Genomic DNA, 995,121 nt, shown 5'->3' on the forward strand with positions numbered 1-995,121 from the left:
CTGCAAATTGCCCAGCTGAAGCCCAGATCCTGTAATAGGACTTTCTCACACCCTCTCACCAAGCTCACCACGTTACCCGTGGTGCGTGTTCTCTCTCGGCCAAGGGCAACAAGGAGTCAACCAACTAGTTCACCTTCAGGTGTGTCCTGCTGGGCTTTGGCTGGAGCGGGTGGAGCATCTGGGAGAATCTTGTGCCTGGTACAGGGGATGACTTAGACCCTGGGTGCCCGCAGCATCCCTCTAGCTCCAGCTCTGAGACTCAGCAGCCCACATAGTGGGGGAGGGTGGGAGGGGCTGGAATTTAATGCTGTTGTTTTGTTTTCATGGCGTTGTTATGGTTACCGCAGCCACTGCTACTAGCTCTCCTTTTACGATAATGATTTACAGATTCCCTTTTTTTTTTTTTTTTTTTTTTTTGCGGTACGTGGGCCTCTCACTGTTGTGGCCTCTCCCGTTATGGAGCACAGGCTCCGGACGCGCAGGCTCAGGGGCCATGGCTCACGGGCCCAGCCGCTCCGCGGCATGTGGGATCTTCCCGGACCGGGGCACAAACCCGCGTCCCCTGTATCGGCAGGCGGACTCTCAACCACTGCTCCACCAGGGAAGCCCCTACAGATTCCCTTTTAAATGAACTTACTGAAATTTAAAATGTGAGTTAATTTAAAGGAAAAATAAGAAAAAATAGCACAGGTTGTGGCAGATAAAACCAAATGGGTGAAGGCAGAGTACAGACAGCTAGGACATTTGGAGTCTGGTCACGGACTGAGGTGTCCCGTTCAGTGACCACTCCCTGCATGTGACTACGGAACATTTGAAATGGGGTTAGTCCAAGTGGAGATGTACCATCAGTGCAAATACACACTGGGTTTCAAATCCTTCTTAGTAGAACGTAAAATAGCTCATTAATAATTTTTATATTGATTACACGTTGAAATAATATTTACATTGGGTTAAATAAAATATATTATTAAAAATCTTTTTTTTTAACTTTCTTTAATGTGTCTGCCGGACCATTTCAAATGATACCTGTGCCTTGTAATGCATTTCTATTGGCCAGCACTGTTCTAGATGGTGCTCAGACCTGCCAGTTGGGGGGTTTGGGGCAGCCTCCTGCTGCCAGGGCACACCCTGACCCCAGCTCCCCTTTCCCACCCAAGTCCAGGCTAGCGTCAGTCACCTTCAGAAAGGTGGTCTGGTAGAGTGTGGAGGAGAACTGGGGGACAATGAGGTAAGTGGCTAACTTGGGGGGCTGCCCAAGTTGGGGGACTACAGTGGGGGGGTTGAGCCAGGCGCAGGTGGTGGGATGGGTGGTGGAAATATCAGTGTGATGAGTATTTAGGATCTGCTGTAGGTGTAGGTAGTGATGGAGGGGTCAAGGTGACCCCTCAGTAACTGTGACATTGTCACCATGGAGATGGGTACCGGAAGCAGAACAAGCCCTCATGCCTTCCAGCTCCCCACACATGTGGTCCAGATTCTCCACGAGGACGCTCCATTCTCAACCATCATCTGAGAGTTTTCACCACCCCATAGAAAGAGGTCAGGTCATTTTAAACAAACCACGGGCACCTGGACCGGGACATCCCACCTGGTGGCTCCTCACCCCCAACAGGCTCCCAGAAACGCCAGTGGTCCACAGGGTGACTGACCCTGCTCACTGCCCCATGCCCAGCGTGCACAGCTCCGTCCTGTGGAAGCCCATCTGGTCAGGCCGCTAGGGGCACTCCAAGGCCAGACCACTGAGCAGCTGGCTCAGTTTCTGTGGTTCCCGTCAGCTGGGCTCCGGAGAACCCCCAAAGAGCATCTCAGAGAAGGCTCGGCAGAGGTGCCCTGTGGGCACGTGGCAGCCTTTGGGGCGAGAACACCCAGGCTCCCTTCCTCAGAGGTAATGTTACTGAGTCAATGCATACGCAAAAGGCACAGCTAACTTCTCCCAAATGTTTACAGGCATTTATGCGTGAGACACAGCACGAACGGTTTCATAAGAGCCACCAGAACCCACCGGATGCTGGTTCAGAAGACACACTTAGCTGAGGAGGGGGAATTTCAAGCCGGTTGATGTTATTTCAGTCAGTACAGTGGGAAGAGGTCTGTGGTCAGCCAGACAGGGACTGGATTCCTGGACCCTCACCTCCTGGCTGGGCCACCTTGGACAGAGTACTTGACCACCCTGATCCTCAGTTTGCTCATCTGTAAAATGGGGATAATAACAAGGCTTCACGGGACTATGGAGAAGGTTAAACGAGGTGACATATACAACCCCCCCCCCCCAAGCAGGAGTGATTAGCATTATTCTTCACCCTTCTGATGCTCAGCGCAAGGGGCAGGGCCAAGCCCAGGGCCCAGTGACATCAGTGGGGACGCCCAACTCGCTCCGCTCAGCTGGCTGCACTTCAGAATCCCCTGGGAGACTTCCCCATCTCTGCCTGCCCGGGGGCTGCGTTATGGGGGCAGCCCATAATGTGGGGCCCGTGCTGCTCTATTTTTATAAGGCTCCTCAGCCAATCTGAAAGTGCAGCTAAGGTCTAGAGGGCTTATTCCACCGGCTAGGAAACTCTGGGCCTTGTCTGCGGGAGGAAGGAGTCTGGGGTTCGCACTCTCCCTCCTTCCCGGGGCGGGGCTGGGGCTGCCTCGAGGCCAGAGCCTGGGCCAGCGGGGACGTGCAGCCCTGCTGAGCTGCGGGGCCGCCTGGCGCCCTGACCCCGTCCATGGGTGTTCCTTCAGGCAAGCTCACTGAGCGCCCACTCATCTTGGCGTGCTCTATTTCCAGCACTTGGGACAGATGGCAGGAAGTGGCAATGGGCGTTGTGTCGTGCGGGCCCCGAGGATTTGGGATAGGGAGGCTTCGGGGAGCCTCGATTCTCCTCCCACCCCTGAGCACCAACAGGTAGGGGCCAGGCGGCCTGCCTCCTGAGCGGGGAGCTGAGATTGTCATGAGTCCCTGAAGAACACAGGCATGCGCGTGCGCGCGCACACACACACACACACACACACACACACGCCTGGGTGCTGCCCCTCCCAGAGCACTGGAGCAGGGGAGGGGAAGACTGGGTTGTCCCTGCCCTGCCTCTAATGCTGCCACCTCGGCCAGGACACTAGCTCTTCACGTGCCTCTTGCTGCCCAGGCAATGAGGGTTTCTCATCAATCCAGGGGTGGACTCCGAGCTACTCACTGACAACATTCTCCCATGGGAGTGCCCTTCCCAGGCTCTACCCAGTAATCCCCAAATGATGACACTGGCACTCCCACCATTTACGGAGCTCTTGCGATGCGCCAGGGGCTGTGCTAAGCGGGCTGGTGTGGGATCTTATTTATCTAGGAGGTCGATGATATTTCCTCCAGGAAAACGAGGAGACCATGGAACAGAGGAGCTAAATAACTTGTCTGAGGACACACAGCTAGGGCATGAGGGGGCTGGGACTGAGCCCAGATCTGCTGATGCAGAGCTGGGCTAACAGCTGTCGAGGTGCAGCTGTGTATCTCCGCAACCACGTTCGCTCCTGGCCGGGCTCCTCAATTACAAATAGCGGAGGTGGGCCTCGTGACAGGCCGGGAGGCATATGTGTGGGGCGGGGCAACCTGCATCACCGCATCCTGGAGCTTTTGGTGGTGGCCCCCCCACCTCTACACCCAGCCCCCACTGCTCAGCACAGGGGGTCTGGCAGAGGCTATGAGCGCACCTGAGGCTCAGATGGGGAGACTGAGGCCCAGGGAGGGGATGGACCCTGCCCGAGCTCACGGAGTCACTTGGGCAGAGTTGGGGCTAGAATGTGGCTCTCTGGGCTCACTGCCCAGAGTGCCCATCTTGAGGGAGGATTTCTTTTTGGCCTCACCCCACAGCATGAGGGATCTTAGTTCCCCAGCCAGAGATCGAACCCACGCCCCCTGCAATGGAAGCGTGGAGTCTTAACCACTGGACCACCAGGGAAGTCCCAAGAGAGGACCTTAAAACAGGGCCAGGCATAGCACCAGCAGTCGGGACTCGGATTTATCCCTTGCCTGCCCCGGAGGCATGTGCTGGAAGCAGGGGAGGACAGGGGCCGGCCGCAGAGCTGGAGATGAGGCCGGCTAAGGCCAGCAGCTGCTCTGCCTAGCTGAGCACGGCACAGGCGCGGGCCAGCCTGATGGAGGGCAGGGCTGGGCAGAGACTTCAGGCAACAGATCAGAGCGGGGAGGCTGGGCCAACCGGGAGATGGGACAGGCCCCTCTCAGCTGTCCTGCCCAGCTCAGCTCAGCAATGCCCCTCCAACTCTGGCGCCTGCAGGTCCCCTTGGTTCTCTCCCCGTCACATGGCCGCTCTGTGGCGCTCTAGGATGTGGGCTGATCACAGCTGACAGATGCACCCGTTCCAGGGAAACATCAAGCTGGGGATGGGGAGATGGGGAGGGCAACACAGTGACTCACTCCACACTGCACCCTCCTTTCTGCTCTGTCTCCTTCTGGCCCGGGGCTGGAGGACCAGCAAAGGAAGACTTGCCAAGTTCTTTCCCTTCTCCTTTCTTTGCCTTGGAAACCAAGGTTGCCCCTCTTCCTCACAGAGGCCACATTCAGGGCTCTGCAGCGCTCCTGGCCATCACCAGAGATGCCTTGGGGTGGGGCGGGAGAGTAGATGGGCCCCAAGCCAGCCCGAGGTGGCAAAGCAACTCCCTCTCTTGCAGAAGATTTTGATGAGAAAAGGGCTCCTGATTTCGAAACGCCGGGGTCCTTTCCTTTGCAGCTCTGGATCTGCAGCCCAGACAAGGGGCTGTGGCTGGCTCAAGGTCACATGGCTAATCGGGAGACGTGGCCAGGGGCGGGATCTGACTTACGTGCACTCTCTAAAGGATTCGGAGGGTGCAACAGGCCACAACTCCATGGAGCCAGCCCCCACAGGGATGGGGCACCTCCTCAGCTGCCTGGTCACAGGCACACCCCTCTCTCCCTGTAGCCTTCTCCCATGACCTCCCCAACCATCCCCCCAAGCCCCAGGCAACTGAGCTTTAGAGCAAGACAGAGCAGGGTTCAAATCCCAGCTGTAACACTTTATAGCTTGCAATCATGGGTGGGCCTCAGTTTCCTCATCTGTAAAGAGAGTGCAATACCAAGAGCGACCTCGGGGCTGCCTGGGGGTCCAGGGGAATAATGCAGGTGCAGAGCCTGCTGGAAAGACCATGGAGGGAGGAGTGGCCACCTAAGGGCTCCTGCCCTTCAGCCCTGACCTTGTCCCAGGCTCCACCTCGAGAAGAGTCAGAGCCACCACACCCCCCAGTACAGTTCAGGGCCCTGATTACTTTGGAAATAGGGGAGAAGATTAGGGTCCACCTCCCACAAATGCCCCACAAGAAGGCAGGAACCGGAGCAGGTAGCGGGTCCCGATGGACATGCCGGGTCATGAAGACATCACTCCCTGAAGACCCAGGAGCAGAGCCTGCAGTTCTCTTTGCTCCTTTCTCCTAAGAGTTCACAGAGCTCAAGTCCTGGTGCTGGGCTGGACGAGCCCCCACCCCCACCCCCCGTCCCCACCGCACTGGAGCCTCGTGTCTGTGAAAGGGGAAGTGGCAGTGCCTGCCCTCCCAGGACACTGAGGATCCACAAATGACAGTGACAGGCACTGAGGGTGGATGAGTCAGGCAACTCCCAGCCTGTGCTCTGAACTGTAGTCCCTGTTGCCACTAGAGGGGAAGGTGATTTTCATAATCCTTCTGCTGACCTTGGTGAGGGACCCAATGGTGGCTTCCCTCAGACCACTGTCCCTGCCTGGCCCAGCACCAGAAGGTGAGGGACCCACTCCAGCCTCTGGCCAGCCCAGCTGCAAGAGGAGGAGGATTGTCCCATGCCTGGTGGACAGAGTGGGCTGCGTGCACACCTGCGTGCAGCCTGACTCTGTGGAAATCCCCACCTCTGTGTGCACGCAGGCTGTGCAGCACAGGCAGCTGTGGGCACAGTCACAGGGCGTGGCTGTGCATTGCATGTTCATACTGACGACCCTGGATGCATGTGACCTGTGCCAGCTGTGGCACATGCGTGCAGTGAGCACATGGCATGTGAGCGTGCGTGCCACAAGGTGCTAAGTTTCTCTACTTCTGCCCTGTCTGCCTGAAGGTTGTGGGAGAGACTTAAGGTGCCTGGAGAGAAAATACCTTCTCAACATGCCCTGTCGCCAGCCTCGAAGGGTTTCCTGTCAGCACTTCTGCCAATCCTCCTGGCACCCCTGAGCAAGGAAGCAGACAGAGCAGGGGTGGCCTGGGGCTCTGGGGTAGTATGGCCTGGAATCAGCAGCCACAAGACCCCATGGGTGACAGAGAGGCAGGAATCCATCTCTGGGGGGGATGGGGTGGAGTTGGGGGAGACTGCCAGATGCCAGCCCAGTATCCATTCTTCCTTACCCATAAAACCCTGATTTTAGTCGAGATTTATTTTTGCCCTTCTTTCTACTTCCTGCTGCTTGTATGTGCTGGCTGGAGCTCCAGCAGCCATTTTGGACCTTAACGTAGCCTCAAGAATAGAAGCCAGTGAGACAGATGGAGCCTAGTCCCTGCTGACCGTAGGGCTTCCGTGCCAGCTTTCTATTGCCTCCCTCCGGACTTCTGCATGAGAGATAAGTGCAAGCAACCTTGCTCAGACCACTGTTATCTGTTCTGTTACGATCAGCCAGATCTAATCCTGGTCTTTCTTCTTCCCTCCAAAGCAAGACTGTCCCAAACACGTGGGGAGCTGGCCAGGCATCAGGACAGATGTTCTGAGTGTTAACTATTCTGGGGGTTAGCGTATTTTCCTTTCCCTCTTTATTCTTCATTTAATTATCCTTCATCCTTCCCAACACCTCGCTACCATCTCTTGAACTTTGTTCCAGGCATTTTCCTTGCACTCTCTGTCTCCAACCTCCCAAGAGCCCCACAGAGTAGGAACTAATCACAGTCGTCCTTGTCAGGGGTCTCCTAGCCCTTTAGGAAGTGGCTACTCATTAATTACTTGGATAATTAGACGATGCACTCACTGACCAGCCTTCGAGCGTAAGACACGGCCTCCCAGCACTCAGCCTTCCCCCAACGCAAAAGGCCATGGACCCAGGCTCAGGGTCAGCACTCCCAGGGACTTAACTGAACCAGGTGGCTGACCCCAAGCTCCTCCTCCGTCCAGCTTCAGTTCCACAAATACCTAAAGCCCCTGCCGTCCAAACGGGGCAGCCTCCCAGCCAGGACACCCCAACACTTACTTTCCCAAAAGCGACCCTACAGGAGACAGCAGGGGCTGGGGTCAAAGGTGGAGGCACAGCAAGGCTCCCCGGTCCGGGGCAACCCCCAGAAGCTCCCGCTCTCCACCCGCGCCGGCGCCTACCTTGGCCCGCTGCATCCTGGGCACCGGAGGAAACTGTTGCCGGCTTCCCCACTGCGCAGCCGAAGAGAACAGGACTGCCGGGCCCGGCTGGCAGCTGCCTCATGTTTGCTGGGACCCAGACGTAATTGTTACCGGCGGCTCCGCGCCCGCCCCCTGTCCACCCGCCCTCCCTGCGCGCTTCTACCCTAAGCTCCGCCCCTTCTGCTCTGTCTCCTCCCCCGCTCAACCTCCCACCGTGTGTGTCTCTCCCTCTCCCTCTCGCATCTTTCCCGTCTCTCTCCCAGCCTCTCCGTCCTATTCTCTGGGTATAAACCACTCCTAACCCTGCCCTCTCAGCCTGTCGCCAGGGGTCTCTCTCTCTCTGTGTCCCCCTCCCCCGCCCCGTCTGTCTGTAGCACACACTCTGCTCCCCAACCTTGGAGCGGGGAGAGGTGGGGGGTTGCCGAGAGCCTGGGCTGGGGGCAGGGAGCTCCGGCACAAGTTCCTGTCCCAGCACGGGGAGGCGTGGCAGTGGAGCGCGCAGAGGCCAGCCCTCCCCTCCTTGCTGTCCCCTCTCTCATCCTACTGGTTCCTATGGACACCAGGTGGAGTGACCCCCCCCCATGACCTCGGGCCATTGCAGTCAAGGTGGGCTGTGGAGGGGCATCTCCCTGGTGTCCCTCCAGCCACCCTGCAGATGACCCCTGGGCACCCCTGGCATCCGGAGCATCCTCCTGATGGGGACATCGCTCTGGGCACTGGGCCCTCAATGGCCCCACTGATGGGGGCTCACCACCCAGAGATGGTGATGGCTACCAGGGCCACGTCACGTGGGTCACAGGCAGGGGTCCTTCAACTAGTTTCACGGGTGCCCCACGCTTACTCATCTCCTTTCACCGCACGCGGGGCCTTGCCGTCGGGGAGCCCTCTCCAAACCTGAGCTCCTTATACACTCCAGGGAGCCTGGTGTCTGTTCCCATCGTCTGTGTCTCGCGTTGGGACCACATCAGGGCAGCTGAGGGACCTGACCAGACCTCCTGGGGCTTGTGGTGGTGGAGGAAAGGGGTGAGGGCCCCTGAGCATCCTGGGGAGGGGGGACCCTGGCTGCCCCTGAGGAGGGCAGACTCCTGGGCATTTGCTCAGCCCCCAGGGAAACCACCCAGGAGCCAGGTGCCTGAAACCTCAGGCAAGTTTCTCTTTTCTACACCCTGAGGAAGGAGCCAGCCTGTGCCACTGGTTCCCCTGGAAACAGAGCCCTGAGACACCCCCTCTTCTGGGCACACAAGAGCACTTACACGTCCTTCTCTTTTTTTGTTTTTGGGTGTTTTTTTTTTTTGAGCCAGCCAATCAGCTCCAACTTTCAGATCGTGGGAGGAAGAAAATAGTCTGGAGCTGTTTGCCCATGGAGGGAGGACGACTATTTCTAGACAGGAGGCAGCCCGTGTGTCTGGCCCCGCTGGACTTCCAGGACCGCCTGGGCCTCGTGCCAGGCAGGAACTCAGCAGACCCTGGCCCCCCTTCCGCCGCCCATGGCTGTGCCCTGGAAGAGGTGAGGGCGGCTGCAGGGTCAGGCTCAGAGGCTGAGCTCCTTGAGAGCCTGGGGGCCTTTTCACCTGGCAACCTTGGCTCTGCACAAGCAGGGGTTCCCTGAACATGTTGAGTCCTCACAGTGGCCTTGGCAGGGAAGTGCCATTATCTCTGCAGATGATGAAAGTGACACCCAGAAAAGTTAAAGGATTTGCCCAAGGTCATGGGCTAGAAAGTGACAAAGCTGGTGCAAAAAGCCTGTTCCTTTCACCCCTAAGTGAACACGTGGCTAAGACCCGCCAAACCTCCCACGCTCCAGACATCAACTTGGACACTTGCCAGTCGTGCTGTCCAGGACAGGCCTGGCCTTAGGTATGGCCTGGCGCTCGGAGGTGGAACCAGAGAAGGCCCCTCCCCCCAGGTTTGGCGTCAGGACTGAACTTCCGCTACCCAGAGATGCTTTCTTCTGAATTAACAAGCTAATGAGCTTCCAACTACAAGAAAACAGGGCAGCCGCGCTCCCCCCCCAGGCCCCCATGCCCTTGGGCCTGGGGTACCTCCCACTTCAGCTGCCACCAAGGGGGTGCACCTCATAAAACACCCATGGGGGGGTGCCCCGCCGTGATCTGTGCCCCCCATCCTCCCTCCTCCCCCAGCGCCCTCGGGGGCTTTTCTAGAGCGCTTCCAGCTGGTCCCACACAGGCCTGTGGGGAATGCAGGGATGAGAAAGGGCCGGAGAGCGTGGAGGTCAAGGACACCCCAGAGCAGGGCTCCCCACGTGGGCCTCAGCGGGCCCGACAGTGGTGTGGGCACGTGGGCAGCGGCTAACTCTCCCTGAGAATGTCTGGGAGTTTCCGGAGATTCTTTGGCAGTGCACCAGACCCGAAAAAGATCAAGGAAGGCTCCAGGACGACCTTGCCTTGCCGGCCACGAACTCCAGCCTGATAGGCTTCAGCTGTGGTTTTCCTCACACTGCAGAGTGGCGAGCCTGAGGATGCGGGAGTGTGGAAGGGGGAAGGAGGGGCTCATTTCAAGCCTGGAGGAAGGTTGAGTAGCTTGCATTTGAGAAGAGGCAGTGGCAGGCCATCTGAGCTGGCTCAGGGCCTCACTCTAATCCCATCTTGGTGAGGGGCTCACACCACCCCTACCCACAAGCCTTGGGGGTCTTCCGGACCTTCCTCAATTGTTACACACAATCCTCTCCACTCCAGGCCCAGGTTCAAACCCCTCCTCCTCAGTACCCCAAACCTGGCCCCATGGAGTCCCCAGTCTGTATGTTTCTTCCAGACCCTTTCGGGCCCTGGTTCTGCCTTCCCCTGGCTGAGGGGCACAGAGAGGCAGACACACAGACAGAGACAGACAGAAAGATGTTCAATACAGTTTCAGGGTTTGGGCCCTTGCTCCACCAAGAGCCCCTGCCTGTGAGGAAGGCCCCCTCTGGGTGGAGGTGGGTCTCACCAGGCATGTGGAAACCCCTCCCCACAGGAGTTCAAGAAACGTCTGTTGCCCCACAACAGTGCTTCCCTGGACACCACAGCACTCCGGTGTCACCATGAGCTGGCACAGCTGTGGAACTGGAAAGCCACCGAACGCAGCCTTATTTGTGTCTTCCACTGGCCCTGGAAACCTCTTCCGCTGCCCGCCGCCCGGCGGCTGGATGGAAACCCAGCAGACCCGGGATGCCGCTTGGTAGGGAGATACGGCGGTTCACTACACCTCACACAACAGTCTCAGCTGGGGTCCGGGCCCTGCTCAAGGCCAGGCCTCCTGCTGCACAGCCCAGGCCTCCGCCCAGCTAAGGTGGGCTGGGGCCTCCCACTGGAGCTGTCCTGAACGTCACTCTGGGTTTGGCAGAGGTTGGAAACTATACCTCTCCCTCCTGCGGGCGCCTCCATGTGTCCTCAGAGCCTGGCCACCACTGGGCACCTCTGCAGCTTCCCCCTGACCAGGGTACTTCACGTAGGTCTCAGGGGTGCCAAGGAGCCCCAGCCCGCCAGGCAGCTCCATCTCCGCACAGCTGAGGCTTGTCCACCCCCCCAGGCAGCCTCCAGCTGACCCTCCCTCCCACGAGGCTCTTGTCTGGCCCAGCAGCCTTCTTCCTGGCTCTGCCGGCAAAGCAGCCAGCCTGTCTCTTGTGCTTTAGACCTCGCAGGTGGGGCTGGGACCCGTCCGCTGGATTTCTCAAACTGCAGGGACACCTGGAAGGCTCTGAAGCCTTTCTTTAAAGCCCCTTCCTTCTGGCTTGATGCGAAGGGAGGGTCCCCCACCCCTCCCCTTGGGCTCATCTCACCTCCCCCAAATCTCTCCCCCAGCCCCAAAGCCTGACTCCTGGGTACCGTCAGTATGGTGAGGGCTCGGGCTGCTGAACTTGTGCATTGCTGCTGGGCAGAAGTCAGGGGCCGGGTGGGCTCATCTCTGTGCACACCCTGCCTTCCCCTCCCCCGGTGCTGCAGTGCGGTTTGTAAGATGGGTAACTGCTAACTGCTCCGGGGGTGACACAGCCGTGAAGTGCAAGGAAGGATTAGGGGCCATGGAGAAGAGGCTTCATTCCAGCATTCCTGGGGTGTGGCCCAGGCTGGCCACCAGACTCCTGGTTCAGTCCCTGCATTCAGGTCTGGAGAGACAGGGCACGAGGAGCTCTGAGCACAGGCCCTGGGTCCAGGAGGGTAGGAGGGACACTGGCCTTGACCACCCGGAGGATTCAGGTATCCCCTGAATTATAAAGTGCTACCATTATCAGTTGATTCTTTGGGGTAAGTTGCGCCCTTTCTCCTCAGCCCGCATCCAGTCCTGTGCCTTAGTTTTCTCAACCATAAATAGGTAAATAACGTGTCTATCTCGTAGCTAATACATGTGTGTGCTCAACACACTTCCCGATTTATACTCAGAGCTCAATAAGTGAAACTCTGTTTGCCCCTCAGGGAGCCTAGGCAGGCCCCTAACCGCATGGCCCTTCCTTTGCACACCTGGAGCCAGACAGAACTACACTGGCCAGCCACCTGGGACCTGACACCCTGGCCCACGTAGCATTTCTCTGGCAGAATCTGCCACTCATTGCTTATGGCCTTTGCTCTGGGATGGCCAGGCTGGCAGAACTCCCAGGGCCTCCAATCTGTCATCCCTCCTGCTACAGGGACAGCAAGGACACTTGGATCACATCTCCTGGGAGACGGAGCCTCCCTCCCACACACCCACAGGGAACGCGGCTGACAGCGTGCCCAGGAGGAAACCTCCAGAGCCACCAGGGTCAGGGCATCTGAATCAAGGCCTGGCGGGGCTTCAACTTACGGGACCTTGAATCAGCCACAGAGCTTCTCAGAGCTTCATCTGCTCAACCGTGAAACAAGGATGACGATCCCCACCTGCTTCAGGGAGTGTCCTAAGAACAGATGAGACTGTGACCTCGAAGGGGCTTTGTTTCACACATAACGTAGGATGGGCATTGTAGGATCCCAGCATTTTAAAACTGGGAAAATATGTAATATATTTCTCTCTGTGGCTATTTCTGTCTGTCACCTGCTGAGTGCCACCCCACCTCCAGGTTACCAGAGCCCACAGTGATGCTCTGAACTGAGCTCCTTTGAAAAGTCCGTGTGCAATGCCCTAGGCCAAGGTTTCTGGATACTAAATTCAATGAGTGGCAGCCTTTCCCAATTCACAGGGGGAACCTCAGTTAATTTTTTAGGACTATTAACTTCTGATCATGCTGGACTAGGTAATTTGGACTAAATTCCCAACTGAGGACAACGAAAAGCTGCTCAAAAAATATATTTTTTAAAGTTTGATTCAGGGGTATCAGGGAGCAAACAAGGCAGTAAAAAAATCACAGGGCCAAGTTCTGGGAAAAGAAGGAAACCCAGAGATGTGTGCTGGCAGCTGGGGTTACGTTCTCCCTAGGGGGTCTGCTGAGCCCAGAAGATACTGCAAAGGTGCGAGCAGAGCTGTTAACAGCCTCTGGGACTAAGGAGGTCAAAACCAGGTGCACCAAGAGCAGGGGGTACCCGGCAAATCTTTCATGCTTTGGGTTGGGACCCCAGAGGGTTTCATCCCCAGAATATGAATGAACTAGAAATAGACAAGTGCTCCAAGGGACTGCAAATCATCTCAGTCCCTGAAAGTAAAGTAAAACAACCTGGTTTGCAGGATCCCAAGGCATCTGCCCGAGGTAAACATAATCCTCACGGAGCAAGATAATTTCATCCTGTGCCTCAAATTATTTCTACAGGTTTTCATATAAAATGTGTGGCACTTGGGCTTCCCTGGTGGCGCAGTGGTTGAGAGTCCGCCTGCCGATGCAGGGGACGCGGGTTCGTGCCCCGGTCTGGGAGGATCCCGCATGCCGCAGAGCGGCTGGGCCCGTGAGCCATGGCCGCTGAGCCTGCGTGTCCAGAGCCTGTGCCCCGCAATGGGAGAGGCCACAGCAGTGAGAGGCCCGCAAACCGCAAAAAAAAAAAAGAAAAAAGAAAAAAAAACAAAGTGTGGCACTCAATTTTTGCCAAGTATGTGAGGAGACAAGACAATACTAACAAAAACCAAGAGAAACAACAGACACTGGAAACAGACTCACAGAGGCTCCATATTAGGGAGTTATTGAACTTTAAAATAACCATACTTGTTTGCTCAGATACATAAAAGGTAAGATAGGCAATTTTGATAGAGAACTAGAAATGATTTTTTAATCATTTTCTAGTTCTATTTTTATCCTATCAATCTCATTCTTAAAATGCAGGGTGCTTCAGTTCCCCACACAGGGCAACATGAAAAGCAAGCCAAGAATCCTCTGGGAAAAGCCCAGAAGAGGCGATCGTGCTACATTCAAGGATGCTGGTCTGAGAGTGTGCGTGCCACAGTGACCATACATTGTGTAGGCACCATCCCAATTTCTAGTAGCAAATTTGTTGCTGGTTTGTAAGATGCAACTAAACATAGACACCCTCTGAAACTCAGCAGACTCTAATCTTGAAGGGCTTTGCTCCTTTGAACAGGGACCCATCTCCCTCTTCGCTTGTATCTGCCCAGACCCAGCTCTGCCCCCGGCCCAGAGCAGTCATGGCAAAAAAAAAAAGCAGCATTTGAGTCTTTGTTTTGTGCCAGGCCCCTGCCAAGGGATTTCCACACACTGTCACATTATTCACAACCCTAGGAGGCGGCTATGACTATTTTCCCCATTTTATAGGTGGAAAAACTGAGGTCTAGGGGACCCATGGATCATGTTCAAGGTGCCCTGGTTACCAAACGTTAGAGCCAGGTGTGAACCCAAGTCTGCCTGCTCTCAGTGTGGGCCCCACTCCCCACCTGCTGATTACTGGGGGGACCCCTGGATGCCTGTGGTCAGAGGAGGCCTTGGATTCTCTCCACAAACACTCACTAAGCGCCAACCCCATCCAGGGCCCTACCTGGGAGAGCGGAAGGATCCAAGGCCAAGACTTAGCCAGGTGAGAACACTTTAATGGATCCGTCCTGTCCACCTCTTCTCTCCCCTCCTCCTCCCCATTTCTGGAACTCAGGGTCCAGCATGCAGGGAGGGCACAGGGATGGACTAGGGGTGATGCCCAGTCAGGGGCATAGGATAGAAGAGGTAAGGGCCACAGTGCCAAATCCTCTTGTGGCCACCAGATCTCTCCTGGAAAGCTGGGTGGTGACTGTCGAAGAGGCTACCTTCTCGGGAGCTGAGGGGGAGCCCCTGCTCCAGCCCACATCCCAGGTCCCTTCTTAGGGAGTCAGTGCTCCCTAAGGCGAGGGACAGCAGTGTGACTTCCAGCCCAAGGTGCAGACGGGGGCTCAGCCTTCACACGGGCCTCCCACACCCCCTGGGGGCCAGACATCCAGGCCGGGGTCTGTGGAGGGTCCCACCCCCTGAGCAGCGGAGGGCTCAGGGGCCACGAGGCAGAGCCTGCAGCCGGCCCAGGCCCAGGCCATGGTGGCCCCTGGCCTGCTTGGTGGCAGGAGGGGTCCCTGTGGCCGACAGGTAGTAAGGGGACAGGTAAAGAGGGGACAAAGGGGGGGAAAGGGCTTCCCTGGGGGGAGGGAGTGAGGGCTGGGGAGGGGACAGAGTGAAGTGGGGCAAGTGGGGGGTCAGAGGAGAGGAGGAAAAGGGGCAAGGAGCTTGGAGACGTGTGGGAGGCATGGGCAGGGGGAGGGGCAGATGGGACAGAGTGGGGCTGGCCAGGGCCTCTGTCCTGCCCAAGGCGCTGAAGAGGAGGTTCCACTAGGTGGAGAACAGGCTCTTCCTGGAGCTAATATATTGCAGCAAGGAGGATGAGGGAGACACACCTGGAGGAACCTGTTTGCTCTGAGATTCAACAGAAGGTAAGTGTGTTTTTGAGCATGAATGAAGGGGTCGTGAGCAGAAAGGGGTGCAAAGGGAGTAGCAAGATGGGCTCAGGTAACTGGAATTGGGGGACAATCCAGGCCTGGATGCCAGCCTGGGCTCTGGTGGCAAAAGCGACAGAAATCCTCTGGTCCAGGCAAAGTCAGCAGGGAAGGCAGGCAGCCCCATGCATCACCTTGCGTCCATATCCCTGTTGTGGATTAAGAACAAACAGGGGAGGGGGAGGGGAGGGGGAAGGGAAGGGAAGGGAGGGGAGGGGAGGGGAGGGGAGGGGAGGGGAGGGAGGGGAGGAGCTGAGCTCAGGCCTATCAGTCCCAGCCAAGTCCCAGAACCTTCCTGCTCTCCTGGGCCCTGGAGACCCCAGAACCCAAACCCTTCCCTTCCCTTCTCAGCCCCACCCTTGGCACCAAGCAGTAAAGCAGGGGGAAACTCACTCACTGCGGTCCTAGAGCTTCAGGGAGGTGACACGGGGGATGTGGAAGGGCTGAGTGTCCTCAGAGCTGCTGGCGCTGCAGCATCACAGGGAGTGAGTGAGTGAGGCCCCCAGGCCCAGGCCCTCAGCCCCGACACAGGAACAAGCCCAGAGCCCGAAATTTCCTGCCTCAGAAGCTCTTCAGGGGTAGCAAGGGTGCCCAAAAGTTAGGTCTGGTGGATGTGTTGCAGCAAGAAGGATTCAGGGTAGACACATGGAAGAACTTTCTGGCCCTGGAGCTCCTCAGACTGTGTGACTTCAGGGTTAGGCGTAAGCCTCCCCTGCCTGGAGGTCTCAAGATGGCGTGCAGCAGGGGCCGGGCCCAGCAGCCGGAAGGGCTCCTGCCTGGGCCCCTGCTGCACCCCACAGGCCTGGCAGCCTCCTCACCTGAGGCGTTTCCCGATGGGATGGAAGTATCTGGAGGTCTTGACAGCGAAGATGACGCTGGGGATCAGGAAGAAGGCGCACCAGCCCAGGCAGAACCAGAAGGCATTCTGGAGCAGAGGAGGTGAGGTCAGCGCACTGCGTCTGGGCACCCCCAGTCCCCCCGCTGACTCAGTGTGGGGCACGGGGACGCATTCTCAGAGCTGAGGGAAAGGGCGGGGGTGTAGGCCCAGGGCAGGGCCCCGCTCACGCTGCCCCTCCCGTGGGGGCCTCCACGTCCACGAGCCCTGATGGGCTGGGGGGCACTCACCCAGGGGTCAGCCACCATGTCACACAGGATCACACGGCCATTGTCCAGGGCTGTGGAGAGGGGCTGGCAGGTGGCGATGCGCTGAGTCACCTGTGGTGTCAACGTGAGGCAGGTACATGCAGACACACCCAGACCCAACCTCAGAGGGAGGTTGACAGGGACACAGACAGGCCCAGGGACACAGTGGGGAGCCACTGCACAGCTGTACACAGACACACGGATGTGGCAACACAGAGAAGGGAGGACACACTGCCATCAGCTCATTGCTCACCTCCTGCCTTTCCCACCCTGTTCACCAGCCTGGGTTAAGCCCCTACTGTGTGCCCAGAGCTGTTCTCTAAGTCACACTCTCACTGGGAGGCAACACGTGTGCACACACACACAATGCACTGCACACACATACATACTTGCACACACACATACTCACACACGCATGTACAGACACACTCAGGGTTAAGCGAGACCCCTGCCAGTCCAGTGTGGGTGGTAGACAGCCCGGTCCACGCTCAGGCCTCAGAGAAGGGCTATGGCAGAGTTTGGGGGATGGGCAGAACCCAGCCAGCCAGATGCCAGGTTTGGGAGTTTGGGTTCAATCCTGAAGGCCTAGGGCACCCCCAGGGGCTCTCAGGGGGCAGAGGAGGTCGAACAGCTGGTACCGCTGGAAGCTTGCCTGAGGCCAGGAGGGTCTGAGCCCACACTCACCTCCTCTCTCACCCAGGCCACGTACTGGGAGAAGTAGCCCATCTCCCGGGTCAGGAAACACTCAGTTTCCTGCAGGGAAGAGAGGAGCCCTGGGCTGGTCGGAGTCCCAGGGCCAGCACCCCTGCCCCCCATGCCTGGCACCATCAGGACAGGCCAAGCTGGCTTTCCTGGGAGCCACGGTGAGGCGGCAGGGCTGGAGAATCCTGGGGTGGGAGCCCTGCGAGCCTTAACCCTTCAACTCACCTCTGACTCTGAAGCCACCCCCCAGCCCTGCCCCATCCTCCCACTCACATTCTTCAGTATACGGGTGGCCCAGGTAGGCAGCTCTCCTTTCAGGTGAGTGACTCTGTCCAGGACATCTGAGGTCTCCAGCTGGGGGAGAGGAGAGGGGCTCGGTCAGGGAACAGCCACTCATTCACTCATCCATTCATTAACTCAACGTACGACACACAACATACTCACCTTGGGGTGGGTGGTGTTAGGCCCTAAGGACAGAGGACACATATGGCGGTCCTCAAGGATCTTCCCACCCCACCCTCAACTTCCAGTGGGCCTGGGTAGAGCAGGTGAGGTCCCAAGCCAGCTGGGCCCGCACGTTCTTGCTCCCTCTGCTGCCCACCTGCTCCCCCCCACCCCATCCATCCCCAGCAGCCACCTGGAGAAGTGGGGCAGAGGATGCCAGGGCATGGACACTGAGGTTGAGCTTAGCCTGTGAAAAAGAGATCAGGGCTGGTCAGGGGAAGGAACTGGTAGGAGGGAGGGTTCCCAGCATCCCTCTCCTCCTCCTTGCCCCCTGCCTGCATCTCCTCTCCAGGTCTCGGACTCCCTGAGCCTCCAGACTTACCACAAGCCTCTGCTGGAGGAGGAGCTTCTCCTGACGGAGGTTTCTGAGCCCCTGGGCCTCCTTCTGCAGCTGCTGCGCCAGCACAGTATTGCCCTGAGGGGAGACATATCAGAATGGCACTCTGCCCGGGCCGAGACAGGCTTTGACGACACATCCTTCACCAAACCGTTCAACCAGACATACTGGAGGGGTGTGGAAAGTGCTGGAATCAGAGGTTGGCCTCAGAGGCAGAAAACTGAGGCCTCCTTAAGTTCCTTGGCCAGATCTGGGTTTGGGGGCCTGAGCCCAAGTTCCAGGTCCGGCCCTAGCTTGCTCTGCGCATCGTGGGGGCTAGGGGAGGGGTGTCTATGAGATGTCTTGAAGAGAACTTTTTAAACTCTCTATATTTATAAATACAAAGTGCTACTTTTCCCAGTCCATTTGAAGCTTCTAGAGGCAACTGTCATGATATCTGATCCGTCGAGCTGTCCTCACAGCATCTGTCCCAGCAGATTCCACAAGCGGTGTGCACCTAGCGATGCTTGCCCAGCTGTGCGATGTCAGATGTAGCATCTGATGCTACAGAACCCTTCACCCCAGCCGGGGGTCCAGAGTCTCAGCCCTCGGTGACAGGGGCCCTCAGTCCCCTCCCCAATCCAGGCACTCCCACCCCGTCCCCCCTCCCAGGCCTCTGGCTCCGGCCTGCCAAGTGGGGTCTCTGCTCCCTTCTCACTTGGGTCTGGGCCAGTCCCTCCAGCTCCTGGGCCAGCTTTTCCACGCTGATGTTCACCACAGGCTTCTGAATCTGGAGACGGACAGGAGAGGCCAAGAGGGGATGAACCCCGGCTCCCCCAGCCCCAGAATTCCCAGTCTTTGCAAAAGCACCCACACCAGCTGAGTCTATTGTGACACATGAGTCACAGTGGGTTTGACCTGAAATTGCGAAACGTATGAGACACTTTCCATTAGGAAAGAAAAAACAATGAGGCGCCCTCTGGTGTAACCCAACGGAGAGGTGACGTCCCACCAGCATTCGCCACAGCAGTGGGTTCAGGACCACGGACAGCAACACACGCTGTTGGGTGGAGGCGCGTTCATTCTCGCCCAGCCCAGGTGCTGGCAGCTGGGACACAGGGTCTGGAGACACCCCCGGCAGAAGAGGCCCCAGGGACATGTGGAGGGGGAGGGGTCCAGGGACGGTGGAGGGCCAAGACAAGGTGAGACAGCTCCCCGACCCCCAGCTCCTCTGCGGGCCCCTCTGCTCTGCCGTGGTCTGGCCTGAGGCGCCCACTGCTGACCTCAACAAGGAAGCCTGGGTAGTGGATGCTCTCGATCCCACTGCTCTGCAGCGCCTCCAGGTCCTGGCGGGCGGCTGGGCTCAGCAGGTCCAGATTCTTCACGTCCACTTTGAGCTTATGCAACTCCTGCTGCAGCTTGGCAGTGTACTGGGAGGGAGGGAGCAGGGTGGAGCCGTGCTCTGTGGGTGAGCCAGGACCCCACAGCTGCTATCCTAAGTGAGGGGTCAGCAGGCCCTCAGGGCCCTCCTTCTGGATATCCAGGGCCCCTACCCTGGACACTCCCAGCCCCAGACAGGCTCCCAGCAGGCCTCTGCTCCCCACCCATCCCCAACTCCACCTTACCCCCACCGAGACCCAGCTCTCCTCCAGCGCCTATCTGGCTACTGGACGGCAGCACAGACCTTCCCAGGCCACACAGAAGAAAAAGAGCTTCCCCGGCCCATCTTTATCACGTCACCTTGTGTTAAGGTCTTCACAGCACCTGTGTGCTATTTACTTATCTGGGTACTAGTTTACTGCCATCAGCTCCACGAGAACCGCACCTCATCTGCCCACTCTACCAAACCCTCAGCGTCTAGAGCAGAGGCTCTTACGTGGTGGGGCTGTACAAATTTGTCGAATGTGTAAAAATGAGTGAATGAATGAATGAGTGAATAGACCCAATCACATTTCTAAGACAGAGCACAGTTTAAAAAGGGACTCGAGCCTGGAGGGGTGGGATAGGGAGGGTGGGAGGGAGGGAGACGCAAGAGGGAAGAGATATGGGAACATATGTATATGTATAACTGATTCACTTTGTTATAAAGCAGAAACTAACACACCATTGTAAAGTAATTATACCCCAATAAAGGTGTTAAAAAAATAAATAATAAATAAATAAAAATAAAAAGGGACTCGAGGGCTTCCCTGGTGGCGCAGTGGTTGAGAGTCCGCCTGCCGATGCAGGGGACACGGGTTTGTGACCCGGTCTGGGAAGATCCCACATGCCGCGGAGCGGCTGGGCCCGTGAGCCATGGCCGCTGAGCCTGCGCGGCCGGAGCCTGTGCTCCGCAACGGGAGAGGCCACGACAGTGAGAGGCCCGCGTACCGCAAAAAAAAAAAAAAAAAAAAAAAGGGACTCGAGGGCTTCCCTGGTGGCGCAGTGGTTGAGAGTCCACCTGCCGATGAAGGGGACACGGGTTCGTGCCTTGGTCCGGGAAGATCCCACGTGCGGCGGAGTGGCTGGGCCCGTGAGCCATGGCCGCTGAGCCTGCGCGTCCGGAGCCTGTGCTCCGCAACGGGAGAGGCCACAGCAGTGAGAGGCCCACGTACCGCAAAAAAAAAGGGACTCGACATTTTCCAACCATTGCTGGGAGAGATTTAAAGGGCATGAAATTCAGCCCCAGTGTTTCACAGGTGAGAGGCTGAAGACAGGGCGGAGCCTCAGAGTACGGAGCCCAGCTCAGCTCACCTCTCGCCATCCCTCACTGCCTTCCCCAGGGGGAGAAAAGACCCATCCTCTCAGAGGCAGGGTCTTGGAGCAGCATTTCAGGCACCAGTAACACACAGGTAAAGGAGATGTCTCAAGGCGGGCAGAGTCCTCGTGGTGCCTGGGAAAGCACACCTTGTCTTAATTATCTCTGCATCATCAGCTCACTATTATCTCCTTCGAGGACAAGTTCTCCTAAGGTCACATTTGGTTTGTTGCCAGATGGCCCCCAAGGACTGCCCAGTCCCTCTGGACCTGAAGCCCTATCTGTCCAGACTCTTCTGTGACCTGGACCCCTCCCTTCCCTGGACCAGGGCTGAGAGCCCTCCCCTTTCAGCCAGCAGAGCACAGGGCCTCCTCTGCTCAGGCCCCCTGCTGCAGGCCTCTGTGGCCAGCCTTGCACCAGGACAGTGCCGGCTCAGTGGACCTCTCTTCTGATTAGAGACGCTGAAAGAGGAGACGGCTGTGGCATTAAGGAAACTGCTCCAGGTTATAGTTTAAGGCGTGGAGTTGGGACTGAAATCTGGACCACTTGGCTATGCTAGCCTGCGGACTAGGTGCAGGTGGTGGGTTCAAGAGGAGTTGGAAGGTTTCTGGAGACAAGGCAGAATCAGGAGTTAGCAGTTTAGGAGGGGTGGGGGAGAAGCAGGTGGGAGAAATGTGGTTTTCCCAGGATATGCTTGGGAAGGGCTCCTGGCGGACCCTGGGAGCCAAGGCAGCTCTCCTCCCACCTCATTTAGGCATGAAGAGAGGAAAGGAGGGGGTGTTTTACAGCTTCTGTGCACCCTTAGGAGAACCACGTTCTCAAAGGACGTCTCCTCTCATGAAGGAGCACTTCCTTTTCTTTGTTCTAGAGCTGTCTCTTGCCAGTGTGAGTAAATCTCTCCAGTTCTACATAGCAAGTTCTGACAAAGTCCAGTGGTTAGGGAACAGGCTGTGGGGAGCCCTCCTCCAGTGGTACCCAACTTCATCACCATCGTTTTCACTGTCACACTCCCTCGCCAACCACCCCGCTCCCACTGCAGCATCCAAACCGATGCCTGTCCTCAGTCAGGACACACACCCTGGTCCTCTCACTCACTGTCACCACCCTGGCCTCAACCTCACCTGTGTCCGGCTCTTCCGGGAGCGCAGTGCTCAGAGCTGGTCAGAGCCTCCAGGCATTCGCGCACTCACCCATACGCTCTGGAAGCTGCCCTGGGCCCTAGCCCTGGGCCAGGTCCTGAGCTTGCACCCGGGTCCTCTGCCCCTGAGGCGCCTCAACTGCTCTTGTGGACTTCTCGGGTTCAAGGAGATGGTCCCTCCAGCAAGGCAAGACCAGAAGAGGGGGGATCTGCAGGAATGTGTGTTCCAGAAGGTTCTCTCACCTCGCTGATATCCAGGTGCTTCTCCAGGTCATAGGAGTCATTGAGCTGCAGGACCGTCCAGAGCGCAGCCCCTTGCCTGCACTGCCTGCGGAGGAATGACAGGCATCAGAGATGAGAGAAGGGCGGGCAGGTGGGGGCTGACGTCATCCTAATGGGATGCCCGCCTCAGCCCCTCCTCACACCCCGGCCCCCAGCCCAGACTCCCTGCTCACTGATAGGCCAGGAGGACGCTGAGGTTCTTCTTCAGGCCAAGAAGTTGGGACAAGTTCATGGATGACGGCAAGCTCCCCGGAGTGTCTGCAAACTGGGGATGGGACACAGAGGAACGGGCCTGGAGCGGGGAGTGGGGGGGCAAGGCCACCCAGCTTCCCAGGGCCTAGTCCCACGTTGCCCTGGCACAGCAGAGACCACAACCCTGGGACTCCAGCCCCCACCTGCCTCTAACTCAGATCACTCCAGGGCCCTAAATCCTGGCAGGGACCCTCCCCGTGACTCTCCAGGAGGGTGGCCGGCCTGTCTTCAGCAGAGGACCCAGGCCAGCATCTCGGCTCACCTGCTCAGTGCAACAGGGAACAAGGATCCCCAATTCCAAGACTCAGTGTTAGGAGGGCAGAGGGCCTCAGGTCTGGAGGCCATCCTTCGAGGTCCCTGCCTGGGGCCTGGGCAGCCTTCCGGGGACTCACTGGCTCTTTTCTCTCACTGGTGGTTTTCCATCTCTTTCCTTGGCCGTCTCCATCATTCCTCCTGTCTCTCTCTCCCTTCCAACCCCTCGGGCTCCTACTTCCTTCTAAACCTCCTGCTCTGCCCACAGCTCTGTCCTCGTCCCTCTGGGCCCCAGAGCGGGGCAGGCCCACCTCATAGAGCTCCCCGCTCTCCCAGCTCCGGCACACCAGGGTCTGCACGTTGCCGCCCAGCAGGAAGGTGGCGAAGACAAGGAGGATGAGGGGCGCGGCGAAGAGGAAGCTGAAGCCCACACCCCTGGGGAAGGCGGAGGGACAGGCTTGAGACAGGAGGGAGGATGCCCTGGACCGTGCGCTCCATCCCCATCTCCATCCCGGGGCCAGCATGGTCAGTGAGTCAGCCCCGGCGCAGGAGAGAGGACTCAGAACTGCTCACCGGCCCCACCTCATCCTCCCCCATCCCCACTCTACCGCTGCTGCCCTGGCTGGCCCTGGCAGCCTAGAGGAGAGCACAGCTGTTCTGCTCAAAGAGCCAGGGCTGCTGGCCTCTGGGCCGAGGACACATGGAGGTGACCAGCTCCAGAGCTCAGCCTCAATGGGGCCACCTGGCATGGCCAGCCATGACCCACCAGCAGAGGCAGCAACCTACAGCATCTGAGTAGGACCTGTGCCACTGACCAAGGCTTCTTTGTGAGACAGGCGTGGCCCCATGCCAGGATTTGAGGCTTGGAGAGTGAAACATGGGCTGGATTTCACTTACCCCTTTGGCCAGGCACCTTTATACAGTGACCCTCCTGCACAACTGAATGTGGCAGCCCTGGCCTTAGAGACTATCTAGTTCAGGGCTGGCAAACAGATTCTACCTCTGGTGCCACCTCCTAATGGCAGTGCTGCCTGGACACTGGGTTAAGCAGGATTCTGAGGCTGTATCTGGGCTCAGAGAGAAAAGGTGCCCATTAATTATTAAAGTTGCCACTGGTGTGGGAAGGGGAAGTGCTTCTTATTTGCATTCCTGCTCTAGGCCAATGCTTTTACACAAACTGAGGCCCAGGTGGGTTATAATTTGCCCAGGGCCACCCAGCAAGTCAGCCCAGAGCCAGACCACAGCTCAGTCTCTTGATCCCCAGGACTCGCTCCTGCAGCTACACCAGAAGCTGTCCATGGGCATGAGAGGAATGTGCCAGCCCGGGGGCAGGGGGAGAGACCCTCCCCCTCTCCCCAGCCCTTCTTACACCATGAGGAAGCGGGCTCCAGCCTTGCCCTTGGCTTCCGAGTGGCTGGGGTCTTCCCTGTTACAGAGCCCCCAGATGCCCAGGTTGAGGCCCAGCAGGTTACAGACCACCACAAGCAGGACCACAGAGCACAGCAGGCAGCCCACCATCCACCTGCCACAGAGAAGGTGGGACGTCACGGAAAGGGCAGTAGTGGGCACAGGAGGGGCTGGTGGAGGACCTAGTGGCTGGGTGGGGCCACTACCCTGAGGCTGAGGCTTTAGAAGTGTGACTTCCTACAGGGTCCCCAGGCTCAGATCCCCAGGGCACACAGCCAAGGTGGGGACACGGAGGCCCAACGAGAGAGGGGTCTTGGCTTAAATGGAGGCGGAGACTTAGTATAAGGAGGGTTGATGAGGGCTGGAAATTGGTTCCAGGGTGGCTGAGAAGCTGAGCTGCCCATTCCACCCACGCCCACGGGTTCCCAGGCACCTGTATTTCTCATATCTCTGCACCTCCTTCAGGTAGGGGCGGCTGCACTGTTCCACCTCCTCCAGTGCTTGGCTCCAGCGAGAAGCCGCCTCCCAGCCTGGGAATGCTTCGACCAGTGTCCTTAGCTCTCTAGGCTGCTGGGCCACCACCTTCTTCAGCTCTGCCCAAAGCAGCAGGGGCTTATGGGATGGGGAAGACCCCCAGGGGCCCAGGGAGGAGACGGATGGACAGGAAGAACATCTGGGATGCACAGAGATGGTTCACTCTCTGTCCAGGTCCAGCCAAGAGGACAGCCTGCACCTTCCCCACCCCACTACCCCACTCCTCTCTCAACAAGCCTCGTCAGTAGGGCTGGGTTGGGGGGCATCCTAGGCAGCCAGCCTGGCCCCTGGGCGGGGCCTCACCTCTGATCACGTCGGCCGTCTGCAAGGTAGCCAGAGCCGGGAGGGCGTTGAAGGTACTGTTCTCCTGCCGGAAGCAAATGCAGCTGTGCCTCCTGCTGTCCGCCCGGGTGTCCTAGCTTGGGGGACCCCTGCATGCCAGGTCCAGTGGGAGAGCATCCCCCCTCGGTGCTCCCAGACCAGGAAATCAGGAAACAGGCTTCCCTTTGCTCTCTTAGTCAGTGCCTTCTTCTCCCCTCCCTCAGCCTGGCCTGACTCAATTCCCCCAAACATTGCTCCTTTCTGTCCCCGCCCCTCTTGCTTAGACTGTTGCAGTAGACTCCTAGCCATCCTCTCATCTCTCCCAGCCACTCTGCACAGGACCACCAGGGCTATTTCCCTGAAGTCCAGCTCCAGTCTATTCTTCCAGCCTCAGGCCCTATTTCCCTCCTCCTGGAACACTCTGCTCTAGTTACCCAGCACGACTGACTCACCGTTTCCCCAACCCCGGCATTTTCCAGGCCCTGGGTCACAGGGGCTGACTCATGCTGCACCTTTTCCCACAGCCCGTCTCCACCCAGGAGAGCCCGCCTGTCGTCTGGGGCTCAGCTTGTGTGCTCGCTCCTTGGCCATCCCCAGACCCCAGCTCCTGAGGGTCCTAGCTCTTCCTTCTGAGCTCCAGGCTTGCCTCCCCCACCAGACCCCGTGCACACAAGGACCAGCATCGCGAGCCTCCAGCCCAGGGCGCCACGGGGTAGGCGAGGCCCTGATGTGACCCAAGTCTTAGGTTCAACTGGGTTCCCACCCCAAAAGAGAAAAACTGAGGCCCCTCACATTTGAGTTCCCAGCCAGGTTGCGAAGAAGTCGGGTAGACTGGGGCGGGCACTCACCTCCTGGACCATCGGGTAGACTGGGGCGGGCACTCACCTCCTGGACCATGCTGGAGAAGCTGGCCTCTGGGACACCTTTCAGCCGATGCAGGGCTTCGTCCACAGAGGGCACCTGAAATGGTTTGAGGAGCTTCTTATGACAAAGGAGAGAGGCCTGGGAGGCCTCTCTGGGAGGGGTCCTTGGGGAAGGATGGGGGCAGAGGCCTCTGAATACTGTGTCCTCGTGTGCAAGATGGGGACCACCACAGCCTCGAAGGCCCTGGGTGGCAGTAAGAACTCAAGAAGCAAAGTCACACGAGGCTCACGACACAGCGCGTGGCCCAGGGAAGCTCTCACTCCACTGCCAGGATGACCATCGTTAACTCTGGGTGCGTGGAGAGGACAGGGGCAGCCCAGGGAGAGGGATCAGGAGTCCGCTTCAGGAAACAGCCGGAACAGAGGCTGCCCAGGGATTCCTGGGGCAGCGGGCAGAGCAACCCCTTTCACCCCAAGGGGCCTCAGGCCTGGGCCTGCACCTGGCTGAAGTCAGCTCCCAGCTCCAAGGCGTGGGCTCTGTCCAGGGCCTCTGCACAGCCCCGGCAGCTGGGCTCCTGCAGCAGGGCCAGGAGGCGCTCCCGGTGCCCCTGGACAGCCGGCGCCAGGGCCCGCTGTCCCTCCTGGAGTTCCACGGAGGTGGCGTTCAGGGCTCGGAGGTGGTCCACGGAGACCTGCAGGGCTGCGAGACCCACATTTGGACTGAGTGGTCTCCACTGCTACAGCATCCTTGGAGACCTTGCAGGAGGCAGAACATCTTTCCCTCCCAAACCCAGGGGACCGGTGGTCCTTAATCTCTGTAGTTATAATGGAAACTGCCCTGGGGCACGTTAAGCCAGGAGTGGGCAAAGGTGCCACAAGGGATCCTAGGATAAAGCCGTGAGAAAGTCAGGGGCGGACCGCCGACAGTGTAAGAAATGCAGGGCTGGGCGAGGGCGGGGCCTGCCCCCCAGCGACACTCACCCTGGCCCAGGCTGAGCACAGAGGCCAGGACCTCATACACGGTGCTCCGGAGCTGCATGTGGATCGTGTTCCCAATGCTCCTGTGGACACCTGGAGAGCGCAGGGCAGTCTGCAGGGCTGGCCCCCAGGAGACTAGGGGCCTCCCCAGCCAACCATCCTCCTCCCCTGGGTTCTGGAGGGTGGTCTTGCGGCAGAGCAGCCGCCGTGCTCCCCAGCTGGACCCTATCCCCGCCTCTGCGAGGGTGTTCCCAGGTGGAGCCCGGGATGAGGGGATGAGAGGCCTCCCCAAGGCAGGACTGAGCTGGAATCCTCACCATTCAGTTCCTCCAAGACTTGCTCCTGAGGAAGGGAAAACTGCTGTGCCACGGCCTGCAGCTCCTAGGCAAACACAGGGCCGCGAGGCTGCTCCTTCCTGTCCCCGGACACCCCGGCTCCTGGCCCTTCCCCAGCCCTTATTCCCCCACTACCCGCCACAACTGGGCGTCTGTCCTGAGAATACCATGGGTGCCGTCATGGATTACAGGGACTCTCCAGCAGGGGGCAGTCAGGCGCGTGCTGGAAGGGGCACCCTCTCTAATGCGCAGGCTACGCACGAATTTGCAGGACCTACCCTGCTCTGTCCCGCCCACGGCTGGCGCTCATGGGGGCACGTGTGGGGTTACTTGGCGCTCACCTGGGGGACATCGGAGACCAGGCCCCGGAGGCTGAGCAGAGTCTCCGGCAGGGCCTTGGCACTGGGGCCCATCTGCTCATGCGTGCGCTGGTTGGTGACAAAGGCAGTGACCATGCCGATCCTGCAGGGATGGGGGAAGAGCAAGGGGCTGGCTGGATGCCTGTGGACACCTTGGGCCTCGGCCCACGCCTCCCGCCTGACCTGGGCGCCCCTCACAGCAGTACGAGGGTGGTCAGCAGCAGGAAGGCCATGAGGGTGCCTCGCTCGCAGGCCATCGTCTTGTGCTCCATCTTCACTCGGCCACCACAGGGCCGGCGGCAGCGGCAGCAACAAAAGCAGAGCCCAGCGGCGGGTACCACCAGGAGGTAGAGGCCGGTGATCACGGCACACACCACGTAGCCTGCCTCATACTGCACCACCTAGGCAGGGCAGCAAGGCATGAGGGGCTGTCCTGACCCTGCCATCCCAGCCCTCTCCCGCCTGACTCCGGAGGGAAGCCTGACTCCGGAGGGAAACCCGAGGGGAGGGAGGCACACTTGGGGGCGGGGCGGCGGGGGCACTATGCACACACCTCGCATCTCCTTTAACTCTTGTGAGGGGCACCGTGTTACCATCCTACAAACAAAGGACACTGAAGTCCAGAGAGGCTAGGGCTCCCTGCAAACCCCACAGCCGCTGAAGGGCAGAGCCGTGGTTAGAAATCAGGTCCGCGGACTGCAGTGCTCACGGAAAAGGGGAAGGGATGCCAGAAACCCCACCCTGGGGCACACCCAGCAAGTGGGCTGAGCCGACGAGGCCCCTCTCCTTCTCCGGTCCCTCGTGCTCACCGCTGAACGCCCTCCCCTGGCAGCGCCCCCCGGCCGCTCACCTCATCCGCCTTCACGGAGGATGGCTCATTCAGCAAGGCCTTTATCAGCTCTAGGAAAAGAGTCAAGCTGGGTCTGGGGGCAGCGACTGCCCTGCCCCTGCGTCCACCCCCGCTGCCAGGCAAAGGTGGGCTCTCCGAAGGGGGTCCTCCCACCACCTCGGCACCCTCGGAGAAGGCAGTGTCACCACAGCCCGGAGCCCTCGTGCCTCAGCCGGGCTACAGGAGGCTGTGTCTGCAGGGAGGCCTGGCTCCCCCCTCCTCCTGCGCCTCCCAGGTAGGCCCTGCAGCGGGGAAGCCGGCAGCCCGGTTAAAAGCAGAGAAGGGGCCTGGCCTAGCAGCAGCCCTTCCCCTAAGAGGCAGGCGACGGGCTGGGAGCTGTCCTGCTGCCCGTCCTGGTCCTCACAGCCAGCACGGAGCCACCAGACCCAGAGAAAAAGCTCAACCCGCTGCTGGAGAACTTTGCCTGTACCTTCCTCTACCTTAGGACAGAGAAACCGCGGCTCAGAGAGGGAAAGGGGCTTGTCCAAGGTCACACAGGAAGGTGATGCCCTGGGTGCCCGGGCCTTCTGGGGAGGAAGATGGGGCTGGGGAGTGCTGGGGACCCTGCCCTCCAAGTGCCTGCCGACGGTGGGTGCGCCCCTTGGTGGAGAGGAGATTAGGGTGCAGAGTGGGGACCCAACACCCGCCGAGGCCCGCCCGGGGGAGGGACGCACTCACCGGCGGGGAAGGGGTTGAGCTGCACCATGGAGAGGAATCGGCGCACGGCGCCGTAGAGGGGGTCCAGGGGCCCCGGCGCGCGGACGCGAGGGGCCAGCCAGCGGGTCTTGGCCGCCGGGGCGAACGCCAGGCGCTCCGCCGGGCCGAGGGCCCCGCAGTCCGCCGCGCCCACCCGCCGCAGGGCCAGGGCCAGCCCCAGGCCCAGGCCGAGCAGGGCCGCCAGGAGGCCGGGCGCACGCACCATGGGGTCGGCCGGTGGGCTGCGGGCCGGGCGGACGGGGCTCAGGCGGCCGAGAGTGCGGGCCGCGCACGGGGCTGGCCGTGCATCCTTCACCAGCCTCCGTCCCGCTGCTCTCGAAACCGGCCCGACAGGTTTGGGCTACCTGGGCACCCGCCGGAGCGCGGCCGGGGCAGGGGCGGAGGCCTGGGCTGGGGGTGGGGTTTGTGGGGTGGGGGGCAGGGCCTGGTCCGGACCCGCTCCCAGCGGCCTGGGGTGGGAGCCTGGGCGCCCTCTCCCCTCCCCAGATGCTTCTGGGAGGGCTGCCTCCGGAGCTGGGTGGGGAAGGCACCTCAGTACCTCTGGGTTATCTAGGATGGCCCAATTTCAACTATTACATCCTGCGCCCAGACGCAGCCGCCAAATCTGGGGCCTGGGAAAACAACCACCCTGTGAAAGTCTGGCCCAAAGTGCGGCCAGACTCCTCTGGGGCCTGCTCTGTTTCCTAGGGTCATGCCTGTGCCCATGCCAGGTCATTCTGGAGCACAGAGGCCACAGGGCTTTGTCCAGAGCGGCTCTCTGAAGGGCCACTGAGACGGGCACAATCCTTTGGGAGAGTGAATCCCAGCAAAGCTGTGCCCAGCAATGTCCCATCCAGTCATCAGCTGAAAGAACTATCAGGAATATACCCAGAGATGAAGTGAGAGAGTGGCCTGGACATATGTACACTACCAAATATGAAATCAAATATGAAATCGATAGCTAGTGGGAAGCAGCCGCATAGCACAGGGAGATCAGCTCAGTGCTTTGTGACCACCTAGAGGGGTGGGATAGGGAGGGTGGGAGGGAGACGCAAGAGGGAGGAGATATGGGGTTATATGTACATGTATAGCTGATGCACTTTGTTATAAAGCAGAAACTAACACACCATTGTAAAGCAATTCTACTCCAATAAAGATGTTAAAAAAAAAAACAAAAAAGAATATGCCCAGAGATGTGTCTGCACAGGCCTCTGTTTTGTCAGTGGCTGTAAGCCCAGTACCCAGAGGGTGCCTGTAGCTGAGCAGTCGGGGAAAATATTGCTAAATGGATGGAAGATGATCCTGGCAACGTTATTCATGATACAGGAAGCAGCCCCGATGGCACTACCGCGAAAAAATTGGTGAAATGACCACCTCACACACTGGGCTGTCATTAAAGAAAATGATGTGGAAATGGCTCTTTTGCCCTGAACGATGCTCGCAGCGCACTAACAAGTGTGAACAGCTGATGACAAATGGCTGAATACACGGAGTGAAGGCATAAAACAATGATCATCTCCGGGTGGAATCACGGGCAATTTTTAATTCTCTTCTGCTCGTCTGTGCTTCCTAATGTGTGTGCAACAAGCATGCGTTACTTGCGTTCAAAGAAGTATTAGGAGTTTGTGAGTTTCCACAGCAGCCCCCATGGGAGCCCTGGAGGGAGAGGCTGGGCCTGTCCCTGCGTCCCCCCGGCTCAGCCCTGGTCTGCGGGGTGTGTGAGGGGCACAGGGGTCTTTGGCTGCTCACGGGAGTCTGCAGTAGGGAAGTGATTTAAGTGTAAGTCACGGCTGGGCCTGCGGCAGAGTGCCCATGCTTCCCACTGCTGCCCCCACAGTTTGCTCAGAGCCGGGGGATAAGAGTACACAGTTGTGGAAGGAAGAGTCCAGTTAATAACGGGGTGCAGACAGGAATCGGAACCTCATCAAAGGGTGACTCAGAGATGAGGGTCACGGCTGCAGTGGGGAATGGGCTGGGGCTGCCCTAGTTCCTCAGGTCCAGGGCAGGGGGTGCAGTCCAGGGCCAGCACTGACCCCTGGAGCCCAACCTCAGTCGCGGGGGAAGGCCCCTGACCCCTCCCCCCTCTGACTGTGCTGAAAAGCTAAACGCAGGCCGAACCCACCCCTCACCCTTCCCATGTGACTCACCTGAGCTCAGCAGCTGTGCTGGGGGGTGTCTTGGCCTCCCGGAAGCTGCCGTCAGGAAGGCCTGGTCTCCCCACAGCCTGCCTGCCCCTCTTCGCTCTCCTCCTCCAGTGTGAGCTGTCAGAAGGAATGACTCCCCCGGCCATCACTTTCTATCAATAACGAGTCCCGCCACCAGCAGCATGGAAATAGCCCTTTCCCAGGTTGATATAATCCACCTTTGTGATTTAGTAAATGCCCTTTAGGCTTTTTTGTATTTTCTGACTTGGGTGCACCCCAGAGAGTGTAGGAGAGTTGAGGTCCCAGCCTCCTGGGGAGGATTAGGAACCCTTGGAGCTTTGGGAAATACGCAGCCCAGGCCCCCAGGTCCTGTCTCCCCGCCAGACTCTTCTCAGCTGCTGTAATTAAGGCAATCAGTCGCTACTGCTCTTGTTTTCCTGTGTCTCTAATAAAAGCGCTGCACGTTGAAGATAAGCGTTCACCCAAGAAAAAAACAAAACGTACCAAGCCTCTTTTCTAGCATAGGGCCAGGAGGGTTGATAAAGATACTGAATCTGCCTATTTGATAGGTGGACAAAGTGAGGCATCGAAGAAGGGATTTTCCCGAGTCAGTGGCCAAGTCAAGAGCCTCCTTCCTGAGCCAGATCCTGATGGAACAATCTATCATCAAGCTGGCTGGTCAGCCTGAGTCTCCTCCCCTCCCCCAGCCCTAACTGGGAGAGCAGGTGGGGCTCAGGGGTCAGCCCTGGGTGCTGGGCAGAGGAGGAGATGAAATTGCTGCTAGAATTGAATTCCTTGGAGGAACAGACCGAGCAGACTGTGTGGGGCCGGGCCCCTCGGCAGCGGGGATACCCCTGCAGCAGCCTCTAAGGGCATGGGGCTGGCAGGCAGCAGGGCTGGAGGGCTTCCAGATGTCGGGAAGGGGGTCCAAAGGAGGTTCTGTCCTGCGCACTCCTTTTAGTCATGCCTTTCTGGGCACACCTGCACCTCCCTTCGTCCCGCTGCTCCTGGGCCCCGCTACCATCCATGGAAATTCTTTCTTTTTTTTTTTTTTTTTTGCGGTACGTGGGCGTCTCACCGTTGTGGCCTCTCCCATTGCGGAGCACAGGCTCCGGACGCGCAGGCTCAGCGGCCATGGCTCACGGGCCCAGCTGCTCCGTGGCATGTGGGATCTTCCCGGACCAGGGCACGAACCCGCATCCCCTGCATTGGCAGGCGGACTCTCAACCACTGCGCCACCAGGGAAGCCCCATGGAAATTCTCTGGTTGATCTAGGATAAGCTGGCCCTTGTTACCTTGGGAACACTTCCCAGGGCCACTTTCCCACACTTGACTTCAAACATCATCAGAAGTTTGATGGTCTCCAAACCCCACAGCCCTGAGGTCAGGGAGGGGAGAGTGGAGGTGGAGACCTGGGGAAACCCAGACCCACGAGAGCATCCCTGGCTTCTCGTCCCTCATACCTGCATCCAGCCACGCAGCAGTGTCCTTCCAGTGCCCCCTCCTGGGCATTTCTTCAGAATGGACCATCGAAAGTGGGTATCAGGCTACGTGACTCCTCGGCGTCAAACCCTCCAATGGCTCTTGCACCAGCCTCGGGATAGAAGTGAATTCCTTAACCTGGCTCACCAGGCCCTTGGCCACTGGTCCCACCTCAGTCCCCCCGGCAATTTCCCGAGTGCTCTGCCCTCCCTGTGACATTCCCCTCTGTCCTGTTCCTGCCACAGGATCCCCTCTTCTTCACTCTTGTTCCCATCTTGCACCCCACTTCTGCTAATCCCCTAAGACTTGGCTTGGTGGTCATTTCTAGGAGGCTCCCCGGACCGTTCCCCCAGGCTGAGTTGGGGGCCCCTTCAGGCTGCTTCCCTATCACTTGTTCACCAGTCTGTCTCCCCCACATAAACAAGCTGTATTTATTCATTAGGGTTTTTTCTTAATTTTTTTTTTTGACTGTGCAATGCGGCATGTGGGATCTTAGTTCCCCTACCAGGGATGGAACCTGGGCCCCTGCACTGAAAGTGCAGAGTCTTAATCACTGGACCACCAGGGAAGTACCAACAGGTTGTATTTTATTCACCTTCACCATCTCCTCAGCCCCATGTACAGTCCCCGGCACACCGACTATTCTCCATAAATGTTTCCCTAGGCTTGAGGAAAGCAGATTTCAAAACCTTTGAAGATAAGATTTTCTTGCAGCCAGAGAGTCTGAAACTGAATGTGATTCAAGGTCACCATGTCCTCAAGACTTGATCTCTGTGTCAGTTGGGAGGACAGCATCTTCTGGCCTGAGCCAGACTTCCTGGGCTGCCCTCTCTCTCCAAGGTCAGGGCCCAGGCCTCATCTGACACTGACATCAGCTCCCTCCTCACCCTGTGGCACTTGTGGCCATGGCCTCTTGGGGAGAAGACAGACAGAGGCCTGGTTTGCAGAACCTCGGGGCCATTTTGGGAGTCGTGAGGTCCAGGAGCACCGCAGGAGCCGGCGGCGCCTCCCCTAGAGCCTGACTTAGAAGGGAAAGAGGCACAGGTTGGAGAAGGGCCGCTGGCCCTATTCTCCAGCGCAGCCTCCTCCCATCACCACAGTAGGTGCCAGGGAAGGTTGTTGATGGTCCCTCTTTGGAGGTGCCCTGCGTCCCTTGCTTCCCCTTGGGTGCTTGTGACAGCACCACTGACCAGACCCTCAGGAGCTCTGTCTGACCCCTGAGTCTCCTCTTGGGCACATTCAGGTGCCCAGGAGGTCCAGACCAAAAGTCTTAAAGAGCAAGGCCCTATATTGTAGCTAGGAAAAAATGGCTCCACCCTCTGTCCCCTTAAGACAGCTCTGCGAGGACACAGGCTATAGAAGCAGAGGCTCCCCGGGAGTGGAGACCTGGAAGAGGGGGGCTAAGCCCAAAAGAGAAGCCCACCCAACCATGACCAGCAGATGGGTTACATCGCGGAGAGTTGAAAAGTGATATCTAAAGTCCACAGGGTAGTTTCAGGTGGCGTGTTGCCTACTCTGAATCAGAACCTGTTTCCTGTTCAACATCGACTACGCGAAACCAGGAGGAATGGTGTGTGGTCCTGATAACAGAGTGAAGGTTCGAAAGAATCTCAATCCACTGGACTGGGGGGTTCAAACCCGCAGCATGAAATGCAGCCAGGAGAACTATTCACAGGCAATTCACAAACAGATTCCTAGATTCATCACTGTTTGTGGAAACGAAAAGACCGTAATGGGCCAGCTGACCACGAGGTAGCACACTATTGAGGCAGCGCCTCAATAATGAGGTCAGACAGCTAAGATGCCTTTGTAATGCTAGCCAGCCTGAGAGGTCAAAGGTCCCCCCTGCGGAGGCCAGGGCCATTGTCCTGTGCGGCTCAGCCCTGCTCTGGAACTTAAACTCCCTCTCGTGACAGCCACGACTAGGTAGGTGAGGCAGGGCCAGAGCACCAAGCCAGGAGCGGCCACCTGTGCCCAGGAGAGGACCACCCCCAGGGGTCAGGAGGAAGGACAGGAGAGCCAGGGAAAAGACCCCATTGGCTTCCCGTCTTCCATGCTGGAAGCAGCCACGAGACCTGCCCTGCCTGTCCCCCCAACCCCGCCCCTACCTGTCTCCTTCCTCCTCTGCCCCACTGCAGACCGGGCCATGAACCTGGTCACAGCCACTGGGGACACGGACGGGCACACGAAGCCCTGCTGGGGCTCCACGCCAGCAGCATTTCCCCTTTTCCGTGCTGCTGGTGTGTCCTCCAGGCTGACGATGGGGCTGAACGCGTCAGCGTCCCCCTAGACCGTGTATGAGGACACAGGAAGCGCCCGGATACCCAAGAGGTCCCAGGCACTCCTGCACCCCTGCAGCAGGCCCCTGAGAAGTATGTCTGCAGTGACCACCCTCTAGGAGGCAGGACGCTCTCTGCAGGAGGGAACTGGGTAGTTGCTTTTCCGGGCTCAGCACCTTCCACACGCCGGGGAGAGAGGAGGACCACCTCCAGATGCAGATGACGTCCAAAATAGTTGGCAAAGGAGCAGTCCCTTCAAAAGGCAGTGGAGGGCTTCCCTGGTGGCACAGTGGTTGAGAGTCCACCTGCCAATGCAGGGGACACGGGTTCGTGCCCCAGTCCGGGAAGATCCCACGTGCCATGGAGCGGCTGGGCCTGTGAGCCATGGCTGCTGAGCCTGCGCGTCCGGAGCCTGTGCTCCGCAACGGGAGAGGCCACAACAGTGAGAGGCCCGCGTACCGCCAAAAAAAAAAAAAAGGGCAGTGGAGCAGTGAAGGGTAGCATCGGCTTCCAAACGGAGAGGAGAGGGCAGCAGTGCCTCAAGCTGGGGTCCCCACTTCCTGGCTGGCTGTCAGCCTCGGGCAGATCCTAGCAGCTGCTCTCTGCTCCCATACGTGGGCCCCTACATCCCTTAGCCGGCGATGGTGCCTCCGATCCTTCCCATACTGACTTCCCCATCAATCATATTTCTCTTGCCTCTTCCAGCTCGTCTCTCTGGCCGACTCTTCTCCCCAGTCTGTGATTAGGGACTCGCACCTGGATGCTCCAGAACTGGCTTTCTATCTTAAAGCCAGAAGATTAGTAACCTTAATTACATCTGCAAAATCCCATCACAGCAGTGCCTAGAATAGTGTTTGGTGAATAACCAAGGGACAGGAATCTTCAGGGGATATCTCTAGACTTCTGCGTATGATAGGTTACTTTATTGCAAAGCTTCTCATTTGTCTCTAATTTGCTAATATGATCTCTGAGTCTCCCAAAAGGAAGTCTTCTATGCCAGCCGTTTCTGTTAAGATTAGATTCAACTGACTACGTCAGAAAATCCAAAATAACAATGGGTAAACCAAAACAGGAATGTAGTCTCACATAAAGTGAGACTGGAGGTTGGTCATCCAGGGCTGGCCCGGCAGTTCCACGAAGCAACAGCACCCAGGCTCCTCCTCTCTTTTGTTTACTCTGGCGGTTTCCAACCTTGTGATTGCCTCCTGGAACAAATGAGGGTTGGAGGTCCAGTCATCACATTGACATTCCGGGCTGGGGAACAGATGGGAGGGGCTGATATCCCTCCTGGCTAAGGCAACTTCCTTTAAAGCAGCCTCTACACCCCCCCACAACCCACCCCCAACCATGTCACTCCCAGACCTTGAATTTACATTTCATTGACCAGCGCTTGATCAGAAGGCCACATGGAGCTACAGGGAGGCTGGGAACATGCTCTTTGGGCTGGGTGCTCTGTGCCTGGAATAAAGCCAGGGTTCCGTGGCTCAGGAAGAAGTGGGGTGTGGACACTGGGTAGATCCAGCTTTCACTGCTACCCTGGGTGCTCCAAGCATATTTGACTACAGAAGCCTTTGTTTTCAGAGCACAGTTCAGAAAGTGTGTTTTCCTTTAACCTGCAGAATAATGTGTTACGTCTAGCTGCCCAATACGTTTAGGTTCTACTCTCCTAGTCCCCGAGTAGTGAAAGTATTTTAAGACCGAATTATACAGTACTGAAGAAAACGTAAACGTTCATCCCTAAATTGTATCAGAACAGGACCCTGTGCTTGCCAAGCCCAAGCCACATCATTCGTGTCTTCCTCTTCCCCTTTCGCTCGCGTTTGACTCTGCTGGGACTCAAATGTGGTACAGCGTGCATGGCGGGTACAACAGCTCCAGGCAAAGCCTTCAAGGTGCAGGGGAGCTGCAGGTCCTGCATTGGGGCCCATGCTGCCAGCTGCACCCCCGGGACTGGACCCCTGAGCAGGGACTGCTGCCTGGAGGTCCCAAGCTCCTCCTCTCCTCTCCTGTCCCGGTCATACGGCTCAACTCCTGCCCTGCACCATCCGCCCCCACTCCCTTTCAAGGTCACTTCTCTGTTGGAGGCCTTGGAGCGAACGAGGACCATATTTCAGGGCCCCTGTTCACCTTGCAGCAGTCATCACCTGGCATCTGGGGAGCCGGCCTTTTTCCTTCATCCCTGACTCACCACTAAAACAATTATGTAAAGATCTCTGACTAAGGGCTAGGGGGTAAAGGAAGGTGACTGCGGCAGATGAAGGAAAAAAATCCTCAAACTGAAATGTCAGTCATCGCGTTCCTAGCAACCCGCTCAGCTCTCGCCGGGGGGAAGTTTCTCCGGGGCTCTGTCTGTCCTCAGGCCCTTCCTCCACTGTGCTGTCTTAAGTCTTCCTCCTGTCCCAGGTCCTGGTATTGAAAACCCCAACTTGTAACCTGAGGGTACAGTCGTCAAGGGATTCTGTTCGGGCTGGGATATGAGCGCCCTCCGTGTACACAGCAGGTGACACTTCAAGGACACGTCTGTCACACCCAGGGAGGTCGGCTCTGGGTTCCGGCCTCTCACTTCAGACTCATTAACCTCTTAGGACCTCAGTTTCCGCAAATGCAAAAGGGAGGTTTGGTCTTGCCTGATTGCTGAGGTCGGCCCCTCAATCCCACACAGTGACGGCTGACTTCCACTGATTGCAGCAGGGCGAGTTCTGGCCCAGACAGCATCGTTCCCACAGATGAGGCAGGCCGGGGACGAGAGGCAAGGGTGCCCGTTTCCAGGGTTGAGACCGAGCCGGGGTCTTTCTGGCCCAGAAGGAGGGAGGGTGCAAACCCAAGAGACGGAGAACATCAGGGCATCGATGGAGGGGCAGCTGGGGTGAACGCTGATGCCCCGCGAGGTGACCCGTGGGATGAATGACTGCAAGCTGGGAAGGGGACTGCTCGAGGATGGCCAGGCCAGGAGCACACTTTGGTGATGAGGGCACTGCACCCCAAAGCAGACTGGGCCCTTCGAAAGGAGGCGGGACAAAGCAGGGATGTGGGTGTCAGCAGGATAGCTCAACGAGAGGAAGAGCTAAGGGAGTACACTGGGACCAAGGATCTAGACTAAACTGGGGACCCGGCAGGATGTATGCAGTCCAGACACACACATCAGAGTCAGTGTAAGGCAATGAGGTGGCAAACCTTCGGTGGACAGAAGTTTGGCATCGAGAGGTAGCAGCACGGGAATTCCTTGGTGGTCCAGTGTTTAGGACTCCGCGCTTTCACTGCCAAGGGCGTGGATTCAATCTGGTCAGAGAACTAAGATCCTGCAAGTCAGCCTGCGAGGCCAAAAACAAAAAAGAGGTAGCAGCAGGCTAAGGACGGCAGGAACTAGATACGCAGGTGGGACCCAGGTGAGTGCAGATTCCAAGGCACCAGCAGGTGAGCGTAAGTCTCAGCAGGCAACAGGCAGCCAGGGCAGGAAAGCTGGCCCAGGGTGGTGGGAAGAAGGAGGCCCAGCTCTGGGGCCTGCTGGGAGCCCCCCAGGGTCAGCTCAAGGACTCAGGTCCCTCCAAACCCAAGTTCTCGTAAGGAGACTTGGGCCGAACGTGGCTCCTCTTGGGTAGATGGAAGGCACCCAGGAACACCTGGAAACTCTCGGGGAGAAATGGCCTTTGCTTCAGGTCGGGGAAGTGGGCACAGCGGGAATCCCTTCCCCTGATTCTCTGGCAGATGAAAATCCTTGCGATTCAGCAGCACCTGTGGAGCCTCTGCACCTCCCGTCTGCCTGTCCTGGGAATGGCCCACAGGGGACCCCATCTGGTCATGACACCCCCCTACGTGAAATACTTCAGGGCTACTCGTGCCCCTAATAATGTTCCGTCCCCAGCGCTGGTCAGATGCTGCAGCACAGACAGTGTCCGCCTTCACCAGCCCCAGCCCCGGTTCAGCCTCCTCTCCCGGAGGCCGAGGCAGACTGCGTTTCCCAGCCTCCCTTGTAGTTGGGTTGAGGCCGTGTGATTGGTTAATCCTGGCGAACGGGCTGTGAGCAGAAGTAGAGGGAGTTATTCTGTGGCCAAAGCACAGCAGGGCAGGTATGAGGTCCCACAACTCTCTCCCTCTGCGTCGGGCCCCTGCAGCCGCACATAAAGATGAGGATGTTACAGGACGGTGGCACCTCCATGAGCCTGGATCCCGGGGCCTTGGCAGAGCTGCCAAACCCAACACCCTCCGCCCCTGCCCCAGACTACACTGGCCCCCCAACCCTGGGCCACCAGAGTGAAAAATGAATCCTCGTTGGATTAGGCACTGAGGTCTGGCGTTCATCTGTTACTGAAGCATAACCTAGACGATCCTAACTAAATACATTCCCTCCACCCACACCCCGGGGATCAGGCGCTCTCCATCAACCATCAACTCCAGAGACTTTGCCGTACCCCTCCAGCCCCAGACAGCCGCGCTGAAGTTGCTCTGCCCCCAGCCTGCCCGTGTTTCATGCTTCTATTTCTCTGCTGTTGGACAGGCTGTGTCCCGACCCAAGTACCCTCCTGAAGTTCCTGGCGGCTAAGCCGCTGACTGCATCGCCCAGTGGGGCTGAGGCCCGAGCACCTGTCTTGCACCTCTGCTCTGCGAGTGTAACTGTTTCTGCTCCTGTCTCCACTTGACTCAAGTTTCTGAGAAATGAGTCTACAGCACTGCAAGAATTCGGAGCAGGCTCACCAGGACGCTGGACTGGGTTTCCGTGTGAAGGCCTCGCTTGGACCAGAACCACCCAAGGGCATGTTTCCAGGCAAGGGGCCTTGGGTCTCACCTCAGCACATAGTCAGAAGGAACCCCAACTCAAAGGCACAGGGCCCTCCTTCTTCCTGGCCGAGAAGCTGGGGTCAGAGCTATCTCCCCACAGCAGGTCGTGTTCTGCTCCCCCATCCTTCGGCCTCCAGTCATCTCCATGGCAACGACTTTACAGACCTGACTCTGTGGGAGACACGGGGTGATGAACCATGTGTCAGCTGTTGGTTCTGTGGGGCGGCAGGAGCACAAAGCAGCAGCCCCAGCTGAGCAAACGTGTGTATTGAAAAGGAAAAGAACTATTAAAAACCTGTGTGTGTGTGTGTGTGTGTGTGTGTGTGTGTGTGTGTGTCTGTAAAAAGCTAAAACGAAGAGCTAGAATTTGGAGTCCTTAAAAGAAACCCTGGGGGCTTCGCTGGTGGCGCGGTGGTTGAGAGTCCGCCTGCCGATGCAGGGGACACGGGTTCGTGCCCCGGTCCGGGAGGATCCCACGTGCTGCTGAGCCTGCGCGTCCGGAGCCTGTGCTCCACAACGGGAGAAGCCACAGCAGTGAGAGGCCCTCGTACTGCAAAAAAAAAAAAAGGAACTCTGGGTGAAGGTGTGCTTCTAAAATCTAAAACCATAAGCCTCGAACGTGACTTGAAGTCAGCCCCAGAGAAAGCGCATCTTTCGAAAACAGTGAGTCCAACAGAGAACAGGACATCCCACATAATGAGGCAAATTATCATTAGAGAGCTAAAAATAATTTCAGGTGTGTTTTGCCAAGAATTCAAAAGGCCTTTCAGTCCACCAACCTCCACTGAGTACCCATTGTGTATCCACCACCGTGCTGGGAGCTGGGAGCACAAGGCGATGAAGGAATATTTCTACAACTCTGTCTCCTGAAGATATAAAAGGAGCGGTCTAAATTAGCAGGACCCATGGCAGGGATCAGGGCACAGAGATGTGCTCAGTAATGACAAGAAAAGAGAATCATTTTCTTGTTGTGATTTCTCCATAGACAAGGCTTCTAAAGAGACCAATCACCTCATTCCTCTTTGAAGCAGACAGGCTGAAAATCCTGTTGGCAAGTCCACAGGATGTACTAAGAATGACATGCACTGAAGTGGTGAAGCCACCCCAGAGTTTGGAAGGGATGAAAAGCAAAGTCCTGTCATGGAAACGTCAAGCAAAACTTGTCTCCTATTGTTCTGCTCAGCAACGAGACCAGGAGAGTCCCAGGTCCACTCGCCTTGACCGTGGCCCTGGAGCCCGCTGCTGGAGCCAGGCCCAGTTCCCCTCTTCCCTGCACTGGGACATCACAGGACCCTTTTCATCTGTTTCTTCACCTGAAAGTTTGGTTTATGAACAGTCCCTCCCTCCGGAAGCAGAAATGATATAATATATATTCAGCACTTACACAGCTCCTGCTGCGTGGCAAACGCTCAATAAATGTTGGTAATTTTCAATATAATGAGCCTGGAGCTCATTAATAAATTGAAAATCTCAGGGGCACGGCTCTGTGAAGGTAAATCATTTTCCAGACTCCTCCTCAGGCTGGAAAAAGATGAGTCATTTTCAGCTGAGGCTGGTAAATTAAATAGGTAATTGAGATGAGTAATGTCATCTGCCCAAAAGTGGATGATGATGATAATGATGACAAAAAGGAAACCAGTTCTCCTTAGCGGCTCTGGACACCACAGGCATCTCCAGAGATCTGACTGGTCCCCGCCCCTGACTGATTGGTACAACACTGCCACCTGGTGAAGCCAAAGGGAACTACAGGGCAGTTCTTAAAAAGACAATAAGCCGCTTAAAAGGGCAAAACCGAAGCTGAGCTCCTGGACAGCAGTGCCAGGGGATCCAGCACACTGCAGAGATCTCAGTTCCCCCTTTCGCCTAATCTTAAATTAATGTGATCTACTCAGTTAATTCTGAGTCTTTGCCAGGCAGTTAATATTTCCTTCCTTCAAGGGTTAGCTGGGACGAAGTGAGAGAGTGGCTAGCGGGAAGCAGCCGCATAGCACAGGGAGATCAGCTCTGTGCTTTGTGCCCACCTAGAGGGGTGGGATAGGGAGGGTGGGAGGGAGACGCAAGAGGGAGGGGATATGGGGATATATGTACATGTATAGCCGATTCACTTTGTTATACAGCAGAAACTAACACACCAGGGTAAAGCAATTCTACTCCAATAAAGATGTTAAAAAATTTTTTCCTTCCTTCCCTTTTTATCTCTTTTTAAACGTGGAGATGTGAATCATACACACATACGTTTATTTGCATTTTAGAAACATGTCGCGTACCATGCATACATAAACCTTAACTGTACAGTTTTGACAGATACACACTTGTAGAATCCACATCCAATCAAGATAAGGAGGAACATTTTCGTCACCCTAGAAAGTTCCCTGTGCCCCTTCCCACGCAGTGCTCCCGCAGGAAGCAGTGACTCTCCTACCTTCCGTCACTATAGATCAGTTTTGTCTTTTCTAGACTTTCGTATAAATGGAATCGTATTGCATGTACTGTATGTTCTGATTTCTTTCACTCACATGATGTTTTTTAAATCCGTCCATACATCAGTAGCTCATTCTTTTTATTGTTGAGCAGTAGTCCATTGTGTGCATATGCTGTCCTTTAGTTTGCTATTACACTGCTGGTGGACATTTGGGCTGTTTCCGGTTTTGGCTACTAAGAACAGCACTACTAGCAACAATCTTGTGTAAGTGCTTTTGTGAACAAATGTTTTCATTTCTCTTGGGTAAATATTTAGGAGTCAGAGTTCTGGGTCAATGGGTAGGTATATGTTTAACTTTCTAAGAAACTGCTAAACCATTTTCCGAAGTGGTGGTAGCATTTTTACCTTCCCACCATCAGTGTACGAGTTTCCTTTTATTTCTAAAGTTTGGAGAAGTCCAATTCTATATGAGCAGGGAAACAAGGAGAATAAACGTTCATATAAACTATTATGTCAGCATTCAGTGAGGCAGATGTTCTTTCTAAAACTCCACACACAGATGGAAATGCTGGATTAAAACATCATAAGTGGGACTTCCCTGGTGGCGCAGAGATTGAGAATCTGCCTGCCAATTCAGGGGTCACGGGTTTGATCCCTGGTCTGGGAAGATCCCACATGTCGCAGAGCAACTAAGCCCATACACCACAGCTACTGAAGTCCACACGTCTAGAGCCCACGCTCCGAAACAAGAGAAGCCACTGCAATAAGCCCGCGCACCGCAATGAAGAGTAGCCCCTGCTCTCCGCAACTAGAGAAAGCCCACACACAGCAACGAAGACCCAAAGCAGCCAAAAATAAATTAAAAAAATAATAAAACAGTATTTAAAAAAAATCATAGGTCTGCTCATAGAAATGTAAGAACTACTTTCAGACGTCAAAACCAAAAAAAAAAAAAAAAAAAAACAAAAAAACCCTCGGGCCTTCCCTGGTGGCGCAGTAGGTAATGCAGGGGGCCTGGGTTCAATCCCTGGTCAGGGAACTAGATCCCACATGCCACAACTAAGGAGCCCACGTGCTGCAACTAAGGAGCCGGCGAGCCTCAACTGAGACCTGGTGCAACCAAAATAAATAAATAAATATTTAAAAAAATCATTTCTCATTAAAAGGAACCAAAGGCAAAGTAATCAAACTTAGCATTAGGAACAATAGACAAATTGGCATCTTGAGTTTCTTGATGTGATTTGAGGATTACACAACAGCTATATAGCTTTCTTGCCAGTAATGCTTAATCTGCATCTAATCATGAGAAAATAATCAGAAAATACAGATTGTGGGACATTCCACAAAACAACTGGCCTGGACTCCTCAAAATGTTAATGCCATGAAAGACAAAAAGAGGTTAAAAGACCATTCTAAACTGAAGCAGACTACAGAGGCAGGACCAAAAAAATGCAATGTGCCATCATTGATTGGAAACAGACGGTGGAGCTGTAAATGACATTTTGGGATAACCGTGGATAAATTAAAACTAACCAAGGACTTCCCTGGTGGAACAGTGGTTAAGACTCCACACTCCCAATGCAGGGGCCCGGGTTTGATCCCTGGTCAGGGAACCAGATCCTGCATGCTGCAACTAAAGATCCCATGTGCCGCAACTAAGACCTGGCACAGCAAAATAAATAAATAAATAAATATTTTAAGAAAAAAACTGACTATATGTTAGATAATATTATTGCATAAATGTTAGATTTTGGGGGTTGAATAATGGTATTGTGGTTATGTCGGAGGATATACTTGCTCACACGCTGATACATATTCTTATAAAATATATGACATCAGGGCTGAAACTGAATGTCAACAATCTAGTTTCAAATAGGTTGGCAAAGGAAAAACATAAACAACCAAAAATAACTAAATAAAATTAAAAAAAAAAGATCAGGAAGATTTAAGCTCACAACTCCTGACTATGAAACCATGAAAAACGAAACCAGAATAAAAGTAGAACAATATCTTTAAAGTGCTGAGGAAGGGAATTCCCTGGCGGTCCAGTGGTTAGGATTCAGTGCTTTCACTGATGGGACCCAGGTTCAATCCCTGGTCTGGGAACTAAGGTCCCGCAAGCCAATAAAAAAAAAATGCTGAGAGAAAAGTAACAGTCAGCCTTGAACTCTATACCCAGTGAAAATATACATCAAGAACTGGGGCAAAAATAAAGACATCAATCAACAAAAAACTGACAATTTACAACAGATCCTCACGAGAGTAACCTCTAAAAGATATCCTTCAGGAAGAAAGATGATTCCAGAAGGAAGGTCTTCTGGAATGCAAGAAGGAATAGAGATAAATCTGTGGGCAAATCTAAATGAACATTGACTTTATAAAAAAATGACCATGTCAGTACTTATAACACTAATATTTAAGATGGGAGGGTGAGTGTGGTATATCAGTTGCAAAGACTGACCCAATTCTTCACCCCTCCATGTCCACAGCCTTTGTAATGTGACTTTATTTTTATTTTTTTAAATATTTATTTTATTTATTTTCCTTTTCAAAATTTATTTATTTTTGGCTGTGTCGGGTCTTAGTTGTGGCACATGGGATCTCCATTGAGGCATGTGGGATCTTTTTTTTCCTTACAGCAAATGGTCTGCTCGGTTATCTCTCCAGTTGCCGTGCTTGGGCTCCAGGGCGCGTGGGCTCTGTAGTTTGGGGCACGCGGGCTCTCTCGTTGAGGCGCTTGCAGCATGCGGGTTTAGCTGCCCTGCGGCATGTGGGATCTTAGTTCTCTGACCAGGGATCGAACCTTCGTCCCATGCATTGGAAGGTGGATTCTTTACCACTGGACCACCAGGGGAGTCCCTGGTGACTTAAATACAGAGATAGAATCTATTTCCCTACCTCTTGAATCCAGGCTGGCCTTGTGACTTGCTTTGGCCCAGGAATGTGATGAAAGAGATGGTGTGCTAATTTCTAGCCTTGCATGCTTCCACTCTCTTGGACCCCTGTCACCAGGAGAGCATGCCTGAGCTAGCCTGCTGGAATGGCAGAAGGAGGGCAGTGGCATCCCATCCAAGGCCATCCTCGGCCAGCCAGCCTGTCTATATACACATGACCGAGCCCAGCTGAGATCAGATCTGTAGCACCATCCAGCTGACCCAGAGATTCATGGAGAATAAGACATAGTTATTGCTTTAAACCACTAAATTTTAGAATGGTTTGCTATGCAACAATAGCTAGCTGATATAGGAGTGATTGAAGTTAAAGGATTCTGAGGTCCCTAATTTCTTTGTAGGAATGAAATTGATTAACTTTAGAGTTTCAGTTAAACATGCTTTAAGCTAACTCAGCTTGTTAAAATATGAACAATAACCACCAAAAAGAATAGAAACAGGGTATATATGTTTCAAACTCATAAAGTGAAAAAAAGAAATTTAATAAAACTTATTAATTAATCCAAAAGAAAACAGAAAAGTGGAGGGAGGCAAAAAAAAAAAAAAGCACAAGACTAAATGGTAAAAATATATTAGTGTGATGGCCAATTTTATGGATCAATTTGACTGGGCCTGGGGATGTCCAGATAGCTGGTTAAACATGGTGTCTGTGATGGTGTTTCCAGAAGAGATTAGCATTTGAATTGGTGGACTGAGTAAAGAAGAGTACCCTCCCCAGTGTGGGTGGGCATCATGCAACGTGCTGAGGGCACGGATAGAACAAAAGGGCAGAGGACAGGTGAGCTGGCTCTCCCTGCCTGAGTGCTGAGCTGGGACGTAGGTCTTCTCCTGCCCTCAGCACTCCTGGCTCTCAGGTCTTCAGACTGGGAATGGAATCGACAGCATTGTTCTCTGGCTCTCAGGCCTTCTAACTATATACCAGCTTTTCTGGGTCCCCAGAAAACTGGTTTCCCCTTGCAAACAACAGGTCATGGGACTTCTCAGTCTCCATAAATGCAGGAGCCAATTCCTTACAATAAATATCATTATTTATCCAATTGGAGATATAGATAGATATCTATATCTATACCATCTATACCTATATTTATCTCCTATTGGTTCTGTGTCTCTGGAGAACCCTGACTAATACAGAGTTTGGTACCAAGAGTGGTTCTAGAAAATCAAAACTTTAAGGATGAGTTTTCTGAATTGGTCCTAGGGGTTCTGGAATTGGCTCTCTAATCCGATTCGATTTAAAGACCCTCATGACGCTATTTCCAGTAGTAAAGAGAGCACCGACAGTCTATGATGTGATCTGGCCACAGAGATATGCAAAATATCTGCCCTGGATACTCTTAATCATTTCAACCATTTGTAAAAAGGCAAGAAGCTGGGAGGGACGCTTTTAGAAAACTAACTGTTGTGTGTCTGACATTAAGCTTTTGATTGCCAAGACATCCATTTCAAAGACATCCATCTCAAATAAATAAATTGTCAGTGGTATGACACACCTAATAGTAAAGCAACTAGATAAGAAACCGGGCTGCCCCACCCATGATGTATGTTCCCCTTTTAGAAAGCCCTAGGCAACCTAGGTAACTGACTACTCCAGTGACCCTGCTTTTCTCTTCCCCTGCACTAATTCCTGCTCTTATGTTTTAAATTCACAAATAAAGAATAAAACTGTGAAACACTCAGACCCCAATAAAGGCAGAGTCCCAGGTCCACACTCTCTCTCTTTCTACCCCTGACCATGCTGTATAGCCCTTGGGCCTGCCAGGTACCCTCTACGACCTGTGAGTAATAAATCTTTTTTTTGAAGTACTCTGATGGTTGTTGCTGAAGTGCATATTGCAGTCATAACAAGAAACACAAGGGCTGGTCCAGCCACAACATTGGCTCCGGGCTCACTACAAGTAGTATGGGCCTAGGTGAGTACCTCAGGCACTTCTAGCCAATAGCATCATTATAGGCTGAGAGTGACAACACAAAAACAAACAAAGAGAATAAAGTTGGCTGGTTACTCCTGATGTTGTTGGGCAAAGTGGTAAAAGAAAAAACTCAGAGATTTACATTCCCTTCTCAAGTGCATATGGAACATTCTCCACAATAAATCACATTTTAGGTCACGAAACAAGTCTTAAAATTTTTAAGAAGATTGAAATCACATTAAGTGTCTTTTTTGACCACAGTGGAATGAAACTAGAAATGAATAGCAAAAGGAAAACTGGAAAATTCACACATATGTGGAAATTAAACAACACACTCTTGAACAACAAATGGGTCAAAGAAGATATCACAAGGAACTTAAAAAATATCTTGATAAAAAAAAAAAATCTTGGGGCTTCCCTGGTGGCGCAGTGGTTGAGAGTCCGCCTGCCGATGCAGGGGACACGGGTTCATGCCCCGGTCCGGGAGGATCCCACATGCCATGGAGCGGCTGGGCCTGTGAGCCATGGCTGCTGAACCTGTGCGTCCGGAGCCTGTGCTCTGCAATGGGAGAGGCCACAACAGTGAGAGGCCCGCGTACCGCAAAAAATAAAAAAAATAAAAAATATTGAGACAAATGAAAATGAAAACACAACATACTAAAACTTACAGTTTGCAGCAAAAGCAGTACCAAAAGGGAAGTTTATAGTAGTAGATACCTACACTAAAAAAGAACTCAAATCAACAACCTAACTTTATACCTCAAGGAAGCAGTAAAAGAAGAACAAACTAGGGACTTCCCTGGCGGTCCAGTGGTTAAGACTTTGCCTTCCAATGCAGGGGGTGTGGGTTCGATCCCTGGTTGGAGAGCTAAGATCCCACATGCCTTGCGGCCAAATAAAAAAACAAAAACGAAATCAGAAAAAACACCAAAACATAAAACAGAAGCAATATTGTAACAAATTCAATAAAGACTTTAAAAATGGTCCACGTCAGAAAAATATTTTAAAAAAAAGAACTGGGGCTTCCCTGGTGGCGCAGTGGTTGAGAGTCCGCCTGCCGATGCAGGGGACACGGGTTCGTGCCCTGGTCTGGGAAGATCCCACATGCTGCGGAGCGGCTAGGCCCGTGAGCCATGGCCACTGAGCCTGCGCGTCCGGAGCCTGTGCTCCGCAACAGGAGAGGCCACAACAGTGAGAGGCCCGCGTACCAAAAAAAAAAAAAAAAAAAAAAGAACTAAGACTAAAGTTAGCAGAAGGAAGAAACTAATAAAGATTAGAGCAGAAATAAATAAAATAGAGAATAAACAATAGAAACAAATCAATGAAACTAATAGTTGGGTTATTTTAGTTGGGTCAATGAGATTAAAGGAGGAAAGAAAGAAGGAAAAAACCATATTATAAACACACACACAAGTTTGGTGGTTAAACAGGTATTATATTTATCAAACTCACTGGACACTTTAAATGGGTGAATTTATTTATCTAAAAGTATACTTTAATAAAGTTGATTTTATAAAATGCCCAAAAGCCAGGTTTTTTTTTTGGAGTAGTAAAACTGACAAACCTCTGGAAACACAATCAAGAGAAAAGAAGAGGAGACAAACAAGCAATTCCAGGAATGAAAAAGAGATCATAACTACAGATAAAACAGGGATTTTAAATAAAATAAAAATATTTGAACAACTTAATGGCAAAAAAGAAAACTTTTAGAAAAGCCTAACTTAAAAAAATTCAAGAAGAGATAGAAAGTCTGAATATCCCCTAAAACCAGTCAAAACACACACTATACAACAATAATCCCAGTTTAACAGGTGAATGTAACTAAACATTCAAGGAGCACAAACTCTTCCAAGGGTAGGGAAAATCATTAAGTTGTGTAAATCCCAGGAATGCAAGTGTTCTTTAACATTAGAAAATTTATCAATGTAATTTACCACATTAACAGATTACAGAAAACCATACAATCATCTCAAAAGATGCAGATTTTACTACTGTTCATTAAAAAAAACTTTTTTAAATAAAAGATTAAAAGACACATGTTATATTCATCATCATTTTATTGGGCTACACCATCATAAAGCTGATGGCAGGTCATAGAAACAGCTATACCAATACCTAATAGTCATACAGCACTTGATAGCTTACAAATCACTCTGCACCCATTATCTACCTAATCTAGCCACTCTCAAGGAGGTATGACATTTTAAAATATATATAAATGAGGAAACAGATTTAAAAGGATGACGTGATTTGTCCCAAATTCCAATTATTTTCCTTCTTTATTTTGTTGGTTCTTTGTGATATACACACATAGATAATACATAATAGGAAAAAAACACACAATTCTGAATCTAATTCTCCAGTGGTCCTCACATGTTCTTGGAGCAAAGATACAAATAAAAATGCTTAACCTCATAGTTTATATTCTTAGTCATATTTATTCTTCCTTCTTGAATTTGTAAACTACAATTAAATGCTGGTATTTCCTCAACTTAAAAACTATAGTTCCCTCAAAGCTAGATGACACTTGCAGCCTGATAGTTTCTACCTTCCAACTAGGCAATGTATCTTTGGGGAACAAGTGAGCATTCCTCTTGGTCCTTACTTGGTTACAAATGCCCGGTGTAAGCTACAAACCTTTGATGCAACTTGACCTGCCATTTCAGTGTCAGATGGAGGATGTCATGGGAAAGGTGGAGTGGTGATTTCCCCCATTACTCTAAGTATAGCTAAAACCCCTGCACGTTCTATAAAAAACAACATAAGATTCTGAAAGGTGGAGAGAATACAGACAGGCTGGGGACCTCTGGACCTGAAGAACAACGCAGGGCTCCTTGGGTTTTCTTTTTGCTTCATTTGTCCCAGACTGGGTTCTGAAGAAGCAGGAAATCCAGAAACAACAACAAGCACAGACCAAAAAAAAAAGCCCAAGAAAAGTCTGCTCATTCTAGCCAAAGGACTAGGAAAAAAGAGCAGCTTAGCAAGACAGAAAACTTTTAGACAAGAACCACCCTACTCCGGCCAGAGACCATGGAAAAACACTGTGCTCTTATCCACAACCAACAAAGGCCAAGTGGGGAGCCTACATATCCACCCTCACAGGCTGTAATGAGGCTCCTCAATGCCCCATCCCCACCCTGAGTGGTGTCAGAGAAGGTCAAGTGGGGGACAGGATTGTCAAAGCCAACCCCTCCCCCATCCCACCTCAGCAGTGTCACCGGGGACTCTAGGGGAGACTAGGCTTCCAACCCTACCCAGAGATAAGACGTCTCTCCCCTTCCTTACTGGTGTGGTGTCAGTGGAGGCCACGTGGGGAGCTGGAACTCCTCCGTACCCCCAGCCCAGCAGTACTGAGGATCCCTGTCCCACGTATCAACAGAGGCCAATGATGGACCGGGACTTCCAACACCAACTTATAGTCATAAGGCAGTGTCCCCCCAACCCTTTCCACCAGAGCAGTGTCAGAGGAAGGCTGCCCAGACGGAAGCTCCAAAGAGAGTCAGGGCCTCATAATACTCAAAATGTCCAGATTTCAATGGAAAATCACTCATCACACAAAGAACCAGGAAAATCTCAACCTGAGTGAGATGATCCACAGATGCCAACACTGACATGGCACAAATGTGAGAATTACCTGACAAGGATTTTAAAACAGTCATTATAACAATGCCTCGGTGAGCAATTACAAACACACCTGACACAAATTTAAAAAATAGAAGTCTCAGCAGAGAAACAGAATAGAGAATCAAGTGCAAGTGAAAAACACAATAACTGACATAAAACCCAATAATGGGCTCAAATAGTAGAATGGAAGGGACAGAGGAACCAGTGAACTTGAAGACAGAACAATAGAAAATACCCAATCTGAACAACAAAGAGAAAATTGCTATGGACTGAACTGTGTCCCCTGAATTTATATGTTGAAGCCCTAACCCCCAATATGACTGTATTTAGAGATGGGGCTTTTAGAAGGTAATTAGGTTAAATGAGGTTATAAGTATGGGGTCTTAATGTGATAAGACTGGTAGACTTCTAAGAAGAGGGGGAAAGAATTCTCTCTCTCCACACCCATGCACTGAGGGAAGGCCATGAAAACACAGCAAGAAGGTGGCCACCTGCAAGCCAGGAAGAGAGCTCCTACCAGAAACCAAATCTGCTGGCCCCTTGAAACCAAATCATCTTAGCCTTCCCAGCTCCAGAGCTGTGAGAATTAAATCTCTGTTTGAGCCACCCAGCCTATGGTACAGGCACACCTCAGAGATATTGTGCGTTCAGTTCCAGAAAGCCACAATAAAGTGAATATCGCAACAGTGAGTCACATACTGTTTTTTGGTTTCCCAGTGCATATAAAAGTTATCTTTATACTGTAGTCTATCGAGTGTGCAATGGTATTATGTCTAAAAAACAAGTACGTACCTCGATTTAAAAATACTTTATTGCAGGCTTCCCTGGTGGCGCAGTGGTTGAGAGTCCGCCTGCCGATGCAGGGGACATGGGTTTGTGCCCCGGTCTGGGAAGATCCCACATGCCGCGGAGCGGCTGGGTCCGTAAGCCATGGCCGCTGAGTCTGCGCGTCTGGAGCCTGTGCTCCGCAATGGGAGAGGCCACAACAGTGAAAGGCCCGCATACCGAAAAAAAAAAAAAAAAAAAAAAACTTTATTGCTAAAAGATGCTAACTTTCAGCGAATCATACTAGTAACATCAAAGACCACTGTTCACAGATCACCATAACACATATAATAATAATGAAAAAGTTTGAAATATTGAGAGAATTACCAAAATATGACAGGGACACGAACTGAGAAATGCTGTTGGAAAAATGGCACCAATAGAGTTGCTCAACACCAGGTTGCCACAAACCTTACATTTGGAAAACAAAAAACAGAAAAACAATCCCAGAATACCTGCAAAGTGCAAATAAAATGAAACACAATAAAACAAGGTCTGCCTGTATTTTGGTTTGGAACCCAAACAGATTAAGACAGGTTTTGGTACCTAGAAGAGGGATGCTGCTCTAACAAATACCTAAGAATGTGGAAGTAGCTTTGGAACTGGGTTACGGAAAGAGGCTGGAAGAGTTTTGAGGTGACTCCTAGAATTAAAGGCCATTCTGGTGAGGTCTCAGACATCAGAAATGAGGAACACATCATTGGAAACGGGAAGAAAGGCAATCCTTGTTGTAAAGTGGCAAAGAACTTCACTGCACTGTGTTCCAGTGTTCTGTGGAATGTAGAACGTGTGAGCAATGAAACTGGATGTTCAACATAGGAGATTTCCAAGCAAAGTATTGAAGGCACAGCTTGGGTCCTCCTTACTGATTAGAGCAAAATTCGAGAGGAGAGGGACTTCCCTGGTGGCGCAGTGGTTAAGAATCCGCCTGCCAGTGCAGGGGACACTGGTTTGAGCCCTGGTCCAGGAAGATCCCACATGCCGCAGAACAACTAAGCCCGTGTGCCACAACTCCTGAGCCCATGCGCCACAACTACTGAAGCCCACGCGTCTAGAGCCCACGCTCAGCAACAAGAGAAGCCACCACAATGAGTAGCCCATGCACCGCAACGAAGAATAGCCCCCACTCGCTGCGACTAGAGAAAGCCTGTGCGCAACAACGAAGACCCAACCCAGCCAAGAAACAAAATATTCGAGAGAAGAGAGATGAATGAAAAAGGAACTGTTAACCCAAAAGGAACTAGAACTTGGAGGTTTAGTAAATTCTATCCATGTTGCAAAACACGAGAAAACTTGTTCTGAAGAGAACACTAAGGGCGAGGCTGAGCAACCATTTGATAACGAGATCATGGATGTGACTCGTAGATTTAATCAGCCATCTCAGCAGAAGCCAGGGACAGAAATGGGACTATACCAGCAGAAACACAGCCAGCTGGGACTAAAGGGGATAGAAAAACCAGACAAATGAAGGAAGGCTGTTGGAATTCTTAGATCCTATAGGGCCAGACAATAGAGCTTATTCAGCTGCAAACATGCGCTGTGCTTCAAGAAAGGGAAGAATGACTCTGAAGTCGACTCAGAGATCTTGAGGCTGCCTCCTCAGTTTCAAAGGGTGGGGACATCAGCTTGGTTTCAACAGGCCAGACAGCCTCCAGCCACAGTTTGGAGGCAGGGCTGCCCAGCAGAGCTAGGCAGCAGGATGGCTGCACGAGCAGGTCTGGAAGGTGGGACACAAAGCCAGAGAGGTTTATCCTCACCTGAAGATCTCACGGAGCTTGCTTTGCTAGGTTTTGGGCTTGCTTGGGATCCATCACCCCTTTCTTCTTTCCTATTTCTCCTTTTTGGAGTGAGAATGTCTATCTTATGCTGTCCCACAATCGAATTTTGGAAGCACATCACCTATCTGGTGTTACAGGTTCACAGCTGGACATGAATTTTGCCTCAGGATGAATGATACTTCAAGTCTCACCCATATCTCATTTATGTGATATTTAGGTGAGACTTTGAACTTGACTTTAGAGTTGATGCTGCAATAAGTTAAGACTTTGGGGGTTGTTGGGAGGGAGTGGATATATTTTTGCATGTGAGAACATGAATTTGGGGGGCCAGGGACTGAAATGCTACGGACTGAATTGTATCCCACCAAAATTCATATGTTGAAGTGCTAACTTCCAATGAGACTGTATTTGGAGATAGGGTTTTTCAGAGTAAATTAAGGCTACATGAGGTCATAAGGCTGGATTCCTAATCGGACAGGACTGGTGGTTTTACAAAAGGAAGAGAGCAAGCACTTTCTTTCTCTCCTTCCATGCTCAGGCACCAAGAAAAGGCCATATGAGGACACAGCAAGAAGGCAGCCATCTGCAAGCCAGGAAGAGAGCCCTCATCAGAGACCAAGGCCAACACCTTGATCTTGGACTTCCAGCCTCCAAAACTGTGAGAAATTAATTTCCGTTGTTTGAATCACCCAAGCTATGGCACTTTGCTATGGCAACCCATGCAGACTAAGATAAAAACGTACCAAAAAGTAAGTAAACAGAGTCTCAGGAACCTGTGAGACTACAGATCTAACATTTGTTAGAAGGGGTGGGGGTGGAGGCTGAAGATGTATTCAAAGAAATGGTGGCTGAGAATCCCCCAAATCTGGCAAAAGACACACACCTACAGCCTCAAGAAGCACAGAAAGCAGGATAAACTGAAAGAAATGCACACTAAGACATCACAGTCGAACTTGTAACCACTAAAAACACAGTACTCAAAATGTTTGCAAAAATAATCTTCAAAGTTTCAGTGAAAAAAAAAACAAATATAAAGATGTCACCTGCCTCTATTTAAGAGTAAAATGATGAAAGGTGTTTCTAGTGTTTTCAAGTTGTTTACCACCTAATATGCCGTGTCAGTTCAGGTCTACAGGTAAATTAAACGATGGTATGAAAAAGCTTAGGGTACAAACTACATACAACTGAGGCAAATTTTTATAAATATGCACATTCTCAGGTAACTCACCTTAAAACAGACTGAAAGCATCAGAGGTCCCTTCTGTAATCTCCCTTTCTAGGTTGTCAGCCTTGACCCTTGGAGTTGTGATTCTTAGTAGGTAACTTCTCAATGAACATTGTCTAAAAGACCAAAAGTGCAGAAGTGGACTTGCCGGGCCAATATTCCTTGGCTTCAAGATGGAAACTTTGTGACTAACTAACAAGCCTGACTGATATTTTTCCTGGTTCTTGGTACTCATTTGAGTAGTTATCTCAATCAACATGTGAGTTCATCCCCAAGCTCTTTTTGTCTATGCTTTCTATCCACCTCCTAAGTGCTCTGGTATTTAAGACCAAGGACAACGTCCCTTCCACCACCACTCTCAACCCTGTACAGGTTCATTGTTAATCGCCAACCTCTTATTTCCGCCCTTGCAATTTGCCTAAAAGGACCATTTATCCCTTCAAAACTTCATCTCCTTAGCATTATGAGACCACCTACCCCAGCCAAGATGGCCTCTTTCCATCATGGCACACCCTATTTCTCTCACAAGGATTTGGTAGCTTACATACACATTAGGGTGTTGGAAATAATTTCCCTCTCTCCCCAGGGAAATACACAACTTCCTCTGTTACTTAAAAAAATGTAAAACCCTTCTTTCACACTCTAAATAAGCTATGTCCCATATCAACAATGACTTCTCAATTAGATCTTTTTTTGTAACACAGTCTTAAATTCCTTTGTAGCCCTCACAGCATGTATAGTAATTGTTCAATAAATATGTTCTGAACATACTACACGTACAGGACCTTTATCCAGTATGAATTCTCTTTTGCTGGCCAAAGGCTGAATGCTCACTAAAGGCTTTTCCATATTCCTTGGTTTTCCCTCCAGAATGAGTTTTCTGATGTTGAGAAAGGGATGAACTCTGGCTGAAAGCTTTTCCACATTCCTTACACTTATAAGGTTTTTCTCCAGTGTGAGTTTTCTGATGCTTTGTAAGAGATGAGCTCTGGCTGAAAGCTTTTCCACAATCCTTACACTTGTAAGGTTTCTCTCCAGTGTGTGTTCTCTGATGACGAATAAGGGCTGAGCGGTCACTGAAGGCTTTGGCACAATCATTGCATTTGTAGGGTTTCTCCCCAGTGTGAGTTCTCTGGTGTTGAGTCAGGGCTGAACAGTAGCCAAAGGCTTTCCCACATTCATTACACTCATAAGGCCTCTCCCCAGTATGAGTTCTCTGGTGCTGAATAAGGCCTGAACGATCACTAAAAGCTTTCCTACATTCATTACACTTATAGGGTTTTTCTCCAGTGTGAATGACCTGATGCTGGGTAAGGAATGTGCTTTGGCTGAAGGCCTTTCCACATTCATTACACTCATAAGGTTTCTCTCCAGTATGAATTCGCTGATGTTGAGTGAGGTATGAACTCTGATTAAAGGCCTTCCCACATGCATTGCATTCATAGGGTTTCTCCCCAGTATGGATTATATGATGCCGAATAAGGGCTGAGCGGTGACTGAAGGCTTTCCCACATTCGTGACATTTGTAAGGTTTCTCTCCCGTATGAATTCTCTGGTGTAGAGTAAGGTGTATGCTCTGACTAAAGGATTTACCACATTCATTACATTCGTAGGGTTTTTCTCCTGTGTGAATTCTCTGATGTAAGACAAAAGCTGAGTAGTAACTAAAGGCCTTTTCACACTCATTACACTTCCAAGGCTTCTTTTCTGCACAAATTTTCTCATGTTTCATTAGGTCTGAATTTTGTTTCAAGTTCTTTTTAAATGAATCACAATTGTGTTGTCGCTCTCCTTGCTGTTGAACAAGGAATGTCCTCCGACTAAAATTTCTTCCAAATCCATCACACTGGTAACTTCTCTCCCCAGAAGGTTTCTTCTGAGGGACAACCTCTTGTATTAAATGTTTCTCATGGTTTTCCTGCTGACTTTCTAAAGAATCCTCACATTCACTGGAACTTTCCTTTGGAAATCTCTCTATTAACACCCCAGTGTTAACAGGGGCTAATTCTTCTTCAGAAATATCCTGCTCTGGAGTTAGCTCCTTGCATTCCAGTCCTGTATCCCAGTGTGAAAGAAACAAAAATACAATGTATCATTTCCTACACTGAGAGAAAAATAATTGCTGTGGTAGGAAAATAATGAAACAAACAAAAAATGCTTACAGGGGACAGAGGAACTTCTAAGTTCTCAAAAATAGCCCTGCAACCTTGAGAGAGCATGAGAAAAGAAAGATGACTGGGCAAAGCAGTGCTCAACATTCCTGTATCCAGCAGGGGAGGAAATGAGAAAGAATAACAGAACAAGACTAAACAGAGGTGATGGGGGAAATAGCAGATAAGAAACAGGGTCTGGTGGAGACTGGACTGGGATCAGAAAATGATGGTCTCCCATGGATTGCCCACTGTCACCACCTCACCAGAGCATCATGCCCTGAGAATGTCCATCAATAGCTGATCTTACCACCAATCTTTTCTTGTTCCAATATGTCCCAATCACTGCTGGCAGACTAACCTTTTAAAAGCATACCTCTTACACAAAAATCTCTGTTGGTTCCACTGTCTCAAGGTGAGACACAAATCCTAGAAGCTAGCATTCAAGGTAGTTCAGATCTACAAATTCAATTAGTAATTAAAAAGCAACTGATCATCTCTGATTGCGCCACACCAAACAAATTGGAAACAGCAAAACAGAACCAACCTTTACAAAAAAATAAGTAGTGTGTGGGGAGGGGAAGGTCAAATCCCCACATGCTCAGACTGGTCCCCAACCTGTCAGGACACCTGTCCCCAAATTCCAGGCTTCTTAGGAAGAGTTTGGGGGAAAAACCTGCACTGCTAGAAATTTTTAAATATTCTAGGCTTAAATGGTCATTACTATCCACTCCAACCATGACTCTACATGAAATAAATCAATACGATATAACCTTCTCAATGACGTATCATAATCAAGGAAGTGGCTAGGATTGTAAGGATAAATAGGTAGAAACAGGTTAAAGGCAAATGGACTTTTAGCTAAGGGGAGTGGAAGAACTGAAGCCCCAAACATTTGCAGAAAACACATGGTTAGCGGAGGATAGTCAGAGACTTGCCTGTCTCGTGTTAAGGGTTCAAGTTGAACAGAGAAGATAAAATGACTAGGCAGGTAGGTCTTGAAGGCAGGTAGAGGAATAGAGAACTGGCAGAGTAAACAACTCACTGTGGGAAATCTGGCAGTATTATGCTGCCTAATTAGACAAGGATAAGAAAGTATAATTAAAAGCAAAGAAAGTATAATTAGCTGGTAGTCTATTGCAGTATCCAGTTTGACAAAAGTGATAGGCTCAAATCCATGACATCTTTCAAAAGAAAAGTTAGCAGGACTTAATCATTAGCTATCATTTGCTTAGCACATAGCCATGTACTGTTCTAAGCATTCCCTTGGATTATTTCATTTGATCCTCACAACAACCCTATGAGTTAAGTGCTATCATTACCCACATTTCACAGTTGGGGAATTTGAGTCACAGAAAGAATAATCAATCTGTTAAAGCTCACAGAGCTAGTAAGTAGTTCAGATTGGCTTTGAACCCAGGAAGAGTGGTTCCAAAGTCTGCACTCTTAACCACTATGCTATGCTACCTCCACTTAGAGAAGAAGGCAAGGGGACGACTCAGAGATCAATTTATAGTCATTGTTCTGAGACAAAAAGTCACGTTATCCTGCAGAGATAAAATAACATATATGAAAAAACCTGGGGCTTCCCTGGTGGCGCAGCGGTTGGGAGTCCGCCTGCTGATGTAGGGTACACGGGTTCGTGCCCTGGTCTGGGAGGATCCCACATGTCGCAGAGCGGCTGGGCCTGTGAGCCATGGCCACTGAGCCTGCACGTCCGGAGCCTGTGCTCCACAACGGGAGAGGCTACAACAGTGAGAGGCCCGCGTAACGCAAAAAAATATATATAAATAAATAAATAAAATAAAAAACCTGGTTTAGAGCCTTGCACCCAAACAAATTATTAACAAACATTATTTCACCTTATTTGGGAAAAAGAATTGGTTTGAAAGGGTGCAAAGTACTGACTTTCTAAAAAATAAAATTATGACTCTATAACAGGTCAGCATACACAGAGCTGGAGTATGGCCCAGGAGAAAGGCAGTTCACTTCAAGCTTTCCATGGGTCTAGCGAAATCTGGAAAGGCTCCTTCACAAGCATTGCAAAGATGCTTTTCCCACTGACCATCTGGATTTTACGTTCACCGTTTCCAAAAATCACTCACCTGGACTAGTTGCTTTTGAGACTTCTCTCTCCAGCTCCTCCCCACACTCTAACTGAGAGATTACATCAGGCTTGGAAATTGGAAGCCCTGTTTGTGGGGAAAGAAAAAGGAGTCTGGTAAAGAGCTCAGTGTTAGCTCCTTGGTCGTTAGAAAAGACAGTCAGTATAAGAGAGAGAAAGGTCGGTTCTGGATTTCTCCCTCAACAGTGCTCAGAAGAAGGTAGGAAGATTGATATGGGGTCTATTTGAGTTCAGAATAATTGAATCACTTGTTTTTACCTCTCCCTATTAAAAGAATAAGCACCCATCTCTTAAGAGGTGTTTTTATTAGAACTTTGTCTCAACATCCTTGGTCAGGGAATAGGGAAGAAGGACGCTACCGCCTAGGCAATTACGATATAAAGGTGTCCACTTCTGACTCCAGAAGGTTTAAACTTACATCCAGAAACAAAAAGAAGAAATTGCCTGCATCAGACTTTACACAGGGATTAAGAATCTTTGAATCTAAGAACGTCAGAGCTCCTAGGAACTGAGGAAGCAAAGGTACCACACTGGGTAAATTCCCACACTGGGTGGGGGCCGGGGTGATGCTTACCCAGCAAGACCAGATTCCTATGCTTCTCAGGCACATCTCCTTGAGGAGTGTTCAGCTGCCCCCACTGGGTGAGAGCCTCAGCCATATCCCTGATCATCGACTCCTGAAAAATCGAACACATCAAGTGCTCACCAAGGGACATCCTTCCAGAAGCCTCTGGGAAGGACTCAAACAGACGGCATAAGAGGAGAAAGACAGGAAGGACAGGAAGGTTAGACAAAACGACCTCTACCATCCTTTCCAATACTAAGATTCTCTGGTGTATCTGAAGTCACAGACTCGCTCCTTACCTCCACGCATCAGAATCGCATGTAACCTGCAAGTGGGAAAGAATACCTGCAGGGTAAAATCTGAAGGTACCAAGTTACTAGTTTACGTGGTGAAAAGTTAAATTATAGAACTACAGAAATCCTTACTATTTAGATATGGGAAAGTGGAGAAAATATAATTATGAATTAAGTATTTCCTTTATGGTATGTTTTTAAAATACAAGAGATTCAAGAAATATGAATTATTTTTCTCTCTCGTTTTCCTTTGAGAATAAAATCAGTCCAATATATTTTCTAAAAATTAAGGTGTTTGCTACACATGTCACAGTATATAGATTTGTAAAACAGTATTTCAAGGGCTTCCTGGGTGGCGCAGTGGTTGAGAGTCCACCTGCCGATGCAGGGGACACGGGTTCGTGGCCCGGTCCGGGAAGATCCCATGTGCCGCGGAGCGGCTGGGCCCGTGAGCCATGGCCGCTGGGCTTGCGCGTCCGGAGCCTGTGCTCCTCAGCGGGAGAGGCCACAGCAGTGAGAGGCCCGCGTACCGCAAAAACAAACAAACAAACCAGATTTCAAGCCCAAATTATCAGAGTTCCGAAAGTGTTCTTGCCATTTCTCCCCAGTCAGTCTGACCACTCTCCCCCCACCTCCACCATCTCCTCTCTACCCCATCATACACTGCTTCTCCTGCATTCTCTGTGCTCCAGCTGCCGGCTGCCCTTTGGCTGCCTGAAATGTACATCATTCTCCCTCCCTTCTGCCCCTTTACACACACTGCTTTCTGTCCCTGAATGTTCCCCCGTTTCCCCATCCTTTCAGCTATTTTAATCCTACTCACACTTCGGATCTCAGCTCAGGGGTTACCTCCTCAGGGAAGCCTTCCCTGATTCTCTGGGTGGTAGCACCATGTTCCTTCCCTCCTCCTGGGTTATGCACACAGCAAGGGGACTTTGTGATTAACATCTGTCTGTCCCATTAGAAGCTAACCTCGAAGAGAGTAGAGGCCAGGTTTAATTTTTCCCAGTGAAGCAGCCCTAGTCTTTGGCACAGAGCAGGAACACGGTGAATATTTGTCAAAGAATTAAAAGAAGGTGAAACACTTGAACAAGAATTAATAGAAACAGGAATTAAGTTTAAATGGGGTGTTCTATAAAAGTGTGCCTGGGAACAGAGGTGGGAGGGGAACAGAAGTGTATCAAACATTGAAAACATTACAGGAGTGTTTACTTTACCTTACCTTGACCTAGATGACAGGCACAAAGTTTAGACCGTCTACTAAAATGTAGGGAGAGTGTGCAGGGTGGGTAATGCTCCTTTGAATCTAGAGCTGAATCTGTTTACTGCTGATAAAACAAATGTCTAATAATTTTTCTAACTCTATTAAAAATTTTTTCTATACAACTTCAATGTAATGGAGTCACATTGAAACAGAGCAGTCCCTGGGATGCTAGCAAATGAACCAGTCATGGCTTTCTTTGAAACACCGCTTTTGCCATAGCCCCTGAATATATATGTGTATACATATATACATGTTATATGTATACACACACGCGTATATATGTGTACATATCCTCCAAAACCAACTGGTAAAATAATTCACATAATGACACAAAGTTAAGAGAAACTACTTTGAAAATCCCTTGCTCAAAATAATTTAAATCTTCTTCTAATACTTGAACTATGAAATAACTTCCCTTTTTTTTAAGTTACGGTCCCTTAAGGCCACATGCCTCAGGAGTGCTCAACACAAGCCAGGTAATTTGTACAGTCTCTTTTCTTACAAACAACGCAGCAGTAACAGACTACCTAGCAGTTCCTTTCAGACTTTAGTTCTGAGAAAACCTCAGCAATCAAACTCATTTAAGGAGCTGCTGCTCAGTGTGAGTATGTGGGGGGCTTGAGGGCACAGGTAGACCACATCTACCATCCAGCAGATGCTACTGACTCTCTCTCCTCTTCCCTCTGAAAGAGATCTACCAATTCAGATCAGAATCAGTACTGGTGTTTCTTCCTAGCGTTTTGCATGCACTGTCAGCACCTGGATGCTGTGAGGCAGGTCTGAGCTTGACAGGCGGTCCCAATGCCTTTACCACGGGGTCTGCCATTCTCCCAGTATCCTAGACCAGATCCTACAGAAGTATCTTGACTAATGTTCTCTCTCCAATCATTCACGGCATGTTTCATCTTGCTGGGCCTCTAAAAACTTTCACGGGGCCTCATCTGCCTTTGGAATAAGATCCTGTGTGGATTTTTCCTGTGGTCTGGCTACAACACGCCTACACTTCCCTCATCACACTCCAGCTCACTCCACAGTGACACACATTCTCCCTGAAGACCTCTGACTCTCTCATCACTTGGGAGACTTTTGTCAAAGCTGTTCTCTCTCTTGGAATATTCCTATATTCTATTTTCCAACTACCTACTCTCTCTTGTCTTCCAAAATGCAGCTTTTATCCCAGCATTTTACCCCCAAATACTCTAGGGGATGGAAAACCTCTTCTAAGGTCTTTTATGACTTGTCTGTACTAGTAATTTCTCTATTAATATATATATATATATATTTCTTCTTGCTGTTTAACTATTTTACTTATCTGTATCTTATTTCCTCAATAAATTTCACAAGGCAAGGCAACTGGCTCTTATTCCTTTGCATCTCGCCAGGAGGCCAATCACAGCCCTGAAGAGCTTGTAAGCGTGCATCTAGCACTAAGTGGATAGAGAAGTGATGCCAGGAGGGAAAGTTCTGTCCATGTGAAGAGCATTTACTATTAGGTTCACTGCTCATTATTTTATTAGGATGAAGCCAGTGGTCTAGGAACCACGGCTGAGCAAGTCCATAACAATGCTAGAAACTATATTCATGTTCTGAGAACAGAAAAAAAAAAGAAGAAATTTAAACCCACCTGGTATGCAGGGGTCAGCAGCACAGAGGTCAGGCCATTTTCTTTTGGGTTTCCAGCATGGGGAAGGTCTGAATTCTCAGAAAGTGACCCTAGAAGTGGAAATAGGAGCCCCAGTGATTACTCTTGCTTGCAGTACACTCACAGAAACTGCCACACACAACTACTTGTCACCTGAGAAGAGTCAACACAGGGAACCAAGGGACAATCCCACAACATCTCTTATACAAGACAGTCATGACCATGGCTGCCTCAGGTTCCTCCTATGCTCCTCTGCCCTTAAACTCCAGTAGAACTCTGCTACGAGATCCTGGACACTTAAATACATATTTCCATTTCTCAACTGCTGAGTGTCGTCAAAATAATCTCAAAGTCTCGGTGTGTCAATCCGTGCCTCAATGAGTCACTCCTGTTCTATTCCAGGCTCACAGGATGAAAGACTAGGTAAATTCATTTTGAACATTGGCTTTTCAGATACAAAACTGGCTTTCTCAGAAAAGCAATGGGCCTGTGGGGAAAAAAAATCCAAGTACTCTAAATAAATCCTGTGACTTCTCGAATCCTCACTTTCCCCATCTGCCAAATGGGTCTATTTGATAGTCTCCTTCCTCCATAACCGCCTTACGAGATTCCTGTGAGAACAAAAGAAAGTCATTATCAAAAGCCAAATTGTCAGATATGGTGATTTGGCGGGGGGTGGCAAAGGAGGTATACATCATTCTAAAGACCAGCAGGGCAATGTAGGTAGCGGGCTCCCCTTAAACCCCAACATGAGACCAGCTGGTAGGAATGGGCTCTCTCCCCCAGAAGATGTGATGCTTGTCCTTCCAGAGCTTGCCCCAGCCAGAGGGCAGCCTTTCTCCTTTTTTCTCTCCAGCAGGCGGCATCCTTCTGAAATTCTCACCTCTGCCCTTAGGCTCCATGGTGACTTCCTCCCCGCCGGCGCAAGTGACGACCGTGGGAAAATGGCGCTACGAACGCACTAGAGGCCGGGGGTCCACAGCTCTAGTCCACCCCGAGGCCCGGGAACACGCGCGCGACCCTATAGCTGGGCAGCCCGGTGTCCTCCACCCGGAGGCCCTCCACCGCCCTCCTTCCGGCCACTCAGACTCCGAAGGACACGCGCTCAGCCCTCTTGGAGCCCAAGCTCGACCTCGCGAACAACGCTGTGGAGGCCCGGCTCGCGACAAAGGTATCTAGGAGCCGGCCGTGCCGAGTCGCGCCAGCCCGAACTCGCTAATGAACTACAACTCCCAGAATCCTCCGCAGGGCGCGGCGGCGCGTCACCGGAGGACGCTTCCCAGAGGACCCCGCGGGTCCGCCTTTGCCCCCGGCCCTGCATCTCTGCGATGGCGCGCGGCCGTGCTGGGTGATTAGCAGCGCTCGGCCTCTCGGAGAACTCTTTCCTGGACGCTCCAGGGGCCACCCCTTCCTCAGTGTGTACTCTGGGCTCCAACCCCGGAGGACGTGTTCGGCCGCGCCAAACCCCGCCTCGAGAGGGAAATTCACTCGCAGCCAACTGTAACTGGCAGAGGGCGGCGCCCCGCTACCCACCCAGGATTCCTCCCTGGCTGCTCTGCTCCCTCGGAGGGAAGGCGCCCGCGTTCCAAGGATGTTCACCACGTCGTTTCCCCTGTACTGCGCCTCCACGACCCACTGTCGGGGGGCAGAGATTACCTCAAGTAACCAGGGATGTTTATTCCATGCAGCACCTCGAAATATTGAAAAGCAGAATCTCAGTCCCGGAAAGCACCTCAGTCCGGTCCCCAAGAAGCTATTAGTTAATAGTTGATACCGCTGACCTTAAGGTGCCTGGAACATGAAAGTCTTTCAAACTCCCAAGGAGCTCTAGGAAACGTCAGCTGAGAGTGGGGTTATCTTCAGGCTGGTGCATGTTCTCACCTTCCTTCCCACAATAAAGTGGCCAATTTTCTATCCAGTGCAAGTTCCCAAGAAAGAAAATCAAAGTACCTAACTGTCCCTGCTTGGGTATAAGCCACAACGTCTGTTTCTCCTTTCTCTAATAGAATCCCCAACTTTTAGCTAGGCTTAAGGCTGCCTGGAGTAAAAATGACATTCCTCATCATCCCTACCTCTTGCCAGGGGGATGAGAGCAAAGTGATTTTTTTTTTTTTTTTTTTTTTTTGTGGTACGCGGGCCTCTCACTGTTGTGGCCTCTCCCGTTGTGGAGCACAGGCTCCAGACGCGCAGGCTCAGCAGCCATGGCTCACGGGCCCAGCCGCTCGGCGGCATGTGGGATCTTCCCGGACCGGGGCACGAATCCGTGTCCCCTGCATCGGCAGGCGGACTCTCAACCACTGCGCCACCAGGGAAGCCCCCTCACTGTTTTATATTTACAGTTTTGGAGTGTCCATTGCCAGCACCCATTCATGCTTTGCCATTCTAATAGAGCTTCCTCCTCCCTCCAAAATCATAATAAATGAATTCTAATATCCTGCTCAGAAAGAGATAAAATACATGATCACATGAAGTATCTTTTAACTTTCCCTAACTAGCAACCTTGGATACTTCCTCCTCCATATCCTCATTGGGTTGTTAGATGTTCATCGAGTAACATCTTTTCCCCACTTGAGTTCTGATCGAACTCAGAACAAAGGAGGCAGGCACATAGAGATCAGAACAGCTGTTTTGAGAGCTGTTGAAAAATGTGTCTGAGGGACAGTGACAACAGGTTTCCCCAGCCTGGACCCCACCCAGATATTTGTCCTACTGGAAGCGGAAGACTGCTTTCTGCAGGTACACAGTGCTTGCCACGTGGCCAGGAGCAGGCATCCCTCTAACGTCTCCAATGATCAAAGTAATCCCTTACCTTTTACTTCTAACAGCTCCTGATGATTTTGCAAAACTGTGCTATACAATACAATAGCAGTTGCCCAGAGTGGCCACTGAGCACCTGAAATGGGGCTAGTCCGAATTTGAGATGTGCGGTAAGAATAAAGTACTTGAAGACTTAGTTTTAAAAAAATGTAGTATCTATCTCAATGCTTTTTATATTGACTCTATTTTGAAGTTTTTAAAATATTTGAATGAAATGAAATATTAAAATTAGCTTTTGCTGTTTCATTTTAATATTTAAAATATGGCATTATATTCCTGTTGGGCAGCACTGATCTAAAATGCCTGGACTCGGGTATAGGGCTTAGGGTCTCTTCAAGTTGATTTCATATTTAATGGTCCTGGAGGGGAAAGGTACTGCAGTTTTCCAGGGCCAGATTTGGGTTCTTGTCTCTCACATTGGTGCCATATGATCTTCACACTTCTACTATCAATATAAGCTGATACATACATTTCCCCTGTACATTCAGGCTCTTGTTAATGCATAGTCAAGGAGGACTCTCACCAGGATCCCCATCACCTCAACATGGGTACTTCGACTACTTTCTGCCTTTTTACCGCAGAAGTCCCACCTCGATAAGACAGACCACTTAGGAACTTGACATCCACAGCTAGCTTTCTCTTGGAATCATGATTCTGGCTTTATCAGTATGTTATCTAGGGACTTCCCCGGTGGTCCAGTGGCTAAGATTTTGCGCTCCCAATGCAGGGGGCCCGGGTTCAATCTCTGGTCGGGAAACTAGATCCCACACGCATGCCGCAACTGAGAGTTCGCATGTCGCAACAAAGATCCCATGTGCCGCAACGAAGACCCGGTGCAGCCAAAATTAAAAAAAAAAAAAGTTATCTACTGACCGGCACCCAGTAGCCTTGCTCCCCAGCTCCTCTTCACATCTGTCTTATTTATGTGAGACTTGGGGGTTAATTTATTCTTAGAAGCACAGGCCTGGGGGTGAGATAAATTTCTGGGATTAGTAGTCCCACCAATTCTCTGTCCCAGGCTTCAGTGCACCGGTTTTCTCTATTTACCATATTGTCTTCATCTCAAAGTTCCCTAGCATTGCTTATCCTTTTCTTTAAAGTGTTGATTCATGGTGTGCTTCTATTAATTTGTGTGGTAAGTGTTCAATTCTCTTAAACTTAGATAGGGCTTATTTAAGCATCAGAGAGATTATTTCATTTTTTTGAAACCCCTTTTAAAGTATTTTGCCTTGTATCTTAAAGAATGTTGGCATAGGGACTTCCCTGGTGGTCCAGTGGGTAAGACTCTGTGCTCCCAATGCAGGGGCCCAGGTTCGATCCTTGGTCAGGGAACGAGATCCCGAGTGCTGCAGCCAAAAATAAAAATAAAATAAAATAAAAAAAAGAATGCTGGCATACTTCCAGTTTGTCCAATTTCTGATTCGAAGATTTCACCCTACTAATGGCCATTCAGTGAAGCTAAAACCTCAAAATTTAAGACCTCCACTACTCCATACCTTATTGAGAGGTCAAATGGCCCTTTCCTCAGAATTTTTAGGAGATGGAACAGTACTCCACCTTTTAAAAATGCTCTGCAGATCACCAAATTTTAGAAAGGAACAAAGGGAGAACTGCTGACTTTATGTCCCCACTCTGTTTTCATTACCACTTTACTCAAAAGTCCATTCTAGTCTCATCTTGCTGACAATGGCAGAGTATCTTAGGGGAATACCTGACATTCAATTTACTTTTAACAAGGCAATAAATTAAAGATTCAGAACTCTCAGAGACAGTCATCAGCCAAAAATCTGTCAGTAGTTTCTTTTATTTTGTACTTGACATTATTAAATAATGATATTATCCACTTCAGTAGATTCTGCACTGTTTTTCCTCAAGTTACTTTGAGAGTCCACATGTGAAAAGTCTTCCTGCCGCTTATCTGCTTTAAGAAAGGTGGATCAATAGGGTTGTGGGTAGGCTAGGGAAGGGTCTGTTTGGAATTCCAGCTTCTTGAATCAGACTTTTACTCCCAGGGAGAAATGCATGTTGGTCCACTGGGATTCATGCATGGCGAGGTAAGTTCCAGACAGCCTTTCAGAATCAAGTCCTCTTCTGGGCTTCACCTTAAGCAAATAGAAAGGGAATGCAAAGCCTAGAGTCAAAGCTGCCTGGTGCCTGACTGTCAATAAAATAAAAATATAGGACTGGGTCCAGGGACTAGCAGGGTTTTGGGAGTCAAGATTTCAAGTTTAGTAATGTGGGATCACCTCATGGCAGACCTTAAATATTCAGAGACGTTTTCATTAAACAGGGAGCTATTTTAGGTCTTGAGTAAGGCAATGATGGGCAGGAAGGGATCATTTGGAAAGACCGGCCTAACAGTAATATGAAAAATGTAACTTGTGACAGAGGCTGTTTTATATTAACCAAATGCTGAGGTGCCTGTTGACTTTCCTAGTATCTTGGTGCTGGGTTCTGGTTTATGAGATATAAACAGAAGTGATGGCCCTGAAAAATATCCCAGCATACCCCCCAGCTTTCTCTTCCATGATGACCTTGGAGGCAACATGTTCTAAATGATGAGGATGAAGGAAGACAGACTCATATCTGAGTTTATGTGAGAAATGAATCTTTATTTTGGGTTCACTTATTGCCCCATAGCTTAACATCTCCCTCCTCAATAATGAAGAGGAAAGAATTCGAATCAAGGAGTGTCTACTGCAGTAATGGGAGCCTGAGATGATAAAGGTACAGGCTAGACTGTGAAATTCAGAGAAAGGATGTGAATCTAAGAGGTGTTTTAAATAGAACTTGGTAAGTCAAAGAGTCATTAATTCAGATAACTATTTATTGAGCACCTATTATTTGCAAGGCACTGTGTGAGATACAAAGACATGTAAGTCACAACTCCGAGTGCTTACAACCTGGTTGAGGAAATAATACATGTACATAAATTATAAAACAAACCTTATAGCATTATGGTAAAGAGAACAGACTTTGAAGGGAGACCTGTATTCAAGACCTGGCTTCACCTTTTACTAGCTGTCATATTGGGCAAGTTATTTAATTCCTCTAAACTTCAGTTTGCTCATCTGTAATATGTGGGTAGTAAAAGTACCTACTTCAGAGGGTTAGTGAGAGGAGCAAATAATCTACTCCTTGCAAAACTCTCAGCTGAGTGCTTGCCCCATAATAAGCGCTCAATAAGTGCTAGCTACTAGTAGTAGTATTAAGAGATCTAGAAGCTGGGACACAACAGAACAAGGTCAGTGCCCAAAAAGTCTCCGAGAGAGGGACTAACGGCTATAAAGAACTGTTCTGGAAACAACCGTATTGCTCTGACATTAGTGTGCCTTCCCCTCCTGCTGTGGCCGCCAGTTATTTAAAGTGTAGTGATACCTGGGGCCTAGGACGAGAGGTGTGTCTGAGGACGGCCTCCTAACGTTTGTCCCTATCGTCTGACAAACCTCTGCAAAATGCTGACTCTAAAGAGTCACATCCTAATTTCTGGCATCCCACATCAGCTCTATAACACAGTGGGTAGAGAATGTTCCTTCAAACACTGTGGTAACAGAGGCAGGTAAGGAGAGTAGTAGCCAGAATAGGTGCAATGACCGGGAGATGGATTTAAGTTGGGGAAGACCTATCTTGAGTTTGCATGGAGGTCCTTTAACTAAAGCTTTTGCTCAACTCAGTCTATTCCCTGTTTGGCATAACGCCTTTGATGTTGAATAACTGATGATTTGGAACTGAAAACCTTCCCACACACGCTGCATTCAAAGGGCTTCTCTCCTGTATGAACCCTCTGGTGTCGCGTAAGCCGGCACCTCTGGCTAAAGGCTTTTCCACATTCGTTGCATTCATATGGCTTGTCTCCGGTGTGAATCTTCTGATGTTGAGTAAGGGAGGAGCGGTCAAAGAAAGCTTTCCCGCACTCGCTGCACTGATAGCGAGGCTCTCCAGCGTGGGCTTTCTGATGTCTATTCAGTGATGAGACACCGTAGAAGGCTTTCCCACACTCGTTACATTCATATGGCTTCCTGCCCGTATGGATTAGCTGATGTCGAGTAAGAATACTTTTCTGGCTAAAGGCTTTCCCACACTGATTACATTCATAAGGACTTTCTCCAGTATGAATTCTCTGGTGTCGAGTAAGGGATGAGCGGTCAAAGAAGGCTTTTCCACACTCATTGCATTTAAAGGGCTTCTCTCCAGTATGAATTCGCTGATGTACAGTTAGGGATGAACGGTCGAAAAAGGCTTTCCCACAGGCATTGCACTCGTAGGGGCTCTCCCCAGTGTGCGACATCAGATGTCTACTGAGACTGCTCCTGTGACTGAAGGCTTTCCCGCACTCAGGACAGTCATAGGGCTTCTCTCCAGTGTGAGTCCTCTGATGGCGAATAAGGGAGGAGTGGTCAAAAAAGGTCTTCCCACAGTCACTGCATTCCTGGTCTCTCTCTTTAGTGAGAATTTTCTTGGGAGGGGTTGCCCCATGCTGCAACCTTTCCTCCTGAGAAAGGGATTTCTTGCAGGCCTCCACTGCAGGGCTTTCCTTCTCTGTTCCCAACCCACCATCCACTGCATGAACTTCAAATTTAGGAGATGAAGGACCTTTCATTCCAAGCTTTTCCCTCAATGTTCTTTCTGATTTTTCTTCTTCTGAAGCACCTTGGATCTCAGGCTTAGTCTCCCAGTCTGCAATGGACAGAAAACACAGATGCATGTTTCTTTCTTGGGCTAGGAAATGTTACAGCAGAGAGGAGAGATGCTATGATAAATCTGAAAAGTCATGTACAGTCACCGCATTGCTTGCTCCCAGAAAGTGTTACACTCTAGGGAGAAACCAAGACTTGGGACTGAAACGGGGAATAGAACTGATAGTGGAAATCTCAGAAAAGAGGAGAATTTCCATTGGGAGCATGGCTAGGTTAATTAGGAGAGCTGGCTAAGCGGAGGGGATGGTGAGGAATAGGAATATCAAAGTGTGAATGGGTAATGTGACAGGTCTGAGAAAGTAAACATTTGGTGAATAATAGTGCACAGAACGTTAAGGTGTAGAGAAAAAGAAAAAAAAGCACTGGTGGGGGACAGAGAATAAATAATAAAGGACAAGATTTGAATTTGAGAAAAAGGCGATACCCAATACTCCCTCCCACATACATCTAAATAACAACCACAAAGCAAAACAAAACTCTGCCCCGCCCAGTTCATACTCAATTACCTTGAGAGACATTCTCTGCACATTCTTTCCCCTCAGATCCATGAAGCTCCACTATCCAAGGCTCATCCCCTCTCTTCAACTGAAAAATCACATCAGGTCCAGGAACTGGAAGTCCTGCTCATGGAGAAAGAAACAAGCCAGGTGGTCATGTGTGATTAAATACACAATGATTCCAAAGCTAATCCCAACCTCTATGTCTTTCAGAGAGCAAATGCAAAAGGCAGAAAGTGCACACCAGGAATACAGAGTATGAAGTCATATAAGGAATTCAGGAAACTCTGAATGGAGGTCAAGACTGAGGTTCCAAAAAGGAACAAATAGCATTTGGTCAGAGAGTTGATAGACTCCATTTGAATTAATGTGTTTATTCTTCCCCACGAAGTGAATGGGATGATCCTAGCTTTAGCACTGGTAGGATGGGGGGAAAAGTCCTTAACTCAGAGAAAATGAGAATGAAGAAAGGTCACAGTGAATAAGAATGTGTAATGTGGGGGCTTCTCTGGTGGCGCAGTGGTTAAGAATCTGCCTGCCAATGCAGAAGACACAGGTTCGAGCCTTGGTCTGGGAAGATCCCACATGCCGCGGAGCAACTAAGCCCATGCGCCACAACTACTGAGCCTGTGCTCTAGAGCCTTCGAGCCACAGCTGCTGAAGCCCGCACACCTAGAGCCCATGCTCCGCAACACAGAGAAGCCACCACAACGAGAAGCCCGCGCACCACGACAAAGAGTAGCCCCCGCTCGCTGCAACTAGAGAAAGCCCATGTGCAGCAATGAAGACCCCACGCAGCCAAAAATAAATACATTTATTTTTTAAAAAAAGAATATGTAATGTGTATTATATAGGTGCCCATTTTTGTTTATTTACCCTTTACTATTGTGATTTTATTTAAACAAGTGGATCATGTTCATTGTAGGAAATCTAGAGGCATGTACAAGTAATAAGAAAAATCACCTTTCGTACTTTGTATTCATTTCTTTCTTTCTATTCACTTTGATACTGAAAGATACCTATAGATACATTTTGTTAAAAACTGGATAATGACAATTATATCTCAATTTTTGAAAATAATAAAAAACTACTGGAGAGAGATTTTGGAAAATAACTAAGACTACTCCAACTAAAATCATTCCTATTTGATTTATTTTGACATCCACAAGTAGATAATTTCTAAATCCATAACAATTCACTATATATAATATATGTCACTCCAGGCACTTTTACATCGAAAACATCATTTTGGGCAGAAGACTCTCAATTAAAAAAACAAACAAACAAGGAAAAACCCCAAATAACTGGATAATGAAATAATGTTAAATTTTAAACTTGATTTTTTCACATAATAAAAACTTTAAAATATTACTTTAATTAGCACAGCTCTACCTCACCATTTTAATGGCTACATGGTATTACATTGTATGGAATAACATCATTTATTTAATTAATTTCTTGCTGACAGACATTCCAGACTGTTTTCAATGTTTTGCTAAAACAAACAATGGTATGATGAATATCTGTGTACACCACAGGCTGCTAATCTTATTATTTCCTTAGGACAAATTTCTAGAAGTGAATCTGTCCATCTTTGGTTACATTTAAAAAACAGATCCCCTCCTAGAAATAGTCTTGAGGTCTAAACTTCCCCTGCATTGGGACCCCTGACTTGGGCAAGAGAGGTACTTTCTTCTTGGGCCCAAGGATCATCGATCTGGTTGTATGCTGACTCTCTGCTGAGAACGGCCACATCCATCACCTGCTCATGGCTTCCTGTCTCTGTCCTTAGATTTCTATTTTTCCTACCAAAGTGACAAAGGCTCAGCAGTCTCCCTTAATGCTCCCTAAACATTCTCTTCTGTTTCCAGATTTGTCCTGTTTAAGCTACTCCAGGGTGTTGTGCTTGCTTTTTTGACCTGCCTTGAATGAAATCTGCGATGTGACTCCTTTTACTGCCTCCTGCTGCTGATTTTAAGTCTATTCTAAATCTGTACACACTCAGCCTCTTATTCTGGAAGCTCCTGAGAGGTTCTCCTTACAGGAGCCCAACTTTACTCTCACGAATACCTCACATCAGCAGTAGCTCTTAATTTTCCTTTTGTCACACAAGTCCCTATCATTGCAAAGTGCCTTCTGCAGGCATCTCTCTAAGATGTCCTTAAGACAAATATTCAAAATCAAACACATTTCTAGTGACCTACTCTGAGCTACAACCTTCTAATCTCACCCCTACATGCCCTCTTTTTTTTTTTGGCATGCGCGTGTGGCATGCAAGATCTTAGTTCCTGACCAGGGATCAAACCCACGCCCCCTGCAGTGGAAGCACAGAGTCTTAACCACTGGACTGCTAGGGAAGTCCCCCTCTTTTTTTTTTAATTGAAGAATAGCTGATTTACAATGTTGTGTTAATTTCTGCTGTACAGCAAAGTGACTCAGCTATATATATATATATATATATATATATATATATATATATATATACACACACACATATACATTCTTTTTCATCAATAGATTCTTTTCCATTATGGTTTATCGCAGGACATTAAATATTGTTCCCTGTGCTAAAGAGTAGGACCCTGTTGTCCATCTGCCCATTTTTTTTTTAAATGGAAACACTTCTTTCCCCCTCCTCTGTTTCTCTGAGGAGAAATTTTCCCTCAACGAGAATGCCCCTTGCACTCCCCCTTAGCACTCTGGATGGAGCTGAGTAAGTTACTGCTGAGCTGAGGGAAGACCTGGGCGTAGGTATCTCGGCCTCTTCTGCTGGCCCCAACCCTCTGGAGAGCAGTTCCCTGCAGCAGGCTCTCACATGCCCTGCTCCTCCTGGCCCTGGCCCTGGCCCTCCGTGTTGCAGGGCCAGGCTTCTCAGCAAGGGCCCCTTGGTTGTCCAGTCTGCTTACAGCTCAGGGAGCAAGCCTGTCCCAGGCTGGGGCAGGATTAAGAAACCCACTCTTGCTGTACACCTAAGCCACATCCCTCTGCTCTTCGATCTTGTCTCTCAGGGGTTCTGACTTGGGTGGGAGGAGAAGAGGTGTCAATTTATTAGCCTCTCGAGCCCACATCAACACAGCACAGAGTCTACTCCTGGTGGGAAACTCTCCTTACCCAACGAGACAATGCTCTTATAGTTCTCCAGCATCACCTCCTTGTAGAGGTCCCTCTGAGTAGGGACCAGACACCTCCACTCTTCATCTGTGAAAACCACCGCCACGTCCTCGAATGTCACTGGGTCCTGGAAACACAATTATGTTCTCCTTATTCATAACCCTTCTCTTTACATGGTCAGACAAAACTATCATAATGATGACAGCCTGGAGGATGCAGAGGGAGTGGAAAGAAAATGGTTCTGACAAAGTAAGGCTTTGAAGCATTTGGGGAAAGTGCTATACTCCCCCGAGGCATGAAGTTCTTGGTCACAACCCCACACTCTCTTCCTAGCCGAGCCTCTGAATATCAGGGGTTCTTTTTTCAGACTTACAGAAAATGTGCAAGAATAGAACAAAGAATTCCCATGTACCCTTCACCCAGCTTCCCCAAATTAACATTTTCCACACTGGCTTTATCTTTCTGTCTCTCTCAGTACACGCACATTCACCTATCTTCTTCCTAAACTTCTTTAGAGTAACTTGCAAACATGATGTCTCTTTACTCATAAATGTTTCAATGTGTATTTTGTAAGAACAAGGATATCCTCTTGTATAATCACAGCATGATTGTAAAAATCAGGATAGCAGTGATATTATATAATTATCTAATCTACAACCTTAGTCAAATTTCACCAATTGTCTGTGTGTGTGTGTGTGTGTTTTAAAAAATCCTTCAAATAATGGTGTAGATTAGATCATCTTTAAGATCTCTCTCATTTCACTCTGCTGTTCTGTGATTCTGTAAGGTTGCATCTTTACCCCCAATCCTGAAACCCAGATGAGTCTCCACAGTGTCTGCAGAAGCTCTAAGCCAGAGCATGGAATTCAAGACTCCCTGCCCTTGGGCAGGAAGGGGGTAAACCACACGTCTCTACCCACACACAACTCTCTTCAGGACTCTTTCAACTTCACTGAGGTGCTTTACAGTATGTGTCACGTTCTCTGCCTAACCCAACAACTCCCTGGGATATGGGGACCTACTTTCAGTCCATACATAGTGGATGTACTAAAGGGAAGTCAGAACTAGAAACAGCCCGCTGTTCCCCAAACCTTCCAATCAGACCCGTACCATTGGTTTTTGGGCAAAATTGCTTAGGGTGAAGGCCACAGGGGCTGCGTGCCTGGTGACAGGCTAGTGGGCACATGTTCAAGGCAAGGAAGCATCACTGAAAGATATCACAAATCAAATAGGAAGGACACACTCCCTAAGGAGTCCTTCCTCCACCTGGTTGGGTTTGATCAAAGAAGCTCCAAGATAGAGAAAGAAACGTGGTTACATTCTGGAGCCCGATAGAGTATTTCAGAAACACAAAAGTCCAACTCACCTGGAATCTGGTAGTCGGAGACACAGCAGCCATTCCCTCCCGAATGCTCTCCTTGCAGAGAAGAGCTGAGTCCTAATGAGGCAGAGGTGTGGGATGAGAAAGAGGGTAGAAGAGCAGTCTTGTTTTGTAGTTTTGTGACCCATGAAGCAAGAAATCTCCACACACCAGTGAGTTAGGTACTCACCTTCATTCTCAATACCCTACAAAAAGGGAAGGCAAAGTAAAGCAAGGCCAAGAGCAAGCCCACCCCATCCCAGAACTAGAGCGAAAGGCCATGGATGTTGCTATACAGAACACAATGTGGTGCTCGTTTTACCATAATCTTAGAGGCAAAGTTCTGTTCCTGGCAGTCAAGAACATATTAAGGCTCATACCGTCTTTACAAATTCACATTCAACATTGCTCAGAATGATTACTAGACAAAAAGCATAAGAAATTTTATGAATGGCTATAGGGACAAGTTCTGTCAGGGAAATACCCATAGCCTATTCAAAGGAAAAATGCCCCATTCACAGCAATACCCAATGCTAAAGGAGCAGCCCTTGGGCAGCCACAGTTTGTTCCGCGTGACCCTGCCTCTCACTCCTGGAGCCACACTGATTAGGCCACAGGTGGGCAATGCACAGGCTGACCAGTGGACGGACGTATGGTCTGGCTTGAAAAGATGACATCCATCCTCAGGATCGTGAACTAAGAAATATTGGGACAACGAGGGGGTGATGAACTGAAAGGATACCGTGAGGGACAGAAGTAGCCACGAGGGTCAAGGAGCCAAAGGTACCAGGAAGCAGAACCCATGAGCATGTGGGAGGCACGAGGTAGAGAATAGGCTGTAACAGACTAAACACAGGCGGGCACGTTGGTGGTGAAGCACTGAAGCAAAGACCCAAGAATTCCTGGCCTTGAAGGCCCTAATTCACCTAGCACCACCCCAGACAGCAATGTGCATGCAGACCAGCCTTATTTATTCTTAGATTTCCATAAGACTGTAACCCTCTCGGGCTTTGTGTGAATCTTTATCACCAAACTTTACTTGCATTAACTGAGTCCATCTCAGTTTCTCACAATCAAGAGTCTAACTGAGACATAGTCAAATCAAGCATTTTGGGGATTCATGAGTGGGGTGTGGGGAGAGTGTGGTCCTGAGAAGGAGAAGGAAAGGGTGTGTATGTGGCTCAATGACTACTGTCCTGCAGCCAAGGGAATGTATTCATTGATCCTTGTTATTCCTTCATCCATCTATCCAACCAACATTTATTCAGTACCTACTATTTATGCAAAAGAAGTATGACACTGTCCTTGCCTTTCAAAAGCTTACGGACTACTACGCAGGACAAACAAGTAATCAAGTTAATATTTCACTACAGGATGAATAGATGCTCTAAAGAGATGTGCACAGCTAACTACGAGACAGCACATCAGAGGCTCGCCTAACCCAGATGGGAGGCAGGGAGGAACACTGCCGGTTTCTTGGCAGAAGTGGGACCTAAGGTAAGTTTTGATTTGGGGGAGGCATTAGAACATTCTAGGCACAAAAAAAAAAAATCAAGTTTTCCAAAAACAAGGAGGCAGGTCTTTACAGGGAAAGGATTAACAACTGTAATGAGTTTAGAATGGCAATGTTTAGGTTGGGGCAGTGCTGGGAGGGAAGATGGGGTTGAAGAAGTAGGCAGAGACCAGCTAGATCAAGGAGAGCTCTGCGTGGTCCTACTCCCACTGGCATGGGGATCACAGAAGGATTTAAGCATGGAAGGGTCACCACCAGATTTGTGTTTTAGAAAGATCTTTGCAATTTGTATCAAGGGCCTTAAAATACATATCTTTGACCCAGCAATTTTCTCCTCGGAGTTTTTCCTAAGGAAATAAGTAAGAACACATGCAAAGTTTTTTTATTAATCATCACTAATACTAACCTTTACTGAGTGCCATGTGAGGCAACCTCCTAAGCACTCTACATGTGTCATCTCATTTAATCCTTACAATACAGTAAAAATTTGAAATAGCCTAAGTTTCTAAAATAGGAGATTTGAGGGCTTCCCTGGTGGCACAGTGGTTAAGAATCCCCCTGCTAATGCAGGGGACACGGGTTCGAGCCCTGGTTCGGGAAGATCCCACATGCCGCAGAGCAACTAAGCCCATGTGCCACAACTACTGAGCCTGCGCTCTAGAACCCACGAGCCACAACTACTGAAGCCCGTGTGCCTAGAGCCCATGCTCCGCAACAAGAGAAGCCACCACAATGAGAAGCCCACGCACTGCAACGAAGAGTAGCCCCCGCTCACTGCAGCTAGAAAAAGCCCGCGCACAGCAATGAAGACCCAATGCAGCCAAAAATAAACAAATAAATAAATTTATTAAAAAGATAAAATAAAAAATAAAATAGGAGATTTGATTAAATAATTTATGGTCCAGACCATACATACAATGGAATACCGCTGATATTATCATATTAATATGATAATGTTATCATATTTTAAATGTTATTTTATATGATAATTAATATCATATTAATAATAACTAGCATTTATTGAACTTATGCTACTGACCAGGCACTGTACTAAGTACTCTTTATAAGAATAGTTTAATTCCATCCTTATGAATCAATTAGGTACGTACTGTTTCACAGATTAGGAAATTTAGGCTTTGTAAGAGGCTGAGGCAGAATTTGAACCCCAGTCTGGCTAGTAGTTTTTAACCTCTATGCTGTAATGATTTATTTTCATGAAAAGATAGCCACACAGATAACAGACCAATAGACTAGAAAATACCAAAACATATCAAAGCAGGTAGGAAAGCTTGACACATGACAGAAGTGGCATCACAAATCACTGGGGGAACGATCACTAGTAATAAACTGCAAACAACTTACATGTTCATCAATAGGATAAACTGTGATTTTATATGTGCATGTGTGTGTGAATATTATACCTTGATTAAGATGAATGAACTAGAACCTCATGTTAGTAATATAAATTTCAGAAATATAATTACTGAGCAAAAATAAAGTTATAGAATGACTTACTATGTAATAGTTATATAAAATTTAAAAACAGGTAAATGGTATCTACAAAAATCTATATGGGACAATAAGCAACAGATTGTGAGTATCTCTGGGAAAGAAGGGAAATAGGATTGGGGAGGGATACCTAGGAGACTTCAACTTTGTAATGTTTTGTTAAAAAAAATCTAAAGGGAAAAAAAACCATAGAAATTCACACAATATTAAGTGAAGAATGCACACTTTTAAAATTACATAATTGAGCATGCACACACGTACAGAAAAATGACTGGAAGAATATATATTAAAATGTAAATGGAATTTGAGTGGTGGCATTACAAGTGATTTTTATTTTATTTCTTACAATTCCTTATATTCTGATTTTTTTAAATAAGAGTTATGTGTTTACTTTGGTGTACAGGAAAAATAACAGGAAGGAAGGAAAGGAGGTGTGCAGAAAGTTATAGCACACCTGAGACTGCCATTCTTGGGAACATCTACTTGCAATGTTGGCCCTTGGCTGGGGTCTGGGAACTTCCATTTTAAGAGGGTTTCCTAAGAGGTAGGGTGGGCCATTATGCCTAAACTATTTGTGCAAACAATATGGTTTCTGCTGAACACCTGCTGTCTTGCTAGAGGGCCTGGAATTTTGGTATATGTTAGGCAGGAGGTGCCTACGTGGCTAGCCCTCACTAAAAAGCTTGGGCTCTGAGTCTAAAGAACTTATCTGGGCTGACACATCACACACATGCTGCTGCATTTTCATTGTCGGAGGAGGAAGTGCTCTGTGTGACCCCTCATGGGAGGGAGAGAGCATGAGGAAGACTTCCCATGGGTTCCTCCAGACTCTGCCTATCTGTCCCCCTTATGATCTGGCTGTGTATCCTTGCGAGATCACTGTCCTCATCTTAGCCATGAGTATAACTATGGGCTGAGTCCTGAGTCCTGCTAACAAATCCCTGAATGAGGGGTGATCTTGGGCACCCCCGACACAGGCGGCCATACCACTCTGGGTAGCTGTGGCAGAATGGGAGCAGAGGAGGTGAGTAGACCGGTGAGGAGACTATTACAATTAACTAAGCAAGAAATGATGAAGAACTGGACAGCAGACATAGAGAGAAGGGGAATTACTGTTGAGATATTAAGAATAGACCATAGATTAGAAGCGGAGGCTGAAGGTGATGGGAGAGGCAAGGATGACTCCAGGTCACAGATCTGAGCAACGTGTGAATAATGGCACCATTCATAGAGATGAGCGACAGAAAAGTAGTTTTGGAGGGAAAGCTAAGAAGTACAGTTTTGGGCATTTAGAATTTGAGCTGTTTCCACATCTCTGGATAGGAAAAAAATCAGATGACTCTGGCTCCCACTGACCAAGTTGTAAAAATTATTATTGCCAAATGAAATCACTTGAATTTTGAAAAACTGTGAGTTTCATTCAAAATAGAAAGGTTAATATAAAACATTTTAAAAATGGTTATAATACAAAGAAGGCAATGTTCAAGCCTTTAGTTATATATAATAGTACTTTGTTTTTTTCTATTATTTGTAAGACTATTCATAAAGTATAGACGTATTCTTGAGATATATAGTTGTATTCATTCACATAAGCATGAAAAAAGAAACCTAGGAAAAGGGGATAAACAAAGTAATCCCAGAAATAGGAATTCCATACCCCAAACAGGAAGGACTAACCAGCAATGGGACCAGGTAGAAAGAACATGGGCTCCTCACAATGAACCAACCTCAGATTCTAAAGAGGCAAAGTAACTGCAGACTTAATCCTTCTTCCCTTAGGAGATGAGCCCTCCAGCTGGTCTTATTAATTATAAGATACTAATAAGGTAAGTTACGTTTTCAAAAATGCCAAAAGACTAGATCAATATATACTTACTAGACAACGGGTTAACACCGGCCAAGCAAACTTTAAAAGAATATTGCCTTGAGGGTGAACAACAGTTTGCAAAAACTAAAACCTATGTGAAAGGCAAAAACTTAAAACAAAACTTACTGGAAAAAGAAGTTTGGTGTAACTATAAAAAAGAATCTCAACCTGAGGAGAGATTGGGGTTTGAATCTTGCTAGGAGGCCAAGAGGATACCTGTACAAATGGAAACAAATATACAACATCAGTTGGCAACCAGAGCCTCCAACTTGTGTTGTCTGCGGCAATACGTATTCTTACACTTTTTGGTCTGTCAAGATTCCTCCATCCCCAGGAGGGTCTCAAAATATTACCCTTGGGTCCTATGGAGATGTCAAAATTAGCATTTAGAGATACAGGAGAGTATAGGAGTAAAGGCTCTGGCAGAGCGCTTGAAATCAAAGTCCAGCTCTGCCTCTTCCTACCTGTGTGACCTCAGGTAAGTTTCTTAACATCTCAGTTTGCCCATCTGTAAAACTGGGATAGTGAAAGTACACATCTCATAAAGTTATTGTGATCCTTAAATAGGATAATACGTGTAAGGCATTTAGAATAATATGCTAAGTAAGTGTCAGGAGTCCTAGGAAGGTAGAAATAAAGAAAATATTAATTACACTGTGTCGCTGCTGTTTTAGAGTAGGTTTAAGTGTAAGTGTAGCCACAATATTGGGATCAAAGTATTTGTATATGTTGTCTAAAGCATTAGAACTTTTTGAACAAATCAGCTGAACTACATCTGAAATTGTGGTTGAAACTGCTCAATGTTTAAATGCTTAAAGACAATTTTCAAAGTTTCATTTATTAGATTATAACTTTAATACACTGAGTATTAACCAAATTACAAACAAAGGTGAGCATAAAAGCTCCCCAGTCATTAAACGACCAGCTAGTATTCCCAAGGTGCTCATCGTCTGTGGGCTCCCTGCCAGGCCAACTTCAGTCCCCGTCAGGTCTAGACTCCACCAGCAGTCACTTTGGTAAGCTCTCAATGGTACTCAGGACTCCTCAAATCCACCACATTCACATGGAATCACTGCCAGCAAAGGGTCACCTCTGTTTTTCCTTTCCCTATTTCTGGATCTCAGAGTATTTCTGGAGAAAATGCTTTTCAAATTCTTATTCTATACCTTCAAAGAGTGCTCGCCTAGAAAGCTTTTACCGTTCCCATCTTAGCTACACAGCTATCCCAAACCTCCATGGCTACCCTTCAATTTCAGCAGAACACTGTCTTTCACCACACTGAAGCTTCGCAAGAGTGAGTCACTGAGCAAGGTAGGACTGTGGTAGAAAGCATTCCACAGGCCTGGATTACTGACTGTGAAGGCTTGGGCAAGTTACTTAAGCTAACTGTTGACCCCCCATCCCCTGTTTTTTAATACCTATTTCACAGGGCAGTTATAATAGTAAATGAGACAATTAATGTAAAGCATTTATCTTACAGTCTGTTCAATAAATGAAAGCTTCTTTCCTTTCTACTGCCCAACACCAACCCATTCAACCAATATTTCCAAGTACCTGTTATGTGCTAGGCAGCCTGGGTGTGAGGCCAGCAAAACGGAAATGTCTCTTCTCCAGGACTTTACCTTAGCGTCCTACATCTGTGTCCTACTTTCTTTTCCACCATTGTTTCCTCTCAGAATCTGCTTCCTGCATGACCCACTCTTCCTTTCTCCAGCATCTCCCATCGCTTCAGGAGCTTCTTCACATATCTGCAAACAGATATAATCCTCCTCGATGTGAAATTATCTTCACTGAATCCCATGGCCTCCCTCTGGCAAAACAGTTCTGATTTAGATTTTCCTTTCATGATCAAACTTCTTCTACATACCTACTGATGCCACATCATCACCACCTACTCTTCTCAAAGCCATTTTTCTGCTCCTGCCACCCCTCACACACCTGAAACCGCATGCTTGAAAACTGCCAATGCATTTCTGAGCTCTAATTCCGACAGTCCTTTTCTCCTTATTTCTCTGCAGCTTTTTGACTGTTTTGACAAGTTTCTGATGCTGCCCAAGGCTCAGATTGCGTACAGCGTTCTTCCCGCTATCCCGCAGAAAGTCCATGCACACCTGGTGCTCCATTTCCACCTCTACAGAAATGCTTCCGGGGTCTAGTCCCAACCCCTCTTCCAAACTCATCCTGCATTTCCAAATGACTAAGAATTTTCAATTAGACATTTTGTTGGCATCTTAAAACCACCTCCCCCTATGCAATTCCCCACATGAGCTCCTCTCCCTGTCCTTACATTTCTAGCAGATGTTCTATTATTCTCCCAGGTGCCCCAAATTCAAACTCTTATCTAGCTATCTTTCCTCCCAAATCTAGTTAGTCACCAGATCCTTCTGAGTCTTCTTTTGCAATGTCATTTGTATCCTTACCCACTACCGACACCATCATCATTCAGGTCCACAACAGCTTGCTTCAGGACTACTAACACTACCAAGCGTTCCTAACTGGTTCCCTGCACGAGTCCCTTCCCCTCTCTAGTCCTGGATGGAAACTCTAGAATAACTGTACCAAAACAGTTTTAGTCCTGTCAGTCCCCGATCCGTCCCATACAATCCACCCTGCTGACCGTGTCTCGTCCTGATCCTCTATGCTCTGACCCCACTGTGCTTTTCCCCACCCTTGTCCCCCACTGTTCCTCGATACTTCACTCTTATACATAGCATTTCCTTCTCAAATCTGCCTAATGCTTCGCTACTTCTTTCCTATTTTTTTCACATCAAATTCTACCTCCTCCACGAAGGTCCCCTGATATAGTGCGGAGGCCTATGGTAGGGAGCTAAACGAGACAATCTGATGCTATTTCTGGGAAAAACGGAGGGACTGGAGTGGGCGGCACCCTAGATTTAGTGTCAATTCCACCCACGTTTATTAAGCACCTATTACGGGAAGAAGGTACGGGAGGTGCAGAGGAAGGCTCCAAACTTCCCACGGAACACACGCACACACGGGGGCTGGGGGGAGAACTTTCTGTCCGCACCTGTCCGAGCCGGAACGTCGACACACACACACACACACACACACACGCACACACTTACGCGCACACACGCACACACTCAGACGTTCTGCAGGTTGGCTCCGCCCGCGTCACCTGTTCTACTCCCACAGCACCTCCCCCAAGTTCTCAGTGTCCCCTTCTCTCGGCCGCTGCGCTCACTCGGCTCCGCCAAGACACACACCCACAGCCCTCACCTCCGGCACAGACTGCTCGCGACCCAGGAAGACGGCGCCTTTTCAGGTCGGGAAAGCAGTGCGCCGGCGCAGGGGGTTCTGACGTCCGCGCTCCCCACCAATGCTCGGCTTTGGCAGACTCCATTTCCCAGAAGTCTCAGCGGTTGGCGAGCTTTAATTTGATGTCTAACGATCTGCGCAAGCGTACCCTTCTAATGTAGGGGTGGGCGGTGCCGAGCCGGATCCGACGCGGCAGTGCGGCAACCTGAGCGCGGAGAGGGAACAGTCGTGGACGCTTGGGAGGCTTGTGGTCAGCCTCGAAGTGCTGCCTATGTGTGATGTCACGTCCCTCCAGTCCTCCGATGGGAGGGCCGTCCTAAGGAAATGTGCCTCTTTTAGCTTTGGGGGCCGGTCCCTACTGAGAACGACTTCGAGTCTTCTGGCCCTCGGAAGGGGCTTGTTTCCGCTTCAGCTTGTTCACTTTAAGGAATTTGGTTGTAAAATTTGGGCAGGAGTGACGCAGAGTTTGGTTCTGAGGATGGGGCTGGGTATGTGCACGTTTTTGTGCAGAAAAGAGAAGAGCCCAGGAGTAAGTCAGGTAGCCCGACTCCCGACATTTTGAGTGCACACCAGCCTGTCTTCCTTGGTGCTACTGGAAGGACCCTCGTTGGAGTCTCGCAGGGCTTCTCAACCTTGACTGCACGCCGGAATCACTGAAGAGCTTTGATACATTGATTCCTGGGGCCCACTATGAGGAGTGAGAGTTTGAAAAGATCTGCAGGTGATCCTAATGTGCAGCTGAAGCTAAGAATCACTGCTCTATAGCTTCAGGGAAGACTTGAGATTATACAAAGAATGTGATGAAGTTCTACAGTCAGGAACAAGTCTACACTTGCACTCAAAGAACCTAAATTGCCTGCCGTAGGCAAGGCATTGTTACAAATACAAACAAGACACAGTTACTGCCCCAAAGGAACTCGTGTTCCAGTGGACAAATCAGAATGTGAAATTGTTACAACACAAAGCAGTGTGTTCTACAATTATGTCACTATTGGGAGACACTATTGGGAGTACAACTGAGGAAGCAATTAACTATGGCCAAGAAAGTTGGAAAAAGCTTCCTATAACTGGTATCCTTGAAGAAGAGTAATTAGAAAAAATGCAGAGAGAATAGCATCTGCAAAGGTATAGGCTAGAGGATAAAAGTGCAAAGAATTAGTAGCAAGATGAGTGGCTGATGGATAAGGTTTAGGGGCTGATAACCATGACCTGGAGCCAGATGGAGGGCGATTTTGTGCTATAGTAAGGGGTTTGGACCTTCCAAGAGGATTAGGACTTCGAAAAGTTACAATGTCCAAGACATATTTTCTTGCTGTTCCCTTCTGTGGATTTTTTGTTGTTGTTTTTTGCGGTACGTGGGCCTTTCACTGTTGTGGCCTCTCGCGTTGCGGAGCACAGGCTCCGGACGCGCAGGCCCAGCGGCCATGGCTCACGGGCCCAGCTTCTCCGCGGCATGTGGGACCTTCCCAGACCGGGGCATGAACCCGTGTCCCCTGAATCGGCAGGTGGATTCTCAACCACTGCGCCACCAGGGAAGCCCAGGTGGTTTTTGTTATTCGTTTAGCCTTATGCTGAGAGTGGAAATTTGTGGGTCCTGGGTGAGTTTCTTAGAGTTCCCTCCCCTTGGGCAGGCCTTAGGGTTTCATCGCTACCTTAACTCCCCAGGTTGCTGTCAGAGTGGGAGCTTAAGTTCTCCAGGGTTTAGCAGGGTAAGAGTTGGGTTTACTGCTCACTCACCTCTCAGGGCTCTAGCTCACACTTCCTTATTTTTTTAAATTGAGGTATAGTTGATTTACAATATTATATTAGTCTCAGTTGTACAACATAGTGATTCACAATTTTAAAAGATTATACTCCATTTATAGTTACTATAAAATATTGGCTATATTCCCTGTGCTGTACAATATATCCTTGTTGCTTATTTATTTTTTACATAGTAGTTTGTACCTCTTAATCCCCGATCCCTATCTTGCCCCTCTCCACTTCCCTCTCCCCACTAGTAACCACTAGTTTGTTCTCTATATCTGTGAGTCTGTTTCCGTTTTGTTATATTCACTAGTTTGTTGTATTTTTTAGATTCTGCATATAAGTGATATCGTAAAGTGTTTGTCTTTCTCTGTCTGACTTATTTCACTAAGCATAATACCCTCTAAGTCCATCCATGTTGTTGCAGGTGGCAAAGTCTCATTCTTTTTTATGGCTGAGTAGTATTCCATTGTGTGTGTGTGTGTGTGTGTGTGTGTGTGTGTGTGTGTACACACACAAGTCCACTGTCCTCCTTGGCAGCAGATACCCATTGAAGGAGACCCAGCCCAACCTACCCCCATTCTTTGCTGGAATATTTTATACCACATCTTATTCATCTGTTGCTGGACACAGGTTGCTTCCATATCTTGGCTATTGTAAATAATGCTGCTGTGAACATTGGGGTGAGTGTATCTTTTTGTTTTCGTTCTTTCTTTTCTTTAACTTTGCAAATTCCTTACTTTCATGCCTGTGTGTTTAGAGAGATGATTTATAAGTTTTCAGCATTTTTATTTTTTTAGTTTTTTCCAGTTAGGGTTGTTCAGGGAACCCAATCTGCCATGTTGCTGGAAAGATTAAGAGAACTTTAGCCAGTTTTCTTAGAAGAGTTAGGAAGGGCATACGGATGCTGAACAGCCAAGAAACAACGTTGTTTAGAATAAAACAAGGCCTGCCAGCTGGGGGCTCTGCCAAACTGCAAGATGTTACGGCTATCTGCTGCTGTGTAACAAATCACTTCAAACTCAGTGGCTTAAAACAACGTTTATTATGCCAATAACTTCTGTGGGTCAGGGACTTGGACAGGGCACAGCAAGGGTGGTCTGTCACTGCTTCACACTGACTCCAGTGTGAAGAGGACCCAAGTGTCTTCATCACTTGTGTGTCTGGTACATGGACTGGCATCCATGGCTGGGCTCACCAGGACTGTGGACCAAAGTCCTTACACGTAGCCTCTCTTTGTACTTGGACCTCCTCACAGCGTGGTGGTCTCAGGGTGGTCAGACTTCTTACATGGCAACTCAGGGCTCCGAGAGAGAGTCCCAGTGAACAAAACAGAAGCTGCATGGCCTTTTATGACCTAGCCTCGAAAATCAGTTCACTTCTGCTTTACACTGTTGGCTGAAGCAGTCACAAGCGTGCCCAGATTCAAGGGTAGGGTGTTACAGCCCACCTCTCAAAGGGAGGCATGTCAAAGAAACGATGGTCGTTTAAAAAAAATCTGCAACATAGGATTTTAGCCTTCCCCTTTCATGGGTGTTTCTCTATGAGACAGGTGGGGCGGGGGTGGAGTGTGGCCTTGCAGTGTCCCTATTTTCAGCGGACAGTTTTGCTGTGTCTCGTTGTTTTGCTCAGCTGTGTTGCTGTCTCCTGAACTGCTGCAGTGTGCTTCTAACAGCTCCTCCCAGGCCCCCTCTTGCAATTCTAAGACCCCTCTTCTTGGACACCATTTGACCTTATTTCTCTGAGCGTCTCTTCTCTTTGCTGCTACTACCTGGTACTCTGTATCCAGATCTACATCTCTCCAAACTCTCTGTCAAAAGAAAACATCATTCTTTTATAGCATGTGGCCTTTTAAGAGGCGTTATCTTAGCAGAAGAGCATGGGCCCTTAGTGATAAGTGTTTTCAGTTTAACCACTCAGTCTATGGGGTAGAGGATGGTTTGTCCCCTAGCAAAGGGATTTGGCTAGGTAGCAGTAATATTCTTTATTTTCTACTACCACCTCTCTTTTCCTGGGGTGCATGTGTATCATCAGAAGCTGGGTAGGTGAGGTGGAAGAGAAATATTCAGGCACAATTTTAGGCTATACCTGAAAAGCATTGTTTCTTCTGATGCCTAGGTCTGATTCCAGGTCAGATTGGTAATCTACTTCTATACCTTTGTTTGTTTAATATATTTTTTTCAAAATAGATACCATTGGATTTTTAGTCCACCCTAAATGACTGTATATGCCTGAGCCCTAATTGCGAACAGGTTCCTGTTTTTACCGTGGGACTCCTTACCCAGGTAAGTCACATGGTGGTGCTCTAACATCCCACATTAGTTAAGGAGGCTCTGTCTGCTAGAGCACACGTTGGACCTGCAGAAATCTCTGTGCTTCAGTTCTGCCTTTCAAAAGCACCAGCCAGTCTTTCACATTTTTGTTTCTTTTAATTAGTTCTTAAAATTCCTTTAGCTCTTTAAACTAGAGTAAGCCATCTCCTTCAGGCTAATGTGAGTTAGAGAGATGCTCTTGCTATCTGATTTTCCTCTGGATAAAATATTATGAGTATTGTTCTTAAAATCTGATATTTCCCATTATTTTTCTGTGGTAATAGAATTTTAGCCAGGCACAAGAATAAAGACTACATTTCCTGGTAGCTAGGTGTGGTCATGTGTTCTGGTAAATAGGATGTAAGTGGATGTGTTGTACAGCACCTTCTGACAACCTTCCGTAAAGGAGAGCTGGACTCAGAACAAAAAGGAATGAACTACTGATACACATGACAACATGGCTGGATCTCAAGGACTTTATTCTGAGTGAAAGAAGCCACTCTCAGAAGGTTACATACTGTATAATCTTGTTTATAAGGTATTCTGGAAAACTACAGCACAGAATAGAGCAGTGATCACAAAGGGCTGGGATGGGAGAAGGGTTTGAGTACAAAGGAGCAGCAAAAGGGAATGTCAGGGGTAATGGGGAAACCTATCAGGCTGCTGGGGACCAGGGCTCCCCTGACTGCACTTGGCATCAAATGGCGCACCAGAGCACTCGGAGTCGGGGAAGAGACATCACTGGTCAGCTATTGATTAACTCTCCAGGGTAACAAATGAGGATTGTAACAAGGGCCTCGAGCTCAAGGTCTGTCCCAAAGGACGGAATTTAAGAGTGGGAAATGTCAGGCACTGTAGCAGGCCGATGCCTAAAGGAAAAGGTATCAGGGGCAGGCAGAGCCCCTCAAGTTCATCCGAAGCAGTTCCATTTCTAATTATGTCAGCCACCAATGAGATGACGCTCTTTTCTCATGTGTCCATACCCTCCCCTTTTTGGTTCCAGAGCACAGAAGAGAACAGAAACTCCTGTGCCAGCCATGGTTCCCAGGCAGCACCCCCTTTCCACACCTCCTCGGCTTGGGAGAAAGAGGGCTTACTTGCCGGGCAGTTGCTGTACCACCCTGGCCATCTGTGCCACCAGAAGTGCTGGCAGAAAAGTGAAACAGATTGAAAGAACAAGCAAGGAGAATGGGGACTTCCCTGGTGGTGCAGTGCTTAAGAATCCGCCTGCCAATGCAGGGGACATGGGTTCTAGCCCTGGTCTGGGAAGATCCCACATACCGCAGAGCAACTAAGCCCATGTGCCAAAACTACTGAGCCTGCGCTCTAGAACCCGTGAGCCACAACCACTGAGCCCACGTGCCACAACTACTGAAGCCCGCGCACTCTAGGGCCCGTGCTCTGCAACAAAGAGAAGCCACTGCGATGAGAAGCCCATGCACCACAACAAAGAGTAGCTCCCCTCGCTGCAACTAGAGAAAGCCCACACGCACAGCAACGAAGACCCAACGCAGCCAAAAATAAATTTATTAAAAAAAAAGGAGAGTGGACTTTTTGCCCTGATTTAATAGGTTATTCTTCCTTGAACCCCTAATTAGGGTCTATAAATCAACCTCTCAGTCCTCACAAATCCCCTCTCTGATTAAGGAGTGCCCCCAGAGAACCACTGTTTTAATATCCAGACTGTTTCTCCATTTCTTTTAGGTCCTAGATGATACGCGTTTCCAGAAGAGGAGGGAGTCCAAAGCCCTCCCTTCTTTGAGTTCACCCTTCACTGAATCCAAAACCGGGGGGCAGTGGGAGAAAGACAGGCACGTTAACAGCCTGTAGAATGCAGTTAGTAGCCTGCAATTGATCTCAGGTGGCCTTGGCCTGCAGCGGCTTGAAGCAGGATTTCGGTTTGTAGCCAGAGATTGAAGTCAGGCCGTGGCAGTGGGAGTGCTGAATCCTAGCCTCAGACCACCAGGGACCAGTGGCCAGTGACAAGGCCCTGGCCCATCAGCTGTGTAGAAATGAATTTCCACATAAAGTCAGAAAGTAGTGAAACAAAGTATTTTTTAGGAGGAAAAAGGGTACGTGTGGATAGGCACACAGGTGGGCTCAGAGAGGGTCCTGCCACTGTGGTAGTTTGAATCACTTTTATGGGGCATTTCTTCCACGTTTCCTTTGGCTGACCATCTTGCTTTGCCTGGTTCTGAGTTCGTATTTGGTATATCTCAGGGTCCTCTCATATGTGCGCATGCACCTCTTAGCCAAGATGGATTCTAGCGAAGAGGCCTATGGGTAGGTTGACATCACCTACTATGTGGTGGCGGCCCCTCCCTTTTTGACCTTCAAGGAGCCTTTCTGCGCATGTGTAGTCAGGAAGGTCTCCTCGACCTCGAGATGAGAAATAAGCGGTCTAGCGCTTGGCTTCTCCTCCTTCCTCCTATTTTGGCCCCTTCCAGCCTGGGACCCATCTATCTCCTGCCTCACCATGGGCCATCAGATCTCCTGGGCACTTTATAAGAAATACACATGTCTGGAGAGCCTCCTAGAAATTCGTATTTGGCAGATTAAGGGTAGGGCCCAGGCTTTTTAACAAATCTCCAGTGACTTCTGTTCAGCAGCCCCAAGCCAGGCTCTCCGGCCCAGGTACTAAAGGCACTCCCAATATGGGGGTTGCTTCCGGTTCCCTGCCCGTGGCTGGGAGCAGGGTGACACCTCCATCCACGTAGCTGATGCCCACTTTCCCCATCCGCAGCTGCGGGAGCACAGCACCCAAGATTCCCCAGTTGCCAGGGCGCAGGCGCTGCTGGGTCCCGCCCTGCAGCCGCGCCCCCTCGCGTGGTGGCCGGTCTGCGCAGGCTCAGGATGGGTCTCGGGAGGCGGGGCTGGGGCTGGAACCCGGGCGTCCCTTGGATCTTTGTGGGTTTAGCTACTCCTGGCGCGCAGGCCTGAGCTGGGCACCGCGCCCCGAGCCCGTGACACAGTGGGGAGTGTCCCTTCGTCTGCCCGCCTGCGAGGGGCTGAGGAGGCCTGGAGCTGGGCGCAGAGTTGCGGGGCCGGTCGTTTCCCTGTGAGGCTCTCCCCAGAATCCCTGCTGCCTCCGGGCAGTGGAGGAGCGGGCACCGAGGTCGCAGGTGTGGCTGGGGCCGTTTTTCCTGGTGCTCTGAGTGAGAGCTGGGTTCCAGAGCCTGGTCCCTAGGAGGAGAGCGGCGGAGCGGAGCCCGTGGGCGGAGGCCGGGCGCGTGAGGGGTCTGGGAGTGGGAGCGGGAGAAGAGCATCGCCCCCGCAGCCATGCTGCGCGCCGCTGGGAAGTGGACCCGGGTTTGACAGCCCTGCTCTGGGCGCTGCGGGTTGGCTGGGCGTCGCTGCCGGAGTGGGAATGCCTGGTGTCACCCAGCTTGCTCCCCGCTCCCTGAACCCCGGGAGGACCGCAGGGACCCGGCCGGAGGACAGAGATTTGGACCTAGTGAAAGGACATCGTCCCTTAGCACCAGCTATGGACTCCACAGCATCAGGTTTGGCTCTCGAGGGTGCCGCGGGCCAGACCCCTCCTGGGGGGATTAGTGCTGGGTCGAGGAGGAGGGCCCTAGGAAAGGGCCGGGGAATCCCACTGGAGAGGCAGAGCCTGCAACCGCCTTCCCTGTGGCGGTGCCTTCCAGGCTAATGAGCGTGAAGTCCCAGCATCCAGAGACCATGGAGGGCATGGCCATGGGAGACTTATCCCAAAGGCCAGAGGACAGAGGGGAGAGCAGGAGGGGATCTCTTCCTGCTGTGGCAGGGAGACGGCAATAGACCTGTGAGGGAGTGGCCCTTGGCCAGGGATCAGAGGACAGTGGGGCCATTTGGAGCCTTGCCACCCACTTCCTTTATTACTTCATTAAGTAATAATGTTCTTCCGGAGCAGCTGGGTACAAGGTCAGCAGTGTACACGGTGGGCACCTCCTGTGACCACCGTCTGCCCCAGTGTTGGGGAGAGCGCAATCCAGGTGACCCAGGAGATTTTAAGCCATTCCTTTCTTAGTTTAGAATCTCCCGCCCTTCACCAAGTGGGCATTTTATTTTTGCTGCCTTGGGTCTTCGTTGCTGCACGCGGGCTTTCTCTAGTTGCGGCGAGCAAGGGCTACTCTTTGTTGTGGTGCACGGGCTTCTCATTGCGGTGGCTTCTCTTGTTGCGGAGCACGAGCTCTAGGTGCGTGGTCTCAGTAGTTGTGGCTCGCAGGCTCAGTAGTTGTGGCGCACAGGCTTAGTTGCTCTGCGGCATGTGGGATCTTCCCAGACCAGGGCTCAAACCCATGTCCCCTGCATTGCCAGGTGGGTTCTTAACCACTGCGCCACCAGGGAAGTCCCGGGTGGGCATTTTAGTTCTTCAGTGCACATGCTCAGGGTCATAAAACTGGCCAATGACAGAACTGGGCTAAATCTCTGGGACTCTCACCCCCTCTTTTTTCCTATATGCCTTGTGGTCTGTAGACCAGCAGCACAGGCTTCCCCTGAAGCTCTCTAGAAATGCAGACTCTCACGCCCTACCCCACATCCCCTGACCCAGTCTGTTTAGCGAGATCCTCAGGAATGCATATGCACATTAAAGTTTGAAAAGTGCTGACCTGTGCTATACCACGCTGCCCGCCTACCTCCCTACTTTTGTTGGTGGTGGCCGTAGCCACTTCTCTGGCATGGTTGGGGTTAGTTTTTTGTTTGAAGACTTTAAAAAGAGTATGATACAAAGGCCTATAATAGAGGGGCTCTCAAAATACACTCTAGAGACCTAATGGTGCTTAAGAACATAGAGGACAGCTTCTCAGGAAGAGCTGGCCTCTGCGTTGCTTCCCAGGGATAAGGGGAGAGGTGTAACTTCTTCCCAAAAGTCCTATATCCCTATGTGGCCTCGTCCTAGGCCTTATTTTGTATTGTTAACCTGTCTTATATCCTCAGGTTACATTAAAATTCTTTGAAGTTCTTATTCACATTTATATTTTCAAAAGGCCTAGTAAATGACCTGCATTATTGGAGGCCCAGTAAATAACTCTCCGATAGAATGGCCAGACTGTGGTCACACTTCAGCTACCTACAGCTTGCTGTGGCCTATGGACAGGTGGGGACCTCACGCAGCTGTGTACAAGGGCAGCCTCTAGCCCGTCCGTCAGCTCCCTTTGGCCCAGCCTTGTCCCCAGAACCATGGAAGTGACACACTGACTTGGGGAGTCTGGGAGCTGTAAATCTCATGAGGGTTAGCCTTCCTTATGTCTCCTTTTACCTTCCTAGTTCTCCCTTCTCAGGACCCTGCTCTTCCTCCAGAGAGATGCCCAGGAGAAAAGGGAACAGCCAGCTTATTCCTGAAGGCCAGGCCCCAGGTGAGTTGGGGTTCTCTTGATGTTTCCTCAATTGCCTGAACTATGGCTAGTTTTGCCTCCTTTTCTCTGGAGCTTCCTGGTTTGCCAAAGGGAACTGACCCCAATTCCTGCTCTGCAGGAGGCCGAGCCCATCAGGGCTTTTGCTGGCCTCCTTGCCCCTCGTCCAGGGCCCTCTCCTCTCTGCTCAGCGTGCACTCACTCAGACCCTTTGGTTTATTTCTGTAACGGGCACCGTGGTGAGTACCAAGTAATGCGAGAGCACCCTGGCCCTGGAGATGTCACAGCCACGGAGGGGAGGGGACTCTCACACCCGGGATGCAGCCCCAATCACAGTAAGGATGTGCGTGGTTTGATGGCAGATGGAATGGCATAGACAGGCCTTTCCATCAGAGTTTGGGAAAAGGAGAACCAGCCTGTGCTGGAGAGGTTGGGGAAGGTGCATGGAGAAGCGGGGACAAGGAGGTTCTGAGGGTTCGGGCAGGTGAGGAGGTCATTTGAGGCTGGACCCCCGTGCACATGTTATCTTCCCGGATTAGTGTGGCAACACACTTAACTTCCCTGCTTCTGGCTGCGTGACCTTGGATGAATCACCGAAGCTCTCAATGCCCTGGTTTTGCCAACTGTAAAATGAGGATGATAATCATGTGGATGATAATGATGAAAATAATAAAAGCTATTATTTGCTGAAAACCAAATAGGCATCAGGAACTATTCTACACAATTTATTTATACTAATTAATTTCATCTTTAAAACAGTCCCATTTTGAAGAATGGCAACTGAGGCACAGAGAGGCAACCTGAGGAAACCAAGGCACAGAGAGATAAAGTAACGTGGTCCTGGTTATCTAGCTAATGGCGGGGTGGGGGGGGAGCCAGTTTCAGATCTGGGTTGTCTGGCTGCAGACTCAACCACTCAGTACCACATCCACCTCATGTGGCTCTTGGAGTCTTCTGGCACATGGAGTTGCCTAGTCCTCGTCAGCTTCAGTTGCGATGGGGATGCAGGGGTTAATGGTGACTGACTGTAGAGGTGGATTCAGGTTTGGCTGTAGGAGGCTGGATGTGAAGGGAGAGCCAAGTGGAGGGCCGTGAACGCCAGCCTGCATCGTTTCCTAGCATCCAAGATGGTGGTTTGGTGGGATTCTGGCTTGATAATAGACATTCATAATTAGTTTTCTAGTCAGTAGGGGAAACCCTCACCAATAAGGAATTGTCTCAAGGAATTAGTAGAGTAATAAAGAGCTTAAACCTCTTTGGCCTTGATGTGCACCATTCAGAGGTATATCAGAGAGCTTCGTCTAGTTATGCTGCGGTAGCAACAGCAGCTCTCACTGGCTCACGGTAACGAAGTGTGTTTCTTCTATACGTTACCTGTCGTTAGGGGGCTGGCCGTGACTCTGCTCCATCCATACCCTCTTCACTCTGGGATTCAGGCTGAAGGATCAGCCCTCCTCTGGGGTGTGTCGTTCTCGTGGCTGGGGGAAGGTGCAGTGTGAGGCTCAGGAGCCGGCTCTCCAGGCTTCTGCTGAGAACTGGCATGTGCTGCTTCTGCTCACAACCCATTGGCCAGAGCAGGTCACGTGGCCATGCCTAATGTCCGTGAGGTGGGAAGTATAAGCCTCCCATAGTAAGGGGCCCAGAGGGAGGGGCAGTAAACATTCTGAACAAACAATTACACTGTCTGTTCTCTTGCTCACAGATGTTCACTTCCCTCCCTCCTGCACACAAAATCTCTCCCCAGGGGAGATATAACCCCAAAGCCCCATCCAGTCAGAGCATGAGGACTGAAGTCCTGGATGGTGTGATGTTTTGGACATCAGGTCTGGATATTTCTCCTCTGGATATGGAGATCTCTGAAAGAAGAATCCACATATCCCACATACAGTGGAACAATGGGGCTGGATAACCACAGTAAACACCCCTGTTCAGAAAGGGGAACCGTGGGAGGAGCCCAGCAGTCCCTGGTCTGGAACAGTTAGGAAATTCCACCGGGCAGAGTATGCATATGGCCGATTCGCTTTGTTGTGCAACAGCAACTAACACAGAATTGTGAAGCAGTTATACTCCGATAAAGATCTCTTAAAAAAAAAAAAATTCCACTGGGCAGACTTGGTGAGGACCTTGGCCTCGGGAGTGGGGAAGTCTTTTGGTTATGTGCAGTGGCTCTGCTCCCTGGGTACAGCTCCCCAGTCCAGTGTTCTCCCTGGCTCTTGGCTCTGCCCTCCAGAAGTTCCTTCCTTTTGCAGTATCCCCCTTGGTCACATATGAAGATGATGTTGGAGGATAAACTCTTTTGAGGGCTAAGCAGCTTTTTCATTCTGCCTGAGTAGGTTGATGGCCCAAGGATTGTTGCAAGTCATGAACATTCAGTGTAACTCTCAAAAACTCGACCAGCTTTTTGTGTACTTCCTTCCATTAGCTCCCTGTGTCAACAGCTTTTTCCCACAGTTCTTGTTGAAATATGCCCCTCTCTTTAGACTTAATTGTGGAGCTTTTGGGGTTTCCTTGGGAAAACCATACTTTTAGTCACTCTGAACAGATTGGTCCCACTGAAAGGATTTACTGGGAGCCATCTGAAATTAATAAGAGGTTTAAACAAAAGGTTTGACGATCACACCCATGATTTGGTCCTTGCCATTAGGCTGAGTTTTAATCAGCCTCTGTCATGCAAAAGCCATATTTATTTTGTCTTTGACCAGCTGGAAACGAGAACTGGTTAACTCTCCAACCCTGCAAGTCCTGGAGTTTCTGGACACTTTCTTTGGCCTTCCATTTTTATTTTGCAAATCAGCAAACTCTTGAGCTCATTTCTTTTGGTTTTCCTGTAATACTGTCAAGTGACAGTGCCAATGACAACCAACTCATACTACTGATAGTATGTTTCCCTCCTCTTTTCGTAACATCACAAGCTCATGCTTGCACTGTTCGTCTTTCAAGTTACGGCAGCAACAGCTTTACCCCACAGTTCAGCACCAAATTACATGGGCTGCCATCTTGCCAGTAAGTTTCCTCACTGCCTGGCCCTGAAGACAGTGTCACGTATTTTAGGCTTTTTGTCGTGGCAGAACCCTACTTGGAGTACCAGCTTTTTTAATGAGTCCGTTTAGGCTAGTTATGCTGTGATAACAACAGCAAACCCTGAGAGACTTACAGCAGCAATGGTTTATTTCTTGTCCACGTTACACACAAGCTGTGGTTTTGCCCCACATCTTCACTCTGGGATCGTTTGCTGTTCTCAAAGCAGAGGAAAAAGAAGCAATTGCAGAACCTCCACTGACCCTGAAGGCTTTTGCTCATTAAGAAGCTCATGTCACTTCCTTCACATTCCATCTGTGAAAGCAGAGTATTTGGCCACACCTGAGTCAGTGGCGTAGGAAGATCAATTTTGTAGGGAGGGCCAATGAATATTTTGAACAAATAATATAATAATCAATCACAAGAGGTTACTAAAGTAGTGAGTTTTCCACATCTGATTATCCTGGACTGCCTTTAACTTAATATAAAATTGTTACTTTGGCCTATTCTATGGAAACCTTAGTATCTAAAAGGGATTTGACTTTTAAACGTTTTGGGGGGAAAGTAACAGTACTACGTTCACTTATCTGCTTTATAGTTCATAGTTTATGGATTACTGTACAATGTAAGTCAAATGAGAGTGTTGCTGTTATAGAGAGTGACAGGATAGTTCTGGTTGGGACCCACAGAATGGTTGTACCTTGTGGGGACCTGAGATCCAGGGTCTCACTCTCAACTTTGCACATTCAGGAACTGAAAAATGATTAGGCTTTGGGGGAGAGGATTTATGTGAATCAAACTCGCAGAAGTCTTAACTGATTCACTATAAGGCCACTTGATATACTTCCAGTGAACTGCGTGCTGGCAGGCTGTTTTGGGGATAAGTTATTCTAAGCCCCAAATGATTTTATTTGGCCTTAGCAACAGTTGTCATTGAAATCCTAGGTCACAAGTTTCAAAAATACTTAATTAGAAAACTACTGATACCATTGCATTTCAGAATGCAGAGTACATGAGTTTGTTACTTCGAATTGATTCTATTTAAATGTCACTAAATTGAGAGTGAAACCTCTGGAAAACTGAGGAAATGGATTGTATTTCTCTCTCCCATATAAGCAGAGTGTCTCTGTAGGCCTGATTCTCCTGAGACCCCGATTACATTTCTAAGCACTTGATGTTGACATATGTGGGCACTGGGTGGGATGCCAAGTAGTAAGGATGACACAATCCCTGGAGCAGCTTAAAATATTTTTGAGATGATAAAACCCAGAACAGGGGCATTGCGGTCGCTAGGAACTCTCGGAATCCCTTCCCGTACATCCTGAGGTTCTCCTCAGACACCAGTCTACTCTCCTCCCCAGGGTCATGAGTGTGCTCCCGAGGGTGCAAGAGTGTCTTCTGTGTTTCAGGACCTGATGACATTTGAGGATGTGGCTGTGGAACTCACCCGGTGGGAGTGGGGGCAGCTGGACCCTACTCAGAAGGATGTGTACCGGGAAGTGATGCTAGAGAATTTCAAGAACCTGGCCTCCCTGGGTGAGCTCAGCTCCTCCAAAGCCCAAAGCCTGCCCATCATGCCATCTTTATTTCTTTGGTGTTTAAAAGCTAGGGGTGTCTGGGCCTGTTGGCTGATTTTTGCCCTGGGATTCTGGAATTAGACATTTACATTCTCTTTGGCACCCAGAGATACAGTATTTCTACTCCTTGTTCCTAGGAAAAGTCCCACTCCATATGAACTCAGAATAAGAAGTTTCATGACTCTGCTCCTGATACTTCACAATGCTTATTCTTTGGAGGCTGTCTACAAGCCTTGACCTCTGACATACACAGTCATGATCCTTTTCCTTTCCACCAGGGTTTCCAATGTCCAAACCGTATGTGATCTGCCGGTTGGAGGAAGGGGAAGAGCCCTGTATTTTGGAGAGAGAAATCTCAACAGGTGCCCCCGCAGGTGAGTGAGTTGGACCAAAGCAGATAATAAGGCCCAACCGAGAGCGGGAAGTTCCCCTGAGCCCTTGGTCAGGGGGCTTTTCTTTGAAAGGGTGAGGTCACTTGCCAGGAACCCTCAACACCAGTATTTTGAATACTTGTAGGCTTTTGTAATGTTTTTCTGGTGGGAAAAGAAGAGATGTTCATTTTCTTCCCTAGTGTTTTTATTTCCCTTGTTACCTATCTCTGCCCACCCTTCAGGGTTCCTGGGGCTGTGCATCATCACTAGGTGTCACACGGTCAGTATTAGATGGAATCTAAGGAACAACAGATGTAAGTGCCCAGCAATCCTGTATCAGCAGGGCTAAGAGAGTTAGCAAGAAACCAGACTGAACAGTTAAGTAGCCCAGAAATTAAAGGGTTACTGGCAAGGACATCCTGATGGATAAAGTCAGGAAGATCAAAGTGAGGACACTTCAAGCTTGGTTAAGCTAAGCTGCAACAGAGGTGATTCCAGGAACAAAGACTACTCCTTACTAGCTGTTGATGGAACCTCTTTGAAACTGTTTATTCCTAGGTGATTTGAGAGTACCCCGTAGGCTTCACCCCTTGGGGTAGAATTATGGACACAAAGCTCTCCTGACTCCCGTGTGTAGCCCAAGCATACTGGAGATGACAGTCTGTGTCAGTGTCCATCTCTGAGGCAGAATCAGCCCCAGGCCAGAGCTAATGCTCCTGAAAGCAGGGCTCAAATCCTGACAGCACAGGCTGGGCCTCGTCATGGGAACCTAGAAGAGAGGAGAGAGAGGGAAGATGCTGATCTCCTCTGTATTTAGTACTCTCTTGATCTTGTTTCCTTCCAGAATGAGGGCAAGGGTCTGACGTCTGGATCTAGTCTCATCATCAATATGTCTGTTTACCATGTTCTGCAAACATGGCTGTGTTTCAGAATCTCTCGGGGAGCTTGATAAACACTCATATCCCCAGGAGCCACACAAGACCTACTGGCTCAGAATCTGGCCTCTGGGAGCCCTGGTTAGGCATTGCCAGTCATTTTACTCTTCAGAAGGGTCACTGTTATTGTATTAGCTTTCTGTTGTTGCTGAAACAAACTGTCACAAACTTAGAGGCTTTAAGCAACATGTTTATTATCTCACAGTTCATAGGTCAGAATCAAGCATGGGTCTCACAGTGTTACAACCAAGGTATCAGCAGGGCTGAGTTCCTTTCTGGAGTGTCTAGGGAAGAATCTGTTTCCTGTCCCTTTGGGTTGTTGGCAGTACCAATTCCTTGTAGTTGTAAAACTGAGCTCCTCGTTGTCTTACTGGCTGTAAGCTGAGGGGCGTTCCTAGCTTCTAGAGACTGCTACATTCCTTGGCCCCTGGGGTCCTTCCTCCACCTTCAAAGCCAGAAATGGTGGATTGAGTCCTTCTCACACCACGTCTCTCTGACTCAGCCAGGAAATCTTCTCTGATTTTGAGAACTCTTGTGATTAGATTGGGCCCACCTGAATGATTCAGGATAATCTCCCCATCTCAAGGTCTGTGCCCTTAATCACATCTGCAAAGTCCCTTTTGCCATGTAAAGTAACATATGTTCCTGGGATTAGAGCATGGAAATCTTTGGGGGATAATTATTCTGCCCACCACAATTACATGCAGTAATATAATACATGGTATATGTATATTATATAATACATAATAATGTGTGGTGTGGACTGAGGGAAGATTTTGTGGAGGGCATCTTCCTAACCCTCCTCTCATCTTTACAATCTTTGGACTTATCTTGTGTCCTGGAGTCCAAACACTGTTCTCTCAGGTTTTCCTAATCTCCAGTCACCTGTGTATCTTATTCTTGACACCTCCAAAACTTTGTTCAGACATACACCATTCTTGGAAGAAACTGTACACCTCTTTTAGATATTATTTTATTTATTAAATTTTTTTTTTTAATTTTATTTTCGGCTGCATTGGGTCTTTGTTGCTGTGTGCGGGCTTTCTCTACTTGTGGTGAGCGGGGGCTACTCTTTGTTGCGGTGTATAGGCTTCTCATTGCGGTAGCCTCTCTTGTTGTGGAGCATGGGCTCTAGGCATGTGAGCTTCAGTGGTTGTAGCACGTGGGCTCAGTAGTTGTGGCTCGTGGGCTCTAGGACACAGGCTCAGTAGTTGTGGCACACGGGCTTATTTGCTCCATGGCATGTGGGATCTTCCCGGACCAGGGATCTAACCCGTGTCCGCTGCATTGGCAGGCGGATTCTTAACCACTGTGCCACCAGGGAAGTCCCTAGATATTATTTTAAAGGTTAATTATCTTACATCTATTATAGGACTTTACTTCCTCTTGGCACATAGAACAGGTAATAACAGACTGTCTTTTTTTTTTTTCCCCAGACTGGGAGAGAAGGCATCAAGCCAAGGAATCAATGCTAAGTCAGGGAATTTCCAAAGAAGAATTATTCCGGATAGCATCAGTGGAAAAAGACATTAGAGATGAACTCTGGTCCTCCAAACTGAAAGCAACTTGTGCTTGTGATGACCAGTTAGAGATGCATCCAAAAAAGCAGGAGAGACATCTGAAAGAAATGTCACTCACTCACAAATATACTACCACCCTTAGGAGAGATCATGAGTGGAGTGAATTTGGGACAAGTTTGGGTTTAAGATCAGTCCCTGTTAACCAACACAGTGTTCTCATGGGAGAAGGATACTATAAATGTGATACAGATTTCAGAGAGACTTCAGGGAGAAATAACTCTCAGAGAACCCATCCAGGGAAGAAATCTTGTAAATGCAATGAATGTGGGAAGTTGTTCCATTTCCAGTCAGAACTTAGGCGCCATCAGAGATGTCACACTGGAGAAAAGCCCTATGAGTGCAGTGAATGTGGAAGAGCCTTTGGTCATATTTCATCCCTTATTAAACATCAGAGAACTCATACTGGAGAAAAGCCCTATGAATGCAGCGAATGTGGGAGAGCCTTTAGCCAGAGTTCATCTCTTGTTCTACATTATAGATTTCATACTGGAGAGAAACCCTACAAATGTAATGAATGTGGAAGGGCCTTTGGTCATACTTCATCCCTTATTAAACACCAGAGAACTCACACTGGAGAAAAGCCCTATGAATGCAGAGAATGTGGGAGAACCTTCAGCCAGAGTTCCTCTCTCATTGTACATTACAGATTTCATACAGGAGAGAAACCCTACAAATGTAATAGATGTGGGAGAGCCTTCAGCCAGAGTTCCTCTCTCACTCAACATTATAGATTTCACACCGGAGAGAAACCCTATAAATGTAACGAATGTGGAAGAGCCTTTGCTCACACTGCATCCCTTATTAAACATCAGAAAAGTCATGCTGGGAAAAAAACCCTATGAATTCAGACAACGTGGGAAGGCTTTCAGCTGGAGTACACACACCACTAAACCTCAGAAAATATACATGTATGTATATATATGTGTATATATATATATATATATATATACACACACACATATATTATATGAGTGTAATGTATGTGGGAAGGCTTCTGGTCGGAGGACCTTGTTAAACATCAGACAGGACATACTAAACTGAAGCTCTGCTAATATCAAGAGAGGGAGTGGGCTTTTGTCACAACTCCTCCCTTATCAAACACCAGAGAATTCAAACTAGTAAACTATGTGAACATAATGGATTTGGAAAGGCTTTAGTTAATGGACACACATTATTCAACATCAGACAGTTTATACTGGGGAGAAGCCTTATCTGTGTAATGAGTATAGCACAGCCTTCAGTCACATATTATTCCAAAAAAACCACAAACAAACCAGATAACCATACTGGAGAGAAACTCCTCAAGTACAGTAAAAGCTGTCAGTAATACTTCTCTTCTTGCCTTACTAAGCAGCAGGAATACATACTAAAGAGAATCGCTGAGAAAGCAGTAAATGTGGGAAGGCCTTCAATCACAGCACATCTCTTATTAAGCATCAGAGAATTCGTTCTTGAGAAAAACCCTGTGGACATGGTGAATGTGGGAGAGCCTTCAGCCAAACCTCTTCCCCTTAGAAACATCAGCAAGCTCACCCCACTGGTTAGAAACCCTGGGGATGTAATGCATGTGGGAAAGGCTTTGGTGGATGTTCTGCCCTTTTTGCACATCTGAGAATTTGTACTAGAGTGACTCTCTGAATTTAGTGAAACTGGGAAAGCCCACTAGCCAGAAGCCAGAACTACACATATTGTATAGTTCCCTTTATATGAACTCCACTAGTAATAATGTGTGTTCTCTAACTAAAGCCTTTCCAAATCCAAAACCCTCAGCATACATTAAGGCTTCACCCAAAAGGGAAACCCTGGGAGCTTAATGAATGTGAGGAAGGTTGATTCATAAATCTAGAGCTGAAAGGAAGCTAAGAGACCACCTAGTCTGGTGATTTCCTACCTGCTGGGGGTTGTTTTTATAACCACTTGTGTTGTCTCCCCATCCTGTTACTGATGGGAGAGGGGGTGCTGTGTGGGTGAAGAGAGTGAAGGCTGAGGAAGGTGGAGGCACCAGTGACCTAGGCCAGCCATATTTTACAGCTAAGGAATCTGAGGTTCAGAGAGTGCCATGCCCTGGTCTATACACCTAACTGCTGGACTTCTTTCCTCCTGGTTTACAGCTATAGTTTGGGGATTGAGAGAGTGAAGGCCTTCTCTACACAAAAGCTCCATGCACTTGTTTCTCTGTAATGTTACTTTTATGAGGCAGTAGAGTACTCTTATTAAAGTTTTTGCGAGCAAAAAGCAATTTTAATAGATCTTTATGCTACTATATTTGGGATTTTTGAAATAAAAAAATTTTAAACATCAATTAAAATATGGGTATTTTAAAAATCAAAACCTCAATAACATTATCCTAAGTGAGAGTAGCCAGATGCCAGGGAACACATATTGTATGGTTCCCTTTATATGAAATGGCCAGAAAAGGCAAATCTTCAGAGACAAAGCAGATCAGTGGTTGCCTGGGGCTGGGAGTGGCAACTGGGAGTGACTGCAAATATTTCAAGGAATCTCACTGGGGTGGTGGGGCTGTCCTAAAACTGGATTATGGTGATGGCTGAACAACTTGGTAAATTACCAAAATTCACTGAAATGTGCAAATAAAATTAAATTTTATGGTATGTAAATTATATCTCAACTGTTTTTCAAAAATCAAATATACAGACATACCAACTATTGCTAAAACAATTTTCCTATCTCGTTTGTTACTTCAAGCCATCTGTGTGTCTTTGCTATCACTTTCTATTTTCTGTAATGGTTATTCCTAAGCTTACTGGGTCTCAAGTTCATATCATGTCTCTGCAACCTATGTGGAGAAGCCAAGACCAAGAGCTGTCATAGGCCAGAGGAGTCTTGGCTAAAGGAATTAGCTTGCACTAAGGACAGTCGTTCAAACATTTAAAGTCCAGATGAGTTAGCTGAGCCCAGAATTCAGGGAACCAGCTCAAAGTGGGGCCATGCAGACAAGCAGGATCTAGGGGTACAAGAGTTTGGCAGAGGGGAGTAGGCAGGTAGAAGGCACAGGAGGCATCTGGACAGCTAAGATCATGATGCCAGCCTAGGAGCCTGAAAATCATGGGAAATTCTTCCCAGAGATTCAAAGTTCACAAGCAGAAATAGCAAATATTTTACATTAGTAACAGCTTAGTTTGCTCTATCACACATTCTTTCCCTCCAGTGCCCTTCTCTAACCCCCGCCCAGGTCACTTTATATACCTGGATACCTGCAACAACTTTGTAGCTGGTCTTTGCCTAACATCTGTCCCTTCCTCTTTTGTATCTCGGCCACATTAACCATTCTCATCAGTGTGCACCCATTCGCACCCCTGAAAGCCTTTGTACTGCCTACAGGATAAATGCTCACCTCTCAGTTTAGCATTTATTGCCCTCTTCAGTCTGCCCTAATCTCCTGCTGCTCCTGACAAGAACCTCTATTTCAGAAAAACTAGCTTGCCTGCCATACTTAAGACATGCCTCTGCACTTCCCAGCCTGGGCCATTCTGCTCAAGCCTTTCCACCAGCCTGGAATGCCCCCTCCACTGTCTAAAGCCTAATTATCAGTCAGAACCCTGTTCAAAGGTCCACTCCTTGGGGAATAATTCTCTTGAACACTGATGAGAAGTCAGGTCTTATTCATTTGCAATTGTAAAAGCATTTGTTGTATCCATAAGTATTTAAAAATGAACATATAGACAGGGATAGTTCTTATCACTGTCTTGATCTATTTAAGTCACGGGTTGTTTATCATCTTGCCACTTTGTCTCCTGAACCAGATTATCAGCTGCTTCAGGTCATTTCTCACACTTCCTCTCAGAAATGAGCACCCAGTAGGTCCTCACTAACCACGTATTAATTTGAAAAACAACTTGTATTGCCCAAGTTTTCTCAGTGCTCTGACTGCACAGTTTCTACTAGATGAAAATCTTTCCTTCTAGAACACTACCAATCAAATATTTTCTTAGAAAAATACTACATTGTTCCTGTAATTATTTTTCAATTTCAAATATAGATTAGCATTGTTCCATCTTTTGGGGTTGTTGTATGCGTATATGAAAATTCACTGCTATTTTATTTTGTAGCACTACAATGACTTCTCATTCCAGCTACCCAGAGGTGGGCCAAACTTCACAGGTTAAGGAAACAGTCACCCACAAGACTGCTCTCACTTCAGACACCAGCCATGAATTGGGGGTCCCTAGGTCACCCTTCTGACCATCTGGCTACAAATTTGGGAGTTCCCACTACTCTTTCAGACTTGGTAATTCTATATATATAACTACTCTCAGAACTCAAAAAAGTGCTGTATTTATTATGATAATTTTATTACAGCAAAAGGATACAAATCAAAACCAGCCTAAGGAAGAGACACATGGGGTAAGGTTTGGGAACAGCACAAATGTGAGGCTTCCCCAGGAACACATTACCCTTCTGGCATATTGATGTGTAACAATAATACATAGAGTGCTTCCAGGCCAGGAAACTCACCTGAGCTTCATTGCCCAGAATTTTATTGGGGTTTCATTACGTTGGCGTGATCAATTGACCACACAGTTGAATTCCATCTCCAGTGCCCTCCACCCCCAGGTTGGGCTGATACCATGTGCCTCAAAGCCCCAACCCTCTAATCACTTGATCGATCTGTCAGGCATGGCCAGTCCCCATCTTGAGTCATCTCATTTGAGTAAACTAGGGGCCAACCACGAGTCACTTCATCAGCATAAACTATCAGATATGGTCCTTGGGGGGGTCACTATGAATAACAGAGATATCCTATCACTCAGGAAGTTCCAAGGATTTAGAGGTTACCTCCTAACACACATTCAAATCAATGTAAAAATGCTGGCCTTCCCTGGTGGCGCAGTGGTTGAGAGTCCGCCTGCCGATGCAGGGGACATGGGTTCGTGCCCCGGTCCGGGAAGATCCCACATACCGCGGAGCGGCTGGGCCCATGAGCCGTGGCCGCTGAGCCTGCGCATCCAGAGCCTGTGCTCCGCAACGGGAGAGGCCACAACAGCGAGAGGCCCGCGTACCGAAAAAAAAAAAAAAAAAAAAAAAAGCTTCTTCAATTATTATTCAAATAAGTCATAAATATAAAGACTGTACTTTAAACATTCCTCATCAAATAATTGCAGTATACCACTTCTGCTTGCAGACCACTGGCAAGAAATTAGACATAGGACTATGGCTGATGGCAAGGGAGGCTGGAAATGGAAGTTTTTGTCCTGGGCAGCAATGGGGCCAACGAAAATTGGGGGATTCTATTACTAAGGAAGAAGAGGAGGATGGATATTGACAAATGACCAGGAATCTGTGCCTGAAGACCCCAATACTTCAAAGTCATTTGGGAATGAGATCATATCCATGATCCTCTCTGGGTCTCAGTCTTCTCCTCTGTAAGATGAAGGGCTTTGCACTTGTGGAAATAAATGAAGACTACCCAAATGAGAAGAAACAGGCTGTTTATTCAGAGCTTGCCATAGCAAAGGATCAGCCACCATCACCTGCACCTGGCAGAGACCCAAAGGCATGAAGGGATTAAGAAAGCTTTACGATGAGAAGAAAAAAAGTGAAAGCTTCAGGTATGCCCTGACTGGAAGTTGTCGGCATGGGAAAACTGGAGGGGGGCTAAGTCGGAGCAGGATATCTTATGTGATTGGTTTGGGCAGCATATTTGGTTTTCTATGGTTGGTTCTAAGTTGGAAGTGAGGGCAAAGAATAGGGGGGAAGTAGCAGTCATTTGGCTGTTCTGAGCTGATTGCTGCAGAGGCTGTGGTTTGGCTTCCAGGCTGGTTGCTGCAAAGGTGTGGGACAGAGTTCTATTGTCATATAAGATGTATCCATTGTCCACTGGTATATTTAGTCCCTCAGTTCTCCTTTTTGGTCACTTTCTTGCTTGAGAGAGGTTGACCAATTCAGAGATGCTAGAGAGCCAGATCTTTACGGAGGACTGTTTGGTCGTCTCCATAGTAAACTTATCATGAGATCTTTTTGATCTTTTTGTTGTATCATCATGGCAATCAGATCTGATGAGAGAGAAGCTGTGCAGAAGCATTGAGCCAAGTAGTGTTTTCTTTAAGGTGATGTACTGCCTGTTCTACCATGCCTGTTTCATTGAGCCAACTATAGCAATGGCATAGATGCCCCCATGATCTGTCAGTAAGAAGTTTAGTGCAAAGCAATCGCCCATAACTACTTGAGCCAATGAGCTGAGACAAATCTACAGATCTTCAGTCTAGGGAAGAGGTGATGTCATAACTTGTGGCAGTTAGTGAGTGATAGGTCTCTTATAGTCTTTTTGTCTCCCACCATTGGAAATACTGCTCTGATTGTTCACATAAACAATGAGTCAGCAATTCCCCAAGGCAGAGTGCATGAATAATTAAGGGTGGCCGCATTTTGGAGCTCTTGCCTGGGTTGGAATTTCCAGCACTGGTGATGTATAAAGTTAGGATTTCTATATACAGACAGTTTGGGGATGCTATTCCTAAAGTGCATGAATTTTTAGTCTGAGGAAAACGAGACCTGTTGACCTGGTTACAAAGGAAGTAGAATCCAGTAAGGGCACATAGAGATCCAGGAAAAAAGTTGTTCATGACATGAGATTGGAGCCAAAGCCACCCTTAGGTGGCTTTGCTATATATTTAGCTCTGCTATATACTTGGATCCCTTTACTGTCTTCCAGCTGATAAGTAACCTGCCTACTACCCTAACGAAGGTTGTTGAATTCGAATTCAGAATTACCTGGATTCTGATCAACAGATTGTGATAACTGGCTCTTTTTCTGGGAGAGTGGGACACTAGCAAAGTCACAGGTTGCTTTGTTTAAGGTCATTTGTCCCTGTAGGTGCTAATGGAAAAACCACTGGCTTTAATTCTCTATAGTCTCATTTGGTGAGACCAGAATTATTCATATGTATTTATCATGATGGTCTGCCAATGGATGGCATATCCAGCAGTTGGTGAGATTTAGAGTAGTGGCTGCTATTTAGGATAATCTAAGAATGGCATTAGAATGAGTACGCTCTGGGGACTTCCCTGGCGGTCCAGTGGTTAAGGCTTTGCCTTCCAGCGCAGGGGGTGTGGGTTCAATCCCCGGTTGGGAAGCTAAGATCCCACATGCCAAAAGACCAAAACATAAAACAGAAGCAATATTGTAACAAATTCAATAAAAGACTTAAAAAAAAAGTGGATGGATGGATGACATCCAGGTGGATGACAACCAGGAATCAATAGAAATGAGAAGAGACTATAAGCAAGCAGATGAAAAACAAAACAAGACTATTTTTGAAGTATAGTTGATACAGTATTGTGTTAGACAAAACAGGGCTTTGACACAGGTCTTGGTCTGACATCTTGGGCAGAAGCTATCTGTCACCTGAAGTCATCTGTTTATTCCAAAGGTCTTTGGTCAGCTGTATGCTTCTGAAGACCAGCTGCTTCTAGAGCATCTGGGAGAATCCTCAATTTGAAGTCCTCTACTGGAATAGGCTTCCAGTTGTGTCAATTCGGAAATTCTTCTTTAGTTGTAAAATATGTATTGAAGAATTGACCCCCTGGAGTTTCACTGCTGTATTTGTTAACAGCACCCGATAAGGTTCTATACAATAAGGTTCAAGAACAATTTTTCTCTGATGTCTCAGACAAAAATCTCATGGTTGAAGATCACCAAGAAGCTATTTAGGAAGATGCTGGGGGAAGATGTCCTTAGCCTGCTGATGATAGGACTGGGTAGAGTACATGAATCCCTTGTAATATTCTGCCATGTCTGCATGCAGCAGGGTAGAGTCTAGTATTGGAAGTGGAATCTCTAAATAAATGGGTTCAGTTCTTAGATAGCTGATGTATCCCCAAGGGAGTGAACCATACGGCCATAAGGGCTTCTGGGAGTACCCTTGGCCAGGGAGCTAAAGGGTTTCTGAGATTTTTGCTAATTTTAAGTTAAGGATGTCACTGATTCCTGTAAAGTGTGTGCTTTGATCACCTGATATAAAAAATGGGATGTGATAGGTTGGATACACAAAATCAAGCAGCTTTTAGTAAGGACTATAGCTTTTCATAGCAGCTAAATGCTTCAGTCCATCATAAAAATAGACATATTAAAAACTAAAACATTCCCATTTCATGAAGGGTAGGAGCTGGATAAAATCCATCTGAAGGTGTCCAAGGATCTTGGAGGCTTTGGTTCCAGGCCATGTCCCACCTTTAGCTTTGTCAAGATTATGATTATAGGTGACACGTGACCTAAAAATAACCTGTTAAAAAGTTTTCTTTTTAAAGTTTATTTACCAATGTTAATTTAAGATTGTAACCAATTTGTATCATGATGTGTAGTTTCATGGAAAAATTCAGCTACCATCTGAAATCATCTGGCACCACCAAGTGGCCACCTTGGGAGCCCCAGTGATGATCTGAGTGAAGGTTACATTTTTTAACATTCTTCTTTTTCAGAGTCAGGGGCTAAACGTTGATATTCTATAGTGGCCTCTCTGAATTCCTCCAGAGATTTATCCTTTGAGGGTTTAGTTAGGAACCTCACCTGGGTTAAGGCTGCTTGTTTGGCCTAATGATCTGCTAGTGCATTTCCTTTCACTTCCATATTATCTCTTTTATATGAGCCTCAGCCCTTATAATAGCCACCTCTCTAGGAAACAGGAGTGAATCCATAAGTTCTTGTTGTCCGTTTTTGATGGGGATTCTAGGAGAGGTTAGGAAACCTTCTTTGTTTCAAAGCATCTCAAAGTCATGTTCTGATCTCAAGCATATCTCGTATCTGTGTACGCGCTTACCCTCTGGTCTTTGGCCAGTCGACTAACTGTATAGAGTTAGTGCAATAAGTTCTGCCATCTGGGCTGACTGTAACTCAGGTAGAAAGGACTACATTCTAAAGAGAACTTAAATTAGTGACACCATATCCTTCTTGATAACCTTTGGTTTCATATTTGAGATATGCTTCATCAACAAAAAAATATTAGTTCAGAATTCTTAATTGGAGTCTCTAGTAAATCTGAGCAAGGTACAGAAAGTTTCCTAACTAAGGTAAGACAATCATGAGGTTCTCCTTCTGTTAGGGGCAGGAGTGTGGCAGGGTTCAGGGTGCTGCAGTAGTGAACAGAAATGTGAGAGGGAGAGAGTAACAGAATATAAAATAATAAGATGTTAATTAGCAGGCTGACAGTGTAAACTCTTTTCACAGATGACATGATCTGATATGTAGAAAATCCTAAGAAATACACTAAAAACCTATTGGAATAAATGAATTCAGCAAAGTTCCTGGATACAATCAGACCAATATACAAAAATCAATAATATTTCCATACATGATCCATAAAAGAAACAAACCGATAAACTGGACTTCATCAAAACTGAAACCTTTTGCTTGGTGAAAGACCCTATTAAGAGGATGAAAAGACAGGCTACAGGCTGGGAGAAAATATTTGCAGACAACTTATTTCGAAATGTACTCCCATCTAGAATATACAAAGAACTCTCAAAACTCAATAGTAAAAGAAACCAAGCAATCCAACTAGAGAGTGAGCAAACATTTCACCAAAGAGGACATATAGATGGCAAACAAGCACGTGAAAAGACATGCAAACATCATTACCTATTAGGGAAATGTAAATTAAAACCATGATGATTTATCACTACTCAGCTACTAGAACAGCTTAAAAAAGTGTTTTTTAAGTGACAATTCTAAATGCTAGTGAGGATCAGAGGAAGTTGTTCTCACACATTGCTGGTGGAAATATAAAATGGTACGGCCACTATGAAAGAGTTTGGCCGTTCTTAAAAAACAAAAGATACCTTTACCATGCAATCTCACTGCTTGGCATTCATTCCAGAGAAATGAAAGCTTATGCCCACACAAAAACATGTACATGATGGGTATATACCTCTAAGTATTGAAAGCAGGGACCTGAAAATCTATTTGTACCCCATGTTCATAGCAGTATTATTCACAATAGCAAAAAGGTAGAAGCAACCCAACTGTCCATTGGCAGATGGATAGATAAACAAAATACAGTATATACATCCAATGGAATATTATTCAGCCTTTAAAAAGGAAGGAAATTCTGACACATGCTACACAAGGATGAACCTTGAGGACATTATGTTAAGTGAAATAAGCCAATCACAAAAGGACAAACACTGTATGATTCTACTTATAGGAGATAGTTAATCAAATTCATAGAGACAGAAAATAGAATGGTGGTTGCCAGAGACTGGCGAGAGAAAGGAATAGAGAGTTTCTGTTTTGCAAGATGAAAAGAGTTCTGGAGATGGATGGTAGTGATGGTTGCCAACAATATGAATGGACTCAATGCTCTGAACTGTACACTTAAAAACAGTTAAGATGGTAAATTTTATGTTACGTGTATTTTAGCACAATTTGAAAATTTTTAAATGTCAAAAAATGCACATGAATATTCACAGCAGCTTTGTTTGGAACAGCCAAAAATTGGAGAAAAACTACCTATCCTACAATGATGAATGGTGGAACAAAAGGAAGAACTATTGATGCATTCAACAACTTGGATGTACATCAATGGTATTATGCTAAGTGAAAAAAGCCAATCTCTCTATTCCATTTATATAACATTCTCAAAATGACAGCATTTTAGATATAGAGAACATACTAGTGGTTGCCAAGGGTTAGGGATGGTTGGGGAAGACAGAAGAGGGAGAATGTGACTCTAAAGAGAAAGCACAAGGGATCTTTGTGATGATAGTTCTGTATCGTGATTATGGTGGTTATAGAAATCTACACGTGATAAAAAGTGTATAGAATTACACACCACCCCCAAGAATGCATGTAAACTGATAAAATCCAAATGAAGTCTGTGAATTGTATCAATGTGTACAATGGTTTTGATACTGTATTATAGTTATACGCTTGACCCTTGAACAACATGGGTTTGGACTGCATGAGTCTGCTTATATGCAAATTTTTTTCCATAAATACTGCTGTACTACATGATAGGCGATTGGTTAAATCCATGGATGCAACAGTACGAATTCAGAGGGCCAACTATGGGACCTGATCACCCATGGATTTTGGTATCCGTGGAGCCAATCCTCTGTGGATACTGAGAGATGACTGTATAAGATGTCACGATTGGGAAAAACTGGGTGAGGGGTGCATGGGACCTTTCTGTCCTATTTTTGCAGCTCCCTATAAGTCTGTAATTATTTCAAAATGACAAGTTAGAAAAAACAAACAAACCAGAACTTGACTGCTTGGCCATGGGCCAGCAAGTTCCCTTGTGACCTGAGCTGTCCATCACGAACTGGGTGCCATCTGACCCACCAAGCCATAAAGCTGGGCACACAGCAGCACGCCATCATCAAGTGGAAGTGGTATATATGAAGCTGGGCTCAAGCAGATCCTGGAGGCACAAGAAATTGACTTCCTCATGACCATGGCCTCTACTCTTGCGACATTATCTTCTCTCTCCAACCCCTACCTACAGCTTCACGGTAACCTCCCTCTGCCCAGTTGCCTGAAGAGGAAAACTCTTGGGTTCTGCATGGTATGCGTCACCTAAAAGGACACAGCTGCACAACATCTCACTTTGGGAAGGCTCTGCGGGACAGTGATGAAGAGAAATCCTCTCAGTGGGCAGAAATTTGAGCAGTGCACCTCGTTGTTCATTTTACCTGATCAGAAGCACAGAGCCATGCTTTTTCATGCGCTGTGGCTAATGGCTTGGCTGGATGGTCAGGTACTTGAAAGGAGTATGATTAGAAAATTCAAGGAAGCCTGACAAGGAGTCTGGGGAGAGGTGTGTCGACAGACTTCTCTAATTTGGCACAGAATGTTAAGATAATTATGTTCCATATGAATGCTTACCAAAGGGTGCCCTCCACAGAGGAGGATTTTAATGAGGTGGACAGAATAACCAACCTGTGAATGTCAGTCAGCCTCCTTCCACAGAAATGGACTCAAGAACAAAGCACTAGGGATGGAGGTTACGTTTGCGCTCAGCAACATGGACTTCCACTCACCAGGGCCAATCGGGCTCCAGCCACGGCTTGGTGCGCAATATTCCAACAGCAGAGACCAACACTGAGCCCCCAATATGACACTACTTCCCGAGGATTAGCCAGCTATCTGGTTGCAGATTGATTACATCGGGCCAGTTCTATCATGGAAGGAGCAGCACCTTGTTCTGACTGGAACAGACACTCTGGATATGGATTTGTCTTCATTGCCCGCAATGCTTCTCCCAAAACAACTATCCAGAGCTTTGCTGGAGTTGGGTATGAATAGCTTTTTCATTCTCCTATTTATTTCCCCCCCTCGGACCTTCACTGAGACCCTCTCCGTGCTCGTCCGTACCTCGCACTTCTGGTTGGGAAGAGTCCGCAGCATCAGCTCCGTTCCGAGGGAGGAGGATGTCACCGGCTCGCGCTCCCGCCGCCCTGTAGATCCCGACGGTGCCGCCGGGTCCCTGGAGAGAACACCGTGAGCCAGCCCCGGCCACACCGGCAGCCAGCCCAAGCCCCGCCCCTGGGTCCTAACGCGAGGTCCCCCGCGGGGGCTGTCCGAGGCTGCGCCGTACTCATCCTACTTTGCTTCCCGTCCAGACAACCCCTCACTCGGGCCTGCGTTGCGGGGCGGCACCCTGGCCTCAGAAATTCAGTCTCGGGCCGAGGTCCGCGGCCGTTGGACGAGGAGCAGTCGCGGCAGGCGGTGGGAAGGCTGCCCGGACGGAGGCGCTCGTGGGTCTCCACCATGGCGGCGACGGTGCGCGCTGCGGGAATTCTCCCTGTGCTGTGTGGCGCGCCGGCGGGTGAGAGCCAGGACGCTGGGAGCAGGGGCTCTGAGCGGGGCGGGAGTGGGGGTTCGCCCAGGGCTTGCAGACACCCGGGTGGAAAGAAGCGAGAAGCCGCAGCCCCGGCGTCTCACGCCCGGCTCTTGTCCCGCTGGGACCTGCTGTGTGACCTTGTGCGCGTCCGCATCCTCTCTGGGTCGCAGGGCCCGGGTCTGTAAATTGAGGGTGGACTGGACGCGGTCCAGAGTCTCTTCCAGTTCACCAGGCCGCTCGTGCATGCTCGGTTAAAAGGGGCAGGGTAGTGGCAGGCGAGCATCGCCTTCCCCGCGGGCGTGATTCACAGGTTCATTTGGTGATGTTGATGTGGGGTTCGAGGTGGATGGCGGCCAGCGAAGCTCGAAAGGGAAATAGGCTGCCCTCCAGCTTGAGTCGGATAGGATTAGTGTCAGTTATTTTAGATTCCGGGCTGATCAGTGCCCTTTATTAAAAAGAAGGATGTTTGGAATGTCAGTAGTTTTGCTCTTATTGTCCTCCCCCACCCCTAGTTGGTTGTTTGCAGCCCGAGGAAAGACAGTCTGCTATCCTCCAGCCTGATGTTTATCTCTAGGAACCACTTCGTAATTAATTTGACCTCTATTCGCTCTATTTTATTGTAAACCCACAATCCAGCATTCGTAATTCCGAAATCCAAAGATCTGTAAAAATCGAAAAGTTCTTTTTAGTAACTCATTTTGTTGGGAAACTTGACCTGCAATCGTTTGTAGGAAAATCTGACCTGAGCATTTTTTACTTTTGTTTATGTTGTGACCACCTCCTCCTTTTCCAAAGCCCCGATCAAATAGCACTTAGCATGTGTAGCTTTCTTTCATGAGCTCTTATGTGTAGCAGGGACTGTCTTAAACTCTTTATGCTTTTTTCCTTGCTTCATCTTCACAATGCCTTTATGAGATAGATGCCTTTATTACTCCCATTTTACAGATGAAGGAATTAAGGCACACAGAGGTTGAGAAACTTGTTCAAAGTTAGACTGGGAGGATGTCAGGTTTTTGCACCCACACCACCTGGCTCCAGAGCCTCTTTATTTCTTTCCTTCTTTTTTTCTTTTTTTCTTTTTCTAGTGTATAAACTTTTTTTGGTAGTGGCTTTATTGGGATGTAATTTACGTACCACAGGATTCATCTTCTTAAAGTATACAGTTCAGTGGTTTTTAGTGTATTCACAGAGCTGTGCAACCATCACCACAGTCAATTTTAGAACATTTTCATCACCCCAAAAAGAAACCCTGTACTCTTTTAGCTAGCATCCCCCCAGACCCCCATTGCCCCCAGCCCTGGGCAACCACTAATTTACTTTTTTCTCTATAGTTTGCATGTTCTAGAGATTTCATATAAATGGAATCAAGTAATATGTGATCTTTTGTGACTGGCTTCTTTCACTTAGCATAATGTTTTCCAGATTTGTCCATGTTGTAGCATAAATCAGTACTTAATTCCTTTTTATGGCTGAATAATATTCTGTTGTGTGTATATACCACATTTTGTTTATCTATTCAGCATTTAGGTAGTTTGTACCTTTTGGCTATTATGCCTACTGTGGCTGTAAATATTTGTGTGCAGTGTTTTTGTATGTACTTATATTTTCATTTCTCATGTGTATACACCTTGGAGTGGAATTGCTGGATCAAATGGCGACTCCATGTTTCACTTTTTGAGGAACTGCTAGACTGTTGTCTAAAGTAGCTGCACCTTTTTACATTCCCACCAGCATGAGGATTTTTATTTCTCCACATCCTTGTCAACACTTGTTATTTTCTGTCTTTTTGACTGTAGTCATCCTAGTGGGTGTGAAGTGGTATCAATTTGTGGTTTTGATTTGCATTTCCCTGATGGCTAATGAACGTCTTTTTCTGTGCTTCTTGTCCATTTCTATATGTTCTTTGGAGAAATGTCTGTTCTAATCTATATCCATTTTTAAACTGGGATGTCTTTTTATTAGTGAATTGTAAGAGTTCTTTATATTTTCTAGATACAAGTCCCTTGTCAGATAAGTGATTTGTAAAATCTTCTCCCCATCTGTGTGTTGTCTTTTCATTTTCTTGATAGTGTCCTTTGAAACACAAACGTTTTAAATTTGGCTAATGTCTGATTTACCTGTTTTTGGTTTCTGTTGCTTATGCTTTTAGTGTCATATCTAAGAAACCATTGCAAAATCCAAGGTCATAATTATTTACCCTTATGTTTTATTCTAAAGGTTTTATAGTTTTTGCTCTTACCTTTAGGTCTTTGATCCATTTTGAGTTAAGTTTTATGTATGGTATAAGTAGGGCTCCAACTTCATTCTTTTTGCATGTGAATACTCAGTTGTCCCAGCATCATTTGTTGGAAAGATTATTCTTTCTCCACTGGTTTTTCTTGGCACCTTTTTCAAAAATTAGTGTCCAGTGAATGTTGTCAGAGCCTGTTCTGAAGTACTGTACTGTGTGAAGTGATACACCATATAATTACAGCCTGGCGCTGCAGGGGCTCCTGATGAAAGAGGGAGCAGAGTGCTGTGGGAATTGGGGAGCCTTCACCGAGAGGTGGTGTTTCAGGCAAACCAGGAGAACCTGTCAAAGACACAGTAAAGGATTCAAGAGCTGAGTGTGTTCCATACTGACTGCGAGTCTGGTGTGGCCAGAGGGGGATGGAGAGGAGAGTGGTGGAGATGACGCTGACGTGGAAGGTTGGGGCCAAGCCACAGCCCTGTAGGTGATGCTGAGGAGTTTTGAATTTGTTCTGCAGATAGTAGGGAGCCAAAGAATGATATATCAGGGCTGTGCGGTGACTAGACTTGTAGTTTTAGAAAGGCCTGCCTGTTACCAAAGGGAAAAGGGGAGGGGGGTAAATTAGGAGTTTGAAATAAGCAAAAAAAAAAAAAAAAAAAAAGAGAGAGAGAGAGAAGGGCCTGCTTGACAGCAGATGGTGAATTAGAGGGAGACTGGAGGCAGACTGGAGACCTGTTAGGAGACTGTCAACAGGAGACTGTCCTTACCCCGTGGCTGAGGGATGGAGCTTGAACAAAGAGGGGCGGTGAGGCTGTAGGAGGGTGTGTAGCTGAGAGGTGGATTGATTTTTGAGGAGAATCTCTAGGGCTTGGTAACAGGTCAGATGTGAGAGTGAAGGAGCCGATGTGATGTGATTTCATTTACTTGGGCAAGTGGTCATGGAGCCCAGAAATTACTCATTTACTTGTCTTGATTCTTTTATTCTATAGATAATACTATTCTTTAGGTGTTAAAAAATGTTTCTTTTCATGTAGAAATGGATCTTAATTTTTTTTTTTTAATTTATAGGTCATCTATGGTCCAGGCAGCTTTACCTAAACAGCTTTCCAGCAGCTTCCATTTTGGCATTGAAGACTGTTCCCAGCAATGGTGAGATTTATTTATCTAACTACCTTTTCTTATAAGAGCTAGTGTTAAGAGTACTTTATGTAGTTTTTTAAAAATGTAGAGGAATGAAGTACATTCTTTGTAATAGAAATGGATAAGGTCTAAAGAGTATTTTTCAATTTTTTAATGATTACAGCTGTTATAATTCAAGGCTTTAAAAAATAATAGCCATGATTTATTGAGTAATGACTGTGTCAGGTTAATAGTATGTTATCTTGGTTAATCCTCACACCAGTTTTTATGAGGAGTTGTTATTCCCATTTTACAGATGCTGAAGTGAGTCTCTGAGAGGCTAAGTGACTTGCTTTAAGGTCACACAGCCAGTAATGGCAGGACTGGGTCCTGAGCTGTCTTGGATACTGTGATGTGTTCTGGAAACACAGTGTTTGTAGAAGGGGTAGGGAGAGTGCTGACTGGTGGAATGACTGCACAGTTCTCGGCTCCTCCACTTTCTGCCTGTGCGACCATGAACTAATGACACCCCTTGGACCCTCAGTTTCCTCTTCTATAAAATGAGGATGGTAGTTCCTACTGTAAAGATTATTATCTTGAAACATTGTACTTCCGAAGAGTACTAAAAGGTTTATATCTTAAAACCACTTCCCAGGGCTTCCCTGGTGGCGCAGTGATTGAGAGTCCACCTGCCGATGCAGGGGACACGGGTTCGTGCCCCGGTCCAAGAAGATCCCACATGCTTGGCGTACCGCAAAAAAAAAAAACAAAAAAAAAAACCACTTCCCTTTTCTAGGCCTTCTCATCTTCCAGTGACACTTTAACTTCCATCTGGTTATATTTCTAAACAGATAGTGTATATACTTGTTCTTTTTTCTGTTAACATAGTTATGCTAATTGAAGATTTAATTAGGCACCATCCCTGCTTTTTCTGAGCATAGTTGTAAGCACAGTTTTGGTCGAATCTGTAGGCAGTTATGTATATGTTCTTCACAGCCGAGCTAGGTAGTACAGTTGACCCTGTACAACCAAAACGGGTTTAAACTGCACGGGTCCAATTATATGTGGATTTTTTTCAAGAAATAAGTACTACAGTACCATGCAATTCGAGGTTGGTTGAATCCAAGGATGTGGAATCGCAGATAGGGAAGGCCAACTATATGTTATACGTGGATTTTTAACTGGCGGGGGGGGTCAGTGCCCATCACCCTCACGCTGTTTAAGAGTCAGCTGTATTCTCTTATTATGTTTCCTTTCTCCTACAACATTTTCTTTTCCCTAGAGTTAGTAATTGCCTTGTTTTTAAAAAATTGCTTTGTATTCTTTGTACCTGTCGTAGTATTTTCGTAAAGGCTGCAACAGGTTGGTCAGAAATAGCAATAATTTTTCTAAAATCCCTGAAACACATCACTAATTAACCAGTTTGATTTAATAGAAGAGATTTAAATTAGAAGGAAGAAATTCTTCATGGTGAAAACTGTTAAACACTGAAGTGAAACCTTCAAGGGCAGACTCTGTCTTTGAAGAAGTCCACCCAAGGGAGCTTCCTGGGCTTGGCCCTCTGTGGACTCCATGCTATTCCTGACATGGAGACTTCATGGTCTGAAATTAATAAGCATTCAAAGGATCAGAGCAAAATTGTTAATTGATCATTGGTGGATGATAATCTGTAATTGGACTTCAAATGTGATTTAGCATGAGCTGCTGCCACCTCCTGTTTTAAAAAGCAGAATGCAATTTGAGCAAACAGTTGTAGCAACAGCACATTGAAAGAGATTATTTCTGAAGTCTGAAGTTGATTTCTTTCTATTTTTGACAGTTGGACCTTTGTAGGCTAACTACATTATTATTTGTGAATAGTATTTTGGTCTTTAGAAAAAGATTAAAGAATTCTAAATTTGATGGTAGTGATTTTTACACTCTTAAAGTATGTCAAGGATTGTAGTTCTAAACTACAAGAATAAATTCATGTGCACTTGATATTTTGTTGAAGATTGAGAAGGTTACAAGGAGAACTAAAATGTGTCCAACATAATGGGATTTAGAATGATTATTGAAGATCTGAATATATTTAAAATGAAAAGCCAGTATTTTCTATTTACTTTTAATTGAGTAATTTACAAAGTAAGCTAATAGGTCCAGAGAGACCTCACTATGTCATCTAAGCCAGCCTCCAGAAGTTTTATTTTTTAAAGAAAGACTGTCCTCGAAATATGATTCTTAGGGCTTCCCTGGTGGCACAGTGGTTGAGAGTCCGCCTGCCGACGCAGGGGACACGGGTTTGTGCCCCAGTCCGGGAAGATCCCACATGCCGCGGAGTGGCTAGGCCCGTGAGCCATGGCTGCTGGGCCTGTGCGTCCGGAGCCTGTGCTCCGCAACGGGAGAGGCCACAACAGTGAGAGGCCGTGTACCGCAAAAAAAAAAAAAAGATTCTTAAAAGTTGAGGATTTTAGTGACTTATTTTTATTAGTAACAGTTAATTTTTTGGTGCTGGCAGTGTTTCTCCATAGGTGTGGAGCATCTAACAAAGTTTTATTCCATCTACCTGCAGGCTGTTTGTCATCTCCAGGAACCAGAGACAACCGTCATTTTATCAGCTTGACCCGTGCGCTACAGACACAGTGCTGTATTTCTTCTCCCAGTAACTTGATGGGCCAACAGTATAGATTCTATAGTTTCTTCACTAAATGTACGTAGACTGGCCACAAACTTCCCATTTCATGAAACAGGAAAATAAAAGGTGGATTTGTATCTTAATTTTTCTTCTTTTTCTTTTTCCTCCTTAAATGAACTAACACTTCAGAGATTAATATATGATGTACAGGCGTACCTCATTTTAATGTATTAATGATGATGTACAGGCGTACCTCATTTTATTGCACTTCACTGTATTGGGCTTTGTGGATATTGCGTTTTTGACATATTTAAGGTTTGTGGCAACCTGTGTTGAACAAATCTATCTGCACCATTTTTTCCAACAGCATTTGTGTGTTGTCTCTGTGTCATATTTTGGTAATTCTTGCAATATCTCAGACTTTTTAGTTATTATTATATTTGATATGGTGATATGTGATCAGTGGTCTTTGATGTTGCTACTATGACTGGCTGAAGATTAGCATTTTTTAGCAGCAGAGTATTTTTTATTTTATTTTTGAATATTTTTTAAATTAAAGTATATATATTGTTGTTTTAGACATAATGCTATTGCATGCTTAAGACTGCAGTATAGTATAAACGTAACTTTTACAGGCACTGGGAAACCAGAAAATTTGTGTGACTCACTTTATTGTGATATTTGCTTCGTCACAGTGGTCTGGAACCAAACCCACAATGTCTCCAAGGTACGCCTGTGCTATTCAAATAAAAATGTTCCTCCATGTACCTCCTAGAATTATCTTACATGCTACCAGTTGTACTATACACACTTTTGGGAGTACTGGTTTACTTTAATCCCCTCATTTGGGGCACCTGAGGTTTAAAGGACCTGTGGAATCCCTGGAATGCCAGGATGGAATTGTGGCCCAAATCCCTGCTGATTTAGATTCACACCAAGAATATACTCAAAATCTGTTTTCAGTTGCACTTTAGTTGAGGAGATAGGACTAATCAGGAAAAGTTAATTTTAAGGAGATGTTGTTTTACTAATATTACTCCTACCTGAGATAGTATTTGAGAGTCCAGTCTGAACTGAAATTAGCTTGTAAGAAATGGAGATTGAATCCACAATTCAGCATTAGGCAAATTAAAAGAAATTAGGATTATAAAGCCAATTCATTTTAGACTGTTTGGTAAATACAGAATCAAAAAGCAAAAAATCACTTGTAATCCTACTACCCTGAAATCCTGGATTTGCTGCTATTTTCATACAGCAGTACGCTATACATTTTCCCATGACAGTACATGGGCTTCTCCAGTGCAGTGTCATAACTGTAGAATATTTCATTGTGTGGGTACAGATCACTTTAATTTGGATTAAATTAAATAATGACCTACTAGGTCATTTGTGTAACTATGCAGAAAAGAGGACCAGATGATGGGGCATTGCAAGTAGCACAGTCTTCCTTGTATCAGAGGATTTTGGTGTAAAGAGAAAAGAGAGGTGGGTAGAGTTGGAGCCATGAGGCTCTTGGTGCCCCCAGCCCCAGTGTTTTCTGAGAGCTGACTTTGTGCTTCGATGGTGGTGGTTGGGGGGTGTTGGGCGGGTGTATATCCGACTTACAGGCCTTTTTAAAAATAGTCTTTTCCCTGCCCTGAAAGGCCTTTTCTCTAACTCTTCTTGTTCTAGAGGTGCCCCTTGCCCTCTGAGACCACTCACACCTGCCTCTGACTCTCCATTAGCCTCCCTTCTTCCTCAGTCATAGGACTCTGTACCCTTATGAGTTTATTGCTCCCAAGTCAGGGCGGGGTGGGGGTGAACTCAGTTGAAACCAGCATGGGGCTAGTTTTTGCTGTTTTAATAGGAACTAGTCTTTGACTTTCTAAATCTCTTCCAAGAAATAAAGAAAACCATAATTTTTTCAAAACTCATTAAGATTTCCTAAAAATGTTTAACATTGTATTTGTAAATCTATCCCTGTGCCATAGAGGGTCCACCATTAAATGGTGGAATCTTTTAAATCTTCGTCTTAATATTGTTTCTTTTAAAATTGAATCCCTTTTAGTCTTAATGAGTGATTTGCTTATTCTGATTCTAAGAGAAACTGTAATTGATGGACCTCCTTATGCCTCCATTAAAAGTGCTCTCTCTGTGAACTTTCAAGTTTTTGATGGCGTTTATAGATACCATCATTTTTAAGCAATTAGGAAAGAAAAGCAGTCTTTAGTGAGAGTTTAGTTTGAGGTTGGTAATTTTATTTCAAACCTGTGGTTCTTTTAAAAGAATCAGTGTCAGCCTAAAGTTTGAAGTTAACCCTTTGCTTTGATCAGGGATACACAACGCAGCATGTGATGTGGAAGCTTACTTACTTTTGTGAGCTTCAGTTATGCAGATCATCTGTAATAATACATTTGTATTTTTAAAAACAGGGTACTGTATAGCTATAAAGCATTTAAAAATATTATAAATCCAAAGCATTTTTCCCTTTTCATGTTATCTACCCAAAGGATCAAGGTGTAAGGCCTTTCAGGAGGCTAGCAGGTAGAACTTTCATTTTTATTATTTTTAAAAATTTTTACTGGAGTATAGTTGCTTTACAATGTTGTGTTAGTTTCTACTGTACAGCAGACTGAATCAGCTATATGTATAATATAGATCCCCTCTTTTTGGGATTTCCTTCCTATATAGGTCCCCACAGAGCATTGAGTAGAGTTCCCTGAGCTATACAGTAGGTTCTTACTAGTTATCTGTTTTATGCATAGTATCAATAGTGTATATATAGTGTATATATGTCAATCCCAATCTCCCAATTCATCCCACCCACCCCCTCTTACCCCCTTGGTATGGTAGAACTTTTAAAGCTTAAGGGCTCAGAAGAGGAGAATGAAGATACTCATTTGAGTTCTAGAATATGTTTAATATTTCAGGCATGTAGATATATGTATCTTAGATTTTTGACTAGTACAACATTTGTATGGCTCTGATTCTTTATTAAATTGGTAATGGAACAATCTGTGGTCATAAAATCAATTGGTGATACTGTGAAAGGTAGAAGTCCTTGTGAAGACAATTTAAATCTAGTAAACAACATAGCTAGCTAAACAACATAGACCAGTAAAATTCAGAAGTGGTCAAAAGTAAAGAATCTGAATATTCCACAAGTACAAAGGGGAAAATACTGCTTGTAATTTATGATAGAAAAAGATCTGGGGACCCTGGAAATTCACAAATGGAAATAAATCAGCAGTGTCAGGGTCTATATATAAAGAAAAAGACAACAACAGTGATTTAAGAAATACCCACATACACATGCAGGTATTAACTATCAGACCTCTACACACTCATTCTTTTGCAAGTATTGGTTAGGCTATAATCAGAGTTGAAGGTGAATTTGGGCATCTCATTTTGAAGGATATACAGAGATGTTTAGGGCATTTACAGAATAGAGCAAACAATCCAAATTATTAAGATTTTTGGGTTCAAATTGCAGTGTTGGTACTTTGGGCTAAGAGATCTGTATTTTGGAAGTCTAGTTACTGATTATCTCAATAGTTATAATGGAGGCAAGAGGGCAGGGAAGAGACTGGTCACACAGTTGTTAAAATGTCTGGGAGACAAATCTACTGGAAAGTAACAGGGATTGAAATATGGTTGTCTTTTGTGGGGGAAGGCCATATTCTGTAAAAGGAGTAGACTCGCTTCCTCTTGGGCTTTCCAAATGTAACCATGTGATGTGTACAAAGAATGTTTCAATTTTGCTTTCATTGCCGTAATGATATGTGACCCGACTTCTTCCAGCCTTTTGTATTCAACAGGAATAAATCAATAGACCGTAGATCATTTCTTGAAGAAATTTTTTAAAACCTATTTCTTTATAGTGACAGCAGATGAGCTGTGGAAAGGTGCCTTAGCAGAGTCTGGTGCCGGAACAAGAAAAGGAAGAGGCAAAAGAACTAAGAAAAAGAAAAGAAAAGATTTGAACAGGGGTCAGATCATCGGTGAAGGTAAACTTATTTATAAAAACAGCTAATGTGCTTTCTAAGATTTTTTCTCCAAAATTTTATAGATATTTTACAAACTAGAAGCATAAAACATTTCTCATGAAGGGTATTAGGTTCTGTGATTTTAGGGTCCAGCCAAATGGCTTATTGCCCCATGATTCAGGGAAAGGAAAATCCCATAGAAAGGGATTCATTCATTTAGTTATTCATTCAACAAGCCTTAAATGCCCTTGTGTGGCATCTGCTGCAAAAGTCCCTATCCTCAGAGAACTTACGATTCAGAGGTAGAAGGTGGAATAACTGGAGAACTGGCTTAACTTTCTCTCTGAAGGGCCAGGTAGTAAATACTTTTTTAGCCTTATGGGCCACATGGTCTCTGTTCCAACTATACAACTCTGCTGTTGTAGCACAAGAACAGTCATAGACAATACATAACCAAATGAGCATACCTGTGTTCCAGTAAAACTTTATTTACAAAAATAAGTGGTGGGCTAGGGCTTCCCTGGTGGGGCAGTGGTTAAGAATCCGCCTGCCAATGCAGGGAACACGGGTTTGAGCCCTGGTCTGGGAAGATCCCACATGCTGCGGAACAGCTAAGCCCGTGCGCCACAACTACTGAGCCTGCGCTCTAGAGCCTGCGAGCCACAACTACTGCAGCCTGCATGCCTAGAGCCCGTGCTCCGCGACAAGAGTAGGCACCGGAATAAGAAGCCCACGCACCGCAACGAAGAGTAGCCCCTGCTCGCCACAACTAGAGGAAGCCCGCGCGCAGCAACAAAGACCTAACACAGCCAAAAATAAATAAATAAATAGATTAAAAATAAAAAAAAGTGGTGGAGTAGATTTGGATTGTGGGCCTTACTTTGCCAACTTCTGGAACACATGATTGTTTATACTTGTGTTTTTTAAAGAATAAAAATAGTATACTTGAATCAACATTCTTTACTGTGGTTGCTGACAAATTATCTTTGATAGTAATAGCCTTTTGGATGTAAAGAAAACACCTTTCACTGCACTTGTAGCTGTTGCATGTCTACTTGGATGTTTTTCTCCATGACTTACCTTATATCTTTTTTATTTATTTATTTTTTTAACATTTTAAACAATCATATATGTATACTTTCTCAATAAAAAAAATTTCTCAATAAAAAAAAATAGAGAAACCTAAAGTCCCCCTTGATGCCTTTTTTATCTCCCCCAATCCCAGTTGCCTCCCCTAAGGAAACCACTGATTTCATTTTGATGTGTTTCCTTCTGACATTTTCTAATGCTTTTATATATATAAATACCCTAAAAGGAGTATATATTTTCTTTTAAAAATAATTAGATTATGTCATATGGTACGTATTGTCTTACTTGCTTTTTTTCACTCAATAATAGGTCTTGGAAATTGTTCTATAGCAGAACCTATAGTGCTAACTTATTCTTTGAATTTAGTATAGAGTATTTCATAGGTTGGATATGCCGTAGTTCATTTTACTGTTCCAATATTGCTGGACATTTAGATTGTTTCTGTTTTTTGCCTTTACAAATAACACTTCAGTGGACATCCTTGTCCAAGCACACGTATGCCTCATACCTGCATGGGAGTGTTTTTCTAGGCAATACCAGTAAGTAGAATTACTAGCTGTTACGGTAGGTATGTTTAAAATTTTAATGAACAATGCCAAGTGGCCTGTAGAGTGATTATGTTAGCTTAAGCTCCCACCAGCGGTATCATTATCTATATACACATTGCCTGGCATTTTAATACTCAAGAAATGAATGCTTTTAAAAAAATCCTTATTTATGTATGTTTTTAAACCTTCAGGGCGTTATGGCTTCCTATGGCCTGGTCTGAATGTCCCTCTTATGAGAAATGGAGCTGTGCAGACCATTGCCCAAAGAAGCAAGGAAGAGCAGGAGAAGGTAGAGGCGGATATGGTCCGGCAGAGAGAAGAGTGGGACTGGAAGAGGAAGATGAAGGTTAAACGGGAGCGAGGATGGAGCGGAAACACATGGGGAGGCGTCAGTCTTGGCCCCCCTGACCCTGGTCCCAACGGAGGTAGCAGAGTCCTGGTTTTGCTTACATTGTGACAGAGAGAGCACTCCTATTTCTGGAATTCTTTGATATGATTTTATTTACTCGTCTGTTTAGATTGCCTTCTTCCTAAAAAGGATTTGAGCATCATTGAAATAACTTCACATTATTACCCAAATGTATTTTATGGAGCACTAGAGGCCTATAAGCCAAGAAGTATTCCACAAATAGGGGGCAAAGCACTGGGTTCTGGTGTCTTTACTGTGTGGCTTCTCAGAGCATTTGAACTTGGTGGTGTGCATATGGCTCTGTATAAGTCATCTGTGGGATGCAGTTTCCCAAATGCTGCTGGTCATTGGGTACGGAGCAGCATGGCTTGGGAGTGCTGTTTGGTTAACAGAAGAAACCAAATAGTTGTCATTAAGCCTCATAAAAGTACACATGAAATAAAAGTTGAGAATATTTATCAGACTAAATTAGAAAACAAAGTCATCTCCCCACTGCTTCCTGAGTACGTAAAGAAGTAAAAATCATCTGAAATATTCATTCTTGTCAATGAATAGGAGATGAAGAAGTAGACAAGGGTTCCGCTGCTTTCTTTAGTTCGTGTCAAAGAGGAGACGAGAGGTTGAGGTGGAGAGACTCAGGCCAGCATGCTTAGGACTGAGCAGAATGCTTCCACTGGGAGAATGAAGATACGGGAGGGAGAGAAAAAACCCATAAACTTAAGTCCCTAGGGAGGGCCCAGATTTAGAGTGTAGATAAACGGACGAACTTGTGACGGGAGAAAGGGCAGGGGACAGAGCCAGGTAAGCTGTGTTGTTGGTAGTGGAAGGAGGGGGTGGGGCCTGTGTCAATGCTGTCTCTCTGGAGCCTTCAGTTAGTCTGTGAGGAGGAGATGGGTGTGGATGAGCACGGCCACCAGAATATTGTGATGAAAAGGTAGGGTATCTGGGACGGGCCTCAGAATTATCCAGTGGACTGGGACTTGGACGGAGTTTAGAGGAAAGAAGATTGGCTGTGAGTTGATAATCGTTGAAGCTAGCTAATGGTACATAAGCTCACGTTTTACTGTTTTTTGGGGTGCTTTTTGCCTATGAATGTAAATTTTCTATAGTAAAAAGTCATTAAAAATAAAAGAACACAGAGAGTGTTTGAAATGGCTGCTGTGGTGAGAGGAGAGAGACCTAACTAAAAGGATGTAAAAGGCCAGCAGGCAGCAGGGAGGACTTGACTGAGTTGGAGACCATGAGTCTTTCGTGGCCCAAGTGTGTCCCATGCTTTGACTTCTCTACAGCAGCACCTGGCAGGTCAGGTGTGCCCAGACAGCTGCATTGATTCCATCCTGGATAGGGTGGTGGGGAGGGGAAGAGGTGAGGGAGCTGAGGATATTCACAAGACCGGGTGGAAGTGTTGGACTGTGGTGTCTTGACTGAGTGGGAGAGACTGGAAGACCAGAGGGGTGATGGGGAAGGGGAACAGTGGGCAAGAGTCTGGAGGTGCTGGGAAGCCCCAAGGACCATCACCTTTCAGTCACTGAGTGAGAGCTGGAGAGGTGGAGGATGCAGTCAGGGAGATAGTGGTCGAGTGTATGAATTTAGTGGTAGAACAGTTTCTGGTGATGATGGAGGACCAGGGTGTTGCTTTGATAGTGGCACCAAAATATCTGAGATTCTTTCTTAGTTAAAAGTCAGTGATGGGGCGTCCCTGGTGGCGCAGTGGTTGAGAGTCCGCCTGCCGATGCAGGGGACACGGGTTCGTGCCCCGGTCCGGGAAGATCCCACATGCCGCGGAGCGGCTGGGCCCGTGAGCCATGGCCGCTGAGCCTGCGCATCCGGGGCCTGTGCTCTGCAACGGGAGAGGCCACAGCAGTGAGAGGCCCGCGTACCGCAAAACAAAAAAAAAAAACAAAAATAACTTTCATACACTAATTACATAGACACATTTATCTGTATACCTGTTTCTTTTCTCCCTACAGAAACATATGATGATTTCGATACCAGAATACTTGAGGTGGGCATGCTGAATTAAATACCCAGTTAAGCCTTCGGAGAAGTTGGGATGGATGGAGTGGGGTGGGTGGAGAGGGTAAGAGGAACAGTGAGAAAAAGCCTTTGATGCATGACTTTTTCTGAGCTACAGAGCTGCTTTGGGTAAGGAAATAATGAAACTTTAATTTCAGTTACTTGATCATATTGGCTTTTCTGACTGCTGCCCTTCTGGGGGGCCACCCATTAAGGTCTCAAGACAAAGCAACTTCAGTGGTATTGTTGGTAACAGAATTTGGAGATTACATATAAATTTCCTCCTTCTTAAAGCAAAGGTTGCAGTAGCAATTTCTCCTTGAATTCGGTGTATCTGACGCTCAGTTCAGCGGGCAGAGATTGAGGGGAGCCATGGGGAAGGGTAGAAAGCTTGGAGTTACTGTGTATGTCCAGCTCTTGGTGGGGAAATGATCTGCTGGGCTGCTTGTAGGCCCTTGAAACTGAACCCTGTATCAGGTAAATTGCAATCACTCTTTCCAGGGTGTTTCCTAAAATAGTCAACTTCCCTTTGAGCTAGTGCTGCATACTTAGTGATAAATGCCATATGCAATAATCACGTATTGAGTTTGTGATTGAATGTGTATATTGTTTCTTCAATATCAGTTGCATTACAGAGTTTAAGATATATTTACAAGTATTTTAAGTCTTTGGGTCCTAGCTTACACCCTTTTGAAATTAATTCCTTTGAAGAACTCTTGTCTGTGTGGGTGATTTCCTGTAGGATTATCCACAGGAGTGGGCTTGAGCCCCCTTTTCTTACCTTATGGGAAAGGGGCTGCCATGTAAGCAGTTTAGTTAACGTTTCATAGTTCTTGGTAAATTTATAAATATGCCCCAAAAATGCAGATTTTCTTGTAGTTCATAATAAGCAGGTATTTCCAAATTTTCTATTTTCAGTTGAGCCTAACCCATAGAGATCCAGTCCTGTGCTAATTATTTCTATACACTGCATTTTATCATTTCTAAGATGCACATTTTTTCATATTTTAACATCTGTGATATTGGGATGTGATTGATTGACTGATTGATTGATTTTTGGCTGCTCCCGCAGCTGGTTATATCTTAGTCCCCCGACCGGGGATGGAACCCAGGCCCCAGCAGTGAGAGCGCCAAGTCCTAACCACTGGACCTCCAGGGAATTCGAAGGATGTGCTTTTATAATCAGTTAGTTATAAACTATGTCAGAGTTTAATCGGCAACTTTTTATCTTTCTTGTGGTGCGTTCATTAAAATAGGGTGCATTGAGTTTTACAGTTTCAAATCCTTTAAAAGGTTTCTCAGTCAAACTTTCTAACAAGGCTGTGAAATAAGAAGAGAAAGCCTTACTTCCGTTTTACTCCTGAAGAAACAGTCCAGATGGAGGTTTCCCATTGGAGACAGTGTGCTGTTGGTGCTCGTGGGATTGAGGGATGATGTGTGTATTCACCACGTGTGCCTGTGTGTGTGTGAGGAGGTCACTCCAGTTCCCTACTTCAGAATTTTCTTAAGGTGTAATATTTATGAAACATTTTCTTTTAGGTGAGGAATGTTTTCAACATGACAGCAAAAGAGGGAAGAAAGAGATCAGTCCGTGTCCTGGTCGCTGTGGGGAATGGCAGAGGAGCTGCAGGTGAATGGGGCTGTGATCATATACGGAGAGCTGGTGGTGGAGGGACAGCTGTGGCCTGGGCTCAGCCGTGGGGTCAGTGGGTTCAGGCTTTTTTGACTAATTAAATCTTTCAGCGGCTTGGGCTCACAAACCTTGTGGTAAACCCATATAATCCCTTAGAGTCAAAAGAAGGATCTTCCTACATCTGCCTTTTTCCATGAAGACAATTAATATTTTAAAAGGCTTAAGACACTATTGTTTATGTATAATAGTGAAAAACAAGGGGGGTGGACACTAAATGTTCCACAGTAGGGACACAGTTACAAGAAGAGTATAGCTATACATTGTAATAGTCTATAGCCATTAAAGAATTATGGAAAATTACTTACAAAATAATGGTAAGTCAAATGAACAGACAAACAAAAACCCACTTCATATAGAACTGGATAATATAATCCCAGTTTTTTAAAAGTATGTTTATATGCAAAGAAAAGACTGGAAGGATTGGAAGGATATACACTGAAAAGATTAAAAATGTTTAATTAGTATGTTTGCCAATCATTTAAATTTCTTCTTGATACTTTTCTCTAAAGTTTCCATAGTGAACATCTGTTTTTGAAATGTATACATGAATACATTTCAAAAGGGAAAGAAAAGTGGAAAGAAAAATGGAAAACTGCCTATTTAAATCCATACTGACACTTTCAAAACAATTAATACCTGTAGATAGTATGTTGCCAAAGGAAACCACTCTTAACAAGTTACTTTTATATCTTTTCAGAAATTCTTTGTTCAAATATCACCATATATCTTTTTTAAAAAAAGTATACAAAGGGTCATATTATATCCATAATTTTATAGCTTGTTTTTCTTGCCTAGTATTATACCCAGAGATTTATATATTAGCATAAGTGGATTCCCCCTCATTTTTTTGTATTGATTGCATCGTGTTCCAGTGTATGGATAGCGTAATTTTTGTAACCTTTTTCCTATTGCTGAATATTTGTTGTTTATCCTTTTTTTTTTTTTTTTTTTTTTTACTATTTATAAAAACAGTGAGCTTCTTGTACGTGTCATATGTTGTACTTTTGCAAGCATATCGGTGGGGGAAATTTCTTGCAGTGAAATTGCTGCCTCTAAGTTACATGCATTTGAAATGTTGATGAGTGTTGACAGATTGCCCTCCCAAAAGGCTGCATCCGTTTATGTTTATCTGCACCGTCACACCCTTGCCAGTCCTGGATAGAGTCAGACTTTACTGACTGTAAGTAAGTGACGATATGAAACATAACTCTTAGTTTTGATCTGTATTTCTTTAGTTATGAGAGTTAGGCCACCATTTTACATGTCTGTTGGCCATTATAATTTCCTTTTTGAGATCTGTTAGTTCATGTGTTTCACCCACTTTCTGTTGGGTGATTATTCTCCTCAATGATTTTCCTCTTTGTATGTTAAGGACATTAGCCCTTTATCTATCATATATTTTGACTTAGTTTTAAATTTTTTCCACATGAAAGTTTTTAAATCACAGAAACTTTATACCTTTATATAGCAAGTAAGTTCACCCATATATTCCTCAAGGACTTATATGGTTTAATTTTTTTTAAACTAGTAATTGTAATCCACAGCCCCTTTTGCCCCAGCTTCTCAGATGTCTTGAATATCTCATGGAACAGTACTGTCTTATGTTACTTTTCTGTGTATAATTTAAAAACAAAATACATTCTTCAAAATAAATAATGGTGATAGCAAATAATGCAAACATTTTCTTAACTTGTGGTGAACCTCATCTCACAGGATTAAGCATTTACAAACTCAGGAATCATTGATTTTTATTTCCGTGTATGTCTAGCAGTGTATGTTTTTTTCCCAGCTGTTCTGGTTATTTTAATCTGTTTTCAGAATTTGTGAAAACCATTTACCTTATTAATTTAGCATGGTTAGGGTTTTTTTGGGTTTTTCGTTTGTTTTTTTATTCAGTGTAGTTTTATCTAGAAATTCATAAAAGGTAATGTTATGCATCTAACCTTGAATTTCATAGGTACGTTCAAATGTAATGTTTCCAAAATGCCCCAAAACAAAGAAGCAAATCTCTGTAGCCTCATGCTTTGTCATTTGTTTTGGATAGCGGGTTTTCTGTGGGCAGAGGAAAGATGAACTACTGTGAAATGTTGTAGGAACTGAAACCTGAAATGTGGTAAAAGACATTATGTGCCAAATTTATGACCCTTTTCATATTTATGCTTTTTCTTTTAAAGGTTTTGCCATTGGGAAAGCCAGTGAACGGGCAGATGCTTTCAGAAAAGTATGTACATTTTCCCTTTGTTAACAGTAAAAGACCAATAAGCTATGTGCTAGACATTGTGGGAACCACAAAAAAATACTTACTGTCAAAGGTTACTTAATAACTGTCAAATACTTACTTAATAACTGTCAAATACTTACTTACTGTCAAATACTTACTGGCAAATACTTACTGGCAAATACTAACTGTCAAATACTTACTTACTGTCAAAGGTTACTTACCTCAGAAAAAGCAATTTCAGAAGTGCCTGTATTCTTGCATCATTTCTATCAGACTTGTAATTGCTTACCAAAATTACGAGACAACAGGGAATGTTTGAACACTGTCAGAGATATTAAGGAATTGTTTTGGGTTTGTTTTCTGGTGAGATAGTGATGTTATACTTACGTTTGTTTTTTTTTTTTAATTAAATCCTTAGCTTTTAGAAGTATATACTGAAATTTTTGTGTAAATTTGAAATTTTCCATAATAAGATATTTTATAAAAGGTATTTTTTGAAATCCCTGAAGAAATGTAAATTCTAACAGTAGATTTAAGAAAAATATTTTCCTTCTTTCTTTCAGGCAAAGAACAAGGCAGTTCACTATTTGCATTATATAGAACGATATGAAGACCATACAAGTGAGTTTTAATCTTTTCTTTTAAACTTTGCAGGATTATATTTGTTTTATTTATGTGTGGCTGTATATCTCTGTGGGTGTTTCTGTGTTTCCCTGCTTGTTACTGCATTCTTACATATAAATATATAAAATGTAGAGACAAACTTTCTCTCCTGAGAAGATGAGTAATGAGTGAGATCGGAGTTTGTTACTCATCCTTGGCCAACATGTGGTGTCTGCTTAGGGTAGTACTGGTTGCTTTGTGATATTTGCAAGGGCATTAAATCTATACCCCTAACCCTTCTTATATTTATGTTTTTACCCTCCAGTATACCATGATATTTCTTTAAGATTTAAAAGGACGCATATCAAGATGAAGAAACAAACCAGAGGTAACTAAAAAAACTCATAATTTGTTGAAGATAAAGCAGAGAAACTGTACCAATTTCATCCTGCCCTCTATTTTTGCTCACCTTTACCTGAACTCATTTTGAAAACACCAAAATGTAAAGGCCCAAGTTAGATTTAAGAAGATTGAGGCTTTTGGGGAAATAAAAAGCAGTCATCCTACCCAGGCTCTCATGATTAAAACACTTCCAGGGGTGACTGTAGGTGGGAAGAGCACTTAATGAATAAGAAACAATAACGGGCTTCTCTGGTGGTGCAGTGGTTGAGACTCCGCCTGCCGATGCAGGGGACACAGGTTTGTGCCCCGGTCCAGGAAGATCCCACATGCCGCGGAGCGGCTGGGCCCATGAGCCATGGCCACTGAGCCTGCGCGTCCAGAGCCTGTGCTCCGCAACGGGAGAGGCCACAACACTGAGAGGCCCGCGTCTGAAAAAAAAAAAAAAAAAAAAAGTAACTGAGTGAGTGAATAGTTGGGTTTGTAGTGGGAACATTGGTTACTTCTAGACAATTCATTGATGCTACTAGCTGGTTCTTTTTTTAAAAAAAAATTTTAAATTTATTTATTTATGGCTGTGTTGGGTCTTTGTTGCTGTGCGTGGGCTTTCTCTAGTTGCGGCGAGCTGGGGGCTACTCTTGGTTGTGGTGGCTTCTCTTGTTGCGGAGCACGGGCTCTAGGCGCGTGGGCTTCAGTAGTTGTGGTGCACGGGCTTAGTAGCTCTGTGGCATGTGGGATCTTCCCAGACCAGGGATTGAACCCATTTCCCCTGCATTGGCAGGCGGATTCTTTTTTTTAAAAATAAATTTGTTTATTTATTTTGGCTGCGTTTGGTCTTAGTTGCTGCATGCGGGCTTTCTTTAGTTGCGGCGAGCAGGGGCTACTCTTCGTTGCGGTGTGCGGGCTTCTCATTGCAGTGGCTTCTGTTGTTGCAGAGCACGGGCTCTAGGCGCACGGGCTTCAGTAGTAGTGGCACGCAGGCTCAGTAATTGTGACTCACGGGCTTAGTTGCTCCACAGCACGTGGGATCTTCCCGGACCAGGGATCGAACCCGCGTACCCTGCATTGGCAGGCGGATTCTCAACCACTGTGCCACCAGGGAAGTCCCTGGCAGGCATATTCTTAACCACTGTGCCACCAGGGAAGTCCCAGATGGTTCTTTTCTTACAGCTTGTTCAGTTCCACTCATTTATGCTCATCACCAAGTATTGACTGAGCATCTTCTGTGAACCAGGTGCTACACTGAGCTCTGAGGTTTCAGAGATGGACCTTCTTCCTGTCTTGGAAAGAGCAAGCAGGCAGAGTTCAGGGTCATGGAGCTATGCCAGTCATGCCCAATGGTCTCGAGGTGTAGAATTCTTGAACGTTCTGATTTGTGTTTCACCTGTGGTTCTACAGTAAAAATGATCTCATATAACTCTAGGTATACTTACAAGGTCTGGATCAGAAGATAAAATATTAAACAGTATTTAAATTTTTCATGTCAAAGCTTCTCATACAACTTTGCTAGAGCTATGGCATGGAAATAAACCAAGAGAAATAAAAATCAAATACAGTACCTATTGTATTAGTGCACCAGAACTTGCCTTCTGCTTTAAAGTCATAATTAATCATTCATATGCCAGATAAAAACCATTTACCTTATTATTAGAAAAAGTATTGAGTTGAACACTTAGACATTAAGGTTTAGACCTGTGCTGAGGTGTGTCCCATGTGGTAGTTGCGGCCTGTGTGGCTATGGAGCACGTGAAATGTGGCTTCTGAGAGACCCTGTAAGTGTCAAATACCACCAGATTTCAAAGACTTAGTATAAAAATAGAATAAGAAATATCTCAAAAATATTACTGTATTGATTACATGTTCAGATGATAATGTTTTAGACGTATTGGGTTAATAAAATACTAAATTCAGTTTTACCTGTTTTTAAAAAAACTTTAAAAAGCATATCTGCGAGAGAATTTAAAATCATATATATGGCTTACATTTGTGGCTTGTGTCATGTTTTTGTTAGACATGTTACTTTGGATACATCTTTACCTGAATGATTTTGGAAAGACTGCTACCATTTTAATTGCAGAAGTTACCTTTTTCATCTTCCCTGTCTTCTAATCAAAGCTGTAGTTTTCAGTCCTGCCTTTAAGGCATGTGCTGAGGTCCATGCCTGGTTAATCAGAAGGTTAAGAGTCTAAATTTGGGCTTTTTCTCTGCATCATTCCCGCCTGCATCTGCCAGGGGCTGATCTAGGCTCTGGGGATACAGCAGTAAGCAAACAATATGCTGGCTCTCATGGAACTCGCATTCTGCTGAGGGGAAACATCGGATAACAAGTTCGGCTGAGTGCTTGAAAGCAGCCATCAGGGTCTGGTTTGCAGGGGAGGGCATGGGGAGGGAGGAAGGAGGCCACCTTCACTAGTGTGGTCAGGGAAGGTCTCTTTGAGGAGGATGTATCTGAGCGAGACATCGAAGGTAAGAAGGGGTCATGCAGGGAGAGCAGGCTGAGGGAAACACTGAGTGCAAAGTCCTTGCGGCGGGAAGGCCAGCACACAGAGAGTGGTGTCTCTGGATGAAGTTGGTGAGATGTCAGTCACAGAGCAAAGAGGGCTTTGAAGGCCGTGGAGTTCTTTGTTCCAGTCGACCCTTGAACAGCACGGGTTTGAACTGCTCGGGTCCACTCATACTCGGCTTTTTTTCTAAATACTACAGTGCTTCACAGTCCGTGGCTGGTTGAATCCATGGATGTGGAACCTTGGATATGGAGAAAATGAGGACATGGAGGGCCAACTATAAGTTAGACTCAGATTTTCCACTATGTGGAGGGTCGGCTCCCCTAACCTCCACACTGTTCAAGGGTCAACTGTACTTATTTTAATTCGAGGGACAGTGGGAAGTGAAGGGCTTTAAATAGGGAGTGATGCGTTTGCTTTGTGTTTTTAAAGCTCTCCCTAGGGAAGGGATTACAGGTAGACAAGAGTAGGGCGAATGGCTGGAGGGGAAACCACCCAAGATTTAGAGGCCAGCAAGGAGGTGAGAAGGATGGGCCAGTCGCTAGGAGGAAGTCTGGGAGAGGGTGTGTTACCGAAGCTAAAAGAGTTTTTCCAGGAGGACGTGGATGTCTCTGCTCAGTGCAGCTGAGCATTCAAGGAGGTTGAGAACAGATGTGTCCCTCGAGTCTTAGTTAACATGGACATGGGGCACCAAGAACCTTCAGGCATCTCTGTTAATCTGAACAGCCCTGTTTTTTTTGCCCATATGTTTAAGAAACTTATATATTATTTCTTTAATCCTTATAACATCTCATTTAAATAAGTATCATTGTGGAAGTTAAGTAAGTTGTGAAGTGTCACCCAGCTGGGAAGTGGTGAAGCCGGAATGTGAACCAGCATCCCCTAAATCCAGAGCTGGAAGCTGTGCGAAGCCAGCAGGTGATGCCGCCTGCACCGTGGGCAGTGGGCAGGTGTTTGACTTGTTCTTCCTCTTTCTAGGTTATGGCCTCCGCTGCCACCGGGCCATCATCACCATCTGCCGGCTCATTGGCATCAAAGACATGTATGCCAAGGTCTCTGGCTCCGTCAACATGCTTAACCTCACCCGGGGCCTCTTCCACGGGCTCTCCCGCCAGGTAACTTCCCTGGGCTCTGAAACAGAAGGGCTAGTTTGTATGTCATTTGTGTGCTCTGAGACCACCGTCTCCTGGGCTGTCCTGGAGTTGCTCTCGGGCCACCTGAGGACTGGGCATTCTTTGTTGTCTGTGGCTGCATCAGGTTAGTTAATCCAGCTGACGAGTTAGTTCATGAGAATTATCCTGTAAAAAAATACTCTATGGGTGTTTTGAAGTTTTAAAATTAAGTATTTTTAAAAGCCAGTAATTATAATCTGCTTTATTATGGAAAGAATACCTGCTTGTTCTAAAGCTTCAACAACATAAAGATGTAAAGTAAAAAGAGAAAGTCTCTTTCCTAATTTCGTCCGTTCCTTTGGAACTGGGGTGAAGCCCCTCGGGCACCTCTACTCGAGAGCCGTCTTCAACTGAAGCACGGTCAGTTTTCATGTCACCTGTATCGGTAGTTCAGAGGGACATCTGAGTCAGTAGTAATATGAACATTAGTAGTTCAGGTTATTTCTCCACATAGATGGGAGCTCTGGGCCCCTGCCCAGCTCACCCCCTCAGCCTCGGCTAGGCTCACAATCACTCCAGCGGTAGGGAGGAAGGGCTGTCGCTGCACGGGGCCCCCGCTTCTGGGCTGCCTGCTGCCTCTCTGCCAGCTCGGTGGGGATGGCTTGTGCCTTGAAAGGATGGGTGGACCTTAGCAGAGCTGGGTGAGCAGAAAGACAGCCAGGTTCAAGAGACATTTGCTGAGGACTTTGACAGGCTTCCTGACAGAGTGTGATGGCTGTTTCTGAATAAAGTGATCCATGGAATAATTGTAGCCGTCTCTGTTTAAAATAGGAAAATTAATTGAAAGAAAAAGCTTTGCGTAAAAAACTTTTTTTGAACAGCTGTGTTCGTGTGTGTGTATGTGTGTTTGTGTGTGTGTGTGTGTTACTACTGTCTAAAACGTGTGTGTGTGTTAGTACTATCTAAAACATCCTTCAAAAGCACTTCTAAATTTACACTTACTGTTAAGAGGTTTAATTGTTTGATGTAGCTAAGATATTTGTTTTAGATAGGTCATATTTATGGTCAAGTAGACCTGTTCTAAAATGCCATCAGCTATAAAAAGTTGCATTGTGCTACTCAAAGAAAAAAAATGACACCAGTGTAAGCAACATGCCACTGATTATAAGACACTCCAATTTAAATTATTTTATGTTGTTTTTTTTTTTATGAATCAGCTCTTCTCTTTTCTAATTTCAAACGTATATAGAATTAGAATAGTACAAGATGCGCATAAAGTCTGGAAACATGAGATTGTACATTTCTCATGGTATTTTAGGTATTTTAATTACGATCAATAAACCATCTATTGAGTTCATTCGCCTTTTTCCGATTTTTATGGCTACCTTCTGTTATGAATCCCCATGGCTCTCTTATACAGCATCAACAGTTAGCAGCTCGTGGCCAGTTTTGTTTCTCGAAACCACCCCCAACCAGCCCTAGTCATTTTGACCCAAATCTCAGATATCAATTTATTTCACTCATAAATATTTTATCATGTATCTCTAAAAGATAAGGATTAAAAAGGACCCAACAATACTAATATCATACGTAAAAAATTAACAGTAACGAGATATCAGACATCTAGTCAGTGTTCATAGAAATGTATCCATTTGTCAGATTAAAAAATTTTTTTTAATTAATTTATTTATTTTGCCTGCTTTGGGCCTTTGTTGCTGTGCACGGGTTTTCTCTAGTTGCAGCGAGCGGGGGCGACTCTTTCACTGCGGTGTGCAGGCTTCTCATTGCGGTGGCTTCTCTTGTTGCGGAGCACGGGCTCTAGGCCTGCGGCTTTCAGTAGTTGTGGCACGTGGGCAGGCTCAGTAGTTGTGGTGCACGGGCTTAGTTGCTCCACGGCATGTGGGATCGTTCGGGACCAGGGTTCAAACCCGTGACCCCTGCATTGGCAGGCGGATGCTTTTTTTTTTTGCGGTACGCGGGCCTCTCACTGTTGTGGCCTCTCCCATTGCGGAGCACAGGCTCCGGACGTGCAGGCCCAGCAGCCATGGCTCACGGGCCCAGCTGCTCCACGGCATGTGGGATCTTCCCGGACCGGGGCACGAACCCGTGTCCCCTGCATCGGCAGGCGGACTCTCAACCACTGCGCCACCAGGGAAGCCCTAAGATCTTGTTTTTAATCACTCTTAAATAATTCAGTAAACAACTAAACTTGATATTATATTACCTGGGCCATGTTTCCTGCTGTAATAATCACCCTCAGTTAATGAATTTTAAAGAGTTGCTACATTTTAATCAACCAAACAGTTTTGGCCATGCAAGATAAGTATCAGGGCTGGACCATGTTAGACCAACCTCATAGACCTAACCTCGTGTCCTCAATTTGGTCGTGTCCAGGAAACCCATCAACAGCTGGCTGATAAGAAGAGTCTCCATGTTGTGGAATTCCGGGAGGAATGTGGCCCTCTGCCCATCGTGGTTGCCTCCCCCAAGGGGGCCTTGAGAAAGGATCCGGAGCCGGAAGATGAGGTTCCAAACATCAAACTGGACTGGGAAGATGTGAAGGCTGCCCAGGGTATGAAGCGCTCTGTGTGGTCAAGTTTAAAGAGAGGCGCCACCTAGGCCTCCATCTGGCCTGGCTCAGCCTGGCATCTCTTGCTTCTGACACCTGGGAGAGACTCAACCCCTCACACTTTTTTGATTTTTTTTTTTTTTTTTTGCAGTACGCGGGCCTCTCACTGCTGTGGCCTTTCCCGTTGAGGAGCACAGGCTCCGGACGCGCATGCTCAGTGGCCATGGCTCACAGGCCCAGCCTCTCAGTGGCATGTGGGATCTTCCCGGACCAGGGCACGAACCTGTGTCCCGTGTGTCGGCAGGCAGACTCTCAACCACTGTGCCACCAGGGAAGCCCTCAACCCCTCACACTTTGGATTGTCACTTTTTTTTTTTTTTTAAAGGAAAGGCCAACCTTACATTTCTTTATTTACAAATAACAAATAATTATAGATTTAATTTATTGAGTACATCATATATACCAATTACTGTGATAGGAACTTTACATACATATCTTAGTTAAAAACTACTTTAAATATTCATTTAAACTAGCAAATTAGGGAGGCAGGGCTTCTAGTCTGACCTAATAAAAAATAATATGCAGGGCTTCCCTGGTGGCGCAGTGGTTGAGAGTCTGCCTGCTGATGCAGGGGACACAGGTTTGTGCCTGGTCCGGGAAGATCCCTCATGCCGCGAAGAGGCTAGGCCTGTGAGCCATGGCTGCTGAGCCTGCGCGTCCGGAGCCTGTGCTCCGCAATGGGAGAGGCCACAACAGTGAGAGGCCTGCGTACTGCAAAAAAAAAAAACAAAAACAAAAAAACTAAAGAAGAAAAAAAATAGCCTATTGTATTTACCCATGTTTTTGCTCTTTCAGTCGTTCTTCTTTCCTGATATTCCGAGAGTCCTTTTGTCATTTTGAGTGGGGAAAAGCCAAGGTCCCCTCCTGTGTGTCTCCCTAACTCTCACAGTACTACCACACTCCCGGCACTTCTGACAGCAGATGTGGGGGGTTTCCCCTCACCAAGCAGTCGTCTGCAATACCAGCTACTTGTCCTACAATTTAACTCAATTCTGACACTGTCTACCTGGAGGTAACATCAAATTCCACTGGTTAAAGGCTCAGTCCCTCAAGACTGCCCCCACCCCACTTCACACCAATTGCAAGTCCGGTTGTACCTGTGCTTCTGACTCATCAGCTGTAAATCAGAGGTTACCATGACTCCCTCATTGTGTTTGATAATTTGCTAGAGTGGCTTACAGAATTTAGGAATACAGTTTATTTATTGCCTACCAGTTTATTATAAAAGGATATGATAAAGGATACAGATGAACTTCCAGATGGAAGAGAGACAGAATTTTAAAATTTTCATGAAGTCTAATTTGTCTGTTTTTCTTTTGTTGCCTGTATCTTTGGTGTTCTGTACAAGTAATTATTGCTAAATCCAGTGTCGTGAAGCTTTTGTCCTATGTTTTCTTCTAAGAGTTTTATAGTTTTGGGTCTTACATTTAGGCCTTTGATTTCTTTTGAGTTTGTTTTTGTGTATGGTGTTAGAGATCAACTTCATTCTTTTGCATGTTGATATCCAGTTTTCCCAGCAACATTTGTTGAAAACACTGTCCTTTCCCCATTGAATGGTCTTGGCACCTTTGTCAAAAATCATTCAACCATATATACAGAGGTTTATTTCTGGGCTGTCTATTCTATCCCATTGGTTAACATGTCTGTCTTTATGCCGGTACCACACTGTTTTGGTGACTATACCTTTGTTGGATATTTTGAAATCAGGAAATATGAGTCTTTCCGTTTTGTTCTTCTTTTTCAAGATTGTTTTGGCTGGTCAGGTGTCCCTTGAAATTCCATATGAATTTTAGGATGGGTATTTCTGTTTCTGCAAAAAATATCTTTGGGATATTGATAGGGATTGCATTGACTCTGTAGATCACTTTGGGTAGTATTGACATCTTAACAATATTAAGTCTTCCATTCCATGAACGTGGGTATGTGTTCACTTATTTACATCTTCTTTAATTTCTTTTAGCAATGTTTTATAGTTTTCATTGTACTTTCACTTCCTTGGTTAAATTAATTCCTAAGTATTTTATTCTTTTTGATGCCATTTTAAATGAAATTGCTTTTGCAATTTCCATTTGATAAGGGATATTGGTCTGTAGTTTTCTTGTAGTGTCTTTGGCTTTTCTATCAGGGTAATGGTAGTCTCATAGAATGAGTTAGGAAGTATTCCCCCCTCTTCAATTTTTTGGGGAAAGTTTGAGAAAGATTAACATTAATTCATCTTTAAATATTTGATAGAATTCAACAGTGAAGCCACCAGGTCTAGGGGTTTTCTTTGTCACAAGATTTTTGATTACCTACTTAATCTCCTCAGTAGTTATAGGTCTATTCATATTTTCTATTTCTTCGTGATTTAGTTTTGGTAGGTTTTGTGTTTTTATGAATTTGTTCATTTCGTCTAGCTGACCCAATTTACGGGTGTACAATTGTCCAGTATACTCTCTTATAATCCTTTTTATTTCTATAGAATCAGTATTAACAACCTTAGTTTTATTTCTAATTTTTTAATAATTTGAGTCTTCTCTCTTTTTGTTCTTAGTCCATCGAGCTAAAGGTTTGTCAATTCTGTTGATCTTTTCAAAGAACCAACTCTTGCTTTCATTGATGTTTTTCAATTATTTTTCTATTCTCTATTTTGTTATCTCTGCTCTAATCTTTATTATTTCCTTCTTTCTGCAAGTTTTGGGTTTAGTTTATTCTAGTTCCTTAATTTATAAATTAGGTTGTCAATATGAAATCTTTCTTGGTTTTCAGTGTAAGCATTTATAGCTGTGTAATTCACCCTTTGCACTGCTTTGTTGTGTCCCATAAGTTTTGGTATGTTGTATTTTCTTTTTTATTTATCTCTAAGTATTTCTAATTCACTTTGTGATTGCTTTTTTGATTTATTGATTGTTTAAAGTGTGTTGTTTGATATCTACAAATTTGTGAATTTCCAAGTTTTCCTTTTGTTATTGATTTCTGACTTCTTATTGTGGTTGGATAAGTTACTTTTTATAATAGTTATCTTTTAAAATCTGTATGACAGTTTCTGGCCTAACATATGATGTAGCCAAATTTTCTGATGAGATCTGCTGGTAGTTTTAATGAGGATCCCTTGTATGTGATGATTTACTTCTTGCCTCTTTGAAGATTGTCTCTTTGTGCTTGTCCTTTGAAAATTTGATTATAATGTGTCTTGGTGTGGATCCCTTTGAGTTTATCTTACTTGGAATTTATATTCTAGATGTTTATATTCATGTCTTTCATCAAATTTGAGAAGTTTTCAGCCATTACTTCTTCAAGTGTTTTATTCTCCCCTTTTCTCTTTTTTCTGAGACTCCCACAATTTGCGTGTCGATCTGTTTGATGCTGTCCCACAGGTCCCTTAGCGCTGTTCATTTTTCTTCAATCTTTTTCTTTCTGTTCCTCAGACTGATAATTTCTTTAAGTTAATTGACTCTTTCTTTTGCCTGCTCAAACCTGCCTTTTAATCCCTTTAATAAAAATTTCCATTTCAGTTATTAAAATATAGCTACAGAACTTTTTTGTTTGCTTCGTTCTAGGTGTTCGATATCTTTATTGGTGTTTCCATTTTGTTCGTACATTGTGTTTTTTGGTTTTGTCCCCATCTTCCTTTAGTTCTTTGAGTGTCTTTAAGACAGTTTTTTTTTTTTGTTTTTTTTTTTTTTTGTTTTTTTAAGACAGTTGTTTTAATGTCTTTGTTAGATCTGCCATTAGGTCTTTCTCAGGGACAGATTCAAAAGTAGACATTTTAATGTAATAATGTGGTAACTTCAGAAATCAGATTCTCCTCCTTCCCCAGGGTTTGATGTTTTTAAATGTTTTAAATTTATGTATGTATGTATTTATATTGTTGTAGGTTGCCTCTATGTCAAGAATATGCCAAGATGTAAACTTAAGGTCTTCTCAGGTCTTCTCTGAGTCTGTGCCTTTCCCTGGGTATGAATGGTCACTTTATAATGTTCCTTGTATATGCAGCTCCTTTTGAACCTCCTACTCTTTAATGTGTGACCCCCAAAAGGTGAAAAAGAGAAAAATAAAGAGAAGGGGAAAAGGGCATCATCCCTTTAAATCTCCTTAAAGTCACTTCAGCTGGAGGTGGAGGGACTTCGAACAGTTGTGGGAGGTGCAACAAAATTAGCCACCAGCCTTTTTGTCTACACCTCTCTGATCAGAGGCAACCATCAGTGATCAGAGCAGAGATCCCTGGTATTTGGGGGACAGGGTCCTTTCTGCACACCCTGGCTTCAGCAAGCTGTGTGCAGGCTGCTCCAAGGACACTTGCACAGCTGCCTGCCAGGTGGCTTAAAGCAGGGGTGGGGAGCTGCTACTGTGCTGAGTGATGAAACTGACCAAAATTAGCCACAATTTACCATCCATGCATTTCCCTGAAAGTCAGAAACCTTCAATAGACTCCACAATTCCAAAACAGTTACATCAGATTCTGCCAGCACAGTTGTTATTTAGATGGGGAGACGGATTCCTGGTGCCTGCTACAACCAAAGGGTTCTGAGAACCCTTTCTTGTTGCCCTTGTTCTCTATTCCTATTGTTGTCTTCCACCCCTATCTGCTTTGTGTGTGTGTTGTTATAATTGAGCATTTTATATGATTCCATTTTCTCTCTCAGCATGTCATTATACATTTTTTTTTTAGTGGCTGCCTTAAAGTTTCCAGTATAAACTTACAACTAATCCAAGTCCACTTTCAAATAACACTGTATCACTTCATGGGTAGTGCAAGTACCTTATAAATAATAAAGTATTTCTAATTCCTCCCTCTCGTCCCTTAATGTCATTCTTTTCACTTATACATAATTTATAACCAATGATACACTGTGACTATTTTTATTTTGAACTGTTATATGTTAGATAACTAAGAAAAAATTTTTATTTTTCCTTCACTTATTCCTTCTTTAATGCTCTTCCTTTCTTTACGCAGACCCGAGTTTCTGGCCTATATAATTTTCCATCTTTCTGAACAGCTTCTTTTAACATTTCTTGCAAGGCAAGTCTACTTGACAAATTCCCTAATTGTTGTTTGTCTGAGAAAGTCTTTATTTCTCCCTTGCTTTTGAAAGATAATTTTACAGGATACAAAATTCAAGTTTGGTGAGATTTTTTTCCCCTCAATACTTTAAACATTTCATTCCACTCGCTTCTTACTTGCATGGTTTCTGAGGAGAAGATGGATGTAATTCTTATCTTTGCTTCTCTATGGGTGAGATATTTTTTCCCTTGGCTTCTCTCAAGGCTTTTCTTTACCTTTGATTTTCTGAAATTTCAGAGGGTACTTTTTTTTTTGGCCATGTGGCTTGTGGGATGTTAGTTCTGTAACTAGGGGTTGAACCCGGGCCACAGCAGTGAAAGCCCAGAATCCTAATCACTAGGCCATCGTGGAACTCTCTGATTTTCTGCAATTTCAGACTTACACATATATTGTCAAATGATTTTTGACAGACTCCATGGTAATTCAAGGAGGAAAAGAATAGTCTTTTCAACATTTAGTGCCTGGAACCCTTGGATATTCATATGGAAAAAAAAAAGCTTGACCTTACTTTAGGCTACACACGAAAGTTAGCTCGAAATGGATCATAGACCTAAATATAAATCAATAAAATTTCTAGAAGATAATCTTGAAGACCTCAGGGTAGGCGATAACTCATGTCTTAGAAACACAAAAACATAAATCATAAAAAAGATACATTGGTAGACCAGTCTTCATAAAAATAAGTGTTCTGCTTCTCAAAAGACAGAAAAAGAAAACAAAAAGACAAGCCACAGATTGGAGCAAATATTCACAACACATATAACTGACAAAGGACTTGTATCTAACTTGGGTCATGCATCCCTCTGACAATATGTACACTTGCTTCTCATTATTTGTTCTGTGCTGTGAATTTGCCAACTTGCTAATATTCATTTTACCCCTGAAGTGGATCCTTATGGTACTTCTGGGTCATTTGTGGACATGTGCAGAGTACTTGGGAATTTGAGTTGCCTGATGTGCACATTCTGGCTGAGGTTGAACAAGGTGGTGCTCTGCTTTCATGTTTTCATGTTTCAGCCCTTGTCCTGTAGCCAAGTATCCTTTTCACGGTCTATTTAGCGCCATGTGTTTTGCATTTTTGTGCTCTTTGTTGGTGATTTTACTTTTTAAAATGGTGCAGTTAGTGCAGCACAGTCAGTGCAGCACAGTCAGTGCAGCACAGTTAGTGCAGCACAGTTAGTGCTGACTAGTGTCCCTAAGCGCAGAAAGGCTGTAATGTGCCTTACGGGGAAAATACCTGTGTTAGGCAAGCTTCATTCAGGAATGAATTATAGTGCTGTTAGTCATGAATTCAGTCTTAATGAATCAACCAAATACATTAAATAAGGTGTCTTTAAACAGAAACACAGATAAAACAAGGGGATGTATTTGCCAACTGGTGAAAATGTAGTGACCATAGGCTTATAGAACCTAATGCTGTATTTATCCTAGGAGCAGTAGTTCAGTATTTACCAAGCCAGTGTTTGTGGTGACTTTATAGAACCTAGTTACTGTGAATAATGATAATCAAATGTATATCTGCTATGTATATGTGAAGCATTGCTCTGTTGCATTCAAGATTTCAGAGCTGTTATTTATTTGATGATTGGAGGGAAATTATTTTTAACCCAAATTGTATACCCTGCTAAACTATTAATCAAGTGCAAAGGTAGAATAAAATATTTTCAAACACAAGCAGTCTAAAAGCAATCACCTCAGTCCCCATTGAACTGTTTCCTAGGAAGTAACTAAAGCATGTCCCCCAAATGAAGGAGTGAGCCAAACAAGGAGCAAGGGTTGTATGGACCACAGGAAACTAGAGAGCAACGTGGCAGGGAGAGAACATTCAGAGTGATGATGAGGGGACAGCTGGGCACAAGGTCCCAACAGGACAACCAATTCAGATTGCAAAGCTCTGGGAGAGACTTATTAACGTCAAAAAAAAACTGAGGGAATATCTGACACATCTCACAACTTGAGAGATTTAGAAAACTGCTACAGTATTTTGGTTGAATTAATGATAATAGAAAAAAATAAATCCCTCCCCTTTAAAAACAAACACAAAACAAAAAACCACAGATATTAACCCTACGGGAAATAAAATTATTTTAAGGAAAAGAAAAGTAGTCATGTTACTGACACTTTGGATTCAGGCCCCAACAAAGGCCCTTCTGTCCGGCATCACTTGTGCCAATAGAACGAGAGGGAGTTCGATTCAGAAGCGAAGGGAAGTTTTATTCTCTGATAAAAGAATGGAGAGGTGTGAGCGGCCTCAGAGTACACGCTTTTCCCGAAAACCTACGGGCCAGGCTGCTCAATCAGGTTCTCTCCCATGGAGGGCCGGTGGGCTCCTGCAGGTCCAGCGCAGGCGCATTGCTCACTGCACTTAACACTGAAGGGCGGGGCAACGTCTCTGCACACCGCCCACCGCCGCCATCTTGGGTTGAGTGTCTTGGGCACCGTCTGCGCACGGCCCGCTGAGCTGAGGTGTCAGGCGCAGCCCCTGGCTGTGGGAACTCTGTCTGAAGTGCCGGGTGCAAAGCCACTGCTCGAGGCACCCTTTGACCAAGTGACACCAGACTGAGCACAAAGGAAAAGAGAGGAGGAAAAGAGCTTAGACTTTATTATTCAGATTCTGTTTTTATATACTAGGAATTGTTAATGAGCTTTGCCAGTGACGCTAGTGCCCGCCCTCTGGGCAAGTGACAGGAGAGCCGTCTTGCATGTCGCTTTGCTGCCCTTGTCCCGGGCACCTCTCCCTGCCTCCTGCCAACTCCGGACCCCGGCGGCTTCTGCAGCCGCGTCTGTTCCTGTTCACAGCTGTTCTGGGAAATGACTTCTCTGGGCCCAGGAGACTGGAGCTCGCGGAGTCCAGCTGGGGCTCCTTACTGCTCCTCAGGGTTGGGGGTGTGAGGGGGGTTCCATTCCCTGTGGGTCTGTTCTCTCACCCCAGCGGGAAGAAGAGTCTCCTTGAGAGAAAGGTTTCGGGGCCGGGAAGGATGGGATCCTGGTGGCCAAACACCGTTAAATCCTTCCTTGCAGATTTTCAGGGTCTCCTGCTAAAATGCAACATCCTCGGGAGCCGTAGTCCCTTTAAGCCCGAAGGTGAACCGGGGCAGCTGAGAACCTATATGGAGCTGGGGGAGCGGGGGAGGCAGGTGCTCGAGGGGACCGGGGAAGGTGGGGAATGCGATGCTTCTTCGGGGACGGCTCCTTCCCTGCCTGGGCGCCCGCTCAGCCTCCCTGCTTCAGGGCTGGGCTCAGCCTCTTAGCAGCGGCGTCAGCGGGGCGTGATCCAGAGGCTGCGCCGTGGAAACGGTGACCACGCCTGCCTGGTAGGATCGCCGCGAGGTGACGGCAGAGAACTCGTGGGGAGCTTTTAGCTTCCGTCCCACTGCGGGTGCACGCCAGCCACTGGGGGCCCTCGTGTGGATCCCAGGAGGGAGCAGAGCTGAGCGGGTGGGGGGGGGGCAGGATGGGGGCCTATGGTGACCACGTGGCAGCTTCCTCTCCCCCTAACCCTCCCCCACCTCCCTGCCTGGTGAGGCCAGAGTCCCCTGCGCCTTCCATTACCGCTGAGGGCTGTGCCGGGCCACGGAGGACACCCTGTCGGGAGACCCCCAAAAGGGTCCAGGATCTTTCCCCTGTTAGAATCAGAGGCCAGAAATCCACCTACTTAGGAGAGTGGGGCGAAGGGCGGGCAGCCCTATCAGAGCATCTGGAGGAAGAGGCCAGCTCTGCAGGCACGCTGTCTCGGGGTGCATTCCAGGCATTGTTTGCCCAAGGCAGGGCACAGGCCGAGACTGGAGGCCCCTGCCCCACTTTTAGAAGTGAGGGCTTGGCAGAAATATGCTGTCTGTCCACCTGCACCTGCCCTGCCTGCCATCCCTTCCCGACCGGGGCGATAGGAATGAGTCCCAGGAGGGGCCTTGGGACCAAAGAACTTCTTCCTCCTGGGAGCTGTTGAGAGCCCCTCGGTCCTTCTAGCCTCACTGTGTCCTGTTGGGGGGTGGGTAGGGCGAGCATCTGCAGAGAAGCAACCAGTCAGGGCATCTGCCTGGGAGGTGGGGGTGGGCGAGGTGCTCGTAGGGTTAAAGAGCAGAGGCTGGTGGTGTGGAGAGCAGGACACCGGGAGCAGGCTGGGTGTGGGGACGCGTCGGCATCGTCACAGATGTTCGTGGTACAGTGTTCAAAGAGTGGGCTGGGTGATCTGTGCCTGACTCCCAGGGACGGCCGTGCCCCTCCCGAGCCGCTGGTGGATGCTGTCCGGTGATTCGCAAGGTCGTCATCCGTTCTTACCCCAGAAACTGAAGTCCGCAGGGCAGCCGGTGGGGCCCAGAGCCCAGGCGCTGAACCTCCACACTCACAGGGATGGCTCTTTTTGACCTCCTGCCCTGTGGTCAGTGCAGGTTGCTAATTTAGCCCCTCTCTCTGTTCTGCCTCAGTGCAAGTGGCAGAAAGCGGTGGGATATCTTAAAAGAGGAAGACACAAGGCCCTCAAGGTCCTGTCAGTGGACACTTCGATTGATTCTGTGTCTTGGCAACTGTAAATAATGCTGCAGTGAACATGAGGGTACAGGTGTCTCTCTGGGAGAGTGATTACCTTGTGCTGAGTGAAGTAAGTCAGAGAAAGACAGTGTATGATCTCACATATGGAATCTAAAACAAACAAACAAAAACTACCTCATAGAAACAGATCAGTTTTGTGGTTGCCAAAGTGGGGCTAGGGCGTTGGAGAATTGGGTGAAAGTGGTCAAAGGTACAAACTTCCAGTTAGAGATAAATAAGTCCCGGGCATGTTTGTACAGCATGATGACAATAGGTGACAACACTCTCCTGTATATTTGAAAGTAGCTAAGAGAGTAAATCTTAAAAGTTCTCATCTCAAGGAGAAAAGATTGTGTCAACTATGTGAGGTGATGGATGTTAATTAAACCACTTGTAGCATTTCACAGTATATATATACATAGATCAAATCATCGTGTTGTACACCTTAAACTTCTACCATGTTATATGACAATTGTATCTTAATAAAACTGGAGGGAAAAAGAGGAGGGTGGCAGGGGCAGGAAGACAAGGGGGGCAGCTTTCAGGGGAGGGTGCCCGGGAGCCCTGAGGCTGCGTGCCTGCTCCAGCGCTAACTTACTGGGTGCTCAGGTGAGTCTCTTGGCCTCTCCAGCCTCCTGTTCTTCATCTGGAATGTCCCCGACCCCTCCCAGCACTGCCCCCAGGAGGGAGGAGTGAAGCTTGTTAGGTCTGGCTACTCATGCCTGGGCAACTAAGGGACTGAAGGGTCTGGTCAGATGACCATGACCATGACAGTGACCTGCACTTGGTGGTCAGAGGGCTCTGGCAGAAATGGCTTCCTTCCCAAGGGACTGAAAGTTGGTTTACTCTGTTAATCACAATTTGGGGAATGAAGACTTAATGGAGATAAAGAGGCATTTATTTGGGGTTTTTTAGGACTGCAGCCCAGGAGAGCCAGATTCAAGAAGCGCTTGAATCGTGTTCTGCTGGACGACAAAATGGAGAGCGCTTATAAAGGCAAAACCCGCAAGCCACAGTTAGTTACGAGTTGTTGATCAAGAATTATAATTGGAGCCGGCAGGAGGTAAGGATCAGCTGGAGTCTGAAGTGATTGTATAGTTAGAAGGGGAACAGCCTTGAGACCACAGATGTTGTTTGAAAAACAACTGGTGTCCTTGGTTTGATATAGTTAAGAAGATGTTGAAGTTCTCAGTGGTGCAGGGACGTGTCTAAGATTCTCAGTGGCCACCTGCCCTGTTTTGTATTCCTGAGTTGTGATTACTTCTGTATGATTTCAGTCTGTCATCAACTAGGTGGGGCTTTTTTTTTTTTAACATCTTTGTTGGAGTATAATTGCTTTCCAATGGTGTGTTTCTGCTTTATAACAGAGTGAATCAGTTATACATATACATATGTTCCCATATCTCTTCCCTCTGGCGTCTCCCTCCCTCCCACCCTCTCTATCCCACCCCTCTAGGCGGTCACAAAGCACCGAGCTGATCTCCCTGTGCCATGTGGCTGCTTCCCACCAGCTATCCACTTCACGTTTGGCAGTGTATATATGTCTATGCCACTCTCTCTAGGTGGGGCTGTTTTAAAGTATGTCATGGCTGATTAAATGTTCAGTTCTGTGGGGAAAAGCAAAAGTGTCAGTCCAAGTTTCTGACAATGTCAGGAACATGGTTAATTAATAAACACAATGCCAATAACCATCATCTGCCCAGGTTAGAGACTTAGGATCATTCTAGACCTTTTCCTCCTTTATTCCCATGATGGTGAGCCCAGCTGACACTACCTCAGCCTTCCTTGGTCCTAGGTGCTTACCTGAACCAAGTTCTTGAATCCTCCCAACAACCTGTGAGGCAGGATGAATATTCCCCTTCTGCAGGCAAGGGCCCTGAGGCTGAGAGGTCACACACGTGTGCAGGCTCAGGGTCCGTGTCCTCAGCCGCTGCCTTCCATGGGATCTCTGTTCACCAAAACCTGGTCAGGTCTATCCCACCTCCCCAGCCCAGCCTGTCCGCCGCTCTTCCCCCACCACCCCTGCTACTGCCCACACCCATAGCATCTCTCACCTGGAGAGCTGCCCCTGCCAACAGGTACTCGCCTTCAGGGCCATGTCAGACTCTCCTGACCTCTGGACGCCTCCCCTCCCCCGCCCCACCTGGCTGGATCATTGTCCCGGCTCTGCCTGGGGAAGACTCCCTGCCTGCAGGTGTTCTCATATCAGACACGCTTCCTTGGCGGGTTGGGCTTCGGCCTGCGTTTCCTGAAAGTCCCTGTGTGTAGTCTGGAACCTTCTGTACCGTCTGTCAGCGTTGTGGGTTTGAAGGACTTGCTTGGCAGGTCTGTGCCCCCTGGTCCTGTGAGATGTGGCACATGACAGGTAACACTGGGGGCCGTGGAGCCAGACCCTTGGAACTCGAGTCACGCCTGCTTGCTCTGTGACCTTGGGTAAATCATTTAACCTCTCTTTCGCCTCAGAGTCCTCATCTAAACAGTATCCACCACATAGGGTTGTCATGAGGATTAAGTGAATAAGTAAAGCGCTTTAAGCAGCACTGAGCAGCCAGTGTTGTTGGCAAGGCTTCTCCCATCACGTCCCTGGGCACCTGCCTCCTACCAGGCTCTCCTTGACTACAAATGGGCTGAAGGACGTCTTGGAAGCTGAACTCCCCGCATGTATCAGACCTCTCTGGGTACCATCTCTAGAGCCTGGCACTGTGATTGTCCCAGATTACCTGTGAGAGAAGAGAGAGGGCACAGCTAGGAGCCCCAGCGCCTGCCTCCAGCACCCCAGTTCTTGGAGGCTGCTGAACAAGGCCCATGAGAACAAAGCCCATGAGTCATGCGGAGAGCGGGGAAAATCACTTTCAGTCTTCTTCTCAAGTCGTGTTATTCTAAATGCCCTGGGCGGATGCCCATGTGTGTAGGAGCACTCGGCCAGGCCAGAGGCACTTTGCCCCTCAGAGGCCCCATTGTGACCCCGGGAACAATCATCCCTTGTGTGGGCTTGCAGGCTGCACTGGCCCACGGCCCACGGGCCACGGCTGGCAGTGCAAAGCCTGTGTCTCTTTAAGGTCAGCATGGAGAGGCCCTAAATCCCGCACGTGGGCTGCTGCAGGGGCTCTGATAAGAGGTGCTTTTTAGAGTTCGGTTCGGGCATGTCGGTGAAGCCCAGCTCCTCTACGCTTTGTCCTCTCCAGGAGAAGGGCGGATCTGGTGGGACCCACTGGGAGCGCAGCAAGGGGTAGGGGCTCGGTTCCTGGGGGGGGACTACGTGTGATGAAGCCCCTCCCAGGCCGCCTGCCCTGCCCAGGGAAGGCCCTTAGGATGTGTCCCCAGAGCCCCCATAGAGCAAGGGGGCCACAGGCACTGAAGTCACAGGTAGAAGCACCCCGAATATCCTGGTGGGATTTGATCCACGGCAGCCTCTCCTTCTCTCCGTCCAGAGATGCACACCCTCAGCCAAGCTTGTAGTCACCACGGTTTGTTCTGTGCTGCAAGCTTTGCCTCTTGGTCACGTACAGACATTGACTTCTTACTCCTTTCTCAGGCCCGTGGAGGGACATAGCTCTTTGTTCTATGAACTTAGAGACATCCAGTTATTCACCTTCTTCACAAAGCGTCAGCTGGCCTGGGGGCCCTTTGGCTCTGTCGGGGCTGCAGCGTGGAGCCCGGCAGCTGCCTGGACAGGCCTGGCCATGACTTTGCAGCTCAGAGCAGCCCACCCCTTTCAGGAAGACAACGGTGCCCAGGACCTGGACTCGGCTGTGTGGCCTCCTGCAAGCCCTGCTAGCGGTCCGGGTCTGTCCCACATGCCCGGCTTCATCCCCCTCTGACGTCCTCCGCCCACTGATAGCAATCTACTACAAGGTCTTGTCTCACTGTCACTTCCTGAGAAGCAGCCAGAGAACAGACCCTCATGGGGACAGGTCTGGACACCTGAAGACAGTGAGTGAGCACAGGGCTTCAGGGACGGAAGAAGTTGGCCCCAGACCCAGCTCCAGTTCTCACCTGCTAAGTGAGTCTGTCTCCTTACCTGTACAAGGACAGTCATAGCTGTCTACTGTGGCCACTGGGAGGATGACAGGAGGCTCTCTACATGGGAGGTGCTTCCACAGTGTCTGACCCAAGCCAGGAGCTCCAAACATGGCAGCCAAGATGGTCACACAGTGCAAATTTGGGTGTTGGTGTGACCTGCCCTTTGGTCCAAGTCAGGGCCACCAAGCAGGCAACCTCTAAGGCATGTCCCACCTGCCCTTGGGGTGGCAGCCAGATGTGCCCCATAGGAGGTTCCCTTTTGCCCAAGACCCAGAGGCAGAGCTGAGGCATGCCAGCCACGAGAAGCTTTGGGGGGCAGACACCATCCCACACCTGGAGGGACCAATGGTCCCAGCACACGGTAGGTGCTCAGTTGACGCCCAGTCTCTGTGATCGGAGGACCTTTCTGCTGTTGCCCAGCAGGCTTCTTCAATGCCCCCTTCCCCAGGCCACGTGGGTTCCTGGGAGCACTGCCCTTAGCAAGCAGCCCTGCCCACTGGCCAGAAGTTGTACCTGCAAACACTTCCTAAGTAGCTGGATGCAGATGGAGCTGAGCAGTGAGATGTACCGGCCGGGAGGCTGGACCAGGGTCTGCTGGGGGTGGGGAGAGGCGGGGTGGTCTGCATGAAGGAAAACAGGACCAGGAGAGGGCCTTTTTTGAGGCTGCCCACCCTTATTACACCCAAAGCAAGAGGAGGCAAATCGAATGCCCAGTGAAACTGCAAATTATAAAAATGACTCAGGATAGAAGGAATGAGAAGGTCATGTCAGAGAATCTTCTGCAAAGCTTGGGATTAATGAGGGTTTAGAATTAGACAGTTCCCAACTGAAAAAGGGAAAATAGAGAAAGAGCACATCAAATTTCCTTTAAAGAGGATAATTGAAAAAACACTGAGAAACCCTTGGGAAATTCGACTAAGCCTCTGGTTTCTTTTTTTTTTGATGGGGTCGAATGTGAGCTTCTGTTAGCATCTTGGTGCGTGACGAAAAAATTGTAGACTTCCCTCAGTCAACACCTGGTAGCAAATTTTGTTAAACACGTGACAAACTTCCTATCATTTCTTAACTTGTATTTTTCAGGATATAGCCCCAATCACCTTTTGCTCCTAATAATGTAAAATTTTACCTTAAATTTAAGTGGACTCAGTGAAAGTGGCCTTTTCTGGTACAATTACCCTGGGATAACAGCTCCTGAAGATACCACTGAGATCCAGTTTAGTCACAGGGTCCCCATGTTGGAAGGGGAGTAACATGTCCACTAGTCAGACCTCTGCTTGAGGCTTCAATCTTTGCTCTGCGTGCCCGCTAGCCAGCAGTCGTGCAGCCTCTGCATCTGCACCTCCACGCTGGAACGTGACCAGCTTTTGAGACACCTGTTCTGGCGTCCCAGCTCTAGAACATCATTACCTTCCTTTAATGAAGGATCATTTCGTAACGGGAGCGGAGTTTTCAGGATTCCTTGCTGAGTGCCCTCCTTCCTAATCATCCTTTCTCCTCCCGACCCAGACATCTCATACCTGAAAGGTAGCACTGCCACTTGTCATACTACTTCCTTTCACACTGTGGCCCGGTCCCCTTTCTCTCCAACAGTGTGGTCCAAGGAAATTCTAAAAACAGTTTCTTATCCACGTTCCTAATGGGAATAGAACATGGAAGATACTGCCCAGAACATTTCTGATCAACTTCATAGAGAGTGAGAAGAAACTTCTGCCCCTGTTTTCTTTTGGCTTAAGGATTTTCTAATTTAGCACGGACCCACCCCTCTGTTTTGTAGGAAAAAGAAGGGGTCACCCAGGCTGGTACTTGGTTAGTTTCCAGAGATGGCGAAGCCCTCTGACCTCCCTGGTTCCTGGGGAGGATGGGATACCCACGGTGGTCTCTCTGAGATGCAGTGGCTGGGCACACGGTCACCTGAACTGCCCTTTGATGCTGCCTCCAGAGATTTGGTCTAAACCAAGGATTCCTCAGAAAGCTGACATGATTGTGTTCTCTATGCTAGAGAATGAAAAAAAAAAAAAACTGAAAAACACCCACATGAAAGTATTGAACATAAAGGTACTTTATAAAGTATTTCAAAGGTTTATCACATCCCACTGTGGACATCTGCAAGTATTTGTTGGGTGATTTTTATTCCCCATGACAGGTAGAATATTCTTGAAGACAGAGAAACTTGCTGCAAGATGGACACTCAAAAGAGCCGGAGGAAAATTCCAGTAGACGGTTCTCACGATCCGGTCCAGGAGTCAGCAGTCCAGTTTTGTGGTCTCTCAGATCACATTCCTCACTTCCCACTCCCACTGCCCCCTTTCAAATAGGAAACGATCTTGGAAAGACAGCTCAGTACTCTGACATGAAGGTATATGGGAGAGTAAACCTCTTTCTTTACCCACTATCAGGAACATTTCTGCATTCTAAAGTGTTATGCTGGAAGGCGGGCTGGTCAGTTAATAACCCTCTTGGTTTTCAGCTAAAGTTCTGCTGCTGCTTTAGGAAGACTTCCATCTGATTAAAGAAAACACTGCATGGACCACGTACAGCAGAGTGACTACGAATGAAAACACCTGAAAGCAAGATAAGTGACAATTAATGGCCGTGCATGGGGAGAGGGAAAGGCATGGGCTGTGCACACTGGGGTCGCCACGTGCATGGCTTGCGATCGACAGCCCTTACGTCTGTGGACTGCCACTGCTTCCCATCACACACGCAGATATGCTTTCCTGCAGAGCCTAGGTGCGACCCAGAACGCCCTCAGCACAGACTCCAGGTGACCTAATGATATACTGAACTTGGTGTGCAAGGTCAACTATTTGCCGTCACACATCATCATATTGGTACCATCCAACTGGAAACGAGGGTCCTCAGAGACCCTTCAAGTGATGATTGAAGGGCTCTTCATGGAAAACTTCCTGCCTGCACACCGATAAGACCAGAGTCCACCAGCTGTGATCCCAGCGGCCTCGGCTAAGAGAGCCTGAACACATGGGTTTGCCGCCTGGACGTGTTCAGACCCCGACCAGAATTTTATTCTAAGATTCTGAATTGCACAAGCATGGGCCAGGGAGCCAGGCCACAGGAAGTGAGGGACGGGGATGGAGAGGAGGGATTTTGAGCTTTTGGCAAAAGGAGGGAGCTTCCTGAGAAAGCTACTACTGGGAGCAGAGGCTGGGGAATGTGGCAAAAGGTCACTTTGTGCCCTGTCAAGGCTCTGACCTGCTGTTGTGCACCTGGGCACCATCTGTCCTATCACCCTGCTCTGGGTGGCCGGCCCTGAGGGCTGCCTGCTCCCAGGCAAATACCTGCACCTGGCTTGTGACCTTAGGTGTAGGGTCAGGAGTTTCTAACCCAGGCATAACATCAGGGCGGCTACACTCCCGTGACTGTTGAAAATTCCCCTAAAATCAGCCGTAACTGTGCCTGCTCTTCCGCTGCCTCCACACCTGGGCGAACCCTCACCCTCACTGCCGGAGGCGGTAGGTAACCTGAGTTATTTAATAACCAAGGTAAGAAAATGTATCTGGGAATCAAATACCCTGTCTGAAGGGAGCAGTCACACACGAGTGAGAAGCCCCTCGAAGACCCCCCTGTGCATCAGGAGGGAGCAGTGTATTGTGTCGGGGACTCCGAGCCCAACGGAGACCCTTGGCAGGAGCACCTCAGAAGTCCCCACAGGAACAGGAAACACTTACTTTAAAGGGGGGTCAAGAAATGGCACAAGGAACATGGAGAGCCAGGGCCATGAATGGACATGAACTTAGGCCCTTAAAAACCCCTCTCCCTGAACAGCTGCCATTATTGCCCACCACAGTTAAGATCCAGAAACCTCTAGATTTCTCCAGAAATTTCCAGCTACTCTCAGGCAACTCTCACCAATCCCACGGATCCCTCTGGTGCAGATTCTCTGCTGCCAGCCGAGGAGAGAGGGAGAAGCTCAGCTTTTGAGGCAAGTGAGGAGCCTCAGAGGGGTGAGAGGAGGCCAGATGCTCCCAAAGGCCAGGGGTGTGCGGGAGGTCACATCCCCGGACTGCCGCAGCCCCGCGCCACCCTGAGACCATGGGAGGGGCATGTGGGTGTGGGGCAGGGTCTGGGGTTAAATCCTGAGCGTGTCGTCATGATCCCGTCTCCCATGTGCACGGACACAAACTGATGTTTTGAACAGAAAGGCGTGAGTTTCCATTGAACTGGGCTCGTATTTCCCCCGGGGGGCTCCAGCCCAGCGTTTCCGTCCGCTGGCACCATGTGGATTCCTGGTTCCAGCCCTGCTGGCTTTGCCTGGGCCTCGTCATGGTTCTCCAGCTCAGCTCCCAGAGACGTGGGGATGTGATGCGTCGTGGCAGGGATAAATAGATGTTGATACAGTCCTCAGTGGAGCACTAAACAGCACAGAGGACGAACCTCTGCATCCACCCAGCAGTGTGGAGGAGCCTCACGAACGGGAGGCGAAGAGAGAGAAGCCAGACACGGGAGAAGGCGCGTCACGCTCATGAGAATGCAAAGCAGGGGAAGTGGAACCTGAGCTGGAAACCAGGCCAGCGCTTATCCTCAGTTCAGGGGCCCAGTGACCGCAGCAGGACAAGAAGGGGGCTTCTGGGAGGTGCTTATCATGTTGTTTCTTAACCTGGATGCTTTGGTACACGGAGGGCTTGTGAACTATGAGTCATGGGTGCATTATGGGAACTCATCAGGTTGTACCCATGCTTCCAGGTCACCTCCCTGGATGCCTGTTTATGCTGCATTTTGATGGAAAGTAAAAGGGAGAAGTCAGAATAGGGTAGAGCCTGGTAGAGCCCAGTGGTTCCCAACTAGATATCTGCCCAGTGGGCAGGTCATTCACTCCCCGCTCCTGCGTTGCTCAGTCAAGGGCTGGCCCACTACCCACATTCCATCTCCATTTCACTGCCCTCTTCTGCAGTAATTTTACAGAAACGATTGTCAAATGCCTGGCTGATGTCTGTTCAGAGACAAGGCTTCTGGGCTTGGGATGGGGGAGGTGTGTGGGGGTTCTCTTGTGAGGGGGCGATGAAATAGTCATTTGAAGGTGACGGAGGAGGCAGATGACCAGTCTCCCAAGAGAGGGAAGAACACCCAAGGTGCTGCCTGGCTGTGCTCCTGGTTAGGAACCAGCCACCTTGGGAGATGAGCCCACACGGGGGAGGGTCCCACACGGTGGGACATTTGAGGGGATGCCAGGAACCAGGAGGTGGCCATGCTTACGGAACTGGAGAGCGGCTGGGAGCTGAGGGGAGTGTGTGGCTTCCCCAGGGAAGGGGGTGGGCCCCTGGGGACCAGCAGACAGGCTTTGAGGAGCTTTCCCCCAGACCCCTCCCTCTGGGGACAGGAAGGACACCCTCACTAACCCCCTTCCCAAAGCCCAACTGCGCCCACCCTGTGGGTTTTCTCTCAGCCTCTGCTCTACCCTTCCCAAAGAGAGGCGGGGGTGGCACAGATTTGGCACCTGGGGCGGACGTCTCGTGGTGTTTCATCACATTTGACCTTGGGTGACCCTGGGGCAGGTTGTGCACGCTCTTAAGGCCCTAGTTCTCCATCTGTGAAATGGGTGTAACGGCACCTCCCTCCTAGCAGTGTCGTGAGGGGTAAGCAAGATTGTTCACAAGGGCCCAAGACAGTGCCAGGCCCCACGGTCATGTCTCCTCCCGCATCCGCCTCAAAGCCCAACCAGGCTTGGACCCCTGGGCAGTGCAGGCCTGGGCAGTGCAGCACTGACTGATGGCTGAGGGAGTCTGGGGCACATCATTTCCCTTTTCTGAGGCTTTGTTTCTTCAGAAATGAGGAGAAGGTTTATTTTATTCAAAATTTAGTGAACTAAAAAAATGCGGGAGGGCCCGGGCAGCCTTCCACTCAGAACCTTTTCAGTGGGAGCTGTGAACAGGGCAAATTGACTGGGGACTCACCACAGCAGCGATGTTTTCATGGTAATGTTTGTAGGTGAAGCCCACTTGCAGCTCGATGGCGGCCAAAGCTTCCAGGACAGAGGCACCAAAGTAAAACAGGGAGGCGATACAGTGGTAGGCTGCATCCTGCAGGGTGAGAAAAGGCCACTAGACAGGTGGGGCACCCAGATGTGGAGACGTGGGGCAGCTGTGGTCCCAGCAGGTCCTGTCCACCCCTCAGATGATGGGGGACCCACCCCAGGACCAGGTCCCCGGTCATCATCTGCTACTCCTTTGACACCCCCCAACCCAGCCCCCCTCCTCAGAGACATTGATTAACCAGAGCGGCCGAGCTGAGTTATCTCACTGGTTTGGGGCCAGAGTAAGGACTTTGATGGAGGAAGGATACTGCTCTCCCTTGAGGTGGGATCTAGTAAGGGGTGGGGAGGTGGCCCTTTGGGATTGGTAGAAATTGGTTCTGGACCTGAGAAGTGTCAGCTGCAGTCACAGTCCCCAGTTCGGGTGTGGCCTTGGTGGCCAATACAGAGTGAGAGGCTCAGGCCGTTTTCACTGTTGTGGTGTTGTTAGCTTTTTCTTGGGGGGAGCCAGGGATTGGGGCTCCAGGTATGTTTTAAAAGCAGAAAAGCGCTAGAACAGGTTTTTGAGTAGTTACGATTTGGAGGTGGTTTCTAAGGTCTAGGTTGGAGGCCCTTTGAGACTAAGAGGCCTGGCTAACAGCCCCACCCCCTTCCAGGGGAGGTAAGGGCAGGTGGCCCACGTGTAAGTTTACCCCCTTCATGGGCCTCAAAGCAGAATTCATGTGCAAGAGCGATCATAGGCCTTCCCTCTTCCTGGGCCAAGTCCCTCTCTGGTGACCCTGCTCTAGAAGGTGGTGACTGAGAGCTGGGCAGTGAGCGTGGCCTCACGCTGGGCAGCCAGGACCAGCCCCCAGCACCCTGTCCCCTCCCCCGAAATGGAAGCCAGCCCTTCTGGGTGGTGGGTGATGCCAGCTGGCCCCTGGCAGGTGCAGGAGGTACAGGGAGGGTTGTTGGGCTGCCAGTTTGCATGAAAAGGGCGTTCACCCGGGAGAAAGCAGAGCAGGCCCGCAGAGGATCAGGCGGTGACAGTGACAGTCCGCTTCTGCCTTTCACCTCTGCCCGACCTCCTGCGGCGGGGAGCCCTGGGCTGCTATGGGCAGCTCGGATCTGAGGGCCTGACCGGCTCAGCCTTGGCGCATGGGTGGGAGACGTGTACGGGGCACCTCACCCAGCACCGGCCAAGCCAACCTACCAGGGGCGATGCTCCGATGCCGCACCCCACCCCCACCTCAAACATCGTAGGACCGGGACTCACCAGGGTGATCCAGGAAGTTCTGCTGCCGTGAGCACCAATTAGATACAGGAAGAGCAGTAGAGTGGTGGCTATGAAGCAAGACACAGACGTGAACATGACCCAGCCCTGGATCAGTGGAATAGGCACATGGGACGAGGCAATCAGGATCCACACCAGCCCCCCAAAGACCTGCAGAGGGAGGGAGAGAAGGGGTGAGGGTCAGACCAGGAGAGCCCACACCCAGGCAGGACCAGACCCAGAGGTCACGCTGGGGAACTGGGGGCTCTCTATAAATGGTAACTCAGTCAATCCTCACAACATCCCTGGGAGTGTGGTACTGACCCATTTGTGAGATGGGGAAACAGAGGCACCTTTGAATTAAACATTTGTTATCCCCCCCCAAAAAAAAAAAAATGTGTTATCCCTAGAAAGGACTTAGGCCATCCAGTGTTTTTTAGTAGAAGGGCAAACTCTGAGATTATATCCTTCCTAGTATTTTTTATAGACAAATATCCTTTTTGTTTTGTTTTGGCCATGCTGCACGGCTTGTGGCCCAAGGCTTGAACCCAGGGCCATGGCAGTGAGAGCACTGAGTCCTAACCACTGCACCACCAGGAAACTCCCCCAAATATTCTTTCTTTTATAAAATGGTAGTGGCCAGCTGATTCCTTTGGTCTTTACTTGGCAAAACAAATTAGCCATACTATATCATTAGGATTTAAGAAAAAAACTTGACCTTTAAATCCCCAAGTCCCAGAAGTTCTCTGACTTTTGGAGATGGGGTTGGAGTGGGGAGGGCCCAGGTCAGCCTGGTCTCCTCAGAGGTGGGAGAAGCGTTCCTCCCCCTGTCATTATCCAGAAGACATCCCACTTGGTGTCCTCAGGGTCAGGGAGCCCCATGTTTTCAAGAGAAGCATAAGGACAGACTTGGGGTTCATAATCTCAATGGTATAGTCCGGCTCCCCCTGTGGACAAGGTACAACCCAAGCTGGGATTTCCTGTACTTGTCTTCCGTTCTCCTTGTCCCTCTCCATCCCAGTGAAGTCACCTCAGCCTCCTCCGCCGACCCCATCCAGAGAAGGACTGGGCTGGGACACGGGTGGAGATAGTCACAGGGCCCAAGGTACTGCAGAGCTTAGCTCCATCCTCCTGAGGGTCTGGGGGCTGAGGACGGGCTGCCCTCCTAGCCCTGCATTCCCTGGGGTGTAAATGCATGTGGTACCCTGACCTTGTCTCCCTGCACCTGCTGCCCACTTGCTGGGTAAGAGATAGCACTTCCCCAGGTGTTCTCTGAGCATCTTAGCTGAGAAGCTTCAGGTGACCATCACATTTGGGTAGGAAAATCAGTGCAGTGAAGAATCTGGAGTTATCAAAACCAAGTTGGGTCTGATGAATCATATGTGGGCATCTCTGATCAGAAAATTCCTCTACTGATGACTGAGAGGCAGTGGGACACACTTCCCAACTTACAATAAGTGGAGCAAAATCGATTAAATAAAAATCCTCAGACTGCTGTAGAGTAAGAGGTGTGTAGACTCACCCATAGTTGCCTTTAAGATCAAACACATTGCCGGGACTTTTTCATAAGGGACGCTTAACAAAAGGATGTGATCGTGCCGATGGCCGAGACAGACTTGGCTTTAGAAGGCACGGAGTGTGGCATGGAGAAGAGGGTGGAACTGGCTTGCCCATCTTGGGAGCAGAGGGCTGCTGGCACACGGCGTGAGAGGGCCTCTCCGCCGCATCTGCTGGAGGATGCTGTAGCCTGTGGTTCCACCTGTCGGGCCCCGGCTTCCTCCACTGTAAATGGCACCTGGCAGCTCACTCCGCACGTTGCCTGCTGGTGCGAACCGCGTGAGTGTGAAGCTTCTGGCCCTGTGCCCCCTCACCACCCAACAGCAGAGGGAAGTCTGCTCACTCAGGATGCCGGCAGCCCAGTGCAGACAGACGTAGAGTCAGCCAGAGACAGCACAGGACGATTGGGCAAGGCAGTCCCGACTGGGACACGGCCCCAACTGAGTCTTGAAGGGAGAGGTGGACTTAGGCCAGAAGGTCAGGACGAGGCTTTCCAGGGGAGGAAAGGGTACATGCCAAGCCCAAAGGATGCTGCAGCAGCAGTGAGGGCTTGGGAAGGCCGTGAGTTGGCACGAGGTTGGGGAACAAGGAGGGGCAGGGAGTGCGGCTTGAGGAAGGGTGACCTTCACACAGGACTGATCGTTGGGCCACCTCAAAGGCGTGCCAGGCCCTGCTCAGTGGAAAGCCGAGATTCAGCATGAATCACGGGGCAAAGCCAGTGCCTGCCTCACTCCACCTACAAAGTTTGCAGAGAGCAAACAGAGCAAGTACAGTACCCACACCTAGGAGATAAGGCATCCCAGGCAGGGAGCGTCCACTGCACCCTGGCCTCAGAGCCCTGCTGGCCAAATATTTGTCCAGAGCAAAGGGGTAGGTGAGGGTTCAAGCACTTCCCTTCCTAAAGAGAGCCCGGAGGGGCTCCCAGCTCTCAGGAAGCACGCTGAGAGGCAATCGTTTTGACACATCAGTTACACAGGTGGAGGCATGGCCCCAGTTTCCGTTCATCTCCGTCAACAGGCCAGATTCCCACCACCCTCACCTGCGCCCAGGTCACCGTCTTGCATAACATCTCTTAGCTGAGTGGCCCGAGAGTCACCAGACTTGAGCTCGCTCTCTGGGTCCCAGATCCCCACGCTAGAAAACGGGGGTGGGGCCTGGACTAGGGCTCAGTGGTCCTCAGCCCTCACTCTGCACTGGAATTGCCTGGGTCACCTCGAAAACCCCAGTGCCCAGGTCTCATGCCAAGGAGAGAAGCAGAGTGATAGGACAAGAAGCAAACATCCCAGGCTCTTTGCCAAAGGCTTTGGAGTATGTTTCCATAACACAAGCGGTCCATGGATGGAGTTTTGGTAACTCCTGTCAAACAAGGAGAAATGGTTCCTGTCTCCAACGTCCAGCAATGCCGGCCAAGAGGCCTCTCCAGTTCCTCACTGGCTCTGATCCAAAGTTTCCTTTCCTCTCCTTAAGCCTCCATCCCTGTCTTGCTCTGAACGTGAGAGTCGCTCGTCCTTGGGTGTCCTCTAGACACGGGGACACAGTCTCAGTATCGATGAATGGGGTGGAGCTGGGGATCTGAGGCCTCTACCCACCCTGGTGTTTCAGGCCTGGAAACCGCCCATCTTTCATTCAGTGTGCCTGTGGAGGCTGAGCAGAGGTGAAGTTCTGTAAGAACCAAGGATATCGTACAAATCCAGACAAAAAGTTTCCAAAGACTTAAAAAAGTTTTAATCTGCGGTCTACCCCATCACATGATTTTTGTGAAAACAATTGCCTCAGGAGATGGTCTTGGGGAAGGTCTCACGTGAACTCAAGAGTAGGTTCTTTCTTTTCTTTTCTGAATTAGTGCAGAGGAGGCAGGCCAGGGTGGTTAAGGGTATAGACTTCAGAATTACTGAATCTGAATCAGCTCTGCCACATTTTGCTGGGTCACTGGCTGTCTCTGGGCAGGTTACTTCCTCTCTGGTCCCTATCTGAAAAATAGTGATAGCAGTAGTGCCCACCCAATGGGACCGGGGTGAAATGAGTTTATATCTACAGGTGCCTGGCACACGGCGAGTGCTCTAAGTACTTGTTGTCATAACTGTCGTACGATGGGGCGAAGCCTCTCCTGTAACCACGTGAAAACCCCAGTAGGTCAAGATCTCAACTTGCACAATTATCCCCCCCAGACCTTGTGGGGACCCAGAATTTTAAAATAACTTCAGAAGCATCAAAAAGAGAAAAACCTAAAATCTCCCAGAAATCAAAAGCTGAGGAAAATGTGTCTGCCTCTGCCGAAGGGAACACAAAGGACATAAAAATATGCGAAAGCCTTCCTTCCAACAATGAGCTCCGGTTACAGAAGTGGGAAAAGGACTCCTCCGGCACATTCTTGAGATTGGTAGGGTGTCTCCATTGCTTGTGCAGGGCTGAGAGCTCTGGGTCCACAATTGTCCAGTGTTTTTGTGGCAGGACTTGGATCATGGAGTTCAAGGCAGAAGAATCGCTCAAATTCTCTGAATATTTTTCTGGGGCTCATTTTACTCTGTCAGGGTCACCACAAGCAGGCAGTCTTCCCATAACAAGGCAAGACGTGACCCAAGGAGGACGTCCACGTGGGGCTGTTCACACACACACCCGGTAGTAAGTCCCTCGGGGCCCAGTGTCAGAATTCCCAAGCTCCGAGGGCACGGTGTGGTCTTGAAGGGCACATGTATGTGAACAGGAGCTTGTGCCCTGAACTCTTGAGAAGGAAACTGGCCACAGAACACAGGTGGCGCACCCAGCCCTGAGCAGTCCTGCTACTTCGGTCAGGTGGGCAAAAACCACCTCCCCAGGAGGGAGAAGAGAGATGGACACACCGATGAGACTTGTCCCGGCTGCCGAGAGCTCCGAGCCCTTAGGTGCTCTCCCAAGGCCACCAGGAAGAGCGACTCCAGTTTGTGTTTCTGGAAGTGTCTCTATCCACTGAACTCTTTTGGCAGTCAGGGGTCACTGCAATGCTGGGAGGGCCTATGCAGGTGACTTGGCCAGTAGAGTAACGGTGTTCCAGGAGAAGCAGCAGTCCCAGCTCTGAGCCTTGGTTGACTAAAACAAGCAGTCGTTCCGTGAGTTAGAGCAGAGGGTGTTTTCTTGTGTGTGTGTGTCTGGAGGCTGAGCTACTGCAGGGAAGGGAATAGGCACCAGGTCAAGAGGACTTAGGCAACAGGCAGCAGGAGAGTATAGAGAGAGGGAGGTCGGAGCACTGAAATCTTCCCCAAGACCCACAAAAAGGGGTCTGAGGGGGAGGCTGGGGGCTCTTCCTGTTCTGAAAAGCAGAGACAGCAGGAAGCAAACACTAGTTCTCATATGAGCCCCACCACCCTTGTATGGAGAAGCTGGGCTCCCAGCAAGTAAGGAAAGCCTTCCTTCACCTGCTCACTTACTCAGCCACCCATTCATTCATTCATTCACTTATGCATTTAACAGATACTGAGAGGAAATGGCAGCACTGGGGGCAGGTATGTCCAGGGAGACAGACTTTATTCAAAGACACACCAGTAAATGGAGCCCATCTCGCCCGTCCTGGCCTCTCTCCTCCTGTCTTGCTGCCGAGTCCCACTCAAGCAGCTCTGGGGCCACCAAGGGCAGAGGCAGGTCCTGGTGAGTGTCAGGGCCCCAGGGAGGGTGACCAGCTGAACACCTCTGCCAAGGAGAGGGAAAGAGCCCAGAAATTTGCACAGCGTCCTCTCCTTGGACCACATGGAGGTATCTGGGGCAGGTCAGAGATTCTCTCTGTGGGGACCCTCTCCCCCTCTGCCAACTGAGGAGTCTGACCTCTGAGTCTATTCCCATGGTGAACACCAGGAATGCCGCTGAGGCTTCGTGACTCAGTTTACCTATGCCAGGTGCTCTGCCCTCCTGGTCCCATTGTCAGCAGGCTCCTTCCTTCTGGGGAACCATCATTACATGACCATCCCAATATAGACTTAGATAATGTCCCTTTAATCTGAGGGTGAGACCAGGACTCAGGGGACCTTGAGTCTGTTTGTGAAGAGGAGGATAGAGGTCTGGGATTCAAAAAGACAGGGTGTGGGTTCACGTCTGTAGTTGATATTAACAGGGTGAGTGTGGACTGGGAAGTGGCCCCCCGTCCAGGCCTGAGTCCCTCTTCCCTCAGGTGAGTACCCACCCCGCCTCTCTCCATAGCACTGGTCATTAGCATGCGGGGGTACGTCTCCCCCTTCCCCCCGTCCCTCTCTTTCTGCCCCCTCCCCTCCCAGCCTGACTGTATTCTAATAGGAACCAAGGCTCCAGTGTGGAATTTCAGGTCAGCTGAGACTGGCCGTGTGGCCCTTTTTCTCACTGCACATGCACATCAATGTGTGATGGCTGGTGCCAAGGCTTTTCTTTTAGTTCCTACGTGTATGTTCCAGGTCCTAGGACCTTGGTGTATTAAAATGATTCAACACAAGGGTTGTTTTGCCCCAGCATGAACAGAATATTTTTCACATGGTGGGAGGGACAGAGAATCAAGGCCACTACGTTCCCCTAGGAAGTAGTTATGCCACTAGAAGCTACCCATCCAGAAGCTACCAGGAACCACGGCTTCCCACCAGAATGCAGAAGACAGGTCAGAGCCTCACAATGCAGAGAGTACCAGGGCCCTGCTGCGTGCTCTGAGGAATAATCTGGAACCCGTGAGGAGTTGGCCCACACCTACCCAAGGCATCAGTGCTTCAGGGACCAGGGCTGTCATTCACCTGCTGTCCTCACATTCATGCGCATCCGGAGAGAGCACCTGCTGGGGCCTCTCATCAGTGCCTGACCCTGGTGGCCTCTGGTCCAAAGCACCAAGTCCAGGGACCTATACTTGAGAGCCAAGAAGAAGCGCAGCTGGGCTTGTATCAGGGGTGGAAGCCAGGGCTCAGCACGGAATCCAGGGGGAGTCAGTCCCCAGCCCCCATCCAGGTCCAGACTGGCTGGCCCCATCCTGCCTGGAGGCAGGCCCCAGGTGGCCCAGTTCCCATACCCAGCCCTTCCCTCAGATAAAGTGTCCTGAGTCCAGAGCAAAGCCAAGCTATTCCTTGGGTAAAGAAGATGTGGTACATATATACAATAGAATACTACACAGCCATTAAAAAGAGCGAAAGAATGCCATTTGCAGCAACATGGATGCAACTAGAGATTGTCATACTAAGTGAAGTAAGTCAGAAAGAGAAAGACAAATACCATATGATGTCACTTACATGTGGAATCTAAAATAGGGCACAAATGAACCTATCTACAAAGCAGAAAAAGACTTATAGACATAAAGAATAGACCTGTGGTTGCCAAGGGGGAGGAAGGGAGAGGGATGGACTGGGAACTTGGGGTTGGTAGATGCAAACCATTACATTTAGAATGGATAGACCACGAGGTCCTACCGTATAGCACAGGAAGCTATACCCAGTCTCCTGGGATGAACCATAGTGGAAAAGAATATTTTAAAAAAGAATGTCTGTATGTGTATAACTGAGTCACTCTGCTGTACAGCAGAGATTGGCCCAACGTAAATCAACTATCCTTCAATTAAAAACAAACAAACAAACAAAAAACACAAGTTATTCCTAAGGCTCTGCAGAACCAGCCTTGGCTGGTAGCACAGCACACGTCCCCAACGCGCCCTGGCAGCCAGCATGGAGGGAGTGGGTACAACAGCCACCCTTTGTCCTGGCCTGACTTGAGTGTGAGCTGTGCCTTGCAGGGGCATCTGGAACCCGCCTACTCTCTTCTGAAAGCACTCGGACAGAGAGGGGGGCCCATCTGCGTCGAGTTGCGGGTGACCTATGGAAAGCGTAAAAGCAATCTTTTTCAAGGTAGCTTGGTTGTGACGACATACACATGAGGATGCTGGAGCTGAGCTGCGTCATCACGCTTAGCGGTTTCCAGAGAACAGCTCAGTCACTGATTTCGGATCAAAGCAGGCCTCCCATTCTTGAAAACCTGGAAAAGTCACTTCTCAGCTCCAAGGACAAACCCCTGAGAGACCTCTACCTGTAATTCTTCCCCTCCCTTTAGAGAAGAGGAAGGGAGAAAACCCAGCAGTACCCTTACCTCCTTCTAAACAGCTCCAGGGAGGGGCCTGCAACACGAGGAGAGACACAGGGCCAGGAGTCAGTGGGCACAGCCAGGGAAGGGAGGCTCTGCCACCGTCCTGCGCTGGCAGCAGGGCCGGCCCGCACTCTCTGGTGACTGTAGGAGAGGTCCCTGGCTGGGGCAGCAGGACTGTTTCCCCAGGAGCAGAGAGGGTGCTTCCGCCGAGCCCAGGAGAACCTCAGGGCACCTGGCTTCTTGCCCAAGCCTTTCACTGAGAGCTACCTCCAGTATCGTGTCGCCCATTTAACGTTGAGGGGTAGACGGGCCTCCCGTCGACCACTCCAAACCTAGCTGGATGATGCGGGCCGTGCAGTGCTTATCAAATGCAGATTCTTGGGCCGGCCCAGGACCTAGCGACTCAGGACCTCCAGGGTGTTTTTGACAATAAGGCCTAGTCAGCTGTGAGCTCCCCAGTGGCTCCGAGCTGTCCCTTCACTCCCTTTGGGGGAGAAGAGGGAACCAGGCCTTGCCCAGGGCTGCCAGGTGGGCAGTGGGGTCCCTTCTGCCGTAGACGGAAGTTCATCGTGGGTGTTTGGGTGAATGCAGGAACCTGCGAGAGCTCTGCTGTCACTGCAAGAAGTACCACTGGAGATGGAGGTACCAGGCGAGCTGCCTCCCCTCTCTGAGCCTCAGTTTCCCCCCACCTCTTGAAAACTAGGTTTCTGTGATTCCACATCTCTCATCTCCTAGGGGTCCTCGTGCTGCCTTCCCAGTGTAGCCAGAACGTGGACCACCCGTCAGAAAAGTGCTTTGTCATCCTGCCCCCCCCCCCCCAGTCCCAGGATTTTTCTGGTCACTCTCAAATAATAAAAAGTCCCCAGTCACTTTGGGTCCTAGAAGCAGTCTCATTTCAGTAACTACTATGTCCAGTTCACTGTAAGAATCGACACTGCCAGCTGATTCCGGGTGGCTTCCAACTCCCACCCCCGCCCCCCAAAGGGCACACTCTGAGGTGCGCACACTCTTTCCAAAGAAATGTTCTCTCAAGGTCCAGCCATTCTATCAGCGGCTCCATCTCTAGCAGGCTGGGGAAGAGGCAGTTGGGTTAAAGATTATTACATAACCTGTTTTCAGGTATCCCCTTCACAAGTTTCGAAAGGGAGGCGTCTCTCCCGGCACTTGGGGAGACCAGAGTTGGCCAGAGCTGAGACAAAAAACATCCTATGTTAACATCCCATTTTCTGAACATGTCCCAAGTGTCCCGAAGCCCCTGGCTTAGAGGGAAGACGAGGATGGGGAGACAGAGCCTTGGCTCCAAAAGGAAAAATGTCCTTGGGTGGCAGTGCGGGAACAGACCAGAAGCAAAGCCCTAGGCGGAGTTGTTGTGGGAGGGGGGACACTGGGCGTTCCACCTGCACCTGAATGGGGGTACACCTGTGACCCCACCGCCTGCAACAGCGGCATGGCCTCTGCGGCTCTGGGGTGCTCACGGGGGCAGGGTCACACCACCTGGTTGGGCCTGCCTTCCCCTTCCCGTGAAGACCCTGCAACTCTCAGAAGTCAGGAGCTCAGGGGTAGGGGTGCAGGGCCAGAGTTGAGCTGCCCTGCGCCAGCCCGAGCTACCAGCCTTCCCTGCTCTGTGGGCATGTCTTGGGAGCTGGGCAGAGCTCCACCCTCAGTCCTGGAGGCTGAAAGTTTGGCATCTGCACCTCCCAGGCTATTGGGAGGTCAGGCATGAGAATACAGACTGGGAGTAATCAACGACTCGCTGGACCACAGAGTTAAAAAATAATCAAGCATTTCACACCCTCTGGACTAGCAGAAAATTACAAAGTCTGACTCTACCAAGTGTGGCAGGATGAGGAACAATGGAGACTTTCGTAAGCCGCTGGTGGGGTCAGGAAGTTATACAATATGGGGACCCTCTTTACGAAAGCACGCAGAGTGAGTCAGAGTCTTGGAAGGGTCCTGAGCAAGCGGGGGTCCTGAGCTTAATTAAGCTTCATCAGCTTCCTGGAAACTTCACTTCTGGCTGTGTACGTTGTAACCCTTTTGGACATCAGTGTGCTAACATCTGGGAAAACAAGGGTGTGCATTCCCTATGACCCAGCAAGTCAAATCTCTGTGTGTTCCCACAAGAAATTCCCAAAAGTAAAGAGGCAAATACAAGGATGTTCTTTGGCGGTTCCAGCTGCGCTATCAAAATGCAACACGTTGGAAATTGCCCAAGCGTCCATCAACAGAAGACTGAATAAACAGTGTCAACATGTATAAAGCTCAGAACAAGGTTGCACGAAAAGCATGTTGCAGAAGGATGTGTACGGGGTGACAGTACTTTCAGAAAGCGAGAAAAAATATACAACCACACCGTGTGTAGTCATGGGTAGTTAGGTGTGCAGTAAAGGTCTAATCTTGAACACACATTCAGCCCAGGGGTCGTCCTGAGGCTGGAGGGAGGAGAGATAAGGTAAGATCATAGCAAAATACCCAGGGGGCTTAGATGTCCTCTGAAAGCCCCATTTCCTTAATACTGAGAGTAAATAAGGCAAAATACTAAGATTTGACAAAGTTGAGTGTTAATTACATGGATGCCTATTAAAGTATATATACTTTTCTGTCATTTTTGAAATAGTTCTTACTTGAAAAAATTTGATTTGAAGTTGGTACAACAGAAAACTAACCATTTAAAATGGACCAGTTCGATGGCATTTAATACACTCACGATGTGGTGCAACCATCACCGCTAACTCCAAGACCTTTTCATCACCCTGGAAGAAAAGCCCATACCCATTAGGCTGCTCCCAATTTCCCTCTCCTCTCGGCCCCTGGCAAACCACCAATTTGTGTCCTGTCTCTATAGACTTACCCATTCTGGACGTTTCAGATAAATGCAGTCATACGCTACGTAACCTTTTGTGCCTGACTTCTTTTACTTAGAACAGTGTTTCAGTGTTTATCAACCTGTATCAGTACTTCATTCCTTTCTACAGCTGAATAATATTCTGTTGCATGGAATATTACAGCTTGCTTATCCATTCACCCGTTGATGGGACATTTGGGCTGTTTCCACCTGTTGATTATTGTGACACACATGTTCATGTACCTGTTCAGGTCAGGGCAAGAGGAGGAGGGTGTGCTAGAGTCTTTTGCATGAAGCCCGATGAACACACTTAAAAAAAATATTTATTTATTTGACCATGCCGTGTGGCTTGCGGGATCTTAGTTCCCCAGCCAGGGATTGAACCCGGGCCCCTGGCAGTGGAAGCACAGAGTCCTAACCACCGGACTGCCAGGGAATTCTCAACACACTTTCTTATGATTCTTGTTATAATGCTCCCCAAACAGCTACAAAGGCAGAGTAAAAAACTCATTAGGGCAACTCAAGAGATACGAGCAAGTCATTTTGTTGCTTAAAAATCTCTCTGCCCCATCTCACCTCCAGCCATCATCACTTACAGTCACCAAATGCTGCCTTTGTAAGTACAGTAGCCTCTGAAGAAACCACCTGTTACTCATTTTCAGGCTAAGTGCTACTGGAAGCGCAGAGATGAGCCATTTGGGGAAGGAATGTTCCAGTGACTGCAAGCCCCTTCCACTCTGGGCCTGGGTGTCCCTACCTATAAATGGTGTGGCTCAGCGTAGAGGTGTCCAGGGTGTCTCCTAGATGTCACTTCCTTGATATGGTACCATCAAGCAAACTTAACCCCCGCTTCCCTTTCCCCCAACCCTCCATGGATGACAGAACCTGATCCCTTTGTTGTTCACACCCTCCCTGACCGTCAGGAGATAAGAAGCTGGGGTCCCGTTTTTAAACAGGCTTGGACGTTTTCTTTTCCAGCTGACTCTCCAGGCAGCCACTTCTGCGGTGGGGACGCAGGGAAAGGAGTCTCGGAGCCCGTGGAACGGCACCCACAGAAGAAATACCGCACCCGCTCCCCCCACCCCCTTAGGTGAGGCCCTGGGGCCCTGGGGAGTTTAGGCTGAAGGCGGGTCTGAAGCCTCCCGGCAGTGAGCACTTTACAGGAGCCCAGAGTAGGAAGTGCTCTCCTGCAGCCGTGCGAGGCTGTGCGGCTCCAGTGTAAGGAGGGACCAGCCGCGGTGCAGAGGTCTACAGACCGCTCAAAGTCAGCCAAGGCCGGGGACGGCTCTCACAGGTCCCTCTCCCCTCGCACACCCCACACTGGGCACCATGGCTGTGGCGGAGCAAACGACAGCGTGTTTTATTAGTTCCAGATCAAAGTTGTCGCAAATACCTTCACCAGAGACGTTCAAGAGAAAATAATCCGGATTCGGCTCCTCCTATGACACCAACCCAATCTCCACAGTTCGCTTGGTAATCCTCAGGTTTCTTTTGATGATTTTTAAATTTTGAAGCAAAATCCTAACCCTGGAAAGAGCTGGGCCCCTCTACAGGGACGTCGCTCTCCAATAAGGGCTTCCTCTGCTCGGCCCATGGGAGGCAGGTCGGGAGCGCAGCATCGAAACCGGCGCGCAAAGAGTGGACCGGGGCCGGCTTCGGATATCTGACCCGTGTTGCGAGTTCGTTTTTTCCACCTAAGTCTTGGAGACGGTTTCCCCATGGCCGTTAGCTAGAAGGGGCCAAAGTATTACTGCGGGGTGGGCGTGCGGGAGAGTCTTTCCTCCCCGGGCCCGGCTACCGAGGCTCAGGGACCCTCGCTGCTTGCGGATCAGTCGGCGCGCTGTGCGGATCCCCCAGGAGAGTGCGCGGCACGACCCATCCCATCCCGCCCTCCCCGGCGCGGGCGCGGGGCGCGCCAGCCACTCACAAACTCGAAGATGAAGAGCAGGTCCGGCAAGGTGATGAAGACCGCGAAGCCGCTAGGCAGGCTGCTGCCACCCGACGCCGCTGAGGGGGCCATGCTGGTGGGCTGGCGACGGCCTCGGAACAGGACGCGCGCAGCTCTGGCTCTGCGCTGAGCGCTCGCTTGCCCGGCGGAGCTCAGTGGCCAGGGCGCCCCCGCGCGCGGGTTAAGAGCAGGGGCGCCCCTGACGAAGAGGGAGGAGCCCAGGCCGCCGCCCGGCCCCCGCCCTAGACTGAGGGGCACCCCAAGGGACCTGCCCAGCGCCAAGGGCGCAGCCCTGAACCACCCTGAGGTTGGGGCGGGGGTTTGACTCCTGATTCCCACGTCTGGGCGCCACCTCCCACCCGGAGCCAAAGCTACCGCGGTGAGGCGCTTCGCACACTTCGCACACTTTGCACTCTGCAGGTGATCGCCATTTCTTAAGAATGATCACCATCAACCACTATTCCCCCCAAACTCTCCACCGTGGCACCCCTCGGGTCACCACTGCTCGAACTGTTCTAAGTTGGAGCTCTTTCATCTTTCTGCTGGGTTAGTTAATACGCGTGACCTCTGGGTCCAGGCTCATCGTGAGACCAGTTCCCTGCCCTGCAGAGGCGGTGCTGAGACCAGCTCCGGCCACCCATTCCTTCTCCCTGCACCCTCAGAGCCCGGAGCCCGGAACGCTGCACCCCGGTCCGCATCACTCTGTGGTGGAGCTGCCGGGCGATGGATTAAGGACAGTCACAGCTGCCTCGGACCTTGGAGGGTGGAGGGGAGCCAGCATTGCTGAGGGCCTACTAAGTGTCCAGCACTGCCATAGGCTCTTTGCACACATGACCTCATTTAATCCCACAGAGCCTTTCCAGTAGGTGTCACCCCACCTACAGGCTCAGAGTGGGGAAGGAACATGCCCAGGCCACATGGAGGGCAACTGGGCCTCTTGACTCTAGAAGGCAGACTGTCCCACTGCCTCCGTGCCCCCGGCATAAAATCCACACACTTGAAAACTATATCTGTGAGTCTGCTGCTTTTATGTTATATTCAATAGTTTGTTGTATTTTTTAAATTTCACATATAAGTGATATCAACAGTATTTGTCTTTCTCTGTCTGACTTATTTCATTTAGCACGCCTTCCAAGTCCGTCCATGTTGCTGCAAATGGCAAAATTTTATTCTTTTATATGGCTGAGTAGTATTCCATTGTGTGTGTGTGTGTGTGTGTGTGTGTGTGTGTGTGTGTCTGTATCTCACATCTTCTTTATCCATTCTCTGTTGATGGACATTCATGTTGCTTCTATATCTTGGCAATTGTAAATAATGCTGCTATGAACATTGGGGTGCATGTATCTTTTCAAATGAGTGGTTTAGTTATACCCAGGAGTAGTGTCAGATGGTAGTTCTATTTTTAGTATTTTGAGAAACCTCCATACTGTTTTCCAAAGCGGCTGCACCAATTTACCTTCCCACCAACTGTGTATGGGCTTTCCCTTTTCTCCACATCCTCACCAACATGGATTGGAAGAATTAATATTGTTAAAATGACCATACTACCCAAGGCAATCTAAAGATTCAGTGCAACCCCTATTAAAATACCAATGGCATTTTTTGCAGAACTAGAACAAATAATTTTAAATTTTGTATGGAAACACAATAGACCCTGAATAGCCAAAACAATCTTGAGAAAGAACAGAGCTGGAGCAATCATACGCCCTGACTTCAGACTATACTACAAAGCTACAGTCATCAAAACAGTATGGTACTGGCACAAAAACAGACACATAAATCAATGGAACAGAATAGAGAGCCCAGAAAGAAACTCACACACTTATGTTCAATTAATCTATGACAAAGGAGGAAAGAATATACAATGGAGAAAAGAGAGTCTTTTCAATAAGTGGTGCAGGGAAAACTAGACAGCCACACATAAAAGAATGAAATTAGAACATTCTCTAACACCATGTACAAAACTAAACTCAAAATGGATTAAAGACCTAAATGTAAGATAGGAAACCATAAAGCTCCTAGAGGAAAACATAGCCAAAATATTCTTTGAAATAAATTGTAGCAATATTTTTTGGATCTGTCTCCTAAAGCAAAGGAAATAAAAGCAAAAATAAACAAATAGGACCTTAGTAATAAAACTTAAATGCTTTTGCACAACAAAGACAACAATTGACAAATGAAAAGACAACCTACTGAATGAGAAAAATATTTGCAAATTATATGACTGACAGGAGTTAATATCCAACATATATAAAGAGCTAATATAACTTAAAAAAAATAAACCGATTTAAAAATGGGTAGAAGAACTGAATATACATTTTTCCAAAGAGGAAATGCCTACGGCCAAGGGACATAAAAAGATGCTGGTCACTAATCCAGGAAATGCAAATCAAAACCATGGTGATATGTCACCTCATACCTTTCAGAATGGCTGTCATCAAAAGGAACAAATAGAACAAATGTTGGCAAGGATGTGGATCCCTGCCTTTTTGAAGCTTACTCTAGGGAAAGGAGAGAGAGAGATCAATCAAACACTGCATGATAAATGTGTAAAGGGTTTGGTGCTGGGAGGAGACTGCAGGGGTCCTCAGGGACACCCAGCAGCCCAGCCTGGCTTGGCCTAGGGGTGGAGGGAGCTTGTGGGAGGAAGTGACCCTTGAGCGAGTGTGCAGTGGTTAACTAGAGGGAGAAGGAGGCCTTCCCTACAGAGGAACAGCAGGCATGGGCCCTGGAGGATGGTCAGGCCCTGCTCCACATGCTGCAAGGGCTGCAGGATAAATAAGGGAATCCCTGATAGGGGTCAGAGCCACTGTGCTGGGGGGGAAGGGAGAAGAGCCATGGACGTCTAGGGCAGAAGGAAATAGGCACAGACGGTGGGTTCTGGGAGAAGAAGACAGGACAGAGGCTGATAGGGGAGTCTGTGCAGGAAGAGGGAGGCGGGGTGCACCTGGAAGGGTCCTGGAGGCTGGAAAGTCTTTGATCTCTGTGGGGAGCAGGGTGGCTCCTGGGGCAGAGCTGGAAAGGCCAAGGGCAGGCTGGGCTCAGAGGAAAGGGGCAAAATCTAAAGAGTATTAAGCATACTTCAAGCTTAGTAATGTCCCCCTGTTCAGCCCTGAGAATAATCAGGTTCATGCTCTCTGCCCCAGAGAGGGGTGGGGACCCTGCCACTCTGCAGGAGAGCTCACTGCCTGCCCAGTGAGTTACACCTAGAGTTTGGCCCAAGTTGCCCAGGACATCAGGAAGCATCAGATGCACAGAGAGGGCTGGGCCAGTGGGTCCCCTGGATGCAGACTCACTACTCAAGCTGTGCAGGTTGGGGCTTGCAGGCTGCTCCCTGTTAAGCATGTCCTTTCCAGGTTTCACTTACAGCACCTCTCAAATAGCCTTTGCCATGCAGCATGCTACTAAGACTTCAAAGAATTGCTGAGAAAGCACTAGGATTTAGCAGGTGCATCCTGGAACAGCCTTGATCCTGGGCCTTTCACTCTCAGACTCAGGCTTCCTCCGAAGGCCTCCCCATGGGAACTGACCCCCTCTTGGATGACCAGGAACCCACCTTTTAGAGAAGCCACTTGCCTCCAGGTATTGAGAAACCTTTACCCTCCCACCTACTGTGCCAGAGGGACCTTTCTTGTTATCTTTTCTCTGCATTTGTTTTCTTTTGGAAAAAATACACTTAAACTTAGAAAACATAGAAAGGAAAATTGTACTAATACTCCCTGATTCTCCCAAATCAAGGCAACTATTTTCAGCTCTGCATGTTACCTTTTAGAAGTCATGAAGGGGCAGACTTGCTACCTCTCTGAGCTTCTGTTTCCACCTGGTGACTTGTCCATTCATTCAACCTAAAATGTACCCTCAAAGTGCCACGCCCAATCTGTCTGAGCACAAGTGACCGGGCTGGAGAGGGAGGTATATGTGGGAGCCTGGGTAGCGGAGGTGAGGCCATTGTACCTGGGAGCATTCCAGGTGGCAGCAATGACGGCCTTTGACAAGGCCATTGTGAGTTCTCCTCCAGGGAAGAGAGGGGATTCCAGCAGGTGCCCATGTTTCTTCAGTTCTTGGAAGACTTGGTCAGTGCAAAGCACTTGGGACAGAGCCTAAAGAAACAGGGGTCCAGGGACCAGCCCATAGTTCTCTGAATCAGCGTAGGGACCCTCGATATCTGGGACAGCATGAATTCAGAATAAAACAATAAAACTATAGAAAAACTCAACCAAGCGGAATTTGAAACTTGGTGCAGAAGAACAGCATGTCCTTATGAAGAGTAGTAGGAACTCGCTAATTCACCTTTCGGTGCTCAGTACTTACCACAGTGCCTGGTACATGTGAAGGGTGATGAGTGTTTGTTGAAGGACAGGGAGAAAGGGTGGGGAGAAGGAGGGACAGAAAGAGGGAGGGAAATATTAAGCGTGCAGGCAGGTTTCTGGAAGCCCAGAACATTCAGCTTCCACAAGGGCTGTGTCCCACTGGTTTCCTGAACTTGCCAGGACGTGTGTCCTTTGGGTGAATTGATTGCTATCACTGCAAACAGACTGGCTTTTCCAGATGTGGGGAACAGAAAGGAGGAAGAGCTCTTGGCTGCTCTAGGTCTTGGTCTACGACTCGGAGCAGCTAAGCCCTTGCAAGGAAGGGAGGGCGCCTGTCGCTGCTTCACCTGGATGACAGAGAAGGCTCCAGAGAGCTGCACCCAGAAGTGTGCAGGACACAGCCTGGTTGAACAGGGTGGACGGGGCCACAGCCCCTGGGGACGAGGCCTGGCCCTCATCTGACCAGCCCAGCTGTTTTGGGCAGCAGTCGTGACTGTGCAGAACAGCCATTGCATCATGGGAGGTGCTTCAGACCCCAACTTAAACATCAGAAGGACCCGAACCCTGGCCTTACCAGGTTCTCTGAGACACGACATTCCCTCCCCACCTCTGGTCAGTCAATGAGAGAGAGCAACTCTGTGGGAAAGGACAGCCCATTCTCAAGAAGCCCTGTGACCACATCCACTCCGAATAGAACAAGTCATCCAGACGCACCAGGGCTGTGTCCATTCTGTGGGAGGCCCTCTCAGAGCTGGAAAAGGCACAGTAGACGTCCATGTGCTGACACAGGAACATGACCAGGAGAGCCTAATTTGGAGGTGAAAAGACGAAGCTGCAGACCAGTACGTAGAGACGTGAGGCTGAGGGTAGGAGAGAAATGACACTGTTTCTTGAACAGTGGACACGGAACATAGAACTTGTCGTTGGAGACCCCATTCAGGAGGGCACATCTTGGCTCTGCTTGCTTGGGCTGCCTCAGGTCCGCTGGTTGTCAGTTCTCCTGCCTGGGTTTCCTTCCTGCAAGAAGGACCTGAGCGCTCAGGCGTCTGGCTGTTCTGAACTGTGGCCTCTGGCTTTCTCTTCTGCATCTTGTGTTCCACAAAGACAGCCACGTACAGCCACAGCTGCACCCCTAATTTTATCACAGTCATGGCCCTCCCTCTGGTCCCATGTTGAACATACAATAGATACTTAGTGAGAGACCTTGGTGAGCCCTCAGCTTATAGAGTGTGAATGTGGAACTTGGGTTGAACATCTCTCCTAAGAAGAAGTAAATAGAAGTAGATAGAAATATACTCGCTGCAACTTCAGATGAAGTACTTGATTTCTTTGCCTTGGTTTGCTTGTCTATAAAATGGCAAGAGTAATCCCTCTCTCACAGGGATATTTGTGAATTAAATGAGGTAATATGTGTCAGGTGCCCTTTGCAGTGCCTGCCATGAGGTAAACTTCAAGACTTGGAAGTTTGTATGAGTAGATGCTCACAAAATTCCCCTGGGATTCATCATTGCCGTGCGTGTGCCCTTTCACACACCTTCATTCTGGGTCCAATAAGGGAGAGGATAAATTTTCTCCCTTATTGAACCCAGATTCCATTAGAGAACATTCTGGCTTTTATTCACATCCCTGCATGCCTGCCTGGTTTCCTGGTGGTCACTTCCCGGGCCTGAGCCTGTTTCTAGGCAGGCAGTTTCTAGCAGAATTTTTTGTTCCTTATGGCTCCAAATGGGAGAAGGCCTCCAGGCAGGGCCACAGCAGGGGACGCGCACCTGGGAGCAGAATAACAGGCAGTGGGAGCTGTGTGGAGCAGTTTGGCTGTGGCCAGTGAGGTGAGCTAACTGGGGTTCACAGCCTCCCCGGGGACTGGCTAATTTGAATGACTTGGAATTATAAGCCCTAGGGTCTAGGGCCTGTGCCTGGTTGGCAGGTACCTGTGGCACCTGCTCCCAGGGCCTGATGCGTAGCGGTCCACAGTGGAGAGCCTGATAAGGGAAGTGGTTGGAGTGTGGACTTAATCATCTTCTCAAGAAAAGGAACTGACAAGCCTCTAGCCACGACCTCAAAAGTGGGTCTAGATGGTGTTCAAAACACAACTCTATTACAATTGACCCCTTAATGTCCTGGCGTCAGTTTTGAGCTTGATTATTTGGGGTATTACTAGTGGCCTGACTAGTAGAGGAGACTTTTAGAGCGCAGGGCATACATTGCTGTAAATGGTAGGAAAACAAGAAGAAATATCTATACAGGGAGTCCGTATAGGCTGGCCCATAACTAAGTTTCCTGGTTACGTGGCATTAGCTAAGAAAACAGATCTGAAATGTTTTGGGGTCTTTAATAATATCTTGGTGGAATTGTAAAGTACGTTAAAAGTACGAGTGACATTTTTATGATGATAATGTCTTGGTATATTTCTTGGGCCGAGGGGGCAGGTCCAGCAGCTATGTTGTTGGAGGCTCTGAACTGATTGTTCAGTGAGACACATGGACAAGGAACAGTGACCAAGGGGGAGGAGGTGCTTGTGGTGAACATGGCTGCAAATGCATGGACAGTAGTAACATCTCCAAGATTTCACCCCAGGCGTGGGAATATAGAGGTGTACGTTTTGGCAGAGAGCGAGGAATATACAGGATCGTGGGCTAGGCAAACAGCAAGCTCAGGAAACAGAATAGAATCCCTAACATCAAGGGAAGAAAAGCCATAAATACCCTGAGTCCAGTTTGTCAGCCCCTTAGGAGCGGCCCCTGGCCTTCACTGTGGCAATGGCCTCATTGTCTGGAGCAAAGCCGTCTCTAACAATCAGGTCTTGGATGTGGATTGTGGGACTGAGGTAGTCTTTCCAAGTGGAGATCCACTTGGGTTGATGTGGGTTGTGTTTTTGTGGCTCTGTGGCTCAGCTCCTTGTAATTTGAAGCCTGGGAGCTTGATTTGTGAATACCTTTTTTGGGGGGCTGTGTTGGGTCTTTGTTAGTGTGCGCGGGCTTTCTCTAGTTGTGGTGAGCTGGGGCTACTCTTCGTTGCAGTGCGGGCTTCTCATTGCGGTGGCTTCTCTTGTTGCGGAGCACGGGCTCTAGGCGCGCAGGCTGCAGTAGTTGTGGCACGCGGGCTCAGTAGTTGTGGCTTGCGGGCTCTAGAGCGCAGGCTCAGTAGTTGTGGCGCAAGGACTTAGCTGCTCTGTGACATCTTCCCAGACCAGGGATCGAACCCGTGTCCCCTGCATTGACAGGCGGATTCTTATCCACTGTGCCACCAGCGAAGTCCCTGCGAATATCTTTTAAATCAAGCGGTTTTGTGGGTGCACAGCCAGCAAAGGTGAGCCCAGCATCTCTGATATCGTTGTAACTGGACCAGAGCTCTGGAACCCACCTGGCACAATTTAAGCCCTGTTTAAGCGTGACCGAATCTAATGGTTTCCAAGGTTCCCAGCCTTTGCGCAGACGGGTGATGAGAGGGGTTTTGCCGCAGATAGGCTGGAAACATATGGCCTGATTGGGGCCCTTAAGAGAGTGTCAGGTTGTTTGTCAGTTGAGATCCCCGTGGCTGAGGTAGGAGTTTAGCACAGCCCGGGGGCAGGCCCTCCAATCTGGCAATTGCCATGGGGCTCCTGGCTCAGGTGCTGGTTTGGTTGGTGATGGCCACGCCAGCCGGGTCTTTGGGCTTCAGAGAGCGTATCAGCCTAATACGATAGAATGCGTGCGGGCCTTGGCATTTGCCGTGGTTGCTTGAAACAGTGGCTCACTTGGAGGGTTCTGGCCTCTGAATTGCAAAGTGGTGAAAGCACCCAGAGCAGCATTAACAAGACCAAGAGTTAATAGCATGGCGTGTAGTTGTACCAGACAGGCTTTTCTGGTCTGCGGTCGATCTTCCCCTAGCATGTGCTATTACAAATGAGGGATTGGCTGGTTTCATCATTATGGGATACAGTGATTTTTATTTACTGAGTGGACCTTTTGTCTTTTTATCTCTCTTTCTGATAGACCACACTATCTGTGGGAACGGCTCTGAGGAAATAATTGTACTTTCCTGGAGAGGATCCTTGGGGAAGCCCGGATGAGTTATGCACCCTTAGAACCCAGTCGTTAAGGAAGGAGTTTTGGATGGTGGAAATTTAGTTTCAAATGGGCCCCATACCAGATGGGCAGGTGTCCGGCCCATGAGACAATCTGTGGTCAATGCGTCCCGAGGGAATATATGCCCTCAATCTGGCCTCCAGCCCTATGGGATGGGGGCAGGATTGAAAATCCATACAGATAAGGAAAGATGTGAGTAAAGGGCCTCATGGGTAATGAGTCTTCATATATATGAAGTTGAGACATATCTCCCTTTAAATATAGGAAAGGGGGATGGGAAGGTATTTTTAAGGTTGGTGTATAATTTATATATATAATATACATATATATGAACCTCCTTCTGTATCCAGGTTTCTTTCTTTTGGGGGGCTTCTAGTATCCTAAAGCTGTGGTTTTCAGTTTTTGTCTGTGATAACTGATAGTGTAGGCCTTCTAGGAGGTTAAGGAAAAGGAGTGGGGAAAGGGCCTCCCCCTCCCAGAGATGGGGGCTTGCATTTAGAAGAGCGATAGCAGCCTCTCCTTGGGACAGCACAGTTGGGCCCTCAGTCTGAGGGATCAGTCCCTTTGCATGTTAATATTTGGGGGTGCTTAGTCAGGCCCAAGCACACGTGGCTCGGGCAGGGGCTGGGGGTGGATGGGAGAACATGGAACTCACAATACCCCTGAGGGTCTGGGGAGCAGGGAGTATGCAGCCACAACGACACGGAGGCCGCCAGCGCCACCTGAGCAACACGGACAGTGAGACGGGGCCCATTTCTCTACCTCAGGGGGGTCCAACCAACACATCTTTCCACGGGGCTCACCCAAAACACACAGACAAACCAGAGTCCCGCCCCAAAGGACAATTGAATAAACAACACCGGCCTTCCCTGGTGGCGCAGTGGTTGAGAGTCCGCCTGCCGATGCAGGGGACACGGGTTCGTGCCCCGGTCCGGGAAGATCCCACATGCCGCGGAGCGGCTGGGCCCGTGAGCCATGGCTGCTGAGCCTGCGCGTCCGGAGCCTGTGCTCTGCAATGGGAGAGGCCACAACAGTAAGAGGCCCATGTATCGCCAAAAAAAAAAAAAAAAAAATGACACCGAAGACAGAATGAGGTCCTGGATAAATGCTGGAGACACACTGGAACAAGCAATCCAGAAAAGTGCTGCTCTGGTGACCCACGTCACTCCTGTGGCCCTAAAGTGGGCCACCTGAGGGGGTAGGCAGTCCCCAGAGCTCGGCCAGTTAGCACCCCTCATTTGAATGTTCCCACGCTGAGGACGCTTGGGCGAGGGGAGAGTAGCAAGCACACAGCAGCAGCAACAAGCCCGACATGCAAGCCCCAGCTCTGTCCCCAGCCCTCTCACCGTGGTCTAGAACCAACAAATAAACCAAGAGCCGTCTCCCGACAAAGCTCTCCAGAAGCCAACCGTCAGAGCCCCGCCATTCTGCTCACAGCACCAATTGTTTCCTAAGATTTAAAGGTCCCTTTGATGGTGGCCCTGACACAAAGATCCTCAGATATATGAAAGGCAGACTCTGTTACTTACAGCTCCAAGCCAGAGCAAGCCGCCAGGCAAGGCCACACAGGGGCTCGTACCCGGGGACCAGGCAGCTGGAGCTGCAGAGGGCAGCTTGTGTGTAGCAAGCCGTTAGCTAGGCTTCTCGGGCTCCCTGTGGATTGGCTAGCTTGAGGAATTTCTCATCTCCTAGAGTGAAGCCCTGGGCTTTCACTCACAGTCACGGTGACCCCACCATCTCATCTCCCCCACTACAGAGACCCCCGCCCCAGCCTCTGATGTGCGGGGAGCTGGAGATGCACAGCGGCCGTGTACACACAGGGGTGGGGTCGCCAACCAGCTCCAGGGTGTACAGCCTGGCGAGAGACCCTGGAACGTAATCTGGGTTTCCGTCACTCCACAGCTGGAACAGGACTGGCCCTCGCCGGCCCGTGCTGGGCTGGACCACTGGTCACTGGGTGCCTTTAAGTCTCTGTCCGTGGTGGAGGACTGGAGCCCACTGAGCCAATGGTGCGACCGACTGGGGCAGAGCTGGGCCCCCGCCCCTGCAGCTCTGCCACCTCCAGGAGTGTTGTACCAAGTGCTCACGGGAAGGCCTGTTCCAACTCCTGGCCCCTGGTGTGGATAGTATGGTAGTTGTAGGGCAGGGACAACGGGGACCTCAGGAAGGGGCCCTCAGCGGGCGCTGTGAAGTCTGCTGGGTGTGGGTCACATAGCATGAGTTCAAGTCCACTCCTGTCACCTGGAGGCTGCTCAAGTCATTTCACACCCTGAAGCCTCAGTCTCCTCACCTGTGAAGTAGACACACTTGTGGTACCTCCCCTTGGGGCTGCTGAGGGATTAAACCAGCCTTTCCTACCTGGAGCCCATCCCACCGGCGGACTACTCAAGGACAGCGTCAGGCACTAGTGATGATGTAGACGCCTTCCCGTCTCTCCTCCTCTCTGTAAAACCCAGCCAGCCTGCATGCCCCCCACCCCGCCGGCCTCCCCTGTGTCCTGGCCCGGAGGGTCCCTTCCTCTTCACCCCCAATTCCTGCTCCTCCAGCAAGCTCTTCCATGAGCCTTCCAGACGGCAGGGACCTCGGGGCACAGGTTGGAGACATCGTCTGAGACACTGCTTTGACCGCAGTGCAGCCAATGAACAGTGTGGTGTTGAAGAGGATGTTTCCGGGTTGAAAGAAGCCCTCACGCACCCCAACCTGCCAGGGAGGGGAGGCTGCTTCCCTCTCAAGGTGCCACACCGCTTTCTAGACAGGCAGCTGCCCCAGAGACAGGGGGCCGCCAGCCAAGCTAGAGGCGGTTTCACCACCCCTGCCTTGCCGAGATTCTGGGATCTGCCATGTGGAGACTCTAATGTGAACCTACAGTGACCTGGAGAGATGTTCAGATCTACTACATGGAAGGGAGCGTGTGTAGTACAAGCCCATTTAGCTGCGCACGTGTGCAGCAGATGTTAGCACAGAAATGTCAGTTTACGCAGCCATGGACAGCAGATGCTGCATTTCACAGGAGAGGCCGGACCCCCCTGGGTAGAAGGAGGAGGGGGCCAAGCGCAACCTGCTAGAAGTCAAGAGGCCTGGCTCTGAACTTGACTGAGGACATGGAGAATGTTAGGGGCCCGGTGCGCAGCTGTGTGAGAAGGAGAATGTTCTAGAACAGAGACCAGAGCGACTGCTCAGAGTGGAACCATCTTCATGGGAGTGAGCACAGCACCGTGAGGTCACGTGTGCTAACGTCCATGCATTTACTCGACGAGGAAACCCAGACAGGGCCCAGGGAGGTCATCCCTGCAGCAAGGCCGCCACTTTAGGTCACACTTCGGGAAACTTTGGCCTGGCAGTGAGGGAAGTTCTCATGGGAACCCCCAGGCACGCTGTGCCCTGGAGCTTTGGAAACAAAGCGATGAAAATCAGTCACAAGACTCCTAACAGTGGGCTCACGTCGCGGGGTAGAAGGCTGAGAGTTGGAAATGAGAAGGAGTTTGGCAGGCCTCAGGAGCTGATCCCCAAGGGGACGGAGGGGGTACTATCTGCTTCAAGTGCAGGGCTTTAAGGAGCCTGCTTGAAGAGGCTAACATGTGACCCCACGGTTTGGGGAACACAGGGACTGGTCTGGGATTCCAGCCTGAAAAATCCAGAGAGTGAGTGACAAGCTGATGGTCTGCTCTCCTGCTGGAGCCCCAAGCATCGTGGCAAAGGATGCTGGGAAGGTTTACTGTGGACCAGAGAGCGAGGGAAGGGCCTCGCATGGGCTCGCATGGGAAAAGGGCCACATTGAGGGACTGGAGGCAAGGCTGGAGGCAAGGCTGGCTGCCCAGGGCTCCTTAGTAAGCAGCCAGGGTGCACAGAGACCGCCTCCCTCACTGCGGGTCTGTGGGTCACAGGTGCGCAGCAAAGCACTTGAAGCGGGTTGGGGATTTCCCTAGAAGTCATGAAAACACCTGTCTGAGAAAGAGGCAGCTCCCACCTCTGCCAGTGCCGGATCACACCAGAGGACCCGTCTGGTAAATCCGGTACCAGGAAGCTTACTGCCTATGATTTCTGCCAGGAGTTTTATGGTTTCTGGTCTTACATTCAGGTCTTTAATCCATTTTGAGTTAGTTCTGTGTGTGTGGTGTTAGAGAGTGCTCTAATTTCATTCTTCTACATGTAGCTGTCTAGCTTCCCCAACACCAGTTATTGAAGAGACTGTCCTTTCCCCAGTGTGTATTCTTACCTCCTTTGTTGTAAATTAATTGACCGTAAATTTATGTTTATTTCTGGGCTCTATTCTGTTCCATTGATCTATGTGTCTGTTGCTAAAGGAAACAGAACAAATGAACAAAGAAAACAAAACAAAACCAAAAGCCTCATAGATGCAGAGAACAGATTGGTGATTATATCAGAGGGCCAGGGGCTGTGGGTTGGACAAAAAGGTGAAGGGCTCCAGTTGTGTGGTGACGGATGGGAGCTAGACTTCTGTGGTGGTCACTTTGCAGTGTATACAAATATCGAATGATTAGGTTGTACACCCGAAACCAATATACTGTCAATACTGCTTTTACGTCAACTACAAAAATGAACTGCAGTATGTACTTCACAATCCAGCACATCTCTGTTCAGACCAGCCTCGCTTCAAGTGCTCAGTAGTCTCAGTTGGCTCTCAGATATAGAGGAATGGTTTTGTTTTCAGGTCTTAAAAAATCTGGTCCAGTCTGGGACCAAAGCTGCCATCTTTTTTTTTTTTTTGCGTTACGCGGGCCTCTCACTGTTGTGGCCTCTCCCGTTGCGGAGCACGCTCCAGACGCGCAGGCTCAGCGGCCATGGCTCACGGGCCCAGCCGCTCCGCGGCATGTGGGATCTTCTAGGACCGGGGCACGAACCCGTGTCCCCTGCATCGGCAGGTGGACTCTCAACCACTGCGCCACCAGGGAAGCCCCAAAGCTGCCATCTTTTATCCAATTCAGAAGTCCAAACAGACTTGGGCTTGGAAACCAGCAGTAGAAGGGGCAGAAGGTGGCAGAGTGGAGGGCTGCTTTTCTCTCTTCCTCATTTCACCTGTTCTCCCACTGATAGGTAGTCTTTCTGCCCCTCCACCCCACCCCTTTTCCTCTGCCCAGGACCGGGGGCAGGGGCCATTAGAGGACAAGGACAGAATCCTGGGTCGCTGTGTGTCCCTGAAGTTGTTCCTGTCAGGGTAGCACCCTGGGCTGCCTTCTGCCACCGTGGGCTTCTGTGCTGGGGAATAGCCACCCCAGGTTCCTTGACAGGGGCTCCTCCCTTGCGGGCTGCTTGCACTCAGCTCTGGGCTGCCGGCTGCCCTCCACTCCTGGATTCCCCGGGGGGAGGTCACCTTGCCTCTCCAGGCCTCCCGGGCCCTTTGGTGATGCCTGTTACCGAGACTGGCCCTGCGGCCCCCCCACGGAGGGCAGTGCACTCTCTGCGTGACTCTCCCCGCTCTGCTCTAGGGACAGCCCCAGCCCAGCTCTTTGCTCTTAGATCCTCCTGGCACAAATCTGCTGCCGCACCCTGGCACCTACCTCCCCACCCCCCCGGCGACCCAGCCAAGTTCTCTGGCAGCTCCTTTGATGCCCCTTTGTTTGCTTTGCGGGTACTGTCCTCCCTTACCCCCTACCATTAAAGTGGGTAACGGACGATAATAGTGGTAGAAGATCCCTTTGACAAAACCTACGTGGCTGGACTTCCCATCTCTCCACAGAGACGCCAAGACCCCATTATCACCCTGTCACATTTACAAAGACCGTCAGGAAGGGCACGCCCGCACCAAATTATTAACTTTGGCAGTCCCCAAGGTAGGAGCGTTCCAAGTGAGTTTTATTTTCGCTTTTTGCACCTTGAAACTTCCTAAAATATTATAAGAATGTCTGCAATTTACTATTTCTATCATGAGGTTTTTTTTGAGAAAAACAATGAGCCTAGGAATCAAATAAGAATATGAATATTCGGGCTTCCCTGGTGGCGCAGTGGCTGAGAGTCCGCCTGCCGATGCAGGGGACACGGGTTCGTGCCCTGGTTCGGGAGGATCCCGCATGCCGCAGAGCGGCTGGGCCCGTGAGCCATGGCCGCTGAGCCTGCGCGTCCGGAGCCTGTGCTCCGCAACGGGAGAGACCACAACAGTGAGAGGCCCGCGTACCGCAAAAAAACCCCAAAAAAAACAAAAAGCAAAAAACTTTAAATTTTAGATCATTGCAGATTCCTATGCAGTTGTCAGAATAATACAGAGAGAGACCTCGGTACCCTCTGCCCAGTCTCCCTCAATAAGAACGTGTGGCAAAACCATCGTACAGCATCACAACCAGGATGTGACGCTGGCATAGGCCACTGGTCCTGCTCAGAGTTCCCCAGTGTTATTGTACTTATTTGTGTGTGTTTGTGTGTGTGTGTATTTAGTTCTATGCAGTTTTATCATGTGTAGATTTATGTATCCACCACCACAGTCAAGGTATAGAACATGTCCACCATCACAAGGAACCCTCATGTGTCCTTTATAATCACATTCAGTATTCACCTGCCCCACCCGCTCCTTAGCCCCAGGCCCACTGATCTGTTCTTTATTTCTATAACGTTGTCATTTTTTAAAAATTTATTTATTTTATTTATTTATTTTTGGCTGCATTGGGTCTTCTTTGCTGCACGCAGTCTTTCTCTAGTTGGCGGTAAGCGGGGGCTACTCATTGTTGTGGTGCGCTGGCTTCTCATTGCGGTGGCTTCTCCCGTTGTGGAGCACGGGCTGTAGGTGTGAGGGCCTCAGTTGTTGTGGCATGTGGGTTCAGCAGTTGTGGCTCGTGGGCTCCAGAGCACAGGCTCAGTAGTCATGGCTCACGGGCCTAGTTGCTCCGCAGCATGTGGGATCTTCCCGGACCAGGGCTCAGGCCCATGTCCCCTGCATTGGCAGGTGGATTCCTAACCACTGCGCCACCAGGGAAGCGCTTAGCTCTTACATTTAAGTCTTTGCTTCATTTTGAGTTAATTTTTGTATCTGGTGCAAAGTAGGAACTCAAGTTCATTCTTTTACACGTGGATATCCAGTTGTCAGCACTGTTTGTTGAAAAGACAATTCTTTCCCCATTGAATTGTCTGGGCACTCATGTCAAAAAACAATTGACCATAAATGTGAGGGTTTAATTCCGGATTTTCAACCCTATTCCTTTGATCTACATGTCTAACCTTTTGCCAGTACCACACTGTCCTGACTACTGTACTTTGTATTGTTTTAAAATTGGGAAATGTGAATCTTCCAACTTTTTCTTTTTCAGAGTTGTTTTGACTGTTCTGGGTCCTTTGCAGTTTTGCATGAATTTTGGGGTCAGCTTGTCAATTTCTACAAAAACTGCCACTGGGATTTTGATAGGGATTGCATTGAGTCTGTTGGTTAAATGGGGGAATATTGCTATCTTAACAATATTAAGTCTTCCGATCCATAAACATGGGATATCTTGCTATTTATTTAGGTCTTTTAAAACTTCTTTCAACAATGTTTTGTAGTTTTCAGTGTGCACAAGTCTTGCAATTTATAAATTAAATTCATTTCTAAGTATTTTTTCTTTTTGATGTTATTTTACATGGAATTGTTTTCTCAATTTTATTTTTGGATTATTCATTGTTAGTGTACAGCCAGCAATCACTTTTAATGGGCCTTTGACTAACATTTGTTTTCAGCTGCAAACTTACTTAAGGAAAACTCTTCTAACATTTAAAACTTTATAAGTTTAATATACGTTTTCCTTTTTAAGTATTTCAATGGTCTGATGACAAAGTCATTCTGAGCCTTTTAATTTCAAATTCTGAATTTGAATATGATGAACCTTACATTCTCTTAAATGTTCCAGCACTGTTTACAAACTTAGATTTCAGCCTAAACCGCAAATCTAAAGCAATTACACACCAGAGTCTGAGAGTTCCCAGTCTCTAATACATTACTTGCAAAAAATTCCAGATATGAGACTCCTTCCTGACACCTGGACCCGAATACCCAAACATTTCTGAATTCATGCGGAGTCCTTCTGATCTGGGCATCCAGGTGCCTGCTGGCAAGGACAGTTCTTGTGCCAGTTACCTGAAGACCTTGGGGGCAAATGCACTCACTCAACTGAGAAATGATCTAAAAGTCTTGATCAGGAGCTGATTGTAGCCAGTCCAAACAAACAAGCTTACCCCCAAAGGTATGTACATAAATGCAAGTGCAAGTTTTTTTTTTTTTGAAAATGTATTTTGATGTTTCATATCAATTCCACATTTACTATCTCCCCCAATCTTTTTTTTTTTTTGCGGTACGCGGGCCTCTCACTGTTGTGGCCTCTCTCGTTGCGGAGCACAGGCTCCAGACGCGCAGGCTCAGCGGCCATGGCTCACGGGCCCAGCCGCTCTGCAGCATGTGGGATCTTCGCGGACCGGGGCACGAACCCGTGTCCCCTGCATCGGCAGGTGGACTCTCAACCATTGCGCCACCAGAGAAGCCCGTCCCCCAAACTTTTAAATTTATCTTTATCATAATTGTTTATATACTTAAAGATAATGTAATGAATTTTTTCATTAAGCCCTATATAGTTATCTCAGTTTATCCCAATGTGCAGAAAGAGTTGTATTATTTTCTATGTGTTCCACGTTGTGTAAAGGATTGGGAAGTAAGATGTAAGAAGGTTCTACTACGTGCCTGGTTGTCAGTCTGCATTACCTCACTTAATTCTCGCCTCTGACTGCTGACCTGTTGGCTGTCAATAAACATTTGTGAAGGAAGGAATGGCCTGTGCCCGCCACTTACATTTTGGTGTGAAATTATTTCTAGAGCATTACTTCACCTCTATGTGTGACATGAAAGGCAAAGGTTTCATTTAAAGTGCATGAGTAAGAGATGCCCGTGGGGCTGGCTGGTTTCAGCCACACAAGTGTTTCGACCCAGGGCTGCAGAATACACTGGCCTGATTGGACACTGAAAACCCAGGTCTGTTCATCTTGGGCAGATGCATCCACCTGCCTTGGGAACTGTGACTCCAGGCAGGGGGAACCAGCAGCTTCCTGTGGTAAGCCCACTGCTTTGCCCCCTGCTTTGGCCCCAGAGCTGGGGTCATTCATGCCCTGCTTTCTTCCCCCTATCTTTCTTTCTTGTTTAAATTGAAGTATAGTTGATTTACAATATTATATTAGTTTCAGGTGTACAGCACAGTGATTCAACGTTTTCACAGATCATACTCCATTAAAAGTTTTTACAAGATAGTGGCTCTAATTCCCTGTACTGTACAATGTATCTTTGTCACTTATCTATTTTATACACAGCAGTTTGTACCTCTTAAGCCCATACCCCTAATTTGTCCCTCCCGGCTTCCCTCTCCCACTGGCAACCACTGCTTTGTTTTCTATATCTGTGCGTCTGTTTTGCTACATTCATTCATTTGTTTTATTTTTTAGGTTCCACAACAACCCTTCGGGACTAAAACATATGCTACTAAAAAAAAACCCAAGAGTTTAAAGAAGAAACCAAAGAGGAAATCAGGAAACACCTCGAGACAAATGAAAATAGAAACACAACTTTCCCAAATCTATGGGACGCTGCAAAACTAGTTCAAAGAGGGAAGTTTCTAGTGATACAGGTCTAACTCAAGAAACAGGGAAAATCTCAAATAAACAACCTAACCTACCACACCCTGCTTTATCTTGCCCTTTCTGGAATGCATGGGAGATATTACTAGCCAGTTTCTCACAGAAGCCACTTGAGGTCAAGGGCAGAGCCCTTGTTTCCCTCAGCTTCCCCTCAGCTGGACAGGTCCTGGGGGCCTTCGCCGGTCAGACCCAGGCCCGAACGCGGCAGTCCCGCTGGTCCTCTGCTTCGTGAACTGTGGCCTGGCTGGGTGCCCCCTTTCCACCACCCATAAGCTCTCAGCCCAAACCGAGCGAGGACCCAAACCTCCATCCCAGGGAAATGGGCACCAGGCCACTGACTCAGCTGGACCACCACAGTCGTCCTGGAAACAAGGTCACGTGAAGCAGGGCTGTGCTGGGGGCAGGACTGGCCCTTCTGACATCGTTCCAGGTTGCCCGTTGGCCTGCCCCTTCCCCTCCCTCCTGAACAGAGGAAGACGGAGACAGACGGGCTTTCCCACAACCCCTGCAGGTGTTCCCTGCAGCTTCCAGCCAATCCCTACAATACAGTCCTGGGCGACAGCTGCTCTGGCCTTTGCTTGTGGGCTGAGCCGAAGAGGAAAGGCTGTAGTGTCCACAGGTGCGAGTTCAGGCTCAGAGATCCCACTGTGGGCAGCACCCTACGCTGAGGGCATGTGTGTGCAGGTGTGTGTGCAGGTGTGCACACATGTGTGAGCTATGCAGGCTGTAATTTCCAAAACCAAAATGGACTTTTTCCTACTTTGCACATTCTTTTCAAGGATACAGATTTTTTTGGCCACACCCTGTGGCTTGTGTGATCTTAGCTCCCCAACGAGGGATCGAACCCAGGCCCTTGACAGTGAAAGCACAGAGTCCTAACCACTGGACCACCAGGGAGTTCCCGAGAGTACAGATTCTTAACGAGGACACAAGTCTCCAAAGATGCTCTGGTCAGCAGGGTGGCCAGTGCAGGCACAAGGGTCAGAACTCCCTGCTTAACCCGCACCTCCACCCCGAGGTCCTCATCCCTGTGGGAGAATCGTGGTAACTGCTAAGACCTGTGAGCCCAGGCGCTGTCACAGTCACCCTCCCCCCTGGCTGCTGTTGGCTCCAGAAACACAGCTGCTTTGGACTCGGAGCCCTTCCTTACACTGTTCCCCATCCCGACGGCCCTCTCCCACCTAAAGGCTGCATCCCATCTTTAGAACCCCAGCCTGCGACTCCAGGTGGGGGAAGGACTCCAGGTGTTTGATCGCGCTGGTAAACTTTCAGGAGGTCCCATCTTCTAGGAGGCCCTTTGTAAATCCTTCCCCGCTATTTCTGAGGCAGGAGATAGATGGGCCCCAGGCCGAACAGCTGGAGTTGGTCCCCTGTGGACAGAGACTCCAAAATAGCAGGAGGGAGGAGAAGCTGAGCCCCGCCCAGATACGAGATAGGAGACCACACGTTTCTCATTCTTGAAGTCAAGGAGACCTTCCCGACTATTAAGCTTCTTGGATGTCAAAAGGGGAGTGATGTCGAGCTACCCATAGGCCTCTTCACTGTGATCCATCTTGGCCGAGAGATGTACGCACACACAGGGAGGACCCTGAGATAAACCGAATACGGACTCAGAACCAGGCAAGTCAAAACGATTGGCCGAAGGAAACCCGGAAGAGATGCCCCATATAAGTGATTTAAACTACCACGAGGGCGTGACTGTCTTTGAGTCAGCCTGTGTGTCTATCCACACCTACTGTACTCTTTTCCTCCTAATAAACACTTTGCTTGTTTCACTACTTTCTGTCTCTCTGTGGAAATTCATTTCTACACAGCGGACAGGCCAGGGCCTTGTGACTGGCCGCTGGTCCCTGGTGGTCTAGAGGCTAAGATTCAGTGCTCTCACTGCCGCGGCCTGACCTCAATCTCTGGCGGGGAACAGAAACCCTGCTTCAAGCCTCTGCAGGCCGAGGCCACCCGAGATCACTTCCATTTTGGGTCAGTGCCCCATCGCCCTAAGACATGAGCCCTGTGGCCCCTGCCACACCCCACTTCTAAGTCCTTGAGAGCAGAGCCCTGCCCAGGGCCAGGCATACAGCAGACACTCAGCAAACATGCAGGCGACAGAACAAAACCTGTGAGTTTTTGCTGACAGCAAACATCGAGGCTGCCTCTAGAAGGCATGCACCCTGCCCCAAAGCTCTCAGCTGCTCCCACCCGTGTCTCCTGAGTCCACACCAAAGGAGCCTGGCTCGGAGGGGACCCCCCGGGTTTGACTTGGGCCTCATGACTTGCCCTCCCACTGCACAAAAGTGGCCTGGGGTCTCCCTCCTCGATTTTCTCCTCCATCCTCCCTGCCCGCCTCTCTAGGAGGAAGCAGTGGCCCCAGAGGGCCTTCCAGGGCATCTTTGCATCCACAGAGAAGCAGACCAAGGCACAGAGTGAAGGCACATGTCCAGGGTTGCAGGTGTCAGTGCACGCTGGGGGCCCCCTCCTCGGACCCAGCTGCAGAACTTCAGCAATGGGTAGGGCCACATAACAGGGCTGGGGCCCAAAACACCTGCATAAAGGTATCTGTTCAGGGGCGCTGAAGGGGGCTGGGGAGCTGGGTAGGCGGGGTCAGGGATGCCCCTGGAAGCATCTAGAAACCTGGGCATATACCTGATAGAAGCCGATTAAAGGAAAGAGTGGCTTTTAATGTCGTGCTGTAACCCTGGGATCCTCCATGCTCTGCCCTCCCTCCCTCAGTGGCCCCTGGGAGCAGCCTCAGCTCCCACCCAGCATGTGTCCATCCTCGGCACAGACTCATCACCCCAGGTCCCAGGAGTTTGTGGGCGCTCGGTGAACATAGCCCAGCGAAAAGAGTGGAGTGGGTGGTGATGGCTGGGAGGGCAGTCCCTCCGCCCCCTTCCAGGCAGAGCAGACCGCTCCCCTGGCTTGGGCACAGCTATCCCCCCGCAACAGCAACGGCGGATGGACAGAGGGGACCTCCGTGTGACACCCGCCCCCTCTCCTTCAGCCCTGACCCAACATGCAAACTGTGCCAGAGCAGGTCCCTGGGCCTCCTTCCCCATGTGTGAGGCAGTGGGTAAAGCTCCGAGGGCAGGGAGCATCTCTGCTGTCTCCTGCGGCAGGGGCCGCCTTCCCCGGCAAAATCCCCAAAGACGCCCGCCTGCGTCGGGTCCCCACTTCCCGCCACTTCCGGCCCGACCACCTCCCGCCCCCTGGAAAGTCCGCTCTTTCCCGCATCGGAGCAGAGCCCGCGCGCCACCCAGTGGAGCACTCGGGTAGCTGCACCGAGCTCCTTCAACCAGTTTCCCACGTCAATCTGGCTCCTGAATTATTTTCGCTTAGGAGTCAACTGTGAAAGGAGAAATAGTTTCATGATCTTAATGGAGGTGGAGTCGTTTCCTATTGTTGCTGAAGGAAGGGACCTAACCTCGCGGGCGCCCTCGTGGGTTCCTGCCAAGTCCGATTACACAAGTCAATAATGATCCCACTTCACAGGTTCCCATCCTACAGCTGCCATGGCGTTGACAGGTGCCCCATAGCTGACCTGCACCTTGAGATAACTTGGCGTGAGTACACCATAACATAAGCACATCCTGGTATAGCTCCACTGAACCTTGACATAATACTCCCCGACATATCTAAATCCTGCCTAACTGCATCTTGACATAAATGCACCTTAATATCACTCCACCTCTGCGTAATTACAGCTTAACATTATCTGTTCCTGGACCTCACTTCACCTCGGCATAAGCTTACCTTGACACAGCTCATCTTGATATTATAGTGTAGGGATCCCTCGCATCCCATTTTACAGATAGGAAAGGTGAGGCCTGAAGCAGTGACGCGCCTTGCCTGAGTTCACAAGGCTGGAAAGAGGCAGAAGCAGCCTCCTCTGCACAGCCTTCCCTGCGCCCTAAAAAGAGCAGCGGCAGCCCGAAGCCAGGGTCCTCCTCGGGCAAAGAGGAGGACCTCGCTCCCAGTAGCACCCGAAGCTCACAGCTGCCCCTCCCAGCTCCCAAATCCCCGTGCTTCTCACGTCTGGCTCTGATGTTTTGGAGGCACTGTCTTAACAGTTCCCTCGGAGGAGCCGCCTCTATACCCGGGCCCTCGGAGCTCTAGGGCGCACTTAATGCCTTTTTATCCACCCTACTGTGCGCTGGGCCCGGCACCAGTGTGGACTGGGAAGCAAGTCTGCCAGACGGGTAGCTCCAGCCGACTGCAGCAGGGCCACCAGCGCTGGACTGGGCCCTGGCGGTGGCACACTGGGCTCTTCCTCATTGTGGATGGGATTCTAGGGTGAAAGGAGCTGAACTGTCATGTGAAAGTCCAGGAAGAAAAGGGACAAGGCAGAGAACACCCGTTTGCCCCCCGGGATGTCAGACCGTGGGCTGGAGGTGAGACCTGGGAGGGAGGGCTTGGGAGCCAGCTCTGCCATCAGTCCCTGCAGCCTTTGCAAGGCCACATCTCTGTCATCAGTGCTGGCCAAGCACTCAGAGCTGAGGTTAGGGGGCCCTGGCAGGGGACAGTAGGGAAGAGCAAAGACAATAAAAACATCCAAGACCCAAACCCCTGCCCTTGAAACGTCCTGGTTTGGTGGGGGGACACCACAGCATTTAGAGCAATGCAGTGGGACGGCAGCACACGCCCCAGGTACAGAGGCAGCCTGAGAAGGCAAAGATTAACTCCAGGGGACAAGAAATCCATCTTGCAAGATAAACAAGAGTTTTTTACGCACACAGGAAGGTCAGGGCCTTCAAGTTCCCAGGAAGAGGGAGTGGAATGTCCACTACATGCACAGACACAGCGGCAGTGCTGAGCTGGACCATCAGAGCTGGGTGAGCCTGGGGTGAGGGCCAGACAGCGATGCAGCTGGACTTGGGACAGGGGTCAGACCTGCATTTAGAGTCTGGGCGGTCACATTCCAAGGGGTTTGGACTTTCTTCTGAGGGCAGTGAAGGATTTGGAGCCAGGGAGGGACAGAATCTTATCCACGACTGGCTGTCTGGCTCTGGGGACCTAGGTCCTGGGATTCCCAGTGATGAGGACCTGGGAGGTAGTACGGAGGAGACAAATTTCAGATTCATTCAGGACGTAGAGTGTCTGGGGATAGCGCTGAGGGGAGGCCAGGCTTTGGGGGTGGAGGGGAAGGCAGGAAAGAATACAAGTCTCCGGCAGCTGTGCGTTCAGCCACTGTATCGGCCAGCAGACCACGGTGGATTAAACAGACGGGGAGTCGGGCTTCCCTGGTGGCGCAGTGGTGGAGAGTCCGCCTGCCGATGCAGGGGACACGGGTTCGTGCCCCGGTCCGGGAAGATCCCACATGCCGCGGAGCGGCTGGGCCTGTGAGCCATGGCCGCTAAGCCTGCGCGTCCGGAGCCTGTGCTCCTCCACAGGAGAGGCCATGACAGTGAGAGGCCCGCGTACCACAAAAAACAACAAAAAACAACAACAAAAAAAACCAAACAGGGAGTCATCTTTCTCACATAATGAGAAAAAAGTCTGAGGAAAGAGGTGGCTATGTTTGTCCAACAGTCTTCAGTGTCTGGGCCGATGTCTTTGCCCTCTCCTTGTCAGTAGCCCGGCCATGGTGTTCTCGTTCACGGCAGGAAGGGGACATGGCTGAGCAGTGGGCATGGTGGTGACTGCCCAGCCCACCTCTTCACACTGATGGACACGCCCCCCTCCCCTCTGGAAACGACCTGATACCAATGATTGCCAATGATGGCTGATGTGGGAGACAAAGGCTCTGCCCTCTGGACTCAGGCAGGGTGTCCCTGCAGGGTGGCCAGCTCATCCACCAAGGCCTCGGCTGCAACCTCACTGCAGGCCACCTCCTCCCTCTGCCTGGTCCTGCGTCCTCCACCTGTCCCAGGTGCATCTCCCAAGAGCCCTCCCTGGTGAAGCTGCATGCACGCAGCTTCGGTCTCAGAGTCTGTCCCCGGGGAAACTCAATCTCAGACAACCAGTGATGTCTGACCCCTTTATCCGGAGGGAAAAATGTTTCCCCAGTCTGTACCCCACCCTCCACTGGAGCAGACCTCTGCTTCTCTCTCAGTAGCCAGAATCGAGCCCCAGCTGCAAGGCAGCTTGGGTACATTGCTGCTGTTAGCAGTAGCTGGATCCTGCCAGCAAAGGGGGAGCCAGACATGGGTGAGGGAACCCTGACTGTCACACGCGCTTAACTTAACAACTCGGCGCTAACGCGAAAGCGAGAAGAAAGTGTGATTCAGGGATGCACAACCTTCCTGGGATGACATTCTGCATGTTTTGATAAACTGGGCCATATTTTTCTGTTTCCTGTGCTTTGAGAACGTCTCCTTACAGGGAAGGGTCAAGACAAGGAAGAAAACTTGGAGAAACCCTGGGACTTTGAGCTATGACTTGATACTGCGGCGCTCTGGATGTGAGATCCAGATGTCTTCCTCTCTGTAAGGTAAGGATGCACCGCCTCTGAGGGGGCTGATACAGGGAGGGGGGCTGGTGCAGAGGCCTGGGGGGCGGGGCTGGGAGCGGAAGGATGGGCCAGAGATGACCCTCCTCGCTTGAACCCTGCAGGAGATGCAGCCAAAGGCCCTGGAGCAAGGGTGTAAGTGGGGGACTGGGGCCAATGGGACACTTTAAAGTGGGCAGAAACCAGTGTGCTTCCTGGATGCCCTGGTGGATAAGTTAGAATAAAAGAGGTGTCTAGGTGAGGTCTTTTTTTTTTTTTTAAAGTAGACAACGTATATTTGGGTCTTGTTTTCTGATCTACTCCCACAATCCCTGCCTTTTATTTGGTGCATTTAAACCATGAACATTCACAATGATTATTGATATAGTTCCATCAATATACTGTATTTTTTTTTACATCTTTATTGGAGTATAATTGCTTTACAATGGTGTGTTAGTTTCTGCTTTATAACAAAGTGAATCAGTTATACATATACATATGTTCCCATATCTCTTCCCTCTTGCGTCTCCCTCCCTCCCACCCTCCCTATCCCACCCCTCCAGGCTGTCACAAAGCACTGAGCTGATCTCCTTGTGCTATGCGGCTGCTTCCCACTAGCTATCTATTTTACGTTTGGTAGTGTATATATGTCCACGCCACTCTCTCGCTTTGTCACAGCTTACCCTTCCCGCTCCCCATATCCTCAAGTCCATTCTCTAGTAGGTCTGTGTCTTTATTCCCGTCTTACCCCTAGGTTCTTCATGACATTTTTTTTTCTTAAATTCCATATATATGTGTTAGCATACGGTATTTGTCTTTCTCTTTCTGACTTACTTCACTCTGTATGACAGACTCTAGGTCCATCCACCTCATTACAAATAGCTCAATTTCGTTTCTTTTTATGGCTGAGTAATATTCCATTGTATATATGTGCCACATCTTCTTTATCCATTCATCCGATGATGGACACTTAGGTTGTTTCCATCTCCTGGCTATTGTAAATAGAGCTGCATTGAACATTTTGGTACATGATTCTTTTTGAATTATGGTTTTCTCAGGGTATATGCCCAGTAGTGGGATTGCTGGGTCATATGGTAGTTCTATTTGTAGTTTTTTAAGGAACCTCCATAGGTGGGGTCTTGACTCACCCCAGGTGCTTAATCACTACCTCTAACATTTCTTCTCTGATAAGACACACACACAGAGGAGATAGAGGGTCTTACACGCCCGTTCCAGATTTGTATGCAGAGATCAATCCCAACACAGTCAGGCTGAGTAGGTCGGTACGAGTTCCCGGGAGTAAAGTCTCTGTGCAGGGGAGGTCCAGCGTCACCATGGAAATGTCACCCACAGCCTCCACCCCCCGGCCCACGAGTTGCTGAGAGGTGATGGGCCAGCTTCTGTGTAATGACCAGGCTAGGACAGAGGCAGGGACATGCAGCTTTGGAGATGGCTGACCGAGGGACAGGAGTGCTGGGAATAAGACTCGTCATCTTCTGGTGTCCCAGGATGCACCGGGTCCCACCCAGGAGAATCTAGCAGCAGAACGTGGGGTGTGAGCTCTGCAGATGTCGGGGGACGTCGGCACTGCTCCCCCACTGCTCATCACGTTGATCAAGGGCTGCCTGAGGTCCTCCATGGTCAACGTCCAGCTATCACTGAGTTGTGCTCCCCGGCAAATCCCTAACGGGAAGGTCAGTGACAGATTTGGGGGCAGGAGGGGGCAGGAGGGTGAGGGTAACACCCTGTCAACTAGGGATTTTCCATTCCTGCTGAGGTAGACCCCAGAGCTAATATGTTGTTTATTTTTCAAATTTTAATGGTTTTTTTTTTTTTCTTATCTCATTTAAAGATCACAGCCCAGTTATTGGTCAAAGCAGAACTTGGGCTGTCTGGACAAAGCTGGCAATCAAACCTGCTACCGACTTGTTCAGCCAGGGCCATAGAGCGCAGCTGGCAGGACCCTGCATCCCAATGCCCGTGGCCCCAGTGCCCAGCATGGCCTTGAGGCTCAGGACAAGGTTGTGGGATTGAGGCAGGAGATAGATGGGCCCCAGGCTGAGCTCCAAAATGGCAGGAGTGAGAGAGGAGCTGAGCCCCGCCCAGATAAGAGATAGAGACCACATATTCCTTGTTCTTGAGGTCAAGGAGACCTTCCCGACTATACGTGCTCAGGAGGTCCCAAAGGGAGTGATGTCAACCTAGCTATACTCCTCTTTGCTAGAATCCATCTTGGCTAAGAGATGCATGCGCACACATGGGAGGACCCTGAGATAAACCAAATATGGACACAGAACCAGGCAGAGCAAGATCATTGGCCAAAGGAAACCTGGAACAAATGCCCCATGTAAGTGATTCAAACTACCCTGAGGGCGCAACTCTCTCTCTCTGTGCCTATCCACACGTACTCTTTTTCTTCCTAATAAACACTTTACTTGTTTTGCTACTTTCTCTCTTTGTGGGAATTCATTTCTGCAACGCCCAAGGGCCAGGGGCCTTGTCACTGGCCATCGTGGTCTCGAGGCTAGGATTCAGCGTTCTCGCCGCCTCGGCCTGACTTCAATCTCTGGCTGGGGAACCGAAACCCTGCTTTAAGCCGCTGCAGGCTGAGGCCACCTGAGATCAGGGTGTCTTAGTCTGAGCTCCCCTGAAGCCCACCCTGAGGCAAGGATGTCGGTGCAGGATCCAGGGAGCCCCATGGGAAAGCAGGGGCTCCCTGGATCCTGCTGGGTGAGGGCCACCCAGCAAAGCCCAGCCTGGCTTGGCCCAGGGGGTGCGTCCCTCTGCTGGGGGCTCTGAGGAGTCTGGTAGGCTGCCTCGGGTCTTCCCCACAGAAGATGAGAGCTGGGGAGAGTCCTAGAGAGAGAGGACAGCCGTCCTGAAGGAAGGAAGGTGGCCGGGAGCTGCAGCAGCTGCAGGTGAACTAGGGGGTGCCGGGGCTCAGGGCTGGGTCCACAGTGTGTGCCCAGTGGGTGGGGGGCCTTGCAATGTGATGGGAGGACAGGACAGCACCCCATGAAGGAGAGCAGGGACATGAGGGAGAGGGCTGGGTGAGGGGTCTTCTCCTGCCCCCCCAGGCCTCTGCACCCCCCAGCCCTGGCCAGGGCATCCCTGACTTTGCTTAAGCTGCATGAGTTTGGTTTCTGGAACTTGCACCCAAACTATTCTTACTGAAGTGGAAATGACACTACAAACCGGAGCTCTGGAGACAGTCTCAGTGTCCCTGTGTAGCTGCCCTAGAAGCAGGGCCCGGTGGGCTGGGCCGGAAAACCCGCCACGGGGTGCTTTCTGTGTAATTGCTGTCGGGACCTGTCACATGGTGGCCGGTTCCAGTGCGGACACCACGAAACCGACCAACTCCAGGCTTTTGACTGTACAAATGACTTCTACTTGGATGTGGTTACTCAGTAAATACTTAACAATGACCATCTCAGATAGCCACCAGGCAAGAACGTGAGAGATGAACGGTGGCTTTTCAAGCTATGGGGGCGATTAGGAAGTGAGCAGGGAATGAAGCCAGAGTTTTCTCTCCAGTGACTTCCCCTCCTGCCTCCCCCTCCCCTTCAGGAGCAGAAAAGAGTCAATACAAAACTGTAAGCCCTAGAATAGGCTAAGACAAGTCCCTTGCACATAATAATTTATTTCATTTCAAAATGGCATCGGGTCCACGCAGTTAAGGGGCTGAGCCCTGACTCAACGTTAGAGATTGAGGCCAAGCAGCTGGAACCCCAGCACAGGGACAGAAACGCCAGATGGCAAGCCTACTTTTGAAAAACATTTACTTGGGAATCCAGCACCTCGATTGTACACTTCTCTGTGCCTTTTCTTTGAGAATGGCCCCGAAGTGCAAATGCATTTGCATGTCCTGGCCCCTGGGCGCCCTTCACTGCAGGAGGCTGGCTGGGTGGTTCCAGGCCCCTCCCAGCTGGACCACTCAGGGATGCATGGGAAACAGTAGGAACCCTGGGATGGGTCCTTTCCGGCCTCATCGATGTCCCACGTGTGACAGGAGCCCAGAGGAGAATCCTGGCATGTAATGTCCTGCCGGCTTCCTTGATGGTCTTTTCTGAGGGACAGGGTGACTCCCAGTCCTTAGGGGGTGGGGTCCGGAGGCCTGACCCAGGCGTCCTGCAGCCCTGCAGTTCTCTGAGCAGAGCGGCCTGACTTATAGTTACAGAGAAGCGGGTTACACCCTTCCCTCCCTGACCCCTCCTCCCCTCCCCCAGGTCTTGCTGTGTAAAAATTTTCTAGAACCAATCGCTTATTTCCCCCACAAATCTACCCTCAAAGCTGATTTTACACAGATTTCCCTTGGCTCCCAAAGCTGGGGAGGAAAGGGGAGGGCATGTGAATGGGGGTCGGGCAGCGTGGGAGGGGGCATTGGGTTTGGACCACTGCTGAGAAGCAGAGACAGGACCACGGGACAGGAACAAGGTCTATGGGTCTTCAGATCTGAAAGCGTTGACAGCACCATTTCGATATTAAGAAAATTATGAAGGTTCCCATAGACCTGCTGTGGGGAATCTCGTTGCTGAGGCCCAAACAGGCCTGATGATGGTAGACCTTGAATTTTCAGTAGTGAGGGCTTACAGATGTTAGTTTTCTAGAAGAGCGAGGTTCATTGTCAGATAATTCCAAGAGACAGTTACTTTCCCAGGCAAAACAAAACAAAACGAAACAAAACAAAACAACAAAGCCCTCCTCCCAGCTTTTTCATATTCATCACAATGAATTAAAATGTCCGAACAGATCTGCCCAGCATGCGATTTCATCACTCGTTCTGAAAAGATGGTCTGTTGATCCAGTGATGTCATCGTTGAGCTTCTGTTTATCACGCAGATGGCACATGTTGAAAACCTCTTTGGGGAGCTGATACTCCAGGCTTCAAAACAGCATTTCCCATGCCGGCCCAGCTCCCTGCTCCTTCAGTGGTAATAGATGCTGAAGGCGTGGAGGATGTAGAGCAGGGAGGTGATGAAGGCAAACAACTGGAAGAGTCCGGGAGTTACTTCCTTAGGGATGCCCGCTCCCAGCCCACAGAGGCCCTTAGCTGCTGGGAGGCCCTTGTTCTGACCCTGCCTCATCCCCTCCCTGCCCCAGCCCTGCCTGGCTTAAGGGCGGCAACCACTGGCCAGCCTCTCCATCCTCCTTGAAACACTCCATCCCCATGTTCCACTGTGCAGCGTCCCTCTCATCTGCAGACGTGTGCTCCTCTACCTGGCCATAAAGTGGGTCCATCTCCATCCCTGCCCTGGACACTGTCCCCCTCTTCTCTCTCTCTGTGTGTCTCTCTCTCTTGCTGTCTGGTTCTGGGCACTCTCCCCTCACCCACCTTCAGCCACTGTCTGTGCTCTGATGACAAGTTTCACTCACTGGTCCAGAAATCATATCTGCGCACCCACCTCTCAGCCCCTCAGAGCCTCAGAGGCCCCACGACCTCTCTGTGGTCCAAACTGAACTCCTGGGATTTCCTCACAAGCTCAGTCGGCCCCAGGACCCTCATCTCATCCAGCTACCCAAGCCACAAACCTGTGATCCCTCCCACCCCTCCCTCCCCAGGGGTCCCTCCCCAACCCGCCACGTCCAAAGCCATCCCCAGAGTCGCCCAACTGCACTGCCTGAAGATGTCCTGGCCCAGCAGACGACTCCAGCCTCACTTCAACCCCCGTCCAATCACACTCTGTTCCATTCATTCATTCATCCAACAAATATCTTGCAAGCACCTGTTGTGCTTCAAGAGCAACTGTGGCAATAATGCTGAACAAAATTCAGAAATTCCTGTCCTCCTAGAGCTTACATTTTAGTGGCAGAAGCGGAAAATCAGCAAGATAAACCAGTAGAGTGGTATGGAAGGTGGGGCTAAGCGCGCAGGAGAAAACAAAGCAGGAAGGGGACTGGGAGGGGAACGGCCTCACCCAGAAGGAGGCCAAGGCGAGAGCGGGTCCATAGGCAGCAAGGAGACTGATGTGGCTGGAACAGCAGAGCAAGGGCGAGCAGCCGGGCTGCGGGGTGCGGTGGTGCCGGGCCAGGAACGGGAGGAAGCAGACAGGCCGGAAAGGCAGCCAAAGTCCCCTGAGGCCTCCCTCGTGGGTCACCTCGTGGGTCACCTCATCCTTCTTACAGTGGGGTCAGCACCCTGCGCCACACCCCTTCCTCCTGCTGCCTGATCCCTGTGGGAGTCCCCGACTGACACAGGACCTTTCCGGTCACAGCGACAGGTGGGGGTGGACTGGGACCCAGCCTGGGTATTAGACCTTCCTGGGAAGGTGTAAGGAAGGTTAGGCGGCTCCAGAGGTGAAATTCCCCAGCTGTGAGCCAGCTGCCACGTGAGGGCGCCATCCCACCAAGAGAGGAAGGAGGCTGCCTCGCAGGGACTGGAAAGGCCGGGCCCTGCTGGCCTAGAGTCTCCGGTCCCAGTGGACCTAAAGTCCAGGGGTCCTGCTCGTCCCATGGCTCGCCTGGACCACCTTGCCTCGGATTCCATCAGCCAATATGTTAGCCTGTGCACGTCTGTCATTGACATAAAAGGACACGGGAACTTGAGCCATGCTGAGGAATTCCGGCTCCGTTCCAGCAGCCATGGGAGTCACTGAGGAATTTGCAATAAGAGATGTGTATTTTGGAAAATTTACGTTTTGGAAAAGCATATTCTGAGGGTAGCGTAGTGGGTGTAAGGGGGCAAGAAAACCAGAGACGAGAGATGACACCTGAACTTGGGCTTGGTACCCTGCGAGCTTGGGCACAGCTGATTGCGTGCGCATGTGTGTGCGTGCACACACAGACACAGACACACACACACACACCCCTCCTCCTATCCTGCAAGGCTCCTTCTGCCTGAGGGCTCAGGAACATCTGTTCTGCGGGAGACAGAATTAAGCCTCATGCATTTCCCTCCATGGTGGCAGCTGTCATGTTCTTGTCCAGCACTCACCGAGGCTGCAGTGTTTATGTAGTAGTTTTTCAGGTTCTTGTCCTCAGACACGATCGTGGCATGTACTTGTAAGACGGCGGCACTCATGTACAGGATGCCAGTGGTCCCGTGGTACAGGCTGTCCTGGAAAGAGGGAGCAGAGGCCGTGGCCACAGTCACGCGGATACGCGAGCAGGTAACTCTTTCCTCTTTGACTACGTAGCTGGGAAGAGGGGGCAAAAGAGACTAGCTTGCTCCCGAAACTCCTGCTTTTTTCTTTTGCAGTGTTTCTAATGAAATTTCTATGTGGTGAACAATAGTGGATTAATATACTGCAATAATAATACCAGTATGGACATCCATTTATTGAGTGCTTCTTCCCAGCCAAGATCTAGGCTAAGCCTTTTCCCCATTTATCTCATTTAACCTTGTCAACTATGAGGTCGGTACCATTTATCGTTCGTGCCATTCTGAGGAAAGAGAAGTTCAAGGTTAAAGTCAGTGAATAAAAGCTGAGCCAGGATTTGAGCCCAGGCCACGTTAACACCAAGCCTGTGCTCCTAACCATTAGTGTTATGAAGACCTGCTGTGTGCTGGGTGCTGTCCTAACAATATACACATGTGTCATTTCATCTTCACAGCTAATTTCATAAGGCTGCTACTATTAACATCTCCACTTTACAGATGAGAAAACTGAGGCTTAGCTGACACATGGCAGAGTCAGGCTAATCTGACTCTAGATTTCAATTTTTGAACCTCTATGCTAAACTCTCAGCAGAGTTTTCAATACCACTAGGATGTCATAGTTATCAATTCTGGGAGAAATGTCATAATAGTTAAATCGGCATTTTGCAGCCCCTAAAGAATATTCATCAGTAGATGAAAGAAAGCATTAAGAAAAAGTTGATGGGGTATGGTTGTCACAGAGGGACAACCAGTCACTGTGTATGATGTGACTTGAAGCCACTTATGAAGCGTTCTTGCCAGAAAGGTTTAACCCATCTTCGGTTTAGCCTTTAGATGCTAACTTCCAGCTTACAGAAAATTCAGGGACTAGACGAGCAAATCAAATCACACCAGGAAGAAGCAAACAAACCCAAAATGTGGGACCTTCTACAGGACACCTGACCACCCAGTTTCTTCAGCAAGTCCCCGTCAGGGAGAATCATTCTAGATTAAAGGTACCCAAGAACCATCACTACCAAGTGCGAGTGGGCGTGGCGAGGACCCCGATTCAAACAGGCTAACTGCAAAAAGATGTTTCAGTTACAACGGGGGAAACCTGAATGTGACCTGCGTCTTTGATGATACCAAGGAATTATTGTTAACTTTATGTAAGCGTGATAATATAAGAAAATTTGTGTATTTTTTGGAGGTATACTGACGTGTCTGGAATGGAATGACATGATGTTTGGGGTTTGCTTTAAAATTCTTCAGGGGGAAAAAATAAAGGCTAGGTGAAGCAAGGGTGATAAAATCTTGAAAATTCTGGAATCTGGGTTATGGTTACATGAGGTCCATAAAATAACCCTCCCTACTTTTTGTATATGTTTTGACTTGTTCAATATAGAAAAAATTTCAGTGGTTATCGAGATGATGGGATGAAAAAAATTTAACAACGTAATATTAAACGAAAGACTCTACATCCAAGATTATTGGTTCAGTGCGATTTATACATTTTGCATAAAATTTGCCGGGAATATGGAAGAATGAATTGTGATAGGTGATTGTGGTAGGGTCTTGAGATTGGGGTGAGTCTTTTTCTATAGCCTTTCCTTCAATGCTGCTCCAATGATTTGACCATAAATTAAATCTAGAGGGAAAACGCTTCCAGATGCACTTGCTGCAGGAGCAGACGGGCCATGGATATTCCCTAATGAGGGAGGCAATGGGGGGAATACAGTGAAGGATGGACTATGGCAGAGGGAAGCTTTCATTCCGACCTAATAGTAAACACATTCAAACAAAAAGTCGGGGTTCCCTAGGGCAGGGGTCCCCAGCCCCTGTTAGGAACCGGGCCTCACAGCAGGAGGTGAGGGGCGGGGGGGAGTGAGCAAAGATTCATCTGCCGCTCCCGATTGCTCCCCGCCGCTCCCCATTGCTCCCCACCGCTCCCCATCTCTCCCATTACCGCCTGAACCATTGCTCGTATCACCGCCTGAAGCACCCGCCCACCCCCACCCTGGTCCGTGGAAAAATTGACTTCCATAAAACCGGTCCCTGGTGCCAAAAAGGTTGGGGACCGCTGCCCTAGGGGCCCAGGCCAGGAAAGGTCTCTGGTTCTCCTTCCCGCCCAGAAGGCCTGTCGTCCTCACCACACCTAGGACGTTGGCCTGGGAGGAGCCTGAGGGCCTGGGTCACTCTCACTTGTTCTTACCAGGATTTTCCAGGACTCGAATCTTTTGTAAAATCCGAACACATAAGACAAGAGGAACATCAGGGAGATGAGGAATGAGGTGAGCGAGACGTACATCACCCATCCTTGTAGCAGTGGGTTTGCTACCTGGGTGGCGGCCACCAGGATCCAGACCCAGCACCCAAATATCTGTAAGAGAAAACCACAGAAGAAGGGGCTTTATTGGCTGGTGTGGGGCACGTTTCCCTTTGCAGGTCACCTCTCTCCTCCTCTGGCTCTGGTTAAACGCTCTTCAGGTGGAGTTAGGTGGGATTCAAGAGGGAAATGGGGATGGAAGGCTGGCCCCTGAGTCAGAGTAAATTTTGTTAGGAAATACACCTGGTTAACACAGAAGTTTCCAATGGAAGGACTTGGCTAAAGTTGGGCTGTGGATGTGTCTTCTTGGCCCAAACAGTGTTGGCATATAGAGTTTTTGAAACATTTCTTCGTAAGTTGCCAACATTTAAAACGGGATATTTCACACGAAAAATTCAGATTTCAGACATTTTCTTGAGAAATCCATAGTTCTGGCCACAGTGAACCCATTTCCCAGGCCAGAGTAGCCTGAAACCAGTTGGGACTGGCTCTTTAAAAAGGACCTGGAGTTCTCAGTGGGTCACATCCCCAACCTTCCCAATCCCTATGCCATTGTGTGGCACATTCCCGGTTGCTCACTTGCACTGTGGAATACTCTTCTCCTTCTGGCTCCCTTCATCCACCGACAGTACCTGCCTGGCCCTGTGGACGTTTGGTTTGGAGCCTCCTGGGTATAGTATCTGACGCCCTGGAGTCAGTTACCAGTTGGGCAATACAGTTCCATTTAAATCACCTCTCAACTCTGTCTAGCCACTTATTATCCCTTTGGCGGAAAAGCCAAAATTTTTGCTGTTGCCTTGGGCTCTGCATGTGTTTGCTTTGGGGCTGGGCTTGCAGCCATGTTGGTGAGCCCAGGGAGGAACTAAATGTCCACCAGACAGCACATTCAGTTAGAGGCCTGGAGGACAAGGGTTTACAGGCACATGAACACCAAGGAATTTTGTTCTTGGTTTGTCTCCTCTCCTTCCTGACCCTCCTTAGAATGTCCTGGCGAGTCTCCTGGGTTCCCCCTTGTTACATCTGTGCTTTTAAGCACCACACGGGCTGGCGATCCCAGGAACCCAGTGCAGGGCATTTGTCTCTCTGCAGCCTTCAGCCCTGCATGCCCGCTTGGTGTCTCTACTTGGACATCTCTCTGCACTTGTATGACCACTGAGAGCAAGTACCTCATTACAATTTGCACCCTAGGCACCCCACTTGCCTCACCCCACTCCTGGCCCTCCCCCTCAAGCTTTTCAAGTCTAACAGGGACAAAATCTGAACTCATTGCCATTCCCCAATTCCTTCAAAACCCTCATCAGCACCTCCTGAGAATGATCCTTCTGAGGAAGAGAGTTTGGGATTGGGAACGAGTGTGCAGTGGCCTCCAAAGATATGATAATGTTCTATTTCTTTCACTTCATAGAAGGTACATGGGAGTATATCTTTTATTAAGTAATATAGTAATTCTGAAAAAGAAGAATTTGTTGGACTATGAGACCACTGAAGATTCGGAGTGATGGGAAACAGGGAGCCAAGGATGTCTCTTGGGTTTGTGGTTTGGAGGATTCACACTACTAGATTTTAAAAAATTTTTCTCTAAAGTTACAGCACTCAAAATAGTTGTCAGTGCAGGTGACTCACATTTCTGTCCATCTCAGGAGAAAGCTCATCCCCTTCCCTAGTTCTATTGCCTTTCCACACAAATTTTATTTAAAATTTTTTTTACTTAAAACAATTTTTTTATTTTACTTTTTGGCTGTGTTGGGTCTTCTTTGCTGCTCACGGGCTTTCTCTAGTTGTGGCGAGTGGGGGCTACTCTTCGTTGCGGTGCGTGGGCTTCTCTTTGCCGTGGCTTCTCTTGTTGCGGAACATGAGCTCTAGGTATGCGGGCTTCATTAGTTGTGGCACGCGGGCTCAGTGGTTGTGGCTTGCGGGCTTAGCTGCTCCACGGCAAGTGGGATCTTCCTGGACCAGGGTTAGAAGCTGTGTCCCCTGCATTGGCAGGTGGATTCTTAACCACTGCACCACCAGGGAAGTCACTCACATAAATTTTAGAATCAGGTTGTCAATATCTACAATATGTATCTGATGGGATTTCGATTGTGTTAAATCTATAGATCAATTTGGGGAGACTTGAAATCTTTACTATGATGAGTCTTCCAGTCCATGAACATGGTATGCCTCTCCAATGATTAAGATGTTCTTTGACTTCTTTTATCAACGTTTTGTAGTTTTTAGCATACAGATACTGTACACATTTTCTTATAGTTACACGTAAGTATTTTATTTTGGGGGAGCTATTGTAAATAGTGTTGTTTTTTAAAATTTCCATTTCCCAGTTTTTCCTTGCTAGCAGATAGAAATATGATTGACTTTTTATTTGTCAATATTGTATCCTGCAACTTGCTAAACTCACGTATTACTTTAAGGAGGGTTTTGGTTTTTCAGGGGGAGGATGTTATTTGGTAGGTTCCTTGGGATTTTCTATGTGTCTCATTAGATTTTAATCTTTATGATTACTAATAATATTGATTCTATTTTCATATGTTTCATGTATTTCTTCTTCTGTGAAATTTTTTATTGTTGTTTTTTAATTGGTTACATATTTCCTACAGGTGTGTTTTTTTTTAATTGATTCATAGGAATTCTTCCTAATAGTGTGGATCTCATTAACTATTATAAATATGGCAGATATATTCTGCCAGCATATGTCTCTCACATTTTTTTCTGTTTTGTTATACTTGTTCATTTGTTTTATTTTTTAGATTCCACATATAAATGAAATCATACAGTATTTGTCTTTCTCTGCCTTATTTCACTAAGAATAATACCCTCCAGGTCCACCCATGTTGTCACAGATGACAATATTTTATTCCTTTTTATGGCTGAGTAATATTCCATTGTGTGTATATACCACATCTTCTTTATCCATTCATCTGTTGATGGACATTCAGGTTGCTTCCATATCTTGGCTGCTATAAATAGCACTGCTATGAACACTGAGGTGCATATATCTTCTTGATTAGTGTTTTTGCTTTCTTTGGATAAACACCCAGGAGTGGAATTGCTGGATCATATAGTAGTTCTATTTTTAATTATTTGAAGAACCTCCATATTGTTTTCCATAGTGGCTGCACCAATTTATGTCTCACATTTTATGATGTCTTTTGGTGAACTGAGTTCTTGATTTTAAAGTAATTGAATATGTTAATCTTTTCTTTTATAGACTGTGCTTTTTCAGTCAAGTTTAAGATCACCTTAAGAAATGAAGATATTCTTGCATCTCAGATATTCTTCTGGGATCACTTTCTTTCTTCCTGCAATACAACTGTTAGTAGTTTCTTTAGGAAAGGTCAGATGGCAGCAGTCAGTTTGTCAGAAAACTGTCCTTATTTCCCCCCTGACAATTGTTTCCTTAGAAGGTATTTTCCCATGGTGTTCTACATCTTTCCATAATATTCCATTTTGCTCCAGCTTCATTGCTGCTGTGGAATCTGTCTTAGGTATATGGATGCTTTTAGAGTCTTCTTGCTGTCTCTGGTGTTCTGCAGTTTGTGCAATAATGGTACAGGGCGTTGAGGTGTTGCGTATCTTTTCATTAATTTTGCTTGGTATTTATTTTATATTCAATATCTGATGATTCCATTGTCTTTGTCTTGGTAGCCTGATTCTCTAGTTTGTGGCTTCTGTTAACTTTCATTCCTGTTCACTTTTTCCCTCCCATGTTTATTGAAGTTTGATTGTGATCACAACTGTGGGTGTAGCTCAGTTCTGAATGATGCTCTTGGAGACTTTCTGGATAAACAACTCCACTTACTTTTGTCCAGCTCGGCTGAAAGATATGCAGCTTTCAGGTCCTGCTTTTCTTGGACTAGAGTTCTCATCTTACAAATAAACAGTAAGGTTCCCACTGCCATTGTCCTGGAGAGGAAAAGTACGTTTGAATTTATGGAGAATTCTCAGGTTCTTCTGAAGAGAAAGGCACCAGGAGGAGAAGCCAGAATAGACCAGAGAGTTCACAACAAGTCACAGCTTCCTAGGCTCTTGTAGGGCTGGGCAACACCCCCGGAAGCCTGGCCGCCTCTGAAAGCACCAGCTCTGGGAGCACATCTCCCCAGACCTCAACAAACAATCTCCAAGTGAATTTTGGAAGTCCTAGGCTGGGCCTGGGACTGCCAGTGAGTGAGCCAGGGCTGCCCTGTCCTGAGGAGGGAGCGATGCAGGATGAGAGCCGCTGTCCCCAGGCTCTTGCCTGTTGATCCCAGTGACGGGGGCGCTGATGCTTCAGGGAGGTGCCAGGGCTTGGCTTGTGGGTACCTGCCAAGCACCTTCCCCACCAAGCCATGGGAAGTGCGTAAAGATGCTGGCCCACCGCCGGTACCCGAACAATGCTGGCTATTAGCAGGAATAGCATTCGGGAGTTAGTGACTGCACCAGAACCTGTAAAATTTTAGTCTCACTTGAGACCTCCGAGGACAGAGAACGGTCTGTGCCATTCACCGCTGTATTCCTAGTTCCCAGCACAGGGCCTGGAACAAAGTAGGTGGGAAGGGTATCAAAGAGCATTCTTTCAACTGACTCAGTGATAAGCCCACCACTGCCTCACATTCACTAGGGGCTTTACAGTTTATAAAATGCACTCACTCAGACGGCCTCATTTCTGTACAGCAATTCTCACTCCCTTGGGCTTTTCTAAGACCAGACAGCTGCCACTTGACACCTGCCGCCACTTACTGGCAGCTCACCTGTGCCAGGCCCGGGGGAGCGGGCGAGTGTGCCTCAGCCCCAGCCGGCCTGTCAGTGCTGGCAAAGGGGTCCCCGCCCAGCTCCTGCCATCAGAGGCCACCCTGGGCAGACACTGCTGCATGCATGCAGTCTATATGTCCCCACTTCATTCTCACCACGGTCTGTGAGGTGCTGCTGCCCTGGAGGGGACTGAGGTCTGAGGCCACGCAGGGCACAGGGTAGGGCGCCTGTGCTGTCTTGCCCCACAACCAGATTTCACACCCTAGAGGTAGGGCCTCCGAGCATTTGGGGATCTACTCAAATTGCACGGGAATCTTCTTGGCGTAAAGGTTGCATAATCCATAAGCAACGTTACAAAGAGGAATGTGATTTACTTTTTATTTCCACACCCTCTACCTTCTGAACAGTTGAAGGGACCGGGGCCAAGGACAAACTCCAGGTGAACTGAAACCCGGTGGAGTTTGTTATCCTGTTTCTGTCTCAAGCAGCCTGGGTTGGATTCGTTACAAGGAAGGCAATTTCGAGTATTTGTCTTGACTTTTTTTTTTTAATTTATATTTAGCTTTCCAAATTTTCTTTGGCAACCTAAACTGCTGTCTCCTTTTAATCCTCATTTTATATTTCTCAAGAGCAGGAGATATTTTTAGATGTCTGGGGCTGGCCTTCAACTCGGAAGAATATTTTATTAGAGGCAGACATTTTGAGCAAGTGTATTTCAAATACAATTCTGGCCATTTCTTAAGCCTCTTCCTTAAGAACAAACACAGATTACTCATCTATGCATTTTCTTTTTTTTTTTGTTTTTGCGGTACGCGGGCCTCTCACTGTTGTGGCCTCTCCCGTTGCGGAACACAGGCTCCGGACGCGCAGGCTCAGCGGCCATGGCTCACGGGCCCAGCCGCTCCGTGGCATGTGGGATCTTCCCGCACCGGGGCACGAACCCGCGTCCCCTGCATCGGCAGGCGGACTCTCAACCACTGCGCCACCAGGGAAGCCCCATCTATGCATTTTCTAAAGGCTGAACCTAAGCTGGAAAGGATCACTTAAGGGAGGACAGAGCTTAACAAGAAGTTTATTAATTACTCATTCTTCTCTAGAACATGGAGAATAGCTCCCTCACGTTTAGAGAGCTGGTTAAAGAACTAGAGGATGAGAACTGGGGTAACAGCACCCAGATGGGAGCGATGGCTGATTCCAGGTCTAGGGTGAGAAGTTGGGCATGATACCTCATCACAGCAGATAGCAAAGGCTTCTGGGGTTAGGTCAGAAGGATTCAGAAGGCTCCTGCTGGCCAAAGATGGGACAATTTGACCTCTAAATAAATATAATAACTACTATGGGATTGGACTGTATCAACCAAGTCGCGAGTCATGAGTTGAAAATGATACTCTTTAAAAAGCCCTACTTTGGTCACTTTTGGAGGATGTTTATTATTTTGGAAGGCAGCTATGGTCACCACTATACCGCCAATAATTATTATTTTGAAAAACGCTTAACAAAGGAAAAGAACTAAGTCAAAAATATGGCATAAGGGTAAGGAGCTTCTAAAATACCTGGATTCCTGAGTCTTAACCCTCAGAGCAGCACCCTGAGTCTTGCTACTCCTGGAACCATCCGGGGACTTTGAGGAAGCCCCAAGGTCTGGATCCTGCCCCAGAGATTCTGATGGAACTAGTGAGGGAGGCTGCATTGTTAAAAGATCCCCAGGTGATGCAGCCAGGACTGAGAACCCCCAAAGCCCCTCTCTTTGCTTCCAGGCTCATCCACTTCAGTTCATGAGACAGGAAGCATCAATGTTCCCAGATTCGAATCCTACCTCTGCCTATTGGGCAGGTTATTTAACTCATCCATGTGTCCATGTCCTGGTCCATCAAACAGAGGAGGTGGGGATGGCTTCTCTCTCCTGGTTTCCGTCGAAATTAGATGAGTTTCTCTGGGACAGGGTGAGTGTTGAGTAACCATTTGTGGCCATGTTATTAGCTATAATGAGATTGGAGGGAATCTTCCCTGAGAAAGACCCAGAAGTGGGAAACTCCAAGGCCAGCCTTCCTGAGGGATGGGAAGTTCACTTCTGTCAGAGCTGGAAGACCCATCAGTGGGGTGAGTGAGAACATTTAGCAGGCACAGGCCCTTTTACGGAGTTGATGAAAGTTTTGGTCACCTAGAAAAATGTACCAATGTACGTGCACGATTTTTGTCTACAAATCTTGGGACTCACAGACCCTCAAAGCCCACCTGCAGCCCCCAGGTTGAAGTCAGTTGCCAACGCCATCGCCAGGTTAAATAACGGTGCTGTCAGCCAATCTCCTATTTTGACAATATTGATCAAGACATTAAATGCACATATGGTTCGACCCAGTGATTTCACTTTTTGGAATTTGTCCTATAAATAATGCACGTGCACAAAATGATGAATGTATAAGGTTGTTTATTAAAGCCTTGCTGCAGAAATAGAGACACAGATGTAGAGAACAAACGTATGGACACCAAGGGGGGGAAAGTGATGTCGGGGGTGGTGGTGGTGGGATGAATTGGGAGATTGGGATTGGCATATGTATACACTAATATGTGTAAAATAGATAACTAATAAGAACCTACTGTATAAAAAATAAATAAGATAAAATTTAAAAATTCAACCCCCCTCCCCCCAAAAAAGCCTCGCTGGCTACAGCAAGATAAAGAAACATCCCAAGTGTTCATTCAGATGGGGCTAGTGAAAACGATTATGTCTGCACAATGGAACACTCAGCAGCCATCAAAAAGAATGAAAACTCTGTATACCAAAATGAAACAAACTCTAAGAACTGTACAAGGCAGAGACCAGCGTGCCCAGTGTGCTATGATTTATATAGAAAAAGAAGAAAATGTATGTGTGTGCGCTTGTGTATTATGTGTATTCGTTTGTAGGTGCACAGAATGTTTCTGGAATGAGACTCCATAAACCAATCAGTGCCCTGGCCTCCTGGGAGGAAAATTTCTTGGCTCAGGGACAGGGTTGGGAAGGTTTAAACTAATCCAAATCACCAACATATACACTGAAAAAGCAAGAAGAAAGACGCTGTGCTGGATGATGGATGCTCGTTTCAAAAGTCGAAAGATTTTGTAGCAACGTGGATGGACCTAGAGATTGTCACACTGAGTGAAGTAAGTCAGAGAAAGACAAATATCGTATGATACCGCTTATATGTGGAATCTAAAAAAATGGTACAGATGAACTTATTTACAAAACAGAAACAGAGTCACAGATGTAGAAAACAAACTTATGGTTAGCAGGGGTGAAAGGAGGAGAGGGATAAACTGGGAGATTGGGAGTGACATACACACACTATTATATATAAAATAGATAACTAATAAGGACAGCACAGGGAACTCTACTCAATACTCAGTAATGACCTATATGGGAAAAGAATCTAAAAAAATTTTAAAAAAGAGTGTATATAGGTATATGTATAACTGATTCACTTTGCTGTACACCTGAAACTAACACAATATTGTAAATCAACTATACTCCAATAAAAATTTAAAAAAAAGATTTTGAATGGGAGAGACAAAAAGAGAATTGCCTTTCCTTTGGGGAGAACTGCCTTTTCTTTGATCTGTACACCTGGACAGAGCAGCAGAGAGCTGAGGGGCCTCCGAAGGGCCCATGCAGGGGCTGGGCTGCCACAGGGCAGCGAACTTCACACCTGAGAGCTTCTGAAGACAGAGCTGCCCTAGGGATGACCCCATGTGAAGGGGGTAGGAGGAGCCGGAAGACACCTGGCTCAGGTCTGTACCTGGGCTCCTGGCCGCACCTGGCAGGTGTGGTCCAGGTGGGGCAGACCAGGTGCTGAGACCCGGGAGGAGATGCTGGCGATACTACAGGTGATACTACAGGTGGCAGGTTTTTCTGCATAGCTGGGAGGTATTTCAGCCTGGCTGGTCCACTCACCACCAGCACTGCATTCCTTTTCTTACCACTTGCCTTAATCTTCATGAAGCGTTCACGGCCCCTCCTTCCCTTTCCTGGTACTCGGGTGAACACAGACTGTACCACGAAGCCTCAGAAACTGCAGGCTGGGAGGAAAAGGCCTGACTCAAGACGGGGAGGCCCAGGAGGTCAGCAGTGCCAAGTGCACTGGGGGCTCCCACCTATTCTGATGGCCCGGGAGGAACGGGCTTCGTGAAGGACAAGTTCTGGCCTTGTCCACGGTGGGAACCAGAACTCCCTGAGGGCTCCCTCTGATGCTGAGGTGTCTCGAGATGAAGAAAATGATTGTCCCTCACATTCAGGTGTCCATGGCCCACGTTGTGTGAGTCCAGGGTCTTTTGGCCATTGCTTACCCCCCTCCCCTTTAAAAAAAACTGTGGTAAAATACACTGAACAAAATTTATCATTTAAACCATTTTTAAGTGTACAGTTAAAATGGTTAGTTACTTAATAAATGGTTACTTAATACAGTGGTATTAAGTGCATTCATGTCGTTGTGTAACCATCTCCACCATCCATCCATCTCCAGAATACTTTTCATCTGGCAAAGCTCACACCCTGCACCCATTCAACAATAACTTACTACTTCCCCCCTCCCCCAGCCCCTGGCAACCATCCTTCTTTCGTCCCTATAAGTGTGACTCCTCTAAGTACCTCATATGTGTGGAATCACAGAGTATTTGTTCTTTTGTGTCTGACTTATTTCACTCAGCGTATCGTCCTCAAGGTTCATCCCTGTTATCAGAATTTCCTTCCTTTTTAAGGCTGAATAATATTCCATTATACCATGTACCTATTTTGTTATCCACTCATCCATCGATGGACACGTGGGCTGCTTCCACCTTTTGGTTCTTGTGAGTAGTGCTACTGTGAACATGACGTACAACTACCTGTTTGATGCACCTCCTTTAAACGGGAAAAATAAGAGGAGATGCATCCAGGGGCTGCACTTTGGACCCCATCGGGCAGTTCTGGTGCAAATGCCCAAGAGACACAGCTCCTTTGAACAGAGCACCCCCTGTTTGTGCCACTGTGGCCAGAGCATGCGTCCCTCGGGAGTTTGGTACCGTCCACTCAAAATGCCTTAACTCCAGGGCGATTTTAATGGCTTAAACGGCATGCCAGGAATTAGATCTGTTATTATTTTTCAACCCTAATATTTTAAATTGATTGTAAAAATAATGTTAACAGCAAAGGAATTTTTTAGTATGTTTCTTCCCAGGCCTAGTGCTGGTGTATATACATTCTTTATAAAGTTGTAAATCATAGTGAACATACATTTTGTATCCAACTTTTCATATTTTTCTATTTTGCTACGTGGCTCAATAATACAGTCGATTCTTGTCGTTCAAGGTAGTTCTGTAAAGTTGCCCTCAGCACTGGCAAATTTAGTTGTGAATCGTGAAGCATTGCTCCTGGGAAAATACAGAGCTAGGTTCCTGTGAGATTGTGGTCACAATATTTTCATCAACTGATCAACACATAACTTTGTTTTATGTGTGTTTCTGTTTAAAGACACCTTATTTTAATATATACTGTTGATCCATTAACATTGAGCTCTCAGCCAACAGCTCTATAACTATAAGCTTATCTAACACGTATTTTCTACATTAAGGCAAATCACTGCCTTGTCAAACTTAGGAACACTGGAAATAAGTTCAGCAGAGGACTTGGGGCTATTTTAAATAGCAAAATCACCAACCAAAAGCACAAAAATATGCCTGACATGGCACTAAACAGACCTGGGAAAGGACCTTGTTTACAGTATGAGCTGTAAGAAGGCAGCTATCAACCTCAGGTTTACCGTGTGTGTCTCAAATTTGTGACTTAAAGGTTTTTCCACTCCGCACATGTCCTCAAATGACAGTGACAACACTGCAAGTATTGATTTGGGGGTTACACATACATTTTAGTAAGTGAATTTGCAAATGCAGAATCCATGAGTAATGAGGCCTGACTATACTTTCAATGCCACCGTTACATTCCATCAAGTTGATAAAACTTCATTTACTCAATGAGGCCCCAGGGCAAGGAGGTTGGATGTTTCTAGCTTTTCCCTGTTATAGATGATGACACAGTAAATAACACTGCAGAGATAGTTGTCTTTTTAAAATTCTTTCTGTGGAGTAAATTGCCCAGCTGGGCGTACTGGTGGGTGGCGTGGGGAGAGAGGGGATGCAGTGGGTGACTTTCCAACATGCGTTAGGTTCAACGCATCCCTTGGCTGGGACACATATGTGACTGCCCTGGCCAGTGAGATGCAAGCCTTCTGGGGACTCCTGGGAAGGGCTACTTCCTACCTCAGTGATGAGACAGTTCCACTCTTACTCTGGCCATGGCTGTGTCTGGTATTAGGCCTGGAGTGATGATGAAAAAGAGGAGAGAGAGAAGGAAAGATGGATGCCACAAGTGCACTGCCAAAGAACCAGCCCAGGCAGAGCCTGCCTAACTTCGGGCTTCCCGGGACGTGAGATTGTCTACTTCCCTTCTGCTGGAGCTGGTCTGAGCCAGCGACAGCTCTTGTCATAGCCCTGCTGAGGACGTGGGATGCGAGTCTGCACACACCGCCCCTCACCCCCTCACTGGCTCCCCGTGACCCCCAGGCCACACTCGGCCACCACCCAGCAGGCTCTGCCTGTGCCAGTCTCCCTGAGGCCCCTGCAGTGACCCCAGCATCGGGCCTTCCAAATGCGGGCTGAGATCTGTTAGTGGGTGTTGAAGTCCATCTAGTCACCACCAGCATTAAGAGGTTAAGTAGACTAGCAGCAACGTGGATGGACCTAGAGATTATCATACTAAGTGAAGGAAGTCAGAGAAAGACAAATACCATATGATATCACTTATATGTGGAATCTAAAAAATGATACAAATGAACTTACTACAAAACAGAAGCAGACTCACAGACATAGAAAGCAAACCTATGGTTACTAAAGGGGAAAAGGGGGGAGGGATAAATTAGGAGTTTGGGATTAACAGATACAACCTACTATATGTAAAACAGATAAACAACACGGACCTACTGTCTAGCACAGGAAACTATATTCAATACCTGTAATGACCTACAATGGAAAAGAATTTGAAAAAATATATACACGTATAACTGAATCACTTCGTTGTATACCCGAGACTAACACAACGTTGTAAATCAACTATACTTCAATAAAAAGTAGCTTGTTTTGAAAAAAAAGTTAAGTAGACTAGAAGAAAAAATACAGTGCATTGTCCACAGAAAGGGAAATACCGTTTCCTGAATCTTTTGTTTCAGTTACACACACACGCACACATACACACACACACACACACACACACACACACACACACACACACACGAAGTTGCCATGAAAATACATTTCTTCAGTGCATCACGGTCAGCTGTGGAAACCCCAGGTCTAGCCTGCCTCTGTCCCTCTCCACAGTCCCTCCCTGCACTGTGCCAGCGGGCAGACACTCAAAGCCCTGGCAGCTGCAGCAGCCGGAGCCCCATCCTGCGTCCTGGGGGGCCATGCTGAGGCCTGTGTGGGAAGCGTGAGCCATTGAGAGGGAGGGAGAGGGGACGGCGGGTTGTCAGACACGCGGGGGAGTCCTGGAACGTCCCCTATCTGCGGTGACGGCACTTAACATAAAGGCACGGCGGCCTCCACAGCTCGGGGGTTGGGGCCCAGCCTCTTCCAGGCCGCACCCCGCCCCTCCCCTGGCTGCAGGCCTCCCTGCGGGCAGCGCAGGGCCCCCAGTGCCCACGTGGGTCCTCTTTAGCACCCACGAGGCCACTCCCATCTCCACATCTGGGGCCCCCAGCCTGTGAGGATCTCTGGGCTGGCAGGTCACCTCTTCTGACCCGGGAGGAAACCGGTTCTGAGAGGCGGAGCGACTTCCCCGTGGGGGCGTGGCCGGCCCGGGCTGCCATCCCGGACCCCCAGGCCACCCAGGCCACTGGCATTGCGTGGAAGCGCTACGCTCCATAATTCAACCCAGGACCCTTCCATACACCAGCCGCTCCGTCCTGACTCCCCGAGTGAGAATTTTCTCTCTGTGGCTTTAAGGTGAGCAGGAAGTTGCTGGCCCAGGACCCTTGGCCTCCACGTGAGGACCCCTGTTTTATTAGGTCCACCCCAGGAACTATGGTGCGGGCCAGCGCTCCGCCCCCGGCAGAAGAAGTCATATCTGTACCCCTGGTACCCACAAGGGCTCGCAAGGCTGGGCTGGCCGCGCGCCAGGAAATCAGCCCCTGCCCTGGGGCGTGAGCCTGGGAGGGGCAGGATGCCGCTGGGAGGGGCTGGTGAGTCAGCGGCCAGGCCTCCTCTGCCTTCCTCCCCCCGCCCCCCCATCGGCTTCCTCCCCCCGACATCGGCTTCCTCCCCCCGACATCGGCTTCCTCCCCCAGGACCGCGCCCGCCCGTTCAGACACCCACCCCCACTGGACCCGCTTCTCATGGACTCAGCAGTCCAGGTTTACGATGTAACATAAACTAAGATAAAAAAAACCTTCTTATTCCTCTAAAGTCTAAAGGGCTTAAAAAAACAAAAACCTAAGTATTTTAGGGGCAAATTTGTTTCCTTTTTAAAAAAAATTTGAGCACCTTAGAAAAGTTAGAAAGTACAGAAAAGATATAAAGAAGCAGGATAAATACATCCCGCTCCCCCCAGTGGTCCCCATTTCCCAGGCCTCCCCCCTGGTCTCTCCCTCCTTGGCTCCCACTATGTTTATTAACCTTGGCTCCCTGCACATGTCCCCAGGAAGTCCCCAGATGAGCCCTGGAATTGGGCTCAGGGGAGGGCCCCACCTTCTCCTTCCCTCAGGAACCGCAGACATCCTGTGACTCGTGGCCATGTTCCTGCCCTTCACCAGGCACCGAGGACCCACTCACTCTAGTTCCAGTTGACTTGCTCAGCTTGCCCTTCCCCTGCTTGTCTAAGACCAGACCCTCGAGGGCAGGGACCAGACCAACTGTCACCTCCTCCAGGAAGCCTCTCCTGACTACTCCTCCCCAGTCCCTGAGCTCCTGGATGCAGGACTCTGACCTGTGGTCTTTGCGTCCCCGATGTGGGGCACGGAGCCTGGCATGAAGCAGGTGTGCAGCACGTGCTATTGATCCACTCAAGAGGCAGGTGGCAGCTTGCTGGACTCTCCCCTCCTGGCAGCGCATTCTCATCTTCCTGGGCCTGATTCCCACACAGGTGGCAGTACCTGACGCCTTCTGGGCCAGCCACTGGCCCAGCCACAGACTGGCATTTCTGCCAGGAGCCGGGACCACATGGGGACAAACACCCATCTGTTTCATCCTCACGCATTTCCTACTCCATCACCTCCTGGGCCCTAGAAATTCTCTAGGTCGGGAGCATCTCCCCTGGGAGAGCAGCTGGGCTTCCCTGGAAAGATTTTCCAACCCCCTTCCTCCTCCCCCGGCATGTAGGAAGGACTGGGCAAGAACGTGCTGTCGGAGAGGACGGTGTTCAAATAAACACACACACTCCCACTCCCACCCAGCATCACGTGGGCAGAGAGAGGGGCCAGGTGTCAGGGGGTGGAAATTGAAGCAGTAAGCAGTGCAGGTGCAGAGAAGCAAAGCTCAGAGAATCCCTCCAAGGGAAGGGGCTGGGGGGCGACGTAGCTGAAATAGGTCAAAGGACTCTGGAGCCCCAAACCCGTGATGTCCGGCCCCCGCTGGGTGGGGAGTCCACGGAGGCCCGGCTTTGGGGCCTACCTGGTACCTTCTGGGTCCAACCTGAGGCTGGAGGTTGGGGGCAACTGTGGGACATGGGCACCGGCCGACTCTGCTACAACAGGGCTGGGCTGAGATGGGGAAGGTCTGACCAGGTGGCGACAGCTGAGGGGCAGGCTGGCTGGCAGGTAGGGAAGGAAGCTGGCTGGGGAGAGGGGAGAGGGGTCAAGTCCAGGGAACCGGCCGTGGGGCTCCTCCACCCCGCCCTACTCTGGCCTGCTTCCCTACTCCGCCACTTGCCCTTCTGGACGAGACTCTAGCAGCCTCTCCTGCCTCCCACGGGGAAAGTTCCCCAGGTGGAGAGCACTTGGAAGCGCATTGGCAGAGGTGGAGCCTTCTTATCAGTGAGACTTCTTATCTGGGGCTCCCTCGGCCCAGCGGGACTCAGCGCGCTGGGCCCCTCCCTGGTTTCCTCTGCCCCGGGGCCCTGGTTATTCCCTTCAGGGCACCTGCCGGTTAAGAAAAGTCCTCCTGGCGGCTGACCTTCCAGCAGCAGCCTTGGTGGCCTGTCTTGTCTGAACTGAGAAAGGCCACCAGCTCAGGGAAGGTTGCTTATGGTTTGGCTGAATGGTCGGGGGAAGCATGGGACCAGACGTCCAGACACAGGCAGAGGGGAGTGTGCAGATGTGGGGTGTGGGCTGTTAGTTAGTTCTGAGGGTCTCAGCTCAAGGCCATCCTGCCGTGCTCTGCTGCGCCATGCGGCTGGGGCCCTGCAAGCCACGTCTCCCGGTTCCCTTTGAAGCTGGATTCTTGCTAAGTTCTGGCACTGGGAGAACTTGGAGGGGACTGGAAAAGGAGACTTTCCCAGGTCCTGGCACCGTCACACCAGCAACAGTTGGCTCCAACCCCAAGGTCCCTGTGCCCCTCCTCTGGGGCAACCACCGCCTCACTGCAGCCCCACCGCACCCCCACCAGAGCTGGGCTTCCTCTAGCGGCTGGAGGGTGCACGGTGCTCGCTTTGTGTACTTATCACCCTCGGGTGCTTCAGCATCTCCTTGCTGCTCCTTCAGCCTTTCAACAACTGCAGGAACAATTCCCTATGTCCAATGCCCTCTGTGGGCAGAACGCCCCGCGCTTTCCGTTCCCTCCTGCACTGAAAGACACCACTTATTGGTCTCCTTGGCTAGGCTCCGTCTGCCCCCATTAAGCATCAAACTCCCTGAGACGGGGCCATGTCTGTCTTCTTCCTCGTTATATTCCTGTGGTAGCCACAGGGTAGGGGCTCAATAAATATTTGTTGAGTGAATACATGGGATTTAAGTGGGGCTGACTTCTTTCCTTACAGCTTGATTTTATATATTTGTTAACTTCTCAGACCTAGGAAGTCTTAGTCTGAACAAGCAAATATCTAATCCCTAATCCAAACTCTTTAAGAATGCCAAGCCCTCCCCCCGAGGGAGCTTGTCCTGACAACTTCTCTAGCTGCAGGAGCCTTTGACAAGTGAGGCTGTGCACCCCTGCTTTTTACCGTTTCCTATCTTGCGATGCTCTTCAACGCTCATGCATCACTCCTTTAAGACAGGGTCCAGGATTTACCACATCCCTCTTACTATTACCTTTTTATTCTTGTATCCCCCTGAAAGCAAAGCATGGGGCTAGAGCAATAGTAGAATCTCAGTAAATATTCCTTGGTTTACAACTGGGATTTGCTCACAAGAGACCCACGCTTTCTAGTAAGAGGTCCAGACGACCACCAACAATAACATAGCATGGGCTCACATTTCTAGAACAGTTGTTACTGAAACCCCAGAGCGGTCTTAGGAGATCTTTGCTGCTGCTGCCCCATTGTTGAGGCTCAGAGTGGTCAAGTAACCTGCCCAGGGTCTCACAGCCATTAGGCGGCAGAGCCAGGCTTACCCCTCCCAACTGACTCTATTTTACTGAACCTGAACAGCACAGGGGGAGGGGCGGGGGGCCTCCCAGGGTAAGGGCTGGGCCTGGGGCCAGGAAGCCAAAACGGGTCCAGGCAACTGGGGAGGTTGACGTCCGACTCCTGTCCACACGGCGCCTCCCGTTCTTCTCAGGATACTTGCTCTTCCCAGCTCCACACTTTAATTTACCTTCCCTTTGCCCTGTCCTCCCGCCCTGTCGCAGCTTTCCTGGGGCCTCCTTGGGCATCACTGCATTGGGCTGGGTCTCAGTGGTGCCCTGGCCATGGAGGCTGTTGGCCCCTGATCCTGCAGGGGCTGGGCAAGGTCAGGGGCGTGGCCGGGGACCAGGTGTGGAATGAAGGGAAAGACAGACACCACAAAGATGAAGTAAAGCTGGGGCAAATTGAGTTTACTTTTACTGCTTCTCAGAAGTATGGAGAATTGAAAAGGGAGCAGAGGGAAACAAGAGAAAGGATTTTTCCTTTTGGAAAACTCAACTTCTAAAGAAGTGTTATAACAAAGGGGTGGTACCTGCCCTAAACCAGGCCCAAGATGAGCCCTAATTCCCTCTCTCAGCCTCACACAGTTGACTGACGGTTCTGGGACTCAGTAAGCTCTCAAACAGGCTTTCACATATAAACAGAGTAGAAAAAGAAACAGGCTGAAATGAAGGGGAAGCTGGGGATCTGGATAAGATGTAAAGGTGAGCTTCCCCAGCGGGAAGGTTCTGGAATGAGCTTCTAGGGTGGTCAGAGTATTTCCTTCTGACCACTGTGTGGGCAAATTAAAAAGCTGAAAGCATCAAACACCAGAGTGTCCACATTGACTCTCCTTTGAACTGGCTGACTCTCTAGAAACCTTCTTAGCTGTTTCTTTGTCATTAGTCAAGTATCTAATTAATAAGTTCACTAGTGAAAAGGTTGAAAGTTAAAAGACTTCCTTGGACTCTTATTTACAGAACTGCCCCTCAGCTGTCGTCACCAGGGCCAGCTGTGTGTCCACCTTTCATCTTGTAAAAAAGCTGATGAGCCCTCTCACAGCAGGCAGGTAATGGTCACATGATCCCTGCCCCAGGCCGGCCACCCACACGCTGTTTGCTCTGAAGAGCCCGGCAGTGGGGCTGTGAGTCACCTGGTCCCCAGCCCGCGGGGCACTGGTACCAGCAGGCTCCCACACTCACTGAGGAAAGGAGGGAATAAACAATGTCTGCTCACTGCATGAAGGAGAAAATAAACGCCATCTGTTTTCACCTTAAAATGCACTGATTCAAAGGCTCCTCACGCTTGGAGCTTACGTTTTGAAATTAACATTGTTTTCAGATGAGAAATCTGAATTCAACTGTAAACCAAACAAAATACAAACTTTAATGTTAAAACCTCCAAAGTCTTATCCGTTGCCGGTGGGAATGTAAAATGGCCCAGCCGCTCTGGAAAACAGTTTGTCTGTAGTGAAGCAGACACTATTATACAACCCAGCAATCACACTCACTCTGGCATTTCCCCAGAGACGTGAAAATTACATCCACCCAATAACCTATATGAGAAAAGAATCTAAAAAAGAATGAATAAATGTATATGCCATAACTACCGAAGCCGGCGCGCCTAGAGCCCGCGCTCCACAACAAGAGAAGCCACCACAATGAGAAGCCCACGCGCCTCAACGAAGAGCAGCCCCCGCTCACCGCAACCAGAGAAAGCCCGCGTGCAGCAGCAAAGACCCAACGCAGCCAAAAATAAAAATAAATTTATAGAAAAAAAATTATAGGGATGGAATTAATAGTCTCCAGGGGTGAGAGAGAGAGTGAAGGAAGACAAGATGGGGTGACTATAAAACAGAAGGAGGAGGGGAGATCTTCATGATGATGGAACGGTTCTGTGTCTTGGTGGTAGGGGTTACGTAAATCTACACGTGTGAGAAAATGGCATGGAAGTAGAGACATAGCTTAAGAATGTCGGCTCCCTGGTGTCATATTGTAAGAGAGAGTTATTACAAAAGGTGTGACTAACAGAAGAGGCTGCGGGAAGGGTGTGGGAGGCCTCTCGGAACTATCTTTGCAACTCCCTATCAATCTATAACTATGACAAAGGTTTGAAAATGTGCATTTTAATGTTAAAAACTCTAAAATAAAGCCACTTAGGCAAAGATCGTTAACAGCAGGCTGTGGGGAGCAGAGCTGGTAGGGAACACGCAGAGCCCCTGGTGTCTGGGCCATCCTAGTCTGTCATCATCATTGATACAAAAGAGCTGGCGGCTGTTGGCAGCGGGGGGCTGGCGTGAGGCCTCAGGGGAGCCCTCTGCTCTCCCTGTGTTTTGGGGCCCTCGTTTTATAAGAAGACCCTCTCTGTCTTAGGGAACAGTGGCTGGAGGAAGCTATGCCTGCAGTCACCCCTGATGTACACCCTGGCCGCCCCCATCATGGACCACATCTGAATCCGAGTTATAGATTTTGCTTTCTCTGCCCCTTTTTGCTGGCCTGAGCTCCCAGTTTGAGAATCTACTCTCTGGACTCATGGCCTTAGAAAAGCATACCCCTGTCCCTGATGCCTTAGGCCCCCCAGACTGAGAGTCTGGGACCCCCCAAGGCCTGGGGCTCTGTGGTCAGCCCCATGGGTGGCAGCAGGCAGCATACCCAGGTGGCCGGGGACAGAGGGGCTTCTGCTAGGCTTATCCAGCACTCTTCTCTCCAGCCCAGCACATCTCCTGCTCATGGGGATCAGAATCAACCACCAGGGAGTTCCCCTGTGGTCCAGTGGTTAAGACTCCGCGCTTCCACTTAAGGGGGTGCAGGTTCGATCCCTGGTTGGGGAAATAAGATACCTCAGGCCGCGCGACGCGTTTAAAAAAAATAATAATTAACCACCAACTGGACATTCTCCCGTCCTCTCCCATTTACCTTCCCATCCGCATCCCAGATATGATGCACACTTGGTCCTATACTCCCTGCTAGGAACGCTCATTTAAGGAGAAAGCAGGTGCAGAAGAGCATGTACCGAATAAACCCATTAAATATATACTCATATGTGTATAAATACGAATATATGCATACACATGGATTATAATTCTTTCTGTATTTTCTAAGTGTTCAGCAATGAACAAGGGTTACTTACGAATTAAAACCGAAGTTGTAATGAGGAAACATCAGACAAGGCCAAATGGAAGGACATTGTACAAAATAACTGATCAGTATTTTCAAAAGTTTCAAGACAAAGATGGAGGGAATCGGCCCAGATCAAAGTAGATGAAGGAGTTACGGCCAGCAAATGACATGCAGAATTCTGAACTGGATCCTGGACCAGGAAAAGGACATTTGTGGGGAATTCAGCACAATCTGAACGAGGTTCATTAGAACAGTGGATAGCATGGTATCAATGTTAATTCCCTGATTTTGACAGTTGTACTATGTAAGATGTGGCCCTTAAGGGAAGCTGAGTAGAGAGTATATGGGAACACTGTTCTACTGTTACTAGCGTTGCTATAAATCTAAAATGATTTCAAAAGAAAAGGAAATGAACGATATGGAACCAGTGACATCATCCCACCCCCTGAGATACTCAAGGCCCCAGAGCCCAGCATAACAAAGCACTTTTCTTCCCCTCCGGGAATTCCGCTGCAGGAGCCCAGCGTCCTGGGGCTGCGGGCACCAGATGGCCCTTCTCACGACTGCCGGGTACTTTCCTGACTCCTGAAGCCCCATCCCTCCAGCCTCCTACCTGCCAGCCTCTCCTGGGGTCCAGGCCTTTCCCTCTCCTGCCCCCAGCCTGGAAATCCAGCCTGTCCTTTGAGGTCCAACTGCAAAGTCGCCTCCTCAGTGACAGGCCCGGACCCCTCTCCGAGGTGACAAGGTCGGATGGCCTCTCCTTGCTGGTGTCACAGCGCAGGACCTTCGCCCCCTCAAGCACCGTCTGACTGTAGCGAGGAAGTGCTTGCGGGCCTCTGTCCAGCAGACAGGGAACCTGGGAGGGCATGGGTCCTGTCGCCAGTGGCTGGTGTGACTGACATAGAGCATGTGCTCCATAAAAAGGGGAGGAGTCGACCCCGACCCTGGCCATTCTTGTGGCTGTTCCGAGGCGAGGGGCACACCTGGTCCAGAGAACTCACAGGAGCGCTGAGATGCCATCAGTCTGGCAGGATGCCCTGACTTGTATCCCCCTAGGGGCCAGGCCTGGCAGAAACCTGCTTCTTGGGTGGGGTTTCAGCTGGAGCCACCCAAACGTGGGGCCCACCCTGGCTGGCTTCCCTTTCTTTCTTTCTTTTTTTTTTTTTTTAAGGCAGTGCCACAGGGCATGCAGGATCTTAGTTCCCCAACCAGGGATCGAACCCGAGCCCCCTGCAGTGGAAGCGCGGAGTCCTAACCACTGGACCACCAGGGAATTCCCAGGCTTAGCTTTCATGTTGCCATCAATGGGCTCCCTTTAGCCAGTTTGCCAAAAGATCACTCAATCAGGCCAGCCTTCCAGGCAGATGACAGGGTGACAGGGCCGTCAGTTCCAACCGGAAGTTAGAACCACTTTCTGTCTTTTTCTCCCTGCCCGGGGCCAGCACTGCCAAACTCAGAGTTGGTAAGAAAATACCACCCACCAACTAGATATTTCAGAAGGTGCTCGAAAACCAAAAGAAACTTCTCTGCCCTAAATTGTTCACCAGACTTGTGATCCCCGTCAGTGAAAAGGACATGGTGACAGCCGGCTCGGAGTGGACTCGAATTCTGTTGAACACTCTGGACCCAGCAAGGATTGGGGCCCTGTTTCAGCTGCAGGGACCCGGAGAGGAAAGCAGTGACAGGTCGTGGAGAGCACCCAGGGCATCTCACACGACTGTTCTATGGCAGATCTTATCATAAGCAACTTGCCACACAACTCCAAGTTCAAGGTTAGCTGACGTGACAATTAAGAAAATCTTGCAAGAGCTGCTCTCAGAAGGAAAGACAGAGTGCCCCCGTTGTGAACTTTAGAAAAGCACAAACAACAAGTAGTTGGAGAAAAGAAACCACATCATAAAAGTCCGTTCCCAACATCTTCCTGAGGACCCAGGATACTTTAGCAGTTCGCCCACACCTCCGATCACCAGGTCGCCTGCCCAGTTACCCCGGTGGGTTTCATTTGGGGAGCAGGTGACCCACCCATACTGCAGAAGCCCAGAGGTGCTCAGGGAAGGATTAGGGGACACCCAGCCTGGAGCCCCATGGGGGAGACTGGAGGCCACGGCAGCTCTGGCCTTGGAGCCCCTTCCCCAGGGAGCTGCTTCCAGCTCCAGGCCGGCATCTCCCAGCCCCCACTTTATGCAGGTGGCCCCCACGGCCCCACTCACCAGCTCGGGCAAGAAGAAGGCGTAGGGGATGGTGAGGAACAGCGCGATCCCCGAGGGTACTTCGGGCTGGGTGTAGCTGGTGGGAGGTGGGTCGCGGGAGGCCATGCTCTCACCCACTGCCTGGCGCCCTGGCTCCACAGCCCGTGCCCGCAGCCCTTCAAATATCACCTCCTGCCCGACACACCCATCAGAGGACGTTGCCTGGAAGGAAAAAAAAAAAAAAAAAACCGTTCCAGCCCAGCAGGTCCTTCCACTGGCTCCAGCCAAGAGAATCCTCAGTGAAATGCGGTTTGTGCATCAGACAGGCTTTCGCCCGGGCTGGGGCAGAGTCGCTAAGGAAGGAGAGCCGGAGCCTCTTCCTAGACTTTTCCTCCTAAGGAAGTTTTGAATCCCAGGCATGCTACTCCAGGGGAGGCCAGCTGTAGCCACCACCCCAACCGGGTGCCCAGAATACAGGCTGAGCCGCTTGAATAACAAGGACCGTTTATTGAAGAGCTACTAGGAGCCAAGAAATCCGCAGTCAGCTCTGGTGCTCCCCACAGCCCGGCACGTGACCGGGTTGCCCCTTTTCCAAGTGAGGAGACCAAGAATCTGCCAGGTCAAGTCAAGGTCACAGCATGCCCTGCTCCCGCCTTCTCCACCTTGGGGGCCTCAAGCCGGAGGGCGAGGAGCCGCCCTCCCTTCCAGCTCCTGCCCCGTCCTGGGGACGTAGCACTTCCTTCTCTCTCTGCACCCTTGTCACCATCCTCCTCTCCTACTTTTCTCTCCCAGCGGAGGAGGGCTCCCTCTCTGGGAAGAATCCGCCCCAGTGGGCACCCCCTCCCTGCCCCAGCACCCCAGCCGGTGCTTCAGGGGCCAGGCTTGGGGCCAAGCGTTTCCTTCCTGCCTTCCGCCTGCCTACTGGCCGAGCTCCAGGGCTGTGACCCAGCGACAAAGTGGCTCCTTTCCCTCTAAAGAAAGGGCCTGGAGATGTGGGCCCTTTGCCTGTCCATCTGAGAATCTGCCACCCTGCAGGAAGGCCTGGTGCCCCAAAGTCTGCTGGGGATGCTGGGGTTTGGAGGTCCATTCTCCCTGCCCTCCGTGGCCTCAGCCCTGGAGTGGAGGGGATGTGGGAGGACTGCTCTGTGTGCTGGGGTCAGGAGATATCCACAACAAGAGGCCAGTTCCTGAACAACCAGGACCGGCCCTCCCGGGCACAGGTCGGGGTAGCAATCTGCTGGGCCTCTGCCTGGTTGGGAGAGAGCTGGGTGAGAGCCAGGGGACAGGGGAGTTTGGACAAATGAGCCCAAAGCAAAGTCACTGCAAAGAGAGGCAAAGGGCACATGGAGTAAACGTCAAGCCAGCCCGGTCATGCCCTCCTTCAGGCCTGGGGGGATCTAGCGGGGAAGTGAGGCCCTGATCCCACCTGCTTTCCAGCCCCACCTCATTTGCAGGATGAACCCAGCACAGCAGGCACTGCCCCAGGAATCCCACCTCTTGCCCCCTCTCCGGACTGTTGTAAATCAGCCGTGGCCACTCTCTTGGGCTGTAGGATACCCTGGACTCAGCCACCGACAACATGGCACATAGTCTATGGGAACAGCTCAGGGAAAACAAGAAGGAAAATAACCTTTCTCGGACTGTGAAGTAGAGTTAATACCAGAACCTGGACAGGGCCTGAGCCACTTCTACCTTCTGAGACAATTCATATGTTTAGAAGGGAAGATGTGACAAAACAAGGCTGTAAAATATTTGGCATATTTTAAACATTTTACATTTAGCCAAGTCATGTTTTATTATATGCGATGAAGTATAGCACAATCTACTGAGGCTCTTCATAAGAAAGCTGTAGGATTCATAATGCACCACAGGCAATGGGACGCTGGGACGGACAGAAGTTTAGAGCTGTGAGAACATCTTCGCCTGCCAGTCCAGCTGATGCCTCGCTGGGGCTGTAGGTGTGAATGCACTGTGAGACAAGGTCAGAGCCTGGTGTGAGGCTGCGCGTCACATTTTCTCCTTTGTGTGTTGGGGCGAGTTAAATGAGATATAGTCTATTTGAAAACTTCCAGGACAGTTCTGGCTAACGGCAGACGCTTAACAAGTAGTTGTTCATCTAATTCTAATCCTGAAATCACTTCTCTTTGCTTCTCCTTTCCATAGTAAGACCAGCACCTCCTCTGTTAATATTTCCATCCTGATATTTTTTAAAATTTTATTTATTTTTGGCTGCGTTGGGTCTTCATTGCTGCACGCGGGCTTTCTCTAGTTGTGGCCAGCGGGGGCTACTCTTCATTGCGGTGTGCGGGCTTCTCACTGCAGTGGCTTCTCTTGTTGCAGAGCACGGGCTCTAGGCGTGTGGGCTTCAGTAGTTGCAGCACTCGGGCTCAGTAGTTGTGGCTCGCAGGCTCTAGAGTGCAGGCTCAGTCATTGTGGCGCACAGGCTTAGCTGCTCCGCGGCGTGTAGGATCTCCCCAGACCAGGGATCGAACCTGTGTCCCCTGCATTCGCAGGTGGTTTCTTAACCACTGTGCCACCAGGGAAGTCCCTCCATTCTGATTTTAAAAAATCATTTCAAAATTGTTTTTGTTGATGTATAATATGCTTACAGAAAAAATGCACAAAACATACAGACCATGAAACCACCACCCAGAGCAAGAAATAGAACGTTGCCAGACGCCACCCAGTCATTTCGCCCTCCCTTCTCCCCAGATGTCTGCTCCCATGATGTCTAACCCTATCAGTCAGTTCTGCTTGATTTTGAATGAATTTCTGTGCGTCTGGCTTCTTTCGCCCAACATTATGCCTGGGAAACTCATCCACGTTGTTGTGTGCTGCTGTAGTTCACTCACTGCTGCACGGTATTCCATTGTATAAATATTCTACACTTTACTCATTCTATTGTTTATGAACATTTGGGTTATTTCAATTTGGGGTCTTAATTAGTAACACTGCTATGAAAATTCTAGAACATATCTTTCAGGGCATCTAGGTATGCATTTTTATTGGGAATATCTCAGGAATGGAATTGTGGGTCATGTGGTGTGCGTTTTTAGATAATGTCAAGCTATTTTTCAAAGTGGTTAAACCATTTATACTCCTACCAACAATGTACACAAATACTATTGCTTATAATTGATGTTTGCATGTTTATTATCATACACTTGGTGTTTGCGTGACATATATGTTCCTACTCTTTTACTTCTAACTTACCTATATCACTATATTTATAATGGTGTGTGTGTGTGTGTGTGTGTGTGTGTGTGTGTGTGTGTGTGGTTATGACAGAGTTGGGCCTTTGTTTTTAATCCGTTTTGCAATTTGCTTTTTTTTTTTTTTTTGTCTGTGCCACACAGCTTGTGGGATCTTAGTTCCCAGACCAGGGATTGAACCCTCGGCCATGGCAGTGAAAGTGCTGTGTCCTGACCACTGGACCACTAGAGAACGCCCAACAATTTGCTGCCTTTAATTGGTATTTTTAGACTATTTACATTTAATGTAATTATTGATATATTTGGATTTTGGTCTACCATTTCATTTTTTGTTTTTTATTTGTTTGCTCTGTGTTTCATTTCTTTCTTTCATCTTTTGGGCCTCCTTTTGGATTTTTAAATCATTTTTATTATTCCATCTTAATTCATCTACTGAGTTTTTTACCATGTCTCTTTGTATTATTTGTTTAGAAGTTGCTCTAGGATTTACAGTATACATACTTAACTTTCCAGTCAACTCAAGAGTACTTTGCCACTTCGGATGGAGTGAAGACCATATAGGTCCCTTTACCCTCTTCTTTTCAGTTGTAGTTGTCATTCATGTTATAAATGCATACGTTGAAAACCCCATCAGACAATGTCATGTTTTTTGCTTTCAACCATCATACATATTTTAAAGAACTTACTTAAGAGAAAAAATTAATCTGTTTACCCAGATATTTACCATTTCTGTTGCTGTTCCTTCATTCTTTTTTTTGTTTGTTTGTTTTTTTTTTTTTTGGTACGCGGGCCTCTCACTGCTGTGGTCTCTCCCGTTGCGGAGCACAGGCTCCGGACGCGCAGGCTCAGCGGCCATGGCTCACGGGCCCAGCCGCTCCCCGGCATGTGGGATCTTCCCGGACCGGGGCATGAACCCACGTCCCCTGCATCGGCAGGCGGACTCTCAACCACTGCGCCACCAGGGAAGCCCCTGTTCCTTCATTCTTGATGTTCCAAGCTTTCCTTTGGTATCATTTCCCTTCTGCCTGAAGAACTTCATTTAGCATTTCTTTCAGAGCAAGTCTGTTGACAATAGATTCCCTTAGTTTTCCTTCATCTGAGAATGTCTTAATTCCACCTTCGTTCCTATAGGGTATTGTTGCAGAATATAGAATTCTGGGTTGCCGGTTTTGTTTTTTCTTTCAGCACTTAAGAAATGTTTTGGCCTCTGGTTTTGATGAGAAATTCTCAGTAATTCAAACTGTTGTTCCCTCTGTTGAATGCATTGTTTTGCTTTGGCTGCTTTCAAGACTTTTTTTTCTTCGTGTTTAGTTTTATAGTTTGATTCTGATATGGCTGTGCATGGCTTTCCCTGAGCTTTTTTTCTTGTTGTTCACTAAGCTTCTGGAATCTGTAACTTTTAAGTCTTTCATCAAATTTTTAAAGTTTTCAGCCATTATTTCTTCAAAAAAACTTTTTTTTCCTGTACTACCCTATTTCTCCCCTCCTACTGAGACTCTGGTTACAAGAATGTTAGACCTTTTGGCATTGTCCCATGGGTTCTTAAGGATTTGTTTATTTTTTCAATCTATTTCCTTTCTATTGTTCAACTGGACAATTTGTATTGATCTATCTATATTGATTTATGTTGACCTATTGAAGTATCTTTAAATTTACTGACTTTTCTATCATCTGCATACTGTTATTGAGTTCATGCAATTAATCTTTTTCATTTTGGTTATTGTATTTTTTGTTTCTAAAACTTCAGTCTGGTTCTTTCTATATCATCTGTTTCTCTGATGAGACTATTCATTTCGAGGGGATTTGCCCTTACTTCTTAGAGCATGATTATAACAGCTGCTTTAATATCTCAATTCCAACAACCATGTCATCTCAGACTTGTTGTCTCTTATTGTCCTTTCATCTTTCCCCTTTGAGAGATTTTCCTGGGTCTTCAAATAACAAGTAATTGTGGATTTTACCTTGGACATTTTGAATATTATGTTATAGGATTATGGGTCTTCTTTAAATCCTATAGAGAATGTTGATTTTTTGTTTGCTTTAGCAGGTGACCAACCTGGTTAGATGCAGGCTCCAAGGAAGTTCCTGTCTACCTTCTCTGGTCTGAAACCACCTGAACAATGTCAGTTCAGTTTTCAAGGCTTTGCAGTGCTATTGAGATCTGTTTGGTGTGTGTGCTAGTCTTGGACCTAGGATCAGTCTGGGACCGTGCTGCTCAGTTCTAAAATCCTCTGGCATGCTGTTTAGGGGCAGCTAAGACATTCACACACTACTTTATGGGATCACTTTCTTTAGCTCCCTCCTCCCCATGATCCCCCCACACTTTCCAGTTCCCAGGTGATCCTGACCCCTCCACCCTCACCTTGGTCCCCTGGCTAAAAAGCCAGGGTTTTACTCTCCCTGCTGTACTGTGACAAAAAGCAACAAGATATATTTATTTACACAGAGAAAGAGAAAGAAGGAAGGATTTCCCCCCATGCTCTTAGGACCACAGTTCCTTTGGTCAGAGAGAAGGGTGCCCTTCCTTAGAGTTTAGTCACCTATCTGGCTGCCACTGCCATTGTCACCCCTACTGTCACTAGATTGCCTGGGGGCAGGAAAGAATGGAAAAAACTCCACAAATAAACAGGGGTTTTCTACACTCTCTCTGCCCTATATGGGCTCTCTTTCCCATTCCTAAGCCCAGAAATGGAGGGCTTTTTCGGAGACGTTTTTGGTCTGTATCCTGTACACAGTTCTAGGTTTCATGTTGTCTGAGCCCAGGCCTGAAGAATCTGGAGGGAAAAAATGGGAAACTCACCACCACTTTGGTAGTATTTTCAATTCTGGTTTCCTTCCCAAACAGTCCCACTTCTACTTATTTTTCAGAGTCCTCAGAAAGCTGTTTCATGCATCCTGTCCAGGGCTTTAGCTGCATTCAGTGGGGAGGAAAGGGTAGAATACCCATCACTATTTGACCAGAACCAAAACTCTACCAGCCTGTTTTGATTCTCTGTATAGCACTTATCACTACCTCGTATTTTTGTTTATTGATTCATTTGCATATTGTTTGTCTCCCGCCCCTGCCCTCCCTCGGATGTTGGCTTCGGAGGAGCAGTAACTGTTTGTATTGAATATTGCCTGGCACACAGTAAGCACTCAATAAATGTTTTCGAATGATTGAATCGACCCTCTCCGTCAGAAAGATTTTGGAGACAACTGCTTCTCTCTTTTTTGTCTCTTCTTCCTCAAACTCTCTCCCCACCAATAAATCGCCTTATACATTTTTCATAAAAGATTTATTGGTTGCCTGATAAGGGGCAGGCCAGGAGAAAGCCAGAGATGCTTGGAGAAGGGACAGCGTATCCATTCTTCCCACTGCACGTGTTAGAAGAACCCATCCCAACTGGCTCTAACAACTAAGGGAATTTATTACCTCAGGTAAGTGAGAAGTTGGGGGAATGTTGGCTTCAGGTGAGGCTTGATCCAGGGACTCAAACAATGCTACCAAGGACCTAAGATCCCCTGTTTGGTCAGCCCTGCCTGCCTGTCGCTGTCACTACCGTTGGCTTTGTTCTTAACCTCACTCGGTGCTACCCCCATGTACACACAGCTCTAGGCTTTCACTTCCCAGTAGTAAAATTGCTGCAATACACAGTGGCTCCAGATCTCACATCTCCTGCTACACTGGGCAGGGAAGGAGAGGGCTCTAGAATAAATCTGGGGTTTGCTCTCTATTGGCCCATTCTTAATCCAATCACTGTGACCAGGGGGAGTGGCATATCCTGATCTTCTTGAGCCAATCATAGCCCCTCCTGGAGCTGTGATGAAAGGGATCAAAGGGTGTGGTATAGTGGGGGGGGGGCTCCTCCAGACGGAGAAGGGGGGGGGTGGAGCTACCAGAAGTCTATGGATATTGGACAGCAAATGCACCAGATGTCCATGCACTTGCTTCCCCCTGTAGAAGGAGGAGCCCAGCCCTCCCCCTTCACCCTGCAGGGACACTCATGTCTCACTGGCTCTGGCCTGCTCATTCAGACACAGCTGGATTGCAGCTACTATCTCTACAAATCAATCTGACTCCCAAATGGGGGAGTTAGAATGCACACAACCACAGCACCAGGCTTGGGAGGAGGCTGCGGTTAATGCTGTTTGTGGCCATTAGGAAGAACTGAGTCTGGTTCCCAGTGTCCTCGGGGTCTGGGCAGGCACAGAAGGCTTCAGGGTCAAAGGACAGCTGGCAGGAAAAAGGACGGACTCACGGGATAATGATTGGGTCTTCCAGAGAGACCTCCCTGGGGAATGGCTCAGAAAGCCTGGAGCCTTTTTTGTTATCTCCCCAAGTGGCCTCTTCGAAAGGGCAAAGTTCAGCAAAGTTAATCTTTGTTGGCAAAGTCAAATACAAATGAGCAGGTTAAGGTCCAGTCTGTCTCCAGAGCACAAGAAATGGACTACCCAAGGGCCAAATTACCAAAGTCCTGAGTGCAAGCTGTTTTCCATCCGTGATTTCTGGTTTCCATTTTATACTCTGCCTGCACGCCTGCACGCCCTCATTCAGTGTCAGTCACTGAGACATAAATTCCGAGGCCTCCGTTTTCCTACACATCATGGCACAGCCCTTCACTCACCGTTCATTTATCACTCCTCCCATCCCTCCCCCCGTCCATCTGTGATTACTCGATTACTGCCTTCAAGTATCAGAATTTCCGCCAGCAAGTCTGGCTCTTGAGGGATCCACGTGTTATTAAATCCACATATTCCTGAGTTTCAGACAGCGAACAGTGGGAGTTCAGAGAGTGAGCTGGTCCCCAACGTGGGATGGCGGCGTCTGGGGAGACAGAGCGCAGTAAGAAGGACCACCTGTGCTGATCGCTTACTCGGTGCCCGCTTCAGGGCTCTTAACCCTGCAGACATGGGATGGCTGGAATTTAAATATCACAGCAACAACGGAAAGACACAGCGAGAGGCCCTTCCAGCAGTCTGTGCCCTTCTTCATGGTTCTCATGTGTGATTACGTCCACATCGTGCACTGTAAGTCAGGATAGGGATCTCATCAGGGCTGCTCCCACCGGGTCCTCCAAGCCGAATGCTGTGCCTGGAGCATAGTAAGTGCTCAGCAAATACATAATGAATGAATGAACGAACGAATGGGCGATTATAAACCTCAGATGTACAGTGCCTTGAATCAGTAGGGCTCTGTCTCAGATTCTCTGTTTTGAGGAAGCAGAACACAAAGCAGCGAGGTTCCAGCCAGCTCTGGTCACCTCCACGCCCAGAGAAAACCTCCCAGCTTGGAATGCTTCACACCAGAGGAAGTGACCAAGTCCACAGCAAAGGATGTCCTGTAACACTGTAAACTGACAAAGCCCTGGGCTGGCAGATGACACTTCCAGCGCCCTCCCTGGTCCCTGGAGGTTTCCCAGATGCTGCTGGGTTGGCAAGTTAAACCTGCTCCGTTTGTATGTGGTATCATGCATTTCAACCACTCCCTTGTGAGTTGTTCTGGCCTCAATCTTAGACCATAAAACCACTGGCGACTGAGGTGGTACCTGCTCCGTAGTACATGCCCCGTCTCTTGCCATCCAGACTGGCCCCCCAGGCCAGGGAGTTGCAACATTTTCCGCCTCCAGCAGATGTGATGGATGTGATGCTCAATCCATTGTATGAGGCTGGAGGTGGAGGGAGCGGGCCAGTCCCCCCCGTCCTCCACAATGGTTCTTTTTTCTTTTTTTTTAAGATTTTTTTTTTTTTTGATGTGGACCATTTTTAAAGTCTCTATTGAATTTGTTACAATATTGCTTCTGTTTTTTGCTTTGGTTTTCTGGCTGCGAGGCATGTGGGATCTTGGCTCCCCGAGCAGGGATCGAACCCGCACCCCCTGCACTGGAAGATGGAGTCTTAACCACTGGACCGCCAGGGAAGGTCCCCCTGCCCCGACCTGTGATTCTGATGTGGGGATCCCCCCTCACAGGGAGGCACCCCATACTTGCTGCCGTCTTGCCGCTCCCCCGCTTCAGTTCTCGGTTAAGTCGGTGTGTTGCCAAGTCACGCTCCTTGACATGCGGACCCCCAAGGACTCATTTCCAGGATGTTTTTGGCTCCTTGACAGCCTCTTCCTGTTTTGGAAGCTAAAAGGTGGCATTAAAAAGCCAGAGAGGTTTCATTGTTTTGGAAAAAAAAGCCTCCACTGACTGAGGAGGGAACTTCAGCCTCTCGATGGCAGAGACACGCTCACCCCTGCGGAACAGCCTCCTCCTTGCGGGCCAACTGCCTCCGCGCCTTCCTTTTGGGCCTGAGCATGACTGAAACTGTTTTCTCTCCTGCCTCGGTGTTTTGCTTATGTGTCAGAAACCCTGAAGTTGGCCGCATTCGTCAAGCACGACACATTTCAAATGAACACAGAAGACAGTCTGTGAAAACACCCTCTAAGGAAAGCTCCCTCGCTCCACGCCGTGCATTCACTGAAAGGAATTCACCAGCAATATTTTCTTTCATTCAGAATGCCCCACCTCTGGCTTGATGCTAAGAATAAGCTAAATGATTAGAAAAAGTAAAAGGTGGCAGTTAGGAATTAAAGAGTCTACAGAAAAATGACCTTCGTAACGGGGAGTGACATGGTTTCATGTTCTCTCAAAGCAGACAGCAGGGACCTAAGATGAGACAACTCTGACAGAACCGGGAAATCTCTGTACATACGCTCGCCACCTCCATTTACACAGGCGGGAACCCCTCTCCTGCAGCAGGAGCTGTGGAGGGCCATGGTCCCAGAGGGAGAGAGGCACCGCCCTGGGAAGGGGACAGGCAGCTCGTCATGATGGTTTCCCACACGTCACTGAGGGCATGGGGTGGGGTCTGGGGGGGCGGTGGAGACATAGTGAAATCTCTTCTCCGAGGCCATGTTCTCTCATGACATTTGTGGCTGGAAGCCCTTTCCCATGTTAAGTTCGGAGATGAAGGCCCACGTTGAGTTTCGGTTAAGGGTTTAGCGGAAGCTGACTAAAGATGTAGCCCAGGAGTTTCATAATACAATGGGTCTCTAAAAGTAAGCGCCTCCTCTAAGGCAGCATGCTGTCCAGAAAAGTTCCTCAGTTGGTGCTCTGACAGTTTAGGTTAAACTCTAATTTGATCGTCTTTTTCTTCCAATAGCCTTCTCATGTTTTATTTTCACATGCAATTCTTAAATGTTTGCACTGATGAGGGGAGTGTCTTAGGTTGTAGATGATACATGGTGTCTCTACGAGGTACATTAGCTGTGCCACTTACTAGCTCTGACTTTAGGAAAATTATCGAATCTGCCTGGCCTGTTTCTTCAGCTGTAGTAATACAGGAAAAAACCAGTGCTGGCCTCCTGTAGTAGCTGTGAGCGCTAACCTAGTAAATGAGAACTACGCAGCAGGCACTCAACAAACGCCAGCCGTACTGTTATCACTCACAGTGAAGGCTTGGGACAATTCACTGGCAGTCACAGGTTTATTTGAAATGCAACAAAATCTTTGTTCTTTGACACAGGGGTGGGGTAACTTAGTCCCCAAAGCCTGGAGGTGTCTTTTGTTTTGTTTTCTTTTCTTTTTAAGAGCACCAATTATATGGACTTGAAAAGGTAAAACTAGATTCTGTTTTTATATCTAATTAGAATAAACCACATTCAAATATTAGACTGAATTCAGTGATTAATAGCACAACTTTCTCAAATAGATTACTCTGATTTCCCCTACATTTCACAACACAAAGTTTATTAGCAAAATCATATATTTAATATATTCTGGGTCCTAGACTCTTATCAGATATGTCATTTGCAAATATCTTCTCCTAGTCTGTAGATTATATTTTCACTTCCTTGAATAGTCATAAATTTAGCTTTTGATAAAATCTTGCCTCCATATAAATCTATAGATACAGTTAACTTAAATTTGTTACTTGGTATTACATACAGAATGGACGACAACAAGGTCCTACTGCATAGCAGAGGGAACTATATCCAATATCCTATGATAAGCCATAATGGAAAAGAATATAAAAAAGAGTGTATATATATGTATAACTGAGTCACTTTGCTATACAGAAGAAATTAACACAACATTGTAAACCAACTATACTTCAATAAGAAAAGAAGAAACAGACTCACAGATATAGAGAACAAATTAGTGGTTACCAGTGGGGAGAGGCAAGATAGGGGTAGGGGATTAAGAGGCACAACTATTAAGTATAAAATAAATAAGCTACAAGGATATATTGTACAGCACAGGGAATATAGCCAGTATTAATAACTCTAAATGGAGTATAATCTTTAAAAATTGTTAATCACTATATTGTACACCTGAAACTTTCATAATATGGTAAATCAACTATACTCAATAAAAAAGAAAAAGAAAAACAAAACAAAAATTTGTTAGTTGGTTTTTGAAAAAAAATTCTCTTTAAATTTAGATATAATAGTATTTCTCATAAAAATTTACTTCATTGTATTAACACATATTCAAATTACCAGATAAATATTTCTTATAGAATGTGGCCTGAACAAAAAAGAATAAAGCCTAGGTTATGATGGGACAGTTACTTCTGGTTTTCTCACGTGATGCAGGTTGTCATGGAGGGTCTATCAGATTCAGCGGGAAGTGGAAGGTCAAGGGGCACCGCTGTCAGGCTGCCACCTTTCTTATCTCACCCAAGAAGTCATAGGTCTGCTCTGAAATGTCGAAAGGCTCATGGAGCCCCGCTGGCGACAGCAGAGCCTGGAGGGTGCCCTCGTTTTCTTGGCTTTGCTTGAGGAAGTCGGCGATGACCTTCCATCGCGCGGCCTCGGTCTCCTCCTCTGCCCACCTGAACGGAGGCAGGAGCGCAGAGTGGAGGAGGGGAAGCGCGCAGTCGTGGTAAACCAGGAGGAACACGGCCTTCTGGAGCTCCTTGTCTCTCTGCGAAAACACCGGCACCACCAGTGACTGTGAGTGGACCCAGCTCATTACTCCTCAAGGGTTACACTGGACGAGCTCTGTTAGCTAGAAGCCGTCTAGGGGGTGGGAGGGGGGTGCGTCAGTGTCTGGCAGCTCAGTCAGGACGTGGACACAACAGGAGTCACCGCGGAGAGAGACAAGTGGTTCTCTCTGAGGGTCTGCAAGGGGCTCCTTGAGGCCGGGGTGCCCCCTGAGTGCCATGGACATTCCATCAAGCAGACTGGGGTGCCAGAGTCTAATTCCGGGGACAAGGGTGCGGTTCCAGGTAAACGGAACTAGGACACGATGTGAAGTCAGCTGTATTGCTGAATGAGGTCAAGGTGATACGGGGGAAGGGTAGCAAGGGCTCTGCGTGAAATCCAGAGAAGGGAGCCCCAAGCAGTAGGAATGTGTTGTCAGCCCCGCCTCCCCATAACAAGAGCTGGGCAACACCCACATGGGCCGTGGCCCGGCTCCAACAGCTGGGGTGGGCATCACAGCCTGGGTGGCGGCCTACACTGCGATGTGGCCCCCACAGGCTACCGTGTGTGGACAGGCAGCTCCTACAGGCCCGAGGCCCAGCACCTGTCCACTGCCAAGCTAGAAGGGCATTAAACCTGCCAGTTTTAGTCAAACAAAAACTCAAATAAGGATACAATATATACACTTTTTTTTTTCAATTTTTAGTGTCTTTGTTCTCCCGTGATTCCTTGAGGATAATGAAAAGTTCAGATTAGTAGTCCTAAAACCATGGACCATGGGCCCCATGCAGCCCACTGCCATCTCTTTTTAGAAATAGTTTTACAGAAAACAGCCCTGCCCAGGTGTTTACATATTGCCTGAAGCTGCCTTGCGTTACAGTGGCAGAGCTGGGTGTTTGAGACAGACCACATGTGGCCTGCAAAGCCAAAAATATTTACTCTCCGGCCCTTTACCAGAAAAGTTTGTCAATCCCAGACTAGAGCAGTCAAGCCACTACTCACTGATCACCGCAAGTTCTGTAATGACCACACTCTCCGGCCACGTAAGCACAGCCACGCCTGCTTTCAATGTGTGCTACAGCTTATGCCAATTTTCTTCTTCCCTCTCCTTACCTGATACGGACTTTGAGAGCTAGGGGAATTTTTTTTTTTTTTTAAATGAGAGAAATTTGATAGCCAACTGGGACACTTTGGCTTAGAAAGTTCCCCTCAGTTCAATAAACTCAGTGATCTGAAATGACTGTCTCGATCAAGTGTTTCTTTTTACACTTGGAATCCATCAACCATACCCTTCTGGGAAGGTGTCTTTGCAACCATAATAACACCGTTTAACTGTCAAGAGGGATTAGGACCATGGTTACTTCAGCTAAAAAAGAGGCACGATTAGGGTGTGCGGCAGACACGGAGCACAAAACGTGTGACGCTCGGGGTGCACAGTCACGTTACCTTCTCTGACCTTTTTAAGGTACTCTCTTTCTCAGCCCAGGAACTCTAAAAAGCAAACAGAAATATTATGTTAATCCGAGTATTCACAAGTCTTTGCCACACCTCTGCAACTTCACTCTGTAATTAAACTTACGGACAGGATTACAAACGCTGTACAAATCCTGCACATGTAAGGAGTGAATCTCTAATTAGGCATCGAGTGCTAATGACCCAGAACCAGACTGACTAGGCGGGAGGTATCAGTGAACGATTCCTCAGAAGCCCGTGATTCTTACAAGTCAAAACTAATTTAAGAACAGAGAATCAGTGCAACGCTAACACATGCATGCAAACTGCACCAACGCAGCACCTAAACAATAAAATACCATTACGCTTTCAAGGTAAGACAGTCATGAAAATAGACAATTCTGCCAAATACCATACCCCTCGACAATTCTGTTTGCCGAGATGAGGACAGTGGACAGGGAGAGGTAGAATGAAGTACAGCTTTGCAAGTAAATATTTCCAATCTGTGCACCAAGTTTCACAAAAGCTTCTTTAAAGAAATAAAAAACCCAGAGTTCAATTAACCCCACAGAAGTATGAATCAAAGACCTTCCAGGGCCCAGCATGGTGCCTTAGCCACAGCGGGCTCTCGTGAAATATCTGTTGAATGAATCAATGTATGTACGTTTTGTATAACGAGTAAATGTTAATATACTAATGCTTTATAGGGGAAGAAAGAGAAATTCTGCATTAGCTAACTATAGTGCCAGATGAGCTTGTCTGAAATTACAGATAAGCATATGCCAAGAACATTTTCTTACATCTTTTTGCTAAAACCTCATCATTGCTGTTGACACCCCCTCCCCAGCCAAACCAGCACGTGAAATCAGTTTCAAAGTCTAATAAAAACCTCTGTAGACGATGCTTCCTCCTTCCAACTCCGCCAGGCTGTATGGCCTCCCTCCTTATCAAGAGGACTCACCTCCCAACACGGCTCCCCTCCCTCCTGCGCACGTGCTTTTCCACGTCTCTGTGCTGTCTGGGGTCCCTAAAGCAAAACCCTTCACGGATTGCCCACCACCTACCACACTCTTCACCCACAGGATGAGACTGAGATCGCCCTTGACCGTCTACAGACGACATCCGACAGGCCAGGCGGGGTCGTCTGCTCTCCTCAAGAGCACGCCCTCTTCCCTCCTGCCTCAGAGTGTTTGCTTGTGCTGACCCTCCCACCTGTGATGTCTTCTTCTCCCGTCCCAGTATGTCGAAACCCCGCTTGGCCCCCAGGCTTTCATTAGGTGCATCTCCCTGAGGACATCTTTAATGAAACAGGCTCCTGATCCTTACATGCTGCCTCCTTTAAATCTGCAAGGACCTGGATTACACATCCCCTACGGCACTTATGTTATCTGAGTATTTGCGTCGCAGGTCTAATACTTGTCGATTCTAATATTTAAGTTGAACTTTGTGAAACTGCCGTTTTTGAAGGCCAATAAATGGCTAAAGATTAGAGATTTCACACGGTTCAACCTAATATCCAGCTGCTTTTTCATACAACAGATAACATACTTCAAATTAAAATAAAAATGATATGCAGGCCCTGATTCTCCCCTGAAAACTCAGTCAATTTATCTAACAAACCATTTTGGATTTTTGCTCTCAGGACACAATTGGTGGCCACCTTAAGTCAAGGAACAAACAATAGGGAGGAGATTGCAACGGGGTAGAAGGCAGGCACTCCGTCTGCTTACGGGGTCAGGGAAGGCAGCCCTGGGGAAGTCACCTCCATAGTAAGAAAGGACAGATGAGACCAAGTTAGCTGGACAACAGACAGGGATCGGGAGACATCATCCAAATAGGGAAGAAACGAACCCCACAGAAGCCTAGAGCTGGTGTCAGAACTCATTGTGCAGTATGTCTAACCGCCTTTAGGACCCGCCAGGTTTCCATCATGATGCACACTACCCACCCTGAGCGCATCCATCAGGTCGGGCTGCTCCAGGAGCCTGGGGAAGGTGGCCAGCACTGGATTACTAATTAAATCTGAAATACAAAAGAATAGAAAGGATTTTCCATAAACTTCAGCCAATGTGTTTTATAGCAACAGACATAAAAACATGCATTCAGATTGCAATGACTGTGCCACGTGATTTGCTGATAACACATTCTACCCACGTTAACCTCTCGGAGGGCTGGAAGCTGCCCCCTTGGCCTCCATCTGCCCCTATATCCACACCCCGGGGAAGTCTGAAATGAGTCTGGTACCAAGTAGGTAAAGCTTTTAGGTGGGAGTAAAGTGGCTCTGAACAGAATAAGACTAGAACATTTTGTTCTTCTATGTTTTTTTTCCAACCTCTCTTTCCTCCTCATGAGTGTGGTGCGGTAAGAGAAATCTTCCAATTAGGAGGCGCCCACACTCTCAGGAGGCTGAGTGGGAACGAGGGGCACCAAGGGAAAGGAGGTGGAGGGCGGGCAGCTCCTGCCCAGCCTGGGGCCAACGGATGGTGCTGGATGACATCGGAAGGAATGAGGAGCTGGGGATTCTGACCACATGCCTACATACTGCGCAGGAGAATACTGACATTTCACAATCAATAGTGGCACGTGGAGGGCTGTGCAAAGAGGCCCACCAGGAAGGACACTTCAGAAACGGCAAGGGCAATGACTTCTATAATCTTGTGTCCTCAGTAGAGAAAAATCCTCTCTCTAGGTCTTACTAAGTTTATTCTGATGCGCAGATTCAAATGAAGCCAACGATTCTGAGTAGGCTTCTCCCTGCCTATAGGAAAACTAATAAGCCTTCTCCTCTTTAAGGAGTCGGGTCGTTCGTGAAGTTTTTCTAGAGTCATTGAAACAAATTCAGAGGCAAGTGACAACTAAAAGGCTTAAACTGTCCTTCCTTTAGAATTACAATTATTCCTTGAGGAATGTTGGTGCTTCTCTGACTCTAGGTAGTTCCATTTCTACCTACCTATCCAGGTGGTGTGTCCCTGGGAGGGGACTCGTGTCTAACCATGAACTCCACTTGTCCGTGAGAGCCGAGTCATCATGGGGCTCTCTCTCCCTCTCACTCGATTCTAGCCACACTGGCCTGCCTTCAATTTCAATCTCTCCAGTGCACTCCGGTTTTCTTGCCTTGGGTCTTCAGACATGCTGGTCCCTCTATCCGGAAAGGATCCGCCCCCACCCATCTCCCCTGTATGTCTAACTCCTCTCTCAGGTCTTCTCTTAAATATTCCTTGCCCAGAGAAGCCTTCCCTCATCCTATGAATTAATTCAGGTCTTCCTAGGGTACGCTCTTGTTGTGTATTTCCCTTCAGAACACTTGAGGTTGAAAAGGATTATTCATATAATTTTGTGTTTGAAGTCTGTTGCTCCACGAGAGTAGGGATGATGGTGCCTGTCTCATTCATCACTGGGTCCTGGCACAATGCCTGGCATATACTAGGCACTCAATAAAGAATATCCAATAAAATTCAACTTTCTCTGGAGGTAATTCTTACAACACATGCATATCTCTGTGCAAGTTCAATCGTGTGACAGCTCACTGATTTTTTAAAAATTACTTTTTAACATTTTACTTGGAAAAAGTTTCAAGCTGACAAAAAAGTTGCAAGAATAAAAATAGAACCGCTGAACACCTCTTACCTGGATTCACCAATTTTATTGATTTTTAAACTTCTTGCATTAAGAACCAGTTATTTTGGGTAATTTTGGTCTCTTTCCAAAAAAGATGATATACATATCAAACACGTAGTAAAAACATTATTAAAGACATTAAAGGAAAATATGATTATATCTGAAATTTAGGATCTCAAGTCCCCAGAATCTGAATGGTAAAAAGTGTATATCGTAAAGAACGGAACACGTCCGGAGCTCACACAGGATGCACGCTGAGCACAGTGCTTCGCGTCTGAAGTAAGTGATTCACACTGATGCTATTCTAAATATTTTATTCCAAATGTCACCTTCAGAAGCAGAAGATAAAGGCTGGCAGAGGTTACATTTACTCAAAGCATGATGCACTGTTGTACGTGAGGAAACTGCAAAGACTTCTCACCAGCACTGTGCACGCTCATCCTGTCTTTCAGGAGCGCGTCACCAAGAATCTGGCGGTAAAATATCAACAAATGAACGGAGCACATACTTCCAATTAATGTTTCCGGCAGTAGACTATTAAAGAAGGAAAAAAAATGTATTCATTAAACAATCCCCTATGACCCAACCTACGGTGTTTTTAAAATGTATACTTATTACTCGAATGAAGAGTTTCAAGTTCTGCTTCATTATTGAAAAAAATTTTTAATAAGTTTGAGGAAAACTTCCACTACAAGTTGACCACGTTAAACTTCAGAAAACTTTTATTTTTACGTGCGTACTTTCAAGTTGCGACTCTGGGTTACCGTTCCTGTGTTTCCATGTTCGCATATACAGCCATGTTAAATGTCGAATAAAAAATAAAAGTCATCAATTATGTGTTTTAGAAAGAACGGGACTAGTCAGCTACAAGTTTTAACAAAGCCATGTTGCCACCTCACCCGATGTGACGAATGCAGAGGAAACGAGTTCAGACTGTTCCCAGTGCTGGGTGGAACACAGGAGGGTGTGGCAGATCAGACTGAATTCTGACTCTGCGGTGCTACCTCCTAGCTATGTGATTTGAGGTTAATTATTTATTCTCCTTGTGTTTTGGTTTCTTCATTTGTAGAACACAGATAGTCATAGCTGCATCTCAGGTTACTAACAGGATTAAAATGAGGTAAATGTGGAATGCTTAATGCAATGCCTGGTACATACTGTAGCAAGGTCTCAAGGACAAGAAAATTTCAATATTGAAGTTACACTGATATCAGTTTAAAATGGACTGTAAGACCTTTAGGATGTTGTATGTAATCCTCATAGTAACCACACACAAAAGATGTATAGAATATACACAAAAGGAAATCAAAATGTATCATACCAAAAAAATCAATTAAAAACACAGGAAGGCAGGAAGAGAGGAAAGGAGGGACAAAAATACCCTTAAAACATACAGAAAACAAATAACAAAATGGCAATTAAGTCCTTCCCTATTAGTAATTATTTTACATGTAAATGGATTAAACTCCCCAACCCCAAAACACAGATTGGCAGAATGGATTAAAAAAACAGGATCCAACTATATTGTGTCTACTAGAGACCCACTCTAGATCTAAGGACATTCATAGGTTGAAAATGAATGGATAGTTAAAGATATTCCATGCAAATAGTAAAGAAAAAGAGAGCAGGGATAGCTATACTAACATCAGACAAGACAGACCTTAAGCCAAAAAGCTGTTACAATGAAAGATATTATATAATGATAAAAGGGTCAATTCATCAAGAAGATATAACAGTTATAAACATATACAACAGACATCAGAGCTCCTAAATATATGAAGTAAACAGTGACAAAAGTGAAGAGAGAAATAGATCTACAATCATAGTAGCGGACTTCAATACCCCACTTTCAATAAGGGATAGAACAACCAGACAGAAGATCAATAAGGAAAGAGAACTTGCACAACACTGCAGACCAACTGTAACTGGCCGACATATACAGAACACTCTGCCCAATAGCAGAATACGCATTTTTCTCAAGTGCACATGGGACATTCTCCAGGACATTCTCCTAACATACGTGGTCATACATTAGGCCACAAAACAAGTCTTAACAATTTAAAAGACAAATTATACAAGGTATATTTTCTTTTTTCCAAAGTACATTTTCTTTTCAACTTTTTTTTTTTTTTTTTTGCGGTATGCGGGCCTCTCACCGTCGTGGCCTCTCCCGCTGCGGAGCACAGGCTCTGGACGCGCAGGCTCAGCGGCCATGGCTCACGGGCCCAGCCGCTCCGCGGCATGTGGGATCCCCCAGGACCGGGCACGAACCCGTGTCCCCTGCGTCGGCAGGCAGACTCTCAACCACTGCGCCACCAAGGAAGCCCCCAAAGTACATTTTCTGATCACAATGGAATGAAACTAGGAATCAACAGCAGAAGGAAAACTGGAAAATTCACAAATATGTGGATATCAAACAACATACCTTTAAGCAACCAATGGCTCAAAGAAGCAATCACACGGGAAATCAGAAAATATCTTGAGACAAATAAAATGAAAATACAACACACCAAAACTTATGGGATGCGGTGAGAGCAGTGTTAAGAAGGAAAATTTATAGCTATAAATACTTACATTAAAAAAGAAGAAAGATTTCAAATCACCAACCTAACTTTACACCTTAAGGAGCTTGAAAAGAAAAACAAATGAAACCCGAAGATAGCCGAAGAAAGGAAATAATAAAGATTAGAGCAGAAATGAACAAAATGGAGAATAGAAAACTACAGAGAAAACCAATGAAAGCAGAGCTGGTTCTTTGAAAAGACAAATAAAATCGACAAACCTTTAGCTGGATTGATTAAGAAAAAAAGAGAGAGACTCAAGTTACTAAAATCAGAAATGAAAGGAGACATTATTACTGATTTTACAAAAATTACAAAGGATTATAAAAGAGGACTATGAATAATTGTATGCCAACAAATTAGATAATCTAGATAAAACAGACATACTCCTAGAAACACACAACCTACCACGACTAAATAATAAATACAAAATCTGAACAGACTTATAACTAGAAAGGAGACTTAATGGTAATCAAAAACCTGCCAACAAAGAAAACCCCAGGACCAGATGGCTTCACTGATGAATTCTACCAAACATTTAAAGAAGAATTAATACCAAACCCTCTCAAACTCTTCTGAAACACTGAAATGAAAGGAATACTTCCAAACTCATTCTGTGAAGCCAGCATTATCCTGATACCAAAGCCAGACAAAGACACAACAAAAAAACTACTGACCAATATCCCTGATGAACACTGATGCAAAAACTCCTCAACAAAATACTAGCAAACATAATTCAACAGCACATTAAGTTTTATACACTATGACCAAGTAGGATTTATTCCTACAAGGCCAGGATGGTTCAAAATAAGAAAATCAATCGATGTAATTCACTAGACTAACAGAATCAAGGAAAAAAAAAACACACGTTATTTTCTTAGCTGATGCTGAAAGCATTTGATAAAATGCAACATATCTTCATAATAAAAACACCCAACAAACTAGGAATAGAAGAAAACTATCTCAACGTAATAATGGCTGTATGTGAAAATCCCATAGCTAACCTCATACTCAATGGAGAAGACTGGAGGCTTTCCCTCCAAGATCAAGATCAAAACAAGAATGTTCGTTTTCACCATTTTTATTCAACATATTACTGGAAGCCCTAGCCAGAGCAGTGAGGCAAGAAAAATGAATAAAAAGTATATAAGTTAGAAAAAAAAGAAGTAAAATTATCTCTGTTCACACACAACGTGATTTCAATATTGAAGTTACATTGATATGTGACGAATGCAGAGGAAACACACACACACACACACACACACACACAAAACTGTTATAATAAACAAATGCAGCAAAGTTGCAGGATATAAAATCAACATACACAAATCAGTCATGTTTCTATATACTAACAATGAACAATTTGAAAAGGAAATTAAAACTTTAATTTCATTTAATAGCATATCTAATAGCATTGAAAGAAAGAAAATACTTGGGAATAAAAAATAGAAATAAAATTTCAAATATTGAGATTTCAAAATATAATCTGGAAATACAAGTGAGTGCTTTAAAACCTGACACCTGGTACACACTAAATACTTACTGAGAATACTGAGCACCAGAATTAACCTTAGCAGATACTCAAGAAAATGTCTTGAATCATTCTAAACACACATTTTCTGTGTTATTTTTAGAAATGCATGAACTCTGTCACTAAGCATGAAGAATGAGCGTATAGGAAATCTCGGAAACCTTGCGAACAATGTCCTCTACCAAGAGGAAGATGTCTTTGGGCTAAGGGAAACCACCTAAAGTTAAAGGAGACTTTAACTTCAGAAAATAATCCTTCACTCTAACTTCTAGGATGAGAATTTTAGAAGGGAAAATTAATCACAGAGGTAACATCCAGGCTTCCAGCCTGCTGAAAGAGAGCAGAATGAACGTGACCCCAGGGATGGTACAGGAGTAATGAGTTCCTATGACTAGTTTCACAGAATTTAGATACGTATCCTTGACCACTCCCTAACCCTTGCATTCTAGAAATGCCCCAAAACACAAGATAGATTCTCTTACCACACTTATATTCATATAGAGCATTTCATGCACAGAGCCAGAAGTCACCCTTTTCCAGCCCCGCTAAAATTCTGATCGTGCATAGCCCTGACCTAGATTTCAGGTTGGCTGCAGGGGAACATTTAAGCTGCCTCGATGCCACCACATGCCTTCTCGGTGTTCATGCTGTGATTCCATGTTGTTCTACACCCCGCCCTCCGGTCTATGGGACATGTGGGCAGTGTTTCAGCAGCATGCCCAAACTCATGTCTCATGCTGAAAAACAGACATTAATTCTACGAGGGGAAGGGGTGGAACCTTCCTTCCATTCTCTCCTCCCCTTCTCTCCCAGATCGGCCTGCTCTGTCTGGCAGGCATCGCGGCCAGCCTGCAGTGGAGGCCTTCAGCGCCCACAGTGCCGGCACTCCTTTCCTTCTGGTACCTCCCCATAACACGAAGCAACGCTGCTGGCTCTTTATCAGAGCTTCCTTTAGGGAAATCCTTTGATTTTCCCAAATCCAAGGTGACCAGGAAGCTCTGAGCTGAAGAAGTAAAGATATACTTCTTTCTGACCTCACAGACAGACCAACAGAAGGGCAATAAACATGATACTGGGCCCCCGGCAAGCAACACTATTACTTCATTTATTTTTAGCAATAATACAATGGAAGTAAAAGAGAAAAAAAGATGGCATACATCCAGAGAGCAAAGGAAAATAAACAAATTTGTAGCAAATTTATATACAGGCATGTAGCCTACTGCCACAGACCAGTATGTCTCGGTATTCAGAACCCGTGCTCTGGGAGTCTGGGTCTAAATTCAGGGCTTTCCCTCATCAGAGGCTTAAAAGCATGCATTTGGCCAAATCACACCAAGTTAAACCCCATCAAAAAAACAGCTCCCAAATCAGAAAGGCAAGTCTTGGTGAAACAGGAGGACCTATCTGCTCCCTCTTCCGTCTCAGCTGAGGGTCAACATGACCAGAGTTATCTCCATAAAAGGAGACCCAGGGACAGGATTCTGGTGCTGTTTCTTTGGTCAAGGAGACGAGTCCACGTTGATTCATCGGATTTTCACAGGGCTCCTGACAGCCAAAGGAGACACACATGGAAGACTGCTGGCTGGTGAGAGGGCAGGATGAAGCCAACCAGCAAGGATACTGGGGAAACTGGGCACTAATGCAGATTATAACTGGGCTTCCCACACTTGGCCCTGCCCGCAGTTTTGTAGGTCCCTTGGCATAACAAAAAGAGCCCCGTCCTTTCTCCTTCAAGCAGAGAAATCTGGCTAAACAAAGATGAAGGGTTTATTCATTTATTTTTATTTTTTTTAACGTCTTTATTGGAGTATAATTGCTTTACAATGGTGTGTTAGTTTCTGCTTTATAACAAAGTGAATCAGTTACACATATACATAAGATGAAGGGTGTTTTTGTTTTTGTTTTGTTTTTTCTTTTGCGGCACGTAGGATCCTAGTTCCCCAACCAGGGATTGAACTCGTGCCCCCTGCAGTTGAAGCGTGGAGTCTTAACCACTGGACCACCAGGGAAATCCCAAAATATGAAGTTCTTAAGCAAGGGAGAGTGGGGACAGAGGCGGGATGGGCGTTTGGAGGAGTGGAGGAGGAGGGCTGTTGGTAGCATCATCCGCCTTCTTTCCCCACTCACTGCAGGTGGCAGGTCAGGGAGAGGAGACTGAGAAGGGTCAGCCCCATCTCAGGCTCCACCTCCAGGGTGCACAGGCCTGATTCCAGCCTCTCATCCTGGACCCACAGCACAGCCCTCGCACCCCAGCCCATGGCCCGGCAGTAGGGCCCAAGGCCTCTGGCTTCACCATGCCCACGGTCTGCCCCTGGGAGAGCCTGCCTGAGGCCGGCGGGCCCTGAAGCCCACGCTGGACACCACCAGGAGAGCAGAGCGCATTTCTGCATCAGGCAAAGTGGAGCGGCAATTTCAAGACGGTGCTCAGGTCTCTCTCGGGGCTCTGGGAGGAGACAGGAGCGGACACCAAGACGAGGTGGGGGAGGCCAGGGACCGCAGAAGGCAGAGCGAGCGCCCGACCACTTTTACACCAGCAGGAAGAGCTCTACTTGGAAATTATTTCACAAACATTTTTCGGGTGCCTACTGTATGCTGTAACCAACAAGGGCGCAGTTCCTGACGTCAGGGGATGAGGACCTGGGACCCTTCTTTGAGAACCCAGCATGCAGAAGAACGTTCATTGCTTTGGGGGAACGGGCCCGCCCATCTGACCGCCGCACACCCAAGTCAGATTTGATCTCTAGATTGTAAAGCGTATCTGCAAACTGATATTTGGGGCCAAAGAAACACTATTAAGAGCTGTGCTTGACAGACACGCTTGGGAGTGCTTCGGACTCTCGAAAGCTTATCAACAAGGGGGGTAGCGGGAGGCTGAAGACGTAGGAAGAATGAGGCCAAACAGGATTCTAGCTTTTCTTCTACAAAGACCGCTACTGTGCTTCTTCTATTAATCTTGAAAAATAAAAACTGTCCAAGGAAAGATTGGCCAAAAGAAGGGAATTTATAGGCTCTATGAACATCCAGGAAAAAAAAAAAAGCCAAGAGGATGAATACTACCCACGAACACATAATTAATGGTTATTGAAAGATTTAACTGTTAACACTATAATTATAATACACATTTCAGTACTAGAGATAAGAACAAGGGATATTTAAACTGGGAGCATGATCTAGAATGAGAAAAGCAACCATTCACAGAGGTGGGCCAAGGTTCCCTGCTTCCTGATAATCCGCGAGCAGAGAGCAGGTCACTGTGGGACCAGTCAACTGCATCAGTCTCTGTTCCCGAGCCACGCTCCTCCCTCTGCCCCTCCTGTCCACTGCGTACTCTCCACATCTCCACGTCATCACTGGCACCTCTTCCAAACCTTCAAAGCTTCTTTTGAATCCCCCGATCCTACCAGCTACATAGCACATCCTCATCTGAACAAATGTGATCACAGTGCCAGCCACCTGTCATTGTATTTACATTTATCTAGACATATGATAATAGTAATAGCTATAGCTGTTTATAATATAGCTATTACTATATAAGAGTAATAATTATAGCTGCTACTTATTGTGTGTTACTGGGTGCCACATACTAGCTAAGTGTTTTATATATTTTCTTTTCCTTAAACCTCTTTAGTGCTTGATGGGGTTAATACTATTATGATGTCCATTTTAAAGACGTAGACCTTGAGACCCTGAGAAAGATGGTAAATGACTTGTCCAAGAGGTTACTGAGTTAGAGATGGATCGACCTGGGATTCTACCAGTGCAAAATCTCCCTGAAGAAAATGCAAATTAAAACCACCAACAGCTACCACTAATCATTTATTAAAATGGGCAAGGACTTCTCTGGTGGCACAGTGGTTAAGAATCTGCCTGCCAATGCAGGGGACACAGGTTTGATCCCTGGTCCAGGAAGCTCCCACATGCCGTGAAGCAACTAAGTCTGTGTGCCACAACTACGGAGCCTGTGCTCTAGAGCCCGCAAGCCACAACTACTGAGCCCAAGTGCTACAACTACTGAAGCCCGCGCCTAGAGCCTGTGCTCCGCAACAAGAGAAGCCACCGCAAGAAGCACATGCACCGCAACGAAGAGTAGCCCCTGCTTGCCGCAACTAGAGAAAGCCTGCGCGCAGCAACGAAGACCCAATGCAGCCAAAAATAAATAAATATATAAATAAATAAATAAATAAAACGGGCAAAACAGAAAAAAATTGATCATATCAAATGTTGTCAAGAATACGGAGTAATTGGAACTCTCATATGTGGCTGGAGAGGGTGTAAAATGGCCTCTAGTCATATTGGAAACCAGTTTGGCAGTTTCTTATAAAGTTAAACAAACACCAGATGATCCAGTAATCCCACTCCTAAGTACCTACACCCACGAGAAAGGAAGACATGCCCACACACACAAAAACTCTTACGCAAATATATAGAGCAGCTTTATTCATAATTGCCCAAAGCCAGAAACAACCCAAGTATCTATCAACTAGTGAATAAATAAACACATTAGGGTATATCCACCAAATGGAATACCAATTAGAACAAAAAGGAAAAAATCACTAGCACAGGCAACAGCATGGGTGTATCTCAACTGCGTTACACTAAATGAAAGAGGCCAGACTCAAAAGGCTATGTACTGTGTGAGTCCATTTGTAGGACATTCTGGAAAAGGCAAAACTGTTGGGAAAGAAAACAGAGGAGCAGTAGCCTGAGGCCGGAGCTGGAGAGTTGATTACAAAGGGGCATCAGTTCACTGTTTATAGTGATGGAAATATTCTCTATCTTGACCGTGTGGTAGTTATATGACTGTATATACTTGTCAAAACGCAAAGAACTTAAACTAAAAAGGGCAAATTTTACTGCGTGTAAATTATACCTCAACAAACTTGACATTAAAAAAAGTTCCCCAAAGTTCCCTGAGGGTAGGACTGTGGATGATAAGTCCCGTTGACTCAAAAGTTTCTATACTATTTCTGACCGCATCTATCATTTGTGCTAACTGGTAAACAGAAGAATAAGCTAATCTGAAATGTATTATTATTCCATTTCCCTACTGATCCTTGGCAGAAGAATTAGTAAGGAAAAAAAATAATTAACAGAAGGTGACCAAGCACGTGGAGAAGCCAGAAACAGAGATGGTCCACAAATGCTGAATGGGCCCAAGTTCACCGGACAGGTAACAGCAGGTACCAACCTTAGCATGTTCCTTGATCTTCTGTTCAAAGATCTCAGTTTTACTAGAAGCTGAGGCTGCCTTCTCACTGTCATCATCTGATGGAAAACACTACCATGTGCTTTAAAAAAATAAAAAATACATCTCAAAACTTTAAGTGCTTAGGCAGTGAATATAATAGAGTATTTTATATACATTTTTTTATATATAAAAATAAGACAAAGTTTTTTTCAGCACCAGTGGGGCTGAATTGTATGAGAGGCAGCAGTCGCCCATACGCCCTAAATGGACTGATGAATATGATGTGCCCTAAGGACCTTCAGAATGCACCCAACCAGCCCACCCCTGGAGCTGCCACTACATCAGATACCGTGACAGCATCACTGCTGCCAGATGACAAAGAAAAAGGGAGTTTAAAAAGCACGTCTGACTCCAAGTAGAACCAGCTGCATCCCACATCCCAGCTCCTTCCTGTTCCAAGAAGGTGGGATTGGCATTGCTGGGGTGGCAGCAGTGCTGTGTGTCCTAAATCACGAAGCAAGGAGCGGGATGTCTGAGGACCTAGAGGGGAGTTTCAAACCCATCAGGCTCTGAGCTCCAAGAGGCAAGGGCCATATCTGCCTTACTCTCCATTTTCCCTTTATCTAGCACAGTGCCTGGTCAATGAACACATTAAAAGATGCTCAGTATTTTTGGAGGGCAACCTGGTATGTATACCACAATTTCAAATGTCTACACCCTTTGACCTAGCAATAGGCAATCACTGAATTGGCCTATTCTATTAATTCTGTGGCCCAGTGTTCAACGAAAAGGAACCAATACAGGGTCCTCATGCATCCTAATTTCCTACGTTAGAGTCTCAAATATGCTACCAAGAAAATAAGCACTTAGATAAAAATGATTAAGATTTTAACATCAAACGACATATTTTAAAAAATGTGAATTCACGTGAAAAGTGTTACGCTTATTATACTATAGGTATCTTCTCCGATGTATCTTCTGCTTGTTTAATCTTTAAGGAAAGAAAGCAACACAGAAGAGTGGTACCTCTTCTGGATACTGAAGGGTCCACTTCAACACCTTTTTCATAAGGGGTACCTCCATTCAGGAAGAGTTCATAAGTTCTACAAAAGAAAAATATACCATGATGGATACGTGTTACGGACATTGAGAAACAGTAGAGTCAGTGGTGGAACGTTTTTTAGCACAGACGCATTCACAGACATTTTATTTATGCCTCATTGGTAAATGAGAATGAAGGTTGTTGACACCTCCATGGGGTTATCATCTCAGTAAATAAAGTCTCTTTCTTAACTATGAACCACAGAAAACACATTTTTCTACATAAAAATGAGAAAGATTAATTAATGTCATTAAGGTCTTTTGACTTTAATGACTCCTGTTATTTAAATGCATTTTTCAAATGTTTCAAATCATCACTGGAAATAAAGCTATTATGAATTCATACTATTTTTAAAATATAAAAGTAACAGGTAGATTGTTGTAAAAAGTTCAAATGGCATACAAATGATAAACAAAAAATAAAAAATCCCTCCCCCCTTCTTTCCCCCCTAGTTTGGTAGCCCCTTGTCCTATCTGTTTCAATACAAATGGAAACAAACACATACATTTAAACAGTAAATCTTAAACTGACACACGTTTAAAGTTGCTTACTCTGTAAGTGTGGAAGCAGAAGGTAAGAGGCCTCCTTAATCCTGTGGCACCACCTCCCCAGTTCTGCTCGCCAGAGACAACCTCCGGGAACAGTTTACACACACGCACATGAACACAGCTCTTTGCGAACAGAAGTGGAGTCAGCACACACACGATTCTGCAACTTGCCGTTTTCATATAATAATATACATTGGAGATGTTTCTGTATCAATACATAGGCCTCCACCTCATTTAAAAAATAGCTATGACTTCACTTTAAGAAGGATTGGATAAACACACTTTTCCCTCCCACTAAGCACAGTGAAAAACCCTGAACAGTATTAAAGACAAAAAACAAAAGCAGAAAAACAAAAACAACCCACAAGAAGCCTGGGCCTCTCCATCTACAGGCAGTGGCTGGGGAGGTTGGGTGTGATAGAGTGCCCCTCCCCCTCCCACTGGGGTAACATCAGAGGAGGGCTTTTACCTCCGTCCAGTGGTAAGGAGGTCACGCCCACCCCTGCAGTATCAGTAAAGATGGAAGAGGGGTGCATTATCTGAATTAAACCTTTGGGCTTGGGAACTATTATGATCCCATTTTAAAGATGGGGGAAGTTGAGGCTTGCAGACAACCTGCTTACAGTTACATGGACAGAGCCCAGGCTACAGCCCTGAATTTTACCATTCCAAATCTGGGATCTCAATCATCATCCTAGTGACTGCCCATCTGTATCTCTTCTGTGGGTTTCTTATCTTCCAGGCTTAGATTTGTGTGTGTGTGTCCATTTTCAAATTTGGATTGGCCTCTTCTTAATTTTTGAAGGCTCTTTTTGTATTAGGGATAATAATCTCGTGACTGTTATGTATATATTGCAAATGCATTACAAATATTTGTTTTTGGTCTTAAATTTTAAATTTGTTTACAGTGTCTGCTGCTACAATTTCCATGTACCACCTACGGAAGAAAGGCAGAGTCACGGAGGACCTGGGGACCCCAGACTCAGCTTTCTCACTCTTTGGCGAGAATGAGGCTCTATTTCAGCACTGTGAAATGTACTAATACCACAGGAAATCACTGGAAGAATATTCTCAGCAGACAACCGGTGCAAATATCTTTTAAAATACCGTGGCTACCTGTGTCATTTCTTCCCCGCTAGGATGAGATCATGTGTGCTGTTTTCATATACTACCTAAAAGAACATTAAAATCAACAGTAAAAGCCCTCTCCACACAAGTTACTGAAATGTAAGTAATACACTCTGGAAACCTGAGGTATCTAGATTCTAAAAAAAATGAATTTCCACAAAATTACCCGTTTGGAAGGAATATATAAGCCAACTTACTTTGCTGGAATAGGAATTCCACTGGCATCAAAAAGTTTAAGAAACACCCAGCCACAACTTAATTCTCCTCTCTCACCAGTTGACTAGAAAATAAAACAAAGTGTATGAAAATTAATGTCTGAATCAGTCAAATCTATAAGCACATACCAAGTTCTTCTAAAAGGAATAAAACTAGTATTTGCCTTTAGAACTAAAAAATTCTTCACAAGAAAACAAAGTGAAACCCAGTGGAGTCCCATTTGACTTGCAGGCCAGACGGTAAAGGCAGGATATAAAATGAAAACCTCTTGTTAAATTGCTCCTGAAAAACCCCTAAAGCTGATGATATGACGACTGTTACTATTGCTTCTTGAGTGACATAAATATGCAGTGGGATGATTCCAGATCACCTCAATATACATGAGCGTAGGAGGCTCTGTCTCAGTAAGAAATGGAATGAGCCAATTAAAGCATTCAAGGGTCCTTCTGCTCAGAACTTAACCCAATGTCAACTGTCAGAGGCGTCTGGGGTTCACCTGGGGGACCTGCTCCTGTCCTACCCACCCGCAGCAGACGGATGAATTTGCCTTAAAGAAATGAAAGGATGGTATTACACCATTATGGTATTACACCATTAACATAATAAAACATACAATGGTATTACATATGATGGTATTACACCATTAACATAATACAAATCTCTGGGTTATCACGAGGCCCAGCACACATTCTACACCTATCTATGGAAATACATAATTATTACCACAGAGCCACACCCACTGATTCAATAGTCTACATGATGTAAATGAATCCAAGTTTCTGGTGTTCCCTTTATAAAAATTACCCCTCTGCCAGGTCCCTTCATTAGAACGCTCATTTACGAGGTTAGGGGCACTCTGACCCTCCAGGACAGAGCTAAAGCACAGTGCTGCAAGGCCGCTAGCATCTTTTATCACTTTCTGCAAGGTCTTATGTTTTTCCAATCTTCATTCTTTAAAAGCACTGGAGTTCGCTCAAGCTATAAATGTAAACAAGTACACTTATTTTAAACACTAATGGAAAAGTAGCATCATAAAAAAATTAGAATCACTGTCACTCTCATTCCTCAAGAGATTAAAATTCTGTTACACATAAAAACCTCGATTATTTTACTAAAGACAGACATAAGGGAAAACTTCCCCTTTGACACGTTAGAAAGCTGTATCTTTCAACTGACATACATTGCGAATATAAGAAATTCCAAGTTCAAATAATATTCCAAGATCTGGAGAAGAAGAATTGGACCTGATGAAACAGTCACCATCAAGCAAGCAGGGCAAGATGCCAGTAACCTGAAATGATAGCAAAAACGAAAATTACTAATAAACATGAAAAATGGTTGGAGGATAAACAATGAGGTCCTACTGATAGCACAGGGAACTATATTCAATATCCTGTCATAAACCATGATGGAAAAGACTATGAAAAAGAATGTATATATATGTGTAACTGAATCACTTTGCTGTACAGCAGACATTAACATAACACTGTAAATCAACTACACTTCAATAAAATAAATTTTTTTAAAAATGGAGGGAAGGTTCAGCTCTATTCATCTATAAATAGTTTATGCCGCTGCATCATAATAAAGGTCTTTTAAAGGAAACAAAAAGCAGATGGACTGGACTCATCTATACCAATGATTTGAAATTTTAAAATATAATTTTTGTGTTGAAGAAAACTACCTTTACGTTCACTTACTCTATGCTTAGAGCAGAGGCTAATGTGAAACAAGCACTGTACCAAGGTCTTCAGAGGTATCACAAAAATAGTTTGATAAGATTTTTTTGGTGGGGGGCTGTGCCACGCGGCACGCGGGATCCTAGTTCCCCGACCAGGGATCGAACCTGTGCCCCTTGCAGTGGAGGTGCAGAGTCCTAACCACTGGACTACCAGGAAATTCCCTGATAAGATATTTATATTTATATTAACCGCTGTCCTTTGGAAACAGAACTAAAATTGCAGACTGCACACACACTTGCTCAACTTTCCTCAGGCATGCCTTGGAAATTTTCCTTTCCTTCCCTTCTGCCCTTTCCATTCCCCCTCCCTGGACAACTACATCCCTCTTCCTTGCCTATAAAATCCTACCCATCCTTCAAAGTTTAGTTTCTCTTCTATAAAACCTGCCCTGAGCCTAAGGACTAGAATTAATTTCACCCTCCTCTGTGCTTCCACAGCACTTGGATCCCCACGTGCTGCCTGTGTGACATTACGTTCTGCCTACGTGACAGTTATCAAAAGCACCCACTCCTTAGAGCGACTCCAAGGATTAGATGAGAAAATGCACATCACGGCCTACCTCAGCGCCTGGCACGCAGTCAGAGCTCCATAAATAGAGGATACTGGTGTTTATGTGTCTTCTCTACTAACGTGTAAAAGCTCCCACAGTACCTAGGAAGAATGCCTCACACCTAAGGACGCTTAATTTCATTCAACAAAGCAACATACACATATTATTTATCCCTCCAAACAGTTCATCTTTATATCCAGGAAAACCTTGGAAAATTCTACCCTAACCACTTCACATGCACAGAGACGCACTATCAGAACTGTGAAGTACTGTGTCAAAATGGAAGCAGTAGGGGGACTTCCCTGGCGGTCCAGTGGTTAGGGCTCCGCGCTTCCACTGTAGAGGGCACGGGTCTGATCCCTGGTTGGGGAACTAAGATCCCGCACTCCGCGCGGGGCGGCCAAAACATAAAAAAAATAAAATAAAAGGAAATTAACACAAAAAACAGTAGAACAATTATATTGTTACAATTTAAAGAAATGTAAGCAGTAGGATGCTTAGAAGATCAAACTGGACTTGTAGGAGTCGCGTGGTAGACAAGTGTGGACACACACAGCCCACAGGCGAGGTGGCCGGGCCTCCCCCACATGCTGTGTCCTCTCAGTGAACCTCTATCTTGCTGTAAGATCTTCTGATGCAATAGGAGAAGGTTAATGAAGGGTTCTCAGGGGCAGTGACACGAGGGAGTTAGTTGTGGGAGGGAAGTAATGAAACTCTGGAGGTAGAAAAAAAGTAAAGTAAATAGAACTATAGAAAATTAATGTTATTAAAAGAACATAAAGATATCTTCGTCTCCACTGGCATCTATGTGGCACTGACTCGGTGGTTTCAAGCCACTTAACCTCATTCCAGCCTTTGTTTGTCCCAGTCTTGACAGTCCCTGGGTGTACTGACCAGTTCCCTAGGCGTCACCCTTGATTTTTATCTGAAGAAAGCACAACTCTCACGAGCACAGTTGGAGACTGCATTTTTGAAAAACATTTCGTAAGTTTTCTCTTTCTGTTTTCATTTTTCATCAGAGGGAATTTTCTAGAATTAAACCTTGTGATCCATTGAATGAGATGATTCATAGGCATTATAACTTTGGTGAGTCAGAAACATGAGTAATTGTTATCAAAGTCCTCAAAGAACATTAATCTGAAGATTCAAATCTGGCCCCATATATTCTGTGTTAAATACAAATACATTATTTCAGGAACGCACTTTGACAATCCTGCCTTAGAAATTAATCATATAATACTTATCAGGTAAAAGAAGTTCACGTTTCATTCCATTCTTCTTACTTCCATTCACAAGTAAGCAGGTTACTTACCTGGGGAGAAAAGGTCCATGTTTTGGGTTTCTTAGGTTGCCACGTGGCCCTGACTGTATGAATGTTGCTCAGAACCTGAAATGAGATTTTCCCATTTGAAATCATATTGTAGAAAGCTCTTTGAAACATGATCACTTCCAGGTCCCAAACAGTTAACAGTGGGGCAGAGGGAGAGGGGGATATTTCATTTCTTACTTTGTGTAACTCTGTAATTCTTTTTTCTTTTTACATCAAGTATTATACATACATAACATTTAAAATGATTAACAAAAAAACAAGTGTTACAGCGCTTATAACACAACGGAAGAACTGATAAATGAATTCAGACTCAGATCTCTGCACTAGTGATAAACTGTATTACGTGAAATACTTAATATATGAGATAGATTAACCAGAAAATTCAGAGAAATTTTAGGTATGAACGACCTTTTAAGAAATATGACCCACAAGAGCATTTTATGTGCAATCCATTACCCTACCATCAAGAGAGACACTGCTACCCTCTCAGATACACGGTTACAGTTTTCTTCAAGATCCCTAGGCCTATAAAGTATACTTTTCCTGGAATTTAATCTCTTATAAAATGCTATTGCAAGACGTTAGTCCTATAATATATACAAATCAATAGAATACAAAAGGAGCAAAAACTGTAAAAAAAAAAAAAAAAGAGTTCAAATTCTATAAAGTTATGGCCAAAACTGACATTTTCCAGAAGAACAGATAATATACAATTTTTATTTTAGACAAAAATATTTTAGTATAGCATTTCTAAAACTAAGCTTTAAAAATAATTAGAAATCATCCTGAACGTGTCCTATGAGGTCAAATTCAATTCACTGCCCTCTGTGTTGCTATTGGCAAGCAACTAGGAGGATCTTATGGGCAGCTAAGTTGTTTTCCACAGAGAAAGTCTCCATTTCCTTCCACAACTAATATAAATGAATTTATTTAAACCCTTTCTAAAACGATATATATTCTCAGACTGGGCTCTTGGAGTACAAACTCCTTTTGATTACTATCTGGTGTCTAATCTAAGACTGCATTTTATTTATTCCAAGGTCCTTCTTGGTTTTTCAAGAAGTGTTCCCCACTTCTAATATCTAAGAAGTCCCTTGCAATCATTGAAATTGAGATCTCATACTATCTCTGCTTTTATCTTCTCAACTTGGAGAATGCTGATTTTGATTGAGGAAAAACTTCCTCTGCTTGATAATTTTACATCCTTCTTGAGTTACTGACTCTGAGAGCTAAAAAGGACTTAGTCCAAACATCTCATTATACATTTGAGAAAACTGCCTCGAGAGAGGATGAATGATTGGCTCAGAGCATAAGGATGAAATAATCAAGGGTTCAAAATTTTAGAGATTTTTCCACTTAGCAAACTGCATCAAGAATGCATAAGGGGGGCTTCCCTGGTGGTGCAGTGGTTGAGAGTCCGCCTGCCGATGCAGGGGACGCGGGTTCGTGCCCCGGTCCGGGAAGATCCCACATGTCGTGGAGCGGCTGGGCCCGTGAGCCATGGCCACTGGGCCTGCGTGTCTGGAGCCTGTGCTCCGCAACGGGAGAGGCCACAACAGTGAGAGGCCCATGTACAGAAAAAAAAAAAGAATGCATAAGGGGGACCTCCCTGGTGGTCCAGTGGTTAAGACTCCGCGCTCCCAATTCAGGGGGCCTGGGTTCGGTCCCTTGTCAGAGAACTAGACCCCGCATGCCACAACTAAATATTCCACATGCTGCAACTAAAAGACCCCGCGTGCCGCAACGAAGATCCTGTGTGCCGCAACTAAGACCCGGAGCAGCCAAATAAATAAATATTTAAAAAGCAAACAAACAAAAGAATGCATAAGGACTTCTGCTCAAGATGAATTTATGCTTCAGCACAGCTGCTCTGCTCCAAACATAAAGTAGTGCCACTTAAAAAGACAGAGGAGGACCCAAAAGTGAGATGAATATTTCAGTGGCCCATAAACAGAAGAGAAAAACAAAGAATAGGGCGAGACTAAAACTGGGGGTCTCCTGGGCTCTGAGTCTAGAGCGGGACGTGGTGACAAGGAGCCGGATTTGTATGTTACAGAGGCTAATGGTACTCAACACATGATAGAGGAACAGAGACTGCCTTATTGCTTGAAGCCAGTAGGGTGAAAGAAAGATGGTGGCCAACCTTCCTCCTCATAGGAAGTAAAGAGTCTAAGCAGGAAGGACAAAGATGGAGCCATGACACCAGGATCAGAACCAAGTAAACAAGTGAACCTTTAAGTGAATCGCTGATGTCCCTGACATCAGCTTAGATCAAGAACGCTAAACTTCACTGTAAGATCTGGTTCTGGACTGGAGTTTGGAGGTAGCAACCACAACACCATTAGATTGGTGGGGCTTGGCTGGTGGGGGAAGGGTAAAATATCTTCTGCATAAAATGTGCTTCTAAGGACACATGAAGAAATCAAATACTTACAATACAAGAAACAACCCAGAGCATAGATATTAACAAAATGTCACTATACATAATTACATATTTACTGTTTTTTAAAAAACAGATTTGTTTGCATTAAAAAAAAAACCCAAAAAACTTCTAGGCAACGATGACAAGATGGGCCAGTAGGTAGGTAAAGCATGTTAGTATCTTTGGTGTGTTAGGAGAAAGAAATACGGAGTTTAGATTTATGAGAATAATCTACAGTTAAGTGAGTAGGCTAAACATTTACATATTGCAAACTGAGAGGCTTCAATAGAACTAAGTGACAAGGCCATGGGTAGCTGTTACGTTTTTTTCTGCATGTTTCTATGTATTTGAAATAGTTACTAATTTAACAAATATTGCTAATTCCAGTAAAAGTCAGATTGTGGTATAAAATACATGTAAAAGGAAAAGAATAAACAAATTGGAAGATTGTAACGTTCTAAGATAAGAGTCTAAATGTGAGATTTACACTTGCGTTCTATTTCTTTTATTATTGGCAAAACTAATACAATTACTTGATGTATTATTTCTTACTGAGTTCTTAAGGGTTTTCAATCAATTTTTAAGGATGAAACATACAATGGTGGTTAATTATGAAATGTGTCAAATATATACTACATATATATTAAATATATATAAATATACAAGTTAAAAGAAACTTATAGTGAACACCCATAAGCTTATCACCTAAATTCTGCCATCAATATTTTACTATACTTGCATTATCACATATATCTTCTGTCCATCCATCAATTCACCTAATTTTTTGATACACTGCAAACTTGCAGACATAAGTAAACTTTCCTCTAAATACATTAGCATGCATATCATTAGCTAGAGTTCATCATTTGTTCACAGTTCTTTTTTTGATCGAAAATTTAACACAATGAAATTCAGTAACCTTAGTTTTTACCTCCTTGTAATGTCCACAATGGAGACAGGAAAGTGGGCTGACTAGGGGTCATAGGTCCTGAGGAATGACACAGTGAGTGCTGTCTCTGGAGGCCTAGAGAGGAGCCTGAACTTCCATTAGGGCCCCAAAGTAAGGAGGCACACCTACCCCCAGGGGTGTGGGCAGAGGCCAAGTGGGGAATCTGGACTTCCATTCTCACCTGGCAGTAATGGTGTCAGAGGCCTGCTAAAATAGAAGTTAAACTTATTAAGATCCAGAGACTCCCAACACTCAAAATGTCCAGGATACAATAAAAAAAAGAAAAAAATCATTCATTATACCAAGTACCAGGAAAATCTCAACTTGAATGAGATTGGTATCAAAAGATACCAATACTGAGATGACACAGATATTGGAATTACTTGACAAGCATTTTAAAGCAGCCATCTAAAAATGTTTCAATAAACAACTATGGAGATGCTTAAAAGAAATTTAAAACGTAGAAAGAAATACAAAGTCTCAAGAAAGAAATAAGGAAATCTCAACAAAACATGAAAGATAAAGGAGACCCTAATGGAAATTCTAGAACTGGAAAATACAATAACCAAGATTAAAAACAGACACACACACATACCTACACAAGTCACTGAAGAGACTCAACCACAGAACAGAAAAGAGAGAAAAGAATCAGTGAACTTGAAGATAGGAAAACGGAAACTATGCAGTCTGAACAACTGAGATAGAATAGATGGGAAAAAATGATCAGGAGCCTCAGGAACCCGTGGGATTATAACAAAAGATCTAACTAACATTCATGTCATCGGAGTCCCAGAGGAGAGGGGAGTTTGGAGCTGGAAAAGTATTTGAGAAAATAATGGCTGAAAAATCCCCAAATTTGGCAAAAGATATAAACCTATGGTTTAAAAAGCTGAGAAAACCCTAAACAGGTTAAACCCAAGAAATCCATGACAAAGTACATAAACTTCTAAAAACTAAACACGGTATCTTGAAAGCAGTGAGAGAGAAACACCACCTAGATTCACCCATAGGGAAAAACCAATTCTCATCAGACAGAGGCCAGAGGAAATGGAACAATATTTTTTGAGTGCTTAAAGAAAAGAACTGCCAACCTAGAATTGTATAGCTAGTGAAAATATCCTTCAGGAATAAAGGGGAAACAGGCATTCTCAGATAAAGAAAAACTACGAGAATTTGTAGCCTGCAGACCTACCCTAAAAAGAATGGTTAAAGGAAGTTCTCTAAATAGAAAAAACATGATAAATCTCTGAATATCAGGAAGGAAGAACAATGGAAAGAGTAAGAACAAGGGTAAATATGAGAGGTTTCTCTGAAGTTTTCTAAATTATGCTTGATGGTTGAAGGAAAATTCTAACACTGTGTGATGTGGTTCTCAATGTATGTAGAGGAGATATTTAAGACAATTAGAAAGCAGGGAGGGTAAAGAGGTGTAAAGGGAGGTAAGGGAGGTACATGTCACTTCAACTGGAATGTTGACACTAGCCAGCCGTGGGAAGTTATGTAGGTATAAAGTCATACCAAAACCTGTACGAAGAGATCCACTCAACAACACGGCAGACAATTCAGAATGGAGTTCTAAAAAATGTTCAGGAAGACAGAAAAAAATAAAACAGGGGAATGAAAAAGAGGGAACAAAGAGAAGAAATAAAACAGCAGACTCAAGAGTGAAAGGTGCCCCTCCAGGACCCGGCTGCTTTGGGATGCTTTGCAGAGCCCCGAGGGAGTTGCTTTTCATATATTACCCAGAATTTACAGTTCTCATCACTGGGCAAGTTATTTGGAGAGGAGCTTACTCAGTCATTATTGGAAGTAGTGTCTCATTAACTAGTTCTAGTAATAATGCTTTTTATTTGTAACATGGCTTAGGCTTATTAAAGAAGTATTCTTGGGCTTCCCTGGTGGTGCAGTGGTCGAGAGTCCGCCTGCCGATGCAGGGGACACAGGTTTGTGCCCCGGTCCGGGAGGATCCCACATGCGGCGGAGTGGCTGGGCCGATGAGCCATGGCCGCTGAGCCTGTGCTCCGCCAACGGGAGAGGCCACAACAGTGAGAGGCCCGCGTACCGCAAAAAAAAAAAAAAAAAAAAAGTATTCTTAAGTAAATAGCGTGAGTATGTAACTATTAAATATGTTCTCTAACTCCTCAATTTGGAAAATTTGGCAAAAATTTGTTTCATAAACTAACTTCTATTATTTTTATATAAAATAATTTCTACTATTTTGATATATTATTCAAAATAAAATTCTAATCTTTGTTTTATGTTGTCACGTATGAGAATAGCGAGAGGTACAGCAAAAAGTGTGGAACCAGATCTGGGAAAAAGAAGGCAATTCATCTTTTCTTGGTCACTGGCGACACCTACTGGCTCGTTTTTGGCAGTGATCTTGCGCAGAGCATGTAGAAGGAAGGAAAGATCCTTATTTACCCGCAGTGCAGATGAAACAAAGGCACTTTCCTCATGCTGCGAGTTAGGAGTACACTCAGCAGAAAGAAAGATATCTATCAGTGTTCTCTACCTCACTGCACGTCACCACTATCCACCCAGATGTGGAAGTCAAAGACCTAGTGTCATGCTTGGCGTCCCACTCTCCCTCACCTGCCACATCCAACCCACCACCAACCAAAGTGTGTTGGGTTTTGCCTCCTAAATATCCCTCCGGCCACAGCTCTCATCTCCACTTCCCTAATCTAAGTTACCATCGTCATCTCTCATCTGGTCAACTTATGATGTTCCATGTATTGGTCTACGTGCTTTACTTACAGGAACTCATTTAGTCCTCACATCGACCCTAAGGGATGCACATGAGACAAGACAGCAAGGTCGAGTCATTTGGTCAGCGTCCCACACCCAGTTGGCGGAGCCAGGGTTAATTCCAGGCAAAATGGCTCCAGATTTCGTTTTCTTGAGGCGACACTTGCTGCCCTTTGACCACCACACTGTGACATAGCCCCCAAGTGGTCTACTCAGATCCCTCTGACCCCCACCCCCCTTCAATCCATCTCCAGAGAGGAGCCAGAAATCATCCCCAAACGTACGTCTAAGTCATGTCCTACCTCTAATGACTTTCCCCGCTTTTAGGGTAAAGACGAAACTCCCTACATCATGGCTTACAACGTCTTACGCTGTACCTCCTGCTTCATCCCTGCTTCACACGGGCTTAGTTGCTCTGACGCATGTGGGATCTTCCCGGACCAGGGCTTGAACCCATGTCCCCTGCATTGGCAGGCGGATTCTTAATCACTGCGCCACCAGGGAAGCCCCCATATTTTAAGTGCCTGTTCAAGTCTTTTGTCAATTAAAAAAACCTGAGTTATCTTTTTTATTTCTTGGATATCCTTGAATCGTTCCTGACCGTAGGGTAAAAGTATGCAATATTTCACATTAAGTGTCATGATGCTAGTAGCTTTGCTTTAGCTTTCTCTTGTTGCCCTTTACCAATTTGAAGTTCCCTTCTGTTCTTAGTTTGGTGAGAACTTTTTTAAAATCATAAGTGGGTGTTAAAATTTGTCAACTGCTTTTTCCGCATCTATTGAGATGATCAGGTGATTTCTGTTCTTCAGTTCTGCTAATATGGCAAGTTACAATAATCTATTTTCAAATGTTAAATATTGGTTACACAGGTATGTACATTTGAATTCCTGGACTAAACCCCAATTAGTCATGATATACTGTCATTTTTTATACATGGCTAGATTCAATTTGCTAATATTTTGTTTAGGATTTTAGTTTATATATTCATAAGGAATACTGGTCGTGTAATTTTTCTTTTTTGTAATGTCTCGTCATATTTTCGTATCATGCTTTTCCTGGCCTCGTGAAATGAGATGGGAAGCATTTCCTCTTTATCTATTCTTTGGAAGTTTGTGTACTATTGGTATTATTTCTTCCTTAAATGTTTGGAGGAATCCACCAGTGAAACCATCTGGGTCTGGAGTTTTCTTTATTGGAAGATTTTTAATTACTGTTTCAATTTCTTTAACAGGGGTCATTCAAATTGTTCTATTTCTTCTTGTGTCAGTTTCATTAAGTTACGGTTTTCAAAGAATTTATCTGTTTATTGATGTTATCAAATTTACTGCCATAAAGTTGTTTACAACATCCCCTGCTTATCCCTTTAATGTACGCAGGATCTGTGCTGAGGTCTCCATTTTCATGTCAGATGGTGATCACGTAACCAAGCAGGACCCTATGAGGCCTTCCCAGAAAAGAGCCCCACCCTTGTCCTCCGCCTGCCTTTTGTCTGTAGAAAAACGTCAGTCAAATCATAAATTTAATCAGAGAAGTGAAAAAATGCAGAAAGAAAGGAAAACAGTCAAGCAAGACAAAATAATAATACTTTAGCCATTAAACAAAGTCAGGGACCTTTAGTTCTTCCTCAAGGGCTATAGATAATATTCTGAGCCATGTCCTGTGAGCTGTTTTGCAGATACTGAAACCCCCTCCAGGTGGGAGAACTTAACTGTGTGCTGCCCACAAGCACGCAGACCCCAGACTGGTTGGAACCAGAAGGTTGATGATGTTGACTCCCAATTACCTCACCACCAGCCAATCAGAAGAATGTCCGTGAGCCGATCACGCTCTGCTCCTTGAGCACTGTAACACTCTTCACTACCTGCCCCAGGGTGGAACACACAGTTCTGAGGGCATTAGCCTACTGTGGCCCCCTTTGCCTGGCAAAGCAATAAAGCTCTTCTTTTCTACTTCACCCAAAACTCTGTTTCCGTGTTTCTATCTGGCACCGGTGAACAGAGGCAGAGTTTCGGCAACAATCATTTGTTTTCTTTCTCTCTTTTAAAATTTCTTGATCAGTCTTACTAGGCATCTCTCAATTTTATTAATCTTTTCAAAGAATAAACTTTGCCTTTTCTGACTTTCTCTTGTTTTCTACGTCATTAATTTCTACTCTTTATTATTTCCTCCATTCTACTTCCTTTGGGATTGACTCACTCTTCCTTTTCCAGGCTCTTGAGTTCGAGCTTAGATCACTGATTTAAAAATCTTTCTTCTCGTCTAGTGTATGCAATTAAAGCCATAAAGTTCCATCCAGGCACTGTTTCATCTGTATCTCATAAATCAATTAATTAAGAGTTATTCAGATTTTTTGGTACTGGGTAAAAAATATTCTCTTAGGAATCAGAGAGGCACAGAATGGAAAAGGACACAAGGCAACTTTGTCAGGTCATGGTGATGCTCCATATGTTGCCTGGGATGTTGGTTATACAGGTGTGTACACCTGTCAAAAATGCAATACTCTAACCTTCAAACCTGAACCGTATACAATACTAGAAGACAGGCATCAGTACCTTTTTGTAAGTGAAAAATCTAAGGCTCAGAGGCGTTAACTGTGACATATAAACATCACACACTTAGCAACTGAAAGAGCCAGGAGTTAAGTCTGTGTCATCAGAACACATGTAGTTTGCACTCTACCACACATCATTTTATATAGATACTTATACACACACACACACACACACACACACACACACACACACACACACACACGGAGAGAGAGAGAGGTTGAGAGGGAGAAAGAGACAGACAGACCCTGTGCAGTATGCGGTTAACATGTGGCATTAACATATGGTGGCAACCGGTTTAACTCCTCAGCAAGCTCACCTTACTGCCGTCAAACAGACAGAAGCGCACGTGTCTGCTCAGAACCTGGATGCTCACTCCTGGAAGAGGAATCATCTTACAGCTCCAGAGGGTCAGAATCAAGGAAACACGACTTGGTCTTGACCTAATCTGAGAGAAAAATTAGTTATGAGGAAGGTTTACTTTTATGACTTATAAGACAAATTCATTTTCAAAGCACCTTTTGTAAATGCTTAAGAAGATGCATATAGAATAAAAAAGAACAAAAGAATAAATTTTGCACACAACATACACACACAAGAAAAGTTTCAATAGTCTGTTTAATTTAACCCAAAACTTCAGTTAAAATTTTCATAAATATTTATATTTAAAATATTTGCTTTGGGGACTTCCCTGGTGGTCCAGCGGTAAAGAATCCACCTTACAATGCAGGGGACGTGGGTTTGATCCCTGGTCAGGGAACTAAGATCCCACATGACGCAGGGCAACTAAGCCCGCGTGCCACAATTACTGAGCTTGCGCGCCTCAACAAGAGAGCTCGCGGGCCACAAACTAAAGAGCCCACGCGCTCTGGACCCCGCATGCCACAACTAGAGAAGAGAAAACCCGCACGCCACAACTGTAGAGAGGCCCAAGTGCCGCAACGAACCTCCCGCATGCCGCACCTAAGACCTGACACAGACAAAAATAAATAAATAAATCTTTTAAAAAATTTTGCATTTTTTTGTTAAATACACAAAAATTGTGATGAAAAGAACAGTCAGTACAATCAGGGAAAAAGAATGACCTGACCATGGAATCAACTGTATTCCAGGTTCGTTCTTACAGCTCCTTCTTACGTAAGGCAGGTCCGCATAGAAGGTCACCACAGCATAATGACCAGTGACACCTGGCGTTAATATTATTCAGCTAGCTCCTCCTTGTTTCAATTCCAAGCATTTATCTACATTATTCCCTGGCTTCTAATATAGATGTTTTGACAGAGAGAACGCACTGACCATTGGATGTAGTTATTCAGTTCTACTTCACAAGATAATTCAGAATGTCAATTAAAAAAAACTGGCATTCTAGTTTCTTTTAATTTAAGAACATCTTCAATTCTTAACATTCTGCTTTATGGTCCTGGGCCTTTCCATTTAAATAACATATCACTGAAAAAAATCAGACAATGTTTAACAGTTTGTCACCTTTTCCATTAAAAAATGAGAGCTGACAATTGAGCTCTCTGTGTACAAGTTCACAAAATTAAATGCTATTTATTCAGTACTAGTATACTACAAACGCCAAATATAACATATTTGTAAACTTGCAATAGGAGATATTTAATGCTAAAAAGATTCCAGGCATGCTCGGGTTGAGAAGGAAAAGAGTACGAAAATTCTGCACCACCCCTTCCCACAAAACCTGGCCACACTGGGTTCTCTTATTCTTCCCTGAGGCTCTGGGGGAGCAAGGGAGAAAAGGCAGAAGGTAAACAGGAAGGGGAGTGAGGGGCTCAAATGCAGTTTATATCTTCTAAGGAGGAGAATTAAATGTCAAGGGCATTTCCTACTTCAAATAAGGGGGATACCAGTAATCCTCCGCTCCAAGCTCCCCACAAAATATAATCAGAAAGTACTGCCAAGTTCCTCATTCCTATTTAATTAAAATAATATTACTACTGCCACTAATAATAATGATACTGGCTAACATTTACTAAGTTATCATCATGTGTCAGGCACTGTTCTAAGCCCTTCACACATTCAGTGCAATTCTCATAATAACCCTATGTTGGAAGTATTACTACTATTTTTCCCTTTTTACAGATGAAAAAATTGAGGCAAAGAATGATGAAGATTGATACCTAGTATTATTTCCTTTGTAACAATGGGAGAAGAGAGCAGTGGAGAAGAGAAACAAGATAACATCAAGGTAACAGACCCAAGTTCTGTCTCAGCCATGAAACTGTCACTAAGTGTTTCAAAATTACAATGCGGAGACAATTTTTGTTTTTTTATAATGCATTAATCAATTTACGTTACCTGTATATTTGCAACCATGACAAAATCTGGAAAATTTATAATTTTACTGACAGTAACCATACTTACAGAGCCCGTTTTAGCATCCCACATTAGATCTTTGAAGGCCAGTTGTGAAGTAGTGAGCTCTGGTTGTAAGAAGTAACTTGCTCGAAATTGATTCCCTGCAAAAATAATTGTTCCTTTATTTTCTTACAAAGAACGAATGAAATTCAAAACCCCAAATTCATGATGTTATGGTACAAACTTAGGAAACAGACATCGAAAATGCCAAGCTGTTTACTAGAAACTTGCTTCCTAAGACAGACATACCAACAGAGATAAGAACAACAGCAGGAAATGTAAGGATAGAAGCACATGAGAGCTGATCTTAAAGTGGCTTTAGGAAAGATCTTAAAGACTTTTAGGCCAGTAACATGCCCCATGATGAAGATGATCCATTCAAATATTTTTGTAAAATGCAGAAACTCTGTGAACACTTTTTAGATATTTTAGAGAAAGTATATAATCATTAATTTTACTTCTTAACACAAAAGCATTTTAATACTGTTCTTCCATACTCGTGTCATGACGAATACCTATTACAAAATCATTTACTCACCCAAGAACTCATTTTTGAGTTCCTACTCTGCCAGGTGCTATGCTGGGAGCTGGAAACATAAACGTGAATCAGAGAAATATGGCCCCTGCCCTCATTAGCTTACACTTCAGTGGGGGAAACTGTTACAAAAAATAAGTAGACAAAAGACAAAATAATTATAAGCTGACTTAGACTTATAAAGGGTGCTCAAGTGAATGGGAGTAGGAGGGCCTACATGGAAGGTGTCTCTGGGAATGTACCCTGAGACCCAAAGCATGAGAAGCGGGGAATTCCCTGGCGGTCCAGTGGTTAGGACTCCACAAGGGCCCGGGTATGACCCCGGGTCGGGGAACTAAGATCCCACAAGCTGCGCAGCACAGCCCAAAATAATAATAATAATAAATAGATAAATAAATAAATAAAAAGAGATTTATAATAAAAAACAAAAATAAAACAAAGCATGAGAAGGAGCTGGGTGTTCAGGGAGGGCTGAGAAGAGCCTCCCGACAGAGAAGCCTCAAAGCAGCCCTTCCACAGATGACTCAGCAGCTCAGGGTATACAGGGGAGCCTCACCACAACATTATTCCTCTTTAAAATGAGCTTATGAACAAATGTTGCCAAGTACAGGGCAATCCAAGAATGAGTAAGGAAACAGAAACAGCGAATAGGGAAAACTCTTTGGAAAAGTCTCACTGTGAGGAAAAGCAGAGAAAGGGAGGCTTCATCCAGAATGGGACAGGGTTGCGGGGAGCTGGTCCGTAAAGGTGGGAGGTTTTAGGTTTGCTAGGACTACTGATGAGAGAATCAGCCAGTGGGGCAGGGGAGAGCAGGCTGAAGATACAGGAAAAGGTTGATCAAAGAGTCGTGTTTTTGAAATAATGGAAGGGGGCTTGGCCTCTGATAGGATCAGGGCTCCTTCTCCTTCACAAGCAAGATGAAGGAAAAGATGAGCGTCCAAGAGATGTGAGATGTTACAACTTTTTCAGTGACTTGCTTTGGCTGTGCCAGAAAAATTAGATGTAAACCGTGACCGCTTAACTAAAAGTCTGTGGTGGCTGATGGACACCTGTTACCTTCCTCCAGAAGCTGGAAGAGGGTGGAAGGCCTGAACCCGGCAGGAATAGCTCCCATCGTGGTCAGTACGTCAACGGTGTTAATCTGCTGAAGAGAGTAAAACAAAAATTTGCTTGGTTTCATTCATGTTTCCTCACCTCTAGGATACTCTCTCTCTATCACTGTAGCAACTACAACCCCCCAAAGAAAAATACAAATGTACAGACTTTGGCGGAAGAATATAGCAATTTAACCCCCAATTCCTGAGAAGACGCCATTGCTGAATCCTGGCCTTTCCTGAGGACCTAAGCCCCATGCAGTGCCCAGGGGGCTGAGCTCTGTGCTCCAGACCTGCTGCTTCCTGCATGGCCCCCATCAAAACGGCCTGTCCTGCTCCACAAAGTACTGCCCTGTCACAGATGAGTTGATATCGTAAACTGATACGCACTGAAGAATTAATGGCTTTTTTGTACACTATATGTACATACACACACACACGCATGCACACACGTGCACGTCCATGTAAGTGATACGTAGGGTAAAAAAGGCAGAAAGAATATATTTACTAAATGGTTAGTGATGATTACTTATGGAAGGAGTGGATTTTCATTATGTTATGCAACTTTTTAAATGATAGGATTATTGATAGTTTCTTACTTTTCTTTTTTCTTTTGGTTGCGCCCCATGGCCTGTCTTAGTTCCCCGACCAGGGATCAAACCCATGCCCCCTACATTGCCCATGCCCCCTACATTGCAAGTGTGGAGTCTCAACCACTGGACCACCAGGGAAGTCCCAAGTTTCTTACTTTTTTGAGCTTTTTTAATATTAACAAAATTTAACAACTGTCTTTACCCAAATGATAGAAAATTCAAGCAGAATCAATGAGAGACATTTCCAAGCCCTCATAGGCATAGGCTTACTAAACCAGAAATATGTTTTAATGCTCTGTGCATTCCATGCTCTGTATCCTGCTTAAGATCCAATGCTTTCATTTAAAGTTTCCATCCTGTTTTGAATCTGAACTCTTATCAGAGCTATTAGGTAACAAAACGAGACATCATTAATAAGACAGGAGATACCAACCTCTGAGATGGCTTTTCGGACAGCACTCCAATGAGAATCGGTTCTAGGGAGAAACGGTAGCTAGGTGAGTGTACAGAAAGTTTATGCCTATTCACTCAATTAGGGAAGTTCATTAATCAAAGAACAAAGTATATAATTGTAACTTCTGAAAACCTAAAAGAGTCTACCCGAAACTAAGCATAATATCATGTGCTAACAATAATCACCAAGTTCAAGTTGTAATGGTCTTACGCAAACAGTAATATGAAAAGCCCCGCTCCCAAACTATCAGCTGTTTCCATTTCAAGAAATTCTTGAATTATGTATAATAGTAAAAATAAACAAATAAAATGTTTCCTAAACCCACTTTGATGTCCCCTCACACCTTTTTACCTTTGTTTAACTTCTGCTCCTTCTGCCGTTTCATCCCCTACCTCTACATCTTCTTCACTGCCTTCTTCACTAGACTCCGGGCCTTCTTCTTTATTATAGGGCTGAAAAATGATTGAAATATGAAGTACTTTTTACCTAATGCAAAAATCAACCAATAAGCGTACTTTCAGAAAGGCTCAAGTGTAGATAGGGATTTAGTATATGATGGGCATATAAAAAATCAGTGGAAAAAGATTTCAATACGTGGTTGATAATGTCACTATGTGAAAAAATTACAATGACAGAGGCAGAGAACAAGTTTAATAAAAATAAATGCCAGATGGGACTTATTCAAATGAAAAAAAAAAAGAAAAGACAAAAAAGCAAAAAGAACTATAGAAGTGTTAGAAGAAAATAATCTTTTTTTTGGCCACGCCACATGGCGTGTGGATCTTAGTTCCCAAACCAGGGATCAAACCTGCGCGCCCTGCAGTGAAAGTGTGGAGCCTTAACCACTGGACCTCCAGGGAAGTCCCCGAAGAAAATAATCTTGAGATTCGAAAGCCCTTTCCAGTCATGATACCAAAACCATGTAACTTTGATTTAACTACATAAAAAATAAAACAAGGCTGAAAGTCAACAAAGAAGATATCTGCCACAAGTTTCTAAGGGTTGATATCCTTATCATCAAGATATGACAAAAACTCTTATAAATCAACACAATTTTCAAAAATCCCTTACAAAAATGAACTGAAAAGGCAATTTACAAAGAAGAAATAGAAATGGTCATAAAGCAAATGAAATCATGCTCAACCTCACTAGCAGTACAATAAATGCAAATAAAAAACAATAATGAGCCTTTTGGGTTTTTTTGGTCTATCACACTGGCAAAAAGATTGATGACAACCATCACTGGCACATGTGTAGACAAACAAGCACTCTCGGCTGCTGGAGATGGGAGTCCAAATAGGCATAACTTTCCTAAAAGGAAAAATGGCAAATTCAATCAAAATACAAAGGTGCAAACCCTTTGCACCAGCAATGAGCATTCAGGAATTTATTTAAGGGGAATAACCAGACAGTCTACAAGGTATATGTACAGACTGATCACAACACAGGGTCTTCTTTTCTAACAGAATCCCTGAATATAGCAATGAATCAGCTAAAAGACTACATTTTCCAAGCCCTCCTTGCAGGTAGGTGTTGTCGAGAAACTCAATTCTGGCCAAGGAGGTATAACTGGAAGTTTTTTGTGTAACTTCCAAGAAACCTTTAAAAGACTGCAACTCATGCCTTTTGACTTCTTCTTTCCCTTTCCTCTTTCACTGCTTGGAATTGTTAATAACGAAAGATCTAGCAGCCAATCTAAGCTAAAGAGATAACAACCCTAGGAAGAGCTGCTCGCACCTACCCACAGGGTAAAATATTAGATAGGGCCCTACCATTCCTTGACTGCCCATCTCCACACTTCCTCCACACACAAGAGAAATATGCTTCTACCTTATTTAGGCCACTATTTTGGAGCTCTTCTGTAACTCATAGCGGAAGCTAATCTTACCTTCTTTGCAATGTCATTTATAGTTATTATAGGTTGGAAACCTAAATGTCCATCTAAATGAGACTGGAATACTATGCCACCATTGAAACACACGACCCAGAACTGAGCTGGGCAATAGGGCAGGCACTCACCACCTGTGCCTACTGACACTTGAAATGTGACCAGTCTAAACTGAGATGTGCTATTTAAGTGTAAAATACACACTAGAATTTGAAGACTTAGCATTAAAAAAAAAGAAAGGATTTTAAAATATTGATTATACGTTGAAATGAGACAATATGTTTGATATATTGGATAAAATAAATTATTAAAAATAATGTCACCGGGCTTCCCTGGTGGTGCAGTGGTTAAGAATCCGCCTGTCAATGCAGGCGACACGGGTTCGATCCCTGGTCCAGGAAGATCCCACATACCGCGGAGCAACTAAGCTCGTGTGCCACAACTACTGAGCCTGCTCTCTAGAGCCCGCAAGCCACAACTACTGAGCCCGTGTGCCACAACTACTGAAGCCTGTGTGCCTAGAGCCTGTGCTCCACAACAAGAGAAGCCACTGCAATGAGAAGCCCGCACACCGCAATGAAGAGTAGCCCCCACTCGCCACAACTAAAGAAAGCCCGCACGCAGCAATGAAGACCCAACACAGCCAAAAATAAACAAATTAATTTTAAAAAATTAATAATGTCACCTGTTTCCCTTTACTTTTAAAAAATGTGTGTGGTATAATAAAAATACATATTTGGTCTTTATGCCAGTCCTTGGCACAGAGTTCCTAAAACTCCTAGAATTTCCTGAGTGACAGGAGTGTCTTTTGTTATTCATAACAAGGCCCTTTCAAACATACTTGAGTTTATGCTCATGAGGTCATGGCTTGGGGAGGGGTGGGTGCTGGTGGCCAGAGGAACCAGTGATTAGAAGGTGGAAACTTTTAGTGCCCCCCACCCCCTCACCTTCAGGGAGGGAAAAGGAGCTAGAGATTGAATTTAATCACTGACGGCCAATGATTCGATCAATCGTGTCTATGTAATGAAACCGCCCCAAAATCCCTAAAAGACAGGGTTTAGGGTCTTCTGGGTTGGCCATCACTTGAAGTGCTGGCAGGGTGGTTCCAGGAGCACATGGAAGAACCAGGCCCCACTCCCTCCCTCTCCCAATACCTTGCCCTGTGCACCTCTTCCATTTGGCTGTTCCTGAACTATATCCTTTATAATGAACTGGGAAGCAAAAGTGAGGTGTTTCCTGAGATCTGTGGTCCCTCTAGCAAATTATTGAACCTGAGGAAAGGTGTGGGAACTTCCAAGTTTAGAGCCGGTCACACAGAAGCACAGCTAGCCCCGGGGACTTGTGACGGGCATCTGAAGTGGGGCAGTCTTACGGGACTGAGCCCTTACCTTGTGGAGGTCTGTGCTAACTCCAGGAGCTAGTGTCAGAATTGAACTGAATTGTTGGATACCTGGTTGGTTTCAAAGAATCAGTGTGGAAAAACAACATGTATTTGGTGTCAGAAAAGAAACACACAGTTGCTGTTAGAAGTGGTGCGAAGAAAAACAAGACAGCTCAGTGTCGTTACTAGAAAATTTTAAATTACATTTGTGGTTTGCATTATATTTCTATTGGACAGCACTGATCTATATATATTGGCACAGAAAATGACCCTGCTATATTATGAAATGTGAAAGAAATAGGCCATAAACATGCATATATAGTATGTCCACATCTTAGTAAAGGGTCGTATATTTGTGGAAGTTAACACAAAGTTAACTGTGGTTTTGTTTCACAACAAATAATAAATACCTATTAATTTTTATGATCAACATTAATCCACAGAACATCTTCATTGTGGGATAACATTCTAGGGCTCAGCTACATAACAGCACTTCACAGGTCTCCAGAACTATAATACACAGTATTTTTCCCATGCTCTGTCCCTCTAAAATTGAGGCAAATTCTATATCTTAAGTCATTCACTAGTCAATTGATCAAAGACTACATCTTAGTGTTTTCTTATAAATGAAAAAATGTCTTGAAGAAGAAAAAGGAAAGAATAAACAAAAAAGACTAACCTCCAAGTACGTTCTGGGAATAAGACCTTTGTTTCCTTTGGCATTCTTAGCCATCCACCAACCATCAGGGTTTTTTTCAATTATAAGGAGAATTTCCCCTTTCTTAAAGAAAATAAAAGTAAAAATTTTTAAATTAAAATTTACCCCTAAATTCAGAATTATCAACATGAAAACTATTTTCAAAAACAGAAGAGCGTCTACTCTTTTTACCATTTTACTACCAGGTAACTTTGATAACAGAATTTCGCCTGACTACCGCTTGTAAATCTTAATTATCACTTATTTTATTTAAACAGATTGAGTCTTTGAAAAGTTAATATCAGGAATATCTAATCCAGGAATACAGGTAGAGTTTTCTTACTACGTTAGGTACGAAAATTTATCCTTCAGTTAGCTTCCAGTCTGTTTCTACTACCTTAAATGTAAGGTCTCCGACTTGCTGAGCCGTAAAATCTCCAATAGCAACGTATTCTCCACTTGCGGCCTCTTCATCTTCTTCTTCTTCTTCTTCTTCATCTTCTTCAGCAGAACTGTCATCGTCCTCTCCTTCAGTAAGCGCCCCAGTTCTGCAAAAAATAATTCTTTGACAAGGGTCACCTGAAATAACGTATAAGAACAGATCCAGATCGAGTATGAGTATAACTTCTACATATAGAACTGGCCTATATTTGGAAGTGGCAAATAAAGGGAATAAAGGGAAAGTGCAACTAAGTTTCTACCATCTAGCAAAGAATATGTGACCGAGGAACTGAGAGTGATGAGGAGTTAATATATCTGAGGAACGTATGTGACCGGTGAAGCATGTGCTGGACTGGAGGCCAAGAGACTTGCACTGAAATCTTGGATTCATCCATTCAGCAGACGCTGCTTGAGCATTATTGTACAGTGATTAGAGCACGGGCTCTGAGTTTAAGTTCTGGTTCTATCTCCTTCTCACTGAGTGACCTTGGATAGGTTTCTTTTAATCTCCCCATTTCTCATTGGTAAAGTGGAGATAATAATAGAACCTGCCTCACAGGGCCATCACGAAGATGAGAGGAGTTACAAACTTGCAAAGTGTTTACAACAGTGTCTGCAGGCTTTCAATAAAAGTCGGCGATGATGATGATGATGATATATGTCAGGTTCCGTGTCAGACACAGTAGATACAGAGAAAAACAAGACACAATTCCCTGTCCTCAAGGAGGACAATGAAAACAATCTATCAGACGGATAAGTACTATATAGTTCAACAGATACTGCAGTAGGGGTAAACACGGGATACTAAGGAAGCACAAGAGAGACACCTAACCTCGACTGCACGGGTGGAGATCAGAAAGCCTTAGAATTAGGTCTTGAGGGATGAGTTGGAATTAATCAGGTAAAAGGGGAGTAGAAAGGTAAGGAAGGGAGTGGAGAAAGGAGGCTCAAGCTCAGGGAACCTCAAGTAGCTCACGAGTGGTAGGACGAGGCCTGGGAGAAATAAGCAGGAGATAAGACTGAAAAGAGGTGAGCAGAACGCAGCCCATGTGAGCTTTACCTCTAAAGGTGGTCCCTAAAAATGAAGGAAGGGAAAGGCACGATCTGATCTGCACTTCAGGAAGTTGATCAGGCTATCACATGGGCAAGAGATTGGAAGAAGGGCTAAAGGCAAAGATGGCTGTTAACAGTGAGACATGAAACAGTTTAAACTAAGAATTAGGGATGAAGAGAAAGGTGTTTGGGAAAGATACTGAGGAGGGAAGAGAGAGGAGCTAAAATACTAGCTTGAATAAGTCGTTAAGTCTCCCTAAGCTTTATTTATTCACTCAACATTCAGCATTTACTGGGCACCTACTGTGTGACAGACACTATGTGCTAGGGGTGTAACAATGAACAAAATAGAGGTCTTTGCTCTCCTAACGCTTACATTAGAGAAGCTTATCTTAAAATGGGATAACAGAGGCTTCCCTGGTGGCACAGTGGTTAAGAATCTTCCTGCCAATGCAGGGGACACGGATTCGAGCCCTGGTCCGGGAAGATCCCACATGCCGTGGAGCAACTAAGCCTGTGCGCCACAACTACTGAGCCTGTGCTCTAGAGCCTGTGAGCCACAACTACTGAAGCCCGTGCACCTAGAGCCGGTGCTCCACAACAAGAGAAGCCACCGCAATGAGAAACCCACGCACCACAACCAAGAGTAACCCCCACTTGCCACAACTAGAGAAAGCCCACACGCAGCAACAAAGACCCAATGCAGCCAAAATTAAATAAATGAAATAAATTTTTAAAAATAAAAAATAAAATGGGATAACAATACTTTGATGCAAATGGACACTGCTAACCATAAAACTAGCCAAATAGACCCAAATGGCTCTTATTATGCTAATACAGTACATTTCAATTAGTGATTTTTCAATGTCAAATCAACCTTGCATTCTAGAATAAATCCCACTTCGTCATGATGTACTGTCATTTCTATATGCCCTGGATTCTATTTGCTGACACTTTATATTGAGTTTGTGCATTCATTCATGAAGGCCTTGTATTTTTCTTATAATACTCTTATCAGGTTTTGATATTGAAGTTATCTAGCACTCATAAAATGATTTGGGAAATGTTTCTTTTTCAATTCTCTAGAAAGATTTTATAATACTGGTATTATTTCTTACTTAAATGCAGAAATTTATCAGTGAAGCAACCTGAGAGTTTATTCTGTAGAAAGGTTTTAATTATATATTCAACTTCTTTAGTAGATATTTTGGTAGTATTATTAAGATTTTCTATTCATCTTGTGTAAATTGAGTACATTTTATTTTTCAAGGAACTTATTTTATCTAAATTTTCAAATTTATTGGCATAAAGATGTTCATAGTGTCTTCATGGTACCTTTTTAATTTCTGTAGACTCTGTAGTGATTAGTTTTCTTCCCTGTTTTATTGTTGTTGTTTTCCTTCTCTTTCTCTTTTCTTAATCAGTCTTGCTTGGAATTTACCCATTTAATTACCTTTTCCAAAGAACCAACTTTGGGTTTATTGATTTTATCTACTGTATGTCTGTTTATTATTCACTGTCTTCTGCTCTTTATTATTTCCTTACTTCTATTTTTCTTGGGTTTAATTTGTTATTCTTCTTCTGGCTTCTTAGGTTGGAAACTTCAGTAATTAATTTTCAACTTTTCTAAACTATGCATTTGAAGTCATAAATTTCCCTCTAAACACTGCTTTAGCTGCAGCCCAGTTGTATTTTATTATCATTCAAAATATTTCAAGATTTCCATTGTAATATTTTCTTTGACCCTTAGGTTACATGGAAGTATGCGACTTAATTTGCAAACATTTGGAGACTTTTATTTTTCTGTCATTTGAGTTTTTTAAAAAATTCATATATAATTGACATACACCATTGTATTAGTTTTAGATTGTCACTGAGTTTTAATGTAATTCCAAGTCATCAGACTATACACTACATGATTTCAATCCTTTGACATTTGTTGACAATTGCTTTATGGTCCATTATGATTCATTTTGGTTAATGTTATACATGCACTTGGAGGAGAGGTGTATTTTCTAGTTGGATACGGCATTCTACAAATATATTTTTAATCAGGTAAAGGTGGTTAAGGTTTGTGGATTATATAGCTCTCCTTCAGTGCTAACAATTTTTACTTTATACGTTGTAAAGCTATGTTATTAGGTGTCTACACATTAGGGATAATTTTTTTTCTATTGAATTGATGCTTTTATTATTATAAGATGTATTTATCTATTAAATTACTTTTGACCTTAAAGTCTTCTCTGCCTGATATTACTATAGCTGTATCACCTTTGTTTTCGTCAGGGTTAACATGGAATACCTTTTTCTAATCTTTTACTTGCAACCTACCTATGCTGTTTTAAATGGCCATAAAGCACAAGAAGGTTGTGATGTGCCCTAATGGAGAAAATAAGTGTGTTAGATTTCTTCAGGCATGAATTATAGGGCTGTTGGCTGTGAGTTCAAGGTTAATGAATCAGTAACATACGTTAAATAAGGTATCTTTAAACAGAAACACACATAAAACAAGGACATGTTTTACTCAGGTTTCAAAAAAAACTGTGACCAGAGCCTCACAGGAACCTAGCTGTGTATCTTCCCTAGAAGCCATGGTTTAGTATTCACCCATTCAGTATTTGCAGCAACTTTATGGAACATAACCACAGCAAATAATGAGAATTGACTATACATTATAAATTCTTAAATATATATATTGCTTTACACAATCAAGTGTTCTCTAAAGACATTTAGAAAAGAAGAAATAGGCTTTTCTATTTACCCACATACTGGTGCTCTTCATTCCTTCTTGCAAATACAGGTTTCCTGTGGGATCATTTCCTTCTTGCCTAAAGGACTTCCTTTAGCAAATTTCTCAGCATTTGTTTGACAGATTTTCTCAGCTTTTGTTTGTCTGAAAATGTCTTTATTCTACTTTAATTTGTGAAAGACACTTGTGCTGTACACAGAATTCTGGGTTGATAGATTTTTTTTCTTTCAACTCTTTTATGATGTCACTGCATTATCTTCTGACCTGTATTTTTTCTAACAAGATGTCAACATTAACTTGAATTGTTGTTTGCCTGTACATATGTTTCTGTATTTCCCTGACTGCTTTTAAGATTTTCTATTATTTTTAGTTTTCAGCAGTTTAACTCTGATGCATCTATGTGTAGTTTTCCTTATATTTATTGTTTGGGGTTGCCTGAGGTTCTTGGACCAGTGAATTGATAACTTTTTTAGATCTCAATTTAAAAACGTATTGAAATATTTCTTGTGCTCCATTCTCTCTCTCCTCTCCTTCTGGGACTTCAATTTACACATATGCTATAACTTATGACCATGTCCCAGATCTTTCTTACATTTTGTTCTGTTCTTTTCATTCTGTTTTTCTTTTTGTGCATGAGTTTGAAAGTTTTTCATTGCTCAGTCTTTGGGTTCACTGATCTTTTCCTCTATTGTATCCAGTCTTGTGTTAAACCATCCAGTTTTTTTTCTTTTCATATATTGTTTTTTAGTTTCAGAATTTCCATTTTGGTTGGTATTAGTTTCCATTTCTCTGCTTAAGATTCCTCTCTAATCAAGCAATCTGCCCATCTCTCTAACATATTGAAAATAGTTGTTTTATAGCTCTGGTTTGCTAATTCTCACATCTGGGTCATCTAGACTTCCAATGATTATTTTTTCTCTTTATTATAAGACATTTTCACCTTTTTGAAGCTATATATTGAACCAGATTTAGAAAGTCCTCAGCCGTTATTCCATCAGATATTATATTTTGCAGTTGGAGAATGTTCATTTGGTTATTTTCTACATCTGAGTTCTCTTAAAATATGCCGTGTTTTTTCCATTCCATCCATCTTTTCTTCTATTTTCTTCATCATATTAATCATATTATTCAGAAATCCTTGTCAGCTTACTCTACTATCTGGCTCAGATTTGGCTCTGCTTTTATTGACTTTCACTGCTTAATTATTATTTATTTCCCCCTTATTTTTTGCATTTCTAGTCATTTTTAAAAAATTACTAGACATTGTGGATAATACATTTAGAGACTTTGGATTATGTGGTCATCCTTTAAAGAGTGTTGAATTTTGTTCTGTTATTCAGTTAAATGATCTTGTTCCTGTTAAGGTCTGATTTTAGACTTTGTTGGAAAAGATTTACTTCAGTTTTTTTGTTTGTTTTTTTTTTTTTTGCGATACGCGGGCCCTCTCACTGCTGTGGCCTCTCCCGCTGCGGAGCACAGGCTCCGGACGTGCAGGCTCAGCAGCCATGGCTCACGGGCCCAGCCGCTCCACGGCATGTGGGATCTTCCCAGACCGGGGCACGAACCCATGTCCCCTGCATCGGCAGGCAGACTCTCAACCACTGCGCCACCAGGGAAGCCCTACTTCAGTTTTGTCTGTATTCCAAGATCACAGTTCTTAATATTAGGGTGTTTTCCTTACTCCTAGGGCATAGGCCTTATGTGATCTCCAACTAAATGCCTGAAGCATTCACCAAGGTATCTTTACTCCAGCTAGGTACAAACTCGAATATTTTTCCAGGATTCTGTGGCCTCCAGAATCTTTTAAGCTCTCAGTCTCCCAGCAGGTGCTTTCTGCCAGGCCTTCTGGAATCATGCTCTGTGTAGCCCAGGAGTCCATTTAGATTTCTGCAGTTGTCTCTCTGCAACTCTCTTCTATCTCTCCACTCTCTCCACAAGTACCAGCAGCCTTAGCAAGTCCAGAATTTTATCCCTGCCTCCTCAGCCAGGTGAGACTGCAGCTCCCTGTTTGGGATTCCTGCACCACCGCCCATAAACTAACTCCAGGAAGAGGGTCTGGGTAAATGCAGGACTCAGCTCGTGTCTCCCTGTATTAACGATATCAACCCTGCTTGGTTGATGTTCAATGAGTTCAAACAGCCATTTTGTATATTTTGTCCAGATTTTACAGTGTTCATGGTAGGAAGGGTAAGTCCAATACCAGCCACTTTTGTCATTCTCAGTACTGGAAATCAATGGAAATTCTAGAATCCTTGCATCTATATTCTTTAGCATTTTTTCCCAGGATACAGTGTAAAAGTATGGGAACAGCATTTGAAGAGTCTAAATAGTTGACTTTTTCCTTTTTTCTTCCTATGAATTGGGTTTGTTTATACTATCAAGTTTTCTTTCCATTTTACAAAGGCTATTATTAGCATCCACTCCAGCAGGAAAAGAATGCATGTTTCTGCTTCCAATTTTTAAAGAATATTTATAAAAGGAGTAAATAAATATGCAAATAGACAATCCAAATAATTTTCTTTTTACACATCAACACTGACATTAAAGGCATGATCCTTATTTTCTTTTTTTAAAAAATTTTTAATAAATTTATTTATTTTTGGCTATGTTGGGTCTTTGTTGCTGCGCGTAGGCTTTCTCTAGTTGTGGCAAGCGGGGGCTACTCTTCATTGCGGTGCATGGGCTTCTCATTGCAGTGGCTTCTCTTGTTGCGGAGCATGGGCTCTAGGTGTGCGGGCTCAGTAGTTGTGGCTTGCAGGCTCTAGAGTGCAGGCTCAGTAGTTGTGGTGCATGGGCTCAGCTGCTCCACAGCATGTGGGATCTTCCCGGACCAGGGCTCGAACCTGTGTCCCCTGCATATTCTTAACCACTGCGCCACGAGGGAAGCCCATGATCCTTATTTTCTTTTTTTTTTTTTAATATATTTATTTAATTTGTTTATTTTTGGCTGCACTGTGTCTTCGAGGCTGTGCATAGGCTTTTTCTAGTTGCGGTGAGCAGGGGCTACTCTTGGTTGCAGTGCGTGGGCTTCTCACTGTGGTGGCTTCTCTTGTTGCAGAGCACGGGCTCTAGGCATGCGGGCTTCAGTAGTTGTGGCACGCGGGCTCAGCAGTTGTGGCTCATGGGCTCTAGAGCACAGGTTCAGTAGTTGTGGCACACGGGCTTAGTTGCTCTGCGGCATGTGGGACCTTCCCAGACCAGGGCTCGAACCCGTGTCCCCTGCATTGGCAGGCGGATTCTTTTTTTTTTTTTTTTTTGCAGTACGTGGGCCTCTCACTGTTGTGGCCTCTCCCGTTGCGGAGCACAGGCTCCGGATGCGCAGGCTCAGCAGCCATGGCTCACGGGCCTAGCTGTTCCACGGCATGTGGGATCTTCCCGGACCGGGGCAAGAACCCGTGTCCCCTGCATCGGCAGGCGGACTCTCAACCGCTGCGCCACCAGGGAAGCCCTGCAGGCGGATTCTTAACCACTGCACCACCAGGGAAGCCCGATCCTTATTTTCTAACATCTGTTTATTTAGCTCTTCCGATCTCTGTTTTGTTTCCCCAACTAGCTTATAACTTACCTGAGAGCAGAGATTATGGCTTCTACTTCTTTACATCTCTCATGGGATCTCACACTTTCTAGTATACACAATAAATAAATGTTGACTAATTGTACTGTTACTGCCATTTGTTTTTATCTATATATGACTTTATTCTGAGTCAAACATTCAAACTGTTGGTGACATAATATCTGAAAGAAAGAAAGGAAGGAAGGGAGCATTACTCAGTGACATTTTCTCTACTTATGGACACAGCAAGTTCCTGCAGTTGGTGGGTAAGCTTATCCAAAAGATTGTGTTCCTCCTCTTTCTTCTGATTGTAACTCCCAACAGGGGCAGGTTCATCAGCCTATGAGAGAATATAAGTCTATTTCACTAAAAAAATAAAAATAAAAATTTCAGTTTCCGATTACATTTATGTTTAAAGTAAAAAACTCCAATAAGTGCTATAAGACAAAGCAAATATTGATACGAGACTATGCCTACCTTAGAGAAATAACTTTAAAAGAAATGTAGATTATTATGTTGGAATGCAAACCAAATGACAAAATAAATGTATACCTCCTATTTTTTTGTTTTGTTTTCTTGCTAGGTATTGCAGTCCCTCTATAGTCAGTAAGGGACAGGTTCCAGACAGAGGACTGAGTCGAAAACACAAGTGGCAAGTCCAAGTTCTGCCACTTACCGGCAGTGAGACACTGGGAAAGCTGCTTCACCTTTGGAAGCCTCAGTTTCCTCATTTGTGAAACAGGAATAGTTAGGTTTCCAAATTTAGGGTCAGTCTGCCTGCGGAATTACAGTTTTGTGTCACTGGAGAAATGCAGAAGAGACACTCAGTGACCCCTTGTCTCAGACGCAGTAAAGGAGATCCACATGCAGGCAGGCAGATGACTTTCAAATGCCTTCCACCCTAAATGCTCTGTGAGTCTCTGGCCTGGACACCTAGCTGAAGCTCAGGCTCATATTAAAAGAGGAAATCCTGATGGGAACTGCCCAGAGTAAACTCTAGTTTGCCCTGTTTCTGCAGAGTCACCAATATCAGGGCTGCCATGTGATAGAAGAAGTTTCTCTACCACTTACCCTCAGGGCCAGATTATGTACTCTCCCCACAATGTAATTAAAATGAAAACAATTCTAAACTGTAAAACATAAAACTTACGCAATGCAAAAATAAAAATAGCTCCTTCCAGGTTTTTCCGAGTCCTCGATGCTGGGTGAGTTCATTAAAGCTGAACTTTTACCAGGATTTGGAGCCCTGCCTTTTCTGCTCCCAAGCACATTCAGTAATAAGCCCATCGGGCAGGTCAGCACTGACCGCAGTTACACTTCATAACTTATGTGAACCCAGGAACTTCCCCCTCTAATGAACTTCCACTTAACAAAATATTTGGGTAAAAACGGAATTTTTTTTAACATGATTAACCATAATACTTACTTTGCTTAATTTTTGAAGAGTATTCTTATTTTCATCTATTGCCTGTTTTAATTGGATACATCTAAATTTTAAAAAAGAAAGAAACAAAATATTGATTTTTTAATTGTCAGAACGAAAAGCTATTTTATAAAATCATACATAAGTCTTTAAGCAGGTAAAGCAATTTCTTTTTTTTTTTAAGCAAGCATCTGCCATTTTTTTGTTTTTTTAATTAATTGATTTATTTATTTATCTTTGGCTGTGTGGGGTCTTCGTTTCTATGCGAGGGCTTTCTCTAGTTGTGGCGAGTGGGGGCCACTCTTCATCATGGTGCACAGGCCTCTCACTGTCACGGCCTCTCTTGTTGCGGAGCACAGGCTCCAGACGCGCAGGCTCAGTACTTGTGGCTCACGCCTAGTTGCTCTGCGGCATGTGGAATCTTCCCAGACCAGGGCTCGAACCCGTATCCCCTGCATTGGCAGGCAGATTCTCAACCACTGCGCCACCAGGGAAGCCCAGGTAAGGCAATTTCTATTGCATGAATGATGTTTAAAAATTCATATGTAAATGCCTTTCCATCCATTAGCTTGGGTGATGCTCATAGTCAAGATCTCAGGTATGAGGTATGATAACCAGAACGCAGAAAACTTCAGTGACTCTGGGCTTCAGTTTCCTATCTCTAAAATAAGGAAAGCACTGGACTTTAAAAATGCTTCTCCAGCTCTAAAATTCCATAAACCTAGGATGCAACCAAGACGACAAAACTAATAATGATAATAACAGCTAAAATTAATTTTTTGCATCACAAATACTGCTAAGCAGTTTACAAGCATCACCTCATTTGAGTCTCATAACAATCCTCACTCCAGCTGAAGAAAGTGAGGTTCTGAAAAGTGACCAGAGCTAGTCAGAGGGAGAGTAACCATGTGAAGGCAGAGTTTAGGATTCTACAGCTGGCCTCTCCCCCCAACAGCACACTCCCCTTGTGAACATGGCCCATCCATATGGGTACAGTGTTTTAGATATTTCATGGACAGCTCATATAATTTGGCTTAAGTCTTAGACACCCAAATTAGACGTATGAAAACGACCGAGTTTGGGGTTAGTGGAGGCAAACTATTATATATAGAATGGATAAACAACAAGGTCCTACAGCATAGCACAGGGAACTATATTCAGTATCCTGAGATAAACCATAAAGGAAAAGAATATAAAGAAGAATGTATATATAGGTATAACTGAATCACTTTGCTGTACAGCAGAAATTAACACAACACTGTAACTCACCTGTACTTCAATTTAAAAAAAAGAGAAAAAAATGACTGAAAATGGGCTACAGCTAGTTATGAGTTTTCAAAAATCAAATGTTTTCTCCACCAATAACCTGAAAAAGTCATTATTTTTTATGCTGAGTTATTTTTTTTTCTTCCACAGACTGATAAAATGAAATAAGCAGTGAAAAGGGGGACAAAAATCCTTTGTGAAAGAGGCAGAAAAGACAAGTAGAAACATCAACCTGCAGCTGACCCTGCTAGTTATCTACCCCAAAGCCCTTCTGCCACCCTCCTCCATGCTGGCATGCTTGGCCTCCCACTGACACGCAAGTGATCAGCCTCCACTGCAGGTAGGGTGCGTGTATGGCCCAGCACTGGCCAATGATACATAAAAGAAATGTGTTGGGCAGTTCCTCCCATTTTATTCTCCCTGATGGAGCAGGTAAAGAACCATCATCCTTTCTGCTTTTAGGTAATGATGACTGGGGACTTTGTAATGGTATGCAGGGCTGTCACTGACAAGCTGAAGATGACCGAGCAAAATGACAGGAAGGCCTGGTCCTTTAGACCTGTAAACACAACAGTAGAAGAACCCATGGCAACTCTCCAGAATAATCAGCTTAGTCCCTCATTCTTAAAAAAAAAAAGATAATCCAAGGACCATTGGGCATAATGAAGAAAACTAGCAACATGGAAGATAAAATTTAAGACTAACCAAAAGTAAAAAAATCTGAGCCCAGAGGAACCAAAGACAACTCAGAGAACAGAAAAGAACTTTAAAAAAAAAAACAGGGCTTCCCTGGTGGCGCAGTGGTTGAGAGTCCGCCTGCCGATGCAGGAGACACGGGTTCGTGCCCCGGTCCGGGAAGATCCCACATACCGCGGAGCGGCTGGGCCCGTGAGCCATGGCTGCTGAGCCTGCGCGTCCGGAGCCTGTGCTCCGCAACGGGAGAGGCCACAACAGTGAGAGGCCCGCGTACCACAAAAAAAAAAAAAAAAAAAAAAAAAAAAAACAACTCCCAATCACGGAAGTATTAATGAGATAACCTAAAAACAGGAACGCAATGCTAGAAAACAGAAAAATTAAAGAACAAGGAAAAACACTTGTAAATTAACAATACAGCTGCTGAAATAAAACATCCACGGAAAAGTTAAAAGAAAAAGTTGGCTGCTCTCGCCTTCTGAGATGGCCCACACTCTGTGGAGTGTGTTTCTCTCTAAATAAATCCACTTCTTACCTATCACTTTGTCTCTCACTGAATTCTTTCTGCGATGAGACATCAAGAACCTGAGCTTCATTAAGTTCTGAGACCAGGTGTGTGATCTCAGTTAAAAGACCGTGGGTTCAAGTCCCAATCTGGGTTTTGGCTGGGTCTGAGACCCGGCCCATGGGTTCAAATCCCAATCTGAGTTGCACGGTTTCAGAAGGTTTGAGCAAAAGGAACACTGAGAAAGGCTTGTGCAAGGTCAGCATTGGCTAAGATAAGACTGAATTTAGGGACTTCTCTGGCAGTCCAGTGGTTAGGACTCTACACTTCTACTGCACGAAGCACGGGTTCGATCCCTGGTCAGGGAATTAAGATCCCGCAAGCCAAAAAAGAAAAAAAAAAGTGTCAAGAGAACCTTTCAGGCATAAACAAAAAAGCAAAGAAACAAAAACTAGTGGGGAGAGACCTAGAGGAAAATTCCAGGAGGTTCAATACCTGACTCAAAGGTGTTTCAGGAAGAAACAAACAGAAGTAAAAAAATTATCTTTTAGTAAAAGAAACTCTCCCAGAGCTCATGAGAGACAAGAGTTTTCAAACTGAAAAGACCCTTTGAGTGTTGAGAAGAATTAAAACAACACCTAAATACACCGAGACAAAATTTCAAAACACCAAGGCTGAGGAGAAAAGCCTCAAACAGAGATCAATTACAAAAGAATGACCATGAAACTTGTCAGCATCACTGGGTGTAAAGGAACCAGACAATGTCTTCAAAGGTTTAAGTGGAAAATTTTTTTACTCCATATCTACCCAATTATTAATCAAACATAAGGGCTGAATGTTTTTTCCAGACATGCAAATATCAATGTGTATTTTAAAATGACTGTGAGGGGATTTTTTTATACACAGAGAAGACTATTACTTGGGTATAAAAACAATTATTAGCTTATTAAAATAAAATTTAAAAATCTAATTTTCCCTGGGACTTCAATTCAGCATATAACCCTTATTCTACTTTAAAATCTAGTAAAGCAAGTACAATTACCTTCCCTTTTTCTTTCATTATTGTTTGATTAATTCAACTTGAGCTAAATTCCTCAAATAATCAATCCTACTAATGAAGGTAGTTAATTAAATTCCCACATCTTAAAATTCATTTAAATTTTATTTTGCTTTTAAGCACCCTGCCTGACTTAAGTAAATTTTTTTCAAATGTTCTAATGAATCATTTAAACTAGCAGCACAAATCTCACATCCATTTGAATGTTATAAATTCTTTAAATACCCAAAGCATACAGATTATTTTAATGATGTCCTAAACGTAATACAAACGTAATAATAGTCTAATTTGATTTAGTTCATCGTGTCTATGTAATTTTAAACGCTAGTTAATTTTAAACTCTCCCAAGGATTAAAAAGAAAATTCAAAACAAAACAAAAAGCAATCATCCATCATGAGAACAGTTTTCCCATCTCAAGAGAGCTAAGGCCACCATCCCAAGCAAGGCAGAATTGCTAATAGACAGAGACTTCTGACAGGTCACAGGATCTGGGGCTACATAGGCCAAGGACTTACCACAATTTGGCCTATGCCACTGATGTTCACTCTGAGCTGTTTTTATAGTTGCTGTCACAACATCAAGTCCATAACCTTCAGGCTTAGGTTGTTTGCTCTTAGACCCAAATTATACCATGACATAATTCTTGCATTTGATTCAAATGGACCAAAGGCTGCAACTCCACTGAGACTGTAGTGAAGTTCCTTTTCTTGCTTGACTAAGTTCTGCATTTCCTGGACAAGTTTCTAGAAACATACAGCCCACCAAAACGGAATCAAAAAGAGCTAGATAATTTGAACAGACCAATCACTAGAAGTGAAATAGAATCTATAATTTTAAAAACTCCCTGCAAACAAAAGTCCAGAATCAAATGGCTTCACTGGGGAGTTCTACCAAGCATACAAAAAGAACTATACTGATCCTTCTCAAACTCTTCCAAAAGACTGAAGAGGAGGGAACACTCCCAAAGTCATTCTATGAAACCACCATCACCCTGATACCAAAATGAGACAAAGATAACAACAAAAAAGAAAATTACTGGCCAATATCTTTGATGAATATAGATACAGAAATTCTTAACAAAATATTAGCAAACCGAATCCAACAACACATAAAGAAGATCATACACCATGATCAAGTTGTCAGGGTCACACAGATGGTTCAACATATGCAAATCAATGTGATACACCACAACAACAAAAGAAAAGACAAAAACCACATGATCATCTCAATCGATGCAGAAAAAGCATTTGATAAAATTCAACATTCATTCATGATAAAAACTCTTACCAAGGAACTTCCCTGGTGGTGTAGTGGTTAAGAATCTACCTGCCAATGCAGGGGACATGGGCTCGATCCCTGGTCTAGGAAGATCCCACATGCTGCGGAGCAACTAAGCCTGTGCACCACAACTACTGAGCCTGAGCTCTAGAACCTGTGAGCCACAACTACTGAGCCCATGAGCCGCAACGAGTGAGCCCACATGCCACAACTACTGAGCCTGTGTTCTGCAACTACTGAAGTCTGCGCGCCTAGAGCCCGTGCTCCACAACAGGAGAAGCCACCAAAATGAGAAGCCCACGCACTGCAACAAAGAGTAGCCCCCCCACTCACCGCAACTAGAGAACGCCCGCACGCAGTAATGAAGACCCAACGCAGCCAAAAGTAAATAATAAATAAATAAAATTTAACCAAAAAATCTCTTACCAAAATGGGTAACATATGTTGAGGAAACATATGTTGAGGAAACATATCTCAACATAATAAAAGCTACTTATGACAAACCCACAGCCAACATAATACTCAATGGTGAAAAGCTGACAGCCTTCCCACTAAAATCTGGAACAAGACAAGGATGCCCACTCTCACCACTTCTATTCAACTATATTAGAAGTCCTAGCCACAACAATCAGACAAGAAAAAGAAATAAAACGTATCCAGATTGAAAGAGGTAAAACTGTCATTATATGCAGATGACATGATATTATATATAGAAAACCTTTAAAGACTCCACACAGAAACTACTAGAACTGATAAAGAAATTCAGCAAGGTAGCAGGATACGAGATTAACATACAGAAATCAGTTGCATTTCTTTACACTAATGATGAAATATCAGAAACGGAAAATGATAAAAAATATATATATATATATCAGAAAGGAAAGTAAAAAAAATAAATCCCTTTTAAAATCACATCAAAAGGGACTCCCCTGGTAGTGCAGTGGTTAAGAATCCACCTGCCAATGCAGGGCACACGGGTTTGAGCCCTGGTCCTGGAAGATCCCACATGCCACAGAGCAATTAAACCCACGCGCCACAACTACTGAGCCTGCGCTCTAGAGCCTGTGAGCCACAACTACTGAGCCCACACGCCACAACTACTGAAGCCCACGCGCCTAGAGCCCGAGCTCTGCAGCAAGAGAAGCCACCATGACGAGAAGCCTGTGCGTTGCAAAAAAGAGTAGCCCCCGCTCGCCACAACTAGAGAAAGCCCATGCACACCAACGAAGACCCAACAAGGAAGACCCAATGCAGCCAAAAATAAATAAATAAATTTATTTTTTAAAAAAATCACATCAAAAAAATAATAAAATACTTAGGAATAAACCTGAGTAAGGAGGTGAAAGACTTATACTGAGAACTGTAAAACACTGATAAAGGAAACTGAAGATGATTCAAAGAAAGAAAGAATTAATATTATTAATTGGACTGGAAGAATTAATATTGGATTAGATTGGAAGAATTAATATTATTAAAATGACCATACTACCCAAAGCAATCTACAGATTTAATGCAATTCCTATCAAATTACCCATGACGTTTTTCACAGAACTAGAACAAGTAATCCTAAAATGTATACGGAACCATAAAAGACCCAGAATTGCCAAAGCAATCCTGAGGAAAAAGAACAAAGCAGGAGGCTTAACCCTCCCAGGCTTCAGACAATACTACAAAGCTACAGTAATCAAAACAGCATGGTACTGGCACAAAACAGACATATGGGACAATGGAACAGAATAGAGCGCCCAGAAATAAACCCACACACCTACGGTCAATTAATCTTCAATGAAGGAGGCAAGAATATACAATGGAGAAAAGACAGTCTCTTCAGCAAGTGGTATTGGGAAAGCTGGACAGCTGCGTGTAAATCAATGAAGTTAGAACATACACTCACAATATACACAAAAATAAACTCAAAATGGCTTAAAGACTTAAATATAAGACATAGAACCACAAAACTCCTGGAAGAGAACATAGGCAAAACATTCTCTGACATAAATTGTAGCAATGTTTTCTTAGGTCAGTCTCCCAAGGCAATAGAAATAAAAGCAAAAATAAACAAATGGGACCTAATCAAACTTACAAGCTTTTCCACAGAAAAGGAAACCATAAACAAAACAAAACGACAGCCTATGGACTGGGAGAAAATATTTGCAAATGATGCAACCAACAAGGGCTTAATTTCCAAAATATACATACAGCTCACACAACTCAGTAACAGAAAAACAAACAACCCAATCAAAAAATGGGCAGAAGACCTAAATAGACATTTTTCCAAAGATATACAGATGGCCAACAGGCACATGAAAAGATGTTCAAAATCACTAATTATTAGAGAAATGAAAATCAAAACTACAATGAGGTACCACCTCCCACTGGTCAGAATGGCCATTATTAAAAAGTCTACAAAAAAACAAATGCTGGAGAGGGTATGGAGAAAAGGGAACCCTCCTACACTGTTGGTGGGAATGTAAATTGGTGCAGCCACTATGGAAAACAGTATGGAGGTTCCTCAAAAAACTAAAAATAAAGCTGCCCTATGATCCAGCAATCCCACTCCTGGGCATATATCCAGACAAAACTCTAATTCGAAAAGATATGTGCATCCCTCTGTTCACAGCAGCACTATTTACAACGGCCAAGGCATAATATTAATTCTTTCTTTCTTTGAATCATCTTCAGTTTCCTAAATGTCCATCAACAGATGAATGGATACAGAAGATGTTTTATATATATATATACATACACACACACACACACACACACACACACACACACACACACACACACAGTGGAACACTACTCAGCCACAAAAAAGAATGAAATACTGCCATTTGCAGCAACATGGATGAACCTAGAGATTATCATATTAAGTTAGAAAGAGAAAGAAAAATACCATATGATAACACTTATATGTGGAATCTAAAATATGACACAAATGAACTTATCAATGAAACAGAAACTGACAGCCATAGAGAACAAACTTTTGGTTGCCAAGGGAGGGGTGGGGGTGTGGGGGAGGGATGGATTGGGAGTTTAGGACTAGCAGATGCAAACTATTCTATATAGGATGGATAAACAACAAGGTCCTACTGCATAGCACAGGGAACTATATTCAATATCCTGTGATAAACCATAATGGAAAGAATATGAAAAAGAACATATATATATATATATATGCACACATACACATATATACGTATAACTGAACCACTTTGCTGTACACCAGAAACTAACACAACATTGTAAGTCAACTATACTTGAATTTAATTAATTAATTAAATATATCTATAAATTCTGCATTTATCTTAAAACATTTTTATTGCCTTCCCACTTTAATGTCTTATAGCTAAGTAGTGTTAGACATATTAACTAACCACTGTGAACCTTAATTTTCTCATCTGTATTAATGAGTACCTCAAAATGTTATTGTAAAAATTAATTAAGAAGTTTTTAGAGCATGGACCACTCTGCTTGGTACATACAGAGTACAAAATAGATGTAAGCTACCCCTTTTTAACGTTTGTAATTCTCTATTTAATCTTATCATTCCAACATTTAGACTAGGTAGACACAGATAATTGTAAGAAATATTGTAAAATACATTTTGGAAAATTTCATTCATTGTTACCTCAATATTATTTCCCATTATTATTTTGTCTTTTTAGAAATGTTATTAATTAAAAAAAGAAATAATTCCTCAATTTCTATGCTGTAAATACTGCTCACTGAAATGTAAGTACAGTCCCTACAAAACTAACATAATTTCATATGCTTTACCTTTGGTAAATATCTCGTCTTTTACTGGCTTCTAGAGCTCCTTTCAATCGACTCTCAGAAAGCAAATCATCAACCTACAATAAATGGAGACTGTTTAAAATATCATATTGTTAAATACCATATAACCTTAGGAAATAAAATTTTAATTCTTTTTTCCCAATATTTTATAATGAATACTTTTAAATATACAATAAAGTTGAAAGAACTTTATAGTGAACATCCAAATACCCACCACCTAGATTCTACCATTAACATTTTACTATACTTTTATGACACATCTATTCATCAATTCATCTTATTTTTTATGTATGTCAAAGTAAACTACAATCATCAATATATTTCCCCTTAATACACCATGGGTATCACTAACTAGAGTTCAGTATCTGGTGTAAAATTTACATACAAATGAAATGCACAAATCTTAAGTATACATTTGCTGAGTTTTGGCAAATGCATACACCCTTGTAATCCAAACCCCTATCAATGTACAGAAAATTACCATTACTCCAGAAAGTATGTACTCATTTGTGTAATCATTTCACAAGAATGTTTTTGAGATACTTCCATATTGTTGTGTGTATCATTAGTTTATTCCTTCTTATTGCCGAGTAGTATTCATTATGTGAATAAACCACAAATTTTTTAATCCTCATTCTTATATCTTACATTGTGATTTAGTAATTTCCAAACACTATGTGTAACTTTGCCAACATACCCACAAAAGAGGCACATACAGCTTTTGCATTCTATAGATACTGTGGAGAAGATAAAGTGGATGAAAAAAGAGAAATAAAAATTCTCTACTCTTGCCATTTTGCATCTGTTATTTACAAAATTCACACACATGCTAACAGAGTCGGTCATCACAGGCATGACCCAGATGGGCTCTTGATCACTTGTCCCATGGATACCAAGTTGGAAATCTGTTCCATTTTTTGCTTCAGGTGTCTTCCGTGGGGCCAGGGAAGAATGAGCTCACACTACCTACAGAGTCCTTCACAGACATTCAGGGTATCAAAAGGCTCTGGAGCCAATTTGTCTCTGACTTGAATAATCCTGGCAATAGTTTACTTTGTTACATCTTTGTAATAATTAAAATTTTTTTAGTTTACTTCTACAACATTTCCTGGTTCTCTCAATGTCCCACTAAATTTAAAATTAAATACAAAACCATATTAAGCATCTGGCCAAAGCTTAGCTTAAGTCAATGTCTCATCAAGTTTTATTTTTATTTCTACCAGAAGAGTATTCTATTTTGTTGTACCACTATAATTCCAATAGAGTCCATTAAGAAACATTTATCCATCCCATCTTTTGTACTTTTTAAGTGAAAGTCCAAAAGTGGATAAAATACGAGCATTCAGTACATCTCTTACCTGCCAAAGTTTATAAAATAATTCTATTTAGTGAAAACAATATTTGGTAATAGATCAAATGAAAAATAAAAAGTAAAATTAGCAAAGTAAAATAGGAATTTCAGAAAATAAATTAACAACACATTAATTACTACTTACTTTTTTCTTACAAAATTTTTTTTCTTGGCCATGACACGCGGCCTGTGGGATCCTAGTTCCCCGACCAGGGATTGAACCAGGGCCCTCAGCAGTGAAAGCATGGAGTCCCAACCACTGGACCACCAGGGAATTCCCTTTCTTAATTTTTTTTTTTACGATTTTTTTTTAAACGTGGACCGTTTTTAAAGTCTTTATTGAATTTGTTACAATATTGCTTCTGTTTTTATGTTCTGTTTTTTGGCCACAAGGCATGTGGGATCTTAGCTCCCCGACCAGGGGTTGAACCCACACCCCCTGCACTGGAAGGCGAAGTCTTAACCAATGGACCACCAGGGAAGTTTCCCCACCCCAACCCAAAATTATGAAAATATCAAAAAGTATGAAGCGAAACATAATAGTCATTAGCATTCTGCCACATAGAGTTACCATGCTGGCATGTTTCCTTCCATCTTTTTTTCTATGTATATTACATATAAAATTTTAAAATTGAAATACTGTATATTCAATTTTATATTTTTTCTAACTTGACATTTTATCACAAATATCTTCCCTAACATGTTAAAATCTCCTTAAAATTTTAATCTATTATATCCCAACATGTTATTTATCCATTCCCCTACTACTGATCGTTTAAGTTGCATCCAGCCTTTTGTATTATAAGTAATACTATGATGAATACCTCCATACCTCAACCTGTGTCTCAATTTTTTATTATTATGTATGGTAAATTCCTGGAAATGTAATTCCCAGCTTAGGAGCATGAATACTTGCTACATCTTATCAAACGGCTTTCCAGAAATGCTGTGCCTTATACCCTGAAGCAGTGTTAAGTGCCTGTTTCATCACAGCCTCCCCAATACTGGGTATTGTGATATTTTAAGTGTTTGTGATCTCTTACTTCCTTTGCAATTACTTGATTAACTTTTAAGTTAACTTTTCTCATATTTGTGTGTTACTAGTATTTCTCCTTTAGTTCAAGTCCTTTGTTCATTTGTCAGGTCTTATTTTTCTTATATATTAGGACTATTCCTTGACACCTATTTCACTGGGATTCATGTGAAGCAAAAACACTCAGTAGCTCCACTGGATGAAGGATAAAGGAAAGGAGGCATGGAGAGTGGAGGAGAGTGATGTTGGGCGCAGAGGTGGTTGGAATAATTATTGTTAAAAGTTTAGATTTGTAGGGCTTCCCTGGTGGCGCAGTGGTTAAGAGTCCGCCTGCCGATGCAGGGGATGGGCTCGTGCCCCGGTCCGGGAAGATCCCACATACCGCGGAGCGGCTGGGCCCGTGAGCCATGGCCGCTGAGCCTGCGCGTCCGGAGCCTGTGCTCCGCAGGGAGAAGCCACAACAGTGACAGGCCCGCGTACCAAAAAAAAAAAAAAAAAAAAGTTTAGATTTGGAGGTGAGATGGGTTAAGGGGAGCTGTTAGGTTGGAGATAGAGCCGTTAGGGTGAGATGCGGGGGAGAGCAGCACTTAGTCGATGGTCCCGATTTTCTAGCCTCCCCGGGGTTGGGTTGGGAGTGTGAAGGCTTAGAATCAGTTCGGTGCTGGGATCAGTTCGATGCTGGGGGTGAGGTAGGTTACAACTTGGAAACTGAAGTGGGTTGGGTAGGCTCCCAGGGTTAGGGTGCGCCCCAGAGCTCGCCCGCCACCAGAGCCCAGGTCCCCCAATGGACAGCCAGATGATACCTGCTGCTTCAGCTCCTGATTGCGACGCTGCAGTGACTGGAGGGGATCGCGCTGCCGCCTCGCCAGCATCTCCTCCGCCTCGGCGCGGAGCTCACGCCGGTCGTCAGGGAAACCAAGACGGCGGCACCGGAAGGTGACGCCATCACCGCGCGCCCGCCTCGCAGCCCGACTGCCTGGTGCGGGAAGAGTGTGGGGATGATTCTCCCTCGAGGAAGCCGCTCCGCCAGCCCGCAGGTCCTGAGCTCACTGACCAGCTACTCACCTTTTTCTCGCCAGTCCGAAAGGATTGGGGTGGAGATGAGGGGGAATGCCCTGCGGCGTCCGAAACTACAAGTCCCATAATACCCAGTACTACCACGACATTCCTCCTGGGGTACTGGGTGTTTTGGCAGTTGTTTTCTGACACCAGTTTTTCTAAACTAACCTTAAGATACAATTTAAGCATCTCAATGTCTTAAATTAACTGCAAGCATAGCTTGCCTATATGGCCTTAATGGGATACGTGGTTCTGGCGCATACTCTCACTTCAAAAAGGCAGTGTTAAATTCTTTGCCACTTGGGATACTGCTGCAGTATCACTTCATTGTAGTTTTGCACATGGTCCATCCTGAGTTCTGGGAGGATGGTGACTCTGTTCTACAGCAATCTTGTGAGCACCTAATTATGAGCTCCATTTTACATCTCTCAGGGAGGTTGTAATAACATTTCCCCAAGTGGGACTCAGTCCTATAAATCCAATTCCCAAACTCTTTCCACTACACCGAATAAGGATGACGACCTGAGCTCACTTTTCAAAAGATGAACCACACTGATGTGTTCTTCAGTACAACACACAAGGTAATTCCACAGGCCCAACTGCCATGTTATTTGCAATACTTTTTTCTTCAATAGAGAGAAGTGAAAAGCGCCCACCGCACTGAATTTTCAGGGTGAACACACCCCCATGTAAGTAACATAACCCAGATTTGGATACAGAATGTGACCAGCACTCTAGTGGTCTTCCCCTCCTTCTAGTCCCTGCCCACCTCCACCCCCTACACCAAATGTAAACACTATCCCAATCTCTAACTGTAAAAATCTGTCTTGCCTCTTTTTTGAACTGAATAATGGAATCACGCAGTGTACTGGCATCTTGTCAGGCTTCTTTCATTCAACTTGTTTGTGCAATGAATCTATATCATCGCGTGGGTTGTAGTTTGTTCATTCTCATTGCTCTCTGATGTTTCATTGTATGACATACTCTAATATACTCATCCATTCTACTCTTTTTTGTATCTCATGTCTTTACTTTGAAGTAATTTCTCCACCATGGCTCATGATACTTAAAAGTTCACTTAAACAGCCATAGTTTTTCCATTGAAAATCTAACAACAAATGAGGAAGTAGTAAGTACTACAAAGTATTTTTAGATGGATTAATAAATCGGTACTTCTAAGTGATCTTGTTAGAGGTAAGCAAAAAGAAAAAACTACACTAAAGACAACCCATCATTTATGAAATCCTCATTTATTTTATATATGTCTATAAAATTTTTTTTAAAAAATCTACCTACTTTGTAGGGATTTCCATATTTTAAATGGAAAAGTTACAGGGTCATGAAGATGGTAAAACTCTATATTGGTAAAAATAAACAAAATAAACCCCCTACACATGTATATATGTATGAGGAAGGGTGCAAAAAAGGTTTATTACTCTTGTTCATCTCGGGTGGAAAGATGCTTTGATTTTATACATTTTTGTACACTATTCAGCATGAGAAGCATTTATTCCTTATGATTCCTGCATCAGTATCACCCATATCACCTGGGTGACTGTTAGAAATGCATATTCTCAGGCCTCACCATAGACCCACAGGATCAGAATCTAAATTTTATCAATACCCCAGTGTTTCACGTGCACCTTCAAGTTTGAGAAATACCGCTTAGGTATTCACCATGCCGTAAGGAGTGAGATTACTCAGCTAGCTGCCTTCTTTTTCATTAACTTACATTTCTTTTGACTTGTAATGCTCAGTATAGTCGCTTTAGCACTAGTCACTGCTTCTGTTGTCATCCCTTGATGCCATTACGAACATCAGAGTAACCTACAAGACCGTTTTGAAGTGAGGTAGCCGAAACCAAAGCAAACCATGGCCATTGCTTCTCCCGAGAACACGCTATTTCATAAAACTCGTTATCATTTTCTTCCATCAGTGTGTTACAATGTATATCAACTTTGTACCGCTGTCTCACAGGAGATACTGAAAAAGAATTTAACAGCTTCCAGACTAGTGGTTAACATGGAAAATGTAACATCTCCATGTAAGCCAACAGTTTCAGGGAAAAAAACCAAACACATTTAAGTGGGGCAAGGGGTAGACAGCTAGAGGTGAAACAGTGAGAGGAAATGTCGGGGGGAATTGTCCACCACAGGGCTGGGAACACATGGGCACAGTGTAAAGAGGCAGTAGGCAGAAAACGAGGGGCAGACTGAGTGGTGTAGGGTGGCTGAAAACCGCGTAAGGACTAGACAGGCCTCGGGGGTGAACAGCACAGGCCCAGAGGGGCAGGATGACAGAACATTGGGGTGAGACAGGAGAGGGAGACGAGTGTGTCCGGGTGCTGCACATAAGTAATGGGAAAGGAGTCACATTGGAAAGACCAGGTCCACCAGGAACGTGGCACAAGAACAGGCCCATACGGGCAGAACTGGTCATAACCTAGATGCTTAACCAGGAACAAACCAACAGTCTGGAGGCACCGTGGATGTGCCATAAGAAACCTACCTTGTCTCAAAGAGCCTCAACTCCCTGACCCTCAGTGATGAATGGTGACTCAGATACTTCAGCCACCTGCAGCCCAGACGGAATGGCGCTCTAAGAACCAACATTTCGGTCCTTAAGTACTGCATTCACAGAATGCAAATGAAGTTGGAAGTAATAAAGCATAACGGCCCTCCTAAAATGGAAGAAAAAAAAGCTCTCTGTGGAAACAACTTTCCCGAATTTTCTTATGTTAATACGGACCTGATCCTAAATTTACTGAGAAACAAAATGAATCTTTATAGGAATGAGCAAGGGCAGTGTTCTAGAAAACACCTCTGGAAAATCAAAAATAACCTGGGACTTGGTCACTCTTGATTTTCAGACACAGTTATCCCTCGGTATCATCGGAGGATATCATCCTGGAACCCCAGGAGCTGCCACGGATACCAAAATCCAAGGCTGCTCAAGCGCCACAGTTGGCCCTTCCTATCCATGTTTCCGCAGGCACAGACTCAACCAGCCATGGATAGTAAGTGGACAGTAGGCCACTTACATATAGATTTATTGAAAACAATCTACATGTAAGTGTGCAATTCAAACCCATGTTCAAGGGTCAACTGTAGTTGGGATTTATCACTAAGGTCTATTCAATGAGGTCTCTCCTTCACATGTATACTCCATAATGACACAAATGAAACTTCTATCAGTAAAAACTTATACTTCGTGCTTGGAGTATGTTGTCAGCCTCAGATGTGTAAAGCTCTTACATACATTACCCTTACCTCAGTTATTTTTACATAGCCATTTGCTTTCCAGAATAGGTCCAGCAAAACTGCTAACCAAAGGGAATCATAGTGGTTCCTAGACCAACTTTGCTTTGCAGTTGTACCAAGGAACCAGCATAGATTCTTTAGAAAACAAGGTATCTGACTAAAGACAGTAATTATAAGTTTTGAGGATCAAATCTCTTAATTCAGTAAGCTGCATGGGAGGCAAGATACTCCTTTTCCTTTTAATAAAAGGTTCAAATATGTTTAATTTTTTTATTTTAAAAATAAAATTGATTCATAAAGTGCAAGGAGAAACTATTTCTGTCCAGTTCTCTATATCCATCTTCAACAAGCTGTTGGAAACAGAAAAGAGAAATAAAAATTAGGAATACATAATGGTTAACTTCAAATTATGCTATTGTTTAGTTAAACCATGAACAAGAAGATCTGGTGTTACAGATAAGAAAACTGCGACCCTGTAAATTTGCAGAGCTCTGATGAAAAAGCCAGGACTAGAGTCAAGGTTCCCGACTTTCAAGCCATTGCCAGCCTGCCAAGGACCTAAGAATTTAGACTGGAGATGACAAAACATGAATGCAAAGATGTACTATGGTGCTACCAAGGATATTTTAAAAAATAAATTGATGTGGGGAGGGGGGAAGGGTGTGGTAGGAAGACCTCCACGGTCCTTTTTTTTCATTTTCTATTCTTTCCAGTATTTTCCATTTTGAAGCTTAATGTTGCCAAGGTGCAACGACTTTGCACGCGGTTAAGACAGTCCCGTTAAACACACGCAGTGAACTACGATACCAAAATGTGAGTTATTAGGGAAAACAGAACTTCCTCCTCTTTCTGGTGCCTGGGGGGACAAGTCACCTCCTGTGGGCTCTCCAAAGACCCTCCTGTCCCAAGATATCCGGCCGTCCCCGAAGTCTCCCCATAAGGCGTCGCTGTAAGTACTGCTCACCGACTCCGGCAAGAGCCCGGCACTGCGAGCGGAGAGAGTGTGGCGAGCCTGGCTTCGGCTGGAGCCCCGCGCCGGAGAGGCGAGGTGGCCTCGAGGTGGCCGCGCGGTGGCCGGCGGGCACCGACAGCGCGGGGATCTCAGGCCAGGTCCAGCTTCTTCTGCGTCGCCGCCAGCTTGTCTTGCAGCCTCTTCTTTCTCCAGTCCAGGTAGCGCCGCCGCAGCCGGTTTGCCTGCCAGCCCACGAGCACTCCGGAGGCGAAGGCCACCAGCACGGACAGCTGCAACGTCCTCTCGGACACGTCCGCCATCGCGGCTCCCAGGCTTGCAGCGCGGCCTACGGCGCGGCGGCCGGGTCAAAAGGCGCAGCGCGTTTCGGGGCGGGGCGCGGGCCGTGAGAGCCCGGCGCGGCTTGCCGCGCAGCTCTTGCAATTTAAAGATTCGTCGATCTCGCCTGCTGATGAAGACTTGCCCCGCCCTTGGATAGCCCCACAGTTACCTCCTCTGAACCCCTACCATACTTATTGTTTGGCATTCATCAGATGTTGCCTTGATCTATTATTATTAGCTGACTACGGTGGTGCGTCTTTCCAACCTCATGGTCAGCTCAACCTCTTTGTATTTTCTCTCAGCAGCAGAATGCGAGCCAAATATGTGACTTTAAATTTTCTGGGAACCCATTTAAAAAAATGCAAACAGATGAAATTATTGTTAGTAACGTATTTTACTTAGCTTAATATACATAAAGGATGTTATCTTTTCAACATGTAATCAGAAAAGCTATTAATGAGATCTTTTATTCTTTTTTTATACTAAGACTTTGAAATCTGGTGTAGATGTTATAATTAACATCACATCTCAATTTGAACACTAAATTTTCGGTGGAGAGACTTGATCAGTTTCTAGAATTCACAAAAGTTAGTTGAAAAATTAGATTCATGTACCCACATTGTTTCAAACACATGTAAAAATTTCTCCAATATCTGAGTTGAGTATCTTTTTTAAAATAAATTTATTTATTTATTTATTTATTTATTTATGGCTGCTTTGGGTCTTCATTGCTGCGTGCAGGCTTTCTCTAGTGAGCAGGGGCTACTCTTTGTTGTGGTGTGTGAGCTTCTCATTTCAGTGGCTTCTCTTGTTGGGGAGCATGGGCTCTAGGCACGCGGGCTTCAATAGTTGTGGCACGTGGGCTCCAGAGCGCAGGCTCAGTAGTTGTGGCACATGGGCTTAGTTGCTCCACGGCATGTGGGATCTTCCTGGACCAGGGATCAAACCTGTGTCCCCTGCATTGGCAGGCGGATTCATAACCACTGTGTCACCAGGGAAGTCCGAGTATTGGTTTTTAAACTAAATTTTATTAAGTTGTTTTTAAAAATTCAGAAATCAGTTCTTCAGTCACACTAGTCACATAAGGGGCTGGTGGCTACCATATTGGACAGCAAGGTCTAGAGAGCCATTCTATTCCACAACTAACACTGGGTCAGAGTTGTGGGGATAGAGGGAAAACAAATTCTAATGATGAAATTCATTCTGGTGGACAGACCCTAAGGTAACCCCCAACAATTTCCACTCCTGAAGTTCATGTCTTAAGTCCTTCCCCTAGAGTATGGGCTGATCTGTGATTTGCTGGGAGGTCACTCCTTATGTGATATACCTTATGTGATATAAAACTTCTTAACAGACTGAAGACTCCCGTTGTGGGCTTGATGAAGTAAGCAAACACGTTGGAGAAGCTTATATAGTAAAGAAATATGGGTAGCCTCTAGGAACAGCAGCATGCCTCCAGCCAACAGCCAGCAAAAAGCCCTCAGTCCTACAACCACAAGGAAATTAACTTTGCCTGTAACATGAATAGGCTTGGAAGCAGATTCTTCCCCAGTGCAGCCTCCAGATGAGATTACAGCTTGGCTGATGCTTTGATTGTAGCCTTGTGAGACCCTAACAGAGGACCCATGTGCCTGGACCCCTAACCCATGGAAAGTTGAGATTATAACTGTGTGTTGTGGTAATTTGTTACACAGCAATAGAAAACAGATACAGTCACGAAAGGGAGACCAGCACATGGAGCCTGAACTCTTTTAGAGCACGGGCCTGACCTAGCCTCTCTATAGATATCAGCAATTGGACTTTCATACTTGAGATGAAACCTATCTTACTAGGGTGATGATAAAGACAGTATCGGGTCCAATGTGAATTCAAGTCTGCCATGCTTAATGATCATTTACTTAGCAAATATTTCTTGAATGTTGCAGTAGGTATTGGGAATGTAGAGGTGAATACGGCACAATAGCTGCCCTCAGACAGCTTAGTGCAGAGTGAAAGAGAGGGAAAAAAATAATTATGACACACTCTGATGAATTGGAATATACAGTTAAGTATGTAGCTTAGCCTTTAAAAAAGAAAAAAAAACCCTCAGAAACCTTCTCTTTCTTTCATATTCCATTCAATCTATTAGTCAATCCTGTAGGTTCTAGTGGAAGAACTCTTCACATATTGAGGTACAGGGAAGTCATTCTGGCTTATACGTGATGTGCCTTGAACTTTATGCTAACTAAAACAGCCTGTCTTATGGCCTGTCAAACATACATTATACATCTGCATTAACCATTAAAGAAATCGCCCACCATCTAGTAATACAAAGGGATAAGTAGCAACCCACTGCAGTTGCCCACCTAGAGTACCCCCTGAGGGAAATGTAGGAAAAAAAAAAATGGATGGGTCATTCTGTGATTTGAATAGATGGTCCTTAGGTAGTTAAGATGCATACCTCAGAAAGAATTTCAATGACCCCAGATTTTTGCATCTTCTCTTACATAGAAAGGCACTAAAATCATTAAGTTGTGATATGTGTTCTTTGTGATTGGCAGTAATCTTTTACCAAGATGTATGCTTGACTACGTGTATTTCCTAGCCAAAAAAAAAATCATGTATATATACTCCTCCCCTACCCCTTCAGAGCAGTCTCTCAGGGCTACTCAGAGGCTGTTTCCCAGGCTATAGTCCTCAGTTTGACTCAAATAAAACTCTCTTCTATTCTTATTATAGATTGTTTATTGATTATTTGCATCAACATTTCTACTTTCAAAATATGACCAGAATTAAACTTCTTCTCACCTTACTGCTACCACGGCACCCAAGCTACCATCATCTCTTACCTGAGATACTGCAATAGCCCCTATCACGTTTCTGTGCTTCCATATCTGTCCATGACATTCTATTCTCAATACAGCAGCCCGAGTGAGCCTTTGAAATCAGAAGGTGGACCGTGCAATGCCTCTGCTCCAACTCTGCAGTGCCCAAAGCCCCTGCATGGTCAGCTCTCCTCTTCCTCTTACATCTCACTGGCCTGCTCACTGTTTCATTTGTTTTTCGGCTCATTGTTTTTTTTTTTAAGATTTTTTTTTCGATGTGGACCATTTTTAAAGTCTTTATTGAACTTGTTACATTATTGCTTCTGTTTTATGTTTTTGGTTTTTTGGCTGCGACGCTTTTGGGATCTTAGCTCCCCGACCAGAGATCGAACCAGCACCCCCTGCATTGGAAGGTGAAGTCTCAACCACTGGACTGCCAGGGAAGTCCCTGCTCATTGTTTCTTGAGCTCACAAGGTTCGGTGCTACCTACGAACATTTGCATGTGCAGTTCCCCTGGCTGGCATACTCTTCCCCCAGATACCTGCATGACTAACTCCTTCACCTCCTTTTTTGATTCTCCTCTCTGAGCTTCCGTTTCCTTAACTCTAAAGTGGGGATGGTAACCAATACCTGTTATGGGCCTAATCGTGTCCCCCCCATACCAAATTCATGTGCTGAAGTCCTAACACCCCAGCACCTCAAAATGTGGCCCTATGTGGAGTTACGGTTTTCACAAATGTAATTAAGTTAAAATGAGGTCATTAGGGTGAATATTTGTCAAGCATCTGATACAGTGTCTGGAAAACAAAAGGTTTTCAATAAGTATTTGTTGAATGGAAATTTCTGGAAGTGGTGTGGAATGGTTTCCATCAATACCTTGCAAGTAACCACTGGTGTCCTTATAAGAAAGGGAAGGGAAGCTTGGACACGGACATGCACAGAGGGAAACCTATGTGAAGACACATGGAGAAGAAGACATCCATCTACAAGCCAAAGGGAGAGGCCTCTGAAGAAACCAACCTGCCAACACCTTGAGCTTGAACTTCTAGCTTCCAGGACTGTGAGAAAACAGATTTCTGTTGTTTAAGCCCCTCAGTCTGTAGCACTTTGTTACGGCCACCCTAGCAAACCAACACAGTACCTCAAAGGGTTGTAATAGGGTGTGCTTTGTGTTAACTGGCCTCTAAAGGTTGTGCTTTCTAAATCGGATTCCTTCTCACCCTGTGGAGGTGTGTTGTCCCCACCAGCAGAGATGCTGCCAGGAACAAGCGTTTTCAGACATAAGGACCAGAGTTGTAATTTTTTCCATTACAGAAAATATTTTTTTCATGAAACAGACAAAATTGCTGATTAAATTCCATCCCACATCCCTGTTGATCTTACCATGTGTGAACACATAAAAGTAAGATAGAAATACAGTGAAAAATGAAACCTTATAGAAAAGTATAAAATAAGAGGAAAAAGTCCCTCTCCCTTCATGTTTCTACCCCTTGTTTCAGCTGTGTGCTCGAAGGTAAACGCTGATTAGTTTCCTGATTATGCTTCCAGGAAAATATTTTATTCATTTATCAGAAAATATAGGTATGTGCATCCTTTAAAAAATGTATACAAAAGATATCAAACTCCATGCAGGGTACTACCACCATGTACTATGTTGCAGATTTTTTTCCTGTCAGCCATACAGATCTACCACATTCTGTCTCCTGAATCCTATAATATAGCTCACATAATTCTCAGTGCAAAGGTTAGACAGTTCTAAGGATGGAAGTACCAAAAAGCAGCCTCTTCCCAAGGCCCTCAGAGACCTGGATACTTGCATCTCTCTGCTCCGCCGTCCTCAGAATCATCCTTACCCAAGGCTGGCTGCAAGATCGTTGCCAGTGGCCATTAGGAATACATGTTTTTTGGGTTTTTAAAAATTTACAATTATAGGAAAAGGGGAGGGGAGAGAGAAAAAGAAACCTTTCTTCTTAAGCCCATTGCTTCTTTTTAGTCAGGTTGAGCTACCTTAAGTCGCATACTCTCCTTGGTAACTGTTGCCAGGAAAACATCCCATTCGGATTCGCCTAAACCAGGCAGAATTATCCTCTAGTGAGAGATGGGTGGAGGCCTGGCCTGATTCTGGGTTCCTGGGTAGGAAGGATGTAGATAGAAGGTCAAGGTCAGCAGCGTCTGCAGGGTGGGATGTAATCTCATTTGCACAGAGCTGCATACATGCGTGTTAAAGTGTGTGCAGGTAGAGAGATGTGGAGAAGGATGCTCACCTAAACTCACTGACCACGATTATCTTTGATTAGTTTCTACTCTTTACAATGCACACATTTACACTGTATCAAAGAAAAGCCATTTGAAAAGACCCCACTGTAAAACAACCATTCCGTAAGTCACGACTTTGGATAGAAATAGAATCATTGTCTTTTCTCAAGAACATGCAGAGAGCTTTAGGGCAATCCACACAATAAACAGTTATAAGAAGTAATTATTTCAGACACCGTGTAGACATGGGTCACTGGCTACAAGCTCGTATGAATTCTGCTTTTGGATTTCATTTACCTACCATGTGCCTGCTCCGTGCTAGGAGCTGGGGATTCAAAGATGAAGGTTTCCTGCCTCACCTCTGCCAGGTGCTTGTGGCCTAGTGGGGCAGGACAGCATATATAAATAGAGGAACTGAGGTACCATGTGGTTCTTTTCATGAAGAGCGTGGGACCAGAGAGGAAGTGATCCACTGGCTGGGAGAAGTTGAGGAAGGGCCTCCCAGAGGGTGTGATGTTGGAATTGAGAGGGAACAACCAGAGGAAGTGGATGGTGGCAAATGCAATGCCTGGTGTGTCTACTAAGGAACTGGGGCCACCTGACCTTCTCGTTGTAGGCCAGCCTCACTGCAAGAACTTGAATCTGGCATTGAAAGGCCAGTGTCCTGTATTCATTTTCTCTTGCAATGTAACCAAGTGCCACAAACTTAGGGGCTTAAACGAACATCCATTTAGCTCTGAGTCTATGCTCTGAGTCTCAAACCGCTGAAATAAAGGCACTGTGTTCTCTTCTGGAGGCTCTGGGAAGAATTCCCTTCCAGGCTCATTCAAATCGATGACAGATTCAGTTTGATAGCAGATTCAGTTCCTTGTAGTTCCCCTCGTCTCTAAGGCAGTAGCATTACCCACTAGGCACACTGAGTCCTTCCCCGAGTTTCATCTCTCACCACCCCTTCTGCCTTCCTCTTCTGCTTTTTTTTTAAATTTTTATTTATTTATTTATGGCTGTGTTGCGTCTTTGTTTCTGTGCGAGGGCTTTCTCTAGTTGCGGCGAGCAGGGGCCTCTCACTGTCGCGGCCTCTCTTGTTGCAGAGCACAGGCTCCAGATACGCAAGCTCAGTAGTTGTGGCTCACGGGCCTAGTTGCTCCGCAGCATGTGGGATCTTCCCAGACCAGGGCACGAACCGGTGTCCCTGGCATTGGCAGACAGATTCGCAACCACTGCGCCACCAGGGAAAGCCTTCCTCTTCTGCTTTTAAGGGCTCATGTGATTTCACTGGGTCAATTTAGATCATCCAGGATAATCACTCTTTTGAGGTCAACTGATTAGTAACCTGAATTACAGCTGTAAAGTCTCTATAGAGGAATAAAGTAGCAGATTCACAATCGCGGGGGTTGGGATGTGGAATTTTTTTTGGGGGGGGCAGGGGAGATAATTCTGCCTGCCACAGTGCTGGACCTTGGCATCCAACAGAACAAAGCACAGGGTTCTAATGAACCCAGAGGGACACCATGCCTCCTGTTCGGTGACCAGGGCCAGTCCCTGCCCTGCCTGGCCTCTTCGTCCTCTGGGAGGTGTCAGTGAAGCTCGTTGGTACAGGAGCTGAGGACCACCTGCCCTCCAGGCCAAAGCCCATCTAAGAATTGGCTTGCAAGTATTTATTATCATTATTTTAAATTCATGACCAACATTAATAAAAATCAGGAACACCCTCATGAAAATCTAGATTTCTGCTTTCTTTCAAAAATTCAGCAGCTCTGTAACCCCAAGTTCCTGTCCAGGCTGGGACTGGGGGAAGGGATGAGGGTTTGCAAGCCCCTCCCCGGAGGCATCTGCCCCAGGTGTCTTCTCTCTGGGTCCACACCCAGCTCTCCAGGGGGTTCTACTAGGACTGGGAGGAAACCATCATTTACTGGGCACCTGCCAGTGGCAGCCACTAAATGTATTAACTCATTTAATTCTCGAAACAACCCTGGGAGGAAGGTCTTGTTCCTATTCTATTGATACAGAAACCCGGGCTCAGTGACACGCCCGGGGCACACGGCTGGGACCCTTTGCCAGCTTGGCCTCTAACCCCCTTCGCCTCGGGCACCCCGGATCCGCGCCCCGCCCCCGACCCCGGCTGGACCAAGTCTCCGCCCCCGGCTCCAGCAAGAACCCGGAGGCCGGGCGGGAAGGGCCCAGAGCCCGAGACCCGCCGCGCCCGCCCCCAGTCCTCCGTCCGCGGGGCCCCACCGCGGTCACGTGAAGGGCCGAGCGGAGCGCGCCGAGCCCGGCCTGCTGCCGCCCGAGGGCAGAGTCCGCTGCCCGCGGCCCCGACTTTCCCCCATTCCCGCTCCGCGCGCCGCCGCCGCGATGCCCGGGGCCCGCCGAGCCGCTGGGCTGCATCGCCCACACCCGTCCTCCCCCGAGGAGCCGCCGGCCCAGGAGGTAAGGGCGCCCCGAGGGCTGGTGGCCGCGCGCCGACGGCAGAGTACCCCGGCTCCGCGCCCACCGTCCCCGGGACTCCTGGGTGGAGAGCGACCCCGGGCCCAGCCAGCGCCGGCTGGGGGAACGAGGGCCCCGGGGCGGGGATGCGGGTGCGGAGCCCCTCCGCCCCCGGGCTTCCTCAGTTCTCTGGGTCCTCCCGGTCCTCTGGGCGCTCCGCGTGCGGGAAGCGCACCGCCGCTGGAGCGCAGAGGCGCCCTGCCCCAGGCCGCAACCCCGCACATTAGGGTCGTTACGGGAGCTGTCAAGCCTGCACCCAGAGGCCCGCCCGGAGCCGCCTCCCCCGGACGGGGGCCAAGCCGGAATCGGGGCCCGGGCTGCGTGTTGGGGGTCCTCTCCCCGTTTGGCGCGCCCCCGGGTCTGGGTGGCCCGTGCCCGCCGCACGGCGCTCCATGGCGGCAGGAAAACAAGCGAGGGTCTTGCTGCAGGGAAACGCCCGGGAAGAAGGCTGCAGGATGTGGCGCTGGGAGTGCTGATGCAGCGCTGGCCCTTCCGATCCCTGCGGGCCAAGCAGATGCGCTGCACAAGTCGCTCAGCTCTGCCTTCCCTCCGACAGCCTGAGCTTTGGAAGGCTTGGGGCTTTCAAGAGGCCTTCTTGGGTTGTTCCCTTTCGCTGGATAAGAACTCAGAGAGTGGAGAGGGAGGCAAGGCTCCAATGGAAAGAGCCTCGGCTCTGCTTCAGGAAATTTTAGCTGTGAATTGCAAGACGCTGAAAGCCTCTGGTTTCCCCCTCTGTAAAGTGGCGATGGTAAATCACTCCCATCTCGGAGGAGTCTCGAAGACCGTGTCCCTCAGGCCCAGGACACGGTGCCTGGCACACGTAGGCTTTTCACGTGTGCTGCATTTCCTTTGGTTGTGCCAGTGGGTGGGAGCTGAAGGGTGTTTTAGCTGTCTTCCTCTCCTTGAGTGGCCCCCTCAGCTCTGGGCTGCTGTGCCAGTATGGCCCCTGCAGCCTGCTCAGGACGGTCCACAGGGCAGGTGGGCTGTAAAATCCCTGCCCCGGTCATTGCTGCCTGGCCTGCTGGCATCCCAAAGGGACTTGGCCACTTCCAACAGGTGGATTCTACCATGTCCCTGTCCCTTAAGGGAACGAGCAGGGCAGAGCAGTTCAAGGAGAGGAGGGAAAGGATTCTTGGTCCCCAGCTCTGACCCAGCCCAGGTCTTGCTCCCCTCATTCTGCAAAATGGTGGAACTGACAGTGATCACCCATCTTCTATGGCAAGAAAATCTTTTTTAGCTTGAGACTGTCCATCTCTCTCTCTGTGTGTGTACTTAATGCTTCTTTCTCAAAATAAGAGAAGAATGTAAAAAACTAATAATTTGAGACCTCAAGAAATGCGAGGTCTGAAAACAGCCCAGAGTCCTGGCTGAGTCCTGTGTGAGGCGTTGGCTTAATGCATGCCTGCAAGGGCCAGCTATTTATGTCTCAGTATCTTTCAAAGACCTCCCCCAGGGGAGCAGGCGTAACAGGTGAAGAGCCTGGTACCAACAGGTACTTCTCAGCAGAACAGGGATAATTGGGTCATTAAACTGAAGCTCTGGCCTTGGACCCTGGGTAGCCAGTATGACCGGGTTAACCTTTTTAAAAGTTAGTTTGGGGTCACTTCATAAGAAACTGCCTAGTCACCTGAAATGCATTTCCACCCTCTCCTTTAAAGCAGTAGTTTAAGAACCCTTTTCTGCCTGGAGTTTCTTTTGGCTGCTACTCAGATGGCCACCCATTCTGGTACTTTGACCAACACTTTCAGCTTTGTAAAAGAAATAATCCAATGCTAGCGATTCTTAGCCTTACTGTTGGTCAGCATTACCTGCTTTTAGAAATGTAGCTGCCCTGAGATTCTGATTTAATTGGTCTGGGTGTGGACCAGGCAACAGCAATTTTAAAGCTACCAAGGATTGGAAGTGTAGCCACGGCTGAGAGCCGGTGTCCTGTGCTGTTTCTTTGTGACTGTATGTGATCACCTCTTGATACTTCCTGTGCTTCTTTGTGAATGTTCCTGTGCTTCTTTTTGAATGTTCTTATTTTTAAACCTGTTCATCCAACTCTTAGATCACCCTGTTTTGGGGCTCTTGGGACTGTGTGATGCACATGGCCAAGATGTGTGAGTGCAGCTGTTGCAGACCATCTAGCCCCAGATGACCATAGAGACCAGCTAAGTCGGCCTGGACCAGAATGACTTCCCGGCTGACCCACAGAATTGGGGAAAATAATAAGCATTTGCTCAGGAGACTGAGTATCAGGGTGCATTGCAAAAACTTACTGCAAGACAAGCCAACATGGCCAGATGTTACGATCTTTTGAAGAGAAACCAGAAGTTCACATTTTTGTGTCTGCTCCAGTTTTTAAAAAATTTGACTCAGTAGCCAGCATCCAGAAAGCACTCTCTGGGCCAAAGAAAACACATGTTCAGGCTGCCCTTGGCCGGGAGGTTGTCGCTTTCTGCACAGAGGGACATGAGGTGCTTATACCCACACCGAGCGGCGCCCTATTTTCTCACCTTTCCTGCCTCAGCTGCCGTGCCCAGCTTACCCTCAGCCACTTCTTTGTGTGGAATGCTCACCATATACTTCACAAGCTTCCCTTGGCCGTCTTCCCATATGGAGATGGAAGCTGCTGGTATGGGCAGCCCTCGTGGAGAGAGTGAAATTTGAGATGGGTCCCCGTGAATGGAAATGGAAAGGATGTTCCTGGTTTTAGGCGAGCAAGGGATCAGGTGTGGGAGTGGGATAGTCAGTCCACCAATCTGGGCCAGAGAAGGGGGTTCCTGCAGGGAAAGTGAGGGATCCAAGATAGAGGGGAGATTGTGAGGCCCCTAAGTGCTAAGCCAGGGGGTTGATTCCGTGGGCACTCCAGGCAAAGAGAAGTCTCCTGAAGCTTTTGAATGGGGGTGCATGGGAAAGCAATGACCTACTGTATTCTGGACATCAGAGTGCCCATAACCTATGGGAGGAAAGAGGGAGACAGAGACAGACAGACAGACAGAAGGTATAGTGCTTGTAATGACACATGGAAAAACTGAGACAGGGAAGAATTTTTTTACTTGAAATTTATGGTAACTTCTCTTTACCTTATGTTAATTTTCTTCTATATCTAAGCAAGTCATACTGGCTTTTGCAAAGCACTTCTATCAACAACTTCAGTTAAAAATTCAATCCTGGGTCCCACCTCCCAGAGATTCTGATGCAACTGGTCTGGGCAACAGGATCTTTACAAGCAAAACGTCTGAAGGTGATTGTATTCTGCCTCAGAGGTGAGATCTACTGTCCAGGGGCTCAGCAGGGCCTCCCCTAGGGTGGGGCTGCTGTTTTGATGTACGAAGCCACTTATCGGCTGCATCTGGGGAAACGCCTGATGTCCGGTCTTTGCCATTTTCATGGTAGACATGGGCAGTGGTTCTCATGTAAACTTGAAAAGTATGTGCAGTTTTGGAATGGCATGTCTCACATAAGCCACATTCTTGGGGTGGATGAAAAAAATTCATTTTATGGGAAGATACAAATGGCCTTAATACAAGTGAGAATGCTCATTTACCATAAGTTTGCCTGTTGAGAGTACTTCTTCCCAAGCAAAGATGGGTAGGAGACTTAGAAGTTGTACACAAATGGGATGGAGGGAGGGAAGACAAGAAGAACCAGAAGGTAGAGCAGATGAGATCTTAAAAGGAGACAGACTGTCAGAAACATAATAGCAGTTAAGAATGGGAACACTTTGAAACGTTACTGTAAAGGTAAATTAGCTATTATGAAAGTGTCAGCGTATTTAAACATGACAGGCATAAGTTCAGCTGGCAGGGGGGCAATTGGATGGGGTGCCGTGGTGCTCGTAGATTCAATGCCGGGAGTCTGGGCGGGGTCTGAGGGAGGTAACCCCCAGGGCCCGGCTGGCTGAGGAATTGCTGGTGAGCATGTTTTTCCTGTTCGTGTTTGTGGACAAACTGTTTTGCTGGGTCTGTCATACCCATCTTTGGGGGTAGATATTAGTACCATCATATTTTTTTTGCTTGTTCTTTTTGTTTTCTGGCCGCACTGTGCGGCTTATGGGATCTTAGTTCCCCGACCAGTGATCGAACCCGTGTGCCCTCGGCAGTGAAAGCAGGAGTCCTAACCACTGGACCGGCAGGGAATTCCCTCGTCATCTTTTAAAATTGGGAACCGTAGTGCCTTTGAGACATTTTGCTTTGAATATTCCTTTTAAAAAACTTTGATATCAGAATTCTTTGCTGTCCCAGTATGAGCTTTTTGAGGCTTAATGAAACTTTCTTAAAATTAACATGTGTTCATTAAAAAAAAGGAATCAACTCTTGCTGATGCTAGGCATTTTATACCTAAAATAGATTTCTAAGCATATCCTGGGGAACTCTGGTGTTCCTCAGTGTTCAAGATGTTCCATGGAAAAATAATTGATGTTAGATTTTCTACTATATTTCTAATACATTTTTGCAAATATGTAAAAGAAAATGTGTGATAAGTGTTCAACACATCTACATGATGCTTCTTCGGTTGTAATAAACTGCCCTTAAGAATTGCCCTGAGAATGAACATGAATCAGAGGGTGATGGGTTCTTACAGCAGTTAATTCACCTGTGGGGTTATTGTTCCACATCAGTTTTTAATCCAAACCGTAATCTTTTTTGGAGGGCAATTTTTAAAGCTTTATTAAGCTATAATTGATACGTACTAAACCACACATTTAAAGTCTATAGTTTGATGAGCCTTGGTGTATAAATACACTTGTGACATTAACACAACATTCGAGGTGATGAATGTATCCATCACCCCCAAAAGTTTCTTCATGCCTCATCTCTCTGTCCCAAGTGCCCCATCCCCAGGCAACGGATCTGGTTTCTGGAAGTATAGATTGGTTTGCATTTTCTAGAATTTTATATAGATAGACTCATAGAGTAGGTACTCTTTTTGAGGGGGAGGGGTTGGCCTCTTTCACTCAGACAATTATTTTGAGATTCATCCGTTTTGTTATGTTTATCAGTAATTCATTCCTTTTAATTCCTGAGTAATATTCCCTGGTACAGATATATCACATTTTGTTTATCCATTCACCTGTTTGTAGAGCATTATGGTCGTTTCCAGTATTTGGCTATTAAGCTGCTGTGAACATTTGTATACCAGTGCAACTTTGGAATGGCATGTCTAGCATAAGCCACATTCTTGGGCTGGATGTACAAGTCTTTATGTGGACGTATGCTTTCTTTCTCTTTGGTAAATACTTAGGAGTGGAATGGCCAAGAAAGCACCAAACTGTTTTCCAAAGTAAATGCACTGTTTTCCATCCCTACCAACAAGAGTTTTAGTTGCTCCACAACCTTGTCAACACTTGGTGTGGTCAGTATTTACTTTTAGCCATTCCAGTGGATATGTAGTAGTATCTCATTGTGGCTTAAATTTGCTTTTTCCTAATGACTAAAGATGTTGAGCACCTTTTCATGTGCTTATTTACTATCCTTATATCTTCTTTGGTGAAATGTCTATTAAAAAGACATAATAACGAATGTTTGTGTTTTTAATGCAATAGAACTTATTTTTTAAAGTGTTGCAATATGAAATAAATTTAGGAAACACAGTTCTACTATGTGTACAAATATCTACTATGTGTGTCTGATATGGAAATTAAATATAAAATTTGGAATCTTTTGACCTCTCCGAATACTTCATGCATTTTTCAAAATTAACTTTCTTGACCAGGAAGAGATTTCCATACCAGTCCAGGCAGGAAGATGTCCTCTATTTTGAGGAGGTAACTCCGGTAATCAGTTGGATAATCAGGTTGTGTTTACTTCTGAAGTACATAAGGAGGTCTAAATAGCTAGTCTGTTTGTATGTATTCTTTATCTAATTTATATAGAATCAGAAGTGTGAGCCATCACCAGCGGGGCTCAGCTGTACGGGTCATGGACAAATTAAGCTAAATCTCAAGATGCCCCTTTGGTTGATTGGATGTTATCAACCATTTAAAATCATATTAATGTTGGCGAAAAGTAGGAAAACATGTATATTCATGTGCTTTTTTTTTTTTTTTTTTTTTCCGGTACGGGGGCCTCTCACTGTTGCGGCCTCTCCCGTTGCGGAGCACAGGCTCCGGACGCGCAGGCTCAGCGGCCATGGCTCACTGGCCCAGCCGCTCCACGGCATGTGGGATCCTCCCGGACCGGGGCACGAACCCGTGTCCCCTGCATCGGCAGGCGGACTCTCAACCACTGCGCCACCAGGGAAGCCATCATGTGCTATTTTCAGGCATATAAAATGCTTAACTTTGGGGTAGACAATTTGGTCGTACCTATCAAAATAGAAAATGACAAACCTTCCATCCACAAGTTATACTCTATCCTACAGAAACACTCCTATGGTACAAAAGTACGTGTGTGTAATAAATATATATTAAAATATTCAATATAATTGTGTTCAAAATATATTGAAAAAGGGAAACTACCTAAAGGAAGAGGCATTTGTTAAAAAGGATGGGTTAGATCTATAAGTATTGTCATGAAAAAAAAGTCCAGAATATATTGAGTGAAAAAATAAGCTTTGTGTCATATGAAAACAATTTTATTCTTTTAAAATTGTGTGTATGTATAGAATGAGGTCATTCCTTGAGAAGGAGTTTAGTTCAAAAATTGTCAAGAAAGGCAATAATTTACTTGTCAAAATTAAATTTGAAAATCCCTCTAACCAACTATCAAGTAGCCTAAATATAATTTTATGTTTATATATATGTGTGTGTGTATATATATATTCGTGTACATAACCCTATATATGTATGTATAAATACACCATTTAAGTACATCTATATATACTGTTCAGTGCTTTCTTGTTCTCGTTTCCTCCTCTGAGAACCTACATTTAAATTCAGGAAAGTTAAGCATGCCGGTGCCTCAGCCCCACTGCAGGACTCTCATTGCTCAGGAAAACATCTGGAGGTGAACATACAGTACCATTAATGCTGGTTCTGTTTGGCGAGAGTGGGGACCAGGGGAGAGGTGAAGAGGAGTTTCCTTTTATACTCAATAAATACTTATCAACGAAAAAGTAAAGTATCCTTTCCGACTCTGACTGTTGTTCTCCCCTTACTTTCTCCCAATGAGGACCTTCTCCTGGCAGCTGCCTATGTTTCTGACGCTCAGTACAACAGAAACGTTCCATTTGAAACATCCCCTCAGGCTGTCAGGTAATTAAAGTGTTAAACTATCCCCTAGAATCACCTCTCCTTTAGCGCTTCATATGCTTGAAGTTGAACCCAAACTGAAGGCATTGTTTGCACAAATATTTTGAGAAGTATATAGGATATGGCACACAGAGTTGGGTAAATCCTATCCTTTTTTTTTTTTTGGTTCTAATGGCATGGTACCTCACAGGTAGGGAAGCATTCAACAGATATACTAAGAACAGATAAATGAGTAAATAACACCCAGGACAGGAGATAAAGCATCCAAATTAAAAATATGTCATCATGTTTCCCTCCTAGATGTAGTTGTCCACTTAGAGGCGCCTAAATGAAAAGAAGACTTGTCCTTTTCCTTTCTGTTGCCTTTTGACGCGACTTACGCGTTTGTTCTTTTCATGGGAATTCAGCTTTTTCTCCCTAACCCCCTGGTTGAACTAAAACCAAAGATATGGCTCAAGATTAAAAAAAAAAAATTCTTATCATCAGGACTGAGTGTCAGTGCCTGAAAGGCAGCAGTGAATACCTCACGCCTGGATGCTGGGGGACTGTCTCCCTGATGGGAAGAGACCCGTGTGACCACGAGATCTCTCCGAGTCCACCATGCCCTGATGCACATTAGAAATCGGTTAGGCTCCTGTGCCACGTAATAACAGGTCACTCTAAGGGGGGTTTGTTCTGCATCAGTCCTCTAAAAGTACATCCTAGGGTCACCACCTCCCCACGGGGAGGGTGCTAATCCTAGCTGGAGACTGTTAAGAGAATGTGCTTTGAGATATGATCATATCCCTGATTCTTTCTGTTAGCGTTTTATAGTGTGCGCTCAATTGAATGCTACCCCTCACTCTCTAGAATTGAAAGGAAAGGTGGCCAGAGAGGGGACTTTGTGTTTTACCTCCCACTACACTTCTTCTGATGGGGTTTGGGGGTGCTGTTTAACTCCTGCTCGTTGTTTATAACCTTCTTTATTCTTCTCTGCTCCAGACTTTACCATTTCTATAACCACTGGACAATGCGGGCGGCCACCTACTTCTTCATTTGGGGGGACCTCGCTCTTGCCCTCTTTGAGGAACCAGCCCTGTTCCCGCTGCCTTTCTTGGTAAGCATTCAGCACAGAATGGCTAACCAGACTTTGTGAGAGATGAGTTGGGTCCCATGCCTCTTCCTTTTTTTTCCCCTCAAATTTCAATAAGTATGGATTTGGTTTTATTTTTCTTGCTGGGGGGGGGGGGGTGGTTGGAAGAATTCTGCCTACTTTTCTTGCTGGGAGGGGTTGGAAGAATTCTGCCTACTCGCCGAGCTGATGCTTTCATCAGTAGGCATTGGCAAGGGAGTGGCAGTTTTTGGTCTTCTGTGCCTACTGGGACAAACGGGACAGACAAGTGATGTTTTTAAAGCGTATTTATCTAACGCCGGGTAGACAATGTCATAATATAGTGTAATATATGACTCGTACTTGCCACGTTTCCAGCTTTTATCATAGTCATAAATCATTATTTATAGGTGCTTTTAAGTAATACATGAAATTACCCAGCTACTCCAGATGAGTCTAAGTAATAAATTGATGACCTGCTCACATTAATTCTTGACTCGACACAGCTCTTGCCTCTCAGAGTAGTCGTGTCAGAGACTGTATGACTTGCAGAGCCTAAAATATTACTGTCTGGTCCTTTGACAGATAGAGTTCCTTGACCTCTTGCCTTGAAGAACAGCCTTTTATTATCTCCCATGATTCTGCAGGTGACTGGGCTCAACCGGGCAGATTTTCATGTTGGCTAGGGCGGTAGATGTCTGGCTGGCAGCTGGGAGCTCACCTGGCTGGAGCTGTGCTCCCCTCCGCACGGCCACTCCGCATGGCCTCGGCTTCTCCCAGTGGGTGGGTGGGGTCCAAGAAAGAGCATCCCAGGGAGCAAGCACCGTCCACCTCCTCACACACCACACTTGCTGATGTCCCAAAGCCAGAGCCCATCACATGCCCGAGCCCTGAGTCAACAGGGGAGGACACCGCACAAGGGGGTGAAAACCAGAAGCGTGGTTCTTTGGGGGCTCAGAGTTGGCGGTCTTCCACACATCCGTTTGATGAAGATGTCCCGATTAATGAAGTCTCTGGGTAGAAAACGTTTAGCCCAGTGACTTTTGAAACAAACACCAAGTCTGCAGAAGCAGAACTGTGCATTCACAAACCTGGACAGGGTCGGTCCCCCTTACCCCCCTGCCCTCCCCATAGCACTGGCCGGGGTGAGCGGTCCACAGGGTCTCTTCTCAGCCCATTGCCTCCCTCTGAGTCCTCACCTTTCTGTTTGTTATTGGCCACATGCAGCGTGGGCTTGGCTGCCTGAGTTCCAGAGTGTTCCTTCAGCCAGTGTTTGTACTTCAAGCCTCTAAAATCCAATGTATTATGGCGGAGGAGCTTTGGCCAGATTCAGCATTACCAAGAAAATCTTATCTTGAGCAAGGGTGTCCTGGGATTGCCCCAGGCCCTTTTGCAAGCCTGGCCTTGACAGGGAGTCTTTATAGCCCCTGAAAGGTGAACAGGCTGAGAGCTAGAAAGTTTGAAGGGGCTGCAGCCCATATCGGAGCCCAGGCCTCATGAGGGCTGGGGTGGGGATGGGGGAATTGTGCCACCTGCTGCTTTCAGGGCCCGGCCCCAGCCCCTTCCTCCTGTCCCTTAGGAAGTTCATTCCCTCCATCCTCAGCCCAGACCTTTCCATCTTCCTCGCCTGAGCCAAACCGTCCCTTTTCCCATCTTGTCCTACTTTGCCGTACTCCTCTCCCCATGAATGGAGGAGAGTGCCCTTGTTCGGGAGGATTTACCGTCTCCTGGCAATCGCAGGCAAAGCATGGGCTGCACACACAGCCTGCAAATCTAGCTGCCTGCGGGGAGTTTGGAATTGATGCCCTGAAGCCCACGGAGGAGATGGTCAGGACTTTGCAGTGGGCCCAGGGGCCTCCGTTCTCTCCTCTAACCAACAAATACAGGCAGTGGCAGCGATGTCTAAGGAACGACCTGGCGTTTCGAAACACATCTTTGGAGCGTTATTATTAGAGAAACTGAACTTCTAGGTGTCTATTCTGAGTATGAATGTGGGGAATTTGAGAGCATAGTGGATGCCCCTGCTTCTGCCATCCCTGACCGCCCCCCCTCATTTTCTGAGGAAATGCCTTCCGGGGGTCCTCTGCCTGCTGATTCAGACCCCACCCCAAGGAAGCCCTGCCAGCTGGGTCATGGGAGTTGTGGTTCAAGGGCAGGTTTCCTCTCAAGAAAAAGGAAGCATTCCAACCAGCAAGGAATTTTGCTGCAACTTGCAGTAAAATTAAGGGACGTTGCTAATTCTCACAGGGTGGTGTCAGGGGGGTCGGAGGTCGGAGTGGTAAGAGAGAATTAAGCCATGCCTCTGAGCGGCAGGGCGCTGGCTCCCTCTCTCTCTTCTGTCACAGGCTACCTCGATAGCAGAAGTACTCTGTCTGACTGCATTCTCTGGGAGACTTGTACACTTTGCGAAAGTCACTCCTCAGATGGTTTTCTGGAAGGATACGAAAAACATCTGCATCGTGGTAACCATAGTGGTGAGTGTTCATGAGTGCCTTTGAGAGTTTGTGGTCAGAGGTAGAAACTATGAAGAGAAAACTATGAAGAGCAACTCAGTAGGTTTGGGGTGGTTCAAGAAATAATGACGGGGCTTCCCTGGAGGTGCAGTGGTTAAGAATCTGCCTGCCAATGCAGGGGACACGGGTTCGAGCCCTGGTCTGGGAAGATCCCACATGCTGCGGAGCAACTAAGCCCGTGAGCCACAACTACTGAGCCTGCGTGCCACAACTACTGAAGCCCGCATGCCTAGAGCCCATGCTCTGCAACAAGAGAAGCCACTGCAGTGAGAAGCCCATGCACCACAACGAAGAGTAGCCCCCACTTGCCGCATCTAGAGAAAGCTTGCGCACAGCAACAAAGACCCAATGCAGCCAAAAATAAATAAATTTTTTAAAAAAAGAAATAATGCCAATGTTTGTACAGCAAACACCATCAGCACAACTGCCAGCAGATCACAATGACTGAAGCACAAATTAGGCAAAATATGACAGTGTGACTATTTAACATATCAAGAGCACTTCCAAATTAAAGAAAAAAGAGACAGAAACTGCAATAAAAAATGTGCTCAAAATCGGTGAAAACATCTCATAAAAGAAGAAATAAATAATTGCATATATGAAAAAATGTTTTTTTTTTTTGCGGTACGCGGGCCTCTCACTGTTGTGGCCTCTCCCGTTGCGGAGCACAGGCTCCAGACGCGCAGGCTCAGCAGCCATGGCTCACGGGCCCAGCCGCCCCGCGGCATGTGGGATCTTCCCGGACCGGGGCACGAACCCGTGTCCCCTGCATCAGCAGGCGGACTCTCAACCACTGCGCCACCAGGGAAGCCCATGAAAAAAATGTTTAACTTTAAGAACTACATATGAAAGCAGCAATAAAATACCATGTGTTTGCCTATAAAACAATGTTACCGAGATTGACAACAGAACCCGGCACACTCTACTCGAGGGAGGAATAAGCGGTCTTTCTGGAAGGCTGGTTGGCAGTTCTTTTCGAAAAGCCTTAGGTGTGCGTGTGCTTGCTCCCAGATTTCCAATCCTGGGACTTGGTCTTTAGGAAAAAAAGGATGTGTTCAAAGATTTAGCCACAAGATGGGTCATGGCTGAGTTGTTCATAGTATTGGAAAATTGGAAACAGCTGGATTTCCTGACAATAGGAAATAAATAAAACCTGGTACATCCACATCTGTTAAAATGGCCTTAAATGCACCGACGTGTCTATTCTCAAGGAGACATGCTTATGGTCCATTAAGCCAAAAGAGCAGGTTACAGTACAGTTAGAGCACATCTTTATTAAAAGAGGAAGGAGTGTTAGAGATCCACAGAAAAATCTAGAAGGACATATGCTAAGACGTTATGCCAAGTGAGGCAGGGGTAATGTGCTCTGAAATGCTGCTGTGATGAGAGAGGGTCCTGGGCAGTGATTAGCTGAGGGTACTTTATAATTAGCATCTCAGCACAGCAGGCAGCCTGCCCGAACCACAGTTCTTCCCAGTTAACCCCCCTCAGAGTCCTCGTCTCTGCTCTTTCTACTTGATGTTCTTTCCCTGGAGGGCCATCCATTCTCAGAGCTTCCACGAACAGTTGGTGGGTAGGGGTCCCCAGGCTGTAGCTGATACTGGTTTCCCCTCTGAGTTTCTTCACTCTGTGGCCACCTACTTGCTGTTTCCCCATCAGTGTTTCAACTCAAACTCAAAGGGACCAAACCCACCCTTTTCATCCCACAACTCCCGTAGCTGTTTTTCATTGGTCTGTGGTGCTTTATCTCCCATCACTCACTCCAAGTCCTTGTCAAGATTCCCTCCGTTCTCTCTCATCCCCGTCTTCCCCAAACCCCCTCAGGATGCCTCTTGCACCGTTTCCCCCTCTCCTCACTGGGACCATTGCCGTGGTCTGATGTGGCCGCGCGTTCTCTCTCTGCTGCACGCCATTCTCTTCTCACGGTGTGGTCCAGAGCCCTGTCTCCCCTTTCAGGAACTGCCATACTCACCTCAACCTCAGATCCCTGATACATGCATTTGAGATGCCACTGCTGGGTTAATTCTCAGAAGCACACCTCAGATCACGACCCTCCCTTGCTCAGAAAAACTCTGTGAGCCCCACAGACTGTTGGGCCCTCCGACCCACCCATCCTGCAAACGTGCCTCACGTGGTCCCCTCCACTCCAGCCGCCGGAGCTGCCTGCTGCCCCGCATGCTCTTCCTCCGTGTGCAGTGTCTCTTGGGCCTAGAATGTCCACTGTGTTTTCTTGCCCTTTCTCTTTTTTTTTTTTTCCGACTTCCCTTCACACGTCTGCTGAATGCCGAGAATACACAGAGTATCTGTCTGGTCTTATTTTTTAGAAATATCTTCACTTTCTATTATTAAAAAACCAGTGCAAGAACACTCAATCTGGGATGAGACCTGTGACCCCAGCTTGGGTTCAGTCCAGAAAACAGTGTTACCTGACACAGGAAGGTGGAGGATGAGATGGGTGGGAAAACTGTAAAAAAAAAAAAAAAAAGTGCGGGGAGAGGTTATTTTTGGAAGAAAGAGAAATCCAAACAATAAAGAGTATATAAAATAGAAAAAGGCACCCCTGCTCTTCGTCCGGGAGAGCGGGTACCTCTTTTGTGGCCCTTTTTGCTACATGGCCCCCTCCTAGGACAGGGTCGGAGGTCCCTCCGCACCTCCTGAGACGCCCAGCGTGCAGCCTAGAAGATGATGGGCTCACACGCGCTTTTCAAGCCCAAGTCCTAAGGCCGGTCAGCGTGCTCCCTGCTTCAGATCGTTCAGCGGCTTCCCATATCCCATCAGAAAAAAGCCCAAGTCCTCGTCGTGGCTGAAGCTCTGTGTCCCTCCCCACCCCTTCCTCCCTGTGCTGCTTGGTTGCCCCTCCCCCTACATCCTCAGCCCCTTGCCTCACCTAGGTTTTCTCCAGAGCAGGTCCCGCCACCTGCCAGAGAGCATACTTAACATCAATGCTGCTCTTTCCTGCTGGAGGCTGCACCCCTCGAGGGCAGGCACCCTCTAGCTCGCTCTTCGCTCTCTCTCTGGAGCTAGAACAATACCCTGCACGTAAGAGGCGCTCCGTAAAGGTGTATGGAGTGAACTGCGTGAGGAGACACGGTTGCCCCATCCAGCTCTGTCCTGCGTCTGTTACCAGGATGGGTCTCACTCCTTTGCCGCCATCACCCTTATTTGAAAGACTTTCTGGATTCCCCAGGCCCTGGGAATAAGACTTAGCTTTTTAGCCTGGCCCTCAAAGCCACCTGCCTTCGGTCTGGGGTCTGGTCACTTCCTGCTCTCCTCTGCCCCCACCCCCAGGACCCTCTGCTTCCCGAGAGTCCCTTTACTGTCTGCCTGCCGTGGCTCTTGACTTCTCTGAGTTTTATCCTTTTAAAGTTTTTTTCTTTGCTTTAAGATTACGTCAGGGACTGCCTTCTCCGGGAAGCCCCCTCAGATACCATAACCCTTGGTGATCTGTCCATCCATGCTGGCCTGGGACAGTCACCCTGGTTCCCTCCAGTGGGTACGCAGTGCAGCAGCCAACACCAGCATCTTTCTGTGTCTCTGTCCTTATTCTCCCCTGTGCTGGCTCTCTCTCGATCCTCTATGCCTTGACACCAAAGGGACTGAGCTAATACTTTTGATGACGGTAGATTATTCTTTTTTAACTTATATTTTTCTAAACTGCACTGGGTCCTTCTTCTTTTGCCTGTCCTCAGGATCACAAACTGACCTTAATAAGGAATGATAAAAATTTTCTGTAGTCTAGATATTTCTACCCCATTGCTAGGCTAGAAAACCTATCTCATATGCAGAATTGAAGAGAAGTTAAAATCAAGTACAGTATACTGTGGGTGCATGTAGGTAACCATGTGTGGGTAACTGCTGGGGCTCTGACGCCAGACTACCTGGGTTCCAGTCCCAGGTCTGCCCCCCCTATTGGCTGTGTGTCCGGGGCCACGTGATCTCCCTCACTGTGCTTCAAGCATTTCCATCCAGGAATGGTGCCCACTTTAGGGGTGTGGTGAGATAAATGGGATAATCTATGGAAAACTTATTAGAGGGCATGGCACATAGTAAAGTCTCAAACGACAGCTGCTACTAACATCCTATTATGAAACCAGATTATGCTGTTCATGAAATGTGCCTTTTTCCATGACGTATCGTGACCATCCTTCTGGGTCAGTGAACACGCATCCACACGGTCACTTCCTCTGTCCTCTGGCAGCACCAACACCTCTGTCCCGTGTCTCTCACAGCTGACCTTGATCGATCTGATTATCTATGGGTCCCTGGAGGCTGTTAACATCCACGGAGTTCGATGGTCAAGGGCCTTGAGGCCAGTCTTCCTAATTAATTTCCCTGAAAGTCGTCAGGTAAGGATATGATTTAGGATACCAAAGGGCGTGTTTTTTTAAACTTATTTTTTACTGAAGTATAGTTGAATTACAATGTTGTGTTAATTACTGCTGTACAGCAAAGCGACTCAGTTATACACATATATATATACATTCGTTTTCATATTATTTTCCATTCTGGTTTATCGCAGGATACTGAATAGAGTTCCTTGTGCTATACAGTAGGACCTTGTGGTTTATCCATTCTCGATATACCAGTTTGCATCTGCTAAGGGGGGGGTGTGGTTTTTGTTTTTGCAGAAAATTAGCTGATTGCCCGTAAACGAAATGAAATGTTGTCTTCACAGATCCGAAGGGCTTTTCGAAGCATCCGGAACACTCTGCCTGATATCCTCTACGTCTTCCTCTTGTTCATCTTCAGCATGTTGATATTCTCCCTCATGGCCTTGAAGCTTTTCGGGGATAGGTGAGCAGGCTGCTCTGGAAGTTTCTGCCTGAGAATTCTCCCACGACTGAGTTCAGCCCGTTCGTGGCAGAATCGGTCACTAGATGCTATCTTCCTCGTTCAGGCACTCCAGGAGGGTTCTCGAAAGGGGAAAAGTGTGTCGGAAACTGTAGCTTCATTTATGTCTGTGGGTTCTTTTCACTCTGTGTTGCTGGTTCCTTTTTAGGGGTCTCAAAACAGTGGAAGGATCACCCTACTTCACCAACATCCTGGACATAGCATTTGAGCTCTACGTGCTGGTCACGACCGCAAACAGCCCCGATGTCATGTACGTGAGCCCCCAATTCATGTTCACGGGCATCTGTTACCGTAACAGAATTCACTTTCTTAAAAGCAGCTGTAAGAAAAAAAAAACTGTTTTTCTGTTTATTCATATTCATTGTAAAATGTTTGTGTACTACTTTTTTTTTCTTTTTTTGGCCACACTGTGCAGCATGCAGGATCTTAGTTCCCTGGGGTTCCCTGACCAGGGATTGAACCCATGCCCCCTGCAGTGGAAGCACGGAGTCTTAACCACTGGACCGCCAGGGAAGTCCCTTGTAAAGTTTTTTTTTTTTTTTTTTTGTGGTACGCGGGCCTCTCACTGTGTGGCCTCTCCCGTTGTGGAGCACAGGCTCCGGACGCGCAGGCTCAGCGGCCATGGCTCACGGGCCCAGCCGCTCCGCGGCATGTGGGATCTTCCCAGACCGGGGCACGAACCCGCGTCCCCTGCATCGGCAGGCGGACTCCCAACCACTGCGCCACCAGGGAAGCCCCCCCTTGTAAAGTTTTTGAAGAGTGCAAAGTGTTGGCACTAACGATAGCCTACCCACTCTATTGAAAACTAAATTTAGATGAATGTTTTAAAAAATGAAAGCAACAGGAGACATCTCTGGAGATACAACTTAAATATTTGAGCCCACTTTCTATTCTGGAATCTTCTTTGAGTCTTGAGTTGAAACGCCTAAGCCATTTTTGTAAAGGAATCATGGCTTGTTCTCCTAAGCATTGAGGTGGTTTTCTGGCTAAATGAAACAGGAAAGAAAATTCTCCATGCATGTGGACATTATTTAGGAGAAAAACATTACGGTTTTTTTCCCCCTAATGTCCTGTATATTATGGATTTGCCTTGTTCATGGAGGTAAGATTATTTACCAGTGCTACCCTGAGTAGGTAGCTCTTGGGGTTCTAGAGTGTAGATAGAATTCTAACTGCAAACGTCAACCCCATCTCCTCCCATACTGCACTGCGGGAGGGGGCGGGCTTTCTGTTGTCTAGTTGTGTGTAGGATCATCACGTCAACTTGTTCTGGGTTCCTGCTCATTCTTGGGCCTGGCTCTGGCAAAAAGTGAGCAAGGTGAAGTTCCTGGCCCTCCTCGTGTTTTCTTGGCTCTTCCCCTCAAACATTAGGCTGCCCCCCTCAACATCCCCTCCTGCACAAAATCGAGTTTCCATTAAAAGTGGAGTGAGCACGCATCCCGATTTATGCCGTTTGTCCCGGCACCATTATTAACGGTACGCCTTTCATTCTCATTGTCCCAATGTGGACAGAAAATGATCTGCTCCCCAGCAAGGCAGTCTGGTGTCCCTGAAGAGCCTTGAGTATAACTCCAAGCGATAGTTCAGACTCTTTTTGTAATTCTGGGCAAGTGGCTCTCCTTCTGGGCTTTGATTTTCTCATTGTGAAGGAAGGGATGGAGGGATCTCCAAGGTCCTGCCTGCTTTGAAATTTGGCACCTCTCTAAGGCAATAAGAATTTCAGAAGGCAGTCTGGAGCGAGCTCTTTAGCACTGATGATGGTTATGGCTTTGAGGCCCCATAGCACAGTTTGGGGGAGAGTTAGAATGTTTTCCTGTGCCTCGAGCATGTGAATTGTCCATGTGGGATGTCACCTACGGTCAGCCTTCTATGCACTGTGGACCCAGGGCACGGGAAACCATGGAAGATAATTATTTCCTTCTAGGATGCCTGCCTATGAGTTCAATTGGTGGTATTCCCTGTACTTTATAACCTACATCATCATCAACACCTACATCTTCATGTCCGTCTTTCTGGCCGTCGTCTACAACAATTATAGGAAGCACTTAAAGGTAACATGCATGATCTGGGGGTCAGGGTGCCTGGCTGGGTGCAGTAGCAGGGAGGCTGGCAAATGCATTTGCTAAATATTTGAATGTGTCCATTACCTTTGGCTTTGGTGAATCTGAAGGCTCGTTTGGTGCCTTGCTGTCCTCTGCTGGGCCAGGCAGTTCTTTGCCAGTCTGCAATGGGTCTGACGGTGTGTCCCAGCCTCACGTGCAGGAGGAGGTCCTGGCTTTGCTCCTCCCTTTTATTTTTATTTTTAAAGTTTTTACTGGAGTATAGTTCATTTACAACTTTGTGTTACTTTCTGCTGTACAGCAAAGTGAATCAGTTATACATATACATATATCCACTCTTTTTTAGATTCTTTTCCCGTATAGGTCATTATAGAGTATTGAGTAGAGTTCCCTGTGCTACACAGTAGGTCCTTATTAGTTATCTATTTTATATATAATGTGTGTATATGTCAATCCCAATCTCCCAATTTATCCCTTCCCCCCTTCCCCCCAGTAACCATAAGATTATTTCCTACATCTGTAACTTTATTTCTGTTTTATAAATAAGTTCATTTGTACCATTTTTTAACATTCCACATATAAGTGATATCATACAATATTTGTCCTGCTCTTTCTGACTTACTTCACTCAGTAGGACAATCTCTATGTCCATCCATGGTACTGCAAATGGCATTATTTAGTTCTTTTTTATGGCCGAGTAACATTCCATTGTATATATGGACCACATCTTCTTTATCCATTCTTCCTCACTCTTAATGCATCTGATAGTTCATGGTTCCTGGAAATGTTTTGTGTATCATTGGGGTTGGGGATATTCTCCAAGCTCCTTTCCCCACCTCTAACAGAAGCAAAAATACCTTAAAGCCAATAGTTTCTGCCTGGTGCCTTCTTCTTTGATTAATGTCTGGAGAATTCCTGGAGGTGTTGCATGGGCAGAGGCTTCTGAGGGCTTGGGGCACAGCGTGTTTTATTTCTGGAATCTGCCAGGAGACCTGGGTCATCTCACCTGCGGACCCCACTGTCACCCACCTGAGCACGCCTCTCATTGGCTGTTTTCTAGGATTGTAAAACTAATTGCACAGAGATACATTTCATCCAAGGGTCATTTTCTTTAAGGGAAGACATAGCCTTTTGAGTTAGATCCTTTTGGTTCTGTTATGAATTTTTCTTTGCTTAGGGATGTTCCCACCAGGGGGCAAGTAGAAAGTCGGGGAGAACTTAAATGTTCGCAGCTAAGGAGAAGTGGGTGGTGGGCTGCGTCTGAGATTCAGCCAACCTCCTTTGAAGGTGTCTGGCCTGTCCAGGCTCTGAGAAGTCTGTGCATTGTGGGCACCTCAGCTGCTCCCGACCCCAAGGCCAGGCCTCCCAGTAACCCTCCTCCTCTGACTCCCTCCTTCTGAGCAGGAAGAGGCATTCCCAGAGGGTCTGGTGCGCTGGACAGAACTGTGGCTCCCCCTCCCCCAAGAAGTGTTTCTTTTAGTTAACGCTTCTCGAAAATTAATCTTCTGCCACGTGGATCAGTCAGCAAGCGTATCTTAAATGTGTTTTTTGTGCCCAACACCAAAGTTCTGAGGAGTCAAAGGCGATGACACAGCTGTACCATTAAGAATGTAAGGTCTATAAATAACAAATGCTGGAGGATGTGGAGAAAAGGGAGCCCTCCTACACTGCTGCTGGGAATGTAAACTGGTGCAGCCACTATGGAAAACAGTATGAAATTTCCTTAAAAAACTAAAAATAGAGTTACCATACGACCCGGCAATCCCTCTCCTGGGCATATACCCAGAGAAAACTCTAATTCAAAAGGACACGTGTACCCCATGGTCATAGCAGCACTATTCACAATAGCCAAGACATGGAAGCCACCTAAATGCCCATCAACAGATGAATGGGTAAAGACGATGTGGTACATATGTACAATGGAATACCACTCAGCCATAAAAGAGAATGAAATAATGCCATTTTAGCAATGTGGATGGACCTAGAGATGATCATACTAAGTGAAGTAAGCCAGACAGAGAAAGACAAATATCATATGATATCACTTATATGTGGAATCTAAAATGTGATACAGGGCTTCCCTGGTGGCGCAGTGGTTGAGCGTCCGCCTGCCGATGCAGGGGACGCGGGTTCGTGCCCTCGTCCGGGAAGATCCCACATGCCGCGGGGCGGCTGGGCCCGTGAGCCATGGCCGCTGAGCCTGCGCGTCCGGAGCCTGTGCTCCGCAACGGGAGAGGCCACAACAGTGAGAGGCCCGCGTACGGCAAAAAAAAAAAAAAAAAAGTGATACAAATGAACTTACTTACAAAACAGAAACAGACTCTCAGACATAGAAAACAAACTTATGATTACTGAAGGAGAAAGGGAGACAGGGATCAATTAGGAGTTTGATATTAGCAGATACAAACTACTATATATAAAATAGATAAACGACAAGGTCCTACTATATGGCACAGAGGACTTTATTAAATATCTTGTAATAAACTATAATGGAAAAGAATATATATATATATGTAAAACTGAATCACTTTGCTGTACACCTGAAACTAGCACAACATTGTAAGTCAACTCTACTTCAATTTAAAAAAAGAATTTAAGGTCTAGCCATGTAATCAGCTTAAAGGGACCAGTAGGGGTGGGCATCGACGTGGCCGATTGTAACATGAGGGGGGTTCTCCTTGTCCGGAAGACTCCCTGTGCACAGTCAAGCCGGATGGCAGCTCCTGGCAAACCCTTGCTGACCCTCCTGCCCTGGACCTCTTCCTTCTGACCACTTCTAGCCTGCTTTCACTTCCCTGCATTTCTTCCCCCTCCGCCTCTCTTTCTTGATTGACTTAATGGTAGATCTGTCTTCTCCCTCTCCTGCATCTGCCTCTCTCTCAGCAGCAAACCTGATTTCCTTCTTTTCTGGAATCTCCCTTCCTCCTGGGCAGTGTGGAGTTTGGACCTGTCTGCCTCCTGGTGCTCTGTTTCTCACCACACAGGTTATCCTTCCTGGCTTCCCTCATTTGCACTTGGTAAGCTGAGTTCTGTTTCTGCAGGTGGGGGTTAGCTACCCATCCCTGGAGCCGGGGAGGGATTTGGTACCTTGTGAATTGGCAGAACCATGGTGACGTCTCTTTGCAGTTTCCTCCTGTAGCGTGAATTCCTGAGTCACTCTTACAAGATAGGCTGTTGTAAACCCAGGAGCGGGGGCTTTGAGGACTTTTTGTCAAGCATGGTGAGGCCTTTACCCTTGGGTATCTCCTGCTCATCCAGAAAAATGCACGTGGTCCCCAGGACACACTCAGATGAACTCTTCCATTGCCTTGAAATGTTTTAAGGTGGAAAATCAAGGCTTTCTTGAGTCTTCCTCTTAAAAAAACACACTTCTGTTTTTTCAAGAATGAGATTCGCACACTGGCATACCTGAAGCGTCACAAAATGATAGAGGCTTTCAACATTCTGAAAGTCAAGGTGGGCACAGAGTTTGTGGTGAAGGAGGCCCAGTGGAGGCAGCTGGCCAAGATCGTGGCGCCAGACATCAGCAGTTCCCACCTGGAGCTCCTTCTGAGGATCTCCGACGAGGGACAGAAGGGTTATGTGGGTAAGAAGCCTTGGCCGCTGAAATTCCTCTTCCCCGTGCATCAGAAAGTGGGGTGGGGGGGCTTCTAAAAGTGATGGGATGTTTGTTCATTTTCTTCAGTTTGCAACTGAGAATGTATATTGGCATTCCCTGCTGGCAGTGTCATAGTGGAATTAGGTTCCTGACGCTGTGTTCCGAAAGGGGTGTCGTGGTGTGTGTTGTCAGCATGTGAGGAGCCTTCCAGAAGCCCTTCACCTTGTAACACGGTCATTCCCCTCCCAGGATTCTGCCTTAGGGAGCTCATCTAAAATATGCAAAAGGGCTGTATAAATAAACGTCTAAATTGCGTTTAGCATTTGAAAAGTTGAAAGTCCCCTAAATATTCATGTATTAGCGGTTGATAGTTATTATCAATAATGTTTCATATTGGTAGCATGCTTGCCACGCGTGAGACACTGTCATGATTGTTGTGTGTATGTGATCTTCCCCAGACTCACTGAGCTGTAGGTCTTGTTAACCTCCTCTATCAATATGGAAACTGAGACTCAAAGAGATTTGGTCGGTTGCCCAGAGCCACACAGCTGCAGTGTGGAACAGGCCATCTGACTCCAAGGCCCCTGCTTTTTATCATTACTCTAAGCTGCCCCAAATTCTGAGGGTCACTTAACGGGAAATTTTGGTGACATTAAAAATGACTGTGAAGATGAGGTAACAGTGGGGAAAGATGTGAGATGACTAAAATACACCCCAAACTGTAGGGCACACACATTTCTCTAGTTTCAAGAAAAGTCTAGACGGAAACACACCCAAATGGAGTGGGAGGTCTGATAGAATGTAAATTTACGTGAGACGAAGACTCTCAAACTAGTCCAGCAGAGCCGTGGGCTTTTTAGGACTCGGTGCCTGTGTGAGAAGAAGGAAATGACAGTGATTGTCTGGAACTTACATGAGTGTCCAGGGAAAAGAGAACTGTGTGGCAAGACACTGTTAGGTGGGTGATGCCAGCATCTTATAATGAGGGTTTTGGATCCAAGATGGACGTCAGCAGGGTGTGACAGGTGCCTTCCATTGAGCCCTGGGCACGTCCCTTCAGCCACCCAGGATCCAGGCTTCAATGGCTCAGGATCCAGGCTTCTCAGACCCTGAAGAGATGGCTTTGGTGCGCCCATTAGGGATTGGCGGTGATGCACTGTGAGATCCTCATGTCAGGGTTAGGGTTCTGCTAACGGTGGGGGAAAGGCGGCTGGGCAACCCTTGAGCACCATGCTTCCCAAGCTCTTTGGGAAGTGCAGTGAAGCTTTTAAATCGCTAGCCTGTCATGCAGCTGTACACTTGGGTAAAATACAACAAAAATGAATAACTACAAAAACGAAATCAAAAAAACATGTAAAACGCAAGTCCCAATTTTTCATTATTAGAGTCAACAGACATGAAATGATCCTGTCAATTGTTCTATACGTTTCTAAATTTTCAGAGCTGATCTCATGGGGGTGAGTCGGGGAGCATGAGGACAGGACCAGCCGTGGCCCAGGGACCACACTCCTCCAGGGAGGAGCGCTGCTCTAGGACTTGGAGGAGAGGTCGGGACCTGGGCCCCCTTGGATCTCCCACTTCAAGAAGTGGTGTGGGATGGTGGCCCATGTCAGTCCAGGATTCCTAGACCTCAGCCCCTCTGTTTTTGAGAATTCTCTTTTGATCATTTAATACCTCTGCTGCTTCTAGAGAATTGAGACTCTGAAGATGTTGATGAAGCTTTAGGGCTTTATAAACTCTCTGCGATTCCTCCTGTAGTGTGAATTCCTGGGTTGCTCTTACAAGATGAGCTGCTGCAAACCCAGGAGCAGGGGCTTTTAGGAGTCTTTGTTGGGCTTGGTGAGGGCTTCACACTTGGGTATCTCCTGCTCATCCAGAAAAGATACACATGGTCCCCAGGACACACTCAGATAAACAGTGTTTCTTTGTTTATAAGGTCAGTCTAACTATTGACACTTGGGTGTCATGAAGAACAAACATATTAACACGTGGGGACATAGCATCTTAATTTCTTTGGAAACTTCTTTGGTAATTTTCTTATGTCTTTAGGTAAATACAAGTTATTGACTATTTATCTCAATATGCATTAGGCCAATGCCCCGAACTCAATTAGTAATTTTAGAAAATATGTTTAAGAAATCATGGGTAGTTGATTCCCTGTTGACACCAAGGATTTGTCAGAGAAGCGTGAAACTCTGGACACTGTATCCATATAGTTTAAGCAAGTTACCCTGTAGGGCCTTTTGGTTACAATATCATGTGATTTACACAAGCCAGTTGATAAAGATAAGAGTTTTTAAATCATGACACAGTTTGAATCATGCCGCTTGGTTCCGGCCTATGTTAAGGTTTAAAGACACCTAAATGTTAGCTGAGATCATGATACCGATTGACCCGTAAGATAAGGGGGAGGGATGTTTGAAGTTCCAACCATTTTAGCCTCTTTAGAAAACAAAGTTTGCATGAACTAAAACTCTATATTTGCACTTTGTACTTACATTGGATAAAATCAGGAAGAAGATGCGAAGCCACATTTTAAACCCTAAATCACAAAACAATTTATTAGTTTTCCTTTCCTGGGAGCATTAAATACATTTGAATTCAAATTTTAAATTATTTTAATTTGATTTATAAAGTAATTTTAGAACGTTTTAATTTTTGGTCAAAAGTCCTTAGATTTTAAGTGTGTAACCAGATCTTTAAAATGTGTTCTTTTTACCAAAAAAAAAAAAAAAAAAAAAAAAAAAAAAAAGCAAGCTTGTTTTCTCCCCCTAATGGCCTTTTTACAACTACTAATTGCTGGTCTATTGTTAATTTGCATATCTTAAAAAAATTTTTTTAATTAGGTAGAGACACTAAGAACATTAAATGAAGTTAGAATTCCCTGGTTCCCATCTGATTTTCTTAAGAAATTAGAATATAGAAATACTGTTTAAATGAATATTTGGTTGTTTTACATATTTTATACTTGTGGGGGCCAGACTTTATAAACTGATTTGTTAGTTCAAGTTTTTATCTGGAAGGCACCTGTGTCAAGGAGAAAATCATTTTAAGACCTAGTCTCTTTAGCATTTTAATACGTTTGTGCAAGCCAAGAGTCTGTCAGAGACTTTGTTAAAAGAAAAAAGGTGATCATTAAGCTTGAAATTCCTTTTTTCCTCCACCCTAGTGAGGCTTTTTGTTTGTTGTGTTTGTTTGGTTTATCTATTTATTTTTTTTAGGGGATGGCACATTTAAAGCATAAAGAATTTTCCCTTGATTTCTTACTCCGGGAGGACCTTTAAGTCTCCATTCAGAATTTAAGGAACGCATAGTGTTCACTTTAAAATAATTCATTTAACAATTCATGGAGAAATCGTTGCTTGTATCGGTTTGCTTGGACTGCCATAATGGCTGGACTGCCATAATGGCTGAGTGAGGTGGAAGGCAGGGAGTGAGGCAGCGGTGTCTGTGAACTAGCGAAGTCACATGCTTGGGTTGGCTGCCTTGGGCTGGCTCAGGGTCTGAGTGAGGACAAGCGGGAGGCTGTGCCACTTGCTGTCCCCTTGGCCTTGGGCCTTCATCCTTTGAGGCTTCATATCTTCACCTGTGAAACGCAGATCCAAGAGTCTGTGCTGGCTTTGTTTCACCCATTGAACCCTAGTGTCACAGCAGCCATGTATTTGGGGGTCCTTTTTTCATTGCAGACAAAATGAACTTTCTACGCTTGGCTGACCTCCTCAACATCCAGGTGGTCACCATCAACATCAAGAGACACCCGCTGGAAGCCTGGATGCCTCGGGTATACCAGTCGTCCCCAAGCCTCTTGGTTCAGAAGGTGGTTCGGCACAGGCAAGTGAGACGGGGCCGGTTTTCTCCCAAATTGCTTTGAAAATAGAGGAATCTGTTAATGCTGTCTGGACTGAATGTGTTTCATCACTGAAGCTATAAACCATTCCCCTGCTCACTGCTTCTGGTTTCTTGGGAAGGCATGGAAATGGTTCTGCTATGTTTAACCTTAGCCAGAGGACAGGTTTCTAGATTATGCTTCCTTCTTCGGTGTTTTTTTTTTTTTAAATGCTCAAGGGCCACAGACTGGCTGTGCTTTCTGAGCCAGGGAAGCTGACCACTCTCTGATTTCAGGAAGTTCCTGCCCCATCAGAGTCATTAGGAAGTTGATGTCAAATATGGCATTTTGTAAAGTATCTGGTAAGTAGACATGGGTTAGAGTTACTGGAATGACCGTTAAGAATGCCAGTTAGGGCTTCCCTGGTGGCACAGTTGTTGAGAGTCTGCCTGCCGATGCAGGGGACACGGGTTCGTGCCCCGGTCCGGGAGGATCCCACATGCCGCGGAGCGGCTGGGCCTGTGAGCCATGGCCGCTGAGGCTGTGCGTCTGTAGCCTGTGCTCTGCAACGGGAGAGGCCACGGCGGAGAGGGGCCCGTGTACCGCAAAAAAAAAAAAAAAAAAAAAAAAAAAAAGCCAATTAATTCTTTTATTCCCAAGTAGATGGACTCCAGAAGAGTCCTTTATCCCGGCTGGAGAGTTTATTTTTACTATGTGTGGCCTGGAACACCCCTATCAGCAGAGGCTCCCGTCTTGCCTTCTGTGAATTTAATGTTTCATACAAGTGAATGGTTCACTTGGGAGATTGGGATTGACATGTATACACTGATGTGTATAAAGTGGATGACTAATAAGAACCTGCTGAATAAAAAAATAAATAAAATAACATTCAAAAATTAAAAAAAAAAAAGTGAATGGTATAGAAATCCTTGGAAGTAGCCCAGCCTATGATGTAGGTAAATATCCCTTTTAGCTCCCATATTGTATACTTACGAAGGCCCTTTATTTAGAGGCGCCTTTCCATTCATCTCAATATTGAACTACTGGTGTGTTTCACACAGTGGATGTTTGTGTAACCACATGTGGCATCCAGGGCTGGGACCTAGAGTCTGCAGCTTCCCCAGGACAATAGGGTAGGAGCCCCCGTTCCCCTGCTTCCCACGGCCACGCCCAGGGTTCACCCAGGATTCTCTGGAGCACAGAGCACAGATGCCTGTGAGGGGCAGCCTGCTCTGTAATTAAAAAGTTGAGTCAGAGCCCAACTGTCCTATTTTTTTCACCCCTTTTCACCCCAGACTTGGTGAGAAAGTGGGGCACGTCAGTCCCCTGGAAGACTTGTGTGCAATAGGAGTAAAGAGTTTTTCAGAAGCTTTCTGAGTTAAGGATGTTAATTTTCCAGGGTCAAGTAGTCAGGGTGTAATGGTCCTGGGCTAAGCCCTAAACCTTCTCCTTGCCCCCTGATTCTACCCAGCTTTTCGTCTGATCCAGGTACTGTGCCCAAAAGGCGAACCTGGGAAAACTAGGCCTCTGTTCTTCCCCCTCACTCTGTCTTCATTTTCTCCTTGGTGGGAAAGGCTATACCAGTGTACCAGTGTCAGTGAGAGGCAGGTGAATTTCAGAGCCCTAACCATGGTGGAACCTTTCCTTCCATGTTGAGTGAGTATGTGTGTGTGTGTGTGTGTGTGTGTGTGTTGGTGGGATGGGGGGTGGTGAGTATCTCATATTCATCACACTGACAGGAAACACAGTAGTTCCTGCAGGGCTCTGAACCTGCTTTTTTTTTTTTTTTTTTAACTGAAATGTATGGTAACAGAATCTTCTTTTTTCCCTCCTGGCAGGATTTTTGTCTGGGTTTATGATGTCATCATTCTAATAAATGCCATATTCATTGCTTTGGATGAGAAAAACCCCTTAATTTCCTATGCAGAATGGCTTTTCCTTTCTCTCTATATTATTGAAATTCTCCTGAAATTGTACACGTACGAACCCAGAGCCTATTTTGGAAGGAAGCAGTTCTGGAACTGGTGAGTCTGTGTTTTGGGGAGGAGGCCGTGGGTGAAGAGAGGGGCTTTCTGTCACACTTTGGGGAATAACGTTGTGGAGTGTTTCAAGCTCCATCTGCCTAGTTTTGAGGCTTCTTTTTTTTTATATAAATTTATTTATTTATTTTTGGCTGTGTTGGGTCTTCGTTGCTGCACGTGGGCTTTCTCTAGCTGTGGCGAGCAGGGGCTACTCTTCGTTGCGGTGCGCGGGCTTCTCATTGCGGTGGCTTCCCTTGTTGCGGAGCATGGGCTCTAGACATGCAGGCTTCAGTAGTTGTGGCACGTGGGCTCAGTAGTTGTGGCTCGTGAGCTCTAGAGCGCAGGCTCAGTAGTTGTGGCTCAGTTGCTCTGCGGCATGTGGGATCTTCCCGGACCAGGGCTCGAACCCATGTCCCCTGCATTGACAGGCGGATTCTTAACCACTGCGCCACCAGGGAAGCCCGAGGCTTCTTATAATGAAGTCTTGAGGGCAGGGGAACATCTGGTTCTCAAAGCTGTCATTTAGGATGTCAGTTTGAATGACTGTCTAAAATTAGAATCACAGATCACGGCATCTTGGATTTGGAAAGGATCTTAGAATGTTGCACCCAATGAGACAATTCCTTCCGTGGTTGCCCGGCCCACTCCCTACTCTTGTTATTGGAAAACTTGGCCTGCGTGGCTGGACGATGAGGACCCTTAGCAAGCTCTTTCCCGGGCTGGATGTTTCTCCTGTGACCTTCTCTGCTCCAGGCTCTGTACCTCCCGGTCTTAAACCATCACCCACATGCTGCAAACCATCTTAAGTACCACTGAATGTCAGCCATCACGGGTAGTGCACAGCTCAGCAGGGTTGGATCTCTGTGGTCACTGCTCCCAGTGCCAAGAAACTCACTCAGGTGTGCGTGTGGCCAGCTGACCAGTGTTATCCAAGGCAGTGGCACCGTTGTGAGAAAAGTCACGGCATGATGAGTTTCCCCTTTAATTAAACAGTTGCAGGGAATTCCCTGACACTTCAGCAGTTAGGACTCTGTGCTTTCACTGTCAAGTGTGTGGGTTCAATCCCTGGTAGGGGAACTAAGATCCCCCAAGCCGCATGGCATGGCCAGATAAATAAAAAAAAAATAAATAAATAAATAAATAAATAAATAAATAAAGTTGCAATGCATTTAGTAAGATGAATACCGAGAAAGATTACACTATGTATTCTGAAAATGTGTCGAAGTATTCTTGCAAGTATATAGTTATGTTGGAAGACAGAGTGATATGAATTAGCTGATTCCTACAAATTTCCTTCGATGGTTCATTGGAGCAGCCAGTAAATGATCAAACACAGTGTTTCTTGCTTTGTACCTGCTGTCCTAAAAATTATGGAAATCAATTTGACGGCTGGATCGTTGCTTTGCGTAAGAGATTGGATTCAGAGTTTTCTCAGGATTCACTGTATCCCGAGCTTGACAGGCCTTTCCCTTGACTCCTCACTGACGTTGCTTCTCCACCAAATCTTAGGTTTGATACGCTGATCATCATCGCAGCCCTGGTGGCCACTGTGGCCAACACCACCATTCAGTCAGGTCAGTGTCACCGGCTCTCAGCTTCCCCGCCTCCCGGGAGCGTGTGTTCAATCAGTAAACTTTGTAGAACATCCATGGTGTACCATTAGGGTGTTTGGGACGAGGCAGTGGGGACACAGGAGAATTAGTAAAACTATTCCGCTTTCTGGAGAGGGATGGTAGCTTTGTTTGTGTCTGGTTGTAGGGTAGAGATTTCATTTGTAGGTATCACCACACCAAACACTCCGCTGGTCATCTCTCCAAACGGCCCTTGGTCTCAGCGCTCATCCTTGACCCTCTGCCCATGTTGGCCCCCAACCCAGGGTCCAGCTGTAGCAGGAGCTCTTCATCAGCCTCTGCCCACCACCCTCTCCTTTCTACCCTCCTCTGGCTCCTCTACATGTGCCGCCACTGCCCTGCACACTCCTTCCTGTAGATGGCAGAGGGGATTATTAGAGATAGAGAAGCTTCTTAACATGACTATGAAATGAATGCTGGGGGGAGGGACGGCTTGCTGAAGTGCGTTCTGTAGAGCGGGATCCACAGTCAGTTCTTGATTATGGTCTGAAGTCTGTTCCTACACTCATGCTTCTTAGTTTTAGGGCTGGAGGGGATGCTCAGCTTGGTGCTGATTTGCCGGGGGAGTTACTGGTTGAAGGCAGTCCTCGCTTCCTCATTGCTCAGAGCCATCACCCTGTTCTTGAAGTGAAGTGCATAGTTCCCCAGGACCCACAGAGTCTCAGACCTCACTGCATAAAAGGGACAAGCCAGAGGCGCTCTGAAACCAGAATGTTAGATGGTTGTGTTCTTTTTCCAGCGAGAAAATACAACAGTCAGCAGATACTGGATATTGTCTTGATTTTGAGAATACTCCGGCTCTTACGGATCATTGTCAGCATTCAGAGGTAAAGATGAAGCCATGGGAAACAGCTGCACCCGGGCAGTTCCCCATATTCGGGCTTGACAGAAACCACCCTGCCTGGGAACTAGAAACACGCCCAGCTGTGAACCCAGGATATAACTTGTATAGAGGACCTGGGTTCTCTGGGGGCGGTGGGGAGGGGCAGGGAGCCCGAGAAGGTGGTGAAGAGCTCCGAAGTGCAGCTCTCTGAGGGCAGGGATTCTGTCCTGTCACTTTCAACCCTGCGACGTGGTCCCTCAACTGTGCCTGCAGCCTGGTGACTGGACAGCTGTCACGATGGCAGCTAATGCTAACGGAGTGTGCTAACCATTGTCTCGTTAAATCGCTCCAACGACCCTTGATGTAGGGGCTTTAATGATCTTTAGTTCCTGGGTGATGACAATGAAGCTCAGAGAGGTTAAGTAGTTCCCCCAGTGGTGCACAGCTAGAAAGAGGCAGAACTAGGATGCAAACCTAGGAGCCTGATCCCTAAACCCGGAAAAACCCACCCTGTTTTGGATAGGCCAGGTTCCTTTCAAGGAGTGTGTGGGGACTGCCATCTGAGGACTGGCCTGCTCCCCCGCAAAATAAGTAGGGGAGCAGGCCGGGTCAGCTGAGTCTCCAGGTCAGCTTTAATACAGGCTGAATTTTTTTTTTTTTTTTTTTTGGTACGCGGGCCTCTCACTGTTGTGGCCTCTCCCGTTGCGGAGCACAGGCTCCGGATGCGCAGGCTCAGCGGCCATGGCTCACGGGCCCAGCCGCTCCGCGGCATATGGGATCTTCCCGGACCGGGGCACGAACCCGCGTCCCCTGCATCGGCAGGCGGACTCTCCACCACTGCGCCACCAGGGAAGCCCCAGGATGAATTTTTGATGAAGAAAAAGGTTGGGGGAAGAAAGCAGATGAGGGTGGATGGTTTTTCAGCCTCAATACCCACCTGTGTCCTACCAGTGAAACTCTCTGTGATTACCTTTCTTATGTTTTTAAAAACGGTCTTGCTTTGTTTTGCTTCAGGGGAAACTCAGGTGAACTCCCCCCTCAGTTCAGAAGATGGACTGATGCTGACAAAATTGTCAAGGCAGATTCCTGACAGCATTTACAGCACAGATCCAGGACTGGGGGGAGGGGCATGAAACCAAACATGCTAGTGTGGTGTCAGTTTTACTTACATCTATCTTCCCTTTGCCTTGTGTCCGAAACTTTGTTTTATCCCAGATTCCGGGTGATCGTGACCACCTTAATTAACATCGGCCCCACGATGCTGACGTTTGGCGGTCTGGTCTTGGTGAGTGTTCTGTTCCTATTCTACGTGAAGCAAGTGATAAGATGTTCGTTCTTAGCAGGTCTCTGTGAGCCTTATTTTAAGTGAGGGAAAGAAAGGGAGATGAAGTCAATGAGATTCAAGGGGTTTCTAGGAGCTATTTTGAGAAATATCACATGTGTAGAAACATGGGGCATATAGCCGTCCAGGTACACTGGCTGCTGTAATAAAGCCAACCTCAGTGGGTTAATCTCGTCAAAGTGTGTTTCTCACCCACGGTCCAGGGGGGTATTCCTAGCCAGCAGGTGGGTCTCAGGGGTGTAGGCTCCTTCCAGAGCATGGCTCTGCCCCCCTGGCCTCCGATCCTTCTTTGTTCTGCTCAGAAGAAAGCCCACCTGCTCCTCCAGAAGCCCAGTGGTAAGAACGTAGCCACGCGAGGCTGTGAGGGGACTGGGCCCCCCACCCAAGAGTGATTCCGTGCTATGGAGGAGGAAGCTTGAATATCTGCTGCAGGGTACTTATCTTCTATTCTGTTAAAGTGGTAAAACAAAACAAAACAAAACAATTCAATTAGTACAGAAGAATGAAGATGGACTGCAGGTCGCGCGTTCTCATCCACCGCCTGCCTCTTTCCCAGAGGCAACCATGATTAAGCGTTTCTCATTACGCTTCCTAAACATTTCCATCCATACAACAGGCATGTCATTTCCAGATGTATGTGTATCCAGTTTATTGTTGTGTCAAATGGGATCATCTGTACCAAACATGGCACAACTGTTTTCTATCCAACGTCTTCCCAATGTCTTTGTCACATGTCCTGGAGGACACATGCACCCATGTGAGTTCTGCTCTGATGCAAAGTGTCCCACTGAGGGAAGACTCCAGAACATGGCTAATCAGCCCCTCCACCGGCCAACCACTAGAGATTTCACTTCTTTGCCATCACAGATGATGGGGTGAAGCCCATCTTGTGTGTGTCTTTGCTTTCGTGAGTGTTTCTGTTGGGTACATTCCTAGCAGTGGAACTGCTAGGTCACAAGGTAAGTGTGTCCACAGTTTGGATCAGTGGTGGCGAATTGCCTTCCAAAAGACGTGCTCCCTGTGTATTCCAAATGCCAGTGTGTGCGGCATCTGTTTCTCTGCACCCCTCACAGCTGGGTTTATTAAACATTTCCATACTCTCCAATCTGATGGGTGAGAAAATGGCACTGTGTCCCTTTGATGTGCATTTCTTTAGTTATTCCAGAGGCTGAGTGTGTTTTCCATGTTCTTTGGGCCACTTATGCTTATCTTTTTTTATAAGCAGCTTAATTCATATCCTTGGTCCATTTTTCTATTAGTTGTATTTTTTTATATGATTTGAAAGAGCTTTTTGCTGATCAGGGAAATAAGCCCTTGGTACGTTGTATACAGAGTAGTTATTTTTCCTCATCCGTCACTTGTTTGTTTTTGTTTTTCCGAAATAAAGGCTTTCTGTTGTATTTTTTCGGCTGTCTGAAAGTTTAAATTAATTACATAGTCATACTTGTTGATGTTTTATTTTACAGTTTCTAGTTTTATATCATGCTTATAAGCCTTTTCTCTACTTGATTTTTTTTCTAGCTCCTTTATAGTTTGGTTTTTACATTTAACTCTTTGACACCTTTGGAATTTATTTTGATATAAGAAACGAGGTAAACGGGACTTCCCTGGCAGTCCAGTGGTTAAGACTCCACGCTTCCACTGCGGGGGGCACGGGTTTGATCCCTGGTCGGGGCACTAAGATCCTATATGCCGCGTGGCACAGCCAAAAAAATCCAAAAAAACAAAAAACAAATGAGGTAAAGATCCAAATTTATTATTTTTTTCCCTAGAGGCCTAACTATTGATATTATTTCCTGAGTATTTAACCCACTAACTTGCTCACAGCATCATTTTGTCTTTGTAAACGGGGACCACAGCAGAGGTCAAGGTGTGGTCCAGCTGGCCGTGCCCCTGTCCCTGAACAGCCCAGTGGCCAGTGGGCTGACCCATCCCACTCTGTTCCTGATGCTGCTGGAACTTGTGGCCGTGGGGAAAGCCATCCCCAGAATGAGGGTCACAGCGCTTTCTGCCGGCCGTTGTCGCAGGCTGACCCGTGTCTGCGTCCTCCTGCCTCCCCTCATCCCACCTGCCCACTCGTGCCCGGTGCCGCCCACCCTAGGTGGTCTACTACGTGTTTGCCATCATCGGGATGGAAGTGTTCCACGGCAAAGTCCACTTCTTTGACCCCAGTTCCACCAGTCCTGATGCCCTGGTGTGTGGGAACCCCGCCCTAAAAGACTCAGCGTTTGCCCGAGGCAGGTACTGCAGGAACAACTTCAATGACCTGGCTGCCTCTCTCATCCTGCTGACAGAGCTCACCGTGGTTAACCAGTGGCACGATATCCTTTCCGAGGAGGCGGGTGTGGCGGGGGATGCTGAGAGCACCTTCCGGGAGGATTGGGTCTCGGCTCCTTGAACGCTTGTTTCCTTAGCTTCCCACTCCTCGCAGATGGCTTTGCCCTCGTGACTCACCAGGCGTCAAAGCTGTATTTCATCGGCTTCCACGTCGTGGTCGTCATCCTCATTGTTAAGTGAGTTTGCTCCTGCCGGGTGGGCCGTTGCAGATCCCCCCCTCTCAGATCTACAGCTGCTCACACCTCCCTCCTCCCTGGCTCCACCCTTGAGTACATTGTGGGTGGGTCCCATCTCCCCTGCTAGATGCTAAGGCACCAGAAGGGAGGCATCTTACTTTTGTTCACATCTGTGTTCTTCAGTGTCAGCCAGCCGTGCACGTCAGTATATAGTATACATCTCATAGCCTCGCCAATTGTTTGGGTCAGAAGGGCTCTGGGGTCCTGGCCGGTCTCCCTACCCTTCCCCGGTGGGATAAATCACCTTTAGAACGTCCTTGTGAATTGTGTCCACCCTTTGCTGAAATCTGCACAACTCCTGGGACTCATTAGAACCTATACGAGTCAATTTCCTTGTCGTCCAGCTCTGGTCCTCACCTGTCCTTGCACAGGTAGAATGGAAATGTGCGTACTAGTTAATTTTCTTCATTGGTTCCAGTTCTGTCCTGACTTCTCTTCCGCGGAGAACTCAGGCACCGTTTGAAAGCTGCTATGACATCTCACCATTCCAGAGGGCTTTCCTTCCTGCTTATCAATCTCTGATTCTAGCTCCCCTGTTCCTTGTGGGACCTGAATTTGAGTCCCTTTATGCCTGTTTTTCCCGCCCCCAGAGATGTGTTCTGGTTGTCGTATCCCTCTTAGAGCCCAGGGCCCGCAATTCTTGGGGTGACAGCCCAGCCCCGGGCCTTCCTTGTCACATCAGGGCTGCTTTGGCCACCATTCTGTTGATTTTGGCTCAAGAACGTCCCAGCAGAGGGAGGGGAGGGGAAGAACCGCTCAGGGCTGCTTGTCCTGCACCGTCTGAATGGAATATGTAGTGGGAACGAGAGAGGAATGCTTCTGAGTGATTCTTAGAGAGGTTTCCAGAATGCTGGGATAGGCCGAGGCAACGTGAAAAGCTGTAGGGGTTTTTCAGCTCTTCCCCCAAAAGCATGCGAGTATGGTGACAGCCCTGGGCTCCGTCAGCATCATGTTAAGTCAGCAGTGGTGAAGGAACTGGGATTCCCTACTCACAAGTTGCAGGTCAGTGTGCGTGTACGTCACGTGTATATACTGACAAAGTGTGATGCCTTGGGTCCGAGACAAAGACAGTTTATTCCTCACGGCAGAAGCTGCCGCCAGAGCAATACTTGGGGCAGCTCCCCGAGCCCTAATCCCCGCTGCACCGTGAGGTGAGGGCCAGTGGGATGGGCTGCATTGCAGGAGGGGAACTCCAAAATTAGGAAACCCCGGTCTGTGTAGCTGGGGAGACCTGCCCATCCTCCCCTCTGGAAAGAGAGAGAAAAAGAGAAAGACCTTATTTTTACTCTCGAACGTAAGCAAGTCTCCGGGGAGGGCAAAATGAAGTCTCTGCTACCCTAGTGGTCGCTGGGGAGGAGACAGTGAGTAACAGGAAGCTTTACTATGGTGGAGCATTTCTGGAGACACGCATATCGTGTGGACCAAAAAGTTCATTGGGGTTTTTCCATGTCACAGACCACCCGAGCGAACTTTTGGGCCAGCCCAGTATATCCCTAAATTGTCTGTCAGTGCCTTTGCTCAGAGGACCTAGACTGTGCATTAACACGAGCTATTCATGGAGAATTGTCTACACCAATTATGTGGCCTAAGCTTCCCCTTAAAATAAACTGTATTTTCGAGCTCACTTTGGTAGCACATACACTAAAACTGTACAGAGAAGATTAATGTGGCCCCCGTACAAGGATGACATGCGAATTGGTGAGGCATTCCATATTTTCGCAATATAGGGGGAGGGGATTAAGAGGTACAGACTGTTAGGTATAAAATAAGGTGCAAGGATATATTGTACAGCACTGGGAATATAACCAATATTTTACAATAACTATAAATGGAGTAAACCTTTAAAAATTGTGAATCAGAAACCACCCCCCCCCCATTTTCTTCTTAATAGTCACTGTTTAAAAACGATGTAGAGGAAGAATGATTTTCCGAATGAAAGAAAGTTGTGCCTGACGCTTGAGAGACATTTTGTTGTTTCTTCCCCGTGTTGTGTTTTCTTTGCAAAGATGGGCGGCCTTTTTGTTTGGGCTTGAACACTCTTTGCTGCCATGATTTCCCATCACCTAGACCATGGCTGACTCGATGTAAAACCCTCTGCCTTTTACTTTTTCTCAGTATTTTCATAGCGTTCATCTTGGAAGCGTTTTTTGTGGCATATTCGTTAGAAAAAAGTGAAGTGGAAACTGCCATTGAGAAGAAGATTCAAGAGCTTGGAGTTGGGGTCCAAGAGTGAGTAGCATTTCCCGACGCGGCTCATGGACTTTGGAAGCAGGATGTTCATGGCGGGGTGGGTCCTGATCACATTTAACCCCCGAGACCCCGTGGCAGCCAGCCTGGTCCTGGGTGCCAGTTCTCAGGGACCCTCGCTGGCTACATGGGTGACATGGGGCCATGGCTGGGAGGACAGAGGGGAACTCAGCTGAGGGACCCGGCTGTGTTCACACCATCTCTTCCTCCCCGAAGGGAAGAAGTGCAGGATGGGAAGCTCATTGACAATGTGGACGCCAAGGACAGTGGCTTCAGTGGGGACGATGGAGACAACAAAAGGAAGGCCTTGAAAGGACTGTACTTTAGAATTGCATCAAAAAGTAAGTTTTAACCCAACTCGAAACTTCCTCCAATCCATCCTCCTCAGCAGTCAGTGAGATGTTTCCAGGATGCAAATCCGACCTCCAGGGGCTTACCGTGTCTCAAGGGCGCCTGCCGTGGCCTCTAGGGGCCACATGCTTGGTTTCCTCAATACCTCAGCCCGTCTTCCTTCCCCCAGGAACCCCCACGCCTCTGCCCTTTAGCCCTGCTGTCCCTTTACTTCTTCGGCTCCCCAGCTCCATCCTGCCACAGGGCCTTTGAACATGCTGCTTTCTCCCCTTACTCTCACCTCACCTTGCAGAATCAAGGCTCTTCCTCCTGCAGGTCTCTGCTTAGGCAGCACTTCCTCAGGGAAGCCCTCCGGGCTCCCCGAGAAGTCAGGTGCTCCTGTGCACCCCACCCCCACCCCCCAGCTCTCCTTCCCTGCCTTTCAGCACCTGTCAGCTGTACATTGATCACTGAGTGACTGTCTGGTCACCATCTGTCTTCCCTGCAGACTCGAAGCTCCACATGTGCAGGGCCATGTCTTTTTTGTTCTCCATTGTGTTCCCAAGGGCCTCACCATGTGCCCAGGACATGTGGGCCTTAATAACTGTTTAAGTACTTTATTAATTCTCAATGAATTAACGATTGACTGAGTAAACCCAAACCTGTCTGAATCTCAACTGGGCCTTTGATGGGCACACTGTATGGTACACTTAGACACAGCACAGCAGAGATGGCGTGTGTGTGTGTGTGTGTGTGTGTGTGTATGTGGGCATGCCACCCCAGAGGCGGCCATCCTCCCCCATCCTTCAAGGAGGACCTTCTCCTTGGTCTCCAGAGCCTGCGGGGTCTGGGGAGCTCAGTGGGGTGGGCTCAGAGACCCTCCTTCAGGAAAGCCGAGCTCTGCTCCCCTCCGACCCACACGGGCAGGTCCCATGTGCCCCTCTCTTTCCTCCCAGAGTACAAGACCGTGGATGCTTTGCTGCAGCAGATGTTTGAGTCTGAAATAGCTCCAGAGGATGAAGGCCCTTCCTTGGAGGAGATTCTGAACTTCTCACCCAGTGACATACATCCCAAGAATCCCAGTTTTGAAAACAGTGCCTGACCCTGGGCCTGTAAGGGCCACAGGCATGCACAACTGGAAACCAAGATAAGCTGTCCTCACTGTTTGCAGATGCTACCTAGAGGTTACTTTCCCAGCCCAGGTTCTCTTCTGTGTTCTGATAAGACTGTGAATCGGCCTCCCCTGCCCTGAGTGGTCAGCTCTGTGTGCTCTCCTGAGGTCATGCTTAGGGCTGACCATGGAGGTGAGGAAAGGAAAATCTACAAGGAGACTGTGGAGAGCACTTACCATACAAGTGTTTGTACGTGTGTAAATCCTCTCAGTGGGTATATAAAAGCTTTCATTTATTTTTATATGATATTTTGCTACTTTATTAAATGAATACTGTGCTACAGTGTTACATAAATGAATTTAAAATATCTTAATATGCTAAAGGAACATGTTCTAGTACAGTAGCTTTGGATGCAGTGTTTATTCGAAATGAAGACAAATATGAATGTGAAGATCAAATTCTGTCACAATTGCTTCTTTTTTGGGGGAGGCTCTCAAAGTTTCTTCTGTTTTATGTTTTGGTTTTTTGGCCGTGAGTCATGTGGGATCTTAGCTCCCCGAGCAGGGATCGAACCCACACCCCCTGCCTTGGAAGTGCGGAGTCTTAACCACTGGACCACCTGGGAAGTCCCTCAAAGTTTCTTTAATTAAATTACAAGTATAGCAAGATGTTGAGTAAGTTGCTCCCTGAGGTCACTTTCCCCAGCTGGAAATCTCTCAGTACAGCGACCTACTCCTGGGAAATTAAAGGGATTTATTTCATTTTATTCTATTTTATTGAAAACATTTCATTGTGGTAAAATATACAACATAAAATTTACTACTGTAACTGTTTCTAAGTGTACAGTTCAGTAGTTTTATGTACAGTCACATTTTAGGTACACTCAACAGACCTCCAGGGCTTTTCATCACCCCACATGAAGGTCTGTACCATTCAACAGTAACTCCCTAACCCCCCTTCCTTCCAGCTCCTGGCGGCCACCATTCTACTTTCTGTCTCTGTGAATTTGGCTACTCCTGATCACAACTGCATTGTGAGCAAGTGAGTCCTTTCCAGAGTTGTCAGGGTAGGTAGGACTCCTCCGTCTTCTGCACCTCGTCGCAGGCCCTACCCTGAGCAGGGGAATCGGGGGTGGGAATCAAGGCTTCCTGACCTGAGGGCTCTGAGTGCAGTGAGGCCATCACGTGTCATGTCATGTGTCACATGTCAGCGTGGCAACCGAACCTGGCCTGGGAGGGCCCTTTCCTTGGTCTGAGGGTGACCCCTGGTGTCGGAGCAGAGCGAAAGCTTCAGGGCTGGGACTCTGGGGCCGGGCTGGTTGCATGCCTGACTCCCCACTGACCATGCCACCTCCGGGCTCTGCTTCCTCACCTGCAAACTCGGGGCAGGTAGCACCTCCCTCCCAAGATTGTGTGGACTGGGGCGGGGTGGGGGGATGGGGTGGGGTGGGGGGCGGGGAATGCTGACTGGGCTGTTCCAGATGGCGCTTCCTGGTTTGAAACCTGGAAGGCTGGTGTTTGGCGTCAGGGTTTGGGATTCCATTACCACCACGATTCCCAGGAGGTGGGAGCCTTGCTGACCCGTCTGATGGGATTTGTGAAGTCCTGCCATCCATCCAGACCTCTCTTATTTCTTTGTGTATTTAACATTTATCATTATATAAAGGATTAGGTTAAATATGCTGAGTGACAACTTAATGTTTTTAATTTGAAAATATGATGGGCATTTTTAAATTAGAAACCATGCGGTCACTGTAAAACATTCAATACAGAAATATAGTAAAAAGTCAAAAGTTGCTCTTTATTCTTCCTTCTCCTCACCCCTTCCCCTCTCATTCTTCCACTCACAACCTGACACCCCCTTTCCGGTGGGAACTGCTGAGTTTGTTCTTTTTCCTTCTGGAACTAAATGGATATCATGCATATTAATATATAATCCTTTTTTTTTATCATAAGTGGGATATCATGACATTTATCATGTATAGCTCAAGAACTTGCTTCTTTCACTTACTAGTAATTGTTTCATGTTGAGATATATAGAGACAGATATAGACACACACACACACACACACACACACACACACACACACTGCTGTCAAGTGTTCCATACCATTGATGTTTCTTGATATGGAAGAATTCACATATTCATGGACCTGTATGTTGTTCCACGTGTTCAGTGTTAAACGATAGTGGAGGAAACTTTGTTGTGTAATTTTTTCTCAAGTGTGAGCCCTTCAGTAGGAAAGTCTCGGGCTCAGACTCTTGGGGTCCGGTTACCACTGTCCTGCAGCAGCCCCCGTGGCCACCAGGGGGCGCCAGCACCCCAGCCGCTGCACACAGTCCAAGGGAGGGGACAAGGGGCAGGAGTTGTGGCAGCATTGCCACTTTTCTCCAGGTCTTTCTTCTGCCTTTTAGGGGACTAGTCACCCCGACATTTTGGCCCATGGGCTCCCAGCTGGACACTTCATTCCTCAGTCTCCCTGGCAGGGGGATGGGGCAACATGATTGTGTCTGCCCCGTGGGCTGTGAGCCCAACTGGGGTCCACACCTCGCAGGTCTTGCCCATGGGAACGATGTCCACCTCTGCGGAGATATGACAGCAATCAAAACATCCTGGAAGCCTTCTGTTGAGGACGGCAGGGTCCGGGCCAGTAAAGGATCGCCCATCCCAGACTGTAACGTGAGATCAAAATCACTTGTGTCTTCTCTAAGCTGCCCTGTGTGGGTTCTGTTACCGGAGCTTAGCCTGCCTGCAGCCTGACCAATCCAGAAATGCGTTCATCTGAACCATTCGGAATGGAACCAACGGGACAGATGGACTCAGTGGAGGGATGAGGTAAAAGGAGGACCAGGGACACTGACTCCTGGGACCAGTGGCAGGGAAGCAGCTTTGCAGGTGTGTTTGCATATCGTGCTGATGCCCACACATCTCGGAGCATTATTTCTGATAGGCCCGGACCACACTTTTGGTGTCTCAGGTGCGTCTTATGAAAAAATACATTTTAGAACCATTGCCTTAGACACAGATATAATCCAGGGTTAGAAGGCACTGGTAACAGGAGTCTCCGGAGTAACCAGCCTTGTTCTTAGCTGGGACTTAGCACGTGGAGCGGGGCTGCCGAGAATGAATGGGAAAGGCCTTGGCCCGAGTAGGTATTAAATCAGAACCTAGGCTGAATCTAGCTGGTGTTTGGGCACTTAGGATGAGCTGGGCCCCTGCTCAGCTCTGTCCCTGGGGAAACTCCATCTCCTTAGTGGGTGAGCTGGACGTTTCTTTGCCTTCCAACTCTGATGTCTGTGGCATCCGTCTCGGTGGCCCTGTAGATGCAGAGCTTATTTCCTTGTGCAGATGAACTGTGTGTTTGTGTGTATAATTTATAATGAAATGAAGATGATCACTGTAGTTTGTACCAGGAAATGGACCAAAAAACCCACCTACTTTCCTGAAGTGCTTAAAGCAACTTCTTTCATTTGGATGGAGCTTCCTCCCTGGGGACAAGGCTGTTGCTTAGGAAATCTGACTGTGAAGTTTATGTAAGCGGAGCCCTTGGCATAGACTGGACACCAGATGGGCAGCAGCAGTGCTGAGATGACGCTGGTCAGGTTGAAGTTGTTGGTGTGAATGGCATAGAAGGTATCTTGGGTGCGATAGGAGTTGAAGATCCAGCAACAGCAAACGGGCTGGCGGGGACACAGGATATGTTGACAGGGGCTGGAAGCCGAGGCCAAGTGTCCTCTCTGCCCAAGACTGAGGGCACCCACAGCTGCCTTTCATGGATGGACACATTTCGTTATTAGTTTAGTAAAATAGCACCCTTATCTACTTTAGTCTTGTTCCCTTTGAAAACAGACATTTTCAAGAGGAAAAAATTTTAAATCCCACAAATCTGGCTTTATCAATGCTCACTTTTGACACTTTAAGAGTAAATTTAATGTTGGTTTGTCTGATGAGGTTTTGTCCCTGGATCAACTTCCTTCCAATTTCAGTGTATGTGTAATCAATCGCATAGGTTACGTTCTTTATTTTCAAAATAAAGCATATTTGGAATCCCATTCTATTAATTTATCCTGCAGACACATTTGTACCTGCAGTCACTTTTTTGTAGCAATAAAATATTGTCTCTAAATAGAGAATTGTTTAAAATATGGTACATTCATATAGGGGAATGGCATATAGCTGGTCCAATACAGATGAAAAGAGGGGCAAGAAAACTGTGAAATAATGTTATGATTCACACTTGCAAAAAGAAATGGATGGATACTTCTTCAACGTGATTAAAAAAGGCTACCTCAGGCCAGCCTCATGAGCTTACTGGATAAACATGGGAGGAGCTCCTTCTAAAGCAGGAGACAGCGATGTCCAGCACCATCCCTGTTTAGCCCTCTTCTCATGGTCCTGGGCAATGGTGAAGGGAAGAGAAAAATCACCAGCGAAAAACTGCCAAAGATATAAAATAAGCGGCATTTTCATAGTGATGGTTATTTACTTGGAAACTTCAAAAGAATCAACTGAAAAGCTTTTTATATAAATCAATAGTCTTCATATAGTCAAAGTACCAGCTAGAAAAAACAAGAAAAAGTGACATCTGATTTAAAACAACCAAAAGTTTAGTCTTAAGTATTTAAATCAGTACTAATATTAAAAACATTAGAAGACTCTTTTCTTATTCTCTCAATCGAAGATGGCATTTTAAGATGCAAAAGCCAAAAAAGCCTTTAAAAAACTTTATAAATCAGAGTACGAAACAAAATTAAAAATCTTCATGGCAACAGAAATCTTAAGAGACAGACGACCAATTGGGAGAAATACAAAGGGGTCCTACAACTTAAACTGAAAAAGAGCAATCCCAAGTGAGAAACTGACAAAGGATAGAGTTCACAGAAAAAGAAAAAAACACATAGCTCTTGAATATATGAATATATTTGGCCTAATTCAGAAGAGAATGCAAATGAAGACCACAAGGAAATACCATTTTGTCACCTGTCAGAGTGGCAAGGGTCAAAGAGCCTGACGTGTCCTGTTGGTGGAGGTGTGGGGACAGACTCTGATCCGTGCTGGCACAGCCCTACAGGGGGATTATCTGCAATACTGAGACAAAATTTTAAATGCCCTCACCTTTGACCCAGCAATTTCGCTTCTAGGATTTTACACTACAAGTTATGGCTATATATCATACAACCAAATAGTACACAGCCATCACAAGAATGAGACCATTCTATATGTACTTACATTCTCCACCATACATTAGGTGAAAAAAAGCAGAATTATGCTAGCTTTGTCAAAAAACATTATATATATATATATATATATATATATATTTATTCATGGAATAATTTTTGGAAAGGTCAGAAAACGTGGGCTGAGGTTGTCTCTGAAATGGGGAACCTGGTGGCTGGGAGTGAGGGTGGAAGCGGAAGCCAGTCACTGTGTCTTCTTGAACTGGGTGTCCCTTCACATTTGTCTTCATCACGTGCTAAGGGAAGAGGGAGGGATAGAGGAGGGAAGGTCAATTCAGGTTATAGGACCCTTCCAGCTTTAAGTCAATAAACGCTAAGTTGGCTGCTATAATTTCAGAGCTAATTAATGATGCATGGAGCTTACATGATTATTTTCAAGATCTGAGATATTCTTTTGAATCATGCTTTTAAAAAACAAAGCTTAAGATTTATACCTGCAATATTTCCCATGGATAGCAATGAAGAACAAGTATAATAAAGGACAGGCACATTCAATTCATAAAAACATTAAGTCTGCTAAATACATTTGGGGCATTTTTATTTTACACAAATATAAACCCCCAAATTTAGAAAAAAACAAACAAACCTGACTTGGCTCTTTTTTGGCTTACAGTGAACAGGTCAGTGCTTAAAAAGTGCTTTTAGAGAATGTTCTCTTGCCGATTACTCTCATGAATGCTCGCATCCCAAGAGCTGCCCAGTCAGCCTGCTACGCAGGGATGTTACTGTGTTGTGTATTTTGTTGAAATATTTGTAACAACTATGTCCCAGGGATATACTTTGTGGGCTTTATTTTTAAGAAACATTTACATAAACAATAAATGTGGAAACATCAAGGTTCAAAGTGAGCAGGCCAGCATTTACAAAGCGACTTTTAGGGAGTGTCCATATTTTATTTTCGAGAACGCTTATATTCTAAGAGCAGTACAATTAGCCTATTACGAAGGGTCTTAATCTTGTTTGTATAGTGTTCTTGAAATACTTTCTTCAGCTTCTGCCTCAACAAATCCAAAGATGGAAGATGATGACAATCTGGTATATTCAACATTATGTGAAAAAATTCATTCCACATATCCAGATGAGGAAGCCTGGAGAGACAAAGCATAAATGAAGGATAAAATGTAGCCTTCAGGGCTTCCCTGGTGGCTCAGTGGTTAAGAATCCACCTGCCAATGCAGAGGACACGGTTCAAGCCCTGGTCTGGGAAGATCCCACATGCCGCAGAGCAACTCAGCCCATGTGCCACAACTACTGAGCCTGCGCTCTAGAGCCTGTGAGCCACAGCCACTGAGCCCACGTGCCACAACTACTGAAGCCTGTGGGCCTAGAGCCCATGCTCCGCAAAAAGAGAAGCCACCTCAATAAGAAGCCCGCGCACTGCAACGAAGAGTAGCCCCTGCTTGCTGAAACTAGAGAAAGCCCGTGTGCAGCAACAAAGACCCAATGCAGCCAATAAATAAATAAATAAATAAATTATTTTTTTAAAAAGTAGCCTTCAGCGTGCAGGGCAATCCCACTCTTGCATCTGACTTAACTCTAACCTCAACCCACTAATGCATCAAGAATGGATATGTTGGTGGGAATGTAAATTGATACAGCCACTATGGAGAACAGTATGGAGGTTCCTTAAAAAACTAAAAATAGAACTACCATATGACCCAGCAATCCCACTACTGGGCATAGACCCTGAGAAAACCATAATGCAAAAAGAGTCATGTACCCACAGTGTTCATTGCAGCACTACTATTTACAATAGCCAGGACATGGAACCAACCTAAATGTCCATTGACAGATGAATGGATAAAGAAGATGTGGCACATATATACAATGGAATGAAACAAATCAGAAAGAGAAAAACAAATACCATATGCTAACGCATATATATGGAATCTAAAAAAAAAAAAAAAAGGTACTGATGGACATAGTTGCAGGGCAGGAATAAAGATATAGACATAGAGAATGGACTTGAGGACATGGGGTGGGAGGGGGAAGCTGGGGCGAAGTGAGAGTAGCATCAACATATATACACTACTAAATGTAAAATAGTTAGCTGGTGAGAAGCAGCCGCGTAGCACAGGGAGATCGGCTCGGTGCTTTGCGATGACCTAGAGGGGTGGGATAGGGAGGATGCGAGGGAGGCCCAAGAGGGAGGGGATATGGGGACATGTGTATGCATATGGCTGATTCGCTTTGTTGTACAACAGAAGCTAACACGGTATTGTGAAACAAGTATACTCGAGTGAAGATCTATTAAAAAAAATAATAATAAAATTTTAAAAATTCAAAAAAAAAAAGAATGGATATGTTGAATCTGTTATACATAGGAGAAACTGAAGATCCAATGAAATGTCTGCACACAACTTGTTACACAAAAGTTACAAATGGAGAAACAGAAGCACTTAAATAACTTGCTCACTGCACCCAGGGCCCAGGGTTATGCTATTTCACCCTACTTCTCAAGGCATGGGTCTTCTGTGGCAAAGATCCATTTTCCACCAGATGGAACCCAACGTTCTACTGTATTTATTCTTTTCACTGTAGTACCAATGCTAATACCAACCTTCTAAAAAGACCTTCAGGCTTCCAGACTCCCCCTTCATTTTTCACTTTCATGTAAGTGCCAAAAAGCATGCAGTACACTGTTGCAGCAACGCCAAAGTAATCAATCTATAAAGAAAATATGGGTATATATGACTAATACAGTATTTTACACTTGAGTATATTCCCATGTCTAAGTTATGCAGCAAATATGATAAATCACAGGAAATAAACAGTCACAGGATTTCACTTTTAAAGAATTCTGGAAGTGTGCATTAACCCCACACTGAACGTCCTATGAATGCCCATCTAGGCTTTGCTGGAGGCTTCCACGGACGGCAGATCACCCGCCATCTCCCTAGGAAGTCTTGGGAAGCTCTGCTCTTCCTGAGCTACCGCATCCTTCGTTTTGTCATGCAGAGGCAAACACAACACTAAGCCGCTTGCAAGTCCTCCCAGCTCCTCCCCCCAGGACTGGCTGTGGTCTTCGAACTGTGCTCCAAACCTCCCGAGGTGTGACGTGTCCACAACTGGAAACAACCCTGGAGCATCGTCTGAATCCAGGGCTAGAAGAAGACTAGATCAGCTCGAACTATCTAGATTCCCAAATTCATTTTGAAATTATAGTGAGTGTCATACAGGGAAATGTTTTCAAATCTCTCACTCTAGTTCTCTACCTGGTAGTTCCAGGGCTTGTTACTGAGCATCTCAGTACACTGGAAACCAGATGTTTCACACTTTGCCGTAAATACGGTTCCTTTTGGAAAAAGTTTCATGTCTATACTCTGACCCAGGTCGATCAGTGCCAAGCCAGCAGATAAATCATCTTCTTCACTGTCCTGTTCCAAAAATCTATATTAAACACAAACAAGGGTCAGGCTGCGTGAGCACAGATAATAAAAGGCTGCTGGGGAAACGGTAAGAGAAGGACCTGTTAAAAGGGCAACTTGCCTGTTTCCGAGTATGAAATTGTCTGGCTTGATGTCTCCGTGGATGATTTCGCAGTCATGGACTTGTTCAATCATGCACAGCACTCTGATAGCAAAAGCGAGGACTAGAGCTTGAGGCATCACTTTTTCAGGGGTATTTTTATAGAGGTTAATGGCATTCTAGAAACAATGGAAAGTGGAATCCTGAGTTGGTTGCACAGGATTAATGAAATTTCAAGTCAAGAGCTTTGCCCCCACCCATCACTCCAATAAAAGCGCCAAGTGCAAAAGGTATGTGCAAGGCAAAAGCCAAAAATGTACTTCAGTTCTTGTTTGTCATAAAAGCCATACACTTACTAGTAATGTCCCATAGCTGTAGAGATCTCCTACTAACACACTGCCATTCTGGAACAGGTGGGCAGAATAGAATTTGATAAACATGTGTTGCATGCTTGGCTTTAGTCTCTCCATCAGCTGGGTCCCGATGTAGAATTCCCAGGGGTTGGCGGGCTTCTGGACCTGCAAATCAGGTATGTGACATTCATATCCAGCTCACATTCTGGAAAATGATAGCAAGAAAGCCACTTCATCCAAATGCAGGATGTGGGGTAGAAAGTGATGACAAGCTATGAATTGTTGCTGCAGCGTGGGAACTGCTGCAAGGTAATTTTAGTGGCGAGGCAATTCTGAGTCCTTGTGGGATAGTTTTGCTTCTTAAGTGCTGACAATAGACCGAAGTGAAACCACCACTATCTTTAAAAAAAAAAAAAAAGGAGGCTGGCAAACTCTAGCCCTAAAATTCATTTTCTATACTGTACAGATCATTTACCTTCAAAACAAATTTCTGCTTATTTTTGCTATCGTTCACATCTCCGTGGGTAACTTCATAGACGTGGGCAAAAGCCCCTTCTCCAAGAAGGTGATCAACATAGACCAGCAAAGAACCTGAGGAGATAGTTAAGTCAAAATGAAAAAAAGGCTCAAAACATTAAAGGCTAACAAAATGAAGTATTTGTAAATTTTTCTTGGTGCTTGAATTGCTTTAATAAATAAAAATGGATATAGCTCCCTTAGGAAATGTTTTTCCAGTCTTACATGAAAGTTAAACAAATACCTGCCACAAAATACCCGCTTTATAACGAGGTGATGGAGGAGCCAGGGCAGCACTGCCGGGACCCAGGCCTGTCACTGAGCAGCAGGGCCTCGGGCAGCCATCCTCTCTTTACCAGTGCTGTCATATTTAAAGGGGGAGTACGTGTGCTGCCTACTTGGCAAGACTGCTGTGATGACAGAAGGAACAAGTGGACATCCTCTACAAAGTGCTAAGCAAAGCTCTAACACGCCTTTGAAAAATGCAAGCGTTTTACATCAGAATAAAAAGGGCAGAGCGTAATTGTACCGATATTTCTAACAGATACTTAAAAAATTTTTATTGCAGTAAACTTTCTACTTTAGAACAGTTTTTGATTTACAGAAAAGTTGAGAAGCTAGTAGTTTCTGTATGTTCTGCATCCTGTTTCCCCTACTGCTAACTTTTACATAACCAAGTTACACTGGTAACAAACAAGAACCAAAACTGGTATGTTACTGTTAACTAAACTCCACACTTTATTCAGATTTCACTAGTTTTCCCCTAATGTTCTAGGACACATTCATCAAGTCTCCTCAGACTCTGCTAGGCTGTGACAGTTTCTAACTTTTTGTTCTGATGACCATGACAGCTCCAAGGAGCACTGTTCTGGTAAGTTGTAGAATGCCCCTCAGCTGGATTTGTCTTGATATTTTTCAGTTACACTGGGGTTATTGGTTTTGGTAGAAAGATGACAGAGGTAAGGTTGTAACAGATTTTTAATTTTTTAAAAAAAGAATTCATGTGTTTAAAATCAAATATAAAAAAGTAGCTTTCTGGTTTCTAGCTGGCATGTAAGGAGTTTGGAAGTCGTCAATCTACCCTCACAGTAAGAAAAAGCTGAACAAATTGAAAATCAACAACTCTTAGATCTGTTAGAGAACTGAGGTCACAGGGAGAACTGCTGCCCCCCAAACTGAGGAGACAGGTGAATACAGAGAATAGCAGAGCCCAGAAGCAGAAACTACCACTGAGGCCAGTACCGAAGCGGGGGTGGGGAGAGGAGGCACCACAGAAAGAACTGATGTCTCAGACCTTATTTAGGAACAAGTCTCTAGGGAAGCCCAAAGACAACAGGGGAGACAAATAAGGACACAAAGGGGAATTTCAGCCTTTGATACCTACAGCCACAGAAAATAGTAAACACAGCCTAAGTCCAAGCCAGATAAGCATAAACCTTACACTAAAGGGCTATTTATCTCAGTTCCTTTCAGCAGGATATCAGGACTGGCTTCTAACAAAAATTACAAGGCATAATAAAAGACAAAAAACACAGCTTGAAAAGACAGAGCAAGTTTCAGAACCAGATACAGATATAGAAAAGATTTTGGAATTATAAGACCAGGAATAAAAAAATTATGATTAATATGCTAAGAGCTATAATGAAAAAGGTAAACAAAATGCAAGAATACAAGAGTAATGTAAGAAGACAAATACAAACCCCGAGAAAGAATCAAAAGGAAACGCTAGAAATAAAAAAGGACTGTGACAAAATGAAGAATATCTTTGATGGGCTCATCAATAGGCTGTATGTGGCTGGAAAAAGAAACTGTGAGCTTGACAAATATGCCAACAGAAACTTCCAACACTGAAATGCAAAGAGAAAAATAAAATGAAAAAGATAGAATGTTCAAGAACTATGGGACAACTACAAAAGGGGTAACAAATGTGTAATGGGACACTAGGATGAAGAAGAAAAAGAGAACAGAAGACATAGCTGGGGTAACGATGGCTGAGAAATTTCCAAAATCAATGACAGAAACCAAATCACAGATCCGGGAATTTCAGAGAACGCCAAGCAGGAAGAATACCAAAAAGCTACATCTAGGCATGTCATGTTCAAACTGCAGAAAATCAGACAAGGAGAAAATATTGAAAGAAACCAGAGGAATAAAACCACCTTACCTATAGAGGAGCAAGCATAAGAATCACACTGACTTCCCTTCAGAAACCATACAAGCAAGAAGAGAGTGGAGTAAGTGTTGAAAGAAAAAAAAAAAAGCCAAAAAACCACAAACCAAGAATTCTTCCCTCTCAAAAGTGAAGAAGAAATAAAGACTTCATTAGACAAACAAAAATTAAGGCAATCTGTCACCAGTAAACCTGCCTTGCAAGAAATGTTAAAAGAAGTTCTGGGGGGTGGGATGAATTGGGAGATTGGGATTGACATATATACACTATTGATACTATGCACAAAATAGATAACTAATGAGAACCTAACATATAGCACAGGGAATTCTACTCAATGCTCTGTGGTGACCTAAATGGGAAGGAAATCCAAAAGAGAGGGGATATATTGGGTTGGCCCAAAAGTTCATTCGTTCCGTAACATCGTATGGAAAATCCCGAACGAACTTTTTGGCCAACCCAATATGTATACGTATAGTTGATTCACTTTGCTGTACGGCAGAAACTAACACAACGTTGTAAAGCTTAAACGCTGTAAAGCTTAAATGTTAAACGTTGTAAAAATTAATAAAAGAGAAAAAAAGAAGTTCTTCAGAGGGAAGGAAGATGATACAGGTCAGAAACTCAGATCAGAAAAGTATAGGAAAAGGAATAAATGAAGATAAAGTAAAATCTTTTATTTATTTATTTTTTATTCTTAATTGATCTAACAGATAGCTGTTCAAAATAATAATAGCAACAATGTGTTCAGTAAGCACAGCCTGTGGGTAAGTGAAATGAGTGAGAGTAATGCCATAAGGGGGAAAAGGGAGGAATTGGTAACATTCTGTTATAAGGGACTTGTGCTATTTGTGAAGCAGTATAGTGTTATTGGAAGGTGGACATGGATTACTTGTAAATGTACATTGCAAGCTCTAGGGCAACCACTAAAAAAAGTAAAGAAAGAAGTATAATTGATATGCTAAGAGAAGAGAGAAAATAGAATCACATAAGTAATTAAAACCAGAGAAGGCAGAAAGAGAGTGAAAGACAAAAAAGGAAATGAAGAACAAGGGCAATAAATAGAAAACAGTAACAAATATAGTAGATATTAATCCAACTATATCACAATAGATAAAAATACAAGACCCAACTATATGTTGTCTACAAGAAACACACCCTAAATATAAAGACACAGAAAAAATAAAAGTAAAGGCATGGAGAAAGATATGTCACGCTAACATTAATCAACAGAAAGCTGGTGTAGCTATATTAATTTTACACAGAACAGACTTAGAGTAAGGAAAGTTATCAAGGATAAAGAAAGGCATTACATAATGATATAGGGCTCAGTTCTCCAAGACATAACAATCCTTAATGTGTATGAGCCTAAGAACAGAGCATCAAATAGGCAAAAATTGACAGACTTGCAAGGAGAATAAATCAATTCACTATTATAGTTGGAGATTTCTACATCCCTCAATTGACAGATCCAACAGGCAGAAAATCCTTAAGGGCATGGTTGAACCGAACAGCACCACCACCAATCAACTGGATCTAACAGACATTCATGAAATACTTAATTTAACAACAGTGGAATATACATTCTTTTCAAGCTTACATGGAACAGTAACCAAGAAAGACCACATTCTAGGCCATAAAACACAACTTCACCAAATTAAAAAAAAGAAAGAAAGAAATCATACAAAGTATGCACTCAGATCACAGTGGAATTAAGCTGGTAATCAATAACAGAAGGATAGCTGGTAAGTCCCCCAAAACTTGGAGATTAAATAACACACTTTGAAAACATAATTTATTGAAATTGTGAGATGTGGAAAATGCAGTATTAGAAATTTATAGCATTGAATGCATATGTTAGAAAAGAAGATCTAAAATCAATAATCTTAGTTTCCACCTTAGAAAACTGGAAAAAGAAGAGCAAATTAAATCCAAAGTAAGCAGAAGAAAAGGAAAAATAAGAATCAGAGTAGAAATCAACAAAATTTAAAACTGAAAATCAGTAGAGGAAATCAATGAAAACAAAAGTTGGTTCTGTGGGAAAAAAGGTTGGTTCTTTGAAAACATCAATGAAATTGATAAGCTTCTGCCAGGCCAACTAAGAAAAATTAGGGAGGACACATATTACTAATACCAGAAATGAAAGAGGGGGCATCACTACAGATCCTATGGACATTAAAAGGATAATAAAGGAATACTATGAACAGTTAGTTCTATGCCACATGTACCAAAAATGAATAAGTGGAATTTGAAATTAAAAACACAATACAATTTACATTAGCAACTCCCCCCCAATGAAATATTTAAGTATAAATGTAACAAAAAATGTACAAGGTCTACATGAGGAAAACTATAAAACTCTGATGAAACAAATTTAAAAATCTAAATATATGGAGAGATATTCTATATACACAGATAGGAAGACACAGCATTGTGAAGTTCTTCCAAACTTGATCTATAGATTCAATGCAATACCAAGCAAAATCCCACCAAGTCATTTTTGTGGATAATGACAAACTAATTCTAAAGTTTATATGGAAAGGCAAAAGAATCAGACAGCCAACACAGTATTGAAGGAGAACAAATTGGAGGACCGACACTACCCAACATCAAGACTTACTATAAAAGCTACCAAAATCAGGACAGTGTGGTATTGGTGAATAGGCGAATACATTAATGAAACAGAGGAGAGAGCCCAGCAATAGACCCAAACAAATATAGTCAATTGATCACTGACAAAAGACTAAAGGCTATTCAATGCAGGAAAGATAGTCTTTTCAACAAATGGTGATGGAACAACTGAACATCAACATGCAAAATGAATCTAGACACAGATCTTACACCTTTGACAGAAGTTAATTCAAAATGGTTCATAGATCTGAATATATAACACAAATCTACAAAATTCCTAGCAGATAACGTAGGAGAATATCTAGGTGACCTTGGGTTTGCTGATGACCTCTTGGATACAACACCCAAAGCATGATCCATGAAAGGAAAAAAGTGATAAACTGGACTTGTTTAAAATTGAAAACTACTCCGCAAAAAACACAGCTAATAGAATGAAAAGACAAGCCAGAGGCTGGGGGAAAATCTTTGTAAAACAACTGATAAAGGACCACTGTATAGCCAAAATATACAATGAACTCTTAATAAGAAAACAAACAACCTGATTGAAAAATGGGCAAACGATCTGAACATAAATCTCAGGAAAGAAGGTATTCAGATGGCAAATAAACATATGAAAAAATGTTCACCATCATACATAATTAAAGAATTGCAAATTAAAGACAATAGTGAAATACCACTGCACATCTACTAGAATGGCTAAAACCCCAAACACTGACAATACCACATGCTGACAAGAATGTGGAGCAACAGAATTCTCATTCATTGCTGTGGGAATTCAAAATGGTACAAACCCCGTTGGAAGACAGTTTGGCAGTTTCTTACAAAAGTAAACATAGCCTTAACTATATGATCCAGCAATCACACTCCTTAGTACTTACCCAAATGAACTGAAAACTTACGTCCACACAAAAACTGTACAGGAATGTTTACAGCAGCTTTATTCATCATTGCCAAAACTTGGAAGCAACCAAGATATCCTTCAATAGGTGAATGGATAAATAAACTATAGTACCTTCCCACAATGGAATACTCCTCAGAGATGAAAAAGAAAGAGCTATCAAGTCATGAAAAGACATGGAGGAAACTTAAATGCATATTGCTAAGCAAAAGGAGCCAATCTGAAAAGTCTATATACTGTAATGATTACAACTATGTGGGGACGGCAGTAGGAGATTAGTGGTTGCTAGGGTTTCAGGTAGAGGGAGGAAGGGATGAATAGATGAAGCGCAGGGGTTTAGGGCACTGAAACGGTTCTGTATGATACTGTAATGACAGATGCATGTCATTACACATCTGTCAAACCCCACAGAATGTACAACACAAAGAATGAATCCTAATGTAAACTATGAACTGTAGTTAATAATAATGTATCAATATTGGCTCATCAACTTTAACAAATGTACCACACCGATGCAAGATGTTAATAATAGGGGAATCTCTGTGTGTGTGTGTGTGTGTGTGTGTGTGTGTGTGTGTGTGTGTAAAGTATATTATGAGAAGTCTTGCTCCCACTGTTATCCACATCTACCCTGTTTCCCCTTCCACTAACAATTAACCATTTTTATTAGTTTTGAGTACCCTTCAAGTGTTCTCTGGAAATACTATCAAATATGAATATATATTATCTTGCCCCTTTTTAAGAAATAAAAAGCAGCATATAACACTAGTCTGCCCTTTCACTTAGCAGCATGTTTTGGAGATCATTCCCTAGCTGCACAGAGTGAGCTGTAGTTTACTGTAGAGATGTCGCATAATTTATTTAAGCAGTCCCCTTAGATGCCTATGTTGTTTCCAATCTGTTGCTTTACACACACCTTACTTTGAATATATCCAAGTGTATCTGCAGGAAATTCTTAAAAGTGGATGTCTGGGTCTAAAAGTATATGCATTTTAAATTTTGATAGATATTGCCAAATTGCCCTTTATAAGTTATAGTCCCAACAGCAATCGAAATCCTACAGTCATGCCTTAACAAAATGTTCTCATCTTAATACTACAGATAAAACTTTTTACTGGAAGTGGGAGAGGGGGTGGAGGGGTAGGGGTGAGGGCGGTGCCAGGAGGAATAAACATCAACTTCCCACAGAGAAAAATAGAGTTTAAAGCTTTATTACCCATATGGTTCTTACCCAGTTGAAATTCAGTCTTGGGCTTGATGGCTGGAAGTTTACATTGCCATTCGTAAGTATTTGCATAGGAACTCACTGGTTTAGAAAGCCCGGATAAAAGTTTGACAATCAACTCATCATCCCAGGGATTCTCAACAGTGAAGTCTTAAAGGAACAGGAACAAAAAGGAAAAGGAATTCAGTATCCAAGACTTTTACCAAATAAATCATAGACAAAGCAAGTGGAGACATTCATTAAATAAGCTTTCAAAAGCCTTATCTTTAAAGAGCATTGATTCAACTAATAAAGAACCATTTTCAAAAGTCAAAATGGGTACTTCTGCACAGTTCATTATCTGTCATTTTAGATCTACAAACTTAAATCAATATTCAGTTGGGACAAAGGAAATTAACACCAAGGGCATCTATTCTAGATTTTGCCTTTAACACAATTATGGGTACATGTCTTAAAGGCAAACTTGGAGATTAGTTACTTCTAACACGATCATATATGTATTCTTTAAATTGCTTTCCACTTCTATTTATAAAACACGCTGCCTTTTAACACATACTACCTACGTGCAATTTGTCTGTATGAGATATACTTTGGGTCCACAAAGACACAAAGAGAAACCGTTTCTAAAGGGAAGAAAAAAGTTTCTGCCCAATTTAGAATGTTATAAAAAATTCTATTAGTGGCAGTTATCAAAGACCAATCCAACATGACTGATATTTACTAGTGCTAAGCAGATGCGGGACACTTTTCTGAGCCCTTGATGTTTACTAACTCACTTGGTCCTAACAGTAAGACCCTAAAGTAGGTACTGCCAACCCCTCCACTTTATAGAAAACAGGGCCACAGAGAATTGAAATAATCTTGGCCAAGATCACAAGACAGCCTAAGACAGAGAGCTAGGATTAGAATCTAGCTAGTCTATCTCCAGAGTCTGTGCTCTTGTCCACTGTTAAGATTGTTTCTGTGTAACCTTGGGGTGGGGGTGGGGTCCTTTAACCCTGAGCCTGTTTACTTTTCTGTAAAATGGGGATAACAGTATTAGATTAAACTCCTGGCATAATGGGCCCTCCAATTCCAGTTCTCTTTTCCAACAGTAGTTATTTTGATACCTTTTAAAATTAAAACAAATTAATTAGTCCTTCAAGTATGTTACTGTTGTATGCTCGGTGACACAGCATGCAAGTTTGTCTGAACTTGCGTTCTACTCAACTCAGCAGGGCATTCAAGGCCCTGCTCTTTGAGCTTCTTTCATGGAACAGCTTTTAACAGGTTATTGTCCTTATTCAGGGAACAATTAAGAATGAGCATCTGTTCACACCTGGAGCGTCGATATTCCCAAGCAAGCCTGTCTGCATTGGTTCTGCCTGGAACCTGGCATTGGCGTCTGCTGGATCCTCTGCAGGGGCAAAGTCAGGGTCTGTGAGTTTACAGGCCTTGAGGCCCCACTCGGCCTCGCTGGTCAGCACAGCTGCAGCAGGTTGGCTCAGACGGAGCAAGGATGCTGAAGAGACATCTGTGGGGAACGCTGGTTCTGAGCTTTTCTCTTCAATCGGACTGGATGTGTTAAAGGGACAAGATAAACACACATGATTACAAGCTTTATTGGGTTTGAACACATAAAAATCCCACAAAACAGTTTCCTTTTCATTCTAGGAATGAGATTTCAAAACTGCTTCACAAAGAGTTTATTAAAGCATTTTCTTCATACAAACAAATATATGCAGATACACAGCTCGTACAATATGAATAGAAATAAAATAAAAAACGTGGTAATATATTAAATAGGTGAGGTGACACATTGGATATTCTTTAGTAGGAGATGTTGGTAGGAAAGGGTTTATTTTCTCAAGTTGTCTTCTAAGCATCACTACTGTAATAGGGACTGAAGATTTTATTCCAAAAATGGTTTCTTTTATAACACTGAAACAAACAGAAAATGTCAGCCATAGTCCAACAACCGAACACCAGTACATTTCTACACACGCACGTGCACACACACAGTCGATTCTCATTCCTCAAGGATTCCATACCTGTGAATTCACCTACATGAAAATATTTATTTGTTACCCCAAACAACACTCATGGTGCTTTTGCTGTCATCTCAAGACGTGCAGAACAATGAAAAATTTGAGTCACTCAACATTTATGTTCCCAGGTGAGGTCGAGCAAGGTGACGCTCTGCCTTCTCATTTCGGCTCATACTGTAAACAATGTCCTTTCACAGTATAGTTAGCGATGTGGGGTGTTTCTTTTTCTTGCATTTTTGTGCTTTTAGTTGGTGATTTAGCTGTTTAACTGTTCCCCAAGTGCAGTGCTCAAGTGCTGTCTGGCGTTCCTAAGTGCAAGAAGGCTGTGACGTGTCTTGTGGAGAAAATATGTGTTGCATAAGTTTTGTTCAGGCATGGGTTACAGTGCTGTTGGCCATGAGTTCAATGTTAATGAATCAATAGTATATATTAAATAAGTGTTTTTTTAATATAAATTTATTTATTTTATTTATTTCTTTTTGGCTGTATTGGGTCTCGTTGCTGCACATGGGCTTTCTCTAGTTGCGGTGAGTGGGGGCTACTCTTCGTTTCGGTGCGCAGGCTTCTCACTGCGGTGGCTTCTCTTGTTGCGGAGCACGGGCTCTAGATGCATGGACTTCAGTAGTTGTGGCATGCAAGCTCAGTAGTTGTGGCTCGTGGGCTCAGTAGTTGTGGCTTGCGGACTCTAGATCGCAGGCTCAGTAGTTGTGGCGCACAGGCTTAGTTGCTCCGTGGCATGTGGGATCTTCCCAGACCAGGGCTTGAACCCGTGTCCCCTGCATTGGCAGGCAGATTTTTAACCACTGAGCCACAAGGGAATCCCTAAATAAGTGTCTTTAAATAAAGTGTTGTGACCACAGGCCTGTAGGATCCTAACTGTGTATTTCCCCTAGAAGCAATGGGTCAGTATTTGCTAATTCAGTGTTTGCAGTGATTTTATAGAAAAGAACCAATGCAAATAACAAGTTTGGACTGTACATACGTCTCCACACACATATTCTCTCTGCACCTTTAGATCCACATATCTACAAACAGATGCACGAGTATATATTTTTATACAAATGAATTCATGCAACATCATGTTGCATTTTTTTACTTCTTGACACAGGCATTTCCCTACCATGAATTTTTAAAATAATAAACTAATTTTGGAATTTAGATTTAAAGAAATGTCACAGAGATAAAAGAGAATTCCCATATGTTCCTCACCAATTTCCTCTAGTGTTACCACCTCACATTAAAGTGGCTCTCTTGTCAAAACCAATAAACCAACCTTTGTCATATTACTATTGACTAACCTCTAGACCTCGTTTGGATTTCGCCAGGTTTTCCACAAGGCCCCGTGTTTGCTCCAGGATCCAATCGTGGACACCATGCTGCATTAGTTGTCAGCCTCCTTACTCTCTTCTCTGTGACACTTTCTTAGTCTTTCCTAGTTTCCTAAGACCTTGTCGGTTTTGAGGAGTACTGGCCAGCTATTTTGTAGACTGTCCCTCAATTTGGGTTTCTTTTTTTTTTTTTTGTGGTACATGGGCCTCTCACTGCTGCGGCCTCTCCCGTTGCGGAGCATGGGCTTCGGATGCACAGGCCCAGCAGCCACGGCTCACAGGCCCAGCCGCTCCACGGCATGCGGGATCCTCCCTGACCGGGGCACGAACCCACGCCCCCTGCATCGGCAGGCGGACTCTCAACCACTGCGCCACGAGGGAAGCCCTGGGTTTCCCTTGTTTTCCTCCTGGCTAGACTATGAGTATTGGTTTGGGGAGAATATCACAGAGGTGACCCTTCTCCTCCCATGACATCACCATGTGTCATCACGGGTGACGTTAGCCTGATTATTTGGGAAAGGTGGTGTCTGCTGGGTTTCTCCACAGTTCTACTGTGGATTTTAATGCTGTACACCATTTAATCCAGTGGATGTGTGCTGAAGTGTAACAATTCCCTTGTTCTTAGATATTGAACATATTTCCAATATTTTATATTACAACAAAACAGATGTGTTTCCAAACCCATGTACATTGCTACTAGAAACGTGAGTGCCCAAATTATTGTGGGTGCATAAACGATGAATAAAATCCTTTTCCCTTCTCCACAAAACTGTGAATTTTGGTTAACTTTCTAGCTCTTCCCCTTCTCCACTGAAAACTTAAAAGGTAAGGTATCACTGTCATCAATGCTTATGATAAAAAATAGCTGTATCTAGACTGGGAGAATTATGAACATGTGCTGGGAATCCAGATTCGGGCTTCAGGTATAATGATTCTCGCAATGGGCCTGTCCCTGGCAGGGACTCTGGAAACTAAATCTATGGAGTGTTGCAAGAGCCACTGACTCCCTGGGAAGAAGGTTTCGAAGCTAAGGAAGCCTCTGTCCCTGGGTGTCTCCCCACATGAGTCTTGTTTCCTTGCAGCTTAACTGTCACATGCAGTCAAAGACAATAGTTTCTTGGACAGTATTACCCTGCTGGCAACAGTGATTTTTGTCCTATATACATCTAAATTAATCTTATGCCAAGTGTGGTTTATGGTAGTCTTATGAGTCAAAAGTTTAGCTGCACAAAGGAAGATTCCTGGTGGGCAGTAATAGACTATGCCCACTGAGTAAAATTTTAAATTAAAAGGCAAAATCTATTTAATTTGCATTAATTTTATTTCTAGTGAGTTAACCCTTTTCTACATGTTTATTCATTAATTTTTCTTTTGTAAGTTCTGCTCATGTCCTTTAATCCAATCGTTTATTTACTGGGGTCTTAGTTCAAGAAGAGGTTTTTGATAATAAGAAGCAGTACAGCATAGTGGTGAGAGCGAGGATTCTGAAATCAGAGATAGGGGTTCAAATCCCAGGGCTGCAAAGTAGAAGCCGTATGGCTTTGGGTCCTTTATTTAGCCCTCTGGATCTGGTTTCCTCATCTATAATGCTGGAAAAGAAAAGTTCCTACAATTAAAGTTATTATAAGGGTTAGTTAAAGGGTGCAGTACATGAAAAGCGTTAAGTGCTGTGCAGGAATATAATAAATACTCAAAAGATTGTAGCTACTTTTAGCGTCTATGACATTCACCAGACTATTCAAATATGGCAGAATTTTACTTCTGCAAAGCATTAGTGTATGTATGGGAAGTCTGCATTTTGCATCAGAACCTAAGAGGCTTAAACATTCTATCTTCTTCCTCTTAAAAGAAAGTTATTAGGACTTCCCTGGTGGTGCAGTGGTTAAGAATCTGCCTGCCAATTCAGGGTACACGCGTTTGATCCCTGGTCTGGGAAGATCTCACATGCCGTGGAGCAACTAAGCCCAAGCACCACAACTACTGAAGCCCCCTCGCCCTAGAGCCCACGCACCACAACTACTGAGCCCATGTGCTGCAACTACTGGAACCCGTGTGCTCCAACTACTGACACGCCTATAGCCTGTGCTCCGCAACAAGAGAAGCCACCGCAATAAGAAGGCCACACACCGCAACGAGGAGTAGCCCGTGCTCATCACAACTAGAGAAAGCCTGTGCGCAGCAACGAAGACCCAATACAGCCAAAAAGAAGAAAAAAAAAAGTTATTGATTTTCTCAATTATAATGGGTATACAGAAGCAATTAGGTGTTTGCTCAGTTCTGCAATAGTCTTTATATGTCAGTCTTTGGCTGGCAAGAGCATCTGCAGTTCTGCTCCCCAAATCAGTGGAAGTCAGTCACAGGAACAGTTTCCCCAGGGATTCTCTGATACCCCAGCTGCTTCTCTCACTGCCCTGATGTACCAAGTGTCATTTTATTTATAGGTACAGACAGTACCTTCTGACTTAAATCTCTGAGTTGATAAAAACTCTGGCAGCCCTTAAAGAAGGGCTGGAATGAGGTATTCCATTACAGCTTAAGAAGCAAGCTAGAATGAAAAGGGAGAGAGACAGGACCACGTGCACCCACACAATACCTGAACTTTCTCTCTTTCAAGGGTTCCATCTTGTTTCTTTCACAAGAATCCAAAGTCACATGGGTGTACTGTTCTGCTACCACATTTTCTGAAATATACAGAAAAGTAGAGATGGGCATTATACACACACATATGATTTTATATGGTTATAAAGTCCAGGATTCCTTTTTACACTGACTTTCATTATAATTTCAAAATAGTATTCCGTGGTAAAATGTACTATGTTTAAAAAATGGGGAAAAAAAAATCACTTAAAAAAATTCTACCGTTATATGTGAGCGTTTCAACCTTATACATCTAATCCATACAGTCCTTCAAGAGAAAAGAGCCCAGAGAGCAGGAGGTCCACCGCGGGAGGATGGCCAGACCACGGGAAGTTACGGGCGGCAGTGCGCACACCCCGTTTGAGGAGAAGCCGATGCCAAGGCCATGGAGCATAAAAGGCTGAAATGCTTGTGGAGGGCGGAGATTTTGGTGTCTTTCAGTCTAACTTGCCTTATTTAGTCAGCGTTTAGTTGACTGAACTGACTCAGAGGTTCACACCAGAAAGCAACCTGGCAATACTTACTATCACTCCCTTTAATTAAAAAAAGAAATCTATCTATGGAGAGACAAACTAGATAGGGCAGAAATACAGAGCATTACTTCTACCAAGTGATACTAATACAATATAGAGCCAACTATTACACTAGATTAAATTTTATCAGATACTGCTTCACTGAACAGGTGCTAACAATTTTTAGTACTAGAACATTAGCTTCTATTTATACAAACAAAGTGGCAAATACACTAAGAAAGGTCAATATTGACTTTATGAAAGACTCTTGACTGTTAAACAGATTAGGTTTTCCAAATTGAAACAACTTTAAAATTTTTAGAATTAAAGTAGCAAGTCTGTGATAGCACTTGGCAAATGTCCAAGTTTCAACTAAATCCTCCTTTAAAATTCAGGAAAGAAATATATTTGGTTAGTACAGTAAGAAAAAATGTTTACTCCTTAGTTAAAAACTTTTAGGCCTATAGGCTCAGACTTCACATTACAATAAGCTTTCATCCAGGGGAATGAAATTCTTTTGCAGTTCTTTCCCTATTCCTTCAGTTAACAACTGCTATTAAAAAAAAAAAAAAAACGCCAGCAGTGATAGTGTTTGGCTAGTAAATTAGCAGAAAAAGGTGAAGCAGTCCCAGGTCTCATAGCACAGGCACATTTCAGAGATATCGTGGGTTTGTATCCAGACCACTGCAATAAAGCGAACATCACGATAAAGCGAGTCACACAAATTTTTTGGTTTCCTAGTGCATATAGATGTTTTTTTGTTTTGTTTTGTTTTTTGCGGTACGTGGGCCTCTCACTGTTGTGGACTCTCCTGTTGCGGAGCACAGGCTCCGGACGCACAGGCTCAGCGGCCATGGCTCATGGGCCCAGCCGCTCTGCAGCATGTGGGATCTTCCCGGACCGGGGCACGAACCTGTGTCCCCTGCATCGGCAGGCTGACTCTCAACCACTGCACCACCAGGGAAGCCCAGAAATTATGTTTACACTGTACTGAAGTCTTAAGTGTGCAATAGCATCATGTCTAAAAAAACAGTGTGCATACCTCAATTAAAAAAGTTAATTGCTAAAAATGCGAACCATCACCTGAGCCTTTAGGGAGTCAATCTTTTACGACTGGTGGAGGGTCTTGCCTCGATGTTGGTGGCTGCTGACTGATCAGGCTGGTGGCTGCTGAAGGCTGGGGTCATCGTGGCAGTTTCTTAAAATAAGACAACAGTGAAGTCTGCCACATCGATTGACTCTTCCTTTCATGAACGATTTCTCTGTAGCACGCAATGCTGTTTGACAGCATTTTACCCACGGTAGAACTTCTTTCAAAATTGGAGTCAATCCTCTCAAACTCTGCCGCTGCTTTATCAACTCAGTTTATGTAGTATTTTATATCTTTTGTTGTCATCTGCACCGGGAGTAGATTCCATCTCAGGAAACCACTTTCTTTGCTCATCCATGAGAAGCAACTCCTCGTCCATTAACTTTTTATCATGAAATTGCAGCAATTCAGTCACACCTTCCCTCCACTTCTAATTCTAGTTCTCTTGCTATTTCCACCACATCTGCAGTTACCTCCTCCACTGAAGTCTTGAACCCCTCAAAGTCATCCATGAGGGTTGGCATCAACTTCTTCCAAACTCCTGATAATGTTGATATTTTGACCTCTTCCTGTGAATCAGAAATGTTTTTAATGGCATCTAGAATGGTGAATCCTTTCCAGAAGGTTTTCAATTGACTGCCCAGATTCATCAGAGGAATCACTGTCTATGGCAGCTATAGCCTTATGAAATGTATTTCCTTTTTTTTTTTATTTAGGCTGCATCAGGTCTTCGTTGTGGCAGGCAGGATCTTTGCCGTGGCATATGGGCATCTCTCTAGTTGAGGCGCGCGGGCTTGGTTGCCCCACAGCACGTGGGATCTTAGTTCCCTGACCAGGGATCGAACCTGCGTCCCCTGCATTGGAAGGCGGATTCTTTACCACTGGACCACCAGGAAAGTCCCTGAAATGTATTTCTTAAGTAATAAGACTTGAAAGTCTAAATTACTCCTTGATCCATGGGCTGCAGAATGGATGTTGTGTTAGCAGGCATGAAAATAATCTCATTGTACATCACCATCGGAGCTCTTGGATGACCAGGTCCATTGTCAATGAGCAGTACTATTTTGGAAGGAATCTTCTGAGCAGTATGCCTTAACAGTGGACTTAACATATTCAGTAAAGCATGTTGTAAACAGATTTGCTGCCATCTGGTTTTGCTGCTCCATTTATAGAGAATAGCCAGAATAGATGAAGCATAGCTCTTATAGGCCCTAGGACTTCTGGAACGGTAAACAGCATTGGCTTCAACTTAAAATCATCAGCTGCATTAGCCCCAACAGGAGAATCAGCCTGTCCTTTGGAGCTTTAAAGCTAGACCTTGACTTCTCTTCTCTGGCTATGGAAGTCCTAGATGGCATCTTCTTCCAATATAAGGCTGTTTCATCTACATTGAAAACCTGCTGTTTAGTATAACCACCTTCATTAATGATCTTAGCTAGATCTTCTGGATAACTTGCTGCAGTTTCTGCATCAGCACTTGCTGCTTCACCTTGCACTTTTGATAAGGAGATGCCTTATTTCCTTAAACCTCACGAACCAACCTCTGCTACCTTCACACTTTTCTTCTGCAGCTTCCTGGCTCTGGCTTCAGGGGATGTTGTGGCTGCTTTGATCTTCTATCCAGGTCACTCAAACTTTCTCCGTATCAGCAATACAGCTGTTTTGCTCTCTTATCATTTATATGTTCACTGGAGTGGCACGTTTAATTTCCTTCAAGAACTTTTCCTTTGCATCCACATGGTGAAAGAGGCCTACCTTTTGGCCTAACTGGACTTTCGACACGCCTTCTAGCTTTGGGTTGGAAGTGAGAGACGTGCAACTCTTCCCTTCACTTGAACACTTAGAGGCCACTGTAGGGTTATTAACTGGCCTAAATTTCACTATTGTTGTGTCTCAGGGGAGAGGCCCGAGGAGAGTGAGGAAGACAGGGAATGACCAGCGGGTGGAGCAGTCAGGGAACACACACAACAACCATTGACTAAGTTCACCATCTGCCGTGGGTGAGGTTCGTGGCACCCCAAAACAGTCACAATAGTAACATCAAAGACCACTGACAACAGATCACCATAACAAATATAACAATAAGGAAAAGTTTGAAATATTGCGAGAATTACCAAAATGTGACTCAGACACAAAGTGAGTAAATGCTGCTGGAAAACTGGTGCCACTGGGCTGCTTGACACAGCGCTGCCACACACCGTCAATTTGTTAAAAAAAATCCAGTATCTGCGAAGTGCAATAAAGTGCAATAAACAAGGTATGCCTGTATTTATTTTGCAGGATTGTATTTAATAGGTAATAATTATCTGTATTCAATAACTGTGTCATTCATTAAGCTTCAGTTCATATGTATAAAGATCTTTGATATGAGAATGTTATGTCTGGGGAAAATAAGGACCATCTGCGAGTTTTATCAGATCACTAAAAAAATTTTTAAATATGATTTTCCGAGTATAGTACTTGGCTACATCTCTAAAGTAATAAAATTTGTAGATACATATCAAGGATTAAAATTTGCTGTTTGTTACTCTTACCAAATTAGAAAATAAAATGTTCATATTTTTAACATTCAAGTCTGTCTGTAGTGGCTATTTAGTTTGTTGTAAAACATGAAATAAAGCTATAATCCCATACAAATGGGTTGGACTTCGTATCTTTGCCTTTAAATGCTTCTATAGATTTTTCTCCCGTTCTACCTAAAATCTAAGTTATCAAACTTTTAAAATGCACATAGACTTTAGAAAGACATTATGCCAAAACCAAAAACCATATATGTAATAATACAGTGAATGGATTTTAAGTTTCCTCTTTATGATTTTCAAATCTTCCAGAAGAAAACTATAATAGTAAAAGAACTGAAGTTGGCAGAAGACACTAAGATAGTGTAAGGCACACCTTTATCTTCTAGAGGGTGCACTGAATCCACTGGAAGCCTGTGGAAGGGCGTAGATGCCAGCTGTGCAGCAGATGTAAAGTCTCCTGGGCTCTTGGGACTGGGAGCCAGGGTTTTGTTGCAGCGGACACCCCACACGGTTGAATCATCCAAAAACTCGTCAGTGTGAGGTACTTCCTACAACGAAAGATGAACGGAAAAAAAGTAGCAATCTCCTTGTTTCATAGATGAAATTTAACACATTAATACTTTTTAAGATTCAAAAAAATGAGGAATTTTAATTTTTTCGAAGAAATGGATGTAACCCCTGGCTAACACAGAGCCAAGGACATCGTGGGTCCGTTCTTTTCCCCAGAACTGGGACACTTCATCTTTAACACACTCCAGCGGAGTTATATCACATGCAAGAGTCACGTTTTGTTTACCAATTTTTACTTTTTTTTTTTTTAAAGATTTATCATTCATTTTATTATTTATTTTTGGTTGCATCAGGTCTTAGCTGCGGCACACGGGATCTTCACTGCGGCACACAGGCTTCTCTCTAGTTGTGGCATGAGGGTTTTCTCTTCTCTAGTTGTGGCGCGCAGGTTCCAGGGTATGTGCGCTCTGTAGTTTGCGGCACGCAGGCTGTCTATTTGAGGCCCACGAGCTCAGTTGCCCCGCGGCATGTGGGATCTTGGTTCCCTGACCAGGGATCGAACCCGTGTCCCCTGCCTTGTAAGGCGGATTCTTTACCACTGGACCACCAGACAAGTCCCTACTTATTTTTTTTTTTAATTTGAAAAGTCTAGATTTACAGAGGAATTACAAAGATAATACAGAGTTCCCATATAGCCTGTATTAAACTTCTTAGGTCTAGGAAAAATATATATGCCCCCAGTGGTTCCTCCTGTCTAAAGGGAAGGCTCTCAGAGGGCAAGGATCATTATCAAACTCATTTTTCAGTTTCTATATCTCTCTTAATGTGTGGTGCATAATAGATTTGCAAATAATTATAGAATAATGTTCTATAAAACTTAATTTTCCACATAATATTTTATTTTTTCAGCACAGTTTTTTAAATACACCACCTCATTTGACTGGCACAAGCATTTGGTAAAATGAAAAGAAAAGGGTTGCGGGACCCATTTCACGGATGAAGCCGAGATTTACTTACATTTGGTTTTGAAGTGAACCTCCACATCGAGCGTTCTCCAAAGGTCCTGGCTCCCGTGGGCTTATTTTTAGGCTGTGGTAATCTAAGGAAAGATTTGAAAAATTACAAACAGCAAAATATGCTAAGGAAATAAATTCTACCACTTAAGTTAGAGTGTTAAAAACATTCTCTCCTTTTCCTATTTAATTAATATTTATACACATATTTCTTACTTTTACAGCAAAACTGAGTGCAGGTTGAATTAGCTTGACTATGTATATAAAAGTAGATCTACAGTTACTTAAGCGAGGGTGGAAAATACAGAACTTTCTATTGCACTGAGTTTTAAGTTTTTTTAAATTATTATTTTATTTTTATTTTTTTTGAGTTTTAAGTTTTAAGGACAAAAAAGTAGTTAGGGCCGTGGCCAACAGAATGGCATGGATGCCATACGTTTTATTTCTTATTCCCAGTGCTTGGTCTAGCTACAGAACATGAACCTCTTCTACACCATGATACCTTTAGTTCACACCTCTCTTTCATGGTTTAAATTATTAATGGTGAAACTTCCTCGTGCTACCCTACTCTACCCTGATGGGGCTCAGCCTTAAAACAAATGTTCTCTGCAGTGTGACCCAATATAAGCCACTTCCTTTTCTACTTCATCAATCCTGCAAATATATACAGAGCACGTATGGATACCTGTACTGGTGAAATCATTTACAGCGAATACAATTTCAAATATATAGGATCCCTTGGTTCTCTGATGATTTATAACCATACGGTTTCCTTTTGTAACAAATACTTTTGTTATGGAAGGACTACTTTCTTGTAACCCCCCGGAACTCTGCAGATCTGGAAAAGAACTTCAGCAGCAATCTCCCGGCCATGTGGTCAAAAGGTTCATCTGTGGCAGAGCTGGGGCTGGGGCCCAGGCCATTTGATCGGCAGGTCCTGTTCTCTCACCAGCTCACCACCTGGACTCCTGGAGGGATCTCCGCACTGTCCCTGTCACTATGGCAACATGCATCTCCCCCAGTGTTATCTTAACCAGATATTTCTTTACCCATAATTTTCTTTGTTTCCATCTTCGAACACAGGAAAAGCAGAGGACAGAGAAGAGATAATCTTATTGACTCCCCAAGCCCCAGAAGATGTTGCATTTTCTGCAAGGGTAAAAAATTGCAGTTAATTATTAAAATAGGCCAAAAACACTATCCTTTAGGTGCAACTTCAACTACAAATAAGAAAATGGAATAAGAGCTACAGAAAACAACTGATGTCAGTTTTTGAAATACTAGGCAACGAGGTAAGTCACTCTTCAGTGACATGAAGGGACTAACCATGGTCACAAGGGTTAGCACGCGAGCCGCCGATCTCGAGTTCCTGCCACACATAAAGCAGCGTTCACCGTTCTCCTAACGCGCTGCTATGCTCACTGACACTGAATAAAGCTCGCCATGTCTTTGCTTTCCTACAATGAGGAACTAAGCTCTTAGCTCTCTATATATCTTCATCGTGATCTCTCTCTGGCTTCCAGCACAAATCCTCTGACTCTAGACAAAGGTGGGCTAGTCCTGGCTCCCAACACTCCAGCCCGAACATTCCTCTGCTGGGCAAAGCTCAAGTATCCCTCAACTACTCAGCCCTTCCTGGCCATTCCTACCCAGGCAGATTTCGTCCTTCTTTAGCACAATTTATTATTTTTTAAGAAACAAACCAAGTCTAGGGCACACACTGAGTACCTTGCCAAATAACGTTGTATTTTTTTATTTCACAAACTCCATGCCCTTATGTGACAAGCTAACCAAGGCCAGGACCACTTCTTGTATAATCCTTGCTATTTCTGTGGGCAACCACCCACTACGCTATCCACTTAGTAGCTATTAAACAATCTGTTATTACTTTGAAACTGGGCTTCAAATGCATCTTCATTTTGACCTAGAGATGGCCATTCATCTTTGTCATCAGAAACATCAGGAAGTGTAGGAGCCTGAAACATATTCATGATGAAACCTTAAAAGAATAGAAAGAATAATGGTAAACATGGCTGCAAAAGAGCTTTCATTAATTTGTCGTCAGATGCTACACATTCAAACAAAAGGCCTTACATACCTAATGCTTCTTTTGTGTGCACGGTGGGTGACGGCTGCACTTTGGATGGCGTTGCCTGAACCAGTCCCAGTGATGTGTTAGGAGTTGTGTGAAAAGAACTTGTGTTAACAACCTTCTGTGTTTCACACCCTATTAAAGAAATGGGGACAAAATGCAGCATCAGTAGAGAAATCAGAATAGTTTAGAAGGCACAATTTAAGAAACTTATTATACTTATTATACATTTTTATTATTCTTGATAATCCTCACTAAGGACTTCCATTACTATAATGCTTCCATATCTTTCATTTTTCTCTTTATAATAGTCCCACGAGGTAGGTAAGGCAAGAAGTATCCGTTTACAGAAAAGGAAATAAAAGCTCAAAGAGATTAAGTGGCTTGATCTAAGATCATATCAAATTAGCAGACTGGTCATAAATAGCCCTCTTTGCTCCACTATACCCCAGAAGTAGTTAATAGTGACATTGTATATCTTAGGATTGGCTTTCCATCTCCCTCAGCCGGGCCCAAACCATGGTGTACATGGCCCTGCACAGCCTGAGTCTCTCAGCTCCCACCTCAACTTCCTCCTCCTCCCCTGCTCCCTGTGGCCACTGGCCGCTCTGCTGTGCTCCAAACAGTTCAGGGATATTCCTACCTGAGGGCTCTGCCCTTGCTGCTCCCTCCACCTGAACCAGGGTTCCAAGGGCTGCGTGGGACGCTTCCCCCCCTCTACCCAGATATCACCTTCTTTGTGAGGGTCTTTCCCAGTTGCCCCTGAGATTTCAACCCCTGCCCATCCCCCCCCCAGCCACACTTCCTTTCCCCCTCTTCGCGGGTGGGGATTTCTGTCCTTTCTGTTCGCGACTGCATCTCTCACTACCTAGAACAGTGCCTGGCTTCTACTAGTGCTCAATCAGGTCCTGGTTAAATGTAGGTGTCACTGCTTTTTTCAAGTAGCTCTGCTCCCACTAAACTGTCATAGGAAAGGATGGCACAGTACGTGAAGGAGTGGGGGGAATGAAGACCCAATCCAGGTGTCTTATTTTATTTATAAAACTTACTTTTATGCAAATACCTCTAACAAAGTAGTACCAAACGGAAGTATAACACTCCTAATTAAACTTTTAATCACCTTTCCGTCTTCACAACATGTTAAAGATGACTCTGGTTTTAGATTAAAATCTGCTGAGAAATTTAATAGTAAAGTTTTCACAAATCAAGTTTCCAAAGGATTCCAACTAAGATGTGACTGTCAAGTGAATTTCTACCTTTATTTGAAATGGTCTGGGGTTTAACTAACCCCTGCCTTCTAAGAACGGGAAAGCTGACACCCAGGTTCATTAAGGCCTGAAGCCTTCATGAACTGCAGCCACCAAACAGACCCTTGAGCGACCTGGACGAGTCTGGGCAAACAGCTTAGACAGCAATGTATTATATCAATAGTTAAACATTACCTTCTTTTATCTCTGCTCCACTCTGTGGCTTGAAGTCATGAGTACTTTTATTCATACACCTGGAAGAGAAAACTCTTGAGACACAATAACTCTCAAGAAAGAACAGTAAAAAATGTCAGCAATTACGAGCCTGTTATTAAAACACAGATGGGACTGCCTAGGTCTACAGTGTAAGTGAATAAGATGTTTTATGTTTTCTTTCATTTCCTTTCGAGGACAATAATTCTTACAGATAAAGGCCAGGTATTCACGTTTGCTTGACATAGTGATTCTGTACTTTAACACCCAATAATCATTCATACACGAGGTTCGAACGATCCCATTTATTACACAGGCTAAAGGGCTAACCCCCAGCTCTGGGCCTGCCGTCCGGCACCACTCTCCTGCGCTGTGACGTGGGGAAGCGCTGGCGCCTTCGCCACAGGGGCCACCTCTCTCGTGATGGGCAGGTAGCCACATTGCATTGTCCTCTAGACTTCAGCAGTTATCAAGAGGGGAAAAAATGGTACGTGAGACACTTACATCACAGTTTATTTTAAGTGCAGTCGTGATAGTGGACCTCATCTGTCTATTTAACATTGCTTCCCTTAATGGACCCTGTGAGGGTATAAAGTAAAAAGTGCAAAGCACTTTTAATCTTACAAATCCCCATTAAACTGTCATAAAAACGTGAGTTTTATAGAGATACCAGAGAAAGGTGCCCTTTCTCTGTCGTGGTCAGCCATCTAGGCCACTGAGAGCGTGAGGGGGGTACTTTCAGTCCCTTGCCTAGGCTAAGGTCAGGGTCAGTCTGAAAGGCTTCTGAATGATCTGAATGTTCATTAGGTCAAAGAGTTTCATAATTTTATAAGGTTCAGCTGGACACGCTGAACTGTGTCTCCGGGGGCCTGTCATTGCTGCTGTTGTGACCATCTTATTGTTGTGTAAATTAACTACTAAGAACTAATGAAGTCACAGCCCCACACAACAGTCCTCTTTTTACATACATGGTTTGATACAGGACACAGGTCTGAATTATTGTCCTAATGTGGCTGAAAAAGCATGATCACTTTAAATCTTATTTCCAGGAGAAATCATTGGTAAAAGTTAACCTTGGACATTGAGGAGAACCAGTACTTAAGAACCATAATCTGTGCCAAGGGGTTTAGCCCAAGGGGAGGGTGTGAGTTACATTGTAGCTTTTATCTTTTCCAATAGATCAATAAAATTTTTATGTTTAAAAAAGAGAGAGCACCAAAGTGACTGAAGAGGAAAATATAAACAAGCGATGCGACAGTAATTGTAATTTCTGTAATCTAGGAAAATCCCTCAAAATTGGAGAAAAAACCTCCACAGCAGTGTATAGACATATTTTGGCATATTGTGTAGCAGATATTAATCCCAAACTGCTCCCGGTGGAAAGACAGAAGGAATATGAGAAGAATATACGTCAAGGAACTATCTGGATTGTAATGAACCCCTACATATGTTCAGTCAAAGCCAGTAAGCAAAGGCAATTTCAGTTTAACAGCTGTATATTCTTCAGTTACAAAAAGATTGTTAAGTTTCAGTGTATCGAAAACTTATAATTCAAGAGGGAAGTATGAAGTAAAACAAATACTCTAAAAGAAACAATAAGTGAGGCTGAAGGATTGGGGCTAATGTTTTGGTAACTTGTTTCTTCCACTACATGCCCATCTAAAAATTATTTTGAAAAACAAGACTCATCCATCATTTACACATTGCTCTTGACACTGCAGGTCACGTAAAGAAGCCGTCAGACACCATTCACATCACTATCATCTCTAGGGCTACCTTTGGCTTACCTGGCATCTTTGCTGGCCACCGTCAACATGGCATCTGTCACTGGCTGGGCTGCCAAAGGAACCTGGGGAGCTACACTCTGGGTGACGGCTGGGGACACCAAAGCAGCGGTGACAGCATTTGCCATAAGTGGAACAACAGATGCATCTTCGGGTGTCTCTCCTGCATTCTTTGAGGTCTGCTGATGGACAGCTGGAAGACTCGGAGCTCTCAGTTCCTGCGGGGAGCCTGTGTGTGGCCCCATACGTGCTGGGCTGACCTTTCATGATAAGCAAACAAACAAAAACAAAGCCATGAGGTCCAGACTGCTAATTAAGTATTACAGCTTTTCAAAGAATGGCACCTGTCTTCTTCAGTAGATTCCTTTCCTCCTGAGCCAGTTCCTTACCCCTCCAGGTATTCTGAAATGAACAGTCAACAACAAAGGCCACTCTACGCGGTGGATGCTTCCGTAGCTTCTTAACCACACACTCAACTGGCAGCTCATACTTCTAACCACTAAAATACCAGCACCGGGGCTTCCTTGGTGGCACAGTGGTTAAGAATCCACCTGCCAGTGCAGGGGATGCGGGTTTGAGCCGTGGTCCGGGAGGATTCCACATGCCACGGAGCAACTAAGCCCGCGTGCCACAACTACTGAAGCCTGCGCACCTAGAGCTTGCATGCCACAACTACTGAAGGCTGCACAACTAGAGCCTGTGCTCTGCAACAAGAGAAGCCACTGCAATGAGAAGCCCACGAAGCCCTCACACTGCAGCGAAGAGTAGCCCCCGCTTGCCGCAACTAGAGAAAGCACGGGCGCAGCACCAAAGACCCAGTGCAGCCAAAAATAAATAAATAAAATTTAAAAAAATTTTAAAAATAAAATAAAATAAAATAAAATACCAGCCCTGAGCATTCATTAGTATTTAAGAACTGGAACATTTCTCCTTACTTAATTTTGGGAAAAGACTAACAGTCAATGTTACCAAATGCTCATAATGGTGTTCCTGCTATTAAAATACCCTTAGTAACCATCTTCCCTTTAATGAGTAGGAAACACGAATGTAAACTGCACTGACTGCCACAAAAGCATGGCGCACAGTGGGAAGGACACGGGCCCTTAACTTGAAGTCTTTGCTTTTCTACTCACATGTACTTAGACTGTACATGTACACTCCTATGTTACCAAGTTAAAAGACAAAGAGCGGGATTTCCCTGGGGGTCCAGTGGTAAAGAATCTACCTTGTAAGCAGGGAATGTGGGTTCGATCCCTGGTCAGGGAACTAAGATCCCACATGCTGCGGGGCAACTAAGCCCGCGCGCCACAGCTACTGAGCTTGCACACCTCAACTAGAGCCCGCGTGCCACAAACTAGAGCCCAGGCGCCCTGGAGCTTGCGAGCCGCAACTAGAGAGGAGAAAAACCAGCACACCACAACTAGGGAGAAGCCCATGCGCCACAAGGAAAGATCTCGCGTGCCGTGACTAAGACCCAAAGCAGCCCCAAATAAATAAAATAAATAATAAATAAATCTTAAAAAAAAAAGAGTTAATTTCTCACCATAGAAAAGTATTCTCACAAATTGTTAAGAAAAGCACCAAGGGCTTCCCTGGTGGCACAGTGGTTGAGAGTCCACCTGCCGATGCAGGGGATGCGGGTTTGTGCCCCAGTCCGGGAAGATCCCACATGCTGCGGAGCGGCTGGGCCCGTGAGCCATGGCCGCTGAGCCTGCGCGTCCGGAGCCTGTGCTCCGCAACGGGAGAGGCCACAACAGTGAGAGGCCTGCGTACCGCAAAAGAAAAAAAAAAAAAAAAAGAAAAGCACCAAATATCTAGGGCAAGAATCGTTATTTCACAGACAAATGGACAAAATATAAGACGTTTACTCTCACTAGTCATCAAAAAAGATAATTAAAAATGACCTATAACATTTTTTCACCTACCAAATTAGTAAAGATTAAAAATAAACATAATATTCATTTCTGAAGAAATACATTAAAAAAATAATAATCAGACTTTCTCCACCAGATATCAAAACATACAACAATGCTATAGTAAACACACAATATGGAATGATCAAGAAGAAACCTATTGACTAAAACAAAGAGACAGCTATTTTAGAAATGGATCTTATACCTTAAAAATTTAGTATGTGATAAGATATTTTAAAGCAATAGGGAAAGGCTGAGCTGGTAAATAAATGACTTAGGGACAAATGGAGATCCATTTGGCAAATATATCCTTATACCACTCATATACAGAAATAAGTTCATAAACAGGCTTCTGGTTAAAGACAGTGGCTTAAACACATGCTTTATCATCCACGTCCTCCCGAAACCTCACCAAAATGACAGTAAAGGAATCCTAACACCTAAAACAGCAGCTGGAGGAGGTTGATCTCCAGAGAAGTTCAGAAATTTGAACACATCTCAGGATGGACGTGAAGGTGTAGCTGAAAACAGGAATGTGGCCACAGTAAGTCTGTAGAAAAAACAGGTCCTGAGACCCATTCTTGCAGGTGCGTGCTGGCTTCTCAACACAAACTAAAGAAATCATTATATTTGAATTTTCATTAAATAAGTCATTGTACACCCCCCCCCCAAAATCAGAAAAAGGATTATATATGCTAATAATTAAGTATGTAAGTATGTGCCTACACACACACACAGACACACACACGCACGCACGCACACACACACGCACAAACACACTACACGTTCTGTCCTGTAACTTCCTTTCTCTTTCTACATTTTGAAGATCTTTCCGGGTTGGTGCTGAGAAGCCCAGCGTTATTCTGATTCTTGGCTCTTTAAGTGTGACCTCTTCATCACTGGAAGCATGTTGGATTGCCTTTTCCCCCATTGTTGGGGGGAAAATAAGTCAGAAAGCTAGTAACTAAATTAACATCAGAATTAACTCTAAAAATAGAGCACACAGAGGACAAATAGAAACAGAAATCCCTGTACTGGGCATGGGAAGCATCGGCAAGGAGCACACACACCTCAGACCTCCCCTGGGAAGAGGGCAGGTTCTCATGCGATGTCTCCACCACTTGGTGCAACTTCTTATGAAGCTCATCCATTTTCTGTTTTAATAGTTGTTCTTCAAAAGCGTTTGCTTCTTTCCTTTTCATATAATGCCTGTCTTCATTAACTTTAGGAAAGAGAAAATATGGTTTGCATGTGAAATTTAAATTCAGGTCATCAGAGGAATCCATGCAAAATCAGCAAAAGGTTATTTTTAAGACGGCAAAGTTTTTACTAGTCTTTTCCATGTGTATTAGATTATGAGAACTGAAATATGTATTACTTTTCAGTTATAGTTTTTACCTTCCCGTAGCACAGTTATTTTTAAGTTCAGGGCGTGTAAGTTATAAAAATTTACATGATGAGCAACAAAAATATTTGGTAATAGCACGGTATGATACTAAGCACCGCTTGTAGAACAATCATGACTGTGCAAATCATTTGAAAATGGAACAGTTTTTAAAAGATTTAAACCTCTAGGTGCTTTCTAAGAAGGAGTAAGAGTAAAGTGCACCGAATGGTTAGTGTCTCAAGTACACTGCTCTTGGTCCCATTTCCAGTAACTGGTTAACATAACCACATCACGTACAAATCTAACCGTCCAGCTCAGACTTTAGCATCTGTGCAAGGCACAAAAGAGTCCTCCACGAGCGTCAACTGACTGTCCTCTCAGTTGTCAACCAAAAGAGAAATAATGAATGAACAAAAAGTGGCCTACAGAGTGGGCACAGCACAAATACTCAGATGGTGTAAAAGCCCTGAGTAGGACAGAGGTTCATTTTCCTGAGGTCCACATTGTTACAGCAAAGCCAAGTGCCAACACTGTGTTAACACTGTTTTCCCTGGGGAACAAAGCTTGACCCACTGTATAGCACAGCCATGAATAACATGGCACTTTCATCAGAGGACTCCTGAATGTCTTATTTACAGTAGTTGCAGATCTTGAAAAATCTCAACTCCAGTTCCTAACCTAATCCTTTCACAGTCCAAATAACAGACCCAGAGGTTTAGAATAGCTAGACAAAGAAGTTCAAATCCATACAGATATTATTTGAAAGGTTAAAAATATCTACTTCGGGGCTTCCCTGGTGGCGCAGTGGTTGAGAGTCTGCCTGCCGATGCAGGGGACACGGGTTCGTGCCCCGGTCCGGGAAGATCCCACATGCCGCGGAGCGGCTGGGCCCATGAGCCATGGCCGCTGAGCCTGCGCGTCCGGAGCCTGTGCTCCGCAACGGGATAGGCCACAACGGTGAGAGGCCCGCATACCGCAAAAAAAAAAAAAAAAATCTACTTCACTAAAAGCTAAGGCAACACTGGTGTGGATATCTATCTCCTTTATTGCTGTTTCAACCCCGAGTTTTGCTGTCAAAAGACACCAATTTAGCCTTTGGACAAATGTGGTTGCTACACTAGTATTAAAGATTTTTAGGCTCCTGACAGAATGAGCTAGAGACATTTTTCTGGCAGATTCTTTCAGTATAGTCAATTATCTGCTAAATTGTAATTACTCAGAGATGAGAATTATATTAAGTGACCTAAGATAGCTCAGACTGTAAGACTGCAAGTACCCCATTGTTCATGCTTTCTCCGTTGATTGTATTTCTGGGCTCTCAGCTCTTCAAAGGAAAACTCTGACTCTCCACGAATAAGCTTCTCCTTGCAATACATGACAACCTGCTGCACATCAGCTTTGGCTGCTACAGGTGGGTGTGCAGAATATCCTGATTTAGAAATCATGATCACCCTTTGTTCCCTAAAATGGGGAAAATACATTATTTACAACAGTGTACTGAAGCAGCTCTTGAAGGAAACTAAGTAATAGATGAATGCACTGATTGTACTTGCATATTCGACTCTTTATCACAAGCTGAAGATGTTACTCCAGAAAGCTCTGAACCCTAGAAAGACAGAAAAGAAACACAAGCACTCACTTATCTGGAAAGAATCTATCATCCAAATTACTTCACAAAACAATATGAAAACACTTGAGGGGGGGTCTCTGAATTATCGAGTAGATTTGTATATGTTCTTTCAAGTTACAATTAATATCTGAAGCCTAGGTTTGCATTATTACTTTTATGATAACTTTTGCAACTAGACTCCGATAAGAAAGCGATTTTAAAATATCTGCTTGGTAGTCAAGAAGGGCACTTACTTCCCTTTGATACATAGTCCAGGAGCGGAGCCACAGCACCTACGCGTAATGAGTTTAACATTCCAAATAGCTACATTAAAAAAAAAAAATCATTAAAATTTTCTTCTGGCACTGTTCTATGTTGAGGAGTCTCTAATGCTAGCATTCATTCACTAGACAAGTATTTACTGAACATCTCATACGTGTCATGTCCTGGGCTAGGTCCTGGGAAGTGACTGTAAACAAGACCCAACTCTGCTGCCTAGAAACTTACAGTCGGGACAACAGGAAGCAATGAGACTGGCAAACATGAGTAGGATGTAAATTGGGATCATCTGAGTATCTGTCGAAGTTGGAAATTCATATTCTACATCAGGAATGTGCTACATTAATAAAACCTGCACATGTGTACTACGAACAGAGGCATTTCCATGGGATTTAGCTTAAAGGAGGTCCTTAGCAAACTTTGAAAGAGCAACAGTACTATGAAGAGGAAAGATGCTGGGAAGCAAGAAAAGAGCGTTTTCACATGCTAATAAGCCATCAGGGCAGAAGAGCCACCTCGCCCCACTGCAATGGCAGGGAAAGGTGAAGTTATTTATTGGTTGGTGGCAGAAATGGACAGACATCATCTGATGGCTTCTGTTGTTTCACTGAAATAGTATTTTTGCCAGTTCCTGAGGAAGGGGTTGGAGGTAGTCAGGTCCCAAGTTTGAGGAGAGTAAAAAGAAGTGTAAAATCATCATAATTTGGCATTAGAGAGTAAAATGGGAAACATAAGTGATATGTAAAACATAAAAAGTGAACTGGGAAATTGGAAGCATAATTGCCGGGGAGTAGTAAAGCCCTGGCTGAGGTTATAGTTCAAAGCCAGGAGTGTTTTAGGTGAGCTCAGGTGCCTCCATGTGGGTGTGACCCACGGTAGGGAATCCTGGGCCTGTGCAAGGGAGCCCCGCAGAACAAAGGAGGAGAGGCTGCTGGGAGGAGGCGAAGACAGGAGGTCGTGGAGCAGGGTTCCCTAGGTCAGACAATGCAGGAAGTTATGATCAGTGAGTTATTTTAAATTTAATATTTGAGGTGAGCCGTGGTGGATGATGACAGGCCCGGAAAGGTGCCACAGGCACAGGTGGCTGACATGGAGGTTAGAGTCTTGGGAGACAAGGTCAAAGAAATGAGATGCCCAAGGAAGGCAGCTGGATGACCGTTCCATACCCTTCCCAGTTCCCACACGAACTACAATCATTATTATTACCTGATTCTTAGAAATGCAGGCTGAGTTATTTCCTGGATTGGATTTTAATGTTACCAGTTGGTTTAAAATCTGAGCATTATTCAGAGGTTCTGAGGTTCTTGCTATGAGGGGAAAAAGATGAAATAAAAAGAAATAAGGGTAAAACCATATTAAATAAAATTATTACAAATATATTCCCTTGATCTTTCAATAAGCAGCATTAAAAAATAAACTCATTTACACTGTCTCAGAAAATGCAACTAAAATACTTTATAAATAAGAGAAATATGGTAGAGATAGCTTTCTAATCAATTCAAAATGCCCAAGAAAGTCCCTGAAAGACATGTAAACTCTAGTTATTTTAAACAATAGGATAGTCAATGCTTAATGCTAGAATGTAATCTATTATTTGATTCAATTCAGAACAGATTCACTTCAGAGTAGGTATTGTCCTCTATGTGGGGCAATTTTTATTTTTTAAAAATCCTAAAAATACAATGAAATCACCAGGCGTGTGTGTGTGTGTGTGTGTGTGTGTGTGTGTGTGTGTGTGTGTGTGTGTGTGTTGGAGGGGGGTTTCTTTTAAAGTGCTATGACAGAGCCCCTGCTCTGCTATTTATCAGGCATTATTATTATCATAGCACCGCCCCTGTTATCTAAGATAATATAATCAAGAAATAGTGGATGGATTTGTTTTTTAAGGAAAACAAAAAAAAAAGTAGTGAAAATCAGACTAAATTACCAAGGTCTTGGACATTTTAGAAAGCATTATTTACCTTGAGTTGGCAAATGGGTTTCGGTGAGGCGTGTCTGAAACAACCTAAAAGACAGCAATAAAGGCATCAGTATAGATTATAATTTACAGTTCAATATATATTATATTAAAGTGAAAACTAGGGACTTCCCTGGTGGTACAGTGGTTGAGAATCTGCCTACCAATGCAGGGGACATGGGTTCGAGCCCTGGTCCGGGAAGATCCCACATGCCATGGAGCAACTAAGCCCGTGCGCCACAACTACTGAGCCCACATGCCACAGCTACTGAAGCTCGTGCACCTAGAGCCTGTGTTCCACAACAAGAGAAGCCACCGCAACGAAGAGTAGCCCCTGCTTGCCGCAACTAGAGAAAGCCTGCGCACAGCAATGAAGACCCAAAGCAGCCAAAAATAAATAATTAATTAATTTAAAAAAAAAAGTGAAAACTAAACATGATAGACAGCTTACTAAAAGCTAGTAAAGACTGAGGTTAAGAGAGAATGTAAAGCTGAATTTTAGAGTTGCTTCAAAATTAAAAAAAAAAAATTCTGGGATTGTCTTCATACCCAATACACTTAATATTAGAAAAATTCCTCTTTTTGCCTCGTTTATATTAGTATTTCTTAAATTCATATAACAAACATACCCTCCTTCTGAGGGTATCAAGTATGTACATGTTACAACATGGGGCGTTTGAACTCTCTATTTTAGGCATTCTCTACATCTGGAACATATGAAAAGTATAATGGTTTGAAGAAAGATGTTAAAGTACAAAACTATTTTAAAAAGCAGATATATTACTGTTCATGCTGTGAGGACTTCTTAAACATGTCATTTCATGCATCTTTGCATGTTAATCAACCTATCAAGTAATATGCAACCTCCAAGCTCGACATTTTTGGGTGATATGAGGAGGGGTGCATAGTATGAAGAGACTGAGAGATGTACAACCAAATGCAGACAAATGCCAATGTTGTTTGACTCAATTCAAACAAACCAATGGTTTTAAAAAAAGGCAAAAAACAAAAACATTTTACATAATGAAGAATAGCTGAAAATAGGATGATATTAAGGAATTACTATTCATTTTGTTAGGCATGAAAATGATGTAAGGTTCTGTAAGAAATCACCTTTTTGAGATGTTTATGGAAGTGTTTAGGGTAAAATATTTTGCTGTTTTGGATCTGCTTTAAATCCTTCAGCACAGGGACTTCCCTGGTGGCACAGTGGTTAGCAGGTGATGCAGGTTCGAGCCCTGGTCCGGGAAGATTCCACATGCCACAGAGCAACTAAGCCCATGCGCCACAACTACTGAGCCTGCACTCTAGAGCCTGAGTGCCTAGAGCCTGTGTTCCGCAACAAGAGAAGCCACCGCAATGAGAAGCCTGCACATGGCAACAAATAGAAAGCCGGCGTGCAGCAACAAAGACCCAACACAGCCAAAAGTATATACATAAATTAATTAATTAAAAAAAATCCTTCAGCACAGCGTGATCAAATATTAATAATAATTAAAAGCAAGTGATAAGTAAATGCAGGTTCATTATATTAACTTTTCTTTTTTTAACGCATACTTGAAAATTCTCATAATAAAGTTTAAAAAGAGCATGCGCACTGGAGCAAAGTTGAAAACAATGAGTGTATTAAGAGCCAGCGAGGGGTGCAGAGAGACAAGCTGTCTCTATGCTGCTAGACAGAGACAGCAGAAACCTGTACCACCTTTTGAGAAGGGAATTTGGTTACATGTACCACAAGCCTGAACACTCTTCATACACCCTTTGACTCCACAGTTTCAATTCTGAGAATCTATCAGAAGGAACTAGATAATAATAGGAAATACATTAGGAAATACTTTTATGATGAAGAAAAAAGACCTTGACACAGGGCTGCATATGTACATAAAAAACGCCTGCAATCCTATTACAAGCGGAGAAAAAAATGCGACTTAAAATTGATGGGTTTCTTTTGCTTCTTTAGTTTTCTGTATTAGGGTATATATAAATAACACCCTAAATGAGGTGTATTTAATCACTGAAAAAGTCAAAAATTGTGAAAAACAAAGTTATTCATTAAAATATTCATTATGTTTTATTTATAAAAATCAAAATGTTGGAAACAACTTTAATATTCCATTGGAGAACAATTAAATTATGACATAGCTCTGCGACAGACTTCACAACCACTTTATAAGTAGTATAAAAGTGCATAATTTCTTAAGAGCAGTATAAAGCTCAGTACACACAATCAGACTACAGTACGGTCTACCGTAAAAATACACAGACACTAAGACACACACATAGGCATCGGAAAAAATATTAGAAGGAAGTGCACAAAAATGTTAACAGTAATATTTCTGCGCAGCTTTTCTACTATTCTATACATCCACGTTTTCCCCAATGAGAAGGATTTCCCTGTACAAACAGATAACAATAAAAATCTTTTAAGAGCAAACACTGCATTTCAAGGTAGGAGACACTGCGTGGAGTTTTATTTTCAAACTACCTGAACTGTTGCTGCAGCAGCTCTCTAGGTTCGGCCTCGTTCTGAATTCCTCTTCGAAAAACGGCACTGGCGTGCTGCCGCTCCCCCTGGCCTTCCAGATGCCCAGCCCAGGCTACGTACAGAGGAGCTGACAGGGTCCCAATCCCATGGTTGTACAGAAACTCAAAAAACTGAGGAAGGTCACTGTTGTACTCAGCCTGCAGAAATCCAAAGCAGACAGACATGAGAACGAAGGCACTGCCAGTCTCAGTGTGGCCGAGTCCAGCCAGCCCTCAGCGTTCGTCTTCCTGGAGGCTTCAGGATGTACTGTGCAGGGGAAGGCCTGTGTGGTCCTCTGATGGCAAGCCTCAAAGTTAAGCTCGTTCCTTTCCTTGACATTCAATGTCCCCAGACAACCCACATTATTTCCCAAGACAGCAGGTTCTGTAACGTAGTATATAAAGTTATACTTGCTCAAGCTCCACAGGCTTCCTCTAATCCTCATATTTGGAAACTTAGTGAACAAATCCCTGTTTACTTTATCTATTCCATTCATGATTTTATTACTAGAAATCACGCTCCCAAGCCTTTATTTCAAGATTGAAGAGACCCAGCCTAACCTGAGGCGGCCTTCTCCTTTTAGTACTAAATTTCATTTCTGAGAGTTAATATTTTCTTAATTATTCACAATGAATTTAATTTACTCCCAGGAACCCACTGGGAGTACCTGCTTATCTCCCCTTCCCCAAGCATGCTTCTCATCCAACGAACCTTCTTTTAATCTAATGGTTTCTACCTCGTGTTGTCACATTTCAGACTTGATACACAGAGAAGAAGGATTTTAAAATTAAATCACTGATTCCACAGTACAGAAGCCAAAAGGTTGTAAAATACGTGTCTCTGGCCATACAACTTAAAAAAAATTTATGAAACATAAGGTATCAGAATAAAAGACAGTCTAAAATGATCTTCAAATCTGGGGTAAAAAACAAAAGGACAACATGACTAGAGATGTGATTATACATCTGAAAGTATACTTACAAATTTTAAACAATAATTGATGAACCTTGGGTCATTGTGGTATCTCTTCTTATCTAAAAATTCCTTCATTAGATGCTCTAATAAAGTTGTCATGTATTCTTTATTCTCAGGAAAATTCTCTTCTACCCATCGTATGTAACTAGAAAAAATACGGATAACATTAATTTTTCAGGGCAGCACATATAGTTTGTTTACAGAAAAAATAAATGAACGAAATGCTAACCTTTCCCATTCACCAAGTGGGTCATCGCCCTTGTAGCTCTGCATATGGGCTTCAAACATTCTAGAGCAGAGAAAAATATGTACATGGGATTATTAGGAATACTTCCTAAAAGATATATTTTATATTTATCACTATACACCTTAAAATAGAAATCTTAAATATCAATTCAAATGCTATAATAAAAATGAAAACAGCATTCCCTCAGAAGTCAGAACACTCAGAAGCAGTCAGTGTTTCTTCAGAAGAAAGTAAGACGCAAGGCCCCTGAGGTAGCCTTATAAAGAAGCAGCTAAAAGAAGGTCCCCAGGTCTATCCCCAGGAGTCTCCTTCTCCTCTCACTGATTCCCGATGTCACCACCACCACCATGAGGGGCAACAGCCAGAAGTTTGCTGCCCTTCCTCCTAATGATGGGACCCAGGCATGGCACTGCCTCAGACCCCTCCCCTTGCTGCTCAGGAGCTTGGCTGGAAGACTTGAAGAGGGCTTGGGAAGGGTGCGCACAGCCCAGGGTCCCACCGATCAGGGCTTCCAGATCCAGTTTGCTTTCTGGGCCTCAGTGGAACACAACGTCCCTGAGGAAGAACACACAACGGCAATGCTCAGAAGTCAGTGGCTATGGCTCCCTGAGAACTCTGCTTGGCCCGACCTCCGTGTACCCAACCACAGCTTAAAAAAAACAACCAAGCACAGCAAAGTTCTCCAGGGGCCCCCAGGTGCTAGTGCGGTAAACAAACAAACAAACCAAAACTGTAAAGTATTGTCAGGGACATTAAGCACAGAGGAAAAAGCCCTCAAAAGATGGGAGAAGGGGTAAGAATGTGACGGGACTTACTGTTTTTAGGTAGAGTGGTCAGGGAAAGAAAACCTGCCTCTCTGAGGGGGTGACATTTGATCGGTGCCAGGGATCCAAGCAGCTGTGTAAGTACGCGGAGCTAGGAGAAGGGTGGGGATGACAAGATCTAATTTGCATTTTAAAATGTGCATCTGTCTCTCCAAGTGAAGAAGCGGGTGGGGGATGAGAATAGAAGCCGGAAACCAGTTAGGAAGCTACTGCAGAGCCCCAGGAACATTGTGGAATTTGGGTGTTTTGGAGAAAGAAACAATGAGACTTGCTGATGGGATTGCACACTGGGTAAGAGACAGTCAAGCTAAGGAACACTCTAGGTTTCTATCAGAGACGCTACATGACATTTGTTACATGACTTTTTTCGGGGGGTAGGGAAAAAAGGGTTGAAAGTAATACTTTCTTCTAGCTCTTGTACCTCAAGATACAGATAAAATCAATGTTTCTTATGACTCAAAATCCATAAGCCACAAAAGAAAAGCTAGATGAAGTCAACTATATATAAATTAAAAGCTTCTATGTGTCAAATAAAACAAAACACCAAGCAGAGTCAAAAGAGAAATGATAAACTGGGATAACCAAACAGAGCTTCTAGAAGTTGGGGGGAAAAAACCAAACCCAACCCAATTTAAGAAATGAACAAAAGGTATTCCACAGAAGAATACTCAACCTCTCTCATAAGAGAAATTCACCTCATTGAGATACAACTTCTCACCCACCAGATTGCAACAATGTGACAAGTGTGGATGGGAAGCAAAGAAAACAGGCACTCTTACAATTTGCTTGCAGGTGGGAGTGTACACAGTCCCTGCCACCGCAATTGGTAATAAGATCTACCAAAATTCCACATGGATTTACTTTTGATCTAGCAAACCGACTTCTGGGAATCTAGAGGACAGATATATGCAAAATGTCACGTGTACAAGATTTTTCACTGCGGCACTATTTGTAATAGCAAAATATTGTCCACAACCCAAGTCTCCATCAACGGGGGACTTTTTAGATCAATTGTGGTACATGAAATATCATGTAGTTGTAAAAAAGAAGGAGAAAAGAATCTATGGATTGATAGAGTGAAATCTCCAAGGATAGTGTTAAGTAAAAAAAGCAGTGTGTACACTCTGTTACATTTTATGTTCAATAAAGGCAGGAATTGTACACACGTGTACATATATGTATATAGACATGTTCATGTTATTATAATATAAATATTTATATTTGCAAAATAAATATAAAAATAAACTAGAAACATGGTTACATATGAGGGAGTGGGAGAGCAGTCAAGTATAGAGCGCAGTGAACAGTTTTCTAAATCTTTTTTTAACCATGTAAATGTAGTACTTATTTTTAAAAGCTAAAAAGTCAAAATAAGGTCGGAAATACCTGATTTCTTTTTTGAAATGGGGGAAAACGAGCCTCTAATATCGAAATCCTTTGCAGGCTGGGCTAAAGAAAAAGTCTTAAGGCAAACAAATTTTTGTTTTGACAGCACTTAACCACCTGAGTCTTCGGATCCCCAGAGAGTTAAGATTACCTTGGTGCTGATAAAACTAACCAGTTTTACTTCCTGTCGCATATGGTTTAAGTGTTTTAAATGCTTTTGAAACAGTCTGGATAAATCACCTAAGTCATACAAATAAAAAGCAAAGGCGTAGGAATTTTAAAAATTGTTAGCAGGTTGACATAAATGATGATAAACATAAGGGAACATTTTTCCCCTTAAAGTGCACGTTATTCAAAGACTTTTAAAAACTGTGGGATTAGGGGTTAAAGCAATTTTAAGTTCTCTCTCTTTCGCAGAATTTTAAAATGAGTGGTTTTGAAAGTTTCTCATGAAACCTAAAGGTAAGTTTTAGTTTTTTGTTGGGTTAGACGTTTTACTTCCACAGCGGCAATCTGCCCAGAGCGGATCCCTTACAAAGAATCAAGGAGCGCTGAGGGCCTCAGGAACCGTCCAAATCCCCCCAAACTGCCACTCCGGCCGCAGCTCGGCCTCAGGGCCCGGGTCTCGGCAGAGAGTCCCGGCTACACGGTGCGCGGTCCTTTCCCCGGCTCCCTAGTGGCTCACAGCCCAGCTGGGATGGGGTAGGGGTGGGTGGCGGGACGGTGGGAGGGGACAAACTCCGGAGCCAAGGAAAGGGGTTGGGAAGGGCAAAGGGAGGCAGGTCTGGGGTGGGGCGGGCCGGGGACCTGCAGACCACTAGGCCCGAACCCAGGTACCCAAGCCCCCTGGCTGCCAGCAGCTGGGGATCTCGCCCCCACCCCTCCCCTCCCACAGACCCACACTCACTGAAAAACATTTTCCGGGTTATCCATGGCTAGAGGACGCGAGCCAGCAGCAGCCCCACCTGCGCCGCCAGCGAGGAGCCGCCGCCGATTCGAATCTCCCGCGCAGCCGCAGTCGCCACGCCGAGCGTTTGCAAGACGCCTGACCATTGGCCTCAGCTGCAGATGGGCTGGCCAATCGCCGGGGCCGTTGCCAGGAGCCCAAGCCCCGCCTCCATCCCGCGCGCCCGCCTCTCCTTTCACTTCCCGCAGCCATGTTGAACCGAAAGCTCGCGGGGTCTCGAGCGGGAGCTGGGATTCCGGGTACGGCGTGGTGAGGGCGCCCTAGGTTGCTTCAGGAGTAGGGAATGAGTTTTTTTTCCTTAGCTGTCCAAGCTGCAACTGGCTTACATGGTTTCACGGTTAAAGCATCATCCCAGGGAAGGTATCGTAGGAGAAAAAAAACTAACTTGAGGTTCCTGAGGTGGAAAAAATTGTGCCTCGGCCCTTGGGTCCGGAGAGTCGTGCCTCTTCCATCCTTTACTTAAGTAACTAAACCAGAATCATTATGTCTGGTTTATGGAAAAAAGAAAATTAATCCCGTTTGTAGAGTCGAGACTTGTTTGAGGTCGCAGAGTCCTGGGGGAAATGCCTGTCTCTGGCTTAAGAGGTAGGCAGGTGGGGTGAAAACGGAACCCCGCCGAGTGGCACACTTCCCGGTTTCCCGCAGTTTTCTGTTCCGCGTCCTTGCTGTAAGGAAAGAACCTAGATGCTGAAGCCTGTGAAATTTTGGTTCCAGACCCTAAAATGCTGTGGCAGAGAGCTAGGGAGTGAGTCATCAAAAGCCCAGGGAAGAGCTTAGTGGGTTTTAGCTTAGTGCCTATAAGGTGAGGGCACGTCGGTAGGCACTTCAGGGTTAGTTATGTAAATTATATTGATACATGGCAAATGAAAGCGATGGGTTGGTACCCTTGGAGACCTCCAGGCTTGATTTAACTGATCTGAAAGGCTGTGTGGACAGAGTAAATGAGGGCTCGAGGGACTGGGAGTTGTTCCTGCAGCCAACTGGTAATTAAAGAACGGGAGTTTGGATAGCGTATAGAATGGCGGCCGGAAAGTTTTCATCATCTTCCACGGAACTAGAAGCTCTGGAGACCGAGGACTTACGGATTCGAAAACCAAAAATGAAGAGACCTCTTTGTCACGGAGTCCAGATATCTAAGAAGACATATGTAATACGCTGATGCTTCCTACCTGAGAGTGAGTTGGAAAAACAGTCAGCCTAACCTTCTCTGCCCCTTGGTCTTTTAGTAACTTCCCATTCTACTTCTCAAGGTTCTTTAAAGAGCCACTTGACAATGCAAGTAACATATAAAGAGCTATTCATGTGATTACCTTCCTTTTAGAGAAGCTGTGTGGATATTTTGCTCCCTTAGGGCCCTTAAGTTAAATTCCTTCTAAAAAAAAAAATTAGCTGCTTTTGGAAATCCTGATGCTCTCTGAGTCCAGAATTTCTTTCAGAGCATTGACTAATTAATTTGGATCTACACAAGTATCCAGTTTGTGGGGTTGTTAACTCAGAGGGTGCTCACTCTGGGGTCTTTAGGCAAGTTTAGGTTCTGCTAACCATTGTAGGAATTAAAACATTTTTAGGTCTTCAGCTTGTCTGATAGCACCTCAATCAGTCAACAATCAGGAAACGATGATTGGGCATCCACTGCTATTGGATTTATACCTAATTACAACCTTATCTTACTGAAACAGATCCTGTCCTTAAGAAACTAGTGGTATTATCTGGGAGATGGAGATACAGACATAGAAAATATTAATTGCTAAATTAATGTGTATTAAGTGCTAAATTAATACAAATGATTTAGCCTATCTGCTAGGGGAGTCCATAGGAGGGAGGGGACGTGGGGCCTGTCTGCTGTCTGTCAGAGAAAGCTTCATGGGGCAAGGGGGGCTTAACTTTTGACTTGGGCCTTAACAGGGGGTGCAGGGGGTGCTGGTGGATCTGGATTGGGGAGAGCCTGGGGAGGACATTCCTGATGTAAATCAGGGTTACTGAAGAAACTCACCCTTGAGGACTCCTGCTAATGAGCAGTGGAGATTCTTTTTGAAAGACTGGTTTAATAGTTTGATGTCTAATCTTAAATGTTAGATTAAGGAGTTTGCACTTGATCTTGATAGTAAACTGGGCCTTTTGGGAACAAATAGCACCGTGGTTATAGGACCTTACGGTAATTATACTTACCTCTACCCTGTTTTCCAGAAGCTGCAGAGATTGTCTGCCCTCCTTCCTTTCTACTGCTAGGAGCTGCTTTCCCACCAGGCTGGTTTGTAGAGTAGGGTAAAGTATTGTGGATGCCTCTTCCACACTGCCCCTTGAAAAGGTCACAATGATCCCCTATAAAGCCCTGATGCCAATCACTGTGGGTATATCTAGGAGTAACAGAAGTACTAGGGTTGTCAGCAGTTATTAGAATCTGATGTGTTTCTAGGAATAATTTCCTGGCTTACTCAATGCCTTCCCTTTGTCCTTAATTATGGACGCCCCTCTCTGCCATTATTCTTATTCTGAGGGGCAACTACAATGACCCTCCCACACAATGGGTTCTTCGTAATGTCCCTATTAGGTTAATGGACCCTGTTCCCAATAAATCGGGATTTACTGGGGACAGGGGAAGGGAGGGGTGGGTAGCAGAGGCAGAGAACAGTAATTTGCAGACTTTAAACTGGTATTGGAGGCAGAGGGAATGGAAGAAGGTAACGTAGGGAATCAGATCTCAAGGAGGGAGAGTTCTCAGAACACAGTGATGTCTTCAGTATGTAAGGAAAAGAAAAGAAAGATGATTTCGTGGCCTAGAAGAATTGACAGAAACAGTCATTGAAGCTGGCAAGGCTGATGCTTGTTTTCAGATGTGTTGAGTTGGAGAGGTAACCAGGCGTTGGACCTTCCTCCTGGGCACCGTGGAAGGAAGGGAGAGACAGGCCAGGTTGAAAGGAGCTTCTTATTGAGGGAAGTTTCATGTGCTGTTTCCTAAGCCTAGAATGATTGTTTTCTTCTAAGAGCTTCACATTACCTCTACATGTCAGGAATAAAGGAAGAACCTCCAAATAGTTTGATGAAGAAATAGTTTGATACTTTGATGAAGCAAATCTATAAACCCCCCAATGCTCGCAGTTTACATAAATCAATAGAAGCAGAAAATACCCAAAGGCTCGCAAATATGTTGCCCATTAAAAAAAAAAAATCACTAATTGGAAGCTTGTGCCACCGACAGCATTTCACATTTCATCTGCTGTGACTCTTATCTTCTTTAATCTTCTCCCTCTACGCTTTTTTCTCAGATTTGTGTTGAGAGTGTAGTGATTGCCATGGAATATCTGAAAATCTGTTAAATAATAATCCTTGCTTCAGTGATCTAGCCCTCCCTTTAATTTTTGGCATTGCTGTTGCCTTAGTGAATCTGTTGTCTTATCTTCCCAAACCCACCCCAGAACGTGAGGGGGGAGGCTTGTTTTGATCTGGGTGGGAGTAAATGGTCCACCTGTGTCTTTAAGTTTGCCTTTCCTGCTTCTGAGGCAGAAATGTGCAGTTACAAGTCTCTCTTCCTTTAAAACTCTAATTTACTTTACCTGCTTGCTAATTTCAATATTAAATGTCCATTTCTGTCAAATGACTAATAGATTCTCTAAGTTATAGGAAGGCCAGTGAGTAAAGTATTTTTATTCATATTTGGGCTTTCAGTGACTTGTTATTCCAGCATCATAATTTCCAGACTTATTGGAGAAGGAAAACCAGGCCACGTCAGGGGACATGAGCTCCAACCTTGACTTTCCCAAGAAGCAGATAATGGGCAAATGACTTAAACTCTTAATCTGGGTGTCAGTTTCCTGATCTGTAAAATGAAAAAAGAAATTTGCCTCCTTGTCTTCATAATGTTTCTCTGAATTCCACTCTCCTGTAGCCTCAGAAGGTTCTCCACTCAATTTCTTGGGTTGTCACATGATATCAGTTAGAACTCTGTTCAGAAAAGTGATTATTTTTCTCTAGGTACTGCCTGTTTGACAGATGCAAACAATCACAGATACACATATATCTTCCTTCCACTGGGAAATTTAAAAGAATTTAGAATAGCAGTATTAGATATGTTGCTGAAACCTCATATAAGATTAGAGATTTATGGGCTTCCCTGGTGGCGCAGTGGTTGAGAGTCCGCCTGCCAATGCAGGAGACACGGGTTCGTGCTCCGGTTCGGGAAGATCCCACATGTCGCAGAGCGGCTGGGCCTGTGAGCCATGGCCGCTGAGCCTGCGCATCCGGAGCCTGTGCTCTGCAACGGGAGAGGCTACAACAGTGAGAGGCCTGCGTACCGCAAAAAAAGAAAAAAAGAGATTAGGGATTTATAATTAAAATAGTTACAGAAAGCTGATAAGTGATTTAAGGGGTTATAAAGTATTGACATTAAGAATAAAGTTGATATGAAGAAAGGAAAAAATAAAGCCCATCTGAAATGTTTTTCATCTGAGAGTGTTTGGTGACTTCAGAAGATGCCTGTGTGGTCAAAACCCAGAATATACTCTTGTATCATTGCAGCCTAGGAGAAAGAATGGGAATCCCAGCTTCCCGCCCCCATCAGCCTCCCCAAGAATCTTTAATAGAATGTTCAGTCCTATGTATAGGCTGGTATTTGTTTAAAGGACCTAAGTGATACCCAGATGTTATTTACATTTTGAGCCTGGTTCTAAAACCAGAGACCCTGTTCCTTTCTCTATCCTATTCTTCCCTTATTAGAGGCCTCTGAGGTCTTCATAAGCTTTGTCTTGCATCCTGATAAATGACTGCTCGTATTCTCTCCAAACTGGCCTACCTTAGCTCTGTGCATCTCTTCGGAATTCATCCCTCTTGTCAGCTACAGAGTTCTTTCTTCAGCTTCTGTATGCGAACGTTGGTTGTATCCTTCCATTGCTGTGTAAGTTGTGCTGTCTTGGATTCTGGGGCAAGTTGTTCTCCTAAGACTTAGGAAACCAGATACAGCAAACTTTAGTCTTGGAATCAAAAACATACATGAAACATATTACTTCCCTTCATCAAAGGCACTTTCCTGAATTTGTAGGACTCACTCCCCTTGATTTAGGCTTCTCCATCCCTAACTGAGTGGGATGGCTTCTGTGATCAATGTCAGGGACTTAGGGCTGTTCTCCAGTTTCCCTCTGTCCCACAGCATCTAAGATAGAGCTTGTCTTCCTTTTCTCTTCACAGCTGCTGTCACCCATTCCATCTCTCATGACTTACAAAATAAGATGGATGAGAACAGTCACTTCAGATCCCACCATTTTTCCTTTGGATCCCTGAGAAATGGAGGCTTTTGTTTATTTTAAAGTTTACCCAAATGGATATGTTAAAAAACATTTTGTAGAGTTCAGAGATGTTGCCTGATCTGTATTTTCTGTATTTTCCTTTACATGCTCTCATAAGTCTTTTCTTTCCTTTTTGCTGACTGATGGTGAGTCAAACCTCATTCGTTTCCTCCACAAAAGAATCTTTTCATCTCTCTTTTTTTAAAATTTTTTTTCTGAATTTAATTTATTTTATTTTTGGCTGCACCACGTGGCTTGCAGGATCTTAGTTCCCTGACCAGGGATCAAACCTGTGCTCCCTGGAGAGGAAGTGTGGAGTCCTAACCCCTGGACTGCCAGGGAATTTCTTCCATCTCACTTTCAATAGAGAGATGACCTGTTAGGATGGACAACTATTAGATCATATAACAGGCCCCAGAACCAAAAGATTCTTAGACCAGACATACTGTTTTCTTATTTGAGAATTTATTTCAGAAGTGCTTACGGGGACTTCCCTGGTGGCACAGTGGTTAAGAATCCACCTGCCAATGCAGGGGACACGGGTTCAAGCCCTGGTCCAGGAAGATCCCACATGCTGCGGAGCAACTAAGCCCGTGTGCCACAACTACTGAGCCTGTGCTCTAGAGCCTGCGAGCCACAACTACTGAAATGCATGCACCTAGAGCCTGTGCTCTGCAACAAGAGAAGCCACTGCAATGAGACGCCTGCGCACTGCAACAAAGAGTAACCCCTGCTTGCCACAATTAGAGAAAGCCTGTGCGCAGCAATGAAGACCCAATGCAGCCGAAAATAAATAAATTTTTTAAAAAAAGTACTTACAATGGTTAACTCACATTTAGTTCTACGTATAATAAGTCACCCTTACTGGAAAAAATGAATAGTTGGAAAGTTTAACATTGGAAAGTAGAATGTTGGGCAAAACTGCTGTGTATTTGAAAAGATGTCTTCATTTCAAGGGTTGGAGTGAAGGGGACTTGAATTGCCTTGTAGGAATTAGGGTTATGAGTAGAGTAGGTATAGCCTACAGAAAAGTTTTGTTGCTAAAATACCACCCTGAGTTTAATTAGAAGAAAGTAGTTCTGGCTTCTTGGGGAAAATCACTGCTCAAAAAAGTGTGAGGCTTTTAGGAGAAACTACACCGTCATCAGGCCCTGGCCAGCTTTATCTTAAAGGTAGCAGTTTGGCCATATAGGCAGTGACAGCTGACCACACCTCTCTTGAGTGATGATGGACCAACCCTTCTCCTGGTTCTCATAGAAGGTGTTTTTTTTCCACCTCAACTGGGTGTGCTGCAGTTCAACTTTGACACTAGCCACCTGGGAGTTAGTCAGAATCCACAGGTTTAAGGGCACGGTCCCCAACAAGATCATCCTTAGTTCAGACACCAGCCACAAGTTCCAGGGGTTCCCAGCTAGCCACACTTCCGATCCAATTTCAGGGGTTCCCACAATCCCGTCCAGGTTTGACAATTTACTGTAATGGCTCATAGAACTCAGGAAAGTGCTATGTGGATGATTACAGCTTTATTATAAAGGATACGCATAGGGCAAGGTCTGGGACTGTCCTCAATGTGGACCCTCTCTCCGTGGAGTCAGGGTGTGTTATTTCCCTGGCACGTCAGTGTGTTCATCAGTCAGGAATCTCCACTGACCTTCAGTGTCCAGAGTTTTTACTGGCGTTTCATTATGTAAAAATGACTGATTAAATCATTGAGCACATGAGTGAACTCTGTCTCCGACCCTCCCTCCCCTTTCTTGATGTCAGGAGGTCTGACTGACGTTAGGACTCAAAGCCCCAACCTTTCTGCTGACCAGTCCCCATCCTGAGGCTATATAGGGACCCACCAGGTGTCATCTCATTAGTATAACAAAGACACTTGATCACTTAAGAAATTCCCAGTGTTTTTGAAGCTCTGTGCCAGGAACCCTGGTCAAAGACCAGACAGATTTCTTTTTCTTATACCATGGAGGTGATCTGCATCTCTGAGCATAAGCTCGAAATTTCATTAGCATTAATGCCTCTCTACCTTATAACATTATCTATGCTTTCAGGACAGCAGTCCTTTCCTCTTGTCAAGTTGCTAAGTCTTTAGTATTCTTGCTCAGATTGGATTGCTTCTGTCCCTTCAAAGAGCTGGACACTTCCCAATCTAGAGAAAAGAGCTAAAATCAAGTTTCAAACTTGTTTATTTAAAAACATCAACTTCCGGGATAGTCCTGACCAATGTCTGTGTAGCTGAGCACTAATATAATTCTTGTCTGTGTATCAAAGTCTGAATGAGGTCCTTTTGTTTGTCTTTTAGGAAACAAAGGAGTGATGTGAGGGTACCATGAGTTACCTGGAGCCTAGTTTACCAGATGCTTAGTCTAGGCATATATATGGTGTTAAAAAAAAAAAAATGAAGACAATTGAGGTGATACAAACAAACTTCATTTAATACTTCATGAAGCAGGTGGTCTCTGTTCTCAAGAGTCTAGAGAATTGTGAAGCAGGGGAGGAAGTGGCAAATTTTTGTAGAAAATGAACAAGGTAGAGAAAAATAAAAAATGAACAAAAGACAAGGAAAACATTTGAGTTACTTGGTGATCGGGTATTAGTCTCATGGATGGTGTAACTTCTGGGCAGATGGAATCCTTACAAGAACATGAAACTTTAAATATTAGGTTTTGGCTTGCTGATGTGACCGTGAATCAATATTAATTGGTTTGCTGAGGAAAGATGATTGTTAGGTTAAATAAAGATTTCAACAATAGTTAATTATCATATATATTACATGGGCATGCTTCATGTGTAGATGATTTCTTTTCCCCAGGGAATGACAAAAATTTCTAACTAACCCTAGGCAACTAGAGGCACCAGTGGTGATAGCCTTCCACTCAGCAACGTTGGTTCTCTTTTCATTTATTTAGGTCTTTAATTTCTTTCAACCATGTTTTGTAGTTTTCAGTGTACAAGTCTTGCACCACCTTGATTAAATTTATTCCTAAGTGTTTTATTATTTTTGATGCTATTGTAAATGAAAAATAGTTTCTTAATTTCATTGCTTCTTTTTTAAAAAAATTATTTATTTCATTTATTTATTTTTGGCTGCATTGGGTCTTCATTGCTGTGTGCGGGCTTTCTCTAGTTGTGGCGAGCGGGGGCTACTCTTCGTTGCAGTGCCTGCGCTTCTCATTGTGGTGGCTTCTCTTGCTGCGGAGCACAGGCTCTAGGTGTGTGGGCTTCAGTACTTGTGGCACATAGGTTCAGTAGTGTGGCTCTCAGGCTCTAGAACGCAGGTTTAGTAGTTGTGGCGGAAAGGCTTAGTTGCTCTGCAGCATGTGGGATCTTCCCGGACCAGAGCTCAAACCCATGTCCCCTGCATTAGCAGGTGGATTCTTAACCACTGCGCCACCAGGGAAGCCCTTAATTTCATTTCTTGATTGGTTATTGCTACTGTGTTGAAATACCACTGCTTTTTGTATGTTGATCTTGTATCTTGCAAATTTGCTAAATTATTTTATCAGTTCTAGTGGTTTTGTGGTGGATTCTTTTATATTTCCCATACATAAGATAATGTCTTCAAAAGTGCAGACTGCAAAAAGTGATAGTTTTACTTTTCTCTTTCCAATTTGGATGCCTTTTATTTCTTTTTTATTGTTTAATTGCTCTGGCTAGAACGGCGATGTCCATTGGTTGAGTGAGTGCCATGCACTAGGCACTGTGCCAAACCCTGTTATGTGACACAGTGACATTTGCTATTTGCCCCTCTAGTTTCCATTCTCTATATTCTGGCAATAATCTTCAAGTACTTTAGCAGAGAGAGCGACCCCTCTCCAATTCTCAGTCCCTAAGGTCTAACACACACACACACACACACACACACACACACACACACACACACACACACACACACACACACACACACACACACACACCCCTCTGCTTCTTACCACAGGGAAGCACACTCCACCTGTCCCCTGCCCCCTCCCAGAGGAGATGACTGTGTCAGGTTTGTATAACAGGGTGTGAAAATTGGTCTCTAATTGTGGCAAGTGAGGGAGAAAGGTGAGCTCAGGAAGCCCAAGCCCAGTCAGGACAGGCTGCAGCTGAGTGCCTGTGTGTCTCATTGATCATATGTGTGTATGTGCGTGCTGTCCTAGTGTGTGCATGCCATATTTGACAGTTTGGATTTATGTGTTGGGAGGTGTTAGGTGGGAGGAATAAGGTCTCATAACCCACCTATGTACTTCCTCATAAATTACTTCAGTATGTGTAATTCCTGGATGTGGTGCCCTTGTACAGTGTACAACCTAAGCAACTGTATGTGGTAGCCTTGCCCTGTTTCCTTCTGGTCTTTGATTCTGCTGTCCCACTGCTGGGAACGTTCTCTTGCCCACTTTTTGTTTGGTTAAGTTCTTAGCTTTCATGTATCAGTGTCCCCAAGTTGGGATTGGGGGTTCAACCCTCATGCATTCATATACAGACTGGCTGCTACTCCATATAGGACAAAACACCCCAGAAATAGAAGTTAAACAAATTGTAAAGTCATACTGTTTCCAATTCAAATTTTTTCTGTTGTTGAGATCATTCTTTTTAAAATTAATTAATTTTTGTCTGCGTTGTGTCTTCGTTGCTGCGTGTGGGCTTTTCTCTAGTTGTGGCGAGCGGGGGCTACTCTTCGTTGCCGTGTGCTTACTTCTCATTGCAGTGGCTTCTCTTGTTGTGGAGCACGGGCTCTAGGTGCACGGGATTCAGTAGTTGTGGCACACGGGCTCAGTAGTTGTGGCTCGTGGGCTCTAGAGCACAGCCTCAGTAGTTGTGGCACATGGGCTTAGTTGCTCTGTGGCATGTGGGATCTTCCCAGACCAGAGCTTGAACCCGTGTCCCCTGCATTGGCAGGCGGATTCTTAACCACTGCGCCACCAGGGAAGTCCCTCCAATTCAAATTTAAGGTAAGGATTTAACTTAAGGATTTTGCCTTAATTTCTTTGATTTTGTATTTGTCACTTTTTTATGTTAATGATCTTGGATTCTAATGCCATTTATCTAGTTAATTATTTGTTTTATATTACAGCATACACAAAACAGTTTCAAACTAACACCAATATTACTACTACTACTAGGACTATTAAATGTAGTATAAAATTTCTCTATTTCTTTTTACCTTTCTTGGGCTATATTCCTAGTGAGCTGTTCAAAGTAATGAATTTAAAGTTAGTTGAATAGTTTTCTCTTGTGATCATGTCAACTTGAAATAGAATTGAGAAAATTTGTTTCAGTTTGCATTTTTAGGGGCAACTTTATTTTCCCATTAGGTTTAATTTTTTAAAGTTATGTAAAACATTTACCTAGCTCCAAAGTAAAAATTATAAAACAAGTTGTATTCAGAGAGTTTACCTTCCATCCTCATTCCCTCTCTCCTCTTATAGGTAATAATTTTCATTGGCTTTTTTTTAAATTAATTTTTATTGGAGTATAGTTGCTTTACATTGTTGCGTTAGTTTCTGCTGTTCAGCATGGACAGCTACATGTAAAAGAATGAAATTATAACACTCCCTAACACCATACACAAAAACAAATGGACTAAAGACCTAAATGTAAGGCCGGATACTATAAAACTCTCAGAGGAAAACATAGGCAAAACACTCTTTGACATAAATTGCAGCAAGATCTTTTTCAATTCCACTGCCTAGAGTAATGAAGATAAAAACAAAAATAAACAAATGGGACCTAATTAAACTTAAAAGCTTTTGCACAGCAAAGGAAACCATAAACAGAAGGAAAAGATAACCCTCAGAATGGGAGAAAATATTTGCAAATGAAGCAACTGGCAAAGGATTAATCTCCAAAATATACAAACAGCTCATACAGTTCATTAGCTTTTGGTTTATCCTTGTTTCTTTTTGAAAACATAAGTAAATGTGCACACACACATACTCCTCCTGTTACACAAGAGGTAGCAGATTTTACACACCATTCTTCCCTTGCTTTTTAAACAGTTAGTCATGGAGATCCCTGCATGCAACATACAGAGATAATCCTTAGTGTGTCGTTGGTCCATGTTCACACTGGGCATTCCCAGCATGTGCCACTCGTGCCTGGTGGGGCTGGAGTGTGCCCGTTGGAGTCCATTTGTCAAAGACTCCATCCTGGGGAGAAAAGGAGGCAGGCACATCGGGGGTGATCCTGTAATGAAGCTGTGGCTGTTTGGAGGGGTGGGTATTCCTGAGGACAGCGTGGTGGCTGTTTCTGGAATCTTCCCCTTCCCTATCCCTGGACACCTGTCTAGCTCCTGGGATAAGAGAGGCAGTCAGCAAAGGCTGCTGAGTTTTCTCATTGCAAACTCTGCTGGAGGGCCCTGTTCACAAAGTGACATGATAATAAAGGGAGCTGTGTCTCCAGGCTCCCTTCCCCACATGCACCTTCTGGTCGCAGCCCAGGGCTCCACATGGAGTCAGACTGTGTCCAGTGGGAGAGGCAGCGGAGCTGCTCATGATCACACGGGAGAAACCTCTCAGGGCACCTAGCAGCGGTGGCAAAATGGGAAGGATGGGGCTTATCCAAGGGCTAAGTGACCACTGAGTGCGCCACTGAGCAGTAAAAGACAAACAAACCACCCTAAATTAATCTAATACGCAGCCAGTGTAGAAACCCCTTCTTTTCTAAGTTCATCTCTTATAATAACTTGTCCAACCCAACCAATAGCAGCCAACATGCAGTGCTAACATTGTTTTTAGCATCTTCTTCTGAAGTGATAAGTGCATTAGGCTGTGTCATCTGTTGGTGACAGTGCTGTCAAATGTTTGCCACTTCATAACATGAACCTCCTTCCATCCAGCTTTGTCTAGTATCGTCTTCACTGCCCTCTCCCTTCACTGCCCTCTCCCTTCACTGTCTCTAAGCCAGTTGCACATACTTTGGTGTTTTATTTCAGCATCAGAATTCTTCCAGGATCTTCTAGGATAGGTTAGGTTATGGTTGGGCAGCAAACAAAGCTCCAACAAAATCTTAGTGACTTATAACTACAAAGGATTTTTTTCTCACTAAAGTTACATAGACTTGGAAGCTTACTTAGTAACTTATCTTTTTAGCTTTTAGGTCTCTGAATCGAAAGGTACCACATCCTGACTTGATGCAGAGACTACTGTGCACCCCCCAGGGGCCTTGGACTTGACATTGTGATAGTCTGGGACTTTGGTTGTCTCCTTTGGGGAGTGGAGAGTGCACATTGCCTATGGGACAGACAGTGAGTCAAACGTTTGGCAAGATTTCGTTCGTAGCCACAAGTGCTGCTCCCAGATTATTTGGGGTGTTGGCCTTCTGGGCATGTCCTGGATGGTACTTCCCTTCCCGCATAGAGTCAGGAGTGAACTGCTTTGGACAACGGATTGTGTGTGGAAGTTACACAGGTCCTTTCCAGCTGGAAGCTTAAAGAGCCTGTGTGGCCACACAGTGGCTGTTCTCTCAGCTGGGACCTGGAGAAAGAGGACATGGGGCAGAGCCCCCAGGTGGCGTGGTGAGAATTAAAGTCTTATCTTTTTAAACCCTAAGGTTTGGGGTATTTGTGACCACAGTGTGTGTCGTTTTGAGGTTGTTTCTTACTACTATGCTATCCTGACTGATATAGAAGGAAATGCCCCTCTTCTGCTTGGCACCAAGTGGTGCTTGGAGTTGCAGCATCCATCTGATGACTGAGAGATAAAGATAACACACTGAGAAAGGATGCTGGAGAAGAAAGATGGAAAGGGAACCTGGGTCCCTGGGGTAGAGCCACTGAGGTAGCCCTTGGGCTTTCCTACCCCCAGCCTCCCTGTTATATGAGAAGCCAAAGTCCTTATTCATGGCCTCTGGTAGGTATTGTTACTTGCAGCTGCGCAGGTGGTGTGGTGGACAGAACAATGGCCCACCAAAGACGTCCATAGCCTAATCCCCAGAACCTGTTATGTTATCTCACCTGGGGAAGGGGATATTATTGATATGATTAAATTACAGATATGGAAACAAGGAGATTATCCTGAATTATCTGGGTGGGCCCAATGTAATCACCAGAGTCCTTCTAAGAGGGAGGCAAGAAGGTCAAAATCAGCAGACCAGCAAGGAAGCAGAGGTTGTTGGGATGCACTTTGAAGATGGAGGAAGGGGCTGGGACCCTACAAATGCAGGCAACTTCTAGAAGCTGCAAAAGATGAGGAAAGGGATTTTCCTCCTGGAGCCTCCAGGAGGGGTCCCGCTCTGCCAACACCTTGATTTTTAGTCCTGTAAGATCCATTTTAGACTTCTGACCTCCAGAACTTTAACAATAAATGTTTGTTACACAAGCTGTAGGAAACTGATACGAGTGATGTCCATTAACCCAATGACAGCAGACAGCGACCCAACTGCCAGCTACACTACACCCCCAAGAGTCATCTCCTCAGCAGGGTGGTCTTTGGAAGCTAACATTTCCTTTATACTTAAAAGGAGAATCAATAAAGTATATGAGACTTAGAGAGAGGAAAGGAATGAACATTGGTCACTTGTTAGAACAACAGAAGGAGGGTGCTGGGAGATGAGTTAGTGTTTGTTCATTGCCTTGTTCTGTTTGCATCTCCCAGCTACTCTGCAGGCCCGGGCCACCCCCAGATTACAGTAATATTAAAGTTCATTGGAATGCCCAGTTTGGGGGTGGCAAGGATTTGAGCTGAGCTGCAGCTGAGTTGGGACTGTAACAGGGAAGAGCCAAATCAGACTACATGTTGGATCTGTTTCTTTTACTTTAACCTTTGCTTTCGCTGCTTTTGTTCACTAAAAGGATACTGTCTATACACAGTGGCCTGCCTCGGGGAACCCTGCCCCTCTGCCTGAACGTTAAACCAAAGTGCCTTTGTTCAGGGAAACATCTGGACCCTGTCCACCTGTGGCTGGTTACAAGAAAGCAGAAATTAACGCATCCCCTCCCTGAGGCTGGCCATTCCAGGTGATATTTGCAAAACTTACGCCTTTTTACTTCCTTGTCTCCTCCCCCTCTCTGTGCTATAAAAGAAACTGGCATCCAAACCCCCATAAGATGGTTGTTTTGAGACTTTGCCATCTTTTCAGCCTGCTCTCTTTCATAATAAGGTCATATTCCTTGCCTCAGCACCTCATCTTCCATTCATTGGCCTGACCCCAGAGAGCAGAGCGAGCTTGGACTCCGTAAGGAGACCAGAGCATGGCCTGGGGCATCTTGGGTCTCGGTAGCAGAGAGGCTGGCACAGGAGGTCCTCTGAGTAAGATGTCACAGCTCTGAGCAACCAGGACCCCCGTGCCCACAGCGTACCCTGTGTCTACCTCACCAACTCCCCCTCTAGGGTTCTAATACTTCTTGTGGGCCAGCGACTGGAGGGACAACTGGGCCGTGGGCATGAGTGGCAGAAACTAAAGCCCCAGGGCCAGGCAGCAGAGTTTGTTCCAGGGGAGACCTCTGTAAGAGCCCAGATTCCCTGGCCTGTTCTTTCTTCACTTGGTGCCTAGGGAGTCGGTCGGGGCAGGGCCAGCGCGGGGGAGGGAGGGGACGAGCCTTTGAAGAGGGAGGAGACTGGGTGGCTGCGTGCGGATGAGAGGGTGTGCGCTTCTCGGCCCCAAATGCCAGCAGCTGGAGGAGGTGCGCAGGGAAGCGGCCCCGCGGACGCGCCAGAGGACGGGCGGCGCGATGGAACCGGCGCCGGACCTGGGGCTCGGGGACTCGTCCTTGCAGCGCTATCTGGACTGTGAGTTCTGGAGCCTCAAGAACGAGCTGCGCTGGCTTCTGGGCGGCTGCCCGCTCTTCCGGCACAGGTACCGGCCTCGTCGCCACCCCGCCCCGTGCGTCCCGCCGCCGGCCGCATCCCCTCGGTCCCCGCGCGTCCCTGCGGGCAGCGCCCTCCTGGTGCGCCCCGGGCGAGGGCGAGCTGGGGGTGTGGGTGCTGTGCCCGAGAAGTAGGTCCCTCCCGACTTGGCAGATGATGGACTGCTGTCCCCAGCCCTGTGGGCGCTGCAGAGCCGGCGACTTCATCTGCCCCCGGAGGTGTCCTCCGCCCGCCGAGCTCCCTCCTACACCGGGAGTCGGGGTGCACGGGTGGGCCCCCACAGTGGCGGGCGGGGTGCTCGGCCGAGAGTGGTGGCTGGAAGGATCGGCCTTGCTTCTAAACTTGTTTCTTGACTCCCCGCCTCCGCGTGTCCCACCTCTGCAGGGAATAAGGGGCAGAAAACCCAGGATGAGGCGGGAGTGGAGCGCGCCCAGGGCCACTGTGCAACCCTGTCCGGACCAGGAGCGCGGAAACAGGGGGCAGAACAGCGTCTCTCGGGTTGTGCCTGCCGGGAAGTGAGGGCATTTTCCCGGCACAGGGGTGGACTGGCTCTGCCCAGGGTGTATCTGGTCGTCAGCGTGGGGCAGGCTCCCAGGGGCCCCGCGGAGTCCAGGTGTGCAGAGGGGCGGCCTAAGAGCAGCTGGGGTGCTTGGGTTGTAAGGTGGGCTCAGGTCCACGAGGTCATTTGATGCCAGGACAGCCCTGAGAAGTGGGCAGGGGGCTTGGTACAGCCTAAGTTTACAGAGGGAGAAAATAACCCAGGGACCGGCCAGTCAGGACCAGAACTCAACCCTTGTGTCTCAATGGGGACTGTTTCTCCTGTGCTCTGTTGGGCGGCTGACCCCATCTCAGGCCGACTGATAAGCCCACTTTTAGAATCAGGCTTTGGAGTTTTAGTTTAAGAAAGCTCCAGTTAAGAACACCAGTATGTTCCGAAGGAAGATTAACTACTTAGCCCATGTTTAGTTTATGTCTGAAGGTTGAGCTGGGCTTAGAGGGAAGGAGATGCTTGGAGTAAAAGCAGCCTGTCCTTGGCCAGGAAGCTGCGGTTTCTGCCCTGGTGGTACCCAGTGGGGAGAGGGGAGCTTAGGGAAGGTGAAAGCTGACAGGTGTGAGATGGTGGGTGTGCCCTTGAGTGTCTCCCCACCTTCTTTTTCCTTCTCTCTCACACCTAGTTCTTTATGTCATGATTCTCAAAGCATGGTCCAGGGACTCCGGGCGGTACCCAGGACTCCAGGAGCTTCACAAGTTAGAAATTATTTTAGTAATAATATGAAGCAGTTATTGGCCTTTTCATTCTCATTTTCTCACAAGTGTACAGTGGTAGTTCCCAGAGACTACATGATGTATAATTTTCCAACATGTCTGCAGAAGCAGACATGAGAATCCAGCAGTTTTAAGGCAGATATGAAAGAGAATTGTAAAAATGCAGAACAATGCTACTTTTCTAATTAGATTTTAATACTGTTATTTTCAAATGATTTAATAAATATTTGAACAATTTTTCTGTTATAATTTCTGAAATGATAAATACCAATAGATATTTGGGGCCCCCAATAATTTTTTTAAAGACAATTTTAAAGAGCAGTTTTAGGTTTACAACAAAATTGAGAGGGAGGTACAGAGATATCCCATATACCCCCTGTCCTCACACAGACATAGCCCCCCCCTCCATTATTAACATCACTCACCAGAATGGTACTTGTTTTTTGTTTTTTTGTGTGTTTTTTTGTTTGTGTGTGTGTGTGTATTTTTTTTAACCAGAAATGAATCTATTGATTTATCATAATCACTGAGTCCACAGTTTACATTACAGTTCACTCTTGGTGGTGTACTTTCTGTGGGTCTAGACAAAAGTATAATGACATGTACCCATCGTTTGGTATCATACAGAGTATTTTCACTGCCTTAAAAATTCTCTGTGCTCTATTTTTCTCTCTCTACCACCCACCCCTGGCAACCACTGATCTTTTCACTGTTTCCATAGTTTTGCCTTTTCTACAATCATACAGTTGGAATCATATAGTATGTAGCCTTTTCAGATTGCCTTATTTCACTTACTGATATGTATTTAAGCTTCATCCATATCTTTTCATGGCCTGATAGCTCATTTCTTTTTCTTGCTGAATAGTATTCCATTGTCTGGATGAACCACAGTTTATTTATCCATTCATCTACTGAAGGCCATCTCGGTTGATTCCAAGTTTTGGCAATTGTGAATAAAACTGCTATAAACATCTATGTGCAGGTTTTTGTGTGGAGGCCTCAGTAATTTTTCAGAGGGCAAGGAGGTCCTGCTGCTTTAAGTCATATTTAGTTCTGTCACACCCCTTTTCCTATCTTCCTCCATCTTTTCAGTTTCGTTCGTGGGCTGTCATCTCTTTGTCTTTTCAGTTTAGGTAACTGCAGTTTAAATGATGGGAAAGAATGCTAATATCCAAACTGCTGATTTGGGCCTTGTAGAAGGTTCTTTGCTGTGAATTAAATGGTCTGCTTAGGGACAGGGGGAAAGGCAGGCGGGGGCTGGAAAGCCGGCCGGCAGCTTATTGCCTGTGTGATTGTCATCAAGTGTGATTTTACCTTCCTGAGCTTACATTTGCTGATTCAAAAGAATGGGGATAATATCTGTGCCGCTGGATTGTTGGGACACTTATAAACTGTTGAGTAGCTGTTTAGTGTTGCTGGCTGTGGTGTGACACCAAAGAGGAAAAAAAAAAAGGAGAAAAAAAGGTACAAATTACCCTAACAAACACTTTTCCATTCTAGCCAGTTCTTGCTTATTGACCTCATAATTTCAGAGTTGAAATAAGAGGCTACATTTCATATTGTTTTTCCCCAGTGATTAAAGATTGTGCTATCTGCTTGAAAGTTCACGTTGTATCAGATTTGATCTTACGGGGGTTAGAAGACAGTGATCCTGATTTCTCGATGTTTTTTTTTTAACATTCTGCTGCAGTAAAACGCTCCATGGGAGGCCAGAAATAAAGCTTCTCTAGCTCAGATTCACTGAGGCAAGGTGAGGCCTCCTGTGGCCGGTCTCCGCTCCCCAGGCCTTTGAAGTTCAAGTAGGTATGGGAGGGGGTGGGGTTCATTAGTGTGAGTGCTGTGTGTATAGTGGGAAGTTTGTACAGGGTCCGGCACTCCCAGGACATAAGAGCCCAGGAAACAAAAAACAAAAACCTGGTTGTGCAGTTTTCTGTGCACATCATAGCTGCCCTCAGTGCAGGGATTCATCCACTAGTCCGCCTCCCCAGGTGTGGTGTGGGCACAGCCAAGGTCCCCCGTCTCTCCCCAAGACCAGCTTGCCAGGCCGAGTCCTTCTTGTTCCTACTCCGGTGGAGGGTCCCCCAGGCTCCGGGAATGCCCCGGCTGCTGAGGGTCACACCTGCCCTGTGGTGCATAGGACAGCATGTCCTTGACTGGGACCCCAGAGGATTCTGGGCCACTTGAGGCTCCTCCCTGGGGTTTGCAGGGAATATTTAAAAGCAACATCTGAAATGAGATAAGATTTTAAAATGTTTTTGAGTTTGTTTCTTGGCAGACCGGAGCTCTCTCCTGAGGGCCTGGGGGGCGAGTGGGTGTGCACAATGCAAGGCTTATAGGCCCCACCTGACCTTTCTGGGTCCCCCAGACCCCCTCACCACGCTTCCTCAGGGCTCCCCTCCCTGACCTGGCTGTGCTGGGCCTGCCTGTTTCCCCCTCCCCCTTGTTTCTCTTCACTGCCTTTTCTTTCCTTCCCTGGAGCAATGCACATTTCTCTTCCTTAACTTTTGCGAAGGTTTAGTTTTTCCCCTCAGTCTTCTATATACATGCAAGTATTTCATGAAAAACTTCTCATTGCAAAGAGTCAAATAATATGGAAAACGTGAAAGTTTCTTAAACTGTCCCCTCCCCCAACCATTTTTTCTTTTTTGATTGTGGTGAAATACACAGAAAATAAAATTTACCATTTTAACCATTTTTAAGTGTGCAGTGGCATTAAGTACATTCACAGTGTTGTGCGACCATCACCCACGAACTTCGGCATCCTCACAGTTTGACGCTCTACTCATTAAACACTAACTCCCCCTTCCTTCCTCCCCACAGCCCCTGGCAAGCACCATTCTACTTTCTGTCTCTACGAATCTCTACTGTAGTTACTTCACATAAGTGGAATCATCCAATATTTGTCCTTTGGAGTCTGGCTTTTGCACTTAGCAGAGTGTCCTGAAGGTTCGTCCATATTGTGACACATGACAGAATCTCCTTCCTTTTTAAGGCTGGATAACACTCCACTGCATGGATAGACCACATTTTGTTTACCCGTTCATTTGTTGATGGACTTTTGGTCCTCCGACCACTTTGAATACTTTAGTGTGTTGTAGGGTTTTTTTCTACTTTTTCTATTTTCCTATGAGTTCACATATACATGCGAACATTTTCTTATATAAACAAGATCATGCTATGTGTTTTGTCCTATAGCTTGCTCTTTTACAATTTAATTTTTATGTATGAACCTATAATGTTCATATGTATGAACCTACTTAATACAAAAAATACTATGAGGTTTGGAGTGAGAAGCATCCACCCCTGTTCCACCCCCTTCATCCCTCATCCCCTTTCCTCACTGGCAAACACTTCCAAGTCTTTCATTGGATTCTTATGTTATTTACCTCTATTTCCTTAAAAGCATGCGTAAGCAGCTACTTCTTGATTATATAATGACTTACTGGTATAAAAAATGAAGATTCCCACTAATGCCCACTTTCTTTCCTTATTCCCCCAAATCCGTGCATCCCCATTTTTACTTAAATCACTATCCAGTGTTCACATCGCTGTGACTACATAAGTATTATTCTCAGCCATGCCCCTTAGTGTACCATATTTCATTTCCTTTCTTTCACAACTTCTGGTGTTCTCTTGGGCTAACAATTGCCCCTTTTATTCATTTGCTTAGTTTTGTATAAACTCATCACTCCCTGGCCTCCACACTTTTGGATACAACAGTTGCACTCCTCTCAATTTGGTCAAACCTGGCAGTTAACTGGCAGTTCTGTTCCTCCTGGCCTGCCACGGACACATCCATCCAGGAGGCCTCCTTCTGGGGCTTTAGTCTGGACTGGCTTTACCATCATCTTCACCAATATCTTGGGAAATTCCTTTGCATCTCCTCTATAGTCAAGTCACTGTTTCCCCAGGCCTTCTCTTTTTTGGTTACCCTTTGTGGAGGATTAGAGATGGCCATGAGTTCTTTAACACTGCTCCCATTGAGAGGTGTGGTTTGTGAACCCTCCCCTTTAATCTGGGTGGCTTATGACTGCTTTGACCCATAGGATATGGCTGAAGTGACAGTGTCCAGGCTCAGGCCTAAAGTGACCGGTACCTTCCACTTCCTGTCTCTTGAGGCCCCAAGCTTCCATGTGAAAAGTTCTACCAGCCTAAGGCTGCCACGCTGTGAGGAAGCCCGAGCTGGTCCATGTAGAGATGCCCCATAGAGAGATGCTGACCATTCCCGACCGCTCCAGCCTCCAGCCATCTAAGTCATCTAAGCTGGGGCCCCAGACACGGAGAAGCAGAGACACGCCATCTCTACTTGATCCCGTGTGTCCAAATTCCTGTTAGAAAGAGTAGTGAGATATAATGATAATGAATTGTTGTTTTAAGCCACTGAGTTTTGGGGTACATTGTTACCATAGCCATAGATAACCAGGACAGTCTCTCATCTAATAGCTTCTTGAGAAAGGATACCAGAGAGTTAACTTTTTGAGATTTTTGAGATCTTCATGTCTGAAAATATTTACTATCAAAATCGGCTGAATATTTGTTCAGGTGTAGAATTCTAGGCTGGAAGTAAAATTTCCCCCAGAATTTTAAAGACATTATGCCATTGCTTTCAAGTATCCAACATTGTTATTAATGAATCTGATCACTTCTGCACCCTGGCATTTTAATATATAAATATATGACTTGTTTTCTTCCTCCCTCCCGGAAGTTTCTAGGACTTTCTTTTTAGCACTGGTTTCATGGAATTTCACCATGTTGTGGCTTGATGTGGGCCTCTTTTTCTTTCATTTCTTTCATTATGGAGGGCATACGATGGGCTCTTTGGAAACTCATGTTCTTCAACTATTTGCACTGCTCTCTTACCTGGACTCCTTTTGTTCACATGTTGGACCTCCTGGGCTTGTCTTCTAGTTTCCTAATCCTTTTCATCTCTTTACCTTTTCATTGTAATTCCTGGGAGATTTTCTCAACTTTATCTTCCAACTGTTCTTGAGTGATTTTAAATATCTACTCTTGTATTTTTAATTTTCAAAAGTTCTTTGAGTTCTTTATTCCTTTTTTATAGCATCTGTTCTTGTTTTCTGGTTGCAAAGTCTCTTATTTCTTGGGAATAGTTGATGGTAATTTCTGAGATGTTTCCTTTTATGCTTTGTCTCTATTTCCTTTGAGTTCCTTTTTCTTTTCCCGTTTGTACTTTTGACCTCTGGCTTTCGTGTTGGAGGCTTTTGTTAAGTGTCTAGTCAGTCTTGGGTGTTTGTTCAAAATAGGAGTGAAGTGAGTAATATGAGCAAAATGCTGATTGTAATCAGGCAGGGTCCTTGGCCACAGGCTTTCTCGATCAGAGAGAACCAGCCTTTCAGTGGCAGACCAGTATTAGTGTTTTGTTTTTGTCAGGGTTAATTTCTCCAGAGATGAATCTTTTAGTCCCTGAGGGATGGGTGCGTGGAGAATGAATGACAGGTCATAAGCCCAGGTGCCTGAAAGGATGGTGAGCAGGGATCCTCCATGTATGACTTTAGGCTCGTTAGAAAATGATGCTCCTCTTATGCGTGAAATCTAAAAAAGCTGTGAACTCATTAAGACAGAGTGGAATCGTGGTTACCAGGGGCTGGGTGGTAGGAAGAATAAGACAGATGTTGTTTAAAGGTACAAACTTGCAACCAGTAGATAAAAAAGGCCTGGAGAGCTAAGGCATAGTATAGTGAGTATAGAAAATAATATTGTATTATAAACATCAAACTTGCTAAGGACAAGGCTTTTTTTTTTTTTTTTTTTTGTGGTACGCGGCCCTCTCACTGTTGTGGCCTCTCCCGTTGCAGAGCACAGGCTCCGAACGTGCAGGCTCAGCGGCCATGGCTCACAGGCCCAGCTGCTCCGTGGCATGTGGGATCTTCCCGGACCGGGGCACGAACCCGTGTCCCGTGCACCGGCAGGCGGACTCTCAACCACTGCGCCACCAGGGAAGCCCAAGGCTTTTTTTTTCTTACCGAAGTATCGTCGATTTACAATGTTGTGTTAATTGCTGATGTACAGCAAAGTGATTCATATATATATACATGTACACACATATATATGAATATATATATATTCTTTTTCATATTCTTTTCCATTATGGTTTATTACAAGACATTGAGTAAGTTCCCTGTGCTATATAGCAAGTCCTTGTTGTATATCTATTTGATATATAATATTTTATGTCTGCTAATCCCAAATTCCTAATTTATCCCTCCCCCACCCCTTTTAACCTTTGGTAACCATAAGTTTGTTTTGTATGTCTGTGAGTCTGTTTCTGTTTCATAAATAAGTTCATTTGTATTATTTTTTTAGATTCCACATGTAAGTGATATATAATATTTGTCTTTCTCTGTCTGATTTACTTCACTTGGTATGATAATCTCTAGGTCCATCCATGTTCCTGCAAATGGCATTATTTCATTCTTTTTTATGGCTGAGTAGTGGTCCGTTGTATATATGTACCATATCTTCTTTATCCATCCCTCTGTCAATTGACACTTAGGTTGCTTCTGTGTATCAGCTATTGTGAATAGTGCTGTTATGAACATTGGTGTGCTGATTCCTTTTTTTTTTTTTTACAAAGTTAGCATAAATTAAGCCAACAATATACTCTTTAGACATACCTGGATATGTGAGAAACTCTATAAAATGAAAGTAAAGGAATGCTAGACCAAGATTCTAGAGGATTGGAGGGGGAGGGCAGAGAGATGGGAGGGGGTGTGGTTAGAAGATGGGTGTGGTTAGAAGTTACTGTCATTGTGCTAGTTCTCCAACTGGGTGAGGGTCTTTATCATGGATTTAAAATGATGACTTAGCCCATGTTGCCTCCCAGTTATGGTTGTAAAAGGCAGAATTGTTTCCTGGTTGGACCAACAGTTGGAAGAAAAGAAAATAGTAAACTAACCAAGGGTCCCTCCACAGGATACTGGCAGAGAGAGAGACAGGAAGGGACTGAGAGAGACTGAGAGAAAGAGAGATCTAGAGAAAGGAACTAAAACCCCTGCTGGTAAAAGGCCAGGAGACTCAGTGGTCCCACTTCCCCTTCACAGGGCTGTCTGTGCAGTTGGTTGCACACTTTTTATATTTGATCTCTCGTTTGACTCTCAAAGGGGATAATGATGAAGTGTGAAAAGGGAATAGTTCTGGTGAAGAACGCAGAGAGGAGAGGACAGAGACAGTGAAGAGGTGGGATCTGCAGGATTTGATCATTATAAATTCTGTTTACTAATTTAATGTGAGAAATTCCCTTAGAGAAGATTGTGATGTATCAATAAATACCTGGGTGATTATAAATGCTAGCTTTATTGTAACATTGGTTTGTAACTCCACGTTTTGTTTTCTACCTGCTTTAAGAGACCAATACAAAAAGACAGCGTGCGTTGGGAAGGATGTAGACAAACCGGAACCCTTGTACGCTGTGGTGGGAACACAAAATGGTGTAGCTACTATGGAAGACAGTATGGAAGTTCCTCAGAAATTAAATATAGAGCTACCATGTACAGCACAGGGACTATAGCCAGTATTTTATAATAACTTTAAATGGAGTATAATCTATACAATTTTTTTTTTTTTTTGTGGTACTCGGGCCTCTCACTGTTGTGGCCTCTCCCGTTGCGGAGCACAGGCTCCGGCCGCGCAGGCTCAGCGGCCATGGCTCATGGGACCAGCCGCTCCGTGGCATGTGGGATCTTCCCGGACCGGGGCATGAACCCCTGTCCCCTGCATCTGCAGGCGGACTCTCAACCACTGCGCCACCAGGGAAGCCCCTAATCTATATAATTTTTGAATCACTATGTTGTATACCTGAAGCTAATACAATATTGTAACTCAGCTATACGTCAATTTAAAAAAATGATTGGGAAATAAATAAATAATAAAAAATTAGGGCAAAGGGAGAAAAACCATAAGGAAGATACAAACCTAATATAGTAGTACTACTTAAGGCAAAATGTTTGGGTAATTACAGGTCAATGAAAACAACAATAATAACACCTAACATTTATCGGCTGGCCAAAATGTTTGTTCGGGTTTTTCTGTAACATCTTACGGAAAAACCCAAGCGAACTTGTTGGCCAACCCAATAGTAATTTCTTTTCTTCCTTGTTTGCCACAGTGTTAATGAAGTAAGCGTTTGTCTTCACATGACGCCTCTTCCCAGAACTTCCTAGGTTTTCATTTGGGCACGTGACCCTCTCCCGTAGGTTGTATAATTCAGAGAAAGTAGACCAGTCACCTCATCAACCCCCCACCTTGACAAAGGGATTGACCCGTAACCCTGAGGAAGCCAGTGCTACTCCGGTTGGTACAGGAATAGTCCCGTGATCCAGTTTTGGCCAATGAAATAGGAAGGGAGGTTTCTGAGGGCTCCTGGGAAAGATGCTTCCTTGCTTATCTGAGAGATCTGCCGGATGGGCACGCCCTCTCATTTTGGATGCGGTGGAATCTGGATGTGAGGCCGGCTAGGTGTGCAGCCATTTTGTCACCAAGAGGGAAGCCAGCCCTAGGAGGAAGTGACTCATAGAGGCAGGGCATGACTGAGCCAGGGAGTCAAACGTGCCCTGAACCCTGCCCCTTGTCCTGTCCCTGCAGTTCCGTGAAGTAGCAAGTTCCCTTTACTGTTCAGGCCACTGTGAGTTGGGTTTCAACCAAACTTTTGGTTTTCAACCAGAAGCACCCCAATTAGTTTGCTTTTATTTCACTTTTGTTTCACTTGCAGAGACAGAAACAGCTCACCTTGGCTTCAGGCACAGAGGCTGGAGTTCAGGTTGCTAGGGTGACACAGCCAGGAGTCCTCAGCTCTGCTCTCCTTACGTCCAGACAGACCCTGGCCACCTCGTGGCCTTTGGAGCTTTGGGTGCATGTCTCACAGCTCAGCAGCCAGGCTGGAAGAGAGAGACTCTTCTTGGCTTCCAGCCTGGCCCAGGTCACCCTCATTGGCCCAGCTGGCCATTGCCATTGCCTTTCCTTGAAGTGGCCCCTGGGGCGGGTCACCAACCAGAACCGCGTGGGTGGGGGAGGGAGTGGGAGGCTGCTAAAGACAAAAGGAGGTGATGTGGCCCAGAAAAGGGGAGATGCGTGCCAGACCGACAGAGCACTGGGCGCCCATCATTGGCTTCTTCCTGAGTCTCTGGGTCACTGCAGTGAGTGAAGGATGTCTCAGAAGAGCACCTGGGAAGCCAGGTCAGGCATTTCTGCCTTGAATGGGGGCACTTAAACACTGCCTGTTAAGTTCCCTCCTCCTTCCTCTGGCCGTGACTTTGATCTGAAGCTGGGCAATAGCTTGGCTTTTTGGGCAGAGACTTGCTGATTGATTCCAAAAGGAAATGTTATGCATGCAAGGGACCAATGTCTGTGTAGAGAGACTAGGGGTCATGGGTGCTCATTCCTCTCAGCCTCGGGAGGGACTGCAATTTCGGAGGAAATCAGGCCTATTTTCTAACGGAAGCCATTCTGACTGTGTCATGAGATCTCAGAACCGGCGCTGTTTTCGGGGTGCCGTCCCGCAGTCCTCTGCCCACTTCTCTCCCTGCCAGGGAGCTGAGATTCTCCTGTGACCTCCTGTTAGTGTGGATATGTTTTTATTTTTATTTACTTCATTGCACCGAGCTTCGATAGCATCTCTTTTCTTTCTAAGTTCCCTTCTGTCCATCCTCTACCTTACAATCACATCCAGTCTACAACATTTATACCCTGTTCTCCCTCCGTGAATAAGGCTTTGCAGGTGGGTTGATTCCAGGAGCTGAGACTGGTTCTTACGTGGTTATGACTGTGACAAAAAGTGACTGCAGGGCCCCTGATTACTTGCTCTTCTCCTCACAGGGATGGCTCCATGGACTATGTGCAAACCTCTGTTTCTTTTGACACTATTTATGGACTTATTGTGGGAACTCAGACATCATGGGAGACCCTCAGACCCGCAGGGTCTCTCCCCATGCCCTCCTGGCAGCCGTGGGAGAGTGTTGACCTCCTCTTTGCCCTTCAGGGACCCCAGGCCTTGAAGTCCAGGTCATCATGGGCCCCTGAGGGAATCTCCATGGCCATCTTTCCATTTACCTGTAACTGGACAGGTAGGTGGACAGGTAGCTCTCAAGGTCTAGGAGGGAACCCTGGCTCCTGTGCATGTTAGACTCACCAAGGGTGCCTCCTACACAGCCAGTGAAAGGATTCGTTGTTGAAGATGATGGATTTGCCCTCTAGATCTTCTCCTGCAGAATTTGTGTACCATAATGTTCCCCCAAAGACATCCTTTGGGTTACCAAAGGTGTCACTACAATTGGAAACAGGGAGCCCCCTAAGCCAGCAGACTCCACCATCCTGTGGTCGGAGCATGGTCTGAGGAGCCAGTTAAGGCCTGGTTGTACCTGTAGACTACAGGGCTGGGCATCCTCCAGGACCCTGAGCTGTCAGCCGTAAACCCAGTACTGCTTTCTTAGCTAACCTCTCAGGTGCCACTCCCATCTCAGCACTCCCCACACGCACCCTAAAAAGTAACCCCCCTTGTTTGAAGCTTCAAGTCTCATTTCTAAACCAGTCACTGTCCTGGAGGATGAGATCCCCGTGGTGACCTGGACCAGTCAGGAGCTGCCCCCTCGGGCTGAGCTGATGCAGCATCGCCAGGATCCTGGGCAGGGGAGGAAGAGCCCCAGCAGTAGCTGCAGCGTGTACCTTTACCTAGGGAGAGACATGCCTGAGTTTGGTGACAGTTCGTGTTTTTGTCTCGGGAGATTATCTGCTCCTATCCCCTGCTCACTTGGCCCCATTTCCCCCTTCTCTTCCTTCCTGCTCACCCTTCCACCCCTTTCCTCCTGCCCTCCCCGCCCCACTGCCTCCCTCCCTCCCTCCTGGGACTTCCTCTCTCTGCCCACAGACACTCCACTCCTCAGCGGATCCTGCAGAGCGACTAGGTTCTCACTGCTCTGCCTTCTCTCGGGTCCTCCTGACGGAGCCAGGCAAAGGTAATTGCTAGACCAAAGGCTCTGCATTCCAGAAAACAACCAGGCCACCCCTGGGAGGCGGCACCCATCCAGCCACTTGAGGCCTAATGATGACATGTGCACTTTGTTCCGGACCCGTCTTCCTCCTGCTCTGTCTTCCACGCTGGACTCCAAGCCCTTTGAAGGTAGGAGCCAGCCCGGCTTGTTTTGAATTCCCAGTGTTTAGCTGGTGTAGGTGCTTAATGAAAGCTCAAGGAAGGAAGGGGAGATAAAGGATGGAGAGGGAAACTCCCTTCCCATGATCACTTGGTCACTCAGTGGAGGCCCAGGATGCAGGGGTGGGGTCTGGAACTGCCTCCTTCAGGGATTCCTGTGAGGTTTTTGTCTCTGGGGAGGGATCTTTCCTTCCCCTTCTTCCCTTTTCTCTCCGTCTTCAGAGCCTTTCTTCCTGAGAACTTTGTAGACTTTGCCCATCAGCCAAAATACCTCTCACTAGTTGAGGGAATGTCACAGCTAGAATTAAACCTCAGCACTTAGAAACGACCCCCTTTGCATCTTCTCAGGCGCCCGCTGGCTCAGGGCCTGCAGCCTTTGACAGTTACCGCAAGATGACTCAACAGTTTCTCTTTCATTCACCGTCTACTCATCCAGGTTGTGCGTGGTGTTCTCAGGGTGGTGTCAAGGTTTGGGGCATCGGAGGTCGAGTTGTGATTGCAGTATTTGCTAGAAGGCAGATGGGCCCCTGTGCTCACTGCCTCTGGGGAGCCATGAATGCTTGTAGCGGGGTGCACCTCACCTTTTAATGGAGATGGAGCATTTTTGATTCTTGCTGATTTCAAAGAGAAGAGGGAGTTTATCTTGGGCTGAGCTGGACGTGTCTCCAGAAGGAAGTTACCAAAGAGACCAGGACCAAGGTACGGGTTATTGAAGCAGAGCCCTACTGGGAAACCAGGGTTGGTTTTCAAGTTCTTGTTGGTATTTTATTCCAGAACATCTGTGCTGCCAGGAGTCACATGGTGGTCAAAAGCTTAGGTGCCAAGGATGTTCCTTGTCATGAGGGCATTCGCATTGGTATCTGAAGATGTTCTTTCCCCTAGACCAAAACTCATTTTGACTTAGAGAAAAACACACACCACTGCTTTTTTTTTTTTTTAAAGTCTATATTGAATTTGTTACAGTATTGCTTCTGTCTTATGTTTTAGTTTTTTGGCCACAAGGCATGTGGGATCTTAGCTCCCCGACCAGGGATCGAACCCGCACCCCTAGCATTGGAAGGCGAAGTCTTAACCACTGGATCACCAGGGAAGTCCCACACACAGCTGCTTTTTTTTTTTTTTAAATTAATTAATAAATTTTTTAGTGTCTTTATTGGAGTATAATTGCTTTACAATGGTGTATTAGTTTCTACTTTATAACAAAGTGAATCAGCTATACATATACATATATCCTCATATGTCCTCCCTCTTGCGTCTCCCTCCCACCCTCCCTATCCCACCCCTCTAGGTGGTCACAAAGCACCGAGCTGATCTCCCTGTGCTATGCGGCTGCTTCCCACTAGCTATCTATTTTACATTTGGTAGTGTATATATGTCCATGCCACTCTCTCACTTTGTCCCAGCTTACCCTTCCCCCTCCCCGTGTCCTCAAGTCCATTCTCTATGTCTGTGTCTTTATTCCTGTCCAGTGGTGTGTGTGTGTGTGTGTGTGTGTGTGTGTGTGTGTGTGTGTGTGTGTGTGTGTGTTTTAATACACAACGGCCTTTTTGATTTTGTTGTTGCCTTGCTTGTTGTCTCTTTTAAATTTTATTTATTTTATTTATTTTAACATCTCTATTGGAGTATAATTGCTTTACAATGGTGTGTTAGTTTCTGCTTTGTTGTCTCTTTTTAAAATGGATTTTTTATTTTGGAATAATTTTCAATTTATAGAAAAGTTGCAGAGATAACAGAGTTTTCTCATCTCCCTCTCACCAAGTTTCCCCTGTTGTTAACGTCTTGCAGAACCACGGTACATTTGTCAAAACGAAGGCAGCAGCATCGGTACGTTGCTATGAATTAAACTCTAGACTTTACTTAGGTTTCCTCAGTTTTCCCCGAGATGGCCTCTTTCTCTTCCAGGACCCCATCCAGGACACCATATGTTTCATTGTCACAGCTCCTTGGCCTCCTCTGGGCTGTGACAATTCCTTTGTCTTTCCCTGTTTTTCATGACCTTGACACTTTTGAAAAGTATCAGTCAGGTATTTCGTTGAATGTTCCTCAATTCAGGTCTGTCTGATGTTTTTCTCATGTTTAGGCTGAGGTTATGGGTTCTGGGGAAGTGTATGAGGGGAGATGCCCTTCTCGTCACATCATATCACATCACATCACATCCCATTATATCGTATCATATCCTACCATCCCATTTATCCTATCACATCACATCACACCATATCATATCATATCATATCATATATCATTCCATATATCCTATCTTACCCTATCCTGTCCTGTCACGTCATGTCACATCATATCATTCCATGGCATACATCCTGTCAACATGGCTCCGATTTTTTTCTTTTGCTGTAAACTACAGTGAAATACAAAACTATTAAGTGTACACTCTCAGAATTCTGGCAGAGGCATTCACCTATGTAACCCAAACCCCTATCAAAATAGAGAACATTACTATCACCCCAGAAAGGTCCCTCATGCCCTTCCCAGGCCCTGCCCTTCCCCTCCCAGAGGTAACCACTATTCTGTTTTTGTTCCTACTGTGTTTTAGTTTTGTCTGTTTTAGAATTTAATACAAATGGAATTACATAATATGTTCACACAGCATATTTTTGGTGGTATATTAATTCAATTTAATCCCACACAGCCATGAAAATGCGTGAAACACAGCTACAGTAGACACTAAGATGAATCTTATTAGCCACGTTGAGTGAGAGAAGCCAGACTGAAAAGAATACATAGTGTCTAATACCATTTCTTTACTATTTAAAAGCAGTCAAAAATAATTTATGGAGTTACAAGTCAGGACGGCAGCTAGTATGGGCAGGAGGGAGGGAGCGATTGAGAGGGAGACCAAGGGGAGAGTCTGGTCATGTAATGTGATTTCCCTGCACTTGGGTAGAGATTATACAGGTGTGTGTAACCTTTGTGATAATTCATTAGGCTATACTTTTATGATTCTTGCTTTGTTCTTGGTGTGTTACATATTATTAAAGTGTTTTAAAATAAGATACTAGTTCATGCTCATCAGTTGTTTGTGTGTATGACAGTGCCATGTGTACTCCTTATCTATTGGTGTGTAGCAGATTACCTCAAAACTTAACAACCGGTTTCTGTGGGTCATGAGTTTCACAGCATCTTAGCTGGGTGGCTCTGGGTCTTTCATGAGGTTGTACATAAGATGTTGGTTGGGGCTTAAGTCATATAAAGGCTTGACTGGGGCTGGCAGATCCACCCCCAAGGAGCTGTACTCACATGGCTGTTGGCAGGAAGCCTCAGTGTTTCTCCCATGTGGACCTCTCCACGAAGCTGCTTGAGTGTCCTCACATCATGGCAGCTGGCTTCCTCCAGAGCAAGTGATCCCAGTATAATGTTTTCTAAATTAATACATGCCATTTATGTGTATCAATAGTACATTCCTTTTTATTGCTAAGTAGTATTCCATTTCATGACTAGACCATAGTTTATTTATCTGTTCTGTTAGTGATGGATGCCCTGGCTGTTTCCAGTTTGGAGCTATCATTGATAAAGTTGGTATGAACATTCTTCTACAAGAATTTTTATGAACAGTTTGCTTTTCTTAGGTAAATACTAGGAGTGTCATTGTTAGGTCATAGAGTAGGTATATGTTTAGTGTTATGAGAAATTGACAGAACCTTTCCCCAAGGTGACTGTATTGTTTTACATTATCACAACAAAACATGAGAGTTTTAGTTGCTCCACATCCTTGTTAATATTTAGATTTCTCATTAAAAACTTTTTTTTAGCCATTCAGGTGGGTGTGTAATGGTATCTCATTGTGATTTTAATTTGATTTTCCATGGTGACTTAATGACGCTGAGCGTTTTCTCTTATACTTATCAGTCATTTTTATATTGGTCATTCTTTTGTGAAGTGTCTGTTCAAATCTTTTGGAGGACATCTATGCGTGTGTGTGTGTGTGTGTGTGTGTGTGTGTGTGTGTGTGTGTGTGTGTAGTTCACACGTATAGTTTTGTGTAACCAACCACCACCACAATCAGAATATAGAACTATTCCATCACCACAGAGAAACCTCCTGTGTTTCCCCTTTAGAGTCAGATTCTCCCCCTAACCCTAACTCCTGACAGCCACTGATCTGTACTTCATTACTGTTATTTAGTCATGTTGAGAATGTTATAAAATTGGAATCCTATCATATGTAACTTTTTGAGATTGGCTTTTTTTCCACTCAACACAATGCCTTGGAGATCCATCCCAGTTGTCATGTGTATCAGTGGTTCATCCCTTTTTATTGCTGAGTAGTAACCTATTGTATGGATGTACCACAGTTTAATCTATGCCCCACTCAAGGGACATTTGGGTTGTTTCCAGTTTTTGGTGATTGCAAATAAAGTTGCTATAAACATTCATGTATAAGTGTTTGTGTAAACAAAGGGTTTCATTTCTCTTGGGTAAATACCCAGGAGTGGAATTGCTGAGTTATAAACATAAGTGTGTATTTAGCTTCATAAGACATTGTTAAACTCTTCCAGAGTGCCTGTACCATTTTTTAAATATTTCCCACCAGCAGTGAATGAGGGATCCAGTTGCTCTGCACCTTCTTAACACTTGGTATTGTCAGTATTTTTTATTTTCGCCTCTCTAGTAGGTATTTATGATTCGATTTTGAAACTTTGTGTCTTGTGGTTTGGTCCTAATTCCACGTGTGAAACTTCCCAGTAAGGCTTCGTCTTACTCACGCTGGATGCCCACACCCTTCACCTCTCCGAGGGAAGGTGAGATTCGTATCTTTTGCTTTAGTTCTTGCTGGTAGCATATCCTAGTTCAGAGGTTTTCAACCTTGTTCTTAGTAAAGGAACCATTTTTTCTCAAGCTAAATCCTACACAGACCACCGATAAGTCAGATGATGGTGGAGCTGCTGAGGGTAGAGCAGGGCCCTCTCTGTACCCCATATAGACACACCCCTGCAGATGTGTCTCTTAATCTCGACACTAACGCCATCCACCCAGGACCTGCCAAGTCTCTTAATTCTATAGGGCCTCTCTCTGCCATTTGAGGCACAGAGATAATAATATTTGCCAAATCTTTATATCTTACAGACCCAAGAAACCAGAAAAGAGAAATTATATCTGTTATTATAAAATACCCAAAACCATTGTTGTTTATGATTTATACCGTATCGTTATACACATAGTATTTAAGATGTCCCATTAAGATTGCTAAACGTGGGGGTTGGTATTTAAAGACAGAAAATGCACAAACAAATATGCATGTTGCATAGGAGTTGGGAGAGCTTGAGATGTTCCTGAAACCCTGACTTTTCCATCGCAGAGATGGTTACCTTTTTGCTTGAAAAGTGTTAGGAATTTAAATATTCATATTATGATAAGCAGATGTTCAAGCTTTCAGGGAGACAGTTTCTAAAACTTCTTCATCCAGCTTTAATTTCTTTGTTAAATAGGAATGAATTCCTTGGGGGTGGCAGTTGGAATGAAGATCAAGCGCCATCTAGTGGTTATGTTTAAGTGTACAATTTAACACGTTTTAAAACATCTGTTTTTGGAATAGGTATTAGTTTAACACGGTTCAAAAGTCAGAAAGCATATAAAGGTACAGTGCTGTCCCCTCTCTGCCCAATTCCCCCCCACCTCCACCCCACTCACACAAAAGCTAAACACTGTTATTAGTTTCTGGTTTTAAAAAAACAACATCTACTAAGCAAACATGTAGTCTTCTCCACCCCATTTTTTAAAAACATATAGAGCAGCAGTAAAAGGAATATATTCACTTGTTTGCACCTTGATTTTTTTCATTTAAAACATATCTTGGCAATTTTTCCATATTGCCATAGAAAGAAAATTTTCTTTTTGTGTAATATCCCATTGTATGGCTGTACCATATCTTACTGAATCACTTTTCTACTGATGGTGTTTTAGATGTTTGCAATGTTGCGCTGTTACAACACTACAGTGAGTAGCTTATGCCCATGGAACATTATGCTTACCCCTAATAGTGCATTTTGGGAGTTGGGGGTGGGGAATGTGAAAGACCTATAATTAAAATGTCTAACTTGTCCCTGTTGAGAAATTTCTTTAACGTAAGGAGGTTGGGTATTAATAGTTGAGAGCTGTTTGGTAGTAACCCAATTTTCTTGAGGTATGTTTATTTTACTGGTTATAATAATTTCCCAGTTCCTCTGGCCAGTGTATATATTATCTGTGCATTAATAGTCCTCACCTGATCTTGTCCTGTGTCCTATTTTTCTTTGTAGACTGACATAAACCGTTACTAAAATTTGACTCCAGTGAGATGCTTGGTATCTGTATGAGTAAGAAGCTTAGTTTAATGTGAAAGTAATGTGAAATTAATGTGAATTTGGGCCGCGCCGCGCAGCCTGTGGGATCTTAGTTCCCCGACAAGGGATGAACCGGTGCCTTCTGCAGTGGAAGCTCAGAGTCTTAACCACTGGACAGCCAGGGAATTCGCTCTGAATTTGGGATTTTAAAACAGATGAATAACAACCATTTAATCAAAACGTTAGTGGAATGGAAGTGTAAAGAGAGAACTATCAATAGTTACTTACGTTTTAGAATCTTGTCTGTAAAACACACCAAATGGCATTTCCATAGGCTTTGCTGTCTGGTCTTTTTAGTTTGATGTTTCTCTTGATCCACATTTTTCTTTTTTGATTACAAAATTTGTAATTGATGAATACTACAGTTTATATTAAAAAAGAGGACCCATACCTCATATTATTCTATAGCTTATATCTCCTCACATGTGTGAGGATGTCCAAAGGATAAGTTTCTAGAAGTGGAATTGCCGGGTCAAAAGGCAGGTTCCTTTGTAATTTTGATAGATATTGTTTAATTGTTGCACGTGCAGACTGTACCAATTTGTACCCTCCGTCCCTCAGGCTAGTGTGTGAGAGCATCAGCTCCTCACAACGTTGCCAACGTAGTGTGTTATCAGACTGTCTGGATTTCATTCATGTAATAGGTGAAAATCAGTATTTCAGTGTAGTTTTAATTTGTGCTTCTCTTACTGCATATGAGAGCAGAGATTTAAAAATATATTTGTATCACTTGTATTTCTTATTCTGTGGCCCATGTGTTCAAATCATTTGCCCCCTTTTGGTCATTTTTTTTTTTTTTTTCAACTGAGGTTTAGTTGATTTACAATTTTATGTTAGTTTCAGGTGTCTAGCATAGTGATTCAGTATTTATATAGATCGTACTTCATTAAAAATTATTACAGAGTAATGGCTGTAATTTCCTGTGCTGTACAATATGTCCTTGTTGCATATCTCTTTTATGCACAGTAGTTTGTATCTCGTAATCCCATGCCCTTAGCTTGCTCCTCCCCCACCCTCTCTCCACTGGTAACAACTAGTTTGTTTTCTATGTTTGTGAGTCTCCTTCTGTTTTGCTAGATACCTTAGTTTGTTTTATTTTTTAGATTCCGCAACTAAGTGGTAGCATACAGTATTTGTCTTTCTCTGTCTGATTTATTTCTCTAAGCATAATATTCTCACCATGTTGCTGCAAATGGCAGAATTTCATCCTTTTTTATGGCTAATATTTCATCGTGTATATATACATACATATATATATAATATATATACATACCACATCTTCTTTATCCATTCATCTGTTGATGGACACTTGGGTTGCTTCCATATCTTGGCTATTGTAAATAGTGCTGCTATGAACATTAGGATGCATGTATCTTTTCTTTTTTTTTTTTTTTTTTTTAAATTTATTTATTTTGGCTGCGTTGGGTCTTTGTTGCTGTGCGCGGGCTTTCTCTAGTTGCGGCGAGTGGGCGCCACTCTTCGCTGCGGTGTGCGGGCCTCTCATTGTCGTGGCTTCTCCTGTTGTGGAGCACGGGCTCCAGGCGGGCAGGCCTCAGTAGCTGTGGCACGTGGGCTCAGCAGTTGTGGCTTGCAGGCTCTAGAGTTAAGTCTCAGTAGCTGTGGTGCACGGGCTCAGTTGCTCCACAGCATGTGGGATCCTCCCGGGCCAGGGCTCGAACCCGCGTCCCCTGCATTGGCAGGCAAACTCTCAACCACTGCGCCACCAGGGAAGCCCCATGTATCTTTTCAATTAGTGTTTTTTCCAGATATATACCCAGGAGTGAAATTCCTGGATCATATAGTAGTTCTATTTTTAGTTTTTTTGAGGAACCTCCATAATGTTTTCCATAGCGGCTGCACCAATTTACATTCCCACCAACAGTGTACAAGGGTTCTCTTTTCTCCACATCCTTGCCAACATTTGTTATTTGTGGTCTTTTTGATACTAGCCATTCTGACATGTGTGAGGTGATATCTCATTGTTGTTTTGATTTGCATTTCTCTAATAATCAGCAATGTTGAGCATCTTTTCATGTGCCTGTTGGCCATCTGTATTTCTTCTTTGGAAAAATGTCTATTAAGGTCTTTCTTCTGCCCACTTTAAATTGGGTCGTTTGTTTTTTTGATATTGAGTTGTATGAGTTGTTTATATATTTTGGATATTAACCCCTTGTTGGTCATATATTTGCAAATATTTTCTTCCATTCACTACATTGTCTTTTCGTTTTGTTGATGGTTTCCTTTGTTGTGCTTGCTGGTATATTTTTAATGAATTATAGGAGCTCTGTAATTAGGGAGCTTCATCCCTTTGCAATGACATCAGTAACAAGTATTTTGTCCCTGTTTGTCATTTGCCTTTTGACTATTCTTAAGGTGTTTTTGTCATGCAGAAGTTTTTGTTATTATATAGTCACATTTATCAAATTTTTCTTTATGGCTTTTAAATATTATATCATATTAGAAAGTATTTTTTGCATTGAGATCATGAAAGAGTTCTTTATGTTTTATCTTAATACCTTGTGGTTTTGTTTTCCTCCATGTAAATCCTGATCAATTTGGAATTTATTCTAGTATATGGTGTGAGATAGGGATTCAACTTAATTTTTTCTTCCAGTTGGCTACCCAATTAGAACATCTCAATGTTTTGGATTTGATATCCCAGCTTTCTCTGAAATATATTAACTTTCCATATGTATTTAATTCCGTTTCTCGACATTCTATTTTATTCCATTGGTCTATCTGCCTATTTTTGCACCGGCTGAATTACTGAGGCCTTATCACACAGATCATGGCTCCTCATTTTTAGAGTTTTTCTGGTTGTTTTTGCTTGTTTCCTTTCATATGTGAACTTCAAAATCCCTTATTGGTGTTTTTATTTAGATCATATTGACTGCATAAATTAACTTAGGGAGAATTGATTTCTTTGTGGCCTTTCTTCCTATTAAAACAAATGGTCCATGTTTCTATCTGTTCAGGTTTTTGCTTGTGTACTTTAGGAGTGTTTTAAAGTTTTCTTCAGGTAAGTTATGTACATATAAAAAGTTTATTCTTAAGTATATTTTTCTTTTGTTTTATTACTTTTGCAACTGGGATCTTTTCTTTCATGTACTTTCTAACTGATTGTTTATGTATCTATATGAAAGCCATTAACTTCTATTAATTGTGTATCCTGCCAACTCTTATTGTTTGTAGTAATTTTAGTTGTCTTGCGGGCTTCCAGGTATATAGGACTATTGTATCAGTTACCTATAATGCAAAACTTAGCAGTTCAAAACAATAATTGATCAATATTATGGACCATGAGTTTGTGGGTGGCTGGGGGGGGTTCTTCTAGTCTTGTCTGGGCTCATTCATGAATCTGTAGTCAGCTGTAGGTTGAATAGGCAGCTCTTCTGATCTTGACTGGCTTCTTCCACATGTTTAGGGGTTGCCTGGAGGTAGGCTGGTCTGTGATGGCTTTGGCTGATACAGCTGAGCTCTTCGTACTTGTCTCTTACTTTATACACCCCACCCCACCCCATAGGCTAGTCCAGGCATGTTCTTAGATTATCTCAAGCATCTTCTCAGGGGGGATTTCAGAGGAGTAAGAGAGCAAGAAAATGCACAAATACTTTTTCGAGCCTTTGTGTCTCTCAAAGATACCAATATCTTAATGGCCAAAGCAAGTCACATGGCCAAGCTCAGACTCAAGGGTTGGGGAAGCAGACTCTGCCTCTTTATGAGAACTTCAGTGTCAAAGGACAGGGATCAAGGAGAGGTCAAGCAGAGGGGCCATCAATACAATCAACCTAACACATGCATCATCGATAAATAGTGAGAGTTTTACCCATTTCTTTCCAATTTCGATTTCTCTAAATTTTGTTCTCTTGTCTAATTGCATTGGCTGACTCCCCCAGTACAATGTTTAACAAAAACCTCTATGGTGGTTGTTTTCAAAGAGCCAGCTTTCGGATTTCTAACTGATTACTTTTCTGCTTTTCTTTTAATAATTTATTTTTTCTCCTTTCCTTTTGTTTAATTTGTTATTTTCTTCTCCTGATTTCTGTAGTCAGCTGCTGTAGCAGTCGCTGTTGATACCCCACCCTGATCCCTTTACCAGGCCTCTACACTCATCTCCTAGCTGCTATCAACGTTGACTGGTATCAACTCACAGCAAAGCTCCTTGGAATTGTCCTTGCCCAATGGGAGCGACCTTCCCAGGAAATGCCTGAGGTTATGCTTTCTCCCTGGGAATGCCCACAGCTACTGACTGACAGAGTGGGACAACTCTGTGGTGCCGCTTATACTCCAGAGCTCCCCACTCTGAGGCTAGATTTTAGCTGAGCCCACGTCTCTGCAAGCCCCCTGGCAGCCCATGCGATCTGAAAGCCTCCTGTCCCAACTGATGCTGGGAATCCTGCTGCACATCCGCACTGCCAGTTCTGATGGTCTGCTTCCCTGCCCACACTCCCAAAGGCAGTCTGTTGTTTGCCCAGCAACTTCAGACCCTTTTGCATCCTTCAGCTAAGGAGAACAGGCTTCTCTTGGAGTACTTTTTGTCTGTGTCTGCTGGAGATTCTGGGTTGGAAGATTCTGTAGCATCTTGTCCAGCATATGTACATGGGAGGCAATAAAGAAACCCAGAGAATTTGCTGGCATGCCATTCCTCAAATTCTGAGTTCCCCCAGGTGGTCTGCCTTCTTTATTGTACTTTTCAGAGTCATCCTATGCTTGTTTATTGTGCAGTGTCTAGGGTTTTTTAGTTGTAAGAGGGAGGATCTGGGAGGAATGGGGCTATTGCACCTTGGCAGGACTGGAAGTCCTCCATTATATAGTATTTCCACCAATACACATAAACAACCCAAAGAACATAGATAATAGTAAAATATAATAACATAATTAGGAAGGGATGAGCTTGAGTATTACTTTTATTTTTAAAATAGAATTTATTTCAGTGCATCTTTCTATATATTAATTTTTTTTTTTTTTTTTTTTTTTGCGGTATGCGGGCCTCTCACTGTTGTGGCCTCTCCCGTTGCGGAGCACAGGCTCCGGACGCGCAGGCTCAGCGGCCATGGCTCACGGGCCCAGCCGCTCCGCGGCATGTGGGATCTTCCCAGACCGGGGCACGAACCCGTGTCCCCTGCACCGGCAGGCGGACTTTCAACCACTGCGCCACCAGGGAAGCCCTATATATTAATTTTTGATAATGGCTGTGTTTAAAAACTAGTTCACAAAAATTCTTTAACATTTAACAATTGTATCTCATGAGCTAATTTAAACTGGCTCTAACACACCACTGGTTTTATTTATTTATTTAATTTAATTTTATTTATTTTAAAGATTTAATTTATTTATTTTTGGCTGTGTTGGGTCTTTGTTGCTGCGTGCGGGCTTTCTCTAGTTGCGATGAGTGGGGGCTACTCTTCGTTGCAGTGCATGGGCTTCTCACTGTGGTGGCTTCTCTTGTTGCGGAGCATGGGCTCTAGGCGTGTGGGCTTCAGTAGTTGTGGCACGCAGGCTCAGTAGTTGTGGCTCACAGGCTCTAGAGTATAGGCTCAGTAATTGTGGCACACGGGCTTAGTTGCTCTGTGGCATGTGGGATCTTCCCGGACCAGGGCTCGAACCTGTGTTCCCTGCAGTGGCAGGCGGATTCTTATCCAATGTGCCACCAGGGAAGTCCCACAACACTGGTTTTATATAATATGTAGATAATATTTGGTCACAATTTTTATTTGCTACAGGATGACTTTTTTCCCCCTGATGAGCGTTTTTAGTTTTTTAATAGATTTGCTGCTCTTTGTAGGGTCATTGTTTCAATTCTATGCTCATTTCTGTTTATTACTTATAACTGAATGATGTGAGTGAAGCTGAATGATTTCTAGCCTGGATTTTCTAAGGGGTTTCAGGGTTGGGGAGCTGGGAAAAGCTTGGATAGTGATCCAGAGTGGGTCCTTTTCATCACATGGAAACTTTTTCCTTCCCCGCTGCCACTGAGATAGACCACTTCTCTCAAACGTGACCTGTGCATGTGATTCTTCATGTCACCCTGACCCTAAACCTATAGCTCAGAGACCAGCGGGCCTCCTGCTATCTGCTAGCTCACTGCCATTCCTATCCCGCTTTCCAGATAAGAGCTATAGGTTTTACGTCTCGGTGTACACATCTTCCATTTAGGAAGTGAATTTTTACTAGCATTTCCTGAGATCGGTCACCATTTGGCCGTTGTGCCGTGAGATCTCTTTCTGTGGTTCTTCTTTTCAGTTCCTCCTGCCAAAGCCTGCTTGACTCAGATGCTTTGGGCAGGCCTTACTTGTATGTTCAGATGTGGAGATTTTTCCAGTCTCCCATTTTATTGAAATTGGCATTTTAATTTTCTGTTCTCCTTAGGGAAAATACTGACTTCATGCAGTAATGTTTCTACTGAAATCCCCACCAGTGGTTCTGACTCAGAAAAAGAAAAAAGCAATAATGAGCCTGTCCTGTCTCAAGATTTTTTTGTTAGGGAGTTTCTGTGACCATTTGGCTTTTTTTTTTTTTTTTTTTTGGTGGGGGGGGGGTTATCTTTTACTTTCCCAAATGCACGGTGGGTCCTCTTGGATTTTTCAGTTACCTGCAGACTGGAGATGGAAGAGAGAAAGTCAAGATGGTTCTTGTTTGGTCTGGGGCAATTGGCCAGCAGGTATTTAGGGAAAATGTTTAAATGTGAGATGCTCTGCTGGTCCTCAGGGGCTACACGGGAGTTTAAGATGTGGACTCTGAATGCATGCAGTTTGTATTCTGGGTGGAAATAAACTTGACATGAGGACAGTATGTGTATTAAGCATGTCTTTGGGGGCATCCGTGGGGACGCTGCCTCCACAACCTGGTCGTGAAACCTGAGGACCCAAATACGTTTAAGTTCAACCACCATTGAATGGGGCCTCACATGGGCCAGGCCTTGTAGGGGTGCTGGGGCTGTAAAAATGGGTCTGACACAGTGCCTGCCCTTGAGAAGGAGGAGATGGGGTAACTAAGAGCGTGAATGGCAGTTACTGCTATTGAACACTTACCATACATATGCACGCCCTAGTCCAAGCATTTGAAATGACACTCCTCTGGGTTATTCGTGACTCTCATTCCCATCTTACAGATGGGAGGATGGAGCCACGGCAGACGTTGGTCACGCAGTTGGTGGCAGTCAGCATCCAAACCTGAGTGCGGTTCCCCCAAACTCTGGCTGTGCTTTGTGTTTAAACACTTTAGGCGGCAGCATGGATCCTCCCCTCCTATGTCAGTCGAGGTTCGTTGAGAAACAGACACCGAGATGGGACTAGATGTGCAAGCGACTTACTGGGGGAACATCTAGAAGGGCCACAGGAAGGGAGCTGCAGGAGGTGGGGGAACCTTTGGAATGTGTGCAAGCAGGGCTGACACCATGAAATGAGGGAGAAGAAAGGGCCTGGCACCGTCACGAGACAGTCTGAGTGGGCTGCTGGTGTCCCTGGGAAAAAGTCTCCTGGTGGGCAGGAATGGCCGGAGTCTAGACCCTTGCCATGCTCATCACCTGCCGGGAGCAGCCTGAGGGCAGAGTAGCCTGGGGCCAGCGCCAAGGTTAATTCCAAGGAATGGCAGCTGCAGATTGCTGGGAAATGCTGCTCCCACTGTGGGTTCTCTTGAAGGAAATTCTAGGTGACACTCCTGGGGCCACCACACAGGTCTCTCCCATCTGCCCAATCTTCCCATCCCAGACACCTGGGTAGAGGAGGAAACGTTAGAGGCTTGTTTTAAGGTCATTGTCAGGGAACCCTTCTTTCTTTCCTTGCATTTTGACCGCCCCCCACAGTCTGTGTCACACACATGGTGGCCTCCTTTGACGCATAGCATGGAACAAGAGCTATAGAGAGACCCAAAAAAGATCTCTGTTCTGTCAGATCCCTGGGTCCAAAGGCTCCACTCATGGTCACCATCAGTCCAACGTCTTAACATCCATTTTGTATCCATTTGTCACAGGTATGATTTGAGTCTGGATGAAATGAGAGCTTTGACATTTCAGAGAGTGATGGTTACCATGGGTCTGCCTCTGATAAAAGGTACAATTCAGGATCAGGTAAGTTTCATTGTTATTTTGGTGTCCTGTGTGTGAGTGAAGGAGAAAGAGACAGAGAAAGAAAAATATTTTGTTTTGTTTTGTTTGCTTTTGTGACTTGTGGAAGGAAGCACATTAATTTTGCCCCGGGGGAAACAGACAATGTGGTCGGTATGGGGGAGTGGCTCCTTCACTCTCCTTTTCTGTCCCCTCCCTGTGTTAACCTAATCGATTCACTTTTCCCGAGCCCACAGGCCAGGTAGTAGGGGAATGAGCAGAGGTAATGAAATATTTGTTCACAAAACAAATATAATTTGGAGTGTAAAACTCAAATATCTGAGGAACGTAGTGAACTAATTTCATGGATTTTTAAGCATTTAGACTTGTCCAGATGGATGGGTCTTGTTTGCCTAAGAATTGCCGCTCTCAATGCAGTTAAATTATTTTAGTCAATTTAGCCTCATTAAAAGAAAGAAGGAAAGAGAGAATATGGGATGAGAGGATTCCTTTGTGATGCTAGCATTAGAAGCTCTATATTTTAGGCAAATTTAAGTCAATTCATGCAGCTTCATAGCTTCCTTAAACCTAACACTTTACACAGGAAAAAAATGCCCTCTGGTGAGATCCCTGGGGGAAGGCCCTGAACCGGGGATGAGCTTCAGTAGATGCTGAGGAGCTGAATGTATTCTGCCATGAGCCTGGCCCCCTTCCTGCCCAGCGTGGTCTGCGGAGGGAGAGGCTGAGGAGTGAGGGGTTGAGGTCTTTCCCATTCAGGAGACCACAGGGGCTCGTTTCTCTGTGGAGTGTGGATCAGAGCTGGTGGGGGCCTGAGTCCGTGTTTGAGACCAGATCACCACCCACCCACCCGCTTCGGTTGGCTGTCTGTCCTGAGGAGGCAGACACAGAACTCAGCATCTTCTCCTGAGGAAGAAATTACAGGCAGAGCTTTGGCACCTCACCTCCTGGTGAGGTCCAGCAGCCCCTCCAAGGTGACAAGGGCACAGCGTCACCTCGGAGAGCATGTGCAAGGAAATACCCCGAGAACAGGGTGAAGCATGCTGGCAAAGTCTGGAAAGTCATTTCATACCAAGGAGAACATGCTGGCAAAGTGGATGTTCAAGCTAGTAAATTGCCTCTCAATGAAACATACATTTAGAGGTGAATGCAGCCATCCAAACAACTAACCAAACAACCAACCAAACAGCCAAACAGCCAACCAACCAACCAACCAGCCAGCCAACCAACCAACCAACCAAACAACCAACCAACCAACCAAACAGCCAACCAACCAACCAACCAAACAGCCAACCAACCAACCAAACAACCAAACAAACAAACAAACAGCCAAACAGCCAACCAACCAACCAACCAACCAACCAACCAAACAGCCAAACAGCCAAACAGCCAACCAACCAACCAACCAACCAACCAACCAACCAACCAACCAACCAAACAGCCAAACAGCCAACGAACCAAACAGGAGGGAGCCAGTGGGACTCAGGCTATTCCTGGCCAACTGTAGTGAGGACTGGGGACAATGGATAATGGATAATGACGTTCCCCACTCCATCCGTGACTGCTTACCCCCCAACCCTGTCCCCAGCCATCTTCTCTCTCATCCAACCAACCAACCAAACAAACAAACAAACAAATGAACAACCAAACAAACAACCGAACATAAAAACCCCAATCCCTCTTTGCTTTCAGCCACTTTCTCCATCAGAATCTGGCCTCCAAATGTGTCCGGTGTGGGGCTGGCAGGAAGGTGAGATTCCGACATGGGGGCCAGTCTCCTGCCCCCTTAATAAGCCCAACATGTCTAAGGCTTAAGTTAGTGTCAAAAATCAAGACCCGGACGTGAGGGTTGATCCTTTAATGAGGTTTATCAGTTGCAGCCTGAGCCCCCCACGTCTGGAGGATTAGCCTGCATACTCTCGCTACTGATGAAGTGTGTTAAGCCCTGGATCCAATTATCTCCCTGTTTTCACGGCTCCCTCCGTGGTCGTCAGCAGCCTGGACAGCTCTGTCCTGTATGATGAGGTGTGATTCCTCTGGGAGGCACAGGATTGGCCCTGGACGATCCCTCCAGCTCATTTCTGTTAGTTATTTCAGCCTGTTTGGCGCTTCTCTCTGTGTGAATTTGCAAAAGCCAATGAACCTGAAGGAAATTAAACCAGTCAGTCATCGGTCACTGGGGCTGCAGGCTTATCTCATGGGGCGGGTGTCATAAGACTCAGCAGAACATCTGCATGTGAAGGCTCTCAAATTCTCCCCTGTGAACAGCTGGAGGAGCTGTCCACGTCCAGTAATTCTAGAAGTGTTGCATGATTCATCCCACCTCTTCATGAAAATATTGAGTCATGGACTGCCAGTTCAGAGAGCATTCCAGGTCCTTCCATCTTTCCCTGGCCCTCGTGTGTTGCTCTTAACTTTTGGGGATGATTGGATAAGCTCCCAGGCAGAGTGCAGCGTGTAACATGTGACGATGATGTCCTTGAGGACAAACGAGGAGCGAGCCTCATTCATCCCAGGGCTCGGTGGACAGCCCACAGGCTGAGAAAAAGCCATTAAAATGTTTCCACTCTGTCTTCTCCCTTCTGTCAACTGCAGTAGATTTGAGGTGTTTCAGTAATTTAAAAAGGAAAACAGTATCTCAGCCTGACTAGAGTGCGCGCAGATGCGCACGCGCGCGCGCGCGCGCGCGCGCGCACACACACACACACACACACACACACTGTGAAAAATCTCATTGCACCTTTTCAACTCCTCCTGCACCTGTTTCCAGTGACATCACATTTGTGCCCCTCGGCCAGCTCTCTCTCTCTCTGAGGATTCAGGACTGGGTCCTGCGTCGGGGGAGGTCTCTGACTTCTGGAATTTCCAGATGAGGAGACGGAGGACCCAGTTGGGACATCTGCTTTGTGGCAGTGCTCGGACTGGACCCCAGCCCCTCCCTTGGGTGCCTGGTCCTGTCTGTGTGGCACCCTCCTCAGAGACACCCTGGAAGCCAACAGAGGCTGACAGCCTGCACAAAAATCACCATAACCAGCGACAGCTGACACTTACTAAATACATATCTTGTGTCAGTCACAGCTCTAAGAACTTTAAATGGATGATCTCATTTAATATTCCCGACATCCCTCGTGGTATTCGTATTTTACAGATGAGCAAACTGAAGCTGAGTAATTGGTCAGAGGTCATACAACTAGTAAGCTGTATATATAACTAGTGGAGCATGGATTCAAAGCCAGGTGGATTGCTTCCTGAGCCCACTCAAATCTGGTGGGTCTCACCCCAGGGTGCACATTAGAACCGCCTGCGGAGCTTTCCAAACCCTTGCCATCCGGGCTTTTGGTCAGGCTCATTGAATCAGCATTTAAACCTTGCAGGTGATGCAGTGTGCATCCTGGCTTGAGTACTGACGCACTGTCCTTCTTTCCTGGTACCCTGTACTGTTTCTCCTGAATTGTTTCTAATTCTTCTGAATTGCTCCCGTTCAGCATTTCGTCCCTCCCAATCATGGTGCAGGGCTGACTCATAGGGATGCTCCATCCCAACATTTCCTTTTCTCAGGAGGGAGCCAGTGGGACTCAGGCTATTCCTGGCCAACTGTAGTGAGGACTGGGGACAATGGATAATGGATAATGACGTTCCCCACTCCATCCGTGACTGCTTACCCCCCAACCCTGTCCCCAGCCATCTTCTCTCTCATCCTGAGCTCCTCTCGTCCTCACCCCCATGATCCACGTGGGCCGTGGGCACGGTAGTATCATTACCGAAGCCAGTGGTTCTCGAAGTAGGATCTGAGGACCCGTGGGTGTACCCAAGATCCTTTCTGTTACTATCTGAAAAGTAGATGTCCAACTACCTGCGTGCACGACACCAGGTTTTCATCATCAACTTCGACCAAAACAACATGTGGCTACAGACTGAGTGCAGAAGCAGACATGAGAGGCCAGCTGTCTTTTATTAAGCCAGATGCTAAAACAATTTGTAAAAAGGCAAAACAATGCGATTCCTCTCATTGATTTAGTTTTTGGCTTGAAAATTGTGGCTATTTTTCATAAGAATTATGTCATTTACATTAACATGTAATAGGTTTATTACTGTTATTTTTAAATGAATAAACATTTAAAAAATTCTCAGCTTTAATTACTAGTACAGTAACTTGATAGATACAACCTGCATAAACTAAAGCTCTTTGGAATCCAAGATAATTTTTTTTTGCCATTTAAAAAAAATTAATTAATTTAGTTTTTGGCTGCGTTGGGTTTTCATTGCTGCGTGTGGGCTTTCTCTAGTTGCGGCGAGCTGGGACTACTCTTCTTTGCGGTGCACGGGCTTCTCATTGTGGTGGCTTCTCTTGTTGCGGAGCACGGGCTCTAGGTGTGTGGGCTTCAGTAGTTGTGCCTCATGGGCTCTAGAGCACAGGCTCAGTAGTTGTGGCGCACGGGCTTAGTTGCTCTGCAGCACGTGGGATCTTCCCGGACCAGGGCTCGAACCCGTGTCTCCTGCATTTGCAGGCAGATTCTTAACCACTGTGCCACCAAGTAAGTCCGGAATCCGAAATAATTAAAAAAATTTTTTTTAATAAATAAATAAATTAATTAATTTTTGGCCACATTGGGTCTTTGTTGCTGTGCGCTGGCTTTCTCTAGTTGTGGCAAGCGGGGGCAACTCCTCGTTGCGGTGTGTGGGCTTCTCACTGCGGTGGCTTCTCCTGTTGTGGAGCACGGGCTCTAGGCACGCAGACTTCTGTAGTTGTGGCTCACGGGCTCTAGAGCGTAGGCTCAGTAGTTGTGGCGCTTGGGCTTAGTTGCTCCATGGCATGTGGGATCTTCCTGGACCAGGGATCGAACCCATGTCCCCTGCATTGGCAGGTGGATTCTTAACTACTGTGCCACCAGGGAAGTACCCGAGATAATTTTTAAGAGTATAAAGGGGTCTAAAGCTTGAGGACTGCTGGTCTAAATCATCCACTGTTTTCTCAAACCACCCATCTCAGATCAGCTTGGAGGGGGGTTGACGGCTTTATATTTATATTATATTTATTATTATCGCTTCTTGGCCTTTTGGCTAAGATCAAGTGTATATTATATTTATTATACTGCAATTATTAAATTTCCATCAGAATTTAAGATAGTGTCAGTTTGGGATGGTTTGGGTTTTTGTATTTAGAGAAATACCGGGGTGGGGGCGGTGATCAGATCTGGAATGGAAAAGGATTTGAAAGTCAGCTCCCCTTAGAAGGCAACAGGGCATGGGGAACGTTGTTGCTTTCCTCATGAACCCCTGAGAAAAGGAGCAGCCTTTCCCAGGAAGCAGTTACACTGAAGCCATTGGCATGTTGCAGAAAAGGAGCTGAGCAGGGGTTTCACCAAGAGACTGAAGTCCCATCCCAGGACTGGTTCCTGACTTTGAGCTCTTGGCTCCAACACCCTGGCCTTGGCTCTGCCCTTGGTCCTCTGGCTTCTGTTTGTACTGGGACCCAGGCTTTTCCTAGTGGGCTGGACAGGCTGCCCCTGCTCTGCCTTGTGTGCTGCTGCCTTTGGCAGGAGGCCCTGTCCCAGCTCTGGTTCCACGACTTGGACCCTGGCCACTTGGCTAGCGCTCTGGTCGGGTCAGTCCTGGCCCCGTGGGATGCCGTGGAGGATCTGAGCAGAGATGACAGGATAGAGGGAGGGCCTGTTTATAGAAGTTCCTCTGTGTAGATTGGCACCTGAACTGAGTTGTCATCCATGACAGCCACAGGGATTACTTGAAAGGGCGTGCCAGGGAGTGAGCTGGGACCTGCCTGGGGACTCCGGTGCAGCTGGAAGCCTGGTGCTATTTATTTACTGCACTGGAAACCATTCTGCATAATGGAAACTTCTCAGTTTAAGGCATAATTATTCTTCTTGCATTGAAATATTATGTTAAAAATAACAATAATGATTACTTGTTATCATTTGCCAGGTCCCTACTATGTGCCAGGCTAGGTGATTCATTCATTTGACAATTTTTTATTGAACACCTACTATGAGGTAGTTCAAGAGGCAGTGAACAAAGCAGGTAAAATAATACCTGCTTTATGGAGCTTACATTTTAGAGACGAGGCAGGCTACAAACTAATAAAGTACATTTATGTCAGGTGGTTGTCGATGCTGGCGATAAAATTCAAGCATGGTAAATAGGGAAAGAAGAAGTAAACCGATCTGTGTTCACAGACGACATGATCTTATATGTAGAAAACCCTAAAGATTCCACCAAAAAAACTGTTAGAACTGATAAACAAATTCAGTAAAGTTGCAAGGTACATAATCCATCACTCTTTTCAATTAAAATCAATGTAAAATAATGCATTTTTTGTCAACAGCAAAGTAAGCTCACGCATCAGGCTGGTGATGTCAATACGATGCCTTCATCATTACGTGTTGTCAGTACTGATAAATTATGTGATTACACTAATAATCAGAAACATTTTCAAGGCAGCTAGGAATTTGGGATGAAGCATGCTGCCAGACAAGAGGCATTAAGTTTAAGGCAAGAATTTGGAAAATCCAAAACTGTCAAAATACTGCAATAATGTTGTGACAGATGAAAAATGTCTTTGGACAGAGCCGTGGGAATGTCACCTTTCATCCTTCCTCTCTTGGGCTTTCCTGGAGTAGTCAAGGCCCCTGGGGAGGGCAGAAGTACAATGGCCACAGACAGCCTTTGTCACAGAATCCTCCCAGCACTCTGCTCAGGGATCCCACTCTGTGGTCCCCGGAGAGAATCAGCAGAGGATAAGGAACAGCAGCGAGTAAGAAGAGTCAGACGTGGGGGCCACAGTGAGAAGTCTGGATTTTTTGCCAAGGTAAATGGAGTCATTGGAGGGTTTTCTCAAGGGTGGGTGGGGAAGAAGAAGAAGGCAAGCACAATGTAATGATTATTTTAAAAGTGTTATAGTTCCTTGATCAAAATTTATAAGTTGATTCAAAAACCATACATGGAAATGCAAAAGGTCTAGAATCATTAAAGCAATTCTAAAAAAGGGTGAATTTGGAGGACTCTGTCTATTTGATTTCAGGACATTAAAAAGCTACTCAAAAGAGTATGTGGTATTGGCATTAGGGTAGACACATAGATTAATGGGACAGAATGAAGAGTCCTGAAATAAATCCACACCCATATGTTCACTTGATTTTTGGACAGTGTTGCCAAGGCAATTCAATGGGAAAATGAAAGTCTTTTCAATAAATGGCGTTGGAACTACTGATAAAACTATAGAAAAAAATTTAACCTTGATCCTGACCTCACACTACACACACAAAAAATTTGAGCTGTATTATACACCTGAACACAAATTCCACAATTAACAACGTTTGTACAAGAACAAAGGAGAAGGCAGAGGTTTCTTAGAGAGGACCTCAAAATATTGAAAGTGCAAAAGAAAAAAAACTGATAAGATAATCTTTATCAAAATTAAAAACCATTGTTCATCAAAAGACATCATGAAAAGAATAAAAAGACAATCTACAGGACTTCCCTGGTGATTCAGTGGTTAAGAATCCACCTGCCAATGCAGGGGACATGGGTTCGAGCCCTGGTCCGGGAAGATCCCACATGCTGCAGGATAACTAAGCCCACACGTGACAAGTACTGAACCTGCGCTCTAGAGCCCATGAGCCACAACTACTGAGCCCGTGTGCCACAACTACTGAGCCCACGTGCCACAACTACTGAAGCCCACACACCTTGAGCCCCTGCTCCGCAACAAGAGAAGCCACCGGAATGAGAAGCCCACGCACCGCAACGAAGAGTAGCCCCTGCTTGCCGCAACAAGAGAAAGCCTACGCGCAGCAACGAAGACCCAATTCAGCCAAAAAAAAAAAAAAAAGGCAATCTACAAACTAGGAAAGAATATCTGCAATGCATGTATGTGAAAAAAAGTTATGTCCAGATACAAAGTATTTGTATTTGGAACATATAAAGAATTCCTAGAGCTCAATGATAAAAAGACACACAACCCAAGTTAAAAAATTGGCAAAATCCTTGAAAGAGTCAGACGTAGGGGCCACAGTGAGAAGTTTGGATTTTTTGGACTTTATAAAAGAGTTCAGGGCTTCCCTGGTGGCGCAGTGGTTGAGAGTCCGCCTGCCGATGCAGGGGACACGGGTTCGTTCCCCGGCCCGGGAAGATCCCACACGCCATGGAGCGGCTGGGCCCGTGAGCCATGGCCACTGAGCCTGCGAGTCCGGAGCCTGTGCTCCGCAACGGGAGAGGCCACAACAGTGAGAGGCCCGCGTACCAAAAAAAAAAAAAAAAAAAAAAAAAAAGAGTCCAAATGGCCAATAAGCATATAAAAATGTGCTCAGCATCTTAAGTCATTGGAGAAATGCACATTTAAACCATAATGAGGTGATATTACAATCCCTCGATAATAGCTAAAGATGGGAAAGTCTGACAATATTGTTGAGGATGTGGAGCAACTAGAATTCTCATATATCGTTGGTCAGAATGGAAAATGGTGCAGTCATTTTGCAAAAGTGTTTGACACTTCCTTACAATATTAAACATAAACCTACCCTTCAACCAGCAGTTGCATTCCTGGGGGTTTACAAAAGAGAAATGGAAACACATATCCACCAAAAGACTTGTGCATGAATGCTTGTATCAACTTGATTCGTAATAACCCCAAGGTGGAAACAACCCAGATGTCCCGCAGTCAGAGAAATGGACCAATTGTGGAGTACTCACAGATGGCAAACCACTCAGCCATACAAAAGAATGAGCTACAGATGCAGAAAACCACACGAATGCCTTATCTGCCTGGAAGAAGACAGACGTGAAAGAGTACATACCATACGATTCCATTTATGTAAGTTCACGAACAAGCAAAGCTAGTGAATAGTGATGCAAAGAGAAGAGGGGTTGCCTGTGGGGGGCAGGGAGTCTGAAAAGGAGCAAGAGGGCACTTTCTGGGGGGCACGGGAACGTTCCATGATCTTAATTGGTGTGATGGTTACATAGGTAGGTAATGGACCAGAACTCATGCATTTATGCTCTGTGCATTTCACTGTATATAAATTTTACCTTAATAATGAATATTAGATCACCATGCCTGATGTTTGGGGCAGAGTGGAACAGGAGGCCAGCTGGGAGGTTGTTACAATAGTCCAGGTGCAAGATGATGGTGGGAGATGTTAGAAGTGGCCAGAATTGGGGTCTCTCTTTTTTTTTTTTTTGCAGTACGCGGGCCTCTCACTGTTGTGGCCTCTCCCATTGCGGAGCACAGGCTCCGGACTCGCAGGCTCAGTGGCCATGGCTCACGGGCCCAGCCGCTCTGTGGCATGTGGGATCTTCCCGGACCGGGGCACGAATCTGTGTCCCCTGCATCGGCAGGCGGACTCTCAACCACTGTGCCACCAGAGAAGCCCTGGGATCTCTTTTGGAGGGAGGGTCAGGACTGGATAGCCCAGTAAGCAACAATCTTGTTTAGAGCATGTCCCAGATGACTGAATCCTTGAAAATTTATTTATTCTATTTGTATATTTTACTCTGATTCCTTCTCTTTCTAAAATAATTTAAGGCTCATTGTAAAAAAGGACATGTATTCAGTAAGACTGAGACGATGTAACTAAAATAGGGAAATTGAAACTAGAAGACAGAAGAAGCAAATATGCCAGTTTGGGGACTGATGTTAGAAAACTAAGATCAGGAACCTGTTTTTGCCCGGTCCTCTTGGTAGGGCTCCTACTGGGGCCCACTGATGGGTTATGAAGGGGACAGCAAGCGTCTTTAATATCAGAGGGAAGACAGCTCAGAGTATAGATACCCAAGCAGTGGTGAATCAAGTTGATTTTAGCTGAAGAAGAAGATTTGTCTTTTAGAGACTCTCTGGGCTTATAAAACCAAAAATATACATTTTTGTAAAATTTGATTTGTTAACAGAATATTACATCATGAAGGTCTGATACATCAAGTGCTCTACAAAGAAGTGGGGTTTATTTTCGGGAAAACTACCTTCCTTCTGTTTGAGACTGAATTTATTAAACAAAAATGTAAATGGCATGGGCTATAATTTAGGATAAAATACAAGTTTGAGTATATTCTCCATACATTTATGGAATCATTATCATTAAAAATTACTATAAACTAACAGTCTGATATGGGAATTGAGTTTGGCTTGAATGTATTAGATCTAAATGAAGGCAGCTACTGATACAGTAGAGATACTGCAGAAATGTATGCTGAAAAATACATTAATTATTGATTGATCATTATCAGTATGGGCAGTTCAGTATGCTGCCAATTGAATGTGAGGGGAACCTTGCCAATATTAGACATTTTTTAAGAACAGTTAGTGGATCGGAAATGAAAGAAGAACTGAAGAGAGAATTTACGTGTGGAAAAGATATTTAAAAATATATGCTAGTAAGGAAATCCATCAAATCAAGCCTCATCTTAGTTCTGGAACTTTTGCTCGATGTCTTGAGATGGACCAGCCCAAATGAATGCTTAAATCAACATCACAGCATTAATGGCAAACTCCTGCAGCATTGCCCATTGGATCTAATAGCAAAGATCGCGGTCCTGTGCAGAGACTCGGGAAGGAAAAGAACTGTCACGAACAATTTATAATGCTCCAGGATGGCTGCATTTGGGATTGGTTCTTTAGCAAGTGTGACTGCAATTTATTTCAAACTGGTGAGTAAAAATGACCACAGTTGGATACCACCAAAGACAAAGTCATTCTCCTGCTTCCACAGTGTAAATGGAGAGAATGAAATATGAAGAAAACCAAGACCGGTTGGAGATTCTGAGGGATTTACTTAGTCCTGATGGTTAAGGTTGGCTCCAGCAGAGCAAGTGGTTTAAGGGGAGGAGGGGGTTGTTGGAATGAGGTGGGCTGGGGTGACTGTCAGCAAGGTTACCTGGGCACTGGGACGTGTTGGTGTCAGGTGCTCTCTTGCGACAAGGCTGGTGGTACAAAAGAGGGGTGGGCTGGCGATAAAGATTGGACCACCCAGGGTCCCGGGGCTCCCTCCAGCTTAACAATGAAGGGCACTGAGGGCTGGGGACAAGAGGTCCATGTGAAGAATATGAAGATCTGGTTTCTGGCCCTTTTTCTACCACTTACTAGGTGACCCTGGTTGGACAAGTCTTTTGACCTCCCTGAGCCTAGACTTTTCCATCTGTGACACGGGGTCAGCACTCCCTGCCCTGCTCAGCTCCTCCTGGAGGACTGTTGTGGGGATCTGCGGGACAGAGGGCCCAGGGGCCCTCCAAAAAAGCCCGTGAATATCCACTACAGTTGTTTTTTATTATTTGCTGGGAACGAACCCTCCTGTGTGAGCGGATACTGGAGCCAGGCAGTGGTACGTGCTCCAGCCTTGGAGGAGTATTTTAGGAAATAATCAATACAAGATGCACTGGGTTTGAGCCACGATAAGAGTCATAAATGTTGACAGTCTGCTGCTTGATAAAATTAATAATGCTTGAGAGAAACATTGTAAAAACCTATGGGAGGGAAAGCAGAGTGTGTCTGGGGAGAGAGTCTAAGCCAGTATGGAAACTGTCCTCCAAGGAAGGTCGGCCCCTCCTCCTGCTGGTGGGGAGGTTTACACGCACATACGCACACGTACACACAGGCATACACGCTCCACACACATATGCACTCGTGCACATGGGCAACAAGCACCAGCTTTGTTGGCTGCATCTCAGAAGAGACTGGTGAATGAGAAAGGCTAGCATTAATTCCAACAACAGATAATTGGAATTACCTTTGGAAGAAATGCCACCTGCCTCTGAAATTCTAAAATAAAACAGCGACAGTGTTCTTGCCCTGTCCCACTTCTCGCTGGTGGAGAAGAGCGTGCTTGTGTAGCTTTGGGATTCGAGGCTGCTGTGCACAGCAAGGGAGAAGAGGGTAACAAAGGGGGACCGGACCTCATGGTTTTTAATCAAAGCCCTGAGATGCTCTGTGGTTAGAAAGGAAAGGGAAGAATACTGCTTTTCCTGTGTCCAGAATGTTCCCAAATCTTCCAAATCCTCTGTCTGGGAAGATTGTCCAAGACGTCAAGATTGTCACCTGGACTTGTGCCAGCTGCTTGCTGTTGGTGGGAGCGTCGGTGCAGAGATGCTGCAGGTCTGAGTTGCTGTGTAGAACCGTGGTAGTGGTGAGGGGGCCCAGGGACAAACTTGGTTAAGTCCACGTGAGGCCAAAGGGGAGTCTGCCAGGGGCTGGCCTCCATGCACATGCAGTCGACTTCCTGTCGTGTGAGAGTCTTTACTTCGTCTGTGGTCAGAGACCAGACGACCCCATTAAAAAAGGATGCTCACTACCATATATAAAAGAAATAAACAACAAGGTCCTACCGTACAGCACAGGGAACTTATTCAATATCTTGCAATAAACTATAATGGAAAAGAATCTGAAAAGAAAAAAAAATATATGTAAAACTGAATAACTTTGCTGTACACCTGAAACTAACACAATATTGTAAATCAACCAGACTTCAATAAAAGTTTTTTAAAAAGGGATGAAAACACTGGCTACTGTTCAGTAGAGTGGTGGAATTATTCTTAATTTAAAAATTGCTTTGGCTGTGTTGAATTTTTTATTCTAAAAGTAACATCTGTTTATTATTTTAAAAAATGTTAATTTAAACGGTCAGAAAAAACCGTAAGGAAATCTTGACATTGGGTCTGTCATGTTTTCAGGCAGAGAAAACAACGAATTTTGTCAGTCGGAGCCTGGTCATAGGAGAAGTCCTCTCATAGCAGACATGGCCCCAGGAGTAAAGGTGAGAGACACTGGGCAGCCTGCCCTTCATGAACTGATGGGGTTTTTTTGTTTTGGTTTGGTTTTTTGTGGTACGCGGGCCTCTCACTGTTGTGGCCTCTCCCGTTGTGGAGCACAGGCTCCAGATGCACAGGCTCAGCGGCCATGGCTCACGGGCCCAGCCGCTCCGCGGCATGTGGGATCTTCCCAGACCGGGGCACGAACCCGTGTCCCCTGCATCGGCAGGCGGACTCTCAACCACTGCGCCACCAGGGAAGCCCAGTCGTGCCCATTTTCAACTGCATACAGCCCCTACCCTATTCCTGTCCTTCGGCAACCACTAGTCTATTCTCCGTCTGCATGGTTTTGCCATTTCTAGAACGGTATATAAATGGAAGTTCATTAATTTTTGACTACAGAAAGATATTCCTTTGGGTGAATGTGCCACAGCACTTGGAATTCTTAGACTTCTCCATTTTTGCTGATCAAATGGGTATAAAATGGCATCGCACTGTGGGCTTGCTTTGCATGTACCAGCTCACCAAGGATGGTAAACAGAATAGCTTGAAAGGTGTGACTGCCGTGGCCCCTTCCTGTGCCCTGAGCCTCCCAGCAGGCATGCGGCCCTGCATGTGCCCTCTTCTCCCTCCCTGGACACCACTGCATCACCAAATCAGTCCCCACCTGTAAATATCCAGTCCTGATGTCCCCAAAGGGGAGAAATTATAATTAGAAAATGATGAATGAATGATCAGACAAGAAAGCAGGTCAATCATTGATGAGTCCAAGATGGAAACTTTCTGTTCTGCAATGTAGACATTTAAAAATGGGTAGGAATTAAAAACGAAGAAATCTGTGAGCACCAGCTGGGGTGAGGGCGCCCACCATTAGGTCCTTTGGGGAAAACTGGCTTCCCTATGAATTCATCCAGACAGGGTCTCTTCTTTCTGGGATGGGTTGGCTGTGGCTTCCAGAGAGAAGAAAGTCAGCTGAGATGCAGCAAATAGATCCTCCTCTCAGAAATCCTAGAGGATCCTGGTTCAGACTCATGATCCTCCGTTGGTGCTTTTACCATATGCCCACACCTGCCTTCTCTTTAGCAAGCCTCCGGTGGGCCATGACCATGGGGAAGTCTTCATAGGGTGTTGCAGCTCTCTGGGTGGGGAGCCCTCTCCTCTGCACCTCCAGGGTCTTGCACTGAGCCTGGTGCACAGAGTTGCATAGGGAATGTTTGAGCAAATGAGGGAGGGGCAACTTGTAGTTTCAAGCAGGACTTAAGAAACATTTCAACCCATTGCAATATGTGGACCTTATTTAGATCCTGGTTCAAACAACAGACTGTAAAGAAAAACTAGACGTCAGTTGGGGAAATTTGAAATTGGATATTTGGCAGTATTAAAGAATTATTATTATATTTGAGGTGGAATAATGGTTGTAGGGTCATGCTTTTAAAAAGAGTCTTTAGGGCTTCCCTGGTGGTGCAGTGGTTAAGAATCCACCTGCCAATGCTAGGGACACGGGTTCAAGCCCTGGTCCAGGAAGATCCCACATGCTGCAGAGCAACTAAGCCCGTGAGTCACAACTACTGAGCCTGGGTGCCACAACTACTGAAGCCTGCGTGCCTACAGCCTGTGTTTTGCAACAAGAGAAGCCACTGCAATGAGAAGCCCGCGCACCGCAATGAAGAGGAGCCCCCGCTCTCTGCAACCAGAGGAAGCCCGCGCACAGCAACAAAGACCCAATGCAGCAAAAAATAAATAAATAAAATAAATTTTTTAAAAAAAGAGTCTTTATTTTTTACAGATGCATAGGAAATACTACGTATGGATGAAATGACAGGATGTCTGGGATACACTTTGAGATCATCTGGGGTATAGAATGGGAGAGTGAATTGGGGGAAAGATTAATAAAATGGATCATGAGCTGGGCATCACTGAGTTTATGATACTCTTCTATTTTGTTTGAAATTTTCCACAATAAAAAGCTTTTTAAGAAAGTTTTACTCCTGAGTATCCTAGAAGGAAATTTGAATAGATTTAAAGGACTGGATCTTTAAAAATGCTTCTCTGATCACATCAATCTCAGCTGAAAACCCCTTCCTGTTAGCTTTAGAGAAACCCTCCAACCCTTGACATGTCTCACAGGTTCTCGTGGGGTATGGCCCTACACTCATGTCTCCAGACACCTTCTGTGCCACGTAGTCCTACCTGGGAGATCTGCTGTCTTGGCCTTCTTTCAGTCCCTTGTTTCCATATTTGGACCACTCATGCTATCATCCTAGAACGATCTTTTCCCCTCCTTCACCTGCCTGACACCTGCTCATTCTTCAAGTCCCAGTTCAAGTGTCCTTCCTTCAGGTAAACCTCCCTCAAGCCTGCAGTTTAAATCCCACGTACATGTTGTCATCTGCCTTTGTGCCTTGCAGTATTCTGTCATGGCATTTACCCATTTTTTTTCTTATGATCACGTTTTTTTTTGGAGGGGTTTAAGATTAATTTTTATTGGAGTATAGTTGCTTTACAATGTTGTGTTAGCTTCTATTGCACAGCAAAATGCAAGGATTCTGCAGTATATGCAAATCAAGCAATGTGATACACATGATACACAATTAACAAATTGAAGAATAAAAACCATATGATCATTTCAATAGAGGCAGAAAAAGCTTTCGGCAAAATTCAACACCCATTTATGATAAAAAGTCTCCAGAAAGTGGGCATAGAGGGAACCTACCTCAACATAATAAAGGCCATACATATATGACAAACCCACAGCAAACATTATTCTCAATGGTGAAAAACTGAAAGCATTTGCTCTAAGATCAGGAACAAGACAAGGGTGTCCACTCTCGCTGCTATTATTGAACATAGTTTTGGAAGTCGTAGGCACGGCAGTCAGAGAAGAAAAAGAAATAAAAGGAATCCAAATTGGAAAAGAAGAAGTAAAACTGTCACTGTTTGCAGATGACATGATACTATACGTAGAGAATCCTAAAGATGCCACCATAAAGCTATTAGAGCTAATTAATGAATTTAGTAAAGTTGCAGGGTACAAAATTAATAAACAGAAATCTCTTGCACTGCTATACACTAACAATGAAAGATCAGAAAGAGAAATTAAGGAAACAATCCCATTTACCATTGCAACAAAAAGAATAAAATACCTAGGAATAAACCTACCTAAGGAGGCAAAAGACCTGTATGCAGAAAACTATAAGACACTGATGAAAGAAATCAGAGATGACACAAACAGATGGAGAGATATACCATGTTCTTGTATTGGAAGAATCAATATTGTGAAAACAACTATACTACCCAAAGCAATCTACATATTGAGTGCAATCCCTATCAAATTACCAATGGCATTTTTCACAGAACTAGAACAAAAAATTTTACAATTTGTATGGAAACACAAAATGACCCTGAATAGCCAAAGCAATCTTGAGAAAGAAAAATGGAGCTGGAGGAATCAGCCTCCCTGACTTCAGACTATACTACAAAGCTACAATGTTCAAGACAGTATGGTACTGGCACAAAAACAGAAATATAGATCAATGGAACAGGATAGAAAGCCTAGAGGTAAACCCACGCACCTGTAGTCACCTAATCTGTGACAAAAGGAGCCCAGAATATACAATGGAGCAAAGACAGCCTCTTCAATAAGTGGTGCTGGGAAAACTGGACAAGTACATGTAAAAGAATGAAATTAGAACACTCCCTAACACCATACACAAAAATAAACTCAAAATGGATTAAAGACCTAAATGTAAGGCCAGACACTATAAAATTCTTAGAAGAAAACATAGGCAGCACACTCTCTGATGTAAATCGCAGCAAGATCTTTTTTTAAAAAATTATTTTTGGCTGCGTTGGGTCCTCGTTGCTTTGCGTGGGCTTTCTTTAGTTGCAGCAAGCGGGGGCTACTCTTTGTTGCGGTGTGCGGACTTCTCATTGCAGTGGCTTTTCTTGTTGTGGAGCACGGGCTCTAGGCACGTGGACTTCAGTAGTTGTGGAACGCAGGCTCAGTAGTTGTGGTGCGCCAGCTCTAGAGTGCATGCTCAGTAGTTGTGGCGCACGGGCTTAGTTGCTCCGTGGCATGTGGGATCTTCCCTGACCAGGGCTTGAACCTGTGTCCCTTGCATTGGCAGGCGGATTCTTAACCACTGCACCACCAGGGAAGCCTGCAAGATCTTTTTTGACCCACCTGCTAATGAAAATAAAAACAAAAATAAACAAATGGGACCTAATGAAACAAAAGCTTTTGCACAGGAAAGGAAATCATAAACAAGATGAAAAGACAACCCTCAGAACGGGAGAAAATATTTGCAAACGAAGGAACTGACAAAAGATTAATCTCTAAAATATACAAGCAGCTTATGCAGCTCAATATCAAAAAAAAAAACCCAATCAAAAAATGGTCAGAAGACCTAAATAGACATTTCTGCAAAGAAGACTTACAGATGGCCAACAAACACATGAAAAGATGCTCAACATCACTAATTATTAGAGAGATGCAAATCAAAACTACAATGAGGTATCACCTCACACGGGTCAGAATGGCCATCATCAAAAATCTACAAACAATAAATGCTGGAGAGGGTTTGGAGAAAAGGGAACCTTCTTACACTGTGGGTGGGAATGTAAATTGATATAGCTGCTATGGAAAATAGTGTGGAGGTTCCTTAAAAAACTATAAGTAGAGATACCATATGATACAGCAATCCCACTACTGGGCATATACCCAGAGAAAACTGTAATTCAAAAAGACACATGCACCCCAATATTCATAGCAGCACTATTTACAATAGCTAGGACATGGAAGCAGCCTAATGTCCATCAACAGAGGAATGGATGAAGAAGATATGGTACATATATACAGTGTACCCATTTTGGATTGATGTATTTATTCACAGGTCTGTTGTTTGTCTCTTAGCACCACTAGAGGCAAAACTCCTTGAAGACTGTCTCTGTCTACAGTCTTGGTATATAGGAGGGGTCAGTACATGAATATTAAATGAATGCATAAAATCAAAACTCTATGGCAGTTACTGAAAAGGTTAAATTTAGAATTACCATATGATCCAGGAGTTCCACTCCTAGGTATATACCCCAAAGAATTAAAACAGGGACTCAGATAGATACCTGTATACCAACGTTCGTGGCAGCGTTATTCACAGTAACTGATAGGTGGAAAGAAACAAGTGTCCGTCGACAAATGAATGGATAAACAAAATATTGTATATACAAGTGTCTGTCAACAAATGGATGGATAAACAAAATATCATGGATATTTTGGTACCAGGTACCACGGAATATTATTCAGCCATAAAAAGGCACGAAGTTCTGGTACATGTTACAACATGAGTCTTGAAAACATGATGCTAAGTGAAATAAACCAGACCCATAAGGACAAATACTGTATGATTCCACCTATGTGAAATTTTGAGAATAGGCAAATATATAGAGATAGAAAGTAAATTACAGGTTCCCAGAGGCTGGGGGAAGAGGAGAATTGGGGCAGTTATTGGTTAATGGGCACAGCTTGTTGGGGGGTGATGAAAAAGTTTTATAAGTAGTGGTGATGTTTGCACAACACTGTTAATGTAGTTCATACCGCTGAACCGTACGTGTAACAATGGCTAAAATGGCAAACTTTATAGGTATTGTTATAGGTATTGTATCACAATAAAAAAATCTTGGAACACTTAACAAAAATGATGATTCACCCCTTTTGCTTTCCCACACATCATTCATTGCAGGTGAGTTGTTTTCTTGTGCTTGGACACCCTAGACAGTTAGCGGAACGTGTAGGTTGTGCCTCTGGTCCAGCCCAGGAGGCCGTGGCTGCCTTTCCTGTTGGTGCTGGAGGGAGACTTCCAGGGAGGGGACACAGTGCCTCAGGAGCAGGTTGGTGAGCCCTGGGTTGGTCACGACTTCCCCGGATCTCAGTGCCAGCCCAAGGCCCCTGCTGGCCTTCCTGGTCACCTGAGCTAGCCATCAACCTGAGCATCAATTCGTCAGCATCATCTTCACCCCGCAGGCCGGGGCGCCTTCTCTCACCCGCCGGGTCCGTGTCATCCAGAGGCTCCAGGCATCCCTAAGTGCTTTGGACAAACACAGCTGAACTCACGCAGCCAAGTGCCGGCTGAGCCAGGGGCTGCTTGGAGAGTGACTCACAGTGAGGGGGTGGGAAAAGGACAGAGGTGCCAGGGAGACTTTCTCTCCTGAGGGCTTTGAATCCCCACTCTAGCTTGGGAGCCGGCCCAAGGTCTCCCGCCAAGCAGGCTGATGCAATCTGGACGGACTCTACAGCCCAAAGAAACATGACCTGCTTCCTTTTCTTCTTCCCCATGACGGCTAGCTTTTTGCCTTATATGAATCATCTCATTCTGTCTTAGTTTGCTTGGGCTGCCATGATAAAGTGCTACAGATCTGCTGGTTTAAACAACAGAAATGAGTTTTCTCACAGTTCTGGAGGCTGGGAAGTCCAAGATCTAGCTGTCAGCTGGTTCAGTTCCTGGTGAGGGCCCTCTTTCTGGCTTGTAGTCTGACCATCACCCACCGGCTCACCGTGGCGGCCACTTGCTGGGCACCTTTGGTCTGCCTGCTGGGCTGGGCTCCATGCCCCTTACAGGAGGCACCTGCTCAAAGTGTACATTGGGCCAAGGAGTCGTCTGCTTAGAGCCCTCCAGGGGCTCCCCCATTTGGTCAGATTCCCTGCTCTTCGGAGCATGTGGCTTTGGCAACACACTGGTTAGCACGTGGGGGAAGAGGCCCACGTTTGGACAGACTGTGGGAGTCAGGGTCCCGCAGGCACTGCCTCGGTTAACTCCTGTAGTTTTCCACAAACCTCTGGGTTTCACTCACCCAGCCCGGTGCTCCTACTAATAGCATTTAGTGAATGGAGTCTTTCAAAAGGTCGCTGAAACACTCATTGTTTTCCCCTTTCCAAAGAGAAGGAAAAAAATGTCAAACCTAGGAAAACTATACTGTAAAGAACGTTTTAGCCACCAGCCAAAGAGATTTAAGGCTGGAAAATTCAACCTGTTTTAGTTTTAGAAAAATATTTTTCTTTAACTTGATTTCCAAGAGGGTTTAGGGGAAAAAAATTTACCATCTGGATGGATTCCATTTTCCTGGGTTGGAATTAGTTATGCAATTTGCAGGGTCGGCAGTGATTCCGAAGAGCAGGGCTCTAAGAAATCAGGGCGTTAAGCATCTTCCGAGGATACTTGACGATTCTCCAAATGAAAAGCGCCTCCTATGTGAGATGTGATTAGTGAAGTTCGTCCGTCGCGATGTCAAAGCGTTTCACCGGGTCAAGTGGTTCAGTCTGAGTTGATGGGGCGGCCTTTCCGGAAGTTAGCGTCAGGCTGATGACACACGTGTAATGCAGGGACTGGTCCTCACCAGAGGCTGATGACAGTTGTCAGACAGGAGCATGTGAAGATGCCATTTCTGCCACTTCCCTGCAAGGTCTTCCTTGGGGGTCACTGTGTCCACTGGGGCTCATGCCATTGCAGTGATCCCAGAAAAAAGGCACCTATTGGCTGCTATACTCGCAGGGTTCAGGGTGTAGCTGGCTTCAGAGGTGGGTGTGTGGGACCTGGTCTCTCTCATCTCTCGGTTTCACCTCACCTTCATCCCCACATGTTGGCTTCCTTCACCAGCTCTTGTGATGGCAAGAGGAGCCCTGGCCTCCATTCTTCCAGGTTCCGTTGCTTCCAAAAAGAGTTTCTCTTCACCAGTAGCTGACTCGTGTGTCCCAGTGGCAGCTCTGATCGGACCCATCCAGATCACAGGTCCATCCCGAAGCATCCCCGTTGGCCATGATGTTATGCAGATCGGCCAGTCCTGGGTCCTGGGTCCCAGGCTCATCCTAAAGCTGGGTTGGAGGTTGACATTAGCCACGAACCACTTGGACTGATTCTGGGGGAAGAGGGCTCCCCAGAGGGAAACTGGGGCTGTGTTTCTAGGAGTGGGGACATGCTGACCGGCAGGCACAGCAAATGTCTGTACACCTGAGCTCTTCCGTCTTTGCAGTCAGTCCCCTGCTCTCTTCAAATGGCCCTGCTCAAGCCACACCCTTCCTTCTCTTCTGAATCCTCGCAGCAACCGTATGAAGGGCTGTTAGGTGTCAGGCAGCTTGGGTGTGAACCCCAGCCCTGCACGCTTTCTCAGCTGCAGCCGTGGGCAGGTCACTTTCCTCTCCTGAACCTCAGTGTCCCCATCTGTCACATGAGAGGGACGGTGTTTTCTTCCCAGGGGGGTCACGAGGGTCAGTGAGTATGTGGAGCCCAGAGTCTGGAAGGCGGGAGGGCTCAGGAAGTGGAGGCTCGTCGTTCAGTGCATTTGTCCGATGGGAAAACTATGTCATTGTGTCATTGTCCAAGGCCCCACAGCCAGCTAGTAGCTGAGCTGGGATTTGAGCCTGGCCTGTCTCATCCCGAGCCAAGTGTCTGCTCGTTCTGCAGCCTGGCCTCTCCCGTTGACCTTCCTGTTTGGGGAGGGTTTCTCCCGGTACAGCTCACCTCTGCAGGCACCTGGGGTCGGTGCACAAACGCTGTTGCACAGCTTCAGTGTACCAGGCACTAAGCTAGACCCTGAGCAGACAAGGCAGAACGAACATTCAGAGAGGTCATTTGATGGGGTGAACCGGGCAGCCCCGAGGATGGAGGCTGGATGCTTTGTGCTGTAGGGGTGACCTCTCCAAGAGAGGAAACCGCGAGCTGTGTCTGCCAGAGGAACTGGGGCTGGACAGGCAGCGAGGGGAAGGATGTGGATGACTTGCCGCTTTAGTGGGGCATATGGAAAGCTGGATGAGCTGATCGGTGTTCCTTGAATGGAGTTGGCCCGGTGGGTTTGGTCATCGTTAAATTGTTGACTCTTGCTGACAGTGGCCTGTAATCTCCTGGTTTCCAGTGTGGAATAATTTGCTGGCTATTTGGTGGTACCATCAGGAAGCTCGGAAGCCCAGCATGTGTAGCTAAATGGCTTCAGCCACTCCAGGCATGGCACGTACCTCCCTAGGTATCATCTATGGAGAGCCTTAAAAATTCACAGTAGTTAGGGGTGTGTGTGTGTGTGAGTGTGTGTTTGCAGAAAAAGAAAATAAAACAGAGAATTAGTGTCAGCCAGAACTTTGTTTGAAATGAGAATTTAAGACTACTTTTAAAAATTGCACTGAGTCTGTCATATTGTTATCACATTAGCTGTCACCAGACTGAATTTTTATAATTATCTCCAACTCACCACTCCCTTTCTCGCCAACATTCTTAATGATCTGAGAGGTAGGCAATTAGAGCAGCTGTCTGACTAGCTGATTCCCTTCTAACACCCGGTAAACTCCAGGAGCAGAAATACACGGGGATGTTTGCAATGACCGAGAGGGGCCACAGGAGCAACGTGAGAGGGATCCGGACAGAAGCCATCTTTGACCTCTCTGCACAGGTGAGCATTCTGCCCGGGGTTCTGGCGGTTCTGGGCAGCGGACCTGTACACAGCGGACCCTCCTTTCTCCCGAGTCCACCTTCCCCCCTGCTGTGTGTGCTCTCAGGCGAGAGGGTGCTCAGATTCAGAAGAAACGCCTAAGTGCTTTAGTGGACGTAGGCTCAGCCTTCCTGAGTCTAACACCAGCCAACACTTAAAAAACACCTACTGTGGGACGGGCACTGCTCCAAGCCCATTATGTACACTCATTAACTTAATGCTTTGGAAAAACTCGGTGAGAACAGGATCTAATCCATTCTGTGGTCCTTCCTAACAGTAGCAGGTAAATGGGTGGAAGAGCGGTCTCTGTTGGCGTGTTCCATCGCACCGTGTGTGATGTGTGTGGCAGGAGGGCACTGTGTGTGCTGGGGCCTCCTTCTGGGAGCCAGGTCCTCGGTGCTGGCATGATGCAATGTCTGTACCTGTGAGCTGCACACAAATCCACATGGCAACCGAAATAAAATTTCACAACACTGGGACTTCCCTGGTGGCGCAATGGTTAAGAATCTGCCTGCCAATGCAGGGGACACGGGATCGAGCCCTGGTCCGGGAAGATCCCACATGCCACGGAGTAACTAAGCCCGTGCACCACGACTACTGAGCCTGCGCTCTAGAGCCCACGAGCTACAACTACTGAGCGCACTTGCCACAACTACTGAAGCCCGCGTGCCTAGAGCCTGTGCTCCGCAACAAGAGCAGCCACTGCAGTGAGAAGCCCGCACACCACAACGAAGAGTAGCCCCCGCTCACCGCAACTAGAGAAAGCCCGCGTGTAGCAACAAAGACCTGACGCAGCCAAAAATAATAAATAAATAAATTAATTAAAAAAAAAAACAACACTAAAATTTCACATAACAACCTGACTTTATTATATGGGATGAACTCCAAAATGTAGGTAAGACCCTCTAACTTGATGTCTCTCCACAAATGGGTCACAGCAAAAACCATGCTCTGTAAATCCCACCCCCGTCCGCATCTCTTTAGCTCCTACTCTCAACACGCTGGTGGGTGTTGCCTCATACATGTGCGTGTGGTGACTCAGTCGTCTTTTTTTTTTTTTTTTTTTGCCCTATGCGGGCCTCTCACTGTTGTGGCCTCTCCCATTGCAGAGCACAGGCTCCGGACACGCAGGCTTAGCGGCCATGGCTCACGGACCCAGCCGCTCCGCAGCATGTGGGATCTTCCAGGACCGGGGCACGAACCCGTGTCCCCTGTGTCGGCAGGTGGACTCTCAACCACTGCGCCACCAGGGAAGCCCTCAGTCTTCATTTTGGCTGAGGTTGTCCTTTGCTTTTTTGTTGTTGTTGTTGTTTTTTCTATTTTCTTCCCTCATTTAAAAATTTTTTTTTGCTGTAGTATACTTGCTTTACAATGTTGCATTAGTTTCTACTGTACAGCAAAGTGAATCAGCTATACGTATACGTATACCCCCTCTTTTTTGGATTTCCTTCCCGTTTAGGTCACCACAGAGCATTGAGCCGAGTTCCCTGTGCTATACAGTAGGTTCTCATTAGTTATCTATTTTATACATAGTATCAATAGTGTATATATTTCAATCCCAATCTCCCAATTCATCCCACCTCCCCCCTTTCCCCTTGGTATCTATACACTTGTTCTCTATGTCTCTGTCTTGATTTCTGCTTTGTAAATAAGATCACCTGTACCAGTTTTTTCAGATTCCACATATTTGGAATCTGGAGTTTTGTTCCCAGGATTTTTCTGACCCAAGAATGCTAGTTGGAGGTGGTCAGCACTTAGAGTGACAGATGCAGGTGAGGGTTTTGTTGGAGGATGTCCTGTCTTTCCTCTGTCCTGATGCTAGTTCTTTACAGCAGCCAGTGATGTCCAAGGTCATAGTAAGAAGCAGAATAAGGACTGCCACTTTTTGAATGCTCCCTCTGTGCCAGGTCTGTGTCAGACTCTCTCTGTATAGTATAGTGTACCACACTCCGTCACAACAACAATCCCATGAACGTGGTAATAGGCCACTTCTGTGCGTTGAGCACGTGTGTTAAGTGCCAGGCTAAGCACTCTGCATGCAACATTGTGTTAAATGTTCTATAATGTTATAGGAAGATATCCTTGTCCCCATTTTACAGGTGGAGAAACTGAGGCTCACAGAGGTTAGGAAACCGACTTATGGCTATGCAGTTAGTGAGGGAATCTCAGGTTCAAGGGGGATTGTCCTTAACAACTTAGCTTTCCTGATGGGACACTGACCAAACATCTTTGGGGTTTTGGCTGCCCCATTTTTTCTCCTGCAACCATGGTATTGAGGTCACCTTGCTGTCATCAAAGGGAAAAAAATCCCACTCACAATTCTTATTTATTTGTTTCTTCTTACAATTATTATTTTTTGCACAGAAATCATTTCCCCAAACAGCATAAATGATTTAGCTACCTGCTGCGTTATAGCAGCTGCCACTCTCGGCAGGGGAGTTGCAAAGTTGAAATCGTAATGATGAGAAGACGCTGGTGAACGTGCTGCTTCCTGAGGGAGGGAAGAAGCCCATCGTAAGCTCAGGCCACTGAGGGTTGGCTTGGCAGGGAATGGCTTTCTCCTTCATTGGTTTCTGTGTTTCCCCCTTCATTTCCCTTTTTAAATGTTAGAGCATATCAAATGAGCCCTCTCTCCCTCCAGGGCAGTTTCAGTCTCTTACAGTTTTTGGTTGGGCATTCCTGTGGGTTGGTTGTTTTATTTTTATTTTTGGATGATGGATTGAGTAGCAGCATGGAGAGTTTCAAGGTAAGAGAGAGTTTTATTTTTACAGTTTAGGCAAAATCGAAAAAATAAATGAGGCTAAGAGCTCTCTGGCCAAGGCCGTCTCTTTTAGTGCTTGCAGGACTGACCGTTTTGTTGGCCTTCAACAGTTAATTATAATAGGAACCGACACACATGGCGTGCATTATTTAGATCCAGCTTTTAAAAAAATTTTATTTGAGTATAGTTGATTTGCAGTGTTGTGCTAGTTTCAAGTGTACAGCAAAGTGAATCAGTTATACATATACGTATGTCCACTCTTTTTTTTTTTTAGTTTCTTTTCCTATATAGGCCATTACAGAGTATTGCACAGGAGTTCCCTGTGCAATACGGCAGGTTCTTATTAGTTATCTATTTTATATATAGTAGTGTGTGTGGGACTGACATAGATCCAGCTTTAATGCCAGAGTTTTGGCTAAGGCAGACTTTCCAAATCAAGTATTTTTGCCAGAAGTGACAAATTTCCCTTCCCAGAGTAGATCAGATGCTGATGGGAACAGATGGCCTTCTGTCCTCTCCCTGCCCCACCAGAGCTTTTCTGCCAGGCCAGCCTTTCTCTGCTACTTCCCTTCCCACCCTAAGGTGTTAGCATCCCCTTACCACATGAGTTTTGTTGTTTGTTACTGCACCCACCAGAGTCACAATAACTCCTTTCTTTAAGAAGTCCTGGCTGGCCTGATAAGGGCAGCAGCCTGCAGAGACTTAAAAAGAGCTTGTCCATTTATGTTTCTGAAAAGCCCTCGCCTGTGTTAAAAGTTTCTCTGTGCACACATGTGTCAGGGAATGTTTCCTTGGGCTCCAAGACTGTATTTCTTGGCCAGAGGGAAAGTGCAGTCTGTATACTTAAAAATCTGAAATCTGAGATGATCTTTACATGATCAATAGCTTGTCGGTTTGGTTCGGCCACATCTTCCATATTGTCAGCTTTGATTAAATTTGCTGTTCTGCCTTTTCACCATTCCACCCTCCCTCCCCGGCCCCCCACCCACCCGGGACTCTCCGACCTGTCCCAGGTACCTGGTGTCCAGAACTGGCAGTTATGGTCCGTCTCTCCTTAACACGAGGTTGAAGGGTATCCCAGGTGGTAAGCAGAAGGAGGGAGGACCCAGAAGTGAATGGGGGCATTTCCATGGTGATCCTGTTCTAGCTCCTGGAGAGAAAGAAAAAGAAGGCAGAGTTTTGAGCAGAGTGAAAACAAAAAAATACATTTTTTCCCTCTGCTTATTCCTGACCAGTACTAACTTCGGACTGTTTTGAGCTGGAATCCTTGGTCATATCATGGAGATGAGCTAGATGGCATGTTCTAAGATTCTTTCCCTAATAAGATAGAGAATTGTTGACAAATGCTTTTTGGTTTAAGGGCTTATCCATATGAGCTTTTTTTGCGGTACCCGGGCCTCTCACTGCTGTGGCCTCTCCCGTGGCGGAGCAGAGGCTCCGGACGCGCAGGCTCAGCGGCCATGGCTCACGTGCCCAGCCGCTCCGCGGCATGTGGGATCTTCCCGGACCGGGGCATGAACCCGTGTCCCCTGTACCGGTAGGCGGACTCTCAACCACTGCACCACCAGGGAAGCCCCATATGAGCTTTTGAGGGAACCTTTCATTATTATATTCATTGATGAGGAAAATGGAGAGGCAGGTTCTGAAACAATCATCCCAAGGCTTAAATGAGGTATTTCTTTTTATAAAAATCAAAATTGTCTGGGCTGAGATTCTAATCAATGGTAGGAACGGGTCACGGTTGCCTAGTAGTCTTGTTTGCGTCCCGGTGTACACATTTAACCTTTGGTTAGTTAGTGGCCATTTAAACAACAGACCCATACCTTAAAGGCAAGAATGTTCAAGACCCAGGAAACAGTGGAGGTCATGAGGAACCAAGCGATTGGTCCAGAAGGGGCAATGCCCAGTAGACAAAATGAAATACATAGACATGGACTCATCTAACTAGGGGCCCTAGATCACTGGATGTTCCATCCTTTCTTGTCAATCTCGAAGGTGGAGTGTTTGGGGGCAAGGGGCGTGTGCAGAGCTGAATACATATCAGCAGGGCTTTTAGGGGTTTGGTGCTGATTATTTAGAAGTCAGAAACTCAGTGTGGAGTAGTCTAGAGAGAAAGAAGCACAATGAAGAAAGCCTTTATACATTAAAGCCATAGGCTCAGACAAATAGTACACATGCCCGTGCAACATTACAAAGAAGAGAGAGCCGGAAGAAGTGAATGAACAACTTTCATCCATTGAAAAGTGGCAACGTATTTTCCTGATTGGAATATTCATTGACAAAGCACTTTAATTTCCAGTCGTTTTCAGAGTTAAGGTGGAGGTGAACAGTGCACGCTGCAGTGATAGCTTGGTGATGTTGAGCTCACGAGGTTGAATTAGGCGACTCTGGGTCGTCTGCTCCTTTTCTGTGAAATCACCCGAGTGGGTACAGGTACACAGTATGGGTCTGCTTCATAGTGTTCATTGCACTGAACCCAGGAGTTGAAATGAGCCATAAGAAAGAAAACTCTGTTGCTTTGGTTTCTGTTTAGGAGTTTGTAATCGACACACCATGTGAAAATGCTGAGAAGATGTACATTGGAAATGCCATGTACGGGAATTATGCAGCGGTCTTGGCCCAGCTCATCATAAACGGAAGATCTCAAGGTTTGTTACCGACACAGAAACCTAGGATATTTCCCTTTACTAGTACTATTCTCCTGTGAGTACTTTACACAGAAAACCCATCTCAGAGGGCTGTTTCTACCTTGTAAAAAAATTCAGCACTAACATTAACATTATCTCCTAAATATACATGATGAGACGATTTATCATTACATTCAACATTAGACACTATAACTGGCAGTGCACAGTCATAGAACAAAATGAATTTCAAGATCAACATAATTGTACAGTGTCCCAGGAAATGAGCAAAGCTTTGATCATATCTTTAGAGACCTTAGTGTCTCTTCACCTTCCTTAGGACCCCACTGTTTCATCGTTCCTGTCCGCGAGGAAAATGGAAGCATGTACCCAGGAGCGACAGCTATTGATATGATGTATAAAGGTGTGTCCCCAGGTGACCCCTCTCCCACCCTTCTTTGCACTTCCTGCCTGTTCCCTACCCCACCCAGTGAGAATCTAACCTAACTCACGAAAGCAGTGAAGGCAGAGCAGACTCTGGTTTTGAAGCCTGGTTAGTCTTCTGTGTATGGCAGTTAGGGAAGGTTGCAGACTGCCATTTATGAACACGCATTGGTCCCATTTCTCCCAGCCTCTCGTGTTTACTAGTCATGAGGCAGCTCTGTCCCCAGCTGTATCATCTCCTCTCTCCTTCTTGGACTTGTGGGCCCTCAGAGGGCAGATTGAGGTTCTCTCTTTCATGGCCCAGAGCCACCAGCCTCAGTGGGTCCTAAGGATTGCCTCTGTGGACTGGTTTGCTAGGGCTGTGGTACTCACACTGAGTGGCTTAAACAACAGAAATGTATCGACTCACAATTGTGGAGGCTACGAGCCCGAGGTCAAGGTGTCAGGGGAGTTGGTTCTGAGGGCTGGGATGGGGAGGGTATTCTCCAGACCTCTCTCCTTGGCTTGTATGTGGCCATCTTCATGTTCACATGGCATGCTCCCTTTGTGCCTGTGTCCAATTTCCTCTTTTTTATAAGGACACCGGTCATTTGAATGAGGGCCCACAAATGCCCTCATTTTAACTTGATCGCCTCTGTACAGACCCTTTCTCCAAATAAGGTTACATTCACGGGTACTAGGGGTGAAGACTGCAACATATGAATCTTGGGGGAGACACAATGCAACCCAGAATGCTTGGTGAGAGCAGGCCATGCCTGTGGGCTCCACTGGGTATCCCCAGCCAAGTGAAGCCAAGGGAAAAAAGAGAGAAGAAAGAGCAGAAGAGAAGGGGGAGGAGACGATCTTTGGAGGATGGGGCTAAGCTCACCCTGGCCCCGTAGGGATACTGAGCACCGCGTGCCTGCAGGAATGGCCTGCAAGTGCTTTAGGTGACTGAGGCCCTGATCCCTTGAAAACACCTGGCGTGTCAAGTGCTGTTGAGGGTAGAGGGCTCACGCAGCCCTCGTGAAGTGGCGCCAGGCATTCATGACACTGGCAAACCCAGAAAGTCTGAGCTGGTCTCCTTGTAAGCTCGTAAGTACCACTGTGACCTTGTCCAGGGGTGATGTTCTAAATAAGACCTGCGCTAGAGAAAGATCTTTTCTCCCAGAGTAAGTCTCCCTAAGTGTGAGATGAACAAAAGATAGACCCCAGATTCCGACAGGTGTCCTGAGGAAATGGGTCTGGCAGATTTTAAGAAACTTCTTGGGAGGTGGTCGCCCTACCCACCCACTGCTGTCTCTCTGGCCGCTTCCCAATGTCTTCTAGGCATTTGCTGTCACAAATTCACCCCGTGTTCTGGGGAGGAAGCACCGAGAAGGGGGAGGAATTTGAGTTCTGTGTCACTGGGGGGCGTAAGGGGCTTTCCTCCTCCTCTGTGTTCAGTCTGATGTTCTTTCAGTTGCCTAGAATTCTCCCTTTTCTAGTCACAGCAACTGCTCAGGTGGGAAGCTGTGTCCCCGCCAGACCCCACCCCCCAGCTGGCCTCAGAGCAGGTGGGCTGCACAGAGGGTCTAGCATTTTCTCCTCTATTCTTGGTAGGGAGGAGGGGGCTGGAGAAGCAGGTACCACTCTTCATGGAAACAAGCAAACAGCATCCCCACCCCAAATAAGAAAGCAGCAACAATTCTGGAAGTGAGATAAAGGGCTTTGCGTTTTAGCAGCGACAGACCTGGGAAGTGGCCCGGACAGTATTTCTGATGCACATAAACTTGGCCCCCTACAGCTCCGTTTCCCGTCTGCTCTCTCTAGGTCTGCATGGTGTTGATACCGGGATTCTGAGATTTGACAAGGTTCGGATACCAAGGGAGAAGCTGCTGGATAAGTGAGTAGTTGTCTCCTTAACTCGGACTTGCTGTGCGTGGGAGCCCTTTGCCCTCCTTCCCAGGCCTGGTTCCTGGGTCTCATGGGCTGTACATCCAGAGTGTCTTCTCATAACCTCTCCTACAATTTTACTGACAATTAATTGAGAAATGTAGATAAGCAAATCAAAAAAAATTAAAATTATCCCAAATGCTATCACCCAGACACAATGTTTGTTATACTTTCATATATAACACTTTAGACTTTTCTCTATGAGGTTATATCTAATGAGAGAGAGAGATGTTTGATTTTCACTGAATGAGGTCCACTTAGAAATTCTATTTTTTATAACTTGTAATTTCTGTTTAACATTATATGTCCAGTGTTTCTGTGCAACAGTAAATACACATAGGCATTATCATTTTTATTTTTATTTATTTTATTTTTGGCTGTGTTAGGTCTTCGTTGCTGTGCACAGGCTTTCTCTAGTTAGGGCGAGCGGGGGCTACTCTTCATTGCGGTGCGCGGGCTTCTCATCGTGGTGGCTTTTCTTGTTGCGGAGCATGGGTTCTAGGCACGCAGGCTTCAGTAGTTGTGGCACACGGGCTCAGTAGTTGTGGCTCGCGGGCTCTAGAGTGTGGGCTCAGTAGTTGTGGTGCACGGGCTTTGTTGCTCCGCGGCATGCAGGATCTTCCCAGACCAGGGATAGAACCCATGACCCCTTCATTGGCAGGCGGATTCTTAAACACTGCGCCACCAGGAAGCCCCTATCATTTTTAATATTGCCATAATAGACTGTTAAATGATCTATAAGTTATGTATGAATCCCTTATTGTTGGTATTTAGATTATTTCCTTAAAAAAATTTTTTTTGGTTATCATAAAATAATTGGTGTTATTGCCTCCTTTGTGGATGACAGGAGGTAAGGTACCATCCTTCTGCTTCAGAGGCTGTTCTAACCAGTACTGATTGGATAATATCAGAGGTGCTTAGTGTCATTTCCCAGCATCGCTCAGTGAGGTCAGATGGGTGAAAGAACGAGATGAAGTTTGCTTCTACAAGTGCATTCCAGGGATGGAGCCCCAGGGGTTCACTATGCTCTTTGCAGAGGCTAAGAAACACCAATTAACTTTACTTTTCTCAGCAGCATTTCATGTATCCAATAAAAATCCTGAACTACAGTGATATTTAAATTTGTGAAGAAGCAAGCCATCAGACTTAATGCTTGCTTTCCTATAGATTTTCCTTTAACACTTTACTCCTTTTTACTTTTTATTTTTAATTAATTTTTATTGGAATATAGTTGATTTACAACGTTGTGTTAGTTTCAGGTGTACAGCAAAGTGAATCAGTTATACATATACATATATCCACTCTTTTAGATTCTGTTCCCATATAGGTCATTACAGAGTATTGAGTAGAGTTCTCTGCGCTATACAGTAGGTTCTTATTAGTTATCTACTTTATATATAGTAGTGTGTATATGTCACTCCCAGTCTCCCAGTTTATCCCTCTCCTCCCTTTCACCCCTGATAACCATAAGTTTGTTTTCTACATCTGTGACTCTATTTCTGTTTTGTAGATAGGTTCATTTGTACCATTTTTTAAGAGTCCACGTATAAGTGATATCATGTGTTATTTGTCTTTGTCTAACTTCACTTAGTATGGCAATCTCTAGGTCCATCCATGTTGCTGCAAATGGCATTATTTCGTTCTTTTTTATGGCCGAGTAATATTCCATTGCATATATGTACCACATCTTCTTTATCCATTCCTCTGTTGATGGGCATTTAGGTTGCTTCCATGTCCTGGCTACTGTAAATAGTGCTGCAATGAACACTGGGGTAACTTTACTCCTTTTTACTGCCTGCAAGTTCTTGCCAGTAAATAAACATCACAGATGCCAAAAGTTTAAGGAAGATATGGTGGAAACAAACTTAAAATGGACCAAATTCTGGTTGACATTTTTCCCTCTGGGAATTGGTAAGAAATGAAATGGAAACAACAAAAGCATCTTTGTAGTTGTCCTGGTGGGTGATGAAGGCCCCAGGCCTCCTCAGGAATGACCAGTGCCCATGCCAGCAAATCATAGGACCACCAGCCTTCCCCAGAGGTGCCTGTGCCTCTCCTGGTGACTAATCAGCATCACTCCACTCCTGGAGGTGGGGAGAGGGAAGGAAAGCCACAGATTGGGAGCTCTCCATTTTTCACCCATACTAACAGGATCTTAGTGGACTGGACAGTCCTCGGCCAGAACCTGGACCCACTGGCTTAGCAGTCATCCAATGCACTAGGGATTAGAAAGTCAGACTCAACCAGAAAGAAGAATGATAGGGAGCTATACGGTCTGTAGAAAATATGAGAATATATAGAATATTCTTTGGTAAGCAAGATTTGATTTAAAAGCCATTCCATAGGTATTTAAGCTGCCCCCCAAATACTACAGCAGAGGCAACACACTTTGAGGGTGTTGGTTTATCATTTGATCAGAAAGGGGTCTGTAAGCAGATGTACAGATTCAATGAAATTCCTGTCAAAATCCCAGCTGCCTTTTTTTTTTTTTTTGAAAAAACTGAGAAACTGGTTCTAAAATTCATATGGAAATGCAAGAGACTCAGACTACCCAAAACAATCTTGATAAAGGAGAACAAAGTAGGAGGACTCACATCCCTGATTTGAAAAATTACTACAAATCTACAGTTATCAAGATAGTGTGGAATTGACATAAGGCTAGATGTATGGACAATGGAATAGATAGAGGATCTAGAGATAAATCCTTGCACTTATGGTCAATTGATACTCAACAAGGGTGACAGGATAATTTAATGGGGAAAAATGGTCTTCTCAACAAATGGTGCTGGCACAATGGATATCATAAGCATGAAGTTAGACCTTTACCTCATATGATATACAAAAATTAACACAAGATGGATCACAGATCTAAATGGTAAGAGCTAAAAGTATAAAAAAAAGTATAAAAGAAAACATAGGTGCTGGGACTTCTCTGGTGGTCCAGTGGTTAAGACTCCACACTCCCAATGCAGGGGGCCCAGGTTCGATCCCTGGTCAGGGAACTAGATCTCTCATGCCTCAACTAAGAGTCCACACGCCGCAACTAAGACCCAGGCAGCCAAATAAATAAATATTAAAAAAAAGAAGACATAGGTATAAATCTTTGTGACCTTGTTTAGGCAGTGATTTCTTAGGTGTGACACCAAAAGCACAAGGAACCAAAGAAAAAATAGATAAATTGGACGTCATCAAAATTAAAAAACTTGTGCAGCAAAGGACACTATGAAGAAAGTGAAAAGACAATCCACAGAGTGGGAGAAAATATTTGCAAATCTTATATATCATAAGAACCTAGTATCCAGACTGTAAAAGGAACTATATTACAGCTCAACAGTAAGAAGACAAATGACCCAATTAAAAATGGGCAAAAATATGAATAGACACTTATCCAAAGAAGATATTGAAATGGCTAATAAGCACATCAACATCACTGTCGTTAAGGAAATGCCAATGAAAACCACAGTGAAGTACCACTTTGCGCTCCCTTCATGGCTGTAGTAAAAGAAACAGATGATAACGAGTGTTGCTGAGGGTGAGGAGAAACTGGAGCCCTCATCCATTGCTGGGGGGGATGTAAACTGGTGTGGTCAACCTGGAGAAGAATTTGGCCATTCTTCAAAAGTTGAACGTCTTCATAGGACCTAGCAATTCTACTCCTCGGTCTTTACGAAGACGTTGTCTACAAGAGAATTGAAAATATATATCCACACAAAAACTTGTGTACAAATGTTCATAGCAGTTATTCATAAGAGCCAAAAAAAGTGGAAACAGCACAAATATCCATCAACTGATGAATGGATAAACAACATAAGGTATATCCGTACAATGGAACATCATTTGGCCATAAAAAGAAATGAAGTACCGATACATGTTACAACATGCGTGAACCTTGAAAACAGTGTGTCAAGTGAAAGAAGCCAGACACAAAGGCCACACACTGTATGCTACTACTTATGTGAAATGGCCAGAAGAGACAAATCCATAGAGTTAGAAAGTAGATTAATGGTTCCCGGGCTCTGGAGGGTAGCGGGTATGGGACAGGACTGCTAATGGGTTTCTTTTTGGGGTGATGAAATGCTTTGAAATTGGATAGTGGTCATGGTTGTACAACTTCGTGAATATACTAAAAACCGTCGAACTGTACACTTTAAAAAGGTGAAGTTTATGGTAAATGATTTGTATCTCAACAACAAAAAAGTAGATTAGGGGCTTCCCTGGTGGCGCAGTGGTTGAGAGTCCGCCTGCCGATGCAGGGGACGCGGGTTCGTGCCCCGGTCCGGGAAGATCCCACGTGCCGCAGAGCGGCTGGGCCCGTGAGCCATGGCCGCTGAGCCTGCGCGTCCGGAGCCTGTGCTCCGCAACGGGAGAGGCCGCAACAGTGAGAGGCCCACGTAACACACACACACACACACACACACACACACACACACACACACACACACACACACACACACACACACACACACACACACACACACACACACACACACAAAAGTGGATTGATGTGCAGTCTTTACAGCCAGGCTCTGGTGTTGGTTTGATGATGGCAGTCCTCATGCCTCTCTTTGTCAGAGTCCACTGCTGAGTTGCAGGGTAGTAGTGGCGGGAAATCTGCTCTTACTTTCCATGAGTTGAGCCTTTCTCAGCATCTCCTGGGGAGGCACTTGTCCTACTCCCCACACTGCTGCCTTGTGAGGGAGGATCCAGGATGGGGAACCCTGTGTGTGCTCGTGGGAGCCACCTGACCTCATTTCTAGGCGCCATGTTCTTCTCTTACATGAACCCCATCTCTCTTTTCCACCTGCCTCTCCCCCACTGCAGGTTTGGTTCTGTGGCTCCAGATGGGCAGTACCACTCCCCCATTAAGGACAAGAGTGCAAGATTCAATGCCATGTTGGCGGTGCTGACCCCTGCGAGACTGGCTGTGACTTTCCAAGCTACAGGCTCTATGAAGGTAACTGACTCTGATGTTAATTTCCCTTGCTATTTATTCTCTGCCTGTCCCAGGGGTGGGTAACAATGTCAGGAGTTGAGCTGCCTGAGCCACGGTTGGTGTAAGGTGGCCTGGGTTGCTGGTTAGATGCTAGCGAGTGCCAGTTGGCGCTGCACAGAGGACCTTTCTGCAGCCTTCTTACCATGGGGTCCCATCCCCCTGCATCCCAGATGTGTGCTGCTGATTACGCTGGGTGGAACATAGGTGTTGCGGCAACAGGGCCACTAAAGATGGTCCCGGGAGAATTGGTTGTTCAGAACAGACACATCTTCTGGAAAAGCAGCTAAGAGCTGACTCGTGGCTAAGGGCCCGCGTGCCTTGGCTGAATTCACTGGGGGCACTGATGCTTGCACGGCTGTTGGCGTGTGACAGTCACCATCACAGGCAGGAGTTCATGAGGCCAGACCTCCAGAAGCCAACTCTGCCTCCCATTTCCTCCCGCCCCCTCCTCTGTCTTGGTTTGGAAAAAGCAGCCAGGAGAGAAGAGCTCTGGAAGGCTGCCTGCTCCTCGAGGCACTGCACTGTCTGTTCTCTGGCCCCTCCCCGTCTCTGTATCTCTTAAGCTCCACTGAGCTTGGGGAAGCTGGAAGGAGAATTAACGTACCCGTGAATATCCATCTGTGGCTTGAACCCAGATTCTCCATCAAGAAGGAATAAGTTTCATTCACCTGACTCCAGGCCTGACATCAGTGTGCAGCCACCTGAAAGGCAGGAAAATCCTTCCTTTCTCCCTTCTGCCGGGTCTGCAGTGCTCACAGGAAGCCTGCCTGACTGAGCTGTCTCATGTGGTGCCCTTCCCGTCAGCGGGTGCAGCTGTGACCCTCAGTCCTGAGCCAGTGACCATCTGCCTGCCCGTGGGCGCTGCTTTACGTGCTTGTTTTCGGTGGCTCTTCAAAGTGAGTGGGGTGCGTATTCAGTTCTGAAGACCCAGGTCCACAGTGGCTCAGCGGGTCTCAGCTGAACCGGCTGAGTCAGTGAGGCCCCAGGAGAGCCTCAGGATGCAGGCCCAGGGGTGAGGCCAAGGTGCTGGCACAGCGGCAAAGGACGGAGGAAAATACTTCTTCCAAGTCTGTGATAGACACTGTTTCAGCCATTTTCCAGACTCCAGAAGGAGGCAAGAGGAGAGAAAGCAGATGAGCCCAGAATTGCACCGTAGAGAAGATGGGACAGAAATCTGATCAGGGTTCTGTGAAGCGGGGACAGCCGTATCTGCACAATAGCCCCTCTGATCACAGCAGCCTCAGGGCCCCTCTGAGGAGAGTGCTGGTGAATATTAAAACCACATGCTGGTTCGTGGCTCTAAAGGTGCCGTAGAAACCCTGTGCTGTTACGTTTTGGAGTGGGTGATGTCGTGTGAAGGATGTCCACACTGCCAGGGACTGGTCCGCCCATTCAGGCCAGTGGTGGAGTCCTGGGGGGCAGGCATAGGGTGGTGTAGATGGGGCACGGGGGGGCCTTCTGGGAGAGGCTTGATTTCTAAGTATCAGTAGATCTGGAGCAGTGGGGGTGGGGAGAGAGGACACAGAGTGGCTGATTTTTAAAAGGCACCCCTTCTCCGTTTTCCTGAGCATTATCAAGGGGCCAGCCCCTGCCAAATCCGAGTGTCTGGGCAAGCGGGCACATTTGGATCAATTCCTCTTTGGGCATCTGACACACACATTTCGTTCCTGGCAACGTACAGGCCTTATCACGATCGTGGGCTCTGAAATCAGAGAACCCTGGGCTCAGACCTCAGCCTGGATGTGACCAGCCATGGGGGCGCGGGCAGATCAGTAGCCGTCTTTAAGCCTCAGTCTCTTCATTTGTAAACTGGGCCTTCTGATGGTGGCGAGGCCTGGGTGAGGGTGTGGGTGCGTTGCTGGCACAGGGCGAGGGCCCCGTCGCTCAGAGCTGTTGCTGATGTGATGGCAGCTCCTGCTGCTGTTACTGGGGAGATAGGCGTTGGCTGTGGGAAAGGAGTAAATGGGCTTTCCTGTGAAACAAATGCCTGGAGTCCTGGCCTCCAGGCAGCCAGGCGATCTGAGACGTTTTGCAGAGGTGTCCCTTGGATTCCTGAGTATCTGAAGTGAAACACAATGGTCGTGAGTCGGCACCTGCCCTGTTTGGGAGGTGGGTTTGCCCGGTGACGGGGAGACCCCTCGCAGAGCTGGACGGGCCTCAGACCCATGTGGTCCAGATACGGCCGATGTGTCATCCCTCACGGACCCTGGCCGCTGTGATCTCATCGAGAGCATCTCTGGCGAGGATGATCTCACCAGCTCTCTTGGCAGCTCCCTCCCCTCCTACAGCTTAAACACAGGACAGATGCTTTCTCAGCTGAAACCTGAGAAGGTCCTGCTTTTTCTGTGCTGGCTGATGAGTGGAAAACGGATCCCTTTCTCCAAAGGGCATTCCTCCTGTGTTAGAAAACTGTCGCCGTGGCTCCCCACGGTGACGTTTGCTCAAGGCCAACACGCCTGGTCATTTTAAACTCTGCCCAGATGTGTTTTTCCCCCCCCATGGTTATCTCTCATTTTCATAGCGTTTCTCAATATCTTCAGATTTTCTCTTAAAGTCTTGCTGTAACAGCCATGCTTTCCTTTGTGCCCCAAATGCCATGTCTGATTAAATGATTAGCAGAGACAAAAGGCAAAGGAAACTAAGACATGTGGCAGGAGCTGGGGGGGTGGGGATGAGCATTGAGAGAACTCTGCAGCCGAAGTTGGGGTGGGGGGGTGCTGAGAAGCCTTTTCTGAAGGAGGAAGGAAGCTGGGGAGATTCACGGTGGGTTTGGAGGCAGAAGTAGAGGAAATGTGAAATGTACACGAGGTCTAGCCCAGAGTCTGGGGTCGATTTTGCATGGAAATAATATTCTAGCGTAAGGCAAGCTGGTGCCCACTTTCAAAAGAGTCTCCCTAATCCTTTAAGTAGGTGTTACTCCGTAGCCGGGTCCCACCCTCAGGGTTTCGGATGCAGCAGCTCTGGGGCGCGGCCAGAGAATCTGCATTTCTACCTGGTGATGCTGAGGTTACCGGTCCAGGACCGCCCTTGGAGAACCACTGCACAGAACAGACGGATGCAGTTCTAAATTCCTGGCCCCATCCCAGCCACCCTGTCACCCTCTGTGGCCTCACAGTGCCTCCAGGATCAAGACACATTCTCTTCCAGTTTCCAGTGCCTTCCACGACCGACCTCTCACCCCGCCCACCTCGTGCTGCGGTGCAGCCTGGCGAACCCGTCCCCACTTTTCGCCTGGTTAGTTTCCCAGATGTTTCAGAGCTCCGGTAAATGTACCTCCTTCAGAAAGGTCACAGCCCGCAAGCGGTCCCTCTGTCATGTTCCAAGGCTCTGCACTCCCCTTGCAGCGTTTATTGTGGTTATAATCGACTCATGGTGTGATAGGTCTCCCCTGCAAGCCTAAAAGCTCCATGCTGCCAGGGGCCCTGCCGGCCTCGTTCGCTGCCGTGTATTCAGCCTCCCACACAATGCTGGGCACCGAGTAGGTGCACAGCAAATAGGACCTGAAAGAATGGATGAAGAATGAATCAGAATTCACATAGAAAGCACCTGGGTTAGTTCTTAGCGGAGATAAGTTCTCAGTATGTGTTCATTCTGTGCCTCCCCATCGCAACCCCTCAGCCTGTTGCCAGGGTGACCGGGACGGATGTTGCGGCATCTTCCTTCTAACTCTCTGTGGCTCTTCCGCCCAGAACAAGGTGTCTTCTTTCGTCCTTCCTGTTTGTCCTGTCCCAGGCACTGCCCTTTGTGTCTGCTTCGTATGTACGTGCCGGCTTACGGCGCCAGGAGGGGGCACTGTGTTGGCGCCCGTTTTGCAGTTAGGGATGAGGCCCTGGTGGTCAGGGAGTCACCCGGGTGGGTGGGCACCTCGCACAGGGTGTCAGCGACACGCAGGGGCCATACTGCAGGGTCTGCGTGTTGAGTACAAGTCAGGAGTCCTGGACTGTCTCTCCAGTTCTGGATCCAGGGATCGCTGAGACCACGCCCACCCTGCCGGCTGCTGGAAAGCACGGTTTCTGTGGAGGAAGCTACGGCTTCTCTCGTTTCTTTGAGTGAAATGATCAGCTGGCCCTTGTTTGCCTCGCCTGCTTTTGGCAACTCTGCCGTGTGCTTGGTGAGGTCACAGTTAAAGCGGGGCCCAGATCCCCCCCGGGGTTGGGTGGTCGGCCAGGAGAGCCTGGGGGACTGCAGGCTGAGTCTTTGGGCCTTGCCGGCCAAGGGGACACCCTGCAGAGCACAGATGCTGGAGGCGTCAAGTGACTTTGTTCTGTCAGGATGAGGCCACCACTCCTAACCGCGGGCAGGGAGGAGACCCCATGGCCATGGCGCCCCTGCATGGGCTCAGGGTCTGCTGCCACTGGGGAGTAGTGGGCCTGGGGCTTCACTTCAATTTCTCTGAGCTTTTAGTTTTCTCACTGCGTGAAATGTGGCAAAAAAAAAAAAAAAAAAACCATCTGATGGAAACATTGTGAAAATTCCATGAGTTAATTCATCTCTTCACCATCACCACCACCACCAAGACTGTTACAAGAAAATAATACTTATTGAGCCTCTATTATAAGCCATGCCTGTCATAAGTGCTTTACAGGTGTTAACTCATTTCTCCTCGCACAACTCTGAGAGGGTTCCATTGGTACCCTCACTTCACATATGGGGAAACTGAGGCAGAGGAGGTAAAGGAATTTGCCTGAGGTGGGCACTGACTATGCTTCCTTTGACTTTGGTGGTCCTTGTTAACGGTAGTAGATGGTCCCGTGTTTGGAAGGATGGTCCCAGCATGTTGAGTAGATAAGATTGACATGTAGATACTATTAAAAGATACTGTAGAATTAAGGGGGAGCAGGGGCAGCCCGACACAGCGCCTGAATACCTAGGAGCTGGAGGTGCTTGGTCACAGGTGTGAGCTACTGAGTTACAGCTTTGGGTCATGGCAGGCCCCCAGCAGGCCGCTGAGTCCTTGGGTCAGGAAGAACCTCACCACAGGCATTAGCCAGGACTGCAGCTGCTGGGAGCCGTGCTTGTCCTCATCACCTTGTCCCAGTGCCCAGCGCTGAGCCGAGGGAAGGGAAGATGCCCCGTGTAAAGTTGCTGAGTTGAGAGGAGTGGGGTTGGCACGCCTGGAAGCAGTTGGAATGTTGTGCCTGTTCTAGACTCCAGAGTGAGGCCACTGAGACATGGACTCTGGAATCAGCCTCTCTGGATATGCATCCTGCCTCTGCATGGCCTTGGCAGGTTATTGAACCATCTCTACACCTCTAAAAATCATAACAGCACCCCTTTGTAGAGCTGTTGTAAAGCCTGAGGGAATTAATACCTGTAAGGGGCTTATACAGTAAGTCCTCTACATATGAACGACTTCTGTTCCGAGACTGCGTTCATAAGTCCAATTTGTTCGTAAGTTCAACAAAGTGAGCCTACGTACCCAACTAACACTGTAATAGGTTTTTAATACTTTTAACACAAATAATACATAAAAAACAAACAAACACAAAAAATAAAACATTTAAAATTTTACAGCATAGTCCCTTGAAAAGTACAGTAGTCCAATGCAACAGCTGGCATACAGGGCTGGCATCGAGTGAACAGGCAAGAAGAGTTACTGACTGGAGGAAGGAGAGGAGGTGGGAGATGGTAGAGCTGAAGGCTCGTCAGCAACAGGAGACAGAGGACAAGCTGTAGTTTCATTCACGCCTGACGCTGATGGCACAGGTTCTACCCTCTTGAAAAAACGATCCAGTGATGTCTGGGTAGTAGCTCTTTTTTTCTTGTCATGGGTGAATGACACTGACACCGTAGCACTGGATTGCATTCTGAACGGCTGCTGCAACCTTTGTGTACCATTTTAGGTTTGGGTCCTGTGCCTCAAAAACTAACAGTGCCTCTCAAATAAAGAAAATCCTAGGACTTCCCTGGTGGTCCATTGGTTAAGAATCTGCCTGCCAATGCAGGGGACATGGGTTCGAGCCCTGGTCCGGGAAAATCCTACAGGCCGCGGAGCAACTAAGCCCGTGTGCCACGGCTGCTGAGCCTGCGCTCTAGAGCCCACGAGCCACAACTGCTGAGCTCGTGCGCCACAGCTACTGAGGCCTGCTCTCCTAGAGTCCGTGCTCTGCAACAAGAGAAGCCACCACAATGAGAAGCCCGCGCACCACAAAAGAGTAGCCCCCGCTCGCCGCAACTAGACAGAGCCTGCGCACAGCAACGAAGATGCAACGCAGCCAAAAATAAAAAAATAAATAATAAAAATAAATTATTAGAAAATTTTTTTAAAAAAGAAAGAAAATCCCCTTGCCCTTTCCTGCATTGTGAATCTCTTCGGTTCTTCAGTTACTTCTTCTTCCTCCATTTTTGTTTCCATCATTATTTCTTGTCACTTCTTAGCAGTACCAGCTACGTCACCGCTGCTTTTACGCTTGCTTCCGGACATCCTGGGCTTGAAATAAAGATACCGTACTACTGCGCTCTACACAGTACTGTATAGTAAAGTACATAAAGGCACAACCACTTTTAGAGGATGCACGCATGTGACAATGTACGCCAGACACGTGAACTAACTTACGTGATCGGACATGTGAACGCACGTTCACATCTTTGAAAGTTTGCAACTTGAAGGTTCCTATGTAGGGGACTTACTGGCTAGGGCTTTAAATACTAAATCATCAGTACATGTAGGCTGTTATTATTGTTAAAAGGGACCTGGAAGCTTATACAATCAAGTTCAGGTATACTGATGATTAAAAATGACATCTGAGGTTGTGAGGATCACAAATAGGGTTTATAACACATGCTTACCCGAGGTGGTAGTGGCTGCTCAGAGCTGAGGGTGGAGAATTAGGAGGCTGAGTCTGGATGGGGCTGAAAAGTGGCTATGGTCGTGGTGAGAGCCACGTGGTGGGATGGGGAGCGGTGGGCTCCGTGCCGTCTGGCTGACCTCCTGGGGTTCAGTGAAGGACACGTGGTCTTGAGAGATGACTGGAGAGCCCAAATAACCAGCTTTGAGTCCTCAAAGGTTGCAGTGTTGAAGATGGTGGGCAGCTTTTCCTATCTCCTCGGGCTGAGGGGAGAGCAAAGGGAAGAAGTTGGTTTCAGGTGGGACTCTTGGGCCTTGTGATAGACACACGGCCTTTCCCGATGGTGAGCATTGTTGGATGTGAATCAAGGGTCTGTGGAAGGTGCTAGAGCCCACACTTTCAAGAGAGTCTTGCCCCTCTGTTGATGGGGGTGTGGGGATATCATGTCCTCAAATGACCTTTCCAGGACCTTCATGGAGAACTAGAACAACAAAGAGGAGGAGGTTGGGGCCATCAGAGTGTCCTTCTGAGTCAGAGGTGGCTCTTCAACCACAAGGGGTGAGGTGGTGCAGTCACTTGGGCCTGTGAGCATTGGGTGAACACAGGGCAGAGCAGGCCGTGTGTTCCTGCTGGTCTCTGGTCTTGCCTTGGGGCTTCCTCTTCACCCAGGTTCTGATGCATTCCCAGAGATATCCCTGGCGTCTGTGTTCTCTTCCTGGTTTCTGGTTCCTGCAGTGCCATGCTTGTGTGCCTTAGTCACGGGCTGGGGCTGGGCTAGACAGCTTGTGTCAGAGTGCGACATTCTATCTTCCCTGATGACCTTGAACCAGATGCTGTGACATTCCTCCCTGAGTTGAAGCTCAGTCAGTCCTCTTAAATTAATAACTTCAATTTCTGTGGCTAGCACTATAAAACTACCAGATTTTTGTCTGTTTAATTCCTGCTAGGAGGTCACCTATTTTTATTTTCTTCTGGGATCATTTTATCTTCATCTCTTCTTCTTGTCACTTAGATTGATCTAATTTTTATCATTATTAGCAGAAAATTTACTTGGCAGGTATCATATCTTTTTATTCCGTCTCAGTGCAGGGCCTAGTAGAGCACTAAATGTCATGGAAGTCTATCCTTCCTCCCTCCCTCCCTTCCTTCCTTCCCCCCTTCCTTCCTCCCTCCCTCCCTTCCTTCCTTCTATCCTCCCATGCATGCACTCATCCATCTCCCTGTCCACCAACACGCTCGTACACCCACCTGTTCATTCATCAACCCATCCATCCATCCACTCATCCATCCATCCATCCATCCATCCATCCATCTACCCACCCATTCTACTACAAAGACTCTGAACACAGTGATGATCAGTTCCTCTATGATTTCGTAGTTAATGGGAGGTGTGGAATATTCTAGACAAAAGGCAGTCACTTACCTAATGGACACCATATTTTAGAAAAACTCCCCAGGCAGGAGTGTGTAAGGAGAGGCCAGAGGCAAACACCGTCCTCTAGATCCAGGCCCTCTTCTAGCAGTAGGCTCGAATAAGGAGCATCTCTGTAGGGCCTTGTACACATGAGGGCTTCAGTGTGGGGACTGAATTGAATAGGTTTGGAAAGAAGTGGGCATACTCTAATACTGAGCACAGTGAGACCTCTGCCCCCTCAAACAATGTGGCATAATGGAGGGTGGAGAGAGGGGAGCAAATGGGTTCCCTAGAGTAATGTCTTGAAGGTGTACGGTTCTCACCAGTGTGTGTTTTATTGAAATTGGTGAGCCGAAGTTGCCATATATTTATTCTCTTGGCACTTTTGTGACATGGCCAGTCATCTCTTCATGCAGAGAGTGGTACTGGAGAGATGAAAACAGTGACTCATCCGTGTCAGTTGTATGTTTGTCCTTTTAGATGCATTGTGTGTGCTGTGAGGAAGTGGAGTCACACTGCTTATCTTCTTCTACTCAGGTTGGAGTTATTCCTTCTTTAGCATCCTCACACGCACTCACATACACACAGTGTGGGGAGCAGAGTAGCAGAACTTGCTCGAACGCCGGGGAAGTCCCACGGGATCAGGGCTTTGGCCTGGATGATCCTCAGAGGGATTGTCTGTAAAAAAGAGTCTCCAGAGTTTTCTGAGGTAGAAGCTTCCTGAGGCTGACCACCAGAGGGTGACAAATACCAGTAATGATCTGCAGATTATTTTTTCCTTTACATTTATTTACTTTTGTATGCAAGAATTGGCTAGGATTTTTTTGGTTCTCATTAGTTTAGCTTCTTACCAGCTATGAGTGTTGATTTTTACAATGTGGTAAACAAAAGGAAAACAGGGATGCATCAGCCTAATAATCGTCTGGCTCAAGACCAAAACTGTAAGCAGGATGTGGAGCTATCTTCTGTTTAATTTATTTTTTATTGAAGTATAGTCGATTGACAATGTTGTGTTAGTTTCAGGTGTACAGCAAAGCGATTCAGTTATATATATGTGTGTGTATATACACATATATGTGTAAATATATATATTTTGGGAGGCAACTTATAAGCAGTTCAGGGCTACTTGGAAATCTTCTCTTGAGATTAACTTCCTACACCATTCCTTCTATCACTTATGCATATTTTGATTCTCCAAAAACTTCAAGTTTTATTTATTATTTTAAAATATTAACTATATATTCTTTTCCATAATGGTTTATTACAAGATTATTGAATATAGTTCAATATAGTTGAATATAGTTCCCTGGGCTATACCGTAGGATCTTGTTGTTTATCCATCCTATATATAATAGTTTGCATCTGCTAATCCCAAACTCCCAATCCACCCCCCTCCCACCCCACCTCCCCCGTCCTCTTGGCAAGCACAAGTCTGTTCTCTATGTCTGTGAGTCTGTTTTTGTTTTGTAAATAAGTTCATTTGTGTCATATTTTAGATTCCATGTGTAAGTGATATCATATGGTATTTGTCTTTCTCTTTCTGACTTACTTCACTTAGTATGATAATCTCTAGATCCATCCATGTTGCTGCAAATGGCATTATTTCATTCTTTTTTATGGCTGAGTAGTATTGCATTGTTTATATGTACCACATCTTCTTTTTCCATTCATCTGCGCATGGACATTTAGGTTGTTTCCATGTCTTGGCTATTGTGTATAGTGCTGCTGTGAACATTTGGGTGCATGTATCTTTTTGAATTATAATTTTGTCCGGATATACGCCCAATAGTGGGATTGCTGGATCATAAGGCAGTTGTATTTCTAGTTTTTTGAGGAACCTCCATACTGTTTTCCATAGTGCCGCACCAATTTACATTCTCACCAACAGTGTAGGAGGGTTCCCTTTTGTCCATACCCTCTCCAGCATTTGTTATTTGTAGGCTTTTTTTTTTCTTTTTGCGGTACGCCGGCCTCTCACTGTTGTGGCCTCTCCCATTGCGGAGCACAGGCTCCGGACGCGCAGGCTCAGCGGCCACGGCTCACGGGCCCAGCCGCTCCGCGGCATGTGGGATCTTCCCGGACTGGGGCACGAACCCATGTCTCCTGCATCGGCAGGCGGACTCTCAACCACTGCGCCACCAGAGAAGCCCCTATTTGTAGACTTTTTAATGATGGCCATTCTGACTGGTGTGAAGTGATATCACATTGTATTATAGTTTTGATTTGCATTTCTCTAATAATTAGTGATGTTGAGCATCCTATTGGCCATCTGTATGTCTTCTTTGGAGAAATGTCTATTTAGGTCTTCTGCCCATATTTGATTGGGTTATTTACTTTTCTGTTATGGAGTTGTACGAGCTGTTTGTATGTTTTGGATATTAAGCCATTGTCAGTTGCATCATTTGCAAATATTTTCTCCCATTCTGTAGGTTGTCTTTTCATTTTGTTTATTGTTTACTTTGCTGTGCAAAAGGATGTGGAGTTATCTTGATGACTTTTCAGGATATAATTTGACTCACAAATGTCTTAAAAATAAGTTTGCAGTATCTTGGGTGGTTGTGAAAATGGTTAAATATTTTTTGTGGTGTTTCCATGGCAGTTGTTTACATTTTTAACAATTGAAACGTAGACATTTATTTCTTTTTAAAGATATATCTGCCTTTTTCCTCCAGAGCCAAAGATCTAAAGATCCTGTACAACCATAGATAAGTAGCACATGACATGAATATTTGAAATGGGTATTTGAAAGAATTCCTGCTTTGAATTTGCTTCAATTCTGTAAGCTCGTGTGGAATGCTTTCCTTGCACAGGACACAGCAGGCGGTGAGCAGAGCTGACCTGGTGCAGGTCTGTGCTCTCCAGTGGCTCAGGTGTATCCAGGCAACTGAGCTACTACAGTACCTTCAGGGGCTCCATCGTGTGAGGAAGCCTCCAGGGATCTTGCTGGCAGGTGGTGGTGGAGGTTTGAGAATAACTCTTCATAAAGACAGGGTCGCAGGATTTTTATGGTGGATGGGACCACAGAGATCAGAGTCCAATGCACATCTTCTATGGAAACATTTCTAAATGAAGCCTCTGGGTCTCTCTGGCACAGAGACCTAGGAGTTGGCATCCGGCCCTTCCCCATGGAGCACAGTACCCAGGTCATGTTTGCAGGTGGACAGCCTGAGCACACACAGTGCTGTACGGCGTTCTGTGCTGCAGGAGAGAAAAGTCTGGGGCCTCTCTCCTGATTTGATGTGGTCCAGGAATGTTAGATGTTTGCGGCTGTGACAATGTTTCAAGGAACAGAGGTCCCTTCAACTAAGTCATCAGAGGCTGATTAAACCCTGTGGGAAACCCCAGCCTCCTCAAACCCTGGGTTGTGGCCGTGTTAGCTGTGAGGGAATGAGTGATGCTGTTGCCGGTGTGAACTGCTTCCAAGTTGTTCTGGGCCTGGGTCCTGCTTGGGAGGGGCTTGCCTTCCTCGGCTCCAGCAGCCTGCTCACCGAGGACAGGTAGAAAGTGTGCCCAGGCAGCAGCTGCGAGGAGCTTCACCTCTCCATGGAAGCCCTGTTGTCTGTCTGTGCCACCTGGAAGGTCAGACACGGATGACGGATGCGTGGATGGCTTGCTGTCCTTAGGAGATTTTCCACCTGAAACTTGATACTCCATGTAGCACAGGTGCTGGTACAGGTCACCATCCCTTTTCCTCACTCCACGTTTCATTACTCCGTTCCGTCGTCCCAGCTGATGAATCCATCCAGTGCTTCCCTGTATGTGTTTGGAGCCTTTTATATGTAATCGCTCTTTTAATCGTCCCAGCAGCCCTATGAGATGGGTACTGTCATGATTCCCATTTTCCCAGTGGGAAAACTGAGATATAGAAAGAGGTAACAGTGTGTCTAGAGTTTTCTGGACCTCCTGCTGCAGCATTCTGGCACTGGAGTCTGGCCCTGACTCACACTGGGATGACTTAGTAATCCTCAAGCAAGAGGTTCTTTGAGTTCAGCGTAGACCCAACTTCTTGGCATTCCTGGACCTCTTTGGCTCGCAGTTTTATTTGCTTTGGTAAACCGAACCGAACCGAACCAAACCAAACCAAACATTTAAAATAATTTGTTGTCTACATTTAAAAACGTGGAGATTCCATCCAGACTGGGATTTGGCAGGTGCCGAATGGTTAGCCGATGGGCCAGAATCCAGGCTTCCTTCCCCACTGGGACCTGGGACCTGATTTTTTAAAATGGCACTGCCGTCTTTGCCTGATAGCCGTGTGTCACCGTGTGAGCATCTGTGTACTGGGAGTAGGAGAGGGGAGGGGAGACAGGCTGGCCCTTTACATTGAATGTCCTTTTATGGGAAAAAGGTCTGCTTACAATGAACATTCATTGAGTATGTTCAACTTTGAGCTCAGTCCAGTGGAATGATTTTTGAATACCTCTGCCTACCACGGTGAAATTTAATAAGCCAAAAAAATTCACACTTCCTTAGATAAGTTTTAAAAAGTGAACTGGACCATTTAAATTTGCCTCCACAAACCCCTCATAAGTGCTAAGAAGAGAAGCAAAGCGATGGTTAGTGGAATATTTGTGAATTGTAACTCTCTTATTTATCGACTCTAGGCATTTCTACATTTTTGCTATGGGAGATAAGAGTTTAGTTCACTTACACCACACCCCACCCCTGTCCCTCCTTTTAGTTTTTTTTACCCTCACAATTTTTGATTTTTACAATATTGTTTTTAATTCTCCCGAGGATTACCAAGGTGCCTATGAATCTTCTTAAGCTTCCGTTTCTTATCTGAACAACCCCATTTCTTGACTCCTTTAAAGCTGCTCCCTGCCTCTGTTAATTGGACCATTGACTTTTATATTGTCAAGGCTGATAGTTTAACTATAATCTAGCTTCTGGATTTTAGGTTACATTATTATGGCCAGGGCTATGAAGTACTCTTCACTGTAGAACTGTGTAGTATATGAGGACAGTGTTTTCTCTCTATAGGTCCAATGTCATGACACCTTTACAATTTGAAGAACACTATTCTTAGCATCAAGGTCAAATCACTTTTCTTACACTCTATAATTACTCAAAATCATGTCACATTTTTGTTTGCTTACTATTTAGATCATTGGATTTTTTGTGAGGTTTTTGGTTTCTCCTGGAGTTTCCAGTTGCCTTTCTTTTTTCTTGTTGGGAGCGGAAACATATGTCTTCATCCTTATTCCTCATATCATATCATCATATCAGTAATACTTTCCAGCTTTGTGCTCATTTTCCCTGTTGCATGGAATCTGACCACTTTTCTCCTGGAAGGTCTTATGGAGCTGATTTCTTATTTTAATCTGTTGTTTCTAAGCCTGATATACAGCAATCATTTTCTAAATATTATTCTTTTTACTGGATTTCTAGGAGTAGGTCAACTTTTTCCTATATCCTACTGTCCTTTTGCGTGGTTTTCTTTGGGTTTTTTTGAGTATATCCTCAAGTAATTTCCTCTGGAAGGTGTATGCATGGTCATATTTTGATTCTTTGTGTGTATGCAATGGTCCATATTTTGCCCTCACATTTGATTGATAGTTTAGCTGAGACTTGCCAGTTGAAAATCTTTTTCGCTCAAATTTTCAAGGTGTTGCTTCATTGGCTTCTAGCATAAAGTTTGCTAGTGGAAAGTCATATATTTCCCTGGATGAGGCCAGCACTTTGTCTCTGGAAGTCGGTTGTCATGGAAATTTCTCAAGAAAGTGTTTACATCTTTTTTTTTTTTTTTTTTTTTCATTTTTCCGGCATGGCACTTGATAGGCTCCTTCAATGTGAAAACTAATATCTCTTTTCATTCTGGGGAATTTTCTTCTACTAGTTCTTTGATAATTCAAACTATAATTATTTGGAGGTTACAATTGTTATCTTGATTGCCTCTTATTTGTTCCCTCAAATTTTTCAACAGAATTTTTTCTATGTTCTGGACATTTTCCTGATTACACCTCTTTATTTATACAATTATTGTTAATTTTCAAGAGCTCTTTCTCTTATCTATTCCTTTTCTATAGATATACATTTTTTTAGATGCAAATGCTTCTGTAATCCTCTGTAGATATCAATTAGAGATTGTTTTTCAGAAGTCTGCTCCCTGAATTATCTTTTTTTTAACAGCTTTATTGGAGTATAATTGCTTTACAATGGTGTGTTACTTTCTGCTTTATAACAAAGTGAATCAGTTATACATATACATATGTTACCATATCTCTTCCCTCTTGCATCTCCCTCCCTCCCACCCTCCCTATCCCACCCCTCTAAGTGGTCACAAAGCCCCAAGCTGATCTCCCTGTGCTATGTGGCTTCTTTCCACTAGCTATCTGTTTTACATTTGGTAGTGTATATATGTCCATGCCACTCTCTCACTTTGTCACAGCTTACCCTTCCCCCTCCCCATATCCTTAAGTCCATTCTCTAGTAGGTCTGTGTCTTTATTCCTGTCTTACCCTTAGGTTCTTTATGACATTTCTTTTCTTAAATTCCATATATATGTGTTAGCATATGGTATTTGTTTTTCTCTTTCTGACTTACTTCACTCTGTATGACAGACAGGTCCATCCACCTCACTACAAATAACTCAGTTTCGTTTCTTTTATGGCTGCATAATATTCCATTGTATATATGTGCCACATCTTCTTTATCCATTCATCCGATGATGGACACTTAGGTTGTTTCCATCTCCTGGCTATTGTAAATAGAGCTGCAATAAACATTTTGGTACATGACTCTTTTTGAATTATGGTTTTCTCAGGGTATATGCCCAGTAGTGGGATTGCTGGGTCATATGGTAGTTCTATTTGTAGTTTCTTAAGGAACCTCCATACTGTTCTCCATAGTGGCTGTACCAATTCACATTCCCACCAGCAGTGCAAGAGTGTTCCCTTTTCTCCACACCCTCTCCAGCATTTATTGTTTCTAGATTTTTTGATGATGACCATTCTGACTGATGATATCTCATTGTAGTTTTGATTTGCATTTCTCTAATGATTAATGATGTTGAGCATTCTTTCATGTGTTTGTTGGCAGTCTGTATATCTTCTTTGGAGAAATGTCTGTTTAGGTCTTCTGCCCATTTTTGGATTTTTTGTTATTGAGCTGCATGAGCTGCTTGTAAATTTTGGAGAGTAATCCTTTGTCAGTTGCTTCATTTGCAAATATTTTCTCCCATTCTGAGGGTTGTCTTTTGGTCTTGTTTATGGTTTCCTTTGCTGTGCAAACGCTTTTAAGTTTCATTAGGTCCCATTTGTTTATTTTTGTTTTTATTTCCATTTCTCTAGGAGGTGGGTCAAAAAGGATCTTGCTGTGATTTATGGCATAGAGTGTTCTGCTTATGTTTTCCTCTAGAGTTTGATAGTTTCTGGCCTTACATTTAGGTCTTTAATCCATTTTGAGCTTATTTTTGTGTATGGTGTTAGGGAGTGATCTAATCTCATACTTTTACATGTACCTGTCCCGTTTTCCCAGCACCACTTATTGAAGAGGCTGTCCTTTCTCCACTGTACACTCCTGCCTCCTTTATCAAAGATAAGGTGACCATATGTGTGTGGGTTTATCTCTGGGCTTTCTATCCTGTTCCATTGATCTATCTTTCTGTTTTTGTGCCAGTACCATACTGTCTTGATTACTGTAGCTTTGTAGTATAGTCTGAAGTCAGGGAGCCTGATTCCTCCAGCTCCGTTTTTCGTTCTCCAGATTGCTTTGGCTGTTTGGGGTCTTTTGTGTTTCCATACAAATTGCGAAATTTTTTGTTCTAGTTCTGTGAAAAATGCCAGTGGTAGTTTGATAGGGATTGCATTGAATCTGTAGATTGCTTTGGGTAGTAGAGTCATTTTCACAATGTTGATGCTTCCAATCCAAGAACATGGTATATCTCTCCATCTATTTGTATCATCTTTAATTTCTTTCATCAGTGTCTTATAATTTTCTGCATAGAGGTCTTTTGTTTCCTGAGATAGGTTTATTTCTAGATATTGTATTCTTTTTGTTGCAGTGGTAAATGGGAGTGTTTTCTTGATTTCACTTTCAGATTTTTCATCATTAGTGTATAGGAATGCCAGAGATTTCTGCATTAATTTTGTATCCTGCTACTTTACCAAATTCATTGATTAGCTCTAGTAGTTTTGTGATAGCATCTTTAGGATTCTCTATGTATAGTATCATGTCATCTGCAAACAGTGACAGCTTTACTTCTTCTTTTCCGATTTGGATTCCTTTTATTTCCTTCTCTTCTCTGATTGCTGTGGCTACAACTTCCAAAACTATGTTGAATAATAGTGGTGAGAGTGGGCAACCTTGTCTTGTTCCTGATCTTAGTGGAAATGCTCTCAGGTTTTCACCATTGAGGACGATGTTGGCTGTGGGTTTGTCATATATGGCCTTTATTATGTTGAGGAAAGTTCCTTCTATGCCTACTTTCTGGAGGGTTTTTATCATAAATGGGTGTTGAACTTTGTCAAAAGCTTTCTCTGCATCTATTGAGATGACCATATGGTTTTTCTCCTTCAATTTGTTAATATGGTGTATCACATTGATAGATTTGCGTATATTGAAGAATCCTTGCATTCCTGGGATAAACCCCACTTGATCATGGTGTATGATCCTTTTAATGTTCTGCTGGATTCTGTTTGCTAGTATTTTGTTGAGGAGTTTTGCATCTATGTTCATCAGTGATATTGGCCTGTAGTTTTCTTTCTTTGTGACATCTTTGTCTGGTTTTGGTATCAGGGTGACGGTGGCCTCGTGGAATGAGTTTGAGAGTGTTCCTCCCTCTGCTATATTCTGGAAGAGTTTGAGAAGGATAGGTGTTAGCTCTTCTCTAAATGTTTGAAAGAATTCACCTGTGAAGCCATCTGGTCCTGGGCTTTTGTTTGTTGGAAGATTTTTAATCACAGTTTCAATTGCAGTGCTTGTGATTGGTCTGTTCATATTTTCTATTTCTTCCTGATTCAGTCTTGGCATGTTGTGCATTTCTAAGAATTTGTCCATTTCTTCCAGGTTGTCCATTTTATTGGCATAGAGTTGCTTGTAGTAATCTCTCATGATCTTTTGTATTTCTGCAATGTCAGTTGTTACTTCTCCCTTTTCATTTCTAATTCTACTGATTTGAGTCTTCTCCCTTTTTTTCTTGATGAGTCTGCCTAATGGTTTATCAATTTTGTTTATCTTCTCAAAGAACCAGCTTTTAGTTTTACTAATCTTTGCTATTGTTTCCTTCATTTCTTTTTCATTTATTTCTGATCTGATCTTTATGATTTCTTTCCTTCTGCTAACTTAGGGGTTTTTTTTTGTTCTTCTTTCTCTAATTGCTTTAAGTGCAAGTTTAGGTTGTTTATTCGAGATGTTTCCTGTTTATTAAGGTAGGATTGTATTGCTATAAACTTCCCTCTTAGAACTGCTTTTGCTGCATCCCATAGGTTTTGGGTCGTCGTGTCTCCATTGTCCTTCGTTTCTAGGTATTTTTTTATTTCCTCTTTGATTTCTTCAGTGATCACTTCGTTATTAAGTAGTGTATTGTTTAGCCTCCATGTGTTTGTATTTTTACAGATCTTTTCCTGTAATTGATATCTAGTCTCATAGCTTGTGGTCAGAAAAGATACTTGATACAATTTCAGTTTTCTTAAATTTACCAAGGCTTGATTTGTGACCCAAGATATGATCTATCCTGGAGAATGTTCCATGAGCACTTGAGAAAAATGTGTATTCTGTTGTTTTTGGATGGAATGTCCTATAAATATCAATTAAGTCCATCTTGTTTAATGTATCATTTAAAGCTTGTGTTTCCTTATTTATTTTCATTTTGGATGATCTGTGCATGGGTGAAAGTGGGGTGTTAAAGTCCCCTACTATGAATGTGTTACTGTCAATTTCCCCTTTTATGGCTGTTAGTATTTGCCTTATATATTGAGGTGCTGCTATGTTGGGTGCATAAATATTTACAATTGTTATATCTTCTTCTTGGATTGATCCCTTGATCATTATGTAGTGTCCTTCTTTGTCTCTTCTGATAGTCATTTTAAAGTCTGTTTTGTCTGATATGAGAATTGCTACTCTCGCTTTCTTTTGGTCTCCATTTGCATGGAACATCTTTTTCCATCCCCTCACTTTCAGTCTGTATGCGTCTCTAGGTCTGAAGTGGGTCTCTTGTAGACAGCATATATATGGGTCTTGTTTTTGTATCCATTCAGCCAGTCTGTGTCTTTTGGTGGGAGCATTTAATCCATTTACATTTCAGGTAATTATCGATATGTATGTTCCTATTCCCATTTTCTTAATTGTTTTGGGTTTGTTATTGTAGGTCTTTTCCTTCTCTTGTGTTTCTTGCCTAGAGAAGATCCTTTAGCATTTGTTGTGAACCTGGTTTGGTGGTGCTGAACTCTCTCAGCTTTTGCTTGTCTGTAAAGGTTTTAATTTCTCCATCTAATCTGAATGAGATCCTTGCTGGGTAGAGTAATCTTGGTTGTAGGTTTTTCCCCTTCATCACTTTAAATATGTCCTGCCACTCCGTCCTGGCTTGCAGAATTTCTGCTGAAAGATCAGCTGTTAACCTTATGGGGATTCCCTTGTGTGTTATTTGCTGTTTTTCCCTTGCTGCTTTTAATATTTTTTCTTTGTATTTAATTTTTGATAGTTTGATTAGTATGTGTCTTGGCATGTTTCTCCTTGGATTTATCCTGTATGGGACTCTCTGTGCTTCCTGGTCTTGATTAACTATTTCCTTTCCTATATTAGGGAAGTTTTCAACTATAATCTCTTCAACTATTTTCTCAGTCCCTTTCCTTTTCTCTTCTTCTTCTGGGACTCCTATAATTCGAATGTTGGTGCGTTTAATGTTGTCCCAGAGGTCTCTGAGACTGTCCTGAGTTCTTTTCATTCTTTTTTCTTTATTCTGCTCTGCAGTAGTTATTTCCACTATTTTATCTTCCAGGTCACTTATCCATTCTTCTGCCTCAGTTATTCTGCTGCTGATCCCTTCTAGAGTATTTTTAATTTCATTAATTGTGTTGTTCATCGTAGCTTGTTTCATCTTTAGTTCTTCTAGGTCCTTGTTAAATGTTTCTTGCATTTTCTGTGTTCTATCTACAGGATTTTGGATCATCCTTACTATCATTATTCTGAATTCTTTTTCAGGTAGACTGCCTATTTCCTCTTCATTTGTTAGGTCTGGTGGGTTTTTATCTTGCTCCTTCATCTGCTGTGTGTTTTTCTGTCTTCTCATTTTGCTTATCTTACTGTGTTTGGGGTCTCCTTTTTGCAGGCTGCAAGTTTGTAGTTCCCGTTGTTTTTGGTGTCTGTCCCCAGTGGCTAAAGTTGGTTCAGTGGGTTGTGTAGGCTTCCTGGTGGAGGGGACTAGTGCCTTTGTTCTGGTGAATGAGGCTGGGTCTTGTCTTTCTGGTGGGCAGGTCCACGTCTGGTGGTGTGTTTTGGGGTGTCTGTGGACTTATTATGATTTTAGGCAGCCTCTCTGCTAATGGGTGGGGTTGTGTTCCTGTCTTGCTAGTTGTTTGGCATAGGGTGTCTAGCACTGTAGCTTGCTGGTCATTGAGTGAAGCTGGGTGTTGGCGTTGAGATGGAGATCTCTTGGAGATTTCTGCCATTTGATACTACGTGGAGGTGGGAGGTCTCTTGTGGACCAGTGTCCTGAAGCTGGCTCTCCCACCTCAGAGGCAAAGCAGTGACTCCTGAGTGTAGCATCAAGAGCCTTTCATCCACACGGCTCAGAATAAAAGGGAGGAAAAGGAAGGAAGGAAGGAAGGAAGGAAGGAAGGAAGGAAGGAAGGAAGGAAAGAAAGAAAAGAAAAGAAAGAAAATAAAAGAGAATAAAATAAAGTAAGATAAAATAAAATAAAGTTATTAAAATAAAAAAATAATTATTAAGAAAAAAATTTTTTAAAAAAGTAAAAAAAAACAAACAAACCAAAGAACGGACGGATAGAACCCTAGGACAGATGATGGAAGCAAAGCTATACAGACAAAATCTCACACAGAAGCATACACATACACACTCACGGAAAGAGAAAAAGCGAGAAAAAAAAAATATATCATTGCCCCCAAAGTCCACCTCCTCAATTTGGGATGATTCGTTGTCTATTCATATATTCCACAGATGCAGGGTACATCAGGTTGATTGTGGAGATTTAATCCGCTGCTTCTGAGGCTGCTGGGGGAGATTTCCCTTTCTCTTCTTTGTTCGCACAGCTCCCAGGGGCTCAGTTTTGGATTTGGCCGCGTCTCTGCATGTAGGTCGCCTGAGGGCGTCTGTTCTTTGCTCAGAAAGGACGGGGTTAAAGGAGCCGCTGATTCGGGGGCTCTGGCTCACTCAGGCCGGCGGGAGGGAGGGGCACGGAGTGCGGGTTGAGCCTGCAGCGGCAGAGGCCGGTGTGAAGTTGCACCAGCCTGAGGCGCGCCATGCGTTCTGCCGGGGAAGTTGTCCCTGGATCCCGGGATCCTGGCAGTGGCGGGCTGCACAGGCTCCCCGGAAGAGGGGTGTGGATAGTGACCTGTGCTTGCACACAGGCTTCTTGGTGGCGGCAGCAGCAGCCTTAGCGTCTCATGCCCGTCTCCGGGGTCTGCGCTGATAGCCGCGGCTCGCGCCCGTCTCTGGAGCTCCTTTAAGCGGCGCTTTTAATCCCCTCTCCTCGCGCACTAGGAAACGAAGAGGGAAGAAAACGTCTCTTGTCTCTTCGGCATCTCCAGACTTTTTCCGGACTCCCTCCCGGCCAGCTGTGGCGCACTAACCTCCTTCAGGCTGTGTTCACGTCGCCAACCCCAGTCCTTTCCCTGCGCTCTGACCGAAGCCCGAGCCTCAGCTCCCAGCCCCGCCCGCCCTGGCGGGTGATCAGACGATCCTCTCGGGCTGCTGAGTGCCGGTCGGCACCGATCCTCTGTGCGGGAATCTCTCCGCTTTGTCCTCCGCACCCCTGTGGCTGTGCTCTCCTCCGCGGCGCTGAAGCTTCCCCCCTCTGCCACCCGCAGTCTCCGCCCTCGAAGGGGCTTCTAGCGTGTGGAAACCTTTCCTCCTTCACGGCTCCGTCCCACTGGTGGAGGTCCCGGCCGTATTCTTTTGTCTTTGTTTATTCTATTTTCTTTTGCCCTACCCAGGTACGTGGGGAGTTTCTTGCCTTTTGGGAGGCCTGAGGTCTTCTGCCAGCGTTCAGTAGCTGTCCTCTAGGAGCTGTTCCACATGTAGATGTATTTCTGGTGTATCTGTGGGGAGGAAGGTGATCCCCACGTCTTACTCTTCCGCCATCTTCCCCTACATCCCGGCCCTATCTTTTTTTTTTAATTCAAGGGTTAGTTGGGGTCAGTTAGCAGGATAGAGAGGGTTTGGGGGGCAGAGGGACTGGAAACCAGCAATTACGATCAATGTGAGGTTACTACTATAAGGGAGTTATGACAGGACCAGACTAAGGACCACCAGGGTTAATTTAAGCTGTTCAGAGATGAGTCCCCACAAAGATCCTATACTGACTTTTGAAGGACAAGTAGAAATTGGTTGTCAAACAAAGCAAGGGAAGGACATTGCAGGTGGAGGGGAGACCATGTATGAAGGCAGAGAAGAGTGCACCAACGTAGCCCGTTACGGATGAGCAGGGGGCTTAACGTGGCCAGAGCTTCCGTGGGCTGCTTGGCCTTCATTTGGAGAGGCAGCTGGAGCAGAATAAGGTTCCTGACGAATGGGCATTTCCTGCCTGCCAAGCTGGCCCTGGGCAGGGTGACTGAGGGCTTCTTTAGAGCCACTTTTTTTGCTGCTCAGAAGACTCAGGGGCAAGTAGGTCTTGCCTGGGGGTCCCTGAACTTTCAGCCTGGTCATTGGGGATGTCAGCTTCCAGTGAGCAGGACCTGTATCTTTTTGGTCACTATTGTCCACTTTGGACTTAGAACTGGGCCTGGCACTTAGTTAAGAACTTGGGGAATGGATGGACGGATGAATATCGTGCTGAAGGGAAGCCTTCTTTGGTGGAGAATAAATCGGTCCAGATGACAGCTCTGTGGAGATCAGATGTGATATTTTAAATGCATTAAGGATACTGGGACCCTGATCTGAATCTTTAAAAAAATAAAAGCAAACATTCTCCATTTCTTATGCGTGTATCCAGACCTTTGTTTTATAACTTCGGAACCTGCCCCCACCAGGGTGTTTGTAGTCCAGGCATGCGTGTATACGGGCAGAGACTCCTTTGTTTCTGTTTCCTGAAAAGCTCACTTGCTCCCTGGCTCACCCTTGCAGATTGCTCATGGGTGAGCCTCATGGGTCTGACGACATTGCTGATGTGACTGGAGTGCTCTTCTGGGTGGATGACACACAGGTCCGGGGATGGTTTCCAAAGGCAGCCACGTAATAGGATTAAAGCTTCAGAGAGTAGCCCCCAAGCTGCAGAGGAGATGGGTTTAGGGGAATTCTTCCTGGGTGAGAGAAATTGATATCATACTCCAGCAATAGACCTGATTGCAGTTCCTCAAACAAGCCACACCTTGTCACCTCCCAGGATCACAAACCATTCCTCTGCCCTTGACCCTCCCAGGATCTCTCTTTCCCTTTCACTTCCTCTGTTCTGTCTCCAGGAAATCTTCCACCCTTGTGTCTGACCTTCCGGGCACAGAGCTCTCACGGCACCTGGTTTATCCCAGCCCAGGTGTTAACTTATGGCCCTCGTCCATCTGCCCTGTTAGACTTTTAGCTGCTCAGGACAGGGGCTTCACGCAGCACAAGGTGCTGCCCGGTTACGAGGCCCTCAGTAAACTGATTCAGCCCTGAGACCTCCCCCGTCCCTCACAGGCATCTTCATCCTATCAAGGTCCAGGAGCAGGGAGGGCCGCTGCCGCATGCTGAACGCCCACAGCAGGCCAGGCACGTGACGCTCCATGGGCATTTTCTTACCCCTTTGTCACGGCAGCTTTGCCATGATTCCTGTTTTACAGATGAGAAGACAGAGGCTGGGAGGTGAGGTAGCTTGGCAATGGCAAACAGCTTGGGTGGGGCAGTGCAGTGTTGTACCCACCCTGCCCGACAGGGGCCCCACTGAACTCTGGCCAAAGACCCTGTGTTTTGAGGCTACGCTGGAGAAGGAGTTCTGGACATGGGGCCTCCAAGGGCAGCATCTTAGGTTTCTGGCAACTTCCATGCCTCTTGCTTGGGTAACCTCTGACCTTTGAGCTGAGATGGCCCATGTGGCATTCTGAGCACTGGATCCTGTCTGTCCCCAGGGTTGTGGAGGCAGCGCTAGATGCGAACTTGATTTTTGTTCCCAGGGATATCATAGGTCAGGTAGTCAGAGCAATGGGCCTTGGCCCCAGAGTGACCCTGTGGTGTCCTATTTTCTTTATTAACTTTCATCTGGTGAGAATGTTGTAGTGAGTCAACTTATAAAAAATATTTGCATATCTCATTTCTTTGTCTAATTAGCGTCGTAAGAGCGATGCCCCAGTTTTCATGCCTGAATAAATAACTGTCACGGTGTGAGGCGCTGAGAGGCTGGTTCCCCTTTCTTGTGTTTGGCGTCTCACCAGGCTTAGTTTCAGTCCATGCTCCAGATGTTACTTTTAAAGGAACTCATCTTATCAGTCAAATAAGACCTTCCACGGCCGCTCAGATTTAGACGACAGTTTTGTCAGTGTTTCAGCATGATTCTGAGCTTCAAATCACTAGAGATACTTAATATAAAAAGTGCACTCTCTGTCTATACACCATTTTTTTTTAAAGGAATTCCTTTATTTATTTATTTTATTTATTTTTTGCTGTGTTGGGTCTTCGTTTCTGTGCGAGGGCTTTCTCTAGTTGCGGCAAGCGGGGGCCACTCTCCATCGCGGTGCGTGGGCCTCTCACTATCGCGGCCTCTCTTGTTGCGGAGCACAGGCTCCAGACGCACAGGGTCAGTAGTTGTGGCTCACGGGCCTAGTTGCTCCGCGGCATGTGGGATCTTCCCAGACCAGGGCTCAAACCCGTGTCCCCTGCATTGGCAGGCATATTCTCAACCACTGCGCCACCAGGGAAGCCCTACTCCATTTTTAAGTTAAGTACAATTTTAAAAAAGGAGGGGCGGAGTTAGTTTAAGTATGGCCTTTCTTCTGACATAACCCCACCTTTACATACGACCTTACAAATCCTCTCCTTTACTCACTACAGATGGACTAAAGGCATGAGAAGATTGTGAGTTTTGGAGGACAGAGCATAGATATAAGTCCTTGCCCTTCAGTGGTTTTCAGTCCTGTTGGAAAAGCAGAGTGTAGACCTGAAAGGATCCTGCGCCAGTGTGGGTGCCCTGGGAACATGCCGTCACGTGACCAGTGAAGGCTGACGCGGCTGCCATGTCGAAGTTAGAACCCATCCTGACCTGGCCTGCTGGGTGCAGGAAGAGGGCATGCTCTGTTAAGAGCAGTGGGTAGTTCCACTCCGTTCCTGGACCGTGTTGATTTCTGGGCTTCGTTTTTAAATAGAGACCCAGACAAATGGAGCCAGTTTGGAGATGATTCCCAGGACAGTGAGGGATGTGACGTGATGCCATGCTTGGAACTGCTGGAGCATCTGGGTGCTGAGCTGGGAAAAGAGCCTATCCTGGGGCAGAGAGGCATGTTTGCAACCTTCCAGGAGACTGGGGCTATTGCAGGCAGCTGGCAAGATGGTTTGGAACAGATGATGGAGCGCCTTGCTTGCCTTGCTAAAGATTCTGCAATTTATTCTGTTGGCAATGGGACGCTACTGATCATTTCCAAGGAAAGAAGCAATGAGATCTAGCTTGGGGTTCACGGGACATCTTAGTTTGGAATGGAAAACACAGAGGAGGAACAGGTTTAGGGAGGGAGAAGTGAGTTTGCAGAAGTGTCAGGGAGGCATGTGGAGGCTCTGGGAGTTGTTGGCTGAAGCTGGGGGAGTATGTTCCCCTTGTGCAGGAAGAGGGAGCTATGAGGGTCTCTGGGCAAAGCCTATATTTAAAGGACAAGCCAACGGGCATGATGGGGAATGCAAGAGATGGGTCAGAGAGGTGGGAGGCAAACCAGGTCATAGCTTCGTGGAAGCCAAGAGGAGAGAATTTCCAGAAAGCATGTATGGTCAGCAGTCGCCGCCATTTGTTGAGTGATGCTGATTTGTTGAGTGCCAGACGTAGCACTTTTCATGCTAAGTGCTCTCCGTACGTCATTTCTTTTAATTCTTACAGGAGTTCCACAAGGGAGGCACCACGATATTTTCCTTTAACATCTTTATTGGAGTATAATTGCTTTACATTGTTGTGTTAGTTTCTGCTGTATAAGAAAGTGAATTAGCTATACGTATACATATATCCCCCTATCCCCTTGAGTCTCCCTTCCACCCTCCCTATCCCACCCCTCTAGGTGGTCACAAAGCACCGAGCTGATCTCCCTGTGCTATGCGGCTGCTTCCCACTAGCTATCTATTTTACGTTTGGTCGTGTATATACGTCAGTGAAGGGAGGCACCAAGATTGATACTCCGTAGATGAAGGATTTGGGACCAGTGCCAGGCTTCTTGGGAGACAGAATGTGAGGCAGTTTGGATTTGAGTTCCATGTCTGCCCTTATTAGCTGTGTGAACTTGTACAAATTAGTTGGATTCTCTTCTCTAAATGAAATATAATGGACCCGTCTCCTGAGGTTGTTGATGGGATGCCGTGAGCTATTGTCTTATTGTAAGTGAAGCCCTTCACTGGGTGCCCAGCATGCAGAAGCCCCTACACACACTTTAGCGTGGTCGTGGTTATTTCCCAGCATCACCCAGCTGGTAAGTGGCAGAGCTGAGATTTGAACCCAGGTCTGTGTGGGACTATAGCCGTGCCTTCAACCGAGGGAGGTGATATGGGACCAGAGTTTGAATGCTTGTGGGGTGGAGGAATGCTATCATAGGGGGCAGGAGTGACCTGAGCACGTCTGAGCTCATCCCAGAGGGGAAAGAGGAAGTAGAAAGGGGGAGGTTAATGCTGCCAGACAGAGGGAGGTTGATTGGTGGGAAGGTCACAGGGAGACTTATGACATGACATTAAAACACAGGTAGAGGGATGACTCTGAAACCAAAGCAGATGGTTTTTCCTCAGAGACAGGAGGGACAGTCTGAAGAGAGGGGGAGACAGAGGAATTTTCAAGCAGGGACAGAAGACGTTGAGAGCATTCTAACAGATGCTTTCTATTCTCTTAGGAATGCAGAGGTAGGTCAAGGTCTAAGGAAAGGGAGCAGGAATGGGGGTGGAAACTTTGGAGGAGAAGCCTCGGTCTCCAAAGCCATCAAAGGCGTGGGGAGGAGAGAGGCGAGGAAGAAGGGGGCCTGTGGAGACCGTGGAAGACCCAGTCCTGAGTAGTGTGCTGTGGTCCATCCTGTATTTATGGCAGGGCCTAGCAATGTGATGATTTAGTTTGTACCTGGGGCGGTGGTAGGGAAACGAAATGGTTGGGTCAGCCCAGAATTAGAAATTCACCAGTTGGATTGCAGAAGGACAAAGGAGAACAGTAAGATGACAGCTGCTGGGAAGGTGTGATTTAGGACAGCCCAGGAGATGTGGGTGGGACGAGGGAACCCTGTAGTCAGAGGGAAAATTTCCTTCCTTCCACTGTGGTTGAATACTCACAGTATGATTAGGAACTTCTAATGAATAACATATATGACCCTTTTCAGATCTCATTTCCCAACAAATATCAGGCATCTGTATGGAAAACTTTATGGCAGGAGTGGCTGTCATACCTCATCAGCTGGATTTTACCCAAACTGTGACCCCAAGTGTAATCCGTTAAAGCCGGGCTCTCAAAACCCCTGGTTTCACGGTCCTGTGCCCCAGCCCTAGGATCAGGCATTTCCACAAGGAGCCCTGGTTCCTTTCATTGAAGAATGGTTTTAGAAATCAAGATTTGGGTGCTAGGTGTTTTTGTTGCTATCGGAGTGTTGTCACTACTTCTAGGTCTTCTCAGTTGATGGAGGAAGGAAATACATGTTTATAAACTAACCTGTGTATACACAGAGATCTGTAAATATGTATCCCTTTGTATCTATATGGAGCTAAAGTACATACTGATGTCTCAACTGTAATTCCTTACCATATGGATCATTCTAGACTTCTCCCCTTGCTTGTCTATAACCTCCTGCTGCAACAGTGAGAAACTAGCTCCAGCTATCTGCCATCCATTTCCTTAACTGTTCAATTCCAGTATATGTGCACAGTGGCTCCGGAATTAACTCATAGCCCCGTGGGAAACAACTGTGTCATCTACACTGCAGTACTATGTTCAGTTCGTTTTGCTTTTATTTTTACAGCCTACACTCCGCTCCAAAATTACTTAGTTCAGTCCTTTTATCCCTTACCTCTGGCAGTGAGTTGGTTTCATACATTTGTGGTATTTATTAGATTCTTCTGTCAAATCTGCATTCCATTCTGGGATCCCCTCAACCTTTAAATGACTTTTTTTTAAAAAAAATTGCATACATTAAGTTTCACTCCTCATGCTGTAAAGTTCTACGGGTTTTGACAAATGTATAGTTTCATGTATCTGATATTACAGTATCATACAGAATAGTTTCACGACCCCCAAATTATACCCTGTGCTTCACCTCTTCAGTTCTCTTCCCTCCCTAAACCTCTGGCTACCACTCATCTGTTTGCCAGCTCTGTGTTTTGCCCTTTCCAGAATGTCATATAAACAGAATCATATAGTATGTAGCTTTTTCAGACTGGCATCTTTCACTTAGCAATATGCATTTGGGATTCATCCATGTTTTTGCATGGCTTGATGACTCATTCCTTTTTATTGCTGAATAGTATTCTACTATATAAATGTACCATAGTTTATTTATCTAGTCACTCATTGAAGGACATTTTGTTTGCTTCCATTTCTTGATGATTATGGATAAAGCTGCTATGAATATTTGCATGCAGGTTTTTGTGTGGACATAAGTTTTCAGGTCGTTTGGGCAAATACCTAGGAGAATTTTGGATTATATGGTAAGACTATATTTGGCTTTGTGAGAAACTGCCAGACTCTCTTCCAAAGGGGCTCTACCAATCTGCATTCTCACCAGCAATGAATGAGAGAGTTCTCATTACTCTGGATCCTTTCCAGCTATTGTCAGTATTTTGGATTTTAGCTATTCTAATAGGTGTATAGTGGTATCAAGTTGTTTCAATTTGCATTTCCCTGATGACATATGCCATTGGGCATCTTTGCATATCCTTATTTGACCTCTGTATATATTTTCTGGTGAAGTGTCTTTTCAGAATTTTTGTCCATTTTTTAAATTAAGTTGTTTTCTTTTCTTAATTTTTTTTTTTTTTTTTGGCTGTGTTGGGTCTTTGCTGCTGCACGCGGGCTTTTCTCTGGTTGTGGCGAGCGGGGGCTACTCTCTACTGTGGTGTGCGGGCTTCTCACTGTGGTGGCTTCTCTTGTTGCATAGCACAGGCTCTAGGCGAGCAGGCTTCAGTAGTTGTGGCACACGGTCTCAGTACTTGTAGCTCACGGGCTCTAGAGCGCAGGCTCAGTAGTTGTGGAGCACGGGCTTAGTTGCTCCATGACATGTGGGATCTTCCTGGACCAGGGCTCGAACCCATGCCCCCTGCATTGGCAGGCAGATTCTTAACCACTGCGCCATCAGGGAAGCCCTTCTTATTCTTAAGTTTTAAGAGTTCTTTGGATATTTTGGGTATCAGTCCTTTATCGGATATGTGTTTTGCAAAGATTTTCTCCCAATTTGTGGCTTTTCATTCTCTTAACAAAGTGTCTCTGACATAGACACTTTCTAATTTTAACAAATTTCAATTTATTTATCTTTTCTTTCATGGATTGTGCTTTTGGTGGCTTATCTAAAACTCATCACAGACCCAAAGTAGCATAGATTTTCTCCTATGTTTTCTTCTAGTAGTTTTATGGTTTTGCATTTTACATTTAGGTTTGGAACCCATTTTAAGTTAATTCTGTTTAAGGTGTAGGGTCTGTGTGTAGGTCCCCCCCCCCCTTTTTTTTTTGCATATGGATGTCCAGCTGTTCCAGCACCATTTGCCAAAAAGACTAACTTTTCTCAGTTGAATTGCCTTTGCAGCTTTGTTAAAACTCAGTTGACTATATTTTTGTGGGGCTATTTCTGGGTCTTCTATTTGAAACTGGATAGTGTGAGTCCTTCGAGTTTGTTCTTCTTCATTGTTGTTTTGGCTATTCTAAGTCCTTTGCCTTTTCATATAAATTTCAGAAGCAGTTTATCAATATCTATAAAGTAACTTGGTGGGAACGTGATTGGGATTGTGTTGGGATCCCAAGAACTGACATATTAATGATATTGAGTCTTCTAAATACATGAACATGAGTCTTCAAATACATATCCCTCCATTTATTTATATCTTCTTTTATGTTCATTTTTTACCTCTCTCGTTTGGATAATTTGTATTGATCTATCTTTAAGCTCACTGACTTTTTCCTTTGGCATCTCCATTCTGCTGTTAAGCCTGTTCAGTGAACTTTTATTTTCAGATATTGTATATTTCCAAAACTAAAAATTTCATTTATTTCTTATTTTTATCTTCTGTTTCTCTGCTGAGATTGCTTATCTTTTCGTTAACTAGAGAATACTTGCCTTGACCTCATGGAGTTTGGTAATAATATCTGCTTGAAAGCCCTTATCTGATTACTTCAACATCTGGATCATTCTAGGGTAGGTATTTATTGATAGTCATTTCTCTTGTGAATAGGGCACATTTTCCTGATTCTTCATAAATTGAGCAATTTTGGATTATATCCTGGATGTTGTGAATATTATGTTTTGAGGACTTTGAGTTATGCTGTAGTCTTCTGAAGAATGTTGATGGTTTATTTTAGCAGGCAATTAACCTGGTTAGACTCAAGGCCTGACCTTGAGCTTTCTCTGTGGGTTCAAGTCTATGTTCAGTTCTTCAAGCCTTTCATGCACTGCTTTGTCCCATGCATGCTGGTTTAGCAGTCAGCCTGAGATTCATCCAGAGTTCATGTACAAAGTCAGGAGAACTCCTTCTTCTACTCTTGCCTCTTTGGGCTCCTTCACACACTCCAGGGACCATAGTTGCCTTTGCTCCTTTTCCCAGTGCCTCTAGCCAGCAAGACAACAGGATTTTTCTCTCAGAGTTTTGCCTCCCTGCTGTTCTGCTCCTCCACTGTGGCCTGTTTTCAGGGCAAATCCCAGGAAAACAACAACCACGAAAAGCCAGGAAATTCACTCTGTGCCAGGGGCTACTTCAAATATTTTTTTAACTTAAAAAAAATAAAAGTATTTATTTGTTTATTTAGGCTGTGCTGGGTCTTAGTTGCGGCCTGCGGACTTCTTAGTTGCGGCCTGCGGACTTCTTAGTTGCGGCATGCGGACTTTTTAGTTGCGGCTTGCGGACTTCTTTAGCTGCGGCATGCATGTGGGATCTAGTTCCCCGACCAGGGGTCGAACTCGGGCTCCCTGCACTGGGAGCGTGGAGTCTTACCCACTGGACCACCGGGGAAGTACCTACTTCAAATCTTTTTGACCCTCTTCTATAAGCTGTTTGCTTGTTTTTACTCCCCAGAATTCTCAGTAGTTGTTTTTGCACTTTGCTCAGAGTTTATAGCTGTTATCTATGGGAGGGTCAGTCTGGAGAGGGTTCACAAGGCCACATTAGAAGCGAATTTCTGCCTGCTGTTTTTCACCCAGCCCTACTTCTCAGAGATCTTTCCAAGTCAGTATATAGAAAAGTTCCTCCATCTTTTAAATCATGCGTGGTAGTCCACGATAGCCAGACCCCTCCTAGTGGACATTTATGCTGTTTCCAAAGTTTTGCTTTTAGAGACAGTGCTGCATCAAATGGCCTTATGCCCTCTATACGTGACTCTGAGGGTCTTGGTGGAGAAATGTCCTGGGTCTCCAGCCACAGTGGAGGTTTTTCTTAGAACCATAAAAAATATTCATTTCCTTCATTTTGGTGTGACATTTCCTTCCTTCTGTCGTTGACTGAAGGCCTGGGCCGTGGTTCTGGGCATAACCGGTGGCAGGAAGGTGTGAAGGACTGGAGAGTGAGGAGTGCCGGATATTCCAGAAGACTTAGAGATTGCTCCAGAGCGCCGGGCTGAGAGGGGTTAGGGAAGTCTGATACCCAAGGACAGAGACAGCCCTGCAACTCCCACAATCCCCACAAAACTGGATGTGTTATTTAATTTCCCATTTCCAAATTGGTTGCTTATCAACAAAGAATGAAATGCATCTTTGGACAAAAATATAGTACATTAAAGGAAAGCTTTCTCTCTTAGAATCTCTCTCCTCCAATTCCTCTTAAGCAAAGGCCAAGATGAACCTGGCAGAAGCATCACTGAGTATGTCTACCTTGGTCACACACCTTCAGCATCTCCCTGTTGTCTGCAGGCTCACGCTCCCAATGTTTAGCATTGTACTGAAGACACTTAATATGGCATGATGCTTGGGGCTGCAACAGCCGTTTTGTGATCATGAGGCAACAAGCACAAGGATGAGAAGCCAGTTGCTAAAAAATGGACCTCTGTAGGACCTGGTCCCTAAGGACATTGTTGAGCAGCGAAACCAACATCAGCATTCACCCACCTTCAGATGACTTATTATAAAAAAATAAAATAAACTCTTATTTGTTTAAACTAAAAAAAAGACCCTCAATACTCCAGTCCCAATATCCCCAGGCGTTCAGCGATTTTCTAGCTGTGTGACCTTAGGCAAGGTAGCATACTCTCTGAATCTCCATCTCCCCATCCCCAAATGGGAATAGTCATGCTTCATTCTCAGCGATTTTATGAGGCTTAGATGAAGCGACATTTCTGCTGTGCTTGGCACCGTATTTGACCTGCAGAAAGTGCTTGGTGGATGCACCCAGAGGTGTATTATTGTCCAAACTTCCTGTCTGACTCAGAGTCCTTTCTGCTAAGCCATTACTGATGCTGAGGTCCCCACGTGATAGTCACCCTTGTTCTCATATCTGTGTGAATCCCTGAGGCCCAGCTCCAGCCCCAGCTCCTCTGTGAAGGTTTCACAGCAAGGTCACCCTCCCGGGAACTCCTGGAGTCTGGCACTTAACACAGTGGATAATGAAGCTATTTTCTTGGTTTATGTTGTACTCTCCGAGCTCAGGGATCATGCCCTGTGCCTCTTTATGACCTCCTCAGTGTCTTGCACACAATAGGCTTTTCATAAACATTGATGATGGAGCTGGAACCCTGTACCTCACTTGCATAAAATGGGCAGTTTCCACACAGAGAGAAATAAGCACAACTTTGTCATTGGTGGCCATTGCACCGTAGCACAAGAACATGGAGGCATCTGCGACGGCTGTTCTTCCGCCTGCTGAGTCAGGGAGGCAAATACAAATTTCGTGTAACTTAATGCCCACAGACAACTGCATAACCATGTTAAAGGAGAACAACGAAGGAAATACAAAACCCATGATTTCAACAAATGTTCACTGAACTCCTGGATTCCCCGTGGACCAGGCATGGGATGGAAGATGAAAGCCCGCCCTCCGAGAGCTTGCAGGATGCTGGAAAGACGTCTGTACACAGACCGCAGCCTCGCACATGCTGGGCGAAGGAGCCGGAAGAGGGGCTGATGAAAGCCGGGCTGGGGCAGAGAAGCCTCCCAGGGGTCATGATGTTTGAGGGGGTTTGTAGGATGAATAGGATTTGGAAGGTGACTGAGGAGAGAAGAGCACTGTGGGGAATGGGGTGGGGTGGGATGGGAAAGGGAGTAGCATGCACTGCGTTTGGGAATCTGGGGCTGATTTGATGAGCCAGGTGGGAGTGAAAGGGGTGGGTGGTTGAAAAAGGGGCCACGAGGCAGGTGAGGTAGCTCTGTAGTCTCGGCTTCATCACACGGCCACTGGGGTCCCACAAGGGCGTTCCACAGGGCTCGGCAGTGTGATCAGCTCTGAGTTTCCAGCTGGAGAAAGGCAGCCCTGTAGGAAGCTCTTGCTGTGCTTCCTGGGAGGGGAGGTGACGCTCTCGAGGAGGTGGCAGTGGGGTTCACGGGGAGGGCCGGGGCCAGAGCAGCTCAGCTGGAGAGCATTGGCTGACCCCAGAGGGTGGCCGGGCCGGTGAGCTGAGGATGAGAGGAAGTCACCTGTGCTACCCTTTTCCGTGGTCGTAACGTCAGTGTGGAAATGCTTCTCGCTTACGTTCTGCCTTTTTCATATTACATCCTAAGCTTGAGTATTTTCCCATATGTCTGATACTGGTTAGATTTTCTGATTCAGTGACTGTGCCTTTTATGCCAGTACCACAGCTTTTTACCTGCTGAACTTTCCAAGCTCCAACCACACCTCACTTTGGAGTGTCAGCTCATTGTAGTCTAATTGGCCTCCGCTTCGGGAGGTGGGTTTGTGTCTCTGGGTCTTTGTTGGTGGTGGTTAGTGCTGGTCCCACGCCTCACTGGTCGCCCTGGGCTGTGCTTGTCTCCCCTCAGCTGTGTTGCTTGACTTGACTACTCTTTGGGAAGTTGATTTTTCTCTTCCGAGGAAGGGAATGCACCTTAGAGAACTGTCCTGGAAATATGGAGAAAACTCAGCATGTTTATTCTGTCACCTGATGAGGCAGTGATGGCTCACAGCAGTGCTTGTAAACTAGAGAAGGTGTTTTGCTTCGTTTCTTCTCCGTATGCCAGTGACCACACAATCACACTTCGGTAGGGCTCTGTCTGTCTGGTTGTGTCTTTCTCCCCCTCTGCTGGGTGTGTGTGCAGCATTTCAGTCACTGCCTCTATCAAATCCATCAATTTAGACAGATTCCCTCCCCTCCCAGCAAAGTCCGAAGTTAGCACCTTTAATACTGACCTAAAAATCCAGGTGATGAAATGGAACCTTTGTGAGAATCTACTGGGGTAGGGGTGAAAGACTTTATTACCAAGAGATGTGTCCTCATTCTTTTACTCCCTTTCTTGAATCTTTATTTCAAAATGTTGTCCTTTTTATTCCGTGTGAATTTGAGTGGCGGTGGAACACAGTTTAATAATATCTCCTTGCCAAAGCATCCATGTTTCAGGCTGACAAAAGACAGCACCTTAAGAGAAAAATTGCATTCAGCTATGCGTAAAGTACACGGTTCATAGCATTTTGCAAGGTAATTGTTTTCCATACTTTCCCTTATTAGATCGTTTAAAAATTACCAATTAGTACCTGCTTATGTTAAAACATTCACATTACACACTGGAGAAGAGTATAAAAGGGAGTGAAGATCCTTTCCCACCCAAACCCCTCCCATCCAAGAATCTGGTATTTAGTCTTCCAGACTTCCTTTCTAATAATTATATATATAACCATTCAATATCAGATATCCCCTCAACACATTATATGCACATTTAGATTGTACCTGCAATTTTTTTTTTTTTTTTGCTTAAAAGTATGTTGTGTCACTTTTCACATCAGATCTACTACAGTCTTTTGTAACACCTGTGATTGTGTTTTATGGAAAGCTTCATCTGAGCCTATGTTCTATACACCAGGACAGAGGGCTTGGTTCCTCATTCGTTTTGTGTATTTTTTAAAAAACTAGACAGCGGAGAAGAGAGGGGATAGTTTAAAGGAGGATAAGTGTTTTTTGTGTGTGTGTGTGGTACGCGGGCCTCTCACTGTTGTGGCCTCTCCCATTGCGGAGCACAGGCTCTGGACGCGCAGGCTCAGCGGCCATGGCTCACGGGCACAGCTGCTCTGCGGCATGTGGGATCTTCCTGGACCGGGGCACGAACCCGCGTCCCCTGCATCGGCAGGCGGACTCCCAACCACTGCGCCACCAGGGAAGCCCCAGGATAAGTGTTTTTAATAAGCATTTGACAGAATTCAACACCTTTTCATGATTAAAAAACCGTCAGAAAAATAGGAAAAGAAGGGAACTTCCTCAATTTGATAAAGAACATCTACAACCCTCCCCCATAGCTAACATTATACATTATGGTGAATGACTGCATGCTTTCCTCCTAAAATTGGGAACAAGGCTAGGGTGCCTGCTTTCACTACTTTTACTCAACATAGTGCTGGACTTCCAGCTGGTGCAGTAAAGCAAGAAAAGAAAAGGCATTTGGATGAGAAAAGAAGAAACAAAACCGATCCTATCTGGAGATGATGCTTGTCTATACAGAAAGCCCAAGGAACCTACGAAAAATCTCCTAGAACCTGCTAAGTGAATTTAGCAGGTTGCAGCACACAAGATAAACATACACAAATAAATTGTATTTCTATATATTAACAACGAACATGTGGACACCAAAATAATTTACACTTGCTCAAAAAGAGAGAGAGGAGAAATTCGCAGAAGTAAATCTAACAAACATGTATAGGAACTGCATGCTGAAAATTATACAATGGTAATGAAAGGAATAAAAGAAGATCTAAATGAATGGAGACACATACCACATTTATGGATTGGGTGACTCCATATGGTAGTGATGCCAGTTTTCTTCAAAATTGATATATAGGTTTAATGCAATTTCTATCAAAATTCCAGCAAGATTTTTTTTTGTGTGAATATACACAAGGTTATTCTACAGTTTATATGGGAAGGCAAAGGAAGCAGAATAGCTAAAAAAATTTTAATTAATTAATTAACTAATTTATTTTTGGCTGTGGTGGGTCTTCGTTGCTGTGCGTGGGTTTTCTCTAGTTGCGGTGAGCGGGGGCTGCTCTTCGTTGCGGTGCGCGGCTTCTCATTGTGGTGGCTTCTCTTGTTGCGGAGCACGGGCTCTAGGTGCGCGGGCTTCAGTAGTTGCAGCACGTGGTCTCAGTAGTTGTGGCTTGTGGGCTCTAGAGCGCAGGCTCAGTAGTTGTGGCACATGGGCTTAGTTGCTCTGCGGCATGTGGGATCTTCCCGGACCAGGGCTCGAACCCTTGTCCCCTGCACTGGCAGGCGGATTCTTAACAACTGCGCCAGCAGGGAATTCCCTAAAAATTTTTTTTTGAAAAAGAATAAGGCGGATGGAGTCACTCTACTCAATTTCAATACTTATATAGTAATCAAGTCTAGTGGTTTTGGCAGAGAGACAGACAAATAGATCGATGGAACAGAATAGAAAGCCCAGAAATAAACCCCAATAAATATGCCCAACTGATTCTTTACAAAAGTGCAAAAGAAATTCAATGGAAGAAAAGATAGCCTTTTCAACAAATGGGGCTGGAGCAATTGGGCATCTATAAACAAACAAACAACGCCCCCCCGACCCCACCCGCAAAATGTTAGCACAGGGAACTCTACCCAATATTCTGTGATAACCCATGTGAGAAAAGAATCTAAAAAAGAATGAATATATGTATTTGTATAACTGAATCACTTTTCTGTACACACAAACTAACACAACGTTGTAAATCAGCTATATTCCAATAAAATTAAAATCTTAAAAAATGTCTCACACCTTATACAAAAGTTAACTCAAAATAGATCATGCTTTAAATGTAAAACATAAATTTATTAAACTTTCAGAAAAAATAGGAGAAAATCTTTGGGGTCTACAGGTATACAAATTTTTTTTAATACTTTTATTTTCAAAGTTTTTTTATACATCTTTATTGGAGTATAATTGCTTCACAGTGCTGTGTTAGTTTCTGTTGTACAACAAAGTGAATCAGCCATATGCATACATATACCCCCATATCCCCTCCCTCTTGAGCCTCCCTCCCACCCTCCCTATCCCACCCCTCTAGGTGGTCACAAAGCACCGAGCTGATCTCCCTGTGCTATGCGGCTGCTTCCCACTAGCTATCTATTGGACATTTGGTAGTCGACGCTACTCTCACTTTGCCCCCAGCTTCCCCCTCCTCCGCCCCCCCCCCCGCCCTGTGTCCTCAAGTTCATTCTCTATGTCTGCATCTTTATTGCTGCCCTGCCACTAGGCTCATCAGTACCATTTTTAAAAAAATCCATATATATGCATTAATATACGGTACTTGTTTTTCGCTTTCTGACTTATTTCAATCTGTATGACAGACTCTAGGTCCATCCACCTCACTAGAGTAGACACCAAGGCATATCCCTTAAAGAAAGAATTGATCAGTTGGACTTCATCAAAACAAATAACTTTTGCTCTGTAAAGACCTTGTTGCACAGATGAAAAGAGAGGCTACAGACTGGGAGAAAATATTTGTAAAGCACATATCTGACAAAGGACTAGTATATAGAATATAGAAAGAGTTCTCAAAACTCAACAGCGAAAAAACAACCAATCCAAATAGAAAATGGGCAAACATTTCACTGAGGAGAATCTACCGTTGGCAAATAAGCACGTGAAAAGATGTTCAACATCATTAAAACACTTAGGAAAATGTAAATTAAAACCACAATGGCTATCAGAATAATACCTATCAGAATGGCACAAAATTAAAAAAAAAGTGATAACACCAAAAGCTAGTGAGGATGCAGAGAAACAGTGTCATTCATACATTTCTGGTGGGATTGTAAAACAGTACAGTCACTTTGGAGATCGGTTGGGCAGTTTCTTATAAAATTGCACATGGAACTACCGTATGACCCAGCAGTGGCACGCCTGGGCGTTTATCCCAGAGAAATGAAAACTTATGTTCATGCAGATACTTGCACATGAATGTTCATAGCAGCTTTACGTATAACAGTCCTAAACTGCAAATAGCCCAGATGTCCTTTAACAGATTCCTTGGCTGTGGTATTCCAGTATCATGGAATACTGCTAAGCAATGAAAAGGAATGAACTATTGGTACCTGCAGCCACTGGATCAATCTCCAGAGAATGATGCTGAATGAAAAGCTCTAATCCCCAAAGGTTACATACTGTAGGCTTCCATTTATATTACATTCTCGAAAAGGCAAAATCACAGGGCTGGAGAACAGACTGATGGTTGCCGGGGGCTAAACAGGGATAAGTGTGGGAGGAAAATGGATGCATTTATAAAAGTGCATCACAAGGTGACGGAAACGTTCTGTAGCTGGACTGTACTGATGTCAATACCCTCACTGATATTGCATGATAATTTTGCAAGATGTCACTGGGGATGACATCTTAGAGGAAACTGGGCAAAGGATACATGGGGCTTCTCTCCCATTATTCCTCTATATAATTTCAGATACCTGCATGTGAATCTATTAATACAATTATCTCATAATTAAGAGTTTACTTAAAAAGATATTGTCTCTTTTTCAACAGTGGATATATTGCACTCTTTTTTAAAATTATTTTTTAAATTCTTTTTACTGCGCTCTTTTTAACAGCTGCTGTCATGTTTTCTGCAGGGCCTCATTTTAGCCCATGTCCCATATACCTGGGAGGAAGGATTTTTGTTTGTCTGTTTACGTTTTTGTGAATTTCTTTCTGGTAGGAATTTGATTAGAGGAGAAAGTAGGTAAGAGCTAGAAGGAAGAAAACTGTTATTCTTTCTTTGAAACAGGTTCTTTAAAAGTATTCTTGTGTCTTATGTTAAAAAGGGATTTCCTTTCCTGGGCATTTTACTCTCGACTCCGATGAGGATCTGGGGCTCAGAGTGGGTCAACGAGCGGTTTTGGGGTCGCTAAGCTGCAGTGACAGGCTATGAACGGCCTTTCATTTTCTTGTATTTAACAGGCCAAAATCCACCATAGAAATGCCCTAAAATACCCTTGTTATTGACTGCATGTGAGGGTGTCACCCATTTGTCCCCTTCAGTCCGCATACATTTCCTTTTCTTCTCTTCAGCCTCTTCCTTCTCCCCCGGCTGACTCTGACTTACAATCAGGCTTTCACTTAAGTAGTATTTGCCACTGAAAGTTCCAGAGTTTTCTGGGTTAGTTGTTCTGTGATGTAGGCTGCACACAGAATCCATGTCCATCGTCACGCCGGTGCAAATTAGGTTTTCTACGAAAAGAGTGTGTGGTTTCTTCATATTATCGAATACCCAACCATTCATATCAAGAGAAGCCAAGAAACCAAAATCTACTGTTATTTTGTTGGAAACCTAAAACTTAAAAAAATACGGTCAGCTCCTCTGACACTCACAAGCTGTAAGTGAATTCAGTGAATACAAGCTGAATTCTCCCTGGAGTGAATTCAGTGGTTCATGAAGCTCTCTGGCAGCCCTGTTTATCCAGCTCTGGGTACCGGCCACACAAAGATGAGTAACCGGGACCTGATGTACGCCCATGAGTTCACTCTGCTGTGACACAGGTGGACAGACCACGGCCACTGAATGACAATGACAAGGATGATAGCTGGCCTCCTGGAGTCCTCACCACTGCTAGGCCCTGAAGGTGTCCAGCCCCCTGTCTTCTGGGGAGGGGCTGCAGTCACTGTTGTTTCTCTGCAGCGGATGGTACCGAGGTTGAGAGCAGGGCACGGGGTGGTCCCTTGACCCATGGCTCATGGGGCTTGGTCCCTGGAAGATGCCTGGTAAAAGGGGGCCCAGGTGCTGTTGCTGGGGGTGGGGGGAACGGGCAGCAACTCAAGACTCACAGATGTTTTTAATTTGTGCGAATTGGGGGACAAAGCAAGTCCTTGTGAAAACTCATCTCCAAGCTTTCCAAGCAGAGCTGTTTAACTTTTACTCCAAAAAGATGGTGCCTGGCTCAGGTTCCCAGGAACAGCGGGGAGGGACAGCAGCATCACCGGCCTTATCTTTTCAGTTACTCGGGGCTTAGAGACTTGAAAACAACTTGTTTTCTTAGGTTGGTTAAACCACCACTGCCTAGGTTTCAGTGTTTGTTCAATGTTAATTTCCATTGATTTAGCAAGTTTTACATCAGGTTCTGAAAGTTTCAGATTTGAATTACTAGGTTTCTGACAAATCTGGAAAGAGTTTACACGTTATGCACATGCCCTTCTTTTCCTAAACTTAAGTGTGACTTTTTCTTTAGCTTTTCCAGTTTTTTTAAAAAAATTAAATTTTAAGGGCCCAAGGAAGGATAACATCACGAAATAAACTCAATAATGAGAAATATGTTGTTGTTTCTTCCTCCTGCCTTTCTTGCCGTCTCCTCCCTCTTTTTTTTTTTTTTTTTTTTTTGTGGTACGCGGGCCTCTCACTGCTGTGGTCTCTCCCGTTGTGGAGCACAGGCTCTGGACGCGCAGGCTCAGCGGCCGTGGCTCACGGGCCCAGCCACTCCGCGGCATGTGGAATCCTCCCAGACCGGGGCACGAACCCGCGTCCCCTGCATTGGCAGGCGGACTCCCAACCACTGCGGCACCAGGGAAGCCCTCCTCCCTCTTTTGATGGGAATTAGCGAGAGAAGCGCAGTGTGGGGAGGGCAGGTCTGCAGCCTGTTGAGACTTGCCCTTGGCCTCCAGGAAGCCAGCCCTGTACTTGTTTGTGGACAGCACACAGTGGATCTCAGACGGGTGGGGACACCTCTCCCTGCTGAGTGGGTAATCACCTGTGAGCCTCATCTCCCCAGACATCACCCCAGGCCTACTAGCTGGCTGAGCTCACAGCGATGATAATCCCTGAAGTTGAGTGTGGGACATTGACATGACATTAAGAGGACATAAAATGCAAATAGTTTTATTATGAACTGTAACATCATCATCATCGTCGTCATCACAGTTACTAAGAATTCACCTGTGCCAAGCCTTTTGCTAAGTTCCTTCCATACATCATCTCTTTCAGTGCTTCCTAAACTTGAACCCCGGAGGACTGGCTACCTGCCCCGCACTCCATTCCCCCACCAGAGTTTCCGATTCAGTAGGTCCGGGTCAGGGCCTCATCCCAGAAGTCTAAGTTAATCTGCCTAAAACAACCCCACGAAATAGGTAACGTGAGGAAACAGGCAAGAAAAAGTGGGAGACTGGACCACAAAGCTCATTGCGACTGACCATAAGCATTGGCTGGTCCAGCATAGTTAAGTTTTCAGAGGAAGTAGTGAGTGCCTAAGACAGCCCTAGACGGACGTCCACTGCTGAGGACTAGTGGGTCATGGCGTGTGTGGCAGGGTTTCAGAGTCACGCACGGAGGGGCAGGAAGTCTGGGGTGTTACCTGCAGGAAGACCAGCTCTGGAAGGTGGTGCTTGCGGGAGCACGGGGGCCCTGGCTCTTAGGAGGAGAGAACAGTGTTGGAAGGAGAGCCAGAGAACGGGTTAACAGGATGCGTTCGGTGGATCACTTTCTCCCTGCCTCCCGTCCGTGGACCAGCACACCGTGGCTCTGTTTGTGTGGGATTCTGTCCACGCCATGGCCTTCTTCTCCCCTTCACGCTCCTTTCCCATACTTTCCCAGAAAAGGGGAGGAAATCATTTAAAAAATACAGGAGGAAAATAAACAACAACCTTTCTCTGTGACTTTATTTTGTAATGTTATAAATCTTTGGACCCTTGAAAGTAAAAAAAAAAAAAACTATAAAAAAATCACCACCGAAGTATAGGAAAGGGAGGGAAGAGTCACGCCTAACAGGAAGGCTTTCCCCAAATTTGTCACAAACTCATTAATTCAAGATTGGAAGCTTGGAGAACCTGAGCAGAGCCTTGGCAGCATGGAAAGGTGTAAAGCGAGGTTGCAGACCCGCGGCCCCCGGGCCAGATTCCACTGACGTGTTTTGTTTGGCTCCCGTAGTTCTTGAAAAATAGTCAAATCAGTTTCAAACATGGGAGTTTTCATAATAAAACCCCTGATGTCCAGCATTTTTTTTGAGGAGCGGGGAGCACCGGTGCCAGGGCTGTGGCTGGTTGGTGGCTGACCACGTGAAGGGGCATGGCTTCTGGTCACAGCCCCGGCCAGCAAAGCACCCCTGGTCTAGAAAGTTCTGGACTCACACTTGGAGCACCAGTCACCAGCTGGATGACTTGGAGGCTGGCACCTACTGGACTTTTCCTCCTCACCTGCCGCTGGCAGCCTTGTGTGTGTGGCAGCACATCGTAAACACGAAGCACAGCAGATTCCCAGCCACACAGGGACCCTTGGGCCAGCGGGCCTCAGGGAAGGGGCGCTTGGTGACAGTCGGTGCACCTGTAAGGACGTTCCCTACTGCCTTCTAAGACAGTGCCAGCCACTTCTTTAAAGTTTTTTCAAAAGATGGATTTTAAAAATGTGTTTTCTAAAATTATGATTATTTTACAAGGTCTGCACAGTCCACGTGGTGCTTTATAGGGTGTATCCGGCTACAGCTGGCCCACTTCTGGGTGTTTTATGGCAAATTATTCTCAGATTACCCTTTAATGCAGGAAGGCCTGCCAGTTGTCTGAGCTCCCTGGGTCATATAGAAAACCCCTAGACTTGATACGAAACAGCTGCCTCGGTCAGCTGTTCCAAAAAAAGGAGCATTTTCAGGCCGAAGCAGCAGGAAAAAGGTTTTTTGTAGTTGGTGGAGATTTTGAAAAAAAAAAAAAGTTAAATTACTCTTTCCTGGCCATTAAAAGGTGATTGAATTTTGTTATTAACAAATTGTGGGAATCTCGAGAGAAGTACTCCGAATGGGAGTTTGTTAAGTGCTCTCTGGCAATACTTACAGTATGTCCCGGGGGAGTGTTCTCGATGGAGGGTGGCTGCACAAAACTCCGCTGACCTCCGTGTCCCCGGGCCTCAGCCCGGGCTGGGCCGGGGTCAGGGGGCCAACCCCCGGGCCTCCCTCCTCTCTCTCCCCAGGGCCCCTGCTGAGACCAGCAACAAAAGGGTCAATTGTCTGAGGCCCCCCTTTGTCTCAGAGGCTCTATGGGCCTCTTCAAATGCCAAAGTGTCTCTATGCACATGGGTGAATGCATATACACATGGCTGTAGGAATGTGTATCCGTATGTATATGTGCACATGTGCTGGTGCATGCGAGTATTGGATAAGCATGTGCGTGCACGTGTGCACCCAGGAACACGTGCTTATTTATATGTGCACATGCATGCACGAATAGGAATGCACATGTACCTGTGCATGCATACATGGGTGTGGATGCGCCTCTGTAAGTGTGTGCATGCACACACGAGTGTGCACCTGTGTGCCTATGTGCACACACATACGAGTGAGTTGGGTGTGAACGTGCACACACAGGCAGTGGTGTGACTTGCTTGAAGAATTTCTTAGACGCTGATGCCTCTTCGCAGGGTGAGCGCTCACAGAGGCCTGGCTGGCCTCGTCCCTAGGGCCGAGGGAGAAAACATCTCTGGCCCATCTCTCAGCAGTTGGCCCAGTTACCTTGATGCGGCATTTGCTATGGGGCAGAAACCTCAGAGAAGTCTCTGCCTCCCCTGCCTTCTCTAGGGTCAGATAATAGGTAGGATGCAGGAGGAGGAACCATAAGGAGGCTCCCCACACAGCTCACTGGCCTCGTTTACCTGTTCCAATGTGGGGTTTCATGGCGAGGCCCGCAATAGCTTTCTACGCTGTTCCATTACCTTCTCAGGGCTGCCTAATCAGATCCAGTGCATTCCATGTGGCGTTTAAGCCAGGTTTCCAGAAGGACTGTACAATGACCCGTTCCCATCTGTCCCATCAGCGAGCTCCCACGTAGCTCTGGGGTCTCTGTACAGGTGCCAATCATCCTGTTCCCTAGCGCATCTCTGGAGACCTGCGGGATTCTGTGGCTGGTCTGTACCATCCCGAGGTTCACACTCTCTTCCTTAACAAAGGTGTCCTTTTAAAAATGACTGTAAAACATATTTGATTCAGAAGCCAAGAAAAGACTAATAAAAATGCTTAATTCAAATTTGCTTCTGTGAAGGATTTATCTCCCAGCCCCTTTTAACCAGCACAGCTGCCATGTAACAACTTTTTCTGCTTTTTTTTCTTATTCTTGTCCTTCCCCAGACCCATTTCCTCTCCCTACTCCAGCAAGGGCTTATCTTTCAACTGTGGAAAGGCACCAGTTAAACAGTACTCCAAAGCTTATCAAAATATTCAGGCAGTAAAATTATCTTATAATTAGCCTAACTGTAAGCCAGAACTTTTTAACCCCAGGAAAGGTGAAGTTACCTGGCCTGTGAAATTGGTAAATTGCTCATTCTGACCTTTTTAGGCTGCAGTTTCTACTTTTATTTCATTCCCCCAATAATTTCCTCCTTTTTCTTTAAATTCTTGATGGTCCCTGAGGCATCTTCCTCTTCTGTTTGCTGAAGGCTCAGAGAAAATGTACTCCTGGCTGAGCTGAAATAGATAATTGAATGCATTCAGGCGAGGGGGATACGAAATCAACCTGTTATCTACTTCATGCCTTCACTTTTAGGTATGCTTTGGGTAAAATGAAGCCTCATCTCTCCATCGCTGATTCCATACTTCAGGTGCATGCAGTGGTGGCACCCAGCCGCATGATTCCGGAGCTATTCCCACACTAGCTGGGGGATTCTGCAGTATCCTGAGCTGGTTAGAAGAATTGGGCTTCCTTATCACAAAGATTTGTCCTAACTCTTCCTCCCCTTGTCTCTTGCTTACCCCATCCACCCTCCCACTACCCCAGGGACCCTCCTGTCATCTTGCAGCACCCAGGAGGGTGCCACAGAAGTCACCTCCCCACCCCCACTTCTATGGGAGCTGACATCAAGGGAATGGGCAGTGACGTGTTTGGGGGTGTTAAGGTGCTACTTAGGTGGACTTTTGGCCCAGAAATGATATTATAGATGATGCTTCGGTTTTTAACTGCAGTTGAGATTCTTAAACTAGTCATGCCACAATTCAGCCACAAGTGGGTTAGTGAGACTTACATAGGCATGATTAGGGCTGATCACTGTGTTTTACATGATGAAATACTTGCAAAGTTGCAAAAATTAAACTTAAAAACAATTAAAAATTAAATTTTGGAGTGTGACATTTTCATAGAGGGGTGTTGCCTATAAATAGTGGTAGTGATTATTTATAGAGTTTTTTTCCTATCCATCAGGCAGTATGCACACACGTGGGCATACACACAGATACAAACACATAGATAGAAAAATTGTTTCATCCTTATGTTAATCTGGTGAGAACACAATTACTTTGCCCATTTTACAGTTGTGAACACTGAGGCTCTGAGAGGTTAAATCACTTGCTGACACCCATATGGTTAGCAGTTGAACGTGGCTGTCATGTAATCCACCACTGGCCTTGCGTTAACCAGCCGAGGCCCAGGCCATATGGTCCGACCTCTAGTTGTTCTTGAGAGGTTTCCCTGACACCCCTACAGGGTAAGGAGGAAATTGCAGTGTCACCTCGGGCTCTGCTTGTGGCCGTGCCCGGCAGTCGTGTACACTTTCTCTTGATGTCACGTGTATATCACAAGTGCGATTTCCTTGCAGTCCTCGGAGCTGCCTTGCTGGCCTTGAGCTGACAGGATCAGGGTGAAGTCTGTGCTGATCCCCTCAGGGAGGCTCTGGCCCAAGTGGTCAGTCCCCCTGGGGTGGAGGCAGTGAGAGGGTCGCTCCCAGGACCTGGGCGTGGCCATGATCTCCTAATGCAAACCTCAGAATCAGATCCGCTCTGCAGTCCCATCTTTTCACGGCTTTGTCTCAGAGCTGAAAGAGCCCTGTTTTGCTCATGGAAAGAGTAGAATGGTGGTTGCCAGGGGCTGCAGGGTGGGGGTAAGTGGGGAGATGTTGGTCAAAGGGTAAAAACTTCCAGGGCTAAGAAGAATAAGTTCTAAGGGTCTAATGTACAGCATGGTGACTGTAGTTAACAATGCTGTGTTGCCCAGTTGAAAGTGGCTAAGAGAGCAGATCTTAAGTGTTCTCACCAAAAAGAGAAATAAAAGGTAACTCTGTGAGGCGATGAATGTGTTAATTAATGTGCTAATGTGTGTTAACCATTTTGCAATGTAGGTGTATATGTCATCACTTTAAATAGATACCCTTTTGTCAATTACCTCAATAAAAAATAAAAAAATAAACATTAAAGCATTTTTAAAAAGGCAAAAGAGAGACTTTTGGAAGTCTTTCCTGATGAGAGACACCTTCTGTCTAATCCATGATGGAATATTGTACCCTGTTTAAGACCCTTTCAAAATACCATTATCCTTTTAAGAGTTAAGTTGAAACTAAAGATCGATCATTAAAACATGTTATTTAAAAAAAAAGTGTTATTTAGGAAGCATTAGCAGGAAGGTGTTTTAAGAAATGTTTAAAAAAATTGGCGCGTTACATCAGTATTCTTGTGAATTCAGCATATACTTGATATTATTTAATATGTATTCCTCTCTTTTTAATTGCAGCTTGGGTTGATGATAGCCATTCGCTATAGCCACAGGTAAAGTTACATTTTTTTCTTTTAAGGAGTATCCTTACTGATTCATAGATTTTGGTTTCCTCAAGTCTACAAGTTTTTGAGCTTAATTTTGGTGGCTGCTCTATCTGTGATGTCAGTGTGATAGCAATTGTTCTAGTTGCTTGACTGGTGAGAGTTAATCGCTCTTTGGAGGAATAAGATTTTTACGTAAAAGTTGTGGTAGATAGCCCATTTCTTTTTTTTTAAATTTATCTATTTAATTTATTTATTTTTGGTTGCATTGGGTCTTCATTGCTGCGCGTGGGCTTTCTCTAGTTGCGGCAAGCGGGGGCTACTCTTCATTGCGGTGCATGGGCTCCTCATCGCGGTGGCTTCTCTTGTTGTGGAGCACGGGCTCTAGGTGCGTGGGCTTCAGTAGTTGTGGCACACAGGCTCAGTAGTTGTGGCGCATGGGCTTAGTTGCCCTGCGGCATGTGGGATCTTCCCAGACCAGGGCTCGAACCCATGTCCCCTGCATTGGCAGGTGGATTCTTAACCACTGCGCCAACAGGGGAGCCCTGCCCATTTCTTTTAAAGTCAAAAATGTAATGCTCTAGGGCAGGGACCCGACATGATTTCTGGGAGTGGACTCTGTCCAAGGGTGAGAAGTGGAAACAGGGATGTCATGCATGAGAAATGAGGCCAGAAAGCCACACGAGGGATTGGCTTAGTGACTTTATTCAGAAAGCCAGCAGACTGTGAAGATGGACTAGTGTCCCAAAGATCCATTCAGACTTCTTTTATACTAAAAGAGGAGGGGGTGTGGCTGGTTGTTGCAGCCTTCTTGATGCTGGAATCCTTTGTTCTTGCAGCTGTCCTGTTGGTCAGGGCACAATGTTCCTATAAACCTCCAACAAGACAAATGTTATTCTCTGTTCTGCAACTTTTTATCTCTATGAATGGGAAAGTGTTATACCTTTAAAGGTCAGAGCCTTGAGAATGGGCTACCCTGTATATTCCAGGCTATAGGCAACATTCTTTTAGTGATTAACTTGTAACAAGAGCAATAGAGTACAAAAAGGTTAAAGTAAAAGAAACAGATTTAGTATGGGGTCAGATTTGTTCTTCCCTATCACATCCCCATGGAGGTGGTGGGTGCACCATGAAGAAAGCACTTCGCTTGGATTGTAAACAACATTCCCCTTTGTTCCTCTTTCCCCAGACCACCCGCCTCACTGAGGAAATGTGGCTGGTAGATAGAGGTTTATGAGGCTGAGTAGCAAGGTAGCCACCCTGAGCCATGACCCTACGGGAGCTAAGGACAGGAGCTCTCTTGTGATGAAGGGAAAGAAGGATGATCGGGTGGTAAACGAACGTCGATTTTAGAGAGGACAGAGCTTTGGAGCTGCTCATCCTGTGGCCACATTTATGGATTCTGCCCCAGTTCCTATCTGCCTACTGTCACTGGACGACCATTTATCATGCCCGTGCAGTGTGTGGGTCAGGGGTCTGGAAAGGGCAGTGAAGATGGCTTGTCTCTGCTTCACAGGGTCTGGAGCCTGTGCTGGGGGACTCAAGGGCTGGGGGGCGAGCCATCTGAAGGTTCACTTGCTCTTGTGTCCGGTGGGTGAGGCTGGCTTGTGGCTGGGGGGGCAGTCTCTGTTCCTCTCCGTGTGGGCTGTTTTGAGCTTCCTTACAGCATGGTGGTTGGCTTTCTCTGAGTGAGTGTCCTGGAAAGAGAGAACCACGTGGAAGCTGTCTCCGTTCTGTGGCCCAGCCTCACAGAGCATCACTTCCACCTTGTTCTACTGGTTGGCACAGTCGCAAGCCCCCACTTGTGTTCAGAGGGAGGGAGTAGAGACACCTGCCCCACCTCGGCCGAGGGAGTGTCGGTCACGTTGTAACAAGAACACGAGAGGTGGCAGAGCTTTGTTCGGCCATATTTGGAAATGCGCCATGCCATGGAGCCCAGCTGAGTGTTGGAGTATTTATCTAGAGCACTTGTGGAAAGAAATTTAAGACTGTCCTTGCTGCAAGGCACTCACTAGTTGGGGGTACACAAGGGGTATGTCTGAAGAAGACAGGACAGATGCAGTTCTCATAGGAGGGGGTCAACCAATCAAAGGAGGCTTCTTAGAGGCAGTGGCCCTTAAACCATCCTCATTCCACCGAAGTGCGAGAGTGGGACGCAGGTCCAGTTGGCTCAGGGAGATGCCTGGGCAGGCTGAGAATACAGGTCCCTGAGAACACATAGCCTTTCAATGACTATTTGACATGTATTTGGAGGAGAGGCAGCGTATGGGGAGGCTGTGGAGGGGTGGGGTGGATCCTGGCTGCCTCAGCCTTCCTTCTGTAGCCCTAGGAGTTCAGTCGCAACCCTAAACTTAGAACCCACTCCTCAAAACAAAGGCCCTGCCCAGGCTGGATGGCAGGCAAGCAGAAAGGCTAGCAGTTGTCTGTCTACGGGAGCATCTGCCTTCTGGGTCCATGCTCCATCCAAGGAGCCTAACCCCGCACTCCTCCTGGCCAGGCCACTGCTGTGCTCTCACGGGGGACGTCCTGGCAAAGGGAGCTGCCCCTGGGCTGTGTTTCCAGGGAAGTTTGCCTCCAGGCTGTCCTGTCTCCTGTCTTAGCTCTGGGCCGTCAGGTTCAGAGCAGGGAGTCATGGATATTTGCATAAATGCAGCAAAAAGCGAAGACAAATCTAAATAAGTTACAGAGGGAAGTAGTGAGGTGGGGGAGGAGGAAAGCGAAGGTATCTACTGAGCTTCCTTTGCCAGTGCCCAGTGCCTTCACCATATGCCTCAGGGGCTGGGGCCCCCGGAGTGAGCGGTGGCCCAGCGAAGCCCGTATTCACAAGAGGCTGCTCACAGCGTCCATGTGCCCCTGCCAGGAGCCTGAAGTCTTTAGGAGCAGAGAGAATGATTAGAAGGTGACTGCTGTAACTCAGGGATGAGCCGGAGACTTTGTTTTTCTTTTTTGGCTCGGCTGGGCCTCGAACAAAGTGTAAATGTCCAATTTCCACATCCGATGGACGCAAGCCAAGGTGGGGAGAGGTTGTGAGGAGCATTTGACCTGTCCAGGTACCAACATCTTAAAATAACAGAGGCCTTATCAGAGGTTGTGTTTTTTTTTGCTTTTTTTTTTTTTTAAGATTTTTTTTTTTTTTTGATGTGGACCATTTGTTAAAGTCTTTATTGACTTTGTTGCAATATTGCTTCTGTTTTATGTTTTTGGTTTTTTGGCCCCGAGGCATGTGGGACCTTAGCTCCCCGACCAGGGATCGAACCCGCACCCCCTGCATTGGAAGATGAAGTCTTAACCACTGGACCGCCAGGGAAGTCCCCAGAGGTTGTGTTTTGCAAAAATTATTTCTGAAACAGGGGATTCTGAGTTAAAAATTCCAGGAAGCGCAACAGCAGCCGTCAAGTGTGGTGAGGAGGAATCTTCCAGTCTGCAGGAATGGGTGACACTTGATACGGTGTCACTGAGGAGACACTTGCAGGTCAGGGCCACACCACCTGCCCCTTGCCCCATGGCCTTTGTCCTGTCTCCAGGGTCAGCGGGCACAGGAGGAATCGGCCTTTCCTCTCAGACACCTGCAGGTCACCGTGTTGCCTGGTGGTGCCTCTTCTGTCCCTCCTGCTGCCTGGCCCTGTCATACACCTCTGTCCTCACATAGGAGGAGGAAGATGAAGGGGGTGGGTTTCTGGTTGTGTCCCCTATTTAAAAATCCTACTAGCTTATTTAGATTAATTGAAACTTCCATCCTTTTGTCGATTGCTTTTTTTTTTGGTAAATTATACCTAACAGAAATTTACCATTTTATTTATTTATTTATTTGTTGGCATATACTTAATTTACAATGTTGTGTTAGTTTCAAGTGTATGGCAAATTGACTCAGTTATATCGATGCATATACATATATATTTATTTTCAGGTTCTTTTCCGTTATAGGTTATTACAAGATATTTAGTATATTTCCCTGTGCTACCCAGTAGGACCTTCTTTTCCTGTTTTATATATTGTAGTGTGTATATGTTAATCCCAAACTCCTAATTCATGTCCCCCCTCCCTCCTTTTGGTAACCATAAGTTTGTTTTCTATGTTCGTGAGTCTATTTCTGTTTTGTAAATGAGTTCATTTGTGTCATTTTTTTTAGATTAAAAGTGATCTAAAAAATAAAGTTTACCATTTTAACCCTTAAAAAAGGATTAGGGAGTGTACAGCTCTGTGGCATTAAGCACATTCACATTGTTGTGCAGACATCATCACCATCCATCTCCAGAACTTTTTCATCCTCCCAGACTGAAAGTCTGCACCTGCTGAACACTGACACCACCGTCCCAAGCCCCCAGCAACCACCATTCTACTTTCTGTCTCTGAATTTGACGACTCGAGGAACGTTATAGATGTGGAATCATGTGGTATTTGTCCTTCTGTGGCTGGCTTATTTCACTTAGCAGAGTGTCCTCAGGGTTCGTTCATGTAGCATGTGACAGGATTCCCTTCCTTTTTAGAGGCTGTATACTGTTCCATTCCATACATAACTCTTTCTTTATCCATTCACCTGTCGATGGACATTTGGGTTGTTTCTGTCTTTTGGTTATTGTTAATAATGCTGCTGTGAACACGGGCATACAAATAACTCTTGGAAACTTTGCCTTCAATTCTTTTGGGTGGAATTGGTGGATCACATGATAATTTTATTTGTAGACTTTTGAGGAGCTGCTGTACTATTTTCCTGTTGATTACTTTTTAAATGGGGTTGTATCTGTGTCTATATAGTTCTTGGTCACTTCAAAAGCTCACGGCCGGGCTTCCTTGGTGGTGCACTGGTTGAGAGTCCGCCTGCCGATGCAGGGGACACGGGTTCATGCCCCGGTCCGGGAAGATCCCACATGCCGTGGAGTGGCTGGGCCCATGAGCCATGGCCGCTGAACCTGCGCTGCGCGACGGGAGAGGCCACAACAGTGAGAGGCTCGCGTACCGCAAAAAAAAAAAAGAAAAAAAAAAGAAGAAAAGCTCACGGTTGCTATTGAGAAATGGTTTCCAATTCCCTTGTCATGTTTGCCCAGAGCCCAGATGCCGGGATTGAGGTTTTCCTGGGTCTTTCTTGTGTGGATAGGGATGTTTTTGGAAACACAGTTCGGGACTTTTGGTTCTAATCACCAGGTCTGTTTCCAGAATTATAACAGCAGGGCTGGGGCCAAGCGAGGTGGTGGAGAAACCCCAGCAGACTCCTTCAGTAGGTGGGGGTGAGATGAAGGGGAGCGAAGAGGCAAATGTGGTTCCAAGAGGCCAATATTGGGAGGATGGGCTCACCTATGAAGAGGGACAGATTCGGTGGCCTTAAGGGACACAAGTGTGGGAGGAGGGGAAGGAGCCTATAAAATCTGATAACGCTGCTAGCAGGCAGCACCTCTCAGGCTGCTACAGACATGTGGGGCAGAGCTCTTGTGCGGCAAGAAAGGAGTTTACTGCTCGAAGGGTGCCCGGTTTTGTTTTTGTGCATCTGCGTTGGTGCCTCAGCTATCAAATTTCCCTTGTTACAATGAACTACAGTGAACAGTGCTCAGAGTTAGGACCAGTCCCCGCCCCGACCCCTACCGCCCATCTCCTCACTAACACGTGCACACCCCAGCCATCCCCACTCCTGCCCCAGGCATGATGGTTCAGCCTCTAAATCCTGCTACACCTGTTACTCCAGACCTATGCATGCATACAGGAGTGCGTGCATGTCTCTGTGTGTGTGTGTGTGTGTGTGTGCGCGTGTGTATGTGCGTGTGTGTGTGTGTGTGTGTGTGTGTGTGTGTGTGACGTGGTGTCGGATAGGGGGCTGAGGGGCCAGGAAGTGGAGAATGACGTAGTCATATTCCCAACGTATAGATGTACCAAGCAAGGAAGAGCATCTCCCGTGACGGACCACGTGTTTGGCAGCAAGTCCTGCACGCGTTTCATTTATTGTCGTGGCATTTTAATTTATTTTCGTAAAGTCAAGTCACTTTTCAGGGTGGAAAATTGTCTCTTGATGTTCATTCCCCACTGTTTGGCTTGAGGTTTTCGGGTGGAATCCACACGGTGGTGACGGCTGGGTAACCCCCAGAAGTGCCCTTTGCAGGTAACAGCTCTAGAGGCCCCACTACCCGCCCAGCGGGGAAATTGTTCCCCACTGTGTGGGTGTTTTGTTTTTTCTTTTTCTACAAGATTGAAAGAGAGTTTAGATGTTCTTCCTGCCTGTCACAGGGCAGCAGCCCGAGGAAGCCTGCTCCCTCCTGGTGGGAACCCCTGGGCCAGGATGAACCGGGCTCAGGAGGGATCGGCTCAGCTCTGGCGCTCATTCTCCGATACGGTGGAGAGCTCGCACGCAACAACAGCAGGGAATTTTTGCATGTGGCACTTATGACCATATTTCAAGAAAGGCTCATGAAAGCAAGGTGTGAGAGCAGCAAAGTGGCCCCCGACAGAATTACTTTGCTCTGTTTTTTGTTTTTGTCGGTTGTCCTTTCCTAATAAATGAGGAAGGGCGGATGGACCTAGAGACGATTGTACTAAGTGAAGTCAGTCAGACAGAGAAAGGCAAATACCATATGATATTTCACTTGTGTGTGGAATCTAAAATATGACACAGATGAACTTATTTACAAAGCAGAAATAGACTCACAGACATAGAGAACAGACTTGTGGTTACCAAAGGGAAAAGGGGGTGTGGGAGGAATAAATTAGGAGTTTGGGCTTAGCATATACAAACTACTATATATAAAACAGATAAACACACGGTCCTACTATATAGCACAGGGAGCTATATTCAATATCCTGTGATAAACCATAATGGAAAAGAACATGAAGACGAATATATATATACACACACAGGCACACACACACACACACGGATCACTTTGCTGTGCACCAGAAACTAACACGACGTTGTAAATCAACTACACTTCAGTTTAAAAAAGTAAATGAGGAAGGAAGGGAAGTTTCCATTTGGCTTGTTATAGTTAAATGGAAAGCCGCAGAGTTTTGACTTTTAGATGAAGGCTAAAGGTAAATCATTCTCACAACTGATTTCTTTCTGTCAGTTTCTTGGATAGAATCAGTACCCTATTCAGGCCTGTGCTCTAAACCTAATATTGGAGCTACAGGTACCAATCCCCTGAAAGGTTTTGAGGTCCTCTGAGGGTTGGCAAGGGGAAGGGAGAATGGGGGAGCTTGCATGTGATTAGTCCAGGGAAGTGGGCGAGTTGACAGCTTGATCAGCCCTGAGCTGGACTAAGGTGGGTGTGGCCTTACACCGAAAAAGCAGACCCCCTGATCTTAGGTCATTCTGAGACTGCCTTCAGGTATTGGTTTCTGAACGAGCCCAAGAGGGCCCAGCAGGAAGTGAAGGGGTCGTGTACTTTTGTTTTCTGGTTTAGATTAGAAGCAGAGTTTGAAGTTCCTAGATGAAGCAGAATATTTATTGAATGGACAGGCTGCATCAATGAGCAAATGAAATTGTCATCTTAAGATACAAAGGGAGGAAAAGACAAGAAACAGGGCCATCAGGCCTATTGGACGTTGATTTCAAACACCTAGCGACTCCCATTTGGAGCTGGTTTGATCTTGTGGAGACAGCTGGTGGAGACTGTTGTTCTCCAAAGTCTGTAAAAATAAACAAAGATGCCATTCTGGCCTTTTTTCCCCTTCCAGGGAGTAGTTGTTTCTGTCACTGGGGTTCTCTGGCCGACTGTTCCATCTGTCCGTTTTTCAGACTTCACAATGAGGCTCCAACCAGATTTATACGCAGCGTTGCCAAGAAATTTATTCAACCCCAATGGTATAATCTTAAAAGCAAAGCCATCTTTTGGAAGGTTGTGTTTTTTAGATAACCTTAATGCAGAAGTTTGCCCTCCAGAGAGCAGAATATGAATGTTCACAGGGTGTCTGAGTTAGATCCTCTTAGTGAGGACCTTGGGGGCCGAGGTTGTACAGCAGAGCTCGGCATGGGGCTGTGGATGTGCCTGGTGAGTGGTAGATGCTTTTCAGGGTCCAGGGGACTAAAGGGTACATGGATGTGCCTCTCCATCCCCTCTGCCACCCCCGTTTCAAAATTGAAGTATGGCTGATTTACAATGTTGTGTTAGTTTCTTGTGTACAGCAAAGTGACTGTACACCAGAATATATGTATGTTCTTGTTCAGGTTCTTTTCCATTATAGGTTATTCCGAGACATTGAATATAGTTCCCTGTGGTATACAGTAGCTCCTTGTTGTTTATCTATTTTATATATAGTATTTTGTATCTGCTAATCCCAAACTCCTACCCCCTTTGCCCTCCCCCACCCCCTTTGCCCTTTGGTAACCATAAATTTGTTTTGTATGTCTGTGAGTCTGGTTCTGTTTTGTAAATAAGTTCATTTGTATCAGTGTTTTGGATTCCACATATAAGTGATATCATATGATATTTGTCCTTCTCTGTCTGATTTACTTCATTTGGTATGATAATGTTTAGATCCATCCATGTTGGTGCAAATGGCATTATTCCATTCTTTTTTATGATTAAGTAATATTCCATTGAGTATACACACCACATCTTCTTTATCCATCCATCTGTCAGTGGACACATAGGTTGCTTCCATGTCTGGCCTATTGTAAATAGTGCTGCTATGAACATTGGCGTGCATGTATCTTTTCAAATTAGAGATTTTGTCTTTTCTGAGTATATGCCCAGGAGTGGGATTGTTGGATCATACGGTAAGTTTTAGTTTTTTGAGGAACCTCCATACTGTTTTCCAGTAAATTGGCTGCACCAATTTACATTCCCACCAACAGTGCAGGAGGGTTCCCTTTTCTCCATACCCTCTCCAGCATTTATTATTTGTAGACTTTTCGTTGATGGCCATTCTGACTGGTGTGAGGTGATGATACCTTATTGTAGTTTTGATGTGCATTTCTCTACTAATCAGCGATGCTGAGCATCTTTTCATGTGCCTATTGGCCATCTGTATGTATTCTTGGAGAAATGTCTATTTAGGTCTTCTGCCCATTTTTTGTTTCTTCATCCCCTTTTGATCTCTTGTCTGGTATCAAATTGGTGGCTTTGTTTTCTAGGGACCTTCTCGTCCAGGATCCTGGCCATTTCCCCAGTCAAGCCTGCTCATCACATACCTGTTGCCATCTCCACAAGATGGCCTCTAGGGAAATCTTTTGCCTGCCACCAAGGGGATCTTTCTCAAACACAGATCTGATCATGCCCCTTCCACTCAGGAGTTTCCGTGGGCTTCCATATGTAGAGAACAGCGTTCTGACCCTTAGCATGGGCCTCCAGACCTCATGCCCAACCTCTGTCTCCTCCCATTTTGCAGCCCTGAGATTCCTGCCTCCTTTACCCCTTGCTCTGGCATTTTCCTTTGAAGACTTAACTTTCCTCCTCTCTTCTGCATTAGTGTACTCCTACTCACCCTCCAGTGACCCCTTAGATGTCACCTCCTTTTCAACAATTTATCCAGGAACCATATTCCTTTCTGTTGTAGGTCTCAGGGCTAATTTCCGGGTCTTTTCCTTTTTGTGTCTTTTCCTTTCTGTCTCAGGTAGCAGGTTGGAGAGGCAGACTGCCTTCTTATTCCCTCCAACATGTGCCCTTCCACATAAGAACATGTGAACTCCACAGCTCAGCCCTTCGAGCCAAGGCCATTTGGCAAAGCCATTCTGCATGGGTAGGTCTGGGAGGAACTGGTTGGTCTTCCTTCTATAATATCTCTGAAAGGTAACCACTCTTTTACTTTCAAAAAGATAAGGCACCCAACTCAAATTGATCTAGAGATTCAATACAAATCAAATGAAAATGTAGAAACATAAATGTTTTGTATAATGATAAGCTAATTCAAAAAATGACAAGATCATTCAAAAATTTATATATAAAGGCAAAAGAGCTAGAATAGCCAAAGCAGCTTTGAAAAGGAGCAGAGTTGGAAGACTTACACCTCCTGACTTCAGAACGTACACTCTAAAACAACAGTAATCAAGATAGCGTGGTATTGGTGAAAGACAGATATACAGGTCAGTGGAACAGAATAGCGTCTACGAGTAGACCCACACATAAATGATCAATTGATTTTCAACAAGTGCCAAGGAAACCCATCAGAGAAAGGATAATCAAACCCCAAAGCCTCAACCCATCCCTTACAACATGTGTAACAATGAACAAAAACGGGTCATGGGCCTAAAGTAAAAGCAAAAAAATCCCGAAAACTTTATAGAATAAAACATAGCAGAAAATCTTTGTGACCTTGGGCCAGGGCAAAGATTGCTTCAGACACAAAAAGCATAAACTATAAAAGTTGGTAAAATGGATTTTATCAAAGTTAAAAACATCTGCTCTTTGAAAAACCACTGCTAAGAAACTAAAAGACAAAAAACAAACCAGAAGAAAATTATTTCAAAACACTTATCTGATAAAGGACTTGTATCCAGAATACATGTGGAACTCTCACAACCCTTTGACAGGAAAGCAATTGAATAAATGAGCAAAAATTCTTGAACTGATACGTGACCAAAGAAGAGCTACAGATGGCCCATCAGCCCATGAAGAGATGTGCAACATCATTAGTCGTTAAGGAAATGCAAATTAAGACCACAATGAGATACCATTACACACAGGTCAGAGTGGCTTAAAAAAAACCCCAATGAAACACAGCAATAAAACACAAAACTCACAAACACTGTTGATAGGAAGGTGCTAGGACATGGAGTAACCGGAACTCTCACCCCTTTTGCTGGTGGGAAGGCAAAATGGTGCGGCCACTTTGGAAAACTTCAGTAGTTTCTTGTAATTTTATTTTGATTGATTGATTGATTGATTGATTTATGGCTGTGTTGGGTCTTAGTTGCTGTGCGTGGGCTTTCTCTAGTTGCGGCAAGTGGGGGCTACTCTTCATTGTGGTGCACGGGTTTCTCATTGCGGTGGCTTCTCTTGTTGCGGAGCATGGGCTCTAGGCGCGCAGGCTTCAGTAGTTGTGGTGCGTGGGCTCAGTAGTTGTGGCTCACGGGCTCTAGAGTGCAGGCTCAGTAGTTGTGGCTCACGGGCTTAGTTACTCCCCAGCATGTGGGATCTTCCAGGACCAGGGCTTGAACACATGTCCCCTGCACTGGCAGGCAGATTCTTAACCACTGTGACACCAGGGAAGTCCGTTGCTTGTAATTTTAAGCATTACCTTACTGTACCCCACCCAGTGACTCGACTCCCAGATTGTACTTACCCAAGAGAAATGAAAACATTCACCCACACCAAGACTTGTATGCAAATGTCCACAGCAACTCTATTCACGGTAGCCCCAAAAGGAAAATAATCTTTACTGTCCTGCACCTGGGAAGTTGGATAAACAGACTTCCACATCCCACATTTCACTGGCACATCTGCACAATGAAATATACTCAGCAGTAAAAAGGCATCATGCTGAGTGAACGAAGCCAGCCTCAGAAGCACATGCTGTATGATTCCATTTGTATGACATCCTGGAAAAGGGAGAGCCATAGGGAAGAAAACAGGTCCGTGGTTGCCAGGGTTGGGGGTGGGTTGAGAAAGCGGCATGAGGGATTTTGGGGGGGCATATGGTAGACTTATTCTAAATTTTGGTAGAACTGTAACACCTAGGAGGGGTGCATTTCACTGTAATTGAGTTATTCCTCAGTAAACATGACGTAAAGAGAGCTAAGGTCGGGGAGAGCCCGGGCCCCTCTGCACTGAGACCACCGAGTCTGAGGCCACGTGGACAGTCCTGTGTCCAGGTGCTTTGGGATACGATCTCAGGGCTTCTGCATACGGAATTAGGCTGTGTTTTGCGTGTCCAGTTCCCTAGTTTTGCTCACTCAGTCATCTTCAGTAAAGACAGTTGACACCTGTAACCTCGCACAGTTTAACTGGCTGATATCTTGAAGCCGGTTCACAGGTGTGGTCAGGACTGTTGTCACCCGTGGACTTCTTGGACCGAAAGGTGCTGGGTAGAGTGAGGCCCTTTCAGTGGATTGGTTCAGCAGGAGGCAATTGGATTTGACCTTATTCTTCACCCACAAGGCTGCTGCCAGGGCGGGGAGTGCTGGAGGGGCTGCCAGCACCTGTTCTCCAGTCTGGGGTCCCCTGAGCCTGTAGGAAGCCGGGCTGGGCTGGGCTGGCCCCCCTCCGTGGGGAGAGCGGAGGCCCTGGTGCAGGTGCCCGAGGTCACGTTCCTAGAGGCACTGCTCATCTCATCCATCTGGAAAACTCATCGGTTGGCTGGCCTCTCTCTGGAGACCCGGGGAAGGGGGTGCAGCTGTTTCTAGCTCTCACCAGTGAGAAAGCAGTGAGAAAGCAGCTCTGTGTTCCGCCCTGGCCACCCAGGCGAGTGTGGCAGGTGTCACCCCAACTCCCACTCGGTTGGTTGCGCCGGGCAGGGGGCAGGGCACCGGGCACCCAGTGAATGGGGTGCCCTCTGCACAGAGAAACGAGCCTGCGCAGAGGGTCGGCGGGATCCTCAGCGTACTTAGACGAACAGCCTTTCTGCCATCTCGGGGCCACTGTGCAGGCCAGAGCTTATGGCAGTCCCGCTGGATGAGGGGAGTGCAGGGTCCTCGGTGTATTCCCTGGACAGGTGCCGTATCACCCTGGTCCAGCAGATCACGTGACAGTGAGCATGCATCACCCATTTTATGGGAGGAGAGTTTGCCAAGGCCCTGCTAGTGTGTCCCTTAAGTGAGAGAGGACCCAGGGGTTCAGACTGATGCATTGGGGGGCCTGGACCACTGAAGGTTTCTCTGTGACTCGACCTGCAAGCTGGGCTGTAGGTTCTACGCGCCCTCGTCCTGAAGGGTGTTTCTCAAGTTTTAATGTACAGTTTTAATGTAATGGCAAGAGGTAATCCTGAGACAGTTATGCTAGCCACAGAAAGTTCTAGGTTTATCTCCTTTTAGTCAGCAAGGTGCCTTGTTTATAGGTAGTTGCTGCTTATGAATGACGTTTTGGCTTCCTCTGTGGCTCAAACTGCCTAGACATCAGGAACCTCCTGCAGACTCTGAATTACACAGAGGAACGGGCCTGTGGGGGACCTGGAGTTCCTCCTGAAGGGGGCAGCACGCGTGCCATCCTCTGCGGGCCCATTGCAATAGGAATTGTGCCGAGGCAGCTCTTTTTTGTTTTCCTGAGGTGTCTTATCGCTTAGATTATACTTCCTGCTTAGGTTGGTAGAGCGTCAATTGCCATGCAGAGAAGTGAATATGTAAGTCTACCCTCTGCGGTCTTTTATAAGGTAGACGTGACTGCTGTTCACAGCTGCTCGTCTGTTCCACAAGACAGTCTCCATCTCCTTGGAGCCCACGGTGGGTGGAGGTGGAGAGCGGGTGCTCAGAGGCACAGAAGGAGCTTTGTGTCCACATGTGTAGCTGTCCCCCGATGTCCGCAGCATCCCTGCTCCAGTGAGCAAGTTGGGTTACCATCGGTGCTGGCCTCGTGCTTTGAGGCACATCTTTTGGTTATTTATTTACACCCCAAGACCAGTGGTTTTAAACTGGGGTGATTTTGCCTCCCAGGGACAAATGGTGATATTTTTGGTTGTCCCAATAAAAGAGTGGGGTACTTCTGGCCTCTGTGGCAAGGGATGCAGCTGACCATCCCACAATGCATGGGACAGCCTCTCACCACAAAGAACTGTCCGGCCCCAAATGCGAATAGTTCCAAGATGGAGAAATCCTGCCCTAGACCGAGAGCTTCTCGAGGTCGGTGCAGTATTTATTCTTTCCATCTTCAGGGCTGGCAGGCATCGTGTGCTTAGTAGTGGAGACTGAATCAAATCTGTTATTAAGAGGCTCACATGCTGTGTTGGCTTTTGTGTTGACAAAATACTGTCTAATATTCCCTGAAAGTCTTTTTGCTCTCTTTTATCTCTTTGCTTTTTTGTTTACATGTAGAAATCAAATCAGCTTTCCAATGAATCGTACTCATGGGTGGGAGGGAACGTTAGCCTCATCCTAAATGGTAGATGACCTCGAATCCATTTATGGTTGTCTGTGCAACACTGTAGAAGCACACATCAACAGTTAGGCTCACTGTCGCCCTCGGAGCCAGCCCTCTGCCATTCCCAGTGTGGTTCTCATTGGAGATACACGGGAGGGTCCTGCCCTGCTAATAATCCACGGGGTGTGACAGGTAGCTGGAAGGTAATTGATTATTTTACCTCGACTGTCCTATTTCGAATATCCCTCTCTCCAACCTTCCCTCCTTTTTAAAATCTGAAAAAGAAAAAGAAATAAAATCCAGAACATTAAAAAAATCCAGTTGGATGTAGATTCATTTGTTTGTTCATTCAACCAGTAAATAAATACTGAGTATCTAGCATGACTAAATGAGGTGAAAGCACACCATATCTGCCTCTGGTGAGTCTGGTGCAAATACAGTACCATTAGGGTGAAAAAGGAAGTGTTTGAGGTACTGAGTGTGTGTGTGTGTGTGTGTGTGTGTGTGTGTGTCTGTGTGTGTGGTGGGTGGGTGTGGGCAGTAGGCCATGCCAGGCTCCATAAGGTGGGCTGGAGGCAACTTCTGGGGGAGAAAGAAGAGATTAGCAGGCAGAGGTGGGTGGAGGATATGATTAGTGCTGCTGATGCAACTTTCAGACTCCCTGCTGTCTGTAGGGATGGTCCAGGCAGAGGCTCACTGCATCCTCACGACCACACCATGTGGTCCTGGGGGGTCCCAACTCAAGCCCCAGACTCCAACAGAAGATGTGTTTCCCAAAGCCTCTGGGGGCTCCTGGGCATGATGCACGTGGCTCACAGCCTTGATCCAGCCCCAGCCCCCAGGGAGGGGTATTTGTTTGCTGGCCACTGGCAGGCGCTACCGTCCAGTGGGAGAGCAATTACATGATGACGTTTGGGCTGGAAGGGCAGGCCATGCTGATGGAAGATTTCCTCTTAGAATAAATCTACTTAAGTGAAAACTGAGTCAATTTATGGAAGTATGTTAAGGAGACTTCAGGTGGTGTGTTGATGTGACGGAAGCTGTTGAGGGCTGTCCATGAGTCAAGGGTCTGGAAAGCCCGCTCAACCCCAGGAGAGCGGTTGCTCTTCGTGAAGTGATGCAGGAGGGACCAGGATTTTCTGAGTTTTCATTTCATCCCTTGAGAAAGGGAGGGAGCAGTGGCCCCTGTCTGTCTGGTGCAGGGTTAAGAGTTCAAAGACCACTGCTCTGCTCAGCCGGTCCCCCTCCCTGCACACCCCACCTCCCATCTCTCACACTGATGCAGGACTTGGGGCCAGGAGTGGGGGGCTGGGGGGAGCTACCAACCTGTGCTCCAAGAAACTCTCTCCCAGTTGAGATAGTTGACTGACCACAAGGGGCCTGTTTGGTCTGAACTGAAACCTTTTAGGATCTTCTTTTTAATCACACGTCCTCTGTGATTAAAGTAGGTGGGGAAACAAAAAGAAACGTTAAGTGTTAGAGACAAGTCTGCTTAATAAAAGGGAAATTCTGTTGTTTCTTCTTTTATACTTGTTACTTTTCTTTGTATATCTGAAAGCAAGGGTAAAAGAAAACAGCAGTGATTCTCCCAGTTGCCAACAGTTAACCTTGACTGTAAAAAGTTTTTTTTTTTTTAACATCTTTATTGGAGTATAATTGCTTTACAATGGTATATTAGTTTCTGCTGTATAACAAAGTGAATCAGCTATACATATACATATATCCCCATATCCCCTCCCTCTTGCGTCTCCCTCCCACCCTCCCTACCCCACCCCTCTAGGTGGTCACAAAGCACGGAGCTGATCTCCCTGTGCTATGCGGCTGCTTCCCACTAGCTATCTATTTGACATTTGGTAGTGTACATATGTCCATGCCACCCTCTCACTTCGTCCCAGCTTACACTTCCCCCTCCCCGTGTCCTCAAGTCCATTCTCTACGTCTGCGTCTTTATTCCTGTCCTGACCCTAGGTTCTTCAGAACCATTTTTTTCTTTTTTTTTTTAGATTCCATATATGTGTGTTAGCATATGGTATTTGTTTTTCTCTTTCTGACTTACTTCACTCTGTATGACAGACTCTAGGTCCATCCACCTCACTACAAATAACTCAATTTTGTTTCTTTTTATGGCTAATATTCCATTGTATATATGTGCCACATCTTTATCCATTCATGTGTTGATGAACACTTAGGTTGCTTCCATGTCCTGGCTATTGTAAACAGTGCTGCAGTGAACGTTGTGGTACATGACTCTTTATGAATTATGGCTAAAAACCGTCTTGATGTGGATGAAATGGCAGCGTGCTGTGCTTTAGATGCTGCAGGCTTCCCCATTTAAGTCTCTTAGCCCCTAAGATGAGTATTACTGATTCAGTTTCATAGCGAAGGATGTTAATGCTCAGAGAGGTTGGGGAATTTGTCCAAGGCCACACAGCCACTTAATAAAGACCAGGCTCTTTTCAGTATATTAGGAGCCCCATTAACCTGGGCATAGCTGTAAATACAAATACCATTTGAGAAGATGCTCCAAACAAGTCAAAGAGCAACTTTATAGGAGAAGATACAAGATACACATGATTGATTGTCAAAGATATAAACTACAGTCATCCCTCTGTATCCGCAGAGGATTAGTTCCAGGACCCCCTTGGGATACTAAAATCCAAGGATGCTCAAGTCCTCTATGTAAAAACAGTGTTTGCATATAACCTATGCACACCTCCTGTATTCAATGTAAATGCTATGTAAACATCTCCCAGTGTGCACCAAATTCAAGTTTTGCTTTTTGGAACTTTCTGGAATTATTTTTTCAAATATTTTTGATCTGTGGTTGGTTGAATCCCCAATATGGAGCCTGTGGATTTGGAGGACGGAATGTGCTGTGAAATAAGAACACCCTGTGTGCTAAGGAGATATACAATGTAAATCTCAACTCTTGCTTAGAATAACAACTGTACTGACTTTGCTAAGACTCAAATGATGTTGCTAAGACTATCTGATAATTCTCTCTGTGCATCAGTCTCATCTTCATCCATTCTTGCCTTGTTTCACTGAACAGTTATTTTGTATCAAGCAGGATGCCTTTAGCTATGAGTAACAGGAAACCCTGGCTGAACTGTTTTAAGTGGTAAGTGGGTTGTTTTCTCACTTAATGATTCCTGACGTCAGGCAGTTTCAGGGTGGTTATTTCAGTAGCTCGGTGACATCCTCAAGGACCAGTGTTGCTTTGATCTTCCCTCTCTGCAACCCTCAGCATATTGGTTTTGTCTTTGGCCGACTCCCTCATGGTCACAGAATGGCTGCTGAGGTTCTTGCGGTCACATGCACATACAACAGAATTTTGCAGAAGAATGTCTATATGTCACTTTGTAGCAGCATGGAAACATTTTACCCCCAGAGATCCTTCAAGAAACTTCCCCTCATCTCTCATTGACCAGGTAAACCATCTGTCCATTCCTAAGGCCATCACTGAAAAGGGTAATTGGTTTAGTGAAGCATAGTGGCTCCATGGAGGAGGGTGGATTACATGAACATTATTGGGATTTATTACTAAGGAGGGGAAGAAGAGGAGTTGGACCAACAACTGGGAATGTTACTACATACCTAAAACGTATTTTTATTATGGCAGATTTCAAACACAAGGGATATAGCAATAGGGGATTCTCAATTACTCATCTGGTTTCTACAGTTATCAACATTTTGACAATTTTAGTTCATCTCTATCCTGCCCTTCCTCTCCTGCTGAAGTATTTTAAGAGGAATCCCAGGTATATCATTTTTTATGTGCTCTGTCTGTATACTGAATGCATTCTATATGCCCGGTCACTCAGCCAAAGAGAAAAGCTGTTTCAGGGACAAAGAGATTAGTGAAGACTGACCCGGGATTAACTACATTTTGCTAAAGAGAAAAGACTAAATTCTCTGAAACAAAGGAACATGCAGTATCCAGGGATCAGTGTTTTCTCCCAAGCTTTTGTTCTGGCTGCATCTGGAGTCCTTGAGATGTTAGGGAACAGGTGTCCTGGGAGGATGGGGGGTGGTTGGGGGGAGGGGTCCTCCCTGCCCCCCTAGTCAGACATGGAAGGTGAGTGGAAGTTCAGCATCTCATTTGTCATTTCCACTCTCCGGCGGATGAGGTGAATGCTTTCTAAGAGTGGGTTTTGGTCTGATGACACCTGTTTCTTCATGTTAATAGATTTCTGGGGTGAGATAGAGCCGGGTGATGTCACCTGCAGGTGCGGGAGCCCGTGGTAGCGGTCTGCTGTTTGGTGTTTGTTTCCCTAGGCATTGCGAGCCGCATCTGTCCTCAGCTGTGAGGGCGTATTCACCAGCAGGCTAAAGCAAGAGATGTTTTTAACCAGAACAGAAAGTCAGATGTAACAAGTTGACTCTGGGCTGGGCTGTAGACACATGTACTTTACCTATGACTTTAGCTTATCTCATTTAGTTATGGAACAAAAGACACGTGGTTTTTTTTTTTTTCTTTCAAATATCACCGTGGCAGTAAGAGTCTATTTCCATGTACCCTTTTCTGCATTTCTTGAGCCCACCTGTTCTATTACAGTTTTAAAAGACCCCTCTTCCTCCGTGTGTGTGAAACAGGAAGACTGCCTTCTGATTTTCCTTTGGTTTGCAAACCTTGGCTCCTTTGACGAGAGCTCACATGCTTTATGCGGGGCGGTACTTTTGTATATAACATAAAAAGCAATTCACCATTTCTCTAAATCTGCTTCTCATTTCTGCAGGACAATTAAAGGTCAAGTTGCAAAGCTGAATCAGTTATAGCTCCGCGTTCAGGGTATACTCAACCTGAGCTGATTTTATCTACCTGGGTTTAGTAAAATGTTAGTGTTTGCACAGCGAGGTTAAAAGACAGAAATCTTTTGCATAACTATATTTGAAAAATCTAAAAAAAAAAAAGAAAAAAGAAAGAGAGAGAGAATGGACTAATGACACGAGATGATGCCATTTGGCTCAGTATTTTGGTAGCCCGGATGGCTCTTGGAGCAGTTACAGTCTTCTTAGCGGAGCTTTCTAGAATGTGCATGTTGTGGTTGGGTGCCCTTTGCTTGGCATGCTGTGCATTTTGGTGCTATGTGAGAATCCATCTGACCCCAATACATTTTATTTGACACGCACAGCTGGGTTGCTGGAGCATGGTGCAGGCCATTAAAAAGAAGGCAAAAGAAAACACAGACAATCTATTCATCAGGACGCTGTGAAAGGGAGACTCACTGGGGTGGCCTCTGGCAGGAGTGCACCTGGGGGAAGGAGGGGGGGGAGAACCACTGGGTGCCCCGGAGCTGGAAATGCAGCTGCCACTGACCTCTGATGCGTCCCGTGGCCAAGGGCTTGGCCAAAGGTGAAACCTGATTGCCGTTCCAACTTGTGGAGTCTCAGTTTAGGGTGCCCTGCAAACAGGAGGGTTGGATGGCTGGACCGATTTCTTATTTGCTGGGGAGTGTATGCTCGCCAGGTGCTTCGCACCCAAGGGGAACACAGGCCAAGGTGTTTGCATCTGAGGGATGCACCTGACCCTTGGGACCATGCTAGGTCTCCCCAGGCACCCTCCATCTCACCAAAGACGGAAGAGAGGAGGCAGCTTCTGGAATCCTTGGGAAACCTTTCTTCAGCCGCAAGGATGTTCCAATAACCTCAACTCAGTTCACGCAACCTGCATAGCCCCCAACCCACTTTCGTCTTCTTGCTTCCTAGGTGTGATTTTGCATCTCTGGTTTTACACCTGTTCTTTTATCCACTACAGCAAGCTTTCCACTTGTGTGTGTATGTGTGAGATTGTCACCTGGAGAGCCATTTTGTAATCTTGTGTAAAGACCTTGGGCAGGTCCCTCATCACCTCCGCTGTGGTAGGAGGCTGGGGTGTCTTCCATCACCTTGGTCATTCAGGCCCTTTCAGAGTGGCCACTCTGAGCCTGAGTAAGATGTAACAAGTTGGCCTGGGCTGGGCTTAGACATGGCCTGCTGTCCCCAGCTGGTTCATGGTGTGTACTTAACTCAAGATCATGGATCTTGGTGCAGAAGGTAGAATGCTGGGCATACCTAAGAGCCTTCCTCTCTGGCTAGAGCTCCACACAGCTCTGCATTGTAGAGACCAGGAGCTTTGGAGAGACAAACAGACAGATAGACAGACTTGGGTTCAAGTCTGGCTCCTCCACTCCATAGCTGGGTGATTCTGTGCACAGCAAGCACTTCTCAGAGAGCCTGGTATAGAGTGCCTAGGAAGTGGCAGCCGGGCTTATCTGCGTCTTGGGGACAACATATAGCTGGTTGATTAAAATGTCCCACTTTAGCCACAGGTTCCCCTATTCTCCCAGGTGGGAGTGATTCTGGAAATGAGAATAGCTCTATTGAACCAAAGTCGACCGTAAATTCTAAAAGGGTTTCTAGAGGTAACACGGTGTTTTGTTTTGTTTTGGAAATGGGTTTGTTTCAATATCAAGTTGTGCAAAATGTTCATGCCTCCAAAAAACCAGGTTCCAGGCTCATAAGGCATTTTCAGAAGCCGTCTGCTTTCCTTTTGGTTGCTTACAAAGCTCAGTGAAATTCTACAGCGTCTTAAGACAACAAACAAAAACAAAACCAGGAAACCTTCGTCTAGGGCTAAGGTCCTTGGCAAATACACATTAGCAAGACTGACTTAAAAACAACCACCACCAAAACCCAAACCTCTGAAAATGCGTGTGACTTCTTCCCGTTGGGACAGCAATTTAAGGCGTCCATTTGCTTAGCTGACCTCTGGGAAAGACCAGGATGAAACGCCTCCCTGGTTACTTTCGACGCTTTATTGATTCCCTGTCCCTCCTTCCCCCTTCCTTGCATACATTCTGCTACTTGACCTGGAACGGGGGAGACTCAAAATCTAACCCTGGTTACGTTATTAAATTGTAAACGTTGAAATTCGCACAGGGTAGTTGATAGGAATTTCAAAACAGGGGGAACTTCTGCTCTGACAAAGATGGAACAAAAGCTCTCTGTCTTTTGGAGGTCACTAATCCCGTGTTTGCACCTTATTGTCACTACGTAATGCCTGAAACACTTGGAATTATTTCTAATTAGTGGGTTTAAGTGGATCTTGCTCTCTGAGCCGTTGACCCCTCGGTGTTTGTTTAGCAGGATTTTCTCACCGGTCTTCACCTTGCTGCACATTGTTTGGCTGTCAGAGCGTCTCAACTGCTCCGGGTGACCCCTGCAGAAATGGCCGTGTCGTGAGACTCGGGAGCTGTTGTGAATTTTGTGATGACAGATGGCAGAGGCATAAAAGGCACCTCCCCGGGCTTTGTGAGAGGGGATTTGGGTTCTCAGAATCATTTTCTTCTCTCTCTGTTCTGGAGGCACGTCCGGGATTGCTGGCAGAGCTGCGATGTGGCCCATTGAGAATGGCGAGGCCTTGGAGGCCGGAGAGCCCTTGTGTGTCACATACACCTGCTCGGGGACACACGCGTCCCTCCTGGGCTTTCCAGGCTGGCCTCAGCAGACCTGAAGGGCTTGGCCACTTGCTCTGTTGGAAGAGCAGGCTCTGCCCTGGAACCCTGGGGTTTCATTCGGACAGGACTTTCGCCTGATTTCTGGAGATGGGAGGGCCAGAATGATAGACAAGGAGGGCAAAAAGGGAGCCTCTTTGGTTCTGCTTCTGAAACGGGCATTTGAAACAGCTGCCTCCCCAGCTCTGGCTGAGACTTTGAGGCTGGGGCTAAGGTTTTCCCCAGATGCAGGGGGACGCCCAGAAAGAAGGAAGGACAAAGTTTTAAAATGAGTGCAAACTACAGAACCCTATGTGTGGCTCTCATGACTCACCCCTTGGCATTGACTCCAGCACCTGATGGAAGCGAGGTGCTTGCTCAGGGCTGAGTGGAACCCCCCCAGGCTCCCAGGAAACAGTTGGCCCCTGTGGAGATGCTGTGGCCGGCTGCTGGCCAGCCTGGGAGGGCAAGGAGACCTCTGTTGCCAATACTGACGCATCAGGAGAAATTCTGGGTGTTCAGCTTCTTTGGAAAACTGGGTAGCCCAGCAGCACCCTGGCCCCTATCCCACATGGCAGCCACCAGCTGGAGCCTTGTAGCAGCGGCCATCCTCAGGGGACTCACGCTCACTAGCTGTTTTCTTCCTTTTTCTTCTTCCATCCAGCTAACTGTACTCATTACCGTGACTAACCCCAGTTGGCATTTGAGGTTGCAAATCTTTCATATGTTCTAATCCCTCCAGAGAATCTGAAATGTAAACATGTAACAAGAACCTTGAAAATCAATCCTCATAAAATAATCCGAGATGCAGAAATCAGTTCACGCCACAGAAAGGTTTCTCTCCATTGTTCAGGATTTACGAAACTGGAAACAACATCATAAGGGGAGCAGGTTGACTGAATTATGTTGCATTCCTATACTGGAATATTATATGGGCATGAAAGTAATGGTTAGGCAGAGTTTTTAATAACACGGAAGAATGCTCACAATATAATATTGGGTTAAAATAAAAAGCTACAAATCTACAGTAATCAAGACAGTATGGTACTGGCACAAAAACAGAAATATAGATCAATGGGACAGGATAGAAAGCCCAGAGACAAACCCATGCACATATGGTCACCTTATTTTTGATAAAGGAGGCAAGAACATACAATGGAGAAAAGACAGCCTCTTCAGTAAGCCTCTTCAAAAGACAGTCTTTCCCAAATAACTGGGAAAACTGGACAGCTACATGTAAAAGAATGAAATTAGAACACTCGTAACACCATACACAAAAAGAAACTCAAAATGGATTAAAGACGTCAGTGTAAGGCCAGACACTATCAAACTCTTAGAGGAAAACATAGGCAGAACACTCTATGACATAAATCACAGCAAGATCCTTTTTGACCCACCTCCTAGAGAAATGGAAATAAAAACAAAAATAAACAAATGGGACTAAATGAAACTTAAAAGCTTCTGCATAGCAAAGGAAACCATAAACAAGATGAAAAGACAACCCTCAGAATGGGAGAAAATATTTGCAAATGAAGCAACTGACAAAGGATTAATCTCCAAAATTTACAAGCAGCTCATGCAGCTCAATATCAAAAAAAACAAACAACCCAATCCAAAAATGGGCAGAAGACCTTAATAGATATTTCTCCAAAGAAGATATACAGATTGCCAATAGACACATGAAAGGATGCTCAACATCACTAATCATTACAGAAATGCAAATCAAAACTACAATGAGGTATCACCTCACACCAGTCAGAATGGCCATCATCAAAAAATCTACAGACAATAAATGCTGGAGAGGGTGTGGAGAAAAGGCAACCCTCTTGCACTGTTGGTGGGAATGTAAATTGATACAGCCACTATGGAGAACAGTATGGACGTTCCTGAAAAAACTAAAAATAGAACTACCATACGACCCAGCAATCCCACTACTGGGTATATACGCTGAGAAAACCATAATTCAAAAAGAGTCACGTAACCAAAATGTTCATTGCAGCTCTACTTACAATAGCCAGTACATTGAAGCAACCTAAGTGTCTGTCGATACATGAATGGATAAAGAAGATGTGGCACATATATACAATGGAATATTATGCAGCCATAAAAGAAACGAAACTGAGTTATTTGTAGTGAGGTGGATGGACCTGTCTGTCATACAGAGTGAAGTAAGTCAGAAAGAGAAAAACAAATACCATATGCTAACACATATATATGGAATCTAAAAAAAAAAAATTGGTTCTGAAGAACCTAGGGCAGGACAAGAATAAAGACGCAGACATAGAGAATGGACTTGAGGACACGGGGAGGGGGAAGGATAAGCTGGGACAAAGTGAGAGAGTGGCATGGACATATATACACTACCAAATGTAAAATAGATAGCTAGTGGGAAGCAGCCGCATAGCACAGGGAGATCAGCTTGGTGCTTTGTGTCCACCTAGAGGGGTGGCATAGGGAGGGTAGGAGGGAGACACAAGAGAGAGGAGATATGCGGATATATGTATACGTATAGCTGATTCACTTTGTTACACAGCAGAAACTGACACACCACCATAAAGCAATTACATTCCAATAGAGATGTTAAAAAAAATAAAATAAATGAAAAGCTTGACGGTGAGTTGTATGTGCAGTGCACTCTAGTTACCTTCCCAGAGGTTAAAGCTGTGTCGATATGCATCAAATAAGACTGGAGAGAAATTGGTCAAAATATGACAGTGCTTGCTTTTTGGCAATGAAATTATCAATGATTATTTCCTCTTGATTTTTTTCTGGGCTTTCCACGTTTTCTACACTGAATGTGCATTGGTTTTATATTCAGAACAAAACAATAAAAAACAGAGAAGAAACCGAGGCCTAGAAGATGAAGGGATTTTTCTCTGAGCCTCCCAGCTCATTGGTGACAGGGCAGAACCAAAGCCCAAGGTTCCTGATTCTGAGACGGATGAGGACACTTGTCCCACGCGTGAGGATCAAGATGCCTGCGGCCGTGCGTCCAGCATGGATGGCCCCAGGGTTCTCACCCAGAAACCCTGCACCTTATGTGGGTGTGCTTGTCTGTATGCGGGGGGCAGATATACGTTTAGGTCTTTTGTTTTGCCTTCGATTTCACCGTAATGAGCAACCTTTAAGAACCAGACAGTTGTGCCCCTTGAGTAGAAATAAAAGCCAGTCTAGGTGTCATTCCATGCGATGCTAGCTTCACAACTTGTGTGACTTGTGGACGTATCTCTTTGGGGGCGCACCTAGGCTAGATCTTCTCCTGTTCCTGCTATTCCTCCCTCTTCTTCTACTTCTTCTCCACTAGGGAGGACGAGTCAGAAGAACTCAGATCCCTTCACTGGGCTGGGGAAGTGATGCTGCTCGTAGAGAAAGCCCCAGTACATCCCTTGACTCTGCACCAAAATGACAGCCCTTTCACCAAGCACTTTGAGATCCAAAGAACCGCGTCCCCCTCCTGACTCCTGTCGCTAACTGCTTAGGTGACCTTGGTCAGATCTGTCCTTTCTCAGAGCATCTCCCGCAATGAGAATGGGAAGAATATTTTCTGTTGAATGACTTTCTCTAGGGCGTGCGGGAGAGGTCTGATGGGTGACAGGAAAGGTTTTCCCAGTTCCCACGGAGGAAGAGGAGGTATCACCAGAACCAAACCTTACAAGGGGGTCTTCAGCTCTCAAGGGCAGACTCACGTTTAACCAAGCTCACAGGGACCCAAAGCTGTTCATTATTCCCTAGCAAGAAATTCAGCTGTCCAGTGGTCCAAAAGACCAAAGACAGATCCACTGGAACATTCCATCCCTGTTGACATGTCCTTGGGAGGTTAATTTCAGGCTTTCTGAGTTATGGGATATTCAGAAGTGCCCTTCAGCTGAGGGAATAGGAGGCTCTCTTCCCTATGTGGGAATAATCTTTTCAAGGGGGACAAATGCTTGGTCCCCGTAGCTGGGACCATCTCCCAAGGAGAGAGCCCTGCCAATGTTTGCCTCTGGGATTTAACCGTTGCTGTATTTTCCAGGCTGAGTATCTCTCCCTTCCAGTGCGGCTCTGTGGAGTTCATCACACTTTCCCTGACTGTGATATAGCTTGGTTCTTGGTCCTGGGCCTGGAGGACAAGCTGGCTCACTGATCGGAGCTCTGGGCTTGGGTGGACTTTGCCAGTTTCATCCTGAGCAGCCCTGTGCCCAGGTTGCCGGGGCTGGTGTCTCACTCTAGCCTCGTGGCCAGCAAGTGCTCTGATCAGGTACCTGGTTGTCTAGCAAGTGGGTGGGTGTGCAGACGCGGACCCCGGGCTGTTGGGGCGTGCAAGGCCAGCTGTCTTCCCGCTCTGCTGACTCAGCGTTTTTTGTTTCTTAAAGATTTCTGTATGGTGGATGATTTCTGTTTTTCCCTGCCTCTGAAAAGACTCCTAAATTCAGGGCCCTCAGGAGAATTTCTGGTTGCTGGAAAAATTAATACAAACTGGAAATACAGGAATCAGCATCCCCAAACCTAAGTTTGCCTGTTGAAAAAACATAATTAATTGTACGTTTCCAGTTGTAAATGCTGAAGGAAGGAACGGGGCAGCTTTGCCTGGGTCCCTGTCCCCCAGCTGGCGTGGGGTCAGAGCAGGGTGGCACCGAGTGCAGGGTGGGGATCAGTCTGCCTCTCAGGTCCGCCTCTCAGACCCTTTCATTTTTACTTTACCTTAACTTTGCATTTCTAGATCGTTGAACTCTGGCCTGATTTCACATTCTGAAACTAAGCCTGTTTCTCAGTTCTGTGAAGAAAAGGATGTTTCAGAGGAGTGATGACTCACCTTTTATTTTGAGCCCAGTGAGAAGAATCCAATCTAAGAGGCACTGAAGGGATGAGCATTTGCTGTATTTCTGGATGATTATACCCATTTTAAAATGTATTTTTAAAGTGACACATGACGCACATTCTTAGAAAATTTAGAATCCACCTTGTGCCCTCCCACCCCATTCCAGGCCCCTTCCTCGAGGTCACCACTGTTAACCATTTGACGTGTATCTTTCCAGATGATTTGTATGCATTTACGTCTGTGTATGTGTAGAGAGAGAGAGAAACATATAGTGTGATTTATGTGTGTTTTTGCATATGTGATATAGTACAATCTCTACATTGTTCTACAACTTGTTTTTTCCACAGAACAATATGTTCCGGAGATCATTCCAAATCATTAAATAAAGATCTCCCTTATTTTAAACTGCAGACACTTGCCCTGTGATAGATTTATTTAACTTGTCCCCCTCCCTCTTTATTTATTTATTTTTTTGGAAATAGAAAAGAGTTTTATTTGAGCCAAACTGAGGAGACACAGATGCAAGAAGCACTTGAGTAGTGTTCAGTGGAACTACAATATGGGGGAGGCTTACATAGACAAAAACTGAAAAGTTGCATAAATTGTTAAGAATTAGGATTGGAACTGGCAAGAAGTAAGGGTGCTTGTTAAGCAAGGATTGATTGGATAACCTGCCCCTTCTTGCTAGATAGAAAATGATTGTATTTTTCAGTGTATCTAAGTGAAACTCTGTTTCAGTGATAAAATAAAATCAGCCTTTTATCTTTTTTCCTCCCCAGAGTGGTAGGTACTATTTAAAAAAAGAAGAAGAAACTAAAGAAACAACGATCCACCAGGAGAGAAGGGGCAGCCAGGCTGTCTGTTGACAGGGCCCAGGGCTGCGTGTGAGGCCTGATTTGTGGTCAGCGGGCCGTGGGGCCTCGTGGCAGGGGTGTCATGCGGTGGTCATGGAGTGAGCCACGCATGGAGGGGGCCGCAAGGAGGGCTGGTCCGGGAGGTCCCTCAGCCGGGAGGCAGAGCTGGGGCTTGCCTGGGTGGCTTGAGCAGAGGTGACAGTCTTTGAGTTGAGGTGGCCAGAGGTCTGTTTGCCTGTCTCTTTAATCACTCAGCATAAACTATGCCCCAAGCACATGCAGGGCGACTGGGGACCTGTGGTGCCTGAGATCGGGATTCCATCCTCTCATCTGGTCAGGGAGAAAGATGTGCACAGATGTGGTGCAGGAAGCGTTGCCTGAGGTGTCAGACATGGGTTCGTCTTGAACGGTGAGCACCGTAGAGGGAGATTCTAATTTAAACTTATTTTGGAAGCTTGATTTCTTATGGTTGCTCTCTCTGGCTTTGTCATTTTCCCTGATTCCTCCAGCGTCTGTCATTGGTGGCACTGGAGCTTTTTCTCTGGGGCTGGGGGCTCCGAGTCCTGCTTCAAGATTGGTTGATCCCCCTTCTACCCGCTGGGAAAAGAAGCCAGCCATCAACAGGAAAAGTAAAGGGTTGATTTCCTCTGACAAGAATGTTCTTCTTTATCGACCCAGTGACTTCTTGAAGGAATCTCACTTCTGTAGGTTTTCACGTCACAACTGGCTAACCTGGTCTTTGTTTTCCATCCTCTTCTCCAGCACACGTCTTAGTCATTTGTCTCACCATTGCTCCTGCTAGAATTTCTTACCAACACCGCATACAGGTAGAGCCGGTGTGTTTCCCAAGGTGGTCCCTCTGGAACGACCATCTAAGGACATGGAAGTGGCAGAGTGATGGTGGCAGCCAACATTCACTGAGCGCTCACCCTGGCCAGATGCTCACCCTAAGCACTTTCCCCATATCATTTATTTTTATCATTGCAGCCACTCTGGGGGTTGATACCACTTGCCCCACTTTGCAGTGGGGGTGACTGAGGCAACAGAGAGGACAGGCAACTTGGCTGAGGTCACACAGCTAAGGATGGTGAGCATTTCCTCCACTCAGTGCCTCCCACCCCTACCTTGGAGCCCACCAACACTGTGAATACTTGGTGTCTCGACTCTCATGGTGGGAAGTGGCTCTCTGGGAAGTGGCTGTGGGTGCCGGGTGCTGAAAACTCTGTAAATGCTGGTTGTTGGTGGTAGTGTTCAGGCCTGGGCTGGAACCACAGAGGCTTCCAGATTATGTGATGAAAGGTTCCAGGAAACCACATTTCTGCCTTCTGTCACCCCAGAGGCCTTGCTGAGTCAAGAGTGTTGTCTTTTGTTCAAGTGGGGGTCACTTGAGTGGACCACCATTTTTCAGCTCCCCACAATGGACTGGTGAAGGGGTAAGGGGTCGGCTTTTTTTTGTTTTGTTTTGTTTTTTGCGGTACGCGGGCCTCTCACTGTTGTGGCCTCTCCCGTTGTGGAGCACAGGCTCCGGACGCGCAGGCTCAGCGGCCATGGCTCATGGGCCCAGCCGCTCCGCAGCACGTGGGATCTTCCCAGACCGGGGCACGAACCCGTGTCCCCTGCATCGGCAGGCAGACTCTCAACCACTGCGCTACCAGGGAAGCCCAGGGATCGGCTTTGTGGCTCGGATGTTTCCAGATTCCCCTTCCAGAAGGGCCTGCCTCCCAGGGGCCCACCTCACCTGGGTCCATGGCTCACATCCCTTCCAGGTGGGCTGGGGTGTGTCTGCATGAATCTGGGTTACACTGGGGTCCATGTCGAGCAAGGCTCTGCTGTTGGCCCTGGGTAGGGGGAGCCTCCCCATCAGCCAGAAGCTTCAGTTTAAGTGGAAATCCTCCATCAAGAATAAAATTAAATGACTTTCTGGGGCTTCCCTGGTGGCGCAGTGGTTGGGGGGCACGTGCTTACCCATGTAATGGGCGTGCACTGGTCCCATAACATGGGTGGGAAGTCTCGCTTACTTGGCGCAAATGAAACAGCTTATTCTGTGCATATGGCTGATCGGTAGTGGGCTCCCTTCCTCTCACTGGCCTGGGGTGGCACTACATTCTGGGGCTGAAGTGGTGCTTAGGGAACAGGGCAGGGCCTGGCCCTTAATCTGCAGTGGCCACTCTCTGAGGGGCCCTGGTTCTCACCATCGCCCAGCACTGGTCATCTGACCTGGGGGCGGGGTGGGGAGAGACCCTACAAGCCCTGTGCGGACCCTCCCCAGGCCACATTCATCGGTCACAGAGAGGCTGAGTGACCCGTGAGTAATTCAAGCCCAGGCTGTCTGTCTCCAGAGCCCACACCCCGAGCCACTGTGTGCTACCCACCCTCAGCTGCCACTGGTCCCTCTGTCCACCTGGCTGTGGGGCAGATGTGGCCCCTTGCTGTGTTAGCCCTACTCTGCCAGCCCCGACTTGGCACCCCTCAGTCATCGGATGGCCCCAACTTTCTGATCTAAAGCCTGGCTGTGCCCCTTCAGGCAGGGGGCTTGTAGCAGGTGCACTGGTCTCATGGGCGCCTGCAGACAACTTGGTTCATTTCCTTCACAGCCAGTTTAAACCCACGCGGCCAGGCTCTTCTTGTGCCTGGGGGAAATCAGGGAAGTTCCCATGATTTTCTTCTGAGAAGAGGAAGACTGCAGAGCTGATTCTCCCCCATGGAATGTTCTCCTGAAGCATTCCTGCCATTTTCAAACGTTCAGTAGCCACGTGGAGCTAGTGCCTACCTGTTGGACAACACGGAACATTTCTGTCTTTGCAGGAGGTTCTTTAGACAGTGCTACTGTAGTCAGCTATGCTCGGGCAGGCCCCGTGTAGCCCAGTCTCCCTGCTTTTTAAGGAAGCCTGAAATCTGATTTTTCTTTTAATGGAACCTCCCAATTCTTAACTACTGGAAACAAATCCAAATCTTAAACAATCAAGGTGTGGCAAGAACACAGGTGTGGACTGAGTTCCAGGGGTGGGGAGGACAGGGCATTAATCTGTGTTTTAACAAACCTTCCAGGTGGTTCTGATGCAGGTTAAAGTTTGAAAAACATCCTGAACCATTTACTTTGCCTCCAGTTATGCCAGGAACGGTCAGGAATAGAACCCAGGTCTTCCGATTTGCAGCCAACATCATCCTCATGGGCATGATCAAATCTTTAGGGATGTTCCACATCTGGGCACCTGGTGGCCAACCTTCCTTGCTGCTGGGCTCGAGGTGGCAGAGCAGGTACCTGCTGGTGGTCACCTGCCATTTATGGAAGACTCTGGAACTTTCCTAGATTTAGCGCTTTCTGCCTCCTCTGTAATCCCTGTTCAAAACCAGCTCCCTGTCTCAGAGCGTAGTGTTTCTCCTGGCCCCTAGGAAATACCGGGGAGGAGGACTCGTGTAGGGGACACCAGGTCTGCTTGTCACGTGACAGGTGAGGTTTTGGTTCAGATGAGGTCATGGTAGTGGGGGAAGGGCAAGAGAGAGGTCAGGCCAGCTCAGGAGGGACCTCAGACCCACCTCTAAATCATCCCAGAGCTGGAAAATCTGTTCAATGCCTTGTGGGATTCATTTCAGAGTGCCAGAATAATAATGACCTCATTGCATTTCCTCCCAGAATGTGAAATTAATGTCACTTACATGTTGGAGAACATTATATCAAGCTGTACTTCTGGTTAGAACTTCTTCAATGGACAGGATTTGATAGGAAACTTCATATTCCTAGAGTGAGATAGCACATGTTGGAAAGAACCCTTCTAGATGTTTGCCCAGCTACAGCAGCCCATTTGGAACCAGCTTTGTTTGGTGGTCTGGGGAAGGTCTCAGAGGTGTTGTAAAATGTTCTTGTTATAAAGGAACTATGAGGGGCTTCCCTGGTGATGCAGTGGTTGAGAGTCTGCCTGCCGATGCAGGGGACACGGGTTCGTGTCCCACATGCTGCGGAGCGGCTGGGCCCGTGAGCCATGGCCGCTGAGCCTGCACGTCCGGAGCCTGTGCTCCACAATGGGAGAGGCCACAACAGTGAGAGGCCCGTGTACCGCAAAAAAAAAGAATCCGCCTGCCAATGCAGGGGACATGGGTTCGAGCCCTGGTCCGGGAAGATCCCATGTGCCGCAGAGCAACTAAGCCTGTGCGCCACAACTACTGAACCCACAAGCCACAATTACTGAAGCCTGCGCACCTGGAGCCCATGCTCCGCAACAAGAGAAGCCACCGCAATGAGAAGCCTGCGCATTGCAACGAAGAGCAGCCCCTGCTCGCCGCAGCTAGAGAAAGCCCGTGTGCAGCAACGAAGACCCAACGCAGACAAATAAAATTAACGAAAAGTCATTGCAAAATAAATAAAATAAAGGTATTATGACACCCAATAGACCTCGCTGGCAGTCTGGCTTCTGGAGAGGCAGTAGGCAACAGCACAGCAAAATAAGCCCCTGGCCCAGCCCGGCGGAGGGGCAGACACCATGAAGCCTGCACGGTGGGGCACTGACAACTGAGAAAGTCATGACCGCCGTTCATCTCAGGGGACTGCAGGTTCGATTTCTCAAAACCTTGTTGTAGTCTCGCCACTTGGGAGTATGACTCAAGAGGAATCTCCCAGTTAACTGTGTGGAGGAGGACAACAGATTTTAGGTCATTTGTACTAAGATGAAGTCAAGTTCAAGGTCAAGATCATGGTTATTAAGATGGTCAAGAAAGGAAGCAGCCCTGTCTCCATGGGAGCCAGAAGCAGCAGTTCCACTTAACCTGGGCTCACAGACCAGGGCCCCACAGACCACTGAGCCATCTCCCCTGACCCCAGCTTCGGGCACTGTTTTTGGAGACCAACATTCAAAGTGACCTGGGAGCGAGGGGACACTTCCCTTGGGTGCCTGCCTCCTGCCTGTTCTGGGGACACCTGTGCCCTCCTCTTTTCTCAAGTTCTGAAGTCTCCCCCCCCGCCACCCCGCAGGAGCTCGCTCTGCCTTTCCCCACCTTTCCTGCGCGTGGGCTGGTGTCCAGTTATTTGCTGCTGCATAACGAATCGCCCCAAAACTCAGGGCCTAAATCGGTAGCAATCATTACTGCTCGTGAAACGTGGGTGAGGAGTCTGGAAATGTTGTCGTCAGGGGTTACTCATGCAGCTGCATTCGTCTGGGAGTTTGACTGAGGCTTAGATTGGCCTTGAGTTATCCACACTGGACTTCCTGGCGGCTGGGCCCCGTCCAAGAGTCAGAGAGTGGAAGCTGCCAGGCCTCTGAAGGAATAGGCCTGGAATGGGTACAGCGCCCCTGACTCTGCATTCTTGGGGTCAGAGCAAGCCTGAGCCCTGCTCAGATTCAAGAGGAGGGGCAGTAGAGCGCCGTGGGATGGCACCTGGGCTGCCCCAGGTTAGACTGGGCCGGGGAGAGGTACCCAGCTCCTGGGCGTTGATGGAGGAAGGGAGGGTGGCGCCTGCAGGTTCCCAGGCCGGGAGGAGAGTGCTGTGTTGCTGCCACCCGCCCTGGGCTCCAGGAGGTTGCAGGGAGGGGCCTGGCTCCGTCTGCTTTAAGGCTCAGTCAGAGACCTGCAGTGCAGTTCCTTAGAACGGTCGTGACTGCTGTGATGTTTCCTTTAGCCTGGATTTTGGAACCCCCGGGCTTGTGGATGTCATGGGAAGGGGACCGGAAGGAGGGGACTGATGGCTGGTCACGCCCCAAGCCTCCTGTAGAGTGTGACCTTGGCCCTTGCTCGAAATTCCGTGGAAATGTCACCAAAGAGTGGAGGGAGTGGAGGGGTGACACCAGGTTGCCCAAACCCTGATCAAAATACATTTTACTTTTCTAGTGAAAATCCATCTAGCATTCTCTTTTGCTCTTTCTGTCTGCATTTGTTTTAACATAAAACAAAGGTTCTAAATTGCTTGCCATTAAGTCCTGTTGGTACTCTAAGCAGATGTGCTCTTTCTCAGGTACACACCCAGTCACCGTCTCCCCCCACCCCGGCTGCCTCAAGTCTCTGTGGAGAGTGACAAAGCTTAGGGACCTCTTGTCATGAAACTGTTCTGTCCCCATCAGGTCCCCTGGAGGTGGACTTCTCCCAGGGTCCTGTTGGTGGCCAGTGGGAGGGCCCTCAGATGGTGATGGGGGGTGGGAACCCCAGTTTGAGGCCAGGGAGTCCAGTGGCAGCAGAATTAGGAGGTCTGGCTGCAGCTTGGGGCCTGGGCCTGGGTTCACACTCGGCTCTGGGGGAACAGCATTGCAGGTGCGGGTCCCCAGGATGCCAGGAGCCCCGCATTGCCGGACATTTATTGAGTCTGTTCTTACAAGCTTCTCTCAGTCTTATTTACTTATGCCTCTCCACTCTGACAGAGGTCGTAGAATTGTCCTCATGTCTCCTTAGGGTACCTGGAGGGTGAGTAGGGGGCCAGGGTTTGACCCAGGTGCCCCCTCGACCACTGGCCCCACTGCCTCTCTCCAGAGCTGGCGAGCGGGGCTGGAGGAAGCTCTGAGCTCCTCTGCTCAGCCCTGGAGTGGCCCTGGCTCCTGCGGTGGGAGGGGGTGAAGGGGCGTCCACCTGGGTGGGAGCAGAGGGGCTTTGGCCTCGAAGCCCGAATCCACTGAAATGCGTTGTCTGCATCTGTCCAACAGGAGACAGATCCACTGGGAAAACAACTCAGCCTCCCAAGTTCTGAAATGTCCCTGAAGAAGGTCATGCAGCCCCTTTCTCTCACCAGCATTTGAGGCTGAGGACGGGGTATGGGGTGACCCAGTGGTGCTGGCATCCACCCCGGGGGCACCAGCGGTCCCCAGGGCCCCATCTGTGCTCTGACCACACTGTGTGGGCATCCTGAGGCCTGGAGCACTGTGCATCTGGGTGAGTGAGGCTTTGAGGCTGGGAGAAAAACCAAATTCCCCCAGAGCAAAAGGGGCAGGGGATGCCCACATGAGCAGGTGGGCAGGGCGCGCCTTGGGAAAGAGGGCAGCAGGGGGAGACCCCCCGAGGCCACCTGTGGGCTCTGAAGGCTAGCAGGAGGCGGTGGAAGCCACAGAAAGCTTCGGGGTGGCGGGGGGAGGGGCTGCCCCTCAGCAGGGGAGTGGGCACGACATTTGTGGGCTCCAGGCTGGTAAGCATTGGCAAGACGAGAAGCCGTCTGGTTCTGTGGTTGGTTTCATGCTTGTTGCAAAATGCACCTCCCCCGCCCCCCCTCCCCAACCCTGGTCTCCCCCCAGGCGGGGCTGGGCTGTCGCTGGAGGGTGCAACAGGCAGCAGGAGGGGAATGATCACACCTCTGGGCGGCAGAGTGAGCAACAAAGGGGAGTGAGAGACCCCAAGAGCCCGTCCCCTGCACTCCAGGACCGTGACCTTAAGCAAGTCCATTACCATCCTCCTTAGGAAGTGAAGGGAGGCCCAGACGAACATTTCTGAAAGCGACTCTGTGGATCTCCCAGGTCAGCCTGGGGGAGGGGTGTTAAAGTAATAATAAAAATGCTAGTAAGTTATAGTTGCCACCTCCCTGTGGTGTTGTGAGCAGGTCACGGCTGACGGTGAAAGCCGCGGTGCTGAGTTCCTGGTGTTACGGAATTATTGATTTTATTCTTTGCACGAGTGTCTCCAGCCCCACCCTGGACCCCCTGCATCAGCCTCCCTGGGGGTGGGACCCAGGAATCTGCCTTTATGAAACAGGTGCTTTGGGTCCCAGAGCTGTGAGCTGGGAGACGGCTGAGGTCTCTCCTGCGTTCTTTGCCGGTCTCGTCCCCTTGTCCTGCATTAGCTCTTTCCCGGGAAGAAAACTGCCTTCATTATTTCATACATGGTGTAATCACGGCTCTAAGCCCAGGTATGGCCCCCAGCCTGCGGTTTGGCCTGAGTGCCTGACAGTGGCCTCCAAGCTGGGGTCGTGTCTGCACCCCGGTGACAAGAGAAGTAGGAAAAGCTCTGCTTCCCACAAGGACACTTAGACTGACTTGGGAGGTGAGCTCAATTTCCTGGGGACAGAGAATGCTCTCCATGCATAAATGAACCAGTTGAACATGTCTCCTTTTAGAATATTTTCCTTGACTCTTTTCACGGCAAGGCCCCCAGAGAGCATGATTTCAGGTTTCTGTGAGTCACAACACACTTGTACTCTCTTTATTAATACAGTTTTGGGGAAAGAAGAACATAACTTTGAAAAACGGGTCACCACAAGCCACGAGAGTATGACAACCTTGCTCTTTACACCTTTGACGTGTGAGATGCAGGGGAGGGGCGGGGCCCCAGGAGTCACCGACCCAGCAGGTGTGTGTGGTCCGGGTGGGTAGGTGATGGTGTGGTTTCTGGCTGTGTTTCCTACTTCTCTTCTCTGGGACCCCCTTTCCTCCCACCTCACTCCTATCCCTCCAAAGGGAAGCCTGTTTTTTATTTTTAGCAGCCCAGGTAGTATTGCATCCTGCAGTGGGCCCAGCTCTGCCAGCCCTGGTGGCCACACAGGGGGCCAGGCAGAGTTGCCCCTGATCCTGGTGCTGTGTGATATAGGGCAGGTTGTCTGACCTCTCTGAGCCTCGGATTCCTCATTGGTAAAATGCAGAGAGTAAACTCCACCTGCATGGTACCTAAATGAGGCCTGTGAAAGATATTCTTGTCCTCTACGAAAGATGAGATGAGGGCACAGAGTGGGTGAGTGGCTGGCTTGAGGACATGCAGGGAAGAAACAGCAGAACTGTTTCTGGGGGTCCTCTGGCCCCAGAACCTGCATAAACCCACTCAGCTGTGTTTTGTAGAATATGAGAAGTGCCTCTGCTTTCAAGGAGACTGCACTCATCCTTGTGTCCGTTCCTCTTCCCTCCATGGGACCTCGGGCGCTTTTACAGATGTCTCTCACAAAGTCCTAAGGGTGGGACACATCCTCTGTGATGGAAGGGGGCCACCTCCGAGGGCAGCTGAGGTGCTGGGCCTTCGGGCTGGGGCAGAAAGAGCTGGGGTGCTTCCTGCCAAGGCAGGGGAACCCTCTGGGAGGGAGGGAGCAGGTGGGGCAGCGGCGGTCAGGTGCGGCCAGGAGCCGGACTCTGTCAGTTTCAGGGGGAGGCTCTACCGTGTACAGCTTCTCCCTTCAATCTGCCAAAGACCCCTGTGCTGTGGTTCATGGGCTGCCGGGGAGCTTTCCAGCGGGCCGAGGGGGCCTCCGCACCCAGGAGTTCAGACTGAGCCCCAGGGGCCCCCAGTGCTGGTGGTGGCATCTGGTCTCACCGTGCGGCATGCTGATGAGTTGAAGATGGTGGCACAAACAAGTCGGAATGAATGACAAGCCTCTAAAAGCATTTTTGGGTCCGTTCATTTGCCAAGCCCTGTTCTTGGTGCTGGGGCTAGAGCAGTGAGCAAGACAGACGAAAATCCCTGCCTCGTGGAGCTGGTACTCTTGGAGGAAACAGAAAAAAGATAAATAAGAAAAATGTGAATTAAAATACGAATTGTGTATAGTGATAATTACGCTGAGACGAGAAGGCCGGAGTCATTCGGAAACTCTCAGCTTAGTGCCCCCCTTGGTACTCCCATGACAGGCACCTGCACCCCCTCTGAAAGCAGGGACCCCCCAGGCTGTGCCTGCAGTGACCCCCCCCACTGTCTCCTACAGTACAGAACCCCCGGAGGCTCTCAATAGGTGACAGTTAAGTAAATGAAAGAAAAACCTATCGATCGGGTGGGTTTGGTTGTTTGTGGCAGAGGGATACTCCTGCCCTGGGCGTGGCTGTCTTGCTGTGCCTGCGTCTCCAAGACCACATAGCTGACCAGTACACAGAGGGTAAAACTGGCTGCTTAGGAACTTCTCAAGGTTAGCCCTCAGCTGCCTTCTGCTTACCCTCCACTCTCCAGGGAGCTGGGCATCTCGCTGCCAGCTGCACCGGCCTCCTTAGCGACTCTGGGATCACTAGCATCAGCCCACGCTTTTTTTTTTTTTTTTTTTTTTTTTTTTTTTAGCGGTACGCGGGCCTCTCACTGCTGTGGTCTCTCCCGTTGCGGAGCACAGGCTCCGGACGCGCAGGCTCAGCGGCCATGGCTCACGGGCCCAGCCGCCCCGCGGCATGTGGGATCTTCCCGGACCGGGGCACGAACCCGTGTCCCCTGCATCGGCAGGCGGACTCTCAACCACTGCGCCACCAGGATAGCCCCAGCCCACGCTTTTGCGGGGATTCACGTGCTGGCTTTTTAGATGTTTCTAGAGAGATCTATGACTTCTGTCTATTTTTCTGTTGGTCTAATAAGAAATCACACTTCTACAGGATCCGTGCAAATGGGTTTTTGTTTGGTTGCTCTTTGTTCAAATGCTGTAGATCTAGCTGAAAACAGACAGAACTTATCCCTTTGATCATAACCACTAAGTCGATGCAGCTCACAAACACACGGGATTTCCTTTTCCTACACGTAACTCCCCACAGCACTTGGGTCATGACAGACAGTAAAGGTTACCATGTTATCTCTCCTTGACAAAGGTCAGACCCTCTGCTGTCACTGATGCTGCACATTCCTTTGCTAAAACATTAGAGGCCAGAAAGGCCCACTGGGATTAGACTGGCCACTGGGACAGTGAAGACGGGACAGGAGGGATGCCTGTTGGTGTCTTACCCACTGGTGGCAATGACTTTGCCCCTGTCTTGTGTGATGCCTGTCTGGGGAGATTGCTGCTTCCCTCTGCTGCAGTAATCCTTCTTGAGCATGTCTTCCCTGCCCTTGATCTGGAGTTTGCTCCAAGCACTCCCAGGCACTCCAAGGTTGACTGTGGGAAAATCAGGAGGCTAGCCACACAGGAGCACTTTTTGGATTAATTCTCAAAATTTCAAACCAAAGCTCATTCTGAATGTCATCCATCTCTTATGTCAAAATTTAAAATAATCCTCATGCTTTCTGAAACTCACGAGTCTTTCGTGAGCTTCTGCTTTAAACAAAACAATAAAGGACCTAGGTTTTTATAAAGAATTTCAACTTGGATTCTCAAAAATGTTTACCAATAACCTTCTCCGTGCTTATCCTTCATGGCTAAGGGAGAGGAGAGCAGCAGAAATGATCGACATGCCTGTTTCACAGGTTGGGAAAATAAATATACGACAGAGGAAGTGTTTTCTTTCCAGTTACTTTCGAGTTCAAGGGTTGGTAGACTTTTCTGCAAAGGGCCAGATGGTTAATATTTTAGACTTTGAAGGCCATGTGGTCTCTGTCACAACTACTCAGCTCTGCTGTTGTAGATCAAGAGTAGTTGCAGATAATCCACCAATAAATGAGCACGGCTGGCTTCAATACAACACTGTTTATATAAACAGGCAGCCAGCCAGCCAGTCCCACCCTAGCGGGTGGCCAAATAAGAGCTAATACTCAGACCTTGTGAACCCTTCCTTATAGGTTGTGTGTTCTCTTTCGAAAACAAATTCTGTTTGGGTGCAGAGTAGACAAGAAACGGGGAGGGGGAAGGGTAAGCTGGGACGACGAAGTGAGAGAGTAGCATTGACATATATACACTACCAAGTGTAAAGTAGCTAGTGGGAAGCAGCCGCATGGCACAGGGAGATCAGCTCGGTGCTTTGTGACCACCTAGAGGGGTGGGATAGGGAGGGAGGACGGGAGATGCAAGAGGGAGGGGATATGGGGATATATGAATACAAATAGCTGATTCACTTTGTTATACAGCAGAAACTAACACACCATTGTAAAGCAATTATACTCCAATAAAAATGTTTAAAAAAAAAAGAAGAGAAACTTCAAGTAGCCCTTCCAGGAAATAGTGAGCATCTAGCGATGCTGGATGAAATGTAAAAAGCATCTCTCTTTTTTTTAAAAAAAAAAAGCTTCACTAATCTGACAGATAAAGTGAGATGAAGTGGTAAGGAACCTTCTCTCCAGGGAAATAGTGTAAATGGAAACTGACGGTGTCCTGGGGGTGTCTGCTAATCCCAGTTTTCCCAGGCTCTGTGCTTGGGGGATGGGATACAAAACCCAGGGCTGACACAAGATCAGGAGTTGGGTTGAGAATTGTGAATAAAGCTGGGACCCAGTAGGGTGACATTGTCAATGAAAAGTAAAACCAGGATAAAAGATGGGAATGATAAGGACATTTCCTGTCTTGACCTTGAATATGATGGAGGGGCCAGAAAACCCAAATGGAGTCCAGGGATAGAGTTCCCATAACTGTAATCCTGATTTGCTTTAGGGTCACCTTAAATTGAGAATACCCCCCAGGCCCTGGAAACCAATCTGAAATCTTCTCTGGAGAAAACACATTAAACTTAGATTTCCAGAGCTAATGTTCAAAGGAACATGGACCCACAATCTAAACTCATGTAGCACATGAGGAAATAAGCCATAATGAACTGGCTGGCCAAAGTGATAAACAATAGTGTCAGACCTGCAAAGACTGCAGATGTTACCAGGTGTGGAAAATGAAATATCTAAATAAACAAAAGAAGGTATGAAAACAATGACTGAGGAATAAGAGGTTAGCAGAAATGACCAAGAACACTAAAAATTAGCAAATAGAAACTCAAAAGATTAGTTAAATTGATTAGATACAACTAAAGAGAAAATTAGTAAATGAGAAGTTCTACCTGAAGATATTATACCTAATACATCACATGGAGACAAAGACATGGAAAATACATAAGCGGGATTAGGAAGCATGTAGGAACAAGTGAGAAATTTACACTAACGTTTGAGTGGTACACCAGAAGTAGTCAATACAGAGAAGTGAGGGGAGGAAATAATAAAAGAAATATTGCTTAAAAGTGTTCCAGAATTGATGAAAGACACAGATTCTGAGTCAGAAGCACAACCTGAAGAGAGTGAATAAAAATAAATCCTCTAATTCTGTTGTATTGAGCTGAAGAGCAGGCTGCCGGGGAGGTGATAGATTCCCCACTAGAAAAGAACAGATGGACTGAAAGAGCCTTCATAACAGCAATGACTTAAGCCAGGAGACTATCCCAGGCCCTTACTCCTTATTTTTTTGTTTCCATGGATACTGTCTTTCTCCCTCCTGTGGAATGTAAGCTTCTTAAGGGCAGAAACTTCGGTTGTTCACTGCTGTATCCTCAGCTCTAGGAAGTACCTGGCACATAGAAGATTCTCCATAAAAACTGTTGATTGAATAAATGATGAAATGGTAACGCTACATCTTTTCTCCAATGAGGCAAAAGATGGAAAGACTTACATAAAAGCTTTGTATCTCAATTCTGACTGGTGTCAGAAAGTTTCTCTGCTCATGGATCCCTGCATTTTTGTTTCTTTGAGAAGAATGCCTCCTACCCCCGCAGGAGCCCCTTCCCTCTTTAGCTGGAGCTTGGTGTTGTCCTATCAGAGGAGTGAGGTCACACATCAACTCTGGCCTGCCTTATCCTTAACAGCATCCTGCTGTGGTCTTGAATAGGTCAAGAGGCCCATGAACCTTTTGCTATTAAAACTTTCAACTTGAGTCATATTCATTTAGTGTCCAAACTCTCAGACATACCCCAGGCTGTGGAAGCCTTCTGCTCTGGTGTCCTCCCTCTGCTCACAAGAAAGGCTGGGGGAATTACCCACTGCTGGTCCTTCTGAGGAAATGATGTAGATCATTCACAACTTGGAGCCACGTCTAAACAGGTTGAAGATCTCTGCCCTCACCTGCTGGAAATGCAAGGGCTTGTTCAAGGCAGCCCTTTGGAGCCCTACTGGCTATACATAAAGGATTGAGATGAATGTGATCTTGGTCATCATCCAACCAGGCGTTTGTAAAAGGTGTGTCCCAGAATGCTATCCTCTGCAAAAAATGGATTTGATGCCCAAGTAACTTAGGAAAACTCAGTAAGCAGGTTTCTTTACTGCAGTACTTCTCAAAACCATTAATTTGCTGTCCCATGTGTAGTAGGACTCTCTCGGGGAGGTGAATATAGTATGCAGTGTTTCCCAAACTTGTTCGACCTCGGCCTTGTACTTGCTAAGGGTACTCAGGGTTGGTGCTCCTTTGTGACGCTTTGGGCATGGAGTTGGATTTAGAGACTTGTTATAAAAACAGTGATTTAGAATAACTGCTCTTAAGGTTTCTTTGCATAAGTCATTCGACTGTAGGGCTAGTTGTTTCTTAAGGACCCCCCAGCTTGCGATGGCAAAACTGTCTCATCGGCAGATAGCCAATAATCATCTTCCAATTCTCTAAACTGGTGGCCACATCTGGCTCACTGCCTGTTTTTAGAGATAAAGTTTTGCGGGATCACAGCTAAGCCCATTCGTTCAGCTGCTTTCTTACTATGGCGGAGCTGAGTAGTTGCAACAGAAACCATATGGCCAGCAAAGCGAAAAATACTGAGTAACTTGTCCTTACAAAAAATGGTTGCTGAACCCTGTTCTAGCTGTGACAGGTGGATCTCTCTAGGGTCAAAACCTAGATGGTCTAATGCCAGGTGTAGCCATCACACCAGAAGAGATTGCAGGGGCTTTCAGAGAAGAGCCGAGATTCTCTATTAGCAAGTGTGGACGGGCCCATGCTGGACCTGGTGAGGCGAAGCACTTGTGAGGAGGGGACCAGCAAATAGTGGTTCTGGGGGCCGGGAGTGAAATGAACACTTTCCTGTTCCCTGTGGTTGTCCTAAGTGCTATTTTGTGTTTAGGGATAAATAATATTTTCTGTTTGAATTTAATAGCCATTATTATTGTTATTTCAGTAGCCTCGTCATTCTCAATGTTTATCAAAATTGTTCATGCCAGGGCTTCCCTGGTGGCGCAGTGGTTGAGAGTCCGCCTGCCGATGCAGGGGACATGGGTTCGTGCCCCGGTCTGGGAAGATCCCACATGCCGACGAGCGGCTTGCCCGTGAGCCATGGCCACTGAGCCTGCGCGTCCGGAGCCTGTGCTCTGCAACGGGAGAGGCCACAACAGTGAGAGGCCCACGTACCGCAGGGAAAAAAAAAAATTGTTCATGCCCACTCCCTTTGTACCAGAAACTTCTCTTCCGGAAATGTACTTAAAGATAGACTGTACCTTATGTAGAAGAGCAGAAACGAATATTTAAGGATAGTATTGCTTATCATAGAAACATACTGTAAATACTTCAGCATCTAACAGGGGAGATTGGTGAAATAAAAAGTAGTTAATCCATATAATGGAATACTATGTGATTGTTACAAAGAATGAAGAAGGAGGTGGGATGGTAATGTGATATACAAAGAACTCAGAGATATGTTATCAGGTAAAAGAAGCAAGGTACAGATTGGTAGGTACTGCATGATCTGATCTGTGTAAAGAAAAGGATGGATGGATATATACAAGTGCGTGTGCACACACAGCATCTGAAAGGGTATGTAAGAGCTTGTCACCAGCAGTTATTTATAGGGTGTGGGTAGGGGTGGAGAAGGAGAAGGTCCTTCTTTTTAATAGCAATTTTAAAACCACGTGCATGTATTACTTTAATTTTTTATTATTAATTTTTATTGGAGTATAGTTGCTTTACAATGTTGTGTTAGTTTCTGCTGTACAGCAAAGTGAATCAGTTATACGTATACATATATCCTCTCTTTTTAAGATTTTCTTCCCCTTTCGGTCACCACAGATCACTGAGTAGAACCTACTGTACTACAGAGTAGGTTCTCGTTAGTTATCTATTTTATACATACATAGTAGTGTATATATGTCAATCCCAATCTCCCAATTCGTCCCTCCCACCCTTCCCCCCTTGGTAACCGTAAGTTTGTTCTCTACATCTGTGACTATTTCTGCTTTGCAAATAAGTTCATCTGTACCATTTTTCTAGATTCCCCATATAAGCGATATTATACGATATTTGTTTTTCTCTTTCTGACTTAACTTCCCTCTGTATGACAATCTCTAGGTCCACCCAGGTCTCTGCAAATACTAGAATGTTTTGCAATTTTTGGCTGCACTGAGCAAGCGTTTTCCCTGATGGCCCTGACCAGTGTATCACAGTGATCTTCCCCACAAGCCTGAATTTTCTCCTAAGATCCTTCTGCACGTTATGTTTCAGCCTCCGACTGGCGTTAGCGTTGCAGAAGAACTGAATACGTTGCCATCTCAGATTTCCGCCCCCTATTCTGGGCCTGGAGTCATCCTCCCGAATTGCTGTTTGGCCTTCCGCTGGTTGATTGAGCCCCTACTGGTGAGGTCTGTTTCCTGAAAACTGGTTTGGGGCTAATGTTTCTTGTACTTGCTGTTGAAATCTGCCAGCCTCCATGCTGGCTTTTCCTAGGATGCATTCGTCCAGGTTCATCACTGCATTCCCCCCAGCAAACTTTTTTCAGTGTTTACTGACCCACGGTCCTGAGAATATCGTTGTTTCTCGAGAGGTGTGCAGAAGGCAGTTTAGGAAATGCTGGCACAGTGTGGATGGGTCCCGCTGTTGATGTTTCTGCAGGCAGATGGCCTGCCTCCACATCTTAAAGATGACCTGGGATGGGTGAACTTTGATCTGAAAGTGAAATTGTTGAATATGTTAGCATGTGCCCTATTTTCAGATCTTGTTGTGAGGAGTGGAAATTTGGCTTCTTTTAAAAAATACATCAAGATGCTTTTGTACGGGACCAGACGGCTGATATAAAACGCAAGGCACTGAATCTCAGTTTCTCTGCATCCTTTGATCACGTTCCCACCTTTCAATGAGAACAGAGAGCAAAAAACCCAGCCCTGGGCCCCAGGCTTGCACCCACCGTGACACACAGCTGCAGGGTTAGCCAATTACTGGAGGTTGTTTCTAGTATTCCAGCTTTGGGAGCTTCATTTACTGTTACTTTAAAAGTCTGTGTTGCCTTTCTACTTTGGGCAAAAAGTCCAACATTCTTACTTTGGATAACATCCAAATTTTGCTCTTTCTTTTTCATAATGACATGCTTTGGTCGCTTGCTGGCTGACAGTGGAGGGCATCTATTTACCTCTCCTTATAGGTATACAAAATTCCCAATATTCGTTTAAAGAGAAAGACAATTATTTGATAATTTGAATAAATGAATATTTTAAATGATTCCAGAAAGACTTTACCTGCTGATAAATATTTAGTGTACCTATAATGAATAGACTGCATCTGTTTTCTCTCTTTTTCAGCCAGAGATTTTGGAGTCAACAAAGTCTCCAATATTTGCTTCCCCTCAAAGATGATAGCCTTAGGGTTGACCCAAACCCAATCCCCATCACCCTGGTCAGTGGCCACTGGCCCATGTGACCACAGAATCACCCCAGCAGAGGGCTTGAGTGGGAGGAGGTAAGGATCGAGTTCCAACATGGCCTCAAGCAAATGATTTCCCTTTGCTGGGATTGGGTTTCTCCTTCTAGAAATCTGGGTTTGCTGATACCTCTCTCGAAGATTATTTTGTGGATTAACTTCTGTAACCCATGTGGGTGCACCAAGCACTTGGAGCAGTTGCTCTGGAAATTCTCATCTCCTTTCTTTATCCCAAATGCGCTTACACGTAACAACCCAATAATAACCAGAATCTTCTTCACCTTCTCTCTTCCTTGCCCCCAAGAGAAAGTCAGTGGACCAAAGACTCATGGGGCCAAGATTCTCCCTCTTGACAGTCATGCTGCAAGTTGTTCTTGCGGACTCTTAATTTGTGCCAGCTTTGAATCTTCCACTTTCCCATTATCTTGGCTGACGATTATCTAAAGACACAGGCACACCTGCAGGACAGGGAGGATGAAGAATATCTCACTGGGACTTGTCATTTCAGCGGTTCACTTAGGAGGAGGAACTTATAGATTCAAATTATAATAGAACTTGAAGGAAGTTCTCAGCGTCTGGGGGAAAACTGTGTCAGAAGGTGCTACTTAAACCTGATGAATAATGTACTAGTAAAAGGAAACTCATAGTTATGAGTCCAAACCCGTCTGTCTAGAGAGAAGTGCAGTGAAAACCAAAGGTGCCAGCCCAGGAGCTTTTGCCTGACAAGCTGGCTAATACTACAGCTAAATTTAGAATACTGTCCGCATGGAGTGGGTTTTGTCTTACATTTCAGAAGTCTTCTATCTTATCTTCAAAATGAATGTCTGGGGACATTTTAGTTACTATTCTGCACTCACCTCTGTAGAAGCTTTACACACGTGATGCACTCACCACTTGCCTGCACAGACTGCCTCTTGGATGTCCACACAGCTCTCATGAAATGCAGACAGTGCTTTGTGAGTAGCAGCATATTTCTGATTGTGTAGGATTGAAAATTCAAGAGCCCATGAAGCAGTAAAATTAACTGCCCCAACTGTTTTTTAAAACAGCTTTTTTGATATTGATTTTTCAATATGGTACTGTATTGAATTGTGGTAGAATTCAAATACCATAAATTTGCCCATTCAAAGTATACAATTCAATGCTTTTTTTGTATATTCACAGAGTTGTGCGTCCATCACCACAGTCTAATTTTACAAAATTTTTGTCAATCCCTAAAAGAAACCCTATACTCATTAGCAGTCACTTCCAATTACCCCTACCCCCAGCCCTAGGCAAGGACTCATCTACTATCTGTCTTTATAAATTTGCCTTTTCTGGCCATTTCATATCAATAAAATCACACAATATGTTGTCTTTGTCACTGACATCATTTAGCATAATGTTTTCCAGATTCATGCATGCTGTAGTATGTATCAGAATTCATTCCTTTTTATAGTCCAAATGCTACTCCTTTGTGTGGATATACCACAGTTTAGTTATCCATTCATCAATTGATGGACATTGGGTTGCTTTCACCTTTTGGTTATTTTGAGTAATGCTCCTGTTAACAGTCATACACACACAAGTTTTTGTGAGGATGTATGTTTTAATGCCTTTACCTAGGAGTGGAAATGCTGGGTCCTATGGTAACTGTACGTTTAATATTTTGAGGAACTGCCAAAAAGTTTTCCAAAGTGGCTGTAGCATCATACATTCCCACCAGCAGTGTATAAGTGTTCCAGTTTCTCCACATCCTCGCCAACACTTGTTATTGTCTTTTTTATTATAGCCATCTAGTGAGTATGAAGTGCTATCTGCTTGGGGTTTTGATTTGTATTTCTCTAATGACTAATGATATTGAGCATCTTGTTATATGATTACTGGCCATTTGTATATCTTCTTCTTTTTTTTAAAGATTTAATTTAATTTTTTATTTTTGGCTGCATTGGGTCTTCGTTGCTGTTCTCGGGATTTCTCTAGTTGTGGCGAGCAGGGGCTACTCTTCGTTGTGGTGCATGGGCTTCTCACTGTGGTGGTTCTCTTGTTGTGGAGCATGGGCTCTAGGCACGCGGACTTCAGTAGTTGTGGCTCGCGGGCTCAGTAGTTGTGGCTCGCAGGCTCTAGAGGGCAGGCTCAGTGGTTGTGGTGCACGGGCTTAGTTGCTCCACGGCATGTGGGATCTTCCCAGACCAGGGCTTGAACCCGTTTCCCCTGCATTGGCAGGCGGATTCTTAACCATTGCGCCACTAGGGAAGTCCCCATTTGTATATCTTCTTTGAAGAAATGTCTATTCAGTTCTTTACCCATTTAAAATATTGAGTTATTCGTCTTTTTTTTTTTTAGTTATTCATCTTTTACTAATGGGTTGCAAGAGTTCTTTATATACTCTGGCTACAATTCCCTTATCAGATATATGTTCTGAAAATATTTTCTCCCATTTTTTGAGTTGTCTTTCCACTTTATTGATAATGCCCTTTGAAGCACAAAAGTTTTTAATTTTGATGAAGTCCAGATACTCTTGTTTCTCCTTTGTTGCTTTTGCTTTTGGTATCGTATCTAAGAAATCACTGACTAAAGCAAGGTCATGAAGATTTACTCCTATGCTTTCTTCTAAGAGTGTTATAGTTTTAGCTCCTAGATTTAGGTTTATGATTCATTTTCAGTTACTTTTTGTGTATAGTGTAAGAAAGGACTACAATTTCATTCTTTTGCATGTGGAGATCCCATTGTCCCAGTACTGTTCGTTGAAAAAAAACCCTATTCTTTCACCATTGATTTGTCTTGGCACCTTATTGAAAAACCAATGGACCACAAATGTAAGAATTTATTTCTGGACTTTCAATTTTTTCCATTGATCTATATGTCCATTCTATGTCAGTACCACACCTAATTACTGTAGCTATGTGGTAAGTATTCAAATTGGGAAGTGTGAGTCCTATAACATTACTATTCTTTTTTGAGATTGTTTTGGCTATTCTGGATCCCTTCTATTTCCATGTGAATTTTAGGAAAATGTGTCAATTTCTGAAAAAAAGCTTGAATTTTGATGGGCATTTATTTGAATGTGTATATCAATTTGGGGAATATTGCCATCTTAATGCTATTAAACCTTCCAAGTAATAAACATGGTATGTCTTCCCATTTGTTTATATCTTCAATTTCTTTTAACAGTATTTTACAGTTTTTAGCATACAAGTCTTAAGCTTATTTTGATAAATTTTTTCCTAAGTATTTTATTGATTTTGGTGCTATTATAAATGAAATTGTTCTCTTAATTTTATTTTTGGATTATTTATTGCTAGTGTATAGAAATATAATTAATTTTTGTATATTGATCTTGTATTCAGCAACAATTTTTGAATATTGATCTTGTATCCTTGTATCATGCTAAACTTGTTTATTAGTACTAACAGATTTTTAGTTGATTCCTTAGGATTTTCTATATACAAAATCATGGCATCTTCAAATAGATATAGCTTTACTTCTTCCTTTCCAATCTAGATATTGATACCTAAAGGACAATTATAAAATGTTCCTCTTTATATCTGATAACATTTTTAAAATCTATTTTCTGGTATTAGTTTATCCACTCCAGCTCTTATGGTTGCTGTTTGCAGGATATATCTTTTTACCTCATTTTACTTTGAACTTATTTGTAATTTTGAATCTAAAGTGTATCTCTTATAGAGAGAATATTATTTTCTTTTAAATAAATTTATTTATTTATTTGGCTGCCTTGGGTTTTCGTTGCTGCATGTGGGCTTCCCTAGTTGCAGTGAGCGGGGGCTACTCTTCGTTGTGGCGCACGGGCTTCTCATTGTGGTGGCTTCTCTTATTGCGGAGCACGGGCTCTAGGTGCGTGGGCTTCAGCAGTTGTGGCATGCGGGCTTCAGTAGTTGTGGCTCGCAGGCTCTAGAGTGCAGGCTCAGTAGTGTGGCACATGGCTTAGTTGCTCCGCAGCACGTGGGTTCTTCCCGGACCGAGGCTCAAACGCGTGTCCCCTGCATTGGCAGGTGGATTCTTAACCACTGCATCACCAGGGAAGTCCTGAAAGAATATTGTTGAATCTTGTTTTTTAAATCTGGTATGGCAATCTCTGCCTATTTATTGGATATTTAATCCATTCAGATTTAATAAAATTTAATAAACATTAAGCTTGTTGCTAAAAGAATTATAGAGCTACCAGCAACTCTTAGCTGCTCACCATTAAGGTCTCCACCGTTTGTCAAAACACTCACAGGCACGACCTTCTGCATGCTTTGTTCCAAAAACAGCTGGTTTCCTACAGAAAGCTGCAGCGATCTCTGTTCATATGGCCTGCCTCTTCCTGAGAAGAGCCTGTGTAATATTCAGAGCTGGGGGTGAGACAATGACTTGCTTCCCCTGATGTGACACCCCTGAAAGCAGGACTCTGGACAGGGATGGTAGCTCCTGGTTCTCCTAGCTTATCCTTCCTGGCATGAGGCCTCCATCCTAGAAGCAAGCCGAGTCATGGATGCTCAGGATTCAGGATTCTTGACTTGTTGTGTCTGGAGTAGAGCTTCTGCCCTGTGAATGGGGACTGGATGGGGAAGGGAGCTGCAGTCCTCTAGGCTGTATCTGCCTTGAATAAAGCTTCTGTAATATGGAGCTGGGAGTGAAGGGGTGGAGGGAATGAGAGATGCCAGTGGCCTGCATGAAGCCGTAGCCCTAGACTGGGAGGTGGTGGGAGGGGGAGCCCCATCCTCTTGACTGCACTTGCCCAGAGTATAGCTCCCATCACACTGAGCTATTGGGAGGGGTGGGGGGAGGGAGATGAGGTTCAAATGATATTTAAGTTTAGATTTTTTTGAATAGATGTTTCTCCATTTGCTCAATGTCCTCAGGATAATTTCCTGAGACTTTAAGAGTTGTTTTAGAGATAATTTTCAGTGATTAAATGAAAAGCGTTTGGGTATCAGTACCATTGTATGCAGGTCAGCAAAAGTAGTGGGGTCCAGCTGGGGATGAAAATTGGATTTCCCTTTTGAGCAAAGCTCAGAAGTGTGCTGTTATCTCAGGTTCAGTCCTGATAGAGGTGGTACGGGGACCCTGGTCTCCTGATCACTGGCAGGTTCTCTGGTCCAGTCTCCACTAGCCTCCCCAAGCCTCTTTGAAATGCATTCACCCAGGCTGTCAGCTTGTGTTGCGTTCTTTGGTATCCCATGATTTGGGTAATTTTCCGTCTCCTAAGCTTGTACACAAAAACTCAAATGACCTTGTGGAAGTTTATTTCCAGGCAGTATCCCTACAAAGCAGATGAATTATTTTTGTCACAGGCGTAATAAATGGTTAATTTTGGAAATGTTTTCTGTAAAGCAAACAACTGCCAGGTTAGTTTCTTTTTAATTTTCAATTATGTGCAAGGATACATCAGTACAAAGAAATGAGACGGGCTAGTCGCGACCCAGATGAAGGATACATCAGTACAAAGAAATGAGACGGGCTTGTCGCGACCCAGATGAAGGATACATCAGTACAAAGAAATGAGACGGGCTTGTCGCGACCCAGATGATGGCATTGCCCTTTGGGAATGCCCAGGAGAGGATTAGAGCTAGATAACAGACTGGGCAGATAATTCTGGGCAAAGTGTGGCAGTGAAATCTGCGTAGTGAAGGACGAATGTCCGAAAATGAAGCCCTGGGAAACTGGCAGATGTGATAGGTCCCACGCAGGTCCATTTGTGACTGAGAAGAGCAAACCGATGGTGAGCTCTCTGGACAACTCCAGCTGAGAGAACTTTGCATTGCTGTGTTCTAGGCCTTGATGACAGATGTGGGCATCCAACACCTGACATCCAGATGCTGGATGTAAATGAGGCCCAGAAACTGGGTAGATAGAAACCCTTAGATGGAGGATGAAGTGGTTAGTTTTTTCTGGGAGGGGTAGTTATGACAATATAGACCCACTCAAAGAGATTTTTTTCCCTTAAATAAATATTCCTTGAAGGCACATATGCCAACAGAATAGCAAAGTTTGCTTTTACTTATTATTTCAGTTTTAGAATCAAAGATGAAAAAGGATGCCTGGAAAAAGCTGTGTTTAGGGAGGCTCAGGACTTGCATTAATTTCCTGGCAGATTAGAGAATAAAGTGGGAGAGAGGTTAAACCAAGGACTTGTCTGCCAAGTCAATTGGAAGAAGGAAGATCAAGGGAATTATCTGAAACCAGGGAATGGCTATTTTAAGCAGATAGGAACAAGAGTCTGTTCACCTTCATCGGTCCTTCTCCGGTCAGCCTAGTGGCACTTGCTGTAGTTAACTATGTTGGTATATTTATTTCATATCCCACTGGGGTAGACCTACATCTCTCACCTCTCCTTATCTCTAAAGTTAAAACAAACCACAGAATTACATAGATGAAGGAAAAAAGCGACATGTCCGTTTGTATAGTTTTAAAAACATTCCTCATAGGGAAAAAAGTCCCAAAGCAAAAGCGTTAAACTGATTATCCAAAAAATTTTAAATGTACATATTTCAAATGACACAGTAGAGACATATCTAAGCAAGTATGACTAACAATGGTTCATTTTCCATAATACATAAAAAGCCTCTATAAATAAATAAGAAAAATAGTAACATCACAGTATATAAATAAATGAGCATATGATATGAGACAATTTTAAGAAGACTTATCCATGGCTTATAAACATGTAAACAAACTAACTAACTTATTACTAATCAAAGAAAGATGAGTTAAAGTGAGATAACTTTTCACTTTATTAAATTAGCAAAGACTTTTGAAAGGATAATACTCAGATCTGGTAGAAATGCATTAGGAAGAGCAAACGTATATACTAGGAGAAGGAATAAAATTGATATACTCTTTCTGGAAAGTGAGTTGGTGATGTGTATCAAGGGCTTTAAAAAAAGGTTTACATGTTTTTCATCCAGTATTATTTTCTCTAGAAATTTACCCTAAGGAAATACTCATTAAAATTGTGACTTCTAGAATATTTAATGACATCGAAATTGCATACAATGAAATTAGGTAAACAGAAAAGCAGGATATAGAACTCTCCTCCATATGTTACTAATCGAATATATCCATGTATGTTGGAGATATTCATTATCCCTTGATTGTCACAAGCATACTTGTTCATTTTATTTTTTCTGACATTGAAGTGTCTGTAGCTGGCACACATGTACCATGTAATCTTCCTTATTCGTGATAGATTATCATTAAATTGGTGGTACATATTTAAGAACGTTTTTAAAGCGTGGAACTATGACAGAGTAATTATATCTTAACGTTTATGCATGATTTTCTCTCTTTCCTTATCTCTATGTTTGTGGAAGCTAAATAAATCTAATATTATCAATCAGTTATCGCACTTCTGCCAGATGAACTGACTTAAAATTCAAATCGAAATACGTCATGTACTTCTGGGAAGCTGGAGTAGATGTACTTTTCCTTATTCCTTCCACTTAGAACAACTATAAAGTCTAAACATTACATATAAAGCGGACATAAAATGACTCTGAAAGGTGGAGACAAGAAAGCAGACCAGCTAGGACCACCAGACCCAAGGGATGGCACGGTGGGGAGTTCCCTTGTTTTCTTTTTGACTCATATGTTCTAGGCTGGGTACTGGTGAAGCTGACAACCCAGAAACACCAGTAAGAAGGCAAAAAAAGAAGTCTGCTTTGTTTAGCCAAAGGACTAGGAAAAGACACTCAGCAAGACAGAAAACTTTTAGGCAGTACTGCTCTACTTCAGTCAAACACCACAGAAGGAGCTGTGTTCCCTCTTACCCATGCCAACAGAGGCCAGGTGGGAAGCCTGGACTTCTGCTCTGCCCACGCTATAGCAAGCTGCACCAACTCTGCCACCACAATGGTGTCAGAGAAGGCCAACCAGGGAGCTGGGACTTTCATCCATGCCAGAAGGAAATTCACACCACCCCCTGGGGTGTCAGTAGAGACCAGGTGGGGAGCCTGGACACCCACCTGTACCCAGTACCTCCTCCCACCTCCTGCTGTAGTGGTGTCAGAGGAGGCCCAGTGGAAAGTCAGAACTTCCACTGCCATTCGACAATAATGATGCTGCATCCGCCACCATGTCAGTGGAGGCTACATGGGGAGCAGAATTCTCACCCCTACCCAGCAAGAGGAGGAACTCATGCCCATCACTGGGGTGTCAACACAGACCAAGTAGGGAACCTGGACTTCTCCCTCCACCTGTCAGTAATGACTCCTTTCATGTCAGAGAAATACAGAGGATTTAAATAAGATCCAGAGTCTCACAACATAACATGAAAATGTACCTGTTTCAGTAAAACATCACTTGTCATACCAAGAATCAGGAAGATTTCAAACTGAATGAGAAAACGTAGTCAATAGATACCAACACTGAAAGGACAGAGATGTTAGAATAACTTGAAAAATAGTTTAAAGCAACCCTCATAAAAAAATGCTTCAAAGAGCAATTACAGACACACTTGAAACATGAAAAAATAGAAAGTCTTGGCAAAGGATAGAAAGTCTAGGCAAAGAAATGAAAGATATAAAGGAAAGCCAAATGGACTTTTAGAACAGAAAAATACAATAACCTAAATAAAAAACTCAGTGGATGGTGTCAGCATCAGAATGGAGGGGAAAGAAAAAAGAATCAGTGAACTAGAAGAATAAAAAAGATAGAGAATATCAATAAAACAAAGAGCTGGTTCTTTGAAAAGATCAATAAAATTGACAGACATCTAGCAACATTGTCAAAGAAAAAACAAATTACTAATATCAGGAATGAAGCAAGGGATATTACTACAGACGCTGAAAACATCAAAAGGGTAATAAAAGAATACTAGGAACAACTCTGTAAACAGAAATCTGAAAACTTAGATGAAATGGGCCAATGCTTTCTAAAACAAATACTATAATTCAGCCCATATGTACGACAATTTGAATAACTCTATAACTATTAAGGAAATTGAATTAATTTAAAACCCCCTAAAAAAATCTTCAGGCCAAATGGTGTCATTGGAGAATTCTGCCAAACATTTAAAGAATTAACAATAATTATATACAGCTCTTCTACAAAATAGAAGAGGATGGAACACTTCCCAAATTCATTTTATGAAGCTAGGAGCATCCTGATTGCAAAGCCAAATAAAGACAATATAATAAAAGGAAATTACAGAACAATGTTCCTCATAAAAGTAGACACAAAAATCCTTAGCAAAATATTAGGAAATAGAATTTAGCAATGTAAAAAGAATTATGCACCATGACCAAGTGGGGTTTATTCCAGGATGCAATGCTGGTTTAATATTCAAAAATCAATGTAGGGCTTCCCTGGTGTTGCAGTGGTTAAGAATCCTCTTGCCAATGCAGGGGACACAGGTTCGAGCCCTGTTCCAGGAAGATCCCACATGCTGCAGAGCAACTAAGCCCGTGAGCCACAACTACTGAGCCCACGTGCCACAACTCCTGAAGCCCGCATGCCTGGACCCGGTGCTCCACACCAAGAAGGCACGGCAGTGAGAAGCCTGCACACCTCATTGAAGAGTAGCCCCGGCTCGCCGCAACTAGGGAAAGCCTGCGTGCAGCAACGAAGACCCAACACAGCCAAAAAAAAAAAAAAAAAGCCCATATAATCCACCAGATTAATAGGCTAAAGAAGAAGAATTACATAATCCTAATCAATTGGTGCAGAAAAAGCATTTTAAAGATTCAACATACATTCTTGGTAAAAACTCCCATTTAAATAGGAATAATGAGAAATGTGCTCAGCCTGTTAAGGAGCATCTACAAAATACGTACCGGCATGCCTTGTTTTATTGTGCTTTGCTTCAGTGCCCTTTGCAGATGTTGTAGTTTTTTTACAAATCGAATGTTTGTGTCAACCCTGTGTTAAGCAAGTCTACGGGCACCGTTTCCCCAACAGTATCTGCTCACTTCGTGTCTCTGTGTCACATTTTGGCACTTCTCACAATATTTCAAGCGTTTTCATTATTATTATATTTGTGATAGTGATCTGTGATTGGTGACCTTTGATGTTACTACTACGACTCACTGAAGGTGCTGATGGTGGTTGGCATTTTTTAGCAATAAAGTTTGTTTAAATTAAGGTATATACATTTTTAAAGACATAATACTATTGCACATAATAGACTACAGCGTAGTGTAAATTTAACTTTTATATACACTGGGAAACCAAAAAATTCACGTGATTTGCTTTATTTCAGTGGTCTAGATCTGCACCCACAAAATCCCAAGGTGTGCCTGTACAGTCGACATTATACTTAATGGAGAAAGACAATGCTTTCCCCCTAAGACTGAGAAGGCAAGGATATCTGCTCTTACCACTGTTGTTCAGCATAGTGATCAAAGTTGTAGCTAGTACAGTAAAGAACGGGAAAAGCATATAGATTGGTAAGAAAGTAATAAAAGTGTTTCTATATTCAGATGACTTGAATGTTTATATAGAAAATCCCCAAATATTTACAAAAGTCCTAGAACTAAGAACTGAGTTTCAGCATGGTCACCAGATACAAAATAAACATGCAGAAAGCAATTGTATTTTTATATACAATGAACACAAGGATACCAGAATTTAAAATATAAAATAATAACATTTACAACTGCTCATAAAAATTGAAATACTTAGGTGCAAATTTAACACTTATATGCTGAAAACTGCAAAACACTGATGAAAGAAACCAAAGATCTAAATAAATGGAAAGACCTACCGTGTTTATGGATTGAAAGACTCTGACGTTGTAGGCACCCTTACTTCTAAGGCTATGGATTGAGAGGGAAAGTGGATGCAGCAGCCAGCCCTTGAGCTACTCAGGCATGTCCCACTGCCAAGAGCAGTCTAAAGCCAGCCTAAAGGATTAAGAAATGGATGCCAGCCCTAAAGAGAACTTCATTACTTGGCTTTCATTCCCAGATGCTCAACCTCAGTGAAGGAGAACCCTGGAGAGTGTTGGGGCCTCAGTGTAGGTCTCCTTTCTCTCACTGTGGTCAGGCTTGTGTCTCCAGGATGATAGTAGGCTCTGGCTGGCTCTTTGGGCAGGCAGGATGCACATGGACCCTACACCAACCATAGTACGGAGGGGAAAGAGGAGAGAAGGGCTGGCTTCCAAAGGGGTCAGCCCTCTTGCTTCCACACGCTAATGACCAAAGTGCTGGGGGCTTCTGCAATACTTCTGCAGTGGTGCTGTTGATAGAAGATCTCTCTCTCTGTATAGATGATTTTTAAAAGTATGAAAATAATTCAACAGTGAAATCATTAGGCCACCCCAGGGAGTTTCAGCTGCAATTTATAGCTCCATGTCTCCCGCCGTTGTAATTTTGTTTTGCATTCATTAGGATGTGAGTTTTTTAAAAGAAAAATCTCAAGGAATCACAGTTCTGACGACTAACATTAACCACCGTGTCACTCACAGATATTACTAAGGCTATAATTCTGAAAAGTAAATTAATCTCCCTTGTGTGGGAGCCATCTGAATAACATTCAGGTTCCTCTCTAGGGTAGGCTGATGGACTCTGGAAAGAATCTTCTGCTTCTATGGCAACATGATATGAAGGAAGGCTCTGCCTGCACCACCTTCCCTGGCTTTATTTTGTCCACCTTGTCCCTCCCTGGAATTGGGGAAGAAGAAAACTGGCTGGTGTTCTTGGGTACATAGAAAGGCAGGTGCTTTTCGAAAGCTTCATGTGCTTTCCAACACACACACACACACACACACACACACACACACACACACTTTTTTTCTAACATATTAGTTGACAGCTTGTTTTCTTTTCTGTCAGCAATTTCATTATCTTTAATGTTGAGTGGAAGAGACTTTCCTCTTCACCCTGAAAATCTTTTCACAACAGCTTTAGCGATGCAGAATAGATTAGTGCTTTGTCTGGGTGAAAGAAAGTGTTTCTTTTGGGAAATTTTTAAATGGCTTTCCTAGATCAAGGATGGATAGAATAGAGGGTGATCCTAGGAACTTGGGGTAACAGTAATGACTGTGGTGATGACACCTGCCATGCCTTGAACACCTACTGTGTGTCAGGCGTGGGCAGTGTCTCCCTTCGTCCCCTCTGTCTTCGTCAGCCCCGATTTAGGACTGAGGCACTCGAGGCTCAGTGAGTTTGTGTAACTTGCCCAGGAGAAAACGACAGGGGTCAGAGTCTGTATGCAAGCCAGGTTTGTCTGATCCAAAGCCTGGGATTTAACCACTTTGTCCTGCCTCCCCTCCTGTGATGCCTGGGATGGAGTGATGTTGACTTGGCCCCAGGATGGCCTTCTGGGGGCAGCAGGAAGCTCCAGAAGAGGATAAGAACAAACAGCGGAGAGGTAGCCAGGTTCTCTGTGTTTTATTGTGAAGGCGTTTGAGCCACAGTGTGTCAGGTCGGACCCCTCTTGCTGGTGTAACTGAACCCTCAGAGAAGAAGCTGGAGTTGGTCGACCTTCAGATCCAAGGTGACCCAGGACTGGCTCTCTACTGGTCCTTCACATGAGGTCGGCGTCCCTGTGGTTACAGCCCAGGGTTATGATGTTGGCCAGAAGTGGCCCACACAATAGAAATATGGAGACAGGGTCATAGGGATACTCTGCCTCCTGTTGTCTCTTTATCTGAAGGACTTCTGGAGTCTCTACTGGGGTCATCCATCCACTGATGGGAGGAAGTGGCCTGATCCCAACCTCTTACGGTTCTGTAGCCTGCTCCCCTTGGCACTGCTCTCCCAGTGCTAGTGGGTGGGGTAGACAGTCTTTGCAGCCTAGGGTAGCAGAATGTCAGTCCCCACCAGGCCGTGACTGGTCACGATTTTAGACCCATGAGTTTCCTGTTGGAGAAGGGCCTTTATGTTCCTGGTTTTGATTTGGTGTGACCTTTGAGAATGGGAAAAAAGTAACAGCAAAGGCTGTTTGTCTCTGCACTCTATGGCCAAGAAAACACGGGCTCTAGTGTCTGTGTTTGTGTGTTTGGGGTGGCGGTCCCTGCTCTTTCTATATACCTTTCGACACTGATACCAAAGCACCCTCATTTTTTCTGTATCTGAAATATTCTCATGTTTAAAAATTGTCATTTTCACTGACCCCATCACAACCATTGAGGTTCATCTGTTCTTTTCTGTGGTTGGATTGAAAGACTGCTAAGGGGTGGGAGAAAAAACGGGGTCTGGAAGGTGCAAAAGGTAATTGTTGGGATCTCTGCAGGATTGGAAGGGCACTTTGAGAATTCTTCCTTGGGACCATGTTGCATATTTAATCACAACCAAGGCTACTATTAAAGCACCACTTATCTATAGACTACATACATACACTTCTCCCATCTCTCCTACAGATGGACTGAAAATTGCCCATTTGGGGAATGACACCTATAACATGGTGGAGGTCACATGTGGAACCTGATGTTTAAGGCAGGATTGCTTTGTCAGAGCCCCAGGGCAAACTAGTAAATGTTCAACTTAAAAAAAAAAAAAAAAAGTAGCTAAATTTGTGTGCAGCCCAGCCCCTTCTGTGATCCCAAACTTGACCCCAGCTTGGGTTGGTTGGGACTGGGTTTGGTGAGGCTTGGGGCTGGGAGTCATGTGTCTATTCTACGCGTTACCGGATAATAAGTTGCCAGGTTTTTACATTCTGACCGGCCAGCTGAGCCCAATCTGCTGGGTCCAACCCGTGCCATTAAAATATACTGCTTTGGGAACTCTTCTCAATACCCTGTAATGACCTATATGGGAAGAGAATCTAAAAAAGAGTGGATATATGTATATGTGTAACTGATACACTTGCCGTACAGCAGAAACTAACGCAACACTGTAAGTCAACTCTAATAAAAATTTAAAAAAATATCCTGCTTTGTAACATATTTTCCCTCTGGGTTTCTTTGTCCAGGAACATCCCAAAGAAGGGGAGAATTAGGGACAGATGGGCTGTGGGCTCTCCGAGAGGCTGGGGGGTCTCTGTTGGGGCCAGTGAGAATGGGGCACAGTGGTCCACCTCTGGGGCACTCACGGGCTCCCTGAATCCTCTCTGTGGCTGAGTTATTAACGAGGGCAGGTGGCCACAGGGAGTGTGGCCGGGGCTGAGGAATCTGCTCAGCTTTTGTCCACAGAGGTCAGCCCTTTGACAGAGAAGGAGGAGAGTTCTGTCCTCTGGCAGCAGGGATGCCTGTGAACCAGCTTGAACCCCCAGAAATCTCAGGATTTAAGGATGGAGGCCCAGCCACAGAACTCTCTTCCTTCCACTTTGACTGGCTGTCATTCAGAGCAGGCTGATGCAATGATGCTGCAGAGCAAGAAACACGCAAAGCAATTATCTTTTTAGTAGGTCACTGGCCTCCTTTGGGAGAAGAGACCAGAGGGAGAGCTGGGGAGGCAGGCAGCCCGGCCTTCCCCAGAGGCTGCGTGTGCAGTAGCTGCGTGGGTGATTAATAGCTGTGTCACTTTCCATGAATGTTGCTTTAAGCGGCCGTGTTCAAAACTGAGTGGGAACAAAATAAAACAACCCCAAAATAAATGTTTCCTCCCGTCCTTATGAGTTGCTGGAATCCAGAAATAGCTTCTCAAATCTATCATTTTAAATGGCATCGTTCACAGCCCTCTCACAGGGATACTGTGATGCACACACATCACTTTCTCTTTTTAAAGACCATGAAAAATTTGAGCTCAGTGACTTTGGGGTTGTTTTCCGGCCCTGAAATAAAAATTATGTTTACAGAGAAAAGTATAGCCTTTACATGGGTTTTTAAAGAAAAATAGTAACCCAGGGGAGGAAAAGGACAGGAAGAATATTGTGTCCATATAGATCATAAACTGGAACAGTAAAAACGTCTGGCAGGCAGTAATTGCCGGCCAGCTGCAGGGATTGTGGTCCTGTGAGTTGTGTTCAGGGCAGTGTGCCAAGATGCTGGCAACCAGAGGACTGGCCTGGACCATCCCAGCCCTCCGTGAAGTCGACTGGGGCCTGAGTGTGTAGATAAGAGGGTGACCTCCTCCGGCCAAGTTCTCTCAGAGCACAGAGTCTTGAGGCCGCCTCTCTCTGCTGCCTCTGTTGGAACCAGGCTACTGGCTTGGGGATTGATGGTGGCAGTCTTAGGGATGACTCTGGCAGCATCTCTGGTCAGGAGAAGGGTCATTAGCCTTGAGTGTCATATTGATATTTTCCCCTGGAGAAGCCAGAGAGCACATTTCAAGGGTGAGAAGCCCATGAGAACCTCCTGGCTCAGTGCTTGGGAGACTATCAGTGTCTCGGGCCAGAGAAAGGGAGGGAAAGAGTGTGGGTGCTGCCTGCCTTCTGCCCACTCATTTGTTCCTTTCTTGAAAAAAACCCAGTGGGTGGGCTGTTGGGCGTAAGGACAGGGTGGGTTCCTCATCTTAGTTGCTTAGTTGCTCCATCGCTGTCGTAAATGCCCACTGGCTCCCACTCAGTACTCCAGTGTCTGCCAGTTGGGCTTTTATCAGAACATCTATGAACAAGCGAACATTCCAAAGAGACGTGGAGGGATGGGTGCTGGAGGAGTTGGGTGTGTTGCTGCTGGGAGATGGCAGGACACTACATCTGTCACCTTGCTTTCAGTCTCTCCCGCCCACTCACACCTGGCCAGGCTGGGGCACCTGGAGACAGAACAGGCCTACCCTCCGTGAGCTGTTAGTCTTGGCCCCAGGTGCTGTTTTAAAATCCTAGGTTGGAGCTTCCCTGGTGGCACAGTGCTTAAGAATACACCTGCCAATGCAGGGAACACGGGTTCGAGCCCTTGTCCGGGAAGATCCCACATGCCGCGGAGCAACGAAGCCCGTGCGCCACAACTATTGAGCCTGAGCTCCAGAGCCCGCGAGCCACAACTCCTGAAGCCCACGTGCCTAGAGCCCGTGCTGTGCAACAAGAGAAGCCACCGCAGTGAGAAGCCTGTGCACTGCAACAAAGAGTAGCCCCCGCTCGCCACAACTAGAGAAAGCCCGCACGCAGCAACGAAAACCCAATGCAGCCAAAAATAAATAAATAAATAACCCCCAAAAAACCATAGGTTGTATTAATTGTTTAGGTATGGTGACAGAAGATGACACATCAGGAGCCCACTGCCACTGAAAACATAGCTTGTTACTTGCAGTTCCCAAGAGATGGAGGGATGCCATGCCCTGCAGGGCCACCTGGGGAGGCACCAGGGACAGTCAGGAGTTAGAGGGAGTGAGGCCAGGAGCTTTTACTGGGGGAAGGCATGGGTGAGGCAGGCTAAGCAGGCTAAGCAGGTTCAGGGTTTGTTTGGTTTAGGCTAGTTTGAATGATTCCAGCAGGTTTGGGGGCCCTGGGGGCTGTCCTAGTGGTCTGGCCAGGGGGAGATTAGGGCAGGGGAACAGTGGCCCAGAGTGAAAGAGCCCCTGAAGGAGGTGGTAGGGATGCGGGCTCTGGATTGGCTAGTTGGCAATGAAAGATGTAATCCTTTGCTCCCTCAAGGAATTGGCGAGTCCTGGGAGGGGCAGTCCCTCCAGGGTCAGCAAGGGCCCAGATGGCAACGCATCAAAACATGTGGTTAATACAGGTGCACACGGCGCCAGCATGAAAGGGAAAAGTGCTCCCATGTGGGAGGAGTAACAGATGAAATGCTCGGGGCAGTCTGGGGAGAAGCAGCTGCCTGCTTTGATGGCTTTGGTTTGGTGTTTGAAGGGGTGAGTCCAGAGAGGGGAGGACGTCTCAATGGGAGGAGGGGGCTGAACCACCAAAGATATGACGTGGGGTAGTTAGGGGTGAGGTTGGCTGCAGGCAGAGTCCGCCTGGACAGAGGCCCAGTATGGGAAGGCGTCTGCGGGGCTTAGCAGGAAGCAGTTAGGACCCTCAAGTAAGGCCAAAGCAGGTCTTGAATGCCAAGCTGAGGCATTTGGATTTTATTCTGTGTGAGCTGCCAGGGCTGTTTTGCCCTCAGGAATTCTCAGACTGAATTCACAGACTCTTACAGAATGAATCCGCTCGGCTGTGTATCATAATCACAGCACTTAATTAACAAATTAGGATGCTGATGTAAATTTATGCTGGATGAAAAATAGAAATCCACTGTGGCAGGGCTTGAAAATGCAGTTCCTCCCAGGCTTGCAGGTAATGTCGGCGAGCGGAGAGGGCTCTGGGGATCGTGGGGGGCGGCCATGCCCCCAGTGGAGGGGTTGACGGCCTCAGACCTCCAGGGAATCCCATCACGGGAATGGGGTCCAGCGTTGCCAGATCTTCTTTGTTTTCAAGAAAGCCTGGAAATGCAGATCCCTGTTGTGAAATCACTTGGTCGCTTGGCAACGCGTTAGCTAAACTCCGTCCTCCCTATCAGCACAGGGAAAGGCACTGAGAGGCCAGCTGTGTGGACCCTTGGTGGCCTCTTTCTGCTCTCCTGTCACCCAATTGAATTGTGAGGCTCAGAGAGGAAACGGGGTGATTTCAAGGTGTTCCTCCATTGGGGAACTGAGGCACGGCAGGTCAGGGGTCAGATCTGGCATCCAAAGACCTTCTGTGAGGTCGGAGCGAGCCACTCTGCGGTGCTTCATTGGTATTTCCTCGTTGCCAAAACTCATTAATTCTTTCATTCATTCAGTGACTATTGAGTGCCTGCTGAGTGCCGGCCAGGACCAACACTACACACACAAAATCAAAAAACGTGATGGGATACTGTCTCAAAGTATATTCTCGTTGTAATTATTTTTCAGCAAGACAAACCCTAAAAGGCGCTGTGATCAGTCCCTTATTTTGCTGTTGCCATGTGGGTGATGCTTCCTGCAATGATGCTCTGGCACCAAAGGAGGAAATACTGGTGACCGACAGGGTGGGATGAGGGGGTGATGGGAAGGAGGGATGCGCGAGGCTCTCCCTGCCCACGCCACCTGGGCTGCTTCCGTCCGTGTCCTGGGCTGTGAGCTTCAGGCTATGAGCTCCGTGGCCGGGCCTGAGCCTTCTTGACCTTGGGGGACGCCTGGCACCTCGGGTGATGCTGGCACCGAGCAGGCCCGCAGATGTCCCCCAGGGGAGTGAATCGCATGTGGCGATAGCTGGTTTCGGTGGAGAAGAGTTTAGCCACAACGACCATAGGAAAAGTTCCAGTAGAAACACAGCATTTCAAAATGCAAGTTAAGAGAGTGGGCACAAATGGAGTTTGTAGAATGACCCGATGTTATGGTGACACCATTATTGGGTCTGTGACTGTTTTATTGGTTTCACGATGATCCGGAAAAAGCTGAGAGGTTTTCCTACGGACTGTCAGGCTCCTTTGGCACTGTGCCCTGTTGTGGTTGGGATGGACGGAGGGCATGGGCAAAGGCAGGGTGGGGTCATGTTCCTCAGACAACTATCTGTGGGGTGGTTAGATGGCGTCTGGGGAAGCTATGCTCGTAGAAAACGAGCCTGCGCTCACAGTGTGCCTGTGTGCGCTTGTTGTTAGGTCTGTCCTCACTGCCTCCCACCCACATGAGATGGCCAGGTTGTGAATTCTAGATGCTTTATGAACTAAAAAGATCATGGTACCCTCCTTTTAATTACAAATAGGAAGAACATTAAAGCATGCAATTATGACCCAGAAAGTATGAAACAAAATTCTTAAAAATTTGCTGTTTCCCGTCTCTCGTTGAGTGATTGATGGGTATCCTCATTTCATTGGCGTCTGAAGCACAGGTTCGCCCTGCCTGTTGGATAACCTAGCACGATGTGCACCTGTGTGCGTACGTCTGCACATGTGTGCACGTGTGTGTGTGAAATGTGTCAGAAATTGACGTTAAGATCGGAGCTGTTCACAGAAGGGAGGCTGCCAAGCCCAGGATTGTAGAGCATCAGCCTGCATGGGACAGGGGGGTGACCTAGACAGGCGGGGCTTGTGCTTTCTACAGCCACAGGATTCTGTAGGATTAACCCACGGGTGATGCCTGGGAACAATTCCACCCCACTTTACAAGCTGCTCTGAGGAGGACCTCTGTTCACCCCTACGCAACTGCATCAGAGCGAAAGGCAGTGCTGTCCACAGGGCACGGGGTTTAAGGAAGGATGTGGAGAACACCTTTTGCACGAGGAACTGCAGGGGAGGATTTAGGTGGGCTGAAAATAATGACCCACCTGTGAATCTGACAGAAGCACCAGGGTTGGCGTGGCCTCCTTGTTGAGACTGTCCTTTTGAAATATGTTCTAGGGTATCACTCCTGTCCTATTAATTATGTCAGGAACTTAGTAAAGCTGAATAATTAATGATCTCAGTGCACTAGGAACTATAAAATGCCACGTAAATGTTAAGGACTAAAAATTACTCTGTGTATTAAATAGATACCCTGCTTTAAAAATATTCCATGGTGGGAAGGTTAATTTCCAGAGCAGCTGAAAAGCTTTTTGTTGGACTATCTTCAGAAACTTTTGCCATCTTAAGTACATTTTAGGAGACTGAGGCATTCTGTATCTGAAGTATTTGAAAGACAAATGGCTGTTTGGGATGATGTTGCCTATTGGATTTTGGTAAAGTTGCGTCTGCTTGATTCTCTCTAGCCAGAGGCAGTTTGGGCCCAAAGCCAAGGAAGAGGTCAAGATTATTGAGCACCAAACACAGACCCTGCGGCTGATGCCTCACCTGGCTACAGCCTTGGCCCTGTCCTTCGCCAACAGGTGAGATGCCTCTGGGGGTTTGCCCTCTTGAGGTGAGTCTGCGGCTCTGGCATTAACAGGAGGCAGAAGAGAGAGGCAGGCAGGGGCTTCACTTCTTTTCTTTTGTAAAAACTTTTTTATTTTTTTAAAATTTACTTTTAACTCTGAACACGAAACAGTCTGTAGTTAAAATCCAGTGCTCAGGTCAAACTTGCCATCTGAATCTTGGTAGTCCATATATCCTGATGATGGGGTCCACGAAGACTTTGGGATGACCCGAACTGACGCTTCTCCAGAGTGTCTAAAAGAAGCAGACTCAAACAGTTGAAATTTCTCTATCTCTGAAAACGGTTCTAATTTATACTAATATTTTCAAAAATAGGTCAAGATGTGTACATATGGTGGCGGGCTATTGAATAAAAGAGCAGTAGGGGCTTCCCTGGTGGCGCAGCGGTTGAGAGTCCGCCTGCCGATACAGGGGACATGGGTTCATGCCCCGGTCTGGGAAGATCCCACGTGCCGTGGAGCAGCTGGGCCCGTGAGCCATGGCCGCTGAGCCTGCGCGTCCGGAGCCTGTGCTCCGCGACGGGAGAGGCCACAACAGTGAGAGGCCCGCGTACCGCAAAAAAAAAAAAAAAAAAAAAGAGCAGTAATAATACTGTAAATTCACACGGAACTTCACATTTTACAGCTGGCTCTTCTTATCTTTGTCTCATAAGCCTAGACATTGCCTGGGCAGTTGTGGGTCATTACCACATGGTAAAGATCAGAAATTAGGAGATTTGCCTAAGATCACAGGGTCCAGGAGTGGGTGGACTGGGAATGTAACTCCAGACTTTGGACCCTTATCTGTGTTCTTTCCTCCCTGTGCAATCCTGCTTCTTGTGGGAACTACGAGAATTAATTTCTGAATAATTTAGAACTGGCGTGTGTGTGAAAATGACCGCGCCAACGGGTAAGCTGGTGCCAGGGTTTATGAAAAGAAGGTGATTGGAGAGATTCTGCCTCTAGTGTGCTGCTGGCTTGTGGGGCTGCTCAGTGCTGCTGGCCTGGCTGGGGGGAGCTTGGGTGGGCGCCCCTCTGCCCTTATGCGCTCAACACTGGGATACCGGGGTGTGTGAACGGTGAACCCTGCAGACTGAGCTTCGGTAGCAGCACTGAGATTGATCCAAGCCACCTGGAGGAAAATGTAAATCACTCACATCTAACATCTTCCTTAAAATATCCTTGAATGTCTTTTGAGGTTGAATTTGCATATTGTAAAATGCACAGATTTTATTGCTCAGTGAGTTTTGACAAACATATGCACTGGTGTGATGAACACTTAAACCGAATCTAACACATTTCCATCACTCCACAAGGTTCCCTCGTGTCCCTCTGCAAGTTGCCCCACTCACCACCACAGCAGAGACAACCACCTTTCTGATTCCTATCCCGATAGCTTTTTCTGCCTGTTCTTGACCTTCATATAAATGGAATCATACAGTGTGTCTTTGTGGGTGTGTCCAGCTTATTTCGTTCAATGGAATGTCTTGATGTTCCTCAATGCTGTTGAGAGTTTAATTTTTATTGCTGAGTAGTAACATTCAGTGAATAAACCACATTTTTTTTTATCCATTTCTGTCACTGATGAACATTCAGGTTGTTTCCAGGCTTTTAGCTACTATGAATAAGCCACAGTGAATATTCTAACACAAGCTTTTCATTTTTCCTAGGGTAAATGCTTAGAGAGGACTTGCTGGGTGTTGGGTATGTGTATGTCTAACTTCATAAGAAACTACCTGTTCTTCAGGGAGGTAGGACCATTTTATGCTCTCTTGGGCAATATATGGGAGTTCCAATTGCTCTGCATCCTTGCCAGCCATTGTTATGATCAGGTTTTGTCTTGGTTTGTTTTAATTTTAGTTTATTTTGGTCTTTCTAATAGTTGAATTTTATTACCCTAATAACTAATGACATTGAGTGAGTATCTTTTCATGTGCTTATTTGCCATCTGTATATTTTCCTCACCCATTTTTTAAAAGTTATTTTTATTTATTTATTTATTGGCTGCATTGTGTCTTTGTTGCTGTGCGTGGGCTTTCTCTAGTTTCGGCGAGCAGGGGCTACTCTTCGTTGCGGTGCATGGGCTTCTCATTGTGGTGGCTTCTCTTGTTGTGGAGCACAGGCCCTAGGTGCACGGGCTTCAGTATTTGTGGTGTGCAGGCTCAGTAGTTGTGGCTCGCGGGCTCTAGAGCACAGGCTCAGTAGTTGTGGCGCACAGGCTTAGTTGCTCTGCAGCATGTGGGATCTTCCCGGACCAGGGCTCAAACCCGTGTCCCCTGCACTGGCAGGCGGATTCTTAACCACTGCGCCACCAGGGAAGTCCCACACCCACTTTTAAATTGGGGTATTTATTTTCTTATTGTTGAGTGTCAGAGTTCTTTTTATATTCTGGATAGATTCTTTGGCATCATATATGTGATTTGCAACTATTTTCTCCCAGTCTGTCACTTTGGCTTTTATTTTCTTAAAAGTGTCTTGATCAGAGCAATAGTTTTTAATTTTGATTTGATTTGATAGCTTTAAATTTTGATTTGTCTTGAAATTGGGTAATGTGAGTTCTTTTTCAGAATTGTTTTGACTCTTCTCATTCCTTTTTGCCTGTACTTATACGTGTTAGAATCATCTTGTAAATATCTACAGGAAAGATGGCTGGCATTTTGCTTGGGATTGTGTTGAACCTGTAGATCAAATTGGGGAGAACTGACTTCTTAATGTTGAGACTGCCAATTCATGAACACCGTGTATCTTTCCATTTTTAAAGGTCTTCTTAGATTTCTCGCTCCAGTGTTTTGTAATTTTCAACACACAGATTCTGCACATATTTTGTTATATTTATACCTAAGCATTTTACTTTTCTTTGGTGGAATTGTTTATTTCTAGTATATGGGAATAGTATTTACTTTAGTATATTGATCTACAATCTTGTTTGTACATTTTAGTACATATAGGATTCTTCAGATTACCTATTTCTTCTTGAATGGATTTTTATTTACTTCATCTAATTTGTCAAACTTACGGCAATAGTGTTGATTGTGGTATTCCTTTATCATCCTTTTAATGTCTGTGGAATCAGTAGTGATTTCGTCTCTTTCATTCCTGATATTTTGTTCTCTCTCTCCCTCATCAGTTTGTATAGGTTTATCAATTACATTGCTTTTTCAAAAAAACAGATTTGATACAATTGATTTTCTCTACCGTTTTTCTGCTTTTAATTTTCTTGATATCTCCTCCAGTGTTTGTTATTTCTTTCCTTCTACTTGCTTTGCTTTAATTTCTTCTCACTCTCTCTTAAGGTGAGAGGTTAGGTTACTGCTTTGAGACCTTTCTTCTTGCCTAATCATTTAGTACTAAAATTTCTCTGTAAGCATTACTCTAGCTGCATCCCTCTGCTTTTGATACGTTGTATTTCCATTCAGTACAAAATAGTTCACAGTTTTCCTTGAGACTTCTGCTTTGACTGCTTTGGTTATTTGGAAGTACGGTCATGGTCCAAGAACATATTATGAAGGATTCTGTTCTTTCAAATTTAAGGCCCAGAAGACACACACACACACACACACACACACACACACACACACACACACCCCTAACACATTCCACATTGCGAAGAATATATATTCTGTTATAGTTGGGACGATAGTTCTATAAATGCCGATTAGGTTAAGTTGGTTGGTTGTGCTCTGCAGACTATATACATCCTTTCTGATTTTCTGCCTACTTGTTCCATCAATGGCTGAGAGGAAGGGGTTGGCATTTGCAGCTATAATTATAAATTGGTCCATTTCTTCTTTCAGTTTTATTAGTTTTTGTCTCAGGGATTTTGACGTTTTTTAGATGCATATACATGTAAGGATTATTATATTTTCTTGGACAATGATCCCTTTATCGTTATGTAATTTTTCTCTTAATCCCTGAAAATATTCCTTGTCCTGAAGTCTATTTTGTCATATTAATATAGCTACTCCAGGTTCCTTTTATTTAGTGTTTTCATGGTACATCTTTTTCATACGTTCATTTTTAACCTGGCTATATTTTTAAAGTGGGTTTCTTTGTAAAACAGAGGATAGTTAGGTCTTGATTTTTTTATCCAACTTGAAAATCTCTGACTTTTAGTGGGTGTGTTTAGACCAATTGTATTTAAAGTGATTGTTGATATGTTTGGATTAAAATCCACACTGATAGCTGATTTTTATTTTTTCCATCTGTTTTTTTTGTTTCTTTTTCCTTTTTTTCTGCCTGCTCTTAGGTTAAATGAATATTGTTTATTATTCCATGTTATCTCTTTGATTGACGTTATTTATACTACTTTTGGAAATATTTTCGTTGTTGACCCAGCGTTTACAGTATACATCTTTACTGAATTAGAGTCTGTGTTGAACTATTATACTGCTTCCCCTGTCGTGTATGGACCTAAAACAGTACATTCCAAATTCCTCCCTTCCATCCCTTTTTCTGCTATTGTTGTCACATAATTTACTTTTAAATATGCTGCAAACACACAATATATTGCTACTGTTTTTCTTTTACATAGTTCTGTCTTAGAGCAATTAAAAATCAGTAAAATTGAATTTTATTTTACCTTTATTCAATTGCTAACACTGTTAATTTACTTGTATAGATCCAAATTTCTAATTGATACCATATTTGTTCTGCCCGAAGAACTTCTAACATTTCTTGTAGAATAGGTCTGCTAGCAGCGAATTCTCCCGATTGTTTTTTTTTTTTTTTTTGAGAAAGTCTTTATTTCTCCTTTCTTGAAAAAAGACATTACCAATATGTACAGAGTTCTGGGTTGATAGTTTATTTTTCTTTGAGCATCTTAATGATCTCACTCTATAGGCTTCTTGATTCCTTGATTCTCATGAGAAAACAGCCATCATTTTTCTGGCTGTTTCCCTATATTCCCCATATATGCCCACTTTAACTGCTTTTGAGATTTTCTCTTTTTCTTTGATGTTCAGAGTTTGATTATGTTGGCCTAGGTGTGGTTTTGTGGTTTTGTGTGTCTGTGCTGTTTGGAGTTTGTGGAGCCTCTGGGATCTGTGGGTTGAAGTTTTTCATCAAATTTGGAAATACTTTGGCCATTATTTCTTTAAATATTTTTTCTGCCCCATTCTTTCTTTCCTTCCTATACAGATGTCAACCTGCTTCATACTGTCCTACATGTCACTGAAGTTATGTTCTTTGTTTTCTTTCTACTTCAATTTGGATAATGTCCATGGATCTGTCTTCAAGTTCTCTGTTTCTTTCGTACACAATGTCCAATCTACTAAAAAGGGCTGGTTCCTCCCTGGAATTCAGCTCATCAAGGCTCCCTGCAGCATTTGTTCTTTGGGAAAATACAAGTTTTATTTTATCCACTTTCCTTCTTACTGTTATTAAGGGAACAAAAGTCTCTGGTGTCCTTTTATATCTTAACCCTGTGACACTTCTTTTAACCTCAACGATTCCATCTGAAGTTGTCACTAACTCTCTACAAAGTGTCCCTCACCCCATTATACCCCTTTTGCCTTCACCCTTCCAGCCTTGCTTCAACTAAGCCAGATATTTCTTGACACAGAGGCTGGTTTCCAGTGGTTCTCTGATGTGCTTTTTAAAAACTACAGACTCTGTGCACCCACTCCCATGATGCGAATTCACCTGGTCTAGGGAGCATCCCAAGGAGTCCAGAGTGTGAGTACTTCAGCTCTTTGGTGATTCTTATGAGCAGCCAGAGCTGAGAACCACAGGAACTTTTTAGGGAGTTTCCTAGCGTGACCTGGAAATAAATTTTGCTAACAGTTAACAAGCAGCAGTATTAAATTAGCATGAACATGTATACTGGATCAAGATAATCTGACAGTGAAACCTAAGAATGTTTTGCATGCATGCCAAAGGCAAAGAAAATTCTTCTTTGAATCTTTTGCCCTGTAGAACTTGTGACTATTATGAAGAGGCAAGACTATCTATACATTCACTTCTTAATCCACTATTTACAAATCCATGACACGAGAAGTTACTAGACCACATAACAAAGAGGCACTATGTGTTCCTCATTTATAGTTTATATAGGTATAAAATACATATTTGTATATATGTATATATAAGTTTATAGATATATACACTTATATATACCCATCTTTATATGTAACAAAAGTGTTATATGGATCAACATGTTTTTTTCCTTCAGCTCCATTGTTATTTTTTAGACTGATGTAAGCATCACATACCTGGATTTTGTAAGAACTGTGTTGTCACTATTAATAAAAATTAAAGTTTCTCTTGATTTTAGGGAGATACTCCTCAAAGGCAGAGAAGTAGAGAAGTAGAGATCACCGTTCCAGGTTTAGGTTTCAAGGGAGAAAGGAGAAGTAATAAATGGAAATTGACTAGTAAAAAATAAAAAATCACGGAGCCCTTACCATGTGCCATGCATGGGTGAGACAGTGTTGAACGGGACACATCAGACATATGTCCTCACCGAGCTGTCAGTCTAATTGCCCCCGGGACCTTCCTGATTTCCTTGACCTTCACCTCCCTGGGCCTTCTGTGGTCTCTGGCCGAGTTCCGTGTCCCCCTCGTGGCTCTGTTTTCTTCCCCTGTGCCTCCTCGGTGGCAGCAGGTGATTGACCCACTGAAAATCTGGTTAAAGGAATCCCCAGGACGAAATGCCTCAGCTATGGGGGGAGGAGAGGTTGTCTGTGTTTTGAAACAGTGCCAGGAGAAGTTGGTGTTTCTGTGACAAAATCCAGCCCTCCTATTTCTCATTTACCATGCCTGTTGCCTCTCCTCCAACTGGTGAAGCAATAGTTTAATGAAGTTGGTTGTTACATGACAAATGCTAAGTACCTCTCCCCCCTACACACCCCACTTTTAAAAAACTAAGGTTATCAAACCTTGGTTATAGGTCCCATCTCTCAATTCCCATGGACCTAATTCTGCCAATCAACTGGCTTCAGTTTCAGGGTCTGGGTAACTTGAGTTTTGATGGGTTAGATGTTTGTTCAATGCATTGGGTCCCGCTCAAGTGCAGAGAAACGCTCGTGAGCATCCAGACCTTCAGGTGTATGTGGCTGGAGTGGGAAAAACAGGCCACTAGCCACGTCAGTGGCCCTGTCTCTCTTCCCATCGAATGTGACAAAAGCACAGATCGTCAGAGCTTCAGGTCACAGTAACAAACAGGTCACGGAAGTGAAATGGGACAGCTTCTTTCAGGGCACATCACATATATTCGTGTCTTCAGCAACCTTACGGCACCTTGCTAGTAGGGGTGCCAGGTAAAATACAGCCTCCCAGCTAACTCTGGGTTTCAGGTAGCCAACGCACACCTTTGTAGTCTAAGCATGTTCCCATGACTGCAACAGGGAGTGTGCCCTTAAGCTAAAGATTATGCATTGTTTATCTGAAATTCAGATTTTACTGGGCGTGCTCTGTTTCTGTTTGTAGAGTCTGGCACTCCTGCTGGAGTTGGACGTGGTCCCTGCCACATGGAGCTTGTGCTGCCTTGTCTAGGGTTTGACAATAGTGGGGCAGCAAGTGGACCTGGTTCCTGACCCCCTTCCGTGCCCATCGCCTCCACAAGCCTGGAGACTGGGGGAAGGGGGAAGGACCTGCTTGGCCCCTAGTGAGCCCCATTCCCCCTACCCAACCCCCTACCCCGCCCCACTCATGTTCTCCTAGCCTTGACAAGGAGGGGACAGAACCGGCTGGCCTTTGGTGCCTGTTTGCTCTGGAAGAGGTGGGACCCATCTCCCCACTGCCTGCCGAGCTGCCGGGCAGAGCCAGCCCAGTGGGGAGGGGACTGTCTCAGCGGGGGCATCTGTGCCAGGTGACGGACGGCCACCTGAGGAGCCTGCCAGGGCTCTCCCCCTGCTCTCTTTCTCCAGAACTGCAGAGCTTTGCCCTCGTCCCCTCATCACACCACCTGTGTGTCAGGTCCCTCTCTGGGCCCTGAGGACTTGGCAGCCGACAGCAAGGTCACAGCCCTGCCTGGGTGGCCACGTGGCCAGGGAGGATTCCTGTTTTCCCTTTGGCTGTGGGTGCCCATCCTTGGGTCACTTATTAACCTCCGTGGGGCTGCTTCCCACCGCTGAGGCTCCAGTGTCGTGCGTGCATCCTGGTCCAGTGCCTTGCCTGTGGGCCCTGGCATCTGGGTCTTACTGGACCTACAAGCTGATGCCCTCTGTGTACTCACTCACAGACTGTGACCGTAATTAATGACCGTGGTGGGAATACATGTTCGATAACTGTTAGCTGCTGTCGGGCCATCACCCCCAAGACGCCTCAGACTTCCCACCCCCGTCCTGTCAGTTTCCGCATTCGGGTGATTTTTCCTCCCTACACTAAAAGCACTCAAAGCTCACCTTTCCTGGCATCGCGCCTGGACCCTCCCCAGCTCCCTCTCTTGCCTCCCTGCCCCGCACATCCAGCCTGCCCCTCATCAAATCTGTTCTCCGCAAGCACAAGGCCCGAGATGAGATCTGAATTCTCACCTGCCTGCTGGGACCCTCCTGCGGCTTCTGTGTTGGATGAAACTCACTCCCTCATGTGGCCTCGGGGCACCTTCCCCTGCCTGGCCCCTGCTGCCCCCAGCCACTCGTCGTGTCTTCTGTCCTCCACCCTGTGCTCAGCCTCACCCCTGCTTTGGCCTTTCTTATAGGCAGCCTCCACACCGCGCCCTGTCACTCACGCCTCACATCCTTGCCTCCCGTCACCTGGTAGCTCATTGTCATCCTTTGAGACACAGTTCAGCTTGTCATCTTCTCTAAGTCACCTTCTTCCCTGAGCTCCTCCTGGCATCAGGAGCCCTCTGTAAGCTTCTTGGAGCAGCATCCCAGGCTCCCTTTTTTTTTTTTTTTTTTTGCGGTATGCGGGCCTCTCACCATTGTGGCCTCTCCCATTGCGGAGCACAGGCTCCGGACGCGCAGGCTCAGCGGCCATGGCTCACGGGCCCAGCCGCCCCACCGCATGTGGGATCCTCCTGGACCGGGGCACGAACCCGTGTCCCCTGCATCGGCAGGCGGACTCTCAACCACTGCGCCACCAGGGAAGCCCCCGGGCTCCTGTTTTCATTTCACCATTGCTCTTGGTTTGTGGTTATGAATTCTTCCAGCATAGAAATCGTGGATTCTTAATTTGGCCTCTCCACGTGCTAAGAGTGCCTGGCTCTCTGCATGAGATACTGCAGCTCAACTGAATGAAATCACCTTGTGTGATTACATCACTCTTGGTGGAGCCCAGGGCTGGCTGGCCAGGGCGATTGGTCACTGAAATCTCCGCTTGGAATCATCTAGTGGGATTTGCTACAAAAATGAACTTCCTAGCTTAGAAAGTGACCAACAACTTAAAAATAAATCAATATCTGTGGTGTGCCAGCCAAAAGGAGTATTTTGGGTTTGCCTCTCCTGTTATTTATTCCAGCCCAAATGGGCAGTTCAGTAGTCCAAGCTGGGTTCCAGGCCAGGAGGGGCCACAGCACCATCGTGCTGCTGTCTTTATATTGGATCCAGTCCTACTGTTTTTGCCCAACACCTGCAAGGATAAAATTAAGACAATAGCTAACACATATTCAATTGCATACCACATACCAGGCACTGTCCTAAGGTTTTTATGTGGAGTAACTCATTTAATGCCTCATGACAACTCAACAAATTTCTCTCTCTTTTTTTTTTTAATAACATCTTTATTGGAGTATAATTGCTTTACAATTGTGATGTCTCCATAGCACCTACGTAAAGTGGTGCCTGTCACAAAGTAAGATCTCACTGATATTTGTTGAATAAATGCATGGGTGGAATGATACTTCATAGTTTCAGAAATTCACCAAAGTCCTGTCCTTATCAAAAAATGGGGTTCAGAAAAAAAATGGGGTTCAGGATAGTTAAGCCCCTTAGAGTTCCTTCACCAAATGAAGACTGTCTATAACTATATATCAAATACTACATATAGTATTTGATAGTATTTATAGTACTGTTTATGATACTACCAAACTGTGTTTTTCATATAGTCCTGAACTTATTGCCAAAATGTCTTGTTTGCTCTTTTTATGTAATACAGATTTTTGTAAATTGAATCCTGCCCTCTTGCTGACTTAACTGTTTTAGAGATACTCCATCTGCATTTCTAATGAGTCTTGCCTCGATGGTGGGTTCTGATTCTTCAAATGGACATAACCTATAAGGAAATATTTCACGTTTCTAGAAGCATTCACTTAAATAAACAGGTTTGGAAATGAAGAATGTTTTTGCCACAGTATCCCTATTTTCCAATTTATCTCTGGGCCCCTCTGAGTTTCTTGCATCAGACTTTCTTAAGACATGTGCCTCTTGGACTCTTACACACCCTGAACACAGAAGGGTTTCTCAGAGCTCCTTGGCACGCAGACGTGAGAGCTTGATAGTGGATAAGCGCCACCGGGGGAACCGCTCTGTCTGGCAGATGGAGGCTCTTCCTCAGCAGGGCCCATGTCCTGCCAGTGTTAAGTAAAATCACAGGCCAGCATTGCAAAGAAATCTTACCAGATCTCTGCTAAGACAGTCTCATGATTCTTTTTTTTCTTAGCTGATTTATTTCTTCTTTACCACCCATTTTCACCCTGGGGAACATCGAGGGGAGTGTGTGTGTGTGTGTGTGTGTGTGTGTGTCTATGGTTAGGGAGGTCGGAGGGGAATCATATATACATTTTTTTAAATGACCAGGCCTGGGATTCTCTGAGCATCCTTGTATTGCAGCCACAGCCCAGGGCATGGGTGACTATATTCTAGCATAGATTTAGAATGTTATTAACTTCCTCAGGGCACTGATATGCACATTACTTATCATGAAAAGAGAGTGGTATTTAGGGCTGGAGAACCCTAGGTTTGAATCCTAGCTCTTTCCTAACATAAGTGACACCTTGACTTAGGTATGCAACCTCAGTTGAACCTCAGTTTCCCCATCTGCAAAGTGGGGATATGACTTCCTATTTCATACAGTCGTTGTGAGGATCAAGTCAGATGATAAATGCAGAAGCTCTTTGCTTATAGTAGTTGCTTCATACGATTAGGTTTCTTTTCATCCGAGTGCGATTAAACACATGGTGGTTTCCACGTTTTGTCAATTTGCCCAGCTCAACGGCTTCAGTTCTGAGGTTGCATGGTCTTTTTTGTTTGCTGTAACATGAGGCCCAATGCAACATCTTTTGCATGTGCAGGATTTATTGAGGAAACAAGGATGTTTAGACATTATAAGATTATTCTGTAGATGGAAGATGGTAAATACCTTGAGCCAAAATTGATCTTTGCCATTCAGAAAAGGAAAGACAAGCCACAGAACGGAGGAAATATTTGTAATATGTATATCTGACAATGGGGTATTATCCAGAATATGTAAAGAACACTAAAAATAAAATTCAACTAAAAATAAGATGGGTAAGCCACTAGAACATGGGCAAAAGATTTGAATAGGTACTTAACAAAAGAAGATTGTATGGTCAGACAGTAGACACATGAAAAGATGTTCTTTGATCATTAGTTATCCAGGAAATGCAAATTCAAACCATGAGGATTACCATGACATATCCACTAGAATGACTAAAATAAAAGGACTGCAAAGATGGCTTGTTGGCGGGCACGTGGAACAACTAGGACTCCCATACACTGCTGGTGGGAGTGTAAAATTGTACAACCACTTTGGAAAATTGTTTGCCAGTTTCTTAAAAAGTTAAAAATACCTCTTCCATATGACCCAGTCACTTCACTCCTACATATTTACTCAAGAGGAATGAAGACATATGTCTCCTCTAAGATTTTTACATGAATTTTCATAGCAGCTTTATTTGTAATAGCTCCAAACTGGAAACAACAAAAATGTTCAACAACAAGTGAATGCACAAATGAAATGTAATCTATGCATTGCATAGAATGGAATTCTAGTCAGCAATAAAAAGAAACAGCTACCAATATATTGCTCAGTATGGATGGATGAATCTCAAGACAATATGCTCATTGAAAGAAGCAAGACATAACATACACTGTATAATTCCATTTGCATAAAATGCAAACTAATCCATACTGACAAAGATTGATCAGTGGTTGTCTGAAGATGGGGGTGGAGGAAGGGATGGTTTGCAAAAAGGGATGAGGAATTTTCTGAAAATCGTTAGAAATATTCTGTAGCTTGATTGTGGTGGTGTTCTCATGGGTGCATAGAGTTGTCAAAACCTCTACATGGTGCACTTTGAATATGAAGTCTGTTGGGAATAAATCAATCCTCAGTAATGTTGATAAGGAAAAAAAGATAAATTGTTAGTTTAAAGCAAAAATAGCAATAAACTTTATAACATGTAGAATATATTTTTGTCTCAACAGTGACATCATGGATGGCAGAATGAAAACGAATTATATATTGTTGTAAGGTTCTTATATTATCCTTGACGTGGTATAACAGTATGTGAGGGGAAAATGTGGTCAGTTAAAGATGCATGTTTTAGGCCACAGAAAAATTGCTGGAAAAAAATTAGTAACACAGTTTAAAATCCAGCAATGCAATACTAAAGATTATTCAATTAATCAAGAGAAGACAGGAGCACAGGGAAAAGAACATATGGGATAAATAGGGGGAAAATTGCAAGATAATAGTTTAAAACTCAATCGCATTAATAATTACACTGAGTGTAAATGATTTAAACACTCCTATTTTCAAATTGTTAGATATGATAAATTAAGACTGAACTAGATGCTATCTACAAGAAACCCACTTAAAATTAAAGACAGAGAGGTTAAAAGTATGAGAATAAAAAATTTATACCTGCAAACATTAACCATAAAAGAGTTGGAGTGGCTATACTAATATTAGACAGACTTCAGAAGAAGGAATATTACCAGAGATATAGAGGATCACTTCATAATGATAAAGCAGTCTACTCATCAAGAAGACGCAACAATCTAAAGGTGTATGGATTCCACGAAATAGCATCAAAATACATGAAGCAAAAATGGAAAGTACTGAAAGGAAAAATTAACAAATCCTAAATTATAGTTACAGACATCAGTCCTTTTCTCTGAGAAATTGATATAATAAACAGACAGAAGACCAGTAATGATATAAATCATATGAACAACATTACTAACAAACTTGACGTAATGACATTTATTGAAAACTCTACCCAGCAAGAGCAGAATACACATTCTTTTTTTTTTTAACATCTTTATTGGAGTGTAATTGCTTTACAATGTCATGTTAGTTTCTGCTGTATAACAAAGTGAATCAGCTATATGTATACATATACCCCCATATCCCTTCCCTCTTGTGTCTCCCTCCCTCCCTCCCTATCCTACCTCTCTAGGAGGTCACAAAGCACCGAGCTGATCTCCCCGTGCTATGCGGCTGCTTCCCACTAGCTATCTATTTTCCATTTGGTAGTGTACATATGTCAATGCCACTCTCTCACTTTGTCTCAGCTTACCCTTCCCCCTCCCCGTGTCCTCAAGTCCATTCTCTACGTCTGCGTCTTTATTCTTGTCCTGCCCCTAGGTACTTCAGAAACTTTTTTTTTTAGTTTCCATATATATGTGTTAGCATATGGTATTTGTTTTTCCCTTTCTGACTTACTTCACTCTGTATGACAGACTCTAGGTCCATCCACCTCATTACAAATAGCTCAATTTCGTTTCTGTTAATGGCTGAGTAATATTCCATTGCATATATGTGCCACATCTTCTTTATCCATTCATCTGTCGATGGAAACTTAGGTTGCTTCCATGTCCTGGCTATTGTAAATAGAGCTGCAATGAACATTGTGGTACATGACTCTTTTTGAATTATGGTTTTCTCAGGGTATTTACCCAAGAGTGGGATTGCTGTGTCGTATGGTAGTTCTATTTTTAGTTTTTAAGAAACCTCCATACTGTTCTCCATAGTGGTTGTATCAATTTACATTCCCACCAACAGTGCAAGAGGGTTCCCTTTTCTCGACACCCTCTCCAGCATTGATTGTTTCTAGATTTTTTGATGATGCCCATTCTGATTGGTGTCAGAATATCTCATTCTGGTTTTGATTTGTATTTCTCTAAAGATTAATGATGCGGAGTATTCTTTCATGTGTTTGTTGGCAATCTGTATATCTTCTATGGAGAAATGACTATTTAGGTCTTCTGCCCATTTTTGGATTGGGTTGTTTGTTTTTTTTGATATTGAACTGCATGAGCTGCTTGTAAACTTTGGAGATGAATCCTTTGTCAGTTGCTTCATTTGCAGATATTTTATCCCATTCTGAGCATTGTCTTTTCATCTTGTTTATGGTTTCCCTTGCTGTGCAAAAGCTTTTAAGTTTCATTAGGTCCCATTTGTTTATTTTTGTTTTTATTTCCATTTCTCTAGGATGTGGGTCAAAAAGGATCTTGCTGTGATTTATGTCATAGAGTGTTCTGCCTATGTTTTCTTCTAAGAGTTTGATAGTGTCTGGCCTTACATTGAGGTCTTTAATCCATTTTGAGTTTCTTTTTGTGTATGGTGTTAGGGAGTGTTCTAATTTCACTCTTTTACATGTAGCTGTCCAGTTTTCCCAGCACCACTTATTGAAGAGGCTGTCTTTTCTCCATTGTATATTCTTGCCTCCTTTATCAAAGATAAAGTGACGATATGTGCATGAGTTTATGTCTGGGCTTTCTATCCTGTTCCATTAATCTATATTTCTGTTTTCATGCTAGTACCATATTGTCTTGATTACTGTAGCTTTGTAGTATAGTCTGAAGTCAGAGAGCCTGATTCCTCCAGCTCCGTTTTTCTTTCTTAAGATTGCTTTGGCTATTCGGGGTCTTTTGTGTTTCCATACAGATTGGGAATTTTTTTGTTCTAGTTCTCTGAAAAATGCCATTGGTAGTTTGATAGGGATTGCATTGAATCTGTAGATCACTTTGGGTAGTATAGTCATTTTCACAATGTTGATTCTTCCAATCCAAGAACACGATATATCTCTCCATCTGTTTGTATCATCTTTAATTTATTTCATCAGTGTCTTATAATTTTCTGCATAGAGGACTTTTGTCTCTTTAAGTGGGTTTATTCCTAGATATTTTATTCTTTTTGTTACAATGGTAAATGGGAGTGTTTTCTTAATTTCACTTTCATATTTTTCATCATTACTGTATAGGAATGCAAGAGATTTTTGTGCATTTTATATCCTGCTACTTTACCAAATTCATTGATTACCTCTAGTAGTTTTCTGGTAGCATCTTTAGGATTCTCTATGTATAGTATCATGTCATCTGCAAACAGTGACAGCGTTACTTCTTTTTTTCTGATTTGGATTCCTTTTATTTCTTTTTCTTCTCTGATTGCTGTGGCTAAACCTTCCAAAACTATGTTGAATAATAGTGGTGAGATTGGGCAATGTTGTCTTGTTCCTGATCTTAGTGGAAATGGTTTCAGTTTTTCACCATTGAGGACGATGTTGTCTGTGGGTTTGTCATATATGGCCTTTATTATGTTGAGGTAAGTTCCCTCTATGCCTACTTTCTGGAGGGTTTTTATCATAAATCAGTGTTGAATTTTGTCACAAGCTTTCTCTGCATCTATTGAGATGATCATATGGTTTTTCTCCTTCAAGTTGCTAATATGGTGTATCACATTGATTGATTTGCGTATATTGAAGAATCCTTGCATTCCTGGGATAAACCCCACTTGATCATGGTGTATGATCGTTTTAATGTGCTGTTGGATTCTGTTGGCTAGTATTTTGTTGAGGATTTTTGCATCTATGTTCATCAGTGATATTGGCCTGCAGTTTTCTTTCTTTGTGACCTCTTTGTCTGGTTTTGGTATCAGGGAGATGGTGGCCTTGTAGAATGAGTTTCGGAGTGTTCCTTCCTCTGCTATATTTTGGAAGAGTTTCAGAAGGATAGGTGTTATCTCTTCTCTAAGTGATAGAATTCGCCTGTGAAGCCATCTGGTCCTGGGCTTTTGTTTGTTGGAAGATTTTTAATCACAGTTTCAATTTCAGTGCCTGTGATTGGTCTGTTCATATTTTCTATTTCTTCCTGGTTCAGTCTCAGAACGTTGTGCATTTCTAAGAATTTGTCCATTTCTTCCAGGGTGTCCATTTTATTGTCATAGAGTTGCTTGTAGTAATCTCTCACGATCCTTTGTATTTCTGCAGTGTCAGTCGTTACTTCTTCTTCATTTCTAATTCTGTTGATTTGAGTCATCTCCCTTTTTTTCTTGACTACTCTGGCTAATGGTTTATCAATTTTGTTTATCTTCTCAAAGAACCAGCTTTTAGTTTATTGATCTTTGCTATCATTTCCTTCATTTCTTTTTCATTTATTTCTGATCTGATCTTTATGATTTCTTTCCTTCTGCTAACTTTGGTGTTTTTTGTTCTCCTTTCTGTAATTGCTTTAGGTGTAAGGTCAGGTTGTTTATTTGAGATGTTGCTTGTTTCTTAAGGTAGGATTGTATTGCTATAAACTTCCCTCTTAGAACTGCTTTTGCTGCATTCCATAGGTGTTGGGTCGTCGTGTTTTCATTGTCATTTGTTACTAGGTATGTTTTGATTTCCTCTTTGATTTCTTCAGTGATCTCTTGGTTATTAAGTAGTGTATTGTTTAGCCTCCATGTGTTTGTATTGTTTACAGAGTTTTTCCTGTAATTGATATCTAGTCTCATAGCATTGTGGTCAGAAAGGATACTTGATATGATTTCAATTTTCTTAAATTTACCAAGGCTTGATTTGTGACCCAAGATATGATCTATCCTGGAGAATGTTCCATGAGCACTTGAGAAGAAAGTGTATTCTGTTGTTTTTGGATGGAATATCCTTTAAATATCAATTAAGTCCATCTTTTTTAATGTATCATTTAAAGCTTGTGTTTCCTTATTTATTTTCACTTTGGATGTTCTGTCCGTTGGTGAGAGTGGAGTGTTACAGTCCCCTACTATGATTGTGTTACTGTCGATTTCCCTTTTTATGGCTGTTACTATTTGCCTTATGTATTGAGTTGCTCCTATGTTGGGTGCATAAGTATTTACAATTGTTATATCTTCTTCTTGAATTGATCCCTTGTTCATGATGTAGTGTTCTTCTTTGTCTCTTGTAATAGTCTTTATTTTAAAATCTATTTTGTCTGATATGAGAATTGCTACTCCAGCTTTCTTTTGTTCCATTTGCTTGGAATATCTTTTTCAATCCCCTTACTTTCAGTCTGTATGTGTCCCTAGGTCTGAAGTGGGTCTCTTGTAGACAGCGTATATATGGGTCTTGTTATTGTATCCATTCAGCCAGTCTATGTCTTTTGGTTGGAGAATTTAATCCATTTACACTTAAGGTAATTATGGATATGTATGTTCTGATTACCATTTTCTTAATTGTTTTGGGTTTGTTATTGCAGGTCTTTTCCTTCTCTTGTGTTCCATGCCTAGAGAAGTTCCTTTAGCATTTGTTGTAAAGCTGGTTTGGTGATGCTGAATTCTCTTGGCTTTTGCTTGTCTGTAAGGTTTTAATTTCTCTGTCAAATCTGAATGAGATTCTTTTTGGATAGAGTAATCTTGGTTGTAGGTTTTGCCCCTTCATCTCTTTAAATATGTCCTGCCACTCCGTCCTGGCTTGCAGAGCTTCTGCTGAAAGATCAGCTGTTAACCTTATGGGGATTCCCTTGTGTGTTATTTGTTGTTTTTCCCTTGCTGCTTTTAATGTTTTTTCTTTGTATTTAATTTTTGATAGTTTGATTAATATGTGTCTTGGCGTGTTTCTCCTTGGATTTATCCTGTATGTGACTTTCTGTGCTTCCTGGTCTTGATTAACTATATCCTTTCCCATATTAGGGAAGTTTTCAACTATAATCTCTTCAAATGTTTTCTCAGTCCCTTTCTTTTTCTCTTCTTCTTCTGGGACCCTTATAATTCGAATCTTGGTGCGTTTAATGTTGTCCCAGAGGTCTCTGAGACTGTCCTCAGTTCTTTTCATTCTTTTTTCTTTATTCTGCTTTGCAGTAGTTATTTCCACTATTTTATCTTCCAGGTCACTTATCTGTTCTTCTGCCTCAGTTATTCTGCTATTGATCCCTTCTAGAGAATGTTTAATTTCATTTATTGTGTTGTTCATCACTGTTAGTTTGCTATTTAGTTCTTCTAGGTCCTTGTTAAACGTTTGTTTTATTTTCTCCATTCTATTTCCAAGATTTTGGATCATTTTCACTGTCATTATTCTGAATTCTTTTTCAGGTAGACTGCCTATTTCTTCTTCATTTGTTAGGTCTGGTGGGTTTTTATCTTGCTCCTTCATCTGCTGTGTGTTTCTCTGTCTTCTCATTTTGCTTATCTTACTGTGTTTGGGGTCTCCTTTTCGCAGGCTGCACGTTCATCGTTCCTATTGTTTTTGGTGTCTGCCCCCAGTGGCTAAGGTTGGTTCAGTGGGTTGTGTAGGCTTCCTGGTGGAGGGGCCTAGTGCCTGTGTTCTGGTGGATGAGGCTGGATCCTGTCTTTCTGGTAGGCAGGTACACGTCTGGTGGTGTGTTTTGGGGTGTCTGTGGCCTTAGTGTGATTTTACGCAGCCTGTCTGCTAATGGATGGGGCTGTGTTCCTGTCTTGCTAGTTGTTTGGCATAGGGTGTCCAGCACTGTAGCTTTCTGGTCGTTGAGTGGAGCTGGGTCTTGGCATTGAGATGGAGATCTCTGGAAGATTTTCGCCGTTTGATATTACATGGAGCTGGGAGGTCTGTTGTGGACCAATGTCCTGAACTTGGCTCTCCCACCTCAGAGGCACAGCCCTGATGCCTGGCTGAAGCACCAAGAGCCTGTCATCCACATGGCTCAGAATAAAAGGGAGAAATAAAGAACGAGAGAGAGAGAGAGAGAGAGAGAGAGAGAGAGAGAGAGAGAGAGAGAGGGAGGGAGAGGGAGAGACAGAGAGACAGAGAGACAGAGAGACAGAGAGAGACAGAGAAAGAAAGGAAGAAAAAATAAAAGTTGTTAAAATAATTATTTAAAAAATTTAAAAAGTAAAGAAAAAGAAAGAAAGGAGGAAAGAAGAGAGCAACCAAACCAAAAAACAAATCCTCCAATGGTAAGAAGTGCTAAAAACTATAGTATAAAAAAGAAGTAAGAAAAACGGACTGATAGAACCGTTGGACAAATGGTAAAAGCAAAACTATACAGACAAAATCTCACACAGAAGCATACACATACACACTCACAAAAAGAGAAAAAGGGAAAAATATATATATATATCATTGCTCCCAAAGTCCACCTCCTCAATTTGGGATGATTCGTTGTCTATTCAGGTATTCCACAGATGCCGGGTACATCAAGTTGATTGTGGAGCTTTAATCCGCTGCTTCTGAGGCTGCTGGGGGAGATTTCCCTTTCTCTTCTTTGTTCTCACAGCTCCCAGGGGCTCAGCTTTGGATTTGGCCCCGCCTCTGCGTGTAGGTCGCTGGAGGGTGTCTGTTCTTCGCTCAGACAGGACGGGGTTAAAGGAGCCGCTGATTCGGGGGCTCTGGCTCACTCAGGCCGGGGGGAGGGAGGGGCACGGAGTGCGGGGCGAGCCTGCGGCGGCAGAGGCCGCTGTGACGTTGCACCAGCCTGAGGCGCGCCGTGCGTTCTCCCCGGGTAGTTGTCCCTGGATCCCGGGACCCTGGCAGTGGCGGGCTGCACAGGCTCCCCAGAAGGGGGTGTGGATAGTGACCTGTGGTGGCACACAGGCTTCTTGGTGGCGGCAGCAGCAGCCTTAGCGTCTCATGCCCGGCTCTGGGGTCCACGCTGTTAGCCGCGGCTCGCGGCCGTCTCTGGAGCTCCTTTAAGCAGCTCTCTTAATCCCCTCTCCTCGCGCACCAGGAAACAAAGAGGGAAGAAAAAGTCTCTTGCCTCTTCGGCAGCTCCAGACTTTTCCCTGACTCCCTCCCGGCTAGCCGTGGTGCACTAACCCCCTGCAGGGTGTGTTCACGCCGCCAACCCCAGTCCTCTCCCAGTGCTCCGACCAAAGCCCGAGCCTCAGCTCCCAGCCAACCGCCCGCCCCGGCGGGTGAGCAGACAAGCTTCTCGGGCTGGTGAGTGCCGGTCGGCACCGATCCTCTGTGCGGGAATCTCTCCACTTTGCCCTCTGCACCCCTGTGGCTGTGCTCTCCTCCGCGGCTCCGAAGCTTTCCCCCTCCACCTCCCACAGTCTCCGCCCGCGAAGGGGCTTCCTAGTGTGTGGAAACCTTTCCTCCTTCACAGCTCCCTCCCACTGGTGCAGGTCCCGACCCTATTCTTTGTCTCTGTTTTTTCTTTTTTCTTTTGCCCTACCCAGGTACGTGGGGAGTTTCTTGCCTTTTGGGAGGTCTGAGGTCTTCTGCCAGCATTCTGTAGGTGTTCTGTACGAGTTGTTCCACGTGTAGATGTATTTATGATGTAGTTGTGGGGAGGAAGGTGATCTCCGCATCTTACTCCTCTGCCATCTTGAAGCTCCCCAGATTACACATTCTTTTGAAGTGCACATAGAACATTTATCAAGACAGACCGTGTGGATTTATAATGATTGAAATCATACAAAATATGTTCTCTGATTAGAATGAAATTAAATTAAGAATTAATAACAGAAAAATATCTGGAATAATCTTTACATATTAGGAAACTAAAGAACACACATAATTCATAGGTCAAAGAAGAATTCACAGGGAAATTAGAAAATATTTAGAATAAAATGAAAATGAAACACAACATGTCAAAATTTGTGGTAAGCAACTAATGCAGTGCTCAGAGAAAAACGTATACCTTTAAATGCTTACATTAGAAAAGAAGAAAAGGCTAAAGCCAGTGGTGTAAATTTCTAGTTTAAGAAGCTAGAAAAAGAGGGACAAGTTAAGCACAAAGAAAGTAGAGAGAATAATAAAAATGAGAGCAGAAATCAATGAAATAAGAAATGGTCAAAGAATGGAAAAAAAATAATTAAGCCCAAAACTGTTTTTTTCTTTCAATAAATAAAATGGAAAGATCTTTAGCTAGAATGATCCAGAAAAAGACACAAATTATCAGTATCTAGAATAAAAGAGAAGGCATCACTATAGATCCTACAGACACTGAAAGGATAAATAAAATTAAATATCATTGTTATTATTGTTGTTGATGTAATGTCAATGTAATGCCAATATATTTGACAACATATGAAATTGACAAATTTCTTGAAAGATACATAGTACCAAAAGTGGCACAGAAAGAAACAGAAAACCTGAATAGCTTTGTCTGGCATTACTGGTGAAACAACCAAATATGTAAGAAAAGAAAACATACTGATGTTACACAAACTCTTTCAGAAAAGAAAAGGGAAAATGAATTTTAGGAGCACCCCGAAACCAAAACCCAGACAAAGACATTATGAGAGCAATATCCCGTATGAGCACATGTGCTGGGGGCACTACTGCATCCATCACGGGTCTCTGATTGTCTCGCAGGTATGCCGGCATCCTTCTGGACGAGGACGTCTTCCGAGGTTAGGAGCTTGTCGGCAGTCGCCTGCTGCAGGTGCTGGTGGCAGGGCTGAAGGCCTACAGTACCTGGGAGAACATCAGCTACCTGCAGGACGGCCGAGAGTGCACCGGAGGCCTGGTGAGCCCCTGTGGGCCCCCAGTCCTGCAGGGTCTGCATGGTTACACGTGTGGGGGCTGACCGTGTGGCCAGTGGGATTTGGAACCAGGTGGAATTCCCTCCTGCCCTTGTGACCCTGGATGCATTACTTAATTTTGTCACCTGTGCATGTCCACCTTCTTGGATGCTGTGAGGACTGATGCAGACCGTGCTTGTAAAATGCTTGGCCCGTGGAGGCCCGCGGTAAAGGTCATGAAACTTGGTGGTGGTGGTTGTTGAGAGTATAGGAAAGGGCCAGTGGGGGTCAGATGATCAAAGCTCTGCTCCAGTGTTTAAATCCCTTGGGGAGAAGGCAGGAGTGACCCCAGGGGTTTCTACCCTGGGAAGGAGGCAAATGGGGATATGCCAACCATTTAGAGAGTGTACAGAGTGTCCCCAGCCCAACCCTCAGACCATTTTGAGCAGTGAGGGGTGTGAGGTATGAGAAACCCCAATATGAATCTTTGCAGAGTCGAGGGGAGTCTGAGGACAGCTGGCATCTGTGCTCTATTCCTCTACAATCCTGAGAGTGGAGGCGCCTGCGTGATGCAGGGTGCCAGAGTCTCTGCATCCCTGTGGGAGCCCAGCACTGGTGAGAAAGGGGACCCAAGTGGGGTCTCTGAGGACAGGATGTGGGGGATGTGTGGTTGTGGACCTGTGACTACGTGGCATTGCACGGCTGCAGACATCAGCTCTGATGGCATCTGAGGTTCAGCCCCAGATGACAGTGCTGTGTGGGTGACCCCCAGGGACCACACCGCCTCATCGTCCTGTGGGCCAGAAGCAGGCCCTGCAGGAAGAGCAGGGAGGAGGGAGCCCCTCTTGGGCCTTGGGCCTGAATTCCATCTTGAACTTGACTGAGTATTTGCCTAACAACAGCAGCTCTGAGCCTGAAGGGGAGGCTGAAGAATTTTAGCCTCAGTGAGAAGGGGTCAAGAGCAAGTCCAGGGTGGTTGTAGAGAATAAAAGGGGAGGATGCGTTTCTGGAGAGCCCGGCCTCAGAGCATCAGAGTCGGGGTCCATGGAGGGGCGAGGAGGGGCTGGGCCTTCACCACCGGCAGAGCCCAAGGTTTCTCCCACATGAACGGTGAGGATGGGACTGGGAGCCTCCTGTGTCCTTTCATCTGAGAGTCACCGTGCTCACTTCTCTCACGGTGGCTGAGTAAGGATGTGCGCGTGATGAAGGGGACCTTGGTTGGTCAGACGTGTGTACTGTGTCTGTGACGGTGGGGGACATGCTTGCTTTTCCAGTGGGAATGATGTCGGGTCCGCCTGGAAAAGAAGGAGAATAGGGAATAAAGTGACAGCTGACGCTGGGGCGCAGCTGGACCAGGAGTACAGGTCCTCTGAGGCAGCTGGGGGCGATGGCTTATAATGACCTTAAGTGACCTGACACGTGTGAGGCCCCTGCCAAGGGGCTGGTTTCCATCCATTCAGTGGCCCTGCCCGCTCATGCCCTCCTTCGTTGCCACGCACCGACCGGCAATACAGAAATGACCCCTTCACCCACCATACTATGGAAAAGAACCTGACCGTGGAGGGCTGCTCTTCCAGGCTGGATGCCAGGCCTGTAATCCCACCGGGCACTGCTGCCTCATGAGGCTTTGCTTCCCAGTAGCTCCTCAGCAGTGGATGCAGAGGGCCCTGATTTCCATTTCTGTTCCTTCCCTTCTCCTCTCCACCCCCATATGCACCCAACACCTAGCCCAAGGCTATTTGTAGAGACATAAATATTTGTTGAAAGGAAAGCATGAGCATCTTCTAATTGTTCTAAGTTATATTTACAAACACCGCATCTTGTGCAGGCAGGAGGTCTCCAGGAGTGAAGTATGAATGTCTGGGAGCTCCCGAGATGGTACTGAAAACCACCTCTTTCATGGCCCGTAGGTCTAAGTAGGTCTTGCTTCAAAAAAATGTATTTCAACACACATTTACTGGGTTTGAAGCCAGCAACCCTGGGTGTGACCACAGGAAAGTTTTTCCCTTCACTGTGCCTCATTTTCCCCATATATAAAATGAGGATAAACTCTCCTTTGTAGTGGTTGTGAGGATTAAGGTATGCAAGATGATGAGCATAAAATGCTTCACATGTGAACCCAGGAAGCAGCAGCTGACATCTTTATGGTGTGCTTACCCTGGGGATTTGGAGAAAAAAAAAATACCACATGGTCTGTTTTGCTTGCCATCGTAAAGATGGATACAGAACCCAGACTGGTATGGCAGGTCCTATGCAGCAGCTGGGGCTGGGAGGACTCAGTGACATCTGGAGGGGGGCGGGGGGCAGTCGCTGAGCAGTGTCATTTTAGCAATTTAGAGGATGAACGAGAGGCTTTGAGATGGGGGTCTGAGGACCTGCTGGATAAAGGGATACCTGCACACAGGTGAAGGTGTGGGAGTGTGTGGCGCATCTAGGGACACTGGGACAGGCATGGGCTGGGTTCAGGTGAAGGTGCAAGGGAGGAATGGCAACTTTATTCAGAAAGCCAGCAGACCGAGAAGATGGTGGACTCGTGTCCCAAAGAACCATCTTACTTGAGTTAGAATTCAGGCTTCTTTTATACTAAAATGGGAGGGAGTGTGGTTAGTTGTTGCAAACTTCTTGGTGTCAGAATCCTTTGTTCTTGCAGCTGTCCTTGTAGGTCAGGTCACGAAGTTCCTGTAAACCTTCCACAAGACAAATGTTATTCTCTGTTCTGCAACTTCTTATCTCTTATTTGAATGGGAAAGTGTTATACCTTTAAAGGTCAGAGCCTTGCGAATGGGCTATCCTGTGTATTTTCAGGCTGTAAGCAACATTCTTAACTTGTAGCAAAAGCAATAGAATGCAAAGGTTAAAGTGAAAGAACAGATCCAATATGGAGTCAGATTTGTTCTTCCCTATTGCAAAAGGGCAGGGACCAAGTCTTTGATCACCACAACCCTACTTCTGACTATAGTGGGGAGTATCAGTAAGCAGCTGTTGACTGACTAAACAGACTGAATGATAGACTGATAGACAGACTGATGTCCATCAGACAGATGGACTGATGGACAGATGGACTGACTAAATAAATGACTGCCCTGTGCCTCCATTTTTCTTTCTTACCCTTAGAAGTTAAGATTAATCCACAAAACTTGGCCCCTTTGGTCTTTCCTTGCTTTATTATTACTTTTTACCTTGAATATTTTATTTAAACATCTGACTCTATTGTTAAGTATTTGGAGACAAAGAACACGGGCATTGCCTTGAGGCTACTCATATTCAGTAGCAGGCTCTAAAGCCTGTACAGACCCATTCTGATGGCTCATTTGTTGAGTAGTTTAGGAAACAGGGACTTGAGAAGAGGGCTGGGATGGAAAATCATTGTTTTCGTTTTTGCGGTACGCGGGCCTCTCACTGTTGTGGCCTCTCCTGTTGCGGAGCACAGGCTCCGGACGCGCAGGCTCAGTGGCCATGGCTTACGGGCCCAGCTGCTCCACGGCATGTGGGATCTTCCCGGACCGGGGCACGAACCCGTGCCCCCTGCATCGGCAGGCGGACTCTCAACCACTGCGCCACCAGGGAAGCCCTGGGATGGAAAATCATTGTACCATTTATCAAGATATGACTAATCTGGCACCTAATTGTTGCCTCTACTTTAAACATACACCCTGTTTAAATCCCGTTTCCCTGGACTGCTAACTTTCATGTTTGTTACTATTGCCTGAAGTGAGCAATGTCTGTGGAAGGCAGCTTCTTTGCCGAGGAAAGCATATTTGAAATCACATTTCTTGTATTATTTTCACCAATTACAGAAGTGGTGCATATCCATCGTAGAAATTTTTGAAACTACAAAGACACAAAGAAGAAAGTAAATAAATCCCACAATTATACTTTCCCAGGGATGATTGCTATCATTTGCACTGTATTCGTTCTATGCACTGTGTACGTATGTGTTTAAAATTTTATAACCTCTCCTTTTCATCTATGAGTTGATATGGATACCCCTTCCGATCATTTCTTTGCAGTGAAGTTTTGACGGCTGGTACCATTTATCATGGAGATGCACTATACTTTATTCAGCTAATTCTTTAGTGTATGTCAAATTTTTCTTTATTACAAATGACACTATAGACAACATTTTAGTAGCAAACTTTTTTCCCACATACCTATGATTGTTTCCTTGAGATCAATTATTTAAATGATATTTGTATTGTCACCAAAGGTTATACTAGTTCCCACTTCTGCCAGGAGTTGAACACAGAATCTTAATAGTTGCAGGACTACTGGCTTTCAAACTCTTTTGACCGTGACCCATAGAAAAGGGTACACTTTCAGTACCACCCCATATTTACAAACCCATATACACAAAATTGAAAAGATAAATTTTATGAAACAGTACTCATCTCACTATTGTGATCTAGTGCTCTAGTATTTTCTTTTAATTTTATGTCATTTTAAGAAAAGCTAGTCATGATGCATTAAGCTGATTTCATCACCTGCTAGTGGGTCATAGACTGTAATTTTCACAACGCAGCCTGGACTCACAGATCAAAAAAGGACCTTGCTATATAGAGTTGAGAGCTGCACCTCAGCAGAGTGTGTCCACAGTGATAAAAAGAAGCTGGGCTTTCAGGGGAAAATATTTTCTAGCTCAGTCTGTGGGGTGGCTTCTGCTAAGACCCAAATCTGATAATTCCGTTTTCACCGGAACGCTACTAATTTGGCCCTTTAGGATTTAAGATTATGTATCTGTAAGTGGGAAAGAGATAAAGGCCTTTAAATATCTCCTAAGCATAGACACTAATAGAAAATGATCAGTTCTTGCTGGCTGCTGCCTCATCTTGGATCTGAGGGGAAAACTCATTGAACAGCAGCCTCCAGCGTTTGGACCGGGCGAGAGTTCACGATCCCAGCATTGCTGCTCTTAATCTGTTCCATGGAAACTTTTGGATTCTGAGAGTTTTTCTCTTCATAAATCAGTGTTTCCATAGCACTTGGTGGTCGATTTGAATAACATCATCACTCTGTGTCAGGAAGTCATGAGAAAGTCTTAGGTTGACTGTTTCTACAAGAGCCTTGGCAATCGCTGCCTCCCCTGAATGTTGCAGAAGTAGCCCTTAGCAGTGAAGTGGATGTATACACAGAGTACAAACAGAAGGGAACTTTGGAATTGAACTATATTTCCGTCTTTTAACTCCTTTGTTTCCCAGCTTAAATTTTTTCTAACTCTCTCTACCTTTTCAGCGAAGTCGGTCACGTTTTGTGCATAAAGCCTGGGATCAATGAGATTTCATGCAAAACAAGAAAATTTTTTCCAAAATCAGATTCTCAGATGAACACTGGTTGGAACTTTCATAATTCATGTTCATGCAGTCACTCCGTTGCCTTAATGACTGTTGGTTAAGAGTCATTGTTAAGTGTTTCTAAGTTCTTTCTATGTGTGGAGCAGTGTACTAGGGACATATTCCCTGTCTTGAGGGCCAGGACATGTGAGGGGTGCACACTGTACACTGCATGCAGCTGGGAGGCCCCAAGGTTTCAGTCAAATGAGCATTAGTGGACTTTTGTTTCCGACAAAGTTGGAGTAACAGACAAGCAGATATGCCCTCCTGACTGAAACAACTTAAAAAATGGACAATATGTATGAACTGAACAGTTGGCAAGATGCTGGACGTCAGGCAGTGAGGGGCAGTGATCTCTGAGAGAGAGGAAATCAACCAGATGAGCCCTACAGTTGCCCCTGTTTACTGCCGTGCAGGTGTTCCCATGCCACGCCTCACGAGGGGAAACCAAGGCAGAGCTCACGGAGCTGAGAGTCCAGGGAGACCCACACATGTAGAATTCACAGGATAAAGAACCAGACAGAGAACTCAGAGACCTACAGCCAGTCCCCTGCGATCATTCCGTTGACACTGGCTATTGCATAAGTGTGAGGAAACCACTCGAGGCTGCGGAAAGAATCACCCAAAAGGATTAGAGGGAACAGGGACTTCCCTGGTGGCACAGTGGTTAAGAATCCACCTGCCAATGCAGGGGACATGGGTTCAAGCCCTGGTCCGGGAAGATCCCACATGCTGCGGAGCAACTAAGCCTGTGCACCACAACTACTGCGCACCAAAACTACTGAGCCCACGAGCCGCATCTACTGAAGCCTGGGTGCTCTAGAGCCCGTGCTCCACAAGAGAAGCCACAGCAATGAGAAGCTTGCACACTGCAAGAAAGAGTAGCCCCCTGCTCACTGCAACTAGAGAAAGCCCAAACAGCAACGAAGACCCAATGCAGCCAAAAATAAATAAATAAAATTTATTAAAAACAAAAAAGATTAGAGGGAACAGTATCCAGTGCTCACATGGGGCTGGGAATAGTACGTTTTCCCACCAGCCAGTCTGGAATACCTTAAGACTCACAAATGAGAAAAAAAGAAATGTTAGGTGTAAAAGACCAAAGGTAAGGATGACAGATTTCTCATTGGAAAAAATGCAAGCAAGAAAACGTTGGAGCAACATTTTTAAAGTACTAAAAAGAAAAATAATCTAAAGCTCTATACTCAGCAAAATTATGTTTCCAAAATAAAAGAAGGCATAATAAAGACATTTTCAGACCTGCAAAAGTTGAGGGGATTTATCACCAACAGCCTTTTACTATAAGAAATATTAAAGGAAATTCTTCATGCAGAAGGAAAATAATATTGGATAGAAGTATGGGTTTGCACAAAGGAATGAAAAGCGCCAAAAATATCAATAGTAACTAAATGTGTCAATATATAAAATTTTTTTAGTATTTAAATCTCTTTAAACAAAAATCATAACAACATAGTGTGAGGTGTATAACTTATGTAAAAGTAAAAATGTATGATAGTAAGAACAGCAAGGCCAGAAGGGGAGAAAAAGAAGTGTGCTATTGTAAGGTTCTTGTACTGTAAATGAAGTGCTGCAGTATCACCTACCTGGAAGTAGACTGTGATAAGTTGCAGATTTATACTATAAATCCTAAAGCTTCTACTAAAATAATAAAACCAAAACTTGTAGCCAAGTAGCCCACCAAAGAGTTAAAATGGAATTATAACGGTACTAAGTTTATCCAAAAGAAGGCAGAAAAAGAGGAAATGTGGGAGAATAAAGAGATTGTTCAAATAGAAAACAAACCTCCAGATGGCAGATGTAAACCTAACCATATTAACAAACACTTTAAATGCAAATACCCCAATTAAAAGGCAGAGATGATCAGGATGGAGGTTGGCTGGCAGGTCCAGACCCTTCTTTTCCTCCCAGACCCTCTGAGGTGATTCCCTGCCACTGAGCCTGCGCTCTAGAGCCCGCGAGCTACAACTGCTGAGCCCACGTGCCACAACTACTGAAGCCCGCACATCTAGAGCCCATGAGGGAAGTGCGGCGAGATGTGGCTCAATGATCCCAAACCTCCTTAGTGAGTCAGGGAGGGGCTGGAACGGGAGCTGGCGGGGGCAGCGCGTGTTCCTGGTGCAGCCGTGTACCTTTCCCGTGCTTACACTTGGTCTGGTCTGCGTTGTGGCTTCTAACCTCCGCGTGTAAGCGGAGAATCCACCGGCCTGGTTTGGACGTGTTGAAAACCCTTCACCTGCCTGGTGGGAACGTGGAGAACAGACTCTGCCGGCTCGGAGGAGTCACGTGACTCAGTTCCACTGCTTCCTTTGCTTCCCACCTTCTTCCTTTAAGGATTGATGGGGTCTGGACTTCCCTAGTGGCACAGTGGTTAAGAATCTGCCTGCCAATTCAGGGGACACGGGTTCGAGCCCTGGTTTGGGAAGATCCCACATGCCGTGAGCAACTAAGCCCGTGCGCCACAACTACTGAGCCCGTGCACCACAACTACTGAAGCCTGGGCACCTAGATCCCGTGCTCCGCAACAAGAGAATCCACGCAATGAGAACCCTGCACACCGCAACGAAGAGTAGCCCCTGCTCACCACAACTAGAGAAAACCGTGGGCAGCAATGAAGACCCAACACAGCCAAAAATAAATAAATTTTTTTTTTTTTAAAAAAAAGGATTGATGGGGTCAACCAAATTTTCAGGCTGTTGATATTTAACTGAACTTGCACATGGCCTCTTTTCTCCACATCCAAGCAAACCCAGATTGAATTTCCTACAACCAGCTGAGTGAGGAGTGGGAAAGAGAACCCTGGATTCCATTTCTGATTCATGCCGGACCGTGTCATGGAGAGGGCATTCTGAGTGGTGCGGGGGCACCTCGTCATGGAAGGGGTGGAATCTCAAGGTCAGGACGCTGTGACCTTGGGCCTTACCCCTGGGAGTCTCAGCTTCCTTCTCTCTTAAAGCCTAGCGCATGGTAGGCGCTCAGTAAATACTTGACTCTCCTCTTCCTTCTTCCTGGATGTGATTCCAGTGAAGGGTCCCAACTCTCTCCCCTTCTCCTCTCCCCGTCCCCGACCCTAACACATTCTACCTGCCTGGGAGCTGCCTGCTTGGGGCTCTTCAGGGTGCAGCCTTGGACCCTGGAGGCAAGTCAGATTCTCAGCAAATCAGACTCCAAAGCATCAGCATCTGCAAAGACAGGCCCGGGGCCAGCACAGGCTGCATGGTCCCCACTGTGGGCCGCACCCGCAACCCCCGTAGAGCTGCAGCCACAGCTGCTGACCTTGGCCCTGCACAGCCAAATTCTTCACAGCGACCTTCTACAGTATCCCTTGGGCCTTGAGTGTTACCTGTACCTGGATGGCCTGGGGCTGTGCCGTCCAACACTGAAAGACGCCACCCCTGGGCTCACTGGGTCCTCAGAATCAGTCTCCACTACAGGACTTTAGGCCCCCCCTCCATTAGGGCCCCTCCGTGGGCGCCTTCTCATCTCCGTCCCCCGGCTGCTCCGTTTCTCCTCAGTGTATCCCCGAATGCCACATGGGAGAGCAGAACTGGCTGAAGCAGCGTAAAGAAATACGTGGACAAAATTGGAGCAAATAAAGTCTTAGAAGATATCTCTGACCCAGCATGATGATAAGGTTATCAGCAAACACACATCGACTGTTCCTTTCATGTCAGACACGGAGCTGCTGTTTGCTGTTTGGAGATATAATCCAGCTGGACAATGACAGAGTCATTATATTTTAAAGATTGCACAAGAGAACACTGAAACAATTACAAGTGTTTATAAATTAAAGAAGAAAAAGTGGTGTGATGCTGACCCCGTGGTTATTCAGTAGACTTAGTCCCAAGACTGGATCCTCAGGGAGATGCACCACCACCTCGTTTATCTGGCAGCAGCCATTTCTTGGAACACAGCCAAGGCCTGAAATAAGCAAAACAGAACTCTGAGAATCCCAAAGAGATGACACGAAGTCCACGTGCTGAAGCTCAAGCCCTCACTCTACTCCTGAAGGAGCCTGTCCAGCCTCCGCTAGGAGCCTGCTTCTGCCAGTCGACTCTTACATGTGGTTCCTGGTTTCCTGCGGTGCTGCAGACTAGGAAGGATATATGGTCTCCAAATGCAGGCAGCTAAGAGTGCTGGTGACCAAACAAGAGCCAGAAGAACTAGAAAAACGAAACTGAAAAATCCAAGAGCTCAGGGGTCAGTTCCCAACCCCAAGGAGGACTTGAAGCTCTTCTAGAAGGCAAAGTGGGCTCCAGACAAGGTGGGCTAAGTGCAGGGAGACAGGCAGGCAGGCAGGTACAAGAAGGACTGTCATGCGAGGGCCTCCCTCCATCCTGGATGCTGCAGATTTGCTATTCCCTGGAATACAATAGATAGTGTGTGTTTAAAGGCTCAGCTCTTCACAGCAATCCCCTAGACATGTATCTCTCAAAACAGATCAGTAGGTCAGCCTAACATGGCAGGTACCATTTTGCTCCCCATCCAATTTCATAAGGAGAAACAGAGCCAAGAAAAATCCTGGCTTGTGCCTGGACCATGTGTAGCTAGTGGTGCTGGTGGAGGATTCTAAGTCTGAGGGTCATGGGTCCAGCTGGCTAGGAATGCATATGTGGGCAGGGTAGGGGGAATTAAGGCATAACACCAAGTAACTGGGTAGCAGGGTAGAAAGGGTTCAGCCCGTACTCGGAAAGGATCCAGGGCCTGATCTGGCAAACCTCCTAAGAAGGGACTGGCTGGGGCCCAAGTGTTGACCTCAGTAGAAGGGCCGTCTCAGTGGTTACTGTAACAGCTTAATCAGCCAGACCCTTTGCTCAGCTCCAGCCTAATTTTTCTAGGGCACCAACGAGTCTCTGACCAACTCCCTCCCTTTCCATTTCATAGACCAAAGACCCCTTTCTCTGGACAGACTGAGAGCCTTCAAGAGGAATCCCAATTCTGGGGCTCCAGATTAAGTCCTAGGCTCTGCTCATCTCTGCTGTCACTTTCTGATTGTAGGGATTTAGAAAGACAGCACAGTAAAAAACACTTTATGATGGTTCGTTATTTCTCAATTTTGAAAGAATCTTGCTCCAAGATTAGAGGACTTGGCTCTAATTGTTCAAAAGAGGTTTCCACTCCTGACTCCCTGACATTCCTGAGTCCCTGCTAGGTAAAGTGCCAGGACCTGTGTAATTGTGGCCGCCTTTAATCCTCCAGCAGTCCTATGAGTGGGAATAACTGTCCACATGGGTGGAGGCATTAAGACCAGAGGTACATGCTATTTCTCCAGATCTAGTGAAAGTTGGGGACAGGGGTTCTAACTCAGTTTTTCTAAATCCTAACCTTTTATCCCTAATTCTGGACCTTGCTTTTTTTCTGGGGGAGGGAGAGGATAACTTTGTTTCTGGCTCCTGGGTCCCATGATAATCAATGTTCTACACTTAGCCCTCATTTAACATTATCCACAATTTGTAAACAAGCCTCTGTGTTTTATTGTTAGCCTCTGGTCACTGGAAAAAAATCATCTCCTAGTGAGAACATCCACATGTCATATTTGTGAGTGTCTTATGTTCACAGGTCTTATCTTGTCAAGCAAATTAGAGTTGGAGGTAGCAGGCAGTAAAACTGACCCTCATCACTGATAAAGAAAAGAGAGATTACTAAAATGACCCAAGGACGATCCATTTTATTGGCAGCATTCCTTTGAAGATCTCAGCCCAAACTTCTTAAGGGCGTAAAGAAGGCAATTATAAATTTTATATGCGATGGATAACATCCAGACATATGATGTGGATAGAGCTGGCATCCATCCTGGGCCAATTTTGAATCTACTGTATTCTCATTTTGCCCTCCCTTGAGAGGGTTTATAATCCTCAGAAGGATTCACTCTATTACATCAAGGAAATATGAATGGGGAAGAAATGAAGCTTCACAAGTTGACTTCTGAATTCGTGATCATCTCAGTTAAGATTCTTTCGGATGCAAGTAGGAGAGACCCATTACAGACTTGCTCAAGTAAGAAAGGAGAATATATCTTAAGAGAGAGAGAGATGGGTTCTGGAATCCAGGTCTCATGGGGACCAGGAACTTGGAAGGAGTCTAGAGTAGAGGCAGTTCTGCTCTTGGTTTCTCCTTCCCTTGGGGGTATAGTCTCAGGCTTTGCTTTTCTGGTGTCTGTCCATTCTCCATGCTCCTCTGCATATGTGGCTGCCCTTTGGCTGTGGAGTTTATACTATCTCCATGCTAGCTACTCTCTGAGATGGTGTCTCATAGATTCAGTGCTGAATCCCTGGCTCAGCTGGAGTTGGTGTCCTTCCCAACTCAGACGTGTTTGGTTAGGGAATGGGGTCACAGATCATGAACATGCCTGCTGATGCCCCACGTGTATGGGTGGTAAGACAGTTCTCAGATAGTAGCTGAGCAGATGTCTGTTACAGTACACATGATAGCTTTTAAAATATTTCCTAACTAATCCTTTCAGGCTGGTGTATAGAAATGGAGTTGAATTTTTGTGGATGGATCTTATATCCAACGACCTTGTTAAGCTGTCATAACAATTCTGATAATCTGTTTGTGGTTCCTTTGCGTTTCCTATGATCATAATCATATTCCCTGTGAAAAGTGATAGCTTGTTTCTTCCTTTACAGTTATTGACATTCATTTCTTTGTCATATCATTGAAGTGGCCAGAGCTTCCCATGCAATGCAATGGTTAAAGTGGTTGATAACGGGCACCTGTATTTTATTCTTGACTTTAACGGCACGTGCTTGCTTTTTCACCATTAAGGATGTTACTGGTGTGGCTATTCTGCTGATACTCTTTATCATGGTAAGGCAGGTATGTTTTACCCTTAGTTTATGAAGAGGTTTTTGTGTGTTTGTGTGTGTACTCGTGTTTTTCGTTTGGTTTTAAAATTATGAATGGATCTAAATTGTATGGAATTATTTACATTCCTTTATTTCACTGAGATAATCACACCTTTTCCTCCTTTAATCTGTTTATGTGGTGAATTTACAATAACATATTTTCTAATGTTTAATAAATCTTGGGTTTAGGAATAAATACAACTTAGTCATGGTGTGTGTGTGTGTGTGTGTGTGTGTGTGTGTGTGTGTTTAATTCACTGTTGATTCTGTCTGCTGATACTCATTTAGGATTTTTCCATCTGTGATCATGAGAGAGGCTGTCCTGTGTTATTCCTTCCTAGTTCTGCCCTTGTCTAATTTGGATATCAAAGTTATAACCCCCCCTTTAAATGACTTGGGGAGGGAGTGTTTCTTCTTTTTCTGTTCTCTCAAAGAGTTTGTATAAAATGGAATGATCTGTTCCTTGCATATTTCATACAAATATCAGGTCTCATAGTTCCTTTCATAGACATTTAAAATGATTGGTTCTCTTTCTTTAGTGGTTGTCTTCTATTTCTTCTTGAGTCTGTTTTGGTAATTTATATTTGCCTACTAATTTGTCCATTTCTTCTTCTTTTTAAAGTTTATTGGCATAAAGTTCATAATACCCTCTTATCTTTTTATCTCTACAGTATCTGTAGTTATGCCCCCTTTGCCACTCCTAATATTGTTTGTTTTCCCCACCCCTTTATCTCTTGATCTGTTTTCTTTTTTTTTTTCAAATAATAAACTTTTGGTTCTGTTGTTCCTCTCCAGATTATATCTGGGATTTCCATTTCATTGCTTTTTGTCTTCGTTATTTATTTCCTCCTATTCTCTTTGTGTTTATTTGCTTTTTTGCTCTTGTTCTATTACCCTAACTTGCATGTTATCTCATTAATTTTTGCCATCTCTCCAATTCTATTATAAACATTTAAATATATAACTTTAGTTATATATTATAATTATATTAAATATTATAACTTTAATTATGTATTATAACTTTAATAACATTTAAATTTATAACTTTTTGGTAAATACTGCTTCGGCTGATCAACCATGATTTGATATGTAAAAGTTTCTGTTTATCAATTCTAAGGATATGTTAACATCCATCATGACTTACTTGACCCATGAATTAGCTGAGTATGTTTTTTCTAATTTCCTAATGTCTAGTATTTAAAAGTAATAATAGCCAAACTTTGTTGCATTCTTACTACGTGTCAGGCACCAGTCTTCACATTTTACATTGCTTAACTTATATAATCTTCACAACAACCTTACAAAGTAGGACTGTTATGACCCCAATATTACGTATGTGAAAAATGAGGCACAGAGAGTTTAAGCAATTTGCCCAAGATCACACGGATCCTGAGTTAACAGAACCAAGATTCAAACCCAGGCAGTTTGGCTACAAAGTATAACCACTGTACATACCGCCTTCTTTTTAGTGACTGTTCTTATTTTTGTTGTCATAATAAAAATAATTATTATGTTGGTGTTTTTACTTAATTCCATTGTAGTCAGAGAAGATGGCCAGTGTGATACAGATTTTTTTGAAATTTATTATCACCTACTTTGTGACCTAGAGCATGGACAGTTTCCATGTGAACTTCAAGATGCATTCTGTAATGAGCTGCAGGGTTTTAAATGTGACCAATAGATCAAGCTTATTAGTGGCATTATTCCAATAATCCCTGTTCTTACTGAAGTTTTAGTCTGTCTGATTTATCAGTTATTGAGTGGACTAAAATCTCCCACTGTTGATGGTAGATTTGTCGGTGTGTTTCTATCAATTTTGATCTCACTCTTTTCAAGTCGTGTTAGTAGATGTTTACAAATTTAGAACTGTTCTATGTCCCTAGTGTGCTGAATCTTGGGTCCTCCTGTAGTGACTCTCTTTAGCTCTAGTAATGTCTTAAAATGTATTTTGTCCAATATTAGTATAAGAACAAAAGCTTCCATTTAGTTGGTATTTGTTAGATCCTTTTACATTAGCGTGTGTTAGCATGTTGCATTTATGTTTCTTATCAATAACACTTACCTGGTTTTTATTTAATTTGTTCTGACAGGCTCATTTTTAAAAAAAATAAATATATTTATTTATTTTATTTTTGGCTGAGTTGGGTCTTTGTTGCTGCACATGGGCTTTCTCTGGTTGCGGTGAGCAGGGCTACTCTTCGTTGTGGTGTGCAGGCTTCTCATTGTGGTGGCGTCTCTTGTTGCAGAGCATGGGCTCTAGGCACGTGGGCTTCAGTAGTCGTGACCTGCAGGCTCAGTAGTTGTGGCACGCAGGCTCTAGAGCGCAGGCTCAGTAGTTGGGGCGCACGGACTTAGTTGCTCCGTGGCAAGTGGGATCTTCCTGGACCAGGGCTCGAACCCGTGCTTTCTGCACTGGCAAGCGGATTCTTAACCAGTGCACCACCAGGAAAGTCCGACAACCTCATTTTTATCTGTGTAGTCTAAATATTTATTGTCATTGCTGATATATTTGTATTCATTTCTTCCATCTTATGCCTTGCTTTCTTTGGTTGTGTTTTATCTCTGCTTGTTTAGGCTTTGCACTTTCTTTCAGATTTATTGTTTTTTTCCTCTTTCCATTCTTCTCTCTTCCGCTTTTCACTCTATTATGTTCATTTTGTGGTCACTCTAGCAGTTGGAGTATGTACATTTAACATACAAAGTCTAAAATTAATTATTATTTTTCCATTCTCCCAACAATATGAGAGCTTTGATTGCTTTCCCTAATCACTAGCTCCACCTTCTACAGTATTATTGTCCATTACTTTAGTCCTACGGTTTTTAATCCCATGCATTAGCCATCATATTTATTATTATATAGAATCAGGGTTTCTCTAGAACTACCACATTTACCAATTTCTTTGCTCACAATTCCTTCTTGCATCTCTTATTTTCCTTGTTCATGGAGTACTTTCTTCAGAAGAGTGTGGTTCTGTGGCAGTAAACCTAATTTTTCTTTGTCTGAATGTGTCTTTATTTCATCCTCAGTCTTGAAAGGCTAAGTACTGTTAAGGATAGAATTCATGGTTGACAGTTATTTTCTCTCAGCACTTAAAGTTTTTACTATTATTCTTGATTCCCTTGGTGCTGAGGAATCGGTAATTGTCATTTTTCTCTCTGCTCCTTTTAAGATACTTTATTTTATTTTTGGTGACCTATGGTTTCACTATAATGTATCTAGGTATGATTTGTTTTTTATTTTTCCTATTTGGGGTCATTTGGGATTGCTAAATACATGGACTTGTGTCACTTGACAATTTTGAAAATTTTTAAGCCATTGTTATTTTGAAGACTCTCTCTTCATGTTCTTATTTTATCTCCTTCTTGGTGTAGTAATCTAATATTAGTATCTGTTACCTCTACAGTTTTGATTCTGTTGATTGTTCTCTATCTCTTCTGATTGTCCTTTACTTTCCCTTGCTTTTTGTGATTTTTTCTTCTGGAGCCCATGAATTTTGGAACTTTGTCTTGGTAGTTCTTTCAGGCCAGAAAGGATCTGCATTTACCTCTGCCGGATGCCTGGAGACTTCAGCTCACTTTGAACTAGCTCCTCTGCTTGGAGCTTTCAGGGTGTCCTATGGATTCTGGCCCCAGAGCCGTAGGAATGCAGACCATGGTAAAAAATTCTCAGCAGAGATGTTTCTTCCCCTCCACTCACAGCCAGAGCCGAGACTAGCAAATTTCCTCAACATCTTCTTAAGTGAGGGATGGTGTTTTCTCACTTAACCCTTTGTAGGCATTGTTTTCCAGAGGACTACATTTATACACATGTCTTTATATAACTTCTTACCCGGCCTCAACACCTGCTCCCCATTTTGGACTCATGCTCTGAGTTCGGCCTCTGAGTATTTCTCTTTACCACTTTGATATACATCAGAATGATTTTTCAAAAATATTCTATCAAGCATATTTTCAATGGATTCTACTGGAGACTTAGTTTTTGTTAAAGACTATCTCATCTGCCATATTGCCAGTGACAGATGTCCCAAGCAAATCTGGCTTCCCCATCTCCATGCTACTTAAACTGTTTTGGGCCAGTCAGCGTTGATTCCCTGAGGCTCAGCCCACAGGATCCTTCTGGGTCCTCACCTACCTGAGCTCCCAGGATCATTCATCGTGGTTGACCCCTCCCTCCTGGATGCACCCTTCTCCCAAGCTTTCAGGACACTATACTCTCAGCTTTCTTTCTGCTTTTCTGTCTTCTTAGTCTCCTCTGCCAGTTCTCCTCTGCCTGCCCTCAGAATGTTGGCCTTTTCCATAACATGAGCCTGGGTCCTCTCTTCCCTGTATAGTTACGCTCTTGATAATTCTGTCCCTTCCACTGGTTTTGCAGACTTACATAGTGAGGACTCTGTATCTCCATCCCAGACATCTTTTTGCATCTGCAGAATCTTGTATCTTGCCTTCATTTTGGCCAGGCCACTTGGATGTCTCTCCGATTCTCACATCTAACATTTACAGATATGAACGTTTGATCTTTCCACACAGACATACTCCTCTGCCAAGATGCTCCAACTCGGTAAATACCACACCATACACCTGCCATTCATGTGGCCTGGACTTTCTCTTTCTCATGCACGCACCCAACCCTGTTCAACCCCTTCTCCCTCTGACTCCAGGCCACCCAGGTCTCCCATCTTAACCAACTAGTCCAGCCCCTTCTCTCTCGCCTCCTGTGGGCTGTGATCACTCAGCAGCTAGAGCTGTCTTTTATTTATTTGGCTGCATTGGGTCTTCATTGCTGTGCGTGGGCTTTTCTCTACTTGCGGCAAGCGGGGGCTACTCTTCGTTGCGGTGCGTGGGCTTCTCATTGCAGTGGCTTCTCTTGTTGCAGAGCACAGGCTATAGGCACACGGGCTTCAGTATTTGCGGCACGCGGGCTCAGTAGTTGTGGCACATGGGCTTTGTTGCTCTGTGGCATGTGGCATCTTCCCGGACCAGGGCTTGAACCTGTGTCCCCTGCATTGGCAGGCGGATTCTTAACCACTGCGCCATGAGGGAAGTCCTAGAACTGTCTTTTAAAATCACAAGTCATCTTACTCCAAAGATTAAAATTATCTTATGACTTTGCACCTTAACTAACATAAAATGAATCCCCCAAATGCCTTTTGAGGTCCCAAGTCACTTGATGCCTGTTTCCAGCCTTACCTTTGGGCTGCTCTTCTGACTCACCACCTCCAACCCAGCCTTCTTTCCAGTCCTGAACATTCTGTGCTCCTTCTTGGTCACAGTGTGTTTGCACACGCTGTTCTCTCATCTGAATCACGCTGTCTCCATCTCTCTTCTTTACGGTTCCAAGTTAAGCCCTGAAAACTTTCTCTGGCATCTGGATTAGAAGAGGTCTTTCTTGTTTATTCTTTCCTCATGGAGCTCAGATCTTGTCTTTTCTGCACTTACCACAGATGTTTAAATTACCTGTTTCTTTATTTGTTTGTTTGTTTTTGCGGTACGCGGGCCTCTCACTGTTGTGGCCTCTCCCGTTGCGGAGCACAGGCTCCGGACGCGCAGGCTCAGCAGCCATGGCTCACAGGCCCAGCCGCTCCGCGGCATGTGGGATCTTCCTGGACCAGGGCACGAACCCGTGTCCCCTGCATTGGCAGGCGGACACTCAACCACTGTGCCACCAGGGAAGCCCTAAATTACCTGTTTTATTTGTCTACCTGACCAATGCCTGTCTCTCTCCTGAGGACAGGACCGTGTCTGTGGTTCGCAGTGTGTGGCATAGTGCCTGCAACGCGAGACCCTCAGTGTACATTTGGTTATGAGACCCACGAAAGAATTCCCTCCCACCCGCTCCCCCCAGTTCATAAGCCCTGAGAGTGCAGGGTCACCCCAAAACACACAGGACAGGGCGGGACAACTTGTCATCACCTCCATCAGAACATCCATCATCAGCTGGGCTCTCAGAAGACCCCACCCCAATCACGGCTGTCACAGGAAAGGGTGCAGTGAGTCTCTCACACACCAACTGCCCATATATGTGGGGTTTTCCCCATTCAGGGTGGCAGAGAAACATCGGTGTAAAATTAATGCAACCCTAAGACCCAGTCCCTCCTGGCTGGTCTATTTTCCATTGACCCTCCTTTAACCAATAAGATAAGATTGATTTTGTCTTTTTCTTCTTCAAATTAACAAAATTTACCCTCAATTTGTTTGCGGGGGGCGGGGGGGAAGAAAGCCTGTTTCTAATTTTTTCTGATACATTTATTAAACATAATCATATAGTAAAAAAAATCAGAGATGTTAAAAACAGCAGGAACATATTAAACTTCCAGTGTACAAAGTTTTGAATCATAAAATACGTTTCATGGGGCCCTCACTGAAATGGGACACAACCTTAATGACATTCACAATTACTTGCTAAGAGGCCCGATGTAACCCAGAAGGCAGGGCTAGAGTAACACATCTAACTAGTGTGCTCTTTCCTCCCAGATCCTGGCCTGCATGTCCCCCGAGGATGCTGTTGGCTTGGGGAGCACGGAGTTTAGAGTTCCCTCTGTCTAGTCCACATTTCTTTTTTTTTTTTATTCAGAGTGAAGTAAGCTGATGGAAAATATTATTCACTTTTTGGGGGATGAAATCTTTCTTCCCTCACTCCCCTCTTTTTTCTCATCTCCCCAGCCCCCAACCTGAAATGTATAAGCAAAGGCCCCCACTGAGGAGTCCAAAGTGGAAGAGAAGAAAAATCATGGAAACAACCATTTCATTTTGTAATGAAAACCCAAGGTGCTAGGGAGTGCCTTGAGAGGATGGCTGAGAGAAGGATTTCCTAAGACTCCAAAGGATTTATTCACATTGGAGAAGCAGTTCACATTGATTTATCTCTGGTGGAGAGCAAGCAAGATTTGAGATAACACTGCACACACACAGACACACAGACACACTGCTCAGGCTGCCAAAACAAAGTACCTCAGGCCGAATGGCTTGAACAACAGAAATTTATTTTCTCACAATTCTGGAGGCTAGACGTCCGAATCAAGGCATTGGCGGGTTGGTTTCTCCTGAGACCTCTCTGCTTGGCCTGTAGATGGCCGTCTTCTCTTCCGTGTGTCCTCACACAGTCTTCCCTCTGTGTGCCTAATGTCCTCTTCTTACAAGGACAGCAGTCATTGTGGATTAGGACACACTCCAATGACTTCATTTAACCTTAATTACATTTTCACAGGTCTTGTCTCCAAATACAGTCACATCTGAGGTCCTGAAGGTTAGGACGTCAACATAGGAATTTGGGGGGACACAATTCAGCCCACAACACACACACACACACACACACACACACACACGCCACACTCATGCACACACTCTCTGTCATATCCTTACAGGCCTCCCCAGAGTAAATCTTTAGTTTTAACTTGAGATACACTGGAGGCCAAAGTTTCCGGCCTGCCATGGGGCGATTCCCCACATGACAGGCAGGGTGAGAACCCAGTCCACTCCCCCACGAGGCTTCAACCACACATGCATCAGGAGCTCTCGGCGTGGACACAGGAGCCGAGAGCCATGTGTGATGCGCGGTCCTCCTGCCGAATGGGCCTCTTTGGCTCCCCAGTTAAAGCTGAGACAATCGTGAGGCTGGAAACAGAATCCTAAGAGGGAGTGAGGGAGGCCTGTGGCTGGAAGATGGAGGAGAAATGCCCCGGGCAGGGGTAGGAGGAGAGAACAGGAAGTACAGCCCTGGCCATTTTCCTAGAGTACTTCAGACTCTTCTAGAAAGCACCACGGAAGGAGCAGTTTCCTTGGCATCCTAGGCACTGAGGAGGCCCTCCTCCTCCTGGGCAGAAGCAGGTCTCACAGGTGTTGGCTCTGGGAGAGACGTGCTTTGGGAGGGAGACAGTGTGAAGCTGATGCTGTCGCGATGCCCTGAACCGTGGTTCCTGGCCTTCCCCTCGGCGCTGACGGGTCTTCTCCATCTATGGCAAGAAGAGACTGAGTGCAAATTCCTCATCTGGGATGGGCCTACCTGGGCCTTGGAGGCAGGCTCCAGGGAGGTGCCGGCTTGGAGGAGGCGAGGGCAGCAGCTTTGGCTCCAGGGAGGTGAGCGAGCGTTGACGGAGATGGCGGGGCCCTTGCCTGGGCTCTTCTACTCTGAATCTGGGGCCACAGCCCCTGTGTGTGCCGTGAACCCAAGTACGGGGGCCACTGTCGCCAGAACTCGGCTCTTCTCCCGGCTCCGGGGACCCCGTCAGGTGTCAAGTCTGTGACGAAGTGCTGCCTCTCCTACTGGGCTCACGTGGCCACTGCAGGGGGCCGCTCTCTGCTGTCATCTCGGGCACCTCCTCAGTGTCCCTCCAAGTGCCGAGTCATTGTCCCCTGTGTCCTTCCCCCTCCACCCACCCTCAGGACAGCTGCTTGTCGCTGGGCCAGAAGGCTCCTTTCTTCCCCCCAACCTGTAAGGTCAGGCGGGCTGCGGCAGGGCTGATTCGAGGGTCCCTGTACCCTCTGGGAGAGCTTGAGTCACCCCTTGTTTGAGCCCCACCAGGAAAGTCAGGGACACTGACCGTTCAGACGACACCACTCAGCGTCCAGGCCGGGAAACTGAGGCAAGGTTTACGTTAACCGTTTTGCGGCCCTTCTTCTCGAAGCTGCAGCTGTGTTATCCTTAACTGTGTTCCATCGACTTTCAGCAACACCATACAGGAGGGCAGGTCCACGTATGAATGGATCTACCCTGTCTCAAAGTCAGCCTCATCCACCCCCAGAGGTTTCAGCCGGGATCACCTGCGGCCTCGGGTAGCAGTTTCCCTGGGCCTCTGCTGCCCCCTGTCCCTGCCTCCCACCTCGTGCCAGCCCTGCTGCTACTTGATGCCCAGCTTGGACACTGAGATCCTGGCCCTTCTCTGCCCAGCCATGGGCTCTGTGTCCTGTTCTGTCCCCATGGCCTTTGACCTTCGTGATCTCTATCACAGCATGAGCAGCCTTGCCCCTCTGTCCACACAGGCTCCTGGGCTTTGCAGCTCCTGCCAGGATGGGGCTGGCAGAGGGATCCCGTATCTTTGTCTTCTGGTTTGTCTCTTCACCTCCCCGTCCACTTCCATGTCCCTCTGTCCAGACGCCTGTCTGCTTTATAGAGAAGAGCACAGGTGGGCAGCGGAGTTGGGTGGCTCGGGGTTCCAACCCCGTTTCACCACCTACCCACGTTATTTCCCCCAGTTGGTTGCAGATACTATATTGTGCCCGTATGGTGTGCCAGGTCTCATCTCCATGCTGGGGAAGCAGTGGTGAATGGGGCAAAGTCCGTGCCCTCACGGAGTGTACAGTCCACAAGGGGCAAACAGGCAATAAATATATTTTTAAGGAGTAGATTCTAGCATTCCTGTTATATAATTATAATCGAATGAAAAGCTATGATGGAAAATAGATTGCAGTGAGGAGACAGGGAGTGATGGTGGAGGGTGAGGGAGCTGTTTCAGACAGAAGGACCAGAGACAGCCTCCCTGTGGTCCAGACGGGCGTGGGGCGAGGGAGACAGCCACCCGGCGATCTGGGGAGAGTGTTCCAGACAGAGGGATCAGCGTTGCAAAACCTCAGGGAAGGCTGGAGCGGAGTGGGAAAACCTCAGGGACCCACAGCTTCCTCATCCCTGAAACCAGGGTGCTGAGATGCTGTTGTGAAGGGTGGAAAAGATAGCTCCTGTGTAACACAGAACATAAAATCAGTCCTCAGCAATGGCCTTCACGGCTGTCCTTTCTCTCAGCTCATCCTGTGGTGCTGGTTTGTAAAGCCTTGTGAAGGTGCTGAGTGATGACCTGACATTGCAGGTGTCTCCGACCTCAGAACCCAGGACTGTCCCTCAATTCGCCACCCATACTTGCTGTGGGCAACTACGAGGTCAGCGTTCCTCCTCCTTCCCCAAATCCAGCCCTCTTACTTTCCTCTGGCTTCCTCCCCTGTTTCCGGCTTTCCTCACCCCCGACTCCCTCCTCAGTCTCCTCTGACTATTTCTCCTATGCTGTCATATCTCTCCTCCCTCTGGAACACTCCATGGCTCCCTTTGCCCAGATCTGCTCTGTTGATTTCTGGGGCTCTCCCCACCTGCATCCCTGCAACATCTACCTCCATCCTTTTGATCCCCCATTCCCGACCAGCATTTTTCTCGGGGTCTTTCTTTCTCAGGCATCCTTTTATTTCCCACATCATGAGATTATGGATGACTTTTTCTTCTCTTTTCCTTTTTTCTGGTGGGTTTGTTGTTTATAGCACTTATATATTGCTTTTAGGAATTCATTTTAAAAGTTCTTTTTTAATTAGAAAGTGTCACACACACACACACACACACACACACACACACACACACACTGCTTATACTCGTTTGTCCCCAAAGAGTTAGGGGCTCCACATTCAGAATTTAACTTCCTCAGGAAGATGAAAGCAAGTCCCCAGTCAGAAACTTCTCGACGTGGCGTGTCTTTCCCTAAACTGTCAGACACATTCATGCAGTACAAGGATGACCATGACTTTTTTGAACCTAATTAGTTTCTAAATGGGTCACCTCAGCTATGCCAAGGATTTAGACTTTTATGAGGATGGGCCTCTCCAGCCTGTTCTAAGGAAATTAGATCATAACTCTGCCCTTGGTAGTTTCAGGAGATTGGAGGCGATGCGTTGGCCTTGGCCACTGCCTCGCAAGCGGTTGGCCTTTCTGCTGCTTCATTTTTGTTGCCTGCAAGCTCTGTGAGGGCCGTGAGCCTTGATACCTGGGGTCTGACAGGGCCCTGGAGAGTCTGGAATCATCAGGATAACAGTCACACGGTTTTACTAAATTTTTAAATGAGGAGGGATGTTCAAAGCTGAGTTTCATCATCTAGAAGAGAAATAACTTATTTTCCACATGAAGAACTAACACAGGAACATAAAGCATCTTTACTTTCACAGGATTCCAGTGCCTGTTCTGTGAGAGATGGTGGGATTCCAGTGCTGATTCTGCTGCTTTTTTTTTTTTAAACAACTTTATTGGAGTATAATTGCTTTACGATGGTGTGTTAGTTTCTGCTTTATAACAAAGTGAATCAGTTATACATATACATACATCTCCATATCTCTGCCCTCCTGTGTCTCCCTCCCTTGCACCCTCCCTATCCCACCCCTCTAGGTGGTTACAAAGCAACGAGCTGATCTCCCTGTGCTATGCGGCTGCTTCCCACTAGCTGTCTATTTTACATGTGGTAGTGTATAAAAGTCCATGCCACTCTGTCACTTTGTCCCAGCTTACCCATCCCCCCGCCGTGTCCTCAAGTCCATTCTCTACATCTGCATCTTTATTCCCGTCTTGCCCCTAGGTTCTACATGACCATTTTTTTTTTTTTTTTAGATTCCATATATATATGTGTTAGCATATGGTATTTGTTTTTCTCTTTCTGACTTACTTCTGTATGACAGACTCTAGGTCCATCCACCTCACTACAAATAACTCAATTTCGTTTCTTTTTATGGCTGCGTAATATTCCATTGCATATATGTGCCACATCTTCTTTATCCATTCATCTGTCGTGGACACTTAGGTTCCTTCCATGTCCTGGCTATTGTAAATAGAGCTGCAGTGAACATTGTGGTACATGACTTTTTGAATTATGGTTTTCTCAGGGTATATGCCCAGTAGTGGGATTGCTGGGTCATATGGTAGTTCTATCTTTAGTTTTTTAAGGAACCTCCATACTGTTCTCCATAGTGGTTGTATCAATTTACATTCCCACCAACGGTGCAACAGGGTTCCCTTTTTTCCACACCCTCTCCAGCATTTACTGTTTGTAGATTTTTTGATGATGGCCATTCTGACTGGTGTGAGATGATATCTCATTGTAGTTTTGATTTGCATTTCTCTAATGATTAATGATGTTGAGCATTCTTTCATGTGTTTGTTGGCAATCTGTATATCTTCTTGGGAGAAATGTCTATTTAGGTCTTCTGCCCATTTTTGGATTGGGTTGTTTTTTGATATTGAGCTGCATGAGCTGCTTGTAAATTTTGGAGATTAATCCTTTGTCAGTTGCTTCATTTGCAAATATTTTCTCCCATTCTGAGGGTTGTCTTTTCGTCTTGTTTATGGTTTCCTTTGCTGTGAAAAAGCTTTTAAGTTTCATTAGGTCCCATTTGTTTATTTTTGTTTTTATTTCCATTTCTCTAGGAGGTGGGTCAAAAAGGATCTTGCTGTGATTTATGTCATAGAGTGTTCTGCCTATGTTTTCTTCTAAGGGTTTGATAGTGTCTGGCCTTACATTTAGGTCTTTAATCCAATTTGAGTTTATTTTTGTGTATGGTGTTACAAGTGTTCTAATTTCATTCTTTTACATGTAGCTGTCCAGTTTTCCAAGCACCACTTATTGAAAGGCTGTCTTTTCTCCACTGTATATTCTTGCTTCCTTATCAAAGATAAGGTGACCATATGTGCGTGGAGTTATCTCTGGGCTTTCTATCCTGTTCCATTGATCTATCTTTCTGTTTTTGTGCCAGTACCATACTGTCTTGATTACTGTAGCTTTGTAGTATAGTCTGAAGTCAGGGAGCCTGATTCCTCCAGCTCCGTTTTTCTTTGTCAAGATTGCTTTGGCTATTCGGGGTCTTTTGTGTTTCCATACAAATTGTGAGATTTTTTATTCTAGTTCTGTGAAAAATGCCATTGGTAGTTTGATAGGAATTGCATTGAATCTGTAGATTGCGTTCTGTAGTATAGTCATTTTCACAATGTTGATTCTTCCAATCCAAGAACACGATATATCTCTCCATTTATTTGTATCATCTTTAATTTCTTTCATCAGTGTCTTATAATTATCTTCATACAGGTCTTTTGTCTCCTTAGGTAGGTTTATTCCTAGGCATTTTATTCTTTTTGTTGCAATGGTAAATGGGAGTGTTTTCTTAATTTCACTTTCAGATTTTTCATCATTAGTGTATAGAAATGCAAGAGATTTCTGTGCATTAATTTTGTATCCTGCTACTTTACCGAATTCATCGATTAGCTCTAGTAGTTTTCTGATAGCATCTTTAGGATTCTCTGTGTATAGTATCATGTCATCTGCAAACCATGACAGCTTTACTTCCTCTTTTCCAATTTGGATTCCTTTTATTTCTTTTTCCTCTCCAATTGCTGTTGGCTAAACCTTCCAAAACTATGTTGAATAATAGTGGTGAGAGTGGGCAACCTTGTCTTGTTCCTGATCTTAGTGGAAATGATTTCAGTTTTTCACCATTGAGGACGATGTTGGCTGTGGGTTTGTCATATATGGTCTTTATTATGTTGAGGTAAGTTCCCTCTATGCCTACTTTCTGGAGGGTTTTTATCATAAATGGGTGTTGAATTTTGTCTAAAGCTTTCTCTGCATCTACTGAGATGATCATATGGTTTTTCTCCTTCAAGTTGTTAATATGGTGTATCACATTGATCGATTTGCATATATTGAAGAATCCTTGCCTTCCTGGGATAAACCCCACTTGATCATGGTGTATGATCCTTTTAATATGCTGTTGGATTCTGTTGGCTAGTATTTTGTTGAGGAGCGTTTGCATCTATGTTCATCAGTGATATTGGCCTGTAGTTTTCTTTCTCTGTGACATCTTTGTCTGGTTTTGGTATCAAGGTGACGGTGGCCTCGTAGAATGAGTTTGGGAGTGTTCCTGCCTCTGCTATATTTTGGAAGAGTTTGAGAAGAACAGGTGTTAGCTTGTCTCTAAATGTTTGATACAATTCGCCTGTGAAGCCATCTGGTTGTGGGCTTTTGTTTGCTGGAAGATTTTTAATCACAGTTTCAATTTCAGTGCTTGTGATTGGTCTGTTCGTATTTTCTATTTCTTCCTGGTTCATTCTCAGAACGTTGTGCATTTCTAAGAATTTGTCCATTTCTTCCAGGGTGTCCATTTTATTGTCATAGAGTTGCTTGTAGTAATCTCTCTTGATCCTTTGTATTTCTGCAGTGTCAGTTGTTACTTCTTCTTTTTCATTTCTAATTGTATTGTTTTGAGTCTTCTCCCTTTTTTCTTGATGAGTCTGGCTAATGGTTTATCAATTTTGTTTATCTTCTCAAAGAACCAGCTTTTAGTTTTATTGATCTTTGCTATCGTTTCCTTCATTTCTTTTTCATTTATTTCTGATCTGATCTTTATGATTTCTTTCCTTCTGCTAACTTTGGGGTATTTTGTTTTCTTTGTCTAACTGCCTTAGGTGTAAGGTTAGGTTGTTTATTTGAGATGTTTCTTGTTTCTTAAGGTAGGATTGTATTGCTATAAACTTCCCTCTTAGAACTGCTTTTGCTGCATCCCATAGGTTTTGGGTCGTCATGTTTTCATTGTCATTTGTTTCCAGGTATTTTTTGATTTCCTTTTTGATTTCTTCAGTGATCTCTTGGTTATTAAGTAGTGTATCGTTTAGCCTCCATGTGTTTTGGATTTTTTGCAGACTTTTTCCTGTAATTGATATCTAGTCTCATAGCATTGTGGTCTGAAAAGATACTTGGTACGATTTCAATTTTCTTAAATTTAAGAAGGCTTGATTTGTGACCCAAGATATGATCTGTCCTGGAGAATGTTCCATGAGCACTTGAGAAGAAAGTGTATTCTGTTGTTTTTGGATGGAATATCCTTTAAATATCAATTAAGTCCATCTTTTTTAATGTATCATTTAAAGCTTGTGTTTCCTTATCTATTTTCACTTTGGATGTCCTGTCCATGGGTGAAAGTGGGGTGTTAACGTCCCCTACTATGATTGTGTTACTGTCGATTTCCCCTTTTATGGCTGTTAGTATTTGCCTTATGTATTGAGTTGCTCCCATGTTGGGTGAATAAATATTTACAATTGTTACATTTTCTTCTTGGATCAATCCCTTGATCTTTACGTAGTGTCCTTCTTTGTCTCTTGTAATAGTCTTTATTTTAAAATGTATTTTGTCTGATATCAGAATTGCTACTCCAGCTTTCTTTTGATTTCCATTTGCATGGAGTATCTTTTTCCATCTGTTCACTTTCAGTCTGTATGTGTCCCTAGGTCTGAAGTGGGTCTCTTGTAGACAGCGTATATACGGGTCTTGTTTTTGTATCCTTTCAGCCAGTCTGTGTCTTTTGGTTGGAGCATTGAATCCACTTACATATAAGGTAATATCAATATGTATGTTCCTATGACCATTTTCTTAATTGTTTTGGGTTTGTTATTGTAGGTCTTTTTCTTCTCTTGTGTTTCCTGCCTAGAGAAGTTCCTTTATCATTTGTTGTAAAGCTGGTTTGGTGGTGCTGAATTCTCTTGGCTTTTGCTTGTCTGTAAAGTTTTTAATTTCTCCGTCAAATCTGAATGAGATCCTTGCTGGGTAGAGTAATCTTGGTTGTAGGTTTTTCCCCTTCATCACTTTAAATATGTCCTGCCACTCCCTTCTGGCTTGCAGAGTTTCTCCTGAAAGATCAGCTGTTAACCTTATGGGGATTCCCTTGTGTGTTATTTGCTGTTTTTCCCTTGCTGCTTTTAATATTTTTTCTTTGTATTTAATTTTTGATAGTTTGATTAGTATGTGTCTTGGCATGTTTCTCCTTGGATTTATCCTGTATGGGACTCTCTGTGTTTCCTGGACTTGATTAACTATTTCCTTTCCCATATTAGGGAAGTTTTCAACTATAATCTCTTCAAATATTTTCTCAGGCCCTTTCTTTTTCTCTTCTTCTTCTGGGACCCCTATAATTCAAATGTTGGTGCATTTAATGTTGTCCCAGAGGTCTCTGAGACTGTCCTGAGTTCTTTTCATTCTTTTTTCTTTATTCTGCTCTGCAGTAGTTATTTCCATTATTTTATCTTCCAGGTCACTTATCCTTTCTTCTGCCTCAGTTATTCTGCTGTTGATCCCTTCTGGACAATTTTTAATTGCACTTATTGTGTTGTTCATCATTGTTTGTTAGCGCTTTAGGTCTTCGAGGTCCTTGTTAAACTTTTCTTGTATTTTCTCCATTCTATTTCCAAGATTTTGGATCATCTTTACTATCATTATTCTGAATTCTTTTTCAAGTAGACTGCCTATTTCCTCTTCATTTGTTAGATCTGATGGGTTTTTACCTTGCTCCTTCATCTGCTGTGTGTTTCTCTGTCTTCTCATTTTGCGTATCTTACTGTGTTTGGGGTCTCGTTTTCGCAGGCTGCAGGTTTGTAGTTCCTATTGTTTTTGGTGTCTGCCCCCAGTGGCTAAGGTTAGTTTCGTGGGTTGTGTAGGCTTCGTGGTGGAAGGGACTAGTGCCTGTGTTCTGGTGGGTGAGGCTGGGTCTTGTCTTTCTGGTGGCCAGGTCCACGTCTGGTGGTGTGTTTTGGGGTGTCTGTGACCTTATTATGATTTTAGGCAGCCTCTCTGCTAATGGGTGGGGTTGTGTTCCTGTCTTGCTAGTTGTTTGGCATAGGGTGTCCAGCACTGTAGCTTGCTGGTCATTGAGTGGAGCTGGGGCTTGGCGTTGAGATGGAGATCTCTGGGTGATTTTCGCCGTTTGAAAATACGTGGAGCTGGGAGGTCTGTTGTGGACCAATGTCCTGAACTTGGCTCTCCCACCTCAGAGGCACAGCCCTGACGCCTGGCTGGAGCACCAAAAGCCTGTCATCAACACAGCTCAGAATAAAAGGCAGAAAGAAAGAAGAATATAAAACAAAATAAAATAAAATAAAGTTATTGAAATAAAAAATAATTATTAAAAAAATTTAAAGTTATAAAAAAATAAAGAAGGAAACAAGAGAGCAACCAAACCAAAAAACAAATCCACCAATGCTAACAAGCGCTGAAAACGATAGTAAAAAAAAGGAAGAAAAAAAAAACGGACAGACAGAATTGTCAGACAAATGGTAAAAGCAAAACTATAGAGACAAAATCACACAGAAGCATACACATACACACTCACAAAAAGAGGAAAAGGGGAAAAATCATAAATCTTGCTCTCAAAGTCCACCTCCTCAATTTGGGATGATTCGTTGTCTATTCATGTATTCCACAGATGCAGGTACATCAAGTTGATTGTGGAGATTTAATCCGCTGCTCCTGAGGCTGCTGGGAGAGATTTTCCTTTCTCTTCTTTGTTTGCACAGCTCCCGGGGTTCAGCTTTGGATTTGGCCCCGCCTCTGCCTGTAGGTCGCCTGAGGGCGTCTGATTTTCGCTCAGACAGGACGGGGTTAAAGGAGCAGCTGTTTCGGGGACTCTGGCTCACTCAGGCCGGGGGGGAGGGAGGGGCACGGAGTGCGGGGCGAGCCTGTGGCGACAGAGGCCAGCGTGACGTTGCACCAGCCTGAGGTGCACCGTGCGTTCTCCCAGGGAAGTTGTCCCTGGATCCCGGGATCCTGGCAGTGGCGGGCTGCACAGGCTCCCGGGAGGGGAGGTGTGGAGAGTGACCTGTGGTGGCACACAGGCTTCTTGGTGGCGGCAGCAGCAGCCTTAGCGTCTCATGCCCGGCTCTGGGGTCTGCGCTTTTAGCCGCGGCTCACGCCCGTCTCTGGAGCTCCTTTAAGCGGTGCTCTTAATCCCCTCTCCTCGCGCACCCCAAAACAATGGTCTCTTGCCTCTTCGGCAGCTCCAGACTTTCCCGGACTCCCTCCCGGCCAGCTGTGGCGCACTAACCCCTTCAGGCTGTGTTCACACCGCCAGTCCTCTCCCTGGGATCCGACTTCCGACCTTCGAAGCCCGAGCCTCAGCTCCCAGTCCCTCCGCGCCCGGGCTGGTGAGTGCCGGTCGGCACCGATCCTCTGTGCGGGAATCTCCCCGCTTTTCCCTCCGCACCCCTGTGGCTGCGCTCTCCTCCGCGGCGCCGAAGCTTCCCCCTCCGCCTCCCGCAGTCTCCTCCCGCGAAGGGGCCTCCTAGTGTAGGAAACCTTTCCTCCTTCACGGCCCCCTCCCACTGGTGCAGGTCCCGACCCTATTCTTTGTCTCTGTTTTTTCTTTTTTCTTTTGCCCTACCCAGGTACGTGGGGAGTTTCTTGCCTTTTGGGAGGTCCGAGGTCTTCTGCCAGCGTTCAGTAGGTGTTCTGTAGGAGCTGTTCCACGTGTAGATGTATTTCTGATGTATTTGTGGGGAGGAAGGTGATCTCCACGTCTTACTTCTCCGCCATCTTGAAGCTCCTCCACTCTGCTGCTTTTTGAGTGAGCCACTGCTCGGGTTATTTTAAATCCCTGATGGCCTGGTTTCCAGGGCAGGGTGTGAACAGTTCAAAAATGTCAGAACAACAGAGAACCTGTTTCTCCCTCTCTTGCTGGAAGAGACCAGAGCAAAATGATCAAGGAAAAAGTACTTTATTTCTTCAGAATTATTATTTTGAGCCTTTAGCAGGTGTGCTTCTTATATATAACAGCTTCTTCCCAAGTCTGAGGTGGTAGGTCTCATGTTCATCTTTTCCGTACCAGAACTTGAGGGGTTATTCAAAAACATTCCAACATAGCCCTTGAGCCTTGCTCTCTTCATCTGTAAAATGGGGTAACACCTACCTCACAGGGCTATTGAGAGGAGGAAAAGGATTAAGTGAAATAATAAAACGAAGTCTGGGTCAAGCACCCAGCTCAGTATCTGGCTCGTGGCAGATACTCGATAAATGGTAGAATGCTGATGGTGAAAGTGAGTCAGCTACTCCCTTGCAGGGGAAACACTCTGGGGCCTGATCACAGTCAGAACCTGATCTCATGTGGTTTGCCCGGGAATGAGGGGATTTACCCTGTGGTTATAGTGGGGGAGGGGAGGCAAGGCTGAACTTCTCCAGGCTGGAAATGCCACCAATTTCTGTTTCCATAAACATAATCAGTTTACCTTTATGAAAGTTATGAAGGATTCCTGAGGGTTTGTGAAGATGCCTTTGCTTCTGTAAACTAACACCGTGCAGAGGACCTGCCCGGACTGCCGTGATGCAGAGGCGGACCAGGGGAAGCAGCGGGGCATCAGAGGATGGCTCCGGGACAGGAAAGCAGGGATGCTCACAGGACTTCAGGCTCTGCAGGCAGTGGGAGCCCAGAGTGCCCACTTCTGTGACTCAAGTGGCCGTTTTCAGAAATGAAGCAGGTACCCCAAGGGTAATGGGTACCTTGAGGTTGGGGTATACGGCTGCCCACGGGAGCACCGTGTGTGACCCTCCCTGACCCATGTGGCTTGAAAATTCCAACAGGGGCAGAATCTTGTCGTTCCTAGACAGAGCCAAAGTGCTAAGTGCACATACTCCTGGGAGAGGTGATGCGACAGCCGCCTGTGATGTAACTTACATGGTAGGGCTGATTTGGAAGCAGATTCTGAGAGTGGGAAGGATTCTGAGAGTTAAGGGGGAGGACAATGGCCTGGAAGAAAGAGAGCACAGAGGCCTTGAGAGGGGGAAGGGCCTGTGGCCGAACGCGGGCAACTCTGCTCCCTCCACGTCTGGCCTGGGGCTGATCAGCTTTCTCTGGAGCAGCTGATTCTCCCAGTGTGTGTGCAGAAACACTTCACCACTTTGGAAAGGAGCAGCAGGCTACCGCCATTTAAATAAGGATTTCAGGAAGTGAGAAAAGAAAAAAAGTAAAAAACTAGGTGGAAGCTGGTGTGTGTATTTATGATGCAGAATATTTAATGACATGAAGAGGCAGAGTGGCAATTTAGGATTTTTTATGTTGTCTCCCAGGAATCATAGGTATATTTACTAATTAAAAAAGGGTTTGGGTGGGGGAGGCATCATTCTCCTGCATATTGTGGGGTATAATCACAAATACCTTGACATTTATTCAAATTCATAAGATTTGGAAGAGAAAGAGAAAAAATTAGCATAATTTGTTGAGCTATTTTGGAAAAATGTGACATGATTGTTTTCAAATGTTTTTACTACCAACAAAGGCCATACCCTCAAATAATATTTATGGACCAAAAGCTCATGGGATGGGTCAAAATTCTTAGAATGGCTATTCTGGGTAGGAGAAATAGAGTTATTTTCTTTTTTTCAATTGTGTGTATTTAATTTCAAAGAAAATGTTAGTCCTTTATAATGATGGGACTGCAAATTTAAAATCTGCTTTTCTTTTTTTTTTTGCAATAGGGTTACATGATGGAAAACGGAATCTCAGGCTTAAAACGTGACACAGATATGTTTGTAACTTTTGAAGGTGACAGTGTTGTAATGCTGCAGGTAAGATTCGGGAAATATTTATTCTTTTTAAACAGCATAATTTTCAAGATCAAGAGTTATCCAGAAATCTGAAATGCTTTATATGTTTTATCTTCGTCTGATGTCTTCACTTAATTGGCAGGTGTTTTTCCCTTAAGCACTTGATTTTTGCAGTAGTTGAATTGAAGGGGTGTTAATTTATTTATTTCCTAGCTGATCTTTGATGCTGAACTATATCTTTTCTTGGCTTAAGAAAACTACTTCTTGTACATATGGAGTCATATAGATTCTACTGGGAAGGCTATTCCCAAAGAGTTTGTAAGGTCCAATTTAAAATACACAGAGTGAATGAAAATGAAAACATAACATATCAAAAAATGTTGGATGCAGATAAAGCAATGCTTAGAGGGAAATTTATAGCATTAAATGCTTACTTTAGAAAAGAGAATATGTCTCAAATCAAAAATTTTGTTCCCACCTCCAGAAAATAAGAAAGTGGAGCAAAATAAGCATAAACCAAGCATAAAAAAGAGACTAACAAAGAAAAGAGCACAAATCAATGAAACTGAAAAAGGTGAAAAATCCATGAAACAGAAAGCTGATTCTTTGAAAAGAATCAATAAAGTTGTTAACTCCCTAGCAAGAATGACAAAGACAAAAAAATAGGAAGACTCAAATAACCAGTATTAGGAATGAAAAAAGATATATAACTAGATATCCTGCAGCCACTAAAATAATGATGAGGGAATACTAGAAAATAACTTTGCATTAATAAATTTGATGACTTAGAAGAAATTACCAGTTCCTCAAAAACCACAAAGACCCAAATGCAGCCACTTGAAATAGACAATCTGTGTAGTCCTATAATAGAAAAGAAATTTAATGTTTAATAATAATACAAAGAAAGCTTCAGGTCTAGGTTTCATTGGAGAATTCCATCAAACATTTAAAGAAGAGTTTTACAAAATCTCTTGCAGAAAATAGAAGAGAAGGAAACAATTCCCAACTCGGTTTCATACAGCTCGTATTACTCTGATACCAAAAGTAGAGAATACAAAAAAGGGGAAGCTACATATCAAAAACTTGCATGACCTTAGATACAAAGATCCTCAATAAGATTTTAACAAATTAAATCTGGCAGTGTATAAAATGAATTATATACCATGAAGAAGTGGAATTCATTCCTGGTATACAAGGCAGCTTCAACATTCAAAAGTCAATCAATGTAATCCATCATATCAAGTGACTGAAAAAGAAAAAAAATCATATGATCATGTTGGTTTACACAGAAAAAGCATTTGACCAAATCCAACAATGGTTCTTGATAAAATCTCTCGGCAAACTAGGAATAGAGGGGAATTTCTGCAACTTGTGGATAAAAAAGTATCCACAAAAAACTGTAGCTAGCATCATGCTTAATGGTGAAACACTGAATGCTTTCCCCCTAAGATCAGATATAAGTCAAGGATGTCCACTGGTGCCACTGCTACTCAACATGGAGTTGGAAGTTATGGTGAGGGCAATCAGGCAAGAAAAAATAAATAAAATACATAGAGATTAAAAGGGAAAGAAACGAAAACTGTTCTTATTTGCAAATTACATCATTGTCTACATAGAGAATCCAAAGAATCTGCAGAAAAATTCTAGAACTAATAAGTGAGTTCAGCAAGACCACAGGATATAAGATCAGTACACAAAAATCAATCAGATTTCTATATACCATGAAGGAACATGTGGAAACTGAAATTAAACATATAATATCATTTACAATTGTTTCAAAGAAAACAAAATACATAGGTGTAAATCTAATAACTATGTATAGGATCTTTATGCTGGAAATTACAAAATGCTGTTGAAAGAAATCAAAGAAGTCCTAAGTGAATGGAGAGGCATACTAAATGAATATATTCACAGATTGGATGACTCTGCACAGGAAAGATGTCCATTTTGCCAGAACTGATCTATCTATCTATATTTATATAATGAGATCATTATATAATTTATATAATGTAATAAAATCACAACAGAGTTTTTTGTAGACATAGATGAACTTATTCTAAGACATCATCAAAATGGTGGAAGAGGCATTTTCTGCCATCTTTCCCCCAAAGAACACCAGTTTTGACAATTATTCATGGATGAGAGTTCCTTTGTGAAAGTCCAGGAGTCCAGTGGAGAAGTTCCAGCACATTGTTGGAACAAACAAACAAACAAAAAATCTGAGACTGAACACATTGAAGAGGGCAAGAGGAACAGCTTCACTTTACCTGCGTTACTCCTCTCCCAGGGTGGCGCAGCTAAAGGACAAAAAGACCTTCTTGGCTGGTGGTTTCTCCCATGGGGAAAATGAGAGCATGCGAGTGAACACCCAGCTTCCCCAGCTGTGCAGGACTCTGCTGTAGTAATCAAAACAGTATGGTACTGGCATTAGAGAAGACACATCGACCCATGGAACAGAATGCAGAGCCCAGAAATAAAGCCGTGCATATATGGTCAACTAATATTGGATAAGGGAGCCAAGAATATACTATGAGTAGAGTCGAGTGCGGACAGCTACTTAAGAACTGCCATTTACTGTGGGCTGGATTAAGAATTGCTTTTCTTCTGTCTCCCTCCCACCTAAACACTCCTTAAGAATATTCAGTAATCAGACATGGCACTAGTTCACACTCTCCATCTCAGCTGATAAGCCAAGTGTGTGAGGTTTTTCAGCAATTTTCTCTTCAGGAGTATATTTCACACTCAAGCGTGTGCTTCGACGTTGCTTGACCCTGAAGTGGTGACTCAGTGCTTTATTTGCAAGCTCTAGCTTGTAGACACTATGGAAAGGTGGTTTAATGTAGTTATGGGAGTAGAGTCACAATCTCTAACTATGAAGCGAGTGGAAGCAGAGGAGAAACAGGGACAGCTTGCTTATTGTCACATAAATGGGAGCATGGGCAGTGGAAAAGAGAGACTCTGGACCATGGAGGGCAGGGATGCAGGGATGTTGGGCTGGAGGGAGGCTGAGCTGCCTGCTCAGGAGGACGTGTCATCACAAAGAGGCAGAGCACCCATGCAGTGAGAACCCATACAGGGTTTTGAGGCCCAGGCTGAGGAAGGAAGCCAGGGATGGTCATTGTGGGGCTTCCCTAGTGGCACAGTGGTTAAGAATCTGCCTGCCAATGCAGGGGATACAGGTTCGAGCCCTGGTCCAGGAAGATCCTACATTGCAGTGGAGCAACTAAGCCCGTGCATCACAACTACTGAGCCTGCGCTCTAGATCCTGCGAGCCAAAACTCCTGATGCCCACGCACCTAGAACCCGTGGTCCGCAACAAGAGAAGCCACTGCAATGAGAAGCCCGCACACTGCAATGAAGAGTAGCCCCCGCTTGCCGCAACTAGAGAAAGCCTGCACACAGCAACGAAGACCCAACGCAGCCAAAAATAAATAAATTTAAAAAAATACCTTAAAAAACCAGATTGTGTAGGCCTTCTTTGGCCAGTTTTCCAGATAGACGTCTTCCAGACACATGCTGGAAAAATACTACCTCAAGCTATGATCAAAGCTTATCAAGAGATGGAAACACTGATTTTATAAGTGGTGTGGTTCAGGGGTCCCCAAGACCACCCCCAGGTTGGATAATTCTGTAGGAGAACTCACAGGATGCCACATATAGTCATACTCATGGTTAGGATTTATTGTAGCAAAAGGATAAAACACAAACTCGGCAAAGGGAAAAGGCACATGGGCAGAGTCCGAAGGAAACCAGGCATGAGATTCCAAGACTCCTCTCCCAGTGGAGTCACAGAGGACATGCTTAATTCTTCCAGCAGTGAATTGTGACAGTACATGTGAAACGCTGTTTACCGGGGAAGCTCATCACAGACTCAGCATCCAACGTTTTTACTGGAGGCTGGTCACATAGGGTACCCTCTGCCTAGCACATATTAGAATTCCAGATTTTCAAACAGAAAACAGGTGTTCAGCACAAACCGTATTGTTTGCACAAAGTGTTTAGGCACAGAGAGCCACCCTTGTCAGTCACAGAATGATGGGAACCCTCCCCAAATCCAGGTTCCCAGATGCCAGCCAAGGGCATCCTTGCAAGCACACCCTTCCAAAAATAGCAGTCTCAGGCCTTCTGTGTTAACTCTTCCGCAGTGGTGCTCTAAGATAAGGCAGATGCCCTTCTTGATTTTATTGCTAAGAAAATGAAAGATTAAAGGTGGTGGTGAGTGGGGAAGCATTCCCACAACTTCCAGAATTAGAAGGAGAGAAGATCCTTAGACACTGCACCATAGATAAGAGGATTCAAAACCAAGGGGATGACTTCTGGTTCGAGATCATGGCATGAACACCAACAAGGCAGCTCTTTCCTCTTCAATCCTTTTGAAATAACTAGAAGAAAGAATAGAGGGGAACACATCTGCAGGGGCATTGACAGTGGTGGGGGGGCCATCAGAAGACAAAGGAGTTTGATAAATTTCTGGAGAATGGGAAGCAGATGGGATGGAATTGATGGATGAGCTCAAGGGAACACTGATGGAAGTGGGAGTGGTTTCTTTTGGACGTCTCTGGAGAGATGCTGAGTCACAGGGACTGAGAGCAGGAGAGGGATTGGGGCAGAGAGCCAGGCATTTCTCTGAAGGCTTGTCTGATGGCAGGACAGCCATCCTCCCCACATCAGAGAACTTGACTACAGCAGTAGCATCTGCCACAACTCTGGAAACCTACAGCTTAGTCTCCTGGGGTGAGAGACTGAGATTTACTGGGGAAGGAGTGGGGGCAGCCTGCCTGCTTGTTGCCAGTTGACACAGCCTACCAGGAAACCTACAGTTGACATGCCCTGCTTTGTACCCAGAGCTTTCAGACTGCCTGGCATCCACCCAATGGTGGAGAAGGTGGTGCTAGCTACCCTCCACTGGTCAACCTGGCCTTCCACTTGAGTGTTGGAATCAGCCCATGTTGGGGAGGCTATCCCTCTCTGGGCTGGATTCTGTTTTGATTCCACTTATCGAAGCAGAGATAGAAATTTCAGGAGACCAGGGAACAGAAACTGGTCACTAATTTTCATAGTATTCTTCCATTACAGGGCTTTCAACCCTCTGCCTGAAGGTGGGATTCTTTAGCGATCCTGAAGATACTAGAGCTGCTGTCCCATAATTGAGGAGATGTGGACAGAGCAGGCACATGCTTCAGAGTTTCTGCAGGCTTTATATATTTCCCTTTGAGCAAGATAGAAGGTTTTCTGACCCTTTCACTATTTTCCTGGGGCAGAGGTTGTAGGCCCTTGGTGAAATTTAATTACACCCTCCACCAAATCCAATTACTGCCTACACCCATGAAATCCCATTATAACTTTCTTTTGCTTCATTAGAGGTACCCTAGGACAGGTCCCTTCTTAATCCACAGATTTCCTAAGGAATATCAGTCAGAGGCTTTGCATACATTGTTTATTACTCCAAGAGCATATATGCAAAAATGCAAATGACCTACAGCCTGACTTGCTTAAAAACCAAGCATGTATCTAGTTTCCTGTAAGAAAGCTGATTCCTTAGGGATTTCAGGCCCCTAGGGGTATTTTCCCAATGATACTCAGATATTTTGTTTTGTTTTTCTTATTATTTCCAACTTTTGAAAATTTCAAACAGAAATTTCAAGAGAAAATTGAAAGACTAGTGCAATAACACTTGAGCAAGTTTTCTACTTCCAAATGTTAGCATTTTGCTATATTTAAGTGGTCTCTTTCTTATTCTCTTTATACACATATTTGTGTGTGTATGTGTAACCATTTGAAAGTTGCAGACATCAGACACTTCATCCCTAAAAACTTCGACATTCATTTTCTAAAATAAGGACATTTTCTTACAAAAGCACGGTACTATCATCACACCTAAGCAAATGAACAATAATTCCATAATACAGGTTATCTAATTAGGGTGATCAGAAACTTAAGGAAAAACCATAACACATGAAAGAAGGAGCAATATGAACAAATAGAATAAGTGGCACTGGGAGAAGCAAAAACCAATTAATATCCCTGGAGATGTGTGATGACCTTGCATCCATAAGACGAAAACACCCTGCCGTGACAATGAGCACTCAGAGAACCATAGTGCATTAAACCATCGTAATCATAGTGCCAAGAACCATAGTAGATTCAAATTATATGTTTGCTTAATTAAAAAAAATCCAATATAGGGCTTCCCTGGTGGCGCAGTGGTTGAGAGTCCGCCTGCCGATGCAGGGGACACGGGTTCGTGCCCCGGTCTGGGAAGATCCCACGTGCCGCGGAGCGGCTGGGCCCGTGAGCCATGGCCGCTGAGCCTGCGCGTCCGGAGCCTGTGCTCCGCAACGGGAGAGGCCACAACAGTGAGAGGCCCACGTACGGCAAAAAAAAAAAAAAAAAAAAAAAGAATCCAATATAAAGGCCAAAGGATAAATTTGAGAAAACTTCTTAGAAAGAAGATCAGCAAAACTAAGTGAAGGTGAGTAAAAGGGAAAGGCTGAGAGACATGGATGATCATGTCTAGGAAACTGATGACATTCCTGAAAGAGGGAGCAGAGAACACAGACAGGCAGACAAATCCAGAGAAATAAAAGAAGACAATTTCCCAGGTCTGAAAAGAGTCACAAGTCTTGAAATTGGCAGGACCCACCAGAAAAGGTCAGAGCCTGAAAACAGCCTGGAGAATTTCAGATCACCAAGTAAGGACAAAGAGAGGGCCGCCAAACTTTAGACTGAGGAAACATCAGATTATTTACTAAGAAAAGAGAGTCAGATTGACCTCAGCCCTATTAGCGGCAGCGCTGAAGGCTGGGGCAGCGCCTCTCAACTCCGCTGCACCCATACGTTCCTAGGGATCTTGTTCATATTCAGATTCTGGGGTGGGTCCGCATTTCTGCTTTCTAGCAAGCTCCTCGGTGGTGTTGACGCTGCTGGTCTGTGGACCACACTTTGAGTGACCAGGTCTGAAATAAAATGGAACAATGCCTTTAGAATTCAGAAGAAAGTTACTTTGAACGTAAAATTTTATAGCTAGCTAAATTATTCATCACATATGAGCCAGATTTACAGATATTCAAATGCTCAGGAAGTTTACCTTGCCATGCACTTTCTGAACAATACTTGTAGATGAACTGGAGAAAAGCATAAAAGGAATTAAGAATTAGACATCTATGCTTTCTGGAGCTAATCCAAGAGGAGTATGTATAAAGAAATACCTGCGTAGTAGTGGTGTAGCAGGCCCAGAACACAATTAGTCCAAATTAGAACAGGAAGTCAGAAGGAACACAAGAATGACTTTGAGAAGGAAATGATTTCGGGTCAACAAATAGAATGATTAAGAAGCAGGGAGGTCTTAGTGATGATGGAAAAGGCATATGGTTCTTCTTGAAACAAGGGGAGAAATAGTCCATTAAGACTCCAGGAAAAGTAAAGCTACTCAATAAAAAGTGTGTTCCAAATCGGAAGCAGACTAAAACATAACACAGGAATCTGTTTGACCTTGACCTTTGGAAGCTGCTGCTTCTAGGAGAACAAAAACTACTTCAGAATGGATATTTCTGGAGTGAGGTCCTGGAGGTAAGGGATTGGAAAGGAGACATTTACTTTTTATTTAAGACCATAATATGGCTTGAAGTTTTTAAAAATTTCCAAAAAATTGAAAAAATTTAAAAATCAAATTTATTTAAAACCATGAAAAGAAATAGTGCCTCCCTTAAATATAAAAAGTGAAGGAGGGGAGAGAAAGAAGAAAGAGTAACAAAGAAAGGGAGGGAGGCCTCTTCAAGAGAATAAAGGCCACACACACACACACACACACACACACACACACACACACACACGCACATGCACACCTTACTCTTCAGCCCTAATGTTCTCCCCACCCCCATCACTGGGGTGAATCCCAGATTCTTCTCCCAGATGAGCTGGACCTCAGGTATTACAATGGGGTTTGGGGACAGGTATGGTGTTGGGTGAGGACTGGACCTCAGGCTGCAGAACCTGGACACCCTCTGCTCCTGGAAAGAACCGCACAGTAAACCAGAAAGGACATTCTCACTGGGGCCCCAGCCTTCTGGCTGTAGGTGAACCCTAGTGGTCAGCAGGTGGAGATGTTGAGTTGCCAGAAAAAACACAGTGCCGATACTCCTGAAATCAGAGGTTGGGTCAACCCAACTGCAGGGCCTCGAGTATCAGTTCTAAAAGGCACTGAGGTCTGGCTGCAAGAGCAGGGGTACAAGGAGCAGCCGGTACGGGGGTGATCAGTCTGCAGATGACAACTCTGCTTTCCTGAGAGGCGAAACTGCTTTCCTCTTCTGAGGGCCTCTTGGAGAGAGAGAACAAGGGCGTGAGCTGAGGGTCTGCCTGACCCAGCAGAATCAGAGGCAAATAGTTCCAACGTACCTTCCCAGAGATCTACAGATGGGGAGTTACACGCAGAATCACCCCTGATGATGGCAGAAACAAAGAGAGGCGTGTGAAATCGGACCAGAGGTAGGCAGAGGCCAGCCTAGTGAAGGCCGCGAAGGCCATCGGTGGGGCAGCAAGAGCAGGCTTGGGACGGAGTCTCAGCCTAGAGGAAGGAGGTGCTGCCCAGGCCAGGGGGCTGCCATTGGAAATAGCGGGAGGGGGACAGCTCGAAGATCTGCTTGGGGATAGAATCGATACGAAGCATTTACAAAACGTGCTCGTTCATTTTGGGGAACTTGGAGGGACGTTTAGATGATGAACTCTTAGAAAAGCTGACCAAGGTAGTTTGAACAGACGTTTTCGTTTTCTCTTTCCAAATCCATTGACCCATAACAGAGCTGGCACTAATTCTTTCAAAACCAGATGTTCCAGCATCTAACTATTGAAAGTTCTCCTCAAGAGCTCCATGTGTGAGGTTTGGGAGAAAGAGAGCCTTCTGAACCTTTATCTGTACTTCTGTGCTCATCAAAGTGACTTCATTTTCTGCACGGAAATCAGTCTCTCTCCCTCCCTCTCTCTCTCTGTCTCCTTGTCTCCCTTCCTTCTTTCCTTCCTTCTTCCTTCTTTCCTTCCTTCTTCCTTCTTTCCTTCCTTCCTTCCCTCTTTCTTTCTTTCTTCTTTCTTTCCTTCCTTCCTTCCTTCCTTCCTTCTTTCTTTTCTTTCTTTCTTTCTTTCTTTCTTTCTTTCTTTCTTTTTTTCTTCTTTCTTTCCTTCCTTCTTTCTTTCTTTCTTTCTCTTTCTTTCTTTCTTTCTTTCTTTCTTCTTTCTTTCCTTCCTTCCTTCCTTCTTTCTTTTTCTTTCTTTCTTTCTTTCCTTCTTTCTTCCTTCCTTCCTCCCTCCGTCCCTTCCTTCCTTCCTTCCTCTCTTTCTCTCTTTTTCTTTCCTTCTTACCTTGATGGGATATCCAGCATCTAAAAGAGGAAAATAACGTCCTTAGTGGAGGATCATGTCCAGTTGGCCTTTTCTGCAACCTCACTCCCTGAGTGACACCTGAGCTGCCCTAAGGTACCTTGAGTTGCCAGAAGTAGCTGTAATAAAAACACAGAACACGCAATTACTTTTGTGTCTGCCCATCCTCCTGGGACCCTCAGGGCCAGGTCCAGCTTCGTGGGGCAAAATCTGTGCAGTCGTACAGGACCTCGTGCTCAGAAGGGCCTGTGCTTGGTTTGCTGCTCTGCTCTCACCATCTTGAAATTCTTAATCGTTTTTGAACAAGGGACCCTGCATTTTTGTTTTGCCCCAGGTCCCAAATTCCATAGCCGGTCCTGCCTAGGGCATGATTTGGGACCCCATTGCCACAATTACTGCCACTTTGAGTGACTCCATCTCCCTACGTGGTATAGACCTGAGTGCAGCCTCACTACCTGCCTTGTCCTGTTACAGAGCGGATGACATCTGCTGGCTTTTCCTTAGAGACCGTGTTTGCTATCCTAATTGACTCTAAGCGTTTCTGCCTTGGTACCAGATACTACTTGTTAGACTTTTAAATCCAAGTTTCACTGTAGCTGGCATAAATCAGTGAAATACTCAGCATGTAGAAATGCTAGTTGCTTCGTAGATGCCTTGAAAAGCCATTCGACCTAAATAGTAATTTTTATCGATGCTCCATAATCAGTGTTCCCTGATGCAGGATATTCGTTACAAATGCATGTTTGTGGTGTCATTATTCTGCATACTTGCTCAGGCTCATGGCTTCCAAATGTTGCTGTAGATTAGCTTGATTCCTTCTGCAGATGGGATATTTTACAAAAGGCAAGAACATAGCTGTTCTAGCTGCTTAGTCCCCTGGAGTTCTCTTAAGAAAGGGGCTCCTGAGCAGGTGCAGCAGGACTCAATCCCTGGGAATTTATCAAGTAAATAGAAGAAAATAAAGAGTATTCACATGTTGAACAAGAGAACTGTGTGAAGAGCCACAAAAACACCACCACCACAGAAACAATCACCTGGAAAGAAAGAACCTCACAGGTTGTCTTAAGAAAATCTGGTGTAAGTTTTCAAAACACCAGACCTAGATAAGGATGTAATTACTTGTATTGAAAGGAAATATATTTTATTTTATAAAATAGGTTTATTTTACTACTGGGTTCATTTTTAAATAATGAAATCTCTGTTACAACTAAAACATTAAATGTATACAAATTTTACTGAATTTCCTAGTTTTGATCATCATTATTGCACGTGAGATATCACTTTTGGGGTAATCTGGGTGATGACTATACAAAACCCCTCTGTTCTATTTTAATTTTGCAACTTTTTGTGTATATAATTATTTTAAAATAGAAAGTTAAAATTATATATATTTAAATATAGTATATTATATATTTTATATAATGTTATATAATTTATATTTTAAATTTTATTATTTTTTATATAATTTATATATATGTTATAATGTATTCAGGAACACATACATGAGGTTAAAAAAGCACATCTTCATTGCACGCTCAGTTGAGAGGGTGACTGATCTATCTTTGCTTCCCCCTGGTCATTTATCAAATAAAGTACTGAATTTAGAGACTGTCCTGCCCAAACCCCATGGTAGCTGATAGCTTCAACCACTTAATTCTTCACCAAGGGGCATCAATAGCAGAAAATAAACTCATTTTTAAAAATCAGGTTTTCTTGTCTCATGACCTAGAAAAAGAGGAATGATTCTAAAAGCAAGGAGCAAAAAGTAAAGAGAAAGGAGCAAAGACGTAAACTGAGGAATCTGCTTTTGTGATATTAGCTAGGCCCCAGTGTGTCTATCTTTTAAGTTTAGCACCTAAACTGAGTTATTATGTTCTTCTAATTTTTTTTTTTTTTTTTTGCGGTATGCGGGCCTCTCACTGTCGTGGCCTCTCCAGTTGCGGAGCACAGGCTCCGGACGCGCAGGCTCAGAGGCCATGGCCCACGGGCCCAGCCACTCCGTGGCATGTGGGATCTTCCTGGACTGGGGCACGAAGCCATGTCCCCTGTATCGGCAGGCGGACTCTCAACCGCTGCGCCACCAGGGAAGCCCTGTGTTCTTCTAATTTTAAATCCAGCTAAAACGAGTTGATTTTCCCAATGTAAGTTGCTTAAATCAGAAAGGTGGACGTAGAGACAAAAGTTAAAGGAAATTATTAAGGAATTGAAAAGATCAGATGAGATACTAAACATAGGAAGGAGATTTATTTATTTATTCACTTATTTAAGAAAGATTCCTCAGCTCCTGTCTCTGTGTTGCACATTGTCTGAGGGCACAAAGATGAATAAATTCCGACCTCCTGGTACTTGCCTTGCAGGCAGCAGAAGGACAAGAAACCAATAGCAAGTTGGAATGCTCTCTGTCCTCAGGTAGCAATAAATTCAATGTGGAAAAATAAAGCAGGTAAAAGTATGATGGGAGGGGTGGGAATCAGACCAATTTTTAATGCTGGGAATGTTTTTGCTCTTGTAACAAAGCGTGATGGAGTTAGAGCCATCATAACTTTAACAGAAGAACAAAAACAAAGGATGTGTTAATCCTAGTGATGTCGGTGAAACTGACCTTGATTGCTATATCATTTTAAGTTTAATTCTAGTCAAAGTTAATTTCTCCCATTTTCCCATTGCTAGTAGTGTTCGATTTTTACACTTACTATGTATAGCAGAAGCCACAATAAAGTTTAGGTCCTTCGACCCATAATACGGCGATCCTCAGGCTCATTGGACCTAATGCCCTCTTTTTCATAGTAAATATTTTGTGACACCCCCTTGATTATCCTGAAATGAAGTCATGGGTAATATAACTTATCTAGACACATGATTTCAAGAATTCAAGACAATACTTCAAAGAAACAAAAGGAATGTGTAATAAACATAACAACATAGTAAGACTTAACAATGCCTCTATACATGGGGTTGCTGTAGCATCTCCAATGTAGACCAAAGTCCAGGCTATGGACCAATCATAACTGGGAACATCGTGCCAAATTACATGTCACTGACCTAAAGCCAGTCCCATGGCTGCCTCGAATTCAAGGGGGCAGGGAAGTTTAATCTTCCACAGACCCAGGTTGGGGAGAATCTGAAAGCTTTAGTGTAAGAGTCAGGCTCTGGGCTGTCGATTGGCTTCATGAGTGTGAGCGCATGGCATTCAACAGGACACTGGACGTGGCACAGTCCTCTGTTGGGTTAGAGTGTCCCATGCATTGCCTGGCTTTGCCCACCAATGCCGATAAAGTCACCCAGGCAAATGTACCTTGAGAAGTTTCCAGCATCCCTCTCATAGTCAGGGCGGCCCTCTTTAAGAACCATTGCATCAGTCAAGCTCATTGGATTTATCCTCAGGCAATAATCAAAAAGAGGACAGTGCTATTTGTCTGAATATATTGATACCAAGGATATTAATGACAGCATAGAATTGGAAACAACATAAATATCTAGTTGAATGGAAATGTCTAATTAGGTATGATTTCTCCAAAGAATATTATACAGCCATTAAACAGATAAATAGAATCCAAAATTGTGAACCGAAAATATCATTTATGATATCCTACTGATTGAAAGCATTATAACATTTTATGTAATCTATATAAAAACATGAATGTATGTGAAATGAAGAAGGAAATATTCTAAAATTGGTACTCATATGAGAATGAATAAGCAACTTATGGCTGTGAAACAACCCCACCCCCAAAGTTAGTGCCTTATAACGACACGCAATTGTTAGTTCATTGTTTGTAGGTTGGCAGTTTGGGCTGAGCTCTCGTGAAGTGATTCCTCTGCTGGCCTCGCCGGGGCTCACTCCTGCCTGGCAGTCCGCTGGAGGCTCGGCGGGGCAGCCTGGCCCAAGGTGGCCTCACTGCAGCCTAGCAGCCTAGCAGCTGCTGCTCACCGTCACCTGGGCCTCTCTCTACAGCAGCCTAGCCCTGGACATCTTCTTTTAACAAACCTGGACAAACATGCAGTGTTTTAGGCCCACGTTCTAACTTTAAAGCTGTGAGGAAAGCAATTGATGGAGACTGTTTTACTGTACATTTCCGTATGATTCCCCAAAGGCCTAATCAACCGTAGAATATCAGAGGCAAAAAACAAAACAGACCAGCCACCCATCTGGTCCAGGGAAGGCAAGTAGGTTTTATCTGAAGTGTCACCTAAAATGGTTGGTCTTGGGACCACATTAAAGGCTGATGCCTCAAAGGGAAAAGAGAGCAGTTAGCTAGTTAAGCTGGCCATGGGGAATGGAGGGAGAGTGGTGAGTAAGGGCCACACACCTGCTGTGGGGAAGTGGAGGTCTCATGAAGGATGAGTCTTGTCTTTGGGTCCTTCCAAAGGGTTTGCTAGAAGTAGCTGGACCTTACCTTGCTGCAGCAGTTAAAGACACTCTGTCATTTATTGCGTTTTTGACAAATGGCTGACAAGTGATAAACTCTATGTGCAGGTTGTGGTTCAGGAACTGCTGGCTCAGTACACCAAGCAGTATGAAGAAAGACCCATCTCTAGCCTGCTCCGAAACTGGACGGAATCAGGGGGTGACAAGCTGAGAACCAGGTATGTGACCATTCAGGCTGCCAACATCGTTGACCCGATGTCTTATTCTTGAGCCCGAGTATACAGGGCCTTGTCATGGCACAACTCACTCCTGTTTAAATTTTAAATATTGATATAAAAGAGAGAATCAACAAGAACCTACTGTATGGCATAGGGAACTCTACTCACTACGCTGTAATAACCTATATGGGAAAAGAATCTGAAAAAGCATAGATATATGTATGTGTATAGCTAAACCACTTTGCTGTACACCTGAAACTAACACAATGTTGTAAATCAACTATACTCCAATATAAAATTTAAAAAATATTGATATGTGGAAAAAATAAATGAATATGTATCTTCAGTACTCACGCACCCACAAACCAACTTAAGAACCAGAACATTGCTAATTCTGTTCTTCCTACACCTGTTCCTTCTTTTTGGCATGTTCACTGTTCCAAGGACTTTACAGGTTTTAATCCTAAACACCCCATGAGGTAGGTTATTATTTCCATTTCACAGATGAGGAAACAGGCACAGAGGTTAAGTGTTTTGCCCAAGGTTACATGCCACTAGGTGACAGAGCTAGGATTTGAACCCAGATAGTCTGGCTTCAGGATCTGTGCTTTGGGTTGTTTCCATTGATTTTTTCGTATTGTCTTTAAACTTGGTAAATAAGGCATAATGTGTGTGGTATTCTATAGCTTCCGGTTTTCAGGTTCATCCAAGTGGTTGTGTGTGGTTGGAGAGCTTCTGTCTGTGCTCATAATATTTCATCATGTGTCTGTGCCACAAGTTGCTCGTCCAGTTTAATCTCCAGTATCAGTGGATACTTGGGTTGTCTTTTTGACATTTGGAACACGCTCTCCTGAAAAATCTTGTATATGTTTTCTGGGGAACGTGGGCAAGAATTTCTACAGGGCTTTCAAATTTAGTTGCTGTGACTCAGAGAAATACGTTCTCCATCACCATGGACACCCACACACCCATAGAGTCTCCTGCCCTCCCTCCCCACCACAGACACGAATGAAACAAACATTTCATGAAACAATGCTCATCCTATTACTCATAATGCTCTCTGATATTTTTCATTTTGTTTTTTAAAAATACTGATCTCAATCCTTTAAACTGATTTCATGAGCCATTTTAGCCATTTGCAATCTATTGATTGAAAAACACTCCTCAGTAGCATATATGACCCAGGAGTGAGAGTGCTGTGTTGTGGGTGTGCCAATGTTCAACTTTACTACATCATGGCAAATTATTTTTCACTGATTGTACAAATTTATATCCCCACCAGCAGCATGTGTCTTATGGAGCTAACACTTGGTATTATCAGACTTAATTTTTGTCGATATAACATAAGAAAAAGATCTCTCACTATGCTTTAAAATTGCATTTTCATATTACTCTTACAACCGAGTATGCTTTCACACGTCTATTTGCCATTTGTATTTCTTCCTATGTGAAATGCCTGTCATGCCTTTTGCCAATTTTTCTTTCTTTTTTTTTTTTTTTTTGGTCTTAGTCTTATTGACTTTTAGATGTTACAGTTCTCTTCTCCAAGTTTGTGGCTTGTCTTATATTTTCTTTATGGTGTTTTTTGATTAACAAAAATTCTTAAATTACAATTGAGTTTATCAATCTTTTCCATATCTTGTCTTTGATGTCATGAAATATACACTTTTTAAAGTTTGAGAGTTTGAGAGTTTGAGAGTTTCACCTTTCACATTTAACTCTTGAATCCATTAGAAACTTTTGTCTGTGGTGTGAGGGAGGGATTTAATTTCATTTTTTTTTTTCTCCTGTAGAGATTGTCAGTTGTTCCAGCCCCATATACTGAATTGACTGTCTTTCCCAAGTGATGTGGAATGTCCCCTCTGACATTTATTAAACTTTTATATATGCAGGAGTCCATTTGGGGGCTATTTGGGTCCTAGACTGTTTGTATATTCTTAATTCAACAATACACCATCTCAATTCCACTAGGTTTATAATAGTATAATAGTATTATATGGTGCTTATTATATATAATATTATTATATTATTACCTTTAAAATATAATTCAGAATTGTTGGCTATTCTGGGTCTTTTGCATGTCCACATAAGTTTTAGAGTTAAGTTTGTCAAGTTCCTCCAAAAAAAAAAAAAGAACTTGCATACACCAAAAGGACAAATTTTGTATAGTTGCCCTTATATAAGGTATCTAGAGTAGCCAAATTCATAGAGACAAAGTAAAATAGTGGTTACCAGGGGCTAGGAGGAGGAAGAAATGGGAGTTAGTGTTCGCTGGGTACAGAATCTCAGTTTGGGAAGGTGAAAAAAGTTTGGAGATGCATATTGGTGATGGTTGCATGATCAAGTGAATGTACTTAATGCCACTGAACTGTACTCTTAAAAATGGTTAAGGTAGTAGATTTTATGTTATGTTACCACAATTTTAAAAAATCTACTGGAATTTTCTTTGACAGTGTATTAAATCTGAAGATTTGCAGAAAAATTGACACGGTTATAAAAGTGAACTTCCTCTCAGAAATGTTAATCTCCCAAGTGTCTCCCAGAGTTTGAAAATTTCTTTCAAACATAGTATAACGTTAGACAGATTTATTACTAGGTACACTAGAATTTGTTGTTGTTGTAAAAAGAATATTTTTAAAATTCTGGGTTTTGTTGTTGCTGATTTATTATACGCACAGTTGGATTTTGTACAATATATAAACCTGACCGTAAAAAAATTTCTTTTAAATGTGACTATAGGTTCTTTGAGGTAGACAGTCCTACTATCTGCAGATAATGAATTTTTCTTTCTTCCTTTCCAGTTATTCTTTTTTGTGAGAAAGTATTTTATCCCTGGTTTTAAAAAGAATTAGTTTAATATTTCACTATTAAGAATGACATTTGCTAAAGTTTTTTGATAGACACACTTTACTTCCTAAAGAAGCTCCTTTTACTGTTATTTTTAACATATTCTTCTTATTAGTAGATGAATTTTACTGCAAATGATTTTTATCTATTCTGATATTTCTTCTTTAATCAGTTAATATGGTAAATAACCCCTGCATGCTTGAGAAACTCTCAATTGTGTTTATTGATTTATGCTCATAAATGTGCTGCCTCCTTTGTGCTACTTTTGAGGAGTTTATTGTGCTTCCTCCTTTTGTGCATTTTGAAAATTATTATTTTTATTTGGAGGGAGACTTTGGTCTTCATAACCCAAATGTATTGAACTAATTTCCAAGGAAACTATTCATTAAAAAGTATAATCTTACAATCCTAATAAAAGACATGGAAAACACAATATATATAATATGGGACATTTCATATCTGTTGGCATGAAGTGAAATTTTAAAAATCTGCGTTCTGTCCTCCTCCCCTTTTTTTTTTAAACTACTGCTCAGGTTCCTGTTTATTCAAACTGTAGTCTATCTTAAAGCTGGAAACATCAGATCCCATATCCTAGGACTGTTTCACTTAAGTCTCGCTCGGTTTGGGGGTGTTTTTTTTTTTTTAAGTTTTTATTTTATACAGTTTCCCTTGGTTTTGTCTCAGTTTGTCCTTGCACACTCTAAAAAGTCAGTGAATCTTTTTAATATTTCTAGCCCTGAATGGGCATTTTGTGGTGCTGATAGCTTTCCCCGAAGTTTATTAGCTGGAAAATTTCCAACATATAAGGAGTTGAAAGAACAGTACAATTCCCATCAGAATCAGTTCCATCCATTCAGGAATCGTGTTCCCTAGCTAGCTACATATCATCTGCCCCTCCATTTCTCTTCCAGATAGCGGAGCAGGGCTTGTTTCCATCATTTCGAAAGCAAAACAGACTCTTGCCGATATGCAAATCTATATTTCTAGCAAGTCTTCCAAGATAGACTTGAGATGTGCCAAAGGCAGTATTCCAATTGTAAATATTTGGAAAGTTCCAGTCCATTTATTTTGTCTCTGTTATTAACCTCCAAAACAGTGCACTTCTCTCTCCCACACATCCCGGTTTTACTGATTCAGTCTGGCTGTGTTTATCTCCTTAAGTCCCCAAACCTTACTTACTCTGATTTTTATGTATATTAAGAAAAGCCTTTGTCATCCAACACATTTCCACACACATAGTGTATGGGGCACTTCTCTAGGTGTTAACAATACAGCAGTAACTGTGGGTTCTCAGCCTTCATGGACCTTACATGCAAGTAGAGCCGTTGGATGGCAGTCTTACTGACAACTCACAAGAGAAGTACCCATGAGCAGGTGGGGACAGGAGGAAAGAAGGGGTGAGAACTTCCTGGTGCCCTGAAATCCCTCCAGGTAGGCGGCCATTTGTATGGACCCCCAGAGGCTAGCCTTCATCTGAACAGTGGGGGGAGTCAGTCATGGTACTGGAAAGGTTCCATGAGACTAGGTGAGGAGGCCAGGGCTTGGCTCTGATTGGGGCTGTACTTGGTTCTGCCCTTTCTTGTCCCAATGAGTGCTGCCTCTCCCCCTCTCCTAAGGGGTTGACACTGGGGCCCTCACAGATCTCATCAGCCTGTGGATCCCCAGGAGACTGTGGAGGCTGAGGAAAGGCAAGCTTCTGTGCTGTACTTGAATGCTGTGCCATTTACATTATGAACATTTTCAGACACTCAGGGAAATTGAAATAATTGTAGGGAACATTCATATACTCACCATAGAGAGTCAACTCTTAACCTGTGGCTGTGATTACTGTATCACATATGTACCCCTGTACCAACCCCTCAACCCATCCTTCAATTCATCTTTTCTTTTGCTGGTGCACTTCAAAGTAAACAGCAGACATCAATATACTTCTAAATAATAAATAATTTGGTATGAGCATCACTAACTAGAGTTCAATATTTGGTTACAGGTTTTTCTACTTATGTAGAATTTACCTACAATGAAAGACACAAATCTTCTTTTTATAACATCTTTATTGGAGTATAACTGCTTTACAATGGTGTGCTGGTTTCTGCTTTATAACAAAGTGAGTCAGCCATACATATACATATATCCCCATATCTCCTCCCTCTTGCGTCTCCTTCCCACCCTCCCTATCCCACCCCTCTAGGTGGTGACAAAGCACTGAACTGATCTCCCTGTGCTATGCGGCTGCTTCCCTCTATCTGTTTTACATTTGGTAGTGTATACAAGTCCATGCCACTATCTCACTTCATCCCAGCTTACCCTTCCCCCTCCCCATGTCCTCAACTCCATTCTCTACATCTGCATCTATATTCTTGTCCTGCCCCTAGTTTCTTCAGAACCTTTTTTTTTAAATATTCCATATATATATATGTGTGTGTGTATATATATATATATATGTATGTTAGCATACGGTATTTGTTTTTCTCTTTCTGACCTACTTCACTCTGTATGACAGACTCTAGGTCCATCCACTTCACTACAAATAACTCAATATCGTTTCTTTTTATGACTGAGTAATATTCCATTGTATATATGTGCCAATCTTCTTTATCCATTCATCTGTCAATGTACACTTACGTTGCTTCCATGTCCTGGCTATTGTAAATAGAGCTGCAGTGAACATTGTGGTACATGACTCTTTTTGAATTATGGTTTTCTCAGGATATATGCCCAGGAGTGGGATTGCTGGATCGTATGGTAGTTCTATTTTTAGTTTTTTAAGGAACCTCCATGCTGTTCTCCATAGTGGCTGTATCAATTTACATTCCCCCCAACAGTGCAAGAGGGTTCCCTTTTCTCCAAACCCTCTCCAGCATTTGTTCTGTATAGATTTTTTGATCATGGCCATTCTGACTGGTGTGAGGTGATACCTCATTGTAGTTTTGATTTGCATTTCTCTAATGATTAGTGATGTTGAGCATCCTTTCATGTGTCTATTGGCAATCTGTATATCTTCTTTGGAGAAATATCTATTAAGGTATTCTGCCCATTTTTGGATTGGGTTGTTTGTTTTTTTTGATATTGAGCTGCTTGTAAATTTTGGAGATTAATCCTTTGTCAGTTGCTTCATTTGCAAATATTTTCTCCCATTCTGAGGGTTGTCTTTTCGTCTTGTTTATGGTTTCCTTTGCTGTGAAAAAGCTTTCAGTTTCATTAGGTCCCATTTCTTTATTTCTGGTTTTATTTCCATTTCTCTAGGTGGTGGGTCAAAAAGGATCTTTCTGTGATTTATGTCATAGAGTGTTCTGCCTATGTTTTCTTCTAAGAGTTTGATAGTGTCTGGCCTTACATTTAGGTCTTTAATCCATTTTGAGTTTATTTTTGTGTATGATGTTAGGGAGTGTTCTAATTTCATTCTTTTACATGTAGCTCTCCAGTTTTCCCAGCACACTTATTGAAGAGGCTGTCTTTTCTCCATTGTATATTCTTGCCTCCTTTATCAAAGATAAGGTGACCATATGTGCGTGGATTTATCTCTGGGTTTTCTATCCTGTTCCACTGATCTATATGTCTGTTTTTGTGCCAGTACCATACTGTCTTGAATACTGTGGCTTTGTAGTATAGTCTGAAGTACAGGAGCCTGATTGCTCCAGCTCCATTTTTCTTTCTCAATATTGCTTTGGCTATTTGGGGTCTTTTGTGTTGCCATACAAATTGTGAGATATTTTGTTATAGTTCTGTGAAAAATGCCATTGGTAGTTTGATAGGAATTACTTTGAATCTGTAGATCGCGTTGGGTAGTATAGTCATTTTCACAATGTTGATTCTTCCAATCCAAGAACATGATATATCTCTACATCTGTTTGTATTATCTTTAATTTCTTTCATCAGTGTCTTATAGATTTCTGCATACAGGTCTTTTGTCTCCTTAGGTAGGTTTATTCCTAGGTATTTTATTCTTTTTGCTGCAATGGTAAATGAGAGTGTTTCCCTAATTTCTCTTTCATATTTTTCATCATTAGCATATAGGATTGCAAGAGATTTCTGTGCATTAATTTTGTATCTTGCTAAGTTACCAAATTCATTGATTAGCTGTAGTGGTTTCCTGGTAACATCTTTAGGATTCTGTATGTATAGTATCATGTCATCTGCAAACAGTGACAGCGTTACTTCTTCTTTTCTGATTTGGATTCCTTTTATTTCTTTTTCTTCTCTGATTGCTGTGGCTAAAACTTCCAAAACTATGTTGAATAGTAGTGGTGAGAGTGGGCAACCTTGTCTTGTTCCTGATTTTAGTGGAAATGGTTTCAGTTTTTCACCATTGAGAACAATGTTGGCTGTGAATTTGTCATATATGGCCTTTGATATGTTGAGGTAAGTTCCTTCTATGCCTACTTTCTGGAGGGTTTTTATCATAAATGGTGTTGAATTTTGTCTAAAGCTTTCTCTGCATCTACTGAGATGATCATATGGTTTTTCTCCTTCAAGTTGTTAATATGGTGTATCACATTGATCGATTTGCATATATTGAAGAATCCTTGCCTTCCTGGGGTAAACCCCACTTGATCATGGTGTATGATCCTTTTAATGTGCTGTTGGATTCTGTTTGCTGGTATTTTGTTGAGGAGCATTTGCATCTATGTTCATCAGTGATATTGGCCTGTAGTTTTCTTTCTTTGTGACATCTTTGTCTGGTTTTGGTATTAGGGTGACAGTGGCCTCATAGAATGAGTTTGGGAGTGTTCCTTCTTCTGCTATATTTTGGAAGACTTTGAGAAGGATAGGTGTTAGCTCATCTCTAAATGTTTGATAGAATTCACCTGTGAAGCCATCTGGTCCTGGGGTTTTGTTTGTTGGAAGATTTTTCATCACAGTCTCAATTTCAGGGCTTGTGATTGGCCTGTTTATATTTCTTATTTCTTCCTGGTTCAGTTTTGGAAGGTCGTGCTTTTCTAAGAATTTGTCCATTTCTTCCAGGGTGTCCATTTTATTGGCATGTAGTTGCTTGTAGTAATCTCTCATGATCCTTTGTATTTCTGCAGTGTCTGTTGTTGCTTCTCCTTTTTCATTTCTAATTCTATTTATTTGAGTCTTCTCCCTTTTTTTTTCTTGATGAGTCTGGCTAGTGGTTTATCAATTTTGTTTAATTTCTCAAAGAACGAGCTTTTAGTTTAATTGATCTTTGCTCTCATTTCCTTCATTTCTTTTTCATTTATTTCTGATCTGATCTTTATGATTTCTTTCCTTCTGCTAACTTTGGGGTATTTTTGTTCTTTCTCTAATTGCTTTAGGTGTAAATTTCGGTTATTTGAGATTTTTCTTGTTTCTTGAGGTAGTATTGTATTGCCATAAACTTCCCTCTTTGAACTGCTTTTGCTGCATTCCATAGGTTTTGGGTTGTCATGTTTTCATTGTCATTTGTGTCTAGGTATTTTTTGGTTTCCTCTCATTTCTTTAGTGATCTCTTGGTTATTAAGTAGTATATTGTTTAGCCTCCAGGTGTGTGTATTTTTTACAGATTTCGTCGTGTAATTGACATCTAGTCTCATAGTGTTGTGGTCGGAGAAGATACTTGATATGATTGCAATTTTCTTAAATTTAAGAAGGCTTGATTTGTGACCCAAGATATGATCTATCCTGGAGAATGTTCCATGAGCAGTTGAGAAGAAAGTGTATTCTGTTGTTTTTGGATGGAATGTCCTATAACTGTCAGTTAAGTCCATCTTGTTTAATGTATCATTTAAAGCTAGTGTTTCCTTGTTTAATTCATTTTGGATGATCTGTCCATTGGTGAAAGTGGGGTGTTACCGTCTCCTATTCTTCTTGTGTTACTGTAAATTTCCCCTTTTATGGCTGTTAGCATTTACCTTGTGTTTTGAGGTGCTCCTATGTTGGGTGCATAAATATTTACAATTGTTATATCTTCTTGGATTGATCCCTTGATCATTATGGAGTGTCCTTCTTTGTCTCTTGTAATAGTGTTTATTTTAAAGTCTATTTTGTCTAATATGAGAACTGCTACTCCAGCTTTCTTTTGATTTCCAGTTGCATGGAATATCTTTTTCCATCCCCTCACTTTCAGTCTGTATGTCCCTAGGTCTGAAGTGGGTCTCTTGTAGACAGCATATATACGGGTCTTGTTTTTGTATCCACTCAGCCATTTTGTGTCTTTTGGTTGGAGCATTAATTCATTTACATTTAAGGTAGTTATCAATATGTATGTCCCTATTACCATTTTCTTAATTGTATTGGGTTTGTTATTGTAGGTCTTTTCCTTCTGTCTTGTTTCCTGCCTAGAGAAGTTCCTTTAGCATTTGTTGTAAAGTTGGTTTTGTGGTGCTTAATTCTCTTAGCTTTTGCTTGTCTGTAAAGGTTCTAATTTTGCCTTTGAATCTGAATGAGATCCTTGCTGGGTAGAGTAATCTTGGTTGTAGGTTCTTCACTTTCATCACTTTAAATATGTCCTGCCACTCCCTTCTGGCTTGCAGAGTTTCTGCTGAAAGATCAGCTGTTAACCTTATGGGGATTCCCTTGTATGTTATTTGCTGTTTTTCCCTTGCTGCTTTTAATATTTTTTCTTTGTATTTAATTTTTGGCAGTTTGATTAATATGTGTCTTGACGTGTTTCTCCTAGATTTATCCTGTATGGGACTCTCTGTACTTCCTGGATTTGACTGACTGTTTCTTTTCCCATGTTAGGGAAGTTTTCAACAAGAATCTCTTCAAATATTTTCTCAGACCCTTTCTTTTTCTCTTCTTCTTCTGTGACCCCTATAATTCAAATGTTGGTGCATTTACTGTTGTCCCAGAGGTCTCTGAGACTGTCCTCAATTCTTTTCATTCTTTTTTCTTTATTCTGCTCTGCAGTAGTTATTTCCACTATTTTATCTTCCAGGTCACTTATCCATTCTTCTGCCTCAGTTATTCTGCTATTGATTCCTTCTAGAGAATTTTTAATTACATGTATTGTGTTGTTCATCATTGTTTGTTTGCTCTTTAGTTCTTCGAGGTCCTTGTTAAACGTTTCTTGCCTTTTCTCCATTCTATTTACAAGATTTTGGATCATCTTCACTGTCATTACTCTGAATTCTTTTTCAGGTAGACTGCCTATTTCCTCTTCATTTGTTTGATATGATGCGTTTTTGTTTTTGTTTGTTTTTTTTTGCGGTACGCGGGCCTCTCACTGTTGTGGCCTCTCCCGTTGTGAAGCACAGGCTCCGGACACGCAGGCTCAGCGGCCATGGCTCATAGGCCCAGCTGCTCCACGGCACGTGGGATCTTCCCGGACCGGGACATGAATTCGTGTCCCCTGCATCGGCAGGTGGACTCTCAACCACTGCACCACCAGGGAAGCCCGGTCTGATGGGTTTTTACCTTGCTCCTTCATCTGCTGTGTGTTTCTCTGTCTTCTCATTTTGCTTAACTTACTGTGTTTGGGGGTCTCCTTTTCACAGGCTGCAGGTTCGTAGTTCCCGTTATTTTTGCTGTCTACCCCCAGTGGGTAAAGATGGTTCAGTGCTTTGTATAGGGTTCCTGGTGGAGGGGACTTGTGCCTGTGTTCTGGTGGATGAGGCTGGATCCTGTCTTTGTGGTGGGCAGGACTTCATCTGATAGTGTGTTTTGGGGTGCCTGTGACCTTATTATGATTTTAGGCAGCCTCTCTGCTAACGGGTTGGGTTGTGTTCCTGTCTTGCTAGTTGTTTGGCATAGGGTGTCCAGCACTGTAGCTTTCTGGTCATTGAGTGGAGCTGGGTCTTAGTGTTGAGATGGAGATCTCTGGGAAGAGTTTTCGCCGTTTGATATTATGTGGAGCTAGGAGGTATCTTGTGGACCAGTGTCCTGAATTTGGCTCTCCCACCTCAGAGGCACAGGCCTTATACCTGGCCAGGGCACCAAGACCCTTTCAGCCACACGGCTCAGAAGAAAAAGGAGAAAAAAGAAAGGAAGGAAGGAAAGGAGGGCGGGAAGGAGGGAGGGAGGGAAAGAAAGAAAGAGAGCAACCAAACCAAAAAACAAATCCACCAATAATAACAAGTGCTAAAAACTATACTAAAAAAAAACCCCGGAGCTTCCCTGGTGGCACAGTGGTTGAGGGTTTGCCTGCCGATGCAGGGGACACGGGTTCGTGCCCCTGTCTGGGAAGATCCCACATGCTGCGGAGCGGCTGGGCCCGTGAGCCATGGCCGCTGAGGCTGCGTGTCCGGAGCCTGTGCTCCACAACGGAAGAGGCCACAACAGTGAGAGGCCCGCGTACCGAAAAAAAAGAAAAAAAAAAAAACAACCCTGACAGACAGATCCCTAGGACAAATGGTAAAAGCAAAGCTATACAGACAAAAATTGCACAAAGAAGCATACGCATACACACTGACAAAAAGAGAAAAAGGAAAAATATATATATATCTTTTGGGAAGTCTGAGGTCTTCTGCCAGCATTCAGTAGGTGTTCTGTAGGAGTTGTTCCACATGTAGATGTATTTCTGATGTATTTTGGGGGAGGAAGTTGATCTCCACGGCTTACTCCTCCACCACCTTGAAGGCCTCCCCTTGTCTAATATCTTTACTGGTTTTTGTATCAGGGTGATGCTGGCCTCATATAATGAGTTCAGAAGTGTTCCTTTCTCTTCGATATTTTGGGGTAGTTTGAGAAAGATGGGTGTTACTTGTTCTTTAAATTTTTGGTAGAATTCACCTATGAAGCCACCTTGTCCTGGACTTTTGTTTGTTGGGAGTTTTTTTAGTTTGTTTGGTTCTTTTACTGATTCAATTTTATTACTCGTAATTAGTCTGTTCATATTTTCTATTTCTTCTTCATTCGGTCTTGAAAGAGCATACGTTTCTAGGACTTTATCCATTTCTTCTAGGTTGTCCATTTTATTGGCGTATGATTGTATTGTTTTCCATTCTCGTGACAGGTAGACACCTCGGATATTAACAGGTTTTCACTCCTCTGAGCAGAACTTCCGTGAACATTTGTATACAAGTGTTTTCATGAATGTGTTTTTATTTCTCTAAGGCAAATAGTAGGAATGGAATTGCTGAGTCATGGGTTACGTGTATTTAGTTTTATGAGAAACTGATAACTTTTTCCAGTGTGGTTTTACGGTTCTACAGTCCATCAACAAGTATGAGAGTTCTGGTTACTCCTTATCCTTGTCAACATTTGAAGTTGTCAGTCTATTTAGTTTCAGTCATTCTGGTGGATTTATTATGCTACCTCATTGTGGTTTCCATTTGCAGCTTCCTGATGACTCATGATGTACCTTTGAATTTAATTTAAATTTTATTTAAATTTAGAGTCATTTTGACCTTCTTGTGAAATACAAGGAGGTTGCCCTTAGTGATTTTCCTACTTTTAAGATACTCTGCCTAGTCTTCTATGCTGGGTGAGCTCCTAGAGCCATGTGGCACAGTCATGCTTGGTAGGTGACTATGATAGGGTGGGTGGATGAAGTCCACTTCCTGTGGTGCATGCTGTTCACAACCTCAGGTGGACAGCGTTCTACAATAAATATCCCAGGAAAGGTAGTTTCTAATAACAACATTCACAGTCTCCATGTTTCATAGTAACAGTCCCTGGAATGACTAAAACATGCTTTTCAGTAGAATATGAAAGTTCTTTACAGCTTTTGTGAAATAGTTTGAAACAGAAACCCAATCTTCTAAAGACTAGATTCAGAATAAGTATTGATATAATTTAAATTACCGTGAAACTGGCATGTAAGTAACCTCCCATCTTACTTGTCTAAATGGAGGATGATTCTCAAAAGCACTGTATCAGTGCTTCTTAATATTTCTCTTGTGGCTTCTGATTAAGCAACAACAAGCTACGTGTAGGTTTTAAATTTTAATTAAAGAGAATCTAAATTATTTGGGTCTTATAATAACTTACTTCCCAAAGATCTGGGGGAAGGGGAGGGCAAAGGGGTAGCTGAGATATGGGAAACCCTAACTGTGAATTAACTCCTTAGTTAATTCTAAGTTCGAAAGACAGAAGTTTCATGGAGGGTTAGGGGGACAAAATCACCCCAAAAGGCAGAGTTGCATGATGAAAAGCTCCAAGAGTTTTTGAGGGAGATTTGGGTGTTTTGAGTCTGTTTGTGCCTAAATCTCTTAACTCCCATGTGCCTCAGTTTCCTCATTTGCCATATGGGGAAGATGGAAATTACTTCCTGCTGAAGAAAGTCACCGTCTCTGTGACACGCTCTACCCTGCGCTTGTCCACACCCCTCTCACTGCCCTCTGGGGCTCCTCTTCCCTTCAATACGGGCATCCCCTGAGACAACACTGAGCTTGAACGTGTTCTGCCTCTGTGACCTTGAGCAGGTTACTGAATCTTGCAGAGCCTCAGATTCTCCCAACTGTATATTGGTTAATTGTAGTATCCACATCACAGAATTATTGAGATTATTGAATAATTCACAGCAATAGTTAGCAATAAATACATAATGTATTTGAGAAATATTATTCATTGCCAAGTACTTTGTGACAGATATATTTGACTACTACTATTCATTTATAATCACTGTTATAACAAATGTCCAACAATGTTGGGTAAATTATTATAAACCTACTTCATGAAAATTATATAGCTGTTAATGAAGGAAGACTATGTAAAATATTAAACACTATTTTAATACAATAGTAAGTGGTATAAATTATTAGGTATAAAATAAGCTACAAGGATATATTGTACAACACAGGGAATATAGCCAATATTTTATAATAACTAAATGGAGTATAACCTTTAAAAATTGTGAATCGGGCTTCCCTGGTGGCGCAATGGTTGAGAGTCCACCTGCCGATGCAGGGGACACAGGTTCGTGCCCTGGTCTGGGAAGATCCCACATGCCGTGGAGCGGCTGGGCCCATGAGCCATGGCCGATGAGCCTGCGCCTCCGGAGCCTGCGCCTCCGGAGCCTGTGCTCCACAATGGAAGAGGCCACAACAGTGAGAGGCCCGCGTACCGCAAAAGAAAAAAAAAAAAAAATTGTGAATCATTATATTGTACACCTGTAACATACAATATTGTACATCAGGTACACTTCAATAAATTTTTTTTAAAAGCTAAATAAAATATTCTTTAAAAGATTAAAAAAGCCATAAGTGGAAAAAGCAGTAAACCAAATTATCCTTATATCACGAGGATGACCACATAGAATAACTAGATCCAAGCATTCATCCAAAAAATAGCGAGAAGAGGCACAAAATACAGCAAGTAAGAGATGCAAGGGGATGATTACGTGTACTTACACTACTTATCTATTGGGAGGAAATTCTTTTTGAAGATACAAACCCTATTTCTTTCAAATTGAAATTCTTTGGTGAGGCCAAAGTAATAATGATGGTCACTGTGTTTTTCCTTCAGTTTCCTGGCGTTTAACATGGACACAGTCGGTAATCTCGCCTTTCTGTTGAAAGCAGTCAATTTTCATGAAGGGTTCTTCAGCGGGGTTTGGTGGTCCGGATTTATTATAAGGTAAAGATACATTGTGTTATATTTTTCCTTTTGGTGTTTAAGGCATATTCTTGCTGGTGAACTATCTGCTAATGTAATACAGGATGAGTCAGCGTAATTACAAGCTTCTGGAAATGGCTAGAATTTCTACAAGCCATTTTGCATGACAGCCTTGCTCGCTTTGGAGGCCCTGATGCTAGTGATTATCTCTTGTGCGGCATCTTTTAGAATTTTACCTGCAAGTGTCGTTTGGCTGCCATGGGAGTTGATGAGTGGGGTAATTTTGAACCGTTATTGGAATTGAAGAGTCATTGTCTGGATGTAATAGTGAATACATTGTTTTCTTGGTGGGGGGCGTGCATCAGGCACATGTGAAAATTAACCATTGAATTAGCCTGAGATGCACTCTATTTCCTATTAAAATGCCCATGACGTTCTGCAAAAACATAAAACTTCTTATCAGCATTGATAAGAAATCTAGAGGGAATTTGCACCAAGTACTGTACCAATGGGGTTGGTTTGAGGAAACACCCCCGCCCCAGCAATATCTGTTTCATCTCCTCATCCCAACATGGAATAGACAACAAGACCCCAAGAGAAGGCTTTACTTATCCCACTTTCTACCCAGGCTCAGGACCTCAGGGCTACCATAACCTGAAGTCAGACCACGGCTCCCCTTCTGCAAAGGAATTATGTTCCAAGAGGACCAGAATTGGGTCCCATGAAACTCTCCCCCTTCAGTTTGTCTCTTTTTATATTGATTCCAAGATTACATCTCCCAGTACAACACAGAGCGGGAGGAGGATGAATGGCACATGGGGATGGGTAGTCTCTTCGGAAATGCTCTGCGGCAGAAGAGCCCTGGGAGCAGAAATGGTCAAAATCCACCTTGTGAAACAGAGAGACTGATGAGTACCTGCTGGAAGTTGGGCCAGGTTTGTGCAAACCACTCCATCCTTCAGTTGTAGGTCTGAGGAGAGTTCCTGCCAGATGCCCAGGACACATCCAGGTGGGTTTAAGTCTCTCCACATTCCCTGCCTTATCAAACATGGAGCCAGCCAAAGTAAGAGAAGGATGTGATCAAAGGCAAAGATGCACTTATAAGCAGAACTAACAATGGAGAAAATGTAATCTATGAACTAGCTTTCCAAGACTGTAGAAGTAAAGGATAAAGATGAAATGGCATGGGGACTTCGCTGGTGATGCAGTGGTTAAGAATCCGCCTGCCAATGTAGGGGACACGGGTTTGAGCCCTGGTCTGGGAAGATTCCACATGCCGTGGGGCAACTAAGCCCGTGTGCCACATCTGCTGAGCCTGTGCTCTAGAGCCTGTGCTCTAGAGCCTGTGAGCTACAACTACTGAGCCTGTGTGCCTAGAGCCCATGCTCTGCAACAAGAGAAGCCACCACAATGAGAAGCCTGTGTACCACAGTGAAGATTAGCCCCCACCCGCTGCAACTAGGGAAAGCCCACGCGCAGCAGTGAAGACCCAACACAGCTAAAAATAAATTAATTAATTTAAAAAAATGATGAAATGGCATGAGATGATAATCAACACAGAGTGAAAATAGTAGAAATACAACCCATGGATAAGAAATATTCCTGAAATATTCCTGAAAATGCTGGAACAAAAGGAGCAGAATTATAATAACCAACAGAAAAGAAATATATTTTTCTTAGTGTAAAAAAAAATCAAGATTTTAATAGGATAAAAACCATACCTGGATATAGCTTGCAAATGCAGAGTAAAGAGAATTTCATTAAAGCAACCAGACAGAAAATAATAGTTTACCAACAAATGGAAAAAAACAAGCTTAACTTAAATCTTTATTCACCATCTCCAAATGGAGTAAGACCTGCTCCTCTAAAGAGGAAACTCATGATCTAAGCATACCATTCCAAACCAAATTTAATTCATGAGTACAAGCAGTGGAAAGATATCTTCAGAAATCTAAGAATCAGAAGCAATTTCACTTCCTTGGCCTTCCTTGAAACTTATTCACAGACCTACTCAATAAGACATGAAAAAGAATTAAAAGTAATAACTTGAAAATAAGGAAGTCAAGATATAAAAGGATCAATGGTCCATGTGAATCAGCCTACGAATAATTATGTGTTTTAAAAAATTAGTTCCAGAGTTAAATACATAAGCTAAAAAGTGTTTTTGGAAAAAAAACATGAATTAAAAAAAACCTTTGTGTCATTGGTTCTATAATAGAATGGTTCCTAAAATATTTTAAGGTAAGATAAAAAAAACTAAAGTAAAGTAAAAACATGCTCAATTTCTTACTTTAATTGCAGGGTAGGCAAAAGGCATTGTTTTGTTTGATCATTAGAGAAAAACATAGGTTAAAATATATGTTTCATTACATTAAAAGTCAACATGATTTCCTTCCCATTTAGGTTATCACAGAGCATTGAGTGGAGTTCCCTGTGCTATACAGTATGTTCTCAATAGTTATCTATTTTATACATAGTATCAATAGTGTATATATGACAATCACAATCTCCCAATTCATCCTACCCCCCCTTCCTCCTTGGTATCCATACATTTGTTCTCTTTATCTGTGCCTCTATTTCTGCTTTGTCAATAAGATCGTCTACATCAACTTTTTCAGATTCCACATATATGTTAATATATGATGTTTGTTTTTCTTTTTCTGACTTACTTCACTCTGTATGACAGTGTCTAGGTCCATCCACGTCTCTACAAATGACCCAATTTCGTTCCTTTTTATGGCTGAGTAATATTCCACTGTATCTATATATACCACATCTTCTTTATCCATTCCTTTTTTCTCTCTTTTTTTTTGTTTTTGTTTTTGTTTGTTTTTTTTTGCGGTACATGGGCTTCTCACTGTTGTGGTCTCTCCTGTTGCGGAGCACAGGCTCCCAACGCGCAAGCTTGGTAGCCATGGCTCACGGGCCCAGCCGCTCCGCGGCATGTGGGATCTACCCAGACCAGGGCTCAAACCCGTGTCCCTTGCATTGGCAGGCAGACTCTCAACTGCGCCACCAAGGAAGCCCTATCCATTCCTCTCTTGATGGACATTTATGTTGTTTCCATGTCCTGGCTATTGTAAATAGTGCTGCAATGAATATTGGGGTGCATGTGTCTTTTTGTAAAATTTATTTATCTTATTTATTCATTTTTGGCTGCATTGGGTCTTTGTTGTTGCGCACAGGCTTTCTCTAGGGCGAGTGGGAGCTATTCTTTTCTGCAGAGCATGGGCTTCTCATTATGGTGGCTTCTCTTGTTGCAGAGCACAGGCTCTAGGAGCACGGGCTTCAGTAGTTGTGGCGTGCAGGCTCAGTAGTTGTGGCACATGAGCTTAGTTGCTCCACAGCATGTGGGATCTTCCTGGACTGGGCACGAACCCGTGTCCCCTGCATCGACAGGCGCACTCTCAACCACTGTGCCACCAGGGAAGCCCAGAATATGTTTTTTAAAAAGCATTTAAGAAATGATAAACCTTGTACTCATGTTAATTATCTGAGTTACTACCATTAGTGTAACCATTTTAATAGTCAATTCAATTAAATATTCATTAAACAATACAGTTTTCTAGGGCTAAGCATGCGAAGACTACAAAGATTATTAAGATATGCTCCTACCTTGGGATAAGTCCACTAGTTATAGCCCAGGGCAGAATGAAATAAGTACTAAATTATGACAGAACCTACAAGCTTAGGGAAAAGAATTCTGACTTCTACATTTAAGTTTGTATTTTTGGCTCAGCTTTTTGTTCAGCTAGCTCTATGTTGGCTTACGTCTACCTACATTAATTTGGTGGATCTGGAAATAAAATGACCTGGTCAGCAGTTTGAACATCTGACCCAAATGGGGTCTGGAGAATAGTCCTCGAATGGTGTCCAAAGGTGGGTGATTTCATCTAGAATGCCAAGATCTTGTAAAAATAACCATGTGATTTGGTTCAGGATCTTTTCAAGAAGCAAAAATAGGAGTGGGCTCCGGAAGTCTGCTTTTCTTTTGTTTTATAGTAAATACTCTTTAATTTTCCTCAAATGCACATTTTATTTTGGAGACACTTAGCTCACATGCGTTAGATAGCCCATCTCCCTCTTACCCTGGAGGGAGCACTAAGGGCTAGAAGTTCACAGAGTTAGAGAGTCAAGACCCCTAAGTCCTCACGAAAGACCTATCATCTGATACTGCCTTTCCCTCCTTGGTGCAGCCAGAATTTAACTTAAAATGGAGCCAGGAAATGTCCTTCTGTGTGGTGGTGGCCATGGAGGGAGCCCAGCCCCATGGCTTGTCTTGGAAGCTCCACTCCCCCAGCTTTCTAAAATCCTGCTGCAAACGTTGTTCATCAGGGTCACTATATCACTTCCCCATTAGTGGTGGGAGGGTGACAATAAACAATGACTTGTCACTTTGAGAATATTTTATTAAGGACTTCATTTTACAGAGAAAAATCTAGGGAAGAAAAATGTATCCCCTGAGTAATCAATATGTTTAACAGATGACTATTTTCAAATGTGGGTAACAAAAATTGGGCAGGTAGAGGGATGATGATTCAGGTGGGATGAAGACTGTTCTGGTTACCCAGTTTATTCATGTCTGTCTCTCATCACCTGTAATATTCTTCTACTGCACTGGTGGTTTCCCCATTTCAGGGTGTGTAGGAATCACCTGGAAAAGAATGATTTTAAAAATCTGATTCATGTTGCCCTCCTCCACACTGCAAGGCTGAGTCAAAAGGGAAAGGGAAGTGGTTTGTAAATGAATATCATGAATCATCCTCAAAATTCGGGGGCAGTCAGCTCACTTGGAAACAACTACCCTAAGTTATTTTTTCTCATTCAGAATTTGAGGTCTGGTTGGAGAAGAACTGGTGGAGGCTGGAAATAAGGTTTTCGGAGATGTAACTTTATAGAGCTTTCTGTTTAGAAAAGTGACAGTCACCTACCGTCTTTATTGTTGTGGTCAGTGCAGCCTGACTGCTGTGTGTGTGTGTGTGTGTGTGTGCACACGTGTGTGTGTGAGAGAGAGAGAGAGACTCTAAAGCTCTTTAGATCTTTAGAATATAATGAAATCATAGTACCTCTGAAGGCTATCTTTCTAACAGATGATGCCAGTTATTCTGTTAGAATTTTAGACTAACAGTTTCTTTGCCCAGGCCACCTGGTTGGCATATGGAATCTTATGTGAGTTCTTGTCTGCAGAAAATGTGAGCTGTCTGTATCAGTGATTGGATGGCACACACATGGCGTGTGCTGGAGGTCAGGCTGCCAGAATCTCATCAGTCACATGTCCTCAGGAGCTTTGGTCCAGTGATGTCTGGTAGATCCAGAGAGGAGCTGGAAAATGCCATTGTCGATGAACCCAAAGAGAATATCTGGTCTGCTTTGCTTGTACTTCTCGGAGAGTTTCAGAGTGGAGACAGGAATCAGAGAGTAACAGCAGCTGGGTTGTGTTTGTTACATTTTTAAAAGCCAATACAGCAACCTGAAGAGCAGATGTTTTACTGAAAATCTCATGGTACAGAAATGCCAAGAGCTTTATTCCAGAGACAGATCATCAAAGACAGGAAACAGGATTAGAAACCAAATTTCCTGAGTTCCTGGTTTGCATTGATCTTGCATCTTCTAACTCCTGTGGTCAAGTTGGGCTGGGAAGATGACCAGCAGACCAGAGCAACCTGGTGGAGGGGCCTTTTTGTCTTCAGAGCACTGGGTGCTGCCTATGCAGTGGCCACTTTATGCAAAAGTAAGGCTTCGCTGCTGACCGGGGCTTGAAATTCCTTTAATGGGGAACATATACCCATTTCTCAGTGAGAGCTAAGGCTTAAACTCCTGCAACTCAGCGAGGGGGAAAGAGTGACTGACTTCCACATCCCAGTAGCTGTACATGGTGTGAGGAAGGGGTAGGTGGTGGTCTGAGAGACCCCAGAGTGGACAGGCAGGAAGATCCGAGGCTGCCTGTGCCTACCTCCTGTGTGCCGTGCTCCTAAGGCTTAGCTTGGCACTTCCCTCTCTGTTGTTTCTGGTCATAGGAAATGTTTCTGTTCTGTGATGCTTTCCTCTCTCTTATTCTGGTTACGTTAAATCCAGTTAATACTAGGAGTTGCATTTTCTCTTTCCCCCTCACTTCTAACTTCCTCCATCTTTCTCTCAAAGAGATCACCTAAATTCTCTTCCTAGGGAAGCCTATTATGGGTAGGGAATGGAAAGGAAAGAAAGAAGAGGAAGTGATGAGAAGGAAAAGGAAGAGGAAGTTATATTTCTAATAACTGCATGGGCAGTGCAGTCATTTCCTTTTTGTGTGAGAGCTAGAAGGGTCCCTCAGGAGGCAACCTGAGGACCAAAAAGGTTAGTGGTTTCTTCAAGGGAATGCAGTCACCAAGAGCAAAGAGGAGACTCACATTTGGTTATGCAAATATACTATTTTTTTCCTTAAACTTTCACCCACTATTTTAGTAATCCTCTATGGATCTTTCTGGAAATAATACTGTGGTGTTTATTACTGGGAATTCTATTTCTCTCATTCCTGCTACATTCCTTTATTAGAAGCAAGAACTGTCCCTTCTCCTCCAATGATTTAATGATTTATCTATTCAATTAATTATTATTTATATCAGTGTGGATTAATGGATATTTATTGTATTTTTGGGCTACGTCCAATTCTACCATATTTTATTTTCTTGCTCTAATTGTCCCAGCTGTGGCCATTGAGATTTCCTTCAGTTTAACTAGCCCCTGTATCTCTTTGATATGTCCCCATCTTTTTTTTTTTTTTGAAACGCTTCCTTATTTTTTGGTACCATAAAATGTTCCAGGCTCATCTCATATTTTCCCAGCTCAACCTGTAATCAACCATTTCTCCAAGAGTCCCTGGTTCCTTTTATTGGAGAATAGTATTTAAAAATCAATATCTGGTTGCTGAGTATGCTAATTGCTACTGGAGTGTCACTACTTCTAGGCTTGTTCTAAGCTAGAAAATAGGTATAGGTTTACTCACTCACACATTCTCACACAGATTTGTATGCGCGGATATTAGAAACCATGAGTTTATACTGGTAGTTCTGATTCCAATCCCAAACGACAAGCATTCCCTCTTTCCTATTTGTAACTTCTTTCTCTGAGAAAGTGAGAAATCTGGCTTTCGTTGTCTACTATGTTTACTTATTTGATCTTCCCTAGTATGCACATTAAGTAGTTTCAGAATTGCTAACCCATCTCTCTGTGAGAAACACATTTACAAGTAGAATACAGTATTTGTCTTTGTGAACTTAGCTTACGGTATCTAATCAAAGAAGTATTTCCAAAATTACGTTGACTCGTTCTTTCCTTCTCCTTCAGTGAGACTGTGTTATTCATTTGCAACACAGTTAGGTTCATTTGTGGCTATTTGTATTCTACTCTGGGATCTCCGAACATCCTGGTGGATTTGAATCCATTCATGTTTTGGCTACATGAAACATTACTAAGTTTCTAAGAATCAAAGCTGTACAAAAAGTATACTCAGAACTGTCACTCCTTCCTCACCCCTACATCCCCACTTCCATTCTTCTCTTTTTTCCCCACATACCTCCAATAGATGAGCAGACTATTTAGTTTTTGACTTATCCTTCCTTTATTTCTTTCACACAAATAATCAGATACATTTGTATTTTCTTATATTGTTTTCTCTCTTTCATGAAGGATCGCATACTATAGATACTCTTCTGTATTTTTTTTTTCCCTCTTAACCATATGTCCTGGAAAGCATTCTACATCAGTTCATAGAGATCTACCTTATCTTTTTTTTTTTTTTTTTTTTTTTTTTGCGGTACGTGGGCCTCTCACTGTTGTGGCCTCTCTCGTTGCGGAGCAACAGGCTCCGGACGCGCAGGCTCAGCGGCCATGGCTCACGGGCGCAGCCGCTCCGCGGCATGTGGGATCTTCCCAGACCAGGGCACGAACCCGTGTCCCCTGCATTGGCAGGCAGACTCTCAACCACTGCGCCACCAGGGAAGCCCGACCTACCTTATTCTTAAACAAACAAACAGAAAAACAGCAGAATAATACACTGTATGGATGTATCATAGCTTACTCAACCCCTCTTTATTGTATGCATATGAAATTTAGTATTGCTTAAGGTGTACCTTTAGGGTGGATTTCTGGAAGTGTGATTGCTGGGTCCAAAGGGAAGTGCATATGTAGTTTGGTTAAGTATTGTCAAATTATCCCTCAGGAAGGTTGTACCAGTTTGCATTCTCCCCAGCAACGTTTGTTTCTTCACAGCCTCATCAACAGAATGTGTTCTCATACTTTTTATTTTTCCCAATTTGATAGGTGAGAAATTATATCTATATTGGTCTAAGTCCCTTCTCTAATTATGAGTGAGTTTGCATAGTTTTTCGTCTATGTGAAAGCTATTTTAACATATTTTTCAGGTATTATTTGTTCATATTAGCTTCCCATTTATCCATAGGGATTTCAGTATTTTTGTACAATAATTTTCTATATTAAGGATCTTATACCTTTGTCATATTGCAAAAATTTCTTCCAGTTTGTCACTTGTCTTTTGACATTGTTCATGGTAATTTTTGCCATGCAAAAAGGTGTTTAACTTCTGTGTAGTCAAATGGATTTTAACAGAGAGAAAGCCTTTCCCTACATTTAGGTTAAAGAAGAAGTTACCACATGGGAACCTCAATCTTAATGTCCTGAGGAGTCATCAGATAGAGTTTGGGACTGTCAGAAAGACTGAAAATTGAAGGGGAAAATTTAAAAAAAGGGAGCCATAGAGAGGGAAACTTCAAAATATGTGTATTAACACTACTCAAATCTTTAACTGATATCTGAAATATGCATAGGTGGACAAGACTCCAAAGCACTCAAGGGACCTTCTATTTGAAAGGCTTAAAAAGCTGAGCAGAGAATTCAACTGTTGCCTACCACATAGGACACAGAATATATAGTTTGAGTTCTGCCCAGTTAGAGGGTATGGAAAGCTTTCCACTGGAACACCAGAAGGGCCATACCTTAGGTATAAAAAACTATGCCCCAGGAAAGGGGATTTCCTCAAGGACTACAAGTAGAATTAAAAGATACTAAAGGCAAAACCAAAAAGATTCTTCCTGACAACGAATTAAACCAAGCCTCTACAGATTCAAGTTTAACAGCATGCTGGAATAAAACTCAATACTCTTTAGAGGAAAATAACAGGATCCAGAATTAGTAGTATTTGCAGTGTCCAATGTACAATAAAATAGTACCAGACATGTGAACAAGTAGGAACATGTAATCCATAATCAAGAGAAAAATCAGTCAATAGAAAAAGACACCAAAAATAACTCCAGTATTGAAATTAGAAGACAAGCACTTTTTAAAAAATATGATGAATTTATTAAAGAGTGGACAGGACATAATAAAAGAAATTTTCAGGAGACTTTTGGAAATTTTGTATATTTTAAAAACCCAAGCAGGATAGAACTGAAAAATACAATATTATAAATAAAACATTGGGACTTCCCTGGTGGCACAGTGGTTAAGAGTCTGCCTGCCAATGCAGGGGACACGGGTTTGAGCCCTGGTCTGGGAAGATCCCACATGCCACGGAGCAACTAAGCCCATGTGCCACAACTACTGAGCCTGCGCTCTAGAGTCTGTGAGCCACAACTACTGAGCCCACATGCCAAGACTACTGAGGCCCATGCGCCTAGAGCCCATGCTCCACAACAAGAGAAGTCACCACAATGAGAAGCCTGTGCACTACAACAAAGAGTAGCCCCTGCTCGCCACATCTAGAGAAAGCCTGCACGCAGCAGCAAAGACCCAATGCAGCCAAAAAAATAAATAAATTAATTAAAAAATTAATTGGGTGGAATTAACAACAGATTGGATGCAACAGAGGAAAATGTCAGTGAACATGAAGACATCAATAGAAATCCTTTGAGCTAAAGCTCAGAGAGAAAAAGATTGATAAAAATGAACAGAGCCTTAGTGACCTGTAGGACAGAATCACACACTCTAATGTACATGCACTTGGAATCTCAGAGAAAGATAAGACAGAATGGAACAGAAAAGGTATCAGCCAATTTTTAAAGAAATGACAGCACACAAATCCAGAAAGCTCGCAAGATTCAGACAGAGAGGATGGAAACCAACCAAACAAACAAACATAAAAACAGAAGCACATCATAGTAAAACTGCTGAAAATCAAAGATAAAGAATAAATTGTAAAAGTAGCCAGAGAAGAAGGAACATTAGAAACAGAAAAGAAATGATAAGAATGATGGTTGATTTCCATTAGAAATTGTAGAGCCAGAAGACAGTGGAAAAGATGTCTCTAAAGTGCTGGAAAAAAAAAAAACACCACCAACTTTCTCCCTAGAGTTTTAGAGCCAGCAAAGATATGTATCAAAAATGATTTAAGGCATTTTCAGGTAAAGGAAAGCTGAGAAAATTTGTCATAAGCAGACCTGTACTAGAAGAAATGTTAAGGAAGTTTCTTCAAGCTGAACAAAATGAAATTGCATGGAAATTTAAACCTAAAGGAAAGATGAACAGTGAAAATGCAAAATGTGTAAGTAAATATTAATGACACCTTCCTTCTTGTTTTAAACTTTTTAGAACTCAATTGGCTATTTAAAGCAAACGTAATCGTAGTTATTTGGGTTTTTTAATGTATATGGAAGTAAAATATATGGCACCTTAGCACAAAAGATGGGATTTAAAGTACTTGGAATTATACTATTATAAGGTTCTTATGTTATGCATGAATTGTTATTAATTGAAGGCAGACTGTCATAGTAAAGAATATATATTTTAATAGAGAAGGTAAACTGAGACAAAAAAGAAAAATCCTCAGTTAATCTGGAAGAAGGCATGGAAGAAGGAACAAAAACTAATGACCTAAGGAGACAGACATACCATAGAAGTATAGTAGACTTATACCCAACATTATCAGTAACTATATTAAATGTAAATGGACTGAACATTCCCATTAAAAGGCAATTAAATTGTCATAGGGGGTTAAAAATAAGCAAAATCTCATCTATATGCTTTGAAGATAAAGATAAAGACAAGAAAAAGATATAGCTTGCAACTAGAACATGAGAGACTAAATTAATATCAGATAAAGCAAACTTTAAGACAAAGAGTATTACCAAGGATAAAGAGGGTCATTTCATGAAGATTAAAAGACCACTTCATCAAGAAGGCAATAATCTGAAATAGGTATGCACCATAACAGACATTCAAAATACATGAAGCAGGGGAACTTCCCTGACGTTCTAGGGTTTAAGCATCAATGTTCCCACTGCAGGGAGCATGGGTTCGATCCCTGGTTGGAGAACTAAGATCCCACACGCCATGTGGCCTGGCCAAAAAAAAAAAAAAAAAAGCATGAAGCAGAAATTGACAGAACCAAAGGGAGAAACAGACAAATCCAATAATTGATGAAACAAATAGACAGGAATTCAATATGGCTTAAAAGATGTGAACAACACTATCATCCAACTCTATCTATTTAGCATTTATAGACATTTATTGAAAACTACACCCAGAACTACAGTTGCTGTTCGTAAGACAAATCTCAGTAAAAAATTTAAAATATCAAAATAATACAGAATATTTTCCCTATTGATAATGGAATTAAATTAGAGATCAATAACAAAAAGATATCTGGAAAAATCTCCCAAATAAATATTTAGCAACTCATTTCTGTGAATCCAAGAAGGAGTCTCTAGGGGAGTTAGAAAATATTTCAAACTGAACGATAATGAAAGCAAAACATATCAGATTTGGTGGGTATAGTGAAAAGGGCCCTCAGAGGGAAATTTATAGATTGAAGTGTTTGTCTTAGAAAATAAAAAAACGTTTAAGTAAATGATGTAAGTTTCCACCTTAAGAGCTAGAAAAAGAAGAGCGAGGTAAGTAGCATAAAGGGAATGATAAAGATTAGAGAGAAATCGATAAAGTAGAAAATAAACTCTAGAGAAAATCAACAAACCTAAAAGTCTGTTCTTTGAAATGATTAAAAATTGGTTGATCCCCAGCAAGCCTGATCAAGAGAAAAAGAGATAAAGGACCAGCTAACAAGCTCAAGAATGAAAGAGGAAATATCATAACATGTAGGACAGAGATTAAAATACAATAAGGGAATATTATGAACAACTTTATGCACATAAATTCAAGAACTTAGAACAAATTCCTGGAAAAACACAACGTTCAAGAGCAAGCAAAAAACAAACAAACAGGGGAGCTAAAAATATCTATTAAATGAATTTAATTTGTAATGGAAACATTCTACAAAGAAAGCTCTAGGTCCAGGTGGTTTTTCTGTTGAATCCTATCAAACATTTGAAGACAAAATTATACCAGTCTTACACAAAACTCTTTCAAAAGCCCATATAATACTGATATGAGAACTAATAAGTACATTGCAAAGAAAAAATTATAAACCAATATTTTCATTACATAGGTAGAAATGTATAATAAAATATTAAAGATTGCATCCAGCGATATATATACAAAGAAAAATATGTCACCAAGTGGTGTTTTCTCCAAGAATGCAGTGTTGATTTAACATTCAAATATCAATGAAATCTACAACAAAGGAGAAAAATTATGTGATTATATAATGCAGAAAAAAATTTGACAACCTCCAACATCAGTTCATGGTTATAAAAAGTCTTAGCAAACTAGAAATAGAAACTCATTTCCTCAATTTTGAAACAGCACATCTACAGTAAACCTATAGTTAACATATCTAATGGAGAAATATTGCCCGCTTTCCTCACTAAGAGGGAGAACAAGGTGAGAATGTCCACTATCACCACTTCTATTTGACATTACACTGGAGGTCCTAGCTGTGCAACAGCTAGGCAAGAAAAAGAAATAAATGACAAATATTGTAAAGGAAGAAATATATCTGTCTTAATTTGCAGATGAAATAGTTGTTTAAATAAAAAATATGAAAGACTTTACCAAAAATACGCACAAACTCTACCAGAACTAGTAAATCAATACACGGTTACAGGATACAAACTCAGTATCCAAAATAAATTTTATTTTTATACACTATCAATAAACAATTGGAAAACAAAATGTAAAATTAAATTAAATTTATAATATCATTAAAAAACATGAAGTTCTTAGGAATATATTTTACAATAAAAATTCAAACAGTGCAAGATCTGTATATAGAAAACTATAAGACATTGCAGAAGGTAATTAAAGAAAACTTAAAGAAGTGGAAAAGTATATCATGTTTGTGCATGGAAGGATTCAGTATTGCTGTGATGTTCATTCTCCTTAAATTGGTCTTTAGAGTCAACACCATCTCAGTCAAAATCGCAGCAGGACTTTTTGTAGAAACTCACAAGCTGATTTGACAATTCATGTAGAAATACAAATAGCCTAAAATAGCCAAAACAACTATGAAAAAAGTTGAAGAAATGTGCAGGCCTTGTACTACCTGATTTTAGAGTTAATGCTAATGCTCTGATAATCCAGACAGTGTGGGATTGGCATAAAGATAAACAAATAGATCAGTAGAACACTATAGAGTCCAGAAATTGACCCACAAATATATGTTCATTTGATTTTTTTACAAAGGTACAAAGGAAATTAAATGATGAAGAGAGAAATTTTTTCAGCAAATTGTGCAACAAACAGCTAACTATCCGAACGATAAAAAAATGAACCTTGACCTATTCCTCACATAATATGCAAAAATTAATTTGAAATTGACCATAGACTTAAAGTGAAAGTGAAAACTATAAAACTTTTAGAAGAAAACGTAGGATATCATCTCTTTGGCATTGGGGTAAAAACTAAGATTTCTTAGAAAAAATATAAAAAGCACTAACCATTCAATTAAATATTGATTGATTGGAATTTTTTCAAAATTAAAAACAAATTGTTCTCCAAAAGATACCAGTAAGAAAGCAAAAAGATAAGCCATGACCTTGGAGAAATTATTTGCAACACATGTATCTGACAAAAGACTTTTATCCAGAATACATAAAGACCTCCTCTAATTTAGTAACAAAAAGACATAATCTAAGAAAAATTACACAAGAGACTTGAAAGACACTTCACAAAAGAAGATAAAAGAATGGTAATGGGGGCTTCCCTGGTGGTGCAGTGGTTGAGAGTCTGCCTGCCAATGCAGGGGACACGGTTTCGGGCCCTGGTCTGGGAGGATCCCACGTGCCACGGAGCGGCTGGGCCCCTGAGCCACAGTTGCTGAGCCTGCGCGTCTGGAGCCAGTGCTCCGCAGCGGGAGAGGCCGCGATAGTGAGGGCTCCGCGCACCGCGATGAAGAGTGGCCCCCGCTTGCTGCAGCTAGGGAGGGCCCTCGCACGGAGACGAAGACCCAGCACAGCCATAAATAAATAAATAAATAAAATTTTTTTAAAAAAGAATGGTAATGAGCACATTAAACTTTGCTCAATCTTATTAGTCATCAGGGAAATTGAAATTAAAACCACAATGATATAACATGACACACCCACTGCACTGTGTTAAACTAAAACGATTGATGAAATTCAATCATGGTGACAATATGGAACAAGGGGAACTTTCATAATTGCTGTTGGTAGTGTAAAATAGCAATACCCGTTCTGGAAAACAGTTTGGCAGCTCCTTATAAAGTTAATTATGTACCCACCCTACGACCGGCACTTTCCTCCCTAGGTATTTATCCAAGAAAAATGAAACCCTGCTCACAAAAAGACATACAAGAATGTTTATAACAGCTGTATCAATAATAGTCAAAAACTGGAAACGACCCGAATGTTCATCAGCGTGAGTCTGGATAAACCAGTTGTGGTATCTTCATACATCGGAATTGTATCCAGCAATAAAAAGGGATAAAGTACTGTTACCTGCAACCAAATAAGTGAATTTTACAGATGTTATGTGTAGTGAAAGAAGCCTGGCAGAAAAAATTAATAATGCATGATTCCATTTATATGACATTCATTCAAGAAGGGGTGAAATTAGCAGATGGTTATCTGGGGATCAGAGAGTGGGAGACTGGTACTGACAGAGAAGGAGTACAGAACAGGGTCTGGGAAATTTCTGTACCTTGGCCTGGGTGGTTACATGGTTACATACACATGTAAAAAATCATCAAGCTGTCAACTTAAGATTTATGCATCTGACTGTATGCCTCTTATTCCTCAATTAAAAAATTTAAAGATATAACTTAAGTGGTGCCTCACAGCATTTAGGTTGTTTGCATTACAGGCACTTAGCATTTTTTTGTATATGAAATTGGAAACTTAGAAGTTTCCAAGATTCAGCTGCTGAATCTTGATACACTAATTGGGGAAAAGAAGAAATGGCTAATGGCAACAACATTCACCAAGTGTCAGTTCTGTGCTAGACAGTTTTCAGTGTCACACCAAAGCACAGTTGTGGGTGCCCTGGCCAGCCAGCAGCATGGAATCCAGAGAGCATGGTGACAGATGACGGGGGAGGTCTGGGCCAGTGGCCAGGGTCACAGGAGTCTGGCAAGAGGTGAGCTATTGAGGGCTGCTCCGAAGTCAGGCAGACATACCCTAGAGATTCTGAACCTTCTATTAGAGATCTTCCATCCCAGAGGCTGGACCCCAGGAAGCAGGGCCCTGACCAAGGTGGTAAGGAAGGCCCAGGCATGGACCGTTGGGAAAGTCACCCAGACAGGGCAAGGGGACAAGACAGCTTAGTTTCAGAGAGAGGCAGATCTATGGGGACACGTACCAAACTCTGGGCTCACGGTTGAAGAGCAATACCATAGAAATGACAGTTTTCTAATTTGTGGCACCCTAATTACTGGTGAGTTTGACTTGGTATAAGTGACTGAATACTAAACAACAGTTTCTTTTTGGGGGGTCTCTCCTTTTTTTTCAGCTTTATTGGATATAATTGACATAGAACATTGTGTAATTTTAAGGTGTACAATGTGATGATTCATATATGGTACACTGATTACCACAATAGTGTTAGTTAACACTCCCATCAGCTCACATAATTACATTTCGGGTGGAGAATGAGACATTTAGGATCTACTGTCTAGCAACTTACAAGTATGTAGTATAATAGTGTTAGCTATAGTCACCGTGCTATACATTAGATCCCCAGGACTTATTCCTCTTGTAACTGGAAGTTTGTACCCTTTGACCAACATGTGTCCATTTCTCCTGCCCCCAGCCCCTGACAGCCACCATTCTACTCTGTTTCTATGACTTCAGCTTTTTTGGATTCCACATATAAATGAGATCATACAGTGTTTGTTTTTCTGTGTCTGACTTATTTTGCCTATCATAATGACCTCAGGGTCTATCTGTGTGGTTGCAAATGGCAGGATTTCCTTCTTTCTTATGCTGAATACTATTCCATTGTATATGTATGTGTGTGTGTGTGTGTGTGTGTGTGTGTGTATATATATATATGTATATATATATGTATATATACGAACACTTAGGTTGCTTCCATATCTTGGTTTGTGTAAATAATGCTGCAGTGAACATAGGAGTGCAGATATCTCTTCAAGATAGTGATTTCATTTCCTTCAGATAAATGCCCAGAAGTGGGATTTCTGGATCATATGGTAGTTCCATTTTTAATTTTTTTAGGACCCTCCATACTATTTTCCATAGGGGCTGTACCAATTTACATCCCCACCAACAGTGCACAAGGATTCCCTTTTCTCCACATACTCACCAACACTTTTTATCTCTTGTCTTTCTGATTATAGCCATTCTAACAGGTATGAGGTGATATCTCATTGTGGTTTTGATTTTTATTTCCCTGATGATTAGTGATGTTGAGCATCTTTTCAAGTACCTTTTGGCCATTTGTATGTCTTCTTTGGAAAAATGTCTATTCAGGTCAACTGCCCATTTTAAAAATTGGATTATTTGTTTTTTGGGTTTTTTTAAACAATTGAGTTGTATGAGTTTCTTATATATTTTGGATATTAACCTCTTATCACATAGATGGTTTGCAGATATTTTCACCCATTCTGCAACTTGCCTTTTCATTTTGTTGATTTGTTTCTTTTGCTGTGTAGAAGCTTTTTAGTTTGATGTAGTCCCACTTGTTTATTTTGCTTTTGTTGCTTGTGCTTTTGGTGTCAAATCCAAAAAAATTGTTGTCAAGACATTGTTTTCTTCTAGGAGTTTTATGGTTTCAGGTCTTAATATTTAAGTCTATAATCCATTTCTAGTTAATTTTTGTAAGTTGTGTAAGATAGGGGTCTGATTTCACTCTTCTACATATTTTATTGAAGAGACTATCCTTTCCCCATTCTGTATTCATGGTTCTCTTGTCAAATATTAGTTGACCATACATGCATAGCTTTATTTCTGGGCTCTTGATTCTGTTCCATTGCTCTGTGTGTCCTTTCTTTATGCCAACACCACACTGTTTTGATTACTGTAGCTTTGTAATATAGTTTGAAATCTCAAAGTGTGATATCTCCAGTTTTGTTTTTTCTCAGAGTTGTTGTGGTTATTTGAGATCTTTTGTGGCCCCATATGAATTTTAGGACTTTTTTTTTGTATTTCTGGGGAAAAAAACCATTTTTCATAGGGTTTGCTTTGAATCTGTAGATTGCTTTGGGTAGTATGGACATTTTAACAATATTCATTTTTCTGATCCATGAACATGGTATATTGTTTCATTTATTTTTGTCTTCTTCAATTTCTTTCATCTTATAGTTTTCAGTGTACAGATCTTTCACTTCCTTGGTTAATTTATTGTTTTGTTTTCTGTTTTTTTTTGTGGTGCGCGGGCCTCTCTCACTGTGTGGCCTCTCCCGTTGCGGAGCACAGGCTCCGGACGCGCAGGCTTAGCGGCTATGGCTCACGGGCCTAGCCGCTCCGCGGTATGTGGGATCTTCCCGGGGCACGAACCCGTGTCCCCTGCATCGGCAGGCGGACTCTCAACCACTGCACCACCAGGGAAGCCCTAATTTATTGGTTTTTGATGCAACTCTAAATGAGATTGTTTTTATTTCTTTTTCAGATATTGCACTGTTAGTGTAGAAAGATGCAGCTGATTTCTGTATTTTGACTTTGTATCCTACAACTTTACTGAATTCATTTATTAGTTGTAATGTTTTTGGGGGGACTCTTTAGGATATTCTATATATAAGATCATATCATCTGCAAATGGAAACTATTCTACTTCTTCTTTTCCAATTTGTATGCCTTTATTCCTTTCTTGTCTAATTGTTCTGGCTAGGACTTCCAGTACTATGTTGAATAAGGATAGCGAGCGTGGGCATCCTTATCTTATTCCTGATCTTACAGGAAAAGCTTTCAACCTTTCACTGTCAAGTATGGTGTTCACTATGGGCTTTAACAATAGTTTCTTCAAGTTCTCTGTGATTAGGGGGTTGACACATCCTGGGGCTTGATGCTACTGGAAACTGTAGAATTTGGGTGAACAGCAATGAGCCTATTATTCTATTTATTCTGCCCTTCCTCAAGGCCAGTGGGCAGACCATTATGGTCAGCTGGGATCAGGACATTTGTCAAGTTCTTGCTGTGATGAGAGACAGCCTAGCGCCCAGCACTTTGCCTACAGCCAACACCCTGATAGCAGGGCTAAGAAAAGGGAAACAGCAAACTTGCCAGGCTGCAGGGGCCTCCATGAGGAATGTGCGACCAAGCTCACAGGTGTATGACATTAGGACACAGCATAATATAAAGGAGGGAATCACATATGTCCCTATAAAGGGCTTAACACCTCCCAGCCTGGCCTCCCAAGTCAGCCAGTGTTAAGTCCAGCCCATCCCCTCATCAGCTTAGCAGCCTGGCGCTGGGACAGACCACCACCTATTGACCTTAGAATTTCATGTGGCAGCTCTCAGCGACCTGCTGCTCTTCCTTTCCCGCTTGCCAACAGCTCAGGCTTTCCTTATAGGCTGTTTTGTTGTGTTTTAACCCCTAGTGTTAATTCACCCCTTACTCACAAGTGTCTCAAAGCCCTCTCCCTGCTGAGCACACAGGAGCACACAGAGGCTCACGCAGTGGTCGTCTCAACATAATGAGATGGGTGCTGTTTCAGAATTCCAAAAGGTTAGCCAAAAATAGAAGCCTCTGAGTGACAGTGAAGTAAAAGTGCTTCGGGCTTCCCTGGTGGCGCAGTGGTTGAGAGTCCGCCTGCCGATACAGGGGACACGGGTTCGTGCCCCGGTCCAGGAAGATCCCACATGCCGCGGAGCGGCTGGGCCCGTGAGCCATGGCCACTGAGCCTGCGCGTCCGGAGCCTGTGCTCTGCAATGGGAGAGGCCACAACAGTGAGAGGCCCGCGTACCGAAAAAAAAAAAAAAAAAAAAAAAAGTGCTTCATCGGAGCTTCAGATATATAGATTTAAATAAACAATTAAGAAAAAAAAAGAAGACCTGTAAACGTTTGAATTTTTACTGAATAGTTCATTGTATGACAGATGCTGCTCAGTGACATAGCGCGCCCTGCACCGTGTGAGTTCAAAGATGACTAAGACACGGACTCTCAGCTGGAGGGATGGGTGGCAGTTAGGGTCAGGGGGGATGTGCACTGAGAGGGGTCTGGAGCAGAGAGAGGGCCGCCCCATTTTCTGTGTCGGGTGGCTCTCGGAAGGAGAGTCCTTGAGCTGAGTCCTGCATGGTGACCGGCAGAGCACGCCCTTTCACACCATCCCCCAGCAAGGGGAGCAGGACCTTGGAGGCGAGGCATGTGATGTGAGCGAGTGACTGTCAGGTTCAGGCTGAGCATCGAGACATAGGCATCCCAGTTCCCGGGCTGGAGAGGCTGGCCAGAGGGTGACTGTGGCGGTGATGGCGGGTCCTCACTGCGGGGAGCCCTGTGCGCCCTGAGTGCGGGGTTGAGAACCTTCCACCTTCCCTGCAAGTGATGGGGGTCATGGCCCATCACTTCAGCCATGGTCATGGCTGAAGGTGGAGTCAAGAATGCCCCTGGGGCTCCCGTTTGTGGCTGGGGAAGATAGGATGCCATTCGTGGACGTGGAAGTGCAGAGCCCTACGGAGTCCAAATTGCAGTGGGTTCTGTGCTCTCCCTCTCAATCTGTTGTCCCCCGAGTTCACTCTAGACCCCCATGGGGTGAGCTTTCTGTGTGTTGTACCCCTTGCCTTTCCCTCACCGCCCCAAGAAGGCCTCCTCCAGCTGTCTTGTGTGCCAAGCACCAGCTGAGCTGCTGCAGAGATTCAGGAAACAAAGATCTTGAGGGCTAATTTCTTTCACATATTAAATGTACGTTATTCTGCCTTATGTCAGCTTTAAGCAGCCACTAAGGGCAGTCAGGCCCCATAAGTTAGTCTTCAGCTAAATGCGAAGATCGTGTTATTGAAACAAGATCTTTCTAGCTGATGGTACTCCAAATGCACGCTTCGGTGCCTGTTAAATCTATTTATGGTTTCCTGATTCCCACCCCCACCCCTACCTCTATCCCTCCATCCACCGGAACATTAGAAGGAACTTGTAAAATGAGGACACTGTTAAGAAAGGAAGATGGCATCCAGCATTTGTTTGTTTACCTATCTGTCGTTGAAAATGATCAAGATCGATTTCAGAAGCATGTATTCAAATGTACGCTTACATGACCAAAGAGGTTGTATCATCCAACAATTGTTTTCTCTTCTGAAAGGCTAAGTAATAAAAAGCAGACTCTTCATTTGACATGAAAAGGGAAAAGGAGGAGAAATTGGGAAGTAATGTATTCAATTATAGGAGCCTTTTGCCAAGACCTTATTGATTTCATGTTTTGACAATTTCAGTCAAGCTTTAGTGGCGAAAAGATTGAGAAACAGGTCAGATCAAACATGTGTGTCCCCCCCTGCCCGTCCCCACTCCTGGATCTTTTCTGTGCCTGACAAAAACAGTCAGGTCTTGGCTGGGAAAGGGCTCTGTCTTTGGGGTCTGTTCATATTGCCAGGCCCCAGACCAGAGCCTGGAGGACAGTGCAGGTGAGAGAAGAGTCTGCAGAGACCCTGGCAATCCCCCCAAAACCTGCAGACGCTGTAGCTGCCATGCAGTGAGAAGGCTGACCTGGAGCCCCACACACCTTGCTGTGTATACTCCTCTCTACTGAATTTCCTCTCGCTATTTCTATGCCCTCTGAATCCAATTGCATTCCACCCCTTCCCCTGGAATCGCCCTCGACTCCCAGCGTCTGTGAGGGAGGGTCCTTCATGTGCTCATTGGCCCTGACCACTGGGCTGGGTGCCAGGCAGGTCGCAGTCCTGCCCTGGTCAGAGCAGCGTGGCAAGGGCTCCGATGGATGGATGTGCCCACTTGGCAGCAGGGAGACCAGAGCGGGGAACCTGGGGGAGGGGGAGCTGTCGGTGAGGGAGGTGGAGAGAAGGGGACGTGCACATCTCTGAAGCAGCGGAGGGAGTGCTCTGAGACTGGACAGTTCAGGGTGGAGGGGAGCCTTTGAATGCACGCGTATGGAGAACCTGCTCCCAGCACCGTAGGGGAGGATGCTTTCTCTGCTGCTGTGGCCCAGGCTGTCTGTGGGGGAGCCCTCTGTGTGAACAGCGAGGGCCGAGGGAAGGGGGCCAGGTCTGTGCTCACACAGCTTTGTTGGCAGCTGGGGACAAGGCACGCCCTGGCAGACCAGATACATCTGTGTTCCAGATCTAGGGACAGTTACTGGACTTGCCTGGGACTCACCCTAAAACCAGAATGTCTTCACCATCCGCGGCCAGCGCTGCGGAGCATGTGGGTGTGTTGGGGAGGTCCCCAGTGCTGGGCACCTTCATACTATCATAGCAACCATCGTTCTCATGGTGTGTTTGTGTGGGAATCCCAGCCTTGCACCCAGGTGACTCATCTCCCCACACAAGGGCTCTTCCACCCCCTCAGCCCTGCAGTGCTGCCACCTGCCACCTTCTGAGGGAAGGGGGGATTCTGGTGCAGTGAGCCTAGTGCAGAGCTGGGGCCCAGCAAGGGTCTCGGGGTGGGGTGGGGTGCTAGAGCCAAGGGCCCTGGGTTCAAACTCTGACCCAGTCTCTGAGCTGAGCATGAACCTCATGGCTGGCCCCTCCCTCAGGTCCCCAAAGCCAGGACACAGCCCTCTCTGGGGCATCTTGAGAACATTTACTTCTCCTCATAGGAAACAAGCTGGAACAGTGGACATAAGGGTGCCCTCCAGTGTCCTTTCTCATATATATATATATATATATACACACACACACACACACACACACACACACACACACACACACACACACACACATATACTTTGCGCATATAGTAGGATGTTGGCTAAGATTTATTTAACTGGCTCTCCTGGAATTGTAGCTCAGGTTCAAAGCTTAGGGTAAAGGTATCAAGAATCCCATATTCCCAGTTCAGGAAGCCACCAGTGAGCTGACAGCTGGTGGACCCAACCACCCTGCTTTCTTTGAGAAGTTAGTGGGAGACAAACCAGCACCTTCCCATTGGTGCAGGAAGAGGGCGGCAGAATTGGGGAGAGGGCAGAGTTCAGGGAGAGGGGCTGCAGGTGGTGGGAAGGGGGTCTTCTGCTCAAAGCCACCCAGAGGGAACCAAGCTTAATCTGGAAACAAACCTGAAGAGAAAAGGGAGAAATAACATGGTGGGCAAACACATAAGAAAAGAGGGATAGAGGGGACAGGAGAAAAGACATCTCAAACGACACAGGAAAAAAGACAGAAATGCAGACACAGAAATATGATAGGAGAGAAAAAAATAGAAAAACAAAACCCCAGAAAAAAATAGAAAAAATACAGGGCTTTCCTGGTGGCGCAGTGGTTGGGAGTCAGCCTGCCGATGCAGGGGACGCGGGTTCGCGCCCCGGTCCGGGAGGATCCCACATGCTGCGGAGCGGCTAGGCCCGTGAGCCATGGCCGCTGAGCCTGCGCGTCCGGAGCCTGTGCTCCGCAACGCGAGAGGCCACAACAGTGAGAGGCCCGTGTACCGCAAAAAAAAAAAGAAAAAATACAGAAATGCAGAAAACTCCAGAAACATTAAAAATATAGACAAGGGAAAAGTGGTGAAGTAAGGTTACCAAAAAAGAGAGAAAGGAGTCATTTCGGGAGAGAAATACAGAAAGATGAAAAAAAGATAGATATTAAAAAATACTGGAAGGCAGAAAAATATATATGGACCACACCCCCCCCCACACACACACACACAAAAACAAGACAGAAAGTCAAACACGAAGAGAGGCAGGAAGGTGGAGGTGTGGGCTGAGTAGGTGAGGACTGGCCTTGTGGGGATGGCGGCGGAAGCCTCGTGCTCTGGCCACACCAAGGGTGCCGTCAGAGGGAGATGCAGACTGGACCCAGGGAGACCCCAGCCTCCCCAGCCAGGGCTGAGTGGGAAGCACACGGGCTACAGAGGGATCTACAGCAAAACAGAGGTGAGGCCAGGTGAGCATGTGCTGGAGGCGGGGTAGGTCTGGCGAAGCCAGGCCACAGGCTCTACCTACTACAGAGAAGGAAAAGAAGAGAAAAAAGAAGGAGAAGAAAAAGACTGTGCAGCCTGGATGATTTGGGGTGCACCATTTCCATTACTCTATGAGGTGATCATCTGCTGGGCAGGTACAGGGTTTGCTCTCTCCTGGACAAGGGCTCACAAGTCTAGGGGGTGGGCTGCTGAGGACAGTGGGAGCAGCTCTCCTGAGGGAGAAAAGTGGAAAGTGAGGGAAAAATCATTGTTTGACCTACTTTGCTTCATATAACTTGTTTAAGTAACTGCATATTGTATTGTTCTCCATATTGGATGGGCATAATTTAAGACACGTGGTACCTGAAGTGTGTGTAGAATCTGGTATCCAAGCTCGGCGAACGTGTATGGTTATTGGTCAGGACTGGACTCTTCCTTCCACCTGATTCCACCCTCTATCCACAGTAAGGTTAAAAGGAAGAGGGTAGATTTAAGAGTGGGCACCGAAAACAAATTCAAAGGACATAGCAAATGGATTTGGGGCTGAGTACCAAGGGACGAATGCTTTAAATGCTGCCAAAACAGGAGCCTAGGGGCTCCAATCAAGATGGCGGAGTAGACAGATGTGGAACTCACCTCCGCCCACAAATACATCAAAAATACATCTGCAAATGGAACAATTCTCACAGAACGCCTACTGAACACTAGCAGGAGACCTCAAACATCTGAAAGGACAAGAAAGATCTCCACATGGCTGGGTAGGATTGGTTAATAAAAGACATGAACTAATTTAAAAAAAATAAATAAGACGGAAGCCCAAAGAATGCAGAAGACAGGCACGGTGAGTCGACGGCTAAAGCTGGGCCCCTTGCTCTTGCTATCTACCCCCTCTGCCCTCCTGTTGTGAGTTGAGTTGTGTACCCCCCCACTCCAAAAGATATGTTCAGTCCTAACCCCCAGTATCTATAAAAGGGACCTTATTTGGAAATAGGGTCTTTGCAGACATAACCAAGTTAAAATGAGGTCGTAGTGAAGTAGGGTAGGCCTTACTCCAATATGACTGGTGTCCTTACAGGAAAAGGAGAGACCTAGAGACACAGAGGAGAATGGTTTGTGAAGATGGAGGCAGGTATTAGGTATTCAAGTCATTGGTTCACAAGCCAAGGAATGCAAAGGTTGCTGGCAACCACCAGAAGCTAGGAGAGGCAAGGAAACCTTCTCCCCTAGAGCCTCTGGGGGGAGCATGGCCCTGCCCATACCTAGATTTTGGACTTCCAGCCTCTCGAACTGTCAGAGAATAAGTGTCTGTTGTTTTAAGTCATCAAGATGGTGGTGATTTGTCACAGCACCTCTAGGGAACTAATACAGCTCCTTAGTGTGGCTTTTAACTGTTCTTACACCCACAAGGTGGCTGAGTTCCAAGCAGGAAACTAGAAAAAGGACAAAGAGAAGAAGGCATATGTCAGCTCAGGCTCTCTTTTATCAGGAAAACAGTTTTCACAGAAGCACCACCCAGTAAACCTCTGCCTACTTTCATTGGCCGTGGGGGTCCCATGTCTAAGCCTGGTTGCAAAGGAGTCTGGGGAGGTGAGCATTTAAAAAATGTCAGCTTTTTACTTTATGTATATATAAATATAATTATAAACATATATATTGTAAAATAATATATATGATTTGTATATATTAAAATTCACCAATTTCAAGTGTTTTATCAATGAGCTTTGATGAATGCATATGGTCCTATAATCACCACCACAATAGAACATTTCCATCACCCTAAAAACATTTCTTTGTGCCCCTTTTCATCTCATCCCTTCCCCCGACTCTGACTCCTGGAAAACATTGATTTTTCTTTTGCTGTAGGTTTGCCTTTTTTATAATATAATATAAATGGAATAGCATAGTGCATAGTCTCTTATGTCTGGCTTCTGTTACTTAACAAAATGCTTTTGAGATCCATCCAAGTTGTTGGGTGTTCCTTTTTAATGTGGGGTACTGTTCCTTGGTACAGATGCACTACAATTTGTTTATCCATTAACCAGTTGGTGGGTATGTGGATTGATTCCAGTTTTGCTAGTATGAACAAAGCTTCTATGAACATTCTCGTGCAAGTCTCTGTATGGACATATGTTTTTATTTATCTTTTGTAAATATCTAGGAGTGGAATGGCTGGGTTCATAGTAGGTATATGTTTAACTCTATAAGAGACTGCCAAGCTGCCTTCCAAAGCGGCTGAACCACTTGCATTCCCAACAGCAATAACTTCTAGTTGCCCTGCATCCTCAGTATTTAACATAGCCTGTCTTACTCATTTTAGCCATTCTAGTGGGTGTGGAGTGGTATTTCATTGTGGTCTTGATTTGCATTTCTCAAATCTTTTTCATGTGTTTATTTGCCATTCGTTTGTATTGTTTGGTGAAGTGTCCGTTCAAATTTCTCGCCTGTTTGTTTAACTGGATTTTGTTTTCTTACTATTGAATTGTAAGTTGTCTTTATAAATTCTGTATGGAAGCCCTTTATTATATATGTGATTCACAAATATTTTCTCTTAATCCATTACCCATGGTTTCATTTTCTTAAGAGTGTCAGAAAGAACAGAATTTTAATTTTGGTGAAGTTCAACCTTTTTGTGTCCTGTATCACGAAATCTTCAGCTAACCCAACATCACTAGAATTTTCTCACATAGTTTCTTCCAGAAGTTTTGTAGATTTATCTCTTACATTTAGGTTCATGATCCACTTGGAGTTTACTTTTGTATATGATGTGAAGTAAGGGTGAGATTCATTTGTTTGTTTGTTTTTGCATGTGGCTATTCAGTTGTTCTAGCACCATTTGGTGAAAAGACTGTTTTTTCCCCATTCAGTTACCTTGGTGACTTTGCTGAAAATCAGTTGACCATGCATGTGTGGCTCTATTTCTGGACTCTCTACTTTATTCCATTCATCTACATTTCATTCTTATCCCAATACCATACTGTTGTGTTTACTGTCGCATTAGAGTAAGTGTTGAAATCAGTTATTAAATCGTCCACCTTTTTTTTTTTTTTCCTCAAAATTGTTTTGACTATTCTAAGTCCTCTGTATTTCCATATGTTTTACAATCAGCTTCTCAATTTCGACAAAAATATCTGCTGGGATTTTTTTTTTTTTTTTTTTTTTTTTTTTTTTTTTTTTGCGGTACGCGGGCCTCTCACTGTTGTGGCCTCTCCTGTTGCGGAGCACAGGCTCCGGACGCGCAGTCTTAGCGGCCATGGCTCACAGGCCCAGCCGCTCCGTGGCATGTGGGATCCTCCCGGACCGGGGCACGAACCCATGTCCCCTGCATCGGCAGGCGGACTCTCAACCACTGCACCACCAGGGAAGCCCTCTGCTGGGATTTTGATTGGCATTGTGTTGAATCTGTAGATCAAGGTGAGAAGAAATAATGTCTTAGCAATATGTAGTTCTCTGACCCACAAGCACCGTATATCTCTCCCTTTATTTAGGTGCTCCTTTTAAATTTCCTTCTGCAACATTTTTTTCAGTTTTCATGTACAGATATTGCAAGTACTTTGTAAAAGGTGTCTGTAAATATGTCATATGTTTGATGTTACAGCAACAGCATTGAAATTTCAAGTTCCCATTGTTCATTTCTAGAATACAGAAATACAATTGACTTTTGTATGTCAGTCTTGTATCTCGTGATTTTGCTTAATTGGCTTATTAGTCCTGGTAGCTTTATTATATATTCCTTAGGATTTTCTACATAAAACATCATGTCTTTTTGTATGAAGACTGTCTTACTTACTCATTTCCAAATTCTAGGCCTTTAATTTCTTTTTCTTGCTTTATTGCTGTGGCCAGGACCCCCAGTACAATGTTGATTAGAAGTGGAGATAATGGACAGCCTCATCTTCTTTCTGATCTTAGGAGGAAAGCACTCAGTCTTTGGCTATTAAATATGACGTTAGCTGAGGCTTTTTTGTAGATCCTCTGTAGGGAGTTAAGTGTTTTTAACTGGGTATATTGCTACCCAAAGCTATTTGGGGTGTTTCTAGGAAAGAAAAAGGGGGAATGGATATGGGCATCCACCAAAGATAAGGCAGCAGGGGTTTCTTTATGAGTTCAGCTCTGTCTTAGCTGTATGATGACTTATTAGGAAACAAGCATTTATTTCCCTTAGAGACTTTAAGTGTGGGGTGTGGTTCACACCAAACCTGACCAGGTGTGACAATACATCTTTATAAACTGTGTATTTGGGAAGGACAGGTGTTGGCCAGGGAACTAACTCCCCATGAGTCCATTGGGAGGCAGTGTACCCTGTGATTAGGAACGTGGGCTCAGAAAGCTGGGTACCCAGTCCAAACCCAGCTCTGCAGCCTTGGGCAAGTTCCTCAACCTATCTGTGTCACAGTTTTCCACCTGCAAAATGAAGATAATAAAAGATATCATTAATGCTTACCTGCAGGGCTTCTGAAAGCTAAATGAACAAATGCACATAAGGGGCTTAAAACAGTGTCTGTTACCTGGTGCGTTTTAAGAAGGGTTTGTTTTGCATAAGGCTAATTTACACACAAGTTTTCAGGAGCAGCTCTACCACTTGAAGTAAACAACAACCATGTCATTTTTAAAATCCTTTCTACAAAAACCTCATGTTAAGATTTTGTAACGTTGCAGGGCTAGATATTTGATTTCTGTTTTTTACAATGTTTTTGTGCAATAAGTAAATTTAAACTTTCTGTGCATTGCAAAGGCAATTGTCAGTGGGGTTACAATTGCGGACAGTGACACTCTGTACTTAGCACTGAGTCTACACTTGGAGGCTGAACCAGAGTTTGATCTTCTGGTCTGCTCGCTTTGACCAGTTGATCATGGGATGGAGTGTGCTCCACACACCTCTCAAAGGCCACCCTGCCTAGGCACGTGGACCACTGTGCAGCCCTCAGTCGGCTTCCTGCCAATCAACTAACTCAAGGGACCAGAGGCTTCTCAGTCGGTTGCTTTCCTGGGCATCTGCCCTCGTAAAGTTGCCTTCCTATTGCCACATTCCAAGTCCTGGGTGCTGTCCAGTGGGGGGTGAGTCGTGCCAGGCTTTCTGTCTGGGAAGTGGCCAGTGCCAGGGGCCACTTGCCAGCAAGGATGAGGTTACACTGAGCCTTCTCGAGTGGGTCCTGCAGCAGTACAGTGATGTTGACATGTAAGGAAAAGCACCCAGGAGCTGGTTGGCAGGCCTTCAAGGGGCCTTTCCCCTTAACTTGAACTTGCTTTTTACTTCTGCCTCATCCTGTTGGAGGGGTTAAGCCACAGCCAGTTTTGCAAAAGTCCCTCTGCAAGCTTTTCCCATGTGATGTCCCTTCTTCAAGCAGGGTTCCACGTGGTCCGGCCAGTTCTCTGTCCCTGCTTTTCTCTTGATCAGTCCCGTGAAAACTTACTTTACACGTTGACTTAAAAAAAATCTAAAAGTGTCCGCAATTCTACCTGGACACCTCCACATTATAGTTGATCCTTCGTCTCTCCTTCCCATGCAGTGGTGGAGGGCAGCTGATCCACGTTTAGGGGGGCCTGTCCACTGGGCTTCAGCATGGATTTCCGGGCATTTTCCTCTGCAGTGTGATGGGAGAGTTTCAGGACCATGAGTGTGTTTGGCCAGCTGTTGTTCTCGCCTCTGCCAGAGATGTTCTGTGGGCTGTTCCTTTGAGAATCGCCTATCTCCACTGTGTCTTTTCAGTTGTAATTGTGACACCAGTGCAGGGAGCAAGACAGACATTATCCTCTCCCTCCACTGTCATGAGATGCCCCAGTTTTAGGTGGGGACCCCGAGGCGCATGTGACACGGTCCTCTGAGCTGTGCCTGCCGCCCCAGGTCATCATGCTAAATTATACATGGGTAGAGGCTTTCTGTGCTGCCAGTTTTTCCACTGGAGCACAAAGCTCTCTGTTACAGGAGGATTTTTACAAAGGAGTCTGTCATCCAGGCCCTGGAAGAACTGGGGAGCTGGGGAAGGCAGGTGACCTTCCAACCAGATGACTTGGGGTATGAGTTGGAAGCAAATGGGAAGCAGATACAGACAGCCTAACTTTCTACTTGAGTGTTATTTCTTTGAGCAGAGAGAATTGCTGAAAGTTTGAATACCAAGCTGTTCAGTTTGCTTCGAGGGGGAGGGTGCTGTCCCCCACCCTAGGCAGGGAGGCCTTTGAGAGATGCATGGGGCACATTCCATCCCATGATCAAGTGGTCAAAGCGAGCAGACCAGAAGATCAAACTCTGGTTCAGCCTCCAAGTGTAGACTCGGCGCTAACTGCAGAGTGCCACTGCCCTTCTCCCTGGGGGAAAACAAAGGCAAGAAGAAACAAAAAAAGTCAGAGTGCCAAATTTCACACCCTGCTCTGGTCAGATAAGAATCCACCTTCCCGAAATGACTGTGACTGCCGGCTTCGTGATTCGACACCTTTTTCTCTTTTCTGTGTATTTTCTTCATTCTTATTTTATTCCAGTTATATTTCTTCACTTCCCTCTGATTAAAAAACAAAATAAAGCAAACAACTTCCTTCATTAGAGTCACTGAAAGACCATCTTACCCAGAGTAGAGCTGAAAAAAGCTACTCGTTAGGTGAATAAATGACATAAATGTCCTGTGAGTCTGATTTCCACCTTGATGCTCGTCCCCCACACGTGTCAAATACGGCCACTACCAAATGCCAATGCTGCAGATGTGACAGGCATTCAAGAAACAATATGATGAGAATTTGTAAGATCTACTCTCTTAGCAACTTTCAAATATACAAGCAGTTATATTATTTACTACAGTCCCTGGGCTTTCATCACAAGAAAAAAAAATGTTTGTAACTATGGTGAACGGATGTGAACTAGACTTATGGTGGCGATCATTTTGCAATATACACAAATATTGAATCATTATGTTGTACACCTGAACCTAACATATTGCTATTGTCAATTATATCTAAATTAAAAAAAAAACCATTTTTAATGGCTCAGAAGTGAAATAATTTGTCCTAACCACAAAGGTGGATAGTAATGGGGCTATGGTTTCAACTTTTATCTCTCAAGCCCCAAAGTCCGTGGTCTTTCAATTACAAGATTCCTCTAAGAATCTGTACATACATTTCTTAATGAAAATCAAAAGGAATGTTGTTATGGACTGAACGACTGTGTCCCCGCCCCCAAGTTCATGTGTTGAAGCCCTCATTCCCAATGTGATGGCATCTGGAGATGGGGCCTTTGAGAGGTCATTAGGGTTAGATTAGGTCATGAGGGTGGGAACTTTATGATGGGCTGAGTTTCCTTATAAAAAGAGAAAGAGACCACTCACGCTCTGCCATGTGAAAATAGAAAAAAGGCAGCCTTCTGCAAGCCAGGAAGAGTTTCACCAGAACCTGACTGTGCTGGTACCCTGATACTGGACTTCCAGCCTCCAGAACTGTCAGGAAACGAATTTCAAGCAAAAGCTTTTAAGCAGAATTTTAAGAAAAAAGAAAAAGAAGAGAAAAAAGAAAAGAAAGAATTTGAAAACATGTGGCAGTACCTGAGTACAAGGGGGGGAGGGGGAAGGGAAGGTGGGTAGGTTCTGTTGCAGATTAGGTTTAAGTAGTTCGTTCTGGTATTTACAGTTCTCCAGGCATGGAGTGACCTGAATAAAAACCGTCTCACGTTCTGTGTCCCTCGCCTTCGAATTGTTTCTTCGACGCCTGTCAGAGCTCAAGAATTGGCAACTGGTGGTGGCCACGCTTGGTATGTGTGAGGAATTAATAGAAGCACGTAAACTGGACTCACAGTATGTTTCTGGCATTTCTCCATCTAACGAATAGCTTTTGGGGGTGACAGGGGCGCCTACAGTAGGTCCGCTTACTGGCTGTACTGGCTGCATTGTCTACCATCTGCCTTGCTGGGAAGTTCGATTCTCTCAGAATATCGTCAGCGGTGATTTTTCTGCTGTCCGTTTGGCAGGTGACGAGCGAGAATGAGGACTTTTCCAGTGCCTGGAACTCATGTCTTCACCACGTCACCTGCCTGTCTCTGGCACACATTCACAGAGGTCAGTGGGCTCTTGTCAAATATTTGGGATTGAGTGACTTCCGGGTTATCTGGGACTCCGACTCTGCAGAGAAAGGACAGTCCCCACTCTGGTCTGAGCCCTTGTGTTGAATTTAGGGTCCCCAAATAACGCCCCATGTGCTAGGAACACTGACCAAATGACACCCACAAAACCTAATGTTAAACTCGCCAGGAGCCAGCCGGCTAAATGTTGGCCCCTCATCAGTGGCCCTCTGCCCAATGGTGACTGTCATTCCCAAATAAACAAACGGGACGGGGGTGGGCAAAGTGAGGGTGTTTTAATGGGATCACTGCCTGAAGAAGTTCAAGTACCGAAACTACTCAAACCTAACCCCCAAATTAGCAAGGACTAGTACCACCTTTTAAAGCTATGGGTTCTCAACCAGAGGGGATCGCGCCCTCCAGGGGACGTTTGGTGACAGTTAGAGACATTTTTAGTTGTTGCATTTGAGCAGGGGTTGCTAGTGGGTAGGGGCCGGGGACACCACACCAGACAGCACCCTCCCCCTCGAAGCAAAGAGCAATCCAGTCCAAAGCGTCAGCGTGCTGAGGGTGAGGAAGTGTGAATGTTCATTTTGGCCTCAAAACACCAAAATCACGTAAAGTAAGATGAAACATTGAAAACAGAGTGAGATCCGTGAAGATATGGCAAATTATTCTTGAAATTATTGCTTAACTCAAGAGACATTTGTTTGTTCATCCCTATGCCCTTCTCCATGGGGGGGAAGTGTGATAAGAGGAAGGCGCTCTCTGCGTTTTTGCTGTGTGGAGTTTTCCATCACACCAGGGGCACTGCCAGCTCCCAGAAGGCAGGACCAGGTTTTGGTCACCACCTCAGCTCCGGGGTCAGGCTGCTGGTCCTGTCGCATCCCTGGGCACTGTCTCAGGGCTGGAATTCCTTGATGGGCTCTGCTAAGAGTCAAGACATCAATCCAGGACTGCCTGCCTCCTGCCCAGCCCCCGAGCTGGGCAGCAGGCAGCTCAGGAGGAGCAAAGTGCCACGTTATTAATGGCTGTGGGGGTGCCCAGGACCCTCGCGCAGAGCCGACAAGAGCTGGATTGGAGTGAGTAGTTTCGGTATAGATGGAGCCAGGCCTCTCCCCTCCCTCTGAGTGCGGTCCAGTGCTTGGGACCCTGGTGAGCCTCATGGCATAGGGCTCAAGAGTAAGGACCGGAATGAGGATGCTCAGGTGAGTGTGCACGTGCTCAGGTGAACTTTCCAAGAGCACAGGCTCTTCACGGGGTCCGGGAGGCCGCCAGGAGCACCATCCCCAGGGCCAGCCTTTAAACACAGTGACCACACCCTGTGATAACGATGGCCTCGCAGACACCCCAGACTCTGATTTCTACCTTCTGCTCCCTGGGGCAGAGGAAGGAGGAGGAAGCAGAGGGTCCGAGAAGGTAAAGGAAAGGGCAGAACGTTCCCTCCCCTGTGGGTCAGTAAGGTACAGGATTGGGTTCCTTGGTTTGCAGATTCAGGAGTTTTCATCTGCCTGTACACCCACCGTATATGAGGCTCCGGGGAATTGACGCTCCTTAATCAAAGTCAGAAGGGACAGATACAGAAACCAGAATGCCAGTTCACGCATCACAAACCCAAACCCAGCTGCTGAGTCCCCGCGCGTGCTCCATCCTCGCTGTGGGGACAGCTCCACGTGGGATTCGGTTATCGTCAGAAGGTGCCGAGGCTGGACCATCTGGACAGCTCTTTGGGGCGAGGGAGCGGGATTGAGCTCCATGCTGACCTGCCCGCCGTGGATTCCGGAGCCCATGGGGACTTGCTTCCTGGACTGGCTTGGTCCTCTCAGCACCTACCTCACCCCTAGGAAATTTAGGTAAACCACCCCTCTTCTGTCAGTGGGTTATTTTTCCAGATGTGTTGATCAGGCTGAGACTTATCCGGGATGTGGAATAACGCTCAAGACACGCTTACGGAAGGCGAGTACGTCCCAGGCCTTCTCTTCCACTTTGTGAACCTTAATGGCTCAGTCCTCCAGGGTGCTGTGGCCCCAGCACCTGGGCTCCTCCCTCTGGGGTCCCGTGTACTCACCAGATCTTGCCCTTCCTGGGACACAAGGATGAACCCTGTGGACTCCAGGTCTCACCTTCATTTACAAAATGTAGATAATGTGATATTTACCTCGGGGAGGGGCATTGAGAAGATACTTGAATGCCCTTACCTTAGCACCTGACCCATGGTTAGTGTTCAATAAAACTTTTTTTCTTACTGTTAATTACTAATCTACAGAGACCTTAGTTCCCATAACCAAAGTGGAACATTTAGATCCTTTTTCTTAAGAGGAAGAAACAGAGAAAGATTAAACGGGTTAGGTTCCAATGTTGAAGTCTTAACACCAGGAAGAAATGTCAAGGATTTGATGTTACCACAGCACCAAGGAAATCCAGATTAATTCTGAATCTTTTATTGGTTAATAACCACGGTAAGCAAGAGTGATGATTTCTAGGAAATTGGCCTCCAGTTCCACGACAGGTGAAGAGGACCTGGCCGTAGAAAGTCACAGAAGAAAAATCATAAGGATAACAAGAAAAATAATAGGACTCAATGACAGCATCTAGAAATCCTAGGAATGTTTTGAAATAGAGAAATCCATCCATAATGAGGAGGTCTGTAAGGATACAGAATGGGTTCTAATGATAGGAATGCCCTGAACACACTACCCAGGAAAAATGTAGTCAGCCTGTCATTACATTCAAATAGAACGCACCCCCACCCCCACCCCCCACCCCGCCCCTGCCCCGGGAAGAGGTCTCCAGGGGCCGGGAGAGGAGGTAGAAGGAGCCCATCTGTCTTCTTTGACTGGACCCAGATGTTGCCTTTGGAGACTTTTGAAGGAATCACACAAAGCGGGAAGGGAAGGATCAGGCTGCGAACACACAGACCTGAGCGTCACCCCAGATGAAAATGAGCTCCACATCTAGCCATTTTTATAAGGAACAAACGGAAAGAAAGCCTTCTTGCATCAGTTTCCATTTGTCACCTGAAGACTCAGGAAAACCGTGTTGGAAATAAAAATGTTAAGCAGTCTCTAGTGGTTTCTAAAGTGGGATGTAACCATTACGATGATAAATGATTCCTTTTCTCTGATAGACATTTTTATCTTGCCCTAGAAATAGCAGTGCTGAAGCACGGTACTGTCTGAACCCCTAAGGGCGTACCAATTCCTAAACCAAAAAAGAGACACGAAGCACTTTTATTAAATAAATTACATCCGGCATTCTCCAGCTCTGTGCAGAATTATCTCTTTGTTTTCTTTCTCAGAGCTTGTGAGTAGCCCTCATTATGCTTCAGGAAGTCCCTTTTCTGTTTCTTAATAAAGTGACTAAGAGTTTAGAATGTTTGCATTAAGCACAGGTTGTAGCTATAATTAGAATATATAAGAAGTGTGGATTTCTGCCTATCGGAGGACCAATTTCCGACTCGTCTCAAGGATGTATTTGCTTCCAAACAAGACGTCCTTTGTTAATAAAAATGTGATCACGTGCGTTATTAAAGCGTCATTTCTGCATTTTATCCGTGAGTCCTTTTTCCAGTATTCATGGGATCAGCATTTCCCTCCCCATTGTTAATGTGGCTCTTCTTTATGCAAATTACATTCGCCTTGATTTAGCTCTAGCTTTGGCGTTCATCTTCCAGGAAATTACGGGAATACACTTATCACCTCCTTGAATGCACATTACTTTATATGCAAGCGCAGAAAAATAAAATGCCACGACTTCATCCCAAAGTCCAGCGTGAGTTTAGGAACTTGTCATCCCCTTACACTTAACTACAGAAGTCCCTCCAAACCCTGAGTCCTCCCAGCTTGAAGGGCAAACATGACCTCTGGGGTGGAACTAAAAGTCAAAAGTCAGCACATCTCGTTCTTTGGATAACGGTTTCTGCCATATTCTGCTGTGACCTCTGGAGATGGAGGTCTGGCAGGTGGGGGAGCAGGGTGAGTACCACAGGTGCTCCCTTGGCTGTGACAGCCTGTGTGCCTTCCTCTCCCATCAGCATCCTCTGCTGGGCCCAGGAGTTTGAGAGCAGTCCCAGTGAGCCCTGAGGGCTCCCTCTGATGGAGGGAGGAGCTGGGGTACCCCTGCCCCGCTGCTGACCTTCCTCTTTGTCTGGCAATCATTAAACATATGGGTGGTGGAAGCAGGCGAGGGGATCTGGAGAGCCGAGGGTGGGCAGGTACGATTTGCTGCTAGATCCCAACAGACCAGCATCTTGGAGGCTCCGACAATGGAGAAGAGAAGTACCGTTTCTGGCCTCATTTTCTCTGTCCTTCTCACATGGGGGGACACGTCTCAGACCCATTGTTCCTGAGAGCAAAGGGGGCAACTGGGAGTTGATGGGTCCATGTCAGAGGGTGCGGTGGCCGGGAGAGGCCCCCGTGGATGTCCTGCACACTCTGTGGGACTCTCTGGGTCCCTAATGCCAGAGTCTGGGACAATAGAGAGGCTCCCTCTGGGAACCCAGGAGGTGACAACACATGGGGAGAAGAGAACATGAGAACCGGCACAATATTAGGAGGGAGAGAGGAAGAGAGTGGAGGCACCTGGGTGGAGACTGTTTGGAGTAGGGGGTGCCCTGCTCACATACGTGATGGCTCTTAAAAAGAAGAATTTGTTTAGCCGAACCTGAGCATCGGAGCCCGGAAACCCTGCACAGAGCGTGCAGCTTTGCCACATCGGATTTAAATTCTGTGCCTCATCAAATAGACACAGGAAGAGAGAAAGTTCTAAAATGCCGACGCCCAACTTGGGACCACATTCCGAGCCTTCCCCGTCCTGGGAGAGCAGGCGTGAGGGAGCGTGGCTCCCGGGCTCCAGTGAGGGGAGGAAGATCTCTTCTGCGGCACCACGCAGGCTGCTCCCTTCTTCATAACGCGAGGTTTCCTTCCCTGAAGCCCCAGGCCACGTAGGTGCACTTGAGGTCTGTGTCAGCCAGACCTGAAGACCCCAAAAGTGCTACCTTCTCAAGAAATGCTGTCACACGACCCTCGCCAGAGCCCCCGGGGACCCTGCTCAGCCCAGCCCCTGGGAGTGTGTCACCTAGGAGGTCCCGAGAGAGCTCTGATAACTCACTCTTCTTTGCTGGAGGTGACAACTTATGAGACAGTTTTATGACAGATGACCTTGAAGATTCTGTCGCACTCGGAAGAGGGAGATGAGGAAAAAGCCGGGTCAGACTCCGGGAGGATATTTGTTTTGCGGAGGCCCATGTGGGACAGAATTTAGCCGCAGTACTTGTACCCAGGCCCTAATAAATGTCACTTACCTTCCGGGCCCCGGGATATTGGCTGACTGGACTGATGACCTCTGTCTCCACCTATTCGGTGCTTCCTCTGAGCCAGGGCCGTGCTGAGCGCCTGGACCCTGTCACTTCTTCAGTCTCTACAACAACCTCACACAGCCCTTGAGGAAACTCAGCTCAGGGGTGAACAGTCACCTCGGATCACACAGATCTAAGTTGTGGAGCCGGGACTCCGCCCCAGGGCTGGCTGACCCCAAGGCTTTTTAGCATCAGATTTTGAGAAAAGTCCTCCCACCCTCAACTCCCCAAGGGCTTTCCTTCCTGCAGATGAACCCCGAAGAATGGGCATTCTAGTGTTCTTGAACTTTCGGGGTGGGGGGAGTTTTCTTTGTATTTTATTGAACACATACTTTCCTGGGTTAAAGTTGGCCTGTGCTGCTTTTCGCTCTTCTCGCCGCCTTTGTCTCTGAATCATGCTTCTTATCTTTTCTATCTCACAGGCTTTGTGTGAGATTAACGAGCACTCATTAATCCCCCACCAGGGCAATGAGGGAGGGACCACCATCTACCCAGTTTCCTTCCGAGGAAGCTGAAGCACAAAGACGCTACATAAGTTGCCCAGGGCCACGCAGCAGAAGGGGGATTCAAATCCAGCAGACTGCTGCCATCTGCCCACTTGGTGGGGCTCATAAGTGCTTGTTGGACCTGAGTCTGGTAGCTGAGCATTGCTAAAGAGGCAAGAAAAATAAACCGTCCTCGCCTTTAAAGAAAAAAAAAAGGTTTTTTTTTTTTGCTCCTTTGTACACTGTGTGATCGAAAAATGTACCTTATATGATAAATTGCAAAGACCTGAGCTATAGTCCACACTGACTTTCCAGCTCCTGGTACCTAAGTATTTTCAAAATAAGGCTAATCAGTGTTCAAGTTGGCAGGTGAAATTAACCCAAAAGGTGAAAAAGCAAAAACTTGCACGGCATAACTCTCTGTATTGTGAGATTTCTGCTAGGAATACGATTAAGAATAAGACCTTCTAAACTGTGAATGAAAACTAGAAGCATAGGAAATCTTGTTTTATCATAGCAATTCTAGGTATGATTTTCTATATTAAAAAAAAATCCCATATCCCATATTCTAAAGTTGAACATATTTGCAGTAAACATAAACTTGCATTTAGGTTTTAAAGGACAACATGTTCTAATCTCACAAAACATTTAGCAAATAACCTTTGAGTTCACATGAGCCACCCACACAAAACCCAAAATGAGCTACAGAGAAAACATAGAAAAAGCAACTGTCTGTTGACAACCAGATTTTCTTTCAGTTCTTTGAGTTTTCTGTCTATAAATAATCTGTATGTTTCAAATGTGACCATTTTCTTTCAAGGTGTCTCCTGGCCTGTTCTCACTTAAGTATGCTTGAAAAACAAGAATTCACTGTGTAAATCATGGACACGATTGAGTTTCTGGAGGGGAGAGCTTCAAAATACATGCTTTTTAGAGACCCAAAGTGTCAAAATGAAGCATTAAGATGATGTGTTCCTTCTTCAGTGCATCTTTATCTTTTATGAAATCTGGAGTTTGATAAATCACCAGAGACAAAAGCCTCCTTTTTAACCTAGATCCCAAATGTCACGTGGAAAAATAGTGCTGTGTCTCCTCTTCATGAATTTACCTTTCTGTTTGTTTATGAATTATGGGAATTTGTTTGCAGAGAAAACATAATGCTCTGTTAACTTGAACATGATGGCTTTTACTCAGAAACGTGAGAACTGAAAAGAAAAAAAAGAGCATTCAATTCTTTGAGATATAATCATTAAACAAGTTTTGATACATGCTCAAAGTGGCATAAAATGCCGCTTTGCATGGGGAAAGGATCACCAGGTAACTAAAAGTGAGGTTTTCATCAGTATTTCATCAGTATTTCACCTCCCCTAACTGACTCAGGACCCCTGATCTGGTCCATCAAAGTGCACGTTGAATCCTCAATGGGGAAATTTTATGTAACATCATTGTAAATAGAGATGGATGAAGCTATCTATTGGGATTCTTTTTCTTAAAAAATTACTCAGAAATTCTCTCTTAATTGGCAGCTTAGAAAATAAAATACATTCCTACAGATTTCTGTAATTATAGGTGAAAATGATTCTGTGTCCAAGAGGGCAGCCAAAAGGACTTATAGTCCAGATGGCATCAAACCTCTTCTTCCTGAGACCTGGAGGATAAAAGTGCAGAAACCAAGAGTAAGTTAGCCAAGAAGACATAACATGGCAGAGAAAATGGCTTTTTCAAATGTTCAAAATAGCTATTTTTAAATATGTAACACAGTTTCTTGATGCAATTCCTTGCCTTGTGCATATGTTATAGTTCTTAATTCCTGAGAAGTTTAAGACAGAGTAAATTGTATGCAAACCCGTTCCAGGCCGTGGACACGCGGTTGAGTTTTTCTGATCGTTGTTACAAAGGTTTTTGCAACAACAGACTAAGGAGGCACTCGGATTCCATCCTAAGCACCAGAGTTGCGTCCAGCCGCAGCTGCAGCTGCGAGCAGTTGACCTTGGTTTGCTCTGGTCTTCCCTCTTGCAAGGAACATGCAAACCGTGTTGGTCCTAAGGAATAGGATTAAGGCAGTGCCTTGGACTCTGGGACCAAAATGGCAGGATGTCCTGGGGAAGCTGAGACTTGCTCTGTCTCTCAAACTCCAATTCCCCATGAAGAACAAATCTGGCCGGCCCCAGCCGAGTCCAGCATCTACTCAGCTGTCCTTCAGAAACAACACTGTTGGAGAACACTGTTTGTTCACGCCTTTATCCACCCATCCTCAGCCAACAAGTTCTGCTGAAGGCCTGCTGTGTGCCAGGAGGTGTGTTAAGTGCTGGGGATAGAATATCCAGTAAGAAAGACCCCTGCTCTCAAGGAGCTGGGATGAGAGTTACCCCAGAGTTGGTGCACTGGGAGAACATGGGAGAGACGTCGTCCAGTGTGTGGGGTTCATGTGGCTCCCCACAAAGTCCCAGGTGAGGCGATCAGTGTTTGAGACCTTGATATTTTTAGATATACTTAAAAAAAAATTTATTTACTTTTGGCTGCACTGGGTCTTCGTTGCTGCACGTGGGTTTCTCTACTTGTGGCGAGCGCAGGCTACTGTTGGTTGCGGTGCACAGGCTTCTCATCGCGGTGACTTCTCCTGCTGCAAAGCATGGGCTCTAGGTGCGCGGGCTTCAGTAGTTGTAGCACTTGGGCTCAGTAGTTGTGGCGCACGGGCTTAGTTCCTCCGCGGCATGTGGGATCTTCCCGGACCAGGGCTCGAACCCATGTCCCCTGCATTGGCAGGTGGATTCTTAACCACTGTGCCACCAGGGAAGCCCCGAGACCTTGATTTTTGGTGGATGGGCAAGACTTACCTTTAGTATGTAGGTGGCAAGCGCATCACAAGCAGAAGGAAGGGCAAAATGGGAGGCATGAAATGCACGGGTGACTTGGGAAAGCGCTTGTGGTGTGGTGCGTCCAGGATGCAGGGCAAACGTAGAGGGTGGGAGTCGGGGTCCCGCAGGTTCCGTGTGGGCCACGTGTGGGAGCTTTCACTGTCCGCCTCCACAGTCAGTGGGGGTCTGGGAGAGATTGAGAGCAGGGGGAGGCATGGCCTGCTTGGGGCGTTAGGGAGAGGCCTCTATCTGTGGTGTGGAGGGGAATCGTGACCAGGGAGGCTGGGCGAGGCTGTCCAGGAGGAAGCTGGGCGGAAACGAACTCAGAAGCGATGGCGGCAGGACTGGGGCCGAGGGTGGGGTTCCGGAGATGTTACAGGGAAGGAATCTATGGGACCTTGAGAGTGATCAGACGTGAAGGGTGAGGTAGGAGGGAACGCGGAGGCTGACGAGGGAGGGGTTGGCTCTCACACCGGGTGACCGGACGGGATGAGATTGCACTTGGACCTGGGGCACGAGCGGGGCCTGGAGCATGTAAGTGAGACGCTGAGACAGGGGAAAGGCAGAGAGGACTGGGAGCCACAGAGACACCCCAGTCCTGAGCAGAAGCATCATGTTAAATTGAGAGGAGAACCCCTCAAAATGGAACAGCGGAGTGGGTGCCAGGCCCTGGGCAGTGGCTCACGGCTGTCTGTCCATGACCCTCCTGGAGTCCACAGCTCTTGGTTTTCCAAACTCCATCAACTCCTGCTCTCTTGGTGGATCAGTGGCAGGGAGGGGTGTGACCTCCAGCCGAGCGTCGCTGTCAGACTTGTCCTTCCCGGCAGTTGCGAGGGATCTGCCACTGGTTGGGACGCTCCCACGGGGAAGGCTGTCTGCCAGGGAGAAGATCGGGCGATGTGGCCACCACTGGTGTCTGCCTCTCGCTCTGCCTCCTGGTCTGGACCAGACCCCAGGAAGCATTCCTTGGTCAAGGTGAGACAGGGACCACATCGAATAAGCGAGAGGACACCCCATGCATCTGAGGGCGGGCAGCTTCCTGCGTACGGGAAGACTGTGGGTTCCAGAGACAGGAGTCCAGCTGAGCTAGGCCCTCATGGCTTCCCAAGTGAATGGCCACGCTTGCTCTGGGCTGAAAGGACTCTTCCCAGAGAATCCGTGATGAGTGAGCTCCCGCTCGTGACATCAAGCCTGGCCCGAGCCGAAGACCACAGATGGATCTCCTTTGCAACCAGCTTCATGGGAAGGAAGATCGAATGGGCGTGTGATGCTGCAGGCATGGGGAGAGGGATACAGCCTCCCTCCCGAGGTCCAGACACTGCAGGCAGGGCTCGGCCCCTCACACGGCTGCCCCCTCCTCACAGGAACTGCCCACATCTAGAACTTGGCCGCCGTTTATCCGCGTCTCGGTCCCACAGCTCAGACTAGATCCAGGCTTTCCAGACGTCAGTGAGACCCTGTTACTGTTCCCATCCCAGGGCCTGGCCCAACTGGCCTTTTACCTGCCTCTAGCGGTGCAGGCTCTGCTGGTCCATGCTCTCCCCCTGTGTGGGCAGAGTTCTTACAGATTTCAAAGGAGTGGACAGAAGTGTAGTTTATTTGCTTACAAAGTTGGCAGTGCCTCCTACTTGGAGACTTTGGGCTAGGAGTAGGAGAAGGAGTAAGATGTGAACACCGCACCCTCATGCAAGTGGATGCTGCCGAGCCTGGGAGGGGTACCAGTAGTTGGCAGATGGCGCAGGACTCCAAGGTGGCTTCACAGAGGGTCCCTTGGTGCTGGGTCTTGAAGTGTGAATAGGATCCCAAAGTTGGAAGTGTGGCAGTGCATTCCAGGAGGAGGCTACGGTGTGGGCAAAGATGAGGGTGATAAAGCGAAAAGCTTGTCCAGGGGATGCCAGTGCCCCTCTTCCACCAGAAGGGAGGCTTCCGGGGGAGAGGCCAGGAAGAGTACTGAGACGACGAGCCTGGAAGCGTGGGCTGGGAGGGCTGGGTGCGCTGAGCGCTGCACTGCAGAGCTTGGCCTTTGCCGGGTAGATAGTAGGACGCCAGTGGAGGGGCTGGGCTGGAGAGGAACCCTCTGACCCAGGCTCCCTTGAGGGGAATTTTCCTGGCCCAGGGGCCATGCTGCATTGGAGACAGAGGCCCAGGGTGGGGATGGGTGGGGAGCGGAGCCCAAAACCAGTGAGTGTGGCCAGCAAGTGAGAGGACAGATCTGCAGTGAGATGCTGGCAGGTGGGGTTGCACTGGAGGAGCAGAGGGCCCCGTCTCCATCCTTTGGAAGTGCTGAGGTCCCAGGACTCAGGCAGAAAGTGCACTGAGGCTTAGTTACAGGGAACTGGAGCCTGCGTGCCTGGGGAAGAGGCACCTCGGAGCACCTGTCATGCTCGTGGTCACAGAGGAGGGGAGTGTGGTATCTGCCCCGCGTGCCCTGCCTGCTCTCTGGAACGGGTCCCGTGAGCTGAGGGAGGAACAGGCAAGCGCTGCAGGGCCAGCAACAAGGACAGAGCAGGTGGGAGGGTGGGAGTGTGGAGGGAGAGGGGAGCCAGGACCCTTTTCTGGCACGGAGGCTCCCAAGGGTCGGCTCCACGCCCTTTCAGCCCATCTCAATGGGCAGGAGGCCGGAACTGCTACACCTGCTGGCTGCCAAGGAGTTAAGAGCCCCTGTTCCCGCTCTGTGCTGATGCTGAACACAGAGCTGGAGTTCCTTCTACAAAGACGCAGCCCTCTCTCTCTCTCTCAACATTTCCCTGTTATGTTGTGAAGAGGAAGTGGGAGGGGGACTTCAGAAGCCTGGAGTGACAGATAGTTCGGCAAAGGGTGTCACGAGCATGGCTGTCACTCGCAGGTGAGAGGGGACCGCTGAGGGACAGCCACGGCAGTCTTCCACCTTGTGCGTGGGCATCAGGGGAGCCTGGCCCTTGGGGCTCCCAGGGAGAGGCAGGCCTAAGCCAGCCAGGTGGGACGCCCGCCTCCGGGGCCAGGGAGGCCTCGGCAAGGGAGGACCCTGCTCCTGGGCACAGCGCCACACCCTGGCGTGCCCAGTGTGCACGTGCTCAGCTCGCACTCCTCCAGTAGAACCTTCTGTTTAGGGGCAGGTGTCAGCCTCCCCATTTCTGCTGCCCCAACGTGGAGGCTGGCTTCCTCATCGTCACTGTAGGTACGTGAGAGCCACACTTCCTGCCATTTTGGAGACTCAGCTGGGACTGAGTTTCCTCTTTCCAGGGATGGATGGGGGGCCTGGCTTTGAAGAGGCTTGGGTGAGCCTGTGTTTTCTCACCGGGTCCTTATTCTCTAGCCTGAGCCTGCACTGTGTGTGGGACCCACAGGGAGGGTACCAGACAAGATTACAAAGCAGTGAAGAAAAGATACTCTGTCCTCCCGCCGTGGCACACGTAGCTTTATTCATCCAGAAGGCCAGGTGGGAATCTAGAATTCTCAGACTCCTGGAAGTTTTGTGAACTCTGCAGCCTGGGGAAAAGCATCCCCCTTTCCCCACCTCCCTCTTTCCCATCCACAGCTCCAGCCTAGACACCCAAGGTCTGTCTACACCCCTCCCAACAGCTTCCCCTTGGCCACCCCATGGGTCCAGGGTGCACACACCAGGAGGAGAGCATTCCCAGGAGAGAAGCTCAAGCTACTCGGGCTGGAGAAGTGGGATGCGGGCTCCAGGCGGGCGCTCCCCCATTACCCCGTGGGGAAGGCTGTGGACAGAGGAATGCCAGAGCAGGGCTCTCTAAAGCTTGATAACTGGGGCAGGACCCCTGGTTCCCAGAGCCCTGTCATAGGGATTGAGAGAAAAGCTGAAAGAATATTCTGAGACAGGATTCCTGAGAAATACAACCTGTTCTGTAATATGTCCAGGCCAGCTGTGCCTGCGAACTTAACGATTGTGCCCAGTCTCACCAGCCATATTTCAAAAAGGACAATGGCATCGTGCATTTGGTTCATCTTACTTTCCCCTATTATTTGTATCAACACGTCATCATGATAGCGTCCTAGGCACGAGCATTTCTTTGAGTTTTAGGGTATCCCTCGTGTTGCAAAATCCCGTCTGCCTTTCAGAAACGGCTGCAGGGGTTTGGCTGTTGTACATAATTTATCCACCAGCTCATCGAAGGGGAGGCATATGTGTTTCATGCTGGCCTATAATTTTTTTTCTCCCGAACTACCACTTTTTTTTGTTTTGTTTTTTGCTTCATTCAGGTCATTTTTTCTATGCATCCCTCTCACCTCCCTCCCCAACCTCAAACCTAACGAGTATGTTACCTAAAAATCTATTGTTCTTCCTCTATTGTCAGGCTGATCTTTTTGTCGCACAGGGTGGACAGGCTGAACCAAGGAGGGCTTGACTATACTCAGACAGGTGGGAGCCTCTGCAGCCCCTACGGAAATAAATGGCACTGGGACACTTAAGAGCAGTTACAACAATTGAAACGTGGAATCAAGAAGATGATTCCCTCCCGAGTCTCTTAAGGAAGAGCGCGCCCCAGTGCGACCCGTGTTCTGTGGGCGCTGGTCCGGCTGCAGCATCCTTTCTTTTCTCATTAGGCAGGCAGCTCCCTGAATCAGCAACAAAGGGAGAGGAAAGTACATACCACAACTGCTTTCATTTTGAGGGTTATTTTCCTATTTAAAAGTTGAGGCAGGAGGAGGGAGAGGAGAGTGAAGTGTCACCCGTGTGATACTGCTCCCCTGGGGTTGTCAGTGGGCCCCAGACCTGGGCCCCAAGAGCTGTGAGCCACATTTCTGCCCTTCCTTCCTCTTTCAGGACTCAGTAGAAATCAGAGCAGGGGGAGGTGGGGGAGAAACCTGCCTTGGGCACGAGAGCATCTGTCACCCTGGCTCTGAGGCGAGGGGAAACAACCAGGGAATTGGTGAGCCCTGCTTGTCTGACCTGCAGTTGTCAAGGTTGGCTTTTATCGTTTGTGTCAAAGGAGTGAGAGGTGATCAATTCATGAAACGCAGCGGGCCGGTTAAGGGGAAGCTCCACCCGTGGGGTCCTGTGTTCCCACAAGTGCACTCCAGTCCAGTTCCAAAAACTGGGTCATGACTTGAGGCCTGTTGGGCAGGACGGGCATAGAACAAGCAGGCTGAGACCCAGGCTGTCTTCTGGAGCCCGGAGCTTCCCTCCTGAGATACGGCAGCAAGTGTACCGAAAAACCAAAGCAAGACTCAAAAAGAACCCAGCGTGTAACATGTCATGCCAGTGCATCAAACGGGAATGAATCAGTGTGATGGGGAAAAATTAGACAAAACTCCTTAGAGGTGCAGAGAATTGGGTGCCGCGCCCCCCGGCACTGGGCACTGACATCCAGCCTCTGCATTAGTCCTCACACCGACGCCAGGAGGCCGGCACCCTCTCCACGTGTGGCTGGTGAGGAAATTGAGGCTCAGTCAGTGTGTGACTCATCTGTTGTCTGAGGAGGCTGGTGGCGGCAGCACCGTTGAGGATGTGAGTCAGGTCCATCTGACTCCAGGCCTGTGCAGCTGACCCTCCATCCACTGGGCCCGGCAGAAGGTGTTCTCTGAGCAGATTGGGAGGAGAGAGGGAGAGGGTCACGTGGGCCGAGGACCAAGCCGTGGTTTGAAGATGGTGAGGAACCGTTGGAGAGGACGTCTTGTCCAGGGCAGAGGGGCTAAGATGGTGGAGGAGACGAGAAGCCAGAGGGCAGTGCCAGGCTTCCTACGGTGGCAGGAGAGGAGGCCTGGGCCTCAGGGTTGGGGAGCAAGTTAGAAGCGTTCTGCAGGCATCAGAGCGGCAGCTGTGCCAAGGGGAAGGGGTGCCTTTGAGGGGCAAGGAGAGTCCGCAGGCATGGCGACAGGAGGGAAAATCAAAGATTTGGGCCTGGAGGCTGGTGGATGACAGTCCCTCCCACTGAAATGGGAAAATTCAGGAAAGGGATGCCTAGGCGTGGAGCTCAACTGGTTTCGCTTAGATGTATCAATACAGAATTTCAGGGAGCAGCTGCTCTCCTGGGTGCCACGTCTCGTGAACAAGTAAAGGTGTCACAGTGGAGTCCGGCACACGGGCAGCTGGACGCGGGGCCACCCCAGGGCGGGGAGAGGGGAGGGTGAGAATCTAGCGGCCCACCGAGGAGGCCGGGAGAAAGTGTCTAGATGTCCGCGGCCTGTGCTGAGGAAGATGCCATGTCACAGCAGAAACCGCTACCAAATAAAATAGCCACCTTCTAAAAGATTATCTAAAGAACACCGAGTGCAGATTCTTTTTTTGGCGGTGGGGGGAGGTTATTTTTTATTTTTTACAGTAGCTCCTTGTTGGTTATTTATTTTAAATCTAGCAGTGTGTACATGTCAATCCCAAACTCCCAATCTACCCTTCCCCTACCACCTTTCCCCCGGTGACCATAAGTTCATTCTCTTAAGTCTGTGAGTCTACTTCTGTTTTGTAAATAAGTTCATTTGTATCATTTTTTTTAAGATTCTGCATATAAGCGATATCATATGCTATTTCTCTTTCTGTGTCTGACTTACTTCACTTAGTATGATAATCTCCAGGTCCATGCATGTTGCTGCAAATGGCATTATTTCATTCTTCTTATGGCTGAGTAATATTCCATTGTGGAAGATGGGCTGGAGCCAGGGGATGGCCAGTGGCTTTGAGTTGTTGGATGGGTGGTTGAGCTATGCTGCACTCAAAGGCAGGAGGTGAGACTGCCCAGCAGACAGCAGTGAAGGGTGACGACAGGTAAAGAGTGAATGCAAGTTTGAGTCTGGAAATAAGAGGCTCATCTACACGGGTCACTCAGTTAAAGACTTAATGCCTGTCAAAAGAAGCGGATTTAAATCTGAGGGTGGCAGGGAATCATGGGAGCATTTTCGAGAATGAAACAATACAGTCAAAGCAGCGTGCATGGGACGCAGTTGTGGTTTTGTGCTTATGTACACTGAAAAGGGTGCTCACGCGAATGGGCCTTGAGTGAGAGCTGGGCCACCAGCATAGAGAAGGGGAGTATAATTTGTGTAAATTGTCTCAGTTAATATTACTAGAGCTTTCATGGCCAATAGAAATGGATCATTAATCTCTTTGCAGACCTTCTTGGTTTCTCTCCACCACCCTGTTGGAGAAAGATGGTAGGGGAAATGCGACTTGAAATATTTGGGGGACTTGTTGGGTTTGCTTGAGTCGACACTGGGCCCTCATCATTCATAGCCAGAGAAGACTTAACACCGTGGGAATCACGATGGAGACTTGAGAGAGAAAATGTAGCACTGCCAGATTTACAAAGGCAGGTGGAGTCCTCTAGGCGGTGGTCACAGGAAATGAACAGGCAGTGTGGTCATGGGGGACAGGCTGTATGGTGGCTGAACCCAGGACCTCCCGGCGGTGTATTTTTTATTTTTAAAATTTTATTAATTAATTTTTTTATTGGAGTATAGATGATTTACAATGTTGTGCTAGTTTCAGGTGTACAGCAAAGTGAATCAGTTATCCATATACATATATCCACTCTTTTTTAGATTCTCTTCCCATATAGGTCATTACAGAGTGTTGAGAAGAGTTCCCTGTGCTCTACCGTAGGTTCTTATTAGTTATCTATTTTACATACAGCAGTGTGTATATGTCCATCCCAATCTCCCGATGTATCCCTCCCCCTCCCCCTCCCCCCCCAGCCCCCGGTAACCATAACTTTGTTTTCTGTAATACATCTGGGACTATATTTCTGACTATATGTGACTAGAAATAAGCTCGTTTGTACCATTTTAGGATGGAGCTTTGCTGATGGTCACGGCCGTTTACTCTGATGTAATCATCCCGGCTGACAAGGGTGAAGTGACTGCTCTGGCCCTGCTCCCACCTCCCCCGGGGCGGGCTCTGTCCACCTTGAACTTATCACCAAGGAAAGACTGTAGCATGCCACCTCTATCTGTTATCACCACGATGTCCTCCTCCAAACAGGGTCCAAAGGGTCCAAAGGGATGCCATTCACTTTCTCTTTCTTCCTTTCCAGTTACTTGAGAGCAGTTCTCCCTGCCCGGGAGGAGCTGTCCTGAAAAGAGGACCAGGCTTTGTTAAAAAAGGTACGTTGTGCTATGCGGCTGCTCCCCACTAGCTATCTACCTTACGTTTGGTAGTGTATATATGTCCATGCCTCTCTCTCGTTTTGTCAGGGAGATCAGCTCGGTGCTTTGTGACCGCCTGGAGGGGTGGGATAGGGAGGGTGGGAGGGAGGGAGATGCAAGAGGGAGGAGATATGGGAACATATGTATATGTATAACTGATTCACTTTGTTATAAAGCATAAACTAACATACCATTGTGAAGCAATTATACTCCAATAAAGATGTAAAATAAATAAGTATTAACTTCAGATAAAAAAAAAAAGGTACGTTATCACACAAAGCGCTGATTGCCTTAAAGGCTCACAGCATTTTTATTGCCCTGAGGAGGGGTTCACTTTTACGAGCCAGAGTAAATTTATCATCCCTGAATTTTGTGCTCCTTGGGGATAAACTTGCCATCGGTGGGTAGGAGGGCTGCTGGTTAATGAGCACAGCCGCCGTCCTCGGAGTGCAGCAAAGTGACAGGAAAGTGGGTGTCAACCACTAGCGGGGAATCTGTTCAATTCTCCAAAGGGCTCAGTTGGTTCTATTTAAGCTTATCTGACAGAGCCTTGATCCTCTGTGCAGATTTATGAGACTTGGCCAAATTCTATGACTCTCACCATACTTTTTAATTAAGACAAAGGATCCCATACGTTCTGTGCCTGCCACATCTTTCGTCGCCGTGGGGAGAGCCTCACAAATGAGTCTGTTCGTATGAGCCACTGGAAGGGGCATCTTATGTCATAGCTTCCTCGCCCTTGAGTGGGAGACAGGCTTCTTTTATTCTTGGTGACCATCGTTTTCTTTCCTTCCAAATGACGAAGGAGCACAGGTGCGGGCTAACCTACATTGCAGTTGTACATCTAGGTGAGCCCGAAGTGTGGAAAAGCCTGTCCAGCAGCCTGCCTGCATTTAATTAAAACTTAGTCTTTGAAGGCAGAAAGCAGTAGGTACCAGCAGATCATAAAAGTACAGACACGCTTTTCCACCAATGGGTGAGACTCATGTTTTCACCTAGAAACTGTCCTCAGACTGACCTAGAGGCATCTGCATTTCCGTGACGTCATTTCAGTTCTGTACTGTCAGGAAACCGCGTGTACCAGGAATTGCATTTCTTTACCTAAATACCATACCAGGTGTTCTCTGACTTTAGAAATGGGTGGAAAATATAGGGCGTCACTAGAAGGGATTTTCAACTCATTTGCCTAAGATGTGATATTTTCAGTCTGTCTTTTTTTAAAGCTTTCAGTGATGTTGATTTTATAATACAGAAGTGCTGATACCAAACATTGGGTTTGCCCGGGAAACGTGGTCCACCAGGGTCCCGGCTCTTCCAATACACTGACTTTCAGTGGCACCCATTCAGGCACAGAAACTTTACTTGGTACTTTGAGGTTGTCCACCCTAAGCTCTCAGTTCCCCACCCTGAGGGCCATTCCCCCAGGACCTTCCCTTCCAGGTACAGGCAGTGGCACTGTGATCTTGGAGTAGCTCTTGGCCCCCAGACACTCACCTCTTTACTCCAGTCGCTAGTCAAGGTGATGAGGACACAGTGCCTTTGGCCGTTTCTTCCTATTCTGTCCAGCGTTTTCTGCTGTCGTCTCCTCCTTCTTGCTTCTCTCCTCCTGTTCGTCTCTCCACCGTGTTCCCTTCTCCATGCCTCTGTGGGCTGAACCAACTCCTATGTGTTGTTGGTCCTGCTGGTGAGCCCTGCATGGAAATTACCTGGGCATCTCAGAGGCAGCCTGGGGTAGAGAGGGCAGAGCACAGAGCCTGGCACCAGGAGAGCAGGCCTCCAGGCCCGCTCCTAGCTGTCCCTATGGCCTCCACGACTGCAGATACCACAGCCACTCTCTTCACATCCATAGGGAGAGGGTAGAAAGAGATGCCACCCAAAGCCTCTTCCTTCTCTTACTTTCTCACCCGCCTGCCATGCACACATTGCCCCAGGCTGGCTTCTTGGGAACATTTGGTTAGAAACTAACAGTTGAATACTCTGTAATGACCTATATGGGAAAAGAATCTAAAAAAGACTGGATATGTGTATAGGTATAACTGATTCGCTTTGTTGTACCCCTGAAACTAATACAACATTATAATTCAACTATACTCCAATAAATATTAATTTAAAAAAAGAAGAGGCTACCCTGGTGGCACAGTGGTTAAGAATCTGCCTGCCAATGCAGGGGACATGGGTTTGAGCCCTGGGCCGGGAAGATCCCACATGCCGCGGAGCAACTAAGTCCGTGTGCCACAACTACTGAGCCTGCGCTCTACAGCCCGCGAGCCACAACTACTGAGTCCACGTGCCACAACTACTGAAACCCGCACACCTAGAGCCCATGCTCTGCAACAAGAGAAGCCACTCTAATGAGAAGCCCATGCACTGCAGCAAAGAGTAGCCCCTGCTCACCGCAACTAGAGAAAGCCCGTGTGCAGCAATGAAGACCCAATGCACCCAAAAATAAATTAAAATAAAGAAGAAGAAGAAGAAACTAACAGTTGGGAGTGGGAGAGGGTTCAGATAGCCCAAGGTGTCCTGGAATGATGTCCAGTGACATTCAGTATTTTACATCTTCCCTGTTGGTCTCTGCAGACTGTGCGACTATTGCAACCGAGGGTGATGTCTGTGGGTGTTTTCTCAATATCTGCAGATATTTGAACTGGCATCATCAAAGAAGTTTCACTCAACAAAAACGTGTGCTCAGTTCATATATACTGAAACTATTTTATGATTTTTTTCTCAGGAGATTGAGGTTTTTTAATGTCACATATCAGAGAGCATCATGTGGGCGTGACAGTGGTATGCAGGATTTTTGTAGATTGTTCTGTGGAAGAACTTGCTCAGGGTGACAGTAGATCGTTCTGACTACAGTCAGCCTGTGGTCAAGTTTATGTTTACTCGAGTGAGCTATTCACTTCCTAGATTCTCTGCAGCCAACTTAAATATCTAACTCCACCTTGTTGAGTGAACAGTTGTTGCAGGCAAAAAGAAAAAAAAAATGCAGATTGGTGTTGAATATGATGTTTTAGAAAACAATATTTTGCATGCATACCATTGCATCCCTATACTGTCCCAGATAATTGAGACCTAAGGACAGATATTTCATGACCTGTGAGTGTGCTCTAGACACAGACTGCAGGGAAGATGCAAAAGACGAGCACACAGCAGTCGGGCCAACGTCCGACACCCCTGGAAAAACAAAGCCAGAGTGTGAGGTTTTGGAGATGGCAGAGGCCAGAGCCTTCGTGTGACAACCAGGAAGAGTAGGACAGGGAGAAGATATGGCCCTCTGCCACGGCACTGCTAGTTGTCGGGCAGTAGAACTGTGACCACAAAGCCCCTGGACCCTCAGGCTGGACTCCTCCCAGATGATCAGATTCACAGAAAATCCACCACCTCGGCCAGAGCTGCTCGGGAGGTAAGACTGACGAAGCCTCAGGTGCACTGCTGTGGCTGGCGTGTGGAATCACGCTCGTGGCTTGCTGTGAATCACACCCTATTTGCTGAGACTACCGTGAGGCAGGAGGGAGCTGGCTTCTCTGTGACTCAGTTTCCCCAGATACCAAGCAGAGGTCAAGGCTGTTGATGACTTAGGATTTTCCCACCACTGTGGCCCTGCTAAGGGGCTGGGAAAAGATGCCAAGAGGTAGGACAGCTGTCATTAGGGTTTGCCTCTCAGGGAGATTTCACTATGATTTGAACCACAGAAAAGATTTAGATTCCATAAATGACTTATGACCCCATTCACTTTCCGTCCCCATACTTACCTATTCCTTCCCTCGTTCTTAGTTCTGCTTGCCAATTCATCTCTTCGGTCCTTGCTGTCACTACCCTGGACAGCCCGCTTACGCCTCTGCTCTGCCCTCCACTCCACTGTGGCTCTGGATCTCACCTAAGCTCCAGCTCCACGTCCCAGCTCACTCAGCAGGTCTGAACCCCACCTGTCTACGGCCTCTGTCCTCCCTCCTCAGCCTCAGGGCCATGGGACAGTCCATGACTCTGTCCTTGGGACTGCCACTCCAGAGCCAGTGCATCTGTGCCCCTGGCAGCATCTTTCAGAGTCACCCCTTTCCTCTGTTCCAGAACAGAGCACCTGGGCTTGGTCCACTGGGGGCAAGTCTGATCTCCACTCTGCCAGGATCCAGCGTGTGACCTTGGGCAGGTCACTTTGACCTCTTTTAGCCCAGTGTCCTCTTCTGGCAAAAGAGGAAGAGAATTAGATTACTCCGGAGACCCATCCAGCACCTGCACTCTGTGAACCTGTGCCTGGACATTGCCAACAAGCCTGCGATTCTAAACGTGCTTGAGAATGAATCAGCCTGGTCTTCCAGCTGCTTGTCTCTCTCCTTCGGGCTTAGCCAAATGAACCTTCTCAGAGCCCCATGTCCTACGTGTCCTTCCCTGGATAAGTTTCCAGCCCTAAGTCTCTCTATCCTTTGAAACAGGGAGATGACAGAAGTCCAGAAACCTGGACTTCTTGGCTTTTTGAGAGTGAAAGGGGGCACCATTAAAAATTAAGCTTGGGTGACAGGCATAAACCATGACGGTCCCAGGCAAACCCAGGCATCTGGTTAGCCTCGTTTTGAGTCAAGGCCAAAATCCCGTCCTCAATGAAATGGCTCTACCTTGCCTCTCAAACTTTGCTCTCAGTGTTCGGTCCGGCTGTTCCCTGCCTGCCTCCCAGGATCGTCTCCTCTTAAAAATTGTGCCCTCTTTTCAGTGATGGAAAGTAGTCATAAGACAGGCCCCTTGGTGCCAATCTGCATTCGGACCATCATTTTCTAAATCAAATAGAAATGATCACAGTTCCTCAGTCTGTTCTCTGGGGAGTTTCTTACACAACTGGCAGCAGTCTTTCCAGTTTGGGTGTGAGACAGCAGCCCAGCAAGGACCCTCACTGGGACAAAAACATCCTGAGGTCGTCACCTGCTGGGTCTCCCTGCCTTCCTTGGAAAAGCAAGTAGGATGTTCTGGGGAAAGTGGCCATTCCTGATCCGTGCTGCTCCCCCCCAGGCCAGGGCACAAGAGCTAGTTGAAGGAGCTTCTGCTGACCTGCTATAACTGGAGGGTTGGCTCAGAGCAAGGCTTTTCCACTCCAGGGATGCCGAGCGAGTGCCTGGAATGTTCCCCACACTGCAGCCCCCAGCGCGGTCCTGGCTTGGCCACTCTGCCCAAGTGCTCTGGCTGGAGGTACCATGTAAAGTTCAAGGTCGGCTTTTCTGTAGGTGAGATCCCATATCACACCACGTCGGCTATAGAAAATGGTAACAAGAGCCAAGTTGCCTGCTCAAGAGTAAATAGAACCACTTGAACCTGTCCTCCCCAGATCGCAGACCTTCGGCAGGGCTGTCACACCAGCAGCAGCAGTGATGGCCGTTCTCCATCTGATTGGCAGAAGGGCAGACCGTCTGGGGCGAAGTGGATGATACCTTGGTCTGAGGACACAAGCAGGGCAGTTTGAGTACCTGCTGTCTGTCCAGCTGGCACGCACAGGGGCCCATAGGAGTGGATGGCACAGTTGCAGGGTGCTGGGGCCCAGATCAAGAAAACCTACAGAGGCGATTCCCCAGGAAGGCTCCACTGACCGGAGGCTGGAGTGCTGCTGGAAGCTTCCTTAGCATTTCTTACCAACCGCCAAGTGTTCACACTGCCCCCAAATGCACAGGGGAAACTGGGCAGATACGGAGGGCAGGACGCCAGGCCTCCCTCCCACACATCCCCTCACCACTGTGGTCTGGCTAGCTGGAGCTTTTTCTCTGTCTAATGATGTTCTAGGAAATCAGACACATGAGTCTTTCCTGAAACTCAAAGTCCCTGAGCGAGCGACATGGCCCAACCCTTCAGTCCCCCAGGTTTACAAAATACAACTTCTTCCCAGAAACGAGCCTTTTCTCCTAGCCTGGTGGAATCCTGGTCTGTTAGGAAGGAGAGTTTTCACAAGAAAATGATGACTTTACCTTAACCTGGGACCCCGGCAGAGCCTTGAGGAGAAAGGGGATTTTCCACATGACCGCTGCAGTGATTCACCTCCCCTCGAAGGTTTAGAAACACCCCAGCAAGCTGCTTATCTAGTGTTCCTTCAGTTGTCACTGTCACAAAGGTTCTTTCTGCTTGGCTTCTCCCCCAGTCTGCCTCACCCGCCTCACTCTCTCCGTGTGATCGGCCCAGGGAGCAGCGTTCCGTTTGGGGAATGGCCCACACATCCTCGCAGGGCCTTTGTCTGTCTTTGTGCGTTAGAGAAGGCCTCTGCTCCCCCAGCCCCGACGCGGCGCTCACCACGGCAACCCCAGCACAGGGGCAGGGCGTCTGCAGGGGACTGTCCCCACCTCGCCAGCGGCTGGCAGAGGCAGTTGGAGCCTGTCAAGTGGGCGAGATGGGGTTTTTCCCTTTTTCCTGCATTCTAACTGCTCTTTCTTTCTTTTCTCAACATGTGTAGGTAGCAGCTGGTTTAAGCACCAAACCCAGCGGCCAAAAGTTAATTGCAAGCACTTCCCACTGAGCGCAGGGAAAACCGTGATGTCCTCCTTTCTGTCGGCGGCCCTTTTCCTACCCGAGGACCCCATCGTGGCCCCTTGCCTTTGAGAGTGTCCTGGGCCCCAGGGCAGGAAGCAGGAGCAAACATCCTGTGTGTGCACCACGCGTGCCTGCAGCCCCTGCTCAGGCGTCTGCAGCCAGTCACGGGCTCAGGCTTCCCACACAGAAGCAAAGGTTCCTACCTGGGGCCTGAGTGCATTTCCAAACCCAGTCCATCACGAATAGTGTCAGTCCCTGCTCCGACTTCCCGGAGCCCAGATCATTAAGGGTAGCGGGGTCTGCGGTGGTGAAACCCCATCCTTTCCCCCTGTTCTTTTCCCGCTACCTTCTCTGCTCCTTGCGAGCCAGAGCCACACAGAAAGAAGCGAGCATGTGGCTGACAGTGTTCCAAGGCAGCTGTTCTACAATATTCACTGAGGACCCGTTATGGGCCAGGTGATGTTTATCTAGTACCTGGTTCGTTTGAAGACTATATTTCGGGTTTTTTAGAATATATATATTTAATAAGGGAAAAGAGCTACAAGTGACAAAGAAATCAAATTTCAGACGTAGTGTTAACAGCCATAAATGGTTTTCCCTCATTCCTGTACCTCTGTGCCATTGAGGCCCTGGAATGCCTGCCTCCCTTCATTCCTGGTTCTCTCCCCACAAGTTCAAGCTCATGCCAAGGCTCTGCAGGGCTCATCTCAAACCACCCCCAACCCAAATCTCAATGACAGTTATCTCTCCTGATGAAACTTTAATTTTGGAAAGGAATCTTTGGTGCATAGGAGTAACTTTTTAACTCAAAGAAATAAATATCCAATGGTTGGAATTTCAGGCTCCCTGATAGGTCAACAGAAGGGTTATTTTGTTGACTGTCTTCACATACCTACCACAACCCCTCTTCAGAAACATCTGTGAGTGGCTATTATGTGCCAATCACTGGAGGTGCTAATATCAATAAGACCCTCACCCTCAATTCCCTGACTAATAGATGAGACCCCAACAAGCGAGCACGTTGGAGTGGGTTACATGCTGAGACGGGGGAAATTGGGGGAGTTAACAAAGCACTCAGCTGGGGTGCCCAACTCAGCATGGGTTAGAAAAGACTTGCCAGAGGAGCTGGCATTTGTGCTAAGTTTCTGCAGGAAATTAAATTTAACCAACTGCGTGGGTTCCGCCGTGCTTACTGGTGGGTTCCGTGTGAGAAGTTGTATTCTGAGTTTTCCAATTATAGAGTGTTTCGGGTGCACTGATGCATGTCTTGCGAGCTGGCTGCCACAGTAGGGGACCTAGACAGCTGCCTCTTTAGGAGAGAGGTCTCCAGAAGCTTCCATTCTTGTTGGCCATGCACGTTTCCCCAGTGTGCTATAGCTATCTTGAAATTCCAGCATTGGCTTGGAAGGCTACCCTAACTTCCAGAGATTAATGTCAGTGTCGGGTATCTCTGAGAGGGAATGCAGCAGAAGCCATCATCAGCTAACACTTGCCCTAGAATTGTTCTGTGAGCACAGTCTCCAGACCAGGGGCCAGAGATAGAGAGTGAGGCAAGGGGTAGGGGATTAGGAGAAGGGCAGAAGGATTTCCTGTCCTGCAGCAAGAGGGCATGCTTTGCTGTCTGACATTCTGTACTTTGCCCACCTCCTCCACAAAGCTCTCCTCACAGGGGAAATGGACCAATGGCTTTCCAGGCCAAGCGCCATCACGTGCAAACTCTACACGTTCCTGATTACCTAAGAGGAGCATATGACCGCACGGACGAATGGAGCAGTATGTGAAACGTGACACCTGCTCTGTCCTTGACACTTCTTTATCAAGCATCTAAATCGACACCTAAGTGGAGAACCAGCTGGAGAGCAGAAATCCCATGTTCAGCACGGCAGCACGCTTCCCCAAGTGTGGAGATCATCACCCTCTGAGGATGCTTGGTCCTGCAAGCCCGTCCTGGGACATGTGCAAGGGGTTCTTGCCTGAACACTCTCCCCTCCATGTCTTCTGTGCACAGCGCAAGGGGCAGATTTCATTTCAGGCTGTTCTAGAAGACAGGGCCGAAAGTAAGCAAGGAAACCACTGGAGACAAATAAAAAAATGGGAAGAATTTGGTGAAAGCCATCTGTAGGAAAATAAGAGCAAAATTTGACCCTAGGGAACTAGAGTTAGTGGGAGGAGAAAACAGGGCCAGGCCCCAAGCTTGTCGTTTTGCCATTTAAATAAAGAGGTCAAGATGCTGAAGTGCCCAGGAGAATTCTCTTGAGTGACTTACCCAGAATATGGAGAAATTCCATCAGGGCATTTCAGTGCTATGAGTCTGGGCTACTAGACATGAACAGAATTACCAAGTGGCTTTTCCAGAACACAGTGAAGGGGACATTAGCACTAGAGTTATATGGGGGCTCATGCTGAATGGGGCTGAGAAAGGAGGCAAAGCTCAGCTCTCACACCCAGGCAGCAGCCCCTGACTGCAGCCAAGCCCCTCTGTGCCCTGACTGAAAACTGGAAATGTTATGAGACTTGATGATTTCTGCTCCCTGGACCTGCCCAACTCTTCCTCTTGCCCTTACTGAATTTTAGCTGATCTCTTTTGGGTTAATTTTATATTCAAAACTCTACTAAACACACACACACACGCACACACGCACGCACACACGCACACACCATGGTTATCAACTTTGAGAGAGGAAAAAAGAAAAACAATTAGTTAGCTCTACCCCCTTCCTCTCCTAGGACCCAGCAAGATGCCTGGCACACAGTCAGCTCTCAAGAGGTAAGGAGGGGGAGGAGAAAGGGAGGAAGGAGGGAGAAACTTAGTTTTGGAATAAACGTCAGGAAAATGGCCAGCACGAAGGCACCAGTCACTTGATCGCTGCTTCTTCTCGGAGTCTCCTGATGGAATGTTTTTGCCTTCGGGAAAATCTTTCCATCTCTGTCTCTTCTAGGACTGTGAAAAGGACAGAATGGGGATGAGACAACTTGATGTGTTCTTGAAACAGACATCATAAAAATGTTTTCATGAGTGACTACAAATGTGCTTGAAACAAAAGAATAGAAAGGCTCATCAAATAAATAGTCTCAGCAAAGAAATAGTAAATGCAAGCAACCAGATAGAGATATTAGAACTGAAAAATACGGGCTTCCCTGGTGGCGCAGTGGTTGAGAGTCCGCCTGCCGATGCAGGGGACACGGGTTCGTGCCCCAATCCGGGAAGATCCCACATGCCGCAGAGCGGCTGGGCCCGTGAGCCATGGCCGCTGAGCCTGTGCGTCTGGAGCCTGTGCTCCGCAACGGGAGAGGCCACAACAGTGAGAGGCCTGTGTACCGCAAAAAAAAAAAAAAAAAAGAACTGAAAAACACAATAACTGAAATAAAAATCTCAGTAGATGGAGTCAACAGCAGGATTGAACTGGATGAAAATGAAAATATAATCCAATTTTTGGCACACAGCTAAAACAGTGCTAGGAGGGGAACTTATAGCTTACATGAAATAGAGGAAAAATCTCAAGTCAATAACCTAAGCTACCACCTCAAGAACCTAAAAAATTGAGAGCAAGATAAACCCAAAGACAGCAGAAGGAAAGAGATAATAAAGATAAGAGCAAGAATCAATGAAATTGAAAACAGGAAGAAAATAGAGAAAAATAATGAGGCAAAGAGTTGGATCTTTGAAAAAAAATCAACAAAGTTGATTTTTTAAAAGTCTAACAAAGAAAAATAATGAGGCAAAGAGTTGGATCTTTGAAAAAAATCAACAAAGTTGATTTTTTAAAAGTCTAACAAAGAAAAGACACAAATCACTAACATCAGGAATTCAATAGATGATATCGGTAAACACCCTGCAGACATCAAAATGATAATAAAGGATTACTAAGAAAATTCTACATACATGAATTGGACACCTTAGATGAAATGGACCAATTCCTCAAAAACACAAATCACCATACTCAATATGAAATACACAATTTGAATCGCCCTATAACTGTTATGGAAATTGAATTTATATTTAAAATTCTAGGAAAAGAAAACACCAGTCTCCAGAATTCACTGGAGAGTTCTACTAAACGTTTAAATAAGAATTAATGATTCTACAGAATCTCTTCCAGATAATGCAAGAGGAGGAAATACATTCATTTTATGAAGCTAGTGTTGACCTAATATCACACCAGACAAAAACAGAACGAAAAAGGAAAAGTATGGACCCATATCCCTTATGAATATAGACACAAAAGTTTCTCACAAAATATTAGGAACTAGAATTCAGCAATATATTAAAAAAATTATATACCAAAAAAATTATAAACCAAGTGTGGTTTGCTCCAAGGATGCAAGACTGGTTCAATTTCCTAAAATCATTCAATTTAGTTATCCATATTAATAGGCAAAAGACAAACAAAAAAATCACATGATCATATCAATTGGTACCAGAAAAAGCATTTGACAAAATGCAACACCCATTTGTGATAACCCTCAGACAAACAGGAAGCGAGTGAAACCTCCTCAACTTGGTAAAGAGCATCTACAAAAATCCCGTAGCTCAGTGGTCCCCAAACTTTTTGGCACCAGGGACCAGTTTTGTGGAAGACAGTTTTTCCACAGACCAGGGCCAGTGGGGGGAGGGACGGTTTCAGGATGATTCAAGCACATTACATTTATTGTGCACTTTATTTCTATTATTATTACATTGTAATATGTAATAAAATAATTATACAACTCACCATAATGTAGAATCAGTGGGAGCCCTGAGCTTATTTTCCTGCAACTAGATGGTCCCATCTGCGGGTGATGGGAGACAGTGACACAGAAAGTGTGTTGCTTATGTCCCGTCTAATTAATTGTCACTTGCCACTCACTGATAGGGTTTTTTTAAATATAAATTTATTTATTTATTTTATTATTTTAGGCTGCATGGGGTCTTCACTGCTGCGCGTGGGCTTTCTCTAGTTGTGGCGAGTGGGGGCTACTCTTCATGGCAGTGCATGGGCTTCTCATTGCGGTGGCTTCTTTTGTTGTGGAGCATGGGCTTTAGGCAAGCGGGGCTTCAGTAGCTGCAGCATGTGGACTCCAGAGCGCAGGCTCAGTAGTTGTGGTGCATGGGCTTAGTTGCTCCACGGCTTGTAGGATCTTCCTGGACCAGGGCTTGAACCCGTGTCCCCTGCATTGGCAGGTGGATTCTTAACCACTGCACCACCAGGGAAGCCCCACTGATAGGGTTTTGATATGAGTCTGCAAGCAATTGATTTATTATGATCTCTGTGCAGTCAAACCTCTCTGCTAATGATAACCTGTATTTGCAGCTGCTCCCCAGCGCTAGCATCACCACCTCAGCTCCACCGCAGATCACCAGGCATTAGATTCTCATACGGTGCACACAACCTAGATCCCTCGCACGCGCAGTTCACAGTAGGGTTCATGCTCCTATGAGAATCTAAAGCCGTAACTGATCTGACAGGAGGCGGAGCTCAGGCAGTAATGCACACGATGGGGAGCCTCTGAAAATACAGATGAAGCTTCAGTTGATCCCCGCCACTCACTTCCTGCTGCGCAGCCTGGTTCCTAACAGGCCATGGCCTGGTACAGGGGGTTGGGGACCCCTGCTATAGCTAACAACATACATATCGGTGAAACAAGGCATGCTTTCCCCCTAACATCAGGAATAAAGCAATAATGTTTGGTCTCACCATTCTTATTCAATATAATACTAAAAGTTCTAACTAGTGAAATAAGGCAAGAAATGGAAATAAAAAGCATATTCTTTCATATCAGAAAGGAAGAAATAAAACAGTTCCTATTTATATATGACATCATTGTCTATTTAGAAAATCCCAAAGAATCTACAAAACAAACAAACATCCTAGAACTAAGAAATGAGTTTAGCAAGGTCACAGGATATAAGATCAACATGCAAAAATTCATTGAATTTCTATATATTAGCAATGAACACTTGGACAGGAAAAATTTTTTAAACTCAATATCATGTACAATTTCTCAAAAGAGTAAGTACTTGGGTATACATCTAACAATAGATAGGATTTGTATGCTTAAAACTACAAAATGCTGATCCTCAACAGAATACTAGAGGCTGAGTTGAGCAGCATATTAAAAGGATTATACACTGTGGCCAAGTGGGATTTATTCCTGGAATACAAGGATGGTTCAACAAACAAAAAAATTATCTATGTAATATATCACATTAACAGAATGAAGAAAAAAAAACCATGATCGTCTCAATTGATGCATTAGAAGCATTTGACAAAATTCAGCATCCTTTCATGATAAAAACACTCAGGAAACTATGCCAATATTATAAAGCCGTATATGAAAAAACTCACAACATTATACTCAACGGTGAAAAAGTGAAAGCTTTTCCTTTGTCAAGAACAAGACAAAGATGTCTGCTTTCACCACTTCTATTCAACACAATACTGGAAGTCCTAGCCAGAGTAATTTGGCAAGAAAAAGAAATAAAAGGCATCCAAATTGGAAAGGAAGAAGTAAAACTATCTCTTCTATTCACAGATGACATGATCTTATATGTAGAAAACCCTAAAGATTACACAAACATCACACATACACACACTGTTAGAAAGAATAATTCGGCAAAGTTGCAGGATACAAAAATCAACATGCAGATATCAGTTGCATTTCTATACATCAACAGTAAACAATCCAAAAAGGAAATGAAGGAAGCAATTCAATTTATAATAGCCTCAAAAAGAATTAAGTACTTAGGAATTAACAAAGGAGGTGAAAAACTTTCAGCAAAAATATTGCTAAAAGAAATTAAGGAAGATATAAATGGAAAGAAATTCTGTGTTCATGGATTGAAAGACTTAATATTTTTAAGATGTCAGTATTACCTAAAGCTATCTACAGATTCAGTGCAATCTGTCAAAATTGCATGACTTGTTTTGCAGAAATAGAAAAACTCATTGTAAAATTCATACGGCATCACAAGGGACCCTGAATAGCCAAAACAATTTTGAAAAAGAAGAAAAAAGTCAGAGGTCTCACACTTCCTGGTTTGAAAATTTACAAGTCTACAGCAATCAAAATAGGGTGGTACTGGCATAAAGACAGACATATAGACCAATGTAGAAATAAACCCTTGCATATTTGGTCAAATGATTTTTGACGAGAGTACCAAGATCATTCAATGGGGAAACGATAGTCTTTTCAACAAATGGTACAGGGGAAACTAGATATCCTCATGCAAAAGAATGAAATTGGACCGTTATCTAACATGATATACAGAAATTAACTCAAAATAGACCAAAGACTTCAATGTCAGAGCTAAAACTATAAAACTCTCAGAAGAAAACGAGAAAAGCCTCATCACATTGGATTTGCAATATTTCTTGGATATGACATCAAAGGCATAAACAACAAAAAAAAACTATACATGTTGAAATTCATTAAAGTTTAAAACGTTTGTGCATCAAATGACACTATCAACACAGTAAAAAAGCAACAAAGTATTTACAAATCACATACAGATAAAAGACTAATATCCGAAATCTCTATATAGAGAACTCAAAATTTAACAAGAAAAATCCAAACAACCAGGTTAAAAATGGGCAAAGTGCTCGAATAAACATTTCTCCAAAGATCTACAGATGGGCAATAAGCATATGAAAAGATGCTCAACCTCACTAATCATTAGGGAAATACAAATCAATACCACAATGAGCTGGTACTTCACACCCATTAGGATAGCTGCTATCAACAACGGACAAAAACCAAAATAACAGGTGTTGGCAAGGACGTGGGGAAATCGGAACCCTTGTGCACTGCTGGTGAGAATGCAAAATGGAGCAGCCGCTGTGGTAAATAGTATGGCGATGCCTCAAAATATTAACCATAGAATCACCATATGATCCAGCAACTTCTCTTCTGAGCATATATCCAAAGAATTGAAAACAGTGGCTTGAATGGGTAATAGTACACCCATGTTCACAGCAGCACTAATCACAACGGCCAAAATGTGGAAGCAACCCAAGCGTCCATTGATGGGTGAATGAATAAACAAAAAATATGGTATATACATGCAATAGAGTATTATTCAGCCTTAAAAAGGGAAGGAAATTCTGACCCAGGCTACTACATGGAGGAACCCTGAATACATCACGCTAAGTAAAATAAACTAGTCACAAAAGAACATACACTGTATGGATCCATTTATATGAGATACCTAGAGTAGTCCTATTCAGAGAGACAAGTAGAATGGTCCCTTTCCAGGGACCAAGGAAAAGGGAGAATGAGAAGTTATTATTTAATGGATTCAGAATTTCAGTTTTGCAAGATGAAAACAGTTCTGGATGTGAATGGTGGTGATGGTTGCACAGCCAATGACAGACGAGGAACTGGGAGTGGGAAGAAGTGGGATCAATTCTGGGTTAAAACAAATCAGAGAGAAGAACCTGGCTGAATGCTTTTCCACAAGTTGCCCAAACTGTCTGCATAAAGTACAGTTGGCCCTCCATACAGATTCCACATCCACAGATTCAATCAATCACTGATCAAAAATATTCAGAAGGAAAATCCAGAAAGTTGCAAAAAGCAAAACTTGAATTTGCTGCACACTGGCAATGATTTACATAGCATTTACCTTATATTTACAACTATTTATTGCCGCATAGCATTTACATTATATTAGGTATTATAAGTAATCTAGACATGATTTAAAGTATATGGGAGGATGTGCATAGGTTTTATGCAAGTACTACTCAATTTTAGATAAGAGACTTGAGCATCTGTGGATTTGGGTATCCTCTGGGGGTCCTGGAACCAACCCCCCTACAGATACCAAGGGAGGGCTGTAGGAGTATGGTTCTGAGCCAGTCTATGTAGTGGATTGTGTAAGAAGTCTCGGAGGGAATAACTTCCTCTCTGCCTGCAAAGCTGTACTTCCTGAATTTTCCCATTCCCACTGGCCATGTAACGGACAGTGCACTGCAACACTGCAAAGTAGTAGAGAGTTGGTTTGCCTGAGTGTGGCAATCACAGGAAAGCTTGGATTCTGCAGCCAGCTGTGTGACCCCCAAATATCCGTCTACCCTTAGGGTTGAGAAGCAGCAGAGCTCCAGCCTCCCCTCTGCCCAAGCACACGCAGCATGCTGGCAAAATGATATCTCAGGGTTACCTTCTCTAGAGATTTCCCTTCTGGCATCTGCAAAGGCAAAGATAGAGGTATGGCTAGGCTTCTCCAACGAGGCATAAAATAGAATGTGCTTTGGGTCTGGCTGGCTCTCTCACCCCTAACCCTAGCAGATGCTCTGCCTTTGATCCACTGTGATACCAGCACATGGCCCACCATCACTTTACTAAAGTGGTTCCTCTGCTGAAAGTGGTGATGGACAGAGAGCCATCCCAGGCTCTTCAGCGTCCAGAGACTCCGAAAGAAAAGATCACCTTTATCCTTAACCGTCCTCTGCTAGAGCCCTCTGGACTCTACCAGAATCCAGCTGCCACTGCTTGTCACCTTTCTCAAGAAGAGAGGCTTTTAAGACACAAGAAATATCGAGCAGGTTGGATTTTAAAAAAATTAACATCTTCAGTCAGTTTAGAAGAAAAAGAGACTTTGATCTGAACAGCTTCCTTGGGTGATCAAAGCTGTACTTTCTGAACTGATTACCCCCTCCTCAACCTTTTTCCAGTGTAATATAAATAAGGCTTCCTCACCTGTGGAAGCTGATGAGCCCACACCTGGAGCTGATGGCATGGAGGAGACTCGGCAGGTGAACTATACGGATTCAAGATGGGCATTGTTCCAGTCTGGTCCAATTTCTAATCACTTTTCTATTGCAAGGAATGCCCTTAGAAATTGCAAAACTAATATTTTTTGCTAAGGCTGGCAGAAATTCCTTAACTAAGAGACAGTACCACTGCCCATCAATTTTACAAGGCAGTAATGCAGATCCCAAGTGGCTGAAGTCTGAGGCAGAAGGCAGAGCACTTCATCACAGTGAGAGAACTAGGTTGTTGCTGGGGGAAACTGTTCTGAAATCACGCTGGTATTACCATGAACTAATAAGCTTTTTCATCTTCTCTGACACTAGAGGTCCAACTCAGTCCTTTTGCTGCATCTCCTTGCTTATTATGCGGTTCAGGCCATGGATACAGGCTGCCTACTTGGCATAAATTGCAGGCAACCTCCCTTCTTTCTGTTGTTGGTCCCAGTGAGCTTATGCTCCTGAGGGAACCAAGGGTCTCAGTTCTACAAATGCACACACCAAGCCCTGATACTGGGCTGGGCGCTGCAGAAATTCCAAGATGCGTGAGCCACAGTTCCTGCCTTCCTGATCACATTGTGGTCAGGGAGAAAGTCACATGGGCAAATAATTACACCAACAGGCAGAATGTGTAATAAGGAAAAACACACTGCTGTGAGAACCCAGGAAGGGAAGGGGTGACTTTCAAAGGGAAGAGATCAGGCAGGGGTCCTTGGACAAAATTTCAGTACAGGGAACCATTAGAGAATATAGCCATTTCAGCTTGGAGTTTGCCATAACAAAGAGAAGGAGATCTGGACATAAAAGATGATATATTTAAATTATTATACAGCAAAATGACCTTGTTTAGGGCTGTGTAGTTCTATGAATTTCAACACGTGTAGAATTGTGTAAGTACCACCACAGACTGGATACAGAACAGTTTAACCATCGTTAAATAATCCTTTATGGTATGGCTTTATAATTATTCTTTATGGTATGGCTTTATAATTATCCTCTTCCCCTTCTGATAAACCCTGGCAACCAATGATGTGTTGTCTATCACTGTAGTTGTGTCATTTTGAGGATATAACGTCATTGGAATCATACAATACGTAACCTTTTGATATTGACTTCCTTCACTCAGTATTTGAGGTTCAGCGGAGTCATTGCATGCACCCACAGTTACACATTTTCACTGCTGAGTAGTATTCCATTGTATGGATGTACCCCGATTTAATCACTCACCCAGTGAAAGGCATTTGAGTTGTTCTCAGTTTTTGAAGATTATGAGTATATATACATATACAAGTTACTATGTAAACAATTTTTCTTACTCTAGAGCGAATTTCTCAATCTTGACAATATTGACATTTTGGGTCAGTACTTCTTTGTTGTGGGAGTGCTGTCCTGTACTTCGTAGGGTGTTTAGCGATATCCCCGGCCTCTAGTTACTAGATGTCAGTAGAACTTCTCCAGTTATGACGCCAAAAAGTCTTCAGTAATTGCCAAATGTCTCTTGGGGGACAAAGGTCATCCTTAGCTGAGAGCCGCTGCTCTAGGGTAAATGCTTAGGAGTGGATTTACTGGGGCATATGGTACACGTACATTTAGCTTTGCAAAGCTACTACATTCCCAGTGTATGAGAGATCCAGTTGCTCAGCATCCTCAGCAGCACTTGGTATTGTCTGTATTTTTTTTTTGGCCGTTCCAATAGGGATATAGGAATATAACATCTGGTTTTAATTTGCGTTTCCTAATGATGTTGAAATACTTTGATGTGCCTTTTTGCCATCTGTATATCCTCTTGAGTGAAGTCTGTTCAAATCTTTTGCCCATTTTAAAATCAGATAATTTTTCCTACTGTTGAGTTTTGAGAGTTCTTTATAAATTCTGGGTACAAGTTCTTTGTTGGATGTGTGATTTGCAAATGTTTTTCCCAGTTTGTGGCATGTCTTTTCATTCTCTTAAAGTCCTTTGCAAAGCAAAAATTTTTAAATTTTGATGAAGTCCAATTTATCAACTTTCCTATATTATAGATTGTGCTTTTGGTGTCATATCTAATAATATATGCTTAACCCCAGGCCATGAAGATTTTGTCCCATATCTTTTTCCAGAAGTTTTAGAGTTCTATGTTTTACATTTAGATCTATGATTCATTTTGAACCAATCTGTGTATAAGGTGTGAGGTTTAGGTCAATGTTATATATCTTTTGACTGTTGCTATCCAATTGTTTCTGCATCATTTGTTGAAAAGACTGTCCTTCTTCCATCGAATTCCTTCTGCACCTTTATCAAACTCATTCACGCATATTTGCATGGGTCTGTTTCTGGGTTCTCTATTTTGTTCCATTGATCTATGTGTCTGTCCCTTGACAAAACCATGCTATCTTGAACACTGTAACTTTATAGCAAGTCTTAAAAGCAAATAGAGTAATTCCTCCAGCTTTTTTCTTCTTTTGCAAGTTGTTTTAGCCATTCTAGTTTCTTTGATTTTTCATATAAATTTTAGAATTAGCTTGTCTCTATCAGCAGCAAAAAATCCGCTGAGATATTTATTGGAATTATGTAAAATCTATGGATCACTTCGGGGAGAATTGACAAATGTACTATGTTGACCTTGCCAATCCACTTTATTAGTTCTTCCTTGATTTCTTTCATCAGCATTTTCAGTTTTTAGCATAAAGATAATATACATGTTTTTGTAAACGTATACCTAAGTATTTCATTTGGGGGAAGCTACTGTAAAGGGTAGATTGTTTTAAATATTGGTTTCTAATGGTACATTGTTAATATCTAGAAATACAATTGACATGTTGTATGTCGACCTTGTATCCTATGATTTTGCTAAGCTCACTATTAACTCTAGAGGTTTTGAGTTTTTTGGCAGATTTCTTGTGGGGTTTTTTTTTTTATGTAAACAATCATATTGTCTGTGAATAAGGACAGTCTTATTTTTTACTTTCTCTTATATGTTGAATTAGTTTCCTACGGCTGCTATAACAAATTACAACAAACTTGGTGGATTGTAACAACAGAAGTTTATTCTCTCATAGTTCTGGAGGCTGGAAGTCTGAAATCGTATCACTGGGCCAAAATCAAGCTGTCAGCAGGATTGCACTGTCCTTAGAGGCTGTAGAGGAGAATTCATTCCTTGCTTCTTCCGGCCTCTGGTGGCTGCTGGCATTCCTTGACCTGTGGCCACCTCACTCTAATATCTGTCTCTGTGGTCACATTGCTTCCTTCTCTTCTGTCTATGGACCCTCTCTCTGTTTGCGTTTTATAAAGATACATGTGATTGTATTTAGGGCCCACCCAGTTAATCCAGAATTGTCTCTTCATTTTGTGAATCTTAACTTGATCACACACACAGAGATTCTTTTTCCTTAGGATGTTTGCAGATTCCAGGAATTAGGACCTGATGTCATTTGGTGGCCATCATTCATTCTATAGCACATACCTTCTTTGGGGTTGTTTGAGCATTCTCCAGGATTTCATTTTGAATTATCGATATTTCTTTGTATCGTTTTTTTCTTTTTTGTTGATGCTTTAGGGATTACAATATATGACTGCACTTTTACAGTCTGCTTAAAATAAATATTTTACCTCTTCAAGTGGAATGAAGAAACCTTACCATCATAGAGTTCCTTTTGCCCTCTCTCCTCTGTATATCGTAGGCATTTTATAAGTAATCTCCGTACATAGGAAACCACATCAGACAATATTATGTTTTGTTTTCAGTCATTACACACATTTTAAAAGAATTCAAGAGAAGACAAGTCTAGCATATTTACCCAGATAGTTACCATTTCTGTTGCTCTTCCTCCATTCCTGATGTTCTAAGTTTCCTTTTAGTATAATTTTTCTTCTGACTGAAACACTCTTAACAATTCTTATAGAGCAGTCTGCTGGTAACAATTCCTCCCAGTTTTTCTTCATCTTTACAATATCTTTATTTCATCTTCACTCCTGAAGGATATTTTTACTCAATGTAGAATCCTGGGTTGATACTTTTTAAGTGCTTAAAAAATGTTATTCCACTTCTTTCTAGCCTCCATGGTTTCTGATAAGAAATTCAGTCATTCACATCATTGTTCTCCTAGAGGTAATGCACCATTTTTTCTCTGGCTGCTTTCAAGGTTTTTTCTTTGTTTTAGTTTCAAGGTGTTTGATTATGATGTGCCTACGCATGGATTTCTTGGTGTTTATTGTGTTTGGGGTTCACCAAGCTTCTGAAACCTGCATATTTCTGGGGGTTTTCCCCAAATTTGAGGACTTGTTCAGCCATTAAGTTGTCAAGTACTTTTTCAGCCCTGCATTCTTCCTTTTCTCCTTCTGGGACTCTAGTGACATGAGGTTAGTTCTTTTGCCATAGTCCCACAGGTCCCTGAGGCTCTGTTCTTTTTTTCGGTCTATTTTCTCTCTATTGTTCAAATAATTTGTTATTCTATCTTCCAGCTCACTGACTCTCCTCTGTTTCCCCTATTCTGATGTTAAGCCCATTTTTATTTTGATCATTGTAATTTTTACTTCTAAAATTTCCATTTGATTCTCCTTTATATCTTCTATTTCTGTGCTGAAACATTACTTTACCATTTGTTTCAAGAGGGTTTGTGATCACTTGTTGAAAAATTTTTATAATAGCTGTTTTAAGGCTTTTGCTAGATAATTCCAACATCTGTGTCATTTTTCTGTTGGTGTCTGTTGATTATCTTTTCCTAGGCAAGTTACATTTCTCTTGTCCTTCACATGCTGAACTTTAAAAAAATATTTCCTGGACATTTTGGTATTTGCACGTCACAGCTTGCAGAATCTTAGTTCCCCAACCAGGGATGGAACCTGGACCCTTGGCAGTGAAAGCGCCAAGTCCTAACCCCTGGACCACCAGGGACTTCCCCATTTCCTAGACATTTTGAATATTATGTTATGAGATCCTGGGTCTTGTTTAAATCCCATCGAGAACGTTAATATTTTTGTTTTAGCAATGAATGTATCTGGTTGTTTGGGCTGCAAGTTGCAATTCACCTTCTGTTCACTGTGGTTTCAATGTCAGTTTAGTCTTCAAAGGCTTTGCTGTACTATTCTGTTCTGTCCCACGTATGCACCACACGGTGGCCAGTCTGGCACCTGCATTTTCATCTGTTTGCTAGTTCAGTTCTCAAAGTGTTTTCTGTACTGATGTGTGTTAGATCCGTGTATGTACACCTGGGGTTGAGCCCAGAAGTTCATAAACAACTTTATGGGCTTACTTTCCCAAGCCCTCCGACTCCATGACCTCCTCGGTACTCTCTGGTTCCCCAGGGCTCCCTTTTCTATCCTCCTTCCAGAATCTGGGGTTTATTTATCTTGGTCTGATGCACGCCTGTCTCCAGGGACAAGCAGCTTGAAGACTAGGAAAAAAAACTAAACTCATCACCTGTTTGGTGGTACTTTGAATTTTAGTCTTCTTCCCAAATCTGCCTACTATCAATATTTATTTTTCAGTTCCTCAAATAGCTTCTCCATTTACTCTGTCCAGGAGTTATGGCTACATTCAGGATTATTGTGAAGACTAAACGAGGTGAATGTAAAATACCTTGCAGTGCCTGGCACATAGTAGGTGATTAAAAAATATTGGTTATTATGATTCTATGGGCAGAGATTTCATAGGGGCACATGGGCTTGAGAGTAAGAAAAACAGTAAAATATTACTCTGACAATACAATAGATACCAAAAAAAGGTGTAATTTGGGACACATTTAAAGAAACCGAGGTAAGTGTAGAGAGGACTCTCTGATGGCCATAAGTCTAAGGAAGCTATATGAATGAGAAGCATGGTGATGGGGGGAGATGCTTGTCCAGGGATAAATACAAAAGGGTAGCATTTAGTAAATGTCAGGATGGTCAAATCCCACCATAATGTGAGGCTTGACAAATAATCTGATGAAGATTTAAAAGGCTATTTTTAGCTACGCTCAGAGTTTGAAGAGACAGATACCTGGTCTGGGGAAGAAAGCTTTGATGTTAATAAATGCAAACAGAAAGCAGACATACTTGTCTCCTAGAATGTCCCCATCTTCTCTCTGAATTGGGAAGGACACAGTTGTGAGACATTTGAAACCAAGGAGGACAAAAGAGATGTCAGGAAACTGTAAATGAGCAAATGTCCACGTTAAAAAAAACAAAGAAAGAAAAATAGATTGGGGAAACTATAGAATTTATAAATCCAAGTTAAAATGCTAGAAAAGGCTATTCAAGATAGTTTATGAGTGATTAGAAAAAGATGGTCACTAGGAGAGTGGTCCGTGCTCACTGTGGCTAAGCCTTGCTAACCTAATCTTATTTCCTGTCTTAATCAGGTTGCTAGAAGACAAAATCTGGGGAAGTTGAGGTATCTTGATTTTTTTTTTTTTTTTTTTTTTTTTTGTGGTACGCAGTCCTTTCCCTGCTGTGGCCTCTCCCATTGCAGAGCACAGGCTCTGGACGCGCAGGCTCAGCGGCCATGGCTCACAGGCCCAACCGCTCTGCGGCGTGTGGGATCCTCCCGGACTGGGGCACGAAGCCGCGTCCCCTGCATCAGCAGGCGGACCCTCAACCCCTGCGCCACCAGGGAAGCCCGATGTATCTTGATTTTGCACAGCACTTTCCAGACTCTTAGGCTATCCTTATGTACAAGCTAGAGAAATATGAGTTAGATGAGAGTCTGTTAAATAGATTCTCAAATACTTGATTGAAAAGATATAGACCTATCAGTTGAGTTCTATGATATAAAGACAAAGGTGGGACTGACACATCTGTAAATGACATAAACACATGAGGTGATTGACTTAATATTCATAGAGATTTGGGGGACTTGAGGATTGAATTAATATTCATAGAGATTTGGGGGACTTGAGGTAAGTCATATCAACAAGATGATACTTTAAGAGAATAAATTTAAAGTCATCCCTTTAGGGATGTGTATGTGTATGTATGGGTTGGTTGAAAACGGTTCATAGGAGAAAAGGCATAGTAGGAGTGTTAACTGAGCAAACATTTGATGTAAACCAAATTGCATGGTATTCTTTCACTCATTTCTTCAAAAAACCTGTGACTGTCATAAAAGCAAATTCCATCTTCCTTTGCTTGTAAAAGTATAGAGTCCCAAACCAGGACAGCGATGGTGCTACTGACACTACAGCGATGAGAAAACATCTGGACACTGTGTTCAGTCCCGTGAGACACCTTGAAGGAGAGAATTAAGCATTTAGAAGAGGCCACCAGGTCCAAAGTGGCGCAAGAGCTGGAAGCTGCATTGTGAGAAAATGGCAGTCTGTGAAGGCTGATCCTCTGAAGAAAGAACGCCTAAGCAGAGATGTGAAACTTATCTTTAAATTGTTAAGGGTTGTTATCTGGATACTTTCATATACTCCTGCTTTGCTCCTTAGGCAGCAAAAGTTACAGGATTAATAGCTATGAGGTATACAGGAAATTGGATGTCAGCCAATCTCTTACAGTGTATCAGCTTTTTTCCCAGACCCTAGGCATACAGAGACGAGCAGGACAAGGTCCCTTTCCGACAGAGTTAACAATCAATCCATAAATTCATGTTCCACATAGGCAAGTGGTTCAGTATGCAATGGTTCTTCAAACAGTGGGTTGGAGAACTGGATGCCTCTTAATGCACTGAGCTCCCATCTCTGAAACGTAAAAGGAAACACATTCAGGTTCCATTTGAGGACCTGAGGCTGGGCTGATGGTATCTGGACCTCCAGGTGGTGTCCTGGTCACCACCAAGAACCTGGACGCCTGTTTCCCAGGACAAGAAAAGAGGGTAGTCAAAGGAGAGTCCGAACTGTGTTCAAGGAGAAAAGAAAAAGTTCAAAGGCAGAAAAGTGGCCCTGAGCATCAGATACACAAGAGCCACAGACTGTCAACAGGAGGACAAGTCAGGAGTCGACAGAAGGGCAGAGCAGACATAGGCAGCACAGTGTGACACTGGCCCTCTGGGATGAAACGTGGGAATGGTGTCAGCAGTCGGGGCTGTGTGGGACCAGGTGAACTTGAACTTGAGATAGGACTGGACTAAGGCTGGATGACCACCTGTTGGGGGTGTTAGAGATGGGATTTTTCCAGACATCCTCCCTTTGCTTTTCCAGCTCTACTCTCCACCCTTCTCCACCCTGCTCTGGGCCCAGGAAATTGATCTATGTAACTTGCATCAGAGGAATCCTTGCCCTCTGGATCCAGTTAGGTTCTGAGAACAGGAAGCCCCAGCTAGAGACTGGAGATGGGGAGGAGAATGAGGTTGGGATATCCCTGCCCCCTGCCTGCCTTCTTGTGGGATCACCTTGGGGTTTCTGTTTTCCTTGGCTGAAGGTCACAGCTCCTCTAAGGGGACCTTGTCAACATAGCTTTCTCTTCCAGGATCGACATAGCTCTCTTCCCTCCAAACCTAGAGATGATCACAGTTGAACTTTGCCTCACAATAATATGGAAAGGGGGGAACAGGTGGGAGTAGAGATAAAACAAGATTGGCTATGAGTTGACAGCTATTAAAGCTGGATGATATAGACTTGGAGGTACCTTATACTATTATCTCTATGTTTGTATAATTTTGGAATTATTAAATATGAAATGCTAAAGAATAGTTAACTTAAAAGTTACTTGTTCATTGTAAAGACTTCTGAAATTCTCATTTAACAATTCTACATTTACCTCATTTTTATTTAAGTCCTTCATAGAAATATGACACTTTTACTAATATTTTGAAATGCTCAAATAAAAAGCACTACTAAACAGTAATTAAATGCATTGCATCATTACCTTTTGTAGTTGCTATAGGCAATTTGAGTGTATTTTTTTTTTTTGGCATTATACAAAAAAAAAGTTACTTGTTAATACAGGAAAACTCATCTATTATTGCTGGATGCCACTGATGTCATGACGGAGGTCTGCGTGTCGGTTTCAGAAACGTGATAGGAAAAACGTATTGAAACAAAATGCAAATGAGGAATGCTATTTTTATGAAAGTCTAATCAAACCATGCTCAATGGAAAATATCAAGATGATATTATTCAGAATGGGCATTTAGAATATTCTTTCATGGGCTTCCCTGGTGGCGCAGTGGTTGGGAGTCCGCCTGCCGATGCGGGGGACGCGGGTTCGTGCCCCAGTCCGGGAAGATCCCACATGCCGCGGAGCGGCTGGGCCCGTGAGCCATGGCCACTGAGCCTGCGCGTCCGGAGCCTGTGCTCCGCAACGGGAGAGACCACAACAGTGAGAGGCCCGTGTACCGCAAAAAAAAAAAGAATATTCTTTCATGAATCAAGAAAGAAAGCAAACAGAAATATTACATTTATTTTTTTAAATATATTATGAGTGGACTTTGATTCTAAGTAACCTGGGGATGGGGAAGAATTAGATGAGATTGTAGATGAAGCAAGACTGGCTGTGAGTTAATATTTGTTGAACTGGGGGGATGGAGACATGGAAGTTGGTTATACTATTTTTTCTAATTTTATATATGCTTTAAATTTCTCCATAGAGTGGTTTCAAAATATAAAACATATACTGCATGTCCAAAATGTGACCATTTTCAGACTTAGAGAACAAACTTATGGTTACCAGGGGGAAAGCAGGGGGAGGGATAGATTGGGAGTTTGAGATTGACATGTACACCCTACTATATTTAAAATAGATAACCAACAAAGACCTACTGTATAGCACAGAAATCTTGGCTCAATATTTTGTAATAACCTAAATGGGAAAAGAATTTGAAAAAGAATAGAAACTTGTATGGGTATAACTGAATCACTGCTGTACGCCTGTAACTAACACATCATTGTTAATCAACTATACTCCAATATGAAATAAAAATTAAAAAAAACAAAATATGACCATTTACAGTAAGTATGTATTAACTTTTATGATCTTATGAAATGTAATATTATGCTATTTCTCATTCACCTCCTTAGATTCTGTGTTTTCTAACATATTTTTCCATTTCTCTCCTCTTCCCCCACCCCTTAGTTTTGTCTGCTATATGGAACCAAATTGATGTTCCAGGAGCAAGCCTGGTATCTAGAACATAAATATTTGACTCCCCTGGCCAGCATGAAGATTAGGCGTCAGGTAAGAATCCCTGGGGTGCAGAAGAAACCCTTCGTGCCTCAGCTGTCGGCTCTTTGCTTTCTTAGAAAACAGTCCTGCCGGTCTTTTATCGGTTTCCACTCACAAATTTTTGCGCCTCTGAGACTTCACATACATGGTTTCATTGCCTACTGTGATCATATTACACTTCAGAGTTTAAGTGACAGGGAGGTGATTCACCGTGTATGAACTTCTCACATGTAAAGGAGAGGAAGAAATCAAAAGTGCTGGCAAAAAAAAAAAAAAAGAGGTATGAAGTGATTTTCATTTTCTTACTTCTTACGAAAGCCTATTAACTCATTCTTTATATTTAGAAAAAAGGCCTGGTGGTACTTTTGTCAGTGGTTGCAATGGGAATTCAGTGTGACAGCCACAGAGCACCTGAAAATGAAGATAGAGCCAGTGAATCATCACCATAATGCTGCTTTAGAAGAAGACTGTTAAACAGCATAATCATCTATACAACACATTTTCTGGGTTCCCTCCCTCTTCCAGGCCCGCTGTTAGATGCTGAAACACAGACAGGTATATCCTCAGTCTCTGCATTCAAGGGAGCTCATTATAGCTGGGGACACGAAACTGCCTTCAAATAACACAACAACACGAGGGAGTGGACCTTTCCAATGAACTTGGCCACAAGCATAAGTGCAGAAGACAGAGGTCACTTTGGAATTAATGGCGTTCTTTGCTAGACCTGGAAGAGGGGAAGATTCAAAGTGGAGGCGGTGGTTCAGCTGAGGAGGGGGAAATGCAGGTGAGCCTTCAGATGGGGTTGGTGAAGTGAGCAAAATCATAGAAATGGGAGTACTTGGGACAGACATGCTAAGAAACAGTGAAAAGACCAGTTTGGTTGAAGTCTTAACTGATAGACAAACCTGGAGAAGCCTGCCGGAGCAAAACTATAATGGGCTCGGAAGAACCTTGAAGAATCTTTTTCCTTCTTAGGAGGCAGCAATTATGACAAAAAAGCATGTATAAAAATACTTCAGTTATCTATTGCTATGTAACAAAAAACCCCAAAACTTCGTGGCTTAAAACAACAACCATTTCTCGTTTCTCATGACTCTGCAGTCTGGACAGGGCTCCACTAGATGGTTCTTCTGCCCCACATGGCGTCCTCTGGGGCTGAGTGCTCAAGATGTCCTAGATGTGTACTAGTCACTGTCCTTGGAAAATGATTTGTAAGATTAATGTGAAGGGCAAATTGAAGGTATCTTCTTCCCCTTGCAAGGCGTCTGAAGGGACTCTTAGCTTGAGACCCACCCTAAACCAAATTGAGGTTTTCTGGAAGACTCAGAGGGTTCAGATAAGGGCAGCAATTTCTTTACCCTCCCCCGGGGTTATAGCTCTTTGGCATCCAGCTTACTGTCTATTAAATTTCTTGCTTAGTGCTGGGCCTGGTTTTCACTGTCATCACTCCCTGCTCCACCGCAATCACCATGTGGCTGTCAAAGTGAAAATTCAGATTTGCTGGAAATGGCAAATGCCTTCATGGCAAACGCAATTTTCTTACTTGTTTATTTCTCTTGGTTCCCATTTTCCCTTAATTTTTTGCATTACTGTATTGTCAGATCATTGATGCTTTAAAGGTGTAGAAAAAGAAAACCTAGCTCTCTAATATCAGAAATAGAAAGTTCCTTCAATATTATCTCCCTTGACCTCACAACAACCCTTTGAGTGATGTTCATTATTCTTACACGTGGATGAGGAAACAGATCCAATGTGATATAGTAACTTGCCCAAAGTAATACGGGTAGCAAAAACCCATATCTCTCTGGCTCTAAATATTTTCAATTATTTGGTTAGAAATCAGCATCAACCAGTAACAAAAAGCACACTCAGTGCCCAGTTGTTGGTTTCTAATATCATTTTCCAAAATAGCAACCAGGGTCCTTGGAGAAATGGCTGATTCTGGCTGGGGCAATGAATATATAAGATGAACCTGGAACGTCTTCTAGAGCCAGAAAGTCAGAAAGTGCTCAAAACAGAAATAAAGATAGAAAGACCCACAGTTATGGGGGTATGTCCAAGGGATGTGGGAAGGAACTAACTGGAAGAGCTCCCAGGGGCCAAAGCTGGAACACTTAGAGCAACAAAATAGACAACATCATATTGGATTTTAACCCAAAGTATAAAATAATTAAACACATGGGAATTCCCTGATGGTCCAGTGGTTAAGACTCCATGCTTCCACTGCGGGGGGGCGGGGGGGGAGGGCACAGGTTTGATCCCTGGTTGGGGAAATAAGATCCCACATGCGGGATGGCCAAAAAATAAATAAATAAATAAAATTGAACACAAACAAAGAGACAAGTTTTCCTTAAAGAAGAATTCCAGGGCTTCCCTGGCGGTGCAGTGGTTGAGAGTCCGCCTGCCAATGCAGGGGACACGGGTTCGTGCCCCAATCCGGGAAGATCCCACATTCCGCAAAGCGGCTGGGCCCGTGAGCCATGGTCGCTGGGCCTGCGCGTCCAGAGCCTGTGCTCCGCAACGGGAGAGGTCACAGTGGTGAGAGGTCCGCGTACCACAAAAAAAAAAAAAAAGAAGAAGAAGAATTCCAAATGATACATGTAGATACTCCCCCCTTCAGGAAGTGAAACAATTTTCCTTCCCTTGAATGTGAGTTCGACTTAGTGACTTCCTTCTATTTTTAAGAATAGAGAATGGGAAGGGAAAAGAGTTACTTTACAGTGGAGAAATCCGGTAGATCCCATCTTAACCACGTGATTAAGGTTAATATCACCAGTAATAAGTCATGTTGATGACGTGGACCTCTGATATGATGTGATGAGAAGAGTACTTCACTCTTCCCCAAAATCCATAGTCCAATCATGAAAAAAACATGTTAGACAAAACCAAATTGAGGGGTGGTCCATACAGTACCTGATTGGTACTCCTCAAACTGTCAATCAGTGAAAGACAAGGAAGGACAGAGAAACCATCATCAACCAGAGGCAATCAAGGAGATGTGAGGACTGAATGCAGTGTGGTACCTGGATGGAGTCCTGGAACAGAAAAAGGACATTGGTAGAAAAACTGGTGATACCTGAATAAAGTCTATATTTGTTAACATTAATGTACTAATATTTTTTTAATCTTAGTATATTTTATTGTTTTTATCTTCTTTATTTTTTTTTATTGGGGTATAGTTGCTTTACAATATTGTGTTAGTTTCTGAAAGTCAATCAACTATATGTATACATACATCCCCTCTGTTTTGGATTTCCTTCCCATTTAGGTCACCACAGAGCATTAAGTAGAGTTCCCTATGCTGTATAACAGGTTCTCATTAGTTATCTATTTTATACATAATAGTGTATATATGTCAATCCCAATCTCCCAATTCATCCCTCCCCTGCTTTCCCCCCTTGGTGTACATACGTTTGTGCTCTATATCTGTGTCTCTATTTCTGCCTCGCAAGCAGGTTCTTCTGTACCGTTTTTCTAGATTCCACATATATGCGTTAATATATGATATTTGTTTTTCTCTTTCTGACTTACTTCACTCTGTATGACAGTCTCTGGGTCCATCCGCATCTCTCCAAATGACCCAATTCCATTCCTTTTTATGGCAGAGTAATATTCCATTGTATATATGTACCACATCTTTTTTATCCATTCATCTGTCGATGGACATTTGGGTTGCTTCCATGACCTGGCTATTGTAAATAGTGCTGCAAATGACCCACCTCCTAGAGCAATGAAAATAAAAATAAACAAATGGGACCTAATGAAACTTAAAAGCTTTTGCACAGCAAAGGAAACCATAAACAAGACCAAAAGACAACCCTCAGAATGGGAGAAAATATTTGCAAATGAAGAAACAGACAATGGATTAACCTCCAAAATATACAAACGGCTCATGCAACTCAATATCAGAAAAACAAGCAACCCAATCAAAAAATGGATGGAAGACCTAAATAGACATTTCTCCAAAGAAGACATACAGATGGCCAAGAGGCACATGAAAAGATGCTCAACATCACTAATTATTAGAGAAATGCAAATCAAAACTACCATAAGGTATCACCTCACACTGGTCAGAATGGCCATCATCAACAAATCTACAAACAATAAATGCTGGAGAGAGTGTGGAGAAAAGGGAATCCTCCTGCACTGTTGGTGGGAATGTAAATTGATACAGCCACTATGGAGAACAGTATGGAGGTCCCTTAAAAAACTAAAAATAGAGCTACCATATGACCCAGCAATCCCACTACTGGGCACATACCCTGAGAAAACCATAATTCAAAAAGACACATGCACCTTAATGTACTAATATTGGTTTCTTAGTTCTGACAATGGGCCATAGTTATGTAAGATGTCAACATTAGGGGAAACTGGGCGAAGGGCGTATGGGAACTCTCTGTTGGAACTTTTCTGTAAATCTAAATATATTCTAAGGGAATTCCCTGGTGGTCCAGCAGTTTGGACTTGATGCTTTCACCGCCATGGGCCCAGGTTCGACCCCTGGTTGGGGAACTAAGATCCTGCAAGCCACGTGGGGCTGGGCCAAAATATATATATACATATATGTGTGTGTGTATATATATATATATTCTAAAATAAAAGGTTTATTTTAAAAAGAAGTCAGCAGCAGGGAATAGCAATCAGCCTGGGCTGATTCTAAATAATAAAACTTTTCAGAGTACCCAGGAGTTATGCTGAAGCCCCAGTCTAATGATAATTAATAATGCATATATATATATATATTCTTTAAAAAAAATCTCATTGCATTCTCATAAAGATCTTCAAGGTAAGTAAGGCTGATATAATCCCCATGCAGTAAATGAATAAAACTAAGAAACAGAGAAGTTCAACAGCTGCCCAAGATTCCATCTGATCATAGAATCCAGAACTTCTGACCCTAAACGGAGGTGGACTAACATGCAGCATCACCTGTTTGTAGCCCTACTTGTCCACATGGGCACCACAGAGCACTTAAAAGCCCTGAGTTCAGAAGCTTCAGGAAGTCCTGCCTGATGTCCCGCAGTGGGTAAGATCCATCCACATACTCCAAAAGTACCCACAGGTCCGACTGATGCTCATGAGAGATGGGGGTTTGGACTGGGTTTTGTTTTCTTTTAAAATGCAAGCCCATGTCCCAAGCCCTTCCTGGCTGTGATAACTAAGTGCTTTCTTTTGTCTGGAGCTCCAGTACTGACAGAGCTGGTCCACACCCATGATCCCGTGTAATCCCCACAAGCACCCGTTAGTGTGAATAGCTGCTAATCTACTTTAGGGACAGGGAATCTAAGGCTGACTTGCAGCTGAGGTAGTGAGAGGGAAAGGTACTTCTGGACTCAGATTCCCTGCTGTTCTAGTGATCCCAGACCTGAACTGTAGGATGGGGTAGCTCCACCTTTGTGCCCTCATTGTGAGACCTTGGCTCAAAGGCAGTCTCGTGGTGGTGCCTCTGGGGCTCCATCATAACAAGGCCCCCAAGTAAAAGGTCTCTGTGCCCTTTCCATTAAGAACTGTTGCAGGGGTGTGTATAGAACAATTGTGTGCTTTGTTCTTGGAAAATTTAGTGTCCAGGAATTGTCCTGTTTCAGTCTTCATTGACCTAGACATTTGTTTTGCTTTGGATGATTATAAGCATTAAGGAGGAACTATCAGCTGAGGCTCATTTTAAGGAGGAAAATCTTTCAAAATAACCTAAGTTACCGATTGCGTATCTCCACTAAAACCAACTTCACGTTGCTTAAAATAAGACAAAACCAAGCGAAAACGTCAGCTTTTTAAAATGATGTATTTTTAATGGAAATGAATATTTGGCCCTGAGTCCTCTACCTTATTTTATACCAGCCCTTAAAGTCAACTAAGGTTCTTTTTTAAAATTTTTATTTATTTTTTATTTTTGGCTGCATTGGGTCTTCATTGCTGCGTGCAGGCTTCCTCTAGTTGCAGTGAGCAGGGGCTACTCTTCGTTGCGGCGCACAGGCTTCTCATTGCGGTGGCTTCTCTTGTTGTGGAGCATGGGCTCTAGTTGCGCAGGCTTCAGTAGTTGTGGCACGAGGGCTCAGTAGTTGTGGCTCATGGGCTTAGTTGCTCCACGGCATGTGGGATCTTCCCGGACCAGGGCCCCAACCCGTGTCCCCTGCCTTGGCAGGCGGATTCTTAACCACTGCACCACCAGGGAAGCCCCAAAGTCAACTAAGTTTTAGGGCTGGGACGTTTTTCTCATTGGAGTGTTTGCTCCCTGAATTCCCTGGCACAGCTGCCCGGCTCTGTCAGTGCCCACCGGTATTGGAACAGTGACTCTTGGTGACATACAGAGAAGCAAGTACATGTAGATGTGTGGTCAACTCACACTACGAAATCCACAGGGGAGGAAGCTCTTCAGTCTATGTGGATCAAGAGAACCACGGACCAGCTGTGGTGGCAGATCAAAAAAGACCCTATTCAGCGTGGTGAAAATAATACTTAGCAAAATGTTGAATCAGGTTCTGTTTCCTGCCCTGAGCCCAAATCATGGAACCATGTGAGAATGCGGGTTTTAAAGGACCTGCAGGGAAGTGAGGGAGGGCTGTGTAACTCAGCACAGCAGCGCGGAGGGCCACTCCTCTCCACCTCCCAGAGGGCATGGGAGGCTGCCTGTAAGAGTAACTGTGTTAAAAACCAGACACTCGTTCAGGAAGGGAGAAAATAAATACTGATCATGACCATGGCCAAGCAATCACGCCACCTCCACAATATTTGATCACATTATACCCACAGCTGTTACTCCTTCACCCAGATGTTGCCTTGATGTCCGGATTGAGTCGTGACCGGCCAGTTCCTTCCTGAGAGCACTGTTTCTGTTGGAGCAGCAGATGGCTGGCACCTTTTCCCATCTGAGTCCTTCTCCCATGCCTCTAGATTGGCCGTTTTCATTTCGGTGTGTTAGGCTGAAGCTCAGATTCACCAGCACCATCCCAAGTCCTGTTTTGTACCCTCACCAGCAAGTGGACACAAGGGTGGGCCCAGCCCCTAATAGTCTTACTCTGCCCCAGCGAAAGGAATCCTTTTCCTTCCTGAGTGAGAACTGCCGGGAGACCCAGCTGCAGCAGGGAGGCCAGGGGGAGCCTGTTGATGGCTAGTGATCTTGGCTCTTCTGCTTTATTTGCTCAAGTCTAAAACAACCACTAAGGTTTGGGTTTTAGTCTCAGTTTAGTCAATCAAATAGTTGATTCATTAAAGAGGAAAAACATTCAAGCCCGATGTTGATGGGTCATTCAAGTGTTAATAGTTCTGAGTCGATGTAGCCACTAACACATTGATTTATTCTTAGGAAATGGGCTTAGAGTAAGAATGTGCAGAAGTGTGGCAGACACTAGACCCCAAAGCCAGGACGCTACGGGGCTTCTTTGAATTTAGAGGGTAGATAACACTTATTTACTATTTTGAATTAAGTGTACAATATAAATGCAGTCGTTGCCCTGTGGCATAAAGACTTGGGTTGAAAGAAACAGAATAGGAAGAAAAACTTGGGGGACAGTTCCAAGATGGAAGGATGGTGTTGGAATATTAGCCTTTTTTCTCCTCAAATTTTAACTTCTAGAACACGTACCCCATGCTCATACCCACGAGGCTTAGAAATGGTGCAGGCGCCCCTCACTTCCTACAAATGCTGTGCTGGCTGTCTTCCATGCTGCGTTAAATGTTTCTTTTTAAATGGCCACTCAGATTTCTTATCCTTCTATTTCCCTTTCCCCAAACACCTGGATCAGGGTAGCTTAACAGATGTTCAGATACTGGAATCAAATGCAACACAAACTGAGGTTTTTGGCAAAAGATGTTGCAGACATCCATTGGGTTGGGAAAGGGAGGTGGGGCTTCTCCGTCCCTTGGCCTCACCTACTACCTACAGACTCTTTCTTTGAAGGAATTTGAGAAAAGATCTCTGGTTCCCCAACCCCTGTCCTTCCCACCCAGTAAGGTCCATCTGACTTGGCTACAAGCAACTGACGAGGTTTTGCGAATGCTTGGCTGTGTCCTCCAGGCTGGTGCGGTGTGTAACCACAAGCCCCCGTTCCATCAGGGTGCGGAGGGATAGCTCCTAATGATGGATCCTTGGTCTAGAAGCCAGGGGGGTGTCACTGAATGACATCACAATGAAGTGGTGTTACATGGAATGCAATTGAGTCAAATTTTAAAATCCTCTTTGTTTGAAAGCACCCCCAGAACTGGCTTTAACTTCCTTTCACTATTGTAGGACCCCTGGTTCACTTCCAGGAGATGGCAGGAAACAAAATATGAGTGTATCCTGGTCCACCTTCTTTTCCAAGAGCCAGAAACCCTCAAATGAGAGAGACAAGGAAAATACCAGTCCCAACAGAGTGCCACTAAGAAAAGGGAAAAACGCTCTTTTCCCTCCCCCCTCCCCTTTACCTCTGGCCCAAGCCTGCTCTTCAGTGGCATGAAATACATTGTTGAACCGATAAATGCAGGCCATTCAACTGAGGTTAAGAAAATACAAGTGAGATGTGTTTCTTCACTTTGGCCAATAAAATGGACCCTGAGGTCATCACCCCTGCAATCCTGGTTCTGCGTGGCAGCCATCTGGTCGACCCTTGTGCTTTGCTTCACAGTACAGCTTTGTGTATCTGGGAGAGCCAGGCTCATTCCGTTTCATTCATTCAAGGATAACTCGTTATAACCACAGGATAGAGCGACTTGTTTTGCTGAGCTCCAGCCTCTGACTTCTTCTGGCAACTGTATTATCCTGGGCTCCTTGGGGAGGTCCTTGCAGTGCTGGGTAATTGGGGTCCTACTCCATAAGTCTTTGAGTTCATCCCCTCACTACGGGATGCATAGTGAGAATTTCCTATCGGTGATATTTGTTCCTAAGAGTAGTTGTGTTACACACCAAAAAAAGACCTTCCAGGAGGTGGAATTCAGCTGAGTCAAACAGAGCAGACCCCAGTCACAGTTAGGACAAGGGGGGTTTTATTATGATTCCATAATAATAAAATTTAAATGAATTACTGAACTTGAAACAGAAATGATGCCTAGTACATCCACTTTGGTAGAAATTACTAATCTAGCTAGAAACCAATACTTTTAATAAAATAAAATAAAATGTGTTTGTAGTTTTTCTTTTTCTCATGGTAAATTGCCCTTTTCCTTTGGTTTTAGAGACTAGATACTGCTGTGTCCTGTCCCACTTCTTCCTTCCTCTGGGGGACTCAAAGAACTTGGTACTTGGTAAACCATACAAAGACAGCTAGTAGGGGTGGCCCCATTTTAAGGGACAGAGAAGGGACAGGACTCACTTGTGAACACCCATACGTCTATAGAAAACCAAAATTCCTCTGTCTCCTCCTTCCTTGGACAGCTGGTCATTCACATCACAAATTTTGGCCTTGAAGCACCAGGCATTAATTCAGTTCACCAAGTTGGCTACTGCTGAGACAATGTAAGAAAAAATTAGCCAGCTCAAGTGTGTGACTCTTGTCAAGGTCTCTTGGAATACAGGTGTTCCATTTCTTAATCTGGGTGATGGCTACGTGTGTGTGTTCATCTTGTGATAATCCAGCAAGCTGATATATACTTACTCTTTGTATCTCTGCATTATGCTCCATCTAAAAAGAATACAAAGAAAAAAGAGAAAAGAACTCTCTATTGTGTTTATTAAATCCCTTTGTTAAAACCTAACCTGAGAGACATCTGACTACAATTATGGGGGGTTTATTTTTTAATTGAACTTTTTACTTTGAGAGAATAATAAATTCACATACAGCTGTAAGAAATAATACAGAGAGATTTCATGTCCCTTTACCTAGTCTTCCCCAGTGGAATCACTGGCAGAACTATAATACAATATCACACCCAGGATTTTGACATTGATACAGCACAGATGCCGAGTGTTTTCTTCACCACAAGAGTTCCTCATGTGGTGCTTTTTTTTTTCTTTTTATTTATTTTTTAATCTTTTAATTTTTATTTTTGGCTGTGTTGGGTCTTCGTTGCTGTGTGTGGGCTTCCTCTAGTTGCAGCTAGCGGGGGCTACTCTTCGTTGTGGTGCGTGGGCTTCTCATTGAGGTGGCTTCTCTTGTTGCAGAGCAGGGCTCTAGGCATGCGGGCTCAGTAGTTGTGGGACATGGGCTCAGTAGTTGTGGCATGTGGGCTCACAGGCTCTAGAACTCAGGCTCAGTAGATGTGGTGCATGGGCTTAGTTACTCCACAGCATGTGGGATCCTCCTGGACCAGGGCTTGAACCGGTGTCCCCTGCACTGGCAGGCAGATTCTTAACCACTGTGCCACCAGGGAAGTCCCAAGATTTTCTTTGCTTTCTTTCTTTCTTTTTTTTTTTTTTTTGCCTATGGATGTCCAATTTCCTTAACAGCAGTTTCTTGAAAGGTTATCTCTTGTCCATTGAATTGCTTTAACACATTTGTCTAAAATCAGTTGGGCATATTTGTGTCATTCTATTTCTGCATTCTCCATTTTGATACATGGATCTATGTACCTATTTCTCTGCCAATACCACATGGTCAGTCTTGATTACGTTAGTTACATAAACTTGAAATGTGGTAGGTTGATTCCTCCCACTTTATTCTTTTTCAAAATTGTTTTAGCTATTCTAATTCTTTTCCTTTCCATGTAAATATTAGAATAATCTTGTCTATATCTACAAAAAATATTTCTGGGATTTTGATAGGAATTATTAAACCTGTATATTGCTTTTTGGAGAAATGAGATCAATACTACACTGAATCTTCTAATCTATGAATATGGTATGTCTCTCCATTTATGTAGATCTCTTCTGATTTCTTTCATCAGCATATTGTAGTTTTCAGCATACAAGACCTGTACACGTTTTGTTAGACTTACACCTAATTATTTCCTTTTTTTGAGTGATTGTAAATGGTACTGCATATTTGATTTCAAGTGTCCATATGTCCATTGCTAGTATATGGAAATACAATTGATTCTTCATATGTTGATTTTATATTCTACAACCTTGCTGAACTTACATATTAATTCTAGGAGTTCTTGTAGATTCCTAGAATATTCTGTACAGACAAACATGTCATCTGAAGATAATGACATGGTTTCATTGGATATAGGATTCTGGGTTGAGAGTTCTTTTTTTCAGTACCTGAAAGCATTTCTGGCCTTCATAGTTTCTAATGAGAATCTGCTGTCATTAAAATCATTTTTCCCTTATGAATAAATCATCATTTTTCTCTCTCTGTTTTCAAGGATTTTTTTCTTTAGTTTTCAGAAGTTTGACGATGATGTGCCTTGATGTGTATTTCTTTGAATATACCCTGGCTGAGTTTCAGTCAGCTTTTTGAATTTGTTGGTTTATGTCTTTGGCCAGAATGGGGAGTTCCCAGTCATTTCATTATGTACTTTTCAGCCCTGCCCTCTTTCTTTTCTCTTCTTTTCTCACAAGAACTCTGATGACATTTAAGTTAGATCTTTTGTTATAACCACACAGGACCCTTAGCCTCTGTTCTTTTTTTTTTTTTTCAGTCTATTTTCTCTCCATTGTTCAGATTTAGTAACTTCTATCATTCTATCTTCCAGTTCACTAATGTTTTCCGCTGTCTCCTCCATTCTGGTGTTGAGACTATCCACTGAATTTTTATTTTGGTCATTGCATTTCCTTTCCATTTTTAAATTGAAGTATAGTTGATTTGCAATATTATATTAGTTTCAGGTGTATGACACAGTGATTCAATATCTTTATAGATGATACTCCATTTAAAGTTATTATAAAAGAATGGCTATATTTCCCTGTGCTGTAGACTATATCCTGATGCTTATTTTTTATACATAGTAGTTTGTGTCTCTTAATCACATACCACTAACTCTCTCCTACCTCCTTCCCACTCCCCGTTGGTAAACACTAGTTCTTCTCCATATCTGTGAGTCTGTTTTTGTTTTGTTATATACATTCATTCTATTTTTTAGATTCGACACATAAGTGATAATATAGAGTATTTGTCTTTCTCTGTCTTGCATTTATTTCACTGAGCATAATACTCTCTAGATCTATCCAGGTTGTTGCAAATGACAGATTTTCATTCTTTTTATGGCTGAGTAGTATTCCATTATGTATATATACCACTTCTTCTTTATCCATTCACCTGTTGATGGACACTTAGGTTACTTCCATATCTTGGCTGTTGTAAATAATGCTGCTATGAACATTGAGGTGCATGAATCTTTTCAAATTAGTGTTTTCATTTTCTTCAGATATATACCCAGCAGTGGGATTGCTGGATCGTATGGTAGTTCTATTTTTAGTTTTTTGAGGAACCTCTGTACTGTTTTCCATAGTGGCTGCACCAATTCACAATTCCACCAACAGCATACTAGGTTTCCCTTTTCTTCACATCCTCGTCTACGTTTGTTATTCGTAGACTTTTTGATGATAGCCATTTTAACAGGTGTGAGGTGCTATCTCGTTATGGTTTTGATTTGCATTTCTCTGATGACTAGTGATGTTGCACATATTTTCATGTGCCTGTTGACCATCTGTATATCTTCTTTGGAAAAATGTCTATTCAGGTCTTCTGTCCATTTTTAAATTAGTTTCTTTGTTTTTCTTGATATTGAGTTGTGTGAGCTGTTTATATATGTTGAATATTAACCCCTTGTCCATCATATTATTTGCAAATATTTTCTCCCATTCAGTAGGTTGCCTTTTCATTTTGTTGATGGTTTCCTTTACTGTGCAAAACTCTTAAGTTTAATTAGGTCCCATTTGCTTATTTTTGCTATTATTTCTTTTGCCTTAGGAGACAGATCCAAAAAAATATTGCTACGATTTATGTCAAAGAGTATTCTGCCTCTATTCTCTTCTAGAAGTTTTGTGGTTTCAGGTCTTACATTTAGGTCTTTAATTCATTTGAGTTTATTTTTGTATATGGTATGAGGATATGCTCTAATCTCATTCTTTTACATGTAGCTGTCCAGTTTTCTCGGCACTGCTTTTTTTTTTTTGATTGTCAACTTTCATTTTTTTAATTAAATTTACATTCACTCAAGATTATGAGGTAATTCTGGAAGTTGCTGAGAAAAATATTAACAACACATTAAAAAAAATTGAAATAGTTTTGTCTCTGTCTAGGGCATTGCTAGGTGTATAAATAATTTGTATTTGAATGGATCTTTTTTTTTTAACATCTTTATTGGAGTATAATTGCTCTACAACGGTGTGTCAGTTTCTGCTCCACAACAAAGTGAATCAGCCACATACACACATATGTTCCCATATCTCTTCCCTCTCCCATCTCCCTCCCTCCCACCCGCCCCATCCCACCCCTCCAGGTGGTCACAAACCACTGAGATGATCTCCCTGTGCTATGCGGCTGCCCCCCACTAGCTATCTATTCCACGTTTGGTAGTGTATACATGTCCATGCCACCCTCCCACTCCGTCACAACCCACCCTTCCCCCTCCCCACATCCCCAAGTCCACTCTCCAGTAGGTCTGCATCTTCATTCCTGTCTTACCCCCAGGTTCTTCATACATTTTTTTTCTTAGATTCCATATATATGTGTTAGCATACGGTATTTGTTTTTCTCTTTCTGACTTACTTCACTCTGTATGACAGACTCTAGGTCCATCCACCTCACTACAAATATCTTAATTTCAGGCTCCCTGACTTCAGACTATACTACAAAGCTACAGTAATCAAGACAGTATGGGGCTTCCCTGGTGGCGCAGTGGTTGAGAGTCTGCCTGCCAATGCAGGGGACACGGGTTCGTGCCCCGGTCCGGGAGGATCCCACATGCCGTGGAGCGGCTAGGCCTGTGAGCCATGGCCACTGAGCCTGCGCGTCCAGAGCCTGTGCTCCGCAACAGGAGAGGCCACAACAGTGAGAGGCCCGTGTACCACAAAAAAAAAAAAAAAAATGACTGTATGGTACTGGCACAAAAACAGAAATATAGATCAATGGAACAGAATAGAAAGCCCCGAGATAAACCCACGCACATATGGTCACCTTATCTTTGATAAAGGAGGCAAGAATATACAGTAGAGAAAAGACAGACTCTTCAATGCGTGGTGCTGGGAAAACTGGACAGGTACATGTAAAAGTATGAACTTAGAACACTCTCTAGCACCATACACAAAAATAAACTCAAAATGGATTAAAGACCTAAATTTAAGGCCAGACACTATCAAACTCTTAGAGGAAAACATAGGCAGAACACTCTATGACATAAATCACAGCAAGATCCTTTTTGACCCACCTCCTAGAGAAATGGAAATAAAAACAAAAATAAACAAATGGGGCCTAATGAAACTTAAAAGCTTTTGCACAGCAAAGGAAACCATAAACAAGACGAAAAGACAACCCTCAGAATGGGAGAAAATATTTGCAAATGAAGCAACTGACAAAGGATTAATCTCCAAAATTTACAAGCAGCTCATGCAGCTCAATAACAAAAAAACAAACAACCCAATCCAAAAATGGGCAGAAGACCTAAACAGACATTTCTTCAAAGAAGATATACAGATTGCCAACAAACATATGAAAGAATGCTCAACATCACTAATCATTAGAGAAATGCAAATCAAAACTACAATGAGATATCATCTCACACCAGTCAGAATGGCCATCATCAAAAAATCTAGAAACAATAAATGCTGGAGAGGGTGTGGAGAAAAGGGAACGCTCTTGCACTGCTGGTGGGAATGTAAATTGATACAGCCACTATGGAGCGCAGTAAGGAGGTTTCTTAAGAAACTACAAATAGAACTACCATACGACCCAGCAATCCCACTACTGGGCATATACGCTGAGAAAACCATAATTCAAAAAGAGTCATGTACCAAAATGTTCATTGCAGCTCTATTTACAATAGGCAGGACATGGAAGCAACCTAAGTGTCCATCATCGGATGAATGGATAAAGAAGATGTGGCACATATATACAATGGAATATTACTCAGCCGTAAAAGGCACCGCTTATTGAAGAGACTGTCTTTCTTCTTACCTTCTTTGTCATAGATTAATTGATGTATAAATAAACCCATAAATGTATGGGTTTATTTCTGGGCTCTCTATTCTGTTCATTGATCTGTCTGCTTTGTGCCAGTACCATGCTTTTTTGATTACTGTAGCTTCATAGTACAGTCTGAAGTCAGGGAGCATGACACCTTCAGCTCTGTGTTGTTTTTCTTTTTTTCTCAAGATAGCTTTGGCAATTTGGGGTCTTTTGTGGTCTGATATAAATTTTAGGATTATTTATTCTAGTTTAGTGAAAAATGTCATGATTATTTTGATAAGGATTGAATTAAATCCGTAATTGCTTTGGGTAGTATGGAAATTTTACAATATTAATTCTTCTAATCCAAGAACTCAGGTATCTTTCCATTTCTTTTTATCATTTTCAAATTCCGTCATCAATGTTCTGTAGTTTTCAGAGTATACATATTTTACCTTCTTGGTTAAGTTTATTCTCAGGTATTTTATTCTTTTTGATGTGATTGTAAATGGGATTGTTTCTTTAATTTCTCTTCTGTTAGTTCCTTATCAGTGTGTAGAAAATCAACAGATTTCTGTATATTCATCTTGTATCCTGCAACTTTGCTGAATTCGTTTATTAGTTCTAATAGTTTTTTAGTGGAGACTTTAAGGTTTTCTATGTATAGTATCATGTCATCCTCAAATAGAGTTTTACTTCTTCCCTTCCAGTTTGGATGCCTTTATTTCTCTTTTTGTCTGATTGCTGTGACTAGTATTTCTAATACTACGTAAAATAGAAGTGGAAGGAGTGGACATTCTTGTCTTGTTCCTGATTTTAGAGGAAAAGCTGAAAGCTTTTCACTGTTGAGTATGATGTTAGCTGTGCGTCTGTCAAAAATGGCCTTTATTATGTTGAGATGTATTCCCTCTATACCAACTTTGATGAGAGTTTTTATCATGAATGGATGTTGAATTTTGTCAAATGCTTTTTCTGCATCTATTGAAGATTTTTTTCCTTCCTTTTGTTAATGTGGTGTTTCACATTAATTGATATGCAGGTATTGCACCATCCTTGTATCCCTGGAATAAATCCCACTTGATCATAGTGTAGTATCCTTTTTACATATTGTTGAATTTGATTCGCTAATACTTTGTTGAGGGTTTTTGCATCTATATTTATGATAGATATTGACCTGTAATTTTTTTTGTAGTGTCTATCTGGTTTTGATATCAGTGTAATGGTGGCCTCATAGAATGAATTTAGGTGTGTTCCATCCTTTTCAATTTTTTGTAATGGTTTGAGGATAGGTATTAGCTCTTCTTTATATGTTTGTTAGAATTCCCCTGTGAAGCCATGTGGTCCTGGACTTTTGTTTGCTGGGAGTTTTTTTTTTTTAAATAAATTTATTTATTATTTATTTATTTATTTTAGGCTGCCTTGGGTCTTCGTTGCTGCATGCGGGCTTTCTCTAGTTGCGGTGAGCAGGGGCTACTCCTCGTTACAGTGCATGGGCCTCTCATGTTGCAGAGCATGGGCTCTAGGCACACAGCCTTCAGTAGTTGTGGCACGTGGGCTCAGTAGTTGTGGCTCATGAGCTCCAGAGCGCAGGCCTCGGTAGTTGTGGCCCATGGGCTTAGCTGCTCCATGGCATGTGCAGTCTTCCCAGACCAGGGATTGAACCCGAGTCCCCTGCATTGGCCGGTGGATTATTTAACCACTGCGCCACCAGGAAAGCCACCCCCCCTTTTGTTAAAATTACAAATTCAACTTCCATGCTAGTGATTGGTCTGTTCAAATTGTCTATTTCTTCCTGATTCAGTCTTGCAAGCTTGTATGTTTCTAGAAATTTGTCCATTTCTTCTAGGTTGTCCAATTCGTTGGCATATAACTGTTTGTAGCATTCTCATGATTTTTTTTGTATGTCTGTGGTATCAGTTTTTATTTTCTTCCATGTCTTATTTTGTTTATTTGGGTTCTCTCTCTTTTCTTCTTGATGAGCTTGGCTAAAGGTTTATCAATATTGTTTATCTTTTCAAAGAACCAGTTCTTGGTTTCATTGATTTTTTCTGTTGTTTTTTGTCTCTATTTTATTTATTTTCTCTCCAATCTTTATATCTTTATTATTTCCCTCCTTCTGCTGCCTTTGGGCTTTGTTTGTTCTTCTTTTTCTACTTCTTTGCTGAGATTTTCTATTTTTTTCATTTGTTTAAAGCACGGCCATAATTACTTATTGAGGCATTTTTATGGTGGCTGCTTTAAAAATCTTTGTCCAATAATTCTAACATTTCTGTAATTTCAGTGTTGGCATCTATTGCTTGTCTTTTTCATTCAGTTTGACTTCTGATTGAGGTTTGGACATTTGGGGTGTTATGTAATGAGACTTTGGATCTCGGTTACATCTTCTGTTTTAGCTGGATTCCTCTGACAGTGCTCCAGTGGCAGAAAAGGCACACCACCTCATTACTGCCTTATAGGGATAGAAGCCCATATTCTCCATTCAGCCTCTGCTGATATCCAAGGTTGGCGGGGGTGGGGTGTCTGTCCTTGTTACTGCTGGGTGGGGGCAGAAGTTTCAGTTATCAGCTTGGTGGGGAGGGGTAGGAGAGCCTCATTGCTCTCCCCACATGGCTTCCAATGACACTGACAGTGTCTTTGCTAACACCATGGGATGGTTAAGTCGACTCTCATTAGGCCTCCTCTGACAGCATCCTGTCGAGGAGAAGAAGGGGGACATTGCTACTTCCAGGTGGAGGTGGAAGTCCAGGCTCCCCATGTGGTCTCCATTGTCACCATGGGGGGTGAACCTCATTACAGTCTATGAGGGTGGAAGACAAAGAAGCCCACTCGGCCTTGAGAGACATGGGTAGTGGGGGACACAGTTTTTCTATGGTGTTTGGCTGGAGTAGATCTGCTATTGTCTAAAAGTTTTCTGTCTTTCCTGGCCCTTTGGGAGAAAGAGCAGGCTTTTTTTGAGATTTTTGTCTGCATCCGTTGACGTTCCTGGGTTGCCAGTTTCTTTAGCTCTGAATGTGGGATGTATGAGGTCAAAAGAAAACCCAGGGAATTCACCACTGTGTTGTTCCTGAGGTCCCAAAGTCCCTAGACAGTTGGTCTTCTCTTCACCTTTCAGAGTCTCCCTATCTTTGTTTTATATTTAGTGTTCAGGGTTTTTAGTTGTGCTTAGTGGGAGAGTAGGGAAAAGTACATCCATCCTCCAGATGTGAGCTTTGACTATGATTTCTTTTTATAAATTTATTTATTTATTTATTTATTTTCGGCTGTGTTGGGTCTTCATTCCTGCGAGCGGGCTTTCTCTAGTTGTGGTGAGTGGGGGCTACTCTTTGTTGCGGTGCACAGGCTTCTTACTGTGGTGGCTTATCTTGATGTGGAGCACAGGCCGTAGGTGCGGGGGCTTCAGTAGTTGTGGCACATGGGCTCAGTAGTTGTGGCTTGCTGGCTGTAGAGTGCATGCTCAGTAGTTATGGCACACGGGCATAGTTGCTCCGTGGCTTTTTGGATCTTCCTGGACCAGGGCTCAAACCAAAGTCCCCTGCATTGGCAAGCAGATTTTTTACCACTGAACCACCAGGGAAGTCCCTGACTATGATTTCTGAGAAGAGGAAATGATATCTTGGTAGGATGCTTTCTGAAGAGTTTTGTGAGTTCATCTGATCCCAGATCAGCAGTCTCCCTGGACCTTCCAGTTGTTGTTCCATCTACAAGTCTGCCTGCAACTATTTCATCCAATGGCAATACTTGACTTTATTTGGAGGATCCTTTACAGTCCTTGCTGGCCTGAGAACCTGATTTACTGATTCCTCATTCCCATAGGCCCAAGCAGGGAATATTGGGAACTTTCTATGGCAAAATGTGGGAAACAAAATATGTTGAGTTTTCCATAATGAAAAATAATTTTTCATTTAAAAATTAAATTATTATGATCATCCTACTTTTTAGGTGCTGAAAGTTATCATTTAAATAAAAAATAATGGTAAGTAGTGCTTTTGCTTTGTTATCCTTACTTGACTAAAAAAAAAAATGTTGGGACTCCAGGAGGGCTCACAGCAAGAAGTACTTTCCAGAACATCTGCTGCCAATGTCCTTGTCCCCATGATGAGCCAGCACTGCCCCCTGCCTCTGCAGGAGACCCTCCAACACTAGCAGCTGTGTGGCTGACAGAGTCTTGGTGCTCCGGCTGGGTGTCAGGCCTGAGCCTCTGAGTTAGGAGAGCTGACTTCAGGACATTGGACCACCAGAGACCTCCCGGCCCCATGTAACATCAATTGGCAAGATCTCCATCTCAACGCTAAGACCCAGTTCCACCCAACAGCCAGCAAGCTCCAATGCTGGATGCCCCATGCCAAACAACTAGCAAGACAGGAACACAAACCAACCCATTAGCAGAAAGGCTGCCTAAAATCATAGTAACTTCACAGGCTCCCCAAAACACACCACCGGACGCAGCCCTGCCCACCAGAAAGACAAGATCCAGCCCCACCCACCAGAACACAGGCACCAGTCCCCTCTACCAGGAAGCCTACACAAGCCACTGAACCAACCTCACCCACTGGGGGCAGACACCAAAAACAACAGGAACTACGAACTTGAAGCCTGCGAAAAGGAGACCCCAAACATAGTAAATTAAGCAAAATGAGAAGATAGAGAAATACGCAGGAGATGAAAGAGCAAGGTAAAAACCCACCAGGCCAAACTAATGAAGAGGACATAGGCAGTCTACCTGAAAGGGAATTCAGAGTAGTGATAATAAAGATGATCCAAAATCTTGGAAACAGAATGGAGAAAATACAAGAAACGTTTAACAAGGACCTCGAAGAACTAGAGAGCAAACAAACCGATGAACAACACAATAAATGAAATTAAAAATTTTCGGGACTTCCCTGGTGGCGCAGTGGTTAAGAATCCACCTGCCAATGCAGGGGACATAGGTTCAAGCCCTGGTCCAGGAAGATCCCACAGGCCACCAAGCAACTAAGCCCATGCTCCAGACCTACTGAGCCTGTGTGCTGCAACTACTGAAGTACACACACCTAGAGCCCATGCTGGGCAACAAGAGAAGCCACCACAAGGAGAAGCCCATGCACCTCAACAAAGAGTAGCCTCTGCTAGCTGCAACTAGAGAAAGCCCGCACGCAGCAGTGAAGACCCAATGCGGCCAAAAATAAATAAATAAATTTAAAAAAAAATTCTAGAAGGAATCAATAGAAGAATAACTGAGGCAGAAGAATGGATAAGTGACCTGGAAGATAAGATAGTGGAAATAACTACTACAAAGCAGAATAAAGAAAAAAGCATGAAAAGAATTGAGGACAGTCTCAGAGACCTCTGGGACAATATTAAACACACCAACATTCAAATTATAGGGGTCGCAGAAGAAGAAGAGTTAAAAAAAAAGGGTCTGAGAAAATATTTGAAGAGTTTATAGTTGAAAACTTCCCTAACATGGGAAAGGAAATAGTCAATCAAGTCCAGGAAGCACAGGGAGTCCCATACAGGATAAATCCAAGGACAAACACACCAAGACACATAGTAATCAAACTACCCAAAATTAAATACAAAGAAAAAATATTAAAAGCAGCAAGGGAAAAGCAGCAAATAACATATAAGGGAATCCCCATAACGTTAACAGCTGATCTTTCAGCAGAAACTGCAAGCCAGAAGGGAGTGGCAGGACATATTTAAAGTGATGAAGGGGAAAAACCTACAACCAAGATTACTCTACCCAGCAAGGATCTCACTGAGATTTGACGGAGAAATTAAAACCTTTACAGACAAGCAAAAGCTAAGAGAATTCAGCACCACAAAACCAGCTATACAACAAATGCTAAAGGAATTTCTCTAGGCAGGAAACATAAGAGAAGGAAAAGACCTACAATAACAAACCCAAAACAATTAAGAAAACGGTAATAGGAACATACATATTGATAATTACCTTAAATGTAAATGGATTAAATGCTCCAACCAAAAGACATAGACTGGCTTAATGGATACAAAAACAAGACCTGTATATATGCTGTCTACAAGAGACCCACTTCAGACCTAGGGACACATACAGACTGAAAGTGAAGGGATGGAAAATAGATATTCCATGCAAATGGAAATCAAAAGAAAGCTGGAGTAGCAATTCTCGTATCAGACAAAATAGACTTTAAAATAAAGACTATTACAAGAGGCGAAGAAGGACAGTACCTAATGACCAAGGGATCAACCCAGGAAGAAGATATAACAATTGTAAATATTTATACATGCAACATAGGACCACCTCAATACATAAGGCAAATGTTAAGAGACATAAAAGCGGAAATTGACAGTAACACAATCATAGTAGGGGACTATAACACCCCACTTTCACCAATGGACAGATCTTCCAAAAGAAAATAAATAAGGAAACACAAACTTTAAATGACACATTAAACAAGATGGAATTCATTGATATTTAGAGGACATTCCATCCAAAAACAGCAGAATACACTTTCTTCTCAAGTACTCATGGAACATTCTCGGTCATAGATTATATCTTGGGTCACAAATCAAGCCTTGGTAAATTTAAGAAAATTGAAATCATATCAAGTATCTTTTCCGACCACAATGCTATGAGACTAGATACCAGTTACAGGAAAAAATCTGTAAAAAATACAAACACATGGGGGCTAAACAGTATGCTACTAAATAACCAAGAGATCACTGAAGAAATCAGAGGAAATAAAAAAATACCTAGAAACAAATGACAATGAAAGCATGACGACCCAAAATCTATGGGATGCAGCAAAAGCAGTTCTAAGAGGGAAGTTTATAGCAATACAATCCTACCTCAAGAAACAAGAAAAATCTCAAATAAACAACCTAACCTTACACCTAACGTAATTAGAGAAAGAAGAACAAAAAAACCCCAAAGTTAGCAGAAGGAAAGAAATCATAAAGATCAGATCAGAAATAAATGAAAAAGAAATGAAGGAAACAATAGCAAAGATCAATAAAACTAAAAGCTGGTTCTTTGAGAAGATAAAGAAAATTGATAAACCATTAGCCAGACTCATCAAGAAAAAAAGGGAGAAGACTCAAATCAACAGAATTAGAAATGAAAAGGGGGAGGTAACAACTGACACTGCAGAAATACAAAGTATCATGAGAGATTACTACAAGCAACTATATGCCAATAAAATGTACAACCTGGAAGAAATGGACAAATTCTTAGAAAAGCACAACCTTCTGAGACTGAACCAGGAAGAAATAGAAAATGTGAACAGACTAATCACAAGCACTGAAATTGAAACTGTGATTAAAAGTCTTCCAACAAATAAAAACCCAGGACCAGATGGCTTCACAGGCGAATTCTGTCAAACATTTAGAGAAGAGCTAACGCCTAACCTTCTCAAACTCTTCCAAAATACAGCAGAGGGAGAAGCATTCCCAAACTCATTCTGCGAGGCCACCATCACCCTGATACCAAAACCAGACAAAGATGTCACAAAGAAAGAAAACTACAGACCAATATCACTGATGAACATAGATACAAAAATCTTCAACAAAATACTAGCAAACAGACTCCAACAGCACATTAAAATGATCATACACTATGATCAAGTGGGGTTTATCTCAGGAATGCAAGGATTCTTCAATATATGCAAATCAATTGATGTGATACACTATATTAACAAACTGAAGGATAAAAACCATAGGATCATCTCAATAGATGCAGAAAAAGCTTTTGACATATTTCAACACCTATTTATGATAAAAACTTTCCAGAAAGTAGGCGTAGAGGGAACTTGCCTCAACATGATAAAGGCCATATATGACAAACCCACAGCCGACACCATTCTCAATAGTGAAAAACTGAAACCATTTCCTCTAAAATCAGGAACAAAACAAGGATGCCCCCTCTCACCACTGTTATTCAACATAGTTTTGGAAGTTTTAACTGCAGCAATCAGAGAAGAAAAAGAAATAAAAGGAATCCAACTCAGAAAAAAAGAAGTAAAGCTGTCACTGTTTGCAGATGACATGATACTATACATAGAGTATCTCAAAGATGCTACCAGCAAACTACTAGAGCTAATCAATGAATCTGGTAAATTAGTAGGATACAAAATTAATGCACAGAAATCTCTTGCATTCCTATATGCTAACGATGAAAAATCTGAAAGAGAATTTAAGGAAACACTCCCATTTACCACTTCAACAAAAAGAATAAAATACCTAGGAATAAACCTACCTAAAGAGATAAAAGACCTGTATGCAGAAAATTATAAGACACTGATGAAAGAAATTAAAGATGATACAGACAGACGGAGAGATATACCATGTTCTTGGATTGGAAGAATCAACATTGTGAAAATGACTATACTACCCAAAGCAATCTACAGATTCAGTGCAATCCCTACCAATGGCATTTTTCACAGAACTAAAACAAAAAATTTCACAATTTGTATGGAAACACCAAAGACCCCGAATAGCCAAAGCAATCTTGAGAAAGGAAAGTGGAGCTGGAGCAATTAGGCTCCCTGACTTCAGACTATACTACAAAGCTACAGTAATCAAGACAGTATGGTACTGGCACAAAAACAGAAAGATAGATCAATGGAACAGGATAGAAAGCCCAGAGATAAACCGACACACATCTGGTCATCTTATCTTTGATAAAGGTGGCAAGAATATACAATGGAGAAGAGACCGCCTCTTCAATAAGTGGTGCTTGGAAAACTGGACAGCTACATGTAAAAGAATGAAATTAGAACACTCCCTAACACCATACACAAAAATAAACTCAAAATGGATTAAAGACCTAAATATAAGGCCAGACACTATCAAACTCTTAGCGGGAAACATAGGAAGAACACTCTTTGACATAAATCACAGCAAGATCCTTTTTGACCCACCTCCTAGAGAAATGGAAATAAAAACAAAAATAAACAAATGGGACCTAATGAAACTTAAAAGCTTTTGCACAGCAAAGGAAACCATAAACAAGACTAAAAGATGATGTGCAGAATGGGAGAAAACATTTGCAAACCAAGCACTGACAAAGGCTTAATCTCCAAAATATACAAGTAGCTCATGCAGATCAATATCAAAAAAAACAAACAACCCAATCCAAAAATGGGCAGAAGATCTAAATAGATATTTCTCCAAAGAAGATATACAGATTGCCATCAAACACATGAAAGGATGTGCAACATCACTAATCATTAGAGAAATGGAAATCCAAACTAGAATGTGGTATCACCTCACACCGGTTAGAATGGCCATCATCAAAAAATCTCCAAACAGTAAATGCTGGAGAGGGTGTGGAGAAAAGGGAACCCTCTTGCACTGTTGGTGGGAATGTAAATTGATACAGGCACTATGGAGAATGGTATGGAAGTTCCTTAGAAAACTAAAAATAGAACTACCATATAACCTAGCAATCCCACTACTGGGCATATACCATTGGAAAATCATAATTCAAAAAGAGCCATGTACCACAATGTTCACTGAAGCACTATTTACAATAGGCAGGACATGGAAGCAACCTAAGTGTCCATCGACAGATGAATGGATAAAGAAGATGTGGCACATATATACAATGGAATACTACTCAGCCATAAAAAGAAACGAAATTGAGTTATTTGTAGTGAGGTGGATGGACCTAGAGTCTGTCATACAGAGTGAAGTAAGTCAGAAAGAGAAACACAAATACCATATGCTAACACATATATATGGAATCTAAAGAAAAAAAAGGTCCTGAAGAACCTAGGTGCAGGACAGGAATAAAGACACAGGCGTAGAGAATGGACTTAAGGACATGGGGAGGGAGAAGGGTAAGGTGGGATGGAGTGAGAGAGTAGCATTGACATACATACACTACCAAATGTAAAATAGATAGCTAGTGGGAAGAAGCTGCATCACACGGGGAGATCAGGCTTGGTGGTTTGTGACCACCTAGAAGGGTGGGATAGGGAGGGTGGGAGAGAGATGCAAGAGGGAGGGGATATGGGGATACATGTATACATATAGCTGATTCACTTTGTTATACAGCAGAAACTAACACAACATTGTAAAGAAATTATACTCCAATAAAGATGTTAAAAAAAAATGTTGGCAATCACCAAATTGCTTTTCTTTTTCTTTTTCTCTTAATTAAAAAAAAAATGAGATCTATTTTATATACATTGAAATGCACAAATTGTAATGGTACCGTTCAGTGAGTTTTGACAGATGAAATGGTAGATTGCATAGTGCACATGCCATCCATCATCTAAGAAATTCCTCTCAGCCCTTTTTCTATTAATACCTTCCCTTCACTCCCAAGGTTCTGTCTTTGTCACCACTGCTCAGTTTGTTTGCTCTGGAGTTTCATAGGAATGGAAGTAGATAGACTGGATCTTCTGCTCAGCATGATGTTTATGAGATGTTGAGTAGTTCATTCCTTCCTTTTTTTTTCTGAGTGATAGTTCATTGTATATATCTCTGCCAAACTCTCCCAACTCCCTCTCCCTCTCAAATGCTGATTTCTCTAGGACTCTGCTATGAGTCCATTTCTTGCAGGCTGACTTCAGAAATTGGCCTTGTTACCTCCAGCTGACCTCAACTGCATCATTCCACAGTTATCAAGGTACAATGTCCTGTCTGTACACACCTGCGGGAAGAAAAAATTACTGAAGATTTAAGATCTTTTAATTTTTTTTCTGTATTAAATGAGTTTGATTGTGTTTAAAAAAATGTTTATTCTATTGTTGATGGACATTTAGGATGTTATGGATTTGGTGTTATTATGAATAAGATTGTCAGGATCATTTTTTTTGCACATATGTTTTCATTTCTTTTGGAAATACTTAAAAGTGGTATTAATGGATGTTATAGTAGGCATTTATTTAACTGTCTAAAAAACTACTGTAAACAGTTCTCCAAAAGTTGTTATACCATTTACAACTTTACTAGCAGTGTATAAGAGTTCTGTTGTTCCACACCCTCACTGACATTTTGATGTCGTCAACCTTTTTAATTTAGGTATTCCAGTGGGTACGTAGTAATATCTCATTGTGTATTCATTTTCATTTTCCTGATATTTAATGGTTTGGGGCACCCTTTTGAGTGCTTCCTTGTTTTTCATGTGTCTTTTGTCAAGTGTCTGTTTAAATCTTTTGCCCATTTTAAACTGTGTGCTGTTGTTATTGTTTTTAAAAACACCAAGTTGTAAGGGTTTGTCATACATTCTAAATACAGGTACTTGGATTTTTCCCAGTCTGTAGCCTATTTATTCATTTTCTTAACAGTATCTTTTGAGAAGATGAAGTTTTAAAATTTGATGAAATAAAATTTTTAACTTAAAATATTAGCTTATAAATTTCCTGGGAAATAAAAGGGGCAAATATGATTTTGATTGTGATTGCATTAAATCTACATATCAGTTTGGGGAGAATTGCTATTTCAACAATTCATGAACATGGTATATCTCTCCATTTTATTTAATTCCCTCCAACAATATTTTGTATTTTTCAGTAATAGAATCCTTGAACATATTTCATTAAATTAATTTCAAAAAATTTTAAATGTGTTTTAAAGATCTTGCCAATGGTATATTTAAATTTTTCATTTTCTACATGTATGTTACATATATGTTCCATATTTAGTACACACACAATGAATTTTTCTACATTGACTTGTACAATAAGCTCACTAAAATCACTTAATAGTTCAAGTAGTTTGTAGATTCCCTGAGATTTTCTGAGTACTCAGTAATATCATCTGAGGATAAAAACATTTTACTTCGTTCTTACCAATCTGTATTTTTTAATGCATTTTTCTCGCTTTGTTGCATTGGCTGAGACCTGCAGGTCAGTGTTGAAAGGAAATATTGAAATGAGGCATCCTTGCTTTTTTCCTCAGTCTTTAGGGGAAAGACGTCTATATTTTGATATTAACTGTAAGTTTTTCATAGCTGTCCTTTATCAGATTGCAGAAGCTCCCTTTTACTCCTATTTTGAGTTTCTATCTTGAATATTTTGTAATTTATCAAAAGCTTTTTCTGAATCAATTGGTTTCTGCATATCGATCATATGATTTTTCTCCTTGATTCCATTAATGTAATCAGTTACATGATTTTTTAGTTTTAAACCAATCTTGCATTTTGGGGATGAATCCCACTTGGCCATGATGCTTGTCCATTTTATATACAGATGATTTTACATGCAAACATTTTGTTAAGGATTACTGTATCTATGTTCATAAGGAATATTTGTCTTTTAGTTCCTTGTTATGATCTTGTTAGCTTTTGGCATCAGGGTATGCTGGCTTCATAAGAGGAAAAATACGTTCCTTCACCCTCTATTTTTTTAAAGAGATTTTGTATAAAATTGTCAATGAGAGTTTTTAATCTGGTGTAATACCCTCTGAGAATAAAGAAAATTTGGGAGCAATTTTTTTGTAGTGAGAGTCTATGGCAACAAATCTCCCAGTTTTTACTCATCTTAATATTTTTAATTTCATCTTCATTTTTAAAGGACAGTTTCACTGGATGTTGAATTTTAGATTAATTTGTTATCCTATTCTTTCTTTCCTTGTGTCTGATGAGAATTCAGCTATCATTCTTAACATTTTTCCCATACATGAGATTAAGTTTTCTCTGACTAAGCTTACAATGTTTTCTTACGTTTTGTTTTAAGCAATTTTACTATGGTGTACCTCGGTATGGGGTTTTTTGATTTGTTTTTAAATTTATCTATTTGGCGTTCATTGTACTTCTTGAATATATAGAGGATGTTTTGTATCAAAGTTGGAAACATTTCAACCATTATGTCTTCTAGAATTTTCCCATTCTCTCTGACATCTGGGATTCCAATTGCATGTATGTTAGGTTGCTAATATAATCCCACAGGGCACTGATGTTCCCTTCATTTTTTTTTTTCTTTTTTCTCTCTGCCCCACTTAGAATAATACTGATCTGTTTTCAAGTGTACTAACCTTTTTCTGCAATGTTCATTCTGCTATTAAACCCATCCATGAATGGGTTTGTTTCATTTTACAATATTTTCAATATTTAAATAAAACATTTATTTTATTTCATTTTTAAACAGTCCTTTTTTCAGTTCTAAAATTTTCCTTTCATTCTTTTTTAGAGGTCATATTTATCTCATGAAGTATCCCATTTTAATCTATTATATCCATTTTTTTCTTATAAATTCTTGAATACATTTATAATAATTGTTTTTAAAACTTACTGGTCATCTGCAAGTTTGATTTTACTAATTGTGCTTTCTCTAGATTTGGGGTTATTTTTCCTGCTTCTTTGCAGATCTTATACCTTTTGATTATACTCCAGACACAATGTGTAACAGATTTTCTTTTCTTTTGTTTATTTCCTTTTCTTTTGTCTGGTGGTTAGGGTATGGGGCTGATCGTTAGGGTTCCAGAGTCAAGTTGAGCAGGGGCTGCTTTAATTAGCCCAACCCCCATCCCCACTCCCATACTGCCTTTTCGGTCCTGTCAGCAGTTGAGTTGGCAGGATGTTGGAACACGGTCTCAGAAATCTTTGATTCAGTTTTGGGTTCAACTTCTGGTTGTTACCATGGGAGCTAAGTTCTCTTGAATCTTTTTACATCTTAACTAGAAGTCCTCCCAAATTGCTTTTGAAATCATTTGGTTGATGAAATTCGAAATTCCAGGACCCGTGGACACAGAATTTCTCCATAATAACTTGTGACTGACTCTTACTGTATATTTAGTTCTGGCAGTTTTTGTAGCTTCTGCTTCTTGAAAAAAATAGTTTGACTGAAAATTATTCCTTCTTGGGTATGTTCACATTCCTTTGGGTCTGTACTTATACGGCTGAACTATCAGCTGATTAAAATGCCATAATCTCATGTATGAAAACGTGTGAAGCTAGTAGTGAAGTTTTACTTTAACCACCTAATTTAATATTCTTTCTCGGTTCATGTAAATGCCTTTGTAGAAAATGCTACCAAGGGCGGCATTGTGGTTACTTTAATTCCATTGCCAATACTTTTATATGGTTTCCTGTATTCTAAAGGGAAGGCTATATGCACTTGTCTTCTTTTTAAACTTTTCCTCTTATGAATCAGTAGCAGTATGAATAAATGTCAGAAGTTCTTATTAAGTGGTTAAAGTTGATACCTCTGTCTCAGCGTTCGTGAGTTAAGTAACGATGATTAAGCAGACTTTGTATTAGAAAATGCCAGAGTTATAAAAAAAATTGTTTTTTATTACTAAGTAAAGAACACGCAATAATAATAATATTTATAAATACTCTGTGCCAAACTCACTTGGTTCTGACATTTTAGAGATAAGGAAGTCACAACATCAGGATTGAAAGTCCCACTCCTTTACTAAAATGGGCTTTGCCAGTAATACTTAGAAAAGAACAGAATTATGTACTCTTTGGTCGAGAAACATTGCAATAGGAAAAACACTTGGAGGGTAAATTTGTCTCTCCTCAAAATAAACTCTCTAGTTAGGCTAAATGAAGGCATTTTTGTTGTTGTTTTTGTTTGGTAAGGAATGCAATTTCTCCATTCTAACATCTCAGACTATGCTAAACATTCTTATCAGATGAAGAAGTAATCAGCATAAAATATAATTCATATTGATTCAGAGAAAATATTAAGCTGGAGTCCTGATTATTTAACAGAACCACAGAATTTCATTTCATGCTAATGAGACTTGGCCATAGCAACCATGAGAATGTATGTGTTCTTGGGACCAAGAAGCTAAGGACTGGCCCCGCCTTGAGGAGCTGGCCAGTGGTCGGTAGAAACAGGAGCAGAGCTCCCCTTTCCCATGGTTGTTGGGTAAATTGACAGGGCTGGAAGCACAGCACACAGTGTGCGGTTCTGCCCCATGTAAAGGTTTCGGGTATGTTTTCCTTTATGTTGACCACTAGCCTGGCATTTGGGGCTAAGGTGGCAGATTAGCTGTTACAGACCTACCATTCTGACCCTTTAGAGAATGTTTGTCTACAGAGGCAGGCAATTCTGCAAGAGAGGTGAATGGACGGGAGAGAAGTTGGAAATCTTCGCAACACGTGGTACCAGCTGCAGGGTAATTACTTGATTGAGGCGATTTTCACTATTTGACAGTCAGCCTGTTGCTCTTTGAAGGGATTTGACTTGTGTTTGGTGACTTAAGGTGTGGCCCAGAAGAGGCAGGAAGGCCTGTGTAAGAGGAGAATCCACAGAGCACGTGGCCCTCTGTCCACAGGTAGAGAATCTGTTGTTTCTTGAAGACCCTTGTATCTGAGCCTCATTGGCTTGTTTTCTGGAGAGTTGAAGGCTTGTCCTTCTTGGGAAGAGCATCAGACTGGCCCTTTCACGTCATGGTGACTGGCTCTGAAGCCAGTGTCCTCAGTACCTTCCTTCAGAGGCAACATCTGAGAGCCCTCTTGCACCACCCATTACTGTCCTAAGTCCTCTTGGGGAACCTGCGGCTGGTCAGATCCATGCTTTCCACGTTGGACACGTGTGGAGTATTGATTCTGACTTAGGGAGAATAGCACAGGTCATACGTTTGCTGCAGCGGTGGAGGCATTTCCTCAGGGCAACACCCTGTACCCTCCAGAGACTGGGAACAGTGAGGCACTGGGGGAAAGATGGAGGCAGAATGGAAGCTGTGGAAGCAGAAAGCTCTGGATGAAAACCCTAGTTGTTCCAGTTATGAGGTATGTGACTTGGAGCAAAATCCTAAACTCTTTAAGCCTTGGTTTCCTCATCTGTAAAATGGGCTGGTAGCTGACAGACTTGTTATGAGGACTGAAGGAGGCAGTTAATACAAAGACCTCGTCTGTAACCTGGCACACAGTAGATATCCAGTAAATGGCCATCTCAGGGAGCAGAGCACAGAACACCGGGGTCCCATAGCTGCACGATGTTGTTATAAAGATGCTGGAGATGCAGGCATGCTGCCGCATCAAGGCAGCCGAGTGGCTCCCTCTGTACCTTTACGTGTTCAGCCACCTGGGAAGGGGTGTGGAAAGCGTGGACACTACGCGGAAGAGGTGACCCCTTGGCAAAGGCTGGGGGGTACCAATCTACGACATGTCCACTGGGGACTAGGATTGAACAACACAAGCATGGGATAGCAGCAGAGGCTAAAGGCAGGTAGAGGTGGCCAGAGGCACCTGGCAGAATCTCACTTATATGTCACAGCGGCAGTGAAGGCCGTAAATGATAGGCACAAGCAACATGGAAACCTCACTTCACCAATCACTTCAACTTATTCCCTCATCTCATCTTTTAGATTAAAAAATATTTGTCGATTAATTGTTTTAAGCTTCCCCTTCTTTGAAAGTTTCTGGCTCATTTTCTAGTTAATCCAAAATAAGTCAGTTGAAGAAGAAGGGGCAGAAAATTACGTGCATAGCCCCCCAATATCTAGCAATGCCTTAGAAAGTAAAGACGGGCTGCATAGAGATTCCTTTTGAAAAGTATGTGTAACTGCTATCTTATAGCAAGTGTATCTGGGGTTTGGTTTGGTAAGGTTACAAGTTTCCACTTCTGTGCTTTAACCAGTTACAGTCATTGGTACCAAGAAGGACACTCTTGCAAATCACCTTTAGGACACACACATGATGTCATTTCACACATGAGGAAACAGGTCAGGGAAGGCTATTTGCCCACGGTCACAGGACGAGGGAGTGGTGGAGCCTCATTCCACACCTTGGCTGCCTGGTGTGCTTTCGTGAGAGAATTCTCTGCAGACCCATCACCCCTGATTTCCCAGGCATCTGAGGGGTCAGATGCCCATGTAAACCTTTTCCTCTATCATCCACGCACATGCAATGCTAACCATGTAAAATCTAGCTCTGCTATTGGAGGTACCTGATCTGAGTAGCATCTATGTGGTAATGGGACATATAAGGACAGGTATTATTCTTTTATTTCTAACCAGCCCAGACCTCCTGAAAGATATGCTCCAAAATATCACTCTTTAAAATCAATGTTTTTCCAAAAAAATAAAAAATAAAATTTTAAAGTAAAATCAATGTTTCCAATGGGTTTACTACCCTTTTGTAAGGCAGGTTGTCCTTTCCTCGAGGTCAGCGTAGGCATGGGAGGCCATTCTGTAAGTGATGGGTGGAACTTCCCCTGGTCCTGGCTGCACTGTTCCAGGCAGCCAAAGCCAGAAGGGGTCTCAGAGTGCAGGGGGCAGCCACTCGGCCATCGTTCTCCCTTGGCAAGTCGAGCAAAAGCCTGAACAGTGCCATGTCACCTGCCAAGAGCAGCTGTGTTCTTCTCCTGTGCCCTGACATTCTGTTACTGACCCAAGAGTGAGTTTTGGAAGAGATTTTATTAATAGCACCCAGAAAGATATATCCTTTTGCTGCCTGACACAGTCAAAGCACTGTCAGAGGAGGCCAATTACAACCAGAGATTTAAATAAGAACTGGAGTCTCAAAACATAATACCCCAAATGTCCAAGTTTCAGTTGAAAAACAGTCATCAGACCAAGAACAAGGAAGATCTCAAACTGAATGAAAAAGGACAATCAATATATACCAAGAGGTGACAGAGATGTTGGAATTATTTGACAATTTTAAAGCAGCTGTCATAAAAATGCTTCGACCAGCAATGATGAATACACTTGAAACAAATAAAAAATAGAAAGTCTCAGCAAAGAAATTGAAACTGTAAAGAATGGAAATTTTTGAACTGAAAAAAATTATATATATATAATAGTCATACATAGATATACAGATAAGAATTAAGCATTCAGGGAAAATAAAAGTGACAGAAAAGCAAATGGAGGGCTTTTCGGGTAAGCGGCCTGAGGTGACCTCTAAAAATGGTTTGCTATTCACTTGACCTAGAAAACCCCACAAAGTCATGCAAGTCAAGAGGTTCAAATCTTCGTGTTCACTTTAAGAACACTCGTGAAACAGCCCAAGCCATTAAGGGTAGGCATATCTGAAAAGCCACCAAATATCTGAAGGACGTCACTTTAAAGAAGCAGTGTGTGCCATTCCGTCGCTACAATGGTGGAGCTGGTAGGTGTGCCCAGGCCAGACAGTGGGGCTGGACGCAGGGTCGGTGGCCCAGAAACAGTGCTGAATTTTTACTACACATGCTCAAAAATGCAGAGAGTAATGCTGAACTTAAGGGCTTCGATGTAGATTTTCTGGTCACATCCAGGTGAACAAAGCCCCCAAGATGCGGCGCAGGAATTACAGAGCTCATGGCCAGATCAACCCATACATGTGCTGTCCCTGCTGCATTGAGATGATCTTTACTGAAAAAGAACAGATTGTTCCTAAACCAGAAGAGGAGGTTGCCCAGGAGAAAAAGATATCCTAGAAGAAACTGAAGAAACAAAAACTTATGGCCCGGGAATAAATGCCGCAAAAAATAAATGCAAATAAAAGTAAAAAAAGAAAGCAAATGGAGGGAATCAGTAGCTAGCTAGTACCTACTATGTGACGAGGCCAGTAATGCTAAATGCTTTTATTATTATGTAATATAAATATATTATTACATATTTATTACTTAATCCTTACAAAACCCTAAGAGAGAGATAATATTCTCTTTCTACAGATGCAGAAACTGAGGCTTGGCGAAATGAAATGACCTGTCCAGGTTCTTTCGACTAACACAGCAACTATTTTAGGATGGCTTTACAAAGGCAGTAAATCTGTAACCAAGTACAGAAGAGACCTGGTTCAGTTGCAGTGTGGCAAGTGAGGGAGAATGGAAATGTGGTCCAGACCCCGATAGTGAAGAGTGTCGTGTGAAAGGCAAGATAAGTTTCCTTGGCCCCAAGTAGAAAGTGCAGATTGTGCTTGGATGGTGGATGAGGAAACTGGTTATGGGAACTCAAAACATCGAGTGCTGCTAAAGGACTCAAGTTCACAATCGGTCATTTTACCTTAACCTGAGAAGCAGGTGGACGTGATTCCAGGCTTTCGGGAAGCAGAATGATCAGATCAAAAAAATACTCGAGGAAGGTAACCTTGCACAGCAAGAATCTAGAGAACGTAATGAAGGTCTGAATAAAGGGGCTACGGAAAAGAGCGGAGAGGGTTCTCGAACCAGATTCCAGGATAAAAATAAATAGAGCGGAGAAACTCTGGATGACTTTTCCATGGCTGATGAAGACAGACCACAAAGATGAATCGACCTTCCTCTTGACGAGAAATGTTTGAGGTGTGCCCGAGGGATGTGCGCTGATACCTGATACCCATTTCATTTAACATTTTCAACAACTATTTGGAGAAGGTTGTTCACTGAAATGAAGAAATACATTCTGACATTGTTTCACACACATGCGCGTGCACCCATTGTTATGAAAGGTTTCAGACATCTTAAAGGGGTCGAATCATAAGATAAGGTGTCTCTGTACCTATTCCCCAGCTCGTCACTTTCGCGCTGCCCATCCTCACCCAAGTGGAGTCCACCGACTCAGTTGTTGAAAAGCATACGTGTTGATGGATACCTTCGTCTTTAAGGAGGATGCTCTGTACAGCTGTTTTAAATGAGAAAATTTAGGCATCACAGAATAAAGAGAAATCCAACCAGACAGAATGGCAAGTCATGCATCCACGTACCCATGCCTGATTTCACATCCTGTCAACTCAGCCCCCCGAGTTTATGTGTAAATGGATAGATTCACATTGAAACTTCCCTGGATATGAGTTTTTTGGAAGCTTTTAGAGGCCTTGATAATGGTATTTGGGGGATAAAGAGTTGATAACTTTCTGCTTTGCTGCCTTTTGCATCTTACACTGTGGGCTTCACATAAGTACCTCATTCCATCCTGTCACCCGCACTCTAGTGTAGACAGACTCCAGGCCTTGGAGATGAACGCCTGCTGGCCATCCTTGTTTAAGGCATCTCTGCGAGTCAGGAAACACTGCAGTCCTGGTGAAGTGAGGTGATAAAGAGGCACCCGTCCATCACACAGGGTGCCTCTGGCTGGGCCTGCCCAGACCCCATCTGTTTCCCACTACTAACGGCACAGGAGAACTTAAGCATTTACAAGACTTGGGATCCCTAGTTGCAAGTATTTTCTGTCTTTTTTCCCCCATCCTTGACACTTTGCTTGTACCGAGGATTTACGGTGGAGGCTAGAGCCCCTCACAGAGATGCTGAAGGAGTGGAGGATGGTTATAAGGCAAGTCCTGGTGATTTGCCTTCTAAACTGCACTAGGGAAGTGGGCTGGGTGGTGGCCTGCAGTGAGAGCTCCAGCCCGCTATTCATATTCTCTCCCAGATACCCACTAACTGGACACTCATCTGGCTTTATAAGCTATTCTTTCAGGACTGACATTCTCTCTTTTCCATTAAGCCTATTGGTCAGCTACACCTGTCAACTGCTTTCATGGTACAATTACAGCACTGTCCTCAGATAACTAAGGTAAGAAGGTAGAAGTACAGCTGAAGGTAACCCCCGTGGATGGTAATTTGAATTACAATTTTTTTTGTTTCAGTTACCTATTGCTGTGTAACATACAACCCCAAAACTTAGTGTCATGAAATAACACTTGTTTATTTCTTGCAATTCTGTGAGTAGGCAACCTGGGTTCTGGTATAGTTCTTCCGCTAGTCTTAGGTAGGGTCACTGCAGTCATCTGAGTTTAACAGGCCTGAGGGCCTCACTCATGTATCTAGCAGTGGGTCTGGCTCTTGGCCAAGGCACCTCGGTCCATCTCCACATAGCCTCTCATCCTCCAACAGACTGGGCTTCTGCACAGCAAGGGGTCTCAGGGTCCCAGGGGAGCAACAGCAGGAGTTGCAAGGCTTCTTGAGGCCTGAGCTCTGAAACTCACACAGTGTCACTTTCTGCACATGCTATTGGTCAAGTCACAAGGCAGCCCAGATTCAAGGGGTGGAGAAAAAGACTCTTATCACGGTGCCCAGGCAAGAAAGGGGCTAATTAAGGGACATTTCAACTTGGGGTAAGGGACTTTACACAAACAGAGAACAGCATAAGGTCATCTGGTGCTGGGAACAGAGATGTGGGGATATGGGAAGAGGCAGGAAAACCTTCTGCACAGAGTCTTAGGAATAGCTGGGGTGTTGTAAGCACACCGGGTACCTTGGGCATCTGTTGTATAATGAACACCAACACCATGGAAAAATAGAGTTTGTTTAGAGGGCTGTAAAGCTTAGTCACTGCCCATCCTAGGCCATCCTGCGCTCCCAACTGGAAGAAGGAAAATGCAGGGAGAGTCAACAAGAGGAAGAAGAAACTAATCTACTGCAACCAGGTGGGGATGGAAAGCGAAACCGACGTTATAAATCCCTCCCCCCAAATCCACATATTCACATATCCACATACTGTCCCTCCCTCTTGGGCTGTTTCCTGTTTCTTTAAAGTAGACGTTCTCCAATCCTGCTCACGGATACCTCCAATGGATCTTATGTTCCTATTTTTAGACCAATACTTCCCTTGCTTTGGGGCTGTCCTTTTAAAAATTTTCTGCAAGAATTTGTAACTTGTTCATATTCCCTTATTTTTAAAGGGCGCTTCTCCATGGATGTTTTTTCAAAAACTGGTGAGTATTCTTTGTAAAGAGATGGGCGGGCTCGGGGTGCTTTTTCCAGCACAGCTGGCTCACATGCTGGCAGGATGGGGTGAGGGAAGGTGGCTCCAGTACGTACCATTTTTATGTTTACAGTATGGAAGTATATGTTTGGTAATAAAACTAAATCTGTATAGTACTTGGCTAAGTCCTAAAGGGCTCTCTGGTAATAAGAAAATGCTGGAATTGAGTACTAACCAATGCTACAGTAGCTACCTAAGTTTACTTGGTATGAAGATCGTATTTGTAAAACGTCTCTAAAACTGCTTGATAGCGCCACGAGGTAGGAGGCCTGTCTCTGCAGTGCGCGCCTCTAACTCCAGTGCCCAGCAAACCCCTAACACAGGGTGGACGACAGTACATACTTTGTAAGTAGAAGAATGATCATTATTATTATCGTCCCCACAGGCAGAGGTGGGAGGCAACCTGGGATCAGAGTCAAACGCGTTATAATAGGAATGATGCCTGATCCTTCCATCTGGACACTAATCCTTCTGGGTTCATGTTGCAGTCTGTGACACACGGAGAAAGCAAGAAGGAGGGCTCTTTCACACAGGCCCAGAAATTCAGGTTTAGAAAGAATCTTAGCAATCAACAGTCTTCTCAGTCAATCCAGTATTCCCCTTTATGAATGTCTTTGGAGGGTTTGGTCCCTGAACACTTACATGCAAGGAAACACTCCTTTTCACCAGCCATTGGATTCCTTTTTCATAAAAAACCTACTTTATTCTCACTCCTAAAGGTGTAAAAATATCGAATAGAAACCTGCCTCCTGTAATTTCTACCTCTGGACCCTTATTCCGTGTTCGGCATCAGACGGACCAAACCCATATTCCCTTCCACACAGGGCTCATTCGAAAAATTGAATTTCCCCTGTTGCGGAATAGATGACAAAACTGGTTGAGTTTCATAATGCTGACGAAAGGAAAAATTGTCTTGAATAATGATATTACAATACGTGGAAAGTGTAGGGATTTGTACACCATCTCATGGTTTTGAACTGTGTGGGTTGAGACATTGAGAGTTGACAGATTAGTCAGGGATTTGTCAGGAGTATTAATTACAAACTTTGAAATCTTGGTCAGTGAAAGTTCATCATAGTACATCTTGCAAATATGATCAAAGTCTTTTCAGTACTGATTTGATGATGCTTAACCACAGCGTGTAAAGAATGAAGGTTTTCATTAGAAATTACTGACGTAATAGAGCACACTGTAAGGGAAGATGGATTGTTGAACTATTAAAATTCATGCTCTTCCCCCACCCCTCTTTTGGGGGCCCTACTCTCATTGTCTCTGAACACCTGACATGGCGTTTTGGACTGCTGCAAAGACGTGTAGTCTTAACAGCATTAGTGCAGCTCAGCGATGGACACCACCATGAGGGCAAAGGTGGGGCTGGTGTTAAGCGATGTACTTAAAACCATAAACATAAACCATAAAAACCTGGGGGCTAACTGTAATTTGGTGAGCGGAAGAAATTTACAGCTGGCTGAAAACTTGAAAAATGGAGGAGTAAAGTGCGTAGCTGCTAAGTGGAAAGGAAAGCAGTTCTTCTGTCTCGCCCTTGTCAAGGTTTAGGAAAACAATCTATTATTTTTGAGAGCTTTTTTTTTTTTTTCCTTTCTCCTGGCACCTAAACCATGGAAAATGAAATAAAAACACACTCAATGCAGCTCCTGCAAAATCACTGGCCTTCATTTCCCTCTCCCTTCTGCAAGGAAGACTTATCCGTGCCTTCCAGAGGTTGTCAGAACATGGAGGGTGTCAGTGGGGTTCTTTTGTGCTAATTTCCCACAGGTAGATTTCCCACAGCAGCCAGGTGGAAGGCACACAAGGGTGCCAGTGCCTGGTCTTGGTCCCCCAGGCCCGCTGTGCCGGTGTTTCAGGAACCATGGCCTGCTGCCAGCCATGGGTGGGAGGTGCTAGTCCCGAGAGAACTGGGGCAGGTCTCCTCTGGTTCACCTGTTCTGATGCTCTTCCCGTTCAGTTGCCTCTGTACGCCAGAGGGTGGCACCCCAGGCACTCCAGAGGTGGAATGGAGGAAAAGGGAAAGAACTGGAGGAGAGGTGGGGGGAAGGGGATCGGAGGGGAGCGAAGGGGTGGAGAGAGAAGGGCTGGAAAGGGGCAAGTTGATAAATTGTCTGATTTTGGTCTCCGGCTGCCAGCTAACTTGGAGCCCACCCCTACCCCTTCACGGAATAAGCGGGCTTCTGCCAGACTAAGTGTCAGAGTTAGGAATTTCTAAGATGAAGAAGGCTTGTGACGGTGACCAACAGCCTCTACCCTCCTGGGTCCCAGGAAATCGGAAGGGAAACTAGTGTCAGCGGCTGCTCGGTGTGCCGGGGCTTCGGGGGTGGGCGTCAAGCCGCTGGCATCAAATCGCTACGAGTGAGCACATCTGACCCGTCCCTTTGTGTCGTGTTTTGCAGTTGCTCTATTTGTGCAACTCACGGAAGGATGATGCCCTGAGGGTGATCTCCGCCTTTAATATTCCACGCACCAATCGCTGGAATCGCCAACCCGATGGCCTCCTGGGCCTTCTACCCAGCACCGCAGCATCCCCTGGCCCGGGAAGGAGCGCGGTCTCCGCGGCCCAAGCTGGGAGCCAACTTATAGCGGGGGTGGCGGGAAGGGTGGTGGCCCGCCGGCAGCTGTCAGAACGCTTCTCAGACGCCTGGAGCTGGGGCCCGAGGCCGGCTGGCACGCGCTGGGCCGCGGCCCTCAGGGATTTTGGTCGTGCAGTGGGGGTCCCGCTGAGCCTGGCGAGGCGCACTAAGGCTGTTGGGAAAGGGAGCCAGGTGGCAGCCCCGAGAGTGTGGCGTTTTATCCTCTCCTTGTAACCACGACTGGCCGGGCCATGCCCTCTGCCGCCTAAGTCACCAGATCCCCCTAGACAGAGTGGGCTCCCCTTCCAGGGCGCTCCAGAACTGGTTGCCACCAAAAGCCTCCCGCTGTCAGTGGTGACTCAGATTCCCAGTGATTTGGGAAGACTGTTGTGTTGGGTGGAAAGAAATAAAACTATGAAAATCAAACACCCGCCGGCAAAGGTTCAGTTCAGCAAGTGATGCTTTTCCAGCCCCCTTGGGGCTGGAAATACACGAGAGGGGAGAGGGAAGTGTGAGCCTGGAGTTTTGCTCTGGGCAAAGCACGAACCGGGGCTCGTCCCTCCAGGGCAGGCAGCTCCCGGAAGACAAAGCGCAGAAAACGTTTTGACCGAATGAATGTGTAATCTTTTCTTGAGACGAGCAAAGAGACAGATAAAGTTGAATAAAGATATTAAGCGTTAGGAAGGCTCGCGCTGCTTGCAGAGGACGGAGAGGTGGAGCAGGGCAATACACTGCAGTTAAGCTGGTTTCGGAACTTGGAGAGACCACGCCGGCGACGCCTGTGGTTCCAGCGAGGGCCGTAGATGTCGCCCGACTTCATTCTTGCTTTCAGTCCAAGCCATCCTCCGTTCTCCCTCTCCACATCTCGTGGAGGAGGCAGGAGGGGACATCGCTCTGCTTGTGTCTGCAAAGGCGACATCCAGGACCGGAGCGGAGACCTAACGCCCACCCGCCCTTCTCTAGACCCGGACTCTGCGGGAGAGAGCGGAAAGGGCTCGTGGTCACCCGATGCCAGGCGCTTGGCCGAAGCTCCCCAGCACAGTGTGGGTTGCGCGAACTGCCGCCTCCGCCTCCGAGCCGGCCTCCTGCTTGTGCCCCAAATAAGAGTATTTAGACGGTTGCTTTCCCCGACTCCTTTTTTTTTTTTTTTTTTTTTAGTGTTTACAGGGTCACTAGAGCAGACGACGCGGGGGCGGCGGAGCTGCACAGAAGCAGAAGACAACCATCAGGGTTTTTTCTGTGTGGTTCTTTTCCGGTCCCTGTCTGCGTCGTCCAACTCCACGGAGAGCGCGGAGCACTCGGGCGCGCGGCGGGTTTGGGGCTCCTCTCCCGCACAGCAGGTTGGTCCGTTTTCCCCGGGCGCCACGATAGGCGGTTAAGGCGCAGAGTTTGCCTGTGGCCGCCACCTGTAACACTTACGGGAGCTCCAGATGCGGGTATTGTAGACCTCTCGCCTCTGCGTCTACTTCGCCACATCCACACCCGCGTCCTTTCCCTCCTGCAGCGAAATCCCCGGGGTGGAGCGCGTTCTCAAGCCCCTCCAGAAACCCTTGGCCTCCTTCACCTCGCTAAGGACTCTCGGGAGGGTGCGCGGAGAAGACTTTGACCTGGGGCTGTGTTGCCACGCTGACGTTCCGTATCTGCTTACAAAACATAAAAATTGACCAAGGTGGCCAGACGGCGGGACAACTCCTCACTGTCTTGCTTCTCTGCACCGAGGCACCCTTCTGGGGTGCGGGTTAGGGAGGCCCCTAAATCGAGTCTGTAGTCCATCTAGCCTGGTCTCTCCCGCGGCGGGATGTTCCATCTCCCAAGCGATTTGCCCCCCACTACTCCGCTGCGGGCCTCTCAAAACCAGGGGAGCCCAGAGAAGGGCAGAAGTGGGAATGCAGGATGCGCATTTAAATGTCAGTTAGGGGTGCGGACCTAGAGGAGGACCAGGGTGTTCACGGAGTTTGGTCTTCCGGGGAAGGAGCGGGAGTGGGGCCTTCGGACACCAAGGAAAAGGGGAAGGGGACTCGCAGGGAGGAAGGGTGGGAGGTACTCTCCCTACTGCTCTGCACGGCGCCGTCCGAAGCCCTCGGCGCTGTCTTCTCTGGCCGTAACACGCCTAGGGACGGTTCCTGGACGGTTCTCTGAGAGCCCAGCAAATCTCGAGTATCCCAACCAAGGCACCATCCTCTCTCCCACCTGGAGGCCACGACTCTTCTCAGTCCTTTTTTCTTAAAATGATTTTTTTTTTTAGTTCTTTTTTCATTTCCCTATTTCACCTGCTCTGCGCTCACTCGCTTCCCGCCTCGCACCAGGGCTGCGGAAAAAACGCCTCCGGGGATCGCTCCTGGCCCTTTTCTCAACTCTTCACCAAAGGCTATGCCTCTTACCGGGCAGGTTCGGCGCGGGAGAAAAACTAGGTGGCCCTGCGGGGTGGCTTAGAGAGGGCGCCTAAAAAGTACCGCGTGAGGCGAGGGCGAGGAAGATGAGCAACCTGCGGATGGGGGTCCCACGCGGACCCCCGTAATCTGGAAGGGAGGAGAGCTCAGAGACCCCTGCTCACCCTTGGACCCGCGCGTTCCCGAGGACCCACCCAGTCCTGGCGCCTGCCCCAGGGCGGCCGAGAGAACTCCCGAGGCAGAGCCTGGGCTCAGGGGCGCCTCCTGAGCCTTTCCAGTGGCGGCAGCGGCCGGGCCTGGCTCCGAGTGTGCCCGGAGCACCCCCTCTGTTCCACGCGCACGCCGTGGCCACCACTGGATTGCCGGGGGGGTGCGGGGGGGTTGGCGGCGGGGAAGAGAGGAGAGGGCACACTTTGGGGTGGGGGATGGGTGCGCACAGAGCAGTCCGCAGCCCAAGTCACTCCAGTAAACACGCCCGGCAGGGGCAGGGACGGCGGCGCGCGCAGCTGGGAACCCAGCAGGGACACCCCCGCCTTTACCTGTCCGTGCCTGCAAGCGCCGGCGGCCGCGGCGCCGCGGGGGCGGGGCTTGCCAGCCCGCGCGCCGGGCGGGACTTAGCGGGGGCGGGGCCCGCGGTGATTGGGCGCGAGCGCGGGGCCTCCAGCATGAGCTGGGGCGCAAAGCCGCGCAGGTTTCATTTCGCTCCGCGCAGCCTCCAGGTTTCGAGCTTGCAGGAGCGCTGCGTCCCTCGTCGCCGCCGCCGTCACCAGATTCTCTCAGCCTCCCTGAGCGCCCTGCCCTCTGAGGCCAGCATCGCTTCAGACTGCTGGATTCGCCTCGCTCCCGCCGCCGCCGCCGCCGCCACCGCCTCGGTGCCCTTCCCCTGGCTCTAGTCCCCCCAATGTCTGACTCTGACTCTCGGACCGAGAAACGCAAGGTAAATACTTCCGAATCCCGGGAAGCAGACCGGGTACTGGTGGAAGATTGGCGCGGGAGCCAGCACGGCGGCACCTCCAGCCCGCTTCCCGCGCACGTGCAGGCAGAGGCGCGCGTCCCCGTCCGGCTTGTGGCGCGGCAGGAGGCGGTCACCAGTGAGGGTCGAGTTCCCTCCCCAGGCAGGTACTCTTTGGGGAGGGTCGTCCGCCCCGAGGCTGCGAGCAGTTAGTCGAAGTACGGCTTGGGCGGGGATGCGGCACGCGGGGGTGGTGAAGCGTCTCCGGGCCGGTTGGGAGAGGCAGCGCGTGCTCTCCGCACTGGCCCGGGAGCTGGGGGCCGCCGCGCAGGAGTGGGCTGCGCGCCCAGCCGTGAAGTCTCGCCACCCGCCCGCCCGCCCGCCCTCCCCGGCGGCGCACGAGTAGCTGCCGCGAGGTACGAGCCGGACTCGCGTCTCGGCTTTTCTCGGGCGTGGGCCCGCTGTGAAGGATTTATGGAACAGTAATGGTGATTAAACTGACGGGACTCGGTTTTTCCTTTTACTCGTTCAGGCCGACGTTTTGGGCAACTGCTGCGTTCGTCCTTTCTCTCGGACGTGTCTGGGGGTCCTGTCCGGTGTGCGGGTGCCCTGCGGACGATGCCAGACGCACGGTCCACAGACAGCAAGAGACAGAGGGCCTCCTCCCACCGCTGGGGCCACGCGATGGACCAGCCGCTGGCTGTAGAACCTGCCCGGACCGTGGGGCCAGACCGTCTTAGCGATTCGGGCGTGCCCGAGCGCAGTGCTGGCTGGCTGGCAGTGCCGTGCCCTCGGGGGCCTGTTACTCGGGGTTGGCGCAGGTAGTGGAAGGCCCGCCGGACACCGGGGATGGGGCTATGGATGTGTTCCTTGTCTGCGGGGGTCACGGGTGCGCGCGGAAATGCGCGTCGGTGGCCAGGGGTAGCCGCTCAGATTTGGTGCGTGTCCCGTGGCGCACGGGGAGAAAGAGGGAGGAAGTTGGAGGAGGATGGGGGCTACAGCTGGGGAGGGGGTGACCTTTAGGGTCCGCATCTTAGCGGGCCTGGGCGGGGGTCGGCTGCTGGGACTGGAGTCTGGGGCCGGCCGTGAGGGTCCTGTTTTGTCTCCAGGTGACTGGCTACTGGGGGCGGCGGGAGCTGCGGAGGCGCGCGCGGCGCCCGGACTGGCGGAGGGGCGGGGCGGGGTAGCCTGGGCAGCCTCCGGCCCCGAGGCCGCGGAAACCTTCGCCGCGGTTCTCGCCGCAGCGACGGCCGGAGCCGCGTTCGGAGGCGAGTTTGTCAACAATCGCCTGGCCTTTGGCGGCCTGTCGGGCAGGCGCCGCCCCCGCCGCCGCAGGCGATTGGCTGTGGCGCGGAGCGACCGCACGAGGGCCAATTGGGAGCGCGGGCACCCGGCGCCAGCGGCGCGGGGAGGTCGGCGGTGCCGGCGGCGGCGGGCGCAGTGCGCAAGGGGAGGAGCGGGAGGAGGCGGAGGATGTTCCCGGCGGCTGCGGCCGGGGTAGCGCGTACCGGAGACGCGGCGTGCGGAGCCCTCAGCTGCCCGGCGGAGCGCGGCAGCGGACGGGCGGCGAGTTGCAGGCTCTCCGCTGCCCCGGGCGCTCCGACCGCGAGTCCCGGGCTTTGTCTCCCGGGCCGCCTTCGTGTTGACGGTCAGGGGGCTCCGGGTCGGCGAAGGGCGCGGGCTGGGCGCCGCCGGGCCCCGGCCCGGACGCGACGCTCGGAAGGGAAGGGGCGGACGTGAGTTTCGGCCTGATTGACTTCGGAGGGGAGAGTCTATGGGGTACAGGAGCCGCGCGCCCCGATGCCGCCCAGCGTGCGGAGTTACTTGTAGACTTTGCAGGGGTCTCCAGGGGACGGCTTTGGGGACCCCCTCCTATTTGGAGGTGTGCACCTAACAGTGCGGGTGTACCTCGGAGAAGTTCCGGCGAGTTCGGTGTGGCGCGCTGCCCCCCCCCCCCGCCCCCGCAGCCGGAGGAGGGGCGCGCGAGCCGGGAGCGGGAGGGACCTCGGGCGGGCGGAGAGCCGGAGCCCGGCTGGGCCGAGCCGCGCTGAGTTACAAACTCTATTGTGACGCACTTACTACGACTGACGGCCCTTGCCAAACCTTCCCCAGACTTGCTGTCCTCAGCACTTTCGGCAGAACAATGGGGCCGGAGCGGGGAACGCGGCCAGCCGCCTGCAATCGCTGCATCTGCGCCCGCTCCTGGGCTCCAGCGGTGTATCTGATCCCGGGAAATCAGAGCCCGCTGGGAGTTTCTGACTTACTCTAGTCGGGCCTGAGCAAAGAGCACATGTGAATAGATCTCAAACAAGCAGCCTCTCCTAAAACGTGTGTGTGTGTGTGTGTGTGTGTGTGTGTGTGTGTGTGTGTGTGGTGTTAGAGCACTAGTTCCACTAGTAATTGACATTGTTGCTGTGTTTTGTTTGGTGGTACGGAGTTTAGTCCCTCCAACCCACCTCACCCCCCCCCCCCCAAACAAAGATAATGCTACCTTTGTTATGCAGGTTATTTTTACTATTATTTGGAAAAACGTATGGAAAACTATTGCTATATAAGCAATGACAGTATTAAAGTGTTGGGCATTTATTCTAAGGATTTTTCATGAATAGGTGAAAGTCTGCCCATTTAGGTATTCATTGTAGTTATCGTTTTGCTTAAGATAACCCTAGTTTTAATTTTCCTTGCAGAAAAAAAGACCAAATGGCAAAGCAACCTTCCGATGTAAGTTCTGAGTGTGACAGAGAAGGTGGACAATTGCAGCCTGCCGAAAGGCCTCCTCAGCTCAGGCCTGGGGCCCCCATCTCTCTACAGACAGAGCGGCAAGGTAATCCCGAAGGAGAAGGGGACCGCTGCCCCCAAGGCAGCCCACAGGGCCCACTGGCCCCACCGGCCAGTCCCGGCCCTTTCGCTACCAGATCCCCGCTTTTCATCTTCGTGAGAAGATCTTCCCTGCTGTCTCGATCCTCCAGTGGGTATTTCTCTTTTGACACAGACAGGAGCCCGGCACCCATGAGTTGTGACAAATCAACACAAACCCCAAGTCCTCCTTGCCAGGCCTTCAACCATTATCTCAGTGCAATGGGTAAGCAATGCCCGGGGGAGCGGCAGTGCACGTGTGGTTGCTTGAGTCTCTGTCCAGAGACTGTGTGTAGCATTTAAAGCCCCCTTTGAGAATCCTTTTACAGATATAGTCCATGTTCTGTTGGGAATGACGCATACGTCAAATAAAACATCCAGCCAACATTTAAAAAACACGTTACCAAGTTCTGTGGCAGCGATGAGTTGAGGTCCAAGCATCAGCCTATTGGGCAGTATATCTCGAACCCCTGGTGCCTTCATTAAAGTATCCAACTGTGGCATGTTGTCCTAACCCCTAAGATTTCCTCATTAATGATATTCTGCTTGAAAGGGACTCAATCAGTTAACGGCAGATAGAGTAATAATCTAACCAAAAGTGTGGAAGAAGGGATGAGAGAAGTGAATCGTTTTCAAAAATGACATTTTAAGAAGATGAAATAGTTCATATCAGCATTACCACCATAGAACCATGAAAATATTTTGTTTTCTACTCAGATTCCTGTTTGGGCTTATTTTGTTCGCTTGGAGGGTTTGGACGTAGTACTAATGAGATTAGATTGTGGGTCTTTATTTCAGGGATTAAAGACAGTTTCAGAATCTGAAGGAGGAGTGGCAAACATAAATGCCCAGAAAAATCTGGCAGTCCCATCGGTGAGGGAACTGACCTGGTGGGGATTATGGCGGCTTGGAGAGCGTTTGCCCTTGTCCATTTTGCTCCCAGTTGGGGCTGTGAGGGTGTGTGGTCTCAAGGTGGTAGGTTTTCCTATAGGGCCAGATAATCCGAGAATGCAGATTTTGATGCCACATCTCCTGATGCTTTGGCAACTTGTTTAGAACTTTGAAAGCACCGTGTAAGCCAAGTAAAAACATCTGCGGGCTTGATTTGACCCTTGAGCCTCCAAGGTATGGCTTTGAGTATGCAGAGTGCTTACCACCCTGATCAAGGGGTGAGTGTGTCGGTTCAAGTCGCTGTTCCCCAGTAGTGGAAAAGGTTCATGTCTTGATCAGGATTGATTAGAATCTCATTTACAGTTTGTCCAGATGAGCCCTTCTGCGTTAAAGAGATACAAGTAGGTTGGCGGCGTTTCCAATTAAGAAATCCAGCATGGATTCTATTAAAACGTGGGTGACACCATGCCAAAGGCTAACTAAAACAAAAGCATCAGAGTAGCCACGTAACTGCTGGAACACATGACAAATCTTACTTTTGCAAATACCGTAGACTTCAGTCTTCATAATCTTCAGTTCAGTAAACCGTGCAGGTCCGTCCCCATGTTGCAGAGTTCGCGAGAACCTTAGGACCTCGGTCATTTGTCAGAGGTTGGGCACACCTCGGAAGTGGCAGACAAATGACAAAAATACCAGCAGCTGTACACGTTGGCTGCGTGTCTCCTGCTAAATGCTTTCTTAGGACCCCTCCTTCGGGAAGGGAGCTGGAATGTTATTACTGCTGTTGCTTTAGTTATTGCTTATTGCTACTCCTGAGCTCATTTTAGCCTTACGAGGTCTTGGTGCTGGCATATACGTTTCTGCCCTTGAAATTGCTCTTGACTATATGAGGACTTACGAGTAAACGAGTTACTAAATGAATTAATGGGGCCTTATGGTGTGCATGTTTAAAACCCCATGTATTTTAAGGATCCTCTGGAAGCCATTATAGTTTTTCAGTGCAGACCCCTTTATCAGGTGGCTTAGGGCATGGAAATAGTTTCTCCTTCCCTGAAATATTCCTTCCTTAACCAGGAATAGTGAGTGAGGTAGTGTTTTGTTTTCTTTCTTTTTTTTTTTTTTTTTTAATAGGGATAGGCATGAATGCTTTTTTTTTGGTGACGTGCCGTTTAGCAAGCAAATTATAAGGTAAGCACCGTTACTTGAGATGACAGATGTAGAGCTTTAGAGAGATCACAATCTAAATTATTAAGCAGAGTTATGGTTTTATCTGTGAGGTGTAAAGTAATGGATCCCGAGGTGTAATTTTATAGTATTAACTACATTCCCGTAGATTGGTGTGAGAACTTAGAGTTTAATGCATAGGATTAAATGATAAGTTCTGAGGGGTTTGTCTGAAGTGAATGCACCAAGGTAAGTTTTCAGTATTAAGTTCTTGTGAGATTTGTTTGGGTGGGGTGGGGGGAGGAGGTGGATGGGGGGGAGGGAGGAATTGCTGGTGGGAGGAGGGGATTTAGATGTGAGTGTGTTAAATTAAAGAATAAAATTTGCACCCTTTGTAGTCTGTAACTTTTTTCCCTGGCTATTCTTAAAATAGTTCAGTGCCCAGTGACCCCTGAAATACGCTGAGTTGGTAACTTTGGGTTCTCTAAACATAGCCGTGTTTAGTACTCCTTACTCAGCCATGTCCATTAAGATCTTCAGTGAAGCTTTTGATAATTTACTGCAAAATACATTTTTTTCACAAAGAAGTCATTATATTGGTTTCAACCAGTGCAGCACAAATGTGAGGTTACAGAGAGGTCCTCCTTAGGGCTTCCTTTAGCCACAGAGCAGTTTTCTGCTGAGTGACTTGGGGTGGAGAGCATCTATGTGGCAGTTTTGTTCTTGTACTTTGTTCTACTGAGAAAGTAAACTCTTGTCTGGGATGTACAGCAGTTGGGTGTTTGCACTAGAAACGTCTTCCTCTTCTCCTCCCTGTCTTCAGTTTTTCTGAAGGTATATTCAAAGAATGCTATATTCAGCTGTGAGAGAGACAGTTTTTTCACTTTCACCAAATTTTATTCTCTTTATACTCTGGGAGGATTAACTTGACAAATGCCCTCCTACTCAGTGAAGAGCTGATTATTCGAATCAGAATCACCAGCAGAGGTATTGGTTTGCCGAGTGCCTTTTCTGGTGAGTGTGCTTATTCTCTGTGTATCTTTAATATAAATGTGTACTGAATTCTGTACAAATTCGTGCTTTGAAGATGTACTCAAAGCAGTTGCACATCAGAGCTGAGAAAGGTCAGGATAGAGGTGAATGCTAGTTACTACCAACTCTCATACGTCATTTTGGTAAATGACTTAAACTTTCTACTTGTTCCCTGGCACATCAGAAATCACGGGTGGGAGCTAATTGCATTGTTCTTCGCGTCCATCCCTCAGCATCTTGTGCCTGCTTTAGCTGGTTACCAGCCCCTCTTTTAAGCTGTGAGCTCTCGGAGTAGGGGCGGAGGGAGGGGCATGATGTCCTGCAGGTCCTGGGGAGATGTTCAGCATCGTTTGAGCTTTGCCCTTTCCATAGAGCTGACCGAGGACAAATAAGATTTCCCAAAAGGGGGAGATTGGGATTGACATGTATACACTAATATGTTTAAAATAGATAACTGATAAGAACCTGCTGTATAAGATAAATAAGTAAATTTAAAAATAAATAAATTAATTAAAATGTGAAAAAAATAAAAAATAAAGATTTCCCAAAAGGTTTTGCAAGAAGACGACCCTGCCAACACCTGTCAAAAAAAAGTTTTGTTACTTGGATCCAGCTATAAGGTTTGTCAGGTAGGGGTGACAGGTACGGTCGAGCCCAGCACAGTCCCGGTGGGGAAACCGCACGTGAGTATTAGCACTCGAAATGGGACTAGTCCAAACTGAGATGTGCAGTCAGTGTCAATACACCCTGGAGTCTGAAGACTTAGCATATAAAAAAGAACGTAAAATATCTCAGTCATTTTTATATTAATTGTATGCTGAGATTTTTGAATATGGGGGTTAAATTATATATATATATTTCGTGTGTGTGTGTGTGTGTGTGGTAAACACAAAATTTACCATCGTAACTGTTTCTAACTGTACCCTTTAGTCGTGTTGAGTATCTTCACATCTTCCGGTTCTCAGAACTTTTTCGTCCTGCAGAACTGAAGTTCAGTAACCAGTAAAGCACCTCTGCATTTTTCTCTCCCACCCAGGTCTTAGCAGCCGCCATTCTGCCGTCTATCTCTGCGATTTTGATGACTCTAACTAGGTACCTCATGACTGGAGTCGCGCAGTATTTGGCTTTTTCTGACTAGCTTACTTCACTTAGCATAATGTCCTCAAGGGTCGTCTCTGCTGAAGCACGTGAAGCAGATTTCCTTCCTTTTTAAGGCTGAATAATAATCTATTGTATGTATAGACCACATTTTCTTCGTCCATTCATCTGTTGATGGGTATTTGGGTTGCTTTCATCTCTTGGCTGTTGTGAGTAATGCTGCTGTGAACGTGGATGTACATATGTCTCTTTGAGCTCTTGCTTTCAGTTCTTTCAGATGTGTACCCAGAAGTAGGATGACTGGATCATATGATAGAAGTATTTTTAATTTTTTGAGGAACCTCCATACTGTTTTCCACAGTGGCTGCACTAATTTACATTCCCACCAACAGTATCCCTTTTCTTCCCATCCTCAGCAGCATTTGTTATCTCTTATCTTTTTGGTACTAGCCATTTTACCAGGTGTGAGGTGATAACTCATTGTGGTTTAGGTTTGCAGCTCCCTAATCAGTCACGTGGAGCATCTTTTCCTATATATGTTGGCCATTAAGTTTGTTTTGAGATGAATTTGACTGATTTCTTTTTACTTTTTTTAAGTGTGGCTACTAGAAAATTTTCAAATTAGATTTGCCACTGGCGTTCTGTATTAGCAGAGTGGTTGGGTTGGCCTGGCAGATGGCGGAGCTGGACCGGGCTTTGTGCTTTAGCAAGCCAGACCTGATTCTTCCACTCAAAGCACATCGTGTCCGTGGAACTTACTCCTTTGGTTGCTTTTGTTGACTTAGACGTTGCTTCTGTTGAATTACCCTAATCTTGTGAGCATCTTAAACATCAAGTGAGCCTTGTAGGTCTGTCCTCCAGGCAAATATGACTGTCCGTTTCGTTTCACCTCTTTAAACTCTGTGGTACGTGCAGGCTTTGGAAAGGTGGAAGGAGGAGTGGTCTGGTTCCTCGGGCACCTCAGGGTGCCCTGGAGCCTGGTGACAGAGATAGGATCTTCTCTGCTGAAGACCTGGTTCTGGCCTTCAGACCCCCCAGGGTCACCCGTTCGGACACCAAGAGAAACAAATTCACTTTGTATGTCCTGTGTGGGGAGAGAAAGTGACGAAAGAGAGGGAAAATTTTCTTTACTGGTTCCAAACAAAATTTAGTAATTGATAGCTGTCTAGACATTTTAAAGTTTTACATCTTTAAAAGGACTTTATTGTGAGCTAATTATAGTTTGACATGCAGTTGTAAGAAATAACCCAGAGACGACCTATGTGTGTGTCCTTTACCCAGTTTCTCACAATGGCTGCACCTGGTTTAACTAGTACAGTATCGTAGCCAGCACATGACCTTGATAGACTCCAGCTGCCTTATGCAGACTTCACCAGTTTCACATGCATTCCATTTGTGTGTGTGAGAGTGTATTTACTTCTGTGCAATTTCATCAGATGGGTAGGTTTGTGTGACCACCAGCACAGTCAAGATCCAGAACAGTTCCATCCCAAGGATTCTCTCGCTACCTTTGTATATCACAGCCAACTCCCTCCTGTCCCCGAACCCCTGACAGCCACTAATCCGTGCTGCATATCTATACTTCTGTTCTTCCGAGTGTGCTATAGAGTCAAACTATATGTGACATTTTGAGCTTGGCTTTTTTCACTGAGCATATGATACCTTTGAGATCCACCCAGGACGCTGTATTAGATGTGCTACAGTTTAGCTGTTGACCTGTTGAAAGACATTTGGACCATTTGCAGCTCTGGCAGGGACCTGGCACAGCTGGCATTTGGGGGGCATTTGCCAGCCTGCATTGGACGTTACACATTGTCCTCTGGTACATCTTTGGGCAGCTGCCAGTTGAAGGCCATGGGCACAGTCTTCCTGGTGAAGCCACCCATCAGACTGGCCACCAAGGCTTCAACAGGGCAGCAGAACTGCCGCTGTGGACTGTGCTGTACGGGTTTTTCTGTGAACATGAGTCTCATTTCTCTGGGATAAATGCCCAGAAGTGCAATTGTTGGATCCTCTACGGTACTTGAGTTTTGTAAGAAGCTGTCAAACACTTTGCCAGAGGGTGGCTGTGCCGTTTATATTTCCATCAGCGATGTGTGGGAGATCCATTTTTTCCAGATCTCAGCCAGCATTTGGTGTTATCACTCTCTTGTATTTTAGCCATTCTGACCTGTGTGTAATGATATCTCATTGTAGTTTTAATGATGTCGAATATTTTTTGTGTGTTTTTTGCCTCTGTCTACCCTCCTGTGAAATGGTTGTTCATGTCTTTCACTCATTTTCCAATTGGATTTTTTTTTTTTTTAACTCTTGAGCTTTGAGAGTTTTTATGTATTCTAGACTCAAGCAAGGCCTTTGCCAGGTATGTGATTTACAAATGTCTTCTCCCAATCTGTAGCTTGTCTTTCCATCCTCTTCATAGAGCAAAAGTTTTTAATTTTGATGAAGTCCATTTAATCAGTTTTTCCTTCTGTGGGTAATGCTTTTGGTGTCCGGTCTAAGAACTCTTCACCAGGCTCTAAGTCCCCAAATTTTTTTCCTAGGTTTTTCTTTTTTTTCCTGGAAGTCTTATAGTGTTACATTTTACACTTAGATCTCTGATTTATGTTGAGTTAATTTGTGTGTTAGGTATGAGATTTAGGTCAGTGTTTATTCTTTTGGACTACGGTGCCCAGTTGCTCTAGCGCTGTTTGTCGAAAAGATTTTTCTTTTTCAATCTAATGGCTTTGCACCTTGGTCAAAGATCAGTTGTCAGGTTTGTGTGGGTTTGTTTCCAGTTTCTCTTTGGTGTTCCATTAATTGATGTATCTGTCCCTCTGCCAATACCACACTGCCTTATTACTGTGGTTGTGTATGAAGCCATTATAATGGGTAGAGTGATTCTTCAGACTTCATTCTACTTTTTCAAGATTGTTTTAGCCTAGGCCCTGTGCCTTTTCATATAAATTTTAGAATAAGCTCGTCTGTGCCTACCAAAACCCCTGCTGGGATTTTGATAGGAATTTTGTTAAACCTGTAAGTCACTTTGGAGAAGAATTTGCCTCTTTACTATGTTAGATCTTCTAATCCATAAGCAGGAATGTCTCTTCAAGTACTGAGGTCTTCAGGTGTTGTAATTTTCAGCATAAACATCTTATGCATATTTTGTTAGATTTTATTTACCTTGGAGAAATTATTAATGGTACTTTATTTTTTATTTCAGTTTCTACATATTCATTTTAGTGTATAGAAATGCAGTTCATTTTTGTGCATTGATCTTAATATCCTACAGCCTTGTTGAAATTCAAAAATTTATCGGGAGACCTATCTAGACAATCATGTAATCTGAAAATAGGCACAGTTTTTATTTCTTTCTTTCTGATTTGTATTTTATTTCTTTTTCTTGCCCTAATGCACTGGCTAGAACTTCCAGTGCTGTGGTGAATAGAAGTGGTGAGAGCAGACATCTTTGCCTTTTCTCCTGATCTTAACAGGAAAGCTTTCAGTCTTTAACCATTAAGTATGAAGTAGCTATTTTGTAGATGCTCTTTAAAAATATGAAGAAGTTTCTTTTTATTTCTAGATGGCTGAGAGTTTTTATCATGAATGGAATGGATGTTGGGTTTTATAAAACATTTATTCTGCATCAGTTGATATGATCATGTGACTTACGTTAGCCAGTTGATATGCTGTGTTATGTTGACTTTTAGTATTAATCTACCTTGCATGCCTGGGATAAATCCTTCTCGGTCAGGGTGTAGTTCTTTTCATAATTGCTGAATTGAATTTGCTAATATTTTGTGGAGGGTGTTTGTGCCTAAGTTCATGAGAGGTATTTATCTGTTGCGTTAAGACTGTCTGGTTTTGATCAAGGCCTTAATAGTGGGTTGCGTAGTGGTCCCTCCTGCTCTATTCTGGAAGAGATTCTGTAAAATTGGTAATAATTCTTCTTTAAATGTTTGGTGGGATGCTCTCATGAAACCATCTGAACCTGGAGATTTATTTTCTGGGTGTTTTTAAATTACAAATTCAATTTTTTAGTGTTTATAGGACTATTCAGATTATCTGTTTCATCTTGGTTGAGTTTTGGTACTTTGTGGTTTTCACGGAATGGGTCCATCTCTTCTAAGTTGTTGAATTTTTGAGCCTATGAAGTGTTTATAGTGTTCCCTTATTATCTTGTAAAATGGATACAGGATCTGTTGTGATAGCCCATTTTATTCCTGACATTGGTGACTTACGTTTTCTTACTTTTTAATCTTTATCAGAGTTTGTCAGTTTTGTTTTTTTAAACACTTTTTCTTTTCTTGGTTGCCTGTAGCATGTGGGACCTAACTTCCCTGACCAGGGATCGAACTGGGGCCCACAGCCGTGAAAGTACACAGTCCTAACCACTGGACAACCAGGGAATTCCCCAGTTGTGTTTTTTTAAACCAGCCTTTTATTTTGTTGACTTTTCTCTATTATTTTCCTGTTTTCAATTCTGTTGTTTTATTATTCTTCTGTTTGCTTTGTGTCTGTTTTGTTTTTCCTAATTTCTTGAGGGTAGAAACTTAGAGTCGTGTTTTGAGACCTTTCTACTGCAAGCATTTAGTGCCATAAATTTCCCTTCTCTCCTGCTTTAACTGTATCCCACATGTTTTGGTATATTGTGTTTTCGTTTCCATTGACTTCTGTGTGTTTTCTTTTTATTTCCTTTGAGACTCCCTTTCTGACCCTAGGTTACTTAGACATGTGTTGTTTCACTTCCAAGTGCGTGAAGACTGTCTTGTCTTTCTGTTATTGTTTTCTTATTTGATTCCAATATGGTCAAAGAACATACTCTGTATGATTTCAGTTCTTTTGAATGCGTTGAGGTTTGTTTTACAGCTCAGGATATGGTCTGTTTTTGGTGAATGGTCTATGAGTGCTTGAAAAAAAAACACCTGTCTTCTGCTGTTGTTGGTTGGCATGTTCATTATATATTTGTCGATTTAGTCTTATTGGTTGGTTGTGTTGTTTGGTTCTTCTATATCTTTGCTGATCTTCTGTCTAGTAGTTCTGTCAACTGCTCAGTGTAGTGTTGAAGTCCCCAACTGTAATGGTGGATTTGTCTCTTTCTCCTTTCATATCCGTCAGATTTTGCTCTGTATATTTCAAGGCACTGTTTGGTGTTTGCACATTTTGAACTACATCTTCCTGTTAGGTTGATCCTTTTATCATTGCTATAAAGCATAGCCACTCCTGTTTTTTGTAAAAAATATTAGCAATGTTTACGTGGGATGTCTTTTTCCATGCTTACTCTTCCAGCCTACCTATGTTGTATTTGAAATAAGTTTTTTTGTGTACAACATATCTTTAGATGATACTGGTTTTTTTCTGCCACACCCAATCTGTCCTTTTAGTGGTGCATTTAGACTGTTTACAGTTAAGGTACTTGTTGGTATGTTAGAGCTTAAGTGTGCTATTTTACTATCTTTCTGTTTCCTCTGTTTGTGTTTCTGTTTCCTATTTTCTTTTTTTCAACCTTACTGTGAGTTATCGGAACATTTTTTAGGATTCCATCTTGACTTTTTTGGTAGTGTTTTTACATATATTGCTCTGCTGTTACACTATGCAGATGTAATCTACCAGCGTCAGTGGCGTCACCATTTTATGACTTCACTTGCAGTGTGGGTACCTTACTTCTTCCATTTAGGTCCACTTACCTGCCCCGATTTTCAAATATAATTGTCTTAAATATTTCCTCCATATACATTGAGCACCATGTCAGATGACATTATCTCTTTTGCTAAATGTAATTTAAGAAACTCCTGAGAAGTAGGCTAGTTACTTGCTCCCACTTTTTCCCATTCCAATATTCTTTCCTTTCTGAAGTCCTAAGGCTCTGTTAATCATTTCCTTCCTGTTGAGAGGACTTCTTTAGTCATTCTTCAATGACAGGCCTGCTGGCAACAATCCTTAGTTCTCCTTCATCCGCGAATGTCTTTATTTCCCCTCGCCCCCCGCACCCTCCCCCCCCAAGGATATTTTCACTGGTTATAGAATTTGCGGTTGACGGTTGGTTTTATTTTCAGTGCTTGAAAAACATGCCACTTGCTCCTGCCCTTCATGGTTGCAGGTGAGAAATCCTTTGTCATTCGAATTGTTCTCCTGTAAGTAATGTGTCATTTCTGTCTGGCTGCTTCCAGGGGTTTTTCTTTGTCTTTTAGTTTCCAGAAGTTTAATGTGGCTTGGATTTCTTTGGGTTTATCCATTTCAAGGTTAACTCGAATATATATATATTTGAGTTATATATATAATATCAAATCCGTGGTTTGATATTTTCTGCCAAGTTTGGGAAGTTTTCAGCCATTGTGTCTCTGGGTATTTTTTCAGTCCCTTCCTGCCTCTTTGGGGACTTCCGTGACAAAAGAGTATTAGTATTTTTGTTGTGGTCCGACAGGTCCCCGAGACTGTTCATTTTTCATCATCTATTCTCTTTGTTCTGATTAACTAAATTCTACTGATTAGCCTCATGTCCGCTGATTCCCTCCTGTGTCACTTCCACTCTATTATTGGTCCTTTCCAGTGATTTTTTTTTTTTTTTTGCTTTTCTGCTTTAAATGTATTTTTCAGTTCTAAAATTTTGCCTGCCTGTGCCGGGTGGGGTGGACGTTCAGATCCCTCCTGGGCCTTGCTGCTACTTTCCCAGCAAAAGCAGGGCACCGACCAGCACGGCTTCACGGAGCCCAGTCAGGGGTGTATGCTTAGCTCCCTGGGCCCCTGTTGACACCTGGAGGGGGAAAAGGTGGAGGGCTGACTTGCAGGCCTTGTTTCTGCAGGGCGGGGGCCAAAGCTCAGTTCCTCTCTGTTCCCTGTCTACACCAGCGTGAGGGCTGGGGGCAGGGGTGGAACACACCAGCCCTGCCTTCCACCACCTCGTTCCCCTTACTGGTGCTGGGTGTGAGTTCCCCTTTGTTCTCCTTCATGCCGGGTGGGCGTGGAGGCTCAGTGACCCACCAGGTCCCACTGAGCCTTGAGGCTGGGGTGGGGGATCAGTGGGCCACTGGCTCTGTTTTCCACCACCTCATTCAGTCTTGCTGCTGCTGGGGGCTGGGCAGGTTCAGCTTCCCGCTAGGCCTTTCCCGCGGCCTGAGGTGGGGGAAGTGAGGGCTGACTCACTCTGACTTGTTCTGTCTCATTGCTCACCAGCGTTGGGTGGAGGTGGGGGCTGGGCCCGCTGATACATGGTGTGTATGTGTGTGTGTAGTGGCGACTCACCCTGCCTGGTCCCACCTCCATGCTGCATAGTCAAGGGGGAGCGTTAGCTGTCTTTGGGGCCCTGGAGGGGGTGGGGGGAATCACAGCATCATCTGTTTCCACTGGGCAGGGCCTGGGAGGTCAGCTCCCTGCCTAACCTGCCAGTACCACCTGAGTGGTTTCAGAGCACCAACCACTCCTGCTGGGCAGGGGGATGGGCAGCGGGCAGTGTTCAGCTGCAGTAGGGTGGGTATGGCCAAAAGGCTTTCTGTTGGGGGCCCCCATTCCCCAGTCCTTTGGCTAAAGAGAACAGCTTTCCTTGGATAGTTTTCTCTCTGCCTGTCGGAGATCACGTTGCAGGCCTCTGCAGTGCCCTGGTCGGGAGGTATGGAGGGTATGAGCAAACCGGGGGACTCGCCACCCTGTCATTCCTCAAGCCCCGTGGTCCCCAGGCAGCCCACTCTCTTTCCCCTCTCAGTCCTCCGTGCTTAGTTGTAAAAAGGAGGACCTGGGGGAGTAGGGTGACCCCACCTTCATGGAGCTAAAAATCTGTATCTTCTTTGAACTATTTATGATTGCTATTGATTGGCTCTGGTTGCAAAGTACTACTCAGAATTTTAGAAGTCACCTCTTTCACCCTTTATTTTTATTCTCTATACGGAATAGTAGGATTTTAATGTCAGGAAGCGATTTAACAGTAATCCTAGCCACTTTTTTCACATACTAACTGCAGTATCTATTGTTGTGATTCCCCTGGTGACGTGCCCTCAGAGGGTACACACCACGCCACCCTCAAACGCACTGCCTGAAAATGTATGGGTGACACAAGTCTGATTCCACGTGCCATAAGGGAACTTCTCATTAGGAAAATGCTAAGTCTTGTAGTTCTGTGTGATTGGACTCTAAGGCAGGAGAAAGATCAATCATCCACTGATTTGTTTTGGTTAGTATTTAGGGCCTTTGTGGTATTAGATTTCTAGATAGACATACGCACATAATTGCCGGTTGAATGCTCGACTGTCTTGATGTCTTGCTTCCTGACCTACTTTAAAACCACTGAATCGGAGCACTTGCCCAGTGCCCGAGTCTCTGCACGCCCCTGGTCTGTGGTCACCCTGCCCGTGTTGGATGGGACTCCCCGTGGACCAGCACCCTCCCACGCTGGAGTCCAGTGGTCTTCATTCCTCCTCTGTTGGGTCAGCCTCAGTCTTGGTGTATTCCTCCTGTGACACAATTTCCATCTGCTTTCACCTTCTGGTCACTGTCCTCTGGTCGTTCTGCTTGGTCAGTGGCCAGGACCCGTGCCGGGGCATGTGACCTAAGACTGCTTTGCTTCTCCGTGGAGGTCCTGTGGACCCAAAGCGAACGTCTGTCCTTTAAGACACGGCCGCCTTGGTCCTGTGCTGTGTCGGGCACTGGGCTGTGAGCACTGTGCCGCCCACCCGCCTGCCCACCCGCCGACCCTGCTCTGCAGGCACAGAACAGGGCCTGCCATTCCTTCCTCATGTAGGAAATGCTGGCAGAAGTGTTATGTGCAGAGGACTCATCGTGGCGTTGTTTTATACCAACCGGAAAACTATTGGCAGTCCAAATGGTATGGGAAAACGTCTACATTAGTGAGACTGTGGTGCTGTCTTCTAATGATGTTAAAAAGAATAGTCACGTGGAAAATGCTCCTGGTGTTACGTTCAATTTAAAAAGGTTACAGAGTTCTTGGTGACATCCTAGTGTCATAGTCTATAATAAAAATACCATAGTTTGGGTGGCTTCAATAATCAACATTTGTCTCACAGTTTTGGAAGCTGGAAGTGTGAGGCCAAGGTGCTGCCACGGTCCGGCTCTGGTGGGGTCCCTCTTCCTAGCTTGTAGGTGGCCACCTTCTCACTGTCCTCATGTGATGGAAGGACGGCAAGCTAGCTCCTTGACCTCCTCTTACAAGGGCGCTAATCCCATTCACGAAGGCTCCACCATCATGACCTAACCACCTCCCAAAGGCCCCACCTACCAAGTACCATCACACTGGGGAAGAGATTTTTAGCATATGAGTTTTGGGGTGGACATGGACATGTACTCCATAACATGTAATTTGGTATCAAGAAGTTTATCAGCATAACAAGAAAATTAGAAGGAAAATATATCAAAATGTTAATAGTGAATATTTTTGTATTCAACTTACAGGTGGTCTTACCTGTTTTTGTTTTTGTTATTGTATATGGAAAATGCTCATGGCTAGCATTTATAATACAATAAATTTAATAAATAATATATATTTAAAAATTTCTCTTAATGTTAATCTTCATTTTTGGTGTGCACAGCAGCTTGTCACTGTGGCACGCACGATTTCAGTATTAACTTGCTCATACGGTCCGCTGTTAACTGTCACGCCCCTTATGATTTCATCCAGATGAGATCAGGCTTTTGGCCCATCACCATGAGTACTTCGATGGACATTAGCCCCCTAATTTACTCTTTTGGGATCTGCCTCTTATTTTAGCAAAGTGAGTATTTTATTGTAGAACATCTTCATCTGGCAGGGTTCCCGGTTGATTCAGTGCCCGTGAGCTGCTACTGCCTTACCTGCAGGGCTGTGCGTGGGTCTGGAGCAGGGTCTGGATGGCATCCGGCTGTTCTCCAGACCCATGAGTGACCTGGGCAGGTCTGTTAGTCCCTCTGAGCTTCGGTTTCCTCATCCGTCAGGTGGAGACAGAAGTGCTCACTTCCAAGGTTGGGGGACTTTTGCATAAGCTACTGGGCAGAGAGCGGCTGGTAGGGACTCGGTCACTATTTCCTTCGCTGTGCAGTGACCATCGTGGCCACGGCAGGTCAGCAAGCATGACGTAATGAAATGTTCTTTTTTCCTTTCCATGGAAAGGAGCTGTCGTTTCAGAAGTTTAGGCAACTCACAGGGAAGTGAATTATCTGGAAGTGCTACTATAATTCTAACCCTGCCAGGTCCCAGAACAACAAACAAAAAAAGAAAATCTATTCTAAAAACTGGCCTGGGAGGGCAGGGGAGGTCCAACTCACCACCCCTCACCTGCCCATGAACCCGCACATCACCCTGAGAAGGAACCTTGGTGAACCTTTAGACCATGGAGAACCATCTGGAAACCCACGCTGCGCCTGGCTCTGCTGAACCGGGCCTGTGCTGGGGACACCTGTGGGAGACGGCCTATTGGATTTGGCAGAAACTTGACTGTAGTTCAAGATGTGTGTTTGGAGCAAGAATGGTCTGGAGACGTAAGACATAGGCTGAACTACTTTTTCCTGCAATCAGAAGTTATTGCATATTTTTTCAAAATAAAAGTTATTTTGTTCATGGATGTAGCATTAGAAATATTCATTGCCTGACTAGAATCAAGAATTTTAAAACAGCTTTTTAATTTTTTTCCCTTTTCCCTGAGGAAATTCTGCTCCTTTGGCCATCGTTAAATTTTGGTTTTTACTTCTGAGTGAGTGAATCATGAATCCTTGGGAACTTTTGCTTCACACACTGTGGGCTGACCGATGCCAACAGTCAGTACAAACATTTCCCTGGTGCACGAGTTGAAGCCCAGTTTATAAGAGGCAGGCCTTCGTGGTTTTAAGTATTTGCTTAGGATGAGTTGATATTCCCAGTGTCCTGTGGGAAACCCAAATTCACTTTGCATTTCCTCTGTTCTCTACCCTGGACCAGAGCCCCACTGCTCTTGAGTAGAGTTGTGGTTCAACCAGACGGTGATGAAGCAGACCAGCTCCTGGGAGGGGGCTGCCTGGCCACGTGTGCCCGCAGGCCAGGAGTGAGGGCTGTTCAAGGCCCCATCTCGTGCTGGAGCCAGGGCCTTGAAACCGGGCCTTCGGCACAGGTGTCTGGCTCTGCACAGGGCACGATGCTGCTTTTAGTTTGGGCTTTGCGGCCCGCCCTTAGGCGTGAAAATGGTTTTGGAGCTAACATTTCTAAAAAATGGAATCAAGCATTTCAGTCCAAGAGGGTGTATGTGTTAAAATTAAAACCGGTTCGACACAATGATTCTCGACTATCTGAGTCGCTTGGGAACTTTTTTTCCCCAAAATAAGTCATGTTCCTGGACTAGAGCATGCGTCCCACTCCAGTTCCTAAAACATTTTGATGTAAGTGATTGATAGATTTAGTGAGTGATTTGAGACCTTTAACAGAAGCTTGCTTATGTGGAAGGGACCTGTTTTTCTCTTGCAGAGGTGTGTCGGTGGGGATGAGCCACACTTGACAACCTTAGTTTGGGTGAGTTTGCCGGGGAAGAGGCTAAAAGAAGGTTTTTTCTTTGTTTTTCCATCCCTTGAGAAATTTCTTAATGCAGAGTAGTCTAGAAGTGAAACCTGGCTCTATGCTATGTTAGTATATATTTGAATTCAGACCTCAGTTTTACTTACAGCTGAGCATAAATTCTGCTCAACCGGTCAAAACAACCCGCCAACTTAAGGAAACGATTTGGTACGTGGCAGAACCACATATATTTGTTGATTTAGAGAATTCAGTGATATTTAAGACAGTGGATGAGTGCCCGTGATTCCCTCTTTGGTCGTGCAGATTTTATCACTGGGCTCGTGTGAAGCTTAGAACCGGGTTTTCTCTGTAAGGAAAGCCTGACACATACCATACACCACGCTTCGTTTTCTCTCCAGTTCTTTTTTCTGATAGTTTGATAGGAATTGTTGGAGTGGAAAGTTCCAGCAGGTGACCCAGGCCAGTCTCGGTCCTTCCTCTGATGCCGTCCATTCCCCGCCCCGGGGCAAGTCCCTCCACCTGCCTGGGGGCCGGTGTCCTCCTGAATTGGGAAGGTGTTGCAGCCAGTCTGCAGCGGTCAGAGCACTGAAGGGTATCTGGTGTGGGCGGGGTGGGAGGTGCTCTGGTTTGGAACGACCCTGTTGAGTCGGTATTGCACGGTGGTTTTCTCAGTGCGGGGGTAACCAAACTGTTGCACCCAGGATCTGAGCCCATGAGGGGGTAGAGCTTGGCCAGCAGCTGTGTCTCTGGAGGGGAAAGGGCATCGGGAGGAAGAGGAAGAACCTGAGAACCTGAGAAGATAAAAAGACCTTTGATAGCACCAGACGAGACATCTTTCAGTGCAGAATTCTGCACGTCTTACACTTGTATTTGCCCTAAGGCGGCGACTCTAGCTTCCATTCTTTCCCTGTGTTGGGGGGGGACGTGGCACAGCCATGGACAGAACATTTTTGTGGTTTGCAGAGAAGGCCTAGGATCCGCAGCCCCCCACCCCCCGAATTGCCGTGTCGCGTGCGGAGGTCAGGTGGTGGCTTGAACGAGGTCGGTACAGACTGGTCAGTGGATGAAGGAACTTGGGCTCCAACCATCTTTCTGATGGATCGCTCACGGTACCGGTCAGATTCTCTGCTCACTTTTTTAGCCTTTTGGTTTTCTTATTTTTTACACAGCGTTCAGTTCTTACACTTCTTTTTATCATTGAGTTTCCTACAAAAGGCTTTGGGGCTGTGTTTCCCTTTCAGCATAAACGTGCTCTCCAGACGCACGAGCTCTGTGAGTTTTTTAGGGAGAAGTCAGACAGCCCGATGGCAACAGACATATGTTTTGAGGCCAAATATTTAAGCCATCAAATGTCCAAACACAATGATTCCGTCCTTGTGATTATGCAAAATAGTGTCTGGAACTGAGGTGTAATGTTTCCTCTCTTGATAACGATGCGGGATAAAAAGAGGCAGCTGCGTCTTGTGAATCGGTTCGAAGTGGGAAGCTTTCATCATGCCTTCTGGTGTGTTATCAGTCACCATATATCTGCATTAACAGATGAGTGCTTCACTCCGTGCATTGCCGGTATAAATTTTAACTGCATAAATAAAATTATAGGCTTTTACACGTCTTAATTGGAAAGCTGTTTCGGATGTAGCTTTTCAGGATTCTGTATTTTGCCCCTTGCCTTGGTCTCCACTAGCATTAGGACAGAATAACAGGGACGCTTAAGACCTTCATGTGAACTAAGGAGAAGAGATTTTTCGTCACCTGTTTCCTGCCTCCAGCGTTCAACTTTATAGAGGAAGCCACACACACTCTGTAATCAAAAATTTTTATATTTGTAGTTTAAATTCTCATTTCCTCCCCCACATCTGATTTTGGACCAGGAACAACGGATGGTTACCGAAAGCTAGTAACTTCAGAATTGTTAACGCTTTATTTCTAAGGAACGGTCTTAAGTGAATTAACATGTACAGTTGTATGTTTACAACTTCCCTGGCTGTAACCACTTAGCCAATCCCAATCCAGAAATCACTTCTAGACTACTTTGCATTAACCTTAACCACTTAAGTCTTAACCACTGCCGGGGTTACAGTTTAACCCTGGCAGTGGTTAAGACGCCACGCTTCCACCGCAGGGGGTGAGGGTTCTATCCCTGGTTGGGGAACTAAGAGCCCACATGCTGCGTGGTGTGGCCAGAATAAAAGAAAATGAAAGGTCTCCAAAAAGCATTTCTCCTTTTGTAGTTTTGCTGGAGTGAGTAGTGAAATAAATGGTCTGCATAGGAATTTCCCTCCACTGTCAGTGGAAGGGTCATGAGGTTGGATTTGTTCTTCTGAGTAGGACGGCACAGGCACAGTCAAGTCCTCCGTGATATTCTGGAAGGAATCTAAGACTATGGAAATAGAGACACAGCTGTCCTGGAGACAGTGGGGCTAGCGGCAGTGTAGGGAAAGCAAGGAACAGTAGTGTCCTGTGTCCTGCTGCCCCCGGCCAGACCCACTGCAGACCACAGCCACACGCTATTCAGAGCATCATGTTTCTGGAGCGTCCCGAGGGGGACCCGAGTGGTGATGGAGGGCATTCCCAGGGCTCGTCGTAAAGGCATATGGAAGGAACTGGTTCCGGACCAGATCTGGGGCACGAGGTGGCAGCTGCATTGATTAAAAAGAGGGGTAATGATTGAGAGGGATCATAGATTGTCTTTGTAGCCCCAGGGGACAGAATCTAGATTGGGATCGGGGTTAGAAGAGAACATTCCAGTTCCCAGGAGGGAGAAGTTCGTAGCCCCTAATGCCTATCAGCGAGGACTGCAGTGCCTTAGGAAAAGGGGTGCACCAGGCCCAGGGCGGGCGACGAGGCATCATGGTGCAGGAGGCTCCTGCCAGGTCCCCCACCTGACGAAAGATGCTGGCTTCTGCTGTGACCCAGAGTTAGCGGGGTATGTCCTTGGACATAGACATAAAAACTCGGGATCTGGGTTTGCTCCTGGCCTTGGCTTCTTGAAAATATGTGTGTTAGAGGACAGCTCAGGGGAGATGGGTAACTAGGTCTTCTGAGGTTGAAGAAGGCATGACACATTCATCTTAATGCCTTTAGATTCATATTTTATTGTAGGATGCAGTTAAGGTCAAAGGGGGAAGATACGAACACTAGTTTCCAGACTTCCAGCTTCACAGCCTTGGTTTACCTGCAGTTTCCAAATGGTCAGACTGGAAATTGATCAAAGCAGCGTATTTTGATTTTCTTACTCACGGCCACGTAAAAGCAGTGGGCAATACACATGGAAAGAGTAAGTATGAAAACCCTGGCTACATCTCATTCGCTTTCTTAGTTTTTTTTTTTTTTTTTTTGTCCTAACAGCTATTTATAAAGCACCGTCTTGAATTCATGCAACTGCTCAGGCTTGACCCATGTGTGTACCAGGGAAAAACAGGTTTAGGAACTTCATGAGTACTGATGCGGAATACTATCTCTTGATTTTATTTCGAATCCAGTTCGTTTTCATCCAGTGGTTCAGTGGAATTGATACAGTATTTATCAAAAAATAAAGTGATGGAATTGAGAAATAATAGACCCAGAAGGGGAGGTGTGTGTGTGTGTGTGTGTGTGTGTGTGTGTAATTGGGTTCTGGCTCGTTTGCTTTCTGAGAACCATCAGAGTTCAAGGTGATTTCTGATAGCATTTACTGCAGTCAGTAAATGATAGTAAATGACTGATAGTCAGTTACTGTCATGGCAGCGGCCCTCCTTCCCCTGTGGCTGGGAATTCTGGAGCTGCTGAGACAGCTCCGTCCCTCAGGTGGGTTTCCTATGGAAACCTTGGCCAGCTGTCTGGTTGCTTCCTTCTTGTAAATCTCAACTGATAAAGATATTTCTGAAGATAGCCCCTTAAGTAAGGAGACTGTTGGGTTGAATAAACATCCCAGAATTTTTACTTCTCCAAATGAGTGTCGACCTTCACAGCGGCCACCTGCGCGAGCAGTGCTTCCCCGAACATTTTTGGAGCATCTTTTTTGGAATTGTTTCAGCCCTGTTTTCAGAGCCAACAGGAAGTGGTCCTTTATGTCTTTTGGTTCAATCTAGAGTCTCCTCAGGGATAAAGATGGGCAGCCCTGAAATGCCAGGAGGAGGGGCTGGCTTTCTGCTCCACAGTCCCTGGTAAGTGCCGGGCAAAATGAGCACTTATTTGCCTAAGTATTATGTTCTGTGTTTAAAATAAAAACAATTTCTTCAAAGTCATACATTCCGCATCTCTTCAGGGACCAAGAAACCCTTTCTCAACTCTGAGTTGAATATTGATTGAGAGCTCAGTTCATGTTGATTAGTTGAAAATGTAATCTCAATTCTACCCCAGTATTTGTAGCTCAGCGAACATCTGAAAACAGTATAGAGTGAAATGTTTCCGTGGATTTTCGTTTGGTTTCTGGTTCTGCACTTGAAGCTCCAGTAGTGATGTGCTGGGAACTCAAACAGCCGCTGGCCCTGGGACGTGAGAGCATCCTGTCCCCAAGGATGATTGCAGTGATGTGAGCGCACGTGTAAGACATGGTCCCGCCGCCCCCAGGATGGTTCTCGTCATCCGCACAGCAGCCCAGCCGGGTGTGGAAAGATGGCAGTGCACGTCAGAATGTGACCGCAGCTCCTTTGAACACCTGCCGATCGGAACAGTGGGGTGGAAGCGGTTGGACGTTTAGGAAAAATCAGAAGGTTTGGCTTGACGGATGTCGAGCTCATTATGCATCGACAATCTCGTTTTTTTAAATTTTCCCACTCTCGCTGGCGGCGCTACAGAAAGCCCTTTCCGAAAGCCTCAGCCTGATTTCACTATCAGCCACTTAACCACGATATTAATTTTTTTCAGTCTCTGAGCTTTTAAGATTTGGAATTACCCTCTAGGCTGGAAACTAGTTTTGTAGCTGAACCACAACAGTTAATGCAATACTGCACATCTTTCAGTAACTCAGAGTTCTTTGGCGTTGAAAAAATGTCCTCCTTTCTACCCACCCGGCACACTGGTATAGAAAAATAGATTAATCAGAGACCTCGTGGTTGTTTTGGTTTGGGGTTTTTTTTTCCTATAGGAAATCAGGTTACCTGAAATGCTAGATTCTGAAATGCTAGATTTCAGAAGACTCTAGCATTGTTTCCAAGAGTTTTGATGAAAATTCAGCTAACATATCGCACTTTTGACAGAATTGCCTGTGTGACACAGTTGCATTCCAAAGTTTTGATTAGTGGCTTTGGTTAGAAAATCTGGGCCCAGCAAGTTCCCCAGCTCAGAATGGTGCTTACAGGATCGGAGCCGGCCTCGTGTGGACTTCTGGTTACAGCTTTGCAGCAGTAGCTTTACATTAAGAGCTGCTTATATTTCATTGTGCTTTTCCTCTTCCCTCCCCTCTCTCCTTTTAGCACCAGGTTTATGGCATGAAATGCTTTCTTTTTTTTTTTTTTTTTTTTTTGTGGTACGCGGGCCTCTCTCTGTTATGGCCTCTCCCATTGCGGAGCACAGGCTCCGGACGCACAGGCTCAGCGGCCATGGCTCACGGGCCCAACCACTCCGCGGCATGTGGAATCCTCCCGGACTGGGGCACGAACCCATGTCCCCTGCATCGGCAGGCGGACTGTCAACCACTGCGCCACCAGGGAAGCCCGAAATGCTTTCTTAAATGCTGAAATTACATTTTCTGTGGGTGAAAATGCACCTCATCACAGTTTCCCCTTTGAAGTTCTTATGTTTCTGTAAAATTGCCTTAGTTAAAAATGTGATCTAAGTAATAAGAGCTTTTGTTTCAAATAAAGACCCATTTTATTGACGAGGTGTCAGTATTTGCCGCTGTTAAGCACATTGCAGAGAGCATAATAAAATGTTTATGTTTGATGCTTATCTGTCTTACAGGCTAGAGATATAAATGTAAATGATCTTCTTGATAAGTGGATTATATTAGCAAGGGAGCAGGCAGATTGAGTATCTAGAAAGGATTGTAGGAGTGAGGGTGTGTTTTTTGAGTATCCCCTGCCCTTGAACCCCACCAGCTCCAGGTTCACCTTTGGAAGACCGAGCCCTGGATCTCTTCCGCATCGTGGTGGTTCGTGCTCTGGTCACTGTGGGGCAGAATTCAGCAAACTGGTGATAAAGGGAATAAAAACCTTAATTCTGGCTCCGACCAGTGCCGCCGTGGGGCTGACAAGCAAATTCTCAGGTCAGCCAGACCCCATTCTTAGCCCTGCTAGGTTCTCATGTGACATGAGACCGCATGTGACAGACACCAGCATTAAACTAGTGACGAAGTTAAGGAAGAGCCCCCGGCACCCCCGTCACCACCAGAAGGAGACATTTTGTTACTTGAGAAGTAATCTTTGAAATTTAGGTGGCAAAAATCCACTGTATTAACTGAGATTAAGGCCACCATTTTAAAATATAGGAATAGGATGCCTTTGAAAATATTCAAAATAGAATTTTTAGCTTACGATCTTACCTTAAAACCAACACTGTCTGTATTTATGGGCTAGGTTTTATTGCAGGGTGAACGTTGGTCATTCATTTTAGGTTTATTCAAGAAATAAGAACAGTATTTGCTTCTCAAAAAACTCCAGTTCTTGGGGGCTTCCCTGGTGGTGCAGTGGTTGGGAGTCCGCCTGCCGATGCAGGGGACGCGGGTTCGTGCCCCGGTCCGGGAGGATTCCACATGCCGCGGAGCAGCTGGGCCCGTGAGCCGTGGCTGCTGGGCCTGCGCGTCCGGAGCCTGTGCTCCGCGGCGGGAGAGGCCACAACAGTGAGACGCCCACGTACTGCAAAAAAAAAACCTCCAATTCTTAAAGCCAAGTGGTGATAGCTGCTGTGTTAGAGTAGTCTAGACACATCAGTCTCCTTTGCAAATGTTAATTTATAGTGTATGTTACTATTCTATAGAAACTTCAAAAAATATATATACCTAAACACAGTTGCTAGCTCTCTTACTGATCTGTTTTATCAGTTAGTGTATGCTAAGCCTGGTCTAACCAATTATCTTTGGCTAATACAACTCTCCTGACTCCTGAGTGTTCTCCAAAGACACACGTCTGGGCCCCAGAACTGACCCGTGGTTTCTTCCCCCTGCTCAGGATTTCTCAGGGCCTGGTCCGTGGACTGTCTGCACCAGGAGCTTGTAAGAGTACAGCTTCCAGGGCCTCACTGCCAGACCACGGGGATGTGTTTCTCTCTGGGCATTTATTGAAGCTAGCAGTTAGAACTCTTCTTTCTGCAGAAGAAACATCTGCTTATCTTCTTCCCCCCACAAACAGCAGGGCATTTGTCTCTAAGATGAACAAGTTGGATCTGGCCCCCAAGGTTCCACATGTGCTTCTCAGCTGCTGGCCAGGTTGACGCAGTCACTAGGTGCTCATTTTGATGTGCACCGGCTCCAATGGTGGTGCTTCTGGCCGTCAGCCCTCCCGTGAGCCAGACAGAACTTTCTAAACCACATAGGTAAGTGAGGGTGTTAAAGAGAATTCAGGAGCCTTCACCTGCAGGTTGGGGGAAGTTAACCGGGGGAGTTAACTTCGTTTTGTGTTACAAGAATATAAGGTATGAGTATCCTTGTCCAGAAGAAGTTTATCATTTAGTTGAAGTCTAGCATTTAATCTGCAGGGATGTGAGCTCGTGGGAGCAGGGCTTGGGCATCTTTGGTTGCTGTGCCCAGACCATCTCCTGAGCAGTATCTGGCTCATGGGCATTCATATTCATTGGGTAAATTAGTGAGTGTCTTGATTTACTGAACCTTGGGTAACTTGCCAACAGTTTTTACCAGTCTGTCATCTTCGTAAAACATGCAGCCTAGATTTCACAGATTTTCTTTGGATAATTGGCATTTCTGACTCTAGGATTGAGGGCAGATTTACTCTCTCGAAGAGAGCCAAGTGTAGTGAGAAAGGAGTGGGACTCTGGAGCCCAGGAGTGGTGGGTGACAGGGGTTCTGAGCGACCACGTGGCATCCTGTGCGCTGGTCTGGTCACTTGTATCTGTGGATACATGCGTCTCCCTGAGCTAACCTTGCAGGTGATGACCACAGTGTTCATTCTAAGAAAAGAGGCTTTTTCTTAGAAAAAGGGGAGTTAACTTTGTAACAACAGCTGCTAAAGTCAGGGAAAGAGCACTTGATTGGCTGATAGTATGAAAAGATAGTAATGATTTGGTACCTGTGATGGACAAAATCCTTAAAGCACTGCAAACCCAGGAGAAGGGAGTGAACTATTACAGACCACTTGGCATCACATATACCCTGAAATTCTGTTTTCTGCCGGTTTAGCTACTTAAACTTTAATTTTAATAGGCTTGTACAGAGTAACGATGGAATTTGTGACAGAGGTACCGCCAAGGCAGTTTTCTGTGTGCTTGGAGGGGTGTTCAGGGGACATGCCTGGCGTATCCCAAAAGTTTCCTGTCATCAGCCTTTGTGCGCTTCACCAGGCGTCCTTGGGGAAATCTCCCCTCTGGCTCGTTGCCAGCACAGATGATTCTGGAGAGGATGCACGTGTGTTCTTTGTTCAGTGCCCCCACACCTGTGCACACGCGCGCGCGCGCGCGCACACACACACGATGCCCTGCCTCTCAGCCTTTGTGGGATCATCGATCATTTCTCTTGGGTGAGGGCCGGGGGTACAGAGAAGTTGGGGCAAGAGATTGAGAAGACTTGGTAAAAACTCAAGAGTTCACTTTTAAGTGCTTTTGTAGACCTAGGAACCAACAGCACTTTTATTTGTAACGATAAATAAAACTCTTAATACAACATACAAGATTTTTTTTTTTTTACAAAAATACAAAAGAGGAAGCTATATTCATGTTATGGCAAAATCTGATTATGATAGGTGCTTAAATTTTTCGCTGTGGTTAAAACATAACACGTGTGTTTAATTGCCAGCAGAGTGCTCCTTTTAACAGGAAGTTAGCGTAAGCCGCATGTGAATAGCAGTTGAAATCCAATAATCTCATCTCTTTTCCTGTTACCCGTGTTACCCAGCTGTTCTCTGAGTGTGGAGAACACTTTTCTTCGTGGTACTTGGAGATATCGTCTTCCTGATGCTGGTGGGATCTTTGGACAACTCACAGTTTTGTGCTCCATTTTTGGCCATCACGTGGCTTTGAAATGGGCTCATTAACCGACGGCTGAATGCACTGGGTGTAGATGGGAGTGACAGCTTAATGAAAGGGTGAACCTCCCTCTTTTTTCTCCTTTCAAAAAAGCCTTTGCTCTTACACCCAAAACATTTCCTCTCTCCATGTGGTGTTTGCAGACTTGAGCCATCTTTATTGGCTGCATTAATATCGAAACAAAACATGCAATTATGCTTTCATTTGGCCCCTTGGTGGCACTTGTGCAGACTGGCTGTGTATCACTGCACCTCCTTCCATGGAAACAAGCTCATTCAGTTCTCAGGTTTTCACTGACTTTGCTTTGAATACAACCATTTCATGTTCCTCGCTGACGTGTGACATTTTCCTAGGAATTTTACCTTGCCTTAAGATCAAAATATAATAGTTACTTTACGGACAGCCTAAATCTTTACACTCTCATATGTTTCGAGGCTATTTCTTGGGCAGCATCCATTGTGCCGTTGTTGTGTTAGTTTGCCTTCTCGAAATGGAAGTATGTAATTCACTGGCCAGGAGATTTTTAAATTTGGCAATTCTGAATCTCCAGTTGTTGTTGAAAATGAAATTACTCTGTATGCCTTATTCATGAACCAGAGTTACGTAGCAGAGCCTGCCACCATAATCTCGAATGCATGATTGTAGCTCTTGAAGTTAGGGAGCGTCCCAAAACATGAAAGCGTGTGTGAGATGGGCTTGCTTCTAGAAACTGACCTTTGGGACTTTCTAAATGATCTATGGAAAACAATGTGATTTTTGTTCTGTTTGTTCTGATGCAGCTTCCATGAGGCAGTCTCAGGCTGTACCTGCAGATATGCGTCCGGAGATATGGATTGCGCAAGAGTTGCGGCGTATTGGAGACGAATTTAATGCATATTACCCAAGGAGGGTAATGATGTTTTCTTTACCCCCTTTCTCCCTCACACCCTACCTCTCCCTGCCATTTAAAAAAAAAGAAAAGAAAAGAAAAGAAAAGACTAGTAATAATCCTGTGCTTATTCTGGAAATGAGCGGTATTACCTATGTGTGACCTACCATTCTTCCTCCTTTCCCATTTTCCATTTGTTTTATGGCTGAATGTAAGTGGTGGCCATTAGACAAAATCCGAGGCCGACCAAGGGATGGTAGGAGCACAAACCTTAAATTCTCCATGCTTGAAAAAAAAGGGATTCTGTATATGCTTTGAAATATTCCCATATAAATACTAACGTAGTCCTCAAGCCAGAGAGGGAGTTGCAGCCCTCCCTGGAGGCAGTTTGGGTCAAAAGTAAAGAAATTTTTAAATTTCCATCTTAGCCAAAGGGAACGATGCCAGCTCTTAAAGTAGAAGTCTCCCCTGTGATTTGCCAGGCAATGAGTCAGAGCAGGGGGGCCTCTGTCATTCCAGCCCCCACTGCTGTCCTTGGTGTTCATTTATTGAAATGTATTAGGAGGCCGATAATTCATAGCCTGTAATCGGGGGTATAAAAATTTTATACCTCACATTGAGTGCCACTGGGATTTTTGAGGTGTGCTGTTGGGTTAAAAAAAAAAAAAATCAGCCTTAGATCCTACTCTGCAGGCACAGAGTGTATTTTGTTTTGCCCAGGGGCCATATATGTTACCATTTGGACACCTTATTCCCATGGAAGACATTTTAAAATGGGTAGGGTTTAACTCAGGGAGTCAGGCTCTTAGCAGCATGTGTGACTACTTCCTGCAGGGGTGCACCAGCAAATGTGTGAGAGAATGTGATTTTGGCTTTGCTAACCTTTTTTCTGGCAACCATGTATGAAGGTATTTCTGTTGATGTATCGAAAAGGAAGTACTTAACAATTATTTTCTACAAAATAAGATTTAATATCATTCTTTCTTACTGTGTTACTTTCCATCTGACTCCTTTTCTGTCAAACATTATTGTTTCCTATAATACTTTTTAAAGATTTTTTTTTTCTTTCTTTTTTCTTCTGGAGGGAGTTTATGCTTAGGACCCCCCAATATTTCTGCCCTGCTTTCAATGTTAGTCTCTTTTGTAGCTAGCTGTTGCTTAGTGAACAGATGTTACCTGTAAATTGCTTTCAGTCAGTCTTGTTTTCCTGTTACGTGCAATGCCTGTTCAGCTTTTTTAAACATACGTGGAGATGTTTTCCCATTACAAGAGAGTCTTTTATTGCTTCAGTATAGAATCTCCAGAAGGGAGTCAGGGAGTTTCAGAAAACTCACACTGGATCCTCTTCATACCTTCTACAGGGCGTGTATGTGTGTGTGTGATGGGAAATGTGCTGTCGTGTGATTCTGTCATTAAACGGGAAATGTCACATTGATGAACGGGCTCCGGAATTTCTTGTGATACTGGGTCTAGCTGGCAGGATGCCCGGCGGCCTACACCTGACGGGGACCTGCTCACAGAACATAAATTCCCTGTCAGCCTAGATCTGAAATGGCAGTCACTTTGGCAAGGTGGGTTGTTGTGTAATTTGCCACAGAAGTTACCGTTGCCCTAGTTTCTTCTGCCTCGGTTTCGCTGGTGGGGTTTCGGGGTTACTGTTTGTGTGTGGACTTGGCTCTCCCGCTTGACTAGGAGACAGTGGTCAGAAACAGGGCCCTGGGATATTCGGGACGTCGGTCCCTTTAAGAGGGTAGGCTGAATATATCCAGTCCTGATTCTGGAACGTGTCACGAATCCAGCAGGAAGAGGTCACTTCTGACGGCTCTGGCGGCTTCTCAGGCTGAGCCTGGGCCGTGAACTGATGGGCGTGCTGGGCCTGCCGCCTCCCCATCCCGTCTCAAAGCGGATGGTAGAGGTCCTTAGGGCTCCAGGTCTGGCTTGGCTGGGGCTCCGCAGGAGAAGTGAGGCTGCCGGCCTCCGGTGCCTTCAGAGTCCGGGGAGCTCTGGACACCGAGATGAGTCAGCACAGCTCCATCCTCCGGGGGTTGGATCAGAACCTTTGGCCAGAGAGCCAGGTGTGTTTAAGAAGGTTTTGCAAAAGTTTCTCTTTGAACTTACATGAAGTATCGATGACTCTGCGATTGACGTGAAGTATCGGTGACTCTGCAGAGCTTTCCCCCGAGCCTACCTGGATGGGTCTGGCTGATGCATCTCTGTGGTGGCCCCGAATGCTCGGTGGTGAGACATGGGCTAGGGAGGGGGGGCGGTGTTGGAGCACAGCCACGCCCACACGTAGGCTGCCGAGGTGCGGGACCGTTCAGATCACGTGCAGAGGAGACACAGGCCATCGGGTGGTCTTCATCACCAAGCCTCTCCCGTGCAGGTGGGGGAAGAGCCTCTCAGAGTTCACACCCCGCCTTCCCACCGTGTTCCCAGCGTTATTACACGGTTTAATGTTGAAGATGCTCATATGTTTTTTCAAATGAGCTGTAACCTGTTCTCAGTGCTTTGGGTAAGATAAATAGAAGTGAGTCTCATTGCAGTAGTTCTCAGTATTTGTAATCGTGAACCTTATTTGGCATCTCTTAAAAAAGAACCAGTGCAAAAATGCAGTCGCTAATCATTGAAAGGACTCTAGCTTTCTAAGAAGGCTGGAATATCGGGGGAGGAGTAGGGACACACTCTAGCTTATCACCTCATTTTTCAAAAACGAAACAAACTTATTCTCCAGGTCTTAGAAACAGCCAGTTGAAAACAGCAGACTCTGAAACTCGGGATAGTGACACAGTGACCCCAGGGCCGCAGAGGCCTGTCTTAAGAGTTGTTGGATTCAAAACAGTCCATTGTCTGCAGTCACACTGATGGGCCATTGTTGAATATTGGGGGTGGAAACCTGGGGAGGAAATGGGAGGGATTTTGCTTCCAAGTTACGCACTTGTCTGTCCGGGGAGGTGTCCCTTCTTGGCAAGCAGAGTCCGTCGCCACGCTGCTGTATGGTGGATCGGAGCCTTTTAAACATTCAGTGTCTCTACTTGCTTAATACTTTTACAGTACGTTTTGTAAAGTGTTGGTCTTTTGTTGCCATAAGCCTTGCGAAGCCTGACAGGATATTTTCCCGTTTTTTCAGTTAGAGCAATAGAGGAAGTTGTCGTGTAGTTGTCATGTGCTCAGTGCACTTGAGGGCAGTGGGGAAGCATATGAGACGGAGCTGTGGAGTCTGAATCCTTGAAGCAGGAGGTGAGAGAGGCACAGGTGAGCGCAAAGCCCCGGTGCATGTTCCCTTCTCCTTTTGTGACTCGGTGGGTGTCGTCGCCCCAAATGAACCCTGCCAGGGCAGGGCGACCCGCCCCTCTACCTGATGGGAGTTTTACTGCTCCAAGTCTGGTGTATATTTGTAACTTTCTGTTTTGAAATAATTGCAGACTTTGACGCCAAAGTTGCAGGAATGGTACAAAGACCCCTCTTGTATCTGCCACGCGAGTCCCCTGCTTTTAACATTGTGCCATGTTTGCTTTAACGTCCTCCCTCCTTGTACCTACCTGTGTGCAAACTATTTTCTGAACTCTTCGAGAACGAACTGCAGGCACGATACTCCTTTACTCTTAAATTCCTCAGTGTGTCCTTCCTAAGAATAAGAGTATTCTCTCGTGCAGCCACAGAGTAATTAGCAAGATTGGGAAATTAACAACGTGGCAGTACTGTCGTGTCGTCTGTGGGTCTCATGCAGACTTCGCCAGTCGTCCCAACAGTGTGACATTGTGTCCTCCTCCGTGCATCGTATCGGGAGGCACTGGGTGTCAGTTTGTCCCATTCCTGGGACTCTGGTCAGAGGTGGTGTCCTCCACTACAAAGTCAGTACTTTTCCATTTATCATAGAAGGAAAGTGTGTATAAATGAGGAAGAACTTCCCTTTCTCCCCTGTGTTTACTTCGTTTGTAAACTTTAGTTCATGGGTCCGTGTTTAGTTCAGCAGCTTATTATGTGTTCCTCTCGATACTTAATGCTCAGATTGTCACAGATTTGGCCAGTGGCAGCCCCGTGGTGCGTCTCCACCATGTCATTAGGCATTAAAGTGCTGCAGCAGCCTAGGCACACACAGAGCACGTAGTGGGACAAAACCCAAGGGTCCAGAGAAGTGGTGGAGCTCTGGGATCTGTTGCTGGATGACCTGCAACCATACGGTGTCCTGGCTCCATAGCTCCCCATGTCCAGCTCTGTGAGATTCCGGGGAGGGAGGGCGAGGGCTCTCAGGGAACACCGGGCAGCCAGGGACGTCAGTGGGGAAACTGCATCTCTCTCTGGGGCTTTCTGAAGAGGGCAAGCAGCTGGCTGGGAGCCGCGGTGCAGCAGCTGGCACCTTGATGCCTCCTCTTCCCCATGGGTGGGCGCCCCCACCCAGACAGCCAGCTTTCCTGTTGTTTTTGATAGCCTCTGCTGGCTTCTTTCGCCATTCAGAAATTGCGTGAGTGCAAGTCCAGGTCCCGTCTGCTGGAGGGAGCGTCAGCAGGTGTGGGCTCCGGTCCCCTGCAGGCGTGGGATGCCCTGTGCTCACCGCAGGTTCTTGGGGATGGTGTCCAACTGGATGGGATTCTTGGCCCTGGCTGGGGTTGCAGTCTGAGGCCATGGAGAGGGTGCTAGACCCTTGAGAACGTGAAGACACGTGCTCTTGGGGTGGTCAGCCCCGTTCTCTGACCAGCGTGCCCCGGCTCCCCCCTGCCCCCAGTACCGAGGCTAGGATCACTCGCCTTCTTGCCTTGCCATCAGCGTGTCCAGCCTAAGGCACTCTGTGCTCAGATAGGCTGCTCTTGGTTAGCGGTGGCATGGGGATGTCCCGGTGGGGGGCTGCGATGCTAGGACAGGCTCTCTAGAAGGGCCAAGAAGGAGATGAAAACCCTTTCATTGTTGGATCACAAGAGACAGTGTATCTTTTGTTCACACTGCCTGCCTCCTACTTCTGTCTCGGGCGTGTGCAGGCATGAATTGACCGAACGACATAGAGGGAAGCGTAGCCCTGAACCCCACAAGGTAGAGAAGAAAAGGTGGCTTGCAGGCTGGTTCTGAGGGAAACCACAGTTTAATCGGTGTCAACACATTAGCATTTTCATGTAAGTTGAGCCTGGAACATCAAAGGGGCTCTGGACGCTGACCCTCCTTGGAGTCAAAAATCCACGCACTGCCATCCCTGCCTCAAGACAAAGGAAGTTGATAAATGACTCACCCAAGGGCAGGAAGCTGAAACTGTTTGGACAGAATCAGGACTCAAACTCTAGTCCTTTTGATTCCACATATTGTGATCTCTAATTGAACACAAACTTTCCCCCCCACTTCGCTAATCTAAAGATCTGTAAAATGAAACAGGTACCAATACTGAAAAAAACCCGTGTGTAAGTGAACCTGCGCAGTTGAAACCCGTATTGTTCAAGGGTCAGCTGTACTGTATGTGAACTTGAAGTCTGTATGTGTCGTCTTTCCTAACAAGTGAAATTCCCCGTGCTGTTTGAGCCTCGTTTTCGGAAGGGCTGTTCTTCTATAGATGGTCTTCTGTAGCTAGTGGACGGGGAGAGGTCAAAATTATAGCTTGTTTGGTAATAGCGTAAACCGTACTTAACGTCCAGAGATGCATGTTCTCAGATGGCCCTCTTTTGAGGCCTTCGTTCATCACATGTTGGAGTTTAACAAAATGAGATGCTTTCTATTACTGTCTGAGAAAAGAATAATGAAAAATCTGCCTATCGAACATGAAAGCTGGGCCCATCCTATCTCATGAGATGATGCCCCGCATTTGTCGCACACAGGTTGATAGAATGACAGGTTTCGTAGCACAGCCAGCTGTGGGCGGGATAAATTGATGCCTACCATTTATTTGGGATACAGTTTTCAGGTTTAATGAGTGTCTCACTTGGAGTTGGATAAGGCAGTTGTGGTCTTAAGAGCCTCGCATACCTGTCTGACACGTGCCGTATCCACACCACGCGAACAATGACAAGACGAAGAGAAGGAGCCCATCACGGAGACGCCAGAGCCTGTGAGAGAGAAGCGCCTCCCTCCTGTGACATCAGCTCTGCTGTGTTGCCCTGAGACCTTCCCCGAGAGCATGGGCTTCAGATTATCTCCATGGAGACCATGGCTGTGGAGGGCTGAACGAGGGCTTTCCATCTCGTAGGAAGATGCAGCTCACAGGCAATGGCAGGGACCTTGGGGTCAGATTCCGTCTGCCCACCTTCAGGAGCCCCAGTTTCAGTCAGTCTCAGGGACGTAGTGACGATTAAACCAAAGCATTTAGAGATGCATCTGGAAAATGCTGTCCATCATCCCGTGCTACCATCCTTCTGTTTTCTCTCACTTTGAACTGTAGTTGAGACTTCTCCATCGGGCTTTAAGCTTTGGATAGAGAGATACTAGTAACTTTGTTCACCTGCGTGTCTGCTAAGTACCCAGCTCGTTAAAGGAAATGTCGGTGGGGGGCACCCCCGGGGGCGTGGGGTGGGGACCCCGGACGTGCTGCGTCTGTCTGGGTTACACAGATGTGAGCCGAGGTTGAGGCGCTGGTGTGTGTGTGAATGGCTGGGTGGGCACCAAGCTGGATGTGGCTTGTGTGCTCGCTCACACTGTGGCACGTGGGCACACCTGCATGGCTGCCTGGCCCTTGAGGCACCGGAGGCCATCAACACATAACCATTTGGAGATGCAGGTGCCTGGAGGGGGACTTCAGAGAGGTCGAGCTGGGTTTTTTTTAATCTCTTGAGGAGGAAATGGAGATGCACTTTGAGGCTCGGCCCTCCTGCAGACATACAGAAATAATCAGCCTATCACGTCATCCTCCGCTAGACTTCTTCCAGCTGAGCCAAAGCAGAGGGCTTTGAGCTGCGGTTAAAGTGCTTACATCTCATTAGCATTTGTCGGAGGCTGGGGCATTTTAGAACAGCGTGTTCTTGCTCTGCACCTAATATTTTGTCTAATGGTGCCTCGTGCGGGAGTTGTAAGAGCCGTCTCTCCGGCTTCTCCGTGCTTGACAGTGACACACCTCGAAGGTCACGGGCCGGGGGTTCTTCATTTCAGCCAGCTGGAGCCGTGGGGCCGGGGGGCCGACAAGTTATCTAGAGATCGGCTGCGGGGAGGGGGAGGTGTTGTACTAAGAAAATCCAGCGCATGCCAGGTTAATGGGAGAAGTGAGTGTTTGTCCTACCAAAAGCGGTACCTGTAATAGATTCTTTGAAATGATGCACTGAAAATTGGAAAGCGGGATTTGTGCAGATGCCGTCTTTCTGCGACATTTGAGGATCACCTCATCACCCTAGTGGGAGAGCTCGCCTCTGGTGCTTGGGGTGGAAGGGGCACCGCATCCGGCCAAGGAGCTCCACTAGCACCCTTTCCACAGCTGTGTTGACATCAAAGCGCGTTAGGCACTAGCTATGCAAATGCCCATGTTGCCTTGGTGATAAATAGAAAGTGAATTTGGTCTTTGGACAGCATTGCAGCGGCATGTCTGACACCTGAGAACAGCAGTGGATGTGGAGGCTGCACTGGAATCTGAGCTGAGATGTCCTTTGACTGTGGTTCTTGGTCTTAAAGTGGAGAGAGACCAGGTCTTCTTAGCAAGTCTCCACATCGAGTCATCACACATGGGCCCTGTTCCTCTCTGACCTCTGTCACGCGCTTGTCACTTAAAATAACGTTTAGATCGATGGGTTATGAAATGGGTCGAGGTGGTCTTCCATCCATCGCCGGGGCCACTCTGTCCCTTGCCTCACTCTGTCACCTGTGATTATGGCAGCTCAGCACTGTTCTGGAAGGTGCCTTGACCGCCCCTGGGGGAGCAGACACCATCTAGACAGATGGTTCTCTCTTTGTCAGAGTCCTTCCTGGTGTCAGAGTCCAAAGTTCAGTCTCCTATAACGTGTTCCCACTTAAAAATGTATCCACCTTAAAAAAAAAAAAAAAAAAGTTTAGGATGTCTTAGGCATTCAGTGTTGAAATTCTATAAGAAACAAGTTTTAAAAAATTGCTCAGTCTCAGAGTTCTGCGGATATACCTTGCTTTTTGGTGTGTCTCCTAGAGTTTGGTATTGAGCTCTTTTTGATAAGACGGTGAAAAATAATGTCCTTGTTACCTTGACTGCCAGGAAACTCTTCCCTAAACTGTGGTTCTTTTGCAGCAAATCTCAGCCCTAGTTCCCAGGATAAGTCTCTCTTTCTTAATATTTGTGATCTTCCTCAACCTTTGTTTTTATTGCGCTGTGCGCACCTCTGTGGTTTTGAGTCGGTAAACCCCTTGAGTAATGCTGAGTGTACCTGTGGGTTGTACATACTGAGTCACTTGGCCCAGCAAGGTTTGACCCTGCCTTTGGAGCCCGGGTTGGTGAGTGTGTGTTCTGCACTGAGCTGGAGTTGAGCTGAGCTGTCGGGGTGACTTGGTGGTTCCTGCAAGCTCCGTCTGTGAAAGGGCAGGAGAGCCACGCTGGCTCGGGGGGTCATGAAGACAGAAAAGGCGTGTGCCAGGTTCCATTTATCGGTGACGGTGGGCGACCCTTCTCATCCCCAAGCTCAGGCTCACAGAGTCCGAAGGCCTGCTGTGTCTTGTGTACTTTGCAGAGGTTGGGCTCCTCTCCATCTGCAGGAGAGTGAAGCGGGAACAGAGCGGCCCACTGCAGGTATGTTGTGGTCAACCTGGCCAGTTGCCCGGGGCAGCCTGGGCTCCAGGCCTCTGTTGCATGCGGCACACCTGCTTCCCTGGTTTGGCTGTGATTGTTGTTTTGGCATTAAAATGTAATTTAGTTCCCCGATACTCGATTGGTGGTCTCGAGTGCAACCTGAGGCGGTCCCGGTGCTGTGTCCAGTCCCTGAGCCTCCTCTCCTGTCCCACCCCACACGGAGGCCCAGCTCCTCAACGTATGGGCTGCTCCCCGGTCATGACAAGTCAGCCTGGACCCTGCTCCCCACTCCAGGGCGGACCCTCGGTGCAGCCCACCCTGTCTGCCACCTAGGTGAGCCTGTGGCCTCTGGTGTGGACGTGCAGGGAACTGTTCGGGATTCCCTGCTGAGTGCCCTTGACACTGTCTCCAAGGTCGTATTTCACATCTTCAAAGAAAACCGAAGTCTGTCCAGGGAAACTCAGAGCTCCTGAGTCCATCGCTTGCCTTTATGAGACGATTCCTGGATGGGGCAGCCCCGGAATTTGACACTGCTTTTCGTTCTGGCTTACTGTGAAAAATCAAATACTATATTTTACCATAAAATACTTTTCCCAAGCCATCTGCTCCTTCTTGCGTGCAGGGCCCCGCCTCTCCTCCTGTAATTCCCTCTCCTTTCCTCCCAGCAACTCTTCTTCCTCTGACTCAGCATGGGGCTTGGCTCTGTGCCTTCCTGCCCGGCTCTCCTGGCCCCGCTGCCCGCCTCTCTGGCCGATGCTTCTTTCTCTGTCATCGTCTTTACCTCTGTATTACCCCTGTCACAAGATCGTGTTCATTCGCATGGCTCTGTCCCTCAGCAGAGCGTAAGCTCCGTAAAGGAGATGCTGTCGTGTTGCTCTTTGGACAAGAAGGACCCTCCGCATCTTGACTGTGTTTGGGTGTAGGCTTCAGGCTTCACTGGAACATGTGGATGTGTTTCTGTCTGCAAGGTGGGAACTTGCACTTGCCTGCCTCTGGCTCCCGAGACAGGGCAGCTTTCTCTCGGGCTCTTCTCATTGATGGTGGTACCGTGGGCGCCCTATACGGTGGGCTGCGCCGTGCTCTCCTGCATGCGGTGCTGGCGACTCGGGAACGCCCATGAGACTTAACTGGGTGCAGACAGGCTACGAAGTCGAGCGTTGCCTGTGATGCCGGAGCCCCCCAGCCAGAGAGGAGCATGGACTGTCAGGATGGCCACAGAAGTCAATTACCCCAAATAATCCGCTCCTTGATCTAGACCACGGAGATGAAAATCCCAGTTGGATGGGATCCTGCACTCTGTACACGTGTGTGTGTAAGACATAAATTGTTTGTACCTAGGAGTGTATTTAGTTTTTTAGTTCTTCCCCCAAATGAATCATTGTAATATATCTTTCTAAAGTGTTTCTATGATTTAGACTAAAACAGCATTACGCAACTCTGAGCTAAGAAGTTTTGTTTTTCACTTAAAAGGTGAAGGACCAGGAAGGATGATTAAGCATGAGCGCGTGTATTAGTTTGCTAGGATGGCCAGAGCACAGGACCACGGACAGGGGGCCTTACACAGCAGAAATGTATTTCTTCACATTCCTGGAGGCCAGAAGCCTAGGATCTCATGCTGGCTGGGCTGACCACGTCTGCCCTACGTTAGCATCGTCAGGCCCAGACCGTGTGCTCGGTGACTCCGGTAAGGAAGCTGATCAGTACGGCTGCAGGTGTCAGAGGGCGGCGCGTCTGCCCTGGCCAGCTGCCCGTCCTCCAACTGTTCGTGAGGTGCGGGCCATCCACGCTGTGCTAGCAGCAGCTTCGGCGGGCCCTGCCAGCTGTCGAGGGCTTTCTGGGCTGCCAGGGCTCTTGGAATCAGTGGTAATGGCTTCCTCCATGGAATGTCGTCCAAAAGCAATCATTCGCTGGTTTAACGGCGTGTGCCGTGTTGTCACGCGTGCTGTCGAGGGGCCAGGTGTCCCCGTATCCTCGCTAACCCGGATGTTGTAGCATCTTCTCGTTTGTCAGGGATCGGGTGTTCCTTTTAACAGATCTTTCTTGCATTCCCCTGCCACCCTGGCATGTCTTTGCATACCGCCCCCATATTATTTTCATGTGATACGAAAGCAACAGTCTAAAAAACTCGGGAAGACTTCTCTCATCCTACACCTGCTGTCCTCAAGGGTGCGTGGAAGGTTTCTCCCCTCAGACGCTGCCAGTTCTGGAATATAAAATTGGCTAAGTGTCAGCAGTTGGGGGTCTGTCCCTACTGTATGACCCAGTCCCCTCGTGGCGTCATTTTGACTCCGTTCTCCGGTCCTCCTGAGGCCAGAAGCGACAACTGTTTGGCTTGAGATTTCCCACCTTGAAGTGATAGTTCAGCTCAGCTCTGCATACACTTTCTTCATTTTAGTAAGTCGTGGTTTTATTTTGAATAAGCCTCTTTCACCCTGTTAATATTAGTCTCAACTAAAATTAACCTTCCCCTAAATTATTCTCACCCAGAAGAAGCAAAGTAATTTTGAAAGTTAAATCAAAACAAAGCAATCTTGTGTGTCAGGCTGATAAAAATCGCAGACTGTGGTTACGGAGCGCCTCTACAGGAATCGCTTACATAAAGCTGATTTCCTCCAGTCTGGCTCCTGGTTCTGGAAGGAGCAAGGGAAGTGCTCCGGCCTTATCACAATTCCATCCCGTACAACGAGCCCCACAGGGCTGTGTAAACAGTGGCGAAGAGGGAGCTCTGCTTGCAGCTGGCGTCTGTGGACAGCGATTGTGTCTGGGAAGGGGACGCCCGTCCTCGGCCCGCCCCGTGGCAGGTGGTCCCGTGGATGTGTGTTGGAAAGCACCCCCCAGCCCGCCGGAGTGAGAAGGGGGTTGGTGGAGTGCTCCAGACAGAGCAGGGAGCTGGCCTGGGGTGTGGATTTCAGACCTGAACAGGGAAACCGGTCACAGCTCCTGACATGGAGGCGGATGTGCTCTGTTACCAGCTTTGGCTGTTCTGAGTTTACACCCTGCACTTAACCCGCGAAATGGATTAGAGCTCGAAGGTGGAAGACCCAGGGACCTCTGAGACCTTGAAATACGCTGGCCGTTTCCTTTGGAACAGTTTCTCAGCTTGTCATGATCCTGTGGTGGTCCCCAGCAAACAGGGCTTTTCTAATTTTCATCGCTCTTTGCCCGCCACTCCGGGGTACTGGAGGGGCCAGTGGTTGACGCCGCCTGTGTCGGTGACCGTGGCCGCAGCCCTGGACCAACAGTGCTTACCCACCGGAGCTGCCCACCAACAGGCAGAGGCGCGGTGGCGCATCAGTGCTGCACTTTATTTAGCTTCTTAGGGCAAATTACCCCGAATCACTGATTTCTCAAGTAAATGACAGCCACCCGAAACTCACCCTTGAGGGAGTCTGAACCATATTTTGAATGTTGGTAACTTGGGCAGTAGGTGGTTACCTCGCAGCCACCAAGTTCGTTCTTTCCTCTCTTCCATCTGCTTTACCTGCGCCTCTCTTCACGGGACCCCCCCCCCAACTCCAGGACTTGGGGTGGCTTTCCTCCAGCACCTGCACAGAGCCGGTGGGGATACTCATTTTCCAATGGTTGCTACGTTTCCTGATCAAGGCAGCTGCGGCCAGCGATGGCATCACCTGTGGAAAGAATATGTGGTTTTTAGAAGGAGAAACAGTGCATCTATTTGACAGACCTGGGGCAGTTACTGTCTGCTAAGATTTCCACTACAGATGCAAGAAAAAAGTGTCCTCACGCTTTCTGTCTGTCTGATTGTGGCAGCCCAGGTTGAATGGGGGAATACAGGGAAGAATTGCAGCTCATAAATAACCTTGTGAACGGTAAACGCCTCCTTTATTCCAAAGAAGAATTTACAATTAAAAAAAGGGGGGGGGGAACAGATTCAGGGATTCTCTTTGAGCTTTCCAAACATCCTTTTGGTCGCTTTAAAGCAAACCATCATTTGGTGCGCCTGCTCTTTTTGCAGCGACGTCTCAGGGAAGAAGTGGCCCTTTAAGAGGCACCTTCATAGCTGTTCAGATGGGATTGGTTGTTCCCTTCAATATGGGTTCCCCTGCCAGCCCCCGAAATAAGTCGGGGCTGGAAAGTAAGGAGCTTTCCTTTTGTTGTTTCAGGTCTTTCTGAATAATCACCAAGCGGCCGAAGGTCACCCGCAAATGGTTATCTTACGGCTGTTACGCCACATCATCCGTCTGGTGTGGAGGATGCAGTGACAGCGGGTTCCTCACGGAGCCGGGATGTGCGGACATTTTGCTCGTTCAGACCGACAAGCGCAGCACCTCGGTGTCTCGGTGCCCTTGGTGTGCAGCCCGAGGTCCCTCGCTGGAGGGGGCGGGCGGGGAGCCTGCCAGCGTGTCCGAGCTGCACGTGGACCTGACCTTGTCTTTCATCATCACCACGCGGCCGAATTTCTAACAGAAGCTTGTTGTGAATGTAAATGAGGGAGGATTCTCTTTTTAAACAATGTACAAATCATGGTTCTTTGGAGCAGGATTTTATGCAAGAATGGTGTTTACATGCTGTTTTTTTTTCCCCCCCCACCTTCTTTGATAAGAACAGGTTTTTCAAAAAGGAAACGGAAACTTTTTAACCAACTCGTGAGTGATTTTTGTACTAAAATTTTAAGAACCTTTTGCCTACTCTCAGAGGATTGTGTAAACTCCACAGTGGAAACTGAGCCAGCTGATTTATAAAGCTGCCTTAGTTTATTTTTAGAGGTCACCGTACAGCATTTTTAAACAGGAGAGGTATGATGTGGCCCCTCCCTTCCCTGCCATTGCTTCTTGGACCTTTTTTTTTTTAAGTCATTATTATTAATACCAAAAAAGTTCTCCTGAAATGGAACTGGTAAAAGGGGCAGAGGGGTCTCTTGTCAGCCTGTATTGACGTGCCACTCCCATTTTGTAAATATCTACTTACCTCCTTAAATTCAGTTGCATCTGTGGCAAAATTTCAGACTCTCTTTGTGTTTCTCCTTACGTCCTTTGGCGATGCTCCTCCAGCCTGTTGGACACTGATGCACACATTTGGTCCAGTGTATTTTCATGGTCAAAAGTATAATTGGGTCTGAACATGAGTTAGTATCTGCCTGTTTGTCTGTTGGTAGCTTACTCACTGGGAGGTGCTCGATGTCGGTTTTCGTTTGGTTTTGACGGGCTTGTCGTTTAGAAGTGTTCTGAAGAAGCAAGGGCAGTCATAACACAAGGTATGCACTGTTGGCTTTTCTGGTTGCAGGCCTTCCCATATCACAGGACGGACTCTCAGCCTGAGGCCCCAGGTGGTTCACATGCCCACGTGCAGCCGAGTTCCGTCGAGGTATCCAAGCTCGAGCCCTTGTGGGAATGGGCGCAGGCTATGGGCGGGACTTGAGACAGCTGTTTCCTGGGCATCCTGGCTTTTTGTCCAACTCAAGAGTTCATCTGGCTTTTGATGGCTAACACTCGGTTCCCACTCTCTGAAATACAGACTTAATTATGCTCTCAGCAGTTCCATAAAAAACCCCGTTGGACACAAGTCTGAAATGGTCCCTTGGCCTTCTGACAGATGTCTGTATCACTTGTTCCACTTCCCTTGGGACGGCTGGATTTCGTCAGGCCCCCTTCATGCAGCCACTTCTGTTGGGGATGCCCTTCCTCCGCGCCTGCCACGATTATGGCAGAGAATGGAAGCCCACGAGTTGGTCAGTCTTTTCAAAGGCAGTTAAACTACTGGGGAGACCCAAGAAAGATTAGGGAGCATTGAAAGAGGGGAGGTGGGGATCGTTCTGTGAACCCCATCACTCTTATAGTTTTAGAAACCTCAGATCATTAAACAGCTTTTTAAAAAAAGATACGTGATTTTTCAGATGAGTCAACAGTGCCAACAACAGCTATCGTATTTGCTTTTGGCCCATCGAGAACCAGTGTTTTCACGTTATCAGTTGGAAAAATTGATTCATTTTTGTATCTTCATAATTTTATATAAGTATATATATATATATGTTGCATATACACTTTCTTCTTAGGTAGAGATACTTGACTCCAAATATTCTTCCTTCTAAAAGTTTTCTTTTCCCCAGATATCTTCTTGGGGTCTTGAATTGTTTTAAAGCTGTGTTGAGTCTCAGCTTGTGTCCTTGACATGTCTTGAACCCCTCTGCAGGGTCCTCAAGTCCACGCGGTTGTTAAGGTGGTTGGTGGAATTGCAGCCGTGGGCCTGCTGGACACACACACCAAAGACGTATTTGGTTCTGGGCCGCTCCCCTCCCAGGATCTCTATACGGGCCAGTCTCTCGGACTGGAGCACTTTATTCTGTTCCTTCAGCCCTGGTGCCCGGGGGCTGAGCGCTCGCTCGCCCACGTGCAAGTTTACCTCGGGCTCGGCTCGGCGGCCCCCAGGCCCCCGGGCTGGCCGTGGAAGCAGCTGGTGAGGAAACTAGAGATTCTATGAATTGTAGAAGTATTAAGAGGATGTTGCCCCAGGACTTAAGAGAGGTGACTGGACGTCTCTGTACTGTACGTATCTGTTTATCAAGATGCCTCCCTGCAGAAAGTATACCCACTGTGGGTGTACCTTTGACTTCTTATTTTTCCTTTCTTTGACTTTTTATAGAGAAAAAAATAACTCGATCCCTTTTTGGAAACTGAATGCGGGTTTTGTGCCTTGACCACCTCGTCTCACGTGAGGTTTGTAGAAAGTGTCCTGTGACTTTTCACAGAAATGCAATAAACACACACGAAATTAACTTCAAGAGGGAATCTGCAAATCACCTGGACTCCTGTTTATGAAGAATTTTTTTTTTTTTCTTGGTTGTGGAGAAACCAGGTGAAAATTTCTTCCGAGTTAAAAAAACAAAAACAAAATGTACACAGTAGACGACAGCCGTCTCCTGTTTCCCCTTCTTAATATTGTATATATTTTGACTATTTATTAGATTAGGAAGTCATACTTTACTTATCAACTGAGCCAAACGTCTGTGTGCAATTATTATGTTTCCTTTACCTTTCTTGTAAGATTTTGTACAGCATAAATGAGTAAAAAAAAAAAAAAAAAAAATTCACTGTTTTTACTAAACTTTTTCAGAATTGAGGGTTGTAAATATTGTAGATTCTTTTTCTGTGTAATGTGTCCTACTGTTTCATGATGCTGTAACTTGTAGAGATGTTGTATATTTATTTCCAGCTTATTTAATGTCTTAAATTCTGAAAAGTGTTGACCTCCCTGACCCCTAGCCCCTGCTGTCCTGTTAATTGCTTTAACTCGAGGTGGCCACTGGTTACCTCACTGCAGGCCACGCGGTCTCCCTGGGGTGGCCCTCCAGCTTTGGTTCCCGGTATTTCTAGTCAAATGGGTTTAGATTCGTAGAGTTTGCTGTCCTCATGATGAAGTTTGTGTTTAGACACCAGTGAGAGACCATAAACCTAGCAGGCTGTCAAATTCTACTCTAGAACTTTCCAGTGACTTTCTCTTGTTCCCGAATGGCTAGCTTCTCATGGAAGCAAATGCTGTTAACTCCAGGCCGTATTTTAAAGCCAAAATATATACGTGTGTGTGTGTGTGTGTGTGTGTGTGTGTGTGTGTATGTGGGGCGGGGGGGGGGGGGCAGGCAAAAAGTTCGTTCGGGTTTTTCCATTACATCTTATGGAGAAACCCGAACGAACTTCTTTTGGGCCAACCCAATACGTGTTATTGGCAGTTGGGAAGGATTTTTTCCATTGAAAATTTATCCCTGACAATACTATGTTCAGAGAAATGGAAACGTCGTCTTCTGGAGGTGCCGTCGTGAGATTGTTGAGGGCAGGGGCCGGGCAGGATGAGGCACAGTGGGACCAGTGGCCCCTGCTTCCAGAGACACATCAGGACCTCTTCACACCCCTAACCCCTCACTGGCAACTGATGAGTAGTTGAGTTCCCGCCACCCGCTCTGTGGCTTCCTGTGCTTTGAGGTGCGAACTAAACTGTGTGTCTTCAGGAACTAATTGTACAGCCCCTGCCCTGAACCATTCGGTCCCTGCATTTGATCCACCTGCTTCTTCAGGGTGACGCTTTCCTTCTGCTTCTCCAAAGCCTTCGAGAGAGGTTGGGGGCCCCACTGGACTGGCTGTTAAGAAGTGGAAGCTTGAAAGAGACTTCCTAGCCGTTCTGTGTCGATGGCTCTGTCATCCCTGCTGATTTAGCCTGGTGCCTGCGTGTGTCCACCCCGCACACGCGTGTGTGCAGGAATGTGACCACGCGTGTCGCTAAACCAGCTGGGGTACCTCCTGTCCTGCTCTAAACAGCATTGTGTTCAAGAAGCAGCCTCAAGCTCCCGGCTAAGTAACTTGACTACTTTTATTTGGGAATTTCAGACTTTAGAAGCTCTCTTAACGTTTTATGTCCAGGTTCTGTGACCACTAGTTACTGTATCAGAACTCATCAGGTACTACTTATGTATAAATAGCACTGATCTGTCTGTATACTGATTCATCACTAACTTGTTTCTTAGGACCCAGCATATTGTAGCATATGTATTGCAATTTCCCTGGCTTGTGTTTTGCACTGATGAATTTTGACAGGGTAATTGCCACTTTACTTGTGCAATACTGCTGTAAATAACTGCAGATTTTTTTTTTTTAAAGAAACTCGATCTTTTATGTTCTTAATGAATTTTATATAAATAAAACTTTCAACTAGTTTTGGTGAGCTGTTTGATTTGTTTCACGAAATGGTGGAGAAACAGCTGAAATATGGTTATATACACGCCCACACTCTGCCCTTATCAGTCATAGAATGTATTACGGACACTCAGATTTCGTGAATTCTCGCTTGAAGTCAATTCTGTGTAGTATACTTAAAAGCAAACCACTCTTTAAAGTTTTGAAGTGGCTGGGGAGAGCGACTGCAAAGTTTTCTGCCCACGTAGTCAGGTATGACTCAGCACCTGGATGGGGGGTGGTACTAGGTGACAGATCTGAACTGTATTGATTAGTGATTATAGCAGATTACCCTGCCATCTCACCCCATCTCACAGTTTGAAGAAAATTCAAAGGATGGAAGTCTGGTTTGATTCTAATAGAAAGCTGTTCTATAGCACCTGCTCGAAGCCACGAATCAACAGGTGCCTGGACGTGTGTGTGTGTGTGTGTGTGTGTGTGTGTTTGTGTGTGTGAGAGAGAGAGAGAGAAAAAAATCACTGCCATCTTACAAGGGTCCACGGAGTTTTGAGAGACCTGTGCTGCGTGGTAGGTGTGAACTAGTTTAGGGATGGCAGAGAGAAATAGGCTGATTTGGGGATATAGGTTATAAAATCCTAAATAAATTATGTAATTTGCCACTTTTGCTCTGAAATAAGTGCTGGGAAAGTTAAAGCCTGGGTGAGCTTTGTTTTAAGCTGGTGATGGAGTAATGCCTTTCATTTTCATTAGGCAAGCAGTACATGTGTGTATATATACATTTATTTCAAATCAAGTGGTGGTTCTGGCTCGTTCCTCATCCTGCTTCCTCAGCAAGGCAGGAGTTTGGATTTTTCCAGCCCATTTTCTCTGCTCTGTGTGTGTGTGTGTGTGTGTGTGTGTGTGTGTGTGTGTTTACTTATTCAGCAGTCTTGCTTTTCTGTAAACGCTGTACAGTCAGTATGTGGTTCTGACTTAGCGGGAGGTCATAGGTTTTTCCGTAGTGACTCCATTCTAACCACCGCGCACAGGAATAAAAGCTCCTTGCCTGGTGTCCTGCTATGGCTTTTCTGCATCTTCGGCGCCGCCCGGTCCCTTCTTCACCAACCTGCAGGAGAGGTGCCGGCTGATGGTTCAGGGTGGTGGGATTAGCGGCTTCAACAGACTCACAGGTGCTGCCAAACTGGCTGTTCTGCTTCACACGACCACCCGCTGACATCTGCCAGGCGTCGCAAGATGATACCAGCCTGGAGGGGGAAGAGGGGTGCTGTTGTCCGAATTCAGATTTTCCACTTTCAAAGAGGATGATCTTTTCAGACACTGTGGGTATCTGCTTTTTTTCCCTTTGCTTCTTTTCAGTTGGGTTTTTTATTTTTCCCATTGATAATTAGCCCTTTGTATATTCTGGGTAAAAATCTCTTACATCTTGGAAATACATTTCCTCCAGTCTTGGTATCTTTTTTTTCTCAACATTTTATTATGGAGATTTTCAGACATACAGAAAAGTTGAAAGAATGCACAGAGAACACCCATACACCCACCACTTAGATTCTGCCTTTCACATTTTCCTCTACTTCCTTGATTCTGTATCTCTCCATCCATTCTTGCATCTTACCTTGTGACGCATTTCAAAGGAAGTCGTAGTCATCAACAACCTTATCCCTAAATACTTCAACACGTATATCATTTAGAGTTCATTAATTTTTTATAAATTTTTCCTGAGATAAAATTTACAGGTAATACAACAACTCTTAAGTATGCATTTGCTAAGTTTTGTTTGTTTTTTTGTTTGTTTGTTTTTTTCTTGTGGTACGCGGGCCTCTCACTGCTGTGGCCTCTCCTGTTGTGGAGCACAGGCTCCGGACGCGCAGGCTCAGCGGCCATGGCTCACGGGCCCAGCCGCTCCGCGGCACGTGGGATCTTCCCGGACCGGGGCACGAACCCGCGTCCCCTGCATCGGCAGGCGGACTCTCAACCACTGCGCCACCAGGGAAGCCCAACATTTGCTAAGTTTTGACCAAGGGTGCAGATGTCACCCAAACCCCTATCAAGATAAGGGACATGACCATCACTCCTGAAAGTTCCCTCGTGCTCCCTCTGAGGCAGTCCCTTCCCTCTTGCCTCCAGGGGTGACCTCAGTTCTGATTTGATTTTTTTCCACCATAAATTACTTTTTAGGTAGAGTTTGAATGGGATCATGCAGTATGTGGTCTTTTGTGTCAGATTTCTTTTTTGCTCAGCATAACGTTACAATCATCACTAATTTCCTTTTTCTTGCTGAGTAGTAGTCTGTTGTATGAACAGACCACACTTTCTCTGTTGTCTTATTAATGAACACCTGAGCTCTTACAGTTTGGGCTAGGATGAATAAACTTTCTACGAATATTCTTGAACACATCTTTTTGTGAACGTAGGTTTTATTCCACTGCATGTCTTCGAACTGCTGTGGTGTATTTGATGTAGTTCTCACCACTTTAGAAGTCAGATTTATTAATCTTACTTAGGTTTCTGTATTTTGTATTTTAAGAGCCCTTCCCTAGGCCAAAGTTTTAAATATATTTTGTGATATATTCTTCATGTAACGCTACAGTTTGTTTTCGTCTTTAACCCACCTGGATTTTTTTTTTTTTTTTAATGCTATAATGTGAATCTAACTTTATTTTTTTCCCCCATAGACAGCCAGGACTGTCGTCTTTTCTTCACGTGAAATGGCTCTTTGACATCTACCAAATTCTCCTATTATGTGGTTCTGTTTCTCAGCTCTTCTTTTTTCCAGTGATCTTTTTGTTTTCATCTACATTATGCTAATTACTGTGGTTTCGTAATATGTTTTGAATTTCTCGTCTTTATTTTTCAAGATTGTCCTGGCCGTTCCACATTTTGTCTTTCACGTGCATTTTGGAATTAGCTTAAGCTTCTTGACAAGTTCGGTGAGTGTCTTAATTTGGGACTGCAATGACCATATTCATTTAGTGAGCGTTGCCATTTTTCCAAGACGTTTTCCAAGGCAGCCAGCTCGTATTTTCATCTATTAGGCTTCTTTTTGATGATGTTAGTGCACTTGACTTTTCTTTCTATACATCCTGCACATTTTTTTTTTTTTTTTTTTTTTTGTGATACGTGGGGCTGTCACTGTTGTGGCCTCTCCCTTTGTGGAGCACAGGCTCCGGACGCGCAGGCTCAGCGGCCGTGGCTCACGGGCCCAGCCGCTCCGCGGCATGTGGGATCCTCCCGGACCGGGGCACGAACTCGCATCCCCTGCATCGGCAGGCGTATTCTCAACCACTGCGCCACCTGGGAAGACCCCTGCACGTTTCTTGTGAGCTTTTCTCTAGGGGGAGGGATGGGGGTCAGCCAGCATCCAGCCCACCCACTCCCCCCATTCTTATTGCCACCACAGTTGCTCTTTGTGTGCCTCCCCCCCACCGTTGCCTTCCACCTTTGAAACTTTCCTTGCCCCCAGGACAGCCGACGGCAGCCGTGGCCTAAGCTGGGCCAATCCAGCACTCTTCCCCAGCACTTTGAACCTGGAGCAAGCGAGGCAAGAAGGGGCTGACGGGAGTGCAGCATCCTTGCAGCTGGGTAGGCAGGGAGGCACATGCGCATTCCCTGGCCGTGGTGCCTGCCAGACGTGCCTGTGCCTGGTCTCCACGCTTCCTGTTTGTTCCTTGAGCGCAGGGCCCCTCCCATGAGTTCTCTCTGTGCTAAGTCAGATGCTGTTGCCGGCAGCCTGAAGCGCTGACTCATTCCTACCTGTCAGGAAAGACTGAGTCAAGGGTTGTTAGGAGTCCCCCTATGAACAGTACGAATTCAGAAGGTGTGAGGTGATAGGTTGAGATAGGCTGGGCGAGACCAGAATGGGGCTGTGAGAAGAAGGGAAATGACAAGGGAAAAGGATGCTCTCTCATTGTCTCACTTCTACCACCGGGCCTCCTTTGCCTGAAACCTCTCTTTCCTGAGGCAAGCCCTAAGTCCTTAGGCAAGCCCTAAGTCACTTCTACCACTGGGCCTCCTTTGCCTGAAACCTCTCTTTCCTGAGGCAAGCCCTAAGTCCTTAGGCAAGCCCTAAGTCACTTCTACCACTGGGCCTCCTTTGCCTGAAACCTCTCTTTCCTGAGGCAAGCCCTAAGTCCTTAGGAGAATTTAGTACCAGGAAGAAGACACAGTAGAAGGCCCTTGTTTCTGGCCTGTTATCCCGTTTATGACATGCATTTCCAAAAGGGATTCGGGAAGGTGAAACTATACTAGCCGCTCAGCTGTCTCCTTACGGCAGATTTTGGGAGACTTGGCTCTACAGTAACCCCTCAATCTACTGACTAAACAAGATCAAACTTGGGGAGCCATTCTCACAATACACCCTAAAGGGCGTGGGCTTCCTGGCCCGGAAGGACATCAGAGAGCTTATACCACCTGGTTACATTTTTAGCCCTCTAGGTGGTCATTTGTCTAAACAATTTATTCAATCCAAGTATGTGTATTAAGATCCTACCATCTCCCAGGTGCAGATAAAAATATAAACGTGCTTAAAACTCAGACATGCTACTATTGCTCAGGGTCTCCAGGCCAGTAAGCGGAAAGACCACAGTAGAATTCTGTACTGGAATTGCAGAGGGAGCTGTTTCCGGAGCTTGGAGAGTGAGAGACCCGCAGCTCCCCTGGGTGTCTCGCCCAACCCCCATCCGGCTCCCAGAGCCCCGCACCCTAACCCCCATCACCTGTTGTGACAACGAACCATTGGGCACCTGGTATGTGTGAGGTCCTGTTCACAGCACCCCATCATCTCAGAACAAACAAACAGCCCTTTAAAGAAACTGCCGTTACGACCCCAGGTGCCGAGATAGGGAAACTGAGTCACGGGGCATTTAATTTGCTTGCCGAGGGTCACCGAGCTCGTGGGTGGCAGAGCTGGGGTGTGAAGCTGGGCAGTGTGGCTCTGTCACCGCACCTAGGTCTACCTGTTCCTCCGTCCCCCTCTCAGGTCCCAGCGGAGCAGGTGTGGGAGGCTGAGACCAGGCAGGGTCTGCCTTGGAGGGGATGCCCGTGAGGCTGCCGGCCTCAGAAGAGTTCCGGGCATTCTGGGGACTCACGTCATTGTGGCCTGGTCCAAATCCACCTCGTGGGGGAGGGAGGGGGTGGGCACTCCAGACCCCAGGCTTTGCCTGCATCCCTGGCCACCAGGGCATTTCAGCTTTACCAATGGCTCGCCTCCCTCTGGAGGCCCAGGTCCTGCATTTCTTGCCTCAGACCTCCTGCAACTCTTGGTGACCTTGCCTGAGGGCCTGCTGTTGACGTGTGGGTTGTCCCAGGAGTGCTGGGTATGGCCCGAGCCTGCTGCCTGCTGCCAGTTGCCCTGTAAGGCGTGGCCTCAGTCTGGGGGGAGCTGTGCCCCCCTCATTCTTTGCCCGCTGTCCCACTCATGCCACCACCAGGGTGGAGCAGCTCCCAGACATTTGTTCACACGTAAGGCCATGTTAGTGGCAGCATCCTGGTGCCAGGGTGATGGAGCACAGGGGTCACAGAACCCCAAGGGTGGTCTCTTCACTAGAACGTAGAGTGAGTGAGGTAGGTCCGGGACAGCCTGGCGTGTATCCGTTGGGAACAGGATCCACTCTCCCCCATTCGCCCTGGAACCTTCGCCCCCAGACCTGGAGCAGGAAGATGTTCCCCAGAGCTTCCCCGGCCCGCAGCAGCCTACCATGCGATGCCTCTGCTCCGGCTCTGCAGTGCCAAAGCCCCTGCACGGTCAGCTCTCCTCTACCTCTTGCATCTCACTGGCCTGCTCACTGTTTCATTTGTTTTTCTGCCCATTGTTTTTTTTCCTAAGACTTTTTTTCAATGTGGACCATTTTTAAAGTCTTTATTGAATTTATTACAATATCGCTTCTGTTTTACGTTTTGATTTTTTGGCTGCGAGGTATGTGGGATCTTAGCTCCCCAACCAGGGACCGAACCCACACCCACTGCATTGGAAGGCGAAGTCCTAACCACTGGACTGCCAGGGAAGTCCCCTCTTCTCTTTTCAAAAAAAAAAACGTATGGAGGTACAAATACGTACAGTCAAGTGCACAGTTTTCTCGACAAACTTTGACTCATGTCTATAGCTGAGGATTCATCTCCCCAGTGAGGATGCAGAATCCGACCAATTTAAAGGGACAGCAGTTCAGTCCTGCTGCCCAAGGCCCAGGCTCACTCCTACCCTGTCCTCTTGCTTTGGGGGCCCTGGGCCGGGAGCCATCTCTGCAGAGGCATGAGGAGAGGCTGGGGTTCTGGCTGGGGTCTCCCAAGGGCATCCAGCGGCCTCTTAAGGCCCCTCTAACAGGAAAGAACTTGTGGCTCTGTCAGTAACTCTTCCCCCCGTTATTCAACCGTGACCTTCATGTCAATATGTGTCATTATTTGTGCTGAGAAGCCTGACACAGAAAGCCCTGGATGTGGAAGATCTGGCTTTTTTTTTTTTTTTTCCTATACATTTATTTATTTTGGACTGCGTTGGGTCTTCCTTGCTGTGCCCAGGCTTCCTCTAGTTGGGGATAGCCGGGGGGCTACTCTTCGCGGTGCGTGGCCTCTAGGCACGCGGGCTCAGTAGTTGTGGCGCACGGGCTTAGTTGCTGTGCGGCATGTGGGATCTTCAAACCCGTGTCCCCTGCATTGACAGGAGGATTCTTAACCACTGTGCCACCAGGGAAGTCCCCTGGCTCATTTTCTTAAAAATAGATCCTTTCTGTTACCTTGACATCCGGACCATTGGAAGAGGAGAGCCAGGCGCCAACGCTTTTTCAGTCGTTGGATAGCATTCTGAAAAGCTATCTGGGGAACAAACATTTTTCCTTCTTCTGTCAGTATCTAGGAAATCTCTATCCCATTTAAGTGTAGGTGAAAGGATTTTATTGTCTTTAACTCAGATAGTCTGGAAAAATGTTGCCTTCATTCCTTCACGTATTCATTTGACCAACAAGTGTTTATTGAACGTCTGTTATGTACCAGACACTATTGATTCCAAGTGCTCAGGACTCAGCAGGAACCAGGCTGCTGAGACCGCTGCCCTCCTGGGGCTTACGTTCAGTGGGGCTGAGGGGCGTAAGACAAACAGGTGAACAAAAGGTGCAGGAAATAAACGAGGCCAAGTGTAGGGGAGCAGGTCTGGTGATGCAGTGGGTCTCGTGGTGCAGAGGGTCTGGTGGTACAGCTAAAGCAAGGAAGGCCTTTTCTCTGAGTCCTCAGGATGAGCCAGGAGCAGCCAGCCAAGAGCTGGGAGAAGAGACCAGACAGAGGGACCAGAGCCGCGGAAAGGAGGCCGGGAACAAGCACGGTAGGGAACGGTTGGGGGCTGGGCTGCAGGGCCAAGTGGACCACATCCTAGAGACGGGCTCCCTTTAAATTCACAGGGCAGTGGAGGCCTTTTGTTACAGAGCCAACATAATCCAATCTGAATTCTTTGAGAAAGATTCCTCTGAATTCCAGACTAAGGGAGATGGAAGGGACATGATGGCTGACTGTGATGTGTGATCAGGGGTTTTCCTCTTGTCATAAAGGACACGATTGGGACAAATGGTAAAACCTGGATCAAATATGTAGGTTAGATAACAGTATTGTATCAAGGTTACTGTCCTGATTTTGACCGTTGAACCACAGTCGTTTAAGAGAATGTGCTTATTCTCAGGAGACACACACTGAAGCTTATTCAAGAGTGAGGGGCGTTGCCTGTCTGCAGTTGAGCCTTAAACATTCAGAGAAACATATCACAGGCGTACATGTGGGTTATATCTTAGGGGCGTGGGACAAGGATGAAGTAAATGTGGCAAAATGTCAACATTGGGGAATCTGGGTGGGGACTGTAAGGAAATTGTTTACACCATCTTGCAACTTTTTTGTAAGTCAAAATACATTTTTATTTTATGTCAGAATAAAAAATGAAAAATTTAAGACCCCTCTGGCTGCACCTGGATGGTGGTAGTGAACAGAAGTGTAGGCGCAGGGGACGGTCAGGGGTCCTCCCAGGAGGCCTGGGACCTGGTCCTGGACCCGAATGGAGGGAGAGATGCTCAAGGCGAGAGGAGACAGACAGGTCCTCCCAATGAGGAGAGAGAGAGGACAGGATCCTAACTGTGGACTTTGGCCAGAGCGATTGGTGAGAAGAGAAACTGGGTGGAGGGAGGGGTAGGCTGGGGAGGGCTCGTGGAGGGTTCTCTTCTTCTGAGCTGCCAACTCAGCTCAGGGCTGATCCAGAAACAGTGTTATCAGCTCGTTTTAAAGGGCAAATGTTGCGTTTGGGGAAAGAAATCCCAGGCAGTTGGACGGTAAACCATTGGCTGCTTGAAGAAAGGCTACAGCGTAAATACGTAGGTATTTACTTTAATGAAACACTTTTTGCAAAACACAAAGGGAGGAAGTGGGGTCTTTAATCATGAGAGATGGAGGGCGATCCCTGCCACCCTTATGACCCATGTGGAGTATCTACTGAATATGGGCCAGATGCTGCATGGGAAGGGGGGTGGGGAGTCCTCAGCCTTGGAGGACGGTAGACTCCCCCAGGGGGCTTTTACAAACTCCAGTGGGATTCCAGTGCAGTATTTTTTTTTAAGCTCCCTATCCGTGATCCAGCGTGGCAGGGTTTGGGAACTTTCTCAGGACTCCCAGGGGTGACTTAAGAAACCCTGGGGCCGGCAGCGTCACCCGGGGAGAATGCTCTGAAGGACGCCGCTCCGTAAGGTGCTTTCTGTTCGCTTCAGTTTCTCTTGTAGTTGCAAAATGTTCGATCCTCATTTCTGTCTCCCTCTGTCAGTTTGCCCTGGCACAGACATCCACGTGTCCTGCCAAATTCAGGGTGAGCGGGAGGACAGAGTGGGCTGGAGGGCCCAGGGCCAAGGCCACGGCCTGTTGTAGGTGAGGCCGCCCTAGTCTGTGTGCCTGGGGAGAGCCCCGTCCATCATCAGGTAGGACAGAGCCTCCTAATGACAGCGCCAAAGGGCTCGGCCAGGTCAGAGACGTGGGAAGGGGCCACCGACGGGGCTCCGCGGGGGCAGAGGTGGGATGGCATCGGCGTGCAGAGCAGGTAATGAACGAAGGTGTGAATGGCAGTGGGCTTGACCCCAGCTCTCTGCAGCTCGGTGGGCGTGGCATTGAGGGCATCTTGGAATTGTCTGGAAGTATCATGGTCCCATGAGAAGCAAAGGCAGGAGGACACACAGCATGCCCTGAGAGCGCGTGCTTAGGTCTGAGGTCTGAGTACTTAGAGAGGAAACATGGCCACCTGTGCTGGGGAAGACATCACAGCCCACATTGCCCCCAGTTGGAATAGGGGCTCTTCAAAGAGATGTCAGCTTGGATTTGCTCAGTGCTGTGCGAGGATGCTGTGTCAGCTGTCCCAGAAACCGCCCTGGGCGAGGCTGCACGGGCTCAGCCTTGGCCCTTCCAAGTCCCTCCCTGGGCTCCACTCCTATCCCCAGGGGTTCAGGCCTGACTCAGGCTCCCAGTCACCGAGCTCTGGGGCCGGCCTTCTGTTGGCTTGCAGGTAAATGCCCTCGTCCCCGCCAGGGGATTTTATTAACTACATTGCAATTGTGTCTCTCTGGCCTTTGAACCGTAAGGGTCAAGGCAGACCCCTGGTCCAGCATGGTCCCTGGCACCCGGCGCGCACTCAACCCACGACCGTGGGATGGGCGGGGGGCAATTAAATGTCTGATTAGGATTTGTGGCAAATCCTCGAGTTTGTTCTTGGCCGCAGAGCACAATTTATACTTTTTGCCACTTAAAAAACGAGTAGTGAGGGCTTCCCTGGTGGCGCAGTGGTTGAGAGTCCGCCTGCCGATGCAGGGGACGCGGATTCGTGCCCCGGTCCGGGAAGATCCCACATGCCGCGGAGCGGCTGGGCCCGTGAGCCGTGGCCGCTAAGCCTGCGCGTCCGGAGCCTGTGTTCCGCAACGGGAGGGGCCACCAGGGGATGGAGGACAAATGACTGATACTGGCTTGATGAAGGTAGCCTCTTGCAACTCTGGTGACACGTGCATTTTGGAAAATTAAGTTGCTGTCTAAACTCAGTGGCTATAGTATGAAACAGAAGTCTTCATTGGTCCTAAGAAAATGACATTTTGATTGAACTAAATCCCAGCAGCCTGGGCTGTTTCCTGGACTCCCCCAGGCTCACTCCTGCGTCACAGGCCTGCTGTCCCCTCTTTCTAAAGTGCTCAGATATGCACAGGGTTGGCTTTTTTAGGTTTCTGCTCAAATGCCACCTGCCTGGCCTTGCCTGCCATCCCATTCAATCCCACCTTCAGTTTCATCGTCTGGGCAGTAAGGCTTTGCACACACTCTCGGAGCCCCAGCGTGAGTGTGTGTTAGAACTCGGGGCACTGGAGTTTGGAGGGGCCGTGGGACAAGAGGGAGGGACCTGGGTCCTCATCTCCGGGGGTCTGGTAATTGGCAAGGCTGTCTGCTCTGTGAGAACTAGGGTTGTGGGGACCCCACCCCTTGCTTCCCCAGCGTCACACACAGTAGGTGTGGAATGACGTAGTTCTCACTTTAGCCGAAGAGTGTGGCAACCCGAGCACCCTGACCAGTTAAGAGAGCACTCAACTGGGTGGAAAGAGGAGAGGCTCCCCATCTCCCTCCAGACCCCTGATAGCCTCCCTTTGTGGGACACGGTCATGTGTGGTCTTTTATTATGCATAGATGGGGAACATCAAGGCAGAAGTTTCTTAAAACTTCCTTCCAGAAGAAATTGGGCTTAAAATACTTGCCCAGCAGATGGCCAGGGCCGCCCTGGGACACTGCATCTCTTATCTGACAGCTGTCCGCGAAAAGGCCGCTGGGAGCTGTTTTCAGAGCATCAGAGGGACTGGGCTTTGGGCCATCATCACGGGTCACGGCCCTGTTGCCTCCATCTGGGTCCAAGCCATGGGACTGACCTGCCTGGTGGAGCTCTGAATGTCTAGACAGACAGACAGGCTGAGATGAGAGGGGACACACTTGCCCCCATGGCTGAAACCTGGTATGAGGTCAGCATGGTTGAGTACACATGAGTCAGGGGAAGGGGATGGGAGGGCTGGGCCCACAGGTCAGGTCTACACGGGGATCTGAAACAGTGGGAAGGAGCCCTGTTTGGATTAACACACACATTCCTGGGTGGCAAATCCCCTTTTCTAAAAGCATAAACACCTGGGAAGGCAGACATAAAGGACTTTCGCCTCAGTGAGTTGTGTATGTCAACTTGTATCAGTAATACCACACTGACTTAAAAATAATCGCAAGGCAAGAACAAAAACACTCACTGTTATAAAACTGGACCTGTGCTGATCAATCAGACAGCCTGGAGCCCCTACCTTCCTCTTCCAGGCTGCCCTTTCCCCACCCTAGGCCCTGCTCTGTGAGTTAGTTCTCACTGAAGCTATAGCAGATGACTCACAGCTCCACGGAGGGCCAGCCTCTCTCCCCGCACGGCTGTGCCCCAAGTCTTTCAGAACCCGTGCAGGTCCAGACCCAGCCTGTGGCCAGCCGAGGAAGGGAAACCTCCCCAGTCGCGTCATCCTCTCAGTGAACCACATTCTGAAGACCCACCACCCTCTCCTTCTCTGACGTTATCACGTCTGGTGCTGGGGGCTGCCCTGGACATCGGTCCCTGTCATGTTTCATATGTACGTGTGTACTTGTGCCAACTGCACGTCTGTGACCGTTGGTAGCAGAGTCTCTGGTTGAGTCTGAATACAGTGATCAAAGGCTATGCCTAAGAAAATCATAACCAACAACACAAAGCAGCATTTAGGCCAAAAGAATGTCCCTGTGTGCATGCCTGAGTGTGCGTGTGCGTGTGTGCATGCCTGAGTGTGCGTGTGTGTGTGTGCGTGCATGCCTGAGTGTGCGTGTGCGTGCGTGTGTGTGTGCATGCCTGAGTGTGTGTGCGTGTGTGCATGCCTGAGTGTGCGTGTGTGCATGCCTGAGTGTGCGTGTGTGCGTGTGTGCGTGCGTGTGTGTGTGTGTAAGCATGCCAGTATGGTGGAGGTTGGGAGGGTCACTCTGATATTTATTGGTCACCTCATTGCACCTGAACTTTTCATGTACTTTCTTCTTTAATGCCCATGTCAGTTTCCAAAGGTACCGATTATCACCACCCAGACATGTGAGTGTATTAGATTTCTAGAGCTGCTGTAACAAGTTACCACAAACGTGGTGGCTTAAAGCAACAGAAATTTACTCATTCACAGTTCTGAAGGCCAGAAATCCAAAATCAAGGCGTCAGCAGGGCTGTGCTCCGTCCGAAAGCTCTAGGGGAGAATCCTTCCTTGCTGTTTCTGGCTTCTGATACCATAAGTCAGGCACTCCTCAGCTCATGGCTGCCTCACTCCTACCTCCACCTCCACTGTCACACGGCCTTCCCCTCTGTGTGTCTTGTGTCTCCTTTCTGTCTCTCGGTCATGGGATTTAGGGCCCTACCAAGCAATCCAGGACTGTCTCATCTCAAGATCCTTGACTTAATTACATCTGCGAAGACCCTCTTCCCAAATAAGGTCACATTTATAGGTGCCGGGGATTAGGACATGAGCCTGTCTTTGGGGGGCTACAATTCACCCCACTCCACGGGGTGATACTTAACACGTATTGGCACTTAATTTGCCCCAGGCCCTGTTTTGTGCTTTATCTGAATCATCTCGTTTAGTCTTCACAGCGACTTGCGGAGACAGGTACAAATTATTGTCCTTATTTTTACAAGTGGAGATACCAAAGTGCCGAGAGGGGAAATAAGTCTCCGGGGTCGTGCATCTGGAAAGTTGCAGAAGCTGGGCAGTGGTTCTGCAGAGCCTGCTGGGAACCCCACCACCCGGCCTGGCTCTCAGAGCTCACGCATGGCTGCGCCTCCCTCCTATTCAGGGCTTTCTGTCCTCATCCTTGGTGACATCTACATCCTATCAGATGGACCGTGCCGCACCTTAACCCACCTCAAATCTGGATTCCAGACACAGGTCCTCATCCTCCCATGCCTGCCACTCAAGTTCCCCCACTGCCCCATTCCTTCCATTTCAATGCACTGAGCCCCACCCCTGCCACAGGCCTCTCCGCTGGCCTCTCTTCCCTCCCCGCTGGCCTCTCTTCCCTCCCTACTGGCCTCTCTTCCCTCCCCATCCAGCCTCTGCTCCAACATGGATTTCCTCAGCAACTCAGCCTTTCTCTTGTAGGTTACAGCCCCTTGGCAAAATACCAGCCCTAAATGAACCCTCCCGTCTGCCTTCTTCTTGCCTGTAGCAGAGCTGTTGAGTGTTTTGGGGGTAATCACACAATAGGGTTGGCTGCTTTGCTCTAAATCCAGGATCTCAGTCTGGGCACATCCCGCAGTACCGCCAGGCAACCCCACTGCTCTCTCCGCCAGTCCGCTGTCCCACTCCCACTCGAAGATGCTGCTCTCACACCTCCTCCCCCATCCCTGCACTTTCCCTCCAGTTCCAAACTCATCTTGCCAAACTCACCACCCCACCCAGATAGGCACCTCTTCTGCTTCTTCCTTCCTAGACGGATGGAGAAAAGTCTCTCCACCTGTGCTCTGGATTCATCCCTCCAGCTACTCAAGAACTTGGCTCCCTCGGTGGTGTCCTCCCTGCCTTTCACACGGGTCTCCTCCTTTCTCAGACATGCCCCTCTGGTCCTCCTACAGCAACTCCTCCCCTTGACAGCCACCTCCTGATTCCTCGATTCTCTTTCCAAGTCCAGTTTCTCCAGAGTTTGATGCACACACATGGTGCCCAGTTTCTCAACCCCACGCACTCCAGACCCTACAGCAGCCTGGCTCTGTTCCCGATGCTCTCCTGACACCACTGAGTCAAGGTCACCCATGACCCCCATCTTGCTGGGTCCAGCCCCCCTCTGCTTCATCTTAGTCCTTTGTTTGCTCCTTCCTTCTGGAAACACCCTGCTCTCCCAGTTTCCACGCTGAACACTCTCCCAGTTTTCCTCCTCCACTGGCCAGTCCTTCATGGGGTCCTCCTTTTTCTGACCCCTAAGTATTGGTCTTCCTTAGACCCCCTTGGGCCCTCTCTCTTCACCTTCCACACTCACTTCCTAGGTGATGCCATGCAGTGCCCTGGATTTAAATACCGTTCTTATGCCAGTGATCCCAAGTCTGTATCCCCAACCTGGACTTCTCCTTGGAGCCTCCTTCAGACTGGCAGGTTCCACTGCCCACTGCCATCTCCACTAGGTCTCAGACATGGCAAAATGAACACATCCAGGGCAGACGCAGTTGCCCCCTCCAGACCTGCCCCATCCTTTCCCTAGACTTCCCCATGTCAGTCGATGGTACCCCGTCCCCAGGTTTTATAACCCTCTCTTTCTCCTTCTCCCTTCCTACCGACTTGCTCTCTAAAATATATCTTGAATCCACCCTTAACACAGCCTGGGCGACACAGCTCTACCTTCCCAGCCTCAGCCCAGAATACTCTCCGGAGACCCCGCTCTCCTTTCTCTTTCTACTTCCCTTCCCCATTCAAGCGCTTTCCCCCTTAAAGGTCTTGCACACACCATTTTTCTTACCTGGAATGTTCTCTCCTGTTCTTCATCTAAGTGTTAGTTTCCAGTTGCCCATTTGAAGTGGCTGTCGCTAACCACCCCGTCTAGAGTAGGTCCCTCTGGACTGCTTCATTTCTGCCCCTCAGCTATTTTCTTCATCAACATCATGACTTCATATTGTTTCTTATTTGTCTTGTGACTATTGTGGTTGACTTTCTCACTTGAATAGAAGAGGCAGGGGAGGCCAGGGGATTGCTCACTATACATCTTCAGGACATGGAACAGGGCCTGACCCGTTTACACATGCTGAGTGAAGGACTGAATGATGGAAGGAAGAAAACCGGGATTCTAACCACACCTGTCTGATTCCAGAGCTTTGCTTTCTTCTCACATTCCACATGGTAGTCAGAGAGGGCTTCCTGGAGGAAGGGAGGTGGATCCAGAAGGATGAGACCCCCATCCTTTGTCCCCTGCCTTCTGATCACACCAGGTCCCATACTGCTCAGCCCCGATCGTGACGAAATGGCTTTGAGTCTGAGCTGAACTTGTCTCTCCCGTACATCTAGCCTGTGAAAGAAAGAAATTGGATACCAGCTCTTCTAAGACTGCTGCCAGCACCTTCTTTTCCAGGCACAAGTGTTTTCAAACACTTCTATCCTCCAAGCCCCTCCCACCTGCAGCTACCTCCAGGGTTACCCCAGCATCTGGTCCATTCCTCAACATCCTCTAGGTCCTGCTTCAAGGTCCAGCCCCAAACCTCCTCCTGGAACTCTTACCCAACCCTTCCTGAGGACCCTTAGTTCTTCAAGCATGCCCCTGCTGTCTCCTGTCTCAGGACTTTGCTTTTCTCCCATGGATTGGCTCTGTCTTGCTAGTTTCTCAGGACTGCAGTAACAGCCAACCCCCAGCACACAGTGGCTTAACACTGGTGGGCATTAACAGGCAAAGGGTTGGGGTTTCATACTGCAAGTCCACCGGGATTTGGTAGAGGCTCTGCTCCCATCTTCCTCATTCAAGGACACGAGCTGATGAGCCTCTACCCTCTAGGGTGTTGCCAGGCATTACGGTGGGAGGAAGGGAATGTGGCATCAGTTCTCCCCAAGCATCCACCCAGAATGCTCCGTGTCACTTCTGCTCCCATATTACAGGCCAGAGCCATCACAGGGCCACACCTAACCCGGGGGGTGAGGAGAGGTGGAGACAAGAGAGTGTGATCCTATGAAGGGCTCCACAGCACAATGAAAACAGTAGTGAATAACCCTCGTGGCCACCACCCCAAGTCAACTGGGAGTTCCCAAAGGCTAGGGGCTGGGTCTCATGCTATCTCTTCCTCACCTAAAACTTGGGCCCAGTTCTGAATGAGCAAGTGTCCCATCTCTAGACCTAGCAAACTCTCCCTTTCCCCCAAAACAGGTTCTGGTGCATGGGATCATTTGGCTGAAGCCGTCAAGACAGCTTCTGATAGAATTTTGGGTGGAATTTATAGGAGCTTACCTCTCCCTGAGCTGTGCTTTTTAGCCACAGACTCCATTTCTTTCCCTGTTCGTGTCCCCATGCCCCCCTCCACTCCCAGCCCCACCCTGAACCTCCAACCTGATCTCTCAAGATCCCAGGCCGGTTCCAGCTCGGGCCATGTCAGATGCACGGGTTGAACAGTCTTGTGCCTGCCCCTGAGAACACAGGACCACTCCTTTCTGTTGGCTACAGTGTGTTGAGTACTTCTCAGAGGCCAGGCACTGGGTTAAGTGCTTTCTCATATCATCTGATGATTTCTTGGTGAGAGGCTCTCATCACGAAATCCATTTGACCGATGAGGATACTAAGGAAGGTTCAGAGAGGTTGAAAAACGTACTCTAGGTGTCCAGCGGGTAGGCAAGATCTCTGGGCTCTCGCCCGCCAGTCTGACTCCCCACCCCACCTGCCCTGTGAGTGGTCCGTGGCCGCAGGGGTGAGTGATGCCAAAGGTCAGCCCTTGGAGCGTGTCGTCAGCTCCGTGGGGAACTAAGTGTTCTCTGTGCGGCCTGAAGAGCACAGATAATGGTGGACTTTACCACTCAAGTCAGCAGGGCCAAGTGTGACTTTTCTTTGATAAGCTTGGATTTTATGTCTTTAGGAGCAAACAAACAAACCATAAAATAGCAGTGAGTTTTAATGGGCATTTTGGAGAGCATCCCAGCTCTTGGAGCTCTGCCCAAGGGCAAGAGTGATGGAGGCAGGCAGAGTGGGAGGGGACTGCTCGGCTCCTCCCACCCACTGCCCAGGCTCTGAGCTGAGCCAACTGGACAAGTGTCTTCACTGCTGAGAGCTTCCCTTTCCTCATCTGAAAAGTGGAAAGGAGTCAGCCTCATTTCCACTCTGTCCATCGGGTACCATGGTAACGACCCAAAGCATCTCCACTTAGAAGGCCCTGTAACGATAAAAACGATACTAGTGATAATGTTAACTAACTTATCCTGGCACCACGTTCCAGACCAGATGCTAAGAACTTTATTATCTTTTACAATCATCCCAGTTTATATATGAAGAAAACGAGGCTTGGGCAAGTTAAAAAATACGCCCAAGTTCACAGTGTTTGTGAGTGACGGCGCTGGGCTAGAGCCCCAGAAAGACTTCCCAGGCCTTGCTCTTAGCCACTAAGCTTGCCACGGAGGGTTGGCAGTGATGATGCAGGAGACGATAGCAGTGATAAGGATGGCGATGGTGATGATGGTGGTGGTGGGGGGGGATAATTCTGATGACCGATGGCCCCAAGCTCTTTGCTAATTACTTCCCCCATCCTTAGCCTCTTCTAGAGGTCCAAGCCTACCTTGGCTGCCTCACAGAGGGAATAAGTGGGTTTACCTGAAGGAGGAGGTACCAGGTGCTTGACCAATCCCGCCCTGGTCCAGTCCCATTTCCTCTCCAGGGAGCTCTGCGAAGTACTAGCAGGTTTGTTGAGGGAGAACCCCTCCCAGGACCCCACGGAGGCAAACCCTGCAGGGCACAGCTCCTGCCGGCCCGAGGCATCTTCCCAACGTGTTGCTCTGACCAGCTGTCTCTCCTCCAGCCTAGAACAGTTCCACATGCCTCATCTCGTCTGCCCAGCCTGGAATGCATTTTCTCATCCTCCCTGCCACTTAGGGTCTCGTCATCCTTCAGGATCCAGCTCAGGAACATGTGGTTGGGCAGTCCGTTCATCCACGCATCAACCATGCGTACATGTATATACGTGCCAGGAGTGGACGGTGTAGAGGAAGGAGCACAGGTTGGGTCAGGCTGGTTTAGTCTGTCCTTTCTCAGCTGTGTGACTGGGCAAGTCACCTCCCTGAGCTTGTTTTCTCACCTGTAGAATGTGGACCATCAATGACACTGTGTGAGTGAGTGAAATAATGGCTCATCACAGCCCCACTGTGAACACTGACCCCCTCCCTCCGGTCCCCTTCCATTGATGACGTTTCCTTCCCTCTCCCGCCCTCTCACCCACCTGTACATCCACGGCGTCCCCCCACCGTGGGCTTGAATGGGAGCATGATAATTCAGCAGGTCAGTCATGGCTGCAACGGAGGCTCTGCGGGCCCTGGGCTGTCTTCTCATCGATCTGTGGCACAGAGGCCTAGGCTAGGTTCCAGGCAAAGGCTCGGCGAACGCTGGCTGGTTCCCTGGAACAATGAGCCGTTCCACATGACATGGGCCTTCTTGGGTATCCTTTCCAGAGTGGGGGATAGAATGAGCCGGGTTCCAGGTCCTTCCCCAGGCCTTTCAGGGGCCGGCCTGGGGAGGAGACTTCTGAGCAGAGCACGGGTCCCCTCTGCTCCCATCACTTGGTGATATTGATGCACCAGCCAGGCTACCTCCCTCTGGGGTGCCCTGTGCAGAGAGGTGTGTGTGTGTGTGTGTGTGTGTGTGTGTGTGTGTGTGTGTGTGTGTGTGTGTGTAAACGATGGAGGCGCTTGGTGGTGAGGGAACACCAGGCCTCTGTCACAGTGAGCATGAACCTCCTGGCTTCTCCTGCTTTGCCCACTGCAGGGCTCATGGAGGGGAGAGCCCGCCTTGGAGTTTCTGCCTTTGACATGATAGAGCTCAGCCCTCGTAGGGGATGCCCTTGTACCTGGCAGGGCTTGCTGGCCACCCTTATGAGGATGTTGGGGTGAGACCAACACCGGGGGCCTGTGCGTGTGGACACCACCCATCACCGTGTGCGCGGGTGCAGAGGCCTAGAACAGGCAGTCAGGGCCGTTTCACCACAACACCCTGGACTGACCACCGGGAGGAGGTCCTATATGACCTTGGTTCTTGAGGCGTGAGAAAGGGTGAACCAGGCTGGTGTTTTTTTTGTCCAAACCTTCAGATAAATCCAAAAAAAAAAAGCCCTTGAGTGACTCTGGCTCCCGCTAATACACAGACCCTTGAACAGGCACCCAACCCCCCAGCTCCACGGTCTTTTGAGTGGAAAGGGCTGGGCAGGAAAACTTGCTCTTGACCTCGCCCTGCAGCCAGGGCAGCTGTCCAGCTCGGATCCCTCCGCCGTCCCACACAGCCAGACGTCCCCCAGCCAGAGGTCTCTCAGTGCGAGGGGCCCCCGGGCAACCCACGCTGAGCCCTCCTCAGTCTGTCTGTACAGATTCTGTGGTCAGGTCAGCCTCTTGACCCCATCATCAGATCCCACACACAAATCACACTCACAAAAGTACCCTTGGGGGCCGGGAGGGGGATGGCAGGGGTCCTTTTACAATGTTATTCTCTCTTCCTCGTTCATTGAAAGCGCTGACCACTAAAAGTAAGGAATACACACACTCTGCGTTGCCTTGCAACCGAGTCCACCGGCCTGTGCGCTCCTGCCTTGGGTCCCCCAGGGCGGGCCCCTCACTGTCACCGCCGTGGTCCACATCATTACTCTTCCGCTCAGAAGAGCACAGTGAAAACACTTGACAGCCTGCAGACCCGGCTGTGATCTCGGCCTCTGGAGAGCGTCTCACGGCGATGGCAACCTCCCTTCCGCCTTGCAGAGTAGACAGGCAGGCGTTATTGTTACCATTTCGTGCATCTGATGCAGGAGAAAGCCCGGGCTCAGCTGGGTCCCCAGCCGGGGGGTCTCTCGCCCTGCCAGCAGCCTGGTTGCTCTGCCCGGGTGCCCCGTACCGGGAGTTGGGCTGGGGACTCCATGCCCAGCCAAGAAGCCGCGTCCTCTGCATGGCAGGCAGGGACCACGCTGGTTTGCGTGGCCTGTAGCAAAGGCTCAGTTCAAGTGTGGTCAATGGAAGCACTATGTCCTTCGAAGGCAAAGATGCCTGGCTTCATATGCAGCCACTGGAGGGCTTCCTTCCAGAACTGGCTCCAGAGAGGGAATGAAGGTGCTACTCTTCAGGCTTGGCTTCTCAGGCCACAGTTTCTTCACACCCAGGCCTTTTCAGAAATGCATCTGTGTCCAGGAGTGAGACCAGGCAGGTCCCTGCGGAAACCATCGTCTGATTTTAGACCCAGGGATGCCAGATACCTTTCTGTGGTCCTGCCCTATTGGACCACCTAGAGAATTAAAATGCAGATTTCTGGGCCTCAGATCCCCCAAGAACCTGCTTCAACAGGTGTGTGTGGCTGCGTGGGGAATGGGGCTGGGCATCTACCTGTCGAATCTCCCAGGGAAGGCTGAGGCCAGCCAGGCTTGGGAACCCTTGGGGGCCACGCTGCATGGGAGCCCAGCAGCCTGGTGAGATGGCCGCAGCTGTGGGCTGCAAGGTCCCACGGCCTGGGTACATCCTGGTTCCTGCACTTGCTGTGGTCCTTTGCTATGTTACTTAGCTACCCTCTGCCTCGGTTTCCTCCTCTGTGAAATGGAGATAGGGGCATCCCTGGCGGTCCAGTGATTAGGACTCCGAGCTTCCACCCCAGGGGGTGCGGGTTCTGTCCCTGGTCAGGGAACTAAGAGCCTGCATGCCACGCAGCCCGACCCTCCCCCAAAAATGGTACCTTGTAAAGTGGAGATAATTATAGTGGTGTGATCAGAGTGTCATGACAATGATGAAATGAAATGTGACAGCAGAACCTCAGCTTCCGAAGCCAGGGGGGAGAGGGGGCGGGTCTCTGTTTCGGGCTGCCCTCTGTGGGAGGATGATGATGGAGCCAGACCCTGGCCCTACCTGCAGATGGGGAAGGCAGGAGCCTCTCTCAGACTCCCCTCCAAGACACCTCCCTCCCCTGGGAGCCCACAATTTACTGCAGACAACGCAAGCCAGACAGACACACGAGAGAATTTTTTTCAAAACACAAGTGAATGCAAAAGGGGGCTTCTATGGTAACAACACAAATACTTTTAAAAAAAAAGATTAAAAAAAAAAAACCAAAAACACAAGACAGAAACCAACACAGCCCAGAGATTGCTTGCTGCAGGAGACTGGCCACAGGGAGAGCAGGGAGGATGGCAGCCAAGGTTTGGGGGGGCCGGGGGGCGGGGCGCCCGCCACAGTCCCTTGGCCGTAGCCTTGACCTTCAGCCATCTCCATGGCTGAACCAGAAAGCCCGAAGCCTCCTCCAGTGGCTGTCAGCCACATGTACGATGCCAGAGGCCATAATCCCTTCCTGACCAAACCAGACAGCGAGATGTGATTCTCCAGTTAATTGTAGTCAGCTCTGAAACCTCAGCGCAGCTCCAGTGACAAGGGAAGAAATTAGCATCCATGTGGCCAGCGACCATGACACGTTTCCTAAAATGTAACATGTTTACCTCTTTGCTCTTCCGTTTAAGTGAAAGCCAGGAATGGCTTTTCCCAGGAATGGCTTTTCCCAGGAATGGCTTTTCCCAGGAATGGCTTTTCCCAGGAATGGCTCCCTAGAGAGGTGACGGTCAGGGACAGCAAGAAGCTCACCACTGCGCTGCCACAGCCCTCCACCAAGAGTGTCAGGCCTCGGTCTGTTTCTTTCCAACGTCAGGCAGATTTAAGAACATTTGTCTCGTCACTAAGACACACGCAGATTCAGGAATACGCCCAGGCCAGCCTCCTGGTCCCCGGGCAGTTTCCCTACATCTTGTGGGGTCAGGAGCTGTCTCCTTGAATATGGGTCCCAGAAATCTTACCACCTTCCGCTTCTCTGCCCTCTGAAGAGAGATCTGTCTGCTCCTAAACCGGTCAGGTGCTCTTCTGAGGGTGGGCTGTGACTCTTCTAAATATGCTTGAATTCACTTTGAAGGTGGAGATCGTGGGAGACTTTCACATCAACGTCTGCCCTGTTTCCATTTTCCCTGGCTCCTATAAATCACAGAGCCACTAATTCACTTGGTATCTGACTCACTTAATACCTAACCCAAGGGTGTGCAGCTCTCCGTCAAATCCGCGAAGGTCGTCAGAATGTTGGCCCGGTTCTGTGAAATCAAAGGGTAACGGTATTCTGCCCACATGCCCACATGATCTGGGGGAATAGCCACGTATCCTGAGGGGTCCATATCCCCCCTGCATGGACGTATCACATTCTAAACACCACTGTGAGATTGGCACGGTGACAAGCATCCCCTTTTCAGATGATTAAATAGAGGCTCAGAGAGGGTGAGTGACTTGCCCAAGGTTGCAGAGCTAGTAAGTGATAGAGTCACACTTGGCACCCAGCCTGCTGGCCTCTGAGAGCCTTAACCCCCTGGGCCTCCTGACCCTGTGCTCTGCTTCCTGTGATGGCTAGGAGCGCACGGCAAACCTTTGCAAAACGTGGCCCGGATTCTTGTTGATCTTTGCACAGAGACTGCGCCCATTCAGACTCCGTCTGAATGTTTTCAGGATGGATGTCAGCCGCTTGTACCATAAGACAGTGGATCTCAACCCTTGGATGCTCGTCTAAACCATCTTGGAGCTTTTAAAATTTCCAGTGCCCCGGATGGTTCCCCAAACCAATTCAATCAGAATCTCTGCGAGAGGGACCCAGGGGTCCATGTTTAAAGCTCCCAGGTGGTTTCTGTTCGCAGTGAGGTTAAGAACCACCACCTAGTGCTGAATTAGCAAGAATCAGAGGCTCTCCTAGGTGTAACCTCCTTCTTACACTTTTGGAACCTGATACCTTTTGTAGGTGCCCTGGATGCTGCCCTCCTGCAGTAGGAAGGCAAGTGCGTCTTGATACATGGGCGGTTTTACCGTCAAAAGGCAGCCACGATGCTGATTTAACCACCATCGGAAAGCGCAGCTCAGTACCTGCTTTGCCAAAGCCCAAAGGGTTATTTCTGGCAAACGTTCTCCATTCTGTGATCAGATGGTGCTAAATACTGTTCCCACAGCAGCACTTGCTTGTTATTCAGAGGCGGGTGACCCCATGGCAAACTCTGCCAGAAAACTCCGCTGGCTCTGCTGTCCAGTGGCTTGAAACCTGGAGGCTGGGGGCCCGCTTCAGCTGGGTGAGCGGGCGGTGGGCAGACCACTCTGTCTTGGGAACTGTGTGAGCAGCGAGCGCCTTGAGCTAGCCGCCGTATGTGTGCTTACTGGTGCATGGTGTACTGTAGGGAGGTCGTATTTGGTTAATCTCTTTTTGGTTAAGAATATTTTGATGACAAAAATTAGAAGGGAAAAAAAACCCATACACTCTCCATCCTTCCAGGCTTTTCCCCAGAATATATTTTATGGTCACACTCATTTTAGATGGACACTTCTGCATCCCTGCTTTTTTCTCACTTGCCACTTTGCTTCACTGTTTCACAGGCCTTAATCACCACCACAAGCTCTCTGCTCGTCCACTGTTCTAGCCGTTCAGACTGCCTCCCTCTCTTTACAGTCATGAATAACGTTTCAAGGAATAGTTTATATATGCAGCTTTGTCCTTCTTCTGATTTACCTGTTTAACATACATTTCTAGAACTGGAATTACTGAGTAGCAACTTCTTAAATAACTCTGTTACCAAATTGCTTTCCGAAAGATTTATATGAATACATATTGCCGTTAATACTAGATACATGGCAGATCCCATCAGATTTCACCAGGATTGAGTGTTTTTCATTATGCTACTTTGGGGCAGATTAATATACAAAACAGTGCCACATCATTGTTGTAATGTGTATTTCTTTGATTACTAGCAAGTTCCATTCATTCATTCATTTATGCACTCCTGGATGAATTTATTCATCGGATGCTCACTCTGTGCCAGGCATTGTTGTAGACACTGGACAGACAGCAGTGAACAAAACAGACCAATATCCCTGCCCTTGAGGAAGTTACCTTCCCATGAGCATTTTCCTGTTTTGTCTGTGCTCTGGAAACCGTGTGACTCAGTCCCAGTAGGGGCCGGGCGTTTGGGCAATTTCCATGTATTCGTGCAGCCCAGCACAGCAGGGGCTTCTCCGATACACCTTTCTGCAGGTGATAAAGTAAAGACTTCCTTTACTTCCTTCCACCCCCATCGGCCCCACCCAGCTCTCTGGACCTCAAGTCCCTGCTCATTCTGGCACTGGCTGCCCTTCCTGGGTAGATGGAAGGCAGGCAGAGCTGGAGGAAAAGGTGGGCTGGCCAATGCCCAAGGGCTATGGTACCAGGGGCGCCATAGCTGTCCTGCCAATCGTCCCACGCCCACTCTGGAAGACCACCGTTCATGCCGCCTCAGAAACAGCAGAAAGTTGCAACATCCCTTCCAGATAAAAGCTGGATGGTTATGGGAAAAATGTCTGCTTGTAGGGCCACCAGAGGACTAGCCAGCCCAGGGTGGACACACATCTGTCCTACCTGGGTGCAGATTGGAAGATCCTTAATCTCCTAGCCTAAGGAGATGCCCACTTGAATGTCCAGTCCTGAATCTGCCTGTCCTACAGCTGTGCTTTCTCCCCAGAAAATGAATTCTCCGTAAGTGTGGTCGATCATTAGAGCCAGTAGGGTGGGTCTCACCCCACACTCTTAACGTCTGTGCTTGGGGCGGTCAGGGGAGCAAGTGGCTTTCCTTGAGGGCTGCCTGCCGGAGAAGCTGGGTCTTCATGGTGTAGACTCAGCAGCAGGTTTACTCCCCTGGGGTTCTTGGCTCCTTCAGTGTCTTGGTAATTTTTTTAAAATAAGAATTCACGTATTTCTTCTATGAAACCTAGAAAATAAATATATACAATAAGAAGGAAATAAAACGTTATCAGAGATAGCCACTGTTGACATTTTGGTATATGTCCTTTAAAGGTATGTGTAGATGGGGACTTCCCTGGCGGTTCAGTGGTTAAGACTTCGCCTTCCAATGCAGGGGATGCGGGTTTGATCCCCGGTCAGGGAGCTAAGATCCCACATGCCTTGTGGCCAAAAAACCCAAAACATAAAACAGAAGCCATATTGTAACAAATTCAATAAAGACTTTAAAAATGGTCCACATCAAAAAAATCTTTAAAAAAAAAGGTATGTGTGGATGCATGTAAGTATAGAAAGATGATAGATAGAGAGATGATAGATAGATAGATGCAAAATGGGATCATTGCAGTGTACACATTAGGAAATATACTTCTTTTCCACTCAGCATTCTATTGAGTGGAAATAACTTTCCATGTCCCTGACCTCCTTCATCAATACTTTTCACAGCTGCATGGTACTCCACAAAACGGAAAACTAAAGCATACTCACCAGTCCGTTCACAGTAACTTTTTTCTTTTTGCGGTACGCGGGCCCCTCGCTGCCGTGACCTCTCCCGTTGCAGAGCACAGGCTCTGGATGCGCAGGCTCAGCGGCCATGGCTCACGGGCCCAGCCGCCCCGCGGCATGTGGGATCTTCCCGGACCGGGGCACGAACCCGTGTCCCCTGCATCGGCAGGCGGACTCCCAACCACTGCGCCACCAGGGAAGCCCCCACAGTAACTTTTTAAGGTAAAGGTAATACCTGGCAGCTTTATACACAAAAAACAGGCTGAATTAAATCAAAAGCCTTTTATTTAATTTTGTCCCAAATTTCTTAGGACCAAAAAATAAAAAAAGATGATAATGATGATCATTGGCTAATATACTTGTTCTCTGGAAGGTTCTAATTCTCACATTCAGTGAATTTGCCATGGATGCACTGAGTATGGGCACAGAACCATCTTGGATGTGGAGAAGTAGGTGGCTTTGAAAATCTGTCACACTGCGTACCGATGCTATGAGTTTGCTAGTGGTCAGAGATCATTTTGGTCACCACAGAAAAAAGGTGTTCACTCCTTCCTAAATCTTTTTGATTAAACCAGTGCTTTGGTCTGATGCCCTCTCTCCTTCAGGAAACAGCATCTCTTGACCAGTAAAAAATCCTTTCGTGCTTTTAAAAAAGAACCTGACACTCCAATGTGAACCAAGTGTTTTGTCTCAATCTTGCCCCAAATGCAAGCATGAAAAAGACACAAGAATTTAGAATGAGTGAGAAGTAAAGTTTGGGCTTGTTTGGAAAAATACCTCTAAAAATAAAATATGAACAATAAAAGTATTGATAAAATCACACCTCTGAAGTAAAACGCTCTCATCTACCTCACCGATGTTTCCTGTTTTGGTTAACACATTTTAATTGCCTTCTTCGGAATTTCCGCTGTGGCCCTCCCACCAACCTTCACGTCTGGATGGAGTGCCACGCACGCTGTCCAGTAATCCAGAGCTCCAGAGGTTCCAGGAGAGCCTGGAGTCATGGCCTGATGTGATATCAACCTTGCTCAGTTATCAACCATCTCAACCAATTACTACCAGGAGCTGGACAGCGGGGAATTCAGCACAAACACAGGACCGGGTGCTCACCGGTCTTCAGAAGAATTTTCAAAAAGTCTGGGAACCAGCCTAGGCTCCGAGATTGGGCTCTGAGGGGTCTGCAGCAGGGGGCCCAGACATCGGTTTGGTTCCTACTGTTTTAACTCCCCTCAGCAGGACTCTCGCTCTGTAATGTGATTCCTTTTCTGGGAGAAGAACGCTCTGCATCTGTGGTTGAGGGATTGTTTCTATGCTGTTGTTATTTATAAGTTATTTATAAGTTCCTACCTCTTGAGGTTCTCCCATGGGCGGGCCCTGGTCCCTTCAATCAAATGGAATATTTTGGTAAAGGCTAGCTTCCCCTTTCCAGGGCACGCAGGAACTCAGTGAATGGAGGCCCCATTGCAGTAACAATTTTAGTCAAGCTTTTCTCTAGCATGCTTTTCTCTTACCTCTGCATGGCTTTTTATAATCTTTTATTTTGATGCCAACAGTACAATTACCGTATTACATTCACTAAAAGCGACTACACGTCCTCTTTGGAAGTGGGCAGAGAGAAACTGCAGCTGAAGAAACATCTTTAAGTGTTCCCAAATAGATATAAATAACATAGTATGCTTCTGTATTGTTGGTTTTTTCAGGGTAAAATAGGGGAAATATACTTGGTGTGGTTGATAGTTTCCAAACACGGCCACCATCAATTCATTCCTTCCTTTATGCACCGATTGAGATGTAGGATCTATTCCCCTCCCCAGCCTGGGCTGGGCCTGTGACTGCTTTGACCAAAGGACTCCTACAGAAGTGTGTTCTGGGACTTCCGAGTCCAGACCTGAAGTGGGCCGGTGGCTTCTGCTTACTTGCTTTTGGACCTCGGCCTCCATGATGCCAGAAGTTTGGGTCACATGGCATGTAGATGGGAACCGAGCACCCTGAGGATAGCTCAGCTGGGGTACCAGTCAGCAGGCAGCACCAGCTGTCAGCTACATGAGGAGGGAGTCTTGGAGACTCCAGCTCAGACGAGCCCCAGGTAACTAGCCTCTTCTACCATGGCCTCGTGGAACAGAAAACCGGTCCCCTTGCGTCCAGTCAACCCACAGAGTCATGAAAGATAATAAAATGCTGCTTTAAGGCACTACATTTGGGGGTGGCAGCAATAGAGGAAAACAACAGTAACAAAGCAAAGACGTGGTGCTGTGGCTTTAAATAGGATAGCTAGCCAGCTAGCTAGATGGTAGATGATAGATAGCTAGCCAGCTAGCTAGATGGTAGATGATAGATAGCTAGCCAGCTAGCTAGATGGTAGATGATAGATAGATAGATAGATAGCCAGCTAGCTAGATGATAGATAAATAGATAGATAGCCAGCTAGCTAGACGGTAGATGATAGATAGCTAGCCAGCTAGCTAGATGGTAGATAGATATATAGATAGCCAGCTAGCTAGATGGTAGATAGACAGATAGCCAGCTAGCTAGATGGTAGATGATAGATAGCTAGCCAGCTAGCTAGATGGTAGATAGATAGATAACCAGCTAGCTAGATGATAGATAGATAGATAGCCAGCTAGCTAGATGGTAGATAGATAGATAGATAGCCAGCTAGCTAGATGATAGATAGATAGCCAGCTAGCTAGATGATAGATAGATAGATAGCCAGCTAGCTAGATGGTAGATGATAGATAGCTAGCCAGCTAGCTAGATAGTAGATGATAGACAGCTAGCCAGCTAGCTAGATGGTAGATAGATAGATAGATAGCCAGCTAGCTAGATGGTAGATGATAGCTAGCCAGCTAGCTAGATGGTAGATAGATAGATAGCCAGCTAGCTAGATGGTAGATGATAGATAGCTAGCCAGCTAGCTAGATGGTAGATAGATAGATAACCAGCTAGCTAGATGATAGATAGATAGATAGAGATAGCCAGCTAGCTAGATGATAGATAGATAGAGATAGCCAGCTAGCTAGATGGTAGATAGATAGATAGCCAGCTAACTAGATGGTAGCTAGATAGATAGATAGCCAGCTAGCTAGATGATAGATAGCCAGCTAACTAGATGGTAGTTGATAGATAGCCAACTAGCTAGATGGTAGATAGATAGATAGATAGCCAGCTAGCTAGATGATAGATAGATAGATAGCCAGCTAACTAGATGGTAGATGATAGATAGATAGCCAGCTAGCTAGATGGTATATGATAGATAGATAGACAGCTAGCTAGATGGTAGATAGATAGATAGCCAGCTAACTAGATGGTAGATAGATAGATAGATAGCCAGCTAGCTAGATGGTAGATGATAGATAGCTAGCCAGCTAGCTAGATGGTAGATAGATAGATAGCTAGCCAGCTAGCTAGATGGTAGATAGATAGATAGATAGCCAGCTAGCTAGATGGTAGATAGATAGCCAGCTAGCTAGATGGTAGATAGATAGATAGCCAGCTAACTAGATGGTAGATAGATAGATAGCCAGCTAGCTAGATGATAGATAGATAGGTAACCAGCTAGCTAGATGATAGATAGATAGATAGATAGAGATAGCCAGCTAGCTAGATGATAGATAGATAGACAGATAGGTAGCCAGCTAGCTAGATGATAGATAGATAGATAGATAGATAGATAGATAGATAGATAGCCAGCTAGCTAGATGGTAGATAGATAGATAGCCAGCTAACTAGATGGTAGATAGATAGATAGATAGCCAGCTAACTAGATGATAGATAGATAGATAGCCAGCTAGCTAGATGATAGATAGATAGATAGATAGATAGATAGATAGATAGATAGATAGATAGACAGCTAGCTAGATGATATAGATAGATAGATAGACAGATAGTCCAGAATCTACAGGGCATCTTGGCAGCCTGGAATTCCAGCAGGAGTCAATGTTGTAGTCTTGAGTCCAAAGGCTAAAACCTCAGGCAGAATTTCTTTGTTGCAGTCTGAAGGCAGAATTCCTTTCTCTTCGGGAAACCTCAGTCTTTTCTCTTAAGGCCCTCAACTGATTGGATGAGGCCCACCCATGTTATGGAGGGTAATCGGCTCCGCCTTATTCAAAGTCTACTGATTTAAACATCAATCGCACCTAAAAAATACCTCCACGGCGACGTCTAGATGGTTTTTGACCAGACAAGGGGGTACCGTGGCCTCACCAAGTTGACACACAAAATTTGCCATCACAGCAGTGAAACTTCTGTGAGATGCCCTGGCATTTAGGCCTGCACACAAGACTGTCACTCCTCTGTTATCGCTGCAAACGACGAATGTGAGATGCCCAGGGCCAGCCATGGGCCAGGCACTGTGGGAGAGCCTGGTTTCAGTCCCTTGAGTGGGGAAAGGATGAAGGATGTACCTCCTTCAGCTAAGCTCCTTGGTCCTCTTCAGTCGATGGCTTTACACACCACAGTCAGCAGTCTCCAGTTCCCTCTCTGCGTGAGTTCAACCCTGAAAAGAGGGGAGAGGTTTTTGCTCACTTCTTTACCCAAAGATCTTAGAGAGCCCAGAATCTAACCTCACCCCTCAAAGGGAGACCAGAATTGGACTGGCCATTCATCGTAAAATGGTTCTTTGTACCAAATGGCCATTTTCATAATTCCCAGTTGCTAGTAATAGTGAGCTTCTAGAAGAGGATGCCCAATTTAGTTTTAAGGACATATGAATAAAAAACTTTGCTTTCTTTTTAAGGACATCTGTACGGGGTTTGTAACAATAGACAACTGATTAACTGCTCTCTCCTCTGGCCTGGCCCTCTGCTTGTTCCCGACCCTCCCAACAAACTGGTCTTTTTAAAGCACAGATCTGATCATGTGATTCTCTTGCTTCAAATCCTTCCCTGGCTCCCTGCGGCTCATGGCAGTTTTCCAAAACGTGGTATATAACATACCAGATGGCTTTAGGTGGCATAAGGGTGAATGTTTTTATTTTGATGGTTATATTTCTATTTTTATGGTTATCTTCTATTTAGGACAAGTAAGATGGTCTTCCATTTTTGGTAGTAGGATAAAATTTATTTTTTAGTTGATTGGAAGAAAAATACTAGGTTGATAGTGATCTAGGTGGTGGCACATGGCAGTAGTCATACAGATGGACTCGAACTGAATCTGGGGAGTGGCGTGAGCCAGGGGGCCAGGGGATCTGCCTCCTGCCCTGCTTTCCTCTCTTCTCTCTGTCGGGGACCTAGCCTTTACCTTCCACAAGAATAAAGAACCAACAACTCCCAGAACTATGCCAACCCACTGCCTGGAATGCTCTGCCCCCCATCCTATCATGGCCAACTGGAACACTCTTATTTATCTTTCAAAACCCAGTTTAGGAGTTGCCACTTTTGGAAGGCTTTTTCTGAATCCTCCCCTTCCCATGAGCCCTGGCAGAAATTGATCTCACTGCTGACAGCCTAAAAATCATAACCTGTGGGAGAGGTCCTCAGAAGTTTGGGTGTATATAGCCCGGGAAGCTATTGCACTCAGGCTCTGAGGAAAAGACCCCTATGTCCTGGACTGTCAACCGACACTGATGCCCAAGGGCAAGTGCTAAAACAGAGGAGCCTTGTTATTTCCTGCCATGAGCCCCCGGGTGGCTGCACCCTGTTTGAAGGGGCTCTCTCTCAACCAGTGTCCCAAACACACGGAAAACATGACCTCTCATTTCCCTGACTCCCCTCTACAGCCCTAACTTCTCTTCCCAGGAGAGTGAAGAGAGCCTGTGGGGTCTGTCCCCTGCCCTCTCCTCCCAGCCGGGGTCCGCCCTCCCCACTGTGTATCTCCCTAACAGCAGGGAAATCCTTTCTGCTCCCCCATCCCCAAGTGGGACATCTACCCCTGCCTTTAATAAGCGCCCAGATCAATCTCATTCGTTTCGCAGACAGAAACCGTCCTACTGTTATCACCAGCGAGTGTGGGTGATGGACGGGGGAAGGAGTTTGGACTAGGGCTGTGTCTTCCCCATGGCTTCTTTCTGTTTCAGTGGAGCAAGCTGGGGAACGCTGGGCTTGATTCCCCTAAGTGGGATGGAGACAGGCTTCTGGTGGTTTCCAGTTCATGTACCCTGATGGGCAGCTGGTCTCAAATCTTCGTTCTGTTACAGATACACTATCTGGGCTCAGGTACTTGGGTGCCTGTCTGTGAAATGGGCATATGGAATGGACACTGGAAACTCCTCTGTATGCATGGCCTAGCTTTCTGTCTGGCTCAGCCCTTTCCCCCACTGCAGGGGTGGGACTGTCAATCAAGGGGGTGAGCCCATAACACAACCGACCAATCAGAAAGCCCCATGCCTGGGCTGCAGTGATTGGCCCTGGCATGGCTCAATAAGAGTCCTTTGGGGATAACTGGTATGGACCCTGGGCCAGAGAAGGTCTCTTATTCTGAAATCAAAAAGTCAGGAGCAGGCAAGAAAGTGGTCCAGAGAATAAAGTCAGTACAGAGAAAAATGGAGTTGAAGAGAGAGAGGGAGAGAGGGAGGAAGGGGGGGAAGGAGAAGGAGGGAGAGATTTGAACTCACGGACCAGCCCTCTAGTATTAGTGGCCTCTACCGCTTGGGCTAAGAGTCCTGACCTACAATGAGGGTTAAAGGCACTAGCACATGAGAAAGAAAGCTACTGATCATAGGCCCGGGCCAGTGTAACCCAATAAATAAGAATTGTGCCCATGACCGCTGACACCCAGTTCTGCTCAAGAAGACCAGCAGGGGCAAGTGGTCCTGGCTCAATGCATGAAGTCTCAAAGCAAACCTGCTTCTCCCCTGAGAGGTCACCCTGCTGTTATCTAATTACAGCCAGGCGTGGAGAGTCCTCTGGACTGTGATTAGGTGCTATCGATGGCTTCTGAGACCAGCTATGAAGGGAGGGGCAGCCTTCCAGCACTTTCTACAGAGAAACCTGTCATCACTTGCAGGCCAACAGGCTGGAGCTGGGGTGCTCTCAAGTCGAGAGAGGCCTTGCTCTCAGTCACTGAGGAGAAGACCAGCCAGACTTTGGTTCTAAGCTAGTTCTGGGCCTGGACCCGTTCTCCAAGCTATTGGAGGCTCAGCCTCCCCAGAAGAGATCCCTTCTGGAACATGGTAGAAAATGAAAAAACCATAGCTCCCTGCCCCCGACCTTTATTTCATTGTATATTTTTTCTAAAAAAAATTTTATTGGAGTATAGTTGATGTACAATGTTGTGTTAGTTGCAGGTGTACAGCAAAGTAAATCGGTTATACATATACATATATCCACTCTTTTTTAGATTCTGTTCCTATATAGGTCATTACAGAGTGTTGAGTAGAACACTCATTACAGAGTGTTGAGTAGAACACTCTTCTAATAAGAACCTGTGCTATACAGCAGGTTCTTACTAGTTATCTATTTTATATATAGTAGTGTGTATATGTCCATCCCAGTCTCCCAGTCTATCACCCCTCTCCCTGCTTTATCCCCTGGTAACCATATGTTTGTTTTCTACATCTGTGATTCATTCTATATTTTTTAAAATTGAGATATACATTACATACAGTAAAATGTGCAAATCTTACTTATGCATTCCCACCTAGATCATGATCCAGAGCAGTCCATCACCCCAGGGGGTTCCTTCCTGGCCCTTTCAGTCAACATCTCCCCAGAGGTAACTATTATCTGACTTCTATCATCATAGTATTGGTTTTGCCTGTTCTTGAACTTCATGAAGATGGAATCACACAATACAGGCTTTCTGTGTTCAGTTTCTTTCACTCAGCATAATGTTTTTGAGATTCATCCAAATTTAAATTACATGGATCTTAGTAGTTTGCTCTTTTTCATTGCTAAGTTGTTTTCCATTGTATGGCTACACTGCAATTTAGAGTGTATCTTGATAGACATTTAATGGATATATGGGTTGTGTCTTATTTTTAGCTATCACAAATTAAACTTATAAACATTTTGGTGGACATTTACTATTACTTCTCTTTGATAAATTCCTAGGAGTGGAGTTGCTGGGTGATTCAGGAGGGAAATGTTTATTTTACTAGAAAATGCCAAAAATTTTTCAGTGGTCTTGTACCATTTTGCATCCATACCAACCATGAGAGCTCTGCTTTTTCTACATCTTGCCAACTTTTAGTATTGTCCATCTCTTTAACTTTAGCCATTTGAGTGGATTTATGGTGATATTTCATGTGTGGTTTTAATTTAGAGTTCTCTCATGAATAATGGGTTGAGAACATTTTCATGTGCTATTGGCCATTTAGATATCCTCTTTTATGAGGCATCTGGTCACTCAAGTCTTTTGCCCATTAAAAATATTTTTTGCCAAAATAGATTGGCATCGTGTATTACTTTTCTACTGGCAGTAATAAGAAAATTACTCGGAGTTATACTTTTATCCCTTCCAGATTATCTGCATTAAAATCATAATTTTTCAAATAACCGGTCCAAAAGATAAGAATGAAAATTCAGTATTAAAAAAATCTTCAAAGCAACTAGGTATTAAAAATGAAAACATAAGTTTCTTCTATTATGATGAGGAGAAATAGTTTAAACAAGATTTGACATAAGAAATTTTTAAAGTCTAACTGGACAAAAGATCAAAAGTTAATTAGAACAATTTTCAGATGGAAAATACAATTTAGGCATTTTCTAGATCCATTACAGTAGTTCTATTTCTGGCAAAATCAATAGGAATTCTGAGATATAATGTCAGATAATGGAATTTGGGCAAACAATTCTCAACCTCACTTTTATTTAATGTATATTACATGAATATGTTGCTGATGGGGAAGGTTAGGGATCCGCAAGTATGTACTGGGCCCCCAAGTTCCCTCTTCAGTGGGCTTCTTGAGTTTTCTTTGCAGTCTGTTTTTCTTTTGCCATTTTAGCTGGTGTTCAGTTAAAACCTTTTATAATCCCACATGGAAAAGCAGATCATTATGTTTTTTCCGGACTTAACACATTCCTGCCCCTGGGTTCCTACTTTGCAACTTGTCTTTGTCACTCTGCTGTCTTCGTTTATACATCAGTTTCTACTCAGACACGATGGCCACCAAGTTAAATCTAATTTTATCTTCCTTATACTTTTATATTCTTGTTTTCTGCGAGCTTCACTAGGCTATCCAGTTGTCTTGATTGTACGCTCCTAAATCAATTAGTCTTTCCCTCAGTCTACCTAATTCACACAGTCTTCCACCAACCGGAACACATCTCACAAAGTGGAAAGCATCTTCCGTGTGTGCTGAAGTCTGCCTCAACTGCAAACGTTTGCTTTCTGGCCAAACTGTTGTTGATTTGTCAAATCACTGCTGTCACCTTAGCGAATTCCTATTTGGATGTTTTATGTTACATTTAAGCCTGGGCTTTGTCGTCGAAAATCTGAGGCATCCCTTGACCTCTCCCTGCTGCAGTATCCTTATTGGCAAACTGACGTACAGGGCTGTTGCAGTATCAGTAGTGACTATTGCCTCTTTCTTCCTCAACACTGTAAACTCCTTGAGAACAGAGACCATGTCTTATGAATCTCTGTTTCCTAGTACCTGAGAGCCTATCTCACACATAGTGCTTATTAAATGTGTGGAGGATGAACAATATTTTCTAGATATTTTTGGATGTAACCATTTATATGGCAGGCTGCCATGATTTGTTGCTACCAAATTCAGTGGACAAGTCTGTCTTCATCTGATTTGACACACTGACCACACCTCTTTTCTGATGCCCTTTATTCTCTTTGCTTCCAGAACACCGCACGCTCTTTGCTTTTCTCCTCCTGCACTGACTGTCCTTTCCTAGTCTTCTAGGCTGCATCTGTTGCCTCTGCTCTAAGTGCTGCCCTGTCCAGGGTTCATTTCTTACCCCTCTTTCTTCTCTGTGCACAATGTCTCCCTTGGTGATCTCATCCACTCTCATGACTTTCTGTTTACGATCAATGTGTTCATGACTCCTGAATTTCTATATCCATCCAGAGTCCATACTCATATATTCCATGGTCTACTCTACTTCTATTTCAGCAGGCATTTCAAATTTGGATTCGTCCCAAACGAAGCACAAGATTTTCCCATGTCTGATTTTACCTCACTCTTGTTCGTCTTGGGTTTTCAAATTTCTGAAGACAAAATCCTACGAGTCAGCCTTGGTTCTGCTCGTAATCCTCACTCCCCACATCTAGTTCTTCAACAAGTCTAGTTTGACTCTACCTCTGAAACAATTTCTGAGTGTCTCCACTTTTTGTCATTCTTACTATCACCACTCAAGTCCAAGACACTATCACCTCCTGCCTGGGCTACTGCAGTGGAGCCTGGACCGGTCCCTAAGCATCCTTTCTTTCTGTTTTTTTTTTTTTTTTCTTTTCCATTATGGTTTATCACAGGATATTGAATATAGTTCCTTGTGCTATACAGTAGGACCTTGTGGTTTATCCATACTATATATAATAGTTTGCATCTGCTACTCCCAAACTCCCAGCCCAACCCTCCCCCACCCCCCTTCCCCCTTGGCAACCACAAGTCTGTTCTCTATGTCTGTGAGTGTTTCTGTTTCGTAGATAAGTTCATTTGTGTCATACTTTAGATCCTACATATAAGTCATATCATATGGTATTTGTCTTTCTCTTTCTGACTTACTTTGCTTAGTATGATAATCTCTAGGTCTATCCATGTTGCTGCAAATGGCATTATTTCATTCCTTTTTATGGCCAGTAATACTCCATTGTATATATGTACCATATCTTCTTTATCCATTCATCTGTCGATGGACATTTAGGTTGTTTCCTAGTCTTATAAGCATCTTTTCTTGAAGGATCTGATCCTATCTCTCCTTCTAAGCAAAACCCTCTCTTAGACTAAAGTCTAAACTCTTTACCATAGCCTAAAAGGTCCTATGTGAAGGGCCCCTGCCTGCCTCCTTGACTTCATGGACAAATAGTTTATTTATAGGGAAACCTGGAGGATCAGACCAGTGGGGAATAGTGACCCGGCAGTAGTGCGGAGCAATGAACGGGTGGTCATGGAGAGTGGTGGTGACCCAGCAGTCATGGTGAGGCAGCATGCCGAGCTGAGGAAAGCATGTGGGTCCTCTGGCCTGGGTTCGAATCCTTGCTCTGCCCCATCCCACTGAGACCTGGGGCATGTGAGCTGCTGAGGCTCTCTGAGCTTCATCTGTAACATGGGGTGATACTGACCTTTGAAGTTTGCTGGAATGGTTCTCTGACATAGCATCCTTTTCAGCACAGGGACAGAAATGCAGTCAGTGGTCTCTTCCCCCTTCTTCCACAGATACAAAGTCCAGTGGTTCCCTGAGCAATGCTGCAAAACAGAGATGAGGTGCAGAGCTGACGAGGGGTTCTGTAAACCCAGGCCCAGGGGTGCTCTGCCCCTCCTCCGCACCTCACCATGGCGTGGTTAATTCTAGAAAAGGCTTTGTTGAAGCACAAGAGTTTCTGATAAGAAGTAGACTGTTGCTTTAGATGGCTATGCCCAGACGGGGCCACCTTAGTGACAAGACTTGGCGCGTTTGGGGCGCCAAGAACAGCCCTTAGATCTGGGCCCCTTCACAGCAGTGGGGTTGGGAGGTCTGCTCAGGGAAGCACAAAAGGGAAGGAGAGACTGAACATGCTGTTGGAATCATTCTTTAGCAAGATCTCCGCCGGGATGCAGAAAGAAAAATCTGAAGTTAGGAACTGACAAGAACAGAAAAGAAGCATATTTCATAGATTATTTAAGAGCAATTAAAATGAAGACTATGGGATTTTTTTAAAAACAAACAACTTAGGAGACAATAGTTAGTTCCGAGACGAATGTAGCTGTAGGGAACTCTAGTCTGTGGTCAGCTGTAGGTACTTTCCACACCCATGAACCACCACATGGACTTAACCCCAGCAGAGCTCAATTTCAGATTCTCTAAACCGAAGAGAAAAGCCCCGAGTTGGGTTAACTGACAGCCATATGCTAAAGACAACCCAGATCTGAAAACAAACAAGAAAATGTGTGTGGAAACAACCACGTTCTGGTGGTTTCTAACGTAATTATTGTTTCCTTCTCACGGTGATTTGCATAGTGTTGCAGGGGTGTTGTCAGGCGGGCTCCAGCTAAGTGTGCAGATTTTGTGTGCACCTGTTTGCAGACCAGATCGAGTACAGTCTTATGAGAGTAAAGTCCTTCTACTTTCCGTGGCCTTATTTATTTTTTTAAAGCAGCTTCACTGCAGTATAATTGACATACAAAAAACTGCACATATTTAAAATATACAAAGTAAGTTTTCACATATGTATACATCCATGAAACCATCACAGCAATCCGTATAGTAAACATCTCCATCACCCCCTGTACGTTTGTAATCTCTCCCAGGCTTCCCTTCTCTTTCCCCTCCATCCCTATTCGTTTGTTTCATGTCACTGTAGACTTTCATTTTCTATAGTTTTATACAAATGGAATATACAGTATGTAGTCTTTTTTTTTTTGCCTGACTTCTTTCACTCAACATTATTTTTTTTAATTTATACTTATTTTTTATTGAAGTATAATTGATTTACAACGTTGTGTTTACTGCTGTACAGCAAAGTGATTCAGTTATACATATATACTTCTTTTAATATTCTTTTTTATTATGGTTTATCATAGGATATTGAATATAGTTCTCTGTGCTATACTGTAGGACCTTGTTGTTTATCCATTCCATATGTAAAAGCTTACATCTGCTAATCTCAACCTCCCACTCCATCCTCCCCCCCACCCCCTCCCCCTTGGCAACTACCAGTCTGTTCTCTGTGCCTGTGATTCTGTTTCTGTTTCATAGATAGGTTCATTTGTGTCATATTTTAGATTCCATTATTTCTTTCTTTTTTATGACTGAGTAATATTCTATGGTATACATGTACCACATCTTCTTTATCCATTCATCTGTCGATGGACATTTAAGTTGTTTCCATGTCTTGGCTATTGTTAATAGTGCTGCTATGAACACAGGGGTGCGTGTATATTTTTGAATTAGAGTTTTGTCTGGATATATGCCCAGGAGTGAGATTGCTGGATCATATGGTAATTCTATTTTTAGTTTTCTGAGGAACCTCCCTACTGTTCTCCATAGTGGCTGCACCAACTTACAATCCCGCCAACAGCGTAGGAGGGTTTCCTTTTCTCTACATGCCCTCCAGCATTTGTTATTTGTATCAATATAGTTATTTTTGAGATTTATCCATATTGTGTTTATCAATAAATCATTTCTTTCTTTTTTCTTTTTCTTTTCTTTTTTCTGAGAAGTGGTCCATTGTACAGATGTACCACAATTTGTTCTTCCATTCATCTGTGGATGGACATTTTGGTTGTTGCCAGTTTGGTGCTATTACAAATAAAGCTGCTATGAACATCTGTGTACAAGTCTTTGTGTAGACATCTGCTGACTTTTCTCTTGGAATTGAATGTCTGGGACACGTGGTAAATGTTTAACTTTCTGAGAAGTTTTAAACTTCCGAAGTGGTTGTATCATTTTACATTCCACCAGCAGCATATCAGGATTAATATCCTCCACATCCTCTCCAGCACTTGGTATTGTCAGTCTTTTTAATTTTAGCTATTCTGAAATATGTGTAATGGTATCATATTGTGATTTTAAATTGCATTTCCCTAATGACTCATGATGTTAAGCATGTTTTCATGTGCTCATTGCCATCCATATAACTTCTTTGGGAAAATGTCTGTTCAAATCTTTTGTCCATTTTATTTTTAATTGGGCTATTTTCTTACTATTGAGTTTTGAGAGTTCATTATATATTCTAGACATAAGTGCATTATCAGATATATACGTGGCAAAAGTTTTCTCCCAATTTGTGATTTGTCTTTTCTTTCTCTTAATAGTGTCTCTCAAAGAGCACAAGTTTTAATTCTGATAAAGTTCCATTTATCAATTTACTTTTTATGTATTGTGTATCTGGTGTTGTAGCTAAAAACTCTTTGCCTAACTCAAGATCACAAAGATTTTCTCCTATGTTTTTCATCTAGAGGTTTATAGTTTCAGATTTTACATTGAGATCTATAATCCATCTTAAATTATTTTTATATGATGCATGTTATGGACTCAAGTTGATTCTTCTGCACATGGGCATCCACTTGTTCCAGTGTCACTTGTTGAAAAGGCTGTCCTTTCTCCATTTAATTGCTTTTGCACCTTTGTCAAAAAGCAGCTGTCCGAGTGTGTGTGTGTGTGTGTGTGTGTATTTTGGGTATATGGCACATAGAAATACAATAACGTTTTACAGTGTCCTGTGTCCTGCAAGCTTGCTAAATTCACTTTTTAGTGTTTTATTTGTAGATTCTTGGCAACTTCATACATACATAATTATGCCAACTGTGGCTCTTTACAGTCCATGCCTTTTATTTCTTTGTCTTTTTGTGCTGGCTAGCACTTCCAGTACTATCTTGAAAAAGAGTAGTGAGAACAGACATCCTTGCCTTGTTCATGACATTAGGGTGAAAAGGTTTCATCTTTCATCATGAAATATGATATCAACTGTAGGTTTTTCATAGCTGACCTTACACAAGATGGAAAGTACTTTTCTGTTTTTAGTTTTCTAAGTTTTTAATCAGGAATGGGTGTTAAAATTGGCCAAGTTTTTTCTGCATCCTATAGAGATGATCAAATGGTTTTTCTCTTGTAGTTAATATAGCGACTTGTATTGATTAGGGTTTGCATATCAAACCAACCTTGCATTCCTGGGATAAACCCCATCTGGCCATGATGTTTTATCCTTTTTATATATTGTTGGATTCAATTTGCAAAATTTTCTTTAAAAATTGTTGCATTTTGTTCATGAAAGTTACTTGTCTATGGTTTTCTTTGCCTGGCTTTGGAATCAGAGCAATGCTGGACTCATAAAATGAATTGGAAGTATTCACTTCAATTTTCTTAAAGAGTTTATGAGGATTGTTATTCCTTCTTTCCTAATGTTTGGTAGAGTTCACTTGTGAAGCCATCTCAGCCTGCAGTTTTCTTCATGAGTACATTTTAACTACAATTCAGTTTATTCCATAGATAGGGGGCAATTCATGTTATTATTATATTTGAAGTGAGCTCTGATAATTTGTGTCTTTAAAGGAATTTGTCCATTTCATCTATGTTTTCTAATTTATAGGCTTAAAGTTGTTCATAGTATTTTCTTACTATCCTTTTAATATCTGTAGAATCTGAGTGATGTCATCTTTATCATTCCTGATATTGAGTAATTTGTGTCTTAATACTTTTTTCCTGATCAGTCTGACAAGAGGTTTTTAAATTTTGTTGATCTACTTAAAATACTAGCTTTTGGTTTATTGACTTTTCTTTATTGTTTTTCTATTTCATAGATTTTTCACTTTGATCTTTATTATTTCCCTTTTAATTCTTACTTGGGTTTGATTTGCTTTTCTTTTTCTGCTTGTTTCACGTGTGAGTTGAGGCCATTGACTCAAGATCTTTCCTTTTTTCTAAAACAGACATGGAGTGCCATAAGTTTCCCTCTAAGATTACTATAGTGGCATCTTGCAAATGTTGATATAGGGTGTTTTCATTTTCATTATGTGAAAATAATTTTTTTTTACCTTTTGACTTATTATTTGACCAATGAGTTATTGAAAAATGAATTATTTAGTTTCAAAATATTTGGGAATTTTCCAGATACATTTCTGTTAATGATTTCTATTTTAATTGTAATTTTTTTTCAGAAAACATACTTTTTTTTTTTTTTTTTTTTTTTTTTTTTGCTGTACTTGGGCCTCTCACTGTTGTGGCCTCTCCCATTGCGGAGCACAAGCTCCGGACGCGCAGGCCCAGCAGTCATGGCTCACGGGCCCAGCCGCTCCGCGGCATGTGGGATCCTCCCGGACCGGGGCACGAACCCATGTCCCCTGCATCGGCAGGCGGACTCTCAACCACTGCACCACCAGGGAAGCCCCAGAAAACATACTTTTAATAACTTGAATTTATTTAAATAAGCATTGTTTTATGGCCCAGAATATATTACATCTTAGAAAATGTTCCAAGCGCCCTTGTAAAAAATGTGCGTTCTGTTTTTTCTGGGTGAAGTATTCTATAAATGCCAAGTAGCTAAATTTTATTAATAGTAGTGTTCAAGTCTTCTACGTCCTTTCTGATTTTCTGTTTACTTGTCTATCAATTATTGAGAGAAAGGTATTGAAATCTATAACTCTAAATGTGTATTTATCCATTTCTCCTTATAGTTTTGCCAATTTCTGCTTCAGTATTTTGAAGCTCTTTTATTAGGTGCACATACATTTATTTAGGATTGTTATGTTCTCTTGAAAAATTGAGCCCTTTATCGTTTTGAGATGTCCTTCTTTATCCCTGATGATATCCTTTGCTTGAAATCTACTTTTATATTTATATGGCCACTCAGATTCTTTTTATTAATGTTCACATTGTATATCTTTTCCCATCCTTTTTCTTTTAACCTATTTATACATTTTGTGTAAGTAGCATGCAGTTGGAACTGCTATTTAAAAATATCTAATTTCACAAACTCTGCATTTTATTAGAGATATTTAGAGCATTTACATGTAATGTAATTATTGATGTGATTAGGTTTAATCCTGTCATCTTGCTATTTTTTCCAAAAATTATCCCATCTGTTCTTTGCCCACCCCCCTTACCTTTTCTCTCCCTTCTTTTGGATTAATTGGATATTTTTATGAGTAAATTTTACCTCTTTTGTTGCCTTATTTGCTCTCTCTGTTGTGTTATATTGGTATTCCTTAGTGTTTATAGAATACATATTTAATTTATCAGGTCTACTTTCAGGTGATATTATACCCCTTCCCATGTAGTAAAAGAAGTTTACAACACGATACCTCCGCTTCTCCCCTCCTGGCCTTGATTTTATTTTTGTCATTCATTTTACATGTACATATATTTATAAGTATCCTTCTAATCATTATTATTTTTATTCAAATAGTCAATTATGTTTATAGTCATGCTTTCTTTTCTTTATTTCCTCCCGAGGTCCTGAAGTCTTCTGTTATCGTTTTCTTTCTGTTTAGAGCACTTCCTTCAGTCATTCTTTAAGGGTAGGTCTTCTGGTGACATATTTTCTTAGTTTCCGTTCATCTGAGAATGTCTTTATTTTACCTTTATTCCTAAAAAATAGTTTGACTTCCCATTCATCATATAAGGAGCTTGGAAGTCATCACTCTGTCCTAACATCAAGCAAAAGGTAGAGCAAACTGAAAAATCAACAACTCTTTGATTTTCAGAGAAATGAGATCACAAGGCAAACCACATCTCCCCAAATTGAAAAGACAGATAAGCAAATAGTGAGAATCACTTCTTATGGGAGCAAAAATTCCTGAGGGAGCAGAAACCTCTGCAGGAACCAGAGCCAGGGTAAGAAAACCTGAATTGCCGGAGGCTCAGTGCGGACAAGTCTTAGGGTCAAAAACTCCAGGGAGACCTATCCTAGGGAGCCCACACACTTTTGTAAGTATTATCTCCAGGAACTCAAACAGGGTTTTACAGTGAACATCAGAGAAAAATTCCCTTGTTTTTCCGTCGGGGGATGGAAAAGGAACTATTTTGAAATAAGTCAGAACGTTCCGTTCTTAACAAGACCTGCCCTCAAGTGAAACTGTTTTTCCAGAGCCTAAACTAGTAGGATTTTATCAGAGCCTAACCAACCTGGGGGAAGGGAAATACCCAACTCCAGGCCACTCTAGCCATCCGGTCCAATGTAAGGTGCGGGGTGAGGAGGGCGAGAGAGGCTGGGAAGCAGTTGTGAGGTTCACAGTTCAGAGGCACAGGATCGCTAAAAGACTGAGACCTAATCACAGGACCATAGAATGCTCCCCCTACACCTTACCTCTTACTGCCACATTACTGAAGACGTATTTTTTTATTTAATTTATTTTTGCGGTACGCAAAATACGCGGGCCTCTCACTGCTGTGGCGCACAGGCTCCGGATGCGCAGGCTCAGCGGCCATGGCTCACGGGCCCAGCCGCTCCGCGGCATGTGGGATCTTCCCGGACCGGGGCACGAACCCGCGTCCCCTGCATCGACAGGCGGACTCTCAACCACTGCGCCACCAGGGAAGCCCTACTGAAGACCTATTTATCTCAACTTGTTTTATCTAGTATGTCATGTCTGGCTATCAAGAAAAAATTTCAAGTCATATTAAGAGGAAAAAAACACCCCAAAGCCCACAGTTTGAAGAGACTTAGCAAGTATCAGAATCAGATTCAGATACGGCAAGAATAGTTTTGCTGGAAGTAGAATTCTTTTGAATTTTACAATTCTTTTTGAATTTTACAATTCTTTTGAATTTTACAAGTAAATTCTTAATTCTTTTCTATCAGGACTTGTAAAATGCTGTACCACTTCTTCCTGGCTTCCATGGTTTCAGAGGAGAGATGGCTGTCATTTGAATAGTTTTATAAACAATACCTTACTTCTCTTTAGCCTCTATCAAGACATTTTTCTTTGCCTTTAATTTTCAGAAATTTAACTATAATTTGTCTTAGTGAGGATTTCTTTGGCTATATCCTGTTCAGGATTTGTTCCAGTTTTTGAATCTCTAGGTTTTGCCTTTTGTCAAATTTGGGAAACTTTTAGCTATCATTTATTTGAGTACTTGTTTCAGCTGCACGCTTCTTCTCCTCTTTTCTGGGATGCTCATGATACCAATGCTAGATCTTTTGTGATCATCACACAGATCTCTCAGACTCTGTTCATTTCTTTTTTCAGCCTATTTCCTTTTCTATTACTAAGATTGGGTCGTTTCCAGTTATCCATCTTCAACCTCACTCATTCATTCCCTGTTGTCTCTAACCTACTATCGAGCCCATCCTTTGGGTTTTTATTTCAGTTATTGTATCTTTCAGTTTTATCGTTTCCAACCGGTTGTTTCTTTAATAGCTTATATTCCTTCACTTAGATTTTCTAGTTTTTTCTTTTGTTTCAAGCGTGTTTTAAATTGCTCATTGCATAATTTTTATAATCGCTGCTTTAGAACACTCTTCAGCATATTCCAGCATCTGAGTCATCGCGCTGTAAGCACTGGTTGATTGTCTTTTCTCATTCAAGTGTGATTTTCCTGGTTCTTGGTGTGACAAGCGATTTTTTATTATATCCTGGGCATTTTGGCTACTATGTTGTGTGACTGGATTCTAGTTAACCTTCCTTTTTAGCAGGCAGTCACCCTGTTTAGGTATAGTGGTAGGTTGTGGTAGGGGTGGATGTTTAATTCCCCCCTTCTCAGCCCAGCTGGTACCTTCCTGAGAAAAATGGAGCATCTTCTCACATCCTCTTGCTGGCACTGAGGGGAGCGTAAGTTCAGCCCCCTCTATGCCCTGTTGACACAGTGTCCCTCACACCACTTCATTCTACCTTGTTGCTGCCGGGTGGGGATGGGTGCTCAGCTTCTCTCTGAGCCCTGCTGACACCAGCTGTAGGAAAGCAGAGTTCCAACCAGCGTCACCCCACACTGCCTCAGTCGGTCTTGTTGGTGCCAGGTTGGGGGAGGAGGTTCAGCTCCCTAATGGACCCTTCTAGTGCAACCCCAGTGGGGGACTTGGAGTGCCGCCTGCTTCTGCCATAAAGGGAGTGGACCATGAGCTCCCACTCAGCTGGACTGAATCCTCTGAGCAGGATCGAGGGGAGGGGGGAGGGGGCACGGGATTCCATTGGTGTTGGGCTTAAGTAGGGCAAATATGATCAAACAAGAGTTTCTATTGTTATGTCACCTTTTACTGGTTCTTTAGCTAGGGAAGCAGACTTTTCTTAGAGCTTTTTTTTTTTTTTTTTTTTTTATGGTACGCGGGCCTCTCACTGTTGTGGCCTCTCCCGCTGCGGAGCACAGGCTCCAGACGCGCAGGCTCTGTAGTTGTGGCTCACGGGCCTAGCTGCTCCGCGGCATGTGGGATCTTCCCGGACCGGGGCACGAACCCGTGTCCCCTGCATCGGCAGGCGGACTCTCAACCACTGCGCCACCAGGGAAGCCCTCTTAGGGCTTTTTTGTCTGTGCCTGTTGACAGCTTTGGGTACCCCATCCAGGGTGTGTAGGAGACAAAACAAACACAAACTTTTCTTAAAAACCAAACAGGGTACCCACCGCTGTGTTGTTCCTCAAGCCCTGCATCCCTTAGGCAGTTCACTTTATCCTTTCAGACCCTTTTCAGAGTTGTCTTTTGTTTGCTATGTTGTGTTACATCCAGAGGTTTTTAGTTGTAAGAGGGTAGGACCTGAGGGGAATGGGGCTACTCCACCTTGGCTGGGACTGGATGTCCTCGAGGATCTTTTAAAGACATTAAATAATAAGATAAAATTCCTATTACTTACTCATGTATTTACCATTTCTAGTACTCTTTATTCCTTTGTGCAGGTCCATATTTCCATCTGATGTCATTTACCTCCTGCCTGAAAGACTTCCTTTAAACTTTCTTGCAGTGTGCATCTGTTTCTGAAGAATTCTTTCAGCTTTTGTAAGTCTGCAAAAATCTTTATTTCTTCTGCATTTTTGAATGATATTTTTATTGGGTATTAAGTTGTAGGTTGACAAGTTTCTTTTTCCTTTGTGAATATTATAGGAGAGATGCTTATCTTATGAAATTATTATGAGAGTAATGTGAAATTATTATGGGAAGTCATGTGAAGTAAGCAATCACAGATACATAAAATAAGAAAACTTTACACCCAGGAACTCGAAGAAAACAAAACTTTTAACAATTTTTCCCTTTGTGTGGTGGGACTATTCATTATCAATTTTCCTTCTATTTTTCTAGGGTTTTATTTTACCCTCAAGATTTTCCCTAACATGTATAGCTCTTATAATGGAAATAGTTTTATTATATTAAAAAGCAATGAACAGATATTCTAAGACAGGCGACTAAATTAAATATGGTGAAAAGTCAGGGAAGTGAGGAGAGGGACCGTGAAAAGTACAAGAGCATTTTTTTTGGGTGGTGGGAAAGTTTTGTATCTTGATGAGGATGTGAGTTACACTGACGTATCTATTTTTCAAAATTTTAATGTTAAGATTTCATGCAGGGGCTTCCCTGGTGGCACAGTGGTTGAGAGTCCGCCTGCCGAAGCAGGGGACGCGGGTTCGTGCCCCGGTCCGGGAAGATCCCACATGCCGCGGAGCGGCTGGGCCCGTGAGCCATGGCCGCTGAGCCTGCGCGTCCAGAGCCTGTGCTCCACAGTGGGAGAGGCCACAACAGTGAGAAGCCCGCGTACCGCAAAAAAAAAAAAAAAAAAAGATTTCATGCATTTCACGGTATATAAATTTTACTTCAAAACCAAAAAGAACTGTATGCCTATAAATTAATTTGTTTGAGATGGGGGTGGAAGGCAGATGAAGGCGGAAAGTGGATAGTTATAGAAGGCGGTGATAGAGACACAGGGGCCCGTTAGACTCTTCTGTTTTCTTTGTGTTACGTTTGAAATTTTCATGATAAAAAGTAAAGACGAATGCATAGTCCCTCTGATCTAGAGAAGATGCTGACCACTTTCTTCATTCCTAGGAAAAACAAAACCAAGGAGGAAATGAGAATAAATCGTAAGAGAGAAAGTATGTAGCTCGATTAAGAAGATGCTTCATCACTAGGAAAACCTCTCATGCAAAGAGCGTCTTAGTGCCTGCTCATCTCTAACATTCAATCTTTATTGGTTTTAGTTACAAAAGTAATATAAACTCAATATAAAATAATCATACATTAGAGAAAAGCAAAATTTAGAAAATGATTTTCCTCTATCTTCACAGCCCCCGAGATCATGACTCTCAATGGTTTAGTAAGCCATTCAGATTTTTTCATGTATATGTGCCTGTGGTTGTGTGTGTGTGTGTGTGTGTGTGTGTGTGTGTGTGTGTGTGTGTTGATGGAACTGGGGTTACAGTATATCTATTATTCTGCTCCTTCCTCTTTTTTGCTTAAGCATTCTGCTTGGAGATCTTTATAAAACAGAATAAACAGCTGTTTAGAAGCAGAAGTTAAAACCAGATGAAAAGGAAGGTTCTTTCTCTTTGGAGTCCAAGAATGGGCCAATTTTATACACATTTTAAGCTCTGACGTGATCTTAAATATGGATTTTTACCTAAATACATAATTTTACATGAATAGTATGCTTCTTATCTAAGGACACACACACACGCACACGCACACACACACACACACACAAACCAACAAAGTGACAGCAGTGAAAATAACCCCAATGGTGAGATCCTAGGGTTCCATGGTGGCTGCAGGCAGCTGGGCTCTGGCTGGGGACCCTGCGTAGTGGAATGACTCAGCAAAGCAATGGCCTGGGAGCAGAGAGGAGGCTGACCAAGATTAATTGCTGTCAGGAGGAACATTCTTTTCAGCTGGCTAATCGCTCTCTTAAGATAATGAAAGTATTTTAGGTTTCTCTTTGTCCAGATGCAAATAAACGGGTGAGTTAAAGTCACTCCCAGTGCAAAAGAGAGCGTAGCACACACACAATGAAGATGGAATGGTTTCCCCCTAATTTTGCATACTTTCTCGTCTGCGCTTAAGTCTAAGAGATATTTATGCCTTCACCGGATTTACATTCAGATTTGTTTCTCACTTTGTAGGCTGACCCTTCTCCGTTGCCCCACAGGTTGTCAATTTCGAATATGATGCCCCTGATTTTGTAGCCCTGGCCCTAAAGAATTTCAGACAAGACCCCAGAATAAGAGCCTGCGTGTGGGGGTAGGGGAGTGATGAGGTGCCCCTCGTAGGATGGAACTCTGTCTTGGGGTTCTTTGTATCCTACAAGGCTTGGCTCTAAGGAGCTCACAGCATCTCCATACGTGCTTTCTGGTTGATAAATTTTCTCCGTAGGGATTATTGAAGACGTGTTTTGATGTTTCTAAGAGCTAGCTGCTGTGACACATGGCGAGTTGAGATGGGACAATGGCAGATCCAGTTGCGGCCATGGTATCACACCCCCGTGCATTGCACAAAGCCTCATGCGTTCGCTTATTCATCCATCTATTTGTTCAGCTGCCTCCTTCTACACAACATTCTGACACTAGGCTTTGGGCTATGTGTGTGCCCTATGCACCTGGCCTAGTGTCTCCTTCAACTTGAGCCTGCTCTCTTAAGACACGATCGTGAGTACATCTCAAAGCCATGCTCCACCCTCCTCCCACTGGAGGACCAGAATGCCTCCTCTTGTTCCTCCAAGCCCAGGCATTGTGACTGTCACTGCCCATGAGAACCTCATAGCTCCCTGCCTGCCGCCCCTCACCCATCCCTTCTCCTTGGCCTCCTTCCTCACCGGTTCCTTGGAGCAGTGTTGAAACCATCACTTCCTCAGGCTCCCCCTGGGGTCCTCATGGGCCCATGCCAGATTCGTTGAGAGACTGCCCATTTTAGAACCAAAAGCCTTCCCACACAGGCCTTGTGTGAGATCTCCAACCTTTCCCCAGTTAAGATCAGCTTGTCACGTCCCCAGACTTCTTCAGATCCCAAGAAAAAGCAGTATAGCAAAGGCCCGTCCTTTCTTCTGTGCCCAGCCTGCACCCTGCCCTGTCCAAACCAAAGCAGAATCCAGCCCTGGGAGGTCGGGCTACCCTGCCTTTCTTGCCCGAAAGGCTTCTTCCCACCCACCTGAAGAGGATTCTCAGTTGTCTTTTTTATCTCCACTTGGCAACCCTCCAATCTCTAAAAAAATTTTTTTCTTGTTATATCACATTATACCAAATTTGAAAAAGAAAAAATAATCCCCCATCGCTTCCACCCCCAGACACAACCACAGTTATCATTTTGGTGGATTGACTCAGATTCCACTTCGCTGTGAACGTTGTTTCACTCGCTTGTCGTCCTTATATACACACACGGACTTGTGTCCTGTTATTGTCACAGGCACTTTTCCATGTTGCTACGTTGTTCTCACGGTCATCGTTTCAATACCTAACACAATATTAAAACATTTGTCATGCACTATAATTTGAACACTTGATACATCTGTCAAAATGACAATTAACACTCTAATGAAACTTTCCTCCATATCTTGCTTTATTTTCTTTGGAGAGAGGGTCATGAACTCTTGCAATTCTTGACAGATAATGATAAATTGCTCTCCATGGGAGACTGTACAAATATATACTGTCAAGAGCAATGTATGAAGATAACAGTTTTTACCATATCCTTCCCAACGTTACAAATTGTCATTAAAATGTTAATTTTTCTTAGTGTATTAGACCAAAGCATAGTCCTTTATCGATATTTCAATTTGATGACTAATGTGAACGTTGACTGATTTTCCGTAGACTAGTTAAGTCACCGTGGCTCCAGGCCAGTTAAGTACCTGCAGTGTTTCCCTTTGGTTTCTATACCTTGGAAAGCTATTTTTCATAGAACTTTGGCAAGCTCATTACCTCTGACCATTGATGCCAGGCACGCCATGCATCGCAGAGCTTTGGCAGGCTTGTCACTTCTGACCACCGATGCCAGGAAGGCCATGTTTTATAGACCCAGCTCTGTGTTTATTTGGAAGTGGCTCTTCCCCCTCTCAGGAAAGACTTGGCAAGGGTCCTGTCCTGTCATGGTGAGTTAGGTGCCTGTCTCCCTTGGCTTGAGGAATTGGCCTGTGGCACTGGACTTGGGTACCAGGTGCCACCTCCTTCTTGGCTGCCCTCTTGGTGACACCTATACCTGAAGTGCCCAATGGCCACTGGTCTGGGAAAGTATTCCTGGACTGTTTGGTCACAGGTCAGTGGCATCTAAGGAGTGGCCCAGCAGCGAAGCCCCTCAAGGACTGGTGGCCTCACCAGAGAAGGCTGTAAATCATATGTCCCCTCCAACTGCCACCACAGCACCATGCTTGTCCTCTCAGTGCTCAGAAGACAAGCCAAGAGGGGGCCGGAGTCTCTCTAAGTCAAGCATAATGGGGCAGAAGGGGAGGTCTTGGCACATAAAATGCGCCCCTGCCTTGAGGCAAAGCCAAAAGCACTTCCTGTGTGCAACCAACAAATGTCTGTGGCACCTTTATGCTGTCCAAGCACCACTGACTACCTTCACAGCAGGACAGACCCTTCCAGAAGAACCACCTTCACTTGCCACGGCAGAAGCCTCCTTGAGCAGAGTCCTGGGGAGACAGAATGATGGAAATGACATCTTCCCAAGTAGGAGGAAGGCTGCACTTCCCCCGATTGCCTTGGTCCTCAGAAGTCTCTCAGCCAAGTCGTAGCACCCTTGGACTGTTGGGTTTCCCTGTACGGGTCCCTATCTCTGCCTCCTGCACAATGTCAAGGTCTCAGCAGAGACCTTATGAGCTGAGAAGCCTGAGATATCCCTCCTGTCTTTATCAAACACTTTTGAACGCCTACCATGAGCTAGACTCTGGAGAGATGAAGCTGAGTTAGACCAGGCCTGCCCTCTAGAAATTCACAGACAATGAAGTCCCTCATCAGAGTAATGTGGGCTGCTAGCTGCTCCCTAGCAGGAGCAGGGGTCAGGCAAGTTTCCCAGAAGACATGGAGCCTACGTTGAACTGGGGAGCTGGAGAGAGAAGAGATTAAATGACAAAGGGCCCTGCGTGCTTGAAATGTCATCTTGAAAGCTCTGAGCCTCATAGTGTCAAGCCAGGGAGGTAGGGTATGGCTAACTTTGCGTTAAGGAAAGATTCCTTTGGCAGCCGTGTTGGGTGTGGATTAGAAGATCCGGAAGGCCAAGGGCAATGGTCTTACCCCAAGGAGGGAGTGATGTGTGCTCTGCTCGGCCGGTAGCAGTGGGATGGGGAGAGCAAAGTGGCTTTCAGAGGCATGAAAGAGGAGATTCTGCCCAGCTTGGATTTGGTGGTGGTGGGAAAGGGAGCTTGCTGGCTTAGACAATGGACACATCCTTGCGGGAAAGAGAATGAGTTCACTTTGTAGGTGTTGAATTCTAGACACCGAGGAGACAACCAAGTGTTGTCCAGAGCATGGACATGTCCAAGCTGCCCAGAGCATGGCCCAGGGCAATGAGCTGAGACCCCATAGCAGCACAGCAGAGGTGGTTAAGTCCATGGGTGGGTGGGACCAACCAAGGTCTGCGTATAGAGCAGGTGAGTCCTGAGGCCAGAGCTGGGCTCAATGACCTCTAAGAAGGCAATAAGAGAAAAGGACAGCGCAAAAGAGATTGAGAAGCCCTGGCCAGAGCAGTTGGACAAAAAAGAGTTTCTGGAAGGAGGTATCTACTATGTCAAATGTTACAAGGAGGTTAGGAAAGAAAAAGATCAGGAAGTGTCTACTGGTTGGGACAAAGGAGAAACGGTGAGTATCAGTAGATGGTCCAGGAAACTTGGCTGTGAAAAAAAGTCAGGATGGAGAGGGGGATATAGGGTCAAAGAGAGGATGTGTCAAGGTGGGAGATTTCAGTGCGTGTAGATGCATAGTGGGTTTGTTTCCATTGCGATATATAGACATACAGCACCTTTCTCTCTTGCAAAGGAGGGGTCAGGTTTCTTTGGCAACAGCTTCCGAAGCCTGCTTGGCTCTGGAAGGTGAATTTCTCCCATCTGTGCGTGGAAGCAGTTAAGTAGGATAGAGTGAGAGGTGTTCTATAAGAAAACTCAACAGGAGTGACTGAAGAAGGACCAGAGAGAGGGAAGAAGCATGAACAGCAAAAAGGAGGGGCTGAAAAGGGGAGGACCCAAAGGCATGCCTGGAGGAAAAGGGGTGACGTCGGCAGAGCTGGGTTGACTGGCCTCCCACTTGAAGTTACCTGCTTGGCCAGGTAACCTCAAACCTCAGTAAAGGTCGGTCATGCCCTAGTACTTTTTGTTTCTGTTTTTGTTTTTTCCGGCACGCGGGCCTCTCACTGTGTGGCCTCTCCCGTTGCGGAGCACAGGCTCCGGACGCGCAGGCTCAGCGGCCGTGGCTCACGGGCCCAGCCGCTCCGCGGCATGTGGGATCTTCCCGAACCGGGGCACGATCCCATGTCCCCTGCATCGGCAGGCAGACTCTCAACCACTGCGCCACCAGGGAAGCCCCCAAGTACTTTTTGAGAGTAGAGTTCAGAGGGCTTAATTAGGGATGGGGGTCTTAGATCAATGTGGGGAGAAGAGAAAACAGCCCTAAGAATCAGAGTGTGAATGAGGGGGAGAATCCAGCAGCAGAGGTTACAAAGTACCAGGTTAAAGGCTGGTACTCCAGCCCAATTCACTGACTGTAACGGGAAGGAGGCTAGCAGGTATGGGAGCCCCAGGTACCTGATGCATGGCTTCCGGAGGGCAAGACCCAGGAAAGACAGAGAGGTTGAAGAAATAGGTCAATTTGACAAATAACCAATCACCATTTACCAAAGGCCAATTAATTGAAAACTGACTTGTTGAAAATCAGTTTGCTGAAGAACCCATTTCCCTGATGAGTGATCCCTGGAATTCCCCCCAAAGTTGTTTTACTCTATGACTTTAAAAATTATAGAAATGTGTGTGCTATGGTTTCTACAACACTGAAGATTTTCCTGTAGGTGTGGTTTGCTTTTTCACATATGTTTAGCAGTTCAGCTTGGTTTACAAGTTTTCAGGTGTATTTTCACCAGGTATTTCCTTGTGGATTTCTCAGTCCATCTCTGGTAAATGTCAATCTTACGTGGGTTTCCATATTTCAGAAGCAGGGCACTTCTTGAATGCCCAATATATATATATTTGGTGCCCGTGGATGGATTTTCCCTCAACTGCGTTTACTGTCAACTCTAATTTAAAGACTTGTGCCTAAATTGAACTATATCTCCCACTTTGGGATTTTGCCATTGGGGAAGTTGTCATGGATATGTGAAAATTAACATGCAGAAGAAACATTTATTTGGCTGACTGCCAAACCACTTTGAAAAAAAAAAAGAGAGAAGTTGCAAATTGGTGTAAAATTACGCTTGAAGGGCAAACTATCTTCTCTGCAAACCAAAGGTTAAAGGCTCGTGCATTACCAAAACCTTTTCTAAGTAATTTTTGAGCAGTAGTCAGCTTTAGAATGTGAAGCACATACCCATAAATCCAATATAAAACAGTGGTGGAGAAACCAAAAATAAAACTTCTAAACTAGAGAAACACCAACAGCCAAAATGTTGAAAAGCATCATTAACGGCTTTTGAAACTTCCTGTGCCACACCTATTATGACACATTTTGTAAGTAATTAAGAGAAATACGTTTTGGGGGCTTTGGCAGTCTGTGGAATTGGTCACTTGGCAAACTGATCTTTAATAAGTTGGCTTTTTGGTCACAGTGAGATTTGGCGTTTGGTAAATGGTCTTTCAGAAAATGGCTCTGTTTCTGCAGTCAAATGCTCTACCTGCGAACTCTACCCCCAAATGGCTGTGTTTCTCAAGAAGACGGTGAGGAGGAGGCTGACGGAGAGACTTAGCTGGTTCTGAAAAGGGGGAGGGATGTGATCCCAAGATTTAGATTCTGCTGGAAAGGAGGGGAAGGAGGAAAGCAAGGTTATGCACAGAGCTGGGCATGAGAAGAGTTAATTCCAGAGGCATGGAGAGTGGGTCCTTTTGTTGAAAGGGGTAAGAACATCTGAGAACAGAGAGTCTGGGAGCAGAAGTGCCTGGGGCCTCGAAGAGAGGAAGCAGCTCGCTGGGCACAGGGAAGCTGGTCCAGCTGGGACCCAACCGGAGAAGCTCCGCTGCACACCTACCGGTGTGATTTCTTCAGTGGTCCTCCACATCCTGGGTGTGACCAGCTGGATTGCTTTGGGGGTTTGGGGTTTTCCTGGGCAGGTGCTATGGGAAGATAAGGGAGGAAGAGATTCGAGGATGATGGAGAGAAGGATTAGGAATGAGAAGCCCTAGAAGCCAAGATGGTCATGAAGGCAGAAGTAGGGGAATGCGGCCGGGCGGAACCGGGGTCTCCGTGCGGTAGTGTCTGCTGAGAGTGAAGCAGCTGGGGAAGAGGAGAGTGGGTGGGAAAACTGGAAACGGAGTTAAGACTCTGAGGTGGAACAGTGCTGGGGGCACCAGGGTCTCCTGTGGCCTTGGGGGCACTGGAGGGAGTGTGAGGTGGGAGAGGGACCTTGGAGCTCAGATCGATCAGGGGACATGGGAGGCCATGGCATTGGCTGAGTCAGCCACAGACTGTGAAGTTGCCCGAATGAGATGTGAGAGAATATTTCGTGCTGTTCTCAGGCCCAGCTCCAAGCGCTCCACCTCACTTCTACACACGCACACACACCACCCTCACCACCACCGGCTCTGTTGCTGCTTCCACCACCACCATTAACTCTCCTCCCACAGAGAACAAAGGGTTTTTAAGCACTCCTCCTGGCCTCCCCCTCTCCCCATCCCTGGGTCCTTCCTCCTTGTCCCTGCCTGGATGGCAATTAACACAGTCATAACTCTGGAACCCGCCTCTGTTTCTGGGCAGACATAGCCATTCATCCATGAGAGAATAAAATTAATCTATTTCTGTCTTCATGCTGCCCCGAATGTCTTTCCTCCCACTCCCAGGGGACGGCACTACCACTCCCCATGCTCCTCAAGTTCCTTTCCATCCTTCACTCTCCCTGTCTGCCCTGGAGGCAGCCTCAGCCCTCTGCTGGTGACGGTGTCCCCCTGGGGAGCCTCTGACCTACATCAACTCCTCACCCTCTTCTCGGAGCTCAGCCACAGCCTGGAGTGCAACAGTGACTCCTGGGGTTGTGGACTGGAAAGCCCTATTAAAATGCTAATATGGCATCTGGAAGGGGTAAAGTATTAAAACAGCAATGAACATTCAGTTCTGAGGCTTCCTCCTGCTTTGAGCAGTCTAGGGAATGCAACTCACAGGGCTGTGCATCACATGCTGAATGACATTTCTAACCTGTCCTACACCTGCCATTATCCATACGAAGCTTCCCCTTCTCTCACGCTGAAGGCCAGGCACCACCCAGGGACCCCCAGACCTCAGGGATCTGGCAGCTGCCACTGCCCAGTGTCACACAGAAACATAACAGGAAAATCTCAAATACTTAAAAGCTAGACAACCTACTTCCAGATAATCCATGGTTCAGAGAGGAAGTCTCAAGGGAAGCAGACACTGAACTGAATGAAAATGAAAATACGACACATCAACATTTGTGGGATTTTTAAAGCAACGCTTAGAAGAAATTTTATACTGTTAATGCTTTCGTTAGAAAAGAGGAACATTTTCAAATGAGTAACCTAAACTCTCACCTCAGGAACCTAGAAAAAGAAGAGCAAAACTAATCCCAAAGCAAGCAGAGAGAAGAAAATAAGAAGATATGAACAGAAAGCAATGAAAGTGAAAGCAAACAAAAAAACAAAAAAAAAAAAAGAAAGAGAGAAAATTCATGAAACAAAAGCCAGCCCTTGAAAAGATCAATAAAATTAACAAACCTCTAGCAAGACTGACCAGAAAAGGGAAAGAAGACACAAATTACCAATATCAGGAATGAAGCAGGAAAAATCACTACAGGTCCTGCAGACCTCAGAAGGTTAATAAGAAAATAGTATGAGACCTAGGAATAAACCTACCTAAGGAGACAAAAGACCTGTATGCAGAAAATTATAAGACACTGATGAAAGAAATTAAAGATGATACAAACAGATGGAGAGATATACCATGTTCTTGGATTGGAAGAATCAACATTGTGAAAATGACTATACTACCCAAAGCAATCTACAGATTCAATGCAATCCCTATCAAATGACCAATGGCATTTTTCACAGAACTGGAAAAAAAATTTCACAATTTGTATGGAAACACAAAAGACCCCGAATAGCTAAAGCAATCTTGAGAAAGGAAAACGGAGCTGGAGGAATCAGGCTTCCTGACTTCAGACTATACTACAAAGCTACAGTAATCAAGACAGTATGGTACTGGCACAAAAACAGAAATATAGATCAATGGAACAGGATAGAAAGCCCAGAGACAAGCCCACGCACATATGGTCACCTTATTTTTGATAGAGGAGGCAAGAATATACAATGGAGAAAAGACAGCCTCTTCAATAAGTGGTGCTGGGAAAAGCTGGACAGCTACATGTAAAAGAATGAAATTTGAACACTCCCTAACATCATACACAAAAATAAACTCAAAATGGATTAAAGACCTAAATGTAAGTCCAGACACTATAAAACTCTTCAAGGAAAACGTAGGCAGAACGCTCTATGACATAAATCACAGCAAGATCCTTTTTGACCCACCTCCTAGAGAAGTGGAAATAAAAACAAAAATAAACAAATGGGACCTAATGAAACTTAAAAGCTTTTGCACAGCAAAGGAAACCATAAACAAGACGAAAAGACAACCCTCAGAATGGGAGAAAATATTTACAAATGAAGCAACTGACAAAGGATTAATCTCCAAAATTTACAAGCAGCTCATGCAGCTCAGTATCAAAAAAACAAACAACCCAATCCAAAAATGGGCAGAAGACCTAAATAGACATTTCTCCAAAGAAGGTATACAGCTTGCCAGCAAACACATGAAAGGATGCTCAACATCACTAATCATTAGAGAAATGCAAATCAAAACTACAACGAAGTATCACCTCACACCAGTCAGAATGGCCATCATCAAAAAATCTCCAAACAATAAATGCTGGAGAGCGTGTGGAGAAAAGGGAACCCTCTTGCACTGTTGGTGGGAATGTAAATTGGTACAGCCACTATGGAGAACAGTATGGACGTTCCTGAAGAAACTAAAAATAGAACTACCATACGACCCAGCAATCCCACTACTGGGCATATACCCTGAGAAAGCCATAATTCAAAAAGAGTCATGTACCACAATGTTCATTGCAGCTCTATTTACAATAGCCAGGGCATGGAAGCAAACTAAGTGTCCATCGATAAAAATGGATAAAGAAGATGTGGCACATATGTACAATGCAATATTACTCAGCCATAAATAGAAACGAAATTGAGTTATTTGTAGTGAGATGGATGGACCTAGAGACTGTCATACAGAGTGAAGTAAGTCAGAAAGAGAAAAACAAATACCGTATGCTAACACATATATATGGAATCTAAAAAAGAAAAAAAGGTTCTGAAGAACCTAGGGGCAGGGCAGGAATAAAGACGCAGATGTAGAGAATGGACTTGAGGACACGGGGAGGGGGAAGGGTAAGCTGGGACAAAGTGAGAGAGTGGAATGGACTTATATATACTACCAAATGTAAAATAAATAGCTAGTGGGAAGCAGCTGCATAGCACAGGGAGATCAGCTCCGTGCTTTGTGACCACCTAGAGGGGTGGGATAGGGAGGGTGGGAGGGAGATGCAAGAGGGAAGAGATATGGGGATATATGTATATGTATAGCTGATTCACTTTGTTGTAAAGCAGAAACTAACACACCATTGTAAAGCAATTATACTCCAATAAAGATGTTTAAAAAAAAAAAGAAAATAGTATGAATAACTCTACATATATACATTTGGCAACTTACATTAAATTTAAGCTTAAAAACACAAGCTACCACAACTCATCAATATGAAATAGATAATATAAACAGCTTTATAACTGTTAAGGAAATTCAATTCATTATTTTAAAACTGGGCGTGACACTTAAAGCACATTCCATAAAATGAAAATTGATAAATTGGACTTTACAAAAGTTAAAAACATTTGTTAGTGAAATACCCTGTTAAAAGGATGAAAATACATGCTGTATATTACAAGACAATATTTTCAAATAATTCCAATAGTCAATATTCAATAAAGGACTCATATCTAGAATTTATAAAGACCTGTCAGATCTCAACAATAAAAAAATAAACAATCCTATTAGAACTTGGGTCAAAGAATTGGAGAGGTATTTCATCAAAGAGGATATATGGGTGGCAAATAAGCACGTGAAAAGATCTTGAACTTCACTAGCCATGGGGAGATGCAAATTAAGACCACCATCAGATATTACTACATATCTATCGGAACAGCTAAAATAAAATTTAAAATAGTGACAATATCAAATGCTGGCCCAGATGGTAAGAAACCAGATATCCTACATTGCTGGTGAGAATATAAAATGGTACAGCTACTCTGGAAAATAGTTGAGAAGTTTCTTAACAAACTAAGCATACACTTTCTATATGACATAGCCTTTATACTCCTGGACATTTATGCCAGGTAACTAGAAGCTTTAGTGCCACACAAAAACTTGGACGTGATTCGTTATGGCAGTTTTACATGTAATAACCAAAACCTGTGAACAAGCTAAATGTCTTACAGTATAAGAATGATTAAACAAAATGATACATCCATACCATAGAAAACTACTCAGTAATAGAAAGGAAGAAACTCTTGATACATGCAACAACTTGAATAGATCTTAAGGGTGTTATATTGAGTAAAAAAAGCAAATCTCAAAAGATCACATATTGCATGATTCCATTTATACAAAATTACAGAGACGGAGATTAGACTAACAATTACCAGGGGAGTAGTGGGTGTAACTCTAAAGGGTAGCACGAGGGAGTACTTTGTAGTGAGGGAATGGTTCTGTACCTTGATTGCAGTGGTGGTTATAGGAATCTACATCTGTGATAAAAGGTATAGAACCACACACACGCACACGCACATGCACACACACACACACATTTTACTCATGTCAATTTCCTGGTTTTCTTATTATACTGTAGTTAGGTAAGATGTTAACCACAGGGGGAAACTATAGAGAAGAGCACATGAGAACTTATCTTTACAACTTCTTATGAATCTATAATTATTTTAAAATAAGAAGTTTTTCTTTTGTTTGTTTGGTTTTTGTTTGTTTGTTTTTATATTGTTCCATTGCTTTCTGGCCTACATGGTTTCTGATGAGAAATTTGCAGTCCTTTAAATAATTGCTCCTCTATAAACAACAGGTCATTTTTTTGCTGGCTGCTTTCAAGATGTTTCCTTTGTTCCTAGTTTTCAGTGGTTTAATTATGATGTGTCTAGTGTTGATTTGTTTGAGTTTATCCTATTTAGAATTCTCTGAGCTTCTTGAATCTACAAGTTTGTCTTTTGCCAAAGTTGGAAAAGTGTCCCACCATTATTTCTCCACATGTTTTTTTCAGCTCCCCTCTATTTATCTTCTCTTTCTGGGACTTTGATAAGACAAATATTGTCATCATTTTCTATCACCATGAGTCTTCCTTCTGAGAGACATCTTTACTTTCCTAGAATTCTCATCTTTGGGCCAAGTCTGCATTGTTCATCTCCAAGCTGGAGTAACTCCCATGCACTTGCCTTCTTTGCATTCACTCTTGGGTTCCCAGACCTAGCTGGCAAGTGGTCAGCATGAGGTTTCCTTCACAATCTAACAAGAACATCGTAATCCATGGATTTCTTTAATCTTGCTCTTTTTTTTTTCAAGTTGAAGCTAACCTATTGAAATTCTTCTGTCAGGACAAATAATTTCTCAGCCACCACATCTAAGAGTCTCTCTACATTAGTCAACCCTGTTGCCCTTTTACTGAAGTGCTCTTCCTGGATTTCTTTGTCCTCTTACACTCCTTCTCTGAGCCTTTCATTCTTCTTCTTTCCTCCATTGACTCCTCATTCCTTTTGTCTTTTTTTTTTAAGTTTTTATTGAGGTATAACGTGCATACAGCAAAGAGCGTAATTCTTAAAGGTAGAACTTAATGGAGTTTTACACACATACCTGTGTGTTTGTGACCACCACCCTGAATGAGACAGAGGACACTTTAAGAAGCTCCCTCCTATTCCTTACCAGTCAATCCATCATCCTCCCCTGCTCATCAGTAATCACTACTCTGACTTTTATCAGCATGGATTGCTTAGCCTGTTCTAGAACTTTATATAAATGGAACCATATAGTATATGCTCTTTAGTCTGGTTTCTTTCGCATGTGATGTCTGGTAGAATCATCCACGTTTTTGTGTCCATCTGTAGGTCATTCATTTTTGTTGGTAGGCAGTATTTCACTGTGGGAATATGCCGTGATTTGTTGATCCATTCCATTCCTGATGAACATTTAGGCTTTTTCCCCTTAAGTGTTGTAAATTCAGCACCCGTCAGTATTTTGTCTTCATTTTTCTTCAAGACATCTCACTCCTCTTTAAAATGACCCAGAACAATAGGCGTTCAGCCTTCCATGGAACCTGCCCTTTCCCAGGGCTAGAGCAGCAGCTGAATCACTTTCTGACATCCAGTTATCTGAAGTCAAGTTATCAGTCAAAACACACAAAGAGGGGAAGTGGAAGTCAGCATGAAGCAGTGTGTGATCAAGCAACTGCAGGCTTTAGGAGGCATGAGGGGGAGTTTCAGGGCTTGTCTCAGAGCTGTAAGGTTCTGTGGGCCAGAGTCCTTGGCCAGGGGGAGCAGGCAGCGGCAGACAGATCATCACCGGTGCTCCCTGGAGCCCGGCAAGTCTCTAAGCTGGGGTTGGGCTCCCTGGCCTTCTGCCTGGTGCCTTGAGGCAACCAAAATGAGAGCCCGAGAGAGCCAAGAGCCACAAGGTTGTTTTTGTAAGACTTAAAGGGATTATGTCATCCATCTAGCCCTGTTTGCCTGAGGGAAGAACCTCAGGTCTCCTCCCTCAGGATCCTCAGATACATCTTCCCAGGAGAGGAGTAGGGGAAAGAGAAGAGAAAATGGAGCCACTGGACAGGCCGGGGCAGCTGGGGATGGATCTTGGACAATAGTTGACAGGCAGCTGCGAAGGGGACTCCACCAGGCACTACTCAGGGAAATCCAGATGGGTAACCTGAGCGATGTTTGTGAATGCATTAGGGCTACAAAGATGAATGTTTATGTGAATATAATCAAAGAAAGGGGGAAAGATTTGGGAGAGAGACACCCGAGAAAACCCCAGGAAAGCCACAAGACCTAGATGAGAACTGCCCATCTGATAATGACTGGGTGTGCTGTGGGGTTAGTGTTTATTCCAGACAAAGCCAGTGCTTTCCTGAGATCTGGTGACAATTTGGGGCACATATATTTAGGGGGAAGGGCAAGCCCTGGGCAGAGGCTTTGAGTAAGGGACCCGGGTTGGGCCTCAGCCTAGTGGTCCTCTGCTCTCTAGCCTCAGGGAGCCCTCTGTCCCCTGGGCCTGCAGAATCTCAGCCTGTGGATGGCAAGTGGACCAGCCTACCTCCGTTGGCCCTTCTGGGCTTAAGAGGTCCAGCCCTCAGGTCCAGACTTGCTAAGGCACTGGTCACCCACCTTCACAGTGACCTTGTCAGCACACACTGAGCCACGCCCCATTGCTTCTGAGATATACTCAAACCTACGGCCAGGTTTGCTTTGGTTTCTAAACTCTGACTGTGGAAAAGGAAGTCACTTTAGAGTCAAATCCTCATAAAACTTCTCACATTAGTGGGCATCGATTTGCTTGATGATTTTGCAGTTTATTTTGAAGCACAAATTCATATCCGGGAAAGAACCGTTGACTCCAACATCCTCAGAGAAGGTTAGTTTGAGATGCTGATCGGGTCACTAAGAGCAGGCAAAGAAATGTAACACCCTGCCTGGCAATGCCAGGGGTTGAAACAACCACCACAAACCTAAGGGATGCAGGTAAAACTCAAGCATCTTCATGTTCCGTCAGTGGCTGTGCAACTTGCTCTTCTTGGGGGTGCCTCCTTCAGACTCTGAGTCACTGCATTGAAATGATGCAATGTTTGTGAACATACTGTGCCACAATCAGAAAGGGATCTGGTGATGACAGAGATACTGGTGCTGTGAGGAATGTGAAGATGGAAAAAAGCACCATTTCCAAACTCATGTGTTATTTTAAATATGAACATGTCCCTCCATCACCAGTTAAATAGATATTTAACTATTCTCTCTACATTCCTAAATGTTGATCAAAACATTGCTTACAGAACTTCTGATTGAGAAAGTCATCTACAGAGTTCATCTTAAAATCAGTATATGCTGTCCCTCTAATCTAGAAGAACATGAACAAAAGATATAATTAGACCCAACCTGTAAATCCCCTGAATGAGCTTCTACCCAGGAAGATCACCACACACGAGATCAATAGAGCCCAGCCCTCCCCTTGACCCAGGCCTCGGTGCCCCAGACTTCAGTGTAGACCCCTGTCCTGTCATCAGCTGCCTTGAAGGGGTCTTATAATCATGTCCTTAAAGTCTCTGTGCCCCTTGCTATGTGAGAGATTCAGATGACTTGATGACCAGTTCATGACCACCTGGTTGCACGGTGGGCTTTTAGATTCCAAACAGGGACCACAGGGCCGGAGTGCAGGTGTGTGTATGTGTGTGTGTTGTGACAACAAAGAATGGCGAATCCACATTTGGGTTCCTTCCTTTCCTCTTCTCTCTCCTTCCTCACTGGTTACTTCCATCCATCAAGAGCTTCAAGCCCTTGTGCATAGAGGGTGTTCAAATGGGTGAGGGCCTGGCTTGGTCTCTGCCCTGGGGAACAGCTGCCTCTGACATTCAGAAACTCACGGCTCAAGGACAGAGTTTCTCTCCAGCTATTTCTTCATCATCACCCACTTGTCCCTCAAATTTGACTAACTCTTCATTTTCGGGGGGGAGGGGATGATATTCTGGGTGGAAGGGAAGAAGGGGGACAGGATTGTGAGGAAGGTTGTTTTCTATTTTCAGAATAAAAAACTTTAGCCTCTTCACTTCCCCAAATGAGGCTTTCCCTGCAGGCACATTTTCTGGTTCAGCGGCTGCCCAAGAAGCACAGTGAGGGTCATCTCCAATCACATCTCTCTGTTCTCTGAGATCTGTCTTCCCAGAGAGTTGGAATGGCCATCTGAAAAGGAGCCTGTTGGAGAAGTGTAGTTCTACTGTAACACGTTGCAAGGAACTTTTCTGATTCTTTCCTCTTCTGAGATAGGCTCCCATTAGTAATGAGTGGAAAATAAGCAGGTTGTCAACAGGGCACGGCCAGGAGGGTGGCTTGTAGCGGAAGGTAGCCTGGGGTAGACCATCGATGAGATGCAGAAGTTAACCCAGGAGTCCAACAAGACAATAGGATCTGATAGGATCTGAGGATTTCTCCTCCAAGTGCTCCCGGCTGTGCTGGAGCTCCCTCATCCTTTTGGGTCTTACGTGCTCAGAGTTGAGAGAGTCTAACTCAAGACTTAGATTTTTGGTCCATCAGAGATGCATAGCAACCCCACCTGCGGAAGGCAGTGGGGAGAAACTACATTACAAGTCGTGACAAGTTCTCTGGAAACATATCCCAGACGCTTGCTTCTATAAAGAAATACTCCTCTCTCAAATCAGGGCTGTTTTTAGTGCACCCCAAGACTGGCCGGGGTGGGTCCTCCATGTCTTTCTCTCTATGTCAGGGTCTAGATGCCTGTACCCACTGTGAGGCACGCCCCTTCCCACTGCCGAGAGACTGTTGACAGCAGGTCAGCGCACCCTTTCTGAGGCCAAAACTGAAACAACAACAGCAACAACGTAAAACCCCCTTTCTGAACCACAGCTCTGCCTTGGAGTGTAATTTTTGAGAATATACTTCTCCATTCCTTGAATGGTTACCTCTGTCTTGATGGCCCTGCTATTTGTGTGCTCTGAGAACTCTCTGGAAATCCCTTTTCCAAGAAACGTGCAAGCTCTTCAGGGACCATGTTTACCGAATCTCGTGTCTCAGTCCTATCTGAAGGGGACTGCAGGTCAGACGCTGCCAGCCCAATCAGGGTTTCTGACAAGCCTCAAGGGCCCATGTGTCTTGTTACCACGCTCCAGCCACGTAGACTAACTACGTCTCACATCCAAACCTCGAAGCTTAGCCCAACTTACTCCCTGACATTTTCTCGCCTTGTGGTCTCAGAACGGAGTTTCCACCCAGCCGCTGAGATCTGGGGATTAGAGGGAAGGGAGCTGGATCAAGTCCTCTGCCCAGGACATCTGCAGGTGGAGACCCTTTTCTTTCAGACCCACCCCTGGAGCTACAACACAGGACCTCTGAGTCACCAAACAGGCCCCTTGTGAGGTAGAGAAATAAAACAAAACAAAACAAAAAAGTATCCTCAGGCCCATTGGAGGAAATGGCTGTCATCATGCGGTTGTGGTCTGAGGTAGCGTCCCAGCCCAGGGGCCAGTCTTGTGGTACAGTGGAAAAAAAGGTGGGGGGGGGGGGGCTCTAGGACCACAATGACTGTATCCTGGCTGCATTAGTCATGAGCAGAGACCATATGCTCACTGAGTCTGTTTCTTCAACTGCAAAATGGGTTGTTAAAAGGATGGCGATAACCTATGACCACATATTATGGGGTCAATAGGTTGTAGCAGCTATTGGCAACGATATCATTGTGATCACCGTTATTGTTCTCATTGTCATTGCTGGTAAGCCTTAAAGATCTTTGGGAAATAGCTCCTAGGCTATAAACTATAATTTCCAACTAAAATCCTTCCTGGGCCAGAGTAATGTTAGGTCTAAATTTTTCAAGCACTGGGTCTGACTATAGAGATTTTTAAATGCTACACATCATTGTCAGCAAAGATTATAGGTTCTTCCCCGGTGTGTGATGCACGTATGTATGCAAACAAGGCCTCCTGTGGACAACAGAACCAACCTTCTCCTGCAGCTCCTGCTAACTTCTCATCAGAAACAACAGAGACCAGGAGAGAGTGAAACAACATCCTTAAACTGCTCTAAGAAGTAAATTGTCAGCCCAGAATTCTATATACAGTGAAAATATCCTTCAATAATAAATACAAAATAAAGGCAATTCAGATAACTAAGAGAATTCATCATCAGGAGACCCGTACGATAAGAAAAACGAAAGTTCTTCAGACTGAAAAGAAATTATACCATTGGAAATGGTGAATTTCAGGATAAGTATAAAAGACTATTTTTTCACTTAATTTATTTAAACTACATATGATTGTTTAAAGAAAAATCTGTAATGCTGTCTTGTGGGGTTTATAATTATGTTGATGTAATGCATATGAAAATTATAGTGTAAAGAATGATTGGGGGTAAATGGATCTATACGATTGTAAGGCTTCTACAGTTTATGTAAAGTGGCACACACTTAACTCTCACAGATTGTAAAAGGAAAGGAAATACATTGTAATCTATAGGCAATCAACAAAAAATGCAAAAAGGTATAGCTAAAAAGTCAATACATAAATTAAGAAGTAATTCTAAAATCTATTAAAATAATTTTAAAAGAAATTAGGAAAAGAGGAACAGAGGAGCAGAAATTAGAGGCTGCAAACATAAAACAAATAGTAAAATGGAAGACCTGTCTCCAAATATATCAATAATTACATTGAATGCTAATGGACTAAAAACTCCAATGAAAAGCAAAGATTGTCAGAATGGATAAAAACACTTTCTGTAAGAGACCCACTTTAAACAGAAAGAAACAGATGTGTTGAGAGAATGAATGGAAAAAAATACCATGAGAATAGTAAGCATAAGAATGCTGGCGTGGCTGTATCAATATCAGATGAAGTTAACTTCATGATGAAGAGTGCTACCAGGTGTGGAAAGGGACAGGTCCTAATGATAAGCATCAATTCAACAGGAAGATATTACAATGATAAAGTTATGTGGGCCTAATAACAGAGCTTTAAAATACACAAAGCAAAAATGGCAGAGTTAAAAGGAGAAGTAGACAATACCACAATCATAGTTAGAAATGTTAACACCTCTCCTCAGTCATTGATAGAAAAACTAGGCCTAAAATCAGTAAAGACATAGGCTATCTGTACAAAACCATCACCACCTTGACCTAGTAATAATTATAGAACACTACACCCAACAACTGAAGAATACACATTCTTTCCAGATACATGTGGAACTTTTGTCAAGATAAAACATATGTTAGGCCATAAAATGTCTTGATAAGTTGAAAAGGATGGAAATCCTACAGAGTATTTTCTCTGTCCAAAGTGGAATTAAATTAGAAATCAATAACCATAAGAAATCTAGGATGACCCTAAATATTTGGAAATCAAATGACATACTTCTAAATAACCCCAAAGAAGAAATCATAAGGAAAATTAGAAAAACTTTTGAACAGAATAATAATGAAAATACAACATAGTAATATTCATGAGCTGTAGTTAAGGCAATGTTAAGAGGGAAATTTATAGTTTTACATACTTACATTAGAAAAGAAGAAAGGTCTAATATCACTGCCTTCAGGTTCTAATTTGAGTCTAAAAAAAAAAAATGGGTAAAGAAAGAAAGAAGAAAAAAGTAAACCCAGAGTAAGTAGGAGTAAAGAAATATAAGAACAGTAATATATGATGTAAAAACAAAGAATAGAGAAAATTAACAGAACCAAAAGTTGGTTCTCTAGAAAAGATCAACTCTAGTTAGACTAATCAAGAAAAGGAGAGAGAACGCAAATTATCAATATTAGAATAAAAGAGGGGTCAACACTGAAAATGCTACAGATATTGAAAGAATGGTACGAAAATATTTTAAAAACCTTTACACCAACAAATTTGACAACTTAGATGAAATGGACAAATTCCTTGAAAAATGCAACTTACCATAACTCATGTTTGATAAAATAGAAATCTAAATAACTCTACATCTATTTAGGAAATTGAATTTATTATAAAAAAATGTTCCCCAAAGAAAACTTTGCTCAAAATAGTTTCATTAAGTCTAACGTTTAAGAGAGAAATAATGCAAATCTTTCATAAACTCTCTCAGAGAACAAACGAGGCAAGAATACCTCTGAACTTATTTTATGAGACCAGCATAATTCTAATATAAAACCTGACAAAGACATTAGAAAAAAGTAGAAGGGACACAAGTGCAAAAATTTCAAACAAAACGTTAGCAAGTTGAACTAGTTATACATAAAAAGGATAATACATCATACTTAAGTAAGCTTCATACCAGAAATGCAAGTTTGAGTTAATATTAGAAAAATTGATCAATATAATTTAACCAGTTAACAGAATGATGGAGAAAATTATATAATTATTTCAATAGACACAGAAAAAGAATTCAACACTCATTCATAATAAAAACTCTTGGAAAATAAGGAATAAAAGAGAACTTCCTCAATCTGATAAAAACAATTTATGAAAAACTTACAGCTAACATCATACTTAACGGTGAAATATTGGGTGCTTTCCCCCCAATATCAGGAACAAGACAAGGGTATCTACTTCCACTAATTCCATTCAACGTTTGAACCAGAAGTCTTAACTATTGCAATAATGCAGGCACAAGAAGTAAAGGCATTAAGATTGGAAAAGAATTATAATTAACCCTACACATGACATGATTGTTTATGTAGAAAATCCTACGAAATCTACAAAACAATGACTAGAACTAATACATCAATTGAACAAGGTTAATATTAAAATATCAATTGTATTTTTATATACTAGCAGCAACAACTGGGGGAAAAAACCTTGAAAACAATTCCATTAATGTCATCAAAGAATATAAAAGACTCAGGAATAAATTTAACAAAAGATGGGCAAGATCTCTATTGAAGACTACAGAACATTACTGAGAGAAATTAAGGAAGACCCAAATAAATGGAGGGATACATCCATGTTCTCAGATTGGAATCAAGTTGTGAAGATGTTTCAGTTCTCTAAAAGTTGATCTATAGGATCACTGCAATCCCAACCAAATCTAAAGTTTGTATAGACATGCAAAGAATACCTAAAATAATCTTGAAATAGAAGAACAAATTTGGAGTGCTCAAACTCTGACCTGAAAACATAAAACCACAGTACAAGACAGTGTGGTACTGGCAGAAGGATTGGCGAATAGATAAATAGATCTGAATAGAGAGCCAGGAAACAGGTCCTTACTTACAGTCATTTGGTTTTTGATAAGATGCCAAAGCAATTCAATGGAAGAAAGAAAAGTCTTTTCAAAAAAAAATGGCGCTGTATTAACTGGATGTTCATACGGAAACAAAACCTCAACTCCTTTCTCACACTATGTACAAAGATTAATTTGAAATGAATCACAGACCTAAATGTAAAGCCATAAAGCTTTTAAAGAAAAACATATAAGAATAACTTCATAACCTGGGACAGGCAAATGTTTGATAAACAGCAAAAAACATAAAAGAAAAATCAATAAATTAGTCTCTATCAAAATTAAAAAGTTCAGCTGATAGAAGATTCCATTAAGAAAATAGAGGCAAGGACTTCCCTGGTGGTGCAGTGGTTAAGAATCTGCCTGCCAATGCAGGGGACACGGGTTTGATCCCTGGTCCGGGAAGATCCCACATGCCGCAGAGCAACTAAGCCCCTGTGCCACAACTACTGAGCCCTTGTGCCACAACTACTGAGCCTGTGTGCCACAACTACTGAAGCCCGCATGCCTAGAGCCCATGCTCTGCAACAAAGAGAAGCCCCCACTCGCCACAACTAGAGAAAGCCTGTGCGCAGCAATGAAAACCCAACACAGCCCCCCCAAAAAAAAACTAGAGGCGAGCGTATATTGGGAGAAAATATTTGCAGAACATCTGAAAAAGAAATGGTATCCTGGATATATAAAGAACTCTTTAACTCAGTGATGAAAACACAATGCAATTAAAATGGACGAAAGAGCTGAATGACACTTCAGAAAAGAAGATATTCAAATGGCCAATAGGGGCATGAAAAACACTCAACCATTACTCATCAGGGAAATGAAAATTAAAACCACAAAAAGATACTACCACAGACCTACCTAAAATGAAAAAGACCGGTATCACCAAATGTTAGTGAGGATGTGACAACTTCTTATAAAACTATACAAACACCTACCCTGTGACCCAGCAATACCATTCCCAGGTGTTTTCCCAAGAGAAATGGAAACATACATTCGCAAAAAGACGTATACAGGAATGTTCACAGCAGCTCTATTCATTGGAGTGGAAAAACTGGAGGCATGTCAGCTGTTCCTGGGTAGGAGAACGGATCAGCAAATGGGGATATCTTAATAAAATGGAATGCTACACAGCAATAAAAAAGGAACAGACCATCGATACACACAACAACATTGATGGATACCAAAACATTACACTGAGCAAAAGAAGGCTTACAGAACAGTACACTCTCCTTGTGTTCACAGGAAGCCCTAGACCAGACAAAACTCATCTACAGTGGAACAAATCAGAATTGTGGTTGCTTCTTGGAGTGGGAGGCTTGACAGAAAAGGGGCATGGGAGAATTTTCTAAGGTGATGGCAACTTTCTTTATCTTGATATTGGTCAAAAGTCACCTCAGGTAGATGTGCGTGCTTTGATGTGTAGAAATTTCACCTTAAAACAACCTGCAAAACTCAACTCAATAAATAGTTTGAGGACCACAAAACATGGTAAAGAGAATACAAAAGCAGACACGGAGGAAATTAGAATTTAGGAGAGAAACAAATGAAGTTTTAAAAAATGAATAGCTCTCAATTTCACCAAGTTAATTCAAAAAAATTTTTAATAAAGAAATGAAGTGTGAATTGTTAACAGTGACACCCACTGGGGAGTGAAATGGAAGGGAGGGCTTCAATTTTCCCCTTCTCTACGTGTTCCTTCTTTACCAGGCCTTTACTGGCTTCTAGTTATAATTTATTTTAAATTTAAAATGTCGTGGTTCCCAGATGCATCTATATCTGGAGCATATGCATACTCTTTGCCCAAATCACATGCCTGAAAATAGTAAGACATTTTTTAGAGTATCAGGCATTCTTTGATTCATTTATTATGTATTGATTTTCTAAGACCGATACGGCACAGAGAACTTCACACGTATACACAGTTCTCCTCACCTTCAAAGAACTCAGCTGGGGATGGAAAATTGTCCACAGCAAGCTGAAAGCACGGAAGGGGTTTTAAAAAAGGGCTTTATGAGTGTGTGTGCATATATGATAGAGAGAAAAACCAAACAGCCTTCTCTCTTGTTCTCATTCACTCTCTCTCTCTCCCCTTTCTGTCTCTTTCCTATTCATCTATCTACCCATCACTACCCGAATTTTCTCTGTACTAATACTCACGATGCAAGAGAGTCAGGTGCAGTGTGTGTGGCCAGATGGACGCCTCCTCGGTGGATTTTTGAAGGGGCCCAGGACCCTCTCTGGAAACATGTTATGATCTTTGAAGAATCTTCTGTGCCTAGTTCTACATGCAAGTTTACAAACCACAGCCCAGTCTGTGGCTTCCTCGACCCTGCCTGCAGCCTGCGTGGGGAGAAATTGCCCTGGCAGGGATGTTTTCCTTTGCTCTTCCTCACAGTTGCTTTCTTCTGGAATCCAGGGTCAAAGGGATGACATTGGTCTTCTCTCTCCCCCAGGTGCCCTGATGCAGGGGCTGGTGGTACTTGGATGCTCAGGCTGCTTTCTGCCGGGGCTCCCCTGCTCTCCCTGGAGAGAGGGCCTGGGAGGGCACAAGAGCCGCTGAGGGAGGCTCCTCTCAAGGGCCTGAGGGCAGAGAAAGAGGCTGAAGCCAGACCTTCGAGAAGCCAGGCCCAGTGGGACAGGGGGTGCCGCCTACCCATCCTTCACCACGATGTCGGCAGGCCCAAGCTCAAGTGCTACCCCGGGGGGGGGGGGGGAATAACTTTGGTACACCGAGATTGAGCTTCCACTGAAAGCAGTCAAGGACCCAAAGCAGAGACTATGTTCTGTTACACGCCAAAATGAAGAGGGTTATAATTCTCACATCATCAAGCTGCCGACTCGGATTTCTACATCCTGTGCTTACGTGGAGGAAGTCTCATTAAAACAAAAACAAACAAACAAACAGGGACTTCCCTGGAGGTCCAGTGGTTAAGACTTCGCCATCCAATGCAGGAGGTACGAGTTCGATCCCTGGTTGGGGAGCTAAGATCCCACATGCCTCGGGGCCAAAAAACCAAAACATAAAACAGAAGCAATGTTGTAACAAATTCAATAAAGACTAAAACATGGTCCACATCGAAAAAAAGGTCTTTAAAAATTTCTTTAAAAAACAGAAAAATCTCAAACACATAAAAACAAAAAGAAAAAACAGAACTGAACAAAACCAACAAAAGAACAATAATAAAAACAAAAAAATCCCCTCTGGTTTCCTTTTGGCTGTACTTCCATGTCCAACAGAAGAATGACAGCCAGTTGTCATGGAAAGAGCCCCAAAGAGGGAGTCCAGAGAGTTCACCCTGGTTACCTGTTGTGTGGCCCAGAGTGGATCGCAGCCTTTCTTGGGACCTCCCTCTCCCCACCTGCAAAAGGGCCACCAGGTGAGTCCCTGAGGGCTCCTTGAGATGCCAAGATTTACAAAGCTGCCTTTGCAATCGCAAGGGACACATCTGTGAGATTCAAGAAGGTGTCTCACACACAGACATAGAGAACAAATGTATGGATACCGGGGCGGGGCGGGGGGGAAGTGGGTGTGGGATGAATTGGGAGATTGGGATCGACATATATGCACTATTGATACTATGTATAACATAGATAACTAATGAGAACATACCATATAGCACGGGGAACTCTACTTAATGCACTGTTGTGACCTAAATGGGAAGGAAATCCAGAAAAGAGGGGATGCGTGTATATGTATAGCTGATTCATTTTGCTGTACAGTAGAAACTAACACAACACTGTAAAACAACTATACTCCAATAAAAATTAATTAAAAAAAAAATAGCCTCTCGCAGGAAGGATGAATTGTAATAGCAACTGAGCACTTGCTGTCCACTAGGCCTCAGGCTAACCGCCAGTAGGAGAGGAGGATGCCACAGATGAGGAAACTGAGGCTTAGAAGGGTAAGTAGTGTGCCTGAGTGAGTCAGAATTTGAACCCAAGCAGATGGATTTTTGGCCCAGGCATAGACTGGGGCTGAAATTGAGAAACTGTCTTTTCCATCATTTTTATTGGTTTGGTGGCCACACCTGCTGTTTTTCTGTTGTAACTACATCCCTGCTGGACCCATGTGGCGTGTGGAAGGTATTATACGGGCATGCTTCAGAGTTTGTCCTGATGGACATATCACACCTCTGAGAGGCAGGACGTTTTAACAAAGAAACACAACTTAAGAAAAGAATGTGTGTTGCTTTCTGGATAAAAGATTAGTTTTTTAATTACAGTTTGCTACTCATAAATCCTTTTGGGATTGTCATTTTTTTAAATGCACCTGGGATTTATTCTCTCTGAGAGGCAGGTGGAGTTCTGCATTTCTAGACCTTCTCTTTTTGGTTTGCAAATATAATGCTTTAAATGAAAATTCAGTGCAAGCAGGGTGGGTGCCCTCACCAGGGTAGCAGAGGACCCCAGGCTGTCCTCTTCCAGATCCGCTTTCTGGTTCATCTCTGGAGGATGGAGCAGAGGCCAACGTGGGGCTGAAAGCCAGGGCCTGGCCATGGGGAGGGATCTATTGACCCCGGACCGGCAAGAGAACAGGCAGAATTAGAATGGCCAGTTCTCATTTTGGGGAGGGGGCGGTTCCTGGTGAGAGCATGGCCTTTACCAGACGATTCAGAACATGGCTTGCACCCTAGAATGAATTACATCCTTCATGTCTGTCCCTTGTAGGTCCCTCCTAGGGTGACCTACTCATCCCAGCTTCCTTTCCTGGCTTTAAAACCCAAAGTCCTGGAAAACCTTTCTGTCCCCTGAAAACTGGGATGGTTGGCCACCTTACCTGTGACTCACCCTTGGCCACTGGGCCTCCAGACACACCTTTTTCATAGGAAGACGATTAAGAGCCTTGTGCTGACTTAGAGCTGGTGTGGTGACTCAAGTGTGGCGACCTGAGCTGCTCTTCCTTCCCTGGGTCCCTGGGCTTGTTTTCAGTCCCCAGACTGTCGAGCCTCATGGACCCCATCTTCCTTCCTACCAGCAGGTACTGTCAGCACCCCCGTAGGCCCGGCATGTCTTTGCTGGTTCAACAATGCAGACAAACAGGGCCCAGACTGGTGGCCAGTCTGCAGGGACTCTCCTGAACAGCACGGGGCTCCCCAGTCGGAACAGGGATGGGCACACCTCCCCTCCCAGGTTCTAGAAAAGTCAGCCTGAGAGTTAGGCATATTGCATAACGCCCATTCCCCATGTGACCATGTGAGTGTTTTTAGCACTAGACCCTTTCTCCACCTTGTCCTCTGAAGGCCAGACTGCCCTTTTCCAAGTTCTCCTGAGAGCAGAAAAGTCCCCGGTGAGAAAGCTGGGCTTCGATGGTGTCTTTTCTGAAGGAGCCACTGTACTGGTCAGGGTTCTCCAGAGAAACAGAACCTATAGGATGTGTATAGAGAGACATATATAAGAGGAAACTGATGATAGGAACGGGCTCACGTGGTTATGGAGGCTGAGAAGGTCCACCACCTGCCACATGCAAGCTGAGGACCAGGAAAGCTGATGGTGTCATTCAGTCTGAGTCCAAAGGCCTGAGAATGGGGGAGGCGGGATGATGGTGTAAAACCTGGTCTGAGTTCGAAAGCCCAAGACCTAGAAGCACTGATGTCCCAGGGCAGGAGAAGATGGATGTTTCAGCTCAAGCAGACAGTGAATTTGTCTTCCCTTAGCTTTTTTATTCTATTCAGGCTCTCAACAGATTGGAAGATGCTCACGGCATTGGTGAGGGTCCCTCTGCATCCCTCAGTCTACCATGCAAATGCTAACCTCTCCCAGAGACACCTTCACAGACATGCCCAGAGGTATCGCTTTACTGGTTATCTTAGCATCACTTAGACTAGTCAAGCGGACACGTAAAATTAACCATCACAGCCATTTTGTATCACTGGAAACAGGAAATACCAGCTGGAGAACAAAAAAGATATAAGCGGGTTGCCTAAATACAGCACATTAATACATATAAATACAACATTCATCTTAAAAAAAATAAGTAAAACATTTGTAGTTTTAGTCCTCAATTTAACTCCTCAAAAAGTGTAAAGATAGTCTGTGCAGTAAAGGGCAGGTAGAAAATGACTGCCATTTCAGTAAGCTTACATATGAAAATTCCATCCATGGCTCCAGTAATAATTTAAGGCCTCTTACAAAGAGCACAATCTTCTCTTTCCAAATGAAAAGACAAGACTAGGGTGGGTCAGAGATTTCATAGCCTCCTTGATAAAACAAAGTTAAAGACAACATAATTTAAAATCATCCTATCAACGTGATTGGATATAGTTCAGACTTGTGGTCACGGTACCGTTGAGAAAAAACAGCTACCAGTGAGATTCTCTTCTTCATGGGCTAGTGGGGCTGGGATGGGGAGATATGAATGGATAAAGAAGATGTGGCGCATATATACAATGGAATATTATTCAGCCATAAAAAGAAACAAAATTGAGTTATTTGTAGTGAGGTGGACGAACCTAGAATCTGTCATGCAGAGTAAAGGAAGTCAGAAAGAGAAAAACAAATACCGTATGCTAACACATATATATGGAATCTAAAAAAAAAAATGGTTCTGAAGAACCTAGGGGCAGGGCAGGAATAAAGACGCAGACATAGAGAATGGACTTAAGGACATGGGGAGGGGGAAGGATAAGTTGGGATGAACTTGAGAGAGTGGCATGGACATATGTACACTACCAAATGTAAAATAGATAGCTAGTGGGAAGCAGCCGCATAGCACAGGGAGATCAGCTCGGTGCTTTGTGACCACCTAGAGGGGTTGGATAGGGAGGGTGGGAGGGAGATGCAAGAGGGAGGGGATATGGGGATATAAGTATACGTATAGCTGATTCACTTTGTTATACAGCAAAAACTAATACAACAATGTAAAGCAATTATACTCCAATAAAGATGTTAAAAAAAAAAGAAAAGGTCATGTTTTGATTTTCCAGTCTCAGACTGACAAAAGTATATACAGTTTAATGTTGTTTTTGGCTAAACCAAATGCCTCTTTGGTAAAATTAAAGTTGAAGGAATTATAAATAAGATCTAATATTGAAGGCTCTTGCAAGGAGGTAAAGAGAAGGAGGAAAGTTGTATCCCAGGCATCTTAGACCGTTTTCAGTGTGTGGAACCTAAAACTCTATGCAGTAGGCACTTATGACATGTTTTTGATTGGGTAAAGGAGTCCTGCATCTCCAGTATGGAAACAAGGGTATGATACTCAGCACACAGTAGGCACTCAATAAGTACTTCTTTCCTGGACTGTAAGCCTGAAAAATCAGCCCTCGTCAGCTCTTCTTACGCCTGTGACCTCTCTCCTAAACTATGTTCTTCTAGTTGATTCTTCAGCCATGAGAATCAGCTTACCTTATGTCATTAGGGCACAAGGAATGTGTCAGCCACTAGGGCTTAAGGAATTTGGCCCCTTTCCAAGACCACCACGAGAAAAAGAAGTGCGATCTGCACACTGGTGCCTCCTGACCCAAATCTAAGGTTGTCCACTCTTGACACTGTTACCGAACCAAACTTGGGTCCATTTGCCCGCACTCAGTAAAGCCAACGTACTGACACCAGGTTGTGGTGAAGGGAAATGAAGCAGTTATTGCAGGGCGCCAAGCAGAGAGTTCAGGACAGCTAGGGCTCAAAACGCCAGAAACCCCGATGGGTTTCAGCAAAGCATTTAGGGAGGGGCGTCCCGGGGTGTGTGATCAGCTCGTGCACAATTCTCTGATTGGTTGGTGGTGGGGTAACAGGGCGATGTCACGGGGGTGAACATTGTCAACCCTTAGGTGCCAGTAGGTCTGGGGGGCTCCATGCTTATGATTATCAAGTAGTTCATTTCTTCCCTTGGGTGGTGGTTTTAGCGTCTGTAAAACAACTCAGGAATGTGCATCAGATACTATTATCAAGGTCCTTAAGGGAAGAGCTAAAGCAGAGGATACGGGGGAAGGGCCTGCCCGGGAAGGCCCCACTGGGTCCTGCTCGGTTACAACCCAAGACCCACCGAGGTTCTCAGGCACAATCACCTCCACCACGGGGGAGGGGCTGTCTGCTACGGTTTGGCTCAAGACCCTCTACTCTGGCTTAACTTGGACCTGCATAATCCTCTTGCTTTTTCTGAGGTTTAAACCGTCTTTCTTCTTCCTGGATTCCTTTTGGAGTTTGTTCAAGGAACATACAGTCACTGGGTTCCTTCCCTCCCTCACCTCCCTAACCATGTTTTTAAGCCACATCTGCATCTCCCGTCCCCAACCACTGACCCCTCTTCTAGATTCACCGTCATCATAGCAACAACACTATAGCCCAGATGTCAGCAGTTCCCTATCCGCTGGATCCTGCATTCATAGGGTCAGTCTGTTTTTCATCCCAAGCCTAACTCAACACAACTCAAACTCTTCGAGATAAACAAAAAGAGTCCACTTTTCCACAACTCTTAGTGAAAAGCATAGACTTGACAGACGATGTTGAGTAGCCCAAGGAAGAGATTAACCCCACATATTTCAAAGCCCACAAAATTCCCTATTAAATAAATTTCTTCTTTCCCAAAGTTATTTCTCTTTTGAGATCTCATCCTTGATGCTCCTCCTTCTGGAATCCCCATCCTTTCCCAGGAGCACCAAGTCCTTCCTCTCTCTTTTTTTTTTTTTGCGGTACGCAGGCCTCTCACTGTTGTGGCCTCTCCCACTGTGGAGCACAGGCTCCGGACGCGCAGGCTCAGCGGCCATGGCTCACGGGCCCAGCCGCTCCGCGGCATGTGGGGTCTTCCCGGACCGGGGCACGAACCCGTGTCCCCTGCATCAGCAGGCGGACTCTCAACCACTGCGCCACCAGGGAAGCCCTAAGACAACATCTTGAACAGTAGAAAATTGAGTCCTTAATGAACATGGATCCCAAGGGCTGCAGGGACGATGGGTGGCTGCTTTCATAGGAAGAAGGAAGACTTATCATTGCTGACTCTTGTGTCTTTTGAATTTTGAACCATCAGACTGCATTCGCTTTTTTAGAAAATTGAGATATAATTCACTTGTCATAAAATTCACCCTTTAAAGTGTACAATTCAGTGGCTTTTAGTGTATTCACAAGGCTGTGCAACCATCCCCACTATCTCATTCTGGAACATTTGCATAACCCCCCAGAGAAAGCCGGTACGATTAACAGTTATTCCCCATCTCCTCCTTCAGCTCCTGACAGCCATTAATCTACTTCCTGTCTCTATGGATTTGCCTGTCTAAGCATTTCATTTAAATGGAACCATAAATTATATGGACTTTTGAGACCAGCTTCTTTCTCTTAGCATAATGTTTTCAAGGTTCATCTATGTTTTAGCGTGCATTGGTACTTCATTCCTTTCTATAGCTGAATAATGTCCTGATATTGTGTTTCTTCATTTATCAGTTGATGGACATTATCATAAAGAATGCTGCTACGAACATCCATGCACAAGTGTTTGTGTGAACATGTTTTCAGTTCGCTTATATATGTAAGAGCGGAATCGCTGGGTCATACGGTAAATCTGTGCTTAACATTTTGAGGAACTGCCAAAGTCTATTTCACAGTGGCTGCACTAGTTTTTCATTCCCACCAGCAATATATTGAGGGATCAAATGTCTTCACATCCTCAACAATACTTGGGTTTATCTTGCTTTTTTTAATTTTAATCATCCTACTGAGTGTGAAGTGGCATTTTATTGGGGTTTTTACTTGCATTTATCTAATGACTAACGATGTTGAGCATCTTTTCATTTGCTTATTGACTATTTGTATATCTTTTTCAAAGAAATGTCTATTCAGATCTCTCATCCATCTTCTAACTGGGGTATTTATCTTTTCACTGTTGAGCTGTAATAATTTTTTTATGTCTTCTAGATACTCAACTCTTGTCAGATGTATGCTTTGCAAGTATTTCTCCCGTTCTGTGAGTTGGCTTTTCACTTTCTTGATGGCGTCCTTGAGACACAACAGTTTTTAGTTTTCATGATGTTAACTATATCTATTTTTAATTTAGATGCTTATGCTTCTGATAGCCTATCTAAGAAATCATTGCCTAATCCAAAGTCACAAAGACTTATGTTTTCTTCTAAAAGTTTTAGCTGTTACATTAGGTCTTTGATTCACTTGAAGTTGATTTTTTGCGTGGTGTGAGTATGAAGTCTAATTACATTCTTCTGCAGGTGGATATCTAGTTGTCTCAGCATCATTTGTTGAAAAGACTATGATTTTCCCATTGAATTGTCTTGGAACTCTTCTTGAATATCAATTGACCATAAATATATGGGTTTATGTCTAGACTATCAATTCTATTCCATTGTTCTATGTATCTCTCCTTATGCCAATACCATGCGGTCTTGATTACTGTAGCTTTGTAAAAGTTTTCAAATCTGCAAGTGTGAATCATTTAACCATGTTCTTCTTTTAAAGATTATTTGGCTATTCTGGGTCCCTTATATTTCCACGTGAATTTTAGGGTTAGTTTATTGATTTCTCCTAAAAGGAGGTTGAATTTTGGTAGGCATTGTGTTGAATCTGGTGGTCAGTTTGGAGAGCATGGCCATCATAACAATATTACATTTTACAATCCACAAACGAGAAATGTCTTTCCATTTATTTAGTTTTTTTCTTTTTTCGGGGGGTGGTGGTGGTACGCGGGCCTCTCACTGTTGTGGCCTCTCCCACTGTGGAGCACAGGCTCCGGACGCGCAGGCTCAGCGGCCATGGCTCACGGGCCCAGCCGCTCCGCGGCATGTGGGATCTTCCCGGACCGGGGCACGAACCTGTGTCCCCTGCATCGGCAGGCAGACTCTCAACCGCTGTGCCACCAGGGAAGCCCTATTTAGGTTATCTTTAATTTTTTCAACAATGTTTTGCAGTTTACAGCATATAAAGTTTTGTACCCCTTTGATTAAATTAATTCCTAAGTATTTTATTCTTTGTGACGCTGTTATAAATGGAATTATTTTCTTAATTTAACTTTTGGATTACTCCTTACTAGTGTATAAAAATTCAATGGATTTTTTTTTTAAATACTGATTTTGTATCTGGCAACCTTGCTAAACTCCTTTATTAATTCTAATAGTTTTTTAGCGGGTCCCTTGGGATTTTCTACATACAAGATCAGAGATAGATTTACTTCTTTGTTTCCAATCTGGATGACTTCTATTTCTTTTTCTTGCATAAATGCCCCTGCTAGAAACTTCAGTACAAAGTTGAATAGAAATAGTGAGAATGGATATTTTTGTCTTATTCCTGATCTTAGACAGAAAGCTTTTGGTCTTTCATCATTAACTATGATGTTAGTTGTTATTATTCTTTTTTTTTAGGGATTCCCTTGGGGATTATAATTATCACCTTAATTTATGACAATCTAGTTTATATTAATACGACTTTAACAATACTAAATGGCTCAATAGTATGTAAAACTCCGCTCCTACATTGCTTCATTTCCCGCCCCCCTCTTTTGTTCTGTATTGTACAAAATGCATCTTTATATTTTGTATATCCATCAATAGACATTTATTATTATGGCTTTATGCAGTTGTCTCAAATCAAATAGGAGAGGAAAAAAGAATTACAAACAAAAAGTACATCTGTACTCTCTTTTGCATTACCTATGTAGTTACCTTTACTGGTCCTCTTCAGTTATTTTTGTGTGGATTTAAGCTGCTGTTCTTTCATTTCAGCCTGAAGGACTCTTCAGTATTTCCTCCAGGAACAGGTCTGTCAACGAGAAATGCTCTCAGTTTTTATCTAGGAATGCCTTAATTTCTTCTTCATTCTTTTTTTTTTTTTTGGTGGTACGCGGGTTTCTCACTGCTGTGGCCTCTCCCGTTGAGGAGCACAGGCTCCGGACGCGCAGGCTCAGCGGCCATGGCTCACGGGCCCAGCCGCTCCGCGGCATGTGGGATCTTCCCGGACCGGGACACGAACCCGTGTCCCCGGCGTCGGCAGGCGGGCTCTCAACCACTGCGCCATCAGGGAAGCCCTTCTTCATTCTTTAATGACTGTTTTTCTGGATATAGAATTCTTGGTTGATCATCTTTTTCTCGCAGCACTTTTCATATATCATTCCACCACCTCCTGGTTTCCATGGATTCTGAAGAGAAAACAGCTCAGTCTTACTGAGGATCCCTTGTGTGTGACAAGTCAAGATTGTGTCTTTGTCTTTGACTTTTGAGATTTTGATAATGATGCGTCTAGGTGTGGATATATTTTAGTGTGTCCTACTTGGAATCCATTGAGCCTCTTGGACGTGTAGTTTAATGTTTTTCATAAAATTTGGAAAGTTTACAGACATTATTTCTTCAACTTTTCTTTTTTTCTGCCACTTTCTCTTTTTCTGCTCCTCTGGGACTCCCCATTATGTGTATGTTGGTATGCTTGATGGTGTCCCACAGGTCTCTGAGGTTCTGGATAATCTCAATTGACCCCTCTTCAAGTTTACTGAATCTTTCTTCCTCCTGGTCAGATCCATTGTTGAGCCCTTCTAGTGAATTTTCAGTTATTGTACTTTTCAACTCCATAATTTCTATTTGATTGTTTTTAGAAAATGATTTCTATCTCTTTATTGATACTTTCTATTAAGTGAGACACTATTCTCCTACTTTCCTTTAGTTCTTTAGACATGATTTCCTTTAGCTCTTTGAGCTAAATTTAAAGACTTTGTCTAGGAAGTCCTATGTTTGTGCTTCCTCAAGGACAGTGTCTGTTGATTACATGTTCCCTTTTTATGGACCACACTTTCTTATTTCTTTCTATGTCTTGTAATTTTTTATTAAAACCTGGACATTTTAAATAACATAATGTGGCAACTCTGGAAATCGGAGTCTCTCCTCCACTTCCCTGGTTTTGTTGTTGTTGCTGTTTATTGTTGGTGTTTGGTTGTTTAGTGACTTTTCTGATGTAATTCTGTAAAGTCTGCATTCTTTGTCCTGTGTAGCTACTGAAGTCTCTGCTTGGTTAAGTTAATGGTCAGCTAATGACAGGACTGAGATTTCCTTAAAGGTCTGAGGGCCCTCTAGATTCCCCAGAATATGACAGAGCTTTTCATATTATTCCTATTCCCCAGTTTTTACTTTAAGCATTTTGGTTAGCCTCTTGTTTGTCCCAGCTATTATCCACTCCCTCAAACATCCATGAAGCTGAACAATTACCTCTAAATGTTTTTAACAAATGCACTAGAGGAAATGGCTTTTCTACTGGGGAAACTCCAAATCAGATTAAACAAGGACAGAGTTGCAAGTGAGGTCTTCCAGAGAACCACCAGACTGGTTTTTCTCATGATGGAAGCTGTTGGCTTTCAAGGTTACCATGGAGCTGGAGAGAGAGAGTGATGGGCGTGGGACAGGTTAAAATGCTGTAAAACTCACTGTTTTGTGTTGCTTGCGTAAATATTCCCTGGATAGCTGCTAGCATTTGGTTAATTTCCAGAGTTCTGAAAAAGTTGACTCTATTTTTATCATTGTTTTTATTTTTTATTTATTTTATTTATTTATTTTTGGCTGCATCGTGTCTTAGCTGTGACACATGGGATCTTCACTGCAGCATGCAGGATCTTTAGTTGCGACATGCAGGATCTAGTTCCCTGACCAGGGATCGAACCTGGGCCCCCCTGCACTGGGAGTGTGGAGTCTTAACCACTGGACCACCAGGGAAGTCCCCTGCATTAATTATTAATTAATTGTTTCACATCAATTTTAACCAATTCATTTGGAGTATGTCACCCATACATATTTTTATTAAACTAAATAAAAGCTAATGAGGTTTCTGACTAAAGAAAGAAAGGAAGCCAAAGAAAGAAACATGGCGATAAGCTGTGCCACATTCTTAGGGTTAAAGTCACGTTTTCTAGTAGGCGTTTTGTTAAATGTGGTATTTCAAACATACATGCAAATGAGCCTAGCCTCAACATTTGTCATTTGGTGGCCCGTTTTCTATATCACCCTTGTATCTGTGTCACCACCTACTTCACACCCCATTCCTGTATTATCTTGAAACAAATTTCAGTACTTAGATAACTTTGTTTGTAAAACATTCAGTGTCTATCTCCAGAAGATAAGAGTTCTTTTTTTTTTTTGGCAACAACTTTATCAAAGTATAATTGCCACTTAATAAACCTTATATAATTAAATTGTATATTTGAGTAGTTTGGACATATTTATACATCTCTGAAACTGTCATTCCAATTAAGATAATGAACATATACATCACCCCCAAAAGTTTCCTTCTGCCACTTTGCAGTTCCTGCAGCCTTCCAACTCCCTCTCCCCCAAGAGGCAACTACCAATCTTTCTGTTACTATAGATTAGTTGCATTTTTCTACCATTTTATATAACTAGAATCATAGTATGTACTTGTGTTTGCCTTTTTTCTCTTATTCAGCATAATTATTTTGATATTCAATCATGCTTTTGTGTACATGAATCTTTTCTTCCTTTTTATTGTTGAGTAACATTCTATTGGATGGATATGTTACAAGTTGTTAATCTGTTCATTTGCTGGGGTCCTCTTGTGCTACTTTCCATGTTTTATCATGTTTTATAAACTTTTTTTTTATAAATGTTTTTATAAATGTTTTATAATGTTTATGTTCATAATGTTTTATGAACATTGGGGTGCAAATCTTTGTGTGAATATATTCTTTCTTTCTGTGTAATAACAAGGGGTGGAATGGCTGAGTCATATGGTAGATATATTTTTAGCTTTCTAAAAAAACTGACAAAATGCTCTTCAGAGTGGTCATACTATTTTCCATTCCCACCAGCAGTGAACGAGTGTTCCAGTTGCTTCACACCCTTGCCAACATTTGGGATGGTCAGTCTTTTTCATTTTATTCACTCACGTGGGTTAGTCTCATTTTGGTTGTAATTTGCATTTCCCTAAGGACTAACAATGTCGAGCCTCTTTTCATGTGCTACATTCCAATTCTGTGCATTCTTTGGTGAAGTTTTCTTTCAGATCTTTTGCCCACTCAAAAAATTACGTTGTTTGTCTTCTTATAAAGAACTTATTTATAAATTCTAGTACAAGACCTTTGTCATGTATATGTTTTGCAAATATTTTCAGTCTGTGGCTTTCCTTTTCATTTTCTTAAGTGTCTTTTGAAGAGCAAAAGCTTATTTTTTATTTTGATAAGATCCAGTCAATAGATTATTTCTTTTATGATTTGCATTTTATTTGTTGAATTTAACAAATTGGTGCCAAACCAAGGTCACTAAGATGTTCTCGTATGTTTTCTTCTAAGAGTTCTATAGTCTTAGCTCTTACATTTATGTCTATGATCTATTTTGAGTTGATGCTGTATAATGTGAAGGATTTTTTTTTTTTGGTATATGGCTGCCCATGTTTTCCTAGCACCATTCGTTGAAGATTCCATTTCTATACTGAATTTCCTTGGTCCCTTGTCAGAAAAAAAATCGACCATGTACATGTGGGTCTACTTCTGTACTCCTAAGTCTGTCCCACTGATCTATATGTCTATCTTGACACCAACCCCACGGATTATTTTAACTTTATAATAAGCTATGGCAATCATAAAGTAAATTATCAAGTTTTATCATAAGCTTTATGAGAGGATGTAGGGCTCGAGAGGTTCCCGGGCTGCTCCAGTGTGCCTGTCCCCATAGCCTGGAGGGTCTTGTGCCCCTTTAGGCAGTGAGGCTGGAGTGAGGGGAAGCTTTGAGGTCCTCTCCTGCCCTGGCACAGATAAGAAGAGAGACAGGGACTCTGACTCAGGGGTCCAGTCCAGGCTGTACCACCCAGCGTGACCAGTTAGGCTAATTCTTTAGAGGGAAAGACCAGATGTGATGAAAAGTGACTGATGAAAAGCACCAAAGAGGCAGGTGTCATTTCCTCCAGACAAAGAAGACAAGGAAGACAGCAGCACAGCAGCTTAGGAAAACCAGCCACTGGTAGGTTCAGCGAAGAGCGTGGCTATAGAATTCAGGAGACCCAAATATTCCCCTTTTCATCCCTGTCTCTCTACTAAAAAAAAATAAGAAGAATAAAATCCCTGGGCTTCCCTGGTGGCGCAGTGGCTGAGAGTCCGCCTGCCGATGCAGCGGACACGGGTTCGTGCCCCGGTCCGGGAAGATCCCACATGCCGCGGAGCGGCTGGGCCCGTGAGCCATGGCCGCTGAGCCTGCGCGTCCGGAGCCTGTGCTCCGCAACGGGAGAGGCCACAACCGTGAGAGGCCCGCGTACCGCAAAAAAAAAAAAAAAAAAAAAGAATAAAATCCCTACCACGGTTTTGGGTGTTGCAAGAAGGGGCACGTTTGAATTATACTGAGGAGAAAGCTTCAGCTTCTGGCAAAGGACTTGTCATAGAGCTCGGGTGAGAGGCCATGCCTGGCTTGGGAGGCACACACACCAGGGCGGGTGCCTGGAGGCCACACTGGGCTTCAGGAAGACCCCGAAGGAGACTCAAAGCCCATAATCACAGGATGAACAGAGACGCCCCCCCGGGGAATCAGAGGCGTGGACACTGTTAGAGGGCCCGGATGAGGTCGTGGTTGGCTCCGGGGAGGACAGAGGGAAGATGCTCCTGAAAAGACACCAGAGCCATGAACGGACTAGGAGATAGGCGCTGCTTCTCCTACTCTTGGGAAGTTCTGGCCTATGGTCTGCTTGGCTTATAAAGCCCAGGACGCCCAGGACCTCATCACTACATGTGTTGGGACAGAACTGGAACTAGAGTGCCTCTCTGTCCCCGTGAAGTGATCTCTGGGAACCCGGAGTCCCCAGTCAAGCTGAGACAACCCAGCGCAACCGAGATGCCCCGCACCATGTCTCCAGCTATGCCTGAACCATTTTGGGGGCAAAAGCATTAAGACAATCTTGCAGAGTTGGCCACTGCTGGCCACAAGAAGGGACACGGGGGGGTGGGGGGTTCAACTTCCTCAACTCTCCCTGTCAAACAACAAAATTTTTACAGTTTTCAAGGAGACAGATCTTAGCCTGCTTTTCCCTTTTCGTTTTAGCCAAAATTACCCTTGACAAAGTTTCGTGTAAAACAGCAAAGAGTTAAGAATTCTTTACTTTGAGAAAATCTTGTAAAAGTAATGCCCTAAGGGTGTTCCCCAAACTCACATTTCCGGGCACAGACAGCTTTGGGCCAGTGCATCCCAGCTTTGGAGTGTGGACTCGCGTTCCAGGAGCTGCCCTGTGCAAGGGTGATCCGTGGTGCAATGCATTAGGAACTGTTACGCACTGTGTCCCCTTTGGAAGATTCACAAAGCGATCAACGTATCAAAGATTCCAAAGCCCAGGAAAAGATGCTCCACACCATTAGTTCATTAGGGAAATGTAAATCAAACCCCACTTCACACCCACTAGGATTGCTAGCATAAAAAAAGAGGGACAATAAAAGGCATTGGTAAAGACATGGGGAAATTAGAACTCTCATGCACTGCTGATGGGAATGTAGAACGGGGTAGCTACTTTGGAAAACAGTTGGGTGCGTCCTCAAAATGAAATATAGAGTCACCGAGTTACCCAGTAATTCCGCTTCGAGGTATATATCCAAGAGAATTGAAAACCTGTTCACACAAAATGTGCCCATGAACTGTCTACCAGCTGATGAAGAGATAAACAAAATGTGACATCACTAGACAATAAAATATCAATCCTCAACAAAAAGGAATGAAGGGCTGATGAACTTAGACGAACCTTGAAAACATTATGTTATGGAAGCCAGTCACAAAAGGCCACATGTTGTATGATTCCATCTACATGACACGGTGAGGACAGGCAAATCTACAGAGACAGAAGGTAGATTAGTGGTTGCCTAGGTGGGAGGGTCATTTCAGATGGCCACAAGGTTTCATTTTGGGGTGATGAAAATGTTCTATAGTTACCATGGCAATGACTGCCCAACTATAAATATAGGAAAAGCTATTGTAGATGCAAACTACTATATATAGGATGGATAAACAGCAAGGTCCTACCGTACAGCTCAGGGAACTATATTCAATATCCTGTGATAAACCATAACTGAAAAGATATGAAAAGAATGTATAAATGTATAACTGGATCATTTTGCTGTACAGCAGAAATTAACAAAACATTGTAAATCAACTATACTTCAATAAAATAATTTTAAAATAAAACCTATTGGACACCTAAAATGGATAAATTTTGTTATGTATAAACTCTAGCTCAAGAAAGCTTTTTTATTTTATTTTATTTTATTTGATCATGCCGCGCGGCTTACAGGATCTTATTTCCCTGACCGGGGACTGAATCCGGGGCCTCAGCAGCGAAAGCACCAGTTCCTAACCACTGGACCATCAGGGAACTTCCAATAAAGCTTTTTTTTTTTTTTTCTAAAATAAGTTTTCAAGAAAGCCTGTGCTAAAGAAATCTGCCTAAATTGGTCCTGAATTCATCTAACCACCACATTTTTTTTTTCTCACATTAACACCCAAAGAAACTGATATCCTGAAAAACATGCTTTAGGAAAAACTGCTTTAGAAAACGGGAGTTTGGTGACAGAATTTGTTTCTGTGAACACAGCTTTGGCATGGTTGGGGTAAACCATTTTATATTTTATTTACTTTTTTTTTTTTTTCTTCGGTACACGGGCCTCTCACTGTCGTGGCCTCCCCCGTTGCGGAGCACAGGCTCCGGACGCGCAGGCTCAGCGGCCATGGCTCACAGGCCCAGCCGCTCCGCAGCATGTGGGATCTTCCCGGACCGGGGCACGACCCTGTGTCCCCTGCATCGGCAGGCGGACTCTCAACCACTGCGCCACCAGGGAAGCCCTTATTTACATTTTTGACATGTCAATGTCTTGTCTTCTTGTTGGCTTTATGTACATTTGGGTAAAGCAAGTGTGATTTTTGTCTCTGAATCCCTGTCCCCTACCAGGCATAGAGTAGTTTACACAGCAGGCATGCCATAAATATCCAAGTGGGACTTTGTGTCTCTAATGAGTTAATTCAACCAGTCAAGCCAATCAGAAATTACTTATGAAGGGCCTGCAAGCGCTAGGCAGTGTCCTGGGGGCTGGGGATACAAGAGTGAGGAAGGCGGATGTGGGGCTGCCCTCACTTAGGGTCCAGTGGCTGAGTCCCTGCCAGGGACCACACAGTGGGGGCACCTCTACCTGGGGGCGAAGTTCTAAAGTCACCCCAAGGCACAGTTTTCACGTAGCCAAAACTTCTGAAAATCCTAACGGCGGTACCGCATTTGAGATCACCTCCTTTGCTATTGAAAAGTCTACACAGCACATTTTTTTCTCCAACGCTGGAAAAGATCCTTTCTCTGGTTGAGCCCCAGTTTCAGACTTCTACTTAGAGGCCGTACTATAAAACAAGGGGCCTCCAGCCTGAACAGCCAGCAGGAAGGACAGCGCAGACGGACGGAGGGATGCACGAATGTACCCTCCCCTCCCTATGCACTCCTGGGTATAATGAGAATGACATACGAAGTATTGGCACTGTCCAAATAACTTTGATTTATTTAGAAAAATGTGTTGAATTTGCTTAAGTGAGCTTGTAATGTGACTCTCCTGTTTCTGGAAGTTCGGCCTGATCTACAAACACTGGGCTTTGAAGGAAGAAAGAGGCCCCGGAGACCCAAAGGACAATTGGTCCACAGCCGGCAAAACCTGAGGACAGAACCCACTAACCTGGGGTCTCTTAAGACACCCAGTGAATTCCTGGGAAAGGTGCCCCCAGGAAACCACCTCAGGAAGGAATTTGAATGTGATATGAGGACCCCACTGAGGATACTCAGTCCAGGCAGCCTCTCTCCTGTTTTAGAAGCAGCAGGAAGTCTCTGGGGAGAGCTGACAGGCAAGGTTACCAGCTCCACTGAGAGTTCCTGGGAAACCGGTCTTGCCAGCTTCTGTGGGGTCAGAGGGCAGCCTTCCCAGCAGGCCGCCTGGCTCTCTAGAGGCTCCTGGGACCCATCCCACCCCTAGGAGACTGGGGCAGGAAGTTTCAGCAGATTGGGCTTCTGGGCCACTGCCCAGCGATGTACCTTTTCATCCCCCCAAATGCATCTGAACACAGAAGAAATGCAAGCCTCAGCTGGGCGCTCGCACGAAGCTTTGCAGCCAAACGCACGGGGGGCTTGATGAACACCTGGTCTCTCACTGGTTCCAATGCTCGGAGCTACCCAATTTACATGTAATTAAAGACGCAAGTTTCAAAACGCAGAGTCTGGGCTGGAGATAGGAGGCCTCCCCCATCAGATGGTTTTGTTTTGATTTCCCTCTGCATATGGGCCTTAAATTTTGCCAAGAAAGGTTACAGGGGCTGAGATTGTTTAGCTTGGAGAGGAGAAAGCTCAGGCATGACTTAACTACTGTCTTCAAATACTCAGAGGCATTTATTACAAGGAGGGATGGGCTGCCTGTTTTCTTCTTAAACTGCAGGAACAGAAAGCAGTTGGAATAAAGGAAGGTCTGCACACTGGGCCCTCCCTGAGGGTGCCCCCTCCGTGGCTGCTGCTGCCGATGTGGCCATCTGTAGAGGGTTAACATCAGTGGAGTCACCCAGGTGGCCGCTGTGCACCCACTAGGACGGCCCAGACATCTAAGTCTGGTCTCTAGCAGCCAAGATGAAGTGCAAAGATTCTGTGGGTCCCAACTGGGGTTGGGAGCTGCCCCTGCAACCAGCAGAATGCTGGCATACACTTGGGTAACAGACCTATGAGGATGAAATGTGAGAACCAGACCTCTCTGATGGTGGGTGGGGTTGAGGGTGTGGGGAGGAAAGACTGGTGAAGGAGCAGGTGGGCTGCTTGGGAGGCCAAGGCAAGGGGCTGACCAGGCACAGCCCCAGCTGAGCTGCAGCGGGAGGGTTCTGGATAGAGTGAACCTTCTATATTCTTTACCTGCTGTGGGACCAGGACTGAGACCTTAGACACTGTGCTATTGTGATATGACAAGAAATATATATTTGATTTTCATCCTCTGTTCCAAGCAAAGAGCTCCAAAAACCTTTGGAATTTCCCGAGTGATAGGGGAGAGAAGAGCATGTTTTGTGATTCATAATGAGCCCTTTTAACCATACCTGAATTTATGCTAATGAGGTGATCCTTGGTGGGGTTTCTGGATAGCTTCAGGACCGGGGCTGGTTGCCAGAGAAAGTAGCCATATGACTAGAGGGTTGGAGCGTTCAGCCCACCCCCAACCTCCATGGAGGGGAGAGATACTGGGGACTAAATTAATCACCAAGGGCCAAGGATTTAATCAACTCTGCCTACGTAACGGAACCCCCATAAAAACCCTGAACAAAGAGGTTTGGAGAGCTTCCGGGTTGGGGAATGCATCCATGAGCCAGGAGGGTGGTGCACCCCAAACTCCATGGGAGCAGAAGCTCCTACATTTAGGACCCTTCCAGACCTCTATCCAGCTGTTCGTTTGTATCGTTTACAATATCGTTTACCATAAACTGGAAATAGTAAGTAAAACTATTTCACTGGGTTCTATGAACTGTTAGAACAGATGATCAAGGCTGAGCAGGAGGTCATGGGAACCCCCAATTTGTAGCCAAACCAGACAGAAATGTGGGTAACCTGGGGATCCACTACTTGTGATTGGCATCTGAAATGCAGGGAGTCTTATGGAACTGAGCCCTTAACCTGTGGGTTTTGTGTTAACTCCGGGTCGTTAGAATCAGAACTGAACTAAACTGTAGGACATCCAGTTGGTATCTGCAGAGAATTAGAGAATTTCTTGGCTTGGAAAACCCACGCATTCGCTATGAGAAGGATTGTGAGTAAAGGAACAACTCTCCTTTCAACAGCCTTCTCATTTGTGGTTCAGTCCATGGCCCCCTCTCCAACTCATCCTCTCTGTAAATTCCATCCACGCTGAGATCTAGTTCTCCACCCTCACAACTGCTGATCAGTTCTACCTGTTTCTCTCTATTCCTTAGGGCTTGGTTAGGTCTTTGGGGCCCTCCCCCAACTTATTCCACACCCCCTGCTCCTAAGCAGATTCTGTTCTTCCCTCAAGATCCAACTCAAGTGCCCTCTTCCCCCACCCTTGCCCAGGCTGCCCTTCTGCAACTACGCGCCTCCGTTCAGCTCCTCTGCAGGTGGGATCACACATCAGGGGCTGATGGCTCTATGCCTTGGTCTCGTCTTCCCAAATGGAAGTCCCTTAAGAGAAGTCTCCCGGGGACTCCTGCTGTGGCTGGGCTCCCAATCCATCATCACGGCCCTGACCAGTTCTCAGATTATCAACCCATATTTCAACTGCCCATGGAGGGTCTTCACAGGAACTATCTTCTCTCTCAAATTGGCTCCACTCCTGAGTTTTCTGCTCGGAAAACTCCCACGCCCTTGGTCAGGTCTTCACCTCCCTCCTCCCTTGCTGCCTCATGGCACATCCTCAGCCCTACCTCAGTAGCCCCTCTGCTGCCCATCCCCACTGGTCCACCCCCACCACTCCAGAGCGGCTTCCCCTCTTCCCCTGACACCTAGGGGCCTCAGGAGTTCTCCTCTTGCCAAAAACTCACTTCCTACAGGGCTGCCCCAGAAATCTCCTTGAGTATGGCTCTGACCATGTCATTGTCCTGTGTGGAAATGTTGGTGGCTCCCACCACCTGCCGATCTGGGCAGCAAAGGCCCCCCTGCTCAGGCCTCCACTTTCCTTTCCAGCTTTCATTCCTCTCCACAAACTCTCTGCTCTGCTTATCACAAATGTTTGGAGTTGCCTATAAAGGCCCCACTCAGTGATGCCACATTTCTTTCACCTCTGTTTCCCCACCTGGGAAGTCCTCGTGGTCCCTGGAGCTCTCACCTGCTTCCCATGAGCCAGTTCTTCCCATTCTGCTAATTCAGGGCCGAATGACACCCACTGCATGAGGTCTCTCCCGATCTCCCCATGGTTGGGGGGAGGAACCATGGCCCCCGACTGTCACAGCACCTCGGCTGGGTCTGTCCCTGTGATGTGCAACCATCATCCACCCTCAAGGTTAAGATGTCCACCCTCAAGGAAGGACTTGCGTTGCTGACAGCTTCCTGCTGTGGCCCCTTCAGGGACCACCTCAGGTGCACGGAGCCAAGCAGGTTAGAGCCCTTCCTGGGTGGCCACTCGTCACTGTAGGGGTGTAAGCGCATCTTGACCCAACTCAGGACAATTCCAAAGGGTCATCCTAGCTCCAGAGTTCCCTGTAGGGTCAGCCCTATGTCACTGTCCTAGTCTCTCACCACCTGTTCTTACTTCTCCTCCTCCTTTCACTGGTATTCATCCTGAGGACACCCCACAGTAAACATTCTACCGCTAATCTCTGTTATGCACTGAATTGTGTCCACCTCAACACTCACATGTTGAAGTGCTGACTCCTAGGACCTCAGGATGTGACCTCATTTGGAGACAAGGTCTTCAGTGAGGTAGTCAAGGGGCAATGAGGTCATCAGAGTGGGCAATGTGATGGGACAAGCCAGATCTGGTGGGAACCTCAACCTGGCTTTCTAGTATGCCTTTTCCTAATGCATAAAAATTTCTCTTCCCCCATGACCTTGGTGATTTCTGGGGGGACTTTTCTTTGCCAGCCCTTCCAATTTTTCAAGTTGATCTGTTGGATCCTTTGGCTTTTAGATTTTCGTGGAAGGGACTCTGCTCATTCCTGCTTCCCAGCCTTTCCGTGAAGTCCAAAGGCAAATGCCCTGACCCATTTCCCACTCCTTCCATTTGGCATTCCCTGGTTGGTGAGTCAGGGGCAGCCTCCCTTTCCGTTCTTGTCCAGACACACATGCCAGCTTGTTCAGCTGTACACAAGTGAGGATAACAAGAAACGTGTTCCAAACTGGCCTCGCCTCCATTCTGGATCACCTCGTCTCTTTGTTCATCCTTCCTCTAGTCCAGGGGTCCCCAGCCCCGGGGCTGCAGACCTGTGCTGGTCTGTGGTCTGTTAGGAACAGGGCCGCACAGCAGGAGGTGAGCAGTGGGGTCCAGCGAGCAAAGCTTCATCTGCAGCGCCCATCCCCCGCCCCCGCATGGCTCTCAGCACCGCCTGAACCATCCCCCAACCCCAGCCCCAGCCATGGAAAAAGTGTCTTCCACAAAACCGGTCCCTGGTGCCAAAAAGGTTGGGGACTGCTGCTCTAGCCCCTCTATTGCTGCGGTGCCAACACCTACATGGGCTCGCCTTCTGAATGAGTGAAAGCACGTCTTTGTTTTCCGAGGTGTAGAGGAAGCTGGTGAAGGGCAGACACTGAGTCATGAACACAGCCCAAGGCAGTAGGAGACCAGAGAGGTGGTTTCTTGCTAAAGCTTCATATCCTAGACCCATACTTCCTCAGCCTTTTGTGTCCTAAGGAGTTTCTGGAAAGCTCTGAAGTGTGTGCTCTTTGAGGCTGTTTTAGAAGTGAGATTTTTTTCCATCCCAGGTCCTATAGCTCCTGACCTTTCTTGTCTGTGATGTCTTCGGTGGTTTCTCCTCCTTGTCTTTGAGAATGGCCCTGCCCCTCCCTCCCACGTGGCACCCGCAATGTCTTCCAGGGATCGTGGCTGAATTCCAGGCTCTCTTTGCGCTGAGCCCGTCTGAAACCTCAAACCATTGTAATGAGTCCCAGGCAAGGGTGTTCTTCTTTCGACATCATCATTCTTCCTTTGTCTGTCCTGCAAGGGTCACAAACTCCACATGTTTATGGTGGAGCCACTGTGTGCAGGGTGTTGTCAGTGGTAGCAGCGAAATGAGGTCTCTGTTCTCAAGCTGTGTTCAGTTTAATGTCCTTCGGAGGGGTGCAGGGAGGAAGAGAGGGAGAGTAGAAACTGATGGATGGCCATCACGTGCCAGGTGCTCCCAATCACAACCTCCCAGCCAAGGCGTGCACCCCTCAACCAGGTTCACGGGCTGGACCTGTGTGGATTTCTAAACCGTGGAACTTCAATACTCGGATTAGGTTTTTCCTTTTTCCCAGTTTTTAAATCTATAACAATGTAACTAGAATGCTTCTGTTTCCCCCTCTGGATTTCTTGGTTTGAAATGGGGTTCCTCCAGCCAGTCAATTTGCTCAGTCAAGTCCTGGGTGATGGTTTCTCTAGGACTTTCCACTCTGTTGCCCACTGTGAGAATCAGCTCATCCACAAAACACCGTCCTGTCCTGCGGCCACCTTTCCTCCTCTGTCGGGTAGCCTTGTCCTGCTGGACCACGTTCCGGTTGAAGGCCTGGGGGCCCTGGCTCCCGGCTAGCGGACACAGCCTCATCTTGCTCGTGTTTCTCCTGGTTGCTGGACACAGGCCGTGGCATTGCTCTGCACACTGTTACCTGGAACTCTCCATTCCTTGGCTCACCCCATCTCCAGCCCTGTGGACTCTATGTGGGCCCAGGCTCACCCCCCTCCACTGCCTGGGAAGCCCGCCTGAATGAAGGGGTTCAATACCCATAATACTGGTGGTTGAGGAATGGGAGCCAGGAGAGTGTAGGTTGGCAGTGACACAGACATTCAGAGGGAAATTTTGCATATTCATAATGTATTGGTAAGTGGAAAAGGAAGCTTACAAACGAGTGTGCGATAGGATCATATATATATATGTATATATGTCTATGTATGTGTCTGTGTGTATATATATGTGCATATGTGTATACATACAGATCATATATACATATATGTATGCATATACACACATATACATTTAGACATACAGGATAAATGCATTACCCTGCAATTGCACACCATTCAGATGCATAAGCAGAGAGAAAAATGCCTGGAAAGATACTAGAAAATTTTTCGATAAAGTGTAAATGTAAACAGCAGTGGTTAGATTATAGGTGACTTTAAGTTTTTCTTTTTACTTGGTTGTATTTTCTAGTTTTTCTGAAAAGAATGTATTATATAACAAAAAATAGTAAGAGAAGAAAAAACAAATTGTTTTCTATAGCTGCAGTCCCCAGCCTTTTTGGCACCAAGTACCGGCTTCGTGGAAGACAATTTTTCCACGAGCAGCGGTGGCAGGGTGCGTGGGGACGGGGGCGGGTTGTCCAGGCAGTAATGCGAGCAATGGTTCAGGCGGTAATGTGAGTGATGGGGGGTGACGGGGAGCTGCAGATGAAGCTTCGCTCCCTTGCCCGCCGCTCACCTCCGGCTGTGCAGCCCAGTTCCTAACAGGCCGCGGATGGCCACTGGTCCACGGCCTGGGGGTTGAGGACCCATTTTCTATAGTATTTCATAAAATCCAAGCACTGCTCTTGGGAATGTAATTTTATCTGTGGATCCAAGGCCAGGGGGGTGGGGTTGAGGGGTGAAGTAGAGGCTGCCATGGGTGGTTTTTGACCACTTGGTGGGAGGGTCTCTGAGCTGCTCAGTCTCCCGTGTCAGCTGATCTGGGTTCTAGATCTCACTCTGCTTCTGAACTCTCTGTCCCTCACTTTCCTCTGGAAAATGGGCAGATTCAGCTAGCATCCCAGGGATGGCAAATCAGAGGAGGTATATGAGCTTCTCAGCTAGGCTGACAAAGATGCTGAGCTCGATCCAGCTTCCTTGGGAGAGAATGCTGTGATTGATTAGTGATGTCTGCTCTGGGAAGCACATGATAAAGTTGCCAGGAATCCCTCCCAGCTGAACACACAGCTGCAGTCCTGCCCTCCTGGGCTCCCCTGACCCTCCTTCAATACCTTGATTAAAACTGTTACTGTGTTTAGCAATTACACAGTGGGAGCTCTGTCTTTTTTATTTTTTAATTGCCAATACCAGAGTCTGACTCACATAGGCATTCAGGAATGAGTATGAATTGTAGATGGATTACTCTGAAAGGAATGAACACATGTGAGTTCAATTGCTAAACATAGGTGTGCAGCTTTTCAAGGAACTCAAGGTCGTTGTTTGGATGTGTAAATTCTGCTTCATTAGTGTACTGTTTAAAGCACACCAGGTTTTAAAATTAATATCTGTTAGAGACAAGAAGCCACCACATTCCATCATCCTATGTGGGTTTCAGTGTGTGTAGGAGGATGATGTGGGCAGAGAGCTCTGACCACCAGCCCACCATCTATCTTTACCGTATATATTTTTACTGAGGTATGATTGATGTAAAACATGACGTTAGTTTCAGATATATTTGATATATCTTTGTCATACTTTTGACCTGCCTTATTATATAGCGTGGTGGTTTGGACTCAGGGTTTGAATTCAGGCTGGATTATTTGGGGCAAATCACTTTATTGTCACTTTACTGTCCCCAGGCCTCAGCTTTCTCATTCACGAGAGATGCCTTCTGACTCTGAAAGCTCCATGACCCTGTGTTGGTTCTCAGTCTCCACGGAGACTTCTTTCCTCCTGAGACCTCCCCTGACCCATTCTCCAGATGGATAAGTTGGTGGCAGCTTCTCTCTTGTGACTATTTTAATGAGACATCATTCACACCTGAAAATTTCAGGGAAACCTCGGAGATCTCCCATCCTTCCCTTCCTCCCGGACCTGCACACTTTTCTTTCAAACAGACTCTGCCGACTTGGACCTGGAGCTGCTGTTCCTCATACTTCTCCCCACGACCCCAGCCTGCTTCTTTCTCTCTCACTCTCCCCCCACATCTGTCCTGTTCTTTTTTTTTAAAAAAATAATACTTTTTTTTTTTAAGATTTTTTTATTTTTGATGTGGACCATTGTTTTCAGTCTTTATTGAATTTGTTACACTATTGCTTCTGTTTTATGTTTTGTTTTTCTGGCTGCGAGGCATGTGGGATCTTAGCTCCCCAACCAGGGATGGAACCCGCACCCCCTGCATTGGAAGGCGAGGTCTTAATCACTGGACTGCCGGGAAGTCCTGTGTCCTGTTCTTTTTCCTTTTTTTTTTTTTACAGCCCCTTGCTGTCTTCCTATCTTCAGCTCCCAGGGAAGGGAATGTTACTGCCCTTCTACCCGCTACAACAGAACCTTCCAGAGCCTCTCCCATCCCTGGTCCGTTTCCTCAGTCTACCCCCTCTTCCCCCCCCTCCACGCCCCCATCCAGTGCTCTGACCTGGCTCCTCAACATGGCATTTCCCCCTCTGCTAGGGGTGATGGGCACCTGGACACCGTCTGGTTAGGAAAAAACAGCCCAGGCTGACAGCTCCAACTACTGTAATTGCTTTCAAGTGTTTGAATGTGTTATGGATGGGAGCTGGGCCACGGGCTGGGGCCAGAGAGCTTCGCATATTCACAGGATGTACTTGGACAAACAATCCAGGACTGCAAAGCCTTCTGGCTGCTGCTCCCACCCCAGCTCCATCTGACCTGATGCTAGTCAGAGCTGCTTCAGCACAACACGTTGGTGTTCTTGCTTTCTTCTCTCTCTCTCTTTTTTTCGTTTAATTTCTATTGGAGTAGAGTTGATTTACAGTGTTGTGTTACTTTCAGGTGTACAGCAAAGTAAATCAGTTATACAAATATATATGTCCATTCTTTTTTAGATTCTTTTCCCACATAGGTCATTACAGACTAGCAATAGAGTAGAGTTTCTCTTTTAAACAGGTTTCTAGTGTCTTCAAGGATGCTGCAGCAAGATTCAGCAGCTGGGGGACCAAAGGTACCCTCCATGTGGGGCTCCCCCTGGGGGAGAGCTAAGCCCCCAAACCTGCAGTGCCGTGCATGTAAACGGCAGCTGGGAGGTGGGCACAGGGCTCCTCTTCTCCCCAAGTCCTGAGCAGGAAAATTTTTGTCATAAGCCCAGTGGCGACCCCAGGGACAGAGCGAAAATAACTGAGTGGCCGCCTGACCTTGGACACAGAAGCTTCTGGAAAAGCAGAGTGGCTCAATGCCTGGCATTGTTAGGAGGCTAGGGGAAGCTGATTAAGTGCTCCCTGCTGCCTGGGGCCATCCTGAGACATGGGGGCCTGGGGACTGAGTAGTCCAGGGCCAGGTGTCTAAGTGGCAGGGCTGGGTGGGAGGGTGTAGGTCTTGGGGCAGGTCTTTCGCGGTGCTCCTCTGCGGGAAGCGGCCGGGAGCTCTCTCCCCACTCTGCTGGGGGGGTGGGGGCATGTGATAAGATGAAAGGGCTGCCCCTCCATCCTGTCCCTGGAGCTGGACTGTGCTCCCAGGTCCATCGCTAGCCTTGCTCTGAAATGGCTCAAAACTCCTACCGGCCTTGCTGGTGGTTGGCCCTCACCCCTCTGCCTGGGATGAGAAACACACCCTCTCCATCCCCGTCCTCAGTGGCTCACCAAGCACCAGATCTGAGCCCCATCCATATGTGATCTCACCAGACCCCACAGCCCGGGACGCAGGGGCCAAGGCCATGCTCATGTCCCAGGAGAGGCAGGTGAGACCTTGAGAGGTAAGCGGCTGGCCACCGTCACACAGCTAGAGTTGCCGGGCTGGGCTGGAACCCAGGTCGCTGACTCGGCCCGAGCTTTATCCCTGCAACTGACCAGCGTCAGCCACAGGTGGTCTGTCTCGTAGGAAAGGCACAGATTCCCAGTTGTTAGAAACATTCTGGTTAATGCTCAGAGTTTGGAGTTTCCTAACCATACAACCTGAACAGATGGTCTCAGCTCAGGGTACCAGGAGGTTAACATCAAAAATGGAGTAGGAGTACTAGTAATGGTGTAGTACAGATTCTACACTGAACACCTAGGTTTTGTTTTGTTTTGGTTTTTTTTCCGGTACGCGGGCCTCTCACTGTTGTGGCCTCTCCCGTTGCCGAGCACAGGCTCCGGACGCGCAGGCCCAGCGGCCATGGCTCACGGGCCCAGCCGCTCCGCGGCATGTGGGATCTTCCCGGACCGGGGCACGAACCCGCGTCCCCTGCGTCGGCAGGCTGACTCTCAACCACTGCGCTACCGGGGAAGCCCTGTTTCGTTTTTTTTCAATTGAAGTACAGTTGATTTACAATGTCGTGTTCATTTCTGCTTTACAGCAAAGTGACTCAATTTTCTATTCTTATCCACCGTGGTTTATCACAGGATACTGAATATAGTTCCCTGTGCTCTCCAGTAGGACCTTGCTGTTTATCCATTCTATATATAATAGTTTGCATCTGCTAATCCCAAACTCCCAATCCCTTCCTCCCCCGTGCCCCTCCCCCTTGGCAACCACAAAACTGTTCTCTATTGAAGACCTAGGTTTTAATCCCATGTTTGTGCTTCCTAATTAGCCCTTAGGTGTGGGCCTTTGGTCTTATTCATGGAGGTGGCTTAGAACTCACACAGACCCTTACAGGCCTCAGTCTCCCCGTCTAGACGGGAAGAGTAGCCCCAGCTCTCCCATGGGGCGAGGGCTAAACGAGCCCAAGTGTGTGAAACGCTCAGCCCAGCCCCGGCCCCGACGGGTAATGACTGTTAGTATTAGTATTAGCGTGAAAGGCAGTGGCCGGGGGCCAATCACTCAACCTCTGTGAGCTTCCATTTCCTCATCAGCAAAACAGGGAAATAAAAATAACCATGACACAGGAGGCTGGGAGGGTCAGAAGGAAAATCCTTGCAGGCGGTCAGTGATTTATACCCGCTGTAGCAACTTGTTCGAATCTCCTCTGAGCTTTTCACGGCTCGGTTAGACGCTTGCCGACCGTTTCCCAAAGCTGAGCGTTACCGAGCACTGGCATCCCGATCTCTCCGCGTTTTTAAAGATGTCCAGACAGTTGTGTCTGAGAATGCAGTGCCCTGTCGGTCCCAGACCCCTCCCCCCGCCTTGTTCTCCTTCTTGTGGGCTACATGGTCCACTGTGGCCAATGGAAACTCGTAGGAACAATGAATGGGAGACTTCGGGGGCGGGGCCAGCTCTAATCTCTACATCTTTGTGTGAATAGCAAAAGGAGCCCCTTCCCTGGGGTGGACATGCCGAGGATTGGGGACCCGGATGTGAGCTGGATCTTACCCCCAGCTCCTTGCTGTCAATAGCTGCCCCTCGTGCCCCTGACCTGTGTCCAGGCTGTGAACCTCTGTGTCAGGGGCAAAGCAGGGCTATAAAGGGACGGGAGAGAAGCCGGCCGAGCACGAGGCAGTCAGTAGAGTGGGGGTGTGGGGGCTGAAGGGCCCAGTCCCCGAGTCCCAGGTGCCACGTGACCAGCTCTGGTCAGCACTCCAGGTGTGGGCCCACGAAGGCCAGGCCTTTCAACTGTTCAGAGAAGCCAGAAATCGAGATATCTATATAAAGGTTTCCCACTTTTAATGATCACTGTGCAGGTCAGAAAAACACATCTGGGGCTTCCCTGGTGGCGCAATGGTTGAGAATTCACCTGCCGATGCAGGGGACACGGGTTCGATCCCTGGTCCGGGAAGATCTCACATGCTGCAGAGCAACCAAGCCCGTGCGCCACAACTACTGAGCCTGCGCTCTAGAGCCCGCGAGCCACAACTACTGAGCCCACATGCCACAACTACTGAGCCTGCGCACCTAGAGTCCCTGCTCTGCGGCAAGAGAAGCCTGCACACAGCAGCAAAAAGCAGCCCCTGCTCGCCGCAACCAGAGAAAGCCCACGTGCAGCAACGAAGACCCAACACAGCCAAAAATAAATAAATAAAATAAATTTATTTTAAAAAAAATAAAAGAAAGAAAAACACATCTGCAGTGGAATCATGGGTGGGGGCCACAGCCGGCTCCCCTGCTGCACTTGGCCTCAGTCATAACCATAACCCTGGCACCAGGGGGCAGGGATGTGCCCCTCCCTCCCCCCACTTTTCCTGAGGCTTCTGGCCCAATCACCCCGGCCTGACACTTCACTGTTCCCCATTCTAGCTCTCCTAGCTCAGGGGCTCCCCTTCTACGACCACGTCTGTCCACTAAAAATGACTGCCACACCAAACCCTTGGCCGGCATCCACCTCCTCGCCCCAGAAGTCCTCAACCCCAAGCTGGCGCTCAATGGCTCCCTCCTGACTGCTGGAAGCCAAGAGACCCTTCCCTGCATGGCATCTGGTACCCAAGAGATATCTCTATGAACAAATCCACCAGGTGGGAGGTATCTGCGCCCCACCTCCCAGCTGGTGTCCCAGGACCCCAGGCACCAGCTCGTCACTCGAAGAGCAAATCCTGACCGTTCTGCTTCCTTGCCTTTGCTGTGGCTGTGCCCGCTGCATGTGACTCCCCCCTCCCCAGACCAGTCCTTCAAAACTTAGCACACGTCTCAATGCTTCCAGTGAGTCTTCTGGAAAGACCTACCTGCTCTTCCCAGATCCCTGCTGTCTCGAGGAGGGTTTGACACCAGCGATTTTATACTGGCTATCACTACCTCTCCAGGGCTGCATCCTTTTCCCCACTAGAGTTTGCTGGGCACCAGAGACCCACCTGCAGCCTAAAGTACTTTGGAGTTCTGTTTGTCCCGCACCCAGGAGGTGGTCACCAAGGGCTTAGGGAGAAACTAGGAAACTCGAGCCTTGCTTATCAACCAGCATTATCCACCATTTTTCCTTTCAAATCTCCAGAGGATGGCGAGCAGCATCTGTGTTTCCCTAATTCAGAGAGCAACAGTCCTCTTCGTCTGGCTCCACACCCCATGCCCTGCAGTGCTTGTTTCTACAAGGTCTGTCCTGGGTTTGCAGGAGGAACCAGAGAACCTTTGTGGGTGAGTGTGGCCTTGTATTTTGCTGCTGTTTTTGCGTGTGTGAGCTCCTGTTCGCGAAAAGATCCTTCCAAAAGCAACTCAGCCCGTGTGCCAAGGCCATGCTGAGCACACCCACCTGGCTCGCATAACTGTCAGACCAGGGCTGGCAGTGCACTGCCCCGGGGACACCTGTGAACAGCCAAAGCCAACTTCCGGAGGAGGCCAGCGTGCAAGTGGGGTCATGCACGGGGATCCCAGAAAGGGTCTCTTCTGTGGTCTTGCCCTTCACTTCTCCACTCTGCTTTCTCCTTTCCATGATCAGCTGGAGAGTGACAAAAGTGGTTCTCAGCTCTCAGACGTTCTTCTCAGACAGGACTGTTGCCCAGTAGTGGTTCTGCAGAAAATTCCTATCTTCGGATTTTATAAGATGCAACTTGAATCAAAGGGTTCTGTGATCAAAGATGTTTGGAGAACATTCAACAAACATTCATCATGTTTCTGCAGGACTTCTCAGTGCCTTTAATGTGTATGGCTCTTCAAGAGCATGACAGTTGCCGTAGCACTTCTAAGATTTTTGAGACCGTGGGGTGTGTCTGTTCAAGGAGGCTCTTGAGGGAGTGTGTGGTGAGGAATGGGTGACAGGAGGTGTGGTTCTGCAAGACCAGCACCAGGCCTGGGCCTGCTCACCGTACTGGGCCCTCATGCAACAGGGCCCTCTTCCCCGCTCCAGCCACGCTGGCTTCACTGTAATTGTATTCCCACATGTGTCCTGTCTGGCTCCATGCAACTCTGGCCACTGACTTCCGGAATTCTAAGGCCTGACACAGGCCTGTGTGTCCCGAGGTTACCTCTCGTCGCTGGCAGCCTTCTCTACGAATTCCGGAATGAAAAGTACAAAAGCCAGTGGCCAGACTGGCACGGCTGACCACACGTGGGCAGGACCCATGCTACACTCTTCTTTGTCTGTCCCGTGATCCTGGCATGGCCAGGGAACCCCAGGGCTCTAGGAATCCGGTCGCCCTGCGCTCACACCAACAGACATTTACAACAGAACATGATTTTCACAGTGGCTCCTGGGAGTCCGACACGAGTTGGGCCTTCAGCTGCCACCCCATGATTTTAACTCCTATTTTCTTTGACTCTAAGATGCCATCAATTGTAAGACATGGCATTGTTTTCAGAACAGCTTTTTTTGTGGGAGGGAGAAAAAAAAAAAAGAAACACCCATGTAATGTACCAACTAATTGTAAGACATATCCTGAATCCAGAATAATTAAAATCTGAACAATTGTGTGCCTTGAATTAAGGAAACAGACTATTTCTACAGGTCAGGGTCGGCTTCCTTTTTCATCACTCCTGAGGAAGCTGAGATGCCAGTTCCAAGGCGGAAGGCAGGAGGCTGGGTGCTGGGCAGGTGTTTGATCTCAATAACCACTGACCCTCCACGCTGCCAGGCTCTGGGCTAAGTGAGAGGAGCGTGGGGTGAAACGTGCCCCACCTCTACCCTCCAGCGTACAGCCACTGGATCCTGTCAGGAGGCAATGCATCCTCTGCAGCTTCCCAGAAGGAAAGGCAGTGGTGTGTGACTCCCAGAAACATAGCAGGACTGTCCAAGTGTGGATGAAGCCAGCTCTGTAGACTGTGCAACAGAGCATCACTTTTTTTCTGATATGACATCAAAATTACTACTAATAAAGAGAAAATTAAAACAGAAATTTACTATGAGTATTTTGGAGTCATTATGAACTGACAGTGACCCTCCAGTGGTTCCACATCACAGGGGACGCACCTCTGCTCCATCACTAACGTGATCCCCTGCCTGTTTGCCTCAGTTCTCACTAACGCTCTGTCACACTACTGATGGGGGCAGGTCCTCGGCTACCTCCCAGTGGCCCTGGGCGATAGAATCACATTGGAGGAATGTCCAAGTGCAAGAGGAGGCCTGGATGGGGACTTCCCTAGTGGCCCAGTGGTTAAGGCTTCGCCTTCCAAGGCAGGGGGCGTGGGTTCCATCCCTGGTCAGGGAGCTAAGATCCCATGTGCCTCGTGGCCAAAAAACCAATACGCAAACAACAGAAACAATATTGTAACAAATTCAATAAAGACTAAAAATGGTCCACATCAAAAAAAAATCTTAAAAAAAAAAGGAGAAGGCCTGGGAGGAGTGACCAGTTGCTTGGGTGACCCCAGGGAGGATGGGAGTCTTCATGAAGTGATGATGTTTGAGGTGGTTCTTAAAAGTCAGGCACAGTGGTGAGGCTGGAGATGTTAGCCAGAGAACCGAGGCTGGAGGCAAGTTGTGGACTAGTGAGAAGTTTGCTGCTGGGACGTGCAGGCTGGGAAGATGTGTGGTGGGAGGTATGGGGGATTGGAGCTGTGCTGGGCTGTGAAGGGAGTTCGGACTTTGAACTTATCCTGTTGATCTGCATCACGTTTTTTTTTTTAATATTGGAGTCTAGTTGATTAACAACGTTGTGTTAGTTTCAGGTGTGCAGCAAAGCGATCCAGTTATACATATACATGTATCTATTTTTCAAATTCTTTTCCCATTTAGGTTATTACAGAATACTGAGCAGATTTCCCCTACCGTATAGCCCAGGGGACTCTGTATCACCTTCTTGCTGACTGACTTCTAGACCTTATTTTCAACAAATCAGCCGAAGACGCTTCACATGTTGCCATGGCTGCTGCAAGCATCCGCAGCGCCCCAGATACTCTGTTGTTTCATGGATCACAGTCCTGGGGGCAGAGCTCCCATGTAGACCGTAGGCACCGGCACACACACCTTCCATCTGGGGAACCTGGCTGTTCCTCCTTCTGGAATGCTCTTCTCATAGGAAAGTGCATGGCTCAGTGCCCATTTCATCCAGGTCTGAGCGGGCTTCCTTCCTGAACCTCTTACTATGAACCAAGCCCCCTCCTTCTGTCTCCTCCATCATGCCTTGTTATTCTGCAGGGAGCTCTGCATGCATGTGTTTGTTTTTCTCTGTCTCTCCACAAGACTGTGAGCTCCGTCTTGGCTTCGTGCTCAGAACATAGTCTGACACTTAGCAGGTGATCCATGTTTATTGTTGTTGAATTACACTGTTTTCTGAGTTCTTCCACATTTATTACTTTATCAGATTCTCAATATTTTTCTGATTTATAAATTGCAAAAACATCTAAAAGAAGCTAAAGGAATTACCCAAGATAGTATTGGGGCTGGGAAGGGGGCGGGGGCACAGAGCCCCACCCTTTTCCCACATGGCATTGACCTTCAGGATGACACGCCCTTGCACCCACTCAGCACTAGCTTGGGAGCCCCAGGTTCTCGGGACTTAGCAGCCCCCTGTTCCAGATGGGCAAGTTGAGGGCTCCTCAGATGAGACTGAGGTTGACACCCACCGTGGGATTCCATCACTTGGTAAACAAGACCCAAATGTGAAGTCTGAGGCGCAGGATGGGGGTGGAGGGTGGAAAACCGAAGAGACTTCCCATGGCAGAGGCTAACTCTGGACCCACCTAGAATTTGCAACTTCCTAAAGGTTTCTCTAGCCAAGAGGAAGTGGCCAGGTGACATCCCTGAGAAGGGTTACAGGAGGCAAGAATCAAGCAAGAAGGCATAAGGAGATGACGAGGATTGAAAACCGGCCCCTTTATCTGGACTACCCCATTTTCCTCGGTCTTGGGAGAACCAGCCAAGAGAGCCACCAGGCTCTGAAGCCGGACATGGCTCACCCTGACCCAGCTCCCATCCAAACCTGAACGTGGACCCAGGGCCATCACTCCCTGAAGCAGCTCCTCTGAGAGCCTCCCGTGGCGTCAGGATACAGGTTTGCTCAAACCATCACTAAGATCCACTGAGCCCAGTCTCAGGCTGGCCCAGGTGAGACACGGTTCTGCAGGGTAATCTCTGCTGCCGCGTCGTGCGTATCCACACTTCACAGAGACCTAGCTGGAGCACCCCGACTCCAGTGTGGCTCTGAGGGCATCACAGACATAATCTCTCAGTTAAGAAGCTTTGGAAATTGAAGCTCCTGAAGGTCGAGTAACTCCCCCAAAATCCCTCACCCCATAATAGCACTTCGGGGAGGGAGGGTCTGACAAGCTGACCCTCTGCATCTCTCTGACCCATCACACTGGCTTCTCTGTGGAGCCCAGCACTCCCAGCCCCAGACTCATGGAGCCTGGTATCCAGCAGGTGCTCAAATGATGTTTTTCATGAAGCCCTTCCATGTCCATTTTTACTTTTTTTTTTTTTTTTTTTTTTGCGGTACACGGGCCTCTCACTGTTGCGGCCTCTCCCGTTGCGGAGCACAGGCTCCGGACGCGCAGGCTCAGCGGCCATGGCTCACGGGCCCAGCCGCTCCGCGGCATGTGGGATCTTCCCGGACCGGGGCACGAACCCGCGTCCCCTGAATCGGCAGGCGGACTCCCAACCACTGCACCACCAGGGAAGTCCCCCATATCCATTTTTAAGCCCACGGGTTCAGACAGAAGCCCCTGGGAAAGAGTATTCCCTCCACCGCAGAACGGCTCTACGGAGAGACCCAGCCAAAGGCGGTATCAACTGAAGGAGGGACTGAAGTTTCCTTGAAAGGAATCCCTCTCTTGACGTGACCATTTGAAAACCACCCAGTGAAATGGGAGGGGGTTTTAAAGCGTGGAAATAGACACTGGGCCCACCATCTGGACTCAGAAGGGAGAAGAAATATACAATATTGGGTCTTTCTCTTTCTTCCCCTTTTGTTTTCAGAGAAACAATGAGCAGTCCTGAAGTTGGCAACCTCTAAGGTGGCCCTTGCTTCCATATTTATTTGTTTATTTATTTTTTTATTTTGTTGTGCCGGGTCTTAGTTGCAGTTTGCCAGCTTCTTAGTTGTGGCACGTGGGCTCCTTCGTTGTGGCATGCGAACTCTTAGTTGCGGCATGCATGTGGGATCTTAGTTCCCTGACCAGGGATCGAACCCGGGCCCCCTGCATTGGGAGCATGGAGTCTTAACCACTGCGCCACCAGAGAAGTCCCCTAAGTGACTTGCTTCTAATGAGCAGAATAGGGCAGAAGTGACGGGCTGTCACTTCTGATATCAGATTATGAAAAGACTGTGGCTTCCATCTTGGGTGCTCTCTCACCCTCTCTGGGATCACACAGCCTAGAGGAAGCCAGTCACAATGTCCTGAGGCTGCCTATGGAGACACCCGGGTGGTGAGGGATGGAGGCACAGCAACAACCACATGAGTGAGCTTGGAAACACTCCCACGCCCCACATCAAGCTTTCGGATGAGACCCCAGCCAGCAGCTTGACTGCAATGTCATGAGAGACCTTGAGCTATGGGTACCCAGCTAAGCTGTGTCTATGCTCCTGACCCACAGATAGTGTGGGATGACAAATGTTTGTTGTCTTAAGTTGCCAAGTTTGGGGGTGATCTGTTACACAGTTAAAGACAACTAATACAGGTCCTTAGCCTGGTGATGAATAAAAAGGGATGAAGAATTCAGAGAGGGTGATTCTGGTAAAAATGGGAACCTTGCAGATGTCATGGGTGAAGAGCTAACATCTGCAGAATTCAGAGAGGGATTTCCAGAGCAATTCAAGGTTAGAGCAGAGAAACAAAAGGCCAATGGGGCCTCGTGGCTGCACCAAGCACACGGCGTAATCCCAACACAGAGCCACTCTGCTTCCTCTTAGCCTTTCTAGTGAGGCTTCAGCAAGCAACATTTTCAACCCTGCAGCAATGTAATAGCATCAATGAGTAAACTTCTAAATCAGACTGCTGCTCACCTCAGTTAGATCAGAACCTCAAGCAGTGGTGTTTGGGCAATCACATGTTTTGTTTTGTTTTTTTTTCTGTTCAAATGATGTATTTATTTTCTTGTTTCTTTCTTTTACACAATGTGTACATTTCACTGAACGATATGTGTGTGTGTGAGTGTGTGTGTGTGTACATTTATATATTCACCACTACCACCCCCTGCCCAAGTGATTGCTAGTCTGATCTCTATCAGCATAGATTAGTGTTGCCTGTTCTTAAACTTCCTACAAATGGAATCTCACCTTGGAACAGGAACTGGTTTTAGAGAGGGAGGGGTATAATAAAAAATAAATACTTGGTCTCTGTCCCCAGTTCCTGGCATGGAGTCTAAAATGCTCAGACTTTACTGTCCTTTGTATGCTCATGAGGTGACCCATGGGGAGGCCCTAGATAGCTTCAGGATGGGACTAGTCAGCCAGAAAAACCAACCACAGGATTAGAGCATTAGAACTTTCAGTCCCACCCTTGACCTCCTGGGAGGGGAGAAGGGTGGAGAGTGAGTTCAATCACCAATTGGCCAATGGTTTAATCAACCATATCTATGTAGTGGAACCTCTATAAACATCCCTCAGCAATGGGATTTCGGAGCTTCTAGGTTGGTGAACACACAGGGGTGCTGGGAGGGTGGTACACCCAGAGAGCGCATCAAAGTTCTGCCCCTTCCTCCATGCCTTGCCCTACACATCTCTTCCCTTTAGTTCCTGAGTTGTATCCTTTATAACAAATCGGTAATTGTTAGTAGAGCGCTATCCTTAGTTCTCTGAGTCGCTCTAGCAAATTCCTGAACTTGAGGAGGGGGTGTGGGAACCCCTGAGTTTGTGGTTGACCAGGCAGAAGTGTGGGTAGCCTGGGCTCCTCATCTGCAGCTGCCATCTGAAGTGGGGGCCATCCTGGGGGACTGAGCCCCTAACCTGTGGGCTCTGCTCTAACTCTGAATAGTTAGCGTCAGAATTGGATGGAATTGCGGGACATCCAGCTGGCTTTGGAGAGTTGGAGAACTGGTGTTGGAACAATGTACTTGGTGTCAGAAGAAACCACACAGGCTTCATGGCTCAGCTTTACCCAAGCAGTGGGGGGACAGCTGGAGACAGAACGTGGCTTTCTGGTCCCTGTTCCCTTAAAACTCACATCAGAGCCAATAGCACCCTCTCAGCCTCTCTGTTTCCTTCTGTTTTTGCTTATTTTCCAACCAGTCCCTTTCAAGACATATAAATGGGCGTTTCTACAACAAAATTTCTATGTTTATGCAAATGTATGATTCTATGAGAATATTTAATATTGGTATTCTCATCTTAAAGTGGGTATTCACTTGTACTGCTATGCAGAGACGTGAAAAGAATGATTGGGGACTAAAATTTGGCTTTATACTTGCTGTTTGCACTTACTTTGCTGTGTGACTTGAATTTTAAAGTTACCTCTCTGAGCCTCAGTTTCCTTATCTGTAAAAATGGTAATTATAATACTCAGGCAACAGGCCATTCCACGAGGTAACATATGCGGGAGCCCCAGCCCAGTGTCTGGTCCAGGGAGGCATTAGATACAGACTGGGCGTGGTTGTTACCATAGTCTTTTGATTACAATATGCTTGAAATCTTATCTGTAAAATAAATTTCAACCTACAGAGTGAACTAAATGACACACGAAGGTCATGATGTACTAATACGGAAAGTGTCAGCTTCCCAGGGGGTTGGCAGCCTCCGAGGCGAGGACCAAGAAGAAAGGGTCATGTTAGTGGGCAGAGAGACCCTGCCCCCCATCCCCTCCACTCCCATTTTAGTCGGAGGCCCCAGAACTCTAGCCTCAGGGGAAGCTTCCGGAATTCCGATCTGGGTTTCAGGCCAGTGCATTCCCGAAGGCCATCGGGTGGCTTCTCCAAACATGTACCTGGTGTGTCTTTGCTGCCCTCACACACATCACTGAAGCCCAGCATCACATCCCTCTGGCCCTTTAATACGTTACTTATGTCGCATTAGCTGGCTTTCTCTTCCTTCTCTGGATCGCCGCATTTGCTGGGAAGGAGCTAGAAAGGCTCCATTCTCCTTTATTACCAGCCAGCTTCTTCGTTTCCAGACTCAAAGCAATTCATTAAGATCATCTACTTTACCCTCCAAATATTCCTGTGATTTCTACTGAGTCACACCTCTGGGTTCATGGCGCTGGAGAAATATCCCAGAACTGCCACTGATAGTGGCAAGGGCAGAATGCAGAGCGTGTGGGCGAGACACTGGCTGGGCTGTCCCTCTGGGGTTTATTTGATGTCCACCCTTTAATCGATAACAACGAGGCCACGATGGGGGATGACTAGGGCCAAGCGTCTGGGCTCAACTGAAGATGCCCGTTCCCTGTGCGGTCCATCCTTCCCTCCTTCCCAGGTCTGATCCGAATACGGCGCCACCTTTATCCAGGAGACCCTCTGCTCCCAAAACAGACAAAATTCACTGCCTTCATGTGCCTTACAATGAAAAATGTTAACAAGTTGCGGCCTGAGACCCTTAAACTCACTTTGAGTCAACAGATGTTTTCCCAGCCCATCCCAGCCCCGACGGAGAAACAGCTGACTCTGGATGGCTTCGTATCACGACTAAGAGAAAACAATATCCTTAAAGAAAACACCTCTGAATACGCTAAAATATCTGCTCCTCCACACGCAGAGGTGGAGATGAGCGTTGCACTGATTTAGTTCCTTCCCAGTGACTCACCTGCATGAAACCTCTGCAGTACCAGCTGCCAGAGCCCTCAGGTCCTAAGAAGAGTCCCAGGGACCTGTAGCCCCGGTGGAAAATCTTAGTCTTATTTCCTGCTACCCCCAGGGTCCTTTTCTCATTTCTCGGCCCCATTTAAGAAACATGTTGAAAACCTAAGGGTTCGGTGCTGAGGTCATAAGAGTCAACCCACATGAGTGACTCAATTCTTTTCCTGTCAATAGGTCTCTTGGAGGGGAACTTGAACCCACTGGAACGGACATGGACCAGCCCCTCTCTGGAGAAAAGCACCACCACGCTGTACAGTAATTAATTTCTGCAGCCCCCAAGGCCTTGTGCGTGGTCCTCTGCACTGGCTGTGTCGAGCTGGACAGACCCCCACCCCTTGCTTTGCACTCTTATCTTTGTAGGGTCACCAGCCTCTGGGTTTCCACCGTGCTTCGTGGCCTGACTCAATGTACCACAGGGGGGTTATTGCACCTGTCACCTCTGTGTTTTGCTCCTCCTTGAGCTCCTGCAATGCTGTTGGTCTGTAAGGATTGCCACCAGCATGCAGGAACACCCCAGGGTCACAGCCTGGCATTTGGGGCACTTTTCTAATATCTTCTACTCCTGTACACTTATCTTTACTGGAACATCTCACCAGACACACAGAACCCTCTGTACACTTCTCTTGGGGAAATATTTCAAATACATGAACAAGTGGAGAGAAGAATATGACAAATATCTGTGCACCCCCATGGCTTCATTAAGTCAATATTTTGCCACATTTTTTCAAGCCTTAAAAAAAAATTAGTAGGTAAACATTATAGACACAGCTGACGGCCTCCTTGATCCCATTGCCCATCCCTCTTTCTCAGAGACAGCACGACCATGAATTTAGTGTATATTCATCTCAAGCATGGTTTTTAGGTTTCCCTATGGTGTTTGTCCATAAATATTACATAGTATTGTTTTGCATGTTTTTAAATTTTATGCAAATCTACCCTACGGTATATATCCCTGTGAAACTAGGTTTTGTCCTTCACCATTGTCTTTAGGTTTACCCATGAAGGTATGAGTTGCTTTCACTTGTTTATTTTAACTGCTGTATAATAGTCTATTGTATGAAAGTATCACTTTGAATTTATCTATTTCTTATTGATGATTTTCCAGTTCCGTTTCAGCTTTTCACTGGAGTCACAGACAAGGCTGCTGTGAATATTTATGCATGTGTGTGAATTTCCCATTGTGGATCCCCACCCTCCAAAGAGATGGCCCCACTCTACATCATCAGCACAGAATAAAGTCCCAGTGCTCCCTGTTCATGCCAACACTTGGTACTGGCACACAGACACTTTGGCCAATCGGATGCATAAGAGGTTGTGATGGTCCATTTTAAATTTTAAATGGTGGACTTTGAGTAAAGCAGATTGCCTTCCATAATGTGGATGAGCTTCACGCATCAACTGAAGGCCTGGATAGACCAAAAGGCTGACTTCCCCAAGCAAGCAGGGATTCTCCAGCAATCTGCTCTTCAGACTTCACCTGCAACATCAGCTCTTCAGACTTGAACTGCAGCATCAACTTCTCCCTGGGTCTCCAGCCTGCTGGTCCACCCCACAGATTTTGGACTTGCCAACCTCCATAGTCAATGAGCCAACCCCTTAAAATAAACCTCTTTCCATACATATGCACATCCTATCGGCTCTGTTTCTGGAGAACCCGAACACAGAGATGGTATCTCTTTGTTGTTTGAGTTTGCATTTGTCTGTTTACCAGTGATGTTGACCATCTGATCAAAATTCGTTTGACATTTGGATTGCCTCATCCAGGACTTGTCCTCATCTTTGCCCATTATTTTTATTGAGCCATTTTTTTTTCTCAGTGATTTGTAGGTGTTCTAGATTCTGACCCTTTGTCAGTTACATGACTGCATTGCAAGCATCTGTATCTGACTTGACATTTAACCTTTTTTATAAACAATGTTTTTAAAAAATGAATGTAGTTCTGCTTACTCTAAGTAGTCTATTACTTTTTGCATTAATGTTTGTCTTCTTGTAACTAGTTTGAGAAAATAATTTCTTACTCTGAGTTCCTAAAGATAGTTTTCTATATTTTCTTCTAAATTGTTTAAAGTAGTGGCTTTTTACACTTAGGTATTTAATAAACATAGGATTTATTTTTGCATGTGTTGTGATGTAAGTAACTAGCTTATTCTTATAGGGATAACCTATTACTTCCAGGCTATTTATTGAATGAGCTCACCTGTCCCTTTTTTTTTAAACTACTCTGTAATGATCCTTCTGTCATAAATCAAATTTCCATATGCATAGGTCAGTTTCTGAGTGCTCTATTCTTCTATTGATCTATATGCTATCTCTGTACCAATATTTCACTATCTGCGTTATCATAACTTTATAATTAGTCTTGATGCTTATCAGCTTTTGGAATTTTATGAAAAATACCCTTTGTGATTTTGGACAAAATTGTATTGAATTTAGAGAATAATTAGGGGATGACTGACATCTTTGTTAAAGTCTAGTTTTCCATTCAAGAACATGATAAATCACTCCAGTTTTTTATATTTTTTCATTTTCTTTAGCAGTACTGCAAAGTTTCCCCCCCCCAAAAAAAAGTCTCCCCAAACCAAATCAAAACCAAAACAACTTGCACATCTTTTGTTAGATGCATGCAGAGATATCTTATAGCTTTAGTTGCTAGTATAAGTGAGATTTTTGATACACAATACTTTTATTGTCAGTCTATCCCAAGGAAATTTCATTTGTAATTTTCTCTTTAATCTATGAATAATTTGAGTTCCCACACATACGAGTTTGAGACTATGTTTTTAGTATTGATTTATAATTTAATTGACTTGTGTTTAAAGAATATAATCTGTGTGATTTTGGTGAATTCTAGACATTTGTTCAGTCTTTCTTTGTGACCTAGCATGTGGTCAGATTTTCAAATGATCTATGTATCTCCAAAGAAAATGATGATGATTTTTCTTTGGTTGCAGACTTTTATACACAAACACACACACACACACACACACACACACACACACACACATGAAATAATGCCCATTAATTTTATTTTCTAAATCCTTTATATCCTAATTTTTTTTCAGCTGCTTGCTTTATTAATTCCTGGTGAAGTTAGATGAGTCAAAATCTTTGACTTGTAATTCTGTAAATTTGCTTACTATATTTTGAGGTGTGTATACATTAGATGAGTCTACATTTAGAACTAAGATGGCTTCTGATCTGATGTCTTGATTATTATGTGGTTTCTCTTCTTCTAATTTGTCTCTTATTGCTAGCAGTGACCTAGTGTATATTTTTCTGTCCCTCTATTTTAAATAGCCTTTCTGTGTGGTTTTGTCTTAGATGGTATCTTGGAAGCAGGATATAATGGGACTTTTTAGAGGAATCCAATCGGCTAATTGCTCTCTTGGAGTAGATGCGTTTAAGCCCATTTATAGCTACTGTAATTATTATTTTGCTATTACACGTTTTGTGTGCTTTTTAAAAAATTATTTTTTTCTTCTTTCCTGCCTTCCTTTTACTTTGTTACATAACGAGGGCTAGAGTGAAGCTCCATGAAGAAGAGTTTGTCGGGGTCCTGAAATCATGAGGGAACTGTACCTGCAGTACCAGTAAAACCTGCTCTCTCTTGAAGCAGCCAGTGCTCCCTGGGCTGAGAGCAGCTGAGCTGCTGACTCTTAATAATTATTCCTTGAATAAAGAATGATGCTAATTCAAGACTCACCCGGCTCCAAAGTTCTATTTCTAAAGTCTACGTGGTCATTTGACATCACGGAGCACCTGCTCTGCGCCTGCAGACAGCAGTGGGACCACCGTGTTGCCTTTTGGCAACAACTACCTGAAGCTGATTATCGGCCATCCCTTTGGGTGGATCCACTTTCCATTTTACCACTATCCTCACCAGGGACGGACTAAGGTGAGGCAAGTGAGGCCCAAGGAGCAAAATTTAAGGATGCACTCACTTTCAGGTGCCAACCCTGTGCTTGCAAGGCCCTGAGAGTGAGTGCCTCCTTAAGATTTGTTCTCTGGGCAACTTGCTGGCCTTGTCCTAGTCTTAGCCCTAGTCCCCACCACTCTCTACTCTCTCCCCAGCAGTGAGGCCATGTGCGAATGGTCACACCTTGCTTGCTGTGTTGTTTTACTACAGAGTGAAGAGGAGAGTAAACTATTTCTGGTATTTTGTCCTCATCAAAATTGAATAAACAAAATAGAGACCAAAAAACGCCCTGGGTTTCATCTGCTGGATTCACCTATGACATTCCCCATGGTCTTGAGTTTGAGAACCCACGGTTCTCAGTTGGACCATGAAGGGTCTTGAGTGCCAGGCTCCAGGGTCCCAACAGTAGGAACTTTAGACAGAGGAATGACAGGAACAAATATGTCTTTTAGAAAAACAACCCTGGCTTCTTTTTGTCTGAGACCTGATATGGGCTGAGAAATTGAAAGTCTCCTGCAAAGGTGAGGGCCTGGGGAGGAGAGGGCGGCCACTGGAAGGCCTTCCGACGTGGCCCTGTGCTCACTGAGGGATTCAATACGAGACTGAATGAGACAGGACTCAAAAAATTACTAAATAGTTCTATCAAGTCTTCCTGGTTAAACAAGGAGAGAGGACAGGAGAAAGTGGCCTGTCTGCTTTGGGTAAGCTGAGTTTGAAATCAGGTCAGGACAGCTGGGTGTAGTGGAATAACAAAGGCCAGGACTAGGGGGGCTCCTGTCCCCCCCTCACACCCAGCCCTCCCTCACTCCAGGCTCTCCCCAGGGGTGTCCTATCAGCCTTCTCAAGTCTGCCTCTGTTTAGAGCTGCCCCCGTGGTCTGAGCCTAGCAGGAAACAGACCCCTCCAGGCAGCCAGTTATTTCACAGCAGAGATAAAAGTTAATCACAGATTAGAATTGCCCCCAAAATATCGATGACTTCATTCACCTGAGTCCTGGCCCCAGGGGGAAGTATTCACCTCTGCCGAGTGGCCAGACCAGTTCAGCCAGTTCTCTGCTCTTCAGAATGTAGCCCAGCCTTAAACAAAAGCCTGGACTCCTGAATAGAGGGCATTCATAGGCATTCAGAGTCACTCTGCAGACCTACTGAGTGCCCTGCCGTCTAGACGTAGGATTGGAGAAGGTCTGTTTACTCTCTGCCCTGCCTTTTCCCCAGACCCCTCCGCCCCTCTCTCATTACAACTTTTATCTGGCGGCACCATCACCCCGGGAGACTCCCAAACAGAAAACCAGGCATTGAGGAGAAGAGACAGGAGTTACAAAAGAAAAGTTCCTGTGTTCCAAGGCAGGGTGATTTCTCGATTCTGACTATCAGGTGTAGGATTAGGGGAATTTATCCCCTTGGGTCCCCTGAAAACTGGATAAAATCCAAGGTGTGTTTGAAATAAAAAATTAAGTTATTATTGTTTGTTCTGAAGTGTTCAGCCAGTCTGTAGTGGGTCATCGGGAACCAAAGGAGGAAGAAGAAAGCTCTCATGATCCTGGATCCCCCGACCCCCCAGGCTGTGGCACCAACCCTGCCCTCCTGCGCTAGCATATTCTGATCACGCAGGAAAAGTCCTGCGCTCAGCTGGCTAAAATGCACACAACAGAGACACTCCCCAGCCCCACGCCAGCTTTGGCCGGGACAGGGCTGGGTGGCCTGGATGCCAAGTTAGGCCACCCTGATCACTGGCGGGGTTGAGAAACTAGGCTTTCACAGAAAGGTCAGAGGCTAATCAATGCCAGGGGAAGGCGGGTGGCACAGATGCTTCAAGAATATGACAGAGCTTGTTGCAGAGGAGCAGTTGACTGGGCGATTTTTATTCCCAAAGTTGGAAGAAAAATGAATCACCAATCAGAGTGAGAGGGATTCCTGCTGGAGGCCCTCCGAGGTACCCACCACCCACTAGAGGGGGTGCCAGTCCCCCAGCCCAGCTTTCAAGGCCCCCCCGTAGCCTGCAGGGCTGTTCTTCTCGAAGCTTCTTCTTGCTGCTGCCCTGCCCTGCACCTACCAACCACTCCAAGCATCCTGGCTCCATCCTCCAAGGGGCTAACCCTCCATCCCGCTCAGAACACACCCCCTCAGCCTTTTTGCTTGTCTACATTTCTGCTTCTGTCAGACCCCAATGTGACCCAGCTCCTCTGAGAAGCCTTCCTTGGGCCCCTGGAAACCCCTCCCCCAGCCCAGCCTCTGGACCCTCCTTCAGCACAGAAGAGTCGAGGGAGCACGTAATGTATGTCTGAGGATGCCCCGCAGGGAAGAATATGGGTTAGAAGGGACCAGGGGAGGGATCCATCCGAATGTTTTAGGTGGATGAACAGGAGGATGGGTTTATCATGGCATCAGTGCTACCATCAGAGTGGAAAGTCCTGGATTACTGAGGACCAAAGAGATGGTGTTCTGAGGATCAAGGGGAGAGAGGTAGCAGAGAGTGAGGGAAGCTCAGAGCATGCAGGGCAGGGGCAGACTTGACTTCAGAGGCTAAAGTGACCTCAGGAGAAGGCAGGGAAACTAAAGTGACACCCTCTGTGACACGGTGTTGAGATCCAGGATGCAAACAAGAGGATCAATCAAAACTCTGCTGTGCGTCTGATGCGGCCCAGGTCCCCAGGTTCCTGAGCACAGGCGAGGCCACGGTGCACAGGCTTTACTGACAAGACAGTGCCCAGGAGCCCAACCTCCTATACGCGAGAAAAGGAAGGAGAGGGTGAGATCCACACATTCCTACATTTTAAAAATATAGGGAGGGACTTCCCTGGCGGTCCTGTGGTTAAGACTTCGCCTTCCAATGCAGGGGGTGCAGGTTCGATCCCTGGTTGGGGAAATGAGATCCCACATGCCTCAGGGCCAAAAAACCAAAAACATAAAACAGAAGCAATATTGTAATAAATTCAATAAAATCTTTAAAAATGGTCCACATCAAAAAAAATCTAAAAATAAAAAAATTTATATATATATATATATATATATATATAATGTAGGGAAGCCCAAATTGCATTTTGAATGTGATTCTCATTTTTATTTTTTTATTTTTTGTGATACACGGGCCTCTCACTGTTGTGGCCTCTCCCGTCGCGGAGCACAGGCTCTGGACGCGCAGGCTCAGCGGCCATGGCTCACGGGCCCAGCCGCTCCGTGGCATGCGGGATCTTCCCGGACCGGGGCACGAACCCACGTCCCCTGCATCGGCAGGCGGACTCTCAACCACTGCGCCACCAGGGAAGCCCTCCTTTTTATTTTTTTTTTCAGAGTGGTCGACGAGCTTACTCCTAGTAATGGCTGAATCCCGTCACAAAGGCGGCCTTACCACCAGGAGGGATCATTGCTGCCTCGTAGCACACCCTGTACATTGCTGGATGCTCCTATCCGGCCCATTGCCAAGATTTGGGGGTTGGCAGGACTGTTGTCTCATGGGGCCTCCTTTATAAAAGATCTCCCTGTAGTAGGTACTGTATTATAACATGTAAAGTGTGTCTCTCCAATCGAGCCCTCGAGAGACAGGGAGACGGAGGGTGTCAAGCAGGTGAGCGGAATGAGATGGGAGCCGGAGGGGGGTCACAGTTCTCCTTATTCCCGAAGCCTGCGGGTCCAACCTGATGGAGCCCATAATAGAAGCTGAAGGCTTAAGATGTTCTAAGGATTTTTCTCTCCTTTTTAGGGAATAATAACACTTACCACAAGTGTGGATGGAGTCACGTACTCTCCTGAGAAGCAGAGCAAATTCCATATCTGTTCAGTTTAGAAGAAAAAAGAACCAAAATCCCTGCTCAGTCACTAAATCTGCTCATTCACTGCTCCCGAATCCATCGGCGTGATTAACACGAGAACAGGACCCCACGTGTCCACGAAGCACGTGAAATGCTGTTTTGATACAAGAAATGACACAGCACGCTGTTGCGAGGTGTACGTCCAATTGAAATGAACCATCTTAGTGTGGTCCCAGCACAAACCACATGAGAATGTTCATTTCCTTCCACCGAAGACCTGAGCCTTTGAAGTTACCTGGGTTGGTTAGGGATCAGAGTTTGCTTTTGCTCGGATCCCCAGGCCCGCGTGGTACGGACCCTGACAGCTGCTCTGGGGCCTCTAGGGCACCCAGCACCCCCAAGGAAGACCCGAAGTCCACCATTGTCATTTTTCCAGCAAGCCTCGCATCCCTGGCTGGGACCCTCCACTCTGCAGAGCCCTGAATTCAGGGACAGGGTGGCCATGGTCGCCTGGAAGCCAGCACAGCACTTGGTGCTTGGAAGGTCCACACAACTCTTTCCTAAAGAACAGAAGGAATGAGTGAATGGACAAAAAAAAAAAAAAAAAGCAAATCAAATAAAGAAAGAGGGTAAGACAAATATTACAGCTGATGCACTGTTTTCAGCCCGAAAACTGAGGTCACTTAGCTCATTCTAGCCTGTCTCTAAACGCAACTTCAACATCGATAATTCAAATGTAGTTTTTAAATTGTGCATCGGAAGGGGGTGGAAATTCTTTGCAGTCCTTTTAAGACTTGCATATCTGTAATGGAGCATAATGGTAGAATGGTGGTCAGAGGGTCTTAAATTTGGAGCCCATCCTTCCCAGCACCCAGGGTGCAGCAAGGCCCGCACAGGCTACCAGGCACAGACTGTGAGGGGCGGGGCCTCTCTCTTGCAGTCCTGTTGCCTGCTGCCTCTCTGTCCTGTTTGGGTCCAGCTCTGCCCTTTGCTGCCCTGTAGTTGCCCAGCTTCACACCAGAGGGCTGATATCTTATCGATTAAGTGCTCCTTTCCTACGTGCCGGCAAACTAATACATCACATTGCTTGGGTTCATCTTCAGGTAATTTTCTTCTTTATTTTTCTTTGTAAAATTTATATAAGAATAAGCTCTCACTGGAAATAATTTGCACCATAGAGATAAAGCGAGAGTCCCTCCAGACCCTCCCACTTTATGAACTGGGTGGTCATCTTTTTATCTGATTTTCCATTGGGTTGATGGTGTGGTCTTTTTTCTTACAGATCGCTAGGAGTTCCTAATACAGTCTGGATAATAATCTAACCTTTATGTGTATGTGTATATATTTCTGCATCTATGTAGATATATCTGTATATGTACACACACATATGCACAAATACACATACATACACACATCTATATATATTACAAATATCTTCTCCCACTCCGTGGCTTTTCTTTTATCTCAGCTTCTAGTGATTTCTGATTTTGAATCAGAAGTTTCACATTTTGATAAAGGCTGACATCACTCTCTGTTTGCCTTTGTGATTTGTGTTTGCTTGAGGCGTGCCCTCTCTAACTCCAAGGTCATAAACATGTTGTCCCGTCTTTTCTACTACTTTAGTCTTTCTTCCATGGGTAGCCAATTGCCCCAGCACATTTGCAAGTGAGGAGAATGGCAATTGGCCCCAGATCCCATGGGTCTCTATTCAGGGAAATTTTGAGGTTGTTTTTGCTGTCTGCTGCTTGCTTTCGGGTCTGCCCCTCTTTGCTAAGGTGGAGAGTGGAATGTAACATGAGTTGGTGCAAAGGTTGACCTTTGAACCAAGTTTTACTTTATCTCCAGTCACTATTTGCTAACTCATCTGAGAGTTTTGCCAAAGATAACATAAGAAGTACCCTCTTCTGGTTTACACAGTCTGCTCCTCGGAAAACGAGGGCATTTGCCTGCCCTGCTTTTCTGGCATTTCTGGGAGTGACTGTTTTCTGCATGACTTTTCATTGGCCAGGCTCCCCAAAGGGAAACATTGACCAGCAGAAAATGTGACAGATCACAGAAAACAAACTCAGTCTCAATGGAGACTTGAAAACATGGCCCCTAGACTGTGAGTTCATCGTTCCTCTTTGCCACTGGTTACTCTTCGATATTATAATTTCACAAGCCCTGTTATTCCTGTGCAACTACTTGTAAATTTCATACACGTGGAACACATGGTTATTTTGGAGTGGGGCATGGATTCTGCATCCAACTCTCTTGGTTGGGGGTGAAACCAAGCAGGAGCCTGTGGGGCTCCTGGGCACGGAATCCTTTCTGTGTCCCGTGTTTCTTGTTTATAGGGAATAAACTCCAGCCTCCATGACCTTCCCTGAGTTCCAAAGGGCAGATTCGAACAGTTGCTAATCAGGGAAGGGAGGGGGTGCAGAGACAAGGGAGGAACAGTCAAGAAACAATGGTGCAGGCTTGGGGCAGGGTTCTGGCTCCACCTCAAGTGATACACGTAACAATATCTTTGAGCTCTTCTACAGAACTAAAATCCCCAACGAATGGAAGATATTAAGTACTTGATGAAGCATTATCCATTCCTTGAGAATCAGAGAAGCCATCAGGAGACCACCTGAGCCCAGATTAAAGGAATGCAGGCCCTGCACACATCGAGATCCTTATCAGCAAACCACCCTCAAACCATTGCTATAAAACTCCTCACCAAATCCCTCCTGGGTTGGAACACACAGTTTTTCAGGCATGAGCACCCTGTGACCCCCTTTGCCTGGCAAAGAAATAAAGCTATACTTTTCTACTTCACCCAAAACTCTGTCTCTGAGATTCAATTCAGCACCAGTGCACAGAGGCTGAGTTTTTGGTGTCAGGGGTACACGTGCCATGTTCAGATGAGCCAACGGTGAGCCCTTCTCCCACTTTTGAGATCTTTTATGGCCAACTCTCCTTCTCCTCCTGAGGATTTTTAAAACCTCTTTTGCCACAAAAAGCAAAGAGCCTCAGGTCCTTCAGAAAAATACACAACATGGAAAATCCACTCACGGATCATGAAAAGTTAACGACAGGTCTTGGAACATGAAGTGGAAACGCTAAGATGTGACATAGATATTTCCATGGGAGAGTAAGAAAAACTGCCTCTTCATTTAGGGTTCATGTCACCCTTGAATGTGAAGACCAGCCCCCTCTGAAATGACGTGGCATTACATCTTTTCCTCATGTAAACATTCCAGGAGGAGGGCTTCAGTTCCCTCGAAGGAGCAATGTAGCAAAACGAACAACAGTAGGTGGGATCAGAGGCCAAGGGTGAGAACCCCTGCTCTACCCCTCACTCTTGGGGCCCCTTGAGTGAGTCTCTTGCCTCTTTGGGCTGCAATTTTCTCATCGACATAATGGAGAGGATCTCATCTAGAAAATTCCACAAGGTCATGTGAAGAACAACTCTGTCAACAAAAAGATACGGAATTGTTGGTGTGCTTCCTTGTTTGACACCTCAGGGCCTTTGCTGCTCCCTTGTCCACACAGCCTCACGTCTGGCTCCCTCACAACCTTCTGGTCGTGAAGATCTTCCCCATATGCTGTGATATTGACCAAGTCTACCAAATTTTGCTTTTTAAAAAAAATTAAAGTTTAGGGCTTTAAAATTATAAAACTTTGGAACTCCCCAGGTGGTGCAGTGGTTAAGAGTCAGCCTGACAATGCAGGAGACATGGATTCGAGCCCTGGTCCAGGAAGACCCCACATGCCGCAGAGCAACTAATCCCGTGCACCACAACTACTGAGCCTGTGCTCTACAGCCCACGAACCACAACTGCTGAGCCCACGTGCCCACAACTGCTGAAGCCCACGTGCCTAGAGCCCATGCTTCGCAATAAGAGAAGCCACCACAATGAGAAGCCCGCGCACTGCAATGAAGAGTAGCCCCCGCTTGCCGCAACTAGAGAAAGCCCACGTGCAGCAAAGAACACCCAGTGCAGTCAAATAATAATAATAAATAAATAAAATTGTAAGATTTTATAAGTTGGATGAAGGTGATCAAAAGGTACAAACTTTCAGTTCAAAGAAAAATAAGTACTGGGGTGTCATGGACAACAGGGTTAATATAATGAACACTGTGCATGTTTCCTACGAAAGTTGTTAAGGGAGTGATTCCTGAGTTCTTCGCATAGGAAAATAGGATTTTTCTTTTTCTTTTATTTTGTAGTATGAGATGATGTATGTTCACTCTGTGTATGGTGGTCACCATTTCCTGATGTATGTTAAGTTAAATCATGATGCTGGACGCCGGAAATGTACGCAGTGCTGTATGTCAGTTATGCCTCAGTAAAACTGGAAGAAAAAAAGGAGAAAAGTAAGTTTTATAAGTTTTATACGGTTAAACCCAACTTTCAGATAGAAATGTGTCTTGAGGTTTACAGTTTTCTAAAACGGAGTCTGGGGAACGTTTGACCTCAGAGTTAGCACGTGGGCCCAGAGGTTCTGCAGGCAGGGCTGAGGGAAGAACAGAGTTAGAAGCCACGTGTGTTCGCTGCCCTGACACACGTCCACACGGGGAAGGCCTGTCCTGTGAGAGCCCCTGCCCGCAGCGTGGACTCTCTATCTTCAGACAGGTCTAGTTTCCTCAGAAAACCTAACCTGACACGCAGTCTAACAAAATTGTCAAAACCTGCCGGCCCTGAGCCTACCATTTGTTGTGGAGCTTGTGGTGAGCAGAACTCCTCATTTTTTTTCTTTAAATTTTTTATTCTTATGCAATTTTTAAAGGTGACTTTCCATTTACAGTTATTACAAAATATTGGCTATATTCTCCATGTTGTACAATAGATCCCTGAGCCTATCTTACACCCTACGGTTTGTACCTCCCGCTCTCCCACCCCTACCTGGCCCCTCCCTCCTTGCCCCACCCCACTGGTAACCACCAGTTTGTCCTCTATATCTGTGAGTCTGCTTCTTTTTTGTCATATTCACTAGTTCGTTGTATTTTTTAGTGTCCATATATAAGTGATAACATACAGTATTTATCTTTCTCCGACTTACTTCACTTAGCAGGATGCCCTCCACGTCCAGGGCCTCATATTTAAAGGCACTTCCGAGGTGATTTGGAAAACCAGTGCAGGAAACTGGAAAGAATGCGTTCCTAGAACGCTGTGTGACTGCTGGGTTCACTTACAGGTTCTAGAGCCAAGAGGGACACCAGATACAGAGCAGCTGATGACAGGAGAGTCTTGCCAAGTGGAGAGTTGGGGGGGCCAGTAGAAGCGGGGTAGGGCTCTGCACCTAGCTGTCGGAGAGGAAGCTTCTGGAAGTCCACCGGGACTCTGCAGGTTTCTCTTGCAGGTCTCGCCTCTCCTCTATGGGCCCAGCTCCTCCCTGAGCTCAGTGCCTTGGCAGGAACTTCCTTCATTTTCTACCCCGACTTTCTCTCACTCAGTTTCCCCTCTTCATTTCCATTTCCCCTTTTCAGTGTCATGTGTCCTTTCCTCCCTCCCCGCTCCCCCACTCCAGAGATGCTAATCCAAGAAATGCATCCAGAATGCGGGTCAACCCACAGTGGCAGCTGCAGACGGCCTGAGAGACCCAGGCCCTGGTGGAGAATTCCACTACACTGGGCCAGGCCAGGAAGTTCATCTCTCTTAGTCTCCTCACCTGCAAAGGGTTAATAATGCCACCTCGCAGGCTATGTTGGTCACACCAAGAAAGAAGACTCAGGGTTTTTTTTTTTTTTAATTAATTAATTAATTTTTGGCTGCATTGGGTCTTCATTGTTGCGCACGGGCTTTCTCTAGTTGTGGTGAGCGGGGGCTACTCTTTGTTGCGGTGCGCGGGCTTCTCACTGCAGTGGCTTCTCTTGTTGTGGAGCACGGGCTCTCGACGCACACGGGCTTCAGTAGTTGCAGCACGCAGGCTCAGTAGTCGTGGCGCATGGGCTTAGTTGCTCTGCGGCATGTGGGATCTTCCTGGACTAGGGCTGGAACCCGTGTCCCCTGAATTGGCAGGCGGATTCTTAACCACTGCGCCACCAGGGAAGTCCTCAGGTTTAAAATAGTCCCTAAAGTGCTCTCCAGATGAATCTGAGGGATTGTGAATAAAATGTTAAAATAACCTTTCCCCCTTCCCTGTCCCGCCTGTGATGGCGCATTTATCCTTGAGAATAAGCCAAGGTGCTTCCGGGTAAGTCAAGCATCAAGGAGTACCTTGAAGTACTTAAATAATGCATGTTGGGCCTCCCTGGTGGCACAGTGGTTGAGAGTCCGCCTGCCGATGCAGGAGACGCGGGTTCGTGCCCCGGTCCGGGAGGATCCCACATGCTGCGGAGCGGCTGGGCCCGTGAGCCATGGCCACTGAGCCTGCGCATCCAGAGCCTGCGCTCCACAACGCGAGAGGCCACAACGGTGAGAGGCCCGTGTACCGCAAAAAAAAAAAAAAAAAATAATGCATGTTATTCTTCTAGCATTTTTTGTGACTGTATTTCTAAAACTACGTATTTCTGTTCTTTAGAAACAGCACCCAAGGATCAGCGGTAAGTGTTTTTCTCAGGACCCAGGTCCAATTAAGAGGCTGGCCAACGATGCGCCTCTACCTGATGTTACGTGTTATGCAAATGAGCCCCACCCACCCAGTGTGGCCGCCCCCCAAGCTCCGCCCACCAGTCCTGGACCTTTCACAAGGACATTCAGAGCTGTCAGAATTCTCCCATCTGCCTTTTAAATCCATTTCTTTCTTTACCCTGTTTGCCTCTTGCTGCCAGCTGGCATCTCTCGTTTCTCTCCCAGCCTCAAACCGCCCTCCCACCCCAGGGGGCTGAGTCCTAGATTCTTAGCCCTGAGCACAGACTGGCTGGAGAGAAAGGCCCTGGTTGTGTTGGTATAAAACACCTCCCACTTTGTGGCTGGGTGTGTCCTCCAGATTTATTTTAGAATAGTCATTTTCGATTTCTTTAGGGAATGGTGCTTACCAGCATGACCAGTTTATTGGAAGGATCCAATAATGAAAGCAGTGGGTGGTCTTTCAGATTTGGGTTATACTATAATCATATTATAATAGGAGGCAGCACCGTTTAGCGGCTTAAAGTTTGGTCTGCGTGGTTTGAATCTCAGTTTTGCCATGATGAGCTCAGTGTGGTTTTGACCTTTTTAAATGACTTTATGTAAGGATGGGGGGAGGAACAGAGGCATGCGTCTCTGCTGAATCCTGTCCAGCCCTCACGTCAGGGCCTGCCACAGATTAGGGGGACCTTGAGGACACCAGCTCCTCCCAGGGGAACGTGGGAGCGGGGGAGGTGATGCTCTGCTCGCTGGAAAGCAGGGGGGCTTGGGGAGAGATGGCGCCTTTGTCCCACCACATATACAGTACAAAGTGGGGTTATTCTGGAGGCGATGCAGTGCTTGAGGGTGCTTTGTAACATTCAGACCACTCTGAGTTAAGAGTAATTCTTATCTGTAAAACAGAAATCACGATAGTAGCTACTGGCTAGGTTACTGCGGTGACTAAAAGGAGCAAAACCCAGAAAGTGCTGCAGAGTAGGCCCAGGACAGGATGAGTTCCCACCCTCACCACGGGGGCTCTTGCCATCTGGGAGAGCATTTCCAAAATCATTTCCAAAATGATTTTCCCATTTCTTTGTTATCAAAGGATGTCCCAATAGCCACCGGGCACAGAGCCATAGGGTTAGGGTCTCTGGGTTCTGTGTTTACAGTGCAGTCTTCTTAGCTGGCTCTTCCCGGTCTTCTTTAGAGAGGCTTCAGAATGGTGCTGAAGGATGGATATCAGAGAGGCCTTTCATATCCCTGGACACCCATGGGTCTCGGGGCAGTGAGGAGACAGCAGTTTCTGCTCCCTGTTGGGGAGTAGACCAAGGTTACACTTCCCCAGAGTTCATGGTCACACCGTGAGAACCTATATAGCATCCTCCAAAGAGGTCTTTACACCACAACAAAAAGAGACAAACTCCTGTCAGACCTTGGAGGCCGCCTGCAGTAATATTCCCTGAACATTTAACAATCTCCAGTCAATGTGAGAATGATCTTTAATTTACGAGGAACCCTGAGTTGAATAGGGCCCTCCCTCTTCCACTGGACAGGACACTGCTGTGAGGGTCAGCATCAAAGCTGTCACACGTGGGCGTGGCACCAGCACACAGAATATGCCACATGCTCGTCCCACCGAAAACCTAAGAGAAGCCTTGGTTGGGTATGAAGACCATGGTCTTATACACGGAAGCACAGGAGGCATCTTGTCTTTGGGGTCTTTTCATTGAGATGTGTCTTTTTTTTTTTTTTTTTGGCAGTACGCGGGCCTCTCACTGTTGTGGCCTCTCCCGTTGCGGAGCACAAGCTCCAGACGCACAGGCTCAGTGGCCATGGCTCACGGGCCCAGCCGCTCCGCGGCATGTGGGATCTTCCTGGACCGGGGCACGAACCCGTGTCCCCTGTATCGGCAGGCGGACTCTCAACCACAGCGCCACCAGGGAAGCCCGAGATGTGTCATTATTACTTCACTGATAGGCCTAGCATTCGAGGAGGAAAACATTCTTCTATCCCTCAGGGCAAACCTGTTCAAGAAGGTCTCCTTGGAAGTGAGTGGTGGAGCAGGGTGTCCTCTCTGGGGAGCCAGCTGTGCTGTGGGGGGAGAGCGCAGCACTTGGAATCATGAGGTTTGGGGCACTCTTTGAAGTTAGTTGTGACTTGTGACTTACTGGGGCCAATGAAATGGGAGTTGAGGTAACGAGCGCCTCTTCTGTGAAGAGGTCCGTAAGCCCAGGGCTTGATATACCACGTCCCCTTCTCCCTGTCACAGAGACGGATGGCAAACCTAGAAGGGAGTTTTCATCACCCTGCACCCCTGAGTGAGGGTGGCGCCCAGCAGAGCCTTGCTGATGCAAGACAGGCGTGCAGTGTGTGCAACAGATACACCTGCGCTGGTGCAGACACTGAGTTTGGGGTTTATTTTTCACCACAGCATAACCAGCCTATCCAGATGGATACCATTGACATCCAACCATATGCCCTACTGGTCACATTGGACGCATGTCCAGGGAAGCCTCATGAACTTGGGAGCCAGGGGTCCTATCCCATTTGACAGATAAGGAAACTGAGGCTCTGAGAGGTAAAGTCACATAGCTGACTCTGAAACGGGCACCTTAGCCACCCACTACCCCATAGACTGGGTGGCTTCTAAGCAACAGACATTTATTTCTCACAGTTCTGGAGGCTGGAAGTCCAAGACCAGGGTGTCAGCATGGTCAGGTGCCAGCAAGGGCCCTCTTCTGCGTTGCAGACTGCTGTATTTTTTCTTTCTCTTTTTTTATTTTTAATTTTATTGGAGTATAGTTGATTTGCGATGTTGTGTTAATTTCAGGTGTACAGTATAGTGATTCAGTTATCCATATATTGATATTTTTTCAGATTCTTTTCCCATCTAGGTTACTACAGAATATTGAGTAGAGTTCCTGCTATACAGTAGGTCCTTGTTGATTATCTATTTTATATATAGTAGTGTATGTATGTTAATCCCAAGCTCTTACTTTATCCCTCCCCACTATGCTTCCCCTTTGGTAACCGTAAGTTTGTTTTCGAAAGTTGTGAGTCTGTTTCTGTTTTGTAAATAAGTTCATTTACGTCATTTTTTAAAAATTAGATTACACATATGAGTGATACCATATGATATTTGTCTTTTGCTGACTTACTTCACTTAGTATGATAATCTCTAGGTCCATCCATATTGCTGTAAATGGCATTATTTTGTTCTTTTTTATGGCTGCGTAATATTCCATTGTATATATGTGCCACATCTTCTTTATCCACTCCTCTGCTGATGGACACTTAGGTTGCTTCTATGCCTTGGCTATTGTAAATAGTGCTGCAGTGAACATTGGGGTGCGTGTATCTTTTTGACTTAGGGTTTTCTTCAGATATATGCCCACGAGAGGGATCAGACTGCTTATTATATTCTCACATGGCAGAAAGAGAGCAAGAGGACCCTCTGGGGTCTCTCTTATAAGGGCACTAATCCTATTCATAAGGGTTCTGCCCTTAAGACCAAATTACTCCCCAGAAGCCCCATCTCCTTATACCATCACATTGGGAGTTAGGATCTCAAAATGAATTTGGCTGGGATGGGGGAGAAAGGACACACATACACACACACACACACACACACACACACACACACACACACACACACATCTAGTCCACACACAGGGAAAAACTGTAGGCCAAACGGGGACCATGGTGGAGAAGAAAACGGCAGCTTCTCTTCTGCTGAGCATCCTTGGGTGGGAAGGTGACCCAGATCATCCCATTTTCTAAAAGAAGTTTAAAAACACAGATTTTTTTTTTATGTGCAAGGCAAGCTCCTGATTTTTAAATCTTGACAAATAAAAAACTTAAAACACACGTGTGTCAAGCAAAACACATCCTCAGACTGAACGTGCCCCCAAGCCTCCAGTCTGTGACCTCTGGAAAGGTCTAGAATCATTTTGCTGCTCGAAGGCATGTTACTGGGGGCAGAAACTCCTTGTCTAAACAAGGAGCACGTCTGGAATCATTGTCGCCCGCCTGACATGCGGGTGGAGTTGGCTGCCATCTGGACCACGGCATTTCAGAGCCCACCACCTGCTGCAACGGATGTGACAGTCCATAACTGGGGACAGAGTTCTTGTCTTTGGGTTTTGTCTCCTGGTTAAAAATAGATCAGCCTTGACTGCCTTCTCAATAACTCTTCCCTTGGTAAAAAGTGGTAAGTCTGAAGATAAGGCACTGAAGTTGGGCCCGTGGTGGGTTTGGTGGTGAGTTGGCTTCCTGGGGTGGGGCAGAGTGGGGAGGAAAGAGAAGGCAGCGGGTGGGCATATCTGGAGGCTACCTTGATCTATTTCATGGTTTCCATTCTGGCCCATGTGGGACCCAGATTTGGCCTCCAACGTCCGATCTTCAATTCCCAGCAGCACCTGAGAAAGGTCATCGACCATGAGGTGACCTTCAGCTGGGCCAAAGGAACAGTTGCTATAGAACCCCTCAAACTCAGTTCTTTCAAAAGCACCCTGAATTTCCACTCATGGCTATTTGTAAAAAAGATGAGTTTCCTTCCCCTACCCCGACCTGTTCAACTTCTTACTAATATCAAGCAAGTTCTGGGAGAAGACAGTCTTATACACACTCTGAGACTGAACATACGTAAGGATAATGGCCAGTGCATGGATAAGATAGAACTCGGACCCACCATTTGCAGCACCCAGCCCAGGAAGTCAAACAACTCCATAGCAATTGGCCTCAAACTGCCAGGACTTGATTAATAACTCAGAGTTTCCCTAGCTGTTGTCCCCACTTCCAACTAGGGACCAACAAGAGAAAGACAGATGTGCATCCCTAACCCACCCCATAAGGATGCCCCACCTACAGCTAGTTGCCACCTGCAGCTTCCCCTACTGACAGCCTCCAATCAGGGCACACCTGGAACCCTCCCTCTTTTCCTCCATGAATCTTCCCCTCCCCTGTCCCCAGCCCAAGCCCTGCCTGCCTCAGCGATGCCAAACACAAGTGATGGTGTCTGACGCCCTGGCTAGGACAAGCCACCACTAAACAGCCTTTGCTTGTTCTCACTTAGGCGGTTTTTGTTCATTTCCACAGCTCATGCACACTCACACGCACAGTTTGGTTAGCAGTCGGTGTCACCCCCACGTTCACACTAACTTCACAGACCTGACACGGAAGAGACAGTTCCGACAGAATTGATGGACCAGCCCATCCCAGATGAAGGGCAAAGGGGCCCAAGAGATGTTTGAAATCGTCGTACTGTGACCAAAATTTTATTAACCTGGAGACAATGGGGCAACTGTCCAGGGGCAGACAAAGCAAAATGCTGGAGTCTGGGACAAGCAGAGCTGCCTGAGTGGCCTGGGCACAGATTTCTGCAGGTCGAAGCTGGTAGTGGAAAGGGCAGCCCATGAACGGGCTGGGCCACGAGGGCCAGCAGCCCTGTCACCTCCTCGTTGGAGAAAGTCACAAAGATTCTTAGCAGCCCAGAGGCAACTCATTCTTCGAGCCTCTGAAAATGAACCAACTTTCCACCTTTATCAAGTCACCAGACCTACATTAAACTTGACTAAAAGAGTAGGTCTTGGGGAGGAGACATCATTTTGTCATATAAGAACAGAATGACATCAGGGACGGAGAGCTTTAAAGCTATCAGACCTGTATTTTGCTGGGAGAAGCAGTGGGAAATTAAAGTAGAAATTTATATATATATATATATATATATATATATATATATATATACACACACACACACATATATATATATATATATATATTTTTTTTTTTCCCCTTTGGCTACGCTAATGCGGTATCTTAATTCCCTGACCAGGGGTCAAACCTGCACCCTCTGCAGTGGAAGCACGGAATCTTAACCACTTGACCACCAGGGAAGTCCCTAGAAATTTATAATCTTCAATAAAAAGAAGAATTGGGATCATTGGGAGGTGTATTCTTGGCTCTCTCTCTCTCACCAGTTTCTGATAGTTTAAAGCCTCCAGAGAAGAATTAAGAGTTTTTCTCCAGACACGATGCTACAAAGAGCTGCATTTAGAAGTGCTGCCTGGAGCTCGGGAGATCAGGAGGGAGGGTGAGGGGGTAGTAGGTTGCAGCCTCCTTGATCCCAGCACAGGGCCCCGTGAATGGGAAGAGCAGGTGCTCAAACGTCTTCATTCTTCTTTAAGAACGTCTGCCAGTGACCTAAACCGAGGTCTCCATTCCACGCCTGTTAATTAGGCTGACTTTGTGGAATTTGCCAGAAGTCTGGAGAGCAGCTCTCCTGGCTCCACTGCCTCTGTGTTGTCACGTGACACAGCAGTTGCTGTGGAGATTATCAGTTGTGAGTGTGTTGTCCATAAGTTGAACTTGCCTCTGACAAGTCAAATTTGTCAGTTTGGGAAAGAGTAAAGATGGTTCCTTTTTTTTTTCTCTTGAAGAGATTTCCTTGACTCCTCCCCCTTCCCCTTTCCCCTTTCCAACCCGGGCTTGGCTTTTCCCACATTGTGGTCCAGAGCTGAAGAAAGGTTGTTTTATTCTCTCCTGTGATCCGTAGAGTCTGCAAAAAAAGCTCAGAAGCTGGCAGCGGTGGCCCTCCGTGATGATTTAGGGATAAAGTCAAACGAGTCCTGTGATTCAGCTGCAGACCACGGGGCACCAACCACGTGTTTCATCTCTACTGTGATGGGAACGGTACGCCGGTGGCTGGGTTTTCTCTCCAACGAGTACATTTAATTTCCTTCATTGGCATGAACCGCCCCCAACATACTACTGATCGTGCGTGTGAACATGTGTACGTGCATGAGTGCACGTGTATTTGCACTGCTGCTTTCTGTCCCTCTGGAGGGAATGGCTTTCATGGACTGGCTTTAACAGATTAAAGGTGAAACAGCCATTTAATAAAAGCCAGCCCGCTAAGTCGACTGACTGGGAGAAGCTGGGATGGAGCCAGGCCAAGAAGGGACAGACAGGCAGCAGGTCTGGCCTGCTGAGGCCATCACACGACTTTGACAGGGGGTTGGGAAAGAGGCTCCCCACATCCAATGAACCTGCCTCTCTTGCTCCCCAACACCTTTGTTTTACCTTGCTCCTCCTTTGGTCCAGCTCCTAACCAGGGCCTAAGGTTATTGGAGCCCTGAGCCAGTCCCTCATCTATCACGTATACGACCTTACATTCAAAGGGCCCCCAAGTTTGAGCGCCGTAATTTGGAGTATTGGTGCCACTGGGCTTGATCAGATAGATGCCCCCTCCTCTTGGAAGCCTTCCTAACCTCTCAGATGAGCCCAGGCCTGAACCGGGAAGGTGGGTTCCAGTCTCATCCAGGTGGGGGGGGCGGGGGGGTCTGAATCCAACAGTGTTCCCCCTCCCCTGTTAATTATAGTGCTGATAGATCCCCCCTTTCATCAGTAACAGAAAAGTTTCCAACAGATATAGACATTTCCCCCCAGACAATTCAGCTGCAAGATCCTTAAAGACCAAACCGAAAGCAATTCCTCAAGAAGTAGCAGCAGGGGAACCAGGAATCACAATTTGATTCTGTAATTCTTGAGATAGACCCACTTCATTTGCGCTCAGCCAACCTCTTATCTATACCTGAGGCTTTCATTCTGTTACCTGTGTGAGTTATCTTTTTATTCTTACATTAACACCAGTAACCTTCACTCTTCCCCTCACTTAAATGAAAAATCACCCTTGGGAGTTTTATCTGGTTGAGGGCAGGAGTCTTGCCTCAGACTTCGATCTGGGAAATGTTAAGGAAACAAAAACAAAGCAAAACAATAAGAAAAGCCATTCAATTATAAGCATCTGTCGTTTTTTTCTTTCCTTTTTAACAGCTAAGGTGGGAGACTAGGGTCTTTTTGTTCAGCAAAGAATCTTAGTGCCTTTGGGAATATGAACAGCAAGGTCTGGAGCCCAGAGGGACCTGGGAATAAAGATCATCTGCTCTGTGTGGAAAAGGATCAGAACTTAGCACTGGGGGTGGGCGTGGAGGGGAGAGAAGTAGGGATGGAGGGGCGGAGGGGCGGAGCTTGGAGGGGCGGAGGGGCGGAGGGGCGGAGGGGCGGAGGCGTGGAGGGGCGGAGGGGCGGAGCTTGGAGGGGCGGAGGGGCGGAGGGGCGGAGGTGTGGAGGGATGCAGGCCAGTGGTCCACAGCATAGCTGGAGGCTGATGCCTGAGGGAGGACGACCAGGGATGGAGTGGAAGTTACCGCTTTTTCTTGTGCCTCTTCCTGTAACTCACCCAGCACCTCTGGCCACAAGGGAGGACCCCAGCTGAGGATACTGTTGCCTCATTCTCCTGGCTACGGGACCTGGCGTGAGAGGGGAGAACAGAACACCTGGGCCCGGGAGGGTTAGCGGGAATCTGCCTTGTGCAGCCACCTGCGGGGCCAGGGGTGGGCACTGGTCACCCCACCTGCCGCAGACTCTGGAGTCCATGGAGTCCACTGGCTCCCATGCCAGGGCCTGAGGATGGCGGCTCAGGACATGACCACTCACAACAGGTTCCACGCTAGGACTGGCCAGTGGGTAACCCGGATCCAACATTGCATGGTTTTTCCTGTGGCCTACATGGTCCACCTCACACAGGGGCACGCGTGTGGCCAGGGGACAACAAGGAGCCTGGTGCCACCACGTGCAACTGGGCAGCACCCACTGCTGAGCCCTACCTGGAGACCTCCTGCCTGGGAACTCTGAGGCTGCCCTGGGTCAGACCCCTTGTGCCTGAGGGGAACAGGAGAGGATTGTGGACAAAGGTCAGTATTTTTTTACTAAGGCCAAAACCCTGTGTATCAGCCAGGCCCTGTTGATGGTGTGAGTGTGAGTGTCTGTGTGTATGTGTGTGTGCACGAGTGAGTGTGAATGTCTGTGTGTGCCTGTACATGTGTTTATGTCTGAGTGTCTGTATGTGTATATATATATGTGTGAGTATGTATGTCTGTGTGTACAAGTGTGTACATGAGTGAGTTTGAGTTTCTGTATGTGTGTGTGTGAATTTGCATGTCTGTGTATGTGCATCTGTGTGTGAGTTTGTGAATGTCTATGTGAATGAGTATGTCTGTGTATGTGTGTGAAGGTGTGTCTGTGTTACACATGTGTGAATATGTGTGTGAATGAGTGTGTCTGTGTGAATTCGCATGTCTGTGTATCTGTGTGAGCACGTGTGTGGATGTGTGAAGGCCTATGTGAAGGGGTGTGTTTGTGCATGTGTGTGAAGGTGTGTCTTTGTTACACATGTGTGAATATGTGTTTGAATGGGTGTCTGTGTATGTGTGTGAATGTCTGCGTATGTGTCTGTGTGTGTCTGTGTGTAAATGTGTGTCTGTGTGGTTGCCTGTGTGTAGATGGATGTGTCTGTGTGTGTGTGCACATGTGCGAATGTGTGTGTGAATGCGCACGTCTGTGTCTGTGCACAGGCACGTGTGTGGCAGTGGTGAGAGGTGGGTGGCACTGAGTCCCTCTCCTGGGGGCAGTTCTGGAAGCCTCGGGCTGCTGCCGGCCGGGGCCTGTACACACCCGCGTCTTGGTTGGAGCCCAGCGTGTTTCTCCACTGACCTCACAGGAGGCTGGGCTACTCTGGGCTGTAGGGGGGGCTGTTGAGTTGGGAGGCTGAGGACCATGTTTCAGACGTGAAGCTCGGGTGCAGCCCAGGTGAGCTGCCGTTGCGAGCACGGTGGCGCCCGCAGTGGGCGCTTTGCTGAGAGCTGTGCACTCGCGCCGCTCCCCAGTCTGTGCGAAGCCCCATCACACACACCTCATCGCTTCATCTCCCAACCGTCCTGCCAATCGGCACGATTAGCCCGTTCTTTAGGTCTGGACGCGGGGACCCAGAGGCACGGAGCAAGGTTCCCCACGGTGGGCAGCCCTGTCGGGATCCGAGCTGGGCTCGGGGAGGCCAGGACCTGTGCTCGCCCCACGCCTGCCCATGCGAGCACCCGATGAGCACACGGCGCTTTCAAGGTGGCCAGCGTCAGGGCAGGGGTCTGTCACCCTCTGTAAACTGGGGGCATCGAGCCCCCTCTGCCTCCTTATGGCCGTGCAGAACCGCCAGCCCCCGCATGGTTGACAAGGTTAGGGTCTCCAGGCCCCTCCCTCTCTCGTTCTGCGAGCGGTACCTGGTGCTGGGGAGAGCAGAGGAGGGCCTCTCCCAGCTCCACCTTCACGCCCATCTCCTTCCGCTCAGCTGCATAGCAATGAGGATCAGCTTCGAGGCCAAGGGCTCTGCTGGGTATGAACCGGGGGTGGCTTGGGCACCAGAGGAGAAAAGGCAGAGTCTCCGCCCCTCCTGTATCTTGCTCCTAAGTTCAGGACTCTTAGAAGGTCTAATTAAAATACAGTCAGTCCCCTACATGTGAACGAGTTCTGTTCCGAGAGTGCGCTTGTAAGTCCAATTTGTTTGTAAGTCCAACAAAGTTAGCCTAGGTACCCAACTAACACAATCAGCTCTATACCACTGCTTTTATGCTCGCTTCCGGACATCCTGGGCTTGAAATAAAGATACTGTACTACTGTACTCGCTACAGTACTCTACAGTAAAGTACACAAAAGCACAACCACCTGTAGGGGAGGCACACAGGTGACAATGTGCCAGCCATGGGAACTAACTTACGTGACTGGACATGCGAACGCACGTTCACATCTTTGAAAGTTCACAACCTGAAGGTTCGTATGTAGGGGACTTAACTGTAGGTTTTGTAAAAGCACCATAACCCCCCCTAAATGATTGCAACGTTGTATTCAGCGGGGAAAGGCAGGCAAATCACAGGACTGTCCCCCAGTGTCAGCTCTTCGTGCCACAGCAGCCAGCTGTGAGCTCAAGTGCCCATCTCCTGGGCTGTCATTTTATTTTTCTGAGTGCTGCCAGGTACACGTTTCTAGAAGCCCAGCACTCCAGCTCTTCTGGTGAATAGAGATACAGGCCAGGAGCCAGAACCGGAACATAAATACACAAAGCCAGAAACCTCATGTGCTGATGCAGCTGAAAGGTAACAGATATGCGCCTTATGGAGAAGCAGACTCTCCAGAAACCAGCCGGAGAACTCTTCCCACCTCCACGCCCAGATGCACAGCTCACGAGCTGCCACCAGCTCGCAGAGACGGCGGCAGCGGTGGTGGCTGTGCTCCTGCGGTGGCTGCCACAGGAGGGCCAAGCTGGAGCTGCTGGGAGAACGGGCCCATACCCAGCTGGGCCCTGTTCACTGCTTCCTTCCTCACTCCATGGGCTGGGGGAGGATGCAGAATCATCTCAAAGTACCTGGGGACCGTCAGCGGTCCAGGCTACCCACAGATCCACTCGCTCCAAGGGTTTAGCTGGTAGGGGCCACCCATTGATTTATGTAGGGGCCCACGCATCTCTGGGGAGGCACCATGATGCTGAGCTGAGGGTCACGGGGTCAGCCCTCAAGGGCTGTTCCCTCTGCAAGCCTCATGGCCATGGGCTGCCCTTCCAGAGCCCCTGAGTGCACAGATGCACACGTGAGGCGAGAGCGACCGAGTCACATACACGGCCCAGTGAGGGCAGTGTCTTCGCCTCCCTGTTTGGAGACAGTGCCACGGCAGGGTTTCAGGAGAGACCATCAATCCACCCTCCTCAGCCCACAACAGGAGAGGCCTAGGCGGGGCTACAACACCAGCCCTGAGCCAGTCTGAGCTAGATTCCCAGCTCCTCTAACCTGCCACGTGACCTTGGGTAGCTCAACTCACTGCGCCTGTTTCCTCATCTGTACAATAGGCTGAAAATAGGACCCACCTCACTGAGTTGACCTAAGGATTAAACGAGGTTTTATGTATATACACAGACATAGCTGTACACGCACTCGTGTGTATATATGAAATTATATATATAAATATAAAGGAACTATATATGAGTGTTTAGGTATATAAATATAAATGAGCTTTTATATATAAATATCTATGAGATTATAACTACATATTTAAAGTACTTAGAACAATGCCTGGCACATAAATATTAATTGTGCTGCTTTTTCTTCTTCCTCTGGTTCTCATTGTCATTATGATAAGCACAGTTTTGGAATCAGGCAGCCTGGGTTCAAGTCTCCATCTAGCCCCTTAATAGTCCTGTGAGCGGAGGTGAACTTCCCCAACCTACGCAAGCCTTACTCCATATCCGTAGATTAAGGTCCGTTAGAAATCGTAGGCCTTCAACTGTACACTTAAAACTGGCTAAAATAGTAAATTTTATGTTATGTATATTCCACCACAATAAAAAAAACTATATAAATTAATATCAGATATTTGTCACACAAGTATCAGGAATGCATTAAATGAAGTCCATACTTTAGTGATAGTATTACTTGAATGAGTGACCCCTGAGCCGTGTGTCTGGGGCATGGCATCGACATTTGGAAGAGACCTTGGAAGTGGGATCACGGTGGGCCTGGGGATCTGGGAAGTGTCCAGGCGAGATGCCAGTGAGGCTGGGCCCCCTGTGGCTCTGGGATGGAGGGTCTGTGCTACTGCGCCAGGGACAAGCTGGTGGCCCTGGGGACAATGCACTCGGGCCTCTGGACAAGCCCTGCCTCCTGGGCACATGTCTGGAGGAGGATATTTCCAAGGTTGTCTAGGCAAAAGGCCTACCTGCCTTCTTTCCAGACCTTTCCAGAAAGCACGCTCCAGCACGATCTCATAGTGCAACAGGCATCTCTCTGCCCTGCTCACACCCAGGGTGACCCATGATGCCTTTATTACAAAGCTCCAACAGTGCGCGGAAGGAGGGTTTCAGTGTGACGGCTCCAGGTCTGAAGGTGACCCAGGAGTTAGGGGCAGGGAGAGCTATCATTCATCACCAGGTGCCCACATGCCTTCCTCTGGTTGTCTAGGCAACCTGGCAGGCCCTCTGCCTTCCCACCAGGACAAGCCTGCTGCTTCCCATGATGCAGACAGGGTTCCAGCAGGGAAGGATGGAAGCGGTAAGAACCGTAGGTAGGAGCCTGGGGGACCCTGCAGGAGGCCTCACAGCAGAGCATGTGCAGGCCATCTCATTTGCTGAGCATCCCATGTGCCAGGCACCGTGCCAGGCACATCCTCAGTCACCCTTTGTCTTAATCCTTCAGGGAAAGCCTCTAATTTAGGCCTTGTGATCCCATTCTGCAGAAGAGAAATCTGAGGTTCAGAGATCCGACAATCGCCACTGGGTCCCAGCGCCAGTAAGAAAAGCAGAATTTGAACTCAGAATTGTCAGACCCCAAAACCACATGGTTTCTTCCACTCCAGAACTGCCCACATTTCAGCAATTCATGCTCCACCATGTGCCAACTTTACTTAATACATATTCCTTAGGAGCAACTTTAAATTAAGTCAATTTTTACTTAGCTTTGTCCTAAGCAACAATATCCCTGAAATGATGGATTTGATGTGCACTTATACTTTTTCCAAATCTCATTAAAATTTATATATGACTTTCTTTTTTAAAAAATTCATTCATTCATTTATTTTTATTGAAGTGTAGTCGATTTACAATTTTCAGGTGTACAGCAAAGTCATTCAGTTATACATTATATATATATACATAAATATGTATATATATATTCTTTTTCAGATTCTTTTCCATTATAGGTTATTACAAGATATTGAATATAGTTCCCTGTGCTATACAGTAGGGCCTTGTTGCTTATCTGTTTTATATATAGTAGTGTGTATCTGTTAATCCCAAATTCCCAATTTGTCTCACCCTCACCTTCCTGCTTTGGGAACCATATGTTTGTTTTCTATGTCTGTGAGTCTATTTCTGTTTTATAAATAAGTTCATTTGTATCATTTTTTTAGATTCCACCTATAAGTGGTATCATACGATATTTGTCTGACTTACTCCATTTAGTATGATAATCTCTAGATCCATCCATGTTGCTGAAAATGGCATTATTTCATTCTTTTTTATGGCTGAGTAATATTCCATTGTATATATGTGCCACATCTTCTTTATCCATTCATCTGTCGATGGACCCTTAGGCTGCTTCCATGTCTGGGCTATTGTAAATAGAGCTGCAGTGAACATTGTGGTACATGACTCTTTTTGAATTATGGTTTTCTCAGGGTATATGCCCAGTAGTGGGATTGCTGGGTCGTATGGTAGTTCCATTTTTAGTTTTTTCAGGAACGTCCATACTGTTTTCTATAGTGGCTTCACCAATTTACATTCCCAGTGTAGGAGGGTTCCCTTTTCTCCACACTCTCTCAAGCATTTATTATTTGCAGACTTTTTAATGATGACCATTCTGACCAGTCAGAGGTGATACCTCATTGTAATTTTGATTTGCATTTCTCTAATAATTAGCAATGTTGAGCATCTTTTCACGTGTCTGTTGGCCATCTTCACGTCTTCTTTGGAGAAATGTATATTTAGTTCTTCTGCCCATTTCTTTGTTCGGGTTTTTTCATTCTTTGATATCGAGCTGTATAAGCTGTTTGTATACTTTGGATATATATGACTTGTTTGTATACTTTGGATATATATGACGGTGCGGGGAGGGGAGGATGAGAGGTGCCTGTCAGTGAGAAGCAGCTCCGTGGCGGAGAGGTACCCTGGAGAGGATGTATGGGGACACTCCGTGTGTCTCTGGTCCCCTCACTGCTGGGATCTTCTAGAACTTTCCATCTTTGTCAAGAGAGGCGATCAGAGATCACCGGATGGTCTTCAGGCTTTAAAGTTCTATGTCTATGCATTCTGGTGTCCAAGGACATCCAGAGCTGTCAGATCAGAGACAGAAATGCATGACCCAGAGCCACCGGGTTCCACACCACAGCTGATGTCATTAAGCAGTTCACCGAGGGTGGACACACACGGATAGGATAAAGAGGAACCAGGGTGAGGGAAGGGGCCGACGTGGACAGGCACCAGGCCAAGGGTGCTCACTGTGGCCTGGGGCAGGGCCCACTGTGGCTGCCTTTAGAGCGACAGGCAGGGCAAGGGATGAGCGTCCTCTTGTTTCCTGCTGACACCTCCTCCCACTGTGGTTCCGATGATGCTGGGCTCTGAGTAAGGAGTTCCGGAAATAAGGGCACAGAGGGAAGGCTGCCATCCTGGGGCTGTGCGAGGTGAGCGGCAGCCCGCTGGGGCACGCCCACGGCTGGCGGAGGCTGCCCTGGGGTTTGGCTGGTGTCACTCATCCTGCAGGTCAGCCTTGTGTGAAAGAGAACATCACAGCCCTGCAAGGCCCCTTTGGTTTCTACCAGACTTAAAAACATTTGAAAATAGCAACAATAAGCCCCCATGCTGGGCTTAGAGGAAGGCTGCCCTGGAGTCTTGCACTGTCCCATTGGGCAGCTCCTCCCTGACCCTGCAGAACCTGCCTGGAGGCTCTAGGGACACCTCGATGCTTTAACTTAAAGCGAGGACAGAGGGTGTGGCCTCCGTGCCTGGGATGGGAAGTATCTGGAACACAGGCTCTTTCTGTCACCGCTACTCAGGGTGGCTTGCGATCCTCTGGCTCTGTGTGCTGACGGCCACCTCAGTCCTCAGTAATTCAAAAGCCACACCTGAGCACTGTCCAGCCTCGGACTAGCCCTTGACATACAAAGGCTTAAAGACTGTCCCAAAGTGAACCACTGGCCTTGTGGAGTGCAGAGACTGGATACATGCACGCATATGGTTACATGGATGTACGGGCAACATGCTCCTGAAACACAGAGGAGGGGTCTCCCGCTGCTCCTGGTGTGGCATGGCCACTGTAGACCCCTTTGGGTGTCTGTTCGGCTCACGATGTCCTCTTATCTGGAAGCTGCCTCCCCCTTACAGAGATGGGCCTTAGGTAGCACTTGTGCTCCACAGGACCTTGCCTTTGTCAGGTTCTCCAGAAAAACAGAACCAGTAAGACACACACACACACACACACACACACACACACACACACAGAGTGATTTGTTGTAAGGAATCAGCTCACATGATTATGGAAGCTGAAAAGTCTCAAGAACTGCGGTCAGTAAACTGGAGACCCAGGGGAGCACAAATGTAGTCCTGGCCCAAGCCCGAAAGCCTGAGAACCAGGGCTTTGATGGGGTGAGTCCCAGTGTGAAAGCTAGCAGGCGCAAGACCCAGGAAAACCTGCTTGAGTCTGAAGGCAGGAAAAGATCAAAGTCCCAGCTCAGAGGCCGTCAAGCAGGAGCAGTTCCCTCTTACCAGTGGGAGGGTCAGCCTTTGTGTTCTAGCCAGGCCTTCAGCTGATTGGATGAGGCCCACCCACATCAGGAAGAGCAATCTGCTTTACTCAGTCTATTGATCTAAACATGGAACTCATGCAAAAAAGCCCTCTCAGAAACACCTGATTTAGAATAACGTTTGACCAAACATCTGGGCACCTCATGGCCCAGTCCAATTGTCAATCAGATTCCCTCTCCAAAGGAATTTCCCACTAGGAGCGGGGGACCAGCTGGTCTCTGCCTGGGCAGACCTGGGTCCCAGTGGATTGGAGGTTTTCTTTACACACTCCCTCCAAGTCTCCTTCTCAACCCTGGAGTCCCTTAAGACACCACCCCTCCCTGCCCCTGTATCTGGATTACGTGCACACCTTTTCCCTTAAACGAACTTGGGCTGAGTTTCCTTACCTGTACAACCCCTGGGGCCCCTGTGAACACTGGCTTCTTTTCATCAGGCCCTCCTTCCGCCGTGGGGTCTTTGGGGACCCCTCCCCTCCCCCAAGCTGTTAGCACTGGGCTGGGTCACCCCCAGCAAACTGGCCTGACACAGAGCCTTCCACCCTCCGTTTTGTGATAGCAATCAGGGTGAAAACTGGAAACTGCGGTTTTTTTGGGTTTTTTTTGCGGTACGTGGGCCTCTCACTGTTTTGGCCTCTCCCGTTGCGGAGCACAGGCTCCAGACGCACAGGCTCAGCGGCCATGGCTCACGGGCCCAGCCGCCCCACGGCATGTGGGATCTTCCCGGAACGGGGCATGAACCCGTGTCCCCTGCATCGGCAGGCGGACTCTCAACCACCGCGCCACCAGGGAAGCCCAGAGACTGCGTTTTTATTTGTTTGTATGTTTGTTTGTTTGTTTTTTTATCACCAGCCACTCACTTCTAGAGACGTGCTTCCACCCACGTGGTCACTAACCTGTGGTCACTAACTAGCAGTGGCACCTCTCAGAGCCTTCTTCAGTGTAAGTTTGAAAGACTTTAGTGGATAAACTTACAAGCCCTGCAAATTGGTGTGTCCAGAAATGCCAGTATAGTCGGATATCTGGTTTTCATAACAATTCTAGTTACGGAGGCTTCTCCTCCATCCTTGGCCTGGTACGTGCAGGATAGTTAAAACTAAAATGTCAAAGAGGAATGATTTAAAGCCAAGTTCTGGCTAGGAGATGGGCCTTGGGAAACCTGCCTTGAAGTGCTTTGTTTTACTTCTGGAGGAGAAAAAAGCAGAGAGATGGGAGGACAGCCAACCCAGTGTGAACACGCTGCGTCTTTGCAGGGCAGTGGAAATCTGTGGAACGATTTTATCCTCACGCTAACTGGAGCATCCCTCTGGCCTCAGGTTGAATCAAGGAGGACTGAGTTCTCACAACTACAGGTTAGGAAGAAGCCTCAGAGATGACATAACCTAACCTCTCACCTGTCAGGTGGGAACACGGGGGTCCTGAGATGCTTCAAGTCACACAGCCAAGCAGTGGGGAGCTGGGCTCCACACAGACCCAAATTCCAGATGGATTAGAGACTGAATGTAGAAACGAAGCTTTCCAACCATAAGAGAAGTATCTTTATGATCTCGTGACGGGGAAGAAAGGGCTTACAAGCCAGACACAAAAAGCAAAAACCACGTTAAAATTAAGAACGTCTCTCCATCTTAAAACAAAAAGGAAAACCAGCGTCTTAAGTCTGAGTTTCCTGGGTTCTGAATAATTCCTGTTAAAAGCGAGAGGGAGGGTCTCGTGGGAAAGAACGGCAGTGTCCCTGTGCCAGGCAGGCCACTAGGTCCCTTGCAAACATCCAACCCCCAAAGCAATCCTGTGACCCGGGACTGTCACTGTCACATGGGCGAAACTGAGGCTGGAGAAGGCTGTTGCTAGTCACAGTCACATATCTGGTAAGCGACAGGGACCACCTGTCACCAGCCTCTGCAGGCACCTCCTGTGGCCCCATCAACTCCCCTCTCTCCCTCCGATTAGCGCAGTAGCTGGGGTGCCCTTTACAAGACGCAGGTCAGACCACGTTACCCCATCACGAGGCCCTTCAGAAGTGTCCTGACACATGTCACGGTAAACCCAAACTCCTCCCTGTCCTGGGGCCCTTGGTGATACGGCCCCTAATTTCCCCGCCTCGCCTCTTCCCACTCTTCCTTTCTCCCTAGCTCCCACCGTGCAGGCTTCCTCAGGGCCTTTGCACAAGCTGCTCCCTCACCAGAGACCCTCCTCTCACTTCCCCACGTGACCAACACTACTCAGTCTTAAACCCCGCCACCTGGGAGAACCCTCCCCTGACCTGGGCACCCACTCTGTTAGGACTCACTGTACGCAATTTATTTCTATTTATTTGTTTAACCTTTGTCGCCGTAACAGACTCTGTGCCCTAGAAAGGCAAAAATAAGCACTTTTATTCTTGACTGGACCTTTAGCTCCAGCACAGTGCCTGGAACGTAGTACACACTCGATAAAAGTGTGTTGGCTGGATGCTGGATTCATCCTGAAATGCTTGGACCATGGTCCCTAACCATCTGTGTGACCTCAGTGACTCCCCATTACTTTCTTAGCTTCATGAAACCCAAGCAAGTCTACCACACCTTCCAGCTCTGACACACTCACCCACCTTCTCCAAGAGAAGCAGCCCTACTGTGCGCCAGACACCGTGCCAGGTGCCGGGGAGGCTGTACCGTGTAGTGTCAGGCAGCCTCCGTGACAAGTCTCAGCTCACAGGATGCTCTTAGCCTCCAACTTCCCTGGAAGTGGCTGCCTCCCCAGATGATGGTCTGCCTGGCCAGGGGGCCACTCTCTGGCTGGGGAGGTCATTGCGGGGACGCGTTCCAGAGTCAAGGAAGGATGTGTACGATCCCAAAAGCCGAGGTAGCAAAGGAGCGACAGCTGGTGGCCAGTCCCAGGATGGAACCTTCAGGACAGCCTCTGTCCCTACTGAGGACAGACAGGTCGGCTGCAGCCCTGCCCACCCTGGCCCGAGCACCCTCACTTTGGGATGTTATCCCCACATCAGTCCTGTCTGTTGACTTGAAGCTATTCGAGGAAAGTGAATCTTTCCTCGCCTCCAAGCTTTGTACAAAACCGTGAGCAGATAATAGAATCCGTGAGTCTTTCTTGGTGGGAAGGGAACCTGGGTGCACATTTCATCTGTGCACAGCCGGGGTGGTCAGCAAGCCTGGCGGCCACAGGACAGGCCCCTGCCAGCATTTTGACAGCATCTTTTGTCACCAGCAGGCCCCCTCCACAGTCTTTTCTTCACAGTGTGCCATTTTATTTTTTAACGACGGTTCTAAAATTTACCTGGCTTGTCTTAGGAAATCCCCATGAAGACATTCATGGCTTCCATAGGGAAATAACTTCCCAAGGGAAATAAGCAAACTCCAACCGCAAGGATATTTGGAAGGAAAGCACAGGGCGGTGTGGCCAAAAGGTCGAGCTATGTGAATTCCCTCCTGGGTTGTGTTGCTGACAAGCTGGGCAGCCCTGGTTGGATTTGCTGCCCTCTCTGGTCTGTTTCTCCCTCTGCAAATTGAAGGTTCAAGCTCGGTGGCCTCTGGCTCTCAGCTGCTGTGGTTTCAGACCTCAGTCAGGGCTCTTTGCATGAGGCCAGGATGCGGGGTAGAGAGCTTCCTTAGGGTCGGGCTTCTGAGGACGGGGGAGTCCCCTGTGGGACCACAGAGTGAGGGGCTAGGATGGGCTCTGGGCCAGAGACTACCTGGCTCCTGGGAATGGCAGAGACACTGGCCAACCCTGGCTGTCCTTTGAGGTAGTCTCATGTTCCTTTACACAGGTAAGAGCCCCCAGAAGTATAGAGGAAAGATGGAAGGAAGGAGGAAGAAGCTGGCCCAGCCTGAGGACCAAGAAGTACCACGTCCTGGGCCTGTGGGTGACCTCGGCAATCTCGTTTAAGCCCCATCAACCCCGTGAAGAGGAGATTGTCACCCCCATCTGACACTTGAGGAAATGAAGACTCAGACAGGCTAATCAACTTGCCCAAGAGCACACGGAGGTAGTGGCAGGGGTAGGGCGTGCCCACAGGCCCATCTGAGGTGTCCGTGCTGGGCTGCATCCCATGGACGGGAGAGGATGGCCTGGGGAGCGAGTCTGACCCGATGGCCCCTGCCCTGTCCCAACTGAGTTGGGATCCTCACTAAGGATTTGCAGACACACAGGAGAGCTATTCCAGTTAGAAGGTCCTCACGTGTTTGCCAACCAAGCACTGGCTGCAACCAACAGGTATTCACGTTCCTCCTTCCACTCGTCCACATGTTAGCTTTGGTTCGATACATCCACCTTGTAGACATGCACGTCAAAGGGAAAGTCTGTGTCTGGTCAGTGGGATCAACAGCCCAGCTTCAGGGTCCAAAGGGCTCTTGGCGCCAGCCCGGTGGCCAGCTGTGTGAACCTGGAGGTGGCAGTTCGGACGTTCATTCACCAAGACTGACTTCGGCATTGATCGGTTTGCAGAAAGACTCCACAACTGTCAAGCAATGTTCACCAAGTTCACAGGCAAAGGCCAAGGAGAGGCTAGGGGAGCCCTGAACGAGGAGCACGGTGGGGTGGGTAATCCAGAAAAGGCGCACTGAACGGAGGTGGAGGGATGACCTGGAAGGTGGGGTATGAGAGCAGCAAAGGTCTAGGTCCTGGAGGAGAGTTAAGACTCACAGACTTAGAGAACGAACTTACGGTTACCAGGGGAGAAGGGTGGGGGAAGGGATAGTTAGGGAGTTTGGGACTGACAAGTACACACGGCTACATTTCAAATGGATAACCAACAAGGACCTACTGTGTAGCACAGGGAACTCTGCTCAGTGTTATGTGGCAGCCTGGATGGGAGGGGAGTTTGGGGGAGAATGGATACATGTATATGCAGTGCTGAGTCGCTTTGCTGTGCACCTGACACCATCACAACATTGTTCATCAGCTATATGCCAATATAAAAGAAAATGTTAAAAATATTTTAAAAGATGACCAGGGAAAGCACAGAGGAAGAATCACGTGTGCTGCTTACAGGCGGAGCTGAGGGGCCTGACTCCAGACCTCGGGCTCTTCCTGGGTGGTCACTCAGCCCCCTGCATGTTCTAGAAAGTGTCCACGCCTTCCTCAACAGACTTACCAGCCTGGGAGGGAACCCGGATGGAGGTGGCTTCCAATCGGAAGCAGAGTTCTCTGCAACACATTCTTTTTTATAGTTTCCATATTGTGTTGAACCGGTGGGGAGGGGAGAAGACAGTGGGCTGTCCAGAAAGTTACCATGTGACCGTGGCCAGGACAGGATGCAGCTCGGGTCAGTGTGGAAGGCAGGGAAGGCGGCAGCAGTGGCGGAAGTAGGTCCTCCCCAGACCTACTGGGCCTGCTGGACTTGGAGAAATGGCAGGGGAGGTAGTCATGGCAGGGGTGCTCCTTATAAATGGTTTTTACTGTGAAATACATCACACAGGCACATTTTGAACTGTATCTCACGTACAGAAGGGCACGTAAAATGGATCCGAGCAGATTAAAGAATTATCATAAAATGAACACTTGAGGATCCACACCCAAGTTTAAAAAAGATAACAGCATCTTCACCCCAATGTTCACAGCAGCACTATTTACAATAGCCAAGATGGCCATCAACAGATGAAAGGATAAAGAAGATGTGCTACATATGCACAATGGAATATTACTCAGCCATGAAAAAGAACGAAATAATGCCATTTGCAGCAACATAGATGGACCTAGAGACTATCATACTCAGCGAAGTAAGTCAGAAGGAGAAAGACAAATATCATATGATATCACTTATATGTGGAATCTAAAAAAATGATACAAATGAACTTATTTACAAAACAGAAACAGACTCACAGACATGGAAAACAAACTTATGGCTACCAAAGGGGAAAAGGGGGGAGGGATAAATTTGGAGTTTGGGATTAATAGATATATACTACTATTTATAAAATAGATAAACTACGAGGACCTCCTGTGCAGCACAGGGATCTGTATTTAATATCTCATAATAAACTATATTGGAAAAGAATCTGTAAAAGAATATATATATAACGGAATCACTTTGCTGTACGCCTGAAACTAACACAACATTGTAGATCAACTATACTTCAAATTTTTTTAAATGGTTAAAAAAAAGAAAAGGGCTTCCCTGGTGGCGCAGTGGTTGAGAGTCCGCCTGTCGATGCAGGGGACGCGGGTTCGTGCCCCGGTCCGGGAAGATCCCACATGCCGCAGAGCGGCTGGGCCCGTGAGCCATGGCCGCTGAGCCTGCGCATCCGGAGCCTGTGCTCTGCAACGGGAGAGGCCACAACAGTGAGAGGCGCGCGTACAGAAAAAAAAAACAAAAAAACCCCAGCATCTTACAGAAGAAGAGTCCTGTGTTCCCCCACATGGTGTCATCCTCCTTCCCTCCAACAGAGGTAATGACCCTCCTGACATCTATGTCAGCCGTTCTCTTGCTTTTCTTTATAAGTTGTACTACATACGTATGGTCTCTAAACAACACATTGTTCAGTTTTTTTTTTCAAAGAAGATGTTGGGGGTAGGAGTTTATTAATTTACTTATTTATTTTGGCTGTGTTGGGTCTTCGTTTCTGTGCGAGGGCTTTTTCTAGTTGTGGCGAGCAGGGGCCACTCTTCATCGCGGTGCGCGGGCCTCTCACTATCGCGGCCTCTCTCGTTGCGGAGCACAGGCTCCAGACGCACAGGCTCAGTAGTTGTGGCTCACGGGCCTAGTCGCTCTGCGGCATGTGGGATCCTCCCAGAGCAGGGCTCGAACCCGTGTCCCCCGCATTAGCAGGCAGATTCTCAACCACTGCGCCACCAGGGAAGCCCCATTGTTCAGTTTTGAGAAAGTTTTGGGAAAGTGAGGAGCAAACACCAGCCCAGCCATGTGAAGAAAGGGCCCCAGGGCCCCAGTAGGCAGAAGGCCCAGGAGAAGGTCAGATGAGGCAGAGCGTCTGCATCAGAGGCTGGCCTCAGCTTCCCCGATAACAACCTGATTACCTGGTGTCCTGGGAACTGGGCCAAGAGGCAGGCCGTTCTGCCAAAACGTCAAGTGCAGCAGAGAAACCCGGGCTAAGAGGCCCAAAGGGGCAGAGTAAGGCAGCTGGTGTCCTGAGAAAACCCCACTGCCTTCCCATCCTGCCTCTTTACCCATTGTTGATGGGGGCATCGGGGAGAGGTGATCCCACACACAGACATACCCCCAGAGCATTTCGGGTGGAGAAATGGGCTGATTGAGCACATCAGTCCCAGCAGGCAGGACTAGGAGAGTGGAAGGGTTAACTAGGAGAGTGGAAGGGTTAAACCCAGTCACCCAGCATTCTTAGCAGGGGTGGGAGGGTTGTGATGCAGGATGAAGTACCCGGAGTAAGATCCTCAAGGGTGGGGGACTGAAAACTTCTAAGAACAAAGGTGTCTAATGTTTAACTGAGAGTCTTTGGATTAATTCCTCCCATAAATATTTATTGAATAACTTCTATGAGCCAGGTACCCTCCTCCCGCCACTCAGTAAATTCTATTCTATACACAAATATCTTTTGAGACTGAGATTTTGTGTGACGTCATGGAGGGGCTGGGGCTTGTCTCTGGGTTTGAGGACCTGGGTGATCTGGGGGACCATCACACATGGGACGAAGCCAGCAGAAGCTTGGAACTGGGTGTGGAAAGCTACGAGAGCCCACAGCAACTTGGGGTGATCTTACCTCACCCACACCCTAACGTCTCATCTCTCACTCTCCCACCGCTATCCACCGGTTCTCGTCACGCATGTCTCTGGACTAGTTATCTTTCTGCGTGATCATCACCAACTCGAGTGCAGGGACCCAGCTCTTGCTTCTCTGTCCCCACCGTGTGCTTAGGACAAGTTTTCATCACAGTCAGTAGGTTAGAAAGAAGGTTTTGAAGCAGCAGCCATGGTCTGTTTCATCGTGATGCAGCTTTGCTTCAAATGGGACGTTAGTCAAGGACTAATGTCATCTGAATAGCAAGAAAGTAAACAGCAGACAGTTAACATTTTTCTCAGGAGGAAAAGAAACATTAGAGTGTGCATTCTTCCAGTCGTGCAGCCAACTCATTTCCTCAAATTGTCATTATGCAAATATTAAAAAAAGAAGAAAACTCATATTTAATGAGTGCGTATCCCATGCATCATATCTTTGATTCCTCCTGGATTAAAAAAAAAAAAAGTATCACTCAAATCCTGCAGGGTGCTCAGCTCTGGGACGTTCTCTACTTGTGACTGAGATTCGGGGAAGAAGAGCCCTGGGCAGCACAAAATGCATCTTCTGCTCACGTCCAGGCCTCCTCCTGGTAGGAGGCAAGGCTGGGGCCACCGTGGGCCGCTGTTAGCCGGTCTGTGCCACGGTCCCCTGTGCTACCACTGAGGAATGAGCAGGGCCAGGCCCAGGACAAGGGCCCTCCCTGCACTCACCAGGATGGCTTCTTTTGGGAAACCAAGCAGGGCATGAAGATTCAATGCAGGAAAACCCCTCAGGGCGGGCAGACAATGAAATCCCCCAGCTCACCCAAGCATCAAACAAACGAAACCCCAATCAGATGGTAAACAAACAAGAAATGTCCCGCGCCATGTGAAATGTCTGCTTTTTCATAAAGCCCTGAGTCCCAACTGTGTTATATAGTAAGATGATGAATCCTCACGTCTCCCTCAAACTACAGAATTTACCCAACAGCCATGACACTTCACATCCAGATTAATAAATGTCACACGGCTGCCTGATACACATTAAGGCAGCTGGAAACAAACTTATGAGATTGGAATCATCCTCCTGGAATGCATGGGGGCAAGTGATGAGAAGGGAGAGGGTCCTGTGGACAGGAAGGGCTCTCAGAGCAGATGTGGCTTCTTGCAGGGACCCAGATGCCACCCCCAGGACTCAGGGACCCCTGTCAGGAGTGGCATCAGGTAGTTAATTATATTAACTCCAACACTTTGTGAAATTATGTATTCAGTAGATAATTAGCAAACAAGAATTACACCTCTCATGCCTTCTTCAAATTACACCTCTCATTCCTTCTTCAAATTCTGATTTTGGACCCTGGGCTCAAAAAAGACTGAGGTACTCGTAACAGTTGGAGTTTAGCCACTGAGGGCGTTAGCATTTCCTGGGGTGGAGGGAAGAAAACAGATAAAAAATTGCACTAGAAAGTGAAATTGGATTTAAAAAAAAAATCAATGAAGTAAGCAGGCTATTAAAATGGAAAATAAGTCTGATGTCATTCTGCAAAATAAAAGGGTCGAGTCACATGCAGAGACACTTAATTAAGCACAGGAAGTAACAAGAGAGCTGGAGTGATTTTGCCTGTGAATGTCAGGATTTCAAAATGAGTGAGGCTTAGGCCAACAGCGTTCCTTCTAATCAGAGAGTTAAACCCGTTCTTTTGCCCTCAGGACATCTTGATACATTTGAAGTTGAGGAAGAGCAAAACGGAAGGTATTAAGAATGATCCAAAAGGCGCCCAAACTGGGGAAAAAGTGAGCTTTCTATTGTACTTCAGTTCCCCGAGATAGTGTGAGATGAAGACCACAGAGTAGGCACTGGGGCCCTTTGGGACAGGAAGGCACTCCGGGCAGGGATGCAGGAGGCTGCACCCACCTTCACAAGGTCAGAGGAAGGTGCCTGAGGTCGTTCCAGGGTCCCTCAGATTGTAGGTTTTCAGTTGCGCCTGTAGCAGCTGAGAGGGGCGGAGGCCAGGTTTGGGGTTTAACAGGAGTGATGCGGGACTCGCAGGGAACTCTGAGGACGTCTTCCATGGTCCATCTGAGCCAGTGTGGAAGTGGTGCATGCGGGGCCTGGGGCATCCCCTGCTTCCACCTGGCCGCTGTCAGCCCAGCCAGCGGAGCGCCCCCCAGCACAGCAGCAGCGTTGGAATGAATGCCCAGGCCCAACCCAGAGAAGCCCAAAGTGCTCGTGGGGCCCTGAGCCCCACGGGGAGGAGCTCCTGGGATCCCGGCTCCCAAACTACAATAGACTTGACTAGAACCAGGGTCCGTCGCTGAGACCTGACGCTCACTGCATTACCCACACCCCCTCCTTCCCCCGTTATAAAGGCCGTATCCTTCCGGCTGCTAAGATGAACACAGTTCACACCTAGAACTTTAGATGCCGGCTGCCTGTTGGACCTTCATTATTATCATTATTTTTTAACTTTGCTGGTAGCGCGAGAACGTGGAGACTTTAACCCCTAACTCGGACCTGGTTTGGGTCTGGGCTTGTTTGGAAGATCTCAGCACCCAGGCGGAGCGTGGCTGCCCGCTGAGAGCAAAGCTGAGGGGTCCTGGAGACACGAGGAATGGCCTCTTTTACCAGAAGTGTGGAGTCCTCTTCCCTTGGTCAGTAAGGCAGTCCGTTCTGAACAAGCTGGAGCTGAATCAGCAGTTAAAACCCCCAAACTGGCCACAGCCAGGTGGTGCCCTAAACCCTGAGGACGGGCCAACAGCTTTCCCGATGTTAACCAGAGAGTCAAACACGGGCAATGCTCCATTCGTAACCTCAACCGGCATCAGGCATGATTTTCCCCCATGTGATACTTCGTTACTGCTTCATCCTGAAATTGACAGTGCTGCCCTGCATTTCCCCCTTAACTTTCTAAACGTTTCTTCTTCTCCCCATCTCACTCTGAATAGGACTGCTCAGCAAAAACACAGCAAATAAATATTTGGTGTTCACACTTTTTAACCAATTAGCCAGTTGAGAACCAGGTAGACTCATTGTCTTCCTCTTTTGAGGGCTATCCTGAAAGCAATGCATTTCTCTGATGCCAGCAGAGCATTGGGTTGTAATGCTGGGAGCTTTGGGAATAATTGGATATAATTATTACGGGCAGCAGTGGAGTGTGACAGTTAAGTATATCCCCAGTAATATGGATAATTCTCACTTGAAGAATCTTTTCTAATGAGAGAGACCGCTAGGGTCAGGGGTGTGGGTGGAGGGAGGTGGTGGCTTTGCATCCAAGGGAAATAGAGCACGGCCTGGGTTGGGCGTGTCCAACATGGCGGATTCATTTCGGTGTTGCTGTTTTCAGCCGTGTGACCCTGGCCTGCCCTCTTCCCCTTTCTGAGCCTCAGTGTCCTCATCTGTTAAGGGGACCAGTCACGGAACCTACTTTGTGGGTTGTAATGAGACTCCTGGGACAGTCCTGGGAAGAGTCTGGCATGGTCCCTAGGACAGAATACGCCCAGAAGTCTTATTAGGAGCTGCCGTGTCAATATTTTGTTCTAATGCAGTTCTTGCTTTACATAGTGGGTTGAGAAGGCCAGAGAGGAAATATGAATCAAACTTTAATAGTCACTGGTGTCATGTGACCTGGCTTCATCTTTGCATGATTTCAAATATCAGAGAGAAAAGGGAGTATCAGTGCAAGAGAGAAAACATGAATTTCGGGCAGGCTAGAAACCATAGTAAAACGTTCTTGCAAATTGCAGCAAATGCCTCTCTAGGGGACAAGCCCAGGATGGTCTGACCCTGACTCAGGTGATGGCAGGGGGGCAGCAGGACATTCACAGGGTCCCTTCCTCAGACCCTCTGGCATTCCCTGCCAGCCTCCACAGACCAGATGGCCAGAGCTGGGGGACCGGGGAACGTGCTTGGGGAGGCCTGCAGAGAGAGGGGTGGCATCCTGTGTCAGGCTCTCAGGGCCTTTTAAGAAACCCATCCCCGAGGCCCACACCTCCCCACGTGCACAAAATCTCCTTCCCATGCGATAACACTGAGAACCACCCTTCTGCTGGAAGTATGCACACCAAGCTTTGAACCAGCCTTGAATTCCAGTTGCCTTTGCAAAGTTCATTGAGGTGAAACCTGGCTGTGCCCTGGGGTCAAAGTTCAAATATCATTTGAAGCTATGACAGTCAGTCACTGCAGGAAGGGACAGGAAAGGGAGAGACAACGTCTCAGGCCGCTGAGGCCATTCTCCACTGGGGTAACAGGTTCATTTCCCTGTTACCCACCCTCCATTCCTAATTCCCAGGATGGCCTGTCCCCTGTCTAAGCAAATCCATCCTCCCCTCGGGTCACAACACTGTCCCTGCATCTCCACCCATCCCTGTTCATATCCTGCTTGCTGTTCTGTCTGACCGAGAGGGACTGGGGTTTGAACCCCGGCTCTGCCGCTCACTGGCCCGGTGCCCTGCCCTGGGGAAGGGAGGTGATTTGCCCATTTTTTCATCTGTCCGTTGGGGACTATCTGAGGGTTGGCACGTCTCCTCAGATGACAGGCCTGGCACAGCCCTCCTGATCTACGACCTGGCCTGACCCCTCCTCTGCAACTCCTCCCTTTGTGATCTCAGCCCCTGGCTGCTGCTGTAGCCCTACTGTGGGCAAACAAGCTCCCACACCACGCCCACCACCCCCGGGCGCTGACTGCCCTTCTCTGCCAGCTGGGCCCTGACCCGTCTCCTGGCTCCCTGCCCCGCCTCTCACCTGGCACCAGCGCAGAAGTGCACCTTGCTAAGACCAGGAACAAGTTGCACTTGTCACTCATTCCAGTTGAGTCATTTTCTATGTCCCAGTGGTCAGCTGCACAAGGAGAAGGGGGTGACATCCCCAGACTTCCACACTCTGCCCAAGGGGTCCCTCCGTGCCTCTGCTCTGAGGAAGCATGACCCTGCCACTGACGTGCCAGGAGCAGTCTCCTCGGCCTTGGCCTTGGTGGGGAGGACTTGGGGCCACTGCCGCCAAGACTTCGAGAGTAAGGCAGCTGGGGCGTCACCTTTCTACGGGAGAGCAGAGAGAGCTTAGGGTGTTCTGCCGAAGTAAAAAATCCATGAATTCTCCATCAGGCACCAGCTACTCCAGATGCACAAACATACCCTGTGATTCCTAGAGAGGAAATACTTATAAAGCCTTGAATGGGTCTTGACCCTTGATTCTCAGTCCAGTGGGAATTGGATATTTACCTGGGAGGGCTATGATTTACTGTATGTACTGGGTTTCCGGCTCTTCCAGTCCAGTCCTACTTCCGGTTGGCCCCCCAGTCTCCTTTTGGGGATGACTCCTCCCCCATCGTGTTTGGGGCAGGTGGGAGAATATTGCAGGTGTCACCCTCCACCATGGAAGTCTAGGAAGCAAAATCCTTTCTCTCCCTGCCCTTGGCCACTCCCAGAGGGGTGTGTGACCCAACCAGGTCCTCACCCAGGGTGTGGCATCTGCAGTAGTGAAGCAGGGACAGAGGGGCAGTGGGTCCAGCTGGGACGTGGGACAGACAGCCTCTTCTATGAGGCAAGGGCTGTGCTTACTGCCTTCCCAGCCCTCTGGAAGCAGCCGGGGTTCCCCCACTCCCAAATTCCCTGAGCTTCCTTGTCAACTGCCCTTGCGCTCTTTTGTCTGAGCTGGCTGGACTCTCTCTCTAGCAATGATGGAATCTTAACTAATACTGCCGGCGACACTGCCGAGCCTGCAGTGAACTGCCCTAAAACGCCACGGGGTCCATGACAGTAGCCTGGGTGGGCATGCCATCAGGGCACAAGATAAGAAGTTCTGGGCTGCAGGCATGCCAAATGCGTGTAGTCATTGCTAATAGAGGGTAGTCATTGCAAATATCTGTAATTGATGTCTCTCTCTTTGGGGAGAGCTTGTGTGTGTGTGTCAGTGTGCGTGTTTCTTTCTTAGCAGTAAATTAATAAAATGTAGCTTCTTTCGTTGTCCCTCGTCTTCTAAAGGAGTGAAAATTTTATGCCAGGAGGACTCTCCCTACCTGGGAAACATCTGATGGTCCAAAACACTCTAGTGGCCAGCACCTCTGGATTTTCCAGAAATGCACAAGGCCATTCCATTTTGCCTGAGGGATGTCTGCAATCACTACATCTGTTGGCATCCCAGGACAGGTCTCTGCAGAACTGAAAGCTCACCCTCAACCTAGTCCTGTGGACCCCACGGGTGCCTTCGTAGCTGTGACAAGAGCCTGTCGATGGTGAGGAATGAAGCTCTGGGACAAAGGCCACTGCAAAGGCCAGTGGTTCATCCCTCCATGTTCTTGATCACCTATGATGTGACGCACATTTCTCTAAACATTTCTTTTTTAAAAAGTGTACAACTCTGTGGCATTAAGTCCATTCACAGTGTTATGGAACCATCGCCACTATTTTCAAAACTTTTTCATCAACTTAAACAGAAACTCTGTGCCCTTAAACTATAACCCACCCCCCCAACACAGTCCTTCTTCCCCCAGCCGCTGGTAAGCACCATTCTACTTTCTCTCTCTATGAACTTTCCTATTCTAGGCACCCCTTCTAAGTGGAATCATATAATATGTGTCTTTTTGTGTCTAGCTCACTTTACTTAGCACAATGTTTTTAAGGTTCATTCATGGTGCCGTACGGATCAGCACTGCATTCTTTTTCAGGGCTGAATAATATTCCACTGCAAGTATACACCACATATTATTGATCTAGTCATTTGTTGATGGACATTTGTATTGTTTCCACATTTTAGCTATTGTGAACAACGCTGTAATGAAGTATCTGTGTAAGCCCCTCTTTTCAATTCTTTGGGTTGTGTACCTAGGAGTGAAATTGCTGAGTCATGTGGTTATTCTATCTTTAGATTTTTGAGGAACCACCAAACTCTTTTCTGGAGCAGCTGCACCATTTTACATTCTCATCAGCAATGCACAAGAGTTTTATTTTCACCACATCTTCTCTGTTTTTATTATTTTTTTATTGTTATTGCCATCCAAGTGGGTATATAGTATGTCCCTGTGGTTTTGATTTGCCTAATAATTCACTCTTTGCCTAATAATAAATGATGTTGAGCATCTTTTCATATGCTTATTATCCAGTTGTATATCTTCTTTGGAGAAATGTCTATTTAAGTCTTTTGCACATTTTTTAATTAAGCTATTTGTCTTCTTGTTGTTGAGCTGTAAGAGTAATTTATATATTCTGGATATCAAGTCCTCATCAGATATATGATTTTCAAATATTTTCTTCCATTCTGTAGATTGCCTTTTTACTTTCTTGATAATGCACAAAACTTTTGAATTTTAATGAAGTCCAACTGAACTGTTTTGTTCTTTTGCTGCTTATGGCTTTGGTGTTAAATCTAAGAGTCCATTGCCAAATATGACACAATGAAGATTTACTCCTATTTTTCTTCTAAGAGTTTTATAATTTTAGCTTTTACATTAAGGTCATTGATCTATTTTGAGTTAATTTTTGTATGTGGTATGAGGTAAAAGTTCAACTTCATTCTCTTGCATGTGGAAATCCAGTTGTCCCAGCACCATCTGTCGAAGTGACTCTTCTTCCCCGCAGGATGGACTTGGCACTTGTCAAAAATTCAACTGGCTGAAGATGTACGGGTATATTTCTGGACTCTTGATTCTATTGCATTGATCTGTATGCCTATTCTTACGCCAGTACCACATTGTTTGGATTACTGTAGCTTTTTCGTAAGTTTTGAAATCAGGAAGTGTAAATTCTCTGACTTGGTTTTTCTTTTTCAAGATTGTTTTGGATATTTGGGGGCCCTTGAGATTCCATGTGAATTTGAGAATAGGCTTCTTCATGTCTTTTTCTTCATGAAAAAGGCTGCTGAAACTTTAAAAGGATTGCATTGAATCTGTACATTGCTTTGGGTAGTATTGACATCTTGACCGTATTAAGTCTTCCTACTCATGAATGCAGGGTGTCTCTCCATTTATTTAGGTCTTCTTTAATTTCTTTCAGCAACCTCTAAACCTTTCTTGAGCCTGTTTGTGGCTATGACTTACATAAACTCTCAGGATAATGACAGCCATAGGTTTCCCTTCCTCACTACACAAATTAGTGTTAAAGACAAGAGAAGATGCTGTCTCTTTCCATTTTTGCAGGCCCCCTTAATTTCAGTATTTTCAATTTTGGTAAGCAAATCCCAGTATGGGCTACCGATTGCTTTCATGATTTCCTTGATATTATCAATACATACACGACCTCTGAGTCACCATCTCCATAGATTAAAAATTCTCACACTTTTTGGTGTCTCCTTACACCAAGTTTTATCAGTTGCCCTTCTCCTAGTTTCTGTTATATTTCTGACCCAATAAGCGAACTTAAATCCAACCAAGTTGTGTTCTGCTCAACCTGTGTTAACATTTGGGTGAGACAGAACAAAATGTCCAGTGTATTGAAGAAGAAAACCATAATCCCTCATTCCCTGAGACCCATTCAAAAATTGAATGAATTCAAAAATGAAGTGTTGACCATATATCCAGGTGCCGTGGCAAGAGGTACTGGGAACAGATAGCCTTGACCCCTGGGGTGTCACAGGGTGGAGAGCCACAGAACAAGTGGGGAAACCCAAGGAAGCAGAGATGATTTCCAGCTGGGGGTTTAGGGGAGACCCCATGGTGGAGGAACCATCCTAACTGGGGCATCAGGGGAGGGGGGCGCTTAGACTCAGAATTAATTGAATGCTATCAGAAAGCAGAGCTGAATCTTCATGAACAGCAGGAGGAGTGTGAAACTTCTGAAAATGAATGCTAAATTTTAGATGTATTAGGATATGTGCATTTTTATGGGGGAAAAAAATCCATGGTTTTCATTAGATTCTCAAAAACGTAGGTCAGTCTCAAGAAAGATCCTAATGAGGGCTCATTTCACACTTGCTGCCAGAAAGCTTGGCGTGGGTGTGGGGACTTATGTATACGGGTCAGAGGTTAATGCATCCAGTGGCACCTAACCTAGATTCAAGGTGCCTTCAACGTCCTAAAATTGTGTCTTTGTTTTATGTTTTTATTTGTGTGCATTTTCGGGAAACGGTCAGAAGTCACGACCGTAATAACTAAGCACTGGGGGCTCTTAGAAGGCAGATTCTCCCAGCGAGGAGACACGATGGATGCAACCGCAGAGCGAGAGGCAGACGAGCGGGCAGACCCGGGCAGGACCCGGGTAGGAGGCTTTAGGTATCAGGGAGCTGGACTAAGGTCCTGGGCTGCAGAGGGACCAGGAGGAGAAAGCCAGAATTTGAGAGACGGACAAAAGAAAAAGAATTCAAATCGGGGAGCTTTGGATTCAACTTTCAAAGCTCAGGGCAAAAGCTTCCTTCTGATGGGCCTTGTCTGAAGCCCAACCTTGATGACGATCGCCTGACCCTCAGCCCCGGAGCCTCTTCCAGGGGCTCCTGAGAGCACCAGCCTCCCACTTCCTGGGCTCTCCCTCCCCCCACCTGGAGCAGCTTTGGGCCCAGAGAGGGTCTGACACATAACAGATACTCTGAGTGGCTGCACCTGGCCCCCCAGCACTCCCAAAGGCCGAGGACCCTCTCATTCTCAGAAGGGGACCCTCTGGAGGACTGGGCTGTCACACGGATCACATGGACTACGGCGCTGACACCCTCCTCTGTGAGTGTATTCGAGAGCTAAGCGGTGCCAAACGTCCCCCCCCACCGTGACTTTGGCCATGACGACACCCAGTCAGAGCTCTCCGGAGCTGGGATCACCCTGACCTTCCAAACGCAGAAGCTCAAACTCTTGCCGCTCTCAGCTCTGCATTGTGATGGGCCTGGGAGAGTGGGGAGCCTGCTACTTGACCCTGTGTCCTATTTCCAAAGCAGGTGGCGGGACTGTCGGCAGGGCAGGGTCAGAGGAAACCCTGACAGTGAGTTCAAAACACTCGCTTTGTGTCCTGGCTGAGAGTTCCCTTTTTGCAGTCACAAGGGGCCCTGTGAATGTGGCAGGAGGAACTGCAGGGGTGGGAGCTGACCCGAGCCCGCGGAGGGAAGGAGAGCCTCCGACCCCTGCCCCCTGCCAGCACACGGGCTGGTCCGGGGCACAAGGGCACACAGCCTTGACCTCTGCCTGCCCAGAGAACCAGCTGTTTCTATTTCGACCAACCTGGTCGAAGAATATGACAATTCACTCCTGACCAGCAGCATTCCACCAAAATCATAAAACAAACATGCCATCACGTTTTCCCAGGGACGAGCCACTCGCTTGTTTTTTCTGCCCCTTTTCCTGGGACGCATCTGTTGGCTGCTGACTCACCCTGCAGGTGACGTGCTGCCCACCCCACGTGTGTGAGCTCCTCGGCCACTTGCAGCCTGTGTTTCCCCCGTGAGTCAGGGAGAATTGCGACATTCCTGAGCAGATGTTACGGAGGTGACGCGGTGGCCACAGGGTGGGTACCGAGGATGAGATCCGAATCTTGGGAGGGGAGAATTCACACTCAGGTTTATTTTGAATCAGCTGAGTCATGGCCACTTCGAGAACACTGCTCAGCTGTTGACACCAACAGCAAACCTCGACCCTGGGGGCTTTGTCTGGGGGAAATTCGAAGTTTCTAGAAAATGTGATTTCTAGTAGAACTAGATCGTTTTATTTTTCTGATGAAAACGTAAGTTTCTATAAAAATTTCAAGATGTTTAAATGTAGAAAAATTAATTTTTCACTCCTGCTAAACAAACCGTGGTTCATATATTTAAACATTTGAAATCTACTTGCAAATTACAGTTTGCTCTAAATTCGGTACAGAAGGGAGGGGTGCGTACAGGAGAACAGGGAAGACCCTGGGGTGAGAGATTTCACAGCTCACGCAAAGTGTGATCTACGTATCTTCTTTTCCTGTCTACAATGACGTTGACATTTGCAGTTTGGTGGGTGAGTTGTTTGGTTTGGGGATAGAACCTCTTCCAGAAATCTCAAAGGAGTCAAATTGAGCATCTCTCTCTCTCTCTTTTTTTTTTTAAGATTTATTTTATTACTTATTTAATTTATTTTGGGCTGTGTCGGGTCTTAGTTACGGCGCGAGAGATCTTTCGTTGCAGCACACGGGCTCTTCGTTGTGGCACACGGGCTTCTCTCTAGTTGTGGCGGTGGGTTTTCTCTCTCTAGTTGAGGCGTGCGAGCTCAGTAGTTGTGGCACATGGGCTTAGCTGCCCCGCAGCATGTTGGATCTTAGTTCCCTCCCCAGGGATCGAACCTGAGTCCCCTGCATTAGAAGGTGGATTCTTTACCACTGGACCACCAGGGAAGTCCCTGGGCATCTCTTGAGATGCTTTTCTGTTCCCTGAAGCATCTTTGCTTCTCCTGGCTTGCGGGGGAGCTGGGGTGGTGGGGAAGTCCTCAGCCATGCTGAGTCCTCTCGAGTCCTGGGTGGCCGGGTTGTGCCGTCCGTGCGGCGTGAAGGGTCTGTGGGGACAGCTGGAGTGGATTTCCTAAGCTCTGCCTGGTGCAGGGGGCTCCTCAGATGTGAGCTGAGGCGGAAGGTGGGCTCACTTTGGGCTGTGCGCCCATCCAATGCCCAGACAGGGGGGCCCCACTGGGGACCAAGACCCCCAGAGCCCGCCCCTCCTGGGGGTGGCCTGGGGGAGCTTGAGCCGCACCAGCAGGTGGAGAAGTCGGACGGCAGAGAAGCAGGTGGACTGCCTCCTGTCTCCATCTGTCCTTAGACCTCCCAGCCTGGTGGAGGCCTCACCGCATCCTTCAGACGAGGCCCGAGCCACAGCCCCTCCTCTCTGACTCCTCAGATGGACGAATCCTCACACCCTCTGTCTCCCAGTCACTTATTTAACCCTTCGTTCTGCCGATATGTCTCTTCCCTCCTCCCCCCAAACGGATGTGACTTTAACCCATGTTGCAGCGGGGAGTGGGGGGCTGTTTAGGGCATGAGGGGAACATGAGGCAGAATCACCCACGGCTTCTACAAGACCCACCCGCAAACCCAGGTCTACGTCCCCAGCAAAACCCCTCCCAGACCCCTTTATGCAATCGTTCCCCTGAAGGCCCTGGCCTCCCCTCTTAGCCTGGACCCTCCCTAACAGACAGCTTGTGAAGCCTCCGCCCTGGACAACATTCCACACCCGCCAGCCCGCCCTCGCTGCTAAGTTTTTATTCCGTGATGCCCCTGGACGGTCACCGGAAGCCAGACAGCAGAAGCAGCGGAAGGCCTCATCACAGCCTCGGCCTTGTCTCCTGCCGGGACCCATGTCCCCTGTGCCCTCTGTCCTGCTCTCCCTCCGTCCAGCTTCCCACTTCTTTCTGCCTCTCCCTCCCCTCCTCCCTTCCCTTCCTTCCCTCTTTCTTCTTCCCTTCCAGCATCCCTTTCTCAGCCTTGACCCACCCTAGGACCCAGAGCCTGAGGAGTCCCGACAGCTGCAGCCCTTATCCCTCAGGAGCTCCCCGGGCTCCTTTCTTTCTCCCAGATGCCCAGGGCTGCTTCCCTGGCTTTGGTGAATCGAGGACCACTTATTCTGAGCTTTGTGATTCGCCTGCTCCAGCCAGGATATAACAGAGGTACTTGGTCTCTGCCTCCAGTACCTGGGGACATCACCCCAGCTCCTTCCCCCATCCCGGGGGAACATCCTCTGATCACCGCCCCCCCCAGCACCGCCCTCCCTGGAGCCCGCTGGACCATGATGGCGGCCCGGCCTGGCCCCCGTCCCACATACACGCCTGGAATTTCCAAAGCCCCTCGGACTAGGTGGCTTCCTTCCCAACACAAGGATGCTTCCCTGCAGCGTTCTGTCACATAAATTCTTCCAAGAATTCGTTGCCAGGGAAAAAAAAAGTTCCCTGAAGAACTGGTATGTTTTCCTTTATTAAACAATAAGGGCCGCATACCATCCTGTTTTCCTTTCTTTTTCCCTTTCCTTACCAGGAGGTTCAGAGCTGCACTCGTGCTGATTACTGATGCAATCATCAACCCCTTTGCAGTTCTCTTCCTGCTGCCATTTGTCTAGTCTATTTTTGGACCTGTGTCCCCGTGTGCTCACCGTGAGTTCCCCCATTCTGGGGCAACAAGAAAGAGAAGGTGGTAAAGGGGGAATTTTGGTCTCATAAGTGGGTGGAGGGGATCTTGGCAAAGAGAGAAGTCGGTGACTGTCAGATCAACGCCGGCGAGTACAGCCACCCCTGGAGGTGGCTCTTAACCCATCCCTGGGAAAATCTTCATCCCAGTGGGTCCGGGTGGAGTCTGCAGTGAAGGCTGACAGATTCCCCTCACCAGGCCCCAGAATCAACGGTTTGGAGGTACTTCTGCAACTTCCTCCTGTCTTCCCAGACTTCTAAACAGAACAATAAACAGGACAGAAACTTGCAGTCAGCAGGGAAGGATTTCTTTTGGGGAAGGAAACTCAGCCTCTCCTCAAGCCCCAAGGCAGACCAAGGGCTCTTTCTCCCCTTGGGGAGAAAGGCTGCTTCCCGTCAGCTTTGATTATTTTCTTCAGCAGGACTGCGTGCAGTTACAGTGGAAGCTTCACCCCAAATGATAACTGGACGTGAAAACCCCTCTATCTGGGCTTATTCATCTGCACACCCCAAGGAAACTGGAGATGTAAAATCATTTTAAAGTTAAGTGTAAGTATGGCATTAGAGCCACTAACAGAACCAGAAAAGGGCTTCAAGTAAAGTGCAAAGTTTACGACCTGAACCTGTGGCCCCCACCAGCTCCATCACATCTGAGACGGACAGACATGCTTCAGGTCTCCAGACATCACGCCATCTCACTGATTTGTTGGGTAAGAGTGTGCGTTGGGTAAAGAGTCATCCTTAATTCCAGACTTGGCTTCGAACTGCTCGTAGGATTAAAGCCTCCATTGTCTGCAGCCCTGATCCTCAACCGCAGCATCTGCCAGTCGGCCCACTGTCAGCTACACGGAAGGACAGGCCCAGTGTCTGGTCACCAAATGGACCAGCATCTCAAACAATCTTATAAATAAACACGGGGGATAAGGCTCGCGTGCACACGTTTGCTGAGCGCGGGATCTCTCGGCCGGGAGGTGATGGTGCACCCCCACCCTCCCCACCTCCTCCACCCCGATCAGTGGCTGGAAAGCTTTGAAAGGTGCAAGAGGCAACCCATCAGGAGCACCCTGCATGCCATCGCCCCACCCAGGAGAGAGCTCCAGGCACAGGGGATAGGCTGAGAATTGACTCGTGCCCGGCTTTCGCTTGTCTGCCTTTCTGGCGCAAATCAGGAACAGAATTTGGGAGGAGGCCTGCCTCTTCCCGGACTGCCCTGCCACCCTTAGTCCTTTGGCCCCTGCCCTGAATTCTTTTCAGATCCTTGCAGAGGCCAGGCTCTGGCCCGTGCTCCAGCTGGGTCTCATTTCCTCCACCTTGGCCTGCGGATTAGTCAGGGGTCAGCAGAGGAACAGAACCAACAGGACATACAGAGACATATACAAGAGGAGATTTAGTCTACAGATTGGCTCACATGTTACAGAGGTTGAAAAGTCCCGTGACCGGTTGTCCACCAGCTGAAGGACCAAGAGGGCTGGCGGCGTAATTCGGCCCGAGTCCAAAGGCCTGAGAAGTGGGGGGCGGGGTTGATGGTTAAGTCCTGATCTGAGTTTGAAAGGCAGAGAACCATGAGTGATGTCTGCAGGCAGCAGAAGACGGATGTCTCAGCTCAAGCAGAGAGAGAGTGAGTTCACCCTTCCTCTGGCTTCTTGTTCTTTTCGGGTGCCTTGGGGTGGGGGGATGATGCCACCCACGCTGGAGCGGACCTCTGCTTTACTCAGTCTACTGGTTCAAACGCTAGTCTCTTCCGGAAACACCCTAACAGTCATCCCCAGAGATATTTCGCCTGCTATCTGGGCGTCCCCTAGCCCAGTCACACTGCTGCATCAGATTAACACCACAGCCTATCTCCTCCTTCCTTCCTCCCGTCCCAGGCTGCAGGGCTTCTCCTGTCCCCCCAGGACTATGCTAGGGCCCCCTCAGTGCTCCCATGGTCTCTGTCCTCCCCACCCCCATCTCTGTGGTGTGGCTCTCCCCTTGTGGGTCTCCCCTGGGTAGGGCCGAGTCAGTCTGAGCCACTGATACATCCCTTGTGCCCCTTAGATGGTCTGGCAATAGTGGACTCTCAAAAGTAATGCATGAAAGAATCTTTGTTTACTGAATACGGGCCTCCGACTGGACAGAGTCAATAGTTCACTTCGGAGCAGCCGGCAGGCAGAGTCCAGCGCCCCGGGGAGGGTGGGTCCTCCAAATCCAGGGAGCTGCCATCAGTTCTAACACTTGGGACTCTTGGGGCGGGGGTGGGGGTCTGTTTCTGTGAAGCAGCTGGGGTTCTAGGAAAACTAGAAACATGCGGATGGAATGTGATGGGCTCATTCATTTTCCAGGTTGGAGTTGCCCAGGCAACTGGACAGATATTCTGCCGCCTCCACAAAGGCAGAAGCTCCAGGCATCCCGACTCTGCAGTCTCTATGGACCTCTAGGATTTGGCCCCCTGTTTCCCAGCACCCAGCACAGTGCCTGGCCCGGGGTACCTGCTCAACAACGGCTGGCTGAATGAGTGTAGGAAGAAAAGAATGGGTTGACGGACAAAGACATTTTTTCTTGGAAAACTGATAACGTAGCCCCAGCTGTGTATCTGGAGACCTTTATACTTAAATTGGAAGAAAAAAACCCCCAAACCTCTTTTTAAATATATTCAAAGATAATTTCCCACGTCCAGTGTTTACTATCCCACGTGAATACATGGAAACACTGTACAGCATCTTCACTTAAATGCCCATGAGGATGAAACGGGTCCATGTGACGAAACACCTACCACCCGGCAACGAAAATGAGCCACACCCACGGGTAGCAACAAAGACAGAATCAACAACATGGAGAGAAGAAAGAGGACCGCAGAATCCCTCCATTTATGTTAATGTGTGAAACCTAGTAAACAATGGGGGTGGACGGTGGGGCATCCAACCGCATCTTCTTTAAAAAGATCTGAAGCCAATATGATAAAATGCTCTCATCTACTGTGTGTTAAATGTTGTCACTGTTAAATCACTATTCATGTATTTTTATATTGCTCTCTGAAGTTTTTTGTATATTTGAAAGGTCCGTAATTTTTGGAAGCAACACTCTTCTCGATTTATCAGAAATCATTTAAGAACCAAGTGGTTTCTTCGCTTAGCCTTTGCTCTGGAACCAAGCAGAGTTATTTAGTTATTTTATTTGGATCGTGCAAAAATCACCCTCGGGAACAAGGATTTTTTTCTTTGAATTAAATTCTCCCAGTTTCCTGACTCCCCAAATCAGCCTCCCCCTAACCAATCAGGCTTCCCCTTAACCAATGCAAGTCCTTAATGGAACACAACAGTCTCCCCTGCTGTGAATACCCCACCTCTCACTCCTCCTTGGTCCTCCCCCTTGTTTCCTACTCAGCCTTCCTCAGACATCTGGGGTCCCCCATGGCCATTTCCAAATCAACAAACAATCGTTCATTTAATGATAACAATCGAGATATCTACACACTAGAAGCGATGGTTTTTAAATTTCAAGATGCATCAGAATCACCTAGAGCTTGTTAAAACAGATTCCCAGGCTCTACCCCCAGAACTTCTGATTCAGCAGGTCTGGGATATAACCTGAGAACTTGCATTTCTAACAAGGTCTCGGGTGATGCTGACACTGCTAGTCTGGGTACGACACTCTGAGAAACGCTGTACTGGAGCATGCTGGAATCACATCTCTGTCTCACTCTGTGCTGCACATGCTAATAAGAGTGAATGACACGTCTCCTGTGAACGGGTCCGTCCCTTCCTGGTGCCCTCTGCCCCCAAATTTCATCATCACGACCATATCTGGCATCGATCTTTATCTTCATCCTTCTCAGCACAGAACAGATCTAACCCTGTTTATTTCCACTTAGCCTGGACCAAGCCAACTCTCAACCAGCAGAGAACATTCAAAACTAAGTAAACATTATGGTGTGAAGACTGAAGAGAAGAATGGGAAAGGAGATGAAAGGCCAAAGAAATGATAAGAAAGGAAAGAAGGAGAAAAACAAGGCCAGAGATTGGGAAATAGAAGGAAGTTGATGTTTTCCATTCCCACTGATGGTGGCCCTGGAGCTAGCAGATGTCCTGCTTCTCAGCCAGCAGAGAAAGAGCAGAGGGGTCATTTTTCATTCCTGTGTGCAAATAATCACCTCTAACAACAATAAGAAACCGTCAGCATCAGAGAAGGAGAGCTTATGACAGGCAGGAATTCCCCCTTTTGAAAACTCGCAAATACAGAGGTCTGTTGTCACTGTCTTTTGTGAAGCCTTCAGATGTCCTCAGGACCTGCCCACCTTCTCCTGGAGGCCCACAGTCCCTGAGTCAGCCCCACAGCAACCTGGGCCCACAGGGCCTGTCCCCGCAAGAGCCCACATCCAGTCACCCACGGAAGCAGGATGAGAAAGTGAGTTGACATCTTCCACTCTCAGAGGCTTTGGGCTTAAACACATCCATCCTTGAGTCGGGAAACGTATCCGTGGCAAACAGTACAAGGTGGGCGTGGAGAAGATGGGTGGGGCGGGGGGTGGGGCTTGGGCCTTTACCAAGGTCAACGCTGGGAGAGGGGGAGGGAGGAGCCATCCATTCCAGAATTCCCCTCCCTCCCAAGTGCATGGGAACCCCCGGGACCGCTCCCCCAGATTCTCAGGTGCAGTCGCCAACCCTGCATATTCGCGAATACGGAACTTGTGGATACGGAGGGCCGACGGTACTATGCCATTTAATATAAGGGATTGGAGCATCCCCATATTTTTGTATCCACCGGGGGCGGGAGTGGGGCGGGGGCGGTCCTGGGAATAATGCCCGGCGGATACCGAGGGACCACTCTGATTGGCCTGCAGTGGAGTCTGGTTGCCGAAAATGTCCACAGGTGACCCGAAAAGGCAGACTTGAGTCTCACGGTTCTAGAGTTGAGCCCAGCCCATCACCCTCCCCCTGTCGGAGAGGAAAGTGAGTCTCAGAGAGGCTAAGTGACCTACCTCAGGTCACATAACAAGTTAGGAGCAGAAGAAGGGTGAGAACTCCGATGTCCTGACGAATGTCCGCAAGTGGGGAGAAAATGTCTTCTACGAGCTGGAGGTTAGAGCTCGGCAGCCATCCTCTCCCATGTCAGCTTCCACCGGGAGGACTGCCCCCAACAGTCACCTAGGGACACCTAGGGAATAAACCTCAGAGCTAGACAGGAACAGAATCCAGGTCTCCTGTGTACATTTCCCTGTGGGGCTCTGTCCACATGCTGCTGAAAGGAGCCCGGAATGTTCCTATCCTGTCAACTGGGCTCCTGGGAGGCCTGACGCCTTCAGGCTGCTGGCTGTTGAGCCCTCTGCAGGAAGTTACACTGTGTTTGGCCAGTGCCTGGGACACGGGATTCCTCCCTCGTGTATCTTTTATTTTTTTTTTAAACATCTTTATTGGAGTATACCTCTTGTATCTTTTTTTCTTTTTTCTTTTTGGCAGTCCCATGCAGCTTGCGGGATCTTAGTTCCCCGACCAGGAATTGAACCCGTGCCCCTGGCAATGAAAGCACGGAGTCCTAACCACTGGACCCCCAGGGAATTCCCACCTCATGGTATCTTCACCCCTCAGAGGGAGAGTGTGTGTCACTTTAGATGGTGGCATGGAAAAATGACACAGGGGGGCATAAGCAAGAGTAGGAAATGAATCAGAAACAGAAAAATAGTGCAGGGCAACTGTGGTTTACTGAGTGTCCTCCCTGTCAGGCACTGAGCTTTTAGCATATGATCCCGGACAACCCGTGAAAACCCTCTGGCACGCAGCCCACTAGACAGACGTGGCCATGAGCCAGTGCAGGCACTGCTGGGGAGAGACTGTGACAGGGTTGGGGAGATGGGAGCTAGAAGGCCAGGCCTTACTTGCATTTGATTTGCTGAGCACACCAAGCCAGACCTGGACCAAAGCAGGCTGGGAAACTCCCAAGATGCCGGAGAACAAGGCACGTTTTCCAAAAGGAGGAGACGTCATTGCCCCCATTTTGCAGGATGACCCTCAGAGCTTAGAAAAGAGCGAACTGAGGTGACTGGGCACAATGTCCTGGGTGAGTCTGACTGTCCACTCTGAGCAACCCCAGGACGTGGAAAGAAAAGGAAACTGTGAGGGCAGAACGCCAGCTGGTTGAAGCCCTACTTTTCTCGTCTGTACACGGGCTGATGTAGGATTAGGTGAGAATAACACAACCCAGCTTCCTGGTCTGGCGCTCAGCACGCAGCGAGCGGTCCACAGACAGTAGCTATTGCCATGGGTCCTGGTTATATTATGAGCGTCTAGAGACTGCTTTTCCTTCCTTTAGTCTCTTAAACAATCATGCTAAACCCTAGAAACAGAAGCAGAAATGGAGTGGATGAGAGCTGGTCAGAATCCTGCAATGTCATTTTCGTGAAAATGCAGCTGAATGTCATCCCCAGGACAGCTTCTCATCCGCGTAAATGAGCTGATGGTACATCTCTGTCTTTTAAACACTTCACAGGTTCCACTGGAGCCTTCATAGGAGGGCCCACATGGCCTGTTACTAAGGACACCACCTACTCTGTTTTATTGAATGTCAGGATTAAGTGGCTGGAATCAGCGTGGGCCCCTCGGACGCCTCCCACAGGGTCAGTGTGGGGTGGCAGGAGAAAGTGCCCAGTTCATTCATCACTTACTCATTCATTCATTCATTTACTGAACACCACCTCCGTACCAGGCACTGATTCAGGTGCTAGGAAGAATAACATGCTAGTGAGGGGAAGAGATTACAGACAAGAAACCGTCAGGGGCGCCGATGAAGGTTAGGCAGGGTGCAAGGCGGAGAGCAATGGTGTGGAATGGGAAGCCTGTCTGGAGAGTGACCGCTGAGAGCTAAGGGATCAGAGGACCAGGGACGCCTGGCTGAGCACTCCAGGCAGAGGGAGAGGCAGGGGCCCCCTCTTTAGTCAGCGTGGGTCTCAGCAATTAACTAACCAAATTTAACGCGGCCAGCCTGAATGCAGCGCACTATCCCAGCCCTCTAGGGTGGGCAGACCCTTGTCACATTTATGGGGCCTTCGTTTTCTGTACCTCCTCCCCTTCCCTCCAGCTCTGCCCCGTCCCCCATGACACAAAGCAGAGGTGAGATAGGAAGCACTTGGGCCCAGGAGCGTCCCCTCTCCCAACGTTGGCTGCTCTGCTTGGAACCATTAGAGAATGGGGAGTAGCCTTCTCTTTCCTCATCTGTAAAATGGGGCCGATCCCTGCTTCACAGGGTTGTTCAGAGATTCACAGGAGACACAGCAGAGGAGACACTGTGTAAAATGTGAGAAGCCACCGAAGCCCAGCACAGCTGGAATCGGGGCAGCGCGGAAAACTGGCTGGTCTCTGTAACCTTTGCTGTCATGGCTCTTTCCTTTCAGACAGGAGGCATCCCTAAAGCTTCCTCCCATACTTTCCTTAAAACCTGTTGCATGCAACTCACAGAATTCGGAATCAAGGCTAATTCGTCTTCTCCTCTGCCAGTGAGGGCTCTGCTTTTAAGAGAAAATCAAACGTTAAGCCAAAGAAATGGCTCTCTAACAGCGGACATTGCAGCCATCACCTGACAGATCCCCCGAGGGAATGTTTTCCAGGGGAAAGACTTCCCTGACTTTTATTTATTTATTTAAAATAATTTTTTAAAATTTATTTTTGGCTGCGTTGGGTCTTCGTGGCTGCACGCGGGCTTTCTCTAGTTGCAGTAAGCAGGGGCTACTCTTCGTGGCGGTGCATGGGCTTCTCTTGTTGCGGAGCACGGGCTCTAGGCACATGGGCTTCAGTAGTTGTGGTGCGTGGGCTCAGTAGTTGTGGCTCATGGGCTTAGCTGCTCCACGGCATGTGGGATCTTCCCGGACCAGGGCTCGAACCCGTGTCCCCTGCATTGGCAGGTGGATTCTTAAGCACTGCGCCACCAGGGAAGTCCCTCCCTGGCTTTTAGAGCATCTCAGGCTGTCCCTGCCCATTCTACAGAGAGGTTCTCCATCCTCCCCTCCCTGACCCCAGCACCTGGTTGGGTGTTGGTTCAAAGCATCCCTTAGAGGCTGACCAGTAAAGGAGGGGACATTGGTTTGCCTTTGGCACCCTTCCCAGCCCCAGCCAGGGCTCCACCCATCAGACTCTCCCTTTTCTGTCTCTGCATCATGTGGTCACTGGATACCTAGCTGTTCCTACCGAGAGGCCAGGGTTTCCCAGAGGCCGGGTGGTACAGTGTTAGCTTGGGCAATAGATAGGCTCTACCTCCCTGAGCAAATGCTGCATCTGCCTCTTTTCCTCACCTAAGAAATTGGAAGAATGTCCCCTTGCCTTTTCGGGTGGTCATCTACCCTCATCTCAGCATCACAGAGGCTGTTCTACGTGCTTCACACGCTAGTCATCGCTCCCAGCAAGCGACAAAGTGGATTCCACCACTATCCCTGCCTCACAGGCAGGGAGACGGGGCCCAGGGAGGATAAGAGGTGAAGGTGGGATTTGAACCGGTGAGGTACACTTGCAGAAGCCAAGATGCTCACACAGCCCTCACACAGCCCTCTGCAAGGCCGCTCAGGGACGCGCGTTTCTGGCTTGCCCGTCCACACAGCTGCCTCTCTCCTCCAGCGCACCCAGATGAGGCCGCCTGCGCCCATTCG

At 45.7% G+C, this 995,121-nt stretch overlaps 11 protein-coding genes, 2 long non-coding RNA genes, 1 other non-coding gene and 1 pseudogene across 61 annotated transcripts; 8 read left to right on the plus strand and 7 right to left on the minus strand.

Moving 5' to 3' along the window:
- Window positions 1-13,403: 13,403 nt before the first annotated feature.
- On the minus strand, window positions 13,404-29,487 carry PROM2 (prominin 2). Of its 4 annotated transcripts, none has more exons than XM_033838248.2 (24): window positions 28,887-29,253; window positions 28,170-28,219; window positions 27,518-27,720; window positions 27,302-27,422; window positions 26,943-26,967; window positions 26,629-26,718; window positions 26,148-26,347; window positions 25,670-25,744; window positions 24,767-24,830; window positions 24,363-24,522; window positions 23,892-24,044; window positions 22,834-22,957; window positions 22,192-22,283; window positions 21,980-22,064; window positions 19,145-19,291; window positions 18,580-18,651; window positions 17,868-17,960; window positions 17,679-17,732; window positions 17,315-17,395; window positions 17,024-17,092; window positions 16,322-16,411; window positions 16,015-16,121; window positions 15,590-15,664; window positions 13,404-15,345 (listed from the first exon to the last, which is right to left on the minus strand). In XM_033838248.2, exons 1-23 carry the CDS (start codon window positions 29,128-29,130, stop codon window positions 15,601-15,603), a joined length of 2,463 nt encoding a protein of 820 aa, XP_033694139.1. In that variant the 5' UTR covers window positions 29,131-29,253; the 3' UTR covers window positions 13,404-15,345; window positions 15,590-15,600. The 4 variants fall into 4 exon arrangements, 3 of the variants coding, with proteins under 3 accessions (XP_033694139.1, XP_033694138.1, XP_033694137.1); XM_033838247.2 differs by having other exon boundaries at window positions 15,594-15,664; window positions 26,943-27,006; XM_033838246.2 differs by having other exon boundaries at window positions 26,943-27,006; window positions 28,887-29,248.
- A 6,681-nt stretch (window positions 29,488-36,168) lies between these two features.
- On the minus strand, window positions 36,169-39,807 carry LOC141276305 (uncharacterized). Its single transcript, XR_012325597.1, has 3 exons — window positions 39,593-39,807; window positions 37,984-38,120; window positions 36,169-37,602 (listed from the first exon to the last, which is right to left on the minus strand). It is a non-coding gene; the product is annotated as an uncharacterized lncRNA (long non-coding RNA).
- An 8,281-nt stretch (window positions 39,808-48,088) lies between these two features.
- Window positions 48,089-112,383, minus strand: ZNF892 (zinc finger protein 892). 10 transcript variants are annotated; one of them, XR_012325598.1, is made up of 6 exons: window positions 63,243-63,759; window positions 62,342-62,430; window positions 59,170-59,272; window positions 58,576-58,662; window positions 54,324-56,375; window positions 48,089-51,450 (listed from the first exon to the last, which is right to left on the minus strand). XR_012325598.1 is itself a non-coding variant. In XM_033838726.2 (6 exons), exons 2-6 carry the CDS (start codon window positions 75,035-75,037, stop codon window positions 68,847-68,849), a joined length of 1,326 nt encoding a protein of 441 aa, XP_033694617.1. In that variant the 5' UTR covers window positions 75,038-75,047; window positions 81,285-82,822; the 3' UTR covers window positions 66,969-68,846. The 10 variants fall into 10 exon arrangements, 9 of the variants coding, with proteins under 9 accessions (XP_033694613.1, XP_033694617.1, XP_033694619.1 ...); XM_033838726.2 differs by lacking the exons at window positions 48,089-51,450; window positions 54,324-56,375; window positions 58,576-58,662; ... (1 more) ...; window positions 62,342-62,430; window positions 63,243-63,759 and adding exons at window positions 66,969-69,853; window positions 70,380-70,493; window positions 73,482-73,608; ... (1 more) ...; window positions 75,032-75,047; window positions 81,285-82,822; XM_033838728.2 differs by lacking the exons at window positions 48,089-51,450; window positions 54,324-56,375; window positions 58,576-58,662; ... (1 more) ...; window positions 62,342-62,430; window positions 63,243-63,759 and adding exons at window positions 66,969-69,853; window positions 70,380-70,493; window positions 73,482-73,608; ... (1 more) ...; window positions 79,857-79,946; window positions 81,285-82,822.
- ZNF514 (zinc finger protein 514) lies at window positions 89,668-104,862 on the plus strand. Of its 6 annotated transcripts, XM_073791105.1 has the most exons (6): window positions 89,962-90,570; window positions 92,332-92,406; window positions 93,163-93,232; window positions 96,831-96,957; window positions 97,277-97,372; window positions 99,741-104,860. In XM_073791105.1, the coding sequence occupies exons 4-6, from the start codon at window positions 96,837-96,839 to the stop codon at window positions 100,724-100,726; spliced, it is 1,203 nt and encodes a 400-aa protein (XP_073647206.1). In that variant the 5' UTR covers window positions 89,962-90,570; window positions 92,332-92,406; window positions 93,163-93,232; window positions 96,831-96,836; the 3' UTR covers window positions 100,727-104,860. The 6 variants fall into 6 exon arrangements, with proteins under 6 accessions (XP_073647207.1, XP_073647205.1, XP_073647206.1 ...); XM_073791106.1 differs by lacking the exons at window positions 89,962-90,570; window positions 93,163-93,232 and adding an exon at window positions 89,668-89,701 and having other exon boundaries at window positions 92,318-92,406; window positions 99,741-103,834; XM_033838730.2 differs by lacking the exon at window positions 93,163-93,232 and having other exon boundaries at window positions 89,963-90,570; window positions 99,741-103,837.
- A 74-nt stretch (window positions 112,384-112,457) lies between the features above and the next one.
- MRPS5 (mitochondrial ribosomal protein S5) lies at window positions 112,458-148,713 on the plus strand. Of its 2 annotated transcripts, none has more exons than XM_019931094.3 (12): window positions 112,458-112,669; window positions 115,983-116,063; window positions 118,585-118,722; window positions 122,508-122,633; window positions 124,441-124,674; window positions 126,629-126,663; window positions 128,214-128,304; window positions 130,542-130,588; window positions 131,152-131,209; window positions 131,517-131,579; window positions 135,073-135,209; window positions 148,322-148,713. In XM_019931094.3, exons 1-12 carry the CDS (start codon window positions 112,612-112,614, stop codon window positions 148,358-148,360), a joined length of 1,107 nt encoding a protein of 368 aa, XP_019786653.1. In that variant the 5' UTR covers window positions 112,458-112,611; the 3' UTR covers window positions 148,361-148,713. The 2 variants fall into 2 exon arrangements, with proteins under 2 accessions (XP_019786653.1, XP_004312773.1); XM_004312725.4 differs by lacking the exon at window positions 148,322-148,713 and adding an exon at window positions 137,601-142,608 and having other exon boundaries at window positions 112,460-112,669.
- Window positions 148,714-153,470: 4,757 nt separating this feature from the next.
- Window positions 153,471-171,233, minus strand: MAL (mal, T cell differentiation protein (MAL blood group)). Its single transcript, XM_033837987.2, has 4 exons — window positions 171,048-171,233; window positions 158,671-158,838; window positions 157,339-157,464; window positions 153,471-153,990 (listed from the first exon to the last, which is right to left on the minus strand). Exons 1-4 carry the CDS (start codon window positions 171,138-171,140, stop codon window positions 153,916-153,918), a joined length of 462 nt encoding a protein of 153 aa, XP_033693878.1. The 5' UTR covers window positions 171,141-171,233; the 3' UTR covers window positions 153,471-153,915.
- A 3,240-nt stretch (window positions 171,234-174,473) lies between these two features.
- Window positions 174,474-190,814, plus strand: LOC109549295 (uncharacterized). Its single transcript, XR_002175544.3, has 3 exons — window positions 174,474-174,650; window positions 187,382-187,607; window positions 188,851-190,814. It is a non-coding gene; the product is annotated as an uncharacterized lncRNA (long non-coding RNA).
- An 8,269-nt stretch (window positions 190,815-199,083) lies between these two features.
- On the minus strand, window positions 199,084-298,493 carry LOC101328570 (nephrocystin-1). 12 transcript variants are annotated; one of them, XM_073791107.1, is made up of 23 exons: window positions 298,204-298,493; window positions 294,999-295,072; window positions 286,422-286,482; window positions 285,211-285,335; window positions 277,597-277,762; window positions 277,182-277,283; window positions 273,585-273,685; window positions 273,213-273,255; window positions 272,149-272,236; window positions 270,564-270,658; window positions 268,498-268,626; window positions 259,490-259,564; window positions 257,066-257,176; window positions 255,867-255,949; window positions 253,918-253,994; window positions 252,892-252,991; window positions 244,033-244,145; window positions 241,942-242,015; window positions 239,988-240,032; window positions 226,461-226,661; window positions 204,751-204,918; window positions 202,395-202,517; window positions 199,084-200,451 (listed from the first exon to the last, which is right to left on the minus strand). In XM_073791107.1, the coding sequence occupies exons 1-23, from the start codon at window positions 298,270-298,272 to the stop codon at window positions 200,389-200,391; spliced, it is 2,286 nt and encodes a 761-aa protein (XP_073647208.1). In that variant the 5' UTR covers window positions 298,273-298,493; the 3' UTR covers window positions 199,084-200,388. The 12 variants fall into 12 exon arrangements, with proteins under 12 accessions (XP_073647208.1, XP_033694287.1, XP_073647209.1 ...); XM_033838396.2 differs by having other exon boundaries at window positions 277,597-277,747; window positions 298,204-298,333; XM_073791108.1 differs by having other exon boundaries at window positions 272,149-272,233; window positions 298,204-298,333.
- Window positions 298,494-301,944: 3,451 nt separating this feature from the next.
- MTLN (mitoregulin) lies at window positions 301,945-303,021 on the minus strand. 2 transcript variants are annotated; one of them, XM_033838683.2, is made up of 2 exons: window positions 302,684-303,021; window positions 301,945-302,069 (listed from the first exon to the last, which is right to left on the minus strand). In XM_033838683.2, the coding sequence occupies exon 1, from the start codon at window positions 302,989-302,991 to the stop codon at window positions 302,821-302,823; it is 171 nt and encodes a 56-aa protein (XP_033694574.2). In that variant the 5' UTR covers window positions 302,992-303,021; the 3' UTR covers window positions 301,945-302,069; window positions 302,684-302,820. The 2 variants fall into 2 exon arrangements, with proteins under 2 accessions (XP_033694574.2, XP_073647215.1); XM_073791114.1 differs by having other exon boundaries at window positions 302,593-303,021.
- Window positions 303,022-310,228: 7,207 nt separating this feature from the next.
- LOC101315906 (two pore channel protein 2-like) lies at window positions 310,229-349,169 on the plus strand. 5 transcript variants are annotated; one of them, XR_012325599.1, is made up of 19 exons: window positions 310,229-310,501; window positions 317,656-317,738; window positions 318,717-318,831; window positions 321,171-321,299; window positions 325,568-325,684; window positions 326,014-326,132; window positions 326,338-326,439; window positions 328,114-328,240; window positions 331,634-331,835; window positions 335,534-335,678; window positions 337,512-337,697; window positions 339,204-339,268; window positions 340,065-340,152; window positions 341,364-341,433; window positions 343,592-343,811; window positions 343,913-344,003; window positions 344,959-345,065; window positions 346,179-346,292; window positions 346,527-346,549. XR_012325599.1 is itself a non-coding variant. In XM_073791117.1 (19 exons), exons 1-19 carry the CDS (start codon window positions 310,427-310,429, stop codon window positions 347,645-347,647), a joined length of 2,253 nt encoding a protein of 750 aa, XP_073647218.1. In that variant the 5' UTR covers window positions 310,229-310,426; the 3' UTR covers window positions 347,648-349,169. The 5 variants fall into 5 exon arrangements, 4 of the variants coding, with proteins under 4 accessions (XP_073647218.1, XP_033694286.1, XP_073647219.1 ...); XM_073791117.1 differs by lacking the exon at window positions 344,959-345,065 and adding an exon at window positions 347,568-349,169 and having other exon boundaries at window positions 346,527-346,651; XM_033838395.2 differs by lacking the exon at window positions 344,959-345,065 and adding an exon at window positions 347,597-349,169 and having other exon boundaries at window positions 346,527-346,651.
- LOC117308000 (U6 spliceosomal RNA) lies at window positions 345,681-345,781 on the plus strand (annotated as a pseudogene).
- Window positions 349,170-353,754: 4,585 nt separating the features above from the next.
- BUB1 (BUB1 mitotic checkpoint serine/threonine kinase) lies at window positions 353,755-395,360 on the minus strand. 3 transcript variants are annotated; one of them, XM_019931077.3, is made up of 25 exons: window positions 395,231-395,360; window positions 392,096-392,155; window positions 391,873-392,011; window positions 390,853-391,049; window positions 388,372-388,415; window positions 387,617-387,717; window positions 386,076-386,128; window positions 385,799-385,983; window positions 384,206-384,357; window positions 381,226-381,482; window positions 379,421-379,479; window positions 377,985-378,113; window positions 377,775-377,885; window positions 376,936-377,035; window positions 375,891-375,972; window positions 374,737-374,911; window positions 370,196-370,283; window positions 365,566-365,801; window positions 364,254-364,397; window positions 357,286-357,401; window positions 356,814-356,975; window positions 356,479-356,636; window positions 356,205-356,379; window positions 355,550-355,656; window positions 353,755-354,077 (listed from the first exon to the last, which is right to left on the minus strand). In XM_019931077.3, exons 1-25 carry the CDS (start codon window positions 395,254-395,256, stop codon window positions 353,882-353,884), a joined length of 3,252 nt encoding a protein of 1,083 aa, XP_019786636.2. In that variant the 5' UTR covers window positions 395,257-395,360; the 3' UTR covers window positions 353,755-353,881. The 3 variants fall into 3 exon arrangements, with proteins under 3 accessions (XP_019786636.2, XP_033694796.1, XP_033694795.1); XM_033838905.2 differs by lacking the exon at window positions 395,231-395,360 and adding an exon at window positions 394,324-394,342; XM_033838904.2 differs by lacking the exon at window positions 395,231-395,360 and adding an exon at window positions 392,929-393,017.
- A 127-nt stretch (window positions 395,361-395,487) lies between these two features.
- Window positions 395,488-778,183, plus strand: ACOXL (acyl-CoA oxidase like). The gene is given in 25 exon segments (XM_073791125.1): window positions 395,488-396,465; window positions 407,643-410,346; window positions 437,090-437,186; window positions 449,853-449,907; window positions 449,910-449,935; window positions 458,832-458,918; window positions 459,261-459,359; window positions 464,693-464,807; window positions 465,124-465,207; window positions 467,019-467,091; window positions 471,963-472,095; window positions 518,356-518,390; window positions 582,017-582,133; window positions 594,484-594,525; window positions 603,540-603,693; window positions 635,900-635,989; window positions 649,815-649,924; window positions 664,124-664,188; window positions 664,191-664,234; window positions 695,519-695,606; window positions 712,278-712,319; window positions 712,322-712,347; window positions 738,582-738,683; window positions 777,574-777,635; window positions 777,637-778,183. Coding segments are annotated over 24 exon segments (2,091 nt in total). The 5' UTR covers window positions 395,488-396,465; window positions 407,643-410,125; the 3' UTR covers window positions 777,761-778,183.
- Window positions 778,184-780,824: 2,641 nt separating this feature from the next.
- On the plus strand, window positions 780,825-826,870 carry BCL2L11 (BCL2 like 11). 12 transcript variants are annotated; one of them, XR_012325600.1, is made up of 5 exons: window positions 782,696-782,828; window positions 783,780-784,174; window positions 809,470-809,579; window positions 812,686-812,810; window positions 822,333-826,870. XR_012325600.1 is itself a non-coding variant. In XM_019931069.3 (5 exons), the coding sequence occupies exons 2-5, from the start codon at window positions 783,793-783,795 to the stop codon at window positions 822,429-822,431; spliced, it is 423 nt and encodes a 140-aa protein (XP_019786628.2). In that variant the 5' UTR covers window positions 782,696-782,828; window positions 783,780-783,792; the 3' UTR covers window positions 822,432-826,870. The 12 variants fall into 12 exon arrangements, 11 of the variants coding, with proteins under 11 accessions (XP_033694005.1, XP_033694006.1, XP_073647220.1 ...); XM_019931069.3 differs by lacking the exon at window positions 812,686-812,810 and having other exon boundaries at window positions 783,780-783,916; window positions 784,085-784,174; XM_033838114.2 differs by lacking the exons at window positions 782,696-782,828; window positions 812,686-812,810 and adding an exon at window positions 780,825-781,077.
- On the plus strand, window positions 821,875-822,005 carry LOC117308011 (small nucleolar RNA SNORA31). Its single transcript, XR_004521950.1, has one exon. It is a non-coding gene; the product is annotated as a small nucleolar RNA SNORA31 (small nucleolar RNA).
- Window positions 826,871-995,121: the final 168,251 nt, after the last annotated feature.

This window comes from Tursiops truncatus, chromosome 14, assembly GCF_011762595.2.
Source record: "Tursiops truncatus isolate mTurTru1 chromosome 14, mTurTru1.mat.Y, whole genome shotgun sequence".
NCBI classification, from domain to species: Eukaryota; Metazoa; Chordata; class Mammalia; order Artiodactyla; family Delphinidae; genus Tursiops; species Tursiops truncatus.

Excerpts from the sequence above, each read along its gene's own strand:
- PROM2 (XM_033838247.2), bottom strand. The coding sequence starts at position 29,130 with ATGGTGCGTGCGCCCGGCCTCCTGGCGGCCCTGCTCGGCCTGGGCCTG. Across the intron at positions 25,745-26,147 it reads TGGGAGCTGACTTCAGCCAG|GTGCCCTCTGTGGACGAAGC; the intron begins GTGCAGGCCCAG and ends AAACCATTTCAG. Across the intron at positions 16,122-16,321 it reads ACATGGTGGCTGACCCCTGG|AATGCCTTCTGGTTCTGCCT; the intron begins GTGAGTGCCCCC and ends CCTCTGCTCCAG.
- ZNF892 (XM_033838722.2), bottom strand. Across the intron at positions 59,273-62,341 it reads TGCTGACCCCTGCATACCAG|GAGTCGATGATCAGGGATAT; the intron begins GTGGGTTTAAAT and ends TCGATTTTTCAG. Across the intron at positions 56,376-58,575 it reads CTCAAAAGCAACTAGTCCAG|GACTGGAATGCAAGGAGCTA; the intron begins GTGAGTGATTTT and ends ACTGGGATACAG.
- ZNF514 (XM_033838729.2), top strand. The coding sequence starts at position 90,435 with ATGCCTGGTGTCACCCAGCTTGCTCCCCGCTCCCTGAACCCCGGGAGG. Across the intron at positions 92,407-96,830 it reads TCCTGAAGGCCAGGCCCCAG|GACCTGATGACATTTGAGGA; the intron begins GTGAGTTGGGGT and ends TCTGTGTTTCAG. Across the intron at positions 96,958-97,276 it reads CAAGAACCTGGCCTCCCTGG|GGTTTCCAATGTCCAAACCG; the intron begins GTGAGCTCAGCT and ends CCTTTCCACCAG.
- MRPS5 (XM_004312725.4), top strand. The coding sequence starts at position 112,612 with ATGGCGGCGACGGTGCGCGCTGCGGGAATTCTCCCTGTGCTGTGTGGC. Across the intron at positions 126,664-128,213 it reads TCGATACCAGAATACTTGAG|GTGAGGAATGTTTTCAACAT; the intron begins GTGGGCATGCTG and ends ATTTTCTTTTAG. Across the intron at positions 131,210-131,516 it reads ACGATATGAAGACCATACAA|TATACCATGATATTTCTTTA; the intron begins GTGAGTTTTAAT and ends TTTACCCTCCAG.
- MAL (XM_033837987.2), bottom strand. The coding sequence starts at position 171,140 with ATGGCCCCCTCAGCGGCGTCGGGTGGCAGCAGCCTGCCTAGCGGCTTC. Across the intron at positions 157,465-158,670 it reads GAACTTCCTGGATCACCCTG|GATGCAGCCTACCACTGTAT; the intron begins GTGAGTCCCGGT and ends CTCACCCTGCAG. Across the intron at positions 153,991-157,338 it reads ATGAAAACATCGCTGCTGTG|GTGTTTTCATTCGTAGTCAC; the intron begins GTGAGTCCCCAG and ends TCTTGCTTTCAG.
- LOC101328570 (XM_073791107.1), bottom strand. The coding sequence starts at position 298,272 with ATGCTGGCGAGGCGGCAGCGCGATCCCCTCCAGTCACTGCAGCGTCGC. Across the intron at positions 285,336-286,421 it reads CTCTTCAAAAATTAAGCAAA|GCTGATGAACCTGCCCCTGT; the intron begins GTAAGTATTATG and ends ATTCTCTCATAG. Across the intron at positions 272,237-273,212 it reads TCCGAAAAGCCATCTCAGAG|CAGATTAACACCGTTGACGT; the intron begins GTTGGTATCTCC and ends TACTCTCTTCAG.
- MTLN (XM_033838683.2), bottom strand. The coding sequence starts at position 302,991 with ATGGCGGACGTGTCCGAGAGGACGTTGCAGCTGTCCGTGCTGGTGGCC.
- LOC101315906 (XM_033838395.2), top strand. The coding sequence starts at position 310,427 with ATGCCCGGGGCCCGCCGAGCCGCTGGGCTGCATCGCCCACACCCGTCC. Across the intron at positions 317,739-318,716 it reads ACATCCCCTCAGGCTGTCAG|ACTTTACCATTTCTATAACC; the intron begins GTAATTAAAGTG and ends TCTCTGCTCCAG. Across the intron at positions 331,836-335,533 it reads GGGACAGAAGGGTTATGTGG|ACAAAATGAACTTTCTACGC; the intron begins GTAAGAAGCCTT and ends TTTTCATTGCAG.
- BUB1 (XM_019931077.3), bottom strand. The coding sequence starts at position 395,256 with ATGGATAACCCGGAAAATGTTTTTCA. Across the intron at positions 381,483-384,205 it reads CTTCCCAGGGGAGGTCTGAG|GTCAGCCCAGCACGTATGGG; the intron begins GTGTGTGTGCTC and ends TTATCATGAAAG. Across the intron at positions 354,078-355,549 it reads CCTGAAGGTCTTTTTAGAAG|GCTTCCTCATCTGGATATGT; the intron begins GTTGGTATTAGC and ends TTGTCTCTCCAG.
- BCL2L11 (XM_073791119.1), top strand. The coding sequence starts at position 781,711 with ATGCCAGACGCACGGTCCACAGACAGCAAGAGACAGAGGGCCTCCTCC. Across the intron at positions 781,914-783,779 it reads GTTACTCGGGGTTGGCGCAG|AAAAAAAGACCAAATGGCAA; the intron begins GTAGTGGAAGGC and ends TTTTCCTTGCAG. Across the intron at positions 809,580-822,332 it reads ATGCATATTACCCAAGGAGG|GTCTTTCTGAATAATCACCA; the intron begins GTAATGATGTTT and ends TTGTTGTTTCAG.